General features: G+C 46.3%; 2 protein-coding genes across 28 annotated transcripts; one reads left to right on the top strand and one right to left on the bottom strand.

Annotated features, from left to right (window-relative positions):
- Window positions 1-392685: 392685 nt before the first annotated feature.
- Window positions 392686-1082886, bottom strand: IMMP2L (inner mitochondrial membrane peptidase subunit 2). 27 transcript variants are annotated; one of them, XM_036246413.1, is made up of 10 exons: window positions 1082844-1082873; window positions 1082350-1082422; window positions 1058220-1058354; window positions 1057937-1058023; window positions 1057251-1057319; window positions 1051749-1051885; window positions 1025213-1025316; window positions 605942-606007; window positions 545576-545678; window positions 392686-393259 (listed from the first exon to the last, which is right to left on the bottom strand). In XM_036246413.1, exons 5-10 carry the CDS (start codon window positions 1057297-1057299, stop codon window positions 393140-393142), a joined length of 579 nt encoding a protein of 192 aa, XP_036102306.1. In that variant the 5' UTR covers window positions 1057300-1057319; window positions 1057937-1058023; window positions 1058220-1058354; window positions 1082350-1082422; window positions 1082844-1082873; the 3' UTR covers window positions 392686-393139. The 27 variants fall into 27 exon arrangements, 24 of the variants coding, with proteins under 24 accessions (XP_036102306.1, XP_036102305.1, XP_036102303.1 ...); XM_036246412.1 differs by having other exon boundaries at window positions 1057922-1058023; window positions 1082844-1082872; XM_036246410.1 differs by lacking the exons at window positions 1057251-1057319; window positions 1057937-1058023; window positions 1058220-1058354 and adding exons at window positions 1063397-1063579; window positions 1063668-1063874.
- LRRN3 (leucine rich repeat neuronal 3) lies at window positions 757172-759528 on the top strand. The gene has a single exon (XM_036246409.1). It carries the CDS (start codon window positions 757321-757323, stop codon window positions 759448-759450), a length of 2130 nt encoding a protein of 709 aa, XP_036102302.1. The 5' UTR covers window positions 757172-757320; the 3' UTR covers window positions 759451-759528.
- Window positions 1082887-1153433: the final 70547 nt, after the last annotated feature.

Raw genomic sequence — 1153433 nt, 5'->3', positions numbered from 1 at the left:
TTAGAGTAGCTGCTTCTCAGGTACAATTCTAATTGTATTATTAGATCAGGCATAAATTGTGTTCGATATGAATGCAATCTAATCAGAATTCTACTCACCTGGTTACTTTTGCTGGGACCTCACAAGCATTTTTTTCTCAGGGTTGTTTATGATCCAGTGTTTTTACGTTCTTCCTTTAAAATACAAAGCTAACATCCTTCCGGTAAGATTTTGTCATCTTTGGGGCACACAGAGGAAGTTGACTGCCCTGGTAAAGTATCGGGACTTATATTAAAAGAATTCATTAGAGGAGCCTGTTTTGTATTTCCACAGCAAATTCCGTCACTTCACTCTCCAAAGCCACTCTGAAATCACGCTGCGTAAAATACTTCGCGACTGTGCTGAACACGCCCCAGGCCCTTGTCCAGCCCTGCTTACACCAGCTTAGTCTCCTCCGCAATAAAAACACCAGGCAGTAAACTCGGTCCGCTTCCAAGACTTACTGACCGGCATGTTTTAATTGATACGAATGAAACAGTGTGAGTACCAAGTACCTGTTCTCAGTGAAAACCACGCAGACAAAAAAAGACCCCAAGCCCAACCAGGCTGACAGTTTGACGTGCAGTAGAAGGGAGCAACACATATTCAAGCGCGTGACCACCATAATGGAAGTATTTTTCTTCTTGGGGACCCAGACGTGACTTGGCTGCCGAGGGAGCTCAGGGGCAGGGGGCAGGGCAGATCCCCGAGGCCCCTGTCCCCTCTCCCCACAGTAGGCAGGAAATCAGGCTGTACGATCCGGTGGAGATCTCCGTCTTCTGAAACAGCTTCGGCTCAGTGATTGATTATACAGCGGGTTTTGTGACAGAAATGCTTTCTTAAAATACATGCTGAAATCTGGGGAGCTTGTTTTCTCGTTTTGCTTACTACTCAGAGGCTGTGTTGGTTTTCCCCATTGGGAGGGTCATTCGTTTATTTAATAACAGCATTGAGTTGCTATTTTATTCTATCTTCTCAGTTCAATGCAACCAAGGGGAAAATTGTACTCAATGGTCCACAGACCACTGCGCCCCGATGCTACAGTCCTGTAGCATTCCGATCAGAGAAGTCGTCCGCTTGGCCTTGGGTGCTAGGCCTCCAGTCAGAGTCTTTCATGCCCCATTGTCTTGGGAGTAGTGCCCGAACACCTTTTTCTCCACTTTCTTTCATTTAATGCTTCTTTAAACAGTATGTTTGCAGGTAGAATTTTTAAACACAGTGGCTTAGGAAAGCAACAAGGCCCACTAAGTGATCATTCGACGCCCCTCGCATCCCCATGCACGGCGTGCTATTACCTCTGCCCTGCACCCGCAAACATGATCATTCGACGCCCCTCGCATCCCCATGCACGGCGTGCTATCGCCTCTGCCCTGCACCTGCGCTCCTCGAAGAGGCTGAACTGGAGACGCTGGTCTCTGCGGTGGACATCATGAGCTTCCACTCTAAGAATCAGCGGGAGGTGTCTCTCTTCAGAATGAACGAGGAGACCATCTTACCTTAGCAGTATAACCTCGTAGAAACTCAATTTCTTTAATCTGACCTTTTCTTCTTTCTTTCCTTGTTATTCAGACGGGCCTCATCCAGCGCCCTGACTCAGCCAGCAGATGCCGGGACATGCGGGCCACTGGTGATCTCGAAGGCTGTCGCGAGGAGAGGGGCAGGCGGGGTGGAAACACGCCTTTTAATTTATGATGTCGCAGGAGAATGGAGGCTGCATACAGACAGGGACTTCTCTTCTTCCCAGTGCTATCTCTGGACCGAGCAGACACTCAACAGTGTTGCATCTAGTAAGCTGAAAGCACACCTATATTCCCTGCCAAGTTGCTGAGGGGCTGGGGTCTAAACAGAACAAAACAGTATTTATACAATGTATCAGGCCGTACTGACTTCTAGGAGAAAACACTAGCAGGGAGCGAAGACAGGGAATACAGGAGGCAAGAGGGAGAGAATAGAATTGTCAATGGGCATGTCACTGAGGTCACTTTAAGACAGTGAGTGATGTTTGCACACAACACGAAGCGGCTGGGGAGGGGAGCCATAGCAAAACCTGTAGCAAGAGCATTCCAGGCAGAAGGAAAAGGAAATGCACATTTTTCTGACCCGAGGCTGAGCCTGGAATGCTTGAGAAACAGCAAGAAACAAATGACTGATTGATGTAATAACTATTACACATTTTTCAAACACCCTCTGAGGCAATTTCTAATTCCATCTTGCAAGTAATGAAATGGAGATTCGGAAAGTCACCTGGTCATTTGCAATTAGGTTTCCTCCCACAAGATCCTTTCGGAGGGCCAGGGTGTCCCAGTGGCGGCACTCTTGACATTTTGGGCTGGATAAATCGTTGCTTGTCACCCTGGACTGTCCTGTGCGTCCCTGGACTCGACCCACTGTGTGGCAGAACCACTACGCACCCCCAGCCTCGAATGACCATCAGAACTTCCTCCAGATGTCTCCTGTGGGTGGGGCGGGTGAACTGTCCCCAGCTGGGAACCACTCGCAGTGCAGAGGACCAGCAGGGCTTCATTCGACACGACTGCGAGTAGGCTTCAGCCCTGTGTTTAAGAAATAACCGAATTCGCTGCGGCACAAGGTTGGTATGTAAGCTCACGAGTGGTCATGTTGTGCATAACTGATTGACTCCGCTACGAGGCCCCCTGCGTCAGCTGGAAAGAGCCGCACGCTCGGCTGATGGGCGTGGCTCATGCATCCTGAGCGACGCCTCTGTGCAGCGAGGCTGCAGGCCCGCCACGGAACGCTGAGCGCTGTTACTTACCTCCAGCATGGGAGCGTGTATGCGCACGTTTCATTAGCCCGATTCATTTTATTAAAGAGCATAAAAGGCGTGTGATATTCCAAGTTTTAGGACAAAGCTATCATTAGATTTTTATTAATTTTCCAAATAAATCAGAGTCAGTGTAATGAGCTCATGATGCATATATGTGCACCTCACAGTATCTTGAACTCTCCAATGACGATTTAAATACCCCGTAACTAACAGAGTTAGTAGGTTTTCAAAGGCTGTCTATGCCAGTTTATTGAGGGTGTGGCCTGGTAATACATGAAGCTGACCCTATATTTTTCCTGAGTAAGGAAACACAGCATTGCAGACTTAGGAGGCAACTTCCATCCTTTGAGGAAACAGACAGAACTGCCTTCCTTCTGCAGGCAGGTGCCCCCTTCCCCGTGGGGCCAGCCTTGCCAAGATGGGAAGTGAATGTCAGTGCGAACGCTGTTGGAGCAGGGCGGCGGGTGGAGGCTTTCACTGGCCTTCCCCTTGCACAACGCCCTCTTCCCCGGCACCCTGCGCAGAGCCTGCCGTGGCCGGGCATGGGAGACCCTGCCACCCGGCTCCGTGTCCCGGCAGGCATCGGAGCCCTCTTACGGGGGTGAAGACACACATTCCTCAAGGGATGGGGCCCTGGAGCTGTGTACAACATGATGTGGGCTAATGAAAATTATGACACATACGGACTCGTGGAAACGGCACCGAGCCAAGCTGGACCCCGGTGCTGTTCAATCAAGCACCCAATCATGAGCTCGTTCCGAAAACAGGAGCCTCTGGTGGCGTTTACATTGACTGCTTGCCGTGATCCCAGCATATTCACGTGCGGAAAACATGCAGCATGTCATTGTGACCTTCAAGTGGCTTGGAGGAGCTCAGCGCAACGGAGACATCTCTCTTGGAACTCAACTGATTTACACTGCAAACATCAGAATTACACAGGACAATTACCTTTCCCCAAATATGGGCTCCCATCCTAATGATATGTATGCAAATAATGTTTCCTTTTCCCCTTACAGGATACTTATTATTTCAATTTGACGCTGTCTAGTAAGGCTACCCTTTGATTATTTCAAAAATAAATAAAATCCTAGTATTTGAATTTAACACAACATACTCTTCTTCCCTTTTTTTTGGTTAATCCTCACCCAAAGATATTTTTTCCATTGATTTTTTTTTTAAGAGACAGTGGAAAGGAGTGGAGCGGGGAGGGGAGAGACATTGCCCGGTTGCCTCGCACAGGGCTGGGGATCGAACCTGCAACCCTTCTGTCCGTGGGCTAACACTAACCACTGAGCCAAACCAGCCAGGGCTAACACAACATATTCTTTTCATTTCTACCAAGTAAAATGTTTAATCTTCACTGCTGTTCTTTCCCTTTCCCTTGCTTGTCTTAAGGTATGGTATTTATGGGGTATTTTTTTTGTTGTTGTTGTTTTTTTACTGCCATCTCCTAGAGAAGATGTAGTTGAATAGACCTCTCTGTTCTTAACTGGGGACTTTGCTTCTTGAAGGCTATTTTTTCAATATGCCCAAAGCTGATATTTTAAGTAAAACCATTTCTCTATTCTCATTATCGATTTATGAAATTAATAAAGCACTGGGAGAAATTGTGAGTTATGAAAACCAGGTAGGGTTCTGAGCAAGGGGAGCATTTGGTTGGCTAGTTTCATGAGGCGCTGTATGTCCCAGTGACTCCGCACGCCCGGGAACGCCCGCGTGGCGCGGCCAGTTCAGAGAAGATCCACCGGTGAGTCGGTTTCCAAGCGAGCGCAGCTGAGATTTCCATCGCAATAAACAGCGACCGCCAGCAGGGCCGGGCAGTCTGGCAGCCTTTCTATTAAACTCTCTTCCCGTTGCCTTACCTTTTAACATTCCTGTAAACAAGTGAGAGATTGCACTTCATTTTTTAATACTTCACCAGCTTTTGTTCACTCTAGAAGAAGCATTTTTACATCCGGGGTGCTTTTGGCAGTTAATGAATAACTTGATTCAAGAATAACTTTATTCTTGATAAACTTGCTTAGTAGAAGTAGTAAGCAGTTTCTTTTAAGATGCTTAATTGCAGATTATTTCTCATCACCAAAAGGATATGCTAAGTCCAACCTCTCGGTTCTGGGCGTTGACTTCTCTTTTGCAGCTGCATGGCAGGGTTAGTGTGAGCTTTCTGATCAAGACTGTCAACAGGGAAAAACAGCTTGCTTTCTATTACTGTTCAAGTGAACGTGAATGAAAGTGTGTGTGTGTGTAAAAGATTGTGAGAAAGAGACAGAGAGAGATAGAGGCAAGGGTTCTGAAATTTCTCGAAAGGTATTAGACTCTGATGAGGATGCTCGTTTAAATGAGACAGTACCAGCATCCCCAGCCAGCAGTTCACCCGTGCACCGAGGCGTCCGTGCCGTTTGTGAGAGGACAGGAAACAGGGGTCCCCCCCAGAGCCTGGCGTGCATGTCCGCCACCAAGTCAGCATCATCCAGAGGAAAGACCGCGTCCCAAAAGCTGCCGGAAGGAATGGGAATAAGCACCGAGGTGAGACGACATTGCATATCCTGAGATTCACTGGGCGGTCACCTCAACAATCAAAGGCCTGTTCTTTCGGGGGTATGGTGGCGACGGCACAGCAGCTGGTTGGCTCACCTCCCCTCTTTCTCCTGGAGGGAACAACGGGACCTAGGAAGGAGCTCTGCCCAACTTCACCTCGGCTCTCTCGACAACCTCGGCGACCCTGGTAGACGTGGCCAGGCCTCGGTGATGGCAGGCGTCCAGCGTGGAAACTGGCCAGGGGTAGTGTGTTTGCGGACTTCACTGACCACTGCCATTTTAACTTCTCTATGAATAGGACCAAAGCAACACCTTCTCCAGTTTTACATAGTCACTCACTCCTTCTGTAACATAGTCACCGTTACTTATGAAAAACAAACAAGGGAGCTACCTAAAATAGTTCCAACGTGATGCAAATGTTAAGTGGGAGTCGAATCAAGAGTTCCGTAATCAGGGCCGCCGTTGCCGCGAAATAAGCCCGACGGCGAGCCTGGGAGCACAGCTGCCTACTCCAGGGAATGACACGGTGTCGTCCACAGACATGGTCACAGCGAAACCTCAGACGGTCCTTAAAGGGACAGGACCACCTTGGTCCTTATTGCAAATATAACCTTGCCTGTGAATTCAATTGAATTTAAAAAGTATAATTTGCTTTTGTCCTGATATTAAGTACTCAGAAAGGTTGTCTCTTTCTTCTGATTGCAAATTAGAAGCGCATGCTCACAGCTGATTTCTTTCCAGATACTAGAAGGCTCTTCTCTTCCTTTTCAAAGGTGGGAAATCAGTGTAATTGCAGTTCAGCGACACTTCGGTAATGCGGAGAGATGTAGATAATACTTTAGTTAATACCTGAAAAAAATTAATTATGTATTCCGTTAAAAAGGTTTCTCAATAATTTCCAAAGATAGAAACCATTTTTCTGGACGCCTGGCCTTTTCATTTCTAGCTCTATTTTGTGGGATTCACCATGTGAATGGTAAAGCTGATTTTTATAAAAGAATACTCAAATATGTACTGAGTCTGTCATGTGTCGTGCACTGTACTAGACATTTTATTTTAAATAAAGGAGAAAGATGAGATAATTATGTGGACTATGTGAGACAGAAGCAGTTCTCATAAACTATGTACTTTCGATAAAGAGATTTCTAACATATGATCATTTTACTTTTATTTTCTCTAATTGGTGGATTTCTTTAGATGCAAGTTACTGTAAAAATGCATCCTGTATTGCCATAACATAGTCATAGTAATTCACTTAAAAAATGGAAACAATCTTTATTATGCGTTTCCCCTTCCTTTTATTGTATTCTAAATTACCCTATAACTTAGCAGCTTGAAAGAAACCATTATATTCATGGATCCTGAGGGTCAGGAACTCAGGTAGGCAGAGAGGGAGCATGTACATTACTTTGCTTCGTGGTAGCTGATCATTCACCCGGAAAGACCAGGACTGTGAATAACTGGATGCTGGGGCTGGAACCACGGAAGGTCACTCGCATGTCCGGCCAAGGCTGGGAGACTCGATGCTCCAGGAAGGCCGCAGGTAGCACCTGGATGTGGTTGTGTTTCCTCGCACACGGCGGCCCCAGAGTGGGGAGACTTCTCGAAGTGTGGCTCAGGGCTCCCTCTGCGACAGTGTGGGGATCAGTGTAGCTGATGCGACTGTGACCATATAAATAGACAAATAAGTAGCATAGCACCTCTAGCCATTGAAAAACATATCAAACTACCCCTTGCACACATTTAATTCCATGCATACCCATTATTTGCTCACTGTATCGATTTGCACAATTTTTATCTTGGTTTGATTTTTCCCCCCTGCGTGGAAGTCGCTTGTAATATTCTATAGTTCTCAAGTGAAACACATGTATCGTAAGCCAGTATTTTGACTATAATCTGTCACTAGTTATCGTCATTGACCTAAGTCAGACTTTCAGTCTGCTGTCCACTTCGGGTGAGCAAAGGGTTGCGGCCTAGGCCGTGAGCAGATACCAGCCACCTACTAGCGTTTGCCTACGGCGATGGGTTCTCTTACTTGTTCATCTCTATGTATCAGTACTCTGACTGCTGTTACAAATCAGAACCATGTTTTGGAGGGATATATAAGCAATCATTGGAAAATTATTTTTCCTTTATTGATTTGAGAGAGAGAGAGGAGGAAAGAGGGAGAGAGAGATAGAAACGTTGATGAGAGAGAACATTGACTGGCCACCTCCTGCATGCCCCCCCCTCGGGGGGATCGGGCCCACAACCGGGGCATGTGCCCTGACCAGGAATCAAACTGGTGACCTTTTGGTGCATGGGTCGAGGCTCAACCACTGAGCCACACTGGCTGGGCTGGAAAGATTTTTTTTTTTTACTTAGACACTTTCTCATATGTTTTACTCATAATCATATCTTTTTTTTAGTAACCCCTCAGGTACTGCTCATCACACACAAAATATAATCAGTCTGTGCTACACAGCCTAAAAAGCCATACGTGAGTTTTTTGTTTTGTTTTATTTGTTGATATTTGAATGTAGTTTTACCATTTGTCTCCCTCAATTGACTCTAGTCTTGAGGAAAACCGGGACTCTCCCGAGCTGTGTACCACCCTGCCCTGGTCCCATATCCGCACTTGTCTTTGCCAAGAGAATGCCACACAGGGTCGGGCTGGGGTGCTGACATCGCTCTTCAACGTAGGAGCTGGTCCATTTATTTAGCTGAACATTAACAGATGTTTTGAATGGAGTTGGCCAATAAAAAAAACAAACAAAACCTAGAGCCATCCACTAAAGATTTTCATAACCTAGATCTGATTCACAGATACTCTTCACGCATTGCTGTTTAACCTCTTGTATATCCAATAACAGTGCTATCGACCTTCTCAAGCGTTACTATCTTCGCCACACAGATTGTAAGGAAGATGCAAACAAAGCTCACTTTCATTTTTTGCAGGGATGATTCAGACTCTTCAAATGATCACTAAATTCTTTTCAAGATCCTTCAAACTGTGACAAAATCTGAGCTTAAAGAAACCCAAGATGATCTTTAAAAAATGTATTTATTGATACAGGCTACACATTTTTAATGCATTTTTTGCTTTCAGGTATAAAATGATAGATTCATTTTCTATTAAAAACATGCCTAAAACCACACATCTAAGGTGAACTCTCATTTCAAAGCGCTTGCTAAGCTATGATACTGAAGAATATACTTGATTTTCTCAATTAGGGTAAATAAGCAAAGTTTACATTTAAATAATCTCTAAATATTGACTCTTATCTAATACATGTCTCAAATTCAAAACAAACTTATGGCAAGAATTAAATTTCAAGAAAGAATACCTAATCATTAGTTATTTAAACTGCAAAATCGTATGATTTTGAATTGTTATTCAATTTTAGTAACATTAGAACTTAACGTTTTAAAATAGGAAATGTAATCTTACTTTCTTTAAGTTTTAATTAAGGATGGAAAATTCAGACGTGTCTAACACCTGCTTTATAATAAGTAGAGCATTATTTCAAATGCCAGATGGATCAATTAAAACATTTTCAGATGATGCAAAATCTTGTGATGTAGGTAATTTTTTTTTCAAATCCAAATTTAAATATGCACTATAAGAATGTAAAATTATCCAAGTACGTGTTAATGAAACACCTTCGTTTTTACGCTGGAGAGAGGGCAGAGGACTAAGTCCTGTCTCTCTTCCGCAGCGTGCCTCCTTCTCGTGCTCCAGGTCCACCCCTCTAACTTCCCCGCCCTTCCCTCCCTGACTACTGCTGCTCAAAGCAGCTCACATCGCATACAGAGGTGAGTCCCCCAGAACCAAGGGAGAATTACAGGCTTTTAACCTGCAAGTAAGTGAAAATTCACATTGGCAGGAGGTAGAAGCCACAGAGAAACAGACCTGAATTCGATGGAAAAGGCACAGACTGTGTACCCTCAGTTCATTCCTACCCCGGAACTGTGTTGACTCCGTTTTCATAGCCCGCACAGTAGGGCCCCGTTGTAGCTGCTGCCGAAGCATCATCCACCCAGCTCCTGTTTCCACCACGCTCAGGACCGTGTCGTGAAGTCCCCCGAAAGCTTTGTTCACTTCCCCTCACACCCTCAACTGTGAACAGTGGATTTCACACAAAGTGACCCAGGTGGGTCTTGGTCAAAGATTTACAATGGTGGGGGAAAAAAACAGAATGATTCAGATTGTAACCCTGGTGATAGAAACAGGCTTCTACCTTGGTTTTTGTTTTGTTTTGTTTTTTTTGAAAGAGAGAGAGGAAGGGAGAGGGAGAGAGAGAGGAATATCAATGTGAGAGCAGCACATCATTGGCTGCCTCCTGCACATCTCCCACCGGGGATAGAGCCCCCGACCTGGGCACGTGCCCTGACTGGGAATCAAACCAGCAAATCTCTGGTATACTGGATGACACCCAGCCAACTGAGCTCGCTGGCCAGGGTCACGCTTCTGTCATTAATAAAGAAATAATGTTTGTTTTGAGAGGTAAGAACGTCTGCATGATAAAATTGAGTTTTGGATCATAATAGATTATCCAAAGGGACATTATTATGAACAAAGTTGAACTTACAGAACTGGATATCAGAACACAGATATATATGGATAATGATGCCTGAATAGAAAGAGAGAGGAGTTACTAGCGGGAAATCACTCATGATGATCAATATTGCAGGTTCCACAGCGGGTGAAAGACAAAGCAGATTTGGGGCAACAAGAAAAGGGGGACACAATGTAGATCAATTGTGTTTTAACAACTTAACAATGAAGAGAAGAAATAATCAAAAATGTAAGTGAGAAGAGATATATATATATTTTTTTATCCTCACCCGAAGACATTTTTCCATTTTTGTTCAGGTAGAGTGGGAGGGAGAGAGAGGAACCGAGAGAGAGAGAGAGAGAGAAACATCGATGTGAAAGAAACACATCGAGTGGCTGCCACCCGCACAACCAACCAGGGCTGGGGACAAACTGCAACCGAGGTACATGCCCTTAGCGGGAACCGAACCCGGGTCTCTTAGGACCGTAGGCCGATGCTCTAACCGCTGAGCCAAACCGGCCAGGGCAAATGTGTCTTAAGTGTATATATTTTTTTTTATCCTCCTCCGAGGACATTTTTCCATTTTTTGTTCAGATAGAGTGGGAGGGAGAGAAAGAGAAACATCGATGTGAAAGGGACAACGAGTGGTTGCCGAGGACATTTTTCCATTTTTTGTTCAGATAGAGTGGGAGGGAGAGAAAGAGAAACATCGATGTGAAAGGGACATCGAGTGGTTGCCACCTGCACGACCCAACCAGGGCCGGGGACAAACTGCAACCAAGTACGTGCCCTTAGCGGGGAGAAGAGATATTTTTTAAGTGCACATTGTTATTCACGAGTGAAAACAAAAGACGTTCATTTTCATACATGCAAGTTCTTGTAATACATATAGAATACAGATACTCTGATGAATATATCATTTGGAATTTCAGAATGGATGAAGATGACCTGAAATCCAGAATTTAAGAATAATAATATGCCAGGAAAAATAACTTATCAGTATTGACACTCTTTAAACATATAAACACATCAAAATTGTACATGCGTATGTAAATCTACATATATGTATGTATATGTTGTATGAATACTCCCAGAGAGTCATTAGACATTACTGAAACCTTGGCCGGAATCTAGCATCAGAGGAGTCGAGGAAGAAGAAAAGCAATGTGGTATCAACCCGACAAAGATGCTCCTGAGATGGAGCTGTGACTCTGGACCTGCGAAGCCCATTGGACGAGGTAGTCCCGGACCTCCCCGAATGACCTGCCAACATTCCCTCTCCTGTGGAGAAACACGCAGCCGCGGGGCCCTTAGCGGAGGAGCACGTCCTTACATAGAGCATCACATTGTATCAAAGTAAAGGAATGAAAGTAAACACCAGCAATTTGAGAGTGTGGACGACAGTCTGCTCAATGTAGGTGTCCACTGTAGACCTAAAACAGAGTAGGATCTGAGGTCACAACTTTTATTACTTCATCATCATTATTATTACCATTATTATCTTGATCATCTTTACCGAAGGCTATTTTTTCCATTGATTTTTAGAAAGAGTGAAAAGGAGGGAAGTGGGGGAGGGGGAGGAGAGAGAAATATCAGTCTGAGAGAGACACATCGACTGGTTGCCTCCTGCACTCACCCCAACAGGGGCCAGGGATCAACCCTGCAACCCAGGTCTGTGCCCTTGACTGGGAACCGAACCTGTGACCCTTCCGTGTGCAGGCTGACGCTCTACCCACTGAGCCCACTGGCCAGCTCTCAGTGAATAACTTTTCCACAGAATGGAAGAACTGAGCCCTAAGCTAATCAAACTTTAGCTTTATAGGGGTTTTGCAGAAGTACTGTGAAATTAGAGTCCTTTCTTTTCTATAATTGATTAAAACTTTAAAAATTCTCTTTGTACATTTTTTTTTTTAGGTGATGTGGCTACACCAAAGGGAATATTTATTTGGGGAATTTAATGACATGAAATTAATTTCCATTGATAGGATTCTGATTTAAAATTCAAGGATATCTGAACAGTCGGTTTGCAAAAAGGTGTGAAAGGCCTCTGGCTGTTTCTTTCATCAACTCTTCCTCTCCTGCCGCATCTCGAGCAGGCAGGCCATACATGACCAGGGGTTTGAGAAGCCAGCGCCTGCAGCTGTCAGCACCGCGGCCTGAGTTCTCACCGCCCCCCACCCCGAAGACTTGGCTGCCCTGTGGTTGGGAGTCTCGGGCCATTTCGGGAGGAGGCCTGATGGTCTCCACGCAAATTAATTCCTGCAGCTGGGACTGGCACCCTTAGCCTGGGGCTGCTTCTTTGTGCCTTTCACATTTACTTAAGGCCTAGCATTTTGGAAATTGAAATGTGTTTCTGTTGAGTGTAACTCTTATTGGAGACAGCTTGGAATTAGTACTCGATCTGCTTTTTAAAAACAACTGGAAACAGGTCCCTCTGTAATAACGGCGGGGCTCCGCTCTCTCCACTCCGTGATCCACGTGCTTGACCTGCAGAGGTGTTTCCGGAACCACCTGTCTGTCTCCCTTGCCCTCCCTCACTTCCTTCCCTTGGCTGGTATTATTATTATTTTTTCATTAACCTAAGGAAACTTTTACTTAAGCTCATGATCCGGCCCAAATTTAAAATATATCTTTTGAATTGTTTGGAAATTCAGACTTTCCCAAAGTGATCATCCAAGGCCCTTCCTTTACCGGCACACCACACACACTACACAATTGAAACATTGTTTGCCTGACGGTTACTCGTGCATCTCAAAACTCTGTCAATGCTCGTGCCCTTTAAACACGGACTCAGCTTGTTTTCCATATAAAAACCGCCGCAGTCATTTTCTCCTGTTTATTTTCTTTACATAATCTTGAAGTCTTCCTAAGAACACGAAACCTAGTTTAATGATGAATTATCGGATTTCTATTTGGAAAGAATTTTGTCTTTTCATATAGTAAAATAAGAGACATCCTTCGGATGTCTCTCTTTAGAGCTGAGATTCATCAACACTGTGAACATGCCTCTTAGCCCAGTAGACAGCGTTTGACGGCAAACACAAGACTGGAACTTCCCTGCCGTGGGGGGACCTTTAACTCATATGGTGCACAGTGTTTAAGAAGACGTGTGTTCATCTTTCGCTGGTTTGTTTCATGCAAGAGGTAGAGAACGTGGGAATCTAGGAATCGGGAGAGCAAGGTTCAAGTCCTGAGACCTCCTCTTGGCTGTGTGACATGTAGGACAGTTCTCGAAAAACTGCCGGCTTCGTCCGCCTCACAGGCACGGGGGGAGGTGTAACAGTCCCTGCCTCAGAGTGGGGAAGGTGCCAGGGGAGATGCCTATCAAGTGCTGGGGTAGCACCTAGCAGGGCTGCAACCTCATAAGAACAGAGGCTATAAACAGCTGTGGGGCCCGGCCGTGTGGCTCCGTGGTGAGCGTCGATCCTGCACCAAGAGGTTGCGGTTGGATTCCCGGTCAGGGCACATGCCCAAGTTGTGGGCCTGATCCCCAGTGGGGGGCGTGCAGGAGGCGGCCAGTCGATGTTCTCTCTCATCGGTGTTTCCATCTCTCTCCCCCTCTCCCTTCCTCTCTCTCTAACATCGATAAGGGAAAAATAGTTTTTTTAAAAAAGAGTCATGTATGACGTCCTAAAGAAGATGTAGTCAACAGTGTATCTCTTTTCCCACTTAGATCCTAAATTTTCAGTTGGTAAAACAATAACAAAACCTCGTTATCCTTGTATTGTAGATCAAATTTTCTATATCTTCTTGCATGCAAAGTATTTTTTATTTTATATTTCACAGAGCTTTATTTTCAGATACCTAGTCAGTTGCTCTAGCACCGCACATGCCATACCCTTCTGTCTTGCTGAGTTGAAATGCGGTTCTTGCCATTGATTACATTTGTATATCATGGGCTCTGTTGACAAATTTCGTTTTCTGTACCTTTAATCCTAAACCAATACCATCTTGATTTTATTACAGTGGTTTCATAGGGTAGTGTGTGTATTATCTGTTAAATTATGCCTCTCTTACTATTGTTTATTTGCAAACTTTTCCTAGTTATTTTTGAAAATTTGCAATTTCATATAAATTGTAAATTATTTGCCTAGATTTCTCACACTATCTAACTTGAATTCCCATTGAAATGGAATAATATATTTATATTTATTTTTGAATTGGTTACTGAATTTCATTGAATTACTTTTCACCATTTATTGATACAATCGTGTAATTTTTATTCTATAATTTATTGATACGATGGATTACATGGGTTTCCTGATCTTGAAATACCCTTATGTTCCTGGGATAAACTGTACCTGGTCAGAGTTTATTTGATAAGTTACTAAAATGCATTGATTTATATTTCAGTTAAAGTTTAGCAGTTAAAGTGAAGCTGGTTTATATTTTTTCTTTTCTCCTATATCCTGTTTTATCATTAAATTATACTGGACTCATAAAGTTAACTGCTTTTCCACATTTCTCAGCCTCCTGGAATAATTACAATAATATTGGAATTATTTGATGTTAAACTTCAAAGGAAGTTCTGCGATGAACTCATTTTACCCTGGCCTCAGAGGTCTGTCCTTGATGATTGGTATGTTTCATTTTATTGTTTTACCTCTTGGGTCATCTAGCAAGGAAAACACCCATTCCTGAGTTTTTTAAATGTGTCGCCATGGAATCATTCCCGTATGCAGGTATAATCATCTCATCTTCTCTTACAGGTCGGTAGCTATTCTTTCCCTTCCTACTGCTGTCTACTTTTGTTCTATTCTTTTTCCTTCCTTATTTGGGTGTGAAAGAGGCTTATACGTTTAATTGCACTTTTCAAGGGAACAGCTTTCCACTGCTTTGTTGATTCAGTCTGCTTTCCCTTTTACCGTGGCCATGTCTCCCTTTATATGTTGTGTGTTTTACTGTTCTTCGAACGTTAACTTTGTTGCGTCTTCCTCGTTACTCTTTGATGATAAATGCTTCCTGGCTACAGTTTCTCCTGGGGTCGCTGCCCCAGGACCCCACGTGGTTTGAAGTGAAATTCTTTCATTGTTTCCAGAAAGTTATGATTTGTATTTTTATTTCCTTTTTTTAAAATTTTATTTTTTATCTTCCCCTGAGGACATTTTTGCATTTTTTGTTCAGAGTGGGAAGAAGAGAGAGAGAGAGAGAGAGAGAGAGAGAGAGAGAGAAACATCGACGAGAAAGGGACACAGGGACACATCGAGCAACCAGGGCCGGGGTCAAACTGCAACTAAGGTACATGCCCCTAGCGGGAACCGAACCCGGGTCTCTCCGGACCGCAGGCCGACACTCTTAACTGCTGGGCCAAACTGACCAGGGCTATTTCCTTTTTGATCCAAAGTTTATCTACATGTGTTTCTTTATTTCCAAGTAATCAAAAACTTAAGTCACCTTTTTGTTACATATATCTATTTTCTTTTTAGTATGATAAACCTATAAGCCTTAGAAAGCCTCTACTTTTAGAATATTATTAAGGTTGCCATATATTTAATCAATTTTTAACAGTTCCTTGGATATAACATGAAGAATACCTACTTTGTGTCAGTAATAGGAGGGTTGAAATGTATCTAGCAAGGCAACTTTATTTATCACGTGGTTCAATTCCTCTAGCTCTACACTTAACTTTTTGAAAAATCTGTGTTGGTCCTGTCCATATTTAAAAGAAATACATTGAAGCCTCTCATTATAATTGTACATTTTACAAGTTCTCCTTGCAATTCTAATAGGTTTCGTCCTGATATTTTCCTGTTAAATTGTTTGTGGCTTACAGGATTCAAACGGTTCTGCTTTTATATCTTGTTTCATAATCTAATGTTCCCTCTTATCCTGTTTAGCTCCATTAACCTTGAACACCACCTTGTCTGGTAGTAAAGCTTCTACTTCACCTTCTTTCTGTTCGACTGTGCACAGAAACGGTGTCAGCTCCTTTAGTTTCAACTCATAACACTCGGGTTTAAATATGTCTCATGTAAAGAGTTTATCGCTATTTTTTTTTCAATATAAGAATGTTACTAGAAGTGTTTCTGTCATTTTATTTCTTGTTCAGTCTCTTTTGAAGAGTATCCTCTGTGATACTTTCTTAAGGCACAAATACAATAAAAACATTTATTAAAATGTATAAAAATAATGTGTCTATTTAAACAACACTAAATTTCCATAGCTATATGGAAATATGAAAAGTATTTCATTCATAAGCCCTGTTTTAAAAATCAATTTTAAATATTGCCTCAAGCTTCAATATTTCATTAAAAAATTTTAAATCTATAGATTAAAACATGCATTTAAAAACAATTAAGGTGTTTACATCATTTGGAATAACAGTGATGTTTTTACTAAGAATTAAATTTGTTTCTAAAAACATTACCAGCAGTAAAATATCACATAATTTGCCTATATTAAATAAGCTACCATTTAATAGATTGTTGTTTTATTGCTCTAAATGGTGAATTGAAAAAATTATTGGAACTCCCTAAAGGAAGTAAATCACTCTCAACTGTATGTTATAAGTGAGGAATATAAGGTTTAATTCATATTAAAAGTGATTCATTACAATTCTCATCCTCCCCTCCAGGAGGACAGCACCTTGAACTGTAAACTTGAAATGTTGAAAGTACTTAACGCTTCCCCCAAAACATGTTTCATCTTCTTGTTCCGTGTGTAGTTTTGTTGTCATATTTGTTCACTTTATTTCAACTGAGACTGCTTGGTGTTCACATTTAGTGAGCGAGAATTTCCTCCACGTGTAGTTTCAGAGGTCGTGACCGAATAAGGCCCCGCACAGGTGCGCGTCAGTTTTCCTAGCGGATGTCGCCTCTAGACCAGCTCCCCGGTGTCCCCACAGACAGGCCGACGTGGGCACCTGCTCGGTGGCACCGTGCCGCGCGTGGCGACGTGCTCGTCATTCTGTGAAGCTGCCTAACAGAGGTGAGCAGGACCAAACGTTCAGAAGCGTCAGCCATCTGAGGATGATGTAATCTATGCAAAGAACAAAGCCATGTTCACGGCATACTTCACCTGCTCGCTAAATGTTTGCTGAGCGACCCCTGCGGGCAGGCGGCATTGCGCGTGCTCAGTAATTCCAACTGCAATCTCGCTGCTGCCCTCCGTGGGGCCCCCACCAGGCCCCGCGTCCAGCACAGCGTTCTCCCTCCCAGACTAACGGGTGGATGGCCGACGCACCCCGGTTTAAAAGTGACCTCCAAACTACCAGAGGCCAAAACTGTAAGAAGAGGAACGAATAATTCTGCAGGTGACTTTCTAGGGTCCGGTTCCCGGTTCCCAGACCTGTGCATTGTAGCGATGGGAGGGGCAGCACCACGGACCGGCTGCTGGTGACAGCCACACGGGCCACCCGCACAGAGAACAGCCTGGGCGTCTAGAGAATACATGCTGCAGAGGGAGACCGAGGGGCACGTTGTGGGTTACTCCGTTACATCGTGAAGCTTCAGTGTTACCATTTCTTCACCGTTGTCACTAATTTATAAGACAGTCTATACAGATGGAAACCGAAATCTTAGTTTTGAAAAATCCTATACACAAGCCCTCAGGCAAGTTATTTTAATATTTCTAATCTTCACTTTCTTTGTTGGTTCAAAGAGGAATCATTGTAATAGCTCAGGGACGAGCGATGAGGGTAGATTTCATACTGTGCATCACCACCAAAGCAAGCAGGTGGGAACTCTGTCCCACACCCCCAGGGCTGCCCTGGGCACCCAGGAGCCCGTGCTGGCTCGGGAGAGACATGGGGTGCATGAGCAAGGACGAGCGATGAGGGTAGATTTCATACTGTGCATCACCACCAAAGCAAGCAGGTGGGAACTCTGTCCCGCACCCCCAGGGCTGCCCTGGGCACCCAGGAGCCCGTGCTGGCTCGGGAGAGACATGGGGTGCATGAGCAAGGACGAGCGATGAGGGTAGATTTCATACTGTGCATCACCACCAAAGCAAGCAGGTGGGAACTCTGTCCCGCACCCCCAGGGCTGCCCTGGGCACCCAGGAGCCCGTGCTGGCTCGGGAGAGACATGGGGTGCATGAGCACCGGGCAGCTCGGCCCGGAGTGCAGCAACACCCGGAAACAGACAGACGGATGTCAGCCGTCTCTAGAAGGTCCTAGCCCGAGAAGAAGGAAAGCTTGTTGGACTCAAAGAGCAAAGGTTGGCATGTTGGCAGGTGTCTGGGCTTTCAAGCACTTTCTGGAGGTAATTCTTGTGGGCAATACCCCCTTTTCCACTTAGTTCCCAGATCTCCTTCCCAAAACATCAGTCTCTCCAAAGCTAACTGCTTCCCCTTTCCCTCTGCCCTGGGCAAAGGGGGCGCACAAGAGACCTGTTGTCCTGTGGAGCAAACACCCCATAGAATTATCACACAAATCCATGCAAGCAGAAAACCAGCCTCGGCTGACCATCGCTCCACTTTCTAATTTTCTAAAGGAGACATGTCTCCATGAGGTCAACTCGTAATGGAGACACCAAGGGAGGGCGTCTGAGGGCGAAACTCCTTTCATGCTCCGCACACTTGCAGGAGCAGGTGCCAGGAGCATCTGCGAGGCTGTGATGTCCCTGCTGGAGGACCGGGCTTTGTTCGGAAGGCGGAGCCTCTGAGCTCAGGGCAGTCTGCCGGCGCCTGGGAGGCAGGTCCGCGGGGAGACAGCTGCGCTCCATGAAGCTGCAGGAACTGTCAAGAAGACAGTAGGACCACCTTCCACCGACCTGCTGGCTTCCAACCAGCAGAGACCAGCTCAGTCCAACACGGTGACGGATTTCTCCTCACGGTGACCCCTAACCTCATTATGTGCTCCTTGTCATACATTAGCAGGCTATCGACACACCAGGCTTTGACTTGATCAGAAAGGGGACCTGCATAAAAAGACACAGAATGGCCGATGGAGCACTTCTGAGAAATTTCCATCCCTTTCCCTGGGAAGATCCTGAATATCACCTCCTTCATTCAATACCCTACCCCCCCCCCCCTTCGTAAATAAACCTCAATAAAGGAACAAATCCCACCACAGGGACCGCACTGTCTGTGGAGTAGCCCGCTCTGTCTCACTGCTCACTAAGAAACTCACTTTTCATTTTCAACTCGGTGCTGCCTTGCGTTTGAATTCTTTCCCGTGTGAAGCCGAGAACGCACAGAGGGTGGTGCTGACCCTCAGCCCCGACCCTCAGATGCCTGCTCACTTCCTCGAGTTCACTCAACCCTGCAGGGACAGACTTTTACTCAGATTCTGAAAGAGAGAGGAAGTGAGCCTCCAGGCGTATCCACTGTTTGGTTCACCAGCCCTCATGTTCTGTAGAGAAGAGCATGGGGAAAGGGGTGTCATCAGTACGGTCCATCTGGGATTTCATTTTCAGTCTCCTCTGCTGAATTCCTTGGTGGCTGCCCTTTTGATTCTCAAGAGCCTAATTAGATGTGTTTTAAACACACAAACAACAGTAGTTTCTTTTTCATTGCGTTCCTCCCAAGACAACACTGGAGGGACCAGACGTCATGGAAACAGGGCCAGTGTGCAAACAAATATGTCAGCGTCTTACCTTGCTGCTTCTAGCTCACACAATTCCTCCTGAGAATTCGGTGAGATAAAGTATATGGGGCATTTATCCTAATGCCTGCTAAGCACAAAGTGAGAGATTGATTTATTGAGCTTCATTTAGGGAGCTAGCTCTTAGTTAGAAACCACGTTTGTCAGGGGGTGCCTCTCATCCAAATTAAAGATGAATACAAGAGCATATTTCAGACGCATTTCAATACAGCACCTTGGCCAAGCCCGTTCCTTTCAATGCAACCGCTTTAAGATGACTTGTTGATTTAGGTGCATCTGCTAATTATCAAATAAAACCGGCTTTTTTTTATTCAGCTTCTAACACCATCTATTATTGCCATTGAAATATATGGAATATATGGGATGCAATATAGAAAGATTAATAAACCATTGAAAATTGGATTAGCAATCAATAAGTCTGATAAGCAAATAGAAATCTAATTTAGTAATAACACGTCTAATAACCATTGATTGGTTTTTAAGGATTAGAAATAAGATACCATTCATATCCTTAAAAAGATCCTAAATATGAGGTTTGTTTAGCCCCATTTCTTGGGAAAGAAAAACAAGGGCAGGACAAAATAATTAAATGACTCAAATGCTACGGAGCTACTCGGTGAGAGTGAAGATTCCCCTCTGGGTCGACCTCATTCTTTAATTTAACCTCTCCCTCGTAGACAAACTGCCTGAGTCACCCCCTTCTCATTTCCCCAGAACCAGCAGCGTGGAGCACATCTCCCTGGCTGTATGCACTGTGTACTCATTTTCCGAGACGTATTGTGAAAGGCCTTATCCTTATAGTTCTTCTAATGGAAAAAAATAACCCGGGATGGAAATGCCATGGGAATACTAAGGGACATTTATCTTAATTATTTCTCAGCTCCTCGGGCTATAAACAAGCAAGGTCTTTCTCATCTGAAATAAGTATTAAGAACCTGGTTAACGTCAACAAACAATAAAATGATGCCCGGACCTTAGGCAGAATTAATGAAGCTCCCTAATTATCTAACCTGTTTCTCAGTGGCTACAAGGTATGACCAAATTTGAGTCAAATTGAAGCTAATCTCCATTGATTACCAGAACAGCAATAATCTTGGTTATTTTTCTTTTAACACTATCAATCCAGATATGTTAGATGGGCTAGAATTTTCGCACTTAATGAATCTTACATTCAAAATCTTATTTTAGCTTTTACTTTAATAAGGAAGCCACAGCACACCTGTGAGGTTACTAATAATAAATGCTTAGCAAAGGGATCACTCTAATAGTTTCTCAGTGAATACAATGTAATACTGCCCCTTTTTGTACTGAATAGATAGAAATAAATACCAGAGAACACGGTCCATCTGCATCAGAATTTGGGAGGAAGAAACCTTTATTTCAGACAAAATGGTACCTATCACACAGGCATTAAACGATTTACATTGTCTCTGCTACATTTAAATTCCCATCCTGAGTTCTTCCGTCTGAGCTTCAAAGACAGTCTTCTGACGCAGTACAATAAATGACTAGACCTCACCTAATCAGGGGGCAAATACTAGCACTAAGGACCCTACCAAGGAAAACAGGACATAAATTATCTTCTCAATGTAAAATAGTAGGCTAAAAGAAAGGTATGCAGCCCTGGCCGGTTTGGCTCAGCGGTTAGAGCGTCGGCCTGCGGTCCAGAGAGACCCGGGTTCGGTTCCCGCTAAGGGCATGTACTTTGGTTGCAGTTTGTCCCCGGCCCTGGTTGGTCATGCGGGTGGCAGCCACTCGATGTGTCCCTTCACGTCGATGTTTCTCTCTCTCTCTCCCTCCTATTCTATCTGTACAAAAAATTGAAAAATATCCTCGGGTGAGGATTAAAAAAAAAAAAAAAAAAGAAAGGTATGCAAATTTCAAACCCGTGCTAAAGAGGCAAGTGCATCTTCTCTGTATTTCGCATGTTCGTTCCCTTCTGCCTGCATCTAGCAAACATTTACTTCGCACCCATGTGTCTGCAGCTATATTAAGCTTTGGTGATCGAGCCAGGAACAAAGCAGACAGATCGCTGCACTATCGGGGCGCGCAGCCCAGCGGAGTGGGGTGGAAGATAAACAGAGAATGTCAGAGGGTGAAACGAGTTACAGAGAGAATTAACGCAGGGGAGCAGGATCGGCAGTGGGTGATGGGAGGCAGGACGTGCTTCTTTGTGCACAGAGCCACATGGAGATGGGATTCTAGCAAAGGAAGGTACCCTGGGAGCCTTGGTTTCTTGAGATGACTGAGTAGATAACAGTAAACAACATCGTGGACATAACCCTGTTAGTCGTCGTGATCCCCTGGCGGGTGGTTCTGGCGAAGTCCCGAGAAGGGGCCGAGGGAGCAGGTCTGACGGCCACGCAGACCTGGGCAGGGGTCTCAGCTCCGCCTCATCCTGCCGAGCATGGGAAGGCGCAGAGGTACCATCACTTCCGGATGCATTGAAAACACTCCATCTAACACTCGGATAGATAGGAAGATGGTGAAAAATAAAAAATAAAAAATCTACTTCAAGTTGTAAATCAGTTCAATATTTGAGGAGAAAATGGAGACATTTAGAAATGTAGCTATTGAGAAACTGGCAGAACGATGAAGCGTCTTAAAACTTTCACTTAAAGTGCTGTGTGCTTTGGCTGTAAGTCAGAGCTGATGTGAGAAATTAATGGGTGTGCTTTAGAACGTTGGCAAGGTTAAACTCTTTCCGCAGGAAGGTAAGCTCTTTCTGCAGGAATGGATGCTCGCCGAGCGTCCACCCTTTCACTTAAAAATAGGCTGAGCTTGCCTGAGAGCTGGTTCCATTACCTGGTCAGGGCACATGCCCGGGCTGGGGGCTCGATTCCTGATGGGGGATGTGCAGGAGGCAGCCGATTGATGTGTCTCTCTCACGCCGATGTTTCTCTCTCTCCCTTCCTCTCTCTCGAAAATATCAATACATACATATTAGAATATAAATAAATAAATAATGAAAATAGACTGAACTTGAATATCTGTTAGGATTTTTACCAAGCGCTAAGAAGTCTCAACACGAAGACTAAAGGATATATATTTAAAAGAGTGAAAGAGAATTTCTGTCTCACATCTACACGCCTGTTGTATGTTCTCAGAGGGGGGAAAGTGCACGAAACAAGGCCCCTGCTTCTCCCAGAACTGCTGCTTATTAACATGACCTCAACTCCGACTCACTTCTTATACCCTGAAGAAAGAAACCATGGGACCCAGGTTTCATATTTCTGTCGACTTGCAGGTACCACTGGGAAAGGCTTTGAAAATTTTAGAAGGATCTGAGTGACAACATGCAATGTCCTGATGAAAGACAAGTAAAAAGATGTTCGACACTCCTACTTCCCTGTGACATTACTCACAAAAGGAAACATTTTAGAATAATTCAAGAAGTAAACCAACCAAATAAACCAAGGAATAGATTTGCTGAGAAGTCTTTCAGCCAATGAACAAGAGAACAACAAAACAAACAGGCAAACACACAGAAATGCACAGATGCACACACACTCACGCAGCAGCCAACACCACCCATCTCGTTCCCGGGCTTGTCTGATATCCTCTGCATCCAAGTTGTAAGTATGCATTGCTTCTTATTAACTTTTTATGTATTTATTTATTTATTTTCCCTTCATTGATTTGAGAGAGAGAGAGAGAAGCATGGATGAGAGAGAACATCGATTGGCTGCCTCCTGCCTACCCCCCGCTGGGGATTTGGCCCACAACCTGGGCATGTGTCCTGACTGGAAATCAAACCAGAGACCTCTTGGTGCAGGGGTCAACACTCAACCACTGAGTTACACCAACCAGGCATGAAATTTTTATTTTATGATACGATTTGGTGTAAGTGTAAAGAAATCTAAGTTTTAAAAGTAAAGAAGTATATTAATACATGTTTCAAATTTTCCAAAGTAAAATTGCCTTTTCATCTACCTCTCCAACCACACGTCACAAAGTTGTTTTTAAAATGAGCCCTGGCTGGTTTGGCTCAGCGGTTAAAGCGTCGGCTTGCGGTCCTGAGAGACCCGGGTTCGGTTCCCGCTAAGGGCACGTACCTCGGTTGCAGTTTGTCCCCGGCTCTGGTTGGTCGTGCGGGTGGCAGCCGCTTGATGTGTTCCTTCATGTCGATGTTTCTCTCTCTCTCTCTGTTCCTCTCTCTCCCTTCCACTCTACCTGAACAAAAAAAATGGAAAAATGTCCTCGGGTGAGGATTAAATAAATAAATAAATAATAAAATGATGATTTACAGCTCAGAGAAAATATTTTCAATTTTCACACAAAGATCATGCTATTAATGTGATTCAGACAAAAGATATTTAATCTGTTGTAGACAAAAAAGAAATGAGAGATTGCAAAGAAGGATGAACTTTTGATTAATAGAAATACACACATGGCCACAGAAAAAATATTTGTTGAGAAATCTGAATAAAACTAAATAGAAAACATTTAAAGAGAAAAGAAAAGTCCTTTTTTTTTTTTTTTTTTTTTTTTGGTAAGTGCCCCTAGTGGGAACCGAACCCGGGACTCTCTTCCAACCACTGAGCCAAACCAACCAGGGCAAAAAGCCAAGTTTTAAGAATTAGTCAGCACATGTTCACAATGTTAATTATAATCTATACTTTTTACAAATATTTTAAATCTGTAATAATTATGACTAAGAGTACTAGAACTAAAATATTAAAAATACCAGTTTATTTTCTCATAATTTCTTTCTCCTCTTTGAATTTTGTGTAAATTATTATCTTGCTTCTTTTTATAATTTTATTGTGTCTGTGCTCCTAAACCTCATATCATTTAGTTTTGCCTGATTTTAAAGGTGGAATCACACAGCATGTATTTTTCTGGGACTTGTATTTCAAGCAACATTATGGTTTTGAGATCCATCCATGTTTTTGTATACATTTGATTCATTTTCAGTGTTGTATAACATTCATTTCAGGAATATATTATAATTTATTTGTTAGTTCTGCCAATGGATGTTTTGAGTATTTGAAGTTGATTTCCCCTCTTACTTTTAATGCTGCTACAAACATGCGCGTACCTTCTGGTCCCATGCACAAGAGCTCCTCCAGGAATTAGGGGTTGCAGGATATGTGCATGTTTACCTTTATCAGGTAATAACAATGTGTTCTTAAAGCGTGATGAACAAACTACACATATTCTTACCTACAGGGTATACATCTTCCCCTTTCTTCATATCCTCACCAAGGCTTAATAATAAATAAAGTTTACATTTTGATAATCTGATGAGGTGAAATCATGTCTTTTCATTATTAATTGGCACCACTACTATTAATGAGCCTAAGGATCTATCCCTTTTTTACTAGACTTTAGTGTTTCCGTTGTGAATTTCCTATTTGTACCTGTTGCCTGTTTTCTATTGAGCCATTTTTATTTTTTTACAGATTTGTAGAAATACTTTATATATTTTGGTATAATACTTGGTCAATTATTAGCATTACAAGAATCTTCTCACAGACTGGACATTGTCGTATAACATTTTTATACTATATTTTGATAGCAGGTGTTCTTAATATTAAGATATTTTAAATTAAGATTTACCTGTTGAGATAGCCTTATATTAATATGAGTTATGACAAATAAATAAAACAAACATAATAAATGCAAAGAAATCCATATCAGCACACATAAATTATCACAGTTTTGAAAACGAAAGACAAAGAAAATGTCTTGAAATCTATGACAGAGAAAGGACACCTTATCTACAGGGTAAAAATTATTAAAATGATTTGAAAATTTTTCTTATCAGAAATCATGGAGGCCAGAAGGCAGTAGTATAAAATGTTTCAAGTGCAAAAAAAACAAAATTCTGTCAATCCAATGTTTTTTATCTAGTGAAGTATCCTTCTGTAAAGAAGTAATAATGGAGAAATGTTCAAATAAAGGAAAATAGAAAACAAAAAATAAAATGGCAGACTTAACCCCTAGTGTGCCAATAATTACACTAACTAAAAATGGTTTACGTTAAGTCTTAATATCTGATGAGCCTGGTGTGCTCATTTAGTTTTTTACTGCTGATTGAAGAATTGTTATCCCTTTATCTGCATGTACATTTTAAAATCTATTAATGAAGTTTTTTTTAAAAAACCCTCTTAGAGTTTTTTTTTTCAATTAAGCTAAATAAGTAATTAAATTTCAAGATAATTACATATCATGATCTTAAGCATCTTGTATTTTTTTTTGTTTTGTTTTTTTATCCTCACCCGAGGACACTTTTCCATTTTTTGTTCAGATAGAGCGGGAGGGAGAGAGAGGAAGAGAGAGAGAGAGAAACATCGACGTGAAGGGACACATCGAGTGGCTGCCACCGCACGACCAACCAGGGCCGGGGACAAACTGCAACCAAAGTACATGCCCTTAGCGGGAACCGAACCCGCGTCTCTCTGTACTGCAGGCCGACACTCCAACCGCTGAGCCAAACCGGCCAGGGTAGCATCTCGTATTTTAATAGTTTGTCCATAAATAGTATGCTGTGTAGATATAAGCCTATTTATTGTATTTTAATCCATTTATATTGTTTATATCTTCTAACTCTTACAATGAATTATTTCCTAGATAGCTTTTGATTATATTTATAGTAAGTGGCATTTTTAATTGCATCTTCTAATTATACATGCCTCAATGAAATGCAAATGACTTGGGTATGGATGTTATATCTAGATAGCCTGATGAACTCACTTATAAATTACAAATAGTTATAATTATATAGATAGATAGATATAGATATAGATTAGATATAGATATATATGACTGTCATAAAATTCTGACTAAACTTTTATAGGATGTCACTATGCTATTTTCCAGGTCTTTAAATTCTTCTCCCCTAATTAATATCTCTTAGTATCTCTATTTTGGATCACTTTTTTATAAATAGACATTAAAATTTAATGACATTATTTGCCTATGTTTAATCATTGTTTAATCTACCAATTAAACCTGAATTTAATTACACAATTTTACTTTCTAGGAGTACTGTTTAGTTCCTACTCAAATTTAATGGACATATTGGTATTCTCCGATTCTTATATTCTATTTTATTATTTTAATTGTATGAAACATAATATTTGATATTTAGCATCAAGATCCACAGTTTCTGTGAGGCTGATTCCTAAGGGTTTTTTATGTTCACTCCCAGTCACGGTGGCTTATTCCCTCCCCTATGTAGTGCTTTTTGATTTTTATTTCATTTTTCTGGACTTTTACCTGTGGGATAGTTTTTCTTTAGGACTAAGTTTAACATGTTAATTTGCCTCTGTTTGTTATGCAGAAAAAAATATCAATGCAGGGTCTCCTTAGCATTTTGCTCAAGATTTTCAGACAACACAGTCATGGGATTCTTTTTCAAAGGAGCATAAGTTGAGGTTAACAATTAAAAATTTCCAAGGGGTACTTTTCTTTTCGCTGCCTTCAATTAAATTCAATGTCAAATTAGGCAGACGTTCCATTAGCTATATCTGCAGGGTCTGTTCCTCATGTTGCTGGTTGTATGGGTGATGGGTACAGCTTCCTTTCACTTACTAGCAAAAGTTAACCAAGATCCAAACACACATACATTTAATGCCTACCTATATTGGTGTACACAGTTTGTTCAGCTAATTGTTACCTATATGAGAGTTAAACATTTTCAAGAATGTCCCTTAATCTTACAATGACTGTTTGACTTTATCTGTGTTCTACTTAACTTTGTATTTGACTTTTTTATTGATTGATTTTTAGAGAGAGAGACAAGCATCGGTTTATTGTTCTACTTATTGATGCAGTCATTCGTCGATTCATGTATGTGTCCTGACCTAGCATCAAACCCACAACCTTGGTGCATCAGGACGGCGTTCTAAACAACTAAGCTATCTGGCCAGGGCCGGTATTTGACTTTCTATTAGTGGTTTGTACTAATGTTAATGGGTAAATTTTAAAGTCACAAATGATTCTAAGATCATCTCTTTATATATATTCTAGATTACAAAAGTAAGTGACTTTTCCAAATGTCAGCCTCATACTTATTTTTTACTTTATCCTCTTCCCTCAGTCTGGAATACTGTCCCCAACCCATCCTCCACCTGGTCCATGCTGTAAAAATCTATGATAACCTCAGAGCTCAAGTGAAACATGGAATTCAAGGATTCACTGCCTGTTTCCACAGTCATGCCACATTGCCAAAGGTTACTGCTTTTATCCAGATATTTTGAACAGCAGCATAAATTGTTCATCCTCATTTCATTTTATTTTAATTTTTAAATGTTTTTATTGACTTTTTTAGAAAGAGAGGAAGGGAGAGATAGAAACACCAATATGACAGAGAAACATTAGTAGTCTGCCTCCTGCACGCCCCCTACTGGGGATCCAGCTTACAACCAGGGCATGTGCCCTGACTGGGAGTTGAACCAGGACCTCTCAGTCCATGGGATGATGCTCAGTGCAAGGAGCTGCACCAGCTGGGCTAGTCATCCTCATTATTTTTTTTAATCCTCACCTGAGGATACTTTTCCATTGATTTTTAGATAGAGTGGGAGGGAGGGAGGGAGGGAGGGAGAGAGAAACATTGATATCAGGGACACACATCAATTGGTTGCCTCCCACATGACCCTAACCAGGATTGGTGATCGAACTATAACCAAGGTATGTGCCCTTGACTAGAATGAAACCCACAACTCTTTGGTCCACAGGCCAGTGCTCTAACTGCTTAGCCAAACCAGCCAGGGCTATTCATCCTCATTTTAATGTTAAATCTGTAATTAAAGGTCCGATTAGAAAAACCTTGACCTTCCTTACTATATGTTAAAATAACATAGAAAAATCTGTGTTATTTTGTTTCTTATGCAGGAAAGTGTAGAATTTAAAATACTATGTATAGCCCTGGCCGGTTTGGTTCAGCGGTTAGAGTGTCGGCCTGCGGTCCTGAGAGACCCGGGTTCAGTTCCTGCTAGGGGCGCGTACCTCGGTTGCAGTTTGTCCCCGGCCCTGGTCGGTTGTGCGGGTGGCAGCCACTCGATGTGTCCCTTTCACGTCGATGTTTCTCTCTCTCTCTCTGTTCCTCTCTCTCCCTCCCACTCTACCTGAACAAAAAATGGAAAAATGTCCTCGGGTGAGGATTAAATAAATAAATAAATAAAATAAAATACTATGTATAAAGTAAACTGGATCTTTAGTTCAAAGAATGGAAAATAACTAATGGCACAAAAGGGAAATTGATGTAGAGTGACTTGAAGTAACGGAAATGCAACTAAAAATCTCAGGGCATGTGTTCGGGGAGCAGTTTTGTTTTTTAACATAATGCAGTTTTGAAATAACAAGGAAATGAGACTTGGGTGCAATTCTTTTCAACCACGGCTCTGAGATGTACATACGCTACTTTGAAAGTGGAAAGTACATGTTCGTAATAGATTAGAAAAACATGAATTAGAAGATCTGATAGAACCACCCTAGAGATGTTAACACAGAGAAGTAGAAGCCAATGCATCGCCCTTCAAAGGGGTACAAAGTGCAACCCTCCCACAGATGTGTCTGTGGAAAACGGACGGTGCGCCACGCAGGTGAACCTGGAGGAGAAGGGTAAGCTGAGTGCAGTTTAACTGAGCATCCAGGTCTCACCGCGACAACGCACCAGTGGCTTTTCCTTTACAACTTATCAAAGAACCAGGAAAGTCAGAGACAGTCCCTGGCTCTAATGCGCCTCCGTCACCCTCTTCCTCTGCTGCTGCCCTTACATTTTCAGCCGTGTCCACTTAGCATTCAGCCAAAGGAAACATCGCGGCTCTCTTGAACCGCCACCGATGATTTATTAAGCTCATTTTCTATTCATTTGTTTATAGATCAAACACAGAAAGAAAGGCTCAACAATATTGAACATATTTAATAAAAAGCACACACGCCGGGTATTTAAACTTGGCATTGTGCAAGGTTAGACATTTGGGGAGGAAGACGATAATTGCACACAGGCAGCCGTCCTCGAGGAGCCTCTGAGATCGATGCGGCTGCTTAGCGCGAGGCCGGCGCTGGTGCAGCGAGCAGCGCGCCGCCCCCCAGTGTGGCCCTTGGGGGGATGCGCCTCGCGCACACGGGGACACAGATAAACGGGCTTCTTATTGGCGGCCTCTGTCTCACTTGCCAGCCGTTATAAATGGGGTGTCGTTCATCTCCATTCGCCATCACAGCCGTCTCCGAATTGGGTGACTGTGCACCCCATTAATGGAAGTTTTTGTTTTGGGCTAGTCTACTTGATCGTTTCGAGATGGTGGGGTGAGGACGGCGTGTGTCATTTAGAACAGCCCCTTATTTTCAGCTCGGGGTCCAGAGTCAGGGTTTCGCGTTAACAGCGCTGCTTTTCCACGACCCAAGTAGATCAGTGATGCGGTACAAATTGCGCGTCTGTCCGGTGAGCGGATGACAGGCTGCTCCCCGGCCTCGGCGATTACTGAAACACTCCGTTTAACCAGGCAGAGGGGAGTATCCTAGCCGAAGAGAAATACTGATTTAAAAGTGCATTTCGCCCCTCACCAGAGAAAGCAGGCAGTATGCTCCATGACGACGTATAACTTGGTTCGCAGAAGTCCCGTGGGGACCGCGACGTTCCTTTCCTGCGCGTTTGGCGGCGTCCACGGAGGGAAACGGGGCGGCGCGTGGGCGCGAGTCCATGTGAGGGTGCGTTTCAGCCTCTGGGGCAGCGTGCACCTCGCGGACACGATCCCAGAACGCAAACGAGATCGCGGGGCCCCCTGTGTTTCTCGGGAAAGCCCTGGGATCCTAGCACTTGGAATGTGAAGGTGAGTGGATGCGTCGCTTTAATGCAACGTTGTTTGTGCACAGACGAGGAGTCCGGGCAGAGAGGTGACACGTCTGACTCAGTCGGGAGTGGGACAGAGCAAACCGACACCACGCCCTGGCAGTCACGCCGAAGTGCAAATTATTCTTTATTCTTTCTGTCGTCTCAACCAGAGCACATTGCCCAGACTATTCCTGATACTGTTTTAGAACTTCACAGTGAAGTTGATCTCTTTTAACAATAAACAGCTACTCTAAGTTCACTTTGGGAAGCAAGGTCAATGTTTGGAATAAAAAAGCGCTCTAACTATAAAAAATGACAATAATTTCTGTGTCATTATCCTTAATGTTTAGATCGACGGATTTTTAATTTAGAGCAGTCCCAAAATGTTTAGATCGACAGAATGACTATATGAAAATATATATATATATTCAAAACTATAAAAAATATAAATGTATGTAAATTAAAAATATAAACAAGTATATATAAGTATATATACAATACATATATACACCTTTGTACATATATACAAACATATACACATATATAGTCATAAATATTACATTGATTTGAATTATTATATTTGCATATTTGCAATAATTAGGTTTTCATTATTTTATAATCACTGCCTATGAAAAAACAAATGATGAATTTGTGACACATTGAAACACAAAAATATGATGAGGCAAATAATGTAATTTTTCACAAAGGAGACTTACACAAAGAGAAAAGGAGAAAAATTGTTAAAATAGTAGATTTTCCTTCTGATTAGCAAGAATCTCAAAACTTTTCAAATGAAGCAATTCCATGAGGTCTTCACTATACTACAAATTATACTTTAAAATGGTTAATGCTGTCATTGTGGGAACTCTCTTGCGAAAAATGAGGCAAAAATACGGCAACCTTGGCAGATTGAGAAAGCTCTTATTGCGCAACGATTTTGACGAAGGTGAATAAACAGTCCTGTAAGCTGCTTTCCCTATGCTTTTAGTTTGACATAATTTTATTCCAATGTCTGCCTTGTTCCCTTCCTCCCATTCCAGTGACATTCATGGCTTCCTTGTGGGAAAGTCACAGGTTTCGTTACTGTCCTGCCTGAGGACATTAAAGAAAAATACAGTTTCAACTGAAAACTATCACCAGACAGGACGATGAAAAGAAAATATTGCACACGTATATTATGTGTCACAGGGACTGTATACAAAAATAAATAATTAAACAAATAATGTGTAAAGACATCTGCATAGTTCAGAAAGAAAACAGCACTACCTTAACCTAAAGACAACATTTCCAGCAGATGAATGAAGAACATCCATTAAGCTTTACCTCTTTGGCCTTCTAAAGTTCAACACAGGGTGTAAAAGATTTAGGTAACGGCATCAGAAAACAAGCTGTCCTTCCACAAAGAGCGAACACAACAGGGAAACGCGGTGCAGGGGAGTCAGATCCCGCCGGTGACACCACCGTGGATGGTGTCCTCCATCCATTTTTCATGGCCTCTCAACATTTAATGTGCAGAACATTACATTTGCTGGCCCGGTGCTTTTCAATTACATCCCTTTGCCTGGCCTGCTACTCAGTGTGCCACAGGGTGACAGGCAGAGCAAAGTGGGAAAGACTCTCAGATCCCCCCTCTTTCCCTCACCTGCACGCCTCATGCCCATCCCCCACCCGGCACGATTTTCTGCTAGGAAGATTTTAAGGTGTATTGCCCTGGAATTTCCTCAAGAACTCCTCAGTCCCTAGAATGTTCTTTATTCAATCTAACAGAATCGTTGTTCTGTTGTCTACAATTTTCATAGAATATGATCAATGCTAGGAAAAGGGTGTATTGTCAGATGTGTCCAGCACTACATATAGCATCGTCATCAAAAGCAATGCCCTGAATTCAGATGATCCAGATTTTCAAGAACTGATCGAATGAGTGATAAGTGCCAGTCAGTCACACTGTTGATTGATTTTAATTTGTAAAACTTTAATTAGGGACCTTCACATTTGACCTTTTCATCAATGAACATATAACTCCTGGTCATGAATTATTTTCCCTTGGAAAAAGAAAAATAATGGTACATAAAAAATTATTACCATCAGGAATATTATAGGAATTGTCACTGAACCACCCATGTTATCAACTATTTGTGTATTTAGTTTTATGTGAGACATTAAATATTGCTCTTCACTATTAACTCGAAAAATCAGAGGATTTAACTGAGATTTATCTCACTTTCAGACCTGGCCCTGATATTAACACGCGGAAGAATTAAATGCTATGCTTTGCAAAGCTGGTCTCTTTTCTTAAAGGAGAGCAACACAGACCTGGTCTTTGACGTAGGGCTGGCACGTTACTTTCTCGCTTAGACATGATTCAGAATTCAATGTTAAAATATGATAGATAGATATATTTTTTTTTTTATTTCTCTGAGGGTCTGCAAAGATCCCATCTAATTAATTAAAACTCATTGTCTTAGAAATTAGAAGACAGTGCTTCCTTTGTAAACAAGTTCATAGAAACCCCAGACTACCTGTTCTGGGGAAACCTGCATAGGCAGACCCATGGCAAACTTGGGCGAGGACTTTTGGGTACAGAATATTCTTGCCTTCCTCAGCTCTCATTGTTATGGCCCCATGAGCAATCTGAAATCTTTCTGTTGTTGTTGTTGTTGTTGTTGTTTTTTAATCAAAAAGTGTTCTCTGACCTTCAGTGGGATTTGGGAGTCCTATAATCAACACATGATTTGGGAAGTCCTGACTGAGCCTTTGGGATAGAGGAGAACATTGGGAGTTAAAACACTCCAGGCATAATCGCCTGTGACTTCCTCACTTACTTTACATTGCAAACATACTGTAATGTGTCTTTCTTAGGATTCGCTTTTAGGCTCTATAAGCTCAACTTTAGATCAATTCCAAGAATGTAAACAATTGTCTTTGTTTTGTATAATAATATAATTTAAGATGATGTATAATTAAAATTTTGTTACTAGAATATTTTGTAGCAATTTTGTCTTAATTTTGAAAAACTGGGATAATTTGGAACGATATATGCAAAATAACTTAATTAAATACAAATGTACTTTGGAAATTCAAATTCTATGTCAATTAAAATAGGCAACGCCATTCCGCTTAACAAATTGATATAGATTAAATAAAAAGTTAATTCACAATGTTAAATCGACAGGCATTCTTACACATTGTGGGAAGAAAAGAAGCCAAAAATGCTACTCTAGTGACTATCTTAGAGGGGAAATTATGGGACTTTTTACCTTAGTCTTGATGCTTTCCAAGCTTTCAAAACATGAATTAATAAATTTATTAAATTTATTTTAAGTATAATAAAGCTATTGTCTAGGGTAATTCCTTCATTATACAGTGTTCTAGGAATGATAATCTTTAGGGCAAGAATAACCACGTTTCTGAAAACTGTCCCAAGTCAAGGTAGCTGTAGCCCATCCTCCCATATCCTCTCCCCTCTTTCTGGTCCCGATGCCCCCTCTGCTCCCGAACCCCCTTCCCTTGTAACGAGGATAAATTGGACATGCTGGTAACGGAGTGAGCATTTTTCACTATAAATTAGTTCCAATCCAGGTTCTATCTCATATAGGTATTAGGCCTTAAATCAATAAAGATTTTCACTTTCGATTCTTTCCTTTTTCATTGTGAAATAAAAATTAAAAACCAAAACAAAACATAGTTCTCCATCAGAGATTTGGTAATAAGCTCTGCTATAAAAACCATGCATATGACAGTGTTTCTATCTTAAGAAATTCATGCTTTACCTAGAAAATTAGACACAGTCGTCCAGCATCTACAAAACGGTGTGAAAAACACCAATACAGACTTCTGTTTAGAAGTTCTGAGCACAACAGGGCAAACTGTTGCACTTGAGTCTGTGTAAGGAGTGTCGTCGGGGACATGACAGTCTGAAGTGGGGTGCAAAGGGGATCCCAGGCAGAGGGAACGACCAGGCACAGGCAGAGAGCCAGGGGTGCAGTGATGAGACCTGTGGGGCAGGAAGCTGAAACCTACTTTGCGGTTAGCTTGTGACGCATTGCAAGAGCGTGCTAGGAGGCTGACTTCTGTGCTCTAGATAGAAAAGCAACAGTGCCTCTTGGAGGTAACTGTGGCATTAGGCCCCTTGACATCTCAATCTCCATTAGGGTACACCTCCAAGAAAACTCTTAGAGGACATAAGAATCGATAAAACACAATTGTTTTCATGGGGGAAGATGGACCATTGTTTAGGCCCATAGGTCGAAGTGATTAAGTAGATCTAGAGATGGCGAACTCTCCTTCGAGGCTGCTTAAGCACTGTGTCAGTTTGGGAAGGAGACCCAGGATTCTGAATGATCTCCCACGGCGGGAGGAACTGAAGCCACAGGGAGTTACCAGCAATCAGTCTTGTGGTGACTCAGAAGCACTAGGAGACTTGAAAACTTAAGGGAGGCTGAGAGTTCTCATGTCATGGGCAACTGGACTAGCATATGCCATATTCTTGGCAACCATTGCTCCAGAACACTATATAAGTATATATGAAATACATCAGTCCAGAATGATGTATTCCTGACTACTTCCTGATAGCTCTTCCCGGCTATGAAACTTACATAGACTCATCTTTCTATCATCACTCAGCACGCCAGTGTTTAGAATGTGCTGTTACTTAAGAAACTTCATCAATTTATGAAATGATGGACAAACATGTAAACCTCCCAAATCACGTTTTTGCTTTGCCAATTCGTTGAATTAGGGAGAGGTTGTCTGGCAAGTATTTTCTTACATTATAAAAAGTATCTTTTTTAATTGGAAGCTAAAAGCTCTCACTCACTCTTGGCCAATGTGGGATGCCATATAATTCACCGTTCGGTTACTGACCACTTTGAAACATTTATAATAATTGTGCCAAGGTCCTGACAGAATCATTTTGCTCAAAACTTTCAGCCTTTATTTGTGTTTAGTCTCATGCAAGATTTCTGCAGCAGATGGAGTTTTAAAAAATCATTATTATTGATTTCCCAATCTTCCTTCATATTTATGTGCTAACAAAAATTATTTCTGGCCAAAGAAACTAAAAGCTTAATACATAAGTTATACGACTAGACGAATCTTTCACTGTCCTATCTGAGCTCTCTCTCAGCTTCTGAACCTCACTCAGGCGTCGTCTTTCATAATTTAAAATATCCAGCTTCGAGATGTTGTTGACAGAACACAAAGCATTAAACAGTTTCAATTCATTTTTTTAAAAAGCACCGCAATGTTATTGGATTCCTTGTATGGTATGAATTTATAAAATGCCATTCAAGGCAACAAAAATGATTCTAGTTTGCAAGAAATGTATTTTCAAATAGTCCCCATTTGCTCATGAGAAATGAAGCACTGAGGTGTTCTCTCAGTTCTACACTCTGATTCCACGTTCATTGGCTCTCAATTTAGAAAAGGGGTTGACTGTTTCCCTTGACGTCCTCAATATGTACCTTGATGTCAGTAAAGCTGAGACCTTTCCATAGTAAAATTTTTTATTTATTGTATTCTTTCTTTCCACTTTTCTTGCTACACACACACACACATACCCCAGCACAGACACAAACTCAAAAACAGAAACAAGTCATTCCTGTTTGAATTAAGGTGAGACTTACATTCATTTTCTCCTCCTTCGGTCCCTCTCGTCTTTCCCAGCATGGACAAGGAGCTGGTAAAACGAAACAAAAAACATGGTCTGAGAAGTCTGATAGATTTGAGCGCAACTTTTGGTTGTATTTTTAATACTGTTGGATACGTTTGAAAACCAATTCGAATCTGTGTTCTTCTCCTGTGTAAAATGAGGCTGTCTGTAACTTCCTCTACTGATACTGGTGAAAAATTAATTTTCTGAGGGTCCCAGCTTTTCCGTTATGGTCCCCAAAGGCATTAGAGCAACGGAGGCCCAGACCTCTGAGTGGAGAGCTAAAACTGAATTCACAATTTATGTGAAGCTTTATATTTTACATCAATGTTGAAGGATCCCATGTTAATAGTTGAGGGCTCTCAGATTCTTTTTGTCTCCTTTGTGGTTAGTGCCGCTCCTGCTCTGTGAGGAATAGAGGATCAGAACCTACGAAGAGTATTTACCTGGCAAGCAATCAGAGCAGAGGAACACTGGTCACGTGCTCACCGGAGCTTCCCAGAGAAGAAGAAACATTTTGCAGGAAGCACGGTGAGCATAACTTTGGATGACTGGTAGAGCTGACAGGCAGGTAGCCTGCGGGGCATTCTGGCATGGCCAGGGCGGTTCTTTGAATTTGCAACTCCCTGGAGTGTTCGGATGTTTAAGAATAGGAAAGGGGCATAGGTATCAAGAGGAGTAGTGTATGAGACAGCTGGGGGTGGGGGGAGGATTGAGCAAGAGAGAGAGAGAGAGAGAGAACTCATGGACATGGACAACAGTGCGGTGGTCCTTGGGAAGGGGTGGGTGGAGGGAGAAGAAGGCACAGGGGATAAATGGTGACGGAAGAAAGAAAGTAACTTTTTTAAAAAGAGTGGTAAAGTATTAGTGTTGTAACGTTGCATTAGGAGTTGTGATGGTAGAAACATGCGAAGACAGGAGAAGTCAGCCACCTTCAAGCCAAAGAGAGAGGCTTAGAGGAAGTCAACCTTGCTGACACCTGGTCTCAGACGTCTGACCTCCGGCTTGTGATCCAGTAAGTTCCCGTCGTCTCCCCCACTGGTACCTCGGGTGGCGCCTTGGTATGACGGCCCTAGCAAGCACTAACACAGGGCCCGCAGTTATCCCCTGACCCACCCACTGACCTCCATACCAATTCATCAGCAAGAGAGAGAGATGACTGATTAGATCCATTAGTTCATGAGTAGTAGATGAGTAGATTAAATGATGCATTAGCAAATTAGTAGACGCCGGGGCTTTTAAAATCTGCCGCTTGTTTGAGAGACAAGATGTTTCAAGGCATATGGTTTTGAAATGTAAACAAGTGACGCTCCCAAACGTTAGGACGACCTCCATCGGCAGGTGCACGCACCCTGGGCGCCTTCGCCTTCCATACAGGGTGTTGGCGGCGGGCGGAGGGAGGCCGGCAAAGCTCCCAGGCAGCGGCAGAGTGACCTGATCTCTAGGCCCTGATATTTCAGGGCTCGCTACTTATCACTTCTGAGGCAGACAGTCCTGCTCCCTGTAAGATGAAACAGTAAACATTTGAATCACTTTTTGACAGCCCTCCTAACATCAAAATAGATTTTATTTTCCCGGGTTACTAGTCCTACTGAGGTTTATAAAATGTTTTGAAACATTTAAGAGCCTCCAATGGAACATAGAAGATGCTTATTTGTTGAGTGAACCCGGGAAGACTTGTGATACATCATTCCACAGTTTTTACAGGAATATGGTTTAATGAAATAGCCCTGAGTGTAAGATTATCACATACACACCCACACAGTATCTCAGAGTACCACCAGATACAGTTCTAAAATCAATTCATTAAAAATGTATTTCGTGAAAACATGTTTATCTGAGCTTTGAGCTTTGCATTTTACTTTTATCATTAAGTAGACCTGCAACCTTAGGAAATTTTTGTTATAATTTCACAGTGCTGTTTTCAAATAAAACTGTGTACAAAATACACAGTTGAACCCGATTTCTTCCCAGTGGTCTTTCAATAAAACTTTCCTGTGCTTTAGTTTTATGAAAATCAAACTAGTTTTCAAATACTGTTATAACTAGCATATGAAGTGTATCCCGTTAAAATCTTAAGATATTTTTATGTATTAGAACATATACTATATCCTAACATCATAATACTTTATTGGTTTACTAAACAATTTTATTTTCACTTTCATCAATCTCTTTATATTTCCAAAGTTAAACCGTAGGAAGTTGACTGCTATTCAGCATCCCTGTACCCTAAAAGTGTGTCTCCTACTATGTTCTAGTTTTTTCAAATTATTATTTCCTCAATTCTGTCTCCGGGGATTTTAAGGAGAAAACAAAATACAAACTTCTGTTTAGATTTTGCATTTAAGTTAATGACATTCTATACAGTTACAATGAATTTGAAGCTGAGAGGTCATAATTGGCATTCTAAAGTAGGGGTAGAAATTCTAACCTTCTTAACCTGAGGTTCATAGGAATGTACCCGAACCACAGATCAGCTCTTCAAATCCAGTGTGTAATCAGCAATTTCAGATGCAGTGTAGGAAATGACTGGTTTTAAAGTAAACTCTCCCATCCAGGCTACTATAGAATACAACTTTCTCTCACTTTCTATCTCTGTGACACTTGTAGATATTAATGACTAATTATTAGCTTTAAGAAATTAGAGACCGTGGTAGACATATATATTTGCTCTTTTGCGAACTTACTGAACCATTTTTATTAAATCACTGGACCTCTCTGGGCATTTTATCTTACTTCCATTAGAAAATCCCTTAGATTAAATAAATGTGGGTAATGTGTTTTAAGATTACAGAATAAAATGTACCAATTAATCCTATACGGTGTTTATAATTAGAATTCAATATACTTTCATCAAGGCTGTGTCAGCCCAAAGAAAATCCTTTGAGGAAAAAAAAAAATCTATTTGGGCTTTTACCTTCAGTTTTGCGACAAGTAAACAATTTTACATTAAAGATTTATTTAAGTGCCCTTTTCAATTCCTGTTGACTTCACAGAAGCCAAACAATGCCGCTGATTTCGAAAGTTGTATTAAATTTGTTATAAACAAGAATTATGAGGAATGCATACTAATACTGTGGACATTATTATCCTTGTTGAATAAATAATTAATATAAAACTGGCAGCTCAAGAACAAAGGGGAAGAGCCGGAAGTCACGTTGGAAGGGGCGACAGAGAAAACAGACACCGAATGCTGAAGTCAAACATAGTTGCCAGAGTGAAATACAAAGGAAGAAAAGGTGAATCCACACAAGTAATTTGGAGCTCTTTGAAGAGTAATTATACCAAAGATGTCAAGTAACGAAAATAAGAAAATCCAGCATACGTATTATGAGATAATCATCTTCTTGATAAATATTTACAGTTCCAATGAAAGAAAATGTCCCCAAAGTGAAAGAATGTCACGTGTGTCAGGAAAGTCGACGAGAGAAGCTGCTAAGCAGGTGGGGGGAATAACAGAAATGGCAGAGGTGGTACAGTGATGGGGAATGTTGAGGTGTGGGAAATCAAAGAGGGTTTCTTTGTTTTTTTTGTTTGTTTATCTTGGTGACAGGACATTGCAGAAAAGACAGAACGATGAGCTGGTTAAATCCCCTCGCAAGCACGTAATTAATATTATCTCAGAACACAGAGAACGGGCACGTCCGTATCCGTGGAACGCGTTTAGCAGAATGCACGTGGCATGTACTAGGAAGGGTCACGGAAAACAACCCTGAGATCTACAGATTTCTGGGAGATGTCTTCTCAGAATAATGTTACTTACGGGTTGTGATTAGCAGTGAATAAGATGGGGTGTTTTATGACCAAATTAGTTCCCTGTTATCGAGGTACAGCCTTCATGCCTGAGTGACCTCGGGCACTGAGCCCGGGCCTGGGTGGACCCTCACGCAGCATGAAGGGACCCAGAGAGCAGCACAGGCAGCCAGACGTGTCCGCCCTCCTTGTCCCAGCTCTTGTACCTTGAGCTGATAAAGCCAGTTTGGTACTGGCTGAAATTTCTAATCCGCAGGAATCTGATCCGACAGTCCCATCTTCGTATTAACTCCAGCTGTCACTATAAACAGAAGTCTCTCTCCGTCTCAGGGTTCATAATGGCTAAGCGTTTCTGACAAGTAAAAATAAAGGATTAAAAAAAGCAGCCTTCGGTGCCAGTCTGGCGGTTCAGCTATTATTTGTACAAAGTAGCAAAACCCTTTGTTTCAACTAGCAAGATCTTCAAGGAGCCGACAAGGGGGGGCAGTCTTCCCAGGGGGGGTTTGAGAAAACTGACCTAGAATCAGAAGCCCGGCTCCCTGAATATTCAGTGTACCAGGCAGAGGAGAGTCAGTGTCTGTTCTGTTACCTGTCTTTTGCTAGCAGCCCTGATAAAACCTAGACCCCAGAAGAAAGAAGCTAGTTCGTCCCGTGCTAAGTCTGTGTGCTGCAGTGGCTCGCTGGGTGGGTGATGTTCTCACTCACAAAGTAACTTAAGACTGCTGATGAATTCAAAAGCAAAAACAAAGAAAAAAAAATGTATACAGGTTGTGGGAGCCCCAACCCAATGCCCGTGGAATCCTGAGAGTATCAGGAACCACGTGAGGGTACCTCACGAAAGATATCCGCAGACATCGGGTTAATCATTAATGGCACACGTTTTTAGAATCAGTGATTGCAGAGACCATCACAAGTGTTAGAGACTGGTCAGTGGTGACACACTTCTTGTGACCAGAGCGTCTGATGGTGTGACAGCTAACGGGTGCAATCCGAGGCTGGCAGGCTCCCCCCGAGCGTGCCTTCCTGACGACATGCTGCTGGGGGGCACGAGCAGAAAGCACGGTGTGAGTCCCAGCTTTCGGTCAGTGTCACGTAAGCTCTGCAGGGACCAAAGGAAGACTGCTGGAGCCCCCGTCCATGCCATCGATGTCCAACATGCTTTATGTAGAGTCCCCATGCGTTAACCCCGACCAGAGCAGTTCCCATGCGCAAAACTGGGCTTGAGAAACCGGGTTAGGGTTCCAGAAACCTCCATGCTGTCTCTCTGTCTCAGGCCACTTGTATCTTTAAAATAGTAGCACATTTTGATGTTTTGTGAGTTCTCTTTTGTTGCGAGTCTGGTTTGACTCTCTGATCATCCATATGTGAAATGGGCCAGAGGTGAGGCCCGGTTCACACACCAGGTCTTCAACCACGACGTTGGCTAGAAGAATCATGCCCTGGAATGAGGACGACTGAGATCCATTCTCCAAAACAACGTACAAAATTCAGTTTAAAAGACATTTTTTTAGGTTAGAAGAATGTAAAAGAATCTTGCGGTTACAAAATCGGGTCTCCGTAGGCGGCTTTGCAAGGCGCATATTTTGCATCTTGTTAAGATGTTATGGCTAAGTGACATTTTTAAGAATGCAGTTCCCTTGTGTGTGTTTTATTTCTACGCATTTAATAAAATGGTATATTAAAATAATGGCAGCACTGTTACTTTACCTGAAGTTTCGCTGAAGATACTTTATAGGCGCTCGCTCCCTTCCGGACTGCTCGGCATAAAGCCGCGGTGTGTGAGCACTTGAGGCTCCGGCAACCCCTCCTTTCCAAGCACCGGGGGCACATTTAGCTTAATGCTCCCGAGGCACTTAGCTGAGAGCGCATGAATCTCCCCTCACCTCCGGGTGCAGGTCCCTGCCTGGCACTGCCATGCTTTCGCAGAGACATAATCCCTCCAGCCCCCGGCCCCCAACCTGGGCTCTACAAACAGGTGATGGACCTGGCAGCAGCTGCCCGCGGGGGATGTGGGCCCCGGGGGGTCGCCCCAGCCGCCGCACTTCTTCCCCCAGCGTCCCCACAGGCTCTGAGAACACGGGGGATGCAGCCGTTCAGGAACGAAGGGATGACAGCCATGCCGAAGGGACAAGTATGAGCTCCACCGGCGTGCTCATATCAACAAGCCCACTTGTCTAAAGAGCGGTCATTAAAAAGCGACAGCCGCCCTGGCCGGTTTGGCTCAGCGTTAGAGCATTAGCCTGAAGTCCAGAGAGACCCAGGTTCGGTTCCCGCCGAGGGCGCGTACCTCGGTTGCAGTTTGTCCCCGGCCCTGGTTGGTCGTGTGGGTGGCAGCCACTCGATGTGTCCCTTTCACGTCGATGTTTCTCTCTCTCTCCCTCCCACTCTATCTGAACAAAATATCAAAAAATGTCCTTGGGTGAAGATAAAAAAAACAAACAAACAAAAAATAAAGACAGCCCACACCTGTATTAGTATCTGTCCAGTGCCCATAACAAGTCCTTCTACGTGTTACGGAATATTCCTGGTGTTGAGTGGTTTGGTCTTGGTTGCGCCGTTGATAAAGGTCCTTTCGTCATAGGCTAAAACCAGAAGAAAAGGGAACAGCAACGGTGACACCAAGTGGGAGCGCTCCTGAGAACAGGGCTGACCCGCCTTGTCCTCTGCTGCCACACTGCTCCGGCCTTTGTCCCGGAGATCCACCCCTTTAGAACTCAGGCCGTAGTCACCGTGCCAGGCCCGTGCGTCTTGTGTCACAGACACAAGTTGACTCTTTCTCACTAGCAAACAATTCACTGGAAGCCGTGGTCTCTGAATGACAGTCGATGTTTTCTTGCTCATTAGCATCAGGTCCTCAGAACTCCGTGGCCGGGGATGTTTCAGCCTAGCTGGATTCGGCTTGAATTTCATGCCCATTTTACAGCCGAGACTCTAAATCCTCCTCCGATGGCCAGTGCTTCCCGTGTGAGTGGATGGGACGCCTTTGGAAGCATGTCGCCATGTCCTCTATTTTTAAATGCCTGTACCTGCCCCTCTGCTGGCAAGTCACGGTGGCTGACCATCTTCAATCTGAGTGGAGGTCTTTGTCGACGATTTGGGTGTGTGTGTCATTTGGATGTCGGTGTACTGATAATTGAACAAATATAGTTTCAGCACATTGCCCTAGAGCCAGACATTTGATGCTGTTATCAAGGGTGCATATTAGATGATTAGATCATATTGTCAAAGAGCTAGATAAGGACAGAAAGACTATTCCATATGTGTGTGTGTGTGTGTGTGTGTGTGTGTGTGTGTGTATGGCTATTTTTGAAAGACAAAAGCCTTTATAACAAAATAAATTTACTGTGATATAAGACACATGCCACAGAACTAAGCATTTGAACGTGTACAATTCAGCGTTTGTTAGTAAATTCACAAGATGAAATATCACCACCCTCTCATTCCTGAATGTTCTCATCACTCTAGAAGGACACCTCTCCCCATTTCTAGTAATTTCCTGCTCCCGCTCTGGGGACCGCTGGCAACCACTGATCTACCCCCTACAAAGCTGCTATCTGTACATTTCGTGGAAGCGGAATCATATGAGGTGTGGCTTTTAGGGCTGGCTTCTTTCACTCAGCGGAAGACTTAAAAGGTTCATCCATGTTGTGTCATGTCTCCGTGCTTCATCCCTTGTTCCAGCTGAACGACATTCCATTGCATGACTCTATCACATGTGTTTTTCTAGTAATCATCTGATGAACACTTGGATTGGATTGCTTGCACTTTGTGGTTACTATGAACAATGCCGCTAGGGACATCTGTGTGTGAGTTTGTGTTGAAGCACCTGTTTCCAGTTCCTTCGGGTATATAGCTCAGAGTGGAATTGTTGCGTCCTGTGAAAACTCTATTATAACCTAAAAAAAAATGTTTTTCTTTATTGATTTGAGAGAGAGAGGAAGTGAGAGGGAGAGAGAGATAGAAACATCGATGAACGAGAACATCGATGGGCCGTCTCCTGCACGCCCCCCACTGGGGATTTGGCCCACAACCTGGGCATGTGCCATGACCGGGAATTGAACCAGCGACCTCTTGGTGCATGGGTGACGCTCATCCACTGAGCCACACCAGCCAGGCTACGTATAACTTTTCAAGGAGCTTCCAGACTGTTTTCCACAGTGGGCCCGCTGATCTCCCATCAGCAATAACGAGGGTTCCAGTTTCCTCCCTTTCTCACTAACTCTTATTGTACGTGTGTATCATTATTATAGCTGCCTTGGTGAGTTTGAAGTGCTAGCTCATTGTTTTGATTTCCATTTGTCTAGTGACTGTTGATGTCGAGTGTCTTTTCTTATGCTTATTGGTCATTTGTATGTTTTTGGAGAAATATCTATTTAAACCTTTCGCCCATTATACATTTGGGTTATTTGTCTTTTTATTAACTTGTAGCTGGTCTGTATACAACCTGGGTATTAGATTTTTATAAGATATCTGATTTGCAGATATTTTCTCTCATTCTGTGGATTGTCTTTTCACTTTCTTTATGATGACCTTTCAAATGCAGAATTTTAAAATTTTGTTGCAGTCTAATTCACCTTTTTTGTCGTTGTTGTTTTGGTTGTTTATGTCTTTGGTGTCAAATCTAAGAAGGCTTTGGCTAATCCAGGGTCGTATATTCACAACTTTAGCTCTTACGGTTCGGTCTTCAATCCCTTTTGAAGAAGTGTTTGCACAGGTATAAAGTAGCACTTCAGAGTTATTCCTCTGCCCGTGGACAGCGCAGCGCCACTGCCTGGAAACACGGTTCTCTCCCGGCCGAAGGATATCAGCACCCTTGGCAAATGACCACAGGTGGGTTTATTCCTGGACTTCCAGGTATACGCCATTGACCTAAGTGTCTGTTCCATTACCACACCGTGTTGGTCCCCATAGCTTTGCAGTGGGTATTTAATTGGCAAGTGTGAGTCATGTAACTTTGTTCTTCACTTTCCAGGTGCCTTGGGTATCCTGTTTGGAATCAGACTTTCACATTTCTCTGCATGCCTCACAATCGTGTTGAAAACTGGAGATTTTAACTGATGTACTGTGGCAGGTCAGGAAGTCAGACCCTCCCCCAGCCAGCGGGGGGGGGGGGTGTTGCTACTTATTGCAGTTGTTGTTTGTTAAGTGACATTTCTGAACCACTCCTGAGAGACTGTGTTTGTCAGGTGTGGCCATTGATGTGCACACTCACCCTGCTGAGTGGTCAGTTAATAATGGGACAGAGATCCCCTTAAATATGCAGAACCAATGAGTCTCAGAGTCTTTGCCAAGGGGCTTGGGTGGGTGTCGGGATACTCTTCCCATATTCAACCAGGTAATTCCCAACGCTCTCATAGCCTCTGCTTGTGCTTGTGAACAACACCCAGGTCAGACAGAAGCATGTGTCGCTCATCTTCAGCTTTTCCTTTTCGCGTTGTTGGTTAGTCTATTGTTTTCCTCTCTGGCTCATAAGGTTTTAGCATCAAGACCTTCCACAAAGGCCCTACAGGAGAAGCTTTCAACACTGGGCGAATGTGAGTGAAGTCAAATGAAGGCAGCTCTCTCCTCTGAAAACTTGCAGGGAACCACAAGACAGGTCAGGTAATGACTCCTGTCTCAGCACCGGGCTTGGAGAAGCCTCCAGCTGTGCTGTGCCCTTCGGGGACTGGGCTATGGGCTGTGACTCTCACATAGGCTGCAGAGCTGAGCCCAAGGCATTGGACTAGAACAAGTTAAAACACCACAGCCCTCTGTTTTTAACAAAATTCAGCCAGTTCTCTTGATTCAATGCTCTCCAGGGAGCTGCAGGTCTTCAATTAATTTCCAGATTCTCTAAGAGTTCATTCTGACCATGTTTGCCAGGTTTCTATTGTTGTTGCATGAAGGAGCAATCTTTCTAGGTCTTTCTTTTGCTCTTGTCACTGATGCCACAACCTGTAACTTCTTATTCATTGAAATAATGTACAGAGTGAATCTTTGAAGTCAAATATTCATCTCAGAGACTAACCCGAAGTCTCTGTGTGTGTAGAGTATATACAGTTAACAATTAATGTTGTAGGCATTTTTATGCAGAATAAATTTAAAAACCTAAAGATTTCTTTTAGAATTGTCACCTGAAAAGATCAACTATATTCAGACTGAGTTTGGATGATATATTCAGAGACTCTTAGTGATATTCTACATGAGATGTTTATTTAGTAATAAATATTTCATCAAAGCCAGGCGTGGACTTTTTAAAAAGAGCTGCAGTAGAGTCGCATGATTTCCATAGGGGACTCAGAATCATTTAAGGGTAATTTTGTCTGACATTTTCTCTGTTAAGTTACTGTGTATGCCAGATGACTGAAGTATTTTACATCCATATGGCCCTTTGAGTTTTTTTCAAGTTCTGAGTTATTACATGCTAAGTAAATTATCTTCTATGTTCAAGCCAGTCACATAAAAAAAGTATAAAAATTGTATGCAGAACCAATAGGTTTTCATACTTAAAATGGACATACTACAAAATATATTGGGGACCTTGAAAGACATTCAGCCTCCTCCTCTAAATGGAGGGCCGTGTTCTGTGCCGAGTAAGTAAGATGAACCACACAGCTGGTACTTTCTGAGAGCTTTGGGATGGGAAGACAGAAAAATAATGTCATTTAAAAATAACATTTTTTTTTTTTTTATCCTCACCCAAGGACATTTTTCCATTTTTTGTTCAGATAGAGTGGGAGGGAGGGAGAGGAAGAGAGAGAGAGAGAGAAACATCGACGTGAAAGGGACACAGCGAGTGGCTGCCATCCGCACAACCAGTCAGGGCCGGGGACAAACTGCAACTGAGGTACGTGCCCTTAGCAGGAACCGAACCCGGGTCTCTCTGGACTGCAGGCTGACACTTAAACCACTGAGCCAAACTGGCCAGGGCTAAAAATAACGACTTTTTATAGGCATTCTCTAAACCCTAGCTGATCCGAGATGAGAGAGTAAGTAACTTGAAGTCAAGAAAGACAGCACAGGGAGAAGACATTTTGCAAAATGAATAGAAATGTGTCATCTGAAATTAAGCCAAATGTATTCCAGAAACACGGAACTGCACGCGTATATAAACTATCACTGCTTCCTTACACCGCATCCATTTACCTCCCATCCTGGTTGCAAAGCTGATTCGCACAGAGGTGCACCCACCCCCGCGCTGCCTCGCGGGCACCCGAGCTCACACGTGTCTCAGGAAGTGTGCGGTGTCAGTCTACGTTCAGTGACATGAACATGCCACCCACTTCTGACCAATGAGATGTGAAAGTTGAAAGAGGGGTCTCCCAGTTCCTCAGGGAAAGTCAAGGAAATGATGATCACTTGTTTCCTCTAAAAACGGTCCTATCTGAACCCAGGGTTGACGTCTGTGTACATTGCACGCACCGGAAACTAAAGCCAACACTGAAAACCGACCAAACTGAACATGAAAACTTACTAGGTCCTCGATGATACCATTGAGGTGCCAATCAATCAACCTTTAAGCAGCCCTGCCTCTGGACCTCGATAAATATATCTATAACTTGATATCCTCCTAACTATATATGCTCTTAATATATATACCTATCTATATATTTACATACATATAAATACACACACATACACCTAGGGATATAGATGCATATATTTATATATCAGTAAGTAGGTGCATGCATTCGTATGCCTGATGATGCAAAAATTCATTATAATTTTTCACCAAAATAATTTGCTTCCACATTAAGCAGAAGTTGAAATTAATTCCAATGTTACGAGAAACCCTCTCTCACTTTGAAGCAGTATCAGGAACCTCGGCTGGAGTGCAGCCATCCCCGGGGACCAGCCCCAGCATCACGAGTGCAGCCATCGCCGGGGACCAGCCCCAGCATCACGCCTTGACATACGAGAAAGCTCAACATTCCACCATCATGCAAGGGACCAAAAGCAGAAAATGCACTATCTAGGTTCTGCTTGAGTAATTTTTTGATGAGAATCCAAAGAGACATAACCCCTTTTGACTTGTACCTACAAATATCCCAAAAGTTCTATCTCACACATTTCAAATATCCAGATGTAGACTGTCCCAGAGAGCAAGTGGCATTCCCAAAGTGTCTGAGCACAGCAATTATTTTCTCAGAGGTAATGTGACCAAGTACATCCAGACAACTTCAAAAACTTCAATGTTACTCCTCAGTCTAATGTGCTCCTACCACACATGAGACATTTTTTTTTGAGGCGTTGGTAGTAAAGTTTTGAATAAGATAGTAAAATCTCTGTGCTTATGGATTTTTAGATTTGATCATTAAACAGATAATCATGCAATTATGCATTAATTATAATCACGAGAATAGCAGAAGGAAGGTAAAATGTAATTCCAGAGCACGCTGTGGTCATGGAACTAGAAGGGGGCATTTATTGAAGAGCAGCAGAGAGCAAAGACATCTTCTGCCCCCCCGTCCTTCAGAATGATGGCAGGAAGCACAGCACACACACAGTGACAATGTCCTGTCTCATGGGGAGGCTTCTCTCCACCTGTTTTTAATATCTTTCTAGCTCACAAGTTGCTTATGAAGGAATAGACGGAAATATTTTCCTGGACCCAGAAGGTATCACAAGGCTTATTAAAATTATCATTTCTAAACATGAACAATGATTTATTCTTGCAAATAAGTAGCAAAAATTACCATGTGGCATCCTTCCAGTTTGCCAATGAAGTAGTAAAGTTAAATAAAATGAGTCTCCGGTTAGTAATTTTAAATAAATCACCGCTCACTGCAGTCCAGCTATACGTGTACTGTTGATGAGACAGCTCAGTTTTTTAAAAAGTGATTAAAGTTTACAAAGGAAATGCATGATAAAACAAAAGGTTGTTTCATTTGTTCAGGTTTAGCAACAACTTATACTAAAGTATTTATTGGGTCTTTTTGAAACAGAACTAATGATCTGAATGAAACAAGATTCTGCACACATACATACACACAAATCCATAGTGTCAACTCGTATGTGTTCTGGAAGTTAATCTACATATTCCAGCGTTCAGTGTTATTGTAAAGGTTCCACCAAGTGCACAGCTCAGAGGTCAGTGAAGGCAAGCAGAGTCGACCGGTCTCCCAGCTAACTGCTTCTGTCTTCCGTCTCACACCTTCTGTAACATTTCTCTTTTGTTCTTTAGTGAACCTACCAAACTTCTGGGGACAAAATATTCTGCATCTTCAAGGTTTCTCATTGTCTACTCCAAGAGAACAGGGTAAATGTGCTTAGCCACACTGGGCATAGTGTGGGCCCATGCATGACATCTCTTTCCACACCTGCGTTTCCCTGTGGTGGCTCGGACACCTTGCCTACAGAGCTGTGTGAGTGTGCCCTCTGGTAATGACAGTCATCACTTCTCAAGGGAGTACCAGATCCCAGGCATTGTTCCAGGAACGTTCCTAAAATATCTTTAGTCTTCCAAATCACCCCAGAAAACAAATATGTATGTAGATGATGAATCCAAGTTTTCGAAGAAGCTGCATAACTTGCTCATGGTCCAGATCCGGGACTTCCGAAGCGAACTCTCAACAAGTAGAGACACAACAGATTTATAGGGACAACATTAAGGACAAATAGATACATATATATTGAAAAGCACATATGTATCTAACTCTTTAATCACATTGTTGATGGAATGAAACCTCTAAAATCTATCAGAAGTGACGCCCAAGAAAGAAAATAGACTATTATTTTTTGAAGTGTCTGAAGTGAATAAATAGTAGAGAATCTCATATTTGAGAGAAAATGGAGGCTAAGGGGTAGAGAAAAAGAATATTTTATTTATTTCATTTGATTTAAAATGAGAATGGTCATGGAGATGTAAAGTACAGCATAGGGAATAGAATCAATAATATTCTAACAGTTATGCATGGTGTTGGATGGGTGTGAGATTTATTGGGGTGATCACTTATTAAATTAAGTGCCTGGTCACTGTGGGGTTGGGGGGTTGGAAGATGGATGTTTTTTAACCTTGTGCGAAGCACTCTCAACCTTGTTTTAAGGTATTCTCAGAATCCTAGCCCGCGGTGGTGGGGGGCAACCTGGCCCACCCAGGTGTATTGAGTACTTCATTTGCATGTGAATAGGGTTTGTTATCTTTTGGCTTCAAGGTCTCTTCCTGTAAAAAGCAAGAGACAAAGTTAGGGTGTATGTTTGCAGTAATGCCATCTCAAGGAAATAATTTACTTAAATCCACTTGTGACCTGGGGGTACCAATCTGCAAATAAATGGGACTGTCCAGAGACCTGGAGCATTTGCGCCCCTGCAAAGCTCCCCCTCACTCCAAGCAGCGGGTGCTCATGGTTTCATTGCGTTACACCGATCTGCCAGGCCGAGAGACAGCAGTCACTGGGGTGTGCACCTGCAACTAACATAAGGGTGTATGTCAATTGTAACTGAAAAAGAAACAATGATTTTAAAAAATGAGGATAGTGGCCATTTTGAATGAGACTGGGGATGCTGGAGGAAACACTGAAGGTATTTGGATGAAATTGGGAATAGATATTAAGCAATGTGGAGACAATGGAAAGGCATCTTTTGAAACGTAGAAATATAAAACAGTGATCTCTTGGCGAGAGGGACAAGGGTAACTCTATGTATGTGGTCAGGGGGGAAATGGTGCAGAATGAGGGAACCCCACACAGAGTGAGGACGAGGGGTCACTAACACCTACAGAAGCAGGGACGGCCGAGTTGGTGAATCAGTGGAATGTAGTCCCAGACACTTCTGAAATCTGAGCAGGAGAACAGGGCAGAAGCCTGCAGGCAAAGAGAATGTTCAAATCTAAAGATGGATTACTGTCCAGGCAGAACGCGTAAATCCACTACTAATTTCCTCGGTCCCATGGAAACTAGTTATAAAGCGAGGATAAATGGCCGCTAAATGTTCCTCTTAAAATTCATAATGAACCTCTAGGCACCTTGACAAAGGGCCGTGATGGCAAACAACAATACCCAGCGCTGACGGATGCTTCCACCCAGGGAAACAGCAACGTGACCACTCTGGACGCTGACATCCATCCAGATTCAGACGGAGGCCTGCAAGGCGCACCCACCGTTTCAAAGGCGGCCTGACACTAAAAATCCTCACTTTGAAATGCTTGCCATTTAGCAGCAATTATCTAATGGATTTCACTTCCGTAGATTTATTCCAAATTTCTCATTTCTAAATGAGAAGTGCGTGGCATGATGTCTCCTTGGGAGACTGTGGGAGGGCGGGGGGCCCCTGCTGTGTGGCTTCTCCGAGCTCTGCTCAGAGAAAAGCATGTCACAGGGTGAGGCAGAGGGAGGGCTGGAAGTGTTCACCACCGTCGCTGGAGTTGTCACCTGAGCTGGATTTTCTGCATTAGCCGCGTTGAATGATGCATGAGGGCCATTCCATGCCCACCAAATCCTATGAGAGGCCCCACTCCGTACATGCGCTGGCTGCTGTTCGGGCTAAATGAACTACCTTTCCTCTTTGATTCTAGGCAGAAAGGCTACAAATGGAAATGGGCATTCATGTGATATATAAACCATACATTCTGTTCCAAAGAGACTTTTTCCCTATTAATAGTAGAAGCCTTCTGAGCTGACTACATGATCTGGTTTTCCGTTTTTAAGAGAAACAATAAATAGAAAAATCATAAACCCTTATTAGCCCGATCGCTTGGTAAGAAGACGATGCAGTTTTACGTGTAAGACTCGTCTTGGTTTGGGTTCCCAGAAAATCAGAGCGGGACAGGAGAAGGGACGGGCTGACTCTATCTGGGAGGGATAAGCCCAGGGCAGCAAGAACTTGAACAGGGGAACGTGCGCTCCAGACGTACGTCAACGCCATGCGCGGCTAGGAGCTGGCTGCCGAGGCTTCACGAGGAGCCGCGAGGAGGGGTACAGTAGGTCACCCGGCAGCACCCACTGAGCCTCACTGTCATCCTTGAGAGGAGAAAAGGAAAGCGTTGTACCTCCCAGATTCCCCGATGCTGTCGTTTCCTGTCATCAGGAAGTAACTTCCTTAGGCTTCCGTGGGGCATCCTTGGGTCCTTTCAAAGCTCAGATCTCATGCTCTGCAGCACATTGTTTCATCCAAATCCGGAAGAAGAGAGAGGTGACAGCATCCCAGGGCGTGTGGCTGGCCATTTGGCTGTCAGGAGAGCAGCTACAGAGAACAGGCAAACATCGCTATGGACCTGACGGCTCAGCCCCAGCTGGTGGAAACTTTGGCCCAAAGAAGTCGGTTAGGCAGCCGAAGCAGAAGCAGTAGCTGAGAAGGGGCCAGGCAATCCCAGAAATGACCTAAAGGTTGAGCCTGACACGAAGACTAGTAAAGGATAAACACACACAAAAAGTCATTGATAATAATGAAGACGGATTTGTATTTGGGAAATGAGAAAGAAGACAGCTCAGTCCTGCTGGGTTTTCAAGGTGTGATGAATAAATGATCAGAGCAAACAGGCACAGGGGAAACGCTTCTCGAATCAGCAGTAAAAACAGCGATTTGCTAACTCTTGTTTTGATTTGTAGGGGTGACGGGTTGGGGATATTATATTTGTTTTAGCACTCGGAGCACAGGGGTTTGATTGAAATGTTTAATGGGAGGAATCATGAGAGAGGATAGAGGGTAAGTGTCACCTCCTGGAAAATGATAGTTATCAGTAATTCAACTACAGCGCAACTGGGAACATAAGAAGGGGGTAGTCACCAGAGGAAACCTCTGTTATAAAAATTCTTTCATTTTCATCATTCAACAAAAATGTGTTGAAATATAAACCTGCCAGTTTAAATGCCTCGCAGAATTCTTTTTCGTTTTAGCGGTGTGGTGGGATTTCACTTCCACATATAAAGTTAGTTTTGTTTTCTCGAGTTGTATATTTTCCCAGGGTTAAAGTTAGAAAGAGAAAATTGTATAAAAAGCCTCACTCGACGGGCTTCTGCACCGAGCGAAAATAATAAGCACGTTCAGTGTGTATATTTGTAATTCTATTAGAGTACGTTGGGTGGAGGGAAAAGAACTCTCAGCCAGTGCATCATTAGGGGGTGTCATTGTTCACAGAGCCATATTTGTGAATTAGTCCACTTGTTATTAATTGATAACCCAAAAATAGATACTCAAGGCACTTTCATGGGCATTCTTGGACGTACCCAGGCTGATGGACAACTGAGCTGCCTGGCTGCCCGTCCCCAGCTGAGGCTGGACGAGGCAGTACTCTGCCTTCCTGTATCAGCTCTCATTCAGTGACAAGCATCCTTCTCACCGTCTCTCTGGTGGTACATTCTGTGAACTGTGTTAGGGATTTCACTGTTCCACTGTTGCTGACCCCCCTCATGCTACCATGGCCCAAAGGGCTGCGATACTCAATGAGATTATGTGTTGATCTGTTGACCAACATATTAGGATCAGAGGCTCACGGGGACCTCACTCTGATTATTTTATAGAAAAAAAAATCCCCATAAATGATGAACATTGACTGCATTTGGAAAAGGGAAACAATTGAAAATCATATTGAGATGATTCTAAACTCTAGCCCTGGCCAGTTTGGCTCATCGGTTAGAGCGTCGGCCCACAGACAGATAGGTCATGGGTTTGATTCCTGGTCAAGGGCATGTACCTGGGTTGCAGGTTTGACCCCTTGCCCCAGTCAGGATCCTTCAGGAGGCAACCAGTTGATGTGTCACACTGATGTTTCTCTCTCTCTCTCCCTCCATCTTCCTCCCTTCCGCTCTTCCACTCTATCTAAAAATCAATAGAAAACTATTCTTGGGTGAGGATTAACAACAAAAATATTATTCCAAACTCTGAATAGCAGGAGACTTGATGCAGGATGATATCTGACACAGAAAGACTGAAGAATAGTAACAGGGAGCTAACTCTGTCAACTTCATTCTTCCTTTGCTCCCTTCCTTACAAAGACTTTATAGGCTAATCAACAAAAATGCAAAGGATAGTGATGGGACAAAGAAGGTCCAAGAAAGGGCACGCTTCTTCTTAGGTTCAAAATGAATGGAGAAGTCAAAAAAAAGCATCAGACAGAATCCAGGATGTGAGCTTTATTACTGACCAAAGCTACATAAAAGGACCTCAATGAGATGAGCACCTCGTACTGAACTCAGAGTTAGAGGCACTTGTCCACCCAGACACAGGCAGTGCTGATAGCATGCAGAGACCCTTTAAACTGAGTCAGAGTCTCCTCTGCAAATTTTAGGCTGGAAGAGAAGAGACAAGGGGTGCTCCTCTAAAATAAAATGAGCAAAGAGTAAAATTCAGAGGAAGGCTGCACGAACTTTGCTTTCATCAAACAAATGATACACCCCTTCTTTCCTGGGGAAAAAATGCTGTGAGGTTGTAGGAGTGTTACTCTTCCTCCACATGGAATCAGGAAGGGAGAGGAAGGAAGGCCCTTCCCACATCCTCTACAGCCATTTCATTGCATTGTAAAAAAAATCGTCATTTAACAAAATTCCAATTGCAGGAGGGTACCATACAGGTCTACTGACCTGTATATGAAATGCTGGCAGTCACCACCAAAAGAGTGATCATTTAGAACCGTAAGTGTCTTGAAATGCCAAGTCCCACATTCATCTGGACAAATGACAGACTATTAAACATAAATAATGAAAGCTAGAAGACAATGGAACCACATGTTTCAGGCACTTAAATAACATCCAACATTTAATTCTATTTCCACACAAGAAAACTCAAGAGAATATATTACCAGAAAGCCTGATTGTATTAAATATTAAAGGATTTTTTAAAAATAAAGAAACTGAGCCTTTCAGGAAACACAGAACTGTAGTAAGAAATAAAGAGAAATAGAAAAAGAAAATGTGGGGGTAGAGGGTGTCAATGGGGGGCAACGGAGGGACATCTGTAAAAGAAAATTAATTTAAAAAAGAACAAGTAGATATGGGCTTAATTCAAAATGAATATATGCTGTTTAAAACAACAGCAATATAATGTCTAGTCTGGGTATACAAAATTATATTTAAAAATGTTACTCTTACTCCTAACACATAGTAGTTCCTCTTTAGGCAAAGCTCTGTAGTCTGAGCTAAAACCCGAAGGTAGTTAGGAAGACTTCCATGTTGTGAAGGGTCCCTGACACTCAACCTATACATTACTAACATTGTGAAAGTATTTATATATATGATCACATCTTTATCCAGGTACTAGCTGCTTTCTACTTGCTTTCTTACTGTGTCCCCTTACATATGCAGAAAATAACAAATATGCCAGGAAAAATTGTGATCAGTATTGTGAGCCCATTTCTGTGTTTTCCTCTTCTTTGAGATCCCAAACCCTAAAAATTCTAGTTGTCTTGACTGCCTATAAATCCGTGCTCTGCCTATTAATAATACCCCAGACCCTGAGGAACATGCGTTTGGATTGACCTTTAGTCCCTGCGTTAAGAATTATCATTTTTCTGAGGAAAAAAAGATGTGACTATAAGAATCGTTCAGAGTAGTTTCAGGTAATGAAGTTGAATAATAATAAGCTCCATGAGAAATCTAAGGAAGGTGAAAGTTAACTTTTATTACTATTGCTTTTATACTATCTGATTTCCCCAATATCTAAATTAAATTGATGCCTCTGAGTTGTGGGAGGGGCCTAGAAATAAAAGAGATCTAGTTTTTACCAATCTCACATCATATCAATTTTTAAAAACATCTCATATTGTACTGTTCCATTTGTTTGAAATATCTGGACTCGGTAGATTGGTGGTCGCCAGAGACTCGGGAGAGTGTAAACTGAGGACCAAGTGCTTCATGGATGTAGGGTTAGTTTAGGAGTGATAATATTTTCCACTAGATAGATGTGGTGGTTGCATAACATTGTGCATGTACTTAATGTCACTTTAAAATAGTTCATTTTATGTTATGTGAATTTCATCTCAAAAATTAATATATGGCCCTGGCCGGTCTGGCTCAGCAGTTAGAGCGCCGCCGACCCGTGAACCACAGAGTCCTGGGTTTGGTTCCCACTAAGGCCATGTACCTCGGTTGCAGTTTGTTCTTGGCCCTGGTTGGGGTCAGGTGGGTGGCAAGCAATTGATGTGTCTCTCTCACGTCAACGTTTCTCTCTCTCTTCCTCCCTCTCTCCCTCCCGCTTCTATCTGAAGATAAGTGCAAAAATGTTCTCAGATGAGGATAAAAAAAAAATTTAATATATGGACATATAATAAAGATGTTATTCAAAAAATAAACGTGCTTTTAGGAGTAATAACATTCCATATGTGATCAAAATCTGAAAAGCTGCAGAACCCTAGAACCATAAAGAAAATATACAGGGGGGCAATTTTTAATGAACTTTGTTTGAAGAAAAAAGGCCAAGACCGCAGGGCAAGGTACACAAAAAGAGTTCTCGTGAAGAAAGTAACAAGAGTAATATTAGCCTGGATTGGTACCATGAAAAACTACAGCGTCTAATATTATGCTGAGCCTCCTTATCACTACTTATAACTCATTATAAAAGGACATTTAAGCATTCCCTCGATCCCTCTTGTTAATATTTAAAAATTCCAGAGAGAAAAAATATGGCATATTTAGCTTTATCCAGATATAAAATGTCTTAATACAAAATGACAGTAGAAAAATAAGAAAAGAAGCCGTGATTGAACATATTCAATCAACTTCCGCAATATCCATTTTCCATTTTCTATCTCCAATTAAAACCCCAGAAACACACAACTTAGGCTTGCCAAATTACCGAGATTTCCTGAATACCAACATGTTTTTACATGGATGTACACGCCTGTTCGCACAGCCCCAGAATCAGAAAGCAGCAACGTTCATTCCTGTCGAAGCTCCTTCCACGCACTATACAAAGGGACTCCTTTGCTGCATTTGCCCAAGAAAAGTTATTGAGTCAAACTAGAAATTGGCACAGATGCAGATAGAGCAGTCAATCGGGAGACAATATATGAGAAGACCGAGAAGGCGTAGGTTCACTCTCTAGATCGTTTAAACAAGATGAATCACAGGGTTCGGCAGATGCTTTTACAATGAAAGGCTTGTTCGGATGAGGGATCCTTGTGGTCGGGACAGGATGCCAGGGAACACCAGCATGTCCTGAAATTGCAGACACTGCTTTGATCTCGAGGGTGGGAACCGCTGGCTTCGTGGAAGATCAGTGGCTTTATCAAAAACAATGTTTGAAAATTGTGGGGGGAAGAGAGGACGATATAACCTATGAATGCTCACTCTCTGACGAACCATATGCCAGCTACACTCCTCAACCCTATTCCAAGGGGTGTTGGGGGAAGAGCGAGGGAGACCACTGCGGCCCCTTTGACACAGGAAAACTCACAGAACCGCATCTTCAGCTGCCGCCACGGTCAGGATGTGGCGACAGTGCAGAGCAACTTGTCTGGTAATCTACCCTGCGGAGCATCTATTTAAAACTGTAACTATTCTTCATCACTACAACCAGGCCTTGTCATGAATTTGAAGTATGAAAGTTTTAAAATGAAAGGTTTAAAATGAAAGGAAAAGATCACCGGGAATCAAGTGATCTGCCTCAAGTCATCGCTTAGTTGAAATTCTCCCTGAAGTAATAAAACAGGCGAGGAAGTCGGTGTACCCATTCTAAGTGAAGCAGGAGGACCGTCCACTTTTCAAACACGTGAAGTATTGTACAGTTGACCCTCAAACAGCGTGGGGGTTAGGGCACCAACCCCATGCCGTTGAAAATCCCAATATAACTTTTGACTCCCCCAAAACTAAAAAACTAATAGCCTATTATTGACCAGAAGCCTTACTGATAACATAAACAGTGAATTAACACATATTTTGTATGTTATATATATTACATACTGTATTCTTACAACAAAGCAAGCTAGAGAAAAGAAAGTGCTATTAAAAAACCATGAGAAAAATACATTTACAGTACTGTATTTATTGATACCAGAAGTTTATGTTGTCTGTTTACAAGATGAATTGTCTGTATCTACATCCATATTGTCTTGTATGGTACAAAACACTGTCGATGTTACACATATTACTAACACTTAGACATCAAACATGAAAAGGCAATGTGAAAAAGAAATTCATATTTATTTACAGGTATAATGATTCTTGCACGGAGAATGAAAACACAGCAACATCATTGCTTTATGGCAGCAAGGAAGTCTCAAAAAATGTTTCGAATACGTTTATTGAAAAAAGTCTGCATGTGAGTGGACCGGTTCAAACCTGTTGTCCAAGGTCAACTGGATTGGTTTCCCAGTGCTGGGCCACGGCTCACCACCAATGGGGGTTTGAAAGAGCTCCCGTTTGCTGTGTTACAGCGGACTCTGTGGTCCGCGTGTGGCTTGATGGGACTCTCTGCCATCAGTCTTACAAGGCTAAGAAGGAGTCAGCCTGTCTTCATCTCCTTCTGAAGCCTCGTTTATTGTCTACGCTTATGCTTGTTGCCACCCTCCTATCCTGGATCCTGGAACTTCTCTCCAGGGAGTTTTTTAAAAAGTTCACACCACGTCTGCCCCCTTTGTCTAGGTCAGCAGGAGAGTGTCTCTCGGGTGCCCACCTTCTTTGGAGGGCTTGCCTGGGGAGCCAGTCTCGCCCCAGTTAATCTCATTTTGTTTAACTCCGAGTCGACTGGTTAGTAATGTTGTCATAAGAGTGACATCCCATCATATTCATGGTGTTGCCCACTTTACCGGGGAGACGATCTGAGAATTGGGGTGGGGATCCTGGAGGCCCTCTGAGAATCCTGCGGACCACAGGTGTTACTACGAAAGGGTGCAGGATAGGTAAGGCCACATTTAGGGAAGAATTAGTCTTTGAGTCATTGCACTTGAAATGAGTAGAAAGAAGAAGTGGCCGTGTAAGGGACCACGTGTAAGAATATTTCGAGGGTGGGCACTAAAAAGTGCACTGTTTGTGGGGCTCAAGTACACACAGAGAGAGAGAGGGTTCCTCAGCAAAGGTCATTGTTTGTCCAGGACCCTGGGGCTCCATAATGTGGGACAGGATGGATGAAGCTGGATTATTTTAACACATTCTTCTTCCTTTGTTTAAGAACTGTCCATAGCCACCTCTCCCAAGATAATTCAAAGAACCCCCAATTTTTTTTATTGATTTATTTTCTTTTAAAGGGAGAGAGAGATAGAAACATCAACATGAGAGAGAAAAACATCCATCGGCTGCCTCCTTCACCACCCCTACTGGGGATCGAGCCTGCAACCCGGGCACATGCCCTGACCTGGAATTGAACTGGGACCTCTCAGTCCATGGGAGGATGCCCAGTCCACTGAGCCACGTCAGCTGGCCCGATCTTTACATCTTGACTTGACCATCAATGTCCTTGCTTTAACCTGTGCGATAACTCTGGCAAAGGGACGGATGAAAGTGATGTTCCGGTTTGGGTCCATGTTGTCACTGGTATATTAAGCTAAGACTGAATGGATGAAGGCAGATGATGGCTTATTGGGGTTAACCCTAAAATACTCATATACATTTTTATGAATTTAAATTTAGTCAGGTTCATTGTCATACTAAGCCTAGTGTGTTCGCCTGGCCCTTGAATAAGCCAAGATCCAATTAGCTCTTTTAACTGTCTAAACAAATAAATAGACTTCAGATGCCAATATGTAAATGTATTTCTAGGGCTTCACTTGAGAGAGAACTAAAATTTATAAGTAAATCTTGTTTATTTTTAAATTTTTTATTTATTTCAATTAATTTATTTATTTTTGTTACAGATGTTTCTCCCTTTTCCCCTACTGATCCCCTTCCCCCTCCCTCCTCACCCTGCCCCCAGCTTTGTTGTCCATGACCTTTGTTCATGCATACGTGCATGTAAGTTCTGTGGTTTATCTCTCCCCTCCCACCCCCTAATCTGGGGATTGTCAGTCTGTACCCCACTTCCATCTTGTTTAAATTAAAACCCTTCAATCATCTCTTTGGAGAGTAAAAAAGAACAATTTTTTTCTATCATCTTATCAATCCCCTTTAGTAAACAACAGCAGTATTAGAATTACTAATCACCTCATTTTTGCCTAAAAATACTCTGTACAAAAAATTAAAGTGATACCTAGATAACAGAATAATCTATTTATTGTTTATGTCATCACATTACAGAAACAGAGTGACAGTTTAGAATTATTAAAAATAATCTACCTCAAATATCTAATTTACTATAAGAAAAATTTAATTTTTTTTTCTATCCTCACCTGAGGATATTTTTTGTATTTATCTTCAGACAGAGCGGGAGGGAGAGAGGGAGAAAGAGAAAGAGAGACATAGATGTGAGAGAAACAAATCAAGTGGCTGCCACCCGCACAACCCCAACTGGAGCCGGGGACAAACCACAACCGAGGTACGTGCCCTTAGTGAGAACCGAACCTGGGACTCTCTGGTCTGTGGACCGATGCTCTAACTGCTGAGCCAACCTAGCCAGGGCAGAAATTTAAGTTTTGAATAATTGTAAGTTCATCAAATGAAGACACCAAGACACAATCAAAGCACATATATAAAAATGATCCCTCTAGTCCAGCTGGTGTGGCTCAGTGGATTGAGCGTCATCCCGTGGGCTGAGAGGTCTGGGCTCAATTCCCAGTAGGGGGCGTGCAGGAGGCAGCTGATCCATGTTTCTCCCTCCCATCGATGTTTCACTCTCTCTCCCTTCCTCTCTCTCTAAAAAAAAAAATCAATTAAAAAAACTTAAAAGAAGATACAAGTTATTAAAAATCATTACAATGTCTTGAAAAACATTGATTCCATCATATTCTATGAGAATTATGATTTCCTAGCACCCTTTGGGTCTCGGGAAATCTGGCCCAGGGAATGTCAGATCAGTGAACACGAGTCTAGCTTTTCACAAGTTTTTCCCAGTTTGGTCTTAGAATTCAAAAGCTCTCATGAGCAGGAAGAAAATGAGAATAAGTGGAAGCATTCAAAATCGGCTCAATTCTCATCTCTGAACAGTGGCATAAGTGTGTATTTTCGGCCAATAAGCAAAATTTTTCCCAAATCCCCCAACCCTCTGGACTCTGGGTTAATCCTGTTAATGCCACAGGAAGTATAGAAGGAGGTGGTCCTCACACCCTCAGGGCCTGGCCAAAGGAGTTGGGCAGTGCCAGGGCCTCTCCTGAGACCGTCTCCCTTATAGTATTTGACTGTGCCCTGTGGTTCTGTAAGACAGAGACCGGGTCCCAGGCCACAGTTCCTTGAATCCGCACAGGTTATCTGAGGTCCTTCAGTCCTTCAGCGATGCTACGGAAAGATCATTGGCTGTAATCAAATTTGAAGGCTTCCTCATGACTTTATAGAGAGGATCTGTTCCCTTTCCCTTTCCTTCTTCAAATAAGAATCCATAGCACTTAGCCAGAGTCAGCTACTCGGAAGGATCCCCTCTGCGTGTGTGTGGCTCTTCATTACATTCATTTTCAAAAGGCTGTTGGGTTCCAAAGCCACAGTTCCTGTGTGGCTGTTTTCCCATGCAATGCTGTCGCAGCTGCCGTGTGCCGCACAGATAAATGTAAGAACGGTTGCACATCACAGGCAGAGCCTTATTTTTAACAGAAATAATTGCAAAGGCACCAGGGGCTCATGGAGAGCGCTGTGTGGGCCACAGCAAGGACACTGACTCTGGTCAATGAGGGCAACGCGGGAAGCCGGCTGCAGGCGATAGATTTTTCAGGAGAGCAAGTAGCTAGCCGGTAACGGTTGGCGAGGACTCTGTAATCTGCAGAAAAGGCTGGATGGAGTGCGCGTCCTTCCCAACCAAGCCCCGTTGTTGACCAGCGTCGCTGTGGGGCTCCATCCGTCTGTTCACGATCCCAGTTATCATGGACAAATGGTGACTACCCTGTTTATTGCAATTCCTCGTTTTATCTTAGAGCGACCACATCATCCCTCTTGACCGGTCTGCTCTCCACCCATACTGGCCTGTGGGCAGGGCCCTGCCACCACAGGGGAGTAGGGTTCCAACAGCCTTGCTTTTACTGTAACGTACATTTATTTCCGTGCGCTGTTCTTTCAGCTGCTCAAGCAGGGAGCAGGTCCAACGAGGAGGGGGAGTCGGCTCGAACGAGGATGCTGTGGTCTGTAGCAAACAAAGTCAGAGACGAGCTCGGGGCTGCACATTTCGTGATCACGGAAGAAAAGCGTGCACTTGAGACAACTGGGGGGTGAGCAACATCCAGGAGTCATGATTCAAAACTGCGCCTTGAATAGAAAGTATATTCATTGGCTCTGAGGCCTTAAAACCTATAGATCTTGCCCTGGCCAGTTTGGCTCAGCGGTTAGAGCGTCGGCCTGCGGTCCGGAGAGACCCGGGTTCGGTTCCCGCTAAGGGCACGTACCTCGGTTGCAGTTTGTCCCCGGCCCTGGTTGGTCGTGCGGGTGGCAGCCACTCGATGTGTCCCTTCACGTCGATGTTTCTGTCTGTCTCTCCCTTCCTCTCTCTCCCTCCCACTCTATCTGTACAAAAAATGGAAAAATATCCTCTGGTGAGGATAAAAAAAAAAAAAAAACACCTATAGGTCTTGATTTCTTCAACATCGCGCCTTGTGCCATTTGTCCGATTGCTCTGGCTGTTGTCCCTTTCCCTCCACCTTCCTTTCCTCCTTCTATCCCCTCTCCGTGCTGTCCGTCTCACTATAGATGCGTTACTGGGAGGGGAGATTATAAAACCAGACGCAGCGCTGGTGAGTGTGAGAATAGCTTCTTCTTTTCTTTCACTTCCTCAGGCTGAATTGTGACTTCAAAGTGGCTCAATAAAAAACTTGGGAGTACCTTGTCCTCATTTTCTAAGAAAATTGCTTTGGAACATTTTCTGAAACCAATTCATTAGTAGTGGAGCTTATTAAGAAAGGCATTGTGAGCCTGAGTCCATATTCTCTTAAAAATACAAATGAAATGGTTTTTCCAGTCTGGATTTTTCTAGATGAAACAGGTAAATTATAAAATTCCTCTTCTGGTTTCTGTTGTTGTACAAACAACCTCAGGAAAACGGTTCACCCAAGGACATCATGGTAGTAACATGGCCGCTGGGAATATAAAAATATAAAATAAAAATATAAAAATATAAAATATATAAAAATATAAAATATAAAATTCCCCAATTCTCATTACAATCACCTCTGAAAGTCTACTGTTTTATTTTGACCCTGTTGTAAATTGGACACAGGTACATGTTATTTCAATTAGCATCTTTAATTTATTTTGCTTCTTAATTGATACATTTTGATTGTTTATTTGGTCCCTCACAATGATCCCACGGATATTTTACCATTCCTGACTTGTTCGTGCATTTTTATATAGACACAAACATGGAATGGATGGCAGAACGTGTGCTGCAAAGCCTCCACGAGTGGCTTCTAGGACATGCAAATAGATAGCTGAATAATTTCTGACCATCACAGTGACGAATTGTGCTCTTATTCAAAGGCTGCAGGTCAAGTAAACAAAATTCTTTTTCTCCATTTCTTCTCTCAATCGGGCTTCTTTCCCTAAAGTTCTTCGTCACCTTATAAATTGTATTTTGTCATGAGTTTCCCAGGATGTTTATAGAGATCTAAAAGTAAGTATGTTTTTACACATCCCTTTCATCAGTTACATGTATCAACTTTTGGTTGGTAATTCTCTTCATAGCAACAACACTAGCCCTTCTTTTTCTCTTACCCCATGAAAGGTCTGCCTACACAATTTTTCTAAAAAGCTGTGCTTAACCTCAAATTCTTAATAATTTGTTATTAGTTAAAGCCACGCTATTAATAAAACAAACAACATAGGAATATGTCCTGTGGTACATAACAAATATCAATAAACATCACATTTGATCCTCATAACAACCCCACACTATGAGTCAGTAGACATTATTATATCATTTTATGGGTAAGAAAATGGAGGTTGTAGGAAGTGAGTGTTATATTTCGTAAGGCCACGTACCTGATAAATATCAGAAGCAGAACACACAGACAGGCGTCAGCCTAATGATTTCTGGATGCCTGGCCCCTGACGGGACCTGCGGACGTGAAGAGGAACGAGGTATGTTCTGCCCTCTGGGAGCTCACAGTCCACTGTCAGAAATACACTTAGTGTTCTGAGGGTGTGAACAATGGTGGGCACTTCGAATTCACCGCGCCCTAATTAGAAGGGTGCCTGAGCACTGTCGTCCTGGAATGAGTCTTGAGGACTGCCTAGGAGGTGGCCGGGACAGAAAGAGTCTATTCACATGGCTACTCACCATGTCCAGTGGCCCGGTACGTGGTGGTTATGCCTGCACGGGGACAGCAGCTGGAGGACCGGGTAGGAGAACACACGTGGGAATAAGACGAAGTGGTAGTCACAGATGTTTGCACTTGGGGACGAGAGACATGCAGGGTTCAAGGTTGACAGACTGAGCGGGAGAGAGCAAATTCCCGAATGAAGGAAGGAATGCAGGAAAAGCCAGTGTTAGGTGTTTCATCTGGGACATAATTAGAGTGTTACACGAGTTCTTGGGACGCAGACCTTCGGGATGGAAAGCGAGGGTTGGGAAGTCACCTGAGTATCTGAATTCAAAATGCGAGTAAATTATGTCTTTTAAGAATTGCATGTCACACGAGAAGAGGAATGAGCAGAAAAAAGAAATCCGAAGAAGCTAGGAGTGAAGGATCAGAGCAGAGGAAAAGGATCGAGTATTAGAGGGATACACGGCATGACGTCAGGAGTAGAGTTCGGAGGAGGGAGTTCAGCCTCAGGCAGAGACGGGTTCTGTAAGTGAAAGGGATGCTAGGATTTGGCAATGATTAGAACGTTGTAGTGTTAAAAATCATCTTCAGAGGCTCGTTCTTCTTGTAAATCCTCTGGGGAAATGCTTCTTCTCGCTAGTACTACAGAATCAGGATTGGTTTTCTGGCTTAGTTAATTCTGCAGTGAGGCGCAGAGAAAGACCACAGAAGGTGGAGGGTCCCCGGGCCTCCTCACTGCCCACCGGGCCTTGGCTCTGTTTGCATCTTGAGTGGAAGTGTGATGCTGAGCAACTTCTCAAGCCAAGCCAAGCCAGGAGGAGGTGCCACCTGCCATTCCTCTCTGCCTCACCCAGGCACAGTGCGCCCCAGTCACAGGGCTCCAAGTCCCCTCCTTGACTTCCTGCCGGTGCTGACCCCCCCCCCCGCGGGGCCTTGTCATCGCGTTACCGCTTGTTTCGGTCCCTGGTGGTGGCTTTGTAGTGAGTACACACTATTCTCTTTTGTTTTGTTTTTCTATTGCCTAGACCTAAACCCCTCTTGGAAACGGGACATTCCCTGGCTTTTGAATCTGGAGGGCAGAGCCCACGTCTCCTGGTGAAGGCGACAGTTCCAGCCTCTTGCTCTCCTGACGTTCAGATGACTCCCCTGTTTTCTCCCAGGTCCGTTTGCTCCCTTTCTCTGCTCAGCTCTGTTTCACAGGGAACTGGGACAGGCTGCTGGGGAGGCTGGGCCGATGGCAGGCAGGGACGGATGCTTGGAACATCGGAGGATGGGGAAGCCAGACAAGGTATTATTACCTCTCTGTCCAGGGAACGTCTCTGCTGCATCTCCTCCAGGATTCTGTCTCCCGGCTCGGTTTGTCCCTCGTGGTCCCGACATTCTCCAGGCAGGCCTCAGTTTAACCCCCTCTCTCCTGGGCTCTAGAGGCACCCCCCCCCAGCCCTGAGAGGATCGAGCTCCCCCTTTTCCTAGTCTCTGGATGGTCTCCCTGTCCTCTGCTGTCTGCTCTGCTCCTCCGTCACCTGCATCCGCCACCCGCTGCGTTTGTGAGGCCAGTTGCTTGGTCTTACAAACCAGACTAGACCTTGGTTGACGACGTCACTCGGCCTCCTGCCGCTGGAGCGGAGGTCTGGGCCCCAGGACCCGTCAACCACATGCACTCATTCCGGACTTCGGAAAGGTGGCGGCCACCATGACAAAGAGACAACAGGACCGGGGAGAACCCTGCCGGCGGTTCCGTGGGTGTGGTGTGGGTCGCGGTGCCGGTGGTGGTGTCCACGGCCCTGCTCGTTACTGCCGGGGGCGCGGGCTGCAACATCAAGTGCCCGCAGTTAGCCGCAGCCGTTTGGAAGTGGGGTTCGAGCACTGTGACCTCCTGAATGAGTTTCTCAGCCTTCTAGAAAGTTCTGCACACTGCTTTTAATACATTCTTTGCCCAAGACAAGCGAATTAGTTTCTTTTGATTGCCACTAAGAACACCGATGAATACATATTGAATCCTAGGAGTCCCAGTCTTGAGACCAATAAAGAACAATAAAAATATGAGAGAGAGATAGAGAGAGAGAGAGAGAGAGAGAGAGAAGAGAGAGAGAGAGAGAGAGAGAGAGAAGGAATGAGTCTGATACTGACCAGCTGAGACAGTTCCAAAGCAGTTCTGCATGAAAACCTCCCCGAGTCCCAGATTTAGGGGCAACAATGTGGGGTGTTCTAAGTCACAAGGTAGGGCAGAGATAGTACAGAGATGTCCAGAAATCTTTCGAGACACAACTTAGTTCTTCTCTTTAGTCTGCAAGGCTGTTGCCCAGATTTGTGTACCTCTCTCCTGGCTGTGTCCACGGAAATTCAGGAGATGGCCCGACACTGCTCATCAGCCAAAACGTCCCCAGGGTCCTCAGTCCTGTGAGTCATGCTGCGGTTGATTGTTTATTTGCCTGTCTCTCTGGTGGGACGCTGAGCTCCTGAACAACAACACTGTGTCACTTTGTTCCACATTCTAAGAACTAGCAGACAACAGGAAAGATGCTCAGCAAATATTTACCGAACAAATGAATGGATTCCGGAGAACCAGACTGAAAACCGAAATTTTGTTCTGTTTTGTTTCTGCAAAGATAATCACGGCGTTCAGAACATTGTGTTTGGAGCGAGTACACAATGTTATTTGATGCAGCTATTTCTATCCTCCTCCAGACTTCTTTCCTCCTGCCTGTTGATAATATACCTCCCGTGATTGTTGACTAAAAGGTCATCTCCAGGAAAACTGCCTTCGAGTGTCAGTCATTCTCTCTCCGCTGTGGTCCAATATGACTTTGCACTGAGGTTGATTCTAAGAATCATTGCTGGCCATTGTAGTCATATGTTTAATTGTTTGTATCTCCTATTCAAATATTTCAGCAACCAGGACCATGGTGCAGAGCCTGCCCCAAGTCTTTGCAAGATCTCAGACACATTTTAGAACTAAGGTTCTTCAAGGATTACTTGGAAGGATTCACTGGGATTAATTTTTTTTTTTTTTTACGTTTAATCTCTTCACCTTTATTATTTTTTTTATTAATTAATTAATTTTTGTTAGAGATGTTTCTCCTTTTCCCCCCACTGACACCCTCCTCCTGATCCCCACCCCTCAGCATTGTTGTGTATGTCCATTGGTTATGCATATATGCATATAAGTTCTTTGGTTTATCTCCCCCCCCACACACACCTACTCCTTGCTCACCTCCTCGGAGGTTTGTCTGTCTGAACCCTAGTTCTATGTCTATGGGTCTATTTCGTCCATCTGCTGATTTTGTTCATTATAGTCCACAAATAAGTGAAATCATGTGATATTTCTCTTTTTCTGATTGGCTTATTTCACTTAGAATAATATTCTCCAGGTCCCTCCATGTCATCTCAAAGGATAAGAGATCTTTCTTTCTTATAGCTGCATAATATTTCATTGTGTATATAGAGCTTGTTGATCTACCCATCTATTGGTGGACACTTGGGCTGCTATGAATATAGGGGTACATATATTCTTCCTGATTGGTGTTTCAGGTTTTTTAGGGTATATTGCTAGAAGTGGGGTCACTGGGTCAAATGGAAGTTTAATTTTTAATTTTTTGAGGAAACATCATATTGTTTTCAATAGCGGCTGCACCAGTCTGCATTCCCACCCAGCAGTGCACTAGAGTCCCCTTTTCTCCACACCCTCACCAACACTTGTTGTTTGATGATTTGTTGATGGCAGTCATTCTAGCAGGTGTGAGATGATATCTAATAGCCATTTTAATTTGCATTTCTCTGATGATTCCACTTGGTGGTGGTTCATTTCCAATTGGTTGATTTTCAAAGTTCCTATATCTTTACTCATGGTGTTGAGCTTCCTCATAATCATTACTTTGAACTCTGCCTCTGATATCTTGCTTAATTCCATTTCATTTACCTTATCTTCTATGGAATTATCTTGTTTTTCATTTAGGATTTGTTTTTTGTTTCACCATTTTGGCTTTCTCAGTGGGTTTTGGAGCCTGCCAAATTATCCCTGTGGGTGCTGGTGTTCCACTGATTGTGGCTCCCTCTACTGGATTTGGATGAGTGTGGGAGGACCCACATTAAACACCACTATCAAATCTTACTTTCCTGGGTTGATTTGCAGGACAAGCAATTATCAGTCATCCTCTAGCTTTTGCCTGTAGGCTAATATTCTCAGTTACTTGATGAGCCTCAGGTTGTAGCCCTCAGTTGAATGAAAAATCCCTCAGGTGTACAGAGTAAGAGGATTTCGTTAGTAGGGCAGTTGCTTGCTGGCAGTCTCTAGCTATTAATGAGCCTCAGTATGCATTTTTCTGCCCTGACCTGGTGGTGTTACATTCCTGAGGGCTGTTGCTTCTCCCTGGGGCTCTGAGAAGGGGCTGTTTGAGCAAAATGGCCACTGACCCATGAGAGAGCAATTCAGTACAACACTCCTGGTGTCCTCCCCTCCACCTCTCTCCCGAGCCAAGAGCCCTGGACTCTCTTCACACAGCTCCAGTCCAGTTTGCCCCCCCTCTGCCAGAGCCCAAGGTGAGTGGCTGTAGCTGATTTAGTGCTCTGGCCCTTCAGGGAACTGACTGCTCGGAGCTAAAACAGCCCTCAGCTGCTGTCTGTGGGCTCCCAGCCTGTCTTCTTGTGCCTCTGCAGTTCCTACCAGCCTCGATTTGTTGTCCTCTTTCCATCCCTGGTTATACGGGTTCTTTCTGCTGCTTTCCAGTTGGTTTTTCCTGATGATTTGTCTTTATTTTAGTTGTAATTCCATTTTGGTCCTGGGAGACAGTCTGTGTAGCTTCCATTCACTCTGCCACCATTTTTCTCTCTTCGCCGGGACTAATTTTTAATGCCTACTAAACTGCATGCCAACACACACACACTGTTTTGAGGGAAAGGTCCATGGGTGTTGGAACATGTTGAATTGAATTAGCTCAAACTACATGAGAAATACATTTTTGTTTTATTATTCTTTAACATTTTGTAGTACATTACAACAACATCCAATTTGATCCAGTGTTGTTTCCATGGTTACTCTTTCCATTATAAAGCAAAAAAAAAAGTTGGGATAAGGGGAGAAAAGGAATAACAAAGATAAAAAAAAAAAAAATCTGTTCTGTAGAGGATGTTCTACTCTGTCTCTTTCTTCTCCACTAGGCAAGATATTTCTCTGTACTTGGAGCTGCTATACTGAGACATTAAAGTCACTTCAATTAATACTCAATGGAAAAAATATATTGCTGATTTTTCTCACCAGATTTTGTTCAGTCCACAATCCTTTATTTATTTGAACTTCTTGGGGTCTGATGGGTTTTCAAACATTAGCATTTTCTAAATATGAAAAAGGTAATAAAATAAATTCACTGCCTATTAAACATCACCTTAGCATGATGTGGGGCAACACCCCAAAATCCAACACCATGTAGCACCGTAATGCTGTGAGAAGTTGTATGAATGGTCCACATGAGAGGGAGAAATAAAGACTCTACATAAATGTTATTCTAGTAAGATTTTGAAGTCAAGTAGTTCAATCAAGTCCAGTTGGCTGCACCCCACCCTCCCCCACCAACCTCCACACCCCTGCCAAACCATCAAGTTTCGGTTATTTCGATTTTGAAATTCCAGGCTTGTATTCAACTTTTGCTACCGGACTCTTTATTGTGGATTTTGCTATCGAATTATTTGTCTTCAACTATATCAACTTTAAACTGATAATGGAGCTCATGGAACCTATCACTGCCTGATGAATAGCAGGAGGAGAGCAACGCGTATAGGAAGTCCAGAGAAAGGAAACTCAGCAAATTAAAACATTACCTACAACAGTAATAATTTGGAGGTTTAGAATGTTTGTGTGTGTGTATGACCCACACATACACTGTAAGGCATGTGCACACACCCCGTTAGCAACAGCAAAGAGAACATTAGATGGCATACAAGCCTCATCAAGGAAGGTTATTTGGATGCATATACAGGGTGGCAAAAGGAGGTTTGCAGCGGTTCATATGGAAAGTGATGCAATCACTAATACATAGTAATACAAGAAGAAATTCTGTGTCTCATGTACTCACAGCTGTAAACCTACTTTTCCCCCCAATCTTGTATGTGTTCGTGGTTGAATGAGAAAGGGGGGTGGAGGGGCAGGATATGGAACAATGAGACTGAGACTGTCACCATCTCTACCCTCATGATGCTTCAATCTCCCCGAAGGGGATCAGAGATACAGTCATGGAACAGTTAAAAAAGTAAAGAACCCAATTTTCTGAATATAGTGGTCTTCAGAAAGCCTTTGCTTGGCGTGGACTTAAACTGACTTTGGCAGAGAGTTTAGGTGCAGGCTATGGTCAGTCATTCTAGGTCAAGACCTTCTTTTCCCTTGATTTTTCACCGGGGACTTGCTCTGAAAGATACCCTTTTCAGAAATTATCGGGACAAATACATCTCTTTGTTTTGTTTTGTTTTTTATCCTCACCCAAAGACACTTTTCCTTTTTTTTTGTACAGATAGAGTGGGAGGGAGAGGAAGAGAGAGAGAGAGAAACATCGATGTGAATGGGACACATCGAGTGGCTGCCACCCGCACGACCAACCAGGGCCGGGGACAAACTGCAACCGAGGTACATGCCCTTAGCGTGAACCGAACCCGGGTCTCTCTGTACCGCAGGCTGATGCTCTAACCGCTGAGCCAAACCGGCTAGGGTGACAAATACCTTTCTTTGAGAAAGTAAGATATATACAGTCCAAGCATCCTATTAAAAAGTACTTCTTGCCCAGCAGCTGCGGCTCAGTGGATGGAGCACTGTCCCATGGACTGAGAGGTCCCGGTTGGATTCCTAGTCAGAGCACATGCCTGCCTCCTGGGCTCCATCCCCAGCAGGGGGCGTGCAGGAGGCAGCCGATGGGTGTATCTCTCTCACATCTCTGTTTCCATCTCTCTCTCTCCTTCCCTCTCTAAAAAATCCAATAAAAACATATTTTTTTTAAAAAAAAGTACTTCTTGTCCCCAACTTGAGATGGATGAAAGCTTTTGGTACCCGCTGGGAGTTGGTTGAGGCGTGGGGGCAACCAAGCCAGGGCTTACCTGTCCACTGACTTGAGATGAGTTCAATAAAGTGCACACCTTTGAAAAAAAGCAATTTCAGACGACTAAAAAAATATATACTGAGATGAGATTGTGAGAAACAAAAGAGCATTCTTTCATGCCCATCATAAACATTTTATATCAAGTGCTTTTCTTTTATTAATAGTTCTTTCAACAGTGAGAACCTTCTCGAGAGCATGCTAATCAAAACATGGCAACCTAGGTCCCTTAGTAAACTTTTATTATTAAGACAATGGGTGTCATCTATCAAGTACTATCAGTTATAATTTATAACCTAAATACAACGTGCTCAGTCACATATTTAGAAATCAGATTTAATAAAGTCATTGTTGCTAATAATATTCTTAGATAAAAAGTATTTCAAAATCACTGCACACACACATACACACACACACACACACACACACACACACACTCCTTCGATGGCTTTATTTGCCTGAAATCAAACTAGCACCTAGTGCATGGGACATAACCAAATTTTACTTGCTTCTTACCGAGTGGTAAAATATACCACTGGGATGCTGGAGACCGTGTGTTCCACCGACAAATACAATTTTCTCCCACACAGGCCTCTTTCCCTTCAAATATCCCCCCATGTTCTTTCATCATGAGTTGTTCAGAGAAACCCCTGGGCAAACAGCAGCGCCTGTCGGGTCACCGGAGCAGAGTGGCCGAAGGCACAAGTGCTTCGCCGATTCCCAGAGGAACGAACTGTCACTCGTGATGGGGTAGCTTCTACCTTTCCCCCAGGGAAGATGTCTTTCTTCTTTTAGCTGCTCTTCCTGTGTGCTCCCGTCTCCTTAGAAGTGTCACTTTCTCAATTCCCTGACTTTCCATTGCTCCTTAATTTCATTCCTCTTATTCTTCTGTCTCCCTTAGAATCCAGTCTGGAGCCAGTATTTTACACAGGAAAATATAAACACAGTGGTGTTAGAAAATAAATAAATGGATAGAGCCTTTTTAACTGACAAGATTCGTGATTTAGAAACATTATAAAATAATACATGGCTTAATAATGACTGTATTATCTTGTTTCTATACATTAGTGCAGGCATAAAATGTGGGAAAGACTTCGCTTGAGCTAGTGTTCACCGCAAGCAAATCTTACTGAGGACGTTAATCCAATTACCTCCCCTGTTTTGATTAACTGTTAAGCTCAGTCATGTACTATTGATCCAGCTAATAATAATTTCTATTAAACAAAGAGCTTCATTAAATATGTTCAAATTTCAAATGAAAATTAATACAAAAGAGAGAACTAGCAAGAGACTGTGGGAAGAGAAAGAAGGGTGAGTGACATTTATAAAGAAAATAGTATCACGGAAATGGTTACTCTGTTGCATCTTTTTGAAATTGTGGAAAATGCCAGTGATGACTCCACCCCCCGAAACAAAGTATGATGGAGCTTCTTGCATTAAACTGGTGGCACACCGACCTCCTGAAGGCTCCTCGGTGGGGATGGTTATGGAACTGGAGGCTGATGGGCTTGCGCTCAGTGTTGCCCAGCCACTCTCAGCACGTGGGTACACACACCGTTTACCCTATTAGGGCATATTAAGAAGCCACTCTCTGTTAGTTAACAGAAACAACTAGATCATCCAACTAATCATTCTAATGACAAAAAAACTCATCTCTCATAGAGTTTCTACAGACTCCCTTGAAATGTTGATGCAAGAATTCAAACATTGAACAAAGAACTCACTGATGAAAATTTGGGGAGGGAAAAAAAAAAGGTAAAATTTATTTTGAGAAGCATAAGAAAATTCGAGTCCAAATTAACAGAGAAATTTCTATGTGCGGTGATCAGGTTCAACCATTTAAAAAACACTTTAAATTTATTTTAAAATTTCTATTATCAGAATTAGTTTCCTTATGTAAACTCATGAGTTTTCCTAAGAAAGAGTTCCATGATAGTGTACATACAATTCACAAACGTTTTTCCGATGGTTCAAAATATGCATGTAAAATATGCTTAGCATTATAATTCTTGAGGGAAGAGAATGGTGAAAATGGGAATACACCTACCAATATTCTACTTGATACAAATCTCTCTAGAATTCAGCATTATTTTACCAGATGATAGATGATACACATTTGAACTATTGACAAAGTTCATAGGCTACACTGCAGAAAGCTAAAAGATGGTCTAATCCTAGTTCTGTTGATAGTTCAGGTGTGACCATGCTATAGAGTCCAGACAAGCACGTAAAAGGAAGCAATGTGGAATATGTACAACATCATGAGAATGCTCATTAGGAAAAAATAAAGAAGACAAAGAAGAATATCATAGTCTCAACAAACATTGACCCAAAAGGAGGGTATTTAAGAGCATATATAAACCTCCAAGGCCAGGCTGGTATGGCTCTGCTGCTTGGGTGTCATCCCATGTACCAGGAGGTTACAGGTTTGATACCTAGTCAGGGTACATGCTTGGGTTTCAGGGTTGCTCCCCAGGAGGTGGTGTGCAGGAGGCAGTTGATGGATGTCTCTTTCATGGGTGTTTCTATCTCCCTCTCCCTCCCTCTCTCTTTCTTAAAAAAAAAATTCATGAAAACATATTATATATATAAAATAAGTATTTCAACAAGTTATAAGTGAAAGTTAATGGTTTGCTGTGTGAGTGTAAAGTAAGGATCACCACAGTACACAAATTTTATTCATTTAGCATGGATTTTGAAGTCATGGAAAATGGATATTAGGCTGGTTGAAATTATTACTGATAATGTGGGAGGTGAACTGAAGTTTTCCAGTTAGAATTTGTTGAAGCATATTTGATTGTGATAAACTAGTATCTTTTCTGTAAATTTCTCAGCTGAACTCAAAATTCTCCCACTGGTACTCAAAATCTCTGCCCCTTCCCCTGCCTTTCCACATGCGTTGAATATTGTCCTCCACGCTGTTGACACTATCTTTGAATGAGCGACCATGACCACCTGCCACTACACAGGTCTCCCTTTTAGCAAGCTCTGCCTTGTCTCCATCGGTGCCAAAGTTTGGGGTTCTGTGCAGGTTTCTATTCTAGAACTAGAGAAGGCTAAAGATTGGATGTTTGAAAAAGCTGCAGTGACTAAAAATAACACAGTTCATCATTGAAGCTGGCTCATTATTTCCTCCCTTCTCCAACAGCATCTGAATTTATCTTGGAGCTACTCCTACACAGCACGTCTCTTCACGCACAGGTGCTGCATCGTCGTTCCTACCTCCTAGTTCTCACCCGTGCACCTTTCTCCCCTTTTAGAACCAGCACATTCCGAGGCTTAGAAGTGGTTCCCATTGACATAAAGGGTAATCCCACGGTTGGATAACAGACTTCATGACTGCCCTGGCCAGTTTGCTAAGCGATTAGAGCATTGGCCCACAGACCAATGAGTCACAGGTTTGCTTCCAGTCAGGGGCACGTGCCTCAGGTGTGGTTCATCCCCGGCCCTAGTTGGCGTCTGTGGGAACCAACCAATTGGTCTCTCTCACATCAATTGTTTATCTCTCTTCCTCTCTCTCTCTTTCTCTCCCTCCTACTCTATCTGATGATAAATAGAAAAATATCCTTGAGTGAGAATTGAAAAAAAAAAAAAAAAAAAAAAAAAACCTCATCACTTTCAGCTTTACTTTTTTTGCTTTAGGAGCAGACATCTAAGGTCATTGTAGTGAAGACCGAATCCTCTTCCTAAACAAGAGCAGAACAACTGCTCTACTATATGTTACAGCCTAATCACTGCAGCTTCTGTTGTTCTCCTTGTCATCAGAAAGTCTACTTAGGAAGCCTAAGCTTAGCTCATTTATTTATTTATTTATTTTTGGTACGGTACATTATATCCTGATTTATTTATTTTATAATGGGAAGTTTGTGACTTTGATCCCAATCACCTATAGTGTGCCCGCCCCCCCCCCCACCGCCCCAGCCATGGCAACCACCAGTCTGTTCTTTGTATTTATGAGCTTGATTCATTTTGTTGTTGTTGTTGTTTTTACATACCACATGTAAGTAAGATCATGTGATATTTGCCTTTGTCCCTCTAACTTATTTTACTCAGCACAATGCTTTCAGGATCCATCCATGTTGTTGCAAGATCAAAGTTCACTCTTTTTTACAGCTGAATTGTATTCCACTGTGTGTGTGTGTGTGTGTCTATATATCTATATAAAATGTTTTCTTTATCCATTCATTCATTGGCAGACACTTAGATTGTTTTCATATCTTGGTAATTGTACATAATTCTGCAATAAAAATGGGGGTGAATAATCACTGGGACTTCTATTTCCTCATTCTCATTGGAAAGACCATTGAACAAACCTAAGGTTAGCTAATTTTTAAACGTATAAAGAGAAACAAATGTTACAAAGTTGGAAGCAACTACAACAACAAAGGGCATTGTTAACAAAATCTTCAAATGAGAAAAAAATGTAAAAATGTTTCATATTCTGAAATGTTTTATGTTCAAAATGCAGTATATTTTTATCATAATAATTAATATTATTATGATGGAAACTTTTAGACTTTAAAAAAATCAAATGTTCCAGTGAAGTTTAAGTATCATTGTTTTCATGTATAAATAGATTTAGTCACTCTCAATAGTCTCTTAATTTTTCCATTTGGCAGTCTCTTTTTGGGTTACAAAGTTAAAATTACTCTTTTACATAACACTGCTTAAAAGAGATTATTAAAATATGAGATAACTTGTGTTCTTCCTAAGTCTAAGAATTAAGCACAACGAAAAGCTGGATGAAGTTCCCTTATAACATGAAAGAATTGGAAATAATAAAGTGACTTTTAAGGGATTTTAAATCATAGTATAAAAGGGAGTCTTGAGTTAAGAAAAAGTTTAAATTAGTTATCATGTTAGAAATATAGTTGAGGATAAAATTGAAGGCAGGGCAAATACTTTATTCATAACATGCTAACTAACATGTAAAAAGCAGAAGTAATACTTTATACATATGCTTCAAAGATAAATACTAATGAATAAAAAAAATTTCTATACAGGTAAATGGGGAAAAAAATCTATAGTAGTGAAAAACTACTTTTTGTTTGTTTGTTTCCTTTTCTTTTGTCTGCTGTGGGACTTTAGCAAAACCAGAACTCTCTGAGCGATTTTCCTAGGCTCATACTTTATGATCATTTCTAAGCGAAGAGTCGCTGCCGTGCTCCGAGGCCACCTCTGGCCACCAATGGACCTGCGCACAGTCTTTCCTCTTCTCACACATGGGCAGAGTCTCACTCTTTATTGGACCAATATAACCATTTATCAACACCTCTCTAATATAATTTACATATCATTTTATTTTTACATGCCTATCAGATATCCTCTCCTTTTGTCTTCCATACCAACAAGAACAATTTAATTTAGTGATGCTCAATGTTCATTAGTATTTCTAATTGACTTTAAGTTCTGATTTACAAAATATCACCAGGTATCATCATTAATTGAATGTGTTTCTATGCAGAACTTTATGAGACATCATGCAAAATAAATTCACGATTATATCTCCTACTATACATTCCCAAAGGGAAGCAACCCCAGTGATAAGAACAGAGAGGTCAGAGAAGGGCCATTGCCCATGCTTGAGCAAAGAAAGTGAGGAAAATTGAGTGTTAGAACCTGCATTTACAACTCTATCTGGAAATTGTATCACTGTGAAGACAGCACTTCCTTTAAGATGCACTGCCTGGTACCAAAATATATTCGATTAAAAGTATTCATATTTCAGATGTAGGATGATGGATTCGAAAAGTATTTTATAAAGAATTTCTTCTTAATTTAGGAAAATAAGAAAACTTTTAGGTTTAAGATAAATGTTTATCATGTTGCTGCTTTTTATAGGGACCAAGTAATGCTATTTGGAGTAGGCCATGGAATGAATTACAATTTAAAATGTAATTGTCAATCAATATCTTATTTAACTTTATAATCCTTCTGGCCCAGTACATAGCACAGTTTGTTTGTTCCCCACAGTGGGTACTTCTAAATATTTTAAAATTAAAATCTGCTTAGGGAGGAAGAGAAGTTCATTTATTATGAATGGTCAGAGATGAGGAGGTTATAGATAGTCTGTGTATCTATGTGACTGGGAAGCAGAATCATCTGAAAAATTAAACCAAAAAAAAACTTTTCCTGGTGAACTGATTATTTACTGAAAGGCAACTCCTACACCCTCTGTTCTGAGACTCGGGTTGAGAATCTGCAAACTTTGCTTTTCAGACTCTCTAGAAAGAGAATCCACTAGGTCCGGCTGGTGTGGCTCTGTGATTGAGCGTTGACCCATGCACCAAAAGGTCTCCAGTTCGATTCCCAGTCAGGACACATGCCCAGGTTGTGGCCCCGATCTCCATTGGGGGGCGTGCAGGAGACGGCAGCCAGTTGATGGATGTTCTCTCTCATCAGTGTTTCTGTCTCTCTCTCCCTCTCGTTTCCTCTCTCTGTAAAATCAATAAAGGAAAAATAAATAAATAAAAGAGAAAGAGAGAGAGAGAGAGAAACCACTAGAAGGAATGTTGACTTCCTCCCCACAGAGATGGCTCTACAAAACTGTCCATATTTCATCCCACTTAAAGAAGAAAACTTCCTTTTAGAGACATTAACTAAATGTTTTACCTATTTTTGAACTTTATATGAATTAAAAATAAGTTAATGAAGGTGAAAGAAAAAGGAACATAGCACAGGTGGAAACATTTTTAAGTCAGGCCATGACAATTTAGATGTAAAAATATCAATTATCCTATATTAAAAGTAAAATTCTCTATATTCTAATTAAAATACAAACATGTTAGTAAGAATCTATTAACAATGAACAAAAAATAGTTTTCACAAGACATACAAAATACAGGGATTTAAATTTTGAGAAAAAAAAGAACAAAAAAAGAGAAACACGTGTAAACTGACTAAATGAAAGCTGGTATAGCTATAGTAATGTCAGTGAAAAAAGACTTCAAAGTTGTACTAATAGAGATTTTAAAAATAAATTTTATGACTTATTGATGTTGTTTCTCACAAAAAGTGATGATCCAATTTTTTTAGCAATTCATTACCTTGATTAGGTTCAAATGCAATCTCTGTCTCACCTGAAATAGCTAACAACCCAGTTCTCAAGATGAAAAACTAATTTTTAGCCTTTTAGCCAGATGCCTACATGTGCTTTTTATAGATCAGACAGAGACTTAGGTGGCGGGTATTCACACAACACATTCCTTCCTTCTGCATTCCCTCCTTGCTGGAAGACTCCTCTCATTCTCTCTGATGAAAGTTTAATTACACCTTCAGCTTCTGTCCCTGTGCTGTGAACATGGCCCACCCACAGGGCAAATCAAAACAACTGAAACTCACTTACCTTTCCTCAAGTTTCAATGTCACTCCAAAATCCGCCCTCTTTTTTTCCCTCTCTGTAGCCCTCGGGTAGCTGGATTTTTTTTTTTTTTTTTTTTTAATTTGTCCAGAGTTTGTTCATATCATGTTTGGGATGATCAGAAAATTAGAGCTTTACCTGTCGAATGGTACACATTCTTAGAGGTTTTGTTTCCCCATCTTGAATCCTCCCAAAATAGACAAGTTATCTTGTTATTACCCTTTGCTTGAAGGAGTTAAGTTCAAAGGACTCCCTAAATGGACAGTTCAAAGTCCCTCCTTTTGTTGCAGTCATTTAAGCAGGAACTATCAAAACATTGTTTTTAAAATTGATTTTATTGGGGTGACTGACATTGGTTAATAAAATTATATAGGTTTCAGGTGTACAATTCTATAACGTATCATGTGTACATTGCATTTTGTGTTCACCACCCAAGTCAAGTCTTCTTCCGTCACCACTTATCCCCCCTTTAACCCTCTTCTGCCTCCTCTACCCCACGTGGCCTCTGGTCATCACCTTGCTGTCGTCTGTGAGGTTTTGTTTGGTTTTCTTGTGTTTTGCTTAATCCCTTCACCTTTTTCACCCAGCCCTGCTACCCTCCCTGACAACTATCTGTCCGTTCTCTATCTATGAGTCTGTTTCTATTCTGTTTGTTAGTTTATTTTGTTCGTTTAACCTTGCCAACAGCAGATGCCCCACTGAGACAACTCTACTTACACAAAATATTTTTCATTCCTGCTGGCAGCTCTTCATAACCGCATCACTGATACGTCTCTTGATTTGTCTACCTGATCTCTTCCCTCCATCCATTCAGCATATTGGAGCTGAGCTAACTCTTCAAGAATATAGCTCTGATCATGTCACCACCATCCTGCTGAGGAACTTACTTTTATTGTTCCCAGAGTAGAAAAACTGACTGGCATTAGGGAATTCTATAATTTGAATTTGTTACAGAAAATATATGAAGTCTTATGTTAACTGACAAAATAACCTTCTTGATTAAATAACATGTAATGCACAATGCTTCTCCCCAAATCAGGGAACAGGATGTATGCCTTAAAACCAAGGCCTGGTCTGTCATGCCTGCCATAAATCACTAATAGCCTTTTGAGTATATTATAGGAACTAACTCTAAGGAAGGAGGCTGACTCCAGCAACCAGACATTCTGGCTCTGGGAGACTTGCTGACTCTCAACCACAAAAACCAAACCTCCACTTGACCAGTTTTGAGATAATCATCAGAGTGGAGACTGTGCTGATTTACATGTAGAGAATGTTCAACCCTCCTCCCCCCGATTTCTTTGCTCTGCTTTGCCTCTCCCTCCTTATAAAAATCTCTGTGTGCACTGAGATGTAGAGATGGGCTTTGGGACCAGAGTCCCCCATCTTCTCAGGTAGCCGGCACTTGAATAAACTGCTTTCCTTTCCACCAGCACCTGTCTCACGAGTTTGGCTTTTTGCTACGCAGGCAGCAGAATTTGCATTTGGTTACAAGCCCCATTTAACCTTACAGTTTGTACTGATTGCCTTCAGGCATTCTGGTTACCAATCAATCAATCTAGATTCACCATGTGATTATAATATCTTAGTCAAGACTGACTTTAAGGAACAGAAACGCACTCGAGCTAGTTAAAATAAAGTAGTCTTTTAAACGGGCAAAGGATCTTTAAATAGGACCAAAACACAGTTAAATCACATGAAACCTGAAAATGAGACTTGGGAAACTATTAAAGATTCAGAGAATCTCTTGTAATTTTCTTTACTTCTCAGTAGCAAATTTACCAAATATAGCTTCTAGTGTCCTGAATCTAATAGGATATTTCTGTAAACTCATCTTCACCATCCTATTTTACTACCTTTGTTTCTTATAAATTTTGAAAGACAGAGTCTTATTGGCAACTGGCCAACCAACAGTAGGACTCTAGGCAGGCACTATGTCCATAGAAGGACTCTTAAACTAGGCAGGCAATCAAAAATGCAAAGTCAAGAACATACACTGTTTTCTGTCTCCCAGCTATTATATATATATATATATATATATATATATATATATATATATATATATTATGCCTTCTGTTGTGGTCATATAAACTTCCCCCGGAAATCCCCCACCATTTTTCTAAATTCCCAGAATTACTAATCTTTCAAGACCCTACTCAAATGCTATGTCCTCTTTGAAGTTTTTCCTAACCTCTCAATGGAAACTAATCTCCCTCCTATGACCTCCCACAGCTCTTTCTATGACTCCCTGTGTTGTCCTCTTATCTCTCAAATCCAGCTGAAAGCAAACACTATGTATTCCCCTGTAATGCTTAGATCAGTACAAGGAACACAATAACCACTTGATAAATGTTTGCTGAATGGCAAATAGGATTCTAAAGGATAATTAAAGGCAGGAAATATTTCTAAACTTTAAACTAAATTCTTTTTCAGGAATTACGTCATGTATTATCACAAATATTCCTACAAGAGAGGAAAAATTTATGGGCCTTAGAACATATCTCAATCAATTCATTCTCAGTTTAAAAGGATGAGACTGCATTTAGGTCTGATATGCTAAATTTACTTTTAAGTAGAAGAAGAAAAAAACAAATAAACAAATAGAAAACATCCAATCATCTGATAAGAATTCACTGTAGACCTAGACAGCTATAATCCTGTGTCAAAGCCTTACTTGTAGCAATATTCTTTGTTTCTCATCGAGAATGGGAGAGTGGAGGGTGAGGGGGTGGGACTGGGCAAAGAGGGGATAAATGGGAATCAAAAGAGACTTGACTTTGGGTGGCGAGTGCACAATGCAATATGTAGATGATGTTTTATTGAGTCGTACACTTGAAATTTATATGGCTTTTTAACCAATGTCACCCCAATAAATTTAATTCAAAAAGAATGCTACCATTTATTACCTTCTCCTAAACAGGTTTGTTAATCAGTATATCACCTCCGGCAGAGAGGGGCAATGCAAATACAAGCTACAAGATATATATTGTAATTTCTTTGTTTCTGCTAGTCTTTTAAATGCTAACCTGTATACATTTACTATTCAGACCATCTAAAGGGAGAGATCTTGGTCTAGAGAGGGACTGCAGTCCATCATGAAGCAAGGGCTTTGAAGCTATTACAGCATCTCTGCACCAAAATGCTATGACTTATTAAAATGTTAAAGTGTCAGCTATTATTATACATGAGAGTGGGGGCAGAAAACTCCTGTCTGCCTCAGGACAGGTGTTCAGTTCCTCTCTAGTGCACAGTTGACATGTATGCAAGAGTTGGGTGGAGTATTCTGCTAGCTTTTAGGATTAAGTGTTCAACATGACTTGCTCTCTGCAAAGTTCATTCTACTCATTCTGGTACTTCTCAACATTTTACCTCCTTATCCAGGCCCATCTCTGGCTTATTAGAACTATTGATCTTTCTCATACGTTTTAAATAATTATTTTGAATTGTACACAGTGAAATGTATTTGTGGCCTCTGTATTGAAGGGTTTTGATTGTGAGATATTTTCTGTGATTCGTAGAAAAAGAAAGATAAGTAGCCATTCAGGGTATCATTTGTTTACATATAGTGCTCCTCTGCCCCTAGGAATCCCTAATGAGTTGATATTGTTGTCTCTTCTTGAGAAATGTTTCCTGCACACTTGTGTTTCCCTGTCTAGACTGGAATCTTCAGTGGACTTATTTTAAATGTTTGTTTTGCCTAGCCAACATTTCACCATGGGATGCTTTTGCATTGGTCCTGGACTTGTCAAGTGAAATTCCAATGTAATTCTTCTTTGATATATTTTTTTTTTCTTTAAGTAAATGTTTTGATAATAGTGACATCATCCAGGGAAGACCTTAACCCCATAAACCTCCATTGGCCTTTCTACATTTCTCTCCTCCAAAATAAGCATAGACTAGAAGTATAAATGACAGTTTTCTATTCAAATGCAGCTTCTAGAAACAACTCTTTCTGATGCTCCTTCTCTGACTAGATTTGTTCTTGTGCCTCCATACATAGGCATTGTTTTCTACCTCAGCTATCCAGGAATTCTTTCCTTTGAAGAATGTGACGAGACAGCATGTCCAAGTTCATGCCTACCTTTTAGCATGTCACCGTCAAGCCCATGTACCAGATACTCAATAGTTGTATGTTGAACAAAACTATTTCTGGAGAGGTTCCCGTCTCCCTTCGGGCTGAAGCATTTTGTGTATGAGATGGTCAGTGTGAATGCTGTCAATCGGACCACTGGATTGTACGACGAGATGTAATTATAATTTGATTCATTTACACGTAGATGTAATTGAACCTAAAAATGTTTAAACTTTTCCTTTAAAATAATACTAAAATCAGTTGTTTCTCCTAAGCACAATCTGCACAGGTCCTGGCCAGATGTATCATCTTTTCCAGTATTAATATGTAAAGGTCCCAGTGAATCTTCAAGAGATGTAAAAAATTATGTCATGCTTCAGAATTCGGCACGTTACATTGCTGCAAGTGACTTGGTGTTCCTAGTCCTTTAATTTTTCAGGTCATGTCATGCTATAAACCTACACGGATGCCAACTAGAATCTTGGAATCCTGAAAATTCACCTCAAAAATAAGAAGTCCATTGCCATTGGTTGACCCACTTGTTACACGTATAATAAATACCCTGTGATTTGGGGGAGGGGGCGTATTTTCCTGTAGGCAATGCCCTCTGCTTGCTTTTCCTTTGTGAGGAATCATTTAGCCATTCCATTTTTATACTTTGAGGGCATGTTTAAAGATCACCTGCTCCAAGGAACCTTCCTTAATTCTTCATTTTCATCTTTCCTTATCTTACCCTCACCAAGCTGTGATAGCACATACATATATTTTACTAAAGTTGTTTTAGATATTTATCTCATTAAGTCAGAAGCTTATTGGGATTAGTGATTTAGTCTTACTTTCTTTGTATTCCTAAATCCTCAACTAATACCTGGACAACAAAATAAACTGTCTATCTATCTATCTATCATCTATCCTCAACCTTTCAGAATAGTCACACATATCAAGTGATACATCATATAACATATCACTTGATATGTGTGACTATTTTGGAAGGTTGAGTGAATACTATGTCTGTATTTAAAGCATATGCATACATTGTAACAGTAATCTTTTCAAATGTCATTTTAGAAGTATCATGACAATAAGTGTCAATGGTGGATTGCTAGTTCAGGAATGATTTCTGATTTTAAAATATAAGACACATTTTTCTTGTCATTGCAAGGTCATTAATATACATTTCATTTGCATATTCTTGGCTTAATTTCTTTTCATTCTTTAATCTTGTAATCACTCCTAGTAATACTCTGAAAAGGTGACCTCAGGAAGTGATTAACATATATGTTTAGAATAAGAGAATAATTGCTTGTTGATTACTGTGGTGTTTGAACAAATAAAGAATAGATTAACCCAGGAAGAATGCTTCTCAACCTAGAAAATTGGTGGGCACTGCTAATCCATGTCATCTTTTTAAAGAATGAGTAATGAATTTATTAAAATAGTGAAGGAACCAAAACTTTTGGTATAAACTGACATTTCATTAGCCTTCAATATAGCATTGCATCATCATCTTGTGTTTCCTTATATTTTCCCTTGTTTTCCTCCTTGATTTCTGTAGCATGTCTTTCTGAAAATGCACATTTTCACTTTAGACTCCCCTTGTGCTCTGTCCATGTCGTTTGTTATAATCTCTGTTCCCACAGGTCCTGCAATGTCTCTTCCATCCTTTCCCTCTCTCCTTTCTTCTTGGTGTAATTCTCCTCAACTTCCTCCTGTTTTACTTCCTGTGATGCTTTTCCATTTCCTGACTTCCGCCACCTGGCCCATCACAGCTTCATCTTCTTAGCCTGTGTCACACCTTCATTACAACCTGCAGTTCTTTCCCCACATCCTGCACCGCTGTCTGATTCACCAGAGGCTACTGCTCCTCCCACTCAGAACTACTTCTGTGTGAGCACGACCCTAATTCAGTGTCCTCTTCACGAGTCCACATATAATTGTGCTGTAATTGCCATCAGAAGAGATTACTTTGTACAGGAATCTTTCTCGTATTCCACAGACTGGAGGTTTTCTCCATGTCGGATGGACAGTTAATGAATTTAAAAAGACTAATCTGGAATTTATGGTAGCTCGCCTATCTTCAGTAACTCTCCATCCTATCTCAATTATTTTCATCTTAATGCTCAGAATATAATCATCATCATTAAGAAGCTGATTTTTTTGGTTGATTTTTAAATTGAACAATAAAATAATACTAATTAACACTAAATAATTTAAAATATACTGAGCCTTTTTGATTCACAGCTTATCCACGTTTATGAAAATTAAAATATCAGGATGAGAAACACATGTAATCAGGTATACTCTTTAATGTCCAATCTAACACCACTTAATTCTTCTCTGGGCTATAAAATGGCAGTAGTTATTTAAAAAAAAAAAAATAGCTCACTTAATAGAACATTTGCTTTTTGCGAGGTACTATCCTGAAAGTTTAAAATGTATTAACTGAATAAGTCTTCACGACATTAGGAGGTATGTATTAATTTCATCCTCTTTCATACAGGTGAGAAAACTGAGACACAGAGTCCGAGTAGCTTTTATGGGGTCACTCAATCCAAGCAACACAGAGTCACCAACCAGGGTCATCTCAGACCCGGGCAATGAGCGTTCAGGGGCTGCGTATATGAGAAGCTCAAAAACATGTAGTCTATGGAGGTAGACAGGAATTCTTTAATCAGTGAATCCTCACTATATGAGTAGACGGAGCAAGTGACTAGTTAAGAATACAGGTGACCTTAAAGAGGCAGGATCGGTTGGCTTAGCTTTTCTTGTCACGGTTCAAGAAGGCAGTGATTGCCTGTTGCTGAGGTGGTCTCCGAGTGCGAGGGGGCCAATACGTGCATGCTCCGTGCGAATGGGTTGACACAAGTCGTGGGAGCATCATATAGAAACTAAATCATCCAGTAGAACTGATATGTATCTAATCTTGACTCTTACCGATTCCATGAAAGTATTATCAATACAAGTACAATCTTGCATTGATTATAATGGTAAATGTTTGATTACATGCACATATATTTACACGCAGAGGATTTTTCTGCGTTAACATTTGCTTGAGTAAAGTTCTTTAAAAAAACAAATCAATTGTAAATATTTCTAATTTTAATTATGTGTCTTTACTTATTTTGGACTTTATGTAATCCACTTCAAAATTAAATATATATCCAATTCAAAATTAAATATCTCATTCCTCATTGATGAAATTTAACTGAAGAGACCAAATTTAGTAGGCGGTGTTTACCACACTATAAAATATATAAAATTGGTATATTTAAGTGTTTACTTATACAATTATACAGGTTTTTAAATTGTTATATCTTGAACAATAATGTAATATAGCTATAGCTAATATTTATGGATTATTTACTATATACTAAACATGATGCTAGTTCTTTGCATTCATTCTATAATTTTATCCCCAAAAATGAACCTTTGAGATAGGTTCTATTATTATCATCACTAGGACTATTTCAATATTAAATAACAGGTACAGCATTAAGAACATATACCATTTAGAATGCAAGCCAGACACGACGAAGCTGGGTTCTGAAGCACTGCTGCTGAGTCCGTGCCAGGCGGGGCAGACCTGGGGAGGGCCCTCTGGAGGACTCGGGGGAAGGTGATGGGCGGGGTCACTCAGAGGACTCGGAGCATTAATTAGTGGCCAAGTGGTATTCCTCATCAAATGATTTCAGTGTGTTCATAAAAACCTGACCGTTAGTTGCAAAGCTTTTAAATAATAAAATACACATATATTTCCATTAATTTTAACGAGATAAAATTATGATGCATTTCATCCCAACTCAAGGCATTCAAACAATTTTCAAAGGTAGAAAAACGTGAACAATTTAAATCACATGCAGCAGCATAAAAGCTTATTGTACACATCAGAGGAGGGAAAGATGACTCAGTGACTCAACAGCAGGTGGAGGTGGGTGGAAACGGTACAAAGAGATCACACTGGGCAAGAGAATAAAAACGAAAGAGCCAAGCTGATTGGCTCAGACTGGGAAGCCTTTCAGGAAGGATACGGTGATTTTGCACTTAAATTGGACTTAAAAGTAGTTTCAACATGGGGAAAAAAAACAAAACAAAAAGCATAAAATATATGCAAAACCTGAGAGCACTTCTAAATAAATATAACTAGTGCAGACTCACAACAGATTGACGCGTTAAAGGTGCATCCACCTCTCTATACCTCCCGCTGGTTTTAAGTAAACAGCAAATGCTAATACCGTGATTGGAAGTTGTTTTATAAAATATTCCTTAACTAAAGCCAATGTTTTGAAAAATGAGTAAACTCGTCTTTGCCTGAAACTAAAGTATTAAGATGTTGTTTAATATAAAGTATTTATTTAGTAAGTTGTTGGATGGGAAAACTATCACAGTGAAATAAAGAAGTCATCTGAAAAGTTGTATAACTTTTTAAGAGTCATTGTGACTCTCCAATAATTGAAGAGTTAACCATCAGTACCACATGGGATACAGAGCTGAGGATTAGAGCTAACCACTCCCATTTTCTACCCAGGCAGGTGAGATTGTATGAGGTTGATTAACCAAATCCTGGTCTTACAGGTAGTAAGGTGTAGTCAGAACTTCACCCTAATTCTGTCTCCTACCAAAGCCTGTGTTCTAAATAATCGTGGGATGTATGAAGAACTTTCTTGCGTATGTCTAGTGCCAACATTGAAATGTTAAAAATAATTCTACAATTTTCTATTGAAAAGTGGGGTAAGAAAATAATCAGACTTGCAAGGGTCCATAGACCTGTCTGGTGAAGTCAGCAGACCTGGCCGGTGACCACATGGATACGAAGAAGACCTTTCCTAAAATATTTCCACAGCCGATCTTCTCCTGCTAATGCTGACATTCTGCCACTTGACAGTCTTCCATTTGGGTTTGGAAACTGTCCTCAGGGCAATGTGTGCTGGGATAAACACCAAAGGGAGCTTTGACATAAATGCCACAGGGGATTCAACTAGCTGCTGCCTTTCCAAACTGGTGCCATGGTAAAGGATGCTGATGTCTGAGTCACAGGACCTGGGTTTTAGTTCTGCCCTTGGCCACTGACTGGTTGGCATTGGTTATGTCACTTGACCTTTCTGAGCTGTTTCTTTACGTGTTGGGAGGTGACGGCCTTTCTAACTACATTGCCACACTGCAAATGCCATGTAACATAGCAAGTGCGTGTATTCTTCAAGCTACTTGCCCCAGCAACTTGCAAGCTCTTCTATCTTCCTTGGGTGGAAAGTGGATGTATCCACGCTCCACACGCAAAGCCTTCATTGCAATAAGGACAGACAGAGAAGGGTCTCCGGGCACCTGGTGTCAGGGTGGGAAGCACAGAAATTGAGAGAGAGGTATGGAAAAGCAGAAGAAAGGCAAAGTGAATGTTTTACGATTCTGTCTCCAGGCGGCCATGAGATTTAATGTACAAGAAAAGAGAAGTGAAACTACCTAACAAAATAAAAAAGTAAGGTGCAAATTCTTTTTCATACATTGTCTAGAACTAACTCTATTGTTCCACTTTCTCTGGAAATGCGGGTTCCTTTAAAATGGAAATGATTTTCACATACTGTTTACAAAAATGAATCAAATCTAAGCCGAAGGCTGTGTTGGTTCTAGGAAGAAAGAAAGAGAGAGTGGGGGAAGGAGGGAATAAAGAAAGAGGGAGGGAGGGAGGGAGGGAGGGAGAGAGGGAGGGAGGAAGAGACAGGGGAAAGGTAGGAGGAAAGAAGGAAGAGAGGGAAGGAAGGAGATTAAGTATAAATGCGATGAAATAGGCAATTTCTTATTTAGTGTCCCTGCTGTGGACTTTGGCCTTAAACTTCTGCCTTCACATCATTCCTCCTATGTTATGGGGTTTTTCTTGCCAACACATCCTGAATGCTGAGCCATTTAGAAATCATACATTCATAGCTTGGAAACCAAATAATGTCAGAACATTTTCAGAGGACAGATAAATGATGACTACCATCTCACTCACCAGAGTCATCTCAGCTGGGCTGCTGGATGCATTTAAATTAATCTCTGTCACTTTGAACCGATAAAAGATATGACTCTCAGGCTTTTCTTCAATAAAAATCAGTTGCAGAAAAATAACTCTGTTTCATTAGTGCACAGTCATAACTTAAGAACCATCTAGCCTCTAATTAATAAGCAATGACTCGTCCTAAAGGTACCCAGAGCACAAGGCATAAAATATTGCAACTTTTTTCTTCTAGTTTTATTTCAACACATAACTAAACTTCATGTTAATTTTAAGAAACTCATATAACTTATTAACATATCTATCACTGTGGTGTATTTGCTGTAGCGGTTACTTTTATTTTTAATATCAAAAATATCCCTAAACTTGAGAAATAACGACATTTTTAATACTCACGATTCTGGTGAGAAATAAGAGAATGTTTTATTCATTGCTGTACTTGCCATGTGTTATTATTACACAGCAATTTATTGATCAACCCTAAGTGCAAATGTCTGCAAATATTTATACCTGTGAACTCTCTCTCTGCCATTTCTCTCCTTACTTCACTGTGAAAGCTCACAGATCCAAACATAAAATAATCTTTCATCTTTCTTCCAGTTTTGGCCATATGAGTGGTACTTAGAGAAACTGAGAGCACTCCTGATACCTAATAAGAAATCAATAGGGAAAATTGATAACTCCCTAAGTAGCTTTTACTCCTTAGCAAGAAGAATATATGAGAGAAAAAGAGATATGTTTTGTTGTTCAAAGATTCCAGTTAGCTGTATTAGTAATTTATAATTGATTGAAAAGGCCAAGAGTCTGTCCCCCAAAAGTGCCTTCCCATGACCCCCAAAGCTAGAGAACGCTAATAGGCCTGGATCCCAGGATAGTCATTGTGTTCAGACTTGACCTTTCTTGTCTCACCAGCCAATAAACCTACCAAAGCCAGCAGCAATTGATAATGCATGTGATGTGTTCCTTGTCTATACTCAGACTTGACTTGCCCATTTGCATCATTGTATCTCCAGGAGGGAGAGACAAAAACTCGTTGATGGCACAGTAACAAATTCAGAACCTCTTTGGAAACAAATGGGGGTACATTCCATAATATGAAATTCTATTTCATCACACCAAACGTATTTCTGAAAGTATTGATTTCGAAGTACAAATTCGAGTCTACAAATATAAAACCCACGTTTATTGGTCTTTCCATCATATATGTCTGTGTGTTGTGTATGTGATGCACAACATGTTCAGTATACAGATGTTAAACTACATGGGTCATTTTAATGTCTTTTTTCCATCTAGAGTTCAAATTAACATAGCTGATTGCAAAACATGTACAAATACTGTCCCTAACTATAATCAAGTACTACATGATTTTAATATTTCCCAAAAGAAATTAAAATGAACAGTTGTGCAAATGTGTATATGGGGTGTCCAGCTTGTTTAATACGTTTTTCTAAATGTATTTAGAAAATTTGGGCAATAGTGGGTTATCATTTTCCTATATCATAAATGTCCTTATACTAAGGGGTACCTGGTATATATACTTCATTTTCTAGAGAGCACCATGCTTTAGTCAGTTAAAAATACACACAGGTTCTAGGGATGGTGTGCAGAGGAAATAAATGTCAGTCCTGGGAAGTTCAGCCCCTGGGACAGTATCAGCCTGGGGAAATGTTTCCGATACTTTTACTTGGGGGCCTTTTGGTGTTCTCAAATCACACCCAAGTGGTGTCTTCCCATTCTGTCTTCCCCTAGAATGCCCTGGACACATTCCTCAGAAGGGATCTCTCACTATGACAGTAAATTGGCCGTGAATATTTAATTGCAAGTAAGGAGTGGCAAAGAGGGTGTGGAGTATCTGTTAGTAAACCATGATACAAGTTTGACCCAGTGGCTAACGAAAGTAGGTTAGAATCAAGACTAAATTATTAATTAAATATTTCAGAGGATAATTTTAAAATGCCTGAATGAGATAAAAACAAAAGCAAAATGGCCTGCTTCAGCGACAGAACGTAAAAGGAAAATACAGAAACGCTGAGCAGAAGACCCTGTGCTCTACAGGCTGGGCGATGCTGTGCAGAAGGCAATGGGGACCCTCCAAAGAAGCCCTCGCAGAATTAACAGGAGGTGTCCTTTGTCAGCCGGGGACATCTATTTTTAAATAGGTCCATCAAGGTATAATTGACAAAAAATAAATTGCATATACTTAAAATGTATCATCTGATAAGTTTTAATATATGTATACATCACCACAATCAAGATGATGAACAATTCATACTCCCACCAAATGATACCTCTTGCCCCTTTCAAGTTCATCCCACCCACCGCACCCCTCCACCCGTCCCCAGGCAACCAGTAATATGCTTTCCTTCACTATAGACTGCATCCTCTCTCTCCACACACACACACTCACATCCTGCTGGAAACCTCGTGGTCTCTTTAAAGGTAAATTAAAACTAATTCTTAAAAAGTTTACAGTATCTGATCAAATAACTGATTTCACTGAAGAGCGGGGTTACAACTACGTTACATCTGCTCAGTGCTACCTTTCAAATCTCTCCCTGTCCATCATTCATTTGATCCTCAGACTTTTATTAAATTTATTTACATATAATACATATTAATGATTCTGCAACAAAGACCGATACAAATCCTTCAAACGTTGCACAGTACTTTCTAATTAACTCCACACAGACCTGTTTTTATTGCTTTGCCATAATCTATTTCATCCTCCTTTATGATATAGTGTGTTTTTGCCTTTTCAGACTGTTCTGGAGAGCTCATTGCATATTCACAAGGTTTATATATTTTTGCTCCTGGAAAGGGTCTGAAGCTTGAAAGCGTTCGTTCTTCATTCCTCACCCTTTCCTTTTCATAAAAATCAAAGAAACTTTTCCATGACTGTAATTTACATATCTCCTCCATGCGATCGAATGGTTGGCTGGAAGAGTCTTTCAAAGCCTTTTGAAGCAGCCCAGTCGGATACTAAACGCTGTGTTGTCATCTCTCTGTGTCCTCCATTTGGGCTGAGGCTCTCTTCTCATGCCCAGAACCTCTGCCACCCTCACCGCGGCTCGGAGCCTCAGGCAGCTCACATGCCACCTTGCCTTTGTTGTGACGCCTCTAGCGTCCTGCCTAGAACGACTGTTGTGGAGATTCAGTGAAACAGCACATATAAAACCACGATATGTCAGGGTACAAGCTCAGTGACATCAGAGGCATGGCGGCATGAGCGGTCCCCTTGGTCTCTCCCCTTGGAGTTGCAACAATGTGAATAGCTGTAATTCAACAAAGGATGCCCTGCTCAACGCACAAGCACGTCTGAGAGAGCCGCGCACGGAGACATCTCAAGGTGGGCCAGTAGGAGCCAAGTGGGAGGCGAGGAGAGGAGCCGAAAGGAGCCATGGATGCAGCCCTGCCGCTGGGAGCTCAGGGCAGGGCTCGGCCTGGAGAAGGGAGGCATCGGGTTGTGGCTGGCACTGCCTTCGGCAGGGAGGAGCAGAGACGAGGGAGCACTCCTGCAGGACTGGGCAGTATGAGTTAGCTGAGCCCAGTGACCTGGGCAGGGGTGAAGCACAGAGATGCACCTTGGTTGTCTGGCAGTCAGCATTCCAGACAGAGAACAAAGCCACAGAGCCCGGCCCCACCCCTTAACCTCCCAGAGCTTGCCTCTCTTCACCCTTAGTGTCAGGTGCAGAGCACATTTTCTGCAAACCCCAAAATGGGGGCCACAGAATCACTTTTTGCCTGAGTGACAGGTGCACTCTGACTAATCCCAGGTTTGGGTAGAGGCACAGGGCAGATACCAGGGAGGTCCACTGGTCACCACTGCCAGGAGGGCACAGCAACAAGAGGCAGCTGGGTTCCTCAAGCTCACCCCACCCCACACATGGTGGCTGCATGCCGGTGGCATCTGTCTGCAGAGGACAGCACTGGGATTTCCCGGACTTGGAGCCACCCCCACCCCCCACTGCATTCCTTGGGAGTGGGGTGATCATATCACAGGCAAGGCCCCCATCTTCCCAAGGAGCACAAGCCATTTTCCACCACCTCCCAGAGATCTGAAAAGCCCGAAAAGTGCAAGAGTTAAAAAACTTGTGATTCTGTGCCACCTCCTGGGAACCAACAGAAAGACTTCTTATCAATCTACTAGAGAAGTGTCATTCCTACACAGATGCCTGGACAGAGCAGGAATCATCAAACACCACGTATAACCAAGGCAACGAGGCAGCTCCCAATTTAGAGCCCAGAACTAAGACCACATGTATATGGGCAAATAAGTTTTGACAAAGAAGCCAAAATCACACAATGGAGAAAAGATAGCCTCTTCAATAAATGTTGCTGGGGAAATTGGAAAGCCACCTACAAAAAATGAAATTAGACTACAGTCTGTTCCCATGTACAAAAATTAATTCCAAATGGACCAAAGTCCTGAACACTACAACAAAAGCAATTCTATATCAACCAAGCCAATCTGTCTTTCTCTTGTGAGGTGATCTTCTAAACTAATTATATTCCATAATATAGACAAACATGTCTCTTAGGCTCATGTCACTATAACCGATTTTCAAGTCTCCACCCTATACACCTTTCTTAAGAAGACGGTCCCTCTTAGAGGGAAGAGGATGAAGTAGAAAGAAAACCTTGGTGAGGCTGTTCCGGCTTCTCTAAGAGAGCTCACAATGTCTAAAAGGGTGATTCTCTGTAACTTATCAGGAGGATATGGACCCTGCAGGAAGATGACTTGGTCCAACACTAGGAAGACCTGAGTATTATTTAAAAAATAGCATAATGGAATTAAGCAGTTTTAGTACTTGAAAGTATCAGCAAGATCTTCTAGTTATACACACACACACATTCTAGCTCCTCCTCTAAAGAAATCATGTGATTTTTCTCAAGGTGACTTACCTGAGGTTCCCACAGATCACCAGTACTTTTTATAGTGTACAACACAAAAATGTCATCTGCCTAAACATTAAGTCAAATTTGGTTGTCTGTTACACTTGGTAAATAACAAGTGACAAAATAGCACCATGTGTGTTTAAACATACAAAGGAATCCATCAAAATTAGGTCTGGCAAAAATGAGTACAATACATAAGGGAGGTAAATCTGTGCTCCAAGAAAACATATTTTGTAGAAGTATCGTGGGCATTTTTATAAGTGTAGAGGAAAAGAGATGGATGATACCATCTACTCCCTAATATTTGAAATGGAGGTACCTAAATGAGCCATCCAAAATTTGTGTCTGCTCACTTGAATTGCTAAAATGCAGTATCTTTGGGGATTTATAGTAGAATTAGATTAATGTTTATACCAATCAGAATATAATGCACATGGGGTAGCTACACTGAACCCTACAATATTTCTTCTTTGGCTTTACCAAATAAATTAAGCTCCCATTTTGAATAGTGGAAGTAAAAACATGTCAGACCACAATAAAATCTTAAAGAGAAAACATTTTCTCTCCAGCAAGACACATATATTAAAGTAAACTGGAATGCACAGAGAAGATTATCCCGATAGGTGGACACAGCAGATTCTTCGGAAACAGAATGATTGCTGCAGATATCTGTGTGTGTGATTGGCATCTAACACCAGCCATTATTCTGTCATATCTATTTCATCAGTGAGCAAGAAGTCTCATAACTGTTGATGAAACTGACCAGAAGTTTTCCCAATGTTTTCAATCAAAACTCTGATAGAATATACTTGTTAAATTATGCCACCTCTTCAATACCTCGGAATTGGTGTTCATCCTAGGAGATCCCAAATGCCAGGATTATGTTGCAAGTCAAAATTAAGTATGTGGTGGTAATTTGATCAATGGTGTTTTCATTCAAGTCTGTATCACCATAGGTCCAAGGACCTGCCCTGTGATTATACTCCCATTTTCTGGATACATGATTTAAAAAAAAACAAAAAAACCTACCCAGCAACTGGCAGAGAATCCCCACATTGACTGCCTATGCCATGCAATAAATGTGGTTATGAGAGAAAGGACCAGTCCTTTCTGGAAGTCCCCAGAACTTCCAGTCCCTACTAGAAGAGTAAATCATAGCTATCCCACATGTCTAAGGAAACTGGAGAGACAGAGTCACCATCAGAAAGCAGATAGATCTGAGCAAATAAATGTGCACTATCATAACCTTCATCAGGTGATTACACTAATTACAATTGCTATTCTGGAAATAGTACATTTTTATTGGAGCAAATGATCAAAGCCTCTGGTACCTGGATGCAGCTGGTATGGACCAATTTCTATGCATTCTCCTTCCAAAATCAGGAAGGTGGGGGCGTATGAAGCCAGTTAGGGCAGTTGAACAAGTGACAGGAAGGAGGAGTTGCTATTGTGTGTGACCTGGGACCTGGGGAATGTTTCCCAGCTTCCCTCGGGGGCCCTGGCTCCCAGCAGCTAGGCTTCCTGGGTCAGGTGCAGAGCAAGCCAGACCCCTTCTCATTCCTGCGTTCACGCGTGGGGACTGCGCCACAGTGCAGAGTACAGACGCCCCATGGCTCTCTGCTTCTCCTCTAAAACGAGGAGCAGTGTGCTGGCATGCAGCTGATTTCTGCTGGAAGGCGGACAGAGCTGAGCTCGGAGGGCAGGAGCGCGGGCAGCCAGGCTGCGGGCTTCAATCTGGCAGCGAGGAAGGGCCGGTGGGAGGCCCCAGTCCCCTGAGCACTGCCTGCTGCGGAACCCCGGCCTCTCACTCCCACGCGCGTCGACTTCGCCTGTAGAAATAGTCCATCGTCTATTTAAATGGCAGATGCACAGAGGTTACAGACCCTCGGCTCTGCCACTCCGCTAGCGTTTCCGAAAAAGCCTCCCGGTCTTCCTTGGCCAGCTCGCTGCAGATGGAGCGAAGCGCTGGTCTGTGTGTGGGGCTGGAGCGCACCCACGCGCAGGTGCCTCCGAGCGCAGGCGGAAGGAGCGGGCGGCCGCACGTGGTCTCGCGAGGCCCAGCGGGGCGGGCGGGGCTCCACCCACAGGAGGGGAGTGCGTGCGCAGGACAGGAAGTGGCAACTGCGCCTGCACCGCTCTGAGCGCAGACGCAGAGCAGAGCGGAGGGACTGACGTGGCGGCGACCGGTTCCCGCCCCGAGGCATGGTCTGGTCGGCAGGAGAGTTGGAGCTGGGCTTCGCTTTGACCTGCGTACTTGGTAGCCTCCATTGGTCGGACGGGGGCTTTTGCAGAAACACCTTGTGAAGAAACACGGGAAGTCAGGTTTTACCTACCAGGGTTGAAAGGTGCTTGGAACCAAATGAACCCGCGGGTTCTCCACCAGACTCCGGTCCGCCCAGCTTTGGGTCGTAGTGAAGCCCTGGGCAATACCACGTTTCTTCTCTACACCTTGGTATCGTGACAATGCACCTGATGAGGAGGAAACCGGAATTAACCTCGATGATTTCATAAGACACATGTGAGGCGGTGAAAAACCCGATGAAAATTCAGGCGCTAAGGACTTCATGATGTTTCTTGGTTCTGGTTGGTTAAGAGATGCCCTCCGAGTGCAGATGAGTGACTGCATTTCCACTTTTTTACTGTTCAAAAGGGCACAACGGTTGCAGGTCTCTGGATTCCTGAGACAGTGTATGCCACTTTGGAGTATGCTATCCTGACCAATGACAGAGTTGACCCATACGATGAAGTTTTGAGTGGGACCCAGAGCCAGAAAGGGGCCTGAAGTTGGCTCCGGTTTTAATGCAAGTCACTCTGCTTCTTGAGCCTGTTGACGTGGCAGATCTAACTATGCTTAACTCATAGTGTCTAAGAAAACAGCTCTGGCAGATTCCAGTAAGAAAACGCAGTGCATGCCACCCTAAACCTGCCTGATCTCAGCTTGTCTCAGGAATAAAACCATGGTTCTCTTACAAGAATATATATATATAAATTTCTCTGACAGCTCCTCCTTCTGCATTGTCTCTTCTCCGTCAAGCTACATTTATGGCCTTGTGGGAAGTTCCTATGACAAGCTCAGTGAGGAGGGATAAAAGACTTTTATAGATGCTTCTGCACTATATTCCTGGAACCAGCAGGAGTTTGCAGCATCGTTGTTCCATCCAGAAATGTCCTTGGAAAAACAGTGTGGAAGAGAAATTCTCCCAGGAGAAGAATTTTGAACCATGCATTTGATTTTCCAATGTGTCTGGACCAAGAGGTAGTCAGGGTGTGACTTTATTCTGATGCGTGGGACGTGACTGATGGTTTGATTAGATTGTCAGAAACATGGACACATCGCAATATTCCCGAGAGGAGATGTGTGGAGGAACTTTTAAAATATGCACAGAGTATGAAGATCCTGGTATCTCATGTTTATGCCCATTAAAGAGTATCCACTGTGGAGGCCAGTTTCAGATTTCAGATGGAAAGGATAAGATGTTCTATTCTTCCCAGCCTCTTTCCTTGGCCACCTACCTAGTACTTGCTCAGTAGATCTACATAAAAATGTGTCCATGGGAATGCTCTTCACCAGTCAAAAAATGAACTTCCTTTCATCTGGTCCTTTTATTGCTACTATTGCAAACTCAATATACCAACATCAGAGACCAAAACTGACCTTGAGGGGTGTCTGGAAGACTGGACAGATCCCTTTTGACAAGTTGGTTACTTTGAACTCTGCTATATGATGCTGAAGCTAAGATATCCACCAATAAGGGGAACTAGCAGGATATTGACAGGTAAGAGGATGGAAAAGGGACCTGCTCCATCCTGGTGGCTTCCTATTCATCAGTGTCATCCTAGCCATGATCTTTTGTTCTAGAAGCAGCAGTTAGTTCCCAGTCCCTGATTTCTTTGGCATTCTTAGGAACAGCCTGATCCCAGACCATCAGATGTACCAGCAGCGGCCAAAGTGTCCCCTTCTCACAGGTCTGAGCCCCAGCTTTGCAGGGCTCCTCCTTTGATGTCTTGCCCACCGCAGCCAGGTGACAAGCATTCCTTCCTTAGTCTGCATCCTGCTCTATAGGCCCCTCCTTCATGTTTCTAACTTAATGATACTCTCAGCTTCTTCCCATTGTTCCCAGTCCTGGAGAGGGTAGCATCTTTCTGCAGCTGTTATCTCTAGGGTCTGTCAGTGTTCCCCTCTGGTTTTACAGTCTCCTCAATACCTTTTTAACCAATTTCCTATTTTAAAATTCTTTCCATAGAAACAACTGGTATGATTTCTCTTTTCCTTACTAGAACCTGACAATACAATAAGAAAGTACATAATTATAACCTTATTTGTCATCATAAGATTGAAAATTTGAAGTATCTCCTTGACGGTAAACATGAAAAGGGCTTTGAAAATAACAGTCTTTATTTCACCTAAGGGAGTTCAGATAATGGGGAAACTGTAAGTATAATGAATATGGGAACTCTTTTACCTAAGGTCAGTCCTGACTGATTGTCAGGGAACATAAAAATACAGAGGGACGGACCCTGAAAATGTCATAAAAGCAGTAAAACTCTTCCATTTGGAACCCCAGCTCAGTAAAAATTAGCAAGTGCACACTAGGGAGAAACCCTATGATGTAATATGTATGGGGAACCTGCCAACTATCAGTCCTCAGTTTTTATCACAAATGTACAAATAATCATTGTGATGAAGCCTGTCACATATGTCACTTTAGAGAAGAGAACATGCACCCGGAAAGAAATGTGCTATAAATACTAATTGTGGGAACACTGTCAACAGAAAGCTCCATTGTTTCTCAGAACACTCATACCGAAAACATCTTTATACCTGTGAGGCCAGTACTCCTTTCTTTTCAAGCCATGTCTCTTCATGGGGCACCGAGTCCAGAGAACTAAACGAAGGATCCACCCAAAGCCCACGGCATCCCTTCCAGAACGTGCTCCTTGTCCCTCAGACGTCATAACCTCCTGTCCGAGTATCCGGTTCTGGGGCCTGCGTGGGCTTGTGTCTCAGGTCTCCGGTCTGGCCTCCAGTGATCAGAAAAAACACAGGTGTGCACACCCTCTGGTGACTGAGGGAAAGAGCTGGGTTGTGGAATGTCACACCCTCACAAATGCCCCTCGGGCAGTTGTGGGAAGAGAGAGGACAGTGAGCTGCAGGCCCAGAGGAGTGCATGGTCCCAGCGAGAAGGCAGTGAATGCTCTCCTGGACAACAGAGAATTAAATAGGAGTGAGACACTGAACATTGGAAAGTGTGACTCTGTTCAGCAGTAAATCAAAACACATATCAAGAAATTCACACTCAGGGGAAATGTTATTAAATACGATATTATGGGGAGACAGATCTTTGCTCTTAGATATAATCTTATGTTGTAAGTGATGTTCCAGATGGCATACCTACTATTTTATAGGGAAAAATTATAGATTTTTTGTTAATAAGTTCAGTCACTGTGGAGTGTGAAGCTACTCCAAAGCAATTGAATAATTTCAGTATCAGACAGTGTATGTTAGCATACATACAAACTTTCCCTGTGATGGAAAGGGTTTATCTAACTAAAACTAGAATGCTATTGGACCTCGTGTTAATCTGACATGACCACAACCACAAAATTAATATAGTAAATAATAACTAGCATGCATTTATCAAGATGTTGTATGTTAATATCACCAGTATGGTATGATGTACATGGGAAATAAAATAACACTTTAGAAGTGTAAGCTGTCACCCCTCACACTTTTCTCCTATCATTTCTTGGAAAATATAAATTTAGCTCTGACATTTATAACTCAATTGTCCTTTAAAAAAAACAACAACAACTATTATTTGGGGTCAATTGCCAAAAACAGGACTTTGTGTGAAAAATACTTCATAGAACATACCAGCAAATTGAAAAGGTTCAGGGCTAAAATTAGGTTCAGGCCATTGTCAGAAAGTGAATATTTTCATGTTAAAGTTTTTGAAACATTTTACTGAAACCTAGGTTATGGAGAAGACTTGGAAGTTAGAAGATACGTGCACAGTGACTCCAGGGTGGGATTAGAGGTTACTCCCTGGAGGTGTGTTACCTGCTGACGGGAGGGCTGTGGAGAGATTCCAGCCGCGGGCTGGGAACTGGAGAGGCTCCCCCTCCCACCCCCTTGCCTCCAGGTGGTCACTTATGTTCCAGCACAGCTTTTTATCTCGGCACACATAAACCGATTACTAAAATTCTCCAGCACTCCAAAACATAGAGTTTCGCCGATCTGACAAAAAAAAAAAAGGTGTAATTTTTATTCATTCACACTGGATGGCCATTATTGTATTGACTGTTGTCATTTTTTATTTGCCAGTTTAAGGGAATAGAGGTCAGTGCCCCTGACTAAATAGTCAGGTGTTGCTTGTTTTAAAAATTCTAGCAGCACAATGGTGGAAAATCGCTGTTCTAGAAGGTAAGAACCAGGGCTGCTTCCCCTCTTCCCAAGGAAATTCTGTTTACACCAGGGAGTAAAGGTTACTTTCCCTCTCCGGAGGAGAAGAGAAACAACTCTCTTCCTATCTAAACTCTCAGCTCCATATTTTCGGTGTTCCTCACCTGGAGGAATGCAGGAAGGGGACATCTGTCTGCTTTTCATCACATCACCCAAGTAGGGGGAAACTGAGGCAAAAGGAAGCATCACAGTCATTGATATATGTAATAATTAGCATTTCCCGCCCTGGCCGGTTTGGCTCAGCGGTTAGAGTGTCGGCCTGTGGTCCTGAGAGACCCGGGTTCGGTTCCCGCTAAGGGCATGTACCTCGGTTGCAGTTTGTCGCCGGCCCTGTTCGGTTGTGCGGGTGGCAACCACTCGATGTGTCCCTTCACATCAATGTTTCTCTCTCTCTCTCTCTGTTCCTCTCTCTCCCTCCCACTCTACCTGAACAAAAAATGGAAAAATGTCCTCGGGTGAGGATAAAAACAAAAAAAATTTTATAATTAGCATTTCCCTGACTCAGAAACCTTGTACCATTTTTGGAATAATACAAATAAATATAGGTATTGAAAACTTAATAGGTATGACCTTTCTACTTCTTGTTCCAAATAGGGTCACATTGCATGCTTTTCATTGACAGAGAAAGACCTTTGAAGGCAAAACAAAAAGAGAACAGTTGGGCAGACTGTGCCTAGGACAGAATTGTAGGTGAGGCTGCTGGCAGGTGGGAAGGAGAGAAACCTGAAAGACACGAAGCCTGTTACGATTATGAGTGAGTTATAGTGCCAAAAAATACATAAGTACATTTTGCCCTAAAATGCCTGTGATTGTTCACATTTAAAACCCTTGGCCCCACACTCTCCAAGGTGAGGAATTAGAAGGCCAGAGCCACGCAGCCACCATGCTGAGACCTGGAGAGGCTCCCCCTCCCCCGCCCACCCCCGGAAGAGGACAGTGCTAACACACACATCAAATGTGCCCAGAAATGGACAGAAAAAACTTGTGGTGAGTGGATTCTGGGAGCCTCAGGTTCAAAAGCAAGTCTAAGAGCCTAGCCACAGGACACCCCCACCTCTGCCCAGAGAATTACAGAATTGGCTTTAGACTGGGGATGTTTAGAGCCCAGAGGCGAAGCAGAGACCTTGTTGGTCACCAAACTTCTGCATGTTGCCAGACACTCCCAGCCCCCTTGGCTGGTAAAAGAAGTTACGTTCTGAGTTGTAGCCGACAGGTTATGAGCAGAGTGATGAGGGTCACTGTGGGCAGAAGTGTTAAGATCTAACTCTGTTTCTTGCCTTGCTCACCGAGGGCCGGATAGTGGTTCTGCCTGGTAGAAGCCCCCTGGACCTCACAACTTGAGAACCCCCGAGAACCGCTGGACTCGTGAGATCGTGAGTAAGAAGTCAGTGCGTGATGTTAACTGCAGAAATGTTAACAGACAGCGTTCTGTTGTCACGGCCTTGCTGTCCCAGCTTCGAGGGGGGTGAGTTTGTGCTGCTGGAGACATTCTCCCGGGTCTGGAGGCATTGCTGGTTGTCAGAATGGGGAGTGGGGGCTGCTAGCATCTAATGGGTGGAGGCCAGGGACCCCACCCTGCCCGGGACAACCCACCCCCACAGAGAGTTTTCTGGGCTGAAATGTCAGTAGGGCCTCAGTTGAGAAACCCTGGCCAAGCCTAACCTGACTCCATGCAACATTTAAATCGTCGATGACATTTTGTTCAGCGAAAAATTGCATTTATTCCTATCACCTTATATGGCATTTTGAGACCGTGTGACCGTGTGAATCCCCCTGCATCCACGCATGCCAGAGTCTGCTCTCATGGTGGCCAGAATGGTGTTTGAAAGATGGAGGGTGAATCACATCGCTTCCCTGCTCAAATCTTCAAGAGCTTCAGTCACACTCACAGTAAAAAGCTGAGTTCTGTACCGTGGCATGCGCAGTACCTGCCCTCCTACATACCCAGCATCGTTGCTGTCTCTAGTGGGGCCTCACAGGCCCTCGTGCCCCTGTCCCGCTAACTGGCCACACGCCTCCCTGCCTCGCCACTGGAGGACACTGGCCTCGTCCCCTTCCATTTAGCCTCCAGACTTACACGGCTGTCCCCTTAATGGAGGGCCCTGCTCCAACCTCCTCCCCAGAGAGGCCTCCCTGATTGCCCGCCGAGAACACATCCCAACAGCATCATTCCTGGCCCCTAGCCTGCGTCCTTCCCCACAGAACTCATGCTGACCTGAACTTTTTCACCGTTGTAAGTGCCCTCACCAAAATCAGCCCCACAGAGAGGTTGGCTATTTTCCCCGCAGCGTCTCTCGGTCTAGAATCATGACTGCAGTACTGTAAGTGCACAGTGGACACTTGCTGAATAAACGACAGTGGATGGTTGTCAGTATAGTGAGCAACACCTGGAACTGTGCCAAGATGTTGATATTGGTCACTCTTGGGTTGTAGGGATTCAAAGGATTTTCACTTTCTTCCCTACTGTTTTATATGTTGCTTTATTTCCTACCTCTGTTACCTTTAAAAGTCAATTTTTATTTTACTTTTCAAAGGAAAATTACAAACTTAAAGGTCACATGCAAGAAGGTTGAATTTTGGAGGTAATTTCTCTATCAGGTCTATGAACAGAGAAATTAGAAAATAAATCTAGTTTGGCCTGTAACGCTCTCTTAGAACCAAGTGGATCAGCCCAGATTCCTCTGGTTTTGTATTTTTGTATTTTTTTTAAATTAGTTTATTTTTGTTACAGATGTTTCTCCTTTTTCCCCCACTGACAGCCTCCTCCCATCCCCCAGCATTGCGTTCTGTGTCCATTAGTCATGCTTGTATGCATAAACTCTTTGGTTCATCTCTTCAGGATTTTTTGTTGTTGTTTTGGTTGGTAGTAAGTCTGTCTGCAGAAATACAGAAGTAAAAGGAATTTCTCCTAATACCTCAGAGGGTTTCAACACAAAGTACCAGGATCCAATTATAAGAAAGTCCCACAGATAACATGTGGTTATGAAACAGTGATTCCTACCCAGCCTCAACCTTCCGAACAGCTCTTAGAATCTAACCACAGCCCAGCATTCCTCACGCATGGTCTCTGCATGACTGCAGACAGTGAGGAAGGGAATGTGACTCCGTCCTAATGAGAAACGCTCGGTACAGCCCACATCTGAGACAGTTAAAAGATAATGGGCACTGGTGTTGAGGAAGGAGGCCGGTCTTCACTGATGAGTGAGACTGTGTTATGATGTTATAATTAAGATGTCTCTAGTTTTTTTCGAAACGGTAAGCATAAACAAAGTAAGCTTTAAGATGGGTTTATGAAAGTCTGAGTGTATCTCTGAAGAAAAACCTACAGTGGAGATAGCGAAGGAAAAGGAACACACTCTCTTCACATGAGAGATTTTCAGGGGGTGAAAACAAATACTGAAACAAAAGCATTTTATGTTATCAGGTTATAAAGAGTTTTAATAAACATAACATCTTAAGTAAAGACTATAGAAATGAAACCCTTTCCACTAGTGTTTTTCTCAATCCGGGAGTTCCTTTTAAACTATGTTTAATAGGAGAGGAAAGTGTAAGTGAACAACTAGGAAGTACTTCAAACTTTAAAACTAGATATTAATGACACAATTGATATAGAACTCTGAATAAATAATATTCACGATAGCACAACTATTTGGTTTGTGTCTTAACAAACATGGTTGACAAAACAAAACAAAACAAAACAAAAAACCGCACCTCCCTCAAAGAGATAAAATGCCTATTCATATAAATGATTGTTCAATCAAAATAGAACAAAAATATTGAGATTGTATATCTATGTATCTGGAGAGTGGGTAATGAGATCAAGAGCAATAACCTGGTAATGTGACAAAGCTATTCTTAATAGACTTTCTTTTACTTAAAAGCTTTACCCAATTAAAGGATGTGACTATGAACAGAATACAATAGATGTTTTATGTTAAGGTTTCGTTAATGATTTTGACATGATGTCCCCTGATATTTAACTTCCAAAATTAACACAGATTGGTTTGCATATGAATATAATCCTGTAGATGGGAAACTGATTTTTAGATTAAGCAAAAGTTAACTGCAAATTAATATTAATGGAGCCCATTGGACAAGTCTCCAATCAGCCCCCATAACTGTGAACTTATGCATTGGAAGGCATCGGGTTTAATGGTAAACAAAGTATTTAATCGAGCGCTTACTAATAGGTAGAAAATGAGCTGTAATTACATTTGCTGAGTATATTTATATATAATTTTTCTTATTTTCATTGTTGACACTGCTACAGATGTCCCTACAACTCCCCTTTGCCCACCTCCACCCAGCCACCGCCTCCCCTGGCTCTGGCCGGCACACGCTGCTGTCGGTGTCTGTGGGCTATGCGGATATGTTCCTCGGCTACTCTCTTACGTTTGCTGGGTGTACGTAAAAGGCAGTGTAGTGGGAACGAGAGGGAGTGTTCTGCTGGGCTCGGCAGGAATGAAGCTGCAGGTGTGGGCATCGAGAGACGTAGACGAGTGTTGCTTGGGGTTCCGTCCCTCTGAGTTGATATTTGGGTTTTGTGTCTCGGAAAGCAGTCGCTTTCTTTGCCTGGGCAAAGCAGCAACCTTAAAAGAGTTGGCAGGTTTGGAGATTCCTGGCTGTTTGTAGTTCTATATTTTATAAATTCACAAAATTTATCTTAAACTGGAAGTTGATTGACAGACTTTAGGTACTTGTGAATGGTCAAAATGAATGATCGTGGAAAATATGAAAATACTATTTGATAATTGATCCATTCTACACATGTTCCCTGTGATCCTAACATGTGCAAGCCTTGTTCTGAGAGTTTGCAGCATTTGTGAACTGCAGAGAGTAATCTTTGCCCTGTGAAATTTACATCATAGCAAAATCATTTCCTCCTGGATGTCTTCTCTTCCCTTGGTGACACTGTACAAAGTGTGATAGGAAAGTACAAAGGCGTCTTCCATGCCATCGTGCCGGACAGTGGGAGAAAGGAATTAGGATTAATGCAGCACTTACTGGTTTTCTGTGTTGCCTTTTGGGAGATGCAGAGATAAATAGCACCTACGGCTACCTGAGAAGTAGCAGGCCGCCTGCCTCCCAGTCCTCTCGCACCCTCTGCCTGCCCCTGAATCGTCTGTTCCCACCAGAGGCAACGCCCTGTCCCTTGCTCACATTCTCCGTACCATACGGAAGACTGGGGACAACAAAGCCATCCTATGCTCTTCAGAGTGACACGTTTCCTCCCCACTACAAGGCCAGCACCTGCCCCCCCCAACACCCCCCTTCCATCCCTCTCCCTGTCTCCTGCCCTCCCCCGACTCCCCCTTCCCATCCCTCTCCCTGTCTCCTGCCCTCCCCCGACTCCCCCTTCCCATCCCTCTCCCTGTCTCCTGCCCTCCCCCGACTCCCCCTTCCCATCCCACTCTCTGTCTCCTGCCCTCCCCCGACACCCCCCTTCCATTCCTCTCCCTGTCTCCTGCCCTCCCCCGACTCCCCCTTCCCATCCCTCTCCCTGTCTCCTGCCCTCCCCCGACTCCCCCTTCCCATCCCTCTCTCTGTCTCCTGCCCTCCCCCGACTCCCCCTTCCCATCCCTCTCCCTGTCTCCTGCCCTCCCCCGACTCCCCCTTCCCATCCCTCTCCCTGTCTCCTGCCCTCCCCCGACTCCCCCTTCCATCCCTCTCCCTGTCTCCTGCCCTCCCCCGACTCCCCCTTCCATCCCTCTCCCTGTCTCCTGCCCTCCCCCGACACCCCCCTTCCATTCCTCTCCCTGTCTCCTGCCCTCCCCCGACTCCTGACACCAGGTGCTCTCTATTGGAGTATAGACTCTGAATTTGCCAAGTACTTGCTAATATTTAATAGAAAATATTTATGTTTATCAATGAACTACTTGACGCTACCTGATATTGAACCATGGGGAAATGCCAGGCACTCAAGGAGCTGTGACTACACTGACGGTGAACGCACGCGGGGCTTGGACAGAGGCGGAGGAAAGCCTTGTCCTGGTCACTACCCTGCGGGCAGCAGACAGCCTGGGGCAGGGCAGCCCTCCGCCCAGTGACATCGTCCTTCAGGGCCAGGCCGCCAGGCTCAGCAGAGAGGAGGGGCACCGTCTCCCTGCTCCCTAGCTGCAGACACCCACGCTGCCCTGTCTGGAACATCCGCAGCACACCGCCAGGCAGGCTCAGCAGAGAGGAGGGCCCCGTCTCCCTGCTCCCAGCTGCAGACGCCCACGCTGCCCTGTCTGGAACATCCGCAGCACACCGCCAGGCAGGCTCAGCAGAGAGGAGGGCCCCGTCTCCCTGCTCCCAGCTGCAGACGCCCACGCTGCCCTGTCCGGAACATCCGCAGCACACCGCCAGGCAGGCTCGGCAGAGAGGAGGGGCCCCGTCTCCCTGCTCCCAGCTGCAGACGCCCACGCTGCCCTGTCCGGAACATCCGCAGCACACCGCCAGGCAGGCTCAGCAGAGAGGAGGGCCCCGTCTCCCTGCTCCCAGCTGCAGACGCCCACGCTGCCCTGTCTGGAACATCCGCAGCACACCGCCAGGCAGGCTCAGCAGAGAGGAGGGCCCCGTCTCCCTGCTCCCAGCTGCAGACGCCCACGCTGCCCTGTCCGGAACATCCGCAGCACACCGCCAGGCAGGCTCGGCAGAGAGGAGGGGCCCCGTCTCCCTGCTCCCAGCTGCAGACGCCCACGCTGCCCTGTCTGGAACATCCGCAGCACACCGCCAGGCAGGCTCGGCATCGGACTCGGGCCACACTCGCCTGTGCAGTGGACGTGACGTTGCTTCTTAAGCCAGAATAATGCGTCAGAGTTCCGGATGTTGCTTCTGAGCAGCATGTGAAGAGGCACCGAGGCACGAGAAAGCTCGACGTGTTCTGTGGACGTGAAGAATGCAGGGTGCAGGTGAGAAGCGGATGCATGTCCTGGGAAAGCCAGCAGCCTGGAGCGCAGGTACCAGAGGACATCTGCCGGCTTCCAGTCGTTCGGAGGGAAATTAGTTCTTCATCCATGTGACAAAAGACAAAATTCGCTTTTAATCTAGGAGTACATGAACTACTCCTAGAAGCAAATTCATAATAGATGAACAGCTTATTTATCAGTAAACTGAAAAGTTTAACTATTCCCTGACTTTGTGAGCTGCAGAATCACTAGCATTTAGGTCACTTTTATAGGGAGAGTTCTAATTTATATTTTTGCTACAGAAACAAGACAGTCTAGGAGTGCAATATGAAGATTATGTTTCACAGTTACCCTGACTGAAATATTCTGCTGCATGCTTTGTTATTGTGTCTTCAGGAGTGCTGAAAGCCACTTACATTTACCACATAATATAAAAACGTAAGGTATTATATATAATTATGCAACATTGAAATTATGTAGTGTGTATTACATAAAATGATTAAAATATATATAACATGTGTGTGTGTTACATTATATTTGCCACACACCCATTTTTGCCTAAAGAAAAGGAAGTGATATCTAAATGGGTTAGACTCACATGTCATTCTAGCACATTGTAGTCTTTATTTCTTATTTATAATTCTTTGAAACAAAGGAAATATTACCACTGAACTTCTTTTTTAATTATAGATAAGGAAAGGGAAAATATTATATGACTCAAAAATGAATGCCCCTCGTGATGTGAGTACCAGAATCCAGGCCGGGTGGTCTTGTTGGAGATGAAACCTTTACAGAAAATAGCCCCTTGAACAGGAAATTGAAGGTCGACTTTCTCTTTGTTGTGAGACCGTAGTGAGTGGAGTGTCCCCACTGTCCCTAAGCCAGGCCTGCGGGCTCTTCAGACCGTGTCCCGCCCACTCTCCGCCTCCCAAGGTCAGGGGTGCTGCTGAGCCTCTCGGCCACCTTTCAGATCCCAGCTGCTGCCGACAAGGACACTCACCCCAGGCCGAGCTGGATCATCATGGTCTCCAGCAGCGACAGCTGGCGTTTTGGCTGGTTCTCTCTGGACAGCTGGGGCGGTGGCTGCCACATCCCCGCAGGTCTGTCAAACACACCTGAAGCCGGAGGATCTCTGGAGCCCTGCATCATTATCGTTGGCCGGGAATGCGGAGGTGTCTCACGTAAAAGACAAAGTGTATTTTTCCCACTGATGTGAAAAAATATGTGTGGCGATCTCTTATGGCACAGACACACACGTTAGGCTCAGTTGCACAGGTCCACATTGCACTCCTGTGCGCGAGTTCATACATGTTCGTACATGTTCATACACCGGAAGCTACGGTTTTGAGGCGTTTCCAGTGTAACTAGCAGGTCAGCTAGCTTGGGGCAGAAAGTTGTCTAAAAAAAAAGAGAACAAAGCAGGATGCAGCCAGTCAAAGGCTTGGATGAGTGTCCTGTGTGAGGCTTCCTGTCGTTTGGGAAAACATCTAAATGACAAACTCCTGACTCCCCCCAAACTCCTTTCCAGTCTGAATAGCCGTTGTCGTTGTGTGTACAGAGCAAAGCTCCAAGTTCTGTGCTGCTCATCACTTCGTATTTATTCGGGCGCCTCCTTGTTGAGACATCAGTCAGATGGAGGGTGGAGAATTCATAAAAACAGTCACCACAGGCCTCTCGGCCCCCCCCTCCCCCCCCCCCCCGCGCCATGAGTGTCCCCTTAATGCCAGTGAGCGCTCTCCAGGCTGTGTGGGTTCCAGATCACTTAGCGAAAGGAAAACCTCAAACAAAACGGGAAGCAGTAAATATGCCATAAAATAAATGAATAAAAATAGGTGATGAAAACAGAAATGAACTTTACGATGAAAAGTGATATAACAGTGTACTGTTTGTTTGGTCATAAAAATGGTGATAACCAAGCAATACTGCGGGCCGCCTGCCTCCCCCGTCCTCTCGCACCCTCTGCCTGCCCCTGCCTTGTCTGTTCCCACCAGAAGCAACGCCCTGTCTCTTGCTCACACTCTGTACCATACGGAAGACTGGGGACAACAAAGCCATCAGATGCTCTTCAGAGTGACACGTTTCCTCCCCACGACAAGGCCAGCATCTGCCCTCCCCCGACTCCCCCCTTCTCATCCCTCTCCCTGTCTCCTGCCCTCCCCCAGACTCCCCCCTTCCTATCCCTCTCCCTGTCTCCTGTCCCCCCCCTGGACTCCCCCTTCCCATCCCTCTCCCTGTCTCCTGCCCTCCCCCAGACTCCCCCCTTCCCATCCCTCTCCCTATCTCCTGTCCCCCCCCTGGACTCCCCCTTCCCATCCCTCTCCCTGTCTCCTGCCCTCCCCCAGACTCCCCCCTTCCTATCCCTCTCCCTATCTCCTGTCCCCCCCCTGGACTCCCCCTTCCCATCCCTCTCCCTGTCTCCTGCCCTCCCCCAGACTCCCCCCTTCCTATCCCTCTCCCTATCTCCTGTCCCCCCCCTGGACTCCCCCTTCCCATCCCTCTCCCTGTCTCCTGCCCTCCCCCAGACTCCCCCCTTCCCGTCCCTCTCCCTGTCTCCTGCCCTCCCCCAGACTCCCCCCTTCCTATCCCTCTCCCTATCTCCTGTCCCCCCCCCTGGACTCCCCCTTCCCATCCCTCTCCCTGTCTCCTGCCCTCCCCCGACTCCCCCTTCCCATCCCTCTCCCTGTCTCCTGCCCTCCCCCAGACTCCCCCCTTCTCATCCCTCTCCCTGTCTCCTGCCCTCCCCTGACTCCCCCTTCCCATCCCTCTCCCTGTCTCCTGCCCTCCCCCCGACTCCCCCCTTCCCATCCCTCTCCCTGTCTCCTGTCCCTCCCCTGACTCCCCCCTTCCCATCCCTCTCCCTGTCTCCTGCGCTCCCCTGACTCCCCCTTCCCATCCCTCTCCCTGTCTCCTGCCCTCCCCCAGACTCCCCCCTTCTCATCCCTCTCCCTGTCTCCTGCCCTCCCCTGACTCCCCCTTCCCATCCCTCTCCCTGTCTCCTGCCCTCCCCCCGACTCCCCCCTTCCCATCCCTCTCCCTGTCTCCTGTCCCTCCCCTGACTCCCCCCTTCCCATCCCTCTCCCTGTCTCCTGCGCTCCCCTGACTCCCCCTTCCCATCCTTCTCCCTGTCTCCTGCCCTCCCCCCGACTCCCCCCTTCTCATCCCTCTCCCAGTCTCTAAGAGCCAAGTCATTTGCCCTCCAGCACCCTCTGAACCACATCCTTTCCCAGAACACCGCAGTGACTGGTGATTTCCACTCCCTTTGCCATCACATGAAGTCTTGATCCGTTGCTCTGCGGTCCCCTGAGTCCTTTGCTCTGGCCACCCATTGGGAAAAGCCTCGCAAAGCTGCACCCACGTGTCTCCTGACTCCTCGCCTGCACCGACTGTCACAGCCGAACGTGCCGCGAGGATCTCTGCAGTGACAGGAAGTACAGACAGACCCTTTGTGTTCACTGACCTGGACGGGTCCACGTTCCTAGTTATGTGGGCATCAAAGTGGCATTTGTGACAACTGTATGTGCCAATACCCAGGGGATCAAAGCATTTCAGAGCTGAAGAGGACCTTGGAGATGACTGGGCAGGCCCAGCCGCTTCGTTTTCTCAGATGAGGCTCATTAATCAATTATCTCAAGTCATTTTCCTAAGGCCACACGGGTAGGGACAGAGCTGGTTCCAGGATCACAGCTTCCTAACCAATCCTACAGCCTTCCTGCCCCAAGGTGCGCCTCCGAGGGCTGTGGCGACTGTCTCTGCACCCCCTCACGCTTCTCTGCGCCCAGTGCTCGGCTCCGCCCGCCCTCGCTCTGTGTCTGCTGTTCACGCCCAGAGCTGGGCTCACTCAGTTCCTGGTAGTATTTATTTCCTTAAATGCCTCTAGTCTTTTATTTATATTTCTCCTGTTGAATTTGCCACAATTTACCGCCCGTAGTAGTTGTTTGTACTCTTGTTGTATTTTGCTATTAGAAAGTAAGTTACGTGATGGAGAACTCACCATGTCTTACAGACCTTTGTAGCCCTTGTGGTTCTTAATAAATCAGTGTTCAATTGAACACAGTTCCACCTCGCACAAGATATTGCTGGATGAGAGGCACATTGGTTATCATTCAGCATTTAATCTAACTGATTTGCCATGGTTTAAGATGGGGTTTTTTTGAGTTCAGTATTTCTTATTCTTTTTATTATTTGCAGGCCCACAATAATAAACTAGGAATAGAGCAAATAGAAACTGAAATTCTTCAGTCACATCCAATTCAATCAAGTTGCAGGTCATGCGTTCCCAGAAATCAAGCATCTCTTATTTTCCTTACTTTATATCACCTGTAACAGACACACTCAGAAAAGGCTCTGTGTCTGTGTTGACGTTGATGCTAATGTGATATCTGGGACAGAAGGGGGAGACATTAGGGCCCAAGAGGCCCAGAATCAGCGTCAGTGCTCAGAATTCTAAATTATTATATACAAAGTTTTACTCTGTGCCTGTCCTGATGGGCAAAAAAAAAATAGAAATGACCCTGATTCTGTGATCTTCATTGTGTTGTTTTAGTATTATATAATTACCAGCCTGGCCGGTGTGGCTCAGTGGTAGAACATTGACCCTGCACCAAGAGGTCGCTGCTTTGATTCCCAGTCAGGGCATATGCCCAGGTTGTGGGCCTGATCCCCAGTGGGGGCACGCAGGAGGCGGCCAGTCGATGTTCTCTGTCATTGATGTCTCTATCTCTCTCCCTCTCCCTTCCTTTCTCTCTGCAATCAATAAATAATCATTATTTAAAATAATAATATTATATGGTTACCCAAGAGACATTCAAAGGGATCACAGTTTTAGAATATGCATAGCGGAAGTTAGTATAGAGTTAATCCTCAGTGAAAGCTAAATGAATGACTCATTGATTAATTTGCATTAGCCCATCCCCGAACGATCCTTCTGGCATCATCTTCGATAAGCACTTCCCCTGCGAGAAGGGAACATTTGAAACTCACATTGCCTTTGTCTTGCAGCAGGTAGCGGTAAGGGGAGCAATCTTTCCCAAGCACGGTAGCTTTTGTTTCAGAACATCATCCATCTGAAATACTCGCTGTCTTTCTTAACAACATGCCCGGACAATCGTCTCTGAGTTCGGTTTCCCACGGTGCTGAAGACTGTGAGCTCGGTGGTGCTGTAGGATGCAGGATACATGCCAACAGCTTCCTCCCATCAGCACCCCGTGCCCCAGCTGAGCACCAGTAACCCCTGGAAGAAGGAGAACATCTACAGTCCTCTTAAACCAGAGCACTGCTTATCTTCAGAGCCAGATTTTCTGAGATACTGTGTTGTCAAGAACTCACATATCTCAGATGATGAGTCCAAACTGGTTTTCGATGACCTGTTGGTGTATGACGTGCTTATTAGCACATGCAGATGTGTCCAGCATCCAGTCGCCACTCGACCGTGCCCTCATTCCTACCTGTGGGCCCCCTATGCCTGCTGCTGTTTTTGTGGCCAACTCTGCCCTTGGTGCACATGATCCTACTTTGTGCAAAGTAAATGTGGTTGTGATTTAGGCGATAAAAGCCCCATAAGCACTTGTTCATGAAACACAACTTAAATGCTGGGAATGGAGACTCACTCTGACCACCCTCTTGGCAAATGACATTTGATGAAACAGCAAAAGAAACCCAGTGCACCAGCCAATGGCAAATGTAAATGCAAGCCGTTCTATGTCATGGCATCTCCATTCCGTTCTGTTCTACTTTGATACATATTAGGTTTTCATTTCAGAGATTATTTATTGAGGGACATACTAAATGCAAGGTACTTTGCCCTATATTGAAATAGTGTAAAAGTGCCTGGACATTATATATTTCAATCACTGCAGTAAAACAAAGCCCTTCTTTGAGACAAACTCCTCTTCTAACAGAAATTCATTCAAATGTTATTAGGAGAGGTTATTAAACCAGGAGTGTTAGACCTTCACACTCATGAATCTGACATATATATGTAGTTATAAGGGCAGGTAATACCCCATATCAAATGGTCCATGAAAAATATTTATTCTTCCTTGGGTTTTGTAATGTCTTCCTCCAAAAGTCATTTCCACAACTCTGCTACTCTTCACACACACACAGCTGTAGAACTAATAAATAATTCCACCAAGTAGTCAATGGATTCCTGAAATTCAAGGCTTAGAAAAGGCTAAATGATCATTCATCCTAAACATCTTCCCTCAGGGTTAATTATGGGGCAATAATACCTGCATCCAAAGAGTCTGTGGAGATGCAAGGATGGGTTTGATTATGTCTGGAATAACTCTCTAATTGCTTAGTGAATAAAGCTATAATAATGTGCAACAGTATTGTTATCATCTATTGCCATGAGATTGTTAACTTGTGTTTGTATAATGTCTTTCTTAGATTAATTGGAAATGCTCCATTTGGAATCAGAGCAGTCTCTAGAGAATGCTGCTAAAATGTTCTGTCCATTAAAAATAATTCAAACCAGTTAACTGGCCAATGAACAATTTAATGCTTAAGGAAGGCCTTTCCGAACACTTGCTTTGGGCCGCCATGCATGTCGAGATCTGGCTTTTGAATTCAGCCTCCGTGGAGTGCGTTCCACGTTAGGCAACACCAGGAGGAAGGAATGGACTCTAACCCAGGGAGCGTTACAGTGATGGAGATGACCCATCTGTTCCTTTCGGTGTGTATGCAGAGAAACCACTCGCCGGAAATCGGCCTCAGAAGGAAGCAACCACCTTATACTTTCATTGTGTGTATTATCGCATTTAATAAGTGTTCAACGATGTGTATGTGATCCATGGACTCCTCAGAAATATTCTGTGAATCCTCATAAATCGTCGTAATGCTAATAGCTCCTGTTTATTCAGAAGCTGCAGTGTGTAATGCGTTTGCCAGCATGCGCACAGGTCCGCGTGTCAGACAACTGCACTGCACCACCCCGACCCCTCTCCGGCACGGCGTTCACCAGTGACCAGGGGTTCGCTTTTAAGCCACTTCCTAGAAATTTCCTTTAGCTAAATAGTTGTCACCTTCAAAATGGCGTACCCTTTATCCAGGGCAGCCTGCACCCAGTGACATGTTGATGAGAAGGTACAGAGGCCACAGTCACTGACTCAAGTCCCCTTCCTTCAAGGAACTCCTAGCTCAGACCCCCCCCCCTCCCCACCCCCCCACCCCCGTGAAACTTGCTCAGGCCCTTGTAACTGTGTCGAAGTTCAGCGTCTCTGGTGCCTCACTTCTTTGCAAACGCCTTTCCAGAGAGCACCTCTCCCTACTCAATAACCCCGTCGTCGCTGCGTCTGTCTCCTGCCTCACCTGCCCGCATCTCAGCGTGGTGGGCGAGGAAACGTGTGCTCGGAATGAGTGCGAGAAAGAAGCTTCCGGAACACAGGTTTTCACGGCTCCATGTGCCTGGCTAGGAGGACGGAGATCCACATCCTAGAAAGCCCCAGTTCCTAATGCAGGGCTCTTTCAGCTGCAGGGAGTGGGCAGATCTGTGTCTAGACCCGATAAGATAAATTTGTTAAGAATCTTGAAAAAGAAAGAAATCTTACCTTTAGCAACAGCCTGGATGGACCTGGAGAGTATTATGCTCAGTGAAATAAGCTAGTCAGAGAAAGACAAATGCCATATGACCTCATTTCTATGTGGAATCTAATGAACAAAATAAGCTAGAAAATGAAATAGAAACAGACTCATAGACACAAAGAACAGACTGACAGCTGTTAGAGGCGCGGGTGTTTGGGGGAGCTGGGTGAAAAAAAAATAAGGGGACAAATCAAAAAAGAAAATCTCATAGACATGGACATAGTATGGTGATGACCAGAGTTTGGAAAGGGGCGGGGGGTGAAGAGGATAAAGGGGCATAAATAGTGATGGAAGGAGACTTGACTTGGGGTGGTGAACACACAGTACAGTATACAGATGATGTGTTATAGAACTGTACACCTGAAATGTATATAATTCTACCAACCAATGTCACATAATAAATTCAATAAAAATTTTCAAAAAAGAATCTTAGAAAAAGGAAAGGCTAGGAAAGAGTTATCCACACCATCCTTTTAAAATAATAATTAACTCCGTACTCAATTTGCTTATGAAGGCAGCACATTTTAATTCATCCAAACACTATCCCATTAATTTTAAATTGTAGAAGGTCTGAAACAAAGAAGGAGAGAGAGAGCAGGGTGGTGAAGGCCTGGGGTGGGGGAGGAAGGGGAAACGGAGCATCTATAATACTCTCAGCAATAAAGATGATAATTACATTAAATTAAAAGATTAAAAAAAAAAAAGAAAATGTGCTATTTTGGAATGCATGAAGAAAAGAACATTCTATGAATGAACAAATTCCTTCTCAAAGATCTGTAGCTATTGGTTGATACTATTCTTAGTCTTATGACACTGAGCGGAAGTGACAAAACTTTGGTTAATCTGTTTTCCACTGTTACTTTCTGTCTTCATGTTTATTTAGAGAGAACACTTGTGATTCTGTTGATATACGTGTTTATTAGTAGAAAAAACAAAATATTCTTACATTTACATTCAAGAAGCAAGAAACTAACACACACCTCGCATCTCACTTTGCACAGAAGTCATGGTCCTCCCTAAAGTAGGGCTGAGAGTTGCACATAGGAAATAATATGTTAGCTTGAGGCACCAAAGCTATTTATTACCTGAATCTGGGCGAATGAGACACTTGCTATATACATTATTTTTTCACTTGTACATGGTCAAACCAAAGAGCTGCTTGGAAGAAATGGACTCATTTTCCCTCAATGGCATGTGTTCTGGGCATAGACTCATGCTCAGTGGTAAAAACCATTCCAGCTGACCAGTGTAGCTGCTAATGAATGGCCACTGGTCATCCGGGCATTAGAAGTCTTTCCTTGCAGAAGAAGCCAACACTTCGATAGAATAACCTGTGCGGGAAACTTGGCCGAGAAGTTTCACTCTAGGAAACTTGATGAATACGAGGGGACGCCTATCAGCCGTTATCATGGAAACACGCAAGTCCCATGGAACCATGATGACCGTACCTGGTCCTTTCCATAGAATCAGTAAAATCACAATTTCAGCAGCCACCAAATGAGCCTGTCAGCATTTGGAACGTTCCTGCATGTCTGAGCTCTGTTTCCAGTGATGCTCAGGAGGTAACATCTGGTTATATGAAAATAACAAGTGCAGTGATTTAAACCAGAAAACAGCATTCATTGCTGCAGACTAAAACGCTACTATATTTGGTCTCCTATTAGCACCGCCAAGAAGACAGAGTTTCTAATTAGAGTCTGGGCTGTAAGAACTGTTGCTGGTAGAAGGTAGCTTGTAGGTCACATGAATAGAATGCAAAGCGAAAGAACCTCTGAATTCTTGTAAGCAAAGCTAGGGGATTGCTAAGAGCAGGGAGACCAGAAATACCACCGCCTTTCTAGATACCGAAGAGCATTTTAGGTTCGTTTGCATAGAAGTAGCATTTATAAGAACACACTTAACCCAGCTTCACTCAGTTCAAGTGAACAAGGGTCCTTCCCATGTGTTTTGAGTCTCTGGTCTTTAAATATGACGTAGGTACTTATACAAATGACAGAGACGTGAGCACAGTACTGTGCTGTCCCTGATGGGACACATTTGCTCATCCCCTTTGTGAGTCCCTGCACCCAGAGAGCTCAGAGCTCTCCTTGTTCCCCAGGACTGAAGAATAAGGGCAGAAGTAACACTGCCCAGTAGCTTTGGCTTGTTTTTTTTTTTTTTTTAATCAGGCTACTTAAGGGAATATTCTTCCCAGTGGGCACATTTTCTGGGCAAGAAAATTACCTGCATTCATTTCAGAGAGAAAAAGAGAGAAAGAAACACAATTACAGAGCCAGGTGCCCGCTGTCCCCAGGAAATTCTTGTTGTCTGTCAAACTCCCAGCTGTGAGACCTGCCCCACTTCCAGCGTGGGGACAGCGTGGCTCCGGCAGCTCATAAATTATCGAGCTTCATACATACTTGATGCCATATATATATGTATATGTATATATTTTTTGTCTTTCCCTTCAAAAATCTCCCAGGTCTGTCTTGCTTGGTGGCGACAAGTGTCAGAAGAGGGCAGGAGGGAGAGGAAGGCAAGGGTAGTACCCCGCATCGGCCTGATCGCCCCCTCTCTCTCCCCCGCATCAGCCTGATCATCCCCTACCCCGCATCGGCCTGATTGTCCCCTCTCCCTCCCGGCATGATCATCCCCTACCCCGCATCGGCCTGATCGCCCCCTCTCTCTCCCCCGCATCGGCCTGATCGTCCCCTCTCCCTCCCCCACATCGGCATGATCATCCCCTACCCCGCATCGGCCTGATCGCCCCCTCTCCCTCCCCCGCAGACGTGGAGGAACCCGGGCACCATCGCCCTGGAAAACTAGGCACCACCTGGTTCTCGCCGTGTGCATGGTGCTTAGTACTTGGAAGAAAACAGAGGCCCCCCAGAATTCTCAGACAGGCAGTGGGTACAACAAGTACGATAGAGAGATGACAGGCAGGGGCAGACGGGTAGGTGCCATGAAGTCAGGTGAGGGCGATGTCGCGAGCATCGGAGGGCCGGGAGGAGCTGGGCCTGAGGAAGCTACGCAGAGGACCTGGCTTCGGCGAGAGCGGCCAGTAGCCAAGAGGGAAGTTGGCTCGGAGGGAGGCTGCGAGTAGAGAGGAGAGGAGAGAACATGCAGGAAGATTCTGAGGAAATACCCACAGTGGAAGACCCTCGGCGCGACTCGCGCAGGAAACAGGAAACCACGAAGGAAACTGTGAGCAGAGCCCGAGGGGCAGAAGGAGCAGCTTCACCCAGGGAGGGACTGGGAATCCCTGGGGAGCTTTATCCCAGGGCTGGAATGAGGATGTGAGCTGGAGAGAGAGCCACGTGGATCGCAGCAGGGAGAGAGGAGACCAGGAGGCCAGTGCAGGCGAGAGGTCGGCCGGCACGGGGAGCGGGGCGTGGACAGACGACGCCCAGCTCGCGCCCGGCTCCCTGAGAGCCCGCTGGCGGCCGGGAAGCGTGGGAAGGGTACCGCGCGTGCAGTGTGCGCTCACTGATACTGAGGAGCTTTCGGAACAAACTGTTGGAAAGGTCAAGCCTGCAAACTTGACATTTAAAAACGAGATCGGGATCAGTCTTATGGGAATCGCATGCTGGAAGTCACAGTAGAAGGTGTAGGCATGAAATTCCCACGAGGAGAGAGTAGGAGGTGTCCACATGGGAGGGCCAGTCTGGAACCCGGTCAGGCTACCCTCAGGACGGGGAGGGGCGGCCACAAACCAGACAGAGGGAAAAGGGAGATGACACAGGTGAAGAGACTCCATGTTCTCGTGTACATGGGACTCAACACTGAGGGCTTCCTGGTGCCATTCTCATCTTAAGGACATAAAAATAAATAATAGCAAACTAATAAAAAAATGCAAACAAACTAACCCAGACCAGAGTTACAAAACAGCACAGCCACACGTAGAAGAGTGGCATACATTTGGATTTGAGCACGCGTATTTTCAAGCATCAGGACAAAAATGTTACGGAACACCTGCTCCTCTGCATTTCTCCCTGGCATCCACAGCTGAGTGGCCGAAGGAGAGAAAAGGCAGGCCTTGGACTAACAGTGTGCTCATTTTATTTTTGTGTCTTCGGGAGAAGGTGGTGACGAACAATTAAAATGGGTTTAAACATTAGAAAATAACAAGACAGAAAAAGTAAGGTAGCTGGATGTACAATGGGACAAGTACCAGTTGGGGTGAATTTACGTTTTCGCTTCAGCCTGCACAGCTGCAGCCCCGGGGAGGCGCTCGGAGGGGACCTCGGAGCTTCATCCTGGCGGAGGTGTCCTGGGAGCCAGGTGAGGCTCCTGAGACACAGCAGCTTCTGGACCCCCACAGGCTCGTATTCAAAACTGCAAAACAAAAGGAAACTTGTTCGAAGAAGCAAACACTCCATGGGCCAATTACTTGTCCTTCCCCACAGTATTAGCCAGTGACTGAGATACGTTTTCTGACAGTGTTGCAAATATCAGCAGTCTTTTGACTTTGAGAGGGTAAAACTTGTAATTAGCATTAACAATCTTTCGGAAACACTCTCCTGTGATATTTTACCCTATCCTGGAGGACCCCGTTGCGGTGGCATTGTCTCTAAAGTATGATTGAAACCCACCTAAGGAGAGTTAGCGGGGCTTCAAGACCCGCGAATTATTTACTGCACGTGTGACGCCTGTACCGTGGCCCGTGGAGATTCGTGCAGACAACACAGAGCAGTGCATTAGGATGGAAACCTGTCATTTTAGAGTCACAAAAGAAGTAGTAAATAATCCATTTTACAGAAATGGACAGAAATACTTATAAAAGTATCCAAACTATGCACAATGAGTCTACCCATGAGAAACCAGCAGGAATAATAGTCTCATTTTAAAGTGAAGTTTGTAATTTGCTCAAAGCTTGGACACTCTGTCTGTGACGCCTGGCTGAGAGAGGAAGGTAAACTTGGACGGACACCTTTCTTTCCAAACTCAGATCGGCAGGAGAACACATCTGTACGAATTCGATCTTTGAATTGTGACTGATGGGTTTGTTTTTCGGGACTCATTGGTTATGGATCCTTTGTGTCCAGGGACAGCTGTCGCCTTTCTGTTGGTCTTGTTTTGTATCCTGAGAACTCAGCTTGGCAACCGTCCGGCAGGGGCCCCCCAAATACGCTCAGACAGAAATGTGGGCTATGCCCCACACAGGTGTGGTTAGGGCCAGGTGACATCCCAGAGCTGGACGGTGACAGTGCTTTGAGCTGCCCACCGCCGCTAATGCTGCTTTCCTCCGACTCACACGGCAAACACGGGACTGGAGCGGCTGGTGCTGGCCTGTGCCGCTCGGCCGTGCGGAGACCCCGTGTGGACCTTCAGGACGGATGGCTCCCAGGTGTATGCAGATGAGGACACTGCTCTGCCAGTGTTCCGCTGGTCAATATTGACAGCGAGCTTCCCCTCCCCCCCCAGCGCCCCCCCCTCCAAAATCCCTGATTCATTGCATTTTTTTCCTGTGACATAAATCCTCCCAGCTCTGCAGATGTCATGCTTCCAATGTGATGGAACTGCCTGCGGACCTGGACGGCGACATGCAGCTTCGGTGGGGATGCTGACTGCCCGGCTCACTGCTGGCTGAAGCCCTGTGCTCTGGATGGTGCGAGGCTGTCAGAAAAACGGACCTGGATTTTCACACAGGCCGTCCAGACCGGCCGTTTCAGCCTTTCTAAACCCATGGCACACACGCTAATTACGAAAATTCTGTGGCACACCAGAAAATATATCGTTTCTGCTGAGCCGACCCAAAACAATAAATAAATAACATCATCAGTGCCTCTTCTGAGAACCACGGCCCAGCACCGCGCGGAGGCCGCCTCTTCGGCCCTGGCTAAGTGTGTCTTAATTTTCTTCGTACTTGACAGCATTCTTATTTCTTCCTGGCATTTTTGACTTAATCTCGGGGAAGGAAAACTTTCGTCTTCAGCAAACAGATAAAAGAAAATAAAGGAAGGTGAGCAGCACATAATTTTTTTCCAGCTCATCTTCACACAACACCCCTGGGCCTTTCATACTTGCAGGCTCTTTGTCTCTGCTCCCAGAAACAGCAGGTAGAGCTGGCAGCTGGGTATACTTTCATCATCTCGGGGTGGAGAACGAAGACAGACCTGGCTCTGTCCACGCGTGCAGTTTACAATTGGCACACAAATAATTCAGCCAATGTCAGAAGGATTATTTAACGACTGGGCATCAGTTATAAACACTTAATAAATACTCGAGATCAAAGTACATACTTTGACTCAGAAGTATAAAAGGAAGAAAAGTCTATCATTTATAAAATATATTACCCATCAATCTTGACTTTCACCTTCTGTTACAACTATATCCAACCCGTCTGAACCACTGACTGAGCCGCAGCTATGCCCAGAGTTAACTTCCTCGGCGTGGCCACCGAACCCTGCGCTCGGACATCTCGGGTGGACACCTTGAGCATTCTCTATTCACCACATTATCTAATTAAACAGACATCACACCATTGCCAGTAGAAGTGCTGCGTACATGTGTCCGAAGTAAGCTGTGTCAGCCTGTACATTTTCTCATTCAGGTTCCAAATAATGACAGAGCCTTGTGCAACCATGAACATACCTCACAAGTCCTTGAAGCCAAGGACTACACTGTGGCTTTTCCCCAGACACATCTGCAATGACTAAGGACCTGGGGGTAGTTAACACTATTGGGTACCTTAGAGAATTCTGAGTCTTCCATGCAGTCTTTACTTGGGTGGGGGTGGGGAGAGGGGGCTAAAGTACTTATTCCTGAAATAAACATTTTATCTGAGATGACAAAAGCCTGTTCTGTTCATTCAGCATGTGTCCTACCTGGATCTGGGCACAGGAGTCACCCAGGGGAGACTCTGGTTAAATATTCTGCCTCCTGGTTCAGTATTCATAGAGATTGACCCTGGGGATCCCAGTTTCACAGTTCCCGAGTGATTACTATGACTGGGTGAGTTCAGGAAATGTTGCTGTGTCAGACGGGCTTCCTGCAACCATGCCAAGCAGAGAACCCAGAAGGAGAGACGAACCCCGAGCCGGAAGGCCGCTCAGCTACGACGGACCTTGTTGAATCTTGACAACCAAGCAGCAATCAACAGCCAGGGAAGGTCTGTTGGTCCACAAGGGGCCAGGATGTGATTATAGATCACCACTGCCCTAGGCCAGCTTGCTTAGTCCCGTACACGTCGTTACGCGCAAGGTTTATAGACGCTTTCTAATCCCACAAGGCCTCCTTTATGTTTGTATCATCTGTGGTGCTTCATAGTTTCCTTGTTATAGTGTAGATGCTCATTCACCATCAACGGTTGACCATTTGACCAGTGATCAAAATCTGCTGAACTGTCTATAAATCTCAGAATAGACACTGCCTCAGAGCCACGACAAGACTCTAGAAGAATAACGGAGTCCCTTCCATCACAGATCTCTGCCTCTGCTCACTGCTGCTCAGATCTGTTTGAAACTTCAGCGTTTTGTCTAGCTTCCGAAAGACATATCCATCCTATCCATCCAGACGGGCAGACCTGTCCTCTCCTCCTACATATTTTATTTAAGGGGGGTTGCTTCTCTAATTACAATTTAAAAGCAAGATATCCTCGTGACAATTCCACATTTTAGATACAGTTTATATACTGTTACAATTTTGCAATTGTTTTCAAAGTTGTCCGGAAAATATAAAAGCAGCACAGACTTGCTTGTAACTCTGCAAAGTGTTGCCCACCTGCACCCTTCCCCTGCTGGCTTTAGGTACGAACGTCTTTCAAGGATTCTGAAATAACAAGAGAACACCAGCTATTGCTCTAATAAATAAAGGCAACTGCTCAGTGAAACTGTCAATATCCACCACTGCCCCAGACTTCTGTCAGCGACAGAATGGTCTTTTAGCATCTGAAGAGGAACTTATCTGAGAAAGTGAAAACATGACAGCAATAACTACATCAGCCTGGTGCAGAATTCTGATACTCCAGGACAGGTGGTTTCCGAGCAGAAGGTCTGTCGTAAAGGAGGGAAGGCAACTTGACCGTGATCTCATTTTGCCTCGCTGATTTTTCTGTGAGTGGTTTTCTACCTTATTTTTCCTAATGCTAACAGGGTCACATTCCTCTCATTTGTCAGAATCACATGAAATGGAATGAGAAGACTTTTACCTATTTATTTGTTGATTGGATATATCAACTTCTCTCACTAATAGGCTATCTCCAACTACAGCTGGCTGCATTCGATAACACAATCAGCAGTATGTTCCTGCCTGGAAATTGAAGAACGGAGCAGGTGACGCTCCGCTCTCCGGTCTGGCCGGGGAGCGTTGACAAATGTTAGGCTGGCTTGTTTGAATTTCAGAACAAGGAAGGAAAATGGTGTTTTTTGCAAGAGTCACTTAGGAGGAGTATAAAATTATGCCATTCTGAGGTAAACTAGAGTGATTTAAACAGTGGTGATTGCATAAGGAAAATGAAAAAAAATATGGGGAAAGATTCACATTCTTTCTTCTATTTTACCTGGTGATAAACAGATAATTTACAAGCTAATATTTAGGCATAAGCCAACAACTAGCTTGAAAAATCATGGCTTTATTCTTGAATCACACCAAACAGTTCACAGCACCTTTAGAAATATTTACTTAAATCCACCGGGGGTGGGGGAGGGGGGGTGGAAAGCATTTTAATTGTCTGAAAGGAGCCACAGGAAAAATTAAAAACATGGCTGGCTCAATGGAACATTTTCAAAGAACTCTTGAAAGGTCATTAAATGTAGTTTATAGGGTAAGATCGCAAAGCTTTCCAAGGGGGAAATGATTTTAGCACATTACTATGAAGCTTCATGATCCCTAAGCAGAGAGAGAGGGCAAAGAGCTAAGCAGACAGCTCAGATGACTCGTTTAGGTCTTTCTGAGCGATGGAGCAGTTCCCACAGAGAGTTACGTTCTGACCAGCCGAGCCGTCTGGGAAGCAGTGAGGTCATTTCCATGCCAGACCCCTGCTCCCATACTGCAGGGGCCTCGCACTGAAGAGTGATCTCAGGGCTGGGTGTGTGAGGTGCTATTCCGGAGGCTGGGAACAAACGCAGCGATGTTTTAAGCAGGCCTTGTTCTTTCGTAAATTGGGGTCCCACCCCAAATTTAGCTGCACAGAGGAAGACAGAAAGGGTTAACTTTTACTTTCCATGAATCAAATTTCTATGAGTGTGTCCTTCAAATTTCTCTGTCTTTTGTTTCCCTGTGACTGAAAGAGAGGGCTTAGCAAAGTAATGAGAGGCATGTACAAATCATTTGTCAGGGGACCGAGGAAGGTTATTGGAGTTATTATCAAGAAGTCTTGACAAAAGAGTAATATTGCATCGATCCTGCACCTGAAACTGTGTTCCAGTGTACCCCAAGCATGAAAGACACTCAGAGCCGTATCCTTGCACTTCATTTGGAAATATTAGTATTTGTTTATTTTTAAAATAATGCATTTATTAGCATATACTTTTTACTGGCCAAAGCAACCCATGTATATAGTTTTAAAAGGAAAATAATGGTAAAAGGCTTTATAGAATCGTTGTTGTCTAATATCTTAATCCTAGGGACTCTTACAGAATTTCGAGTGTTTGACCTTTACTCTAGCTAAGCAGCATTTCATTTAGTAATGTGCTTGGAATTGGATGAAGTAGCCTGCAGAATATGAAGGTAATGTGTGACAAATGTATCCATGCCTAAATGCATTGCATTATTTTATGAAACTGATGTTGAAAAGAAATGCCAGGTCCAAGGAATTTTCTAATGTATAACCAGAGTGTCCAAGTGCAGAATGTACCTAAAGGGGAGTCCTAGAGGGTGAGAGGCATGTTTACGGAGCGTCCGATGTGACCCTCACTTTCTCAGGCATCCTTGTCAGGGAACAATCTTCCTAAGTGGATCTTGAAAGCCTAGAATCTACAGCTGATTAGGAATCAACATTCATAATCTTCTGAATTATTTAGAGAAGTGAAATAAATGCATAATTTATGAGAGTGTTTATAACTGATCTCATTCTCAATCAATTCTTATTAACCTTTGTCAAAATAGTGATTATGAAAACAGCAGCCCTTCACCTCCCCCCTTGTCCCCTTTCCTTTCTCCTGTTATTGTTAGCAGTACTTTTGTTGTTGTTATACCCGCATTTATTGTTTTCCTGTGACTATGCATATATGGTCCATTGTTGGTCCATATGATTCTATTTCCTCTATGTGCGAGTTTTGTACGTCTCGGAGAGAATAACTTCCCCTGTGTTTTCTATCTGCTATTTTTCTCCAAATCTCTTGCATAGTTCTGACATTAAACTTTAGACAGTCTATCAGTTTCATTTCTTTCCTTCTGTCTTCATGTTCCTATCTGGCTTAATTGTCTACCAAGTCTGTTTCTATAAATCTGTAACCTTTGGAATACTTCACTTTCCAATGTCAGATCTCTTGTTTCCTGGACCCCATATTTTACTCTATTTTTGTTTTCCTCCTCATTTTATGAAACATATCCTCCAGTGGCTTCCTAAGAAGGAGTACAGATAAATGTGATATTTTTGAGAATTTGATGTTAATAAAATGTCCTGATATTACTTACCTTCACACTTGATTGATACTTAGGCTGGGTATAAAAATTGGGGTTAAAATAATTTCACTTAAAATACAGAAGGTGTTATGCTATTGTATTCTAGTTTCCAGTACTACTTTCAAGAAATCAGATGCCATTATGATTCCTCGTTTTTCAATGTGATTAGTTTTGTTTGTTTGTTTGTTTTTCTCTCTGAAATTTATGAGATCTTTACATCCCTGGTGTTTATTTCTGGTGTTCTCACATCTCCCAGTAGATCTTTGTGCTGAACCTTTTAGAATGTATAACTACATTTTTAGTTCTTGAAAACTTTTTGGGTATTAGTTTTGTATAATGCTACATCCATTTTTTTGGTTTTCTCTTTATAGACCTACTATTAGATGGATTTTTGATCCTCCAAACATACACCATAAATATCACTTTATTTCTCTTCTGTTTTTAATCTCTTTTGTTTTCTATTAAAGTTATTGTTATTTCCAAATAGAAAAACTCAAAGGATAAACAAAAAATATATTTTAAATTGTTACTTATTGTCAGGATTGGAATAAGGATTATGGGAAGACAAAATATGTGTCATTGTATTGTCATGTATGTATCCTTCTAATGGTTTAACATAGGAATAACACAAAATTGTAGTAAAAAAGAACTAAAATGTATTTCAAACATAAAATATAATATACTTCCTGTTACATAACAAACACTATATAAATGTTATCTGTTCCTTTATCAGTCAGATACCTATCAGAGAAACAGAAACCTCACTAGATATTTCAAGTAGGAACATATTTAATTCAAGGACAGGGTTTCCTAAAATTAAAGACTATAAAACAGATTAGATAAAGCCAGTCCTAGCTTTCAAGAAAGAAGGGATATATGGGAATCTCAGAAAACCATGATTGCTGTCTGCAACACCAAATCAGTTTTCACAAGAGGATGCTCGGAAGCCTGTCCACCTGCTGCCTGTTAAAAGCACATGCTTTCCAACCCTCAAGAAGGCAGAACAGCTTTAGTTGTTCTTCTGCTTTCTGAATCTGAGTCATGGAAGTACCTCTCCTTGGCATCCAACCTACTGGCAAAGATTTTGAGAAATGAGGTTCCCTACTTCCAGCTCCTGTGTCACAGGAGAAAGCATGAAGGGGAAGTGTTGCCGGAAGGCAATCTGACTATTATGATTGTGACTGGTTTTTAGTGTTAACATTTTCCCTTTGAGAAGTTACTGTGCTCCCTCTATTGTCTCTGTTTTCTCTCTGTTTATACCTATTTTCTGTGTTGCTGCTGCTGTTTTATTATTCCCTCAGATGCCTGGTGAGTCTTGGTGAAACACTGCGCTCTGTGTATGGGGGGCTTGTTTCCAGGCGGATGGAGATTCTTTCCAGATGGTCTGTCAGTGTGTGCATTTGGGCAGTCAGGTGGATCTTATGCTGGCAACTACCAAATGCCAGTGTCTTCCTCCGAATTAGTTCAGTTTCTCTGTAGGTAGGTCCTCCAGGTTTCTCAAGGGCGTGCATGACAGTCAGGCTGTCATTAAGGATGATGGGACTGCTATGTCACCATTGGGTATGTAGATATTAATGTAACTTCATGTTCGGTACCATGCCTCGCTCTGCCCTTCTCGCCGCTTGGCTCGAGTTTGGAGGCTCCTCGCAGAGCCAGCTTCGTGGGCACTGAGGAGGCCCTGTGCTTCGTTTCACTCTCTGGCAGCCACCTTGAAATTCTTACATTTGAACGAGGGCCTGACGTTTTCGTTTTGCCCTGGGCTCCAGAAGTCATGGTGGTGTCCTTGGCTCTGTCTGCAGTCCGTCTCCTGACGCCACAGGGCTAGAAGATGGGCCGTTGCCCACCTTGTTCTGGAGATGGGAGAGAAGAAGGGAGAACGGGGAGCAGGATTGGAACCACGGCATGCACAGGCCCTCACAAACCAAACAATACACAGATCCCCCAGTGTCTGATGAGAGCCCCAAGTTCAAGTCTCTCTGAGACTTCATGGGTAACCCCCTGCATAGACCCCGAGTCTGATTTTCTGTTCACTGAGTCACTTGATGAATCCAATGGCTCTCATATCCTGTTTTCAGGTTTTATTGAAGATCAGCTTTGTATTTGTCTCTCTCTCTCTTTTTGCTTTCTTTATTATTTGGGGAGTCATTTTAGAAAGCAGATGGAAACAGAAATTTCTTAGTACTGCCACCTTGACACCAGACGCCCACATAATATTTGTACAGTGGCCTCTAGACACAGAAAACGTAAGCGACTTCCTCAAGCTGATCATAAGACTGAAACATATGGTTTGGAAACATGTAGCCAAAAGGCCAGGTCAATTATCTTTGTTAGTATTTCAGCGGAACATGTTACTTGCTCGGTGTGTTGGGAATACTCTTTGGTAGACATCATTATGTATCTAAGTTAGATACAAACACATTGTTGATGAAGGGAAACGAGTCTCCCCCCTGCTCCAAGTGGTTTCTGCCAGCCCGTGCCGTTCATATTTCCGTTTCCACACTGAGCGCTTTAGCCATCTGTGGCATGTATATTTTATTTTGTTATTTATAGTCTACTTCATTAAACATATAATTTAAAATATTTATGATATACAAAAGCCATAAAATAATTTAACAGAATGTAAAATCATGTTCATGAAAGGACTGTGGAAAATTAAAGAACTATGAAAGCCTAAAGCTCTCATCAAGATCTGCATTTCCTGAGCACCAGGGCACAGGAGGCAACGGTACGTCCATGTTCTAAGTAGCCTCTGTTGTTGGGGACTGTTCTTTGTGCAGCCAACGCCACTCTGGTGTTTTTCAGCAGATTTCACTCGAGCCCCGCGATGCGAGGGACTCTGTGGCCCCTCCTTTCCTCTCTAAGGTCATGGAAGGACGCGCTCCTCACTGCCTGTCTGGCGTTCCCGTCTCGGAGCCCGAGGCCAGCACCGGGCCGACGTGAGCTGCTGGGTTTCGGCATGCTTCCGTCTAAACTTCGAGTTTAGACTTTTTTCCTGTGCATGCCTGTATTGAACTAGTTTGGATTTCTAGTATACCGGTAATCTTTATAGGTTATTTACACACTATTAACCCATGCATTCCATCTTTTCAGTAATCTTTATAGGTTATTTACACACTATTAACCCATCTTTTCAGGTACTTAGTTATTTGTAATAGTGTCACAAGCACTCTGTCCAAATAGAGTCTAGAACTTGAAGAATAATTGTCATCTTATCATAGAGTTCATGGAGTGACCTCGTCTAACTCGTCCTCCTGCCTCCCCTGTAACTTTTACATTTAAGTGTGTAAACCATTTTCAGTTAATGTTGTATAAGATGTAAAGTTTAAAGCTGACCCCCTCCGACGTCTAATCGCTCCAGTTTTATTTTGTGGGAGGCTGTTTCTCCCATATGAAAATAGTTGTGCAGGGAGCTGCTGGCGTATCGTGTGGGTCTGTGTGCGGGTTCTACGGACCTGTGTCTTCACGTAGTTCACACCACCCTGCCTAGATTGCTGTGGCTCACTGTTAGCCTAACACTGGGTACAGCACTTCCTCCGACTCGGTTCTTCTTTACCAAGATTATATTAGTAGCATTCGTTTTAAATGAGGGACAAGACAAGGATGTTAGCAGTCTTTATACCTAATCAATATCATACCAGAGGTCCTAGCCAATACAATAAGATTAGAAAACAAAAATAAAGGTGTAGGAATTGTAAAAGAATGGAAACTTTTATTTCTCGATGATGGGAGTATTTATGTTCACAGTGTAAGTAAATCTGGGGGGAAACATATAATAATTGATAAGAAACTTCAGCTAGCTCAGTGAGTACAAAACCAACCACAAAAATGTAGAGTGTTCCTATACCCAAGTAATTAACTAACAGAAAACGCAGTAGAAAATGATACTGTTCGCCAAAGAACCAACAAGAACTCTAAAGTACCTAGGAATGAATCCAACAGACACACACAAGCCCTTTCACAGAAATGTCCTAAAGATTACTGAAGGGCAGGAGGAAGCTGGAAGAAATGGAGAAATCTATGTAAAGAATGATAATTCCCCCCAAAGTAACCTATGACGGCTAGTGCTCCAACAGTTGTTCATTCAGTTCACCGTGGATCCTTAGATTAGTGTAGAAGAACGAAGGACAGAGAGCAGTCAAATAGTCCTGCAGCTGAGGAGCGCTACGGGACACCCCTGACCAGACACCAAGGCTCTCTGGCTCTAAACTCTAAGAAGGTGGGTGCTGCCACAGACCGGCACCCCGCGCTGTTGGAACATAGGGAAAGATCCACATGTCTCTTCTGTGCATTAGAGTCCACACATGAGTGAAATCGTATGATATTTGTCTTTCTCTGAATGGCTCACTTCACTTTGCATAATACTCTCCAGGTCCGTCCATGACGCTGCAAGTTGTAGGAGCTTCTTGTGTAGGGGCCACCTAAGTATTCCGCCGTGTAAATGTACTGCAGCTTCTTATCCTCTCGGGTACTCGTGGGCGCTTGGGCCTCTAACGAACTCACAAACGAAATAGAAAGGGGCTCATAGACACTGAGGACAGGCTGACAGCTGTCCAAGTGCAGAGGTTTTGGGGAGCTGGGTGGAAAAGGTGAAGGAATTAAGCAAAACCAACAAACAAAGGAACTCATAGACACAGACTACAGTGTGCTGATGACCAGAGGGGAGGGGGTGGGGGGGTGAAGAGGGTAAAGGGGGTAAATGTTGATGGAAGGAGACTTGACTTGGGGTGATGAACACACAACACAATATACAGATGTTGTGTTAGAGAATTGTACACCTGAAACCTGTATAATTTTACTAACCAATGTCACCCCAATAAATCCTACAAAAATTTTATTTAAAGACAACTACATCGATAAAAATTCAGTGTGCAAACAAGTGGCAATATTGATATGGAGCATTATAAAGCATGTGGAAAAGATCAACCAGTTCTAATACAATGCAGAGGGACAGTTGCTTATCTGTATGAAAATAAACAGATCTCAATCTCACACTGTGGACAAAATTAAGTTGTAGTGAATTGAAAACTTCAATGTAAAAAGAAAACTTTAAAAACTTATAAAATAAAATGTAAGAGTCAGGCCGGTGTGGCTCAATGGTTGAGCGTTGACCCATGCATCAAGAGGTCGCTGGTTCGATTCCCGGTCAGGGCACATGCCCAGGGTGTAGGCTAGATTCCCAGTAGGGGCCATGCAGGAGGCAGCCAATCGATGTTCTCTCATCGATGTTTCCATCTCTCTCTCCTTCTCACTTCCTCTCTCTCTAAAATCAATAAAGGAGAAAAAAAAAAGGAAAATATAAGAGCATATTTTTTATGACTTTGGGATAGAAAAAAAATTCTTAAGATGTAAAAATTATAAATTCTACATAGGGAAAAAAGATCTGTAGATTTAACTGCCTTAAAACTTAAACTTTTATTTTAAAAAATACAGCATAAAAAATTAAAAGGCAAAGCTTTGATCTAGGAGAAGATATTTGCTAGTATAAAACTGTCAAAGGATTAGTATTCAGAATTTATAAAGGACTCCTAAAATCAATAAGAGAACAAAGAAAAACAATCCATTAGAAAAATTTAAAAGTCATAAAAACAGGCCATTTATACAAGAGAACTCAAAAAGACAAAAATATAAACCTCATGAGGAATCTGAGATACACAATTAAATATATGTGTGTATGCATACACCCACACACTTTTTCAGGCCACAGATTAGCAAAAATGAGTCAGACAGACAAAGTTTTGGAGCAGCCTTGAGAACTGGAAACCCTCTGTAGTGCTTCCGTGTTTGTAAACTGGCACACATATCCTCTGGTGTTCTGAGAGCAACAGATGCATGTGTATTAACATGTTACCCTTCATCAAGCAATTCCGGGTGTGGGATGCCCATAGCTCTTGTACATCTGTACGAGGAAGCCCATCACAAGGCTTTTCATTGCCATAGTATTTCCTAATAACAAAACAATGTTTTAAAATGTCCATTAATGGCCTGGCCAGTGGGGCTCAGTGGATGGCGTGTCTTCCCATGGACGGAGAGGTCCCGGTTCAATTCCTGGTCCGGGCACATGCCCGGGTTTGGGGCTCAATTCCCAGTAGGGTGTGTGCAGAAGGCAGTCAGTCGACTTATGTCTCTCACATGGATGTTTCTATCTCTCTCCCTTCCTCTCTCTCTAAAAAAATCAATGAAAACATATTTTTAAAAACTGTCCATTAACAGAAGAAAGGACAACTTATGATATAGTAATACTGAATATAGCCATTAAAATAAAATGACATAAATGAATATGGATAAACCTTGAAAGCATAATGCTCAATTTGAAAAGCATGCTGCCTAGCAATGGATTCAGTAAAACGAAGTCATGACTGTGAATAGATACATTTGAATTTAGTATTGACCTAAAACATGGATGACAGAGCCAGTCCAAGGAAGCAGCCACTGCTCGGGAGGAAGCAGTGGGGATCCAGGTGTGCATGTGGGGGCTTTAGCGTTATCTGTTATGCTTTAGGCACAACAGTTCTGAGGCAGCCCTGGCCAGTTTGGCTCAGCGGTTAGAGCGTCCGCCTGCGGACCAGAGAGTCCTGGGTTCGGTTCCCGCTAAGGGCATGTGCCTCAGTTCCGGTTTGTCCCCGGCCCTGGTGTGGGTGGCAGCCAGTCGACGTGTCTCTCTCACATTGATGTTTCTCTCTCTTCACCCCTCTTTCCCTCCTGCTCTGTCTGGAGATAAGAGCAAGATAAATAAATAAATAAATTCTGAAGCCAATACATCAAAATATTAATGCTTGGTAAAGCATCGAAAGACAAAGTGAAATGGGCGTACAAGCCATCAAAGCAGGAAGTCGGGGAGGAAGAGACGATCAAGGTATGTGGTGGGTGTGAAACCCAGAAAACGTGATGGAAAGGGCAAGTGAAGCCAGGAAAGATCCCCGAGGCCCGGAAAATACACACAGGCTCTTCGTGTCGGATATACGGGCCTCTGTCCAGTGAAGGGTCCCTCTGCCATCATCTCTTTAGAGACAAGGTGACAGAAGACCTTGAAATAAGCCATACAATTTTATTTCCTGTCATTTTCCCAACATTTTGGGAGTTTCAACATCAGGGCATATTATGGCCCCTGCAACTCCTGGGAAATGCTGCCGTCAGACATCTATGGTCGCTGCCTGGGTGCGGCCCCTTGCGGGTCTGAAAAGTGTGAAAACCCCTCCCGCGTGGCCACGAGGAGACTGGGAGGGACACTCCATCTCCAGGACTGGGAAGCAGGCGTGGCCACTGGCGGCACCCATCACTGAACTTGTCCAGTACTGCCTCAGGTTATTTGACTTTAGACAGAAAGACAAGACATTTAAGGAAACTTGCGCACAAGTCACCAAGCTCGTTCCCATAAACCTCTTCACAGATCTCAGACAGTGCGGGCGGCCGGGCGTCTGCGTGGACTGCTTGCCTCCTCGGGCACCAGCTTGGAGGCCTGAGTCTCCTGTGCAGTGTGGACAGGCCTAGGGAATATTAGATTCCTACTCTCCTTTGTTTATTCCTTTTCCAAACACTCTCTCCCTGCAATGCACTTGGTGAAAGCCCTCCCACAGAGATGAATGCGATTGGGAGATGAGTTAAGCCATTTATTTTTCCATTCCGTCAGGAAAGGGTTCAAGGTTACTGCTTTCAACGAGCAGCCGATTGATCATGGGACCGCTAAGCTTCCCTGAGCCTCTCTCAGCACATCTGCATTTATTCATGAGGGCAGAAAGCATCATGAAAAGCCTTGGATGAGGCTGCGTGAAATACACTAGACCTGGTGATACCTCCCGTAAAAGCCTCGCTGTGTCTACGCTGGAGGGATTCTGCAGGATAACCTGGAAGACACGGGGGATTGTGGCGTTCACGAAACGACAGCCGTTCTGCCCCCTCGAAGGGCTGACTTCCGGGCCGCAGTCACGCACTGAGCCCACAGAGACCGAGACGCTGTTAAGGGGAGGATGCTCAGACTCTCACAATGCCTCCCCAGGTGTAGCTCAGCACCTCTGATTCTGTCCTCGTAGGGTGTCATTTAAATTAGTTTTTCAGAAAATATTTCAGGGACTCCTGCAGGAACTTTGAGATTTTTCAGTCCATTTTCTACTCTCCTCGACATGTGACTCAGCCACAGAATGTTGCGTTTGCAAGGGTCAGATACTCTCGAAGCCTGAGCCTTCCTTCCAGGTGAAACGGTTACTTTGCGTTTTTTCTTCCTCGTGCAATCTCTATTTCATAACCAGGCTATGAAGTCCCAACTGCTTCCTTAATGCCTTTTCAACGGGTCCTGACAAAAAAATCCGCATTGCTGACACTGATTGCTTACTTGGCAAGCTCTTGTCTGAAGGTTTCATGGCAATGAGAAACACCACTTAAAAGATGGCCATTTTTCTCATGCAGAGCTAAAAAGTCACATTTAGAATGAGAAGATCCCGCCCATTTCCATGGGTGTGAATGCTCACCCATTATATATTCCCAGCAAACATTTTGGAGGATGAAATATTACTCTAAAGATACTCAACCTGACCAATCAGCAGGGATTTGATTTGCAAATCAAAACCACAAGTGAGATATCACTGCATACCTGTTAGAAAGGTTGTGATCAAAAAGACAAGAAATAACAAGTCTTGAAGAGGATGTGGAGAAGAGGGAACCTTGTGCATTGTTGGTGGGGATGTAATTTGGCACAGCCGCTTTGGAAAACACCGTGGAGTTTCCTCAGAAATATTAGAAACAGAATCACCATATGATACATCAATTCTACTTCTGGGTCTTTATCTGAAGAAAACAAAACCACTAATTCAAAAGGGTATCTGCATCTCCATGCTCTTTGCAGCCTTATTTACAAAAGCCAAGTTATAAAACAAGTTGTCTATTGATTAGATAAAGAAAATGTGATATATATACAAAAGGGAATAATATTCAGCCACATGAAAGAGGGAAATCTTGCCAATTGTGACAATATGGCTGGAACTTGAGGGCATTATGCTAAGTGAGATAAGTCAGACAAAAAGACACATCCCGTATGATCTCACTGGTATATGGAATCTAAAAACACAATAAAACAAAAAGCAAGCTCATAGACACAGAAAGCGGATTGGTGGTTGCCAGAGGTGGGGGATGGGGGGAACAAAATGGGTTAGAAGGGAATCCAAGGCTACACATTTCCAGCTGTAAAATAAGCAGGCAACGGGGATGTAAAGTACAGCATGGTAACTGTGGTTAATAATATTACATTGCATACTTGAAAGGTGCTAAGAGAATAAATCTTGAAAGTTCTCATCCCTGGAAAAAAAATTTTGAACCGTATATGGTGAGAAATATTGACCAGACTTAAGGTGGTCATTTTACAATATATAAAAGTATTGAATGATTGTTGTATACCTAAAACTAACATGTCAATTGTACCTCAGTTATAAAAAGATGAACACACTTGTTTCTGCCTGGATTTGGTCATTCTCTAATGATTTCAAGCAGTTTGTAAATGTGCGGTCCAGAGCCATAATTGTTATCTCCAGGAGGGTTCCATTTTTGAAAAGAGAACTGAGCTCCAAGTCTGCTTTTCCTTTAATTTAGTCTGCTTGCACTTTTCAGTTGTTTCTTGAACCTATGCTATGTCTTTTATAAGTGTTAGAAAATGTTCAGCTGTTATCTCTTCAAATATTGTTTTCATGTTATTCTATCCCCTTCCCCCCACCTTTTAAACTCTAATTGCACAGATCTTTGTCACATATGTATCCTTTACTTTTTTCTGGTTTTGAATCCTTTTTCTCTCTCTGCTTCAATCTGGAATTGTTTTTTTCTGACCTGTCCTCTGTTTCACTAATTCTCTCTTTAATATGTCTAAATGGCTGTCAAAATTATTTATTTGGTCTCAGTTTCTAATATCCATTATTATTTTTGTCAGTCTTGAAATATCCCTTTGATTCTCTTTATAGTTCCCAGTTTCCTGTCAAGTTCTTCATTTTAGCATATGTTTCTAAAACATATTAATAATCATTATTTTAAACTATTTACATAATCATTCCAATATTTGGATCTTTCATGTGTCTGTTTCTATTGCCTATTTTTTCCTCTTGGACTTTGGTCAATTCTTGCGGTTTTGTATACTTACCTGTTTTAAATTGTCTGAAAAAATACGTGTTTCAAAAAATTTTGAACAATAGGATCCTACTTAGAGATCATAATAGAGAGGATTTAATAATATTAACATCTACCAGAGAAGATTTATATTTTCGGTCCCCCCTCCGGGCTGTAGCCCTGTGGGTCTGACCCTGTAGTGTGTACGGGGCCTCTCCTCTTCTTGGAGCCCACAGAAGCCTTTTCTCAGCTCCCACGTCTCTGACTGTCACAGTCACAGGGGCAAAGTGCTTTAAGGAAAAGAGCAGGCCAGATGTCATAACCATCTCTGAGTTTCTCTCATGTTTGGAATCTTGGTCCTGCAAGTTTTTGGTAGTGCTCACCAAAGCAAAGTTCTTAGATTGCAGTACAGTTGGTGGGACGGCTGGCGCAGAGAAGCTGCCCTGCTGGGGCGCAGGCTGGGATCGTAGGTGGTTTCTACGTGGCCAGCGTGGTCGTGGAGCTGGCTGATGTGTGGGCTGCCAGGTCAGACCTCTTTCCAGAAGTCTGCAGTCCAGAACATTTTGGAATCTTGTCTTTATTCGTATTACTTGTTTATGTCTTGTTTAATATACATACTGATTATAAGAACAATATATATTTAGATGTAATATGATATTCAGAAATTTACTAGATGTTCACATACATTTTATATCTTGCCAGATAATCAAAGGAAACATACTTAGCAGATATTTATTGATTCAATTGCACATTCCTTTAGTTTTATGTGAAATCAGGTCAAATAGTTATTCATTTGACTTACAGGTGAATGTTTATTATGTGCCAGAAATGATTTGATAATGGTTAGTTAATACCAGTAGGGGAAATGTCAAGAGACATAAAGAGAGGCAGAAAACAAAATTTAATATTTTTTAATTTGTGTCACTAAATAATTCTTATTTGCTATTTCTCTTTTTTTAAATTTTATTTTCACCCGAGAACATTTTTGCATTCATCTTCAGATAGAGCATGAGAGACAGAGGAAGGAAGAGAGAGAGAAACACTGATGTGGGAGACACATCGACTGGCTGCCACCCACATGACCCCAACCAGGGCTATGGACAAACTGCAACCGAGGTACGTGCCCTTAGTGGGAACCGAACCCGGGACTTTCTGGTCCATGGGCCGACACTCTGACTGCTGAAACAAACCAGCCAGGGCTGCTATTTCTTCTTACCACAATTCCTAATAAATTTAGAGTAGATTTAGGGAAGTAGCATATCTTTAGTGGAGTAATGCAGTTGACGGGGTAATGTGGAGGACTGAGTAATTTAAACCATTCATTCATGGGTCATTATGGTTTTTTTATGCTGCGTATTCCAAATCATCAGTTCTTTTCTAGTAGGGAAGAAGGAATCAAGATCATAACAACTATGTATGATAACAGTTACTAGATTTATTATGGTGATAAGTTTTATAAGTTATATAAATGTTGAATCACTATGTTCTATACCTGAAACCAATATAACACTGTATGTCAATTATAACGAAAAATAAATTGATTTTTAAAAACCCCTGGGAAAAAAATAAATGAACTCAGGTCTATCAGACTCTAATAATAATAATAATAATTAGATAATAATGATTTTAAAAAGAGAGAGAATCAAGGATGCCACTTACTATAAGAAAATTCTTTTTATTATTATTATTATTTTTTGTTTTGTTTTGTTTTATGAATTTTTATTTATTTTTTTGTTACAGACATTTTACCTTTTTACCCCATTGGCACCCCCCACCCCACCCCCCCTCCACCCTGTCCCCGGCTTAGTTGTCCATGTCCATTGGTCATGCATACATGCATATAAGTTCTGTGGTTTATCTCTTCCCACCCCCCCCACCCCCCATCCCCTCTTCTGAGGGATGTCAGTCTGTGCCCTACTTCCATGTGTCTGGGTCTACTGTATTCCTCAGACTGTTATATTCATTATATTCCGTATATAAGTGAAATCATGTGGTATTTGTCTTTTTCTGCTTGGCTTCTTTCACTTAGGATAATACTTTCCAGGTCTCTCCATGGCGTCTCAAAGGATAAGAGATCTTTCTTTCTTGCAGCTGCATAGTACTCCATTGTGTATATGTACCACAGCTTTTTTATCCATTCGTCTACTGGTGGACACTTGGGCTGTTTCCAGATTTTGGCTATTGTAAATAGTGCTGCTATGAACATGGGGGTACATATATTCTTCCTGATTGGTGTTTCAGGCTTCTTAGGGTATATTCCCAGCAGTGGGATCACTGGGTCAAATGGAAGTTCAATTTTTAATTTTTTGAGGTAGCACCATATTGTTTTCCATAGCGGCTGCACCAGTCTGCATTCCCACCAGCAGTGTATTAGAGTCCCCTTTTCTCCACACCCTCGCCAACACTTGTTGTTTGATGATTTGTTGATGGCGGCCATTCTGACAGGTGTGAGGTGATACCTCATTGTTGTTTTAATTTGCATCTCTCTGATGATTAGTGATGTTGAGCATTTCTTCATATGTCTCTTAGCCATTTGTATGTCCTGTTTGGAGAGGTGTCTATTCAGCTCCTCTGCCCATTTTCTAATTGGGTTCTTAGTCTTCCTTTTGTGGAGTTGTATGAGCACTCTATATATATTGGAAATTAACCCCTTATCTGATACATCATTGGCAATGATGTTCTCCCATACAGTGGGTTGCCTTTCCATTTTGATGATTGTTTCTTTTGCTGTGCAGAAGCTTTTTAGTTTGATGTAGTCCCATGTGTTCATTTTCTCCTTTATTTCTGTTGCCTTAGGTGATGTATCAGTGAAAATTCTGCTCCGTATGATGTCTGAAATTTTGTTGCCTACATTTTCTTCTAGAATTTTTATGGATTCACGGGTCACATTTAAGTCTTTTATCCATTTTGAGTTTATTTTGGTGTATGGTGTAAGTTGATGGTCTAGTTTCATTTTTCTGCATGTAGCTGTCCAATTTTCCCAACACCATTTATTAAAGAGGCTGTCTTTACTCCACTGTATGCTCTTGCCACCTTTGTCAAATATTAATTGAGCGTATTGCCTTGGGTCCATTTCTGGGTTTTCAGTTCTGTTCCACTGGTCTATATGCCTGTTCTTGTGCCAGTACCAGGCTGTTTTGATTACAGTCGCTTTGTAGTATAACCTGATATCTGGTATTGTGATCCCACCTACTTTGTCCTTCTTTTTCAAGATTGCTGTGGCTATTCGGGGTCTTTTTTGGTTCCATATGAACTTTTGAAGTATTTGTTCTAGTTCTATGAAATATGTCATTGGTATTTTGATGGGGATTGCATTAAATCTATAGATTGCTTTGGGTAGTATGGACATTTTAATTATGTTAATTCTTCCAATCCATGAACAGGGTATGTGCTTCCACTTTTTTATATCTTCCTCTATTTCTTTTTCCAATGACCTGTAGTTTTCTGCAAATAGGTCCTTTACTTCTTTGGTTAAGTTTATTCCTAGGTATCGTAATTTTTTTGGAGCGATGGTAAATGGGATTGTTTTTTCAGTTTCTCTTTCTGTGAGTTCATCATTGGTGTACAAGAATGCCATCGATTTCTTGACGTTAATTTTGTATCCTGCTACTTTGCCAAATTCATTTATTAAGTCTAATAGATTTCTGATGGAGTCTTTAGGGTTTTCTATGTACAATATCATGTCATCTGCAAATAATGACAGTTTCACTTCCTCCTTTCCAATTTGGATCCCTTTTATTTTTTCTTCCTGTCTGATTACTGTGGCTAAGACTTCCAGTACAATGTTAAATAAGAGTGGTAAAAGTGGACATCCCTGTCTTGTTCCTGTTCTTAATGGAAATGTTTTTAGTTTCTGTCCATTGAGTATGATGTTGGCTGTAGGTCTTTCATATATGGCCTTTATTATGTCGAGATATGATCCCTCTATTCCTACATTGCTGAGCGTTTTTATCAGAAATGGATGCTGGATTTTGTCGAATGCTTTTTCAGCATCTATTGATATGATCATGTGGTCTTTATTCTTCATTTTGTTTATGTGGTGTATCACGTTTATTGATTTGCGAATATTGTACCAGCCTTGCATCCCTGGAATGAATCCCACTTGGTCATGGTGAATAATTTTTTTGATGTATTTCTGGATCCGATTTGCTAATATTTTGTTCAGGATTTTGGCGTCTATGTTCATCAGGGATATTGGCCTGTAGTTTTCTTTCTTCATAGTGTCTTTTTCTGGTTTTGGAATTAGAATTATGCTGGCCTCATAGAACGTGTTTGGAAGTCTTCCTTCTTCTTGAATTTTTTGAAATAGTTTGAGGAGAATGGGTGTTAGTTCTTTTTTGAATGTTCGGTAAAACTCCCCCGTGAAGCCATCTGGGCCTGGGCTTTTGTTTGCTGGGAGAGTCTTGAATACCTCTTCAATTTCCTTAGTTGTTATTGGTCTGTTCAAGTTTTCTATCTCTTCCTGATCTAGTTTTGGGAGACTGTGTGTTTCTAGAAATTTGTCCATTTCGCTTAGATTGTCGAATTTGTTGCCATATAGTTGTTCATAGTAGTTGTTGACGATCTTTTGTATTTCCGTGGTGTTGGTTGTTACTTCTCCTCTTTCCTTTCTGATTTTGTGTATTTGGGTTCTCTCTCTTTGTTTCTTGGTGAGTCTAGCTAAGGGTCCATCAATCTTGTTTATCTTTTTGAAAAACCAGCTCTTTGTTTCATTGATCCTTTGAATTGTTTTTTTGGTCTCTATGTCATTTATTTCTGCTCTGATCTTTACTATTTCCTTCCTTCTACTTGCTCTGGGGTTTTCTTTTTGTTTGCTTTCTAATTCTTTAAGTTGTGAGGTTAGACAGTCAATTAGAAATTTTTCCTGTTTTTTGAGGTAGGCCTGTAGTGCTATGAACTTCCCTCTCAGAACTGCTTTTGCTGCATCCCATAGATTTTGTGTTGTTGTGTGTTCATTTTCATTGGTTTCCAGGAAGTTTTTAATTTCTTCCTTGATCTCCTCGGTGACCCATTCATTGTTTAATAACATGCTATTTTGCCTCCATGTGTTGAAATGTCTTTGCATGTTCTTGTTGCAATTGATTTCTAGTTTCATGCCATTGTGATCTGAGAAGATGCTTGATATGATTTCAATCTTCTTGAACTTGTAGAGATTTAGTTTGTGTCCTATCATGTGGTCTATCTTTGAGAATGTCCCATGTGCACTTGAGAAGAATGTGTATTCTGTAGTTTGGGGGTGTAATTCTCTGTAGATATCTATTAAATCCATTTGGTCTAGTGCTTCATTTAGAGTCTCTGTTTCCTTGCTAATTTTTTGCCTAGAGGATCTATCCAGTGCTATCAATGGGGTTTTGAAGTCCCCTGCTATGATGGTATTGTTGTCGATTTCTCCTTGGAAGTCCTCCAGAAGATTTTTAATATATTTTGGTGCTCCTATATTGGGTGCATATATGTTTATCAAGGTTATATCTTCCTGTTGGATAGATCCTTTCAATATTATGTAGTGGCCGTCTTTGTCTCTAGTTATGGTCTTCATTTTGAAATCTATTTTATCAGATATGAGAATTGCTACCCCAGCTTTTTTTTGCTTTCCATTTGCTTGGAAAATTTTTTTCCATCCCTTCACTTTCAACCTATGTGAGTCTTTTGTTGAGAGGTGGGTCTCTGGTAAACAACATATAGATGAGTCATGCTTTCTTATCCAATCAGCTACTCTGTGTCTCTTTATGGGAGCATTCAATCCATTTACATTTAAGGTGATTATTGATATGTACTTATTTATTGCCATTTTTGTTTAGTGTGGTTCTATTTTTCTTCCCATTTCCACTGCTAATTACAGCAGTCCTTTTAACATTTCTTGCAGTGCTGGTTTGGTGCTAATGTATTCCCTTAGCCTTTTTTTGTCTGGGAAGCTTTTTATTTGATCTTCTATTTTGAATGATAGCCTTGCTGGGTAGAGTAGTCTTGGATTCAGATTCTTGTTTTTCATGACTTTGATTACTTCATGCCATTCTCTTCTGGCCTGTAGTGTTTCTTGGGAGAAGTCAGCTGAGAGCCTTATGGGTGTTCCCTTTGTAGGTAACCTGTTGCTTATCTCTTGCTGCTTTTAGGATTCTCTCTTTGTCTTTAATTTGTGGCATTTTAATTACTATGTGTCTTGGTGTGGGCCTGTTTGGGTTCTTCTTACTTGGGACTCTCTGTGCTTCTTGAACTTGAATGCCTTCTTCCTTCACCAAATTAGGGAAGTTTTCTCTCACTATTTTTTTGAATATATTCTCTATCCCTTGCTCATTTTCTTCTTCTTCGGGGACTTCTATGATGCGAATATTATTACGTTTCCAGTTATCCCATAGTTCTCTTAAGCTGTCTTCCTGTTTTTTAATAGTTTTTTCCTTTTGTTTTTCTGATTGGTTGATTTTTTCTACCCTGTCTTCTAATTCACTGATCCAGTCCTCAGCTTCCCCTACTCTGCTTTTTAAACCTTCCAATGTGTTTTTCATTTCGGATATGTCATTTTTTATCTCTTCTTGTTGGTTTTTAATTTCCATTTGGCTTATTTTCAGTGTCTCTATGTCCTTACTCATGCTGTTCAGCTTCCTCAAGATCATGGCTCTGAATTCTAGCTCTGTTAACATGCCTAATTGCTCCACATTGATCTCATCTTCGGTGGAGGTTTCTTGCTTTTTCATTTGGCTTCTGTTTCTGTGTTTCACCATTTTGGCTATCACTGAGGGCTTTGGAGCCTGTCAAGTTCTCCCTGTGGGTGTTGGTGTTCTGCTGTTTGTGGCTCCCTCTCCTGTGTTTAGATGAGCGAGGGAGGACCCACGTTGAACACCACTGTCAAGTCTTATGTACTTTCCTGGTTAAAGTTGCCAGCCCAGGAAACGTACTGTTATCCTCTAGCTTTTTGCCTGGAGGCTAGCAGTCTAGGTTAATTGATGAGTTTTGGGTTGTCAGTTGATTGAAAAACTCCCTCTGGTGCTCAGCCAAGGGGCTTTCACGAGGGTGGGGCAGATGCTGGTCTTTAGTGAGCCTCAATTAACACTTTAATGGCCCACAGGGTGGGGTCGGATCACCGAGGGAGGGGCTGCTGCCTCTCCCCAGAGCCCTGGGAAGGAGCAATGTGGCCACCGTCCTGAGTGGCTGCACTCAGCCAAAGCTCTGAGCGCCCTCCAAACCCCGAGTGTCCCGACACAGCTCCAGTCCAGTCCGCCCTCCCTCCGCTGGAGCCCAAGGTGAGTGGCTGTGGCTGTTTCAGCCTCTGTCCCGGCTGCGCTGCGGGGCCGCCTGGGGGTGTGACCCGAGGGCGCTGCTCCCAGCTAAGGCCGCTGCCGAGCTGCCGACCGTGGGCTCCCAGCCCCGTCTCGCGCCTTCGCAAGCCTACCGGGGTGGAGTCAGTGTCCCTCGTTGTATGGTCCTCCAAGCTGCTTTTCTGTTGCTTTTTCCCGTCGATTTGTCTGTGTTATAGTTGTAATTCCAGTTTGGTTCTGGGAGACGGTCTGTGTAGCTCCGTTCACTCCGCCGCCATTTTCCGGTTCCCCTACCATGATTTTTTTCTGGAACCTAAGAAACTTCTAAGATGTAGTTTTCCCAGTGTGGAGGGAAGAGAGAATGGGGAAGTAATGCTTTTATATCGGGTTCAATGGAAAAATATAAGTATTATATTAAGTAACAGTTTAGCATTTTGAATTCTACTTAACAGATATCAAATGGTATTTTTAAGTTTTTAAAAATAATAAAAAAATATTTGATTTCATACATTGAACTTCTTATAAATGTAAGTAAGCGAGTCTAGAATAAGTGGAGAAGAATTGCAGAACATCTTTTAACAAACACGAAGTGCATTCTCGAACACGTTGCTGGGTAGAAAAATAGTGCTGAGTACCAGTGTTCTTGGTACCTTCACTTCAGCATCTTCCCAGAAGTCCTTGCCAGTGTAATTTAACTCAATGCCTATAGGTTCTCAGGAACTTTTATCAAAAGGAGCTGATGTTCTCTCCCTGCTTGCATTACACAATGAGTGATTGTACTTGCATCATCTACCTTATCCACTCCCTTTGTCCATTCCTCATTATCATTCACACAGTCAGCGGCCAGTTCTTTTCAAAGACTGCCAAGTTATCAGCTTTATTCTCTCCATGTTAAGAAGGCTTCATGCCAATTGATAGCCTTCTCTTCATTTCAACTCTAAATTTCCGTAGGTTGAAGCCCAAAGAAGATAGGGGCTTCTGTTTTTTGTACAGTTTCAATAGCAATAAAGTACCTTTATTAAGTTTATGTCAGAACCTACCCCAATACTTGAATTATAGTCTTATATACATATCACCAGAGGAGTTCTTTATTTGTCTAGAAATATTATTTTAACTCAATTCACCGGATAAAGAGGTTTTAATATAGTTCCTCTATCATAAAAGTTAGAGAGCAATTTTTTTAGATAGACTCGCTAGGGACTCTTGCTTAATAAGCTCAACTTCAATGAAGGTATATTGCAAAAACACCTTACGGAAACCGGCAGAAGCATGGACTAATGAAGCGTGTAAACTTACTCTGGGTTATATCATGATAGAAGAAATTTGAGTCATTTATTCTTTATGGTTTGGACTATGCAAACTCCAGCTAATAAGCCACATTTGCTCACTTACCTTCCTACCCTGACTTCCACCTTACCAAACACGGATGCTTCAGAGATTTCTGTTTTGCTTTCCAAGCTTAAATCACTGACACATTGTGTCAGGAGCACATGTTCCTCCGAAGTCATCAGGACTTTGTCATCTGCAGTTTCTCTTCCAAACCTCTGGCCATCCAGTCTCTTTATATTTATGTTTTATTTATTTTTGACCATTTAGGTTCTCATTGAATGACAAACATTTCTAATATAGTTGGAATTTGTATTTCAGGGGATTACTTTGAATTATCCTCTGAATGTTCAATATTCTCATATTAATAATAAATGAAACAAATAGCAGATGAACTTTTCCTTTTGAGAATTTCTTCCTGGCTATTGTTTGATCACTAGTGGATATCATCTGTACATCAGTTGTTACTGAATAATCCTGTGGTTTTATTAATCCTGTATTTTGGCATTTAAAAATCTGAATCCTCCATGTGCTGCTATCATTTGATTAACGTACTTTTGATGAGATTCTAATTAAAGAAATGGATTTCCCTCAGCTCTCATTTAGTCTCTAAATTTACGTGCTCCCTCTTCCTAAGACCGAGCGATGTTTTACTACTTCTCCATGTCCTGTGGCAGCCACGTATACTTTAAATCAAGTTCGGAGACCTTCATAGCTAAACCTTATTTTTCTCATTAAGTTGGGTAGATATGAGCATCCATTAATTTTTATTGAATTTAATTTTTATATAATTTTTAAAGTAAGGTCATTAAATCTCCTAAATGGGATCAAATTGCCGAAATTATACGATGGTCTGACATATGTCCACTAGGTGAGAAAATTTAAATATTTGGGGCTTTTTATGTCTGAGTTTTTGGTTTCTCATTACTTCTAATTTTCCCTCGGAGAAAGTATTGAGGTTTGCTACAGTGCTGGTTCTCTCGGAAGGAATTCTCTCAGTCACGCATCCGCCTGATTTTCCCATGATGACATCCATGCACAGCACAGTGAAGACCGGCTGGGCCCCCAGCGCCCCTGCGGGCTCCATGACATCACGGTGCTGTGCAGCAGAACTTCTGTGGGGCCAGTTCAACGGTGGGGCGCGTGGCCGCCTGTGGAAGGCCTCCCGTGGGTCAGACACTGTAGGTGACTGACACCTGCTCTGTTATTGACCCTTCCCAGCAAGACCTCCGTAAAAGGCAGGTCGCTGTCCTTCTCATGCAGCTGGGAAGGCTGGGGCTCGGAGAAGTAGAGATGTGCCCGGGGTCATATAGCTGCGACCTGGTGGGACCAAGGTGGGAACCCAGTGTCCACCTGACCCTAGAACTCATTGTCTCTCCTCCGTTTCAGTGGTTTTCCAACTTGAATCATTGTCACAGTCTGTTGGGGATGATTTATTTAAATGTAAATACTTATGGATTGTACTTCAGTCATGGCTTCTAAGTCAAGGAGGGGGTTGCTTGAGGCAGGGGCAAGGAGCCCGCCCTCCCCGAGGCCTGAGGGGCCTGCTGTCTCGTCCTCGGGTTGGCCCTGGGCTACACGGAGATTTCCCAGAAGGCCTGGGGCATGTGGAGTTTCGGAGAGATCGTTTTCCATCCGAGATCTTCCAAAACTGATGTGCTTGCCTTATCCCCTCTCACAGAAGAAAGGCACACTTCACCAGTCTCCAGTCAGTATGGCACATTCCCCCACACGATAAAATCCTCAGGCCAAAGAATTTTTAAAAATAGAAAATGTTAGGTGTTGGAAAGTGAATGATTCTAATAAATAGGTGCACATCATTTTGCAATTCTTTCAACAACATTGAAGGAAGTCATTTCCATTTCTTTCCACAAAAGTGAGAGCTAACTGAGTTGTCAGTTATTTTTAAATGACTGGTCACAGTATCATTTTTTTCCCCTTATAACTTGGGTGTTCAAACAATTGAACTCTTTCCTCTAAAAAAAAATTTATTCCTATCTATTTATTTATGTGAGAAAAGTTTCAGAATCTTAACACTTGTAAATTGAAAACAGAAATTGAATTTGTGGTGAAAAATTGTCTTGTTCTGCCGATATTACTTGTACACAGACAGCTGAAAATAAAACCTTATACAGCTGATTAAACAATGCATTTCAAAAAATTTTTACTTTTGAAATTTAACAATTATGAAAATTGGTACAATACTGTTTGATTTGTGTACTAGTAGTAAATATTCTAATTACCCTGTTCAGAATATTTGTTAATATCCACAGCCTATGGTTACTAGAAATAAAGTAAATACATCATTTATCTATATGTCATTTTAATCTACATTTCCGGAAGTGTAGTGACAGTTCTAAAACAGGAAACATTTTGTGGAATCTAAGGTCTGGGTTCAGCTGCTTATACTTGTTTAGACAAAAAGGCATTTGATTTTCAAGTTAATTCAAGGACATTCCAGAGGTGCAGTGACAAAGGGTTTGTGTACAATTCAGTTACCATTTGGCACTGTTATTTATTTTTTAAATTTATGTATTTTTTCCATTACACTATCTCCTCTGCCCTCTTCTGTCTCCACCCACCCGCTTGGCCCCCGCAGTCACCACACGTTGTGCATGCCCATGACTTCTCCCCCTCTCTTTCTCTTCTTTACTCAACCCCTTCACTCCCCTGTAACCCCCCACCCCACCCCCCAGAGCTGTCTGCCTGCTCTCTAGCTATGATCTGTCTCTATTTTGCTTGCTAGTTCAGTGTGTTCATTAAATTCCACATATGAGTGAAATCATATGGTACTTGTCTTTCTCTGACTGGCTTATTTCATGTAGCATAATGTTCTCTAAGTCCGTCCATGCTGTCGCAATTTAGCTCCATAATTGCCATGATCACAGTCACTGGCACTGGGTCAACCACCATCATATATATATATATATATATTTATATTTGTTACCACAAAGTACAAAGCCACTTAACGATGTGCACAGCATGTACTCTTATCTGTCTGCAGTGTCATCAGGAAATGAAAATTCCTCAGCCTGAAATCTTCTAAATTACTCTGGTTGTTGGCAATGATACTAATATGAAAAAAATGTATATTGACATTTTCAAATTGTACCAAGTCATTTTCCAAAAAGTCTTTGTTCCTGTTATTATCATTTTAAAAGAACACCATAGACACAGTGCTAGTATGAAAACAAAAACCTCTACCAAAAGGACAGTCTTAATAATACTTTGTTAAAACTGAAAGTAAAAGCCCAACCAGTGTGGCTCAGTGGATTGAGCGTCTTCTCGTGGACTGAGAGGTCCGGGTTCCATTGCCTGTCAGGGCACCTGCCCGGGTTGCAGGCTCGATGCCCACTAGGGGGCGTGCAGGAGGCAGCCCGTCAATGCATCTCTCTCACATCGATGTTACTCTGTCTCTCTCCCTTACTCTCTCTCTAAAAAAATCAACAAAAACATATTTTTAAACAACTGAAAACAAAGGACTTGAGGATAAAGTTAGCTTTGCTGAAATTATCTACTTTGTACTGAAGACAGCCATTATTTAAAAGTATTCTCCTTTGAATTGTTAAAGATTATGTCTGAATCATTGAAGATATCCCCTTAGTAAGACTAAGAATCAAATTATTTCTTGAAGAATAAAATATAGAAAACCTAGGTATTTCATTCACGTTTCCAGAATGTATTTTTTTTTTTTTAAATAACACTGTTTCTTAAGTGGCTAAGTATAAGGGTGCTCATCTGTTTATTTAATGATATAATTGTGAGAGAAAAATTGTGACAGATGAAATTAAACACACAAGGAAGACTTTCTTCAAGACTATTGTGATAGGAGTAAGTGCTGTTGGAATGGGGGAGAGATCACACTCAACTCCCTTGAGACAGAAGTCAGATGGGAGAGTTTTCAAGCATTGGGTGAGCTGTGGAAAGTACCAGATGTTAGCAGGGAGGGTGACCTGTGTGGTTAGAGCACGTGTGTTTGACTGAGGGTTTTTATGGAAGTTAGGCTTCGACCGTCCTGCAGAGATGGGAAACAGGGCACTGTTTTTCCTGAGGACTGCATTCCAAAGGGGTGGCGCTAGGTCCCCAAGAAGGACATTCCTGGATTGTAAAACTGGCAAGAGTTCGGAAACAGACGGACATCAGAGGGACAGAAAGGAATCTGCGGTGGCAAGCTGTCTGAGTACATGTGCTGAGAGAAGGCAGGCCGGGACCTAGAGTCAGGAGGAAACCTACCTGTCTTGGTTCAGGCAAGTTGTGGGCCATGTTAGATTGTCTTGGCCGTCGTCACAAATGTGATTTGGGCTGTTGAATAAGTCCAACAAAAACAGGGCAGTTCGCCCTGGCCAGTTTGGCTCAGAGGTTAGAGCGTCGGCCCGCGGACCAGAGAGACCCGGGTTCGGTTTCCGCCAAGGGCATGTACCTCGGTTGCAGTTTGTCCCCGGCCCTGGTTGGGGTCGTGTGGGTGGCAGCCACTCGATGTGTCTCTCTCACATCGATGTTTCCCTCTCTCTCCTCCTCTGTCTTCCTCCCGCTCCATCGCGGCGGCACTGCGTGCGCGCACCCCGGGGTGGCGGTGCTCTGAAGCCTGCGCGGCTCTGGTCATGTCATGGGACTATCTAACTCCAGCACAGCGTTCCGGAACCACCGTCCGTGACTTGTCATGACACAGGGTGAGCCAGATAATGTGCCTGGTGGAGTCTGGGAGTTCCCCAGTTAAAACTGGTCACACCGCTGTCACCTGCCTGTGCAACTGGCTCACTGTGAGCGCTGCCACCATGAGCAACCACTGGGCTTCCCGGCCGGGGAGCTTCGTATGATGCAGGCAGACGACGGCTCCAGACCTACAGGTAAGCACATCGCGGCAACTCAGGGATGGGAGACAAGCCCGACCGTGAGACCCCCGGCCCCCTGGCGCGATGCATTTCCTCCCGCGACTCCTTCTGCGACTCGTCTTGGGGAGAGCTGTTCTGTGCCTGCAAACAGCCTGAGGGTCCTGCCAGCAACGGAACACGCGAGGTGATTGCCATGTAATTAGTACGTGTAATATGTGCATATACATCTTGATTCATATATAGAATCTGCCCCTTGTAAATTAAATGGAGATCATTTTAAGTACTAGAATTTATCTTTCAAAGACAGTGGGTCATGTTCATAGTTGATAGATGGTTTTTCAAATTTAGACCCTCTATATGGGGATACATTTCTGTACATGGGATTCTGAATATGAGTGTATCAAGCCCTAAAAGTTTGAGGCAAAATTTTATAAACTAGAGGCCTCCAGGTCAATGTTTAAAAATAAATAAATTATTATCATTTAAAGATTGAGAGGTTTTACATATAAATCTTGATTGCCTCCTTCATTTGAAAAATTGGAAGACCCAACCTGCTAAATATTGCCACCTGATAACAATCAACTGAACACTGCCTTCTTTCTTTGTACCGAGCATGGCATTCCCTCTGCCATCGTCCACACTGTACCTACCACACAGATTCATGCTACCCGCCTGGCATAGAACCATAGGCAACTTTAAAATAATGCCGTTCCAAAGAACTTATATGCATGTATGCATAACCAATGGACATAGGCAATAGTACTAGGGATTAGGGGGAAGGATGGGGAGGAAGGGGTCTGGGGGGGGGGGCGGACGGAGAAACATCTGTAACAAGAGTAAATTAATAAAAATTGAAAAATAAAATAATGCCATTCAAAGACTAATTGAAATATATGGAATATTTCAGACCAAAGAGAAGCCTCAGGAATGACATGATCATTTTTCTTCAAATATTTCCACGATTTTCACTTGAAAAAAATATAATAAAAATATTTTGCGTGACTCCAGTAATAATTCTGACACTGTGAGTCTCTATAGCACCTTATCCCATGAATTTCTCATAGCTACTATCTATAAAAGAGGACAAAACTCTGAAACCCATTTAATAGATGAGAAAATTTTTAACTATTACAGAGCTCAGCTATGGTCACAAAACTGGGAAAGGTGGGGCGCTGGGGGTTGAACTCAGTCCTTTGATCTCAAGGCCAGAGAGGGGCACAAACTCAGATGCTCAGGGACCAGATAAATAGCACAGGTGTGCGGGGAGCAGGGCGTGGCCACGGCAGTGCTGGAGCAGCATGCTGGAGAACACCTGCTCGATGAAAATTTAACTGAGAACAGGACCAGGATGGGCCAGAGCACATCCGCCTCTGGGCATGAACGGGCACCGAGAGCCTTGAACTTCTCCACCATACGCTGGAGAATAAATGATGGATGTAACTTCGTAGCAGAACAATCCACACATGAGGTTACTGACGAACCACGGAGGGATGCTGTAGTCAGGATACAAAGTCATGATAAGTTAGGTGAGTTAAAATCTTTCCTGACTCTATGAGTCAGTGTTTAAAGACATGCCTGAAGTCTTGGTAAGATGTAGGTGGCCAAGGTGAAATGTGTATTCCATGTAGGCCCTTCGGGGATTGTGTGTGTGCTGTTGAATAAAGGAAGTCCCACCGGCATCTCATGGTTCTCGGAGTGGAACGCCCTACTTATTCAGCCCTGGAGGTTGGTGCTTGGTAAATGTAACCATAAAGGTAACATCAGCTGCTACAGCAGATAGAAAGATACTAGTTTCTAAGCACAATAGAAGTGTATTTCTCCTTCAGATGACTTCCAGAGTGGGGGTTCCTGATGGTGGGGAGCCTCCCCATTGCAGTGATTCAGGAACTCAGCTTCCTTCCGTCACGTGGACTCCCTTTCCACGGCTAGTCCAAAGGTGGCACTGGAGATCCCCTCCTTTCCAACCAGCAGAAGGTGAACGCGCTGCCCATGGAGGTTTCCGCGCGCCACACCTGGAATGATGCCCACGTTCCTGCCCGCATCCCACTGCGACACCTCACGACACAGCAAGAAAGGGGGCAGCGTGGTCTTCCTGGGCGCCCAGGAGCAAAGGAAATGGATTTGGTGAACTTCTGCCGTGGCGCTTCTCAGGCTTATTTTAGGGGAAGCAGAGGCTCCTAAAGTTTTACAATCTGCACAATCAAAACAGCTCACCTTTGCTTAAGGTTATATACACTACAACACGGGTTCACATTCAGTACTGCAGGTGACCCTCTCATGCATCCTGCATGAGTGTGCTGCAAGGCAATGTAAGCACACGACCTCTGCAGAGCTGCGCGGATTCGAATCCCACTTCAGCCGCGTGCGAACAATGGAATCTTGGGTGAATTACGTTACATTACCTCTCTATGTCTGTCATCTCATCTATAAAATGATTACCGTAGAAATAATGGGTAATAGTGAATCATTGGTACGTGTCAGGTACTGGTATTAATGCTCTCATTAAATCCTAACAACTCCGTGGGGAGGTTCTGTCCTTGTCCCCGTTCAACAGGTGAGGAAACTGAGGTTCTGTCCTTGTCCCCGTTCCACAGGTGAGGAAACTGAGGTATGGAAAAGTTAAGTAACCTTGGGGGTCGCATAGCTAGAGAGTAGCAGAGGCAGGATTTTAATCTGGGCCTGCCAAGTTCTCAAATCCGAGGGCCAATGCTCTCAGCTACTTGACTGTTCTGTTTTTAGTATAATACACACTTTGCATGGTTACCCTGAGGATTAAGTTTAAAAATAAAGAAAAATATAAAAGAATGAATGAATCTTTATGCTTATAATGCGACCTTGTAAGACTAAGCAAATAAAGATATCTGAGTCCCGTCACCTCATCTGATTCTTTATCCTGCAAAAGGCAAAATGCCCTGGTAAACAGTGCAGACATGTTCACGTCTCCGGGCTTTTACAAGACTGTTCTCCTGCTAGGATAGGAGACCAGTCATATAAATCACGAAAGGGGTTTGCGCGGCACCCCTTTTGCTCCATTGTCTGCTCCTTCTCTAGGGTACATGGGGACATTTGGGGATCGTTCTTAAGAAATATCTCAAAAATACTGACATTAGCATATATATGTATATATATGTATGTGTATATATATATTTTTTTAATCACTTAACAACTTAAAAATGTGTTATGGAAACAGCCATGCAGAGCCGAGTGTGAACGAGGACGCAGGGGGCAGGGTGATTGGAAGCGGCTCATCTGCACAGTGCGAGTCTGCAGCCTTCGAATGGTGCCCCGGGTGCCTCTCGCGCACGGCCCCCGAGCCCACGCATGGATTTGTAATTACCAAGCACATGCTACGGGATATAATTTCTTGCTGAGGAGAAATAAAAAATCTTGTGTCTCTTAGCTCAAGCATGGCTCGTAGCACTTGAATGTGACGAAGGCACCATACACTCCACTTGCATGTCACCTCTGAGCGCCCGACGGTGCCCTGGACGGTCGGCAGAATCTGCGCGCACACCCCAGCCAGGAGGCAGAGCACTCGGGACCCATGTTCCCAGGTTCGTTCCCAGCCAGAAGGCAGTTCCATTTCCTTGGGGAGGGAACCGAACGCTTTGGTGGCAAGAAGCAGAGCTGAAAACAAAAGTGCTCCTGGAGACTAGATGGGGAAGAGGCAGCACTCAAGGACTTTGGATACAGTTAAAGACAAGGCCCTGTTTCAAAAGATAATGGCATGTCCTTATCCGGGATAGTCTGAGGGCCAGTGGAAAAGATAACCCCAAATCTTTAAAATCGGCCCGAGAACCCATTCCTGTGGGGATTCCCATCACCTCGTTCTGATACCCCTTGGATCTATGACTCTCATTTTTACTTCCTGTCCTGTAACAGGGCCCTGGAGGGAAGGAAAAGGGAAGCATCTCAAATACTTCCTTCTCCCTGGAGACGCAGAGGTGGAGGCTGACCCTCCCGAGTACAGAGAGGCAGATTTCCATCTTCAAATGGATCTTCTCCCCGAGCCCAGAGATCTCCCCCTCACCCGTTTCTGCATAGTCCCAGGCACCTGAGGTCGACTGCCTCCTCCCCTCCACCGAACCACATAGATCAAAGGCAGGACTACATAGCTCCCTTCAGCCAGCATCTCAGGCTTGTCATTTCATGGGGCGAAAGGGAAGGAGCAATGTTCACCTGGAAACATGAGATGGCCCCGTGGATATGGTGACTGTTGTTCACTCCATCAGTTCGTGCCAGATGCCTGGTTCGTGCTCACCGAGGGCCCTGAGTCCCGCCCGTGCTGGGCATGGGGTGCAGCTGGGAGCTCTGGGAGGGAGGCCGAAGCTGAGTCCTGCATGCTAAAGCTTTGCAGCAAAACAGTGCAGGGAGAAGCAGGAGGGGGATGCAACGGGGAGGGGCAGGTCTCTCTGAAAGGTGCGTTTTGATGTGAGTCCAAAGGGAAGAGTAGCTCGGAGCGAGGGGTGAACAAGGGTGGTGATCGTGAGGTGGAAGGAGCTCATGTTCAAGAAGCAGCAAGGTCAGGGCGACCGGCACAGCGGAGGAGCAGGGCGAGCGGTGGGCACGAGCAGGGGCAGGGACAAAGCCCACGTCCCTTCCCCCCTCTCCTCCTGAGCAGGGCTTCCTTTTCCTCTCGCTCCCTTTTGTCGAGATCTATGGCCTCTTTGTGACCATGGCCACCGTTATCTATCTGCTTTATACCCCAGGGTGGAAATCTCTCAGCCTGAAGGGAAGAGATAAAGCACTGGAGAAAGACACCCCGAAGCTATAAAGCAGAGCTATAGAACCATTACTGCAGAGTGGTCACCGGGAAGCCAGCATTGCAGGGCCGCTGGGGGTGTGGGTAATGAACCACCACTCCGCCTCTGAACCCGGCACGCACGCTTTTATGGTGGAAATGACTGTCACCTTTGAGACAGAAACAGCCTAGTGTCCTTCGAAAGGAATTATATTACCACAAATATGCATTCGCAAAGTGCGTTCCCCCCACATTCTCTATCTGATTAAGTGGAGTCCCGAAAAGGCGGCTCCGTGCAGAAGGAGCCTGATCAAAATGTGCCCAGTGATGCGAGACCTCGGCCGCCCTTTGCGCTCACCAGGGCGCTGAGCCAGGTGCTGAGCGGGGGAGTCTCCAAATGACAGCACCTCTCGGAGCGCCCCCTCTCCACGGGTCCCCGCTCCGCGTCCCCCTTCCAGGCCAGGCCTGGATTCAGTGCCCTGGAGGCCTTTTGATTCCCTCTGTGGGAACGTCCACAGCACTAGACGGGAAACGTGCCTCCTGGTCATCACTGCGTGGCCTACGGAAGCATCATCAGCAATGTTACTCTCTCCCCTTAATGAAAAAGTGCTCCATAAAGCTGATGTTTTTCTGTTGCCATTTACGGTTCTTTCCCCAATTCTTTAAGTTTAAAACTCCTAGGCTGTGAGGTTGCTGCGCAGTAGAAAAGGCATCCAACCGAGAGCCCAGGTCTTCGGCAAGACCCTGACGTAGTTAAAACCGACGGTTTTGCTCTGCCCTCCTCAAGCGTTGCTGTGAATGCGTGAATGCGTGAATGAATGCGTGAGTGAATTAATGGATGAATGCGTGAGTGAATGAATGAGTGAGTGAGTGAGTGAATGCGTGAATGAAATAATGAGTGCACGAGTGAATGAATGGATGCGTGAGTGAATGAGTGAGTGAGTGAGTGAGTGAGTGAGTGAGTGAGTGAATGAATGGTTCTCCTCTTCCACGTCCTCCCCCAGCAGCCTGGTGGCCTGGAAGTGCTTCATCCTCCCTGCTATCCTGTGTGCTCGAGCATCCCCTTTATGTGAAGTGGTTCATGGTCCTTTCTCAGGGCGCAGCCCCGAACATGCCTGTCCACAGCCAGTTCTTCTGGTCAGCCAGCCTGAGCTGCACCGTTTTTCTGTCTTTAATGCTGCACAGCAATGAGCATGGTGTTTGTCAAGAACGATGCATTATAAATATGTTGAGTCCAATACCTCAGTGATTCAGTAATTCAGCTTTACAGTGTGCTAATTAGAAGAACGAGGACATGTTGTTCTAGATCTATGTTCTAGATCCATCATCTTTCCTCTCCCTCACCTCTCCACCACTGGCACTTTCTGTGACGGTAGACATGTTCCGTATCCGTGCGGCCTGACACTGTGGTCGCCAGCTTCCCGTGGTCACGGAGCACCTGAAATGTGGCGGGCACAACTGAGGAACGGCATTTTTTAATTTCAATGAATCCTAAATTTAAGTAGCCATACAACCCGTGGTTTCTGCACTAGACGGTGCAGCTCTCTACTGAAGTCAAAAAATATTGGTAGGAACGTCTTCAGCCACTTGGACCCTTACAACAGACTAGACAGGGAACCTCCTGCTCTTATTAAGTTATGAAGTTGGCTTCAGGTTAAACTCGACCCCTAAGCCGTCGATTTCCTTTTTACATAGTCTGCACAGAGCCGACTGGCACACCTGCTTGTTGCTTTTGAGTATTTTCCCAGTGGGGTGCAGCAAAGAGCATTCCCGGGGGAGATTGTCTCCCCATATCGATAGCTTCCATGCTCAGGGGCGGCATTTTAATGATCACCGATTCTCAGCTATGACTTCAAAAGTACTTTGAGATGAATTCTTAGGCAACACCACCAGTGACGAGAAGTCGGACGATTGCCCAGCAGAGCCACAGGGCCGCTGCTCTCGTGGGAGCTGAGGAAGGAACCGTCGAGCCTGATAGTCCAACAGTATTTTCCAGAGAATTCCGTTTTCGCCTTTTTGGGGAGGGAGTCATACACGGAGCGCATGCAGACGTGTGTCTACGTGACCCCGTTCTTTCTTTCAAACACAGAGCCAGGTCCGCGAGCTGTGGTCTTCTTAGCTCGGGCCCTTTGGCATGCGGACTGAAAGCCATGTTGACAACCACAAACAGCGGCGGAGCAACCACTCTGAGCCCAGAAGAAACTCCAGAGATGATAAGACTCGGGTTTGACCAGGGCAACCGCAGCACATACAGGATCAGCTGCAGAAAGTGACCGTGCCCGGTGAGGGTTCTCCGGGCCTGGGCGTGTGGACAGAGAACGGGCACGCCTAGGGACTACGCCAGGAATCCAGGCGGACAGGGGACTGTTCTGAGCGAACACGGGTGTGTTCACCCTACCTCTGGGAGAACGCGTCCTAGGGCAGCAGTAATTGTTGGACAGCAGTGGCCTCCACAATCCCGCTGTGCACACGTCCTGGCTCCTTTCAAAAACTCTTATTTTCACAATTATCAGGAATGGGTTTCGAAAAGTCAGTAACAGTTTCCAAAGTCGCGGACGCAGCTGCCTGTGGAGGAACGTCCTTCATAACCCGGAAGCTGTGCCTAAGTTGGTGGCAGAAGCTTCTGGCGTTGCCCTGCCTGGGTCACGTCCTCTGGGGCGGGCAGGAGCTGGGTGAGGTTTGAGATCGGCGTTGGCAAACCTTCTCTGTAAAGGGCCAGATAATAAATATTTGACATTTGATGGCATATGGTCTTTTTTTTTTTTTTTTTTGCAGCTCCTCAACTCTGGTTGTATGTGTATATGAATGGCTGTGGCTGTGTTCCAATAAAACTTTATTTACAAAAGCAGGTGGTGAGCCCATTGATCCAGATAGACCCTAGCTTGAGAGACACAGACGTCAGACCACATTAAGGTTTCCTATATTGCTATCGGGCTCCTCCTCATGCGGATACAACCTGCTTCCTTCTTTCCTTCCTTTCTTCCTGCTGTCCTCCCTTCCTCCCTCCCTCCTTCCTTCCTGCTGTCCTCCCTTCCTCCCTCCCTCCTTCCTTCCTGCTGTCCTCCCTTCCTCCCTCCCTCCTTCCTTCCTGCTGTCCTCCCTTCCTCCATCCCTCCTTCCTTCCTGCTGTCCTCCCTTCCTCCCTCCCTCCTTCCTTCCTGCTGTCCTCCCTTCCTCCCTCCCTCCTTCCTTCCTGCTGTCCTCCCTTCCTCCCTCCCTCCTTCCTTCCTGCTGTCCTCCCTTCCTCCCTCCCTCCTTCCTTCCTGCTGTCCTCCCTTCCTCCCTCCCTCCTTCCTTCCTGCTGTCCTTCATTCCTCCCTCCCTCCTCCCTTCCTGCTGTCCTTCTTCATTTATTAAGCAGATATACATTAAGAACCAACTCTGCACCAGCAACTGGAATTTCAAAGATAAATTAGGTACGATTCTTTCTGATTTTCCTCTGGGTGAACTTCTGACATGCTGGACTGACATACCTGGCACGGTGTAGGGTTGTGGAAACCGGGTCCAGGGGCCCAGGGTCCCAGGGGAGAGGGCGTAGGGGCAGCAGAGACTCGGACTGGTTCAGCCCAGTTCCGCTACCTGGCACGTGTCCATTGATAGGCACAGTGGGTCAACAGCAACCCGTTATATTGTTTATTTTTAAATTACTTAATTATCTTTGTTATAGGTCCCCCCTTGACACCCTGCTCTCCATCCCCGTTCCCCCCTCACAGTGTTGTTGTCTGTGTCCATTGGTTGTGCATATGTGCATGTAAGTTCTTGGTTTATCTCCCCAACCCCCACCCCCTTCCCTCTGAGGTCTGTCAGTCTGTTCCCTACTTCCATGTCTCTGGGTCTGTTTGCTTCATCAGCTCATTTTGTTCATTCAATTCCACAAATAAGTGAGATCACGGGGAGGTTGTCTTTCTCCACGAACCCCCTTTATACCTTCCGCTCCATTCAGAGCAGCATGTCCTCAGTGTCCCAGAGAAGAATTTGGTTTTTAATGACCCCACCATAAAATCAGTAATAAATACGCTTTTCTATACGGTGCTATATTTTTATCAGAAACTACTGTAATACATAAAATGATATAATGGCAAAGTACTAAGCCATTCCAACATTTTTATACAATCCAGTTAAATATTCAGCTATGTGATAAATATACACACTAATTAGTGGGAACATTAATGCAAAAAAAAAATGCTTTGTCTTTCTGTCATTCTGTAATTTTTTTCCCCTAAATGATATTTATCTTAGAGTTGCATATTTTCCTGAGATCTGTTTCCTCAAAATAAAACCAACTATATTTGGATGTAAAGTCAGGACTGATCTTAATAGAAACAATTTAATTTCTACTTTGCCATTGTATCAACCATGCTCACATCACCAGGGCCACCCCTGTGGTTGACCCCCTGCACCCTGGGCAGCGTCAGCATGTCCAGGCAGAGAGAGAGAGCATCTCCAGCCCTCTTCATTTCACTAAACTGGGACACAAGTTCTTAAGGAGAACATCTAGGTCAATGTACCTCCTTCTGAGTCTCGAAGGTAGCCTCAAGGAATGTCACGTCATTGTCCTGGCATTTATGGGAATACTTGTTATGCAGGATAGAAAATATTTGTTCAACTCATGCTAAGTACAAAATTAATTAGGGTATTCTAGCGAATAAAATGCTCGACTTTACGCTAATGCCTTCCATAATTCTTATTTAATCCTCATTAAAACTATGTGATTGTGGAAAAATAAAACTTCCCTGGATCGCTCGGTGCTCTTGTGAAATGCCCTCACCTCCTGAGACTTCTTTCCCTTGAATTATTTTTCCTCATCGCTCACCGATGGTGTGTCCAGCTGCCCACGCGGGACAGTGGACCTCACTTCATCACGTTGCGGTAGGGGTGAGGACTTGGGAAAGAGGGGCCAAAGCAATTTGCCTTGAAGCTGTAAGAGATCTGTCTCTGACTCAGTGTATATTCAGGATAAAGTTGATAAATACGAATATGAAAAATCAAATAGCAAGAGACATTCTTCATACAGATAAGAAGATAGATGTTTACTAGCATATAAGGAAGTTTAAATCAGCAGGACAAGTACAGAAACTGAAATCCCTACTGTCTTAATCCATTTGGACTGTCATCACAGAACACCCAAGGCTGGGTATGAGACAACAGGGACCTGTCTCTCAGTCTGGAAGCTGGGAAGACCCGGTCAAGGGCGAGCAGGTTCGGCGTCTAGTAAGAACCTCCCTCCTTGTTGATGGCTGCCTCCTCGCTGCGGGGAGCCTTCTCTGGCAGCTTTCACAGGGCACGAATCCCTTCATGCGGGCTCCACCCGTATGACCCAATCACCTCTCCATGTCCCCACCTCCTGAAACCATCTCTGGGGGGTCAGGTTTCAACATACGTATTTGAGAGGACACTAACATGCAACCATAGCACCTCCGGACACAAACTGCACTGTCCTTGCTCCTGGCTGTTCAAGTTTTGGGACAATTCCTGAACTGGCATCCTCTTGGCCCCAGTCGCCTGCCTTTGACCCAGGGCTTAAGCCCCTGACCTCCGCCCCCCCCCCCGAATCTCCACCTTCTTCTCCAGCGCGTTGGGTCCTGTCAGCTGCTCTTCCAGCGTGCCCCTCATTCGCAGGGCTGTGCTGGGTGAGCCAGCCCGCCAAGGCCCCTCCTCTCTGCGTTGCTACCCTCCTCCCTTACCGAGATGAGGATCAGTCATCCGTCCATCCCTCCTTCCACACATTCCTTTGCTACTTCCGCTTCTGCTCGCTTGCCTCACTTTTTCTAAAGCCTTCTCTCGCCCACACGGTCCCCTCTCCATGCTGCAGGTCCTCAACATGTCCACTGTTCAAATCCAAAGTGTCCTCATGGCTGAGATTTCTTTGTTGGCTGGTTGGTTGGTTGGTTGGTTGATTGTTTTCTTACCTATTTTCCAGGAAAATTTTCCTGATCTGATCTCATTTGGGGGTAAAACCTGGCCTGAACTGATGAGATCCTATTTCGAGTGTATTTCTGGAGTAAATATCTGTACATGTCAGGGCAACCCCTTAAAATGTCACCTTCTAACGAGTTGCCCCTGGTCCCCTGGTGGTGGGAAGGGGATTCTGCAGTCTACGCCATGAGCTCCATATTACCATTCTAAAGTCATAAAGAAACATTTTGACTTGTAATTTTTCTATTAGTCACTTATTCTCAATCAATTTAAAGAAAGAAGTGTGAGTTAACATTTAACTCATACTAAATTTATTGTTAAAGGCAAGCAACTGCCTTGTTATAAAGTTAATTAGAATCCACACTTAATGGTCTTTTTTTCTTTTTTTTTTTTTAAACATAATAAAGAACATAATTGAAATGCATCTCCTTGGGAAAGCATATATATACATTAATTCTTTTGGACCACGAATTTCCCTAAAGCAGAATTCTAGCACAGTCAAATTTACTCTCGTGAACTCAGTAATCCCGAGAATTCCATTCAGCGAACGAACAAATATTGACCACCCACCATGGAAGATGATGAGAAGAAGGGACCGCTGGGACGTGGGAGCCGAGCAGGGGCTGGAGCTCCCGGTCAGCAGGAATCCGACTTGCTGCGGCGGCTTCCAGAGAGCACGGCGGGCTCGTCCCGCGGGCCCCAGAGCCTCCTTCTGCTCGGTGCAGGGGCTGGGCCTCGGGTCCTGCCAGGACCTGGTGGCGTCACATCCGAGAATCCCGGGCGTCCCAGAACCCTCGGGGGAGGAGCCTGTGTTCAGGGATTTGAAATACCCCTGTTGACGGTGCAGACAGATGTGTGAGACTTCACACGCATGGCATGTGGCATGATGCTCTCCTGCCGCCGTGCGGTGGCGCTGGACTCGGGGCACCGCCGCTGCTACCTTGATTCATACGACAGAAGGAGATGGATGCCCGGGCGGGAAGAGGAGACCGGAGACGTGGCGTGGCAGAAGATGCCTCTCACAGTCACGGTGCGTGTGACAAAGCACTGCGGACTGCAGGTATTTCTTTGACAGCAAATGAAAGCAAGACCCCGAGCAGAGGAGCGTGTAAAATTGCACCCCAGGACCGGCCCTGCACCCCAGGACCGACCCTGCACCCCAGGACCGACCCTGCACCCCAGGACCGGCCCGCACTGTTTAAGGGAAAGTCACCTGTATTGTGTGTGTGGAGGTCTTCCGTCTTAGTTTAGCAAATGTCGAAGACATTTTAAGATTCTCTCCCCTGACCTTGGTTATTTTAACATTATTTGTCCCGTTAAGGTTTTCAGTTCTTCAACCGAAAATGCTCTGGTAACGGGGTTTCGGGCGTGGGGTCTCACGGCCGCAGCAGGCGTTGGAGGAGGGCTGCTGGGCGCCGATGTAAGGACCGCAGGGGCCTTTGTCAGCGCAGGACTCCTGAGAGGCTGTTACCTGTGGTATAAGTGCCTCCGGTTATGGAAGATTTGCTGTCAGACAGCCCATTAATTTTCAGATAGGGGCATTTGTGGGAAAATGTTCCATATAGTGGTCTGAAAGTTTCTTCTGGGCCATTTCCTCTGCCCCAGGAAATAGCGAAAGAAAGTCTATGTCCTTTCCTAAGAGGTGACAACTTCTTTTTTATCCTCATCCAAGGACATTTTTGCATTTATCTTCAGATAGAGCAGGAGGGAAATACGGGGGAAGAGAGAGAGAGAAACATCGATGTGAGAAAGACACATTGAGTGGCTGCCACCCACACGACCCCAACCAGGGCCGGGACAAACCGTAACTGAGGTACATGCCCTTAGCAGGAACCGAACCCGGGTCTCTCTGGACCGCAGGCCGATGCTCTAACCACTGAACCAAACCGGCCAGGGCCAGAGGTGACAACTTTTATGTGTGTGGCCTAAGTTCCTCCCTTAGTAGCAAGTTCCCTCTGCATTCCCTTCACAACATGTTACTTACATGATACTTTTATCACTCGTAATCCCATTATAGCGGACCTACCTTTGCAGTTTCCTTTCATCTCATCTGATCTCTCTCTGGTCCTTCCTCCTCTCCTTCCCCTCACTCCAGTCTTTCCCATTTCTTCTCCAGCCCTTCTTTCCACTCAGCACCCTGCTTGCTCCCCCTCCCCCGCAAACACGCACAGAAGCCTGGCCTGGGCCCGGCAGCTTCCCGAGGCAGGTGGACAGCTCCTGGACACCGGTAGGAGTCGGGCGGAGGACTAGCCCCTTCTGCGCCAGGGAGAATAGTCAAAGCTGCTGCGACTCGTGGCCACCAGCCCAAGCAGGGACTTTCCCAGAGGCAGTGCCTCTAGAAGGTCCCTTGAGGGAGCTGCCCAGGGCAGGACGGTGCTGGGATGCCACGCGACAGCAGCCACATCCGAGCCGCAGCGCTGAGGCCCCTGGGACCCTGCCGCTGGAGGCAGAGGAGCCTGGGGAGGCCGGGGGCATGTTGGCAGTGCGCACACATTTCACATCTGAACTGCTTTCAGAGCATGGAATCTCTGATGTTTACGAAAACGAGTTCTGGCACTTAAAAATAAAATACAAATGGCAATACTTGTAGATCAGTCTCGTGGAAAATAACACCCGACTGCCAGCTAAAAGGGCTGTTCCCTCCTGCTGAATCACTCCACCCCGCTGGCCTCCCAGTCTGCTGAGTCACTCCACCCCATGGCCCCTGTCTGCTGAGTCACCCCACCCCACTGACCTCCCTATCTGCTGAGTCACTCCATCCCGCTGGCCTCCCAGTCTGCTGAGTCACTCCACCCCATGGCCCCTGTCTGCTGAGTCACCCCACCCCACTGACCTCCCTATCTGCTGAGTCACTCCATCCCGCTGGCCTCCCAGTCTGCTGAGTCACTCCACCCCATGGCCCCTGTCTGCTGAGTCACCCCACCCCACTGACCTCCCTATCTGCGAGTCACTTCACCCCGCTGGGCCTACCAGTCTGCTGCGTGTGCCCTCCACCCCCATGGCCCCTGTCTGCTGAGTCACTCCACCCCGCGGGCCTCCTGTCTGCTGAGACCCCCACCCGCGGCCGTCCCTGTCTGCTGAGTCACACCCACCCGCGTGCGGGGCCTCCCTGTCTCTGAGTCACCGCCACCCCACGGGCCTCGCTATCTGCGAGTCCACGCCCCCCTATGGCCTACTTCTGCGATCACCCACCCTACTGCCTCCTGTCCGCGAGTCACTCCACCCCGCTGGCCTACTGTCTCTGAATCACCCAACCCCGCTGGCCTCCTGTCTGCTGAGCAAACCCACCCGCCGCTGGCATCCTGTCTGCTGAGGCAATCCACCCGCTGGCCTCCCTGTCTGCTGAGTCCGCAACCATACTGGCCTCCCGTCTGGCTGATCCTCCACCCCACTGGCCGCTCCTGTCTCTGCTGAGTCACTCCACCCCGATGGCCTTCCTGTCTGCTGAGTCACTCCACCCCGCTGGACTCCCTGTCTGCTGAGTCACTCCACCCCGCTGGCCTCCCTGTCTGCTGAGTCACCCCACCCCGCTGGCCCCTGTCTGCTGAGTCACCCCACCCCACTGGCCTGTCTGCTGAGTCACCCCACCCCGCTGGCCCCTGTCTGCTGAGTCACTCCACTCCGCTGGCCTCCTGTCTGCTGAGTCACTCCACCCCGCTGGCCTCCCTGTCTGCTGAGTCACTCCACCCCGATGGCCTTCCTGTCTGCTGATCCCCCACCCCGCTGGCCTCCCTGTCCTGCTAGTCACCCCACCCCGCTGGCCCCCTCTCTGCTCAGTCCACTCCACCCCGCTGCTCCCTGTCTGCTGAGTCACTCCACCCCGCTGGCCTCCCTGTCTGCTGAGTCACCCCACCCTGCTGGCCCCTGTCTGCTGAGTCACTCCACCCCGCTGGCCTCCTGTCTGCTGAGTCACTCCACCCCACTGGCCTCCTGTGTGCTGAGTCACTCCACCCCGCTGGCCTACTGTCTGCTGAGTCACCCCACCCTACTGGCCTCCTGTCTGCTGAGTCACTCCACCCCGCTGGCCTACTGTCTGCTGAGTCACCCCACCCTACTGGCCTCCTGTCTGCTGAGTCACTCCACCCCGCTGGCCTACTGTCTGCTGAGTCACCCCACCCCGCTGGCCTCCTGTCTGCTGAGACACCCCACCCCGCTGGCCTCCTGTCTGCTGAGTCACTCCACCCCACTGGCCTCCCTGTCTGCTAAGTCACTCCACCCTACTGGCCTCCTGTCTGCTGAGTCACTCCACCCCACTGGCCTCCTGTCTGCTGAGTCACTCCACCCCACTGGCCTCCTATCTGCTGAGTCACTCCACCCCATGGCCTTCCTGTCTGCTGAGTCACTCCACCCCGCTGGCCTCCCTGTCTGCTGAGTCACCCCACCCCGCAGGCCCCTGTCTGCTGAGTCACTCCACCCCGATGGCCTCCTGTCTGCTGAGTCACCCCACCCCGCTGGCCCCTGTCTGCTGAGTCACTCCACCCCGATGGCCTCCTGTCTGCTGAGTCACTCCACCCCACTGGCCTCCTGTGTGCTGAGTCACCCCACCCCGCTGGCCCCTGTCTGCTGAGTCACTCCACCCCACTGGCCTCCTGTCTGCTGAGTCACTCCACCCCGCTGGCCTCCCTGTCTGCTGAGTCACTCCACCCCGATGGCCTTCCTGTCTGCTGAGTCACCCCACCCCGCTGGCCTCCCTGTCTGCTGAGTCACCCCACCCCGCTGGCCCCCTCTCTGCTCAGTCTCCCCACCCCGCTGGCCTCCCTGTCTGCAGGCCTCCCTCTTCCATCGGCTCTTCCTCACTTCCTGGATGCTAGGGCGACCGGACAGTACGTTCATGTGACTGATTTTGGCATCACCTAAGAAAAACGGCTAGTAGGTGTTGTTCATTCCCTGAACACTGAGTGGCTAACTGCTGGGGATTCAGCAATGCTTGAGGCAGAGGTCAGCACAGACCGTGGGCATGCTGCGGGGTCTCCGGGAGCCAGGCTGCCTGCCTCTGACCCCAGCCCTGCCGTTCCCAGCTTGTCTGGCTCACATGTCCTACCCCTGTGCCTTGCTTTCCTCTGCTACGAAATGGTGGTGATAATAGGAATTACTGCCCTGGCCGGTTTGGCTCAGCGGAAGAGCGTCGGCCCGCGGACCAGTGAGTCACGAGTTTGATTCCAGTCGAGGACACACACCTTGGTCGTGGTTCGTCCCCGGCCCTGGTCAGGTCATGTGGGAGGCAACCAGTCGATGTGTCTCTATCACATCGATGTTTCCCTCTCTCTCCCTCCCACTCTATCTGAAGATAAATAGAAAAATACCTTCGGGTGAGGATTTAAAGAATAATAATAATAACAGGAATGATTAGGGTTGTGAGGATCACATGTCTCATATGCACACATGCGCACCACTTAGCACAGCGCCGGGCAGCCGCTCAGTGCTTAGTAACTGGCATGTGGTAGGGTATTCGACGGGGCTCGTCCTCAAGTTCTTTCTAGTTTAGCAGAGAGAACAAACATGCCAATGGATAATGATAAACTGATTACGATCATTTCCTCCGCTAAGGACCTGCCAGTAGCTCCGCTCTTCAGCCAGTATTTTTCATTTCTCCGTCTAGTCCGTAAAGATACCTCAAGATTTGCCAATGACCTTCAGATGACTTTGCTGAATGCATTGTGACTACCAGTACTTGATGGAGAACAGAAAGCATCGCGGGACCTTTGAAAGGTGTGTCCCTGCTGTCAGAGCCTGGCTGCTGGTGGAGACAGTGTGCGGTGTGACATTAATGCGCAGTTGACGGATGAGTGATAGTTAACACTTCTGGCATCACCTTTCCACGTGACTTTTTATGAGGACATCAGAGAATTATCGCAGTGTTACAAGAGGAGGACCACGTACCCACCTTTGGAGAGCACAGTCCTGTTTAGCAACGGCAGCTGAGGGGCATTTTAGGGTTTCTTATTCAAACATTGTCAGATAGATTTGTCATTGTTCTTAAACATTGTCTTTCATTTGTGCATTAGTTTTCTAGTTTCCAGAAACGGAGTCTTTGCTTTGTGAGGCGTTAACCACAGCTTAAAACATGAAACCAGGCCTCCTGTGACTGTTAGGAGCCAAGCAAATATTCTCAAAAATATTTGGCCCAGCTCGGTGGCTTCAGCGTGGGGTCCAAAGGTCCTGCCGACGGTCACCATGGTCCCTTGGGAGCAGCTGGCTGGTGTCAGATGCCAGCTTGGGAAGAGGGTGTGAGTGGCCGGCAGCCGGTGGGCACACGGGATGTGATTGACTTGAGGTCCATGGATCATTCTGCTCTGCTCGGACAGCAAACTTCGAAAGGCGGGAATGCAATGCGCCCCTGCAAACTGTTAGGGGCACTGAATGACCCTGGGACACTTGTTTGGTCTTTGCTGAAATATTGACATGGAAATATTTGTCTGGAATAACATTTTGGCCTTTTTATATCCACCAAAAAAAACCCCAAACCTCGAGTGCATTCTAAAGCAAAATGGGGTGTGAGAGCCGAGCGGGCTCAGCCGTGGGCTCCCACACCGCACTCCCCGCTGGGGCTGTGTTGGTCCGCGGGTGTCCTGGGGTTCATGCCCCGCTGAGAGGCTTGTGTGAAGCTGGGGAGGTGGCCACAGCGCAGGCCTGGCTGGAGAGCTCCCGGACCGTTGTAATCCGTGCCTGCAGCAAAGCCGGATTCCACTGTGCGTATTCCTGTTTCTGCCCAGTTTGAATTCCATTTGTCTTTTTTCTCAAGCAAAGGCTTTTTATAAGTCACGGACCTTCAGGCTGCAATAATGGAAAACCTAACGAAACGTGTTTTAAATAACAAACGATTTATTATGTTACATAACCAGAGATCTGGAGGCATTTCCAGATGGGTTAATTCAGCCACGCGATGACGTCATCTAGGACTTGCTTGCTTTCCACTGTTCTGCTCCGACCACGAGCATGTTAAATGCAGTGATGCCCCCTCCAGGTATCTGTCTCTCTCAGTCCACCAGGGACAGGCCCGAGGCTGGCCTCCAAACCGCAGGCCTCCGGGGCCTAAGTGGAGTTGCAAGCTTTGTCTCGTTAGCAAAGATTGCTTTTGAGTAGGTAGTAATGGCAGTTGAATAGGCAACCAATTTTCAGCTCTAGCTTTGATTTGCATTTCAGTATTGTTCAAAATCAAGTAGCAAGTGGGAACAGACACAAGCACTTTGAGAAAGCAATTGAAAGGTTTGCAGAGGAATGTCTGAGCGCTGGGGTGGCCACAGCCCACCGCCCACCGCGGCTGTGAGGGAGGTGACAGATATACATGCTGGTAGTGACAGATATACGTGCTGGTAGCAGTTCCCAAGCCTAGAAGTTGGGAGTTGGAATAACTTCAGGAGAGCTGCCGGCTTCTCTCTCCTTCAGGACAAAACAAAACAAACCAAAAGATGGACACCTTCCCTTCTGATCGGGAACAGTATATGGACGGGGAACGCACGTTTGCTGATCCGAGAAGGTTCCATGCGCCTCGGTTCTAGGTCATTCCGCTCCCGCTTCAGGAAAGGACGGTCGCAGAAGTGAGGATAAGGAGATGCTTCCGTGTCCGCCCTCATCGTCAAGTGCCCACGCGAGGGAGAGACACGGGCAACCATACTGTCTGAGGTGGAAAAGCCTAACTTCCAGGGAAGCCCAAGGATTGGGAGGAGGATCCAGTGTCAAATGTTGGACAGATAAAGGCCTTAGAATCACCCCGTCAGTACTTTTAATACTGCCAGGAGACAGTGGGCCAGTGTCTCCCCTTTAAACTTAAAGAGAGACATTTATTATGTAGAGGGGGAAAAAAAAATCAATGGCCAATAAAATTGGCAAAAACGATTGGCATTCTAGGTTCCGATGAGAGGGCTGGGTGGAATTTAAGTGTTGACGTCAAGTACAGAACGTGCTGTTTTGCAGAGGGTAATGGCTGTTTTTTTTTTATTTTATTTTATTTTTTTATTTCACACTTTAGGTCACGTGGAACGTGAGTTTATATTAATGTAGAAGGGTTTGCAGAAAGTTACAAAGCCTTGAGCATTTGTGCGCTGACAAATCAGAACACGTTGCTAGCGGAGGCTGGATCCTATTTCTCTGCTGGCTTCCGTCAAAGAATAATATCTGTGTGTCTAAGTAGGATCAGATTGTATCTCCCGCCTCCCGCTCGTCCTTTAAAATAATTCTTAGCCCTTTTAAGACTTCTCGGGGGACATGTTAATGTTCGAGTTTCCCTCCACGAAGCATAGCACTGACACTTGAGTGGTGACTGCTGGCAAAACAGGAGCCAGAGGAGGTGGGCTGCCTGCACTCCAGCGCACTTGGGAAGGCATAGCTTTGCCATGACTCTTACTTATCTTTCTCATCCATCAGACTGTTCTGTCAACCAGCGGAAGTACGTGTGTGTGGGTGGGTGGGTGTGTGCACGTGCACTTCTGTCGTGTAGGAAAGATGACAGGTGCTGGTGAGGAGGGCCATCAGTGGGAACATCAGCGACGTCCGGTGTCTGATTTCACGCGAGGATGCTGACGGCCCCCGGAACGTCCCTTGGGGTCCAGGTAGCACGTGGTAGCTTTCGTTAGTAATGATGTTCTTTCAAAGGGAACGGGAGCTGACAAGAAGGGCACGTGTTCCTTGAATCGCATCCATGTCAGCATTGAGATTCGAAATGTTTTGAAGGGATGGAGGAAATGAACTTTCAGAGGGACATACTTCGAACCCTTCATCTGATATTCCATGAACAGAACCCAGAAAGCAGTGTCTTTACAGGAAGCCGTCACCCCGTCCTTACACTGGTTCAGACACGTTTCCTGTCTCTCTCAGTTGCGCGGACAAAAGGTGGCTCCATGAATGAAACTAATTAGCTGCCGGGGGAGAAGCACAGCCTTTCATCACCGTGGAAGCTTCTGGGGCTCATTCAAAGGGCTGGTGCATCGCAGGCCCGGCCGATGTTTCGAGACGAGTTGGGTAATTCCCACAGTTCATTTAGACACTAGAGTTGACTTTCTACTTTCAAATTGCGTATTAAATTTAAAAAGTGAGATTGGCATAGTAATGAAAAGCTAGACACATGAAAGAAGTAAACATAGGGCCGGTCAGCAGCATGCTGCTTAAACAGTGCGATCCAGCGAGTTCTGATGAAGGGAGGGCACAGAGGTGATGGCATCGTCGTTTCTGAAAACTGACGGCTTAAAGCCAAACCTCTAGTGATGTCATGCTTAGGTTACCAGCAGGGAGAGGTCCTCGTCCCACACTGCTGCTCCTGGGAGTGGAATCCTTGTGATATCTGGAGAAACGGACTTTTCTGAGACTCTCCCAGCAAAACGAGTGATGTTTATTTCTGTGGAATTACACCCCTAAGTTGCCCAGGTCCCATCCCTCTCGTTTCACCATAAAAGAAGAGTAGCCATGGCTTCAGGGGGGCTAGAGTCATAGCATCCTGAGTGTCCCTTCCAGGTTGGGACAGTCCAGTCCAGCCTCAGGCCAGTTTAGCTTGTGTTCCCCGCTGCAGACTAACAGTCCACAGTTGGGGGGTCCACATGGCTGTGGGCCATACGAGCGAATGCAAGGAAGGAGGAACTAGAGAGCCCCACAGGCTAAGAGCCAGGGGAGGCAACATCTTTGTTCAGGGGATCACGTATTGCCAAATTCTCGTGGGCTTGCAGTGGCCATTCCCATTCTGGCCAGTGATCTTGGTTCCCAGGTGTGATGGCAGGCACCTTCCCTAGTCACCCCAGCTTCACTGTGTATGCGTCTATCTCCCCTTTGTTGGACCCCTTCCCCCAGTGATCATCAGGGGATGGGCCAGTGGATCCCTGGGGAGTGTGAGGTTGCAGCTTCCTGGGGAAGCTGCCCACAGGACATGCTGTGATGTCTGGCCTCCCCCTCTGCTCCTTTCCTGTTATTAATAACTAGCTCCTCGCAAGGGTATCACTTAGAGTTTCTATAGCCTCTGAACTTCTTAGTAAGATGAAGCTCTAATTATACATTCTGCTATATCCTTGGTAATTAATTCAGAGGTGACACCGTTGATTCATGTACGCTGTGATGCTTTATTGTATATTATACCCTGAAAAAATAATTTTGCTTTGGACTGTGGAGCTGGTAGGGCAAAACTGGAAGTGAACTTGCTAAAATCCCTTCTCTGGCTTCTGGCTGGAGGTGGTTTATCATCTGGATCTCTTAGGTGACCCTTGAGCGCCCCCTCCTGCCCCCACCCCAAGATCTTCCCTCAAATGGTGCGTCCCTGCCCCGCCAGCCCTCAGTGGTTCTGTAACGCACTGGGCCTGGCCGGGCCTGGGCTTTTGCACGTGTCTCTCCCTTTGCGGGGAAAACTCTTGTGGGTGTCCTGCCAGCTTAGTGCCAGCCATGCTTGCGGTTTCCGCTTAAATATTACTCTTTCAAAGCAGCTTTCCCTTTCTCTCACCTGCGTGCTCTCCGGCCTTGACCTCCTGGGCATTTAGCCCAGGTCGTAAGTGCGTTTATTTTCCGAGAGCGGTGCTCTCCAGTGGGGTCGCCCTGCGAGGCCGCTGGGCGCTTGGAGTGCACCCGTCTGAGCCGGGACGGGCTGAAGGCAGAGTGCACCCCGGCAGCTCCGTGCACACAGAGGACACGCACCATCACACCGATAACGGTCAGCACTGTGACAGAGCGGCATTGTGTTGCTTTGGAGACAGCCTTGGGTTCGGTGAAATATATTATCAAAGGATCCCCCCGCCCCCTTTAATGTGGTTACTCAAGAATCTGAAATAAAAGGCTCTTTCTTGTCCTCTCCCCTTCAGGCTGGGCATCCTTCCTGGTCCTGAGGTTTCCTGTCTGGCTGCCCTGCCCCGCGCACACCCCGCTGCTTTTACGCAGTGTTTCTCCTGCATCTCCCGCCGTGTCGCTCTGTTTTCCTCCAGAGCGTCTCCGTGTGTGACGACTTGATTTATCTCTGGTGCGTCTGCCAGGCTGTCAGAAGCGAGTGAATAAATGAGCCTGGCGCTGGGAGGCGGCTGCAGCTGTGGGTGCGGATTCACAGTTGCAGAGCATCTTCCTGGCCGAGCCCACTTCCGCTGCCAGAGGCCCGCGCCCGGAGCGCCCCTCCGCCGGTCAGGGTCCAGCACGCGCTCCCCTTCCTGGGCCCCACCCGGAAACCTCCTCTTCCTTCCCAGCTTCACTTCCTAACGGCCGAGCTGACTTTTGCACACATTCTATGTTTTGAGCAAGGAAAGCAGGTGATTTGGCACATTGAGTGAAGGATGAAATCGAATATTTGGGCCTTTTAAAGATCCCAATGTTGAATGGTTCCATACTTTCCATTTCCACAGACTTTCACAAACTGCTGTGTCGATGGACTCAAGAAGTATTGCAGAATCCAGCCTCGTCCAAGAATCTGCATTAGGAATGCCGGAATTTCATCCAGCATTTTATCACGAATAACTCAGGTGATTCTTCTATTAACCATTCAGTGAAACTCCACAAGCTGACTCCTAGCCAGAGGCAGCAATATCCATTTCAAGATATGTGATATTTAATTCGTTAGCTTTATCTTTAAATACTAAAGAGCGGGTTTCGAAAACTAAATGTGTTTAACACTCAACAACCAGCCGGAAGAGGCGATGGCTGTTTGCTATGCATGGGGCATCCGTACTCAATGACAAAGCTCGGTTTAAACTTTAATGTGACACTTCATAAATAAATAGGGGATACTGCATAATCACCCCAAACGTGTCCTTGCCTGAGCAGTAGTTCAACAGAAGCAACCTGGCTGTGATCTGTACAAAAAAAGATCTTTAAAAATTTAATGTGGCCTCCCCATGAACGGAAAAGTAACCATTATAATGTTGTTAAGATTGTAGTTTTCTTAATACGTTCTATAATATCGAATCACTGGGGTGTACACCTGAAACTAATATAACATTGTATGTCAACTGTAATTGAAAATTTTTTTTAGATGATTAAAAAAAAAATGATTGTAGCTTTTCCCTGTTGGTTGAGAAACAATTCTAATTAGGCCAATGAGAATCTTGGGCACAAATTATCTATCAAAAGGGAAAATTGGAAATGCGATATTCTCTTTAGCTCACCTAAAAGCAGGGCCTCTTGAAGGTGGGCAGAACTTATGGATGACTAACCCCAATTCAGTGTTATCCCCCAAAAGAAAACATATATTACTGCATAAATGAGTGTTTACTATTACCATGAGCAATGGGAAGATGGTCATTTTTCCTTTTTTTTTTTTTTCATACTATCCAAATCATCTCTGCTCTATGGAATATCTCATGTTTATCTATCCAGACCTCTCGTCTTCTGACAACGGAAATGGATCCCTCGGCTACTGGGGAGGGCATTAACCCTGGGGAGGGTGCATACATCGGGGTTTTTCAGCTCTTGCCCATGTCACTGCAAACCATGGGCAGATGATCCGAGTTGAGGCAATCCAGGTCCTATGTGGGGACTTTTCAAGTTCAAGTTGCAAAAAGAGAGCTTTTTTTTTTTTTGCTCTCTAATCATAAACTCTAGGGATATGAGCCAGAAAAACCCACATGAAGGAGATGGTGTGAGGGAAGGAAGCCAATAGGAAGATTCGAGAGGCCCGAGGCCTTGGTCTCAGACCCAGAGTTCAGGTCCCTTCTGCCTTTTCAGCAGAGGGTTCTGTGAGCCAATAAATGCCCCCCCCCCCCCCCACACACACACGCACTGTCCACTTTAGCTGGTTCACTCTGGGTTTCAGTCATTGGAAACAGGAAGAGACGGATGCATCCCGTTAATGAGGCATCAATTCGACAGAAGAATGAAGAGGCTTCAGGCAGCCTTAAGTCCAAATGCATACAACGTGGCCTCCGCCCTGGACCCGCTGCTGTCTTCAAACACAGAAGCAAACACCCTTCACGGGGCTTTAATGAAGTGATCCAGAAATTGTTGCTATCTCTAATTACTAATATTTTAATTTTAAAAACTTTCTAACATTTTTAAAACAGTGCTTCACTCAACCTACTTTCTCAGTAGGTCCTCCCTGGTAGGCAGTCGGGTCTGTCAAAGATAAATATCACCCTGTTGATGTAAAGTGGAATTCACATCTGAATATTCTGCTGTGAGTTGCCCGCAGCATTTGTCGTGATGTTTTCAAATCCCATCACCCTCCAGCAGCAGCGTCATCTGTCTTTGCTTGTAGGGATTTCCATGCAGCAACATTAAGAACAAACGTAATTGACAGTCAGGAGGAGCCCAGGGGCAGCACGGGATCCGGTATCTAACTGTGCTGGTGGTTACCAAAGAGAATTCATGAATCTCATATAACGAGGTTGCATGTTATGTAAAGAGATTGTTGTTCATAGAGCTATCAACCTGAACCTGACTTATTTTTATTTCAAATATACATTAAATGAAAGTTCAATAAGCTCTCCCCCCATTTGAAATCTTGACAACTTTACCAGGGCAAACGAATCCTAAATAGAATTACTCACGTCAAGAGAGATGGTTCCCGCTGGGGCGGGGAGGAGGGCTCTGCAGGGCTGGGTGCAAAAGGTGAAGGGATTAAGCAAAAAAAAAAAACATATCTCATAGACACAGACAACAGTGTGGTGGTTACCAGAGGGAAAGGGGGTGGGGGAGGTAGGAGAGGGCATGGGGGGTAAAGGGTGATGGAAGGAGACTTGTTTTGGGGTGGTGAACAATACTATAGTCAGATGATGTAGTATAGAATTATTATAGAATTGTACAGCTGAAATCGATATCATTTTATTAACCAATGTTCGCCCCAATACATTTAAAAAAAAAAAGTTAAATGCAGTCACAAGGGTGGGGGTCCCAATCTGATGGGATTATTGCCCTTTTTTAAGAAGAGACATGGTTACACTGCCCTCACCCAGCTACCCCGGCCACACAGGGAGAAGGCAGCTGCCTACAAGCCAGGTCGAGAGCCCCGACCAGAAGCTACATTTTCTGACACTTTGATCATGGACCTTCTAGCCTCCGTCACTGTGAGAAAATTAATGTCTGCTGTTTGAGCCATGAAAAAAAAAAAAGAGAGTGATAGATTCCGTCTGTAAACTCTTTTGTGAGTATTACCCTTTTGACAGAAGCTTCTAGAAGGCCCATCCTTCAGCCATTCTTGCAGCTTCTGTGACTGCTGTCACAATGACATTTTAGGGAAGGGAAGGGCCTCTATCATGGAGATGAGAGTCTAACATCATTTTTTCTGGCTTCAGAAATTATTGGATATCAAGCCTTTGCTTTAAAGTTACTTATAATGGAGATTGGTTTATTAAAGTAAGTCATTTTGAAAAGAAAAAAAAAAAGACAAGACAGATAAGTAGTCTGAGAGCGTGCGTTCCTCGCGAAGTCGTCTGGAGAGTGAGCAGCTCGCTCTGGTCCAAAAGGCAGGCATGGGCTTTGGACTCAGGCGGACTCGGGTGTGAGTCTCTGCTCTGCGTTCACAAGCTGTGTTGCCCTAGGCAGGTGTCTTAACTCTTCTGTTTCTTCCTCTGTAGACCGAGCAGTGACAGTGCAAGCCTCATAGGATTGTTCTAAGAATTGAATGAGATACAGTTTTTTTTGTTCTTTTGTTTTGTTTCTGTTTTTTTTTAATCCTCACCGGAGGACATTTTTCCATTTATCATCAGATAGAGTGGGAGGGAGGGAGAGAGAGAAGCATCAACGTGAGAGAGACATATCAACTGGTTGCCTCCCGCACGAGCCAACAAGGGCCGTGGACGAAGCACAACCGAGGGAAGTGCCCTTGGCCGGAATCGAACCCAAGACTCTCTGGTCCGCGGGCCGACGCTCTAACTGCTGAGCCAGACTGGCCAGGGAGAATGAGACGGTGCTGAAGGGGGCTGAGCACCGAACTGAGCGGAGTAAACACAGTACTTTGTGTTTCTTTAAGAATGTGCCTATTCTCCATCACCCCCAAGAGCTTCTTTGTTCTGCTTTATACTTTCTGCCCCGACCCCCCGGCACCCCCCCATCTCCACGCAGCCACTGCTCTGATTTGTACTACATTCCCCAGAATTTTATGTAAATGGACTCACACAGTGTATGTTCTTGCTGGTCTGTCTTCATTCAGTATCATTATTTTGAAATGCATTCAAGTTGTAGTGGATATTGACAGTTTTGTTTTTTAATCGCCACATTGTATTCCATTGTATGGAAAGAGTACATTTGTCTATCCACCCACTTGTGGAAGGACATTTCAGGTTTCTTTTCCATTCTGGGAGTATTCCCAATGAGCCTGCTGTGGACATTCACGTACAAGTGTGTATATGAACATATGCTTTCCTTTGTCCTGGGTAAAAGCCTGGGGGTCACATGGCTGGATTATACGGTAGGAATATGTTTACATTTTAAGCTGTTTTCTAAAGTGGTTATAATATCGAATGTCCCCATTAGCAGTGTACGGCCCTGGCAGCTGCTCCACACTGTTGCCAATACTTCTTAGTCAATCTTTTCAATTTTGGCCGCTCTAGTCCATGTGTAGTTGTTTCTTATTATGGTTCTAATTTGCATCTCCCTAATGACTAATGATGCTGAGCATGTTTTCATGTGCATATCAGCCATCCACCTAGCTCCTTTTTTGAAATGTCATTGAAGTCTTTGGCTTATATTTAAATGAGGTTTGCAATCATGTTATTATTAGGTTATAAAAGTTCTTTATATATTCTATGTACAAGTCCTTTGATGGGCTTATGTTTTATAATCATTCTCTCCCAGTCTCTGGCTTGCATTTTCATTTTCTTAACAGTGATTTTTTTTTAAACACAAAAGTTTTTTATTTTGATTTATCATCCTCTTTATGGGTCACAATTTTCATGTTGTATCTGAGAAAGTTTTTCCAAAGGTACAATGCTTTCTCCTGAAAGTATTATATACTGCATTTTTGTCTATCATCTGTTTTTGAGTTAATAATTTATTATATGGTATGAGAAATGGATTAAAGGGGTGTGTGTGTGTGTGTGTGTGTGTGTGTGTGTGTGTTCTGGATTTCAACGCCATTTCTCAAAAAGATCATCCTTTCCCCATCAACTCGCCTTCACCGCACTGTCGGTTCAGTGGTCCTCAGGCCCCGAGCAGGAAATGCAGCTAACAATCTATGACTTGAGACTCTGGGCTGAAGGGTGTAGGGATCGAAAATGACTTTCCTATTTCATAAGAGCCTCTTTTGCCAAAGACCAAGGCCCTCCTGTCACATTTATTAGAGTCATCCACTTCGGGGAACAGTGTCCAAGACGCTGTAGAGAAACCGTGCTAATTAAACCCCCCTTTCCTCCAAGCTCACGCCAGCCCTCCTCTGCCAGTCAGATGGCCCCAGCAGGACTGGCCTCCGCCCAGAAGTCCTGTCATTACACACGGAGAGACTCACTGAGATCATCACTGTCCGCGAAGTCAAAGGAGAAGATACGCATGGGAGAAGGTAGGCCTTGGGCTGATCCGCAGCCATTCATTTAATTTTCTGTTGAAGTTAAAATTGCTGAGAGGACGGAGGTGCAGGGTGTGATTCATGAGGATTCGGCTGAAATCCTAATTTGAAAAAGAAAATTAAACCCAAGAAGAATAAAATTTAAAAATAGCTCATGATGGATTTCCTTATCGTTGTTAACGATTATTATTGTAACAAGGTTAATTACATTGTTGGTAATAGAGCGATCGTTAAGGCCCTGATACTAAGACCCAGCACATGGCAACTTGGGAACGGATCACTGACTGAGGCCTTGGTCATTGGTCATTTATTATTTCCCGCTTGGAATTAAGGAATGGTTCATTTTGGTTTAACCTACGTGATTCCAGAAACTTTGTTTCGGTGCTTCTACGGTGAACGTGAAGTGATGTGTTCTCCGTGTTTTATGACGCTGATGCTCCTATGTCTCTAAGAGGAGAAAGACATTCTCTTTTTAAAACCAGAACTACATCCTGCCTGAAGTGACCGGACAGCCTCCTGATTGTGAAGTCTGCAGGGACATCAAAGCGTCACAAGGATTTCGTACCCGATGTATCTTCTACTTTATCCCCTGGAGCCCCTCTGGCTGCCCTGCCTGCAAGGAGGGACAATGTGTGATCATGGCCAAGGGCAGATTCAAGACCTGATTGAAGGTACCTAAATAGTCTTCATTTGCAGAGTAGCTACATATCCCTACGGGCAGAAGCCTGGTCTAATGTGTCTTGATGTCTCCACCGTCTACTGACAGAGACCAGGTGCCTACTCAACATTTATTACAAATCGTGGGCAAATATCACAGACATCTTTAACCAGCCGACTGGGTTGATCAGTCTTCATAGAAGACGATGAGAAATGCCATTAGATTTAAATCATTTGTGTCTATTTGTGAGTTTCCACTTTAGAAGTGGCAACCGCAAGCATTTATTCGGTAGAGTCCTTCTTTCAACCGTATTGGCTAAGAGTAATCGATCAGCCAGAAGTCGTACTTCACGCAGTGGGTTTATTTAAGGCTGGAATAGGCATATCATTAACAAATAAGTCTGGATTCTGCTGAAGCAACTGTTCTGCCTTTGGACTCACATGATTCTGGTCCAGTAAGGAGAGGGCTTGACTAGAACCGGCCTCCAACGACGGGGCTGTTCATCCTTCCGTCGCTGGCCTCAGGGTTCTGGTCGGCTTCTCTGGGACCCTTGGTCTCCTCCCCATGGCTGCTCCTTTCGTCTGCCACGTCCTCCCAAAACCAGGATCAAACAGGAACTCGGGCTGGCGAGAGGGGAGCTTCTTCCTCGTTTGCCTCTTTTTTACCCAAGAAGGGAACATCTTCCTACATCTGCTTTTCACCCACAGACTCTTCAGCTTCCCTCTGTCTCAGGATCCAGAACCAGGCTTCTGGCTCCTGCCCTCCCTGTACGTCGGGGTGTGAGTCACCCACTTCCAGGTTCTCGCCCACTGTACGTCGGGGTGTGGGTCACCCACTTCCAGGTTCTCGCCCACTGTACGTCGGGGTGTGAGTGACCCACTTCCAGGTCCTCCCTCACCGTACGTCGGGGTGTGAGTGACCCACTTCCAGGTCCTCCCCCACTGTACGTCGGGGTGTGAGTCACTCATTTCCAGGTCCTCCCTCACCGTACGTCGGGGTGTGAGTCACCCACTTCCAGTCCTCCCTCACTGTACGTCGGGGTGTGGGTCACCCACTTCCAGGTCCTCCCTCACCGTATGTCGGGGTGTGAGTCACTCACTTCCAGGTCCTCCCTCACCGTATGTCGGGCTGTGAGTCACCCACTTCCAGGTCCTCCCCCACTGTACGTCGGGGTGTGAGTGACTCACTTCCAGGTCCTCCCTCACCGTACATCGGGCTGTGAGTCACCCACTTCCAGGGCCTCCCTCACCGTACGTCGGGGTGTGGGTCACCCACTTCCAGGTCCTCCCTCACCGTACGTCGGGGTGTGGGTCACCCACTTCCAGGTCCTCCCTCACCGTACGTCGGGGTGTGGGTCACCCACTTCCAGGACCTCTCTCACCGTACGTCGGGGTGTGAGTCACCCACTTCCAGGTCCTCCCTCACCGTACGTCGGGGTGTGGGTCACCCACTTCCAGGTCCTCCCTCACCGTACGTCGGGGTGTGGGTCACCCACTTCCAGGTCCTCCCTCACCGTACGTCGGGGTGTGAGTCACCCACTTCCAGGACCTCTCTCACCGTACGTCGGGGTGTGAGTCACCCACTTCCAGGACCTCCCTCACCGTACGTCGGGGTGTGAGTCAACCCACTTCCCAGGTCCTCCCTCACCGTACGTCGGGGTGTGGGTCACCCACTTCCAGGTCCTCCCTCACCGTATGTCGGGGTGTGGGTCACCCACTTCCAGGTCCTCCCTCACCGTACGTTGGGGTGTGGGTCACCCACTTCCAGGTCCTCCCTCACCGTACGTCGGGGTGTGGGTCACCCACTTCCAGGTCCTCCCTCACCGTACGTCGGGGTGTGGGTCACCCACTTCCAGGTCCTCCCTCACCGTACGTCGGGGTGTGAGTCACCCACTTCCAGGTCCTCCCTCACCGTACGTCGGGCTGTGAGTCACCCACTTCCAGGGCCTCCCTCACCGTACGTCGGGGTGTGAGTCACCCACCTCTAGGTCCTCCCCCACCGTACGTCGGGGTGTGAGTCACCCACTTCCAGGTCCTTCCTCATGCCAGACAACACTAGGAAAGGACACGAGAGAAAACAGAGACGCGACCGGGCTCTTGGAAATCAGCCGCGTCTCTGCCCAGGTGCATACCTCTGTAACCCAGAGGAGAACGTGCGGGAAAGAACCCCGGACTCATCTCTAAGCTCTAAGACTCTTTTAGGTACTTTGCCAAACTGCTGCAAGAGATTGCCAGGGTCATCCCATCCCCCATCACCATCCGAGGATCTAATCCTCCACTATGTCCTGACCCCCAGGAAATACACACACATCCGGTCTCTCTATCCTTTCGGCTTAAGTGTATCTTACTTCTGGTTAGATCACTCTGTTGTTTCTAGTATTAAGACCATACAGAATGTAAGAAGAAGCGTTTAGACCCCAGCCCCGTCGTCTGCTCTGAGCCATTTCCCTTCGCAGGGTGGCTCCCGCGTGCTGAGGCTGGATGGGTCTCCGTTCGTGAATCACCACCCAGTGAAGCCCTGGGGTCCTCCGACCACGTGGGTCGCCTTCCGCCCTCGTGCGGAGACCCTGTCCGCGGTCTCCCGTCACCGTTTCCCTGGGGTCACTCCCGGCATCCATGTCCAAGCATCTGTGTTCGAATCTCGTGTTCCTCTTCCCGCCGACTCCCTTGCTCCGGTGGGCAGCCTCCAGGCCACGCCGGAGAAAGGCCACGCGGATCGATCAGTAGACGGTTTTGAGCCTCTGAATGTTTGAAGGAAAACGTTTTCTACCCTCACAGTTCATTGATGGCTTTGATAGGTAAGGACGTTTTCTTCAGAATTTTTAAGAAATTGCTTTATTGGTGCTTGGTTTTTATTGTTGCTTCCGAAAAGCTCAGTGTCATTCTTATTCTTAATCTTTAGTGTGAATTTATATATATCATACCCTCCTCCCTAGAAACTTGTAGGACTTTTTCTTATTTTATCCTTACCCGAGGACATTTTTTCCATTTTTTGTTCGGATAGAGTGGGAAGAAGAGGGAGGGAGGGAGGGAGAGAGAGAGAAAAACATTGACGTGAAAGGGACACATTGAGTGGCTGCCACCTGCACAACCAACCAGGGCCGGGGACGAACTGCAACCAAGGTACGTGCCCCTAGCGGGAACCGAACCCGGGTCTCTCTGTACCGCAGGCCGACGCTCTAACCGCTGAGCCAAACCGGCCAGGGCAAAACTTGTAAGAACTTTTTTTATTTGTTTCCAGAATTTAGAAATTTCACATTGATGTGCACGGGGGAGGGCTATTTATTTATTTATATTTATTTTTAGTAGCAATTTTACTTAGATAATTATAGATTCATAGATAGTTGTAAGAACTAATACAGAGATGTTCTACATACACTTTATGTATACTCTTTACCCAGTTCCAAGTGTTAACATTTTGAAAAGCAATATACATGTTCACAAGTAGAATGTTGACACTGATACAATCCAGTGATATGGTTCAGATTCCCGTCTTACTTGTGTTTCAGGTGTGTGTTTGTGTGTGTGTATTTAGTTCTATAACATTTTTTCACATGTGTATATTGGTGTATTTGTCACCACAGTAAAGATATTAAATATATTATATATCTTTGGAGAAATGTCTCTTTAGATCTTTTACCCATTTTAATTGGGTGATTTGTCTTTTTAAAAGTGTTCATATATTCTAGACACAAGTCCCTTGCCAGATATATAATTTAAGGATTTTCAGTGGATTGAAACTTCTCCAGGCCTGTTCTGGGGAGTTGCTAGTTTCATGACATTGAAAGAAAATAGAGTCTGAGAAATGTCCTTGAGCCCAAGGACCTTCAGGTCTGGCCTCTTAAAGCTTCCCATTTTTGCTTTGTCTTTATAAAGCTGTTTTTCCTAACTGCCTCCTAATCCGAATTCCAATCAGTCTTCACCTGCCCAGTCCCTCCCTCAGACCGCTGCCGCGAGTGCTCGGGCCACCACTGTCCAGCCTCGTGTTCTGGACAGAACAGAAATCCAAGTGCTACTGGTCCTCTGCATCGTTGACTTGGGGCTCAGTTGTCGTGGCTCTGTGACCACAACTTTATCTGCTTTCAAGCATCCAAACTCTTGTTGCCATTGTTTCCTCCGTTGCCTGTGTCTGTGTGTTTATCTCTTTCAGAAACCTGTAGGCTGTCGCTGTCAGAGATCCAGGAAGGAGCGGGCCGGCAGGTGTGTGTCCAGCCTGCATGTCCATGTGGCACTGGAGGCTCCTTAGCAACGTCTGCTTTGAATAACACACTGAGAACTTCCAGCATGACTAAATCCTTCTACTACACGCTCTTTACTAGCTGCACCGTGTTCTATTGTGGAAATATATGATCATTTATTTAACAACTTTCTTCTGGGTGGTTTTCAGTTTTTTAGTTGTAGAAGCCATGCTGTGATGAGCATCCGTGCAGAAAAGTTAGTGCATGCCAGTAAGTCTTTTCCTAGCATAAATTCCTAGAACTGGTATTATTGAGTCCTAAGGTCTATACATATGTTAAGAACTTGATACATATTGTTAACCTGGCAGAAAAGTTTTATTGATTTCATTCTACCAGCTGCTTATACGAGTGTTTTTGCCCACACACTTACCAACCTTGGACATTATCATTAAAATAGTTCCCTACACTTTCATTTAAAAATATTCCTTTCAAATCAGAAGTGGACTTGAAACAATTGGTTTTGCTGTAATGTAATTATTAGCGAGAATGTTTTAAAATCTATTTTCCTAAAACTGGTGACATTTTCCAGAAGTCTCTAAATGTAAGTCCATCTATATTTTAAAAAACACAACGCTCCATATGACAGATCATTTAGTTTGGTTATTTAGAAGTATGTTTTCCTACTACTTCTTTCTAGCAATTTCAATAGGGAACTCTCTTGCCCAATTAGATACACTTTTTCCTATGGAATTGGTGGAAAGGGTATAAACCTTACTTAGATTATATTCCATACTACTTACTATAGAGTGTAATTTGGAAGGACTTGCTCAATCATTTGTTCAGTGCTGCGACATTTGTCTCTATATTCGTTCATTTGGGGGTGGAGTGGGATATTTTAGCCTTGCCTGAAGGGATTCTTTTGGCCATGTCAGTGAAGAAATCAGGAGACCATATATTCAGGGGAGAGTCTTAGCTCCTTCAAAGTGGCTTCCAGTAGCACTAGCTTGTCTGTTGTCTGTGGTCTTTAAAGAATATGAAACTCTTAATAGCATTAGCAAATGCCTGTGTACAAAGCTAATTCTCGCCCTGGCCAGTTTGGCTCAGCGGTTAGAGCGTCGGCCTGCGGTCCGGAGAGACCCGGGTTCGGTTCCCGCTAAGGGCACGTACTTCGGTTGCAGTTTGATCCCGGCCCTGGTTGGTCGTGCGGGTGGCAGCCACTCGATGTGTCCCTTCACATCGATGTTTCTCTCTCTCTCTTCCTCTCTCTCCCTCCCACTCTATCTGTACAAAAAATGGAAAAATATCCTCGGGTGAGGATAAAAAAAAAAAAAAAAAAAAAAAAAAGCTAATTCTCTCCTGTTCCCATTTATTACAAATCTTAGCGACAGCCAGTAATTATGAAAAATTGTTCGAATGACAGGCAATACATCCATCTCTCGCAAACGGTGACTTCCAAACGCCTTGTTAACCGCGGAACCTTTTCTTTACATGAAATGTCGAATCCTCTTCGCTCGACTCGTCCTTACTCCCAAGAAGGTGAGCAGCTCCAATCATGTGGACACGCCACGAACACCGTGCTGGCCGTCTGACCGAGTCACGTCACCAAGTGTCTCCCTTTTTAATTGCCAAGATGCTTGCGGCCAACTTTCCTGAAATATGTCAGTGTCCCAAGTCTCCCGGTGAAATCAGTTCATTTACTTTTTCTGCAGTGAAATATGAATTTATATTCATGTTTCCCCCTTTATTCAATATATCTTGTCAGCGCCCAGTTCATTGAAAAGAAGGCTGAGGAACAAAGGAAAGGGGAGTTTTTTAAATGGTGCGGGCGAGGAGAAGCCCTTGAAGATTCCTAAAAGAGTGAAGAATGGACTCTGCTCGTAGTCAAGATGTTCCAGGTGGTTCTGTCAAGAAAGATTAGAGGGACTTCGGACTCCCTTTAGGCAGAATGTCAGCCCAGAGATGCTATCAAGTGTCCCCAGGAGTTCTCAGCCAAGAGAGGGACCACAACCCTCAGGACGAGACAGGACACAGTCACACACAGAATCCCCGCCGGGTATTTCACACAGGGGGATTGAATGAGGGAGACCGTTCACGTGGGCGTTGGGAGAGCTGGGAAGCCAAATATGAAATTGTGAGGAACCCGAGTTTAGGGACAAGAGGCACCCCCAGCCCTAAAGAGAGGGAGGGAGGGAAGGACAGAGCCTCCCACTGGGCTCTTGGTCAGAGCTGCCCCTTGGGGAGGGCTGCTTGGACAGTGCTAAGTCAGGACAGTGCTGCCTGGCTAGTGTCAGCACAGAGGGGCTGCAGCGGCTGTGGGGCCACCACCGTACCCCAAGAGCGGCACCTGGCCTCTCCCCTCCGCTGCACTCCATCACTCAGTCTTCGTCTGCCTGAGCCTCCCTGGGCACCAGCTGACCAGAAAGGAAGGGAGATGGAATGGTCGTGCCAGGCAGGATGGAGTCTGGGTCTGAGCATCCAACAGGCAAAAGACTGGCTCTGCGCGTGAAGAGATGTACATGTGCCAGAAAATGCGGGTGACCGGTTTACAGGGGTGCCGGCGGGCGAGCTGGGTTTCTCCGGGGCTGGCTTGCAGCTGGTGAGCACCACCGAGAACAATGTGTTTGCACATGAATGAGGGCTGATGTGGGAACAAGGAGCGCAAATCCCACTATAAATATAGACGCTACTGAATTTTAAGGGGTTCCGCTGTCCTACCAGAATTTAAAGAGGCTGAGACACTAAATCCTTAGCTTTTCAGACGTTTTAAAGTCTGCACTCAATTTATGCATGTAGGAAAACATATGGAAGTTGATGTGGTTTTTCTAAATGGATGAAGATTTGTAAGTATTCAAAAGAAAAACAGCTTTTGGAAATGGCTTCTAAGCACGCCAATGAGAAGGGCCATGAGCTTGCTTTCCTGCCGGCCTCTCAGTGGGATTTCAAGGAAAGGTAAGTTCTGCCCGTGAACTGAGGCGTTGCCCAGGGTTCGCAGCCCACCGGTTGCTCGCAAAGCCATGGAGCAGTTCGGCTCCTTGGAAAGCCCAGCATCACCGCAGATAGCGCGATGAGCATTACCGCAGATAGCGCGATGAGCATTACCGCAGATAGCACGATGAGCTCCTTTGAAAGCCCAGCATCACCGCAGATAGCACGATGAGCATTACCGCAGATAGCACGATGAGCTCCTTTGAAAGCCCAGCATCACCGCAGATAGCGCGATGAGCTCACCGGCCATACCACGCTGCAGACTCTGCGTCATGAGCCCAGCTCTGGAACTAGCCTGCGGTCCAGCTACCTTAGCCCCGTGTCCCCAGACTCAAATAGCAAACTCCTTCCCCTGCAATCTGACAAGCGGCCGTTGGCTGCTAGTGCCTCTGGTTTCTTGGTTTAAGTGGCCTTGTTGTTGCTGCCGTTGTTGTTTTGTTGTTGTTAATCCTCACCTGAGGATTTTTTTCATTGGTTTTTAGAGAGAGCAGAAAGGAAGGAGGGAAAGTGAGAGAGAAACATCAATATGAGAGAGACACATCAGTTGGTTGCCTCTAGCAGGACCCCGACTGGGGCTGGGGATCAAACCTGCAACCCAGGTACGTGCCCTTGACTGGGAATCCAACTTGTGACCCTTCGGTCTGCAGGCTGATGCTCTACCCACTGAACCAAACTGGCCAGGGCTGTTTAGGTGGTTTTTTGTTTTGTTTTTTTTTTGGGGGGGGGGGTGGTTTTTAATTCTGAGATACAGCTATCTCATTTTCTAAATATAGATAACATGCACAAAATTATTCTTTTTTTGACCACTTATACCAAGAGAACCCATTATGTATATGACTCTATTGAAGACCTGAGTATAAATCTTTATGTATTTCTCTATCTATAAACAGGAAGCCGCCCTGACTTGGGGGGTCTCACTGTTGATAGTACCATCTTTTTCTCACATTGTACCCTTCATCATCCTACTCTGTGCAAGAACTCAACATCCGATGTTGCAGACCACATCTTGTAGAATGTTTAAGGATTCCATTTATTTCTGGGCTTTTTACATTAAATGTTTGAATGCTTACATGTAAGATTTCTTAGGCAGTTGGTCTGGCCAAGGTAACACCATCACCCTGATACTACGTAGATTCTGGACGTTTTGGATCTGGCTGACACGGGTGGTCCAGAAGGTTCAGGTGGGGCCTGTCCTACCCCCACCCAGGGTCGGGAGCTGTGGGATGCCACCAGGGCCTCAGTTAGGCTCCAGTGTGTTCAGAGCAGAGCCCGGGACCTTTGAGATCTGCAGCGGACCTTCTAACTGCTGGGGCGGTTCTGTCTTCTATGTGAAGGAAGAAAAACAACTTCTATTCCATTTCGTTATCGAGACGCCTTGAGCAACGTCACCCTGCTCCCCGAGGCTCCCGTCGCGATTTGTGTAGAGTGCCCTGGAACAGAGCCCGGCTCGGCGCGTTCCCACCCTAAGAAGGACGGTTCTTCTATCGAAAAGGCACATTTGAAAGGACATTGTGCCCTGGCCGGTTTGGCTCAGCGGTTAGAGCGTCGGCCTGCGGTACAGAGAGACCTGGGTTCGGTTCCCGCTAAGGGCATGTACCTCGGTTGCAGTTTGTCCCCGGCCCTGGTTGGTCGTGCGGGTGGCAGCCACTCGATGTGTCCCTTCACGTCGATGTCTCTCTCTCTCTCTCTCTCTCTCTCTCTCTCCCTCTCTCTCCCTCCCGCTCTATCTGAACAAAAAATGGAAAAGTGTCCTCTGAGGATAAAAAAAAAAAAAAAAAGAAAGGACATTGTAACGTACTGAGCACTAGTTAGCCAGAGGAAGAACTGTCCACAGGACAGGCACACGCCGAGACTCCGCGGGGCGGTTCCAGGCCGCAGTAAGCAGTCCCGATACCCCGAGTTGTAAGGCTTGCGGGTGGGGCTCTTGCCTTCAAGGTGTGCGAGGACCGCTGCTGCGAGAAAGCGAAACCCACTGTATTTGGATTCTCGGCATCAGCTGGTCTGAATTCTCAGCTCTCGAGTTAGGAATTTGATTGGAATGAATGAGGAGTGATGGGTGAGCAGGAGTCGAATCTCCTCTTGCTGCTCAGTCCCTAACCGTGCTCCTCATCTGAACACAGGCCCAGAGGGCAGAGCGAGCTGCTGCCCTTTGCCTGGAGCAACGATGCCCCAGAACCTGCTGCAGCCTCCTGAGTGCTCTGGGTGGCTCATCCTCTCCTTGCTCTCCTCGGTTTTCTCTCTCCATCTCTCTGCTCCCCGCCCCTTCCTCTCGAATGGAGAGCATCCAGGCTAATATTGACTTATAGCAGCAATTTTAAATTTCATAAAACTTGTACAAACATAAAACTGTGACATTGGTTCCTGGCCGGTGTGGCTGTGGTCTGAGCATCGTCCCGTGGACCGAGAGGTCCTGGTTCAACAGGCTCCATCTCCAGCAGGGGGCGTGCAGGAGGCAGCCGATGGATGTTTCCCTCTCTCATCGATGTTTCTGTCTCTCCCTTCCTGTCTCTCTAAAAAATCAATAGAAACATGTATTTTTTAAAGTATGACATTGGTGGCACCCCTCTTTGCTGGGTACCCGCAAGCCTCTCACAGGCCTGAGGGCGCCACACCGCTTTCTGGACAGAGTGGGGGGATCAGGCCAGAGGCACTGTGCCCTGACCGCTCTCCCCAGAGGAATCCTGATCTGGGGTCGGGTTCTAAGGGGCAGTGAGGACTCCTGTGATGAGAAACACCTGGATCCCCAGAGGCGTGGCCCCTCCTCCCAGACTAACCCCTGGAGTCTGGCTCACACCACCTCTCAGACAGAACGGCGCCCTCCTGGAGGACTTCCGCCCTCCCTGGCCCCGAGGGAGGCCCTCCCTGGCCCCGGCTGCATCTCGCCTCACTGGCTGGCTGTCCAGGAGCAGACGGTTCCGAGGCAGCGGCCTGAGCTTCTAGAGCTGATCCCTGGAGACCCGACACGACATCTCCTCTACCAAGGTCTGAAAGGCAAATGTTTTCTTTCTAGAACTCACTAGGCTTTGAGGTTTATTATGGTTGGCACGGTACCATGGTAATAGACACATCCTGCAGAACTTCCATTGGGCACAAGTTCTAAAAGGACTGAGGATATCCCTTCTTAAGAGCGTCATACTCTTGGCTCCTCCCACCACCCACACGGTTTGCACTGTCGTGTCTTCGCGATGTTCTCAAACACTGTGGGCTCGGGTCTGACAAAAGACTGGCGAATGCTTCAGGCTAGAATCAGTGACCACCCACGTGTCCTGTTTAGTTGTTTAGATACTTAAAAAAACTCTTTTTCTTTATTGATGTTAGAGAGAGAGAGAGGAAGGAAGAGGGAGAGATAGAAACATCGATGAGAGAGAACATGGACTGGCCGCCTCCTGCATGCCCCCCACTGGGGATCGAGCCCACAACCAGGGCATGTGCCCTGACCAGGAATTGAACCAGTGACCTCCGGGTGCATGGGTCGATGCTCCACCACTGAGCCACACCAGCTGGGCCCATTTAGATATGTGTAGGGATTGTCATCTGTCTGAGTGCCTCTCTTTAGCTGTCATCGGTTTATACTGTTTTATTTCACTGCTGAATTCTTGTTAGATTATCGAGCAGATTTCTCTTGCTTGTTTTAATGTTTTTGTATCACCTTTTTTTAAAAAAAAATGAAGGTAAAATACACATAGCATAAAATTATACTCTAAGCCATTTTCAGTGTGCAGTTCAGTGGTATTAAATACAGGTACATTGTTGTGCAACCATCACCCACACCCATCCCATAATTCCTTTCGTCTTGTAACCCTGCAACTCCACAGCTCGGGTACAAGAGCGCCCCACTCTGCCCCCGCCCCCGCCAGCCCCCGCCTCCGCCAGCCCGTCCTGTCTTTATGGTCCTGACTACTCCAAGTACCTCATGTCTGTAGAGCCAGACAGTGTTTGTCTCTGTGACCGGCTTATTTTATTTAACAGTGTCCACATTTCATCCATGTTGCAGCGTATTCTTCAATCCCCCTTGCTTCTTGGGGTGGGGGTGGGGGAGAGAGCTGGCTGTCCAAGGGCCAGAGTGGGGGTGGTAGAGGTGTTCCTCCCCCTTTGGTTTATGTTTTTGACATTTTTTCCCCTCGTATTCTAAACATCGATGACAGTCTCTGTCTTGGTCCTCACCCCGGCACCCCATCCCCGAGTTCCGACCGTCTACGTTCCTAGAGCTCCTATCTGCTGTCGCTTGCTCCCCGCTCCCCCCCCCCCCCCGCCGCCCATTCTCTCCTCCTCACCGCCCCTCCTCATCCCATCACCCCTGGCAGGTCTGGAGAGAGAGGTGTGGAGAGGTGGGCAGAGGGCAGAGGTGGAGGAAGCGCAGGCAGGGCGCCACCTCTTCTGTTAATAAAAAAAGGAATAGTCGTTGGGTGGCAGCCATCACTTTGTTACCGAGGCCTAAGGTGACACCTATAAACATAGTAAACAGGGCTGTAGCACGTGAAAGTTACCGTCAAAGTTCAAGTATCTCGGGATTCTCTGTGCCTGCAATAAGGGGGCCCCGGGAGCGGGAGTGCGGGCCCCTCTCGGTCAGAAGGCTTCTTGTAGGTCTGGAGCCGGACGTCCGCCGTGGGACTCTACCGTGGCAGCGGCTTTAGCAGTGGGCAGTGTGCACAGACAACCCCATCGAGTCGCCCGAGCCTCGCCCGGGGACGCTCGTGGGCACCGGCGTCTCCTTAGAAACAGCGAGTCTGCTTCCGAAAGCCCCCCGCGTGGACTGCGCCCGGAAGGATGCGCCGGTGGCCCAGCGACGGGGACAGCAGCGACAGGTTTCGGAGGAATGTCCCGGCGAATCTCTTGGCTGCCTTCTGTGACTGCGGAATATCTCAGTCTTGGACTCAGGACAAAGTTTTAAAACTTGAGCTCGATGAGCCGTAACCGGGCGAATCCTGAACCTCTTCGCCGAACCAGCCTTTGGTCATCACGGGCGGTGGCGATGCGTCGGGACCCTGGCAGAGAGATGCCCCCGCGCCGTCCCCTCAAACACTGGACCTATTCCAAGCGCCCCACGAACTGTCGCACTTCCAGGTGCTCCCCAGGCTCCGGACCAAAAAGGAAAATCAGGCCAAGACAAAGCTGCCGCCTTCCGCAGGATTTTTTTTTTGCCTCACCCTGTTAATGGGATCATTGTTCTTGAAACTGGAACCGAATTCCGTGCTTTCAGAGCTGGGGAGCGAAAATGCATTGCTTCTCCATGGTAAAACCGAGTAATTTGTTCAAAATATCCTAGTGCCCTACGTCTTCGAGGGGCTGTCACCGTTTTCAGGGTCCGCAGGACACATGAGTGAAAACACGGCGGAGTGTCCGCAGTCCGTGGTCCGGGTGACGGGAGGAGGGGCTCTCAGGGGGCGGGGCCAGCAGCGCCTACCACGTGCCCAGCGCCGTGCGCTCGATGCGCTGGAGGCTTCTCCACCCAGCTCCCCTCCCACTTGGCATTGGAACTTTTTTTTTTTTTTAGAAGATAGAAAAATGTTTCCACGATGAACATTTTCCTCTGAAAGCTGTTTAACTGGAGGCTAAACCAGCAGCTGCGTCCTGATCAAAGAGAACCAGACCTCACCCGAGAGAGAAACCGTGGGCCCTGCCCAGCCCGAGTTGACTTCCAGTCAAAGGAAACCACGTTCCAGGTGTCAGCGCCCGAAGACGGGCTCCTGAAAGCAAGGCGCTGCCTACCTCCGAGTGGTACTAAGTCTCCATTTCTTTCTTCCAGAACCCTGTGGGAAAGAAATAGGTTACTTTGTAGCCATTGAGAAGGAACATCCTCCCCCATTTTGCTCCTTGTCCATGGTTTCCCTCTCCGCACACCCCGCCTGCCCACAGCGCTGCTCGCTCCGGTTCTGCCCGCCGGGCATCGCTCTTCCCGTCCTGTCCCCCCTCTCTCCTTCCACCTCTACGCAGCTGTCTTCTGAAGAGTGGAAACAGGGCGTCACATTACCCAACGCTCGTTCACGGCATTGACGAGACCTTTCTCCAGTATTTACATAGGGCCAGTGAGAAGACCCCGTCCTTACTCCAAGTGTCTCGTTCCTCCTCTGGGTGTGTATCTCCAGAGAGTCCGTGAAGGTGGTCTCATAACCACACTCAGGCCCGCAGTGGACTGGCTCACTGTGGCCTCTGTTCCCTCCAACCCAACCCGCTTGCTGCCTTGGAGATTCTTCAGGCACAGTCTGGACTTCTTGGAAATAGTTCGTGGGTTCCCATCAACCACAATGGTGCCGGCCCTCTGGGTGCACTTGGTTCTTCACTAGATGACCCCTGCCCCTAGGTCCAGTCTCCTCTCCCTTCATCCGAACCTTTGCCTCCCTGACTGGATTCCTGTTTTTCTCTGCTGTCTCCTTCTTCCCTCTGCTTACCCAACTCCTAAGCAGTTTTAAAACTTCAATCCAAATCCTTCTAGTCGTGCGTTTCCCCGATGCGTCCCCCTAGGCAGACTGATCTACAGTGTTCCCTGCGCGCTCGCTTCGTGTGGTGAGAACCCGCCTGCGTTTTCACTACGTCTGGCCGCGTGGTTGGTGCAGGACAGGACCTGACCAGGCAGCGAGAAATAGTGGTCGTGGAGGAATTTAATGCACCTGTTGGTTGCAGGGAGGGAGCTGGTAGAAATGGAAGGTTTAAATGTACAGAAAAGAGGAATAGAATGGAAGGACCCAGTACATCTGGAAAGAGAAGGGGAAATGACACGGGGCATCGATGGAGAGTTTGGACCCGGGGTGGAAGGTGCTGGCCTCCCATCTGGAGGGATAAACGGGAGGCTGGCTGAGGTCTTACATTTAAGAAGGAAGAGGAGGAGACTGAGTAACTCTGTAACTCTTAACCTGATTTATTTTGTTAAAAGGAACAAACCCTTCGGATTCCCAAGGCTCTGTAGCTGCCTTCTCCTCTCGCTTGTTTGCCCTTCGGACCCTGGGATGGCGGCTGGGCACCCCCTTGCCTTGGCCCAACCTGCGGACCTGCGGGCGGCAGCCCCAGCGGCCCAGGGGCGTGTGCTCGGAAGCTCGGTCTGGGAAAGCGGCTGCGGAGGAGCCGGGCCGCCCAGGCACTCGTGGTGTCCGACGGTCTGGGCACAGTTCCGGCGCAGGACAGAACTGCTCTGTCCACGCGGGGTTTGCTGTGAGAAGCTGCGGATGCAGTCGCAGGAAGCAAGCCTTGCGCTGGTGGCTGCGCTTGCGGGGACCCTGCACAGAGGTGCACGTGCGGCGCTCGGCAGGGGTTAGGAGCGCTGGGAGGTCAGTGTGGTGGGAGTCACACGCTACACACGTCTGACCCGGACCCCAGAGCAGCCTGGGGACCCGCTCAGCCCAGGAAGTCAGCGTCTGTGTCCCGTGTCTCACATTTTTGGACACCTCAACGTTCTGGAGGCCGTGCTTCAGTTCATTAATATTTTAGGGAATGGACACATTTAATTCTGCACGAGTGTTTAGGGCACAGCTGTCAATATCCTCTCACAATTGTCACCATATTTAGTTCGCGGAGCCTCACCTTCATGAGTCCCTATGCCTTCGATTTTTAAGTATCGCCTACTTGAAACATTTGATAGGTTTGTGAAAAACATTTATGCCATCTAATTTCATAAATAGATTTGTAAACATGTATTAGAACCCTCAACATGAAGGGCCAGGGGATTAACTTTTTGGCAAAACAGTAACAGCGACACTGCAGAGTCTGCGCGGGGACAGGTTTTGCATACCCTGTCCTGTTTACTTGGACAGGCGCCATCTGATCTCACCCCTTGGTCGCCTTAGACTTCTCCGTGCTGACTCTTCCCTTCCTCTGTAAGGAGGGGATTGGCCGAGTTGTGTTTCTTTTTTTAATTCCTCACAATTTTTCACATGGTTGAGCCAAAAAGAGAAACTAAATAACGGCTATCCAAGAAAGGCAAGGGAGGAAATGAAACAGTGTTTCTCTTCATCACAGGCACTGGTTGAGGAAGTTACTGTGCCTGGTCTTAGAAGGAGCAGCCCGCCATTCCCAAAGCGTTCGCTGGAGGTAGGAAAGCAACGTGGTCAGGGCTCCACGCTGTCTGACTGAGTCTGCAGCCCGGAATCCCGTGGCTCGTGGCTCATGCACAGGAGGTCTGGCCTCCTGGAGTTTGACAGAGCAGTGTGTGCATGGTGCCGGGTTTCCTCTCTTAACCGAGCAGCGCTGGGGTCGCCGTGGGGTTGGGACAGGCCCCGGGCAGCAGGACGCTGGGGCCGGGTAGAAAGGACGCAGGGTCCCTGAGGTGTGTATCCTGCCAGCAGGGCTTACACGCGGGTGCGGGGAGGAAGGGACGACACACGGCACACGAGACATTTAACAAGTGCTAAGTGAGTACCAGCGAGCGCAGGGGCTGAAAACGCTGGAGTGCGCGTGCGATTCCCTGTTTAAAAGTTAGAATCGATTTGATATTTAACTTGTAAGGATTCAGTGAGGCACGAGGACAAGCAACCATGTGTCTTCCGTTCTTTCTGCTCTCCACCACCAAGGGCTGCTTTCCAGGGGGAAGTGTCTCCAGCCAAGGGGCCTGTTCGTGCTCGAATTTCTTTCCAAACTGAACCCGTTTTCCCTGATTGCTGGTATTTGCAGAGTGTTTCACAAGCCAAGCACTAAGCCAATTAGCAATTAGGCATCCGTGACTCAGCGTGGTAGCCTTTAGAGATCATCTGTTTTCAAATTTACAGGAACTTTCTCTTATCAAAATCTGGGCTGCAGGGGTAGTAATGAGAGTCCATGTGGAAAAGCTTTGGGGAAATATTTTTAGATAGACTGGGTTTTGAGGGCTCTATGGGAAGAACCGGGATGCTCTGAGATTTTCTTCTACTTGCCAACTAGCAAGTTAGCCATCACAGTTTCATGGACTCTGGCGGAAATCTTGAGACGCCCGGGCAGACAAAGTTCAAGGTCATGTGACAGGCCCGAGGGCAACAGACTCACAGCCGCAGGAGTAGCCAAGATGCATGGCTTCTCCTACCGCTCCGAAGGCCCCCCGGCCCCTGCACACCTGCTGGGTCATGTGACCGGGGAGGTACCCAGAGCTCGGGGAACCCAAGTCTTTTGTAACGTACTCAAGAACACCTGCTGGAACGTTGTCCAGCCGGAGACATTCCCTTTGTGATACTGGACAGGAAGCAAGCAGACCCTGCCTGTGCTCTGGAGGAGTCACTGTCTCTCTTCCAACCTGTCTGCTGTCTAAACACCCTGGAAACGTGGCCGGGAGGACAGTCAGTGCCTGGGCATCGCAGACACGCACAGCGCCCACGGGAAACCGCCTCCTGACTCTGTGTCCCGAGGGGCTTATCTGCAGCTGCCTCCTGTTACCCGCCAAGCAGCGCTGTAGGCGCTTTAGAGTCTACTCACACCTCCTCGTCCGCTGCCCCGAGCGACCCTGCGAAGACGTCCTACCATTGCCGGTCTGCACATCAGGAGCCGGAGACTTAGAAAGCTTCCTGTTTGGGTACAGAGAGTGAGTGCCCCTCCCTGCTGCACTTCACCCAGGCTTCCCTGACGCAGGTGCCCATGTGCTCAGCACTGCCCACGCCCACGCCCACGCCAGCCCACTTCGCTTCCCGGGTGGCTTCACGGACAGTCAGGGCGCCACAGGGGCGGAATCTGACTTAAAGGCCCGCATGCAGGAGGTGATCGTATAGCAATTACGGTACAGCAATAATTACTACGTAGTAATCTGTTAAACTAATTAATGACACAATTCATTGTGCAGATGCTTCATTCATATATATTTAAATATGTTTTTATTGATTTTTTTTTTTTTAGAGAGAGAGGAAGGGAGAGAAACAGCGATATGAGAGAGAAACATGGATCGGCTGCCTCCTGCACGCCCCCTACTGGGGATGGAGCCTGCAACCCAGGCATGTGCCCTGACCAGGAATTGAACTGGGACCTCTCAGTCTGTGGGACAATGCTCAATCCCCTGGGCCACACTGGCTGGGCTTATTCATATTTTTAATTCTCACCTGAGGATATGTTTTATTGATTTTATTGAGAGAGAGAGAGAGAGAAATCAATGTGAGAGAGAAACATTTAACATCGGTTTGTTGCCTCCTGTACATGCCTTGACTGGTTATTGAACATGCAGCCTCAGTACATGCCCAGACCAGGAATGGAACCTGCAGCCTGTCTGTTGTACAGGGCGATGCTCCAGCTAACTGAACCACCTGCCCAGGGCACTTCATTCATTTTTCAAAATGGAATTAATTAAAAAATTGCATACATACACATATACAAACCAGGCTCAATTAAGTAAGGAACACAATCCTCCAGTTAGCTTCATGTTCTACTAGTTTCGTTGTCAGATTAGTAGTTCTCTGGTAAATAGTGTCTTATTTTCACTTGGTTCACGACTTTGACTCTTTGGGACAGTTTATCACCACCAAGAAATTGATAGTATGGATAGTCTTGGCTCACTAGCTACTAAATATGGTCCATGTTCTTGACCCCTAAGGAGGGTTCAAAGTCCCTTAGAGACCTTCATGGTCTCTGCAGATCCCCCTGAAGTCCCATACTTGCATGAGCATGTTTTTAAGCACCATCCCCAGGCCCAGAGCCGCGTGCTCTCTTCTGACGCTAAGAGCTTGGCCACTCTTCGGGCCCGGTGCCCCCCTTCCCCAGTCTGTCCTGGTGTTCCGGTCCCGTCCTGTCCCATGAAGACAGGCCCAGCCTCTCCCCCAGAGCGTGCTCTCTTCCTCGGGTGAACCCTTAGACACAGTTCTCCTTTTCAAGGGTCATCTTGATGGTGCGTCTGTTCTATCCACAGCCGTGACGTGAACGCCCTTGGGCGGAGACAGGCGTCTTACCTATCTTCGTGTGCTGTTGGAGCGCATGAACTGTACCGGAGACCATGTAACCTCGAGGGGGACGAGAGCTCACGCCTCAGAGGAGCCGGCAAGGGAGACGAGGGGATCCCGGGTGAAGAGGGCGTCTCAGACAGTCCTGGCCGTGTCTGAGGTCCGGGCTGCTGCTGCAGGGAGGGGACACACTCTCCCCTCCTGGCTGGCCAGGTGCCCCCTTTTCTCTGTGTTTTATTTCCTGCCAAGGCCCTGAGGGGGCTCCTTCCTGTTTCTGGCTCATCCAAAACATTCCAGATCTTTCTTAGCATTACTTGTTCTAAAGTCTCACTAGATGATATACCAGGTGGAAAAAAAATCTATTCCCAGTGTTTGTCACCTTTTTTGTGAAAACAAAAAACAACCCCTTAATAATCAGCGGCACTAATTAGTGTCGTGAGCAGATGGGTTTCCATCTTCTTCCTACTTAAAGCGGGATGTGGTTACATTTCAGTCCCCAGATGCCACGGCCTCCGTGTGACATCAACCTGAAATGAGAAAATGTCAGGTGGAAGGAACGTGCGTGTTCACACAGATGTAAAGATAAAAATATCCCATGACCCTTTTCTTTTCTCTTCTCTCTTCTTTTCTCTTCTCTTCTCTTCCTTCTTTCCTTCCTTCCTTCTTTCTTTCCTTCCTTCTTCCCTCCCTCCCTCCCTCCCTCCTCCTCCCTCCCTCCCTCCTTCCTTTCTTTCTTTCTTCCTTTCTTTCTTTCTTTCTTTCTTTCTTTCTTTCTTTCTTTCTTTCTTTCTTTCTTTCTCTTTCCTGCTTGTTTCTATTATATGTATTCAGTATATTTATGCATATTATGAGTATAAAGCCATGTCTGTCTGTGCCATATATAGACACACACACAGTGTCTCAATTCCAACATCCGTGTTTTCACACATGCAGTGGTCTCGGGTGCCACCATGCTTCTCACCCAGATCTGTCAATTCAAGGAAGTGTTTCTTCCTCTGAAAAAGCTTTGCTAACTGGTGGCACGTTTCCCGATCGATAAGGTGTTTCGTTGTCGCTAAGGGGCTATTTGTGCCGGGGAGAGGCCAGCTGAAACACCACCAGTCCAGCTTGTGGTGGAATGCAAGCCTTCACCAGAGTCGAGCAGCACAACCGATGACTCTCCCATGGAGCTGAGAGGAAGGAGACGTGGGCTCCGGGCGTGGCTTCCGATGACGTCACAGGAGGTGGCCAGTCCTCCCCAGGGCCTGTCACGCCAGCGGCGGGTCTGCCGCCTCCCATCACAGTCCCCTTTGTGGGCCTTGAAGCTCCTTCATCTCCGGCAGAGCTCAGACCAGCAGCACTGGTGTCAACAGATGAGTGACTCCTGCAAATAGTACCTGAGGGGACAGGGCACTGTCCCCGAAGTTTCCAGGGAGGACCTCACACTGCAGAGGATGCAAATGGCAGGGCACAGGAATCTATTGTTTTCTGAATATTTTTCAAGCTCAGATGAGATCTTAGGGGATGAACAACTTAGTTTAAGCTCAGCTGTTCTGATTATTTCTTAAATAAAAAATAGGAAAGCAGTCCATCCGTTCCCTTTCCAGGTATAGAGGTTGTGGCAGCTGTAAACTTGGCTGGAAACCTTGGAATAAAGCCCGTGAAACTGCTTGGCAAACCCTACCGTGTCTCTCATCTGCTCCGATACAGTGTGTTCCACCCCCCTAGGAAGAGACACAGTGTTTTCTCCTGAAACAACATTCTCTTCTCTTCATAGAAAATGGTTGCTTGGCAAGAAAGCCCTTTTTGTTTCCCGGCCTCAGTTTCCCCATTTACAAATGAGGAAAATAATAGTTGCTACGGAAAGTGAATTACAGCACGTCAGTAAGGAAGGGGCCTGGTGCCTGAGCATAGCAGGATTTCAGGGAATAATGAGGGAAAGTAAACAGCAGTTGCACGGAGACAGTGTCTTGGTCACAGTGTTTTAGGTGCGTTCACAACTTCCCTTCTCCCCGGTCAGCAGGGCGTGCAGGCATGAGCCAGCCGAACTGGGGCTTTGGGGCTCCGTTTTCTGGTCCGTGCATCCCCGCTCTGGGCATCTGTCCCCAGCCTGTGTGTAAGAGGCTGATTTCGCAGTGGCCGGTGGTCACGGGGTGTCACGTCTGGCTGTGCGGAGGTCTGGTTTCAGGGTGTGTTCTCATGGCAACACTAGTCACTGTGGTCAGAGCCGGGCTCACAAAAACCCAGGTCAACTTCCACGTGGTCCTCGGCCCTCGGCTTTCGCGTGACCAGCAGCGCCTGCCCCCACCGCCGTCGCAAGGGGTCACGCTCATCCTGAACGCTGTGAGGCTCTCTTCTTGGATCGCCCACATCTAAGCAGATTACTCTTGCTCCCCCATGGGTGGAGAGGGGACGAATTGGAGTCTGGAGCCCGGCCACCCTGGACGCTGTCTCGTTTATTGACTTGTTGTTTGCTGAGCAGTGTCGTCCGCCAGCGCCCAGCCTTACTCTTCCTGTGTTGGTTTATTGGTGTCGCCTCCATCTGACATTAAACAAGCACCTGGAAAGAGGGACAGTGAGTAGACACTGATGATCAGAAGCGGAGCGTTGACGTCCCCAACGCAGATCCCTCTTCTTGTCTGTCTCTATTTCTCCGCATGGGAGCTGGCCCAGCTCCGCACCCACCCGCGGTCCACCTGGCCAGGGGTTCCAGCGGCCGCCTCCACCCAGCCCTCCAGGCGATGGCGACGGGCCTGTTCCCTCCACAGGGCGGCTTCTGCTCCTCCAACCACAGACGTCATCCGCGCCAACAGAAGAGGGCAGCGGGGTCCTAGCAAGGACTGGACTGTCATTCACGTTCCATGAACTTCTTTCGAGGTTTATGTTCTGGAAACAAGCAGTTCTGAGTGATGACCTCAGACCTCGGCGGCGGCTGTGGCACAAGGCACGGGACACACCGCCTGGAGTCGGACGCCTTCGGTCGTGCTGGGCAGCCAGCCCAGAGCTGCGGGTGGGTGGCCTTGTGTCCTCCACCTCTGTCCCTCTGCCTACAATGAACGGGTTGGGTTGGTCGGTTCTCCGCTGAAGATCACAAGTTTGACAAACTGGAGCGATGGCAGCCCCGGGTGAAGACCTGGATGTGCTGACCAGTAATGCTATCTTTCCGCTCTCAATGCCTAGAGGCTGATTAGCCAGTTGAGGTGTTGGGGGTTTTCTGATTATTCCCTTTCCTTCTGCTGCTCTCTCAGGGGCCATGCAGCCCTACGGGTATTCCCCAGGCTAGGGAAGTGATCGTTTAGGATCTGAAAGAAGCCATCTGACTCCTAGTTAGAACTCTGAGAGAAGGGCTTGGGGCGGAGGCTGAACCCTTTGGATTACAATGAGATTTGGGAATTTATTTCAGATTTTGATGAGGTTTGAGAATGTAAAGAAGAGCTGAGAGTTAGGAGATGTACGATTCTTACATACGTGTGCGTAACCTTGATTCCAAATTTATTTGGTAGAGAACTAAACACTGAGGACTACTGCCTAAGTGCTAGTACGGCTTATTTCTTTAAATATATTTTTATTGATTTTTTTTTAGAGAGAGAGAGAGAGAAACATTGATGTAAGAAACATCAATCCGCAGCCTCCAGCACGCCCCCTGCTGGGAATCGAGCCCGAAACAGGGGCGTGTGTCCTGACCAGGAATCGGACTGGGACCTCTCAGTCCATGGGAGGACTCTCAGTTCATTGAGCCACACCGGCTGGGCGGAATATTTCAATGATCTACCAGGAGGAGCCTTTTCTTGGAAGCTTAGACTAGTCAAGGCTCACCCCATAATTAAAGAGCTATCATCATTATTGTTATCCTAAGTAGCCACATTGTATACTTACAACAAAGTGCACACAAACACCCCATTGCGGGGTAAGGAAGATACCTCTTCTTGTTACTGTGTGTCTGGCACTTTGCCCAGCTCATTATATACTTTATTTCATTTAATTCTAAAAAAAAGGAGCAGTAACATCTCCGGTGCCCAAACCTATTGTATTCCTTCAGGGCCAATGGGAAGGCCCTTGTTCTCCACCATGCATATTTTTACCTTTCCTCTCTTCATTTCCCTTTATCTCTCTTTCCCTCTGTACCGGCCCCTTTCTTCATTCTCCTTTCCTGGACTCCTCGGCCCGGAGGCTGACGTTCCCTGCAGCCTGGGGGTGCGAGGCTCCCCTGGGTGCCGCAGACGCCGCTGGTCACCTTGCCGCTGGAACTGTGGCGACCGCCGGAAGTCCAACAACACTTGGCAAAATGTGTGGTGTGGATCTGGAAACTGGGTTAAGTCCAACAACATTTGGCAAAATGTGTGGTGTGGATCTGGAAACTGGGTTATACTCATTCCGGAGCAATTAGCTACATGATCGCTCTGGCATCGCGACAGCCTCGCTCTGTTCTTGGAGCAGAATCGACGGTTTTAGCCACGGTGCCACCTAATTCTTCCCGGAAGGACGAACAAATCTGGCCCGTTCTGGTCTCGGGTGCGTTAAATGTCTCTGACGCGTCTTCGTGTTCCCCTTCCCAGGAACTTTGCTGACTTTAATCTCTGCGTTGCTTCTGAAGTGGGAAGCCATGGTCTCTCATGAAATAAAAGCCAAATGCTTTTCGAATTAAGCCCGGTGTGCCCCGGAGGGCACGGCACTCCATCCCCTTTGTCCCGTCACTGCCTTTGGCCGGGCTCCTCCTCGTGTGCCAGGTGACTTCACAGGTCCCTGCAGGGCCTGAGTGCACACTTGTCAGCCTGACAGTGGAAGGCATTGGGCGGAGAGGAGGAGGATGTCCCTGGTCTGCTGGTGGTGGTGTGTATCCCTGGACCGGTGGCCCCGGCCAGTCTAGCCATCAGCCATGTGTCAGAGAGCTAGCTGCTCTGTGTGCTCAGCTTCCCGCTGTTCTGCAAACGGGACAAACGATGTGGCACCTCCCCTGACACCGGGAAAACAGCCAATCAGCGAGGCAGCAGGGATGGTGTTGGTTTTCATTGCTGATTGTCATTTGTGACCTGGCTTTGTGACCTTTTGCTAAGTCTCGGGTCTGTCCTATAAAATGAGGATGACACTGGCACGTATTTCTGGGCCCCTCAAAGATTCCTTGTGGTTCTCTTCATTCATTCAACGGGCTTCCGAGCCCTTGGTTCTAGGTCCTCTGCGGCGTGGGGACATGGAGGTAAACATATTGGATACAGCTTTGCCCTCTAGAAGCTTCCAGTCCAGCAGAGAAGGCAGGTACAATTATAGAGAACACTTGGCTCAGTTCCTGACCGCTAGCAAGTCTGCAGTGCTCATTGGTGCACATTAGCCGCTATTTTCAATCATAGTAACCCGAGGGGGAAATATAAACTAGAAGAAATACCCCCAATCTTTCTTCCGGCACGATTGCACCAGCCGGTGGTATTATGCAGATTTTCTCTTCTGTACTGAGTTATCAAACCTCCTTCAAAGCCCCCCACCGTAGTTATAAACTGGCTGTTGGCGCACAGTTAGTGCGTGAGGCAGGATTGCACCTCCTTCACAACAGGGTGTCCGCCTTTATGTTTGAGTGATCAGTGTCATTAGAGGTGTTCCTCCTCCTTGGGACTGAGATACCTACTGCTTTCTTGACATGCATTGTGAACAAAATATATCCAGTCCTCCAGGTCTTTGGTACTCAAGATGTACTGCCGAGCAAATGGCACCTGGGGGCAGACCTCCATCCAGGGTCTGCTTAGTTTCGTTGTCCTTCCTATGTGTATTTTGCCCCCTTCCCCCACAAATTTCTGAGGCCGACTCCCGGGTTCCCGAGAAGCGAGAATGTGAAGGTGATGCGGAGACTAGCAGGCGGGAAACTTCCTTGGGAGAGTGCTGGGGATGACACTGGGTGGAGGAGGGAAGACAGAAAGCAGGAGGGATGAGAGGGGCAGAAGGGACAGCTGGGCTGGGCATGGCCCGTGAAGTCCTCAGCCAGCCCATGGGGAGCTGTGACCGGGAGATCCCTTCAGAGGTGCTGCGGTTTGGGGCAGCGTCACCAGGCTTTTCTATCCCCACGGGAATGGGGACGCAGCATTGGAAGAGGCTGTCCCAGGAGTAGGGCGTGACCTTGGTGAGGAACAAGACGGCTGGCAGGAGAGCCCCTCATTCCTGGAGAGGGATCTGGGGGTGCATCACAGCCTTTGCTACACACAGAATCTCTCTACATGGTAAATTTAGGGTAGAATCCAAAGTGGCTCGTAATGTTCATGTTCTACCATGAGACAGCCAATGCCAGCGTACAATCATTATAGGATTAGTGTCCGGATACTCTCGGGTCCTCCAAAAGCGTCCGTTACGACAGACACTTGCCTCGATGGTGTGACTTGGACTTTCTGAGAGGTGTAGTTGCTGGGGTTAGAGAGGAACTGGGTGCCATCCAGGTCATCAGTCCCTCTTGATGACTACTCTCTCGCCTCACATTTGGTTATATGTGATGCGGCCAAAATGTTTGCTGTTTTATGAGTTCTTTCTTGGGTCCCGAGTCAGCATTCTCTCATAAAAATGTGATCGTTGAATTAGGTAGTTGCCTATTATTTACTGTCTTCCCTGTTGCACATATATTCTTCTTAGTCTGGTTTACATGAGCAATAAATAGTTTCTGGAGACCAGAACAATACTTTAATTTCCATCATGTGATCACCAGTTGGTCACATCTTGATACATGGCCGGGCTGAGCTCAGCACATGACTCCTCCAAGCGGTGTCATAAACTCACAAATGAGCGCTTACTCCGTTCTCTGTAATTGTGGGTTAAACCTCCCAGGAATGCGTAAAATATAGGGCCTTTCGGGTTTACGATTATTTTCTTGCTTTTAAATTAATTCAATTTGTTACTATATAACTGATATATTTTAATCCCGATACAGGGGTTTAAATCTTATATTGTTTAAGAATTTGTTCTTTAATGTGTTTATGCTTCTTAAAAGGAAAAGAACTATAAGGTAAATACATGGGGGGAAAGTAAATTACATATGAAAAAAATCCATTTTCATGCTAATGAAGTGGGCTGTATGGGACGCTTCATGCTTTAGGAGGGAAATAGACATGCTTCAGAAATGTATTTCCTTGGGTAAAAGGTGCTTGTTAAAGATATAAACCATAAGGTTTTTAGTTACATTTTTCTATTTATGTGTTAAGGGAAGTGTTTTGTTGGAAATTACCAAGGAAAAAATCCCCAAACAGAACAAAAAGATCAATGGCCAGTTATAGACATAGGACTCTCCACTTTATATTTTCCATAGTTAAACTTGAAACTGTAATTTTTATACTTTTTAAGTATTCAGAATATTTTTACTCAAATACTGTAAGTTGAAAAACAAAATGTTTCTTTTATTTGAATAAGCAAGGGTTCCTACCCACCCCCAACTAGTGTGTTATTTTGATCATTTCTTTTCTGTATTTAAAAATAAACTTACTGTGAAAAAATTTAAACACAAAAGTATAAAGGATATGATGATAAAACCTTTATGTATTGATCACTGAATTTCATTAACTATCAGCTCACGTCCAGTCTTACGTACTTTCTCTATCCCACTAGATTATTTTAATGTTATATAATTTCATCCGTAAATATGTTATATGTACCTTTATAAGAGCTCTTTACAGAACCACAGACCTATTATTATACTTAAAAATTAACAATAATTTTCTAATAGCATCAGATACCTAGTAAGTGTTCAGTTTCTCTAAGTATGTCAAATTATTTTATTTGATCTAAACTGATATTTAAATAAGACTCAAACTTTACAATTGGTTGTGTAACTCTGAAATCTCTTTCGCTATATAGGTTTCCTCTCCATCTCTTACTTTTCTTACTGTTTCTTTGTAAAGAAGCCAGGTCATTCACTCCATACAGTTTTCTGCAGTCTAGATTTTGCTAATTGCTTTGCAACCTGACAACCAATTAACATGTTCCACTTCCCCTGCTATTGTCTGTAAATTGGTAGTAAGATCTTGAGAAGTGATAAGATTTACCTTTACATTTTTGACAGAATACTTCAAATAATATGTTGTATCCCTATCCATTAGGCAGCAGATACTATCTGGTTAACTTTTGTTTTTCTTTATGCTAACAACAGCCATCAATGATTCTTGCCTAGACCCATTATCTGTGGTTTTAAAATGTTAAAATTCTATCACTCCCCCTCTATTTACTAACTGGGATACTTCTGTAAAACAAAACTACTTCTCTTATCAACTGTTTATCTATCCCGGGGTACAGTCTGTATACAGATTCAGTACACTGGATCCTTCCCCTTTATTTGTACTACTTTTCAAAATAACAGATTTGTTCCCAGCATTTTCTAGGTATAGTCAGTGAAATTTTTTGTTATTTCTACCATGTTTTTATATACTTTTGATATCCATCTATTGCAGATATTCAATGTACTGACGTCAGCCCGTGGGAACCCCTGTACGCGGGTTTGTTCTGACCCATTTGGAATTCTCCCAGCAGCTCCCTAGGCCCCTGGTGTGACGAGAAGTGTCTGGGTCACTTTGGACACTTGGTGTCACACACCTGGAAGCGGCCATTTCTCCAGAATTCCAGGAAATGGCATTGGAAGTAACAATGTGGGTGCAGGGGTCGCTGCTGATTGTGAAAAGCTATTGATTACTGTGGGGTTGGTCACTGTGGCTAGGTTTCTCGGTGACGGAGCTTGTCTGCGCCTTACAAGTGACGCCGTGAGTTCCGATGGACACAGCCCACTCACTTGGAAGACGATAGGATTTTATATAACTGCATCGATCCTATGTGTGTGTGCGTGCGTGTGTGTGCATGCATGTGTGTGTGTGTGTATGTATCATGCTGAAAATCTCAGTTCTCAAAGAAACCAACATAGTCATTTGTTTGTTTTACCGCATGACACACACACAATGGACTCAGAATAAAATACAAGCACTACCACTGGCAATATAACTAATGCAGTTTAAGACAGATACAGATGTATTTGAGGGGGCAGTCCTTTGTGCTCAGGTTATGTTGCACCTGGCATAGTAAACGTTGCTGAGTTTCAAAGTCACTTAAAATAGTCTTCCTAGTCTGCCACAAACTCACTACATAGTTGGGTTCATTTGCTTTTCTTTTTAAAATATTAAAAGTATGCATGATAATTTTTTTGTTCCAGTGTCAAATCTGAAAACAAGGTATGTTCAGGGAAGTCCTGCTCCCATCTCTGTCTTCCTGGCCTCATCCCTTGTCCCCCCTATGAGGTACCTGATGGATTTCATGGTGAATAATTGACTTCATTTGAGCGCTGGTAGCTTCCTTGCCAAATTATGTGAGTAACACATATAATTATTCTTCACCTTCATCATTCTTTTTAGGTCTCCTAATGACAAATGGACATGTTCACCTGTGAAGACATGCATGTTCACACATGAGGGCATGTGTTCATGTGTGAATGCGTATGTGTGTTTGCATGTAAGGGCACAGGTGTTCATGCATGAAGACATTGCTCATGTGTGAGGGCTCCTGCGTGTACACACCGTCACCATTCCCAGTACTGCTGAGCTGCATTCATCATAGCTCTACATGGTAATATTTAAGGGACCTCTAGGGTTAGAAAAGGGCTACAACTAGGCTTTGATGGCTGGCTTATTTATTTGTGAAATTACTGAGGCCTCTGTGGTGGTGGTTGTGGGGGAGGGGGTGTATCCGGGGGGGGGGGGTGCATCCTGGTTAGGAGATTATCATTTGACCTTACAGAAGTCTCAGACAGTATCAGAACGTCTTGGACACAGAGACACTTCGCTGAGGCCTTTGGTGCAGGCTTATTGAAGCAATGATAAGATGGTGATTAGGAACAAGCAGAGGAAAAAATACCAATTTTTAGAAAAGATCAACATGAACAACCAAGAAATGAAGACGGACAGGCAACTGATTGCTGCAGTCCCCTCCCACTAACCGTAAGGGCAATAACACTGCGTGGAGACAAAGAGGTGACAAATGCCCGGGCTTTGCCTCATAAACAGAACGACCCACTTACTTAATGGAAGCCAGGAAGACCGTTCTCTTTCTCGGCATCAGTGTCCTGACGCAGAGACCAGGCTGGGGTCCAGCCGGAACCTGGGCAGACCGCTGTCCGTGGTAGACAGGCCACTCTAAGCTAACAAACAGGTCGCTATCCTCAGCTTCACCTCTGTTTCTTAAATCCATTTGGAGATTAATTTCAGTCAGTGAACAGGGTGGGACGTAGGGACTGTGCTGTAGGTAGGTGTTCAAGTGAGAATCTCGAGTTTCTGTGCACTTCCTGATTTCGGTGTTAGAGATCCAGAAAACAGGCTCGGGGAAGCTTCTGCTAGGTGGCGTGGAAGATTCTGCTTTGTAGAACTATAAAGACGAAAGCTTGATAAACCCTGGGAAGGTAGAACGGTCTGGGCGCACGAACTCGCCTCTGACTTGAAAGGACACACAAGCTCCAAGGAGGGAATTGAGCTCAGTCCTGGTAAACTGTCCACCCTAGTTTTTTACTTTTCAAGTAAACTTGATATTCGATATTGTTATATTCGTTTCAGATGTACGACAAGGTGATTAGACATGCATGTAATTTACGAAGTGATCTCCTGATAAGTCTGGTGTCCCCCACTGCCGATGCCATACACAGTTATTATAAAAGTGTTGACTGTATTCCTTATGCTGTACTTTATATCCTGTTACTATTGTATAAATACCGATTTGTACTTCTTAATCCATTCACCTTTTTCACCCAGTTCCCCAAACTCCCTTCCATCTAGCGACCATCAGTTGGTTCTCTGTATCTATGAGGTCCTCACACATAAACACCTGCCCGTATGCATGAACAGGTGTATGTCCCACACATTAATAGGCTCATTTGTCATTAGGAGACCTAAGAAGAATGACAAAGGTGAAGGATAATTAGATATGTTCTTTGTTACTCTCATAATACTTTACCAAGGAAGCTACCAGTGCTCAAAAGAATTCAATTATTCATAATAAAATGTTTTAATATGCAGGTAAGTAAATAGGACACACAGCTAAATAACTAACGACCTGTGCCTGTAAAAACAGCAGAAACAAGAAAACTGCAGAGGACGAGAAAGGGGGAATCATTTCACCCGTGGAAGAGACCATGCCGCTGAGTGAGCTGTTTTCAGGATTCACACGGGAACTAGAAATAGGACATCAACATGTTCTGTTTCTTCAGGAGTGCCTTGGTAGAAGAGAAGAGATTTTGGTGAAAAGTTCAACCAAAAGGGAAAAATGGAGATGGTGAGATGGTCGCAAAGAAACAACAAAGACCGTGCACAGCAGAATCCAAACCTATGCTGGAGAAGGTACACAGAGGGTGGACATGGGAAATCAAACCTGTAATAAATGTAAAGTTCTCCAAGACCATCAAGAAAAAGTACAAGGAATTTTACATCATGATAGAGACAATAACGGAGAACTAAGATTCAATCTAGACATCAGCAAGTGTTCCTGAGTTAGACATTAGCATACAAACAATATTTAAGAATACAATTCAAAAGTACTTGACTGAGCTAAATAATATCTGAGAATATAAATTTAAAGGATTGTCTCTCTTGCCCTGGCCCATTTGGCTCAGCTGTTTGAGCATCAGCCTGAGGACGAGAGGGTCTAGGGTTTGATTCCCAGACAAGGGCATGTACCTGGGTTGCAGGTTCAATCCCTGGGCCTGGTCAGGGTCATACAGAGGCAACCAATCGATGTGTCTCTCTCACATTAATGTTTCTCTCTCTTTCTCTCTCCCTCCCTCTCTTCCCCTCTATCTAAAAAAAGAATCAATGGAAAAATATTTTGGGGTGAGGATTAACAACAATGACAAAAGAGACTGCCCATATTGATGTAAAAATCGAAGGAAAACTATTCATGTCTAAACTCCATCCATATGATAAATTCTATATGGTACAGAAGCACTGTCCTCACATGATCTTGGATGTTTAAATATTTCTCTCTTGGCTTCATATGTGGTAGTGCATTCAGCCCAGGGTCTCCCTTCCTGCACCCCGGGAGGGCTCGGTTCCTTTCTGGCAGCTCTGGGCTGCTCCCCGGGAGTCTGAAGCCAGCCTGAGGTCCTGCGTGTACCGCACCCCCCACCCCCCATGACCGGCTTTCTCTGCTTGCATACCCAAGTATTTATAGCTTTCACTTTTGTAACTTAACTTTCCCCAAGATTTCATGTGTAGGTCTTTTTAGGAATAATTTATGTGCAATTATTCCTAAGTGGCTATTGCTTTATCTTTAAATGGAAGATGCCTATTCTTTGAAAAATAGCAGTGGGCAGAGGGTAGGAGGAAGATTAGCTGGAGACTGCAGTCTTTTCTCGGGTTTATTGTCTCAGACCTTGTCACGAAATCTGCTGTTTCTTTTGACTTAGGGGTGCATTTCTTTTCAATTTCCCCTTGTGGGTCACAGCAGAGCCTTCGAGATCTCGGGGTCTATAAATAAATAGCATTTGGTGACTACGTAGAACCTGTTTTCTCTCGCTCTGTGGTTCACTTACCCTCCTGCCGTCCCCCTGCATTTGGAGGCAGGGTTGTGGGTGTAGGTTGTCCTTTCGGTCTGTTTTCTTTCCTTCATCGTCTCCCCTCTTGCTATTCAGATCTGTTCTCTGTGAGGACATCCCCACTTCCCAAAGACCAGTGTATACAACTTCCAGGACTGACGGCTCCTTCTGAGGCTCAAGGAGGTATGTGTTGGTAACCGGCATGTCCATTTTTGACTCCCCCAGGTTTTGTGGTCTCTGACCAGTGAGTTCCATACATGGCGATTGAGAATTATGGTAGTGTTCATGTTATATCTGAGAAAGGGTCCCTGTCTTTCTGTGTGTGTGTGTGTGTGTGTGTGTGTGCACGCGCGCGCATGTTTTTGGTGAGTATGAAGAGAGGGAAATGGATAATAAAATACATTCTGTCTTGGTTAACAAAACTCACAGTTGTGATTGTTAGCTTTAGTTATGTAATCATATGGTAAATGATCATCTGCTCTTCCACGTGCCAGGCAGGAGGACAGGACCTTGGTTTTTGTTATTGTTTATCTGACTCAGCAACCTCTGGCCTTCACACTAGAACAGTCATCTGTCCTGGCCTTTGAGATTCGGGTAGGTCCATCCCCGCGAGGGCTTCTTTGCCCCCTCGGCCTTCTGCAAGGTGCGTACTGGATCCAGGAGAACCGCGGACATCGTGCTGTGGGTGGTTAGGTCGGCACGCTCCAGTGCTGTGCCTCCCTGCAGAGTCCAGCCAGGGGGGCTTGGCCGGACGTATCCCTGTGTCAGTGGTTCTGACGCACCTTCGTCTGACTCAAGGTGAGTGGGCAGGAGTCTCACCTTGAAGCGGGGGGACGGGCTGACCGCACTGCACCAGCGCTGTTTACGGCACGTACCAGCAGACTTACACTTACATATAAAGCTCGCTCTCATTTTTATTTGTATTCTATAATCTCATAATACTTAATCTCTACTGTAGCTCTGTATTCTCTCTTTGACTATGTAAAAAATCCCATATTTTATAGTATAGAATATATTTAGATTTGTATATAATCTTATATATGTAGATATGTATTTAGATATAGATTAACTTATCTATAAGCTATAGTATGCATTAGTTATATATTTATATAATCTATATAGTGTGTTACATAGTATATGCTATATCTTTTTTATATTTTACTTAGTATATTGTATATTCAATATATATTATATAGTATGTATTACAAACTGAGCATATATGCTCATATATTTAATAGATTTATGTATAATATATGTTAGATATATCACATATAATATATGCTATATTATACATATGAATATCCATAGATTGTCATCTTTCTATATAGATATGTCATATTCTGTATAGATTATATCATCTCTATATAGATTATATCATCTTTGTTAATAATATATTATCTATCTACATTGTGATATTGGTGAACTGCTTGAGAGTCATTTATAGACGTCATGACAATTTATCCTAAAATACTTCACAGGTCTGCTGTCTATGCGGCCGGTCTCCTTCACAACCACAGAGCAATTGCACACTCGAGAGATGCAACGCAGATCTAATACTGCCGTGTAGTGCACAGCCCAAGTTCACATTGGGTAATACCCAGCAGAGTTCTCACTATGCTTTAAAGAAAACAGAATATAATAAAAACGTATCACTTACTGGATTTTGTCAGATCACTTTTGATCTTCTTTACTGGAGAACAACTTACCACTGTCCTTCCTACAGCCGCCCCCCCTGCCCCCTTTTAAAGACACATTGCATTTTAGAAGGCCGGTCGTATGGATTTGTAGGCCAGTGATCTACACGTGTCTTATTTTCTCATGTTAAGCTTCAAGTAAACCCCTTTGAACTGAGCACTTCATACATAACTGTGTGTGCTTTCTGTAACATCACACTAGGAAAAAACAATGTCCACTGGTCTCATTATCAAGGGTGCTCTATTATATTATTGATTAAGGGGTACCTACCAAATCTGTCTAGTGAGCAGTTATCTTTCTTTTTATAATTCCTAGGCAATCTGGTAGTGTATTCTTTAGCAGTATAAATATCCTGATCCCCAGTCAACTTTCACCTAAATGTTAGCACGTTCGAACCATTCTTGTCTCATCGATGAATGAAAGGTGGTTCATTCCTTTTCTGCCACCAGCGATCTAGCCTCTGGATTGCGGGCGCTTCAGCGCCTATTTCTGGGTTCAGCCTTTGGTGCATTGCCCTAAGTGTAGCATCCTGATAGAAATCATTACAAATATATTTTTTAGAAGAGACTGGCTCATTTTCATTATAAACATTCCAGGACCTAGCATAATTCCTTCAAAACAGCAATGTGTCCCCAAAACTGTGTCAGTATGACTCAATGTGAAAAAGATTTTTGTACATGTGAATATACATCTTTAGAATTCTGCACTGGTTCTATTTGATCAAAACCACTAGATTAATGTAACAGAAAAATTTGGCATTTTAAGAAGCTTACTTGATTGTGCTTAAAATATTGGATGATTGAGAGGCAGGTAGTCGACCAGTTAAATGCAGGGTTCATTAAGGTAAAATGACAATGCACAAATTGATTGCATAATGCCTGACACAGGGCCACACCTTTGAAACAGGAAACTAATATTATTTTCCTTCTGAATTATAGTAATATAAAGTGGTACTGGCCCGGCCGGTGTGGCTCAGTGGTGGAGCATCGACCCATGCACCAAGAGGTGGCCAGTTCGATTCCCAGTCAGGGCACCTGCCCAGGTTGTGGGCCTAATCCCCAGTGAGGGGCATGCAGGAGGTGGCCAGTTGATGGTCTCTCTCATCTGCTCTGTCAAACATATTGGTTATTGAAGCTTCTGGGTGTGTACAAATACTATATGCAATTACCAAGTCACATATAAACCAAAGGTCCAAATTTGACGTTATCTTTTGGCTCCTCTGTGACGTGGGTATTTGTCAATATTCTTGATGACCTCTGTTTATAGCAGATATTAAAACATTGCCTTACAATCACTTTGCAGTTTCCCAGAGACAGAGTATATCCTGTCTTAAGTCACGGCGTGCATTTTGTTTTGAAAGCCATCCTAGGGAGAAAAAAGTGGGCTGTCCCGGGCTTGTTTTCCCAAACACGGTCAAGCACAGTGTCTACCTAGTTCTGTTGGGCAACTGCACACCCCGCGAAGCTCTCTTCAGGGTCCTGACAGATCGCCCCGTCGGTCTGCTCCCTGAGCTCTGCCTATTTATGTCCTTCTTTCGGACGAAGACACTCAAATGCACGTTGTCTGTTTCTCCCAGGAACATGGTCACACAGTACTCTACAGCTCCCCGTCTTCCTCGAGCGACTGCCCCTTGCCACGCGGCGGGCACTGTCCTCTGCGGAGGGCACACAAAGCCCGCCCGGTGGCCCGTGACCACATGCCTCCGGCCCATCTTCATTTATCAGAAGCCGTCTTGCCAAGCGGCCCGGAGTCCGCGCGGTGCTGCCACACTGACACGGGCTTTTGCAGCCCATCCCAGCTGCCTGTCCCTGGTGGTTCTGCCTTCGTGTTGAACAGGGTCAGTGTCCCTTACAGGGTCAGTGTTCCTAAGAGGCCTAAGAGCAAATTCCACTGGGAAGCCCTGGAATTTTTTTTTTTTTTTTTTGAGTTTAGAGAGAGAGGAAGGGAGAGGGAGAGATAGAAACATCGATGAGCAAGAACATCGATGGGCCGCCTCCTGCGTGCACCCCACTGGGGATCGGGCCCACAACTTGGGCATGTGCCCTGACCGGGCACAGAAATCAGAGTGGTTTAAAAATATATTTAGATTTACAGAACTCTCCAGCTTAAAATATTCGATTGGCTCATGGTCCCTAGAGTGAAATACATGGTCTACAGGCCTTGATCGGATGTCTTCCTGCCTCGTTGGTGACAGCGTGTCATGCTGTCGTTGGTTCACAAACTGGCCCCCACATACAGAGGGCCAGGGGAGACCGAGGAAAGAGGCTGTCCGCCCCAGATTGGTAGGTAGCAGGGTTTATACACAAGGGAACTCACCAGCCTGTCTTGGGCAGCTGCAAGACCAGTAGAGGTCGCACCTACCCACCAAATCTTGACGTTTACATAGAGGCCTTAGCTGAGTTCTGTCATGCATACGGTCCACATGGTCTCAACGACCCCTTGCTCGCTCAAGGCTGAGTCCTTGACAGACCCCCCACTGTGAGGATGGGAGACACAGCATGTGTTCCAAGGACAGGGGAGTGGAGTGAGGAGCCTCCAAGTGCCTGGTCCAGCTCCCAGGTCAACCTGCGGTCCTGTCTTCTCAGTGACCTCCTCCAACAACAATGCCCTTAACTCACGACTGTCTAGGTGGACTGTCCTCCTTTCTGGTCTTTCCAGACACCAAACATTTTCATACTTCACCCTTTGCACTTGCCATCCCTTCTCTTCAGAAGGCTTGACTCCTGGCCCGGTACAGTTGTTTCTCTTCCATGCTTCAGATTTGTCTAGTTTATCTGAAATCTACTCCCTGCCCAGTTATTCTCCATTCTGTCACCAACGTCTCTGTAGCCTTCATCTGTGTCGCTCTTGGGAATTACCTACTTGCTGTTTATTTTCCATCCACTCATCCCCACGGACCCCCTTCCCCAGAAATATAAACTCCGGGGGCCCAGGGAGCTCGTCTGCCTTGCCCATGCAACATCGCTAGGGACGAGTCGTCTCTGGCACATATGAAGTGCTCAATACAATGTTGATGAATGAACGCATGGAAAATTATGTATAGTCACATCCGGCATCTAAGGGAGGGATACCAGTCCATTCCTCATTTGAGCAAAACGTTTCTACGTGTTTTCTTAGAAGGAGTGGGTGGTAAGAGTCTTAGCAAGCCGAAGAGGGAAAGGGTCCAGGGAGCTGGTCGTCATGCTGAAATAGATTGCGGTCCAAACATATCTGGAAACCCCTGTAAAAGGGATTTCTCCCTCGTCTTTGCAGCAGGCTTCAGTTTCCTGAGACCAGAAAATGAAAATTCATGGCTCAGTAGAACCTGAAACAAGACCAGTTTTTCATGTAGTACCTTCAGATAGATCGGGGTTCCGCCACAAGAACGTGGCGATCAGAGGCAATGAGGAGTCAACCGTGCTAGCCAATCTGTGCGTAAGCCAAATACACACCTAGTCCAGGTTGTCTGTAAATCCAAACTCCAAAACATGCTGGGACGTGGCACGTTGTATCCAAAGTTTGCGGCAAACTCTTTTTGCCACAAACCCTAATTGGAACTTACATCAGGCAGTTTCAAGTCTTTATTTATAAAACAAAAATTCATGTTTAACCACAGAACGTATATGCATGTATGCATGACCGTGGACATAGACAACAATGCTGGGGATGGAGCGGGGTTGGGGAGGATCGGGAGGAGAGTGTCGATGGGGAAAAAAGGAGAAACCTCTGTAACAAAAATAAATTAATATGAAAAGAAAATTTTTAAAAAAGTTCACGTTTCCCCGAACAGAGGAAAAGTCAGTGTTCTCAGGCAATATGACAAGATCTGTAGCTCATGTGCATGCCGAGTCAGATTCCTGGTGCTTTGAGGGACTTTCTAAATGATGGTCCACGCGTTTGGCCCTGGACACAGGGTCCTTCTTTTGTGGGGTCCCAGAACTACACCAGAGAATTGGATTCCATGTATGCCTCACTTCCTTCCGCCACTTATGATATAGGTAAGCACCTGTTAAGGTGCAGGAACACGCTGTTGTCCAGGAAATTAAAACATAAGCTTCTGACGACAACTGATGTAGAGCAGGGGAACAAGCCCCTTCTTGGTAAGTGGCATCCAATGCGGGAGAGGAGGCTGCGAGGGGGAGAGAGAGCTCACAGAATGAACAAGCAGAGGCAGTAATAAGGCAGACCTCACAGTCGTAATGGCTTTTCAAATGAATGACAAGTGGTGACAAGGTTTGGAGTCCAACCCCAGCTGCACTGGCCATCACTAATTACCAGGTATTTTGTTTGTGCTTGGCTCTCATACAAATTGGCTCGCAATATGCCAGAGTCAGTCAACTGCAAACTCCAACTCAACATTTCCCAGCCCTGACAAGTCTTCATTAACTCTGACCATCATTTCCCTGCAGCTGAATCCTCATCTATCTGGAGGGCACACATGAGGAACCAGCCTTGTTTCAAGTTCAACCGAGGGATATTTATGTCCTCAGGGGCTGTCACTGCAATTAGTCAATCCCACGTTTGGTCTTTCTTATTCCGAAGGGCGCAGGGCAACATGTCGACGGCTGGGAGATTATTTGCCATCCAGTATCATTGCAAGCAGTTTTAGTTCCGAGAAAAAATAATAATAATAATACCTGTCAGGGCATTTTCTTTTCTTTCCTGTACCTGGTGCTTGATTCTTTATCTGCTTCTTCAATCTGTCTCTAATGGACCTTGGTGAACTCAGAAACCAGCAGTTAAAAATAGAAGCTTTCAAGGACAGGGAAGAGAAATGACTCTAGGTGGGTAAATATTATCTGCCCTAAAGACGTGAGAACACAGGGCTTGACGCGGAACATGCAGACAGAATTGGTGAGTGCTGAGTAAAAAATAATTGTGTCTCGAATGAAATCCAAAGAAGATATATTTTTCTTCCTATTCTTATATATTTTGCCAGAACAAAGAAAATAATTTCTGCCATTAATTTTTAATGTAGTACTTCTGAGGGAAAAGCCACATGCATGGACATGCACATATCTTAAATGAAGACTTCAATGAGTTTGATAAATATCTATAGCCATTTAACCCACACCCCTATCAAGATATAGACTATTTTCATTAACCCTTAGCCAGTACACCTCTTTCTGATAAATCTTCCACTTTAAAGATTTATTTCTATTACTATGGATAAATTTTGTCTATTCTTGAACTTTATTTAAGTGGAATCTTCGATACAGTACAGTGAATTATATCTGACTTTCTTTGCTCAACACAGTGTTTCTGAGATTCATCCATGCCGTCTTGTCTATCTATATTTTGTTCTTTATTATTGCTGAGTAGTATTTTATTGTGTGGATATAATGGGTTTATTTCTAATAATCTATTCTGTTGATGGACATGTGGGTTATTTCTAGGTTTAGCTGCTTGAACAGTCATGTACAAGTCTATTCATGTGTCTATATTTTCATTTCGCTTAGATAAATACCTAGAGGTGTGATTACTGGGTCAGAGTGAGTGTATGCTAAGCTCTGTTAGAGACTGTGAAACAGCTTCCCAAGTGACGGTACCATTTTATGTTCCTGTACCAAGGGGTAGGGCTTTCTTCTGCTCCCCAGACTCCACGATACTATAATTAGCCATTCTTGTCAGTGTTTTTACATTCTGACAGTTGTAATTTGCATGTCTCCGATGACTAATGAGTCTGGAGCATTGCCTATGTTCCCACTCTGATGGGTGGAGAAGAAGGGGTGCTCATGGAGATGGCTCTCCCCTTTTCTCATCCTGTGTCATCTGATGAACTTAGTTCGGGGTACATTAGTGGAGTTACGGCAGTGGGTTTCAGGAGAAGAGCTTGGGAGACATGGGTTTAGAAATCGGCAACAGGTTATATGTGGAGCTATGCCGCTCCTAGTAAAAGAACCCAAATCCAAATCCAGTTTTATAATTCCATAAATCATCACAAGATAATTCTCCGTAGCCTTTCTCCTCTCCCTCCCCACCCCACTGGACGGAGAAACCTTCTGGTCAGGGAAAGAGAAGGTTTCGGTGGTGTTGAGCACAGGGGTCTTTTCCCGCCAAATGGAAGAGGTTTGGTGTTATTGATATTCCTTAAGGAGAATAAGGACGTATGTTTCCCAGAGAACACCACCTTCCTAAAATGAAGTCTGAGTGTTCATAGTTATTTCTCTCCAGACCTCAAATTCCCAGTGAAATAAGACCTACCAGAAAGCATGGGATTCTTTCTGATTTGGGCTCTTGGAAAGGTCAGAGCCCTGGTCCCTGCCCTCTGTACGCACCCCCCCCCCAAGGTTCTTCCTTTAGGAAGTGGGTGGGTGAGAGGTTCCCAGGCTCAGCTCGCAGCATCTCAACCATCCCACATGATGCTTGGGATTCTGAAGGGAACACCCACGGGCCTCCGGAGGTCCTGATTCACTAGCCGTGGGGTCAGTTCTGAGAACCTACATTTTGAATCAAGAGCCACCGGTACGTCTGATCCCGGAGAGATGCAGACACTGTAGGAAACACTGGAAATGTAAATAGTCCCTTTAGCTCTAGCTTCCTCTTATTCATTCTTCTTTTTTATACTCGGAGTGCGAAAGGGAGTCTCACAGCGTTTCCTGCTCTGCTAGCCTGTTTGTATATAATTCTTTTCATATTAAAACGTCACCTTCCCGCGAAATGTACAGTTAATAAACGAAGGCACATTCCAGCCCCCCGGTCACCGTGCCCTCTGGAGACATTCTACCTGAGCTCCGCGGAGCAGTCTTATTTCTCCAGGGCTCGACCACTCAAACGACCAGCCTGTTCCTCCCATATCCTCGTGGAATTCTTTGTTTAAAACAGAACGATGAAGACAAGACACCATGAAGCATCATGATACCGCATCCCTGGAAAGCCCAGCCACTGGTCTAGATACTTTCAAAGGTGCTGCATTTCACATGTCTCTGTGCCTCACACAAGGACGATCTCAAAGGGATAAAACACATGGGCACTTAATTTAGCTCCTACATCTGGTGGATGGGTGGCTGGGGTTGGCTGATCTAGACTGGTCTACCCCAACCACTCTGTGCCCCGTGTCTCTCGTCTTCCTCCCAGAACCAGGAGTTACCCCAGGCATGTTCTGCCCTGACAACGACAGAGTACAAGCAAACCCACCGCGCAGACCCCGCTGGCTCGATTCTGTGGGCCAGAGCAGGCCCTGTGGCCAGACCCAAGCAAACCACTGGGTGAAGAAGAAACTTACTCTTTTAGCGGAAGACATCGAAATGTCACATGGCAAAGAGCGTGAAGATAGGCTGAAGAATTAGGGCCGGGGATCTACTACAGGGATTCATTCTGGCAATGGTGTCCTGAGGTGGATACTCTTCTTACCTGTTAAAATTTGGGGTCGGTATAGCGGAGACCACCTGAAGCCAGGCTGGACTAAAGCTATTTATTGCGGGCTTCTGGATCCCTAGCCACATGACTTTTAGCACTTACTTAACTCTTTTGTGCCTCGGTTTCTTCACATTAAAATGGAGGAAACATTGTTACTTGCCCTGTAGGAAGTCATGAGGAATAAATGAATTTATGTGTAAGGTGTTTAAAATAGCGTTAGACATATAATAAGTGGTAAGTGAATTGTAGGTGTTACTGACAAGTTGACAGCTAACATTTCTGGAAAGTGTATCTGGTCATAGAAACATGTAACTCAATGTCAACAATAACAATGAATAGAACAACTGATTTCTTGACTAATACCTACTCTTATTCTTGATCTTAGAGTCTCCTCCACCTGCTATTCACAACTAGCTTCTTTTCACTAAACAATATTTTGAAGACATCTTATAGATATCATTACATTTTATAATAGAACAAAAAATACAGCTATGCTAGTAAAGGCAATATATTAAATTAATGATAATGATTACTGACAAATTTTTATTTATCACCAAAAACAGTTTTCAGGAAATATTGTTTAGTTTTCATGAAAAGCTGCATTTGCAGAAAACATGCTCATCATTCAAGTGCTAGATTTTTCTTTTTATTTCTCTAACTCAGGGGCACCCATTATTCATAAACATATAATTTGGGATTTTCCAAGTTGCATAAAACGTATGAAGATTTAAAACCTGGGTATTCTAAAATCTTACATGAAGTCTTTTGTGTTTGAGGAGAGACGATTCCCTCTTATGACAAAATTCAGAAGTGGGTATTTATTCAGTCACAACGAGTTATCCACCTTCTGCGCTCCGGCAAGCTTGTGCTAGGCCAGGGGCACAGATGATGAAAACATGGCTCGTGTCTTCAGAGAGTTTCCAGTCCAATGGAGAACGTCTTTAAAGAAGTAAATGATGACAGCACGCCATGATGGCTCCAACAACTGTCGACACAGTGTCCTGGGCGTCTTCCCCCAACAGCAGGGAACTGGGGAGCTGGGAGCGACCAAGCGGAAAAGGACGGTGCAGAGTGGCAATTGCAGGGAGTGGCGGGCGATCAGAGACAGCACCCCGCGCAGGTTTCGGGGCTCTGAAAATAAAATGGCTCAGAGTGGACGGAGCATCGTTATTAAAATGGGGGTAGTGAGCTCACGGAAGAAATTGGCATGCTTTGGATCTTCAAGGACCTTGGACGCCACTCTTAAGGACTGTGGGTTTTACTTCAAAGCATGGGGCAGCCAATAAGATTTTCAACACAATCTCGTTTACAGATGCTCTCGGTCCTTCTAATAGCTGTGTGGGAAATGGGCGGTGCAGAGGCAAGAGGAAGGAGGACAGGAGGACCGTCTTGTCCCCAGGCAAGAATTAATGGGGCCAGACACACAGTCAATAAGAATGGGGAGGGGGCAGGTTCCAGAGACACTAAGGACCTGAGCATACAGTCCCATTTACTGCCTGCGAGATGCTTCCTTCAGGGATTTGCTACATTAAACATGACGGTAGAGATGCTTTAGCTCCCCTCACCTTCCATGCTGGTAGAGTGAGTACATTCAAACACACACATGTCAGCTGCGGCTCATGTACCTTTCCGTTGTTTTCCCTGGCTCCACAGATAAGATCTGAGGCCCTTAGCAATAAGCACCTGCTGCCATGAACCTGGCCCTGAACAAACGTGCTTCCATTTAATGAAATCTGATTGTTTGCAACCTTGGAGCTTTAGCATTTGAAGGTAACCACGCAAACCCATTGCGCAGGCGAGAACACTGAGGTCAAGAGACATGAAGGAGCTGTCAGTGACAAAGGGCCACTTCAAAATCCACGCGGGCTAACTTAGTTTGTAACAATTTCTACCATCCCCTACTGCTGTTATTTTATTTGTGAATTATCCTTGCTCGAGTTAAACTGTTTATCTTGTAATTCTTGAATGGCTCATCAGTGATGGGTTTTGATTTAGTTTCAACACTCTATTCCTACTCATTTCTTTTTTTCATTTTGTGTGTTAGTGCCACTCGATGATATTCTTTTTTAATGGTAGAAAATTTCAGCTTTATTTTGTACTGCAAAAGCTATGGACAGAAATAAAACTTTTAAAAAGAATAATCTAGCCTCAAATGCATCCCACAGTAGTTTGGTATTAGAGTACTCTTACATAAATTATACTTAATTAGGCATGCAAACACACTAACTACTTGAAGTACCCAATTAGCTACCTTAACTAAAATAATTGTCCTGAATTGCACATTTTTAAAAGACATTTTTCAAGGTGCTACATAAATCTGTGTCTCTGGTGTGAAAAATGTAATTATATGGTAACAGTTGATTGTTCAGGAATACAAATGTAGCATGAACACTAGTTTCTCTAGACCCCCATGTCTTCATCTATTAAATAAAGTGCCTGGCCAAGAAATTTACAAAGGTTTACCACTTGTCTAAAGTCTTGCAATCATGCATCTAGGAGCTATAATCTATAACTCATTTTATCTCCAGGATTCAGTACATTCCCCAAAGACTGACTTTCTTTACACCAGCTCCTGTTCGCATGCCCCTGTTCCAGTTCTCTTGCATTTCATTTTCTATGTTCTATGAAATGGCTAATCTCTTAGAGATTCTATTTCATCAAAAAAATATCCCTCATTCTGACCTGGAGACATAGCCTTGAGGGGCTGGATGGCCTTTTGTTGTTGTTATTGTTTAATCTCTGTTTTTATTTAAATAAAAGCTTTCTGGATTATTTAGGTGGCCTTTCATCACTGGTACTGCAACAAGGTTTCAATGCCTATGTTATATGTTTAAAATTACCCAAAGGAAGGATGAGAAATACACTGTCCCTCTACCCTTGGGCTTACATTCTGCTTTCGTTCTTTTAGTATTTCGTTTAATGTTTAACATGCATTCTTGGCTTGATACAGTCTAACGTTATCCATTATCCCTGTCCTCCTCCCAATCAAGACAAACATTTAAATGCAATAATTGGTCTTTAACTTGTTCTTATATGTAGTTCCGTTTGTTTCAACAATCAACTTCTGGGCTATAATTTATACAAAAGAAAATGCATGCATGTTAATTATACAATTGGGTGAGTTAGGGCAAATATATGTATATCTATCCATTTGATTTTTAACATCCCCAGTGTTGGTCACTAGTGTTAGGCTGAATCATATGTACTCACTAATAGGTTCATCCTAATTTTTATTGTTCTTCTATTTAGATTGACTTACAATACTTTCAATTCCTTCACTTCTTTCATTCTACTTTTTGATTCTGTGTTGAATTTTCTCCCCCAGAAATGCAATCCCTAGTCTAGTGTCCATAGAATTCCAGTGTTGAGAGTTGTCTTTAGGACATTAAAGATATGTTTTCTGCTGTCCTCTTCCTTTGTTACTGTTAGGCGGGCTGTCATTCTAATTGTTCCTCCTTTTAAGTACTTTATTTTTCCTCTTTAACTGCTTTTAGATCTCCTGCAGTTTCCCTCTAATCATACTGTGAATTCACTTTTCTTTATTCTCCTTGGGATCTAGTGAGCTTCCTGAGTTGGAGAACATACATCGTCCATCAACTCAGAAATTCTTGCTCATTGTTGTTTCCAATCATATCCTCATTTTCTTCGTTTGTTTTTGTTGTTTTTTTTTCCTTTTGTGTCTTCTGTTTAGCTTGATATTAGGCTTTATTTTGTCCTTCGTGTCTTTTCATCTTTATTTCAAACGATAATCTTTATTCCTCTGTGCTGTGTTCTGGGCAGTATCCTTAATTATATATTGGTGTCTGTTACGTATTTGGCTGTGTTTGACATGTCTAACCTGCTCGTGGAGGTTTTCATTGATAATATCTGTTGGATTTACTGAAATTTGCATCTTAGTGTCCATGTAAAATGAAGTGTGTTCGCTTAAATCCCATTTCCCATTAGGCCAGGCTGACTTTCATTATAAATCAAGGCATCTGCCAATCTGTCAGCTATACTTCACTCTAAGGCTCTTGATCAAAGTTCACGGATCTCACAGAGCAATCCACGAAAGCTTGCAATTAGTGCGTAAAATTAATATCCAGACACTTGATAGCACATTTCCCCTCTATTTCTAGATTCATGTTGAAGAGATGGGATTGTAGAGATTTTTAGGATAAACCTCACCATAATTCTGCTCTTTGAACACAGAGGGATTTAAAGAAAGCATTCAGAGTGACAGGAAGCCTTCATTGGACAGCCTAGGAGAATCTATCAAATCATGAAAACGAATTATGTTCTACAATGAATGAGTTAGGGATCAAAGAGTATCTGGAAATCGGTTCCTTTTGACTATTACAAACTGTTTGTTAGTGTGTGTGTGTGTGTGTGTGTGTGTACACACCCCAGGGTTACAGTTGCTGTGATTGGCAAGCATTTTATGCATTTTCCTGTTGGAGGTGATAAGAAGGTTGCTGTCTATCTACCCTGTGAAGGAATGCATTGATCTAGATGACCTGATTGGTAGACTGTGCTCCCGAAGTTTTATTCTTGGTCAAAAAGGCAGGTTTTCCTCGCCAAAGAAGCCCTAGCCATTTTACTTTTTTGCAAGTTTTGCTATTTCTTACAAACCTACCAAGAAAACAGAACTAACATTGCTTAAGAGGAACTATTTTCCATTAAGCTGCTAAGCAATCAAAACCTTGGGAAAGAATGTATTCTTATATTGCAGTATAAAGTGAAAACATCACTGCCTTACTCACAGATAGCACAAGTATGAAATACATAGTTGTTCAGACTGCTGTCAATGCATCAGCAAGAATTTGATCCTGGGTCAGACTGCGGACCACTGCATCCTGTGGCTTCTGACTTATCTCTCCAGAGAGTACACACGATTTCTCTATTGCCAGCTTGCCATCTGCATTTGGTGAAATTAGTCCTTCAAAAAATATATCTATTGCCCTGGCTGGTGAGGCTCAGTTGGATGAGCATCACCCCATGCACTGAAATGTTGCAGCTTTGATTCCCAGTGAGGACACATGCCCAAGTTTTGGGCTCCATCTCCAGTCAGGGTGCATGAGGGAGGCGGTTGATCAATGTTTCTCCCTCTCTCTCCTCCCTCTCTCCTCTCTAAAAATCAATAGAAACATATTTTTAAAAGATTTAAATATTAAAATACTGGCAAATATTAGGCAAAGTTCCATGAAAAATTATGCATTTCTTCATTATGTTCAAACAGGTAAAGGTCTTTTTGGAAGTAGCAATTAAAAAACAAACTGATGTTTATGGATCTAAATACAATGAATTTCTATTTCTGCAGAATGATTGACAAAGAGGATGTCATTCCTATTTTTATAGAACTCTATGTTACATGTTCAGATATATCCGTCATGATTCTCAGTGAAACAGGTATTCTTGCCATTTGATAGTTTAAGAGACGGAGGCACAGGCACATCAGACAGCTGCTGGCCTGTTCTCAGAGCCCAACCCTGGCACTAAGAAATACCATGCTCCTATATTGACGCTTTGGAACAGCTTATCAAAGAAATGATATCAGTCACATCGTGGCGTACGTTTTAATCTCCTAAAACCTCCCAGGAGATCAATTTTTCTTTTCCATATAGAATGATGACTTTCCCTTCACAGAGACTGAAAGCTTAATTAAACTTTAGTTGCTGTTTAGCCAAACTACACCACGATTTCATTGATTAGAACGATGAGTCGCATTCATAAATTCAATAGCGTTAGGTAATGGAAATGTGTAATCAACACTTGGGGAAAAGTCACTGTTATGCAAGGAGAGCGATACCCCAAAGGAAGTTATAAACAGAGAAATTGGGTGACATTGGTTTGGCCATTTTGTTTATTTACTAAGAAGTCAATCGCCATCCTGAAAACCCATTTGCCAGTGGAGATTAGTAATAAGAGAGCTAAGCCCAGCGGCCCATCCATCCATGCACGTAGCTCTAGCCTGGGAAAAGGATAACATTTTGAGCGCTTGGTCTGAATTTACCATGGCACCGCTGCATAAAAACGCCACCTGTGGAGTGATCTGTGTTCTTGACAACCCGAGAACAGGCCACCTGCAGAGTTTGCTACAGGGTGGTGCTGGCCGTCCACACCCCCGTTTCAGAGCATCACGGCGCTAGGCAGAGGTGCCCAGTGTGGAAAAACGACGTCACGTTACGCAACGGACGGATGAAAGAGAGTGTGATGCACTTTGCATACCTGATTCAGAATTATCTATAGAGATTATAAATGATAAGCCACAGAAAGACACAATGAACTATATATAGTAGAATTCCATGGGGACTCAGGCTTATGAGAAGAACATGAGTAGTAAAAAAAAAAAAAAAATCAGTCTTTGTTTCATCCAAGTGAGAGCACCTGCAAAGACCAGCACTTTGAAGAGGGTTCCCTTTGGTTTCCGGTTTGCATGGGAAAGGGTCCCGCAGGAAGTGTCGGGAAGGGAGGTCAGGGTTATTTGGGGCTGTATGTAGAGAGACATCAGGCCCTGGCAGGAAAGTTGCCAGCCCTTTACTCCATGACTGGATGACTTTATCCATTGAGACAGGGTCTCCTGGGGGAGAAAATGCTGGAAAAAAAATAGTAGAAGTACAATGAATATTTTAAAGAGAGCAGAGAATTGCTTTATGGAAAAAAAAAGGGTGGGGGGACTAAAATAAAGTCAAGAACCAGCCACATTGTTCGTTTGCTTCAAAATCTAGAGCCCCTGGGGTCTCATTCAATGGGATAGAACTTTTCCCGGCTTATCAAGTGCACAATTCCAGGGGCTGGTGTAAGAACCGCGGGGGCACCCAGACAGTCAGGGTCAGTCTGTGACCCTCGAGGAGTTTACATTCTAGTTGAAGGATAAGAGAAGGGCAGAAACTAAACGACAGAAAGCAGAACCTGAGAAACGTCTCAGGAGTTGGATAGTATTGCACGGAGCTGGGGCAGAGAGAGGTTTTACTTAACCTGGAGGACCAGGAGGGTTTTCCAGAGGCAGGGTCTGAGATCGGCCCTCAAGAACAGGCGAGCTCTGAATGGGGGAGTATACTGGGGGGAGTCTGAACAGAGCGGATGGTGCAGGGCATGGGGAGGGTTGAGAATGCTCAGGGTAGAGTTTGATTGGATTGTGGTCTAGGCTCCTTGTGCTCCTTTAACTGCAGACATCTGTTCCTTCATACCCGTGCCTCCAATCAGTGCCACCTAGGACTGCAAGATCGACCTTTTCCATTCTGTAAGAATATTCTTTAAATCCCACTTTGTGAGTATTCAGCCTCGCGGGGTGGACTCGAACCTGCCAACACTTCCAGAGGTTGTCTCCTGACCCCTGGGATCCGAGCCCAGGATGCCGAGCTGCCTGCTGGGGGCCAGGCGGTCTGGGGATGGGGCAGGGGGTGGCAGGGCCCTCTGAGGTGATGCCCGCAGCAAGGACACAGGTCCAGCCGGAGCATCCACAGACACTGGCTTGGGGTCAGGGGTTTCATACAGGGAGAATCTAGCAAGAAAATGAGCCCAGGGTGAGGGACCACTTACCAAGGGACTCAGGGACAGGGAACGGGACAGGGATGTAGGTAGCAATTCTAGAACATAAATGAGGGTTTTGGAAGTCGGGTTGGGTTGAGAGGTCTGCAGGCCGAGGCCAGGAACACAGAGGCAGTGTGGCTCAGGCTGAGTGTTGGGTTTGTTCCCCGAGGTCTTGGCCATTGTGCTCCAACAAGAAAGCAGGACAAGTAGCGGGTGGGCTCAGTTTCCTGTTCATCTTCTCAGGCGGCAAATGGGCAGGGCCTTGGGTCCAGGCAGACACTATTCGTATCTTACAGGCAGCACTTCCTGTTCACGTGGGGGGTCATTCAACGTCTCTGCCCCTCAGTTTCCTCTACATGGGGGGGCTTCATCACAGCCCATGTTTCAGAGGTGTGCTGAGAAGACTGAACTATCAAATACGTGCAAAGTGCTTAGAATACATGGTCGGTGCCTTGTATTCATTTATTTAGATCATTTGCTGATGACATTTATTGGTGTTAACTATTGTCACCGAGATCAGCTGCTCGACTGAGATAACTAAGAATATCGGTGCATGTGACACGCTAGCGAAAGCCAATCAGGTGGATAAGGAAGGTGGGCCCCCTCCCCTGTGTCTCGGGCAGACTTCGCTGAGAGATGATGGCATTCTTCCTTAATGGGCCTAGATGTAGCTTGAGAAATAGTCTCCATATGGAGGTCTGGGCAGTCGCTACAAATCAATTCCGGCTAGAGATCTATTTGACATCTCGGCTCCAATGTATCCATTTCCCTCACACCCCTAACAGGTGCACACCCAGCTTTGCAATAAACCTTCCATGTCAGTGGGCTTATTGCCTCCAAAAGGCATCCATTTCATTGTCACAGAGCCCACACGGTTTTGGTGGGGAATCAATGTCTACTTATTTATTTGTTGAATGAAATTAAAAAAAAAAATTAAATCCACAGTTTATCTCAAAGTCTCAAAAAGAGATTTGTTTTTCCTACCATGTCAGATGCCCAAATATATATGAGTCTCTCAGACTCTAGTCATGTATTAGTGTATGAATCTCTCCGCCTTTATGTGCATACTGAGAGTCAGAGAAATTGTCAGCTATTTCTCCGGAGTACTGACTCCAGTTGGCAGCTGGTCTTCAATGGAAAGCTCAGTGCTCTTCCTGCAGATAGGACGGTGACATTTATTTTTAGTGAGATCAACCCTGTTTCAATGCTTTCTTTTTCTGAGGTGTCACACACACATAAAGGCAGCAGCAGCAGCAGTAGCAGCAGGCAAATGGCCTGCGCTGGTATAAAATACTTTTGAATCGGTGTACTCTCAGGATTGTAAAGATGAATTTCTTATTAAATTATGAGGTTTAGTTACTACCAAAACAAAAAACAAGTCACAAACAAAAAACAAACAAAAAAACAAACAAAACAAAACAAAACAAAAAAACCCTGGAAAGCAAAACTTCGAAGATGATCGGTCTGAACGTTTTGGTGGGAGCTAACGTTAGGGATAAGCCTCTTTATTCCGGGTGGTCAGTGTCACTCAGGTGAAATCATTAGTACTTACTTAAAATGGAAAACAAAACACAAGCAGACGTTTCTGCTGCTGCTGCGTTTTCCCCTCCGTCACAGACACCGAGGTCTGCTCTCCCGATATTTTAAAGAGAGAAGAGGGTGAAAGTCCTGTTTGCTTTGAAGACCTCTCCCTGCCCAGTGGAAGCTAGTGTCCGGCAGGCAGACCCCGTCTGGCTCTGCTCCCCCTCGGGCCATTCCCCTGACAGGTCGCCTGCCCGAGTGTAAAACAGCCCACCGACCGGCACCTTTTCAGTAGAAATGCGGCATGCTTTTCCTGACAGAAATAGAATTAATTTTGGGTACTGTATATCATATTAATCCAAACTACTGGGAGATAAAATGATCCAAGGTAATAAGCATCTATTAAACGTCTTCTATATGTCGGTGATTAAACACGTGTCTCTAATTACTGTAATCCCTCTAAAAGGTGATTAGGATCATCTTCACTTTGCAGAAGAGTAAACTGAGGCTCTGCGTTTAAGCGATTTGCCTAGTGCCTCACTGGTTGTGAATCCAGGGGGGGCCAGCCTTGCCCAAACCCTGTCCCCTCCCACGGACCCGCCTGGCTGCCACGGGGAGAGATGCTAAGCACGGGCCTGGGGGGGAAGGCATGCGGGCCCCGAAGTATTTCATGTGGGAGCCACACATGCTGAATGTCTCATTGCACATGTCACGTTCATGAGGAAAAGCAGTCTTAAAAGGATGAAAATACTCTAATATGGAAGAAATTTGTACAAAACCGTGGAAAGCCTGAGATTCATTATTTCCTGAGTCTGAGACCGGAACCAGCCGTGCGTAACCTTCAGTTCCCAGGCTCAGAGGACTGCTCTCCTCCTCCTGTTCACTCCACAGCGAGCTAGCTTTGATCTCATTACGACTCTCATTGGCTGGAGCCTGTAATTACGGTTAGGTGAACCCATTTGTGTGCAATAACAAGCATGAACTTTCTTCCGTTTTCCGAAGTGAGCATGTGTGCAAATTCCGATTGTCTTTCTTCCCCGCTGTATCGGTGCTTCACCCGAGTCTCCCAAGTCTGTGTAATCTGTGTCTTTCAGACTCGATGTTATTAGCGATTGAATGTGACAGGTAGAAAGAAGTCACAAGGTCATTTCATTATTTTTGAATCTGTTTCAGGCACATCACTTGCTTGGTTTAAAAAAAAAAAAAGATCTCGGTGATAACTTGGCAATTTAATCTCCTGTTTCAAATGTCTCTTTCCCGATGCAGCGCTTCAGCTACGCGAGTCGGGGTACATGACAGCTCGGACCCCGACTCCCAGGGACTGCTCTGCTTTTTCCTTCACACGGCGAGGGAGCCCTGGCTGGCGCGGCTCAGCGGTCAGAGCGCCGGTCCACAGACCAGAGGGTCTTGGGTTCGATTCTAGTCAAGGGCACAAACCTCGGGGGGCGGTTTGGACCCCTGGTCGGGGTCGTGCAGAAGGCAACCAAACGGTGTCTCTCTCTCTCGCTCTTGCTCTCTCCCCCCCACACACACACACTCTATCTGAAGATAAATGGAGAAACATCCTTGGTTGAGGATTTTTTTTTTTTTAAATGAAGATTAAAAAAATCAACCCCCTTGGTGATTCTGGGAGGTGGCATCGATGGCAGCCCAGTTTGGGCGTCTTCCTGACTCCCCGGGTGAAAACAGAGACTGGAAAGCAGAAGCCAAAAGCCACGTCAGCACTGACAGCAGAACCCGGCGTCCCCAGAGGGCCCTCAGGTGCGGGCGTGGACTGCAGCCAGCAGTGTGCGGGGCACTGGTGCGTGGGAAGTGAGGCGCAGGTGGCCAGCACAGGTGTGCCCTGCCCGCTGCAGGGCCGCCTAGGAGAGGGTGACGTTCACTCTCAGCGGCTGCGCGTCCCAGCGCACCTGTCTGCGGGGACCCGCTCGTGACCAGAGGCTGTGAGAAAGGTCGGGCCCTTCTGCCCGTGGGCAGAGTCTGTGATGCCGAAGGCAGAAACCAGGCCTGCAGGGCGGTGCGGGGTCATTCTTGCCCAGCCCTGCTCCTGCGTTCCTTTCACAGAGTCCCGTGTCCCCCCCCCAGGGTCCCGTGTCCGCTCCCAGGGTCCCGTGTCCGCCCCCAGGGTCCCGTGTCCCCCCCCAGGGTCCCGTGTCCGCCCTCAGAGTCCCGTGTCCTCTCTCAGGGTCCCGTGTCCACCCTCAGGGTCCCGTGTCCGCCCGTCGGCCCTCAGGGTCCCGTGTCCTCCCTCAGGGTCCCGTGTCCGCCCTCAGGGTCCCGTGTCTGCCCCCAGGGTCCCGTGTCCACCCTCAGAGTCCCATGTCCGCCCTCAGGGTCCCGTGTCTGCCCTCAGGGTCCCGTGTCCACCCCCAGGGTCCCGGTTCCGCCCTCAGAATCCCGTGTCGGCCCTCAGAGGGTCCCGTGTCCGAGCTCAGGGTCCCGTGTCTGCCCTCAGGGTCCCGTGTCTGTTCTGGGGACCTGCCCTCCCTGGTGGGGGGCCTGGCAGAGGACTGTGGTGCCTCAGGCTCGGGCCCAGGGGTGGACATGGCCCACGCGGACGTGCGTGGCGGCTGCGTGTCCTGTTCGCCTGCAGAGCCGCCGTGAGAAGTGGAGGCCATTCCCAGGGAAGGACAGGGCCGTCCAGGTCCCCTGGGCAGACCTCGAGGCCCTGCTTCTCCTGCAGTCGGGAAGCTGAAAGCTACCCCATCCCTCAGGAAAGACCGTGGGTCCCTCTCAGCGACATGGACCCTGGGCCCCCTACTTCACTGTGACCCCGGATCCATATGAGGGTTAAGCTCCAGCTTCCCCCGCTGAGGACATGCTGGGTATCGGGGAGAATGATACACCCCAGGAAGCTTCGGGAACTTGCCAGCATGTGTTAGAAGCTGTAGAGCACCCAAGCACTGGATTGTGGGGGGACTGGCCCAGGGGAGCCCAGGTCAGGTGGAATGAGGGAAATGGCATTGATGAGGGCACATGGCCGCTTGCCCACAGGACCCCTGGTCGGGGGCAGCAGGAGGCCCCGACGGGTTCTCTCACATCGATGCCCCCCCATCTAAAAATCAATTTAACAATATTTAGAAGAAGAAGAGAAAAGAGAGGCATCGTCTGTGGCCTCACACAGTGCCCGAGGCTGTGCCGGTGCCGCTTCGGTTCCGGGCTGTGCGGTACATGGGGAGATGGGTCCGAAGGGTGTCACGGAACCCAGCACCCCACACTGCCAGGGACTGGGGCCCCTGCGATGAGGGATTCTTTGGCCCCGAGCCTCCCTTTCTCTAGACCTTTTCGTCTTCTGAAGCCCAGAATGTCGGGTGTCCCGCCCTCTGACTGCAGTGGCACATTTTCTCTACCGTCCTGCTTAGACTTGGACCGACTTCCAGACGGAGACTTCCAAAGCGGGGTGTCAACAGAGCACGAGAAGGTGGGGACCAGAGCTGGGCCCACAGGGACTAGGACTCCTCCTGCTTTAACAAACCAGGCCCGGCCCCTTCTCTCCCAGGGCCCTCCCCCCAGCTGTGACTGAAGCACTGGGGTAGGCGTGCCCCTGGGGACTGGCTCTGGGGGGTGGTCACCGTCCGGGCTGGGGAACACCGAGTAGGGGGAGGCACTTCCTGAGAAAGCAGTGTCTCGGTGTCTTCTTTCTCTCCTAGAATCGATCCGTTTAAAGGCAGAAGCCAACCCGTCAGTGCACACAACCTTACCCATCCGCTTCTACTACTACTGAGGGCACTGACCTTAAACTGCTAAGACCTTAACCTTCTTCCTTCAAATCGACGGGCCCCCAGGTAATCCGCTTTTAAAGATGCGGCGCGAACCAAGTGTCGGCTCTTTGTGGGTGTTCTTCGAAGTACACAAGGTGTTATTCATAATTCCTCTTTTACGGTAGAAGATGCATGCTTGCTAACTCGGGCTTCAGCTGTTTTTGAAAGAAAATCTGTAGCTAGAGCAAAGGGGCAAGAGGGTGACATCTGGCATAGCAGACTTCCTAAGATGGTTTTGGCATAAAGCCTGCATTGAACAGCACAAGCAGGGGGGAGACACTATTGCAATAAAAAGGAAAAACGAGGACAATGACGTCTGACCTTTAGCAAACCTATGCAGAATCCGTGTGACCGGTTTGTTGTTGGTGTGACCTGAAATGGACAGTCACCTCCAGTACTGGCTGGGAGACAGGAGACTGTGACCACGCAATATTCCCTCGAGGGGAGGGGGCTGAATCTCTTCGGAAGTCCCCAGCCACTGAACACGTGTCTTCACCTTTTCACCTGAGTGAGGAACACCCAGAACTGTCCACATTACCACAGGGTCTCCTTCCCTTCACTTGTTTGGATACTTGAGATACACAGTGTATCAAGTGCTGCTTGAAGGAATAAAGAATGCATCTTCAAAACAGCGGTGACATGGAAATTGTCATCCCTGTAGCTTGAAAAGAAAATAATGTATGGCTTGATACAAACAAGGGGCAAATTAAGATACAGTTTCTAAATCATGTAATTACCCAAGACCCTTTGTAGAGAATTACCTTTGCAGAAAGCAGGTTTAGGAGTAGCAATTTCATGGGCTCCCATTTTTCTTAAACTATATTATTTCTCCTGGATCATCTCAGCTTGAAGCTGAGCGGGTGAGAGGGAGGCCGCTATTGATTCTGGGTGATCAATAGCCTGTGGTGTGGCAGCTCCCGGGCAGAGATGTTGCTGGGTTCTGAGTGGCAGGCCTCTGGTTGGTTGTGATCTGAGCAGTCTCGGTTTGTGCCCATGGCAGGGACATCTGTGAGGTGACCAAGCCATGGCAACCGTTCTGTTAAAAACCAGCCTTTGTGTTTGGCCTTGGACTCCATTTAATTACACTGGAGCTTGAACCTCACTGATGGAAATACTGATGCCTTCAGCCTGGTTTCCCACGTGAGATGAAAGTGAGCACATTGTCCACGGTGTGACCTTAATCTGCACAGGACCAGGGCACAGTGGGAGTTTGGCATGTGAATTGGGGCACAGTGAGAGTTGTTTATAAATAGATCCTGTGCTGCCTTACTGACTGTAAACCCATGGTCCCAGGGATCGAGCAGGATTTGTTGGTTGAGAGGGTCAACTATAATGACAAATGGCAGAATGTTACTTGTAAACATCAGCTCTGTGAACACCTTTCTAGGGGAGTGTCCCTTAGCCAGACATTAAATTACATGAGTTTTTGCCCCTAATTTCCCATTAATTGGAATACACAACATTTAGGCCCTGCTAGTTAGTTAAAATTTAAGTCAAGAAGAGTTACAAATAGAAGACTGGGGAGAGAGAAAGTGTTAAACAGGGATGCTGAGAGCTTCGTGTAGCAGGGGTTCCCCACCTTCCTGATGCCACGACCCTCTAACACAGTTCCTCATGTTGTGCTGACCCCCAACCATAACATTCTTTTCATTGCTACTTCATAACTGTAATTTCGCTACTGTTATGACTCACCATCGGAAATATGTGTTTTCCAATGGTCTTAGGCGACCCTGTGAAAGGGTTGTTTGACAAAGGGGTTGCAACCCACAGGTTGAGAACCGTTGACTTTGAGGCCTACATCCTGAGCACGGGTGGGAATGCAGCCCTCCTGAGTGTCAGGTGACCTGGAGCTAAAAGACTATGGGTTCAAGTGTTTCCTCTCCTGTTTACTTGTACGACCGTTTACTCCTTTTACAAATTATCTCGTGTACCAGGGCCTTCCCTCTCCTGTATCAGACTGGGTGTGGATATACAAAGTTCCAACATGGAAAAGAATACGAGTTAGGCATAAATAGATGTGGATATCAAAAATTAAGGATTTTGGTGGGGATTGTTTTGGGTAATAGGGGCATTTTAACTATGGTAATTCTTCCAATCCATGAACAAGGACTATCTTTCCATTTCGTTGTGTCTTTTTCAATCTCTTTTAATAATGCCATATAGACCATGTATCATAGAAATGTGCTCTCGAAACATATATGATCCTATTAGCCAATGTCAACCCAATACATTTAATAAAAAATAAAATACAGTAATTTGTTTTATTTTGTTATTTTATTATTATTATTGGTATGTGCCCGTAGTGGGAACTGAACCTGGGACTCTCTAGTCCGCAAGCCAACGCTCCAACCGCTGAGCCAAACTGGCCAGAGTATTTTGTTATTTTTTAAATATGTTTTTATTGATATTTTAGAGAGAGAGGAAGGGGGAGATAGAAACAACAATGTGAGAGAGAAACATCGATGGGCTGCCTCCTGCACGCCCCCTACTGGGGATCGAACCCACAACATGGGCATGTGCCTGACCAGGAATCGAACCAGGACCTCTCAGTCCAGGGGACAATGCTCAGTCCACTGAGCCACACCGGCCAGGCAGTGAAAATATTTTTGACTAAGAGAATTAGGGAGGAAATGGAGAAGAGTGGCTGAAGGCATCAGCTCTGAAATCAGATCGTGTGTCCAGTCCTAATTCTGCCCCTACTATCTCCGCGAGCGGTTGACCCAGTTCTTTGCAGCACGGAGAGAACAGGGACGGGGATGGGGGATCAGCCCTTCTAAGGCACCCCACCCGCTCCCTCGTCTGCCTGCTTCTGCAGGCTGGGGAACTAGCACTGCATTTCTGAGCTCGTTGACTTTTCCCCGTGGAGGATTAACCTTCTTAGGGATTGTTCTGGTATCATAGGCGGCTAGGAAGTTAGACGACATTTGTAAAAACAGGATTTGTCAATAACTGGACGACAGGTACGACTGGTCCCTAAAGAGGGACACGAGGGAACTGCCCGACTGTTTCCTGAGCGACCGCCAGGAGCCCGGCCCAGGTCGCAGCGTGGACAGGGGCAGCGAAGCAAGTCTGGGGGCCTTGCTCGTTTGAGAAGATAGAGGTTGGGGTCTAGGGCAGCCCTCTAATTTGCAAGAGCAAACGTTAGAAAGGAGGAAGCTCTAAGGAGAGAGAATGCCAGAGACCGGCAGAGGGGCTCCGTTCAGTCTTCGCTGATTCATGTTACGCGGCTTGGGCAGGGATGGGCGTTGCCGGACACGGGGAGTCAGAAGCCCAGATGTTACTCCGAGCACCTACTGCTAGGAACACTCACATTCTTCAGCAGAGTGGCTGCACTTCGCAAGACACGACCCACTGGACAGGGACCTCAGAAAGGTGCGGCTTTCATCGTGGAGACAGATTGTCACAGAGGGAAGACTGTTACGTATACACCAGGGAAAAAAAAATTTAAAAAAAGACCCAAAACCAAACCAAACCAAACCCGAACCAAAAAACCTTAAATCCTCAAAAGCATCAAACTGAACTGAAAGTCCCCCACTTTCCTGTAGGCCAGAACAGAGCTGAATATTTTTTTTAAAAATGTAATAAAATCCAGCCCTGTTATTTAAAATGCACAATGTCTGGCATCGAGGAAAAAATTACCTGGCATGCAAGGAGGTCTGAAAACATTACCCATGGCCAAGAGAAAAATCAATAGAAAAAGATATTTCAGTGAGAGAGATGATGGAATAGACAGCAAAGAGCCCCTGAGCAGCTGTGATGAACCTTATACATTTGTTCAAGGATATAAAAACGTTTGAGAGAAATGGGAAATTTGAAAAAGAGCCAAGTAGAATTTAAAGCAACGGACATCAAATATCTGAAATGAAAAATAAACTGGAGAGGATGACTCACAAACTAGACGGCGTAGATTAAATGATCAGTGAACTTGAAAACATAGCACGAGGGATTACTGAAAACGAAGCATGGGGATAGAAAACACCATCTGTAACCTGTGGGACGATATCAAGATGCCGAACATTTAATTTGAGTCCTCGAAGGAAAGGAAAAGGTGGGAGGGGAGGGCAGAAGACAGAAGTATTTGAAGTTAATGTTGGCCAAATTTTTTCCAAATTGATGAAAACATAAACCCGTGGGCCAAGGAAGCGGGAAGAACCCCAAGCCAAATACAAATATGGAAAGCCACACCAAGGCACGACAAAATCCAATTGTCATTAAAAAAAAACAATGCGATAATGAGAACAGCTTAAAAGCTGCCAAAGAAAAGACACAAGGTATTGTTTTAAAGTGATAAAATAAAGACACTTATAAACAGTTGGAAGCTAGGGGAACAGTTTGGCAGCCGACCTACGCTACAGTGAACGTGAAAGGAATTTCTTCAGGCAGAAGGGAATCGGTTCCAGATCAAACGTGTATGTGTAACAATAGATGGAGTTGCCAGAAATAGTGGGTATGTGGGTAAATATAAAATATGTTTTATCTCACCCTGGCCAGTTTGGCTCAGCGGTTGGAGCGTCAGCCTGTGGTCCAGAGAGACCCGCTAAGGGCATGTACCTTGGTTGCAGTTTGTCCCCGGCCCTGGTAGGGTTGTGTGAGTGGCAGCCACTCGATGTGTCCCTTTCACATCGATGTTTCTCTCTCTCTCTGTCTCTCTATCTCTCTCCCTCCCGCTCTATCTGAACAAAAAATAGAAAAATGTCCTTTGAGAATAATTTAAAAAAACATGTTTTATCTTGTTTAGAAGATCTCTTAAAAGATAAAAATATCATTCTTAAAAGCAAAAAATAACAATGTACTATGGTGTTTACAGCACATGGAAAAGTAAAATTCCTAAAAGCAGCAGCACAGCCCAGCTGGTGTGGCTCAGTGGATTGAGTGTTGTCCTGTGGACTGAGAGGTCCCGGTTCGATTCCTGGTCAGGGCACATGCCCGGGTTGCAGACTCGATCCCCAGTAGGGGGCACGTAGGAGGCAGCCGATCGATGTATCTCTCTCATCAATGTTTCTATTTCTCTCTCCCTTCCATTCACTCTAAAAAAAAAAAAAAAAATTATTCAAAATATATTATTAAAAATACTTTCAAAGAAGCAGCAGGAAGAATGAAAGAGAAGAAATACTAGTGTCACTGAACAATGATTCCTCCCCTAGAACTTCCACAAGGAAACATGGTCATGTGGGCGCCTCGATTTTAACACAAAGACACCTATGCAGACTGACATTCTGCAGAACTATGAGATAATGCATTTGTTGTTTTAAGCTACTTGTTACAGAAGTAATAAGAAACTGGTATACCAATATTCTAAAAGAAGAACATATTTGGAACACTGGCACAATTTGATTTCAAGTCTTACTGTGAAGCTGGAATAATCGGGCATAGGATTACTGTCTGGATAAGCAGTTCTCAATAGTTTTGGAATTGGGACCCATTTATACTCTTAAAAATTACTGAAGATCCTAAATTACTTTGTAGTTACATGAGTTATATGGTTATACCTGTTGCTATCTACTATATATTTAAATCATACTTTACATTAAAAAATTAAGAAATTTTAAAAATATGTTTTTGAACTATTTATTTTAAATACTTTAAAATGATTATAATAATCTCATTACTGAACAACATATATTTGATGAAAAATAATTATAAGCTCCCAAGACCCTCCATAATTAGAAGAAAGGCATTATTTTTCATTTTTGAAGATCTTTTTGATGTTTGATTTATTAAAAGTAAGATAGATTCTCATTTCTGTTTTTACATTTGATTTGTTGCAATATCACCTAATGATTTAGCCTCTAGAATACTCCACGGAAAATTTATAAAAATGAAAGTAAAAAGATAAATGGATTAGTATTATTCTGAAAATAATTTTGACTTCTGTGCTCCCTAAAAGGATCTCTGGGACTCAGACCGCACTTTGGAAACCACTGATATCGACCAATGGACCAGAATGAAGTCAAGAAATAGACCCATAAATATATTCAATTGATTTTGAGCAGAAGTACACACAACTTAATGGGAAAAAGGATAATCTTTTCATCAAATGGTGTGGAACAATTGGACAGGTATACTTAGAAAAACGAACCCCAGTCCTTCCCTAACACCACATACGAAAAACAACTCACAACGGAACATAGACTTGAACACGGGAGCTAAAACTAGAAGCCCTCTAGACACAATTCTGTGTGACCTTGGGTTAGGCTAAGATCGTTTAGATGGGACTCAGAAAACACAAGCAACATGATTTAAAAAATGAAGATAACATTTGAACAGATACTTCACACAAAAAGGAATGTGAATGCTGTGTGGAAGAGGTTCAGTATTTGTCATCAGGACAATGTCAATTAAACCACAAGGTAACACAGCACGTGCACTAGAATGAGCGGGAAAAGAGTTATAATATAAAATGGTGATGATGTAGCCTCAGACTAGAAACAACGTAAATGTCCATTTCCTGGCTAAACTGATCGTTATATCTGTGCAATGAAATATTTCTCAGCAGTCAAGAAAAAACCCACTACTGATTTATGCAACAACATGGAAACTCAAAAAAGTCTTATACTAAGTGAAAAAGCCAAACATACAAAACAACATAATGTATAATTTTATTTCTGTGAAATTCTTGAAAAGGCACAGCTATAGTGATAGAAAGTGACCCGTGGTCGCCTGGGCACTTGGGTGGCAGGTGATGACTGACTGGGGAGGGACAACAGTGAACATTTTGGAGGTGGTGACAATGTTCTGAATCTTGGTTGTGGTGGTAGTTACATAGCTTTAAAATTTCTCAACGATCTCCGAACTCTACGCTTCCAGTGGGAAACTGTTATGTAAAGGACATGCCACTACAGCCAGTGACAAAACTCCACCTCCTGGGCTCCCTTGGAGCCAGGGCTCTGGGTCTGGTGGAAATTAACCCGGAAGACACATTTCTTAAAATGTGAAAGGCTAACGTGAGACAGAGGATGGGCTTTGGCAAAGAGGAAGTGGAGGCATTGAGCTTGCTCTGCGGCAACATCACACTGACTTCACCACGTCCAGTCACTGGCTCTGTCGGTGCCAAGGGGCAGGCATGGGACACCCATTCTGCTGGGGCAGACTGTCGCTAGCAGGGGCTGCTTCCCCGGCCGGAAGCTGCAGCAGCTTCTGATTCAGGGCACTGCTCTGCTGGTGGCCACCACCTGGCTGTTGTGGCCTCCAAGCCAGGATTCATTTTGAGACCCATGGTGTCTGATCTTAGAAGAGGCAGGACCACCCGGCCGGTGTAGCTCAGCGGTTGAGCATCGACCCTGCACCAGTGCACCAAGAGGTCGCCGGTTCAGTTTCCGGCCAGGGCACATGCCCAGGTTGTGGGCCCGATCAATGTTCTCTCTCATTGATGTTTCTATCTTTCTCCCTTTCCCTTCCTCCCTCTCCCTTCCTCCCTCTCGAAAAATAAAGAAAGAAATTTTTTTAAAAAGAAGGGGCAGCACCGAATCTATGGTATGGCTTTTGTTCTCTGTAAACTGCACCTGAGTCTATCTTCCGCCTTCTCAGCGACTCTCTGAGTCATAGAATATGCTGTAAGAAAACATGCTTCATCTAATCGAGTTAGGATGGATTTTGTCCTTGAACTGAATGCTAATATGCCGCCTTGTAGGCATATTGTGAGACATAATGAATTTAGGTATGTAAAAATCTTAATAGTGCCTGGCACTCAGGAAAAAACTCAAGCAGTTATTACTATTGTTGTTATCTAAGGCTAGGTAAACCCCTGGTAAGAAAGTCAGCATGGGGGTAGAAAATCGGCAGTTGACTTTTTGCTCATTGTCTTAGTCAGTTTGGGCTGCTAAAAGAAATTACCATAGCCCCGGCTCAGTAGTTAGAGCACTGGCCTGCGGACCAAAGAGTCATGGGTTCGATTCCAGTCAAGGGCACATACCTAGGCTGCATTTGGATCCCCAGCCCTGGTTGGGGTCATGCGGGAGGCAACCAATCAGTGTGTCTCTCTCACATCGATGTTTCTCTCTCTCTCCCCCTTCTTCCCTCCCACTCTATCTAAAGATAAATAAGAAAAAAATATCCTCAGGTGAGGATTTAAAAAATAAAGAAGAAATTACCATAGACTGGGTGACTTAAAAAGTATTTCTCATGGTTCTGAAAACTGGAAGTCCAAGTGCAAATGCTGGTAGACACAGTGTCTGGGGAAGACCCCTTCCTGGCTTGCAGGTTGCTGTCTTCCCACGGTACCCCCATGTGGCAGAGGGCAGCAAGCTCTCGTGACTCCTATGGCTCTGCCCCCAGGACCTCATCTGCCCCAGGACCTCATCTGATTGTAGTTACCTCCCAAAGGCCTCACCTCCCAATACAATCACACTGGGTGGGTAGGCTTTCAACGTATGGACTTTGGAGTCACAAACATTTAGTTCTTGACACTCATCTGTTCAGGTAGAATTGAAATCATGTAGTGATATGATGACACCCTGGATGTGTCTGGTTTTTCAGCGGAAGCTAATGTGCCTCAGATACTCCAGCCCCTTCTACCTCCCTCACTCCATCATCTGCTCCCCAGCTTGCTTACTGGACTCCAGAAACACCGGCCTTCTGACACATGGTCTCATACGCTAAATGTGCATCTGCCCCTGAGAATGGATGAGGATACTAAGCTAGACTCCTGGGCATCTCACTTCTGCATCTTTATTAAGTTCAAGATGTAGATGACTGATACCCAAAGATCCTCAGAAAGCCTGAAGATAGGGTAGTTGGTGTTTAATAAATTACAAAGCATACGGGATGTTCCAGAAGATGGAAGGTGGTAAATGCTATACAGATTTTTAAAATACTTTTTTTATTGATTTAAGGGAGAGGGAGAGACAGAAACATCAGTGAGAGAGAAACATAAATAGGCTGCTTCCTGCACGCCCCCTACTGGGGATCGAGCCCATAACCTGGGTTTGTGCCCTGACCAGGAATAGAACCAGTGACCTCCGGGTGCATGGGGCTGTCCTCATCCAACTGAACTGAGTGCTATACTGACTGTGTGTGTGTGTGTGTGTGTGTGTGTGTAATTGGGAAAAATCAGATTTGAAAAACTGGAGTCCTAATGTAAATATCCAGAAAAACTAACGGATGCATTAAATGGGTTTGGGTGACTGGGAGGAAAGAATGTTATTAGCAAGAGGCAGCTATAGTGTAGGGAGAACAAGTCCAGTCAAGCTCAATGCACTGTGTCTTTTTATGGAGGGTGATGCCACAGTCAGATTCAGGGGATGCTGTGGACATACTTCAGCAAGGAATTGGGCCAGGTTAATATGGTCAGGAATAAGCTGGAGGAACGTGAGCTGGCTCAGCACAAGGCAGTGACCCGTCTGACTCGGTGCATCCAACGTGGGACCCATTAGCGAGTGCCCACTGGCAGGCTCCACCGCACCCCAGGCTCTGAAACCCTGCCTGACCCGGTCAAGGTCACTGTCAGCGAAAGCTTGTTTTCCCAGACACCCAGCTTCACATCTTGACATGGAATGGTGGGGTCATCCCTGACGTGCTTCTCTCCGCTTATGTTAATCATTTATTAAATACGCATCGAATGTTCCCAGTCGTCCCCACGGCCGCTGGTCGCAGTGTGCGTCTCCTCTTCCTTGGGCGACAGCGACAGCGCACTTCTGCCAGCTGCTCTCCAGCCGAGCCCCCGCATCGCGGCCACTTCTCTCTCTGGAAGTCGGAGCTGACCACGTCGCCCTCCTGATCCGTATCCCCAAGCTAAACAAAGTCACAGAGCCCTCATAATCCGGGTCTGCGTGTGGGTTCATGTCCTGCGGCGCTGGGCTTGGGCACAGTCCTCCGGGGAAAAGCCCACCAGCCCTCCATGTCGGGGCGGCTGGCTCCTCTGCCCTTCTCGCCGCGCCCCCGCGCTCCCCGCGCGCCCCCGCGCCCCCCTGTGCCCCCGCGTCCCCCCCACCCACGCCCCCGCGCCCCCGCGCACCCCCCTCCCCGCGCCCCCCCCGCCGCGCCATCGGCCCCCCCGCACGCCCACCCCCCGCGTCCCCGCGCCGCCCCCCTCCCCCGCGCCCCCGCGCCCCCCGCACGCCCCCCGCCCCCCCACGCCCCCCGTGCCGCCCCCGTCCCCCATCCCCCCCCGAGCCGCCCCCGCCCGCCATCGCCCCCCCCGCGCCGCCCCCGCAGCCCCCCCCCCCCGCGCCGCCCCCGCTCCCCCCGCGCCCCCTTGCTGTCGCTGAGCCTGGGCCTCTGACACTTAAGGAAACATCACACCTGGAATCTGGCCAAGTTTCAGATCCCGGGGCCTCCACTCACAGTTTGGGTGGGGGATTCAGAACACGGCTCGCGTGGGCAAGCTCGTCGAGACTTGGACGTGAATGACAGCCCCGCAGGTCTGATACTGGGGGGCCCTGGGCGCGCCCGGTGTATGCTGAGCACGGTCCACCGCCGGCAAACAGCGGCACAGGCAGCCCCTTCCTTTTCTGCACCCCCCTCCCCCCCGCAGGAGTCAGTGCCACAAGCGATGCGTGGGATTCCAGTGGTTTCGCTCTTCTAACGTGTATACTTAGACACGTGTGTGCACACGAAGTGTGCCTTCTTGTGTGACGCATCGCCATGTGTGTGGGACCCTTTTCCGGAGCGTTTCCATGTGCCTCGGCGATGCTGCTGGGCCACAGATCAGGCCGCGCCGCCTGCCTTTGGGAGCCCATTGCTCCCTCGGACCGCTCGCAGGGTCTGCGTTTTCCTCAAAGTGCGCCCGGCACCCCGTTACCATTTTGTGGGCGTTCTTCGCGCTGTATGTCAGCACAGACTCCAGGGAATAAGAGTTATATCCCCGCGTGTCTTTCTACTTCCTCCCTAAGGAAGCTCCCACATCCGCAGGTAGAGATTGGGTCTCGGGCTGTTTTAGTGGCTCAGAAACATTTTCTGTGAATGACCATTGTATTTGACTTCCCCTCCTAAGCCCAGTAGAGGATAGTTAGGGGGTAAAAGCGAGCCCCGTGCCCCGAGACGGCTCTTTGGATTGAAATAATTAATTTCCAGATCTCTGACTGTTCAAGGAGAGGTATCGATGACCTCATTTTCTGGGAATTTAGAAGGCTCTCTTTGGTAACATTTTTTTTTGGAGCCTTCTGGGATTTGTTCTGAAATATGAAATTTCACAGTGAAATGCAAAATTTGGGGAAAATGTCCTGTTCTGCAGTTGACAATGCCTCCAGGCCTAGACTCATTTTAAACCGGACCTCGGCGGAACCAGAACGATTTCCTACCTAACTCATCTTTTTCTCTTGCAGATATACATTAAAGTTTGTTTTGGTGTGTACATGAATCGTTTTATAGTTGTATATATGGTATAATTTTCACCACAGTTAAGTCTAGGTTGCATCTATCACCGTACAAAGCCACAAGTGTCTTTTTGTTTGTTAACTTTTAAGCTTGACTTTCTTAGCAACTTCAAATATGCACTACACTGTTATTATTACACCCCTTGGCATTTATTTTATAACTGGACGTGTCCTATTCACACCCATTTCATCCACCCTCCACCCCTGCCTCTGGCCACCACTGATCTGTTCTCTGTATCTATGAGCTCATTTTTTTTTTTTTTTAAGATTTCACATATGTGAGATCATATGGAATTTGTCTTTCTATGTCTAACCTATTTTTATTTAGTATAATGCCCTCAAGGTTCATCCATGTTGTCTCAAGTGGCAAAATTTCCTTCATTGTGTGGCTGAATAATATTCCTGTGCATGTGCATATTTGTGTGTGCATGCACGTGTGTGTGTGTGTGTGTGTGTGTGTGGCCACATCTTTTTCTTCCATCCATCCATCCATCCATTGATGGACACATACTTGTTTCCATAACATGGCTATTGTAAATAACGTGGTTGTGAATATGGGTGTCTTTATCCTTTGGAGTTGTTACTTTTCTTTACCCAGAAGTGAAATTGCTGGCTTGTGTGGTGGATCAGCACCCGATTTTATTCTTTGCATGTGGCTGTCTAGTTTTCCCAGCACATTGAAGAGATTATCTTTTCTCTGCTGTACATTCTCGGCTCCTTCGTTGTAAAGTCATTGACCATACATATGTAGGTTTATTTCTAGACTTTCTATTCTATGCCACTGACTGATGTGTCTGGTTTTTGTTTGTTTGTTTTGTTTTTTTATGCCAGTAGCATACTGTTTTTATTTTATAGCTTTGTAATGTAGTTTGAAATCAGGGCACATATGCCTTTAGCCTTCTTCTTCCTTTTCAAGACTTCTTTGGCTACACAGGGTCTTTTGTAGTTTCATGCAAATTTTGGAATTGTTTGTTCTATTTCTGTAAAAAATGCCATGGCATTGTGTTAGGGGTAGCATTGAATTGTAGATCGTGTTGGGTAATATGGACATTTTAGCAATAGATTCTTCCAATTCACGAGCACAAAATAGCTTTTCCTTTATTTGTAGACTTTGAATGGGTGGTGAATTTTATGCTGTGTTAATTGTATTTCAATAAAGCTGTAATTAAAAAAACAAATGTTCTTCCCAAAAAAAATTTGGAGAAAGAAAGGTGAAAGAGGAAATGGAGAGGAAAACAAAGACATGCACGTTATCTTCAGTAATAATTGCGGAAAACAACAACACAACAAGAGCGAATGCTCTAATTTCCTGCACAGGCAAAGACTACTTCCTATGCTGTTGTACTAACCTGTAAAGCCAAGAGGAGACCTATCATATCGGCATTAACCCACAGCTGTGTTTCACACAAGATTGCAATTCCTAGACTTTACAGTTTGTCTTTAAGTTTCAGTTTAGTTAGAAATGTTCACAGAGCCCCAACCTGAGATCCAATAGAGTCTATTGTATACATAAGGCTAGTCACTGCAGCCCTCTCTGCCAAAGCAGAAATCAGCCAGTATCCATCTACAGGGCTTGGTTGAATTCACTGTGCTGTATACATACAATATCTCTATGTATCCCCAGGATATACTTGTAAACAAAAAATTACCAGTGGAAAAAAAGAGTCTGTACAGTTTATCATCACTTATCTAAGCAAGAGGGAGGGATGGCTACCTTTATGAGGAGTAGACTGAAGTAGTAACTCGACTTTCTTGAATATGTCTTTTTTTGTAGATTTGACTTTTAAAATGTCAAAATATTTTTTTTTATAATTTTAAAACAAAATTAAATTTAGAAACCAATCTTAAACATTAAAGGTAAAATGAAATGACTGGACAAACCATTTCCTTGTATTTGAAATGTGTATCTTTTAAATTATCCAGGGAAAAACAAAAGCCATTCTACTTCAGATCATTCTGGTTAGGCATCTTTGATATACGGCTCTTTGTGGTTTGTTCAATGACCTAGAAAGGTTTATTTAATACTTTCATTATATTCTGTAACTTTTATAACACTTGTTGCATAGCTGCATAGTACTGAAACCTTTACTTTGTATCTTATTTAATCCCCATAATAGGTCTGCCCTGCTGTTACTGCGGTGAACTCTGAGACTGGGACATAAGTGACCTTCCTAAGATCAGTCTGACTCAAACAAGGTAGACAGCTCGACTCTATAATCTGATACTCTTACCATGATTATACTACTTGTATTAAATTGACATCTATATAAAGGATATATAAGCATCATAATAGGAATTGATTCTTAGAAAATACATGCTTCACTTTTTTTTTTTTTTTTTAAGGTACATTTTGCACATCAATGAAAGTAAGAGTTGATTCAACTAATCCTTCTACCATAAAACAGAGAAGTCTGATGTTTAAATATGTTTGTAATACTCAAGAGCATTTTCATTTATATCAGGATGCTACTTTTTTAAATAAAAAAAATATATTATTAAAACAAACAAATTATTAGTCCTAAGAATGGTGTAAATAAGGACTATATTAAATTATTTTTAATTGCCATTTACTACAAAGGACAAAGGGGTAATTTTTGCCATTTTATAGATACTTTTTAAAATATATATATATATATATATATATTTTTATTGATTTCAGAGAGAGAGGAAGGGAGAAGGAAAGATAGAGACATCAGTGAGAGAGAACATGGATTGGCCACCTCCTGCATGCCTCCCTTAGGGGACCAGGCCCACAAACTGGGCATGTGCCCTGACTGGGAATTGAACCGGGTCGATGCTCAACCACTGAGCCACACTGGCCGGGCATAGATACTTTTTTATTAAATTCTTGGAGGCAATGATATCTATTTTTTTTTATTGTTTTTCTTTTTAAAATTGAATTTATTGGGGTGATATTGGTTAATAAAATTATATAGGTTTCAGGTATAGACAATTCTATAATACTTCATCTGTATATTGTACTGTATATTTACCACCTCAAGTCAAGTCTCCTCCCACCACCATTTATCCCCCTTTTCCCCTCTTTTAACCCCCCAGCCCCTTCCCTCTGGCAGTCACCATAATGTTGTGTGTGTCCATGAGTCTTTCTTTTTCTTTCCTTAATCCCTTCACACTTCTCACCGAGCCCCCAACCCCTCCCCTCCGACAGCTGTCAGTCTGAATTTGAATGTGTATTCTCATAACACTTATCACAGAGCTTTATCTAGGCTAGATAATAAACGTTTATGCGATCAATGTGAGATAACTTGCCACAGATAAGAACAGGATCCAGATTCCCAAAGAAACAACAATCACCTTGTAAATGAGTGAGGTTATAACCAAACCCAGTGTCAGTTTTTCTCCGTTTTAATGTTCTATTTGCTTCATGTATTCCTTCCTTCCTTCCCCGGCCTCTGAGCATTGGCGGCGCCCTGTGGAGCGCTCCCCGACTCTTCCCCTGCTGAGCATCTGCCCCACCTGGAGTCCTTTAAGGACATGTCGAAGAGTGACCCCAGCCGAAAGGGGGACTTCCCTTTGCTGACTTTTTAGGCAGAAATCACCAACTCAGACGTGTACAAGGACATGTTAGAAAATCTCAAGTGAAATGGGCCAGGCAAGGAGAGAGTAGGGAGCGGGTGTCCGGGGAAACGGGACAGTGACAGCCAACTCCTCCTGTGACCCTTACAGAATGTGGGGCCGAGGTTCCCAGAATGCCCAAGAAAGATGGAAACGGGATTTGTGTTTGAAATATCATTATCTGGAAATGGTGACAGTCAGGGGGGAAAAAGAAAGCACATTACAAAGCAGAAAGCACAGTTTAGAAAGAACACGGGAGCCCCTGCCTGGTTCTGGCGGAGTCCAACCCATTCACTGACTGAATTGGCCTACAGACCAGCGTCACATGACCTCTGCCTCACAATGTGTTCTCTGCGTTTCTTTTCTTTGTCGAGCATTCCACGTGTTCCCCAGAGGAGTGGTAATGGGGATGTTTATACCATTCAGAAAAGACTCCAATAAGGCCAGTCTTGGCCTTATTCTGTGATCTCACAGAACCACAGTTTAAAATACAACATGATGCTAGCGTCTACACGGACCCTCTATGATCTCACCGGACCACAGCTTAGAATATAACATGATGCTAGCGTCTACACGGACCCTCTATGATCTCACCGGACCACAGCTTAGAATATAACATGATGCTAGCGTCTACACAGACCCTCTGTGATCTCACCGGACCACAGCTTAGAATATAACATGATGCTAGCGTCTACACAGACCCTCTGTGATCTCACCGGACCACAGCTTAGAATATAACATGATGCTAGCTTCTACACAGACCCTCTATGATGTCACCAGGACCACAGCTTAGAATATAACATGATGCTACCATCTACACAGACGCTCTATGATCTCACCGGACCACAGCTTAGAATATAACATGATGCTAGCGTCTACACAGACCCTCTATGATCTCACCAGGACCACAGCTTAGAATATAACATGATGCTAGCGTCTACACAGACCCTCTATGATCTCACAGGACCACAGCTTAGAATATAACATGATGCTAGGGTCTACACAGACCCTCTATGATCTCACAGGACCACAGCTTAGAATATAACATGATGCTAGCGTCTACACAGACCCTCTATGATCTCACCGGACCACAGCTTAGAATATAACATGATGCTAGCATCTACACAGACCCTCTATGATCTCACCGGACCACAGCTTAGAATATAACATGATGCTAACATCTACACAGACCCTCTATGATCTCACAGGACCACAGCTTAGAATATAACATGATGCTAGCGTCTACACAGACCCTCTATGATCTCACCAGGACCACAGCTTAGAATATAACATGATGCTAGCATCTACACAGACCCTCTATGATCTCACCGGACCACAGCTTAGAATATAACATGATGCTAGCGTCTACACAGACCCTCTATGATCTCACCGGACCACAGCTTAGAATATAACATGATGCTAACATCTACACAGACCCTCTATGATCTCACAGGACCACAGCTTAGAATATAACATGATGCTAGCGTCTACACAGACCCTCTATGATCTCACCAGGACCACAGCTTAGAATATAACATGATGCTACCATCTACACAGACCCTCTATGATCTCACCGGACCACAGCTTAGAATATAATATGATGCTAGCGTCTACACAGACCCTCTAAGATCTCACAGGACCACAGCTTAGAATATAACATGATGCTAGCGTCTACACAGACCCTCTATGATCTCACAGGACCACAGCTTAGAATATAACATGATGCTAGCATCTACACAGACCATCTATGATCTCACCGGACCACAGTATAGAATATAACATGATGCTAGCGTCTACACAGACCCTCTATGATCTCACAGGACCACAGCTTAGAATATAACATGATGCTAGCGTCTACACAGACCCTCTATGATCTCACCGGACCACAGCTTAGAATATAACATGATGCTAGCGTCTACACAGACCTCTATCATCTCACAGAACCACAGCTTAGAATATAACATGATGCTAGCGTCTACACAGACCCTCTATGATCTCACCGGACCACAGCTTAGAATATAACATGATGCTAGCGTCTACACAGACCCTCTATGATCTCACCGGACCACAGCTTAGAATATAACATGATGCTAGCGTCTACACAGACCCTCTGTGATCTCACAGGACCACAGCTTAGAATATAACATGATGCTAGCATCTACACAGACCCTCTGTGATCTCACCGGACCACAGCTTAGAATATAACATGATGCTAGCATCTACACAGACCCTCTATGATCTCACCAGGACCACAGCTTAGAATATAACATGATGCTAGCGTCTACACAGACCCTCTATGATCTCATAGGACCACAGCTTAGAATATAACATGATGCTAGCGTCTACACAGACCCTCTGTGATCTCACCGGACCACAGCTTAGAATATAACATTATGCTAGCATCTACACAGACCCTCTATGATCTCACAGGACCACAGGTTAGAATATAACATGATGCTAGCATCTACACAGACCTCTGTGATCTCACAGGACCACACCTTAGAATATAACATGATGCTAGCGTCTACACAGACCCTCTATGATCTCACAGGACCACAGCTTACAATATAACATGATGCTAGCGTCTACACAGAACTCTGTGATCTCACAGGACCACAGCTTAGAATAAAACATGATGCTAGCGTCTACACAGACCCTCTGTGATCTCACCGGACCACAGCTTAGAATATAACATGATGCTAGCGTCTACACAGACCCTCTATGATCTCACAGGACCACAGCTTAGAATATAACATGATGCTAGCGTCTACACAGACCCTCTGTGATCTCACAGGACCACAGCTTAGAATATAACATGATGCTAGCATCTACACAGACCCTCTATGATCTCACCGGACCACAGCTTAGAATATAACATGATGCTAGCATCTACACAGACCCTCTGTGATCTCACAGGACCACAGCTTAGAATATAACATGATGCTAGCGTCTACACAGACCCTCTATGATCTCACCGGACCACAGCTTAGAATATAACATGAAGCTAGCGTCTACACAGACCCTCTGTGATCTCACCGGACCACAGCTTAGAATATAACATGATGCTAGCGTCTACACAGACCCTCTATGATCTCACAGGACCACAGCTTAGAATACAACATGATGCTAGCATCTACACAGACCCTCTGTGATCTCACCGGACCACAGCTTAGAATATAACATGAAGCTAGCGTCTACACAGACCCTCTGTGATCTCACCGGACCACAGCTTAGAATATAACATGATGCTAGCGTCTACACAGACCCTCTATGATCTCAGAGGACCACAGCTTAGAATATAACATGATGCTAGCGTCTACACAGACCCTCTATGATCTCATAGGACCACAGCTTAAAATATAACATGATGCTAGCATCTACACAGACCGAGAAGCATAACCGACAGCCTCTTCACACACATGCATTATAGTTGTTTCTTTTACTTCCCTCAATATTTCAGGCTTTAGTTTCAGTCATTTGTACTATTTTGCCTTTGTGCTTGGCACCAAACGCATTCAAACTCAAATCGGAATGGTATGAGGAAGAAATAGTTTGGGAATGCATCAACACTTGTAGACCCGTGGCTTCATTTTTACTTCTTCCGTGTTTCTAGCAAGGGCAACATCATTGTCTCGTTGAACTGAGCCTTATGACTGTCAGGTTTTAGATATTGAAAATGTGGTTGGTTCCTTGTGCTCACAATTCAACTCTCAGGACCCGTTTACTATGACCTGGGGGCTGGAGTCAGAGGTAAATGATGGATTTCCTTCGTATGCCTCTTTCTTGCATAAAATGCTAACTGTTGAGCTAGAGTAAGACATTTGAACTTGAAGTTGCTCCTTCCCCATTTCAGCTTGGATGGCATGTAAGAGCTCAGGAAATAACCCATGAAGAATGGGGAGCGGTAACTAATCTCTGAAAACCACTGGACCAGGAATCAGCATCCCTGGTGGAGGCAAACATTGACCTACGACAAGAATAGAGGTGGACATTGTGTAGGTATCAGCCCATTCATTATCCCATATAACCTATGTCCAGTGCATTTCTGTACCTCAGAGTTTGGAAGCAAGCATTCCTCCAGGACTAGGAATCGGGATATACTGTGGAGTCTCCCAATGAGATGTACTTTCATGAGACTCAGATTTGGAGCGATGGAGAGACTGGGAGGAATTTAGCAGAGAAATGTGGTTCTAGAGTCAGGTGGTCGTCATGGTAACACCCTACTTCCACAGGCAGCTTCTAAGTGAGGCGGGGGCATAAGCTCTTTTTTTTTTTTTTTTTTAATCCTCACCTGAGGACATTTTTCCATTTTTTGTACAGATAGAGTGGGAGGGAGAGAGAGGAAAAGAGAGAGAGAGGGAAACATTAATGTGAAAGGAACACATCCATCGAGTGGCTGCCACCCGCACGACCAACCAGGGCCGGGGACAAACTGCAACCGAGGTACATGCCCTTAGCGCGAACTGAACCCGGGTCTCTCCGGACCGCAGGCCGACGCTCCAACCGCTGAGCCAAACCGGCCAGGGCGGGCATAAGCTCTTTTGATGGTCCTATTCTGCAAAGCAGTTTGGGAGTAACTTCTAGAAGGTCAAACTAGAGTCTCCAACACTCTCACTCATTCTGTAAATCATTCGAAATTCTGTAATAAGCCCCTTCCATACAGTTAGCCCAAGGAGTTAGTCACCTTGTTTATCTGCTAACTTGTCCTGCAGTCAGACCAAACATTGAGCCCCCAAAGAAATAGCATGACTCCATTTCTGGGGAAGGTACTATGTAAGAAGGGGAAGTTAGCCCTGGCCAGTTTTCTCAGTGGTTAGAGCATCAGTTCTTCAGTCATGGGTTCGCTTCCAGTCAAGGGCACGTACCTGGTTGTGATTCATCCCCGGCCCTGGTTGGGTCCTGCGGGAGGCAGCCAATTGACGTGTCTCTCTCATGTCAATGTTTCTCTCTCTTATCCCCTCCCATTCTATCTGAAGGTAAATGGAAAAATGTCCTCAGATGAGGAGTAAAAGGAAAAAAAAGGGGGGGGTAAGTGGGAGTTAATGTAAAAATGAAGAAAAAAAGCTTCAAGGGGAAGAACTCCTTGATCAAGCACCTAACTGCTGTCTAATCATCCAATCCTGTTGAAGGGACTCCTAACTCCCCCAATGCATATATAGTTCCCCAAGAGCTTTATAGGGGCCTGTAAATGGGGCTCAGGTGAGTTGTATGATTAAGATTCAGTAGTGACTGACTAGTCATGCACCCACAAAATCTCCAGGGGCTGTAAATTCAGGGGCTCCGGAGCCTTTCCAGTTCAGAACTCTGTGGGGATGCCCTGCAGATCTGAGCTGAGACTCACGCACACCCATCTGATGAGGCTCAGACATTGCCTGGAGACTCCGCTTGCATCACCCCTGAGAAAATGTGAATGTTCAAGGTACATCACCAGCCTTGACCTGGGGAACCCCTTTGTTTCAGCCCCTGGCATCGCATCAGCGAACCTCAGTCCACAGTGCGGCTCCCTTTGCTCATCTGTCGGGTTTCAGAATCTCATCTTCATGTCCTTGCTTTTCTTCTCCTCTGGGTTTACCTTTAACTGATTTCTTCCCTTACAATCTTTCATACCATCCCCACCTGGATTATTCAGTTTGTGGGGAAGACACTCCTACATCGCCACGCTGTCTTCAACCGACCTCTCGCTCTGCCTGAGGCCCAGAACTCCGTGAGGAGCTCGGCTTCTGAATGTCTCTCCACTGAAAGGTGATTTTCCTGAGGCTACATCCTCATCCTGTTCTAACTCCACAATCCTGGTTACGAGTCATTTTCCTTCAACACTCTTACGGAAATCATGTCTTCTTTGCAGTCAGTGCCATTTGGTTATGATGTAGTTTACCTTCTGTGTGTGTATATTTACTTGTGTAGGTTGGTCTGTCGGCCACCACTTCCCCAAATGTTTCAGACTTCACCTGGCGTGCAGCCTCTCTGTCCCCACGGACAATCCAGTCAAAGCTTCTTGAGCTCAACACAAGCAGCTGTCCTTGCCAGGCGGTTCCTGCTGCTTCCACTCTGGTCCTGGCGTCGGCCGCTGTCTCCACAGCTGAGACCTTAAACTTTCAGTCCAACTTTTCCCTGCGCATTGGTCCTGTCATTCGCGTACACTTGGTTCCTTCGCTGGTGTCCCCCGGGCCGGGACCGCGCACTGCCCCTCATACAGTCTGTCATCCCATTTAGAAGTGCATGTGCTTTCCCATCCATCCCAGTCCAACCTGTCCTCAGCCAAGACTGCATCTGCCTGCAGCCCACGGTCTCTGGAATAAACGATGTGCCGTAGGGATCTCTGAGTCCCGTGCAGCAGCCCAAGGACACTGCAAACTGAGCAGCTCTGCACTCTGCAGATGTGTGGTCTCTCACCTTGGATGGGCCTCGGCTTCACCTTGTTGCCCTGTACGTGGCCTAGAGGCTACCTCTCTTTACGTCACCAACATGTCAACCCTTCCCACTATTCTTTAATACTTTCCTGAGAAACTGGAGGCCACGGACCTCTTCCTTTTTGTCATAGCCACGGGCTTTACTGCATCTGCCCTCCTCTTTATCACCCTCTTCCCTTCTGCTTCCAGAAGACGACGACTCTTCCCTGTTGGTCAATGCCCACCCCTCCACCCGCCCTCCGGATCCCACCTCTCCCATCCACACAGGAGCCTGCCCCAAGGACCATGTTCTCTTTCTCTTGTAGTCCATCTCCCCCACGCTGTAGGCTCTTCCCCCTCAGCCTCTGAATATGCTTAGTTCTCGCACACATCACAAAGATTCAGCCCATCCTCAATCCACATTAACTATTGGCCAATAGCTTGTTTTTCTCTCACTGTTTAAAATCCGTGAAGGTGCTGTGTGGGGGTGTTCTGGCTAGGACTCTCAGCGCTGAAAGTTTTGAAAACCTCCACAACAGAGGCTAGAAACCCAGCTGTTTCAAAACCTCAAGCAGATTCTTTTCAAGGTGGAAAATGTTCCTTTGTTCCGGAAAAGATGTTTAATTAGACCCTTTTATTAGATAAATATAAAGCAAGTACTCACGTGGTATTCTTGTAGAGAATAGAACACGAAACACTATTCATCCAAAGCTGGTGTGTGTGTGTGTGTGTGTGTGTGTGTGTGTGTGTGTGTGTTAAGACAGGAGTTAAACATTCTCTTGGTAATTTGAATCATTACTTATTTCTGGAGCACATTAACGTCTTTGGGATGTTATTCGTGTTTGTTTATGTGGTGGGAGGAGATGAGGACTATTTTTTGGCCCTGAACAAATTTAGAATGCTCCGTATTGCAACATGTTGTTTGTTCTTGGGGCAGCTGTGGGCTTTCTTATTCAAGAGGTCCAGGAAGGAGATAAGTAAACGAGGCAGGTAGATGCCCGTGGAAAGGATATGGAATCACTATCGGCTACTTTCCCTTCCCCTAACACTGAAAAGAGGGTAAGAGAAGGAAACAGACTGGTTCTGATACCCAACGTTATGTAAGTCTGACTGATGCAGAAAGTACTGGTGTTGGATAAACTGTCCACAAGGAAAGGCTACATTCCTGTGAATGGAGAGAACATATTCCCTGATGTTGGAAAATAATCCCCCATCAGTTATTCAAGAACGAGGTCTACCATGGCATAGGATTTGGGGATTTAAGGCCCGAGCCGGCACACTCAGCAGTAGAGGTGACATCATCTGATTGCCTCATACCCGTTCGCTGAAGGAAACTGAGGTTTCTTGGCGAAAATCTGCTTTTAGGACTGGGACAGAGAAAGTACAAGATGAGCCAGAGAACTTGTTGGGAAGCAAGAATGTGCTAATAGGAAGATGGGTGGATACCTGTCAAAGGGCAGAGAAGCCAGCATGAGATGGCTCCCGATGGTCAAACAGGCATAATTTGAGCATCAGAAAAGAATAGTTATGATAGTCTAGACCATGACCCATTGGATAAAGCAATAATCCACGAGTTCATATTGATAAGTGACCAAATTGAATATTTGATCATGAATGGGATGTTCACATAGCCTCAAAATACCGCTCCATAAAATACTGACTGATTAAAGGAGATACAGAGTAACTTCACAGTTGCTACCCAAGCAGACACTACCTTAATCCAGAGATCAAAGTTAACCTCACAATGATGGGGAAATTAAAATTATGTACCAACTGACTGATGCAATGAGAACATACTATTGCTTCTGAGATATTTCTGCTCCAAACACATAACCTGAACCTAATCATGAGGAAACAGCAGATAAACTCAAATGGAGGAACGGTCTACAGAATAATTGGCCCACAATCTTCAGAAAACATCAAGTGCTCGAACACCAGGGAAGACAGATTGTTTCAGAGAGGAAGACGAAGAGAAATGTTATTACTAAATGTGTGTGATCCTGGACTGGATGTCTTGGATTACAGATGACATTATTGGGACATTTGTTACAGTTTGAATGAGGTTTGAGTCCTACATGGGAGTATTTTATCGACGCCAGTTTTCTGATTTTGATGGTGGTTTTGTGGTTACATAGGAGTCAACAAATAAAACAAAGAAGGTTAATGTCTTCTTATTTTATCTTCAGTGGTTAGTCTGGCCTGGGTATTTGTGTTAGAAAACAGTTAGCTGTACCTTTTGCTTCTGGTTTTCAACTCTCATCCCTTTAGCACACTATAATTTTTCCTTGTCTATTTTTCTACTGCCTTTTAACAGCTCACCCAGGACTCTAGTGAAATCTTGGTTGACCAAACTTGTGCCACTTAGTGTCTGTATGACCTTAGGAGCTTAACGTACCAGTGATTCAGGTCACTGTGGCAATTTATCACCTGAGAAAATAATCCAATCATATTCAAGATTTAAATACATAAAAAAATGCCTAGAATTGTTCTTGGCGCATATGCAGTGCTCATGAATGTTAGTTATTCATTATTATCACAATTATGTCCATCCAAGAGTTCTTGCCTGTGACCCAGACCTATATATTCATGTGCCTACTAGACATTTCCACAGACACCAGGACACAAGATGCCGAAACTGGGCCCCACAGTCCGGGACGTGCTCCTGTTCCTGAGCTCCTTGTCCTGAGGAAAGTCAGAGACCAGATGCCATTCTTGACCTTTCCTTCAGTTAGTTAGCTAGTTAGTTAGTTAGTTAGCTAGCTAGCTAGCTACTTATTTATTTTTACTTATCCTATTCAATTTATGGCCAAATAAAGTTAACTGATTCCCTTACTATCTTGTTAGTCAATCCCCTCCCCCTCCGTCCACACTGTCGCTCCCTTAGTTCATGATCTTATTGTCTCTCATGTTACTGACTGCAGTCCACCTAGTTTTTCTGATGATCTGTGACTTTCTCCAACCATTTTTCTTTTTTTTAAAACATATGTTTTCATATATTTTTTGTTTTTTAGAGAGAGAGGAAGGGAGAGAAATGAAAACATTGGTGTGAGAGAGAAACATCGATCGGCCGCCTCCTGCATGCCCCACACTGGGGATCGAGCCCACAACCTGGACATGTGCCCTGACCAGGAATTGAACCAGGACCTCGCAGTCCTTGGGAGAACGCTCAGTCCACTGAGCCACACCAGCCAGGCTCCAGTCACTTTTCTGTCCTACCTCCAAAGTGATCTTTCTAAAGTATAAATATGAACAAGTCTACCTGTCCCCTTTTCATGAGTGTACATTGTCTTTGAGATAAAACCAATCCTTAGTACACCTTCCTCTTCCTGTTGCTTAATCACATGTTTCCAAACCAAGGAGATACCCACAGGTGCCAACTTCTCTCTCTCTAGATCTTTGTGTAAGTCCTAGTGCGATTCTCGGGGATTCTATTGCCCATGTTCTCTGCTTAGCTAACTTTTCGGACTCAGCTCATCATGCATCGTTACCTCCAGGAAGCTTGCCTGAATGCTGCATATGTTCGATGCTTTTCCATCTCGTGTTTCTTCCGCAGCCCCCATCACATGGCTTCATGTGTATTTCTTACACTGAAAACAACCTGAAGACAAGAACTCGGGATGTGAGTGAATATACGAGTCTGCTTATATCTTACACTGTGTTCCTAGCACCTAGGACACTGTCAGAAACAAAGAGAGCATTTTTAAAAAGATTCTTAAGTAAATGAGTGACACTAGCTGTATTAGTGACTTTCCCCCTATCTCTACATCATTCGAGACTGACATTTATAGTAGGTTGACAAATGACCATGCAATTATAGTATATTGACAAGTTAGTTGATATGCAGGGTCCAGCTTCAATAAGTGCTCGATAAGCATTTTTTTCTGAATATGCAATTTATAATTAATAAGACATTGAATAAAATAGTAAATCTTCATGTTTTTTTATTTTCTTTAAAAAAATCTGTCAGGAACTTTTCTCTGCCTATAATATATGAACTTTCCAGAACCTCAATATCCTAACCATTTTTGAATACCGTCTGACTCATTGAAGGTGGAAATGATTACTTCATTGTAATTTTTCAGGGAGTCCATTTCTACCTTGTATGGTAGTGGCATTGGGACCATTTCCCCACTCCAGCTGAGACCATTGAGTTCTCTCTATTTCCTATAGATTTATAACCACCCAGACCTCATATGATACCAAAAAGTAACCAGGGAATTTTATACCACAAGAGTTAAGAGTTCATAAAACAGTAAACATACAAACAATCAATACATCCTAAAAATGAGTCTCTTGAAAGTCTTTCCCAAAGGCTCTGAGGGATCCGTCCAGGTACACGCAGGCATGGCTTTGAGAAGGTTCTAGATTTCCAGAATTTCGTTGGGTATGCATTAAGCCTCCGTGGGTGTAGTTCATGTGATTGAAGCCGATATGACAAAAGAGATTTTTTTCTTTTATATAGTTTCATGACCCTGGATTAATATTCTAAGTATCGCCCTGGCAGATTTGGCTCAGTGGTTATAGCGTCAGCCTGCGGTCCAGAGAGACCCGGGTTTGGTTCCCACTAAGGGCACGTACCTCAGTTGCAGTTTGTCCCTGGCCCTGGTTGGGTCATGTGGGTGGCAGCCACTCAATGTGTCCCCTTCACGTTGATGTTTCTCTTTCTCTCACTCTCTCCCTCTCTCTCCCTCCCACACTATCTGAACAGAAAATGGAAAAAATGTCCTGGGGTGAGGATAAAAAAAAAAAATGTTCTAAGTATCTAGCTTATAGGGTGGAGTAGAAGAATGTCCTTGGTGTGGAGTCACGAAGGACTTCAGCAGCGGATCAGTTTTTGGCTTTCTTTCCAGTGATACATCCATATTTGACTGACGAAAGCACCTCTATGTCCAGCACTCTTTTGGTGTAATTAAGAAGGGTTGACTTCATGGGTTAACTCTATGTGGCCACCATAACAAAACCAGCCAGTCTACATCCCCGGAAACACAAACCCAACTAAGAAAACGATCGGGCAATGGTAGGACAGGACTCACTGAGCTCCGGGCCACCACTCCAGTGTACTTGAAGATGATGCCTCCATCCTCTCACATCCTTGTTGAAGATTAATATTTAGCTAGGGACCTGAGTGTCTAGGGCACTATGTCACTTAAGACACCAATAGGCCATTATGAAAGCAACGCTTCTAGAGGGAAGAGGTAGATACTCTTATATTGAAGGATTTTCAGCACAGCAAGTTCCCCAGAGTTGGAAGGCTAACCCTGTTTCACAGGCAAAGGACATGGCCTAGCAGAGTTGAAGCCCATTGGCTCAGGAGGTCCACAGCCGAAGGTCACCACATTGGAGCCCGTTTACATGGTCACTAGCTGGAACATGGACCTGCAGTCCTAGATGCTACTTCCAGAGATATGGTGAAACTATCAGAACTATTAGAAGGTGAAAAGAGCCTGAGATTCTATCTCAGATTAAGAAAAATGTAACCTATAAATAGCAATCGAAGCACAAGTTGGACCATCTCCAAAGTTCCTTTCTAACTTAATGCACTAGGCCAGCCCAACTGCCCATAACACCTGCCTGGAATTTCCACATTTCCGCAGAGGCATCAGAAAGATGCGCTTCTGTGACCTCAAGCAAGTCATTTGCTCCCTTTGAGACTCAAAAACAAAGTGCAACTTAACAAAATAGGGCCCTTCATATGATCCCACAGGGTCTCATTATATAGTAAGTGCCTTCATTATTACTGTACACTTACGTATGTATTTCTTGAAATATTTTAGTTATTCTTTAAACCTCTTGAATAATTGGGAGTAATAAATAGATTGTTGAATAATCATTTCCACCAAATTTCTTGTCATCTTTGCCATTTATATGGCTATGCGCTGTTTGAACAAATAAACAACTAGTCCAAGTAACTACAGAAGGAACACCATATTCCACATCTACCCAGAGGAAACAGACAGGAAAATATATAAAAGATGCAACGTATAAATCCATTTACTCATTTTAAACTATTTACTGAAATCCATCTGTATGCAAAGTGCTGTTGTTCGTGTCTGTGGCACAGAGAAGGTGTCCCTCTGTGAGTCTGCTGTCTGGTAGAAAATTCAGACATTTCAAGGTAAGTGAACTAATATCAAACTTAAGAACACTTTTTAAAAAGTTTTTTAATGTCACACCCTTCTGCAATATGACTAAAGTCAACTATATAACAAGTTATAGTTTGTTTCCTACATTTTTCTCTCTGTGTGTGTGTGTGTGTGTGTGTGTGTATATATATATCTAACAGAAGTGATGAAGTTTTTAAAGAAGAATTATGGCAAATTTGGTAAAAAGTAACCACAGCACAGAGTCTGAATCATGTACTACAGTCAGGCAGAATGCATAATTTTTTGGTTGAAGAGCCTTCAACAAATAACTTATATTTATTAGCTTGCAGCTTTCTCCATTTTAAAATCTACAAGATAGCAAGAACACACGGGATTAAAGAGATATATAAGGTAAAGGCAGAGAGAGAACACCCTTGTACTGTCGATAATATTAACGTGAGGAGATGAAGATTTCAGAAGATTTAAGTGCCTTCTAAGAGGTTATACAAGGCAAGGGTTGAGTTATGCCAAGGTTCATAAACTGTTATTACCGCTTGCATCTTGGAGATAAACAAGAAAGGCAGTTTTTTGCATGTGTACTTGGCTCTCGTCATAGTTTGATATAGCACTACCATTTCATCCCTGGGTATAGTATGTGTGCAGTAGTTTTATCTTTACAGTGCATAAAAATAATCTGGTAAGCTCATTTAAAATGCGGGTTTGGGAGTACCCTTAACCTCTGGCCCTGGTTCACCGTATCTGGTGACAGACCCCAGAATCTGCATTTTTAACAACCACTGCCCAGGTATTTCAATGCAGATGGCCCATAGATCACAGTTCGAGAAACATCGGTCTTCAATCACATGGGGGATTTTCACAGAAAAGCAAGATATCATCCAGTTTCATTAGAACTGGACATATTGACAGGGTCTTGGTTCTATCCAGACACCTAGTTAAATATGTTGCATTAAAGCTGATGTGACCTAAAAGTTCAGTCTGATCCAATTTATACTTACTTAAATGGAGCTGCCAAAAAGAGTTAAAATACATGTAATTATATGCATGTACGTAAGGTAGATGTCCTCAGTGGTAGAAGAAAGCAGGAGGCTATGACTGATCACAGAGTATCATAATTCATAAATTTTCAACTAGCTTTGACATCCTTAAGAGAAATCTATGATACTAATGTAGTAGATCCAAAAGAAACAGTGTGGTATGCATTAGATTAAAAAAAGAGTCTGTAGATTCAATGCTATTGAAAAAATAAAGAATTTTAAGACCATGAGATAATCTTTCCACAAATCTTTGCATAAACCATTCATTAGAAATCATAGCGGAAGATGTTCTATTGATGCTTACATAAGTCTTCTATTGTCTCCTCATCAAATTGACTCAGCTTTACATTGGTCTGCTCAGCATGTCCAGCCACGGACTTTATACCTGGCGGCACCTGCCTCCCTCTGTCTAACCCAGAAGTAGCAACAAATCAATGGGCTGAAGTGATTCATGGCTTCCTTCAGGTGACCTACAACCCTCACAGTCCTTGTCGATATAAACATCAAAGGGCCGACGTTTTCTCTGTTTACTTGTTTTTAATCCTCATCCGAGGATATTTTTTTTTTTTTTTTCCATTTTTTGTACAGACAGAGTGGGAGGGAGAGAGAGGAAGAGAGAGAGAGGGAAACATCGATGTGAAAGGGCCACATCGAGTGGCTGCCACCCGCACGACCAACCAGGGCCGGGGTCAAACTGCAACCGAGGTACGTGCCCTTAGCGGGAACCGAACCCGGGTCTCTCCGGACCGCAGGCGGACGCTCTAACCGCTGAGCCAAACTGGCCAGGGCTGTTTACTTGTTTTTAATGCTACAGTGACAAAATATGTATGATATTCTTGTAACATGCAAGAAGAATATAAAGTTCAAAGGCAAAATGAGAGGCCAGACCAGCCGCCTTTCTCCTTGGGGCCAAGGTTTTGAATCTTTGTGATGTAGCCTCTGTAGGTCAGAAAAACAGACCTTTTTTTTTTTTTTCTTTTAAACCTCTTTGGCGTCATTTCTACTTGGTGGGGCTTTGCATGATTGATGCACAACGTGACCATTGGGGTGCCGCACAACAAAACGCATTTCAGGAACAGCTATAAAGTGTTTTTGGAGAAGAACACCACCCGTGTTTACTGAAGTGTGTGTAAAGTCTGTTGGACTCGGAGTGAGCACGGAGCTAGACCACCTGCTCTAGTCTTTGCTTAGTGACGGACCTCTGGTCTGCTTGGTGCTGTTACTAAACATTCCAACACTTTGGAGGCCTTGGCTTGTAGTTATCAAAACATGTGGCTGAACTTCGCATTTATTTTACTTTTTTTTTTTTTTTTAAATCCTCACCTGACGATATTTTTCCTTTATCTTCGGATAGAGAGGGAGGCAGGGAAGGAGGGAGAGAGACAGAGGGGGAGAGAGAAACATCGACGTGAGAGAACCACAACGACTGGCTGCCTCCCGGACGACCCCGACCAGGGCCCGGGACGCACTGCAACTGAGGTCCGTGCCCTTGACCGGAATCGAACCCGTGACTCTGGTCCACGGGGCCGACGCTCTAACCGCTGAGAAAACCGGCCAGGGCTGAACTTCGCATCTCCTTTAAGAGAATTTGTATGTATTTTGGGGAAAATCTGCAAAAGATGATTCATTTTCCCCATATCAATATGTCGAATAATTTCCACCTCATCTTTGACGCCCGGAGGGAGCCAGCTTTCTGTAGACGGGAAGCAGTTACTAAGAATCAGCGACACTGACGATAAGTGCGGGTCACCAACAGTGGAAGCGGAAATGCTTCCCAGCCGGTGAACATCGGTGGGCCAGCTCTGTGGTGTGTGCTCTCGCCGCGGTCCCCGCCACGGTGCCAAGGGAGCCGCGTGCCACCGGGTCTCCAAGCGCGGGCGCAGAGTTACGAAGCGTCCAGCCACGAGCCCCATTTCTCGTGACCCGTGAGTGACAGAGCAGGACTTGTTTGCTTGATCTGGGGGCCCATGAGCTTTCTGAGTGAGCCACTTGCTCCTTTTACTTACGCTCTTTCCAGAGGACTCAACTGAGCACAGTCAGGGCATTCACAGTTCACCCCTCGCCCCGCTCCCCACACCCGTCCCAGCATGATGGGGTGTCCCAGTTACGTCGCAGAGAGAGAATGGGCTTGGAAATGAGATCAGATGTCCTACTTTTTGTGTAACTTTGGAGAGTATACTTAGCTTTAGTAGTTCAGTGTCCCCACCTGTGAAGTGGGTATGACATGATCCACCTCAGTGGCAGGTGCCTGTGGCGCCCCCTCCTCCTGCCACCTAGGATGGAAGGGTAGGGGGCGCAGGTGCCTGTGCAGAAGGAGAAACCTCTTTCCCCACCACTGTATTACGTGACCACCCTGTCTTAAGCAGCTGCCTTGGAAGGGTCTGGTTGAACCCAAGCCATGAAAATCTGTTACAAAGACAGATTAATGATCGTAATGAAGACAAAAAAGATTCTGTAGTTCTAGTTATTCAGCTATTAACTTTATTTTTTTTAATCCTCACCTGAGGATTTTTTTTTTTTTTTTTCGTTTCTCTTCAGCTAGAGTGGGAGGAAGGGAGGGAGGGAAGGAGAGAAAGAGAAAGAAAAAGAGAGAAGGAGAAAGAAAGAAACATCAATGTGAGAGAGACACACTGATTGGTTGCCTCTTGCATGACCCCAACCAGGGCTGGGGACAAACTGCAACCGAGGTACGTGCCCTTAGCGGGAACCGAACCCGGGTCTCTCTGGTCCATGGGCCGACGCTCTAACTGCTGAGCCAAACTGGCCAGGGCATTTACTGCATTCTTAATCCCAAGAATTTAAACCTATTTTTAGTGTAATCAAAGCATTCATCACCATATTTATTCAGTCATTTTGAATAGCTTAAGTGCAGTAGGTTCTATCATTTCCACGTTGAACAACCTAATGGTGGATTAGCATACTATACGTATTTCTGACTTTGTTTTATTCTGTTACTTTTTATCCAGAGTGGTTCACCTTTGGAATTTTTCTTTTCAGATTACATATTCATTCCTTTGTCTATAGTTAATCATTAAATGGAGTTTTCCCTCCTTTTCCTTTAGGATAGAAGTAATCTTGTGCTATTAGTTGTCCACCCCGCCTTTTAAAGATCAACACATCTGTCACAATCACAGCCGAATGCCAGGCCAGCTGTGAATTCAGCGGAGACAAATGTTCTGTAGCCTAGACAACGTGACCATGCAACCGCCGTTCTTGGCAGTGATCCTGACTTGAGCATGGTGAGGGGTGATATTGGGAGAAGCTCTGGGCTTGAGGTGACCTAGATCCCAACTGTAGTCACGCCTCTGTGCCTGTCCCTTTACTTTGTAGGGGCACAATTTCCTTATGAAACTGAAGTTTGACTTGGATTGGCTCTTAGTTTCTTTCTCCCTGGAAATCACGGGATTCTGTAATTTGGGGAGTTCCCTGTAGTTCTTTCTTGTCAACAAATCCTCATGGACGCTACCTTTATCTCCTTATGCTGTATGTGTGGCCTCTGTCCACCACTCCTGCACCTAGATCTGGCATAATTCTTAAAAACTTGCCCGGCCAGTGTGGCTCAGTGGAGTGAATGTCACCCCATGGACTGAGAGGTCCCCATTTGACTCCCGGTCAGGGCACATGCCCAGCTTGCAGGCTCGATCCCCAGTGGGGGGCGTGCAGGAGGCAGCTGATTTGATGTTTCTCTCTCACATGGATGTTTCTATCTCTCTCCTTTCCTCTCTCTCTAAAAAAATAAAATAAAATCAATAAAAATGTATTTTTAAAAACTCTACCTTACTAGTACCTCATTGTATCTGGTTAAGGTTGGTACTGATTGATGGATGAGAGGCGAAGTCTTGCATGGATGGGTCAAAGTGATCTGTAGAAACCCTCACCAGTTTCTTTCAAGATGTAGTATCAGTCTCTTTCTATCCCTTGTTTATTCTTCTGTTTATGTATTGTTGACCCTATTACAGATGTCCTCTGTTTTCCCTTCCTTTACCCACCTCCACCCAGCCCCAGCCCCCCCCACCCCCACCATCACCACACTGTTTTCTGTGTCCGTGGGTCATGCATATATGTTCTTTGGCTAATCTCTTCCCCTTTCAGCCAGCCCCTCCCATTCTCCTACCCTCTAATCTCTGTTACTCTGTTCCATGTACCTATGCCTCTGGTTCTGTTTGGTTCATCACTGTATTTTGTTCATTAGAGTCCACACATAAGTGAGATCATGCGGTATTTGGACAAAGGAAGCAACAGCATACAATGGAATAAAGACAGTCTCTTCAATAAATGATGGTGGGGAAATTGGACAGCTATAAGCAAAAAAAGAAAAAGAAAAGAAACTAGACCACCAGCTCACACAATACATAAGAATAAACTCAAAATGGACAAAAGACACCTGCAAGTCGCAAAACCATAATGATCTTAGAAGAAAACATAGGCAGTACAATCTCGTAGCAATATTTTTGCTAATACATCTCGTAGGACGAGGTAAACAAAGGAAAAAATAAACCAATGGGACTACATCAAACTAAAAAGCTTCTGCACAGCAAAGGAAACCACCAAAATGAAAAGGGAACCCATTGTATGGGAGAACATATTTGCCAACGATACATCAGATGAGGGGTTAATTTCCAAAATACATAAAGAACTCATATAACTCAACACCAGGAAGACCCAACAATCCAATTAAAACATGGGCAAAGGACCTGAACAGACACTTCTTGTTTATCCGTCTACTTTCCTAAGAGATGTTATCACATACTTAGTGCCAGCTCAGAGCATTCCATCCATGGGCAGTTTTAGGGGGAAAATCAACGTGATTCTTTCTATTGTACATGCAGGGAACATTCCACGGGGAAGAACCTGTTAAAGGAATCTCTTACAGGGAGGGAGACCATTGTTTGCACGTGTCTACACATGTCGAACATTACTCCTGGGTTCCTGTCCCTGATTAGTGACGGTTGCTCTTACATTTCCACGCTGCACCATTCTCCACTGAAAGGGCACAAGCAGTTGCCAGAGTAACAGTCTCACCGTTATTTTCCCCAAACTTCCTAACTCTGCCTCAACCAGCTATAATAACCTGTCTCTACTGATGCTCACCCTTCTACGTCAGCATGAACAGTAACTTTTCTTAACGTGTTATTTACCCCCTTGTTTGTTTCCTTAATGAGCATCTCAAATTACTAACTCAAACCATCCTTGCCTGACCTGCTCACAACACATCCCCCAAAGAGGAGTCTTCATCTATCCTCGTATTTAGCCTTCAAGACATTTTTTAAAATCCTGTCCCCCAGGGCACGAATATAAAAATGAAACGTTGTAGCAAGCCACCAGAGTTTCGGGGTGTAGCAGCAGCACAATCTGATGGGTATTATAGAAACCACTCCGCAGCCCCGCAGGGGGAGAGCTACAGAGCAGGACCGAGGAGAGCGGTTCGGAGCCCCCAGCCCGAGGAGAACAGTTCAGAGTCCCTGGCACCGAGGAGAACGGTCCGGAGCCCCCGGGATCCAGGAGAACGGTCCGGAGCCCCCGGGATCCAGGAGAACGGTCCGGAGCCCCCGGGAGCCAGGAGAACGGTCCGGAGCCCCCGGGAGCCAGGAGAACGGTCCGGAGCCCCCGGGAGCCAGGAGAACGGTCCGGAGCCCCCGGGAGCCAGGAGAACGGTCCGGAGCCCCCGGGAGCCAGGACAACGGTCCGGAGCCCCCGGGAGCCAGGACAACGGTCCGGAGCCCCCGGGAGCCAGGACAACGGTCCGGAGCCCCCGGGAGCCAGGACAACGGTCCGGAGCCCCCGGGAGCCAGGACAACGGTCCGGAGCCCCCGGGAGCCAGGACAACGGTCCGGAGCCCCCGGGAGCCAGGACAACGGTCCGGAGCCCCCGGGAGCCAGGACAACGGTCCGGAGCCCCCGGGAGCCAGGACAACGGTCCGGAGCCCCCGGGAGCCAGGAGAACGGTCCGGAGCCCCCGGGAGCCAGGAGAACGGTCCGGAGCCTCTGGGAGCCAGGAGAACGGTCCGGAGCCTCTGGGAGCCAGGAGAACGGTCCGGAGCCCCTGGGAGCCAGGAGAACGGTCCGGAGCCCCTGGGAGCCAGGAGAACGGTCCGGAGCCCCTGGGATCCAGGAGAACGGTCCGGAGCCCCTGGGATCCAGGAGAACGGTCTGGAGCCCTTAGGATCCAGGAGAACGGTCTGGAGCCCCTGGGAGCCAGGAGAACGGTTCGGAGCCCCTGGGATCCAGGAGAACGGTTTGGAGTCCATGGCAGGCGTCTGGGTGAGAAATGCTTGTGTGTGGGGCGAACTGCACGCTGAGTTGTTCTGAGAAGTGGTTGGACTTGGGAAGTGTTTTGAAGTCAGAACCTGGAGTTCACTGGCCGGACTGGATGTGTGATGAGAGGGGAGGAGAGCCATGTGTGTACATATTTGTGTGCACAAGTCTGTGAGCTGTCAGACGCCCATCCCACTTCCTAAGAAAAAAACGCGGACTGCATGATTTTTATTTTTTCTAAAGGAATAAGATTTTATTTGGAAGAGAAAACAAAATGGTCACCTTTTTGTTTCTGTAAACTCCTTTTATAGTTGATTCATTGGACCACCTAGTTAAATAACTCAGAGAATATTCTTAATATTGTTGATGTAAGAAAAAAATTACCCAGCCCTGGCCGGTTTGGCTCAGTGGTTAGAGCATCGGCCTTCAGACTGAAGGGTCCTCGGTTCGATTTCCTGTCAAGGGCACATATCTGGGTTGCAGGTTCGATCCAGCCCTGGTCGGCGTCATTCAGGAGGCATCCAGTCAATGTGTCTCTCTCACATCAATGTTTCTCTCTCTCTCTCTCTCTCTCTCTCCCCACCCTCACTTCCACTCTTTATTCAAATCAATGAAAAAAAATATCCTCGATGCCCTGGCTGGTTTGGCTCAGTGTGTTGGCCGGTTGAAGAATCCTGGGTTCGGTTCCTGCTAAGGGCATGTACCTCGGTTGCATTTTGTCCCCGGCCCTGGTTGGGTCATGCGGGTGGCAGCCACTCAATGTGTCTCTCTCACATCGATGTTTCTCTCTCTCTTCCTCCCTCTCTCCCTCTTGCTCTATCTGAAAATGAATGCAAAAATGTCCTCAGGTGAGAATTTAAAAAAATAAATAAATTACCCATAAAGTTCAAACATATATAGTAATGATCTAAGAGAGAGAATGCTCTGTGGAAATACACACTTCCCTGGGACAATTTTATTTTGTGGTGCTGTATTAAATGTTTACGGCGGACCATATTTTATTTATTTTACTTCTTTTTACTTAATTTTTAGATAACTCTTTATGCTTTATTTAGTTTATTTTTTAAATTTATTTAGTTATTAATCCCCACCTGAGGATATGTATGAGGGAGAGAGAAACATCAATCAGTTGCCTCCTATATGTCTCTGACTGATCCAACCTGCAACCTGGGTGTGTGGGACTTGAACCCTTGAGTGCACAGGACGATGCTCCAACAAATCTGAGCCATACCGGCCAGGGAAGATCACTGTTCACGTTTTAGAGGAAATGTTCTGTTCAATATTTTCCATGGCCGTTTTCACCTTTCCACGTGGCTTCTTTCTACATCTTCCATTATTTAGATGTTAAAGCTGATTCAATAAATCTATGTCCTATTTAAATTAAACCTTTGTTCTCTTTGTGTAATCATTTCACAGTTGGCCTCTTTGTGGCAATACATTTGTTTTTAAATCGCAATTTTTTAAGTATAATTTACGTGTAGAAAAAGTGCCAGCAACCTTTAGATGCCACACTCCGAGCGGCCGTTTATTTAGGCCCGTGCAGGTGGGAAGCCACAGGCCCTCAGCAGCTGGCCAGCCTCCACACGTGGCAGGTGCAGAGTAGGCTGCAGAAGCCGTGGTGAGCTCCGTCCAAGCACCGGGTTTGTATCTCCTTAGGGACTGTGTTTCGTGATCCTGCTCTTGCTGTTGAGTGGAGACCTACACCATGGTGCCTGTAATTACTGCCCAAGACTGTGATCAGGGTAAATGAAAGTCTTAACTATTCAAAACAAATCAGTCATTCTGAGGCTCTTTCACTGTTACGGGTTTGTGTGCATTTCAGAAAATCCCTTCATATTTGATGCAAATTTCAGCTTCATCTTTCTTCTTTCCTGTGTCCCCTGTGGGTGGACCAGCAAGTCTTCCCAGTAGGGTCTCTTTCTGGTTTTAATGATAGCAAAGAGTTTTCTAATTCCCAGAAGTGGGCGACATTATCGACTGTAATTCTCATCCACAAGAGACTTTGAAAATCCACTGATGTGGCCCTTATTCATTCTCTGTGGGTAGGGTATAACCTTTGCAATCAATCACACAGTGTGGCTGACATTAATGGTGCCTGCCAACAACTCACCTGGGGCTCCTTTCTCCAGCTCTATTTTTTTTCCACGTCAGGACACTCTCTAAGGATGAGAGTATGGTAGTGGGTTGTGACTCCCAGGCTGTTGAAGCAAGCACTGTAAGTGTACTGTTCTTATTCCAGGGACAAAACAAAGTTGCGACCTGTTCCTATTGCCCTCAAAGAATTTCAACTGGAGCTAGATGTCTGAAAGCTGAGCCCATTGATCAGTGAAGGCAGATGCCAGGGATTTGGAGGCAAATACTAAATAAAGGGAAGAAAAACCCCAAGGAAGGGAGAATGCATGTGGGCAAAGGGGGCAGCTGCTCTTTCCTGTTTAAAGACACACTGTGCCTGCCTCCTGCATATTGCTGGGGGCTGCAGATCAACCATCATACACCCAACATCACGACCAGCTGGCTGACTTCAGCGGGGCTCCATACTGTACCTCTGAGAGAAGCATTCATCGATGTTGTGTTCCTGTATTCAACCTGATTTTTCCTCGTCATGGAGATAGCTTGCATTGTCTTAGTTGCATTCCATAGTGACCATACAATTGGAATCAGCACTCCAAGGTGAAAACTGATCAGTGTATCTCAGTGAAAACAGTTCTGACTAATCCATGGAGGCATCTAGCCCTGCCCCACATGGGGCTTCACTCATGCTCTGCTCTCGCAACTTACAACCATGACATCATATGCTTCTATGTCAAGACGACCGTGACATTAATCCTTATGTCGGTACTGTAAATGCTTATGAACTGCATAACAAATAGTTGTACATTTTTTCCCAGCAGCTTTATTCTATCAGTAATAAACTAAAAGTGGGAGAAATGGTCTTTTTAATGCCTCTCAACTTTTTTTTTAACTCTATGTGACATGTGTGAATGCATCTATCTAGCCATATGCACTTCTATAGATTCAGGAGGAGTGATGGTAACAGGTCCCAAAGTATCTATAATTATTGTTCTGATTATCGTTTTTATCCAGTGAGTAAGTTGAGGGGTCAGGGAACTGGGCTTTGGATCTTTAAATAGAGATGTAGGGTGATGAAATTGAAAGTCGACTATCTTCAGAGCATGTTTACCAGGAGTAGATAGCACCTCTAGAAACCACTTTCTTTGCTCATCCATGAGAAGTAAGTCCTCATCTATCAAAGATTTATCATGACATTGTAGCAATTCAGTCCCATCTCTGATTCCACTTTTAATTCTCATTCTCCTGCTATTTCCACATGTGTAGTCACTTCCTCCACTGATGTCTTGACCCCTCAAAATGATGCCTAAGGGTTAGAATCATCTTCTTCCAAACTCCTGCTGATGTTGATATTTGACCTCTTCCCATGAATCACACGTTTTTAATGGCATCTAGAATGGTGATTCTTTTCCAGCAGGTTTTTAATTTACATTGCCTAGATCCATCCACGGAATATTATGAGATGTACTTCTTAAGTGATAAGATTTGAAAGTCAAAATTACTCCTTGATCTTTGGGCTGCAGAAGGGACGTGTGTCAGCAGGCATGAAAACAGCCCTGATCTCATTGGACGTCTCCATCAGAGCTCTAGGGTGGTCAGGTGCATTGCCAATGAACAGTAATCTTTTGAGAGGAATCTTTTTACTTGAGCAGTTGGTCTCCGCAGTGGGCTTAAAATATTCAATAAACCATGTTGTAAACAGATGTGCTGTCATCCAGGCTTTATTTTTCTATTTATAGAGCACAGGCAGAGTGGATTTAGTGTATTCTTAAGGGCCCTGTGATTTTCAGGTGGTAAATGAGCACTGGTTTGGCTTAAAGTCACAGCTGCACCAGCCCCTCACAGGAGAGTCAGCCTGTCCTTTGAAGCTTTGAAGCCAGGCGCTGACTTCTCCTCTCTGGCTATGGAAGTCCTCGCTAGCATCTTCTTCCAAGAGATGCTGTTTTTCCCACACTGAAACCCTATTGTTGAGTGTGACCCACCTTTGTTAGTTACCTGGCTGGGTCTCTGGGTGATGTGCTGCAGCTTCTACATCAGCACCTGCTGCCTCACCTGCACTTGGATGTTAGGGAGACGGCTCCTTTCCTTACACCTCCTGAACCTGCCTCAGCCAGCTTCCGACTTTCCTTCTGCAGCCTCCTCATCATTCTTTGCATTCACAGAATTGAAGAGAGTCAGGGTGTTGCTCTGGGGTAGACTTTGCCTTAATGGAATGCTGTGGCTGGTTTGATCTTCTCCCCAGATTACTACATATTTCTTCATATCGGCAGTAAGGCCGCTTTGCTTTCTTATCGTTCGTGTGTTCACTGGAGTAGCAATTTTAATTTGCTTCAAACACTTTTCCTTTGCATTCACAACTAGGTTAACTGGTACAAGAAGCCTAGCTTTTGGCCTCTCTCAACTTTCAACATGCCTTCCTCCCTGAACTTAATCGTTTCCACCTTTTGACTCAAAGTGAGAGACCTGTGACCCTTCCTTTCACCTGACCACGTAGAAGCCATTGTGAAGTTACCACTTGCCCTAATTTCAGCATCGTTGTGTCTCGGGGAGTGGGGAAGCCTGAAGAAAGGGGGGAGACAAGGGAGCAACCAGTAGGTGGAGCGATCAGACATACATTTGCTATTAAATTCGCCGTCTTCTATAGGTGGCTTGTGGCACCCCAAATCAGTTATCATAGTAAAATCAAAGATGATTGATCGCAGATCATCATAACAAATATAATAATTAGAAGGTTTGAAATATTGCTAAAATGTGACCTGGAGACGTGGAGTGAGCAAATGCTGTTGGAAAAATAGTGTCGACAGACTTGACACAAGGTTGCCACAAACCTTCAATTTGTAAAAACAAACAAACAAACAAACAAACAGTGTGGAGAGACACAGCAGTCGAGACTGGGGTCAGCTGTGGAGCAGCTGGCTGGTCTCTCCTACGGCTGGATGTAGTAGGAATATAGAACTCTCCATGAGTCTTATAGACATGGCAGAAGGAAGCCGTGTTGGATTCATTTTTGCAGGTATGTCATTTAGGAGAGCTGACTTCTGGACTGGATGAGGGTATCCCCTGAGAAAGATGTGGTAAAGTATGTCACCAGAGGAGAGAGAAGTGGTCAAGCCGGAGAGTATCTCCCACGCCAGGGAGGGGGCAGTGGGAAGGACCTCCCACAAGAATGCATAGGTGTTCCTTACAGTATCTGAGAGACATTTTTTAGTGGGTGCCATCTCTTCCCATCTTTCCTTTCCCTCCATTTCTATCCCAACCCGTTGGGGAGCACAGAGGAAGAAAAGAAAACACAAAGATATGGTGAGGATGTGTATTATTAGCAGACTATTTCCAAGAAAATGTGAGGTGACATTTAAAACACAAGGAAGACATTTGCATCTGACCAATAGCAGGCTCATAAGGAAGGAGCTCGGCCAGTGTGGCTCAGTGGTTGAGCATTGACCCTTACACCAAGAGGTCGCCAGTTTGATTCCCGGTCAGGGCACATGTCCAGTCTGTGGGCCCGACCCCCAGTGGGGGGCATGCAGGAGGCAGCCAATAGATGTTCTCTCTCATCGATGTTTCTATCTCTCTCTACCTTTCTCTTTCTCTCTCTCTAAATTCAATAAAAAAATAAATAAAAAAGAAGAAAGAAAGAGGGAGGGAAAGTAATACCTACAAAATATTAAAGAAAAATGTTCTCTGCTGAAGAGCCCCAGGTAGCACTATTGAGGAATTTACCAGAGATATCCTGGTAAAAGTTCAGGTTTCAAGAATAAAAGTAAAATAGACTCCAGATGTAAAGAAGAGGTTACTTAAACAGAAAACCAGACTTGAATTTGACTTCTTATTTTTACATTAGAAGTTAGAAGACTATATATTAACACCGACTAGATTCCTTCCCAAGAAGTTCTGAAACACAAGAATCCTACTTGGTATTCTACTTGGTAGCCTTCACTTATTAAGTAAAAGGAAGATACTTATTAATACACAATACTAAAAAATTATATCAACTATATAACCCTATAAAAGAAAAATACTTGGGAAAATACTCTAACCAAGTGACAAACAAATCTCAGTGGGGACACCAAGAGAGGGGATAATAAAGAGATGAAGAAATAGTGAAGGGCAAAGAACCCATCTCTCCACTCTGGGAGAAATAAAAAAGAGATGGATAATATTAAGTAATAGTGCCACCTAGTAAATACCAGATTAGATTGATTAAGGAAGAATTAAAAAGCAAGAGAATAAAAAAGACACTTGTTAAGTAATGAGAAAACTCACAAATATTGATGATAATAGATGGTAAGACTGTGAAGATCGATGACAAGAAATTTAGAACGATGAAGGAAATGATCAAACATAACCAAAAAAGTTGACTAGATGAATGACCATGAAAGAGATGATGAGCCCTGGCCGGTTTGGCTCAGCAGTTAGAATATCGGCCTGCAGTCCAGAGAGACCCAGGTTCGGTTCCCACTAAGGGCACATACCTCGGTTGCAGTTTGTCCCCAGCCCTGGTTGGGTCGTGTGGGTGGCAACCACTCGACGTGTCCCTTTCATGTCAATGTTTCTCTCTCTCTCTCCCTCCCACTCTATCTGAACAAAAAATGGAAAAATTTCCTTTAAAAAAAAGAGATTAAAAAAAAGAGATTACGATGATTAACAATTACCATCGAAATGAAACAAAAGCACAAGTAGATTCATGCCTAATCTGTATCTAAATTTAAAGATATATTTGATGTTACTTAAACTATTTCAAACTATTGAAAATGATGAATAACTCAATTACTTTAGTATAAAATGTAGTATTAAAAATATATGTAATGGCCCCCAAAAATGGATAGACAGAACTATGTGATGAATATAGACAACATTTTTGCAAGGGTGGTTCAATCACAGAAAATCTGTCAGTATAACTGAAAATATCACCCCTATTGTTAGAGAGAAATAATGGGATCATACCAATACAAGGTGAGGCAAAAGTAGGTTTATAGTTGTGAGTACATGTAACAGAGTTTATTCCTGTATTATTATTTATTAATGTATTATTTTCTATATGAATAATTGTAAACCTACTTTTGCTCTACCTTGTAGATTTTGAAAAGTCCTTTGATAAAAGTCAACAGTAATGCCTAATAACTTTAATTAAAATAAAAATAGAATTAGACTAAAATATGATAAAGGTTTTTACTTATCCATATAATCACCATTACTGATTTTGCTACAGTCTAGCACATACCTTTTAGATTAAATAAGAATAAATACAAAAGATATTTACCTCTATCTTTCCCTGATGCTCTCATGGTTAGTATGATTGATTATTACTATGATGATTATTATTATTTTGGTGCAGATACAAATTTCTGATAAAACGGTTACTTCAACACTAAGTATTTCACTCTGCTCTTCTTGCCTTTTTCGTTTCTGATGAGAATTTCACTGTAATTCTTACCTTTGTTCTTCTGGAGATAAGAAAGTTTCCCCTTCATGCCCCAGGCTTTTTCAAAAATTTTTTTTTTGTCTTTGGTTTTCTACAGTTGGAATATAATATGCCTTGGTGTTTTTTTATTTTGTTTTTTAAATCCTCACCCGAGGATATTTTTCCATTTATTTTCAGACAGAATGGGAGGGAGAGAGAGAGAGAGAGAGAAATATCGATGTGAGAGAAACACATCACTTGGTTGCCTCCCACACAATCCTGACCAGGGCCAGGGACCCAACCGCAACTGACCGGAATCGAACCCAAGGCTCTTTGGTCAGCAGACCGACATTCTAACCACTGAACCAAACCAGCCCAGGCTGCCTACGTGTGTCTTATTTTTGTTTCCGTTTGGAATGTACCCTGCTTCGTGCTCTCTGAGCTTTTCTGAATCTGCAGTCTAGTGTGTGTCATTGATTCGGGCAAGTTCTCGGCTATTATTGCTTCAGACATTCTTCTGGTCTGTTATCGCCTGTCTTTCTGGTGTTCCAGTTCTGCGTGTGTTACTTCTTTGGACATGGTCCCACCGTTCGGGAGTGATCTCTTCCATTTCAGTCCGAGAAGTTTCTGTTGATCTTCCTTCATGCTCAAGACTTCTTTCCTCAGAACTGATGTCGAGTCGCGTGATGACCCCCCCGAAGGCATTCTTCCTTTCTGTTGTGCTGGCTTCGATTTCCAGCATTTCTTTGTTCTTAGTGTCTCCGTCTCTCTGTTTACATCACCCATCCGTTTGTGCATGTTTCCCCCTCATTCCAGTAGCGTTCTTAAAACATTAAGATTTTGGAAATGCCTATTTGCAACCTAGATGACAGCTAAAGCATGCTTTTCTATCCAACACAAGAAAGTCTTACTGATAGACTGGATAAAAATAAACCAACAGGACTGCAGTAAGTTCACAAAAATCAAATCGAATGGCAAATAAGCTCATGAAAAACGATTAAATGAACTAATGGTTAAGGTGATACAAAGAAAAGTAACAAAACTAAAAAATCAATATTAAAAAATGGGGTACTCGCATATATTCTGGTAGAAATATGAATTGTTACAACCTTTTGGGTAAACAACCTGACGTCAGTCATTAACATAAAAAGTCCACAAGCCCTCAGCTCTAGACAACGCAGTGTTGCAACCTATCCCACATAAGTAAAAGCAAACCAAGGTGTGCATGTGGATGATGATGGCCTATAACTGTTAAAGTCAATGCTCATCACTAAGAAAATGCTTACATAAATTATGAAATAGTCAAGCTATAGAATATTCTGCACACATTTACATGAACAGATGAATCTAGAGCTACGCCAGTTGACTTGGAGGGATTGCCACAAAGTATTTACAAAAAGCAGAATTTAGAAAAGTATGTAAATAATATTATTCAAATTTTGGAAAAACGTGAAAAGAACAAATACTTACATCTACTTTACTAGCTTGTCAAAATTGCAGATTCTTTTTATAGTACAATTTAATTATGGCAAACGAAGCAACTGAGCAAAGGAACTTTTAAAAAATTCCCTGTACGTGTGTGGAGATGCTTGTATACGTTTGAATAAGCAAGTTGAGATATATGGAAAGATACACTTACCATGGGCTGATGCAGAGGATGGGGTGGGGGAGGAGGCACGGGGCAGATGATACATTTTTTCTTTATATATCTTTTCATTTCTTCACTACTTTCAAGCTTATGGTAAAATTACAGTTTGAAAATATCAAATATGTTACCTGTAAAGACAAAGAAGGCTGTAGATGTACCGCTGAGTGCATCAGTCTGGATCTGGTGAAGATAACAGGTACAGGCAGTGCAGGAATAAGGGGTCTGGCACAGGAAGTAAATGTCTCCAGGCTGCGGAAGTAGCTGAAGGAGCACTACTCTGTGCAGCTGTATCTCGAAGATCACAGAAAGTTAGGAGCCATGACAGCAAAGCCATGGAGGCAGGTCCCCCATTCACTCCTGCCTCTCTGAACTCTAAGTCTTTCAGCCACAAACCTGTTTGACATAGTTTCAAGCTTCACCACGTTGACAGAGCACACTCCAGCAAAGTCCACGCTTTGGTCAACTTGGCATTCACACGATCTGTTTACACTGTCAAATCAAGATAGTAACCACATCACGCAGGCTTCTGAGTGGCATAATGCAACTACGTAAGCACAGTAACTAACATAATGCAAATACCCCCCCACACATATACACATGCAAGAGTGTCAGAGTCCTTAGTCCTTATTTCTGCCTGTGGTCACATGGCCATAAACTGGTATTATATCTTTGTCTACTTCCCATGACATATCCACTGTGTTCTCAGCAAGTATCTCACTTGTTTGTGGTTCTTGGATCAGTTGGTGACCAGAATTTTTATTCTGGAGGAGTTTCATGCCATCAGCAGTCCTGCTTAACTTGCAATTTTCTACTCAGTTTTGTCAGGAGAGTGTGGAGAGGCGCCCAGGGGATCTCCTGAATTCCGAGTGTATTGGCTCGCTAGCGCTGTGTAACAAATTACTACGCAACCTAGCAGTTTGGAGCAGCACATGTCTCTCATCCCATAGTTTCTGTAGGTTAGGAATCTGGGAATGGCTTAGCTGGATGTATTGCTTCAGGGTCTCTCCACACTGTAATAGAAGTGTTGACTGGAATGTAGCTCTCTCCAAGCTGTTGGACTGTGGGCCTCAATTCCTTATTAGCTCTTGGCTAGGGGCTTTGCAAGGTTTTGTGCCAAGCAAACATAGTGGTGGCTTGCTTCCACAGACTATGTGAGCTGGTAAGACAAAAAGTCTAACAGAACAAAAACCACAATATTTTATAGCCTAATCATGAAAAAGCATCACATCCCGTGAAAAACTGAATCCGTGGCTGTGCTCTAGTGATTACAAGCATGTCACTAAGTTCAGACTGTAGTCAAAAGGAGCAGGAGGAATAGGGTATTAATAGCAAAGAGTAGGGGTCATTGCAGGCGGTCGTAGAAGTCCCCCCACCACATCAGGCACAGTTCTCGTGTTAGCGCTCCATTGCACTGGACACCAGAGTCACCATTTATGTGTGTGAACTCCATGGCGTAAGAACCTCAAGGTCATCGGGTGGCAGTCTCATCTTTTAGTTTAATGGAACCATTGTTTTATCGCTTTGCGGAATCATTCTTTCCTCAGAAACTAAGATCTCTAACCGTCAGAAACCTAAGCATGGAAAGAAAGTCAGCCAGCTTAAATGTCTATTTCACGAAGAAGTGCTGCTCTTCCATGAAAGAGGGGGCTCAGCCTGCCGTCATCCAGCTGTCTGGTTACCCCGTGGAATACTGGTACACTTGGGGTTCATGGTTTGTCTCTGCTGTTGGCAGGTTGGGCACTCAACATCGATACCGCGTGATCGACCTTGTTGAGTGGATACCCATGTGTCTATTCCAACTCTTCATGGAGAACTGGGACCATGACCACATGATTGCTTGAGGGACCCACTGTCGAAGGTTAAACATCTACGCCAATCATCAACTCTCATAAGCCCCCTTTTTGGAAAGTGCATCAGTGTGCTATTTTGAATCCCCAATGATTTTTGTTAGCTCAGAACTAGTGTCCAATAAATCCCGAAGGTTTGGGGGTTACTTCTTTCCTTGATGCACGAGTACCCTAGAACATGGCTGCATGTTCCTTTGGAAAAGGCTAAATGGATAATTTACAATATACACTTTGGGCAGTATAGCGATAGCCTTCCTCAAGGGGGTCAAGTCTCCTCTTCATTTGAGGTAATGCTCTAAGTCTATAGACCACTCAAGTCAAAGGAGTAAACAAGGGACCACAATTTTATTGTAGCCACGCAGGTCACTAGTCCTAAAGGGTTTGCTTCTATAAATCAAAGAGCCTCGATTTCGTAGGCTGTCCCTCTGTGAGTCCTAGCGATAATATCCTGTGGCCACACACACAGACCTCCACCTGTCAGACTCCGTGACTACTGCTCCATCCCTGCTACCCATTATGGTAACCGTGCCCACCTGGACCCTGGTAGGTAAGTGCCAGTAGCAATTACATGCATCATGTGGTTCCTGTCACTTCACTATCCCACCGCCCCTGTGGTTTTCTGAGTCTGTTCCACTCACAGCCTCACCCACTGTCATGCCTGACATGCAAATAATGGACATTAAAGAGTCTTCTAAGGTCACTTATGTGTCTGCAGCGAGAGAACCAGAGAAACTCTCATTAATCATCTCATTCGGAAGCACTGGCGTGGGTGACAAGTCATGCCAGGTGTCCGTGACGCTAGCACCTGACACCTCAAAGCTGAAGAGCTCCCGGGGAGCCCAGAGGGAATGAGGGCCTCAGGTTGGCGTCCCACGGCCTCCGAGGAACAAAGGCTTCCCTGCGCCCCCACGCCAGCCGCGGGGGCCTCTCCTTGGCAAAGTCCCCCTTGGAACCACACAGGGAAGAGGATTCTGTGGAACATTCCCCACACTTCCCTGGGAACAGTGACACTCGTGTCCAACTGTCAACAATCCAGGGCCACCTGGCTCTTTCCTGTCCCTGACATGGCTTTCCAAATGCCCAAACGCTTAGCCGTCTAGTCATCCTTAGAAACATCTACAGCAGGGTACTGAGTGTTCGAGTGCGGTGTGTCAGACATTATAGTAAAATACAGAGATACGGAGACGAATGAGTGACCCCCTCCCCCCAACATCTGACAGGCTAGCAGGGAAGAAATAGACGGCAACAAAAAAAAGCAGTGTTTATTTGAAGGATACTTCAGTAATGGTCTAATTCAAGGTAAGAGTGAGGAATAATGGATTTTTGTCAAGTGAGCACAGCGAAGGTCATTCTGAGAAAAAAGGACAGGGTGTGAAAGGTGGGTGCTCAGAAGGCTGCAGCATTCGGAAGACACTCCAGAGGATCCGTGTGGCTGCAAATGAAGATTTCAGAGACAAAAGGAGAGATTAAGTTGGAAAAGCAGGTAGAGGTAACATCAGGAGGAACATATACAAGAGGTTGGACTGTTTTCTGTAGGGAATTGAAACCAATACAGAGACTTAAGCCCTGAGACTTGGTTTATAGAAAAATCACTCTTAGAGCCTGGCTGGTGAGGCTCAATGGACGGAGCGTAGTTTCATGGACTGAAGGGTCCCGGTTCGACTCCTGGTCAGGGCACACGCCAATGTAGCTTTCTCCAACGATGTTTCTGTCTCTGTCTCCCCCTTCCTCTCTCTCTAAAAAACATAAATAAAAACATATTTTTAAAAAGTCACTCAGAGCAAGATAGTGGAGGAATTGGCATGGGTCAAGGCCAGAGGCAGAAAGGTATGTTAGGAGGCAACTGCTATAGTCTAGGAGTAAATTACATAAATGCTGTGGTAATTGAAGACGAGTGGGTGGTTTCCAAAGGAGGTTCCACTTAGTTTAGTGATTGATTGATGGGCTCTGGAGATGTGTAGGGAGAAAGGTCTGCTATAACCTCCCCACTTCTGGCTTGGTCAACCAGATAAATAGGTAAAGGCCATTAGCTACAAATAGACGGTCGAGCTAGTGTGTTCTTTGTAAGAAGTAAACGGTGGAGAACTATCTTGACCCGTTTTATTACTTGGAAATGGAACTGTTTTTAAAAGTATAAAACGTACAGAATGTTCCTATACCTCCACAATACATAAAAAGAGCATACTTTAAACAATGTCCAAGTAAGACATGTAATCTATGTGCAAATTTAGATGCTCAGCATGACCTTTCATATCTGTCAATTAGAAATTCTTGTAAATAGTATGCCGTGAATATCAGCAAATGTAGGCAAAGGTGTAGGGAATTTATGGAATTTAATCTGAGCCATTTACTTTAGACAAATCAAAGCATATTATATTCCCCCCCTCTCTCTGCTTTTTCGTGTAATTTATAAATTTTGAGTTCACAGTCTAGATTTTCATCTTACAGTTGTCTTATCACAATAACTCAGATATTTCTGTATATAAGGAAATAAAATAAAAATCATTTAATTAACAAATCAATCCAATGAAAAGTGCACTATCTTAAAATTATTACCGTAAAATAATAATTACAACAATAGGTTAGGGTCAGGAGAGCCGGGTGCTGGATTCAGTTCTGTTGCTTCGACGGGTGCCCTAATTCTGTCGGCCTCAGGGGCATCGTCTGAAGGACTGATTACTTCCGCGGTGGCACTTCCATATTTTAATGTGTTTATACATAGGATAAGAGTAAGGCCCGGGTAAACAGTGTCTCCCAATCTTGTTTGTATTCCCGACACTCAATCCAGTACCAAGCATAGGTTAGATGCTGCATGAACAATAGTTAGAACATTAAATAACTGCGGATTTATCAGGAGTGCGAAGGAAGGTTAAGGTCTGGAAAACGGGGTCAAAACAATCTGGAGACCCCAACACTGAGGTTTGAAAGCGCGAGAGAGAACCCGTGGTAACAGCCAGGGGGAAGACTGGAACCCCAGCTCCAGGAGAGGGAGCCAGCTCTTGGGATCAAAAGGCAACACTAAACTTAATCCCGAGCAAGAGTGCCTTGCATGTGACCTGCCTTAGATTTCTAACCAATTGTGAGAAGGGGAGGTGTGGGAAGGTCTTGTGAGAAATCACCCCTTGGAGGTTCACGGCCCCGGGCTTCCATTTGTTTGGCTCTGACTGTGGAGGGGGTAGTCAGTTAGACAGTTAATGAATAGGATTAAACTGTTTTTCTTTTTTCTTCTAACTGATTTATTTATTTTTAAAAATTATTTATCCATCTTTTATTTATTTATTTATTCATTTATATCCTCACCCAAGGACATTTTTCCATTTATCTTCAGATAGAGTGGGAGGGAGAGAGGGGGGAGAGGGAGAGAAACATCGACGTGGGAGAGACACTTTGACTGAGTGCCACCCACACGACCTCAACCAGGGCCGGGACAAACTGCAACTGAGGTACATGCCCTTAGTGGGAACCGAATCTGGGACTCTCTGGTCTGCGGGCCGACGCTCTAACCACTGAGACAAACCGGCCAGGGCTATTTTATTATCTCTGGCTTATTTTTCTCAGCATAATACTCTCCATACATGTTGTCTTAAAGGGCAAGAGATCTTTTCCTTACAGCTGCATAGTACTCCATTGTGTACATGTACCACAGATTTTTTTATCCACTCATCTATTGATGGACACTTGGGCTGTTTCCAGATCTTAGCTATTGTTAATTGTGCTACAGGAGAGCATAATTGCCAACAATACATCAGATAAGGGGTTACTTTCCAAAATATATAGAGTGCTCATACAACTCAACAAAAGGAAGACAAAGAACCCAATTAAAAAATGGGAAGAGGACCTAACCAAACACCTCTCTAAACAGGACATACAAATGGCCAAGAAACATATGAAAAAATGCTCAATGTCACTAATCATCAGAGATGAAAATTAAAACAACAATGAGGTATCATCTCACACCTGTCAGAATGGCTGCCATCAACAAATCATCAAACAACAAGTGCTGGCGAGGGTGTGGAGAAAAGGGGACTATAGTGCACTGCTGGTGGGAATGCAGACTGGTGCAGCCACTATGGAAAACACTATGGTGTCACCTCAAAAGGGTAAAAATTGAACTGCCATTTGGCCCAGTGACCCCACTTCTAGGAATATACCCTAAGAAGCCAGAAACACCAATCAGAAAAAAAATACATGGGTTGTTTTTCTTTAAACTTTTATTTCAAATAGTACACTGTTCAAAGTCAGAACCAGTCTGTAATTAAAAATCCACCCAGGCTTCCCCCAATACTTGTTCAGGCCGTGTCCACATAGGGTGCCTGGCCGAGGCATGGGGCTCTCCTCCAGGCTGTGTGCTGGGTCCTGAGCCTGGGCAGGGGGTGGGGGTGGGGCGACAGGAAGAGCTCTGTCTTTCACTGTATCTGCTCAAAGGAACCTTTTCCTAATTTGCACACAGGCACATAGGCCCCAACAGTACCAAAAGCACATCCGAAGAGCAATCACAAATCACCAGCGTCAATTCTACTCCATGAAGTGTCCCAGGTTTCTCTAAATACTGTTTCCATCATTTACTATATGGCAAGCTCCACAGATGAATGCTGGAGGGGATAATGAAATCTTTGTCAACTGAAATTTAGAATATGGAGACTAATGATATCATCGCAGGCAAAGAGACCCATCCATTGAGTATTCTTAAAAGGATGCTCCTTTCGTTGGCCAGCCGGTGTGGCTCAGTGGTTGAGCTTCAACCCAGGCACCAAGAGGTCGCTGGTTCTATTCCTGGTCAGGACACATGCCCAGGTTGTGGACCTGATCCCCAGTGGGGGGCGTGCAGGAGGCGGCCAATCGATGTTCTTGCTTATCGATGTTTCTCTCTCTCTCTCTCCCTCTCCCTCCCTCTTGTTACAATGTGTCAGTGAGACAACCAGAGACGCACAGCCACACTGTAAAGGAGAACTTTATTCTCGCTGGCGGGCTGCGGGGGCGTCGTCTCCCCTCAGATCAGCAGCCAGGATTCTTCGTGCTCATCCAGTTTTAAAGACAGGAGCCCCATCCTTCTTTTCCCCTCCCCCCTCGAGGACCAGCACAGGTGGGCGTGACAGCGATTACAGAAGTCAAAGTGAGCATTATTCACCGGGCTCAGGAGTACTGCAAATTCCTGCAAATGCCTGCAAATACCCGTACTGGAAACCGCAAATGCCTCCCAACAAGTGGGGCAACTAGAATCTTAGGCAAAATTCCTTTACTTCTAGGGGTAATTAACCTATTATTGGAAAAATATTGAGGAAGGTCCATTGATAAAGAGGTCCATGGAGTCATTTAGTCGCTTTAGCCAAGAGGCCTCCATGAGAATGGAATCCAGTCGCCTCAGCCTCGGGCCCAGGTCACTCTCTCTCTAAACATCAATCAAGAAAAAAAATATTCAAAAAATTAATAAAAGGATGCTCCTTTTAGGGCTGCCGCTAAGGCATGCGGAGCCCCGGGCAAATGCTTTCTGGGGATTGGGGTGTTGGGACCCAGTGTATATAAACAATTTAATGAAATAATGGATTGCAAAATTAATGAATGCGTATGTGTATAGTGATGGGCTTTGTTTTTTAAACTTTTTTTCTTTATTGATTTTAGAGAGAGAGGAACGGAGAGAGAGAAAGAGAGATAGAAACATTGATGAGAGAACATAGACCGGCCGCCTCCTGCATGTCCTCCACTGGGGATCAGGCCCCCAACCTGGGCATGTGCCCTGCCTGGGAATCTAACGGGGACCTCTTGGTGCAGGGGTGGAGACTTAGCCACTGAGCCACACCGGCCGGGCAATGAATGCATATGTGTATAGTGATGTGTTGCTGACCATTTAGACTCTAAGTAAAGGACAGAGAAGTGGCCCTTAAGTATTTAAGGATCAGACTACATGATAATTCTTCGTGGCCTCCAGGCCACATCTCCTTCTGTTCGGGTCCAGGAATCATGCTCTTCCTGTTCTTTCTTTGCAAATGTTCCTTTTCCAGCAAACTTTATGTTTCCCACCCAATAGAAAGGTAGCGGTACTGGTGTCACAATGTTTTAGGTCATGAGACCTTATTTGTCTGGAAAGAACTTAGGTCTCTTCTAAAGTCCTTGCTTCAAATTATGCACACTTTATTCTGGTATCATAGCAATGGCATATTTTTTATCCCTTCGAAATAAGGTGTCTTTATTTATTCAAAAGCCAAGGCAGTTTCCAGCCAGTTTACAGTGGGTGATGGTTCGCATTTACATTTTAAATGTTGCTCTGGAAACAGGCAATTAGTTAAAAACCAGGCCTGCCATTGTCATTTATCGATGAAGAAACACTGATATAGTGAGTTCCTTCTTTTGTAAATTTGAGATAAGCTGTCCTTCCAAAGACATCAAGATAAGAGGAATCAATGTACACTGTCATTTTGGCAGGCCCTCCGCTCCTGTTCCTTGACTCATCAGCTCAAGGAGAGAAACCCAACATGCTGGTGAGGAGTCGGAGAGGGAGCCTTGGGGTGCCTCTGAGGACACCCTGGCAAGGCCTGGTGGAAAGGCAATCACCCTGATCCAGCGAGTGCCTTTGCCCTACAGGGGGCGCCATGGAGACCGCCCATCCTGTCTGCAGTTAAGTCCTGGCTAGTGGCCTGCCTGTAATTCTCAGACCCGTCGTCCAGGATCTGACATGATTTCTCCACCGGGTAAGGTACTGTGAACTACTGCCATTTGGAAGTGACTGTTCTGTGGGGGTAGGGACACAGGGACAACTCGGTTGCTCCCAGATGATTTGGAGAAAAGGCTGGTTCTCACTAGAAGCTGAAAGAAAGTGATGATTCTTAGCAAAAATCTTAGACATTTTAAGAAACAGCTTATGGGGACAGTAATACAATAAATGCCACTTAATTAACTCTAAAAATGTATCCGAAATGACCTCAGTCTTCACCACTCTGCCTCCCCGTCTATGAAGAAGTCAGCTGACGCGGAGATTGGTGGAGAAACAAGCATCGCTCTAGTCCCTGTTTTGTTAGCTCTCTCCTCCCTCTGTGACGGAAATACCCGAATATTTTCTATTCATCAGTACATTGTCTTTTCACAGACTTAGTCTTCAGAACCAGTGGGTGAGAACCATAGAACTGATGGTTTTTTTCTTACATCCGACTTGCTTATTCTCAAAGAAAAGTTCATTTTAACAATTAGCAATTAAAGACAATAAAAGAGCCCTGGCCAGTGTGGCTCAGTTGGTTGAGCATCATCCCCTGTGCCTAAGGGCGGCTGGTTCACTTCCAGGTCAGGGCACATGCCCAGGTTGTGGGCTCAATCCCAGTAGGGGGCGTGCAGGAGACGGCCAATGGATGTCCCTCCCCCTCCCTTCCTCTCTCTCTCTCAAAAAACAAAAACAAAAAACACTAAGAACATTAAAAAAATAGAAGTATTAAGCAAAAAATAATTATAAGAGAATCTATAAATCACAGACTATGTTCACGTATGTAAAATAAAGGTTTGAATAGAGAGGAATTATTAGAATAATTAAAGAATAAAAAATTACATTATTATTTGAACTTTATCTTATGAAAACAGAAATGTTGGTATTTTTAAATTGCAAAATATCCTCGATTTTCCACTTTGAAGCCTACATGAACTATGTGATGAGATGAAATAGGTGAAAATACCTTGCCCAGGGTCTGGAACTTAGTAAATACCAAATAAATGTAGATACAGAAATAATGGCCTCTGACTTCTACTCTTCCGGTGAAAGATGAAATCCTAAAAGTGTATGATGTGTGTACTTCCTGACTTTTCTTTGATTATTATTCATATAGTGCTATAGGACAGAAAGGACAAAGACATTGAAAATTGGGGATTAGTTTGATGGCTGTTACGGTTTTACAAATGACATGGGTTGCTGAGTCCTTGGTGGCCCCGTGGCCCCCACGCCAACTGTTGCCTCTGCAGATGGAGCACGGCCAGATCAGTTCTGCATCCCAGGCCTGCTGGGCTGAGTTAGGAGGACAGGCCCATGGAGTGTGAAGTCGTTCGGAATCTGACGGAAGGCTAGAGTAACCCACGCCAAAGACATTTGCAAGAGCACTGAAGTTATTTTTATCATTCCGCATTGTTTCCTTCTCACTTGCATTAACTCTGGTCGGGAGCAAAATATGCTATAAAAAGGTCACCAAGGATTAGTGTCCATCATCTTTTGAAAATTATGAAAAGGGATGAATTTACTATTTATTTATTTATTATTTTTACCAACAAATCCACTGAATGGGGTTCAAGAAGGATGTGCTTTGTACCAAAATGAAATCCTTTAAACTACACACTTGTTAAAAAGTTCAAAACCAGCTTGACAAAGGAACCCTCTGCTTTTTTGTTGTTGTTGTTCAGATTATTAATATACATTGATTATGGTTTCCTAGACCTGGATTTCATTTGGCTCTAAGTTTTGATAGCATAAAGAAAAAAAACAGCTCTTCCTAAATTATTTATCTTGTTGTTTAACGAGAATGAGCTCTGCTCAACGTGATGGCTCCCGAAAATCCATTAGTCTATTGTGAAATATATAATTATAGACTATTATGAAAATAAGAAATTTTTATTACACATATGCATTTGACAGCCTGCAATTAGTTTAGACTCTCTAATTAACATATGTTTTGCTTAATGGTGAGTGATTACAGATTATCATTTAATTATAGATAATTTCAAATTCTCATCTGTCTATTTTTTTCTTTTTGGTGAATCTTAGCATAAAAATAAGCATTTTTCAAGAGCAGGAAGAATGTGCTTTACTGTTTTGTTTTTGTCCAGTACCAAGAATTATTATGAAATAAGGAGTAATAAAATAGCTTTCCTTTGTGTAAATTGTTAAATATTTTTTACTATATATGTCCTGTAATCATATTTATGATTGCTGTTATTTTCATATGAGTTATTCATGAGTAATCTTTCACATAAAGAAATAATCCATAGTACAGAGAACTATAGAAGCTGCATTAATTGAATGCCATTTTTCTCCTAAGTAGTCATTCTCAACCCTTGAATTTCATCAATCTACTCTAATTAGAAGAATATATTTGTATAATTAGGTTACAGAACAAATTATACTTTTTAATGTACTAGTACCTGACCATCACTGAATTGTTCTTTTTCATATACATAACATCTGATGAACTCATAAAAGTTTTTCTACTTGGTGGGTTTGTTATGTCTGATAGGTAAATTTCTATGTTTAGAAAAATGCTGTATTTGTAGGTAAACCATGAAGCATAAGAATCTATTTCTCCCTCTATTTACAAATGAAACTGTCATCCAAGTACAAGCCTTTGAAATGAGCTCAATGGTTTGTTCTTTCTTTAAATCCAGTTGAGTGGGATTAATGAGTTAATCTTTCAAAAATCAGAATCTTTATCAAGGTGCATAAGGGAGGGAAAGATTTCTAGTTGTTCCTTGCAACAGCTTTCCTGGTATTCATGATTTAATTGACATTTTGACAGAATATGTTGCTTAAGAAGAAAAAAGAAAAAAACAAAGACAAGCCCACATATTACCAAATATAAGTGTGATTAAGTTTGGGCTGTGCAGGTGTTTACTGCAAGTAACGAACGCCCAGAGCAGATTTAAAAGGGGCCTGGAAGATCCATGGCGGCTGTATTTGACACAGCAGCGGCTTGGAGGAGCATGCCACTTCTCTGCAACTTCGATGACATCTTAGCCAGCTAGCTGAGCGGCATGTACTGAGGGACTTACTGTGGCAGGCAGGATAATGGCCCCAGAAATGCCAATGGCCTAACATTTTGAACCTGCAGATGTACTGCTATGTGGGCAGAAGGGACTTTGCAGATCGCGGAGCTTACGCTGCATTGTCGTGGTGGGGCCCCCGGAATCACAAGGGAATCTGTCAGTGGAAGAGAGAGTCAGAGCAGGATGTGCCCAGGGAAGAAGGTCAAGAGACACACACGGTTGGCTTGGTAGCCGCCGACAAGCACAAGAATGGGATTGGTTTCTAGATGCTGGAAAAGGCAGGAAAATAGCTTCACCCCCAAAACTCCAAAAAGTAACGTCGCCCTGCCAACATCTGGACTTCAGCGCAGTGGGGCCCATCTTAGACTCACCTGTCCACAGCTGTTTTTCCACCTGGGAAGAGGAGCCGTTAGGTAAGAAGTCGGTGCTGCTTTATACCACCGCCTTCACGGTCATGTGTGAGCAATAGAAAACGAAGACTCATCAACCACAACTACAACGTGACGACAGCTGCCAGTCAGAATAAAACAGCTGATGCTGATCGACCTCACCGTGTGCCTGCAGCATAAGAAGGTTGTGAAAATTAATTAAAATCTCAGCACAAATGCATGGAGTCGGTACTCCTGTTAGCTCCATTTGAGAGACGGGAACACTGAGGCTTCTGAGAAGATGCGAGGAAGCAGGTAGGGCGTGGGCACCCAGGGAGTCTGATTTCAGGAACACCCTCTAAACTCCGCTCTGTCTCCTTCGGGTCTGGTTCGGGACGGCTTCAACAGGGTCTCCTTTCGATTCAAGGCCAGTCATTGGACATCTTCGCAAAAGACGTTGTAAATGTAATATTCACTTAAACTTAACAAAATATAATAAACAGAATTCAATCCTTTCTTTTTATGAGTGTCTGAGAGTTCCTCCAGATTGTCATGAAACCCACTAGTTCTTTGTGGGTAGAAAGGTAAGCAGACCAATGGCAGGCCCTGGTTATTCTAAACTGACCAGGATGTAGTCGTGCCTTAAGCTGTACCTAAAGCTCCCTCCTCCTGTCCCAGTTGAATATAACAAAACGTGTCCCTCAACCAACTTTTATATTATTTAGATTTCCATCATCCAAGACTGAAGACTGAATGTTCCTTCTTGTCACCTTCAACCTGAGTTCATGCAGTCTGTTCTTACTCCCTTTATAATGTGAAAAATATAATCTGTAACATGTCATTTATCTGCGAACAATTAAGCCATCTTTATTTAAGACATATCCGGTATTCTGTGTTTCTGGTAACTTCCTCAGCACAGACATTTTTTTCTCCCCTTCCCTCCCCTGACATTTAAAAAATATATATATTTACCTTGTTAAACCTTCCGGTGTTTGCCATTTCCCCCTGCTTGTCATTTGTCTTCTGAATCTGATTAATCGAACCTACCCACTTTCCCTAAATAGATTTTTTCTTTCTGGGTTTATAGTAAATGTACAATTGTGGTCTGACATTAATTTTTCTTGGACTCATTTCTCATTGTCTCATATTTAACATTAATATCATTCGACTCCCGATTTTCACTTAGCTACTGTCTGATGGTGGGGGCTGGTACAGTGTAAACCGCACCCAAGGGGGTTTGAGAGGCATTTTGATGACTGCTCCTCGAGCTAAGGGCAGGGCCTGTGGCTTGTCCATCTCCCCTCAAAGCTTCCTGCTCAGAGCCTGGGTTCCCCTCCACGTGCTCCCAGCCAGGAGCCAGGCAGCCTGGAGGGCGCCTCCTTTGCTTTTCTGCGTTATGAGATCACCGTGTTCAAGTTAAAAGTGGTTCTTTCATATACTTTCTTACAGACTTCTGGTTGTTTACAGGGGTTGGGCAAAACCAAATTATTTACTTCAGTAAGGTAGGAGCTTGGAAGAGGACATGCAGTGACAAGCTGAGAGGCTCCTTTTAATGTCAGAAGTGACATCTGTTGGAAGGGCGCACCTTCAAAATATTTTGGCCACAAACAGAGGAGAGAAAAATGAAGTAATTTTATGTCTAGGTCTCTCCCAGTTCAGACTCTTTATTAGACGCGGAATTTTGGTGAGAATGCTTTTCAGAAATTTTTTTCTTTAATTTTTTTTTTTCCTTTATTGACTTCAGAGAGAGAGGAAGGGAGAGGGAGAGAGATAGAAACATTGATGTGAGAGAACATCGATTGGCCGCCTCCTGCATGCCCTGCACTAGGGATCGGGCCCACAACCTGGGCATGTGCCCTGACCGGGAATCGAACCAACGACCTCTTGGTACATGGGTCTAGGCTCTACCACTGAGCCACACCAGCTGGGTGGAAATTCTTTCTTGATTTGCATTTATAAGAGGAAGCAGTCTGAGCAGAAATAACGGTGTAGTGGTCACGCCGGTGTTTTTCAGATTCCTGGTTTGTATTAGAAAAATCAGCTCCTTCGTATTCTGGTTTAAGCCCTGATGAATGGCATGTGTTTTGTTTCAACATTTACATCACTTCTGCCAAGTTCATAATGTCTGCTCACATTTTGATGCTCTTTTAACCTCTCTTTATACTTTGAATCCCACAGAGTTATTATTTCTGGGGGTGGGGGGTAGGATCAATAAAAATCAGTGAGAAATGTAGAATATTGCTTTTCTGTGGAACATTCCTCCAGGGACAGTAGAATCAATCCCCCCCCCCCCCAAAAAAAATCCTCACCACCTTTATCTATAAACAGAATGTGCTGAATTGGAATAAATCTCGGATAATTTAACTCGAACATTCTGACCTCTGAACTTTTGGCTATGAGACCTGTCTTTCCCTTTTTTAATTACCATCTAGGGCCCAGCTAGGTTTCTGTCTTACCTGCTAGGTTTTTCCTGACCACTTCAGTGTGCAGTGATCTCTGAATTCTTTTTTTTTTTTTTTTTTTTTATCCTCACCTGAGGACATTTTTCCATTTTTTGTTCAGGTAGAGTGGGAGGGAGAGAGAGGAACAGAGAGAGACAGAGAAACATCGACATGAAGGGACACATCGAGTGGCTGCCACCCGCACAACCGACCAGGGCCGGGGACAAACTGCAACCGAGGTACGCGCCCTTAGCGGGAACCGAACCCGGGTCTCTCAGGACCGCAGGCGGACACTCTAACCGCTGAGCCAAACCGGCCAGGGCGATCTCTGAATTCTTAACTCTTTTTATGACTTGCATATAATTGATCACATGTTAGTTCATTACATATTTTACAAATAATTTAATTTATGCAGCGTTCTTGCTCCTATTTTCCTGTGTATGAAGGTAATCACAATCCACTTGTTTGCTCATTCAAGTATGTGTTGGATCTCTGACCGGGGCAGGCATGCGCTGGGACATGGTGTGCACAGGGGAAGTAAACAGGTTGGGTCCCCGGTCACACAGCGTGGAGTAGCAGGAGAACTATGCAGCAAGCAACATAAGTGCAAATGTATAAAAATAAGCTGTGATAAGTTCCTTGATAGCAAGGAACTGCTCCAGAAAAGAATATCAGATGAGGCCTAATTAACTCTGAGTGGTTAGGAAAGTCTCCCTACACAAAGGATCTGCAGAATGAGAAGTGGTTGGCTTGGCAGAGGGCATGTGGGCTTGGAAAGACAGGAGCGAGGGGAAGGCATTAGTACGGGGAGGGCTTGGCAAACAGGGCTGAGGTCAGGTCTGTGGGCCTTGTAGCCACACATTATGGAATTAATTGCATCCTCATATCTATAGAAGTTGCTTAAATGAGCCCAGGAGGCAGAATATTACTTAAAAGGGGGGGGGGGGGCACAGTAACCTCAGTTCTTAAGAATAAAAGGCAGCAAAGGAAAGGATGTTATGAAATAGTAGTTAGCAAACTTTCGTGTGAATCAGAATAATCTGGATGCCTTTTAAAAATGCATTATTTCTGACTCTCAACTTCAAGGATCGAGTCGCATTTCGGAGCTTTTATGACTACTCAAGTGACCCTTTTCGATGCGGGCAGCTGGGGCTCATGCTGCACTGCACAGGTCTGAGCAATGAATGTTCTCCTTTAAAAAAATGTGACACTTCTTTATGGTAGAAATAAAGCCGAATGACTATAAGAGGAATAAATAGAAATATAGTCAACTCAGTGGATTAAAGGATTTGTTCTGCAATGGGATACGGATTAAGCCCTGAAATATTAAAAGTTCAGCTATTCAACTCCAAGTTACGAAAATCCCAACTTGATTTCTCAGCATCAAGGAATAGGTGGTAATGGGGGTTCCTTTGAAGACGGTAACTACGCCTGAGAGAACGCCTCTTCCTGCCTAGTAACCATCACAGAGTTGAGAGTCATTGTATTGAATGCATGAATGAATCGTTTCCTGGTACCTCTTATCTTGCTCTACTTTTTCCCCAGCTCCCTTATCACCTTTACTTCACAACTTGGGGGAGTGCAAGGTCCTGATAGTTCTAATAACTGATATACCACCTCTCGGAACATTTTGAATAATGCATGGAAGAGACCAGTGATTAACCCAACACAAGGGATCTTCGATCTCTACCCTCCTAACACTTCATAAATGTTTCCATTATGTGCGCATATAAAATAACCACAATCTAGGATAACATGTTATTTCTTTCTAATTGCACCGAGAGCTTCTCAAGGGTGGGACTCTGCTTTATAGAGTCCCCCACCGTGTCCTCTTTAGTTGCTGCTAAAAGTATTTGTGTTGAAATGAGCTGAGTTAGAACGATGATATTGTAAACAGTTTGGCACCTGGATTGGGACAGTTTTTGAAGTCAAGAAGCCTTTCAACACTTCTCTATACTTATATTTACAGTCTTTTTCCTCCTCCCAAGTTACAGTGGGGTCCGAGGACACAGAAGTCGGCCACCCAGGCCCGTTGACAAGGAAGAGCGGTGCTCCCCAGCTCTAGGGTTAGATTTGAGTTAGTGACAGGGTCATAGGCCAGGTGCTGGGAGGCCACATTTCAGCCTCGAGATTCATTTAGCATCTCAGGGGAACTCAGACTGAAGACATGTTGATTTCTTGACAGCCTAGGGCCGAGAGCAATTGAACAAGGCAGTCCTCAATGGAGACACCTTAGTCTGTGGGTTGAAGGGTTGATGGAAATACAGGGGTTGATCTCAAAACTGTGATCTGGGTGGTTCAAGGCACAGTGTGAGGAATGAACTGGGAGTTGGACCCTCTGAACCCAGAACTCGAGTCTGGTGATGATGGCACTGAAGACGATGAGATTTAGACGGTGGTGTCCAGTGTATGACTCAGGCAGCTGTCGTCTGGCCAAGGGGATTGTTCCCCACTGTGAGCCATGGGTGACAGAATCTAGCTCCCGTGAAAATTGTTAGGTGGGAAGATGTAAGATGTGGCTGGAGAACTAGGAAACTAGGCAAACGGGGGTAGAAGTTATGCCGAATCAGTGTCCCGCAAAAGGCTCTTGCTTAATCTTGCTTCCCCGCTGTAATGATACGAGAGTCACTTTATGTATGTGGGCAGCTGCCAAATGTTCCCGAACAGTTCACTTAATCTGCACTCGACTTGATTATGGTGTAAGGCAGACCTCGCCCATTTGGAAGCAAGCAGTAGCTCGAAGCAGCATGAACTTGCTTGGTTAAGAAATGCATTCCCTTCCGGGCCACTTTGCTCTTCGTGACATGAGACAGACAGTTGCTGTGGGTGTCATCCAAGTGGTGGACAAGAAGGCAGCTGGAGCTGGAAAAGTCACCAGGTCTGCACAGAAAGCTCAGAGGCTAAATGAATATGCTCCCCGATTTCCCCCCGCCCCCGGTCCTAATCCGTGGGGGAAGAGGGGTCTCAGAACTGTTGGCATCACTTGACCGTTTACCTTGCGTCATAAAAGACCAGGGAGTGATTACTCTGCTCTGCCGAACCTGGAGGGTAGGAGAATGGTTTGTGGGCCATTTGGTTGTGTGTGTAGCAGCTTTTACATTGCTAGTTTATAAAATCAGTACTTTTTAATGGAAACAACTTGACCAAAAATCTGTCACAGAATTTCGAGACCCGTTAGCACAAAGTTTAATGAGAAAAAAGAAAATAAAAAGAACAGCTTTGCCTTGAGAGGCTTAGTATTATCTTCAAGAACCACCCCCCCACCTCCCCCCACCCCTAAACTCATGTCTGAAGAGCGTTTTTAGTTTCTCGTTAAGGGCATCTTCAATGGACCATTTTGTGTCAGCTGGTGCCTGGCTCTTAATCAGCGTCTTTCTAAATTTAATTTTCCTGTTTCCTTTACTTGCTCCACTGAGCCCTTCCTTAATTATCAGATTACAGTGTTCAGCATGATTCCTGGAATTGTTCATTTTGTCAACCAGAAAGAAAGCAGATCTCTGATATATGTAGGACTGTGTCTTCTCACTTAACGATTCCCCAATTAGTGTCCCGGTCCAGCTCGGGGACCACGTCTAAAACAGCCAGTGAGCACGCGTCCCCTCTCTTCTGTTCCCTGATTCCTCTTCCACCACCAGCTTTATCTGGACAGTGACAAGCAGGACTGGGGGGACATCGCCGGTCATACACTGTCATGCGAATACCAGATCACAGTGCTCATCGGCTCTGTTTCTGTCCTTGTACCCTGCTGTGTGCGGCTCTGTGTGTACATGTCCTGGTCTTTGCCCCTGGGTCTGGCCATTTAAAATGTCATGCATCAGCCCTGGCCAGTTTGGCTCAGCGGTTGGAGCGTTGGCCTGCGGTCCGGAGAGACCCGGGTTCGGTTCCCGCTAAGGGCGTGTACCTCGGTTGCAGTTTGTCCCTGGCCCTGGTTGGTCGTGTGGGTGGCAGCCACTCGATGTGTCCCTTTCACATCGATGTTTCTCTCTCTCTTTCTCTCTCCCTCCTGCTCTATCTGAACAAAGAATGAAAAAGTGTCCTCGGGTGAGGATAAAAAAAAAATAAAATAAAATGTCATGCATCAGATAAGCAGGTGTTCAGGCTGCCGGGTGCCCTGGAAAGGTCTTTGGCTGGCTTCAGGTGTACCCCCGGGGAGCCGCAGAGCGCCTGTGAACTGAGGGCCTGCCCTCACCTCCGTGCTCTGGGGGGTCATTTTGAAATTCTAAGAACTTTGTCTTTGAACTTGTATTTTGTAGGTGAAATCTGATGGGGAAATGGGGCGCGTGAGTGAGTGCAGGGATCCACACGAAGAGGTGCGCCCACCTGGCCACCTCACTGCATCGAGCGCTGGTGATGCCCACGAGCACAGAATTCTAGTGGGCGCACAAAGCACCCATGTTCAGCAAGACAAAACGTGCGGACGAGGGAGCCGGGTACACCTACAGCCGAGAAGGTGGGCGAGCTGACAGCCTGGAGTGGGTGCCTCCCATGGGAGCCAACGTGGCTTCCCGTCGGAAAAGGGCCACTGTGTTCTAAGAACTACACATAACGGTGAGCTCACAGGAAATATAGGCGTTGGTCTGTGCCCCCCGTTCCTGGAGAAGAGCTCCTAGAACCCTTGTAATTTCCTAGATGATCAGAACATTTAGGGGCACCTTCGGTTCTCCTATTTGCTCTCTGACCCCTGTTCTTGACACAGGGTTCAGAAGTCCCCTGCAGTTTCCTGAGTGGCAGAAGTGTCTTTTGTTCGAAGGGGTGTCTGTTGGGGGGCTCCTGGTTAGCTTCAGGGTAGCAGCTGGTCACCAGGAAGATCCATCCACGCTGAGAAACTCGGAATGTCCAGCCACACCCCCCTCATCCTCCAGGAAGGGGAGAGCAGCTAGAGATGGACTTGATCAGTGGTACCCCCGGATGAAGTTTCCCCGGACATGTCCGCTGTGAGTCCGCTGGAGTAAGCAATGACCAATCTGGTACTTTCTGCAGTTCTAAGAATTAGATAACTTAGATAATACAGTGAATCAACCATGTGGTGATTGAGAATTCTGAGTGACCTACAGGAGAGCAGAATCAGTCAGTTGACTGTCTGTGAATAAAAACAGCTTTAATCAGTACGAGATGAATCAGTAAGGTGTGAACATAAACCAAGACAGCAGAGAGACTTCAGATTAAGGACTGTTACCATTTAAAGTCTCATCCCATCATCCTTTCCGTGAATGCGTCCTCAGGCGTTTGGATTAATTGCCTGAGGTTTAAGAAGATTTAAGAATAAGGCGGTGCACTCAGCAGAGAGCAGACCTGACCATTGCTGTCTTACTTTAATTAATCTCTTTATTCATTTCACTCAACACCTGAACCAAAAAAAGTGAAGTCATGTTCTTTCTAGTTGAGGAAACAGTGGAGTCACCAAGTAATCTGAGGTAGAGCAATTAAAGCTGTAAAACTTAAAACCCCTAACAAGTGGACCTGAATAGAAAGTCCCCTTAGACCAGGTTTTAATGCTTCGGTGGCAGACTTTGCTTCCAGGTTCTCTGGATCTGGCCCTTAACCCCTAGGGGTTTGTGAATGTGCAGCTTCCTCTCTCTGCCTTACAGACTAGGCTAGCATTCCAAAAATGACCAGGTTCACAGACCTATTCCTGCTTCAACCCCGCAAGAATTTAGAAACCAAAATCCTCTCCAGACACCTGGAACGTGTCCTCTTTGTCCGTAACAATCCTTCTATTGTGTATTGGAAACTCGGTTAGATTCTAAGTAGTGTTGTGCCTGCATTTATTAACTTACCCCAAGAATATTTACTCACCCCTACTACGTGCCCATTCCACTGGGTGAACGAAACCTGTAACCTCTCTCCGCTTGGAGCTCATTCTCTGGGGGAGAAACAGACATTAATCAATCATACAATCAAAGAGACATACGAATGTGAACGATGCTGGGAGGAGGGGTTAGTGCTGGACACGCCTGTGACAGCCGCCGAGCACAGGGGCTCCCCGCAGGGAAGATGAGCGGACGTGAGCTGTGAGAAGGGCCCGGGGAGGAAGGGCCTTCAGGAAGGAACCCCTGCTGGCAAAGACTGTGAGCACCAAGCACGTGTGACCTGATCAGACTCCCATTTACAAAAGGTCACACTCGCGACAGGGAGCAAAATAGATGGGCCTCTAGATCCTGAAGCTCTGAGCTCCTCAGGGTTGGAGGTGAAATCCCTGCTGTAAATGAGCCCCAGAGATGACACAGACTAAAGCTGTTGTTAAAGCTGTCCAAAACCACACAATTTTATTGCAGGCCATTTTATTCAGAGCATGAACATAGAAATGCAAAAAAAAAAAAAGAAGAAGGAAGGAAATTTAAAAGACTGCCATGTTCGAGGCCCTGGGGACAAACCCCATTCACAGAGAAGTAACTTTGAAGTCTGGTGCAGAAAGACAAAACGTAGCAGCTTCTAACTTCCACGCACCAGCCGGTGAGTCAGCGCAGGGTGGTGGTGAGGGTTTGGGAGAGGCATTGTTCTAGGAACCACGGACATCGTGCCCAACAAGGATGGAGTCATTGCGTTCGGGGCTCTCCGAGCTGGTGGTGCAGACGTGCGATCTGGAGCCTACAGCACAGCGGGACATGTTCAAGACCAGAGAGCACACAGAGCACGGGCCGGAGCATTAACAGGACAGAGGACCCACCTGTTGGGCCATGCATAAGGTTTCACGGAGGGTGGGATGCTGACTCAGCGCCGCGGAGGGACTGGGCATTCTCGAGGCGGATGTGAGGAGGAAAGGCCACAGAGGCGAAGGAGAATCGTGGAGGCCTGAGGTCGTGCTAAGGAAACGGCTCAGCTCTACAGAGCAGGGTTGTCCATGGCTGGTTTGGCATCGTGTTTTCACGGGTCCCTAGCATGATGGGAAGAGTGAGGGTTACCAAGAGCACACAGGCATCTCTCAAAGACTTGCCGGTTTCCCCAGCACCAGGGATACAGCAACGCACAGTCTGCCTGGATGGAGCCCACGTTCTGGTGGGGAGACAACCTCTAAACACGTAAGTGAAAAGTGCTTTCGAATAGAGATCAGTGCTTTGAAGAAACGTAAGGCTGAACGGAAGAGGGCCTGGAGGTGATGTTTTAGACACTGTGGGAGGCATCCCTGCTGGGCGATGGGTGGATGGAGACCAGGACGAAGGGAGACAGCGAGTCATGCCACTGTGTGGGCAAACACTGTTCCTGGTGGAGGGAACAGCAAGGGCACAGGCTCAGAGGCAGGGACAGGCGTGGCATGTTTGAGGAGGAATAAAAACAGTGGGACCAGAGTGCAGAGAGGGAGGAGAAGGAGAAGACGGGAGTGTAAGGAGAGCTGAGACCAGACTACGCGGGTAACACCGCGGCCTTGGGTTTCCTTGGAGAGGCTCGACACAGGGAAGAGGGATTTCATTCCGCCCTAGGAGAGAACGCTTCTAGCTCTGTGCTTCCCTGAGTCTATCACGTGGAACATCTGAGATGAGAAATGTTCTTCTAAAAAACCACGTATTGCACAGCCCGTGTGGCTCAGTGGATGAGCACTGTCCCATGGACTGAGAGGTCCCAGTTCGATTCCTGGTCTGGGCACATGCCTGGGTTGCAGCCTTGATCCCCAGTGGGGTGTGGGCAGGAGGCAGCCAATCATTGTTTCTCTCTCACCTCGATGTTTCTATCTCTCTCTCTGAAAAATCAATAAAAACATATTTTTTTTTTCTTTTTTTTTTTATCCTCACCTGAGGATATTTTTCCATTTTTTGTACAGATAGAGTGGGAGGGAGAGAGAGGAAGGGAGAGAGAGAGAGAAACATCAATGTGAAGGGACACATCGAGTGGCTGCCACCCGCACGACCAACCAGGGCCGGGGACAAACTGCAACCGAAGTACGTGCCCTTAGCGGGAACCGAACCCAGGTCTCTCCGGACCGCAGGCCGACGCTCTAACCGCTGAGCCAAACCGGCCAGGGCAATAAAAACATATTTTTAAAAAATGTTTTATTATGAACTAGATCCTGAAATCCAGCATCCTGTGTCCCCTGTGGCAGATTCACTGTGTCCTTGCAGGGTCTCCAATGAAAACCCTGAACAGGATGCAGCTGCCAATTGCACCTTTCAGGAAGTGAGCCCAAGGAACAGGGCTGAAGGACTGGGGAAGGGGAGCAAAAATGTTAGCACAAGATACGCTATTGAGCTGAGAGTCAAAAGCCGGTGTTGGAGACTCTGCAAAACCCCATTGGGAGTCTGCACACGAGAGTGTGACCTCTTCGGCGCTGGATATCATTCTTCAGTTTTGCTGTAGAAGAACACTACTGCTTTCTGTAGTTCCTTCATATGTTTAGGCTTCGAATCAAATAAAACTCCCCAGCTGCCGGCCCATGGGGGGTGCCACGCGGTTCACTGACACGAGGCTGGGACCTCACGGGCTGGGCCGGGCAGCACCAGTGACTGAGTTTCCACAGTGAAGACACTCTTGCCATTGGAATGTTTTCTTCCTTAAATGCACAGCACTCGGAATGCCTCTAGGTTGTTTTCGTTGACGTGGTGTCTGCATGAGTCACTTTAATGTACATCTCAGGAGTCACTTTAATGTACATCTCATCTTCTGCACTTGGGCTGTGTTCCTTAATGTCACAAGTGAAGGATGTTTAACCTAACCGGGCTTTGTCTGCTTAGACTTGCAGGTTTCCATTTTGGTATTTTCAGTCTGCTGATACTGTATGGATTGTCGTCCCTCTTACCCTCATTACATGTGAACATCTCATCAAGTATTTCCTATTCAAGATATTGATAAACATGGGGGACACAAGTTCTTTCATATTTGGGTCCTGGGAGAAAATCTGGGTGACAGAGAACGTTACATTTCACAATTCTATGTGCTATGACTAATCACATGCGGAATTAAAACAAGCAGGAATCACGTCTGGTGGAGGAGACCAGTGTCCTAAATGCCAAGACAAAGCATAAAACCATTTTTCCAAATTCTCAACACAGGAGAGCAATTAGTGAGTTTTTATGAATAACCGTTTTTGTAACAGCAGCAGATATTACGATATTATGTAATAGTTTAAAATCTAAGAAAGACGTTTCATTCTATATGTTCTATCAGACAGTGTTTTGTTCTTTGTTTTTGTTTTGTTTTTTTCCTTTTGTTTGTTTGTTGGGTTTTCTTAGACAAAGTGTGGAAGAGTTTATTCATTCTCCAGAGCCTAATATCTGCCAAATAGCTCACGGTGCCTTGAAATTTGGGTAAACTCCTCGGGAAGTGGTAACACGCCCCTCTGGACCTCCCTTTCAATGGAAGGAAGGATTTCATTAACACCCTTTCTTAACTATTGCTGTAATCAAAAGGTACAAGTTAAAATCTCTGATTTACTATACCTGGATTCATAAAGAAGAAGAACTAAGCAATCATGAAATAAAAGCTTTATCTGCTTACATAGGGAGACGCTCCACAATGCCCACTTGGAGTGAATTTCTCAGAGGGGAGCATCCAGCCAGAATGCTAGTGCCAAGCAAATCCACAGGCAGCATGAGTTGTATTTTCTGTCATCAGGAGGCTTTGCTAAAGAGAGCTCAATAGAATGAGAAGTGTTTGAATGAAGGCTCGGTGAAAAGGAACGCAACTTCTATTTTATAGGGACTGTCTTCAAACATCCCAACACCCTTAAAGGCATTGCAGCGACTCAGGCTTTGTTTTGGACCGCTGTGTCTGCCGCACAAATAAGCACTGGGGGGCGGAGGGGGGAGCCTGGTTGTTCTTATTCATTTTATGTCGTCTTCTTAAGGTCGCTATGCAAGTAGATTTCTTTTCCACCCCCGAAATTCAGTGTGTGACGACTCTGATCAAATAAACTGAAAACTTTTTAAACTTTCCAAGTCTCACCTTCATTTTGTATTTTAGGATTATAGCAACATCTGCCAAAGAAAACCCAGAATCTAAAGAAGATAAAGACGTGGGCTGTGATTACACAGTGAAGACAGAATGTGTAGATTTTATTTTAAGGACAGTCCGACAGCATGCAGTTAAGAAGTCACCATATGTAATTCCCCTTCATCTATCTTCTGAGAACTGATAAGTTGGTAACAACTTCAAATTCCTCCTCTGTTAATTCTGCCATCCTCATCTGGGAATCTGCGAAGGAGCCTTCACTGAGCTCTCTCTGAGATGATAATCTCACGTGGAGTCTTTGGAAAAATTCACGTGAAAAACTCATTTGACTGAATCCACAAAGGTCATGGGCTTGTTGCCGGGGATGATTTCTACGTGATGGAAATGACCCCTCCTCTCGGGCTGTACGGATACGACCAGGAAGGGAGGAAAGGAGTAATGAAGGTAACCAGGACGCACTAAGCGGGCCAGCAGACACCCCTCGGAACTGGGACACATCGTGAGGAGGGGGTGAACCTGAGACATTGGGGTGTGTCTGAAAAGATGTGGGTGGGGAAGACTGGCTGGGGTCCAGGGAAGGGGGGGGCAGAGCGACTGCATATTGCTCACTAGCTCCAGGCCGAGGAGAAGAAGCTGGCTCGTCCGAGAGGCAGTGTTGACAGAGAAATGGGCTGGGTCACATGTCAGATGGGTTGGAATGAGGGATGATGATGTCACCATCCATGCGGATTTTCCATCAGAGCAAGGGCAGGAGCCAAGCCAGGTTATAGGAAGGTCCCCTGAAACCTGGAGGAGGTCGGGTTAATGAAGGAAGGACTGTAGGGGTGTGGAGGACAATCAGCAAATGAAGGAAGCCTCTCAGTGACCCCTGAGAATGTGAGTGATCAGATAGGAGTCTGCTGACATCATTGCCCAGGCCTGACCACCATCCCTATTCTAAAAAGAGACTCGTGAACCTCGAGAGATTATATATATATTTTTTATCCTAGAGAAGAAACATTTTTAAAGATTCAAAAAAATTTTAGATGTGTTTCTCACTTCTCTCTTTTAGATAATTTAAAAAGATCTCATCTTCTAATAGGCTATTTATATCAGAAATACACCAGTGTGTCTTTAAGCGTTCCATACATAAATGCCATAGCTCGTGATACAAATATAGAGCTCCTGCTGTTTATATGGGTTTCTCTATTTCTATGCAGGGAGGAGGAAGTACTCTTATGATCATATCTTTCTTTGCAAAAAAAAGTCTCATTTTTGGTTTCTCCTAGGGCTGATCATAGTCCTTGAGGTGTGTTTTACCCAGTACCACTGAGTGAAAAATCACTTGCCCCTGGGAATCCAAGAGGAGCAATTCAAGTGACGTGGATTGGTGGTCCAGGTTCCCGTGGAGAAACTATTTCACCCAACTCAGTTGCTCTGCTAACGCCAATTTAAACGCTGATACTTACATTGTTCACCATTTAAATATGAGTGAAACCTCCCAAGATTTCATTATATAACCCAACCGAAGGATTATAAAAGATGACTCATGCCATACGGTCTTCATTTAAATATGTGGATAGTCACCGAACTGGGTCTATTTCTGCTGTTACAATGTGGCAGAATCATCATTCCTCAGAAGTTTCAATTAAAGATCTGTGAGTGGACTGTCAAGTTTTGCCTCAAAGGCACAATAACCCTCATATCAAATTAATTTAACCATCGCCATACACTAATGGAAAATTAAATATGGTGTTTGATGTGTTGTAATCCCAGCCTTAATATATCTTATGACTATAGATTTTCTAAAATGGTTGATTTTATAAAGTAAAATGGCATACTAGGTATAAAAACCCCTGTTTTCTTTCATAATTTTATTATTTAAGGGTTGGAATGATCTCATTTCTCTTCTAATTGGTAAATGTGTGTTCTTTTTTAACTACGCCTAAAAGTAATTCTTTCTCAAATGAATAATGTGTTTTCATAGGTATACATAAAAATTAAAAGAATCTAGTAACCAGAAATTTAAGAAACAGAATCAGCTTGCAGTTTATCATTTGCATAACGTTTTATTTGTCAAAACACCTCTCCTGGACTGAATGGTGTCCTTCCCCAAGTTCATGTCCCCTAGATCCTAGGAAGGAGATGTTGTTTGGAAATAGGGTCTTTGCAGATGTGATCAAGTTAAGATTAGCTCATAGTGGGTTGAGTGAGCTCTAGTCCGATATGAGTGGTGTCTTTACAAGAAGAGGGGACCCAAGTGCAGAGACACAGAGGACAATGCCATGCCGGTGGACACAGAGGCTGGGGTGATGTGGGATTCCAAGGCCAAGGGGTATCAGCCACCACAGAAGTTGGGAAGAGGCCAGCAAAACTTCTCCCCTAGAATCTTCAGAGAGAGCGCTGACACACTGGCTGGGGGTCTCTGGGCTTCAGACGTGTGAGGGAATACATTTCTGTTCTCTTAAACCACTCAGGCTTCTGGTCATTTGTAAGAGCAGCCCGAGTAAGCCAACACATTGAGGGAGAAAGGGATTTTGCCCAAAGGCATTGACAGAGCATCTGTGGGTAAGAAGAGATTTTTTTACTGCCTAGTGTGTGTGAGGGTTTTACATAACTCATTTGACTTCATCTTTATGATAACCTGCAGGGCAGATACTGAAAACTAAGAGAGTGGAGGCTCAAGAAGTTAAGGACATGTATCGATTGACTGCCGCCTGTCGAATCTTTCCACTCGAGGCTGCGTTCTGGTCCTGCTCCCAGCTGCCGGGGAAATGGTCCGACCGTCCACCCCGGAGCTCCTGCCCTGCTTCTCTGTCGGGGCCGCGTGGGAAGGACTCCTGTGTACGATGACATGCTGAGTAAGATCGACTTCGAGGTCTTTTCCCATTTCTGCGGTCCCAGAAAGTCTCACAGGGCCACACGGAATTCCAGAGGACTACTGGAGGTCAGAGCCCCTGCGGAGACCTACGACTCCGGGCTGGGTCGCAGGCTGCCTCCGCGAGGAACAGACCGAGCGGAAGCGGCCCTCTCTGAGACCTGGCCAGTCATCCGGGTCACTGAGCCCCTGACCCGTGCTCCGTACAGGCGCAGCGAGGAATTCTGGGTTACATTTCCCTTTGACTTAAGGACCGGGAAACGCCATCGATCTAAACAGCATCCTCATTTATCTAAATTCCTCTCTACTATGTGGGTAACCAAAACCAAGATTAATACATCTGTGTAATGTAAAAAGTACAACTGTAGTATGGGTCGGGAGGCCTAGACTCTAATTTTAGACTTGCCATACATCAACGGGTGATGTAATGTCTTGACTTCGACGGCCCTGTCTATGAACTGCGAAAGATCACTCCTTACTCAGCAGACACTCACTGGGCTTCCATGTGTACCAGGTGCACTGGCTGGTGTGGCTCCGTGGTTGAGCAGTGACCCCTGCACCAAGAGGTCGCTGGTTTAGTTCCTGGTCAGGGCACATGCCCAGGTTGCGGGCCCCATCCCCAGTGGGGGCCATGCAGGAGGCGGCCAATCGATGTTCTCTCTCATCACTGTTTCTTATCTCTCCCTTCCTCTCCCTCCCTCTCTCTCCAAAATCAATAAAGAAAAAAAAAAAAAAAAGATGTACCAGGTGCTAAGAATAATAGTCCCCCTCATGGGAGCAGGCATAGACCAGGGCAGACAAAATATGTAGAGACGTGCAAAGTGCTGTCTGCATTGGTGTTGCATTTTTCTAAGTATCATTTCCGATTCTGACATTCTGTAATGTTTGGTTATACGTGAGGAAAACATCTCCCAAGCTAGGTTCTACTGTTGTATTACTTACCCAGAACCATTTCAAAAAGAACTTTCCCTCCATTTATTTTTTGTTGCCATAGGCATTTAGTTCAGAGAAGGCAGACCTTAACTCACCGGCAAACCAAGAGAACGGGTCAAGGTGGCAGTCAGCATTTTAACGTTAGCATTCAAGTTTACCCACCCATGTATGCACGGAGTGTACCCCAAGTGGGAGCAGAAGCTAGTGACGTGATTCCCAGATTAAACTAAAACCAAAGAGGAACTTTTAATCGCATCTGTAGACTTGGGTTAGTTTTACAAAAATGAAAGGAGAGCTTAGGTAAAATTTTGCATTAATACTTCAGAAGAAACTGGGAGTTTATTCCCAATTCAGGAGGCGGGAATCCGTGGAGATGACCCCTTCCTCACAGTGCCGAGATTCCGGTGTCTGAAGAGGTCGGACCCTTGGCGCCTCTGGAACTGCAGAAATTGTCGGAACCAGAACGAACCCCACGAAAACGTCTTCCAGTTTCATTCCTCAGCAAAATGTCTGAAGTCCAGAGTGGTGGAGACTTGTGCTCATGTGAAAGCCAAGAAGAATCATGAAGAACACTGCCTGTCCGTCTAGATTCAGGTAGAACATGATCGTCTCTTTCCTGTCCGTCAGTACTGTGAGAAGAACGTTTGATTTTTAAAACTACTTTTTGCATATGTCTGTATTTACCTATCGAGCGATATACATTTTGGTACAAAGTTCAGAGAACCCTTTGCCCTGGCTGGTTTGGCTCAGCGGTTAGAGCATCAGCTTGCAGACAAATGAGTTGCGGGTTTGATTCCAGTCAAGGGCATGTACCTCATTTGCAGTTTGTCCCTGGCCCTGGCCAGGGTCATGCAGGAGGCAGCCAATTGGTGTGTCTCTCTCATATCGATGTTTCTCTCTCTCTTTCTCCCTCCCTCCCTCCCTCCCACCCTTCTTCCCTCCCTCCCTCTCTGGCAGAAGATAAAAGGAAAAATATCCTCGGGTGAGGATAAATTAAAAAAAGAAAAATTCAGAGAACTCTTTTATAACTTTTCCCAGCTTAACAATACCATTCTTTAAATTCCCAGTCATTCTATTAGGTTGACTCAATTACATAGTTCATGCTTCTTGCATATCTGTGTCTGTGGCTATGCATCCAGAACATGACATCTGCGTGTCTCTAACATTTGTGAACATGTTACTATGGCCGGGACTATGCAGCGTTGGCAGTAAAACACGGGATCTCTCAGATGAGAGGTTAGTTCTTCTCATGTGTTCCTAGAGCAGCAGATGCCCAGTGGATGCTTGGGAAATGATGCCATGAACATTTGTGAAGCTACTTAAAACTTTATTTCTCCCAAAATAAGGACAGTTTATCAACAGTCAAATAACAATAACACTGGACCAATTATAAAAGCACGAACCCACTAAAAATTAACGTGGGAGGCTGTCGCCACCAGAATGCCATTTCCACGTGTCCGGCAGTTGTTAAACAGCAAGTAGAATCCTGGTTGTTTTTTTGTTTGTTTTTTTCCGCACCATTATATTAAAGCTCGTCAGAAAGTCTAGCAGGGAAAAGTCAAAGCACAGTGTGAAAAGCATCATCAACATGACACCACTGCCGTGTTAAAAAGGAATGCGTGTCTGTTGGTTTCCTAAGGGAAGTCACTGACAGTCAAACTGGGTGAACATCTTTTTGATTTGGTGGGCATACATAGAAAAGATGGATTTTCAACTAAAGGGGTGACCTCCTAAATGAAGCGTGTACATCTCTAAGAGTTCATGACATTTTTATGCTTATTCAGAGCCAGTGTGGGAGACGGTTGAGAAGTTGTAAGTTAATCAAATTATTCACCACATACGTTGCCCTTAATATGTGCCTGGCTAGGAGTTGGTTGCAGAGTATTCAAAAGCAAAAGACAACAAAGCAATGATCATGGAATTTATATCAAGAAAGGAAGCTCACAATCTTATTTCCTTAAAGAAAAAAGGAAAAATTCCTTAGATGCCAAGTGCCCAAATCTCTTCGATCAACAGTTTTATAAGTGGGACAGGTACTCTACTGTTTACATTCTGGGGTTGACACTAAACATATCATCTCAATAGCAGAGACAGATTAATTCAAGAGATGTTCTCTCTTCTCTCTGTCTCTCTTTTTGCATGGAAACAACTATTGTGCATATTCCATCACCGCCTGTTGACCCACTTCTTACCCCACATTCGTTTTTGGCAGTGCACCCTGCTTTAGATACAGTGCAACCACAAAAGAAAAACTACTGAGATTGTTTTCTTGCCTTTTAATGGAAAAAAAATATCAGAAATCATACAATAAAGTCTGCCTTTTCAAGTCAGTTTGCCCTACGTGACAGACACAGATGCAGGGGCCGAGAGCTGGCTCAGGAGTGAACAGCACATTTTCAAATCTAAGGCAACCTGGGTAAACTAGGCCGGCATCAGCTTGAACATACTTCATAACCCAAGAGCCATCGTTCCCATACAGATAAAACCTGACTAGGAAAACCAGTGCTCAGTGAGAGCTGTTACTGGGATATGCTCAAAAAGATTATTTTGACTTAAGGGGTGTGTGTGTGTGTGTGTCCTGGTAAGATGGCATATTGCCAACGAAACAAAACTATTTGGCTGTGTTTTCAATGTGTTTTTCTTTGCAGTTCCCCAAATGAACGAAATGAAAGATCATGATTGTCGCTCGTCATTTCATGACGGAAAGTTTCACTTATATTCACGTATCAAAGACAAACCTGAATCCAATCAAATCACCATGGATTCACAGCTGTCGACTAATTTCATGCTAGTAAATGAAGACTAGTAATACTTTGACAGGTCTTCAAAATAAGTATTAAATAATGCAATCATACTTAGATTGTCCAAACCAGGTGGGAAGTCATTATTAAGTTAGCCTTTAAATATATGTATATAAAATGAGAGTATATATGTGTGTGTATACACACACACACACACACACACACACACAATCAGCATTTTAATGGGTAAGGACATGAGTACCTTAAGCAAAGTGACTATAATAACCTGAAATCTAGGTTTGTCTAAGTGGGAATCAGCACAGGTCATCTCTGCAGATGTGTTTATTTATTTATTATTTTAAAAAATAATTTATTTTATTTTATTATTTTTGTTATAGATGTTTATTTGTTTCTCCCCATTGACACCCTCCTCCCAAATGCCATCAACAAATCATCAAACGACAAGTGTTGGCGAGGGTGTGGAGAAAAGGGGACTCTAGCACACTGCTGAGGGGAATGCAGACTGGTGCAGCCGCTATGGAAAACATTATAGTGTTTCCTCAGAAAATTAAAAATGGAACTGCCATTTGACCCAATGATCCCACTTCTAGGAATATACCCCAAGAAGCCTGAAACACCAACCAGAAAGAATATATGTACCCCCATGTTCATAGCAACACTATTTACAATTGCTAAGATCTAGAAACAGCCGAAGTTTCCATCAGTAGATGAATGGATAAAAAAGCAGTGGTACATATACACAATGGAGTACTATGCAGCGGTAAGAAAGATCCCTTATCCTTGGAAACAACTTGGAGGGACGGAGAGTATTATCCTAAGCAAAACAAGCCAAGCAGAGAAAGACAAATATCACAGGATCTCACTTATTTGTGGAATATAAAGAGCAAAACAAACTTAGAAGAGGGGAGGAGGGAAGGGATAAACTACAGAACTTATATGCATGTATGTGTAACCATGGACATCGACAATCATGCTTGGTGAGGGGGATAATACATTTTTAAAACGTAGTAGATTGTAGATTTTATATCAGTAAAAAAGATATCAATAATAAAAGATCTTTTCCATGTTAAATTATCCTAATCCAAAAGGAGAGTATACTATCGATCCTGGTAATGTTGCTTATGCATGTGTTAGGATATCAAATGTGTGGACTGCAGGAATCTGTCCAGATCTGATTCTAATTCACATTCCAGCTCTCTCACTCGCAGTGTCAAGCAAGTCTTTAAACCTTATCCTGCTTTATTTCCCTGTTCTGCAGAAAAGGTTTAATAATAATTTTTGCCCACTGATCCCAGGGTCATTTTCTGACGTGTGATACTCGTCACCAACGAGGTCCTTAGCATGTCCAAGAGACACTGGCGATCATGGGGACAAGGAAATAAGAGTCGAGCAGGGTGCGAATGATGTCTGTCTGTCTGAATACCGGCCTGAGTGGTTTTGAAGTGCTAAGTCAGATAATTGTGCTTCTTCCGATCCCCCGGCGCCCCTTTGAGTATTTTCTCTTAATTCTGTACCTGAAGCGGCGGCCGGAGACCCGGAAAGGGTCCCTCCGCCTGTACGCCCTCATGGCTCCAGGGAACACCTGCTCTCTCTCCGGTCTCACTTGGGACCATGTGCTCAAGCGTCGAGTTCTGTGATTTGTACCTGAGGTTAATTACTCATGTTTCTAAGCCTGCTCATTAAGCCCTGGACTGTTACCATCTCAGTGACACCCATAAACACCCGTGTTTACGTCACATGCTCAAACAGGTGAACAGCCGGGGTCAGGAACTGAACAGGGTCTGGGATGTTTACCCTGTTGGAAAAGCAACAAGACAGGCTGCTCGAGTTCCACTGATGTGGGCCCGAGTGGCACATGCCCCGGGTCAGAAACCATAATGTTATTGCTCGTGGCACAGCGGGCCTCATGAGCTTTGTGTTCGCATCGGCTCCCTTGTCCCCAGTCCTCGGGGCGTGTTGCAGGGGCACATAAATCCAGGTGGCCGCTGTGGTGGGCTCACATCTGAGGAGCCTCAAACTGTGGTAAGGGGATCGCACGCTCATCTGTTTAACGTTTGCCCCAGAGCGAGGCACTGTGCAGACAGAGCCCACTGGTGTCTCTGCTCACAGATGTGCGAGTCCCACTGAGAACGGCATCGTGAGGGGATGGCAGGCAGCATCCGCTTCGACCTAAAGACTTTGCGTGTATCTCCTGAGATGGGGGTCATTCTACATGGCCACATCGCCACGACCATTCCTAGGGAAATTAGCACTAGCGGGTCTCTTTTTCTTCCATTGTTGTTCGCTTTCCTGTTGTGCTAGAATATTAGTATCTTTGGTACATGCAAGTACGTATGGCCGTGACTCATTACCAATCCACTGATGTTCTAGTTAGGGTTCCCCAGCAAGAAGCGATCGTTGTGAATATCTTTAAGATCTCGGTTGTAGGCTATGGGATGAGAAAGAAATGAATAGGCGAGACTTCTTTTTACTAGAAGAGAAAAAAGAGACTGTGACATTGAAACACGGTTGTCAATACAGTAACAGCAACGCCAGTCATAATGCCATTGATAAAGCTCTTATTATGTACGAGGCACCATGGCGAGGTTTTACATCATTTACTGAGGTCGCTTTTACAGCGCTACCGTGACATTTTCCCCATGAAGAAATGAAAGTCACGTCCTTAAGGTCAGCGAGGACACGTGCAGCGGAAGCAGGACCTGCGCTGGTCTGCACAACCCCAGCTCCTGCTCTGGGCGGCCCCTCATGGTCCCGGGCTCGCCTCCGCGGGTGTGAGCTCGCGCGTTCTCATGGGGTGTGAGCTCGCGTGTGCCCGTGGGGCGTGAGCCCACGTATGCCTGCGGGTGTGAGCTCACGCGTGTCCGCGGGATGTGAACTCGCGTGTGCCCGTGGGGCTTGAGCTCGCGTGTGCCCGTGGGGTGTGAGCTCGCGTGTGCCGGTGGTGTGTGAGCTCGCGTGTGCCCGTGGTGTGTGAGCTCGCGTGTGCTGGTGGTGTGTGAGCTCGCGTGTGCCCACAGGTATGAGCTCGCACGTGCCCGTGGAGTGTGTGCTCGCGTGTGCCGGTGGTTTGTGAGCTCGCATGTGCCCACAGATGTGAGCTTGTGCGTGCTCGTGGGGTGTGAGCTCGCGCGTGCCCACAGGTGTGAGCTCGTGTGTGCTCGTGGGGTGTGAGCTCACATGTGTCCGCGGGGTGTGAGCTTGTGTGTACCCGTGGGGCTTGAGCTCGCGTGTACCCGTGGGGTGTGAGCTCGCGTGTGCCCACAGGTGTGGGCTCGTGTGTGCTCGTGGGGTGTGAGCTCACATGTGTCCGCGGGGTGTGAGCTTGTGTGTACCCGTGGGGCTTGAGCTCGCGTGTACCCGTGGGGTGTGAGCTCGCGTGTGCCCACAGGTGTGGGCTCGTGTGTGCTCGTGGGGTGTGAGCTCGCGTGTGTCCGCAGGGTGTGAGCTCGTGCGTGCCCGTGGGGCTTGAGCTCGCGTGTACCCGTGGGGTGTGAGCTCGCGTGTGCCCACAGGTGTGGGCTCGTGTGTGCTCGTGGGGTGTGAGCTCGCACGTGTCCATGGGGTGTGAGCTCGCGTGTGCTCACAGGTGTGAGCTCGTGTGTGCCCACAGGTGTGAGTTCGCGTGTGCCAGTGGTGTGTGAGCTCGCGTGTGCCCGTGGTGTGTGAGCTCGCGTGTGCCGGTGGTGTGTGAGCTCGCGTGTGCCCACAGGTGTGAGCTCGCGTGTGCCCGTGGGGTGTGAGCTCGCGTGTGCCCACAGGTGTGAGCTCGTGTGTGCCCGTGGGATGTGAGCTCGCGTGTGCCCGCGCCGGCACGGACCATTTCCACAGAGCTGAGCGCTCCTCCGAGGAGGGCCCACGCCTCTGGCTCTGGGCTCCCCGCACCATTTGGAAGCATCACCACAGGCCGGACTTCGACAGAGGCAACGACAGAGGCAGGGACGGTGGCGCAGCGTCAGAGGTCCAGCCCTCGAGGTGGCCGCACGGAGTGAGCCCCGGCGACCCCTCCAGTTGGGACTCGGCAGGTCAGCAATCTGCGCGCTTGCTCGTCTGTCGGTGTGGGTGGCACTCCTCGTGCTGGCCCAGGACAGGTCAGGGCAAGAGAAGTCCCCATGAGTCTCCACTTGCCCCCCCCTCGGGAGCGAGGACAGCCAGGCCTGCCCTGCCCGCACTCAGAGGGCACGTCGCCTGTGTCCAGTGCCCGGGAGCCCCCGGAGGGCACTGACCCAGGGTCTCCTTCGCGACTTTCTTCTCCCCCGTGTAGAACACCCTTCATCAACCCCCGCCCACCTGTGGTGTGGCCGCGGCCGCCGTGGACTCTGCCTCTGATCCCTCTTCACTCCGTTTGCCTGAGTCGCCCCCAGCGCCACGGCCTCAAGCCCTGACAATGTGACAGACCGCCGTGGGCGCGCGACTTCTGTATGCATCCCCGCAGACCCCAGCCCCGCTCTGGGCTTTCCTCGCCATCGTGTCGTGATGGACCCAGCCTGCCCGCTTACAGATGACTAACATTCAAGCTGTTACCTGCAGGGCTGCGTGTGTGGGGCTCAGGCTAGGGGCCCCCCACCTCCATGCTGTGAGCACCACTCAGGGTAGCTGCTCCCACAGCTGGTCGTTTGGGTCTCATCTCAACCTCCTCTGGCCACAGAGGATCGAATAGATGTTACCGTCGTCCGTAATTGGTAGGAAAAATCATCGTGATTAACCCCAAACTGGGGGTGACATCGCCTCCTCTGTTCCTCATGTCCTTTCAACCTTCCTGAAAATCAGATGAGGAAGTTGTTCCCAAAGGACCACATTCTAGACCTGCATGGGTTTCCCGTGTCGGATTATCGCACACTTTCCTTCCGCGAGACTCTGGACCACGTCCCACGCCTCAGAGGCACCACACCCACCCACGCTAACCTCCCACAACAGCTTCAGTCACACCACGTGTGGGGTGCAGCCCATTACTTGGTCCCAGCTGCGGACTTTTAGGACAGTGTAGAAAATGAAATACATTTGGAAGTGAACAATGGGGTCAGCTAAGCCAACAGCTCTGAATGTCTTTTAGCCGTGTATTTCTGTGTTCCAAGATGACCTGTGGACACTCACTAGGAAAAGGACCGTAGAGGAGGCACTCCAACTGAGGCAGGGGTCGCCGCGAAGTTGGTGACCGTCAGTGCCAGCCCTTGTCCCTACATCGAGCAAGCTCTAAAGGCGTTTCAGAGTTCCATGGGGCACGGTTTGGAAGTTCTTGATCTAGCCAGTTCTCTCAGTTCAGTTATAATCTCCCAGATACTAGCTGAGCGCCTCTTCCGTTGCTGACACGCTAGTGAGTGCTTAGAAGGCACGTGGGTAGGGTTCCAGCCTGCGGGGGCTCCCAGTCTGGAGAAGACCCATTTCAGAATTGCGTGCATTCGGGGTTCCAGCCTGCGGGGGCTCCCAGTCTGGAGAAGACCCATTTCAGAATTGCGTGCGTTCGGTATGTTGATTGACATTTGCTTGGGGCATGCGGGACGGCAGAGAGGTGCAGTCTGGAACCCGGACGGAAGACCTTCCTGTAGAAGTTGATCTGACAGTTGACTTGTTCAGCTAAAACCACACTGGAAATGTAACGAGGACCCAGAATCGAAATGGCTGCTGCCGAGTTAAGAACCTTGGCTTTGGGGTCAGGCTGACGGGGCTTTACCCCCGGCCCACTGTTCAGCAAGTGGGTCACCTTGGGCTAGAGAGACGTAACCTCGACGATCACACCTGACTCGGGGTGCCCCGGATATCAAAGTAGGTATTGTAGCTATTTGAAGACTCTTGTGTCCTGTCTTCCCCTCCTGCCTCAAGCCGGTGATGCTGGGTGAAGGAAAGCCTGGTTTGTGGGCTCAGCCTCACGGAAGAGGAGATTGTTCTTCGGAAAACCCTCCTTTAAGGTGCTGCTGTTTCACAATTTGCCACTTCATGCCCTTCGGGGAAAAACATAAATGCTTCAAAAAGCGCAGGCTTCTCAAATTGCTCTTGACAATTGTCAGCATTTAGAACGTTTCCCTTCCCTCTAAACTTGGTGGTTGCAGAAAAAGCCCGACACCACGCGGCAGGTCTGCAGCCTTCTCTCCAATCATTTGAAAGGCACCTAAGTTCGGGAGCAAAGGTGATCGGTGATGAACGGAAGGGGCGATACAGACACACACACACACACTGCTATCACTTACTGTGATCCGACTGAACGCATCCTCATCTTCCACCACAGGGCAATTGTAATCCGTTCTATATTTTAATCATGTCTGGAATCGATGCAACAGCTCAATTGCTATTAAATTTCTTATTTAAAGAAACTACTCAGAAACAGGTAACAGGTGGATCTAATGGCCTGTGTTTCAGGCTGGAAGTCTTGTCACCTTCTTCTCGGTTATTCTGAATTTATCACCATGACCAAAAAGAAAAGTCTGCCAAGGAGACTCCCCCTTACCTCCGCGTGTGGGGAAGATGAGTGAGATTTCCACGTTGCTACTTTCCATGTTTCTCCTGATTGGCGGGTGAGGATTTCAGTTGCTGTTACCCTTTTCCTCCGGTCCTCATCAGTTTGGAATGGATGTTGCAAGATGCCCCTAGGTATATCATAATTGTTTTCCGTCAACCTTTCTTGCCTTCCGGTTTCTGTGCATGTCCTTATTAAATAAATGTTTGTAAAAATAACCTTACCGTCCTGATTCTCCACTGCGGCTGCACAAATAGAGTCTTCATCATTGATTATCATCCACGAAGCATGCCTCGAGCCTTTCATTTGAATCCAATGATGCTTCCTGCTCAGGGGAAAAAATAAATGAACCTGCTCCGAACAGACGCTCGAAAGGGATTCAGCTTGCCTCGCTGCGTGGCTTCCTCTTTGTGCTCGTCAAGAGGCAGAAACAACCTCTTCTGGAGGGAATTACAGGCTAGATTTTAATTTTCGCCCGTGCCTGGGAATTCACACATCCTCACTCAAGTTTTCTTATCTGTGTTTAAAAGCTTGGCCCCCCAAAAACATAAAAAACAAAAAATCTCTCTGCTTGCATTTCTTTTTTTCTGCTTCTGTTGTCTGACCTAAATGACACAGGACAATATCTTAAGTGGCTGCATTCCCAGGTTCATTTCACAATGGGTTGCAGTTAGCATCCAGTCCAGTGACATTTCAGATCTTTCACATTGACCTTCAATTTGGGGTCCTGCAGAAACAGTACAACTGGGTTCATTCCAGCCCATTCCAGTAAGTGTGGTTCCTAAGCATTAAGGGGGCGACCAAGGACCTTCTTACAGCCAGTAGTGTATTTTGTGACTAGTTGATGAGCCCTGTCAAAGCAGAGAGACAGAATAACATTCTGGTAAAAAGACCAAACAAACAAACAAACAAAAAAGTGTTCATTCAAGAGAATTCCTCTCACGTCCCTAGAATTCCCACGGGGGATTGTTCTGAGAACGAGGTTACTACATTTCTCGCAGCGACATTGTGTGCAGGACGGAATTCCAGCCTTTCAGAGTGTGCAGGGCAATACTCTGCCCTCGAAACGAAGAAGCATTTGTTAGCTGTCTCGCGTGGGCTCCTCCATCGAGTCACGGCTGCTGGAGCGGCGCCTGTCGCACACGCAGGGGGAAGCCCATCGGACATCCGTTCTGACAGCCTCCCAGGCACCCACTGGTCTGGCAAGTCACCCTGCAAGGAGGCCCGTCGCGAACCTTGGAGGGGAGACGTTCCTACGAACTGGTGAGCATTCCTGATGGTCTCATGCGTTTGGGATTCGTCTTAATGTTTCCTCTCTTTTCCCATAATAGGAGCAAATGTGGGGTAATAGATCTGACTACCTCTGGGACTTGCTGCTGATATGCTATGAAGGGACACGGGGGACGAAGGGTACAGTGACACAATCCTAATCACTCCTTCTTGTAACAAGTTGGGCGAAGTGCGTCCTATGTTCTAGGCACTGGGCGGAATATGGGGAGGGTGTGTCTTCCTCGGGGATTTCTCAGCAGAAGAGAGGCTGAGTCGGCAGACAGGGGAACTCACTAGTCTGGGAGTGGGGTGTCAGGACAGGGCGGATGACGCTCATCACTGAAAGACAAACGGATGTCGCCCGGCTCATGGGGAAGACAAGCTCTGAGATCATGTAAACGGAATGTAGAGGGTGCGGTGAAAAGAACGGAAAACAACGGGAGGCAGAGGCGTGAGGGACCTTAGAGGTGTAAGGACGAGACGGAGGGCAAGAGGAGCCACTCTGGAAGGGCGTGAACATGATTGAAAGACTTTAGATCTTGTCCTGAGAGCTCTGGGGAGCTACTAGGGTTTGCCCCCCCCCTTCTCTCCCTCCCCTGCCTTCCACCTCCCTCTTTACCTGTTTACCTGTCATCTTTATTAGGTATATAAAAACCACACCTCTTTGAAATGTACCATTTGATCAGTTTCTCACGGATGTATTGCATGGTGAGTGGGGACACGCCCCCCCGGGGGGGGGTATAGTGTATGCCCTCTGCAGGGGGCCGTGCGGCCTTGGGAACTGGCCAGCAGTTCCCTCTAAGAAAGGCCAGAGAGAAGCTGCTTCAGACGTGAGCCCGGCTTGTGAACAGCTCATGTTTGATCTCAACAGGCCGCACGTGGGCATGCCCTCCTCCCGCTCGCTGCACACCCGGTTTTTCTCTGTTTTCTGTTCTCCATAAATCTGGTGTTGGGAGAGTCGAGGTGGCAGCAACACAATAGCACCAGCTGGCCGCCTGGGGCCGCCCGCCAGCAGGCCAGTAGGGACTTACGGGGACAGCTTGGGTGTGGCGGTAACTTCACTGGTCAGCCGCCACCGGCACAGACACAAGTCCGAGGAAACCCATGTCTTTCACAGCCAGTCCTCCGGATTATTCCTCTGGGACCCACAAACAATATGCTGAGGGTCCCTGGGGCCTCGGCACTTTGCCGAGTATGTATATACTCACGAAACCACCAACACAATGAAGATACCGAACATAACCATCACCCAAAAAGTCTCTGCCTGCCCCCTTCATAATCTGTGTCTTCACTATAGATTGATTCGCATGTTCTAGAAATTTATACTCTTTAAAAATGATAAAATTTGTATATTTTTTGGTTCTGGCTTTTCCCTCAGTGTACTTATTTTATATTCATCCATGTTGTCTATTTTACTGTATGAATATACCACAATCTGTTTTCCATTTATCTATTGATGAACATGTGGGTGATTGCTATTAAAAATAAAGCTGCTATCAATGTTTCTGCCCAAAATTTTGTGTACAAATATGGTTTCATCTCCCTTGAGTAAATATCTAGGAATGAGCCCAGCCACTGTGGCTCAGTGGTTGAGCATTGACCCAGGCATCAAGAGCTCACAGGTTCAATTCCCAGTCAGGGCACATGCCCAGGTTGTGGGTCTGATCCCTAGTGGGGAGCATGCAGGAGGTGGCCAATCGATGTTCTCTCTCATCCATGTTTCTCTTTCTCCCTCTTCCTTCTTCTCTCTCTCTCTCTAATATCAATAAAGAAAAAATATATCTAGGAATGAAATAGATGGATGTTATGATAGGTATTTAGTTCTTAAGAAACTGTCAATCTGTTGTCCAAAGTATTTTATTTTACATTTTCTCCAGCAGTGTGTGAGAGTTCCAGTTAGTTCACATCCCCACCAACACTTGGTGTAGTCAACTTTTAATTTTAACTATTTAATGAATGTGCAGAAGTATATCATTTTGATTTTTTTTTTTTGTTTATCCTCACCCGAGGACATTTTTCTATTCTTTTGTTCAGATAGAGTGGGAGGGAAAGAGAGAGAAAGAGAGAGAGAGAAACATCGATGTAAAAGGGACACATCAAGAGGCTGCCTCCTGCATGACCCAACCAGGGCTAAGGACAAACTGCAGCCGAGGTACGTGCCCTTAGCGGGAACCAAACCTGGGTCTCTCCAGACTGCGGGCCGACGCTCTAACCACTGAACCAAACCGGCCAAGGCTCATTTTGATTTTAATTTGCATTTTCCTAATGACTAGTGACGTGGAACGTATCTTCCTTTACTTACTTGCTATTGATATACGATCTTTGGCAAAGTTTTTATTGACCTTTTTTTTTTTATATATATATAATTGGCTTTTCTTTTTCTTAATATTGCTTTCAGAGAGTTTTTTATATAAATATTCCAGATATGAGTTCTTGTTTCAGAAATGTGATTGGCAAATCTTTTCTTTCAGTTTGTGACTTATCTTTTCATTTTATTGATGACATCTTTTAAAGAGCTAAATTTTTGAGGTCATTTTATCAACATTTTATATAATGGATTATGTTTTTGGTATTATACCTTAGAAATCTTTGCATAAATCAAGGTCACAAAAATGTACTGCTATTGTTCTGTAGGAAGTTTAAAATTATTTTTGGTTTAATATTTAGATGATAATTCTTTTTTTTTTCTTTATTGATTTTAGAGAGAGAGGAAAGGAGAGGGAGAGAGAAATAGAAATATGGATGAGAGAACATGATTGGCCGCCTCCTGCACTGGGGATCAAGCCTACAACCTGGGCATGTGCCCTGACTAGGAATCGAACTGGAGACCTCTTGGTGCAGGGTCGACGCTCAACCAGTGAGCCACACCAGCCGGGCGATGACTAATTTTTCCGTTGATTTTTATCTAAGGTGCCCTTTACAGGTTGAAAAAGTTCTCTTCTTTTTTAGTTGCCTGGGAGTTTTTTATGAGAAACAGACATAAAGTTTTGTCAAAATGTTTTATTCTGCATCTGTTTAGATAGCCATTTGTTTTCTTCTTTAGTTTCTTGAGATGGTAAAATACATTGATTTTTTCCAACCATTAAACCAACCTTATACCTCTAAGATGAACCACATTTCATGATGTTGTATTAAACATTTTAGATATTGTTGAATTTGATTTGCTGAAGTATTACATTTTTAGATCTTGGTTCACGAGATACTTTTATTTATAATTTTCTTGTAACATCTTGATCTAGTTTTGATGTCAGGGCCTGGTTGTCCTCTTAGAATAAATTTAAGAATATTCCTTTTTTTACAATTCTCTCTTTATATAGATTGGTATTTATTTCTTTAAATTAGGTGGACATCACAATTGGATCCATCTGTACCTGGATTATGTGGGAAGGGTTTAAACCGGAAGTGCAGTGCACAGCGCTGTTTACTTTAGTTGTTTAATGAAGTGTATCGGGATGGCATTGGTTAAGACGGTTGTCTAAGTGTCAAGTTTCTGTGATACATCATCTGTGTATTGCACTGCGTGCTTTGTTCTTCCTAAGTTCTGACACTCTGTGCTTTTCAAGGACTTTGGTCCTTTTCCTCCAGGTTACTGGTTTTTTAGTGTATTTTTGTTTATACTGTTTCCTTATTATCTTTTTTGGTATCGTGGAATGTGGAATGATGTCTCCTCTCTCTAATTTGTGATAATGTTACATTTACTCTCTATTCCCTCATTATTCTGGTTAAAGGTTTACAAATATTGATCTTCTCAAAGAACTAGTTTTCAGTTTTATTGATTGGTTTTTATTTATTGATTTCTGTTCTTATCTTTTTTTATTCCTTTCTACTCTTTACTATCTAGTCAATTTGATCTTCTTTTTCTAGTTTCTTAATATTGATGCAAAAGTTACCGATTCAAGATATTTTTCTAATGTAGGTATTTAATGCCATAACATTTTCTCTATATTGTTTTAGTTTTTATTTCACAAATTTTTTGTATTTTCATTTTACTTCAATTTTTTAAAACCTTAAATTAAAACAAACAAACAAACAAAAAACTTCTCCTTTATCCCTGAGTTATTTTGAATGTATTGTTTGGTTTTCAAATATTTGGAGATTTTTTTCCCATATATTTTTCTGCTATTGCTTTCTAATTTAATTACATTTTGTCTAAAAATATATTTTGTTTGCATCGAACAATGTTTCATTAAGGTTTGTTTCATACCCTGGATCGGCCCATCTTATATCAACGTCCTGTGTGTAAATGAAAAAAAAAGTGCATGTTGCCATCATTGTGTGGTGAAGAATCCTGTCATGTCAATGTGGCCCAGTGGGTGGATAGTGCTGTTCAAGTTTCATTTTACACGTGCCGACGGAAATCTACTGACACCGTCAGTTGAGAGAAGGATCCTCGATGTCTGGCTGTGATTACGGGTTTATCTCTTTCCCACTGCAGTTCTGAGGGTTACACTTCATGCATTCTGAAGCTCTTTCATTAGTGCTGCTTCTTTAGGTCTCGTAGGCTCTCTTGGTAAAGCGATTCCTCTTGAATCATCTAATGTTGATAAAGACAGGAGCGAAGCATGTTCTTTCCAACAGTTTTTCATGTACATTTTCAGATATACAGTGAAGTTAAAAGAATTTTACAGTGACCACCTGTAGTATGTGCACCCGTAGTGGGTTCCTACTGCTTTAGCATTGTTTCCTCCTATTCGCTTCACCCTGTATCGATCCCTCTACCAATGCACAGTCCATCTTATTTGTTGGTGTACTTCAAGGACATCGAAGATATCAGTTCAATTCCTATTAAATACTTCAGCCTCAATATCTTTTAACTAGAATTCCTAATGTTTAATGGTCTTAGTGACATAAGATCTACACACATGAATCCTCACTGATTCTTTGACACGTGCACACAGCTATGTAACCCAAACTCCTATCAAAATATACAGCACGGCCACGTCTCAGAAAGTTCTCGCACGTTCCTTTCCAATCCACCGCTCTGCCACAGTCCCAGAGGACACTGCCTGTGTCTCCACCACAGATGGTTTCAGCTGTCCTGGACCTAACCGGGAACGTAAGTATTCCTTTGTGGAAGGATGCTTTCCCTCAGCATGTTGTGAGATTTCTTTCTGTTACAGTATCAATATTTTGTCCTTTTTTATGAATGTTCCGGTCTGTTGTCCATTCTCCTTGGGAAGGACTTCTGGATGTTTCCCATGCCCGCCGGTTGTGATTAGCTGCTGTGGGCACATCGACTGTCATTTCTCTTAGGAAAACACCGAGGAGGGGGATCTGCTGGATCATAGCAGATATATGTATGTTTATTTTTATTAAAAAGTCTACTCCTCCACCCAGCCGGTGTGGCTCAGTGGTTGAACGTTGACCCATGAACCAAGAGGTGGCTGGTTCGATTCCCGGTCAGGGCACATGCCCAGGTTGTGGGCCTGATCCCCAGTGGGGGGCGTGCAGGAGGTGGCCAATCGATGTTCTCTCTCATCGCAGTTTCTGTTTCTCTCTCCCTCTCCCTTCCTCTCTCTCTAAAATCAATAAAGAAAAAAAAAAAAAAAAAGACTCCACACCTCCCTTTCCCACGCAGTTATAGCCCTTGACATTCCCACTAGAAACGCGAGAATTCCAGTCGGTCCACGTCTTCATCTGGTCACTGCAGAACTTTTCAGTTTAATGGCTGTGTAGCCAAACCTCGCCGGGGTGTTCAGTCACAATTCCATGACGATTTGTGATGTTGAGTCTCTTTTCAGGTGCCTCTTAGCTATATGTCTAATTTTGGGGGGAAATATCTGTTCAAATATTTTGGCCAATTTTTTATAGAGTCCTTTGTATTGCGTATTGAATCGTGGGAGTTCTAACCAGATCACAGAGATTTACAGGGAGAGACATGGATGCCTTATACTTCTGTTTTGTTTTTTTATCCTCACATGAGGACATTTTTGCATTTATCTTCAGATAGAGCGGGAGGGAGAGAGGGAGGAAGAGAGAGAGAGAAACATTGATATGAAAGAGACACATCGAGTGGCTGCCACCCACACAACCCCAACCAGGGCCGGGGACAAACTGCAACTGAGGTACATGCCCTTAGCGGGAACCGAACCTGGGACTCTCCAGTCCACAGGCCAACGCTCCGACTGCCGAGCCGGCCAGGGCTACTTATTGACACCAACACAGGCTCTTGCACCATAAGTGCTCAAAATATTTGCTACTTACTTTTAATTTGAAGTATATGCTCGTTAAATCATAGCTACAACTTGGAACCTTCAACCTGAAAAAATACTCCCTGTAAAGACCGGGTCCCCACTTTCACCCCCTCCTGTCCACAGCAGTGGAGAATTGAATCGGCTCCCTCTGTCCTGGTCCGGTACAGTCCGTTTGCGTCCACAGTTGCTGTCACTTTTGCTGAAGAGCGCACGTGGGAAAGAGAAGCAGGCTCTGCTGCCCCGGGGCGGACTGTGCCCGGGGTCGTCAGGGCAGCGTCGCCGCTCAAACCTCGGACGGGAGATGTGTGCCGGCGGCTCCGGCAGCCTGCAGAGCGGGGCTGAGTTGGCACAGGCACAGGGCAGCCCGGCAGTTCTTCCTGAAGAAGGCAGAGCAGGACGAAGAGGTTTTGTTTTCAGAGAAGCCACCTGATCTTCACGGACGTTTACTGACAGCCGTCCTCAGCAGCGCGCAGGGCAGGGCGGGCTCGGCAGGGGCTCGGCAGGGGCTCGGCCGCGCACACACGCGAGGGCCTGGCGCTCACCGGCCGTGCCCGTCGGAACCCGCTTTGCCAGTCTGCAGGCTCTCTTGCCTTTCAGAAGCCTGAAGGGCCACGTGTGACAGCGGGCTCGGCGACCCTGGGGACATCAAGACCGAGGCGGGATGGCACAGAGGGCTTGCACTTAGTGACTGTGTCGGGTCCCACCTCTGCCACGGACTTGCTCGTTGGTTTTGAGAAGTCACGGGATCTCTCTGAGCCCCGGCTTCTGGAAGCTGGGAGGCAGCCACGCTCGTATCAGAACCGTGTGCGAGAATTACTGACACGTTGCCTGTGAGGGGCTGGGGACAGAAGTCACCGCGATGAGCGGGAGCTGCTGCTGTTGTTTCCAGGGTAAGGCTAACATGCCGTCTTTAGGGCGAGGTGAACATGGTGACAGAACGTTGTCACCTGTCTCCCTGGTTGGCCCCGAGTTACATCAGAGAGGTGCTGGTGGGTCTGGAAGCCGGTCTTCCTTCTCCAGTGTCCACATCAGGGGCCGTGACCACCTTCCTTCCCCGGGGCAGTTTAAATTCCTCGACCTCCCTCCTCTGTCTTCCTTCCTTTGGCAAATAATCAGCTCTTGGAGGGTCAGCACCTCTGGCCACGGACTGCTTTGCCAGCACTGTCCACCCCTCGGGATCACCAACCCAGAGGGATAGAAAAAGCGCGCCTTCCAGAAAATCGCAGGGGCTGCCGCGTGCTATCCGTCAGGACTGCGGTAAGCCTGGCTCGAGGGTCGTGGGTGTTTCACAGGACCCAGGGACAGCCTCCCGAGACAGGACTGTGGGTTTCCTAGGCTCCTTTCAAAGCAGAGACGAGAGAACTCGGGACAAGCACTTTGAGTGACCAAGAGGCAGGGAGACGCTGCTGTTTCTGCCACCCCCGCCCCAGCGTGGGCTTGCAGAGCTGGGGTTCGGAGCTGCGGCATTGTCGAGCCCGCTTCTGATGAGCTGCATGGGAGGGCTCTTTTCTTAAATGCTAAGATTTATCCCCACACCTGCAGGTCTTGCTTGAGGTTTGGCTCTGCATGAGGGTCAGCAGCCTGCGCCTCCAGGGCAGAAGCCAGCAGGACAGTCCAGCCTGCCGCCCTCAGGTGCAGGGTGGGGAGTGGGAGAGGGAGGGGGCCGGGCTCTGTGCTCATTCCCTCTTCCCCACTCTGGGTCATTATGGGGCTGCACCCCCCAAAACCTTCTTTCTGATTCATCTCGACTCACAAAGGAACTCTTTCACCCAAAGCAAAACTCTTTCAATAATCCAACTGAAAATGATTGTGGCCATTAAAAGAAGAAGTTAATTCCACAGATTTCTTCCAAATACATAAAACTGCTAGCACTGGTGAAATTGTGTTTTCTCTCTTTATATCTTTTAAAAAGAATATGAGAATTTTTTTTTTCCCCAACATCTAATTATGTTCTCTAGGATTGGGAGCAAACATCTACTGTTTCATTAGTGACCCAGGATTTGCTATTATTGAATAAGTGCGGCTAAAAGAAAATAGCTATAATATCAAATGGAGAAGAAAAGAGTAAATTACATGTTAATTTGGCCCTGTGCTATTGTTTTTACGGCAAAGCTAATATGCCATCTTTAGGGCGGATGTGAACATGGCGAGAAAACATTTTCACCTGTCTCCCTACTTGGCACCTAGTTAAATCAGAGAGGTGCTGGTGGGTCTGGAAACCTCTCTTCCTTCTCCAGTGCCCAGATCAGGTGCCATGGCATGAGAGAGAGAGACAGAGACAGAGAGACAGAGAGAGACAGAGACAGAGAGAAACAGATTTGTTGTTCCACTTACTGATGCCTTCATTGGTTGGTTCTTCTATGTGCCCTGACGAGAATTAAACCTGTAACCTTGGCCTGTCAGGACGACACTCTAACCAACTGAGCTACCTGGCCGGGGCCAGCCCTGTGCTTTCAGTAGTTTTGCCTCAAGGATCTTTTGGCTCAAGACAAAGTAATGATTTAGTCATTGATCCGGTTCCCCTCCCCAGCCTGCTTCCCCTGCACGGCAGTGTCTGGCTCTATGAAAAGTGATCCGGTGGCTAAATTAAGCATTGAAATAGTTGATAAAGTGTAATCCATTTATAAGCACAATATCCAAAAGGTATGCTTCCAAAAATAATAATTAAGGAAATAATCTCCTTGAAATTAAGATGATCCAAATTGTGGTTGGCTTCCTGCATACTCTCTGATCTTCAATGGTAAGAATGTCAAGGAGGGTCCCTTTGGTCACAAAGACACCAACACACTTGGAGCTGGGCCAGAGCGACATCCATGAAAGCATCACACCAGCGAGCTTCTCCCTGAAGGGGGGCTGGAGGCGCCTGGCTGCCGGAGGAGGGTGCCCTCTGAGAGCAGCAGACATGGGACTGAAAGTGGGGGACAGTAGTTGGAGCCGCGTTGAGCCTCAGGTCCTCCTTCAGGTGGATTCTCGCAAAGCTGAAGGAAATCCGACGGGTCTCAAGAATGTCAACGGAAAGGTCGCGACCCCTTACATTTCTCTTCAACATCCAGGGCTCTGATCGGTCCTAAGGTCTTTTGTTTTATTTTGGGTTCAAAACATAGTCCTTTCTGAATGTACAGAGACAGCTGAGGTTCTCATTGCCCTTTCCCTTGGGAATTAAGTAGAAGCCCAACTGTGTACCTTACAAACCATTCTTGACGCGCTCACAACCTCTGCCCATCTGTTCATTCTTTAGAGTGCAGCTGTCCTCTAAGTTCTCAAGTTTATTCTACAGATTATGAAAGATTCCTGAAAGCATAAATAAAATAATCACCCATAGTATTACCAACAGGAAGTACTAGCTGTTCGTCTATGGGAATATATACTGCTAGTCTTTCAGGGTTACGCACATGTAGCCATTTATCGAGTAGCCCAAACTTACGGAGTACGACCAGGAAACCTTTTGTTTCCCTTCTGTTGTTAACGTAGCTCCTAGACTCTGTTGTTGAGCCCCCTCACAAAAGCTTGCGTAGATTCCAAACGTTCTGGTCCCTTCCAATTATTCAAGCAAACCAACAACAAGAAGCGGAACAAAAATAGACCACTGTCTTCTCTAGGTGAAGACCGCATCTCAGGCCGCATGGAAGGTCTTGGCCCCATCTCCGGGTTTCAGGCCGAGGGCGTGGGCAGAGCCCCTCTGCTCTTCCTGCCATTCTTTCCACACCCTCACCCCCCAGGGAGAGGTGTTCCTGGCTCAAGTCCCCTTCTTCCCCTTCTTGCCCCTGGGAACTTGTAGAGAGTCTTCTACTCGGGGCGGAGAGAGGAAGATGAATGGACTGACTTCTTTCAATGCCAGTAATTGTTTCTTTGTTCCTTCTTTTTTATTCTCCCACTTATACAGGTGGGGCGGGGGCGCCAGGAAGTGGTTGGAGTGATGGAATTTACCGCGTCGTCTCTTGGCAAACCCTGGGAGGTTCTGACACACTCGGGGGCGTCTCCCTCAGGGAAGGGAAGAGCCTCGAATCCCTTCCTCCCACTTCACCTGAGCAGGCGATTCTGTGGTTAGAGGAAAAGTCTAGCTCAACATCCTGTTACATGTATGTATGGAAGTGAATGTAACGTGCTGAGACACGATAATACACTTTTCTCTTTTGCTTTTTTCCATACGTGCTCTCCTCTGGTCCGCGGAAGGCACCCTTCTGCCCATCTTGGTGGCTGAGTGTGTTTGGGGACAGTGGGCAGAAGGGGGTGAGAAAGGTGGGCAGGGGGTAGTGGGGTGGTTGGAGCAAAGTATCACGGCAAAGATCCAGTGAGAACCTCTCCAGCTGCTGACGTCCAACAAAACACCAAGCGTGAAAGCCGTTGTGTAGAGCGTTGTGTAGAGAGAATAGTCTAAATTCTTTGTACGAAGAGTCAAGTTACAGGGACTCAGGTGACAGAGTCTTGCCCAGGGTGGCAATAATACCCTTCTGTCTGTTTTGGCCAGGGTATCCGAGAAAATGACATTAAGGGAGTAGAATAATTAAGAGAAAATCAAACCCAGCAGGACCCAGCTGCTACGACGTGGAGGAGGAGGAGAGAAGCGGAAGGGGCCAAGTCCAGGCTCCCGTCCCCTGCCCCCACAGGTTGACCCGGAGCGTCAGAGCGGTGTCAGACAAGGGGAGAGAAACACCAAGACCTTTTATCTCAATTCATATCTAAGGGGCAACTAGTCCCAAATGGGGTCTCCAGCAATAACCTGGGGTGGGGTGGGGTGCAGGGGTGACCACAGCAAAGTAGATTCAGTAATGCAGCCTAGTTAGACAGGAGCGAGGTCAGACTTGGTGTGAGACAGCCGCATGTTGCAGGTTAGATCTGGGGTCCCCTTTCCCACATCCAGCCAACAAGACTGAGAGCAGCCATCCTGGGAGAGTGGGGGGTCCTCAAAGCCGCCCTGAAGAGAGGCAGGTTGATCTGGCGTAGACCGTATGACACGTTCCGTCTCGGACAACGGAGACGCAGGGACATGTCGAGGGCAGGAGGCCTTTCCCCGGGCCAGGAGCAGTGATGCAGGGTGATCGTAGCCAGAGAGGAAACTGAACTCATTCCCACAAAGACAGACAAGACTTCGGATTCTCCCAGCAGGACATGCAGGAGAGACCTGACCAAGGTGGGTACCAGCACCAAGATCACTGCACGTCCCCAAAACTCCTCTCCACCATCCCCAGAGCCACCACAAGGACACAGTGATTCCACAGACATCAGAGAGCATCATGAGCAAGACAGGGGAGAGGGCAGGAGATTTGAAACCCCAGACATTTAGTTAAGCCTGAGCTAACTAAAGAGTCAGTAGAAATCAGGGGCACCAGACAAAAAAGCTGGTGTTTCTTCTTCAAGCAATCTGTGTGTGTGTGTGTGTGTGTGTGTGTGTGTGTAGGAAGTTGGAATTGTAGACTTTAAAATTCTGTATACTATTTCTTATAACAACGTCATAAAAAAGGCATCACATTTTATTATTCTAATTATTCACTGTTACAAATGTTGTGTTTAACAATGTTCTGAAATACATATGCACACACAAACAAGTGTGTTGATAAGTTCTATTTTTAGATCTAGACGTCCTCAGCCAAGGGTTACGTGCATTTTAAATTGTGGTTTATTTTGCCAAATTACTTTTCACGAAGATGCACCACTGTTTCCTGCTCCCAGTGCCCAACGGGAAGGGCTTCTTTCCCACGCGGGGTTTCTGGCCACATTCAGTGAATTCGGGAATGCTCGGGACAGTCTCCGCGCCTCGCCTCTTAGATCTCTAACAGAGCAACCGTGCCTCGTGTGTACCAGAAGACAGGCGCAGAGATAGTCCCTGCCGCTTTTGAAACGTGAAACGTTTTGTAATATGAAAAACCAGAAATAAACCAAGTAGCCACCAATCGTCATAAAGGTGATACATTGAAGCAATGGGATGCTGTATACAGGTTGAGCTGAGTCTACCAGGGCAACATGGATTAGATTTCAAAAGCATAGTAGAGACTAAAATAATACGTTTCAGAAACTAACACGCCAGCTGTGATTATAGACATGTATGTTGTTAAATGGTAAAATAAAAAATGATTGGTGATATTTGCACCCAGTGAATGATCAGCAGGGAGGTTGCCTTAAGGGCGGTAAGGGAAGGATTAATGGACCATGAGCAAGAACTCTACTCTACCTACTATGTTTCATTTCTTTATTATTACATATTATTAATCTTTCATAAAGTGACATTAACATTTGCCAATTCTGTGTAAGAGGTGCATAAATATTGATTTCTTATACATTTAAAAATTTTTTTATTGATTTTCGAGAGAGAAAGAGAGAAATGATAACATCGATGAGAGAGAACATCGACTGGCTGCCTCCTGCATGCCCCCCACTGGGGATCAGGCCCACAACCTGGGCATGTGTCCTGACCAGGAATCAAACCGATGACCTCTTGGTGCATGGGTCAACACTCAACCACTGAGCCACACCAGCCGGGTACATTTTTTTCCAGGTCCCTTGGGTCTTAGCCTCTTAGGAATGCCTTAATCAACTGCACCTGGTCCTTGCCTGTTTATTTTGCAAATGATTCACATACAGTAGTGGAGGATTTAAATTCGCAGAAGTCCTAAGGCTAATATTAACCATCTAGTTTTCCCAGATTGCTCTATTTTCTTGGACTAGTTTTCTTTGCCCAAGTGAAATTCAGAAAAGTACTTTAAGAGCAGTTGGTTATTTTCCATTATTAGTTAAATCATGTGTTATCTCCTTTGCATTCTTCAAGTAATCATAAAAAATGGCTTATTCACATAGTAGGTAGTCGACTTGTCTCTGGTTGATTCATGGGCCAAATTAAGTATCTGAGAGAAAAGTCTGTAGCCCACCAAACCAGTTCTGGAAGCCAAGTGATGGCGAGATCTTGCGAAGTGGGTATGGACACTGGCATGCATGTCGTGTGAGTGAAAATTCTCTTTGAGTTACACGATAAACTGCCAATTGTTTGTTCTATTACAGTTGACAAGACGACCTTGTTTATGTACATTGTTGGAGCTGGTGACTGAAATGTCTAGAAATAGATGCAACACAGAGACCCTGATTTAATTTAAGAATACTGAAGAGGGGGGCCCACAGGACCAGAATGACAGCTCATCTGGGGCTCTTACGTCGGCCTCCCTCCTGCATCCACAGTATTTACTGAGCCCTGGTGAGTGTGGGATTACGTTAGCTTCATGGGACGCACAGAAAGAAATACGTGCTGTTTGTTTGTTACAGGAAAGAGCATGAGTTCTGGAGACAGACAGGTGGTTATGACTACCCGTCCTCCCCAGTAACCCCAGCCCCCGTCCTCAGCTCTGGCTGGGCTGCTGTGCAAGAGCGTGGTCCAGTGGACAGTCCTCCCTGCAGAGCCGGGCAGTTCCTGTGGGCACAGCTTCCTTAACGTTGGGTAATTCAGATGTTTTTATTTTGGCAGTCACTGCTATTTCTTTATTGTTTTATTTGCATTTCCCTCGTTGCTAATGACACGGTGCATCTTATATGTTTATCGGTCACTTGGTTTTCTCCTCTGCGAATTGTGGCTTCATCTGCCTTCCTCATCGATTTGACCTTTTCGCATTGATTTATAGTTCATTGATATTCTGAGTGCAAATCTTTGGACTATTGTATATATTGCCAACTGTTCTTTAAAATGCCCTTTAACTCCGTTCATGGAGCCCAGTGGAATGTTTCAGTTTGGGTGTTGTCAGCTTTATCAACCTGTTTCCTGAACTGCTAATGCTGGGTCCTGTTGAAGGACTTATTTACTACGTCCGGGGCATAGGGAGCGTCTTCTGTCATTTCTTCTAGTGGTTTCACGAACTTTTTATTCTTTGGGGTTATATTTGGTTTATTTCCATTTTGGTCTTCCATATTTCTGGATCTCGTGTCAAAGAATGTTGTTCGATAAGGAATAGCACATAGATGCAGAGAATGTCGCCGGGAAGGCCCTGCGGAGGGCGGAGTCAATGGGGGGGGGGATGGAGGCCTCTGTAAAACTTTCAACAATAAAGATAAAATTGAACAACAAAATAAAAATGTTCTCAAACAGAGTCTTTGAGTCTAAGTCTTTAAATACACATGCATGTTGTCACAGCTCTGTTTTGGTCAGAGAGCCGATTGTGTTGGATCATTAATTTCCCATCAAGGGGAGATGAGCCTTTGACGGCAGCACTTGGTGTTACCAAAGCACTGTTCGGCTTGAACAGAGTTGATCTGTCATCCCTTCCTCTGCTCCGTCCCCATCTCCTTCTCCATCACAGAACTGGGGTTCCAGCTCCCTCTTCTCTACTTTTAGGCTCTGGCCCCAACCCTCAGGCCACTCCGGGTCCGCTAAACTAGGTCCTCTACCTCACTAAGCGCAGTGGTTCTCAAACCAAGTGCATCAGAAGTACCCAGAGCTCCAGTCAACACGGTAATTGCTGAGCTCCACGCCCAAAGTTTCGGATGGAGCCATCGAACCACAGCATCAAGTAAATAGGATTTCTGTTCCATCCTCAGATGATGGGGATGTCAATATTTCAGGCACCACACTTGGAGAACCGTTAGCTTAGAAAAACGGCCTTGAACTCCAGAGTCACCGAGAGAGCTGTTAAAAGATTTGGATGTCTCCGTCCTACACCGGATCGATTCAATTAGCTTCTCATCTGGATAAGCTGCCTTGGCTTCCCGCTGAAGACAAAGTCTTGTTATATGTGGGGATGGGAAGCGGGCTGATTGCCTTCGCTTTTGGGGAGATGGTTTTCTAAGTAGTTCTGCTGAACGTCACTGCAATTTGTACTCCAGCTCTTGATCATTTTTGCTTCTAAGTGCAGCCCCTTAGCAGCTTCCTCTGGAGGACTAGTGCATGTCTTTGTCAACCCTGCACCTGTTCTAGAGAGTATAGTGCTTGCTCGGTCTCAGCCATCAATCTGAGTCGGCCTGTTATTTTAAAAAAGTTTATTGTTTATAGTTGAGAGTTGGAGGAAAACGATAATTTACACAACCACCATTGGTACATGAGCAGGTGCCGCTATTATGCACTCTTTACAGAGACATAAACTGAGTCTCCGGGGAGCACGTACGACGTTCAGGACCTCACGTGCAGCATCATTGTGAGCGTCGGTTCCGTACCCGGGCAGTGTGGCTCCAGGTGGCACTGGACTTGTCTCAGTGGAGCAGGCTCACCGTAAGAGTGAGCAGAATGACTTATCTCTCAACTTGTGCGTGAAAGGACTTACTGGAAGGCAGACAGATAAGCTGGAAAACCACCCCCTTGATTCTAAGCAGAGGGGTCGTCCTTGGAGGGGCCAGAAAAGACATAAGTGGTCTCCACAAGAGCCAGATGGATTGAGGCACAGATAAGCCCCCCTTTATCTCCAGATCTGTGGCAGGATTTCTGCTCTGATGACATCCTCTCTAGGTTCTTAGCATAATCACACACTTACACTTCTTGTATTATTCTCATCACTTTGTGGTATGTTGGGAGAGAATGAAGTCAAACGCGCGCTGTGCTGAGCTCCTCTTGAAAGGAAACCCCTGACTTTCTAGCTTAGAAATAGCTTGATGACCTTGAGGTAAATAACTGTAACTCACTGAGCTTGATTATTTTTTTTCTTCTGAAAAATGAGTCACTTGAAATAGGTGATTTAAAAAATTATTTCTAATCCTAACATTATAAAATAGAATGATATAGTCCCAAGTATGACAAGTAAAATCTTGTAGCAACAATGCATTGTTCCCACATCATGATTCTCAGATTATTTATGTCTCATTATAGTGATTTATTGTGATCACGCAATAATTTCTCAGCTCCCCAAAGAACAGTCTGTATCCTGGTTTCTGTAAAAACGTTAGCAAGAACAGAAATCATTTCCAAACCAAAACAGGAGCCAGAGAGAGGGAAGCTCTGGTCCTGAGATGCTGTCAGTCAAACAAACGAGGAAAGAAATAGTTCCCACTCGCGGCATTTCAATTGCACTGGTATTTATTAATGCATATACAGAATGTTTTGTGGTGCATAGTTACAATGGCTATATCTGTGTCGTTTTTATCAGGGTTGCTGCTATTACCAGAACGCATTATTATAAAGCTCTCTTCTGTTTCCAGGGAGATGAACTAACAGTGATGGGCTTATGGCTCCAATGGCAGGTAACGTTTCTTTGTGTCTACAACACTTTACAAAAGATTCCCCAGTCCAGACTGCACGTCTAAGCATATTCACCTATGAATAGATATGCCTTGTGAATATGAACTTAAATATGTATATGTGTATATATATATTCTATATTTCTATTACACAATAGATAGATACATCATTTCCTTAATGGCTGAGCAGCTGAGGAACTTAGAGAACAATTTCAAATACAACTGTCTTATTCTTCTTCCAAGATCTATGCACGCTCAGATAATTATGTCAGGTACACTGACTTCTAATGACAGCTATTATTTAAAAAATTCTGCACATGTGTTTTCTGTAATTTGAAGAGCAGGGTACATTTTGTACAATGGCAAAGGATTTTTTTCTTGAAAGTTAGTTGCTCATTTTAAAAGCCTTTTCTTTTAAAGATGAATGACATAGTAAGCAATTTGGGGGATTAGATCAGAAAGAAAATGGAACATAATAGTAGTTGATAATTATTCCCTTTGATGAGTATTTGTTGCTATTGTTTTCATGGTTGAAACTTTGGTTTATCTGTGGCTTCAATATTCAATTTTATTAAACAATGGTTGGAAGAATAAGGTTGTGATGTCTTAGTTTGGGTCCCTGGAAATGACTCTGAGACAGAGATTTACATGCAGTAAGGTGATTGGGTGAGTTTTCTCAGGAGCCACACCGGTGAAGGAGTCAGAAAGCCAGGAGGGGCAGAGGAGAAGCTGACCTGGGATTCGGCCGCAGCAGGGACTTGGGCCAAGTCCACAGGTTGCCCGGGAGCTGGCATGCCCTTCAGGGTTGAAGACAAAACAAAGGGTTGTGTCTTTGTGTTCTGAGTGGACCAGTCATTGGATATGGGCTACCCCTGGGGAGGACGTACACTTAATGAGGCAGCTCACTTCTACAAAATGTGACTTCCAAGCGCAGAGCTGGGAATCTTTTGTTCAGAGGTAAACACGAATACTCTGAAACAGGCATGGCGTAGAAGAACCAGCATTTCGCCATGTTTTCAGCAGATTATGGCCGTCGGTGAGAGTGGTATAGAGAGCTGAGTATCTCAGCCAATGGTGAGTTTCCATGTAGTAAAAGCACTTAAGTATGAAAACGTATTCTAAAATGTTGTGTAGATAGAATACACTTTTCCTAAGGGACTCAGCAGTTAAGTCAAATTTTCTGATTCAAGGAGTTTCTTGTAACGGGATAACTAAGAAAAATATGCAGTCTGAGCAAAGATCACACAGGTGTGTGGGGAATGAATGAGAATGCATGTGTATCTTTTCATGACACGTGTTTGCAGAGGACAGCACATACTCTGTGCACCACATGTCATGTGTTTGCAGAGGACAGCACATACTCTGTGCACCACATATCATGTTTGCAGAGGACAGCATGTACTCTGTGCACCACATGTCATGTTTGCAGAGGACAGCATGTACTCTGTGCACCACATGTCATGTGTTTGCAGAGGACAGCATGTACTCTGTGCACCACATGTCATGTGTTTGCAGAGGACAGCATGTACTCTGTGCACCACATGTCATGTGTTTGCAGAGGACAGCATGTACTCTGTGCACCACATGACATGTGTTTGCAGAGGACAGCACATACTCTGTGCACCACATGACATGTTTGCAGAGGACAGCACATACTCTGTGCACCATATGACATGTGTTTGCAGAGGACAGCACATACTCTGTGCACCACATGTCATGTGTTTGCAGAGGACAGCACATACTCTGTGCACTGCATGTACATCACAGCGGGCTTCCTGGTAGTGGGTTTGATCTCATATTACTTACGTCAGACAAAAGCAGCAAATATGCACCTGTCCCGATTCCAAACCCCTCTCCATCTCCCATGTCCACGCCATCCACCCTCTGGGACAAAACCTGCCATCTCTCGGCTGGATTATTGCAGTAGCTTCTTATCTGGCCCCCGAACCCTGCTCCTCTATGGTCTGCTTTCAGCGCCAGCAGGTGTCGCACCATTAAAATGCAAGTAGGGTGAGGTAGCTGCTTGTTTAAAAGCCTCTCCTGGCTTCCCGCCTCACTCAGAGTAAAAAGACTCCTTAGCGTGGCCTCCAGGCCGCTTGTGCTCCTGTTGTGCCACCGCTTGCTGTGCGCTGTGCACACTGGCTGTTCTTTCTCCTTCGTCCTGAACGTGCCTCAGGGACTTGGCACCTGCTGTTCTGCCTGCCTGGAGTGGTCCTTCTCCGGACGACGGCGCGGCTCGCGTCTTCACTTCCTGGAGCTATCTCCTCAAAAGTTATTTTCCCAGGGATCCTTCCCGGGCAGCCTCCCTAAAACTCAGGTCTGTTCCTACCCCAGCCTGTCTGCTTCTTTTCTTTTTCTCAACACGTACCATTAGCAAGGCCCTTGTCTCACTAAGTTGTCCGCTCATCATCTCTCTCTCCTGCTGGAAGGACAATGCCGGGGGCGGGGGTGAGACGTCTTGGCCTGGTGTTTCTGCCTGCAGTGTGGGAGCTAGGGCTTGGCACGTGGTAGACACTCAACAAGTTCTCGCCGAGTGAAAGCAGATGTAGGTAACAGATGTGCGCGCTCTCCCACCACTGGGCCCTGGCGCCGAGTTGCTACAAGACATAAGGAACCCTGGGAGGAGGAAGGAAGGGACTTGCGCTCTCTCCAGACATCAAGGCTGACGGAACGGAAAGAGACCTTCTTTAATGAGTGTTCATCATGCCCCGGGCCATCCCACGCGAGGTGGCAGGCACTCTCAAGGAGAGACGGCTGTCTGCATTCAGATGTCTCATGTGTGCCCTCCCGAGAATCCCTGAGACAGCTCTGCTGTCCCTAGCGTGTCCAGAAGAAACTTAGGGCTAGTGAGGACCATAAAAATGTCATGCTGGCTATTAGGACACTAGATCTTATTTTGTTCTTTACAAACTAACCATTCCCTCGGTCTGGTTTGAAAGCAGGGCAAGAAACTCGAAGGTCAATTGAAAAGAGATTAGTTCTCAAAGTCGGCTTCGGGTGAACCGCTCTCCGGTTGGGCCTCCGACGCGTTTCGCGTTCCTGGCGGCGCGGATGTAGAAACGTTCTCGCGCCCGGTGGAAGGGAGCTGCTTGAGCGTGGCCGCGGGATGTTGACATTTGCTTTCCGGTTTGCAGGGAACGCTGCTTTTTTGTTCCACCGCGGGGTGTCCAGCCCAAAGCATCCTTGCCTGTGACGTCTGTCATTCTGTAAATCCCACGGGACCTGTGCTGCCAGATGTCAGCTCTTCTCCAGTGCTTCCAGGATGCACACGACATCCGAATGCTGCGTCTGGCTCCTGGTAGGCCACCTGGAGGCAGAGCGGGCGTGGAGAGCGCAGAGCACGGAGGCTGGTTCCGGAAGGCACCGGAAGGCACCGGCAGGCTCTCCTTGCCCCGCGTGTTATTCGTGACCCTCCGGGTCACATCCGCCGCAGGCCTGCAACCAAGCAGGAGACGAGACGGCCGCCAGGAGCGCCACAGGCACTAGCCCGCGCGGCCTCTGGCTGGCATCCCTCGGGCGCTGTTGCAAAGCTCTCCAATTCAGCACTGCGCGTTGGCGCTGACTGCAGAGCTCAAGAGCTGGCTCCTCGCTCCGCTTCCCCGACTGCACACTAAGGACCGCGAGCGCCTCTTCCGCTCAGCAGCCCTGAGGGCCAGCGGCACGCACGGGGCCACTAGGACGCAGGTGGGCCGGGTGCTGGGCACCTCATCACCGTGCCGAGTGCCCGGAGCCAGATCATGCTGCGTGCGTTTCCCGGCTTCGCTGACTGCAGGGCTTTGACGTGTGGGGCTGGGCAGGGTGGGTTTGGTAAGCGCAGCCGCCGGCTCAGTGTCCAGATGCCCCAACTATGTAGGCACGTGAGCAGGCCAATACACAAGCTGTTTTAGTTTAAAACCAAAAAGATGAATCATCAAAGGCTCTCTGGCCTTATTAAAAATGGGATTTTAGTGCCCGAGGGTGGCACTGAGGTGGGGTGTCCACTGTCTCTCTGGCATTGTCTGTGAGCATGTCCTGGTCTGTGGGCACTGCCTAGCAGCCCGTGGGGCAGAGGGCTGTCAGTGCCTGAAGGGGGATGGGCCACATGCCCAGGCATGGGCTCCTCGAGGCCACCGAAGCCTAAAAGCACTGCGGGCAGACCTGTGCCAGTCAGGAGCCAAAAGGGTGGGTGCTCCCTGTTTTTTACTCTGCTTGGCTGTCAGAGGGATTACTACCTCACCTGGGACACCAGCAAGTCCCAAAGAAAAGTAAACATTTCACTCGACCTTGTGGCCCTTTGTCAACCTCCCTCCAAACTCCTAGAGTCTGAGATGATTAGTTTGCTGCTTCGCTGAATAGACAAATGTGGCCCCGTGTGCCAATCCAAGGCCTCTGAACCTAAGGACAAACGTCAGGACATCCTCCGCCCCTTAGCTGATTGCGTGTCTTCTCGGGGAAGCCCAGACCGCTAGTGGGGGCGACCAAGCTCGTCCCCTCTTTCTCCCCTTAAGCCCGTGCACAGCAACACAGCAAGTCTGCAGCAGCCTCCTCTTCCTGGGCCACGGCACACAGGTGTGGGAGGAGGAGGTTCCGAGTGGCACAGGGCAGGGAGGCACAGAATGGCCCACGCGCTTTGGACCCAAGGGGAAGAATGGGGTTGACAGAACAGAGGTGCTGTGAGCATGGGGAAGGGTTAAACACAGCTTGGCCGGGAGGGTCTGCAAGCCATGAGACTGTCTGAAGTCATCCTGAGTCCCAGGGAAAAGCATCTGAGGACACAGACCCTGTTTCTCTCATCGCCTTGCGGACTGGACCGCCACGTCCCAGACTCCGTGGGAATGGTGGGCAAAGGTCTCTGTTGTTTGCAGGAAGAAATAAGGGTCGTTTTTCTCACGTGACGGGAATAGCTGAGTGCAGCTCACTGGGCCCCTCCTGTCACGCAGTAGCCTGACGTTTGTCACCGTGCCTCCACCAAAGAGCTCAGATACAGTCTGACTGAAGCTGACATGTCACTGAAGCTGCTGAGAAAATCCACTGTATAAGGCACAGCACAGTCTCATGAAAATAAAAAGAAATTGTTCTGCACACCATAGACCTGGTGAAAGGCAGAGGCAGGTTACATGTGTCCTGATGTGGGATCAAGAAGCCAGTAAAGGGCCAGAGAAACACTGTAACCGGATCCACAGAGAAACATTTTATCGGGATCCTCAGAGAAACATTGTATGCAGATCCACAGAGAAACTTTGTTTCGGGATCCCAGAGAAACATTGTATCCAGATCCGCAGAGAAACATCATATCTGGATCCCAGAGAAACATTGTATTGGGATCCTCAGAGAAACATTGTATCCGGATCCCAGAAAAACATTGTATCCAGATCCACAGAGAAACATCGTATCTGGATCCCAGAGAAACATTGTATCCGGATCTGGCAGTCTAGAGCTGTTCCTTGAGGGAGGGTAACAGCCTGCATTGGGGGGACTGAGGGCCTCTCCGGGACACCTGGAGGGGCTGCGAAGGGAGCCCTGTGCTGGGCAGACAAATAGCTACACTTCCAAGTGGGGTGGAGATGGGGGAGGGTGACACTTGGTGAACTGCAATGGCATGAGTTTTGCTATTTGTCCCGAATCAAATGGTCGAACAGAGTATCCGGCAGATGGTACAAACCAGTGATGTTCACCCAGGGTGCTGTGAGAATCTTTAAAACATGCGACACCAGACTGTTTGGTCAGGGGCATTGATCTCTTTTCCCTTAGTAAGGGGTTCTCAACCTTCCTAAGGCTGCGACCCTTGAATGCAGTTCCTCATGTTGTGGTGACCCCCAACCATAAAATTATTTTTGTTGCTACTTTATAACTATAATTTTGCTACTGTTATGTCTTAAGCAACCCCTGTAAAAGGGTCGTTCGACCCCCAAAGGGGTCATGATCCATAGGTTGAGAACCACTACAGGCTTAGACAGTCATATTAAAAATCGACAACAGTCAATACAATCATCCCGTGTGAATGAATCAAACTTATAACTATTTTCTTTGTCAGATTGGCAACAAATACATTTTTTGGTGTGCTGCAGAATTTTAGTAATTAGCTTATGTGTGCCATGAGATGAAAAAGGTTGAGAATTGCTATTCTAATCCACCGAAGCCAGTCCCCTCTCCTTCCTGAGCACATGCCACACGCATCCTCAGCTCCTGGCCTTCAGCAGTGCGATTTCCTGTCCTGAAATTCTTTCCCAGCCCATCCTCCCATGAAAATACCTTCCATACTTCACACGATGAGCCAAAGGTAGGTAGTTCCATGGTACTTTCTGTGTTTAACCCTGAATGAAATGTTTAAATAAAGCATTAACCTTAATCCCAATTACAACTCTATAAGGTCAACCGTATTATTTTCAATTTACAACAGTGAAATCGCCATAGAAATCCAGCGATGTGCCCAAGGCCACTGTTCGTGGATGGAGAAATCTGGACGTGATCTAGACTCATGGCCATTGCGCTACACTGTTTCCTGCAACGGACCGAACATCCTCGTGTGCTCCAGAAAGCCCCCACTCTCAGTCTTGTCCAGAGTCACATGCTGTCTTTTAAGTCCCAAAGCACACGTTGTTGGCAACATTCAGTCCAGTGCTTGATCCTACACTCTACTAGAAAATTGTCTAAGGTGGTCATTAAATATTTTTTTCCATGAGGTTGCACACTCTTTAAGAGCGCCGTATATTTTTAATCTGCCGCTGTATTTCCAGTACTGCAGAGGCCTGATAGCATGCATTCAATCATAGGCTGGTAGTTGAACTAAATAGGCCAGTTAATACAGATGCAATAAAAGGACAAGGGTGGAAAATAAATGCATTCCTCATTCTGAGATTCATTTTGCAAAGTATCGCTGCATCCAGGCTGTGGAAACCTCCTCGGTGTGAGCACCCTTCCCAGCGTCAAGCTGACGAGACTGCTGGAGGAACTCAGCTCCGCTGTGCAGGTGGGCAAGTGAGTACATTCCGGAACAACCGTCCAATAGTGAAGAGGTCAGAAGGCTGTCAAGTAAGACATGGAAGTGATGTGCTGAACACAAGCCAGGAGCAACGCAGAAATCAATAAAGATGTCCGAGGAGTTGCTGGGGTTGAGCAGACCTTCTGGGCTTGTCTGCCAAGCAGATGTGATCCAGCTGATCTCTGAGCCAATCAGCTACTGCAGAGACCAAACAGGAGCAATGTAGGTGGCACTGGGCTCCGAGGAGATACAGCAAGATGAACACTTCAGTATAATTATGCTTCTGAGGATGCTGGTCATCAGTAAGCCTGTGGGCTAACTCTGAGCCTCCTGGGGTGCACCCGTGGCCCCAAACAAGTAAGATGAAAGTGACTGTTACAGGGGTTGCTCACGGTCTAGTGATGAAGAAGATGGACGGGAATGAAGCCGTCTGCTTGACCATCACTTAGATGTGACCATTACTGCAGAGGGTACCCACCCCCGTGCCTGTCAGCACACAGGGAGAAAGCAGTGATGTCTTCCTAGCCATTGTAAATGAGGTGGTGCCTGGCTGGGACAGGTGTGTGCTCAGCCGTGAAGGTGAGGCCGTGAGGGAGAAGCAGGTATGTGGCTGGTGTGGGCAGTCACGGGAGGAAACCATTCATTTATTCAATCAGTATGTCCTGAGAGTCTGCTTTGGTTGGTGTCAGGTACAGAACACTAAACAAAACCAACCTAAGTCCTACTTGTTTATCTAGGGAAGGAGATAGACCATGCATTTTTTTGTTTTGTTTTGTTTGTTTGTTTTTGTTATTGTTAATCCTCACCTGAGAATATCTTCCGATTGATTTTTTTTTAATTGAGTGGAAGGAGGGAGGGACAGAGAGAAAGAGGAAAACATTGATGTGAGAGAGACACATCAGTGGGTTGCCTCCCTCCTGTGTGACCCTGACTAGGGCTGGGGATCAAACCTGCAACCCAGGCACATGCCCTTGACTGGGAATTGAACTTGAGATCCTTCCATCTTGGGCCAGGGCGACCATAAAAACATTTGGAAACATAACTATAGTTGCAAGTTATGAGGAAGGGCAATGCAGGGAGGTTAGTTGAGCGAGAACCACGAAGATGACCTATTTCAAATTGGATGTCGGGGACAACTTCGTGGAGGAAGGACCATCCACGTTGAAACTTTAACGGCAGTGCGGTGATGACCACGGAGTGCCGTGTAGAAGCCGCCCAGGCAGACGGAGTCCCCTGGCTTGATGTCCTGAGGAAGGAAGAAGCTAGACCTGGTCTAGTATCAGCAGAAAGAAGGCGAAAGAGATGGGAGGGCAGGGGTGAGGGACGCGGGACCCAGGGACAGCTTGGAGCGGGAGCAAGGCAGGTGCAGGTTTGCCCAGGTCTCTGCAGGCTGTAGTGAGGCATTTGGATTTGGTGATAAGGGCAGCCAGAGGGTTCTGACAGGATCACGTGTCTGCTTTATGGGACATGGAGCGAGAATAGCCTCAGGAAGACCAGTTAGGGAGCCATCCACTCATCCAAGCTGGAGCAGATGTATGGACATGGGGGGAGCCGGTAAGGAGACAGGTGGACAGACCTGAGAGGCATTTCAGAGGAGCATCCGTAGGGCACACACTTGATATAAAAAGGGATGGAGACTGGCGAGCCCGCTAAAATACATGTTAATTTTAAACAGTGTATATAAAGATAGCTCATTAAGTCACGTTGAGCTGCAACCCATCGTATTTAAAAGTTCAATCAGTTCTAAGATGTCATTGGAAACACCAGTCTCTCTGAAATCAGGATTATTTTATAATTGAGGACAGATGAGAGGAAATGTTATGTTTGTCATTGTTTCTTCCGATCAGCATGAGGCATTTCTAGGTTTTAGATGCATCATCACATTTTGTCCATGTGTTATTTTACGAAAGCTTCTTTCAAAGACATCTCCAGGTTCAAGGCTGACAGGACCCCGAGGCTGTGAAATTCAGAGCCCCTGACCTCCGGGCACAGACCAGGGCTCAGTGAGGACCGGGAGCAAGTGTTTCTGCTATAAATCAATTCCCGTCATCTGAGAACGCAGGACGGAGAAGCCTGTGACCACGGGGCTGTTACTTATTTCCTGTCACACAAGTATTCGGCAAGGAGTACATTTTCAAAGCGTTTATGGGAATTAGGCAGTTGAGTCCCCTTGGGCTGCTTTGAAATTTCACCCACAAGGGTTGGACCGCATTCACAATGACACAAATTATTTCCTGGCTGACTTCAGCCCACAGTTGAACTTGTAGCAATGCGGTGTTCTGTGTCGTAACAGTTGCCCATGGTCTACTTGTGAGACAGCGCCCTGGTCCTGCTGATGTAACTCTCGTTCCTTTGCTAGATCATCAGGGGGCATGGCCTCTCCCAGGTAGGGGAGGTTTCCTAGAACTGTGGCCTGGGGGTGTCCACCCATGCCTCTCCCCAGGGGCTCACCATTTCCCCCCAGCGCGGCACTGGGCGGCCACCGAGTTGCTGCAGCGCACAGACCCATCTGGCTTACAGCCAGCACGGATAGAGAGTTCGTTTTGAACAGGTGGACCGTGGGACCCAGGGGGCAATCCAGGGCCAAGCATACCCACAGACTCAGTGAGCTGCTGCCACTTACGAGGGGTTGACATGACCTCAGAGAACGTACCCGCTTGCTCGGGTCTCTGGCAGCTTTGCTCATGTGGCTTTTCCATGACAACATCCCTCTCGAGTTACGTCACTAGGGACTCCACGAAAATGAGTGCTTCTCAGGGACACTTGTATTTAGGGACCTAGGTCCTTTTTGTACCACACAACCACCCCCCCACACACACAAAAAAAATGCTTGTGATGCCCTGAGATTGCCCATGGCACTATCCTTAACTTTTTATCTAAAGTGACTGGGTCTAATTTATTTATTTTATTTTTATTAATTAATTTTTGTTACAGATGTTTCTCCTTTTTCCCCCACTGATTCCCGCCTCCCCCTCCCTCCCCGCCCTGTCCCCAGCTTTGTTGTCCATTGTTCATGCATACATGCATATAAGTTCTGTGGTTTCTCTCTCCCCCACCACCCCCTCTTCTGGGGATTGTCAGTCTGTCCCCCACTTCCACGTCTCTGGGACTACCCACATTGCTGAGTGTTTTAATCAGAAATAGATGCTGGATTTTGTCGAAGGCTTTTTCGGATTCTATTGATATGATCATGTGGTTTTTATTCTTCATTTTATTTATGTGGTGTATCACGTTTATTGATTTGCGAATATTGTACCAGCCTTGCATCCCTGGAATGAATCCCACTTGGTCATGGTGGATAATTTTTTTGGTGTATTGCTGGATCCGATTTGCTAGTATTTTGTTCATGATTTTGGCATCTATGTTTATCAGGGATATTGGCCTGTAGTTTTCTTTCTTTGTAGTGTCTTTTTCTGGTTTTGGAATTAGAATTATGCTGGCTTCATAAAACGAGTTTGAAAGTCTTCCTTCTTCTTGAAGTTTTTGAAATAGTTTGAGGAGAATGGGTGTTAATTCTTCTTTGAATGTTCGGTAAAACTCCCCCAAGAAGCCATCCGGGCCCGGGCTTTTGTTTGCTGGGAGAGTCTTGATTACATCTTCAACTTCTTCTGTTGTTATTGGTCTGTTCAAGTTTTCTATCTCTTCCTGGTCCAGTTTTGGGAGACTATGTGTTCCTAGAAATTTGTCCATTTTGCTTAGATTGTTGAATTTGTTGCCATATAATTGTTCATAGTAGTTGTTAATGATCTTTTGTATTTCTGTGGTGTCAGTTGTTACTTCTCTTTCATTTCTGATTTTGTGTATTTGGGTTCTCTCTCTTTGTTTCTTGGTGAGTCTAGCTAAGGGTCCATCAATCTTGTTTATGTTTTCGAAAAACCAGCTCTTTGTTTCATTATTATTTTTTTTCTTTATTGATTTTAGAGAGAAAGGAAGGGTCATGCAGGAGGCAACCAATCAATGTGTCTCTCTCTCATTAATGTTCCTCTCTCTCTCTCTCTCTCTTTTTCTCCATCCCTCCCTTCCACTCTATCTAGAAAATCAATAGAAAAAATATCCTTGGGTGAGGATTAATAATAATAATAACAATAATAATATACAGCAATGAGAACAGGCACACTCCGGCTATGTGCAACTACAACCGTGCTTCCACACACACAACAGGAGTGAAATAATGGGTTCCGCCATTCTGTTTGTATGAGCTTCCAAAACCTCCAGAGTGATCTGTGGTTAGAAACCAGGATCACTGTTGGGAGGGAGAGGGGTGTGTGTTGAGTTAGGGACACATTTTTGTTGGCTGACGGAACCTGGGGAGCAGATGAATGGCGGCTGCCATGGTGCCCGAGACTCAACTGGAGGAGCTTTGATGCGCGACCGTGCAGTGTAAACAGTCGCAACAGCAGACATGACTCTTTAGGGAAGATCACAGACATGTCTCGGCGTGGGCCTACGCTCCCAGCCCTTGGCTGGCCTGTTCAGTGGAAGCCGATTGTGTGATGTGTGTGCGTGGAGAGGGGGGAAGAGGGTTATTTGAAGGAATTAGCACACGCAACTGTGAGGGCTGCAGCGTTGGCTGGCGGGTGGGAGACACCGGAGAGTCAAGGGTGCACATGCAGTGTGCAGACGGCTGCTGAAGAACCCTTCTTGCCCTGGGAGGACAGTCTTTGTGTTCTAGTCAGGCGTTCCACAACTTGGATGCGGCCCACCCTCATGAAGAAGGGCAATCTGCTTTATTCAAAGTGCACCGATTATTATTATTATTGTTATTTAATCCTCACCCAAGGAGGATATTTTTCTATTCATCTTCAGATAGAGTGGGGACGAGAGAGAGAGGGAGAGGAAGGGAGAGAGAAACATCAAAGTGGAAGAAACACATCAACTGGTTGCCTCCCACATGGCCCCCACCAGGGCCGGGGACGAACCGCAACTGAGATACATGCCCTGGGCCGGAATTGAACCTGTGACTCATTGGTCCACAGGCCGATGCTCTACCGCTGAGCCGAACTGGCCTGGGCCAAAGTGCACCAATGTAAATGTCAGTCTCACCTAAAAACACCCTCCAAGTGGACGCAAACAATGAACCCTCTCAACCCTCCGCATTGGGTTACAAATAGCCTAATGATGCTTGGGGCGCTCGTTTCTAATTCCTGCTCACAAGAGGACTGGTTCTGTGTCGGGATACATCGGGCTGCACAGATGTGCTCGCCATGCCCCTAGATTTTCATTCTAATTTCGTTTCCTCTCTGACATCTTTTGTGAGCACTGAAATGTCGCTCCGTGCACTGTACGATTGCAAAGAATATGTATGCGCTGATGAGGTTCGCACCTTATTTATAGTCTCCATCTACCGTCTATTTTTACCTTCCCGGGCAATCCCTGCTCTTGTAGTTGTGGCTCGGGGCTGAGGCACGCTAGGGAAGGGAGGGCCCGGGCGCTCGGGGCAGATGCCCGTTCCTTCCGCCTCCTGTGCTCGCGCGAGGCCGGGGCTGCTTCAGCCTGCGCTGCCTCTGATGGAGGGGTCGCTTCTCCGAGGCGCCCTGTGACCCCACGGCCACCCCGCCGTTCTACTCCCTGACCCTCCCAGGCCCTGAGGAGCTCGTCCTCCTGTGGCCACGCAGTTGTGGTTCCAACACGAGCCGTCGTGCCAACCCGAACGCATGTCCTCCCCGGGGGGGTTCCCAGCTGGGCACATCAAGGGCCCGTGCCACGTACCACCGCCATGCTTCTCACGACAGCCTCGTGGCCGAGAGGGAAGCTGGGGCATGTGTGACGTGAGCCTAAGAAATGGCACCTGGTTGAAAAGTCAAGAGCAGTTTACGGAACTGATGTCATTCCATCGTGCACGCTGCCCGCGTGGCTTGTCCTGAGGCTCGGCCGTCGCCTGTTCTGAGGACGCTCTGCCCAGGAGCGGGGAGCCTGTCCCGGGTGCCGTCTCCTGCTTGGACGCTCAGAGGCCGGTGGGAGCTGGCACATTCGGAGGGTGCTATTTCCCAGCGTGGTGGGCACCGTGAGGAAGGCAGGGACACGTGGGTGCTGCGGAGGGGCTGAGAAGGGGCCTCCTCCGGGCGGGCAGGGGTGAGGAGACAGCAGTGAGGGCCAGGCACAGCTCGCCGACGTCGGTGGACCCTGTTCTGTGCTTCTGCACCTCTGATGGACACCTTCAATCATACCCCTCTTTGGGGGGAGGTGACAGGACATCGGTTATAGAAAAAACAAAAGACAACCCCACCCTCCACCTCCCCCCTCAAAACCAAGGCCCGTGCAAGCACAGAGGTTGGAAAAAGGTAACTGTCAGTGGTCAGATCTGCAACAGGACGCGGGCTGGGCTTTTACCTTCTGAATTTCTAAGTCACTCACATTTGCCTCTTCAGTGAGCATGTGTGACTTCTCTCGTGTCAGAAATGCTGATCTACTTTCCAGTTTTAAAAAGAAGTCATCTGCAACCACATATTGGATTGAAAAGGGAGCGATGCCCCCTCTCAGCACACATGCCATAAGCTGCTTGGCACCTCTTTGCCCACTTGTGCCAACACATCCCTGCGGGAGGGCGGGCTTGCCTGCAGACCACGGCTGTTGGTAGGTGGCGCTAGCCGGTCCCAGAACCCAGTGAACTGGGGTCCCACCGCTTTGTGTTTTGCAGTGACAGCCCCAGCTCTGACACCACTGCTGACATTCTGGAAGCGAAGGTTAGGACGTGTCACTGACCAGACACAAGCGCCTGCCCGTCTAAGTCAGGGTGCTGCTCTGCGCCCTCAGAGCACACCCGGTCCGCTTGGGGACCCCCAGTGCTGGGGGTGCCAGCCTCGCCGGGAACAGTGGTTGGTGGAGCAGATGCCCTGCTGCAAGAAATGTGTCCTGTCGAAGACTTTGTGATGTCTGGTTTCCTTACCTCTTTCTCTTCGAAGTACCGTATCTATCCACATATGGATGGTTCACTAGATCGGCACCAAGGGGAAGAAGGACGTGTCCGGTGGTGACCGTGGATGACAGTGCGGTGTGTCCTCTGAGGAGCCGGAGGTGCAAGGACGCAGCCGCCGCTGCCCTGGGCGCCCTTCTCCTCCGGACCCGCGCGCACCGGCGCCCGCTCCGTTTCCTCCCCCGCCTCCCGCCTCCCTCCGCACCTGAGACCCGCATGTCACACACTGGGGGGCTAGAGCCCTTCCAAAGCCCATTTCCCCTTGGGCACAGTCACGACTCTCTCTTGTCCAGTTCAGAAGTCCGGTTTCTCCAGCACCTCGGGACTAGGGTTCCCTGCACCACACGCCGCCTGTTCTGCGGGGATGGCGGGGACGGCCGTCAAGGGCTGGAGCACACTCCCAAGGCTGTGGCGGACAACAGGGTGACAGTCATACGTTTCCGTCAGTCGCAGGCTTAATACTGTTCTCCAAAGAGTCATGTCCAGCTCGTAACCCCACGGCCTGCAAGTGCGACCTGACTTGGCCTAGAGCCTTCTCGTTAAGGACCTCAAGGTGAGGTCTCCTGGGCCTAGGGCAGCCTCCTTCTGGTGACCGGTGTCTTTAGGAGGAGGGGGAGGACAGAGACACCCGGAGGAGACGTTTGGGTGACGATGGAGGGAGGGGTCATGCAGACACAAGCCAAGCAGCCACTCAGGACACCAGAAGCTACGAGAGGCGAAGGTGGATTTGCCCCTTAAGCCGTAGGAGAGAGTGTGGCCCTGTCAACACACTGATTTTCCGATTCTGGCTCCTGGAACTGAACGAGATTCCATTTCCGTTGCTTTGAGTCCCCAACTCCGTGACCCTTTGCGACAGCGGCCCGAGGAGACTCATAAGAGCGGGGACCAGCGAGCAGCCTGCTGCCCACACAGCTAGCAGGAGATGCGGAGGTTGCTTTTGAATCGGGTGCTGGGAGAGACGGGGGAGTTTTGATGTGCAGGAGGGAAAGCGCCCTCGTCGTATCGGAGAGATGGCTAGGAGAGGTATGGACATCCAGGGTGACGTTGGTGAGGGCCCAGAAGGCAGTGAGGAGTGACGCAGAGAAACCGTCTATTAAAGAGCACTGGGTCGTGAATAGAATGTTGCTAAAGATAGCTCGGTTAGAGGTCCTTCTGGTAACGCCGGGCGGCCGCGAGGGATGTGTTCCTGGAAGCCAGGGGAAGGTGACCCTCGTCCAGCGGCTGAGTTATATGCTGCTGTGGGGTGGAAGGCAGGTCTGTAAGTGATGAACTCGGATATTCAGTGGAGGACATCGCCAAGCAGCGTGCGGAAGGTGTGGCCTCACCCTCTCTGTTGCTCATAGAAAATGAAGAAGGACAGAGGAGAACCAGGGAGGGAGATGCTGAGCGCAAAGGAGCAGCACTCCGGGACTCAGGACTCCCGGTGCGCCCAGGCGGCGAAGGACGCTAGACGTGGGGCATCCGTTGCTGGAGAGAAGCCAAGGGTACGGCTGGGGAACCTTCTGCTGGAGGGATCCGTTTTGTGACTCAAGATCCAGCTAGTCACTTCAGAGACACCAGCAATAAGGATGGGCTCTCCGGGAAAGAGGTGGGGAGCCCTCTTGTCTAAGGGAGCCCTTGACACAGGTGGCAGGCTACCAGGTTTGTGAGGATGTTATACCAGCAGAAACATCACCGGCCTGGACGGAGGGGACAGAGACAGAGCTCCAGAGAAGAACGTCCTGTGAAGGCAGAGGCAGAGACTGCGGTTATTGTACCACCAGCCAAGGGCCACCAGGAGCCATATGAAGGTAGAAGAAGCCAGGGCAGAGTCTCCCCGAGAGTCAGCAGCAGGACCGTGACCTGCTGACACCTGGATGTCTGACTTCTGGTCTCCAACACCGAGAGAGAACTCATTTATATTGCTTTAGGCCACCAAGTCGGTGGTAGTTTGTTATGGCCGCCCTAGGACAGGAATATATCTGTGACAGAACCTCTTCCCTCAATGTTATTTATAGGTTCTGCAACTTTAAGCAAAACAACGTATCACAGAACCATTTCGACCAGAGGCTACTTGATACACAAGAATTAAGTCCCTAGGGCATCTTATGAACATGGCAATGACATGCCATGGAAAGAAATGACTATTTGAGGATCTGCTGTCTTCTCTTTCTGATTCTGCCGATGCAAATGATAGGCTCTCTCTCACCCAGTGCAGGCCCTGGGTCCCTCGAACCCAGACGCCCGAACACTCGTGCTAGCCTTGACTGTTCCAAGGGAATCAGCTCTACCCCTCTCACCTAGGAACTGTATCTGCAAACAACCTGTACGGCGTTATACATGGTGACAAAGCCACCAGGGCATCTAAATCTTACCATCTTGGCAACAATTCATTAGAAGCTCTTCTAAGTGTTCCAAAGACTTTTTAAAAATCACAGTCATGAAAGATAAAAGACTGAAAATTCTTGTTCATGCCCTACTGGACTGTAATGGTCAGACTTCCTTTGCAAGTGAGAATGGAATGCTCTCGTACACACACGCTTCTAATTTCAAAACCTCTTGCCCTTCAGAAGGGCAGGGAAAAAGAGCAGGAGAAAGTGGGCACGTTGGAGAAGGGCAGCGAATCTTGGCACTGAATTCTGTGGATGTTGCTACATGCCCTCTCTTTTAAAATGGTATATTCTAAGCCCTGGCCGGTTTGGCTCAGCTGTTAGAGCATCGGCCTGTGGTCTAGAGAGACCGGGGTTCGGTTCCCGCTAAGGGCACGTACCTCGGTTGCTGTTTGTCCCCGGCCCTGGTTGGTCGTGCGGGTGGCAGCCACTCGATGTGTCCCTTTCACATCCATGTTTCTCTCTCTCTCTCTCTCTTCCTCTCTCTCCCTCCCACTCTGTCTGAATGAAAAATGGAAAAATGTCCTCAGGTGAGGATAAAAATAAATAAATAAAACACTTTAAAAAAATAAAAATAAAAATAAATAAAATGGTATATTCTAAACTCACGCACAAATACCCTGTTAGCCATTAGAGCAAGTGTTACGGAAAAACAAAGAACTCAAAAATACTTCATCTTCTAGATTTCTTCATGTGTCTTGTGCACATAATAATTGCAGCAACAACAATGATTTCCACTCGTATTTAACATTACAATTTGCAAAGGCTTGTTAATAAATTATGCATTTGAGGTGTCTAAAAGGATGGATTTTTACAACAACTCCCTGTGGTGCACAGGGGAAGTAGCTATTATCACCTCTTACCAACAGGGAAACTGAGGCTCAGGGTCCCCAAGTTCATAGAGCACATACCAGAACATTGACCAGAACGCAGGCTTCCTCATTCTAGCTGGTGATCTCGTAGTTTCTTTCTGCTGACTGTTGGGGGGAAAATAAGAATAGATGTCTATATGTTTATCTATTCCTACAGAATGATTTGGAATTTTACACATAAGAAAAACAATGTGCAAACCTCTTTGTTTAATGGTTTGTTTCTCTGAACATCTGCTTTGATAGCTTTCGGCTTGATAATGAAATGAAACAAAGGGTGGAGAGGAGGGGTATTTAAATGTATTTGTTTCGCTGCAAAAATTTGACGTGCCACTACAAATGTAGGTGATTTAAGAAGAAAATGCTCCCGTTGTATTGAACATAGGGTGGTGATTTTTTTTTTTTTATGATAGGAGAGGATTAAGTAGATTTTATTTTTTATGTTATCTAGGACCTATGGGTGGAATGAGGTTGACCCCAAAGGGCAATTCATTATCGCTGGAAGACCAAGGAAACTTCTAGGAAATAATTTTAAAATATTTATACACCGAGTTCCCCTAAATCCTTGAGAAAGGAGGATGATTCATGGTTCACGGCAGTGAAAAGACCAAAGTGTTTCACGCTCGTCATTTGGCAGGTTTACAAAGGTAACCATTAAGGTGTTTTTTCTTTCTTTTGGTAGAATGAATATAGACACATTTCGAGGGAGGACTCAAAAAAGTCCCTTAAAATGAATTATGCAGTTTAAAAAAAAAAAAAAAACAAACATTAAGGAACTAATCATTTAGCTAAATTGAGACCTGGAAACTTATTTTGTTTATCTGAAAATGGAAATGTGCTTCAAATACAGAATACTTCCCAGAAAATTGCTTAAAATGTAATAAATTAAGCATGCCAGAGTCATCTCTCTTTTCTGCTTGCTGCTGTTGATGATGGTACAGTGAGATTTCCAGAGTATCAGCTATTCAGAATAGTGGCAACATTGCAAGCTACAAACTCTCGACTGTGGGAAATGTACACTCCTGAGCCCGAAGGGACTGGTTAGTCACACGACGTGATATATTTTTATCTACACATGTGAATGTACACAAAAACAATGAGACACCTACGGCATCGAATGTTTAAACTGCAAATGTAAATTTGGGAGGCAGGAAATGCAAATGTTAACGTTGTATCAAACTCGACCTCCGTGATGCCGCACAAGGAGCTTTTCTGAGACCACTTGCTGAACAGATACCCCGAGTGGGCAGTGTGACGATCTCAGAGGGGGCGGACTGGGCGGCGGTGCGTGTGCAGCGTGGGAGGTTCTCTAGGAATGCCTGGAGAGCTCAAGGATGTAAAATTATCATCTTCCTTTTCCTGGATCCTAATCTGGGCTTTCTGTCCTACCCACGACGCACGGCCATTGAACTCTTTCTGGCTGAATCAGTGTGCCTGTGAGGTGAGTCCGAGTCATCTCAGTCCATCCATGAAACCTCGACTGCGGGGGGAAGAGAGACAGACCATGCGTGTCCGTGTGTCTTCAAAGACCACACTCGGCCATCCGAGCGGTTTGGGAGTCCTGGTGTGGTTTGGCTTTGTCAAAGGACCCGCAGTTCCCAGATCAAAGCCACTTGTGACCCCTGCTTTACTGTCATCTCTATTTGAATGCAGTCATCTTCCCCCTTCTCGGTGGCTTCAGTCAACCACGGTCTGAAAATATCAAGTGAAAAAAAATCCAGAAAGAAATACTTGAAAAGTTGTGCATTGCGCAGTGTTCTGAGCAATGTGATGAAGTCTTCACTGTCCCACTCATGCCTCGTCCAGGCTGCCCACGCTGCGTACGTGCCCCACCCCTTCGTCACCCGCTGTCCTGACAGTGCAGAGCTTACTGTACTTAGTAAGGACATCAAGGCGCAGGAGCGGCGATGCTGGCATTTCCAATACGCCCAAGAGAGGCCGTGAAGCGCTTCCGTGAGGTGAAAGGGAACGTAGGCGTGAGAATCCCACTGCGTGTATGGGGTCTGGTGCTATCCGTGGTTTGGGGCATCCACTGGGCGTCTTGATACAGGGGGGTCTGCTGTACACCAGTAGGGGAGGTAAGAGCCCTGCTTAAACCGTCTGAGCCAGGGCATTCAGAAGACATGGAGACATTCCTCTCCCTCACTCAGCCGCTCTCTGGACCACAGGCAACCGAGACATGTGGCCATGGTGCCAATGTCCTGCCATTGTCTATTTTCTTACTTCTCACATGTGCCTGGTTCGTTTATCTTATTTTAGGTCCTCGGATATTGCTTAGCATCTGTTCTCTTCTTGCTGTGTCTTTTATAGATCCAGAAATTTCTCTCCAGGGCATTTCCTTCTCTCCTCTGTCCACGTTTGATGAGTTCACTTTCTGCACCTAACGCCCGGGGCAGCCTGGCGTGGTGGCTGGGAGTGCGACCCTGGTGGGAACGTGTGTGGTAGGGAAAATAACAGCCGCTCCTACAGATGCTGTTTCAGGATATTGGGCTGCTGTCCCGGGTGCTAGAGTTCTTGATGGGGAGGGAATACTAGCCGAGAGGCCCTGAGCTCTAGGACGACTGACCCTCCCCCAGCCCATCATGGGGAGTCTAACGGGGACATTCAACCCGTTCTCATGTGCTTCTGATGCTCCTGACCTCATCGTGCACTGATGCCCATGAAGAATGGCAGACACAGCTCCCTGCCCTCCTGCCAAGGTGGTCTCCTCTCCGCAGGACAGCACACACACTACCCCCTAGGAAACACCAGCAGCAACCCCGTCGGGCCTGGGTCTGGATCCCGAGACCCCGAGTCACCTCACGGCATGGATGCTCCTTCCCAGGCAGCGGGGACACTCTGTAATGAGCCCCGCCCCTCCTCCTCCAGCCCCACGTCTTCTCCGCTCCCCGGCACCGCCACGCAGAAAATGCCCTGTGGCTGCGTCCCCTCCACGTTCCCGCTCCAGGCAACACCTGGCTGTCCCGGGAGGGCGCGCAGTCTGCTCAAGCAGCGGTGGTTATTTTAACAAATATCTATCTATAGCTTATAGCAGTATAAATACGCCTCTTGAGACCGTCGCTGCCTTTTGTCACCTTGCCATTATCTTTAGAGATCCGCACCTACACGTTGCCTAACAGAACAGACACGTCCCCCCACGCGCGCTCGGGTAACCACCCTCCTCCACAGGTGCCCCCCCCCCGGTTCCCCTGTGTGCGCCTCGCCTACCCAAATGCACAGAGGGGTGACAATAGGACAACAGCGAGCTTGCCGAAGGAACGTGTCACGCGTCACGTGCAGTGGGTGCTCATTATCTAAGTGATGCGCGGCCCTGCCGGTTCCTCCGCCTTTTATTACCCGAGGAAAAGGGAATAAAGTCATGACGGGCTCTCGGCGCTCGGAGTGTCCCCATAGCCACTGGAGCCTCCATCGTCTGGGTGCGAGCTAGGGAAGGAGCAAAGAACAACTTGTCTTTTTTTTTTTTACTCATATTTCCACTTAAACGGAGAGAGATGAAAAGCACGAGAGAGCGCGCACTACTCAGGAGGAGGAAATGAAGGGGACGGTGCTGTTGGCAGTGTTCAAAGTACCAAGGTCACCCGCGCGCTCTGTACCGCTTTGCTTCTCCATGGACTCGGCATTGGGCGGGGGACTGCGTGGAGGCACCTTGCAGGTCCTGCAACGAGGGCCCGGGAGCAGAGAGGCAAGGGGTTGCACGTTCATTTCTTCAGTGGTCGCTGGGAAACCACAATCTCCTGTTTATTCACGAAACCTAGTTGTTAAGAAGACGGGCTAGGCTCGGCCTGAAAGTTGAGCACATTGCCATCTGCTGCCCCGCTGAGGGGCCTTTGGTTCCTTTTGCATAAAAATGGCTCAATGAGGTTCAAGGGCTGACTCCTCCCTCCACTCCCATCCCTTATCCATCACACAGCTGAGCAATGTCATGACTTCTTGGCTGGTGTGTGGCTCGTTGGCATGGGACAACCATGACCAAGTGTCTCGTTTCTTACCTGCACAGAAAACTGCATCTCCTGGGGGAATAAAAGCAGTCTGTTCAGTGTCTTTTGGTCATTTATTGGCAGATTAATAAATCAAATAGATATTTCACAAAGACTCAATTACTCTTATTTTGTTTATCTGAAAATGCAGTCATTCCCATAAAATTGCTTATCAATGTATCCAATTCCTAGGAAAGAATTAGACAATTTTCTGAAATGTTCTACAAGATCTGTTAACACACACTACCAAAATTAACTAACTGAGGCCAAATTGCACCTGTCAAAAAAAAAAATACATTTTGCAATGCAGTTTCTATATTTCATACTGTACCTATTCATTAAATTTCTAATTTATACATTTTGATAACCCACATGGGTAAAGGGTCTCTCGGGGTCTTACTTCTAATTGCCAAGGTACCTGTGGGGCTTATTAAACCCTAAGTAAAATTAAACAAAAGTTTGCTTTCCGTCTGACTGGTTAATAAAGGAGACTGTCATTAAATTCCCTTACTTCCGCCCTGGCCTCTTTGACTCAGTGGTTAGAGTGTCGGCCTGCGGACTGAAGGGTCACAAGTTCAATTCTTGGTCAAGGACATGTACCTGGGTGGCAGGTTCGATCCTGGTCCTGGTCTGGGTTCTGGGGGAGGCAACCAATCAATGTGTCTCCCCCACAGCAATGTTTCTCTCTCTCTCTCCACCTCCCACTCTCGCCCCTCCCTCTCTCCCTCCTTCCCTCCCTTCCTCTCTTCCAGTCTATCTAGAAATCAATGGCAAAATATCCTTGGGTAAGGACATAAATAAATAAATAATAAATTCCCTTACTTCTTTTTTTCGTTTTTAATTTGGCCTTGCGAAATAACTGCAATCTGATTAGGTGTGACTATACCCCACGAGGACAAGGCCCCTTTATCACTAATACAGTTAGGGGGCCATCTCCACAAGTGAAGCAGGCCTGGGCTCACCCCCACACAGAGGGAGGACCCCACAGCAGGATGTCCGGGGTTCCTGAAGACTCAGGCCCTGCTGAAGGTACGCTTCATGAGGGCCACCGCCGTTCCCAGTGCTTCATGACCGTATCTCATCGTCTTGTCCAGTGCTTTGTAAATAGATGCTCAATAAACGTGACCAAACAAGTGGTGTTTCTGACCTTGTTTTACTCTGGATAATCCCGATTATCCAGATTCCAGACTAAATGTAAATATCCGGCCTTTAGTGATGATGCAAATAACCACATCCCTGTTCTTTCCCATGCTGACCCAGAACAACTGACCTTCACCGCCAACAGGGAGCATCACTTCAAGTTTTGTTTTAGATTCTGTCATAATCCATCTATCTAAATCCCACATATGAGAGGCTGGGTTTTGTATATAAAGCAGGAATAAAAGAACACCCCAGATGGGTGTCATTTCTTTCTCTCTCTTCGGTTGGAAAACTACGGTATATCCTATCTCAGTGGGCCAACAGGAAAGGGAGTTGAGCTTGTATTGAGAGATGCTGCCTTTGTTCGCCTCTGTATGACCCTTGGATGCTTCCCTTGAGATCCAAGGGGATTTCCCCATGTTTGAAGGCTGTTATTCAGGACCTCAGGCCTCTGTGCCTGGTGTGTTCTCTAACAGATTGTCATCTGGCTTTTCTTTAGAGTGGCAACTTAAACCATAATTTATTGAATTTATTGGGGTGACATTGGTTGATAAAATTATATAGGTTTCAGGTGTACAATTCTATAACACATCATCTGTATATTGTATTGTGTGTTCACCACCCCAAGTCAAGTCTCCTTCTATCACCATTTACCCCCTTCACCCTCTTCACCCTCCCACCCCCCTTTCCCTCTGGTCATCACCATACTGTTGTCTGTGTCTAAGAGGGTTTTCAGTGGGTTTTTGTGGGGTTTTTTGCTTAATCCCTTCATCTTTTTCACCCAGACCCCACACCCTCCACTCTAATAGCTGTCGTCTTTTTCTGTATCTATGAGTCTGTTGCTATTTTGTTTGTTAGTTTATTACGTTCATTAGATTCTACATATAAGTGAAATCGTACGGCAGTTGCCTTTCTCTGACTGGCTTATTTCACTAGGTGTAAAAACCTCCAGTCCATCCATGCTGTTGCAAATGGTAATGTGTCCTTCTTTTTTATGACCCAGTATTACTCTGTTGTGTAAATATACCACAGGTTTTTTATCCACTCATCTACTGAGGGGCACTTGGGCTGCTTCCAAATCTTGGCTACTGTAAACACTGCTGCAATGCACATCGGGGTGCGTATTTCTTTCCATCTGCATTCACACCACCAGTGCACGAGGGTTCCCTTTCTCCACATCCTCACCAACACTTGTTGTTTGTTGATTTATTGATGGTAGCCACGATGACAGGTATGAGGTAATATTTCATTGTGGTCTTGATTTGCATTTCTCTGACGATTAGTGATGTTGAGCATCTTTCTATATATGTATTGGCTATAGTGTCTATCCAGGTCCTTTGCTTATTTTTAACTGGATTATTTATTTCTGGGTGTTGAGTTGTGTAAGTTCTTTAGAAACTTTGGATATTGAATCCTTTTCAGCTGTATTATTGGCTAATGTGTTCTCGCATTGGTTGTCTTTTCTTTTTGTTGATGGTTTCCTTTGCTGTGCAAAACATTTCAGTTTGATGTAGTCCCATGTGTTTACTTTTTTCTTTTGTTTCCCTTGTGTAAACAGACATATCAGAAAACATATTGCTATGAGAAATGTACAAGATTGTGCTGCCTATGTTTCTTTTTTAAAGAATGTTTATGGTTTAAAGTCTAACATTTAAATTTCTAATCCATTTTGAGTTTATTCTTATGTATGGTGTATGGAGATGGTCTAGTTTATTTTATTGCATGTATCTGTCCAATTTTCCTAACACTATTTATTGAATATACTGTCTTTACCCCATTGTATGTTCTTGCCTCCTTTGTAAAATAGTAATTGACCATAAAGACATTGATTTATTTCTGGGCCCTCTACTCTTTTCCATTGATCTATATGTCTGTCTTGATGACAGTCCCATGCTGTTTTGATCACTATGGCTTTGTAGTATAGTTTGATATCAGGTAGCATGATTCCTCTACCTTTGTTCTTCTTTCTCAAGATTGCTATGGCTATTTGGGGTCTTTTATGGTTCCATATACATTTTTGGAAGATTTGGTCTGGTTCTATGAAATATGCCCTTGGTATCTTGATACTGATTGCACTGAAACTACAGACTGTTTTTGGTACTATGGATATTTTAATGGTGCTAATTCTCCCTATTCATGAACACAGTATATGCTCAGGAGAGCAACTTTTGGGAATGCTACAGAGTCTAGCTTTTCATGCTATGTATGGAAGATAATTTGCTGAACCTTCTTGGATCAATGTTGCTGTCTCAGTTATTTTGTGAGAGATAATTGACATCCTCTGTGCTAGGACCACTGTATGTGATGCATTATTTCTAGTGGTTTCACACTGGTTAGCTTCATATCAATCACAGAACTGCATGAGCAACCGGATTCAAATTCTATGCAAAACACAAGAGAGTTCGAGGAATACAGCCATACTGAAAGAGCAAACATATTATCTCTTTGCAGAAATCTTCAATTTTCCAAAGTAATGAAACTTCAGTAGACTATTAGTAAAACCATTAGATATGGCCAACATATATTATAATTGAAAAGTTTCAGGATATGCTTATAGCTAAATATTGTGGTACTTTTATATCAAAACATTTGAACCTTAAAATAAATGTATTTGAAACAACATTTACAAATTAATCGAGGGTCTAACTTTTCCTATAAAAATTACAAATTATTTCAAAAGGGTGCATTAAGACACACTTTAGTTATGTTTAAAGAAATCCACAATGGGGATATATTCCGAAGACAATTTCCTCTTGTCATCCTGCAGATGAATGAGATGCAAACAGACACGGTGTTGCGTATTAAAACATTTAAAGGCAGAGAACAGATCCATAAAAGTTAATCCATTTTAAGGAACCTTAAAACTTTTATGGCTTGTGTTCGCTTTGGTGATCGTTTATCTCCGCACATGGTATACTGTCAGAGCTTATCTGCTTTCGGCATTCCAGGCTCAGATGTCACTTAAAGTCCCAGTGTCTATGTCCCTCAAAACGAAGTTATCCGTCCCCAATGCCCCCTCTAGGCTGCTCTGGCATTGCTGTGCTCACCTCCCAGGGACCTTTTGACTGGGAAGGGACAGAGCTGAATGACAGCCTTTGCATGTCAGTGATGGAAGAGGAAGCCCATGAGCCTGAACCGAGGTCAGCACAAGGTCCAATACCCAGCTGCAAGGGACAGCACGTCACCTCAGAGTGTCCAGACAGCATGGAGAATAGTTCACAAAATCTACGCTCATTGCTGAGAAGGGATCAATGGTCCTTCACTCTGGTAAAATTCTTACTGTGTTTCTGTGTCACTTCCAATTTGGCCACAAAACTTGAGAACCATCTTGCTATCTTTTTTTCTTTTCTACAAAACGATTTACATTCAGACTTCCTGGGTCTTAATTCCTCTGAATGTATCTTTGGCCTACAACCACATTGCCCTGGCTGGACCATGGCGCTGTGAAACGTTACCCTCGCTGTCATGTATGTTCTTGCAGAATTTTTCCGTGTAACTCCCCAGTTCCTTTTAAGGTTAAATATTTTTTATTCCTCTTTCCCTTCTCCCCTTTTCTCTCTCATTTCCCCTCCCTCTTTTCCTTCCTTCCTTTCTTTTTTCCTTCCTTCCTTCCTTCCCACTTTCCCCATCTTTTTCTCTTCCTCTGTCTCTCCTTTATTTTTCTTTACTGTTCTGCAATCAGTTCATCCATCCTAGGTCAGGCCTATTTGTAACAAGTGTTTTTCTCAAAACTGAATTCTCATTTGCACATTCTTAAAACTACACCCAAGGACTATCTTTCTGTGTTCAGTAAACTGGAGATAGCAGCATAATTCACTCAAAATCACAGGCTGTGTAATTTAGCCTGTGGTGGCTAAATGGTGCTAAACACTGATAGGGGTCATTTGCTGGAAATTCCTTCCCTGGGAAATGATGAATTTGCCTAATTTTATAAAATAGTCACTGAGGTGAATTGCCCCACGGCCAGAACCATGTCTACTTTAGTGGTCTCAGGTTTATTAACAGAGGAGCAATTGCTACATCGGTCTGTGTGTGTATGGACTTTATAAAGGTTATTTTTACAGTAGATTGTAATTAACCAGCAGAGACTTTGGTAAAAGTGTACACAGTTCAGGTCTAATTTGAATATGTTCTGCATATCTAATGTTCAACACGGTGACTATGGTTAATAAGTTACTAATACTGTATTGTAATGTTAAAATTTGCTAAGAGAGTAGATCTCAAGGGTTCTCAGCACACACAAATGTAAATGTGTCCGGTCATGACTGTGTTACTTAGTTTAACTGTAGTAGTCGTTTCAAAGTGTAGCAGTATATCAAGTCATCATGTTGTACCTATTAACTTATACAGTTTTTGTCAATTATACCTCAATAAAGCCTGGAAATTTTTTTACCAAACATCAAAAAAGCAGATCTTCTGGTTGTGTATAGAGATGTCTACTCAAAGAAGTGACTGCGTAAAAATACTCTGAAACTAAGAAAGGTAACTCCAAATTAAGAGACCATTGCTGCCCTGGCCGGTGTTGCTCAGTAGTTAGGGCATCTTTCTGTGCACGTAAGGGTTGCGGGTTTAATTCCTAATCAAGGGCAAGTATCTGGGTTGCAGGTTTGATCCCCAGCCCTGGCCAGGGCATGTGCAGGAGGCAACCAATGCATGTGTCTCTCTCACATCGATGTTTCTTTCTCCCCCTTGGCTCCCTTCAGCACTCTCTAAAAATCAATGGAAAAATATCCTCGGGTGAGGATTGACAAAAAACAAGAAAACAAAGCATGGAGGTCACTGTGGAGGGTGAATATTCTTTTTTTTTAAATATGTTTTTATTGATTTTTTTTTGAGAGAGAGAGAGAGGAAAGGAGAGATAGAAACATTGATATGAGAGAGAAACATCCATCAGCTGCCTCCTGCACACCCCCTACTGGGGATTGAACCCGCAACCCAGGCATGTGCCCTGACCAGGAATTGAACCAGGACCTCTCAGTCCAAGGAATGATGCTCAATCTACTGAATCACACTGGCTGGGTGAAGGTGAGTATTTTTTATTCAGCAGAAAGAGCTAGAGAGAGAGTTTGAGTAATTTGACCTAGGGCATTGAGAAAGAGACATTATAGAGTGTTGATAACTGTACGGAGACACACAGTGTGTATGCATCAGTGTGCATATGTTGGTGCACATGCATCGGTGTGTATGCGCCTGTGTGTATGCATTGGTGTGCGTGCATCAGTGCACATGTGTTGGTGCGCATGCATCCATGTGTATGCATCATTGTGCATGTGTCAGTGCACATGCGTCGGTGAGCATGCATCGATGTGTATGTGTCAGGAAAGCACAGAGGACAAAGGGCGAGTTGCCATTTACTAAGAATTTCAGCTTCAGTCTGGTCTAACCAATCAGACCAGCAGGGTTTCCCTACGGATAAGGCACTCACATAAGCAGAATTAGCTCAGGTGACTTAGCTGTGGTCACAAGGATGAGAACTCAGACGCCTCTTTAACTTGCTTGCCCCCAGATTCCTCACCTGGAAACCTAGGTCACTTTCTGTATCCTGAATGCAAACTGAATATGAGGTGACATCCCCAGGTGACTCTCGAGATGAGAGAACTCAGACTTCTTTACTCTATCTGGCCTACCCCAAGATACAGCACCTGGAAAACGGAGCCGATTTCTGGATGCTAAATACAAACTGAATATAGAGCTAAATCCGCACATTCAAAGGAGGGGAGACAGTGCTGGGGTTCCAGGGCTTCAGGCATGCTACATATTTCTCTAGCTACTGGGGCGATGCTGTGAGGGAAACTCCCCAACAGCTATGGTGGGCCTGGAAGAAGTATTAATGTTGGACATGATTTTGGTGGTTCATTAAAGAATAGAATGGGCGGATAACATAAAAACACTGGTGCACTATTTTGCTGAACAGTAGTTAGATTTCCTGCATTTGTACAATGACCTCAGTTTCCATTTCAGACTACCTTGAATTATCTCTTGATGCTATTCAAGGTCAGTTTACAAATAAAGATGAAAAATGGACAGGAGTTCACTTCCTTAGGTCCAGCATCTTTCCCTCACTCTATTTTTATTTGAGGATAACTACCACAAGAAACCATTCTAAGCTAGCATAAAATGAGAAAAATTTGCTGCTTTTTTTTTATTAGAACTATTGAACTGTTACATTACTGTAAGTAAAAAGATTTTATTCTCTTGAAATTTGCAAATCCTTTTATTTAGCACCAGCAAGAGTAGCCACATTTCTGTTACTTGGGTTGAAAGCCTAGAATAAATAGGAAGAGCCACTGGGAAATTTAAAAGCCCAGAAATATATATTAAATTCTAGAGACCCTGTATATGACAGTATGTTCTATAACCTCGTTCTCTCTTCTATTCATCCCTGAAATTAACTTAAAATATTTCAGTGCAGCCCGGCCGGTGTGGCTCAGTGGTTGAGCATCAACCCATGCACCAGGAGGTCACCGGTTCAATTCCCACTCAGGGCACATGCCCAGGTTGTGGGCCCGATCCCCAGTGGGGGGCATGCAGGAGGCAACTAATTGATGTTCTCTTTCATGGATGTTTCTCTCTCTCTCTAAAATCAATACAGAAAGCAAAGTGGGGTTTTTTGTTTGTTTGTTTTTTGTAGGTGCCCCTAGCGGGAACCGAACCCGGGATCCTCTGGTCCACAGGCCGATGCTCCAACCGCTGAGCCAAACCGGCCAGGGCCAAAGCGTTTTCAGTGTAAACCAGAGGAGGCACAGTGTGAGTTTCCGCTGGAGGCTCCGGGCTCATTCACTGCGTGAGTTGCCGCTGGATGCGCCCGGCCCTGCGGTCCTGCCTGTGCCCTGAAGCTCCCACAGTGACTTGGCGACTCCTGCTGCTGGTCACCGCTTCCGTTCTCTGCAGACAGCGTCCTCCCTTCGTTACCCCGTAATGCACACAGGCGTCTCTCCACGGCCACGGCTGCAAGGGTCCCTCGGACTGAAGTCCCTCCGGAGCGGCTGCCCCGGGTTGTGGAAGTGGGCTGAGCAGACGCCGGTTTCCACCACCGGCCCGTGACCGGCCTGTGTTCTAAACGGGACATTCAGTTACTGTTCCTCCTCCTGCTTCCGAACCCTGGTCCATGGAGAGCCTTCGAAGTGAGTGAAAAGTCCGGTGCTCCAAGGAGGACACGAGACGCTCACGATGTGTCCCGAGTACAGTGCAGTGGACGGTCCGGCTGTGGGCGCGGAGAAGAACGCCTGCGAGGATGCAGCTGCTGACACCTCATCTTTTCTCCACGGGAGCCGGTTTCCTGTCTCCACCCTTGGAGAAAGAACGGGAGGAGGAAAACAGACAAGTGTGAACTGCAGTTGTGAACTGCACCTTGGAATCTGTACTTTATTAGCCCAGGGCTGTAAGGCAGAGGGCCCGTGGCCTCCGGGGGAGGCTCCTTTCAGCGTGAGTGGGTGCCTGAGGCTGCAGCACCCAGAGGGAGCCTCCCCCTCCTTGTCTGGATCGGCACCTCGGTCCCTGCTCTGATCTCGGTCATAGAACACTGGGCGCACCCTGCAAAATAAACTTGGCAGCTCAGGTTGAGCCCGAACACCCTGGTTTACAGTCCTGTGTAACCCTGACCTTCATGAGTGTTGCCTTCCTGGGCTGGGGAGCAGGAGGGTGTGGGTCGTAATGAAATGCCCTGAGCAGTGCAAGTGAGCTTCGTGCCGTCTCCCAAACCTCAGTCTTCCTTCAGTGTGCTCCGTCTCAGAAACGGGAGAGCCAGTAGTGATCCGGAAACGTGGTAACTTCTGTGCCTCCCATGTTCCCTCCCATTCCAGCTCCAAATGGCAACAACCTACCGAACTCGTCCACATCCGCTCCATCCCACCCTCCACCTCATGCACCAACGGGTGTCGCCCGGATTCCCCAGACTTGCCGATGTACGCCCGCACGCGCCAGAATGCTCCTTCTGAACTCTTCAGTGTTGCTGTTGCCTTCAAAGCCCAGCCGCCTGCAGGTCGGTTTGCATGCCCAGCAGTGCCTGCTCCCCACCTGTACCCCCCTGACGCTCCCTCACCCCCACCCCGTCTCTGCGGTGAACCGGACGCCCAGGATTTCCCACCTCCGCCCCTACGTTTGGCCTCCGGCTCCCTTTCCTGTAAGTATTTCTGCCTCACTGACGCCTCTTTCCGGTCTCAGTCTTCCTTGGACTTGGTCAGGCTGCCCTGCTCCTTCCCTTATCGCCCTCATCACGTGGCTGGGGGACGAGGGGGCCAGATGCTGCCGACTTTCCTGGGAGGGGGTCTTGCGTCATCTTTAGAAAAATGAATTTTCTAAGAATCGCCCAGGGAACGGGTGGTTTTCGCTGGCGTGGAGTTGTACTTCTGGGGTGTCAGCCCCATGTCCCTCAGCTCGGTGCAGGAAGAGGGGCAGGTGCGGGTTCCGCGAGGCTGGGATCAGGCCAGAGGCCAGAGCTGTCTCCGTGCTGCAGCCCCGTCCCCATGCAGGCGTCAGGCGTCAGTCAGACTCTCCGTGGACACGGGAAGGAGTCCCACACGGCCACGAGCCACGCAGGGGAATGCTGGGCGGGAGTCTGCAGGCCAGGAGTCTGCCGTGGAGAAGGAGCACTTTCCTCCGTCCAGGGGGAGATGAATGCTCCGGGTTTGCGTGCTTGCCGTGGTCAGGCCTACTCTGGCCACTGCCTGGTCCTCAGGTGTGACAGACAGGTGGGCACCTCCCACATCACTTAGACCTTACTGGGCATTGTCCTCACCTGCCTTCGTTCAGTCCTTTGCCCCGCCCATCAGCAGGGAACGGACCTGGAGCATGGCATCAGCTAATCTTCCTTCTACTCCTTTCCTGTTAAATAATAACTGGGTTCTTGCAACAGTATCAACCGCATAAGGTTGTAGCCACGTTGGCGTCTGCACCGTAACGGTGGTCGTTTCATCGGCTCGAAGGGAAGGGCTGCGGCTCTGCTGACTGTCGCGTATCCGTGGCTCCGTAACGTCTGTTGAATGAAAGGATGGATTGCATGTTCTGCCCCCTGGGACCCAGGGCCACCCGTGAACGGCCAGCTAAGCGTGGCTTCCCTCCCCGCGCCTGCCTGGGAGGAGGGGTGGTTAGCAAACCGCCGTGCGAGATGCCTCCGTGGGTCCCTCAGAGAGCAGGAGTAGGAAGCCTGGGCTACTTGGGGAGCGTGGCCCCTTCCTGCCTTTGCTCGCGGAGCTTCATATGGGGGAGGGGGCGAACATGGGGCAGGAAACCTAGTTGCCACCGACGTAACCAAAGAGGACTCTGTAGAATCCATGGGCAGTTCAAAATTCAGACAAAAAGACCCAAGCTTGTCAGAAGTTTGACAGAATGCAGGGTTAACAGAACTAAAAATATGGAATCTTTTACAATTTCTCTCTCATACTCATTCTTTTTAAAATCCCTGGTCCTGTCCTCCCTCCCTCCCTCCCTCCTTCCCTTCCTCCCTCCTTCCCTTCCTCCCTCCTTCCCTCCCTCCCTCCCTCCAACCTCTCTCCTTCCCTCTGTCCTTCCATGAGCACAGTTACTGTCTGTCTACAACACACCAGGCACAGTTCTAGGTGTTGAAGATTCAATGCTGATGAAGTAAAAAAAATCATCAGCCTCGTGGAACTCATCTTTTACTGGAGACACTGACTAATAAACAGATAAATCTTTAATATAATGTCAAGTGCTCTAAAGAAAAAGAAAGCAGAGCAGGGCATAAAGAGTGGCTGGATTTAGGGTGTGTGTGCGTGTGTGTGTGTGTGTGTGCAGGGGGTGATGGGAACAGCTATCCTAGACCTGGGGGTCAGAGCAGACTGAAGAGATGTCAAAATCAAATTGCACTGGGCAGAATTCAACAGGCAAGGGGGACCTTGTTCAAGACCATCGCGGTAGGGTCAAGACTTCGGCAGACGAGGTTAGAGATTGAACTCAGCTCTGCTGACACAGAGGATGGAGAAATTTTGAACAGTGGGGAGAGCATGTGGAGAAGTACTGGTAGGTGCTGGGGTGGGTGGGCAGTGAGCTGGCCATCTGAGTTTGCTCCTTTTCCCTTCTGGAGTCTGACCCCCAGCCCCCCGCAGAGCCTGGGCTAGCGGGCGGTCTGGCTCGGCGGGCGCACATCGCGGCGGTGGCTTCCAGGCCCTTGGTAAAGACATTCCTGGGTTGGGAAACTGCACGAGGCTAGAAGAAGATTTACCTCTCGAATGGGACAGAGAAGGAATTTGCAGTGGCATCTTTCCTACAGCAAATGCTCTCAGAAAAGGGAGGTCAGGGACCCCTGGTCGGGAGGAAACCCATGTACACTTGAGTCAAGCTGCAGGGAATGTTTGGCCATCGTGGTCAACGGTGGCGCCGGGCAGAGCCTTAGAGGAAGTGAGCGAGGGAGCCTGCAGAGTCTGAGCCCAACGCTGCAGGCTGAGGCACAGCTGGGAGCTGGAGGAGCCACCAAGACTCCCCAGGACTGAGCGACGAGGGAGACGGGCTAGAGGGGAGGCCGGAGAGCTGGGCTGAGGCCCCACCATGGAGCAGTTCTCAGGGAAGGAGTCTGGAGGTGATGGTGAGGATCATGAAGCCACTGGAGGCTTTAGGGGAGCGAGTTTCATAATCCACCTGTTAGAGACCCTCTCAGACTGCTGCAGGGGAGGGGGAGCAGGGGAGGGGCAGGGAGCAGAGTGAGGAGGCAGGTGCAGTCGTGGAGCTTGGGTCTTGGGCCAGGTGGTAGTGGAGGAGGTGGGGGCTGGATGGACATGACTCACAGCAGGAGGTACGGTTTCAACTGAGGAATCCGGGGGATGGGGTGGGGGCACAGATAGTTCATCCATAATCACAAGTGTGCTGAATACATTTTAGAAATGAATCCGATCTCTCAGAAATGTGCATGAAATCCAAATAATTGATGAAAATAGAATTTTCGTTGGCATTTTTTACAATGTGCATATGCATGAGCTAGAAGGTGCGATGATCATTTTCGGTCTAAATTCTGCCTTGACCAGGCTCTGAACTGGGCACTGGCCTCTATTAGACACAAAGGCCAGCTCATCCTGTTCATTCTCTTAAATTTATTTTTTAATCTCTTCGCAGTAAATGAAGCAGAAGCAACTGCGTACATGAGTTACGAGAGCCCACATTAGCGGGCGGCGCTCCGAGCTCTTTGTTCACTTTGACCAGTGCGGGAAGGAACTCAAGGGATCGTTCAAATCCGCAAACCAGACGAGCCCCGTAAAGGGAGCCCTTCCAGCCCGGCCGGTGTGGCTCAGTGGTTGAGCATCGACCCTGCACCGAGAGGTCACTGGTTCGATTCCCGGTCAGGGCACCTGCCCAGGTTGTGGGCCCGACCCCCAGTGGGGGCATGTGGGAGGTGGCCAATCGATATTCTCTCTCATCGGTGTTTCTATCTCTCTCTCCCTCTCCCTTCCTCTCTCTAAAATCAACAAAGAAAAAAATTCTAATAAATAAATGTATGTTTGTTGTTGTTGTTTAAAAAAAGAGAGAATCCTTCCAGATGGTACTCTATTATTTTGCCCCCAGATATTTATTTTATTTTTTAAGTTTTTCTTTTTCTCCGCAGTTTCGGAGAGGTTGTCAGACACAGTCAGACAGGCCATTGCACGCCCACTGGGCCGGCCCGGTCCTAAGTGCGGGGTCCTCGCCGGGTACAGGATGGATACAGACATTTGCTCTCACGGAGCCGAGAGACAACACGCGGAGGAAGACCGGGCTCCGTGTGCTGAGTGGTAGCGAAGGTGACGCCGCACAGGACGCGGGGTCGGGGAAGCAGGCTGATCGCGAGCAGGGAGAGTCACAGGAAGGGTCTTTGAGCACAGGTGTGACGGAAGTTGGGGGGCCAGTCGTATGGACGACCCGAAGAAGCACTGCAGGTGGAGGAAAGGGACTGCGAGGCTGGAACAGGACGTGACGTGGGGACAGCAGGAGGAGAGTGATTCCCGAGAAAGCAGGGAGGGGGGAGCAGGAGGAAACGGGGTCCGAGAAGCAGTGGAGACCAGGCCAGGAGGCCCTCGGGCCAGCGTGGTGCTTGGGGCCTGGTTATGCCGTGGGAAACGGCTTCTTACCTTGGTGTGAGCAGGTTCTCTTATCAAGGGTGGCATCGTGGGCATCAGCACGCGTCACCCAAAGTCACCCAATGGGAGATTGAGGCTGCTGGAGTCTACACCTGGTTGCCAGGTGCCTCACCTGGGGGTCACTGGAAATGTTTTGGAGAGCGTAGATCTTTTGTTTAGGGTCAAGTTCCCATTTCTGATCTAGAGACTGGCCGCTGTGTTGTCCTGTGGTCTCTGTCACACCTAAAAGAAGACATTTCACAGAATCGCTGAGTGGTTTCTGTTCCCCACACTGTGCTGCACATACTTACCTCGCTGCATCCCTGGGTTTCTGTCTCAGGTGAGCTCACCTGGTCCTCTTCTTTGGGTGAATTTCGCACCGTGGGACCCATCACTGCAGCGAGCGTGCGTGATGGGGACCAACGCTGCGAATGAATTCGTTAAACGTGTGCGCACACTGAATGACGGAGGTACCGTAACTCACTGAACATGTTTTTCGATACAAATACTACCTTTACTTAAAAAATCTAAAACATGGTGGTGATTTAGCCCTAAGTTGCCGAAAAACCGCTGGAGGCTTTTAAGCAGAAGAGTGACATGGACTTACTCACCATCTACAAGGACTACTTGGGCTTCCCTGGGGGTTAGGGCAGGAGCAGAAGCCAGGAGAACCCTGGGAAGCCATCGCAGTAACACAGGTGAACTGGTGATCGACAGCGAGGTCGGCAGCGGGGGCGGGGAGGCTCCCAGAAATACTCTGAGGTGCAGCTGGTGGAACGTGCTGGCGCATGCTGGTGGAAGGATGGCGCGTGGACTGTGAGGAAGGCAGTCAAGGAGGACCTGGGAGTTTGGGGCTAGCAGGATGGTGTTACCAGTTACTGAGCTAATAAAGACGGTAGGAAGGACAAGTTTGAGGACAAAGATCCGGAATTTGCTTTAGGACGTTTTAAGTGTGATATGCCGACGAGAGGTCCGGGTGAGACCATGGAGAAGGCAGCTAGAGGCGTCAGTGTGGAGCTCAGGGTTGAGGTCCAGAGGTGATCGGTTTAGGGGTCATCTCCCTCTGCCTGGCATTTCAATGAATGAGTGTAAGTAGACAGGCTGTCCTAGGACAAGCCAGCGTGCTCCATCCCTGGGTACAGATGGGAAAGATGAGGAGGAACCAGAAAGGAAAACGAAAAGCTATGATACAAGGAAGAAACCCAGCCGAGTGGTGGTCTGGAACCAGTGAAGGGAGCGTTTTCAGGAGAGATCAACTGCATCCAACAATTGAGGTCCAGAGAGATGAGGACGGAGAGTCCATCATGGAGCAACCTGGGGGCCATCGGTGGCCTTGACCGGCCATTTCAAAGGGATGGCGGGGCCGAGGCCAAGGTCGAAGAGGGATTGGAGGAGAGGATGTGTCGGCATCAGTGACTATCAATAACTCCTTTCAAGAATTTTGTTATAAAGAGGAACGAATGGAAGAGGCCTTGACTGGACGAATGACGTCAGTAAGGTTTTGTAACTTTTTCGAGATGAGAAAAATATGTGTGAATACAAACTGATTATCAAGGAGAGATGGATGTATTGTTGTCACAGGAGCGGAGAGAGGGAGAATTTCTGGAATCACATACGTGAGCAGTGGATTAGCCTGGGTGTTAGGGCTCGAGGGGAGAAGGTGCCTTTAGCTAAGACATGAGACTGAGTCTCTCCTCCTCTCTCTCCTTTTCTTCCTCTTCCCTTGCTCATCTCTCTCTCTCCCTCCTGTGTCACACACACACACACACACACACACACCCCTTGCGGCAAAATATCATTTAGGTTGTCCTACTGGAAATTTTAAAATATGAGCATCTTAAAAATAAGATATTTAAAAAAAGAAGAAGAAGAAGAAGAAAAAAATCTACCAGGAGCTCGACTCTTTCCACAGTGAAATGAGAGGGATGAACTTAGTATCTCAGATCCTGGAAGTATTAAAATCCTCTCCGTTTTCAATGTATTAATTCAGTATCTTCATTTAACCTCCTATGAACTATCTGCTGATTTATTTATTTTTTTACATTTGACTCGAGTATCTCATGCTCAACTCTATTTGTGTGGGTGGAACATGCAGTTTGTTTTCTCCACGACCGGAGTGAATGTATCTGGTACTCCGTCATAGAACGGCTCATAAGTGGTTTTGAGAGCGTCTATCAAGAATAGCTTTACATGGGATTTAAAACCTTTTTCTTAACCCATTCATTCTCGCAAATAAGATGAACTAAACAGCAAGGTCATGGCTACATGACTGAACTATGCATAAGAGTCATTACCATGGGATTTGAAAATAATTTCTGACATGACTGTATTCCATTATCTTCTTCAACCCTCCAGGAGTATGAGGCTAATGTCCCTTACGTTGGAATCCAGGTTCCTTTGCAAACCAGAGATGAACGTACGAATTGTTCATTATATGCTGAAATCTAACATAGATGAATGTTTATCATCACTATCATCCTTTAACTGTTCTAAATGGTCCCACTGAGGATCTTGCTCTGTCTTCCTCTCTCTTTCTCTCTCTCTCTCTCTTTTTTTGTCCATAATGAGCTGTGAATCCTATTAGGTCTCTTGAAAACTATTTCACATTCTGTGAATTTTGTTACAAACTTAGGACTCCCTAATTTGCTGCCATCACCAGAAAAACATTCAATCCCCTCTTTTATTTGTAATAGTCCAGCATGGCCCCCCAGCTTCGCAGACACAGCTGGTGTGCGTGTCCCGGAGGGTTAGTGCTCTGCACAACGGCTGCACAGCCAGCAAACCTTTGCCTCGACAAGTACTCGCCGCAGCCAGGGCGGGGGGCTTATCGGCTCTTCAGAGCGGAAGGACTGGAGCACTTCAGTTTACTTTTGTCAACTCAGCATAGAGATGCCAACTAACGATAGTACAGTCATTCCCGGACTGGAGTGCACATGGGGATTGGTTCCTAAAATCCGTCCTGGGGCATTTAACTATGCTCAGCGATCTCCTATTCAAAACCAAATCAAGCCCTGGCTGGTTTGGCTCAGCAGTTAGAGCGTCGGCCTGCGGTCCTGAGAGACCCGGGTTCGGTTCCCACTAAGAGCACGTACCTCGGTTGCAGTTTGTCCCCGGCCCTGGTCGGTTGTGCGGGTGGCAGCCACTCGATGTGTTCCTTTCGCATCGATGTTTCTCTCTCTCTCTCTCTCTCTCCCTCCCACTCTACCTGAACAAAAAATGGAAAAATGTCCTCGGGTGAGGATAAAAAAAAAACACAAATCAAATCCAAAACAAACAAAAACTCTCTCAAAATGATGTCCTGGTTCCAGCTGTGCCTGCCTCTTCCCTGGCCAAGCCCCTCCCCCCCACTCTCTGCTGAGCCTGCTTCTCATCACGGTCTCTGAACTGCTGGCCAGTGAGGACCGTCCATCCTTTCCTCGCTTGTCCCCGGCTGTCCCAGACACGTGTAACCCAACGCTCCTCCCTGCGGCTCTCATGACATCGACGCTCTTGCTTTTATTCCGTGTTGACACCATCTCCATTTTCGGGGTCCGCCGATTCTGTCTTTCCTTAAAGAGCGATAACGCTCAGCATCCCTCCTGACTTGTCAGAGGAGCGACCTTCGAGAAAGACCCGAGAGCTGGAGGCTTCGTGGATGGGCCCGGGAATAGAGTTAGGGCTCTGGTTCTAACAGGACAGATATGAACTAATTGAGAAGAGAGTAACGCAATACACAGATCAGAGGAACCTCAGCGTGTGGTCCCAGTGCGAGGTTACCGGCCCCAACATCATATACGATCACTCATGTGCTTGGCAGCTGGTCGCTTGAATGATTGGATTTCACCCCCTAAATTTCGAATTTGCGATGTAACGTCTCTGGCCAGCGTTGAACCGTTGCTATATCATGAACTCCAAGTGTCACGGGGATTGGTTGATGCGTCTAATTCTTCACCAGATAGTAAGAGCCCTGCGGATGGACACTCGGCGTTGGCTTTTCGTTGTGAAATGCTAGCCCCGGGTAAATAACTGCTGCGTGGCAGGCACTCCACGCGCGCGAACCGAGTGACGCTGGCTGGCTGGCTGCCGGGGATCGGCGTCCGATGGCAATTTGGACTCTCCATGAAAATAGCTATTTCTAGACACATATGTGAAAATGCTCCCGAAAGGAGAAGCCTAATTACTCTGTAATCCAAACGGAGCCGCAATCATGTGCTTCCATGAGCAGCAGCACATCCCTGATTCTCTCTCCTGATCAAAGCCCATTGACGTATCTGGAAAGGGGGCTGGTCGCCAGGCTCTGTTTTGGGGTGAGGGGAGCACTTGACGACCAAGTGTTTGCAAAGGGCACAGCCTCACTGGAATGAGGAGGCGGCTTGGTTTCGTGACCAGCTTCCAGCCCTGTGTCCTGTTATGACCAGAGGAGACCGACTGTGGACTCCGGGGTCGGAGCCATTTCTTAAAATGGGAGGCTGAGAAGGTGGGCCTTTTCGAACCGCAGCACATGGACACGGGTCCTTTCACTGGTGGCCCTGTCCGTGGGATTTGGCGATGGCCGCAGGTCTATCCATCACAACGTTGTCACCGGGGAAGTGTGACGTTGTGATCCACACGAAAACGCGTGTCTGCTGGTAAACTGACCGCAACTGGTTTTGAAAATCTGAATGAATTAAGCTTGTTTGTGTTTTCTGAAGGGGTTCAGAACAGGCCTCCCCCAGATGTGCTCCTTCGGCTTGTGGATTATTTACAACCACAGGCAAAGCGAGACCCCGAGGGCCCGGGAGGAACTTCTGTCCTTCCGTTCACTACCTAAAAAATTAAATTCCGGGCCTCGCCTGTCATGAGTTATCACCAGAAATAACTGGTTACGACCTGTCTCTACGGCAGGGCAAACATCTCATTACTGAACATCTGCTCTTCTTACCGTCCTGTGAGTGACCTTCCCCCTCGGCGACCCAGGTGCCTCTCTCAGCCTCAGCTCAGAGTGTCACACGGGGCTCGTTTTAGCCTGCTGTCCCTAAACCTCGCGGGTGTGGGGGTCTCTGACTTTCATTGCAGGATTCTCAAACATACGTATGTAATTAAATTTGCTTATTTTCTGTTGTTCATGTGTCTGCTGTTGATTTGCTTAGGAGACCGGCAGGGAGAACATCGAAGGGTCGATGTTCCTTCCCCACAGTATTCCAAACATCTAACTGCACAGGTAAAGGTAACTGTAACCTTTTCTTTTTCTGATAAAGTAGAAGAACGTTTGCATGTGGCAGATTACAGATCACTGGTGAAAACAAACAAACACGAAACAGGTAAGATCGTGCTATCCCATCTATAGTCAGAAACTTTGGCGGAAACTTTTAAGCTAATCTAGTTTCTATGGCACAATGTAAATCTTATTTTCAGTTAAAAAAAAAACCCCACACATTTCATGTTCTATGTTTCTCTACTGGCTGTGCTTGGATTTATATCTCCGCTCGGCCAAACCCAGGACCACAGCCCCACTCACAGGCCCGTGTTACTCCTCCCATCCTGACAGGTGCGCGGTGCTCCAGACAGGCTCCGAGCTCCACCCATTCACTCCGCAAGGAGATGATCGCGTGGCCTGTTCTCCACCAGCATTCCTGCTCCTGGCTTTCCTCGAGTTTCTAGGTGGCCGCTAGAAAAGAGATCTGTGCAGGTGATGCTAACGAAAGGGTAGTCATGAGTGGTGAATCGAACGGGTGCTGTGAGGGAGACTCAGGGGGCGTGCCCTTCGTGAGCTCCGGTCACAGGGTCCTTGCTCACTGCGGGGCCTCTCCAGGCTGCTCCCCAGGTTCCCGCGATGTTGACGGTGTCCCTTCCGTGGCCCTCAGCAGTGCTGCGTATTCCTTGCCCCACACAGGGGGCAGGCTCTCCTGGGAAGGCCAGCACCTGGCCACCTGGCACCTGGCTTTCTAACACCTGAGTGTCCTGCAAGTTCCCTTCCCTGTCGGAGGACTCACTCTTACAGAAGGAATCCTGTAGTGTTTGCCTTGTTGTTTGGATGGCTTTCACTGTCTGGCCTTTCCTGAGGACACATGCGCATGTTCACCCACCCGACTGTTAAGGGACACAAAGAGTCTCCCCGGCAGTGCAGCTTAGCCACAGGAGCTCTGCACCCACACCGTGAACATGCCCCCTGCTTTGTGGACAAAAGGAGAGAGCCAGGCAGATGGGTTAGACTTAGGATGGTGTACAGAACCTCCTGACCGCTACTGTGCGTCCACTTAACTAGCACACCGAGCGTGGCTGTGTTCCGGGCCTGCCGCAGGAAAGTGGGTTCGGGTGCAGGCACAGGCTTGCTGTGTGACGCTGTGCAGACCACGTTTCTGACCACTGGGTTCATCCCGCTCGTCCCAAATGGAAACAGCCACTCTGACTAACTCCCAGTAGCCTGTGAGGTTTGATTGGAAGTGTGCCATGGAATTCTATGTTGATATTCCTTTTCCCTAAATTTAGAATAAAATCATATCATGAGGGTCAGCTATATGCCAGGACTGGCCCAAGGTAGGCAAAGTTGTCCTGTGTCATCGATGAGGAAACTAGCAGAGGGAGAGAGATTTACCCCAAATCACGTTGGTGTTAAGTTCTACTGGAGTGAATTCATTCGGTACGATGTCCTCTTCTCTTTCTCTTAGACCACGTAGAAGTATTTATTGTGACTGGGACTTCATTTTATTGGAAGATGGGTATTTGAATGTGAATCGTTGGCGTCCTCTGAAAAGTGGAGGGACCTGTTTTCACCTGATTTTCACAATCCTTTTAAAATTGTTTTTAGACCAAGAGTCCTTAGATTCACACAAATGAGTGAATGAACAAATGAATGAACACCCCTGGTTTCGGCTACTGTAAATTCACAGAATTATTTGAGAGCTAGCCAATGTTTTGCTCTCATAAGAAAGACTGAATAGACTCCTGTGATAATTTTCTGAAACATCTGAAAAACACCCAAACAGAAGCTTAGGATGGCTGGTTGGTGTATTCAGTGTTGTCTCCAAGGAAACTCTTTCTCTCTGACTCTTATTTTTATTTTTTAATCTGGGGTCTGAGAATTACTGTGTAGGAGTGATCCTGTGAAGGGATCTGTTAAATTATGTTAAATATTCATTTTCTCATTTTAACATCTGGATAAAGACTGTTTTACACTTTGGAAGATACATATCCAAAATAAATCTGAATTGACTTGGTGAACTATCTCCCAACAAGAAGGATAAATAAACTGGAACCATATATTTTCTCATATTGCAGAAACATAAAAAAATGCCATAAAGGGAAATCAGAGTAGTGATAGATCGGTAGAACTGCTGAGAGTGTTGCAATATTTTTTCAAACACTTTAGCATAGCCATATTGGTTTTCGATACAGATGTATGCAGAATGCACAGGTGTTTACAATCTTGGTATAGTTTGTAACGAATTTTAAAGGCGTTACTAACAACAGCAGCAACCCGTGAATGATTAGCATTTCAAATCCAAGGTGGATAGAAGGTATGATGACACAGAAAATTATACTTTTTAATAAGCGCATTGTTGTGCTGAGATGATTGTATTCACTGACAGCAATAGTGTGGTGATGAATCATTGTTGAAAAGCCTTTCCCTCTGATAATTTTGGTAAGCAGTTAACAACTGCTCAGCTAATCTTTATGTATGCATGTATCAGTCTTGGCTTTGGTAAAACTTCACACCAGGTTAACTGATAAACGTTTTGGGGAGTATGTGTACCTTTTCCACCTTTGATTGAAACTTTCCAAAACAACATGAGTGAGTTTCCCAGCCACGAAGAGGGGAGCTCTGTTCTCATTTCCTCCCGGTCTCTCACTCTCTCTCATTATGTGCATATCAAGCGCACACACACACACACACACACACACACCAGTGAAGAACACCAATGTGTGTGTGTGTGTGTGTGTGTGTGTGTTGCTTCGTTAGCTGTACTGTCTACACGCCTCGGTTATGGCAGGAGAAATGAAGTGGGAACCTGGGAAACTATGATAATAGGAAGTCTGTGAGGGGCGTGAGAAGCCCAGGTAACGGAAGTGGTAGGTGTCCTCGGGCCAATACCTGATCCCTCCCGGAGGGGGCAGAGCCTGGTCTGCCGTGAACTAGACAAGACGTGGGGAGGAGAGCCAATGGAGAGTGGGCCTCGGGCAGGTGCCCGCTCACCCGGTGACCGGTTCCCCTAGAGCAACTGAAAGAGCATCTTATCCATCATTTCAGCGGAGACCCGTCTGCCCTGAGGCAAAGCCTCCCATTCACCCACAGGGATGCAAAACTATCCCACCAGCAAGAAAACGTCATGAATGTGATATATGTCAGTGACAAATTCAAAATGAAGGTAGAAATATCCTTCGATGAATCGGTTTTCACAGACCGCAAATGGCCAACAAAAGGCCAGGAGGGTTTTTTGTTTCTGTGGAATGGAACTCATCGAACGGGTCAAACGGGGAGGTGGCATCACGGGGACGGCTTGTCACTGCTCTCGGAGGAAGAGAATCACGATGCCCCCGAAGCTGGCTGCCTCCTGGACCCAGTCTCCTCTCCGGCAGCGAGCTCCTCCTGAGCCCCACTTCCATTCGCTCCGTCTCTGCACCTGTAAGCCAGCATGTCCAAGCCACCGTCGTTTCGTGGATTTTTAATGCACCCCCCCCCAGTCACCCAGAGTGCCTGCCTAGCTCCCACGTTGTCCCCGGCGGCACCCGGATGTTTCTGGTCAGTGCCCCTGGTTAGCAAGTCACCCAGCATCTGAATGGCCTTCCCGGCCCTAATGTTTCCACCAACCTGCTGCCTCCGTGCGAGTTGAAGGCTGTGTGATGGTGGGGGATCCATATGTTGGGTGCCACAGACATTATGTGAAACATTCCCACGGTGTTGGGAGGGTCTGGAAGGTGGTTTGGGGGGGCAGGAGGCAGGGAAAGGGGAGCAGGGCTCCGCACACTCGGAAGGTGTTGGCCTCAGGCCCGATCCTGCCACTGCAGACGGGGATGCTGGAGGTCTGGGTGGGACCCGAGGTCTCGCCTTCCTGGCAACTCCAGGTGATGCTTGCTGCAGATCCCGGGGTGGTGACACTTTAAAGGCCTGAAGGGCAGGTAGCAATTTGAAGAAGCCCCCACCCCCACCCCGGGACCAGGCCAGTTGGAGGCATGTTTTTTGTTATTTTTTCCCCCAGGTTGTGATGTGTTTTCCTGACTCACAAAGAAACCAGAATCATGACTCAAAGCTTCAGCTTGAATCTCATCAAAAGGAAAAAGGAAAAGTTTGCCCAGTGTCAATGGTCCTTTTATTTTTCTCACACGTGCAGTTAGGAAGCGAGGGTTATCGGCTGGTAGTTAAAATATTAACACGCAGAAACAGGGCCGTTGATCTCGAGTTAGAAACAGCTGAGTCATAACCCCAATGTCTCCTGGGCTCACGAACGGGGTGAGATAACCAGGTTCAACCATTTTACCGACTAAACCAAGTGAGTCCCCGGCCTCCCTCGGTCCTGGACGCTCCACCTGCTCGGGCTTCACAGTGACCGGGACGCGTCTCCCGGGCCCTTCCGCTCCGCTGAGGTGGCACGGTCCTTCGGCGGGGGCCAGCATTTACACCCAAGTCGGTCCTAGAGAGCCTTAAATATACGTTCCTTCTGGGTCAAATGGCAGTTCAATTTTTAACTTTTTGAGGAAACACCATACTTGATCCCACTTCTAGGAATACACCCTAAGGAGCCTGAAACACCAATCAGAAAGAATATATGTACCCCCATGTTTGTAGCAGCACTATTTACAATAGCTAAGATCTGGAAACAACCCAGGTGCCCATCAGTAGACGAATGGATAAAAAAGCTGTGGTACATATACACAATGGAGTACTATGCAGCTGTAAGAAAGAAAGATCTCTTATCCTTTGAGACGACATGGAGGGACCTGGAGAGCACTATCCTAAGCGAAATAAGCCAAACAGAGAAAGACAAATATCACAAGATCTCACTTATTTGTGGAACATGGATGAACAAAATAAGCTAACGAACAAAATAGACCCAGAGACATAGAAGTAGGGTTTCAAACTGACAAAACTCAGAGGAGGGGGGCAGGGGGTAGAGAAGAGATAAAACAAAGGACTTATATGCACGTACGCATAATGGACATGGACAACAGTGCTGTGGGTGGGGGAGGGGTGATGGGGAGGAGGGTGTCAATGCGGGGAAAAGGAGAAACATCTGTAAAAAAATAAATTATTTCATAAAAAAACAAAATAAATTCCTCCTGTAAATTAAAAATTTTGAAACCATGTAGCATACCCATAGATGCTGAATGAGATTCGCTCGTGACAAAACACAAAACAATAATGATCAACCTTTGCCCTGGCCGGTTTGTCTCAGCGGTTAGAGCGTCGGCTTGCGGTCCTGAGAGACCCGGGTTCGGTTCCCACTAAGGGCACGTACCTCGGTTGCAGTTTGTCCCCGGCCCTGGTTGGTTGTGCGGGTGGCAGCCACTCGATGTGTCCCTTTCACATCGATGTTTCTCTCTCTCTCTCTGTTCCTCTCTCTCCCTCCCACTCTACCTGAACAAAAAATGGAAAAATGTCCTCGGGTGAGGATATAAAAAAACAAAAAATGACCAACCTTTTTTAGTTCTCACTGGCTGCGTTGCTTTATGCAGGTGGTCTGACCCAGTGCTCCTGAGACTTGGCGAGATGACAGCCTCGTGTGAAAGAGGAAGGAACCCAGCCTTGGAGAAGGAAACTCACTCAATGTCACATAGCTCTTGAGTGACATGCCAAGATTCAAGCCTAGATTTGCTGGAGTCCAGATTCTATGTGTCTAATCATGAAGCTCTCAATCCATTCAATGTAGGTAGAAATTATGTCTGACGTACAGGTTATGACAACAACGAGAGCGTGAAAAACTCTCTTTGGCACGTGGCCCCTCCTCTTTGGCAGTTACCTAAAGTCGTTTCGGGAAGTAAGTGGTGTGCAAATTTCACATAAATAACATTTTTAAATGCCTCTGCTCACCTCGAAGACGTCTTAAGTCCATTCTGTATTTTTAGAGGGATGAGTGCCATTGGCCCACGACTGAAGCCCTGCCTGTCCCTGCAGGTCTCCATCCTGTGGCAGGTGAAAAGCACCAGAGAAATAAGATCCCCAGGGATAAGATCCCCCGAGATACCTGCACTGTCATCTGTGAAACTCCTCATGGGTTACTGGTGATATAGGTGATGGGAGGCTTATATTGGTTTGTGCACAGTTGTGCCCAGCCTGTTAATCTGGCATGAGCCTCTCAAAGTCACAAAGGCCATCTTTGCAATATATGAAGAGCCCAGAGGGGGAGCAGGGGGGAGGCAGAAAGTCTCCGAGGTGCCTTTCTTTAGTTTAGAGCGAGAAGTAGCTTCAGGGAATGACTCTGCTTGTCACCAGGGGGCGCTGTTTGGGGAGGTACAGACCAGGCCCAAGTGGAGACATTTCATCCTGCATGAAACCAACTTCGTAAGGATTTCTGATGGAAAGTCTCAAGTGAGCGCCTCCCAGAATGCCTGTGGACACAAGCACAGGCATAACATGGCAAAGGGTTTTCTGACGGAGATGCCGGCAGAGACTGACCTTCACCGGGAGCCTCTGTTCGGGTTCTTGCTGTTTTCGTCAGGGCCCGGGTCACAGATGTCCAAGAGGGCCCCGATTCTGTCTTCCTGCAAGTCCTATTTCTCTAGTCCTCTGTTTTTCAGACTGCGAAAAAGTTCATGATGAGCCTGGGTTAAATGAAGCTAAGTTGAAGTGGTTTAAAAAGTCCTCATTGCAAAAATTTGAATAAACACTGTTGAGCGAATGAATGGCTTTAATATCTTGTGGTGGCTCTTTAAAAATATCTCCAAATCATTCTTAGGATTTTGCATTCCAAACAACGTTGTACCGAGCCATGATTTTTTGCTCAGACCTTCATTCCTTGTTACGCAGGTTCTTCAATCCCTGCATCTTCGTGAGGAATAATGGCTCTTCCTTCATTCCTAGACTCTGCTCTTGCACCTGTAGGTTATTTAAAATTCACCTGCTCATCTCTGGTACTGTGTGATATCCACTATGTAACACATAAGGACTCTGTTAAGCTCAGAAAAAAAAATCGAACTATAAGATTGGCTTTGAATAGAAATGATAATCGATGTTAAGTTTATTGCCTGAGGACTGTAATGGATTTTACTGGTTCGCTCAAAGAATGTGAAGTGTAGGAGCGATCCAGGAGCTTCCTGGGGTATGTAAATATTGTGGCACCTATACATCAGTTTGGATCCCGAATGTCAATATTTATGATGAAAAGGGAGTTCAGTGGGAACGGAATTTTTCCTAGACCATCTGAATCAAACACATGGATTAATCAAATTTACTGCATCATTGGGTGTGAAGCAGTTACATTACTTATGCATATTAACAAAAATGGAAAAGTTACATTTGTAATTGATATGTTAAAGTGAATAGCCTTCATGCTCGGGATTCTGAAAATTTTTGCCCAAACTCATTCAAAAGCAATGTATGATCAGTTTAGGACACTGAAGCGGTGTGGTCACAGTGATTCATCAAGTATCTCAGGTGTTCACCTATGTTCTCCAGCCTCCTTGGGGTTAGGTGAACCCATGTATATCTAGTTCAAGTCAATGGCCTGGGAATGGAAGTGATTTTGTTACTTCTGGGCTGAAGTAACTAAACGCCCCTTTATGTGCTGTATCTCCCATCCATCCCCAGCATGTAGATCTCAGCACGTCTTCTACCCATCTCCTCAAACTTGTTAAAATGCAGATTCCTGGGCCTGAGGTGGAGCCTGAGACTTCTCCTTTCTAACAAAGGCCCTGATGGTGTCAGTGATGCTGAGCTTCAGACCACGCCTTAAGCAGCAGGACCCTAATGCACTGCCGTCAGGATGACAGCACCTTCCCCAGGCAGGGTCCCTGAGTGACCAAGTGGAGCAGAGCCTTATATTGGATGTGTATAAAAGTCAGATTGGGCAAATGGGCTTGTCAAGGGTAGGTTCTGTCTTCAGAAACTGACTTCTATGAGTAATATAGAAGCTAATTACAGATATCTAAATGAAAAATAAATTTATTTTTTAAAAATAAAAATGAATCTTGTTCATGAGTTCATCAGTGAACACCAATGTACCACACTGATGCAAGATATTGATAATAGGAGGAACTGTGTGTGTGGCAGGGAAGGGGGTATGTGGGAAATATGGGTACTTCCCACTCACACTTTCTGTAAACCTAAACCTGCTCTAAAATAATCTATTTATGAAAAAAATTCCTAATTAAAACCCATCTTTATCCTTTCTCCAATTCAAAGAATAAATAAGTAAATAAATAAAAGACAAATGCTAATTTGATGATGAAAGCGAAGAGAAAGAGACATTCTAAAACTATGATTTTCTTAATAAGGCAATCAATTCAGACAATTTAAAGAGTGAAATTCAAGTTTTGCTGTAAATTAGATTTATGACATCTTAGCCCAATATCTACTTCATATTGAAAAAGGGAAGAGATTTGACCAACAATACTTTTATAGAATATTTTTCCTCAAAATGTTAGAAAATGTAAGCACAAATAAAAGAGAAATAAAATTTTAGTTCAAATGGAAAGGGAGATTAATTTGTTGTGTAAAAGTATATGTAGAAAACATAACTACAGGAGCAATTTAGGAATACTTTCAGGTTTATGAGAATAGATATTCCCTTAGTTAAATGCTTCATACTTGCTATAACATGTATGGATTTAATATATTATGAACTATGAGGAAAATTAATTTTTTGAAAATTATTATAAAAGTAATAGATGCAATCGGGGAAAAGGTATAAGAATGTAGGAAAACACACATTAAAAAGGAGAAGGCTCCGCTACACTCATTTGAATTCTTCTTCCCAATTTCACTCTCCAGTTTTTGAAGGTCACATTGCGAACAAAAATGCATTTGTATCTAAACTGATGGTCAGAATTAAGTCAAAGAATTTATTGCAGTTTCATTACCTCTTCTGCCCTTCCTCTTAATTTTGTCTTTTTTACTATTATATGACTCCTGGCTGAATATCAGGGATTCCACATGGTTCACCCTAACCAGGAGGGCTGAGGGCTCGGACGCGTGTATGAGCATCCAGCCGTCTTCTATTAAGCCAGACAAAGGAACAGGTTTGAAACCCGTAAGACTATTATTTTCCCTATTTCGGCACAGAGAGCTAGGGCGGGGAGGACCTGGGTGGAGCTGGGGAGAGAGACCCAGAGGCTCCGAAGAGGGAAACCTCTGCTTGCTGGGGTTTATTCCCTTTAGACTAGACGAGAAATTATATGTAGGATCCACGGTGAAGAAGACTCTGGACCACACGGTGACCCCGGAGCGGCCACCAGTGCCCGCAGTCGGCCACTCTCTGTGCCTCTGTGCTGGTGCACTGTGAGGACAGAGCAGTGAAAAGAGAAAGTGACCTGGGCAGCGTCCGGGGGGGCAGCGCTCAGGGGGAGCAGCGCTCAGGGGGGCAGCACTCAGGGGGGCAGCGTCCGGGGGGGCAGCGCTCAGGGGGGCAGCGCTCAGGGGGGCAGCACTCAGGGGGGCAGCGTCCGGGGGGGCAGCGCTCAGGGGGAGCAGCGCTCAGGGGGGGCGCACTAAGGGGGCAGCGGTCCCGGGGTCGGCAGTGTCCGGGGGGGCAGCGTCCTGGGGGGGGAGGGGCTGCATCCGGGAGGGCAGCCTGCGGGAGGGCAGCGTGCGGGGGGTGGGGGGCAGCACCCGGGAGGGCAGCGTGGTGCGGCCAGCCTCGAGTTCCAGAAGCGATAGCAGCAAAGCAGTGAAGTTCAGGGTTACCAGCAGGGACTAGACAAGAACGTTCTTGCCCCAGAACCCCTGAGGCCGGGCCCACAACCTGGGCATGTGCCCTGAACAGGAATCAAACCCGCGACCTCTTGGTGCAGGTTCGATGCTCAACCACGGAGTCACACCGTCTGGGAGAAATAGACGCTTTTTTAAAACAGTATTTAGCAAAGGGGTATTAAGCCTGAATTGTCTGTGAAACAACTACTCTTGGTCCTAGTTCTGTGTTTCTCAAAGTGCAATGTACCTGTGATGTTCTGGAATCGAAACACTGTGTACAATAGCGCATGATTTCTGAGCGTCAGTTTTATCCGGTTATGATTTAAGATGTACATATACACGAGAAGAGCCATAACTATATGACAAAGCCGGACACAAAGTGCACACATTTGTAAGGTGATACCGCGGTTCTGTGGGGTCCTAGCCACTTGCAGGATTTGGACAGTTTCTAACCCCTCGTACCGGGCCTCCAGCTCCGGTGGCCAGCCCTGTGCGTCACACAGTAACCTTGTGACTGTGCACGATCCTCCCTCTCGAAATGGAACTGTATCCACAGAAATTCTAATGATGTGGCAACTAGGAAGGGGATATAGTTTTTTTTTTTTTTTAAAAAAAGGAAAATAGCCAAAAGATCTAATAGCCTGTATGTTCAAAAATTGGTCATTGATTTAATGTGTCTATTTATACAGTTTCATATGTAATCTATGGTTGATCCTTCATCTTGGGAAAAACAATGTATATTCTTTTGTAATTGGCACCTAAGTAGAGATAAGAAGACTTATTTTGTAGCTATATTAGTGCAGTACAGATGGCCTGTAAAATAGTATATACTTCAACTATGTGTCATGTGTTTCATGAGGCCAAAGAAGCACTACGGTGGCGGTGACGTCCTTTCAAGGAGCCCTTCTTTCTTGTAGCATCAATGGTTGAGAGCAGTATGCATACAGTAACTGTTTCTTAGTCGGAATAAGTAATGAGTCAGAGCTGCACATGTTGGAGCGACGCACACCCAGGTGCTAGATGGCGTGTTCCTGACGTACGTGGTCGAGCACACGTAGTCAGAAGCAGCCGGCTGGGAGTAGACAGAATTTGTTCCTCACCCTGCTCTACCAGGCTAATTATGTGAGTTATTGCACATCCCTAAATCTCCACTCCAACGCTCCTAAAGTAAGATAATAACCACACCTACTGTGACACTTGGAATGTGCTTGATGTGTTTTATGGGGATAACAATGTTGTAATGTAACTATTTTTTTAAACCTACTAATTTCATCTTGAGTTCTAAAGTTAAACCACAGAATAGATCTAGTTGGATCAGAGATTTAGTTATAGCCATAGAATAGACTGGTGAAGTGATGCAGCTACACAATGTTAAAGTGTCGTCCTGGCTAAGAAATCACGAGGTGTAGGAAGGAGGGACAGCTGACGCATCTCAGGGACCCACCCCCCCAATTTGACACCCAGAGAACCGAGATACGACGCCAAAGTGTAAACTCTAAATTGGACCGTTTATAGCCCGTATTCAATTTAACGTTGAGAAACATAACATACATGAGTTTATATGTTCACACACAGGGCTAGGCAAACGTAGGTTTACCGTTGTTCATATGAAAAATAACTTAGTCATTAAATAATGAGACAAGAATAAATTCTGTGTTTCAGTACTCACGACTGTACACCTACCTTGTTGCCTCGCTGTCCATAGGACACAGCATTTTTCTCCCTCTCTTTTCTTCCTCCCTACCCTTCCCTTCCCCCTCATTCCTTCCCCACCCTCTTCCTGTCTTCCCTCTCCTCTCTTGTCCGTTCCTTTGTGATCAAGATTCATCCATTCGTTCTGGTTATTACGTCTTGGGCAGAGAGTGATTAGATAACTCTAACACCTACTGAAGTTATTTCCAATGACCATCTATTTAGCATGTATCAGAACGACGGTGGCTTCAGTACCAGACTTACTTACTCCTGGGAGCCAGCCTCAAAGATAAGGTTTGGGATCAGCAAAACTTCCACGGCTTAGCACCTTTCCTGCGGGGTTCTTTGCTTGTGTGTCAGCTATTTTTCTAAGGCTTTACAACCATACACCATGATGCTGAGAGGAAGAGAAAGAGTCGGTTCAATAAACTCCCATCCGAGTGAGAAACCATCCTTTACAGGAGAACCCAGGACACCTCTCCTTGGGTCTCAGTTCTGGAATGAGTCACACGTCCGTTTCTCAACCCAAGCCTGTGCACAGGGAAACTCCAAGCCTATGCTTCCTTCAGCGACAGATTTCCCAAGGCCCACAGGATTATCCAGACTGCCTTAGCTTAATCAGAGTTTACCTACCGCTCGGGAAGTCAATCCCCCGAGAGCAGATTTGCAGGTAGCAGGCCACGTGGAAACAGACGGAGGGAAGAAAACTACAGCAGCATCTGTACAACCGAAACCCCTTTTCTTGTGCACATTTTTGGAGAAAGGAAAGCCATTATACCATTTGAGCATCTACATTTTAGAAGATGACAAAAATATTTAAGCTTGTCCTTCAAGCTGACATGATAGTCGTTCTATTAAAATACTACATTTGCTTATGTCAAGCCACGAAAAGATACATTAGACAATGAAGGCGAAACATTCATCCATTCGAGGATTCTGTAGTAGCTCGTAGCTACGCTATTCACCTAGGTAGCACTTAATGATTGTGACAATTGAGATGTTATCTTTATGGTAATATATGTAATATAATTTTCTGCGGTAAGTGCAATTTTCTGGCTGAGATATCCATCTAGAGTCATTATTGGATGATGATTAAAAAAAAAAAAGATTCTTTGTAATAATAAGGCTCATTGCCAATTCATTGGTTTCTCTTTTCCTCGAGTCATAATAAATGTGCTTAGAGAAACATTTATTCATGGGGCCAAATTTCGCCTAGATTTTCGTTCTGGCACAAAGGTTGACAAAGGCTTATTCTCTTTCTCTTTCTTGCATGGGCTCGCCGCACTTAGTGATCCAGGTATTCCTTGCTTTGCGGAGTCAATGTCAAAAGCTCGGCTTCCCACTGGGTGAGGTAACAAATCATACAGAGGCGGGCTTGCGACAGCTAGCTGGGTGAGCAAACCTGTCTCCGCTTGCAGCACCTTCCGGAAGATTAACTACCTGCCTTATCTCCTCAGTCTGTCTGCTCTCCCCTGGATTTTGGCTAGTTTGAGTCTTTTAATATTCTGTATGTCATGGTGCCTGGCAACTAGTGACAAAAAGCCCAGCTTTCGAAAGTTCCTCGCGATACCCGTGCACGCACACACACACACACACACACACACACACACCCCATAAATTGTGAGCGAGTCTTCCAGCAGAAATCTCCGTGATCTCGGAGTCACTTCAAGGGGATCACGCAAAGGAAACGGGACTTTTCTCCCAGCGACTGTCAGCCTTCTTGGCGTGGCGACCTCAGCGCCCTGTGTGTGTTCCTCACGTCCTCTCCTGACTGTCTCATTTTCACTTTGTCGTTACCTCTTCCCTCTCTACTCTAAAAGGAAAGACCGCATGTCTGGTGAATGACGTTATTTACGAATTCCGGCGTCATCTTCTGTGTGCGTGATTCACTCTGTGGACACTTATTGAGCACTTCTGCATGCAAGGCTCTGGGAGAGTGTTTGGGAGATACGAAAACGAGACATGAGACTTCAGAAAACGTAGCGAGGGGTGGCTTGTTGCAGGGTTCAAGCGATGAGAAAGCGGCAGAAGCACGGGGTCCCCCAGAGGAGGAGACCACGGTAGTGAAATCGATTCTATGTGGCCTGGTGGCGGTGCACGGACAGCCTCTGGCCCCCAAATGCTTTTCTCCATTTACGGTTAGTTTGATGCCTCCTGCGTATTGTGCCAGACAATTATCCGTCTTTAACTACAGGTTTGATCCTTACTGGACTGCTCGTTAACACTGAGATCACCTCTGAGGGCAAATCACTGGGGCCGTGTTACCGAATCCGCTTTCTCCTTCCTCTCTCTGCTGCGTGGAAAGAATCCTCCGGGTTGCACGGCCCCAGCGCGGCCCTGCACTTTGCAGTGTCTTCACCAGGGTGGTGGCTTCTTCCTTCGTCCGTGCACAGCACCTACGTGCTTCTCTGTTACCGAGGGCCAGGTGTGTTCCTGGAGTTACCTATTCACACAGCATCGTCCTCGTGAGACGGCGAGTCCTCAGGGCAGGGACTGGAAGACAGCAGGTACTCAATGAACATTTGTGAAACGTAGCAATTAATGAGCCCAACGCACAGCTCAGTTACTGGGACCTGTGACCCAGAACGTCATTGATTCAGAGATAACAGGAGTAATACCTCTCAGCAGCTCCTTGCTGATTGGGGGAACTGTCTGGGAGGGGCTTGGATTAATGGACAGAGCCCCTCAGAGTTGGTCTTGATGAGGTAGCTGCCTGGTTGGTTCAGCCTTAACTTCCAGAACAGTTACTGCAGCCAGGTTATTTTTGTTTCGTCTCAATATTATTTTATTTTATTTTTTTTATTTTTTATCCTCACCCGAGGACATTTTTCCATTTTTTGTTCAGGTAGAGTGGGAGGGAGAGAGAGGAACAGAGAGAGAGAGAGAAACATCAATGTGAAAGGGACACATCGAGTGGCTGCCACCCGCACAACCCACCAGGGCCGGGGACAAACTGCAACCGAGGTACATGCCCTTAGCAGAAACCGAACCCGGGTCTCTCAGGACTGCAGGCCGACGCTCTAACCACTGAGCCAAACCGGCCAGGGCCGTCTCAATATTATTTACCACAGAGCCAGGAAGCGTGCCTGGTCTCAGGGTATTTCGCCCAGGAACAGGTAAGTAGGTGATGTTAGTTCTCCCTGCTGGTGTTTAATGCCAGCACCCCTGACTTGCTTCCCGAAGCGTCATTCCCGTCCCCGAACAACCTCTAGTGTGATTTCGCTCCCAGGGTCTCCCCGTCTTTTTCTCTTCACCTTAGTAAGCCCTTAGCCCAGCACTAACTTCAGGGCAGAAGGAACCTCATGACTGAGGAGACTAGGTCTCTTCTCCCCAAGGGAGACTTAGTCATCGTACAAATTGCCCAAACCACGCACTTGCCCTCTGACGGTGTTGGTGAACCTGCTGTCTTCTCCCCCTTTCTCCCGAGCTCTGCCACTCGGGGCTCTGTCCCCCGCCTGGATCGCTCTGCGCCGCCCCGCCCCCAGCCACCGCTGGCCGAGTGGCGGGTCAGGCCAGGCAGGAGGGTGAAGCATTCGAACAGAGCGACGGACACAGGGCACTCTTGGAAGCTTTTTATAAAAAGCGTTTTAAAAAAAGTGTCACAACAGATAGCTGCTTCCCTCTTTTCTATCTTGGCTTTTCTGGGAGGAGATATATGACAGTAATTAGGAAGACTTCTTGTTCTAAAAGGAGAAGAAGACACCAGATTATGAACTAGTTCCTGAAGCGGCGGAGCGGAGGTGGTGCTGGCGCAGCTCGCCGAGGCCTGGTCCCCGTGTCACCGACACATTTCCGGGCGGCTGGGCGGGAAGCGGGGAGCCCCGCTCTATCCGTATCGCTCTGCGGTCCGCCTCCCGCCCAGCTTTAACATTCTGAACACTTTCAAACCTGCAGAAAATGGGGGGGGGGGGAGGTTATAGAATGGTCATCATTTACATTCAACAATGTAAACATTTTTGTAGGAAACTTTTCCCAGAAAGACCTCAGCATAGATTTCCTAAAAATAATGACATCTTCTTCTGCCCGGCCGGTGTGGCTCAGTGGTCGAGCATCGACCCTGCACCAAGAGGTCACCAGATCAACTCCAGGTCAGGGCATATGCTCAGGTTGTGGGCCCGATCCCCAGTGGGGGGCGTGCAGGAGGCGGCCAATCGATGTTCTCTCTCATCGATGTTTCTGTCTCTCTCTCCCTCTCCCTTCCTCTCTCTAAAAAAAAAAAAAAAATTAATAAAAAAAAAACATAATTACATCTTCCTACATGGTCCCAATATGTCTATCACCATCACTGTTATTGTAATGAATAAGGGGGGGGATGGGGGGGTGGGTACAGAATTAGGCCCATTTCTCTATTCTGCACATAAGATACACTTCTAAAGAAGGGATTATTAGTATACATTTAATTAAAATTAAAAATGTAATGGGAATTTCAGGTTTCTTCACTCAAAGAATATTTTGAAGTAGCTTTTTATTTTCCTCTGAAAATAAGGTTTGAGAATATTTTCCAGGTGATTTTTAATACTCATATCGAGCTTTGCTAAGTGAAAGCTGTATTTTCATTTCCATTTACCCCCAGCATTATTGGGGCATAATTGACAAATAAAAATTGTATATATTTAAGGCATATCACATGATGGTTTTATATTTAATGCATTGGGAAATGGAGTATCACAATCAAGCTAAAGAGACGTGGGGCCACATCAAACTGAAAAGGTTTTGGCACAGCAAAGGAAACAGTCAACAAAATGATAAGGCAACCCCTGGATTGGGAGAAAGTATTTGCTAAGCATTCTTTCACTAGCTGCAATTCTCAGAGAGCTCCCAGACTCAGAGCATCCTGGACAGAATCATTTTCTCCCCAAGGCTTCAGGGATCATCAGCAGAATGACTGCAGGTAGAAAAGAGAAGCTGTTAAATGATCCTTAGAAGATGCTGATAGTGGGAATTTGAGAAGATGAGCAGGACCCTTCCCAGGCTACTAAGTTGTTAGTGAAGTGACAGGGACGCCAAGAAATACTCACTTCCCAGGTGGGAAGCCAAGGAAACTGATAAGGGAGGGGTGGAGAGAAGCATCGAATGTTGTTGAAAGGGCTGAGAATTGGTGACCTTCACACACAAAATAAGCTAGTTGAGTGGGAGGGGCCAAAGCTTGCGCGGGTTTGCTTTCAAAGGGAATATTAACAGACGGACTACGGGCAGAGCTTGTGGGCAATTCTTTGGGGATGTTTTATAAAGGAGAAGAGATCCCAGAGTACTAAGGGGCATGTGTCAAGAGAAAGAGTTCTTAGGTAGGAAAAGTTCCAGCACATTTATATGCTGATGGAAATGATGATGAAAAAGGGGAAATTGATGATAGAGGAGAAGAGGGTTCATTACTGAAGAAATTCTCTTGGACTAGGCACGAGGGCTTGAATCTTTTTTTTTTTTTTCTCATCCTCACCCGAGGACATTTTTTCATTCTTTGTTCAGGTAGAGTGGGAGGGAGAGAGAGGAACAGAGAGAGAGAAAAACATCGATGTGAAAGGGACACATCGAGTGGTCGCCACCCACACAACCAACCAGGGCCGGGGACAAACTGCAGTTGAGGTACGTGCCCTTAGTGGGAACCGAACCCGGGTCTCTCCGGACCGCAGGCCGATGCTCTAACTGCTGAGCCAAACCGGCCAGGGCAAGAGGGCTTGAATCTATACACATTGACCATAAGAGAATTCTGCATATACATTCTTTTCAAGTAATTTATATTGCAGCCTGGATATACATTCAAATTTCTCTTCTCAGTCATTAATTCAATTTTCTGAAATGAAAAGGTGCAATTTAACTATTTCACACACACGAGCAGGCAGGAAGCCCAGCACAGGGAGACGGGCACACATAGGTCGTGCATGATGGTGGAAGACCGGTGAAGCCCTCTTCTTACTCCTTACATAGTCCCATTAAACTGCAAGCAACGTCATCAGTTGAGGGTGAGACTTAGGCTAAGATATAACATGTTTGTGGGAAGAGAAAGTATGAACCAATCTTCTAAGAGGGTGAAGATATTAGATAACTGTGTGTGTGTGGGGACACAGGTGTGCTGTGCTTTTGAGTGGAGACTGCATTCTAACCTACGGCGTCGCTCCAGAGAGTCAAGTTCTGTACAAAGCATGCAGAAACTGCAACAATCTGAGAAATGTGGTGAGCTGAACTTTGTTCCCACAGAAGGGAGGAGTGGGGTTGGGATGATCTGAGGGGAAAAGATGAATATTTAGGGTGCCCATTCTCCTCTTCGACCTTGGAGAAATGATGTTTCACTAAAAATAGAGGATATACATTTTGTGAGAAGACTGAAAAAATGAAACAAGAGGCTTGTGTAGGAGAAAGTCAGTGGCCCCTGACTACTGTCAGCCTTTGAATGCTGTTTGGGGGTGAACTCTCTTGTTAGGGTCCTTAGATTCTATGTACTTCCAGCTCTCTAGGGGGTGAATTTCGATTTTGAGTTTTTTGGCTGCTGGGGATTGGATATCGCCCTCCTTGAAGGCTCTTAATAGGACTGAATAAAGACTTGCTAACCTCATGATTAAAGGCATATAAAGCAATGATAAAGTCACATAAAGCTGCGACATAAATGTCAATGAGATCAAATCAATGTGAAAACCCGCGTTGTATCTGTTACCATGTAAACTATTTGACACGGACTCTGTTCCTCCTGAGTTTCACATGTAGTTGTGAGCACACGAGACAGTTAATAATGCTGTTGTGATCATCACCACCTGTGTGTCTCTTTCCAGAGAGACAACTGTAGACCTACTTTTGTCCACCCTGTATTTTTCCAGGTGACTTTGATACCTTTCCCTGTTGACCTGCCAAGTGCAGGTTCCCATTCTATGGTCTTTCTGATGGTCTATATATCAAAACGTTCATAATGGTGTCTTGCATATTTGAAGTTCAAAAATTGAGTAATCAGCTGATTCTGAGACTGAAATGAGTATAAGGTTTGTTTTCAAGTTTGGCAAATAGACGTCTTAACCTCTTCAATAAAGAAGCACATGATAGTCCCGGACCAAAGCAGAGCTGACCCAGAGACATTCTACAAGCTGTGTTGGAATCCTTCTCTTCAGAAACCTCTACACGAATTAACCTACGTAATTAGGGTAGATTTGGTTGTGCTAACAAACGTCAACGTTTCAGTGACATTACACACATTTCAGTTTGTTTCTTGCTCACTGAATAGTCCTGGGAGAATGTTCAAATTGGGTTGGCTATTTTTCAGGTGGTCATCCAGGGACCCGTACATTTTCCATGGCGTGTTACCTTAGGGCCTTCTAATCATGAGCATCCCCTTGGAAGACATAAAAAGAACCTGGAGGCGCTCATGAGACGTTTTATGGGACAGGCACATAAATCACTTTCCATCATAATCCAAGTTGGCAAGAACTCAGAAACACAGTCTTAACTAACTGCAAAGGAACCTGGAGAATATAACTTAGAGGTAGGTCTAGGAAAAAGGGAAGAATGGTTTTGTTGAAGTGATCCCCATACTAATAAAAGAGTGACTATGGCTAGATAATGACCAGTGGGAGGATTTTGTTTTCAGGTGGTTGTGAAGACTGACTCTCAAGAGAGTTCTGACTCTTATTCTCATGTATTTAAGGGGGAACACTGCAAGTGTAGGAGGGAAGCTCTTGGTAAGAAGTTTGTAGTTTGACTCAGTTATGCTTCTTGGATTTAGCAGAAAAGAGAATTCACAGGGTATCAAGGAATCAAGAGCCAAATTGGAGACATGGTCTCTCCAAAATATTTTTATATGTAATTTAGGTATTAATAACATATTACATTAATTTAAGGTGTGAAACATAACAATTTGATATTTGTATATATTGTGAAATTATCACCACGATACTGTTCATCACCATACATAGTTACATTTTTCTTATGATGAGAACTTCTAAGAGCTATTCTCTGAAGCAATTTTCAAACATACAAGACAGTTTCATTAACTGTAGTCACCATGCTGCACATAACATCCCCACGACTTATTTACTCCCTTCACACATGCCTCTGGCGGCCACCAATCTGTTCTCTGCAACTTTGAGCTGTTTCTTGTTAGATTCCATATATTAATAAGATCACATAGTACTTGTCTTTCTCTCTCTGACTTATTTCATATTGCATAATTCCCTTAAGGTCCATCCATGTTGTTGAAAATGGCCAGATTTCCTTTTTTATGGTTGAGTAATATTCATATCTATATATCCATTTTCTTTACCCATCCTTCTATCAGTGGGCACTAGGTTACATCCTGTCTTGGCTACGGTAAATAATGCTGCAACAAAGACATGCAGGTGAATATATCTTTCTGAGTTAGTGTTTTCATTTCCTTCCGCTAAATCCCCAGAGGTGGAATTGCTGGATCGTATGGTGGTTCTACCCCTAATTTTGTGAGGAGCCTACCTCCTGTTTCCCTAGAGGATAAACCAAGTTACATTCCCACCAACAATGTACAAAGATTCCCTTTCTTCCATAGCCTCACCAACACTGGTCACTCCTTGTCTTTTTATAATAGTCACACTGGCAGATGTGAAGGTGCATCTCATTGTGGTCTTGATTTGCACAATTCTGGTAATTAGTTACGTTGAGCTTCTTTTTCATGTACCTTTTGGCTATCTGTATTGTTGGTTTTGGGGGAAAACTTATTCAGATTCTCTGCCTTTTTTTTTTTTTTTTTTTTTTTGCTATTGAGTTGTATGAGTTCTTGATATATTTTGGATATTAAAACCTTACCAAGATATATGGTGTACAGGTATTTTTTCCCATTCAGTACCTTGCCTTTCATTTCAATGATGGCTTCCTGTGCTGGGCAGAACCTTTTCAGTTTGATGTCATCCCACTTCTTTATTTTTGTTTTTGTTGCCTTTGCTTTAGGTATCAAATCCAAAAAGTCATGACCCAGACCAATGGCAAGCAGCTTACCACATAAGTTTTCTTCTAAGAGTTTTACAGTTTCTGGTCTTACATTCAAGTCTTTAATCCATCTGGAATTCATTTTTGGAGTATGGTGTCAGACAGTGGTCCAGTTCCATTCTTTTGCATGTGACCATCCAGTTTCCCCAGCAGTATTTATTGAAAAGACTGTCCTTTGCCTATCGCATGTTCTTAGTTCCCTTGTCGTAAAGTAACTGACCATGTATGTGTGGGTTTATTTCTGGGTTCTCTAGTCTGTTCCATTGGCCTACATGTCTTTTTTTTTTTATGCCAGTAGCACACTGTTTTAATTACTATATATTGATGATGTAGTTTAAAATCAGGGAACATGCTATCTCTAGTTTTGTTCTTCTTTCTGAAGATTGCTTTTGGCTAATTAGAATTCTTTGCACTATTACTGTGAAAAATGCCATTGGAATTTTTTTTTAATCCTTACCTGAGGATACTTTTTCATTTATCTTCAGATAGAGTAGGAGGGATGGAGGAAGGGAGGGAGAGAGAGAAAAAAAATATTGATGTGAGAGAGATACATCAATTGGTTACCTCCTGCACCACCCTGTCCAGGGCTGGGGGCCAAAACCCAACCGAGGTACGTACCTTTGACTGGAATCGAACTCGAGACTTTTTTAGTCACTGAGCCAACGTTCTAATTGCTGAGCCAAATCAGCCAGGGCACCATTGGAATTTTAATAGTAGATTTCTTTGGGTAGTATGGACATTTTTACAATATTAATATTTCCAATTCATGAGCATGGAATATCTTTCCATTTATTTGTGTTTTCTTCAATTTCTCTTATTAATGACTTCTAATTTTCAGTATATAGATAGGTCTTTCACCTCCTTGGTTAAATTTATTTCTAGGTATTTTATTCTTTTTGATGAAATTACAAATTGGATCACTTCTTAATTTCCCTTTTTGATAGTTCATTATTAGTGTGATAAAAACACGGCAGCTTTGAGTATATTGATTTTGTATCCTGCAACTTTATTGAGTATTGATCAGTTCCATTAGTTTTTGGTAGAGTCTTCAGGTTTTTCTACATATAATGCATGTCATCTGTAAATAATTAGTTTTACTTCTTTCTTTCCTATTTAGATGTCTTTTATTTATTTTTCTTGCCTAATTGCTTTGGCTAGGATTTCTAGTAATATGCAAAACAAAAGTGGTGGGAATGGGCATCCTTGCCTTATTCCTGATTTTAGAGGGAAAACTTTCAGCTTTTCATTGTTGAGTGTGATGTGATATGTAGGCTTGTCATATATGGCCTTTGTTCTGTTAAGGTATGTTCCCCCCATACCTATTTTGTTGGGAATTTTTATCATAAATGGATGTTGGGTCTTGTCAAATGCTTTTTCTGCCTCTATTGACATGATCATAAAATTTTTATCATTTATTTTGTTAACGTGGTATATCCTATTGATTGATTTGCAGATGTTAAACTATCCTTGCATCCCAGGAATAAATCCCACTTGATGATACAATCCTCTTCATATACTGTTGTATTCGATTTGCTAGCATTTTGCTGAGAATTTTTGTAGCTATAAGGGATACTGGCCTGTAACTTATTTTTTTCTTGCAGTGTTCCTGTCTGGTTTTGGTATCGTGGTAACCCTGGCCTGGTAAAATGAATTTGGAAATGTTCCCTCCTCTTGTATTTTTTGGAAGAGTTTGAGAAGAATTAATTATTCTTTAAATGTTTGGTAGAATTCAACAGTGAAATTGCTTGGTTCTAGAATTTTGTTTTGGTGGAGTTTTTGATTATTGATTAAATGTCCTTACTAGTAATTGGTTTGTTCAGATTTTCTATTTCTTTCATTATTCAGTCTTGGTAGGTTGTATATTTCTAGGAACTTATCCATTTCTTGTAGTTTGTATAAATGTTCACAGTAGTCTGTAATGGTCATTTGTATTTCTATGGTATCAGTTGTAACATCTCTTTCACTTCTGATTTTATTTTATTTACTATGTAATGCCCCTCTTTGCCTCTTATTACAGTTTTTGCTTTTAAGTCAGTTATTTTATATGAGTCTAAGATCCCTATCTCTCTTTTGGTTTCTATTTACATGGACTATCTTCATCAACTCCTTCATTTTCAGTCTGTTTGTGTCCTTACTTCTGAAATGAGTCTATTGTAAGCAGCTTATAGATAGGTCTTTGTTTTTAATCCATTGAACTTATTGGAAAATTTAGTCCATTTACATATAAAGTAATTATTGATAGGTATGTACTTACTACCATTTTTTTTGTTGTTGTTTTCTGGAGGTTTTGTATGTCTTCTATTCTTTTCTCTTTCTCCCTACCTTTGTGGTTTGATGATTTTCTGTAGTGGCATGCTTAATTTTTTTCTCTTTCTCATTTGTATATCTACTGTAGGTTTTGGGTTTGTGGTTACCATGAGGCTTACATATAGCCACTTATATTTATAATCATCTATTTTAAGCGGATAAGAAGTTTGATGCAATCCAAAGCTACAGTTTTTCTCTGTCCTTTCTCCCTATGTTTTTCGGTTTTGATGTCACATTTTACATCTTTTTATCTTGTGTATCCCTTAACTAATTAATATAGCTGTAGTTACTTTTGGTAGCATTGTCTTTTAACCTTCGTGTTGCACTTGTAAGTGATAAATAGATAATTCAGATTTATAATGTTAGATAATTCAGATTTTTTTATATTTGTCTTTACGGGTGAGTTATACCTTTATATGTTTTTCTATTACTAACTAGCACCCTTTATTTCATCTGTGAAAAGTCCCTTTAACATTTCTTGTAAAGCTAGTTTTGCAATGATCAACTCCTTTACCTGTTGCTTGTCTGAAAGACTCCATTTCTCCTTCAATTCTGAACGACAACTTTGCCAGGCAGAGTATTCTCTGTTGAAAGTTTTCATTCTTTCAGCACTTTGAATATAGCATGTCAAGCCCTACAAAGTTTCTGCTGAAAATCTGCTGATGGTCTTTTGGAGGTTCCGTTGTACATAACAAGTTATTTTTCTCTTGCTTCTTTTAAGATTTTCTCCTTGTCTTTCACTTTTGACATTTTAATGATAATGTGTCTTGGTACAGGACTCCTTGGTTTATCTCCTTTGGGACTCTTTGGGCTTGCTAGATCTAGAGGTCTGCTTTCTTCCCTGGGTTGGGGAAGTTTTCAGCCATATTTCTTCACATAAGTTTTCTGCCTCTTTCTCTTGCTTTTCCCCTATAGAACCCTATAATGAGAATGTTGGTTTCCTTTGTATTGTCCCATAACTCCCTTAAACAATCTTTCCTTGTTTTCATTCTTTTTTTTATCCTCACCTGAGGACATTTTTTGTTCAGATAGAGTGGGAGGGAGACAGAGAGAGAGAAACATCGACGTGAAAGGGACACATTGAGTGACTGCCACCCGCACGACCAACCAGGGCCGCGGACAAACTGCAACCGAGGTACGTGCCCTTAGCGGGAACCGAATCTGGGTCTCTCTGGAGCGCAGGCCGACGCTCTAACCGCTGAGCCAAACCAGCCAGGGCCTCGTTCTCATTCTTTGTTCCTTCTGATGCTCTGATTGTGTGAGTTCCACTGCTGTGTTGGGTTTGATGGATTCTTTCTTTGCTTCATCTGGGCTGCTGCTGCATCCCTCTAGTGTATTTTTCCATTCAGTTATTGTCTTCTTCAGCTCTGTGCCTTCCATGTGCTTCTTTCTTATATATTTTTATCTCTTTGTTGAAGTTCCAACTGCATTCCTCCGAGTTGGGTAAGCATCATTATGACCATTATTTTGAATTCTCTATCAAGCAAATCTTATTTCTGTTTCATTATGGACTTTTTCTGGGGCTTTATCTTTTTCTTTCATTTGAAACATATTCCTTTGTGTCTTCATTTTCTTTGACTCTGTGTTGGTTTCTATGCTTTAGCTAGAATTGCCACCTTTCCTAGTTTTAAAGGAATAGCCTCATTTAGGAGGTGAAACTTATCATTCTACCCTGCTCTAGCTCTTTGTTGTCTCTCAAAGCTCTGTGATTGTCCAAGCAGCCTATTTTATTTTTAGTAGTTCCCAGTAGTTAAGGATGTGTCCCTAAGGGGAGAGTCTTTGTCAGCACCTAGATTCAGGAAGCTTGGAAGCCAGACCGTGAGGCAGGAGCTTTTAAAGAATGCACATAGATACAGTCCGACTTGGCCACCAGGTGGCCTGAGTGTTCCCTGGGTGGCAGTCACAAAAATCAGGCACCAGACAAGTAGATAAGCTCCTTTCCAAGAGATGCTGGTGACCTGGAGCGAGGCACAGGTAAGTGCAAAGGTGGCACCCGTGGACCTCCATCACTGGTGTCCCTGCCTCGGTAGGCCCCCAGCTATGTGCCAGACCAGATACCCGCCCCTCAGCATAGCTTCAGGATCAGAAAGTTGGTCTCGCACAGAGAGGTGGGGGTTTGTTTCAGTCTGCGGTCTATGTAGTGCTCTACAGTAAACGCGAACCAAGAACTGTCTCTCCAATTGTCACAGTCCTGTGGGAATTCTGGCCACAAATGCTGGGTGATCAAGGGGTGTCTCCTTGGCTGGCAGCATAAAAACCAGGGTGCCAGACACTCATAAGCCTCGTCTTTGAGAGAGAGTGGTACTCTGTAGAGCAGGGGAGAGAGAGCACGGAGGTAGTGTCCACCCTCTGAGTCCCTGAAAAGGACTCCGGTCAGACCTTAGATGTGTGTTCAATTAGAGGTCTGCCCCTCGGGTCACAGCTGTGAATATCAGCTCATAGGCCTCTTTCACAGAAAGATGGGGGTCCTGGGTTTGCTGTTTCTTGCTCTGTCTTGGTGGTGGTAGCAGTTAAGGACCCTTTCTCCATTGGTGAATATTGAAAGGGATTGGTGCACTCATGAAGCATATGCCCGGTAGCACAGTGGTCAACTCGGCCTGGAAGTGCATTTTCAAGGAAGTAACTCATGAGCTGCATGCTTCAACCAGCATCAAGTATGAACTCTGCTGGTGCTGTGCTTGATGCAAAGGATAGAAATTAAGGAGAAGGAGCATGTATCTTCTCTCCGAAGTTTATAATCTTGTAACTCATAGTTGAGTAGGGTCACATGGGTAGTCAGTAAGCTGGCTGATCAACAGGATGCCTGCCTGGTGAAAGGTCAGATTCTTCCAAAACAGTGGTATACATCAGCTACTCCAAGTACCCCTCCCTTTGCTCCCCACCTCGTCCTCTGGCATCACTCAGGTGTGGTCCCCAGAATTTCCTATGTTCTAGCAAGTAAAGCACCAATACCCTTATGCACTCAAGATTTGACACAGCATGTCAGGGCCTGCACTTTGCCAAGAGGAAAAAAAAAATGACCAGCCTTGAAATAGCAATGAGTATTTGGCAAACTGCAGTTAAAGGCCTGAGCATGAAGTTCAAGTTGGGGAGGAAGTGAGTTTGAATTGAACAATTGATACAGATAATGAAGATCTATTGAAAGATTTTTAAGCGAGTCTTCTTTTAAAACATTAATTTTGGCCAACCTTGGTACATAGGAACTCACTGGAGCTTGGTGAACAACCTATTGCGATGATAGCACATCGTTACTAGTCACATATGCTGCTAATATGCACATGTTGTTGCCGTTGCTCCTCTGTTCCTGAGAGCTCATGAGTTTGCAAGATGGCTGGTCGTTGGTTGGGGTTATATCTGCTGATGAAACAGAAGAAAATGAGACTTGGCATGCAGAGGAGATTGGTTCAGAGACTTCGTTTCCATCAGCTCCAATCAATGCGAAGGAGAAGAACAGAAGCTTCATAAAGACAGACTTGCATGCGGGCAGTGTGCCTTCTTATCTGTTCAATTACAGAACCTACCGTGCTAACGTCACAACGCTCGGCAGTGGGTGATTCAGTACTGCAGACACGACACTGAAAAATCACTGGGGCAAAAGTCAGACTGGGTTGATCTAGAGGGATTTTGTTTTTTCCTTCCATTTCCCTTAGAAACATTTTACCACATTGTGACCAGATATTGATAAGTGGGTTTACTCATCCATGTCAACAGCCATGAGCTCACTCGGAAGTTTTCATTAAAAAGGGCCACTAAGCAAGGGTTGGTCGTATGGAAGTGTTGATAGGATCGGTCCTCCACAGGAGAGAAGATACTCCTCATGAGAGAACCTACAGGTTAGAGGACAAACACACCAAACAGTACCTGAGCAAGTTGGTGTTTTATTTGTACATCACAGTTGACTGTTCGTCCCGCCTGGCAGCCCCACCTTGTGGATGTCAGTTACAGTGTAATTCCCATCAGTCCGTGTATCATAGGCTCCTTCGTGTTCCATCTAAAGCGTCAGTGACGTTACTCAAGCAATTGCTTTAATCAAATGTTCATTTTCACATTGTTTTCAGCAGCAAACGGCAAAATCAAAACCCAACAATCAACAGCAAAATCTCCCACTCACCCCAGAAGGCATACAGGAATCGAATTTTTTTTTTTTTTTTTGGCATAAAACAATAGGTATTATACTCTATCACAAAATCAGGTGCCATTGAATACCATTTAACATTTTCAAACTCCATCTTCCATCATCTTAATGTGACAGAAGTGTTCCCTGCACGGGGCCGTCTTGCGGCGGGGGCGCTGCCCCGCCAGCTGCGCGGGGAGGTCCCCGCGGTCACTTGTCTTCCGTCTGGACCGGCAGGCGCTCCGGGGGCAGCACGGACTCCAGTCTCCGCCAGCGCTCCGGCGGCCACAGGATGTGTGTGGCATGTGCGTGCAGAAGTCCCAGGGAGACCTGAATCCACGGAGACAGAGAAAACCAAAAGAGAAGACATTATTTTGCGAGGGTCCTCGTTCGCAGCTTGAAAAGAGAATTTGCCACGGCTCTGGTCTCCAGAGCAGGTGATGCTGAGGAGCGAACGCAGACAACACGGGGCGCTTCTCTGGTGCTGCCTTCAGGCTCACAGCCGTCTGAAGTGGGTGCGGACAGCGCCTGCACTTGGCAGACGGGACAGCGGAGTCCAGGGACGTTCAAAAGCGTGTCCCCGGCTCACAGCTGCCCAGCGGGGGAAGCGGGCTTCCCTGGCCGCCGTGGGGCTCCCGCTGCGCACCCCGAACACCCCCTCCTTAGCCTCACACAGACCCCTGAAGCTCAGAGCCATTTGATGGCAGAAGTTTCTAGAATTCCTGGTATCTCAGAGAGTCATGGAAAAATATGTATTTTGCAAAGAACATTGTCCCACCTACTGGATGAGCCGCGAGAGTTAGACGTGAGAACAGGTGGGAGCTCATGGACACACACTGGGCACCAGGACAGTCGTGCTCCAGGGGAGCGGTGGGAACCCCGAGAAAAGCCAGCGAGGTGGGCTGGGAGTGGTGGGCAGGAATCGAGTGCAAAGAGCAGGCAGGTGGCAAAGAACCCCCACCAGCAGAGCTGCGCCCAATGGAGAGGAGGGGACTTTTCTGAGAAGGAAGGGGCCCCGAAGGGCTTGCTAGGGACGTCACCTCACCTGTAGTTTACAGAAGAGCATGGCCGACCCGATAATACATAGATGCAGGCCCTCTCCTCAGACCTGACCCTTCGACGGGTCTGTGGCAGGGTCTGCAGTGCTACTGCTGCTATCAGATATTCTGAGGCTGGTTAGAAGCTTATAAAACACACGTCTGTTTACGCACATATTTACTGAGGGCCGACTAGAAAGCAGATATGACGTGTCCATTTTATTTTCAAAGGTTTTTCCTGTAAACTGGACCTCCACGGAGATGGACGGACAATAATTCTTCCATTCACGTGATTCTTTTCACTAGCGTACGTGTTCGGAAAAAACACGTTGCCCAGAGACCCAGAGGAAAGAGCTGGGTGTCAAGGGAGAGACCCCAGGAAGAGAGCCAGAAATACATGTAGAACACAAAGGGAAAGTGTCACAACTGGAAATACAAACAAAACAGACCCGAACAGTACCAAGAAGGCCATGGGCCCAATAAAGAATTTCCTTCAACTTGTTACTCTGAAAATCAAACCTAAAGAAATCTTGAAGACGTGGCACAGGAAACAGTCATCACTGAAATTCACCAGGTATTGACATTTTGCTGCATTTGTGTGTCATTGTGTGTATTTGTACACACATTTTTTTTTTTCTGACCAATCGAAAGTTGTTGACATCATGCTGAATTTACTCCTAAAAAATCCTTCAACATGTACCTACAAAGTAAGACCACTTCCTACATGAAAAACAATGTATTATCTGCAAGATATTTAACATTGATATTTCTTAATGTAAGCCCCTATTCAAATTTTTTCCTCTTGTCCCAATGTCTTTTATAGCTATTTTATTAAAAAAAATTTTTTTTTCTTAAAAGGCACATTTTGAAAAGTTTAATATGAAAAGTGTATTTGCATTAGTAACTCCTTGTTTTCACCATCATAAGAGATACTGACATGTGCTTGTCCTTTATGTTCAAATCAAAGACATTTGGAATGGATCATTTCTTTACACTCGTCTTTATGAAAGAAAAAGGTAAGAATGAAACATTGTAGCAAGCGTAGAGAATTCGTCCACCTGCAGCTCCCTTGGGCTTTCCTGGAAAACGAGATGCCCCTGTGCTTCCTACGATCACAGTCACTGTGACTTTTCAGGCGTTGTGATAAGACGAATGTCTCCATCTTTACTATACTGATGACTACAGGAAGACCTGAGCCATTTTCCTGATTTAAAAGACAATTTATTTTCCTTTAATTGATTTTAGAGAGAGAGGGAAGGAGAAGGAGAGAGAGACAGAAACATCGATGAGACAGAACATCGACTGGCCGCCTCCTGCACGCCCCCACTAGGGATCGGGCCCACAACCTGGGCATGTGCCCTGACCGGGAATCGAACTGGCGACCTCTTGGTGCATGGGTCAATGCTCAACCCCTGAGCCACACCGGCCGGACTCCCTGAACTTTAACTGACAGGGAAATGATGCCCTCTAACCAAGGAATGCAGGAGGAGGAAGAGACCCCCACAAGTGAAGCCACACAGAATGGACAAATCCTCTCAGTGAAGAAAAGGGAAGTATGTTGAACTGACACATCAGTAATAGGACATAATAAAATGGGCCTCTAATAGGGATCGCAGCGGGTTTCCTGATGGCCATTTCAGTCTTCTAAAAAATATACATATTAGAGTGTAATAGCTGGACACCTTAATGACCCTAAGTGCTTTTTATGTAAAACAGCTATGAGTGCTGTTCAACAATTTTTACACTTCTTGTTGAAATATATATGCATACATGTCTATATCTCTATCTATAGTTATATCTAAAACACTCCTGGACCATTAACATAAATTAAATGTCTTAGGAGATAAGCATCTTTACACTTGCCATCTTCTATTTAAGGTGACATTTATAAATGTTTCTTCAACCTTTGTTTTCATAAAATGTAAACTATGTCACTTCATGTATACTTCAGTAATCTGAATGTTTGTTCAATCGTTCTGTGAAAAATGCCATTGGTATTCTGATAGGGATTGCATTGAATCTGTAAATTGCTTTGCGGTATATGGATGTTTTAATGATGTTAATTCTTCTTATCCATGAGCATGGTATAGCCTTCAATTTATTTATATTTTCTGCAATATCTTATAGTTTTGTGAGCACAGATTTACCACCTTGGTTAAATTTATTCCCAGGTATTTTATTCTTTTTGATGCAATTGTAAATGGGGTTGTTTTCCTGGTGTCTCTTCCTGATCATTCATTATTGGCATATAAAAATTCAACTGGTTTCTGAATATTAATTTTACATTATATGACATTATTGAATTCATTTATTAGTTCTCATAGTTTTTTGGTGGGTTCTTTAGAGTTCCCTCTATATATTATCATGTCATCTGCAAATATCGAGAGTTTTACTTCTTCCTTTCCAATTTGGACACCTTTTATTTATTCTCCTTGCATAAATTCTGTGCCTAGGATTTCCAGTGCTATGTTGAATAAAAGTGGTAAAAAAAAAAAAGAAAAAGAAAAATGGACATCCTTTTTCTATTCCTCATCTTAGACTAAAGGTTTTCAGATTTCCACAGTTGGGCATGATGTTAACTGCGGGTTTGTCATTCATAGCCTCCACTACGCTGAGGCATGTTCCCTCGGGCCACACTTAGCTGAGAGTTTTTACCATAAATGGGTGTTGGATTCTGTCAAATGCTTTTTCTGTATCTACCTGTGTGGTGTATCCCATTAATTGAGTTGTGGGTATTGAGCCGCACTTGTATCCGAGGAGTAAACCTGTGGGATGATATTTCGGAAACAATGTAAATACCCTGTGTGCCATCACCTCACCGCTGGCTGAAGGAAGCTGCTCTCTGCACCATATCATGGTGTTGACACGCGTGCACGACCCTGCCTTGACCAGTGATTACACCGAGGACCACAAAGTAGATTTTCCAGGTTCATCATTTCTTTTATATTTGTTATCTTTTATTCTTCTCTAGAAATAAGTGCTTTGCTTTCCAACCCCAAATGCTCTATTTTCATATCAAAGATTCTTTGTAAATTCAAGACCGGTCAGTCTTTTACGGTTGGCTTGCGTGACGCTCCAGTTCCCCACGTTGGGCAGTGGGGTTGTGTTTACTTGGGACGTGTCCCCACCAGCCCTTGAGCACTTCTCTCCTGTTGGCACCACCAGGCGGCGTGGGCTCGCCTTGTGCTCTGTACCCGATCCCCCCTGAAATCACGCATCTCTTTAAGGAGCCCTGGTTTTCTTTACCGAAGAATGCTGTTCGAAAACAAGGTCTCGGCCCAGACGTGAGCATCACTCCTGGGGGTGTTCATCTTCTGTGCCATTTCACGGGGTCACGTGAAAAATCCCAAACCACATGTTTCTCTCCTTTCTCCCTACACGTTCTTATCTCCCCACAACAACACGTTGACATGATCCTAAGACACACGCAAACTAGTTTGGAGGTCCGTATCCTACCAACAACCAACTTACTGAGTAAAAAAGTCAAGATTTCTTTGCAATTATTTTGGCCCATAAAATAGAACTCATTTCAAGGATGTGACGGCGGAGTCCCTGGTTCGAAATCTATTTGAATTCTTTTCTCCTTCCCTGTGCAGGCATTTGACAGACAGCGAGGTTCGTTTGTTCTTGCTATTTGTGTCCCACTTCTGGGTTTGCTTTGGTAATCCTTTTTGATTAAATTTCACTTTTGGATGGATCAGCATTTACATGGTTCAAAAGTCAAAATTATTCAAAATATTCTGTAAATGTGTGGTAGGCAGAATAATCCCCTCCCCCACATGCCCACACGCAAACTCCAAGGATGTCCTTATGCTAATCCCCAGATGTGACTATGTAATGTAACAGGGCGAGGGGGAATTCGGGTCACAGATCTTAAGATAATGAGACTGTATTATCTCATGGAGCAAATGTAATCAGAAGGGTCCTTAAATGTAGAGGAGCCAGACAGGCGGGTCCGCTTTCCAGAGAGAGTGGAAGACACTACGCTGCTGGCTGTGAGGTTGGAGGAAGGGCCATGAGCCAAGGCATGCAGGTGGCCTCAAGGAGGGGCAAGGGGCCGAACTGTCCCCCAGAGCTTTCGGGATCAACGTGCCCCTACTGACACCTTCACGGTAGCCCAGTGAGACCCATGCGGGGCTTCTGACTTCCCGAACTGTAAAATAAGTGTCTGTAGCTTTAAACTGCTTAATGTATGCAATTTATTACAGCAGCACAAGGAAACTAATATGACAACAACAACAACGTACACACAGAAGTTCCATTCCCATTTTCCGCCCTGTCTCTAACAGGTTACTGTTTTCGTTAGTTTTGGGTTTATACTCATTTCTTTTGGAACAAACAAACATCAACGAAAAAACTTACACACACACACACACACACACACACACACACACACACGTACATTCTTATTTCCCCCTCCTTGTCTCACACCAAAGGTACTTGACTATGTACTCCCTGAACCTTGCTTTCGTTTTCAGCAGTGTGTCCTGGAAATCATTTCACAGAAATAACCCTCCCCCCAGCCCCTGCAAACACCACTCTGAGAAAGTCTGATGAGCCCCACTGGGAATCTAGACCTGAACTTCCCACTTAGATGGCCCTTCTCTGGGTGCAAAGCTAACTAATTGTAAAGAACCCCTGAATATATTCTGGAATGACCAAATATGACAACATCATGAAACATGAATTACTAAACTTCAGTTTACCTACCTTTTGCTTCTTGGAGAGAAATGAAAGCTATCTGGGTCCGTTGGTTAACGTGCCACAGGTCACATTTTAAGAATTTTTCTAGGAAGTATAGTGTGTTCATAAAATCTGTCCATCTAAATATTGGTTCAACGGTTCAAAACTGCTTACTTCTTAGTTTTCACTAGAAATTAAGTTTTCTTAAGGTTAACAATTCTAACCTAGGTAATTAAAGCTACAGGAAAAATAGGATATGTTTTGGCCAAGAAAATAAAAGGTATGAGATAAGGTGATGCATTTTCGAGGGAAAGGAAATTAACTGTGGCCCAGAGTAAGGCTGGCTGCTTCAGCACGGGAATGAAAAGCACGCAGGTAAAAGGGAGGTTGTGGAAGGCTTGAGCGTCTCGAGAAAGGACGGTATATGTATGGTCAAGCTGAATGAGACTCAAATAAATGTAATCAAATAAGTGAATTTAAATATTAAGTAAGCTGATGTAAAATTAGAGTTGGGTTTTCTCCTTTCGCTAAAAAGGACTATGACCTGCTACTGATAAGGTGGAGAAGTCTTCTGCCTAGAAAGCAAAGATTCTGTGTTTCATCAAAATACTTTTCTGATTTATGTTGTCTTAAGGTCCTTGATTATTGAAGAAAACTGAATCTCCACAGTAAGAACTAAGTTTTGCTATTTAGTCAAATGTCCAAAACTTTTTTATATATTTTGACAAGCTTCCCAGAACGTAAATAACAGTAACAGGGTCTCGACCTGGGAATAACATTGAGGCATTCCAGAACTCCCTCCCCTCCCCCTCGCCCCAACACTCCAAAAGATTTGTTTTCTCTCGTTTTAAAAGAGAAATGTTAGACTACTTAGGCTTATGGTGGGGTGTGGAAATGACATGAAAAGCAATGTCAAAGAAGTAACACAGAAGCCTCTCGATGTTGTATTTGTAGGTTATAAGTGTTCTAGAAATTCTGCGAAATTCCTAGACATCCGAGATCAGATATATGTGTCCAAACTGAGGCCCACACTACAAAGATTGACTGTCAGATTGTGGCATATGTGAGTAGAGTCTATTCTGTCTTTGCAAAAACGACCTGTCGTCACAGACATTTGCCATCCTGATGCCCTTGTAACATGGCAACTGTCTGCTCCCGAGTGGGACAGATTAAAAAGGGTGAGCTTTCCTGACCACAGTCCCAACTGCGGGCGAAGAAGAAACTTCCTTCCTCCCCCGAGGCTCTTTCCACTGGTCTGACATTCAAATGGACATGAGACAGATTAGCAAGAGAAAATAACCACACCCTCGAAAGGACGGGGTGAGGACGAGTAAAAGCACAAGAGTCCATACGTACGGGAACCCCACCTGCAGGAGACGTTCAGAGACAGAGCGGGAACCTGGGTGTATGACACTGAGAACTAGGGGCGACGTAAAGTGTCCTGGGGGGCTTCAAAGAGTCGTGACAGAATGATAAAAGCATAGGTTTAGTAAATAGAAGTCTGTCCTGCCCTACAGACAGGTCAACAGAGATCATCTCTGATAGTCTCCCATTATGAGTAAGGCATCTAATTCAAGGTCTTGCAGGTACTCAAGGGAGGGCCAGAGGTTTCTCTCGAGCCTGCAGCTAAAGCTGATCTTAGCTCAAAACAACTGGCGTGCTATAAAGACACATTTTGGAACTTACCTTAAAATAAGGCCATTAGAGTGGGCTCTAACCCAACCTGACTGGCATCTTTGTAAGAGGAGAAGGTTAAAACATACAGAAAGACAGTGGGGTGCATGTGTGCAGAGAAATGGCGGGGGGGGGCACAGCAAGGAGGGGGCCACCTGCAAGACACTATGAGAGCTCTCAGGGGAAAAAACAAAACAAAAATTTGCTGACACACTAATCTTGGACTTCTAGATTTCAGAACTGTGAGGAAACGTCTGTTGATGAAGACAAGCCGTCTTGTGTTTTGCTATGGCAGCCTAGCAAATCAGTCTAGATGTGGACCCAAAGGAACACTGTGCTAGAAGCCAGCCCCATGAGATGTCCCAATACTCACTCAAAATTGGAGAACAAAGGAACATGTCGAGGGGAAAAACACATTTCTGTTATTCAAAGGAGAGAGAGAGAGAGAGAGATCTTAAGCACATATAATTTTCAATAGGTTATATATTTTGACCAACCAACCTGATATTTTTTGGGGATTTGACTCTCCTCTCTCTTTTCTCTGTTGTGTCCTATGCATACCTGTGTCTCCTTCAAAGGATTCTCGGTGTTTTTAGGCATAAGAAGTCCACTTCTATCAAACTGTTATTATTTGCAGATGACATGATATTGTACATAGAATATTCTAAAGACTCCACCTAAAACCTACTAGATTTAATAAATAAATTCGGCAAAGTAGCAGGAAAAAAATTATCATCCAGAAATCAATGGCATTTTTATACACCAATAATGATCAGAAAGAGAACTAAAATAAAAAAATCCTATTTACCATTGCAACAAAAAAATTAATATACCTAGAATAAACTTAACCAAGGAGGGGAAAGACCTGTTCTCAAAAAACTATAACACATTGAAAAAACAAATAGAGGAAGACAGAAATAAGTGGAAGCATACACCATGTTCATCAGTAAAATGTCCATACTACCCAAAGCAATCTATAGATTCAATGCAATCCCTATTAAAATACCAATGGCCGTCCGGCTGGTATGGTTCAGTGGTTGAGCATCTACCCATGCATCAAGAGGTCACTGGTTCAATTCCCGGTCAGGACACATGCCCAGGTTGTGGGCCAGATCCCCAGTGGGGAGCATGCAGGAGGTAGCCAATCGATGTTCTCGCTCATCAATGTTTTCTATCTCTCTCTCCCTCTTTCTTCTTCTCTCTCTAAAATCAATAAAGGAAAAAAAATTTTAAATACCAATGGCATACTTCATACATCTAGAACAAAAACTCCAAAAGTTTATATGGGACCAAAAATGACTCCAAATAGCCACAGCAATCTTGAAAGAAGAACAAAGTTGGAGGGCTTGCAATTTCAAATTTCAGATTATACTACTAAGCCATTGTAATCAAAACAGCCTGGTACTGGCACAAAAACAGGCATATAGATCAATGGAACAGAACTGAGAACCCAGAAATAGACCCAAGACAGTATGTATAATTAATATTTGACAAAGGAGGCAAGAGCATACAGTGAAGAAAAGACTGTCTCTTCAATAAATGGTGTTAGGAAATTGGACAGATATACGCAAAAAAATGAAACTAGACAACCAACTTACTCCATACCCAAGAATAAACTCAAAATGGATAAAAGACTTAAATATAATTCGTGAAACCATACAAATTCTAGAAGAAAATATTAGCAACAAATTCTCCTGCAAGAAAACAGTTCCTTCCATGTGTGCTAATGGGCCTCTGCCAACAGGTCAATCACCCCCAGATTGGGGATCAGTCATCTAGAATAAGAGTCACCACACTATGCTGTACCCTATCAGCAAAAATAGTTGATAATTTACCTCCATATTTATATCTTTTAAAATGACATGTGTAGTATTAACACTCCTTCCAACCACATGTAGACTAAAGCTCAAATTCTTATTCTTCAGATCCAAACTTCTACTCCCTTATTCACTGCACCAGAGGATCACTGTACACACACCCCTGCATACACCTCTGCCCTCTTTAGAAACCACTGCTCTGGGAAACACCAGAATTATGGGCTGGAGAGTAATCAGTGCTATCAATCAACTGGTTTGTGTTGTGTGTACAGTGCCAAGGAGCCACAGGGACTAATTACGCCAAACTGCCTGGCTTTGAACCGGCGCCACGGAGAACTTGCTCTGGCATCTGGTAGACAGCCTTCCTGAGCCCCGCTCTTCCTTTAAGTACCAGAGGCGCAGGTGTGGGTAACTCTGCCCCCTGCACCCCCTTTCCATAGGCATCAGTCCACAGAACACTCTTCCGATTCTTGGTCCAGGACATGCTCATTTGAAAGGATGAGCAAAGGCACAGAGTCCAGGGGTCGGGAGGGAAAGCACGGGGAGGGAGTTAAGGCAGAGAGCAGCCTGTTAGCAGGAGCACACTCCTATCCAATAAAACGCCCAGAACCAGGGCCAGGGCCAGAGGACGGATGTGAGAGAGGAGATGAACCACAAGCGTCCAAGTTCGTCGAATGACGGTATTTTCTGAAAAGGAACCACGCACACATTCCGTATGCCCTTTCAGCAAATCAGGTCTTTGACGAATCGGCTCAAAGCAACAGAAGAGTGGTTTCCACACAAACAAAGCAGCAGTCAGATGATATTTCCCCGACCATGTATTACATTATCTGCCATCATTGTTGAAAGTCTAATCCAATGGGAACAATATTCAAAGTTCGAGGAACAATTTTACAAGAAGTACTGGCTTCCCAAAGCTTAAGGTCGTCAGCCTGCCAATGTGACATCCGTGGCCCTGCACAGTCGCAACTTCCCAAACTCATCCTCATGACTCCCCGGTGGGGGAGGACTGACAGGGCCTGCCCATCAGGGACCCCCTAGCACCTGCCGGTCCACCTCCCTGCTTCTGACCTGTGCTGCCCGCTCCAGACTGTCCTTCTCTTCCGCAGACCCCGGGGTGCCCCTTGGGAAACATCAGTAAATGACATCAGAGCTTCCAGAACCATGGGGCATGGGCCACAGTGGAATGACAGAGCACCAGTCCTACCACAGAACTGACCCGGTTCTTTGATGTAGTCACAAAAGAGTTTATGAGAGGTATAAAGTAGAATTTAAAACATATATACATGTAATGCAGAGATTGAACTTTTTCATATTTTCTGCATCTTTTTACAAATTTCAAAAATATATTGCACATGCAAGACTAATTGTGGTGACGACAGTTTACCTCCAACACAAATGAACAATAATAATAATAAATAGAGAAACTTATTAAACGGATCCCCAGCCTCCCAGGATGAGTCCCAGTGGTTACATGGGGAATCGATCATCACTCTGGTTATCTGTCCTCCTTTTGCACTAAAATTTCCTAGAATGCAGTATCAGTTTGCTCACAGATTAGCACGGGAACATTCTCATGCTGCCTTGACAGAGCGTTCTAGCTCTCCCGGACTGGGTACCACAAAGGGGCATGTCCCAGTGACCCCAGCTGAGCCCAAGGGTGGGGCTGGTACACAGGGAGCAGGCCACTGAGGACGGCCATGGACAGCCTCTGCCTCGGTTTTGGTCCATGCCTTCACCTTGCTGCTGTGGCCGAGGGTCACGCACCAGCCATCACCCCCCAGGGAGTCAGGGACTGTGAACTGGTCACCAACCCCGGGCAGGGGACCGGAGAGAACTCCAACCACATGGAGGAGAGCAAAGACCACCACAGTGCCAGCCACCGGATTAGCATGAGAGTTACCAAGAGTGAATCACAAATGGGGGCAAGCCTTACTCACACGGGGACAGACTGGCTTCAACAGAGGGTGTCGGGGGGACCCCAGAGAAAGGTCCTGACCTTCCAGGCCCCACCTCTGTGGTCACCATCCTTTTCTAACGTCAACAATAGCAACAACGCCAAACACATATCTTCAAAAACAACCTAAAAAAGAGAGAGAGAGAGAGAGGAGAGCAAAGAATTCCGTTCACAAACAGCATCAAAGTAAGCGCTTCTGTAAATAGTCGCAGAAACAGACGCGTGGTCTAAGTAAATCAAACAGGATTAGAAATAACGGCTGGCAAAAACAAATATATGGAAAACTAAGCAAGTGCACTGTGGAAGATGGAGACTCGGTCGGCATGGAGGGCAGGGTGCTCCTGGGCAGATGCATGCAAGTCGGCTGCACAAGGAGCAGGGACTTCTCCTGTGAGGGCCGCTGCCAGGCTTTTCTCTAGAACATTCTCCCAGTCCTCCTGCCCCCCCCCCCGAATTCCCAAACAGAGACAATGGGGTAGCGTGATACAATTCCTAGTTTGCATCACAGAAGTAAAACCACAGGCTTTGCAAAAAGATTCAGAATGAGGCTCTCTGAAGGGCCTCAATCCAGGACAGGTGTGTCCCTTCACCACCAAGGACTTTCACTGCTTCGAAGCCGGCCTCGCTTTAATCAGAATGCATTTCCAGGTCACTCCGCGGCCTCGCTGTGCCTCTCTGCAGATAACTACAGAATCGGGCACCGTCACTCCAGCCCCCGCCCGCCCAAGACACCTTCAGGAAGCGGTTCAATATTTTATGCAAAAGCAGATACAAAACAGGCCTCTAGGGGCACCTGCAACTGCTTCTCATGAATGCGCTCCCAGGATTGATGTTTCTGCACCGGTCTTCGCGCCGCATAATCAAGTCCCCGGGGTTGGCGAGCTCTAAGCCCCTTACTTGGCCGTTGATGAAGTAGGTGATGAAGTACTTGAGTGTAATTTGGATAGTTAGCAGCTCCCAGTACCCACAGGAAGCCACGTGGATGGATGACATTCGTGACCCACGTCTCCTGTGTCCTGTGTTCTCCCGAGGCGCAGATTCCTACCTGCTCTTTCTACGGAGATGAAACAGCTCATCTAAATACGGAGGACAGAGCGGACGAGCCATGATTGTTGATGACACTGCTTCCAGCCCTATTTAGGCCAACCGGGCAGGTGGCCACGGAGACAGAGGGGCGGCCATCGGTGAGGGGGGGCTTGGGACAAGGTGACGCAGCCATTGCCAGCCCTGCGGCTGCTGGACACAGCCACTATTCTGCCCTGGTCATCTTTTTATTTACTTTTCAATGTTTGCATTGGTTTTAGGGAGGAAGGGAGAGGGAGAGAGAGCGGTAACTTGCTGGGTGAGAGAAACGTCCATCGGCTGCCTCCTGCACGCCCCCGCCTGGGAATGGAGCCTGCAGCCCAGGCATGTGCCCTGACCGGGAATCGCACCAGCGACTTTTTGAGGCACGGACAGTACTCACCCAACCTAGCCACCCTGGCCATCTCTGTTCATGTGGGTGGTTATATGCATTCAGTCTCTGTTGAGCCATGTCTGCCACGTCCCAAACCTCTCTCAAAATGAAAGCAAGGAGGCTTACAGACAATGCACCTAGAACAAAGTACGACAAATGCAAGTGACGGCTGCAGGGGCCAGGACAGGGCTGTGGACAGCGCCACACTGGGTCCTGGCGTGCTCTCTCCACTTTGGCTCTCAGACAGGTCACTTTCATGCCTCTCCCGGGGAGGCAGAACATCCTAGATTTCAAGGGAAGCTAAGTTCTTAACTGGTCAGGTTTCTACACGCTATTCTCCACGTGAGGTGTACCGCGGGGGCGTGGAAGCATCCACGCGGACCGTGTCCACGGCAGGAGGTCCCCCCCAAAAGGCAGAAGCACAACTGAACGTGCTCGCAATCACATCAACATTATTCCGCAGGAGACAAGGCAACCTCGTCCTGCATGTCACCCGGAGACCTGATTCAGGCCCAAGGCAAGTCCTCAGATTACATGAGGCACGGAGGGATCTAAACGATCTGTTATAGATCATTTCTTCCAACTGTGTGTCTGGTACCCAAGAGCTGCTCTGAGTTACATGTGGAAGGAGAGTTGTCCCGGCCCTGCACTCCTGCTGAGCATCTGGGGGGGGGGTTGCTAAGGGGTCTTGGTGACCCTTGTCCTCTCTCGGAACCCTCCCAGTGGTCCGGCTCTGAGGTCAGTTCTCCACTGTCTACCAGAAGCTAACCAAATTCCAGAGAGCTGTGTTGATAGGAAAACAGTAAGCTGTATGGGACAATGCGAGGCCACTAAAAGGGTGGTCTGAGCCCCAGCAAAGCTGGCTTCTCTGGGAGAACTTTCCACCAGGTGCTCGAAGAGTTGGAGGTGTACACAGTGAGCCGCACCGGGAAGCAGGGTCTCACTCGCCATCAAAATGCTTCGAGGCCTGGGCGGGGCATCTGCGGACCACCAGTCCTCTGGGTCTACGTATTCCCAAACGGTTGCTTTTCATACACTTACACCCCACTCAGAAGCGCGATGGCGTGGACACCACAAACAGACGTGTCCCCGGCGCGGGGACCAGCAGGCGAAGTCACCAGTCAGCAACGTGTCTGCTGAGAAACAATTTTAAAATCTCTGTGGTGGGTGTTCCGCTAACAGGGGAGACTGCAGGAAGAATACAATGAATAGATTTTAAAAGCAGAGATGAGAGATGATTGAAGATTAAAGATGAGAAAATATTTTAATGAAACGACTTTGGTTATGTTAATGCGAGTTACAATCGAACACCAACGTGAATCTGAAGAATATCAGTCAGTTCTTAAGAACGTGCACTTTGGAACTGAACAGACTTTGAGTCCTCTTGGCCTCACCTGGTAGACGTGGGTAAGTTATTTAATATCTCTGTGCCTCAGTTTCCAAGTCTCAATGTGAATCACAACAGTATCCGAAGGGCTTACTGTTGCAGACGGACAGAAAGGGACCGTCATAAATCTAAAGGAAGGGAACCTCACAGGTGATCTGATCCCAGATTCCTAGTGGGCAGGTCATGCCCCAGGCCTATGACCTCTTTTCTAAAAGCTTTATCTTTGCCTTAAGCAGCCCGTCCATTGTTTCTGTACATCGAGGTTAACACCCCTTTGAGTGATCTCCCCCACTATCCCGCATCCAGTCCTCACCGCGTGTCCTCCCATCCCCCGTCTGCTTCCTTCTGGTCCCTCCTTAACTCCACCCTGTGACGGTAACTGCAGACCGTCCTTCTGGGAAGCATTTCTCAGTCTGTCGAGATCTTGTTTCCAGGTGTATGCTCTGTGTGTCTACAATAAACTCACGTGTCTACAATAAACTCAAGTGTCTACAGGTTTGGACATTCTGATGTCGACACTGTAATAAATAAAGTATAAAAGACTGGTACATCGCAAATGCTTAGTAAGTGTGCTCTTTACATATGAAAGACGGAGTTTTTTTGTTTCTTTTACTGACCTGAAAAGTAACTGCTTTCTTCCTCCTCCTTTGTAATCAGCTATTTAAGAACCACGACGGGCAAAGGAGACCTCAGACTATGTATGAAGTAAGGAAGCGGAGTTCAAAGCTGCGTCGGAAGCACCAGAACCTCGGAGAGCTTCACACACAGGCACGCCACACAGCTCTGACCTCATCAAGTCCAAAAGGAGAGCAAAAACAGACCCAGCGGGAATCAGAACCGTTTCTCCTGCCTGCCCGGTGACCTCTGAATCCAGGGCTCTTCGTTGCAGTCTCCTCAGCCCATGAGCCGGACTGCAGATCACCCGGACTCTGGCTCCTCACAGGGGTGCTTGAGCGAACCCCCAGCCTCCGAGTGCCCTTCCCTGCCCCAGGGCTCCCGTCACCCCGCGGAGGCCTGAGATCTCAGCTCCAGGTGGCCCCCAAGACTGCCCACGCGTGAACTGAGCCCCTAAGAGCACATGGGGTACCTGTTACAACTTTCAGATGAACCCGCATGGAACCTTTTTCCTTAAGGGGAAAACCTCTGATAGTTCTGCCCATTCCACTGGGACAGGAAAACTTCTGCAGTGACCGGACCCCCCACAGTGCGGACCAGGGCAGTCCCTGGCCCAGAAGCGACCTCGGGAGGAGCCGAGGCTTCAGCTCCATGGAGCGTTGTCTGGGCCACAGCACCCCCGGCACTACCAGCCCCTGGGAGCACAGGCGCTCGGAACAGGTGCCCCTCCGGCCGCTGAGCGTGCAGGACAGGCAGCTACCCCTCAGCCTGCTCGCCCAGCACCAGCTCCAACCGCCTGGGCCTGGTGACGGCAGTGCCCGCCACAGCCCACTGCCTAAGCCGGGGGCTGCCACAGGCCTCTCGCTGCCCGAGGCTCGGCCAGGGGGCTGTGAACGTAAGGGGCGCAGAGACAGAAACACCGGAGATTCCTGGCAGAGATGTGCGGGCCGAGAGGTGTCCGGCGACACCACCGGCTGCACTCACCGTCCTGTTCCTGGGTGTGCCCTCGCGTGCCCCGCACTGTCAGCTGCCCAGTCCCAAGCCTGGCGTCCGCCCCAGCCCTTCAGCGAAACTTCCCAGTGTCCTTGCAACGAGGTCCTTTCTGCTTCAAACTAGTCAGGATGAAAAAGATCGAGTCAGGATGGGTCCGTGTCGCTTGCATCCCGGACAGCCGACTGGTGTGCCGAGACGCAGCGCAGGAGCGAGCGGCACACTCATGCGGACGGCGGGAGGCCGGCTCAGTCCAGGGCCAGGAGAGCGGCCGGAAATGCTGACCGCAGGCACCGGGCCGGGCGCACTGGCACTGGCCTCGCCTGGCTCCTAGATCTGGGCCTTTTCCCTCTACCTGTCTGCGGAACAGACGGAAAGTCCTGGACATGGTCACGTTTGCCAAGTGGCCAACCTGCTTCTACCCCAGGGGAAAGTGAGGCCTTTCGTTGTCGGCAGGAAAGGCAGACTCTGCACCTGAGGGTTGTACACAGCCAGGGCCCTGTCTCTGGAGCTGCCGCTGATTGGCTGCGGGAGGGTGTGTGGCAAACACTGAAGGACCACCGGGGGCGGAGACTAGACACTGGGGCTCAGCACGGGAGGTGGGCGTGTCCACATGCATGATGGTCCCCGTGCAACATGAAGAGAGCGGGGGAAACCGGAGGCTCTCTGACTCCGCGGGCAGGTAGGGAAGAGCCCGCTGTGTGCCGAGCGCAGGGCCAGGTGTTCTCCATCCACCACACGCGTGACCCCGCATCTGGCCTTCAGGGGCTCCCAACTCCGAAGCGTGACCCGTGGGATGTGCTTGGCAGAAGTGGGGGTGGCAGGAAATGAGTCACCTGGTGAGTAACACAGGCCACTGCAGGGAGAGGGCCGGAGAAGGTGCCACACACGCAGGAGATCCCACCCCGGCTGCAATCGGAAGAGAAGGGAGAAGGAAGGGAACCAGGGGGGTTTCTGCAATGGTGCAGCCGAAACACAGTGTGTTTAGGAGAAGAGGAAAGAGGGGGTGCTCAGAGAACCACACCCCAACCTCGCAGCACGGCATCCCGGCCCTGGAATGCGCATCTGCTTTGTTCTGCGGCAGCCTGAACCACTCTGCTGCCAGGCGCTCACCCAGAGAGGGGCGGCTCTCCGCCTGCTGCACCCCGATGGCACCCAGGCTCCTGCTGCCCTGCCAGTGCTCAGACATGGCCACGCACCTTCCGTCATCCCCCTGCCACGGTGAGGGGGGCGTCCACACCGCGCCTGGTGCAGAACCTGCCCTGCCTTCGGATGGGGTCTGTGGGCAAATTCCCACCATTTAGCCCACTGCACCCAGGGCCAACCGGCCTTTGAAACTACAGTGCCAACGAGCCTTAGGTTTCCTTTAAGGGTCCCACCCACCCCCAGAGTTGGCTTTTCTGTGTCCTCTTCAAACTGAAAAGACAACTGTTTCCTTACTTTTTTTAAAGGTATTTTTAACTCAAGAATGTGGAGGAAATATCTCAACCCGGACTAATGACAAAGAGTGTCCTCTGTCATCGCCCAAGGGCTTGACCCTGGACCCACGCCTCAAGGACAGGGGTCAAGGTTCTGTGCACTGCCCAGCACCCATGCCCCAAGGACAGGGTAACAGTGCCCGGCACCCATGCCCCAAGGTCAGGGGTACAGTGCCCAGCACCCATGCCCCAAGGACAGGGCTCAAGGTCCTGTACACTGCCCAGCACCCATGCCCCAAGGACAGGGTAACAGTGCCCGGCACCCATGCCCCAAGGACAGGGGTCGAGGTCCTGTGCACTGCCCAGCACCCATGCCCCAAGGACAGGGGTACAGTGCCCAGCACCCATGCCCCAAGGACAGGGGTCAGGTCCTGTGCACTGCCCGGCACCCATGCCCCAAGGACAGGGGTCAGGTCCTGTGCACTGCCCGGCACCCATGCCCCAAGGACAGGGGTACAGTGCCCAGCACCCATGCCCCAAGGACAGGGGTCAGGTCCTATGCACTGCCCGGCACCCATGCCCCAAGGACAGGGGTCAGGTCCTGTGCACTGCCCGGCACCCATGCCCCAAGGACAGAAGTCAAGGTCCCAGCCGAGCACCCAGAGCATCAGTTTCAGCCTCAGACAACCGCCGTGGGATCCGGACTCTGAGAATAAACAGCTGCATCATCCTTGGTAAGACTTCTCTGTCTTACTGTTCTCTCTGAGAAAATGGGAGCTGCAGCCCCCACCCCCCAAGCCGCCCCAAGAATGGAAGGGTGTCAAGTGTGCAAAGGTCTAGCGCGGAGCCCGCCGCTTGCTCACCGCTGTGACAGCCCCACAGGAAGCGGGTGCGGAGGGGCCTGAGCTACACGCCGTCATCACCAGAGGTAAGAAAAGGAGGTTGTGCAAATAGCGACATTCTGTTGTACCCCGCTGTGAACCCTTAGCCGTCCAGTTAGGAGTTCTGCCTTTGAGAAAAATTGTACTCAGTCAGCTTGTGAGCCTGGTTTTTAAGTACAAGAATAGTTGCAAGAAATCATGTTCCAATAAATTTCCTTCTTAGGAACTCTATGTACAACAGCAATAAAACATGGTTGCTGTTATGTTTCATTTTTTTCCTGCAGAGCTGAAATTTGAAGGAGCTTTCCCACGTACCAGATGAGCTCAATAAAAACACAATCCTCTGGATTAAGGTATCATCCCTAAGCAACCTCTGCCTCTGGTAAAGACACCTGCGGCAATGCACGAGGGTAGAGTCGGGGACTCTGCTGGTGCCTTAGATGACCCGTACGGCAGATCTCAAAGAAATTGCTTCTGGGTAAATGGGCAATGTTTTGTGATTTTTCTCCCAGCTCTTTGATCACAATTCAAAGGTCCATCGGAAGAATACATTTGCTTAGGGAAATAACTGCATGATGCATGGCACCGGTTTCTGAACAATGACACCCCTTCACCCCTCTGGCTTCTGTTTTGCTACTTAACAGAATCGTGTTTGTAAAGGTCGCCCGCAGTCCCGACGGCCTGTCTTCAGCCTTCAGCGTGCTCGTCCATAGTCAGCCTGCTGATCACTCCCTACGAGAAAGCCACCCCTCGTGAGGACCTGGCTTCTCCGCTCAGTGTTCTGAACACACTATAAGTTCTGCTGGCGTAAAATCATCCGCCTGTTTCCTGATTATAGGTATTCCCTGGGGTTATGTCTTCGCTAGTTTTCTCCTGTCCTGTCAGTTTCTCCTTTGTGAACTCACCCAGGGCCCTATCTTCAACTCGCACTACTCTGCCCACACCCCTCAAATCCATGTTTTCAGCCTCAGGGTTTCTTCTGGCCACCACACCTGATTCTTCGTGGGCTGCGGGACACCCCCAGCGGGGTTTCCCCCTCACCCTACAAACATGACATGCCAACTCATCATCAGTGCCCGCGAATGAGTGTCTTCTCCTGGCTTCTCGATTTAGGGGTCTTCCCTTAGCTTTAGTGCAGCCTCAGAGTCGTAGGCGTCTGCCTGCTCCACCATCTGCTCTCCAGCTGCCAGATTCCTGCCCCTCGGAGGCTCCTTCCCACGCTCACTGAGGTGCCCAGAGACGGTCCTGATGTCCTCAACACAACTCCCCAGTTTCCACCCTGCGCTCCAGCGGCTGCACGCACACACAGGGCTCAGGTGAGTCTTCTCCAGCGTGGATTCCACCAGGTCGTGCCCATGATCAATGCGCCACGATGGTTCTTCACTGCCCAACCACACAAATAAAACATGCGTGGCCCGGTGTTCCCAGGAGGAGCCCACCCACCTACGCTTCCATTCGTTTCTCAAACTCTTTTACCATGTACCCGGCACAAGCTCCATTCATGTTTTCCAAGGGGACGTCGTGCCCCCCAAAGCTAGAGAACTATTGACCTAAACTAGCGCCAGACTGGGACAGTCACAGCGGTTGCCTGGTTACTCTATACCCATGCCTTTGTTCCTGCCGTTTCTCTAGGTCAGTGGTTCTCTAGGTCAACCTTCCGAGTTCCACGACCCTTTGATACAGTTCCTCATGCCTGTGGGCGTGTCTGCAAGCGGGCAGACCCGCCTGGAGGCGGATAGAGGAGCGGTGTCTGGGTTCCTAAGACCTTCGAAATGTGTGTTTTCCCATGGTCTTAGGAGACTCCTGTGAACGAGTCGTTCGAATCCCGAAAGGGGTCGCGACCCACAGGTTGAGAAGCGCTGCTCTAGGTATTCTTCATCACCCCCTCCACATCCTGTTTCTGCCCTGGATTTTCAGCAACATGTTCCAGAAAGCCTTTCTCAAGTGACTCTGCCCCTCCCCGGCCAGTTCACCATCTCTCCTGTTACCTACGTCAGCGTACTATCTTCCCTACGTGACCACGAGGTCCTCTAAGGCAGAGCCATGTCTAATTCATTCTTTATGTAACATACTCAGTGTAACATTTTATCCACAGTAGGTATGCAACAAATCTTTTCTTCGTGAAGAAATAATAAAATGTCAAACGTAGCGGCATTCCCTTAGACCAGACCTGTTTAGGAAGGACTCACTGAGGGAGCGTGGCTCCCAGCGCAGACCGATTAGTCCTGGCATGAGCTGTATTTCCTAACATTGGTTACTTTAAAATTTAGATCATGTTATTGATGACAGGAATATATCTAATGAATTGTATGCTTTTAGTGACAGTTAAAGCATGCATATATAAACAATGTTACTAATTTCTTTATGTAACAAACTCTCTATGGCAGATCATATTTTACATGTGAAAGCATTATGAGCGACTACGATGTTGCTGCAGACTTTTATAGATACCTTTTGTCAGCACGAGGATGTTCTTTACATTCCCAGCTTCCTCAGAATGTTTATGAATGGGTGGTGAGTTCTGTCGAATGCTTTTTCTGTACAAAGTCATTTGTTTTCACCTCTTAATTATGTTAATATGAAATTTTACATTGATTGCCTTATGAAAGTTAAACGATATTGCATACCTGGGATAGTCCCCACTTGCTTATATTATCCTTTTTAAAAATATGTTGTTGGATTCAATTTACTAATATATATATCCTTACCCAAGGACATTTTTGCATTTATCTTCAGCTAGAGTGGGGGAAGGGGGGAGAGAGAAACATCGACTGGCTGCCACCCACAGGATCCCAACCAGGGCTGAGGACAAACTGCAGCTGAGGTACGTGCCCTTAGCAGAAACCAAACCCGGGACTCTCTGGTCCATGGGCCAATGCTCTAACCGCTGAGCCAAATAAGCCAGGGCTCAATCTGCTAATGTTTTCATAAGGTTTTTTGTGTCTCTCTATAGGAATGCTGACCTGTAGTTTTCTTTCCTTGTAATGTCTTTGTCTAGTTTTGATATCAAGTAGTTTTCACCTCCTCTATGAGTTAAGAAGTATTCCTCCACCTCTTCCTTTTAATGTAGTGTTGTATTTAAAAAGAAAAGTCCAGAATTCAGTAGAGTTTACTAGCATAATTCCTGCTCCACTTCCCCACACATCTGTCCCCCACAGATCATTCCTTTTACTTATGTGTTTCAAAACCTCAGCGTGTAGCTTATTCATATTTTAAAATAGATCAATATACAAAATGAGTCTGCCTTGCAGAAATAATTCAGTGGAAGCATGAGCTAGGAGAAGCAATGGGGAGCAAAAATAATTTTAAAACAAACAAACAAACAATACTGTGTCCAGAAAATAAAAACTTTGTTTTCAAATAAGTTTTTGTGAAAACTATTGCTCATATAATAGGTTTCAAAAAAGCATGTGAAATACAGTGAAAATCTTATTGAGTTCTAATTATACAGAAAAGGATAGTTTTCTAATTGCTCTTAAATCTAAGAGTGTTTTTTTCCCCCTTAGAAAGCTTTTAAGAGTAACTTCCACAAATTCTTAATATTCTCAATTGGTTTTATAATTTCTAAAGAAAAGGGTCAGAGTAACTATATTAGTTAAGTATGTGTAGTGGGAAAATCACCAATTTAATGTGCTAATAACAATCTTAAGATTGCTGAATAAGAAAAATCAAGCTTCAGTTACTTCAGGTGGAATAATTACCCCTAGGAATACCACTCCTTCCTAATATTTCCAAGCCTTTCTTACAGTATTATCATACCTATTAAACAATGCAATATTTCAATGCAATGTGTAACTGGGAACCAGTCTCAGTAATAATTATAGTTCTCTTGTTTTAACTGCTTAGAGACTCTACCTTGACCATTCTGACAGGTGGTGAATTCAGCACCAGGGAGAGTTACCACGGTGACAGTGATCCCCCAAACTGCCCCTACTATAACTCAAAGGACAACGCAGAACATCACATTCCATGGTAAGCTGTTCATTAGACTATTAACTTTGTCTGACCCAGTTTGTCCAGTCTTTGTGTTATAAATGTCAATGTCTATTCACTTAATTTCTTTTTACTTGGTTTTTCTAGACCAAGAACAAATGGCCTCTTTCAAGGAAAAGATAAGAAAGTAAGATTATCAGGAAAAGTCAACTCCAAAGTCTCTTGGGAAAAAAGTTGAGTCCTGGTGAGACTCATCTTGAAGTTAATTAACCAGTTTGGGAGGTTATTGAGATTCTCTCTTCCTCCTGTTCGTCTACCAGTGTTCCTCTGCCCTGCATTTTACACTCGGCTACTTACCACTGTTTACCTGATTCCACAGCAGAAGCCAAACCTGAGAAAACTGTCCAGTAAAGCATGTGCTTACATCAGATCAAATGTTTTCTTTTTGAAAACAAAGTTAACTTATTTTATAATCTCATGATAAGCAGTCAGTAGTCATTCATATATATATATGAATATATATATTCAGCTCATTATTATTCCCATCAGAAATAACCGTAGAGAACTACAAGGAGATTGACTCAGACACACACTCTCTACTCTTTATTAGCAGGTGTCATGAGGGATTTAGTGATGGAGGAATTTATAGCTGCTGGCCGAAAAGAGTTTAAAATGATCTGTAAATGTCTTCATCCATGCCGATCCCTTACCGAGGATAATCAAGAGCTGGCTAAAATACCTCCAACACCTCATCAAACATTATTTTCAATGGCTGGCTGGGTTGCAGGGATGAGGCTGTTAAATGACTTCTAGTAATGTTTCAGGTGAAGAGAAAGCAAATGGCTTATAATATCTTAGACTGAAAAAAATAATACTGACGGTGCTAGTTACTGAAATTGGAAAATCAGGATAAGAAGCCTTTAGAAATATGGAAGGGAAGGGCATGATGGATGTTTGGAATGAAGAAATATCGGAGAGTCCTAAGAACATGAGGAATACATGTTGAAGATTTGGGTAAGTTTGTCTAAGAGACCACTTGGGATGAAAAAGAATGCAGAGGATGGGATCCTACTGGCTGGCAATGTATAAAAACATTTGGAAGATGAGGAGGCAAGAAAGGCATTGTCTAAAATATAAAATATGCAAAGTGTAAGCTCTCAAAGGGCAGGCACCGTATGTACCCGCTGCACCTATTACACTGCCTGGGATGCAGCAGGTAAATATTTGTTAGGTAAATGAGCAAAACAAGCAAGAGAGTAATGCTCTGAAAGCAAACACACAGAGCGTTTCACGGGGGGAGCCCTTTACAGCAGTGTGAAGGTGTGACCCTTGGATTTGGCCATTCAAAGTCATTAAAACACCTTATCAAGATCCAGTCCTGTGGAGTCTGGGTGGGAAAACTCAATGGAATGCACCGAGGAGCAAGTGAAAAAGATACTGAAGATGAATTTCTCTTTCAACAAGACCAGCGGAGGAGAGCAGGAATTAACACATAAAAATAGAGGAGGAAACATCATCTTGTGAAAGAGAACTCCCAGGTTCCTGCTGGAAGGCAGTGTGATCTACACCTCTTACCTCTATGAATTGGTAAGAATAACAGCAAATACAGGAGTGCTTATGGGTGTGTAAACAGTGCGTTTGGGGACACTTCTCCTTCCAATGTCTCAGCCTGAGGAGCGTAAGTAGCTACTCAGCATAATCAGCAATGAAGCCACCCTTTTTAGAAGAGTTAGGGTAGAGCAGGAATGTTGATGCTGTCTGGGGCACGTTCTGGTGCCGGATTGGGGATTTCAGACCGTGGACAACGGCTGCTGTCCGATGAGGAGGAGATCGGTGCAGCCAACTAAACCACGGATCGACCTGCCTCAATGGCTTGGTTTCCCCGGAGGTATTTAGCAGTCCTGGTATAGAAACAAAAAGGTGAATGCCTACTTTACTCCCAGGCTACGAGATGGCAGAGGAGTGTGACAGAAAGGACAGGGACCAGGGGGTCCAGGGGCTGAAATGGATGGAAGTTAGACTCTGCAGAGGGAGGAGGGTGATAGTTGAGCTTTATAAGGAAGGGGTGGGGGAACAGGAGGGAGGAAGGGAGTGTGGGGGCCTCGAGGCTCAGAGATCACGGTCCTGAATCCCCTCTATCAGGGTGCGAGGAGAGGACCCGGAATAAAAGGCAGGCTGATCTGGGTGTGGTCCCGTATAGACACTGGTCAGCTCCGTACTCACAGGAAAAGCCAGAAGCAGCCAGATGACAGAAGGAGGCGCCCTAGGGCGGTCAGGTTTTCATAAGATCGCTCGGAATATTAAAAACGCTAATACTTGTTTGGCACACTGGAATAAAGGAACGAGGCTGCGGAAGCTGCGGGTGGCTGATCAAGGGCTGGCCTGCTGGTTGACATGCATCCCAGACACACCTGTCACCTACGCCAGCCTGTTCACTGCCTGTGTGCCAGGGCGCCCTGACGTGGGAAAACTCGCCTAAGCAACAGCGGAGGAGGAATTCGGGAAGCCAAATGACTAGCACACAGCTCAGAAAGTTAAGAACGAGAGCGCAAGACAGGCGATCGGCTCTGGGTCCAGGCGCACACTGGGCTGGGCTGGGAGGAAAGTACCCGGATGGCAGGAAAGAACGTCTGTGACTCGTTACAAATCGGCTTGCATCTGGCCGGGACCCAACGTCACCTGCCTGAGACAGCAAAGAAACACGCAGACCTGAAGGTGACATTCAGAGTCCATGACTTCGGCAACAGGTATTCTAAGGTGTTAAATGGTAAGGTTCTCTTCCTCTAATTGTAATGACTCATATAATACACAACCAAGTGTCACAGGCAACTAATCAGAAATTTAAAAAAAAAAAAGGTCACGTAGAGTTTTCACAAAGAAAGTAATCGTGCCCTGGAAAAACAATAATCCAACTTCTCCAAACGTAGCCTATCATTTCTCTGCTCTGCAATTGTACAAACTAACGGCAAGTTCTTTTAAGTCCGGGATGTTTATAAGGATGACCTTTCTGTGTGTCAGTAAAATATAAGATGCTTTCTTCTGCTTGAACACCTTTGAAGGAATGATCAAAGAAGCGGAATATCATTTGCAGTGTCAGAGGACGTTGGTCTGTGATCGTCACAGGACACAGGGAAGGGGCCGTCAGTTGGGCCGGATCGCAGTCACGGCGCCGTCACGTGCTCTGCCCCGCGGTTCCGAAGCTCAGACTCTGCCCCGCTGCGTTGTAAATCACTACCCGGCTTCGCGGCCTTTCTGCCCCCCGAGCCAAAACACCGAGTAAATCAAATTGGAGATGAGACATTTTTGGCTTAAGCCAATTCAGTGTGTGCTTCTGATGCTGGAAACGGTGATTTCACACCTCTGTGTGTGGAGTCTAAAAAAGCTCACAATTTTGGATGGCCAGATGGACGCCAACGAAAATTCTGGAGATCTCGTCATGTCAGGAAACTCACAGGAGAGTCCGAGGGAGGGGCCATGAACTAAGAAGCCAAGAACCAAGAGTGAACAACAAAACTGGAAGAGCTCCCCAGACTGGAATGCAGGTGGGCTCTGCGCAGAGCGGAGAAATGGAGCTATCTTCCGTTTTTATTCTAGAACGTCAGCGAAGGATAAAGAGCCAGAGCCCTAGCTGAGTCTGGTAATTACTCTAACACAACATTTATGTAGAGAGTAATCGCTCTTCTTCGAGGCGGTGCTAACAATTAGTGAAAGAAATAAAAGAAGACTGGAGATAGGAGCTAAAGCAAAAATATAAACAAATCCCGGGACGGTCGGCCGCCACAGGGGATACCGGCGTAATTGCTCGCGATTTCATAAGTAAAAATGGCTATGTCAGTATTATCTTAAAATGATGCCAAGGATGATCCATTCACAGGCACTAAAGCAACTTAAAGTGTGGAAAATGAGATGTGACCTGGGTTTTGCTCTCCCATGACCGGCTGAGAACATGATGCCGGAGCGTGGAGCGGGGCCTGTGGCCCGTCTGCTCTCCCGTGAGCCAGCCTGTGCTCATCACACAAAATCAGCTTCGGGAAGATTCCCCTGCTTCCCTCCAACGGGGTCCCCTCCCACCCCCACAGCCAGCGGCATCACTAGGCAGCAGCGTCCGCGCCGGTCCACACGTGGACGTGGGCATCAGACGGACCCGGGCACGCTGCAGCAAGCTGAAAGTCGGGCACCGTCTCTAGGAGTATAACCTTGGGAGACTTTGACCTCCCCAAGTCTCAGCCTGTGCAGGTGCTATAAGGACCACGTGAAGGACCATCCTGAGTTCCCCGGGAGCGTTAGTGCACCCTGAGGGTGGCCATCGTTAACATCACTGCTGCCGGTACTACTGTCCGTTGCCATTTTCCCTTGCAAATAGTTTATCCAGTGAAAAAATCCACAATAATAACCAAGAGTTATAGGAAATAAAGATCTCTCTCTCTCTCTTCCTACTCATTGTCAGGAGCACTAATATCAGGCAATGAGGTTTTCTGGTAGATACAAATTCTAGTTAAAAATGAGTTGTCATCTGTTATAGACCGAATTGTGTTCTTCCGAAGTTCGTATTTGGAGGTCCTGACCCAGGGCCTCAGAACGTGGCTGTGTTTGGTTACAGCGTCTTTCAAGAGGCAGTTGCATTAGTGAGGCGCTGGGGCAGGGCCTGACCCTAATGGACTAGAGACACCGGGACGCAGTTGTGCAGGGGCACCGTGTGGGACAGAGCAAGACAGAGGTCATCGGGAGCCAAGGGGAGAAGCTCGGAAAATCCACCTGCCAGCACCGGGTCTCAGACGCCCGGCCTCCAGGACCATGAGGACATACGTCCCGCAGTTTTAGCCAACCAGTCTGCGGGCTTCTGTTTTGGCGGCTCCAGCCAACGAATTTCCCATCTGTGGTGACCAACTAGCATGACTTAATTATTTAGAGGTGGCTTCCGTCGCCCATGTTTCCTCAGAGTCATCTGCTGGACCCCCAGGTTCCGTGTTGCGAGCAGGGGAGCGCCTTGGTGCTAGAAGGGACAACAGTGTCACCCAAAAGCACTGACTCACTTGAGACCGTGCGGGAGGGCTTGAGCCCACTGAGGACTGATGTGGGCAGAGGACAAAGAGAGTGAGAAGGTATTTCATGTATGCTCAGAGAGAGATCAACGACCATAACATAGGACGGAATTAAAGCGCCATGGTAACGGTGACAGCCTGGGTGGGAGAGGGAAAACGGATGTGGACACTTGAGAGCACAGGAGGGAACCCAGCCCAGAGAGCAGCCCAGGGAGGGGCCGGAGCAACGGCCAGCCTGCGGGTCCCGGGCAGCGGGGTGGGGACAGTGACCAGCCTGCGGGTCCCGGGCAGCGGGGTGGGGACAGTGACCAGCCTGCGGGTCCCGGGCAGCGGGGTGGGGACAGTGACCAGCCTGCGGGTTCCAGGCAGCGGGGCGGGGACAGTGACCAGCCTGCGGGTCCCGGGCAGCGGGGTGGGGACAGTGACCAGCCTGCGGGTTCTGGGCAGCGGGGCGGGGACAGTGACCAGCCTGCGGGTCCCGGGCAGCGGGGTGGGGACAGTGACCAGCCTGCGGGTCCCGGGCAGCGGGGTGGGGACAGTGACCAGCCTGCGGGTCCCAGGCAGCGGGGAAGGAGTGATGACCAGCCTGCGGGTCCCGGGCAGCGGGGTGTGGACAGTGACTAGCCTGCGGGTTCTGGACAGCGGGGTGGGGACAGTGACCATCCTGCGGGTCCCGGGCAGTGGGGCGGGGACAGTGACCAGCCTGCGGGTCCCGGGCAGCGGGGCGGGGACAGTGACCAGCCTGCGGGTCCCGGGCAGCGGGGCGGGGACAGTGACCAGCCTGCGGGTCCCGGGCAGTGGGGCCGGGACAGTGACCAGCCTGCGGGTCCCGGGCAGCGGGGCGGGGACAGTGACTAGCCTGCGGGTCCCAGGCAGCAGGGTGGGCTAACAAACACTACACAGAATGAGCAGTGGGCCAGCAGCAGGCATCACCGTGGTCCTCATGGGACGAGATGCCCAGCTCACGCCCTGTAGCGCTCGCTGTGCACCGGCACCCATGAAGGCCTCATGCTCATGACCTCCCTCAGTTCTCAGACCCCGCACTTTAGGAGGCGCACTGGCCTGGCCTCCCTCAATTCTCAGACCCCGCACTTTACGAGGCGCCCCGGCCTGGCTTTCAGCAGGGGAGCCAGGAGCAGGAGAGCTCCGAAACCCGCCGGGAGCCCTGCAGGTGAGAGGTGGTCCAGGCAGGACTCGCGCCGTCTCTCCAACGGCCCACCCGGGCACTGAGCTCACATGAATCTTTTCTCTTTGAAATGAAAACCAGGAAACCGTGCAGTCCACCTTCTCCACCTAGCTGGGTCCGTTTTCTCTTTTGCAAACAGAAGCTATCCATTGTGATCCACGTGAGAAAGTATCCTGACTTTTGTGTCCAGGGTAAATGTTCAGAGTTTAAAAGGCAAACTTAAATATACATCCTCCTTCCTGGGGAGGCGATCTAGGCCAGTCCTCCAATGACAAGGGGGCAGACCCCAACTCAGCCACCTTTTCCTGGAATTGCCCACTGGCACGGTCTGGGTTCTGTCCTAGGAGGGCGGCCACGGGCGACGCGGAGAAACACGTGGGCACGTTTCCGAGAACAAAGCTCTTCTGCACCAGCCTGCTTCTCAGGCCCCGGAGAGCTGCAGCCTGGCACAACCTGGGCAGGAAAAAGGCTTGCCGGGGAGCCTGCGACTGTGGCAAACTGGTCAGGGCCCTGCTCTTCCAAGTCATCCTTAAAAGGAAGATTTCCTTGCACCGAAGATACTGCAGGACACTTGCTAAAACACACCTGCCAACTCTCAGCTGCTAAATAGGCTTCCTGATCCGTAATGAAGAAGAATGAAATGGCAGTGCATGTAGCCTGGGACTTCAGGCACTGGACCGCAGGTGGCGATGCCCAAGTGTCCTTTGGTGAGGATTCCCAGGTGTCCACCAATAGGGACAAGCTATGCACGTGTGCAAACAGTCCCCTCCAAGCCAGGAAGACAACGGAAGTCGCTGCCACCCGGCTAATGGAATATACTCCCAGCGGGGTGATGCTAACCGCGGCCAAGTCCTTGACCCTCCAGCCGAGACGCACTTGCCACGGGACATGCCTGCCACAGGACACGCCTGCCACAGGACACGCCTGCCACAGGACACGCCTGCCACAGGACACGCCTACTCACATGGAAACCGAAATCCACGCATGAGGGTGTCTTGTTTAAGCACCGAGATCAATATTTTCACCGACCAAAGGGAATAAAAGGTGACTGGTAATGACTCATTCTTTGGGGTTAATTTTTTTTTATCCTCTTAATGAATGTTTTGCTGATTAGCCATCGGAGCTGTTCTCAAAAGTGACTAATGAAGAAAAAGACACAGTCCATATGTCTGGCAATATGTTCCAATAAAACTCCTTTTTCGTAAAAAAACAAAACCAAAAGCAAAACAAAACAAAAATTAAAGTGCCCAATTAGTATATTAAGAGATACTAATTGGAACCTTCCTTTTCTAGCCTCTGGCTATGGCCATGGCGAAGAATGAACAAAACAGGGTGATTATGGAGAGATGCCATGTAACTCTGAGCTATAATCTCAAATGATTTTCATACCCAAGAACAGCTCTTACAGAACAGTAAAAACAAGGGCTTTGAGAGAGAAACACTACTTATGAAATATTCAGCAGAAACATTTGCAAATGCTTAGTAGAAAGAGCTTATACATACTTTATATGAATTATAGATACTTATTAAAGATTTATGTTAAAGAGTGAGCTCTTTCTTTGACTGTCTTTCCCAGCTACTTTCTATTCTTTATGTATTTCTTCTTATCAGAAATCCCTCAAAATACTGTAGAACACTTGTGATCTCTGAACTGATTTGTGACTGTCAAAATACCATTTTATATTTTAGGTTTAAATAATATTTTGAGAGTTATGACTCTGAAGCAGACTTTAAATGGTAACCGTTTATTTGGTTTGCATGTTTAGTTAGTGTCATTTTCCATCTGAAATAGAATTATGCTTCCACAGAGTTAAGGGGAGCTACTAGCCAGATCCGATCCCATATCCAGTCTCCCCAACAGCTTAAATTGCGAACAACTAGCCTCAGAGTTAACATCTTCACTTCCAGACTGGATCAAGTCAACTTTGTGGAGCATATCTAGGAAGAAACGTTACTCTGTTGCACCCAGGAACATTCTGGTGTTGTTTGCTACAGTGCAGGGGTACACTGCTTAACCTCTTTAAAAGCAAGGCTGCAGGTTCCTGAGGCATGTTGGGGTGGACTCTTCAAGGTAGCTGAGGATGATGGGAAATGTCCTCAGCCCTGTGCGTGTGTGTGTGTGTGTGTGTGTGTGTGTGTGTGTGTGAGAGAGAGAGAGAGAGAGAGAACAGAGACATTTTAAAAATTAGATCCAGAAAAGAAAAAAGGCATTCCAATCATTCCAGTAGTTTTGTGTAGGTGTTTTTATAAATAGCCCACGGGTTTATTTTAATGACTATCAACATTCACAAGAACTAAGCTAAACCTCCTCTCATTAATAATCGCATGACCTCTACTCTTCACCCAAGAACCACTGACATTAAAGGCGTCATCTGCCTGGGAAAGACTTGCCCAGACCCACTGGGAGATGTTCAAACCTTCATGGCCTCGATTCAAGTACAAGTGTGTCCAAGTACAATTCATTTAATTCCACCATTCTGCTGGATGGCAGGTCTGAGATCGAGGGAACGTGAGAACAGGGAAGCTCCTAGCCCCTGAGTGTAGACGGATACAATGAGGCAGAACCAGTCTAAACTGCACATTTGCTGTAACTAGTCATGGTGTTGCTGGAGTCTGTGCTCTGGGAACAACACTGATTATACCTGATTTCACCTTATCGCTCCTGTGTGCAGAGCATCTCAGACGCTGATCAGACATCTCCATCTCCATTTCACACAGAGGAAACCAGAGATGACAACATCGGGACAAGTGACTCCAGGCTCACATTTTTTTCATTACTATGTACTCAGCTACTAAAGACATTCTTGTTCTAAATATTTTGCTTTTCTACTTTTAAGTCAGCATTCTAGTCAATGATGATTTTGTCACTATCTGTACAAAACAGAGTAGGTGTTCTTGGTCTAAATCAATTGCAAATATATAGCAGACTTTATTAATTATAAAAACAGTCTTTTGATTTACATGGTTATTTAACTTCTACATACAAATTATTAAAATAATATTATATAATATTCTTTGGTTATTATAAATTTGTTTTTAGATCTTCAGAGTTAGTCACCCACTAAACAATGACGGGAACAAATTAACATTTGCTGACCATGTCTACTGTATGTAAGTACAGTGATACCTCGGTTCTCGAACATAATTCGTTCCAGAAGGACGGTCGAGAACCAAATTGTTCGAGAACCGAAGCAATGAAACCCAATAGGAAATAATGGAAACTGGATTAATTCGTTCCAAGCCCCAGAAAATGCCTATTTACTGGCCTAATTTGTATATAATATGTAGAAAAACATAAGTCTCAACAAGAAATAAAAGTGTACAGTATGTCTAAGGGTTAAATTCAGTGTGAAGCGTGACTCTCTCCACAAAGCGTGACTCTCTCTCTGCACTCACACTGATGACGCGAGCAAGGCGCGCTGGGCCGAATGAACGCCATTCGGCTCAACTCGGCTCATCTCGGAAGTTCGAGTTCCAAATATTTGTTCGGATTCCAAGACAAAAGTTTCTCGAATCTCCTGGTCGAATACCGATTTGGTCGAAATCTGAGGCGTTCGAGAACCGAGGTATCACTGTACATGCTTAGCAAGAAAGACAATGGCCTTGAAATGTTCAGTGGCCAGTGGAGAAGGTGATGCACTAACTCACCTTGGTGCACCTGTAGCAAGGGTGGTGATCAAGAAAAGAAATTGCCGTGAGACCACAGATGAACAGACCAATATATTGCCACCAGGATCCCTCCCATCCGACAGACAGTAGAAGTTCAGACTCAGAATAAACAAAAGTAAAAATCACAGCTACTGTCTATAGTGTGCTGGCCATCAGCACACACGGGACCCAGCTCTGCACATTATCGCACTCATTCTTCCCACATGCCAGGAGGTAGCTATTCCTATGATCCCTATTTTCTTTTTTTAAAATGTTTTTATTGATCTTTCAAAGAGAGGGGAAGAGAGAGAGATAGAAACATTGATGTGAGAGAGAAACATCCATCAGCTGCCTCCTGCACGCCCCCTACTGGGGATTGCGCCTGCAAACCAGGCATGAGCCCTGACTGGGAATTGAACCAGGACCTCTCAGTCCATGGGGCTACGTTCAATCCATGGAGCCACACCGGCCGGGCATCCCATTTTCTTGATGAGAAACTAGGACTTAGAAAAATGAAGGACCCTGTCCATGATCACACAACCAGTGTGTAACAGAACCGGGAAATATGGTTCATGCGAACATTTTTGCCAACTTATGATAATCAAAACTTATTTTGTTAATGAAAACTTGTTTCATTGGGGGGGGGGGGGGTCAGTTGTTTAACAGGCTATACGTCAGAGGGGTTTGACTAAAGACTACTAGAAACTCAAATGAAAGCAGGGCCACTTTTAGCAAGAAGCAATGTTCCCTCCGCCGTGTCTTGTGTGTTTTTAGAATGTATCGAACATCACGAAGTAAATGAAACACACTGCCCTTCAACTTCAAGTGGCAGATTTTCATGTCGGAGCACATACCAAACCAAACAGTCATAAAACACATTGCCACCGAGGGGGTCACCATTTCATGGGTGTGAACAGAAAAAGACAGCAATTTAAATGAATTTAAAATATAATATCCAATCAGGTGAACCCTCCTGAACAGTCTTTTTTTTTTTTTTTCTTTTTCTTTTTACTTCTCTGAGCCTCAGGTCCCTGATAGCTAACATGGGGATTTGCTGCTAGAATGAAAGGAAATTGTATGTGTATAGGGCTGTGAAAGTCAGTACTTATGTGTATTAAAAAAGATCTTAGCCTGGCCTGTGTGGCTCACTGGTTGAGCATCGGCCCAGGCACCAAAAGGTCGCTGGTTCGATTCCCAGTCAGGGCACGTGCCCAGGTTGTGGGCCAAATCCCCAGTGGGGGGCGTGCTGGAGGCGGCCAGCCTATGTTCTCTCTCATCGATGCTTCTATCTCTCTCTCCCTCTCCCTTCCTCTCTCTCTAAAAAAAATCAATAAAGGATCTTACTATATTCTAATACATAAAAATATAATAAAAGTTTAAATATAAATACAGAGTGGGGCAAAAGCAGGTTTACAGTTGTTCATATAGAAAACAATACAATAATTAATAGATAATAATGCAATAAAAAACTGTTTTGCATACTCACGACTGTAAGCCTACTTTTGCCCCACCCTGTATCTAGCTGCCCAAAGGTGAACAGTGCTTGACATTGAGAAGATGCTCAAGAATGTGCTCCGAGATCCTCACTAACAGCAACAATGTATCTAGCGCTCAGGAATGAGATGGGCGGGGACACATAAGTTTGTCATTACAGTAATAGCCTCTGTAGTTTCAGGGGAACCTGGGGAGGAGACTCCGAAAAGACAGTGGTGCTGAATCTGGAACTCCAACTCATGTTGTTATTTTCATAGCTTCCCCCCGAGAGTGCATAGGCAAATACAGAAACATAACCATGCACAGTGACATTAACAATACTATCTTGCAATAATTAGGTGATGAACTCTCGAGCTGCTCGAACAGGGTTGATGTCGTGAGTACGAGACTGAGAAATCCACCGTCTCCTGTGGCATCAGAATGGGGGAGATGAAAGACCCCACCGATCTTAGGCCATGTAGTCCCCATCCTGTTACACTGAGTAGCTACTATGTTGCAGGTACTGAATTGAAAAGTGGCCCTATTGAGGAGTTGTTAGACTAGTTAGGGACACATGCAATTAACCAGCACTAAGGAGGGAGTATGGCATCTGCCAGGGATGGGGAGGTTATATGTAGGAGCTACAGGAACATACAAGAGGGATTTTTCAGAAGAGTTCGCTGTGCATGGTGACGTCAAACCTGATCCTTAAAAGAGCGGGGCACTGTCCTGGAGGGACGTGTGTGATGGTGATGTTCAGGGGGCTGGAAGCAGGTAGAAGAGGGCAGAGAGGTAACCAGGGACAGATCATAAAAGGTCTTAGGAGCTAAGACTTATTGGGAAAAAACTTTATGAGTAATAATACTGAATAAAAATATTTCCCTATATGTCAAGCATATTCATTGCTTTCCCACTATTAATTATTATTAGGAATAGCTAATTAAAAAAAAAAAAACACACTTTTATTGATTTTTTTTTTTAAGAGAGAAAGAGGAAGGGAGGGGTAAAAGAGAAACACTGATGTGATTGGCTGCCTCCTGCACGCCCCCTACCAGGGATCAAGCCTGCAACCCAGGCATGTGCCCTGCCTGGAAATCCAACCAGCAACCTTTTGGTGAACAGACGATGCTCAACCAACTTGAGCCACACCAACCAGGGCAGGAATAGCTGGTTGTTTTTAAAGAAGCTCCAAAATGTAATCAAAAAAGAAAGAGTGCAAAGACCTAAAACAAGCTGCTCTAAATCTTTTTCTAATTAGCAATACCGAGATCTTTAGAGCTGCTGTCCCCACTTCCACAGTGCGCGTGATGACTTGAGAGCTTGGAATCTGGTCCTAGATCCACCTGCTCTGAGAAGCGCTGGACCAAAGGAGACTTCTCCTTTGGCCTTTTACCAGTGCGCTTTCATGAGGGTCTTGCACGTGTCCCTGAATGCCAGGAACCCATGGGGAAATGAATGTTCTCTCAGCTCAATAGCAGACCCTTAGCAGCATGCCGCAGCCTGGATGTACTGAGAGGGGTGATGTCCTGAATGCAGAGAGCGAGGGGCTCCACCGGTGTTGCCGAGTGGAAAGGGCGCATGCTCAAGAACAACAGACTCAACTTCTTTGATACCTTGTCAGCTAAGGTGGGATTTGGCAGCAAGAAACAGCGCCCCCCCCCCCCCAACAGTGGTTTACACAGACACACGTTGTCGTTCCGCTGGCCAGTGTGCACCCCTGCACAGGGTTACTGGGGCTGGGCCCCTTCCAGCTGCCTGCTCCCTCACAGTCTCCTCTTGGTCCAAACCAGCTGCTGCAGCACCAGGCATCACGCCTGGAGTTTAATGTAAGGCGGAGGAAGAAGGCGAGGAGTGAATGGCATGCCTTCTTCCTTTCAAGACGCCCTCTGGCAACTGTCACCTAAATCTTAATGGCTAAGTTTTAGTCACAAGATTCCATCTAACCACAAACAGAGGTCAGGTTGGGTCAACAGCAAGGTGCCCAGATGAACAAGAATGTTTTTCTAAGTAAGGAGGAGGGGAGGGTGGAGGGAGAGGAGGAAGGAGGGAGGCAGAAAGCATGGATGTTGGAAGGCAATTCTCAATCTGCTGTAACACTCGTGAGTTTAAAAATGTGAGTGTGTACTCCTCGCAGGTTTGTTTGTTGATAAAGTGTACACATATTCTGTTATATTATTTTATGGACATTATAAAATGTGGACAAAGAACTTTGTTAAATAATGAAAGTATAAATTTTCGATGGTGTCTTTCAAGCCCCAGGGGAGTAATGTGGAAACCAGTCTATAAGCATCGCTGCCCCAGGAGCTGTCAGCAAAAATGCTTGGACGCAAGTTCCTTGGGAGCTGGTCACAGGCCCCGGGAGTCTCTCTGGATGTGAGCTACTCGCGTCTGTTGAGGACAGTCTACCTCCACCGAGAACGTGACCCTCGGCAGCGGGCCTGATGCTGAGGACTGGCCACACTAGAGGCTTGGATACAACCGTGAGAATCCAACGTTCGCTTGTGAAACACCAGGGTTATAGAAACCGAACACTGGGACATAGAAACAATATAAATGAGTAGGTGTTAGTGCATGAAGACTTTGAGGTTATTTTGTTTTTCATCCTCAACCGAGGACATTTTTTTTCATCTTCAGATAGAGCAGGAGGGAAAGAGGGTGGAAGAGAGAGAGAGAGAAACATCGATGTGAGAGAGACACATCGGGTGGTTGCCACCCACGTGACCCCAACCAGAGCCGGGGACAAACTGCAACTGAGGCACGTGCCCTTAGCAGGAACCGAACCTGGGTCTCTCTGGACCATGGGCCAGCACTCTAGCTGCTGAGCCAAACTGGCCAGGGCTGAGGTTATTTTTATATATTCTCTAAAATGGGAACTTTTTTTCCAAAAATGTAATTATCCCAATGCTTCCAAATAGTACAATGGAAATGTATCTAAATGTTTTACAAATGTTTATATTTGATGAATAAACTTCTAAGAATTAACCCTAGGGAAAGAATCTGAATGTGATGATATATTTATAAATACATTTAGCAATAAAGGTGTTCATTATAAAAATGGTTTATAATAACACAATATAATAATTATAAATGGCTTAGATGTCCAAAAATAGGACAATGGTTAAGTGAATTATGATACTCCATTCAATGGAATATCATGCAACACTAAAAGTAACATTTTCAAAACCTATTTTGTGACATGAAAACAATGTCTATGATATAATATTAAGGGGGTAGAGCAACTTAGGAATTCACAGTCATACACACACATACACATACACACACACCTTTCTCTGTGTTCTGCACACACACACACACGCACATTCCTACCTGGGTTACACAGGTAAGAGCCTCAAAGAAAGCGCACCCTGATTTTCGCACTGTCGAGGGAGTTATGTTAGTGATGACTTCTACTGTTCTTTGTAGTTTTCTGTATTTTCCAACTTCCCTAGCACAAATACATGTTACATTTATATGATCAAAACTCAGTGTTCTTGAAAATCAATCTTACAGAATATCATCTTAACAGAAAAATAGAGATAGATAGATTCTCAAAATTAATAAATACTTAGAAAGGATCTTTCGGTATATAGTGTTAGGCAAAGGGGAGACACCTGGTCCCTGGGTCAGAAACTGGACAGTCTGAAGAACATTCAGATAGTCAATTTTACATCAGCAACAGAAAACATCTAAATGATAACGAAGTTGGTAATTATCCATATTCTAGGACAGGGCATTGCTACACGATGCAGGTGAGTCCAACACGCGGCCGTCACACCTCCCTCGCCCAGAGACAACTCCCAGGGCCAAGGAGAGTGGAGCCACTTTGGGTTTGCTGTGCACCGGTGACATTAAACACCTGCCGTCATGTTCCACCAGACCTGAGACCATGTGCAGCCGACTCGGCTCCCAGAAAGTAATGGTTTTGCTTAGAAAAGCTGCCAAGACCAAGCTGTAACCGCATAAATATGTCCCCAGGACCAACCTCCCCACAGAGAAACACCACAAGGATGCACTGGCTTCAGTTTCCAAGTGCAAATTCAATCTGAAATGATATTGCTAAACATCTTGGTGGTCTAAAGAGTGTTTTTATAAACATCTACAAAGAGTCTAGAGTTACCGCTTCTCCTCCCCGATCGGGGCCTTCAGAAACACATCAATGTGTGCAGTGCGTACGAAGTGTGGGGAGACTTTTTCATCAATACAAAGCGAGGTCGCTGCATTAGAGGAGACTCGGTCCTGCTTATTTTGCTCCCATAAAGGGATTGTTCAAGGGCAAATTCTAAAGGAACGATTCTCTGTAGCTCTGAAGTCTTGGGGGCGGGGGGAAGACCAGACAACTCTGGGAAAAGTCTGAATTTTGGATTATGTTGCAAATAGAAGTGAAGCCTATATTTTAAATTATATATATACTTGCACTTACCTTTATACATTTTTTTCACTAAATGTCCTTCCTTCCTATTTCACAACAAGAGAAAGGAATGTGAATGCTAAGAAAATAATAAATTGATGGCAATTAAGGAGACTCACTCTGGGAAATTTGAGATAACAAATAACAAAAACTTTCAGCAGTTGAACGCTGGCCAAATTTTCAGTCTAACTGCTGAGGGTCTGCTCCATGCTAGACACCACGCTGTCTCTAAATACCGTCTGTTTTCTCTGCACAGATCCAGCCAGTAGAGAATAGATCTGGGCTGAGCCCACCTAGACCTTCAGCTCAGGCACCAAATTTAAGGGGGCACACACACAAAATCCCCTTGTTCATCAAGGTAACCAATATTTTAAAGAACTATTTCAAAAATAAAGCTAATGCAAAAACACAGAAAAATATTGTCCATTTTCATATAGGTAAGAGCTGTCACAAAACATGTAACGATGACTCCTTGGTTTGAGAGGGAATGATCAGCAATGATTTCATGTTAAAAGTGTTTTTAGGTACAAACTTCCAGTTCTAAAATAAATCAGCCACAGGGATGTCATCCACAGCATGGCCACTATAGTTGATAATACCGTATTGCACCTTTGAGAGCTGATCAGAAAATAGACCTTAAAAGCTCACACCATGAGGGCAAAAATGCGGTACCTATGCGTGGTGATGGACACCAACTGCACATTGGGTGATCACTGCGCAATGTGTACACATATCGAATCACTATGCCATACACCTGAAACCAATATAATGTGATATGGCAATGACATCTCCATTTAAAAAAAGATGTCTTGTGTTCTATACATGTATATATATGGAGTCCAAGGGATATACGCGTGGAGTGAAAGCTTAAATGCACTCCTGGCTATCACGTTGACGATAGGACATGGCTAAGCCGGCAGAGGGAAAGTACAGGGAGAAACGTCTGGCTTTAGGTGTGTTCACAGTGACTCCTTTAGGCGGAGAACAAATATTCTGAGACAGAGATGGCCCAGTGTGAGCCATCTCTTAAAATTCAGAAAGCGGGTAAGTGGTTGCCCACACTATTATTTTCTGTAAGCGTGAAATATTTAATAATGACTTAAGTTGTATTTATTTAAGTGAAAAAAGGTATTTTGACACGGCAGCAAGACTGTCTTTGCCAGGAAAGAACTAGGTAAGCCTCGTTGTGGAACGTCGTCATGGTTCACTGCCCGCGGCCTACGCAGAGTTCTCACCTGCGGACATCGGACGGAGCACCTTCCAGAAGAGCTTCACTCTGCCCCTCGCTGAGCGACTCAAAGGAAATGGTGGGTCCTCAGGGGAAAAAAGCCATTGTGGGAAAGCAACACACTGGTCTTTACAGAGCAAATCTCGTTGTATGTGATGGGTGGCTGAAATTGGGAAAACTTGTTTTAAGTCATTATGATTCTCCTTTGGAAATGTGTGCTTAGTATTTGGCTAACGTCCTTTCTCTTCATCGTCTAGACCTTTCCGCGTACTTCCCAAGCCTTTTGCAAACCATCTTTCCAAGGCCGGCGTTCAGCCACCGAAGAGGCCTTGAGGAAGTGGATGAACACGCGCAGGAAGAAAGCAGGGCCGGTGGGGACCACAGGAGCCGCCCTGGTCCCAGCCAGGGCTCCAGCAGATGCCACCGAACCCTGACAGGCGGCTGCAACCTGAGTGACCGTAACACGGGGAGGAAGGGACCCTCGTAGCTGCGACACAGCAAATGAGTAACCAGGAGATCCTGATACTGAATGAATTGAAGTCTACTTTGTTTGAACCTGTGCTACATTCCAGTTACTTCTGAATTAATAATTCAGTGAGTACATGTAACATGCAAATATTTTATACTCATTTATATGAAATATAAGATTTTAAATAGTGCATTAATACTATTTTAAATAACCAAATAGATGGATATGACTTTAGAAGATTATATGTATCCAATTTTTTTTTTTTTGTATTCACTTCTGAGGGGCTCCATTCCGCTGTATTCTCATCTGATCAATTCTCATCCCCCTGGTGCGACAAGATTGTTGAAATTACTGATTCCTAAATCCCACATTACATTTTCTCAATCTCCAGGGCTTCAGGGTTAGAACCCCAGAAACTGCATTTTAAGAAGGACCCAGCACTGCTTGTATGTCCAAGTTTGAGGATCACAGCCAAGTACAGAGTTTTAATTTGGATTTTAAAAAGTTTTTTTTTTCTTTTATTGATTTTAGAGAGAAGAAGTGAGAGGGAGAGAGAGATAGAAACATCGAGGAGAAATAACATTGATTGGCCGCCTCCTGCATGCCCCCCACTGGGATCAGGCCCACACCTGGGCATGTACCCTGACCAGGAATCGAACCAGCGGCCTATTGGTGCAGGGGTCGACACTCAACCACTGAGCTACACCTGCTGCACTTAATTTGGATTTTTAAAAATAGGTTTGATGGGACCTGGCCAGCTTGCCTAGTGGTTGGAGCGTCAGCCCATGGTCCAGAGAGACCTGGGTTTGGTTCCCGCTAAGGGCACGTACCTCGATTGCAGTTTGTCCCCCGCCCCGGTTGGTGTCATGTGGGTGGCAGCCAGTCGATGTGTGTCTCTCACATCAATGTTTCTCTCTCTCTCTCTTCCTCCCTCTCTCCCTTCTGCTCTATCTGAAGATGAATGCAAAAATGTCCTCGGGGGAGGACAAAAATAAACAAATAAATAAAAACACAAATTGGCTTGATGAAAATAGCTCAGGGGAGAGATGCTGAGGTTCAGTGCTACGGAAGTGGTCAACTACAAAGCATGCACCGGATATGAGATCTCTGACTCCGCTGAACTGAGGTCGATGAGGGTAATCGCAGTAGTTGCTGAGGCCTCGTGATTGGCCGCCTGCAGGAAAAGAACCTCCACGGTGTGTTATGACCATAACCCCACTAGCCGAGTCTTAGAATGTCTGAGTAAGGACGACAGTGTCTTAGGGCATTTAGAAAGTGTCATAGTCCCCCATTAGGGAAGCTTATTATTACTAACTTCTTCCCTATTTACATACACATACTTATATATCTTATGATTTTACTCACACTTTTAATCTTGGTTTCAATTCTGTTAAACAATAGAAAGTAACTGGGACACCTCATTATTGCTAATGTAGCTATTTTTAAAATATTTTATTGCTTAAATGTTTTATATTAAATTAAAATTGACATACAATATTATATTAGTTTTAGATGTACAACCCCATGACTAGGCATTTATATAACTTAAAAAGTGGTCACCATGATCAGACTAGTCCCCACCTGGCACCAAACATAGTCATTACAATACCATTGACCACATTCCCTATGCTCTCCTTTACAATCGCCTCGAACCCAGGATTTCCAGGGACTGGGTTCTCACCCTCTGCTGCCATGCACCAGGAAGACCACTTGACACACATTCCTTGGCCAGTTCAGGGGGCATGTTGGTGGCAGGAGGCCCACCTTCAGCCAATCGAGGAGGGAACCTCCACACTGTGGAGGGATGTGGGTAAGAGAAGAAGAAGCAGTTTGTCTACAGAAGAACCTGGGGTGAGAACACGTTTCGATCCACCAGCGGGAAAGAGAGGAACAGAATCTGCAGCAAATCAAACACCGTGGATTGTAGGATGTTAAAGCTAGAGCAGACTGGAGAGCACGGAGATGGGCAGAAGCAGGGAGAGATTACACAAACCCGCAGGTCCTTGAACATAAAAGCTCTCATGGACCTCCACAGTAACACTGTTCATTATGGTTCTCATGAGGTCTCCTTAGCCCGTGATGGATTTCACAAGTTTTCCCCCATTGTAGTTATACTCTACGGGAGATGCTCGACGAAACTTGAAGGTAAAGGGGATGGAAGGAAAGATGGCAAAGACCCCCTAAATCCATTACTTTCCATAAATCGACAGCTACTTTTTGAATCTCCTCAAATCTTTCTACCTCAAATAATCTAGTTAAGGAGTCCGGTTAGCTTTCAAACTACCTACTCAAATAAAAGACTCCACATAAAAAGATCTTCGATATTAGAAAAGGAAATAAGGGAGGTATAAATGACCCATGGAGGCTCCCTTGATGAGGATGCTCCTTTTCCTTTATTATTCATGACCAAGAAACTGAGATCCAGTGTATTCTCATCACTGACCCCTGCCAACAGGCCCAGGCCTTCTGATGTCGGACTCTTATGGCAAAATCCCACACAATGCCACTGTGGAATTATATGCATATAAAGAAGCCCACGTTTCTGTGGAATGTTGAGACCTACACTGTCAAAACAAGATCAAGACACCACAATTTTCTAACGACCACACACAGAGTCACAACTGGTTCATGACCATTGGCCTTTAAATGGACATTCATACTGGTATTTACCAAGGACATGTGCTAGAACATGGTGTCTATTTATCCAAGGGAAACAGCCAAAGGTAAATGGCCATAGAGGTAAAAGCTCTCATTTGAAAGTGTGTGTGTGTGTGTGTGTGTGTGTGTGTGTGTGTAGGACGTGGAAGAAGAAGAGAGATAAACAGGAAGAGAATGCTGGCAAAGAAAAGAAAAAGTGTCTAAACATCACTAGAATGCATGGCCCCCCCAGGTAGAGCTGTCGATCAGAGGTCCCTTCACAATGGATGTGGATGAAAAAATGGAGACTCAACTATCTTGGCTTCCTGTTGCAAAGGTTTTGGGGTGCCATCCAAGCTTCCCGGGAGACTAGTCCTGAGTTTCTTTTTACAAAATCTGGTGCAGAGAATAAAACTGCTGTCGCATGTTTCTCCGTGTCGGAAATTCCTCTAGCTAGCATTCTTCCAATCTTCTCTCCAGCTGACACGTCGCCACGTCGCCATCCAATAATGTGTCTCTGAAAGCCTGTCGTTTAAAATGGGGTCAAAGGGTAAACGATATCAACCTTCAATTCACAGCACCCAAGCAGAAAAGTAATGCAATGGTTTTCCAGTCCTTCTATTTTTACTTTTTAAAGAATCATATTCCAGTGAATGTCGATGCTACCCTAAGATAAATAATACCTTATTTTGGAGATGACCAGGCTTAGCTCAATTGTCTTTGTTCTGAAGGTTCAGATTTAATAACCTGTAGATTTAGAGTTCAGATTTTCTATCTATGAATTGCATTTTTTTTTTAAATCTGTCAGCTTTACTCAGCAGCTATCTCTACCCAAAGGCATCTTTTCTGGATTAAATGTCAGTTCTCTCTTCTCTCCTTTCTGCTCTTGTATGGGCACAGAAATAGTTTATAGAAAAGTGAAAAGTTATTTTGCGGGTCTAGTGACAATAACTTGGATTTTGAATTTTAGAAATTCTGCTTAGGATTTTTTAAATTGTAAACATCTGCTTACCGCTTAGTATTAAGCTAATAATATTCAAGCTCATAAAATAATATGTTATAAAAACTAATATGCAAACGGAAATTTTCATGGTACCATAACATATTCACAGTAAGAGCCTTTGGCTGGTAATTGGAAGATTCGGCTTCACTTCACTGTTTAATCACCCACAAAACTGTTTATTGGCCTATATATTCCTCCAACAAGAACATTATCTTTTTAGTGTGTCCCTCAGAAAACCAGGGAAAACCATGGTTACATGCTATTCTCTTCAACAATAGAGCCAAATTTTAATCTAATCGTCAGGCTCAGACAATGCGTTTTAAAGTTGGTGTAGATTTAACTCTAAAGGGATTATTACTTGATGCATAATTACAGAGATACAGGGTGAATACAAAAATAATACTCACAACATAAATTATGTACCTAAAATACAAAATTTAAATAAATATGGCCAATACTCAGTGTAGACTATACAACTATAAATTTTTTTAGAAACTTTTAAAATGGCCCTGGCCGGTTTGGCTCAGCAGTTAGAGCGTCGGCCTGCGGTCTGGAGAGACCCGGGTTCGGTTCCCGCTAAGGGCACGTACTTCGGTTGCAGTTTGTCCCCGGCCCTGGTTGGTCGTGCGGGTGGCAGCCACTCGATGTGTCCCTTTCACATCGATGTTTCCCTCTCTCTCTCTTCCTCTCTCTCCCTCCCACTCTATCTGTACAAAAAATGGAAAAATGTCCTCGGGTGAGGATAAAAAAAAAAAAAAAAAAAGAAACTTTTAAAATGTTTGTTCATAAGTGTGATTAAGTATTGTGTACTTGTGCATGTTCATTTAGAGAAATAATTTGGTGTTCTTTCTAAAGCTTTTCAATAAATTTAACAATTAAAACGATTAATTTTTATTTAAAAAGCAATCTTTTCACAATCATTAGGAAAAATAAAACTAGTTTCCTTTAGTATCTTCTGGACAAAAATAGATTTGTTCAGATTATTGATTAAAAGACTTTAGAATTTAAGTATTTCAATCTATGATTGTGTAATTCTAAATTTATAAATAGATATAAATATTGTGTGACAGTCAAAATTTAAATGTAGCATTTGCTCATCCAATTTATTGTAATCCTGGTATGTACTGGTCACTGAGCTAGGCGTGGGGATACAAAGATAAAAAGATGTCTCTTCTCCAGAGGAATTTAGAATCCAGTGGAGAGTAGGCTCCCTAAACAGATCGCTACAATGTGCTCAGTGAGGCTGTTACAATGCCATGCCAGACTGTACCACAGTTGTTGCAGATGCGACGGGAACGGAGGGGAGGGAGGTGGGTTTAGGGGAGAAGAAGTTTGTTAGGATTATGAGACTGGGGAAAGCCCTCTCTTAGTTGCTAAGGCTGGGAGAGGCACTAGCGAACATGGAAAAGACGTAGTTGGCTGAGTACACGTCACTTAGTAAAGCAGCATGACTTAGGAAGACACAGAGGAGATAGGACCTGGAGGACTTCACCTGCCATCAGCGGAGCTGAGGTTGTATGCTGCAGGTGAGGAGCGTCCCCTGAGCTGACTCCACACAGGCACATGGTCGGATCTGCACGTGAGAACACCACACTGGCAGCATCGTGAATGACGGATTCAACACCACCACTAAAGGCAAGAAGCCTACCTAAGGACCTCTGTCAGAATGAATTAGGGTAACAGGTGTGCAGATGAGAAGGAAAACTCAGACAGAGCGCTGTTTAGGAGGTAAAAGCAAGGGGCCAAAGGGCCCATTAGATGGTGGATGAGGAAGAGGGAGAAGTCACCAGGCCTCTGAGGGTTCTGCTGTGGATCATGAGAGATGAAGGTGCCACCCCGGGGACAGAACAGGGAGAACAGACTGGTGGCTGGGAGAAGAGAGACGTCAGTACAGCCCTGCCGAGTGGGGCCCACATCCCTGTGAGATTTCCAAGTTATGATCCATGGTTATAAGTTGGATTGTAGCATAGATTCTGAAACCCAGGTAGAAAATGAAGGCTAGAGATAGTGTTAGTGTCTCATCGATTCAAAGCGTTGGGTTGGTCCCAGGGCTCCGGGCGAGGCCCCTGCTGACCGTGCAGTGAGAAGTCGGCCACGCACGCGTGTGGGACACGTCACCTGGGGCGGCAGAGCTCAGCTCCTATGAGGGGAACGGTCCTCCGGGAACTTAAAATTATATTCACGTGCACATTTCCATTCTAAATGCCAACCGGTTCATTTAAGTTAGAGGTCTTGTTTTGATGACTGTGTCGCTATAAGAAATTATTCAGACAGCCGATCTTAGAAGCTGAGAATTAAAAGAGCTACCCTTTCCAATGGGAGGTAGAAGCCTACAGTTAGCTTTGAGTTACAGCTGATGAGGGGGTGAGGCCGTGGGAAGGGAACGAGCTGAATCCATGGCTTTGATGACCTCTGCCTGCATCTTTTATCCGCCCCCTTTCCAGGAGAACACCTTATTCATTTACGTTGTATCTATTTACACCTATGTACTGCATTTACCACGTGCCAGGGAGTGTTGGAGGCATTATGTGCAACAAAAGATATGTAACAAAAGATAATGGCATCTCTGCCCCGGGAGTTGAAATTGAAGTGGGGCAGAGAGATAGTAAAATAAATAAGTTCAGTGGCCTAGCATGTGAGACGGAGTGAGGCGTGACGGAGGGAAGCACAGTGGGGAAGAAGAACAGGGATCCGTGGTGGGGCCACGGCAGGAGTCCAGGCTGGCTGTGTGGGCGTGCAGCCTGCACGGTCCCGGGAAGGCCAACCGCATGGACTCTGTTGGTGACCTTTGCCCTCTGCCTTCAGATTCGCCTCAAATACTAGGGAGCCTGAGCAGGAGTTCAGAGGTCGCTGCTTCTCTCGAGGGGATCTGCCTGCCCACTTCTCGTGATCTGGGTTCCACAACACCCCTGTTCTTTGTCCTTCGACAGAGATGGACGTGCACGTACCCCTCCCGATCTCCCCCGCCCCCCGGCCTTTCTCACGTATCCTCACCCGAGCGTGCCCCGTGTCCTCCCAGTCCTCCGCCCAAAGGAACCTCACTCACGAGGTGACACTGAGTAGCCCCCTGAAGGAGACCACGCGGCTCTCCGGAGGGAGAGAACCAACTCCAGCCCGTGGAAGCAGCCAGGCTTCTGAGGGCGGTGTTGCCTCGTGGTCCTGTGCGCTGCCCACGAGCAGGTGTGCCTGGAACGCAGCGCGTCCGCTCACGCACGGGCCCTCTGCGGGTATTTCCAGGCACTAACGCCAGCCTTCAGCAGCTGTGACAGAGCGCGTGCCCACAAAGCCTAAGTTCCGGACTGTCTTCCCCTTGACAGAAGACATTTCTAACCCCTGGACGAGGAGGCCGGAGAGCCTAGAGCTTCAGGGCGCAGGGGGCGGTAATGGACAAGCCGGTCACTGGGGTGATGGATCGTGTTGAGGAGAGAACCTCAGCTTGGCCAGGATCACTGTGGCTGCTGTCCTAAGGACACACTTCTGCAGGGGTAGGAGCAGAGAGGTCGGTTAGGAGGCTCTCGTGATAAGCCAGGGGAGAAGTGAGGAGACCAGGGAGCAACTCAGAGCCGGAGAGAAGTGGGGAGGCTCCGGCGGGTAGCGATGGGGCCTAAGTGACTCACTGACGGCCTGAGTGTGCGTGGGAGGAGGAGAGACCAGAGCGACCGGGAGTGAGGAACGGCCATGCCCTGGGTTTGGGGAAGTCGGTGGGAGGAAATGGGAACCTTGGGGAGGGAGATGTAGCTTCCGAGGTCAGTCTCGGGTACTGTGAGCTTTAGGTGTTGATCAAAGATCTCAGCAGCCATGAGATAGACGGACAGTGTTGTCACGGGGTCAGGGAAGAAAGTATTTCGAGGAAGGGAGAAAGGCAGGATCTATGGTGTCGCAGTAGCTGAAGGTCAGTGAGGATGACTGCGAAATGGGCCTGACGTCAGCACCTGGGAGCTCACGGATGCCCTCCCCCCGCGGCTCCTGCCACGCGGTGTGGGTGGGAGCCTGCTGGAGGGGGCTTCACTGGGGAGAGGGGCAACGTGGATGCGGGTACAGATGCCTCTTTGAACGGGTTTCCTAATGAAGGAGTGAGAGCAATAGGAGGCTGCTGGAGGTAGAGTCTGAGCGCAGAGATGTTTTTTAAAGGATGCTAGGTGTTCGGAAAGATCTCGTAGACAGGAAAATATCGATGAGGCAGGAGCGAGGGTGAGAATTGCTAGAGGACGTCCTTGTAGGTCAGAGGGGAGGGATCTAGTCTGTAAGGACCGGCCTCGGCTACCTGCAGGATAGTTCTCAGGGCTCGTGACACTGAGCTAGACAGTAAGTAACCAATCAGTCAATCAATCAATCAATCAATCAATCAATGTTGACGCTTTTAGTCTTCCTACAGGAAAGCCCCCTCGCACTTTGTGCACAGCTAGGGCATCAGTGATCATCGAGATCTGGAAGTTCAGTTCCTGTTTTGTCACCGATGAGTCCCGACCCCCAAACAAGACAGCAACCCTTCTGTGACTTGGTTTGTCTTTGATGATGAGACATAGTATCTACTGGTGATTTTAAGCCTGGCAAACTGTAAGCTATGTAAGCAGGTCCTCGCGGGCACCGCATCTCTGCTCGCCGTCGCAGAGTCCAAGGAGGGAGCAGGAGGAAAGGTGTCCGCAGACGCCGAGTCTACCTAGCAGTGGCCGCGGGGGTCTCATGGTGCACCGGTCCTATCTTGTAGCGCCTCTTAATTTTCCTCCAGATGAAAGCTATCTAGGCGTTGTGCCTTAACACTCTGTAATTAAGCCTCACTTCTGAGAAAGCGTGTCCGTTATATAAACAGCGTGCATTTCCTCTTCTACTGCCGTTATCTCCACCAGAATCTTGCATGTTAAGCTTGACTACAGATTCTTAGTGCACCCTGACCCTCCTTGGAGACGTTCCCAGGAGGCGTTCCTGGGCCCCCCAGGGGAGACAGTCTCGTGTCCCCGCCACACTCTGTTCCTACCTGCATCTGGCATCCGCTGGCCAGCATTTCTGCCCCCTCTCCCAGACTCGGGGCTCCTCATCTCAACCCCGACACCCTCAGTGACTGGCACCGGTAGGTATGAGATACATTTTCGTCGAATGAATGAATTCATATGTATACATTTCAGAAAGGAGGCTCATCAGATACACTGTCATGATAGACACGGAAAGACCTGGAATAAACGAGCGCCCTGGCGGAAGGCTTCTGTGGGCGCCCCTGGGAGACGGAGGCTCCAGGGCGTGTGCTTAGCTGTCCGTCTTTCACGGGGAGAGCCTGGTTTGCAAGGACTGCTCTGGTAAACGGAGTCAGGAGACATTTACTGACTAGGCTTTCGAATACCAGACACACATGTCTGAGCTGTCCCCGTCTTGGTAGCATGTGTTTATACAGACTTCGGGGCTTTCTTGTTTCCTTAAGAGAGTGCACACGTGCCCTTGTCCAGCTGATATTTCAGGGGCACGCTGACAGCGATGAACTCCTGCAGCCCAGCGCTAGGCGGCTCCGGCCGGGGTGCCCTTGTCCAGCTGATATTTCAGGGGCACGCTGACAGCGATGAACTCCTACAGCCCAGCGCTAGGCGGCTCCGGCCGGGAAGCGCATAAAGACTGCGTTTGCATTAGGTGGGTTTTCAGCCTTGGACTTCCCAGCACCAGGCCGCACATCGCTGTTCGAGTCGCTTTCCCAGCCGAGCTCCTCTCTCCCCCCCACTGCGAGGTCTCTGGTTCTGAGTTCTCTATTAAGCTTTTTAAACAGACAATCTGCTTCAGCACTTTGAGAAGAAGGGGAAAAGCTTCTGTTCCCCCCACCCCCATGGCAGTTAAGCCTCACATTTAATATGAAATCAAGTGAAGACATCTGTGTTTTGTCATCAAAAAAGAAAACGGTTTTATTTGCCTAATTATTATCTATGTAGCAGCCCTGGGTTAAGTAGTCACTTGCCTTTGGACCACCTTGAAGACTCAGGCTCGCTCCCCACACCAGGCCTAAGACAGCAGCACCTCCTCCGGGTTCGTGTTGCTTTGTATCTCACCGACACCGGACCACCCTCCACATTCAGTTTAAATTGGAGACACGTTCGTTTTCTAATAAAGATACTCTGTATCCCATTTGTCTTCAGGAAACTAGAATAAGTCAGCAACAGAGGAAACTGTTTCAGGGCTGTGAAGGTCTTTGAAGCTGATGTTTTCCCCTTTGCAGCTGCTTCTGCAGGTAAATGCATTCAAGGTCAGAAATGAGATGCTCACGCCACCCCTGAGAAGTCGGCTCTCATCTATTACTCTCTGCCTTCAGCTTCTCAGACAGAGACGGTGTGGTCCCCCAGCCGGCCGAGGCCAGCGACCGGGGACGGCGTGCCTGGACGACACCAGCGCACAGAGAACAGGGGAGAAGAACGTGCGGGGTTTGTTTTCCTCCCAACACAGAACAAAATTGGATTTGTGTATGCTTTCCTGTTGCCTGGGTCTGTGTACCTGGAAATCCCTCGTGGCACTTCAGGACCTGGGAAATCTCAGGGGCGCGTCAACAGATGCCAGGGCTCTGAGTGGTCACTCCCTCCTCCCAAGTGTGGTCCACCCCAGGTGGCCATCACCACCGGCACTCAGAACCCCAGAGCAAGCCAGCGCCCAACAAGCCATGGGGACCAGAGCCCAGTCCAAGCAGACTTCTAAGTTGTATCCGTGGGACTCCTGGGGAGGAGGAAGACGGGGAGCCAACCCCACAGGGCCACCACAGTGAGCACCCACTGCCAGACAGGCGCCTACTGGTGGGTTGGGGACAAGGTGCTAGTTTCTCAGAGTGGCTCTCTCCCTGGACAGCTGAGTCGGAGGCAGGCTAGTGTTCAGCCAACCAAACTGTAACCTTCTGGCCTCAGTGAATACCTCCGACAGGATGGTGCCCCAGAGGGACCTGCTGGTGGTTTCTCTGTCGGGGATACTGGTTCCACCTGAGAACAATGGGCTGGTCACCAGAGATCATGCCATCTGAGCATGAGGTGGTAACAACACGCAGAATCAGGCTAGCCATTCCTCTTGATCTGCCTCATGTCAGCCCAGCTCATTAAATAGAGAAAAAAGCTTTCAAATGGTGACTGACATCATTTCCATGTCAGCAAACTCCTGACCTCTCAACCTAGACTGAGAGCTACTATTCGGGTAGAATTAGACCCATCTATACTGGTTACGTGAAATCAGGAACAACATACTCAAGTCCGTCCTAATGATCCTCAAAATTCAACATGTTCTACGGGAAGAGCCATAATGCCGTGACCCCGAAACTGACACACACCCAGCAAGATTTTAAATCTGTACAGAAACAACCGTTCCTGTTCATCTGATGCTTACTCCAGGCTGGGAACTCACAACGTGTAAATGGCAAATCTAATGTCATCACTGCAACTACCTCACGTGATGATGAGAAACCTGAACTTTACAGAGTTGCGCTGAACACCTCGCTGTTCATTGGCAGCCTCGGCTCTTAACCTGCAGGCCGTGCAGACTGTAAGTCAACCTGCTCATTCCCCTGACTTCACACCTGGCGACACAAAGACAATTGTCAGCCCTGTGGGGCCCATCTCCAGTGTTCTGTGTGTGCCAGAGCTAAGCACAGCCCTCCTGGCCAATGCTGGGCCTGCACCCCAGCCCCCAGCACCTGGCACCCCAGAGCTTCCATCCAGAGAACCCTTTCAATTCTTCCTTCTTTACCTCCACAGAGTCACGGATCTACTGAGGCACCTAAAAATATTCCACTGTGACTTACTTTGTTTGCCTTCTAATGCGTTTCTAAATTTCATTTCTCCTAAAGGTTGTCAAAAATAACTATGGAATTTTTATCAGAAAGAGAGACTTTTTGTCAACACACCGCTTCTTTCATCATGAATGAGCTTCGAAGGGCTATAAAATGTACACTGTGTCTGCGGGGGGAAAAGGAGAATCATCTGTAACAGAAACAAATTCATACAGATATATAAATAAATTACACTCTGCTCGAGCGGCAGCCCCAGTGGATTCTAAGTCGGTGGATCCACAAAGACTACCAACCCCGCTCGGGCCGGCCGTGGAGGGACAGGTGCCACTGCACAGACCTCCGCGTGCACAGCCCGTCACTTTGCCTCGACGTCAACGCCCCTGCGGACCCACCCTGGTGCCAAGGTCACCTTCATCCTCCGAGTCCCCTCTGCTTCCAGGTCTTTTATGTGTCCCTCACTCTCTCGCATCCTCTTGACCTGCACACAAGCACCAAATCCCATCAGTTTTGCTCTAAGTAGCTTTGTCTGGGAGGGCGCAGGTCAGACCACGGCGGTGGAGATGGACTGGCGAAGCCTTCTGCAAGTCTCTCAAGAAATCTTATCTGCTGAATTGAGTTAATGTCCACTTGTATTTTGGACATATGCCCAGAAGCTAGTGGACAGCAGGGTCTTTTAGAAGCAATACAATTCCCCCAAACAGAAAGCAACAATAAAATAGAGTAAAATAAAATAAATTAGAGGCGATGTTTGCAGAGCAAGGGCGACCATAAAAGTGTATTGTACTCCACCCTATACTTAACTTTGAAAACATTTTTCCCATTTCTATTATTAATTGGGATTTTTTTTAAGGCTAGGTTTAATCGGGCTCCCTTCCTGCTCGGCTGGCTGAGCTGGGGCACGGCGCCATGGTAACAGATCCGCAAGCCTCGGCCGAGGACGGAGCCTTCCACGTGTGATCACAGTTCGGAAAAGGAGGAGAGGAGCTGATGAAATTTCACACTGGATGTCTTTCCTTCCTGGGGGGAAGGTCCTGAGAGAGAAATCCAAGATCTCAAGAGGTGACTGGGAGGGAAAAAGGGGGAATGCAGGCAAGTGACAGACCAAGCTTAAAATGTTGAGAAGCTGGTTCTGGGATTTCAGGTTCTGAAATGAATGCTTTATTTGAGCTCCCTGAAGAGATGAAAAACGCATCTCTTATTCAATGGTGCGGAAAAGAACTCTCTACCTCTCCGCCACGTTTCCCAGCACATACTGAAATAGATTCATTCATTCGCTCGCTCGAAATTCACTGGGTGCCCGTGATTTGTAAATAAAGCTCTGTGGTAGGCAGTGTGCTAGGCTGTGGGATTTATATAACAAATCCTCGCGGAAATTACTGTACAGTGTATCCAGACGGCGGGATATCATTCAATGCTAAAAAAGAAATGAGCTATCAAGTCATGAAAAGACATTGAGGAACCCTAAATGTCTATTACTAAGTGCAAGAAGGGCAATCTGAGACGAGCACATACTATATGGTTACCACTATATAACCTTCTGGAAAAAGCAAAATTATAGAGACAAAAAGACGAGTGGACACTGGGACAGGGGGAGGAAACAAATAGGCAAAGCACAGAGGATTTGGGGGGACAGTGAAAATACACGGTATGATATTATAATGATAGATACATGACATTATACATTTGTCCAAATCCATAAAATGTATAGTATCAAGACTGAACCCTAATTTAAAATATGGAATTTTTCTGATTATGGTGCATCAATGTGGGTTCATCCTTGGTTTAAAAAATACACACACACAGATTAGTGATGTTGATAATGGAGGAGACTATTCATGTGTGGCGACAGGGAGTCTATGGGAAATCTCTGTGCTGCCCTCTCAACTTTGTTGTAAACCTAAAATCGCCTTAAAAACTGGTGTTTAAAAATTTAAAAAAAAAAAAATACACACTTATAATAACTTATCAGAAAGAAGAAAATCCCACTTACAATTGCAACAAAATAAAATAAGGTACCTAGGAATAAATTTAATCAAGGAGGTAAAAGACCTGCACTCAGGAAATTATAGGGTACTGACGAAAGAAACTGAGAAAGATACAAATAAGTGGAAAACACATATCATTTTCATTGATAGGAAGAATTAACATTATTAAAATGTCCATGCTACCCAAAGCAACCTACAGATTCAATGCAATTCCTGCCAAGATAGCAATGGGATGATTCACAGAACTAGAACTAATATTCCAAAAATGTATATGGAACCACAAAGACCTCAAATAGCCTCAGCAATCTTGAGAAAGAAAAAAGTTAGAGGAATCATGCTATTTGATATCAAATTATACTACCAGGACATAGTAATCAAAACAGCATGGTACTGGCATAAAAACAGACACATAGATCAATGGAAGACAATAGAGAGCCCAGAAATAACTCTAATGCCTTTATGGTCAATTAATATTTTACAAAGGAGGCAAAACAGGCAATGGGGTAAAGATAGTCTACTCAGTAAATGATGTTGGGAAAATTGTACAGATATGTGCAAAAAAATAAACTAGACTACCTTCTTACACTGTACATGAGAATAAACTCAAAATGGATAAAAGACTGAAATTTAAGACTCAAACCCATAAAAATCCTAGAAGAAAACATAGGCAGTAAAATCACAAACATCTCTTGTAGCAATATTTTTTCTGCTATATCTCCTTGGACAAGGGAAACAAAAGAGAAAAAAAATAAACAAATAAGACTATATCAAACTAAAAGGTGTTTGTAAAGCAAAGAAAACCATCAACAAAATGAAAAGACAACCCACTAAATGGAAGAACGTATTCACCAATGATACATTTGATAAAGGGTCAATACCCAAAATTTATAAAGAACTTATAAAACTCAACACCAAAAAAAAAAAACACCCAAAAACAACAACAACAACAAAAAACAAAGAATTAAAAACTGGGCAAAAGACCTGAATAGACGGTTCTTCAAAGAGGACATACAGATGACCAATAAACATGAAAAGATGCTCAGTGTTACCAATCATCAGAGAAATGTAAATTAAAGCCACAATGAGATATCACTTCACACCTGTCAGAATGGCCATCATCAATAAATCAACAAACAGCAAGTGTTGGTGAGGGTGTGGAGAAAAGGGAACCCTCATGCATAATTGGTGGGAATGCAGATTGATGCAGCCACTGTGGAAAACAGTATGGAGTTTCGTCAAAAGATTAAGAATAGAAATTCCATATGACCTAGTGATTCCAATTTTCTTGGAATATGCCCAAAGAAACCCAAAACACTGATTTGAAAGAATATACGCACCCCTATATTCATAGCAGCCTTATTTACAATAGCCAAGATTTGGAAGCAGCCCAAGTGTCCATGAGCAGATGAGTGGATAAAAACGCTGCGGTACATTTACACTATGGAATACTACTTGGCCATAAAAAAGAAGGAAATCATACCCTTTGCAGTAGCATGGATGGACATGGAGAGTATCATGCTCCGTGAAATAAGCCAGTCAAGGAGAGACAAGTATCATAGGATCTCAGTTATATGTGGAAGCTAATGAACAAAACAAACAAAATAGGAACAGACTCAGCTGTCAGAGGGGAGGGGTTTGGGGAGCCGGGTGTAATAGGCAAAGGAATTAAGAAAAAAACAACTCATAGACACAGACAACTGTGTGGTGATGACCAGAGGGGTGGGGGTGGGGGAGGGTGAAGAGGATAAAGGGGGTAAATGGTGATGGAAGGAGACTTGACTTGGGGTGGTGAACACACAATACAATATACAGATGATGCATTATAGAACTGTACACCTGAAACCTAGATAATTTTATTAACTAATGTAAATCCAATAAATACAATGATAAATATATGTTTACAACTTGTAAACAGTAAAAAAAAAAGTGTGTATAACTCTAGCAAGCATTATAATTTTGTTCATATTATCTATCTGCCAAAAGAAGAAAATAATAAAAATAAAACAAAAAAAAATAAAAACTTTTAAAAAGTAAGTATTGTACACAGAATGAATTCAACGCCCCCATCTCAAATAGCCGGCCGTTCTAGAAGCTAGACCCCAAGCTCCACCTGAGAGCTACTAACTGGAAGGGTCTTCCCTACTTTGTAGTCATCTCTGGGTAACACCAGAAGCAACCTAGTCTCTGCCAAAACTTCCCAATGTGCCTGTCAAGCTGTGTCAAACCTCAGTGATGTGGAGTAATAGGGCTTACAGCAGGGTCATAATGAATTAGGGAAGTATTTCAAATAAGGGCCATGTTAGACTCTCATCGCTGTTGGCTGAACAGAGATGGTCCTTCAAAGAACTCGGAGGATGTTTTGAATTTCGAATGTCCATAGTCTTTAGGTCTGTGGGTGCTTCTCAGGTGCTGGAGGGGCTGAATCCCATTCTTCCTCCCCATTTTGTTTGCACTCTTGGTTTGGCTAATGGGTTTGCAAGCTGGTCCTTACAGATAGCATGAAAAGTAAACTTCAGCCCTTTTCTAAATTATTCCATCTTCTGAACACATGGGTGCAGACTGATGAGCTTTTACTGAGCTTGGAATTCACGGGAGCCTTCAATGAAGCGACACGGCCTTGTGTCCACTTAGTAGAAATAACAATCAGGACATGCAAATCCGACCTGAGCGCAGGTGAGGAACTGGATAACTACCTGCTAACCCTGGAATCACCTTCAAAGTGTATCTCCTGAAAAAAGGAGAGGGTTTGGACCACCCAATGACAACGCCAACCACACAACCATCTCAGGAGGAACAGAGGCTGACACCCTCTTCTTAGCAGCAGCATGGCTCACAAGAGCATGTCAGTGCATACAACCACACTGCTTACAACCACACTGCTTACAACCACACTGTGTACAACCACACTGCTTACAACCACACTGCTTACAACCACACTGTGTACAACAACACTGCTTACAACGACACTGTGCACAACCACACTGCTTACAACCACACTGCTTACAACCACACTGTGTACAACGACATTGCTTACAACCACACTGCTTACAACCGCACTGCTCACAACTGCACTGCGTACAACTGCGCTGCTTACAACCACACTGCTTATCATCGCACTGTGTACAACCACACTGCTTACAACTGCATTGCTTACAACCGCACTGCATACAACCACACTACCTACAACCGCACTGCTTACTAACAACAGAGGCTTTCTGATTTTCAGGTTGTTATTTCATTTAAAACATAAAGCAGCCTAAGGGCCTCTCCTGCCATATTTATTTCACCAAAAATAAAATGAGTAGATGAGACAAGAGGGTTACACATAACAATTTCCACAACATCAACATATCTCATTGTTATCGGGGCTTCTTTGTATAAAGCACAATTAATTTCACTGCAACAAAACTTGTGTAAAAGAAATTGTGAACTTACCAAATCAACATCTATTTTTAAATTATTGCTCATAAAGTAGCCCTTAATTACAATAATATAAAAATTCAAATGTAGGAGAAGTGAAAGAGTTATGACCCCAAAGAGGGGGGAAATTTTTGTTACTAAATTACTTGAGGAGAAAATGTATTTACATGTAGCATCACTACCCTTGAATGCAATACTCATAAATCCATCAGACTCAAATGCTACAATGATTTTACTTCTGAAGTTATTGTACATTAAAAACTCCTTATTGTCATTGTCATTTCTTACAATGATTCAAGGTGACAAAGGGAAGAGCTACAGAAAACTGCATCACTCCAGGTAACAGACTCAACTCCAAACCCCAAAACTCAATTTTTTCATCTGTACAAGAAAGATATACTGCTGATCTAGACAGTGTGCTGCTACAGTCTAAGTCAGCAACCTGCAAGGAGAAGTTTGATGTCTGTAATAGAGTGAAAAATCAAGGTATGAGATGTGTATATTTGAAGGGTGCAAAACTGCTATGCAAAACCGGATGGAATAAGAACAGTTTTCTTTTCCCTTCATAAAATATTATAGGCCAATAATAAATCAAATTGCCAAAGTTAATAGTGAATAGAAGTTTCTAACCATAAACATTATCATAGGAAATTAAATGGTCATCAAGGAAAATGATAGCTCTGTTTACACCACAGAAGAGAAGACAAGATTACTAATGAAATCTCAAATTTGCAAAAGTTGTGGGTCAGCTGAAGCAGTTATCAGAACACTCAACATATACCCACTTAAAATAATCTGGGGGAGAGCAATACAGAGGGAAGAAAATGCCAACTATTTTTGAAATGACTTTCCCTCATATGACATTATCCTATGTATTTAAGATCATAAATTCAGTGGTCAGTATTTTGCCTGTAATTAGGGTATGCTGCCACTAGATGGCAGAAATGATTAGGTAACAATCACTGGAGATAAAAATCATTCAAGAAATCTTTAAAGTACATACTAAACACATTATTTACATTTTATAAAGCTAACTTTCATGACAACAAGGGTTTATTAAGAAAACAAACTTCATTGTCCTAGGCAACAATTTTTTAAAAACAAAATCCAAATATTGAGGTTCACTTTCATTATTACTGATGTAATCCCATCCCTAATCATTCTTACACATTCATCAGAATATCTTTAAGAAGTATTTTGGCCCTGACCCGTTTGGCTCAGCCGTTAGAGTGTTGGCCCTCGGACCAATGAGTTTCAGGTTTAATTCTGGTCAAGGGCTCCTGGTCGGGTCGTGTGGGAGGCAACCAGTCGATGTGGCTCTATCACATCGATGTTTCTCTCTGTCTCTCCCTCCTCCCTCCCACTCTATCTGATGATGAATAGAAAAGTGTCCTTGGGGGAGGAATAAAAAAAAAAAAGAACTATTTTGAAACCTTTTTTTAGATTTTGGCTCTTTCTATGGTTGATTTTCAAATCTGGAAAGAGTTTCCATGATTTTATTGAATTCTAAAATTTGTTATGACTGTGTTAGTGTTTTCTAGAAATAGAATAAATTAAACATTTCCAAATTACATAGAGAGGATTTAAGTGAATTAATTAGTGAAACACAAGATAGGCTATTTCCAACTATTTTTTGGTTCTTAATAAACTTCACTCCAACTCTGACGGGCATGAACTTGTCCAGTATTAGTGAAACAGTATAAATGTATATAATCTAAAAAAATAAAAAAAATACGTTGATCCTTTCTTATTTGGGGATAGGACTGCATGGTGGGGGTGGGAATGGAATTACATTTTTATTTTTTTCCCCTTCTGAACTCTCTTTTCCCTTATGAAAACTGAGAATTTACATTGGTTTTACCTCTCTTTCTTTAAGAGAACACACTAACAGCTGGCTTCCTGGTCTCCTATACAGATGACAGAATCATCACTAATTAGAAATTCTGATGAAAGAGGAGAGGTGGTCACCAGAAATTTCAGCAATAAGTCCTCAGGGGGTAGGACCCAGCCTTTGAGTTCCTGGTGCTCCTGTAGAAACTTCTGGTACTTTTTACGCTTAATTGGGCCACGGAGCCTGTCTGCGGAGGGAGGAAAAGAAGGCCTTGCTTGTTTGGCATTTAAAATGACTTGATTAATGATTACCTGGACCCATTCATTTTAGAGTCATTACAATGCTACCAGCATTTCCTGTGCTAACATTTATTTTGCAAGATGCAAAATAGGCCTGTTGGTCTGTCACATAATTGATTGATCCTATTAGACCATGTTGTTGTTGATGAGTTGGGGAGACTTGTCTGAATGTAACCCGACCTACTATAGAAGCAGTTCACCTGGTCTCGCCAAGTCAAAAAGGTTGATCAGACAGACAAGCAGACAAAACCAGAAAGAGACTCCATGCAGGAGAGAAATTATATTCTCAAACCTAAATTAAAAAAAAAAAAATTACTTTCAATGTGGGTTTATACTATTGTTGTTTTTCCTTTTAATTTGATGTTGAATGTGTGTGTGTGTCAGGATTTCAGCTCAAACGGTCACCTGGCCTCATCGCTTCACCCACTCCGTGGTTTCCCTTTCCACCTCTTTGTGGATGACGCTCGGACCCAGATCTCCTGGGCACACCTCTCTCCACTCCTTTGTCACAATACAGAACAAAAGAAACACCGGGATGTCTTCTTGACTCCTCCTCTTCCCTCCTCGGCTTCTCTGTTTCATCATCCGGATGGTGTTCTGTCTGCCTCGCTGTTCCCAGTGCCAAGCCCTTGGTTCAAGCCCGTGTTTGGGTGGGGAAGGGTCGCAACCATCTCAACAGCCTCCTAAGGAGCCTGTGTTCCACCAAGACCCACGTGCATGAGCTGGGCTGCAGCCGCACGGTGCCTACCGCCCGCACTTCTGATAACCTCTCTCTGCTTAACACCCCTGCTGCCGGGGAGAGCCCTGAGCAGGGCAGCTAGGTATTGCGCGTCTCTGCTCATCCTCCTAGAAGTGTGCAAAGAGCATTTCCCTGAACACCTTCTCTGTGGCAAGCAGTGTTCCGATACTGAGAACACAGCGGTGATGAGTGTACAGAGCCCTGCCCGCCAGGTCCTCCTGTTAGTGGATGGAGGGGACAGGAACAGTGTCAGGACACACAGGTGCTGAGAATAAGGTGAAATGAAAAGACGCAGCGGAGCGTTCGGAATGCCGCTTTACCGTGGAGGGACCAGAAGTCCTCCGGAAGGGTGGCCCGTGAATGGAGTCCTGGATGATCAGCAGAAATGTGAGAGCCAGGGGGAGGCCTGAATTTAAAGACTCTGGGACCGAAATTATGTTGGTATATTAAAGGGACAGAAGTTAAAAAAAAAAAGGCCAGAACAAAGAACATGAAGCCAGAGTATTACGAAGGGACAAAATGCACAATGATTTTCAAGGTATAAAGTTTTGACTCTCATCTGTTTGCAATGGGAAGCCATGGGAGGGTTTTTTCTTCTTTATTGGTTTTAGAAAGAGAGGAAGGGAGAGGGAGAGAGAGACGGAAACACTGATGAGAGACATCAATTGGCTGCCTCCACATGCCCCCCCCCCCCACTGGGGACCTGGCCCACAACTTGGGCATGTGGTCCAACCAGGAACCAAACCGGTGACCTCTTGGTGCATGGGTTGATGCCCAACCACTGAGCCACACCACCAGGCCACTGGAGGGTTTTAAGAAGAGAAAGGAGTGACCTGATTTATAACATTAAAACCCTCCCCTATCCAGAAACTCTAAGACATTGATGAAATAAATTGAAGATACAAATAAACAGAAAGAAGATACCCTGTGTTTGTGGATCAGGAGAGTTAATACTATTAAAATGTCCATACTACTCAAAGTCATCTATGGATTCAATACAATCCCTATCAAAATTCCAATGGCATTTTCACAGAAATAGAACAAACAATCTTAAAATTCACATGGAACCACAAAAGAGAATGAATGGCCAAAGCAACCCTGAGAAAGAAGAACACGGCTAGAGGGATCACACTTCCTGAGTTCAAACTATGTTACAAAACTACAGCAATCAAAACAGTATGGTACCGGCATAAATACAGACATGTAGCCCAATGGAACAGAATCAAAAGACCAGAAATAAACCCATGCATACATGTTCAATTACTATTTGACAAGGCAGCTAAGAACATTTAATGGAAAAAAATATATAGTCTCTTCAATAAATGGTGCTGGAAATATTGGATATTCCCATGCAGAAGAATAAAACCATTCATAAAAATGAACTCAAAATGAATTAAAGACTTAAATGTAAGACCTGAAACCATTAAGTGCCTAAAGAAAAACATAGGGGGAAAGCTCCTTGGCAGTAGCATTGGCGATGACATCTAAAGCACACGCTATACAAGCAAAAATAAACAAGTGCAACTACATTGAACTAAAAAGCTTCTGCACAGCAAAAAAAAAAAAAAAAAAGAAGAAGAAGAAGAAGAAAAGGCAGCCTATGGAAAAGGAAAAAACTATTTGTCAATCATGTAGCTGATGAGGGATTAATATATAAAACATATAAGACACTTCTACAATTCAAAAGCAAAAAATCAAATTACCTGATTAGAAAATGGGCAAAGGACCTGAACAGACATTTTCCCAAAGACAAGCAAATGACTACCAGGTATATGAAAAGGTGCCAACATCACAATCATAAGGGAAATGTGAATCGAAACCACAATGAGATCGCCTCAGACCTGTTAGAATGGTCATTATGAAAGAAAATAAATACATAAGTGTTGGTGAGGGTGTAGAGAAAAGGGAACCTTGTACATCCTTGGTGAAAATGTAAACTGGCACTTGTCACTATGAAAAACAGTATGGAGATTCCTTGAAAAATTAAAAATAGAACTACCCGGCGATCCAATTGTCCCACTCTGGGTATATAGATGGAGATGAAATCATTATATCAAAGAGATGTTTGCCCTCCTGTGTACATTGTGAAATAATATATTTATAATAGCCAAGACATGGATAAAACTTACGTATCCCCTGACCAATTAATGGATAAAGAAGATGAGATCTATCTATCATCTATCTATCTATCTATCTATCTATCTATCTATCTATCTATCTCTCCAAAGGAATATTATTTGGCCATAAATAAAAAGAGAAAAAAATCCTGCCATTTGTGACAGGGTGGCATTATGCTGAGTAAAATGAATCAGGAAGAGAGAGATAAATACTATATGTGGAATCTAAAAACATGAACTCATAGATACAGAGTATGATGGTGTTGCCCAGGGCTGGGGGTGCAGGAAATGGCGAGATGCTGGTCAAAGGGCACGCACTTTCAGTATACAGTACATACACTCCAGGGATCTAATCCACGGCATGGTGATGAGGGCTAACAATGCTACGCTGTATACCAGAGAGTTGCTAAGAGACTAAAGCTTTAATGTTCTCAACATAACAATAACGACAACATGGTAACTATGGGAGGTGATGGATGTGTTCACTAACTTTATTGTGGCAAACATTCTGCAATGTGCACATGTACCAAATGATCACATTGTATACTTTAAACTTACACAATGTTCTATGTCAATCACATCTCAGTAAAGCTGAGGGGGGCGGATCTAACACCATAAATCCCCTTCAGTCTTCTCCCTCCTCTCTCATGCTGTGGCCATACTGGTGTACTTTTGGCTTCACAGAGTTCCATACGCTCTCTCCAGGCCTCTGCACCTATTCCTTCTGCTGGGAGTGTCCTCATCAACCCTCCACCCCCACCCCCAGCTTCCACTTTCCCCTTGGACCTCTCACTCAGACATCACTGCCTGGAAAAAGCCTTTTCTCCCTCCCAGGCCCAGGGAGGCAGCCTCCTTTCTGCTTTCAGACTTGAGCATCACAGCGCCTCCTGCCCATGCTGTGGTGGCTGAGCGTCTGCCTCCCTCACTGGCTCCTTGGCATCTAGAAAACACATGGCCTGGTTGATTTCTGTTCATCCAGCACTCGCACATGCCTGATGCAGAGCAGGCGTCCGTACTCTGAGTGCACGAAGCTGACTACTGAGTGCTCACTGGGCAGGGAGGGAGTCGTGAAGCAAGCCCGGCAGCAGGTATGCTCACAATTTGTCAAAGCACATAAACGACACGCTCCTACGATCCTTGTAAACGGCTGGGTACCGCTCTGGGTGACGGCGCAGTTTTGTAAGTACCGGGCTCCCCGTGGTCCAATCTTTGGACTGTGTTTTCACTTTCTCAACACATATTTCTACAGTGCAGCTGTATTCTCCCGCTCTTTTCTGCTATTTTCCTGAATTATTTTCTTGATTGCTGCTCCTTTTTTTTTTTTTTTTTTTCCAATCTACCTAGACTGGCATTTGCTCTTTCCTGGTTGCACCTTGCGTTTCAAGCCCCAGCTTCTTACGCTCATAAACTCCCCCCATTCAATTCCGTGCCATGTTGTTCTCACTGGGCACCCCAGGGAAGGCTCCCGGCAGCACATCGCTCCCGCGGCGCCGAGCCACTCCCCGTGGGCACAGAGGCTTGCAATGTACTATTCAGCTAATTCCTAATGATTCTGGGATTGACTGTCCAATTGATAGATTACCTAGGGCTCCTCCTTCATCTGCCCCCTGTCTGTCTTTTGGCCACAGTGGGGTTTGTTTTTTGTTTTTGTTATTTTGGTGTTTTTGCTAGATAATACGCAGAGGTGAAGACAGGACATGAAGTGCAAGCTAATCAATTTTGATCATTTCGGGAAGCTTCCATAAAAAAAAAAAAAAAAAAAAATATGGTACAAGACAAGGTTGAAATTACCAGCTCAATTGAGATTTATAAACTGTCCATGGACGGCATTATCTGTGCTATTTCTGGTCACCATTTAACATGGATAATTGGAAAGAAAATGAGCAGAAGGTGGAAACAAACTGGATAAATTTAATTTAAAAAAACTGGTGATAAATGAAAAGTAAGGAGAGAGAGAGCTGGAAGTGAGAGAGAAGTTATGCCTCGGATTGCTCAACCGAAGACGCAGCAGAGGCGCCCTGCCTTTGAGGGGCTGCTCTGTCTCCCGAGAAACAGCAAATTCACAGGCAGACGAACACCCACCAGACTTACCACTCAGCCACCACAGACTGAAACACCAACACGCTGTCTGTCTGGACTGAACTCTTTTAAAATGTTCTTCTCTGTTCCAGCAGGTATGAGCCACTGAAGACGCCCGGTGTCCAACTCGCTCACACTCACTGACCCACACCACTGCACACACTCAGGTGGCATGTATTTGGTGCCTTCTGAGTCCCCCCAAAAACCTGGAGAGTCAAAGTCTTTCTTCAGAAAATCTACAAGAGAAACCTAATAATGCTGTGAAATCCCAGGCACGCCAGTTGGGCAACAGCTAACTGTTCCGGGAAGAACTCAGGAGGCAGAGGGTGTCACCCTGAGCTGCGTTGTAGCCACTGTGTCTGAGCCGCTGCAAGGCCGTCGGGGGGGGGGGGAGGGGGGTCCTGATCTGACTGCACTCCGGGGGGGGGGTGCCCTGCTCTGACCGCACGCCGGGGGGGGTCCTGATCTGACCGCACTCCGGGGGGGGTGTCCTGCTCTGACCGCACTCCCGGGGGGGTGTCCTGCTCTGACCGTACTCTGGGGGGCGGGGGTGTCCTGCTCTGACCGCACTCCGGGGGGGGGGGTGTCCTGCTCTGACCGCACTCGGGGGGCGGGGATGTCCTGCTCTGACCGCACTCAGGGGGCGGGGGTGTCCTGCTCTGACCGCACTCCCGGGGGTTGTCCTGCTCTGACCGCACTCCCGGGGGGGGCGTCCTGCTCTGACCGCACTCCCGGGGGGGTGTCTTGCTCTGACCGCACTCCCGGTGGGGGTCCTGCTCTGACCACACTCCCGGGGGGCGGGGATGTCCTGCTCTGACCGCACTCCCGGGGGGGGGTCCTGCTCTGACCACACTCCCGGGGGGCGGGGATGTCCTGCTCTGACCGCACTCCCGGGGGGGGGGGTCCTGCTCTGACCGCACTCCCGGGGGGGGTCCTGCTCTGACCGCACTCCCGGGGGGGGTCCTGCTCTGACCACACTCCCGGGGGGCGGGGATGTCCTGCTCTGACCGCACTCCCGGGGGGGGCGTCCTGCTCTGACCGCACTCCCGGGGGGGGTCCTGCTCTGACCACACTCCCGGGGGGGGGGTCCTGCTCTGACCACACTCCCGGGGGGGGTCCTGCTCTGACCGCACTCCCGGGGGGGGGTCCTGCTCTGACCGCACTCCCGGGGGGGGGTCCTGCTCTGACCGCACTCCCGGGGGGGGCGTCCTGCTCTGACCGCACTCCCGGGGGGGGCGTCCTGCTCTGACCGCACTCCCGGGGGGGCGTCCTGCTCTGACCGCACTCCCGGTGGGGGTCCTGCTCTGACCACACTCCCGGGGGGCGGGGATGTCCTGCTCTGACCGCACTCCCGGGGGGGGTCCTGCTCTGACCACACTCCCGGGGGGCGGGGATGTCCTGCTCTGACCGCACTCCCGGGGGGGGCGTCCTGCTCTGACCGCACTCCCGGGGGGGGTCCTGCTCTGACCGCACTCCCGGGGGGGGGGTGTCCTGCTCTGACCACACTCCCGGGGGGCGGGGATGTCCTGCTCTGACCGCACTCCGGGGGGGGGGTCCTGCTCTGACCGCACTCCCGGGGGGGGGGTCCTGCTCTGACCGCACTCCCGGGGGGGGGGCGTCCTGCTCTGACCGCACTCCCGGGGGGGGGTCCTGCTCTGACCGCACTCCCGGGGGGGGCGTCCTGCTCTGACCGCACTCCCGGGGGGGTGTCCTGCTCTGACCGCACTCCCGGGGGGGGTCCTGCTCTGACCGCACTCCCGGGGGGGTCCTGCTCTGACCACACTCCCAGGGGGCGGGGATGTCCTGCTCTGACCGCACTCCAGGGGGGGTCCTGCTCTGACCACACTCCAGGGGGGGTCCTGCTCTGACCGCACCCCCGGGCACCAGGCCCCCTCCACGTGACGGCGCTCCTTAGCCAGTGCACAAACATTGCTGGGGAGGTATTAAAGGGTTTAGGAGAAACCAGCACTTGTTTAGAAAACACCAGTGGGAAGGATCTCACTCCCGGGCCTTCCGGAATACATGAAGTGCCGTCCCGCCCAGCTCCCCGTCAGACGTCTTCATACAAGTTCGAATCCACGCGCTGTCTTGTCCCTGCAGGACGATTCGGTGTGCTTGGTGGCCGCGGACGCTCCCCGAGTTATTTTTCTCTCTATAATGTGGCAAATGTTCCCTTTGGGCCGCTCTGCGTCTCCCAGGAAGGCACTGAAGGTCGCACTCGGCTTCTCCTTTGCGTGAGGATCACATCAGGGACGCGCAGGAAACGGGCACTGGGCGTGGAGGGCACACCTGAAGCTCTGTGCTGTGGGCGGGGGCATCCTGGTACCTGGCCCTACCAAAGGCATTCCAGGGGCTGGGGCTTCCGTGGATCATGCCTCACTGTAGGACTCGTTACCTCCTAATTATTCTGGGACTGATTGTCCGTTGATAGATTACCTAGGTCTCCTTCGGGAAAACCCCTCTGGCAAAAGCACCGTGTAATTGACAGGGCTCCCAGCCGATTTGTCCCTCGTGGGATTTTGCAGCAGGTGGGGCCTGAACCCTACTCCTCAGACCCTGCCCGGTGCTCCTGAGCTGTTCTGCCTGGAGACCTGGTTGAGTCTCCCAGGTAAGAAAGTGATTCTTTTGCCTGGCGGGAGCCTGGCACTGCACACAGGGCAGGAGGCCTCGGTGGGAGGGCCAAGCACAGTGCAGCCTTCTGTGTGCTCACCCTGAGGGCTCTGCACATGGCCTCCGAGGCTCAGCTCCTGCTGCTGGACCCCTGGGGCAGCTTCCCCAAGACACGGGGGCTCCACAGCTCGCTCGTCCACGGACTCATCCCACGCGGCCACGGCAACTGTGCTGAGCGCCCCTTCCGTGGTGTGATGCAAGGGGTCAGCAGGCTCTCTGTTGAAGGCGAAAACGCTGCTAACACGCGTGGGTTCAGCATTCCTGGTTGTGGGCAAAGCTCACCAAGGTCAGTTTCTATTCAGCTGTCAGGACCTCTGGACTGCGCTGAGCCAGGTCCGAGTCAGGGGTCCCGACTTGGCTGCGAGTCGTCTGTGAGCACCACCCCTCCCTGGCGGGGGAGCCGGGGAGGGGACCTCAGGCCTGCCTCACACTGCTGCTGGCAGGACCCTGAAGCTGGGCGTTCTGGGCGCTGGCTGCAGTCCGTTCCTGGACCCTGGGCTGTGGAGACAGAACCCTGCTTGGAGCCAGGAGCTCTACCTGCTGTTCCCTTCTTTCTTTGTCCTTGCCAGGCTGTGCTACTCTTACCAAACGTGGAACTTCAGACGGTCAATCAACGTATGTGCATAAACACCCACCCCTATGTACACATGCTTATACACACACATATACCGATGTACATTTGTCTAGATGCATGTGGACATCTATTCCCAAGGCAATATACAAGTTCCAAATAATAAGCCTTAAAAACTGTTCCTCGTCCTCTTGGAGCAAGGTTTCATAAGAGATGATCAGGCAGGAAAACGTGGTATCATTAGTTAGGTCAGTATATGCTAGAAAAGCACGAACCTTCAGCTGTATAAACAAATGAAATGTGGAACCGGTCACTGTTGCAAGGTCTCTGTACAGATAAAATGCTCATAACCTGCCTGGGGTTATAAGGTGGCAAGTGCTCTAAGCAAAGAGCACTAACTCTACCTCCTAACTGGCTGAGACACAGAAAATTCAGGTGTTTCGGAAAACAGTAAAAATGATTCATTAGATCACTCTTCTCTGGGACATTCGGAACGAGCTTCTCAACCTACTATTACGGAATATTTCACATGGAGGGTCCTATGGATGAGGTCAACAATCCATCATTAATTATCAGGTACAGACACAAGTGACAGCAGTTCCCCCTCATCCATGGAGGACATGTTCTAAGACCCCACAGAGGATACCAGAAACCACAGACAGTATCCAACCCCATGTACACAATTTTTCCTAGACCTGCACACCTGTGATCAAGTTTAGTTTATAAATTAGGCACAGTAAGGGATTAATAACAATAACTAATACCAAAATAGAACCATTTCAATGGTGTGCTATACAAAAGCTACGTGAATGAAAGCGGCCTCTCTCAACATTTCTTATTGTACCATGTGGTCAAACTGAACAAAGTGACGACTGAAGTCTCGGGTTGGACGGAGCAGGACGGCGTGAGATCTCATCACGGTACTCAGGATGGCCTGCAACGGGAAATTTATGACTCGTTGACTTCTGGAATTTTCTCTTTAATAGTTTCAGACCTCAGCTGACTGGAGGTAACCGGAATGGCAGCAAGGAAACCATGGATAAGGAAGAACCCTGACCACGTGCTATCCTGCGACAGAGAACTGCAAAAACCATTTTCCTGAGACTACATTTCCAAAGAGATACACACACAAAGCCCGGCCACAATAAAAGCAGCTATGATGACATTATTACAGCGTCCGGCCTGGCTGTTCCCATCCAGGTCTAGCCACTTGTCTACAGAAAACAGGAGATCTCAGTGAGGAGGAGAAACGGTGGGACCATCACTCCCCCTGGGAGTAGGACCATCCTGGAGGGCGTGTGGGCAAGTGCTCAGTGGCAACTGAACAGCTTGAGCTTTAAAAAATGTTCTTCTTGTCTGGCCAGTGTGGCTCAGAGGTTGAGCATCCATCGACCCCTGCACCAAGAAGTCACCCGTTCGATTCCCGGTCAGGGCACATTCCCAGGTTGTGGGCCCGATCCTCAGTGGGGGGTGTGCAGGAGGCGGCCAGTCAATGTTCTCTTTCATCGATGTTTCTCTCTCTCTCTCCCTCTCCCTTCCTCTCTGTCTAAAATCATTAAAGAAAAAAAAATATATTAAAATCAAATGTTCTTCTTTAAGTCCCTGCACTAGTAAGTATTCTCTGGACTATTTTCCAAGAGAGTTTCAACTCATAACATTAGGGATAAGAATCTAAAAATGTATATGACTAGCCATTCCCAAAAGGTGGGCATTGGAAGTGGACTTTTACTTCACATGTCTTTACAAATGACTTGCTCTTCGCCTTGGAGGACTGCTGTTGCTGAGATTGTTTACATCTGACGACGTGTTTGGAGAGGCAGAGAACAGACCCAGTGCGTGCCCGCGTGCTAAAAAAATTATTGCAGGATTCAGACTAAGACTTGCTTTCATTTTAATATGGGGGAAAGACCTGTGTCTCCCACTTACCCTCAGTTTCTGGAAGTTACCGATATTGAGGAAAAAGCCTGACAGCTGTGTACGTAGCTCTTCTCAGCCAAGCTCCCCCCCGTCCCCCAAGTAGCAGGGACCGGTGCTTCCTTCGTACTCCGCCCTGAATCCGGTCCTGGACTTACTCTTGCGTACTGCGCAGCATTGCTTTCTTTCTTTTTTATCCTCACCCGAGGACATTTTTCCATTTTTTGTTCAGACAGAGTGGGAGGGAGAGAGAGGAAGAGAGAGAGGAAAACATCGATGTGAAAGGGACACATCAAGTGGCTGCCACCCGCACGACCAACCAGGGCCGGGGACAAACTGCAACCGAGGTACATGCCCTTAGCGGGAACCGAACCCGGGTCTCTCAGGACCACAGGCCGATGCTCTAACCGCTGAGCCATACCGGCCAGGGCTGCATTCTTTCTTTTAACGTATGTCTTCTCTACTTACTGTGTGTTTCCGTGCACTCAAAGTATAGCGTGGGGACATGTTAGCTTTATCCCTGTCACTCCCTGGGATGGCGCTTGTTAATATTTGTAGCTATAAATTTGACAACAGCTCTACATTAAACTTGGCCTTAAAAATAAAAAAAGAGAGTGAGGGCTTCGCATCATTGGAAATTTTTGTTACTGTCTCCAATTCTTTTCATCAGCACACGTGGGCTGCGGGCTTCCTGGACAGAAGTCTGCACCCCTATGCAGTGGTCACGGGGGCCCATCTCAGCACGTGTGCCTGCCTGGCCCTGGGCAGACCACACCTGGAAGAGATGGGCAGTAAGTAAACAGAGGATGCAACTCTTCTGAGCTACGACAGCCCCGCAGGCTACTCTGTCCTGGGAGCAGAAAAATGGGTTTGGAGCAACATGAGTAAGCAAGATGCAATTATTAGGGACAATGTGGGAGCAAACTTGCCGCGTATACCCTTTTCCCACCCTACTTTCTCTACTGAAAAAGAATCATTTTAAACTCCCTGCTTCGACGCAATCCCATACATTGAATAGTTTCTTTAGCCCATTAATTTAATACGAACATTCTGCACCCCAAATCATACTGAGGGATGCTGCGGATGAACACTGCTCCTAGCACGCGATGTCTCGTGTTAGACAAGCTCCTTCCATCAACACCTTTGGCAGGAATGTCTGTCTGCAGTATCTTTGCTACAATCTGTCTTTTTCTGAGGATCGGTTTCCGCGGTGGCTTGCAGACCGGCTACATTAAAACATCTAAACTGACTGTTATGAGACAAAAGACCATCTTGATAGTAAATACACTCAGAAAAGATGGAGCTTGGTGGTTACAGATGCAGTCTCTTGTTTTAAAGCAATTCGTTTAATTTTAAGAGGCTGAAGATCAGTCGTTGCTGTTCTAGGGCCGAGCTGCCGTTTGCTGGTCTGCTGGTCTGGACAGGAAGCCAGCATGTCCTACCTGACGGACAGCAGTGACCTGCTCCCCCGAGGTCCCGCCCTGACAAGGTCCGGGCAGCCCTCAGGGCCCTGCCGGCGTGGGGAGGAATGTTCACCATGATGGACATCTGGTTTCATAGCCACCAAATGAAGGCGAAAATGTGGGATGTGAAACCTATTTTGTCATATAAAAGTTTTCCAGTAGAGAAATCTAATAGACAGACTCGGGAAGCTTTCATGGGTGAGAAAGAAAAAAATCGATTTGATACAGGGTGGGTGTTTTCACATGGGTGGTAAATATGGACCTTACGGAAAACACCGTTTAAAAATATAAATGGCAAACAGAAGACACTGCACAACTCCGTCCTTGGTGCTCTGTGCTGGAAGAAGCACTGGGGATTGAAGATGAAGATAAAACCGTAAAATACATACATGAATCACCATTTACTTCTGTTGTAAGTTAGTGGATGAATTTATTCTAATTGCTCCAGCATTACTGCTATCAGAGTTAACCTCTTTCAAAGTAAAAATCACCTAAAGTAGAGCAAAACAAAATTATATTTTTTCCTCCATAATTTAGAACGCTCTAGAACAGTGGCTCACAAATGTTAGTGCACCAAAGATCCTTATGGAGAGGGTCAGAGGTGGACCAAAGACAGTCAAGTTTTACATCGGCCCAGGAGAGGACGGAGACGCAGGTGTATAGGAACCGCCCTTTGAGATGCAGCCCTGAGAACTATAACAGCACCTAGACTTTGTTTCCCTAAAAAGCTCAGCGGTATGAAGCAGTGTGCTGGTGCCTGACCGGTTGGCTCAGGGGTTGAACGTCAACCCTGCACCAAGAGGTCGCCGGTTCGATTTCCGGTCGGGGCACATGCCCAGGTTGTGGGCCCCATCCCCAGTGGGGGGCATACAGGAGGCGGCCAGTCGGTGTTCTCTCTCATCGATGTTTCTGTTTCTCCCTTTCTCTCTCTTTAAAAATCAATCAATCAAAAAAAATTTTTTTAAAGAAAAGAAGTGGTGTGCTAGAAAATGTTCAACAACAAGCTCTCGGTGGGTGGGTTGAGGCTGATTCACTGGGAATCTGCTGGGAAGAGATGCAGTAGCACACCCTTGAGTCCACCATATAGAAACAGTAAACTTCAGCCAAATAATTAAGAGGTGAGGTTTTGAGGATTTGTGACCTCCATTTTCCACTATTATTAATTTTTAAGTTTATGTACTTTAATTTTAATGATGGCTGTGTTATAACAACCACTCGTCAAAATTCCTGAATGTCTTAATAATCGGTTCCCACAAGCCAGTCCAAGCCAGGTCTAGGATGCATCGGCCCAAAGAGTCCTTTTCTTTTGCATCAGCAAGTGATACAAGTGATAAGTGCAGTGAGAGGTTCTACCTGTCAGCCTTGTAGTTGTTGCTACATGCAAAAAAAAAGGGAACTAAAATAATTCTCATATGCAAAGGCTGTAATGCGTTGTCTTTCTACTCAAACTTCTGAAAGATGCTGTAAGTTACCACAGATACATCATGGTGAAGGCAAAGCATATCTGGTTCCCCAGGGCCGGCCCCTACCAAGTCTGGACACTAACACTTTGGCTACCGAGAAGGGCATGACTTGGAATGAGGTGTGGCCCGGGGAGTATGGTACTTGGACTCTTGGGCATATATGGTTGTGTGCTTCTGTACATAGCTGATTACTGAACTCCAGACACTCTGTCACAAACGATCTATAATGCACACACACCAGCTTTCCTAGGGATAGCCTGGTGACTTCCCAACTGCTATGCTTGAGAGCGAGGAAAACTGTTTCAGAGATACGTTGTTACTTCTCAGGGCCCCAGGACACCACAGAACAGTCTACCAGAGATTAAGGAAATAAATGTTACTCAACTGATCTGCAAGAGTGGATGTTTCTTTCTTTTCCCGGCAGGATCCTATTCATTAGTGGTCCATGAGAACAGCAATAATCACTAATTGCTCTCTCCACGGGAAGGGAAACAGAGGAGTCAGGTTCCTTAGGGAACCTTCTGCTGAGGAAGCTCGTGGCAGATCTGGGTTTTGGGGTTGATACATTTTTTTAAACCACAGGTTGGATATAAAGAAAATACACGGAATTACCGTTTTCTCCAAGCGTTCAGTACGAGTGCTATCAAGAACGTGCCCTGTGATGCTAATTAAAATCAGTAGGTCATGTTCTTCTATGTTCTGTGCTGCCTCAAAGTCGGCTCTCACACCGAGGTACTTATCTGGTTTGCCGCGGCAAGGATCCCCTGAGGAAGCCGAACCCGCCGTGTTCCTTTCCTGTTTCCTGATCCTGTGAGTGCCTTCCCTAGAACAGGGTGGGCCCCATCCGCGTCCAGAAACGGAAGCGTGTGGTCAAGTCCTGTGACCGACTTAGCAGCCAGCTCTCTGGATCGTTTCTCTATGCAGTAGGCGGCAAAGGAGAATCATTAAAAAATAAATAAACCCAATGTTATGATTCACCCTGGTGCTGAAAAGAGAACGAAGAATCCACCGTTGGCGGGAGAAAAGTATCGCCTACGGAACACATTCGCCCCATGCCTCTATCTCTGCAAATGCTCGGGGACCTGCAGGCATCAATGTCACCCCAATGAATGCAACTGAAGAATACGATAACTAAAATTAAAACCAAAAGGTATATTCGGAGGTAAACGCTCAGACGCCTACGGATGCTACTGCCTTGGCTCCCTCTCACCTCTCATTTCACAACTGTTCAAGCTCATGACCTGCCTAAACCCTCCATCCTTCCCCCTCGCCTCTGCCCCTCCCCGGCCTGAGAGTTCTGTGTTCCATTCGCACAGTGGTTTGTCATTAATGAGTCAACTAATTCCTGGGAAAGCGTTGGCTGATTAAAATAATCTCAAGTCTTACCTTAAATTTCACCTGCGTTGAAATGACACCTCTCTGTACCTAAACTCGGGTGTCAAATCTCATATAGAGAGAAAGGAGCCTTCACCCCTCCCCTCTGGTTCCTCGTTGCCCGGGGGTCACCGCGCCAGCCTCCCCTCTTTGAGTCCCTGCGTCTCTCCACATCTGCATTCTCTGTGTCCCGAGTTTGGAGCTGCAGGTCACAGGGATCCACCAGCGGGGGCTTATTATCCGTTAGCGCAGGCTTTTCATTAAGAGACTAAGATGCTCCAAGTCAGGAGTTTATATATCTATGTACCCCTTGTTAACCTTGCAAAATGCGAGGATAACTCCTGATCACGATTTAAACGGGCGCATGGATCAGTGAAGAGGCTTTTAGGTACATGCACCATGTTCGACAGCAACACAGGACCAACCACAATGTGCACATTCTCCTCAGCGATGCACCTGACCTTGTGCTGTAAGAATCATCCACTTATCAAATTAGCCGCTGAAGAAAATGCGCTCTCTGTTCCCCGGTAATGTGGAGCATCTATATTCACGAGGCTGGGTAAACATCTGCGGCATCGTCTAACGTGTCTTGTTCTCCATATGGAAACTGAAGCTCTGCACATTGTTAGGTTTTTCAAGTCATTTTAAAATGAATTAATTGCATTGTTTTCCCTGCATCCCAAATTCAAAATTGCACAGAGTAAATTACTGAATTTCAGTTTGCCGTCATGATATTAGTAGTTTTTAATAATATCAAATACTGATTCAATATATTGTTTCGAAGATAAATATATTTTATAATTCATGCTAAAAAGCTATGCACAGAATACATTCCTAAAATGAACTAAACTATTCATTTTTCCACGTTCAAATATAATTTAGGCAAGATATAAATGGGACTTATCTGACAACATGTTACGAATTGTCAAAAATCTTCATCCAAAATAAAACAGACCCACATAAAATATTAACAATAGCCGGTGCCTGAAATAAAACTTTAAAGAGATAATTATAAGGGAAGTCAGCCTACCTAATTATCCTTATTTTAATAACAAAAAACTCATATAAAGTTTCATTATAATTATATACCTAAGGTGATATGCTATGTAGACCTTGAACTCCTTTGAAAAATTAATAAGCAATAGAAATCAAATTCTCTTTTCTAATAAAAGAGAATCATCTCTTTATTCAATTAATTTGCAGCCTTATCCTTTGAATAAGAAGTGGGAAGTGACTGGCTTGGTTTCCCGGTTTCATTCTAACCTAGCTGTGGGTGGGAGAGCTAGGCCTTGGCCATGGTCAGTCCGAGAGCTCCTGGAACCGGGCACGAGCCCGTCCGGAGCAGGAAGGTCTCAGCTCCCCTGAGCCTTGCTTCCACAGGACCCCCAGTCACCCCCAGCCTTGAAACCCCTCCATCCATGAAACGGGGATCCTGTGACATTCATTAGACTTACAGTTTATGATTGAAGATGTATCTTAAGCCTAAAATAGACAGAATACATTTCCAATCCTCAAGAAGCTCCTAATTCCAAAGACGGGCCATACACATGACCAATTTAAATTAGAATTAACAGTAGGGGGGGAATCAGACAGGATAGGAGTGTAACTTGCGATTCTGACAGTTCCAGAAGGCTTTTCGTTAGCATTTTCAAGGGACAGCTTCCTTTCCTGACAATAGGCGTTTGCTTACCTGTGTTAATGCAACCCAGTGGGGGGTGGGGCAGCAGATGGAAGAGCACCTGTGTGAACTGTGTGTGCCCTTTGGAACTATTTGTTTATACTGTTTAAAAGCCTTTAAGGCAATCTGACACAGTGTTCCCTTTAAGACATTTATTTGCACATATTCAGTCCCTTCAAAAATAAAAAATAAATTATATATATATACATATGTACACACACACATATATGTATATATGTATATACATGAAAGTTTTGTTTACAACTATATACACCTAAAACTTGAGCTAACAATAGGCACACAAGTGGTATCTCCATAGGAACTTGTTTTAGAACATTGACTGGATCCTTTAGAAACTCTTGGTTCAGAGTTGCGCTAAATCTTCACTTATGTACAAAATTATCACCTGCCTTGGATAGAATAAATGGCCAGGTGGTATTTACAGGAGGGTGGGAGTTACTGCCTCCTTGGACTATGAGAATAAAGAGGTTCAAAGGGCAGGGATATAGAAATAACAGAAAAGACTAAAAATACAGCCTCAGAGAAGACCACACCCAGGATGTAATTCAATAACTACGTTTCCACGTGTAAGTCATGGAAGAGGGATTAGAAAAGGATGATGGTGTTTTTCGCAGGAGGACGTGCTGAAGAAGGGCCCCCCGAGTACACTGGGTGGGAGTCAGAACATGGACATCGGAGGAGCAGAGGGTGACAAGCTTTCTTGCTCTCCGTCTTGGGTCTAAGACGTCTCTCAGCTACCAGTGCACCCAGAGAACAGGGTAGTATGCTATACCTCTGGAACAAGAAATATTTCCTTCACAAGGACCCTAAAGAGCCATGAGTCCAACAATAGAAGGATTACTCTCCAGTTGGCGTGGCCCTTGGATAACTCACAATTCTTAAAATCCTTCAGTGTTACAGTTAATGCATTAAATACTCGACAGCAAAGTCTGCAGGCTTCTTCAGCAATGGAGGGGTCTGCTTTACAGTTTAGAACTTAATACTTATTGAGAACCTGGATGCACAGGTTCTAAACTCTGAAATGCTAAAGCACGTTCGGAGAACTCACGCAAACCATGCATCTCCCCGAAGCACCCTCCATCACACTTCTCTCTCCCCTCCGGCCCCAGCCCCCGATCAATCTCTAATCAAGACTTTTCATCTTCTAAATAACTCCTCATTCCATCTCCATCTACAGCGGAGCCCTGACCTCCGCGCTAGGCCACCTGAAGGGTCATCCGGACGTATACCTGCTTCATTTCCCTCTACTCTGTTCTCTGTGACTTCACCACAGTGATCATTGGAAATGTAAACCCGATCGTGCCATACCCTTGTTTAAAACTCTTTAATTGTTTATTATTGTTCTAGGGAGAGAGGGAGGGAGGGAGAAGCACTGATCTGTTGCCTCCCACAGGCGCCCTGACCAGGGATTGAACCACATCCTCTCCATTCTTTCGGCGTATGAGACGATACTCCAGCCAACCGAGCCTCACAGTCCAGGGCTCCTTTCCATTTTGAATGTGGCTAATGGAGCCTTGACTGATCTGCGTGGCTCATGTTCTATTTCTACCAGAGCCTCATCCAGCACCCGCTGTCCCGCACCCTCTGCTTCTGCCCCTGGCTTGCTCCTCGTTTCTGATCTTCATTTTGCTTCTCCCCGCCTCAAGGTCTTGGGAGGCTCTCTGCCTGGTCTGTATTCTCTTTCTTCTTTTTTCTAGTTAACTCCAACTTATTCTTCATAGACACGTGCCCCTCAAGTGGGCATCTCTCTCTCTCCTTCTCTCTCTTACCTACACACATACACATAGTTCTGAGACTATCCAATGTCATTTCTTCTATTAGTAGGCACTCCGGAGACAGATGTTAATACTGCTTTTGTAGGATGACTTGGACTTAAATACCTGCTGAATCAATGACCTAATATAAGAAACAAACTGGTCATATTAGAAACAGTAAATCTAAAACACACTTGCCCACGTACCAGCGTCCATTGCTAATGTGCAAAATAAACTTTACATACCTTTCTGGTCTGAGATATATATATTCTCTACATCCTCCCACCGTGAGATCCCGGGAGTGTGCAAGCTAGTTACATATATTTGTGTGTGTGTGTAAATATATAGATTTGTATATATACACAAATACATATATACACTTGTATGTATGCTTGTGCTAATGCTATTTTTCATATTTTAATATACTGCTAAAATCTAATAATAGGAGTAAAAACTTGCTTTTAGCATGGCAATAGGAACTCCATTATTTATAAAGTTACTTTAAAAAAAAACAAACACCGTCCTCTGTGTGGCTGGAAGGAAACATCTCAGAGAACACTGCTCGGTCTGTTAGAATGTCTGTAAACATTCCTAAATGGGAAGCACATAATTCTCCAGCATTTAAACAAATTATTCCTTTCTGTTCGCTTGGGTAAAATCGTAGAGTAACCTCCCTCTACGGTTCTTTTTAATGATGGTCATTAATAATTAACATCAATGTTTTAACAATTACAACATAAGTACAAACAAAATAAATACAGTGTGGCCTTGCCCTGAAATGAGACATACTACATCATGGAAAAGGTACTGCGCGTACCGCTGCTGATGGTTAATCCAAGTAACCTGATATAGTATAGCTGTTGGAGAGAGGGTAGTTCAAGAGAGTCTACGTTTACTCTAGTTTGAAGAGATCACGAAGAGAGTCAGTGCAAAGAGACTTTAGAAAAAGCTAATAGGACCTTCCTTACCCCCACGCCCCGCCCCGCCCCGCCCCGCCCCGCCCCATTCAGCAAACCAAGCCGAGGAATCTCAGTCCCCTCGTCCCTCATCTCCGCAAGGTGGGAGGCCAGCGAGGTGTAAGACTTCCTGATTTCTTCCTGACTTGTCCATCTGCCGAGATCCCGTGTTCCTGTTTTAAGACTACATCACATGAGGCCCACAAAGGCCATCAAGGCAAAGACTCAAACCAAAGGACACCATCGCTGACCTGGTGGAACAACACTTGGTCCCGCATCATTTCAAATAATGGAATTCAAATTTTCTTTTGGAACAACAGAAAATTGACCTTTCACTACCCTCCACGAAATGGGATTCTGCTGAAAATGACCACGGACACCAGAGGTCAGTAAACTCTTTTGGTACAGGGCTAGGCAGTAAACACTGGGGGCCCCTGGTCTCGGCTGCAGTGCGCACCCCTGTCACTGGGCAGGAAATCCCCACGGACCGTACACACGGAGGGTGGCTGGTGCCAGGGTAACTGGGCCACGAAACAGGTGGCAGGTCGGCTGACTCCTGATTTAGGTGAAGGAAAGTAAATGCTACAGTGTTACCATGGGCTCCTCAAAGGGGAACTAGGCAAACAATTCCCCAGTGGAAATTTTATCTCGATACTTTAGTTCATAGAGGCGACCGTTTTCTCTTATGACTAAAGCTTGTTTTGCTGCGTGCATGGTTGCATGTATGTAACCTGATAACCTCTTCCAAAACCCCTGCAAGGCAGGTCTGCGGTCTGCTGTGTGACGTCATTCCCTTAAGGCCGGACAGGGAGCAAGAGCCCAGCTGGAAGAGAAACGCTTCTCACCTCAAGCCTGGTGTGTGCCCACACGTCTGTCCGTCTCCCCTCTGCAAGTCTCTGATGTGAGTTTTAAAACTGAAATCACCTTTCCAACTGACATAAAGTCATAATACTTTTTTTGAATTTTGTTTTCTTTATTGATGTTAGAGAGAGGAAGGGAGAGAAAGAGAGAAACATCGATGACAGAGAAATTCCATTGGCCGCCTCCTGTACGCCCCCTACTGGAGATCAGGCGCACAACCTTGACCTGTGTCCTGACTAGGAATCGAACCAGCGACTTGGTGCATGGGCTGATGCTCAACCACCGAGCCCCACCAGCTGGGCCTACTTTTTAAAATAGGATACTAGAAACATATTTGTAATACATTTTTTAAAACATGGAATTAGAAGCTATATTTAATCAGGAATAAAGTAAACTATAATTTGTCATTAATTTCATGATGTATTTATTTTACGGGATTCAATTCAGATATGATAAGTAAATGTTGGTGTTAAAACCATGACAACGAGTGGAGGAAGTCAGAATATTAAACCATGTCTGAAGTTCTTTTTACCAAAAGCTATTACTACAAATAGATAAAAATGAAAGCATGTGTTTTAAGCCATAAAATATCCTTGAAACACAGCTTAGTCTTTTAAAATTTTGCACCAAAAAAAAAAAAAAAAGAAGTAAAAACATAAGAATAAAATAAAATTTTTGCACCAGTATAATCTTCTTATTGTTCTTTTTCACTGGGACATCTTCCTAGTCAATATTTCTAACCCTGCTGGCATGACTGAGGATGGGCTTAGAAATGGTCCCGGTCAACTTGAACATCAGATGGTCTCACTGTCTCCGCTGGAAAGGAACCCCAGGCATCTTTTCGGTATTAGGACTACACAATCAGTTAGAAGAACAAAACCCAGGCCACGAGGCTTTAATTGTTCTATGCAGCATCCCCCCTACGGGTAGACACATAATTACAGGAACAGCGGAAGCAAAGCTAGAATGCACGTCTGCCGTTACCCACGCCAGTAGCCCGTTCAAGGTGGCAGCGTGGGTCGCCAGCCACAGGAACGCGTATTGATCAACGCGAAGTGCTAACTGTGAGCCGGGGAGGCTTTGTTTTGTCATAAACACGTTTTATCTGATCCACAGGCTCCGTCCCTCTGTACTTAGTGAAAGTAATAAGCCTTTAAAAATAGAAAATACTGCAATAAAGCTCCTCACTCTCATCTATGATGACACTTGTGTTTGTGCCACACGCTTTCCACCTGCACACCGACATTCCTCTTTTCTACATGCTCGTGTCTAATTTTCCCAAGATGCTTCAGGTTCCCTCAAAGAGGTGGGAAGAGGTAGGCTACGGGGTGTCCCACATTCTCCACGAAGCGGCCCGGCCAGGCCTCGACGTATCCGTCCTTCTGTAGGTAAAAAGGATGAATTCATAAAAAGAATACTTACTAGAGGTATTATCATATTTTTGTGTATTACCTACAAAGGTCTTTTTTGAACATACGTGTTTATATTTGCTCAAAAATTCCATGATAAAAACAGAAAATTTAAAAAAAATACTTCTTTTAATCTAGCATACCTAGAGTTACTTTTCTAATAAACCATATAAAAGATGACACATGGTTCCTTGGACCTAAATATGTCTCTTTGGATGAAAAGCATCCGATAGATTCTCCAGTTGCCCTTTGGCATTGGAAGAAATTTCACAAAGCGCCATTTGCAGAGAGAGTCTCATGTCTCTGGAAGCAGAGTTCAAACGGGACCTGTTCTGTCTCCTCACAATGAAGATGCTGAAAATAGAGTGAGCTTAGGCTGGGCTCCAGTTCGGTGACGTGGCTGTCACTTCCCTGGAAAAGGGAAGGAAGGACACAGCCTGCTTTGGGGGCCCTGTCACAGAAGGTGGATGGGCCCCCACACACCAGCCCTCAATGCTTGTCTCCCAAAGGCCTTTTATGGCTCCGAGCTGGACTTAACACCACGTAACCCACACAGAAGATGCCTCAGAGCACGGTGCTACAGTGTGCAAACATCAAGAGGGTCCCACAGACCGGGGAACAGTGGCTGACATCCACTGCAGGGCGCTTTCATCTCGGAACCCTGTTTTCCTGACAACTGAGATACGGTGTATTTAATTCTCAATGATGCCACCTGCTCCCGCCTCGCAGTGGAATGAGGCGGCTGCCAAAGGGCATGTTGGGAATTAACATTCGGGCTTCCCTTTAATCGGGCATTGCTCCCCCAACACCGAAAGCCGACACCATAACGCAGTGCAAGAGAACACAGCTCTGTAAGTCGAGAGTTGAATTTGGAGAGCTCCTCAAAGAAAAGAAACTTAGAATGTGTAGCCTAATATTCCATCTCGATAACATCCTTCCCTTACAGTAAAATGGGTGTCGCACTGTAAAGCAGGAAGAAAAAAAAGAAAAGACAGTATTGTTTGACATGAGAAACCCGTAAGAAGTGGCTTGGAAGAGAGCAAAGTGGAGTGGGTGTCTTTATTTGTCATAGATAGCATGGTGACGTCACTGTGAACTTGCATGGTCTTTATCTGAGGGTTGAAAAGGGCTTCCCTGACATTAATTCATGGTTTCATAAGCCCCCAGTGAGGCAGCAATGTGTTATCATGCGCATTTTCCTAACAGGTGAGATGAGTTGGAGTATCCGAAGGTGCTTCTGTAAGAATCTTGCATTAATTCCTTATAGTTTTTCTCTCTTGGTTTTAGTCCTCTCTTGAGTAACTGAACTGCTCAGCGAGAACACTGGAGGGTGAGGGAACATACACACTTCCTCATACAGATTCCTTATCTGGGGAGTCTATCAAATGCAGACCCGTTCCCAGAAGTCATCAAGCTGCTAAGGATGGACTTTAGCACTAGGCAGTATAAGACCCAGCAAATTATGCTCCTTTAAGTCCCACTTACATCCCCAGAAGTCTCAGAACGTTGCCCCAGTTAAAAGGTGATGCACAGACCACGTGTGAGTTGCTCACATTTGTAAACACAGTTTGAAAGGCTCTGAGCCTAAACAAAGAGGTTCATCTAAGAATAGGCACTCTTCCAGCCAGTCATTCGCTCGAAACGTTTCTCCAAAAACCCTCCGCATCCAGGTTCCAGGCGCTACAAAGGGGTCGATGAACAAGTTGGGCAAAATCCTTGCCCTGGTGGAGCTCATGTCCCGATGGGGAGAGAGGAAATGCATCCATAGCAAATGGTTTAGATACTCAGAAGTCCGAGGACCAGTGGACAAATCCTCTGATTCTCAGAAAGCCCTGGACACAGTACCTGAGCTTGAATGAAATGCTCGCAGAGATGGACGGTGACAGTAATGGAGACCCGTGTGTGCACCGTCTTGGAGAAGAAACCTGCCAGCCCCAGGCACCGACGGCCTCCTCGGGTACCCTCAAGACGCACGGACTTGGCAGGGAAGCCGCCTGAGCCTCCCAGACGCCGACTCCCGCCCACGGGGCACTGCTCTCGGGAGCGCTGACAGACCCTGGGAAGAAAGATCGCCCTGAAACCCGACGTGAACCCACTCACGCAAAGAATTCAGTGCTTCCTAGTCTTTCTCCCAACATGCACGTCAAAGAAAACAAATGTGTAGGGCAGCTGCCGACCAGGGCTAAACAGAACTGTCCAACATTAAACATCGCAAGCAGCACAGCTCTGTGGGGAGCAGCCATTAAAACGGGCGACACCAACTTGGGGCTACCCGAGCGGAAAAAGCAAGCTTCGCCCACAGCTCTCTCTTCCGAAGGTAATAACTCAACACATTTGCCCATTCAGTGTCCTTAAAATATCCGACAGCCATGTGTCTTCCTCCCTCTTCCGGAAGTAGAAATGAAAACTCTCACTGTACTATCTCTAGTGATAATGATTCTGATATGCATGTCAGAATATACATATAGATAACTATCCTACTTATCAATAGAGCCCCATCCTCTGGACTTTGTCCTGCCTGTTTCTGAGGTTTTCAGTGGCTGAGAATTAAAAACGATTTTTATCTCCTGGTTTGGAACCAACTGCGAGATGGACAAAGAAGATCAAACTGTCAGTTTTACTCCTGAAAAGGCCGATCAAAGAATGCGGCTTCTCTGAGTAAGCACAGCGCGTCCTGTGATACCTCCTAATGCCGCTCAGCTGGACACCGGCCAACCGCTTCTCACGGGAGAGCCCAGCCTGGGAGCCGAGCTGAGGAGCTTCCAACAGGAGTGATCTGGGCACAATCATTTCCTTCGGGTGATTTTTTTTTTCTAACATAAATAAGCTTTGGAGAAAAGGGGGAGGAATGGGCGGGGAACACCAGCACCCCCCAACACCAGTTGCCTCCCTTCGATGCTGCTGGCAGGACCTGGACAGTCAATTCAAGGGTGAAGTCTTGGCAGACAACTGCTCTGAATGTAGACCCCGGTGTGTGTTCCCTGGAAGCTTCCCACGTTTGCCTAAAGCTCGGAATTCAGAAACGTAGGTCTAGATCGGATGATGTCGGACCCAGTTTGCAAGAGGGGTGCTGCTTTACTTGCTGCAGTTGGTAAGCAGAATGCCAGTGATGTCGAGTGAAGAGATGCCAAGGTGAACTTGGCCCGTTCGATGGCCAACCAACCAGCTGCCCCTAAACGGGCTCACTAGTCATAAGGGACCTTAACTGGGGCAGTGGGTCAAGTACTTAAAACAAAAACATGCAAACAAACAAAAAGTTCTAATTAGATAAAATCAAAGTGCATGGCTTATCGCCTGTAATTTAGTGGGTTCATTTTTATACACGGATGGCAGTACGGTACCTGTCCTTACCTGTAGGTCACCAACTCTGCCGCACAGAGCTGAAACTGTCACCTGCCCCAGACTTCCACCAGTTTTCTAGGTCTGGCTAGAACAGCAAAGCCACGCGTATCCTCTGACATGGTGCCCACACGTGTTACCCGCTGTCTACACAGCTGACACACGTGCCCTTGAGCTGTTAAATCTACTGTTTTGCTCAGATTGAGCCTCGCATTCTATTGTTGGCATGAACTTTATTCAAACTGCCCCAGTTAGAACGTAAGCTCCCTAGATCTCGATCTCACAACCTGATTTTCCAACTATGTGCTCGATTTAAACTTTGCTGCTGCTGTTCTAATGATGACCAAGTGGGTTGAGTGAAATTCTGAGTAAGGATTGCCCCCCCCACCCCAAAGCAAACAGCTGATGGCCTTCCATAGGATCCTACTGGATGGGTAAGAAAAGAACTGGCATTCTTGTTTATTCTGGCTACTTAAAATTCTAGCTAGAATTAGAACTGGAATAGGACCGGAGAATGTGAAAACAACTTCACTCTGCCATCATCTCCATTGCGAGTCTTCTGAAATGACAAAGGAGGTGGGCCCTGGCTACTCACATCTAACAAGAGTCCCATTCTGGATAGGAATGGAAGGTACCCAGGCCCTGTGCCCAGGTGCTGGTCAGGAACAACTTCCCAGGGCTGCACAGAGGAACCCTGGGTGGCATTCACGGGCTGGGCGACAGGCTTGCTGACCAGCAGGACCATTGCTTGCCCACTGGTGCTCACAGACCGGGCGGGATGACGGGCAGCAAGCCCATCATTTGAGGATCTTCGTGCGAGGCAGAGATGTTTCCCTCTCTGTGGCAGCCAAGGTCAGCAAATCTCCTTTGTTTCCATTGAGTCCATGGAGCCCTGGGCACATGCCCGGTGCCTTACCACACAGATCCTGTGCTGTGAGGCAGAGTACGAGCAAATCCGAACTGATCCAGCCAAGGCACTGATCATACCCGCCTAAGAGTCCAGGTCAGACCCCTGGGTGTAGCCCAGCACAGATGGCAATTACGATGATTTAGAATTAAAACGACAAAAAGCTCACATCACTGAAAATTATCTTCTGAATTTTTCACGAAAATTCAGGAAGACTTGAGGTTAACTTTGGTGGAATGATGAAAGCAGAAATTCCTCTTAAATGTAGAGACAGCCTGTGTGTGTGGCTTGGTAGGTCTAACACCACATTTTTCAATTATATTTTCCCTACACTGTGCTCTAGTTCACTTCAAATTAATGTCTTGTCACATTATTTTGTGACATTATTTATAAATGCACTATAAAATATTTAGATTACGAAAAGCATATTGTCTTTGGATACTCTAAGCATCCAAATATTGAAAAATGTACAACAAAACTGCAAGATATGGTCTCCGATTCAGAATATATATTATTAGCATGTTCTTGGTTATGGGCCATAAAAACGACAAACTATGCAAGGGTTCTTTCTTCGGTCGGTATTTCTGGAACATCTGCTTTCTTCAAAGCACAGCACTAAGAACCACGAGAAGAAAACCAAAACGCAAGGGCTGTTTCCGGAGGGACTTGCAAAGAGAACAAAGTGCAAGGTACCCAAGGAAGCAGGGGACGAATGACCGCGCACCAGGGCACATGCGTAGTCCCCGCAGCAGTGCGGTGCGTAGTGTGGGCCAGTGATCTGCTCAAGGACAACTAAAGGGATGGTCCTGGCCCTTCGGGAGTTCACAGTCTAGAAGGATGGACCCAAACGAATATTGAAATGTTCATGTGCCGATACCACACGATGTTGCAGGAACATGCACAAGTATAGATCGTTCCCACAGTTACTGGGACGATGTCAAGGTCAGCCCCACCGTGGGATTTCAGGGATGGTTTCCTAAAATAGGCACGTTTGTGTCCTGAAGGACCCATGGATCAGCACGGGTGGCAGGACAGCATTGCAGAGGCCTTTTGGATGGTGGGGACAAAAGGAACACACTTCTGGTTAAATCTGAAATATAGAGATAGGATCCCATTCAAATGCTTTAAATTTTTACCTTCTTCCAACTTCCTGGCACGTTCGGAGAACGGTGATGTGAATTGTGAGAAATGTTTAATCTTGCCAGAAAGCACCAGGGAATCTTAGAAAGTAAAAAGAATTTGGAAAAACGAACGATGTTCTTAGGATGAACTTGCTCCCACAGCCGGGCCATCGGTCTTGATCTCTGCATCCCTTCTTGGTCACTGTTGATAAGGCTTGTTCCTCTCTCTGCTTTAAAATGTTGCCCGTGCATATGTTAAAGCCAAAAACACGCCCCAATGTCACACCTACGCTCCTTGCAGACTCTCGCCCTGGTTCGCTTTCCGAGCTGACCTCTGGTCTTCGTGGAGTCCTGCCCAAGTTCTCGGCTGGAGAGTCTCTCTGTTCGTCCGATACACCACCCTCCTGCCTGTTCTCAGCCCGGGATGCCGGGAAGGTGTACCCGAGTCTTCCGACGTGTACCAGAAACACCGTATTACCCAGCTCCACCTTGAATGCAACAAAAAGGGACCAAACGTGCCCACCTCGTCCTAATGACGCCCCTCCATTGATGGAAACTCTCTCCCTGGGGTCATCCAGGCTCAAGGTCGAATTTCTGTCAAATAAGTATTTGACCACTTTAAATAGATTCCTTAGGATTGACACGAAAACACTGGTATTCCCGAAACAGGAATTTGGGGAAATCACTTATACACATGTACCTATGTCCATGTACATATATAAATCTATATATCCATATGTTTTTAAATGATTAAAACTCTGTGTATAGAAATCTTTAAATGCGTTCTTTTAAGGCCGCTGCATGAATTTCATAGTTCTGCCAGATGTCATCCCACCCAGGAGAAAGCCCGTGTTCAATTCCATGTGCGAGTCCCGCAGTCTGCCTCCGACCACTGGCGCCGGCCACACACCCCTCCCCTGGACTGGCCTTCACACCGGGTACAGGGCAGGGGCGTCGGTGGGACGCGAGCCCAGTGGAGAACCCCACCCGCTTAGCATCCTCGCGCTATCATTCCAGTGGTTTCTAGAGCCACACGTGGCCGAGAGGCTTTCGATTAAGAGAAAGTACAAGTAAGTTTGCTCAAATATTTTCAAAGGGTTTTAATTTTACCTTAAAAAATAAAGGGATAGCCATGGTGAGGACAGTGAGTTGCAAAATACTGGCTTTTCACTGTAACAACGACATCTCACTACATGTTCCTCACTCGACGTCGGCGTAAACTCTCTCTCTGGAAAGAGACAAAGCTCTCTGAAGACACGGCCAGGCTGTGAAACGCTACTGAGATGCATGCCGTGGGGGACAGTTCCACTGTTTTGTGCCAACGTCTCAGCGCACAGAGAGGATTCCGGCGTGCTGTCCGCAGGTGCCCTAAACCAGGGCATCCGCCTGGGCTCCTGATCTCAGACGCTACCCGCCAGCGTGGCAGAGGGTCAGCCTGCTGTCCACAGGGCAGAGGACCCGAGTGTCTTTACTTGCTGCAGCCCTTTCTGCAGTCAGCAGAAGGCTAATTGCATTTTCCGAGTCGCGGGCGCAGGGTGGCTCCAGGGAGCCTATGGTGCAGGACCCAAGCAACGAGCCGGGTGCGCACAGGGCATTCGCTCCCGTTTACAGAGAACCGAAGCTGGTCCCTTGCAGCTGGAGGGCAGATGGTTTCCGGACACCATCCCACTGAATACCAAACAGGAGCTGCCAAAGCTGGGAATCTAACAGGCAGACAGGTGCGTGTTCGCTGAAATGCTCTGCGTTGATCAGAGACAAGCACTCAGAAGCGCGGGCTGTTTACGAGACAGTTGAGAAGATAAACAGACGTGAGAGCGGAGTGAAATGATCTTGAAACGGCACCTAAATGCGGTTCTGTGCGGTTTTCTTCAAAGTAACAATGTACCAATTACATCTCCCTGAAACTTCGATTATGGGTGTCATCATTCATGATCCTCGACATTATCAAACGTTCAGGTTTCCCCGAAAGTAGGCAGAGATGGGGGAAGCTGAACTCACCTTCCCTAAAGGAGGCACTGGAACATCACAGAGACACCTGGTAACCCTCCTTCCTCCCCCTTGGTGCGGCCACCAAACACAGTCCTCCTTTTAAATAAAAACGCACGGTGAAGTTCAGTTACCATGTTAACTTCCCAGCATTTCTTCTACCCCGAGGTCATAGTTAAATGAAAAGAACTGGTTAGTGGGTAGGAAAAGAGCAAACCCCACCAATGCATGGAGTTAGCCTGTTCATGTCCTAGCAGGTAACAACAGCATTCAGTCCCCCGGAAACACTCATAACATCGAGAACAATCAGGCTCCGTGTACGTGTGTCGCACACTTCTGGGCACAGAAGTGGCAGCAGTAAAAAAATACTATCTCACATACACACACACACACGTACACACACACACACACACACACACACACACATGCACACACACACGCCCACACACCATGGCATATGCCTTTAAAAAGAATGCCAAAACCCCACTTTGTTTCTGACTGCGGTCAGAATCTAGGATCTAGAACAGCATTACGGCTCGTCCGTGGGGGTGATTTTCCTTCACTAACTTGTTTTGGGTCAGATCATCTCTGGATTTTCTAAAACAAACAAATACCATTTTTGTAATAAAAAAGGTATTTAAAAGACTATGTCCTATCCTTTACTGATAACAAGCAGGTCCCAACCGCTAAGTGACATCACTTTATATGAAGTAAGTGATGTGTCAGGTAAATTGAATCCTGTCTTCCTGTCTCCTCAAGCCTCCTAGAAAGTCAAGGGTACAAGTCTTCGAGCGTGGAAGGTGACCCGTTCTCTCGAACGTCACAGAGTCCTTGGTGCTACATCGGTCGGACAGTTCTCGAGTGTAAACAGCAGAACAGCTCAGCTAAAATAGGTCCTGAAGCCCTGAAATGGAAGAAACTCCCTCCCTCCACTCCGTGGCTCAGACGTAGTGAGGTTTCCGGGACGTAGGTTCCAGAGGTTTCCATGCCCTTTGGAGAACAGCGAGGCTTTGCAATATCCACAGAGCAAGGAGCAGCCGTGCCCAGGCGGCTCCGAGTGCGTGGTGGCTGGTGTGGTGTCCCTCTCACACACCTGCCACCTGGACCGGGTCCTCCTGGCCCTGCCTAGCACCCAGCTCATCCTGGCTCTGAGCAGAAATGCTCGCTTATCCCTGTTCCACCCTCTCCATTGCTCTCTGGTCACCTGCCTGCATTCACTCCACGGGGTGAAATGACGCCGGCCGCGTTTCATTCATTCACCAGGCTGGAGAGAAGGCGCACAGGCTGGGGGTGTCGTTCCAGCCCAACGGGGAGCAAGACTCTTCACCTTGACTCCAGGTGAGTGCGGCTGAACAACCGGAGGGAGTCACCGGTTCAGATGTGTGTGTTTCCAAAGGAGCCACATCTCTCCCCTCCAAGCATCTGACTCCCTGGGAGGACGGTGACCCCTTCCCGTACGTCAGTCACTGAACAGCTAAAGAGGCGGTGACCGGCTGGCATGGGGGAGGGGCTGCCTCGCACTCAGGGCTTGTCGGGCTGCCATCCTGAGGGGGGCTTCGAGGGGCTTCGAGGGGCTTCGGGCGCCCAGCGCGGAGCTGAAGCTGGAGGGGAGCCCACAGCCTGTCTCAGCTCCACGGGGCTCGTCTCCACAGGGACAGGGGGACTCGTGACATAGCATCGGGGTCATATTTGGGTCTCAAACAGATGGTTTTCTTCAAAGTAATGATACAGAAATCTCTCAGGAACCTCACTCCCGGGGACCACGGCCCCCTAGTAAGTGCCCCACGTTTCCCTGCGAACGTGTCGCAGTGGTAAAGCCACTTCCACTGACAGGCCTGCGACCCGAAGCCGTGGACCTTCCGGGGCAGGAGAGGCGGGGGCGGAGGGGGCGCCCCCCCCAGCTCCGATGGCGCCAGGGTTCTGACTTGCTTGGCAGGTGATGGGACCAAGAGGTATGTTAGTTCTCGAGTGGACTGCTCGTCCTATAAGGAACATTTGTACTTTTTAGCCATTTCGTCTACTCCTACCACATTGCAGAATATTTAGTTCTTGCACGGCCTCCAAAAACATCATAAGGTTTTTATTTATTTATTATTTATTAATTTTTTTTTTGTTACAGATGGTTCTCATTTTTCCCCCACTGACACCCCCCTTTTCCCCCCCGCTCCATCCCCAGCTATGTTGTCTATGTTTATTGGTCATGCATATATGCATGTAAGTTCTGTGGTTTATCTCTTCTCCCTTAAAGCCCCCTCATCGGAGGCTTCTCAGTCTGTACCCCACCTCTATGTCTCTGGGTTAATTTTGTTCAGCAGTGTGTTTAGTTCATTATATTCCACAAATAAGTGAGATCATGTGATATTTGTCTTTCTCTGCTTGGCTTGTTTCATTTAGCATCATACTCTCCAGGTCCATATGAAGAAATGCTCAACAGCACTAATCATCAGAGAGATGCAAATTAAAACAACGAGGTTATCACCTCACACCTGTCAGAATGGCCGCCATCAACAAATCATCAAACAGCAAGTGCTGGCGAGGGTGTGGAGAACAGGGGACTCTAGTGTACTGCTGGTGGGAATGCAGACTGGTGCAGCCACTGTAGAAAACATTATGGTGTTTCCTCAAAAATTTTAAAAATTGAACTGCCATTTGACCCAGTGATCCCACTTCTAGGAATATACCCTAAGAAACCTGAAACACCAATCAGAAAGAATATATGTACCCCTATGTTCATAGCAGCACTATTTACAATAGCTAAGATCTGGAAACAACCCAAGTGCCCATCAGTAGATGAGTGGATTAATAAGCTGTGGTACATGTACACAGTGGAGTACTATGCAGCTGTAAGAAAGAAGGATCTCTTATCATTTGAGACGACATGGAGGGACCTGGAGAATATTATGCTAAGCGAAACAAGCATCATAAGGTTTAATGAACAAAAATTTTCACTTTGTCAATTCTAGAACAAACTAAACAACCAACAGAGCTGACGTCATTGAAAATCCAAAAACTCACGTGTCCAAGGCCTTGGTGCCAAGCATTGGTCTGGTGAGAAATGGGATAAAGGCTGCTACAGTCAGAAGCAAAGAAAGGGCAGCCGTGTGTTTCAAATAGTACACTGGGTTATTCACCCACGTGTCTGTATGGGTAAAGGGTGGACGTACAAACAACTTCCCTTTTTTTTCCTGTTTGTTTTTATGTTTATGATTTCTGGTACACGCATTAGTTCACCTTCTACAACAATTTAATTGAAGTTGGAAACCTGTGCATTCTGTGTTTTATTTTTTAATATTTACCATATGCAGCTTTTCGATTAACAAAGTCGTCTGCGAATGTTGTAAACAAATCCAGAAAGCCAGAACGTGTGACCATGGACAGCGGCTGCATTTACTGCACACCCTCCGGGACCCCCACCGAAGACGGCAGCCAGCTTTTCCCTTGGGAGACGCCCTGCCCAGCTGCTCACACGAGTGGTCTGAGTGCAGCCAATGTCACCTCCCGGCCTGAGGGTGAGCCCACCTACTACAAGTATTCTGAGCCTCTGGCCACAAAGCTCGCCTCAGAAATAAGCCAATAGCCTAAGCCACTGACCTCGATTCAGGTTTGGAAATTTGCTTCTATTTCTGCCTCTATTTCCATGCTCCAGGGAGGATCAATGAAGCCAGTCGGCTACGCTTCCTCCCAGACTTATTTCTCTGTCATATACATCTGTCGATAAAATCAGCCTCTCCATACATATACGCACATATGCATATGTGCACATGCATGGACTGATCTATATGTAAGTGCCCATGTCAAGTTTCTGCACAGAGGGGTACAGTGTGTGAACCTCAGTTACCTCTTTCACTCACACTTAGATCACTCACATCTTTCCATTTCAGGGCTACAGAGGGACCTTAATTCACTTAACCCTGGCACCACTGTCGACGACAGAGAGAGGACAATGTTGAGGACACTCCATGGGGTACTGTGTCCCACAGTGCATTACGACAGGAGAACCTCACTGGCTGCAGGCAGGAGCCTCACTTCTGGAATGCCCCCCATGTCACCACGTGGCACCTGTGGGGGGCATGACTTAGAAGGAGTCCCCCTGAGGTTCCTGTGGAAGAAGGTGGACCCGAGACAAATAAGGAAGAAAGCAATCTCCCTCTGACTGTTACCTGGGGCAGCGGGGTAGGGTCTATTAGCAGGAGGACAAAGGCCATACGCTGGTTAGCCTCGGACCCGACCCACATCAGTGTCAGGATTGGGAGTCTGGGGCCGGGATCGCAGCTCACTCATGGGAGGTGGGGCTTCGAGTGAACAAAGGTGGTTTCCAAGGAGACTGCGAGTAAGAGAAGATTGACACCTCGGGGCCCCTGGCTGCTCATGGCTCGAATGTAAAATGTAGACATGAGCTGCTGGCCTTCAAAGCCCTAAAGAGCGTATGTCCTTCTCATTGTTCAGTGCAGAGAACATTTCCACGTGGGAACCACAGTGCCCAGCATGTCCTCATGTGTCAGTTCCTGCCACCAGGAACCCTATTTATTCAGTATCCCTCAGACAGAAAGTATACTTCTATGTACACACCCTGTGCTGTTTGCAGGGTCATTGCTGAAAAGCTGTATCCTTCACCCTTTATTTCTTTGCACTTATTGAACATTTAATTAACTGTAATGATTTGCTAAAAGTGTTTTGTATGCTGGAGTCTAAGCTCCTTAGGACAGGGAGCCCGTCTGTTTTGTCGGGAGTATGTGCTGGGTACAAACGCCACGCGCTGGGCTTAGCCAGCGACTTCGTGTCCAGTGCACCTGTGAGTGATGAGTTGGGGCGAGGAGAAGACGTGGGGGAAAGAATTACAGGAAGGAAAGGATGGAGGACAAACAGCCTTAAAAAACAAAAAGGAATTACTCATTTCAAAATCATGTACATTAATCTGTACTAGTGTTCTATACAGATGAGATCTTCCCTGTGAAGGAACTAAGAATAATGCACAGCCCTGGCCGGTTTGGCTCAGCGTTGGAGCATCGGCCTGTGATCAGAGAGTCCCAGGTTCGGTTCCTGCTAGGGGCATATACCAAAAAGAAAAGAATGACACACAGTTTGAAAAGAAGCAGAGAGTCACAACTCCATTCCGTTTCCCCCTCATTCCTACCCCCCCCCACCCCCGGTTTTATATGTAGATGATGTCTCCTTGCAAATTTCTCTTTTCTTAAAAAGGCAAGTCGGGCACATGCCAAGCTTATTTTTATTATATCAAAGTGTACGCACCCTAACGTCATGGGCGTTTTCCAGTGGCCTGCCTCCTTCCTGCCCGGGCTGCTTGGCCTAACGGACCCCAGCAGCGTGACCCTGAGCAAGAGTGGCGGCCGCCCCTCTGTAGCCGTGGTGTCCCTTGGTTTTATCCCCACCCTCTTTCCAGAACGAAGTGCAGCCAAATCAAAGGATGTGGAGTAAAAAGAGACGCCCGGAGAGTTTGTCAACTTTCTCGCCCGTCTGATTTTTGCACCGATTCAATAACTGATTCTCGTTTTAAGTGGAAGCTCCCTTTCTGGTTTGAGCAAAAGGGAAGTCAAACTGTTTTCCTTTTCTGATTGGGTCATGTTAGCAGGAAAGACATTTTCCATAATTACTCTGGTTCTATACTGCGTCCACTAATTCTTAAGTGTCAGTAGATTTAAGGTGCATTACAACATTTTAAACCAAAGTCCAGGGGCAGTGGGGGAAGAATGTATTACTGCCGTTCACTGCAGATAAAGAAGGGAAAGAATTTCATTCTGTGTGGAAAGATAAAAAATTTCGAGTAAATACTGAAGTATTTCTTCATTTCCACATAAACACTGCCCTGGGCTAATATAATATCAAGTCTCTACTAAAGTACAGTTTGAGTACTTTTTTAAAATCTGAGTTTAAGATAAAGAGGACGTTCTAAAATTATACCCAAAGGAAAAGTCATTTGAGTGTGCTGCTTCCTCAGATAAAATAACTTCATCTGAACTAACTTCCTAGACAGAAAAATATTTTCTGTACTTGATTCAGAACATAAACTATTTTTATGCTTTTGAGTGTAGATGAACTAAAAACACCCATCCCCAATGAAACAGAGAGCACTCTCGATTTGATTGGCAGGATTGGGCTCCCTCTGCTTGAAAGTAACCAGGAAATTGCTACATTTCAATCTCACTTGATCCTCTTTAGGACCAGCTCCAGACGAATAGTCAGGCAACACTCTGAATTCCAACCCCGTTTCTCCTCGTTGGAGAATTACTCTTAGGTCACAGAGATGGTGCGTGATGTTTTTATATGGGGGGCAGGGGAGGGGGGGAGAGATGAGGCCAAGATGGGACTGAGAGCAGTTCCAGCGGAAGCAGATGGTTTGAGATACCCACACTCCGTGAACCCGTGATGCTCATGGTTGGGCCGACATGCAGACAGGTGACCATGTAGGGACAGGTGAAGCATGCTCAGGAGAGCTGGTGAAGACATGACAGAGGTAAGGAAAGGGACTCAGAAATGTGTTGATGAAAGGTTGCTTGCATCCACCTTTTTTTGACTTTTTCATGAACTTGCTGAAACCCAAGGCACCAAGATCACCAAGTAGCAAAAGCAACCACAACAGTGGCGTGAGGTTGTTAGATATTCACTATGAACTTCTTAAATGACCTCGTGTGAGGTTTTTTATTATATTTTTTTAGTAAGCTAGGCCCCATGACTTTACTAAATAAAATGCCCACCGCACTAACAGAGTCCAGGAATACCCATTTCCCCACACTCTACGCACCACTGCTTTGAAAATGTGTGAATATTGTTTTAGGTGATGAAATGTTCTTTCATTATTTTTATTTGCATGTAATTAGTAAGGCTTAAGATTAAACAAGTTTTCAGGTTTTTTTTTAAAGTCCCACTGCAAGAAAATAAAAATAAAATATATTTTAAAGCTAAGGGAACTCAAATGGGCAAGAATGACCAATAACAGAAACTAAAAGAAAAAAGAGAATACAACTACCAATTAAATAATCATAGTCGATATCTGCCAAGCAGAACTACAACTACTCATTTTCATGATGTGCTTAAATTAAGACTGTATAAACGTGTTATTGGATGGTTTCCATTTTTTTCTTAATTTCTCTATACCATTTAACTAATATTTAACTTACTTATTTTGTTTTGTTTTGGTTAATTTGCCATTCTTTATGTTAGATTTTTTCCCCCATATTTCGGGTCTCACAATCCAGCTACTGTTTGTTTCTCACAAATGTGTTACTTGGCAACACTTCTTATGGGCGGATGATAAAAATCGGTGCTCATGTTTATTACTTCTATCTAACTCCTCAGGTAGACTGCACAAATCTAATAAGAATCCAAATCCACTTATCTTCAGGGCATCATACGAAATCCATCTATTTATTCAAGTCTTTGATTAACAGCATCTATATTTATGAAGTGCTCTGGGCTCTGCAGGTGAACGTATTTTATATGAAACTCAAGTGTTATTAAATACGGTTCTGCGACCCTAACACTGCTGTGTGCAAATGTGCACGTGTTCAATAACTTCAGCCTGAGGTCTAATATTCTAAGTCTGTCAACTTACAGCACAAGAAAATCTCTTCTTAAAGTAGGAGTTCAACTTACCTAACAAATCAGAAAATATTATAAAATTGAAGCGACATCAGGGAATTGCTTATGGTGTTTTGTCTCCCAATGGATATGGGGCAGCAGTCTGCAAATCACTAGCGAGTAACTAGGAGACGCAACCGGAACATGTCTGTATGATCATCGGAATAGGTACTATTCCTCTATAATCTAACACGCATGCCTATGCCATCAATGTGGTTTCCTCCAGCACCCCCCTGCTGCGCTGAACCCGACCACTTGATGACCGTGATTATGCTGTTTCTGCCTCTGGTGCTCACAGTAGAGACATCCATCGCCACCAAGGCCCTAACTCCGCGCCAGCCGCTGTCCTCTGTACTTTATACACGCCTGTTTAATCTTCACGGCGACCTGCGTGGGAAACACGCTGATGATCCGCGTTTCAGGGAAGAGGTTAGCAAACTCGCCCGAAGTCCGAGGGATAAACGGCTGATGCTCCAAGGCGGGCAGCTGGGAGCTCGCAGCCCTGTTGGGTGGCTTCACGGTGCACGGCGGGCTTTGCATCGGAGCTGCAGACACAGTCCTCGGCAGTGAGGTCCCCATCCTTCCGTGTCTGCAGACAAGGATCTGACTCGTCTCTCACCGCCGTCTCCGGTGTTCCTGCTTGTACACGCGACAATTCAAAGGGGCTTCAGGGGGGTGTGGGGGGGTGGAAAAGTGCAGGGAGTAGCCCAAACCGGCAGTCACAGAGGAAGAGCCGTCGCGGAGAGGCAGGACAGCACGGGGCTACCGTCCCCACGGCCGCGAGAACCACGGACGGGGCCAGGTGGGTGCTGCAGCGGCGGGAGGACCACTCTGTGAGGTACGTGACTGTCTAACCACTTTGTTGCACGTCTGAAACTAAACCAGAATAGTGTTGAATGTCAACTGTCATTGAAAAATAAATTTTTTAAAAATTTGTGGTCCTCAGAACAACCCGGTGAAGGCTACGGAGTAGTTGTTTTTCTTTTATGAGAAAGTCCGAGCCCAGGCGCGGACATGCATGAGACTGTCTACTTACAAAGTTAAGCAGCTCTCAGTACCTCACAGGCCAAGCGGAGGAGAAACACACAGTCCCCAAGCCAGCGTTCACCACCGGCCCCGAACCTGAGAGGCCCAGCTGCTTCTCTGTCTACGTGGTTGGCACACTCAACTCTTTTCTCCAGTAGAGGTCGCTCTCCTGTCGAGGGTCTTGACAAACCAGATTTAAGAGAATAAGATAAAAGTTTATCATTTTCCCCCAAACCCACTTTTTCTCCCAAATTCCTTCTTCTAAGTAAAGATACCCACCATTACTAATGCAGATTAGAAATCTAGAAGTCTTCTCCTTTCTCTCCATCAACCCCACCATCGACTCTCAATTCTATAAATTCTTGCTTCAAAATACTGCTCCAATCTATCGCATCCCCATTGCTGGTGCTGAACATCTTGACTCATTTGCAGGGTTGCAGAGGGTCCTCTGAGAAGGAGGACCATCAACTCGCGGTCTCCATGTCAGCCCTCCTACCCAAGGTGCCAGCCTCCCCCAGGGACTGCGGGTCCTCATACTTCAGCCCACGACCCGTGACTCTGAGCACGGAAGTCCCTCTGCCTGGAATTCCTCTCTCTGTGACGAATACTTCCTTATTCTACGTGCTCCCTCTCCTAGGAATTTTTTTTCTTTACCTTTCCCCCTCTCCGAATGAACCAGTCTTTCTTGTCCCTGCCCATATTACATAGTGCCTTTCATACAGTACTGTAAGGGCAATAAACATATTATTCTACTTGATGGAATTCAGTTCTAGGCTTTGTGCTTTGAATGTTTTCTTTAATCCATGAAGAAGCCACGGGATGAAAATATTATTCCCATGTTACAGATGAAATTCCTGGGGCACAGAACTGTTAGACAGCCCCCACAATTCAGAAGTGAGGAAACCCAGGTATCAAACGTGTTGATTTCTAAAACCCACACTCCACCCACATGACCATGGTGCTTTCTCAGTTTACATTTATGTTTGATCCATTGTCCACTGAATTATTATTTTTTAAATATGTTGTTATTGATTTTAGAGAGAGAGGAAGAGAGACACATCCATCAGCTGCCTCCTGCAGGTCCCCTAATGGGGATCGAGCCCACAACCCAGGCACGTTCCTGGCAGGGATCTGAACTGAACTGGCCATCTGTTGGTGCATGATGCTCAGCCAACTGAGCCGCACGAGCCAAGGTGTCCACCGAACTTTTGAGATGCAAGAAATACACCTTATTCAACACTGAGGCCTCAGTACCTATGAGTCTGACAACTCAAACGATGTTTGGTGAGTAAATGAACAAGCCCATGTATTGTTTGACTCACTAAGTAAAATCCTATTGTTATTAACAACCATTTAAATAGAAATGTCAATTTCATGAGCATGACTGATGGGGAAAGAAGATTTGAACAATGTTTATGAGTTTTTAATGTTATATTATTGGGTTTTTGTATTCTAATTCATTAATGGAAGACATAAAGAATAATGCTGTTATGCTTTATCTCCCAACATTATTCAAGCTGGCTTTTTTCTTTCAATAAGATGGTTGGGATAAGTTATTACTTTCTGTTCTTCCAGAAAGATCCATTTTTGCACACAGTGACCTAAGTCCTGATTTATAAACATATATTTGCATATACAATTTGTGTATAAACGTGTTGCAATCATATCTTGACTTTTGAAAAAGCAGTCCTAGCAACCACTAAGTGACTTTTAAAGAATACAATAAAATCTGGAGCCCTGGCCTGCATGGCTCAGCAGTTAGAGCGTCGGCCCGCGGACCAGAGAGTCCCAGGTTCGGTTCCTGCTAAGGGCACCTACCAAGGTTGCAGTTTGTCCCCGGCCCCGGGTTGGGGGCGTGTGGGTGGCAACCAGTCAATGTGTCTCTCTCAGGTCGATGTTTCTCTCTCTCCTCCCCCTCTCTCCCTTCCGCTCAGTCTGAAGATAAATGCAAAATGTCCTCGAGTGAAGATAAAAATAATAATAATAGTAATAAAATAAATAAAATCTGGAATGTTCTTTATTTTAAGAAGAAAAATTGTGACATTTGTTTCTTGTCCTAAACTAGTGATTTTCTACCTCTTTCACCTCATGGATTACATAAACTACTAAAATTCTGCAGTATACCAAAAACTATGTATTTTTTGCTGGTCTGATTAAAAAAATGGGTATAATTTATATTGACTTACAAAAAATAATAATAGTAATAATTACCTACCCTTTTAGCTCCAAAGTGACTTTTTTTTTTTTTTTATCCTCACCCGAGGACATTTTTCCATTTTTTGTTCAGATAGAGCGGGAGGGAGAGAGAGGAAGAGAGAGAGAGAAACATCGACGTGAAAGGGACACATCGAGTGGCGACCACCCTCACGACCAACCAGGGCTGGGGACAAACTGCAACCGAGGTACGTGCCCTTAGCGGGAACCGAACCCGGGTCTCTCTGAACTGCAGGCCGACGCTCCAACCACTGAGCCAAACCAGCCAGGGCCAAAGTGACTTTTTGAAAAATCAGTTGCCTAGACTTCTATGGAAGGATTTCTGGCACCAAGAAGTAACCAATCAGACACAACCTTATTATGTGACGTAACCGGTGAGATGTGACTTTGTAATATGACCTATCTGGTTCAAGACACTGGATGGCTATTGTGGTGTTGGCCATTGTCATTTTTTATTTGACAATCGAAGGGAAAAGAGGCCAGTGCCCCAGACTAAAAGTCAGGTGTCGCATGTTTTAAAAACTCTTGTGGGGCACCAGGTGGAAACCGCTGGCCTAAACTTATCCTAAAGATAAGCTCATCCTCAGAACGACAGTATCCTACTAAGTGAACTTCCGTTTTGGAACTGGCAATTGTGCAAAAAGTGTACTAAATTCTTGTCTCAAGATGATAAAAGACAGAGTACTTCCTGCCATGGGATTGCACCAAACTGAATAAATACTGGTTTATTTGTCCCAGTAGCCTCTTCAAACTGAGAACAAACTTGAAGGAAAAATGAATGCTAGGAGCACTAGAGGATGGGGAAAGACATTGTGTTGCTTTTGAAGGTGACCCAGAGCGCACCTCTCAGTGGAAGGTACTCGGCTACCCTTTCGTGAATATCTGGATTGAAGAATATCAGAACTCAACCCTAGAGGTCAGTTAGATCTACTCGGAAGCGTAATTCCTGCCTGTGGTATTTCTGTCAACCTATCATTCAGTAATTTCTTGGAGAATGTCCCAGTGATGGCGCCACACACGCGACATGTCCAACCAGTACTTACTTGAGCATTTATTATAGGCTGGGAGACTGAACACGATCTCAACCAGTTTTCATTACGATTATAAGTATTATCATCTCAAGTAATTTTTTAAACCAGAGAGTGGGTGGACTAAAGAATAATAACGTAGCCAGGTACAAAACGTGAAAAATGAATGCCTCCCACCATCCTTCCTCTACCTTGACTTATTTTTTTTCTCCAACATAATTCTGGTCCCCAGTTTTTAGGCATTTGTTTCTATAAACAGAGATCCACTCATTATTCACACAATAGAATCTTACTAAAATTCATTTTCTGCATCTTTAAAAAAAATACTATCTTGGACATAGTTTCGTAGTTTCACATAAATGTCCAACTACAGATGGCCCTTGAACAATGCAGGGGTCAGGGGTGCCAACCACCCAGCCTCAAAAATCCATGTATAACTTAAGTCAGCCCTCCAAATATATAGATTTCAACTGGGAAAAAAAACAATCCACATACAAGTGAACCCGCACAGTTCAACTGTTTTCAACGTCTGCAAAATGAATACCACTTCCCTGTATGGATGGTCTCACTTAACCATCTCTATTATGTTAGAGTTTTAGAGCCCATTTCTTCTGGTCCAAAAATAATACATGGAAAAATTCCAGGAACAAATGACTCATTAAGTCACTTGCCGTTCTGAGTAGCGTTGATTAAATCTCATGCTCTCCAGCCCAGCACGTAAATCATCCCTTGGTCCATCGTCCACACGGAGTACTCTCCCTGCAACTAGTGACTTAGGGCCATCTGAGTGATCAGACTGCTGCAGTCACGGAGCTTGTGTTCAGGTAACCTTGTTTCACTTAAAGCAGCCCCGGGGCACAAGAGCAGCGAGGCTGGCGAACGTGGGGAGAGAAGCTTCCAGGCGCTTCCTCCAAGTGAGAAGGTGAGCACAGGGCGAGATACAGAGGCACAGACCCCACGCAAACACCTTCACTCCAGTTTGTGGTCACCGCTGTTCTCTTTTATTATTAGTTAGTGCTGTTTGATCTTTTGCCGTGCCTGATGTATAAATTAAACTTTATCCTAGGTGTGTATGGATAGGGGGGAAAGTCGAATAGACACGGTTCAGTACTATCCGCAGTTTCAGACATTCATTCCATCCAATGTAATGACTCTCTTACATCAAGGTCTATTAGTGTAAAGAACAAACAAACAAACAAACAAAAAAGTCTATTAACGTTGGAGTCCACCCTTCTTGTACTTTGAATGGATCTATGCAGGATTTTGTAACATCATGCCCCGGTCATTTGGAATATACCAATTCACTAAGTTATGCAGCTATTCCAAAGATTGTCTCATTTCATTATAGAGTATTTTAAAATCTCATCACCAATCTTTTCAGAAGTCTACTCAGGTGCTCTCAAGCTCATGCGAGAAGAAACAAGTTTTCAAAAATTCAAAACAGTGCTTAAAAGCTTAATTCTATCAGTGGCAACCAATACTACCAGTTGTTTTGCCTGAAGTGATAGGTTCACTTCATTAACTTTTGAGATCATATCTGCCAAATACCAAAGCCTGAAAAACTACAGTTTGTCAGTGATTCTTTCACTAAAAATTGTGTTATTGGTAAAATAGTGGCTAGTTCAGCTGGAAACTCAACAACAAGGATTTCACCTCCAGGTAGCAACTGTACTTTGCAATGTAACAGAACTGATCATTACATCACACAAAGTAGAGATGACATTGTACCCAAAGGCTGAAATTAATAAACCTAGTAACTTTACTCCATCATCAAGGGCATTCTTTTTTTAAAAAAAAAATTTTTTTTCTTTATTGATTTTACAGAGAGAGGAAGGGAGAAGGAGAGAGAGAGAGAAACATCGATGAGAGAGAACATCGACTGGCCGCCTCCTGCACGCCCCCCTCTGGGGATCGGGCCCACAACCTGGGCCTGTGTCCTGACCGGGAATCGAACTGGCGACCTCTTGGTGCAGGGTCGACGCTCAACCACTGAGCCACACCAGCCGGGCATCAAGGGCATTCCTAAAGGGAAATGGCACGTTTGTTTTTTATTTTCTGCCTGTGAACCATGGGAAGAAATCCATCACTACTCGGTGGACTTGGTGCCCTGAGGTGCGTGCTAAGGCACGAGGCATCTTCCCACCTTGGCACTGTCACCGAACCTCCATGAAGCCCCATGAGAAAGGTCAGCGATGTCTTCACATTCTTATAAAAACAGCTTCGGCCTCACAGACCTCTCTAAGGGGCCGTGGGGATTCCCCGAGGGTCTGAGGACTACAGTAAGAAACCTGTTGCCTACATCCTGTCCATTTCAAAGAGGAGGAAACCCACGCTCAGAGGTTAAGTAGCCCACCCAAAGACTGACAGCGAAGAGCACAGCCGAGACGGAAACCCAGGCCTTCCGACCCCCGGGCTGCGTCTCTGACGACTGTACCGCTCTGCTTAGGACATCACTCTACTGGGTGTCAGACTGTTACAAAGTTCCTTTGCCCGAGATTCCACACTGGTCCTTGCTTTGCCCTCTGAGATGATAGCACACATCCATTCATCAGGCACTTAGATTGCTTCTGCTATGGGCCAGGAGCCGTGCCCATGATGGAGGTGCCACAGCGAGTAAAGTATTGTCCTCACTTCCAAGGATTTCACAGCTGGCTGGGAGGCTAACGGGTAAACAGCTCCCTGTGATGCGGCAGGATACGTGCTGGAGTAGCGCGCTGCACAAAGTGTTCCGGAAGCACAGAAGAGTGATTGATTCTACCCAAAGAAGGGGGGGAGGGGAGGAAAGGGGCTTCCCAGCAAAAGCGCTTTAGTTCCTTAGCCTGGAAGGACAGGTGCCCCCAATCCCTTCGTTCACAGGCTAGCCTTCCCCTACCTGTCCAGATCTCCACGGCTCGGAACTAATGTCTCCACTGCCTTCGATGACATATGAAGATGCATATTGAAAATGAAGCCCCACATTATGGGAAATGCCTTCTGAACACAGGTATTGCTCCTTCTTTCATAAGTAGGAAAATCACAATGTTCATATCAACTTGTACTTACTTGTGAGAGAGCCAGAAAATTTTGCAAACAGCCAAACAATTTACTCTAAATTATAATTAGGAACAAATGTGCAAATGAAAGAGACTGTCACCAAGTGCCTTGACCAGACTTTTTTAAAAAGTGTTTTAGAGAAAGAGGAATGGATAGAAACATTGATGTGAGTGAAAAATCCATCGGCTGCCTCCTGCACGCCCCCTACCGGGGATTGAGCCCACAACCCAGGCATGTGCCCTATCAGGAATCGAACCCGGACTTCTTGGTCCATGGAACGACGGTCAAGCCACTGAGCCAAACAGACTTGCCACCTAACAGACTTTTTAGTCATCTTTCCACTAAGCCAGAGGTCAGCTTTTTTTTTTCCTGTAAAGGACCAGAGAGTAAATATTTTATTCTTTTTTTTTTTTTTTTTTTTTTTCCTCACCCGAGGACATTTTTCCATTTTGTTGTTCAGGTAGAGTGGGGGGGAGAGAGAGGAAGAGAGAGAGAGAGAGAGAGAAACATCGACGTGAAGGGACACATCGAACGGCTGCCACCCACACAACTGACGAGGGCCGGGGACAAACTGCAACCAAGGTACGTGCCCTTAGCGGGAACCAAACCCGGGTCTCTCCAGACCGCAGGCCGACGCTCTAACCGCTGAGCCAAACTGGCCAGGGCAAATATTTTATTCTTTACAGGCGAGATGTTCTCTGACCGAACTGCTCAGCTCTGCCCTTGTGGTGTGAAAACAGCCACCGACAATAGGCGCTGTGGTGTTCCAATAAAACTTTACTTATAAAACAGGCAGTGGGCCACATATGCCCAAGGCCATGGCTGGCTGACTCTTTCCCTAAGCTGACGATCTCCTTGTGTCCCCTGGTTTACTGTGCAGTGGCAAGGACACTGGACTTGGGACGAGGAGAGCTGGGTTTTGATTCAGCCTCGCGACTAACCAGCTGTGTGATCTTAGGCACATGGCTTCACCGCTCAGCATCTGTTCCTTTTATCAAATCAAGTATCCGTGTTTTATAGTCAACAATGGCCCTTCCTACAATCCAAAGAATCACTGCAAAGTACCCCTCCCCCACCGTTATTCCTAATTCACTCCATCATGGAATATAGAGAGAGACTGAGGTGCCCTTGGGTGATGCTAATAGAAACGAATAGCTCAAATGAAGAGGGGGCAGGTCTACCAAGGTCAAGTTCAATTCAGGGACAACATTAACACGACTGTCCAGAGAAAAGCAACCCGGTTCCTTAAACGTTCTGGAAATCTCAGCAAATCGGACATGCCGCTGTGAAGGAGGCAGAGCGAAAAGCAGACATTTAGTGGGCATAACGTTACTTTTTAAACGCTTGGCATCAAAGATTAGAAGCTCAATAAAATATTTCAGGTTGAAATGACATTTCTGAGTCTTGGCTTTTGACCAAGTATAACCCCTCTGCCTTCTGGGTCTTCGGAGTGTCTTCTGTCTGTAAAATTGCTCCTAATGACAATGTTGAAAAAACGGCATTACTCTTCGCTTATATTTGTAGAGCTATTTGGAGAGTATTTCTTTGTGTATTATACTGTTTGAGCTTCCTGGGGCCCTACGCGATTGGCAAAGATAAACATTATATTACAGCCTGTTTACAAATAAGGAAGCAGAAATTCCAAAGTATTACTGTCTACCTGGAAGATTCTCGAGTTCAGAGCGTAAAAGGGGGAGGGGCTAAAGCTAAGCTAAAACGTTAGCTTGGACCAGGTAGTCCGAACACTAAACACGGACACCACCAGACATTCTGTGGAACGTCCCTCCTGCATGTCCCAGGAGGGACAAGCTGCGGCCGCGGCACCTGCGGCTCAGCAGCTTCCAAGCACTTCGCACCGGGAAAGAGTTGCCTACATTTCGCTGCAGCCGCTCGTGCTGCATTCACCTGGTTTCTCTGTGAAGTGCTTCAGCCAAAGGGAAAGGCTTTCTGGATACAGTTCATAGAAGGTACCAGGGGAGAGGGGGTGGCTGTATTAAAATAACCTCGACTGAGAAAAATTCTAAAAGCAAGGGTATTCCTTTCAATTCGACCGGCCTCGTAGATAAAAGCAGTCTTCTTATTTAAAAAAAAAAAAAATACAAGCAGCTGTGAATAATTCAAATCACTAAGCAGCATGAATGGATTAACAGTTTAATGTTACACTGCCTTTTATCCAGATGCAACTTTGAACATAACAAATCTGGTTCTAGAACTGCAATCCTCAAAATTCCGAGGATTGTTTTTATGTGTATAATCGAATCCGTCTTTGAAAACGCCTGAAGGTCGTCCAGGGCACAGCAACATGTTTTCATTCAGAGGAGTGGGTGAGGGGGGTCCTCCACAGGAAAGTCCGGAGATTTGGGGGAGCAGAACCGGAGCAGGGCGATCACCCAGAGAGAACAGATGTGAGGGGTGAGGACACCGGCTCTGTCGGCCCCTCTTTCCTGCCTCGAGGGACCACGGGGGGCAGGCTGGGCGCATCCCGTGTGCCGGGTGCTCTTCCCTGACCTCCAGTGTCCCACCGAGTGACTCAGACGATCTGTCACTAACATCCCAGGTCACCTGTGCGAGACAGGTGAAAAGGGAACAATGACCGGTGTCCTTGGAAAGGAGGAAGTTGGGGTTCTCATGGGCTGACCGTGCAGATGAGTCTGCCCACGTTTCCGGCCACGGGGCGTGGACCACCTCTCTCTAGAGGCCCCAGTTCGCGAAGGCCGTGGCCCTGGACGCGGCACGCAGGACGAGGGTGGTGTGCCGTACGTGGGCATTTGTTTCCAAAATCAGCCTCTAAAGCAGGAGTGACCGGAAGAGCCCTTATGTGCTCCCAAAGGCCAGCGCAGGGTTTCGCGCACACAACACTACAATCGCGCAGGAGTACAGCGCACTGGGTAGTGTGCAGTTCATCATGAAGAAGGCTATCTTCTGGCCCCAAACAGCCCTCAGATCTTTAAGAACAGGAGTCACACTCCGTCTGGGAGCATCTCATCCCACGTGACACGTAGGAAGGTCCCCAGGAACGCAGGCCACCCCGCTTCACCCCCTCACCCACCTCTCTTCTGGCTAGTTCGTCACATTCGAGTCACCCTGGTCACTGAGGTCCTGCAGGGTGATCGGAACCTCACCCGTAGCAGTTTTCATCGCAGCCGGAACAAGTTACACACGTGCTGAAACTTAGATCGAGCACAAGACTTAGGCCCGTGAACGACACCCATCTGTTCTCCTACGGTTCTGTAGGTCACGGGTGGGCCTGGCTGCTCCGGGTCCCCTTCCCTGGGCTTCCCCAGGCCCCAGCCCCGGGGCAGTGGCCTGCCTCTGGGGGACAGTCCACCTGTGGGCTCACCCAGGTTGCTGGCTGAGTCAGGTCCACGCAGCAGGAGGACTCGGGTCCTGTTCCCTTGCGGGCTGCGGGCCAGGGGTCCTGCTCACCCACTTCCTGCGGCTCCTCAGCCCTTTCTCCACCTCTGAGAGTGAGAGCCAGCGCCAGGGGTCGAGCCCCCTTCACTACATCTCTGAATCTCAGGCCAAAATCCGGGCTCCTTGCCCTGTGTTAAGGTCAGCAGAGTACCGACCTTCATTCCATCTGCAAAGCCATGTCCCAGGAGTGCCAGGGTGTCTGCCTGGGTGACATGGGGATGGGACTCTCGCGAGACACTTAGTTTTCAGGCCACCTCAATGCAAGAACGAGTTCTTCGTCGCTCAGACACACTTCCTGGTACCGCTAAAGTATACTGCACATCGGGCCATGTCACAGGCAGCCGAGCCGAGTTAATAAATGGATTTTGCAAAATGAAAAGCCAAATGAAACATACCAAAGGGGACCACTGCGTGACGTCGCAAAGGCCAGAATAAAACGACCAGGAGCAATGGCAGCGAGTACAGACACGTGCTGAGGGGAGGAGCCTGGCCCGATGAAGACCCTCCGGAGAAACTGCTGGGCCCCACCTGTCCCCCAGGGAAAGCCACTGGACCCCACCTGCCCCCAGGGAGAGCGACTGAGCCCCACCTGCCCCCCAGGGAGAGCCTGGGCCCCACCTGCCCCCCAGGGAAAGCCACTGGGCCCCACCTGTCCCCCAGGGAGAGCGACTGAGCCCCACCTGCCCCCCAGGGAAAGCCTGGGCCCCACCTGCCCCCCAGGGAGAGCCTGGGCCCCACCTGTCCCCCAGGGAAAGCCACTGGGCCCCACCTGTCCCCCAGGGAGAGCGACTGGGCCCCACCTGCCCCCCAGGGAGAGCCTGGGCCCCACCTGCCCCCCAGGGAAAGCCACTGGGCCCCACCTGTCCCCCAGGGAGAGCGACTGAGCCCCACCTGCCCCGCAGGGAAAGCCTGGGCCCCACCTGCCCCCCAGGGAAAGCCTGGGCCCCACCTGTCCCCCAGGGAAAGCCACTGGGCCCCACCTGTCCCCCAGGGAGAGCGACTGGGCCCCACCTGTCCCCCAGGGAGAGCCGCAGGGCCCCACCTGTCCCCCAGGGAAAGCCGCTGGGCCCCACCTGCCCCCCAGGGAGAGCCACTGGGCCCCACCTGTCCCCCAGGGAGAGCTGCTGGGTCCCACCTGGTCTCCAGACACATGGGGTCACTGAGAGATTGAGAGGTGCCCAGGTGTCATTTCTTGCCAGACAGGTCCCCAGCACTTTGGGCTTTGAACCAACAGCTCCAAGGCTTGGTGGAGGCGACGGGGAAGTCCCTGACTGAATTCAAAGGTCCCGGCTGGGTCTGGAGACACGGGCTTCCTGACACTGGCTTCACGACCCATGTGACGTTCTGGTGCTGAACGTAGCCCGGATCATCATTCACTTTCTCCTGCACAGTCACGGGTTTTGCTGAATAACCTCCAAGCATCGCCAGCCATCCTGGGACTCAGGGCGTCCCCGCTGCTGACAGGTGCCGTGCGGCGTCACCAGTGGTCAGAGGTGTCCCTCCAGCACCCAAGCCCGCCTCCCTGCCCGTTTCACAGGGTGCCTGTGGCAGGTTTTACCGCTTCTCTGTGGCTTTACTTGCTCTGGTGGCCATTGGTCAGCTCAGGACACGGTGATACCCAAGCTCAGTGCTCTGACCCCCTCACGTCCCCCCAGAACTGAATTTACACCACAGTACACCTTTGAAGTGTCCTGACACCTAGGGGTATTCTTAGACCATCTGGGGGGCATGTCTGATTTCTAGAAACTTTGTACATAGTAAATGCACGAAGGCAAAACAATAATATGAAATCTTCAGATTTTCCGGAACTTAGGTATTGGAAAGACTTGTTACAGCAACAGCCATTTCTGTGCTTTTAAAAAATAAAATCACTTACGCATCATCTATCATAGTGTATGTGACAGCATGCCACAGAGAGAGACCCCCGTGACGAATGTCTCCTTGGCTGCGGTTGGAGCTTGGGAGTCGCATGGAGGCTGCCGCCGTCCCCGGCTCTGCTGTCACTTGGCCAGCAGGTTCCACTTCAGTTTGGTTTTCTTCGGAGGAGACAAACAGAAGTCGTACCGTTATCTCTGGTTCCCAGGCAGCCTCTTCACTCATCCACTCACCTGCTTCTTGGGCCCGAGGGGCCCCGGGACGCGTGTGACACCTCCCTCGGTTACACAGGGAGAACCGGGGAACCCGCCCCGTGTTCTCGGTCCCGCTTCAGAATGAAGCCCACGCCTGACTTCCTTCTGACTTCCTTCTCTTCTGACTTCCTTCTCTTCGTCGTGTCGTTGTTCTGAGCTTGTTCGCACTTTCTAGTTCTTTACTGCAACGGATCTTCAAGCTTTATCAAATCATCCTTATAAATAATCCTCTGAACTGCACTCTTCAGGGAGGGCCCGCGGAGAGGTACCGGGCGGTTACTCGGGCTGGTTTAGTCCTGTCCTGTCTCCGTCCAGCACAGCGCTCGCCTCGGACCTGGCACTAGAGGTGACCTGCCCCGCACCCCGACACAGAGACGGGCGGGGCTCGGCCTGCTCCACGGGGAGGCCCCAGGACACGCATCAGAATAGGCCCCTTGGCATACGGATGATTTTGAGCTGAAGGCACTTAAAAGACAACAGATGGAAGGACTTTCTGACTCCCCTTTCTACCTAAAAGCAGGTCACAAAATCCCCCAGGAGAGAGGTGACTCCTGGTACCAAAAAGAGAAGAACATTCTTAGCGGTGGGGACTGGGAACCAACAGCGAAATGCATCTAACCAACCCACCTACTTAAATAACCCCGATTAGCCACTACTTTCCCCATAAATGTTAGTCACTGTCCCACAATCTTCTGTCCCCAACCCTAATCCCTTGGTCTTGTCACTTCCCCACAAAGGCATTGTTCTTCGTTTCAAATATATCAGCCCTCGGTCCCCGCTGCTTCCTTGGGTCTTCATGTTCCGTGTGAGGCTCGTCTGTGCCCATAAACTATTGCGTAACATGTGATGCTTCTCTCTTGTTAGTCTGTCTCATGTTTAATTCTCAAGTCCATTCACGGAACCTAGATGAGCAGAGGGCAGATTTTCTTCTACAGTAATAACCGATTAGTCCAAATTAGCCCAAACCAGTCCTGCTAGGAAGTATCGAATCGTTGTTCTGGCGACTGGTCAGAGGGAGACATGACGATGAGAAACACCGACCACGGGGAGGAAGAAGCTCCATCTCCCTTCCTTCCAAGGATCTCACCATGCTCCATCTTTTTTCCTTTTTCATCTTCACCCGAGGATATGTTTTCCATTTATTTTCAGACAGAATGGGAAGGGGAGAGAGAGACACATCAACCGGCTGCCCCCCACACAACCCGACCAGGGCCGGGGGCGAACCGCACCCGAGGTACGTGCCCTTGACCGGAATCAAACCCGCGCCTCTCTGGTCCGCAGGCCCGATGCTCTGCTGCTGAGCCACACCGGCCGGGGCTCCTCATTGCATCCTGAAGCAGAGAACCACCTCGTGTGTCTGCCGTCGGTACTGATGATGGGCCCACCCCTGCGCCCACCGAGTGCCAGTGGCTTGAAGGGCGAAGGCTGCGGCTCCGCAAGCACAGGGTGTCAGTTGACGAGGGCGGGGTCGCCTCCCGCTACACAGAGAAATCGCGGAAATCAGCACACACCTAGCAGAAAGCCCCAACCGGTCATTGCTGCGACCTCTGCAGAGCGCCGAGCTTCGGGGAGCAAAGCAGAAGCTGGCGACCTGCGGGAAGGCCACACAGTCGCCCCGTAACCCGGCAGCCTCAGAAGAAAGATTACACACTGGGCCATCTGCAGGGGAGCGTTCGGGGGGGTGGGAAGTGCTCACCTGGACATTTCTCCCAGAATACGGACCTGCCACCTGCGCCATCTGGGCCCCCAATGTCGCCGCGAGAGCGCCTCTCGAAGGAGCACACCTGTAAACAGGCATCTCCATCACTGCCCCTGCTCCGCGGGCAACGTGCTCACTTCACCAAAGAAACAAAGGGTCGCAGAGGTATGGCCCAGGGACCCATTCAGGAGACGGTGGGAGAGAATGAGCCCGGATAGGAGGTTGTGTGACATCATCCATCAGTGCAGGCCGAGGGGTAAAGGCGCTGATCCCCGAGACCAAAGACCCGATATGGGCTACGGCAGAGCTTGTCACAGACTCTGAGACGGGCATCCTCAGAAATCTCAGATTCTCAAAGACCCTTGCAAAGCTGCCGAGATGCAAGGATCCCCGGCTCCTGCACCTGCTCTACCCCAATATCCAGAGAGCCCCGGGACCCACGGCCCAGAAACTGGAGAATGTACCCCGAGGTGGCAGACCCAGAACAATTACGCTGTCTCATTATAAATTTCAAACGATTTCTCCTGACATCCTTGCCTTTACTCCTGAAACATAGTTTTATGCTAAACTTAATAACTGTACTTTTTCCTAAATCTATTTTTTTTTCTCTTTTTTGGTGACATTAAGTGGGTAGAAAGATGTATCCTTTTTGCATATATAAAACTGGATTCAATCAATGCTAAATAATAGAAGGTTAGAAATCTTTTAATAACCCTGTTTATTATTCTCATTGTCTGTTTTCTCTTGTTCTTCTCATTTAACAAATCTTTCTTCAAATGCATCACCTGAGGGGGGCTGCTCTCTGCCCCGATGGGTCATTGACTTTGTAGATCACGGCACACGCTGAATCGAACGTTGTAATTACGTTCAGACCCAGGGCAGCAGCAGTTGTTCCCTCGCATTTAGAGCCGGGAGCACCTACGGGTGACAGATATTAATGAATTACGGATCCGGGGGTGAGTTAATAGGATAACGAATCTCAGTCAGGACTGAATAGGCTGGGGCGGGAAGAAGCTTTTTGTAAACATGTGACCTGTCGGGATGGAATTCCTGCTTCTAGCAGCCAACCAACGATAAGGTTGAGTTAATATTGGTCCCTGCGTCCTCAGCGTTCTGTCAGCCTGCTCAATTCTAGGTTCCAGCCGGCTGTTTCCCAGGGTCTCTCGGAGGCGAAGACCTGAATTCACAAGTAGTGTTGTCATTTGGGGAGAAGAGGTACACACATAAGCAGTCATACACCATCGATTATTGAAGACTTAACAGACGCATGGATACAGAAAACAGACTGACAGCTCTTAGAAGGGAGGGTAAAACCAACAACTCATGGACATGGACACAGGCAACAGTGTGGTGATGACCAGAGGGAAAGGGGGTGGAGGAGGTAGGAGAGGGTGTAGAGGGTTAATGATGATGGAAGGAGACTTGACTTGGGGTGAACACACAATACAATATACAGATGATATACTATAGAATTGCACAATTGAAACCTACATAATTTTATGAACTAATGAATTCAATAAAAATTAAAATGACAACAAAGAATCCCCTTAAAAACCTCTGTGACCCCAGGCCTTCTGTGTATGGCCCTTGCACTTCTGGTGGCTGATGGGATAGAATGAATTCCTATTTCATTTTATTTATACCCATCAAACTGGAAAAAAATGGAAGAGACAGATAAGATCCAATACTCATAAGGATGCTCAGAGATGCAGGGAAACTCGCATGCACTGCTAATGGCCTTGTTTATTGCCAGCACTTTTCTGGAAAGTAATATGCCAATACACATTACGACTCAGAGGTAAATAGCTTTTGAACCAGTGAGCTCAAATTGGGGGATTTTTTTTCATGCATATTTAAAGGTACAGACATAAAGAGGTATGTAAAAAGTAGCTTAGTGCAACACAAAACTGGAAATAGTCTGAATGCTCATCAGCACAGGACTGGTGAAATAACATATGACATATCCACATTACAGAATAGTATACAGTCATCAAAAAGAATGAATTAGATCTGAAGGTACTGACATCAGGGGAATGTGCGTGATACATAGTATACAATGAAGCAATATAAAATCATTCCAGTCTAGGAAATGGATGGAAAATGCAGAGAGGGGGGGAGGAGGCGGGGGAGGCCCAGGGAGAGGGGGAACGAGAGCAGGAAAAGGTAAGTGTTGGCGACATGCACACATCTGTTTGTGTGTGTCCATCTTTACATGCAGGCAGAGAAGCCAAGCCTTGCTAGGCTGCGGATAACTCTCCAACACTGGTCATTCGGAGGAATGAGACGGCGGAGGAAAAGCCAAGTTACTAATGTTTCTCTGCGTAGCTCTGCAGGATTTTGTTAGGTACAGAGAACATAAATATCTTCCGTTGTTCACAGTTGTTTACAAACACTAGTAACAATGTGAAGATAGTGTGCTGTAGACCACGTAGGCACCTCCAACCACTTGGTGAGAAGAAACCACTTTTTTATTCGATGAAGCTTTGAGGTGACTGTGGCGGAGATGAGGGCGAAGGCTATAGGAAGCTCTTCTTCCCGGCAGGAATTCTAGCACACTTTGCACATAAGATTAGCTGCAAGTCTGGCATCTGAGTCTTCAGATTCCACCTGTAAATGCCAATGAACGGGTTGGGGAAGACTCATGTGGACAGACCAGTAGACCATATAAGAACATACTGCTTCTGAGACTACCCTAGGGGAACCTAATTCGTTTTTGCTTAATAAATCCATGGAATAATTAGATGCTACTATTCTTCCAGGAGAAGACTCAGCTTAAGACATATACTTATTGCATTAAGTAGAAATAGCAGCTGGATTTTTTAACAGACTAGTTTATAGCCCCCTAAATAATCAAGTTTAGCCACTAGTTATCTGTGCCTTTAACTATATATTCCTTAAAAAAAATCTTTGAGCATGCACTCCACATAGATATGTTTATTTACAGCCAATATATGCTCTACTGTCAATCCGAATTTTGAGTTAATATTCTGTGAACATTAATAGTGGGTATTTTCTTTTTTCTTCTTCACGCACCCCCAGTGGACGGTTGTGTGTGCATCTTTCGACACGAGCTCTCCTCGTTGGCTCTGCAGTTCTGCGGGTCTGTTCGTTTACTGAATCCACTTGTATGTTCCATGAGAAACATTGAACAGTTCGTTGATTTGAGTCAGAAAAACAGGTCACAAGGATAAATCTGTGACTGCCATTCAACTGTGGATCTTAATGTTGCTGTCAGTGTTTCCAGAGCGAATGATTTTATTTCCATGGACACTCAACACGCGATCTACTAGACGTCCTCACGCACGGACCATCACCACGGCTCTGTTCTTCAGGACCAGGTCGACTTCACGTCAACGACCTGCTTCAGTGCTGCTGTCTGACCCACAGACCCCTTCATTGAAACCATCTGAACATACGAAAATCCAGGCTTAAAAAAGGTAAATCAGGGAAGAATGAATCACATAATAAAAAGGTGTTTTTGTTCAGTGAAGGACAAAATCTTGGGATATCTTTAAGTAACTCCCTCTGTTGGTCATTTGCAGACTTATGCTATTTACATACATTAGCTATAGGTAGGCAACAGTAAAGACATCAAATAAACAAAGTGATACTGATCAGGATCTGTAAACAATGCTTAGCTAATAAAAAAAAAATGTTTATTAGACTAATCCAGGCTGAAAAGCTCATTCGTTTTCAATTTAGGTTAATGCAGATGTCATTCTTTGTTGGCCTGGGTCTAGGTTTACCAGAAAGCATATTTATGACGAAAAAGATCAAGTATATTGGGTATGTCTCCCTGAACTCCATACATATATGTGTGTGTGTTCACATTAATGGTTTGAGAGAGTGCAATGAAATTTATTTAAGCACTTATGCCCTTATATCATCAACCAGAACTACACAAATATATTTTAATAAGTTGAAACATGTAAAGACTTCATCATTGTCCTACCCATTAACCGAACATCTCCTGCTACGGCTCGGCCAAGGAGCTTCACCATCCTCTGTGCCCTGTCCGTGCGCACGCCTTTGTAGACAGTCGCCATTAAACACCGCACAATTACACCAACGAAATGTGAGATCTATTTCCTTCTGGATCCTGACGCCTACAGACAGACGCAAAGAATCTGCTAAGGGCTCCATTACACACAAAAATCTGTTAGAATAGATTCGCTCCCCAACGGTTCACCGTCTGGTGTAGGAGATAAATGGTTATCTGATACCATCGGTTAAGGTCCATTTAGATATAACTGAGCAGGTGATAGTACTGTCACATTAATGTGGATGGGGAGGAGGAAAAAAATGCCACAGGATGACTTGTTACCGGTGTGGTGGCTTGAAATAATTTAAATTTACATATAACACAATGCAATTGTATTTAGAAACATTTTAACAAGACTTAAAATGTCTATCTCCCTCTAACTTTTGTAGATGCAATGTGACATTTGAAAGGGCAATTAAAAATGATGTGCTCCATGTCGTCCTGTGGACTGAGAGGTGCCGGTTCGATTCCCAGTCAGGGCACATGCCCAGATTTCGGGTACTGTCTCTGGCAGGAGGTGTGCAGGAGATAGCCATTCAATGTCTCTCTCACATGGATGCTTCTATCTCTCTCCACCTTCCTCTCTCTCTCTAAAAATTCAATAAAAAGATATTTTTAAATTATGGGCTCCAAATTGTTATTTCATATACACACTTGTTTTATAAAAAATGTGTTTATTTTCTATATAATATTTGTTTTTTAAACTTCTGCATACTAGCTCACATGCTAAAAATTTGTTTCATAGAATATTAAAAGTATCCAGTATTGACGGATTTACACATTTTGGCAATTTGGTGGGGATAAGCTCCATTTGGGCAACAATTTCATTAATAAATTATAACTTACTAATTATGATGCATTTGGTACATTCTTGTAGTAAGAAGGCATTGAACTTCCAAGCAGGAGGGCCACTATTAACAGTGTTTATTCAATGCAAGGGTCCACTAGATAAACCGGAAAAGTAGCACTTTCATGCTCACAGTCAGCGTTAGATTTTAAAGCGTATGTCAGATGGATTATCAAGTACACAATACACACTTCTCAACACAACACTTACTTCAAAACAATGCGAAATCCCCCCCGGAAAATGAACGCTAGATTACAAAGTCAGATCATTTCTCTGTAGGGTTCGATCCCTCGTAAAGCCAACCTGGAGTCATTCGGCCTGATTAGAATTTAGACGACCACCCCCAGAGTCCTGCTTGCTGCGCCGCTGCCTGGCTTTCTTCTGTCCTAGTAGATGTGTCCACCGCACTGCATTTCAAATTAAATCTCACACGACCTCAATAGCTGTATGACGGAATTGACAAATATTGAAATACTGCTCAAAGTCTTCCTTTAGGGATTGGCTTTCAGGGGAAAATTAGCTTTTAGGTAAGAGTTGTGGAGTACCCGTTGGACTCTGGCCCGGCAAACAAAAGGCTCTTAAGCATTTGCAGAAATAACTGCAAAAAAAGGACAATGAGTACATTATCAAATTGTCTCAGAACAGATGCAAGATGTAAACATGTGCTTCTGTCCCAATGGCCCGGTTTTCAAATGGGTGCAGACATAATATGTCTTAGTTAGAATAAAGGCCGGGTCATCTCATCTTCATAAAGCACACTCAGAGTCTCAAGGGGTGCAGTGCAGACATACATGAACACACGTGGCATGAAGACCGTCCACTGTGACGCGGGGCAGAAACACAGTAGACATTCTTACCAAGCTCAGCTCCAAAAGGGTTCCACCTGAGAATACATGCAGGCTCGGTTATGCAGAATAGACTTCCCCAGGACTTTTCCGGCTGGACGGGGACGTTGTTTTTCTCTTCCTTATACTTTTGAATCCAATGAACAGGAAGAGCAGGACGGAAATGTTCCAATAACTTACTTTTTGTTTATTTGGCTAGAGTCGCCGGTCATGAAACACTGAACATACTTAGCTTCTCTGCGCTGTGATCCCCAATCTCCCCAGGTGCTGGGCCAGCTGAGCAGATGGTGCATCTTATCCCGGCACCTCGGGGATGGAGGCTTGAGTTCAGGGCCACAGACAAGACAGCCAGATGGCCGGCGGAAGTGACCAGTTCAACGAGGAAGGCCTGGGACTGCCATCCTCTTCTGTCAAAGGGCAAACCGATGCCAGCCTCCTCATGTCCCCAGCTCTGTCTTAGTATGTGGCTATGTATTTTGTCTTTAGCCTTTGGCAGAAGGCAATATTGAGAGGTCAGAGACACAAAACAGGGGGAGGAAGGAGAATCAGTTTCCAAAATACCCATAACCCGGTATGTTGAGAAAAGGACATGTGGGCATTTGTAAAAAGATGAGCTATTCCTCTAGATTACCCTGGCTATGAGGGGTTTTCTTAGAAATCTGCCTTGGCTCTCAATTGATGAGACGGTCAGTTATGAGTCTGCCTTATGACTACGCCTGACGGACCTTAATGGAAAAGAAGCTTAATTGCAGAAAAACAATGGGAGAAATTTATCAGAGAAGTCTTGAAACCTGAAAATTATGGGCAGAGCAGGCTACCCGAATGGAAATTAAGCAATTTAAGATGTCTTAATTAGATTTAAAACCAGAGCTTAGAGAAACTAAATTAGCTCTATCAAATCAGATGAAGAGAAAAAAATCTGAGATAAAGTGCATGGTTATTATTGGATTACCCGAGACAGCCTGCATCGCACTGTGCTGGTGAGTCTCGCGAGCCTCTGTAGGGCGAGATGGCAACGGAAGGCAGAGGAGATGGTGGGCAGGACTTTAACAGCCTGACATCTAATCCCACCCTTACAGTGAAGAGTTAAGAAAACGATTTCATAACTGCCCCCGACAACAAAGTATCTTGAAGAAATCCAAAACATATAAGCAAAGAAAGACTTAGTTTTAACTTGGTTGGGCAAATATATCATTTTACATATATATATATATACATTTTATATGAAACAAACCAAATTTTACAATTTATTATTCGTTTACGAGCTAGAAATTTACCTAAAACTATTGTCATTCTTTTTTTATTATTGTTATTAATTTGTTCTGGTTACAGATGTGTCTCCTTTTTCCCCCATTGACACCCTCCTCCCCATCTCCTTGCCCCATCCCCAGCTTTGTTGTCTGTGTCCACTGGCTATGTGGACATGCATGTAAGTTCTGTGGTTTACTAAGGTGACAATAGTCTGGGTTGGAGGGCCAGCCCGACAGGCAATAGAAAATTATATTTAAAGGATAAGTATAGGGCAGTAGGGTTACTTTAAAGAAGAGCAAAAAAAAGAGAAAAACACCCAAAGTTGGCACAACCCTAAAGCCTGTCTCACATTCATTCATACATACTATGTGTTGGGCAAATAAGCCCCAGGCACCATGTAGGGTACAAATTAGGACACACTCTTCAGGGTCGCTGCCATAACGGAGAATAAAGGCTAGTGACCAGGACAGACATTACACAAAAATAACACAGGACGGTGTAAACGACACCTTGAAATACGCACCGCAGATGTACAAACCCACCAGTGTGATGCAAGGACCTGGGAGCCGGATGAGGATCCTGACGAAGCAGTGACATGAGAACTGATGTTGGAGGAAAGAACTCACGGCCGGTGCCAAGGGAAGGGTGTCCTGGAGGGACGGAGCCCCTTTCCTGGACACCCCTGCATTCAGGCAGAAGTGGTGGCCACCAAGTGTGATAGAACTGAGAGCTAATGAGGTACAAGTGACCAAAAAATCCCCGGACACTGCCTCTGGGATTGTGTAGCAACGAACACTTTCTGGAAAGCGACCGGACAACATAAGAATACATACGAAGAGGGTTAAAAAGAGCCCTGCTTTTGACTCACTACTTCTTCCTCGAGAAATCTGCTCCATGGAAATGATCAAAGATGTGGAAAAGATTCATTGATAAGGATGATCATTATAGCATTATCTATAAATGTTAAAATAATACAAACGGAGAGTGCAACATTCGATTATGTTACACAGGTAGAAATTTGGTAACTTAACGTCATAGTTTTAGTGGTCTCAGAAAAATGTTCATAATATAATACTTAGAAAAATGTTTTATTTGGAGAAAAATTCAACTTACACACATGAATATATAGAAAATAATTGTGTTTAAAGATGATATAATTATCTACCTAAAAAGTCAAAGAGGATCAACAGGAACCAGATAGTACAATAGCTAATCAGCAAGTACATTCATAAAAAAAGATACATACCAGCTACGACAAATTAGAAAATACAATATAAGATTGGATGCTCAAAAGTGGGAAACTATAAATAAAAAAACTGATAGATTTTCATCCTGTATCATAAAAGAGATGCAAACAAAATTAAAAGATAAATGAAAAGATATTTGCACACTTAGAAAAATACTTCTTATTTATAATCTCCATAGCAACCTAAAACATGAATAAGAGAATGAAAATATTCTCCATAAGAAAAACAGAGCAAGACAGGAAAATCAAATGACTAAAGAAAAAGCTGGAGGTGATCAATAGGCATGTGAAAAGATGTCCATCCTCACACACACAAAATAAAGTAGAAACTAGGAAAACAAAAACCTTTGTTTTCCAATCAAAGATGATTGTTTTCTCTTGCTTACTACATTGGCAGTAATTAGGACATTGATTACATCTAGAGTATGAGTGAAGTTTTCTTTATGAGTCTCGGTAAAGTATAAATGTGTACACACTTTATAGAGAAAAATTATTTGTCCATAGACAATAAAATTTTAAATATATATATTCAACGATCTTGAGATTTCAATTCTATAACTAATTTTAAGTGTATAATTTGGCAAGGACACATAAGTTTATGTAGATAGATGATCTTTATACCAAAATTCAAGACACACACACACACACACACACACACACACACACTTCAGATTGATTAAAGTCTATGTAGAAATGTTACCATCCAAGCTGGTGCTGGACTCATGGAGGAATAAAAGCCCCGTGAGGAAAATGACCAATGGAAGATGGGAGTCAGCAGATGAATCACTCTCCCTTCCTTCCTTTCTTGTCCTGGGACGAGGTTCGTGTCACCTCTTGGAATGGGCCCTGCAAGACTGAGTGGTCAGTTGTGCTGGGCACCGAGCTGTGGTCGGCTCAGCGAGCACCCTCGCTTTGGTGCTCGTGCTAACCGGTCTCCCTCGCTTGTCCCTCTCACTTACCCCCTAGGCTTAGGCTCGCCCAGAAAGTCATGGCACGAAAGCCTTTGTCACGGGCCTTGCTATGGGAGGGACTCGACGATAAAAGAACAGTGGGAATTCTAAAGGCCCAGTAGAAACTCACACGGTGCAGACGCTAGAGAGCATGAGACACCTTTCTTTGTATCGAAATATGTGGCCGTTGAGTTTTCCAGAAATGGTCTGGCAGAATTTCTGCTCTCGTATTGCCTTCCAGAATCTCGACATTCCCTTAGTAAGACCTGGAGTCTTCGTGACTGGCTGACCAATGAAGCCCAGCAGGGCTGGCAGGGCCCGAGGGACAGGGGCACAGCGCTGGCCCGCGGCGGCCTCTCCCTCCAACACTCGCCTTCTGAACACAGCCCTCATTCTGCGGGGAAACTGTTGTCGGAAACTGAGAGCGCTGAGGTTTTACCTTAGGGGCAAGGGAATGACTCAGATTGACACTGTGCGTGTACATACACACAGATACACACAGAGAGATAATATCATGCATATTATCTGATACATACACACATATCTACATATGTAGACACACACACAGCACAGGGAGAGAGGCAGAAACATGAGGCCTCTGGGTCAGAGGCAAAGACAGTTCATCACTCACAGCACAGGTGGCAGCCAGAGCAGCTGCTCAGCTGAGCTGCCGGAGGTCTGCACAGCGACGGCCAGAGGCACCTGCACATCAGCAGGTGCATTACGGGGTGGGGCGAGCCCCCTGAATTAGGACTCTGACCTTACGTGGGGCTGTAGTGATGTGCCCACCCTCCACTCGGAAGAGAGCAAGACGGAGAGCCCTCGTCTGTGCCTGGAACGTAAGCAAACCTCCGGGGAGGACACGGGCAGGTTTGGGCCTTACTCCCCTGGACCGTCTCCAGGGAGGGAGGCATCTTGAAGTTTTACTATCCTGGGGTGTCTCCTGATGACAAGGTTCTCAAACGGGACAGCATTGCCCATGTTCAGAAGACCTGGACCACTTAGAAACACGGACTCTTCATGGAGCAGGGTCTCCACACACACACCCAGGCCACGCGGAGAGCCCCCTGGAGGTGTCCCAATGGACAGGCCCAGCCAGGGCCCAGCGTCACTTGCCAGGCATATGAGTGGAAAAGTCTCCGCATGACCCCAGCCCCAGACTTCGAGCCCCCCAGCCAGCGCCACGTGCAGCCGATGGGCTGTCCTGGGCGAGCCCCCCCGAGACTGAAGACGCTGCTGGGTGTTACGGCGGACGGCTTGCGGGGTGTGCAGGCAGCATGTGACCCTACAATAACGCAGAGAATGCCCGTGGCCAATTCAGCCACATAAGCGGGTGCAGACGACACGTGTAGCCACTTCGGTGACACGTGTGATCCGAGCACACACATTCCCGCAGACACAGGACCAGACACACAGAAACACGGAACATGACGAGTTCGGCCGGGACTTGACATTTCTACTTCGCACATGCCAGTATTCGCGATATGCTTTGAGAAACGAGACGTGTTAGTTTATTAGAAAACAATGAGTCTTGCTCGTACACAGTACTGCCACTACGCCTTGGTGGCCGGAGCACGTGCTCAGGAGTTCCCCTTCTCTTGGTTGCCTTCCCCCGGGTCTCTGTCAGCACGGGCTCGGAGCTCGAGGGGAGCGAGGGCACCTGGACCCAGAGGGCCGCTTTCCCATGTGAGAGCCGGCTCTTCCCACTAGAAATGCCAGGCGTTTTTCTGCAGCCTGCGTTGCCAGGCGAGACCCCGCTGGGGCCTTGGAAGGCTCCAGAGAAAAACGGATACCCCTGGCCAGTTTGGCTCAGCGGTTAGAGCGTCGGCCTGCGGTCCAGAGGGACCCGGGTTTGGTTCCCGCTAAGGACAAGTACCTCAATTGCAGTTTGTCCCCAGCCCTGGATGGGTTGTGCAGGTGGCAGCCACTCGATGTGTCCCTTTCATGTCGATGTTTCTCTCTCTCTCTCTCTCTCTCTCTCCCTCCCTCCCACTCCATCTGAACAAAAAATGGAAAAATGTCCTCGGGTGAGGATAAAAAAAACGGGTGCTCCCACGCGTGAAGACAGGCGGGGTTCGTTCTGCTTTGCTCTGCCAGGGAACCCTGACTGTCACGTTCCGTTGTTCTCTTTAGCAACACATGTTGAAGACAGATTTCAGAAAATTACAAAAGAAAAATATCCTAAAAATACATCATTTGAAATTACAATGGTTAAAGATAAGAGGGTAAGTATAACAATTTTACCAACTCTTTAAATGAAATAAAAATTCAATTAAAGGAAGTTTCTAAGCAAACTGGTCAATAATGACTATTTACAATGGCTACTTCTGTAGGTTACCTGACAAACCTGTAGTTCATTGGACTATGTACTTTAATATGAGTTATCCAAAGAAACTCTAACTTCTATGTAGTAAACAAGAGCCACAAAAATCTATGGAGTACAATTCATACAATGAACACTGCCTCTTGTTTAAAAGTGTGGAATCAGTATTTACTAAGATATTAAATCAAAATGGAAGCAAAAAGGCCTATTTCTTACAATCATCCATCAAATAAGAAGTCCAAAGTACTTACCACTAATTGCTATTACTCAGGTAGGTACATATGTATTATAAATATCTGCATTCTAATATTCTACAAGTAGATAATACAACCATAAATTTGGAAAGAAATAACGCTGCCTACTTTCCACCTAGCACAGTTATATTTTCCTTTTTTTTTTTTAATTGACAATTGTAATGTATCAGTGGGAAACATAAAGAATAAATCTAACATTAAATATTAAGCACAAAAGCTGCCATGCTTTACGAAACCCCTCTGGATCGCACCCCGTGTAATAACCCAGTGAACACACATTTCGAGTAATTCTCCAAAACCCACAGGAGGGAACGGTGTAATTTATTCCATTATTGATATGAAATGTTGGTCTTTATAAATGTTCTACACTGAGGTTCATGCTGCCAAAATAATACAAATGTGCTTTTTCTTCCTGTAACTTCGAGTGTAGACTGGCGAGATTCCCACAGAGAGGACCATGGCACCTGACCTCCAGTCCCGTGACGGCCAGAGAGGAACGGATATGTGCACACGCTGAGATTCTGAGATTACCGTCACTTTCGAACACACAGACTTTGAAGAAAAAATACATAAAAGTCGGCAAAAAGTGGTCTTTGTCACATGATCAGACCTCAAATTGCACATCCTATTCTTTCTTTCTTTCTTTTTTTTTTTAATCTATCTTCAGATAGAGCGGGAGGAGAGAGGGAGGGAGGGAGAGAGAGAATCATTGATGTGAGAGAGACTCATTGACTGGCTGCCACCCACAGGACCCCAACTGGGGCGGGGACAAACTGCAACCAAGGTACGTGCCCTTAGCGGGAACCGAACCCGGGCCTCTCCGGTCTGCAGGCCGACGCTCTAACGGCTGAGCCAAACTGGCCAGGGCACACACCCCATTCTTAGAATAAAATGGTTCACCTGCTTACCATGTCTGTCCCTGGCTGGACGCTCATGGCTGGAAGTCAGCGACTGTCTGGTGCTTAGACTATGCCTGATGGAGCAAGTGGGAAGCAAATATCTGGTCTTGACTCTAGAGAAAAGGGAGTTTTATAGGGTTGTGGGTTTTTGTTTTTTTAAGAAGATCCTTGTGTTATTCCCAAGCCCATGTTAACAAGGAATCCCACAAAGGGACAGCCCGTTGTTTCTCACGACCAGCTCCATGCAGGGTAGGAAGACACACCAGGGTGAGAACGGTCAGAAACATTCAGTCCGTTTAAGAATGCTCAGTAAGAAACTAACCGGCAAAATACACCTGCTGCGCAGAGAATCGAGGTCAACCGTCATTTGGAAAGAACTCTCGTCTTAAATGATTGCTAAAGTTCCTGCCCGAGAACCAACGTGTAATAGAAATAAATAAATAATGGGTACTGGAAGTTACATAGCCTAGAACCCTGCACACTGGACAGCTCGACCCCTGGTGTTGTCCGAAATGTCTAGGACGAGGGAGGTCGAGCCCCTGTGGGGGACGGCAGCGCCGTGGGGCACACTGTCTACTGGAACCGGCGAGTCCAGCTCCAGCTCCACCGCTGCCCGTTTGGCCCAGGGGAACCACCACCTGTCAGGGCTGCGTCTCACCACCTGCAGTGCGCCAGATGAATGAGACCGCCCCCCAAAGTCGATGCTGATTCTGATTCTTTGCGAAGAACCACTCTGAGCAGGAGCAGACGGCCAATGAAGGGAGTCTGTTCGGCATGATCTGAAACACAGCCCGGAGGTCCCTTGTTCCCTCAGCCGTCTGTCGGTTTACTCAACTTGAATGACACCTTTGTAGTCCCGGTCCAAATGTCCCTTCTCCTGCTTCCAGGACCCAAAGCTCATCTTCTCCAGGACGCTTTGCCAAGCAGCTTGCCTTTGCCTGATCACTGCGCTCAGTCCCACAACAGTGCAGTTAGATGTGCCCCTCCCCACGGTTAACACACCTGTCGATCTATATATTACTTTACATGTGGGCACCGAGCTGAGCAAACGTGTTCCCAACTATACTTAATACAGGAGCAGTCACTAGTCAATCAACGCACCGCTCGAAGAACAATGTGATAGACCCAACAATGAAAAACGGGGTGCTTGTAGCAAAATACGTTTTAGAAAAAGTTTTGAAAACAGACATAGTCTCCATGTGCCCTTTCCACACACCTCTCGTACGGTGTGAGCTGCGTAACCTCCAAGCATTCTTCTGAACTAATGTACTTTCTTCCAAAACTACCAGATTTATAAACGGTTCAGTAAAAACAGTGAGAAATGCATCAATATTACCACTTAAAACATTGTGAAGTAAAGGCAGTTCAAGGGATTCGAGCTGTCATTTTTTAAGGCAAGGGGTGCTTTTTATTTTTTATTTTTATTTATTTATTTATTTTATCCTCACCTGAGGACATTTTTCCTTTTTTTTTTTTTTTGTTCAGATAGAGCGGGAGGGAGAGAGAGGAAGAGAGAGAGAGAGAGAGAAACATCGATGTGAAAGGGACACATCGAGTGGCCGCCACCGCACGACCAACCAGGGCCGGGGACAAACTGCAACCGAGGTACATGCCCTTAGCGGGAACCGAACCCGGGTCTCTCTGGACCGCAGGCGGACGCTCTAACCACTGAGCCGAACTGGCCAGGGCCAAGGGGTGCTTTTTAAAAGTTCTCGGCTAAAAATCATGGATAGCCCTGGCCCCTGTGGCTCAGTTGGTTGGGCATAATCCGTGCACCACAAGGTCACTGGTTTGATTGCCTGTCGGGGCACATGCAGGGTTGCAGTCTGGATCTCTGCTAGGGGCATGAAGGAGGCAGCCGATAGATATCTTTCTCACACATCAGTGTTTTCCTCTCTCTCTCCTTCTCCCTTCCTCTCTCTAAAAATCAATAAAAATCTTTAAAGAAAAACAAACAAACAAAAAACTATGTGCACCAGATTGGAAAGGCTGTAAGTATACTTACTGTAAGTAGGCTGTAAGTAGGACTGAGTCACGCCTTTGCAGGGCTAGGTGGGAAGAGTTTGTTAGTTTCTAGCAGGGAAACCAATCACCTAGAACATGCCACCTAGAAATTAAGGCAAGACCGGAGCAGCCCTCCATAAGCCTGGTGATGGACAGGGGAAGTGACATTATTTTATCTGATACAAATTCATGAAAAGAGGAAAATCGGGCTATTTTCTTTAAAAAAAAAAAAAATCAAAAATTATATAAGTGTCTTGAGCAGCCAGCAAGACCTGACATGTCGAATCAATCTTCCCTTAAGAGACCTCGATCCGGAAGAGAGAGAGCATGCCTGCTTTATCTCCCTTCCCCGTACAGAAAATGATGGTCGTGTTGAATGAAGACGCACAGCAAGAAAAGCTTTGGAATGTTACCAGTTAGCCCACAGAGGCTGGGGAAAGGGGCCTTTAATTAATGAGAAATAAAAACTCAGTATTTTCGGCCTCCTAAGAGCCAGTGAAATGGCTTGCTGTTCATTAAACAGGAGTGGGCTTCAGAGCCACGTGTTCTGGGGTCCACCAGCTGTTTGGGAGGAGTCATCGTTAACCTTGATCAAACAGAGCCGCAGCCTCGAGCAGGCGTTCCCCGCGTTCCCTGGCCGATGAGAAACAGCAGCACGTAGCAGGTCAGTGTGCACAGTTGTCTGGGGCACCTGTCCCAGGTCCCTCCTCTTGCAAACGTGTCTGGAGACTTGCACAGGGCCATCCGTCAGGCTTTTTGGATCGCTCTGTGTGATACGGGGGACGCTTTCTCCAAAGATTTCCAAACAAAAACTTGACATTTGGATTCATCGGTGAGCCAAGAGCTGCAGCAAACTCACACTGTTCCTGGAGGAAAATGCAGCCTTGACCGGGAGAAGCCTATGGGTGGCTCACCTTCTGTCTAGCCTCGGGTACTGGTCTGTCTCTGTAATGTGCATAACAGAATGGAAGTCCAACCATCTGTGTGATTCCTTGTAGATCTGCCCTAAATCAGCACTATTGAACACCTGCCATCTGGACTGTCTTCAGACAGTACAACATGGAAACATTTGTTATTTAATTCCTATAAAAAATTTGACTGCCGTAAAAGAGCGAAAAAGAGAGCCAGAAACAGCGGTTCTCAAATGCTCAAGTAGTTGCATTAGAATATCAGGAAATTTTTTCAAATTACAGATGCTTGTGTCTCAGCTCAGACGGACTAAATGCGACGTTCTAGGACTAGAACCCAGGTATATCTGTATTTTAACAAGGACTTCATTTGACCCTCATAAACACTCACCTTGAAAACCACCGGTCTACGTAAGGGATTCAGAACCCAGTCTGTCCTTGGGGTTGCTGCAGCTCTTTGTTTTCTGGATTGCATTAAGCTTCTGCAGAGATGATTTGTGACTGTTTCCATGTGAAAACATCATCGTTTATTTTGGTTGCTGTCATAGCTATGTCATTTCGGCTCCTGCTTTGCCACAACATTGTTGGGCAGGGCTCTGGTGTCCATCCCTGAAAGTTAACCCTCTTTCTGAACAATAGCAGCTCCCCTTCCTAGTTACAAAACCTCTGTTATTCATAGTATTGCCCTTTTCTCCTGGGATGCCAGGAAGCTCAGCCCCAAGCTGATGTCATTAGACGTCACACTAAGCATAATCGTTCCCTCCTGTCTCTTCTCCCTTTCAATGACGTTTGTATTAAACTTTTTTTTTTTTTTTTTTGTAAGGAACAACAACAAAACTCCCAAATTTCTCTTGGAATGAGTCAGGGTGTGAAAAAAAATCTAAAATAACAACTATAGTAGTTTTATCAATTTTATCCTCTTTGATTTTTATGCTCATTGCCACCCATTTGGGGATGGCTTCTTCTGGTTGTCTCCACACACTTTCCTGGACATAACATAGTAGGTCTAGATCATTCGTGAGGCATCCTTAGTCTCTAAGAACTCAAGAGAGAGAGAGAGATGATGACAATTTCCAGAATAAAGTTTTGGGAACATTCTAAAATGAATAAAATTCCTTGAAAGGGCAGAATTAAAACTAACCACGAATCAGTCTGAAATCCACTGTCAATCCAAATTCATGACTCAGCACCCGGTCCTGTGTATGACACATCCCTGGAGCCTACAGGATGGGCTGAGATAGATCTGCTGGAGGCCTGTCTAACCTCGGAGACCTTTCAAATCACTTCCTTCTGCTTTCCGACCAAACCTTTCCAGTATCATCAGATCTACCCTTTGGGCCTAGCGAGCCCACAACAGATAAACAACTGGTTGACGTTCTCTTTCTTCATTGTTTCTTTGTCCTATCACTGTAAATGACTAGTTGACTAGCTCCTTTGATTCGTGCAAGAGGTGGGTTTTCTAATTCTATAGGTTGACATGACAATTCTGTGATAAAACAACATGCCCATCAAAACTCTGAGGATTTTAAAGTCTCTTTGAAGTCTTTTGATGGAAAGAACTGGATTAGTAGAGAGTTTAGAGCTTTCGGAAGTCTTTTCTTAGTCTGTAACTGTGGCCGTCTGAGATCTTTGCCACACACAAAAACCTAAATGCGCACATCTTAGAAATTCAAAGAAAGCTCTTGGAAAATATTTCAAGGTAAAATATGAGATTCAAATGCTTTAGCCACATGCTGATTTTTGCCAAAGGGTGAAGCCAGACCGTGACTTTCTACTATCTTCAAAACTTAACTAAACATGGATTGTAGACCTAGATGCAAAACACAAAACTATAAAACTCCTGAAGAATAACACAGGGAAAAAGTCTCCATGGCCTTGGGTATAGCGAAGACTTGTACATATAACGCTCAAGCCATGATCCATGGGAGAAATCAGTGACATGCTGGACTTCATTACAATGAAAACTTGAGGTGTGTTGAAGACACTTGCCGAAGGTTAAAAAGATAAGCCACAGATTGGTAGAAGATATTTGCAAAACACTTATCTTGTAAAGGAGTGTTATCCAAAATAGAGAAAGAACCCTTAAAACTCAACAGTAAGGAAACAAACAACCAGGTTTATAAATGGGCAAAAGATCTCAACAGACACTTTCCAATGAGGATGGCAAATAAGCACAGGAAAACTTGCTCCCTATCATATCTCACCGGGGGATTAGAAATCAAAGCGACCACAGATACACTCCTATTAAAATGGCCCAACCCAGAGCCCGGCCCACACTGCATGCTGGCGAGAACGTGGACCACAAGACCGCTCGCGCATGGCTGGTGGGGATGAAACAGCGCAGCCCCTGTGGAAGGCAGTGGGTGGCTTCTTACAAAACCAAACAGACCCTCACCATACAATCCAACAGTCACACTCCTTGGTATTTACTCAGATGAGCTGAACACGTTGTCCCACACAAAAACCTGCACATGGCTGTTGACAGCAGCTTTGTTTACAACTGTCCTAACTCGGAAGAAACCAAGACGTTCTTCAGTCGGTGACCGCATCAACTGTTGTACATCTAGACAAGGGACTAGCACTCAGTGCTGAAAAGAAATGCCCTGTGGAACCACGAAAAGGCATGGATATGACTACGGGAAGCAGCCAACCCTCAGAGGCTGCATGTTGTGAGATCTCCACCTCATGACCTTACAATCGAGGCACAACTTGGAGACAGTGAAAGCGTCTGTGGTGGCCAGGGGTTCGGGGAGGGTGCGAGATGAGTAGAGAGAGCACAAAAGATTTATAGGACAGTGAAATCTTCTGTATGATAACGACGAACACATGTTGCTATGCATTTGTCAAAATTCACAGAGTTAATGTACAACTCCAAGAGTGAAGCCTACTGTACACTGTGGACTGCGGGTGATTGTGATATTAGTGTAACAAATGCTCCGCTGTGGTGTGGGAGGCTGACAGTCAGGGAGACTGGGAAGGTATGTGGGGGCAGGGGCTGTAGAGAAACTATCTGTACCTTCTGGTCAATTTTGCTATAAACCTAAAACTACTCTAAAAATAAAGTCTATTAAATGTCATACCAATAAAATCTTAAAATCTTAAAATCTTCTCCTCTGTCAGTGGTGTAGTTTTGCCGTTCTATACTTGGAATAAGCAAAGTATCCAAGTTATTGGAGACCATCCCTCATAATCACACTTATATAGAATTCTGAATAAGAAATGTATTACTTGATCCTGTCTACTTTGAACTTAAATGGCTGTGCTAGGTTTAGCCTACAATATAAATATTAGGAATTCATGAACTAACATGCAACATCATGCATCATTGTGTATTTTTGCCATTATCATAATCACCATTTAGTGTATTATGCATTGAGTAAGCAGAGATCAATGTCAATGTTTAGGATGGTCAGAATAATCCAACCACCTGCTGGGCGGCATGAGGTTCCATTTTGTAGAAGGGGCAAAGTGGTCAAACTGGGCTGGGGCAAAAGCAAAGATAACAGGATTCAACCACCTAACATACATACTGCTCTTCCCACGTTCCTTCATATTCCTGAAACAGGCCAGTCCTTTGAATGTGCTATGACTGGACTGTTAAGTGGGCAGTGAATACGGTTTCCTATTTGCATATACAGTGTGTTCCTGGATTCCCTAAAAGTAATGCCAAGTGGAAGGTATATTTTTTTATTGGCCAACTCAGTGTTGACAGACACGCTTAAGAATTAAACAATGCCCTTCCTGGAAGCCAAAGAAAACATCTCCTATACCTTGAAGGCATGTCTGTCACTCCGTGTAGTTAGGACAATAAAGTTTTGTCAGAAGCGTGGCTTTGAGATCCATGTAACTGGGTTAGGCTAGCATGGTTCTCTACACAAATGGAGAGATATCGAGTATCCCTTCTCTGGTGCGAAGATTGTACTGACATTTCACTAACTCGCAGGTCAGGCTGAGCAGTTCCCAACCCCTGGTGCGCCACACAGACTTTGTCAGTGACTCCCCTACGGCCTCTGCAGTTCTCAAAGCCGTTTTGGAGAAGAGAAAACCTACCAGAATTAAAACAGACGTTAACAAAATCTCCTTGTTTGTTAAAAAAAAAAAAAATCAAAATTGCGCTTTCAATTAGGAAAATTCAAATAGTCACACTTACATGGAATTAGTCAAATAATATTGAGGGACCCTTTATATACACTTTTATCCCTTAATATTATTTGACTAATTCCACGTAAGTGTGGCAATTTGAGTTTTGGCTCAGCAGTTAGAGCATTGGCCCAAGGACCAAAGAGTCCCAGGTTCGATTCCAGTCAAGGGCACATACCTCAGTTGCAGCTTGATTCCCGGCCCTGGTTGAGGTTGTGCAGGAGGCAACCAGTCGATGTGTCCCTCTCACATCAATGATTCTCTCTCCCTCCCTCCCTGCCTCTCATTCTATCTAAAAAAAATCGGTGGAAAATATCCTTGGGTAGGATTAAAAAAACAAACAAACAAAAAAACTGTGTATAATGGCCCCAAGCAATTATGTAAAATATATATTTTCTGATTATAATGAGTTAATAAATTAGTTGAAGAAATTTTTCTTTCTCTATCTCAAAGCCATGCAGAAAAAGAATGACGAGTCTCATTGATGGATTCACTGTGGGTGGGAACAGGATCTACTATAAGAGGAAAAACAGATAAATGAGTCAAATCATTTTGGCTCATTTAGTTTCCATCAAGAGGAGAAAAGCAAACATATTCCCACCATTAAATTGCTTGTTGGTGGTTCTCATTAAGGAGAAATATAATTTTTTTTTAAATTAGGGAAGTCTTTATATACCAAAAATTTGGCAAACTTTTAGAAAGGCAATTTCTCACTCTAATTATTAATAGATTGAATTTTACAATCTGGAGATATAATTCAAAATTTTCCAAAGCCTGTGTTTGACCATAGGCCAGAAAGAAAAAAAAAATCAGAAATACACAGTTTTTAAATTTTCTCAAGTAATTCTAAAGAGCTTGACCAATTATAAGCATATTTCTAATTTTAAAAAAATAGTAAAATGGCCAGAGCAAAGCTAAATATTTCTTGTAATATCCAAATGCCTATAGCAGATTCAGATGATGAGGAAAACACAGTTATTAATTCAAATTAACATTGTTATACTTACAGATTATGTCCACATGACCAGCATAATTTACTTCTAAAATATTTATCACATAAAATGTATATGTACTTTATGTGAGAAATATGTACATTAACATATATTTTATAAATGTGTGTATTTCTCCAATACACCAGTGTTTTCCTAGAGAAAGTGTGAGGGTGTGTAAGCAATACGTGTTACATGTTCAGACACACATATACATTGCGTTCCACACGCCCACACTCCCCAGGAGGTAATGGAAATTTCTTTAGAGAAGTACACTTTTAAAGTGAAATTCAGTAGAAAAGAGAAAACTTTACACTGGGTTCTTAAGATAACTAAACCTTACCCACAATTCCAGTGCCTGCCCATAAAGACCTCTGTTTTCTGAGCACATTAATCTACTTTAGATAGTCTCTTTTTCAGCAAAGAGCAACAATTCCACTTCATAAATGCACTGAATAATAATGCACAATAAGGCAGCTGCCTACTTCCTGTCCCGAGAAGGTGACAATCTGGAACATACTCGCCCTACACTGACTCAGGTCCTAGTCCTCCTGCCTCACCGTTCCTTTGCATTAAGCAAGGACTACGCATGCAAGCGAAAGACAGCTCTCAAGCTGGAAAGAAAACGGGATAGAAAAGAAAAAAATGAGATTTGACCTCAGCCTTTGGAGCGGTGAAGGGGAAGAAAACAGTCCGTAGGCCCTTCCTTGAAAGGACCAGGAGAAAGTCTCCTTCCCCACGCCCTTCCTGTACCACAGTCTGTCTGTTCGTGTCATGTATCCGTGTCATCCTGTCTGCCTTCCTGTGGAGCGGCTGCTCCTTGAGGGCTGGGAGGGCCCTCAGCACTCAGCACACGCGTGTTGACTCAGGAGAACACGTCTCTCTCCCTTCCGATTTCCAGGTTCAAGTTATTTTCACACCTTAAAGGTGCTGGAGAAAAAGTCCCCGCTCTTCATTGCCCAGAAAGTGTGCTGATATCCACTCAAATGGATGATTTTCTGGAATACATATTTCTTAGGGGAAAAAATTATTTATCAATAACATATTTTCTGGATCCAATCCTCTTTGTCCATGGACGATCATTTTTAAAAATTAAATCTGGTCACATTCCCTATAAAGACTGGTTCATTTCCACCTTCCATAAGTCCTCGTGGCACGATGCGGGTGAATTTGATAGCGTTTATTATAGTGATCATTTACATTCATCCGTATGATTACTTACGACTGTCTCTCGCCCTCTGGAAGCTCCGTGAAGGCAGACGCCGCTTCCATTCTGTTCACCCCCCAGCTCAGCGTGTGTCTTCATTAAATCCCCCCAAAGCAGCCCAGGCCAAGAATTAACTTGTGTGAATTAGGCCCTTCATGATCCACACGAACTCTCTAAAGAATACACACACCACTCAGATGAAGGTTGATCTTGTCCTCTAAGCAGACTGTGAGACGCCCCCGGGTCACGCCTAATAGCCACACCTTAGCTTCTCTCCTGCTGCCTCCATCAGCACCAACACTCTCCCAAGTGGGTTCCAAACGATTAGCAACCTTCAAAACCCCAAAGTACATGACAGATAGGGAAAGGTCGGTGCTAGAAACTACGGGTGCACGTGCAACCGCTTGAACAGGCGATGACAAAGAGGAAAACGTGTGCATTAGAAGCACACATGAAAAGTCATACCAGTCTAACCTGTATCCCATTTTGGGACAGAGTTATTGGATGGCTGGGTTGAGCGGCCTGGCCAAAATGCCCGGGTGGCTCCCTACAGGCAAAATGAAAATGTCACACTTGGATGACAGTCCAGGTGGGTAGCTACATAGGTAGTTAAACTCTCATAGCCAAGAAGCACTGATTGATGAATGGATAGATATCAGCCACGATAGGCATTTCTCCTTGGCTCAGTCTTCGCTGACGTTGCCATCGTGCAGCCTCGGGAGCGCACTTATCCAACTGAAAGTCACGGCTACTGGGTGGGCAGGAGCGGCCTTGAGGGACACATGCCTTGGAGTCCAAAACACCTGAGGCACTTTGGGCAAACTATGTAAGCTCTTTGGAGTTTAGTTTTTTTAATATAGAAAACAGAAATAATAACTCCTCTGGTCCTAGAAGTTACACAGGAGTTACCAGTCCTGTGCAGTGCAAGTGTATAATAAGCACTCAATAAATTGGTATTTTTATGATCATTCAAACAAATTAGGGCATGTGAAACAGTGAAAGGTAGACCTCCAGCACAGCGCATAACACCTGATACATTTGGTGGCTTTCGGCAGGTTATACTCAGCTAAGAACTGTTGGGAGACCATTCCCCATAGGTCCCTTGCGTGACTGTGCATCTCGTGAGCAGAGGCACAGACTCTTTGTTCCAGAATCCCTCTCAAGGATGTCTGCATAGTAAACAGCCTTGGGAGATGAAGATGACTTCTCCAACTTTAGCAAAGTAGCTTTAGAAGACAGAGGTGTCTCCCTTAGAAGACTTGGGCTGGTATCCTCGCCACCCCTTGTAAAAGATTCAGATTCTGTAAGCTCAGGGCTCTGTGGTCATCCCTTGGTGCTCTTAATGTCATCCTGTGGAACATGCAACTGAGGGGACCCACACGCTTTCGGATACTTCAGCTTCTGGTGTTGCTGTGAGCAATAAACAGTCCTTTGTGTCTGGGCCAAGAGTCTCGAATCCTCTGCCGGCGACCGTGATCCTACCCAGGCTAACTGATTAACTTGCAAGTCGCTGACGTTTCAGACCCTTCACAGTTCTTGACAACAACGTCCAAGTCTCAGGAGCTTGTTGCAACACAGGTTTATTTCTCACTTTCCTTACATTTTGCTCGCTTTCCAGGTCAGCCATGGGTCCCTGTGGGTCAGCCTAGCTCGGCCCCATGTAGCATCTTCCAAAGCTAAAAGAACAGCCCCCAGGCAGGACATGTCTGTTCTCATAGCACAGGGCGAAGGGTGAAGAGTGATGGAGAAGCCACATGGTGGCCTTTAAAATGTTGGTCTGGGCGTGCACACATCACTGTCACATACGCTCTATTGGTTGAAGCAAGTCACATGGACAAAGCTGATATCAGCGGGGTGGGAAAATACACTGGGAGTATTCTCATCCCTCGGGAAAAGGCAGGGGGTACAGCCCTCTTAAAGTGGGGGGGGGAGATAACAGAAACAATAACACGTCCTTCCACACATAACGCATGCTCAGTAAATGATACTTATTTAGGACATGACAGCCCATAACTAGTTAGGTGAGGACACACTAAACATGTAAAAGATCTGCATGTTTTAAAATTGTTTCTAAGTGTTCTGTATTACACTCATGATAGTAAAGACTATACCAAGTTCAATAATTATTTTTTAAAACCTTGGCGTTAGCAATGGGTTGAATACGCTGGTCTACCGCTTGGAGAGAATGGAGTAGGGTTGGTCCGCACAGGGACACAGCGACTTGAAAACCATCTTTAAGAGGAGTGGGGAGGGGAAAGGTTTGCGCCTATGCAGAGAAGAGATATAAACAGAATGCAAAGTTTGACCGAGCCATCGCTTAGTGATCATAACAAAAGCTCCCAGAACAATTCTTTCACAAGTGTGCTCAGCATCTCTGCTCCTTTTTGAATTTTTCTGTTGTTTTTCTCAAAATCACCTACAAGAAAGAGAGGGTGTATGAAGGGTAATTTATAACTTTTACCCTGGGTTCTTTCAGACATAATTTTCCTGTAGTCATCTTTCCATCGAATAATCTCTTTGAATTCATTACCTGTGCATCACTGCGTATTAGATTCTAACTTGGCATGAAATAAACACACTTTACTTGGAGGCCAATAAACCAGTTAAAAACTATCTGCTTACTCTATATGCTGAACTTCAAATCTGAAGCCTTCATTTTGGAATTTGAAGAATGATGTCAATCAATTCCATTCCACCAAGTCTTTTTACCCTTAACTATTTCCTTTGCAATTTAACAACCCCACTGATAACCTTGATTCACTGATAACCTCCATCCTTCTGATGTGGCTGTGTTCCATTCAAGGGACATGTTCTAGACGATCTCAATGTTTAAATATCTAAACATCTATTATCTAAATGTATGTATCTATCAGCATGTTATTTATCTAACATTATCAGGCTATTCAATGATTTAACTATTCTTATCCACAGTTAACATAGTGCTTATATTCCAGTATTTGAAATGTATCGATTTGAAAATAAACTGGGCTATTTCCTGCATTCCTTATGACTTGAAATGTCAAGAAGGGCATGGACACAAAGACTCATCGTTGGGCCCATACCTGTTCACTGTGAGTGGAAGACAAACACGATGTCTTCCCTGTCCTCTTAAAGTAAAAATGAAGACTGGGATTTTTTCAGAAATTTTATGTTTCAAAAAGAAAAGAGACTGTCCGTCCTTTGGCATTGCGACATCTCGCGCCACAGTGTTCTCCCCAGGGTCCTCTTGTTGACCACACTCAACCAGCGCTCACTCCCGGCGCTAGCCCTTCAGTGCAGACAACTGAGGCTCCAGCTCGGGCTGGTGCATTTCCGCCTTACCAACGCTCTCCTCTTGAACTTCCTGGGGGAGGAATGTTCGTAACAGATGGTGGAGCTTCTTGAGATGGAAAATGAGACTTTGCATATCAATGTGAACCTGACAAGTGACTTAATCACAAAAGACACTCTCCCTCAAAAAACAATCAGCGAGGCAGCACTGATGAACCCAAAGCAAAAGTCATCTTCCATACAGACTTGTCTGAATTTTTCACTTTTTGTTAATTAAGCAAGTTCACGGTGAAGGCGGTTTTCCATTTATAGCATGTAGCCTGACTTCAGTTCCCTTCCAATGGGGCAAATAAAGTAAGAATCCTGCATTTATTCCTTCAATTATTTTTTCTCAAGGAGTATGTGGGCATCAATGCACTTAAGTATCAGTTAATTATTAATACAAAGGAGAATTGCTTCAAAATTCATCGAGGTGTGTCAAGGCGCATCTTAAGTATCGGGAACTCAGGCGTAAAGGGATAGAGAGACAGCCAAGAATCTGAGAAAATCAATGAAAGGGCTCTGTGTAGCACAGACTTCTATGACCTTTGGAAAATATTTTAAGGACATAACTGGCGTGTTTTAAAAAAATATGTTTGTTTGTTTTTTAATAGCAAGGCCTCATCTCAAATCCTTATGAATGAATATCCACTGTACTTGTGGTTCCGATCCCAGGCTTTTTGCTTTCACTGGACTCGGAGTAGTCTCTCGCTGGGGCAAAGAGAAGGAGAACCAGTTTCAGCACGGAGCCTACGTGACAAAGAATGGACAGGAGCACAGACAGGGTCACATACAGGTCCGTGATCAGTGGCAGAGATGACAGCGAGGTCACAAGAAGGTAGTGGTCTGAGGATGGTCGGATTACAGGGCAGAGGCAGGGAGAAGGAAGGCTGTCCGAGCCACAGGATGAACAGGACAGGGTGCCTCCTCCTCCTGGCTTATTCCAGGCACTCGGGCCACCGGGCTCCCCGAGGCCATCTGGGCATGTCGTCGAGAGCATTGGCGGCTAGTTAGGTTTGAACAAAAGAGAAGGGAGAACACCGGCTGAACCCGATTAAATGGGGGAACTATAGTTCCACAGACACTCCAGGGAGCAGGTCCTGTACTGAGGCCTGCACAGCAGAAGCCGAAATGGCGAACCCAGAGACGAGGAGACTAGCCTGGGAACGTCTTGGAAAAAAACTCTGATGGGATAAGGACACGAGCTGGGGAAGCCAGGGAAGAGCTTGGATGGTTTGGAAGAAAGCCTGCGCTCTCCCAAGCCCAAGGAAATACAGGGAAGCGTAACGAAGGCCCCCGTCTCCCTTTTCACCCCCCAGGCCAGAGCGCCCAGCCTGCCGCGGACATGCAGGAGGGACTGAGGCCCAGGGACATGCAGGAGGGACTGAGGCCCAGGGACATGCAGGAGGGACTGAGGCCCGGGGACATGCAGGAGGGACTGAGGCCCGGGGACTCGGCACCGGGGTGATGCCCTCTGGCCCTGCTGACCCTCCTGCTGCAGCTGAAGAAACCCGATAGAGTGAAGCCGCACAAGTCCAGGGATGACTGTACTGTGTCAGCATATTAGTCTGCTCAGGATGCCACAGCAAAGCACCATGGACTGGGTGACTTCAACAACAGACTTTTATTTTTACGTGGCTTTGGAGACTGGGAGTCAGAGCTTAGGGGGCCAGCGTGGTTGGCTTCTGGTGAAAGTTCCTCCTGGCTTGCAGAGGGCTGTCTCCTTGCTGTGTGCTCACATGGCAGAGAGAGAAAGAGAGAGAGAGAGAGAGAGAGAGAGCGAGCCCTGCTGTCTCTTTCTCTCATAATCCATTCAAGGGGGCTCCACTCTTCTGACTTCATTCAACCCAAATTACCTACGAAAGGTTCCCTCTGCACATATAATCACGCTGGGGGCTAGGGCTTCAACACTGGGATTTCAGGAAGACACAGTGCAGTCCGTGGCAATGTGAGAACCCTGCTAAAACGTCTCTGCAGTAAGATGCACAAACAATAAAATCATGTCTATGCAGGTGGGTGCACGAGAGGTGAGCAATAAGAACACAATTATTACCTCCCCCCCAAAATCCCATCATTGATTTTCATCGTAATAAAGTTTCTGAATGTCTTTCCTTTACCCTCATCTCTGGATTTCACTTTGGATCAAGCTGAACGGCAAGGCCCTTCCCCTGCACGTGAAAACAACCACCAACAACCCAGGCCCCTCCTGCTTTTGTCTGAAAGCTCTTCATGTTCACAGGTTAGCCCCCAGCTCTTGTTTGACTCCACTCGAGTGCCGTTCTCTGAAGCTGTTGGTTTCCGAAATGCGTGAGCTCATTTCCCTCACGTTGAGCTCTCTGATGCTGACATTTCCCAGCCGCTCATAGTCAAGGGCTGTCCCCCTAGGAGCTCCCCTGAGTCTCTAGGGTTCCGGGTGAAAATAATCAACATACCGAGCAGCAAGGCAGAGCGATTAATGGAAGCCTGGCCTTCCAAGAGGCACAAACTCGAACGGAAAAGTTTCTATCTGCAGTCCTTTTTATTTTGAATACGTGGTTCTGTGTGTTCAAAAGAATGTGTGCAACCAACTTGCAAATTCAGTGATAAAGACAAGCATGAGGTGTTGGATGAGGAAGACTAAATCAAGCAGAGAAAAAGAACACCTGGCGCATATTATTTTGGCTAAGGACTTCTTCGTTTCTCTTATTCCCCCAGCCCATTTATTTTGTTTGAAATAAAAGAAGCATGACATTTGTGGATTCAGTAATTATAGCAGTGGCGCTATGTTGGATCAAGACAACCCTTTGAGCTAGTTCAGCAGCAATAACCAAAGTCAATCACCCCAAGTCTAACAGTAGTCCAGTACATTATATAGTTATAAGTTTAATAATCAAATCTGGGCCCAGGAGCTAGGGAGTTCAAATCACAGTGCAATTATTGCATGTTGCGTTCCAAACCATCCTACACAAGACATTCATGCCCTGGCCAGTTTGGCTCAGCAGTTGAGCGTCGGCCTATGGACCAGAGAGTCCCGGGTTCGGTTCCTGCTAGGGGCACATACCACAAAAAATAAAAAATAAATAAACAAGACATTCATTAAATCTTTGACTGTTGGGCTTTGAGCTAGGCAGAGGATAGACAAAGATTACGAAGACATAGGCTACCTTCAGGAAGCCTCTGACAGTAGAACACATGAACCAGCATAGGGCAGGCATTGCTGTTTATACAGTCAGACCCCCACTGTCTCTACATACATCATCGTCATGTGCAGAATACCCCACCATGCTGCAATTAGCACTTCGTACATGTGCAATTCTCCTCCAATCAGCCACCTTCTCTCTATTCCTCCTTCTGCAATTGAATCAATTTCCTGTCCCAGAAAGTAGCCAAGTCTGAACTGTTCTGGAACTGAATGCAAAGACAAACTTCTGAAACAGAACCAACATTTCCAGAAAAAAAAGTAAAAGAGACTTCATGTATTTTAATATTCTCTTGGAAAAGGAGGCTCTGCGTTTTTCTAAGACCTGACCACTTCTCGCATCACTTTTACCATGTTACAGTGTAAATAGTTTCTTCCGCTTCTACTTGCTCACACTTGAACTGCTTGAGTAAATAACACCCACCGGAACTCCTGCTTCTGGAGTTCAGGGAAAACTGTTTACAGGGCCATCAAAACGCCTCGTAAGAGAAAGTACGTATTTAAATAGCATGCTCTCTCATTTCTCCCGTCTACTTTCCTCCTTCAAAGTCTGATTCTGTACAATCAAATAATTTGTCCATTATCTGAAACTTATTGCATTTTCCGAAACTCCACCGAAGACAGAAAAGGCAGAGTCTGCCCTCGCGTGATCAAAGCGAGAAGGCGTACCCTCGGAGTGGGACGTGTCCGGATTTCCACTATTCCCACGGAACGAACCACGGGGAACGGAAGCTCCAGCATCCCCGGCACTGCGGAACCTGCCTCGGCGCTGCCAGAGCGACCACGCTACAGCGGGCGGGGACGGCGCCGGCCTGACCTTGAGTTAGACGGCATCAGTTTGATGTGGCTGAGATGTCACTTCCCCAAAGACCCAGGAGTCCTGCTAATCAGGGTCCCCAGAATTATTTTAAAACATAACGCACTGTCTGATGCACTTATTAAATCAATCTACATTTGGATCTTAGACTTGAACGGCAGGGGATAGCCAGGTCATCCCTCCTAATTCAAGAGACATATGGAGATTTTTAAAAAGACTTTTATTAATTGTTGAACGAGAATAGCCAAGCCAAGCCTCCCAGCACACGGCCCCTGTATTGTTACTGTGAGGTGTGCTCACCGACCCTCTCTCTCTCCTCAGCAACACTACCAAAAAGCTGAGGATGGGTCCCAACCTCCCCCGTGTGAAGTAGCCCGAATCCCCCTTTGTCGTTGAAACTGCCCTGCACATGAACTTGCACGGCTGCTAGCAGAGAGCAGACTCTCCCAGCCCCATCCACAATAACGCTTCGTCTCAAACAGAATACGTTCCCCTTTTCCGGCACTGCCCCCCGGGAGACCACAGAACTCAATGCTATTCTTCGGGTGAGTCGAACTGTAAAATCTTCAGTTGAGTTATCCGCAGAGAGGAGACGGTACCACGTGACACAGAGCCAACGTGAACCGTGGAGGGACCTGAGTTTCCGTCCCCAGCCTGGGCTAGGCCCTGGCTTCTGGTGCATTTCACCAAGACCAGGGCCGACTTCCAGAGCCTGGGGAACTCAGGGAGTTGCAGGGGAGCAAGACTCTCACACGCAAATAAACCTTAAAAGGGATTCTCCACTTTACTTCCCAAGATCCCCATTTCCCAGCACATGGTCCTGTTACCATCACCACCGCACCAAGGATGCTGTCCATAAAACAACAAAAATGCAAAGCCCAAAGCCCCATTTCACACTTACTTATCCATCAACATCTCTGAAGGGCAGACCCAAACATCTGCATTAAAAAAAAAAATTCTTTTTCTCTTTATTGATTTTAGAGAGAGAGAGAGAGAAACATCAATGAGAGAGAACATCGATTGGCTGCCTCCTGCAGGTCCCCCACTGGGGATTTGGCCCACAACTTGGGCATGTGCCCTGACCGGGAATCGAATGGGGACCTCTTGGTGCAGCGTCGATGCTCAACCACTGAGCCAGCCCGGCCGGGCTGCATCTGCATTTTTAATAAGTTCCCAGGTGGTCCCTGGGCACACTCTGTCCTGGTCTGTGTACTGTAGACTACCCTGGGACTTCTGGAGGTGTAGGTTTTTCCCCCTTTTGTTTCTTCATTCTTCAAATCATTTTCACAACACTGCCAAATAACAGCTCCTAAATTGCTGTGCCAGTCACTTCTCCACCACGCTCAAAATCCTAGGTGCTTCCCGGACTGAAGGATAATGTCCAGACTTGTCTGTGTGATGGTCCTTCATCTTCACTTAAGACTTGGCCCTTCCCATCACTGGATTTTTATCAAAAAAAAAAAAAAAAAAATTGTTCAAATACCCAATACCCCAAACACTTCCACCTCCATGCTTTGGCCAGTTTGCTCTCTATTTCTAGAAAGTCACTTGCCCCCAAGCCCACCAGCCCCAGTTCTGTCTTTTCCAAGTGGAGCTCATGGGAGCCTTCCCTGTCCTTCCGCGCTGGGAGCGTTTCTGTGAACTCAGGTTCATCTGTCTCTGTTACGGAATGTACGCCGTCCACCCACTATGCACGGAAGTGCGGTCTGTTCGCCCGTCTGCCCAGGGCTCCGTTCTCTCCATTAGCATCAGCAGAATAAGGTTTCCATGGACCCGCCATCGAGTTTATGGATCCACGTCACCCAGCCACGCTGGCTGGTCAGGGCGGACACCTGATCCCAGTGACGGCTGCCGCGGTGCCCCACCAGTGACAAGGATGAATTGCTCCAGGATGGGCACCTGACTCCAGCCAGGCCCCTCGCAGTCCTTTCTTCCCTAGGTCTCGCCCCCTGGCTCCGGACTGGCATGGAGAGCCAGCGTCAGAGTGTCCGCTCCTCTTCCAGCTGTGGTATGTAGCACGGAGGGGCTCCATGGGGTGAGCCTCCCCACAGCTTCAGAAGGCTTTGGGGTTGGGGGAGGGAGGGACAGGCGTCTGGTCGGACTGAGGCTGGAAGACGCTCCTCATGAGGTAGCTCTCATGGTTCAAAACACTCTCAAAGCACTGTTCCCCATTGCCTTGAGGGGCGCGTGAGGGGCTCGGTGATGCTTTGGGGAAGCCAGCACCCAGGTACCTCCTCTGCCTCCTAGCTGATCTCTACTATTATTTTGTCTTTCTATGGCGACGCTGAGGAGGGGAGACAGATTCGTGCGACATTTATAAAAAGTTGAAAGTAACATTTGCAAGAGATGGTATTCATAACTCTCTCTCCCTCTCTCTCCCTCTCTCTCTCTCTCTCTCTCTCTCTCTCTCTCCCCCCTTCCCGCCCTCCCTGTCTGAAAGGTTATTATACTTCCTCCTTTGCAGAAGAGGAAAAGAATTTGAGAGGAGAGACCTGGACTCCTGAGGTAGAAGGAAGGGCTACAAGTGTGGGTGAAAGAAATCAGGGGCTGAGAACACAGAATGTACGATGAGCTGGGAAGACACTGTAATTTATTCTAGGCCCAGTTTACTCTGAACTGAGCAGGAAGAATATAGAGAGTATATTTTGCATCTGTTAATGAATCTGCTTTGCATGATTCATGATGTTTTCGGTTGGTTTATTTTTAAACTGGACTGGAGTTATAGAAAAGCACATTTGAACAGATATTCTAATTAAAGGATCGTGGTAAGAGTCCCTATTGGGGTTGTGAGAGTCTTTCAGGAATTAAAAACAGAGCATATAAAAAAATAACATCCTAAAAAGAGCAATCTTCCTGAATGTAAGGGATCATGAGACAGCAATTAGGGTAATGTCCATATTATATTCGGGCACACCCTATTTAAACCCTTTGCACAAGAGGACACCTTATTCATATTTTGGGGGGAAAAATACTAAATTTCTCTGGGTGAGAAAAAGAAAAGGTATTATGGATAATGAATTCCAAAAGAATTAGGATGTCCGGCTGGTGTGGCTCAGTGGTTGAGCATGGACCCATGCACCAAGAGGTCGCCGGTTCGATTCCCAGTCAGGGCACATGCCCAGGCTGAGGGCCCGATCCCCAGTGGGGGGCGTGCAGAAGGTGACCAGTTGATGTTCTCTCTCATCGATGCTTCTATCTCTCTCCCTTTCCCTTCCTCTCTCTAATATCAATAAAGAAAAAAATGTTTTAAATAAAATACAATTGCTATATGAAACCTACAAAGGTTGTAGAGACTTCTCTGCAATCAAACAGTAGTTTCATCTGAGGGGAAAATTCTTCAGCTAAAGCATGATAGTTTTCTTTTTCCCCCAAATTAAAAAGAGAAGGACCATGTGACTACAATAAAATCAAACAGGAACTAAGGAAAACTTATATGAGATCCTATAAAGTATACTTTTGTGACTCAACAGTATAATACTATTTGAAAAAGATACAGCAATTTAACCAGCGATGTCCATCTGAGCAAAAAGGTTATTTAAATGCCACGCGCTTGGACGCATGACCTTTGGAACGGCTTTGCCCGGTTTGTACAGGCAGCTGCCAGTCAGCTCAGGGTCAAGCACTCAGTCTGGAAACAAACGCAGGGAAGCCACGTCTCCGGATTGAGAGCATGCGCTCACCTGAGGGCATCCCCTTCCCCTGCGCAGGGCTGCAAATCTCTTCGTTCCAAAGACGGAGCAAATACCTATGCCTTTTGTTTTTCCACTTTGTTTTGTTTTTAATGTCGGAAGAAACACACGATTAAGTTTGTTTTAAAAGCCTCTGGACCAAATATTTTAAGATTAGAATGTGTCCTTGACCAGAGTCAACATAGAAACGACATCATTTGTAATCTTATTATTATTGTTTTGGAGTAAGACAATGTATATGAAGAACCTAAATAGAATGATGTCTCATCAGAGAGGAACATTGCGTTGCCCGCCTCTCCCAGCCAAGAGGAGCGGATGGGGTTTAAAGCCTTCGTAAGAAATGGGCAAACAGGGGTCCCAACCAGGGCGGGTTCAGTTTGGTTGCAGCTTGTCGACTGTAAGGAAAGTCAGTGGGGTTCTAACTAAAACTGTAGCCGTATGTGGTTTGCAGTCTAAGGTAGATTCTAGTTCATAACTGTTATCTTTATTTAAATCAGCTTTCCTGGTCAAAAAACTGAGCCCAATATTTCCCACCTTGATGAAGCTTTATAATTTCCCCTTTCCTTCCAGTGATCACATCCTAATTTCAATCCACAATACCAATATAATTATTTGAATACAGCCATTGTATTGAAAGGGGCAATTAATCAATGTTCATTGACATCGGTGTGAACATTCTACAGCATTCCACCAATAAAACGAATACTATTGCCTCTTATAAATATTTTAATTTAAAAATAGATCATGTAGATGTACATTTTTAACAATCTTTTTAAATAACAACAATAATGAAAAAGAAAAAATGTTCAACCTGCTTCCGATCAGCCGGTTTATTAATGTTGACTTTTCCATGTACATTTCCTTCTCATTAGGCTCTGTATTCCAGACTCACCTTTACCTTCCGAGACTTGTCAGAATTTAAGACAAAGAGCACAGAGGGCCTGTGAATGGGTGGAAAGAGCAACGGCTACGTAAGGGAACAGAATTTTAATGGATTAATACCGGCCTATAAGTTCTAATGAGCCATGAACAAGACTCTGTCATCCCTCCCAAGGTCAGGACAGCAAGTCTCATCATTAGGAGGAAGCACACTTCTCATCAGGTGCTCACTCAGAATCAGTCCACGCAGCCTGCAAGCTAAAGAGGCTCGGAGATGTCATTTTGTCACCTCTGTCTTTGGCCTTCAACGTAGAAACGGCCACCCAACTATCATTATGATTTAAGCTCCTTGTGCTTAATTTTGAAGTTCGCTCATGGGGAGGTGCACGTGAAGGCAGTTCAGTGTTTCAGCTGGTGAACTTCTGAGAGCCGTGGTGAGTTCATTCCAGGCGGCCGAATCTAACACGCATGCAGTCCGTTGCTGGGTCCTAAGCACCCTCCCATCAATCCACTGCTTCATATTTTTGTTATGGTCACCTCGGTCTAATCATCTCCCACTTGAACCAATGCCATCATCATGTAATTGCATTCTCTACCTGTAGCCTATTGACAGCCTAATCTTTCATAATTTTCCCAAATCAGTCCTGCTGACATGCCCCTTCTTATTACCCTCTTGTCGGAATATGTAAATGCCCTTAGTGCCGCTAACTTGTATGCATGCGGTTCAGGACACAGAATTAATAACGCACAGACCGACGCTTTACACGAATAACTACGTGGAAACTGAACTCCCAACCTGTAAAAAGACGTATTTTTATAAAAAGATGTAATACATTCTTTAAATACTTAATAATTCAGTTTTATTTAAATAATTTTGATGTAACTTTTATGTTCATTAGTAGTCATCTTACTTCGGATTTTAAAAGGCATTTTTGATATTTTAGAAAAACTTGAAAATATTTACCTTGTCATTTTTTTACATTTGCTTTTTAAATATATATTCTTATATTTTGTATTCAAAAGGCAATTAAATATTATTTTAATCCTTTATGCAAGTATTGTAAATTGAATGCACATTATATGAAAATATTATAGCCACATAGTAATTTTGTAGAAATGGAGGCCAGAAAAATTTTATGAATAAACAAATAATAACATAAATTATATGTGCTTTGATTAGATTACTCTTCCAAACAGCAGAATATTTCAGTAGAACATTCACACTTGGTAGTGATAATTAAATTCAGTCATTTTTATATATTTGCTAGTTTTAGCCATATAACGGAATATTTATCATGTTAAGCAAAAGGAACATATTTCCTGTGACAGTCTGTTAACATGATATAGCTATTAAATATCTAGGTATGTGTTATGTAGACCCCCATGCCCTAGGCCCCATGGATATAGGGGAACACCCGCTGTGAGTAACAGGTAGCTGCTAATGCCAACTTTTAATATTCTTGCTTAGATAGTTGCGGAAACTATTCTCTCATATTCCAGACACGCAAGGTGTAGAGCGTAAGATCACGAACACCTGCATTCTCATCCCCCTGCTGATAGGAGAGCGCACCAGGAAGTCGGGGCCCCCGGTCACCCCTGGGAAACCAGGACAGTGAGGACGCATTCCCTCTCCTTCCCCGGGCCTCATGTCCTGAGCTCCAGGGCCCTTGGGAATGGCAGGTTCTGTAAAGGTGACTGTCTGCCGGAGGGGGTCTAGACGTACTTGATTGTTGCTTGTGATAGCTCCTGAGCTGTCAGGACCCCGGAAGAGCCGCTTTGGTGTTTCTGCAGGTTCTCCTTGGGTTTTCCAAGGAGGTAGTAACAGACTTGAGGGAGAAGGAAGCAGTTTGGAGTCCTTCTTTCTCATCGCCCCATCTTCGATTCCCCTTTCTCGCCCGACCCTGGCCCTTCCAGCACGGCGATGAGCACAAGTGGTGAGAACCGGCCCTTGTGTTCTGCTTCTGATTTGAAAGGGCCGCTTCCACCGTCGCTTCCCGAAGGGGGACAGGCTAATGAGATTGTTCTGAGACGTGATCGAAGTTCTGTTCAGAAAAACCTGAGTGATGGGAGGGGCTGAAGTGGGGTTATCCGGGGTCACAGGGCAGGGATCACTGTGACTTCCGCTGAAGCTGTGAGGTCTGCAGTGCCCCGTCCAGACAGCCGTGGTTCCGGCTCTCTCCACGGAAACCAAGAACTGCATTTGCGCCCTGGCCGGTTTGGCTCAGCGGTTAGAGCGTCGGCCTGCAGACCAGAGAGACCCGGGTGCGGTTCCCACTAAGGGCACGTACCTCGGTTGCAGTTTGTCCCCGGCCCTGGTTGGGTCGTGGGGGTGGCAGCCACTCGAGGTGTGCCTTTCACATCGATGTTTCTCTCTCTCTCCCTCCCACTTTATCTGAACAAAAAATGGAAAAATGTCCTTGGGTGAGGATAAAAAAAAAAGAACTGTATTCACGTTCACTCGATTCACCTGGACACATGTCAGTATGCCACACCCCCCGGGGCTGACTTCAAAATCACATCCAGAACAGTGGTGCTCGCGGTCCACTGCGGCCCATGCGTGACACCAGGACACAGAAGACAGTCACCGAGGCCCTTGACAATCAGACTGACCCTACCAGTCTGCTGCCAGTCATGTCAGCAGATAGAACCGACAGGGTGTGGACACAGAGCAACGCCGTTTTAAAAATCACTCGATAAACTTTACGAAAATTAAACATTTCCAAAGAAAGTTATCTCCCCCAAGCTTAGCCAAAAGACAAAGTCCTTCACATAGCCGGTGTCTGCCTATTAAGAAAAGCGGAGAACAGTTACCAGCAGACATGTCATCAGTAGGTCTCCGTTTAAATGAGGCAATTCTGTCTCAAAGCGCGAATCCCGGCACATTCAGCAGCAGGCTGCCTCCACGGGAGTCATCCAGGCTCCTCGACTCGTGTGAACCCCTCATATGGTCCACTGTATTTTTCTACCTAGTTACCAACTGTGTCTTACAAATAATAAGGGGTTTTCTATCTGTCTCTTAAAAAAAAAAAAAAAACTAAGATCTTACAAAATTGCTACATTAATAACACTGCATATGTTTACTAAATCTGGGCTCCTGACCCCTGTCAGTAAATACACATTTCAGAAAAATGAACACGCTTAATTCTGTGACTCAATGGCCCAAAGGAATAGTATCTGTCACCGCAGTGACGTCTACCGACAATTCTGCTGACTCGTCTGCTCTCTGAGAAGGAAGTCATGTGGAAAATGACTTCCGCACCAGCGGAATGATGAAGACACGGGGCACGCTTCGATTTGGTGCAAATGGAGGCTGAGATGGTGTCTGTTCTCAGGGCTGGGGTGGGGTGGGGGACAACTGTTGACGTCCTCACTGTGGAGGAACAAATCCAACCGGAAGCAGCCACGATCGTCAGTGGCTGTGGGTTCCTTCCGGCAGCACGGGCACATCTGTGCTTCGGACGCTGCTCCAGGGAATGGACGTCTTTCTGAGAAACACCTGTCTTGCTCACACAGATCTCTTCATTACAACGGCTTCCTTTTCACTGACTTTGGCCATTTACCGGAGCACATACCTCTGTCTATACCAGCCAGGCGAAGGTCACACCCGAATGAAACACATGAGGCTCTAGCATTGCTCGCTGGAACTGAGAAACACTGAGGTGTGTGGACTTCAGATCCACGGGCGGCTGTTCCCAGGCGTTGTATGTGAAATATAGATTATTTTAAGTCCTAGCAGAAGGTTTTAATGGACAAAACCAGGTCCTAGAGGTTTGCGAAGACAGCGTGGACAGAACACTTTATTTGGGTCCTGTCGACACAGACTAATGACCTTTTTCTTTATTTGAAAATGGCTGATTTCAAATAAAAGTTACTCCAGCTGCTCGAGAGACTTTATACAAGGAAAATGCTACACTTCAAAAATAAATAAAAGGAAACGTCAGTTCCTTCTCCCGCGTCCACCAGGTCCCCGGGCTGTACCGGCACAGCGTGTCCAGAGCAGCTGAGACCATGCAGCACCCCTGGCCCCACGCACAGAACACGCAGCATCTACTGTTTCGTGCAACACGAGTCTCCACCAAACAGCTCTCCTCCCACCCATTTCTGAATACCGTTGTGTCCACTGCTTCTAGTCCTCACGGTTGCTTCTTGCATGTGTTAGTGCACAATGTCTGCTCCTCCGAGAGGCTCAGTGGTCCCTCATGCAGGATGGACACTGGATTGTGACCGTCTGATGTCCTCCTCGCAGGCAGGGGTGAGCCCTCCGTCTTTGACCCACTGACCCGCTCACTTGCCCTGATGAGGGACAAGGGCGTCTCTCGAGAGTGACCAAAGGACAGGGAAGACTCGCGGGTTCGGGGTACTCCTTCCTGTCCACGACGCGAATCTCTGCCCTTAGACCCTCTGACTCTTTTCAACATCCCCCCAAACGCCACCCAATCCCGCCCTTTGTCATGTGGTCTCAAAAATGTCAAAACTTCCCCTTCCTTTCTCTTTCTTTCAACTACCTGCCTCTCTGAGAACACCGTGTCGCTGCCCTGGCTCATCACTTACTGTATTTCTTTTCTTTACCAAAAATGCATCAAGTCGGGGAAAATGAAAAGCCGGAGTGGCTAGGTGGCGGACCGCCTCCAACGCTCCTTTTCCACGCGTGTCGCCTAATCCCGCACCCTCTCCCTGGCCAGTGTGGGCCTTTCTCCTGCCCCCCTCGGGACCCAGGCCTCGAGCAATGTGGAAAACAGTACCTTCTAAAAGACGTCTTCAAGGCGTACACGAAAGGCTTGCATTGTGTGAAAAGAAAAAAAATCCACTTTTCCTCTCCTTTACTTTGGCATTCTTTTTTTCTTTTTTCCCTCCAAGTAAAAACTTTCTGAATTTCATCAAGTTCTCATGGAATACTATGGAATTTTCATCTTCATTTAGATGTTTTCTTGCAGATGATCACTTTCAGACCATCAGCTCATTTTATTGTAGATGATATTTCTAAGACCCGTGTGTTCTAAAATTGTCATCAGGTAGGCAGACTTGCTTTAGGAAAAGTCTGTGGGGTACTATTTTACTTACTTAGGTATCGATAAAACAAATGACTAGATCCTTTCCAAGGGACTCGGAGCTCAAAAGAATTCCTATCGTCAGACAGAGGCAGGATATCAGGCTCCAGAACACACTGTTCACAAGGAGACACTGCTCACAGGCCTAAGGATCCAAATACTTTTACACACCTGGGAAAGGTTATCGTCACTTTGGAATATCTGAGGCAAAAGTTTTTTGTTGGTTTGTTTTTTATTTTTCTAATGTCCTTTGGCTGCTGAAGTTAAAATAAATTATTTATTTTAGGTACTAAATGACTAGAATATCTATGATAACATATTTTTCTTACAACAAATCAGTGTACCCCAAACAATGCACGTGTCTTAGTGGTTCATGACTTAAAACTAGATAAAAATGACAGAAAAACGTCAAAGACAGAAAATACACGAGCTAAATGGAGGCCGTTGGAAGAGTCCCGCATTTGTTTTTACCAAAAGGAATGAATATCTATGGAAACATTTCAAATGTAAGCGCTGAGATGCATATTTATAGCACACGGGAGAAAGAACTATGGCTTCTTAACTGAAGCAGCGTCTGCTCATTTGGAATAATTAAAAATCACTATTTGAAAATTCAGAGCTATGCATATACACACACAAATACAAAGTGCTTTCGATTGAAAGCAAGTAGAAAATTCATCGATGTTTATTATAATCACTGACTTCTGTGTGCTGACAAAAACAACAGAGCTGTAACGGAACACGCTGTGGTGTCCTTTACACGGAGGGAGGGAGGAAGGGAAAGACCCTACTTTGTTTCACAGAGCAAAATAATTACCAAGAGAAGTACTTCTCCAACATTCTAAGCAATCATAAACCTGAATATCATATTCATTAGATATATTTAATATATAATCCAGTAAATAGAGTGCATGGTACTACTTGCATTTACTGGATTAAGTACAATGGTAATTTTAAAGACAATTTTCCAAAAAATATTTTCCCAACTAAGAATCTAAACTAAAGGCATAGATGAGTGAATTTCTATTAGGAGAAGACAGGATCCTTTGTATCATGTGCAATGAAGATATATATTCAAGAGGTTGAGAACCAAGATATTCCATGAAGATATAGTCATAATTGAAACATTCCTATCCAATCACACACACACACACACACACACACACACACTAATTAAAATTTTTTTTCTTTATTTATTTTAGAGAGAGAGTAAAGGAGAGGGAGAGAGTTAGAAACATGGATGAGAGAGAACATCGATTGGCCGCCTCCTGCATGCCTCCCACTGGGGATGGGGCCCACAACCTGGGCATGTGCCCTGACTGGGAATTGAACTGGTGACCTCTTGGTTCATGGGTCAAATCTCAACCACTGAGCCACACCAGCCAGGCCACACATGCTCATTTTATCAATTGTTTATTTAAGATGGGTTCAGAGAAAAGGAAACTTCCTTTTAGACATGAAGAAAAGTAAACCCTTGCAAATTGAGTGATTGATGAGGTCCATGATCAAGATTATCTGACTTTCTATTTTATTATTACATAGCATCTATGGTCATAAGAGAGTCTATTAGTTTCTTTCCATAATGGCATCCCAACACTATAAAAGAGCAGGTGTTAGAACTTGCTCTGTTTTGATGTAGTCTATTACTACAGCTTAATTTTGTACTTTAAATTGATATTGCATTATTCATCCTTTACTCATAAAACTAGGTAATCCCATCTAGGGCCTACGTATAGTGGCAATAAGCCAAATCAGAAACGCAAATTCAAATATTATGAAATAAATAGACGCCCTGGCCGGTTTGGCTCAGCGGTTAGAGCGTCGGCCTGCGGTCCCGAGAGACCCGGGTTCGGTTCCCGCTAAGGGCATGTACCTCGGTTGCAGTTTGTCCCCGGCCCTGGTCGTTGTGCGGGTGGCAGCCACTCGATGTGTTCCTTTCACATCGATGTTTCTCTCTCTCTCTCTGTTCCTCTCTCTCCCTCCCACTCTACCTGAAAAACTGTCCTCGGGTGAGGATAAAAAAAAAGAAAGAAAGAAAGAAATAGGAAATAGTAAGCTAGAAAGAAAAGAAAACAGAATGAGACATTCTTTTTCTTATTCTTCTCTAGACAGTAAGTCTGCTTAAACCTGGAAAAAGTCAGCTCCGTTATGATTACTAGAAGGCAACAGTTTCAATAAACTGCGTAGATTCTATGATAAAATGTAATTACTATTCAAAGAGTCAGAGCATGTTAAACGTGTTTGGATACACCGCCGAAGTTATTCAGGAGGAAAATGAAGGGTAAAGGCTTCAATCAATATCTACCAAGTCAAGATAAGCATCCCAGAGCCAACCCTGGCCGCCTTCAGACAGGTCGCTTGCATCCAGGAAAAGCACTTTCTCTTCTCTCAAGGGGGAAAAGAACCCACCATGTAGAAGCCTGGAGGTTACTGACTGTCCACATACAATCTCCAAATGTGTTACTGATAAGCCAAAAAATATTGCAACTGAAAATTACTGGGAAAATATAATAATTCTCAAGTCTATATGCATTTTAAAATTCAAGATTATTTTTGAATTTTAGATTAATAAAGCTGTATTTTTATTTTGTAGAGTTATAAGAATTGCAAAATAATTAGCAAATTATTCAGATAACCATTCATTAATCAAAAATGCAGTAAGAATTCTCTGTACTCAAACATCATAGATTAGTATTCAATGAGGATTGTGGGACTTGACTTCACTCCCCCGCCTTACCTCTGTCCTTTTAAAACTTGTTGGGGAATATCAATATTAATATTGAATATCAATATTTTTTTTTCCTAGGCATAAATACTGTTGAAACACAGAACAAGAGGACTCATGATTAAAGTAAAATTATGTACTGATAACTCATCAAACATGAACAGGTTAATACATGTATAACAAATGTTTTCCTTAATCCTAAAAAAAGTTTCCTCATCTAATTTTGACCACCCCCCTCCAAATAGTAGTTAAGTGAATGAAAATTGATAGCATAGTCTGACCCATGGATATATATATCCACTTAAAAAGGAAGAAAAGAATCACTAAATTTCAAAGTAGTTTTGTGCCTCAGATTCATATCACAGGTTCAAGTTACAAATTTTTTTTATCCTCACCTGAGGACATTTTTGCATTTATCTTCACATAGAGTAGGAGGGAGAGAGAGAGAGAGAAACATCGTTGTGAGAGAGACACATCGACTGGTTGCCACCCACACAACCCCAACCAGGGCCTGGGACAAACTGCAACTGAGGTACATGCCCTTAGCAGGAACCAAACCCTGGACTCTCTGGTCCGCAGGCTGATGCTCTAACTGCTGAGCCAAACTGGCCAAGGCACTGGTTCAAGTTATAATTAAAAAGTAGATTTCCTTTAAAAGCATTACATAATCCAAATGGAAATAAAGTGGTACAATACTATATTTGTCAATGTTTAGCACACTGTAGTTTTTATTGTAATTAACACAATAAAATTGCCCTTCACACATGGTTCTTGCCCTCTCTCTCTCTTTTTTTTGCAAGTAACAGGATTATTTTCACACCTGGTGCAATCTGCTAGGTAAACTCATAGTTCAATGATTAAAAAAAACAAAAACACAAAAACCTAGGAAGAGGGGCCCCATGGATTGGATACGCCAAAGGTCATGAGCAACTGAGCTCCATCCCTCTCTCTCCCAGCAAGAAAGATGTGGACCACAACTCAGTAATATAAACAATGTTGCACTGACTAATTTATTAATAAAGAAAAAGCAAACCAATCTCAAACTTTTGCCATACACCCCACAACTGATAACAACACAATCATTTCCAACACTCCGTTTCAGAGTTACTAAAAATGAAAACCAATCGACACCCAAACTAAAGCTAACTAACATCTTCATGTAGACTTGGTTCAACACACGACATATGAAATAGATTTAATCTTATTGAGGAGAGAGAAGTAACAGGCTTTTAGGTGATTTATTTTCCCTGTCGAGTTGTCACTGAACTTGTCCTAATGGTACCCTACAACCTTTCCAACCTGTCCATCCCAGCTTTGGGACACCCCACAAAGATTAAATTGCAATTTTGTAACAATTCCTATTCCAAAGCAAGAAAAACTTTAGACCTTTTCATCATCATTGCAACTAGAAAAAAAAAGTAGGAGCAGTCTCCTAAAGATTTTCCACTTACCTATAATTCCAATCCAACTGCATCTCTATAATTATACTTTTAGCCGAAGTTGTCAATAATGTGATCCCTCACAATAAGCGAAGAGATGGTCATATAAACACCACCAGCATTCAGTTTTAGACAAGACTATGGGAGCACATATTTTTGCAAACCTATTCGAAGGTGTTCAATGTTGACTTACACATACATATTAAGTATAGATATGAATCGCTTTAGGAAAATCTAATGGGCAAAGATCCACCTTTTTAAACAAACACAGGTAACCAGAAATCAGGTGCAAATCCCATTAACTAACAGTCTCTTCACTTTATATAATGAGTAATTGTAGGGTCTCATAAGTAGAGAATCTCTGTACGGATTCAAAATGAAAAAAAATCTACATGTGTAAGATCTGTTTAGTCACATACTATATGTACTCTAAACATGGCAGAAGGAACATCCGTCTTTCTGCTATAAATTTAATGGTGACAAACTGCTGCTTACCAATGGGATGTCCACAATACTCACATTTTTACTAAACGATATAGAAAACTGAGCGCTGTAGGTCTTTCACACATTCTGTTAAACACTCACTGAAAACATAAGGCTCAAAGCATTTCTGGGGGGGGGGGGCTTTCCCATTGGGATCAGCCAATCAGTCGAAAGCATCTTTTCATACTTCACGAAGGGCTTGTGTTCTCTATGAAACACACACACGCCCTTGATGGCTGAGATGACGGGTCTATGACACTCAAACGAAAATCTTCAGACATAAACGGTGCCACCGTGAGGTTCACGAGCAGCCTTGGCTGGATTTCTTGAGCGAGCGGTCTGACACACTTCTGTTCCTACCTGTGACATCCAGTGACAGCAGCAACGAGGTGACTTACCGGCCCAAAAGAATTACTGTCGAAACTGTGTCCATGATGATCACCTTCAACCCAGATATGACCACGAGGTACCTTGACGTAGCGGTTTTTGTGTCCCATGGTTCTAGGAAGAAGCAGCATAACCCGTGAGTTTAGAAAAAAAAAAAGGGAGCCAACACCTAGGCATACAAAATTAGGAAGGCAAAACTGCTGTTGTAAAGATCCAACAGATCATCATAGCTAACGCCTGAGTCTATATCAAAACTTCTATTTCAGTAGCATGTGGTTAGGATTCTGAAACCATCTACACTACCTTTTTTTCCCTCCACATTTCTATAGGTAGGAATTTTGCACTTAAGTCTATATCAAAACTTCCATTTCAGTAGCATGTGGTTAGGATTCTGAAACCTTCTACACTACCTTTTTTTTCCCTCCACATTTCTATAGGTAGGAATTTTGCACTTAAATAAAATCACTGCCCTGCCTGGTGTTGCTCAGTTGGGTGAACATCACCCCATGTACGGAGGAGTCACTGGTTTGTTTCTAGGTTGGGGCACATACCCAGGTTGCGGGTTCGGTCCCCAGTTAGGGTAGGTAGCCAATCGATGTTTCTCTCTCTCTCACTCTCCCTTTCTCTCTCTCTCTTAAAAAAAAAAAAAATCAGTAAAACATATTGTTTTAAATGCACTAGCACCAAATGTCATGTTTTGCTACATAATTTAATTCACAATATCCTAGATATGTTTTTATGAAATTAAATAAGCCCTAAAAAAATACTAATCTAGTTTTCTCCCTTAACATTTGCTTTTAAGTCAATATTCAACTCTTGGCCAGTGGTAATCTTCATTTTTCTTAGTCAAAGACACTTCTTGAACCACCTGACAGCACTCTCATGACCTCCTAATTCTCTAAAACTCAGGATGCATAAGCAAGGAAAAACCTCAGTGGTCTCATGTTAGATGCAAACTACTGATGTCAGTGTACAAGTTTTCACCAGCGCTATTTGGGTTTGGACAGGACCCTTGGAAACGAGAAGAGGTCTAACCATTCTGAAGACTATTGGAAGATCAGAGGCCAGGGACTCACATCTAGAGCAGCACGTGGTGTCCTCAGGAGGACAATGACTAAGGACAGGCCAGGGCCCAGCATTGGTGGCAGTGGAGAAGGTGGCCACCATTTTTCCTATGTTGCCTGACTTTTTCAAATTTATTAATTAGGCTAAAATGTTCACCCCTTTGACCTAGTTGTTCTACTGGTAGAGGTTCAAATAAATAATCAGAAGTATGAACAAACATTTATTATGAGGGATAATAAACCAACACAGACCTTTTATAGCAATGTGTGTGTGTGTGTGTATAAATACATATATACATATGTACATACATACATATATATCCATTCTAAATATCCAAGAGCACAAGATTGGTTAAATCAATTATGATACAACCAGTTAAATTAAAGGGACAGAATTAGAATAAAATATTACCCCAATTCTATAATAAATTCTTAGGGGGGCAGAGACTGTTCATTTTTCTTCTTTTGATTCCTCAAAGCCTTTGGAAAAATGTCTTGTCAAAAAAGCTTTCAATGAATGTTGGTTGGATAATTGAATGAATGAATGTCACCCCCAAGTCTACAGAGTCGAGCCCAGAAACGGAGCTTTGCACACAGTTCTTTGAGGGAGACTCCCTCTCAGACCATTTTTGTTAGTGAGTCGTATATGTGCAGGAGGATACATAAAGAAGCAAAACTAAACATAAATTGGTGCTATAGAAATTGAAATATTCATTATCTAGAATGGTTTTAAATTTTCAAGATAATTTCAGTGTTGAATTGCTTTGCTGAAGATCAGTAAATCATTCATGCACGAAAGCAGTGCTGTGGCCATTAGAAACCAACGGTAAGTTAATGAGTGCTGTTTATTTTTAATTACTACTGGGAAGAAGAGTTTCAGCTTTTTCAAGGAAAGCACAAACAAGTTGAACACATCTTACCATCATACACTCTGTAATATAAGTGTTCAATTAAAATCAGCCAATTAGTTTTTGACATTCCTCCTGCTTTTATCGTCAGATTGACTCTAAGAACTTATAACCTGCATCAAGTATAAATGACGAAGAGAAGAGCAATTCTTTCCCTTAATTTTTGGCAACCCACGGTCTCCTAGTAAGTCCAAACATTTGTTCACCTTATTAAGCTAACTAATTTGGAGGAATACTTATAAAGAAAACAATCACCCATTTTTTCTCTTCAAATAATCACTCAGCCAGAATTATGAAATAAAACCAGCAGAAAACCTTTCCTGCACTGACATGGTAGGTTTTAAGTCAAACATATACCGGAAAAATCATATAAAACTCGGATTCAGTTTCAAGGCCAGGTCATATAAGCCGAGAAGTCAAGGTACTTGCAATAGAAAGTGCCAGCACCATCAAATGACCACTGGCAGTTAGATATTTTTCCTTACACGAACCATCTTACCTAAAAAACTTAAATACGCGCATCTTCCCATCATTTCCTGGTCTCTTGCAAGGCGTTTTTCATCATTGCCTCTACTAACACTTCACTTATTGGTTTACTCGCTTATCACCTGTCTCTCCCCACCAGAATGCAAACTTTGGAATTTGGGCTTTCTTGTTCACTGTTGTGTTCCCAGAGCCCAGAAGAAAGCACAGTAGAAGATGCTCAACAAACACTTGTAAAGTAAATGAAGAAATGAATGAATACGTGAAAAATACTGTCAAGGAGGCAGAATACTAGAGTGGAAATGTCACCGAGTCTAGAAACTGATTCGCCAGCTTTAATCTTGATACTGTTACTCGCGAGTAATGTTGTGCATGTTACTTCATTTTGACTTTAATTTTCCCCTCTTTCCAGTGGGATGGATATGACAGGGGGAGATAAAATAGTAGCAGTTAGTTGAGAATCTAATGGAGAGGTTGCTATAGAGCACGGTCTCTGCAATCTGCCTGGCATGTCTGGGCTTTCATACACTCGGGACTTTCAAGATTATGTGATCTTGGGCAAGTGGATGCAATGCGGTGTCAGATCCCTCATTTGAAGAACCGAGCAAATATCAGAACTGAACTTCAAAAGGTGTCCTCTGGGTAAAGTGCCATGGTTTAAACACCTGATAAATGAATCCTCAGAGAATCGGGACAGTGTTTAAGTCCTCGTTATAGTTCTCATGTATAGTAAGAACCCTAAGTGGTAGTTATCACTGCTATCCTTTGTCCACTAATTTCTTTGATTTCAGAATTCAGAATGTGTTCAAGCCTTCACTATCTATCAGCCTCGGTTTCGTAAAATTCCCTGAGCTATGCTTCAGTAATGGCCTTTCCCCACAGTTGGGCTGGACTATAGACTATTTTTAATGGTCCAATGAATCTTTTTTCTTCTTTTTTCCTTCTGCCCTCTGGGACACTCCAAAACTTACATGTGAAAGCAAGATCTGTTTGTGCCTATTTAAATATGCAGAGTAGTAGGTAAAAGCACACTCTACCTAACTGTGTCTCCACCCACTAACCACTTACACAATTGCGTGTTAGGACCCAGCACTGTGGTTTACCTAGATACCAGGAGGGCATGAAAGAACTATTTGAGCTGTGTGTCCCTGGTGAAATTCACACGCCATATACACAGTGCAGCTTCTATCTCCCAGGTTTCAATCTAACTTTTCAAAAAATAACCCAAAGTAGCTTTAAAAATATAGAATGATAAAATATTGAGCTAGTTCCATCTGGGACTGCCAAAGAAATATAATACTCCTAATAAACTCCTCTAGAGGAGGAATTTTAAATAGCTTTGTGCTCCTGAATTCACATTAAAAAAAAAAAAAAAAAGACAAGATAATCTTTTAGGTGATTTAACAGTTAAGTTAGGTGTCAGCCTACAAGGCTGTGTATATCTATGGCCTGCAAATAATTTTGGTTTTGACAGTCAAAAATGAGTTCTGAATGATATTCTAACTCCCTGTCTACAAAAAGGCATTTTTAGTCCAAGTTTTGCCAAGACAAGCTACCTAGGTCTAATAAACGGAATGAAGAATGACGGCCTCCAATTTGATCTGACCTTGAAAACAATGGTTATTTTTAAAGTCTTTGAATCTTTTGAGTGTCACCAGTTGAATACAAAATTATCAATGGAATCCTTGACACAACAAAAAGGAAGAAATTCATATCCAAAGAATTTCCCAAATACGTGCACACACACACATTCTTAACTTAGGTAATTAGTATTAATAAATCACGATTGACTGGAATATTTTATTTCTTCATTATTCAAATCATTTCATTGATTTTTCTCATCGTCCAAAGTAGTTGCTGCCCTGAGGCTATTTACTGATCCCTGATACTAGACCTCTGAGGTTTGATGGTCACGAAGAAACCAACAGTCTAGGGTTCAGGACTCAGGAAGAGCAGAAATTAAAACGTGATTTCTTTGCTCATCACTGATAGACTGGACAACACAAAGGGGATTCGCTATCAGGAAAGAACAATGAGAAGATCTCTTGTCTATCTAGGGTTGGCCTTGAAAACAGAAAAAAATCTCCCTTGAAAATCTGCATCCTGCTCCCAGGTGAGATGGGCCCTCAGGCCCCCACTACCTGTGTGATCAGCAACAGTTACGAGTTCATGTGAGCTGGCCTCAGGGGTCTGGGAGAAGGATCTATAACTCTTCAGGAATAACGCATCAGTTCAGAGTGTTCAGGTTTTCTGTTGGTAAATCCCAGCTGATAGGAACTCAGAAATCAAAGCAACAGAACTCACAAGACAATAGCCAGTATCAATGAGTCAGAACAAACGACCAAGGGCAGATTAGACCCCAGGACTTCAAATAGTAAAGTTGTCAAACACAGAATGTAAATCAGACATATCTAAATATTCTTATAGTTAAAGAAGGGAATTAAAACAATGTGCAAGGAACATGACCCTATTTTATTTTTAAAGGACAGACATTTGAAGAAGAACCAAATAGAACTTCTAAAATGTAACGTGTATGATTAAATAGGGAGACAAAAAGCAGATTAGTGTAAGCTAAAAGAAGAAGTAACAAACTGGAATATATCTCTAAAAATTTACTTAGAATTTAGCACAGAGAGGTAAAGAACTGGAAACCATATACCAGCTGGTAAAGACACATGGAAAACACTGCTAGAAAATGGTAACAAGTGTAACCAGGGCCCCAGAGGAAGGGAATACAAAGAAACAAGAAAGAGGCAATATTTGAAACAAGGATGGTAGGGTAGAGAATTGATGAGAACACGAATTCACTGATTCTGCAATCAAAGCGAATCACAAGTAAATAAATAGAAATCACAGCTTGATACACTGCTATGAAATTGCAGAACACTGAAGACTCCCTCCCCTCCCAAATATATTTTTGAAAAGCTGCCAAAGGGGGAGAGAAAAAAAAAAAGAAGATTATCATCAAAGGAAATAATTAAATTCAAAGTAGAGTTCCTTTGTTCAGGTGTAATTTACATGAAACATAATTCAGCCATTTAAAGTAGACAATTCAATGAGTTTTAAAAATCTATAAAATCATGTAATCACTAGATGAAGCTATAAAACACCTGAATGATGAAAAGAGTGTCCCTGTGACTCTCGGCTGGTAAACCCACCCTCACCTCCACCCTTGGCCCCAGGTAACCATGGCTGAGTGGCTCTGTCGCTATAGCTTTGCTGTTCATATACATGGACTCATTCAATAGGTGTTCTTTTATTTCTGGTTTCTTTAATTTAGTCTAATGCCTGAGATCAATCCATGTTGTTGCATGTATCAGCAATGTATTGCCATTTATTCTTCATAGTTTACTAGTATACTGATATATTACAATTAGTTTTTCAATGAATAATTCATGGACACTTGGGTTGTTTCCAGTTTGGGGCTATTGTCAACAAAGTAGCTATGAATATTTGGGTACAAGTATTTGTGTAGACACCTTTTCATTTCTCTTGGGTGAAGGTCTGCAGTGACATGGCTGGGCTTTAGGAGGACTGAGTGTTTCGCCTTGCAGTAAACTGTCAAACCACTTTCCAAAGCAATGATCCCCACAGCGGAGGAATTCTCGTGTTCCATGTCTCAGTGACTGACACTTGCTAATTAACCCTCTTCTCAGTGTTAGCCATTTTAGGGGCATACGCTGTTTTTAATGTACATTTCTCTAATGACTACTGTTTTCATGTAATTTTTGTGATTTGCTTTCTTCTCTGGTGAACCATCTGTGAAAGTTCTAAAAACTAAATTTGGTGGATTGTCTCCTTATTGGGTTGTATGATATTTTTATGTGTAGTCTGGAAAGACCCCTTATGAGATACGGGTTTTTGCAAACATTTTCTTCTAACAAACATTTTCTTCTAACGAACATTTTAATGTTGATGAAATCTAGTCAATTCTTTTCTGGGACCTGATCTTTATACCAAAAGAAATCTTTGCCTAATGAAGAGTCACAAAGGTTCTTGTGCTAGCTTTTCTTCTACTTTCATCGTTTTAGAATTTTTGTTACTATGGTAAGAAAGTTCATGATATAGATATCCAGTTTTCCAGCGCTGTTTTTTGAAAAAACAATTCTTTATTAATTGAATTACCTTGTGCTCTGATCTGAGTTATGTCTCCTCCCTCAAAATGTATATGTTGAAGCCTGTCCCCCAGGCGATGGTATTTGGAGATGAGGCCTTTGGGAGATAATTAGGAAGAGATGAGGTCCTGGGAGTGGGGCCCTCGTGACTGGATTGCAAGGAGGGGCCACAGAAGGTGCCCGGTTGTGTTCTCTACCCCCCCAACATGCAAGGACAAGGGGAAGTGATTGAAAATATTTTTCCGATGGTTTTTTAAATTTTCTACTAAAGAGTAGAGATATTTAATACCTTTAGGCTTTGTTCAGTGTGCACTTAAAACATTTTAAGACACATATAAATGTAATCTATAACTTCCTAATCGGCAGGAAAAAATAGAATTTAAAAATCTCAGTTAATATAAAAGAATTTACGAAAATATACAAAAGAAAGGGAAAAAAGTAGGATCAATAGAGAGTATCAGATAAGATGGCATTGAAATATATCAGTAATCATAATAAAAGTAAATTCTAACTACATGCTGCTTATAAGAAAGATGCATGAACCACAGGACACAGAGAATTTGATATTAACAATAACACGATGAATCAGGAAAGGAATAGTTATATTAATACCAGACAGAGGAGAGCGGGTCTCTGAAATGAGACTGAAGTTTCTATGGGACTGATCATGAAAACACCACTGAAGTCCATTTTATCCTACAGAAGGATTTTAAGGATGTTTCTTAACATCCATGGTCAGAGTCAGTATTGTAAAAAGTCCGAAGATCTCTTTGCTATCACAACACGGCAAGATTTCTTTGCTGCTCAATATACTCATCCTCTCTCCCAAATCTCAACACTGCCAACTGTATGTGTGCTTAGTGACTAAATGCTGAAGTGTGGAGTCCGGTACTCCCGTCGTAGCTTAAATGTATGCCGTTCATAGAGGTGGATTTCATCAAACTGGGTCACACCATCTCCAGGAAGTCGGGTCGCCCGTAGCTACCTGTAAGTGATCACGTTTCTCAGGATCACAGCGGAAAAGGCTCTGGCAGTGACCTAACACGACTCCTCTTTATACAACAACAGAGGCCAAAGCATTCAGGCGAAGTCGCCCCCTGAGCTGAAGGAAGGGCAAAGACCACAGAAACCAGATTCCGTAACTTCTTTCCACGGCACCGCGGATCAGAACCACGTGAGATGCCAAAGAATAGGTCTTAACATCTTTTCACTCGACAAAAAATGAAATGTCATTTTTTAAAATAGACTGTAGGCTGTTGCTAGGTGATCAGAGCAAAGCTATTTAGCTCATTTAAATTAAATGTTAGATTTATACATATTCACAATAAAGTTCAGAATTAATTTGATAAATTTAATATGAATGCTCTTAGTACAGTTTTTTTTTTTTTTTTTTTTTTTTTTTGGTGAGGCATATTCCTGATGTATTATTTTTTCTAAATTAGACTTCCGGGAGCTTCAGTGTGACAATTCCCTTAATATATAGACTGTTTTATCCTGTGAAACATATATCTTAAAAATATCTCCGGCTGCCCATGAAAATCACCGCAATTTAGTGAGCATCTGAGAAAGAGGACATTTACCAAACACTCGATTCCACCAGGTCGATCAGGCCGTGTGCGCAACACAGTCGTGGGCTCTGCCGTTCCCAGGAGGGTGGGGTGTCCTCAGGTTGTCTTGTGTGTGTGGTCAGTTTAGGAGGACAAGTTTACCAACTCTGACGGTGGAAACTCTGCCTTTTCCTTCTCGGTACAAATAAACAATCACTGCGTGACTACGACCTGAAGCAGCACAAATGGAGTGGGTGAGGACAGAGAAGAGTACGATGCTGTCCCTCCCACCGCGATGATGGTGTGTACCACGATTCAACACAAAAGCAAGAAAGTGGTCTGTAAAATAGAGAGGGCCGTCTAAATTACCACAGACAAAATTTAACAAGTTGGAAGTGTCTGCAAGGAAATAATGGATGAATGGAGGAATAAACGATGAAAAAATGTCGAGTTTTGCTAACTGAATAGGTGTCCAAAGGATGGTACTCTTTGAAGCTGGAATAATCAGGAAAGGCATTATGAATAGTTGAGTCAAGTTATGAAGAACAGATAAAAGGTACCAGATAATGAAGGGAGCATGGAATTCAAATCCCATTTCCTACACACACACACACACACACACACACACACACACACACATTTCTTTTCGTTAGTGCATTATTTCCTGGAGGCATGCAATTACAAATTAAGGTAAATATTTTATAAGTCACTTTGTAAAGAAAACATCCAGTCATGATAACTGTATAAAAAATTTAAATATATTTAAATGATTTCATTCTAAAGACATTATTATTGATTTTTCCCCCTCTTCTTATTTTCTTTTGGTTTTGGGTATTGCTTAAAAAGGCTTTCCTCAGTCCTGATTTATACATGTAGCTTCCAGATTCTTATGTTATTATTTAAAATACTAACTTTTTTTTTTAATGATTTGCCAAATTGTGTCCCTTTTCCTTGGCTTAAATTTGGTGGTTCAGGGAACTGGACTAATCAAAGAACGTGTCAAATGTCAGTTCCAGTAGGGTGCCTATTAACAATCATTTCTGCTGAAGTTACGCTACTGAAATGTCTTCATATATAGATCTCCAAAAAGTCTGGTATTCATTCCCCAGACTGGGAAGGCATGGAGGAAGCGAACTTTACCTCCACCCTTGAAAGGGTTACAGCTGGGCCTGAGAAATAAATGGACACCAAATAGATTAACCAGAGAAAGCAACTCCTTGAATAATGTTGAACTCACGCTGTTCTGTTATAACGTGAATGAGATGCCTTAAACACTTAACTCTGGTTTATATCAATTAGCATGGTAAAATTGACTTTGTCATACATTACCTTGCTTGAAGTTTTAGAATCAACCCACAATGATACATGAGGAGTTAATGTATACATATTTATAGAAATCGTATGGGTCATGGGAGCTCCCATAAGAAAGAGAAGACCGCCCCCCAAAACAGGAATGAAGACCCAAAGACAAGGCAGAATCTACATGTTTTTATAGTAGATCGAACAAACAGAAGCAATTATGAAAAAGTAACTGAATTATGTGGGGAGGCTAAATAAACATAAAAACTATTTTAGAAGGTCTGTTTGTATAGAATATTCTCAGTCTCAACTTCTTGTCCTTAGTGACAAGACTATTACTTTCTTCCCAGTACAGAGAGGATGTCTTTCACGTGAGAATTTCAACTCCTGCTTTTAAGAAAAAGAAGGAGAAAGCATGGGCTGTCTCTCCAGACCCTTTATGTCAAAATAATCCTGATGCCAAGGTGGAATGTTTTGGGGTGGCATATTCGCCATCCTTCAAAGGCAAACGCAAACACAGAAAACACACACAAAAACAACAAGAAAAACATAGTAAGGAGAGCAACAACAACAAACAATTCTGAACTTGGCAAGGAAGGGATGGCTCCCCACCTGTGATTGTAAGAGAAGAACTGGGGTACCCGCTGGTGGGCCGAGGCTGCTCCGGTCCCTCCTGGCATAATTCATGAAGAGTCTGAAGGCACCCCCTCCCCCACCGCAATATCAGTGTTTTCCTGGGTTCCTTGTAATAGAGGAACTTGGGCACCATCCTACATGGTCATCAGAATGAAACTTGTCATCCTCTTTTGGGTGGAATGTTCTGGATCCCCGTCTTTGTCCTCCTATTTCAGACTTGATCCTTTCATGAGTCTGGGCCTTCTGCTCTTCCAGGTGTAGCATGATGCAATATCTTTGAACATAACTTTCCACTTTAGTTTTTTAATTGCCATTTTTTTTTCAAGTTTTAATGAACCTACCAATAACATTCCACATAAAATGACACCACAAACACAAATTAGAATGTGCTAAATTTGCATCGAAATCCTTCATTGTACAAGATCAATAGTGCAAAAGGGTAGAATTATCTAATTAAAGTCAGCAGGAATTAGTTTAATCATCAATCATTTTTCCAAACGAGTCTTCTTTATTATGTATGTCTTTTTTTAAAAAATTTCCCTTTATTGATTTTAGAGAGAGAGACAGTGAGAGGGAGAGAGAGAGAACCATTGACGAGAGACAACATTGACTGGCCGCCTCCTGCACGCCCCCCGCTGGGGATCAGGCCCACAACCTGGGCATGTGCCCTGACCGGGAATCGAACCCACGAGCTTGAACTATTGGTGCCTGGGTGGATGCTCAACCACTGAGCCGCACCGGCTGGGCCATCATGTATGTCTTTAACCATTTCATGCAAATAGCATTATAGAGAGAGAATATAATGACATCTTAATAGTTACCATACTAGATTACACATTTGAAAACCACAGATGATTTCTTCATAAAACACAAATGAATAAAATTGATTTTATATAGTAACAAATAAGGGATTGTGCTAATCCAAGCCCAAGCGCTTCAGCCTTCAGGAACCTGACTCGTAAACCCACATCATAATGTCTAGAATAACAGCATCCGCGTGTGAACAGGCGACTGAACGGCTTCAAAGGCAGGAAGCTTTGTCCCTTCCCCCTCCATGGGACGATGGCATGCGGGCAGAGTCCTTGCCAATGACTTCTCCGGGCTACAAAGCGTGAGTGAGGTTAGGGATCAGACAGCCCAGACGCTGATCCAGAGCGTTTACTAAAAACTTCCGGAATATTTTGTTTCGTGATTGTCCTTGAATATTTGCTCTCAGTGACCCGGGCCTCAGGTAAGGAGAGAGCAGTTCTCTCTGATTCCAAGGAAGCGGCCCTTGAGGGTTAGCCTGGCGTTTCCGTAACGGAAGAGAAAGTTCAGGTAATGTTCGAGTCAGAAAGGAAGAACAGAAAATCACTTTGAATGTGACCTTTTACTAAACTTTGATACGACCAAGAATAATATAAAAAGGCAGAAAACTGACTTCGATACCCACCGATGTCGGTCAATGTCTGACCTGTGAGACACTGGACTGAAGTAGATAAAGTGACTCTTTTTTAAAAAAATCTAATTTCTCATATTGTTGTGAAGACAAATTAAAGAGTCAGTTCTTCATAGGTACATCTTCTTGCTATTCTGCCATGCAGGCCCCTTGCTGTCCCTCTAAAGCAGAATTTTAAGTGATATCAATCACCTGTGAAACTTTGAAACCAGATAGAAAAATCATAGGTAAAAGGGGAAACAAATCAGGCTTCAGCTGCATTTCTCCCCGGAGTCCAACACCTACTCCTTCCTCTGCGGGCTGCACCCTGGTCCAGGCCAGCAGCATCTCCTCCCGGGACCCCTGCGTCTGCCCTCCTCTCTCTTTCGTCATGTTCCACACAAGTCCAGTCCTGCCATACTCCTTGCTGCTGAGAAATCCCCCATGGCTCCCATCGCACAGGAAAAGGTCCGGCGTCCTCACTGGGACCCAGGTGCTCTCACACGGGGGCTCTGAGCTCTGCACTGTGGACATTCCGAACACATCGAGCTCAGACTGGGCTCTGCCACCTGGGACGGTCAGCAGCATCCCTGGCTCCCACCCCCCACATGCCAGAAGCTTCCTCTTCAGTTGTGACAACCAAACGCATGGCAGGCATTGACTCCGGGGGGCAGGATTACCGCCCTGGGAGCCTCGTCTCCTCTCGCGACTCCCCCACACCAGCCCCTCGGACGCCATGCCTGTAGACCCGGGCCCTTCTCTGCACTGGCTGTTATCTGCATGGAATGTCTTCATCTGGGCTCGTTTTCTAACCGAATCTGTGTCCCACGTTCCTGCGTAAATGTCCTCTCTCGATCTGAATTAATTCCCCCTGTCGCCTTCTCCCCTCAGCACACCTTTCTTCATAGCCCTGATCGGCTCCCGGCCTCACACCTGTCCCACTGTTTACCTGACCATAAGTCTCTCCTCAAGCAGAGGCTTGAATGACTTTGGTCAACACTGTCCTCCTAGTTCCTCGGAGAGGGCCCGCCTGCATCTCCGACAGGGCTCAGCAAACCTGGACTGGCGGATGGGTGGAGGAGGTGGGTTCCAGGAGCAGTCCTCTCCGGGCACCATACACACGGGAGGTGGCTGCTTCCCTCGTGTTGACGGCGGCACCCTGCACGTCTTACGTTGGCGAGGATTTTAGAAATCGTCAGGCAACAGTCATTTTACAAAGAAGAAATCCGAAGGCTGCAGAGGGTAGTTTGTCAACACTGATAGGCTTACTTTGTATTGCTTGACTTTTAAAAACCAAAATGATGAAAACCAAATTTCAGGCATTTTGGAACCTTCAATTAAAAATCACATTTTTAGCCCTGGCCGGTTTGGCTCAGCGGTTGGAGCGTCCACCTGCGGTCCAGAGAGACCCGGGTTCGGTTCCCGCTAAGGGCATGTACCTTGGTTGCAGTTTGTCCCCGGCCCCGGTTGGTCGTGCGGGTGGCAGCCACTCGATGTGTCCCTTTCACATCGATGTTTCCCTCTCTCTCTCTTCCTCTCTCTCCCTCCCACTCTGTCTATGCAAAAAAAAAAAAAAATCACATTTCTAGAAAACTCTGAATTGAATGTGGGAATAGGTAGGGAGTGTCAGATACTTGTTTAAGAGCTAGTAGGTGCCATCTTAAGTCAAGATCATTTTGTCTTTGATTTTTTGATAGAAAATTCACTTGGTAACACAGCTCATAAAATGAATCATTCCAAGAAAATTGATGGCTTATCATTTATGAAAATAATAATAATTTTTTATTATGAACTAGTGGTTGAGTGTTGACCAATGCACCAAGAGGTTGCCAGTTCAATTCCCGGTCAGGGCACATGCCCAGGTTGTGGGCTCAATCTCCAGTAGGGGGCGTGCAGGAGGTGGCCAATCGATCCATCCATGTTTCTCTCTCTCTCTCTCTCTCTCTCTCTCTCTCTCCTTTCCTCTCTCTTTCGAAAAATCAATAAAGAAAAAAAATTTAAAAAACAAATGCAGAACTTTAAAAAAAAGAGTAACTCAAAATATAAAAAGTGTAGACTTAGATACCGGACACCAGCACTATCTGCATGGATTCATTTTTCGGACTTTATAGACTGACTTGCATCATAGTTACAAGATTACATGGAGAATAACTATTATTGAAACATTCAGTATTTGGATATACTGCAGCTGATGGTAATTTGTAACATGATTTGTAAAGTACATTTCTATCACCCTGGCTGGTGTGGCTCAGTTGGTTGGAGCATTATCCCATACACTGAAAGGTCACGGGTTCGATCCCTGGTCGGCGCACATACTTAGGTTGCAGGTTTGACACCTGAATGGGAGGTAACCACTCAATGTTTCTCTCTCACATCGATGTATTTTTCTCTCTCTCTTCCTTCCTCTCTCTAAAATTAATAAAAAATATTTAGTTAAAAAAGTCTACTTCTATCAATTTAACTCAATTTGTATTTATTAAAATGAGCATCTAAAATGTACAATTTGGAAGGTTCAGGAGGATTAAAACATTAAGCATGTCAAAGCCTCTGACCTCAGAAACTTTATAATGGTATGTGAGATGTAACACATACACAAAATTATAACACAACATAGAATGTGAGAAAGCCTAGACTTGACATATAACGATGATAGTAGTCTACTATCTACTGACTACTTATTATGGGCCATGTCCTGTACAAATGACTGTAATGTAGGCTTCGTAAAACAAGGAAAATAGTCGAGGAGTTTAATCCAGATACACAAAAGCCTGCACACTAACTTGCTACTCTATACTCCTTTTTTTTTTTTTTTTTTTTTATCCTCACCCAAGGACATTTTTCCATTTTTTGCTCAGGTAGAGTGGGAGGGAGAGAGAGGAACAGAGAGAGAGAGAGAAACATCGATGTGAAAGGGACACATCGAGTGGCTGCCACCCGCACAACCGACCAGGGCCGGGGACAAACTGCAACCAAGGTACGCGCCCTTAGCGGGAACCGAACCCGGGTCTCTCAGGACCGCAGGCCGACGCTCTAACCGCTGAGCCAAACCGGCCAGGGCACTACTCTATACTCCTTTAAGACAACGATTAACTTTGGCCTGATCCTGACCTGGGAAATTAGAAAAATCTAAATATTGTCCTGAGTGGTACAAACTGTGACAAGAAGTATGTGGATGACAAATGGCATCAAGGATTTATGCTGGAAAAGCTGTGGGTTCTTTGGTTTGGCGGGACGTGGTGTCATGCAGGCAGCAAAGGTAGGTGGTAGGCTGGGGATGGACTGAGGATGGACAAAATGAAATATCAATGCAGGAAGCATCTACTGTATGTTGCAGGCAATGGGGAACATTAGACTGATGTTGCTTTAAAAAAAACAAAAAGTGACGTAATTATCCTCAAAGGACTAGCAGCCTGGGGCAAAATGGACTGAGCAGATGGGTGGTCAGCGTCCCATGGAAACCAACTGGTCCTCCAGATCCGTCAATGCACCAAATCGCCTCTAGAGGGAGCCCTTGCTTTCTACAGGTACCACACTTCCACAGATTGTGGGGACAATATTTCGGTGTACGTGGTGTGGTGTGTGGCCACTTCACTATGGGATGATTCTTTCTGAGACCTAATTCTATTCAGCTCACCCTACTGTGTATTTTTGGGTTTTTTTGGGGGGTGTGGGGGGGGTCTTGCAATAGAAGCATCCCCAGGGAAGCAATGCATTTCAGTAGTTCAGCTTCTTAGCTCCAACACTCCATAGGTTACACGGCTACTCGCCAGTGAACTGTGTCCCAGACAACAAAGTGCTCTCTCTGAAGCACCAGACACATGATTAACATAACCTCTGTTTCTTCTGATTGGATAGCTATCTCATTCTAATGAAAGCAATCCTGTTTCACCCTTATCAAAAACCATCCCACTTAGAAAATAAATGCTTATAATTATATTCTCTTCAGGATTACAAAACCCTGCTTTGATTGGATGAAATAGGCTTAGCATGGAAACCTCTACGTCCGCCTAAACCTGCTTTGCTTTTACTGCCTCAGTGGATTTATACTCAGTGACCTGCCTTGCAGTTGCGCATTTATCACTGACCACTTTCCCCCTATAAATGATTAGCTTGGCTGAATATCTAAAACAAACAAACAAACAAAAACATTGTTGGAGCTGATCACCCCCAAATTAAAATTCTGCACGATTCCCTGGTCATATGGGTCCTCCCCTCGGTACCATAACAGTGTTTGGGTCACGGTCAAGTTTATGATGGCTCCTAGATTTATTTTGCATAGACTCCTAGGAATAGAAAAGTTTATTATTGACCTATAAGGTCTTCCTCATGAAAGTAAATAAAACGTGAAAAGGATGACTACATTCATCATCTCCTCTAAGTTTTTAATTCCAATTTTTTTTTTTCTGCATAGTTGTTGTTCACAGACATTGAGAGGAGCAGATGGACAGTCGGGGGGTCGGGAAACCCTGCAGAGCAGGGAATGTCCAACAGTAAAAGGCGACTCGAAGTAGTAAAACGAAGATCAGGAAAAGGCATTTCAGGCAGAAGGAAAGCACGTCCAAAGGCAGGGAGCGGGAGGCCATCAGGTGCCGCGCAGGCTGACATTAGACGGGCCCGGGGGTCCTGTGGTTTGCTAGTTGGGGTGATGAGCTCTATGTACCACATCTCAAAGGGACCAGAAATCCTCCCATCCAACGCAATCCAGATTGATCATTGTCGTTAATTTTTTTTAAGTTGGCAAGGCATGGAATTACACCAAAAAGATCGCCATTCATTTCTAAATCCTATCAGTGTATGATAGAACACAATGCACAATTAATTCACCATCTTTTTGAGATTGGAAGTGTTCTCTTTGGGTAGAAATCCACCAGTTGAAGTTCCGAGGGCCTTGTCTACACCCTAGTCATGCCACACTGTTTAGAATTCCCAGTTTTAGTCTCTGCACATGGGAGTGGAAACGTAGATATTCACGACAAAGTCCGAGTACAGAATCCCTCCAGACGTTTACAACTCTGCCCTAGGCTCGCACAGTTGTTCACCACCTCTGACAGCCACTTCAGAGAAGGAACTCGTTACACGTTCGTTCTTCAAAACATCTGACTGCTTCTCTCACTCGTGTGTCACTGAGCTGCACAATACTTAGTTAACTGAGATGTGTACAGGAACAGGTACAACAGCGTACACTTGTTCGGGAATAACCGCAGCTGACCTCTGCAGGCGTGCATTTCAGCTGCGGGAACGGAGAGCCCAGGACCCGTGGGGCACCCACCCTGCGGCCACTGAGCCTTCTGGGTCACAGGCCGCAGACGGGGCTTCTGCAGAAGGAAGCGCGAGTGGGCAGAGCCAGTCCAGGAGAAGGGGTCACCTGTGTCATTCGGTGTGACAGGAGGGCCATGCCAGTGGAACCCCAGGTTGGGCAGGGGAGCCGGGGAGCGCGGAGCGGGGCCCACGTCAGGGGGCTCACCCGGGGAGGCAGTCTGCATCTGCGCCGGCCTCCGCCCAGGAGACTGGAGCCAGTGTGCTTGGGTTCGAACGCTGCTGCCTCACTTACTAGACTTGACCTTGGGCAGTTTACTCAACCTTAGTGATTCCGTTCCCAGGGTATTGGAAAAAATTCCTAATTCCTGGGGGTTTGAGGAGGCGTTAACATGGTAAAATATGAGCTTAGAACAGTGGCTGGTCAGACAAACACTGAATTAATGTAACTTTATTGTCACACCACTATCATGACTCAATCCACGTGAAGGTCTTTGAACAGGGCCCAGCATGTGATAAGACTTTTGTATTGATTTGTTGTCTTCATTGCTGTTATGAGCCATTTAGAGGTTTCAAATGAGAGTGAGCAGATCTGTATTCCAGAAGGAAACAGAACCACCACCAGAGGGAGGGAAAATGGGGTAGACATGGGGGAGGGGGTTGGAGTGGGGTCATAGTGGGGTGGGAGTGGGGTCATAGTGGGGTGGGAGTGGGGTCATAGTGGGGTGGCAGTGGGGTCATAGTGGGGTGGCAGTGGGGTCGTAGCGGGGTCGTAGTGGGGTGGGAGTATGAGTGGGAGAGGGTGGGGCCAAACCTGAGAGTGGAGAATGCTGAGCAGGTGCTGAGCTGAGCCTCCCCGGCACAGACAGGTGGAGCCCGGGTAGGCTCAAGACCTCCTGCTGCGGCAGAGCCGGGCAGTGCCCCACTGGGTGGGGCCTCACTGGGTGGGGCTCACGGTAGCAGAGGATGGAAGACCTTTACTGTGCAAGCTTTATTCTTTCTTTATTTTTCCTCAGCCTACAAAAGTCTTATTTATTTATTTTTGTTTGTTTATATCCTTTATTTAGTTTGTTTTGGTATTTTCTTTATTTTTATTTTTTTAATCTTTATTGTTGAAGGTATTACAGATGCCCCTCACTTTTCCCCATTGACCCTCCCCCCGTCCCTGTTCCCACCACTTTCTGCTTTCCCCCAACCACTGTCTGTGTCCACTGGGTATGTGTATGTGCATATAAATCATTTGGTTTATCTCTGAAATTCATTTTTTTAAATTAAATTATGGGGGTGACATTGGTCAATTATATAGGTTGATATATAGGTTTCAGGTGTACCACTCTATATAGATCGTCTATATATAGTGTTGTGTGTTCGCCACCTCAAGTCAAGTCTCCTTCCGCCTGGATTCTTTGTTCTACACAGCTGCACTGAACGATTACATGCCTTTTCGATTATTGGTAAACTCAGGAAAGTAGTAAGAAAGTCAAAGCAGATATTTCTAGGAAATTCACAAAACCAACTACAAGCAGAGAAAAAGCCTTATCTTGATCAACAATATCTCAGCATCCAGCAACCTCAGTGTCCAGAATAATCTGACCCCTTTCTTATTAAGCCATCAGAGTCCTCTCTCCCCTTCCATATCATAATGGTTTTGGATCACTAAACCATGCCGGTGTCCTTGGTAGGTCCAGGCATGAGAAGTCTTGTGGAATAACTCTTGGAACATCTTTCTTTTAATATAAACTTGCTGGATAACTGACTTTGTGTCCATGCTACTGGGGAAATTCTGCTCAATGAAGGTGAGTGGGCCATTCATTATGCTCCTTCTATTGAAACATAAATGGCTCAGAGAAGGTTTTAGATACTTCTACATATAATCTTCCCTGGAACTGGGCAAATGCTGATACTTAAGATGTATGTAAGGTTCCCAACAACCACACCGAATGAGAAAGATCCCTATCCTTACAGAACTGTCAGCAGGCCCTCTTCAAAAGACAAAAACTAGTATTTGGCTAAATAAACAGATAACTATGTAACTGCAGAGCCCTGCTTTCAACTATTTACCGTGGGAGCCTCTACGTGTGCATTTGGAGTCTTGTGTTTGAGAGGGTTCGGATAACAGGGGTACAGTTGGCAAAACAAAGCGGTGTCCATGCAGTAGTAAAACAACAGGATTCACAAGTGAAGTTCTCAGTTCACTTACTTTAATCAACATTCATTGAGTACCCTGTAGGTGCTGTGCCCTAGGACACAAAGATGAGATACAACAGATGCAATCTACCTTTTCAATGAACTTCAAATCTAGTGGGACAGATGAACACTAACCAAGTAATCAACCAAAAATGTAGCACAGTGATGCTCAGACTAGGAAAGACAGAGACAATGTAGCACAGCAAGGCTCAGGACTAGGAAAGACAGAGACAATGTAACAGCGAGGCTCAGGACTAGGAAAGACAGAGACAATGTAACACAGCGAGGCTCAGGACTAGGAAAGACAGAGACAATGTAACACAGCGAGGCTCAGGACCAGGAAAGACAGAGACAATGTAACAGCGAGGCTCAGGACTAGGAAAGACAGAGACAATGTAACACAGCGAGGCTCAGGACTAGGAAAGACAGAGACAATGTAGCACAGCGAGGCTCGGGACTAGGAAAGACAGAGACAATGTAACACAGCGAGGCTCAGGACTAGGAAAGACAGAGACAATGTAACACAGGGAGGCTCAGGACCAGGAAAGACAGAGACAATGTAACACAGCGAGGCTCGGGACTAGAAAAGACAGGTATCTGGAAGCCACACACGAGGATGTCAGACCTAGTCTGAGAGGGTGAAGGGGTCCATGCCGAGAAGAAACGGCTTGTCTCAGGCAGACCGAGAGCATGTGCAAGAGTCCTGTGTCCAGAGGAAACCCGGGGCATTGGAGAAACTGAAAGAAATTCCGAGGGGCAGAGCGGAAGGTTGGTGTGGCCTGAGGAAGATGTGGCAAACAGGGACTGAACCGTGCTCACTTTGCGGAGAATGAAGACCATGAGTCCATGGTTTTGTTTATTCAGTTGGTTAAGTGCCAAATAAAGTATAGTCAAGGTAGATGAAATAATTATATCCTTAGTCGCAAGAAAATTGAGCTCGCTTTACCTAGACATCGGGTTCCCCATGGCCCTACATGAAGAACCCGTGGGACAGGCGATGCTACCGAACAGAGAGCAGTGAGGTTGCATGACTTCCCCTAAAGGGGCTTCAGCAAAGCCCCAGTGTGCCGACAGCCGCGGGCAGTCCGTGGGACCACTGGACTCCCGCAGCCCAGGGCGCCAGGCGAGGCGATGGCCAAGCCGTGTTCTGAAGATGGGAGCATGCATCTGCGGGGCCTTTTCTGATGAACTATCTTTTCCTAAGAGGTTACTCCAGGCCATCGAGGGCAACCCTCCACCCCAGCCTCCCATCCACCCACCCAGCCATGCCCCACCCCACACACACACACCCAGGGCTTATCAATTCCACCTACCATCCCCACTAGTCAATGAACTAGATAGATCTATATTCTTGGCAGAAAGAAAAGGGTGAATTCTTACTCTTATGAGTTGGCAAAAGCCTTACATTAAAGAAAAAGTAGTGTTAAATAAAAAAATAGTGATACCCTTAAATCAATGGGAATGCCAAGGATGGAGACACCTCTGCGGGTCAAAGTTGACTAAGGGAGCTTTAAGTACGAGGACTTCAGGTAGCACCTAGGCTCAGAGGAGACCGGGCAGGTTAGGTCGTTCTAGATGAGCGGCCCAGGCAGGCAGACACAGAATAGCGGAGTGATGCAGGCCGGATTTGGGATGGAGCAGAAAGTATTAGGCTAAATTTAAACACCAGCACGGCGGTGGGAGAGCGTTCAGAGACAGCAACGATACAGATAAAACAAAGTGCGACAGTGAGGATGGTCTGGTCTCCCCATCGGCCTGGGAGTCCAATGGGAGTCTGCCCGAGCGAAGGAACTTGATGACAGTTGTATTTTCATAAATGAATACAATGCATCTTGTGTGTATCCACTCATACAACAGTTACTCAAAGCCCAGAATGCCCTCAAGCATGGTGCTAGGTGGCCGGAGGGTAGATAATAGACCAGGAGGGGGACAGTCATTCATATAAATGTTGCAAAGTTGGATGTAGGGTGACACTATTGTGAAAGGAAAGAAGGTTTCCAAGGGACTTGGACGGTTTTATCCTAGATTAACCGGGGCTGAAAGAGGGGCACCAAAGCTGACTCCGCACTTTGAAGTCTGTGGGAAGAGGAGACTGTTGTGATGCGTAGAGAACTGGGTCAGGCTTGGGGGAGGGTGACGAGTTTCACCTGTGAGATCTGAGGTTCGGGTGATGCGTGGTTTCGTCACGTGGCAAGGTGCCATGGATACATGGAGTTCGGGTGTAGTACTGATAACTCGCTCTTCTTGACCATTGGTCTTGGTTGACCAAACGTAATTCTGGTAGTTGAGACACATGATATTATACCTAGTCATTGGGGAAGATATTTTTGATTTGGGAAAAGTTTTTAATATTCTGTTGCTGATATTTATTATAGTAGAAGGTATCTAATGTGAGGATTGCAGGATGCATGAAAATAAAAGCTGTTTTAGGAGAGAACATTATAATCTACTCTTAAATATATAGGAAGCATGTTTGTGTGTTTATGAATATGCATGACCACCTATATGGTTATACATAAATAAATGTGTATGCATATATGTATATATGCATTTATATATAAGTGCATATATATTATGTACATACATGCATATATCTTTATATAACTGTGTGTGTATGTCTCTCTCTCTATAAGCACACACACACACACAACATATGTAATCATATGTACATTTCTTGCCACAGAGATGTTGATGTTGGAACTTTTCAGAACCCGCAGAAGAAACCAAATATTTATTCGGGACATGCTTCAGATGTAACTCCATATCTTTAATTCCACATATACATTTAAAAGGTATTCTGGAGTACTTTTTGCTATTTAAGACCCCTCATAAATATGAGTGATTAAAAATCAAAATTAGAATATACACACTACCACAGAAAGAAAATTGCTAAACCTGGAATTTCATGCTTTCTCGCTACTATTTACCTAAGCTATCTTGTATGGTAAGCAGTCTAAATCTAAATGACAGAAGTTATAAAAATGCATAAATTCAAATTCAGCTTTAAAAGTAAAATTTAAAACACAGTTACAAAATGTGAATCAAAAGGCATTAATTTATGCTAACCTCGCCTTCCCCCCAAGGGGTTTCTTAAGCAAACTCCACTTTAGCGGTCATGCTCTGATCTCAATTATGTAGAAATGATTCTGTCTTCAAGGACATGAAAACAGAAGAATAAAGAGAGAGTGATTTGGCCCGACCAATGTGGCTCAGTGGATCGAGCATCATCCCATGGACTGAGAGGTCCTGTTCAATTCCCAGTCAGGGCACATGCCGGGGTTGCAGGCTCCATCCCCAGTGGGGGGCGTGCAGGAGGCAGCAGCGATGGATGCTTCTCTCTCATCAATGTTTCTATCTCTCTCTCCCTTCCTCTCTCTCTCTAAAAAAAAATCAATAAAAACATATTTTGAAAAAAGAATGAATGACTTGTCCCTGTTCAAACAGTACATCAGGAACTACACAATTAAAGGAATTCACACATGTAAATGCTGCCTAAGAAACCACGCTGGCTAAGAGAGACTGAAGAGGGAGTTCGGAAGCTCTGGGGTTGGGCATTCACTGTGTGCACGACCCAGGACTCGCGTGCTTTCCCCCCTCTTCCCGACATCAGCATCCTATTCTCTGCTCTGGCAACACAAACAAAGCATTTTCTCTGGCGTCACCTACACTTATCAGGGAAGAAAGAGACAGCTCTTACTGCTATCTCCTTAAACCTGTCAAATCCTTCCATGTCTAGACAAGATTTTCTGGAAAATTCGTGTATTTATTTCAGGCAGGTGATGGAACGGCAAATATGTATCAAAATAATTTCCTCTACTGAAATCGCAGCAGATGCATCGAGAAATGTCTCCTCCTGGAAGGTGAGAGAAGAAGGGTTTGGTAGCTCAGGCGACAGTAAAACTACGACCAGCATCCAGGCCCCAACGCGTAGGCACAGCCTCGACGGGTACACTCCTTTCCGGTATCCGATTAAAATGCAAAAGAAGAAACAAAAACACACACACAAAAATCAAACCAAAGACAAATATTCTCAAACATCTAGAAAGAGGGCTGAGGAGTTCACCCTTCCCCTCCTGTCCTTTAAACAGGCAATTTGGCGGCACCTGTTAGATTGTAAGAGGTGCGAATGTTTGGGCCCAGAAGAATGAATGGTCATCCAGCAGACGCAATTGAAACCGCACAAGGACAGAGCATGATCACAGCGACATTATGTGTAACAGCAAAAAAAAAAAATGATAAGCAATGCTAGTGTTCCACAATAAAGAAACGGTTAAAAAATGACACTGCATTTAAACTGCAGGACACTGGGCGTAGACTACAGATAACGAGCTAGTTGTCTGGTGCTCTGCTGTTCATGATGGATCTGGATTTTAGAAAAACAATAATAAAATGCATACAGGTGCATGCATATACACTTCTGTGAGGACTGGACGTTACAGAAGGAGGCACATTCAAACGTCGAGGTTATTCACCCCATGGGGACAGGATAATGGGACATGTTTTCACCAAGTGAAACTCTCAGCTTTATTTTATACACGTCAGCATTGGGGATCTTTAAACGTCACGTGGAAACGAGGAAACAAACACTCAGGTGGAGTAAAAAGCCGGAGACTTGCTGGGAGGAGGCTGCCGTCAGTTCCTGGACTGGTGACCAAGGTCTGCGGCCGTCCGAGGTTCCGGTGGGCACCTCTCCTGCTGCCCTCGTGCCCGAGGTCAGTGGGGCCCTCACGGCCGCGCGAACCCGTGCCTGCCTGCGGTGACGGCGTGTCCTGGTGCGCAGCACCGACGGGGCCACGCGAGGGAACGCACGGGGGCAGGTGATGGGGAAGGTTGAGAGCACTTCACAGCAAAGACAAACAAACGAGGACGAGTCGAGAAGTACCTCGGGAGCCGTCAAGTCAGAAAGCTGTAGTTTTCCGCGGTCTGTTGTCAAAGAAACCGGCGTCTGACCGCAGCTTGTGGCGCTACGTCTAGTCTTCCTCGTAATCGGACAGGAAGGAAGGAAGAGGGGGGTTCTCGCTTCTGCCCAGCAAGGCCCTGCCAGATCAATAACCACTGGGTACTGGACAACCGGCGGGAGCTCTGCCCACGCCCTGCCCTTTAGCTTAGGATACGCCCATGACAGCCAGTGACCACGAAGGGCCCAGAACAGCCGTGACGCTCACAGACCTCAGAACTCCACAGCACAGCCCTGCCTCCGTGGAAACCCGGTTATGTGTGAGAGGGGAGCATATCTCTGCAAAGGATTTAGAAAATGGGAACATGTTTAGTAATACTTCGGGGGCTTTGACTAGTGAACGTCCCATCACCTCCTAAAGGAGTCCTAACAGACTGGCTCGGTAGGGAATTAAAAATACTAGTAAGGCATTGCTTAGTGTGATGTTCACTGTTGAACGCAGTCGATACTTTTGAAGTTCTTCCAATTAAAAGAATGTGTGTTACAAGGCCAACATCACAAACACTGTCTCTAGCACCTGACTACCTTCGCGGATATGTTGGCACAAGTCAATCGACTGGGAAAAAACCTTAAAATCAGGATCAGCAATCAGTCACGAGGTGTGGGCACACAAATGAGAGGACACTGCCGTCACCCCGACGACACGGGGGATGAAGGGGGGCCCTGGTGCAGAAGGTACCTCTGCCTGAAGCTTGTAAGGCACCCGAGACTTTCCTGTCTTAGAAATGGCAATTCTTTGAAGCGGCCATAGGGATTTCAAACAAAAAATTTAACACTTGCTCTACTATTTTTGCTCAAAAGACAGAGAGAAAATACAGCTGCTGCCACTCCATTGTCCGTCGTTTTTTTGTGCTATCACAGAATGAATAAGCGGTTCCCCCGTTCCACTCCGGAGCCGGGTCTCCGCTGGGACAGGAAATGAACAACAGAGCGTCAAAGTGAACCCTTGACGGCCTGTCAAGTCTGTGTTCTCAAGTGGGATTAAACCCATCAATGCATTCTATTTTTTTTTTAAACCTTGGCTCTATTTCTTTCCTTCTCCCCACACAAATGCATGCAGCATCAAAGGGAGCAGAAAAACCAAACACCTGGACTGCAAAAATTATGTCTTTTTTCTTACTTGTGCTTTTTTTTTTTTTTTTTTTTACCACCAGTTTGATCATTTTCTATTGTTTCCATACTGGTGATATTACAGTTTGCAATACATTAATAGTCCTTGAGAACACATTTTGTATGTATGAATACATTAATTGTTACAGAATAAATTACAAAAATACATTAGTAGTGGGTTAACTGGGATCACCATCCCCCCCAAAAAAATAGGTTCACATCCTAATCCCCAGTACCCCTGAATGGGGCCTTATTTGGGAAAAGGGTCTTTTCAGATATAATTCAGGATCTCAAGATGAGGTCATCCATCATTACCTGGGCAGGCCCTAAATCCAGTGACAAGTCCTTACAAGAGACACACGGAGTCCGGCCGGTGTGGCTCAGTGGCTGAGCGTCGACCCTGCACCGAGAGGTCTCCGGTTCGATTCCCAGTCAGGACACATGCCCAGGTTGTGGGCCCAATCCCCAGTCGGGGGCATGCAGGGGGCGGCCAATCGATGTTCTCTCTCATCGATGTTTCTATCTCTCTCTCCCTCTCACTTTCTTTCTCTCTAAAATCAATAAAGAAAAAAAAAATTAAAAAAAAAAGACACACACAGAGGAACATGGAGAGAAGGGAGATGAGGGTGAGCCGGCCACCGCCCAGGGATGGCTGCGGACACCAGCCTCGGCTGGACGAGGAGGAAGTGTCTCTTGCAGCCTCTGGAGAGAGCACAGCCCTGGGACACCTTCATCTGAGACTTCCGGCCTCCAGAGATTTGCTTTTAGAGCCGCCCAGTCCGTGGTGCTTTGTCCGGCCATCCTAGGAAACTAACACAACCTCTTTCTTTCCTGTTCACGCCCCTCGTTCCTTTGATTCAAAGGTTTCCCATTCCTCACACTCACCGACTACCATCTGCATGTGAGAAACAGTGATACGATTTGTATAGTCTTTTCCTCCTTCAACCATTCGAATGACGGCGTGAAGATACGGCATCAGTGACTCTCAGCGTAGAGGGAGAAGAGAACTGGAATTCAGACCTAAGTCCGTCTGATTCCGGTCCACCCGCCTCCGCGGGAGAGCACGAGAGAAAAGGAGGCAGTGTCGAGTAAACGAACCCTCCTCGGCTTGCGACCTCACTTACGAACGTCTCTGGAAGGGGAAGGAAGAGAAGGACGGAGGGCAAGGAGGGGGGGCATCACTCGTTCTGGGACCCTGAACACTCCTGAGCCATGCCCGTGCGGTACCTCGTTAACAATAAACAGCAGAAGCAGGCACCTGCCTAGGGAAGGAAACATTTCACTCGCAGGTGAATAACAAGAAATGCGTGAACATGCAAATTTATGAGCAAAAGGAACAGTTTGGGGAATATGAATAAAATACTATCTGACTCAGAAAACAAGAAAACATGCCAAGGAAGTACTGGGTGACAGCAGGGCGGTGCTCACCTTTCGGGGTCATTTAAGGAACAGTCCACTCTGCTCCCTCTCCCCCCGTGCCCTGCTCTTGCCCCTCTGCTCTCTCGGAAGCGTCCGGCTGACCCCCCACGGCAGGCCGAGGGGATGTGCCTGCGCAGCGTACACGTCTCTCCCTCGGGCATTTGTCCCCTTTGCTATTATTAGTCGTAGTTCCGGGAAGTTTGATAATGTGGACTAACAGAGTGTAGGAAGTCGGTGTCTCCAAACACTGATTATGAAGTTATGGCCAAGGGAGTTATAAACCCAAATTCTCCGGATAATATTTAAGAAAGTGGAGGCTTTCCATCCTGAGTACTTTGCACTTAGACTTAGAATTGGGAGAAGGAAATACTCATGACTTCCGATAGCTATTCTTGGGCGTGAAGTTCCAACATGGTTGTGTCTCTCCCCAGAGTCCTCCTGCCTAAGGCGTGTGGGAGGGGTTCTTACTGTGACATATCTTCTTCCTTAATAAGCTGCTCTCTTTTCATTAAAGAAGAATCTCTCTAGCACGTTTCAAAAAAGAACACAATGAAATACATTCTTATCAACGCAGTCACTCAATTTGTCATTAGCATCAATTCGCATTTTATCAAATCTTTACAACTACCCAATATGCCCGTGGACGGCGATGCTTCATCATTCCCAGAGACGCAGGCGAACCCCAAAAGATCACTGAGCAGATTAGCGCGAACACCAATAAAATCCAAGTCGCACTTAATACCCTTCAAACATGGGCGGCCGCGGTGCCTACGACACGCCCCAACCGTGAACGAGATGTGTGGATGGGGCTAAAGCGAGTCGGGAGCCTCCCCAGAACGGCCGCGTCCATCTGCCGGCTTCTGCATGACCTTCTCTTTGCAGTGTATTTACTTTCAAATGTAACTTTTATTTCCCGACTTTCAGTAGAGTGTTTAAAATCACAGATGGATTACTGGTAATTAATTTTTATTGATTTGCCCTAGTATGACTCACCAAAATGAGCCATGAGAGACAGAAACTGGCGGGGGTAGAACATTGTGATGGATGTATATTGAACTCACCTGCACCATCAAGGTACCGGATTTCAAGCTTAGAAATCACAGGTGGGACTTAGAAGGAGTGGAACTGGAGACTATACAGAGCCTGGGCCCCCAAAGGCTGTTCCCACCGAGACGTGTTTTCAGGACCACACACATTTAAGTGTGTGGAGCAGAGAGGACCCATTTTCTGAAACCCTCCATGCGGCAAGGGCTTGGGGGACGAGTCTAACGCATGGCTCGCTCCTCACTTCAACTCTGGGGAAGACAACAAACCCAAACTGCTCTTACAAAAGAGGTTTCGCATACACACATTCCGCCCCCCCCACAATAAAATTCAATGATTCCTTGGGGGGGGGGAATCTATGAATACCTATTGTAAACTAAGGCATTAGAGAAGATCACAAAAATGCAGCCTCCTGCCTTGAGGGGCAGCACCACAGTCAGGGGTACGGTGGCTGTGCTAGGCCTGTAACAGCGGGCGGGGTGCTGAGCCCCAGGGGCAGAGCAGAGAGGGGAGCAGACTATTCTGGACAGCTCAGGAGCATCTCACAGCTGTCTTCGAGATAGGAGGGCCGTTGAAGGGCGATTCCTTTAAAGGTTTTGGAAGTAATTCGGCTTTTTGATACTTTTAGACAGTCTCCCATGTTTTATTCTACGTTACTAAGGTGATTTGCCAGGGATTCTGGTAAATTTGAAAGCATGAGTGCTGGGAACTGATCATGTGTTCTTACCTTTTCAAAGAAGTATTTTAATATTTAATACGCTTTCCTAAGTGTCTAGCTCTCATTATACTTTTGGTTTAAAAAACAGAAATGATCATTGTGGGGTAGGTCACACTAATTATAGTTCCTACTCATACCACCCTTTCCCCCAGGAACTGGTCTGAGTTTTCGTTTAAAAAAAAAAAAAAAAGCATTTTGAGAAAATTACAGACTTGCAGAGAATTATAATAATAGTAGAGAGCGTTCCCATATACCTTTCACCCGGATTTCCCTAATGTTGGCATTTTACATAACTACAGTAAATTATCAAAATTAAGAAATTAACACTGGTTTGATTCTATTAGTAACTAAACTACAAACTTTATTCAAATGTCAACATTTCTTTCACAGATACCTTTTTTATCCTCTGACGTCTTGACTTTTAAAAAATAATAATTTAGGCCCTGACTGGGCAGCTCAGTTGGATAGAGCGTCATCCTGACAGTCAAGGTTGTGGGTTCGATCTCCGGCCAGGACGCATCCCAGAAGCAACCAGCGACTGCGAAAGCAAGTGGAACAGCGAAGCCGTGTTTCCCTCTCTCCCTCTAAAAAATCAATAAATCATCATTTTAAAAATAGTAAGTTAGTGAACAACCAGTTATTTGAGAGAGAAAGGGGAATAGGAATTAGAATGGCCCTCTTCTTACATGAGACATTCGTGATTAAGGATATTTTTTTGTTTCATGCTTAGAACATAAGCTTTGTTCAATGTGATTTTTCTGTGTGAACTTAGCTGAACTCTGACACATCACAGATACACACATACACGTCTCCCCCCATTCTACTCCTTACCCTCCCCTGTCATTTAAAACCGGGAGTGGCTCCTTGCTGGGGAGGGAAGGCTCAGCCCATCGGGAGGTTTCACTGGGCGAGGCGTCCGGAGGCCCTGCTCTGGAGGGCGGGCGGAGCTCAGACGCCCAGGTGAGATCCCCACCCTCCGACCCAGGACTCCTCCGCTGTCTGCATCAAAGAGGAGGCAATGCGTCTCCAGCCCTCTGTACAGCCCTGGAGTCTCCTGGCCTCTGTTTCTCACCCAATCACCTATCAGAGCCAAGGTGCTTTCTCTCCAACCGCTCTCCCTTTCAGGGTGTCACCGCGAAGCGCGCACAAGAACTCCAGGAGCCAGGCCTGGACGAGAGGTGCCCGCGGTGCCATCCCCTGCCGGCTCCTCCTTCGTCCCCCTTCCCGGGCTGCAGCGCTGGCCGGGGTCGCATTCTATTTCCACGAAAGCGTGGACCTCGGAATAGCACATGTGCTTAGCTAGCCACAGCGCACCCCCGAGGACAGTGTTGGGACACATATGTGAAGCTGGATGTATAAATTGTTCCGGTACCAGGAACACGCTTCCTCTCTCCTAGGAGGGAGCTGGGGACTGCTTCAACGCAGCTGGCCGGACACCATTTGGAAGCGCCCTCCAAGGTCACCAGCTCGTGGGAACCCTGTAAGTAAGAAATCCAGCCCAGCCCATTTTCCGCCGCTCCTCCACACAGCTGCCACGTGCCAGGAGCACAGTTCCACTCTGCTCTGGAAACAGAGGCGTCTATAAAATTGCAAAACAATTGCTACTTATTAGAGAGGTGGCTGGGAGGCTAGTGCTCAGGAGAGAATGCGTGTGCTGATGTTTTTACCCTGCGAAGGAATGCAAATCTGTAGGCTTCAATGAAATTCTACTTCTTCATGTCTTCCACAGATTCTTGCATATAAATATCCTAAAATGTTTGCCAGTTACCTACCATATATGGTCCAAAGGACCTTGGGAGTGTAAAGAGATGCCCAAGTCAACAGAAACATATATACAAGATATAAAACCCCCAATCAAGTTGGAGCTTGCTGTAATTGGATACATTTTAGAAGGTTTTTAAAAATTGATTATTTACTTACACCATCTGAATCCATTTAACATATGCATAGCCCTAGAAGAATACTTTAAAAATGAAATGACTCAAAACCCATAATAAAGGTTTGAAGCTTGAAAATGTTCATTTTTCTCCTCTTCGATTCCTTTGTTGGTTAGGATCGGCGGAGGGGACCGCAGACATTAGGAAGACCTGGTCTAACACTGTCTTGTTTCATATATTTGAAGCAGGGCTCAGAATTATGAGAAATTCTTTCACCACCCACCGCGAGAATAGGGGGCGGCCACCTGCTCAGGTGTGTAACCCAAACAGTACGGCTTCTAGCTGAATTCTGGAGGGCACGCTTTTCCCATTAGATTGACTGTCCAGACCTTCGCTTGATGTGTAACAAAATAAAGGTTGAAAAGTGGTGGGATGTGATCGACTTTCTGATCTGCCGGACTGCATAGCACAGTCAGTAATTACAGTCCCACCAGCCAAATCTGCTCCTGGCAGAAGCCAGCCTGGGGCAGTTGCTATGGTGACCATGCCCCTGGCAAGGCCCCCAGGCACACACACTGCCCCACCAACAATCATCTCTTTTGGATATTAGTTCTTTGACTGTAATATGGAAAAAGAACACATACAAGGTGAGTCATTTATGAATGGGTCACCAACTTTCAGTAATAAACAATGACAATGACAATTCTCGATCTTTTTGAAGAATAAGTAATTCTTGTACTATTAGGGACAACTTCTCTCTTGACCAGTAATACAGGAAAAAACATAATTTCCTGTTGAAAAGCACTGTTTTGAGAATTAATTAATATCAAGCATTTGATAGGGTCATTTCCCCTGCAAATTACCTTTCTAGATTAAAATAAAGTACCTGCATTTGGTGTTATCCATACCACCAAAAGAAAAACACAAATGTGAACTCTTAAAAGAAAAATAACTGGAAAGTGGCCTCATAAAAAGTGAACTCTTTTCCATTTTGAGTTTATTTTTGTGTATGGTATAAGTTGACAGTCTAGTTTCATTTTTTTTTTTTTTTTTTTTTCATGCAGCCGTCCAATTTTCCCAACACCATTTATTAAAGAGGCTGTCTTTACTCCATTGTATGCTTCTAGAAGAAAATGTAGGCAACAAAATTTCAGACATCATACGCAGCAGAATTTTCACTGATACAACACCTAAGGCAACAGAAACAAAGAAGAAAATGAACACATGGAACTATATCAAACTCAAAAGCTTCTGCACAGCAAAAGAAACAACCATCAAAATGGAAAGGCAACCCACTGTATGGGAGAATATCATTGCCAATGATACATCACATAAGGTTAATTTCCAAAATATATAGAGTACTCATGCAACTCTACAAAAGGAAGACAAAGAACCCAATTAAAAAATGGGCAGAGGAGCTGAATAGATACCTCTCCAAACAGGACATACAAATGGCCAAGAGACATATGAAGAAATGCTCAACATCACTAATCATCAGAGAGATGCAAATTTAAAACAACAATGAGGTATCACCTCACACCTGTCAGAATGGCCGCCATCAACAAATCATCAAACAACAAGTGTTGGCGAGGGTGTGGAGAAAAGGGGACTCTAGTACACTGCTGGTGGGAATGCAGACTGGTGCAGCCACTATGGAAAACACTATGGTGTCACCTCAAAAAATTAAAAATTGAACTGCCTTTTGACCTAGTGATCCCACTAGAAACATACCCTAAGAAGCCTGAAACACCAATCAGAAAGAATATATGTACCCCCATGTTCATAGCAGCACTATTTACAATAGCTAAGATCTGGAAACAGCCCAAGTGTCCATCAGTAGACGAATGGATAAAAGAACTGTGGTACATATACACAATGGAGTACTATGCAGCTGTAAGAAAGAAAGACCTTTTATCCGTTGAGACGACATGGAGGGACCTGGAAAGTATTACGCTAAGTGAAACAAGCCAAGCAGAAAAAGACAAATACCACATTATCTCACTTATTTGTGGAATATAATGAACATAACAGTCTAAGGAATAGGGTAGACCCAGAAACACGGAAGTAGGGTACAGACTGACAACCCTCAGAAGAGGGGGTGGTGGAGGGAGGGAAGAGATAAACCACAGAACTTATATGCATGTATGCATAACCAATGGACATGGATAACAAAGCTGGGGACGGGGTGGGGGGGATGGGGAGGAGGGTGTCAATGGGTTAAAAAAAGAGAAACATCTGTAACAAAAATAAAATTAAATAAAAAAACAAACATTAAATTTAAAAAAAAAGTGAACTCTTAGATATGGATTTTACTGGAAAGGAATCTTTATTGTCATTTTACTTGTAAGGGAGATTCTACCCTTTTATTAGTAGGACTTTTAAAAACACTTCACTAAGCCTATTCTATTTAAGCCTTACTTTTTTATAAAAAGTCTATCGAAATTTTTCACATAAATATTTGGTCACAGTTCATTATTGGTTAATAACTGAAACGTGTCGTCAACACAATGTTAATTTGATCTAAATTGTGACTCCAAGAACTCATTTTTAAGTTAGAACATGACTGCCTGGCACCATGACTTGGCGATATTCATTTCGGCGTTCCTCTGAGATCCACTGGAAGTGAGCTCCCGGAACCGTGCTTGATGACCGTGCGCTCTCCCAGTGCACTTGAGATTAGTCCACATCGCAGCCTTGTTTCTACTGACAGACAACAGAGGCTCACACCTGCCCAGGAAGAGTAGCCCGTGAACACACAGGGGAACTCGAGCCTACCTTCCTCACTGGCTCTAAGGTACATTCATGTCGCCTGGGCCCTCAGTGCCACCTTTACCTAACGGAGTCTGGTGAGTGACCGCGGAACGGTTCACAGGGCTGCTTAAAATCCCACCTCTCTCTACAACGTGGTAAGACTGTTTGAACGGCCAGCCTTGATCAGCCTGGAGCAGGTTTGGGTCAAGGACCTGGAGTGGTTCTGGGTCTCCCCAGTCTTCCTTCAGTCCACTTTATGAAGAAGCAGACTTGAGAAGAGGTTTCTGGCGAGAACGGCTGGCGTTCTCCAGGCAGACAACACGATGTGAACAGGGAGAGGATTTCTTCATGGGACGTCTCCCCGGATATCTTACACTCCGTAGCATCCTCAGGGACACGACCTGCAGGGGGCTGGGCGGCCTCTGGCCCTTCCTAGTCCACAGCACCTGCGCCAGACGAGGCCTGTGGATGACACCCAGGGACTCCTCAAGGCCCCCCGGCTGCAGGCATCACACTGAGCATGTTTCTGTCGCTGTGGGAAACCGGACTGGCTGGTTTTGTTTTAAATACTGGGAAACCTCATAATGTGAACCAAGAGTGGACAATAAGATCCTCACTTCAAGAACAGGACCCTCAGGTTAGAGAAAAAAAATTCACAGATAGTTGCTGAATGTTTCCCTTTTATCACGTCTGTCTTATCCTTACTATCCCAAAGCAGAGCGGATGATACAGCTGATGAGCTCCTCAGGAGAAATGCTCGCTGATGCCCCTGCCCTGACCCTGCTCTTGCCAACACGTCGTTCAAGAAAAGGCTAAGGGTATTTTCTGTAAGAGGACAGCTGTGAGGACATCTAACCATGCGTGGCCACGCGTGATGATGAAGGAAAGAAGACGCGAAGTGGCCGGGGAGAGGTGGTCTTTGGAAACTGGTATTACTGGGCGAATCGTGGCACAAGGTGTGGGAAAAAAGATGATAAGAAACATACTAGAGGTCAAAAGGGAAGGCCACGGAAGACCAGTTTTTATTTTCCCGACAGGTGCTCGGACATGTACACCGTGTTATTTATAGCAGGTTAAGTGCCCTGAAAGTACACAGTTGTGAGTGCTTCTGGGAGTTTAGGTCTCGGTGAGCTAACCCTGACTTCAAGGGCTTGGCCGCTCATGAGGACATCGTCTTTCTAGGCACAGAGTATATGGGGATCTGTCTCTGAAAATGAAAATGAACCCCTCAAACGGTCCCTCCCCCCGAATACTCTCCTAGCTCCACTCAGCCATATGCTTTTCAGTAGATGCTGCATTTAATTTCCATGTGGATCGTCTGACATTAGGTCTGAGGTAAGAACTTTCCGGCATTCAGAAGCTCTTTGTAATTGCCTGTTTTATTAGGGCAGCAGCAGGAAAAACAACACAACCAGAATCGAGGATGGAGACTTAAATGAAAGAACGCTGGGACGCGGGTGAACCCGACTTTGTATTAATTGTCTTTCACGCATTCATTCGCAGACTGTCCTGTAACCCTAACTGCAGAGAGAGAGCAGAGAGCTCGTGTGCCGGTGGACTGCTAAGTGCACACGTGATTCGCTGAGCCTGTGCTCAGCCCACGAGAGAAACAATATTAATGAAGGCAATACAAAGAGGGCGAAGACAGGGTGATGGAATCAACAATCAACATGAGCATACACCACCCTCCTAGTGAAACACCATTCAAGAACGGGTCATAGGAGAACAAGGTTTGACCTTCCTCATTTTATTTACACTTTGTTTTTTTTTAATCCTCACCCCAGGACATTTTTCCATTTTTTTTTTTTTTCAGACAGAGCAGGAGGGAGAGAGAGGAACAGAGAGAGAGAAAAGCATCAACATGAAAGGGACACATCAAGTGGCTGCCACCCGCATGACCAACCAGGGCCGGGGACAAACTGCAACCGAGGTACATGCCCTTAGCGGGAACCGAACCCGGGTCTCTCTGGACCACAGGCCGATGCTCTAACCACTGAACCAAACCGGCCAGGGCTGTTTTGTTTTTAAGTAACATAAGATTTAAACATCTGCAAAGAAATATTAATGAAGAAAACCAATTCATATTATTATTTTATGTGCAAGGATGAAGAGTAGCAAATGGACACTTTCTAAAAGGCTCCCAGGCTGAAACTTGAAAGCAACCAGTTTTATGTTGCTACGTGTTCATCCTCTATCTATACAATATGCCCTGTATTTATTTCTGTCGGAAATTGGTCACTACATGAGGAGAAGCACTTATTTCTTTCATCTATGTACTAAAGACCAAACTAGTTTAAAAACCTAAAGACCTGCCAAAAACTAGCAAAAGATTAGTTTTCCTCCTGGTTCTTGTCAAGGAGTAGATCCTGACCTCTTTGATGCCGAAATCTTTTTGAAACATTTTATCATAAAATATAACATTCATGGAGGATCGGCTGAAGGAAGCACATAATCCATTAATTTTTCCACAGTCTTAAATTTTTTGCCTGGATTCTCTTTAATCCATAAGAGGCTTGTATATTTGGAATAAAGCCTTTAGCAGTTTGTAGAATTGTGTTTTGTTTTGTTTCCCCCCTGAAATATTCTTTGCTGCTAGCACTTAGAAACGCTATAATAAACACCTCCATGAATTTTATTCTTGTGCTGCACATGCTGGAGAGGTCATCATCTTTTGTGTCACACACACTGTCCTTTCGTGAGACCCATCCACAAGACTTGACTCACTCGCTATGCTGTAAACACCTGCGGTAGTTTTAAAACACATCCAAGTTCTTTCACATTCCCCCCGTTCCTTGAAGACGCCTTGCTTGAGCGACTCAGTTCTAGTGACTAGAAAGTTCTGGATGTCACACTGCATGACTGGGGAGACGAACGTAAAAGAAAACACAGCTTCCACCCATATCTATCTGTCAGCCTGTCTGTTTACCTACCTACCCACCCACCCCGCCCACCATGCCCCGGTCACCTCAGCCAACATACGTAAGAAGTTCTCCCCGAGCCACTGTGCTGGACAGACCACGTTGAAAGACCATATTACGTGGTCTCACGGAATGGCAATGGGTCCAGCCCCAGCTCTGAGTGTTCCCAGCATCAACGGACACATATTTGAGTGGGAAAACCTAAAGATGATTCCAGTCTCAGCCTTCCATCCAAGCTGGCTGATGCCAGGTGGTATAGACATGAGCTGTCCCCACCAAGCTCTACCCAAATTGCAGATCCATGAGCAGAATAAATGTTGTTACTCTTGTGTGACAGGCGGGATGAAAGTCCCCTAAAGATGTTCCTATCCCAGCGCCCAGAGTCTGAGTGTGAGGTTGCAGATGGAATTAAGTTAGCTGATTAGCTGGCCTCAGGGAGACCAGCCTGGATTATCCAGGTAGGCCAATGTATTCATCAGGGTCCTTAAAAGGGGGGCAGGGAGGCAGACGAAGAGAGTCAGAGGGAGATATGAGTAGAGACGAATCGTCAGAGGCAACACCACTGGCTTTGAAGATGAAGGGAGGGGACCAGAAGCCAAGGGCTGTGTCATAAGGAACGACCAAAGAATGACCATGAGCTTCAAGAAGCTAGAGAAAGCAAGGGAAGAGATTCTAGCCTAGAACCTCCAGACAGGAATTCGGTCCTACTTGATTTAGTCTGATAAGATCTGTAAGGGGCTTCTGACCTCCGGAACCTGAAGATAACACTTTTGGGGTGTTTAAGTCACTAAGGGTGTCCTACTTTATTATAGCAGCCATAGGAAACCATATACTCTTGTTTCAAGCCTCTAAATTTAGGGGGGCTTTCTCATCACTGTTCTAACTGTGATCTTCATTTTTGCCTATAGGAAGCTCAAACGGCATCAATGAGCCACATTTGACAACTTTGCAGGGTCTCATATCTCCACCCAAGTTTTCCCTTTTCTTGATGTGTCTCCTCTCTTGTGTTAAGCTTATTTTTTATACAAATCCTTTTAGAATAGGGCCAGAAATAAACAAGTAAAATGGACTTAAATAATATATTTATTATGAGGTACCAGAAGTAATGAAGTAGACAGAATGAAAAGTATCTTTTCCTGGTCTCTATCAAAACCAAATTTCTAGCCCTGGCCAGTTTGGCTCAGTGGTTGGAGCGTCGGCCTGCAGTCCAGAGAGACCTGGGTTCGGTTCCTGCTAAGGGTGCATACCTCCGCCCTTGCAGTTTGTCCCCGGCCCTGGTTGGTCGCGCGGGTGGCAGCTACTCAATATGTCCTTTTCACGTCAATGTTTCTCTCTCTCTCTCTTCCTCTCTCTCCCTCCCACTCTATCTGAACAAAAAAATGGAGAAAACTGTCCTCGAGTGAGGATTAAAAAAAAAAAAAACAAGAAAAGGAGCAAACATTTAGTTTAGTATTTTCTAAAAACAGTGTTTAACACCCATGTTTTTCAATTTAAGAAGAAATAAAAACTTCATATCCAAAATACAATAGAAATGTATGTACAGATGTGCCCATACACATACATACATGATACTTCAGCTTTGTACTGTGTCTGCTTAAGGAAGAGAGTATAAAGGAAGAAACAAATGAAAACCCAGAGTTGACAGAGGAAGACCCAGAAACAGAAGGGAAGAGGAGATGATGAAAATTCCTTGGGAATTCTTACTTATTGCCTCTTATACTTATGTGGATCTCTGCAGTGGCTGTCGTCAATGTCCCGGGATTTTAAAGGCTACCAAAATTGTCTTCAGCATCAAAATCAATGAACCATGGAAAGATCTGAAGCAGTCAGTGTATGGGAAAACACAGCTATTCACTGCCATTTGTGAGAATAAAGTCCCCTTTGATCATGGACATCAATAGGGGCTCCTCCTTATCCTCGGATAGGTCCGCCCATGGTCACATAAATATTACATATGGGTTCCATTTTCTGACAACAGACTGCTTCCCAGTGTATAAAGCACTTGCACATTAATCATACAGCGTGAAGTCTCTTTCTGTTGAGGCTGTTTCTCTACAAGTGCAGCGTATTATTTGCAGATATTATGCTTCACTGAGCCTGCACTGAATTGTGCAAGCAACACCTGTAAATCAGGATTGACTTTTTGAACCTAACTTTGCATAATTCAACCAGCCACTCAACGTCCTCTGCCTAAGCAGGCTCGTGACTTATAAGAATCTGCAGAGCTGAATAACTACCCATGACTGTCTCAAAATGATTGAATAACGAAGAGGTTTTGCATTAACACGTCAGGAACGAGTCACTCACTTTCTGGCTCCTCACCCACCGAGAAGTGACAGAGAAGGTGCCATTCACAAAGAGAAATGTCATACGATGATCGAATGGCACATTTCTTCTAGTTCCCAATCGTAACACGATGGCCAGAGGAGGAGGTGGTGGTTGGGGAAGGCAACGGCTGTTACGTACTAGCGCGTCCGTGTCTTGGTGGCAGACTTAGTCCTGGCTCAGGAAAAGTGATCGGTTCTCCAGGTCATGAGGACACTGCCGCACTTGTCTCATCATCTGTAGGTCTCAGGAGTGGAAACTGAAAAACCCGCCAAGTCAACTCCCGTCACACACACGCACCAGGGCTGCAGCCTCGCTCCGTCACCACGCTGACCTCTTGACCTCCTTTTCCTCTCTGGTGTAATTATTTGGAAAGATGGTGACCGGCTCCTCCGCCAACCAGTTTCCTTCACCGTCTCCTGATTCTTTTTTTTTTTTTTAAGTGATTTCTTATTTACTTATTTATTTTTTAATCCTCTCCAGAGGACCTTTTTCCATTTTTTGTTCAGGTAGAGTGGGAGGGAGAGAGAGAGAGAGAGAAACATCAACGTGAAAGGGACACATTGAGTGACTGCCACCTGCACGACCCACCAGGGCCAGGGACAAACTGCAACCGAGGTACGTGCCTTTAGCAGGAACTGAACCCGGGTCTCTCTGGACCACAGGCCGACGCTCTAACCGCTGAGCCAAACCGACCAGGGCGACTCTCCTGATTCTTTTCCCTTCTCGGTCAGGACCTCCCTCCTTCCCTGAGACCGGGTCGTGGGCAGCAGCAGACCGCCGGTTACCATCTGCCTCCCCGCCCCCCGCAGATGCTCCAGGAATCGATCTGTACCCGGAAACTCTCACTGTGTACGACACTCCAGTCGGCAACGACAGTGATGATGGGATGGGATGGAGCAGGAGGAGGAGGAAGGAGAGGAAGGGGAGGAGCAGAGCAAACACTGAATGAATTCTTACCATGTGCCAGACAGTATTTCTCATATATTTGTCACAAAAACCATATAAGTAGGCTATGTTATTACTGTTATTCCCATTTTACAGAGGCGGCTGGTGAGGTCTGGAAGACAAGAAATTGTCCAGGGCCACCATGAGTGGCACAGTGAGGGCTTCAGCTGTGACATAAAACCCAGTGACTTGATCACCACACTAATCACTTGAATTCCTGGTCAGGTTTGAATTCATAACACAAATTCAGAATGGCCCTCACATCCCCAGAGCCATACTGAAGGAAGGAGGTAATCACACCACGCCGGACGGTCAGCTCAGCCCTATGGTCCCCACCATGCTTCTGTATCTAGTATTACTATTTCTTCCACAGGGATGCGTTTTCTCTCTTCAATTGTGTTCTCGTTTTCTGCCTTCAGTTATATCCTAAGTTCAGGAAGTGCGACGGCCATGCTTTTAGTAGTTAAAATGTCTTCTTCGGTACCGAGCGCAATGGGATTCATGAAGATGGTCACGACAGAGTGGCTGACCCGATGATGAAGTGCGCGAGCTCCAAACGCCCTCAGGGCCTCCCCCGGCACTTACATTCTAAAACCCGAGGCATGTGAAACGCGTTGTTCTGGGGAGGAAGAGACGGGAGTGAGAGTTGTCCTGGGCCAGGGAAGGCCTGGGTGGGGGGCTGAGGGGGGCTGTACTCCAGGAGGCTCAGATCGGCAGGCGGTTGATGGAAAGTAGAGCGTCGGGTGTAGGATGGGGCCCGGGGTCACAGACGCATGTGACATACGCCTTACTTCACCTGTGCTTCACGGGAATGATCCCACTGTTTCCATGGCGACAAGCAGCATCGGGGGTTTCCCTGGCCTGAACCACGAAAACACGGAAGGATGTCACTAGCCCCTAAAAAGAAAATGTCACTGGCAGAGCGAAGGTAATCCTCCCTGAGTAGTGTCCAAGTAATGTACACCTCAATCCCTCGGGCCTTGTTCCCCCTCACCTGCTTGTCCCCCACCTTGTAAATACTTCTCAATAAATACGTCTACCCGGGATGCGGTTGTTCACACGAGAACCCAGGAGCCCCCTTCGAGGCCTCTCTGGCCCTCAGCCTTCATACTAATTCTCCACCAGTCTTCAGACTCGACCTTCGAGACCAGCAGACTCCGGCTCCGACCGGTTCTTCCCATCCTTATCCTGTCACGCTGGTGGACGTCACCATCCACCCTCGTCTGGACTGTGATGTCCCCACGGCCCAGCGTCCTGCTGTGCTCCTTGTCCCCTCCTGTTCGAGGGGGACACGCACCAGACTCGTGTTCATTTAAGCATGTTAAGTCGATCACGTCACGCCCTTACTGTAAACACTGTGCTGTCCTACCTTACTCAGAACACCACCTGAGCTGGCCCCGGCTTACAGCCTGTGGGATCCAGCCTCCTCCTCTGGCCTCCCCTCCGCGACTCCCCACCTCAGGTTCTACGGGGGACCTTCCCCTCCTCAGACTTGCAAAGCTCTCTAGCTCCTAAGGCCTTTCCCTCCCTCCACCTTGACTTCACAGACCCTGTGTGGTCACAGGTCTCCTCCTTTCTACAAATCCGGTCTGGGCCACCTTCCCTGACCGCCCGATGCCTCAGACACTCCTCCCGAGCCCGGTCGGTAATGTCACCACACCCCCTTCTGCTTCCTTCTCGGCCCCTACTGGCGTCACCTGTTTCCTCGTGTGCTGTCTGTACCGCCGTCCCCTTTCTGCCCTCACCTCCTGACACCGCGGCTGCATACGGACTCACGGAGCAGGACTCCCCCCGGGTACCCGCACTGCCCGGAACAACGCCGGTTACACGGTAAAGCACGGTGACTCTTTCTAGAATGAATGAATGGCTGAACGCATCACATGCAAAGCGTGTGCTTAAACCAAGCCCTTGCGGAAAACGCAGCCTAAGAACTGGCTTTCCGAGTGTGCCGAGGAGGTCCGCAGCCTCAGATGACATCTGGAAACACAGCCGATGATTTTGCCTTAGCGGAAAGGGGAGGTTACGCCACCCACATTTCCCATCTACCCCACTTTAATACTGTGGTCCTCCCCAGGGGACTCACGCGAGGAGGGACAATAACGGAAGGAAGAGTGTAAAAATCTCACGTTGCCTTTCTGGGGAATGCGATAGGAATCTCCAGCATGATCTATTACTGTCCACGCCCTCGGTAATAACCTGCGAACTGTTATTTCGGAATATTGCGTCGGGAAGAGCTCTCTCTCCAGTGTTGCCACGGGGGTCGGAGATGGCTGTCACCATGCTTGCTTGGAACATACTCACGGATGAGAGGTGTGGAGGCGGCAGTTGTACTGGCTTCATCGTGTACAGCTGAGGATGCAGCGCTCCCGGAGGAGCGGCTCCTCCCTGCTCACCTGTGCTACGCAAAGACGTGCACTCGGAGGAAGGGCCGGGTGGGGATGCAGCGGCTCCGAACCTGGGTGGGGCTGAACAGCACGGTCAGATGCCCAGGGACTGGAGGGGGGCAATGAGCTTCTGATCAAACAGAGGGTCCTCTGGCTCAACCAGCTGGAACAGAGATGAATGTCTGCAGGTGTCCCACGCAGATAACCCAAGGGAAGGTGTGCATACCGCTGGCCGAGAGGCGTCTTACTGATTCCCACGCCCTTTAAAGACAGGCTCCACCCATCCCTCCCTCTGCTCCCAGGCACGTTTAATGAATGCAGCAAATGCACAGGAAAGAATGCATTGAGTTTGGCCTTCCTGGGAAGAGAGAAATCACTTGATGGTTTTGTAACGAGTATGGGTTCTTTCAGCACAGGGCCCAGGCGATTTTGTGCAAGTTTCCAGTCTCTCCATCCACTTCACCGCGGACGCTAAAATTCCAGGCTGTGTGCTGTTGGCTCGAGATGCCTCCAGCTTTTCCACAGACAAGACCCTTGGGACTGACTATTGATATGGCGCATCCTTTTCAATAAGGACAACGTACAGGTCCTCCCTGCTCCAATTTCTGTTACTAATGAAAATGGGAAGGAACACAGAGGACACAGACAGTAAGGAAAAGCCTGGGTGATGAAGGACCCCTCGCGGGCTGTGAAGGTGAGCGGCAGAGTGAGCCCCTGGGCTCTTGCTCACCCCCTCTGCAGTGTGGGGTGAACGCATTCACAGAGAGAGGGTTCCAGGGGAAACAACCCAGATGTCACGCAATGGGTCACATCTGACCATTTTTGACTTCCAAAGTGGTGACAACATGTGGCTCAGCCTCATACAACAGGGCGTAAGGATGGAGATGGGACGCTCCCTTTTGGACTTGTATGCTTTGCAAAGCCACTTCAGCTTGGCTCGTGCCATGAATTCCTCATTGGTACGAGCACAAAACCCATTGTGCGCGTCATCCCACGTCCTGGCAGATGAGCTACTTCACGCATTCACAATGGCCTCTGGATCCTCCTTCAGGGAATCTCGTCTAAGTTTCGACTGTGCCGACAGGATGCAGAGTGTGGGTTCTACAGTGTGGACGAAAGAGGGGCGCTGTCACACATCTAACCAAGAGTAACCACACAGTGTGATCTGATGGTCAAGCCCTAACCGGGCAGGTCACGGTGGGCAGTCATGTCCCAGGCATGTAACTTCTTCAGTAAAAGGTTTACCTGTGCCTTAAGCAAGCCCAGTCCATTGCTTCCATGCATCTCGGTGAACACCCCTTTGAAATGCCTCTTTCCCAGGCCCCTTGGAAGCGTAACCACCCTCACGAGACCACGCGATCTCGTTAACTGCCCCGTCACCCCATCCCCGCCTTGCCTGCTCCCACCTTCTCGCAACCATCCTTAGTTCCCTCCTCAATGCCAACAGCCTACCAGAAGCTGCAACGCTGTCACGACACCTGACACCTTGCTTCCTGGCAATGTTCCCAGTTTGTCTCATATAAATTCTAATTTAAAAATTCTCTACAGGTTTGCAGGTTTCTTACATCAACATGAGAAATTCACCTGCACCAAACCTCTGAATTTAAAAAGCCTCATTGAACAAGGGGGCGCCCCACGGAGTCGCCTCCTGTCACCTGACCAGCCCTCATTATCTTCTCAGGGCCCGGACCCCTCCCCTCTCCCGGGTGCGCTCGCACCCTGTCTGCCTCCTCCCCTTGTGGGATTCGGCTCGGCCCTTCCGAACCTCCGACTTCCGTGCCGTCGTCTATGAGACAGAGGCAAAACCGTCTAACGGGATTTGCTCTCCTTCAACTGCGGTCCAGTCCTCCCCACCCAATCCAACACACAGTGTGGCACACCGCTCTGCCGGCCCGTGGTCAGCACTGTGCCAGGCGCTCGCGGGAAGGAAGGGTACGGAGCCATGGCCCCCAAATGCTTCCTGGCTAGGGAATTCGGTGCAGCTGGGCAGGAGACACTTCATACTAAAGGCAACACAGTTAAAGGGCCGTGGATACGTGTCTGTGACACATTTTCTGAGACTGACTGCCTTGGAAATAACCACACGTATCTTTTCTAAAAAACAGCCTTCCAATAAACCCCTTCCTTTAAATGAAACCACACGAAATCCGAACAGTCCCTCCACAACGAATTCACGTATGTAGGCCAACCATGGCTGGCACATTTCAATAAAGGAAGCATCAATAGAGTTTTGATGAAAAAGAAAATGTATTTTTTTCTCATGATCACCTAAGAAGAAAAATACTCTCAGATATAATCTGCAGCTCTCCCGGGAGACTGGGTCGCACAGCGTACGACGGAATGAATGGAGATGGGCACCTCAGATGATTTTGTATGCAAACCCGCTTCCTGGAATCTATCAGAAAGTCTCACTGTGCCACTAAATTCAAGCTTCCCGTCGAGCAGATTCTGCATCCGACACAGCGACTACCAGTCACAGACGCACAAGGGCAGGCGACGATTCTGTTATTTGCTTCTGAAGAGCGAAGCTTACACTGCCAGACCCTTGAAGCGAAAGTGCTGAATCTTGGAGCAGTGGTTTCCACCGGGGCTACAAATGCAAATCACCGGGGGGCTTTGTGATGCTGGCTGGGGAGCGGGCATCACCTCTATCAGTGAGTATGTCATCGGTCTGGCCTGGGACACAGCCACTTTCTTGTTTGTTTATTTGTTTTGTGTGTTTTTTTTTAAGTGTCCCAGGTAAGCTTTTAAAAATTATACATTCCTGGGTGTTTCCAATTCGGTTAATTTTAGGTGACTTGCAGGAATGTGTTTTTAAAGTGTCCTAAGAGCTTCCATGTTTGGTCAGCTTTTCTTTTCTTTTTTTAATTTTTTTTCCTTTATTGCTTTTAGAGAGAGAGGAAGTGAGAGGGAGAGAGAGAGATAGAAACATCGATGAGAAAGAACATCGACTGGCTGCCTCCTGCATGCCCCGCACTGGGGATTTGTCCCACAACCTGGGCATGTGTCCTCACCAGGAATCGAACCAATGACTTCTTGGTGCATGGGTCGACGCTTAACCACTGAGCCACACGGGCCGTACTTGGCCAGCTTTTCAAGACCACCAATCTAATGCAAAACTGAAGAAGAATCCGTTGGTCCCCAAATCATAAAGCTAGTGCATGAGGGTCAAAACATAATGTACCACGAATCCTCATGCTATGGGACAGAGGCTGTCCAAGGACCAAGGACCCCATAGTTTCCTGGGTTACCTGGAATGTAATGTTGACAACATGATGAAGTGGTAAGCAAACCTCCCCTTCTTGAACCCTCAGCCTGACAAAGCGATGGGACTTCTATGCTGTCCCCATTTAAGGGGAGACAACTATACCCTCCTCTAGAAAAGGATGTCCACAGTACACTGCCATATAAGCAGGCATTAGGGTACAACACAGTGGTTAAGTTCCAATAAAATGTGACCATCTTACTCTACTCATTACAGCAACAAGAGAAAGATCCAGTAGACTGTCAGAAGAGCTGCCATGTGACACCCCAACACACAAGGGCAGCATCAGAGATCTTACAGAGAAGACTGTGGACAGTTTCCACCCAGACATGCAGCAGAGGAGAACTCCCCACTGAACTCTGTGGAAAGATGGGAGACCCTGAGACCTTGTAGGCTCATGCGTTCACAGCAGGACTACAAACTCTAAGTCCATCATTGGCTCCAAGTCTCTCTTTAAGGGAGCTCTTATTTCAGAAATATCAACATGGGAGAACATTTATGACATTAAAAAAATAACAGATATTTATGTAATATCGTAGACAAATAGAAATGAAATTTCATACATGCTTAATTGGTGGTTACTTCTTAGAAATCACAAAGTTAGAGACTCTCAGAAATAAAAAAAAGGTCTTTAGAGATCTCGTTCAACCATCCATCCACCCAATGAAACAAAGGACAACAGGAAAGTTCATAGATTTCCAATGAGTAGCCTCTGGCCCAGCTTCACCAAGTGTTAAGAGAGCCGAGTTTTTGTTCATTAACAAGCTATGTAAACCAGGGCAAGTCGTATAACTACTCGGGTCTCAATTTATTCACATGTGACATCCGTGAACTGAATGTGATCTCTGAAGATACACAAATGCGTAGCCTCCTGGACCAACACACCTGACTTCCAGGAAATGCCTTAGGTGTCAGGATAAAGAAACATCACAACGTTATATTTAAAGAATGAGAAAGGACTTAGAAAGTCTTTATGACAAATATGCATGTAGGTGGTGTCCTAATCACTGTTACCTCACGTGCTGACAGCGTGCGGCATGAAGGAAGCCAGCCTGTAAAACACTCAGGGGACCAGACATCACTGTTGCCATCCATCCAGCAGGACAGGAAACTGCTGCTGGAGAGACCGATGTTCTGCGTGATCAGGAATACTGCGGTCTTTAAAATGGAAATCCAAGCCCTGGCCGGTTTGGCTCAGCGGTTAGAGCGTCCACCTGCGGTCCGGAGAGACCCGGGTTCGGTTCCCGCTAAGGGCACGTACCTGGGTTGCAGTTTGTCCCCAGCCCTGGTTGGTCGTGCGGGTGGCAGCCACTCGATGTGTCCCTTTCACATCGATGTTTCTCTCTCTCTCTCTCTCTTCCTCTCTCTCCCTCCCACATTGTCTGCACAAAAAATGGAAAAATGTCCTCGGATGAGGATTAAAAAAAATAAATAAATAAAAAATAAAAAAAATAAAATGGAAATCCAAGCCTGAGGTAAAGGCACCCTTTTAGGGGGAAGGCTTTGTGCATTTCTCATCTCCAGCAGAAGTAAAACATTTGATTGTATCCAGTGTTCTACAGGGAGGAACAGCCCACGTTCAGGATGTTCTTTCGGTGACAGTACTTTGGTACACAATGTGTCAACTGAAGCATCGGTGTTGAGACAACATGTTTCTACAGTCTTCGCTGTTTAGCATAATCTGCTTCTAAATCCTCATGTATTTGCAGCTCTTGTGACTTGTCTCGAGAAACGACTGAGGGTCTCACACATCTTCTTGTTCTTTGGTGGACTTTTGAGTGAAGAGCACGCGTGACCCTTTCGCTTACGATAAGCAGAAGTGATCGTTGCAGTTATGATTGAGTAATAGTGTGAACTTTTGATGACGACACTAATGCATTGAGGCACGTAGTCAATGCCGAATGTATGGTTCATAGCTCTCTTTGGAGGATAGAGCAGGACACTTATTCTTGAGTGAGAAACAAGAGGTTTAAACTTGTGAATCATTTAAAGAAGTCACAATTTGACTCCATTTACTGCATTCATTCTCAGCAGGCTTCATTTAAACATCTTTCTGCTTTTAAAGTTCTCCCTGCAGGTCTCCCCTATTGAGAAGGTAAAATCCAAATCTTTAAAGTGTTCCTTCGCAGAGCCCACGCGCAATAGAACACAAAGGGAAATCCCGGGTGCAGTCAATAACTGAACGCGTCTGCAAGTTCCTTGGGGTCCCATAGTGCAGCAACATACTCTAATTTATTAGGTTTTTCTCCCCTCCTCCTTTATGGCATTATGGGTACATAATGGTGAGGGCATTTTTGTTAAAATAGCATAGGTACCCATCAGTGACTTAAAAAAAAAAATCACAACTTGGTTAAAAGACTTAAGAATAAGCTCAAAAACACCACAGCTGAATATAAAATCCATTCATCAGTCTTGCTTGGTGTACCGAATCTTTTGGTAATCAAATATTTTATTTAAAAAACAGTGGGTTGCCCTTGACTATGTTTGTGCCTTCTATAACAAATTCTCTTTCCAAAGTATAAATTCACAATTTGTCTTCATCTCTGAATTACAGTTCATTCAAGAGTTAAGTTTCTTGCGATAAATATTAACATAATGTGGAAAGATTTTATAATTTTCCAACTGACTAGGAATCCTTTCTATCCAAGTTCAGATCTCAGCTTGCAGAATAACTCATTAAAAAATGTGTAAGAGCAGTGTCAAGATTTACAACAAATACAGTAGAAGTGTTTAAAAAAATTAATATTAAGTTGCTATGCTTGGCTTAATTAGCTTTCTTCTTCATTTGCAAAGCATATATCTGTCTGGCTTTATGAGCTTGGTCTCTGGTCCCCGTTCCTACAAACCCGTTTAATTAAAGTTCAACAGCTGTGTATGCTTTAGAAACACCAGGATGATTTTTCTCTCTTGAAATACTTAATCCTTTCTTAAAATATGATCCTTCTGAATAAGAGTCTACCAGCAGAGCAACACTGACAGCTTAGGGCATCAGGGCTGACAAGAAAGCAATCCCCAAGCCGGGAAATCCGAGACCCACATGGGGCTGCAGCAGACTTTTGTTCTCCGGAAAGGAAATGACAGCTACATAAAAGAACGAGTAATAAACAGAAAATCAAGAAAACAGGCAGCAGGTTAAAAAAAATACGACAGAAGTACAATACTTAGTGGGTCTTGTAAGACTTCTGGATTCTACTCCACACATCCAACACCCACGCCGTATGAGCAGTTGGATGGCACCAGCTATTTTTGATCATTGTTATCACTATCATCACACACGGAAATACGTATTTATTAATTATATATGTATATTATATGATAAGACAGACAGATAGAATAGAATATCTGCAACGATGACAGGAATTAAAAGGCGAAATAGATGTGATGAATCCTCCAACGGTACACTTTTACATGTTTATGATTTAAAAAGAATTTTAAAATAGTAATAAAAATGCAGAGCTCACTCCGATGTCGGCCGACGCCTTTAAAGTCATGCCATCGCAACTCCAGCTCTCTCTCCAGCAAACCCACCTGACCGCCGCGCAGGGACAGATCCCGTGTATGTTTGGGTCCTTCTACCAGTCGGTTCCCGGACAGAGAGCCGCCAGCGCAGCCACCCCCACCGTGTGCTGTGTGTGGCACACGCTCAGTGAACGTGTGCTGAAAGCACACACTGAGGCAGGCGCCCAGACCCATTCGCTCCCAGAGAACGCTAACAGAGACTTGGGTGGAGTGCATTTGGGTTGAAAATACGTGCTTCCCGTCCCCAGGCAGGCTTGTGCGTACCCACCCTGGTGCTCTCCGTCTTGGCCACAGGCCTTGTCTTGGCCAACGGCACGTGAGTGGAGAGATACGCGCTTCTTCCAAAGCGGAGCCTCGGACGCCCTGTTCCACCTGCTCGCCCTCTCCCCATGGGGGCTCATGCCGCCGGCCTGCTCCCCGGGGGGAAGACACGGAGCGGAGGCGCGTGCAGCCCTACAAACATACGCCACGGCGAGGAGCACAATGAGCCTTTGGGATCTGGGGGTCGTTTGTCGTCACTGCAGGGTTATCCCATGCCGACTGAGACGGGGCCGCTGTCGCCTTCCTGACAATGAACAGGCACGTCCTTGCCCCTTCCCTGTGCAGGGACAGCCCGGCAGCCTTTTTCCGCCGAGAGAGCAAAGGGAGCAGATGGCTGAGGCTCTGTTTCCTTACCCTTCGGCGACACGAGACACTCGGTTCAGCCAATTAGAGCGTTTGCATTTTTAACGATAGGAAGTCGGGGTTGATACTAATTGGTCTAAGCTGAACTATTTCCAGAATAAACAGAAGCGTTTCACGGAGAGGTGCCCGGGAAGGAAGTCTTGTAAACCTGGCACGGAGCTTCCTGCAGTCATCACCTCGGGCAGACATGCCTGGAGCACGCGCTCGGGACGCTGGATCGCGCCAGGGCTGGACCGCCGGCCCGAGGGGGCGGCTGCCGGCTTCGGGGAGCTAGACGCCGTGCCACCAGCTCTGTCCAGCTACGTGACCGGTACCGTCGTCATTAGCTAATTATTAATGAAAGGGAAGGAAGGGGCCAGGGGAAGACCAGATGTTACAGGCACGTCGTTTAGATAGGAAGCTCCAGCTTTGCACTCCCCAGGACTCCAACAGAGAAGCCGCCCAGTCAAGTCGGCCACTAGGGAAGGGGCCTGCTGTCAGTCACACCTGGGAACAGAATGGGCATGGCCACTGCGTGCATGGACATTCGGATAGTTAATTCCCTGAACAAAGAGACTCGCTCCCTTGTGCTGTGGGGTGCTCTTGGGCCTCTCGGCACGCCTGGCTCATGCCCGCCCTTGGCTTCCCGGCATCTCCGTGCGGCCGTGGTGATGTGCACCCCGCACAGTGGACTCGTGGGCTGCACTGGTCTGAGGGGTGCCGGGCCCGGCTGTGACGTGGGACGGAAACCCTGGACTCTGGCTTGGCTTCTAGCTCCACTGAAACCCCAGCTACGCTGCTTCTGTGACTGGGCGAAGGGAAATGGGACGTTGGAAACCCAGGGATGGGATTGCATACACGTGAAAATCACTCGTTCTCCTGTGCCAGTCTCGGGAAATTATTTTCCTCGGATATCACAAGAAGCCCACCCCCAGCAGCGCCCGGGGGGAAGAGGACCCCCACCTTGTCCGATATCCACCTGACACCGGAAGGATCGATGAAGCGCCGGGGACACCGAGAGGAGGGCACCTGATTTCTGCCAGGCCAAGGGCACGGACGGCGTTCAACGGGCGGGGATGACGGCGGGCCTGCCACGCTCAGGTGGAGAAGAACGTGGCCGTGTGTTTATTCTGTGACTCTCCGGCCCACAGTGAGTGTCAGCAGGGAAGGTGAACACGGCCTCCTGCCAGAGGTCAGTGTTAGGACAGACTAAGCTCAGCACAAAGGACCCGCCGGGATCCGACCCCGACCACAGGAGGTTCGAAAAGAGACACCCAAACTGAATCTTTGGTTTGCACACACATATCTGTGTGCATATAAATTATATATGTTTACATATAATACAGGTGTGCGTACATTGTATGTGTGTATGAAAGAGAAAGAGGAGGAGGAGGAGGAGAGAAAGAGGACGAGGCGAAGGAGAAGAGATGGGGAAGGGAGGAGAGATTTCTTTCCTGAAGGTAAAATCCTACAATGTTAAAGGGCATAGAGTGGAAAAGCTCCCTCACACCCCTGACCCTCAGCCCCCTTAGTCCCTCTCTCGGGGCACGAGTTACACATTTATCAGCACCTCCTCAGGGATCAGATGGCAAAGAGCATGGGAGGGGAGTCCGAGAAAATGACTGGGGTGGACTAGGTGGTGTGTGCCAGGATCTGAGAGCTGATGGTGCACTCCTGTACAAGCGTGTGTGTGCGCGTGTGTGCATGTGTGTGCGTGTGTGCGCGCACATGGACATACATCTGCCCTTTCCTCATCATTAGCCCGGAGTGTCATAGTTCATGAATGCTCCGTATGTCCTTAACCAGACGGATGGACATTCAGAAGGTCTCAGTCTTCTGCTTCGTAAACAAGGCTGCGAGCAGCCCGTCTCCCTCCTTCACCCTCGTGTGCAAGTCCCTCCACCAGTGGGCAGGGGCCAGCCAGGCAAGGACAGCAGCCGCCAGCAAAGGAAGGCGCTTCCTGCAAAGGCAGCCGCACGGGAACAGGCGCCCCTGCAGGAGACGCCGGCTCTCAGCTGGCGGGACAGGCACTGGGGTGCCCTGGGGGTGACAGGCACCGTGAGACTAGCGTTCGGTGAAAGTCATCCCCGGGGGAGTGTGCGGGATGGTTCACCAGGAGTGAGAAAGGGGGCGCCTTAGCCTTCAGACACAGGGAGGCAGGGAGGAAATCATGAAGGGCTGACCAGCCGTCTTCCTGGGCACTGTGGCAAGAAGTCCTCCCTGCTTGTCTGGTAAAGAGCAACTGCAGGGAGTGAACCAGTGGGAGGACCCACCCCTCCACCCTGGAGTGGAGAAGCAGCCTTCTGGGAGCTAAACCCTCTCCAAAAAGTTATGTACCGACTGCTTCCCTCTTTCCTACATAATACATGACTACCACGGAACTTAAGAGCCGGGCGACATTGGAAATCTTTCGGTCCAAGGGTCCTCAGATTGATGACCACCTGCTTTCCACTTCCCTAAGGGCGTGAGCCTGGACACAGGGCTGGACAACAAAGAGAGAGAACCCCTAACACAGGATGGGGCAGCAGAGGTGGCCAGGATCTGACGCTGTCACTAACGAACCCACAGGAACAGGGGGTATGTTTTCCCACCAAAGTCCCCAAAGCCAGCGCCAACGCTGGGCTTAAGCTTAGGCAGTGGCAGCCGACATGACGAAGACACTGAGATTCGTGACTTAAAATGTTGCACCTCGCCCGTGGGAAGGCAGCATCGTGTTAGACCAGGTTAGACCACAGCCTACACCACACACCGCTCATTTCAAGGTCAAAGCTCCGTGGTGAGAGACCTACACTAGAGCATTTTCTCCTATTGTGGCATGCGTCAGAACCACCCGGAGGGCCTACTGAAACACAGACCGGGCTCAGCCCCGGGTTTCTGGGTCAGTGGGTCAGGAATGAGAACAAGAATCCGCATTTCCAAAAAGTTCCAGGTCACAGATGTGAAGACCAAGAGATCGCACTTTGAGAAACATCGTCCTAGCACAACGCTAGCCCCCGCACAGTGCTATGGAATGTACACAGACATTCGCATGGTCTTCTCCACTAAACTATCTACATTTTTATAACTTCAAAATACTGAGAAAAGCATGCTACATGTTTTGCAGTGAACTATTGTTTCTGCATATTTGTAAAATGAATAAATTTGCATTAACAACTAGCAACATTAACTCACAATAGATAAATGTATAAAAATTATGTTGCCCTGGCTGGTGTGTCTCAGTTGTTTGAGCGTCATCCCATGGACTGAGAGGTCCGGGTTCGATTCCCAGTCAGAGCACATGCCTGGGTTGTGGGCTCCATCCCCAGTAGGGGCCATGAAGCAGGCAGCCAATCAATGTTTAACTCTCTCTCTCTCCCTCTCCCTTACTCTAAATCTAAAAAAAATCAATAAAGTGACATTTTAAAAAATTATGTAAAATAATTCAATTTCTAAAGTTCTCTTTCATGAACCCTTAGCCATCAAAATTAGATTGATTAAAAAAAAAAACTTAATTTTTTAAATACTCTATGAGAATAAAACTAAAAGGCAGGTCATAAGCTAGAAATATCTTTGGTCTAAATCTAACAAAGAGTTGACATACATAATATATTCAAACCAAGAAGAAAATATTGGATACCGTTTTAAAATGGACAATTCTGGAAGAGACAGCCCTTAGAAAGGGAAAGAAAAGGTTAATAAATGTATAAAACATTATTCAGATTAGCAGGAAAATAATATAAGTGAAAACGATCGGAAATACGCTTTTCACCTTTCCCAGTAGCAAAGGCTGAAATGATGTGAATCCTCATTACAGTGACATTCCCCTATATTTGCAGCAAATGTGGAAAGTGAAAATGTCCTACAAGTTTCCTTATCACAGCTTCCTTGATTTCCTCCACTTTCTTGCTAACGATGTTGCAAGTTTTAAGTTCTAAAAAAGCATTATTTTTTTGAAAGTCGTGCGAGATGACTAGTGCCCGGGAACATTATAAAGGTAGGAGTCCTTTCGAGCCATCATGCAGGAAGCATTTTCTTGATTTTAATGATAGTTGTATCAGATTTACAATCAGGTTGGATTTACATACTCGCCCAGAGACCGCCTCAGAAATCCACTAAAGGTCCCCTTGCTCCCCTAGACACACGCTGCATTCTAACCCCTTCCTCTGCTATTACCCTTTCCCAGGCTTTTGTAAAACTTGCCGCTTACTACACTTTCATCTCCAACAGAAACTCTTTCAGCTGGGCTTTCTCTCCTACTAAACTCCATTCCAGTTTGTATTACCTGCTTCTCTTCGTGTTGTAGTGAAAGATTAAACAGCCATTTGCTTGCTGATGTATGTAGCATTAAATTCCAGAAATGTCCCTGGGAAACATGGACAGCCAGAGGGGCCACGGCGAGGGGCACGGGTCCGCCCCCTGCTCCGGGCTGCAAGCTACAGGCGGTGTCTCGTCGTGGTCCGGGAGCAGAATTTATCTGTATAATAAACCAGCGAGAACATCCCCCTGCTGCCCAGGTGTCCAGCCCGACATTAATGACCTGCGATGCATCACACCCCAAATACACAACTCCCATCACACAGCTGACTCTTTTTCTGAGAGAAAATATCAACAACTGTCAGCCCCTACTAATGAAAAATATTAATTATTTTCACTCAAATTCTCATTTGAGTCACAACTGCAAGGCTGACTAATTTCAAGATGTCATTAGTGCTGCTAGCAGGACCTCCGCAGGATCACTTTACAGGAATAAACAAGAAAACAAAAAACCTTGGATGGCACCTTTGTTTTCTTTCTTCTTTTAATGAACAATCTACAATTAATGTTGCCAACAAACATTGTGCAGTTTTGCAAAACTGCAAACACAGACGTTAGTGTCAAAATCGACATTTTAAATATGGAAATAATGAGTTGCTTGTGCCTAAGATGATATTGTGTACATAGGTATCCGTCATCCTAAGTTAGATTACATTTGAATATTTTCCAGAACGAAATGAGTGAATCGAGGAACTAAATTACTTAAAAAAATAAAATAAAATAGATCCCCTATAGGATATTGGCTTCTTCTGCTCTGTACCATCAGTTTGGTCCAGTACAGCCAGACTGAGCTAAAAAGTTACAGCCAAGGGGTACGTGGCGTTCTGATGTCTGCTTTATAATAGGAGCTATAGATAGCATGGGCGGTATTCTGCGTTTCCCCAAGTGCAGGGTTATGCCTTTGTATTAAGGAGAAACTATTTGCGCACCGAGGTTTATTCTACCCTTTCCGGGCCTCGCGGGGGCCCCCTTGGGCACGGCCTGCGGCGTATAGCGGCTCTCCCCGTCCAGCTCAAGCCAAGGATCTTCCCTGTCCAGACGCACCCATGTGGCTTCCAGCGACTCAGCCGAGATCTCACTCAGGGAAGAGCTCAGTATTGCCTCTCCCACTGCACTCTGTTCCAACCAATTTATAACCAAGAAGCCACGCATTTAGGGTAGTTCTCCTCCTCCATCTACACTGCTGGCCAGGATGAGAAATGCGTTTTGTATTTTCTACTGATTGCCAAGTTAAGGGAATAAAAGTAGATCCAACCAATTTATAACCAAGAAGCCACGGCATTTAGGGTAGTTCTCCTCCTCCATCTATACTGCTGGCCAGGATGAGAAATGCGTTTTGTATTTTCTACTGATTGCCAAGTTAAGGGAAAAAAAGTAGATAAAACAGGACAAGGGTTGGCAAACTCTGGACTATGGGCCAAATCCAGTCCAAACACCGACCTGTGTTTTTAAAATAAAGTTTTATGGGAACACTCACCGAACAGTTGCTTCCATGCTCTAGTATGTCAGACCTGAATACTTTTCGCAGAGAGTAGGATCTGCACCGTCAAAGCTGTTTAGTATCAGCCTGTCACAGATAAACTCGCTGACCCCTGCCGCAGACCGAATGAGGAACGAACGTCGGAAAGAATCGAGCTGGGAAATCTCCCAACAGGTAACAGCGTGGGACGCAGCAGGTCAGGACCCGAAACGCAGGAGCCTGGCAGAACTCTTGCGTGAAAAATTTTAAAGTGTTTTTCTTCCCACTTCAGGGTTCATAAAATACGGACCTATGTCTTAACCTAGCAGTATAACCGAACTATTTCAACATGAACAACAACAACAACAAAAAAATGGAGAACCTGAAGTGGGCAAGTCATTCTGCTAAGCTTTTGCTTAGCTCTGTGGTAAGCAAGTTATAGCTATTAATTTCCATAGAAAATTAGTACTGCATTAAACTTGGATGGTGGGCTCAATTTTGCAAAGGATCGGTACATATATTGCAGGTTGGTTTTTTTTTTTCTCCTAATTTTGTCTACAAAATAATCCTGCAAAGAGAGAAATTTTAAAAAGAGGACACTCAGAGCGCTCAATGACTTTCCCAAGGTCACAAGCATGTGAAGACCAGCACTGAGGCCAACCCTTATCATCGTAGTGACACTACGATGTGACACTCCAGTGACACTCCATGACACCACCTTCCTTAGACATCCAAAAACATCTTCCTATGAAACAAATTATAACAACGCAAGAGCGCCCACAACTAATTAAGTCAATACTTTACACACTTCGGCTCCCTGCCTGAAATGCTTCCTGCAAACATTGTAAAGGAGAAACAGGGTCAATTTTAACTTTAAACAAGGTCAACTGAAATTGCACAAAAATAGAAGAGCTATCTGTTCCTTACTTATTAAGTCATTATTCAGACAGAAATAGTCTTAAATCTTTAGAGCATGCTTCTTAAGCTTAGTTAAAACGGTATGTTAAGGCAACATCTTCGGCTTCCGACTGCAATAATTATACTTGGATGTCTTTTCAAAATGTTTGACAGACTTACATTACTGTGAGCAGAGGAAAAAAAAAATGAAAATCAATATTTAGTTCAAAGCAGCGTCAAAAGTTTGCATTTCTCTATATTTGTACTTGGAGTTCACGGCTTCAGACAGTTATGCTACTAAGAAATGTAATTAAGGTCGCAGCACAATAGGCTGACGCGCCAGCCGGCTCCGGCTCCCCGGGTGGCGCGTTCCTGCTGGGAGCAGGTTCCAGAGAGCTTTGCGTGTAATGGGCCTGCACTGTGGCTCAGGCAGAACTAGAGGACAGCCCCAAAGCCAGCCCAGAAGACAGAGGAGGGGCTCGGCCACAGGCGTCCACGTTGCAGACGGAAGTCCGCCTGGCAGAGAGGAGCGGGGAGACCTGGACGCAGCAGCTGGGTCTCAGCACCCTGCTCGGCTCCCCAGTGAGGAGCGTTTTTCCTAATTAAGCTAAGCCAATGGGCTTCCCAGCTGCGACACCCCCGTTATTTCAGTCCATGGACTGCCTAGAGATGACATGACAGTTCTAATACTTCATTTCAGATGCAGTGAGTTTCATATACAAATACTCAATCCCGAGGACACTGCTCTGCTCTTCACAGTCATGTTCTGGCCTTCATGTCCTTGGAATGGCTTTGTCTAGGTATCACGGCTGCCCCTGTGATGTCCACGGTATCTCAGTGTATGCTCCTCCTAAGACTATCACTCGTTACTTAGGTGCTAAACACGCAATTCTGGAATTGCCATATTTTCCAACACCTACCAAGTATACGAGTTAGTAATAATACCTGCATAAAACACACATTGGGAAACATAAATCCTTATCGATATATCTCAAGTATATACATACTTTTTCTTTATGGGATCTTCAAAGAAAAAAAACTGCCACTAGATAAATTTTTTCTAATCCTTTCAATCTCCCACTATGACACATAAATTAGGATACTCACCAGATGAATCTCTGGGGATCTTCCCTTTTTACTTCCTATGCTCCGGGGTTGCTAGAATTTTCCACACTAAGCCATACTTTTCTGGTTGAGGGAGAGGCAACAGACTGCTTGCTCGTATCTAACTTGCACCCAGAAGTTGTCTCCTACACAGCCCGCTTCCTCAGGTTGACCAGATGCCCCTCTTCCTGAGCTCCAGGGATCACTGGTGCACCCCCAGGTGGAAGTCTTTCTTTGTCATTATATTTCTTTGTCACATTGCTGTTTCTCCACCAGACTGTGAGCTTCAGAAGACAAGAACAATCTATGGCTTTAATGTTTAGAACCCCAGGACCCAGCACACTGGTCCGGCGCATAGTAAATATTCAAATACATAATGATTGACTCATGCTGACGACGAAGGATGATATTTGCTGAAAACATACGTATATTCTAGGCACTATGCTAACCAAATTACACCTATGATTCCATGTGATTTCAAGAAAACTCTATGGAGTGTGTGCTGTTATGATTTCCATTTGACAAGTGAGGAAAATTAAGTTTAGACAATTCGGTCATCTGGTAAAGTTAACACGTGACATGGCCAGGCTGGGGTCTGAGTCAAGGCAGTCTGAAGTCATGGCTGGGGCTCCTGACCTCCGCACCTTACCCAATGAGTAAATGAAGGAGTGTGCGTGGGCGAGTAAATATGTAAGGTCTACGCATCTGGAGAAGAATCCTATTCGTTAGACAGGTAGGCTGAGGTAGGAAATGAAACCAGAGAGACCCTGGTGGGGGAAGGGAGAGCACCCCCCCCCTCCCCCGGCAGCACCATGATGGGAAAGGCAGTTCCGTCGGAACGGCCTCGGGACATCCAGTGGATGTCAGACACCTGAAGTACACGCGCCACATGGGAAGCTCCTTACATTGCTCAACTTATTACAGAAATAATTTGGACTTTAGAAAATCAAGTTTAAGACGTCTACAGAAAGATTTAGGGTGACTGTGTCTCTGATGTTTAATAAGAAACACCTACTGCTAAGGCGGTTTCTCTTAGCAATTCGCTGCTACAGCAAGAGTGCGACAAGTAATCGCCTACAACTACATGAAAGAAAGAAGTATTTCCAAAAACATGGGTTCCCTACCAATCTCTAGTTATTTAGTAAAAAAAAAATAATTATTCTTCGGTAGGAAGAAGGAGAAACTGTCCCGACAACAGTAATAATCTCTCTGGTTGACATCGAAGGGAAACGAATTTCACAAACGCTTCTTAGTGAGCGGTAACTGAACTGTCGACAGACCCTGAGACACTTAATTTCACCTCTCCAGCCCTTATTGACTAAATGACAGCCCTAGCCGGACCTTAAGTACCGAACAGGAATGTGCCGATTTGCTTTGGAAAAATGCAGAGTTCAAATTAAACCGGGCTCGAGATTTCTGAAAACCTCCTTCCAAGCTTCTACCAGCTACCCGCTCCCATCAGCTTCATGGCCCAAAGCTTTCTATGCACCAACCATGTCCGGGGCCCTGGACACACGTCAGGCTTCTACATTCAAAGCGACTGCGCCAACCCTAGACGTGAACTTATTAAACAAGCGCCGTTTTCAGTTACACTGGGAAAAACTCCTTTTGCTTCTGGTTTTCTTCCTAGAGAGCTTCATCATTTGCTGGGACAGAATGCGATGCAAACATCTGTGACAGGCTAATACTGATTTCTGAATCTCCAAGAGCACATTTAAAATCAACAAGCTTTGAAATGTTTAATTTCTAGTGATTCAATGGGTTGTTTTTCGGTTTTGTTTTATTTTTGCTAATACCAGAAAGTTATTTTGAATGAATTAGGGTGTTTTGACATTGTACAATGGAGTCTCTAGACCTGACGAACCGTCATTCCAATAGTTGGCAGTGAGCGAAGCCTCATGATGCTCCGCCGCACCTGCTGGGCAACACCAGTCCTCCTCAGAGGAAGTCCCTCCCGACGGCCGTGCTGCGCGCGGGATGGGCTTCTCCACAGTGCTGCCCCCGCCTGACCTATTCCTCCCGGGCCAGGAAGTGACTCTGGTCTCTGTGACCACTTCTCGGAATCCTCCTGAGCCAGGGGGTCACAGTCTAAACAAAATCAAATTATGTGAAGTGACGTATAAAGTAGATTACATTTCCCCGGTAGGGTGACCATTTGTAACTGTTTGACTTGGCAGTCCAGTTACTGTTGATTATTAACATCATCCTTTTTTACTCTCAAAATATGTCCTTGTTTAGGTGATACACAGTTACCCTGTTCACTGGGCACTAAAACAATGATGTATTCTCTCTTTTTTCTTTTAATGTTTTAATTGGTATTGTTTTAGAGAAAGAGAGGAAGGGAGAGAGAGAGAGAAACATCGATGTGAGAGAGATATTGATCGGCTGCCTCCTGCAGGCCCCTACTGGGGATGGAGCCTGCAACCCGGGCGTGTGCCCTGACCGGGAATCAACCGGGACCTCTCAGTCATGGGAGGACGCTCCACCCACTGAGCCACACCAGCGGGCATGATGCACTCTCTTCATTAAGGCTACTAACTACACGGAAGCCCAGATTCCAAATGTCCATAAGATGTATTTCACCCCGTGAGGGGCGGCAGGACGCTGGGCTTCATTTCTGACTGGCTGACACAATCCGTGCAGCAGAAATACAGGAACCCAGTGAAAATGACTGATGCCTTAGAAATTTCAGTTGTGGGTCATTCACATGGACCGGCTGCACTTTGGGACTCTGCAGTCTTTTATCCTTTTCTAACACAGTGTTTCTACATGTAGCAGGCACAAAAAATTAATGAGAAAAAGCAAACAACTATGATGTTCAATAGCACTAGCCTTCAGCGACGTGCAGGTCGAAACCACAGTGAGTCCTACTCCTCACCCACTGGCGTGGCTCTGATGAGGAATATTCATAGTGCCGAGCACGGGCAAGGATGGGAGACATGGGGAGCCTGGCACACAGCTGGGGGACGTAGGGATGCAGCTGCTTTGGAAAACAGCTCAATAGTTCCTTAAAAAAATTAAACAGCCCTGGCCGGTTTGGCTCAGCGGTTAGAGCGTCGGCCTGCGGTCCCAAGAGACCTGGGTTCAGTTCCCGCTAAGGGCACGTACTTCGGTTGCAGTTTGTCCCCGGCCCTGGTTGGTCGTGCGGGTGGCAGCCACTTGATGTGTCCCTTCACGTCGATGTTTCTCTCTCTCTCTCCCTTCCTCTCTCTCCCTCCCACTCTATCTGTACAAAAAAAACACACACAAAACAAACAAACAAACAAACAAACAAATTAAACATATACTTAACCATCACACCCAGCATCCCTAGGTATCTTCCCAATAGAAACGAAAACATTTTTCTACCAAGGACACAAGAGTCCCATAGCATGTCCACAGATGTCCACATTTCCCCCATTTCCTCCTATCTCTAGTGTAATAAAAGCCCTCCCTGAGTTTCTGTATTTGCTTCTAAGATAATAAAATGTTCTTAAATGTTTCTAAAATAAACCTTTACATCATAATCTAAAACAATCACGATGATTTTAGTGTCTGAAAAACAATGATTAAATGGTCATTTTAGAAGACGTGGTTAATTTCAGTTCAATTGCTGTTTATTTCTCCTGTGCCTCCCAGTTCAAGGATAATCATATGGCCAGTTGGTCTGCGTAGGTCTTACACCCTGAAATGATCGAAGGTGCCACCTCACTTGGAACGTCGCCAAAGCTCTGGTCCTCTTTGAAATGTACGTCCCTTATCGTGTGACTTCACACTCAACAACAATGCAGATGTTTACGATTTTAACTCCAAAGCAACAGTGTTAAGTACTTACTTTATAATATCTCCTTCAAGGGCAATCACTCTCTTGATGATCTTCTGTCCTGGGTTTTTCGGGGACCTAGAATAAAATAAGGTTAGATAATCAGTTACGTCGCTGTTGTTTTAAGAAAACAACAAGCAATGCTACAATAAAACTGGCGATATTAAAGGTGTTACAGTATCGTGACTCATGAATCCACGACATGGATCGTACTTAGGCCCCCAGTGAGCTGGAATTACCATCCCAGGAATTCCCTGGAGGGGAAGATCTCATACTGAAACTTCACACACTTTTTAAAAGAGAGGGATAAAGCATTTTATTATTAAAGCCAAGTCCTTGAAGGAAAGAGGATTCATGCATAAAAAATAATCAGGCATTTCCAGACTTAAATTTCTTCACTGCATTTCACATTAACAGAGGGATTTGAGAGAAAACCTCAAGAAAACACTGCGAATGGGAGGTATTTTTTGAGAAACATAAATGATTAGGAAATTCTTTTCAAGTCTATTTAGGCTGAGTCATTTCAAGATGACGTCCGTGCGGGTGCTGAAACAGGGCTACTGACAGACAGTTCAGTGCACGGGGAGGCTGACGTCCTTCCCACAGGCATCGGTTATCTCAAGCTGCGGCCAGTAGCTTAGGGTAAATAACCACTAGAAGTAACAGCCTTTACTCTACATGACTCCCCGCCCCCCTCTCCCTGCCTCCTTCCTCCCCGACCCTTCACTGTATTTCTGGGACCTCTCACTCTGGGCGTAGCAGAGGGGAACAGAGGTCGGCCGACCAGCCCCTGAGGACACTGGGAAGTACATCCCTCAGCCCCATTCAGATCCTCGGGGTGCAGCTCTGGCCAACAGGTTCCTCACAACCTCACGGGAGTCCCCGAGCCAGACCCCCATGTCTGCTGCGTCGGCTTTCTGATCCTAAGAGAAGTTGTGAGATAACAAGCGTTTGTTTGAAGCTATGAGAAGTGGGTGGGGCCATGTATTACCCAGCAACGGGCAACTCAACCTAATAGGTCCCATTTCCTGTCAATAACATTTAGTCCCTGGATCGAACAGACCTGTTTCATGTAAATGAGCATTTAACATATATTTGAAAAGCAGGGATCGACAAGAATATTTTCAGTTCGAGTGTCATTGGAACTGAATTACTTTTTTTTAAAGAAAAGGTAATGCACAGACATGGAAGAGATGAAATACATGGTAATACTTCATCAAAGGAAGCAGGAAGTGTCAACAAGATGAATATTTTACGTTCTATCTTGCAGAGAGAAATGAAGTCGTCTAAACCACTGGCATCTTCTTGTGACAATTAGTCTCACAATTTTTCACTACATTATTTTTTGATTTTAAAAGGAAGTTTAATCAGAGTGTCTGACTTCACTCAACATTGTATTTCTATGAATTTAATGTCATTCTGCACAGCAAGAGCGAGGGCACGTCCAAGATGGTGGGGCTCGTGCCCGGTGTAAGCTACTTTTAGAAAAGTCCCCTCCCCGGTCTCTGTTTGCATGACCGGAAGGTGACATTCGACCTCGGTGATCAGCAAGGAATCTGTATTAGAACAATGGAGCACTGCTTTCCCATCGTGTCGGCAAAAAAAATCATGATGCAGTTGGTTGTTGAGGTTTGAGGGACATGGCCAATCTGAATATAAAGTGTGTGGTCATGTGACAGGCCTTTCTATGACTATGTCAAGATGTTTTATTCTTTTTAACTTAACAATTACACTTTTGGGAATTTATCCAAATGAAGAGATTATGAGCCTCTACAAAACATCACCTACCTAGATATTGTCTATGTTGTTGTTTTTTTAAAGGGAGAGTATTTTTATTTTTTATCCTCACCAGAGGACATTTTTGCACATATCTTCAGATAGAGTGGGAGGGAGAGAGGGGGGAAGAGAGAGAGAGGAACATCGATGTGAGAGAGACACATCGAGTGGTTGCCACCCACTTGACCCCAACCGGGGCCGGGGACAAACTGCAACCGAGGTACGTGCCCTTAGCGCGAACCGAACCCCAGACTCTCTGGTCCGCGGGCCGACGCTCTAACCGCTGAGCCAAACCGGCTAGGCTCTGTGTTTTAAAAAGAACAAGAACGGATTGGTTAGATAAGGTATGGTCCATCCGCGTGATTTTTCCAAGTCATTAACGATGTGATAAAAAGATGTCAAGGATGTGGAAAAATCGACAGAATGCGTAGATGGAAAATGCAAGTCGGAGCCTGTCAGGTGCACCTGACCTCTGCACTGGGAGTCCGTGCAGGCGCCCTGGGGAAATCAGGGCGGATGTTAAACACACGGGAGGGGGGAGGCGGGCGGGTTCTGGGGGTGATAGAACACAGGCCTGCATTTTGGGTGTGATTGTTGGGAGGCCTCTCAGCAGATGACACCTGTGTCCTGGGACATTACCTGAGAAGAAATGGTCCCAGGGAGGGGTGAGACCTGAACTAAGTACCCTGTTCCTCCATCTCATAGGGATGCAATATCAATGTCAATGGAGTAATAGGAAAAGCAAACCTTAGCGTACAACAACATTCTATGGCAACAACCTTCCAGCTTTTGAAAACTAGTTTAGATTTGAAAACAATGTGTCTTTTAAGATCGCAGAGCAAACTAGAATATGCAAAGTGAGCTATCTATATAATTAAAGTCTTATGAATGACGACTTAAATATATCTATAAATTTTAATGTAATATTAAACTCGGATCTAATCAAATGACTCAAAATGAAAAGAAGCTATTACTAATATTAATCCCATTACGGCTCAAAAAAAATCTATAGTTTCATCATTAGGCTGCTGGATGCGCTACTTTGAAATACGTGGAAACGATGTGGGAACTGTTACAGATTTACGGTGTAAAAGTCACTGAGCTTCCCTGTGTGTACATTTCCGTGTCCACGTGCAGAGCCGGCCTGTGGGTAGTGGTGAGCGGAGGAGGGGGCTCCCTTCAGGGGTCCAGCTGCCCCATGACACTGACATTTGCATTTAAATTTGTCAGTGGAGTGTTTTCCTAATAAGCTTTGTTTTCCAATATCTATTTCTGGAGGCTGGATTTCAATCCTCCCGTTTCCCCCCGAGGATATCATGAGGCAGAGTCCTGCGGCGGCCCGGCCAAGAGGCTCTGCGCTGCGCGGCCTGTGGGACTGGGAAGGATTTGTCTCCGATCGTCGAGGCTGTGGGCGGGAAAAGAGTCAGCAGCTTGGCCGTTGGAGTTATGACCCCTAATATTCTTCTTCTTGAATGTCACTTCCTACCTTGATGGACATGTTGCCCTGGGCACCCTGTGACACGCCAGAGTCGTGCCTTCAGCCTCACCATCTTTCTAGCTGATTTCACCTTCTTGTGTGTTCCCCAAGGTGGTAACTTTGCTCCTGCCTGGAGATCTGGGAAGGTGCTCTGGAGTCCCCAGAGAGGCCCTCTTGTGTTTGGAAGGGATGATGACATTAGCAAGGGTCCCTCCCACCAGCTCTGTTCCTGACCAGACACCCATCCCAACGTCACACGTGTACCTTCACCCGGTGTCTCCGTCCCTGGCTCACCTCGCCTTCACAGTAAAACCGTCAACACTCCCTCTCGATTGAGTAGGTCTTTATATTCACATGGTTCAGGATGGGCTCAAATGGCCATAGAATTAATCTCAGGATTAGAGGTCACTTTAGCCACAGCCTAATTAATATAAACATTGATCCCTCCAAAGTTCCACAATCTATAGGACACTAATTGCACCGCATACATTATCGCAAGGTCTCAACTTTACCTCTGTATGAAGGAGGTAAAAGGAAGAACTAACATTCTAGGGGCACCTTATAGTAGGTGGGCTCTTTTAGTGTCCTTCAGGGTGGTCAGTAAACCACATAACGTTGCATCATTGCATTTGTAAAAAATGCAAGTGTTGCTGTTTTAATCATCAAAATAAGATCTAGAATAAGAAGTCCACACAACACAGTTATACAAACTCGTGTTCAAAAAAAAGCATCAAATGACAGCTTCCTTTGTTGTTGCTTTTGTAATTTTGGGCAATGTTTCGGGGTTTGGCCTGGTTTTCGTAGGTTGGCGCTGGCAAAGGCCTGTGAGAGCACCTAGCCTTCTCTAACCCTGCTACTTGTAATCTGCCCCTTCTCCAGGGCTGAAGCGCTTCTGCCTAGTCCCCTTGTGCCCTGCAAATCACATGAGCGTGGGCACAGCAGAAATGGCTGTCACTGTGCCATTGAGGCCACAGGTGAGCAGCTGACTGCAGGCAAGCTAGGGAACCAGCCTGGGTCCCCCTTTCCAGCAGTGGAGGCTAGACAGGAGCACCCACAGTGGAAGCCGGACAGTGAAATCCAGCCTGTAGGAATGTTTTGTTTGGTTTGCACATTATTTATTGGTTTATTTCTTTAATCTCGAGCTGGCCAAGCAAACTGGAGACATCACATCAAAATTCTCATTTCTTGTTCCTCTTGGGAAAAGAAACAAAGAAGACGATTGGGTGGTCCCAGGTCCCCCTCGTGCATGAACGGCGTGCACTGGAGCTGAGACGCGGAAACTGAGGCTCTACCCCAAACCCAACATCTGGTTTCAGGAAGTCTGAGCCCGAGGGCAGGTGAGGCTGCTTCTTGCACCCACAGCGCCCTCTAACGGCAAAGCAGACATGAGGAAAGTTCGTGAGGGTCTCGTGCGCGGACAGCACTTGGTCAAGTGTAGAGCCCTCCCTTCCTAACAGAAACCTATAAAGGGGGTCATGTCACTGGGCCCAAGCAAACTATTACAATCCTTTTTTTTTTAGGTGTACAAAGATAGAATATTAATTTTAAAAATCCTCTCATGAAAGGATTTTCAGAGTCGCCTCATGGGGCAAGAAAGGCACCTGAGAGGTTGTATCAAGGTTTATTACACAATTAACCGAAGAAATATTAAAACCAAATATAATGGCACTCATACTGGAAAGGCACAGGTTAATTTTAAATTACATGGGTACTACCTGTAGAAGCGAGATGCAAATGAGTAATTTTCAGTGTTGGATTCTGCATACTAGCTCAGAGCCCATTGTCAACGATTCATTTTCTAACCTGAAGGCAGTGTTATTAATTAGTCCTTTCAAACTTCTCGACTTCGGTTAGTATTTCAGCCACACTTTGGCTCCTTGCAGACATCTCGTTCTCTCACGTGAATCTCTTAAACTTCAGCAAAAGAAGTGATGGAGACTGTTGTTTCTCCTCAGGCTTGCCCAGAAAGTGACACAGTAAGACCCCTGGGCGCAGCTCGGCCCTGCTGTCTCAGCACACGCTCCCGTGCCAGGGCTGCGGGACTGGCCACGTGCCTTCCAGAAGCAGAGGCCAAAGCGCCATGAGTGCTTTGGGGGTGTCTCCTACAACGGTGTCTTCTTAGGAGGGCGCAGGTCCCCGCGGGAGGGAGAGCCTGGGGCAGGGCTCACCGTGATGCAGGGACAGAGGGCGGGATGTGCGTGGAGAACCCGGGTGAGAAGGGAGGAGATGCGCAGAGCACCAGGGCCAGAGCTCCTGGGCAGGCTCGTTGTGTGGTGCAGGGATGGGCTGGGGAAGGAATGGTTGCTCTGTCTTAGCTTTTCCCTCAAAGGACACCCTTCCTGAATCAGGTCACTGAAGAGCGGAACAGAGTGTTTCAGAGACCCGGAGAGAAGCCATCAGGGTTCGGGTGATGTCAGAACGTAGCAGCAAGAATAAGCCTGGGTTTCGGACTTAGGATCTAGGATTCCTTAGACATGACACAGACAACAGTCTGGGGATGACCAGAGGGAAAGGGGGTGGGGAGGTAGAAGAGAGTAAAGGGGGGTCAATGCTGACAGGAGACTTGACTTTGGGTGGTGAACCCACAATACAATATACAGTTGAGGTATTATAGAATTGTACACCTGAAACCTATATGATTTTATAAACCAATATAATTAACCAATGTCACCCCAATAAATTCAATTAAAATTTTTTTAAAAAATTAAAGTGTTTTATGGATAAAATATTTCTTGGTGAAATTTCACAGGGTTTCACTGTCACTGACGATGATTAAAAGAGATTTAATAAGCAAATAGTGACAACTGGTCTTGTTAATAAATCAGCCTTGATTATGTAAAATCAATTTAATGTGTGTTACGACTAACTTCTGTAATTGAAGAGAGATGAAATAGTTTTGTACTTGAGTGTTTTGATCCTGGAAAATAAATGTCTTCACTTAACTATGAAAAAAATCTAAGGAATTTAGTATAATCATAACGATGAGTTAATTTCCACTAATGTTTATTAATTCAAGCATGCCGAAACACAGAATGTTGCAATCTTCTGGTAGTGAACATAGTTGTGATTCTATTTCACTGTCTAGAACAGGTTGTGCATAAGTGAATATAAATACCACACCTACACAATACACAGCCCACATGTAATACATATATACCTGGATCTATCATGCAGTATGGAATCACACTATTTCATGTAATACCTCTGCCCTATCAAGAAACTTCTGGGCTGAAAAACACAATCCCTGACTTATTTTTTCTATAAATACGGGTTTTCACACATCGAATAGGCTGAAAGCGAGCATATCTGCGAAACTGGAGGAGATGGAGACGTAGACATATAAATACTGACGATTCCTTTAATCAGATGGCCCAAGTGCTGACCCCCCTACAGAGATGCCACTCTGTTCCCAAAGCAGGGTGCGCACCGGGGCTGTGCCTCGTGTTCCTGAAGTCAAGACAGGCTCTGCCCTCAACCCACGCTCTCTCTCTGAGGACACCTTTGAGACAGAGTTCCAGTTAAGGCCACGGATTAAACCAAAATGAACTGGTCTTCAAGGGAATTAAAACCATCAATCTAGCTTCAAAACCGTAACAGTGGGATGAAGCTAACCGGCCCGATACTTGCGGCTCCAGCCAGGACGGCGCGTGGTGTCACGGATCTGCGGTGGGCTTGAGGAACGCACACACCGCGCAGCCTGAGACCACGGGGTTGGTATTTCCCGGAGCTGGAGGAAATTGATGTGGCACAGAAGGGGCAGGCCGGCAGAAATGCCAAATGAACCCTCCTCTACGCCAGCTGAAGTGGGGATGTGGGCCCCGATGCCCATGGGGTCACCTGGAGAGCGCACAGGAAGGAAGGCACAGGGCCGCCTGTCTCTATGCTCACTCCTACTTTCCAGGGTGCTGGTCACGTGGGTGTGGGCCCAGCCAAGAGGCTGGGTGTCTTGGTCAGAGTGAGGAGCGTGAGAACGAGGTAATCTTGATCCCTTCACAGGAGACGGCGTTTAACCCGCCCCCACTTTTTCCCCAGCAATTCATTTCCCACCTGGCAAATATCAGGGGGGTGGGGCGGGGAGAATGAGACCAAACTTTCACCCTTATAAATGCAAAAACTAATATTGTGTCCATGGTGAATTAGGCTTTTGAAATCTGCCTCACTGCCCAAGGAGCGACCCTGAGAGATGCTACTCTGAACATCGTGGCCGACTATCTTCAAAGTGATGCTCTGTGGTCAGGTGACAGCGTGAGGTACAACCTGATGTGAACTCACGACTACAGTGACCAGGTGACACTCTCCAGGGTCAGACAGTGGCTTAGAACAAGTGAGAAGTGAAGGGGTGTTTCAGCGGTTGCTAGCTTGGGCAGACAGGCCGATGGCTCAGTGCATCCTGACATGAGAGATGTCGCTGGGGTGCAGGTGTCCACTCCGATGCCGCCGCACTATCCCCAGGGCTCAGACGCACCTTGGGCGCGATGGACGCCCATCAGTGTTCATTTGCCTTGAATTGTCCCAGAACGCTAAGTTTACCCCAATTTGAAAAGAATAAGCTTTTCTAGCAATAAGAAACTACAATTCAGTAATGGCAAAGTTATATATTTTTGTGTAGCTGGTTTTTATGGTCTAAGAATTTGTACCCATTCCATTTCTTTATTCCATCGTGTGTGTGTGTGTGTGTGTGTCTGTGTGTGTATCCATGGATTAATAGGCAGTGGCATGCATTAATAATGTTGCAATTTCGTGGCTGGATTCAAAATTTCCTAGTAAAATCAGGTCTGTGTGTGGGGAGAGGTGACACTCCACGCCGAAACGTCCCCAATTTCTCCAAAACGCTCAGTCTCCTGGAGAATGCAGGCACTGCAGAGGTTGGACATAAGTACAATGTGGCTCGTTTCTGTTCTAACCCCGTTGAACTGATTAATTTTTAAAGCACAGTACTGGTGTTCTATGGGTGAGTTCTCAGGTTCCAATAACGACACACAATTTGCTCCCTTGAAAATGTCAACTTGGTGCCCCCAATAATAACAGTCTTCTCAAATTGTCTTCTGAAAAAAAAAATAACGTGTGGCTGGGGATTTTGCAATGCGGCTGCTGCTCACTCCGGGAACAAGAGTATTTACCTGCACGGCTTGAAAGCCACAGGCTGCTCTAGTTGCTAAGCTATCAGAAACTTTTTCGATGTACTGTCTGTAGTTTATACTGAAGTAAGTTGCTATTATGATTGTTTATTCATCAACACTTTATTTTTTATTTTTAAATGTGTTTTTATTAATTTTTTTTAGTGAGAGAGGAAGGGAGAGAGAGATAGAAACACTGATGTGAAACATAGAGGCTGCCTCCTGCACGCCCCCTACTGGGGATGGAGCCCGCAACCCCGGGCATCGGAAATGGAACCGGGACCTCCCAGTCCATGGGACGACACTCCATCCGCTGAGCCACACCAGCTGGGCTGTTCATCGACACTTCAAACATATACAAATATCAGATGAAACAGCTAACTTTTGCTCTTCACGGCATGAGTCTGTCTCCAGGGGCTGTAGCACGGCCTGCCACCCCGGCAGCTGAACACGAGGCCTTCCAAGGTGGGGAGAAACCACGGCTAATACGCCAGAAGTAGTTTTGAGTCGTCAAAAATAAATGCCTTTCAGGGAAAAGAGGCAAGTTGAGAATTGCAAAAATTATTATTATTATTTTTTTAAAAAAAGGTGAGGCGTCAGAATTGTGAGAGATCGGAAGGGGACTTGTTCGGAAAATGGAGAGAATGTTCCCAGGGAGCAGCAGAAGTTACCTTACTAGGGTAACGCCAGTCACAGAGGCACAGAGCAGAGACTAGTGGGCCACATGGCCGGTGCCTTGGAAGAGCGCACAGTGGCCGTGGACTCTAGAATGTTCCCCGGGAGCAGCGGAAGTTACCTTACTAGGGTAACGCCAGTCACAGAGGCACAGAGCAGAGACTAGTGGGCCACACGGCCGGTGCCTTGGAAGAGCGCACAGTGGCCGTGGACTCTCCGGGAAGCACAGAACTGACAGGTCCACATGGACACAGAAGGCCCTGCAGCTGACAACCTGGGCCCTGACAGTCAACGGAGCTCCGTGCCACAGAAAGTTGGCTGTTCTGTTTTAACTCACGGCCCTGGATCGTCCTTTCCCTTCCTAGGTTGTCCGGGGAAAGTTCTTTGTGAGCAGATTCCGAGGCCAACCCTTCTCAGCCACACCGGTCCTGGGTGGAGAACACCAAAGCAACCCCTGCCCCACCCCCCAACCGTGTCTCCACCTGCGACCCACCCTTTCGGAGGCTACAGATGGCACTGTCAGCAACCGACGGCAAAGTGCGACAGCTTTGCCGTTGTCACAAAAACACCCTGTTGGGGATGCAGTTTGCCAGGCGGTCCCCCCTGTCTATCATCGTTCTGCAGCCTATTCGGACGGTAGATACTGTTTTTCTCATCCTTAACATTTTATTGCAAATGATCGGGAACCCGCGGGAGTGAAGCTCACGCTGTCTGCGGGGTTGTCCCTGACGGGATGTCACTTTGATTCCCGGCCGACAGACAGACGCTGGTAAGGGGGAGGCTGGCCCGGTCTCGGAGCCTCGCCCGTCCGCGCACAGACAGACGCTCTCTCTCCAGCTGTCATGTCCACGGTCGCTCTGCGTGCACGTTTCACCGGCTCCGAACCGCTCGGAGGCTGAACGTGATGGACGGCTTTCCCTGAAACCGCAGCGGCACTGAGAGTTACGGAGTCAAATCGAGAGCAAACCCTCACCCTCGTGTGCACCGAGAACTCACAGGGGCCCGGCTTCCATACGGCCGCCGAAGCTCACTGCGTACCTCCCGACACGGGTGTCGCCTCCCAGAGCCTGCGCGCTCCGGCCCGGGGCAGCGCCCAGCGGCCACGCACCCAGCGGCCTCACTGCGCAGCGGCCACGCGCCCAGCGGCCACATTCCCAGCGGCCTCACTGCGCAGCGGCCACGCGCCCAGCGGCCACACACCCAGCGGCCTCACTGCGCAGCGGCCACGCGCCCAGCGGCCACACTCCCAGCGGCCTCACTGCGCAGCGGCCACGCGCCCAGCGGCCACACTCCCAGCGGCCTCACTGCGCAGCGGCCACGCGCCCAGCGGCCTCACTGCGCAGCGGCCACGCGCCCAGCGGCCACACTCCCAGCGGCCTCACTGCGCAGCGGCCACGCGCCCAGCGGCCTCACTGCGCAGCGGCCACGCGCCCAGCGGCCACACTCCCAGCGGCCTCACTGCGCAGCGGCCACGCGCCCAGCGGCCACACTCCCAGCGGCCTCACTATGCAGCGGCCACGCGCCCAGCGGCCTCACTGCGCAGCGGCCACGCGCCCAGCGCCCACACGCCCAGCGGCCTCACTGCGCAGTGGCCACGCGCCCAGGGGCGGCTTTAATGGACACGGAAGCAGATGCTGAGGATCAAGTGCTCAGCCCCCGTTGCTCATCATCTGTGGGAGCAACTCCGTCCCCTCCCACTGCAGCGTGGGAGCCTCGCCAGGGGACAGGGCGCAGGTGTCAGTGAGCGAGACAGAGCTCCGGCCTAACCCGTGTTTTCAGGGGTGCGGTTGACCTCAGAGTGGGGTTATGGGCGATGCGAAATGTTCGACTTGACCAGGCACAGAGATGTTTTGAGTTATATAACATTACTGTCATTTTCTTAATACATTTGTTTTTTCTTTCTTTTAAAGAGAGAGAAAGAGAAAACATCACTGTGAGAGAAACATGGATCAGCTGCCTCCTGCACGCCCCCCACTGGGGATCGGGCCCACAACCCGGGCCTGTGCCCTGACGGGGAATCGAACCGGGACCTCTCAGTCCATTGGCCGACGCTCAATCCACTGAGCCGCACCAGCCAGGCAAGTTATATAACATTATTGAACTGTTTGGGCCTTTTAAATAACCTAAGCCCAACTCCCTAAAACAGAACGCCTTTCTCTGACCGGATGCGGCAAAGTTGCCGAAATCCATGTCACGCAATCCCGGTCCGTCCTTTACAAGCTGCGCCCGGAGCCTGCCGGTGCGGACGGGTCTCGCCCATCTTTCTTGTCTGCACGCTGGCCCCGCCCAGACCACGCCCGTCCCTCGGGTCGTTTCCACTCTTCACAGCACAGTCCACGCGTGCGCTGGGTCTTCCCCAGTGCTTCTGTCCAAGGACTGTCTTCAACAACCCCCTACGTATTTCGCACATTCATCCTTCTCAGACATCATCTTTCTTCATTTTTTCCTTATTGATTTTAGAGAGAGAGGAAGTGAGAGGGGGAGAAAGAAACATCGATGAGAGAGAACATCGATTGGCCGATTGGCCGCCTCCTGCACGCCCCCCCACTGGGGACCAGGCCCACAACCTGAACAAGAATCGAACCGGCGACCTCTTGGTGCAGGGTCAACGCTCAACCCCTGGGCCACGCTGGCTGGCTGGGCAGATACCATCTTTCAAAGAGAATATAAGCAAGTTTGCTTTGGGCTGTCTGTTTTCAACACAAGTATTTCCCATTGTACGGTGTGTGTTACACAAAAGAGGACACTTTTCTGAACAGCTCACCTTTTACAGTTACAATCCCCTAAATGCGTATAATGCCAGGCTTTAGAGAGTTAAACACAGCACTTGGAGGAGCCTGTGGGGAACAAGTAGCTAATTCGAATGTTTCTGGAAAAGTCGTGGCTCCTTTTTATTAACTTTGAACCCTGCAAAGTCTATATACTCATAACCGCATGAATCTAATCAGATAATCAATACCCTACTGTAGAATTATTACAAATGATTGAACAGGATTAAAAGAAAAAGCAAGGACCTGGGGCTCAAAGGTCATAACGCCACGGAACGAAAAGTAAAGTAAATGACCGCTTTTGAATCTCTCACGGTATCTTTCAAACTATATCACTACCTTTCTAAATTAAAAGCACATTTTAATTAGTTCCCAACAATCCATTCTAATCACTTCCAAGTCAAAGACTCGGCTGCTTAGAATGCAGACTCTGTCACTGCTGTGGCCCTGTGTACTTGACTCCCTGCCTGTTAACAAAGAGACTCAATTAATGCTCTGCCGCTGTTTCATTTCACCTCTCCCTTCCTTGAAGTGCTAAAAGGCTCAGTGGCTTGGTCACCTTAACCCCAGCTTTGGAGAACGCGCGCAGAATTTCTTGCGTGCCAACTGAATAACCATCTTGGTCCAGAAAGCGAATTTTCAGGACCACAGCCCCCACGAGTCTCATGCTGGAGTCAGCTGCAGTTACATAGTGACCTGGTGTCATGTCATGTTCCAGGAAGGCCACTTTGTTTCAGGTGGCAGCTCAGTGCTGAGTGAGCCCGTGAGGGTGCAGACACGCGTGAGCACCGGCGTCACCGTGCAACGCTGGCTTCATCAGGAATCTTAGCCAATGCAACAAAGTAAGGCTTTCGGTGTAAATTGAGGGTGTGTCCATTAACGGTGCATTGGTTTCTCCTGCGGAGTTTTAGTGTTTCTTTTAGTCATTCAGTTCAATCGTATGATATCATAGGTAAGCCCTAAAATACCAAACCAGAACGAGAAAGTAACCTTGAGGTAACTGTGGAAATAAAAAGGTTTTGAATGGAGAGGTGCAGCCGAGCAGCGAAACTCTGGTTGTGAAAAGCTCGCCACACGCCCAAAGAGGGAGTCGGAATGAAGGCGCCGTGACCCTCCTTCTTGCTCCTGAATTCTTACAGCTCTAAGACACGTACCATTTCTGAGGTGCCCATTTGCCTCGTGTCTGTTTATTTATAGACTGTCCCTGGCTCCATAAGGAGCCTGTAACACGTGAAAGCAGTATCTTTACCTTATTGTATCCAGTCCTACCTCAGTCACTGGCATTTAAAGAAAAACAAGTAATAAGTATTTAACGAGCATTAGAGCGTGAGAAACACACCCACACATTGCTGCTAGGTATCTCAAAGAAGGGGAATCACAGAATCCTCGCCCTTCCGTGGCTGCCTCTTTCACCCAGCAAGCACGACGTCCTCAAGGTTAGCCTGTGTTGCTGCACAGACCTGAATTCCATTCCTTAATGATCATTTTCATGACTCATATTAGTCATTGTTTCACGAATATCCAAAATGATTTATCGACCTAGTAGCCATTACTTGACATATTTCTTAGAATCTAATTTAAAAACATCAACTGAAACTTTGAAAAAACTCGTAAGTCCGCAATTCTTTCCAAGAGAATATATACTGACATGAAAATAAATAGTTGCGACTCTGCAGATCTTAGCCTGTAGATGAGTGGTTCTAAAACGTGAAAGCCTAGGGCTGAGCCCTGGGAATCTGGAATCCACATTTTAAAAAGCATTTAGGTGCTTCTGATGTACATGGTCCTACCTCACCTTTGATAGACACAACTGGGAACCTTCACAGGGAAATCCACGTATTGGCTCCCCACACATTCAAGAAAGACATAAGCCATCTAAAAGCCATACTACATTTCCAAAATTAACGTGACAAATAATACTGATTTTAAAACATGAACAGAATCTTAAACGAGTGGGAAGAGAAATTTTCCTACTAGAAAAAAGCTCAATGTTCTAAAAATTCCATATTTAACATCAACTAGGGATTGGATCTGCAACTGGTATGAGAGAGCAGACTTGTAAGCAAGTAAAAACATCCTCTTCCAGGGCTGCTTAGAATATAAACCCTCACTCAGAACAGGCACAATGAGGAACTATGATGTCACAAAGGCTGTGGTACAGAATAATTTATTTCCTACATTCATTCAACAAATATTTGCGGAATGACAACCAGTTTCCAGATAATCTGTGTGGCACTAGTTTGCAAAACTGACCTCATTGCAATTATGGCACGTGAGGTATTTTTAGGATTCAGGCCCAAACGCTAGTCATTTACTTCTCTTGGCATCTATCTTTTCACGAGTAACAAGAGGTGATGACAGGTGGGACTGATGGTCCCCAGATGTTGCCGCAGGGATCAAGTGAACTACTAAACACAAGCTTCTGAGCATCTACTTGTTATAGACTGAGTCTCAGAATGAGATAATTAATTACATCAGTGAGACCCCAGGGTCCAATTCCTGTGTTAAGTAGGAAAGAAGCTATAATCTCTGAAACTAAAACCACAAGATGAACTTCTCACTACAAAGATCACTGTGACATTCTGTGATCCCTGGCTTGTGGTCCATCACACCCAGACTGGATCACCATTCCACCACCAAGTAGAAAGCTTGATTGACTTCGTTTCTCTCCCTGCCCCTCGTCCCCCTTTCTCCTCTTCCTCCTTCCCTTTCTCTTTCTGCCTTCTTCCTTCTTAGAACCTTCTTGAGAAGTCTTCTTTTTTAAATCAATTAAAGATGGTATAGATAGACTAAGCCCCTTTTAGGCCCAGTAATTTCTTGATTTTTTTTCCCCATTAGTTCATGAGCTGTTAAGCTTATAGCCAAATGTAGTCTGACTAGGCAGTTTAATTGCTCCAGTGAAATGCAAAAGTTCAATCAACCAGTTTTGTGTAAAACATGAAGAATTGAATTATTCTATCTGTTGTTTGTTTTAATTAATTGTTCATCACTTAACAACTCGGTAACAAAACAAAAAGAATGATGTTGTATTAACAATGCTCAGGAAATACAGCAAATACTCAGAGAACATCCTTGAAAACAAGCAGAAGCAGACAACCCCAAGCCGTAGAGATGCTCAGAACAAGCCCCTGGAGAGCGGAGAAGTAAAGACATTTCTTCCCTTTTAGTCTCCAATTCCCTGTTGCGGGGTCTTCTCTTTAACAGAATGGCTAGGCCATGTATGAGGAGAGTCTCTACGCTTTTATTCAGAGTATTTTAAAGTGCTCTATCTTAATTAGGGTATTTAACATTTTTTAAAGAGTGAAATATTGGGTATCTATATTTTAGAATAAGAAACATATGCCACAGACAAATGGATGTTTTCTCAAAAGCACAAATCAGACTTAGAACCGAGACCAGCGCTGTGGGGATGAGATTTCAGTTTTAAAAACCAACATAAAAAATGCATAAGTAAGACCAAAGAGAAATTAATGGTGGCAGCCTAGAGTTATTTTTATTCTTTCTAAAAAGCTGTATATTCATAATACATTTTGATATGAGATAGGTCACACTACTGTCAACAGAAACACATGCTACTTAAAATAAGATTGTCATCTACATTAAAAATACCATAATTTCATGTGAGAAAGAAAAGAATAGTTAATCTCAGTTTGAATAGATTAGTGATGGATATAAGTTCCATGTAGAACACTCCTGACCCCTTGATGTTAAAATTCTTGGATAGATCTTTCTCAGATATATATCCAAAATACAAAGCCCACTGCTAAAAAAAAAAAAAAAAATCCACCATTTTGCTAAATCCAAGCATTTTGTTTTAACATTTGTGTGACTTTTAAAAAATAATTAGAAATATATAAATCTAATTTTTACATAATTCTTAATAGCAATTTAAGTTAATTAATGGGAAGATCTACAGAGAAATTTACAGAAGTCGACTGTTGTTAATAATTTTTCTAAATTAAATTTACTGGGGCGATGTTGGTTAATTACATTTTATAGGCTTCCAGTGTACAAGTCTGTGATACATCATCTGTATATTGCATTGTGTGTTCACCACCCACAGTCAAACCTCCTTCCGCTACTACCAATATCTTAAAAAAATCAATACTTGGTAACACATTCAGAGATGATCATAAGTTGGATCAACCATTTGGTCCAGTACATTGTTCTTCTCTTCATGAGATTTGCATACACTTTTCCTGAGTATGTGTACAACATGTTCTTCGTGTGCACACACATCACACGTGCTGTGCACATGTGCTGTACACATCCGGTGGTGCAGTGTACGTGCCGTGTAGCCGGCCATCGCCACACATTTCTCCAAAGACCCCCAGTACTTCCGGCTTCTTCCTGTTTGTGTCTTTACTATTTTTGAAATCTCCCTTGTTCCCATCATCCAGAAATAACTGCCAGTAACATTTTGGTATTTACCTTTTTTCACTTTTAAAACACACTATACATACTTTTTTTTTTGTTTAATGAAATAACATACAGTGTTTTCTAATCGGCTTTTGTCCAAATTTAATAGTTTGTTAAAACCAATTTTTCTCCAGTTCTTAGCTCTCCGAAGAATGAGAAGTTTCAGGTAAACGAACGCAAATTAAAAGTGAAAGATTTGTGATTATCTCATTAATTCTATCGATACTGGTGGTCAATGAGATACTAACTCAAATTAGGGCTTTGAGGGGAGTGAATGATTGGGTTTGGCAGCAGTCACACGGTTGAAATTATGGGGGTAATTAACAGTGCTTGCCTACAGTTCGTTCTGTTTTGGGCCAATCAAGCCAATTGGTCATGCTTTGTACACCATTGAGGACAACCTTGCTGAACTTACGGCTAAGACAGGGCCTGATGAAATAAACAATTATAACTCCTCTCCTGGGGCCTGACAAGGTGTTGACGGTAAAATTGGAGGGCTGTCACTACCTTCCAGCCTCTCGCCCGTGCTCTGCCCTCCGGCTGCCGCCCTCGCCGGCATGTGCCACCGCGAAGCAACACGGCCACTCTGCCAGTGCGGAGGGGGGCCGCTGCCGCACTCGGGGTCTGGAACAAAGTACCTGCTCTTAACCTGTGGTCTTGTTTTTTGGAAAACAGAAATGGGGAACTAAATATAAAGGAATTAATGAAAAAAAACAGTGGGGCGTTTAAGGTCAAACATGGGAGCAGGATCTTTTTCAAAGACATTGTTTAGCCCTGGCCGGTTTGGCTCAGTGGTTGGAGCGTCGGCCTGCAGTCCAGAGAGACCCGGGTTCGGTTCCCGCTAAGGGCACATACCTTGGTTGCAGTTTGTCCCCGGCCCTGGTTGGTCGTGCGGGTGGCAGCCACTCGATGTGTCCCTTCACGTCGATGTTTCTCTCTCTCTCTCCCTCCCACTCTATCTGAACAAAAAATGGAAAAATGTCCTCGGGTGACGTTAAAAAAAAAAAGACATTATTTAATGTCCCAGTGAGGACAGGTCATGTAGCCACTGTGCACATTTACTAACACCTGCATCTGATTCCAGGTCCTACCAGAAAACCTGAAACCACACGGTGATTTTCCCTGTGTAATTGCCATGTTTTCGAAAATGTTACAGATCCATTTTTTTTTTTTTTTTTTTATCCTCACCCGAGGACATTTTTCCATTTTTTGTTCAGGTAGAGTGGGAGGGAGAGAGAGGAACAGAGAGAGAGAGAGAAACATCGATGTGAAAGGAACACATCGAGTGGCTGCCACCCGCACAACCGACCAGGGCTGGGGACAAACTGCAACCGAGGTACGCGCCCTTAGCGGGAACCGAACCCGGGTCTCTCAGGACCGCAGGCCGACGCTCCAACCGCTGAACCAAACCAGCCAGGGCGTTATAGATCCATTTGAGCTACCATCCTCCAGAAGCTAGACCCTGCTGCGTCATTGAGACCAAGGTATCAGACTGAACAAGGTCCCATAGCAGGTGCACATCCCCATGAAGAAGCCATTGATTTGGGACTCCCTGTTCAGGGCGACATTTTAGCCGTCACTGGATTACGAGTTACTCAAAATCAAGTCGTTCTAGTTGAGTTCCGCTGCATAAGTGTTCATATTGGGGGGAAGGGGAGATACAGAACATCAAAATTTGCACCTCTGCGGGCCGCCTCAGTAGAGAACCCTGGGCTGAATAGGCATGCAGACCTGGCAGCTCTCTGATCCCCGGAGGTGGTCCTGCTGGGTCACAACGAGGCAGATTGTGGGCACCGTGAAGGCGCTGTCACACAGGGGTCCGTGAACTACCTAAAGAGACTACTGTGACTATGCAAGTCCGTTTTGTGAAAACTCACATGTATTTGTATAGACATGAACAGTAATAGACCAAGCACATTAATTTTTTATAAGTGAAGGTTTTCTTTACTGTCATAAATTAAATAATCCAGTTTCAACTCATTGAGTGGATAAAGGCTTTTTTGTTTGTTTTTATGGAGGATTTTTTGCAATGTAAGTCTTTTGTGGACATAGTAGTTTGTGAATTTCCATAAGTCACATACTTTTTCTCATAATTTGAAGAGTCATATAATAGAACCATTAACTATGACCCCATAATCCCCCAAAACAAACAGCCACAGATTTAAGGCCATTAACTATAACCTGTTAACACCCTCCCCCCTCCGTTTAGAACTGTATCTTTAAAATTATTCTATATCATCATTAAACATCACACATATATAATTTTGATCCTGTTTGTACTCATGCAATTATCAGTCAATAAATCCTCCTCGAAGTGAAAACATCGATAAATAAGTTTGTCCCACATGAATAAGCGTGTTCCATTTTGAAATGTAAATAAATTGGCCAATTCTGGCATTAAGTAGAAATGTCTGACACTTACTCCACATGAAACAAAAAAGAACTGAACGTGGCAGGAACTAGAGGAAGCAAATTGCTTGACCCTGGACTTCAAGGAAGCCTGACAGCTTAGTTGTCAAGGTGAACACCACTGATGGGGTCTTGTCTTCCTTTCTGAAAAGAGTGGTTGGTGCAGACTTTTTTAAAACTGAATTTATCGGAGTGGCATTGGTTATACTAAGTGAAATAAGCCAGTCAGTGAAAGACAAGTACCATATGATTTCACTCATAATGTGGAATCTAATTGACAAAATAAACTAAAAAATAAAATAAAATAAAACAGAAACAGATATATAGAGAGCAGGCTGACAGGTGTCAGAGGGGAGGGGTGCTGAGGGGTTAGGTGAAAAGAGGTGAAGGGATGAAGAATAAAAACTCATGGACACAGACAATAGTATGGTTGATATAGTCTTAAGGCTGTTATTTTGGCAGATTAATAATAAACATGGCTTTTTCTTACAGTAAATTTTTCAAAACAATGAGTAGATTAAAAAATGCTGTGGTACATTTACCCGATGGAATATTATACAGCTATAGAAAAGAAGGATCTCTTATCCTTTGAGACAGCATGGATAGACCAGGAGATTATTATGCTAAGTGAAATAAGCCAGTCACAGAAAGACAAATATCACATGATCTCATTTACATGTGGAATCTAATGAACAAAATAAACTGATGAACAAAACAGGTCCAGAGGCATGGATGCATGGAGCAGACTAACAGAGCTCAAAGGGAAGGGGGATGGTGAGGGGGGGGGAGATTAGCCAAAGAATTTATATGCATATGTGCATAATCCGTGGGACAGACAATAATCGGGGGGAAGCCTGGGGTGGAACAGGGGTTGGGTAGAAGGGGACAAAGGGGGAGAAAATTGGGGAAAGCTTATAATATTATCAACAATAAAAAGTAGAGAAAAAATAAAATAAATACCATCAATATAGAAAAAAAAATCTTCTCATAGTTAATTTCAGTAATCGCTGCCTCTACAGATTGTTTTTTCCCATCGTCCTTTAGAGATTTAATTACCAGACTCCAGAGGGGCAATGTTCTCATCCAGAGTCACATACGAATTGCATGCAGTGTGTACCACTGCAGTCTCTCTTGGTCCTACAGGTGTAATGAGCATGGATTGGATTCTACCTGTCTCACTCAGATTATACAAAGGACTAGAGGTAAAATGCAAAGTATGCAACAAGTGTTACGTTACAGCGGTGACCACGAGAAGACAGGGAGGCTGTCAGCCTGTCCAGGCCACTGGGGCAGACTGGCCGAGGACCAGCCCTCTGAGGGCCCTCTGGCGACGGCTCGTCAGTCTCAAGGGAAGAGAATGGGAAAGAGAAGACTCCTCCTTTGTGGTGTATTTAGTTACTACACATTTAGTATTTCAACCTTGTAGGTTTCCATCTTCCCAGTTCACGATCACTCACCCACCCCAAAGAGTACAACACGAGTGGACCCCGACGCCACACTCACAGGCTAACACTCGACCCCTGCAGTCACTGGGAGACCAGACTGAGAGATCCCCTGACACAAACTAGACCAATACCGCCCCCCACAGGGGCCCCGGGGTAAGGCACTCTCTTAGCCTGTGTGACAGCAGAGGCCACATAAATACCGCTCCACGGGGTGTCGTGGACGGTAATAGCATCCATGCACCCCGGAACCTACTTTGTCGGCAGATAGAGAAATGGGTACACGAGGTATCAATTAATTTTACGTATTCACGTTTTGCTTAAGCTGGTTGAGCAGTTTAGCCTTCTTAATTCTTATACCCAAAATGGCCTGGATTCCTACAGACACAGGAACATCAGTAGAAGACTCCCCTCTGCCATTAGATCAACTTCAAGAAAAGAGGGCAATGAAACGGAAGCGATGAGTGTTTGAAGCGCAGGGGCTTAGATCCATCTCAGAACCCTGGAACTATGAATCCGCCACCGCAGAGCTCAGCCTCCGCATGGGGGGTGCAGCCGCCGTGGTGACGGCAACTTGAATAAATCTGTAGTCATTTTACACAAGTGTTCATGATTCTTTAAATCTTCTCTGAGTGATATTTTATCTCTTCTAAAGTTAGTGGTTAGTTGCAATTACTGTTTATGTGTGACTACCTGAATAAAAATAATTTTGGGGGGAAACAAAGATGACGGCTAGTTAGCGCAGGCTCCGCAGGTCTCTGCAAATCCTGCCATAGAAGTCAGGAGCTCCTGCCCACCGTGTGAAACCAGCCCCAGCCCACAGAATCTCTGAAAGACCAATGGGAAGCCACATCCTATAAAGAGGAAAGAACACAAACATCGGTGTCAGAAAACAGAGTTTTGATTTCATGTCAAATCTCATAGGCTCTCTGGGCCTCAGGGGCTTATTTGGAAAACAGCCCCCTCCCCCCAACACCCTGGCCCAGTGCTGGGACTATGGTGGGCTGAAGTACCTCCCACAGTTAGGGAAAAAAAAAAAAAGAAAATCAAACAGTAACATTATCCCCTTTAAGAAAAATCCTAGAATTTTCTAGAATGCTCCATGTACTTTAATTTTTAAACATCTTTCCTCTTGGATTGCCTATTTTGCTACAGGGAAATAAAGTGGTGTGTAAGTGCTATGGTTAGGACCAGCAGTTAAATCCTCTGAAACAGCAAACGAAAATCGTAACCAAAATGACAATGGCAGAGTAAGAAAAATACACATCATACTAGTGGAAACGGAGGATGAAATCGTCAAACATGTCCCCTTCCAAGATTATCCACCGCTTTCCCGTCCACCTGTAGCACACAAGCAGGTCAACAAGCTAAAATGCAAGAGAGAGAGGTCGCACACCATAATCAGCTGACTTAAGTAATCTATAATATTTATAAAGATGTCAAGGAAGAAAATTCTAGTTGAGTTCACACAGAAATAACGTGTGCTTGTTATTTTTAAACTCTTGACAGAGAAAAGGGTAATTGGAGTTGACAGGTATTGACAGTGAACTGTATTCTACTCAGTGACCCTGTGTTCGAAAACACAACAGCATCGCCACTTGAACTGTCAACAGTTCTCTTTTTAAAACTACATGTAAAAGTGTAATGGTCCTTTACATCTGCTTTTGTGTCGATCGCTTTCAAGGTTTCTCTGACTCCACTGTTCTGGAATAGTATTTCCCAAACTGGGAATCCAGGAACACTAACGTCAGGGAATATTGATTTTTTTTTATTACTTTTTTATTCCATTTATTTTTGCTACAGATGTTTCTCCTTTTTCCCCCACTGACACACTCATCCCATCCCCCCACCCCTGTTGTCTATGTCTATTGGTTATGCTTATATGCATAAGTTCTTTCGTTTACCTCTTCCCTCTGCCCCCCACCCTCTCTTCTGAAGTTTGTCAGTCTGAACCCTATTTCTATGTCTCTGGGTCTATTTTGTTCATCACCTTATTTTGTTCATGGCCACAGCAATCCTGAAAAAAAAGAACAAAGTAGGAAAGATCACAGTACCAGATTTCAGGTTATACTACAAAACCACCGTAATCAAAACAGCCTGGTCCCGGCATAAGAACAGGCACGCAGATCAATGGAACCGAACAGAGAACCCAGAAATGGACCCAAGGCTTTATGCTTAATTACTATTTGACAAAGGTGGCAAGAGCATACAATGGAGTAAAGTCAGCTTCTTTAATAAATGGTGTTGGGGAAATTAGACAGCTACATGCAAAAAAAAAAAAAAAAAATTAAGCTAGACCACCAACTTACACCATACACAAGAATAAACTCAAAATGGATAAAAATGTGACTTGTAAATTCATAAAAATCCTAGAAGAAAATGTAGGCAACAACATTTCAGACATCACATGCAGCAGAATTTTCACTGACACAATGCTTAAGGCAAGAATCAGGAAAAATTAATACTAATAAAACTAAAGAGCTTCTGCACAGCAAAAGAAACAAGCATCAAAATGGAAAGGGAACCCACTATATGGTAGAGCATAATTGCCAACAATACATCAGATAAGGGGTTACTTTAAAAAATATATAAAGTACTCATGCAACTCAACAAAACAAAGACAAAGAACCCAATTAAAAAATGGGCAGAGGAGCTGAATAGACACCTCTCCAAACAGGACATACAAATGGCCAAGACACTTATAAAAAAAAAATGCTCAATCACTAATAGTCAGAGAGATGCAAGTTAAAACAATTATGAGTATCACCTCACACCTGCTAGAATGGCTGCCATCAACAAATCATCAAACAAGTGCTGGCGAGGGTGTGGAGAAAAGGGGACTCTAGGACACTGCTGGTGGGAATGCAGACTGGTGCAGCCACTATGGAAAACAATATGGTGTTTCCTCAAAAAATTAAAAATGGATCTGCCATCTGACCCAATGATCCCACTTCTAGGAATATTCCCTAAGAAGCCTGAAACACCAATCAGAAAGAATATATGTACCCCCATGTTCATAGCAGCACTATTTACAATTCCGAAGATCTGGAAACAGCCCAAGTGTCCATCAGTAGATGAGGGGATAAAAAAGCTGTGGTACATGTACATAATGGAACACAGCTGTAAGAAAGAAAGATCTCTTATCCTTGGAGGGACCTGGAGAGCATTATGCTGAGCAAAATAAACCAATCAGAGAAAGACAAATTTCACACGATCTCACTTATTTGTGGAATGCACGGGATCCAGGGGACTTAACTTTGGAAACACTAGGTTAGAGAGAAAAGATGAATTTCTTTACTGCAAGGTTTCTTAGAGTCTCCTTAAAAACAGAATCTGTTTTTTGCCAAAAATGTGTTAACACCTCACAGATGGTATGAATGAGACAGCTTTATAATTTGGTTTAAAAGAGTTACATTCAGTTAAAGACATTAATTAAAAATTGTAGCTGTCCCTATCAGGTAAGGAGGTCAGTCCCTTTACAATTCTTTGTACCATCAAAACAAACAAACAACAAAAACTATGCTTGAAAAGATTAAAATTAATCCAAACATCAAAAATGAGGGACCAGTGAAATGTTATAGTGTTCCTAAAATACAGCAGTATGTACCCAATAAAAAGACGTTGTAGATATTTGAAAATTTGGAAGGATTGTCACAATATATTAAGATGTATAAATGTTCAATCTGATCTAATTTTTCTAAAGATATATATGGTCATGAGCATATTGGAAAGACGTCTGTCTGGAAGGACAGACATTAAGATACTCGCTCTCAGTCCTTATATTTGGGTGTTGGGATTGCAGAAGGTTGATTTTTAAATCTTCACCTGCCATTTCTCATTTTTGAAAATAAATATATAATATATTTAAAATAAATATTTCTAAACAAAAATACTTATATGCCACTAAATATATACTAATGACAAAATTCTGAAGCTGTTTTATAGTCAAAGTAAAACCAAAATAAACATATTTTCTCTCTTTCCCCACAAACATCTGATGACATCAGAAGAGAAAAATTGTAGATGTGGTTGTTGGTAGTGAGAAAGTTCATAACTTCAACTTTTACTGGAATCTTCTTTTATATTTTATCATTTCAACACACAGTCACATATTTCTGACCACTCAGTGTGACCGACGTAGGCAAAGGCCAATGCTATTTTGTGCTGCCAATTGTCTGTGTTGACTAATACACCAGCAGTTACTTTTATCCACAACCTTGCTCAGTACAAACCCTTACATTATTTTCTGATTATTGACCCTAAGAAGAAGCACTCAGGAACAAGTAGCAAATAAGGGTTTATAAAGCAACCATTCAAATATATATACCAGATTACACAGCCATGTGAATAAGGGATTTTAGGAATCTATACTGTGACAATACCCTCAATGCTCGATGACTATAAATTAATTTGTAATCATCCTCCATAATCATGAAAACATTAAGTAACAGGTAATTAACTATCTTTGTGAACGTGTTTAATGATAACTGAAAATCCAAGGCCGTGGCCTCCAAAATAATCCTAGCCGAAAGTTCAAATGAAAATATTCTGATTTAGTAGATTCATAGGAAATCTGAATGGACCGCATTTAAGACCATAAAAGAATATATTTGTGTATCCACACTTATCACCCACGCTATACTCAGCTAGCACCGTTTCTCTAAATATTTCATCTCAGTTATTTTAGCTTTATTCTAACTAGAAGGTAAGTACCCAGGGGACAGGACTCCTAGTTATTTTCCCTGAGCAGCCTGGACGAGTAGGAAGATCAGAGGCACTGGGGTCAGACTGGCTGGTGTGGGTGTTGGCCTTGGGAAGTCTTTCTCCGTTCTTCCCAAACACAAGCCTTTCTTACATGGAAGCTGGATTATTGCATAAACCCAACCACCTTCTCGAAAACCAGCACCTGTCTGCTCTTAGCTACACTTCTCCCAAGACTGGTTTTTAAGAACATAAGCCTGGGACATTGTTTCCACTTAGAAATCTCTGCCGGTTCTCCAGTGACGTGCTCTGTAGAAAGTGACTCAGCGGAGACCAGACCCCACGGCCTGGGTCCCACGTTCCCAACAATGGAAGATTCTGGACGAGAATTCACTCTCTCAGAAGCGTTACCCTTTCATGAACAGCACGTTTTTATGCTCTTTCTTGGAAAGGGAAACTTCGTACTTCTCAGGCACAACGATGGCAATGGGTATTTTATAATTAAAAGTAAATTTCATGGATTAGTACAAATCCTGTGACCTGTTCACATCATGCTGGCAGTTCCAACCACCTCCGTGAGGATGCTCGAGGCGAAGTCTACAGCAGATGAGTGAGTGGCAGCGCCGGCACACGCCCTGGTGGGAATGTCCTGCCCTCACGAAGCCTCCCGAGGTCCAGCCACGCCCACGTGGGAGCCTCTCAGCATCTTCGACATCAGAGACGGGCCAGACCTGACGACACACAGTGTTCTACATGTTTATGGGTAACAGATGAACACATTCAAGATCTAAAAATGCAGCACAACAGAACCGTGGTCCGGTAACAAAAGCTGAAAGTCTTCTGAGGACCTTTTTTTTTCCCATCCTGTCTGCGTGTCTTTGTTACGATATGAGAACATTAAAACCTTAAAACCTCTCATTCCGGGCCTTTTTGCGTGGATACCCAGGTCCGCAGGGTCGTCCTGATCCTCCCGTGATGGTTCTGGTTCTTTCCCCCAGACGCAGACCAAATGGCTCATCTTTTTTCATTTTTGAAAGGCTCACAACCAGGAGCATCTGCTGCCTGCACAGGCGGCACACGACTCGAACAAGAACCGTCACAGGGCGCCTGCCCCTCCCGCCCTCCCTTGCCCGCTGCACCTGGCGACCCAGTCAGCTCCCCTTTGGGCACGCTGACCCCCCTCGCTCTCTGCCCGGAGAACACGTCCCTCCCGCCGCTGCCCCACAACCCACCCACTGCACAAGCCTTTCCGGAAACAGCCTCTCGTTGACGAAGCTGTCACTGTTCCTGACCTTTCTGCTTTTTGTTAAAACCTTGACCATAATTCATATATTTTTTATTACCTAAATTATAATGTATGATACAACTGTATGTGAATTTATTTTATTTCCCCAAGACTAAGCATACTGAGGGCAAGGAGAATCTTGTCTCCACCTCTATATTACCTGGGTCCCCTGGCACCACATGGTACGCATGGTAAACGTTAGAGAAATACATATTAATTCGAAATTACAACAGCCACAGGTTTTGGGCAACACGCCTACTGAAGTGAATATTTCCGGTGGTTTCAGTAACTTAAATATCCAACTACGTATATAACAGCTGAGTTATTAAATGACATACATAACAAGTATCCACTTGCTACCCACAGCAAGCATACCGCGCATAAAGCCTGCAGTTCATACATATTCAACAAAGAAGTATAATGGTGATACATCAATAATGCGATCGGCCCTCGAAAGAAGATTCATCATAATCACAATCTAGTTTAATTTTCCAAACCGAATTAAAACCGTATTTGAAATTCAAATAAAGATGTATCAGTTGTTTTCTTTTTTTTTTTTTTTTAACTTAACTGAGTTCCTAAATGTCTTGGCAAGAACGTCGTAACACACAGCAGAGTCATTAGGAAGCTTCATCAGACCACTCAAGCATTTGTTCCTTTGGAAAGTGCATCCAAATGGATCAAAACTCTTAGCCAATATCTATATCACTATGAACAAGAAGACGTTCATAAATAATGACACAATAAATGCTTATTCAAATTGCCATTTTCTTGGCAAATAAATTCGTGTTGTTCTTGTGGGCCACTCGTCCAGTCCCCGCAGTCAAAAAACTTGGCTGGACTCCAACGACCCATCACTGAGGAGGGAGAAAGATCACCTCCTCGGTGAGAATTCACCGCCTCGAAGGGGATACGTAACACAGACCATAATAACCTACTTCTACTTACTGAGCGCTCAACCTAATCTTGTGTAGAAACGCAAGTGAATATTTATTGTATAACCACAGCGAGAGTCATGCAACTACTTAAGAAAGAAGGAGCATTAGAGCATCGTGTTCAAAAACTTGGAAAGGCCAGGTTCCCGAAGGCATTCCTGCCTTCTGACCTTCCGTCCTGGGCCCGTCCCGTGCACCCCACAACAATGACAGGTCTGTGCCACCTGGATGGCTGAGGTGACCAGAGAAAGGGGACGTCAGCACACCACTGCCTCTCCTTCCTCTCTGTGCATCACTCGACAAACACGGTCTTGTAAAAGGTAACCGAGTTCCCTGTGAGGAAGTCCGCAGGGCCTGCTTCCTCACCTCTGTTTTCTCTATTAATTCTACCCTGATGGATGCTCCTCTTCCATGGAGCATGAAATCTTATCGCCATTAATGAAGAGTCACGCTTTTTTTTTCAGTTCCTTTTCTAGCTCTTCTTGCTCTCCCCCAGTGAACAGTCCCCAAAGTTGTCTCTCTTGGCCTTGGCGTTCTTGAACCTTCCAGTATTAGACCCATAAAAGTGACATGATCATCTGAAATCTCCTTCCCTTCGAGTTCTAAAGGTTATTAGGACTATTAACAAAATATCAACAGCCTGGCCGGTGTGGCTCAGTGGCAGAGCATCAACCCCTGCTCCAAGAGGTGGCTGGTTCGATTCCCGGTCAGGGCACGTGCCCAGGTTGTGGCCCCGATCCCCAGTGGGGGGCGTGCAGGAGGCTGCTCATCCATGTTCTCTCTCATTGATGTTTCTCTCTCTTTCTCCCTCTCACTTCCTCTCTCTTTAAAATCAATAAAAAAAAAATTTTTTTTAATAAAATAAAATAAAGGTTATGAGGACTCACAAGACAGCATCATTCTTCACAGCCCTGTTGAAGCCTCCTCACAGGAGAACCTGGACCAGGAGACCTGGCCAGACAGGAAATGCCGGACACCGGGGATCAACCCCTACAGGGAACTAAAACTTTTAATTACGAAGTTTTCCTTTCCAAGAAAGAGCATAAAACCATGCTATTCATGAAAGGGTAACGCTTTTGAGTGAGTGAATTCTCGTCCAGAATCTTCCATTGTTGGGAACGTGTGACCCAGGCCCATCACTGGAGGACTGACAGAGATTTCTAAGTGGAAACAATGTCCCAGGCTTATGTTCTTAGAAGCCAGTCTTGGGAGTTGCGTAGCTAAGAGCAAACAGGTGAAGGTCCAGCTTCCAGGTAAGAAAGGCTTGTGTTTGGGAAGAATGGAGAAAGGCTTCCCAAGGCCAACACCCACACCAGCCAGTCTGACCCGTGCCTCTGATCTTCCTTACTTCTCGCCCAGCCACCTGGACATTGTGTGTACCTCTCAGACTCAAAGGGTCAAAAGACAAGTGCACATCTCTCTTCTCCCCCACTGCCCTGAGCCACAAAATGAGACAAACCCAAACAAAACACCCACAAAGGAAACCACCACTAAGCCATAAGGCTCCTGTCTTTCCTGTTCCTTACTGGAGACATTCTCCTAGGCTAAAGGCACGAGCTGGCCACCACAGATTCAGAGTTGGCTTCTTGCTGTCCCTCTCTGTCCACTGCAGGGCCATCTGCCTCTGCAGGGTCTCCCCTGCCTGTCCTGGTCACTATGAAGCCAGCTCTCCCTGGCCCCGTCCTGGAATAACAAGGAAAAGTCTCTCTTTGTCCCTGGGCACTCCATCTCCAACGCCTGCCACCCACGAACACGCCGGGAAGTGGCCCTGAGCAGTCACACATTCCTTACTTAGTCACGATCATTCCTTCGCCAAGTCACCATTGTCATAAAGAAATCAGCCCCCTGGCTTTCTCCCGAGCAACCTCGGTCCACCTTGGCTCAGGTCTGAGTCCGTTTCCTGTGCACTTTCTTCCCCTGTACACGCCATGGGACTCAGCCTGCCCTTAACTCTGTCCTCGGGGTCCTTCCCCCACCAGGAGCCTCAAAACGCAATGAGATAAGTTGCCCCTAAAGGCTGACGCCCACGTTCTTCTTTCAGCAGCACAAGCAATGGCGTGCGCCCCCAGCTAGACACCCGCCCGCCCTCCCTCACAGTGAGAGCGACCACATGGCCAGACTTTGGACATGGGGGAGAGCAGAAAGCACACGGACTGCTCCCAGATGCTGCCTCTATTTTTTTTTAACTTTATTTTTATTGTTGACTCTATCACAAATGTCCTCATTTTTCACCCCTTTGTCCCTCTCCATCCAACCCCCGACCCCCCTCCCCTCTGGCCCACACCACACTGTTGTCTTGTCCATGGGCTATGCATGTTCTTTGGCTGACCCCTTCGCCTTCTTTCATCCAGTCCCCGCTCCCTCCCCCCGCTCTGATAGCTGTCAGCCTATCCCACGTATGCATGCCGAGCGTACTATTTTGACCATCAGTTTATTTTGTCCATTAGATTCCACATATAAGTGAGATCAGGTGGTATTTCTCAGACTGGCTTATTTCACTTAACATTATAATCTCCAGGTCCACCCATGCTGTCACGAAAGGCAAGAGTTCCCTCTTTTTTTTACGCCCATCTTTATTTATTTTTCTCTTTATTGATTGTAGAGAGACAGGAAGGGAGAGAGAGATAGAGAGATAGAAACATCGATGAGAGAGAACATCGATTGGCCGCCTCCTGCACGCCCCCCACTGGGGATCGGGCCCACAACCTGGGCAGGTGCCCTGACTGGGAATCGAACCAGGACCTCTTGGTGCAGGGTCGACGCTCAGCCACTGAGCCGCACCAGCCGGGCTTCCATCCATCTTTAAAAGAAAGAAGTGCGCCCTCTTCCTCTCCCCCACTTTCCACCTCTGACCTCGCAGATGCCAGAACCCCCAGGGGCTGGGGAGCAGCAGGGAGTCTGGGTCCTGAACAACATTTGGAGCAGAGTCCTGCCTCTGCTCGCTTGTCCAGACCACCTACAGCTGCCATGTCTGTGTCTGAGAAATACACTTCTACCTTGTTTAAGCCTTTGGAGTTTGTTTCTGTCAAAGCAGCCAACGCAACAGGCTAGCTCATCAACAGACACAATCTCGTCCTCACCCGTCCTGCTGTGAGCAGCGTGGCCCCCGGACCCTGCAGAGCCGGGGTTCAGGACCACACTCCCGGGCTCCCCGCCAGGAGCGTGCTGTACTTGGTATTACACAGAGGAAACACGGTGCAAAGACGGAGAGACATTTTTTCCATTTGGCTTTCCTGAGAATAAATCTTCCCAGGGCATGGCCAGCAGCTACAGCCCCCTCAAGGAGGACGGAAATGACAGCGACAACGATCACACCATTGCTGCAAGAAGGCGGGTATTTGGAAAAGCACAACAGAGGAAGCAAAACAACACGAACGTCCATCACCGGCCCACTCAGCGACTTAGGACTTGGAGATGAGGATCAGGAAAACCAGAAGCTACAATGCCAACGCGGACAAGCGTGGGGTTCCCGCATCACGGGGCGGGGGGGGGCGTCTACTGAAGGGAACATGTGGAGCTGGAAGAACACAGGTGAGGAACTTGGCATGGCTCAAACAGATGCTAGAACAGGTGATCATTTCGATAATAAGGACAGATCGTGAGTTAATACCTACCCGAGCCCCCCGGAAACATATTCACAGTTATCTAATCACTGATCATGTTTGTGTTCATGTTCGAGAACTGTTGTGAGAAAACTGTTTTTCCCAGACGCTGATCAGCAAGAGGCCAAGAAAGTGATCAGGGACACAGTGAAATTACTTGGGTTCCTCCCTGAGACAAAGAGGTGCATTGTTCTTACTGAGTTCGGTTCAGTGACAGAGGGAGTCCAACATCCATAAACAGCCTTTGCCGTGGACATGTTTGGTGCATAGATCTTGCATTTTAATTCTTTCTGGCTCAAGTGTCTACGAATTGGGCAGTTTCCCAGATCTGGCAAGATTCTAAATATTTTTGCAGCATCACAAGCAGCGGTGACCCCATGAGGGACCCTGGATAAGGAAAGCCAGGCTAAAATATGCTAACCCTCCCCCCTGGTTCTGCTGGTCTCTGTATCCTTGGCCAATTGAATCACAGGCCGTGCGTGTGTTTCCTACCTAACTGTAACCCACCAGAAATACTGCAACAGCAACAAAATATCATTCTATAGGTCCGGTCATCCCCCATAAATCATTTTGCAGCATTTATAAAATCCTGAAGTATGACTTCCCTCCAGATGGAAAACATAGAAGATGCCATAGTGGTGAAAGTGTGGGGTCCTGTGTCAGACAGACTGGGGTTCAAACCCCCCCCGGCAGGTGTGGAACGTTGGGCAATCTACAAGACATCTCTAAATGTCGGAATGTTGTCCTGCATATTTGAGATCAGATAATGACACAGACACGGATGCAGCTGCCTCTGTGATACATGCTTGGATAAGTCAAAATACTGTAGGAGGGTGTAACGGGCACCTGACCGAGTCTGGAAAATCAGGGAAGGCTTCTCTGAAGAGGTGATATTACAGGTACGACCTGAAGGATGAAAAGGGCTAACCAGAGATCGGCAAAGAGAGTTTTAGGCCGAAAGAACACCCAGGGGAATGGTCTGCGGTGGGAGGAGGCACAGCATATTTCACGAGCTAAAAGAAAGCGACAGCGGCCGGAGCACGGAGGTAGGGAGGCTCCGTGGGTAATGCCGCTGGAGGTGTGCGCAGGTATCGGCCAGCACAGGGCACCCCGAGCATCATCTAGTCCAGGGTTTGAGGTAGCAGGCGACATGCACACAGTGAGTACTCGGCCAACGTCAGCTTTATCATCACCGCTGGAAAAGAACACGCCCCGTGATCACTGACTCTGGGGCTAGCGGACAGAGAACCAGCACCTGTCCTTCCGCACACAGTGGCATCGTGAGCAGCCTCTGTCTGTCTGACTGGGCTACAAAAACACGCGGGTCTTTTCCTTATTTTCCTCAATTTTGCACTTTTAGATAACTGTAGATTCAGATGCAGTTATAAATAATAATAATAATAATAATAATAATAATAATAATACAGAGAGATGCTGCCCACCCTTCATGCGTCTTCCTAACAGCATCCTCTTGCATCACTATGGTACAGCCGCACGGCCCCCGATGGAATGCATCAACCTCATTCAGGTTTCACCAGTGTGCGTGTGCGTGTGTGTGCACGTGTGTGCGTGTGCGTGTGTGCCTGTGTGTGCACGTGCGTGTGTGTGTGCATGTGTGTGTGTGCACGTGTGTGCGTGTGTGCCTATGTGTGCGCGTGCACGTGTGTGTGCACGTGTGTGCGTGTTGCGTTCTATGTAATTTGACTGTATATGTAGAATCATGTGACTGTCACCATAGTCAAGATAGGACTAGTTCTGTCACAAGGAGTCCTCAGGCTGCCCTTTGAAAGCCACACCCTCCCCCTCGCTCCCCCTCCCCCCACGTCTCTGAGAACCCTGGCAACCACTAATCCCTGCTCCCTCTCTGTAATTTAGTAATTCCAGAAATGTGCTATAAATGGAATCGTAATCAAATGCGCCTTTTAATTATTTGTTTCACGCAGCACAGTCCCTTCGGACGCATCCCCTCGGTGGCATGCACACCGGTTCATTCTTTCTATGGCTCAGCAGCAAATGTTCCAGATACAGAACCGGTGTCCGAGGTGGGCTTGCCGATATCCCTCCATATCCCTCCAGGTCCCTGGCTCGTCCCAGCAGTGGTCGCCAATGATCACCAGGAGGCGGGAGCAGGGAGTTGGAAAGTGATACAGGTGTGGAACACTCAGAACTTGGAAAACCCTTTACCTACAAGACCCTGGAGGTAAACCTAGACTTTCTGACGTGCTCAAGAAAGGGGGGAGCCTTGCTCTGTGGCAAACGTTTGAGGTTCCCTTGCTCGGCAATACATGCCCTGCTCTTTCACATTTCACGTTCACAGCGTCGCTCACATCCCCCTGGGGGGCGGGAGGCCGGCTCAGGGGGGGCCCTCAGCTGGCATGCGAAGGGGGGCCTCTCCCAGGGGCGGCGGGTAGCTGGGCTCCTCTAACCATGGCCCAGGGCTCCCGCAAAGAGTTCTCCAAATGACAGGGCGTGGAAGCTGATTTCTTCGGGCAACGGCACGGTGTGACCTCACCGTACCCAACCGGTCAGGCAGGCGGAAAGCCCACTCAGATGCAAGGCGGGGGGGTCAGGATGGCGCCTCTCTATGGGGAGAACAGCCACGTGCTTACAGCCGTCTGTAATCCACCCAGGGCTTGCTGGTGGATTAAGAGAGAAACATTCTGAGTTCTTAAACATCTGCAAGTGTCTTCAGCCTCCCATTACAGGAGAGAAGGCAAACACCACTTCAAGCTGAGAGAGAGATGCTCCCTTTCAAATGCTGAAAGCAGTGCTGTGTCCGCTGGTGTCCCGGGCCGGGCCCAGAAGTCAGGTGGCTCTGTCCCATGTTCTTCTTCAGGCATTTTTTCTTCTCTCGAAGCTTTGAGGATCGCATGCTTACCTGTGGCGCTCCAGAAATGCAATATCTTGATGTGGATTATTATACAGAAGCTCTGAACTAACAAACGTCCTTCTTCAGGTCTGGATTATTGTCTTCTATGATTTTCTCATTAATCCTTATTTTAAAAAAATTTTCCATATCTTCTTTGAGATTCCTGTACTGTCATAGCATCTATGCCCATGGCATCTATGGCTTCCGGGTTTACTTTGGACACTTTCTCTCGATCTGTGCTTTTTCTCTACTTTCTGCATGATTTTCTCCGTGATTTCTACCTTGATCGGTTTAATTTTGACGCTCACATGTTTGTTCTCTAATGCCACCTCTGCCACAGCACCCCGAAGTCTTACTTTGCGGATACAATATGCTCTCAGATCTTCCTGAAGAGTCAGATGAATAAGAAATAAGACACTCGTGTTCCCTGAATTTTCATCGGGGACCAGCCTTCTTCTTCTTCGTTTGATCTGCTACCTTCCTGTTGCTGGGTGGGAAGGAGACACTGTCGGTGCAGGTGGCGTCTGCGGGTGTGTCGGAGGGCTTCTCCTCGCGTGGCAGCCCTGACCGGGATGTGGGTACGGCAGCGGGCATTGTCGGGGGGAGGGACCCAAAGGCCAAGGGCTAAACTTGGGAACTTGCAGGTCAAGACAGAAGAGCAGGGAGCCAGCCTCCTGGCAGATTTACTCAACGCTCCCAACTGACTCAGGATCTCGACTGCTCCTCTCTGAAACACCTATGCCCACGCAGGAGCCACAGCCTCCCACCCTCCCTCCCAGTGTGTTCACGGCAAACCATCTGCTTGGCTCCTGTGCCATCGTTCTCACCGATCACTTGCCATACGACTCTGCTCTGGGAACAGGAACTGGGGAGAAGGATGGAAGTACTCTCAGCGAGTCCCCTTGATCGCTGCTTCTCACCCACGCCCCCGCTACAAACCTTGCTGACTGCCGGCCCCCAATTCCTCTCCTCGGCTAAAGGTGTACGCCTTGTACGTATTTCATGAGGATGGAAAGCAAGCACAAGGGGCCGGGTTTACTGCCTCTAACTAGTTGCTATATTTAGTCTCACCTTAGCCATGATGACACGCTCGCCTTGACAGGTACACAGTTTAAGGGATCACCGGGAGATGACGAAACGCAAAGGCAATGCGCTGGTTACACATTCGGATGAAGGGGGCTTCCTTTCATCAATACCTTTTATTATATACCATTTACAATCTAGCTGTTATTCAACACTCGTTAAACATCAGATGGGGATTCCCCTGCGGCAGGCAGAACACGTCGAGCTTCTCGCCAACATTTCGATGTCCTCCTGCGGGTTTGGCAAAGGTACAAATGAGATAATAAGAGAACTACGGAGGCCAGAGGTAGAGGCAGGGGCCCAGAGCAAGGACTTCTCATGGACGTTCTGCGCAGACAGTGCTAGTCACTGGCGGGTGTCCCGACGTGGCACAGTTGGTGGTGATTCGTGGATGTAGCAGGATCAGTAGATCACAAGTAAGCCTCTGCCTGGGGAAGTCAGTGTGTAAGGGTTCCCGTGACACCCAGGATGCTCAAACACACCCTTTTCCAGTCCCTAACACAGGCTGCCAAACACCTGCCGGTTGTCCCTGTGTGGAACAGGATTTTGTTCCTGTCAAATGAAACAATGTAATGTTTGATTATTTCAAACATCTGTTTAAGCCCATCTTTGATGAGGGGCCCAATATAATTAAAATCCACTGAGGCATAACTTCCACTTACATATTTTCAGACTGTATACGATTGTATCCAATCAAGTATGAAAGAGTGATAAAAATACAAAACTCTTTAATAAATACAGTATGCCCTTAAATAATGCTTTGACAGGTTAGTTTCAAAGATATTAAAGAAAACGTGACTGAGCAGGTTAAAATCAGCTGATTTTATATATATATATACACATATGTATGTGTGTGTGTATATATATACACATATATATGTGTGTGTGTATATATATAAAACAGATCTCATTTCATTATAACTAAGTATATGAATAATTACTAGTATGAAATTTGGAAGGTAGTTAATTATATCTCACATGACTCAAAGAAAAATTGATTAGAATCTCGCAACTAATAATCTGTCAAAATCCTTCATTACTGGAACAAGATAGATATGAGAATTAAGTGTCAGTCCAAAGTCAAATACGAACAGTTACGGTGAGCATTAGTAGCAGACTAAGGTAAAACTGTAATTCCCAATCTATAATGTGCTCGGACTTTTTACTCACAAAGTCACCTAGACAAATAGGCGTGTGATTATTTTGTGTTGTGGGACAGAAGTACACACTCAGGGTAGAGAACTATGGAGAACAGCTATAAAATCAGCCACACACAATGCCCCCCATATGCCCCCCAGTGCAGACAGGTCCTCGAGGAATTACAACAGAGCAGAGCAAACCCAAACTGAACGTCAGTGCCCACTGCTACACGAAACCTCAACAGTATCAGTGATGGTTGCAGCTTCTTCTCCTGTATTGGGCAAAACTAACGGAACCTCCTGCTACTAAAAGAGTCATGTACAGGGAGAACAAAGGAGGAGACCCTGTGAGGTACCAGCAGTCTGAAAGTAAGTATATTATTATTATCATTATTATTATTATTTATTTTTGAATCCTCACCTGAGGATATTTTCCCATTTATCTTCAGATAGAGTGGGAGAGAAGGAGAGAAACATCAATGTGAGAGGGACACATCGACTGGTTGCCTCCTGCATGACCCTGACCAGGGCCGGGGACAAACTATAACCGAGGTACGTGCCCTTGACGGGCGTCAGACCCGAGACTCATTTGTCTGCAGGCCGACGCTCTAACTGCTAAGCCAAACCAGCCAGGGCCTGAAAGTAAGTTGAATCAACTCAGCAGAGTAGAACAAGTAAGGTATAGGCCCAAGTTACCCTACAGTGACCAAGTTCTCTGGCGCCACCCAATCGCGGCTGAGCACCCCAGGAGAGGGCTGTGCTGACGCACGGGGCTGGTCAGAAATGAAGACGCAGGAAAAAGGTCAGGGAGCCGCCAAACTGACCACAGTTCTAGCAGGCTCAGTGGTCTGGGAAAGACAGGGTGGCTTTGTGGGAACGGGACCACCGGCCCCTCTTCACTGAAGACGGTGTTTGAAGGGAGAGATCGTTCTTCAGAATCCCCTGGGCTCCGAGCAGAGCTCTGGAATCGAGACCTGGAGTCCCTGTGGCCCTTCAGAGGCTGCCGGGGGGGGGGGGGGGGTGCCGGGTACGAAGTGACTAGACCGGGTCTGCTTTCATCTGTCCTGCACTTGACCAAAGGATCCACATCTAAAAAAAAAAAGGAAAGCATCTGGCCGGTGTGGCTCAGTGGTTGAGCACTGACCCCTGCACCAAGAGGTCACTGGTTCGATTCCCAGCCAGGGCACCTGCCCAGGCTATGGGCCCGATCCCCAGTGGGGGGCAGGCAGGAGGCGGCCGTCGATGTTCTCTCTCATCGATGTTTCTGTCTCTTTCTCCCCCCACCCTCTCACATCAATGAAGAAAAACAAAATTGAAATAAATAAATAAAGGGAAAATGGAAAAGCTTCGACTAGTTGAATTGCTTCGGCTGTTCTGATGCCAGGTTCGCCCACGGTGTTCCTGACACTCCAGCTTCCTCACATCCGGACTCGGGACATCACCCTGGACAGCAGGCATAAGCAATTCAGGCCCCTGGAAAGAAGATTCCTCTTGGAAATAGCACACGCAGTTTGATCCGCTTTCACTGTCTCCTGCGCGTGTGGGGAGGGTGAGCCAGTGCACAGGAGACTGACTTTCTTGGGGAACGTGGTCCAGGCTTCCCAAGCTGCACTTCCCCGCCATGGTGACGGCGCCATGCGCCAAGGTGCCCATATATGCTCTCGGTGACACAGACCTTGCCATCGGAACCTGCCGATCAGAAGGCCCCCTGGAGGACTTTTCCCATGGTCATGGGTTACTGTGACGACTGCCATCATTCTCAGATGAGGTCACTATTTTATCGCACACTGAATCGGAACCCCTGAGCTGAGCCTGTCTCCGACACTTTAATTTCTGATCGTTTGTTCGCCCTAACTTTTCTTAGCTGTAAGGGAAAGAGTGTATAAGCTGTGAAATGTATACTTATTCATTACTTACATGCTCTCTCATTCACTTACTTGATCAGACCACCATCAAAATATTGCTCAGATAAAGCCAGAGGCCCTACCAGAATCATTTGCTTTTATAAACTACAAAGTACTGTGCAAATAAAAATTAAATTAAAATGTCAGCGTTCTTAATTTTGTAGGTCTGATTTACAGCTGAGTGCAAAATAAACACTAAATCTGGTAAAATAAAAAAAAGATGCTGGCGTGATTCAATGTCATTCTTAGCCAATCAAGTCCCCCCACTAAAGACCACACTCCAAAGACCACACCTCTCATTTTCTAACTGGAAATTCCACTTAAAACAGATTTTCAGAAAAACGTGTATTTAAGAATTTGTACTTTCTCAACGATCACATAGTGATAAAGTTTAGAAAGAAAGTGATGAATCGTTGCCAAAAGTCAGGGGTTCTGAGCGAAAGGGGAAGACACAGGGACAACAGCGCACCCCAAGACAGCCAATGGAGACTGAGCGCTGGGCAGACTGCCCAGGTCTCCATGCTTGGCTTTACCACGTTCTGTCTTAGTGATTACGCAAGTTGTCTAAGCTTCTGCAAAAAAGGATCAATGCTCCAACTTCGCAGGGTTGCCACGGGGCCACCGTAATTCTCACACAGCACTTGGCTGAGGGTCGTCCCTGACACCAGATCATTGCCAGCCAACAAGATTCTTATCACGGTCTCTAGTTTCTACTCCTCCCTCCTTGTAAAAGCGGTGTTCTAAGATTCGAGGAACGAACCATTATCCCCAGAACGAAAGCAATACTTGGCCCATACGATCTGATCGGAGCTGAATGAAACGCGGAGCATGCTGGGCCACCCGCGTCTTTCCAGGGACGAAATCGGTGCTGGTTCGACAGGACGCGTGTGCTCTGGTGATGTGCCCCCTGACGCCTACATCTGGGCATGCTTCTTATTCCAGTGTGTGCTCTATGGGCCGTTCATCTCCCCGCCTTCTGGCAATAAACCCACTGATAAAACCACCGGGCGTTTGGGAATACAAATAAAAGTGGGACTTTGAACATCTCAGGGTACAGGTGCAAAGGAAAACAAAAATATTCTCGCTTATCACATCAAAGCTATTAAATTAAGGTAGCCAAATGGTTTCACACTGTTCCAGGGGGCAGTAAGATCCAACATATGGTACAGCCACAAAGTCATGAATGACTCGGGAGCCCACTCAGGCAGTTACTTTCGTCATCAGAAGGGCTGGAAGGTGAGAACTTAGTATTTCCAGATTCAAAGAGCGTGGGCCAACAGTCCTAGTCATGTGACTGTCCTCCCAGTGTTTCACTTCATTGCTTTCCATGTGGGTGGTCCCACTTAGAACCCCACCTGTCTCAGTGGAGGCCAAGCTGGAACGGAAGTCGGCCACACATCCAGTGAAAATCACTTCATCGTTATACTCTCTCACCTGTAGGCTGAAAGAGAAAGCCTGGTGCGATATTTCTCATCAGCAATAATACGTCTCCGACCGTTTCATAAAGTGGCTCTTGGAAAATCACTGAGTTGTTTGCTTTCACTCAAATGGAAAGCTAAGTAAGACCCAAATCGCACCGAGAGAACAGACACAGACACACAGAAGTGTAGCGCCCTGAGATCTAGTTTGGGGAGCTACTGAAACCCCGCGTACACATCACCAATCTACGGAATAACTACCCGGCATCTGCTGATCACACGAGATCGGAGACCTGACTTCGCAGGTACCTCAATTAAGCAGATAATCAGTCTACATAGTTCATCACTCACTGATGTCCCTGTGAAGAGAGTCACAGTTGTGAATGGCTAGTTGACTCTCTGTTTGGGGAAAGTTCAGTCTCCTGTAATTAAACAGTTACTAAAGGACTAACTCCTTTATTTGGGTTTGATTTTGAAGACCACCATTCAGGACAGCAAACGGAATGCCAGTTAAAGGTCTTCCTTCCTAGTCACTAAATGCTAAAGACTGCCCACCACGACCATTGTTTCAGGACCATGGAGAAGGACCTACTGGTTGGAACACTGCTTGGTGAACAATGTAATAATAGGAGGCAGATAATAGAAACAGAATTTCACCTAGGCCAGTGGGGTTTTCTTTCTTTTTTCTTTTTTTTAATCCTCATCTGAGGACATTTTTCCATTTTTTGTACAGACAGAGTGGGAGGGAGAGAGAGGAAGAGAGAGAGAGGGAAACATCGATGTGAAAGGGACACATGGAGTGGCTGCCACCCGCACGACCAACCAGGGCCGGGGACAAACTGCAACCGAGGTACGTGCCCTTAGCGGGAACCGAACCCGGGTCTCTCCGGACCGCAGGCGGACGCTCTAACCGCTGAGCCAAACCGGCCAGGGCAGCCAGTGGGGTTTTCCCTTCCGTGGTTTAGAAGTCATAGACCCCTTCTTTGGTCAAGTGTAACCGATGAAAACTGAGTTGCTTTAGTCCCTTCACCCCCACCCTGTCCCCTTCCAACTGTCAAGGGGACCACCCAGGTCTGGGGCTTGGGCCTGGGAGCCATGCTCGTGTTTTAGGGTGAACATGTGGTTTAGGAAAGACTTAATTGTTGCTCCCATCTTACAAACATATATGAATGATGATATATAGATCTGATCTCCCATGCCAAAACCTATCAGAAAGTAGTGGTAACTGCCCTGGCCAGTTTGCCTCAGTGGTTAGCGTGTCAGCCCATGGACCAAAGGGTGGCAAGTTTGATTCTCGGTCAAGGGCATGTATCTGGGTTGCAGGTTTAATCCCTAGTCTTGCTGGAGGCAACCAACTGATGTGCCTCTCTTCTATCGATGTTTCTTTCTCTCCCTCTCTCTCCCTCTCTCTCTCCTTCTCTCCCTTCCACTCTATCTGAAAAAAAACCAATGGAAAAATATCCTCTGGTGAGAATTAACAGAAACAAAAAAGTAGTGATAACGGACTTGAAAAAGAATCTAAGGATAATTCTTGACTCAGTGTGAAAAAATAAAATAAAAGAGAGAGAGAACGACAATAGATGTGCAGTGAGCGACCGGATCCAGGAGCGACAGCATTTGCAGCACCTGATTGGGCCTCTGCGTTGTATATCGGCCTTTTTTCATAATAGGCTCATAGATGCTCAACACTAAAAGTGATTTTAAAAAGCAACCAGCTTAATCCCCTCCAGCAAAAGCACGTTTTCCCACAGCGGCTATTTATTTTAATATCCGTCCATTCATGAGACAGTTGTTAAGCATATCTCTCTGACAGACGCTACGCTGGGAAAAGCACACTTCTCGGCTTTTCTATGTCTTTCAAGAGCAACAGTTGTTTGTTTGTTTGTTTGTTTGTTTTTGTTTGTTTGTGGGGTTTTTCCCAGCCCAATTTTCTTTTTTTTTTTTTTCCTCACCCAAGGACATTTTTGCATTTATCTTCAGATAGAACAGGAGGGAGAGAGGGAGGAAGAGAGAGAGAGAGAAACATCGAGTGAGAGAGATACATTGAGCATTTGCCACCCCCATGACCCCAATCAGGGCCGGGGACAAACTGCAACCGAGGTACGTGCCCTTAGCGGGAACAGAACCCGGGTCTCTCTGGTCCACAGGCCAACGCTCTAACCGCTGAGCCAAACCGGCCAGGGCTCCCTCTGCATGTCTGAAAGCCTGCTGTCACCAGGTGAGCACCTTGAGCTCGGCCTCCTTGACACAGGCAGGAAAATCACTGCAGGAATTCTGCCCACCTGCTTCCATCAATCCCTTGCCGTCTGCTGGATTCTTCTTATCAATCCACACATATGCCTCTTGACCCCACCTCCCCACCTGAGTTCAGAGTTCCGCACTTCCTCCCCGTGTCCTTAGGTCACCTGGACTTTGGTCCCTACCGTTCCATCACAACAGCTCTTGCTGGGGTCAGCACCATCTGACAGCCGATGGCTCTCTCTCCTTGAAATGCACACTTCACTGGGCTTCAGAAACACAGTCCTTCCTAAGTGCTTCTGCCTCCTCAGCTGCACCTTAGTTGCCCATGCAGATCGCTGCTCCCCGGCCTATGACTGTTAGAGCTCCCCGGGGCTCAGGGCCCCTGCTCGCTCCCCAGTTCATCTCAACCAGTCTCATTCTTTAAGTACAACTCCTATGCATGTGTCTATGTACACATATACACACATGTATGCGCGTGCCTACGTACATACATGTAAGCAAACGCATGCATATATATACATGCATGCCTATCTGTTCATTCCCAAATTCTCTGAATTTCAAGTTCATGTACCCAGCTGCCCATGAGCCGTCTCCACTGGGAGGTACCATGTGAATTTCAAACTTAACACGTGCCTCCCGGAAGTGTGATCCCCCCCTCCACCCCGTTTCTTGCACAATCTTCCAATCTTCCAAATCATGCTTCAACCGTAACTCCAACCCCGCAGCCTAAAAACCTTACGGCATAGTTACTCTTTTCTTCACCTCTCACCTATCTCCGATTTATCAGCAAATCTCTTGCTCTCCTGCCAACATCTGTGCAGGATCCAGCAACTCCTCACCACTTTTGCTACCTTCGGTCCCAGCCACAGTGCACTCTCCTCCGAAGCACAGCAACAGCCTCCTCCCCCTCCCGTTGACTCTCTTGTCCCTCCTAGTCTGCTCTCCGCCCAGCGCGGCGTGAGCCTGCGCCAGGCCTGGCCGGCGGGCCCCTCTGCTCACGTCCACCAACGGCCTCTGAGGCCCAGCGCGGCGTGAGCCTGCCCCAGGCCTGGCCGGCGGGCCCCTCTGCTCACGTCCACCAACGGCCTCTGAGGCCCAGCGCGGTGTGAGCCTGCACCAGGCCTGGCCGGCGGGCTCCTCTGCTCACGTCCACCAACGGCCTCTGAGGCCCAGCACGGCGTGAGCCTGCACCAGGCCTGGCCGGCGGGCTCCTCTGCTCACATCCACCAACAGCCTCTGAGGCCCAGCGCGGCGTGAGCCTGCGCCAGGCCTGGCCGGCGGGCTCCTCTGCTCACGTCCACCAACGGCCTCGGAGGCCCAGCGCGGTGTGAGCCTGCACCAGGCCTGGCCGGCGGGCCCCTCTGCTCACGTCCACCAACGGCCTCTGAGGCCCAGCGCGGCGTGACTCCGCCGCACTCCCGGGAACTCGCCTTCCGTCCTTGCTCACCTGCTCCATAGCTGCTGACACGGGCTGCCTAGCTGTCCCTTGAGTGCCACTGTCTCGGGGACTTGGCATCGACCGTCCCTCTGCCTGGTTCACTCTTCCCCAGGTCCCTGCATGGCTCCCTCTCCCATTTTCTTCCAGTCTCTGGTCTAATGTCATTGTATTAGGAATAATCTTCCTGCCCTGGCCAGTTTGGCCCAGCGGTTGGAGCATCAGCCCGCAGACCAGAGAGGCCCGGGTTCCGATCCTGCTAAGGGCATGCACCTTGCTCGCAGTTTGTCTCCAGCCCCGCTTGGGGTCGTGTGGGTGGCAGCCACTCGATGTGTCTCTCTCACATCGATGTTTCTCTCCCTCTCTCCCTCCTGCTCTGTCTGAAGATAAATGCAAAAATGTCCTCGGGTGAGGATAAAAAAAGAAAAAAGAAAAACTCTTCCCTGAAAATCACATAACAGGCACCCCTTCCAGGCCCCTGGGTACCTCCTATCTCTCGTAAACCATATTTTTCTCCATAGCACTTGGATATATGGCTCTACACACACATGCACACACATGCCCACTCGCACACACGAATGCACACATGCACACTCACACACACATGCGCACACACGATGCTGCTGTTATTGCTTACTGTTGTGTCTCCTCCCCACCTCTACCTACACAGGAAACAGAGTAGCTTGCAGGTTGACAGGGACTTTGGTCAGGGGGCCTGCTGCTGTACCCTCGCTGCTTGAGTGACAGCCTGGCACAATCAGAACTCAAAACTACTTGTTACATCAGCAGCGAGGAGGATGTAATCATATGGGCAGGGCCGGCAAAGTTGTCCTGGAAAGATACAACACCGGCCAATCTTGAGCGATAAAGAATGAGTTAGCAGCTTCTAGAGATGAAGTAGAATATTCTAAACAGATGCGGGAATCAGCACTGATCTCGAGGTGCTTGGGGTCATCTCGGGGTCCGTTATTCACAAAGACCCTCCTACTAACCAGCCTCAGCTTCCAGCGACTGTCTTCATATCCACATTGTCCCAGCACGTGTGATCCAGACACATGGCTCAGCACCAGCTTTAATATCGTTCTATGATTTTTTCCTGGCTCTTCTTTGAGTGTCATCAGTGAGTGTGTCTTGTTTATCTATGTGCCTGACACAACACTCTGCAGTGCGTCTTGTCCCTATGGAGAAGGAAAAGCTTTGCTTATCCAGCCTGAGCAGATTGTTGTACATTAGAAGATTCGGTCCACGAGTCACGTTCCTGTTGCAAACCACTGAGTGTCCTGATTATTGGGTAAAACGCTATGATTGCAATGATTTCATTAACACTGTACGAGCAAGTCAACTACAGATTTCACACAGAACGTATCCTTTTCTCCGCCTGTGTTTTCACTTCAGTTTTGATCGGAACCATTTCCAGAAGACGGTAGATTTCAGCAGGGCAGAGCCCCTGCGCAGGGCACCTGCCCGAGTGCCTCCCACGGGCCCTGGAAAGTGCCCGTGATGAACCGTGGTGCAGACCACAGGCACGAGGAGTATCTTTCAGATGGAACATCTCCAGTGTGAACTGAAATGATGTGACAACGAAAATGTTCACACAGCTCTCGCCGCATTTGTTTTTGTTTTTCTGTTCAGCCTGTCTCGAAGGTGAGTAGGAAGAGAAAGTCGAGCTTTGGCAACACCATCAGTAAAGGCTCACAGCTGTTTGTGTCCATGTTCCACTCAGGAGGGAAGACTTAGGATGCTTGGAGCAGCCCGAGTCGGAGCCTAGGAGCACATGACGCGGTTTGCAGAGGACTGCAGAGGAGCAACTGAACAGAGGCTTGGGACCTTATTTGTGTTCGGTGACACTGCTTCAAGGCAACACTTATTCTGAACGTACGCTCTCACTTACCCAGGAAAGTACGAAATGATCTCCCATATCATGTCCCCACCGCTGAACCACCGAGCCCTCGGCTGATCTATAACCAGTCCTCACTGAACAGCTGTGGCTGGAACTCATTCAGCACATCTGCAGTTTCCGCAGATAAACATCCCAAGCATTTCCCGTGAAGAGAAGGGGTGTCTCTCTGCAGACAGGATGCCGAGGAACACTTAGCAGAGCCCTCTGCTCATTTTTCTTACTTCTGTCTCATTTCTGACACATATTTTCAAAGACCCGCTATTTAAAATATAAATGCTTCTATTAACACCAGATAAAAGGTTTTAGAGAAATCACATGGTCTTATGTCTTCAGTAACGTAACAGGTATTTTAGTTGCACCGTTATTTATGTGGGGACAGATCCGCATGTCCTTCCTGTCACCCTGGTTCTTTTCGTTCTAGAGCCACTAATCACGTGAGTCATTGCAGTGGGTTCCTCCACCCACGTGGCGGTACATTCACTTAGATGCCAGCCTAGCAAACAACATGCTCAAGGAGCTGTCCTCACAGGGATAAGGGAGCGAACGGGGATACTTAGTATCAGAGCCTTAGAGAATGTATAGTTTGACTCATTAGCACGGGTACCTCAGAAGACTCTTTCTTGCCACTGATCACTGCACATGGAGTTTCAGAGCCGGAAGGGTGGGTCTGGATCCTGGCCAGATGACTAGTCGTACAGACAGAATTGGGGTTTGTGGATATCTAGTGGATTTCTAAGGTCCAGAGCCAGCTGGGTCTCCAGCCCAGGTGCCCTGGGAGAAATCAGACAACAGAAGCTCATGCAAGTGTCCGGGGCAGACTCGGGCAGCACAGGGGAAGGACAAAGTCACACTCACAGGCCACATTTCAGCCAGAGAAAGGGCGCCCGGGCTGAAGACTACAGTGCAGCCCATGGGAACCGAAGGTAAGGTTGAAGAATGCTTCCGCACGGACCACTTAATGCACCTAAGAGGTAGAGAAACCAGGAAAAGGTAAGACCAAGCCCAGGCGTTGAACACGCCTCGGGATGAGATGTGCCCAGTGTCCCGTCCCCGTGGAGTAGCCAGAGCTGCAGAGACCAGTAAGGGAGGGCGGCAGGGAGGAAAGGGCAGGGGGACCCAAAGGCACTGACAAGGGGTGGAGCTCTGTGGACAGACAGGACCACGGAGGAAGCGCAGAGTGTCCATCAAAGAGGGTTTTCAAATCTGCGCGTCCAGTCACCCCTGGAGAGAGCCACACTCCCCCTGGCTGAGCCACATTGTGTTACTGAGACTAAACGTTGAATGGACTTCCATTTGCCGAGAGGAGTATTCATGAACATCTGATTCAGGGGCACCGGTGACCAGCGTCGGCCAGACTGTTCGCCTGGAGACACCCTGCCCTCTCCTAACGCCGTGCGCCCCCGAGACGGACAGGTAGGTATGTGAGTCATCACTAAAGAATAAAGCAGACACGAAAACACACGCTGAAGGGACATCTCTCAGGGACGCAGGCATCTGAAAAGCAGGCTGCTGAGAAACAGGCGTCTTGCCGCCTCACCCCTCTGCAATGAGGACCTGGGGGGAGGCGAGAATGGAGACTTAGATACAAAAGGCTTCTTCTGTGGACCACGACTGTTTCCTGCACCCGGGCAGAGACGCTTCTAGACAAGACATCCCTGTTCCCAAGACCAGGCAAGGGATGCATCCAGCACTGTGTTGTACCGAGGCACACACGGCCGACGGGGGTGTCGCTGACTCCTTCCTCCACGAGGGACTGAGGGATGCACAGGTCAGCGAAAGGAGAGGCCGTCGCCTGCTGGTGTGATTCAGGTGGGTTTCAGAGCATGTGTCACCAGGAGGGAGTCTGGGGAAGGGTCTGCGCAGCCTGGGAACGGCTGTGTGTCCGGTAGTGACGGCGGAGCAGATCTCAGCCTCGGTTCCCTCCGTTCCATCGCCCCTCTGGGACGTGACAGCCTGAAGTCCCCCTGCAGCTGGCTTCCCAGACTCACCCCCACCTCCGGTACGGGACGGCCAAGCGACGGCAGCTCTTAGCCCGGCCCGCAGGGGGCAACGCAGGTGTCCGGTGAGTCAGAGAGGGACGCGATTACTCGGACAGAGGGTTCTATGAGGAGAAGAGCCGAAACGTCATGTCGATCCGAGGGAATGTTCTCTGGCTGACTCAGGGAATATTGTTTGATCTAGCGAATTCTAATGTGCACTTCTGATGAGGTGCACTAGGGGTGTTCAGAGTGAACCAGGCAGTGACAGCCGGGACTGCCTGCAGTGGACGTTGGGTCCTTCCTCTAAGGCGCCCCGGCACCTCCAGCCGCACAGCAGTGCCCCTCCGACACGCCTCGCACCTGCAACAGCTCGGTGGGCCGGTGGGACAAACACAAACGTGTATTTCAGAGGCCGAGGGGCCCGGACCGCCACTTCCTGCACCTTACAGGCTCAGTTCACAGTGAAGGCGTTCGAGAAGTGATGTTTATATGGGATACCATCCCGGTCCCAAATCAAACTCAAGTTGAAAAGACACAGGACATTAAAACACTTCAACAAATCTTGATAGACATTAAGCTTCAGAGGCAAATAAATACAGATTTAGAACTAACATATTTATATATACAACAAAGTATTTTATATCATATATACAAATATGTATAAATACAGATTTAGAACTAACATATTTATATATATAACAGAAAGTATTTGATATATGTACAAATATGTATAAATAAATACAGATTTAGAACTGAAATATTTATATACAAAAGAAAAGTATTATATTTTATATATAAATATAGATTTACAATGAAATGTTTACATATATAAAACAGAAAGTGTTTTAGATAATATGTATAATTTTATTTATATGTAAGTGTGAAGTATTTTATACTATTTTACATATATACATGTGTGTGTGCATATATGTGTAGGTGTGTATATGTGTATATATCTGTAAGATGAGCATCTCTGGAGTCAGGTCAGAGCGGCTGTATCCCATAGGATCACAGGACTGAATTTCCAAGATGACCTGCCCGACCCGCTCAGGTCACAGATGTATCTGCAGGGGCTTCACCAAGTCCTCACCTTCCTGCTGAAGGGATGGGAGCCGAGAGGAGTCACTGTATCTATTTCCTAGAACTTACCCAAGCCTCCTCGGCGGAGAGAAAAATAGCAAGTGCGCTAAGTTGCTGTAGGGGCACCTGCGGGTAGGACCGGGACAGGTTCCATACAGGCACATCCCCTGCGGCTTCAGCCCACGCAGCACGTACTTCGAGGTGCAGCCGCTGGGCCGTGCATTTCACTGGGGGGCACCAGGGTTAGACGGGTCGGCGAGGTTGACGCGATTCCTGACCTCGTGGCCCTCACAGTCACTGAGGGACGGAGGCACACACACAGAGAGGCAGGTAGAAGACTCCGAGATAAAGGTGTGAGAGGGTAAGGAGGTGATGACAGGTGAGGTCCTGGGGGTAAGCTGAGCCAGACGGCAGGCCTGGTGAGCAGGCATAGGAGTCCCGTGTTAGTGCCAAGGGCAACCGAGAATCCTAAGCGAGACACAGACAAGCGCACATTGTATTTTGGAAAGAGGCCCATGAGGGCAGAAGCCAGTTGGGCCGGCAGACCCCTGGGAAGCCCGCCGTGCCGTCCAAGGGCAGAACTCAACATCCACACCAGGACAGCAGCAGCCAGGACGAAGGGAAGAGGCCTTGGATTCGGACGTAAAATCAGAAGAATGTGACGGACTAAAGGTCAGGTGTGAGGGAGATGAGACCGAGGAGTGGTGTCCACGTTCTGGTTTAATAAGTGCGTGAACAGGAAGCCATCCACGCGTACAAGGGAAACACGGAGAAGGAGGAACACGCTCCGGGCGTAGGACATGCATCCGTGCAGACGCCCCGCCCATGTCCAAACTCACACACCGTCCGCCGCCAGGGGGGAGTCATTGCAGCAAAGCAGCACATCTCTCCAACGTGAGCATTCTTACAGAGGCACATCTTCACTTAGCATGTTTTTCATTCAAGTTTAGGATATATCTCAATAGATGAAACATAAAACAAATCAGGTTTTTAAATAAAACAAATCAGATTTTTTTCCTTTCTTCTTCTTCCTATCCTCTCCTCCTTTTCCTCCTCCTTCCTCTTCCCCTTCTTCTCCTCTTCCTACTTCTCTCCCACTTCCTCCTTTTCTTCCTCTCCCTTCTTCAAATAAATAAATAACACTTAAAATAAATAAAAAACAAACAAACAAACAAAACAGGTGATGTTTACTTCCTTCTGCAGTCAGCAAGGAAGGGGGGAGGGTCCAGCCAGGAAAACCAGACCGACTTTCTGCTTTTCTTGAGTCGGATAAGTCAGAGTAAGGCTTCATTATTTTTCTGGCAATTACCTTTCAGAACTGTAGCCACACTCATAATCAGATATAAATATAAATTGCATTCTAAATGTGAATATAAATGACTCCTGGAGCAATCTTTGTTTGAGTTATTGACCTCGGTGAGTTCTTGTGATCCAACGTGGGCTCTGCACATGAATTTGTAAAAGACTTGGACGGCAACACCGGGAGCACAGGCAACAGGGGCGAAAACAGACACATGGGGCCCTGTCAAACTCAGAAACTGTGCGTCAAGGGACACAATCAACAGAGGGGGAAAAGGCAACCGATGGAAGTAGAGAAAATACTGGAAAGTCATATATTTCATAAGTGGTGAATACCTGGAATTTTTAAAGCATTTCTACAACTCACCCTGGCCGGTGTGGTTCAGTAGTTATAGCGTCAGCCCCTAGACTGAAGGGTCACAGGTTCAATTCCCAGTCAAGGGCCCCAATCGGGGTCATGTAGGAGGGAACCAATCGATGTGTCTCTCTCACATTGATGTTTCTCTCTCTTTCTCCCTCCTGCCTTTCCCCTCTCTCTAAAAATCAATGGAAAAAATATCCTTGGGTGAGGAATAACAAAACAAATAAAAACTAAAAAGAATTTTTACAACTCAACAACAACAACAAAATCAAATCATCAAATTTTAAAATGGGCAAAGGACCTAAATAGACATTTCACCAATGATTATATACAAATGGCCAGCAAGTATGGAAAAAGATGCTCAATATCACTGAGCACCAGAGAAATGCAAATCAAAGCCACAATGAGATAGATACTTAGCCTCACACCTGTTTAGTCAGCTACAAAAAAACAAAAACAAAAAAACAGAAAATAACAAGTGTCCTTAAGAATGTGGAAAAATTGGAACCCTTGGGCACTATGGGCGGGACTGTGAGATGGTACAATTGCTATGAAAAAGAGTATAAGTTTCCTCAAAACTTAAAAATAGAACTGCTATGCAATCGAGCAATCCCACATCTGGGTCTATATCCAAAATCATTGACAGCAGGGTCTTGAATAGATCTTCACACCCCATGTTATAGCAGCACTACTCACAGAAGCAAGAGGTGGAAACAGCCCGCATGCCCATTGGCTGGTGAGTGGACGGACAGAAGGTGGTAGGTACATACAGTGAAATAAGCCAGCCACAGAAAGACGAACTGTGTATGATCCCACCTATCAGAGACATTCATAGCAACAGAAAGTAGAGTAGCGGTTACTAGAGGCGTGGGGGAGGGGCAAAGGGGAGTTGCTATTTACAGACATGGAGTTCCATTTCACACAATGTAAATATACTTAACACTACTCAACTGTACACTTGAAATGGTTAAGGTTATTTTAAAGAGTCAGTTTTCTGTTTTGTGCTTTTAACCACACACAAAAGACCACATACGATATGGTTCTATTCTGTGGAATGTCCAGAAAAGGCAAATCCACAGAGACAGAAAGTGGACTATAGCTGCTCAGGGCTGGGGGATTGGAGGTAAGTGAAAACGACAGCTAATGGGGGTTTCTTCGGGGCCGGGGTGATGAAATGTTCTGGAGTAAAGTATCGGTGATGGTTGTACAACTCTATGGATACATTTTTAAATGTTGCACTGTACTGTTTTTTTAAAAAGGCATTTTGATATCTACTGATCTACACATTTGTGCTCTCTCTTATATGGCCTCTCTTCCCTGCCAAACATTGGTAAACAATTCCAGAGTGTTCGGCACCCCCTTCCAACACCGAGAACTCTTATAAAGCAGTTCTTCCAGGTATCTTAATAAGGATTTTCTTTGAGCCACTGAATTCAACTCCCTAGGAATTCTAAGGCAATAAACCAGATTGAAGCATTAATAACTAAGAACAATGGATAATACCAGAGAATTTCACGGATAAGAATATGAAATTCCCCTGCCTGAGATACAGTATACATTGCAAAAACAATGATATGGCTCAGTCAGCTTGAATAAGACGTCTTGACATCTTATCTCAACATCTAAAATTAAAACCATGTTTTCAATTTGCACTAAAAGCCCAGCATTTCATCCAGGTAAGAATTGAGTATGAAGAAGATTCATTACAAGAATGCTTATCTGTCTTCTTTTACCCCCTCGAATTTGAAAATTAAGCTCAGTAATTTATAAGCATCTTGCAATAATGTATCTGATTTGAAGAAACACTATGTTTACACTTTATTAACGTTTTGAGCAGAAAGAATAAAGTCGAAATTTCACTGAGATGACAGCAATCACTTTATCTAAATAGCCATTCCATTATGTTTATAATCAATAGGACTTCAAATTGTATTTTCTAAATATAGTTGCTTCTTTTTAACTCTATTGCTATTACTTATTTTCCAGTAATCTCAAAAGTCCAGATAATATAATACCTCTTGCTCTTAACAGAAATTATTATGTGGGTCAGCAGAGGGAGGGCTGTGTGCATCCCACTCTTATGTCTATAAACCCAACGAACACAGATCAGTGAGCAAAAATGAGGGAGGCTTCAACACCCCCGTTCTGATTTCAGAAATTGTTAGACCTGCTTCCTTTCATTGGCCTTTCTCTATACTCCCTACCCAGCTTACTTTAAACTTGCCTTCGTGTTTGGTATAATCCCTTCTTTACCAGTCACAGGGACAGGTGAAGGTCTCCCTGGCTTTGACCATATTCTCCCCACAGGAGACCCAACTCAGCCCCGCCATGAATGCTCCACTCAGGGCTCAGGCAGGATTAGGCCAGCCCCCTAGACAGTGGACAGGCAGGGCAGGGGCCACCAGAACAGACCCTACAGAAGCAATGTCAGCGAAGACACCCCCTGGGCAGAGAGAAAGGCGCCCGACTTTACGAAAAGATGTCATTCTGACGTATATGCAGGCTTGTTTTTCCAAAGCAACCGACCTATTCAATAATATCTTACGGACAACCTGTTAGTCATGTTGGAAAATGAAAGACTTGGGTCTCTTCAGAGCATGTAGATACTAGTGTTGGAGTATCAGTCACACAAAGTTACAGCTGTTCTTTGACTGCCTTTGTTTGCTTTCCGGCTCTTCAATTCTAAGGCAGAATCTCCAGTTTACTATTATTTAACACCAGTTACTTCTCAGGAGTAGGAACATCTAATCATTTCCCACAAGTATACTATTCTGAAAGGTGGCAGGACAATGTTCATTGCTGCAGAGGTCAGCCTGGCTGTTCTCCACAAGCCCCAGCAGGTGCGACGGGTCCCGTGTTGGCAGCTCCGAGGAACCAGCCTTGACCTCAGCTGCAGATTCTACGTGACGATGCAGAGAAGCAACCTCTAGATCCTTCCCTGACGTGGCATGAAATGGGGTGTACAGGTAGGGCCCCGGAACACAGGGCAGCTTCTAAAGAAAAGAGACATCTTCTCTTGTTCGGATGAGGAATTTCACTCCAGGCTGTTCTATGGTTAAGACCTCAAACTGTGGAAACACTCCTAATAGTGACTAACACTTACACAGCGCTTCATACACACCAGCCACTATTCTGAGTACTTTACACATGCTGTTTTAACTCTCAAACAACAACGCAGCAATCCCAAAAGATAGGCAACACTGTTGCTCCCATTAGAAACTGAGGCTCAGAGAGGTGAAATGACATGTCCGATACCACACAGCCAGTAAATGGAGGTACGGAAATTTGAATGGCATGGTTTGGCTTCAGAGTCCACGATTTCTTAACTATTAAAAAATAGCATGTACAGTGTTAACAATAAAAAAAAATAGCATGCATGTTTTTTTGTTAAGTATCAGTGTTCTTTATGAATAGCCATCTCACAGTGGCACTGATTTAAAAAAATAAAAAACTACACAGGCGACACCTACATACACACGGCGCAGTCTTTCCAGTAAACACACTTGGTTCATTCAGACAGAAAGTCGCCTGAGTCAGTGACCAAGCTCAGGCTAGCTGGGGGTGTAAACAACGTCTGAGTGGCAGGGTCCACTCACGGCTAGTTGCTCGGCGTCTAGGTACCGCACAGATAATTCTGCTGTCTACAGTCCTTGTATTCTGAACATCCCCAGCCAAGTGTAAACACTCATGAAAGGCGTTGAATGTGGCTGGAAGGTAAATAAATCCACGTTGCATAGAGATTTCTGTTGGCGCAGAGAGGAAGTACCTGGAAGAGGATCGGGGGTGAGAGCGCCCCTTTGCTGTCTCTGCTGCAGGCTTCCCTCCCTGCCCGGCCCCAGGGCCAGCTCACACCCTCACTGAGCCTGAAGGGAGCTCAGGGAGCAGCGCAAGGGCCTGGAAGAGGATCGGGGGGTGAGAGCGCCCCTTTGCTGTCTCTGCTGCAGGCTTCCCTCCCGGCCCGGCCCCAGGGCCAGCTCACACCCTCACTGAGCCTGAAGGGAGCTCAGGGAGCAGCGCAAGGGCCTGGAGAAGAGCGAAGTTAGAAACCAGAGAGGGCCCCGGGCTGGGAAGCCACATGGCTGAGTCCCACGCCCGCCCACCCGTCCAGGCCTGCTGGCCCGAGGGAGGCATACGGGAAGGGGGCAGGCAGCAAGGGGCGCCTACCTTCTTCAAAAAAAAAAAAAAAGTCCGTTGGAAAGAGAAAAGGATCTCACACCTCCTCTTACTCAGGGTCTTCTGTCTCCTTTGGAGAATGACTTTAGAAAAGGAAAGGCAGTTTCCTGGGGCCCTCGAGTCTGAATATATGTACCCCCATGTTTGTAGCAGCACTATTTACAATCGCTAAGATCTGGAAACAGCCCAAGTGCCCATCAGTAGACGAATGGATAAAAAGCTGTGGTACATATACACAATGGAGTACTACGCAGCGGTAAGAAAGAAAGATCTCTTATCCTTTGAGACGACATGGAGGGACCTGGAAAGTATCATCCTAAGTGAAACAAGCCAAACAGAGAAAGACAAATTTCATATGATCTCACTGATTTGTGGAATATAATGAACATAACAGTTTGAGGAATGGGGTAGTCCCAGAGACGCGGAAGCGGGGTACAGACTGACAATCCCCTAAGGAGTGGGGAGGTGGGGGTGAGATAAACCACAGAACTTATACGCATGTATGCATGAACAGTGGACATGGACAACAATCTGGGGAAGGGGCAGGGAGGGGAGGGTGAGGGGGGAATCAGTGCCTTGGGAGGGGACCTGCTGCCACGGGCCTGGGGAGCCTGGCCTGCTGACGTGGTTCATTGTTCCCCGAAAATAATGATTGGAAGTGGGGGTATAAACTGAAAGGAAACACAGTGACCTTCCTCCCCCCTTTCCCGATTCGTGCCTTCACCCTCTTGGGGAGCACGGCCACGCATCGCCAGGTGGGAGCCCCAAGGCCGCCTTGCCACAGAGTTTTCCTGATCATGGGCTGATACTGGCCACGGACTCCACACGTTCGTGTCATGTCTGCCAGTGTCCTGGGTACCAGTCTAGACCCCTGAGGTTCAGTGATGAACGAAACAGATGCAGATTCCAGCATCCAGGGAGCGTCCATTCTACTGGAGTCGACTGCACACTAAATTAGGCCTTTTACACTGTGCATTACAGATTGTTATAACCTCTCATTGGGTGATAAACTTGCAATAGCCATCCTTCCTGTCGCTTAGCTTTTTGAATTCTCATCTTGCCTAGCACAGTATCTTGCATAGAACAGGCAATGATTTAAAAAAAAAAAAGTCAGTTCAACCTTTTGAAATCAATAGGAAATCCATGTTTCTACATCATATTGGAACATGCTACCTTTGACAGACTTTCAAGAGAATGTTTTACCTTTGTGTTTGGCGTACATTCTCACAGTGTGCCAAATATCCTAGACATGAAAAATGTAAACACGTATACTTGGCCAGAGAAAAGGGAACATTCCAGTTCTATTTCCAGTGCATCTAACAGTGATATAACAATAATTTCAACAATATTTTGAAGCGTCTATTTCCCAAAGGAGTGTTTACTAAATAAAGTGAAGAGGGAGAAAGGAAGCAATTTTTAAAATCAGTGACAGACATCATTCAAATTATTTTCAAAGGAATCTAAAAAGATGGGCCATGCAGTATTTCTTAAACTCCTGCTCATTTTGGGAAAGTATGACGATCTGTAGTAACCGAAATAGATCGAGTTCTTTCTCATCGGACTTCAATCTCCAAAACAGGCGAATGCCCTGACGGAAATCACAGCGTAATTAATAAATCTAATAAACTGAAGTCACCAAGAAATCACTTCATAGTGACCGCGCTGTTGAGATATTGTTCATGACAGATCTTGAGTCTACCGCACTCTATTATTTACACCAGAAAGCCACAGAAATGCGTAAGGCGGAGGTTAGCCACTTCCTAGGGGTGAGGAAGTCCTTTCCAGGATCCCGCCCATCTTCCTTCTGTCTCCTCTTGTCATTTCCTTTTTCTCTTTTATTCTGCAAATGTTTGGTTTTTTTCATAAGCCTCGGAAAATTCTATCTGAGAGCACGCAGGGTATGAATTAGCAACATTCTTCACAATTTGATTGTTCGGTCACCCTAATCAATCGACAGCGCTTCTTTTTTTTTTTTATCCTCACCCGAGGACATTTTCCCATTTTTTGTTCAGGTAGAGTGGGAGGGAGAGAGAGGAACAGAGAGAGAGAGAGAAACATCGATGTGAAAGGGACACATCGAGTGGCTGCCACCCGCACAACCGACCAGGGCCGGGGACAAACTGCAACCGAGGTACGTGCCCCTAGCGGGAACCGAACCCGGGTCTCTCAGGACCGCAGGCCGACGCTCCAACCGCTGAGCCAAACCAGCCAGGGCTCGACAGCGCTTCTTAAGGAGCACGCCCTGTGAGGAGCGCTACTCTCTCCCACATGAACTAGAACTGGCCGGTCCAGCCAACAAGCCCTGGTCTGAAGATAGAGCCACTTTCTGAATCTCCTATTTTCTACCTAAGTAGAGATGGGCTTAGGGTTAAAAATCCCTAAGCAGACTAGGGTGAGAGGGACAGAGGCGGGTTGGGGGTGGCAGCCATGTACCCTCTCAAGCAGCATAATTTCAGGATCAAACAGCATCCTTCGAATGCAGGCTGCCCACCAACCCAACAATACAAACAGCACCGCACTTAAAGCTCGGTTAGCATTGCCATCATTTCCCAACAGATTCCATGTCATGAGTCAGGCTATGACGTGTTCTTCAGCCTGGGGCGTGGAGAGGAACAGGTTCTCCAGAGGTGCTGAGGGGGCAGACTTTGAAAATCTGCCCGGAAGTTCGGAGACAACTTGCTCCCTTGAGCATTGCTGGGCTTGGCTGCTGCGGATGGGAATGTGTAATGTCCCTCTTGCGTGTTGGGGTGGGGGGGACACAGAAACATTGATATGAACTCATGAAACACCTTGGCTGTTCTTAAGGATGTCCATACATCTCACCACTCAGGACTGAGCACTGAAGCAGACAGGTCACCCCTTCACGTCACCACATCTAATTGCTGGGTCATCGAATTGGCTGATTCTTTCCCCAGCCCCCTGTGTAACAGTCCTGAGATGGCCTTAAAAAAAAACCAGCCTGGAACTCTGATCAAAAATACATTTCATTCATTTTTAATGTTTTTTTAGAATGGGAAAATGTTGCATACTTGAGCGAGAGAGACAGCAAATACCCAAAGCAGACACAACTCATTTCCGAGCTAGGAACCAGACGCCAGATGCGTCCACCCTCGCAGCCCTGGGCCATCGGATGGCTCGTGCGTGATGGAGCAGAGACGATGGACAGGGCCCAGGGTCACACCCCGTGAAGGGGCTGCGTCGGCCAGGAGGGCGCGGAGTGGGCCCTGGAATCTCGCCTCTCTTTTTTTTTTTTTTTTTTTTTATCCTCACCCAAGGATATTTTTCCATTTTTTGGACAGATAGAGCGGGAGGGAGAGAGAGGAAGAGAGAGAGAGAGAGAGAGAAACATCGACGTGAAGGGACACATCGAGTGGCTGCCACCTGCACGACCAACCAGGGCCGGGGACAAACTGCAACCGAGGTACATGCCCTTAGCGGGAACCGAACCCGGGTCTCTCTGGACCGCAGGCCAGTGCTCTAACCGCTGAGCCAAACTGGCCAGGGCTCGCCTCTCTTTTGAGCAGCACCCCGAGGGCGAGTTCTGTGGCTGGCTTGGCAAGAGGGTGACGTGAGGGCGGACGGAAAGGACGCTTCTGACACCACACGTTTTCTGTGTCGGCTAAACACCCATGCAAACCAAATGACAGTGTTCCCTTGTGACACGGATTCTTAATTCGTCAGGTGCTCGTGGCCTTGGAGAAAACAAAATGCATAAAACCAATCATCTAGATGGTGATGGCTCGAAATGGCCCTTTTCAAACAAATACGAATTTGTCACTTAAATCGCAGGTTCTTTACCTTCGTGAGCATCAGGGATGGGTAGTCAATGTCTGGGCTTTAGAGGGTTATGAAACCATCTAGAATCAAACGTGCACTTCTCAGGGCCGAGAGTCCATGAGACGAGAGTCCTGGGAGTGAGCTGGGACAAGGTCAGCTCGCCTGGCTTGTTTCCCGTGTCCTAGGAGCACTTCCCAGAGTTGCCTGCTGCCCGGTGTCTTGTTTCATGATTTTGTGAGGCCCTGTCCCCGCTCATTTGTCAGCTGAAAGGGTCGTCCACTACTCCGCCCTGCTCTAACCCAGCTGTCCCTGCTCCATAACTACCAGGGCACTGGCACACACAGGCCAGAAGCACTTTGGTACTATTTCCCTTTAAAGAAAGAAAAAATGGGCGACAGAGAGAAGATACCCCTGAGGTTAACTTGCCTATTTTTAATCATCTCTCCAATTTTCCTCAAGTTATCAGACATGATCAGGGCAAATGGTTGGTTCTTAGAAAACAGAAAATGACTGATGAAGAGGTTTCATTAGGTGGGTATTGAAATCGGCCTATCTAGGGGAGGGGGGGAAATACTGACGTTTTGTTTCTCTATAAATAGTTCTGAGCAATGTATCCATTTCTCCCAATGAGCATGAACACAGTTCTGGAAGTCAGCACTGTGACTTACAGATTCATCTCTCAGGACCCTTCAGCTCCTTCCCTCTCTGTTCCCATCCTCCCACATTATCCACCCCAAACCACTCTGACATGTGTCACTTGTACCCTTTTGAATCGTGTGACTTTGCACAAACCCCTTGTCAGCCTCGGCTGCCTGCAGGCACCGGGCAGGCGATGTAAGTGTGTCAAGTGAGTCACCACCCAGTCTCTCCGAGGACCAGCTCCAGCACCTGTAAGACGTGGTGAGTGATGCCATCTACCTCTTAGCATTGTTGTGAAGGTCAGAGGAGCAAAAATATTTCCTTTGGTAACGCTTAAAGTTGTATGCCAATAGTAGTTATATTTATGAGTGAGAATTATGAGAATCAAATCCGGTATTCCCTAGAAAAGGCGTGTTGTACATACCATTAGGTATCGACAAAAGTCAAGGTGTGTTACCACAAATGCCGAAAACTAGGTTCATTGATTAATAATGAATGGGCAGTACTGCCATTGTGACTTCATTTCCTGAACTGGAAAAAGTAGTTAAAGTAGTGTTTCATCTATTAAAAAAACAGGGTCAAGAATATAATCAAAGATCTGTATACAGCAACAATAAATTCAGCAAGGAAGATGAATTTTATTCCCAGGAGAAGCCATCCTATTTTATAAAGGGACTGTTGTTTTAGAAATAATTGTAGCCCTGGCTGGTTTGGCTCAGCGGTTAGAGCGTCAGCCTGTGGACCAAAGAGTTGCAGGTTCAATTCCGGTCAAGGGCACGTGCCTTGGTGGTGGATTGGTCCCAGCCCCTGGTGGAGGCCATGCATGAGGCAACCAATCGACGTGTCTCTCTGACATCAATGTTTCTCTCTCTCTCTCTTCCTCCTTCCCTCTCTTTCACACTATCTGAATATAAATGGAAAAATATCCTCAGGTAAGGATTTAAAATAATAAAATAAGATAAAAATAATCGTAATGATTTTAGTAATGCTGGTGAGCCTGCATCCGCACCCACGGAAGAGCAGAGAGGCGGAAAGGGTGAGGGAGGAAGGTTCTGCTGCAGAAGCAGACACAACCAGCAAAATGACGACCTCCGACCACCTCGTAGTCAGACAAGAAATTCAAATCACAATCAAGTATAATAACTCAGTCACTGAGATGATTCAGGGATGGATGGAACTGCAGGTCAGCATGACACCCCAAATCATGGTCCCGGAAACATAAAGATTATACCCGATACTATCTATTTAGGGCTCAGAGAGCAGAAAGCTGTCCACCCAAAATAAGTTGTGCTTAAAGGGTTACACTCATCAATCTAGACAAGGAAAATATTCAGAGCCATGCAGTTCTTGAAAGTGGGAGAGAGCTAAATTTTTAATGTAGCTTTTATTCAACTACATACTCCGGCTTGCAGATGTAATTATAAGACAGAACTCTCCCCGAGGGCAATGTGAGTTCCTGCTCGCTATCATACTTCCAGCTCCAGCCCCGGGCTGCAGCCCAGCTGGGTGTTTACCGAAGGGTGGATGGACAGATAAACATGGATGGATGGCTAGATGACGGCATGCATGATCAATCTCCTTGTAACTAGTGTAATATTAATTTTGCTTTTATCATTGCTTACTCCAGTATAGAATTTGAGATTCCGGTGTCCTTCACTCAGACCCCTTAGAATTTAACTATTCCAGGATTTGTAATAGTCATGTAAGTTCCCATAGCATTTAACACAGGTAAATGTTCTTGCCAGCCAGATAAGTCTTTGGGCTAATTTCCCCCACCCCGACTCCCCAAGACAAAACACAAGTTAAGAAAAATGCAAAAACAAATTCTTTTGGTGCCATTATTACCAAAGCCTCAAATACCACATTAAAAAAAAAAAAATGAAATTCAATTAAACAAAGTCTATCACAGCCAGAATAATGGTACAATTCCACTTTTATTGTACCTGAAGCAAGGGATTGAAATTCTTATTCCACGTAGTTGGGACTTCATCTCTCCGTGCCCCCTGTGAAACCTGGTGGCTGTCTCAGAGGGCGTGTGGCAGGAATGCTTCACCCTCTACTGCTGAAAACAGTTTCCCTGTTGGTCCCCCCAGGTCTAGGCGAGGGATGTGAAGAGGATCAGCCTGTCCGCCCTCAAATGCCACCCAGGATGCATAGCAGAGAGGAAAACACACAACTGAGGTTACCTAGGGCTCCTCTCGCTCTCTCTCTCTGGGCCAATTACAGGAGCTTTTCATTTACATATAAATAGCTCTAAATCCCAACACAAAAGTACTTGAAGACACGGAATTAAGTAGGTCGAACAAACTTGGATTAGGTGCATTTCAATTTAATTTTAAGGTGTTTACAACATGCATGTATTCAAGTAAATAAAGGAAATAGAATCAATTTTTCTTACAGACAGCAACAGCTTTGGAAACTACTGAAATCGCTCCCGCACTGCGCTTCCACCCTTCAGTCTAGGCTCCCTTTGGCTCTAGTCTCTGCTGAAAGAAAGAGAAAGGACTAAGTAGTGATGTGGCCTAGTGTCGTGAGCCTCCTGGCACCTCAAGATGTCATGAAACAAGATGCATCTTTCTAACGTGCTTTTATCTTTCTGTATAACCTGGTTGAAATTGTCCATCCCTGACATGCTCTCTTCCCTCAAGACCCTGTGTAGTGAGTGTGACGTCACTCGTGGTCTCCGCCCACTGACCCTCCGCAGGTCAGCGCTCCGGGCGTCTGTCCGCGGTACAATTTTCACCCGGTGCGCCACGAGAATGGTAAAGACCCGCTATACCTGACGGCTGAGGCAGGGCACTGACCTCTTTCCTCTTAGACCGTCACATTTAAAAATGACAACAGAGCCCTGGCCGGTTTGGCTCAGTGGTTAGATCCTCGGCCTGCGGTCCGGAGAGACCCGGGTTCAGTTCCCACTAAGGGCACGTACCTCGGTTGCAGTTTGTCCCCGGCCCTGGTTGGGTCATGTGGGTGGCAGCCACTCGATGTGTCCCTTTCACATCGAAGTTTCTCTCTCTCTCTCTTCCTTCCACTCTATCTCAACAAAATATTTAAAAATGTCCTCGGGTGAGGATTAAAAAAAAAAAAAAAATGACAGACAACACAACAATAGTCATCGGGTGTGAATGAATCAAAATAATACCTTTTTTTGGTCAGATAGGCAAAAATAGATTTTTTGGTGTGCCGCAGAATTGTAGCGATCAGTTTATGTGTGCCCTGAGATGAAAAAGGTTGAAAATCGCTGGCCTAGTGAACAAAGATCCACTTGGGCCCTGGCCGGTTTGGCTCAGCGGTTAGAGCTTCGGCCCGCGGACCAGAGAGTTACATGTTCGATTCTGGTTCATCCCCGGCAGTGGTCAGGGTCGTGTGGGAGGCAGCCAATCAATGCCTCTCTCTCTCCCTCCCTTCCTCCCACTCTATCTGAAGATAAATGGAAAAATATCCTCCAGTGAGGATTTAAAAAAAAAAAAGATCCCCTTGGACTTCCCTGCAGTTTCACAACCAGGTTTGATAGACAGTAGACAAGGCTGGTGGCAGGAAAGACGACCGTGTAGGTCCCCAGTGTGTGCTCAGTTCTGATTCATCTGAGCTCACGGTGGGTCTAGACGGAGACACAGAGAAAAGGAGGATACTTTTGCTAGCTACTCACACAGTGGTGTTTTACACTTTACAAAGTATGTCAGAATTATTTGTTCTGTTCTGTGTAAATGTCTAAAAATATTTAGTTCACTGACTTTCACAGATGAAATGCCACAAGCTGAAATTGCTCAAATAAGATGTCCTCCAAGTAAGAGAATCAGATTGGATAAGAGCACAGAACCCTGGAAGGTCCAGGAAAGGGATTGGTGGGGGGAGGGCCCAGCACAAGCCTGGGAAAACCCAGGAGGGAGGTTGGATAGTTTGAAGGACAGCCTGCTTGTTCCCAAGGGCTGCTACTTCCCTTTACCCCAATAAATCTCGCCACTATGCTTAAACTTCTCCCGTGGGTGTGCCTTTGAAATTCCTTTTTCGTGACACCACAAGAACCCATTTTCACTGGCAACACAGACACAGCTGAAGTGTTTACTACAATGACAACTTTGGTAAGTTTCATCTTCAATTGATAAACCACATATGGTTTTGAGTATCTCCCACGTGTGAGGAAACCGAATCCTCTCTCTCTGTGACTACACAGTTCTCAGACACGCACTTTGATATATGCATAGGAAGGACCAAAAAAATAGATCCTAACTCTTTATTTCATGGGGCAGAAATTCAGAATAGAAAAAAAAATCTAAATTCGCAGACTAAAGTAATATTATCGTTTTTAATCACACACACACAAAAAAGCCTGACAACTTAGAAAGACAGACTGGGGGACATTATTTTTAAATAATAAAGGGCAAAAGCCAAGTGAAACAGATATTTGTCTAATAGGTTTGAATACACAAGGCAAAAAAGAAATCTTGTGTATTGCAGAGAATGTCTTTAAGTTTCTAATTTAAAGTTCCATGTGCTCAACCTTTTCTTAAATCGCCAAAACAGCCCTGGCCGGTTTGGCTCAGCGGTTAGAGCGTCCGCCTGCAGTCCGGAGAGACCCGGGTTCGGTTCCCGCTAAGGGCACGTACCTCGGTTGCAGTTTGTCCCCGGCCCTGGTTGGTCGTGCGGGTGGCAGCCACTCGATGTGTCCCTTTCACATCGATGTTTCCCTCTCTCTCTCTTCCTCTCTCTCCCTCCCACTCTGTCTGTACAAAAAATGGAAAAATGTCCTCAGATGAGGATTAAAAAAAAAAAAAAAAAATGACAGACCAAATGAAAAAAGAACCTCCGCGCAGCTGTTAACCGACCTCTGATATTTTGTTCCTGAACCCCGTGTGGGTAAAACTGCTGTTTACTAATGTTTGCAAAGAGGGCACCGGATTCGGCATGGAAAATGAGACGATTCTGTCACCTTAGCCAAAGCTCGGTAGCACGGATTTCATCATCAAGTCCAGCAGCCATAACCTGGTCGTTTGGCCACCGGCTTCTACTCAGACACACTCGTGCTGAATGAGCGGTCAGTGAAAAACTGCAAATACTCAGCCCATCATGTGCCTTCTTCCTTATTCTCTACCGAGTCTCTCTCCTCCCTGCGCTCTCTACAAATCATATAAATGAGGTGTTTGCAATCAGCACAGGGGTATCTCTGCCTGCCATTATTGCTGAATATACTTAATATTCATCTTCTTTCTAAACAAAGATAATGGCGAAAGTCTGCGATAAAATTTTCATGCAATGGAAAAGCTCTGTAATTTATTTGTAATGAATATGGTACAACTGTCTGTGAAACCGCTGACTAAACATATCAAAAAGAGGCTCGTTGGAAAAAAAACAAATAAACAAACGATGTTTATTTCAATATGGGCCTCATTATTTGAGAACTTGTTTCTATAATAGGTACTGGATGCTGCTACCATTCTAAGCTGCGGTTAGTATTCCGGGGTTTCCTCTCTCGCTCTCTTCTCTCAACAGCACAATGTTTGCTAAGGAAAGATTTGGGTATTAAAAAAGAATCATCGACATATATTTGCAATCTAAAATAATTGGGTATGAAACAGGGAACAAAATGTTCTGAGCGGTACTGTGAAAACTAAGTTGTAAAATAAAATCTTCAAATGTCACTGGAATCTGAGACTTCCTCCTAAGAAAATCTGAGACATACCTGATGGGTTAGGGCACATGGTGCATCAATTAAAATTATCTAATCTTACAGAAAGGAACTACTATTCTTTAGTATTCAAGGGCAATGTGAAATAAATTTTTAAGTGTTTCATACAGTAAATTGCAATAAACAGCTAGTCTTAAACAGTCTTCTGAAAAATCACTGTTTAAAAGCTATCCAAGGAACCATTCAGATAGAGTCATTTGAAAGAAGCAAATAGGATTCTTCTCAGTAGTTACAGTCGATCAGATGCCATCATTGCATGAGCTTGCAACAGAGTTAAAGCTCACGGACACTGATCCAGTTTCCACGAACCGGTGGCAGAACCCAGCTCCCTAACAGAGTTGAACAGCTTCCGGGGCACGGAGTTCAAGGAAGGCCAAGCAGGGAAAGGTGTGTACCCCTAACTCACAGCTTCCTGGGGTCGCTGAGCTGAGATGACCTGAGGAGGCAGGTGCAGCCCCTCAGGCAGTGCAAAGACCCGCCTTGGCTTGTGTAAATCCCTTACATCCCACAACCGCCTAACTACAGAGGAACTAGAAGGCCCCCAAATGCCCGGGGCTCATCGTGTATAAAAGGTGGGCTCGGGGCTCAGCCTTTGGAGGGGACTCTGCTGGGACAGCACCGTTGCGCGGTAAACAGTCCTTTTCCAACCCTCCGAGTGCGTGCAGTCTTTCTCTTCCCACCCGCCGGATTTCTGCCACGACAGATCTTGTCTCCCCACTTTCCAATGCTCCCCTGAGCAGTGGGGCCCCCCTGGGGAGGAGCTCTCTTCATTTTAGAGGTGAAAAAGGTTGAAACACAAATCACCCCTCTCAGTACCCGAAGTCCACTGGCCAAGGTCAAACGCCTTAGAACGCGTGTGCCGCGGATCTTAAAACATACACATTGAAGCCTAAACGTGTTGGAAGAAGACAAAACCACTGTTCTGTTTAGAACATAAGGGATCTGGGACTCTGAATGTGTTGCTCCTCACTTTCCACGCCAGTATGGTTTTAGCCACTTCAATCCAGAACATCATCTCTGGAGCAACTGAGTGGCCCTGATGTTTCTGATCTTTAAGAAAATCATGGGTGAGTTGAAGAGAAGAAGAGTTTTAAAAGATATGGACAGTGTAAGAGTGAGGCACGGTTCCCGCTCATGTCGCACAGGTCCCCCCAGGGCTCAGCGCCGGGCCCGCAGTGACAGAGGTCGGAGCCAGCCCGCCAGGGCTGCGCCCCTTCCCAAGTCCCAGTCTTCCCGGAGCCAGCACCCCCCCTTCCCTCCAGAGGCGCCTGGATCCGGCCAGGGGCTCCTTCACCTCCGGAGCCAAATGGCACAGACAGCGAGGGGCACAGATTCGAGACTATTGTATCTGATCGTGGAAAGGAAATTCAGGAGTTAAGGCAATTACGTTAAAAAAAAAAAAAAAAAACCCACCTCCCTTCCACAATTTCCCCATCGTCTAACGGGAAGAAAATAGGGGGACGGAAACTATACATGTGCTGGAAATCGGGGCCCTCAAAGGCTTTCAGTCCATCAGACAGTTACCGAGAAGACGTCGGGCGGTGTCGGGTGAGCAATGTCGATAGATAGATGATGATGCACTTTGCTGTCATGAAACAGTTTCCTTCCCCCTTTCCAAGGCTGTGCGGCTGGAAGGATCTGCGGCACGGGCGTGGGAAGTCGGGGGAGGTGCCTTGGCTTGACTTGAACTCAGGGCTGCAGCGCTGGAGGAAGCTCGCTGCGCCCCAGGGCCAGGCCCCCTCCAGCAGGGTGGCCTGCTCCAGGGATCGCCTTCCAGCCACTGCCAAGAACCGCGCTGGACGACTCCCACTGCAAACAAGGGTGAACCACACAGCCACCCGCTGAGCGCCACGCTGCCAAGCTCCACGGCAGCGAGAGAACAGGAGACGAGAGCAGAGGAGGCTTCCGGGAGGCGGCCTTGATTTCACAAACCAACCCTCTTGCTGAAATACTGACTTGACAAATGGCAACACAGAAACGCGGATAGTATTAGTGACAACTCAGTGACGGCCTTATATTTTCATAGTACTTCCCAACCGAAAAAGCATCTTCTTGGACATTGAACTCATTTCTCCGTAACTTGATTCTCTTCATTTGTCTGTTTTGGTGGCTGATCCTCAGGTAAGGCTGGTCAGTGAGGTGCAAAAACACTAAGAATCAGGAGAGGGGCATGCGTCCAAATGAAGATAAAAGCAAAACGGAACATGTGTGCACACGCACGTATACACATGTGGGAACGGAACGAGGAAGCAGATGCAGGACACGTGGGAGGGGGGGTGAGAGGCGGACACGGCTGGGGCTGGGTGTGATGAGGACACTGCACATGGTAGAAGACAGACCAGGGGACGGCAGTATGGATTCACGTTTAGCTTAATATAGACACAGATGGCTGCATATCGCAATGTTTCTGGTTGTGTGTGCACACAGAAGTTGGTAGTACATAGATGTATTTCTTGGCTCTGTCAGGTGAGAGAACCCAGAGTCAACCAGCCCCCAGTGGCAATAAACATACCTACTGCCCAGGCCTTGACTTCTGCCATTTCTCTGGAGAACCCTGACTAATATGAGCACAAACACACAACATACTGAGGTCTCCATCTGACAAAATATAGTCAGGGTCTATATAAGGAAAACGGCAAAACCCAGATGAAACAAGTCAAGTAAGAGTTAAAAGAATGGAGAGATACTCCATGCACATGGGTAGGAAGACTTAATATTGTTTAGAGGTTTTTCCCAACTTGATCTATAGATCCAATGCAACCCCAGTCAAAATCACTGCAAGTTATTTTCTGGGTATCAACAAACGAATTCTAAGGTTTATGTGGAGAAGCAAAAGACCCTAAATAGCCAACTCAACATTGAAAGGAAGAACAAAGCCACGGAAGTAACCACTACTCGACTTCAAAAATGACTACAAAGCTATAGCAATCATTTCAGCACGATGCTGCAAAAGAACAGGCAAACAGATCAATGGCACAGAACAGAGAGCCCAGAAATAGACCCACACATGCAGTCAACTGATCTTTGACAAAGAAGCAAAGGCGATTCAGCGGAGAAAGGATTCTTTTCAGCAAAGGGTGCCGAACAACTGGACATCCACTTGCAAGAAAATGAATATAGATGGAGACTTTACACCTTTCACAAACATTAACTCAAAACAGATCACAGATCTTTATGTAAAACACAAAAACAGTGACACTGCCAGAGATTGGAGAAAAGCTTCGTGACCTCGGGTTTGCGAGGACTTTTTAGAGACAACACGAAAAGTAGGTCCATAAAAGAAATCGGTAAGTGGGACTTTATTCAAAGTAGAAACCTCTGATCTATGAAAATCACTGTTAAGAAAGTAAAAACATAATCCACAGATGAGGAGAAAGCATTTGCAAAACACAGATCTGACAAATGATTTGCATCCAAAATATACAAAAATCTCTTAAACCTCAGTAAGAATAAGACAATTGGTTGAAAAGTAGGCAACAGATCTGAACAGACATCTCACCGAAGAAGATACATGTCTGGAAAGTCAGCATATGCAAAGGTGTTCAGCCCTGGCCGGTTCGGCTCAGGGGTTAGAGCGTCGGCCTGTGGACCAAGGAGTCACGGATTCTATTTCGATCAAGTGCATGTACCTCGGTTACGATTCGTCCCCGGCCTCGGTTAGGGTCGTGCGGGAGGCAGCCACTCAATGTGTCCCATGCACGTCGATGTTTCTCTCTCTCGCTGTTCCTCTCTCTCCCTCCCACACTGTCTGAACAAAAGTGGAAAAATGTGAGGATAAAAAAAAGGATGTTCAACATGCATGTCACTTGGGTATTGCAAGTTAAGACAATGATACCACTACTCACGCAACAGAATGACTTAAATGCAAAACACTGACCACACCAGTGTTCCAAAATATATAAAGAACTTATACAACTCAACAAAAGAAGACAAACAATCCAATTAAAATACGAACAAAGGACCTGAATAGATACTTCTCCAAAGAGGACATCCAGAAGGCCAATAGACATATGAAAAAATGTTCAACGTCACTAGTTGTCAGAGAGATGCAAATTAAAACTATAATGAAGTCAATGTATCTTTTTTTACAAAGGAGCTAAGCTAATTAAATAGGAAAAGAAGAAGAATCTTTTTAATAAATAGTACTGGAACAATCAATACATATGTCAAAAAATAGAACCATGACCCTTATCTCAACCATATGTAAAATTTAACTCAAAATAGATATAGACCTAACTGAAAAACCTAAAACTATAACACTTATAGAAGAAAACACAAGAGGAAATCTTTGTCACATTATGTTAGGTAGTATTAGACAGAAAAACACATGGATAAACCATAGATAAACAATTGGTTTATTGTACTTCATTAGGGTAAAATTTTCACTCTTTGAAAGACTCTGTTAAGGAACTAAAAATTAAAGGCTTGCAGAAAAATAATTGAGAGACATAGATTTGATAAAGATAGACCCAGAAAATAAGAGCTCATACAATTTAGTAACAAGAAAACAAAAAACTGAATTTTAACAACAGGTAAAAGATGTGAACAGCTATGCCAGCAAACAAGCTCTGCAAATTACAAATAAATGCCTCAAAACCATCAGTCATCACAGAGATGCAAACACGACCACAGTACGTACTACCAGGCACATGTCAGAATGCCTGAAATGGTCAAGACTGACCAATGTCGCGTGTTGACAAGGTCGTAGAGCAAGCTGTGTTCTCACACACTGCCGGCGGGAATGCAAAACGGTACGGCCACTTGGCAGAACTTGGGAGAATTCCTTATAAATTTCAACACACTTACCATAAGATTCCATATGACATTTCTAGAAATTCACCCATGAGAAATGCAAACAAATGCCAATATAAAAATGTGTATGTTAATATTTACAGCAGTGTTATTTACAACAGCCAAAAGCTGGAAATAACTAATTGCCCATCTACAGTTTAATGAAGAAACAAATGTGGTATATCCATATAGTGAAATACTACGCAGAAATGAAACAGATTCCTGACACTGGCAACAGTATGGAAAGGTCTCAAAAGCAATCTGGTAAGTCAAGGAAGCCAGACATGCAAGTGCATATGCTGGAAAAGACAGAACTACCGTGAGAAAAAGTACATTAGTAGTTGCTGGGGGCCAGGGGCCAGGGGGCCGGGAGACAGGTAACTACAAAGGGTCACAGGGGGTTTTTTGCAGGTGATTAGAATGTTCTTTATCTTGATTTTGTTACGACCTATAGAACTGTACATTTGAAACTGGTGAATTTTATTGGACTTAAATTATATATTGATAAAGATGATTAAAAATGCAGGGGCTACAAATCAGGCGGAAATAAATGGTGGATTCGGCAGTGACATGTTCAGCTCTTGCTCGGTACAAGGCAGTTTGTGAGAGCAGAAGTTCAAAGGTGTGTCAGGGTACAATTCTTGCTCTGCAAGAAATTCATAGTCTAAGGAAGAAGAAAGACACGTATACGACTAAGAATAACATAACTCTGGTAAGTCTAATACGAGAGGTCTAAACAAAATTTTGCAGACACAGAAGAGGCTGGTTAATTCTACAAGCTTCAGAAAAACCTGGACCAAAAAAATGACAACTACGCTGGGCTTTCAGAGGTGATTAAGATTTAATAGGTGGTATTTCCTAACTAATCAGAAGATACATTACACAGATATTTCCTATAGGTTTATATATTCATTCATCCGTCCATTCATCCATCCATCCACCCATCCATCCACCCACCGATTCCCTCATCTTTCCATGATCTATCACTGTACTTAGATAAACATTAATATGTTAATATGTACCCTGCAGCTAAATAGGTTTGTGCATGATATTTGTTAATTAACTACTTCATCCATGAAATTGAGAAAATTAAATCTTCAGGTTTAGATATAATTAGGGTGAACAGTAATCCTGGTAGCTTGGGACTTCGGTGTTTACTGTGGGACTTCCGGTGCTAAAGCCTGGAATGAAGCAGGGAAGAACTGGTCACCCCAGATGTATCAGAAAAGCAGTACAGAACAGTACCCAGGATGTCATGAGTACATCCACCTCTAACCGGCTATTCAATTTCCATTTGTTTTGATATTAGTGTATCGATCATAATTCTAAACTTTAAATATACTTTGATCGTAGCAGATTTTTAGGGCTTCCTCACTCTGTTCTCTAGATATTACCAAACGGCCAGAATAGTCAGTTTTTTCAGTAGCTAGAACTATGAAAGGTGTTTAATTCATACAGACCTACTTTGAAATCTTTTCTAATGATTTTATAACAAAAAAGGAAGAAAAGGAAGGGAAGGGGAAGGGCTGCGGTAGGTTTGGACAACATTCTGTATTATAAAACAGCAATGCTCCGGTTTGTACCATATGCACTCACTCATCTTGTGTTGTAGGTCTGATCACCTCTGCAGAACAGATAGAGCAGATTCAGGCTACAAAACATTTCATATTTGCTGTATCCAAGCTGCAGAAACTTACATCTGGTCCTATGCAAAGGTGACCTGTGTCAGTGTGTGACCTCCAGGAATAACAGGCCAAGGACCACAGTGGCACACGCAGCCCCGGCCCCTATACCAGTGCCTCGTGCGACACAGGAGCTGAGCAAATACCGCTGAATGGAAACAAAACAGATTGCTGATTCAAGTTCATCGAACTACGCAGAGGAAAACGCGTGGATAACTAAACTGGACTTCCATTACGGATCCTGTGAAGTGATAGAATTTTTTCCCACCATTTTGTTAGTCAAGTCAATCATAGGACATTAAAGGAAACGGGAGAATATTAGGACTCTGATGCTCCTTTGGGAGGATAAAATTAAGTCCTGCATCAAAACACCAGTGGACACAGACAATAGTGTGGTGCAGGTGGGGGTGGGGGCAGGGAGGGGGCGTCAATGGGGGAAAAGTCAGGAAGGGCTTCTGTAATACTTTTTCAAAAATAATGATAAATTTTTTTAAAAGGGCATCATCTTCTCCCAGCCTACAAAGGCAGGTGGTTTAACTAGAACTACAGTCAGGACCCCCTTCTCCATCGTCTGCACCACCTGGACCAATTGTACTGCCCAACATGGAAAGACCAGGAGAGGAATAAAATGGTATCATAATTTTTTAAAAATATATTTTTGTTGATTTTTTTTTTTTTTTAGAGAGAGAGGAAGGAAGAGATAGAAATGTCGATCGGCTGCCTCCTGCACACCCCCTAATGGGGATCGAGCCTGCGACCTGGGCATGTGCCCTGACCGAGAATCCAACTGGGACCCTCAGCCCAAGGACGAGGCTCCGTCCCCTGAGCCACACCGGCTGGGCAAATGGCAACATCATGTCCACACCTTCCCACATAAACAACATTCTCGATAAACTGAAGTAGGAGAGCGAAATAAAATTTTCTAAAGCAAGCAAGAAACAGAAGATGACACATAACTCCAAGCAAAAATATGGAGCCACACACATTAGAAGTTGGCTACTAGGGACGGTGTTGCTCAGTTAGAACGAGACCTTGACCCAGAGTGTGGGGGTGACCAGGGACTGCCCCCACGGGTGTGGCAGACCACGCATCTGCTGTCTCCGCCTGACGCACACACACACACGCTGACATACACACATTCTAGCGATGAAACCTCATCATTAGGACACAAGCTATGGCTGGACACTCAGATGATTGACATGACTGATTCTTTCTCCTACCAGTGAGGGGCACGCTGCAGAGATATTGGACACCATCATGTAAGACAAGGAATTACCAGGTGTCCTTTATTCTCTCATTGGAGAAGCCCTTCTCAGCTGTCCCTATTCCTCAACACAGTGGTCCTCTCCTAAAGGGCGTCCCCTGCCATTGGCGGGGCTGGTCTTCCTCTCATCACATTCCAGCTTTGACACTGGACAAGGTGCCTCTCTGGATCTCAGTTTCTCACCTGTTAAATGGGAATAATAGCAGTACTTACTTCATAAGGTTCTTGTGAGGATTGAGGGAGCTTCGGAAAGGGCTTAAAGCAGAGCCTCACACATAGGAAGTCCTTAACTTCTAGGCATTATTGTTACTACTACTTTTCACTATTATTTGCTCATATCATTTCCCCTTTTGCATCAATCTAAGTCGAGAAACATGGAATTTTAGAACTAGAAAAACCTAAAGCTTACATAAGAAGCTAAAATCGCTAGGTCTAGTTCACTGCTGTTTATAATGCTACTTCCTATAAGCTCCAGAAACTTCTCCCTGCTCAAACCAGACCCCTAATGACAGTGAGAAAACACTGTGAATGACATTCTGGTCCCAGCTGCATGAGCCACAGCCGGGGAGCCCAGGTAAGTCACCTTCCCTTTGGTGGCTCCGGCTCGTTTCTAGAACAGTGTTTGCTCTTGAGGATTACCCAGGCCCTTCTAATTTTCATATTTTGATTCAATAAGTCCCTTAGTGTTCTTGAATGTATATCTATGACATTATAAATGTGGCTTGCTGACACTTTAGAATTTATCGCCCAACACTTAATGGTTCTGAGCACCAGGGCCCCCTGGGGCAGGTTATTTATTCTCCTTTTCCTCTCCCTCCACAGCACTCTGCCCCTTTGGAAATTAAACCATCCGCTGAAATCTGCCCAGTGGGGGAAACACAGAGGACTCATAAACTCATCACTTCCAGTAGCAACCTGGAAGTTTACTGGTTACACTTATCTTTTATTAATACGACTACTTGATTATAAAGCTCTTCGAGTCTATCACGCAAAAGGGTATTTTTAGGGGTCCTGTACCCATGTAGAAAGGGTACCATTCAAAGTATTTTACAAAGCAGATGACTTTGGAGTTCCTGCAGTTTCAGAGAGGTGAATAAGGGGCTTATCACCTTCAAAATTGGTACAACATTGTCCTCATCACAATGCATCCATTAAGAGTATATACTTCTCGGTAATGTGGTAAAACGTTACCAAGTTTCAAATAAAAAGAAACGCTTTTGTTTGTAAATGTTTTCGAGTGATACAATGTTGCGCAACAGAATAAATCTACATGGGAACTAAATGTCAAGGACCAGTAATAAGCAGTCAGGGCTGCTGAGCAAACCTCTCACTCCTCGCTGGTAATACCGCCCTAGAAGCTCACGCAGACTGAAAATGAAATATTTTACCAGGAAATTGTTAATTAGCATGTGTCGCCATTACGCTGCTCTGTTGGGAGCCGATTTCCTACATCAAGCTGTTAGGTGCTTCCACGTTTCAAAGGCTAAGACGACCTTAAACCACTGTATCGAGAATGGAACAGGGGCCTGAAGGGTAGTGAGCTCAGATGTGCAGACTGGTTTGGAAGGCAGCTGCAGACACCCCTTTCTGCAGAGGAGGTTTCTCAAAGATCTGGAATGCAATCAACAGCTACATTGTACAGTCGGAGGAGAAACAGGAGAAGTAAGCCCAGTACCTACAGGAGAATCGCAAGACATTGAGCCAGAAGCAGAGCGGTCCATGTCACGAGGAGGGCGGCTGGTTTCAAAGCCTTTTCAGTGGCTGTGTCCCACCGCTAAGGCCTGGGAAAGGGGTCGTTTTAGTTCCACGGTCTGTATTGCTCAGCCAGGCAACTGCGGAAACTATGAAACATTTACGACATAAACTCCATTGTCTTCAAACAGGCAGTTACCATTCAAGTATTTATTTTCTGGGATATTTCATGTATTGTGATTTACGCAATGAAATTTTGATCTTTTCAGTATCAGGCAAAAAGTAAACTTTTTTGAAACAACTTTAAGTAATTAATTCTGCGTAACTTGAAATAATCTAATATAGAGGGGTGATGAAAATAGTCAAATCATTGGCAGAAACTACAGAACATGAGAGGTATTTAAATTTCCATATGTATTTCTGATGACAGTTGACAATGCACTGTATTTTATTAAGAAGTAAAACAACTTATCTTGATGTGGCCACCCCACCTAATGTCTGTGCCTAAAAAAAAATCTACCCATCACAGAAAAACTCTCCCATAGGACAGTATGAGATTGCTAAAATACTGATAAAACATGAACCATACCATAGCTAGCAATGTTGCGGTGAAGAACCCTAATTTGAAATTAAAATATTTTTCTCATCATCAGGGGTAGGTATAATACCGTACCCTAACTTAAGAGAAGAGCTTGTATCCATCCAAATAAAACTTCAGGAATTCAAAAGGCAAAGAAAGAGAGTAAGGATCCAAAGATTCTTACTTTTACAAAACCCAAGTATAATTGCTCAGAATTCCTGGGTAGCGAAAATGAAAAGCTAAGCAATAGCTCAGTGGATGGTACTTTGGAAGAACAATAGCAATCAGTTAACGCACAGCACCGCCTGGTTTAGTTATTGTCGAGAGTGTCTCCTCCTCGGGAACTAGGGATAAAAGGGAGGGAGGGAGGGAACGTCATTTTCTTTTTCCAGCCTGCTAAAACCATCTGCTGGTTGGAGACAACAAGGTGGGTTTAATGATCCCCAAACCTAGGTTAGCAAGCTCATACATTCAACAAGGAATCTGCAAGGTGTGCTTTGAGTAATCACAGTAACCTTGGCACCAGCGTCTCACCAGAACGGAAAGAGAAGGGGGTCCTGTTGTTCGGTAGTATCAGCCCTTGGTGTACGGCCCTGCTTTGAGCACGCAGCGGAAACAGAGGGGGCAGGCAAAGGGTATTCTTGTTCTAAGTTGAGTACGTGTGGAGGAGGGCACCATTTTCAATACTTTTCTGGAACAAATTTTTTAAATGTGAAATATGTTACAATGAGGCACAATTTAAAATCAAAGGAGGTCATCTGCATAGATCATGCTATGAACAAAGATCAAATGAAGAAACCTGGAAAACAGGAGGTTGGCAACCTCAAAGCAGAAGTAACAGCCGAGGTCAAACGTGGGGACCGCAACTCATTAACCAAAGCCAAGGTTTCTCCGTGTGACCTCACATAAATAAGAAGGTCACAGAAATACATTTCGAAGCTTTGGAATTCCAACTTTGTGTTAATCTTTCATCCCTGACTTAAAATATTTGAGAAACAGGTGTCATTTCCTTTTAAATATAATTCCTATCCCAAACTCTGTTAAAACACAGAGAGTCTGCTTTAGTACCGTGCAGACAACCTTGATCTCCCAGCTTTGATGATTGTTTTTTATAGATGAGGTCATGGCATCTGGTCTGATCATTAATTCAGAACATGCATTTCATTTTAATTTCAGAAAACATAAAAATCTCAGTTATTCAAATGACTACTGGGGTGAAAAAAATATATAGTACAGTGTCCTACAAAGGGAAGACAAACATTTCCAAAACAGCTAGTTTATTTGGAATAAAAACAGAATATACTTCTCTGGACATAACATGAGAAAATCTATTAACCCTTACGCCTAGCATACCTATCAAACCCACGGCACTTTTAAAAGGTATGTTCGGAGGCTCGGAGGCTGCGTTTGGTAATGCTCATTGGTTGGTGGGGGCTACCTGGAACGTGAAACATTATATTTAGCATAAAGTACAGATAGCTGAATTGAAAGAAATTCACATAAATTCGGGTCAATGAGCCTTCTTTGTTGTATTTATTGGCCTGCATAACGAAGCATTATTATGGCAACAATTAAAAACTGGCAAGGAAAACTATCCACTTTTACTACGTTTGCAAACATAGGGAAGTTAGGAAGTAACCCCAGCGTCTCTCTTCCTCCCTAAATCCCGGACGCGTACAGAATCGCTGAGGAATGCTGTCCCCTCCCCAGGCAGGTTACTGGCAGCCACCGCACTAGATGGTCGCTTCCAGTAAGGAGAACCAAAACCACATTTCCTGACGTGATTTATTTGAAAAGAACTTGATATTCCATTAAATAACTAGATCCCTTCCATAGTTATGGGAGTCACCAAAGTGAGCAACAATGTTCACAAGTTGGGAAATGGCAGGATACGGGGAGGGATCATCATTGTGACACTGAAAACTCCATTCGAACAGTTTGAGTTTCCATTCTTACTGAAGCCAACAACCAGGTCCGGGGATTTTTCTCCCCCGAGTTCAATGGAATGTGTTACCCCAAACAATTACAGCAAAGACAGTATTTATCCAAACGTATCTAACACTGGACTCTATATCCAGAGACACCTTTCCATGTGAACGCTCTCTCCTTGTTTGAAGCATCTATGAGTGCTCCTGCGTTTTAGGACATATTCTTTAAGAGTGACATGTAAGTGCCCTGCTGGTTTAGCTCAGTGGTTAGAGTGTCAGCCCAAGGACCAAAGAGGGCACGTACCTCGGTTCTGGTTCCGTCCCTGGCCCTGGTTGGGGTCGTGCAGGAGGCAACCAGTCGGTCTCTCTCCCCCTCCCCAAGATGAAGATGGATGAAAAAATATCCCTGGGTAAGAATTTAAAAAAAATAAAGAATGACACATAAAAAAGATTTAGAAGACTTTAATTATGGCAATAAGTACTATACGCTAAATCAAGTTTTAGTTACATCAAAAATATCACAAATTAATACTGATGCCATTACTCGATTCAAATATTGCACTGAAGGGAAATACTGAAATCACTCACTTTAGCAGGTAATTCGATGAGAAATGCACAGTGTCATCGCATAATCTGGGCTGCTCTGAATTGTGATTCACAGCTCGCAGTCGGGCTTGATAAATCTTCCAGAAGATACTGCTGCAGGGTTCGTGGCTGGTTCTGACGGCCACGTACCACCCAAGGAAGTTTGAATGATTGTTTTCCTGGGGCTCATCAACATTTGATACCCCTTTATTAATGAAATATAGAAGTGCCTCCAAGGTAAAAATATACTAAACCAATCTGGGTGGTGGTCAGAACAAGTTTATAGAAAAAAACAGAAGCCTTCAGATCTACTGAATTTGTTTCTAAAGCGAGTAATAAGTACGTTGAAGTAAAAGGTCTAAGCACGTATTTGTGTTCCTTTAAAATGTGTCTTTGTGGCCACTTAGTCTATCTTGTTTGTTTGTTGTTATCCTCACCGGAGGATATTTATTCTTTCCATTGATTTTTTTTTCTTTATTGATTTTGAGAGAGAGAGACAGAAACATCGATGAGAGTGAGCATCGATTGGCCGCCTCCTGCATGCCCCCCACTGGGGATCCGGCCAAAACCTGGGCGTGTGCCCTGACCAGGAATGGACCGGCGACCTCCTGGTTCATGGGACGACGTTTAACCAGGGAGCCACACCGGCCGGGCTGCATTGACTTTTTTTAGAGAGAAACTTCGATGTGAGAGAGACACATGATTGGTTGCTTCCGGCATGCCCTCCCCCTGATCGAACCGAGTAGGTGCCCTTGACCAAGAATCGAACCTGAGACCCTTCGGCATGTAGGCCGATGCTCAAACCGCCGAGCCACAGCAGCCTGGGCTCGTGTGTCTTCTCCATAGACGTCCAACTCTGGCAAAAGGGAGGACGGCAGCCGAGCTGCCACCCACGGGGGTCTTTTCCCAGCAGCACCCTTGCCCCCCAGGCTCAGGGGCAAGTCACACCCTGGCTGAAGCCTGTCTTCGCGTGGCTTCTCGGACCCCTCTTCCGGGCCCTCCTCACTGTCACTCTGCATTTCCGGGGACGTTGGCCCCTGGTCGCTGCGTTGCCAGACCCCAGGCCTCCGCCTGAGCACATGCTTCCCTCGTCCCGTGTGCCTCCGAGAAGGGGGTTGTATGGGCTCCAGGGCTTCAACCACCACCTGTGAATTCCGTCCGCGCCCGCCCAGCTTCTCCGGAGTCTGATCCATACGCCCCCTGGGCACAGGCACCTGAGGTCTCCCGGAGTCTGATCCATACGCCCCCTGGGCATAGGCACCTGAGGTCTCACGCCGGCTCCGGAGACACCGGGCACTAGCGTAGCTGACGTCGTCAACGTCAGAGCAGAGATGCTGGGGTCAGGATGCCTGGCTTTGAATCCCGCGTCCACTAGTTGAGCTAGTCATTTGACCCTCTGTGCCTCAGTTTCCTTACTTGTCACACAGATAATGCGAATAATAATCTACCTTATAGGGCTGCTATGAGGGTGAAATGAGCTGAGAATAGGGCCTGGCACATAGTAAGTGCTAAATAAAGTCTTTGTTAAATAAGAAATACTCTAGCCCGGCCGGTGTGGCTCAGTGGTTGAGCATCGACCCATGTACCAGGAAGCCGCTGGTCCGATTCCCAGTCAGGGCACATGCCCAGGTTGTGGGCCCGATCGATCCCTAATGGGGTGCATGCAGGAGGCAGCCAACTGATGCTCTCTCTCATCAATGTTTCTATCTCTCTCTCCCTTTCCCTTCCTCTCTCTCTAAAAGCCCATAAAGAAAAAAAATTTAAAAAACAAAAGAAATATTCTAGTTTATGATTCTTAAAACATGCCTTGTAATTTCTCTATGTCACTTGCATTTGTAAACCCACATGTTGGATTACTATCGGCCATCACACACGACATTTAAACAGTGTATCTCCTGTAAGGGCTAAGCCCTGGCAACATCTAAGTTCAAGGCCTTTGGGGAAACACGCTCAAGCAGGAAGCTAGAAGCTAGAAGAACAAGGAGGTGAGGCAGGCCAGGCAACAGCGTGATCTGTCCAATTCTCTGCCTAGGACCTTAGTGAGGACACCAGCACCCAGACAGATGGTCCCAGATGCCTGACATCTAAACTGGGATTTCAGGATTTTAAAGAAGCGTACAAATCTCAGCTTTCCCCCAGTGCCTACAATCCGCGGGAAGGTGTGGCTCCCCATCCTGCGGCATCCAGGGATGGGACACAACATGAAGTGCAGATGGCATGCACCCCGCGGGTGAGACCATGTCTTCGTCACCACGCTCAGCACCAGCAGAGGGCCTGGCGTACAGCCCAAGTGCGGGCCATCTCTCTCAAATAAAAAGTGCATTTCAAACGTGAACAGAGCAAGAGAAGTCAAATTCCTGTTCTATGTCTGCTTCCAATGACAACACCTGCCTCAGAAACAACCACGTACCAAGCTCTGCCCCAGCTCCCCATCCACACACATGCCCGCAATTCTTCACAGGGGCGTGAACACCGACCTGGGGAAGTGCCAGGGGCCCTCCTGGATCTCCGCCTTTGACTTTCAACATGTGAAATAAAACACAAATACGCCTGTAAGATCTTTTCTTAAAGGTCTCTCAACAGGTTGATTTTTTTCAAAAGCAACAAGAAATTGACAGAACCATTACTACAATACAGTAATGTGGAATTATAATTAACTCGCCGTGGTTACTTAAAGGTGTCCATTCTTGCTCCTCCTCCGCCTCCCAACATTAACATCTTAACAGTTTATTTATAAAGTATCCAAAAGTGCCTGTAGGGAAACACATCAACTTTCAAGGAGATGCAAATTTGACATCTGCCATTTCAGCCTTGCAGAATTTTATATTCTCTATCTCAGCTAAATTTGTGATTTTTCTTTAGGTAGGAACTCATTCCCTTGTAAGTACTATGGGTTAAAATTAGATATTTAAAAGGGGGTGGAAGGGGGACAAAGAGAACAGTAAAAAATTGTTTCAATGCTGGAAAATGCCGGCATTGTTATGTGACCTAGATAGAATAGTCTTTTTCATCCCAAACAGAAATAATTACATCTGTGGCCTTCATGCCATCTCCGCAGAGGTGCAATGAAGACGCGTTAGTTCAGAGGCACCAGACACAAAAGTAGCATAGGATACAATGTTTTTAATGAGAAGACATGAGACAAAAGAACAGTGGTGGACGGGAATATTAAACAGAGATCATCTCTCCACATTCAACCAGAAGAGAACAACTGATTATTTGTCAGCTGTTTTGCCAGCAAGGGGATTTGAGAGAGATGTGTCAGGGAGTTCATAATCCAAGAAGAACTGAACCTATAACAAAAATAATAAAACACGGAGGCATTCACCAAGTTAGTGCTTGCATTTCAGTATCAATCAAAAGATGTTATGTCAAGCAATTGTGTTCTCTGAACCCTTTTCAGTAGAGTGAACTCACTGTTCCCTGGATGCTTTTTTATCGGTGTGGAAATTTCCGCACCAGGATCATTAAAGGAAACATTACCATCTCATCTTCTCATATCATGGGATGCGGAGAATGGAGAAAATTAAACCAACGCTGCCTTGACCTCTAGAGACGTGGAATCTAATATTGTACACACTCTGTAATGTGGGGTATCTTTATAAACAAACCACATCAACTGTTCATCAATGTCAGTGTCTTCATTTCTAACTTTAAAATTGCTCGGAGCGTGACAGAGAAGAAAAACAACAAATTCAGATCGATGACGCAGGTGCAAAAACAGAATGCCTGACGACCAAAGGCCTAATGAGCAATTGTTCTACTTTTAAAAATTACTTTTTATTGATTTTAGAGAGAGAGGAAGGAGAGGGAGAGAGATAGGAAACATCGAGTGCTGCCTCCTGCACGCCCCCTACTGGGGATCGAGCCTGCAACCTGGGCAGGTTCCCTGACTGGGTATCGAACCAGCAACCTTTCAGTGTATGAGACGATGCTCAGCCAAGTGAGCCACACAGGCCAGGACTCAAATTTGATACTTTTTTACACCACCAACAATGAATGTATATGTATGAGTTAAGTGAAGTAATGAATGACAATCATTTTAAAGTTCACGTATGTAGGCTACGGATAATCAACAACTCAGGATGCCCTCTGATTCTAATCTACTTATGTTTATTTAAAATTTCTTTATACTCTACCTTGATTTAAGTCGTTCTATGGAGATGCAAATACTATAATGGGAAACACATTTTAAGTGAGAAAGATAAAGCAAAGAATAGAAACATAGGAAAGTAATAAGGAGATAATAGTGAGATGAATATACCCTGGCTGGTGTGGTTCAGTGGTTGGAGTATCAACCCACCAACTGAAGGGTCTCGGCTTCGATTCCCAGCCCCGGTCAGGCACATGCAGGAGGCAACCAATCTCTCACATCGATATTTCTAACAAAATAAACAACTAAATAAATAATGAGATTAATATAAAAATTATAGTAATGAAATCCTGCTAGAAAAAATTACTAAGAACAACTCAAAATTTTCATTCTTGGCTTCCAGACACAAAGTCCCAACAGCTGTAAGCTAAGCAAATGAAAACTGGATTTACTGGGATCAAGAGAAACTTATCCACAATAAAGAACAGATTTCCTTCCTGAGATGTAAGCCGACGACGACATTCGTGTATGGAATTCAGTGACATGGGCTCTCCAGGAGAAGAGGGTGTCCGTGCACGCACCCCTGGCCTTCAGCCGTCTGGGGTCTGACTCACGCCATGAGGACGTCTTCGGAGTATCTGTAGAGAGGGCTGAACTACATGTCATCCATAACTACTTTTCTGAGACAAGATTTCAAAAGGAACAGTAATGAGGTTGAAAATTAGCTTGCTTATAAGAAATGAAAAGTAGCTATGCGAGGTAGCCAGGTAATAGCACAGAGGGTGTGCCTCAGTGGTTGAGCATTGACCTATGCATCAGGAGGTCCCTGGTTCGATTCCTGGGCAGGACACGTGCCCGGGTTTTGGGCTACATCCCCAGTGGGGAGCATGCAGGAGGTGGCCAATGGATGTTCTCTCTCATTGATGTTTCTCTCTCTCTCTGAAATCAATAGAACCATATTAAATAATAATAGTAATAATAATTAGTCTACCCTAGCAAAAATTCAGAAAACAACCTAGCTTCACTCTTATTCCTAGTTGAACAGAGCAACTCACGAATACATATCTTATAAGACAACTTTGGAGAGATTTCCTGCCAAGATGACACTGACCTCATGCTTTGAGGTCACATTTTTCTGTGAAAAACTCAAAGCAGCAAAAAAATACTTATGTGAAAAGAATTTTTTTTTAAATTACTGTGTGGGGAAAAAAAAATCAATATCTCAGCATAACCCTCCTAACCCTTCCACCTCCACAAACATCTCCACTGCCAAAAATAATTAGCTGCAGGGCTTAACTGCAAGTGGTACCTTCTGGGCGGTGCCAAGCAGCGGCCGCTCCGGAAGCCCAGCAGTCAGCAGCGAGGCCGGCCTGCAGCCTCGGGGCGGAGCAGGTAACGGCAGCTGAGTGTTCGCAGCAGAACCCAGAAGACCGGCTGGAGGCCGATGGAATGACTAGATGGCTGGCAAGCACGGCGGGAGGGAGACGTTAGGCAGAATATGGCCCCCACAGATATCCATGTCCTAATCCCTTAGAACACATTTTGAAGGGGAATTAGGTTGCACATGGAAATCAAGTTGCCAATACACGAACCTTAAAATAGAGAGATTAGCCAGCGGGCCCGGTGTAATTACTGGGCTCACTGAGTGGAGAGGTGAGAGGTGGAAGGCGACTCCGTCCGGGATGCGATATAACTGGGACTCGGGCTCGCTGCTGACTGGGAAGGCGGAAGGAGCCAGGAGCCCAGGAGGCCGGAAGGGTGGGGACACAACCCTTCCCTGGAGCCTCCCGGAGCCCTGCAGCCCTGCGGTCACCTGGAGGTCAGCCCAGCAGCACAGGTGCCAGGCTTCTGACACACAGGACTGTCAGGCGACAAGTCGGAGTTGCGTTAAGCCACCGAGCCTGTGGTGATTTGTTACGGCTGAGACAGGAAACTAATCCAGACCGGAATTAAAACTTTCCCCACGAGGTAAGAACATGAACCATCAAAACTGCCAAAATGCATTTTAAATGAATAATGATAAGAAGGAAATCAGATCTTTAAAAACTGGGAGAAGTATGTAACAGAAAAAAAAAATTAATGTAATCTACAATGGTTCAAAAATATAGTTTAAAAACTCAAAGACACAAGAGAATGAATGAACCGTGAAGCAGAAAACATTTAACACAGTCAGAAATTAAACAGCAGCAAGTACATATGAAAAAGAACCCATCAGAAATTTGATAATAAGACTATGCAGTTATTAAATAAAAAAAGAGACTGAATAACCTGTAAACTAGCCATTGCTAAAAAGACAATGAGTACATTTCACACGGTATTGAGAGGAGACCCGCAATGCACCCTGGTAAAACAATGCAATAAAAAATGTGAGAAGGAGAAACCACCAAGCTCCAACAGGACTCGGACTGAACACAAAGAGAGAAGGGTAGCTCAACAACATTAGGATAAGAAGTTTCTGGAACTACAGAAAAGTTCTCTGGAAAACTATCCTCTGAGGACCAAGCAAGAAAACAGAAAAATAAATCTACCAGTGGAACGTGAAATTGTAATACTTCAAGATAAGAGAAAAGCGTAATGGCTGCCCAAGGAAAAGATGTGTCCGGAAGACAATCAGACTGGCGCAGATTTCTCATTAGCCAAGATTACAGAAGACGGTGACAGAGGATCTTCAACATGCTGAAGGAAACAGGGCTCTGTGCCAGCTCAGCCATTAATCAAGAATGAGCCGCATACGGGATCACTACCAATCAGTGGTGTGTTCAGCATAAACTAGTGAAAAGTCAGCTCGGGGCCCCTCGTTTCTGTCATGTGGGGAGCTCCTGGGAGTTGCAGGTTCCAGAGAGAGAGGGACACGTTTCCACGAGGTGTCTCTGGAAAACTGCCCACAGAGATCTCCGAAGGAAAGGACTTGAATCTCCAAGGCTTCGGTAGTTACCGAATCTCCTTTTCCTATTCTAAAATAATAGGCAAACCTAGTCCTCATTTTGCATTTTATTAAAAGGTCTCCAAAGTGTACTAGCTGTGGGCTCCCCAAAACTGGATCTGCCCTGGGCTTCAGCAGCATGACTCCGGGGAAAGGAATGGATTAGAAGTAGACATAGTCCTGGCCGGTTTGGCTCAGTGGTTAGAGCATCAGCCTGTGGTCCAGAAGGACCCGCGTTCAGTTCCCGCTAAGGGCACGTACCTCGGTTGCAATTTGTCCCGGCCCTGGTTGGGTCGTGCGGGTGGCAGCCACTCAATGAGTCTCTTTCACATCGATGTTTCTCTCTCTCTCTCTCTCTCTTCCTCTCTCTCCCTCCCACTGTATCTGAACAAAAAATGGAAAAAATGTCCTTGGGTGAGGATTAAAAAAAAAAAAAGAAGTAGTAATAAATGTAGACACTAGAAAATGTTTTCAGATGCTTAACTGGTAACAGGATATAAAAAAGTAAGTAAATTTTGTATTCAAAAGATGGAAGAATTGTCTTCTTATTCCCGAAGGAACACCCCACCTTAATTTCTCAATAAATGAAAAATAACATAAAAAAAAAAAGATGGATCAAAAACTTCGAGCTGATATTAACCTGGGTCCTTGGACACGGAAATAAATGCTTCGTAAGGAAGAAGACTGTGCGTGTGCAGAATCCCTGCAGCTCCCAGAGCACGGCCTCGTTACACGGCTCACACAGGCACCTTTTTGTTAGATGGGGCAGCTAGGGTTTGAATCTTTTCATAATCTTGGAGTAATGAAGACTTGCTCCCTTAACAAGTGAGACTCTTGCCTCTCCACGTCAGCATGGTGGGTCACACACTTAGGGCTGGCCACGGAGCAAGGCTCGGCACCCGTCACGAGAGATGCTCAGGCCACCAGAGGGCACGATGTCTTCGCCGGGTGCTTGTTCCGTGAAGATGAGACGCGTGGAGGGAGCACCACCAGGGCCCCCGCCGCGTGGCCCAGAGCCTTTCACACGCCATGCGAAGGAAGCCCTCCACAGAGCCAACCCTACGTGAACAACTTTCCACGCGTATTCCCTTCGATGGAAAGGGCACCGCGCGGTACATGGGGAGCCCTGGTTCCCCTGCACCTGCCACCATCTCTCTGTGTAGATGCCCGCCAGTCCTAGCGAGAGGGTGAAATGAAGTCACCTACCTCAGAGGATCCACTGTAAACAGATTCACTGAGAACCGCCAATGAAAGCGAGCCCGGCTCTTCAGAGAACAGACTTCGCGCGGTGCCCGGACAAGGTGAGAACCCGCCCGTCAGCGGACAACCCCGTGCTACCTGTGTTGAGATGACGTTCAAGTGTCCCGCCTCGATGGACAGCGGATGTTTGAGGAGGGAAAGGACGGAGCAGGGTTCCTCCTATCTGCCCGAGGACACTCAAGAATCCCACTGATTCCGATTTCAAAGCAGAAGGAGTCGGACCACAGCCCCCAGTGCCTGGTGGGCCAGATTAAAAGGGAAAGAAAGATCTTTGGCATCTTGCATGGACCACGGTATTAGCATTCACCGTAATGAACTGGAACAGCCTGTGAGTTCCTTGAGGCCAGGGGACATAACTTATTCATAAAGTATGTCCCCAGTACCTGCCACAGTACATGGTTGACAACACTGCTGACAGTATGTGTAGAGCTAATGGACAAGGAACGGAGCCTCTCCAGAGAATCCTTGGTGAGCAAGGCTGGTTGCTGACTACAATATATGGAGTTACAGATGATTCTTGAGCTCATTTAAGGGAGAAAATCTATAAATAACCACAAGTCATGGTACTTGGAGAGATGACAGGAAATTCAGTAAGAGAGACTGTTAGAAGGACTCCAGAGCAAACCCAGATCTAACCACTGGTTATCAGTTGCCTTATTAGTGAGCCAGCCCAAACAGTGTACATAGAAATGGGATGGAAATCATGTTCACCATGGACTGCATGTTTAGTTAGAATGCTTAGCAAATTAAGTCACCGACCCAACTCTATAGAAACTCCTCGGTAATTGACTGCAGGACTAGTAAATAATCAAGTTAAGGGTGTTACTGACAGCCTCCGTTTTTAAGAAGAATATCAACTTTTGAAATTGTCCGAAGCCATGCTTAGCGATCCCGGCTGTACACCAACCTAAGCCCTCATTCCAAATCCTCCAACGGGACTGGCGTGAGCTGAGGTTTCAGCAGGAGTGTTTTTTCGAAGCTCCTCAGTTGCTTCTAACACAAAGGTGACCAGAATCGTATGCACGTTAAAATTACATGAGGACCCTTTTGTAAAAATTACAGAGACCCCACGCCCGATAACGGAGCCATCCTCTGGAAGTAGGGCCCAGCCATGAGCATTTCCTGAAGCTCTCCAGAGGACTGCACTGCGCACGCATGTGGGAACACAGACCCCAGGGAAACTCTCCCATCGCCTGATCTCTGGAGTGGTAGCTCACCAAAGACCCACCACCCGCAGACAGTCAGACTCAAAACAAGGGCGCAGAGCACCCGAGGGAGATAGGACGGTGCTACCTCTCCCGAGTCACGGAGAAATATTTTCATGAGGTTGCAGTCAAAGGGATGGAAAACGGGCTTCATATACAGAGTCCCTCTCAACGTTCCCGAGAGTCCCTCTCAACGTTCCCGAGAGTCACCAGTGTGCACAGCACAGTCCGGCGCATCACCCCACTGCACTGGACTGTGGCTAGGCAGCCTTCCCTCATTCCAGTCCGAAGTCAGCATGTGCATCTGGCTCGTGTCTCGCCCGTTCCTGGCTGGTACTATTCCCTGAGCTATTTACAAGGGGCATTTCAATGCCAATGTCCGTCGGCGGACAAGCAGACGACCAGGAAGGAGATAGCCAGTATCGCAGAGGTTAACAAAAGGGCATCACAGAGAAAGGCCCCGGCCGGGTGGCTCGGTGAGCTGGAGCATCGTCCCATACACCAAAAGACTGCGGGTTCAATTCCCAGTCAGGGAACAAACCTAGGTTGTGGGTTTGATCCTTGATTGGGGCATGTATGGGAGGCAACTCATCAACATTACTCCCTCCCTCCCACCCCCTCGTCCTTCCTCTCTCTCTAAAATTAATAAAAACACATCTTCAGGCGAGGATTAACAAACAAACTTCATCATGCTTCTTTAAAGAAAAGGAACAGAGAAATGAAATTGAGGTATATTTTACTTTGCAAGTTATCTAGACAACAATAAATTAGTATCAACAGTGATCACAGGGTGACTAGTCCCTTATTATAAGATCAACAATTCCTTTTCATTTCCTGAGAGTGAATTTGCAGATCAGCTCATGATTCCCAAACCATAAACTCTGCAATTTAGGAGGCTTGTTCTGGATTTAAACTGACAGTCGGCTTCCCCCCAGCAAAGAACCCCAATGCTACATCCTCCTAGTCGCGCTCAGATGTAAAACTTCCACTGTCTCTATCCCATGAGTGAAAAAAGAACATGGATGTTTTAAGTGACTATGATAATATTGAGAAATGGAATAATTTGAGGAGAGCTATATATTACAGTCTGTCTTTTTTTATGAAAAATACATTCCTCTAGACTCACCGAGTCAACCAGTTATCAGCAGTGTGGGGGTGGGGGGGCTGCAGCACATCAGAACTGACATAATAACCGACCTCAAAGCCCATGCTTCTTCAGTGAGGCTATGTGAGCGGTGCCGCAATGAGACAGGCTGGTAAGTGCCGGGAAGGGCATCAGAACATGCCGTGCCCAGATATGCCCCTTCAGCAGACGGCTTACTCTGAGCAGGAGGAACTGGACAACAGAGGCAGACAGGGTTCCCTTACCTCCTCCTTTCCTCCTAAAACAGATCACACACTTCCCAAGATACGTGTACTAGGAAGACACGGACATTTTTACCACTGGGGACTAGCATTTGACACCCACAACCTGGGCATGTGCCCTGCCTGGGAATGGAACCGGTGACCTCTTGTGCATGGGTCAATGCTCAACCACTGAGCCACACCGGCTGGGCGCCCCCATATATTTTGTAATCACTTTTCTACAAATTTCCTAAAAGTTTACACCCCTTTTCCTTTTCACTTACCACTTCGCCACTGATTTCTTGCTCTTTGTTAAAATGGTATATGAGCTCTCAGGCGGTTCTGCTTCTCTGGGCCCTCGTTTATTTTCTGTGAAGGCTCCGGGCCATGTAAAAATACTGTGTCTAATACAGTCAGTGTGCTTTTCTCCTGTTAGCCTATCTTTTGTCAGCTCCATCCACGGTTCCAGGCATGGAGCCCACGCGTGGAGAGGAAAGTTCTTTCTTCTCCTGCACAACCGCAGAGTGTATCCTCACGGCTGATACATTTAACATTCCTCACAAGCCTTTTTTAATTCTGCAAAACAAAACGGTTCCTCCCCCCCAAGATCTCACTGTTACTCTTCTTGTTGATTCAGGATCAAGACTCCATGTGAGTTCAGAAACTAAAGGCATAATGTGATGTTTTTAGCCAAAGAGGAAATTGGGTGTTTCATTTCCCAGAGTCACTGAACAACTCTAGTCTGGGCTGTCTCTCAACATCCTACTGCATATAGTTTCTTGTCCAATGTCCCAAACTTGGATTAGGGATAGAATAATCTTACAGGTTCCTGTCAATTTTATCTTAGAGATATAATTAAATCTATATAGACTAGAGAAAGCAAACAAAGGATGAAATGGCAACAAGAATAGTAATTTATATTTCAGGATGTTTACCACTTGCTAGGCCTGGCGTTGGAAAAGTTATTCCTTACCTCATTTGTTGAGCACTGAGTACCAGACACTGGGTCCAGTGTTTTGCATGCATCATGAGCTAATTATCCAAGGACTTTTGAGATAAACATCATGTTAAAGATAAGGAAACTAAAGCGCAAAGAGGCTAAAGAAGATGGTCAAGTTCATCTCTCTTGTCAGATACTAAGTGGTAGAGAATCGTTTGTCTACACATAACTGTTTGCTAGTTCTGTGCTAGAAACTTGGGGTTACCTCTGCTAGGAATGTCCATTCTTATCCTTCTAAAACTGATTTGAATAGTGCCCGCTCTGTGGAGTCATTTCTGACCACCGCCATCTGTCGGCCTGGCCACCTCCTTTCTCTGTTTTCCCATTGATGTACAATCGCACCTTATTTATGGTACTTAACATACTAGCTTTTACTACTGACAGGTGCTTTTGCAAGACCTGCAAGACCACCACTGTCATTAAATGTTTGTTGAAAAAAATCAACAAGCAAAATAACATTTTATTTATTTTTTATCCTCACCCGACGACATTTTTCCATTTTTTGTTCAGGTAGAGCGGGAGGGAGAGAGAGGAAGAGAGAGAGAGAGAAACATCGATGTGAAGGGACACATCGAGTGGCTGCCACCCGCACGACCAACCAGGGCCGGGGACAAACTGCAACCGAGGTACATACCCTTAGCGGGAACCGAACCCGGGTCTCTCTGGACCGCAGGCCGACGCTCCAACCGCTGAGCCAAACCAGCCAGGGCGCAAAATAACATTTTAAAACATATACAGCAATGCCACCCACTTGGTCGAGATGTTGCGATGATTAAAGCAAGATCTCTGAGGAAGAATATACTTGTGTTTCATAATGACTATGCAAAGCCACCTTGTATCCAACAGCAGGATATTAGGAAACTGTGACCAGACATAAATTTACTGAAACAGTCGCTCTTTCCTGAGCATCTTATCTTCTGCAAAGCATCATTCTGAAGTACTATAAGGGATGCAAAGTCGGTCCCTCTCCTCACAGGAGATTCAGAAATATCCAAATACGACATACATCAGTTTGAAATCTAAGAAAAATTGCCTACTAAGTGGATCCAGGGTTGTTACATTGGCATGTTCACCGGCAACTTAAATATGTATCATTATATCTGACAGTCAGATACCTCCAGGGCATCTTTTAAAATCACAATACTAAAGATATTGCTCTATTTAAAACTTAGCGCATGATTTTTATGATACATCTAAGGTGTTATGGAATATTATGACTTCCGTCCATAGTAAAGCGACGTTTCGGTTCCTTTAAAACTCTTGATAACCTATCACTTTTAGTAAGAAGCCGATCATTACCTTGGACTATCCGTCCCTTTGATCCACCTAAAGTCTATATAACGTAGGTTCTTTCTTTGTAAAATAGTGGCTAACAGCAGGATATTAAATTGGATCTCTTTATCCCAGTTTCTCTGAGGCCCCAAAAAGTTGAGAACAAGAGTTCTCAGAATGTTTCCCAAATATAGTACTTCCAAAACAAATTGCGGAGCAGCAGAACATGCCAGCCCTCTCAGGACTGCGAAGGAAGCAGTCAAAACACAGTTGTGCAGTTCAACACCCACTTCGAGGATGTAAAGAGATAAAAGCAGAAATTAGAAAGACTAGATCCTTATGGAAAATCGATCGATACCCTGTGATACCCATCCCTTTCCATAGGAGAAAGATGGGAACTGAAGGAGTCATGGACTATCTCACTGGGGAGCACAAAGGACCCAGTGGTATGATGATACCCCACCTACAAATCTAAGAGACACAGCTTCTCTCTCCCTGGTCAAAGTTTGAGTTGTGAGTTTCCTCTGGACCAGATGTGAGGAAGATTGACAGTGTTGGGAGAAAATAATTTTACTCTACCCTTCTAGGTTCTTTTGGCTGGTCTAATAATTAAATCAACATGAGACAGACTAACAAGAGAAAATAACAAAATATAATTACATGTGTCCATATGGGAACCCCACATATACGAGAGAGTCAGAGACCCCACATACATGGGAGGCTCAGAGACAGAAAGGTAGGAGGAGGCACGTGTGACATCCTGAGCCAAGGAACGAGAGACGAGCCATGAGGTTTCAAAGGGAAGGAGGGTAATTTGCACGACGGTAAGAAAAACAGATGTTCAGGAATTAGATGTGTGCCCTGCCACACTGATAGGTCATAAAAAGTTATTTCTGGGGATAACTATTATGGGCAAGACCCGCAGTTTAAATTCTTTCAGGAAGAGGTAAACGTTTCTCTCGAGCCCACAGGGTCTCAACTGCCTTCAGCTCTAAGTCATCCCCATGCCAACGTGACACATCTTAGGGAGGCCTGTTCTGAACCCCTTCAAGAGGAAGGGGGAGGGGTACATTCTCAAATTCTGAGATGTATTTTATTCTAATCATGCTATTAAATCATGCTCCAACGGTTCCACTTCTAGAAACGATGCATGTAATAAGCACTCTATAAGCCCTTGTTGGCTACTACTGGACTGCCCATTCACAAAACCTCTCCTCGCTCCCCAGATGCTTTTACCACGCAGACGTGGATGCTGCTGAGGCAGTGAAGAACCGACATATCTGGAAGCCACATTCACTATATTTCAAATTGTTCCTCTGTCATTTCCACTGTCTAAAACTTTGGGAGAAAGAGAATTATCCTCCTGAGCTCCTTTCTCTCCTCTGTAAAACGGGGATGATAAAACCTAAGCAAAGGGTTGAGACTAATAAAGAAAACCAGCAACGTGAAATGTCCACCTAATTCCAAACAGTACTGAGAACATGAGCCCGCCCTCTCTCCCCTCCTCCAATTGATGCATTTTTTTTTTTTTTTTTAAGGAATGTTCATGTTGTACAGCCTGGTTTGAAGTGAAAACCTCTTTTTCTACTTTTTGCCTGGCATATCGCCAGTCCTCTGGAAGCAATTTTGCCACATAGGTGAATTTTCTACTGTACGTTTCAGTAGTTTAATCTCAGTGTTATAGACGATGCAGTGTTGAACCTGATCACTGCCTAACTACTGATAGGAGCCCAGAAAAGATGCGTTTTGGGGTCAACGACATTTGTGCCAAATATGAACCACATCCTTTTAAAAGCGTGTTAGTAGAGTTTGTATCCCTGAAAACACCGGTCTGCAGCCACGGGCTCTCTCTAACAGATGCCAGGGCCGGGTTCATGGAAAAGCACAGGATGCTTCCGGGTAGCTTGAGGTCAGGCTCCTGGCCTGGGAAACGCCCCTGAAACCAGGTGAGCTGATGCCAGGAAAAGAAATTAAGGGATGAGACGGCTGACTTAAGAGCTATTGGAAAACATGGGGGAAGAACAACCCTCCGCATTCTGCAAAGGGAGGGCAGGAGATGGTTTCTATTTGTTTTTTAATGGTTTAAGCCTTTTTACGCATCTTCTCCATGGGACTATTTATTTCTATTTTGTCAGCATTTTCACTGAAATCACGCTTTGTTTTCCTAAGTCACTAAGTTGTTTTGTTCTGAGACCAGGGAAGGTTTCCCCTGGGGAGGCTGAGAAAGGCCCAGGGACCTTCCCTGAGCGAAGACGCCTGCAAACGGAACCCAGACAAGGAAATCTCCCTCCGTCTAGGTCCCGCGCATTCGGAAAAGTCGCACCTATTCTTATTTTCAGCAGAAAACATTGCCACAGTGTTTTTAATCCCTTAAGTAACATTTTCTTTATAAATATAAGGCTGCTTATGTCAGTATAAAAATACTCAGAGATTCGCTAGGACTCATAATTCCACACTTAAACATCTCCTGGGAAAAAGACATTTGAGGAGTGTCTACCTTTTGAGATGTAAATTGGCTACAACCAAAAAAAGGGGGTTTGCTCTAATTGTGACTAATCACAGAACACACAATAAGAAAAATCTTCAAAGCAGTAATATATGGAATCATCATTTAAAACAAAAAAAACCCCTTCATTGTACCATTTTAAAAGCAACGCTGATTGAGTGTACCGAGAGACCTCTGCTTCAGAACAGCCGTCCGGATGGCCGTCCAGGTGGCCAGCAGAGGGAGGGGAAGCCCGGCCGCCAGCCCCTCACAGTGTGTGCTTCTCAGCTCTAGGCCGGCACCAGCTTCGAGGGTGCTCACTGCCCCCACCTCGGTCCTCCCCATGGGTTTCCGTTTCCTCCACCAAAATTCAGCACCACATAAGCTCAGCTGTGTATCAGAGCACAGACAATAAATCACGGTGAGAGAGAACCCCGAAAACCTCCCCATGTAGAGGGGACTCTGTCCAGTGCCATAGGTGTCCCATGATCTTCTGACGAAGATGTGTCCCTGTTGAACCAATTCCCCAGCACTCAGCAAGGGGACGAGATCAGACGGCCGAGAGTAGCACTCTCGTGGCCAAATAGAAGTAATCATTTTGTGTTTAGTATTTTCACTAGGGAAGGAAGGTGACCCAGGAAAAGATAAGCCATTTTCAAAGAGAAGTCAGATTGATAGGAATCATTACTAAGAAGAGAATTAATGGAGAGGTAATATGCAAAAAAAAAAAAAAAAAAAGGAGAAGAAAAAATCAGTCACTGGAGAAAGAAGCAAATTGGTGCCTCAAGTTTGTAAAACCACCATCCTCTTTGTGAAAATATATTTTTAAGAGTGTATGTAAGAAGAATCCTATTTGATAATTTTTAATATGTAGGCACTTAAAGATTCATCTATATATAGATCTCAGGTTTGGGTTGTTGTTTTTTTTAAATCTGTCTTAGAACAGAAGATTTTGAAATCGTTCTGTTGTTTTGACTTTTTAAATGTCCTTTTCTCTCTTTCAGCATTTTTTTTTAAACCATGACAAGAGCTTCCCTGTCTTGGAGATATTTTTAAATACTTCATTTTGAAGAAATTATCAGAAGGGCATCGCTGGCACGGATGCTTGGCATCGGGCACACCAAATGGCTCCATTAAAGCATGTGCAGTCTTTGTGATGCACCGTGTAAGAGTGCCCCACACAGTCACAGGCTCACCGTGCAGAGTCCGCGTTAGCCGTGAGCTCTGCTTCGGAATCGCGCTCCTCCGTCCCCACTGAGGCTCACCACTGCACAAGGGGGCGACCTCGCCTTGGAGAAGCGCCTTCTTCGGGAGGGGTGATGTGGCCGGAGGGAAAAGGAGCTGCCGGCACCTCCCTCTGGTGGAAGGGGTATTCCCCCCACCCGGCTCTAAACTCCCCTCCATGGGACAATTCTCCAACAGTTCCGAAAACGTCTTCTCGATGCGATACATTTGAAGGAGAAAACAGTAAAGGACGCAATAGAATTGTTAGTAAAATTACAGGCTCAATGTATAGCTTCTCCACTTGAAAAATGAAAAACAGCAATAAAAGAATAGGAATGAAAGATGGGCTGGCTCAGCGGTGGCCCCGGGGGGGCATGGACCCCACCTCCCTCCCTTCTCCGCACTGAGCTGGTCTGTCTCAGGATGCGGTGGGGCCCGGAAGGGTCCCCCTCAGGAGGCAAGGGCTCTACCGCCTACTGGTTGGCCGCTGCTCTCTGTTGCTACGATCCCTGCGGGCATCCCCACCTGCCTGCTCTACCTGCCCTCATCTGGGCCTCTGCACCACGGCCTTTCTGCTGGGTGCTGGGTGCTGGTGCTGGGTGCTGGGTCCTGGGTGCTGGTCCTGGGTGCTGGGTCCTGGGTGCTGGGTGCTGGGTGCTGGGTCCTGGGTCCTGGGTCCAGTCCTGCTCTGCCCCGCCTGCCTTGGCGAGCCGCTCAGCTGCGATCTTGCATTGGACCCCCTGGAACACAGCCCTTCCCTCCTCTGCACAGCTGAGCTGCTCATGGTTAGAGAGCATAATCATGTCTGACTGGAAAGGATCCATTAGGCTTCGGAGGACAGAGCGGGCAGAGGAATGAGGGCGTTCAGGGCAGACACAGCATGACCAGTAAGCCATGAACCCCCGTCTAACCAGCTGGGTACGTACTGAACACGCCTTCTGGGAGTCTGGGGATGTGACATGCAGCTTCTTGTGGCGAGCGCATGCGAACCAGAACTTTGTTAGATTGGTGTATGTCTGCCAATAACATACGTGGGCTACTGCTTTGGGAATTGGCCTATTTAATAAAAACTCAAGGCGCTTAACAGTTCTGAAATATTCTGTATGGTTTTTATTTTATTAATTAGAGCCTAACTTATCAATAAACCATGTTATTTTAAATTCAATCTTATATTTAAAGATGCATTTCAGAGTAAGCTGTGCATTTATTTAAGGAGACGGTGTGTCTCTTGGCATATTCCTACCTATTTAGCATGGCATGGCATTGAACAGGATTAACGTTATTAATGGAAGTCTTCTGGTAAAAGTACAGGGAAGAGCACTAATGCAACCTTTATCATCTCCAGCATATTCGATTACATAAAGCACTACACTAACAGCGTTCTGTCAACCATGCACGTCTTGGTGGTGGCATCAGTCACTTTGCTCAGTGCTGTCTTCTCGCTGCCTCTGGGCCCGGAGCCAAGGTGAAGTCTGAGATGTCACAGTGGGAGAAAAGGAAGCTCTTCTATTTACTGCATTTACTTGGGAGCCACTCACAGGGTTGCGTGCCTCTAAATAATCTGATACAGCCACACTGTTCTGAATAGCTATCCCTTTTGGATAGTCAAGAGGTTCGATGTGAGCATCTTTCATAACTACTCTTCTAGAACCCCCTGTCTAGTTACCAGAGTTGATCATCTTCGACCGGATTTCACGCCTTGCTGGAACCACCTTGAACTCTTTCTTGCTCACAGATGTAATGTTTCCGGATTATTAACACTTTTCTCAGTCCCTAGAGGACGTGGCATTGTGCCTGCAGCGATGGCACCTGGCTGGAGCACCTTCTCCCCGAATCACACCCCCTCCTCTGCACTCCGCGGGCTGCTGCATGGACAGGTGGCGCCCCCACGGCGTAGGCATCGGCCACCTGCCCCTCCTCCGTCTCCAGAAGACTGGGGGGACGGCCGCTGCGTTGAGTCACTCATCCTCAGAGAAACAAAGGATGGTTCCAAGCTGGTTTTAAAATAATAATCTGCTTAATTGTAATTCTCGTTCATGACAGCCTAACCTGGAAGCAAGCCTCACCGAAGAGAATTCTTAAAACAACAGGACAAAGGTGATCCCTCGGTTAACACCCTGTGGGTGTTCATTTTAAAGAGGGTGTGACAACATTTACCACTCCCAGAACTCCACGTAAGCGGAACGGAATAGATGGCGAGTCAGGAGCCAAGCCTGCGGTGGGGTAACACCATCAGGGCGCTAGCACCCTCGAAGGGAATAAATGTGACTCGGGGGGGTGTGGACATCGGGGTTAACCCTTCAGTCATAATTCTCATCGGCTGGAGGCTCATTAAGTTTTTATTTGGATCTTTGAAGCCGCAGAAAATGCTGCCTTTCATTCTTCAGAAATGGAAAGAAAATAAGCAAATAATCACTGCAAAAACGTCCTTCCTTAATGTAAAACCTGTGGTCACATCGTATCCATGAGAAATGTCTTCAATTATACATATATAATATATACATGCACACTCATGCACATATGTGCACGACTGTGTGTGCACCACGCTGATCTGAAGGTGAGATTACTCAACGTGGCTCTTCAGCAGCTCACGCACGTGCAGGCCAAAGGTCACGGACATTTCCCTCTGCCAAAGGCAGAATCTGGTCAACTGCAAACGACAACGCCCCGAATGTCCACAGCCCACGGCCGCCTCTGTTCCTCTACCGAAACCACGGGAATGGGACACGGGAAGCCCGGGCCACAGCCTCTGTAACTAACGTCGCCACCGAAGGTAATGTCCGGTTATGAGTTTAAATCACAGGAAATTAATAAAAATGTGTCTTAAACACGGACACCGTGGCTGTGCAAAATCGTGCTGTGCATTTTACACTTCTTTCCGGGATACACTGGCCAGCCCGTCGGAAATACTGAAACTTCAGATACACGTCAGCAAACAGTTCGTGTGAAAAACAGGCTTAAACTAAGTGTTCTTGGTGTGTGGAGGACACAGTCTGTTCCCATTAAATATGAACTCGGGATGGAATCACAAATAATATCACAAGTACAGAGAACATGACGCTTTCTGATAAACACACGCCACACACATATTTTCATTAAATTCCCAGTAAATTCCCAGTATCTCTGAAAAGGAGACCACCAAGAGCAGAAGAATAAATCCAAATAGTTCACTTTGCCACACTACCTTCTAACCAATCTTTAAGATGAAGTTTTACGATGAAGCTCTAAGAACCCTCAAAATGTATCAGCATATAGAAACCCAAGAAGAGTTATCCAAATTATTGTCATCTCCTCGCCCTTCGCAGAAATCCAGAAAAGTCGGAAACACTCAACTTCAAAAAATGACCCAGCATGAACTGACTTAAGCCCTACCGTCAAATTTTTGCTTTAAAAAAAAAAAAAGAAGAAGAAACCCTTGAACATTGAACCAAATAACTGAAATCATGGTCTTGGTTTTTCTTTAAAGAATTCATTATATTTTCCACCCTGCCTTCCATCCCCTTTCTCACGGCTAATCAGTAGCCGTCAAAAAGGCAGCACCTCGGCCACATAAAAGGAATCATAACCGCAGTGAAATTAAGCATGTTATACAAAGTATTTGGATTTCTACATTCAAATAGAAGGTGATGAAAAACGTAAGCCTTCTCTCTTTGCTCCGGGGTCCTCAAGCATTGGCCTCTCTCCTGCCCACAGTCATGGTCCTGAGCTTTTAGCCCCTGGAGCACTTGGTTATGTCCAGACCTAGGTCCCTGCTACACGAGAGGAAGATGAGCTTATCGTCGCCTCTGCTCTCCTGGGGTCTAAAATAGTTGGAAGAAACAGGGCACCTGGTGGAAGCTCAGGGGGTTGATCTGACATTTGACACAGATATTTGTCATTTGTGTGGTCTCTGACGGAGCAGGACCGGCTCCGGTTTCCGCTGGAGACCAGCGGCCGGCCCTCCCCATCCCCAAAGGTCCCACTCGCCTTCCCACGCTGGGGACTCCGTCCTGCAGGTCCCACCACTACCTGCCATCAGAGAGCAGAGCCGCTCCCTTCAGGGTGGGTCCGTGTAAATACACGGCTCGCTCTCCAGCATATGGCAATAATTTTAAGATTAAATGCCTAATTGTGAAAAAAGAGCTGTCCCTGCCAGAAGCCAGTCCCGCGAAAGTCGCCAACTCCGTCTCATTAGTCAGCGAGCGGACGGGAACATCGCCAGCCCTCCTCTCGCCGGCTGGAAAACAGACTTTCCAAGGTGCCAAGTCTTCACGGATTTATTTTTGTAAACAGCATTGTAATCAACCCAAGGATGCCAAAAAAGCACATTTAAAAAAAATAAATATTCATTTGCTACCGAGATGAATATGACCTTTATACCCAAGCCTGTTACTGACGATCCCGAAAGAGCACCTGCACTTTTCATTCATTGAAACCGTACCTGCAGGTGACCACCGCGACTCGCGGTCAAAAATGCCCTCGATTTGGCCTGCCTCTGGCTTTCCTGTAAGAAATTGCATTGTTTCCCTCACGAGCCTTATTATTTTCTGACCTTCCAGGAAAATCGAATAGCATAAATCTGTAAAATAAGATAATGCTCATGAATTTCATGTGTCCCCCTCACATGCCTGCATTCTCTGTATGCTTGGGGACCCCGCGAACAGGCACCCCAGTGGGGCCCAGCTGGGCACGCCCTAGGGGCGGCTCTTTGAGTCCTGTCTCAAGCACTTACTGGCTGTAAGACTTTGGGACGAGGGATGTCACTTTCCTAAGTCTCATCTTAAAGCCACACAGTGAAAATCCTTTAGTACCCATCTTATTGTTCTCTTCAAATGACAAAAGGAACTCTTTCACGGGAAGCACGAGGGCAATGTCTGTGACACAGTAGGGACGCAATGAAATCCATTCTAACTGTGCATCAACATGGGCCACTGACTTACAAGGAAGCTGTTTGGAAAAATAGATTCTTGTATATAGTTTCAGAGTTTGCTCCTTCTCTCTCTAGATTCAAATACTGTCTTAGAACTCGAGGTATTTCAGCCGAATTTCATTCTCACAAACTACGAGAAAACGGTTGGAACCCCCTGGATCATTCTACAGATGAGAACACAGGCTCAGAATGGTGACCACAACTTGCTCAAGTCACTCGGCGAGGGGATCTGAACCCAGGTGTGTCTGGTGGCAGAGCACGCGCCTTCTCCATCACTACTGGTAGGAGAAACGTTGACAATGGAGATAAAGAAGGAACGGCAGGCCCTGGCCAGTTTGGCTCAGCGGTTAGAGCGTCGGCCTGCGGTCCTGAGAGACCCGGGTTCGGTTCCCGCTAAGGGCACGTACCTCGGTTGCAGTTTGTCCCCGGCCCTGGCCGGTTGTGCGGGTGGCAACCACTCGATGTGTCCCTTCACATCAATGTTTCTCTCTCTCTGTTCTTCTCTCTCTCTCCCCCTCTACCTGAACAAAAAATGGAAAAATGTCCTTGGGTGAGGATAAAAAAAAAAAGAAGGAACGCAGGAGAAATTGGCAGACAGCCAGGACATGCGTGGTCACGGCCTCAAACGGAAGGATTTCAGCAGGAGACGGGGATGTGGTGGGGAGAGGTGTGAACGATGTAACATCCGTCCCAGAAGAGCGCCCGAGGGCTTCGCAGCTCCTAATTAAACCAGTGTGACGCCGCAGCATTTGAAGTGCGAAGCAAGAAATAAATACATACATAAAATCAGGTACACATCACCCGGGTCAGTCCGTGGTGGTGAAGAATACACTGCATCAGTATAAGTACACATACTGCCCTGCATCCCTGTACACACACGTGGGTGAAGAGGTCAGAGAGAACACAGAATAAGAGAAGAAAAGTGAGCAAGGGCACAGATAGCTCAATTTATTTCATGTATCGCTAAAAATTTTGCAAATACATTTGTGACTGATGGGCAGCGTTTTCCACTGTGGAAATGGAACACTTCACAATTAACTTTGGCAGAGAAAAATGTATTCCGTACGCAATAATTTCTCACACCTCCAAGCGGATATAAATTAATATGCCAAGAACACTAAGAAAAAGAAAGACTGATCTTCATATTTTCATGAAATCGAAATGAGCTTAAAGTTTTCATTTTATAAATATTGGGTAAAACAGTACTGCATTCGAGTTTGGGGCGGGGGCGTACAATGACGAGAGGCACAAGGTCGAGGCTCTAAAACTCAGCAAAGCTACGGTAGTTAAACAGAAGATGTTTTTGCGGAAAACATCAATAAATTATTATCTTTCAAAGTTATTGTCGGTTTTATGTTTATAAGAGCATATATATCAACATGAGGCTAGAGAAAGAAAAACCTCTAAGTGCAGTCAGAAGCAATTGTAAAATTCCCTTTCATCTCCGAGCAAAATTTAATCTAGAGAATAGCAATGTTGAAAGAGGCCCTGTCTATTCTCCGAAGTTTGAACTTCCCAGAACAAACCATGAGGTCATTCTGATTCTAGACAAGACATCTCAGAAGTCTCACTAAAGTCCTTTGGTCCCCTTGTTCACTGAATTAATGGACTGATCGGGGGGTGAGCCAGCACTCTCTGCCCGTCACGAGAAGAGAGGAATTCCTTGAGAGAGGTGCTTCTCTCTGCGCTCCGCGTGGGCTCTGCGTGGGCTCCGCGTGGGCTCCGCGTGGGCTCCGCGGCGGGAAAGGCTGGGTGTGAGGACAGCTCAGGCGGAGCAGGGGTCTGCACAGCGAGTCACGCCTTCTGCGTTCTGTGCAAATGACGTCACCGGTATCTGTCTCTGATCTCCTTCCTTGGATTGAGGACACTGAGCTAGATTTGTAAGGCAAGTAGATTCCTTTCCTTGTACCATCTCCTTTTCACGGCGATGACTCTTGGGCATGCAAGAGGGTGGCTTGGTGGAAGGCGCACTTTGACCACTTGACAATGTCTGAACGGGCAGGTGTGGTGGCCGGGATGCTTATTTGTTAGATGACTGTTACCTGTCCTTTGAACTCAACCGTTTGGTATCATAAGGAATTAATCTATAACAATAGACCATAAAGAACACTGGACCTGAGATTTTTCATCTGCAAAATTAGAAAGTTATTACGGACAATATCTAGGGTCTCTAAAAACTAGAACAGTCCATGTTTCTAGGAAGAAAAAATGTAAATGTGTCTGAATTGGCACCTGGAAATGAATAACTATAATGGACACTGATGCTTACATCGACCAGTGTTACGTAGCATTTGGATTCTAGACACATAGATAAACAGAGCAGTGATCCCCTGAGGACACGATGCTATACTTCTCACTACGCCCCACCTCAGTACCATGGAAGGTATGGATGCCCACGGGAGATGGGGCCATCTGGAACTTGTCTCTTTCCTGGAGAGACAGTAAGGTGGCAAGACAGCTGCACCAATTTCAGAGACTCGGCCCCCAGGCTCTGTCTATTCAGAATGTGCTACTGAACCAGCTTCCGAGGCAAACGGTTCTTCCATTATTTGTAGATGTGTCGTGGAGCAAGTCAGATTTCGGTCTGTGGGCTGGCCTCGCCCAACTCACATAGAGGGCGTCTGCCACCCTGCCCTTCTCCAGAGAGCGTTCGTGCGTAACAGAGAGGAGTTGGTAAATACAGGGAGGGGCAAAAGTAGGTTTGCAGCTGCTCATGGGGAAAATAATGCAATCATTAATATATGGTAACACAAGAATACACTCTGTGCTTCACACACTCGCGACTGTAAACCTCCCTTTGCCCCACCCTGTATTATCCCAAATCTCACAACACAGATTCAGAGGCTGGAAAGACAAGAGTTTTCAGCAAAAGTAGTCCACATTTTTGTCAAAACTATCGGACTACATGCCCTGGCCGGTTTGGCTCAGCGGTTAGAGCGTTGGCCTGCGGTCCAGAGGGACCCGGGTTCAGTTCCCGCTAAGGGCACGTACCTTGGTTGCAGTTTGTCCCCAGCCCTGGCTGGGTCGTGTGGGTGGCAACCACTCGATGTGTTGCTCTCACGTCGATGTTTCTCTCTCTCTCTCTCTCTCCTTCTCATTCTATCTGAACAAAATATCGAAAAATGTCCTCGGGTGAGGATAAAAAAACAAAAACAAAAAAAAAAACTATCGGACTACATGTAAAACCATAGTACGAAAAATACCTGCTAATGTGTAAAGGCCGTTGATGAAGACGAGGGGAGTCATTATATATGGAGATATGGGCTAGAGAGACATTTTGTTGTTGTTAAATAATAATGGTATCTGTCTAGAAAGTAACCGGTGATTGGAGCCTTTTTGATTAAGAAAATAAGGAAGATTGGTAAAAACTGAGCCAGGTGAAGTTGGTTTTGCAAATTCGACTTTACAGGTCTGCCACATTGAGTCAGCAGGAAAATACTAATTGAGTGTAAAATGATTTCCCTGTTTAGTTTGGACAACTGACTCACTGGGCGGTCCCCAAAGGCTGTGTCCCACCAGGACAACCACGCTGTACCTTGGACAGCAGAGATAGCATATGAAATTTTCACTGAACCCAATACACTTAAAGATAGAAAAAACCTACACTTCTTGAAAGCACACACACACACACACACACACACACACCTTCAAATCTCAGTTAAGTCACTAAAAAGGAGTTCTTAGTAAACATTTTCCTTGACTCTATTGTTAATTCAAGTCCCTTGACTTAAATTTCAAATCAGAAACAAAATTCATGACTTTAAAAATATATGTATTTTTAGTTTTAAATAACATGTTATGGATTACTAAAAGTGATAACAGAGAAATAACTCATACAACCCAACAATAAAAAAAAAAATAACTCACTTCAAAAAATGGGCAAAGGACTTGAATATGTATATTTTTCTCCAAAGAAGATATACGAATTGTCAACAAGCATTTGGAAAGATGTTTAACATAGTTACACATTAAAGAAATGCAAATGAAAACTATAAGATGCCAATTCATACCCACTAGGATGGCGAGAATTAAAAAAAAAAAAAAGAAAAATAATCGTGTTGGCAAGGCTGCAGAATTGTAGCCCTCATACTCAGTTGGTGGGAGTGGAGCTGGTACGACCGCTGCAGAAAACAGTCTGGTAGCTCCTCAGAGGGATAAACAGAGAATTACCATCTAACCGAGCAATTCCGCTCCTAGGCGTCTAACTCCCAACAATGGAAATAGGTTTTCCAACAAATACTTGTCCACGGATGTTCATAGCAGCATTATTCACAATAGCCAAAAGGTGAAAACAATTCAAAATGCCCGTAAGTGGATACATGGATAAGCAAAATGAAACATCACCCGGTCATGGAAAGAATATGCACTGATACAGACTACGAGGTGGATGAATCTAGGAAACATTTTGCAAAGTGGAAGGACCCGGACACAGCAGGTCGCATACTGTGTGATTCCGTTTCTATGAAATACCCTGAATAGGTGAACCCGCAGAGACGAAGACAGGCTGCTGGTTGCTAGGAGCTCAGGGAAGGGGGCACAAGGAGCTCGGTGGTCCTCGGGTCTCCTTGGGGTGGTGGAAACGTCCGATGCGGGCAGCTGCATACCACGGAGGACGTACCAGATGGCACTGAACTGTGCGCTTCCAAATGATTCATGGGATGTTATGTGAATTTCAAGTCATTTTTAAAGCTTACAGCAGACTTCTCAAGACCGTGTTGATAAGTGCCCATACCAAAAAAAAGTAATAATGATGGGGTCATAACAAGTGAGAGAAAGAATATTCTAAAGGAAAAGTGCCCACTGCCAAATCTCAGACGATGTAAGAACCACAATGAATAATGATGGTAATGGCTTGTAATTCATGGTGGAGAAAAGGAATCCATTTGTCCTTACCGCTACTAAACAAAAAGAGGAAGAAATATGTATTCCTTACCGTAGGATGCCAACTAATTACTACAAAAGAAATGAGAGAGTTACAAATAACCATTTTGCAACATCATAATAGTACTTGATTCCAGCAAGAATCACCACTGGATGCTAAAACTATTGTGAAAAAATTGATAAAAGTAGAATATTTACACAAAATATGTTTCGTAATTGATGATTAGTGAACGCTACGTGAAGAAACCTGGTGGATGCCACTGTAGCGAAGGGGGCAAGGCTGGTCCCACTCACACTGGGGCAACCTGGCAGCCCATGCTCCTGACACGGCGGGAACACCCTGCATCGTTTGGCAAAAATCCAAAACCTCAAACCAATCATAAGGAAACGTTACAAAAACTCAAAATAAGGGACACTGTACAAAATTCAAGAAATGTCAATGTCACGAAAAACAAAGACAGTCAGAAGAGGCGAGACAAGCAAAGGCGATGCGTGATCCTGGGTTGAATTATTAGTTCGGACAAAGCAATGGCTATAAAACTATTCTTGCAAATTTAAACATGGACTATACATTGGAGAACAGCCTAGTGCTGATGTTGACAATCCTGACTGTGAGAACTGGGTTGTGATTATGTACGAGGAAACCAACTTAAAAAGGATTGAGGGCTAACAGGTCTTCATATCTGCAACTTACTTTCAAGTAGGTCCACAATAATGATGCAAATAAAAATGATAATATGTGTACATACGTACATATACTGTCACCTACATAGTACATACACATATGTGAGGAGGAGCAGAGGTAAGCAACCCAAAACATGCATCTTTGGGATAGTGGTTATCTTAAGCTGGTTATTTTTAAGAAATGAAAGACTCGGGAAAGAGTCTGACCGTCCCCCTAACTGCCTAAATGCACTTAGATAGAGCGTCTGCTCCGGAAGAGAGCTGTCGTTACACGTAGAGCTGAGCGTGAACTAGGTGTGCTGGGGAGGAACCCAGCCAAGCCCCTTGAGCGAGGTCCTCTCTGTCCCCCCAGCACGCAAGCATCTACAGAACATTTGCTCTTCTCTACAGGTGAACTGCTGCCCGGTCCTCGTCCTCAACCCTTCCCCTGTCCTGAGCAAACACGGCAGAGGAGCCTTCGCTGCGGGATACGCCCTCGGGTCTCCAGGCTTCGTACTCCCGTGGACTCCTGTGTACATAGGTCGTAAATTCAGTCACATTCTGCTCTTACTCTCTCATGTTAATGTGATCATTAGTCTGGCCAGAAAACTTAGAAGGGTAGAAGGAAAATGAGAGCGAGCAAGTGAGCACCGAAATGTTATCGATCAGTGAGAATATTTAGGAATTCATTGTACTGTTTGCAACTTTTCTACAAGTTTGGATTTATTTTTAAAGAGTGTGCTTCTGAGATCAGTTTATGTAAAAAAAAATGTCATTGATTTGAGAGAGAGAGAGAGAGGAAGGAAAAGGGACAGAGAGAGGGAGAGAGAGAAACATCGATATGAGAGCACAACATCTATCTGCTGCCTCCTAAGCCCCCAACCCCCCACCCCGGGATCAAGCCTGCAACCCGGGCACGTGCCCTGGCCGGGAATCGAACTGGCAACCTTTTGGTGCATGGGACAATGCCCGACCAACTGAGCCTCACCGGCCAAGGTGAGATCCATTTATTTGTGTGCAAGCCTGTACTCTGTACAGACCTGAAACTGTTCTCAGCTGTATTCTCTCTGAATTGCCACTTTCCTGTTGAAAGTGTGGCAGGCAGCACTGAGGGACCCCACCGGCTTGTGGAGTCTGGTTGCTGGTGCAAGAACATCTCCTATGGCGCCACCTTCCCTGCTATTGTGGGTCCACTGTCAGGAGTCTCAGTGTGTGGGACTCCACTTCCTTCGAGAGGTGCCTTCTGCTAACTGCTTCTGCTCAAACAGAGGTCTCCCTTACGCACGTCCTCAGTTGTGTTACCAACGTTGCAGCAGAACTTGTCACTCAGAAAGAAAAGTACTTATGTGTAATGGTCTCTACACCAACTTACTTCAGTTATTAGCCTTTGGCTTCTTTGTAGGAAAATTTGAGAAATGTTATACTGGGATAACTTGCTACGTGTAAGGACATCCATGTTTACTGGCCTGGCAAGTAATTTCTTCCTCTCTCTCTCTCTCTCTCTTTCTCTCGCTCTCGCTCTGACCATTTGTGCGCAGAAAACATTTCCTGGATTCTACCTAATAATTTTGACTATTCTTGGCTGGAACTATAAAATATCTGAGCTAGAAGGGACCTCAGAGACAACCAGGTGTCATTCTCTCCTTCACACCTAAAGAAGCAAGGTCCAGACACGTTTGCCCAAACTAATACATCACATGGAAGTCAGAGCTAGAGAAGAAACCTGGTCTCCCCACCCCACTATGACTCATCAAGTGGTTTGGGGTCTTCTTTTTTTAATCCTCACCCGAGGACATTTTTGCATTTATCTTCAGATAGAACGGGAGGGAAAAAGGGAGGGAGAAAGAGAGAGAAACATCAATGTGAAAGAGAGACAGCGAGTGGTTGCCACGCACACGACCCCAACCAGGGCCGGAGACAAACTGCAACAGAGTTACATGCCCTTAGCGGGAACCGAACTTAGGTCTCTCTGGTCCATGGGCTGACGCTCTAACCACTGAGCCAAACTGGCCAGGGCTTTTGTTTTTTTGTTGTTTTTTTTTAATATTTTTTCTTTATTGATTTTAGAGAGAGAAGAAGGGAGAGGGAGAGAGAGATAGAAACATCGATGAGACAGAACATCAATTGGCCACCTCCTGCACGCCCCCCACTGGGGACCTGGCCCACAACCTGGGCATGTGCCCTGACTGGGAATCAAACCGGTGACCTCTTGGTGCATGGGTGGACGCTCAACCACTGAGCCACCCCGGCCGGGCTGGGGTCTTTCTTTACCTGTCTGCGAGAATTTACAGAATACTAATGTGCTTTTCATAACCACTACACTTACAGTAATCTTTCAAAGGAAGGTCCAATTCTATCAAAGCTGAGACAGGTTTCGTTCAGAAGGTTTCAAGCAAGACCCAGTGAATCTTGGTCCCCTGTGAAATGCAGGGGCACCTGGCGCATGTCTTTGTTCCTCTCATCTCTGGACATAGTTCTGCCCAAGTGCTTCTTCTCCTGCAACTCACCAGAGGAGGCGAGTGGGCCCCCGGAGATTTCACCCAGACAGACACTGCCAGGAACCAGCATGCCAACGTTCTGGCTAATGGGGCTGCACTGCAACAGAAGCGGGTGACAGGGTCCCAATTTTTCTTAAAATACAATGTTCTTTACCTCCCCAAATACCTGAATGCCTGTTTTTTCCTTCCACTTCTGGTTCTGGCCAAGATCTTAATCATATATCAAATCTCAGCAATAATGATAGCTTTGTAGTAGTTTGTGCTATAAATAAAGTTTCTAAAAAAAATGGAAATGCTGCAAATCTTGAGAGAAAACCTATCTGTATAGAATCTGAAAAGAAAAGAAAAGCAATCCTGGGAAAACTGGCGCCACATAGGTAACAGGTAAGAAGCGTTCTGTGGAGGGATGGAGACCAAGGGCCGACCCTGGGAACCCAGGAAGCAGGGGCAATGGTTGGAGGGCAACATGCTCAGAAGTTTCATTGTAAAGGGAGCAGGAGAATCTAGTTACATTTTTTTAAAACCGTGTCTTCAAACTCTTAAAGGTGTGATTAATCTATGTCGTAAATCTGCACTAGTAGTTGCCCAGGCTGACGGCTGGTGCTCCGTGTTCGTGGTGCTTGAACCTCAGGGGCTGAAAGGCTTCCTGGCCTGTCCGGGCTTTGCTACCCCAGCTCCGGTGCCGGCGGCTGCTCCTCGCCACTTGCCGTTTACATTCAGTGACGGTGCTCCTGGGTCCGCTCCAGACCTCGGAGTGCCCTGCCCCCTCTCTGCCCAGGGCTTCCGTCTGCGGACGTGCTGATGGCTTCCAAGTGCGTATTTCAACTCCCGTCTCTCCTCTGGGCTCCATGCTCTTACATCCGAAGTGTTATGTGGCTGTTATTTGACTAAAAGGCAAACCAAGCTCACTTTACTCTTCTGGAATGCACAGAGAGAAACAATGTAACATTTTCCTTGTATTTACAGGCAGTGCTATTGTTCTCCCCAGCCAAAGGAATGAAATGTCCTATCTAGTTTAAACTTGGTCTTGTCTGAGAATTCAAGAGATCCCTCAGACACCATTTAATTTCTCTCTAGGAAACAAATATTTGGTTCTGCCATGAGCCCCTGCCCCATGACATTGGAGGGAGGGGCCCACTGATGTGCATGATGATTCTGGGCATATACTACATTGGGTCTATTGACAAATTTAGCTCTTCTAAACAGAACTTACTTGTCCAAAGAAGAGGATGCTTGGTGTTAATTGAAATGGATGACTGTTCCGATGGCCCGCAGATAAGACGCTACAGGCAGAAACAGAATTATAATGATGATTCATGGTACCTGGAGACATTTTGAGAGTTCCCCCATTAAGAGAATGGAATGCAACTATAACCACACAGACCTGAAACAAAGCAAAGGCTGCTTCACAGACAGATTTGACTCAACCCTTTCACTGTGATTTTATCACTCGTATAGACATACAAAGACTATTTCAAAAAGAGCTATGGGTAATTGAAGGAATGTGGCAAATGTGTTAGCTAAATGTTAAATCAAGTTAAACATTTGATGTTTCCATCCTTCAACACTCAATTAAGCCAGGCGAAGGGTCATTTATAAATGCCGAGTTTGCCATCTCTTTCTCGTCTCAAGCAATCCCGTTCGGTGTCCTCTCTGAATGCTGTCTGTCTGCCAAGCATCGAGCTGAGTACCAAGAACGGGCAGGTTCATGCATCCTGATCTTGGCCAGACCTTGACAGGCCAGCGGGAGCTGATGCATGCTTGTGGTGAGAACGGGGACCCCGTAAGAAGTCTCCGTGTCAGAATTCTCTGGTCAGCAGCCTCGGTGGCGAAAGTGCTAGCACACACTCGAAGTAAACACTCCGTGGGCACAGCCTTCAGAGGCTGCGGTGGCGTCAGGCCACTCAGCTCCGAAGGAAGTGAAGTCTCTCCGAACTAGGAAGGGTGCTGTCCCTAGGGAAAGTCTCAGGGGCGTTCCAACCCTTCTTCCAAACCCAGGCCCCCTGAAATGGCGTTGGGACGCAATTAACTTCTAGAAAACACCTTAGATCATCAGCATTTCTCAAACTTGGTCAGGCAGAAAATCTGAAAAAGACAGCCCCTTGAAATACATGTTTATGAAAAATGCATAATGGCCAATACATGCAGGATAGCTTGAGGAAAAAGGAAAACACAACAACAAACAAAAAAACGACAAGTCTTTCTGACAATGCTGTGGGCTTTGCATGTCCACATTTAATTCGATACTACTGAGCTTGAGGAGTCCGTGAAGGAAATACACTTGTACTTGCTTATCATGCTTGTTTCTGGGTTTCAGAGGTGTTGTTAGCAGGTCTTTGGAATACAGGTGCTCCCTGGAGAGACGTGCGCCCCCTGTGCACACAGGAACTATCAGAGCTAAAGTGGGGGCCAGGGATCCCAGGGTAATGCTCAACCACTTACTCCCCTGCACACAGGCCACCCTACTGCTCTGTGTCAGCTGAACAGTAAAGCAGCACGAACCCACGCATGTGCGTGAACTCCTGCTTTGTCAATTAATTGCTGCATTGATACATGAAGGGCTACTGTAGTTCAAGGTGGAGGCAATCATGCCTTCGCCCCCACGTGGCACCTCCTGATTGGGGTGTCTTCATAGTACCGCTCCGCGTACACTCAGGAAAATGTCAACTGCCCATATCAGAGACGGGGAGGGCGATGATAAAGGTTATACAGTAAACAAAGTCCCGTAAACATCTAATTTCCAGGGAGAGGAAGAGAGAAAGATCAGCTGACTTTTCAGCAGGAGCGACTTTCTTTGCTGTAAGTGGGCAGGGGTGACAGAGGGGAGCGGGAACGTTCTAGAAGCGGTAGTTTCTCCCTCGGAACCCGAATCGGAGGCTCATTCAAGAGCTCGGAGCACCGGTTTGCAGTCTGGCCGTTCCGAACGCAACAGTGACCGTTCGGAGCCTGCCGATCCTGCGGTCTGACTCTGAGCCTGCGCTCCCTCGTTGGCAAGGACACGGCACTGACACCATTTAGTCACAAAGCACAAGGAAGAAAACCCGGAGTGATGTGCGAGTCCCTGTCTCTTTCCTCCCGTGCTCCGTGTCACACGTTTGACGGGGACCCTGGCAAACGCCGGGACTGAGAACAGGTCAGAAGAACATCTGCTTTGCTGATTTTCATTACATGGGCAGGCAAAGAAATTTGCTTTTAAAACACCAGAATAACTTAGAATGCGGCAAAAATAAATGCACCTTCTGTCTCAGGGAATGTCATCACCGTGAGATGCTCTGTGAAGGCTAGGTGGCATTTCCGAGCGGTGTTTTGTCCCCCTCATTCCTTTCTCGGCTCCATAATGCAATCCTCGTGGTCTGAGCACCAGACTTCCAATGAGACATCTATTCAGTGAGCATTCAGACAAAATGAGCTGTTTCCTTAGTAATGGCAACTATGTGGAAGCCTTCGGCTCAGCCCCTCCAGCCAGCCGGGCGCTCCCCACCCTGCAGCTCACACGGGCTCTCAGTGAGCAGCGCCCAGCTAGCTGGAGAGAACCCCCAAAGTCCAAATATCCATCGCGTTACTGCACTGAAACCACTGCAAACCATCGAGGATGTAAGCAGTGCTCTTACGAGTGAGGGTTAATGTACCCATTCTCTGCCTCCTGTCTATGGAATAGAAAGAAAGATAGGGGACTTCACAAAAGAAACACGTTACGCCTCGGTGGGAATGCACTTTAAAGTAGTTCCACGGCCTGCGGACCAGAGTCCCCGGTTCGGTTCCCTCTACGGGCACGTAGCAAAAAATAAAAATTAAAAAAAAATTGAAGCAGTGCCTTACCTTAAACACCTCAGCTTGTCTTATTCCTATTCCTTTTCTGTCTCTGCCTGAAGACCACTAGTTCTGACTTCCCTGTTTTCTGTATAGCACTCATCGTTGATACAGCTTTGAAACTCTGGTGTTAGAAACGTCTGTGCATTTTGGCCCTGGCCGGTTTGGTTCAGCGGTTAGAGCGTCGGCCTGCGGTCCTGAGAGACCCGGGTTCGGTTCCCGCTAGGGGCATGTACCTCGGTTGCAGTTTGTCCCCGGCCCTGGTCGGTTGTGCAGGTGGCAGCCACTCGATGTGTTCCTTTCACATCGATGTTTCTCTCTCTCTCTCTGTTCCTCTCTCTCCCTCCCACTCTACCTGAACAAAAAAAAATGGAAAAATGTCCTCGGGTGAGGATTAAAAAAAAAAAAAAAAAGCTGTGGTACATTTACACAATGGAATACTACTCAGCTGTAAAAAAGAAAGAAACGTCTGTGTATTTTGGCTTTTGATAGTCTCATATATACAAAAAATAAAATGGAAAAGTAGTTTTATGTATAAAATGGTGAAGTTTTACATATATTATCTAGTTAGCCATTTGCTTCGGGGAACACGACACCACAGATTTGACTCCTCTAATACAGCGATACACTTGTTATTCATCTTAAATATTGACTCTAGAAAGCAGTCAAATACAGTCAACTATCCTAGATTTAAAACCAATGTGAAAATTAAAAAAAAAAAAGTCATCCAAGTTGCTCTAATGCTTGCCTTTGAGGATAACAGCGGATCGCTATCTTCACGCCGTGTTGCAATCACCCAGTTAGGAAGGCGGGGATACAGGCAAAGATCTGAAGTGAGAAAAGTGAGATACGGCGAAATTCCTAACGTGCTCCTGTGGATGTGTCGTGGGAACCTGGTCGCGAATCGGCAAACACAGGGAGCAAAAGCGGGGCCATGGGGTATGCGAGGAGGAGAATGAGGGGCTCGGATGATACACGAAGGGGAAAATGCAGTTTAGAGAGTTTTGACTGTGGGGTCCGACCTGCAATCCCACCCTAGCTCCCCACTACCGCTGTGATTGCAAAGTGACCCCACCTCTCTGCACCTCAGTTTCCTCGTCTGGGAAGAGGGGGAACGGCCTGCCTGCCCCACAACGCTGCAGAAATTAACCTGGATGCCCAGTGCTCACCGCATTTCAGTGCCCTGCATGGGCGTAGCACTCAACAAGTGCTATTTGCTATCATCTGGGGTATGTTTTAAATTTCAGCGTGCCTTTGCAGAGTGATACATATTGCAAACTCGATCCATTCCACTGTTTTGTGGATAGCTCAAGGAAAATCATTTGTATTTTCCCGAACAACAGCCACGATAAATTTAACAACAAAAATAACCATTTTGAGCTTGCTAACAAGCAGAATGCTGCCCCCCATCAGTGACATGTCACTGTGTGCTCTTTTTTCCCAGGAACAGGTATGGGCTCCTCCTGAGGGCTCCTCCGGGCACATCGGTTCTCTGCGTGAACGAGCAGTACCTCTGGCCAGTCGACCACGGAGTAAGGCTCCCGTTTCACACAACAGCCAAAGCCTAACCTTGACCTCACTGACACAAGTCCACACGTCCACAGCTGCAGATGTGAGGACTCGATATGCTGGTCTTCAACGTGCGGTGATTTTATCCATCAAACCTCTAGTCCAAGGTCACGCATCAAATTATTCAGTCATCCCTTCCGATCGATTATTCTGTATCATGGGCTCGGAGGCAAAGCACCAACCGCAGCCTCTGTCTCAGCAGGGACCAGATTTCTTACGAGAGAACAGGTCAATAAGAGTCACTGACAGACAGCCTGTGAGTTCTACCCAGCACAGTCCGCGCGCTTATCTCCACGCGTTTGGCCTGATGTTAGCATTCTTTGCACTACTCAGAACTTCTATACCCTTTTCAGCTCCTTGAATTAGAGACCGGCTGATGAAGAGACTGAATCCCAGGAGAGTCAGACCTGAACAAAGTATACGGAGTGATAATAAAAGGAGCAGCAACCCTCAAAAATAAATCTGTATTGAGTACCTGGTCTGTGCCCAGAATTACCTCGGCTTAATCACCTCATCATCTCATTTCCAAAGGTAGTCCAAAGACCGGAGATCTGAGCACCTGCCAAAACCTGGCCTGGCCTGGCCCGTGTATCCCAGTGGTTAGAGCACCGGCCCACGCACCAGAAAGCCACAGGTTCGATTCTGGTCAAGAACGGGTACCTGGGTTGCAGGTTCAAAGCCTGGCCCTGGCCGGGGTGCATTCAGGAGGCAACCATTTGAAGTGTCTCTCTCACATGGATGTTTCTCTCTCTCTCTCCCTCTCCCCTTTCCCTTCTACTGTCTCTAAAAATCAATGCAAAAAAATATCCTCTGGTGAGGATTAACAAAAAAAAAAAAATTTTTTTTTTAAATAGTCCTACCAGAATACAGTTGGATGATGAGATGGAGTGAAGACAATTTTAAGATTTAAAGCTGGAAAATTCAGCAGAGGCCTCATTGTGGGTCATACCGCGAGAACTGCCCACCCTTGCTAGTTGCAGTAAGTGGTTGAAAACACCGTCCCCACCCAAAAGGAGAGGCTCCACGAATGGTCACTGGAAGCTCAGGGGTCTCTGGCTCTGGGCCTCCCCTGCTCTCCAGCAGGAAGGATGACAATCAGACCAGAATGAGAACAATCCCCTTTGTTCTCCTATCTAGCAGAAGTCAAGCAAAAGTGACATAAAATATTCATGAAAATTCAAATGACCCTTTAGCTTCTAGAGGGTGCAGTAGAAATAGGATCCTCGATCTTCCCCCGGCACGGAGTTTGCTTCTCTTGCTCAGAGACCACTGCCTTGATCTTTTGCTCAGGTATAAACCGATACCTTTCATTCGCCACCTTTACAAAAGAACCCACAGAAAAGCAAAACCACAAAAGCCAATGCCAACAGAGTTTGCTAAGAATGCTGCACGAGGGGGAATTCATCTCCTGCCGTCTCGGTCCTCGGTGTTTGCCTAGGACTTACCTGAGTTCACATGACATCCTGGTTCTTGGTGTTTATTTTTGGCTGGAACTCAGGTGAATTTTAGTAGCTCGATGAAGCCAACAGCATTTACTATGCACTAATCAAAGAGGATGAGAAGAGGAAGTGGTCAGCAGAGAAAATGGCCCCATCAAAAAACACGCTCTTCTGCCGTGAAGAATGGCTTTCTTACGAAAACCGTAGGTGTGGCTGAGGGCACTGGTCCCACCAAACCCACCCCGTCAGTGGCAGGCTTTTCGCTACCGGAAGCAGCCTGATTCTACTTCGGTGTCTGGAACAAGACCAGCTCACAGCTCCTCCAGTCACTCAACGAGATGTAATTACTCAAATACTGACCTATTCATATGCAAACTGTACTATCCAATGTACAAAGTTAAGAGGACTTGTTTCTGCCTTCACCTTGCTTACCCTCTAGGCACAGATAAACCATGACAATAACACATGTTGGAACAAGTGAATATGCTAGTACAACGTATATTCACTTATTGATTGATTTTAGAGACAGAGGAAGGGAGAGGGAGAAAGAGATGAAGCATCGATGAGAGAGAACACTGATGGGCCGCCTCCTGCACACCCCCCACTGGGGATGGGGCCCACACCCTGGGCATGCGCCCTGACTGGGAATCCAACCGGCGACATCTTGGTGCAGGGGTCGATGCCCAACCAGTGAGCCACACCGGCCAGGCTAGTACAAAGTATATTTAAAATGTGATAAAATAAGGAAAATACTTATTTTTGTTAAGATGGGGGAGCTTCTTAAAGGGTGGATTTGTGAGCAGAAGTCTCCTGGAAAGGGTGTGCTTGCAGAAGAAATAAACAGGTAAGAGCTGAGCATGCCGGATGTGTCCGGAAATGCGAGGGCACTGGGTGTGGTGGGGGGGAGGGCACTGGAGTGGGGGATGGAGAGAACCCAGACAGCCACATGGGAAAAGCCCAGGCACTGGGTGTGGTGGTGGAGGGCACTGGAATTGAGGAAGGAGAGAACCCCAGACAGCCACATGGGAAATGCCCAGGCACTGGGTGTGGTGGGGGGGAGGGCATTGGAGTTGAGGAAGGAGAGAACCCAGACAGCCACATGGGAAAAGCCCAGGCACTGGGTGTGGTGGGGAGGAGGGCACTGGAGTTGAGGAAGGAGAGAACCCAGACAGCCACATGGGAAATGCCCAGGCACTGGGTGGGGGGGGGGGGGCACTGGAGTGGGGGATGGAGAGAACCCAGACAGCCACATGGGAAAAGCCCAGGCACTGGGTGTGGTGGGGGGGAGGGCACTGGAGTGGGGGATGGAGAGAACCCAGACAGCCACATGGGAAAAGCCCAGGCACTGGGTGTGGGGGTGGGGGGAGGGCACTGGAGTTGAGGAAGGAGAGATCCCCAGGCAGCCAGAAAGATTGAGAAGAATAAAAAAAAAAAGAAAAAAGAAAACCTCCCTCTCTCTCATAAAAGATAACTACCACCAATGGTTTGGTTTACACCTCTTTTGGATTTTTTTTTTTTAATTAATTCTGTGCAACTGACAAACTACTTATTTTTTCTAGCTACTTACCTATTGACCAACTGTGTGTGTGTGTATTTTTTTTCTTTATGCCCAGCTGGTGTGGCTCAGTGGTTGAGTGTCAACCCATGCACCAAGAGGTCGCCAGTTTGATTCCCGGTCAGGGCACATGCCCAGGTTGTGGGCCTGATCCCCAGTGCGGGGCATGCAGGAGGCAGCCAATCGATGTTCTCTCATATCGATGTTTCTCTCTCTCTTTCCCTCTCCATTCCTCTCTCTCTAAAATCAATAAAGAAAAAAAAAATTTTTAATGTCTTTACTGTTTCTCTATTTCCATGGCTTGAGAAGTAAAAGTCAACCCTCTGACAGATGCACCAAGAGAAACCATGAGAGTTGGATCTACAGAGAAAGACAAGGGGTGAAGGGGGGGAGGAGAAAGGAGTTTGAGAAAGAGACAGACAGACAGAAAGGGAGACATGGGTTTACTCCTTGATTCCTGACATCTTTCTCACTTTTGTTTGTGGATTTTCCTGAGCGGTGAAATCACTTATGCTCCACAATCGGACTCATACCCCCTATTCGAAATAGAACCTACAGTTAAATGAGAATTTCATTTTATTTTCTCCAATTCTACTTTGCAAAACTCCTTTGAAAAAGCAAATGAGACTCTGATCCAACTTCCTTTAGGTCATCCATCCCAGACAGCCACACACCTTACATCTTGTTTCTTCATTAAGAGCTAATCCGCTGTCAGAACTAGACGCCCAAGGACAGCGGTCACTGCAGCCAGTCCTAGCACAAGTCCGGCCCCGACACCAGTGGCCATGCATGGTTATCTAGCTTTCCTGAGGATACCAACTCATCTTCCCCAAGGGGCGCTGCATTTCTTCAGGGCCCCATTTCTCAAATCATGCCAGCAATACGAACTCTGCCATCAACACGGAATAAGCAGAATCGTGTAAAGGGACCCGCTGTCCAGTGCATGAAATTCATTCCTGTACAACAGTATCTTATTTTTAGCATCCCTGTGGCTGACTACATGGAATTGGTCGGCGCACTCATCAATCAAGCGTTCATTGACGTACAAATGAATACGGAGTGCCTGGTGCAGTACAGAGCCTTGGCTCTGTAGGCAGACAGAACTGAGTTCAAGTTTTAGCCCCATTATTTTAATAGTTTTGGGGCATTGGGCAAATAACCTAACTTCTCCGAGCCAGTGTCTCTATGCAGTCAAAGGAGGATGATAAAGATCTGTCTTATAAAGATGCTGTGAAGAGCAGATAGCTTTAAAAACATACACAGTCAGTACTCAATAAATGTTGCTTTCTCCTTGTTTTTCTGTGCTATGGAGCTTGGAGATGAATATGAAATAGACACCCTCCAGGGGGATCTTATAAGCTAAACAGAGAAATGATTCAAATTACAGAAATAATTATAATACATTTAAAAAGCATTAGTCATAGATGAGATAAAGAATGCTATTTGGGGTCAAATGAGAGCTCATATCTTGGTAGAGGGTCAGGGACAAGGCCATGTGGGAAGCAGCTGATGAACTAAACCGATTTTTTCAGGACCAGGTAGACAGGTGAGAGGGGGCCCTGGTGCAGAGGGGGGCAGGGCGTTCCAAAGGCAGATGAACACCAGAACAAGTGATGGCGATGAGAGGTGCCGGCGACCCCGATGCAATGGCGATGACAGCCACAGCAGGGACGTCAAACGTGCATTCAGTCCTGCTGCGTTCCGGGGACTTTCTGAGCGCGTCCACATACTCACTACTGCCATCCTCAAAACCATCCCGGGAGGACACTGAGACACAGAGATGCTAAGTCCTTGTTCAGGTCCCAACGCTAGGAAGTGGCAAGGTAGACAGTCTGTCTCGGAACCTGCACTCTGACCCGCTGCCCAGGCCCCTTCTCAACAACGACGACAGAACACATTGCCCAGGGCTCCACCAAATAACAAAGACCCTCACCAATTAATAACCCCGCCCTTAAATCCATGAAGAAACATTCACTGCCCCTGTGTATTTTCTTATCTGATAAAGGAGGCAACCCACATTTAATATCATCTCAGGACTGTAATTATTCACTTGTGTTTTAAAATTAGTTGAATACACTTTCATGAGAACTGAATTCTCCTTCAGGGAACCCTGCAGATATTGACCTCAAGGTGGCTGGCACGTCCATCCAGGTATTACAGTGTATGTGCAAGGATAACCCTCTCTAAAGTGCAGTAGAATCTAGAGGAGGAGGAGGGGGAGGAGAAGAAAACTTGAGAAAGTAAGAAAAAAAGGGAGGGAAGAAAAGGAGAGGAAGCAGAGATCCATAATTATCTATAATTGTCAGTCGATGAGCGGGTGGTAAGGTGGAGGCAGGCTTGGAAGACCTGGGGTCCCGTTCTTGTTCCCTCCGTCGGCTGTGTGCATTTGGTCTCTTGACCTTGTAGGACTCAGGGCACTAGGTTTTTAAGATTTGGTGGTTTTACTTTGATTACTATTTATTTTTGTACAAATGCAAAAGCTCTGAAATCCATATTCAGTCACAATACTATGTCTTCATATGGCACTTTATTAAGATGTGATAACTTAGTAAGTTTTTAATGTATCTTTTAGGAGAGTCACTTTTCATGTTTCTAGTAAATGACAGACCCGACTGATAGGTGAAAAAAACCTGAAACTGATTTCCATTAAGCCACTGAAGCTCTTGTAGCAAAAGGAGGAAGCTACAGTCAACAAACATTGTCACCCTTTTTGCCCTAAACCAGTTATTTTTTCTCTCACACTGAAATTTCACTCCTAATGGTCCATGACATTAAATTTATAAAAATGAATATGAAATATTTTGAATTTGTCATATGTGTGTGTGTGTGTGTATATATACACCAAAAAGACAATGGCAAGAAAAGTAATCTCATCCCCTACATGCCAAAAAGGTAACCATTTAGTTAAAACAACTTCCTACAATATGGTATAAGGTAGCATTTAAAATATTCAACTCTCATTAAGTTAAAACTTAGATATTCTCTTTGATTTCTGAAAGAGACCAAAATTTTAAATATTAGGTATGATTGTTGGTGTTATGTATAAGCCAAAAAAGGAGTTGAATCATCTCTCGGTTTGATTATCACCACTCACCTTCATTACGAGAGTGCATTATAATTGGCTTGATTACTGGATTGGACAATTATACCATCAGTACCAATCGACCAAAATGAAGCGCTTAAGTTACCAATGGCAGAGAACTAAAACTTCTTTTTCAAATAATTGGCGCAATTTTAGTATAATTATTTCACATGTGGAAATAAAACCCTGCAATTGTGGAAGTGACCGGAAATACGCAAGCAGCTGCAGCTGGAAAGAGTAAAATTGAAGAGTAATAGGGAGGAGTATTTCTGTCATTACAAGGACGGTGAATGGTGCGTGAGCACCCCATCACCACAAATCCTTCGCATTTCAGAACAGACGCTGGAGTGTCCAGTAAAATATAGAACCTTACAACAACAGTCTGCAATAAGTATTATTAGATTAGTCAATAAACGACCTTTGTCTTGAATTTATTTTTATTCCAAAGTTTAGGAACTATTTGAATACATTTTTATAGAAGGAAAATATAAAGCATTTGGGAACGTTTTAGAGAAAAGTATAGAGTAAAAATATTTAGTTGTTAGAAACAAAACTATTGTGTGTTGTTGTTGTTTTTAATTTCCTGGTGTTATGATAATCATAACTGCAAACTACTGGTCTATGTCATTTCAATAAATACGGAGTAATTGGATGCAAAACTTTCCTTCCCCCAAGTAAATCTAACAATATGAACATGTCATTTCTTTTTACTCCACTAGAGGGTAGCCTCTCAAAACTAGGCTGGATTATGAATTTAACCTATTTTTGACCTGTTGATAAATTAATCCTATGTTCCATTCTTCTCAATAACATGTTTCTCTACTATACTAATTAAGGTTGTAAAACATGCATTTTTAAAAAATTGCTATCTATTTACTCACAGGTGTTCTTTTATTAATATACACTACTATGTTTTTCTGTTTCTTTTCCGAATTTCTGATAATTCAATAAATGTTTTACCCCATGCAGTGTACATTGCACATTTTCCTGGCAAATACAAATTCAGAGTTAATTGGTTTAAGAATAAGGAAAAATTGTCTTCTTGAGTATTTAATATATTACAGTTCAAATTGTCTCTCGGAATAGTAAAACATACACCCTAACACACACACCCAACACCAGCACATGTACCCACGCATATGTAGCTGGCAGATAAATTGCATCACATAAGGAGAAGTGAGTGAATGTAATTGGAAATACATATTTTTCAAAACACCCCCTTCCTATGCCAATGTTGTGAATTCTAGAGAGAAGCGAATATACGGTTTATTTTAAAATCTGGTCAATCCAGATAAGAAATGTCATTGCTTTAAGAAAAAAAATGTTATTGAACAGCACGCACATATGCTGAATTAAGTGGGACCTACAGAGCCGCAAATGCCACTCAGTTCCAGGCAGCTCTGCCTAAATGATGGGGCCCCCCGGGGCTCCAGAGAGAGGGCGTGGGGGGAGCTGCGTCCCTCCCAGGTGTTCTGAACATTTGGGAAATTCGTATAAGTAGTGTGCCCCGCTATTTCCAGGCAGAAAACAGTTCCTCCGAAAGACTGATAACCTAAAAAAAAAAAAAAAAGGAAAACCTCGTCCAAAAATTCCTCCCCCTCTAAAAAAAGAAAGGCAGAGGAGAAGGAAGGATGGGGAGAAGGGAGGGAGGGGTGCAGGGAGGGAGGGAAGGAGGGGCGAGGATCCTCGGGAAAATGTGCAAACCTGTTTCATTTATTTGTATCCTAAGCAGCAGTGGCACAGAACAGACAGGTCGCTTCAGCCAACCAGACGGGAGCAGCTGTGAGCGCTACATCTCGGCAGTCGGGAGCCATTGGCTCCTCTCTGGGAGCGGAGGGTGCTCAGTTATTAATGACCGCTGAGCAGGCAGCCCCGTGTCAGCGTGAGAGCTGATGGGGTGAGCGATGCACCACTAACCGCCATGGAAACAAGGAGAGCCAGCCCTGGGGATCTGTCCTCCCTGGATGGGGAGCCTGAGCCTGCCGACTGAGAGGGAGAGAGAGGAGAGAGTTCCCGGAACCGGGAGGGATCGAGCTGCAGCTCCCGCCTCCCTCTCCATTTGAGAACACGGAGATAGATGTATGCCGGCGTGTGTGCCCACCTATAGCACATGCCTGTGTATACTCTATTACACACACGCACCTATTCACGCCCGGGCAAGAACACCACCATGTGATTCTCACAACTGAGACACGGAGCGATCCCCGCGCAGGGACAGAGGTGCTGTCATCACAGAAACTGCTTTGCAAGGTAAGTTTAAAACGCGCCTTTCTCTGGGGCTGGGCTCTGCTCCTTGTTCCCGGCTTTCGCTCGGGTGTGTGCACCTCGCTCTGCTTTGACGTTGTCCTCGGTCTGAATGCTAAGAGCCTTTTCCTTTCCCTTTGACTTTGGAGAAGAAATGGAAAGACAGGAGCCTCCAGCTCGGAGCACCCCAGCCCTGCCTGCCAGCTTCTCCTACAAGCATTTGCTGGCCGAACGGCCATCAGAGGATGTGAGTTGAGAGAGGAAGGCAGTGCGGGGGGGAGCAGAGAGAGCGAGCCAGAGCGGACAGGGGAGACGAGAGGAGGGGGGCTGGTCAGGTCTCCCCCTTCTCTTCACTGTGTTTGTAATGAAAAGCAGAACGCCCATCACTCCGTGTTTGGAATCCCATCCCCCCCAACGGGGCATTTTTCCGCCTTCCACCCAGTGGTCGCGATGAAGGCAAATGCCGCTGTGAGTCAAGAGCTCAGAGCAGGGCAGCCAGGAAAGAGCCAGCGTACCGGGAAGGGTTACTGAATTTCGGCCAGGCTGCATCTTACGGGGCGGGGGAAATGACTTCCCTTTCATAACGTCCCTGGCTGGGTGGAAGGGACAGAGACACGTCTGACTGCTAAGGCAGCTGGAAGGGACAGGCGCTGGTAAAACAATCCCAGGAACCCGGAGGGAGGACTCCTCTCTTCTCTGGTCCTGAGCAGCCTCCCCGCAGGGTGGCTGGCGCGCCTGGTCTCCAGCTGAGAGGGTTGTTTATTCAAGCCCACCGCCTACTCCGGTGTTGAGCTAGATGGCTTAGTTTGCCTCTGATGTATTCGTTTTTAACAATGTGTCCTGTTTCCGCGCCTCCGATTTCAGGGAAGGCAGGCTTGGGAACACAGTCGAACCTCCTTCGTTTGGTGAAAAAGGGATAACATGCAAAATACGAAGGGAAGAAGTAAGGCTTCGAAGTAGCCACCTAGAAAACAGCGCGCTCTGGCCCTGTGACTGACATGTCTCCCTGTTAGTTTCAGGAGCAATTCCTTTGAGACGGAATTACGCTCAGCAAACTCTGGGCATCCACACGTAGTGATGCTTTATGAAACACGGTGGGGTTCATTGATGCTTCCAGTCTCGTAAAAGGAGGCAGATACTTAGGATATGCTTTCAGACAGGCGAGGCCGGCTGAGGCCGTGCAGAACCCCTCTCGCGGGCCCTGCAAGGACGCGGAGCTCGGGTCTCCCTTCCTGTGGTCCCAGGAACCCACAGTTAATGGAGTCGGCCTCTTTCAACCCACATGAGATTTTTCTCTATAACTGTGATTTCAGAGTTACCACACTGCTTCTCTGCTTTCTGAGAGGAGCCAAAAAAAAAAAAAGTATAACCAGCCACTTAGATCCTGCCCCCTTTCCCGTAAATGTGTCAAAAAAAAAAAAAAGAGCCGATTCACAATATGTAAGAAGCCAATTAATTCCCGTGACCTTTGTCAGTGATGACAATGGAGCCCGACAATGTGTCAGTGGCTTTGATCGTCCCTGTGTGGGGTGGACACGCTGAACGGAGGCTCCAGCTCTGATGACCTGAGGGGTGGCCAGCCTCTAGCTGGCGGCCCTGGCAGCTCTCTCAGGCTGCCGCACACGCACACGCACACGCACACGCCACGCACACGCAGCCTGTGGAAGGCACAGAAGGGCCGACTGCAGAGAGGGAACGGCGTCTTGGGTGCTCTGCTGCTGCTCATTACCAGGGCTGCTTTGACCACAGAGCAGACCTGATGTTTGGAGGTGCCTCCCAGTTCCTCACCACGAGGGAATGCCTGGGGGCGGCCGGCAGCCTCCGGATTTCAAACTTCTGGGGGATGCGGCATTGCAGTACTGGGTGTTTCTTAGACCTTTTCCGGGGAAACTTTTCACACCAAACATACACAGTCTGAGATACCCAGCCTGTTATCAAACTGCACAGGAACAGTGGCTTCAGGCCTTATCCCTGGTACCGCTCACACACCTATTGTGGATTATAGAGATCAGTAACGGGTCCACTTCAGCCTGAGAAATGCAATCAGTCCAGGCCTCAGGAGCTGACACCTGGCGTGTGGCGGCGGGTCTGGCGATCTGGTCCACACCTACCAATACCCGATGATGGACACATGAGCGTGCCTGGGAGCCTGAGCCCCAGTCCACTCCCCCCACCCTGCCACGTGGTCACCCCAGCAGTGATGGCTTTAAGGCTTCGAAGGGCCATCTTTTCTGGGCGTCCCTTGTCACACGCAACATGCTGAGTTAGAATACTGATGAGTAGACGGAATTTTTTCTTTGGTTGTGGTTGCGGCTGCTAATGGCCGAATAATCCGTGTTATCAGCTTTCCGGGCCAGCAATTGAGGGGTCTGTGAAAAACGGTGATCACTTGTGATTCACTCACCGTATCTTATTCCTTCTTTCTTCTTGTTCACACCTCTGTCCCCCGCCCCAAACGGCCACAAAATGAGTTTGAGGTTTTACTTCCCCCTCCCTCATTCTGAATTTTTTTCTGGTGTAAAATCTCTTATGTAACGTGGCACTGTGACATTTATTGCCAACTAATTAAGTTGATCAGAAAGGGCTGGGACCTGAGTTGGGAAAATGACACTTCTGTAAGCTAAATGTTGCTTAATTAGCAGCCCCTGAAGACAGTTCGAGATGAGCTCTGTGTTGGGGGTTGGGGAGGAGAGCACTCAAAGGGAGCTACCAGCCTGCTAAAGGGGGTCCCTCCCTCCAGCCTCAGGAAGCATGCCCCTAAAGAATCACTGATGCCCACAGAGCCCCGGCCAGTCTGGAGAAACGCCCGGACACGCCTGCAGCCACTCAAACGTTGCCTGGAGACCTCGTTCTGAGGGTTTAACCACTTCTGCCTCACTCCGTGGTGCCCCGAAACTAAAGAGAGCAGATAAACATGAGGCAGCGCGTCCGAAGAGCTTGCGGGAGCTGGCAGGGACTGAGGTCTCACACGGGCAGCGTGGCCGCGAGGCAGCTGGACAGATGTCCCGCACGGAGCTGGCAGTCCCTGCCTGCCTCTCTTATGACAAAGGGATGTCTGGGGAGACACCTCGGAAGTAGACCGTGACAACAGTCACCGCTTTGGCTGCAGTGGGCAAGGAAATCAAATTCGAATACAAAGAAAGGAGGTGGTGCCCGAGGGCAGCAGAAGTCACAGGGAGAAAGCAAACTGTGCTCGGGAATGTGGTGGGAGGGGCGGAAGATCTCAATAGACCTGTCCACAGGCCTTAAATGCAGGGCTGGCAACTCAAGTCCCAGTGAAGAAACGTGGTACCCGCCGAGCTGGCTACGCTGTGTGCACGACGAGTTTGCGTACAACTGCCTGCTATAATGTTCGCTTATCTTTAGGCCGTGACGAAGGGGGGCTGTATTTTTAAAGGTGCGATTAGCAAAAGTACATTACAAAGCTTCAGCGAAGGAGAGTGAAGAAGGGGAACATGTTTTCATTTCATAGTCGAATGTTAGAATCGAAAAGGACCTTTGGCAGAGAGTCTGATTTGTTCACTTCACAGGTGAAGAAACAGGCCCAAAGCCTTTACCATCTTTGCCCCAAACCCCACCGCCTTATTTCGGAGTCCTGGGGGAGACCGCCTTAGACTTCTCCCTACAGCACCCCACTAAAATGCTGCCTAGTCAGTTTTCCAAAGATAGTATTTTTTTTTTAAGGGGGGCGGGTAGCTGATAGATATGTGCCAAAATAAAGTAAAATATGCAGGAAACGTCCTTCCAGAGAATCAGGTATCTAAAAGCAGAAGCAGACATTCAGCAACAAAGGCAGGAATGATCTGTGGATACACGACACCCAAACACCACAAACCCACGATTCAGCTTTGGGATATAATCCGCTCCATCCTGTAACTAACGAGGCGTACGAGCTGGAGCCGTGTCCTGTCCCTAGAGCACCGTAGCGGTCCACGGCTCTGGTCCACCGGCAGAGTCAGCTGCTGATCTGTCTGCTGTAAGTCTGTCCAGGAATTCTGAGGACCCGCCACCTCCCTTTCGACAGGGGTTTCGCTGTAATACTGGAAGGCGCTTACTGAGCCCTTTTCACATGCCCTGTGCGTGCTCGGGACCTCCCGGAGAACAATGAGGCTGTCCTCAGGATCCCCTCCGGCCCGCTCTCTGGCGCCCCCTCCCTGCTCACCTTTCCATTTCCAGACCCAGAGTGACCGCCTTCACTTCACAGCCTGATTTTTTTTTCTTTTTCGGGAAGGGTCACTCCATTTCTAAAATTGCTCCCCAAATTTTGCTTGAGATAATAGTGATTACTTGACTCAACACTCTGGGGAAGTCAAGCAGGATACAAAACAAAAACAGCAGCAGAACTGGGAATACTTGCCTGGAGGGACCTGTCCACAGAGCCCTTTCCCCACAAGGACACTGGCCCCTCACGAGGACCCGGTGAGGTAGGCAGGGGGACCATCCTCGCTTGAAGCCCTCAGAAGCTCCATGACACTGGAGAGTTGCCACAGACAGGGGGGCGCTCTGGAATCTTCTGACTCCCAAGACGGGCACAGCCACGATCGTTGTCCCACCTGATGCTTGGTGAGCCTGCGAGTCAAGATCTCTAGACTCAACGCTTCCTTCGCGCCACGCACACTCTGGTGGGTAGATTTTCACAAAGACAACTCTGAATTTCTTCATTTAAACCCCAGCCAGTGCTATGCCCACGTGAAACAAGGCAGACACACCAACAGCTATTCCCGGAGACAGAGGCTGCATGTTGCTCTCCGTTCTCATCCATATGTTTGTCTGACGGCACCAGCACCGTGACAAACAGGTTCTTGGCAAAGGTCTCAAAAAAAAACCACAGATAAAATGGGATGAGTCAATTATTCAGGCACGTTCCAGGTGGCTGGGGAATTGTGAACAAAGTCCTCAAAGTCACTTGAAGGACCACCAATAAATAAAGTGTCAACCTAAAAGCAATTTCTTTGGCATCTCCTCCCTGGTTTGGGGAGAAAATGACATACAAAGACTTCAAAGTGCCAGGAAATGTATTCGAATTACTCTGGGAGCCCTTTCTAGGGGAGATTTTGGTCTTTCAAAAGTGAGATTGTCCTTGGAGTAAATGAAAATGTCGGACATGTGTCCTGCCGGCTGTCACGTCAGGCTTGACTTCCAGAAGGCGAGGCCTCCACAGACGATCAGCCACTGCGCCCAGGAAGTTCACACCCTGCCACTGGCTCCGCCGCTGCACTGAAAAGGCCCAGACTCCCCCGAGACCCAGCGAATCGATTACAGGCTTAGGACCAACGGGGAGCATTTCTACTCGGAGGCCTGGAACCCTGGTGCTTCATTCCCCGAGGAACGAGGGGGAGGCAGGGATTCCTGACCTGTGCAGAGCACGAGTGGGAGAATGTGTCCCCTGGGTCAGGGCCTGCTCCTGGGCAGTGGCTGGGCCGTGGCCTTCAGGAAGACACAGGGCTCAGGACACAGCCCTGGCATCGGTAACAGGGGTGCTTGGACTGCAGAAGATGCTTCAAGGGGCCTCGTTTTCATTGCGGTAGAGGGTTGTCTGTGCTTCTTAGAAACGTTCTCTGAAGTTACAACATGAATGCCATGACTATAAAGAAACAAAAGGCAAACACTGTAGCAGATTCATTCCTCTGGCGAGAAATCGGCCCCATCATATGGCAGTCTCATCGTCCAGAGGGGCCAGGCATTTCAGTGACATGTCAACTCATTACAGTTCACTTTGATTAAGAATAAAAATAAAGCCCTGGGCAGTTTGGCTCAGCGGTTAGAGCGTCGGCCTGCGGTCCAGAGGGACCCGGGTTCGGTTCCCGCTAAGGGCACGCGCCTCGGTTGCAGTTTGTCCCCGGCCCCGGTTGGGTTGTGTGGGTGGCAGCCGCTCAATGTATCCGTTTCACATTGATGTTTCTCTCTCTCTCTCTTCCTCTGTCTCCCTGCCGCTCCACCTGAACAAAAAAATGGAAAAATGCCTCGGGTGAGGATTAAAAAAAAAAGAATAAAAATTTTAAAAAAACTCACAGAATGCTAAAAACAGGCATGTATTATCAGAGATACCATTCATGTTGGCCTTCATGTCGTTAGAATAGTTTGCCGGTTGCTTTGCTCAGACTCCCCAGACAGCCTCTCTTCCTGTTCTCTGCTGACAGTGCCCCTGGGTTCCCCATTCATTCTACTGTCATCAAAAGCCTGTCACTCAGAAACACCAAATGCTGAACGTATTCTATCTGAAGAGTATGTGGGACCACAGTGGTCTTTGTAGAAATGTTAATAATTGTAGGGGGTAATTTCAATACACCGCTACACAGATCACATTTTGATTTCTCCCAACCCAAGGGATTAATGGCCTCACGCTGTAATGTCTAAGGAGAACAAGACAACAGAGAGGCGAACATTCAGGACCGAATCTAGGTTACAGTTCTGTGTCATTCAAGAGAAAGTACAGTCCGATGGGAAGAGAAAACCAATGCTATTGCCATATGAAAAAGAAATATATTTTGGGCACTTATAAAATCTGGAAGCTCTATTCTGAGGAAGTCTTGAGTGAAAACCATAGAGTATGTCATTCTAAGACACGAGCTCAGACTGTCTTCATCCGACACGCCATCTCTGTGTGTGAACAGCTGAGCTGGCTCACGAGTGAAACACATACTTTGCTCCCCTAACCGTAGTTTATCACCCAGGCACTTTCTCCACAAACACCACAGCTGCTCAGTGTCACAGGGCGTGCTCAGTAACTTTGTCAGATCAGCGAGACATTGGCCAAAAGACCATTTCCTGTGACAAGCAAGCCAATCCCATGTAAATATCAGCCTCGTTTTTCCTTTGCGTTATAAAATGGGCCACGGTCAGAGGCATTGAGACCCAGTGGGCAAAGGGATGGAGAAGAAAATGTTTAAAGACATAAAACACTGTGAGCAGAGACCGTAAGAGTTCGAATCCCATGATCTCCTGGCGACAACCGTTTCCTGGCTACGGGAATGATCATAACATGAGCAGGTCCCGTGGTACACACGAGCGCTTCCTGTGCCAAACGTCCAGCTAAGGCACTGGACGTGCATTTTCTCATCGAACCCTCGCACAAGCAGATGCGTAAGGAATGTCCTTAGCCCCGTTTTCCCAGGCTTAGAGAAAGGCAACTTGCCTCAACCAATTCAAGGAGAAGAGGGGGGACCCAGGGCCACTGGCTCTAAAGAACCACCCAGTGCAGAGGCGACACGGTCTCCTGTGGGTGCTGCCTCGCTGGCCAGTCCACACAGCCTCTGGGCACTCAGGTTCCCGTGGGAACAGGATCACTCCACTCATCACGCGTGCCTTGCGCTCTGTTCATACTAGGACGTCATCTCTGTAGGATGCACTCAGTTCTTCTTTTGTTGTTGTTGCTGGGATAAGAGAGACGATTTACTTATGTTTAGCACCAGCATCCATTTGGTTAATTAAATGAATCTTGCCGCTGGGACCGCGGCCCTGTGACCTGGCCCCTTCCAGTCTCCTGCTTCTCTGCCTGAGGTCAGGAAGCACTGCGGGTGCGGCTCCTAGGTCTCAGCTCCTTGTTTAGCACAGTCCCCGTGCGGGTCTAGCTCCATCGGTGCGTCCTTTGTTTCCTGGTGCATTCTCTTGGAAACAAGGGAGTCACAGAGTCTGGGTGTTTCGCTGCTAGTAGGCTCATTAATTTTCCACAAAATCCATCAACCCCGCTCAGTATTAACAAGCTTCTGGCTCTGCAGTGGTAACTGATGGAAGCTGTAATCCCTTTTCCAAACTGATCGTGCCAAGCCAAAGCTCAAACTTCAGCAGAAGTGTTCCACACTGGCTGTTTGCAAAACTTCAGCCTCTCTCACTGGGTGATCCCCTCAAACAGCTACCAGGGGAGCCCTTCAAGTTGACTGTCCTACATACAAAAAGCTGAGTGTAAAATTAAGGCCAAAATGTTCCTGAGGATTCTTCCAATAGTTAGGAATAGTGTTTAGAGAACTCATGTCCGTATACTTTTTTTTTCCCCCCAGAATGAAGGCTCTTTAAAAAAAATTTGTAAGTCATTAGGCGACTGAAAAAATTCAAGTTGACGGTGACAAAAGGTTAAAATGTCTGTGCGTCATGAACATCCTCACTCAGCCCATGTAAGGAATAAAGGAGACATATAATTTTAAATGAAACTTTTGGGCTTTTATTTCCTGCTGCTTCTTACTGCATATGCAACAATGAGGAAGCAGAGGAGAAGGAGGTGGGGGAGGGGGAATAGGGAGAGAAGGAGGAAGAGGAAGAGGAGGAAGGGTTACTAGCCAACAGTCACTCCTCCAGTACCAGATCCTGGACCTTGGCCAAGCTCTTTACACACCTCATGTCACCTAACATCACAGCTCCACGAGGGAGCAGACAGAACCAACAGCATCCGTCGAACTTCCCGTCAGGGCAACACAGTAACCCTAACCCCAAACAGCGGACTCCAAAGCCATCCTTTTAAACCACGCCATGTGCTTCCCACATCACACATTCCCATAATCAGCACGCCACATTTCTCCTTTTAAGCATTTACCTTCTTTTGTGGAGACATTGAACAACAGAGCCTTTCTATAGTTTTAAGCTCCTCAGCGAGGACGAGAAAGCTTATGTAATAATTAATCAAACGTTACAGTGTTACCACATGGTGCAACCTGATTAGTATTTCATGAATAATGTAATGAACTCTTAATATAATTCAATTAATCTAAAATAAAATTATGACTTGCGGACTTTCTACTTAAACATTCTCATTAATCTGTGAAAATTCAGAGGTACAATGTGTAGAAAAAATGATCATGGTTGAATTCCAGGAGGACTTAGGAACATCTCAGATCTTTATTGTGTCCGAGGGAATAGAAATCAGGAATGAAATAAGAGGATTTTTCTCTACCAGCAGTATCTTGCAAATTAAACATGTACAACAATGTCTCAACCCCTACCCTTCACCCCTGAATGTTGCTGACCATATTTGGAAAATATTTGAAACTTCTTTAAATTTTTCTATATTTTATACACCCAAGGAAAAGGATGAACACCTGTAAGTTCAAATCTGCCCCATAATTTTCCTCTCTAAACTAGTAACTCCTCCCTGACTGCTACCTCCTCACCCACACGGCGCTCAGGCATGACTGCTACCTCCTCCCCCACACGGCGCTCAGGCATGGGCTTCTCTTCGACATAATGCTTCATTATAAATCAGTGTCCTGCTCCATTCCTTACTTGATAGAGACTTCTATGAATCTTAGAAAGGAAAGCTAATCTCAAATAATATACCACATCATTTAGGCACACTACATCATGGTCATTTAATCGATAACCATGGATACTTCCATAGTCAATGAACAGAAACTTGAAATACTGATAGGGACAATGTACACATAACACAGCAATTAGAACTAAATCTCTATCTATCTTTACTTTTTCATCTTAATAGGTGTCACCCTATCAAGATTTTTGAAGGTACCATATTCCAAAAGTTTTGCTAAACATGTGTATTGTCTAGATTTTTTTAAATGTACATAACAGACGAGATCGGGCGCATTCAGGGTGGTATGGCCGTAGACTAAAATGTATATCACACACACACACACACATACACACATACACACACAGAGCTTCATTTGCACACTAAAGCAAAGTTTATTTAGCGGTATCTGTGATGACCTACATCAAGTTCACTTGGATGCTCATGTTTAACACAGAGTCTCAGAATCTCTGAAAGCGACCCCTAAGAACCCCTAGCCATTTTTTTGCACAAATTTTCAGACCTAGTGGTTAAAAATTCAAATCCTTCTTTCTTGTCCACTGTCTGCCATTTTTGTTTTGGCTTCAGACAAAGTTATTTATTTGTGATAAACAATGGCTTGAATATGCATACAGCAGGCATACTGAATTGTATTCTTCCCTAGAGAAGACTGGAAATAGCCCTTGCCAGTTTGGTTCAGCGGTTAGAGCATCGGCCTGCGGTCCGGAGAGACCCAGGTTCGGTTCCCGCTAAGGGCACGTACTTCGGTTGCAGTTTGTCCCCGGCCCTGGTTGGTCGTGCAGGTGGCAGCCACTCGATGTGTCCCTTCACGTCGATGTTTCTCTCTCTCTCTCTCTCTCTCCCTCCCACTCTATCTGTACAAAAAAATGGAAAAATATCCTCGGGTGAGGATAAAAAAAAAAAAAAGAAGACTGGAAATAGGCCGGGGCTAAATGAGCTGGGGATCTGGCTGAGACAGCAAGTGGATGTGCGCAGTTGATGTGTTTGTGGAGTATGGAAGGGAGCCCCCGGCACTGGACCCCTGTCTGAAGGCCCAGCATTCACGGTTGCTTCTTGGCTCTCAGATGATGCCCACAGGGCAGCAGATTATGGAACCATAGGTGGAGTCTATCAGACAGGAGCGAAACCCTTTCCCCCACATGTTCACAAACTCCTATTTCCAAATAGTTTCCCACATTCCCTGTGGGACTCAACGGAGGTCCCCGGGAAACTCCCGCCGGCATCATGAATGAGTGAACTCCACGCCGACTGTTGATCAGCCACAGTGCCATGGGGTGACTTACGGGGTCAGAGTGGGCAGCGCAGAATCATGAAAGGGAGAGATTTTACAGATATCAAGTCACTTGTGCAAAGTGACCTCCCTACATCAACATGTAATTGGAACCAGAGACCAGATGATTCAATACCTGCCCGGTGGTTATTTCACAGAACATTGACTGCGACAGGGGAGAGTCAGAAAGAGTGGACCATATGCTCCCAGTAAATCATTCCTTCCTTAGGCCCCATTCTGACCAAAGGTTCCCAGACAGCCTCACAGAGCAGCTTGGTGGTGGCTTCTCTGCGAAGGGTCCATTCTGCACCCCTTCGCTGCGAAGGTCTGGGGGGGCCCGGGTCGCAGCACCTGTCACTGCTCAGATGCCCCCTCGGCTGGCACTGTGGTCACAGCAATGTGATGTATCTGCGACACACCAAGCGTGCGAATTTCTGAAACGGGTTTGGAATGTGTGCCCTAAAGTAACTTTAGCTGAAGAGTTGTTTCGTTTTATTTTTAAATCAGGCAGAGAGAGAGAGGGGGGAGTTGCATATTTATCCAAAACAGAAACAGAATGGTCCGGTTCTCCGGAAACATCTCCACCTTTTAGACACTCTGCCCCCATTTAAAAGGCCCCAAGACCATTCTGCCTAATCCTCTTTGCTGGGGGCCTAAAGAAGCTTTCTAACAAACACAAAATAAGTCCAATTTTTGAAATTATAAATCCCACTGCATGCTTATTCTGTAACTTTTATAGAAACCTTGTTGTAAGTGTCTCCCCAAAGAATGCAGAGGATCGGGTAATAAGCTCTCAAGGCCCTGAGATGCTAAAATAAAAATCTCAAAGTGCTGACTCCAACACGATCTCCTTTAAGACCAGAGACAGTCCATTTATCATAATGACTTACAGAGAGTGTATTCATTTTTCTCTCATTTGAAAAATCCTTCATGGGAGTACTTATGAATAATGTTTCGATTACATTTTACCGATCTCTGGAAGCCTTTGTCCCCCCCCCCCCAAATGTAACCATATTTTAGAAATGACAGCTGTCCTAGTCCGTCACCGTGAGAGTTGCACTGGCACGTGTGTAGATGTGTAGCTCACACGTGGATTTATAGGCTCTGCCTCACCCGAAGCAGCTTCCCGCAGTGCGCATGCCTGGCTGCAGCCGCTCCCTGTGCAAACCCAGGGCTGGGTCTGAAAAACACTTTCCAGTTGTTAACAGTTCTTAACAGTTTATAAATATTGCAGTTAAGTCTGGCCACACTTAACTTGTACCTGGTTTCCAATCATTTGTCTTCTTCTGAGAAATGCCGTATACTGAGGAGACAAACAGCGTGGTGCAGTTGAAGCGTTATGGTCATAGAAATAACCCGAAAGAGAAAATCCACTGGTCAAGGGACATTCTCCAACTGGCTGTGGGACCCAGAGTCAAACACCACAAGCAGCTGTTCCCGCCGATTCCCCTCCTCCCCTCTGCCCCTCCCAACCAAGTTTAAGGGACCACCAAGACCTGTAAGTTGTAATCAGACTAGGACTGTGATTAATTTGATAGTGATGAACAATTAGAGATTACTTTCTACAACTCCAGTGACGTGTTAAGAACTTTGCTTTTGTGTATTAAGAGCTTTAAGTGCATTATTTTCTTTGAGGTTCAAGGCGGCGCCCTGAGGCACATTGTCACCCACCTGGAGAAGGCAAGGGGTCAATGACAGAGAGCAGGGGGTCCATGGCGACCCTGCTCTGGAGGCTGCCTCTCCTGAACTCCATCCCCAGTGTGTCCCAGGGCAAGGGCGTGAGAGGGCACAGGACATGTCTCCTGAATGGTCCTGGGTCCAGGTGGGGCCGGGGGACCCGTGCGAGTGACATCCTGCAACACAGGTCTGGGGACAGGCTGCCTTGTCATTTCCGTGCCCAAGCATAACGCCTGGGTTTGGGCTACATTCAGGCACCTCTAGGGGACACTGAACCACGGCTTGCAGAACTGGACGTTTATGAGACAGCAGGGCATGGGGGAGGGGACAAGGAGAATTGTGTGACTTAGTCTCTTCTCCACCTGGATTTTGATCTTTTCCAGTTATGCAAAACGGGCTCCCACTGTGAGAATGGGCTGTGGCTGCAGGGGAGGGAGGGAGGGACAGATTTGCTAGAAAATGTCTCCAACTGTTGAAAAGTTCCTCCCTCCCTCCCTCCCTCCCTCCCTTCCTTCTTCCCTCCCTCCCTCCCACCTTCCTTCCCTCCCTTCCTCTCTTCCTTCCTCCCTCCCTCCCTCCCACCTTCCTCCCTCCCTCCCTCCCAACTTACTTCCTCCCTCCCTCCTTTCCTTCCTTCTTTCCTCCCTCCCACTTTCCCTCCCTCCCTCCCTCCTTTCCTCCCACCTTCCTCCCTCCCTCCCTCCCCTGCAGCCACAGCCCATTCTCACAGTGGGAGCCCATTTTGCATAACTGGAAAAGATCAACATCCAGGTGGAGAAGAGACTAAGTCACACAATTCTCCTTGTCCCCTCCCCCATGTCCTGCTGTCCCATAGACGTCCAGTTCTGCAAGCCATGGTTCAGTGTCCCCTAGAGAGTGAAACACGTCCTTCCTTCGGTCATCTGCTTCAGCTTTACCAAATGCCACCCTTTGTTCTGGAAATGTCCTTGTCTTGGTTGCTAGAGCTCCGGGTTGGTGAACTGTGAGCGTTGGCACCCCGTCGGTTTAGTAACGAACCCCATCTCTTTCACTGATGGGTGCTGACACCCCTTAGAAAGGGAGGCGAGGGGGCACTGCATGTGAAACATGACGGCCACCAGCAGTAATCAAAGAGCGCTAAATAACGGAAAAGTCTCATCGTGAATCCCCCTACCTTGTCTTTTTGGGTTTGGGACTTTTGAAACAAATAGTAACGGATGGAATGTGTTTCATGTAGGGGGAAGGAGGGTTGTTAGTAGGGATGGAAAATGTGGAGGACTTGTCACAGGGCCAGGGAGAGTGGTGACTGTATTCTGATAAACGTGAGTTGTACTACCTGTTGACTTAAAAGCAGGCACACACACGCCAGGTTCGCGTCGCACTGGAAATGGGCAGGTCCCGTCAGAGCGAGAGGGGCATGACTTTGGGGGCGCAGGGAGGAGAGGAAAAGCAGGCAGAGGGGCAGGATGGTCTTGGTGTCAGGAGGAAAACGCAGGAAGGACAGAGGACTTGGCGGGTGCAAAGGCTGTTAGAGGTGACCTGGGTGTGAACTTTGGAGCCACTGGCTGCAGGCAGGGAGCAGAAGCATCACCTCGGTCTTCCCATCACTCCCAGGACAGAGCACCTTCAATTTCCACAGCGAAATCACGGAGACAAAACTGTACACCTGTCTACATATGGGAAAGATGTATTTTCAAAAAAAAAAAATAGTAACTGCAAAAACTTTTGAAATCGCCCTTTAAAAATTAATTTGGTTCCTCTCCATGAATCCATGTGTCCACAGGCTGGAAAATGACTCCACAGCTGTCAAATACCCTTTAGTTTGCAACAACCTTCTAGGAACCTGACAGCTAGTTATTCCAGTTAACATCGTGTACGAGACTCAACTTGCGCCGCCAGAGACGGAAATACCAATTCCGGACAGCACGTGGACGGCGCTGAGAACAATATACCTCCAAAGGGTATAAATTGGCCGACGGCACGTGTCACCATCGCCTGTGACAACGGACATTAATTGACTGACAGTTTACATCTGGTTTGCACCCTGATTCTGCAAATCACAGAAATGGGTTGCTGTGGCAACTGTCACGTGCCCCGGAGCTTGCTGGGAGAAGCCAGGAAAAAGCCCTCCAAGTGTCTCCAAGACACAAGCGCAGCCTGTATTTTTACTGTCCCTCCCACCCCGAGAGAACAAATCTCCTGGCAGTAGGTATTTTTTCATCGCTTTAAAAAATGGGCTTGCTGTCTGTCATTTGCGTTTTTATTATGTATACTACCGATTGATGCAAATGGAAAGAAAAATCCACGGAAGTATGAAAGAGATGGACGGCCTGAGCCACGCGAACGGGGACGGGCTATTGTTTTACAGCACCCCCACTTTTCCTAACGACGGCTCCTTCGGCCCATCCACTGCGCGGATGTGCGTATCAGGCACGGGCGACACTCCCCGGAGGACGCCGAGAGCCGGCCTCTCAAAGCAGAGGCCAGGGCACACTCACCTTCCTGGGCTGAAACAGGGGCAGGGTACAAACAGGAGCTTGTCCCTTTCTTGGAAGCCTGTTCTCAATCTCTCAGTAACACCTAACAGCATCCGTTCACAAGGATGCCACGTGGGGCGCTGGAACACATCTTGTCACCAACATCTGGGCACAACAGAGCCAGCAAATGAACACCTCCACGCCGAACACACGGGGGGAACATGCCTCTCTTACCTGCTTGCTTCCCGATGGGGACCTAAAGGAACGGAGGCCAATATGGAGAATGTTTAAGGCCCTGGAAACAGGACAACGCAAGCTGTGCATTGTTCTCCTTATGCGATGGCCAGTTCGATAACTCTTGTCAACTCTCCAGACCTTGGTCTGACGTGGGGAGGCGGCCTCTTTTTGAAGGAGCTCAGTTACCAGCCCCTCGCGCAATAGAAGTCTCTGCTCTCTGGACGCTCACTGCTTTGTAAAGAGCTCTATTAGAAAAATGCCCCACTCGGAAAACAGACAAACGCATGTCCCCCAACACGTGCAGATCCTTCCCAGAGCTCTCACCAGCCCAGGCTGAGTTAGGAGCTCTCCACTTTGAGGCAGGGACGTCACCAGGGTAAGGACTGGTGCTGTAGGTAGGGCTGCTAAAGGAGGCTAGGCATTCGCAATACAAACAACAGTAAGATAACGGGAACTCAACCTCAGTGCGCGAAAACACTAGGCGTCCAGGAGGCGAATCAAAGCGTCCCTGAGAGATGTCGGAGGGAAGAGTATCTGACCTTACGCGGTGTTAGTCTCCTGCTGCTCCGTTTAATCACACTAAAGAAACAGAGTGAATACGCGGATGGATTTTTTGCACCCTTCCTTGGGCAGCTACAGAGAACAATCAATTTAAAAATAATTGGAGAAATTTGTGTTTCGCTCAGAAGGAAAAAGGCAAACATCCATTCAACAATCCCACTTAGAATCATTTGCTTAATAGCAGTTCTAATATGTCATGCATTTATTAAATCTACTTCTTACTATGTTAAAATGCAGAAGCAATTACTCTGGATGTAAATCCTAGAAAACAATCAAAGTTTCTATTAAACCAGAGAAGACACAGTCAAGTTGCAATGTGACTCGCAGGTGCTCATGAATAGACAATACTTAGAGTTTCTCTCACGAGAAAGTGAAAAAGAAAGATGATGGCAATTCAGAGATTCTTCCCCTCCCTCCCCTCCCTTTTCTCCCTCCCTCCTACGCCTCCACCCTCACTATATCTTCCTTCTCTTTTTCTTGGACACAGAATAAAGAGAGTGTCTTTTTAAGAATTCTAATCACGTAGGCATATGAAATTGTCCTGTTACAACATCCCGTTATAAATAGTTTACATTCAACTGGTCAGTCACAGGAGGACACAGCAGTCTCAACATTCGACGTTCTTGGCCACACGCATAAAAAAAAAAAAGAAAATGTTTCATTGTTGGGGTTTTTTCCTACACTGGTATTAAAACCATTTCTGTTCATTAAAAACTCAAAATAAGCATGTTCAAGAAAAGACAACTGAACATGAGGCAAAGAACAGAAAGACTCAGAGCAGGCATGACAAGCGTTTGTATGTTTGCAGTTGCCTTTGAGATTTTTAAAACCCTCCCACTTTAACTGGGGCACAATGATGTCATCACCTCGAATACGAGACGCGGTCGATGTGTTTCATGCTCTGAGTAACGTCAAGCCCGGAGCTCCGTTGACTCAGAGACAGTGAGCGATAGTTCTGTTGGATAATAACGAACTCCCAAAGGTTTATTTATCTGAGTTGTACTAAATGCTTCTAATTCTGCCGATACTATTGCAGAATCCAGTCTGAAGTATATATAACATAGAATCTATTATATGGAGCTTACATTTTTCAAGAAATTTTACTCAATTCATAGGCTCTGCATGGGTTCCGGGGGCTTCTGCCGAAACTTGGTACCGACAATACTTGCCCGGTCTTGACTAACAGCGGGTGTTGTTTTGGTTTGCATCAGTTTTTTTTTTCCTTAACAGAGTGTAGATGAATTTCTGCTTAACGAGGGTGTTTCTATGCCTTAAATTAACTCGGGGACACACTGCCTCCTAAGCACTGTCATCTGAGCACAGCTTCGTAAAGACACAAAGCACAGACCGCCGAAGGCTCCGCACGCGCGCCGGCAGGCGCAGGTTAAGATCGGGCACGCAGCCACATCCAAGCACTTTCTCCACGACTTCCCTCAACACGTCTATCCAATTATCGTATGTTTATCATTACTATTTCTGTTGTCATTACAGCATTCCGCATTATTTTTAAAGTTATTGACAATTTCAGATACTAAGAACATATTATGAGCACATTTACATGGTTTTCTATGTTCTCCAAGTAGAAATACCACATTTTAAGAACATAATCTGTGCACCTAACATCCTCACTGCACTAGACTACTACTGAGGACATAATCTATAAAATGCAACTCGAAAAAAACCCCATCGTAAGCGAAAAAGGTATCTATAAAAGACTATCTTCGTTACGTCCCTCACAACAGATTTGTTCAAAGTATTCTGATGAGGGTAGACATTAGAGGTAATTTTATCATTTGATTTAAGCAATCTGTACTTGGTTAACCCTTTATAAACACGCTGGTACTTACTACTGGCTTTTGGGAGTTTTATAGTCTCCCAAATTAAACATACACGCACGCACACGTACATGCACGCACACGCACACACACACACATTTGTTTCTCAGTTTGCCAATTTTATATTATCATTCAACATTCCACTCATACAAACAGTTGCCAGGAACTCAGTGTTCATCGGCACAACCCAGGTCACAAATGAGGGTCTTTTACAGTAAATATCTTTGTAACGCTATTTTGGGAAGGGGGGAGCAATACACAAAAAGGAAATGAATCATGTCTGGCTGTCCGAATGCCATCTAAGGAAAACACAACAGGGGCGGGACTCGAGTGGGACTTTGGGTGGAGTGATCTCTAAATAAGGTCACCGAGTGGGGAAGCTAAAAGCCCACGTAAAGAACAAATGCCTGAAATAATTCCAGTACAGTTTCACGTGCCCACTGCCATCGATGTCGTTAACTTCAATGTCCTAATTGTTAAGTTTAAAAAAAAAAAAAAGGTTATTATTTCATTTCAAGGTGCAAAAAGCCTATTCAGCACTGTAGGTGCTTGTGAAGGGAGTAAGGTATCCACTTGGGCCTGCAGGTCCCTAATGAACAGCGGGTGGAGGGGCAGTGGGTACAGAGGAGGCTGCACAGCGTCCTGCCACACAGCCTACCAGAGAGAGCGCTGATGGCAGAGCGCGAGGCCTGGGCCCAGCCCAGGAGCAGTCTCTCACCAGCCCTGTCACTGGCCAGACCACCCACACAGCGGGGTACCAGCACGTGCCCACGGGACGGCCACGGGAAACAAAGGAGGATTTTAACTTTGGTCCCTTTTGTTCACCACCTCAAGGCGACACATATTTCTTTTTCTGTTCCACTGTTTTGGGGCATCTCGCACTCCCCACATTGTTCGTTATCCAGATGTAGCCTAACCCTTACATGGTATAGAGGTCAGATATCGCCGGAAACTTACTAGAGCAGAATTCATTGCAAAGCCCATCCTGAGCAAGTATGACATGAACAACCTGTGTCTCTGGGTTGATCATCCAGTGAAATGATTGTAAGGGTCTTTAGACAACCAGCTGTCACAGGGTTGTCTCCACAGTGAGGGGGGATGGGAGGGTCCCATGAAGTTCAGCAGTTACTCATTCAGGTGGCAGCCAGAAGGGGGCACAAAGCCTTCATGTGCAGAGAGACCTTTTATTTCCACACGGGAAATGACAATCTGCAGTGACCTTGGGGTGAGAAGAGCTAACGTGCCTGCCCCTCAGACGTCCTCAAAGCACCAGCCCTCTGGACAGGTTCCCGCTGGTCAGCACGGTGTTCGGCGAGAGCCGGGACCTGCCCCGCAACGGGTTCCCTCTTCCAGACACACACGGGCGCACCGGCGTGGACGCCGCCCCGTGCCTGGTCTCCATGATCCCTGCTGACACCCACAACCCTAACTCAGGGCGGGTTTCCAGCTTTCCATGGAGTTTTTGTTTTTCTGCTATGAAAAGTCTTTCTAATAGTCCCTGGAATGTTGTGTCAGGAAGACTGTCAAGAGTGTAAGGGGAAGTCACAGAGTATGAGGAGAACCTACACTTTTCCAATAAAAATGGGCAAGCAGTTGCACGCTCACCGTAAGGAACTAAGAATCCAGACCACAGCTGGACCACGGCGCCCTCCGTAACTGCAACAGAAAAGCGTGGCCCGTTGCGGGCCGGGGGTGGGCACGCGCTGACCCAGGGCACAGCCGAGATGTGTTGGCACGCCTCATTCATTCATCCTTTGACCCTAGGAGCGCATTTTATTTGGATCCCTTTCCAAATGTGTTTTCTTTGCACAGTTCTCAGTGAAAGTATAAAACACTGATAAATAGCATGAGAATCAATATTTTATTATATGCAGAACAGAAACGGAGCTACCCAGAGACCAGCGACGCTGGTTCTCGTCAGAGGACTATTCTCTGAAGTGTGAAAATGAGTTTCCTGCAGTAATACTGTAGCAAAAACAGTCGTCATCTTCTGTCTACAGTCCACCAGTGGACTCCTGGCCACGCTTCCTTCTCATCCCGATAAACCGATGCTTTCTGTTCCGCCGAACTGCACTATCCGGAGTACGGGTGCGTGGGGTGTTGTGCTCCATGCACCCGCTGCAGACCTCTGCTGCACAAACCAGCCTCCTGAGGGTGGTGCAAACGCACTTACTTGTGGCACCCACACAGAACGCAGAGGTTTGGCCTTTCCGGTCTATATGCCTATCACGCCCTCCCGTGTGTAAGACCCTGGGGGGATCAGGGCGTGCGAGGGCAGACAGCACAACTCCCCCTGGACTCCCTGTTCATTTCTTTTCCTTTAACTACACTGGGGAGACGGACAGTCTTCCGGCGACTCAGAGAACGGAGGCTTCAAAGGCTTAGGTTAGGGTACTTGGCTGTCTTCCAAGGAAGAAGAACAGGATTTAAAAGTTGCCTGAGTTATCGGGGTAATTACCCCAAGTGCTTTCATCTGAAATGTAAGGTCATTGAAAGGGGTCCGTGAGGGACATGCATGTCCAACCCACTGTGCTGCAACGCGCCGGACACGCATTCCTCCCGCTGTTCAGCCGGGGCTTTGGCAGGGAACTCCCCAGGGAGCTGGACATGCTTCTGAAGGTAAAAGGAGAGCCGGGCTCGCCGGTCAGCCCCCCGCACGGGCTCCCAAATAAGCCGGGACTGGGCAATGAGAGCGAGATTTTAGAAATCAAAAGGAAAGGAAAGATATTTAGGAAGACTCGCCTTCTTCACCCACGTGATTTTAAAAAAAAAAATGCCAAGTGATGCATCACTAAATCGATGACCCCAAATGTCTACAAATAAAACCAAAAATTGGAAACTAGGAAACCTGAGTACTTAAGGTCAGTCAGTCACCTGGAGACTTTCCTGAGCAGAATTAAAGGCTCTGAGTATACTCACTACACGTTGCCAAGAGAATAATTATTTGTCCTATAAAACACACGTAAAGTGTCCTCGACATACAAGTAAAAAGGGTCTCTCCAAATGCTCTGTACATTTGTACAGGTCCCAAGAGTCCTTCTATAGACGTGTTCTGAACCTAGTAAAATGAGCACCCTGTCTACATGCCATAGTCGGTCACACATGGAAAACATGTGAATACACATGATTAACCCTGGAAATGCCATGAAATCGCTGTGTAAATTCCGTCAGGGATATGACACTACATTTGCACAGGGAGTGGAGCGAAGCGGTTCTGAGCTTACTTATTGAAGGTTATTTTAAAAATTAGGTAATTATCAAGCCTAAAGGGACCTCTCATTTTAGAAGTGAAGTCACCAAAGGTCACAGGATCTCCACCTAACTCTTGGGTCTGTTTTTTTTTGTTTTGTTTTTTTGGCAATAATGCCCTGCTACTGAAGTGAAGTTAACCACCCGAAGACAGATCTCTACTTCATTATAACATGAAGCAAATTTCCCATTATTCTCTCCCCCAGTTTTGAAAATAAGATGATTACACTGCAGTCTAAGACGAGCGAATGTTCAATGAGTGCTGCCCCCCACGGAGGCCTATACTCGGCTCCGCATAAAAGCTAAATAACAAGGACATGAGAAAAAGGAAGTTAACACAGCTCATCAGGCAATCAGAACCCATTGGCTCCCACACAACATTAATGAACGACTCTCACGCTGTCTGATGAAGGAGAGTCCCCGGTACATGGCGTGGTTCTCCGAGAATAAATACGAGCACAGAGAGACAGCCTCTGGCTTAGACATGCCATTTGTTTTGCTGATCATGTACAAACATCATCTTCACATAGAATGCTATTAATGAAGTGTTCCGTTGAGCAACAACGATAATTAAAAATAAATACAAATCAGAATTCTGTTCGTAATGAGGAATGACGGTCTCACAGGCAGCTGGTGATTTACGAGCACACAGAAGACACACCACCAGCAGGAGGCGCCCCGAGACGCAGACCATCTCCCACTCTGAAAGGAAATGACAGAGAGGACTCTCTGCTCCGCAAACGACCCTTCCCGCGTGGGCCTCTGCTATCACCACCTGCCGCAGCCCTGATGTTTCGGGGTGCCGCCCCTGAAATGGTTGTTTTAAGAATCCTCGCCCTATTTTCTTTGGGTCGTATGGTTCTACCTACATAGCACCAGACTCAAATCTGAAAACAGCAGAAGAATAACAATAGAAAGTCCAAGACTTCCTCAAAATCTGCCCAAAACATATTTTCAGAGTCCAGAGAAAAATAAAAAAATTATGCTGTTTAAGCTACTCCCGGTTTCTCGAAAAGAAATTCATTGCAAGGACTACATTGTAATCTGAGGAAGTCAGCCGAGCTCAGTTTCATGAGGATGGAAATAGACCATATGCCTATTTTAAGATCTTCAGTAACATCTCCTGTGTTCAAATATAAGGCCTTGAACATGACAAAGACACAAAATAATATCAAGTTTTCCCTCTTTTCTTCTTTTTAACCTATAGTATTCCCATCATAAGGCTAAGAGAGACTCTTAGCCAGTTTGAGGATCTCAAAATATCTGAGTTGAGAATCTGAAAATAGTACAATCCAAGGAAATCATTCTCAAACATAGTGTCCCTTCAATACACAGGTGCACATTGCATGCATTTTTGTGCACACATACTGCACGGTGACAAAAATATCGCTGCTCTAATAAATAGACTTCTCTATAACGGTGATGCTATATGAAATCTCTACGGGAGTTTCTAGAACATTAGCAATCAATCCTGAAACAACGGTGACGATGTCGTGGGAGCCCCAGATGTGGTGGGGATCTAAGACTGACAGCAATCGGGTTTGTCTGAATCACACAGCCAAAGTAGGTCCAGAAAACAGGCTTTCCTCGTCCCCCTCTGCGCCACTCAGCTGCCTTCTGACCGTCATCGGAGTGAAACCCTTCTATCAGAGGGGACCCCAATAATGGAGGCTGTTGTACCCATACGGTTGGAGAAAACACCTTTCTGGAAAGACACGAGGTGAGGGATGCTATGTTAACAAGCACTTGAGCGGACGCAGAGCTTAGTGGTAGTCGATCAACAGAGAGAGATGACATGTTTACGTGTTTGCTGGAGCAGAAACTGGCTCAAATCACAGGGGATGTGGTTCGAGGCTCGGCTGGGAGGGGCTGGGGGCTTTCGGGGAGAAGGTGCGGAAGCCGAGCAGAGGGGCTATTGACAGGCTGTACTCAAAGCCCATTAGCCGCTGGGCCTAGCTGTGCTTCAGTTTCCGTTTCTGCCTGGAGTCCTCCACGGGCTGAGGTTTTGGTCTGCCGATGACGGAGGAGCCCCTCGGCGTCACGGTCTCCTTGTCTGAGTAACATAATTCAGCGATGCTTATGTCTGGGCTGCAGAGGCCCAAGGAAGGGGCGTGAAGCCACATCTGAGAACAGTGACCTGGCAAGTCAACCCCTTGGGCTTCATCTGTAGCGACAGTGCCTGCAAAAAGAGCCGACGAGAGATGATCGTGAGGATGCGTGGGGGCGTGAGACCAGGGCACGCAGACCATGTTACGAACTGCTTCTGCCACACCCACTCTCCCCCTGAGCATCTCCTCTTCTGCCCCGTCCCCTGTGCGACGAGAACTTGACGGTCCTTCCACACCACGAAGGGACAGAGGCCAGTTTGAATTGAGTCAAGGCCAATAAAACAGACCTCACCTTGGTGGGCCTGTGGACTGAGATGATGGTAGGGAAATGTACATCAGAAAGAACGCCTGAGGTTCCCCAGCTTCTCAACACTCCTCCCAACGAACCACTTGGCACGAGCCGTTTGACCTCTGAGGCCTCTGGTACCTCATTTCTGAGACTCACTATGGGCAGAAAGACCAAGCTGGGCACCATCTAAATCTTTCCAGATGCCTGCCTCTCCACACTCCTCTCCACCCTCTCACCTCCTGCGCTAACCAGAGAAGATCTTTCCTGTTTGACTTGTTGTGACTCTAGGTAAGATGTCATACAGACCAACGGTTTTGCGGTTGAAAGGAGGGTGAGAACCAATGGCTCTGTGTGCTCATTCCAGCCAAACATTTCTATGGCACAGAAATATGCTGATGTTCTATTGTACTGAATTTATGCATGAGGTTCAAGCTTGAATATTATCAAAAGTCCATATTTTTCAATTTAGCAAAAAAAAATCATAATGGATGTATTGTTCCTATATCACTATTAATAGTTACTGACAACTCATTTTTGCTTCATTTATTCCATCAAGGGACCTAATCTAGGCAATTTACACCCCCAGTGGTTAGTTTGCCTTAATCTGATGACCAGAGTAACTCTCTTCATTTACTACTGTGTAAATACAAACATAACATGAAATAGAAAAAAACATAGTTAATTAATCTGATCGTATTCAAAAGCCCCATAATGCCTAAAATTTACTGATCCCAGTGTGTTAATGACATAGGACCAGATACTGCACATAAACTTGTGATCAATTCAATGCAAAGGTTGAAATCCCTTTCATGTTTGCAAAGTAGTGTCATCTAAGTAAAGAAACCTTAATCAGCCCTGGCCGGTTTGGCTCAGCGGTTAGAGCATTAGCCTGCGGTCCACAGAGACCCGGGTTCGGTTCCCGCTAAGGGCATGTGCCTTGGCTGCAGTTTGTCCCTGGCCCTGGTTGGGTCGTGTGGGTGGCGGCCACTCAATGTGTCCCTTTCACATCGATGTTTCTCTCTCTTCCTCTCTCTCCTTCCCACTCTATCTGAGTAAAAAATGGAAAAATGTCCTCGGGTGAGGAAAAAAAAAAAAAAAAAAAAAAAAGAAACCTTAATCATCACATAACCACATTTTAAAGTTTAATGTGTGATAATCTGATGTACAGGCATGCGAGGTGTCCTGTCCACAATGACAGAAACATCTGGTAAACCTGACCCGCATTTCATAATGAAAAGCAAATTTTCTTCCCTTTTATCAAATTTTTATTGACAGATGAATATAGTGTTCATTAAACTATTCTGTACAGCTACCATTATCCACTTGCTGAACACTGACATACAGACTCAAACAATTAATTCGTTTTTTAAAAGCTGGAAAGTAAATAGTTCCCAGGGGGAAAAACAGCTTTTTATAGGAACGCGCTTAGTATAACTCAATACCTTTGGGATGTGAAACCTTCCATTAGAATTGAAGAAAGACCGAGTCTTACAATACAGGAATAGGAAATCAGACAATGGGAGGATAGAATTTAGTTCTTTATCCAAACAAACTTAGCTACAATTTGCTATAGAAGAAGAAACACAAACTGGGTTCTAATGTAGCCATGGCAACTTCCTATCTTCCTCAACTTCTGCACGTAAGTCAAGGATCCAGTGTTTCTCTTCCTCAGACTCTGAGGTCTTTGCAATATGCACAGTGAGGTGCAGGGAAGAGGCTGCACTGTGTGCTTAAGCTGGAGCGGTGTCAAAGTTCATCTGGGATCCGTGGAAATTCTCTCTCTCACCCACGTATTTTCCCAGGACACTGCAGCTGGTTTTCATAAGCATCATAGAAGAACACAGAAGGTTCAGGTGCCCTCTGATGGATGGACAGAACTGAGTACTCCCGTCTTTGAACATCCACAGAGTGGGGACATTTGATTCTTTGACTGCAGGGCAGCCACAGTGCCTCAAACCCCACTATCGGCTCCTCTGATGGCCGAGACCGCAGTGAGGAGACAGTCCGTCGTATTTACTGCTGTTCTGGGCTCCACGCCAGTGCCCGGCCAAGAGTAGGTGTTCAGTCAATGTTTTGAGAAGCACGTGGAGCTAAAGAACGAAGATCTTTTTATCACATGAAAAGCCTTTGTCCTACGTTTCCACATTTCCAGATGCAATTGCTATATCTGGATGAAAAAAATCTCAGGTTACAACAAGTGTTCACAGGGATATCATAAGAGATGAGAATTCTTAAAATCACTTTTTTTTTTTTAATGGCCTCAGTGGCAAGCTTCAGGTTGTGGCCAGAGTAGAATTCTATATATATGATACGTATAATTTAAAAGAGAAAACGTTGCAGGTCCTGATGCCCCCTCAGGCTAAATCTACATGAGGGAACCAATAAGGAAAATCAGGGGTAGTGTGAAAAAAGTTCAGAAAGCACAAAAGAATATATGCATTAAGGTAATTCCACATCTTAACATGCTTTTCACATTATTTTATAGATGTCCTCCCCCACTTTTTTAATACCTGTAATACTTTCAACAACAAAAACAACAAAAAAATAGACATAAACTACATTTTCCAGTTACCTTAAATATATTCTGCTAAATAGATTCCACAGTTGGTAAATAAAAATTTTAAATTAAAAAAACATGATAATTGTTTAGTTTAAAATACACTTTTTTTGGCCTTTTCTTTTCTGTACTCCTGAAAGGTTTTAATAAACAGTATCCGTGTTGTATTAAAATAAATAAAGTCTTCTGAATCAACCCACTTTATAAAAGCCCCATGTGAACTTCCAATGAAGAATAATTTTTAATCTTTCCATTTTAAAAAAGCTTGGGAAAGAAAGAGATTGGGAATGAACCACAGCGGCCGATCCTGAGAGCCCTCAGCAAATATTCATTGAAAGGTTGAGTGGAAGAATAAATGAAAGACAAATGATAACCCTAACAAGGGCTGACTCTGAACTTGTGTGAGTCACTCATTCAAACCATTTAAAAGAGCCTTTATATAACACATTTCATTGAGATGTCAGTTTTCATTCCTGGTGACTTGTCATTAACATCATCTTCTGAACTTGAATAATATTGAACTATAGTTTATTTTGCTTTAATATGTGAAAGGTTCTGTCGCCTTTAAAATGAACAGAAGGTACAAAATGCCTTCTAAAATAGTTTTGCATCAAACAGAAACAACTAAAAACAAGAGTAGTTAGTTATGAGTTGGCTCCTAGCTCCCAAGAGTATCACCACGTTTATGAATATTCATCCCCAAAACAGGGAATCATTTCATGAAGATGTATATGCTGTTACTTACATTTACTTGTATATGCTTTATTTACCATAGAAGGAAGAAAAGCAGTATATTTTATCCACAGGTTACCTATTCCCCATCCATCCATATATAATACTGATCGGCATTTGACCATGTTCCAGGCTCTATGCTGGGCTCCAGACAACCTTCCCAAGCAAGAACCCTGAAACCTTGCAAAGGCAAGTTGAAATGTTGACTTTCGTGAAGCACAAATTTTCTACTCTTATTTTAGAAGGGAAAAAAAAAAATCACCCCAGCAAATTGATGGAGAATGGGAAATTATATAAACATATCCATAATTATGTAATTCAAGTTTCCTGAGCTGGTAAACATTTTTCAACATGTGCATTATTTTTTCTCAGTGGAGTCAAGAGGGAAGTGTGGGAGAGATGCTGTTGGAAGAGAGACAGTAAAAGTGACAGGGTTTCAGGCATTAAAATTCTCCACAAGTACAAATGGGATTAAGCTGGTCATTATGTTTTTTTAATGATATAAATATTTTTATATTTAAATGATTTATACTGGGGTACATAAAACACAAAACTAAATGTGTCCTTCTGAAATAGATGCCACCATTATCATTGTTATTCTATCCAGACCCCTAAACGACCAACTGCAGAAACCACCCCTCCGTGGTCGGTGGCCGCAAAGTGAACCATTGTGATGTTTCTACCTTTTAACCATCAGGCCATAAGAAAAACATTCAGTAAAACTCTGGAGGCATACCTTTTTCTCTCTTTTCTTCTGTGTCGATTACGTAAGAAGAAAAAGAAAACGTCATCTTAACCACTGTTCCATTTACGGCATCCAGCACAGATAGAAAGACATGTTCTCGAGTTACCGGTCAATACGCTTTTGTTTAATGACCTGTACCCTGGACGTACTTGTCAACCAAGCAAATGTACTAATATAATCAAGTCAAAAGTGAGTTGGACACAGTCCAACAACAACAACAAAAAACTCATCAACTACTAAGGGACTAATAACCTAATAACTGCATGTCTATTGAAGTCATAATCTAATAATCTTACATCTAATCATTTGATGTCCAGTAAGGGCGAAATGCAACTTAAACACCTGATTGCGACACAGAAGAGGGCTGACCAAGAATAAACTCGGGAGCAGGTTCCCAGCACAGGGGCTTGGGGCCTGAGGTCACACCAAGGGCCATGAGGCTCACGAGGTCCAGTTCCTGTGACAAGATAGTATTTACTTAGCAGAACTCAGGCTCTTATTTCTGATGACTGTGATGACTGAGAACTCCAGTCTGACATCCCTGCCTTCGAGTCTGTATTCAAGAGCAGAGAGCAAATTTATAATTTGTATTTGTATTTCCAAGTACATGTTTTTTAAATGGAGCAAAAGCACTGACCAGCAGGTGCAGGGACTTGCATTCTCTTGATGGTCATATTTCTCTCTGCAATGTACTGGCGTGTTGTTTTGGTCCCTTGTGAGTTTGGTGAGTATGAATCCCGTGTTAGTCACTATTATGATAAAAGTAATTTTATGAACTTGAAAAACAGGAAAATCAAGGAATTCCCAGCCCTGCTGAGAAGTGAAATCACAACACTACTTTTTCTGTGTTAAAATTATTTCATCGCTTCTCCACATGTGCAATGTGACTCGCTAGACAGAGTTGAGTCCTGAAGACAAAACCTGGGTTCTAATTCCAGCTCTTATTTATTAGCGCTGTGACCTCATGCTTAAAAAATGGGAATTCAAGTACCTCCCCACTCCCTCTCACAAGGTCATGATTAATATAAAATAAACAATGAATAAGAAAGGGCTTGGAAATCCATCAGGCACTAAGATGTAAGATATCAGCACTGCCTTACTCCTGCAAACTGTCCATGCCAAACGGTCCATTAGTGAAAGCTCGTGATCAGCGCCAAACACAAGAGAAAAGAATCAATATCACAGTGGAGAAAGGCGTGGTGTCCGGACCCTTTCGTGTGCTTCCCTTGTGTGCTGACCATCGCTTCCTCCTGATCTGGGGAAACGAAATCTGAATTTGCTCGCCGCTATAAACACTCACTTCCCAAAGATTCCAGGATAAATCTCATTCAAACGTGCTTGTTTCTGGCATCTGGCTACGTAAATGATGAACTGCCGTCGGGAAAGAGTTTCTAATTAGATGTGGATATACACTTCAGAAAACACCCACAAGAATAATTTCAAAATGAAAATGGCATTGCTAACACCCCCCCCCAACACACACACGTTTCGTTGTTCACATCTCCAGGGCTCTAGTTGACACGGCAGAGGATGCTGGACAGAGGATCGGACCCACTCATTGGCGGAAGTCAGGATTTCTCGGTGCTCACCTGTGTCCTTCAGGGGAACATGCAGAGATGGGTTTTGTTCTTTGTATCTGGGCTTTTTGTCCATGTTGGGGATACAGAGGCTTAAGATGCCCCTCCTCTGTTCTCCCACATCAGCTCTGACACAATTGTCACCATGCTATGACCTGTGAGTCCCCCTCCCCAGACTGAGCACGCCTGCAGGGGAGAGAGCATGTCTAAGTCAGCCTTCTGTCTCCCAACCATTAACCCAATGACTGGGACCCAGAAGGTGCTCAGTAAGTGTTGACGGAATGAAGTAAGGAATAAACCACAGCTATCATACTAGATTGACTTTTCTTTGAGGCCTAGCGTCCCTTCATATGACACTCAAATTTCACCTTTGGGTTTTAGTAATCCAGGTAACCCCATCCTAGGCAAGTCGTAGATTGATCAAGTAAACGCAGCTAAATTTCGAAATCAGGAAATGAACGCAGATTGACTTGCCAAAATTAAGTGAGAGAGATGAATATATACACTCATTCATTAGCGTAGTTCACTTATGGGTCCGCGCGAGACACTTCCTGAGCATGTGTGTGCCATTACCACGCCGAGGGGCTGGGAAGCTCCGCGGGAGGTGAGTGTCCCACGAGGGAGAAAACACGTAACACTGTGGCGGAGGTGAGGCAGGGGCCAGGAGACCACCGTGGAGGGTAACAAACCATGACTCGGGGGGGAGGACAGGCCAGGGCTTCCCGGAGAGGTGACACCTGAACTCAGGTGAGCGTCCAGTAAAGATACAGGTGCTCAAGGAAGAGAAGAGGGCGAGGTGCTCCCAGATCCACCTCCAGAGAGAGGCTACGGGCAGGGGAAGGAGGCGTGGAGGGGAGAGAGGGAAAGAGGGAGCCCGGATGGTGGGGGGCCCTGTGGGCTGAGGGTTTCTCAGGCACCTGCAGTGAGGAAGGGGCTGTGTTAGAGTCTCTCCTCAAGGACTCTATATCTACTTTAAACAGTTATTAGGAGCCCTGGACAGTTGCTCAGTGGTTAGAGCAAAGAGGACCAAAGAGTTGGGGGTTTGATTCCGGTCAAGGGCACGTACCTCGGTTGCAGTTCGGTCCATGATCCTGGCCAGGGTCGTGTGGGAGGCAAGCAATAGATGTGTCCCTCTCACATTGATGCCCCCCCCCTCCGCCATTCTATCTGAAGATAAATGGAAAAATATCCCAGGATGAAGATCTAAAAAAAAAAAAAAGTTATTACGAGCTCAGCCCAGCGTAGCTCAGCTGGTTAGAGCGTCATCTCAAACAACAAAGGGTCTTGAGTTTGACTCTTGGTCAGGGTCCGAACCCAGGTTGCAGGTTCAATCCCCAGTGAGGGTGTGCAGGAGGCAATCAACAGGTGTCTCTCCCTCCCACCTCTCTTTTCCTCTCTCTCTGGAATCAACAAAAATCCTATCTTTGGGTGAGGATTTTAAAAAATTATTAAGAAGTCCTAATTGGTAGTTACAGAATAGTCACAAGGATATGAAGTACAGCATAAGGAATACAGTCAAGAATAGAGTGAGAATTATGTATGGTATCAGGTGGGTGCTGGAAAGATAGTGCACAACTGTCTAACCACTATGCGGTGCACCCCGAACTAATACAAAACAGTGTCAGATGTCAACTGCAACTGAAAAGTGAAATTAACAGTAACGGATTAGGAGTAATAGTTGAAAAGTTCCATTAAGAAAATGCAGCTAAGCCAACAGACGCAAGAAAAGGCAAAGCAAAGACACTTTTAACTCAAGATAACTTAGTACTAATCCGGACTTCAGGGTGAAATCACATCTCTTAAAATGAAGGATAAGGGGAAAATTAGGTGTGACTTTGGATTGTAAATGTTTTATAACTTTGAAAAACTCGAGCTTTTTTTCTTACTAAAAAAGAGAAGTCTCTCCACAGAGACCACATCTCCAAATATATTTATCTCTGTCACGGACTTAGAGTCAGTCCGCAAAGCATCAGGAATGCGACTGTTGGGCAGAGAGGACGGAAAGGACAGTGTTCACAGCCCGATCACTCGGCAGCCCGAGTGCTGGGAGCTAGCGCTCCGGAGCGAATGGTCCAGCCGCCCAGCCGGCCGGCCCCGCAGGCCGAGCTGGGCGCCCCCTGACGGGGTGTCCCTGGAAAGGAAGCATCAAAACTGCAACGGGGTTTCGCATTGCTGGTTTTTATGTGACAAAGACCTCGGTATCCATTTAAAAGAAGGAATATCTAAGTGCCTGTTTTCCTGCTATAATAAAGTTACTTTGTTGCCTGTTCGTGATTAGTGGAATCTAAGTTATTTTCAGGGAAAAATAAAATAGTCCAACATGAATCTGAATTTCGCTGCAGAATGACAATCTACAGGCACGTCTACGTCCAGGTAGACTTCACCTCTTCCGAACACTGCGAAGCTCCAGTCCCTTCCTAAAGGGGGTGCTGTGGACAGAAGCGTGAATGAAAACAGGGGTCCAGCCAGGACTCCTGCTCACCGCACAGCCGTCTCCCGGGAACCTGCGGGACCGCGGGCTGATGCACTTGCTGGGACCTAAACAGGGTCTTCCTTACAACCTGTCCATTCTGTCCAAGAGTGGAAAAACACCCTTTACCACGGAAACTTCTTTCCCCCTCATTAACTAATTGTCCAAGGGAATGACAAATATAATGAGCAAAATGACAAGGTATACACAAGTAAAATCGGAAAATAACACAAGTATGATGGAGGCATGTTCGTTATGTTTAATGCACTTTCAGCCAAGATTGTGTTTGTCGCCTGCCCGATGTCTGGGCCAATAACTAAGTCACCAAAACATATTGAATTCCCTGTCAACTCATGACTGTCACACATGAGATCACCGTATTTAGTTAATGGATGTTAATTATGGTATCCTTTTTCCCTTTGGACTAATTCTGTTTCTTCTTGCTTTTGTATTTCACTTTATTCTAGTTGGCATCACCCTGCTAGGACTGAGCGGGCAGGGATCCTCAGAAATCAATGAATTGCTCGATTTCCTGTGGCCACCTACTCACACTCCGTCTTCAAAACCGGTATCAGTGTCTTATCCAGGAGGCCATCGCGACTTTCCCCCCAACATGTATGACGTTTCTGGACGGGGCATCTGCGGCACCAGCACTTAGATCCATGAGGACAAGCCCTGCACGTCTGCGGCATTCATCCCTCGATCAGGACGACTGTTTTCCTTATCGATCGGCTCCCACCGAACGTGCGCGCAGGGACCGTGGAATCCTCGTGGGCCCGTCACCTGTCTGAAGAGGGACGCTATGATGAGGGACATGCCACTCCGAGTGCACGTGCTACTGGGCCTTGCTATCACGACGCTGGTGCACGCTGTAGACAAGAAGGCGGATTGCCCACAGTCATGTACGTGTGAAATCAGGCCGTGGTTCACACCCCGATCTGTTTACATGGACGCGTCCACCGTGGACTGTAACGACCTGGGCCTTTTACATTTCCCCGCCAGGTTGCCTGCCGACACGCAGATCCTGCTCCTGCAGACGAACAACATTGCGAAAATTGAACACTTCATAGACTTTCCGGTGAACCTGACTGGCCTGGACCTATCGCAAAACAATTTATCTTCGGTCAACACTATTAATGGAAAAAAGATGCCTCAGCTTCTTTCTGTGTACCTAGAGGAGAACAAACTCACCGAGCTGCCGGAAAAATGTCTGTCCGGACTAAGCAACTTACAAGAACTCTATATTAACCATAACTCGCTGTCTGTGATTTCGCCGGGAGCCTTTGTAGGCCTCCGTAATCTCCTTCGACTTCATCTCAATTCAAATAGATTGCAGATGATCGACAGTCAGTGGTTTGACGCCCTTCCCAACCTGGAGATCTTGATGATTGGGGAGAATCCAATCATCAGAATCAAAGACATGAACTTTAAGCCACTGATCAATCTTCGCAGCCTGGTTATAGCTGGTATAAACCTCACGGAAATACCGGATAATGCCTTGGTTGGACTTGACAACTTAGAAAGCATCTCTTTTTATGACAACCGGCTTCCAAAAGTGCCCCATGCTGCGCTCCAAAAAGTTGCAAACCTCAAGTTTTTGGATCTCAATAAAAATCCCATCCACAGGATACGGAGGGGTGACTTCAGCAATATGCTACACTTGAAGGAGCTGGGGATAAACAACATGCCGGAGCTGATTTCCATCGACAGTCTTGCCGTGAATAACTTGCCAGACTTAAGAAAAATAGAAGCGACCAACAACCCCAGGCTGTCCTACATTCACCCCAATGCATTCTTCAGGCTACCCAAGCTCGAATCACTCATGCTCAACAGCAACGCCCTCAGTGCCCTGTACCACGGCACCATCGCGTCCCTGCCAAACCTCAAGGAGATCAGCATACACAGCAATCCCATCAGGTGCGACTGCGTCATCCGCTGGATTAACATGAACAAAACCAACATTCGCTTCATGGAGCCAGAGTCACTGTTCTGTGTGGACCCCCCCGAATTCCAAGGCCAAAACGTCCGGCAGGTGCATTTCCGGGAAATGATGGAAATCTGTCTCCCTCTCATAGCGCCAGAGAGCTTCCCTTCTGACCTGGATTTGGAAGCTGGGAGGCATGTCTCCCTACACTGCCGCGCCACTGCAGAGCCACCGCCGGAAATCTACTGGGTGACCCCTTCGGGGCAAAAACTCTTGCCTAACAGTCTGACCGACAGGTTCTATGTCCATTCTGAAGGCACACTAGATATAAGTGGCATAACCCCAACAGACGGGGGGTTATATACTTGCATAGCAACTAACCTGGTGGGTGCTGACTTAAAGTCTGTTATGATCAAAGTGGATGGTTCTTTCCCCCAGGATAACAACGGATCCTTGAATATTAAAGTGAAAGATGTTCAGGCCAATTCCGTTCTGGTGTCTTGGAAAGCAAGTTCTAAGATTCTCAAATCCAGTGTCAAGTGGACAGCTTTTGTCAAGACAGAAACCTCGCACGCCGCCCAAAGTGCTCGGATACCCTCTGACGTCAAGGTATATAATCTTACTCATCTGAACCCATCAACTGAGTACCACATCTGTATCGATATCCCCACCATCTATCAGAAACACAGAAAACAGTGTGTCGATGTCACCACGAAAGGGTTGGACCCCAGTCAGAAAGAGTATGGCAAGGGTAACACCAGCACATTTATGGCCTGCCTTGGAGGCTTTCTGGGGATTATCGCTGTGCTATGTCTTTTCAGTTGCCTCTCTCATAAAATGAATGGTGATGTTGGACATGGCTATGTGAGCAATTACGTACAGAAACCGGCCTTCACGTTTGGTGAGCTTTACCCTCCTCTGATCAATCTCTGGGAAGCAGGCAAAGAAAACAGCACAGCGTTGGAAATGAAAGCAACCGTTATAGGTGTGCCAACAAATATATCCTAAAAACAAAACAGAAAGCAACCAACCAGACCTACTTCAAAGAGAAGCTCAAGACTGTATTTGTGCTTGGGGTGGGGGGAAGCAGAGAAACATTACTTTCTAGAAGGAAGTTTAAGCTTCATCAATGCTGCTCGTGACCAATGGAAATATGTACAAGTTCAGCATTTTAATTCACTGGCTTCAAAGGGTACCGTGGCAACCAAATAAAACAATTCCATTTTCTAGAACATTCATGTAACTTTTATGTCTGGACTACAGTGACAGTGGAAAAAAAAACATTTCTGTACTTTTTTTTAAGTATATAAGAGTAGTTGAACTGAGCAATACCTCCTACTGTGTTGTATCACACATATTAGCCACGAGTTTTTGCCGTGACCAGATACACTTGAATTGACACGTGGTGTAATAAAACGGACAAATTCTGTAGAGTAGACACAGTGAGTATGTGGACCTCTTTTATAAGGAAAATACATTTTGGATTAAAATCAATTGCTTTTGTCTTGTTTTTGTTTCTAAATAAAGAGTAATTTCTGGGAATAATTCATCGGACCAGATATCATTTAAATGGCCACAGTTTAGAAAAGTCTTTTTCTATAATGGAATTTGAAATGCTCAGAGTAAGACACTTTTACTAGGCTCTGGAACTACTTTTTTATAGTGCACAAAAATGGATGTGAGACGGCACTTTATTAATATTGAAAGGCAATCATAACATTGTACTTAATCCTTTAACTAGTGATGAAAAGAAATCCCCTAGGAAATTATGTATTCACTTAAAGATTTCCTTTGCTTAACAAGAATCTTTTATAGTAGGTTTAATTATTAAGTTCACATAATGTAAATCAATATCTGAGGAACTGAAGGTCTTATTTTAATAATTAGTAGTAACTCAACTTTAAAGTGCTTGCTTTGCAGAAAATGTTGCCAAATTTCAGAAGGACTTATAATGTAGGTGTAACCTTCAAATCTTTCTGTGAGTCCAAATACTTAATGTGCTTTACCACAATAACAAGCAAAGAATCTAATAATTTGTTGTGTTGCAAAGTTAGCAATGAAACAAGTTCTACATAATCCCAAAAGAAGGACATTTACGTACTTGTATAGCAACTAACCTTATAGGTGCTGGCTTGAAGTCCATTATGATCAAAATAGATGGTCTTTTTCTCCAGAATAAAATAAAACTTAGAATTGTAGAAGACTAGGACTTTCCAAGACTAAAATTATAGAATTTTCCTTTCAAATCTATTGCATTAGTAGAAGTTTATAGGTTCAATTTTATGAAAGTCTCCCTTTTATTTAGTTCACCCCAATATAAAATGGCATGAGTCATATAATCCCAAAGTTCAATAGAAATTGAAGAGGACAGTTTTTTTTTTCAATAAAAGGACAACCTTCTCAAACAAATTTAGAGGTAAAAATAAAATTAAGTACAGTTCTCTATGACTATATTTAAGGCACCTGAAAAACACAACTTAAAAAATTGAGAATCATTGAATTGAAGTGCTAATAACATTACTAATTATTTAAGAGTCTTATGTAGTAAATGTATGGATTTTACTTGGGAAAAAAACCAGGTAAGACCTTTTAGGGTTTTAGTCATATTTACAAACAAAGAACCATAGTCCTGTAAAATAAATGTATTTGTGTACAAAAAAATGTCCTGAAACATAAAAAAAAAACAAACTGAGATGATAAACTATTTTTTGATAGGCAAATCGCTCATTTCTACTAAGCTACAAGGTTTCCATGTTAATTGCTGCTGCACGTGTTCATAATCAAGTCTCCGATTTCTCTTACAGTAGCTTCCTGCACAGCATCAGCATGTCACTGTCCTGAAAATATTTCCAGTACTACAGTCATGTCAATTTATTTGTTAATATTAGACATTTGCATTGACAGTTTCTAATTAAACCCTAGCGGTTTTTCACAATGTGGAAGGCAACTGTTATGAACTCTTTAAAACGAAAGGACAAACTGTGTTAATTTAACACAACCACAATATGAGCCTCGCTAATTCGATGTGTTTTCCAAACACAAATTTTACAAGCTGATGTATCGCTATCGCACATTGGCTGACATTAGAATTTATCAGCAAGACATGCTCATTCATCATGAGATGTTTCAGCACCACGGACAGAGCTTTTTAGAGCCTGGCTATTTGTCAAAATATAGGAGCTGAAATAGGACCTATTAGGATGCCGGTATTGTATAGGTCAGCAAGAGCTTTCTCAGGTAGCTTGTATGTTTCTCATAAACCTATCTGCATAAAGAACTATCACAACCATATCATAAAGCTAAGAATCCATTTGAAGCTACATTTTCTTAGAAAAGTTGTAGCAAATAAGCACACTGAATAGGCACATAATAGTGAGCACTAAAATGAAGTATTTTTGTTACAGCCAAATAAATATAGATACTTAAAGCAAAACGTGATAATATTTACTTGATTAAATTTTAATCTAAACTGCCTGTAAGAGAGAAAACAATTTTTCTTCTATCACAAGCATGGCATTTCATACTTCTTATGTTACCCTCTAAGTATCACATAAAATCAACTAAGGACTGGTCAAAGCAATCAAGGCATATAACATACAATTCAGTGATAGTGAATGGAAGAAATGCCAAACTTTACCTAAAACAAACCTCTGAAGTTTATACCGCCATGAATGCCCAGTGATCCCCTCATCTTATATGGAAGAAAACATTTTTTCACAAAAATAACTTTAAAAAAAAATTAAACTTTTTCTAATTTGTACTACAAAATAAAATTCAAATTTTCTGAAAATAAGTACATCCAGTGGAATACAAAAGTGCATGAAAATAATGTGGCAAGAAATGTTATTGTCAGCAAAGCCAAGCAATAATATGCTGCCAATCACGTGTAGATCACTGTGTACAGAAAAAAGAAAAAGAAATGTGTTTATGGTACATACATCAGTCTTTTGATACGGATTTAAGTTCTTAAATTTCATTTTATTTAAATGAAAAGTGTTAAGTGAAACTACATTATCAGCAAGCATAAGCTTAAAATTTTAATTCCTTAGTCTGTTCATTGAACTATCTTTTATTTACATTCAACAAATAGTTACTATATGGCTATCAGTCACTGGAAAAACAGAAGAGAACAGAACCAGTTCTTCACCATTAAGGGGCTTATATTCTCCTGGATTACATTCTGGCTGTGTATCACTTTTTTCACAAATATGTCTTAAGTATGTTATTTAGTAGAGTGCCATCTTCAATCCATACTTTCAAAGGATGATAACACTCAGAAAATCATAGGTATTTTTCTTGGTCTAAAATGTTTTACTTATCATAACATGCTAATATAGGAACCTAATTCAAATTTATTAATGAATTTGATTATTTATTATACTCTACATGTGGAAACTAGCCTAATACCATCCTTAGACTGCTTAAATCAAGAAGCATGTCTACTTACCACAAACTATTTCTAGGCAGAGAACCTATGTTAACTATATGTTTGATAACTATTGATAACTATATGTTTCTCCTCCTTTAAACACAGGGAGATCGATCACCCAAAAAAATATAAAAAATTAAATTCCAGAAGGTAATCTAGCATTGACAAAATGTTTATATATTTTACAAAGAGAACCAACTTACTATATCAATTCTTATAATATCTTCCAACAACTATGAAGAAAAGCCTTAAAATTCCATAGATTAACCCTTTACATGAAAAATCAGAAATATGTCAGTAATCAATAAATCAAACAAAATACAACAACTAAAAGTTTAAAAGCATAAATTTGCTAAAGAAAGGGAAAATTCTGATAAAATGTCCCCAGAGCTATCACAAATACCAGGAAAAGAAATGATCGTTGCTTATGTCCCCCATTAAGTGGCAAGTTGGGCTTCATCCTGAGGTTGACATTCTAAGAGATGGAGGATAATGAATAATGATTCCATTGTGACATTTTGATCCAATCTCTCTCATTCCTTCTTTGTAACTTCCCCAAACAAATGAGAAGAAATAAGTAAAAGGTGATTTTTTTTTTTTTAAAGACAATGGTTGTCATAACTATGTTTACTATATTGAACATCCCAAATGGTCTTTTGGGGATAACTCCAAACAGAAAGACAACGATGATCTTCATGCTTTGTTCCAGAGCCCCCCACTTTTATTATATCTTTTCACCTTGACTCGAGTATTGCTAACTAGGTCGTTGCTTGGGAGCATCGCAGTATCGTACTGGAGAGAAAGGCCATGCCTGGAATCAAAATGCTACAATCAGTATCAAGGAGTTCTGGACAAAGAAAAAAACAGACTCACACCAACACAATTGTGGCTGCTTTTGTGTGTTTCTTAGAAAAGTGAGGACTTCATGTAGAGTTAAGGCTGACCACCAATTTGATTTGTTTTATACCTCTGAAGCAAGGGAAAAATAAAAACACTATTTGTAGACAGGAATGACATGACAAAGCATTGTTAATTCTAGTAGCCATAATCCATATAACCAAACCTTAGACTAAGATATTGAAAGGTAAATGCTAAGAAAGACTATTCTAAGAAAATACAGATTATTTTTTAAAGTCTGGCCTAAGCATTTCATTAATGATATAATAAAGGTGCTCTTGAATTGACTAGCAAGAATTCAGTACCCTCTGGTGAGGAGATATCATGTGAAATACAACACAATTCCTCTTTTATTCCCACTGAAAATAGACAAGCCCACAGAAATGTGAACTGACCTATTCTCTTAAAATCAAACTGTGGCATTCACATAAGTAATAAAGTGACAGCAAACATCACATACAATTTCAAAATTATTGTCGAGTGCCCGGAGTAACAAAGCATAGCAAAAAGAATCAAGGTTGACCTTGGCAAGCCTTTCAGAAGAACGAACTAGAATGGCCTTTGAAGACCTCACAGCAATTTGTTCATATTTATATTTTTGAACTTTAATATATTTTCAAAAAGTGAATAGTGTATGTGACCATTTTAAGAAAACTCCAGTTTCTCATTAAAACACACGGTTTGACGTCTGAACTTACTGATTCGATATCCAATTGCGATATCCATTTATGATGTTTGTCGGTCTCTGGACAAACAATGGAGTGAGGCTGGAACATAAATGCACCCTCCCAATCCTAGTATGGAGAGAACCACAGTGTGATAAACTAATCCCCTTGTCATTTGTGGGACCAGACTCAAGGCTGACAAAGACAGAAATCATTCTTAAGTCATCGGAGGTGCCATTGTTAAAGCAATATGGTCAAATGCACAAAGAGTTCTTCAAAAGAATAGTATAGAAAACTAATTCATTATCAGAATTGGGATTAAAGTAAGGCACCTTTGGTAAATGTCACTTCAATACTGGTTTCAGAAAGGAGTCACATATTCAATAAAGAATAAGAAACCATGTCTCCAAGATAACATAAAGGTTTCTGGAATATCCATCTCTGTTTCCTGGTCAGTTCATCAATAAACCAACATTATAATATATATTTTCACATTAAATAATTTATTTGATCAGATTTAAAAAAAACACATTTACATACAAAATGGGTAAACCTATAATTATGTGACTCTTACTATCCAATTCAAACAGTTAAATGTAAAAATAAAAATCCTTTAGACCATGGATGTGATATAGAAAAATGTATAAAACCAGAAGAAACCATTAATTACTTCCTACTAAAAAATCTTTATCTAGACAAATTCATAGACTGCATTTAAGGAAGGAACTACATCAAGAAGAACCGCACGAGTGTGTTTCAATCCAAACTTGGTCCTCAAATGACAACATGATGCTGGCTATCTTTTCCTGACACACAAAATGCATATAATTAATAAATAGATTATAACATAATATTCCGGCTGAGCAAATCCATATCCATGTCGACTTGAGTAGCAGCAGGTAGGAAGGAAGAGAGAAAGTGTGTGCTGGATGCTGCGTATGTGCCAAGCTGGCCATTTGGCATGGTCTTCAGAACCCCCTCCAGACATGCAGGAGGGTGGGAAATGAACATGTACCATCTTGCTGCGTGTCTGGCCTACTGACGGGTATCGTCTCTCTCCCTCTCTTTCCCCTTCTCTCTCTCTCTCTGATGGAGTTTAGCTTTGTTGGATGACTATTCCAAACCTTGAGTTCTGAGCAGTTCTATTTTATAAATTGGAATTTAAGAATTGGCCCTGAGGAATGCTATAAATGAATATGTTCTAGGAGAACCAAGCTATTTAATATAGGTCAGATGACATGGATGGTTTGTTGATTAATGGGGCAGCAAAAAATATTAAATTAAAAAAAAACAAAAAACTTGACACTATCAAACATATCCATATGATTAAAACCTACAGATGCCTACAGAGGAAGTGGGGGCCATCTATACTTCCCAGAAGAACAAGGTGGCCCCTCAGAACCAACACTTTCATAGCTTAAAGAGCTTCTCTGAGGTTAAACTGGCATATAAAAATAATTTTCCGTGCAAAGAAGTTCCTCAGTATTCAATGAATACTAATTTTCCTTACAGATATTTGGAAGTCATTATGCTGAACCATGCTCCTACCCAAATGACATGCCCCCCACCTGATTTTGTGTAAATGAACTGTCTTTATGGTAGAACTCCATCCAAGCAATGACATTTGGAAATAATTGTAGCAAAGTTCATTCATCGTAGCAACGTTTTCATTAATACATGGCTTTTATTCATGCGCTCCTCATTTATTGAGGGTCTGCTATGTGAGATTCGTACTAGAGATTCAATATTGACTGTGATAGACAAAATCTCCGACATTGTAAGACTTAGCGAATATAACAGATACCACCAACAGATGACTCTGGCGTGTGCAATGTAGGTTAATGAGGAGATGATAAGGAGGGGTGGCATACATGTCCTCACTCGGGGGCTATAGTTTACTATAAAGCATCCTAACGACTAAGACCACCTTTCCGCATTGCCCAGTTGGAGAGCAGAGAGACACTGGAAGCGAGTTAGGGCCAGTGTGCAGACAGCAGGAGAATCTGAACGGCATCGGAGGGCTGAGCACCTGGGAGAAAGTTCCGGAGGCAGGAAAAGCCAGAGCTGGCTTCAGAAAGGAAGACGGACAGATGGGTAACAAAAGCAAACTTTGTCGTTGATCTTAGTGGAAACGAATGTCCCAGGGAAAACGACTAGGCCAAATTCAAAACACCAGGACTAATGGATAAGGCTACAAATGCCAGGTTTCCATATGTCAGTCCTGCCTCCCTCTGTAGCCCAGCTCGTCTCCCATCTAATCCCTCTTTCTCCAAAGCTGGGAAGATGAGAAGTCAGAAATAAAAAAAGGACACAGACGTAGGTACACTCTATATTCTACCCCCTCGGGCTTGCCCTAATCTGAAACCACACACACACACCCTCACACCCACACACTCAAGACACTCACAAGCATAGACTTGGACACACACCCTTCGTGTTCAAGGTTAACAGAATTCAGTATTTGCCAGATAGCCGAATTTCAGATGTTTCCCCCAGTTTTAAACTGCGTTTTATTGTTTTTCAATTACAGTTTACATTCAATATGACTCTGTATTACCTTCAGGTGCACAGCATAGCAGTTAGACGATCTTATACTTTACACAATGATCCCCCCGCCATGGCCAGTACCCCCGCCTGGCACCGGACACAGTTCCTACAATATTATTGACTGCGTTCCCCACGCTGTACTCCACATCCCCGGGATGTTTCCTAACCACAGTTGGCAGATAGTTTAAAACTCCATCTCCCGTGAAATTAACAGAGGGTCAAAGCGTGACGCCAGCTCCCTTCAAAGGGTGACAGATGGAAGAGGCCCAAGGCATTCTGGGCCGTTTGGTACATAAACACCCAACGCAATGTAAAACCGGGATCTGTGTCTTTGAATCTCAGACGGGTCTAGTTCTATCCGTACGGTCCGTTGCCCTTCTTCTCTTACACCAAGTATAATAAGTAGGTAAGCATAAAGAGACGTAGGCCCCGGACAGTTTGGCTCAGCAGTTAGAGCACTGGCCTGCGGACCAGACAGTTGCGGGTTCGATTCCAGTCAAGAGCACATACCTCGGTTGCAGTTCAGTCCCCGGCTCTGGTCGGGGTTGTGCAGGAGGCAACCAATCGATGTGTCTCTCTCACGGTGATGTTTCTCTACCTCTCCCCCTCCCACTCTATCTGAAGATAAACAGAAAAATATCCTTGGGTGAGGATTTAAGAGAGGGGGGGGAGGGGGAAGCCAGGAAAACACTGTGTCTCATTTCTCTGGGCTCTTCCACACCAAATACAGTTCTCACTGGATCTCACAGGTAGCACTCTGCTCAGATAACAGAGGGGAAAACACACCCTCTAGGATGTTTTTTCAATAGAGACCTTGAACTCAAAATAATTTCAAGTAGGAAAGAGTATTTGTAGAAGTAACGGCAGGCGAATCAGACGCTCTTCTGGAAAGTGCATAGTTTCTCACCACTATGCTCGAGCAGAACAAGCTGTACTGAGATGGGCCAGCGTGAGTCGAACGTCGGGTCAGAGTTCAGAAGTACCCTGTGCCCCATCATTTCAAGCCTGACTTTGAAGATGCACTTGAACAGTGACAGAGGAAATAGGCATTCATACACAGAATCAACACAACAGACACAATATCAAACATGAGGGGAGAGAGACATTCGCATAAACATGTGGAGATACTTTTGCTACCAAATTTTCTCAAAACTGTTGTGGAAAAATGTGTTTCTCCTGGACTGTTCAATTAGTTACTTTTCAATTCCTCCATATCATTTTTTTTTTAAAACTTTGTTGGAGATTTTCACCTGAAACCAAGGGGAAAATTCCAAACAGAAAATAAGCTGGGTGCGACCACATCGCCTTCCCGTGATATCTGAAATGCTGGTGCCCCTGTGTGCCCGCAACACCCTCGCACCCGATTCCAACTCCCAGTCTGTGGCTAGTGCTCCAACCCGCACAGAGGATGTGTCTGGCTCATCCCCTCCAGGACAGACAACACAGAGCACCCGGGAGCCTATAGATAAAGGGGTGACTCAGTGCAGTGAATTTTATTTTATTGATAAGCGCAACTCCATCAGCCCAAGGCTGGGGAGCTCCGACCAGCTGGTTTTTGGGTGAGTCCTCAGAACTCCAGGTAAGGAAGCGTATGCGGCTCAGCCAAACTGACTTGACAAATCATCAAACAGCAAGTGCTGGCGAGGGTGTGGAGAGAAGGGGACTCTAGTACACTGCTGGTGGGAATGCAGACTGGTGCAGCCACTATGGAAAACACTATGGTGTTACCTCAAAAAGTTAAAAATTGATCTGCCATTTGACCCAATGACCCCACTTCTAGGAATATACCCTAAGAAGCCTGAAACACCAATCAGAAAGAATATATGTACCCCTATGTTCATAGCAGCACTATTTAAAATAGCTAAGATCTGGAAACAGCCCAAGTGTCCATCAATAGACGAATGGATAAAAAAGCTGTGGTATATATACACAATGGAGTACTATGCAGCTGTAAGAAAGAAAGATCTCTTATCCTTTGAGACAACATGGAAGGACCTGGAGAGTATTATGCTAAACAAAACAAGCCAAGCAGAGAAAGACAAATATCACATGATCTCACTTTTTTGTGGAATATAATGAACTAAACAAACTGATGAACAAAATTGACCCAAAGACATAGAAGTAGGGTACAGACTGACAAACCTCAGAAGAGGGGGTGTTGTGGGAGAGGAGATAAACCACAGAACTTACATGCATGTACGCATGATCAATGGACATAGACAACAAAGGTGTTAATGGGGAGAAAAGGAGAAACATCTGTAACAAAAACAAACTAAAAAATAAAAAAGAAAGAAAGAACAAGTCGAGGTTTAGCGTCACTGAGGCCAGAGTATCTGAAATACTCGAAGAACCATGAGATCGGGAGCCCTGGATTTTGGAACCAAAGTTAAAAATCTTAAACTTATGAGGATGTTATAAAATCCTACTGATACATATCTGTAAGGTACTTTTTAAGATACAAGACATTTTCAGATACATTGTGGCAGGCATTTGAGTGTAGTATCCATGTATCTATTCTGTGATGCCAGGGAAATTACGCTGCCCTACCCTGCTGAATTGTTGGCTATGTGGAAGGAGACGGCAAACAAAATGATCATTAGACACATTTTCAAACCCACTGAATCTTCGGACTACAAAGCGGGCACTGTCGTCTGTGGGCCCCTTTGTGGTGGCACTGGACTTATCCATAAAGATTTTTGCTGCGTTGGGAAAAGCCAACTTGTGAACTTGAAATACTCTGCCTGCAGAGGGGAATTTCTCTATTAAACCTCTCCTAAGATTTTCCTTGATTTGAAATCCTAAGCTTATCATCATGTCACATTTCTCTGTTCAAGTATATTATTATACAATATGACATAATTATATATTTTATCTGAATATATTTTTATTATAAAAGTAACACATGATTACCAGGCAGAATATGAGAAAACACAGCCTCACCTTCTCCATGTTCCCCATTTGTACTCACAGAAACCTGTTCTTTGCTTTCTGCACAGTTTATATTATTTCTGACTCTACTACCTTCCATCTTCAAGCAGACGAGAGCTTCCCAGACTTTCAGAGCGACATCCGAGACTCCGAACTCAGAGGTGAAGAAGGCTTCATCTTCGCACCGGGCCCCAGAGTCTCCCAACGACGTGACTGACAGGTGTTCTATCCTCTATGAGGTCAGTCATTATAGGTCAGCCTACCCCCCTTTTTTTTTTAAGTTTTAGGATTAAAAAAACATGTCCCCCGCATGTTAAACTGAGAACATGCTTCTTTCTACCCCACACTAGCTTGATGTCGGGGGACAGAGGACCAGGCAGCCCTCCAAGTCCATTGCGCTGTCATGCCCTTATGTTCCCTCGCTCCACACTGCAGAAATCCAGGTCCGTCAGGCACGTCGGGTCTTCTCTGGAAATGATCCAAGTCACTGAACCTTCTCTGACAATACAGTACAGGACACAGAAGGCAGCTCTCCAGGTGTGCTGGGTTCGAACCTCTTGTTCGGGGAGCAACGCTGACTAAATCCCTACACTGTTTTCAAGAGGAAGCGGGGCCGGCTGTAGGCAGACAAGGCTCGGGACGCTGGTGCCGAACCCTCTGGTTGGCCGCATCGCCAGCCTCCTCGTCACCAGCAAGCAGCCCATGCAAATCCCTAGCATACACATAAACTCACTGAACCCCTGTGGGGAAGCCACACTTAACATTACAGGTGAGAACACTTAGATTTAGAAAGAGTAAGGAGCAAACCAGGGCTTCCCTAGCAAGTTTCCATGGGCGGTGGGGACAGGGATATGGTCTCCGTGTAAAAGCAATAGGACAGCTTGCTAAACCTTAAAGTGTCTCCTAAGATCTAATATGAACTTGTAGGCAGGTACATGTCGTTCCGCAGGTAACAGGGCGGGTCTTAGAATAACAACCCCGGCAAGTAGCAGAAGAGCAGAGAACTAGAAATCGCTGCAGCAGGAAATCAGCTTCACTGACTGCAGACTTTCGGAATTAAGCCTGCGCGAACCAACACCTGAGAAAGAGAAGCAACGCCACCTCACCACGTAGACGCCACGGCCATCGGAGGAATCAGCAAGCTACGGGGCATCTGTCACAACCAGAAAGACAATCCAGCTGCCGAAGAAGACGACTAATGAAAGAGACTTCCCCCTTTACCCTTTTCTACCTCCCTCCACCCCATGGCGACAGGGGGAGACTTGACGGGGGGCGGTGAACACACAGTGCAATGCACAGATGATGGGTATACAACTGTGCACTTGAAACCTATACAATTTTATTAACCAATGTCACCGCAATAAATGTAATTAATTTTTTTTAAAAAAGTAATTTGAGCTCTGGCCGGTTTGGCTCAGCGGTTAGAGCGTCGGCCTGCGGTCCCGAGAGACCCGGGTTCGGTTCCCGCTAAGGGCACGTACCTCGGTTGCAGTTTGTCCCCGGCCCTGGTTGGTCGTGCGGGTGGCAGCCACTCGATGTGTCCCTTTCACATCGATGTTTCTCTCTCTCTTCCTCTCTCCCCCTCCCACTCTACCTGAACAAAAAATACAAAAATGTCCTCAGGTGAGGATAAAAAAAAAAAAAAAAAGTAATTTGAAAAGAGAGATTTTTGCACAAACTGGTTGTATTATTGCTTAACTTAGTAACAGTCATCAAACCCCATCTTGAGTTGACAGGTTACCAGGGAGGAGAATATCGATCGGAATAACTAAAGCTTGTTTTTGTTTGCTACTTGGCTTCTAAACTTTTTAATTATGTTTCACATTAAAATAAAAATAATACATTGCAATGCATACATGCAAAATAAATAAATAAATTTCACACAAAAAATCATTCTTACTCTGTGCAATGCAAACTGATATTTTCCATTCTGTTCTAGTTCTGTTTTTGAAAATGCTGGATGATCTATTAACTGGTTTCATTAACTACTAATGATCATGACCTGCAATTGGAAGACCACTGAGCACCAGCTGGCACACCCGTCATCAGAAATGAACCACAAGCCACCGGTGGCCATGGCTTTTCCACTTCGCTTTCTTTTTGTAGTTATTGCCAAGACGACTGCTGCTTCTGCTCAGTCCAGAGTGTTGTGGGGAGCAGGAGGAGAGACGGGAGAGGCGGTCCCTGAAGAGAGCTCCGTGAAGGGGAGGAGAAAGGGAGCATGCTCCCTGTGAACAGACTCGGAAGAGCTGAGTAACCTGCCCCAGCGGAAGGATTGGGATTAACTCCAAGATCTGTATGACTCCAAGCTTCTTAATGTTTCCAGAGATCGGAGAATGGCCTACAGGAATATGATGAATATCTCTAAAAATGCATCTGTCTAAAGATACTATAATGAAAAACCTCTTCAAATGACAGAATGAGGAGATTTCCCGATAATCTCATTATCGATGTCTAAGCAAGAACATCCATTGGTTGAGTGTATGACTTTCAGCTGGGAATGTTACCTGGAGTTTCATTTAAAGGAAGAAACAGTGTGTTAGTTTTCTAGGGCCACCAGAAGAAAGGACCACACGGCCTTCCTCCAGGTCACTGTGTCTCTACACCAAATATCCCTCTTTTCTCTAATTAAAGGTGCCACTCATTGGACAGATTCCAATGTGGCCTCATCTGAATTTGATTCCATCTGTAAAGACCCTATTTCAAAACGAGGTCACCTTCACGGGACTGGGGCGAGAACTTGACTATGTCTTTCTGAGGACACAACTCAACCTACTACCAGCAGACAAACACGAGTAATCCTAGGATGTCAGCTCCTGTCAAGTTGGCACACGCAAAGTTATGGGGCTCTGGTCAGCTTCTCGGGGCAACAGACTGTGGGAGGAAGGGTTTTCAGCTTCCTCCCTCTCGGTTCTTTGACAGAATTTGCAATGGTATAATAAAAATACAAACAAAACAATTAAAATCAATCTCCAAGAAGGATTCCTCTACACTCAATGTACACGAATCCTCACGTTGGCAGAGCCCTTCGGATGCCTTGGAAAGATGTTTTCTGAGTGAAGTCAAGAATTCTTTAAATCCATTTATTCAGTTGCTGGTGACTCACCTCACCATCTCCTAATCATGGCAACAACAAAAAAATGATGTGAAGCCAGAATTACAATTTTCCATCATGCAAAACAAACACTACACAAAACACTGGCATAATCGCTTTATATACTTAGGAAGATCGATTTTTCTATTTCACACTTTCAGACCACATTTCTCAAAGTAAGAAAAGGCAAATGTAATCAAGCTTGAGGATCCAAGAAGCTGAGCAAATGATAGGAAGAGAAAATAATTTGATTTGAGGGGTAGAGATATTAAATTACCACCTCAGTGCTTTGGATGATAAAAGCAGTCGAAAGCAGTTCGGTTTCTTAAAACCAAGTGGTATTCCAACAGCTTCGCCAAGGAAGAACGGGAATGAGTGTTGAATTTCTGTTGAGAACTTTCATATGAATGAGTTAAGAAATTATACTTTAAAAATCTCACTACAAAAGGCAGCCGAATACAGATGGATTTGCTGCACCTTTGTAGAAACATACTTTAAACTGCAAAAGAGGTATCCCATTTATTATTTTCAATACATTTGCTGAATGTAGATACTGTCAAATTGCCTGGAGTAACCGGATGCCTTTGTTTTACGGAGGAAACAAAATCCCTCCAGCTAAAGGTCTGCCTCTGCTTTTGTCTGTTCAGCACCAGCGTAACTGGGTAACAGAGTGAGAGAAAATACCCAAGGGCACTCCCTCTGCCCAGTGAGCTGGCATCCCTTCAGCTCTGGCACAGCCCTACGTGAACTCCTGGGACCAAGTCAGAAGGAAATGGTGTGCCCTCCCGTTTAGCTGCAGCAGCTGCTTTTTTAAAAAATATTTTTTCCTGCCCTGGCCCGTTTGGCTCAGCGGTTAGAGCGTCGGCCTGCGGTCCGGAGAGACCTGGGTTCGGTTCCCGCCAAGGGCATGTACCTCGGTTGCAGTTTGTCCCCGGCCCTGGTTGGTCGTGTGGGTGGCAGCCACTCGATGTGTTCCTTTCACATCGATGTTTCTCTCTCTCTCTCTTCCTCTCTCTCCCTCCCACTCTACCTGAACAAAAAATAGAAAAATGTCCTCGGGTGAGGATAAAAAAAAATATATATATATATTTTTTCCTTTATTGACTTTATCGAGAGAGGAAGGGAGAAGAAGAGCGAGAGAGAAACATCAATGAGAGAGAACAGCGATTGGCTGCCTTCTGCATGCCCCTCCACTGGGGATCTGGCCCACAACCCAGGCATGTGTCCCAACCGGGAATCGAACCAGCGACCTCCTGGTGCAGGGGTGTATGCTCAACCACTGAGCCACACTGGCCGGACACAGACGCTTTTTATTATGTGGGCAATACACGGGTCAGTGGATGTCGGTCTCCAGTCGTGAGTACACAAAACTCAGAACTTATCCCTGCAGTATCACTTATTACGATACTGTTGATTTGTGTTATGTAAACCTTCTGCCCACCCCGTCGGAGTCAGTACTTCCTCTATAACTGCTCAGCCCACCTTCCATTTTAATGACATCGCAAACAAATGACACCGCAAACAAATGACACCGCCCGTTAAAAGTCAGGTGCAACGCAGCTACAACCCGGCAATGCTACGGACAGTAAATCAGCGCAGTCGGCTCAGAAAAGTGGGGCATGGCTTAACAAAAAATGACCAGAGATGAGGTTCCACAGACATACACTCCCGCTGGTTTTTAATTCCTCTGAAGTCACAGTCAGTTCTTACCAACCTAAAAGTATCATCGGTTGCTTTGCCAGTGGAGAATGCCAGGCACGATGTGGTCAGCGGCCCGAGACCGTGGCATCTGTGCTCCTTCAGATGATGTAACTTACTGGTCAAACCCTCTAGGGCAAAAGAGAACCACCTGCCTGCAGGAAGGGAAACTGTTGCAAGAGTAAATGTTTAAAATGAGGATGCCTTCAAGACCACAAATACAGCCGAAGAGACCAGATTGCTAAATGTTTGTTTTCGTGAACATGATGTTTTGAAATTATCTGGGTTGATCCTTTATCTGAAGTTCCGTCTGGCTCTTGTGAGACTGAGCGGGCAGGAAAGCATCCACGCGCTGTGCACTGGATGGCTGGCATCCACCAACAGAAGGGAGAAGAGACCGCGCGTTTCCATCTCTGCCCTATTTACGCTGCACAATGAAGAACATTTTTTGGAACCGAGCTAATGAAAAACTAAATTAGGACACAATTTTACTGCTCTGGGAATCTCTGTGGCACCATTACCCAGAGGCCAAAATCCTAAAAGTTTCCAATAAACTAGAACAATGGCCCGAGACCGACTGGGCTGCTCTCTCTTCGTCCAGGAGTATTTGTCAGGAGGTGAAGATGTGACGGGTTCCCGGGTGCTCGGAGACGGGCCAGCGGCGGCCCCCGGAGCCTGGAGAGTAGACAGACCCTGTGGAGGACAGAGCGACAGGGACACTGGTGCTTCCAGGCGTTTTTCTGAAAACTCCAGAGAACAGTAATTAACCGGATCCTCATACGCAAGCTAATCGTCTCTCCCATCGAGAAAGTCGCTGTTTTGTAACCGAAGACATAAAATAGGGCCCGCTCTCTTTATAAGAACAGCAATATGTCCCCATTTTCTAGAACGGAAGGACGAAAGCAAAACATCGTTCCCTCGGATGGAAAAGCAAACACTTACTAAGGGGTGCTGCACCTGCTGGACATTGGGGTCACCTCACGATCCCCAGCAAAGGGAAGACCTAGAACAATCCTCCCCATGACAAGATGGCCCGACACTGTCGGCATCACAACTTCTTCGAAAAGCGGAAACTCTGGTTTCATTTCTACCACTACTCCCAGGCTTCCTACTGTCTCAGCCACGGGACCCCAGTGACCGTGATGGTCCAGTTTCCCACTTATGCCATTTTCTTAGCACAATGAACAGGAATGGAGAAGAAATAGGAGCAGAAAGGAAAGAGGAGACACACAGATAGAGCAAGTTGGGCGAGGCGAGAACAAAGAAACAGACAACAAGCCGGGCTGGGACCCGCAAAGGGGGGAGAGACAGACAGACCGAGACTGGGGACGTGAAGGGACGGAGCCTTCTGTCCACCTGAAGTGCTCGATTCTTGCCCTCATTGCATGTTGGCTTGTGCCTAGTATCACCTGCTCTCTCTCCTGCCCTTTCAGAAATGGGTCGGCCCAGGCAGCTATGCCGTGAAGTGGCAATGACCTGGCTAGCAGGGACCCTCCGGACGGGACTGTGTACTCCTGAGCCCAGGTAAGTCGGGACAGTTACGACCCGCCCGCACATTTACTCTGCAGGGTTCTGATCTAAATGAAATCCAAAGCAGTAGCCTTTCAAAGACACTGTTCTTCGCCGGACATTACCTAGTTACTGGTCAACGACCCTCATAAACATTCGGAACACAAATGGTGAGAAGCGCAGAAATATTGCAGGGGTTCATGAAGTCAGCAGGCCAAGGCACTTTGACCACATGGCTCTGGGCAATTTTGGAAATATCTGAATTCTCACAAACGTCATGGGGTGTGAGAATCGAAAACGTTTCCATCTGCCCAAAGGAACGACTGCTCCTCACTCATACTAATGGCGATCTCATGCTGTTCTCCAAGTTGCTGAGGCTGTTTGGCTTCTCGAGGAAAAAATCACCTAATCTTCCCCTGCAAGGGTAATTTTCAAGCCTCTTGGGTCAATGGCTGAGTGACAAAGCAAAGCAAAAATTAATAGTGTTGAGAGAGCTGCTAGAAATAGTCTCTTCTTGTCTACTATGCTTACAATAGAGGACAAATACTTGGATGGGCAAATGGTATAAGAATCGTGGAATATTATGCCTTTAAATGAAAAATACATGGCTAGCCCGCTGGTGGGGCTCAGTGGTTGAGCATCGACCCAGGTACCAAGAGGTCGCCGGTTCGATTCCCAGTCAGGGCCCATGCCCAGGTTGTGGGCCTGATCCCCAGTGGGGGGCATGCAGAAGGCGGCCAATCGATGTTCTCTCTCATCAATGTTTCGATCTCTCTCTCTCTCTCTCTCTCCCTCTCCCTTCCTCTCTCTGTAAAATCAATAAAGAAAAAATTTTTTTAAGAAAAATACATGGTTAGCCGATGGCAGCATAAGCCTAGCACTGAGACCTTCTGACTGTTCATCTGATCACCTCTGCACTCGGCAGGCATAAGTTCTGGCCTGGGCAGTGTGGGAGAAAGCAAAGGAGAGACAGCTAACACCAACTCAGCTATTTTTGTTGTCGTTAACACCGCATTCCATACCCACGCTCCCAGTACGTATGCTGCAGTCTGAGATACGACTGACTTACAAGAAAGAATTCGATGAAGAATGAGAATTTAGTTCCCTTACAACCCTCCACATCTTTCCTCCCAAATGCTCCTCAAATACAATTTTGCCACCACTTTCTGTTCAATCAACATTCGTGTAGACGTTATTATGATTAGAGCTGAACCACATAGTATAACTATGACTGTGATTACATTTTGTTTCTGGTACAATTTTGCATTCCCTACAGATAATCACTGTCTTATTCTGTTCTTCACTTTCTTAATTTTTCTGTGTTCCTAAAACAACTCATGCCCAGATTCTTTGCACAACTACAACTGTGCTAACATCTCTGGGTTAATCCAGTGTGCCTCCCATTTTCTTTATCACTGTGGGTTGATGTTTTCTTTTTATTCCTTATTGGTATTTTAGTGACATTTCAAGGAGAGAAGATAAACGCATTTGTTCAATCAACCATATTGAACAAGGAGCTAGAGATTGATTTTTAATACCTGTGTGCAATCTTGAAACATTGCCAGATGTTAACAAATGCCAAAAGTCATAAAACACTGAGTGTCATCACAATGAGGAGATGTGGAAGAATGTATCCCTTACAAATGGGTTCTGATTGTTGAGAATAATAGCCTCTAAAATAAGCCAGAATTGCCATCTTCTTTTTTTTTTTTTTTAAGTAAAGGGCTTGGATTTTAATTTAATATAAGTCTCCCTCACCATCTCCAAATTTTAGATTAAAGTCTCTCAAACGTTAATGTGCATATGATTTATCTGGGGAGCTTGTTAAACTACAGATTATGATGAAGCCTCCATTTCTAACAAGCCCCCAGATGATACCAATGATTCTGGTTCTAAGAACTACACTTCAGCCCAGCTGATGTGGCTCAGTGATTGAATACAGTATTGACCCAGGCACCAAGAGGTCGCTGGTTCGATTGCCGGTCAGGGCACATGCCCAGGTTGTGGGCTCCAATCCCCAGTGGGGGCGTGCAGGAGGTGGCCAATCAATGTTCTTGCTCATGGATGTTTCCATCTCTCTCTCCCTCTCCCTTCCTCTCACTCTAAAAACCAATAAAAAATATTTAAAAAAAAAGAACTACACTGCAAGTAGTAAGGCTTTAGAAAACTTCCTTTAACCTTGTTATAAGCAGCAAAGAAACTAGAGGAGACCTACTCAAATGTGGAAAATATTCTTGGCATATATCTTAAGTTTACCAACCATGATTTTGTGTTTTCCCTCAATAGAGAAAGCAAAATACCCCCCAAAGGAGAAGAAACAGGAATTCCAAGTCAGTGCTGTACATACAGCACAGTCAACTGGAGAACTCTTGCAATTAACCAGGTCTCTGTACCAAGTCAGCTGTCCATGATAAGGTCACAGGCGTGGAGGGATGGGGAGAAATAAAAAAGAGAAAGAACTCAGGGACATGGACAACAGTGTGATGATTGTGGGGGTGAGGGGGTGGGTGGGGGTAAAAGAGGGTATAGTGGGGATAAATGGTAATGGGAAAAAATAAAGAAAACAAAATTTTAAAATTTTAATAAATAAAGAAATTATCACTGTTTGAAACTATAAATAAATAAATAAATAAATAAATAAATAAATAAATAAAGCAAGCAAACCCTGGCTGGTTTGCGCAGTGGTTAGAGCGTTGGCCCGTGGATTAAAGAGGCGCAGGTGTGATTCTGGTCAAGGGCACGGACCTCAGTTTTGGTTTGGTCCCAGCCCTGGTCAGGGTCGTGTGGGAGGCAACCAGTCTATGTGTCTCTCTCACGTCAATGTCTCTCTCTCTCTCTCTCTCCCTCCCACACTGTCTGAAGATAAACGAAAAAATCCCCAGGTGAGGATTAAAATAGGTGAGTAAGTAAATAAGCAGAAAGGTCACAGGGAGCGGCAGGGCCACGCTGCATGCATGTTCCGAAGCCTCCCTCCTGACGCCGGCCCCAAGCAGCACCGTGCGGTGTTTCAGCCCTGACACTGACCACTCGCCCTTACACAGACCCCGCCGTCGCCCCAAGACGTTCCTCACTTCAGAAGCCTGGCAGAAGGGGAGTCACCAACCAAATCCCCTATAGATCTCACCATACAGCTACAAATATCGGGGCTTTTTTAAAAAATATGTTTTTAGTGAGTTTTTTGGAGAGAAAGGAAGGTAGAGACAGAAACATGGCAGTGAGGGAGAAACATCCCTCGGCCGCCTCCTGCACGCCCCCTGCTGGGGATCGAGCCCACAACCCGGGCATGTGCCCCGACCAGGAATGGAAAGGGGACCTCTCAGTCTATGGGACAACGCTCAATTCACTGAGCCCCATGGGCCGGGCTGGGCCGGCCCTGCATCTTACTGGATCTCAATGTCCTCTCTGATACCAGAAAGAGATTGAATTGGATGATCTCCCTAGCACTTTCTGACTTTAATATTCTATAATTCTATGAGTTGATAAAATCTTCTTATTCATTTGCTTAATCAAAGAGTGATTTGTCAGTGGCCAAAATTATCTCCTCCTAGACTGGTCAAAATGAAAGCTACCACAAATATGTGTGTGGTATTTATGGTGAAATGATGATCTAATAGTCACATCAAATGATAAAACAAGTATTGGTGAGGCCATGAGACCACTGTGTCCTGAGATAGCATGTGTCATTCAACTCCATTCCCGAAAACAAAAAATGAACAAAATCTGCTAATTAATTATGCAGAGTTAGCAACACATTTATTATCATGTTCTAGGGTTTTACTGCAGACATTATAGATTTGGAGTTAAATCCAAATTTCATACCCATCTGTGTCCATGAAGGCAAAACAATACGAGAATATTTAATCTACCATAAATTAAGAACATAAAATAGGACAGAGCCCTCTAAGCTTAACTATCAGCTCTCTTTCATCTGTCTTTCTCATTCCAGCTCCACTAATTGTTATTTGAACAGCCAGTAGCTTATTATTTGGAAGAAGAAACTCCTGTATTATCGCTAACATCAGGAGCACGACAACGCCGCTTGCAGAATTCCCGTAAACGCAACCATCTTCTGCACACGCTGCAGACATCGGGAAAAGTACAGCGAGCAGGGTTCATCCGGATATTTTTCTATCTCCACGGGGCAGGCCGATCACTATAATGAGTATCTATTGTGAACTTGCAGGGATTCAGTCAGAAAACAAGCCATATAAAACAGAGGTTTTCAATGTCATTAACAGATACTGAGAAACTGGGCCAGGCAGTGAGCACATCAACCAGAGAGGTCATTGCGTGTTAATGAGAAAAAAGCATTTATTAGCCTGCGAATTAAACTATAACGTCCTTTTCCCTCAATGGCTTACCACGGAACAATATCCTGCACCTGAGGACGGGAGAAGGTGGTGGCCTCAATTAGGTGAACAACTGTCTCAGGCCCGAAACTTTTGTGGACACTGAAAGGTGGAGTTCTGGTTTTATTTTTAGACTGTGGCATCTTTGTTGCTATGGATAGAAAGCAGAGCGTATCTCATGCCACACTACCGTCTACCCTGGAGAGTTGTGTACCTTTTTTTTTTTTTTTTTTTTAATTTAAGAGCCTGGCTGGTGTGGCTCAGTGGTGGAGCGCTGACCCCTGCATGAAGAGGTCACCGGTTCGATTCCTGGTCAGGACACATGCCCAGGATGTGGGCCCTACCTCCAGTGGGGGGCATGCAGGAGGCAGCCAATTGACGTTCTCTCTCATCGTTGTTTCTATCTCTCTCTTCCTCTCCTGTCCTCTCTCTAAAATCAGTAAAGAAAAAAAAGATTACAGAAAAAAAGTTGAAGAGAAGTCTATCTTTTCTAAGTACAATGACTCAGTAGCCGAAATGCCGAATCTCTTCCTGAATTTTGTGTGAACTCCAAACGATGTTTTCTTTTGTATGTTTGTTTTGAGGTCAAAGACGACAAAAAAAATGTTTGCAAACATAATGAAAAAGATCAGGATGTCATAAAAAATTCATCATTAGAAACGGCTGTTTTATTATACAACTGAAGAATAAGCAAAAGCGTTGATTTAAAGAGACAGCACATTATAAAATGATAATACTCCATTACTTTCCTGCCATGTGTTTGAGGAACCCCTCCGAGGGGTAAATCCATGATGCCCTGGGTTACCCTAAAGCACTTAGAAAAAATCCTCTGTGAAAGGCCCACAAGTCTTGGATTATAGGTTTTAAAAGGAAAACAGAAATGCTTTATCCCATTTCCATTTCAAAAATTCTCCCTGGATCATTTCACAAACACTTATTTCTTAGAAACTGCCTTTCCTTTGCTCCCAAATTTCCTGTTCCTACTGATGTTTAAATGAAAGGATTCTTCGCAGACACGTCTTACTGACACCAAGAGGAGGAATGCCACCTTTAATGAAAACGGCTTTCGCAGCCGAAGGGCACAGAAGTAACTGAAACCACACCCACGCAGATTCCTTCTGCAGAGCCGGGGAGACCCGGGATATCTACCCTACTATCTACGGCAAAATATTGCATTCGCAGTTTAAATGGTAACAGTGCTAATCACTTGGTGCCCGAGAGAGAAACCAACCCAGAGACTATATAATCAGAGTTGTTATGAACAAACCAGTGATCTAATCACTTAACCATAACGCTTGACAATCCATTTATTTCCGTTGTTTTTTACCCTCTTTTGGAAAACATTTGAAAAATTGGCATTTTTGTCCGGCCGGTGTGGCTCAGTGGTTGAGCGTCGACTCATGCACCAAGAGGCTGCCAGTTCGCTTCCCTGTCAGGGTTCATGCCCAGGCTGTGGGCCCGATCCCCAGTGGGGGGCGTGCAGGAGGTGGCCCATCGATGTTCTCTCTCACTGATGTTTCTCTCTCTCCTTCTCCCTTCCTCTCTCTCTAAAATCAATAAAGAAAAAAAGGAAAAGAAAACTTGGCATTTTTGTGTTAGTGCCCTGGCTTAACACTGCCACCTTGTCAAATGGCAAGACTCAGTCACTGGACTAACACTTTTACTTGCGAGGCGAGCCCACCGTGTCATGATGAAACCCCCACATTTCCTGGACAGAAGCAGAGCCCAAGCTAGGAACCTAACTGCCACCTCTTTATATAGCCCGCCCTTTGCCTTCAGGGCCGCGTGCCTGAGTCTGCCCGGAACTCCGATTCCTCTGCCCGCCACACGCCCAAGTCGGGATGCCACGCAGCCACGCTCAAGTGCCGTCTCCAGCCAGCGCACTTATCCAGAGCGCGCCCGCCAGGCACCGCAGTAAGGAGGCGAAGCGGTGGCAAGAGGGATCGCGGCCTGTCCCCGTGGATCCTGGAGTCGGAACACCTAGCAGCCGGGAGCAGGGCGTGCTGGGGAGCCGCTACGGGAGAGTCACAGCTCCGTAGAGCAGGGGGCCCTGGCGCTGGCTGGTCACCAGCTCACACACAGCCTGCGCACCTCTGGAATCGTCCCTTCCCGGGTGCTTCCCTGGTTTCCCGTCTCTTCCTCCCTTCTCCCAACGAAAATACGCACCGCTGCTGGTTAAAAGATCCGAGACCACAGAGGGCAGACGCCGTGTAAAGAATAAACGGCGGCGTGGGTGACTTCGCGGGAGGGGGGGGGTGCTTCCCAGACGCACGCGTGGCTGTTCGGCCCCGAGCCCAGACCCAGCAGCAGGCTGCGCAGAGCTCACGCCCCAACGCGCGTGTCGCCTCCCAAAGGAGAAAGAAGGGAGCCAAGCAGGCACTGGATATAAGACCCAAACTCAGATAAATACTGCGAAGGCTGAATGTGAGATCCTGTTTCCCAGGGACTTGATCTGGACGGGGGTCCGCTGAGCACACCCTTGGGAAAGTGCTGTTGAACTTGGAAGCAAAGCAGAGTAGGGAGGATCCTGCTGGAGGAAGAGAAGGAAGAGGGACCTTCCGGGTAGGAGTCCCAGCCTGTGTGGGGAGACTGGAAAAAGCCAGCGGGGTGCCCGGCGTGGAAAGGGGTCAGGAAGTCACATGTGGGAGGAGGGGAGGGGATAAAAGCAGCACCTAGAAACGCAGCTGGAGAAATACCCTCGGCAGGTGAACCAGGTCAGGCCTGGAAGTCCTGTCCTCCGAGAGGGCGATTTCCAACCTGTGTGCCGCAGGAATTGTCCAAACAAGCAGCGCCTGATGATTTATCAGGGGCCCTGACCTCTATCCCTCAGACTGTCGGGTAAAAAAATGACAACAGCCAACACAACCATAGCCAGTTGTGGTGAATACATCAAAATTATACCTTCTTGATTTTGTCAGATCGGCAAACGATACGTGTTTGGTGTGCGCAGAGTGGTCGCAGGTAACTCATCGGTGTGCCCCGAGACGAGAAAGGTGGGATCCTGCTGCACCGGGAAGCTGTCTCGCTAATATACGCACAGACTGCGCGCCCGGAAGGCCCGCTGTGCCCGAGGGACGGCCCAGAGGTCCTGGAACCCGGGAGGAGGAGGAAGCCGTGCCTCCCCCTGACGACCTTTGTGCCTTTTGAATTTGGTCTCTGTACTTTTATCCGCTAGTTCAAAGGAAACATGCTAAACACATGGGCATCACTGGCACTGTGAGAAAGACGGTTGGAAGCAGGGTGACCGCTAAGAGACCGCGGGAGGCCACTGCGGTGGCCTGGGTGGGCCTCGGGGGCATTGCGGAGTAAGAGCGTCGGCAGGATGACAGTGTCCGAAGGGAAAACCCACAGTGCTTTCCCACGGACCACATGCCAACGGCCAGAAAGAGAATCTGCCGAAAAGGACTCCCGGAGCACTGACGTGTACCCGTAGGGGGCGGTATCCTTCTTACCGGGAAACACTTCAACATGATTACATTTGGGCTGAAAACCAGCTCTTCACACGCTGCCCTTTGAAGTACCTTTAGTGCAGCCAAGTGAGGGTCAAGGACAGAAAGAGGGGCTCAGAGGGAGGAGCGGGGCTCAAGTCAAACCTCTGAGAGCCATTAACACGTAAGTGGTGATTAAGCCCGGGGTGGAAGCGGTATCATTTAGGGCGCTCCCCTGCTGCAATGTGGTTTTATTGTAGTAGCATTACATTGAGAATATCTACTTCTTCTTTCAAATAATTAACTTACAATAATAAATGCGGTAACGTCTCATCAGGAGCAGAGGGAAGAAGGAGCGAAGCTGGGACAGCTCCCGGGGAACACCAACCGGCACCCTGAGTTGAGTCAGTGTGGGGTTGACTTTGGATGGCCGACTCTCATTATAATCAAGGCACAGATGGCAAATATCCATGGTCAGTGTTAAAATAAAGGAACCTCCCAGGATGCCTGGATGAATCCGCTGGACCCTCGAAACTGGTGGTTGCCAAATAAGATGTCACAGGGATGGTGTGTCACCCGGACGCATCACTAGGTAAGCTCCCCCTCGCTGTCAGGGTGTCGGCTGAGTGTCGGGGTGAATGCTGAGCCGGTGATCACTGCCAGGCAGACAGTAGCCAGGGATCGTCAGGACCCTGCACTACTTCTGATTCAAAGAGCACAGTTTGAAGCAAAATCTGGGGGAATAGGGGGAACAATATATGAAACTCACGGGTGATTCAAAATACAGTAATAAACGAACACACTCTCCCACATGGCGGGTGCCCGGGCAGCTGCTGTCTCCTGACTGGAAGGCAGCTCAGACGGCTGGTGCGAGGTGGGGAAGCCACAACGACCTGCCACAACTTGCCGGGAGAGATGAAAGGAATGCCAACCCCACGTAATTTTTTTCTAAAGAATTTTACGAAAAGAAAAATCAGAGGAATAGTAAAAGGAAATGAAGAGAGGTTACAATATGATATAGACCCACAGAGGAATGCAATAGCTAAAAACATCTTTCTGATGACTAAACACGTTAACTCAAAACAAAAAGAACTTGTTCAAAACGAGTGGCTCTGAACCATCCCGGTTACTGGTGACCGCCACGTACCACTTGGCGCGCACTGGAAACACCGCGTCAACACGCGTGGCGGAGTCAGAAAGCACGCTGCCCATGCCAGGGGCCGTCCGCACGCAGGGGGACCTGTGTCGTGGGCCACTCGGTCACAGCGCCCGGTCCCCTGTTTCTCTGCTGTCACGGAGGTGGAGAGACCCCGCAGCCTCGTCCCACCTCCCTCTCAGGGACCTGACACCCTCTCCAGCCAACTGCTTCAATGTCAGTAAACGGGGCCGCCAAGGTCGCAGGTGCAGTGCGTGAGGGAGCGGAAATGGGAACCTGGGCTGATGGGCTCCGGAAACCGCTCTTGACCTCCGGCCGTGCTGCCTCGCAGTGAAACCTCCGCTGAGCATGTCGAAAGCAGTGCAGTCAGTAGCTGTGCTGCAGCATCTCCACTGTATTCCGTGGGGAGAACGAAAAGTGAAACAGAGCCCAAACAATTCCCTGACGTTCCGTAAACAGTGCTTCGAGCTTGGGACGTAATTCCCACTTAGAGCGCCACACAGGAATGGGGCTTAGCCAGCAGAGACATGTTCTGAAACACGGAATGACTCAGAAAACACCAGGCTTGAAGATGCATGTTAAAAAATGCAAACTTTCCTCATGAACTCTATCAGCAGAAATAAGATCTCTATATTTAAATGGATAAATTACAGGTGATGTTAAATAACTTGTAACACAATGAATAAAGTAAAATGTTAAGTGGATATTTGGGTCACCTACACTCCCGTCTATAAAAAAACAGGGCTCACACTATGTTGAAGAGACAAACAGGTAACCAACGTGTCTGTTCCACCCATCCAGACGACACCTCCCAGCTCTTCCCCCACGAGGACCCGATACACCGCCAGTTCCCCAGTAAATCCGGGTCCTGTCACAAAGCCAAACCTTAGCAGAATTTTAGTTCCCTTTTTATTACTTCAGCTTCTTCTCTACTTGCTGTTAACTTCACCACACCTGCTCTTCCTGTGTGGCCACTGCCCAGAAAACTCGAAATCTCATCCATGACACGAAAACCGAACAGGCTGCAACGATCTCTTTCCGGGGTGAAATGTCACACGGACTCCATGGACAGGAGCTACTTCGGACTTTCCAATAAGGCCTTTCGTCGCCTCTTCCCACAGACCCTTAATTTCTCAGTCGCCTCCGGGACACCGGGTGCTGTCATGCCCAGGTAGTGGCAGTCCAGGGCCCTCCTCAGACTCCATAGCAAAGTCCCTCCACACCTGTACCCTTGGCACCGCAGGCCAATGAACCCCTGGCATTAACGGGCACCTCATCTGCTATTACCGTGAAGATCATGTACCAAACCACACACCTTGAAGGCACACACTTAGGCCATCCCTCCGGCTGTGTCCTTGGCCCTGGCGGTGACAGACCTCTGCTTACTCGGCTCAGCTACGGTGCTGGCATTTCAATGTGAAACGCAGCCAACGGGGGCGGAGCAAGGTCTGAACATCTTCCGAGCTTCGATTTTCCACCAAGCACTCAAAACGTGCATTACTAGACAGTGTTGCAGTAGAAGAAGCAAGTCCTATATAAATGTGTGTCTACAGATATACTTCGGTTTAGACGCATCTTAGGGCAGGAAGGCAAGCCCCATCCCCTTCCTTCCTCGGAGAAATAATCTCATGTGTTTCAATGACTCTACTAATCTCGCTCGGGCTCCATTTTCTCCATGGTCTCCTGGCCTACTGCTCGAGGTTGCCTGCTCCTCTGCACGGCTTCCGTCCGACCAACTGTGCATTTCATTAGCCACAGCCCATTCCCCGGGCCTGGGGAGATTATAAGCACTTGATGGCATTTACTCCTCAGGAAAACCTGGTCCCCACCTGAGGGCTGCTCCGTCTGCCTGTGCGAGGGTCAAGATGTGACAGAAAGGAGTCTTACCAAGCTGGCTGCCGTTGGCCTGTATAACAGGGACTTACATGCCCTTGTCGACAGAACTTGGCTTTTACTGACCTGTAGGGTGTCGGGGCCACCTGTCAGCGTACCTCAGCCGAGGGAGACTCAGCCAGCATTTGTTGGATTTAACAGTAGTGGAGAGACAGAGAGGGTCTCCTTTCTGCTGGTATCCATCTGCGATCATCCAGTTGATATTTTAACTCTTTTTTTCCCCCAGATCTCTATAATGTCTAGAAAGATCTAACTATCCACTTGCATGAAAGAGAGACACAGAAACCGGTTCAGTGACCTTACAGAGATTTCACCAGCAACATCCAGCATGGGAAAAGCTTTCTACAGGACAACTAACTTGGTTTCTTCAACTAATAAACTGTAATGAATGAGAGAGAGAGAGGGAGAGAGAGAGAGAGACTGGCCAACCTATGGCAGCAGGTGTTCTTTCTCCTGCACCCACAACCTGGCTCCTCCTAACAGACAGAAAGGTCATTGGTTCATCTTCTCTGTGTTTTACTACAAAAATCATCTATACCTACTTTTACTTGCCTCTAATCCCACCTCTTCAATTTCTCTTTTTAAATTGCTATCTGTCCCCACTGTGGTGTGAGCTGCCCAGCTAGGAACCAATTGTGTTCCCAGCATCCCGGCTGAGCCCCTGACATGTAACGTGGGGAATGACAACCACCACCACAAGCAAACACAAAACATTTCGTTTTATTTGCATGGTGAATATCAAGCTCTAAATTAATATTTTGTGTATGCATTTCTGAGTTAAATATCAATGTAAAAACCTGAGATTTGCCTGGCCAGTGTGGCTCAGTGGATGAGCATCGTCCCATGGACTGAGAGGTCCCGGTCCGATTCCCGGTCAGGGCACATGCCCAGGTTTGGGGCTCGATCCCCAGTAGGGGGTGTGCAGGAGGCAGCTGATCGATGTTTCTCTGTCGCATCGATGTTTCTCTCTTGCTCCCTTCCTCTCTCTCTAAAAAAATTAATGAAAAAACATTTTTTTAAAAAAAACCTGCAGTTTCACTAGAAGGAGTTCTAAAGGACTTTACATATGCCAAAAGAGAGAAAGAACCATGTCTCTTTCACAGAGGGTTTTATATGTTCGGAGCACTGGCTTGCGGCCAATAGCTTTGAAAAGAAGGCTCTTATCAAAGCAGTATCTAAAGTCATCATGACTTCGGGGATTTGAAAGCAGATGAATTTAGACAGTCAGACTCGGTCGTTAAAATGCCGAGGCCGGGCAGCATGCCTACGGAGGATGGCCCTTGTTCCGCAGAGTGCGACACGCTCTGACGATCTGCGCCCTGCTGCCACGCGGAATTCGGGCCACGGTCTGATTCCCAGCCTGCTCCACGAACAGTCTAACTTTCTGCAGCGTAATCTTGACCATGTAACTTCTTTTCTGTGCCCTCACCCGAACCATGTTTTTATACATTTTTAGAGAGAGAGGAAAGGGGGAGGGAGAGAGAGAGAGACATCTAGCAGTTGCTTCTCACACAAGCCCCTACCAGGAATGGAACCCACCTGCAACCTAGGCACGTGCTCTGACTGGGAATCAAACTGGCAACCTTTCAGCACACAGGATGATGCTCCAAGCGATGGGCCACCCAGCCAGGGGACTTCACAAGTTTTGGAACAGCTAAAGGATGTCTTGATTTGCAGTGCATAGGACATCATGCCTGGCCTCTCTTGCTAAGGATGGAAATTAGCCAGTTTGTGTGTAGACCCAGCGTGACTAAGAGAGATCCATGAACCCTGGGGTCGTTATTTCTCTTCACTTCACTCTTCTTAAAAACATAGTAAGAGAATTTAAAATTGCCAATTAAAAATACTTAAACTTTTACAGTGGCCAGCTTGGCTCAGTCGGTTGGGCGTCATCCCATGCACCAAAAAGGTGCTGGTTCTATTCCTGGTCAGGGCACATGCCTGGGTTACTGGGCTTGATCCCCAGTAGGGGGCGTGCAGGAGGCGGCTGACTGATGTTCTGCTCTCACACCTATGTTTCTCTTTCTCTCTCCCTCCCCCTTCCTCTCTCTCTAAAAATCAATAAAAACAGTGTTTAAAACACTTAAACTTTTAACAAACATATATCAAGTACAGAAAAAAAAAATTGTGCTCACCCTTTAAGGAGAACTATACATTTTTCTTTACGGTACTTGCACAATAAGCACATTAATTTCCAAAAGTTACCAAGCCTAGGACACTATAAAAATCAATTTTTCATTGAATGCCTGCTTGTATCCATTCAGCATGAATTATCGCCTTTTGAATACCTTTTCTCCCTAACTGCACACCCCACTGGATCAAATCTAGTTAGATGAAGCAGAAACAAATTCATATTTCCTAACACTTATTCACATTCTTTGAACTAGAAACTGCATTGCAGAGAGTCTTCCCGCGTCATCAAATTACTCTCCCGGCCAGAGGCCTGCTAACAAGGGCCTCACGTATCACTGCTCCTTGCCTTTCAGACAAGGAAGGTCCCCTCTCCTTGCACAGTGCAGTGACTCACTCATTACTTCATCTCGCTCCTTAGTCTATTAGAATTAAAGCTGGGGACGCCCTGGTGTGCCGCCCGATTATATTCAATAGTTGGCTTAAAAAAGTATTAAAGATGAAATGAAAGCTCCTCTAAAATGCCTCTCCTGGGTGCTTCTGAAACCCGAGCGCCTTAGGTTGTCTGCTGTGTCCTGTGCTAACTGGCTAGCTGCTTCCACCTCACTTCTGTTTCTCAAGTTCTTTAGAAACGCAAATCGCGCTAGAGAGGTGTTGGCATTATTATCCACCATGTATATATTACCTAGGGGCTGCCCAGTAAGAATTAGAAGCATCGCATCAACAAACAACTTCATTTTTAAAGTACGATAAAAATAATAATAATAAAAACACCAAGAAAGCCCACACATCAACACAGGGGAAAAAAGGAAAAGAAAAGTCTTTTATCACTCAAGTTGGTAGACCTGACTTCCAAAGGAATTTCAGCAAGGAGAAAGGGGGTGACGGCGGAGTGACCCAGGTAGCACTGCCGACAAAGAGGGGTCTTCACTGGCTTCTGCAGCCCCGGGCTCGGAGCCGTCATGGCTGTGAACTCGGGGTTGTCAGTAAACTCCTCGTAGCAATTCCAGCTCACACTTCACAAGGGAGACTCCTGTGATAGAAAAACCACTGTCCATTGGTTATGATTAAAACTCTGCCGGGGGAGGGGATGGACTCAGAGAGCCATGGGCAAGAGCTCTGCCTTCCCCTCCAGGAGAGCATGGCCTTCTGTCTGAGTCTGATCCAAGGGTTTGTCTGTGTGCGGTTTCCTCATGCAGAAGCACAGGTGTCAGTCTGTGGCCCTTCTTGGGGGATGTGGCCCCAGCCCAGGGAGTAGCAGGGACTCTGAAAAGCTGGACCCTAACTCTGGGCTCTGGCTGGCTCTGGTGGGGAGCACGTCGCTGGGGCTGCTCGTCCACGAGGGAACCAAGGGGTCAAGGACTCTCCGTTCTCACAGAAACGGTGTTGAGACCTGTTCTTGCAGGCATCGTGCTCTTGTGAAGTCCTGGAACGTCGCTGAATAAGTTCCTATTTCATAGCGAGTGAACTGTGGTCTCTCCTGGCCAATCCCTCGTCCAACTGAAACACCCAGTGGTCGGTAGGAATCGTTTCACTAGAAGGCCTTGCTCTGGGAGTCCGTCTCTGTCTGTCTCTATGTCCGTAACTGGATACAGTTTTCCTGTCTAGATTATCTGCGTGTCACTATTTTCTTTTGCATCACCTACAAAGACAACAACGAGGCGTGGTAACAATGTTCCGGGGTGTAGCGATCATGCATTTATCTGAAAACAATCACACAGGGGCTGGCTGCTCACTGTTACTTTTTTGTTTGTTTTTATTTTAAAGAAGACACTGATCTTTGCATCCTCTGAGGACATGACACACAGCAGGGAAGTAACTCCTGGAGAGAGCCGGGCGTGAGTGAGCTCTATGAACAATAAGGAAGGAGCAGAGACTTGCCATTGAAGACCTGACCCTTTAAGAAATGCCCAGAGATCGGAGCTGGAATCTTACTGTCGCCGTCAAGGGCTAAGGCCCCCAAGCTGCGGGTGACTGAGAGGAAGATGCAGAAGCAGCACATCCCACTGGCTCCGGCGTCTGAAATCCTACGTATAGTGATGTCCTCCGACTACATCAGCAGCTCAGACTCATTCTCAACTAAGTGTGGGAAACACTTATGCCAAACAAGAAAAGTATTAAGCCTTCCCCTGTTGCCTAAAGAGAACATGTCCAATGCTAAGATCAAATCATTAAGATCTATTGGGTGCAGTTTTTCTCATAAAATTCACACCATACAGGATATATTTATGGTTATCATTTTATTTTACTTAGCATTATATTGTACCTACAATTTTTTTCATGAATCACATTTTTTTCTGTAAGTTATGTTGTTTCCAACTCCTTGCCCTTTAGAAATGAATGCAATATACACATTTATAGTAATCTTTGTCTATATCTTTCATAATTTCTATAAAATAACTGCATAGAAGTCAATATTAACCTTAATGATATCACTAAACACCTGTCTAGAAAGTGCACTGATATGGACTCTCCAGCTGGGGAACATTTCATGTTAAGAAGAGAAACAGATTCGCAATCAAAGTTTAGAAGACAAAATCACGATATCAAATATTTTGGATATATAGAATATTCTAATTAAAAGACACACACACACACAAATATATATATATATTTGAAAGGGTTTGCTCTCATGGGTCCCAGATAGGTTGGGGAACAAAATATCAAACTCACTGCCTCACTGCACTATATTAACTCAGTACCATAGCACTAAAAGTATAGAAAGGCTCACACATACACATGATTTAATATTTTATAATTACATATAAAACGACATATCATAGAAGGACATAAAACCACTTGTTTTTCATTATACATAATAAAGAGATATTCCCTTCCCTCAACCGTACGTGTACGATAAGCTTTTATCCCGACAGATTTGCCCGCCCACAGGCAAAGCGATCCTGCCGTGTGCCGTAACGTCTGAGGTTTGCAAAGCCAACACCCCTGAGGAGAGGTGTCAAACTGCCCTCCCTGGAACCAATCAGGACTGGTCAGAACGCAGTCCCTCTGCGCGGACTCGGCTCCGGCTGGACGGGTGGCTTGGGCTGTGATTCTGAACCATCACGCAGAAGCACCTGTGCCTGTGAATTCTGCCCAGTAAATCTATAATTTTCTAGAATTATCTCCAGGAGAAAATGGCTTCCAGTTTCTCTCGATTGTGAATAATCATAAGCACCCATTAATGAACACTGATCCTTCCGAGGAGACGGAGCACACGCCTCAGGGGGGGAAGGTCAAGTTTATAAAGTGACACTTTGAAAACAGCACTATGGTATAACATTGAAGGTTGGGTAAAAGAAGACAAGCCTAATTGGACAGTAAGCATGTCTCCTGGGGAAACCTAGCTTCAAGGGTGACCACACGACACGGCCTTCTCGGCGTGGCTGGTCAGGCCCCGTATTCTGATAACAGAAGAAACATTTTTTTTTATTAATTAATTTCTGTTACAGGTGTTTCTCTCCGCTCCCCCCCAGACACCTTCCTCCCAATGCCCCCCAAACCCAGCACTGCTGCCTGTGCCCACTGGTTACGCGTACACGCGTGTGAGTTCTGTGGTTCATCTCCCCCCTCCCCCGCCCTCCTGCTCTGAGGTCTGTCAGTCTGAGCCACACTCCTTTCTAGGTCTCTGGGTCTGTTTTGTTCATCAGCTTATTTTGTTCATTATATTCCGCAAATAAGTGAGATCATCTAGAATTTTTCTTTCTAACAGAATAAACATTGTATTCGAGCTTTTTACCTTTCAAGAAGCCAATGTGTGTTTTGGCACAGAACTAGAAAATTATAAAATAAGATCACTGCATTATTTTTTTTCACATCAGTGAAAACTTTTTCCAGTTTCAACTCTTCAAAGCAGTCTGACAATGGATGGATGGACGGATAGACAGACAGAGATACACACACACCTAGACACTGTCCGCACGATTGACACCAGTGACAAATGGTCAACACTCAATGCACGAGGGAGTTTTAATTGTGCAACATGACCCATTTAGTCCATTATGACTAAACACTATTCACTTCACACGGGGAGTAGGAGCAATTAAGCTTGGAGGTAATTATGTGCTTTTACAATTGCTAAGTGTAATTTTAGAATGAAACACTGTTATGAAATGCAAATTTAACTTCTATCCAAAATGCTAATTTTTAAAAATCCATTGCTCTCAGTTATTTTGGGGCCCTGCCCAGGGATCCATGGAGGCCACACGACATGCAGTGAAACTGTTTCCAAACAGGTAAGAAAATGGATACACACTTTCCCTAGCATGCACGCACACACATTCTGTGGGGCCATGGGAAGCTCATAGGATTGTTGACTCCGGTGCTCTAGAATTTTCAAAGTGCAGAACAAAGAATCGTTCCTTTAGAGGAGAATGTAAACTTACATTTCACCCTCGTCAGCCCATGGACAACACAACATCTCATTTGAAATCGGAGGCTGGCTCAGCCTTTCTCCACCACACGGTTTATAGGTCCACCTCGGTGTGTTATCAAAAACATGAGCATGATCGCAATTAAACTGGCAGTCTGATCTTCTCTAATAAGCATATGCTTAATATACAGAGTCTGACTCTCATAAGGTACCTTCAGAAAGTCTAAACCTGGTCACTTGTAATGATACCTGTTTTAAATTTAAAATATTCTGGAAGCATTCTACCAAGAAAGAGTATTTTCTGTTCTGATTGTTACTCATGATGCTTATAACTGAAAACTTTGATCGGGTTCATGTGTTTTATTTGAGGAAACAATAGCCTTCCCGGTGATGTTTTATAACGTCTCCAAATCGAGAGAGTACTCAGCCCCCAGGGTCAGTCACTGAACAGTAGGGACGAGAAGAGAACACGTCCCTTTCAGAACAGGCCCAGTGCCTTTGGCAGGGGCTCAGGAGGCCTGTGTGTTTGTCTCTGGGTCTCTCACCCATTTGCCATAAGGGCTGACATGGAGAAGCAAACTCTCACGCTCACACTGTCCAACAGAAATATACGGTGAACCACGTGGGCTAGTGGAGGTTTGCTAACAGCCACATTGAAGAGTGAAGAGAAACAGCTACAATTAATTTTGATAATATATTCTATTTAATCCACTCTAACCAAAATATGTAACCAATATAAAATGTATTTTCCAATATCCCGCGGGTCGTGCCACCTTGTTACGTAGCACTAGCAGCACCGGAGGCCAGCCCACGGGAAACTTTCATATAAAAATACAATCAATCTCAGCAAGGAATAAAAATACAAATCGTGTATATCTACAACTATTAAAGAACTGGAATTACTCACTTAAAAAGGTCCACAGTAAGTATATCAGAATCAGAGATTTTCAGATGATAGTTTTATCAGACTTTCAATAAACAAGGCATTTCAATCATACACTTTTCCAGAGAAGGGGAAACACACACACACACACACACACACACACACACACACACAGGGTAGGAAAGGGTGGTTTATTTCCCAACTCTAAGAAGCCAGTATAATCTTGACAACAAAACCGAGAAACAGCAAGGAGACAAAAACGAACACGCCCACCTCACTTGTGTGCACAGGCAGAGAGACCCCGAACAAAACATTAAAAAGCCGAAGCCAGGGACACAGAAGAAATTCAACACTTCGGAATGAAAAGATCCATGAGTGTCATCCATCGCATGCACAGGTTAAGGGAGGAAATCAGTACCATCTCAACAGACGCTGAAAGACACGTGATGAAACCCCACACCCAGCGCGGCCAGCACTCTTAGCACAATGGAAACAGGAGAGACGCCCACCCCAGCTCTTCAGGAACAAGTACGAACAACGCACCGTCAGAAACCCCATCGTAGCATCTTCACGTTCTGCAGGTGCCTCAGGACGTCAGTCCTCAAGAACTGAAGAAGCTGAGTGATTAGGATTCTGAACAAGTGGATAATATGGATGAACGTTAAGAGTAACACCGATTTGCTTAACGTGGTGGTAGACGGACTTCAGATATTAGCTACAAAGTTCTGGGTGTTTTAAAAATTCTATCGATTAAACTGTTTGTCCTTTGGTAGCAAGGAAGGAACTCATGCATTTGAGTCGTACATACTTCCATTGACATCTCTATATGTGAGACAATGTGACAAATAAATGTTTCTACTTTAAGTAAATGACTGAACAGATTTTTAAGTTTCGTATCAGAAAAACCTTTTAAATAAATGTCCTGAGGCTGTATCTCCACAATAGATAAGCATGTGCTGAACAACTGTTAGATATTTCACTTTAGTCCAAAGAATGGTCCAGGGGTCCTCCTCAGCACACTAAAATTGTTTATATCAAAATCACAAAATCAACAATCACAAGCCAAAAGTAAGTTCACACCAGTATTTTCACACTTATGAGTAAAGAAAGTCTTGAGCGTAACACTTCGGTACCATGTCTTCCACATCTCCCTAATTGCAAGGAGCTGTATAAATGTCCCAGACCCGAAGAAATAAAACTGGAAGAAATTTGACACACTTTGGTTTCATTCCATTTGGATTGGCATTCGTCCCTAAAACCTCAAGAAGCAGGGACCTCAAGTGACCATGTGCTCTTTGTAGTCATGTGGAATAAAATAGTGGACATGAATAAAATGTGGCATTTTACAGGGTTAGTGGGTACAACACAAATATACCAAACTTCACCCATGTACATGTTAGAATCACGAAACGTCGTGCTCAGCTAAGAGACACAATTCCCGTGGGGATTCATCTATGATCTGCATTTAAATTGATCTGTTCTTTATGGCAGTCATGTTTGTGAAGCATAGAAGATTCTGGAACTTGAGTTAGCAGTTCTCTTTCTCACTCAGGGGTGCTCGCCAAGCCCCAGTAGTAGACATGCTCTTGACGAAGACCCTGCCCTTGACCAAACTCTAGTCAGGCCTCTCTAAACCCTCTTCTCATCTAGGCCTCAACCTTGGCCAATGAGAATGGCAGACTCGCAGCACAAAGCACCCCAACGCCCTGTGCTTCACCCCCACCACACACACACACACACACACACACTGAGCGACTTGCACAAACACCAGCATTGACTATAACAGTTCAAGGTCACAGGCCTAGGATGATCCAGCACCCCCTTAAAGTGCCCGTCTGGGGAAACTCAACATTGCCAGGGGAGTTTACTGCTTGTGATTTAAAAATATTACTGCTTCTCTGTAAATTCATTTAGATATACTTAAGGAATACTGGATGCTTAAACCTTTCTAGTGAAATCTTTCTGCTAAAAACCTGATTTTCTATTGGCTAAGTTTTCTCCAAAAACAGATTTGAGTGTTAAAATTATTTATGAATATAGATTCACCACACACACAAAAATTGAAAAACATATGATCTAATTATTCGTGATTGGTTGGTTTTTACTCACGGGCTTTTCTTTTCTTTTTGAACATCCAAACCTTCGCTTTTATTTGAGCATTCAAACTCATTTAGCTGGAAAACCAAATTCCCCGAGGTCCCATTAAGTACGTTGCTAAGCAAACCACCGGGCAGCATCTATAAACAGGAGGCTTGGAGGGCGCAGACTCCCAGGTGGACGGCACAGCGTGGAGGAGGGAAGGGGCCTCGCTGCTCCCCAGTCCCCATTCTTTCTGGCCACACACACACTCACTGACCTCAGCTGGACTGACTCTGCTTTGGAACCCCTGCCTTTGAAGCATCGTCTACTGAGATAGAGATTTGACTTCACGAGGACCTCCTCGATTTGAAAAGCTGATCCCAAGAAAATCTTAACGATCTACTTGGAGGCCCTTCCAGTGAGGGTGTAAACAGTCCCACCTTTCTACAGGAAATCGTTTATCCCGAGGACATCGCCTGACGCGACCCCTACCTACCGCGGAACTCCAAGGGGCTCCGGCGCTTTGAGTGGACACTGGACTGTGCACCACTGAACTGAAGCTGGGAGTCGGCCAGCTCACTACAGAGCGAGTGGCAGCAACAGAAGCTGTTTGCCTCCGGGTCTGGGAGGGCAGAGGCCAGAGGCAGGGTGTCCTCAGGGCCGCTTCCCTCACAGGGCTCTGAGCGTTCCCGGTCCGACAGTCAGCGGGGACGGTCCGACAGTCAGCGGGGACAGTCCGACAGCCAGCCGGGGACAGTCCGACAGCCAGCCGGGGACGGCCCGACAGCCAGCCGGGGACGGCCCGACAGCCAGCGGGGACGGCCCGACAGTCAGCGGGGACGGCCCGACAGCCAGCCGGGGACGGCCCGACAGTCAGCGGGGACGGTCCGACAGTCAGCGGGGACGGTCCGACAGCCAGCGGGGACGGCCCGACAGTCAGCGGGGACGGCCCGACAGCCAGCGGGGACGGCCCGACAGTCTGCAGGGATGGCCCGACAGTCTGCCGGGATGGCCGGCCGGCTTTGGCTTTGCTCAGCTCATGGCAGCAGCCTCCAGTCCTCACGGGCATTCTGCCTGTGCCCCCAACTCTGGGTCCTGATTCCCCCTTCTCAGAAGGACTCGGTCACACTGGGCCGACACCCATCCTCGCGACCTCATCTAACTTGAGTGTTTACAAACACCTTTCATTTTCCAAATAAGGTCACATTCACAGGTGACAGAGGGTTAGGACTTCAATTGTGTTTTGGCGACACACCTATAACAAAATGAACTCACGAGGGAGGGTCACAGACTCACCACCTGGCACCCTGGCACCCCCGTGTTTCTCTCTCCGTCACCTTTGTCATTATTTTCACTTCCTCGTATTCGATTTAAAAAGCATCGAAGTTAATTTAGCTGCAGGAAAGCAGACGTCTGTGGAGTCTGCACCCCCGATGACATGCTCGTAGGCCACGCTGTCCTTTCTTAGGAAGGCCCTCAGGACTGGGCACAGAGGCAGCCCAGGGGTTCCCGGGGGCACTGCTCACACGGAGCCGTTGTGGTTTGGAATATATCATGGATCGGCCTTTGGAAGTAAAAAACAATAAAAATAAACACAAAAACTCATTTTACAAACCATTTTCTAAAACCCAAATAAATAAATAAGGCCCCTTTCTTTGTTAACCTGTTAGTGTCCTCTCCCAGCTGACACCGCCGCTCGGCGGAGAAATCAAGGCTCCCTCCAGAGCAGGCGAGGAGCGAGCAGCCTCCTGGAGAACGGCGGCCCCAGCCCAGAGCGCCAGGCAGGGCCGGGAAGGCGGGAAGCACCCGCTGGAAAGGAGCCCGGAGCCCGGGCGGAGCCTCGTGAGAAGGAGGGCCTGCAGCAGTCATTCTTGGGAGGAACTGGTAGCTCCGGAGGGGACACGGGCAGAGCAAGCAGGCGCCAGCTCCGCCGTGACACCCGGCACGCCTGCCCTGCTACCGGCAACTCTGCATGGCAGGGTCTGAGGCCCCGTCTCAGCAGGTGTCCTGCACCAGCACTGGCTCCTGTACTTGGAAAGGTCCTTGCACAGAAGTATGAAGCTGGAGAGATGCGATCGGAGTATATACGCGAGCGGCGGTGTTTATCCTGCCGCGATGGTTGTGGTTGTTAAGAAAGCAAGAGAGGTTTTAACTGTGTGTTCGACTGTGTATTTCATTGGGACATTTTTGCCTCTGGAATCAGTCTGAAAATCCAAAATTTTTCTAACAGTAAAGCAATGAATACAATCAACTTTTTCTCATGAATACTTGGACAATCCTTTTCCAAAAATAAAAGTATGCCCTTAAAACACACACATACAGAGAGAGAGAGAGAGAGAGAGAGAGAGAGCGCCATAGGGCATATGTTTATATTTTAAATTAATGTGTATTAAATTTTCCCATGAGGCATTTTCAATATTGTAGCACCTTGAATTACTAGAAAGTTACGGGGGTGACATAAAACCAAGGCTGGGAATCACTGGTCTCCAGGGAAGTGGTATTTGAGTCTCCTAATTTTATACGTAGCAGAACAAGCATTTAAATATTTGTCTTTAAAACGCAGACAGGCAGAAAGCACCACCGAGCCACAACCCGAAGTGCGCAGAAGTCAGCGAGGGCTTTAGTCCCCACGTCCAAGGTCAAGGCCACCCTGCCCCAGAAGAGAACACGGTCAACCTAGCACTTATGAGAAACAGACTGCACTGACATTAGATGTTCAAAGACTCTACTGATAATGTTTATAACTTAAAATCCTGGGGGTGTGAGGGGAGGCCAAAATCCTGAAGGAAACTCATCAACATCCTGATCAGGCCACGGTTGGCTGAGGCTAGGTCTTGAGATGCTCCTTAGGTAGTGACGTGAACAATTTTTCTTTCCAAGTACTGTCTTGCTTCCAAAAAAAAAGATTAGGCATCTTACAATAAAAGCAGATAGCAATGTAACTAAAAAATAGTAAATCAAGCCCTGGCCGGTTTGGCTCAGCGGTTAGAGCGTCGGCCTGCGGTTCGGAGAGACCCGGGTTCGGTTCCCGCTAAGGGCATGTACCTCGGTTGCAGTTTGTCCCCGGCCCTGGTTGGTCGTGCGGGTGGCAGCCACTCGATGTGTCCCTTTCACATCGATGTTTCTGTCTCTCTCTCCCTCCCACTCTATCTGTACAAAAAAATGGAAAAATATCCTCGGGTGAGGATAAAAAATAAAATAAAATAAAAAATAGTAAATCGAGAATTAAAAACATAAGGGCTAAGTAACGAAGAAAGGTTAGGGGTGGGGCACGGAACAGAAAGTCAGGAGTTTGAAGAGAAGAATGAGGGGGATCTAGTGGGCTTCACGAACAAGGGCTCAGGTGTTTGGTAATTTCTTCTCTGGTTTACATGAAACCAGTATTAATGCCAGTCAAAAGTAATATGTGCCCAGAAGAATTTCTTCAGCACTGTGAGCACAGGTGTTGTTGAGACCGTATTTTAAAGATACATACATCGGATGTATCCTTTGCTAAGTGGTATAAAATGCGAGGGAATTTCGTAACACAGGAGGCAACATGTGCTGGATCCCAGCAGAATCCGCCCCACTCCAAGTCCTCCCCCGAGGGAGAGCGGAGTCCCAGCCGCTTCGTTTATCACCGATGTTGGGTCCCACACCGAATGCAAGCTACGAGCGGGAGCATCGGGACGCCGTTTCTTATCTCTGTCGATGTTTCTTCAACATGGACTTACCAATGGTAGAGTCGGCAAGTACTTTCCAAAGGCACCGTGCCGTCCTGCTCATTAACGTCGACTTGAAAGCGATGGAACGCGGAGCGCGCGCTGAAATGCTGGGGAAGCGGCGGCGCCCATCGGATGTGTGAACAGTCTACCTGCTGCCGAGGGCTCTTCGCCATGTGCTGTAGACAGATGAACCACACAGGCCAAGAAGAACTGAGAGCCGGGGTCATAGAAGGCGCAGGAGATGAAATCACCTGGTGCTAGACTCTCTGCAGCGTCACCCGGGACCCGCGGGCGGAGAAAGACTCCTGAAGCCTGAACTGTCTTCTTCACAATGTCACCTCCTTAGGTGATGGGGTCTCAACACAGTCTCTCTTTAGAAAACATCCAAGCTTATTTGTCAAACATTGCATTTTTCCCGACAAATTAATTGTGAACCAAGTGATTTTTGAAAGACTTTTCCAAATCAATTTTCTACATGAATAGACGGAATGCATTTTCAAGTGTTAAGACCATATAAAGTTAATGATTGAGGCAGAAAGGAAAATCGAGGGGGGAAAAGATCTGCTATCAATTGAGAAGCATCCAGGTTACATAATAAGATGATTTTTATATTCTATTTTTGTGTTTTATGTTCACTTAATTCTGACGTTCTATTCCATCATGTTTTAGTTAACTCATCGTAAGTATTGTACATCACAAAATATAATAAGAGCAAAACAGCCCCTCCATTTACTAGACCGAGAGCCTTGTACCCACATAAATTAACTGGCCAAAGGCCACAGTGCTCACCACTGGACTTGAAGCTGCTCAGTGACATTGACATTGTGTCCCTTTGCATTATGGGTCTTACGTTGAAAATAGTGCCTGCCTGGCATCTAGTAGGATCAATGCGCAATTTGTCCAAAACATCTTCCTCTTGTCTGGCGGGTGTGGCTCAGTGGGTGAGCGTCAACCCATGCACCAGGAGGTCGCCCGTTCGATTCCCAGTCAGGACACATGCCCAGGTTGTGGGCCCCATCCCTAGTGGGGGGCATGCAGGAGGCGGCCAATCGATGCTCTCTCTCATCGATGTTTCTATCTCTCTCTCTCTCAAATCAATAAAGAAAAAAAATTTTTTTTTAAATGTCTTTCTCTTCGAACTTTTTAATCATAGAAAGAATGGTAGGGTTACCATTTGCACCCGCCAACAAGCAACATTCCAAACACAATTTAAACTGGAAAATGGCAAAGGGGGCACGATCTTCCTCGTCTGCAGGATCGGCAGGGCAGACGCTCAGGGGCACGTCCCGGCACGCTGCCCATGTCGCTTCCCCCCTGGCGACATGGAAGACGGCGCGCAGCTTTTCCACGAGCAGGGTCCTCTCACTTCCCCAGCAGCCGGTGACGCTAGGGACAGGCAGCACTGCGCACGTGACGAGCCCGGACGCTCCGGTGACAGGTCGTGTCACCGCTCTTGGCCTCAGCTGCCTCACCTACAGATGACAGCAAGCACATCCCGTGGCTACTAGGACAGTAACCGGGCTCACGTCTGAACAGTGCCCAGGACACGCCCGCCACGTGGCTCGACGGACACCCTCGGAATCAAGGGCTGCAACACACAGGTGCTCAGGGCGGCCTGGCTCGGCCTGCCGGCGGCTTCTGGGACGAGTCTGAACATCTCCGACCACCAGTGCGCCCGAGGGGAGAACGTCGTCGCCGTTGCGAGAAGCACACTGAGGTGACCTAGCCACTGAACTGCTCGGCCACACCCTGGCCTCGCTCACCTGCTGGCACACAGCCGATGAGCTCCGCAGCCTGCTGTCCACAGAGGCTGAGCACGTCCAGTCTGTGTCTGCACCACCAGGCGCGGCAGAGGACGGGTGGACCTCCCTGCCCTGCTCAGAACCACGGGCGGGGGTCTCTGCACTTTCTTCTCTCACGGCTGGTAAATGGTGACCTGCAGTCTCTGTGTCCCCCATCAGACAGCAAACGAATGCGTCTCCGCGAACCCCTAGCCGGACCGCAGGTACAACGTGCCTCCTGTAATGCGGAGCATCTATCTCACCAGAACAACAGCCAGGAGCAAAATGTAATCCAGACACTAAATGGGAATAAGAGAAGCCAAAGGTGTATTCGCCATGGAGCATATCAGTCCAGAAGTTTTAGATCAAATGTGGAGAGAGGAGCTTGGAAGATTGTGACAACATTCAAGAGAACAAGGAATACTCAGCCTTCCTGTTAGGTCATTTCATGACCTGCTTGTCTACAGAGGGAATCAACATAAAGCTTCCAACAATTCTAACAATACCCACCTTATGGTGATGTTAAAATAGGAACGTAACAATCTTAAGCATCTCTTACAATGAATTCTAAATGCCAAAACTGCTCATGAATACGAACCATCCAGGTGCCCATGTGTATGGAATACCACCCTTCAATTTTCCCTACTGTCTCATATCCTAAAACCTCGGGATCCCGGTCTCAGTCTCCTTAAAGGGATACGACAGTCAACAGTGAGCTGGCTGGAAACACACACACTTATAAGAATCGTGTCTCATAACTGCACAACCTGACGACTTCCGGTCCTTTCGCACGGTCTCATTCATACTTACAGATGAGCCAGGCACGGTAGGCAGCACAGATGGGGAAACTGAGGCAGACAGGGGTTGAATGACTTCCTCCAGGTGGCGAGTGGCCAAACCTTTCCTTCCGACTCCCATTCACTGCATGTCACCATGCGTCTCCACAGCTTTAATTACACAGGTGGCTACAACCATCATCCTTTGTTTTTTTTAATTCTTACCTAAGGATATTTTTCTATTGATTTTTTTCAGATAGAGTGGGAGGGAGAGGAAGAGAGAGAGAAATATCAATGTGAGAGACACATCGATTGGCTGCCTCTCGCGTGACCCTGACCAGGGCCGGGAAGAACAGCAACCGAGGTACATGCCCTCGACAGGGGATCGAACCCACAACTCTTTGGTCTGCGGGCTGATGCTCTGACCGCTGGGCCAAACTGGCCAGGGCTCATCCACACTTCCATCGCGTGTTTTCCTTCGAAGCTCCCGCATCACCCAGTGGAGAGACATGCCGCCGGTCTCAGCTCGGGGTGCTCACAAGAAACACACGGCCTCAATCTGTTGGCTCTTGTTTGCTTATTTTTAAATTTCACTATTACATTCTCCCAGCTTCAGAAAATTCTATCACTGTATGAAAACCTATTAACCAGCCTCCTATTGACTCTAGTAAAACAATTATTGGGAAAAACACACACACACACAGCCCCGTAGAGTGTGTGCATAGCAACAAATGTGATTCATTCTTGGCAAAGATGCCCACGTTCAAATTGCTGAGCGAGAGTCCGAAAGATATTCTGAAATCAATCCACGTGCGGTAAATGATCACAGAGAAATATAAAGGCAGGGAAGGGGCACATATATAATGCTTAGCATTGACTAATTCCTCTAAGTGGGCCAGACTTTCCAATAAAAAATAAAAAGCCCACAAATCAAAGATAGAGAACAGTCCCGGTGAAATACTAGGCCTACAGTAGTCAGCAGCTTCTTATTGACGTTAAAGAGCCTTTACTTTTGTGAGAGCAAATACCGAGCTCTGTTAGGCTGAAAAGGGTTATTTAAAAAAAAAACTAAAAAAAAAAACAGATCAGAAATAAGTGAAAAGCAAAACAAACCACTGCCTGCATGTCTGCACAGCCCCCTGGAAATGTCTTGCTTCCACGTCTGATCCATTCGGTGTGAGAACCAGCAAGAGAATATCGAGGAAAATTTAACTGGAAAAGCCAACGCTTGCCCCACCCTGACTGAGCCCATCCTAACAAAGACCCTTCTCCTCGCCCACCTGCAGGAGGCGGCAGAGAGCCAGGTGGTCACCGTATATTGTAACTCATGGGAGCTGAGTTACCACTGGTATGTCTGGCTTCTGGCACAAAATAATAACAATGATGATGATGATGATGATGATGATGATGATGCCCTGATAGGTTTGACTCAGCAGTTAGAGCATTAGCCCATCGACCAAAGAGTCGAGGGTTTGATTCCAGTCAAGGGCACGTACATACCTCAGTTGCTGTTGGTCCCCGGCCCTAATTGGAGTCATGTGGGATGCAACCAGTCAATGTGTCTCTCTCACATGTCTGTCTGTCTGTCTGTCTCTCTCTTCCTCCCCCCCCACACACACACCCCACTCTAACTGAAAATATATAGAAAACCTCCAGTGAGGATTTAAAAAAAGATGAGAAATAAATAAACAGACAAACAAACATAAAACCTGTGCTCGAAGCCACCACTCATATTTATGAGATTAAAAATATTATCTTAACAAGCAATAGGATAAAAACTTTCCTACTTCTGCATTTTACAAGTTAAACTTAAAATCCCATTTCCATTCAGAAGAGATAAAGAATAAACAAAGCTCAGCCCGAATGAAAAGCACCTGCCTTTCCCCCTGGAGCCCAGGGCTGGCCCTTGGCCCTCAGGAGATTCCAGGCTGCGATCCCCTCCTCTCCAACATGAAGAATGAGGTCATCTCCCCTAAAGGAGTGGAGGTGAAGGTTGCGACACTGATATAACAACAAAGGTGTAGCTGATCTTTGTCCCCAGCTCCTTGTCAGAGCGCCTAAAATCTCTGTAATTTCCCACATGATGAAGTGCCAGGAGTATCTTTTGTCCTAACACGGGGTCTTCAATCCCAGTTCCTGATACAGAACTTCCAAACCCTTGGGGTTTCCTGTGGGAGAGGAGTCTTTGTCCTTGGTGGGCTCTGGGACCCTTCAGGATGGAGGCTGCTCACCAGAAAAACTGGGCCAAGGTTAGCAGTTGGGAACGTTCGGCCCATGGCCCATCCCACCACTTCCTATAAGGGCACTTCTGGGGGCTCCACCTTCATGACCTCATCCAACCCTAATCACCTCCCAGTGCCCCGTCTCTCACTTCCATCGCATGGAGAGCTCAGTCTTGAACAGTTGCGCGTTGGCGGAATAGGCCCATCCAGGCCGTAACGTGGAGGAGCGGGAAGGCTCGTGCACTGCTGGTGCAAACCCAGCCCGCACGGCTGCTTGCGAGAGCTGTCCTCTGGCAGGTCAGCGGGGAGCTTCCAGGACGACCCCGCAATTCCACTCCTGGACAGGAGCGCTGGAAACACACTTCTCCCCACACACCTGTGCACCGATGCTCAAAGCAGCGCTCTTCATAATCTTCAAAAGGAGGAGACGGCCCAAATGAACATCAACGGATGAATGGAAAAACGAAGTGGGGAAGGACCGTAGCAGGGAACCCTCCTCATCTTCATCATGAAGGAAGGAAATTCGGGCACACCCTACAACATGCGTGGTCTTGAGGACACTCCGCTACGCGAGAGGGGCCAGTCACAAAGGACCAGAGATTGCATGGCTCCATTCACATAAAATGTCCCCAGCGGGGGAATCCTGACACACAAAAGATTGGTGGTCATCCAGGGCTGGAGGGGGAGGGGGAGAAAGAGGGGGAGGGGATGAAAGCTAACAGGTTCGGGTTTCTCTCTGGGGCAAAGAATACGCTCCAGTATGGACAGCAGTGATGGATGACCAATCCCATGAATACGCTCACACCACTGAGCTGCACACATCCCACGAGTGAATTTTATGATAGGTGAATGAGAGCTCAATCGAGCTAGGTTAAAAATCATTAACAAGTTAGTATGGGAAAGTTTCCCTTAAAAACGTAACCATGCAAAGCTTTCTTGAAGGCAGGGGGAGAAAAAGTAAAACCATAGATCGAAGCCCAATTTATGTAAGAAAGAAGGAAAAGAAAAAAAGGTTTATGGACACCAAGGGGGTAGACAAATGGCGAAATACAGTATTTTCTCGTACCCTTTCCCGCGCATCACGGTGTATCGCGGCAGTGTTCCCAGGATGTACGCATTGGAGTCCCATGTTTGCGTCGCCCGGACTGTGTTCCCTAATATGTCAGATCCCTCCACAGGGGTTTCCTCTCCTGATGCACAGACTGTACGTACACTGAAGTTTAACTACATTATCTATTCTTTCATTTTAATTCTTAAATGATAAGACTGTACAATTTTAGTACAATGTAACCTCGGGGTTGGGCTGGGAGAGAAACACAGACCATCCTTAGTTTGCGGTCAAGGGGAACCTGCCGCAGTCTCTGCAGGAGTTCTGAAGCCATCCGAAATCACGTGGCCCGGTGTCAGAAACTGCCCCAGGGAAGGCAAAGCCAGTCTCTGACATGGAGCTCCCAGCACAAAAGCACAGGGAATCATTTGAGTGAAGGAATTCTTTAAGCTTAAGAAATATATGTGCACGTTTTTTCTTATGAAAAGCAGAATGTTTGACTTGATCTTGGTAAGTATATTTCTAAACAAGTCAAAAGGAGAAATGGATTTGCTCATTATCATCTAAAAGGAGCTTTTCCTAGATCTGCTCACAGAGGTGTATCGATAGAAAGGCATCCGGCTGTCACCTTTGGCTGTAACACATGAAAATTTACATGTGCCCTTAAAAATAACATCAAGTCATTTAAACTCATTTCTACCATAAGGGATGCCTGGTCCCTGAATTCTCCCATTGCCAACGATTTTTCAATGACTCCCTTCCAGGACGAAGCGCCGTTTGACTCGTCTAGTTTCTCTTCTAGACGCGGTAGAAATGAAAAGGCCAAGGAGAATCCAAGTCCCTTCAAGCCTCCCCTTCCTCATCCAATTCTTTTCTTCCCGAATACGCACACTTTTGATGACGAGCAATACTCAAGTTCACTGGTGAGTGTGGATGAAAACGTAGGAAGAGGACTTCCAGTCAAGGTGACGGTATCGTGTCCTCCCACAACCACATCAAAGTTACAACTAAACTACAGAACAACCATCATTCAAAACCGCCTGAAATCAAGCTGAATGGAAGTCGTACGACTACGGAACTAAGAAAGAAAAAAGCAGCTACATCCAGACCGGTAGGACAAGGGGCGGCACGAGGGTGGCGCGGCGGTGGCGAGACGGGCTGGTCCCACACCCACGTGTGGCGGATAAAAATCAGGAGGACACCTTGGCTGGGAAGGTCCTTCCCACACCAGGTGTCCCGCTCAGGGTTCCAGTGCCAGGAAGAGAATCCCCATCACTTCTGGCTGGAAAACCAGCGGGAACTGAGGCTCAGGGAAGCTGAAGCGGCTGGAACCCTAGGCAGCTCCTTAAAGGGCCCGCGCACGGACTTATCGGACTCTCTCCCTCTGAGCTTGGAGGGGAGGCAGCTCGAGGGGCACCAGAGACATACAGGGAAGAACTGAGCTGTTTGGCACTGGAGCGAGGGCTGGAGAGGGGGCTTTCTCTGGGACAAACGTGCTGTCAGAGGCCTTTGTTCCTTTGGTGAGCCCTTCCCTGGGGCGGAAGACAGCCCCCATATCTGGGACTCCAGCAACCTGGCTCCCACTGGTAACCCCGCCCTACTGACTCCCTGAGACCCCGTCCCACCCAACTTTCAGGCCCACCCAAGCTGTTGCCAGTTGCTTAACCATAGGACTGGCCGGTCTTGGATCCTGCTTCAGGTTTTTCCTAAATTCTTTCAAACGAGCAGCATCAGGTCTCAGCGAGCCCCATACGTCTCATTAAGTAATACACAGAAACAAACACAGGGAGGCAGCCAAAATGAGGAGACAAAGAAACAGGTCCCAAATGAAAGAACAGAACAAAACCCCAATAAAAGAACTAAGCGAAAGGGAGATAAGCAACCTAACAGATACTGAGTTCAAAATACTGCTTATAAGGATGCTCAATGAACTTAGTGAGAACCTCAGTGAACTTAGGGAGGGCCTCAAGAGCATAAAAAAGGACCAGTTAGAAATCATGGATGCACAGTCAGAATTGAAGGAGGCATTAACTGAAATAAAGAATAATTTACACAGCTTCAATAATAGAGTATGTAAATCCAAGGAGCAAACCATCGATTTGGAATATAAGGAAGCAAAAAATCCCCAATCAGAACAGCAAAAAGAAAAAAGAATCCAAAAAAATGAGGATACAGTAAGGAGTCTCTGGGACAACTTCAAGCGTGCCAACATTCGCATCTTGGGGGTGCCCGAAGGAGAAGAGAGAGAACAAGAAATCGAAAACCTGTTTGAAACAATAATAGCAGAAAACTTTCCTAACTTGGTGAAGGAAACAGACATACAAGTCCAGGAAGCACAGAGAGTCCCAAACAAGATGAACCCCAAGAGGCCCACACCAAGACACATCATCATCAAAATGCAAAAGGTTCAAGACAAAGAGAGAATATTAAAAGCAGCAATAGAAAGGCAGCTAGTTACCTACAAGGGAGTTCCCATCAGGCTGTCAGCTGATTTCTCAAAAGAAACTTTGCAGGCCAGAAGGGAGTGGCAGGAAATATTCAGAGTGATGAAAACCAAGAACCTACAACCAAAATTACTCTATCCTGCAAAGCTGTCATTTAGAATTGATGGACATATAAAAACTTTCCCAGACAAGAAAAAGTTAAAGGAGTTCATCACTACCAAACCGTTATTATATGAAATGATGAAGGGTCTTTTTGAAGAAAAAGATAAAATGTATGAACAAACAAAATGAACAGGAAGAACAGAAACATTCTCATAGATACAGAGAACATTTTGTTGGTTGCCAGTTGGGAAGGGGGTTGGGGGAATGGGTGAAAAAGGTGAAGGGATTAAGAAGCACAAATTCATTGCTAGACTGACAAACCTCAAAGGGAAAGGGGTTGGGGGGGTGGGAAGAAATAAACCAAAGAACTTATATGCATAACCAATGGACACAGACAATAGTGTGGGAAAAGGTGGGAGGGGGGCGGGAGTGGGGAGGAGGGGATCAATGGGGGAAAAATGTGGAACATCTGTAATACATTTTACATCCAAAAATAAAGATTTGAAGATAAAAAGAAAACATAGGAAGAAAAATGCTGAATCCTGAGGGCACAGCGTGAAAAATTCATGAGAAAATGGTCAGGGAAAGTTTGTCATCACAACAAACACTTGACTTAATTACCGAGTTTCAAACGGCCTCACTTTTTGAAAAAAGGTCCTTTTCCATCGCCCTTTGCTGTTAATTATTATTTTCTGTTTTTACACATCTCCAAATATAGAAGATGTAGGTGTCAAATAGTGATAGAATGTGCAAGTAAAGATCAGTGTTGCTGTGTCCTCATGATAGCTCCTTCAGGCGCTGTATTCACTTAATAAAAAAAGCACTATCATGACCTTTGGAGATGACCCACAAATGTAATTTACTTAGATTTGCCTTTGTCCCAAGATGTTCCGAAAAATTAGGTACCTGCGAGGTTTCTTTTTCTTTTTAATGTTTTATTGATGTTTTAGGCAGAGAGAGAGAGAAACACTGATGTGATGGAGAAACATCCATCGGCCGCCTCCTGCACGCCCCCTCCTGGGGATCGAGCCCACAATCCGGGCACGGGCCCTGACCAGGAATCGAACCGGGACCTCTCAGTCCATGGAATGGCACTCAGTCCGCTGAGCCACACCGCTGGGCCCTGCGAGATGTCTTCATCCACGTGTAGGTCCATCAGATGCCCCAGGAAGATGGGTCCGGGGCCCCGTGCTGCCATGTGTGGGGAAGGCCTGCAAGGTGCTCCGGGCGGGAGGGCACCCCTGTGTGCCTTTGCCTGGGCCTTCACTTCCTTTTCCTGTAAAATGGGGTCCCTGGCAAGCAGAGGAGGTAAGAAAGCACCTGACACCGTGAGCAGGACGTTAGCTGGAGTGTGCTAATTCCTCTCCGCATCACCACCTCCAACCAGCTGGGGGAGTCTCCCTTCGCAAGGGGCTGGTCCCCTGCAGCACAGACCCGCCTCACAGAACCCGCTGCAGTGAAACGCACGAATGACCTCCCATTCAACTACGCGCACCGACTGACAGTGCGCCGGTGTTTCCCTTCACTTCGGACCTGCCCTGTGTGGACATGTGCTTTACTTATAAATTAAGAAAAGATTTCAACATGCCGCGTATTTGTTTGGTATATTTCCAGGGTAGAAAAATGTTATTTTTTTAAAGTTACATCCAGCATATTAACATAGTTAACATAGCATATATTCTGGTGCCTGGCTGATGCCAGTGCAACAAGAAAAGAATATTTAGCTTTTACGACCACCGAATAGGATACTGTTATTTCCACACTATCTATTATACCATTGTGACTGTATTATCTTAGCGTTATTATCACTATATGTAGACCTATTTAAATATAATTAGGAGTATACATTACCCAATGTCCTTATTACCACAATATGTTTATTGCTAGTAGACAATCTGCACATATGTTTAAGATCCAAATAATAAGACTGTCTTAAGATCACGGAGCCCAGTTCCTCCGGCTGTGCTTGGCTAGAGAATAAATAAAGCGGTAGTATCTCTACGGAGGGATGGATAATATTTCCCCTAAACACGTACTATGAAACATGTTTCTAATGAATACTTCTATACCACGGTCCCCCTTTTCACTACTCCGATATCTTCTTATTTATTGATGCTACAAAAATGTAAGCTCCGTGAACCCGGACCTTGTCTGTCTGTCCATCGTCATATATGCCATGTTCTAACACTGCCTGAGACATCAGGAGCGCTCAGAGGCCGGATGTGATCAATGAGTGACCCCTGTACTTACGCACCCTGCCACGCTGACACAGGGACGGTCTGAGAGGGAGACAGGGAGGAGCCAATGCAGACATTCCATGGCGCCCCCCACTTGAGCCTCAGCCACGGCCCCACGTACGAAGTTATCATCGGGTACCACGGCAGTGAGCCCAAACCCAGAGGAAGGATCGGCTGTCCTAACACTGGCTCTTGAACTTCACAGAGCCGAATGTGGAGACCGGGATCAAAGGTTTTCTATACTCCAGGGACTGGCTGTGTCTAATCTAGCTGTATATCACAAACAACGGCAGGGCAGTGCTCCTAACTCTCCTGATGGCCTGAGACAAGCTCACACAAGCATCGGGAACACTGTAGATTTTTATTTCGCCTCCCACGTTTCTGAGCGCTTCTCAGAGCTAAAGCCGACAGCGGCCACTCTTAGCTAGCCCGTCAGTCCCTTTAGAGACACCCAAACCTTGCTGACACACAGAACAGGCACTGAATACAAATCCTTGGATTCAAAAGCTTTCAGAATAAACATCTCCACACACACTCCATACTTCAATAGAAGAAATAAGCATACACATACATCAGGGAGATTTTTAAGCTTCTCTCCCATAAGTGGCGGGAAAGGAAATGAGTGTACAATTGATAAATAAAATGCAGGGTCTTATTTTCTCCCCTTCCAAGTCCCGTCCTCAGGACAGCTGATTCTGTTTACGCACCCATCACTTTTAAGTTCTAGGGACTCAACTGCTGAGCACGCTCAGGGGAACCCCAGGAAGAAATGAATCCCCTCTACCGGGCTATCACAGCACCCGTGGAACCAAGCCCAGGCAGTGAGCACTCTTTGGTCCTGTGAGATCCCAGGGCGAAGGCTGTTCCGAGGTCTCAGCAGGAATGTTCCAGGAGCCCAGCCCCCCAACCTCGCCGACGCCTTCCATCCAAAGGAATCTTGGCTTCAGCACAGAGTTCGTTGGCTTATTTACCAACTGAAAAAGAAAAAAGAAAGGTAAGAAGTGTGAAAAATGAGAACTAGAAAACAAAGCATAAAGTTCCTCCTGGGATAAAAAAAAAATGGGGTTGAGGAAATTAAAAAAAAAAAAAAAAAGTCACGTTCATTAGAGAAAATCACTTGGAGGTGGATGAGGGTGGATCTAGGGACGTCAGGATTTTATGAACGGACCCGTTGCAAATAGGAAAGAAAAGACCTGATCCCACAGACACATCCAGTGGACTCACACGCAGGGACTGCGGAGGAGAATAAGAGAGCGGCGGTGTGTTCTCAACAGTTTGATCCCCTCAAGTGGGACAGAAACTGAACCGTGGAAGCTGGGAACTCACGAATCAAATCAACCCTCGATCTGTACCAGGACGTGACTGCAGATCTTCCTGACACAGATCGACAGTCCTTTCCGAAATGGGTGCCTTGCGCGAGTACGTCAACTTCACACTAACAAGTACTGTTAGACCCCAAACTTACAGCGCCATTCACATTAAATGCTGAGGCACACGAAGTATTTAAAAGCGCATCTTACGTGTTTATTTCATGGCAGTATCTCAACCACAAAATGAAGAAAAGCCGTTATGTTCTTACTTAACCCCACGCTGCCTACAGACGGATGATGTGCTGTTTAAACAAGCGATAATGTATAAACGCTGAGTTTTTATAAAATGCTGGTCAAGATTACGCCAATAAAACATCTCCAGGCCGGAAGGGACGCACGCCACCCTGATGCTAATGCGAGCCTTTATACGGGATGCTGGTTTAACATTCAGATTTGGTTCTGACTACACAACAAAAATAGGCTGGAAATTCCATAAAGATCAAACCCATTAAAGTACTTAATTGCCTCTGACTAATGATGGAAATTGGCAAGCTGGGTCAGGAAACAAGTTTTTTCTTAAAGGAGTTTATCTACGAGGCCTCGGATTCCTGGGCTCCACTTTCCCGGGAGCCACCCCCCTCATTTCGGATCGGATATTGCAGACTGTCCGGACACTTGTGGAGGGAAAAGACGGCCCGTGCGTCCCAGGCTGGACCGGGGCAGAGCAGGGCTGTGTCCTCAGGCTCAGGGCGGAAGCTGTGCCGCGGTCCTAGGCGGCTACGCTGCGTATCTGTATCCCACTAGCACGACCTCCGGTTTACGAGAACCAGAACCGGGCTGTCGCTGCCAGAAGAGCCCACCCTTCCAGCGGCCGCGTTCGGAGCACAGGGGCCCGTCCACCTCCACAGGGCAGAAGGCCTGGCCCAAGAAAGACTAAATGCCTGTGACACATTTCCAATGAAACGAGACAGTTTCACATGTAAAGGAAAGAACGGGGCTCTGGAGGTCGGTGCATGATGGTTTTTTAAAACCAGTTCCGCCGCTTAGTAGGGGGGGGGTGTCTGTGAGAAACTGAGGAAGCGACTTCCTTTCTCTCCGCGCGTCCTCTGAGTGTGTGAGATGGAAACAGTAGCACCTCCTCGCGTCCTCTGAGTGTATGAGATGGACACAGTAGCACCTCCTCGCGTCCTCTGAGTGTGTGAGATGGAAACAATAGCACCTCCTCGCGTCCTCTGAGTGTGTGAGATGGACACAGTAGCACCTCCTCGCGTCCTCTGAGTGTGTGAGATGGAAACAGTAGCACCTCCTCGCGTCCTCTGAGTGTATGAGATGGACACAGTAGCACCTCCTCGCGTCCTCTGAGTGTGTGAGATGGAAACAGTAGCACCTCCTCGCGTCCTCTGAGTGTGTGAGAAGGAAACAGTAGCACCTCCTCGCGTCCTCTGAGTGTGTGAGATGGACACAGTAGCACCTCCTCGCGTCCTCTGAGTGTATGAGATGGACACAGTAGCACCTCCTCGCGTCCTCTGAGTGTGTGAGAAGAAAACAGTAGCACCTCCTCGCGTCCTCTGAGTGTGTGAGATGGACACAGTAGCACCTCCTCGCGTCCTCTGAGTGTGTGAGATGGACACAGTAGCACCTCCTCGCGTCCTCTGAGTGTGTGAGATGGACACAGTAGCACCTCCTCGCGTCCTCTGAGTGTGTGAGAAGAAAACAGTAGCACCTCCTCGCGTCCTCTGAGTGTGTGAGATGGACACAGTAGCACCTCCTCGCGTCCTCTGAGTGTGTGAGATGGACACAGTAACACCTCCTCGCGTCCTCTGAGTGTGTGAGAAGGAAACAGTAGCACCTCCTCGCGTCCTCTGAGTGTATGAGATGGAAACAGTAGCACCTCCTCGCGTCCTCTGAGTGTGTGAGAAGGAAACAGTAGCACCTCCTCGCGTCCTCTGAGTGTGTGAGATGGACACAGTAGCACCTCCTCGCGTCCTCTGAGTGTATGAGATGGAAACAGTAGCACCTCCTCGCGTCCTCTGAGTGTGTGAGATGGAAACAGTAGCACCTACTCGCGTCCTCTGAGTGTGTGAGAAGGAAACAGTAGCACCTCCTCGCGTCCTCTGAGTGTGTGAGATGGAAACAGTAGCACCTCCTCGCGTCCTCTGAGTGTGTGAGATGGAAACAGTAGCACCTCCTCGCGTCCTCTGAGTGTGTGAGATGGACACAGTAGCACCTCCTCGCGTCCTCTGAGTGTGTGAGATGGAAACAGTAGCACCTCCTCGCGTCCTCTGAGTGTGTGAGATGGACACAGTAGCACCTCCTCGCGTCCTCTGAGTGTATGAGATGGAAACAGTAGCACCTCCTCGCGTCCTCTGAGTGTGTGAGATGGAAACAGTAGCACCTCCTCGCGTCCTCTGAGTGTGTGAGATGGAAACAGTAGCACCTCCTCGCGTCCTCTGAGTGTGTGAGATGGAAACAGTAGCACCTCCTCGCGTCCTCTGAGTGTGTGAGATGGACACAGTAGCACCTCCTCGCGTCCTCTGAGTGTATGAGATGGAAACAGTAGCACCTCCTCGCGTCCTCTGAGTGTGTGAGATGGAAACAGTAGCACCTCCTCGCGTCCTCTGAGTGTGTGAGATGGAAACAGTAGCACCTCCTCGCGTCCTCTGAGTGTGTGAGATGGACACAGTAGCACCTCCTCGCGTCCTCTGAGTGTGTGAGAAGGAAACAGTAGCACCTCCTCGCGTCCTCTGAGTGTGTGAGATGGACACAGTAGCACCTCCTCGCGTCCTCTGAGTGTATGAGATGGAAACAGTAGCACCTCCTCGCGTCCTCTGAGTGTGTGAGAAGGAAACAGTAGCACCTCCTCGCGTCCTCTGAGTGTGTGAGATGGACACAGTAGCACCTCCTCGCGTCCTCTGAGTGTGTGAGATGGAAACAGTAGCACCTCCTCGCGTCCTCTGAGTGTGTGAGATGGACACAGTAGCACCTCCTCGCGTCCTCTGAGTGTATGAGATGGAAACAGTAGCACCTCCTCGCGTCCTCTGAGTGTGTGAGATGGAAACAGTAGCACCTCCTCGCGTCCTCTGAGTGTGTGAGATGGAAACAGTAGCACCTCCTCGTGTCCTCTGAGTGTGTGAGATGGACACAGTAGCACCTCCTCGCGTCCTCTGAGTGTGTGAGAAGGAAACAGTAGCACCTCCTCGCGTCCTCTGAGTGTGTGAGATGGAAACAATAGCACCTCGTTTGCACTGTTGTGACGATAACAGGGAAAAACAGAAGGTGTGTGCCTCCTTGATGAAAACAGAAAGCGCCCATAAAAGGTAGCGATGGTCTTTTATATTCGATGCGTTGCCTTCTTCTCGTGTCCTGGGTCACTGCTTATTACAGGTGTAGGGGAATCGAACGGGCCTCTGGAGTCTTCTTGAGGGAAATTAGGATTCCGCCTTAGGAATCAAAAAGTAATAGAGGGGAAATAGTGCAAATTGAGTCAATAAGAAACGTTCTTCTATGTTCTTTAATCTTTACTTAAAATTATTTGCAGTGCCAATTTCCATAGAAAATAGCCCCAACGGTCTATTACTTATAAGAAGTATATTACATAGAATAAATTATATTTAGTATTCCCAAAACATATATGTATTGATAATCTGAAGTCCCTGAGATAATAAAAAAATATTCAACGTCTCCGCGTCCTGTTAAATGAGGACATGCTCCGTTCATCCTCTCGAGCTTGGAAAGGCTCCGCAGGAGGGCTCGCTGGGAGGTTCTCCAGGGGAGCTCAGCTCCGTGTCTGTCCTTGACCGAAGCAGGTCCGCTCCTCAACGGGGGAAGGTCGTCCTCCTCCACCAGAGGCGCAGCTTTGGGAGGGACACGTGGAGCGGTGAGGGAGGCAGGGGACACCTGCCACCGCCAGACCAGCCGCATCAACGCGGGGACAGATGTCCCCACCCTTGTCTTCTCCTCTACAGCTTCTGGCCTCACTGCTGCTCCAGAGACCACCAGAAGCACTTGGAGCAGAAAGTACCCGAAAGGCAGCTCTTTCCACCCGGTTGCAAGGTTGGCATAAGAACACCATGTGGTTGCCCGGCCGGGGTGGCTCAGTGGATGGAGTGCCGACCATGTACTAGAGGTCCTGGTTTGATTGCTGGTCAGGGCACATGCCCGGTTTGTGGGCTCGATCCCCAGGAGGGGGCGTGCAGGAGGCAGCTGATGGATGATTCTCCCTCACATCAACGTTTCTATCTCTCTCTCCCTTCCTCTCTTTCTAGAAAATAAATAAATCAATAAAAATATATTTACAAACAGAACGCCATGGGGAAGGCTGCTGATGGACAGAGCTGGACCAGCAGTGTGACTCCAGGGCTCCGGCACCACACGCTGCCGCTCACTGGCCACCACCATCCGCACCATCCACAGGCACAAGGGTGTGTGTGAGACACGAAACAGGAACTTAGGAGTATTCAGGAAATGTACAGAAAACCACTCTGTCTATCCCTACCCCCAAAGTGACCCCAGAATACTATTGGTACAAAATCTATATAAGAAGTCAATTCACGTAGAAAAGTTTTGAATCCAATGCAGACACTGTTCGTACAGATACTGTCTTGCAGGCCCTCTCGACAAGTAGGCGTTAAAACCAGAAGTCTCTTTCTGAACAGCTGCTGTTCTGTTTTGAACTAGTTTTACTGCCAAGTTGTACGTGCACACACCCTGGAACGAACAAGTCCAAGGACTCCTGTCGCTGGACAGGGGGAGAAGCTTCGACAGGTCCCTAAAGCTATGGTGGGGGCCCAGCCCTGCGACACAGCAGCATCCCACCTGCCCCGAGACGTTGTGCTGATGTCTTGTCCGTCTCCAAAATGAGATCTTCTGAGACATACAAAACCAGTCGGCTTTGCGGTGGATTTCTGAGCTCTGAGTGCCGGCTGCAGAAACCCCCCACGCCGTGCGTGTCAGGGGCCCGTCTGGAGGCACCGTGAGTACATGAGAGCAATCACCCATCATCACAACCTGTTCTCCCTGCTCTTCCGACTGTTCACTGCAGTTAGCAGCTGGAAATAAACTATACCGGAGACGTAAGTAAGGTGCCAGGAGGCACGAGGGCCGAAGGTCTAAAAACAACAAGCAACAAAGAAAATGTATAGGTTCTGGACATACTACCTGGAATACAAATGTGTGTGTGTGTGTGTGTGTGCGCAGGACATAAAATCTGAATGCAGGAGTATCCAGTGAGCGCACAGAAAACCACAATCACTTTACCCCCGCCCCAGTTACCTTGCAATGATATCCGGGTGAAATGTGCCTAACTGTGGAGACAGGTGCCCAGCAGACAAACGGGGGACTCGGGCCAGTGGGCTCTCAGCAGCGCACGCTGAAGGGGGAGACTTAGAAAACAAGAGAAAGTGCACCTTTGATGGTGGCCACTCCATTCGGGCTCCATTCCTTGAAATCAGAGGATTCACTCAACATAACAAAAGCGATGAGGGGGTACAAGGAGCCCAGAAGCTGTCTCCGAAGCAGACACTTGGCCTCTGGGCTGCTGAGCAGCATCAGCGTTCCCATGGAACCCGCGTTTTCAGGGGAAACGTGGAACAGTACTGGCGCCTGCCAGGCGGGAAATGTGCTCCGCACGAGGACCACTGCGTCCACGCGTCCGTGGCTCTCCCTTCGTGCCGGCCACTCCGCTCCCAGGTTCCCCTTCAACTTTCCCCTCGCTGCTGAGCAAGCGCAGGAAGCAGGCAAACCAGAGGATGCACTGAACCATTCTCCCAGACCCCCCCGGGGCACCGGACACTCGGTGCATCCGCAGCCACACACAAGGGGGCGCTGGGGGGCACAAGCAGGGGGCCTTTTTCACGCAGTGACTTTTCAGCGGGGGGAGTCTTCACAGCTTGTCAGCGCTCAGACGGCCTTGGCTGTAGGTGCTTTGGTGATTTCTTTTTTTTTTTATCCTCACCCAAGGATATACTTTTTAATTTTTTTTTTATTGATTGATTTTAGAAAGAGAAGAAGGGAGAGGGAGAGAGAGATAGAAACATCGATGAGAGAGAATACTGATTGGCCGCCTCCTGCACGCCCCCTACTGGGGATCCGGCCCACAACCTGGGCATGTGCCCTGACTGGGAATCGAACTGGCGGCCTCTTGGTGCAGGGTCGATGTTCAACCACTGAGCCACACCAGCAGGGCAAGAATATACTTTTTTTAAATTGATTTTGAGAGACAGAGAAAGGTGAGAGAGAGAGAGAGAGAGAGAGAGAGAGAGAGAGAGAGAGAGAGAGAGAGAGAAGAGACAGAAAACACCAACGTGACAGAGAAACATGGATTGGTTGCCTTCTCTAAACATCCCAACCGAGGATCAAACCTGCAACTTTTTAGCGTACAGGACAACGCTCCAATCAATTGAGCCACCCAGCCAAGGCTGAAGGTGATTTCTTTACCTCCATCAACCCACCCCAGGGACGGGGGCGGGGGAGGCCTGGAGTTAGAGGGAGGCTCACTAGGCTTTTAAGAGAAAAGGTGCCTTTCTGCGTCTACTTGTTTGCAGACATAGGCTGAGCGTGAACGTATCGGCGCAGGTACAAAAGGGTTTGTTTACCGGACAAACCTTGGAGGGGAACTGATGTATATGTTCATAAGGTAATCTTAGTTGCGTTCCCAGCGCAGATTTCAGCGACCGGTTGTCAGTGTATCAAAATAATGACGACACACAAGCGTCTGTGGCTATACATTGCAAAGCCTTGTCTTACACCGCTTTTCCCACTAAATTAAATGTCTGGCCGATAGCTAAAACCCCTGATCATGGAGCTGGCAGGGGTACGCTTTATCACTCCCTTTTATTTCCAGGGCAGCATGGCGGTTATTACTTTTTATTCCTCTAAGCTTTCTAACTACTTGCTCTATTTTTCACGTTCAAGGTAAACAATGACATCTAAGAAAGAAAGAAACAAGGTTTCCTCTGATTCTGCCAGTCCTCGGGCTTTCGTTTAAAATGAAATCGAGCATTACGAGACCGTCAAGCTTGGGTTATGGCGCTCCCTCGTTCAGTGTGAAGTGTATGTTTAGATTCACCAAGAGTGAAAATTATTTTTTGTTTTCCACAAAATATGTGAAACATAAAGCGAAAACACAGGCCTGCAGGAAATATTTCACTCTCGGGGGCCCCCGCAGACCTCACAGAAAAGTGAGGGAAGACGTGGAGGAGGAGGGAAAGGGTCCTGAAGCCATCTCAGGTCCCAGTCCTTGGAGCGCACTTGTCACCGATGATATGTGACCTTGGGCGGGGGACACTCCTGCAGCCTTGGTTTCCTCAAACAGTTTGGCTCCAAAAGCCATGGGGCTCTTCATGCCCACAGCAGCGGTTTGCACCCGGTGCGCACAAGAGTTTTCAAAACACGCAACACCACACGGTTTAGTCGGGGACACTGACCCCTTTTCCCTTCGACTGCCACATAAAGAAATGACAACGGCCAACACAGCAGTAACCCTCTGGTGTGGACGCCCTGTCTTGAACCATAAGCATACAGGTCACATGATGGAGTTGCCACTTACTGAGCATATCACATAATATGGTTGCATCTGATTGGTTCATTCTTGGTAGCAGAAATCCTTATATACAAGGATAGGCAACTGATTTTTTTAATGTCACTTTGGAATATAAAGGGTAAGTAATTACTATTATCATTATTATTTTATAAATCAATCAAAATTATACCTATTATTTTTGTCAATGCGGCAAATATCTGTTTGTTGGTGTGCCGCAGACTTGCAGTGATCAGTTGACGTGTGCAGGGGACGAGAAGGGCCGGAAGTCGCCGCCCTAGAGGTAAACTGCTCTGAACAGGAGACGGGACGCCGCACCTGGTCGGCAGGTGTGCAGGCGTCTGTATGTATCACAGTAGGGTGTGGGTAAGTCACAGGACAGGGCTGACCGGGCAGTCTGACCACAGGAATCCGGAGCTGGGGGAGGGGAGCTGCAGTCTGGCAGTCACCCAGGTAACTGAACGAGGCCACTCCTGAAACACCCAACGCACCTGACGCAGAGCGTGCCCATCGTGCCACCTCCCTCCCAGCAGGCTCTGAAGGACAGAAGTGACCGCCCCCCGCGAGCCCGAAGCGCCAGCTGCAGCCCGGCCGCGCTGGTGAGGAGGACAAGCCCGGGGCACGATGCCCTGCTCGCCCCGCTCAGGCTGGCGCGGCTCGCCCCGTTTCAGCGCAGCCCGGTTCAGGGACTCGCTAAAAAAAAAAAAATGAAAGTTGTAAAACTTTTCATTTTGAAAAGTTTCTTTTTCAATATTCTTGGCCACAGTCTTACCCTAAACGGCACGTGAGAAAACCACGGCAGAAATAGGTGGACGGCTTCCCCTCGCCTGCAGGCCCACAGGAACCGGCACTGCGTGGAGAACGCACTGGTTCCGTCGCGGGCATGTCTGCTAACAGAACACTTCCAGAAATGCACTTAAAACCTGCGACCGGGCAAAATGCTGCTGCTCCCACGCACACGCGTGCACAGACACACCACACGCGTGTTTTAGTGGGAAACACACTGCCTGGACGGGAACCGACTCCGGGAGCATTCTTACACGCAAATGCTCCAAAGGCAAGCAGCTGCGTGCTCCCTCCCCGGCTGGGAGCATTTCAGGCAGCAGCACAGCCCGCCTCTAAGAGATGCTCCCATAAGCACAGTAAGCCGACGGGAGCATCTCTCGCCCAGCAGCGTCTCAGGACCGGCGAGGCCTTGGGAAGAAGGAGTCAGGCCGGAGTTGATCCAGGAGCTAAGCACGAAAACTGGTTTTAAGGGGCATCTCACTTTCTCCCTGTAGGCATCTTCCACCCTGCGTCCCACACTAACTCTGTTTCCCGCCCACTGCTGTTGCAGAAGAAACGCACTTCTTCCGCGAGACAAGGTACCTGGTTCTGCCTACGCAGGAGCTTTGCGGCAGCAGACAGGTGCTGCTGGCAGAGCCCGGGACCCAGGCGGCCGCAGGAAGGCTGTGTTTATTGAGGCAGGGCAGAGAGTAACTGGGACACCGACACAGACCCACCTCACTCCCCGTATCACGAGGTTGGCCGATCGACTATACACCCGAGTGGAAGGAGTTACTTTCTTTCAGACGGATCCATGAACAAACCAACTCAGAATGCAACAATGACTTTTTAGAACCCTCATTAACCACAGGCAGATTACCTTGTGCCCTGAAAATATTATGGGGTCCCACACTCCCATATATTTAAAGTTGAAGGCAAATATTTTATTTTATCTTTTTTAAAATTTTTTATTAATTTACTTTTGTTACAGATATTTCTCCTTTTTCTCCCCATTGACACCCTCCTTCCCAACCCCCCCACTCCATCTCCGGCTTTGTTGTCCATGTCCATTGGTTATGCATACATGCATATAAGTTCTGTGGTTTATCTCTTCCCTCCCCCCACCACCCCCTCTTCTGAGGGCTGTCAGTCTATAACCTACTTCCACGTCTCTGAGTCTACCCAATTCCTCAGACTGTTATATTCATTACATTCCACAAATAAGTGAGATCATGTGATACTTGTCTTTCTCTGCTTGGCTTGTTTTGCTGAGGATAATACTTTCCAGGTCCCTCCATGTCATCTCAAAGGATAAGAGATCTTTCTTTCTTACAGCTGCATAGTACTCCATTGTGTATATGTACCACAGCTTTTTTTATCCATTCATCTACTGATGGACACTTGGGCTGTTTCCAGATCTTAGCTACTGTAATCAGTGCTGCTATGAACATGGGGGTACATATATTCTTTCTGATTGGTGTTTCAGGCTTCTTAGGGTATATTCCTAGAAGTGGGGTCATTGGGTCAAATGGCATTTCAATTTTTAATTTTTTGAGGTAACACCGTAGTGTTTTCCATAGTGACTGCACCAGTCTACATTCCCACCAGCAGTGTCCTAGAGTCCCCTTTTCTCCACACCCTCGCCAACACTTGTTTGATGATTTGTTGATGGCGGCCATTCTGACAGGTGTGAGGTGATACCTCATTGATGTTTTAATTTGCATCTCTCTGATGATTCGTGATGTTGAGCATTTCTTCATATGTCTCTTGGCCATTTGTATGTCCTGTTTGGAGAGGTGTCTAGTTAGCTCCTCCGCCCATTTTTTAATTGGGTTATTTGTCTTCCTTTCGTTGAGTTGTATGAGTACTCTATATATTTTGGAAATTAACCCCTTATCTGATATATCATTGGCAATGATGTTCTCCCATACAGTGGGTTGCCTTTCTATTTTGATGGTTGTATCTTTTGCTGTGCAGAAGCTTTTGAGTTTGATGTAGTCCCATGTGTTCATTTTTCCCTTTGTTTCTGTTGCCTTAGGTGATGTATCAGTGAAAATTCTGCTGCATATGATGACTGAAATTTTGTTGCCTACATTTTCTTCTAGGATTTTTATGAATTAATGGGTCACATTTAAGTTTTTTATCCATTTTGAGTTTATTTTTGTGTATGGTGTAATTTGATGGTCGAGTTTCGTTTTTTTGCATGTAGCTGTCCAATTTCCCCAACACCATTTATTAAAGAGGCTGTCTTTACTCCACTGTGTGCTCTTGCCACCTTTGTCAAATATTAATTTAGCATAATGTCTTGGGTCCATTTCTGGGTTCTCTGTTATCTTTCACTGGTCTACATGGAAGGCAAATATTTTAAGATAAAAATCGTTACACTATGATACAAGTATAAGAAACTACAACACAATTCTTTGTTTCCGATGACGACTTTCTAAGAGATCCTATGTCCAGATGCAGTTGGGAAGGCCTGGTCTGGGCCCAGAGCTCAAGTGGACTCCGGACAGCAGGTCTGGACTGGGGGTCCCTGTGGCAGTTTAATCAGGCAGGTAAATGACGGATGGCCCAAGAGAGTGCAAGGTGTAAAAAGAGGAGATTCAACACAGAACTCAAATGAACAGCCACTTCTGAAAGCAGAGTAAGGGCAGAAGAAAGGAGACGCGGCAAAGACGTAAGAAAAGGGAGCGCAGCTGATGCGGCCGGGGAGCCATTCACAGAGGGGACAGCTGGCACGGAGACTGGGCGCCGCCCAGCACCTCAGTGGCCTGAGTCTGGCAATCTGAGGTCCACGGCAACCCCCGTGAGCTCAGTGCAGTGGGGTGCATGGTGTGGGCAGAAAGCAGACTTCCGTGGGTGGAGTCTTAATAGAAAAGGCTCTATAAATAGTTATGGAGTAAAAAACAACTGTTTCAAGATGAAAAAGAGAAAAAGGGAAAGTTGGGGAAAAACATTTCGTCTTTAAAAAAAAAAAATTCAGCCTGTCTCAGGGCTAAGGGGAGAAGGACCACACCGAAGCGAGTGGGCAGGTGGCGGAGAGGACATCCGAAGGCTTTCTTCTCCACGAGTTCAAATCCCCTTCTCCCGCTCCAGGACCGGGTGAGGGAGGACTGCATGCGTGCGGGGACGAATCCAAAGATGCAGTAAGAATGAGATCGAGGGGACTGACACTCAGTGGTGAAAACCCGGGGGAAGATCTGCAAGGGGAACCTACAAATGCTCTTTAAAAACAAAACAACAAAACAGAAGAAAACATTGAGCAGCTGTTTCCAACCTTATAGAAGCAAAAACAGTTCTTATTTCACCCAGGTCTTGCAAGTGAAGGAGAACAGGGGTGACATGCGGTCCTGAGCACAGGCCGTCCTCTGTCCCCGAGATCCTGACCAGAGAGGGCGGGGCCAGGCTGGAGGAACACCCTCCTTGGGGCGGGCAATGACACAGAGGTGGACGGGAAACCTCCCAGCACAGTACTGACCCATCAAACTCCTTAACAGCCTCTGGGTGGGTGAGTCGATAGTGTTTGTAAACAGCATAATTTGATCCCTTTTAGTACCATTTAATTGTACCTGTTTCTTCACAGCATTCACTTCAGCCACACTACGGATCGGCTTCCTGTTATTTAAACTGTGTCGTACCCATTAGCTGACTTGAAGACCTCATGACTCTGTCACGTACGTGTTGTCTTTTACTTTTAATTGCATTTACTGGGGTGACATTGGTTCACAAAACCATACAGGTTTCAAGTATACAACTAGACCACCACCACCAACTTACACCTCAACACAGGAATAAACTCAGCATGGATTAAAGGCTTAAATGTAAGTCACGAAACCCTAAAAACCCCAGGGGGAAAAAGACACAGGCAATAAAATTTCAGACATTTCTTGAAGCAATACTTTAGTCACTAAATCTTCTCGGGCAAGGGAAAAAATAAACAAATGTCGCTACAGCAAACTAAAAACCTGCTGCACAGCAAAAGAAATCCGCACAATGAAAAGAGAACCCACTATATGGGAGAACATATTCGCCAATGATACATGTGATAAAGGGTCAAGATCCAAAATTTACAACTAATTTATCCAACTCAACGCATAAGAGTTTAAAAATATTACTGATTGTGCCCTGGCGGGTTTGGCTCAGCAGTTAGAGCTTCGGCCCACGGACTGGAGAGTCCCGGGTTCGGTTCCCGCTAAGGGCACGTACCTCGGTTGCAGTTTGTCCCGGCCCCGGTTGGGGTCATGCGGGTGGCAACCACTCAATGTGTCTCTCTCACATCGATGTTTCTCTCTCTTACTTCCTCCTTCTCTCCCTCCCACTCTATCTGAACATGAATGCAAAAATGTCCTCAGGTGAGGGTAACAAAATATACATATATATATTTTACATCACAACTATTTGCTTTTAACGCCCCCTCCCTGTTAATAACTGTGAGCTCCATGGTCTATGCAAGAACTGTACCTTATTTTTCACTATACCCACGGCCCAACACAAGGCCTGGTACACAGCGGATACTCAGTAAATGTTTGCAAGCGAACAGATTTCTCTCTTCACATCCAATAACACACATGTAACCGAAAAAAATGTTAATCAGTATTTGTTTCCAAACAAAAAAGTAACACCTACAAAACAAACATTTTCTTTACGGAATTTCTTTTATGAATTACCCTCACCTTATGTTACAAAGCATGGGATCCCTGCACAGAATGTATCTGCCCAGAACCAGCCAGTATGAACTTCTGTGACTGCGCTTCATAGGCAGACGCTGAACTTCCAACTCGCATGGCTATTCACTTCAATTATCAAAAAGTTGCAGTAAACCAATTTTTAACTTATTATTTTCAGAGGTGATATTCCATACACAGAAATATACTGTTTATATTTTTGTAGGTAGCACAAATTTTGAGTAAGACATTTTAGTGAACTGTTGAAAAAGAAGAAATTATTTTAAAATCACATGAAACTGCCAATGTTTGGTATGTTATTCAATATGTTAGTTTTTCGGGGGTTTTTTATTCCTCACCCGAGGGATTTTTTCCCTTTTTCTATTTATCATCAGATAGAGTGGGAGGGACGAAGGGAGAGAGAGAAACATCAGTGTGATAGAGACACATGGACTGGCTGCCTCCCGCACAACCCCAATCAGGGCCGGGACGAACTGCAACCAAGGTACATGCACTTGACCGGAATTGAACTTGCGACTCATTAGTCCACAGGCTGACTCTCTAACCACTGAGCAAAACCGTGCAGGGCTAATATGTTAGTTTTTAAAGATGGAATGGGTGCTACATAAAATTTACATTATCACCCTGGCCAGTTTGGCTCAGCAGTTAGAGTGTCAGCCCGTAGACCAGAGAGGCCTAAGTTCAGTTCCCACTAAGGGCACGCGCCTCGGTTGCAGTTTGTCCCCAGCCCCGGTTGGGGTTGTGTGAGTGGCAGCCACTCGATGTGTCTCTCTCACATGGATGTTTCTCTGTCTCTCTTCCTCCATCTCTCCCTCTTGCTCTATCTGAAGATAAATGCAAATAATAATAATTTAAAAAAAACCTTACATTGTCAAGTATAAAAAGATGCACCACATAATAGACTTCTGCCTTCCATTTATGCTCACATAGAATTACAAAGCTTTTATTAAACCTGTTGGATTAATACCATTTACTTTAATTTAAAGTAATAAATGAGTAGTAACTTACAACCCATTGATATCTTTGGAAGGTGGCATAAGATGCTAGAAACAAAGTTGCAATAACTTAGTTCTGTTTTGAGTGATGCCTGTTTCTATGACCTCACTGCAATCTGAGTTGACATTATCAGCGCTTCTGAAGACAAATCTCATACACACGTCAGGCTGCGAGGGTAGCAAGGGCCCAGGCTGGAAGGTGCGGAAGGTGCCAGGGAGAGAAGTCAATGGATATCCAAGCAAGAGCCAAAATTCAGTGTAAATTTTAATTGCATCGTTTTATCAAGTGCCACACTGCGTTCATATTGTATGTTTATGATTAATGGGTTTTTATGTTTAAAAATAGACACAAATGTTTCTACTGGAAATCTAATCTGCGGCCACGTCCTTCTTCGCGATGCTGTATACATTTAATCTCACTGATCTCCATTTGAACTGCCTAGGAGAACGTTTTCACAAGTACACAGAATCGCAACACCGGATCTTTGTTTAGAAGATCATTATGGGTTCTATGTTTAGAAGTTATCAGAAAAAAATACATAAAATAAATTAAAACCAGCACACTCAAAAAAGCTTACCTGAGGTATCTCCAAATCTATAAATTTACTTTGGCAATATGAACAGAATGCTGCAATATCCAATCAAATATACTTTTTTTAAGCCAAGTTTAATTCTGGCCTAACAGGAACTAAATAATCACGATAACCATTATTTTAGAATGAACTGAACGATGACGTTGCTTCATTCAAGAGAATGAGTGCTTCTCAGTAGTGACTCCTCCACGGCACCAGGCAAACAGAGTCATGGCTCTGCTCTTCGTTTTCAGAATCACAAAATCCAACTAGAAGTTTTCAACTAAAACAACCTTTTTCTCAAGGTTTCTTACAAGTTTTGCAAATGAGAAGCGTATGAATGTTCCCTCGGAAAGGTTAGGGAGGATACGGACAGCTCAGTATCCTTCGTTTTCTCAGTAAGTGGGTACTTTTATGAAGAGCTTTTCAGTTCTCCGAGTGATACACGCATATTGTAAAAAGAGAGAAAGAAAGGGGGGGAATATAGTGGGGGAAAATCAAAGCACTACAGAGAAATAGAAAATGAACATGAAAAGACAAATCTTACTCGTTTTTCCTAGGTTCTTTCCCCAAAAGTGACCATTGCTAATGGTTCCTTGGGAATCTTTCGGAATTTTTCTCTGTATCGAAGTTTGTTATTTATGGATCTGTACTGCTTTTCCTTTACATAAATGCACTCGGGCCACCTGTGTTCTGCATTTTACTCTCTTTCACTGAAGACCTTACCTAGCAGCACAGATACAGTTCTCATGGGCGTTCACAGCTCTGTGGGGTTCCCTGAATGGGTACTGCGCATCCGTTTTACCCTGTTAAGGGTGGCCTGACCTACCTTCCAGTTTTTCACCATTACAAACGAGGTTGCCCTAAACTTCCACGAATTCTCTAGAATTCACGAAGCCTTCTTTCAATAGTGAGAAACTCTTTCCCACGACCCGAGGGTACGGGGCATGTGCGGGGAATACAGCCGTTGTCCTGAAGATCCCAGAGGCCAATCAACTGTCAAGGAGCCGAGCATTTACAGGAAAATAGCTCTCAGAGCGATGTTATTAATTATCTGATGAAGAACTGCTCATGCATTTGTGAAAAGATAAACAAAGAAAAATATCAAGTTGGGCTTTATCAAACCAAAGTGGAATGTGTGATCAGTTAAAAATGGAGACGGCACTTCTTACATATGACCACCAATCCCAAGAAAGTTTAAAGGAGTTCCTGGGTAGAAAAGCTGGAAAATGAATCATATTTTTTATTTGTATGTGGGGTGTGCTTCAAGAAAGAAACAGGAATAAACACACTTTTACTTTGCCACCATTTACCAGAAATGCTGACTTACTTTTGGAATCAATCAATCAATACAACCTACGGGTACAAACTCAAGTACTTCAATGTTCTCATTCAAACAGGCAAGTATCTCTGTTTAAAGCGATTTCATTCCAAGACTCAGATAAACTAGACAACCCAACTTCACTTTATCATCTTTCCTAATGCATTTTAAAAACACTGTTGCAAATATAACCATAATCCATTCAAATAACATGAAAATATGTGCATGGGATACATAAAATGGAATCAAATTTGGGATATGCAAAGGTTACAATTGCTTAAAAGCAGCAAAGACGAAAAGAGGATGATTTTAAGACACTGAAAATACCACTGTACCTGAAAGAAAGAAAAGGTTGATGGTAATCACTCGGAAGTTACCATCCTGTAACAATGTGACTCTATCTAGCTGGGCTTGAGTAAGAATTTTTCAGAATGATAGGATAATGTAACACACCAATTAGCAGAAACATAAGCTTTATCTTTCACTATTGTCCTGCTTCTTGAAGGAACTTAGAATAGTAATAAATGATCATCATTAACCCGATCCGGCTGTGTTATTATCAGAAGACACAGACTCTGCTGAAATAAAAATTCTAATCTTCTATCATGAATAGATGTTCAATAGGGACCATGTTCAAACCACCAACCTTATTTCTGTAGATATCTTATCTCACATAAAATGTGTTGCTAGACATAAAGTGTCACTGGTTTACCTCTAAATGATCCGGCCCCTTCAGGAAGCTGGGTGTAGTTTTAATAAAATGGAACTCATAAGTTTTTATTACATTTATAATGAATGCTTTTCAGTTTTATAGGCTCTCTGAAGGAGCAATTTAGTTTCTCTATTAAAACATGACTTTATATCCTTCACAACTCTCAGGTTTCAATTTTATGTTGCTACCACTCTAAATATAAATGAAGATATTGAAGTTTTAATAAAGGGATACAGTTATTTTTCACTGACATGTATGGGATGCAAATAGAGAAAGTTGCAGGGAAAAGTACAGAAGATTAAAATCCCCTTCTGGTCTGATTCCTTCTGTATCCTTTCCATCATACAAAACCTCTGGAAACCAATCAGTGGTTCTATCAAGGTACAGAACATATTTAGGTGTTAATAAAAAAGGATCCTCAATATTGCCTTTTCAGAATCAAGTATAATAAACTCCTTTTAAACTGACTTATTGGTGCAGCTGAGAGTGTAAGACTAATTTATCTCGGTGGATATTTAATCAGTCTCTATTATATCTAGCACAGGCACATAAAACCTGCAGACACACTGGCTTTATTCACGCCATCAGAGTTTATTGCAAGCCCAACAGGGATGGTTACAAACGATACAGGAAATGTTGTTTATGCTCCCAACAACAAACCTACTATATACCAAGTCCTGACTAAGAGTTGATATTAAAATAGTGACTGAGGTGTTATCGCTGCCCATGAAAAACTCACTAGTTGCAGGAGAAAAGAGACAGACACATAAACAATGACAATGCACGGTGCTGTGGCTACACAATGGGTATAATAGGGATCTATACCTATAATAGGTCATTCAGAGCAGTAATGGGGCAACCAACTCTGCCTGGAGGCGATGTTTTCTCTGGAAATGAGAAGATAACAAGGTGGTCACCAAACAGACAAAAGAAATGAAGGCATTGCTAACAGGCAGAACCCACGAAGAGCAACTCTGAACACGGTTACTGCATCTGCACTAATTAACATGTGAGTTCTTCTTCGCTGTGTTCAGTGACAATCTCAACACAAATATAGTCTAGCAAACAAGAACTTTTCCCTGTATGTTTTTTTGATGGAGTCTTACGCACCTTAACCGGTAAAGATGTCTGGGAACAATTCTTCTCTATTCTGCTAAGAAATTCACCTGAGAATTCTAGCGTCACACACCTATGCTTGGAGGGTCTGAAGACATCTTTTAAATGCAAACAGTTCGTTAAAGGGATGTGTGCAGGGCATGCCTATGGCCTACAGCTACATAATGAAAACCCACATGGCGTCTCCAACCAGCGTTTATCATGTCAAATCCACAGGCAATTAAGTCAATGGCAGGAGCTCAATCTTTATGCAATTTTTTGAGACTCACGCTCTACCCGATCCATAAGAAAACCAGATACTGATCTCAAAGCACATCTTTCAAGCGATGGCTTCTTTACTAAAACGTTTCCAACGCTGTAATAAATACATCACTCTGAGGATTAAAAAAATAAATGGTCATGGAGGAACAATCAGAAGCCAAAAGATATCGGCTTGCGTCGATACCAAGTTATTAACTCCCAGGATGCCCACCGCCGGCAGAAAAAGTCAAAGCAATTCAAATCTATTAATGAAACTGAAATTTTTGTAGAAAGGGGAACTAACTAGTCACTGAAATGCTGGCCCCGAAGTCCCCCTGGTGGATAAGCCTCTGATGACAAGCTTCAAGAATCACAAATCACTGTCCCTGTCGCGCGCTGAGCTTCCCGCCGCGCAGAACTCGTCGTTAGAGAAGCGGCTCCCTTCCTCCCTGAGGCCCATCACTTAGGCGGATCCGCTCCCAGCATACTCAGCGGGGCACAGATGAATGTCGTCGCCGGAGCACCCTCGTGAACCCAGCCGGCAGTTCGGCTGCCTCTGCTTTGTTCTAGGTGACTGCGCTGGAGTGACTGGCGGCCCAGGGGACAGGTAGAATCGACTCTTCACAGGGACGGGTTTGAGCACTGCCAAAAAAATAGCATCAAAGGACAACAGTACCCGAGCAAGAAGGGAGTGTGGGGAAATGAATTACTCTCTCAGAGTGGGACAGAGAGAGAATCAGCGATTTCAGCCTATGAACTACTTGACCCAATACTGATTGATTAGTAGAAACAGGGGTGAGGGTGTGCGGGACCTTGTGGATTCGTAGACAGGTGGCCTCCTGAGGCCCACGTTGGAAAAGAGATGACAGAAACAACCAAGCAAGTAAGCAAACAGATAAAAGAACCTATGGGTGCACCCCCATGGGGAGACCAAGCAGAGTGTAGACAAACTGAGAGTCCATCCGATGGCAAACTTGGATGGTCACGGAAATCGGAAGTAAAAATGAAAACCTCTCAAACTAGGAGTGCTCAGAGAGACACCTGGAAAAGGAAAGGTTAGTGTTTACGGGATATTCCACCGAGGTGAACTGGTTCTTGAAACGAACGCTTTCACGAAAAGAACTACTCTGTCTTCTTCTTAAGCAAGGCACTGGCTAGTCTGGTCTGGTCGGTATGGTCTGATCTGGTCTGGTCTGGTCTGGTCTGGACTGGCCTGGCCTGGCCTGGTCTGGTTCGGTTCCACTGGTTGGTTGTTTGCTTGCTTTTGATCACGTTCAGGCAATAACTGCACTGCAGGCCCCTAGGTGGCGGGCACTGTTCTTAACCCTGAGTATAGCAGTGATCAAAGCAGAGCCTCTTGCAGAGCTTCTATTCTAATAAAGAAGACAGCTGATAAGTAAGCAAGAAAAAATATATAGTCCGTCCAATGACAATGCTGTAATGAAGACAGAGAAAGCAGGCCAGAGGACTGGGGAGCATCGAAGACAGTGACTGTGAGCAGGGGTCAGGGAACGCGACGCATACGCTTCAGAGGAGAAAAGAAGTAACAATGTTTGGGAACGAGCTAGGATCACATTGTGCTATTAAAAATCAGGAGGTTTTAAAAAATTAAAACTGGGGGACCCAAGTGACCCAAGGACGGAGATGCCAAGTGCCACTCCCTCTGCCTCCGACGGCCAGCACGAGGGAGCTAAGCCGTCTCCGGCTTCCTGCGGTCCATTTGCCAGGAGGAGGGACACGGTTTGATGCAAAGCAGCAGCCAGATGGGGCGGCCCCCGGAAGAGCACACAGCACAGTGGCAGCAGAGGGCTGGGATCCCAGAAGCGAGCTCCCGGTCATCCAACAGGCACAGCAGGCTGAACTCTCCTGGAAATGGTCCCCACACCTCTGCGGCCGTGCCAGCTGGGTGACCTGGGAGAACTCCAAGGAACACGCTGACAGGGCCTGCTTTCGTGTCGCCGGCGGTCTGCACACGGTGGAACCCCGGAGCGGAGCGGCCCACTCACCGCCGTGCTCCGGAAGTCGGACCGTCCCTGTCCACACGCACAGAAGAAACCGCCTCACTTTAGAACAGTCGTCGGTCACCTTTCGCAGGATCTGCACTTCAAAATATTATTCCAGCCCCGGCCAGTTTGGCTCAGTGGTTAGGGCGTCAGCCCGCAGACCAGAGAGTCCCGGGTTCTGTTCCCGCTAAGGGCATGTACCTTGGTTGTGGTTTGTCCCCGGCCCTGGTCGGGGTCATGTGGGTGGCAACTACTCGATGTGTCTCTCTCACATCGATGTTTCTCTCTCTCTCTTCCTCCCTCTCTATCTGAAGATAAATGCAAAACTGTCCTCAGCGAGACATCGTTCAGTTAAAATGACATCGTTCTCTAGTGGATGAGAAGGTATGATGCCCTGTCCAAGAACGTCTCAATGACTCAGACAAATCCCGCCGTGAGCAGCTTTGAAAATGTGTCCACAGTCCAGTGTTCACTGTGCAGGCGTCCAGTGAGCGGTACCTGCCTGACCAAACCACTCACAGTCCCCTTCCATTCAGACAGAGTACAGTCTGAACTTCACCGCGTACAGTCTGAACTTCACCGCGTACAGTCTGAACTTCACCGCGTACAGTCTGAACTTCACCGCGTACAGTCTGAACTTCACCGCATACAGTATGAACTTCACTGCGTACAGTCTGAACTTCACCGCGTACAGTCTGAACTTCACTGCGTACAGTATGAACTTCACTGCGTACAGTCTGATCTCAGTCTCCAGTCAACCCCAGAGCACAGTCACCTTCGCATCACAACACACATGAAATAAAGGTCTCTGATGAAAGCATAACATGCTGTACGAGTTTCCGTGCACACTGAGTGTTCACTAATGTTGACTGATGCATACGATGTGCTCTAGCACGTAAGCATCCAGTAGCTATAGCTGGTAACCAGCAGCTCTCTCTTCCCGTGAAAATTTTCTATTTAGATAATAAATAACACACACACACACACACACCTTCTCGCCCACCACCTACATGCAGGTATCACACAGAATACTTTCTTTATAATATGAGATTATAGTCCTTACCAAAGGCCTGCAGCTAATGGAATCTGGAAAAAGAATACAGCTTATTCAATAAACTGTTTCATAGACTATAAATGATATAGTCCTGAGATATCTATAAATAGACCTAAAAATAATAATCTGTATGTTACATATTTTACCACAATAAAAAAAATGTTAATTTAAAAATATTTCAAAAGTTTCAAAAAATCTAGATTCAATTCTACATAGGTATCCATTCAGAGACCCCCCCCCCGCACCCCATAGCTACTACTGCCTTCAAAAAATGCATTTGACTTCTTTTTATAAAAACAAAAAAAAGGGTAAAAAAGTATACACACACACACACACACACACACAGACAAACACTCCCCAAAGGGTATTTGCGGGGAGACCCTGAGGGTCCGCTGTTCACCACACAGAAGTGTTCTGAGCACCTCTCGGGCCGGCACCACGCAAGGCAAGAAGAGCAGAAAACGGGAAAGCAAGGCTCTCGTCTTGGAAGCGGCCCCATCTGGCAGGGAAAAGGGCAAGAACGACACACAGTCCTGATATCAAATGTGAAGCTCTGTGAGTCTGTAAGGGCAGACGCCTGAGGGGAGATTCCGGGTGAACGAGACGGTGGCCTTAACATCAGCGAAGTGTGCTGCACCCCGGTATTTTCTCTCAGTACACGTCCCGGGCAGAGAGCGCACCCGGCGTCTGGGCGGCCACCCTGCAGTGATTGGCATGTGCTGCCAACCAAGGGCTTCACGTAGGAACCGACCCTCGGTGACACCAAATTTTCCTTCCTTTCATCTCTCGCATTTTATAATTTCTTCACAAAGTCAAAAAAAAAAACAAAACCCAACCTTTAAAGCTTTGACTTGAATAATGGCAAATATCAAAGGTACAGAATTGCTATAATCAAGTCTTTCTGTCCTGGCTAAAAATCCACTTGCTGGTGTAGCCATTATTGCTGGAAAGTCCACTTATTTTGTTACTTGGAGGGTGGGCTGTGGAGATTGAATTCTTCCCATTAACTAGATCACAGACAATGCACACACCTAATGCATCGAGATCACACACATCAAAGGACAGCAGCCCTCAGACTACTTTTACTGAACAGGCTACACATGTACCTTCAAGGGCACTGTCATTGCCGCACTCTGGGAGGAATGTCACCGAGCCGATTTGCCAGCTCCTTGGGGAAATTGGTCCCACTGAATGTCACAGGACATTCGAGGTCCAAGAGGTCACTTCTGCTAGCCAGACACACCATTTTCTCCCTCCCTCCATCTCTACCCCTTTGATTTGATGCCATAAATGAAACCTAAAAACGAACCACATTTCAGTAGAAAAACAATCAGCAACAAAAAAGAAAACCACCACCACCAAACACAAACGGAGCTTTAGATGAGACCAAGGGCTGTGGGCGGACGTGCCCTGCTCTGGGCTCTGGGACCTCACGCTGCCAGTCCCACCGGGGACCCCACGGGGACACGCGGAGGCTGCTGCCGTGGGGGCTTCTTGGAGCCCCGTCAGGAATCAGACTAGCCGGGGTGAGCTCCTGTGAGGTCCGCTTGCAGCTGATGCCATCACAGAATAGGACACCCAGCCAGGCCGGAGGTCGTCCTGCATCACCTGGACAGGAAGTTCCAAGCCCCGGTGTATATAGCGATTAAAACGCGCGACAGACAGCACGCAGTGTCGACTCTGCAGACAGCTCGATGACACCCCATCTGTTTCCCCACTGAGACACCACGTTGCTGCAATCCACCTAATACACCCTCTGATTCTCATGCAAGTGTGACTGAAAGACTCCATGAACCCCATCAGATCTCACTACCAGCCAAGTCCAGAGGCGTCTCACTGGACCGGACTCAGAACACCGGACCCTGCCTGCTTCCACGTGAGCCTGTCTTCTCTCCATCCATCCAGAGGACACAAACAACAACACGTTTCTTTTCCTATCACTCCACGCAAGTCAGTCCCCACCCACGCTCCAGCTGGACGCTCCCAACGTCCAGGCTTGCTGGGCCATTCCCAGTCTTTCTATCCGTCCCTGCGGGCCAGCACCTCCAGCAGCGCAGGTAGCCTGGGCCATTCCCAGTCTTTCTATCCGTCCCTGCGGGCCAGCACCTCCAGCAGCGCAGGTAGCCTGGGCCATTCCCAGTCCCTCTATCCGTCCCTGCGGGTCAGCACCTCCAGCAGCACAGGTAGCCTGGGCCATTCCCAGTCCTTCTATCCGTCCCTGCGGGTCAGCACCTCCAGCAGCGCAGGTAGCCTGGGCCATTCCCAGTCCTTCTATCCGTCCCTGCGGGCCAGCACCTCCAGCAGCGCGGGTAGCCTGGGCCATTCCCAGTCCTTCTATCTGTCCCTGCGGGTCAGCACCTCCAGCAGCGCAGGTAGCCTGGGCCATTCCCAGTCCTTCTATCCGTCCCTGCGGGTCAGCACCTCCAGCAGCGCGGGTAGCCTGGGCCATTCCCAGTCCTTCTATCCGTCCCTGCGGGTCAGCACCTCCAGCAGCGCAGGTAGCCTGGGCCATTCCCAGTCCTTCTATTCGTCCCTGCAGGTCAGCACCTCCAGCAGCGCAGGTAGCCTGGGCCATTCCCAGTCTTTCTATCCATCCCTGCGGGTCAGCACCTCCAGCAGCGCAGGTAGCCTGGGCCATTCCCAGTCTTTCTATCCGTCCCTGCGGGCCAGCACCTCCAGCAGCGCAGGTGTGCCCATGTTCTTGTTGGCGTGACTCTGGTGTTCAGGCTTTACAATGAGCCCCCAGCCTAGCAGCTGATTGTCATCTTTCAAGCAGGAGAACAGTGACAGTGACACAGAGCAGGACACACAAGAAGCCTCATCAGGTCAGACTTCTTTCCTGGGCTGTGACGCTCGGGATTGAGATGGATTCAGAAGGAAATATTTCAAGGAAGTATACACAAGCAGACCAACAACTGCCATTTACCACTCCTCAACTGTTTGTGAATAAAAATACTTTTCACAAAAATAACATATTAAGATTTTCAGGGAAATCTCTTCTATGCGTTCACCTTGGGGGTGTCTCTCTCTGCTCTGGGATGTACGAACTGAAGCCTTCGGCAGAGTCCCCATCCCTCCATTTAGTAATTGTCACTTGAAAGCCATCATGAAGACACAGCCCTGGGTTGAAATAGACTTAAAGCATTACTATCAATGAAATGTACCTTGGATGGGACACAGAGCAGTAGCCACTGTGGCCTTGGAATTGGGTTGCCAGGTTCAACACCTCGGCTCAGGCACTAATAACGTGATCTTTATGCCTCGGTTTCTTCATGGGAGACTGACCTGTTTCCCAGGATCCTAAGAAGGACTGAGTTGAGTTCATAGACATAAAACACCCATTTTAGCTCCTTGAGTAAAGATCTCAATTGATGTTAGTCATTACGATGCTGAGGTCAAAGCCGCTGCTTACCCTTATCATTCCTGACTTCAAATATATCTTTAAAAATATCCAAAACCAACCAATTAATTCCTAGCGAAAGATGGAGCCTTCTTTTTGAAAAGATTAATTTTATTGCAACAGCCTTTGGGTTGGTTCTCAAAACTAGCTTGTCATTCTTCATTAGTCCGAGAGTGACTGCTGGTTAGGCCAGCCTTATCTTACCTGGTGGCAAGGTACGGGTCACCGGACACGCTGCTCTCCCCCACTGGCCCAGCGCTAAGGCCCTCCCGCTAAGCAAACTACTACTGGCCTCCACGATGCAGTCCTCACTCTCCCTCCGGTCTTCAACCAGGAATAACAGCCTCACACAGAGCCCATCACAACATTGTATGTGTCGTTTGTGTCCCTCAGCTTCCGTGCTAAAGGCTCACGGCACAACATTCATGTTGACCATATCCTGTGTGTCGCTGTGTCATCGGAATTCTTCCAGGTGATTAATCATTCAAGAAAAGCAAGATTTTCGTTGACACGGTTTCATTCGATATTTTTTAACAGTCCAGGTAATGAGAAGGACGGCAAGGCAGACTTCTCTCTGTAACGCACCCCGTTCGTGATTAGAATTCCAGAGCCAAAGCGGGTCCTTAATTAATAACCCTTTCAATGATTTCACTTTGTGACTGAGCTGCCACACTGATAACTTATTCATTTAGTCAGGCCCTGACCCAGAGAACTGACGTTTTTACTGGCAGGTAATGAGATGTTGGTTAAAGCTCTGAGGTCCAATGACCAAAGCCTTCTTTCAGGGGCTCATGAAGGGTGGAGAAGAGCGAAAAGAAAGTACCTACCTGGTGCCAAAAGGGGAGTTTAAACACCAGTGTAAGTGCAGAGCAAAATCAGGTGAGTGCCACGCAGAGCAGGTGTGTGTGCAGGTGTGAGTGCAGGTGTGCAGGTGTGCAGGTGTGCAGGTGCGGGCGCCTGGGCCTGGGAGGCAGAGCGGAAATGGAAACGCTGGCCTGGTGCTGTCCTGGGTCTTGGTAGAAACATGTCAGCACAGTTACTTTGTTGTGGTGTTTTCAACAGGATTGGCTGCAACTGAAGTTTCATGGTTGCTAATATGTTATCATTACTCAAATAATTAGACTTGGGAGCAATAGATTTTTTTTAATTAGCTATCTCAAACCAAGTACCATTATAATCATCTAATTATCCTCTGAGGCCATTTACGCAGAAACGCTTTAAACATTCGCTACCTTCACGCCATGGGGGCTGGTTCCACATTTATAGGTTAGAACTAAGAGTGTGTATGAAAATAGAGCGATGAGACCCTAAAAAGCACAATTTATTTATTTCTTCAGAAACTCTAATTTTCAGAAAGGAAGCAGTTGCTGATTACATTTAAACTAAAAAATTAATACATCGTTTCACTTAATAAAAGTGGTAAAAATAATGTTCATTTCCCATTTATTCACCTACCAATAAAGCCTAAAGGTATTTCTTAGCATAAATACCAAGCATTTAGCTGTATTCAATTAACAAGACGGCCTAGAATGATCACCTCTATCAGGATGTGACGCCCTCCTATAATGACAGGACGCCTGGTTCAATCAGCCTTTAAGAGCAAATAATGCTTCAGAAGACATCATTATATGAAATCAGCCTCTAAAGATCGTATCTACCTGATTACTCTAGCAACAATACAGAACAGTATTTGAACAGCAAAATAATGCTCCTTTAATTCTCTTTAGTGTGTGCACAGATGTAACATCAAGAACCTACTGAGAAATAGGTGGATAGGACATCGACAGGTGGACCTGAGGGTTTGGTTCGGGTAGAGAAAAACCACCCAGCTGAGCTTTGCTTCTCGGAGCCTCGTACCTGCCTCAAGGTGCCATGCGACCTCCTATCGGGCCTGTTACCTGCCAAGGGGGCTCAAGGTCTCCGTCCTTCAGATTCCGAGCGAGGTGTTCCTTACCAAGAGTGAACTACCCCCCTTCCTTCCCCTCTTCCAACAAACCCCTCTTGGTGGCGACTTTGTTTTACATGCTCCTGACTCCTGCTTGCACCTGAATTAAACTGACCTCAGCCTCGGCACTGCCCTAGGCAGAGACCCCTGACGTGAAGGTCACCGCTGAGGTTTGTCTTCAAAATTAGCAAGTTCTTTCAAGACGGAGCAAACTTCCACCTAATGGTGTGGCAACCCTGACTTGATTCGTCAGTCTGAAGATTGCGAGCTGGGTTTATTTCACATGTCAACTGAAAGCTGCGATGCTTCTGGCTTCCTTAGAACATTTCGCAAGAAACACTGGAGACAAAGTGTACGGTAATAACGCAGTAACAGGAAAGAAACAAAATCAATCATCCATTCCTTTATAGTTCTTCTCATCTTCAATAGCATGCATTCTATTAGGAACTTTATTTTCAACCCAACAAAGCTTTTTTTTTTTTAAATATATGTAATGGTTTAAACCTCAATAAAATGTCAGAGATGTCCTGGCATGTCGTTCAACATCCGAAGAGAGTCTAGTACAGTGTTATGTGATGTAGCAGGATCTCAGTGAACGTCTAAGAAAACGAGATAGCCGGTCAAGGCCCACACAGGCCGGATCTGGCTCAGAGATCCACACTGTTCGGCCCGCACCATCGTGGCAAAATTGTTGTTTTATGAACTGTTTTTATGGACAGTTCCATAAAATGGGAGACCGTCACAGAAAATATCCAAATTTCACTCTTTTCCTGAAAAACACAAACTGAAAGTCCTGACAACTGGGCTGCATTCCCAAGTCAACAGTCCCGTTGAGCTGAGGCATAAATACCCTTAGCCCTGGCCAGGTGGCTCAGTGGCTCAGTTGGACAGAGCATCGTCCTGTGCAGCAAAAGGTCTCGGGTTTGACTGCCAGTCAGGGCACGCGCCTGGGTTGTGGGTTTGATCCCTGTCAGGGCTAGTACGGGAGGCAGCCTATAGATGTTTCTCTCCCTCTCTCTCCCCCCATCTTCCCTCCCTTCTACTCTCGCTAAGAATCGATGGAGAAAATGTCCTCGGGTGGGGATTAACAACAATAACAACAAAAATTAGAATTAATGAAAAACATATTCTCAGGTGAGGATGAAAAACACACACTTCAATCCGGGATTCAGACGTTAGTCTGGCTTCGCCTCGCATTGTGACCACGGGCTAGGAGTGTCCACGCTGCGTCGGCGCAGGGCCCTCACGGGGCATCAGAACAAGACCCCAGTACGCTGACCTCAGCGCGTGGGCACTTCCAGACCACCCGCAGGCGCCATGCCCCGGCTGCAGTGCCCCCGGGCACACTCCTGGCCAGACCTGCTCAGGGTCAGAAAACTGGGAAACAAGAGACCTAGACCCGAATCTGACTCCTCAGACCCTGAGTCCGTGTTTTCCGCTTTGGCACAATCGGTACGACTACAACCACCACTTCTCCCGAAGAGAACCGGGACGACGTTCCAGGGTATGTGGACACGGCCGTTCTCACATCACAACATCACGTGTGCTACGGGCAACAGAGGGAAGGTATCCGTTTGGTCTCACTCCAGACACTAACTATATCCTCTAGATTCTCACTGCATTTCCTCCAACAATAAAAGAAAGTTGGACCGGGAAGCACGACCCGTTAGCAGGCACCTGGGGAAAAAAAGCGCCCAGCTTCCGACGCCTCGGAAAGAAACTTTGGCCAAACGTTGCTTTTCTCCTTCCTTCAGCAGCTTCTCTGCCCCCAGTCTCCTTGGACTCTTTCTGATACGAGTTTCACGCTGGCTCTTACGCACGCGTGTGCACGTCGGCCTTTGTTCCTCTCCGTGTGCCTGTGCACGGCGCGCATCACGCTGCAACCGGACTTTCTTCCGACGCGTTTGTCCCCTCGGCTGACGTTTCTCCCATCCCGTAATCACTTCCCATCGCGATGACTGTCGTTTCTTTTTATTGTCCTCTTGAAATGCATCCTCCTTAGAGTCATGTGCAGTCAGGTATGTGGCTAAAATAACTTTTTCCCCCGATGCCGTTCTTCTTCTCTAATGCACCTACCCTCTCTGGAAGCTCCCAGTTCACCTCTGAGTCACTGCAGACACCGTTCTGTCGCTAGAGGACGGAGTCACACCTGACCGGCTCTGCCATCGCGGATTCCTCCCATGAAGCCCGCAGCTGATAGGATGTGAGCTGTTCTCATTTCAAGAGAATTGTTTTAAAACGTTGAACAAGCAGGAAAACGTGGAAGGACTCACTACACCTGTGTTTTCTTCCTTCCCTGAGAGAAGGGTGCTGCAAAGGGCACCCCGCATTTTAGCTTGGCTTTGAAGCTTAATTGGGGGGAATATCATTTCTAACCGGCTGGAATTTGCAACTAAATCGTTTCTTAGATTCTTTTGGGCAGAAGATGAGAAGTCAAACTCTACCATCCGAGGTGCTAAAAAATGCAAATATTCGAAAACCAACTGTATCATCAAAAGAACATAATTTTAGGCACTAAGTCTTTCAACTTCAGTAGGCTTGGTGTTCTGACTTTATAGCCAGTCAGCTACATGAGCATTTTGAACTTTTCAATGAGGAAATCAAGCATTTTGAGGGGAAGGGAACAGGAGAAAGGACGGTTTATCAAAGGCAGGCAGATGATCTGGTTCCCACAGATATCTGAATGAAAACCCCAAATGGTACATTTTAATGTTCCCTTTGTAAATTAAAAAAATATATATATGCAAAGATACATTCATATCCAGGAGGCTCCCTGCCAAAGACTCCTTCCCACTGCCCCCCAGTGAGGTTATAATGTTCCTGGTGGGGAAAATTTTTCTCCACTGAGATCCTTAGTAAGTTTTTACCTTAAAGCTACTTTTCCTTCAGTGTTAGGGAGCAGCCAGTGACGAGCCAGAGAGAGAGAACCAGTCCTGGAGGCTCTCGAGGGTGGAGTAACCAACCAAGACCTTTCCGAAAAGGCACAGGAGGGCAAACCCGGGATCCATCGGATGAAGTGGCCACTGGCCGTCTTGACATGAAACTGTTGCAGGTAAGAAGGGTGGTGTGCCCCGAGGCAGATCAAACCCCGCCTGGGGCTAGAGTTGGGCTCACCTTCTCCAGATGCAGTCGGCTGCCAGGGACGCAGACCAGCACATGGAGAAAGGAGAGGTGCGGTTCGAGCAGGAGCGAAAGGCAGTGGATAGAGGGTGCGCCACGAACCGATGTCCACGCGCCAGAATGACGGCTGTAACTGAATCATCTGGCTTCCTTCGGCTTCCAAACAACAAGACTAGCTACATGCTGGTGAGAAGCAAATCCTAGGACTTGTAGGAACCCCTTACCTTCCAAGCATGACATAGAAGAAGGATCACCATGAATGAAATCCTAATACAAGGCGGAAGAACTATTAGAGACAAAATAACTATCAACCTTCCTGGCATAGTCTAGAAATCATATTTGTAACAGGAAATTAAATCCAGCACTTTGGGAATGTTCAGGTCTCGACTATGAATTGAAGGTCCGCAATGGTTCCCTTGGGGTGGGGGAAGGAGGCTTAGAATGTTCAGAAGCAACAGTATTTTTCACTGTCTTTCCTCGTTTTGTCCAAAATAATGAGCTATGGAACACGTGAATGCCTTTTTCTACTTCAGTAAGCAATAAAATTCAAAAGACGATGGTGGACAGAAAACTTGAATCGTAAACACAACAATAAGGATTTATCTCTTCCTTCTTTGGCTACGGGAAACCGTCTTAGCCTAGCATGTACGGACTTATAAATGCCAAAAATATACACAAAGGTTCCAAACTGGCAACTAAGTCTCCGCTCCTGATCTCAAGTGTCCGTGGGCGGAAACGACCCAGCCGGGCTAACCAACGTTTCGACGTCCGCCGATCTCTGCGCGCACGCGTGTGCTGTTCGATCCGTGTAAGTGTCACATTTCTTATGAAAACAAACATCCTCCTCCTGAAAGATGTGTACATCAAGACGCATGTGCAAGCGCTTTTATGTGCTTCATTCGCTGCATTTAATAAAACAAAGGGGTGCGCTTCCAGCCTATTTCCAGACATTTTATCGGTTGTTTCCATTACGATGTTAAAGAGAACTGCTTCAATACATCCCAGGCGGCCCACATAAAATGCTCCCCACGGTTTTGGAAGAAATCGCAGCAATGTCCGAGGTCTGTACATTCAGCTAAGCCCAAACCATTTCCACTCACCCAACAGGGGCTGTGAAAGTCTCCACTACTGTTGGAACGTACCCAGGAGACCTGGTTTACATTTACAAAGCTGTAAGGTTTGCATTCAATCAGTTGCTAAAGGAGTTACTGTTTCTCATTAATTGTTTCAGGCTGGCCAGTGGCGGGCCGGAGCGATGTATGTCAAAGTCACTCCCTCGGCAATGTCACCAGCGGAAATGACTTTCCTACGAGCAGTTCTGAAATCTGGGCCGCTGGCTACAGCCAGTTATTGCAAAAGAGGAATGAATCCTGGAAGCCAGTGGCCTGTGTCTCCTGACACAAGATAATGCACAGTAAATAAACAAGCCGCCTCGGGCTGTGCATCAAAGTGGAAATAACAAATACTGCCAAGCTCGGGACGTCTCCCCAAGTTAAAACACCCTCCATGGTGAGCCCCTGAAACCGACCGAGGGGTCAAGGGAACTACGGAACTACTTTAGGAAATACAGGTATTAGGCCAGAGCGGGAAAGATGAGACCACTGTGTCACTCATCACGCCCCAGTGTGTGCAGGGACCCCGTTCCCACATGTGCTGTGCGCTACCCCACACCGTGTGTCTACAGAAATGTCGACGTTACTCCACCTTAATACCAGATGACTAGCGTTTTGAAAGCCTCTTCAGAAAGCCTGGAATATGGGCCCAATCACAATAAAATCACAGCTGCTTTTTGTTTCCGGCCGTTTCTGGAGAACCTAGGACCCCTGGCCACATCTAATACATCGATACCAGGTCCTTCCAGGGCCTTGGGCACCAGCACCGTGGGCACTGAGGCCCGGGACCCGAAGCTGCAACAAAAAGTTCCAAGTCATTCTTCACTTGTTTGAGCTCCTGTTTTTCCAACTACACACACACACACACACACACACACACACACACACACAAATAGAGCTAGCACGACACAAAATTAGCCCTAGTGCTGAGATGAAGTTATTCAAATTAAGTATCTGTTCTTGCTTATTTTTACTAAGCTCTCAGAGGATGTTTATTTTCATGAAACAGCGAAATCACACCTAATTTCACATGCATTTCTTTTTGCTTAACTCACGAAGATACTTTTGAAAAAATTCTGCGAGGTAGCAAGATTTCCCGGGCCAGCACGAAGACCAGCACTATGAGAACAGTAGGGCTTGGGCAGAAACGGATGCACAGACCACAGGACAGAGAGCGGAGCACAGATCCCTGCCGGCTCGGACCCTGGCCCGCGGCAGAGGCGACGGGTCCATCGGGGAGGAACATGGGAGGAATCATAAATTTCTAGCTGACCCCCGATGCCTCTACTGGCTGACTGGGCCTAGATGTGCAAAGCAACACATAGGATAATGTACCCTTAGAACAGGAAGGCAGGAAGGATCACTCTTAACCAAGAAAAAAAACTTTTGTCCGACAAGACAGAAACACATGGAAACAGCACCACCACTCTGAGGGGAACATCTCTGTGCAAGAAGACACATCGGCACAATGAAGAGAAGGCGAAGACCAGATCTCAACACTCCTGAGACCGGCGGCCGCTCTGCAGGGTACAGGTGGGCTCCCGCAGGCCCATGGTAACTGCAGGAAAGCGGCAGACAGACAGACAGACAGTAGCAGCACACAAAGCAACAGTCCACGGAGGGGAGCTGTCGACAGGCCCGCGTGGGCGCCAGGCTGCGCTCTCCACCACCAGGAACAGCACATCTGGACCGATTCAAACCAACAACCCGACCATACCGAGTGTTGGGGAGATGCTCTGACATGGAAACAGGCGTATCCTATGCAAGGGAGTGTAAAAGAGCAAACTCACGTTTGAAAACAATTTTGCAGTAATTAGGACAATTGAAGACGCATAAACCCCAGGCCTGGCCATTTCCTTTGTAGGGACAGACTCTAAAGAAACGTGAATGTCCATGTGCCCAAGGAAGTATAAATACGAATATTCAGCCGGGCAGGTGTGGCTCAGTATGTTGAGCATTGTCCCATGCACCAAGAGGTCACTGGTTCGATTCCCAGCCAGGGACATGTCCAGGTTGCTCACTGATCCCCAGCAGGGGGCGGGCAGGAGGCAGCTGATACATGGGTGCTTCTTTCTCATTGATATTTCTATCTCCCGTCTACTTCCCTTCCTCTCTCTCTCTCAAAAAAAAAAAAAAAAAAATCAATAAAAGAACATATTAAATAAAAGAATATTCATTGTGACAGTTTCTTAGAGCAAGACCTGGATATAATCTAAATACCCATACATGGTAGACTATACACACGGATCATGGCAAACTCATGAACCACCACACACGCTGACCCAGACCAGAGTGAGGCGTTACGTGGACAATCTCAACAGTGAGGCTGAGGGAATATAAAAAACCTGTTGCAAAATGGTACAGAATTATACCAATTTTTATAAAGTGATAAGGTACTATATATTTATCAAGCCAAATATATGTATCAAAATATAAAAACAAGCAATATGAAACTGAACAGTAAGTGAAGAAGAAGAATTAATTCTGAGGAGTGACCAGCATACCCTCGGGGAGAGGTCGCCGACAACTTCAACTGTCGCTTTAATACTCCACTTCTTTAAGGAAAAGCAGCAAACAAAAAGCCAAATATTAAACGAGGGTAAAAACTGGATGGAGGCCGCATGGAGATTTATTATTATCCTCTACCATTTGCAGTGTTTCAAAATATTTTCTAACAAAAATGTTTAAAGAATTTTTCAAAACCTAATTAAACAAAGCGAACTCTAGGGAGTTCAGTTCAACCTTTGTGGTCAAAAGGAATAGCACGAAACATATAATAAAGTAATGTGTAATTAATTTTTACAACGTGCAAACACGCTTTGCTATTGTAAACTCCACGAAACCCTTTTTCATTAATTCACACCATGAACTTCAGCTTTTGTATTATTAATCCCAGCGTATGATTATAGATTACTCCGTCAACTTTATTTGGTAACATGCTTAATTGCCCAGCAAATCTACATTCCCCGCACTGTTTTGCCTCCTATTGGCTGTAGACTTTATTTAAATGATTTCCTGCTGGTGTCCCTGCAGCTGAAAATTTCATACCTGGGTTGGCTGGCATTTATTAAGGTTAAAAAGGTACTAATCTGCATGGTTGCGACAGCATCCTGTGCAGCATCGGGCCCTCACTGAGACCCTGCCGCTACGGGCAGCTGCCCCTTCTCCGTGGCGCGGTATTGTTATCTCGGGCCACAGCCGGTGCCGGCATCGTGTGATAGGAAATGAGAACACGCACGCGCTGCATAGACTGGGGAGAAATGGGTGAAATGCCTTTGAAATTGTTACAAGAAAAGAATCAGCGCTCTGCAGCGGAGGCGAGTGGAGACAGAAAACAGAGCGTCTTCAGTTTGCTGGTCACTCACCCCTTGTGGCCTTGGTGGCCGCATCCCCTCTGTCACCCTGGGATGACTCATGTGAGGACAGGGGCCCTGTCCTGCCGACCTCACAGGACGAGCGTCGGGCCTGGAAGCCAGGACGCGGGTGGGATGCCTTGTGAGCTGCAGGCACCCCGAAACCACAAACGGGGGGGCCACCATTCCGATCCTCGCGGAACTGAACACACACTTGTGAGATGAACGCCGTGAAGTTCTCAGAAGCAGGTCATCGAGAAGAACGCAGTGGCCTCGGCGGCGTGGACGCGAGTGTGTCTGTCACAGGAAAAGTCCCTCCGGGAAGAAGCGACGCCAACGGTGTCCCCGGGAGACACTCGCTCCAGGAAGTAAGCGAGGCAGCAGAAGAGAAGACGGGTCTGGAGGGCCCCGTCCACAGTTCCACAAGGACTAAGTGACATGATGACCCCGATGCGTGAGCAGTTTCCAGCAGATACTCCCCAAAGGGAACCGTGAGGGGCAGGAGGCCAGGATCCGGCTTTCCTTACAGCAGGGGTCCCCAAAGCATGCTCAATGGACTCCTGGGGTCCCCGGGATCCTCCCAGGAACACACGAAGGCAAGATTCATACTTCCATGTTCTCTGTCCTTGGTGCCGGGTAGATATTCGCACAGATGGTGCCCAAGCGCTGATGCGCAGGTTGCTGGTGCCCCAGCACAAATCCAGGCCACACACCGGACCGTATTGGGGGCCCTTGGACAGTTCACGGCAAACCACCTGCATTTACACACACGAAGCCTGTTTCTTTCAAGAATGTCCTTGACCGCCCTGGCCGGTTTGGCTCAGCGGTTGGAGCGTCGGCCTGTGGTACAGAGAGACCCGGGTTCGGTTTCCGCTAAGGGCACGTACCTCGGATGCAGTTTGTCCCCGGCCCTGGTTGGTCGTGCGGGTGGCAGCCACTCGATGTGTCCCTTCACGTCGATGTTTCTCTCTCTCTCTCTATCTCTCTCTCCCTCCCGCTCTATCTGAACAAAAAATGGAAAAATGTCCTCGGGTGAGGATTAAAAAAAAAAAAAGAATGTCCTTGACCAAGGCGCAAAAAAAAAAAAATCTTAATCCTGTGACATTTCAACACTGAGCTGCGTGTACTGGTTCTGTGCTGCACGCTGGCCGCCGGGTGCTTCCCAGGGGTGGCCCCTGGGCGGGGTCTCGCTGCGAGCCGGGACATCATCTCTACCTGAAGGAATAAGTAACAAACAAGGGACAGTGACTCACACCTGGGTTTCCGGCAGATGTCTCCTCTAAAAATGGATGAAGCGAGTCTGACATTTCAAGGAAAACAGAGAGTGCTGGTTGCCAGTGGCAACAGGGAAGCTTTCGGGCAGAAATCGGAAGCTTGAGAGAGTCAGAGCGGACTCAGGGAGCGCCGGCGGCCGGTACCATGGTTTCACGGGATCAGTGGCGACACTCAAAGGGGACTTGTTTATGCAGTACAACGACCGACATGTGTCAACACGTGGAAGGCCGTACAAAGCCCTGGAAGTCGATCTTTTCCAACGACCAACGCACGACGCGGCAGTGTTATACCCGGACAAACTAGCTGTTCAAAGTGCAAGGCGGGTTTTCAAACAACAAAATACCGAAAACTTCATTAGTATGGTTTCAAATTCCACACTGTAACTGATTTTTTTTATTGATTTGCGAGAAACATCAATGTGAGATAGAAACATCCATCAGTTGTCTCCCATACGCACCCCAAATGGGGATTGAACCCGCAGCCCAGCTATGTGCCCTGACTTCCAATGGAACCCGCGTGCTTCTGGTGCACAGGACAATGTTCCAACCTACTGAGCCACCCTGGTCAAGGCATGTCAGATTTTTAAGAAAGTACCTCTTGTTGAATTTGGGTATGATCCAAAAAAGAAAGTGTACAACTATCCCATTAGCTATTAAAATTCTCCTCCCATTTCTAATCAGTGAAGTGGGCTACACCCCCCACCCTACCACCACCAAAAAAATGGAGTGGAGTGGTGGACAGGAAATTCTCCAGTTCGATCACATGATTCTTCAGTAAGGCGTGTGCATGTTACAATATACACTGTGTCTTCCATGCATCAGCGTGATTTGGCTTCTGAGAAACAGCTTCTGTAAGGGTTCTGTTCTCAGGCTACCACGCCCACTTTGTCCAGCTGTGGTGACAATGTCCCTCCCTCCCCTCTCATCCTGGGATCCTCAGTCAATGTCAGGCTACCACGCCCACTTTGTCCAGCTGTGGTGACAATGTCCCTCCCTCCCCTCTCATCCTGGGGTCCTCAGTCAATGTCAGGCTACCACGCCCACTTTGTCCAGCTGTGGTGACAATGTCCCTCCCTCCCCTCTCATCCTGGGTCCTCAGTCAATGTCAGGCTACCACGCCCACTTTGTCCAGTTGTGGTGACAATGTCCCTCCCTCCCCTCTCATCCTGGGGTCCTCAGTCAATGTCAGGCTACCACGCTCACTTTGTCCAGCTGTGGTGACAATGTCCCTCCCTCCCCTCTCATCCTGGGTCCTCAGTCAGTGGTTGACAGGTGTGAAAGATGGAGGTCCAGCTCACCCAGCATGGGCTGTAACAGAGGCGTAATTCACACTACAAGCTTCCATGAAGGTTTAGACTGAAGCTGCCCTTGGACAGACATTGCTGGACACCACGTCTGTCTCCCCACTCTGGTTCTGCCCTCTCCCATCCCCTCACTCCCTACCTGGTTTCTCGCTTTCTCAATATGTATGTGCACATAAGTTCTCATCTTAGCATCTGCTTCTGGAAGATCCGCCACGAGACAGCCAGGAAAGTGTCAATCAACTGTGTGTCCAATGTTGCTTCAAGGAATTCCAGTGAATGGTGATCAATTTGACTATCACAGTAACGAGAAGGCTAGCATACAGTCCATTTCATATCCACATCAGTATAGCTACACGTGAAGGGAAGCAAGAGAAATCTTAACTCTGCCAACAAAGAAACAAAGTTTGGTTACGATCTTTGGCTTCTTTTTCAGAAAAGGTATTAATGTTTTTGAGTCCACAACTTTCTTCTGGAACACCGGCTCAAGAAAATGAAAATGATATCGCAACACTGGGATGGGCTAGAAGGGGCAGAGCTATAGAAAAACCCACGAGCACGTTCACGGGTCAGGGTGATCATCAGTGGACAGGGAACAACTGGAAATGCCGTTAGAACATGGCAGAGGACTAGTTGCTGAGTGATACCCCTGATGGCATGGGAGGGAACAGGACAGAGAAAGAGGTAATTGCTGGAGAGGGAAAACGAACACACGGAAAACGTGGAGTTGGGGGGCCAGGAGGAGGGGTGAGGTATGCAAACAGCATTCCACGGTCCCAGACGCCTGTCTTAGGCGAGATCACAGCAGCGCTCACCACACTCCATCCGGGCTCACCTGGCAAACGGCCGGAGCGTCATTCCCTCCACCGGGATCAACAGGTGTTCCCCACATTCTTCTGCATCATCCATGACCCCCTTCTCCCTGTATGCCAGTGGCTCCCCAAATCGTTACATGAAGGAACCATACATTCTGCCTCCAGTTCCCAAATTCAATTAGCAAATTCAATTAGTGACAGGTAGACGCACTAGAATTCCTACCTGTTCTCTGCTAGGATTGGACTGTAACAGCCAGTTTTTCCATGGCCCCCAAGGGGAAATACTGGTCACAGAAACCCACCCGGTGCCAAACCGTTACCTGCCGAAAACTGCCTCTGCCCGCCTCAGAGGACAGTGGGGAAAGGAACACCAAGGCAAAGCTGTGTCTACAAGTCTGTGCTGTACACACAAGAAAAACAGAAAGATTCAATCAAGTCACACTCATAATTCCACACAAGCCAGGGATAAACCACTTGTATTTTTGTAAAGGATCGTTTATTAATTTTTATAGAGAGAGGAGTGGAGAAAAGAGAAACACTGATGTGAGAGCACAACACTGATCGGCTGCCTCCTGCACGCCCCCTACCGGGGATCGAGCCCATAACCCGGGCATGTGCCCTGACAGGGAATCAAACCAGCAACCTTTCGGTGTACAGGATAAAGTCCCATCAACTGAGCCACACCAGCCAAGGCAACTAATAAACCTCTCTCAACACTGTAAGCATGCCACGGAAATCTGATACTCAGTATATATGTCTGTCAATAGATACATTTTAGACATATTTTTACATTTAAAATGTTACCAATAAAGCTCTCTTATAAACATTCTGGCATCTACAAGGAGAAGTATATGACATGGTGGCCCATTTTAACGTCGATCCAGATTCATATACATCCTCGTTCATGTGAATCAATACTTTGCAATGATATTTGAACATTTCTTTCTGCTATTGATGTGTTTTCTCATTAGTTGTATTGGTTAGCCTGACGCAGCAAGTTTGGACTTAAACAGCCGGTGACATTCCTAAACTACTTGTATGGAAACTAGCCCCCGCTCACAGAAATCTATTAGACATAATGCCAGGACTGGTTTCAGAGACGCTAAGCGGGAAGCCTCTTATTAAGAGATTGTCTGTTATTGAAATAGTCTTTCTTTTCATTAGAAAAAAAAATTCTGGAAACACAAAGTATTTACCTTCTCCTAACTTTAAGAGACAGTATTAGCTGCATGACGCTAGCATATAAATCAAAGCGTAGACCGGCAAGGCATCCAGGTGGGCACAGGAGCACCTGGGAGGAGAGCCAGGATCCCGGTGTGCGGCATCGGAGGACTTCACTGAGACAGCCAGGTCTATTTAGATCACTTTGCTTCAGGAGACAAAGAGTATCATTTTTTTACATCAGACTCTAAAAGAAAATCTTTTCTTATGTAAAGAAAAGATAAAAGCAAAAATTACAAAGGTCTCATGTCTGGAACTGTCTCCCCAAAGTCAAGAAGCGCTGGGCTCTGAGTGCAAGAACCGGGAAGCTTCCCAGTGACAGTGAGGACTAGCTGGTGAGGGCCAGCACAGGTGTCCAGGCCGGCTCCCCGCCCCCCCAGGGTGTCTGGAAACATGGGAGGGCCGGGGGACAAGGTGAAGGTCGCGGCTGCATCCGTCCCAGAAATGGTCATCGACAGAGTTCAGTGAATCTGTATCAGATTTCCTAACGGGGGCAAGGACATCTGCCCCTACAACTCTGTCCCAAGTGCATAAATATCCCATAGTTATTTGCAGAAGGTAGACTGTGATTATAGCCTCTGTTCTTACAGATGCCGATTTTTACAAAGAGATTTCACAAAGGGCCTCAGCCATTTCAGGTAAATGGCATTTTATGATGTCGTAAAAATATTAATAGGTATATGTGAAAACAAAAGGTAAAATGAATTATTCCTTTCAAAAACAACCAATACATAACAGTAAACGTTAGGGCACCACGGGGAAAAAAAGGGGGGAGGAAATCAACAAACACCAGTAACCTAGTTATTTTTTTAACCACCTACTTACTATTCATGTCAGTCTAACCGTGACTTGTCATATTTATATATACATATATATTAGTCTACAAACCTCCAGTTGCTCTACTCAGTCACCTTTATTACCAAGTATCTCCTCTCCACCTTGATGACAGATGACTGTACTCCAATGGAAACAGTAAATGATTTCTAACAATGACATTTGCAATTATTTATAAAACTATTTCTTTAAAAACATCCTTCATTTCTGTTTGAAAGGAAATACTGAGATTATTCAAAGCATCTAAACCATGGGTTAGGATAGTGCTAGGTATGTGCCAGTTACGATTTTATCAGATTCGGGTATGAAAACCAGTCAGGTGGTCAAGGTCACTGACTTTTCTCAGGGTTGAACCATCCCTGCCTGGTGTCTGATGGGGGGGGCTGCAGAATGTGCCACAGCTGCTCCCCATTTGCCCACCTCCCACCCCACCCTGCTCCCCTGCCCCCTTCTTCCATCTCTTCGGTCAGTGAGTCCTTTAAGTGCCTAACTGATCGTCAGGAGTGACTTCATCGACCGAGAAACTGGATTTAGTGGCGATTTCCAGGGTGTTTGACTGAAAGAGGATAAGAATGACGCTGTATTCGGAAACACTCCAAATCACAAGTGCACCCTGGGCCTCCCACTCTTCTTACTTTTATGACAGTTGTGATGATGGAGTTAATATATTCACAAAAGTGTTTATCGTTTCGGAACAACTTTAAGTGATTACACTTCACAGCTCCTCTTAAAAGAAATAAATATAGGACAACGATTCAGCTCTGTTTTGTAGCAGACTTTAGGCTGAGGAAGTTTTGTCCTTTACTCATTCATTCACTCATTCATTTTCTTCCACCAATTATATATTGACCGCCACTCAGGTGCCACGTTCTGCACCAAGCCCATAAGATATTATAATGCTATGATACCCCTCACTCGGTGAGAGAGAGAGAGAAAAAAATAAAACACACTACTAAGTGCGCAATTACAAAATGAGATACAATCTAAAAATTGGATTCGGCTTGGGGTTCCTGAGAGGGGGTTAATAGAAAGCCTTCTTTGAAAAAGCAATATTAGCACCGAGACCTAAAGATCGAGTGGGAGTTAACAGGTCGGGGGAGACCTGACTAAGGCAACAAAATACACAGAAGTCCTATGATGGGTGGGGGCTGGGATCGATAGAAACAAGAGATTATCACAATACAACAATGAAAAGTCTAAGAAGCTGGACGAGGTGGGCAGATGAATCTAGAAGCCGCCTCAGACACAGCACACTCCTGGGGAGAGAAACCTTCAGTGGTCATAGAAGCAGACCCAGTGTTAACACAGTTTTAGTTGCACTGTTGGTCAGAAAAAATATCTCCGTATATAAGAAACTGTCAATGTCTCACTCTCTCTGTTTCTCTCTCTGTCTCTATCTCTGTCTCTCTCTGATAATAATATTGTAAGCTGGAACCCATTCATGGTGGCTTGGTTTTTTATTGGTCTATACAATTTACCGTACTTTGCATTTATTACTTTATTTTAAATGTACCTGGGCAGGAAGCGTGAGGCTGAAGAGGTAGACAGGGAAACAGTTTGCAGGGAGGTTCAAGGCACAGGAATGACTCTGGTCTTCATCTTAAGGCCAGTGAAGACTTTTCACATGGCAGTGAATTTGAATTTGTAAAATATCACTTTGGATGCAGGAGGGCAAAAGGTTTCGCGGAGCCCAGCGGACAGAGCCCCATCAGTGGATGCTGCATTGGTCCCGGCCACAGGCGCTGTTAGTGCAGACGGGAGGGGGGTGTGGGGGAAGAGGGGGGGATGGAAATGAGCGCCCCGGGACTTGGTGGGAAAAGGAACGAGAGGGAGAAGGGGCAGCAGGAGGCTTCCAGACAAACGTGTGGCCCGGTGCTTGGACAGCTGGGCGTGCTGTGGTGTGTTCCCTGAGTGAGCAAAGGCTGGAAGAGAACCTGGGTCAGGTTTGAGAGTGTTGAATTCCAGGGGCCTCTGAGACTGAGAAGGGAGCTTGCCAGGCAGATCATTGGCTGGAACTCAAAGGAGAAATCTGCATTACAGTCGGCCACACAGCAGCATGGTCCAGATACCACTTTTTGAAGGTGATGTATCTACCTTAACACTACTTACGAAATATAAATTAAGAAAAAGTTATGAGCCCAGCCGGTGTAGCTCAGAGGTTGAGTGCCGACCCCTGCACCAAGAGGTCCCCAGTTTCAATTCCCGGTCAGGGCACATGCCCAGGTTGTGGGCCCTATACCCAGTGGGGGGCGTGCAGGAGGCAGCCAATCAATGTTCCCTCTCATCAGTGTTTCTATCTCTCCCTCCCTCTCCCTTCCTTTCTCTCTAAAATCAATAAAGGAAAAAGAAAAAGTTGTAAAATATTGCAGGGATAGGGAACCTTTCTTCTGCCAAGGACCATTTAGATATGTATAACATCATTCATGGGCCATACAGAATTACCAGCTTAAACATTAGCCAGCTGTATTGGGTCAGGCTGATTTGGTGAGGCGTGTGATGTGAGCTGGTATTGATTTCACCAGCTTTATGGGCCCATGGGCCGATATTCCTCACCCTTGCATCCCTTACATTCAACTCCCAATAACATTTTACTGGACTTATTTCTTTGGGTTATAACAATGAAAGAATTGAAGTGCAGGTCATTGGCATTAACCAGAAAACACATCCTCTTTAACCAGTTTATCAGATTAGTCAACTAGTCACCCATCGGAATTTGGAAGGAATAGAAAAGAACAAAGTGGATCTTAAAATTGGGCACTAAGAATCTCAGGTGTGTGAGACGATGAAGAACCCCGCTGGCCGGAGACAAATGCCAGGCACCAGGGAGTCCCCGCAGCTGACGGACGCGGTGGGAAGACGGAGTACCCGCTGTGCGTGGCACGTGGGCGAGCCCGGCGCCAGCGCCCTGGGCGGGCAGCCTGTGGCCTGACTTAGACGGGGTCCACACGGCTGACCAGGTATGCTGTCAGTCAATCTGCCTTTCTTCATCAGAGTCAGCACTGCCTAGGAAATAAGCCAGAGACGCAGTAAAAAGAATCATGTGCCCGAGCAACAAGGGATTTCAAGTCGCCCGAAGGGACAGAAGCATTCTCAAAACAACACGCGGGACCACGAGGCGGAGTGGAAGAGGAGTTAGCTTAACAAACGAGTGCGGCTGAACCTGCTATAATAATAATAACTCTGGCCATAAAGGAGGTAATAGTTTCACACAATGAAATGCCACGGGAATTACACGAGACACGAGTGAAAAGCATGCAGGCCTCCAGCAGCTCATTTAGCACAAGGACCCCTGTTCCCACAGCCGTGCGCACACAGACGAGCCCGCAGGACATGTGGCTTGTTTCACCTCCGCGGTTTCCAAGAGCGAAGCTGCAAACGGGCTCCGGGTTTGCATTCCGCAGGGAGGTGACTCCGCCCGCTTCTTAGAGGATAACGTGGTAAGTAAATAAAATTGTATAAGGATGTTCTCAAAACACATTGATAAGATTTCTTTAAAATCAGAGAAAGACAAATACCATACAATCTCACTTACTTGTGGACTATAATGAACAAAACAAACTGATGAACAAAATAGAGCCAGAGACACAGAAGTAGGGTACAGACTGAGAAACCTCAGAAGAGGGGGCGGGGGGGGGGGGAGAAACCACAGAACTTACACGCATGTACACGTAACCATGGACACAGACAACCATGCTAGGTGCGTGGGGGGCGGGGATCGGGACGAGAGTGTCCGTGGGGGAAAAAGGAGAAACATCTGTAACAAAAATACATTAATAAAATAAAAAAACTTTTAGCCCTGGCCGGGTTGGCTCAGCAGTTGGAGCGTCGGCCTGCGGTACAGAGAGACCCGGGTTCGGTTCCCGCTAAGGGCACGTACCTCGGTTGCAGTTTGTCCCCGGCCCTGGTTGGTCGTGCGGGTGGCAGCCACTCGATGTGTCCCTTTCACATCGATGTTTCTCTCTCTCTCTCTTCCTCTCTCTCCCTCCCGCTCTATCTGAACAAAAAATGAAAAAATGTCCTCGGGTGAGGATAAAAAAAAAAAAAAAAAAAACTTTTAAAAAAGAGCAACAGTTAACTATGTGAATACTGTGTGCACATACATAGTGGTCGGGAAAGAACAGTCACAATACTGAAACGAAGAGGTGCGCAGCCCTAGGCTGTCAGCCTTCGGTCGGCCTGCCTTCGCAGGTGCACACGAGCTGACCACACCCCGATCTGCCTCCGTTTCTCCAAGGAAGCCGCCCACCGCGACGCTGACTGCGCTGGCCATCCCTGCCCGCGTGGTCCGAGCCGGGGTGCTAGAGACCCTCACCTCGCGCCTGGAAATGAAGGCGCCCGGCGGCAGCCGTCAGCCTTACCGGCCACGCAGGTCGGCCCTGCCCCTCCCGAGAGGTCCAGCCCTCTCCCTCCAGGGCACGCCCGCGGCTTCCTTCCACGTCCTCGCCCTCTACGTGACGCCTAAGCCCCCCGATCAGAGATCGCTGCTGAATGTGACCCCCCCCTCATTCCTGCCGCACTGCTGCATCTCACACCCCCTCCACTGAGTGTGTTTAGTAGTTTAATGTCTCCCCCGACAAAGTGTAAGCCCCACGGGGGAAAGGCTCATGTGTATTGTATCTACCAAGAGCAACGCATAGGTTAGGGCCTCAGTAAACACCTACTGAGTGAATATGAGCGAATACATGGATGGCGGGCACCTGGGAACGGCTGAACGACCCCCTAGACCTGCTTCAGGAACAGCACATTTGACAGTGGTCAAGCATGACCATTTCCTCTACAAGGACTAGTGCCCACTGCTCTCTAGGGAGCCCACTGGACCTTCACACAACTCAGAACAGGAAACGGGGAGAAAACGCTCCTCAAAAGTCTAAACCGTTACTAAACAGTCGCTTTCGCACACACAAGGAGTCAGTGTCACACATGACCTTACTCAAGTGGGGAACAGGCAGCGGAAAAGACCAGGATGTCCCCCCAACACACACACACACACCCTCCCCCGCGGAAGCAGAGGAATCAGGCTGGTGGTTATGACGCCCCAAGTCACAGCTGCCTCGCGGGTGTGTCGGCCTCAGAACATTTCCACAGATGCAAACCTGGGCTTGTTCAGGGTCCCTGTCCGTTGGAAAGTGAATGAGGGACTCAGAGCCGCATCACAGTCAACATTCTCCCCCAGCTAATTTGCTAGCTGAGCCCCGGCTGTGAGTACCACCGACTGTTGCTGGAAACACCACCCTCACACCTGCGTACACGAAGGAACCCTCTTACCTGCAGCCGCCGCTGGGAGCGGACCTCAAAGGCGGCGCTCAGTCTCCGAGGCACGCAGTACACAGGCCGGATTGTGCTAACTAAACATTGTGCCGTTTCCCACCAGACTTAATGACGAGACAAAGGCAAACTGTGCACGAATTATTCCAAACACCTATTTACCAAAGTCTGGAAAGCAAAAATCACCGTCTCTAGGGCAGTGGTTCTCAGCCCTCCTAATGCTGACCCTTTGATACACTTCCTCGTGCTGTCTGTGGGCGTATCTGCATGTGGGCGACCCGCCTGCAGACGGTGTCTCCGTTCCTTAGGCCGTCGCAAATATGTGTTTTCCCATGGTCTTAGGCGATCCCTGCGAAAGGGTCGTTTGACCCCCAAAGAGGTCGTGACCCACAGGTTGAGAACCACTGCTAAGGGTTCTTAAATTCAGTCTGGTTGATTAGGATTGAAAACAGACAAATGATGCAGCATCATTTGAGAAGACCAACTTTCTGAACTCTCTGTTGCTGATGATCTCTGAAATCCAGAAAACTTAATCTCATTTCAACTGCTTATTTTTTCCTGCCAATTCTCATCAGTTTGGCAAGTAGCTGAGAGCAGTAATCACTCGAGAGACTATAGGACAAAAACAAAAAAAAAGAAGCCAAATCAACTGATTTTGTTTCAGTTGTCCATTTAATCTGCACAACGAGAAAGCCTGCATGTTCCCACCAGATGTAATTAAGTGATATTTTGCTTTTTGCTTAAAAGAAAAAGAGGTCTTGTCTATCAGAAAACAACTTGTGTCCCCAAGAAAGAGTGGTAAAAATAGTTGCTAATGTACTAGTTTGGGACAAGCCTCCTATTTTCGCAATAATGAATGTTTTGACTTGGACAATGAATAGATTTCCTCATTAGCGCAATCAAAATTCAATTTGAACAGAGTTTTGGTAGTGGCTCTTGAAAACACAAAGCACGTCAATACTATAGAATGTTTCCTTAAGGAGACAGTCACTGCCGCGTTTCCATTTATTCCAGTCAAAATCAATGTCACAGTAGGTCATAATGAATGTCTGCCTACCAGCTGTACTTGAACGGCCTGCAACTCATCATTCTCTTAAAAATCTATTCTTCTAGCAAGAGTAATTCAATAACTTGACTCATTTACGTTTGCAATTTCATTCAAACACACAATCTAACTGTGGTTTAGAAAGCCTTTCACACTCAGGGGGAAAGCAGTCTCTGTTAGTGTTACACAGTCACAGACTTTTAAAGCGAGGGCAGAACGTACCGTCATTTGGGAGGGACAGACCCAAACCCGTTTGCCACGTTTCAAGCCCCTGGGCGTGAGATTTGGTCAAGGCAAACGAAAAGGGAGAAGGTGACTGAAAATGAAAATAAATACATTTTAATGGGGAAAACAACAACGATGTTGGAAAGGCTGTGAAAAGAGGCATCTGCAGAAATTGCTGAAGTAGTCGAAGCCTCTCCCAAAAACATGTCGCTAAATTTTAAAACGTCCTAACGTTATACGTGAAAATATATGATTCAGCTGACCCAACCGTGGCAAATGCCCTGAACCAATCCATGAAATAGGTTTTCTTTCCAGATCACGAAGAATGATTCACTGAGCGCGTTGCCCATCACGGAGCTGACTTCCTTAAACGGAGGCCGAAATGAACAGAATAATTTGGAAAACAGCGTACGGGCCTCCTTTGCCACAGCCTCTGGCTGACACCACGTTAGGGCAACAGCAATGAGGAGCAGGCCGAGAGCAGGAGGCCGCTCGGGTCTGCAGGGAACCCGTCTGCGATGCTGCTCCCCACTGCAGCCGAGGGATATCCGCTCGGACAGAACCCAGTGCCTCCGAGAAGATTGATGACCAAGTGCTTCCCAACAGAGTCCAACTTGTTGGTGGAATTGCAGTCATTCTGATTCAACTAAAACCACCACAGGGTCTGGGGTTCAAGTCTCCCAGTCTGGAGCAGAAAGCAAAGGGCAGGGTCTCCCAGCAACTGTTCGTTCACGATGGGGCTGGTTAAGCAGCAGCAGTCGGGAGTGCGGGCAGGTGTCCAGGCACAGAGCACACCTGTGAGCCCAGCCGCCCACGCACTGTGCACACGGGCCGGGCCGCCTGCCGCGCCGTTCCTCCTGCCCCAGGAGCTGCCTAGGCTTCCTCCCACCCCCTCCTCCTGGAGGCTTCCGCATCCCCCACCCAGACACGCTGGAGGACCATCTAAACGTTCTTCCATCTGGACCAGAGGAAGCCTCGGACTGTACCCTCTGCTGAGGCAGGAGAGCACGCTGGGGAGCCTGAGGCAGGAATGTGTTAGCATGCCTCCCAGAAGAAAGACGTGTCTAAACATCGCTCAGCTAGTTAGGACTGGACTCCTCTGTGAGGACTCGGTTGTTTTGAAGCCACCTGCTACCTGGCCTCTTATAACTGATCCTCGAGTTGTTTTACTGGCTACGTAGTATTTTACTAGGGAAGAAAAAGGAGACCTAAGATAATTTTTTCCATCACATAACAAATCTCCTTTTGTGCACTTTTCTTGGGACTTGAATGTCTAAGGGTGAAAAATATTGCTCCTAAAAGAGCTGCCTTCCTCTTTCTACCCTCAGGAAACAGACTGCCTTCCAAAGAAGCCACAGCCCGCTAGGTCTCGGCATCATCCTCTTTGTCAGCGGCCGTTCAGTCGTCCCAGGGGTATTTATTACTCTGAACACAAAACACTTATTACTGTGTCAAATTGTGAAATAATTATGCTTCGAGTCTTTGCTATCACTGGTCATTCTGCACGTAAATCTCTGGTAGAGTTAAAAGCTGCGACCGAACGGGAGCTCACGGACAGGGAGGCACAGGGCGCGGGTGGCCCCCATGGGGTCCACGTGGGCATCCTTCAGGAGTTAGCCATTCGCAGGACGACGGAGCTGAAAGTCCTCCACGCGTTGGGCTGCAGTCCTGTATGACAGGGAAGATCTGTGCTTCCGAAAAGTCCCATTTCCAACTTTACAGAAGTAAAAAGACACTCCAGACGGCCTGTTTCTTGATGCTAGACATTTCCAGTCTGCTTCCTAGCAGACAACACTCTCCATTTCGGAGGCAGTGGCGCCTGTACTGACCTTCCGCTTTGCTTCTAGATATGTGACGCCACTCTGTCCTCCTCCATGAGCTCCATTCCCGGGACGAGAACTCGTCCGAAGGCCTCCGGAGTGGGTGCATGCTCTCCTCCCAAACACCTCATATCCGTGAGAACGGGGACGTGAACAGAAAGGAGAAACCGAATTTGCTTTCACCAAGGAAGAAGGCGGCATTTCTCAGAATCCAGCCAATCGTGACTTCTTACAGTGGGTCACCCAAGAGCATGGTGAGGAACGGTGCTCCCTGCTCTAGCCCACGTGCACAAGGGCCTCCCCTAGCAAGGGACCGGCAGCGCGTATGAGCGAGCTAGGCAGCGTCAGACAACAAGGAGGGGAAAACCAGTGTGTGTGTGTGTGTGTGTGTGTGTGTGAGCACACGCGTGGATGGTCATCGATGCGGTGCGTATGAGCGAGCTAGGCAGCGTCAGACAACAAGGAGGGGAAAACCAGTGTGTGTGTGTGTGTGTGTGTGTGTGAGCACGCACACGCGTGGATGTTAATCGATGCGGTGTGTATGAGCGAGGTAGGCAGCGTCAGACAACGAGGGGAAAACCAGTGTGTGTGTGTGTGTGTGAGCACACGTGCGGATGGTCATCGATGCGGTGCGTATGAGCGAGGTAGGCAGCGTCAGACAACAAGGAGGGGAAAACCAGTGTGTGTGTGTGTGTGTGTGCGTGTGTGTGTGTGAGCACGCACACGTGCAGATGTTCATCGATGTTTGCATACCGGGCTAGCTATGGGCAATATGTCAGTGGAACAAAACTCTGAATTGGGCAGTATGAACTCAGGCCAGGCGAACAGATTCCAGAGACACAAACTAGTAGGACACACGAACAAGCACCCTAAATACTGTCATAAGAATAGTTTCAGTAGTTGTCACAGGAGTTGAGAAGATCAAGGTGAGTGGGTACTGCCATGGGAGAGGGGCGAGGGGCAGGGCACGGTCTGGGGCCCACGGCAGGGGAGGACAGAGTCCCGGCCCCTGGTGAACAGCATGCGGCTCGCCCGTTGCATTAGGTTCTAAGCAACACTAAACTGGGTTTTGTGGGCATTTAAATTAAAATCCTATTTTTGAGGACCCATGAAGAGTCTATTTGAGATTAGTAACACTGGCATAATAGGCAGATAATTATTCACAGATATCTTTTGATATTGTTTCAGATGCATGAAGTCTTTTTGCTTCGTCTTGAACATTAGAACATGGGGTTTCCTATTGAGTATTAGTCTGAAACCTTAAAGTCTTGCCGGAAGCTACATTTAAAAAGTTGCTAGGTTCCCAGATTGACAACGACATTATTTAAAAGAACAAAGATTTAGCACGTGTCTATGTAAAATGCTGTCTTTAAAAGGAAAAATGACATGATGAAAGTTACAAAACTTTCCCAGATTTCCCTAATATTGCCTGGGTTTCTTCTAATTCCTACAAATTTATCACAAGTAGAAAACATGGTAAGAAAGAGGCTACGGAAGATAAAAGACTCACGGTGATCCACCCAAACTCTAGGTGGTAAAGATCTCACCTAGCGTGTGTATGGGGGTGGGGGGGGCGAGGCCTATTATTCCTCCACTGAAACCAAACATTGCCAATGCTATGAGAGAACTGCCACACCAGACTAAAACGGGGAGGGTACAGGGAAAGGTGGAGCCTGCCAGGTCTTGGGGGCCACAGCCGGTGGGGGGGCACGTGCCAGGGCAGTGAGCCTGAGGGAGGGCCGTTGGGGGGAGGGAGACAGACAAGGTGAGCCACAGGAGCAAGGGCGAGAGAGCACGTCCGCCACGGAGTGCAAGGCTCAGAGGTGAGAGGGAGCCAGGTGGGATCCTGTTGGCCGTGGGGTCTGCCCGGAAATAATGCTCTTGAGAGAGAGGCGACAAGGTCGGCAAAGATCTGAATCACAAAATATGTATTAAAGTGTGGGAAGGCTCCCCAAATCCTACTGCAAACAACTCGATCTAAAGTCAGAGGAGAATGTAGGCCAAGGTTGGCAAAGACAGGCAAATCTTGTGAGTGAGTGAACCAGCCCTTCCAGTAGGGCCCTTAGTGAACTAAGGAGAACAGTGACCATGCAACCCCAGAAAGCCACTGCCTGTCAGAGGTGTGTCTGCAGCAGCCCCCCCCCCCCCACACACACACACACACATACACAGGAAGAAAACCAGAACTCAAGATCCCTGCGGGAAATGTATTGATTTTCAAATAACACCAACTGCACCGATGTTTTGCAAAACAATGAAGAACCAGACAAAATATTTGTGGAAATCATTTGACTCTGCAGAGTGCAAAGGCATTCAGAGCAAATTCACTAAACACAGAATCAAGTTACCTCTGATTTGGGCAAAGCCCCCTCCCTCCCCCCAAAGTCCCTCACTGGCAGAGGTCTCTGGGGGAGAAAAGCTGTAACTCTTTGCTCCGGGGGGCTATCAGTGGTTGAGAAAAACCAGCTGACTGGTTCTCGTTGAACTTTTGGTTTTGCTCATCTCAGAGTAACGCGGTTGGTCCTAAACATTCTGAAATAATCCTAAAACCCATTTAATGGTGCAAATCTCACAAATACGGACCATCGCAAATATGGAAACATTTTGTTTTTACCTGATTTGGTGAACATAAATGAACACAAGAATGCTACTTCATTGGATGAAAAACTCCTCAGAAAGAAGACCTTTCATGATCTAATATGGAACTCGAGGTGCTATGCTAATGCTCAGAGTGGTCTGTCAGCATATAGATTATTAAAAATCAAGCTCCAGCCCTGGCCGGTTTGGCTCAGCGGTTAAGGCGTCGGCCTGCGGTCCGGAGAGACCCGGGTTCGGTTCCCGCTAAGGGCATGTACCTCGGTTGCAGTTTGTCCCCGGCCCTGGTCGGTCGTGTGGGTGGCAGCCACTCAATGTGTTCCTTTCATATCGATGTTTCTCTCTCTCTCTGTTCCTCTCTCTCCCTCCCACTCTACCTGAACAAAAAAAAATAGAAAAATGTCCTCAGGTGAGGATAAAAAAAAAAAAAAAAATCAAGCTCCATACAAATGCTTATCTAGTCTGTAAATTTTGTTTCTAGAAAAAAAATTTCAGCTTTTTGTCAGTGCTAATTTTTACGTAGCAAACATACATGCAACTTTCAAATTTAATTACCATGATCCCGTAGTCAGATATATACCACTTAACATTTGTGATCTACATTCCGAACTAACTCAGCAAATAGTTCTGGACCGATGACTGCCAATTCCCCCGTTACCCCAGGAACCCCTACTGTTCGAACCACCACCACCATTGTGGTTTTTCCCCCATTTCCACGGATTTTTATTGACGTAAAAACAAAATACAATAATAATTGGATAGACTTTCTTTGTAATATAGGCCTACTAATGAGAACACTGGGACTCTATTGGGGAATAATTTTTTGCTTAATTGAAATGCAGTTTGCTCTTCCTAGCATCATAATTGATTGCAAATATTCACAATCGAGTGCCTCAGTATTTACCCAAAAGAGCTGAACTCTATGTCCACACAACCCCCTGCACGTGGATGTTTATAGCAGCTTTATTCATAATCACTAAAACTTGGAAGTAACCAAGATGTCTTTTAGCAGGTGAATAAATAAACAAGCTTTGCTACATCCCAACAATGGAATATTATTCTGTGCTACAGAGAAACGAGCTATCAAGCAATGAAAAGACGTGAAGGAATTGTAAATGCATATTACTAGTGTGCTTTGGCCCGGGCTGGTTTGGCTCAGCAGTTAGAGAGTCGGCCTGCGGACCGGGGAGTCCCAGGTTCGGTTCCTCCTAGGGGCACGTGCCTTGGTTGCAGTTTGTCCCTGGCCCCATTTGGGGTTGTGTGGGTGGCAACCAGTCAATGTGCCTCTCTCACATAGATGTTTCTCTCTCTCTCTTCCTCTCTCTCTCTCTTTCTCCCTCTCTCCCTCCCGCTCTATCTGAAGATAAATGCAAAAATGTCCTCGGGTAAGGATAAAATAAATAAATAAAAGTATTTCTTCCCGCCCGGCTGGTGTGGCTCAATGGTTGAGCATCGACCCATGCACCAAGAGGTTACCAGTTTGATTCTCAGTCAGGGCACATGCCCAGGTTGTGGACCTGATCCCCAGTGGGGGGCATGCAGGAGGCGGCCAGTCGATGTTCTCTCTCATTGATGTTGCTATCTCTCTCTCCCTCTCTAAAATAAATGAAGGAAAAAAATTTTTTTTAACAAATAAAAGCATTTCTTCCCAAGAATGATCAAAATGGGTGCCCATATTGGGAGACTAATTTTAATTTCTCTTCCAAAGAGTACTGCAACTATCATAATTAAAGGAAACAGCTAAATCTCAACCACAAATTGAATACCTTCTTTTCCATGAGGCGAGAACGCGTTCTCATACATATCACAAGGACAACATTGACAGACACAATTCTAAACCGTCTCAGCGTCCAGAGTCAGGAGGGTAAAGGGGGGGCGGGGCCTCAGAAAGGACGGACGGAGAGCGCCGACCATTAAGTTACACAGAACTTCTCCCCTTAAAACTACTGGTTAGAGGATTTCTTTGCACAGAACTGTCTAAAAATAACAATCTACAAAAATATTATTATAGCGTACAATTAACACTAACATTCGCATATCTGTCATTATTCCCTAATAAAACCCCATGAGCTATGGGCCATGATCACAGCGTAGAAGGGAAGAGAGGGAGGCAGAGGACAGGCGAGCCGTATGTCCAGGGTCGAAGAATAAAGTCACGGCCATGAGCCGAGGTTTGAACTGACCGTCTCTCGTTCCGAATCGCATGCTCTGTGACACCAGCATTTCGAGAACACTCGGAGCACAGAGACGGTGCCGTAGTCACTGCTGCCCAAGCTTTGACTAAACATTACGATTTTTCTGGAGAAAAGATTATCTATATGCTCTTTCTACCGGAAGAGCCCTCCCACGTACTGGCTGCTGTTCTATCACTCAAAGCTGCAATTACTAAGCAATGGTTCCAAAAACACTAAAGGCGGCAACATTCTTGTCATTTAAAAGAATAAACCATGAAAAATCCTCTCTACAAAATGAAACTAAAGCACTGAAATGTATACAATACATAGCCTGTTGTTTGTTTGAAAAAATGGAATTGTTTTTATTCAAAACAAAAGATTTAGTCACTTGATTTAGGAAATATCCTAGGAAGCTCATAAACAAAGTCTTTCGCTCCTTTTCCTTTGATTACAGTACTGTGCATAGTTTGTTTTTTTAATACAGAAACATTTCTTTACCAAAGTTACAGAGTTACAAAGTAGCATATGAAATATAAAACTTTGCTTTGCATTAAACCAAGAAGACTGAAGTTACAACATCTGAAACCAACATGCATGAGAACTATAGTACTCCTTTTTAAATTGGGAAAATGATGGTTGAATCCAATATTCAGTATTTTCTAAAAACACCACTTTCATAACTGCAGAATTCAGACGTGAAAAAAAAATCAGTCACATTCCTACCCCTGAAGTGGTCACAAGTGTGACCCTCGGGACACAGTTTGGCTCATTGCATGAGATGGTACACACTCGTTTCTTCTAATTCCGTTTGGAGACTGAGTCCCGGTGAATCAGATGCATCAAGGCAACGGCCACCGGAGGGGGCTGGGACAGTTTGCTGCGCACCATGTTCACAGAGAAGCCGTGTCCTTCTTACACGAGAGTCGCAGCTTCTCGTCCCGCCCCCGATGTTCTGCGCGTGTCCGCTGTTCCTAGGGAACCACGCCACCAAGAGTGAACGTTTTCTTACATTGAGTGAAAATGTAAAGTGTGCTTCCATATCACAGGATAATCCTAAGACCCGGGACCCCTAAAGACACGCAAGTTGGCTCTTCGGTAATTCAACTCTTTGCCCTGAATTGCTACATTACATTACCACACTCTGTGAATTCACACCTTCCACAGAAAACAAGGGAGAGAAGCAGTCTCGGGTACTTAACTAAAAAAGATCCGGGTAAATCGTCCACTCCAGAGATCTTTCTAAATAGGAGATGCATCCGTCGTTTTTATTTAATCCTGTCAAATGACCTACAATTTATGAAGTAGACGAGATTGACAAAATTATATTCCAGACAGCCACCAAAATAATGTTGGGTTTTTTTTCCCCTTCGAGGTCTTCATTAGATTATGCTTTTCATGCAACCCAACCAGAAAGAAACACAAAACGTCCTCAGATTCTCTAAAGAAAAACAAGCCCGCGGAGACTTGGCGGGGTTTCGCGTGGAGCCGTCATTTCTCCCACTAAAAAGGAATAATACGAAAAAGGCCACCTTATGTGTTAACAGAGGAGGTTATTCTGTTATTTTGTTTCCATTGCAAATGCATTCAAAAAGTCTGTGGCTCCGGAGGACAGACTGATCCAGGTCACCCGTTACTAAGTTAAACGTGCTTCTGCCGTCGCTGCATCTCATTAACAAGCCTCTGCAAGTCTAAAGGAGTCAGCGCTTCCGTCTGCAGTCACCCGTGTTGTCCGTGTTGACAGCCGCCTCGTTGGGCCCGTAAGAATTCAGGTGGCGTTGGTTTGATATTACACGAATGCATTAAGTTTCCATATAATGGCATTCTTTCCTCCAGTAAAAGCTGGGTCAGTGTGGATTTTTGGACAAGGAGAGTTCTTCTAAGACTTTGCACCTGTCTTTGCCCGGCTGACTCATTTCTCTATAAATTAAAGCCTCATTATGAGCTTATTTAAACCAGCGTATTTGTTTGAACAACACGGTGAATGATCGCGCTGGTACAAGACATACGGCGTCTACGTCGTGAAAACACCTCTTTCCCAAAGAGCACCGGACGCAGTGATTAAACAGGGCGTGTAGCGTCCAGCACAATGACGTGCAATGACTACGCCCCACAACTCTGCATGGAGGCTAATGAAGAAACTCTTGGAATGTCAGTAAAACAATGATAACTAAGAGTTGTTCCTATCTGCTTCCTCCTATCACAAATTTGAATGAAGCAGATATCTGGAGAAATAAATCCAAAGTCGATTAACGTCATCCCTCAGATGTGGGCTGGTCACAAAGAAGTATAATGCACATACGTGTGAAGAAAAAATGTGAATGGATTGAAAACAAGAAGGTCAACGGGAAAATATAAACTATGCCCACAAAACGGCAGGAAGAGCGCCGATTCCTCACTCAGGACTGATTCATTCACTCGTGTTTGTGTGTCTCCTACATAAAGGCTCAGTTCTAAGAGTCCCCTTTAAAACGCTGCCCCGATGAAGAGCGTATGTTCAAATTCCATTTTTCAATACTTATATTCATGGTCACTAGCAGATAACCGAGGAAACAACATAATTAATTAGCTAAATTGTCAGCTGAATTTTACAATCCTGCGATCAAGCAGTTCTGGCCCGTTGGCCAGTTCTCTACAGAACAGACTGTAGTATAAGGTAGGTCATCTTGGGACTTGATCTAAAAAAACCGTGTTAACGAAAGAAGCAAAGAAGTCTTGATGCTTGGGGGTAGCACCTAAGAAGCTATGTGATGGTCTCTATCTGTAGGGATCTTTGCATGACAAGATGCCTCCAGACCTTGTGAGTGTATTTTCAAAAACATTTTAATCATAATAGGTTGTATCGCTTTTAAAAATGTATAAGAATTAGTTGTTTCTATGTGAATTATAAGAGGAAAGCATTGTTTTCCCTAAAGGACTGTGCAATTGAAATGGATATTACAACCTGCAGGAATGTAAATTATATTTAAAAGCACATGACAATATGGCAAACCTATCAGGGTCCCCATGGGTATCAGTTTAATAAGAACAAACCAGGCTAAAGGAATGAATCAGTAGATAAATGATCATTTCAAAATCGTTATTTTTATTAGTCTTGATGTCAGTGTAAACACCTATGGGAATAAAAAAAAAAACTGTAGTGTTGGAAACTATAAATTTAGATATTTGGAAACAAGAATAAAATTCTAGAAGCCAAGAGCTATGAATCTCAGTGGAAAATACACCCCTTCTCTAGTTAACACTTGAGTCACAGTATAATATAACAAGATCATGGGTCAAAAAATTCCCATTAACTTCTTAAAGTTGACCTATTTAATAACATGACAAGGATTTAATTATGATAAATTCCTCCTGAGCCTCTGAGTATGGGATAAAGATGAGTAAGTCTCCTCCTCAAAGTTCCCTCCTCAAACTCAGCACTTGGAAGGAAACACACTGTGTAACATTCTCTGGGCATTCACCGCCTCCAGCACCCGCACCTCGTCCCGCCCAGACGTGGTCCAGCAGGTCACCTACAGAGCTGCAGCTCTGTGCAGACCGCTGTGAAAACCCACTAACAACATATTCTCCTGGCTCTTGAGGGACCAGTCAGAACTATGTTTTCAAAGCTAGGGCATGGCCTCTATTTGTTTAGCTTAGGGGTTCCTTCCTTCAACATGTTTTAAGGGCCATCACATGAACAAAGGCCCTGGGCTCATCACTCGTCCAAGTCATGTAAGATCAAGAGGCCTGTCCCTTTAAGAGAAGAGACCGGGATGCAGGTCCAGAAGCTTGTTCAACAGTCCACTCCTTCCGGGAGGAAAGACGCTCCCTGTCATGTCTGTTGGGAACAGCAGATGACACTATGATTGTTGTGTTTTGTTTCACATGTCCCCTCTTGGCACGTATACTTTTAAAAAAAACTTGCCCAGGAGAAACTAATCCCCTGAGCAGGATGTTTTTAATGTTTCTGCCTAACAGAAATCCTATCTACGGGGGGGACATAGGCACTGGGTACCAGCACTAGCCATGGACGGATTACAAACCAGAAACTGCAACAGACCTGAAATTCACTACGTAGGTACGTGCGGGGGAGATGAGAGGGTAAGGTTGGCATTCAGGGAAAATGTTGGCATATGGCCAACGGGGAGGCTGCCCCTCCACCCTGACGCCATGGACACGGGGTGTGGGAGCTCCCCCCCCGCCCCAGACAGCAGCCCCAGGTCATGGTGCCCGAGGATCAAGGTGAAAAACAGCTAAATCTCCCAGAGGCGAATCTTCGCACCCACCGGGGTGCATCATGGTTCCTAGAACAAGACCCCACGGGCACTGATGTCCTAAGCTTGGCCCCTCTGTTTGCAATCCTTCATCACCTGAGTCTTTCAGACCATCAGCAAAAGGCTTAACGGCTTCAAGCAAGTTTATTTACAGATCACTGGAAACAATGATCGACTTGATGAGCTTTGGGGAGCTGTGGGATAACTTAGTACCAACCTGAAGAGATAGACAGCGTTTCTGAAATGTTGCCTATTGGGGCAGAAAACAGTCTAAGGCAGATTCGCCTCCACGTGGCTCAGCTGACAGCCCGCTTCCCGCAGAAATTCACGTGAGTACGGTCTCTCCAACTGTCCCTGAACACAGATGAGGCTCTATTACCGAGAGCTTCTTCCTGCTTGAAACCGAGTTTATTAAATACCTTTCTCCTACGCTCGGCTGCATTTTCATGAGCCGTAGATTGAACCCAGGTTGAAGGCTTGATTCCCAGAGAAAGCTGATAAGTATCATTCAGTTTGATTCAACAGACCCTGTGGAGGTGGCACAGTGTGCCAAGAGCTGGGCTGATGACAAGGTGACTCAGTGACCCTGTCTTCCCGTCAGGGAGACAACTGGAATGGGGGGCAGAGAGGGGAGAAGGGGCAGGGAAACGTACGGAAGGGACGTCATTTGAGGCGAACTGTGAAGGGTGGCCAGAGATGTCACCGTTAGGCGAGCAGTCCTGAAAGAAACCACGAGCCGAGGTGGAGAAGAGGACCCGCCGGTCGGCCGCCCAGGCAGCGGGGAGCTGCAGGAAGAGAGCGTCACCCCGCACAGGACTTGCTTCCCGGTGGGGAGGCTGTGGTCAATGAGGGGTCGCTGAAGACTTCCGAGGGGGGAAGTCTTCCGAGGATTCTGGCCTGATCTCTTGAAAATTAGGGTGGAGGTAGGATAACAGAGTGGGGGCGGGGGGAGAGAGAAACGGAATAGAGAGGATCTGTGGTCCAGAAGAGACGCCGAGGAGGAATACAGGCTCTGGGGACATGGCAGGGGTGGCCCCTACCTGCCCAGGGAAAGACCCAGCGCCAGCCTGGGAGGCCTTCCTCCACCACCCGACGCACAATGGCAGCAGCCCACTCCCACACACAATCCCGCCCGTCGCACATGCTTTAAACAAACTAAACACACTTGGGACATGACCTTACTGATTTAGTTTACTGTCTGTCTTCCTCGACGATAAGGGTCACCAGGGCAAGGTCTTGGAGCTATTTTTTGTTCACACTGTATCTCTATCACTGCAGGTATATACTAAGTATGAGTTGAACGAATGAATGAACGAATGAATGAACAAACGAATGAATGAACGAACGAACGAATGCATGAATGAATGAATGAATGAATGAATGAATAAGTGAATGGAGGCAAAGATGCCTGAAGTTTGGACTAAGTCCCAATGTCATGAGCCGAGGACAGGAGTCTCACTGCTGGATCAGTCTGTACCACACCACCGACATGTGGTCAAGTCACGTACCCTTATGCTGCTGCAGACATACTTCCTTGTGAAGGGATGTTCACAAGCATCCACTCTCCCAGCTCTCGAATCAAGCTCAGCGTGAGCGAGGCCACGGCCCCCCCAGAAGGAGAAAGCAGAGGCCGGGCCTGGGTCCCTGACCCGTCTCTGCCGACTCCCCACCTTCCAGAGACCTTGCTCCTCCCCAGGCCACCCCGGCTGCGGCAGCGCGTGCTCTCCGGTGGCTGTGATGGTGAGTGCGGTCTGGGAGTCCCGGTGACAGTGAATGTCCTCCCAATCCCCCGGGCTTCCTCTGGTGATAACTGCCACGTCTCTGTAGATCCGTATGGGCCCTCACACCGCTGTGGGGCTGATGACTTTTCTTCCTTCCCAATACAAATTCGCCATCACAATAGGCGTGGTCCTACCAGGTAGCTCTTTTCTTAGGTGTTAAGAAGAAGCCTGGTGGTTCTGCATTAGAGAAATGTTAAGTCGTTTGATCGTGTTCTAAAAATAACTGTAAAGTCCTTTGGAAATGGCAAGTTATTGAGATATAGTCCACGTCACGATTTCCACGTGGCCTCACTTGTTATTTAACTTCCGTAAGCCACTTGGTCAGCATGGGGCTCAGGGGCCGTGCGGTGATGGGGGTAGCATGCCAGCTGCCTCGGTGCTGGGGACCCCCGTCTCCTGAGGTCACCGGCTGTGATTACAGGGTAGCCTCAACCACAACAGTGACTCGGGGCCCAAAAGGCCAGAAGCTCAGATGCTGTTCTTGCAAGTCATGGGGCAACTTCTCAGCAAGAGGCCATTGACTTTGAACTCTCTCTTCAAGCCAATTTTTAACAGGCTTGATAAGGGAAACACAGTTTTTCCCTTCTCAAACTCTCAGATTAGATTACATTTTTGTTTTTTGGATTTTTCCCCCCTATATACTATTTTCCCGAGATAATAGTACTTATCACGCACAAAGGTATTGACTGGGTTAATTGAACTATGATTCCAAGATAGACTGCAAATGGAAATGATAAACCAAGATCATTGTCTCATGTCTATGAGTTCATGAGCCACTGTGTAAAAACAGTCTCCTTCATTCTTCATATCGTTACAGAGTATCCGTATACTATCACATTTAAGCAATTATCTGAGGGATTTTAACTGGCACTAATGATGAATAATAACCCCAGCTTTACAAAAAGAGCAGAGGAAACAGTCGCTTATGCGTTTGCTTTAGAATTAGGTCTCTGCCCCCAATTTTCTCACTCACCAACCCCCCCACAATGGTGTTTTCAATTCTGCCATCAGAGATTTACTCCTGTGTGTTATATATTATCATCCGCCCCCCAGACACTGTCTTACAAAGCGACACCCCTGGAAGACACAGGATATCAGCATGCAACCCGGCTCAGCAACGCACAGCCCCAGGCGGGAGAAACCCGGGACCGCGGTGTCTGCGGCCAGCGGCCCTGGGAGGGAGGCAGCGGACGGCTAAGACAAATTCACCTATTTCCCCGTTGCCCAGAGCCGGCTTCGGTCATAGGTTCTAGCTTTGTGGTGGGCAGTGGAGAAGCACACTGGCAAGAGGGTGAACCTGCTGGTTTTGGAAACTCGGCCTGGACAAGGAAACAGAATGGAAACTGCGGCCCGAGGGCAGAGGGCTGAACGAGACTTCACGAGTCACAAAGCCTCTGGTCTGGTCCCGGAAACTCGGAGGCACCTGCAGACCTTGTCCTTTCCCTGCCGCTTCTAGAGTGGGTGGGGCACCCCAGGCTGGAACACCGGGGTGGGGCACCCCAGGCTGGAACACCGGGGAGGGAGGACCCCAGGCTGGAACACCGGGGAGGGAGGACCCCAGGCTGGAACACCGGGAGGGAGGACCCCAGGCTGGAACACCGGGGAGGGAGGACCCCAGGCTGGAACACCGGGGAGGGAGGACCCCAGGCTGGAACACCGGGGAGGGAGGACCCCAGGCTGGAACACCGGGGAGGGAGGACCCCAGGCTGGAACACCGGGGAGGGAGGACCCCAGGCTGGAACACCGGGAGGGAGGACCCCAGGCTGGAACACCCGGGAGGGAGGACCCCAGGCTGGAACACCGGGGAGGGAGGACCCCAGGCTGGAACACCGGGGAGGGAGGACCCCAGGCTGGAACACCGGGGAGGGAGGACCCCAGGCTGGAACACCGGGGAGGGAGGACCCCAGGCTGGAACACCGGGGAGGGAGGACCCCAGGCTGGAACACCGGGGAGGGAGGACCCCAGGCTGGAACACCGGGGAGGGAGGACCCCAGGCTGGAACACCGGGGGGGAGGACCCCAGGCTGGAACACCGGGGAGGGAGGACCCCAGGCTGGAACACCGGGAGGGAGGACCCCAGGCTGGAACACCGGGGAGGGAGGACCTCAGGTTGGAACACCGGGGAGGGAGGACCCCAGGCTGGAACACCGGGGAGGGAGGACCCTAGGCTGGAACACCGGGGAGGGAGGACCCCAGGCTGGAACACCGGGAGGGAGGACCCCAGGCTGGAACACCAGGAGGGAGGACCCCAGGCTGGAACACCGGCTGCGGGACACGGCTGTCTGCCTGCAGCACCCCGTGCGGAGACCACAGCCCCAGAAGTGATCTGGTTACGCAGCAGGGCAGGGCTCGGGGGTGAAGAGGCTCCCACGCAAAGTTCATGTCCAAAGGAGCAGCTGCCTTTATTGGTTTCAACTCTTTGTCACAACGAAGATCGACCTTTCTCAAGTTTTTGGATTCTTATATTGTCTCATCACACTCAGAATGTACATAAATATGCATTAAGAAATGCAATGTGTGCAGAAAAAAAATTATTCCTAGAGGAAGACTGAATGAACGACAAGACCTTTAAGCTAAAACATGTACATTTCATCTTTAAAAAACACGCCAGTGTGCAAATAATTGTAAAAGCCAAGTAACAAACACACGCGACTGCGATGTGGTGTGGACTGTGGCCTCTCTCTGCAGAGTCGCTCACTCACCTATCGTTTAAGGGTAAAAAGACAGATTTACTTACAACGGTGGTTGCAAATCATAAGTATTATACAATAAATATAGTATTTCCTTTCTATGCGTATGATGGTAAACACAAATTTCGACTTCTGGGTATATATGTATTGCAGTTTAATAAACAACAACCGCCCGGACCGGTTTGGCTCAGCGGTTAGAGCGTCGGCCTGTGGTCCAGAGAGACCCGGGTTCGGTTCCCGCTAAGGGCACGTATCTCGGTTTCAGTTTGTCCCCGGCCCTGGTTGGGTCGTGTGGGTGGCGACCACTCGATGTGTCCCTTTCACATCGATGTTTCTCTCTCTCTCTACCTCTCCCTCCCTCCCACTCTATCTGAACAAAATATCGAAAAAGGTCCTCGGGTGAGGATAAAAATAAATAAATAAATAAATAAATAAATAAATAAATAAATAAATAAATAAATAATAAACAAACAACAACCAATGTTCACATCATGAAAGAAGAGGTAAGACATTATGGAATTATATGATCGAAATATGGAAGTGTGAGTTTAATCCAGCTAAACCCCCTGCTTCATCTGGGAGAATACAAATGCACCACATAGAAATGCCCCCCCTTACCCCTTCCCCTTTATAACACCATGTGTAATCCCTTGGAAATCTACCTGGAGCCCCAGCATCCTTGGCTATTTGCACCGTCTCTCAGGGCCGGCACCCCCCCCTTCCTGCTGCCCACCCAGCGCTGGGTGCTGCCTCCATCCATTCTGCTTCCCTCGGGGACCCCTGTCTTCTGCACCCTCCCCCTCTCTGCCTCTCTCCTCTCTGTATCTCCCCCATTGATCTCGAAACGACCTAATTGCTTTTCCCTAGTCCTACCATGTAGCTGCCCATTAAGTGGGGCAACAGGAAGCCAGCTTGCCTTTTCTTGAAAAAACAAAAACAACTACTTCATTCAAAAAAAAATGTGTCAAGAGAATGCACTGTGGCATAGATTCCATTACCTGAAAGTTATCATTACCTGTCTGTCGTTATGATAAATAAACATCAGGGCTGCTTCAAAGACACCTCTTCTGCTCATCTCCTTTTCATTTGTTCATAATGCTCAGTATTACTCTCGATCACAGTGACAGAATGCAATCCCAGAACCAAAGAGCCTAAACGCATTCCATTTGTCATGAGAATTGTATTCAGCACGCTGAATTCTTTTTATGCAGATGTCGGCCATCAATTATCTCCTATATTCATCAGAGTTCATTATAAAGAAAAAAATTCTTTTAAAAAATATGAATCTCAAGGGAAGAAACCTTATGCTATTATGCGAGCAAATTAGCTGTCAAAGGCAACTTTAAAAGGCTTACCAAATCGCATCCTACCCTTTGGAAAGTAGTTTCCAAGGTAAAGAGTTTAATCGAAGTAACTTCTGTGTGAAACTGGTATTTCAATAATTCACAGACTCTACGTCTGACCTGAAAAGACCTCCATCTAATGAAAACACAAGTGTTTCTTTGCTTATTATCTTACTCATAGAATTTTGCTCTGTCCTCTGAAAAGATATAACAATTGGATTCCACTTATGTTATGTGCACAAAAAAAGGCATCTCTAACAGGAGCACTTAACCCTCACCTTACGTGAACGATTTTAAAATTCTGAATGTACAGTTTCAGGACCGCATAACTCCTTTTCTGACATCTCCTTCTCCCCTGACCCGCCCAGCTGATGGAATAGCCAACCAGAGAACAGTCAAGTTCATCTCAAAGCCAGACTGCTTTTGAATATGCTTATTACACTTAGTCCCTAACCCTTCTTCTTTTCCTCTATCTTCCCCGCCTTATCCAGTGGTTCTCAAGGCCCCTTACACACCAGGATCATGTGGCAGGCTGACTCACACAGGGTTGGGGCCCCACACTCGGAGTTTCTCATGTAGTAGGTCCGGGTTGGGGCCTGAGGACTTGTATGTGTACGTTCCCAGGTGTTACTGACGTGGCTGGTCTGGGGACCACACTCTGAAAACCACTGCCCCGAGTAATAGCATCCACACAGACGCCTCCCATTACTCCAAGTCTCCGTGTCAGACGCTCTATCGATTGTCCGTGTGCATGCCCTGGAGGTCCTGAGTATGAACCACCCCACAGTGCTTCGCTACCCAAAACCTGTCTCAGAAAACAAATGGCACCCCCATCCAGCAAGCTGCTCGGGCACAGACGCGGAAGTCATTTTTCACCATGCTCTCTCTGCTTACATCTAATCAATTGGCCCCAAGTCTCCACTCCATTCCCACCATCTTTCCAATGTGTCCACTTCATCCCCACCACCACCCTGAGCGGGACCAGCAGCATCTCCTGCTGGGAACACAGCAGTACCCTCCGGACCGGACCTCCCAGTCCTACCTCCGCCCCCTTTCCATCAATTTTCACAGTGCAGACAGAGAGAGCACTTTAAAACATAAACGCGGTGAGGATAAAACGATTCAACGTCTTCTATAAAACCATTAGAACAATGCCTAAAATGTGTCACGTGGTTCCCCGTAAGCTCTGATTGGCTGACACACGTGCAGTCGCAAACATTTTGATACGTTGATAGGGATGAGCAAAGTAGAAAGGGGCGGGCCAAGCTCGCGGTAACGTCTGTCCACCGGGGCTTCCTCCAGCAGCGTGACCCCGACCTTTTCACCGGGGCTCCGGGAGCCCTCCTCATTGGACCCACACGCCCAGAACCCAGGAGCAACCCTCGCCACGGACAGAAAGAGATGAAGACCCGTGTCTGTTTCTCACTTGCTCATCAATCCTCTGGCGCCAGCTAGGCGTGCCAGCCAGCCGTGCCGCAGCCGAGGTTCTACACGGATGACCTGTGCCGATTCCCGTCTCCAGCTCTGCACGAAGCTGCACACCTGCATTCCAGCATGGTCCCCAGGAAGTGCCTCCCTGCCTCTAACCCCGGCACGCCTCGAATCCCAAGCACACCGCGAGTAATCCAGGCTGTCCTCCTAACATCATCACCAACAACAGCCCCGTCTGAATCTCCCTACTGAGAATGTACCTACACAACGAATACCTGTGCAGAACTGATGTAAGCCTTCCTCGAGGGCCCACTGCTAGCCCTGGCCCCCACAGGTTCATCCCTCAAGTTGAAAGCCATCAACAGAATCTTGGCCATAAAACTCACATCTAGATTTTGCTCCCAGATTCACCCTCCTGGCCTCCCTAGAGCCTGCGAGATAGCCTTAATCTCTGCGCGTTCATCATTCAGACCCTTACGAGGTACCTCCAGGGCGCCCACAGCCTAGAGATTGAGGATACAGAAGCGAGAAAGGCCCTTTGCCTGTGAACGGATCACTGACATTATCACACACAAGTGTGCGCTGCGATGCTCTGCGTCCAGAGGTCCTCACTGGCGCAGAAGACTTCCTGGAGGAGGCGATGACCGAGTCCTGATGGATGATCGGACATCCACCATGCTTTGAAGAAGAACACTGCAAGTGGAGGAACTCCTTGAGCCAAGTCCATAACCATAACCTATCAGGCGCCTCGTACGGAAATAAAAATAGCCCAGCACTGCTGGAGCACAAGGTACGAAGCCCCAGGTAGTGGGAACCTGGACTGCAAGATAAGGTTGGGGGTCAGATCACGGGCAGCCTTCTTCGACACGACATACTGAGGAGCCTGGACACGGTCCTTGTGGCAACGGGCACCACTGTAAACTCTCGCGGAGACGACGGGCGTGGCCCAGTCTGCACTTTGGTAGACATCTCTGGAGAGCAGTGTGGATAAGAGATTTGAGGGCACAAAACTGGGTACGGGCACAAGGAGGGTCACACACCATGTAGGAGGGACAGCGAGGACCTCACTGTAGTGGCAACAGGAACAAAGAACACACATGAGAAGACAGAACCTGCGGCCCAGCAGGGAAGAGCTGGAAAATTAGACGCAATGCCCAGTGAATCGTTGTGAATGAAGGAAGTGCGACTCGGCCGAAGGACATCACTGTCCCACGGGCGCGGATCACGGGGACCAGGGCTCTGAGCTCCCACTCCGCGGCCCCAGGGAGCTGCAGGACATTCATTTACTCAGCTAGGGAAGCTCGAGCTGAAGAAGCCTTAAGAATTGGACACACGAGGTTGGGGTTAGAAATGTTCAAGGCAGAGTGAAAATCACACCCCAAACCTTGGAAGACGCACAGGCACAGACTGTTCTGAGAACAGAAGATCGCTGGCTGGCGCGCAGGGCGCACAGGGAAGGAGAGAAGAGGGTAGAAATGGAGGCGGGTTTAACCCTAACGCTGAGAGGTGCACGCACCCCTGCCGTCAGCTTCGTCTGAAACAAACTCCATTTGGCTTTCAGGTCACGACGTGTGTTTTTTGAAACTTCTGAAAATTAGTAACTTGACTAGCATTTCCTTAGCCACGCACGACATCATTTTGAAAACCTTTTCCTGGGAAGAGAATACACTTCTCTGATCTTTCCTTTATTTATTCTGCCAATACCACCCTCAAGTATTACTTGCACCTGACTTTTACCTACATCTGTTTTCCCCAGGGGAAAAAAAATAGCATCAGTTGAAAGGAAATGGAGTAAGTAGCTCTAAAATGTAAAATTAGTGAGAATAACCAAGCAATTTCTACAGGAAATATTTACAAGTCTCTGATCTGGTAGGACAGCCTTTTAAAAAGCAAAAAGTCACCATCACATAATATAACACATTAAACCTTCCATTAAAAGAAAGGTTAAAATGAGTCTTAAATAAGATGCACACATACAATTTTTTTTTCTTTTTCTTTTTTTTACAGTAACTGCAGAGTCGTGATCTGGGCTGATGAATGAAGTCAGTAAAGAAGAGCCTTGCTTTTAACGTGCCCCCCTCAAAGCTTGTCCCTCTTGTGGTTTTCCGATAAGCGATTGTTAGATTCATTTACAGTAAAATAATCACCAGCTCCCTCCGCAAGGCACAGGCAGGTTATCTATTGTCCCTTGGAGGACTGTGGGGCTGCTCTTAATGAGCATTCTAAATGACAATAGCGGCGTTATTGCCGTTAACGAACAGACAGGAACCACAGATCCATGTATATCTCAAACGAGAGAAGGGTGCTCTGATGTTTTCTGAACTGTTTTGCAACCCTACATTCAAAGACTGGTCTTTAAGCAAGCAGGCATGTGCCCCAGGAACAGGGCATCGCTTTTCTTGCTACTTCCAACAGAAGGAGCCACGTGATCATGACGTAGAGAATGAAGAGAGTGCAGAGGAGAAAAGATACCAGCCTCCCCATCTCTGAGTACCGCACTGGGGCACCAGCGTTATAGCTCTGTCTGCCGGACAGCTCTGGTCTCCTGGCCCCAAGGGGTAGCCCCAGGCTCAGCTCGGCCTCTGCATTCACACAGACCTCCTAATCCTGAGATGTGCAAAAATTAAGCTGGGCAGCTTTCCGGGCTGTTTGAACCCTTCCGTGCTTGGGAAATGCACGTGCACCGAGCATGTGCCCAGGATCCCACGGAGTCTGAGAGGATGTGCTCGGAGAGACAGGGACCACGGCCAATGCCTGTCAGCCAAGAAGCCCGCACTGCCCACTAGACGGAGCTCTCACCGAAACGTGGGCGTGGCGCCCACAACCGTCTTTGCAAACAACGGTAAAGCACGCTTGTGTACACAGTTCTGAAAGCAAAGTCAGTGATTTCCACGGACAATCAGCTTGTTGAAAAGCAAGTGTATGTTCTGGGTTGAATTCCTAAAGGCTGTGGGCCAGGCTTACTCACAGAAATGAAGAGGAAAATGGACAACTCAACAGTAACAGTCAGAGACTTCAGGAGTCCACTCTCAGTAATGGGTAGAATTAGATAGGAGACCCACAGGGAAACAGAAGACACTGAACAGCGGCATAAACCAGCCAACATGACAGACACCCACAGAGAACGCCACCGGCAACTGAACATGCATGATGTTCAAGCCCCCATGGAACACGCTCCAGGACAGACCACAGACCACATGGTCGGCCATAAAATAGACCTCAATACATTTAAAAGGTAAGAAATAATACAACAGACATTCTGAAACCACAGTTCTATGAAATTAAAAATCAATAACCGAGAAACTTTGGGAAACTCACAAATATGTGGAAATTAGACAACACACTCCTTGTTTTGGACTGAATGTTTGACACCCATCCCCCAAGATGTAAACGCTGAAATCCCGATCGCCAAGAAGGGGGCCTCAGGGCGTAACTAGGTCATGGGGGAGCCCTCCCGAACGGTATTAGTGCCCTTGGAAGAGAGCGTGTCCCTCTCTCTGCTCTCTGCCGTGTGAAACACAACCAGAAAGGGGTCATCACCAGGACCTGGCCAGGGTGACCCTCTGATCTTGGACTTCCAGAGTCCAGAACCACGAGAAAGAAGAGTCTGTTTGTAAACCACAGTTTGTGGCTTTTGTCCTGGCCCCTCAAACTAAGACACACCTAAATACCAATGGGTCAAAGAAGAAAGCCAGGGGGAGCTCAGGAAACACCACGGGGTAGATGGGAGACGGAAGGCAGCAAGGAGCCACGAGAGCGGATGCTAATTCTGTCTGGGAAAATGCAAGGAAGCTCCCCAGATCAGGGAAAAAACCTTACAGGGGGCCCCAGAGGATGCATCTGAATGCATGTGGCAAAGACAGGAGAATGAAAACATCCGGCGCAGCCCCCCAAAGCAGGAAGGCACTGGAGTGAATGACGTTTTCTGGAACCCGGGGGGGGGGGGGGGGGGGGGCGGGAATCCGAGAGGCTGGATGGAGGGCACCATTCCTAGCTGCCCGTAAACTGATTTACTTTCCAGTATAATGGAACAGATCATAACCGAATTGTGTTTCCTTCCCCTTTAACGCTACAAGGAAAGAGGTCTCAGTAGCCTCTTCGCGTCCTGTGCAGCGCTTCTTAAAGCAGCTCTGCTTTGACAGGGAGCGAGGTCAGGAAGGCAGCAGCCGCTGCTGCTGTGTCTGCACCCACGAGAAGGCGCGAGCCCTCTGCGTCCAAAGACCACAGTGAGGCCTGTGACACCGCGATGCGCGAGCGGATTCAGTTTCTTGCAGCTGCTCCAGGAGAAAACTGTCGTGAGATGAAAGCGCACTGATGGAGACGCCTACCCGCAAACAGAATCTGAAGGCCTTCGCACCAGCTCCTCTGCAAGGCTGGCCCCCACCTGTCCTGAGACACGACCGAGCCGTGGGCTTGGGGACCACAGGAGGAGCATCGCAGGACGGGGACGCAGCCCCAGTCTGCTCTGCCCCAATCGCCTCGGTTTCCTCCTTTTCTCGAGAAAGCGTGAGAGCCTGCAGACAGACGCGGACAAGGCCGGAGGCAGAGGCCGGCGGGGTTCAGGCAGGGTCCAGGGAAAGTCAGACAGGAAGGCTTTTCCAAGATGCTGGTAAAGGCATCCGGCCACCCGCTGTGGTGGGCGGGCCAACAAAGTGCAGACCTGGGCGGAGAGAATGGGGGGGGGGGGCAGAGGGCGGAGCTCACGGGCAGGGAACCCAAAGGCAAGTCAGGTTCAGGGAGGTGAGGCGCAGGGGGCCAGCTGCGGTCCTGACTTGACTCCCCGCGGGCAGCGAGCGCGGAGAGGAAACGAGGGTCAGCAGAGCCGAGAAGGGCGGTGAGCCCGAGGTGCTAACGATGCCGCGGACAGGACAGGGAGCAGGCGCCAGAGGTAGGACACCTGGATGAGGAGCTACCTTTCAGGAAAGGGGAACTGAGCCCAGAGAGCAGACGGCAGGGCCGAGCCTGTGACAACCAACGCAGAAGGAAACAAGTCAAGCAGCAGCATCCTCAGGGACACTGTCCAGTAACTTTGCAGAACGCTGTGTGCGGACCAGCACGGGAGGGAGGAGCACGAGGTGCGCCTCTGTCTTCACGAGAACAGGCTGTAGAAGAATCGCCCGCCGGAGACTCCGAGAGAGGTGTCAAAGGCAAAGGTCAGAAGAGACACGGCTATGAAAGAGCGAGCGGGTCTTCCTTTGTTGACGTGTTTAGAGAGAGCCTGGCCATATTTAGTCGACTGGCCATGTTCTAGCTAAAGCTACTGAAAGGTATTTGGGGGGAAAAGAATAATACCGCATTATTTTAAAACGAGAATTCCAGCTGAGCTGGCTTCAGGAATATAGCGTAACCTGGAGCCGTGCTTTTCGGGTTCCGATGTTTAGAGAAATCACCGGGGGATCTTGTTCAAAGGAAAATTCCGACTCACCCGACCAGGAATTGGACCTGAGATTCTGGTCCCAGATCGCCCGGGGCGGGGCCATGTGCACCAACAGCAGAGGAGCATGATGTCGGCACCTTCAAAATCTGCGTGATGCGTGCGTGCCTCGGAGGGGTGCTTCCCAAACACCAGTGTGCATAAAAGTCTCTTCAGAATCGAGTTAAAAATGCAGATTGGAGGTCAGTAGGTCCGAAGTGGGACCGCAGGCGGCACGTCTGGGGTCCCCCCGTGTACAACTGCTTCGAGCACACTGTGAGCAGCAGTGAATACAGAGTCTACAACAAAACCAGTCTGCCTGACACAGCGCATGCTGGCGGATGTACTTCCCATCATCCCAAACACCTGGGATAAAGCACTCCACACTCAGAGTTCCTCCTGACGTGTTTTTCAAAAGACCAGCATGTTGGCAAGAAAATAATAATCACAAAAAGTGAAGTGATTCGCCTAACTAAATGCGGCACGAAGAAAACAAAATGATCTCTCATCGCGGGCTCGCAGCCATTGTCCGCCTCTGCAAAGCCACCAGGAGATCACTGGGAGTCTGCCTCTCAGTGAGACCGGAAGCCAAGGGCCCACCTGTGGAGACCAAATGCAGCAATTACTTGAAGAATCCGCAAGCAGCCCCTGCTTTCTAGCTCACCACGGAGTCCCGCAGCTGCACAAGGATTCAGTGTCTGTAGTACGCAGCAGTGGAAGGCAAAGACAGAACTGAAGAGTGAATACATTTGCACCCAGGTTTATTGTGACCAAATATACAATCAAAATACGAAAATAATTAGAAGCCCATGCTTCCTATTAGTAAACGTAATTTGTGACTACGCATACCTAAGCACACGTGGCACGTGTGAGGTGTGGCGGGAAGGCCTATGATTTCTCTAAAGAAACACGACGTCTAACTCACCCGCTTGAATTGCTCAAGGGGTTGTCCACAGACAGAAAAAGATCTGATCAAGTGCCGCACAAAAAAAGACTTTAAAAGTCAAGTTTTCTGAATAAAACACACACACACACACACACACACACCAAGAATTCATTTCACACCATTTGCCTAGTTTCGTGTTGATGACAAATAACTAGTGTAGGGAGAGGAAGGAAGTGGTAATGCAGGGGCTTCTCTCACAGGGACGTTGAACCCCGCTCCTGGGCCCTTTCCAGCAGGGCGCTGGTTTCCAGCAGCTCGGGGGGCAACGCGGGCCCAGGAGGAGTGTTCGCTGCCAGGTCGTGGGAGAGCAGAAGGCCCGCAGGAGAAACAGACCCACTCCACCGGGCTGGAGACATCGGATGAAATGCAGCCTGAGCCTCCGGGGGTCAAGTCTAACGGAGGGGGGGGATGGGAACACACCTGAAGTCAACAGGTGAGGACGGAGGAGCCGCGTGCCTGGGCCAGGAGCTGCGGGGATGGGGCGACTGGGGTGTGGGGTGAGGAGGGGAATTTGCACGGAAAACAGGTGCAGCAGGAAGAGCTGAGGGCTGACCCTACAACACGACACAGTGCGGTTACGAGAAGGACGCGGAGGGACACACGTGGAGAGCCGGGATGGATGTGACAGCCTAAGGATAACCTCAGAGTTACCGACCTTCTGAATGAGATGGACTGTGTACGGGGGGAGGGGCAAAAACACAAACATGAAGTCATCAGAAATCATCACTTAACAAAACTGTAGCTTAAACTATGTTTCCTTGGGTAAGAGCTCCTTGAACTTGAGAAGGTCCAGAGAAAAGCTTTTAAAATGACCCGGAAATGAAGGGAAAGGTTAATATATCAAGACAAACTGCAAAGGTTAAGGTGCGAGAGTCTGAACTAGAGAAGACCGAGGTCTATGAAATCATGACCTCGATAAGGAGTGTTCTATAAATTCCGGAACACCAGCTTAACGGAGAAACCTTGACACCTAAGGGAGAGAGAACATGAGTCTGGGTCATACAAAAATTACATAAATGTTCACACAGCCTGACTCTCAATGCTGAGAACATTTCCACCCCCCACCCCCACCCCCCAGGGCAGTCTTCCCCCGTGAAACCCTGCGCCTCCTCCCGGACCAGCCTGGTACCATCTCTAGACCCTCACCAACCGGAATTCATTTTTCCTCCCCCAGACTTCCAGAGCAAGTCTTCCTTCTGCTTCTTCACAAGGAAATAAACGTCCGACGGCTCGGGAACCACACTTTACTCCCATCTCTAGAGCCAGCAGTTTCTTGATTCAGTAGGTGCATGCTTATTTCTGCAAACGTATTCATGGAGAGCCCACGGGATGGGGAACATTGTGCTTGATACTTCTGCACGGGAAAGAAGCGAGAGAGAATCTCTGCTCTGAAAGTCCTCACGTCCGGTAGGGAAGTTTGGTCAGGAAACTAGCCACTGCAGACAAAGTCGAGGAAGAAGGGACCATCACAGGACACATTTGTGAGGCTTCCTGCAAATCCGCTTCACGGGGAGCTTCTGCCTCATTTTCCCGATCACACTCATCACTATCAAACACGCTGTGTGCGGTATTTTTTATCCGCTTCTCCCGGGCAGAGATTTTGTGTATAACCCCAATGCCTAGAATAATGACTGCATCCAGCAGGGTTCCAGTAACTATTTGAAGGAGGGAGGCAGGGAGGGAAGGAGGGAGGGAGGGAGGCAGGGAGGGAGGGAGGGAGGGAGGGAGGGAGGGAGGGAGGGAGGCAGGGAGGAAGGAAGGAAGGAAGGAAGGAAGGAAGGAAGGAAGGAAGGAAGGAAGGAAATCTAAATAAAGATCTTGTATATCTGAAACTAATATAGAATAACATTGCATGTAAACTGTAAGTGAAATAAAACTATATAACCTGGTATATTTTGCACACATAGATACAAATATCAATACAGATATTGATATGCAGAGTTATCATACAAGCACTCTTGATCCTGGAATACTTGTCCTTTCCTGTCTGACCTTGTCAATTACTCAATTGATAAATACGTTTTTTCCTGAAGGAAAAAAAAAATAGCTTGGCGATCTGAGTGCCGTGTTAAACCATGCATTTCAGACCTATAATTGCCTTATTATTAAATGTTATAGAATTTTTTTAAAAAGATCATGTAAGAGCTATTCATCTGCACCTCACGCCTCTGTTACTTTATTTAAAAACCCTGTCCCTTGCTCAAGCCTACACGAGACGAGCCCAGAGGCAACGTCTGGGGTTTTCTGGAGAAAAGCAGCAATGGAGAGGCACAGATAACATTTTGCAATCTGGGGAGAGTCAGTTAGAAGACAGCTCCTGAGGGGGAAACAGGCAGAGGGAGACCAGTGGTCAGGGACGCTCCGGTCACCCCAAAGCCCTCTCTCCCAAAGCACAGGGCCTTTCTGCGCCTCAGCCACAAGCCCCGGGGGGGGGGGGGGGCTACATGGTTTTACCGAACTGAACCAGGCTTCAGCCGGCAGCGTGAAGATGTCCATCCTCCGACCTCGTGTGTGACCTGTTTCTTCAGCGTAGAGAGAAGGGATCTTAAAAATGCCTGTTTACCTTTAAGCCAAGAAAAAGGGGCAATGCAACGTATGTCTTCCTTCCAGTCTCAAACCCACTCCCTGAATCCTTGGCAGCCTACACCCAAAATGAAAACCTTTTGTTGTTGTTTGAAAAAAGAAAGAAAAGTCTGCACTGAGGCCTCTCCACCAGCTTCCCAGGCTGGCTTCGGAATTCTCCCCGCATCCCTGCCCGGGTGCGAGCTCTTGCTGCTTGTCCCTGCAGGGAAGAGGGCAGAGGGCCTCCCCTCATTCTCATGATAGCCTCTCACACGCGGAGAAAACCGAGAACACAATCCATTCGAGATCGCCTGTCGGAAGGTGGTTCTCCTGGGACTCCCTCGCGGCCTCTGTGTCTTCGATTTCACTGAACTTGAAGATTGTAATTAAGTCCCTATTCAGACTTCGCTCCTTGAGGCTAAATAAACCCAGTTCTTTAGATTTTCATCACAGAGCACATTGCTCAACCCTTTTAATAAATTCTGTTAGATTCCTCTGGATGCTGTCCAAAGTTTACATAATAAAGTCATGACCAGGCTGCAAGGGAGGGGAACTGCCCGGCAGCTGGCTCGTCCTGGGCTGTCGCCTGCGCTTCCCCGAGGGGTGAACCGCCCCCTGCACGTCCCTGCGCCAGCTGTTTGCGTTCAGGTCTCCCAGGGGGCAGTGGTGGCTTTGAAGCATCATCCTTGAGGTGGTTGCTGTTTTTCAGGGTCCTGGAGCCCTGGCGTGGCTGGGGGACCCCGGCACGTCACAGGCCACTCGTGGACATGAAAAGCGCCAGACTGGGGTCTGGAGGGTACTCTTCCAAATCCACTCCCGCAACCCCCCGAGGCAGGCACGCCTGGGCGGAACGTTCATCTCTGCCTTCCACCAGTTTGAGGACCGTCCGGACCGGAGGTGCCCGAGGACAACCACACACCCCACGGGGCTAGCTGAGGACCGAGCTGGGTTGATGACGGAGAGCCCGCCGGGCGCCCACCCCGCGGGAGGCTGACGCGCCTTTCCTTCCACTGTGGTCACGGGAGTCCTTCCGGGCACAGTGCAGAGGCGGGGAAGGCCCGTCCCTGTTCGCATGAACCCCGATGGGAAGGATGAAAGACCGGCCCACAGGGCAAGAGTGAACCAAGGGGCTGGACTCGCCACACGGGCCCACGAACAGTCCAGTAGAAAATGAAACCTTCTGAAAACCACGTCTGGAAACCACGCGCCTACAAACAGAACCTCAGAGCTTTCCGGGCCGCCTGCGGTCCAGTTTCACTTGGTGCACGAAGAAGCGCAGAGTGTTCGAGTGACTTCCCTTACCCACGGCCACACGACTCGCCGGTGGAGGGTCAGACGAGAGCCCCGGGCGGTGGAAAGGAGATTAGCTTCGGAGATACAGTGAAAGGGGCGCTGTCGCCCTCAGAGCAGGACCGCGTGGTCCAGGGCAAAGCCCACGAACAGCACACGGCGCTCGCGTCGGAACTTGTCCATCAGTCTACGTGAGCTCCACGGAAGTCTTTTCTCTTCAACAGGGCGCGCGCGTGGAACTCACACACGAAGCGATAAGCCCTGGCTGGTGGCTCGGTTGGTGGAGCATCGTCCTGTTGTGGGTTTTATTCCTGATCAGGGCACATACCTAGGTTGTGGATTCAACCCCAGGTGGGGGCACATGCAGGAGGCAACCGATCAAGGTTTCCCTATGTCTATTTCACATCAGTGTTTCTCTCTCAGTCTCTCTCTCCCTTCCTCCCTCTCCAGACTCAATGAAAACATATCCTCAGATGAGGACTAAAAAAAAGATATATATATATATGCATGTGCAAGTAATAGCCCTTATATCTATGCTGTTATTTTTTCCCTTTCTTGTTGATAGTTACCTAATTTAAACACGAAGCTACCAGAGAAAGAGGGGGAAACACGCACGCTCCATGCAAGCACGGTGCAGAGACCCTCAGGACCTGTCACGGGTCCCCAAGGTTTCTCAGTCGGTTCCGGCTCCGACACCGGAACTGGCGCGGACAGAGTCTAAGTGGCTGACACGTAAAATGTTGTGCACAGATGCACACGCCGTGGATGCAAATGACGGTGTCCATGAATATCATTCCTAACTGGCATTAACAGTCAAAGAACTTAGCAAAGAAAAACTTTTTTAAAAGGACATTTTATTTTCACGTGTGATTTTTCCCAGTCGGTATATCAGAGGGAAGATGACTACGGGTATTTCTTACCCCAGGTAAGTGTTATTTAGCAGCAAATGGACTTTTCCACCAGCGAAAGGATACCTAATATTTTAGCTTACGAGCTCATTATGGAAATGTAACTGGTTTACACTGCCACCCTTATGACTGGGAACATCTGTTCAATACACATTTTTCTTATAACACATGAGGTTTCAAACTGCACAGTGCAGTGTTTTGCAGCATATTTATAACATGATGGTTTTGTCCTTTACTAGATTAAGAGATTTTGAAGGTGTGACCTGTACTGGGTACTGAAGGTAGTGTTCCTACCACCATCTGCTGCTATATGTTTTCACCTGAAATTATATAGCATTCATAACTCTATTAGAACATTATCTTCACCCAATTTGGCGCTTAATTTTATGTATTAACAGCTCACTTACCTGAGCTCGCCAATTCAACACCGTGAAAAATAAGAACACACATGAGACCCTCACGTCGATAAATGTAAAGGGCCTAATGCTGAGCTAAAAAAAAAAGAGCCAATCTCAAGAGGTTATAATATACTGTCTGATTCTATCTCTATAACATTCTTGAACTGACACAGTTTGAGACACGGAGAATGGACGAGATGTTTGCAGGGTTTCAAGGGGAGCAGGAAGACGTGGGAGAGAGTTAGGGGGTGCGTGTGGCTGAGGGGCTGGTGGGAGAATCCTGTGAAGACGGGCAGTGCTGCCCCCTGGTGGCGGCGGTGTTCCCATGACTGCTCCTGGGACAGAACTCCGCAGAACAACGGCACCCAGAAAGTAGTGTGTGTGACCCACTGACATCTGAATGACGCTGTGGATTGCACCATGTCGACTTCCTGGTGCAGATAATGCACTAGTTATACATGTTACCGGGGGGGGGGGGGGGGCAGAACTGGGTGGACATTACAAAGGAGGGAATTCCCTGTGATATGTTTGCAATGAAGACTCCGTAATTACTTCAAAATAAAAAGCTAAAAAAAAGATTAGCAATACCAAGACTTATCACCCATGTGGAAGAACCCAGATTCTTATTTATTACTGGTGAGAGCGTGACATGACACAACCTATTATAAAACATTTTACCAGTTTTTTAAATAATATTAAATATGTACTTATCACAAAACCCAGGGAGTCCATTTCTAGGTGTTTACCCAAGAGAAATAAAAACACGTCCATACAAAGACTTGTGCATAAATATTCATATCACCTTTATTCACCCCGGCCAAAAACTGGAAGCAACCCAAATGTCTGTCAACAGACGGATGGATAAACAAATTATGGTACCTGTGGTCAATGAAAAACTGCATCATAATCAAAAGAGGCGACCGATGAAATACGGTAGTTCAATGCGTGATGGAGGGACAGCAGCGCAGACAGGAGAAATAAGTAATACATGGGGGGAGGGGGCTGCACACTGACCAGTGAGCGTCTGTCTGCCCTGAGCAAACACACCTCGTGCACTCCGCATCGTAAAGGGGGAAAAGTACAGTCAGAAAGCAAAGCTCTGTGGACCATACACGATTCCAGAAATAACCCAGAGACTTGACTCCTGTCCTAAATTACCAGAAGCAAAAATGACAGCTATAAAAAGATGACACAGACGTAAGAAAGAGGAAGAGAGACAAAGGCAAAGACGGAGGCAACAGGCTAGTGTACTGTTAAAAGTACACACACACACACACACACACACAGGTTCCAAATAAATTTTAAAAGTTTCCATCCTGTCAAATAAATGGGATATTATGATAACAAGTCTTGATTAGTTATATCTGTCTCTGGACACAAAAACCAAAAGCTCCCTGAACTGTCCTCAGTGCTGGCACAGAACAGAGATCCCGAAACAGTGGTTCATCTCATCCAGAAGCCGCCGCATGCCCCTCGGTGCTTGCCACCGGCCCCGCTGAACTCAGCATCAAAGAAATAATCTCCAAAACGCAACACAGAATTAAGTGGGCATTCAAAAATCAAACAAAGGTTTGGCATTTTCAGGAGCAGGTATAAACCTATTATCATTGGAGGTTTGCCAGAATATTCTTTAAAAGTACAGCTGAAGCCCTGATCTGTAGGACTCAGTGGTTAAAACATCGGCCCGTGGACCAAAGAGTCACAGGTTCGATCCTGGCCCGGGTCGGGGTCGTGCAGGAGGCAACCAATCGATGTGTCTCTCACACTGATGTTTCTCCCTCCCCCTCCCTCCCTTCTTTCTCCCTCTAACTCTATCTTTAAAAAAAAAATCAATGAAAAAAATATCCTCGGGTGAAGATTAAAAATAAATAAATACGTAAGTAGAAGTGTAGCTGAAGAAGAGGAACGGAAATGTGGGCTTCTGTACTTTAAAAAGGCAGAGAAAGCAGGGCCCATGGAAAGCAGAGAATTAAACGTATTCACCAGGTAGCAGTCTGCCTTGGCTGCTGATCACAAGCAGCATGCACTCCAAGAGGCATCTCCTATGTGACCTAAATGTCGGGGTTCTTCTAGCGGACTCCTGCAGCCACCCCCAAAAAAGACTTGCACGCGTTCTGTTCACGTGGACTGTATTGCCCAGCCTGGGCCCACGCTCAGGAGAAGGGGACCGAAGATCAAGAGCAGGACAAAGCAGGGCAACGTCCCTGCGGACAAAATCACAGTCACCACAAGTGACAAGAGGCATTAGTCGACGGGAGCCTGAAATGAACGCTGAATGGACCCTGGGAAAATACCAAGGTATTTATAGGCACAGCGATACCTCGACACTGTCGGTTGAGAACATGACACCGGTCCTCCGGGACTGGGTCACCGACTTGCAAAAGCGAATGTGCGACAAGTCTCAGAACCTAAAGGCACGAGTCGCTCCCTGCGCTGCGGCCCCGGCGGACTCATCTGCAGGGACGCCCAGCTCCCCCGCCCTGTCTGCACACCACACGGGTCCCACTCCTGGCCGGTTAAATCTGAATAACTAGGGCTGGAGGCTATACATTCCCCACTGATCTTCCAAAGTAATGCTTGTTAATTAAACTTTTCATTTCGAGATCATTGTTGATTCCTACGCAACTATAAGAGAGACTGCAGACAGTGGCCACGCACACTGACCCAGTTTTCCCCAGCGGTAACATCTTGAGAGACTACAGTACAAAAGGACAACGGGGACCTTGACATGGACGCAGTGAAGACAAGGAACACGTCCGTCACCACAAGGACCCCTCCTGTCCTCCCACAGATACAGCCACGGCCTCTCCCCCGACTCTGAAGCCCCAGCCCATCCTGACCCGGCAACCACGCTGTTCTCGCATCACAGTTCTGTCATTTCAAGAATGCTACATAGCCCTGGCTGGTGTGGCTCAGCGGTCAGAGCGTCGGCCTGCGGTCCAGAGAAAGAATGCTACATAAATGCGACCGTTCCGCACGTGACCTTTGGGGGTGGGTTCCTTTCATTCGGAATAATTCTATGGAGATTCCACCAAGTGCTTTCCCGGATCGCTCGCTCCTTTTCACGCCTGAGTAGGGTTCCATGGTACAGATGTGTCTCCGGTTGACAGCCCACCTCTCAAGAACACCCGGGTGTCCCCAGTTCCGTCTGATCACCAGTGAACCTGCTGTGAACATTCATGAACAGGCACTGATGTGAGTGTAAGGGGTTTCCCTGGGATAAATGCCGAGAACCCCCGTGGCATTGCGGGGTCGCGTGGGAGCGGCATGTCCCGCGCTCCGAGAAACCACGCGGGTTTTGCAGAGGAGCTGCACCACGTGGCATTCCCACCAGCAGTGTGGGAGTGACCCGGTCTTCACATCCTCCTCAGCGGGGTTGCGTTTGTAGTTTGGCCACTCTGACAGGTGTGTAGCAATCACCCCCGTGGTTTTGATACACTTTCCTCTGATGGCTAATGATGTTCATGTGCTCATCTGCCATCTGTACGTCCTCTCTGGTGAAATGTTTCTTCCTATCTTTTGCCCATTTTCTAATTAGATTGTTTGCTTTTTGTAGTTCAATTCTGTGTTATTTACATATTTTAGATACTTTCCGTGATATATATGGTTTGCAGTATGTCTCCCAGTCTGTAGCTCATCTATTCATTTGCTTAGCAAAGGTCTTCAACAGAACATACGCGGTCCAATTCTCCATCTATTCCTACAGATGGTGCTTTTGGTGCCAAGTCTAAGAACTCCTTGACTGGCTTTAGGTCCTGGAGAGCTTAGCCTGTGGTTATCATTTTATGTGTTTTGGGTTTTTTGGGTTTTTTTTGGTACTAAAAGTTTTTTGCTTTTATGTTTCACATTTAAGTCGATGATTCCTTTTGAACCAATGTGTGTATAAGGTGTGGGGTTTGGGTCAAGGTTCATCATCTTCCCTGCGAACATCCCTCCTTCAGCACTATCTGTTGAAATCCCCGTCCTTCCTCCATTACATTGCTTTTGTCTCTTTGGCAAATTTCCTTTGGGCATGTCTGTATGGGTCTGCTTCTGGGTTCCACATTCCAAGCCTCTGATCTGTCTCTATCCCTCCACCAACACCACGGCGTCTTGAGAACTATATTCCTTAATCAAAAGAGCTTTTAAAACGTGGACTGGGTTGTGCCACTCTTCTGTTGAAAACCTCCCGCGATCTGTCTGCGCGCCAGGCTTACGTGCTATCCTCACCCCGACCCAGGCTCACTGAGCCCTACAAAGCCAATGCCACCAGCACCTCAGGTCTACCTTGTGTCCACCAGTCACTGCCGACTGCACACGCCTTACAGACCCTTCCCACCCATGCCCTCGCCCGGCTCTTCACAAGACTGGTCCTCGGCCATCATCTCTGAGCTGCGACGTCCCCCCCCTGGAAAGCCTTCCCGCGCCACCCACTCTGTCCCACCCCCTCTTACTGTCACGGAGCAGTCAGCACTGCCTGGTATTTTCATCACTCTTCACATATTGAGTTTCCTCCCTCGATTTCCCAAACCCAATCACGAGTTCCACGAGAAGCGAGTCCTTGCCTGTCTTGTCCACGGTAACAAGCCCGGCACTTAGAACAGTGCTTGGCACACAGCAGAGACTTCATCAGTATTTGCTAAATGAATGTATGAAGTCAGTTATGAAGCCTAGCATGAATAGTCATAACCACAGTGATAACAAAAACCGCCAATATCTGGAGGTAGCACTCTTTTAAGAAATCTCTCTGCACACACATGCTCATGTGGTCCTGACGGTAATCATAAGAGGTGTGAGTACTGTCCTCACTTTACAAATGAGGAAACTGAGGCACGGGAAGGTTACGTACCCACAAGGTCATGCATCTTACTACCGGCAGAGCGGGTGCTCGGGCCCCGGCGTTCCGATGCTTCGTCACACGCTCAGAGAGCAGCGAAGTAAGGAACAGCCCCCTTTGTCTCTCTGGCCTCCCTGACAGAGACAGTGATAGCCGCCGGGACCCATCACTCAGCATTCGATTACTTCTAGCTTCAGCCCCAAAGGAAAATATCAGGAAAGGTATGACTTTAAGGACAGACACAGGATTAACTTTAAGGAGCGTTTTTAACAGAATGACAGTTTCCTCATTTTAAAAAAAAAATTATTTTTTCTTTATTGATGTTAGAGAGAGGGGACGGGAGAGGGAGAGAGAGATAGAAACATCAATGAGAGAGAACATCAACTGGCCGCCTCCTGCATGCCCCCACTGGGGATCGGGCCCACAACCTGGGTGTGTGCCCTGACCGGGAATCGAACCGGCGACCACTTGGTGCATGGGACAATGCTCAACCACTGAGCCACACCGGCCGGGCAGAGTTTCCTCATTTATAGGGCAGTGGTGGGGGCTACAGCAGTCCTAGCTTTACACTTGACTCCAGTGACCTGAACACCAAATACAGCACTCAGGAAACTTTCAGCTCAAACGTCATTATACTCTATCAGCCTGCAGCTAGTGCCTAATCCTGCCTCCTATGCCCTCTTCCTTGAAGTTTTAGAAAGCAAAGATGGCCTTCTAGAATCATCACTGGGGAATGTGAACTGCATGGAGATCTAGGACAACATTCAAAACCCAATTGCATTTCTAAGTACAGACTTTCCACCTCCGATTGCCTTGCCCTGTCCCTCTCGGCGTCCTCCGAGGGCTCCTCTTTTATTTTACTTTTTTCCTCTAAGGGGACTATACAAATCAGACGAATTAAAATATTTCCTCTTTACAAGTCATCTCATCAATATGTCAACTAGTAAATATTAGCAACTCTTGAAGTATGACTGTGTTCTCAGTCCCTCCTTCAAGAGAAAAGCACTTAAACTTCAAAGCAATGATGCTTCGGCTGAGTAAGTTAAAGGGCTCCGCCTTATAAAGCACATTGTGTGTACTTACATATACTCCCCGTTTAGAAGCAGCCAATCGCAACTGTTTATCTCTGCAAAGCTTCTCCTTATCTTTAGGAGTGCCACGGAATTTCAGTTCTGTGATCATGAGTGAGCAAGGTTAGGGTACCCTGTACTGTATCCCGTGAAACTACCTTCATCTGGGGAAGAGGTCATTGATGGTTGCTTCTCTTGTTTTTCAGAACTACCTCTGATCCCTTTGTCAGAAATAAGAATGGCAAACCTGGCAATTTTTCAGAACTGAGTAGATAGTTTTGAATATTCAGCTTCCCAAAGATACGGACTTCTCAATATCTATGAACATTTTTTAAAAGGGCAACACGAAAATCAATCTCAGCCCCTTTTACTGGGGTTGTTCCGGGATTTCATCAGTGCTTTGGGGAGAGGCCTCCTCATTTCCTGGGCAATAAAAGGAAAAGGTGTCATGGCAGGAACAGAGTTGAGGGAACAGCTATTAAAACCACCGCCCCCTCCCCAAAAGAGCTTTAGTCTGAGAAGAGCAAAATACTCTGCTGGATGCTCTGACAGTCAGCTCTGTGGGAAACGGAAATGCATCGAAGTTAATAAAACACATTACTGGAAAGTTTACTGCATCAGAAAGAAAATGAATTCCCATATACTATTAACTTCATGCACTAAAATGAATTGAAGAAACTAATTACTCAAAAACAAAGAATGGCCTTTGGGAAACGCCCCTGCCTACAGGATTAAATGGTCAAAGCTTGTCGGGGTTATTATCGTGAATGAAACTGAGGAGAGGAGGGAGACATCGTGAACAGAGGAGGAGCCGTCCCGAAACGCTAACGTTGCCATTTCAGCCCGATGAGGAGAAGTCAGTGTCCAGCGTCCGGCGCGAGATCCTCCGGACAGAATCCACGAGCCACGGAGGCAGCGCGTCCAGGGCAGACGCCCTCGCGCGGAGAGAGCGTGGAGGAGGAGACGGGCAGCGGACATCAGGCCCGCGTGGAAACGCAGTTCACGCCCACGGAGCAAAACATCTAGGTTTGCAAACATCTGCTTAGGTTGCTGAGAGCTCTATCATAAACGTTACTATTTTGTAAAATTCTTATTTTAAAAGAATGTACCATTACTTTCAAGTCACTGAGTCTGGCTTTTGAGTTCCTTTTATTCTAATTTCACTTTGGTGTTTCAGTCACGATGTTCATGGCAAACATGTCCATATCTGTGATATTCTCGATCCGTCTCAGAGCAGGTCAAATATAGAAGGTCCCAGAGTGACACTCACGCACCAAACGTACATAATATATGTAATCTACAAAGTTTACCTTTGCATGAAAACTTAACATACTCTAATTATATATGCAAATTAATTCAAGAACATGATTTTCAAGTCTCTCAATTTCCCCTGTGCTTAATCATACTCATGATTTACACAGCTTATCTCTGTTCTTCAACAGGATTCTTGTTCTCATGTATCATCTTTTCCTTTATGTTCTCATTGTGTTTCTAACTTCCTTAGAAAACCCAGAGTACTACCACTCTTATTGGTATTCTGGCTCCTGGCATAGTGCTTCTCGTTGTTGGACTTAAGTCCAGGAAGAAAATAAAAATGTAATCATTCCACCAAATAAAAACCAGTACAGTTGAGCCCGGCCAGAGTGGCTCAGTGGTTGAGCATCCACCCCTGCACCAACAGGTTGCTGGTTCGATTCCCCATCAGGGCACCTGCCCAGGTTGTGGGCTGATCCCCAGTGGGGGCATGCAGGAGGTGGCCAGTCAATGTTCTCTCTCATCAATGTTTCTTTCTTTCTCTCTCCCTCTCTCTCCCTCTCTCTCTCTCCTTTCTTCTCTCTAAAATCAATAAAGAAAAAAATATTAAAAAACAATACAATCAACGAAAATCAGGCCTGACATTCCGAGAATCCAGAGTAAATACCTAGACTGTAATCGAATGTGTTAAGCAACACTACACTTCAGGGAGCGGAGGTGCGGACTGGGTTGTTTCACGATGATGTCAATGTGCGTCCACTCAGTCTTTTCGTGTATCTGCTTCTGCTCCTGCGTCCCTTACCCTCCCTCCAGCGGGTGTGCTCAGTCTGCAAGCCACCTGCTCGTGTCAGTATCCACAGAGGAGCGCACCCCACACCGAAATGCACATGCACCATCTAGACACGGCGCTGGGTCCCACTTTACAGAGGCATTGTGACAAAACAATAGCATCTGAAAATGTGACAGTATGTTTCACGAAAATTTGGAAGTTGATGTATATCAGGGCAAGTAAACTAATGAAATCCTAAGAGAAAGATGTGTTTCGTGCAAGTACACAAGGAAATGACAGGATCTTATTGGTATGTCGGGGGTGGGGGTGGAGGAGACAGGCCATCAAGATGATGTAGTTGTGGAAAATCACTGAAACTTTTCATCACAATGTGATGTGAGGGCGTTTTTATGTTGTTGTTGTTATGCTTTACTTTGTTTTGTTAATCCTCACCCAGGAATATTTTTCCATTGATTTTTAGAGGGAATAGAAGAGAGGGAGGAAAAAAGGGGAAGGGAGAGAGAGGACAAAGGGAGGGAGGGAAAGGAAATAGAGAGAGACATCGATGTGACAGACATTGACTGGTTGTCTCCCACATGCACCCCAACAGGGGCTGGGAATCAAACTTACAATCCAGGTGCATGCCCTTGACTGGGAATCGAACCTGAGACCCTTCAGTGTGTGGGTGGACGCTCTAACTACTGAGCCACTCCGGCCAGGGTGCAATGTAACGTTTTGAGTGAGCACCTCCATCCGTATATATAGAGCACAATCTTTTCCAGGCAAAATAATATCATAAAATTGCTAACACAAAGCCCAGCCAGTGTAGCTCAGTGGTTAAGCATCAAGCCATGCACCAGGAGGTCTCTGGTTTGATTCCTGGTTAGGGCACATGCTCAGGTTGCCGCCGGTCCCTGGTGGGGGTGTGCAGAAGGCAGCCAATCGATGTTCTCTCTCATCGGTGTTTCTACCTCTCCCTGTGCCTTCCTCTCTCTCTAAAATCAATATAGAAGATTACTTTTAAAAAAATTGCTGACATAAAGAGTAAACTCCTGCCGTCTCAAAACAGCTGACTCTTCTTAGCCAATGCTACCAATGGTATCATTCTATAAAAGAATGAAAGTTACAGGGAAAAAATGAAAAAAGATACCTCTGTGATAAACTTTGAAATATGGCATAATAAAGAAAAAAGTCTCAGGAGAAATTTTGGTGAGCAAAAGAGGGATTCTTCAATAACAATTTTACTTGGCCTGTATTCATAAGAATATCCTTTAGTTCTGCAAATTGCCTCCAATTTGATGAGAACCACTCATTTTTGCCAGCTTAAAATAAGCAAAGATCACACAAGCACCATGTGCCATCTTAAATAAGGCAAGAGACGGGGAAAAAACAAGTACAATATGGTATTTAAACAGCTGTGTGGAGATACTGGTTAAAACAAGAATCATTTTTTCAGCTGAGCTTGTAATGCTTCATTTTGCAAAATATAAACGCATACCTCCTTAAATTAGCCACTGATTTGGAGACAAAAGCACACAGCCCCACCTGCAAATAATCCAATAAACACAATAATGTTTCAAATGCTAGTGAAATTGTCATAATGTGGGGTTGAAGTTGGGAACAAGAATGAAAGACTGCAGGAATTATTTCATAGGTAGAGTGGGCGGGCAAAATGCAACCGCTTTCATGATCTGCCGTTGTATTTGAGTGTGCCCACGGAAATATGCAGTAAGAATGTTACATCGGGCAATTAGTGGAAGTTACTGCACATGCGCGGTCTTTCAGAAATAAGCAAAAATTTTAAATGTTAGGCAGCCCATCTAGTTGAGCATTACAAATAAGTGAGCTCGAATCAGTTGACACAGTCAAAGAGAACAGAGTGTATGTTCAAAGTAATTTTACACCCGAAGGTCCACGAGGTGCCATTTAGTATATTAGAAGTTAATTTACTGTGAGGTATCTCACTGACCAAAGAATGAATACTTATTCACATAGACTGCCTCAGTCTCCTTTTTCCATTTTGTTAGATTTTATGTCCCTATGAACTAAATAAATATTGTAGTAAAATATGTGTTTAAGCAAATATGCTTAAAAGTCAATAAATATTCATTTTGTGGGCCACTGTGTTATGCAAACCTACTTAGAGCAGCAGTTCTTTAAGTGGGGTTTGTGTACCCCTCATCTAACAAAGAAAGCAACAGCGATTTCAGTGGGAGATGCTCCATATATTTCAATGGAATAGAGATCACATGCTTATTCCCACTACCATCTAACTAAATGTTTACATTTCCCTTAATTAAGAGGGAGACGGGGACTGGGTGGAGGTAGGCAAAGAGGGGGGACATGAGGGACATTTGTAATAGTGTCACCAATTAAAAAACAAAAAAACAATGTTAACATCAAAGAACAAAAGAAAAATAAAGCCCTGGCTTGTTTGGCTCAGAAGTCTATGGTGGCCCTCGGACCAAAGGGTTGCAGGAGGCAACCAATTGATGTGTCTCTCTCACATTGATGTATCTCTCTCTAGCTCACTCTCTCCCTCTCTTCCATCTTATCTTAAAAAAAAATCAATGGCAAAATATCCTCGAGTGAGGATTTAAAAGAGAAAAAAAGAGAATGAAGACAACAAATGACAGTAGTGTTAACAGCACCTGCGACCAGTGGAAAACAAGCAGACTTGGAAATATTGTTCTACTCATCACTAACTCCAAAATTATTGCACGTATTCGTAACAATGAGCATGTGACTATACTGACAATTTTAAAATATTTGTGTTACTATAATTCAATTTAAGTTACTTCCCTATAATTCTATGCAATCAATTTTGTGCACTTGAAAGCATTCTATAACTGGATCCACAGACTTCCCCAGATTACAAAGGATTCCGTGGCACCAGAAACTCTCAGGCACCTCTGATTTTTAACCAAGCAGGTAAGGTAAGGGCAAAGATCAGGAGACAAATTCTAGAGCTTAACATTATATTTTGATTAACATTTTGCTTTTGTTTAGCTTTGCTTTATTTTTTTTTTAATTTTGGGAGAACAATCATCCTAGCTGAAGCCAATCAAATAAATATTGCTTTAAGCATGAACACGCACCTTCTTCATTCACCCATTACTGGTTCTAAGAGATGTTCTCTGATTTTAAAAAAGTGTATAAAGTTGTTTATCCTTACTTACTGTTTCAAAAATAACTTCAGAATGTACTAGACTATGACAGACAGTTATTGTCACACAGCCCTGACAGTCAAGTGTTCTGCTGTCTTCACCAGAGAGACGTCAGCATATTCTAGTGGCCCTGGCTCACGGATGGGGGAGGATCGGCCAAGCCCACGGCTGCCTACCTGGGTTCTGGTGAGAAGACCCCATCTGGAACAGCAGTCACAATGGGAATCGCGGCCCGATTAAATTTACCACAAAACATCATAGTTCCCAAGGCCCAGTCTCCTTTTGCACAAGTCAAAAATTTAAGTAAAATGAGAACGTGATTAAAAAAAAAAAAAAAAAAAATCCTCACTTTGGAATCTCAGGTGTTTCACGGTGGCACTAACCCCTGCACTTCCTGAGACGCCGCTCTCATGCTCCTCACGCTCCTCACCCTCCCGGACGGACGGAAAGGCCTTCCTGGGCCAGCTGCTTGGCCTCCACTAGGGCGCCCCTCATGAAGTGACTCGCCAAGCCAATGTGGCAGTTATTCTGCCAGGTGAGCCTTCAAGAACTGGGAGGGTTGTCACCAGGTGGAGCCACAGACAGCGAGATGAGCCTAAATTCGGGAGGGAGAGAAGGAGGCAGGGAGGGGAATTCCTCATCGGGTGACCAAGAAGTCTCCTTTTGACCAAGAACAAGGGCAGTGTTCTGCATCTCCCAAATGATCACTACCAACGAAGAGCCACGTCGAGGAATACCTGGAAGAGCTCAGAACTCCCTCTGCACGAGGCACAACCGCGCCAGCAAATGACAGACCCCGCTGGGAGAACCTGAGCGTGGCCCCGCGTGTGTTTTCAGGGGCAGCGATGTCTGCTCCTCAAGGGGAGCCAGCGCTCCCTCTTTAGTTCAGGGCTCTGGGCTCGTGAACAGGCTCAGCCTAGGAACCTGGTGACGGGCCAGGGTGCTCCCCGTGGTGAACCAAGTCAGGTTTCTGCTCACACAGCCTGTGGAGATGCCACAGTCTGAATGAAGGCTATGCCTTAACGATCACTTCCCCACCACTGAGGACACCCTGGGGCTCACACAATTCTGACCGCCGCTTTGGTTGTTCTGCCCACCGGGCCCCTGGCGGTTACACCTAGACCCTGAGCCTCTCTGTCCCTTCCAGGCCTCCGCGAAACCACTGCAATGAGACAGCCCACTTCAACCTTGATATCTGACACCACAGCCCAAGGCAATGAGAACACAGCCATCCAGAATGTTCCAGAATACCAATGCCCCTTTCACCTATGCATGTCCTGACAGCTCAGCGAGGGAGGGGTGTGTACCGCAGGCTACATCCACCCAACTCTCCTGTCTCCCGAGATTCTCCCCCAGCAGCTGGAGGCCCTTCCAGGTCTCCAGGCTGGCAGGGAAATTGACCTCCTCAGAGCCAGGGGTGGGGCTGGTTCCATGGCAAAGCTAGGGACTTGCAAATGAGGCACAGAGCAAAAAGGGAGGTCCGCCGTTCTCAGACTCATCAGAATTCACACAAGTGTATACTCATTTCAATTCTCAGGGCCCCGCGTCTATCCCATCAGTCCCTATCTTTCATATAAGAAAGCTTCCGCGGCTGTGAATTCAATTTAAACTGTGATTCTACCTCGCTCAGGGTCAAGTTTGGGGTCTTGTTTTCAGCTCCATCAGCGCTGCAACAATAAAGACAGGACAACCTCGGGCCCATCACGGGGCTCTGTGTTCTCCGACCATACTTGAACTGAGACTTCAAAGCCCTGGACTCATAATTTCCTCTCTAAAATGTTCTATGCAGTCAAAAGCATCCAACCCACCTGAGAGCCCTAATAGTCATTATTCTCCACATAATAGTCGATTACACCTTCCACTTGATTTCCCAGAGCTTGACTTCAGCAAACACCACCTTTTCAGCGAGACAGCTGGAAGCGACCAAAACCGAGCCGCCCCCACCCGCCGGGCCATCCACAGGCAGTGCGATCCCGCTGTGTCCGATCCCAGCCAGTTCAGGTAACCGACCCCTAACTCAGCTTTGAAATCTATTTTCCGAAGGGGGTCGGAGAAGGTGGAAGAGAATATGGGGGACAAATGGCGATGGAAGGAGACTCGACGTGGGGTGGTGAGCACATAAGACGATACGCAGTTGATGTGATCTATACTCGTGCCCCTGAAACCTGTATGATTTTATTAACCAATGCGGCCCCAATAGATTCAATTTAAAAAATGAAATGAAAGTGGAAGAAATAAAAGACATCTGTTTTCTGAGCGCATTCCTGGTCACTGTCCACCCAGGAAAGCAGAAACTGCTCCGGCTATTTCCAGCCCAGGGAAGTTCACACAGGAAACCGATTATACGGATGTTGAAGGGGTGAGAAGAACAAAAGGAAGACGCGAGACAGAACAAAAACAGGGCTGCCAGTCAAAGCCCAGGGCTCTACCCCGCGGGCTGCTGTGGCCCACGTGAGTGGCTGGAAACGGCCTGCGCAGCTGCGGGGCTGCTCAGCTGCTGCTCCACGGGCCCTGCGCCCGGTCCCCTGCGCCCGGGCCCCTGCTCCCGATCCCCTGCGCCCAATCCCCTGCGCCCGGGCCCCTGCTCCCGATCCCCTGCGCCCGATCCCCTGCGCCCGGGCCCCTGCGCCCGATCCCCTGCGCCGCGGGCCCTGCGCCCGATCCCCTGCATCCGGGCCCCTGCGCCCGATCCCCTGCTCCACAGGCCCTGCGCCGCGGGCCCTGCGCTCGGAAGCCACAGGTGGGAAGCTCAGGCAGCACCCGCGCTGCGGGGACGCACACCTGCAGTCAGCTCCCATGGCCTGCGTGCCCCCACACCCCAGTGCGCAGGGATACATGGCTTCCCCTTTCGCCCGCCTCCAGGCATCCCCACTGCCCTCCTCTGCCCCCACCTAACAGCAGCCAGCCAGCGAGGGCCTCTAAGCAGCCTGCGGGTCGCAGCCTGACATCTGCCCGGAGCGCACAAGGGCAGGAAGGGGCCCAGAGCGAACAGCACCAACGGGCACGGAATTAACGCTCAGGGTATGACCCTTTTATCCTTTCCTGACCATTTATAAGAGAAAATGATAATTAATCAAAGAACGTATGTGCATAGCTCATGGACACAGACAATAGACAGGTAAAGATCTCAGGTGGGGTGGGAGATGGATGGAGGGGGGCAGAGGAGGGAAAATGGGGGACGACTGTCCTACAGATATACATTTAATTTTTTAAAAGCAAATGACATGATAGGAACTATAAAGAAAACCAAATATCACAGAAGCACTCAAAATGCCATTTTCAATCTAACCGTAGCTTTCTTAACATTCAGTAAGAATAGACTGTGTCTGTTGTACCTCGTATTGCATCAGATGCTCAAGTTGTATCTGTAAAATGAACTGCAGGAGGTTTGATTCTGGTGGGGAAATACACTGTCTGTTCTTCACCAGATTTGCCATTAGCCCGATTTCTCCGACAAGATTCGCCCGCTATTTTGCCAGAGGTTGGCCACCTACATCAACTCTGTCTTTGTTACCATCACCTTAAATTTAGTTGTGAGAATAACAAATGGAGGGAAGAAAACCCTCCCAGACCACCCCAGCAATCAGAAAACCGCCGCGAGTCTTCACGAAGCCCACGTTCGAGCCCGGCCATCGGAGGAGAACCCGGGTGCCGGAGGGCGAGGCTCGGGCCACTTCCGCTCCCGGGACTCCCCAGGAGTCATCTGTAACCCTGTCACACACAGCGAAGTGCTGAGAGCATTCTTTCTCCGCCCTCACAGCATCCAGAGCTGTGCAGCAATATCCGGCCATGACCCTGGTGATTTAAGCTTCAAGACCACAGCTGAAGTCCAACGGGCTCAGCTCTGTGCGGCCGACGCCTCTGCCCCAGCCTACCGCGAAGTACAGGCTCCTCTAGGCGGCCCCAACCTTCCCCCAGAGCAGGACACTCAGAGCGGCAGGTCCACGCGGGAGCGTTGGCCTGGTGAAGGGTCAGAACGGCTGGGGCAGGAGAGCCTGAAGAGAAGGCGAGCGGAGACCCAGCAGGATTCTCAGAATGCATCAGTTCTGTATACTTGATCGTCCCAAAGCCCATCCCTCAAGAACAATCCCACAATCTGTTTCGACAGGGAAAACAGATTCCGCAGGGACATGGCGTACTTCAGGACAGAGGGAGCCCCGGTGACAGTGATGACCATTTAAAACCTCAGGTTTTCTAGAATGTCAAGTAGTCCACAGGGTGCCTGGCCGTGTGGCTCCGTGGACTGAGTGTCCCATGGGCTGAGAGGTCAGCAGTTCGATTTCCCCGTCAGGGCACGTGCCCAGGTTGTGGGTTCGATCCCCAGTGGGGGGCCTGCAGGAGGCGGCCAATTGATGTTTCTCTCTCATCAACGTTTACATCTCTCCCCCTCTCCCTTCCTCTCTCTCTAAAAAATAAAAAATCAGTCAAAATATAATTTAATAAATAAATAAAAGAGCCCATAGTGTAAAAAAGGAAACAGATTATAGGGAGGCCGGGACTTTGGCTGAAAATACACTGTCAGTTAAGTATCCAAGGCCTCTCAGGGAGTAAGTGAAGGTCACAGTTTTGGGTGCAACCTTCTATAGGAGATGACAACAGCGACTTTGTAAAAACATTGCTTCTATTTCTCTCTTTGATCTGTATTTTTACGTTTATTACTATTCAACAGAATTCTGTCCTCCCTTGTTGACTATTCATTTCTGTGCATAAAGGCCTGGTTGAAGAGAGACCCTCGTCACCTCATTGTCCTCCATCCCGGGAAGGCATCGACTCAGCAAGGGAAGTCGCGTCACTGACCCCCAGCCGCAGGCCATGCGAGGCTTCTGCACAGCAGGTCACCGCCGGCCTGCACCCTGCTGCTAAGGAGAGAACACCTGGCCAGGCTGGTGCTCCGGGACAGGAGCGAATGCTCTGCCGCAGGTCTGCTCAGTGCAAAGCCACAGTGCCTTCTCGTGCGGCTCCTCCCACCTCAGTCGGTGGCTTTGCGCAGAAGCTTGGGGGTCACCCTGCCCCTCCCCTTTCACTCTGGCCAATCAGACCCAGTTCCTGTGGGATCCTGAGTCTGTTCACTCCCCTCCAACACTGCCTCGGCGTGAACCTCCGCACTTCTAACCCCGGTTATGGCATCAGGTTCCCAGCCGGTGTCTCTGCCTCGGGATGGTGACCCACAAATCCACGCTCCACTGCGCAACCAGAGTACTCTTCCTCAGACCTTGAAGTGGCTCCCCACGCACCCAGATCAAGCCCAGACTCCTTCACACAGCTCACCCGGTCCTCTGTGCTCTGCCCTGTTCACTCCTCAACCTGACCTGTGACTCCTGCTCCTTTTCACACCCAACAGGGCCAGATGGCCAGAGCAACTCCATCGGCCATGCTGGGCCAGCGCTGGGCCACTGCTGCTCCTTCGCGGAGCTAAATCAGTTGTAAGCCTCCAGGCAACATGCCTAGACCTCCCCGGTTCGGCGCGCGCGGCCCACTGGCCTGCGCCAAGACCACCCTGTGTTCCCACCGTCACACTGTACTGTCCTGTTTCCTCTTCTCTTCCTCCCTCCATCCCGGACGGCGAAATCCTTAAACGTGGAAGTGACCTAATTCATCTGTCTCTCGTGGTGCGAGCACACGTATGTGGAACGCATGCGACCTGCGAGAAGTGTTTGCTGGGTAATGCAGTAAAAGTGGGCGTGGGGCTCCCCAAATCTGTTCTCCCTTCAGTAAAAAGGGGCCACCAAGATGTATATGCACTTTGGTAGGCTACTCTCCAGGTCTGTCCCTACAAAAATAACAGGTACGCGTCTGCCGGAGTGTCCAGCACACTCCTAGTGAGCCAGGAAAGCACTGGTGGAGAACGCGGGGTCACTGGTGGAGAACGCGGGGTCACTGGTGGAGAACGCGGGGTCACTGGTGGAGAACGGGGGGTCACTGGTGGAGAACGCGGGGTCACTGGTGGAGAACGCGGGGTCACTGGGGGAGAACGCGGGGTCACTGGGGGAGAACGGGGGGTCACTGGTGGAGAACGCGGGGTCACTGGGGGAGAACGCGGGGTCACTGGGGGAGAACGGGGGGTCACTGGGGGAGAACGGGGGGTCACTGGTGGAGAACGGGGGGTCACTGGTGGAGAACGGGGGGTCACTGGTGGAGAACGCGGGGTCACTGGGGGAGAACGGGGGGTCACTGGGGGAGAACGCGGGGTCACTGGGGGAGAACGCGGGGTCACTGGGGGAGAACGCGGGGTCACTGGGGGAGAACGGGGGGTCACTGGGGGAGAACGCGGGGTCACTGGGGGAGAACGGGGGGTCACTGGGGGAGAACGGGGGTCACTGGGGGAGAACGGGGGGTCACTGGTGGAGAACGGGGGGTCACTGGGGGAGAACGCGGGGTCACTGGGGGAGAACGCGGGGTCACTGGGGGAGAACGGGGGGTCACTGGTGGAGAACGGGGGGTCACTGGTGGAGAACGCGGGGTCACTGGGGGAGAACGGGGGGTCACTGGGGGAGAACGCGGGGTCACTGGGGGAGAACGCGGGGTCACTGGGGGAGAACGCGGGGTCACTGGGGGAGAACGGGGGGTCACTGGGGGAGAACGCGGGGTCACTGGGGGAGAACGCGGGGTCACTGGGGGAGAACGGGGGGTCACTGGGGGAGAACGGGGGGTCACTGGGGGAGAACGCGGGGTCACTGGGGGAGAACGCGGGGTCACTGGGGGAGAACGCGGGGTCACTGGTGGAGAACGGGGGGTCACTGGTGGAGAACGCGGGGTCACTGGGGGAGAACGCGGGGTCACTGGGGGAGAACGGGGGGTCACTGGTGGAGAACGGGGGGTCACTGGTGGAGAACGCGGGGTCACTGGGGGAGAACGCGGGTCACTGGGGGAGAACGGGGGGTCACTGGGGGAGAACGGGGAGTCACTGGGGGAGAACGCGGGGTCACTGGGGGAGAACGCGGGGTCACGGGGGGAGAACGCGGGGTCACGGGGGGAGAACGCGGGGTCACGGGGGGAGAACGCGGGGTCACTGGGGGAGAACGGGGGGTCACTGGGGGAGAACGGGGGGTCACTGGTGGAGAACGGGGGGTCACTGGGGGAGAACGCGGGGTCACTGGGGGAGAACGGGGGGTCACTGGGGGAGAACGCGGGGTCACTGGGGGAGAACGCGGGGTCACTGGGGGAGAACGGGGGGTCACTGGGGGAGAACGGGGGGTCACTGGGGGAGAACGCGGGGTCACTGGGGAGAACGCGGGGTCACGGGTGGAGAACGCGGGGTCAGGGGGGAGAACGCGGGGTCACTGGGGGAGAACGCGGGGTCACTGGTGGAGAACGGGGGGTCACTGGTGGAGAACGGGGGGTCACTGGTGGAGAACGGGGGGTCACTGGGGGAGAACGCGGGGTCACTGGGGGAGAACGCGGGGTCACTGGGGGAGAACGGGGGGTCACTGGGGGAGAACGCGGGGTCACTGGGGGAGAACGCGGGGTCACTGGGGGAGAACGCGGGGTCACGGGTGGAGAACGCGGGGTCAGGGGGGAGAACGCGGGGTCACTGGGGGAGAACGCGGGGTCACTGGTGGAGAACGGGGGGTCACTGGTGGAGAACGGGGGGTCACTGGTGGAGAACGCGGGGTCACTGGTGGAGAACGCGGGGTCACTGGTGGAGAACGGGAGGTCACTGGTGGAGAACGCGGGGTCACTGGTGGAGAACGGGGGGTCACTGGGGGAGAACGGGGGGTCACTGGGGGAGAACGGGGGGTCACTGGGGGAGAACGGGGGGTCACTGGGGGAGAACGCGGGGTCACTGGTGGAGAACGGGGGGTCACTGGGGGAGAACGCGGGGTCACTGGGGGAGAACGGGGGATCACTGGTGGAGAACGGGGGATCACTGGTGGAGAACGCGGGGTCACTGGTGGAGAACGCGGGGTCACTGGTGGAGAACCCGGGGTCACTGGTGGAGAACGGGGGATCACTGGTGGAGAACGCGGGGTCACTGGTGGAGAACGCGGGTCACTGGGGGAGAACGCGGGGTCACTGGGGGAGAACGCGGGGTCACTGGTGGAGAACGCGGGGTCACTGGTGGAGAACGGGGGATCACTGGTGGAGAACGCGGGGTCACTGGTGGAGAACGCGGGGTCACTGGTGGAGAACGCGGGGTCACTGGGGGAGAACGCGGGGTCACTGGGGGAGAACGGGGGTCACTGGGGGAGAACGGGGGATCACTGGTGGAGAACGCGGGGTCACTGGTGGAGAACGGGGGATCACTGGTGGAGAACGGGGGATCACTGGTGGAGAACGCGGGGTCACTGGTGGAGAACGGGGGATCACTGGTGGAGATCGCGGGGATCACTGGTGGAGATCGCGGGGTCACTGGTGGAGAACGCGGGGTCACTGGTGGAGAACGCGGGGTCACTGGGGGAGAACGCGGGGTCACTGGGGGAGAACGCGGGGTCACTGGTGGAGAACGCGGGGTCACTGGGGGAGAACGCGGGGTCACTGGTGGAGAACGGGGGGTCACTGGTGGAGAACGGGGGGTCACTGGTGGAGAACGGGGGGTCACTGGTGGAGAACGGGGGGTCACTGGTGGAGAACGCGGGGTCATGCTGCCCGAGACCCCATGGCCCTCCTTCGCCTCCCGTCACATCCACAACCCTCGTCCACACTGCAAGACTGTCAGCACCCAGTTGGCTCAGCGCCACATTACAAACTCGGCTGAAAGGAAAGGATTTTCATCAAAATCCTGCTTCCTTCCATGATTTAATCATTTCATGCTGATTAAATAAATGACAGTAATTACAAAGAATGTTTCCCATCTATTCCAAGTGCTCCTCAGAAGCTCACAACCGCTCAGATCTCTGCTTCGAGAAAATGTACTCACCGGCCTTAATTAAATACAAATATTCTCAACTGGGAAAACAAACTACGAAAACCTTTTTTTCCCCCCCTTACATTATTTATCCTAGAGGCTGAGCTCCTCGGGTGTTTACCACACATCCTGCGAGTGATGAGAGAGACCTGCTAAAAATCATTTCTAATCAGAACCGTAGTCCTGTTCCAAAGCTTGGAGTTACTGTGCACACATGCCCCAAATCTCTGAGCTCAGAAATCCCTGGTGGCTTCCATTTAAGTGTCCTCCTAACAGACTCATGCTTCGCAGTCCAAGAAAGAGGGGACACAAGAGCAACAGTGGTTTATTTACTTAGAAGAGCGTCAGACCAGGTGGTGATTAGCACAGAAAACAGCAGCGTACCTTTTCAAAGGTTCTGAAAATACCTCTACAGTGTTACTTCCGCCTTAGCCTTGGTGAGGACCTCCACACCTTAACGTAACTGAGGTTGTGATGATTCAAATTCTGAAACCTAAAATGACCAGGTTGAAACCCAAAGTTTCATCAAACCCACAGCAGGGTACGCATGTACCTCATTCACAGCACTTCCAGTACTTTCTTTCGACTTTGGTGAACCTTTGTGTTTTCTGCGAGGGAAACAATGCCAAGAGACATCCCTGCAGGGGTGTAAGGTGACGACTTCCCCTGTGCTGTTCTGCCTGTGCCATTGGTCCTGGAGGGGGACAATGACTTTAGGACTTACATCTACTGAGAAATTACTCAAGTGTAAAAAGCTGTCCCAGAAATTCCTTTATGCCTGATCCACTGGAATAATTCATGACCTATAATGGATTCTCAATAAACATTGACTGAGGTCACACTGACGCCTGGCCGGTTAGACTCGGCACGGTAACAGCATCATGGAGAGACGCTGAGACCAAAGACAAACGCACGGCTTCCACGGAGTCTTCTCACGGATCACACAGTCATCACTCACTTTCCGCTCCCAACCAACGAAATGCAGAGGCAGAAAGTAGTGACAGAAGAATATGGGATGATGTAGCCAAATTTGAAACTAACGGACATAAATCTCCAGGTGCCAAGATACTCAAAGTCTGGAAGGGGGCAGAAACAACATTGGAAATGTGCTAATCCTAATATCAGTAAATTAATGCAATCCTATATTATAGAATATGGATGCTAATATACAAATACACTAATAGCCTTCTCTGATCACAATAAAACCAGCAAGGACAGTCTAATAATAATAATGTAGAAGGAGAAAAGACCTTTTCACCTGAAAATTGAAAAGCAAGCTATTAACTAACATTTATAGATAACCACAAAAGCTTCTCAGAAGAGAATCCATAGCATTATTTACATATACAGTTCTTTTTTAAAAAAAATAAGTGATTTAAATGTTCAATTCAAAAAGCTAAAAAGATCAAGAAAGTAAAACAAAAGCAGAAGGAAGAAGTTAATAAGAATAAAAACAAAAAGTACATAGACTAAGTCATGTGTTGTTTGAAAGCAACAAATGAACAAACAAGACAGACAAACACAAACTCGTGGACAGAGACGACAGTGTGGTTACCAGAGGGAAGAGGGGTGGAGGTAGTCAAGGGTAAAGGGGTCAAACATAAAATGACGGAAGGAGATTTGACTCTGGGTGGTGAACACACAATGTAACATAAAGATGATGTATCACAGAATTGTACACTTGAAACCTATAGAGTTGTATCAACCAATGTTACCCTAATATATTTAATTGGAAATAAATAAATCAAAAAGCTGGATCTTGGAAATAGTAAAATAAGAAAAAAAAAGACAACCTAATTTTTTAAAAAGGGTGTGGGGAGGAGGGTGAATAGGAAGTCCCAAAACATAAGAAGAAGAAAGGACAAGTGAGAAATCATCATCAAATGAGATGACGCAAAATGAGAGACAGATGACAGGAAGGATAAGTCAAAAGAAACGTCTATTGTGCATGCAAACAAATTTGAAAACAGGCGTGAAATACAATTCCATTGGGCAAAATTGACTGCAACAGAGAGAATGCTACTGAGGAACTACCTAGAGGTCAAACCAAATCGTCGCCTGCAGACCATCATTCATAAGAGGTTCCTTAAAGTGAGTCCAGGCACGTCCACTTAAAAGAAAGCCATTGGATATTTTTAACAACAGTAGCAGGATCCCAATACCAAGATCCACTTAAGGTCACGTGTAATTAATTTTCAATATAAATGTAATTTTTCTAAATGAGAAATTTCAATTCAAAAGAGAAAGATAATTTTCAATAGTTAAAAATAAATATTCAATATCAACAACTATCTTCCTATTCATTAACTTTTTTTTTTAAAAAAAAAAGCAATAAGCCCTGGCCAGTTTGGTTCAGCGGTTAGAGCGTCAGCTTGCGGTCCGGAGAGACCCGGGTTCGGTTCCCGCTAAGGGCATGTACCTCGGTTGCAGTTTGTCCCCGGCCCTGGTTGGTCGTGCGGGTGGCAGCCACTCGATGTGTCCCTTTCACATCGAGATGTTTCTCTCTCTCTCTCTGTTCCTCTCTCTCCCTCCCACTCTATCTGAACAAAAAATGGAAAAATGTCCTCAGGTGAGGATAAAAAAAAAAAAAAAAAAGTAAAAAAAAGCAATAAAAGGCAAATAAACCGAAACTCAATGTGCCAAGCAATGACATGTCAAGGGTGTTTTGGGGGACACTGGGGATCCACAGGAACAACCGCTCAATGTTTGGCTACTTCACAATCTGTGTTTTTTTCCTTATCAAATGTGACTCAGATAAGTTTGTCACATCCATAAAAACATGAACTGAAATTAATATGCAAATCACGGTGCCTGTGTGGGATGCCATTTCATTAATTTCAATTCACTGACATAATTGTGTTCTCTAAATTTATGAGTTTTGCAAATGCCATCCCACAGAGAATGCACTATTTAGTGAATATTATTTTATAGGCATGACATCCAACGACAGTTGAGTCCACAGAAAAAAGATAATCTGATATTTTAGTCACAAAATAATGTATATACATTTGTATAGATATATATATTCTGTGGGCTAATTCTGACAGTTGTAAACAAATCTCTAAATGTTTACTTCCAGCCTTGGCCCGGTCGCTCAGTTGGTTGGAACGCTGTCCCAGGAGGCTGCTGGAAAGTTAGAAGCTACAAAGCTTGATATCTTGATAATTTATTTTTTAAATATGTTCTTAGTGATTTTTTAGGGAGAGAGAAAAAGATAAAAACATTGATGTGAGAGAGAAATATTGATCGCTGCCTCCTGCACGCCCCCTACTGGGGATCAAGCCGGCAACCTGGGTACTGCCCCGACCGGGACTCGAACCGGGACCTCTCAGTGCATGGGACACGCTCCGTCCACGGAGCCTCCTCGCCAAGGTGATCTTGATCGTGTAAATGCGATCATCAGATAAATGCAGAGGCAGAGGAGAGCCACACACTGCCTGAGGTCGGAGATGGAAGCAGAAAGGCGCTGGCCACGCCGCCACGGGGAACGAAGACCTGTCCTGATACCAAGCACAGAAAAAATCCCGACTCCGGTGTGGAAGCGGGGTTCTAACTACACATGTGATCTCCTGTTTGTGGGGGGGAAGTACCTGCAGTCGCTACGTGACACGGGAATAAACAGAGAATAGCGCCCCGTGGAGCAAGGAGCCGTACCTGTGCTCCGTCCTTTCGGCGCTGAGCTGGGGAGGTGACCGGTCCTGCGCAGGCCACTCGGGACCTGGCCGCATCGCAGAACCGATGCTCGCTGGGCACCGGCGGACTCGGAGGACCTGCGGGATCCTCTCGAGGAGCACCACGGGATGCTTCCCTCCAAGCATTCCCCCACGAGCTCTTAAAAGTGACCTCGAAAACTGTCCGTGCAGCTGGGATTCTTTTTAACTCAGCTGCAGGGACAAAGGAATATCACAAACGCTTCAAACATGGATATAATTCAGGAAAAATAAACACATGACTGCAATTATGACGCTACCACGACCCCTGCGGCAGCTAGGAGTGAGCAGGAGCCCACGGAATGGGGATGAGGAACGCATCTGTGGGTCTAGCCAGTGTTCCCCGTGAAGAACGCACAAGTCCCTTCTTGCTCGTATTTGCTAGAGAAATTATTTCAGAAGCCACGGGCTCTAAAAGCATTACAAAGTCTGGAGGTGACGAAAAGTTGGGCCATGACAGAAGGGTGGCTTTGGATCGGACCAAGCCCAGTGGGCTTGGGTGTTGCTCTGTAAGGCGGAGGTGTGGACACAGGAGCAGAACACACAGGCGGGCCGCGGGTGGTGCGCTCACACGCTGAAGGGCAAGAGAAGATGTATAGCTTGGGAAGTGATGTGGATAATTGCTTGTCATTAAACAGCAGAGTAATTGCTTCAGCAAATTCCCATGTAACTATTCCACATGAAACTTTCACGTGCCCTTGGACTTAATACACACACATAGTTGCATCAGGAAAGCTGAGCAAATCGACGGCGGTCAATGACGCAGCCACTTAAAGAGGAGATCCCTCTGTATCACCAAACACGCTAGGGCTTTAAACATTAATAACAGAGAGACAAAAACCATTGATTTGTACGTTAGTAAGACCTTAGTAAGACCTCAGAATCCACTGTTCTTCCAACCTGCTCCGACTGTGTGTCTGGTAAAGCCTACGGTGTATACATTTAATCATTTAAAACATCTTTTCATCTTCTGGAAAGCTTTCGCGTAGCTTTAAGACTTGAATTTCACAAGGAGCAAAAATCAGGCAACACTCAAGTTGCTGCAGGATGTGGGGTGACACTGGTGGGTACAGAAGGTTCTGGACAAGCAAGGCAGTGGCAGAGGTATAGCCTCAGCGTCCCAGCACATCCTGGGAAAAGGAAAGGAACAGACAAATAAAACGACTCCAAGTCATGACCTCAACGCAACTAAAGGACAGAAACATCTCCGCTTCAAATGACGAGTAAGTGCACAAACAAACATCGAGTCCTAGCAGGTCTGCGTGCCTGGCGTTCCCCCGGGCTTCATGGAGACCAGGAGCCGCGCAGGAGCAACTGCACCAGCAGGAAGGAGGGAGAGGGGAGCGAACAGCAGACGGAAATGGGGTTCGAAACCTCTGCCAGAAGAAGCAGGTCAGTCCTGTGGGCGGTCACACTGAAAAGACAGCATGAGTCCTGAGAACAAGGGAGGGACTTTTTTTTTATCATTGTTGAAAGTATGACAAACATCCTCCCTTTTTTCCCCATTGACCCCCTCCTTCCCGCGCCCATCCCCTCCCGCCTCCCCCAGCCTAGTGTCCTTGTGGATTGGTTGTGCACATATGCATATAAGTTCTTTCGTTTATTCTTCCCTCCCCTCCTCCCCCATCCCTCTGAGGTTGGTGGATCTGCTCCCTGCTTCCATGATTCTGGATATCTTTTGGTCGACAGTTTATTTTGTTGATTATGTTCCACAAATAAGTGAGATCATGTGGTACTTGTCTTTCTCTGGCTTATTTTGCTTAGTATAATACTCTCCAGGTCCCTCCATGGTGTCTCAAAAAATAATAGTTCTCTTTCTCACAGCTGCATAGTACTCCATTGTGTACATGTACCACAGCTTTTTTGTCCACTCATCTACTGATGGACCCTTGGGCTGTTTCCAGATCTTGGTGATTGTAAATAGCGCTGCTATGAACATAGGGGTCCAGGGAGGGACTTGAAAAGGTACACGGGACAGGACGAGGCAACCTCAGAAAGGTCGCACTGGAGGGAGAAGAGAATTAGAACCAAAGAAAAGGTATCTTTGGAAACTCTACACAGCGAGGTAAAGACAGAAGGGGGATCATTTGGGATCCCATATGACAAAAGAAAATGTAAAACTCCAAGGACACGTGGCTATCCAGAAGCCACCCCATCTAGTAAAGAAAAAAAGCAATACTTTGCCTGCAAGGACAGAAGAGGGTGATCTTGAACTAGGAATGTCATCACCATCCCAACTCAATGAAACCACCTCCAAAATCAAACAAAGTAACTACTACAAAAAGCAATTGGAAAATGTGCCCGGCCGGTGTGATTCAGTGGATTGAGCATCATCCCATGCACCAAGAGGTCACCAGTTTGATTCCTGGTCAGGACACAGGCCGGGGTTGCAGGCTTGATCCCCAGTAGGGGGCATGCAGGAGGCAGCCGATAGAAGTTTCTCTCTCACATTGATGTTTCTATCTCTCTCTCCCTTCCTCTCTCTCTCAAAAGTCAATGAAAACATATTTTTTAAAAGAAATTGGAAGATGAGAACCTAAACAATTTAGCTGATGAAAAGTCCATTTCTTCTCCACAAAATTGGCAAAACAGAAGAAAATGGTAACATAACACTCAGAGCTGAATTAACTATCCACAAACCATCATTTCGTAGATGAAACAGAAATTAAAAACTAAAGCCCTAAACATAAACCCAGAACATAGAATAATATCAACTTATTTTACTGCATATTAAACTCTACACCCAGAAAACAGAAAATCAGCCTTCCTCTCAAATGCACATGGAGCACCTCAAAATCGATCAGATAACAGGCTGCAAGCAAAACAGCACTAAATTCCATCATCTGGAAATATTAGAAGCAACTCTGATCACAATGACGTAACACTAGTAATTATTCGAGCAATTTCGTAAATGACTCTCTTACCTGAAAATTTCAAAAATCTTTTTCAAAAAGCTCTTGGGTAAATAGAAACTAAAACTAAAAATGTATTTCAAAAATAATAATGCAAACACTACATATCACCTATGTTTAAAGCACTGATCCGAGAAAAATTCATAGCCTTAAAGATTCCTACCAATGAAACGGGAAGAATAAAAATGTACGAATTGAAAGGCCGGCTCAAGAGGTGCACGGTAACGATCGGCTTGCGCAGCACAGCGCCCCGGGCGGGCAGCCTGCGGGGCGCCCAGGGCCCTGGCAGTTCTCACTGTTCTCCTCTCCGGTGCGCACGGCACCGCAGTCCCTGGGAAAGACCTCCGGGAGGACTGTGCCAACCCCCGCCCCAGTGTGTGAGACCCCGGACTACTAAACGTTTCCTGTTCTTTCCCTCGCTTTTATTTATTCCATCTCCCTCCCTTTTGCTATCGTGTCTGGTACACAAAACACAGAAAGAGAAACCGGGGTCAGTTTCAGGTAAGCTCGACCAAGTAATGACGGAAACCAAACACCTATTGCCTCCTGGGCCACATCACTCATAGACTGTCCCATGACCAGCCACTTTCTGGCCTCTGACCCCGGGGCAGGAGCGGGCTACAGGCCAAATCCCGAGAGCTGGGAAGGTTCACGCTCCCTAACCGACACCCACTGGACCCTCCCTGTAACACAGGGGTGGGAGCAGGGCACAGAACCACCCCCTCACCGCACACACCACAGCTGCCGGCCTCCGTGCCTTCTCGTCGGAAGGGGCGTCCTCGGTATTTACACCGGTGCTTGATGAAGCGCTGCGTATCTTGCTGTAAGAACGTGGACGAGGATGAGTACCAAGGACCTATGTGATGATCAGCCCGCAGAGTTCTCAAAGCTCAGCTGGGCAGAATGTCAACAGAGTGACGATTTAAGCAAGTGACATGGCCAATGGACAGGGAGAAAACTGACAGAACAGGTGACCGATGGAAGGTTAGCGTTTTTTTATTGTAAAGAACAACTCAAAAGTAGGTAAAAGTTATCAACATTCGGTTAACAGAAGAAACAGAAAAAAAAAAAAAAAACGTAAGAACATGAAAAGGTGTCCATATCACTAATAAATTAAGAAATACAAAACACGTCAATATTTTCTTTTCATAAAAGCACGAGATTTAATAGCGTCAGAATACCCAGTGTCCGTGAGTTTGGGGAAACGGTCCTTCCCGTACAACCTTCATGGGACTAGAACACGGCGCAAATGTCCTGGGGTAGCATTGCCAGCGCCAACCGAAATTAGGATGTGCGCACCATGTGACTTCCTCGTCTACTCTTCTACTCCTGGGTGACTACTAAGAGACACAAGTTTGATTTTTAAGATGTGTAGTAATATGAACCATTTGATTTCTTATAAAATAATAAAGGGTATATTTCACATGCGTGCACATGTTTTCATGGAGGTACACAGGAATGAACGTCTGGAATGGCGCACACTGGATGGATAACGGTTATCCAGGGGGTAAGAACCGTGGCGGCCTAGAAAGAGTGAAGAGTTCCTCCTGCCTTTTAACTCAGTATGTACTGACTGCCGTTTTAATGTTCTAGTCACATGTTTTCATGGACCCTTGTGTAACTTCATTTTAAGATGCTACTGTGTGTGTGTGTGTGTGTGTGTGTGTGTGTGGTACGTGCCCCTAGTGGGAACTGAACCCGGGACTCTCTGGTCCGCAGGCTGATGCTCAACCGCTGAGCCAAACTGACCAGGGCTTAACGTGCTATTTTTAAAGTGAACAGGGAGGGAGAGAAATGAAGAGTGTGTGTCTGAAGTGTTTTTCGGTACTTTTAGTCACGACGGCTCTTCTCAACTTATCTTTCCTTCTCAACGATATTTTTATACTTTTCTATTTTTTCATCGATCTTTGATTTTGGGGATTGGTTCCCCAATAATGTCTTCCGGTTCAAGCATCCGAACAGTGAATTTTCTACAGTTTGTCTTCCGCTGGGGGTGTTTTACTTTCCCTGATGGCGTTCAGGTCCACAATTTCTAACTCGATCTTTCGGATGCCCATGCGTTCATGTTCAGTCTGTGTCCTGACGCAAGTTCCTGCTGTGGTTCAGTACTTACTGCTCCCCTCATCTCCGTGAAAACCAAGCATACTATTTTAGCATTGTTATCAGACCCTTCTATTAAACTAATTTTTAAAATTGAGGTGTGACGAACATAAAACATTTTCGTTTCGGGGGTACATCACAATTCATTCTTGTGTCTGTTGTGCAATGATCACAGTAAGTCGAGTCAACGTCCAACATCATGAACAGTCACAGAATTTTTTTTCTCTTGTGATGACAACTTTTACGATCTACATCAAACTCACTTCATATTATTCATGTTTGCATGATGGACTGGTTGACTGTCTTTCTCAAAAGTAGATCTCTTCATGTTTGGATGTCATGTGTGGTGGATCACAGAAACTGGCTCTGATGAGCTGGACCAAATACAAGGGGAAGGTGCCCAAACCGATCAGTAAGCATCAGGCATGTCTAACCTTGGTTGTTCCCATCCTGTTTAAACTCCATCTTTACATTTTAGCCAAGTTACTTAAAAGTAAGCCTACATTGTTCTTCCTTAAGTTTCAATACTCAGCCTTCGGACACCCTGCAGCGCTTTCTTGGTTCAGCGGGATTTTTTATATCAGCACTGAAATGGTAACAAATGCAGAAGGACCGGCATTTGTGAATTAATTGAAAATGTCACAGTGGTGTGCTTTTTTTAAGCAAGGAATCATAAAAATGAACACACTGTATTAAATAGTTCATTTAACTTAGTAACATAAACATTGATTTACCAGTCTTTTGAAATTATTTGAAGATAGAAAACAATTATTTAGGAAGAGCCAATAACATGTTTAGTGCCATCATCCCCTAGCGATTGATTTCTTCTTCCATTTCCAGCGATGTCTAGCACATGCTTGGCACTAACTAGATGGAGGCATTAAATAAACGAGGTGGATGGAAGGAGGGGTGGACGAATTCACGGACGGACGGATGGGAGTAAATCAACCATTCAGCAGGGAGAGCCAAGTCTGACCTCAAAGGTGTCCACCCGGGAGTGTCTGTTACCCAAGGTGACCTGAGAAATGGCCAAACCAAGCACCCTGCATACAGGGGCCGACTGGCATTCTCTTGAACACATCAGCAGGGGTAGAAGCAGCCAAAACAACAAACGCCACTAAAACTCAGCCGAGCGAAGGGCTCTGCAAGGTTCACCAGGGACGCGAAGGAGTAAGACAGACCCCTCGGTGCCGCCTGCGGTCGGAGAGCTAAGACGCTCAGAACAGACGCTGCCATGCCAGGCAGCTGTGCCAGGCCGCAGGCAGCTGAGACAGAGCCAGGCCAGATGGAGGGCGCAGCCCGCGCAGGCAGGGGCTGAGCTGCCGTAAGGAGCAGGGTTCCCAGCCCCAAGCACACAGGAAGGCCGGTGGCCGGCGGGCGGCCGTGAGGAGTGTGGGAGCGGTGCCCCGTCCAGGAGGAGAGCGAACTGTGGCGGGAAGCAAACGCCCTCCCTTTGTCTTTAGCGCATTCTTGTTTTGCTGGGGATGTAAACAGTCAGATGAAAACGTAAGACTAAGCTTCAACTGTCCACCCCCATGCTCACCCCTCCAGCTGCATCGAACTGTGGTCAGGCACAGAAGGGCCAGGAGGTATTCTGAGTAGCCAATCACGTTGGGGAAAGGAGTTACTGCATCTCCCGTGAATCTCAGGATGAAGAACACGCGCACGCTCACCAGTCAAAGTGGACGGAACATAACTTCTATTGTCTTCGATACCTCAGAACTCCCGGAACCCCACAGCACCCGTGAACGGGAGAAACACTGCTGGTATTTACTGAGCACCACTGTGTACCAGGTACTGCGGTGTGTGCTCTGGCCATCATTGCTCTGGATACTTCCGACACACTCTCATGCAGTAGTGTTACTCTTGCTTTCTGCATTAAGAAACGCAGTTATATTCCACACTTAATAATGAGAGAATGAGCAATCGGTCTGGTTCCACATCCCTGTCCCTTTGCCACAACATTCTGTGTGTGTGTGTGTGTGTGTGTGTGAGAGAGAGAGAGAGAGAGAGAGAGAGAGAGAATGATTGGTAGCTGGCAGCAGCTTTCCCCCAAATAAATTCAGTCAATGTGATATTTACCCTGAGTCTCCAGAATATTGTTCCAGAAGTCAATGACGACCCTTTTCTCCCCCCTTGATCACGGCACACGACAGGTGAGTTCCTCTGGATTTTATTTGTACAAACGATTCTTTCTTCAAACTAAATTACTGTGAAAACACTTACCACAAAGGAAATTGCTAACAAAATCATTATCTACCTCAGAACAAACTAATGTTATTACCTCCAGGAAACAGAGGCAACTGAATTACATAATAGAAATATTAGTTTAAAAGGTCACTGGATGTCAGAATGGATCATTTTATAGAAGTCTCCTGAGACACCATTCATCAGCAATTATAATGCTTAGAACATCAGGTTCAAGCCATGATTCAGCAGAACTCTCTATTCCCTGGTTCATTTAGCACCTGTAGGAGACTGCAAAGGGGAGGCTAGTTTTCTCTCCAAAACATGTCTTTCTACTTGCAGGGAAGAAGAAAAAAAAAAACCAGAGAGGCCCGCCTAAGCAATATTTTATTAGTATACATCTAATACCCCACATTAATGTTCTCATATAGAGAACATACGCCCAGAAATTAGGTCTAGAAGGGACCAGCTTAGTTCCACACATTCATTTACCAGATAAGGACACAAAGACCAGTGGGCTAAAGGGTTTACCCAAAGTCACAGCAATAGTGACAGAAAGACACCAAGTGGGGTAAACTGTGCCACTGCTCTAGGCTGCATTAAAACTGTCCCAGACTGTCCGCCGGTGTTGCTCAATGGCTGACCCCTGCACCAAGAGGTGGCTGGTTCAATTCCTGGTCAGGGCACATGCCCAGGTTGTGGGCCCAATCCTCAGTGGGGGGCATGCAGGAGGCACCTGATCAATGTTCTCTCTCATTGATGTTTCTCTCTTACTCTCTCCCTCTAAAAATCAATAAAGAAAAAAACATTTTTTTAAAAAGCCATCCCATACAATAGAAAGGAAACGAAGATGTGAAAACTGGTGATGTGTCCATGCTCTATCTCATGCACAAACTTCACCTCCACGTCGTCTTTTAGAGTTACAGGTGCACAGGAAAGGAATTCGGTAAAAACTCGGAAATCAGCCTCCTGCAAGCCACCCAAATACTTCTCAAACACACACTTAAGGCAGCTGAGGTTGAAATCGCATGTAAAACTCCATATAAAATAAGGGTGCCTCTGTTTTCGAACACGTGGTGGGACCTGCATAGTCTCCCCAAAGTGCTAATTTGGCATTACAGAGCCATTGTAATTGCCAAAGAGGTACCAGCCAATGTCGAGCACCGGTACTAGCACTTGTGAATACAGACAGCTGTAGACACAGCTCACTGTCTGGAACATGTTAAACATAACCAAGGACTCTAGTACATGGAAAGGAAAGAAAGAAAAAGTTGTCCATGAAATGAACAACAATCTGAAAAATTGTCTTTTTCCAATGTCAAATCCAAGAGTATTTTTGGAGAATGGATAGGGTAAGAATAATTATTACTACTGATATAGTAATTTAAATATATTCCCTGAGCAGTCAACATTTTTAACTTTCAATTGTTTTCATTCATTTAACAAAAATATTCGTCATGAGCCTACTATGCATAGAGCACTGCATGAGGCACCTGCCACTTATTCGACTAGGGAAGAGAAACAGAAACTATCCAGCAAACATAATGAATGAATGAATGAATGAATGAGTGAATGAGTAAATGAGTGAGTGAATGAATGAATGAATATATCATAATGTACAATACAATCAGTGGTTAGAAAAAAGTATGTGCACACACACACACACACACACACACACAAATGACACTCTCCATCCAGTCTGAGCACATCTGAACACATATAAACACGAAGGAGTAACTAGCTTTAAGTAACTATTTTCTCATGCCCCGAAGTAAACCCTTGCCCCAGGGCAATGCGCTGGCACGAATCTTCACAGTCTTGATAACATAAAGTATTAAAACATACACCTGAAGCCACAGAGTCAAAAGGCAGAGTTTTCAAAAACAGAAAAATAGTTCAGTATTTAGAAAAGAACTGTGAATAATCAAAACACTTAAAAAGACGACATTAAAATAGAAACTTGATACTGGTCTGTAGAGGAGAAAGACCTGTATTTGGAGGGAGGTTAGATTCGAGGTACAGGACCCCTCCAGGATTGCATTTTAAGAAGAGAAATTATCAATTAGAAGTTTTGAAAATATATTAAAATATTTTATATTTTAAATATTTATTTTATATATATATGTGTGTGCATATATATACCATTAAAAAGAACAAAAGAAACATGCAATCTTATATTCATAATAAACAGACATTTGACTTTCTCTGTATTATCTTACAGGTCTTAGAAATGCTATTCTAATCACACATAGTATAATCATAACAGAGATAAAATTTTATGTTCCTTTGCTACTGAGGATTATGTCTATAAGCATTATAAATATGTTAATTTCACTGTCGTTATTGCTGTTAGTGAGACTTTTTGTATGAGTAAATACATACTTTTTAAATAGAAAAAGATATACAAATCTCTAAAAACTTACATATTTGTTTTAAATTTATTTTAGCATCTTTCTGGTATAAGAGATATTAAAAAAATTGAGCAAACTAAAAAAAAAAATTACGTTTCTACTAAAATCAAATTGCCTAAAATTTCAAATAACAGCATAAAATGGCAATGAACTCGCGGAGGCCCTGGTTACGGCCACTGCCCGGTGGTTTCAAATGGACTTTCATCAGTTAAACCCAACCAAGCAGAAAACCCTGGCAATTGCCTATTATACATTCCAGACATTCCTGCATTATCAACAAATATGTATTTATTGAGTGGTCATGCCCCTTGCCAATCCATTCTGCACACTGCAGTCGCAGTGGTCTTCCTCAAATGACAATTTCATCAAGCCAGGCCCCTTCTGAAAATCATAAATGGCTCCTCGCAACCCCGGGATCACATCCGAGCTCCTCAAAATGACTTTGGAGTCAGCAGCCCTGATTACTCATGCAACCTTCTTCTCCCCGCTCCATCCAACTTCATTTCCAAGCACACGGATCCAACTCAGGGCCTCTGAGCTTTTCGGCTCCCTGGGTCTCCACATGGCCGTCCAGAACACGAGCTCCGATCTCTCTTCTTCCCTTCAGCTCAGCCTTCAGCATTCGCCCGAGACGAGGCATGATGTTCACGAGAAGGACATCCTGGCCCCCTGAGAGCCCGGCGCCGCCCCCCCGGCCAGCTCACCCTGCGCCACGCGGCTCCATGGCCCACCTGGCCAGCCATCAGCAGGGAGGGCATTTCCCTGTGTCCCCACTCTGCACCCAGTGACACCTGGAGAACTCAGAAGCTATTGGCTGAACGATATAAATGTCAGATATTCCAGTGACAGAAGGGCAGGGTCCTTAGGACACAACACAGAATAAGAACCTGTTTCTCACGCAAATAATTTCATTGTAGGAATCTGCCTACACCCGAAAAGGCAGAGTAGAGAAGGAGGTGAGCTTGGGAGAACTAGTTAACCTCTTCCAGCTTTATCTTCCTCTTCTGTGTGTAGGGGACCCTCATCTGCTCGTTGTCGGTGTGACCATCCACTCGTCGATCAAATCAGAAAGCCAGTCATCTGCCCGGTTTCTTCTCTCTCCCCTTTACCACCACATCCAATCCAACCCTGAAGTCCCTGTATCTACCTCCAAAGAGGTATTTCGATCCATCTACGTCTCTCCATTGTTTCTATCCTCAGAATAACCCAGGTCCTCTCCTAGATGTCTAAGTATTTTATTTCTACTCTTGCCCCATCCAATGTATGTATCAGACAGCAGTCATAGAACCTTTATTAAACCACAGATTGAACTGTCACTCTATTGAACGCCTCCCTCAACGACTTCCTCCCGCCCCATGAATGGTGCGGCCCCTCCCGACCTCTCCAAACTCATCCCATCCAACTCTGCCCTAGCAAAGCTGCCGCCAGGCTCACTGGCCTCCTTCCACATCTTGCCATGTGCCTCAGTGCCTTTGCACGTGCCCTTCACTCTGCCCAGCACACTCCCCCTTCGCTGTTTGTAGGGCCACGCTCGTGCACAGCGGACGGACTACCCTGTTTCAGGGAGGAAAAATACAGGGACGTGGGCCACGAGCAAGCTATGCGGATGTGAACGTGGGCTCCGGGCTTTCTCTAAACTTCAGCTTCAACAGTCTGACAGCCGTCAGTACAGAGAAAACTCCTCTGTGCCGAAGACGACTTACTGTTAATGCCAAGTTACCTGTGATGAGAGGGTTGATCTCACCGAGTTCCCACAAGCAGGCAGCCGTCACCTTAGTAAGGATGAACAGGATCGTGGAGACAGAGAAGATGAAGTACTAGAGAGTTTTGATGAGACAGCGAGTCCACTAAGCTCTGAAGATAAAGTGCCACCCGACAAGGTCTGGAGCAAAGGAAGCAAAATCGCATTTGCATCCCGGAAACCAAGTCCGCAGACAGGAGTAAGACTGAACGGCACGGAGGTAGTGGCCAAGATAAGTCCTGATTATTTCACATTTCGCCTATGGCTTGCCCTAGAATTTTCCCTGCATGAAAATATTCAGCATGAACATTGGGAATTTCACAGAGGACCACACAGAGTGCTGCCCGGATTTTACGAGCCGGTGGATTCCTTTGTAACTCTTGGCAATCCAGTGTCGCTAAGTGTGTCGCACTGCTCATGTGCCCCGCAGCTGCTGGGGCCGAGCTTCCTGGTGGTCAGCGTGCCGGCTCCAGGTCACAGCGGCCACCGGAGGCCCAACCCGCGAGCCGCCACTCGGCGGTGAACAGCTGTCTGCAGTAAGCCCACGCTGCAGACGTCGCGAGGCTGTCTCCCGGCGTTTCCAGGACGTTGGTTCCTAAAGGCCACAGTGAACGCGTTGGGGGAACAGAAAAGACAGCAAGTAAATGCAGACAGAGAAATCATGCAGAGTATTTGATTACTGGAGGGCTGTGACTTATTACGGGGGCCTGGTTACTGCAAAAGCTATGATCTGTAAATGGCCCAGGTGGAATATTCTGGAAAATAACATACTGTGCAAAAATGGAGTTGACTCATAGAACATCAGAGATGACGGCACCATGGAGATGAACTGGGGGAGGATCTGAGTGCTGGTGCCCAGGTCCGACTCCCTGCTCAGAGCGCTGATGTCCCATTGGACAACCCTGGTCTCCACGGGAATGCCTGCTCCATCCAGCCGGTCATTTAAGGCAGCTCTGTCATGGAATTCTTTCGAGTGAGCAAAAATCAACTTCAACTCTAATTTATGCCGATTGGGTTATGCCCCCTAGAACCAACAGAATAAACATTTCATCTTCTGCATCCCCGCAAATATTTGGAAGCAGCTATGACGTATCCTCAGGCCTCAGCTTCAAATTAAACCAGTGTGGCTTATGCAGTGGTGAAGTTTACTGTGGGACACGGGGCTGGGTCATTTCAATGACCTAGCTCCTCTCTTCAAAACCTGTCACGATGGCTGCATTTCAATAATCGAAGCCAAATGCACTAACCTAACAATAAGAACCAACATACGTACTGAGCACTTTGCTTGTCTTATTCCACCAAATCCTAATAAGGAAGGAATTATGATCCTCATCTTACAAGGAGGATACTGAGGGTCACAGGAATAGAAGTACTTACAGAGGTTATACGGTTCGTGACAAGGTCGGGACTGAACTCCTGTCCTGGATCACTCTGGGGACACCTGCCCAGAGCTGAGGCAGGAGGGGCTGAGAGGAACTTCTGAACATCCTGATTCTGTGATTCCGTTTCATGCGGAATCTGACCCCTTTAATTCAAGCCACCGATGCGATCAAGCCCGACTACGTTTTCCTTCCAGTCATTGACAAGCCAAAGGCGGCACCACGCACGGCTGGGGACGGTGCTTCCAATGCTGCAGCACAGACGGCGACGGGACTGACCTGGGGCTGCAAGACCGCCGAGGATTTTCAGGGATGCATGAAACGCGCATGGTTCTGTGAACCAATGTCACCCCAATAAATTCAATTTAAAAATTTTAGAAGAACAACAAAACACGAAAAAGGATTATTCTGGCAGGAGACACGGACGGATGAAAAGCCAGCCCCAAGGGGGCGAGCCATCAGCAGGCCCTCACTGCGGTCCGCGCGAAGCCTGGGCCGAGTCTGAACAGGGTCCGCTCTGCGGGGATGGCCCGGGACCTGCGTACAGGTTCCAGGGCGATGGCGGACCCTGCGCTGTCGCCCCGACCAGAGCTGGCAGCGGGCCATGGCGGACCCTGCGCTGTCGTCCCGACCAGAGCTGGCAGCCGGCCATGGCGGACCCTGCGCTGTCGCCCCGACCAGAGCTGGCAGCGGGCCATGGCGGACCCTGCGCTGTCGCCCCGACCAGAGCTGGCAGCGGGCCATGGCTGACCCTGGGCTGTCGCGCACGAGGGGCTTCCCGCAGGGCTCTGGGCTGACCCGGGATCTGAACCCCGGCCCCAGCACCTGAACACATGCCACTGCAACTAGACTTCAGGGGCTGCAACTGAGAAACAGGCACGTGGGTACCTGAGCAGGGAGATGCTGGGACAGTCGTGCGATAACGGGGGGACAGAGCACAGAGAAGTCCCTGTCACCTCACAAATGCTCCCAAAAGGCCAGTGGTGACGATGACGAAGAGGAGCAAGAAGAGAGGGAGAGGAGGCAGCCCAGGCGACTCCAGGTGACTGCAGGTGACTCCAGGCCTGCGTAGGTGACCCTGACGGCAGAGGGCGCTCAGGTAGGCAGGTGGAGGGGGAGATGGCGAGCCCACGGGAACAGGGTGAGCCCGAGGAGGCTGCCGCCGGCCGGCCAGCAGAGGATGGACGAGTGTTCAGGCGCACCCCGGGCTGTAGTCAATCTAGCCTCCGACAGGAGCGTGGCCACGAAGCAGAGCGCGCCAGACCCCTTGCAGGAACATGGCTTGTTTCCGAGGATAACGCAAGCATTTCGAGTGTCGAAGAGAAATGCCAGAAACAGGGAGGGATTGGGGTATAGACGATTAAAGGTCAAGTGGAGGAAACCAGTTTGGGGGCTGTCAAAGGAAACGGGCCCAGGGCACAGTGCAGGCCTGGAACCGGACAGAGCTCCGGTCCCCCAGGAGGAGCAGGAAGAGGAGGGGTGCGCAGGAGCGAGACCTTCGCAGGAAACTGCGGGAGCGTCTCCGACGTTATTTCCCAATAACCCGAGCTCAGCTCTGGGGGTGGGGGCTGGGAGCTAGGGAGTGGGACTTGAATCCGATGGCAAAGATTTAGAGTAAAGCATTCCCACCGTGAGCTTCCTGTTACCTCCCGGGGCGCACGTCAGCCAGAATCTCCCCTCATGCCCAGTGGTTAAAGAGCTCACTGCGGTAAACTGTTTCCGTGTTTCCTCTCCCCTAGGTTGTGTTTAGTTCAATTCGGATTCCCGGGCACTCTTCAAAGTGGGTGCCCCGTGTCCCCTGGATGAGACATGCCGTCACCAAGGCCTCGGACAGCGCTCTCATCCCGTCCAACCCTGCACCGTAGCGGGTCAGACCCCCAACAGGGCCATTTTTAATAAGTGAGAAAATAAGTGAGAAAAATCTGCACTTTTTTTTTTTTTCCTAATAGCAAACAGTTCGTAAGAATCTACCCCACGAGTAAGGTCACTGTGCCCACAGTTGTTCCCAGTGTCCCCGGATGGCATGATCCGTATCCTGACGGGAAGGAGACCTGTGGTCCTTTAGAAACGGCTGTGATCTCATCCACCCTGTGTCATGGGCCCTCGACGTTCTGTCTGTAGGCACCGAACCTCCGTCCTCTGCCAGCAGCGGGCTCTGCCATGCCGGTGGGCTCTGCCATGCCGGTGGGCTGACGCTGGAAGCCGGGCACATCTCCTCCGTGTCCTCACGTGCGTACCATCGACTCCGAGCGCCTTCCTAGGATACGCTTAAACCAGCAAAGACATCTTTTCTTCACCAAAAATGCTTTCACGCATTTCTTTTCTTCCAAGGAGACGCATTTCTGTGCGCCCTCCTGACCACTTCACGACCTGGGCGTGCGTGCGGAGCCCATCGGAAGCCCTCTTGCTTCCAGATCGAGTTTTCCTGCGATTTTAGTCGTGTGCCCTGAGGAAAAGCAGGGTTCTGGACCTGCACCCACATTCTCAAAACAGAGAAGCCTCCTGGAGCCCTAACTACCAGAATCAGAACATGAAATAGTTAGTTCCATTCTATTTTTTTTCTCTAAAATTTTGGAAAGAAACCACGAACGAGGAATTGCTAACAGGAGGAAGAATGAATGACTGTAGAAAAATCTGGACAAGCAGCCACGCTGGGCAGCTGCTGTTGGGTTCTGGGTGGTTAACGGGACTGCAGGGAACGTCCTCCACCCTCTGGGAACTGCACAGGCATGAGGCCGACGTACGGATGGGCAAAGGGATGGGGACCTTGTTCCTGCCAAGGGCCATTTGGATATTTAGAACATCATTGGCGGGCCACACAAAATCATCAACTTAAAAATTAGCCTGCTCTGTGTGGTCAGGCTAATTTGGTGAGGTGTGTGATGTGAGCAGGTATTGGTTTCGAGGGCTTTCTATGGCCCGTGGGTCGAATGTGCCCCACCCCTGGCTGCTCCCAAGAGTCTGAGCAAGATTTCAACAAATGCAGCCAGTTCATTTATAGCAGGTGTCTTTGTTTTTACATTTCAAATGTTAACAATCAAGCTCTTCCCTCTAAGCTGTAGTAGAGCACATGCATTTACCTCGGCTTTCAGAGAGCCCTAAGGGCCTAAAGTATGCAGATGCCAGGCTTCGACTGAGGATGTCTGCAGAAGACGGGAGGCCCTGTATTTGAGTGAGGGGAGCAGATGGAGTCCCCGACTGAGGCAGAAAGAAGAGCCAGGAAGGCCCCCGAGGGCACGGAAGGAGGCGAGGCTGGACACGAACAGCCTCTCCCAGGCAGGGTCTCTCTTCACCCCGCTCAGTCTGGCCCGCGGCCTCTCCCCTCCCCAGCGCCCTCAGCAGCCCCCTCCCAGTCCGAATCAACAAGAACGCCCCTTCTTCTCTGATGCAAAGGGATCTCGCACCCCCCTCCCAATACCATAGCTTCCTCTACTCCACATGACTTATTCAAAGATAATAAGAGCAATCCTGATGCCAGTGGTTAAGATAATAAAAGGGATTCCACATCATTACATCTGCAGGTCTAGTTCTGTTGCTGGACTTACCCCTCTGCGGTACTCACCGATGCCTTCTACCATCACGCATTATTAGGGGCTGATCCCGGGGGGCAGGGTCATCGTAGTGGCCCCGAGCCTGGAGCAGTCCGGAGGTGCCCACACCCACAGTGGGACCACGCTCCTCCCAACAACACAGGGATCTGGATGCGCACTCAGTGTCCGCACCGCCCACGGCTATGCTCTCCGGGTCACCGCACTCACAGAGGCGGCCTGAGGTGGCCGACCAGGAGGAGACCGAAGCTTCACCGACGCCACAGAACCTGTTCCTTTCCTTTGCTCGGGAGTGTTTTATAGAATACGCGGAATTTAACATTTCCCCCCAAATAACTCCAAACACATCCGTCTTTATTCACAGCCTCCGAGAGGATCGTCCCCTGACACCTGTGGCCTATCTGGAATTGTACTGGAGCCCAAGCCGCGCTCAGTTCCCCCGGTTTCCACCACTTGGACTGATGAGCGCCGATCGCTGGGGCGACGGGTCGGGTGGGAAACGGTCCATCGCTGCGCTGAGTGTCATCAGGTTCGACGGCCAACTGCTTTCTTGTGCGAGATGAACGTACAACACGAAGTGAGGAGATCATAATCTTAAAACTTTCAACAACCATCTGGTATGGATTTTGATGTGAAACTAAAACGCTTCCTGACACCATCCGTGGCCGACTCAGGCTGCATGAGCTTGGGGTGGGGGAGAGGCTCGCGTTCTCTGTGGCGACCAAGCCGGCGGCTCAGACCGAATGGGGACGGCATCTGTTCCCGTACACCCTGCAGGTAACTCCCAGTTCAGAGAGCCAGCGCCGGGAGCAGTTCATCACCAACGTCACTCTGCTCCCAATTCTGCTTCCATTGATGCGGGAAAATATAATAAACCAGAAACGCCACTCTTTTCTGACAGGTGTGATTTCCAGGCGGTGGTGGCCGGGGCCGCAGAAGGAACGCACCCCCTCCTGTCCTTGACCGTCATCGGTTCTTTCACTGTGATCTCAACCTTTAGGCCGTGTCTCTGAACTGAGCGAATGCAGACACGTGGTCCACCTCAGTGCCATCCACGTCGCACCCTGTACCCACCCAGTGACCATCACTTTTGACCTGTGTGCCTCTGGGCAGCGGCCACACTGGACGGCGAGGTATCTCCTTTCATCCATTAACAGGAAACTGAATCTGATCAGGCTGGAATTCCCCCAAGGAAGGATGCTCACCTACTTCCCTGTGCCACTCGACTGACTAGTTCCTTGTTCTGCATCGCCTTTTCGTCGCATTTTATATCATTTCTGTTCCTCATTCAGGCGACATGTGTAGACACCAAGACTGGGCCGAGACGCGGTCCGTCAGCGGGAGGCAGCATCGCAGGTCCAAACACCTAAGACGGTGGTTCTCAAACTCCCTACTGCCTCGTGTTGTGGCGACCCCCAACCGTAACACTATTTTCGTGGCTACTTTGTAACTGTAATTTTGCTTCTGGTATGTCTTAGGCGACCCCTGTGAAAGGGTCGTTCGACCCCCAGGTTGAGAACCGCGGACAAGACAAGGTGAAGCCTACGTGAGTGACAAGGCTCAGCCGGACACGGGAGACGCTGAGGCGCACAGTATGCAGGTAACAAACACCCGGACATGCAAGTCAGCAGAGGGAATGCAGAATAAAGAGCTAAGAGCATGTGACACAGGGAAATACGTGATACTTGGTGAATGGCTCAGAAATACAAAGACAGACTCAAGTATCTGTCTATAAATCTCTATCTTTAAATGTGTTCATTTTATCTTAGGAAAAGGAAACGCATAATCTTCTCAACCTTTTCCTAACTCTTGAATGGATTTCAAAAGACAGGGAAAGTAGAAAATAAAACTACAGGCTATTTCCACACAGATGTCCTGGTGATATCTGGAACATTAATAATCTGTCTGTGTACAAGTGTCCAGCACTTAGTATTGGCAGCACCAGAGTGGGTAATGTACACAAACTATCTCTTCGTGAGTCCTTGCAAATTAAACAATGTTGCCCCAGTTTTACAAATGAGGAAAGGGAGACTCAGAAAATCTGAGAAACAGATTGTATTAGTCAGGAACCGGCCAGGTTCCAATCTCTCTGTTTTACTCTCCAATCTCCAGTTCAGGTGCTGGCACTAATTAGCCCAACCTTCTTGGGTGTAGGAACCCTTGGAATAAAAAAAAAAAAAAAAAAAAATCCACTGATGATCCCAAAGATCTTTTATTTATGTGGCTTGTATCTTTCAACATATGCCATATAAAAAACTAAAACTGACCATTTAAAACATATGTCAATTCATTTAAAAATAACAACCCCATTATACGTTATCATAAAAAAACATATTTTTGCTTAAAATAACTATTTTTCCCCAAATAGTTAAGAGTGGCACTGTTTTACATTTTTGCAAATCTCTTTAATGTCTGGCTTAATAGAGACATCTGGATTCTCACATCTGCTTTTGAAGTGATCAGTTGTGATGTTATGTGTCCTATAGTCTCTCCAAAATTGCACTGTACACTCATGAAAGAATTAGAATGAAAAAGGCAGGTAAGTTCTTAATATTATCACCCAAACAGTTTTGCCCTCAGATTCCCTAAAAGGGTGCCACGGATTTAGTAGCATTGTCTCAATCACACTTTGAGAACCTTGGATCCCAAAGTTTATTTTTGATATTGCATCTGTATTATTTCAGAAAACACAAATTCAGACGTGCAAGTATAAATTTTTGTTTTCTGTGATGTAACTTATCACCTCACCTCTCAAGCTGCTAGTCTGCCTGGTGTCTGAAAACATAACCCAGTCATTTCGGGATAAACTTAGTCACGTCTGGGTTTCCTAGGTAATTTCTGCATAAGCTCAGCTGCAGACTTCATAATCCTCCCCCTCCTTCTCCCCGAAGAGGGGCTGCATGGTGAGGGGCAGGTCACACCGGAGCCATGGCATCAGTGGGGGGCAGCCGGGTGGCAAAGCCCTGCTCTGGCATCCACCAAGTCTCCCGTCAACTGCACTTGTACAATCTGGTTTTCGGTGAAATATCTGTTGGCTTTCAATTATGTCCTCCAAGCCGCCACGCTTAGCTATGTCCCCTCGTCATAACTAAGTGTGACTTTGAAGCTGTGGTCTCTCTACCCACTTCCCTGCCCTGGGAGGCAAGAAGGTCTCACTGCCTCCTTGGGTCCACAGGAAACAAAGGATTATTACATCCGCTTGCTTGCCAGACTCCCCCCATAGCCATCTCCACCCTCCCGACCCCGGGTCACCTAGTGTGGGACACGTCCATGAGATCGTTGTCTCGCAAAGCTCCAGAGGGGGCAGGGCGGTCATCGCTGCTGTGACCACACCACAGCCCCCATCCATGTGCTTTTGTCGAAGTCCGGCCGTCTCGCTGGCTGGCACCTGCACGGCGAACCCCCAGTCTCCCCTGCTCGACCCTTCACCTGGCGGCAGTCCCTGGCCTCAGCCCTCCCCGCTCAGCCCGAGGAAAGTCAAGGGCAGCACAGCCGCGGCTCCTGAATCTTGCTTCTGACAGTTCCCCTTCGAGCCACGGCAACACCAACCTAATCCAGTGTGAGGATGTCTCACCCTTTAAGCTAATTTTATTCCAATACATTGTTTAAACTTCAAACATAAATACATTTTCTAACATCCTCACCGGAGGATGTTTTTATTGATTTTTAAAGAGACAAGAAGAGGAAGTTGGGGGAGGGAGAGAGAGAAAGAGAGAAAAACTGATGAGAGAGAGAAATATCAATTGGCTGCCTCCTGTATGTAGCTGACCAGGGATTGAATCCGAAACCTAGGTATGTGCCACCTTTTGGTGTATGGGATGATGTTCCAAGCAGCTGAGCCACCCAGCCAGGGCTTAAGAAATAAGTAAGTGTTATGCTCTGGTATCTACAGTACTTTGCTTTTAAAAATTCAAGGCCCTTTTCTACCTCATACAGCCTTCCCGACTCAAACACCACGGACTTCCAGACCATGGCGTAGCTGAGGGTTCAGCACCCTACTGAGAACTCAGAAAGTAAGAATGTGACTCTTCTTTAAAGGGTTAACGCTAGTCTCAGACATAAGACTCAGATGGTAATAAGCTTCAAACTGATTTAATGGGAAAGGAACTGTATTAAAAGCATGTACATACACACAAAAACATATGTATATGTGAATAAAAAAGAATTTAGTAAGGAGAAATTACATGATGAGTTAATATGTCAAAAGACCATCTTTTCCCCTCTGGCAACCATTAAAATGTTCTGTGTGTCTGGGGGGTCTGGGTGTAAAAGGGGCAGGGATTGAGAAGTACAAATCAGGTGTCACAGAACAGCACGGGGGTGTGATCTACAGCGCAGGGAGTCTAGTCAACGATACTGTGATAGCTGTGCATGGTGCCAGCTGGGGGTTGGCTCCACCGGGGTGAGCACTTCGTAAGTCACATAATGTCCCATCAGGATTGCACACCTGAAACTAACACAATATTATACATTGACTGTATTTAATAAGTAAAGTATCTAAAAGGACATTTGTATAGTAGTAGAGTCTACATACGCAAATGTAGTCAGCTACCCGTGTTACATTAATTTTGAAAAGAAGACATGGTTTTATCTATAAATTCTAATAAATATCCCTCCCCCTCCCCCTCCCTCCTCTTCTGAAAACATCTGAAATCGCATATACAGCCTGCAGGACCCAGGTGGTAAGATGGTATGACTGTGTCACTGGAGTGTGAGAAGAGGTACTATTAGGGAAGATGTGAAATTCATTAAGGATAGAGCTTTATATTTATGAGTAACAGAGATATGAGGCTAGATTATCTCTGATACAAAAATAAATAAATGTAGCAGATAAAACTATAAATTCTCATGTATAAATATGAATGCAAAAACTCCAAATAAAATCTTGACAAATCCAATTGCATAGTGAAAAAATGACCAAATAGGACTTATGGCAGGAATGCACGACAGGGAAATTTAAAGATACCTATTGATGTAATATATTCACCCCATTAGCAGATAAATACAAAACATAACCATTGCTATCTTGATCGAAACCTGGTATCAAAGGCTGAAATACTTAAAACCTAATAACCTCCACTTTCAGACAAACGTTTAATAACCAAAAAAAGAAAGAAACCCAAAAAGCCAAGTGAGAATTGAAGAAAAAACACTTAATTCCATACGAGTAGCCTAAGAAAACTGTTCCATTCACTGATCAAGAGTGGACGGTTCCCATGAACTTCAAGAGGAAGGGCATGGAGGTTCAATTCAAAGAAAGAAAGCAAAAATGAGCCGTGTAAAGCTTTTCTCATGCCAACCTACAAAGACAGACATAATCATCCAAAAAGGTAGAAGAATGAATAAGAACATTCGGGGATGTGGCCAGAACCAAGATCAACATTAACCGCTTCCCTGTACACAGAAATAATCTACGGCAAATTTCATTGGGAAAAGAAATCTTTTGAGAGAGAGCAATAAAAAAATCTATGGAACAAATAGGAATACATCTAACGAGAAATACGCAAATTTTATATGAAGAAAACTATAAAACTGCCCATTGCCTTATTTGGTACGAAGTCCGGCATGTTTTCCTTTTATTGTAGAATTGAAATTTTACAGGAGAAGGCGCATCTAAGCAATACTATTTATGATTAAATTAGTTAACTTTCTAGATTGGCTGGGTTAAAAATCCCGGTTTGAAAAGGGAGGGGGGAGATTTGACATGTTTACACATACTTTATTTGTAAGACTTTTAAAGTCTCGACTGGCCCAGTACTGCAAGGCTGCAAACTCGTCCGCCTTGTGATTAACCGCTTGGCCCTTCAAGGGGATATGGGCAGAGACGAGCCCAATGTCGCATTTAAAGTTTTTTGCTAAACACACACATCTATGTTTTTCTGCTCAAAATTGGCAAGTTATAAAACCCATTTAAAATCTTTTTTAAACACCATGCGGCAACAATCCCTAGAGGCAGGGACTTTAGATGGTGCTTAAACAATGAATTTTTTTCCCCAACAATAACAATTTCCTCTCAATTCATTTGCAAAACCTCACCACACAGCATGAGGCATAATTTCCTGGTAAGCAACTATAAAGTAGAATTAACTATCCTCAGATGACCATGAAATGAAGTCAGCCATAGCGGATTAAGATGACCATAAACGCAGTTAAAAAGGCGCTGGTTCCCATAGCCCCCTAACCATGTTTAATTGCCACATTAAAAATCCTAACTGCATTCCCCTCACATGCTGGCCTGTGCTTTTACAACTCAGAATAGTGTCAACTAAATTAACTTGTTTTATCTGAACGCTGCACTTGGTGTTTTCATGTACATTACTGGAGACATTCGCCAGCTCCAGCCATTATGTCTGCATATTTCTATTAGACAAATTAATGTAATTAACTCCGTCAAACTGATTTTTACGAGGTGAGCCATGTGGTAGAAAAGAAACTCTTAGCCTTCAGCAACATGAGTCATCATAAAGAATCTATAGAAAAATGGCCCTGGCCAGTTTGGCTCAGCGGTTAGAGCGTCCGCCTGCGGTCCGGAGAGGCCCGGGTTCGGTTCCCGCTAAGGGCATGTACCTTGGTTGCAGTTTGTCCCCGGCCCTGGTGGGTCGTGCGGGTGGCAGCCACTCGGTGTGTCCCTTTCACATCGATGTTTCCCTCTCTCTCTCTTCCTCTCTCTCCCTCCCACTCTGTCTGTACAAAAAATGGAAAAATGTCCTCGGATGAGGATTAAAAAAAAAAAAAGAATCTATAGAAAAATGAAGTGTGTTGTCCATTTCTGACCGGGACCTTCAACCATCTGGAACAGACTCGTCTTCCCAGGAGCTGGGGAACGGAAGGAAAAGGGAAGCAGTAGCTGCGTTGGAATTACTGCTCGATGACCCCTACGTCACCCCACCCCAGCCGCCCCACTCACTGACCTCTGCGCCACAGACCGTAGCCTTTCCCCCTCGCGCTGTCCTGGTCTTCTGGACACACGGCCTCACTCCCGCCACCCACTCTCCACTGGACTGTCACCCACGCACCTTGCAGATTCAAGTGCAAAAGCCTTTGGCTTGTTTTCGCTTCACCCTCTGGGGGCCTCGCTCTCTGGAATGATGCTTCCACTGCAGACCCCAGTATGTCCAGATCTGGCTTCCTTCCTGGTCTACCCTTGACCTTCCCTCACCCGCACCACAGCTTCGGATGTGTGTCCTGTGGTCAAAGACTAGACACCACCCAAAGCTAAAGATGAATTCTCTGGTCCGCCAGCTACTCAGGAAACTGGCCAGCATTAATGACAGCATCTCTCTGTATTATAAACTATGTATAGTTTATAATCTTCCACGGGTAACAGGGCATGAGAAAAGTGAGTGATTCCGACTGGCCCAGGAAGAAATCACAAAGCATAAAGCCTTCTTGATTTCCTCCCTAAAACAACACCCTTCGGTTACCCTCACACCCAAGCTCGGACAAGAGTCAGAAACCAAAAGGCATCTATTCAAGGCAGCAAAGTAGCAGTGGTGTAGGCTGACATGTTCCAACATTCACACACACATACATACAGACAGTCACCCAGAAAGGCTCAGTCAGCCAGCTCACTGGAGGTACCCATCCCCACGAGGATTAAGGAAGGCTGAAAGTTCCAGTTTTCACCCCAGAAGCCAGGTCTTCCTGTGGCTGCCGGAAATGACCACTTCGTTCCCGGTGCTGGCCTCACGCTCTGCTGGAAACCACGGGACGGCCCGGGAACTGGGAGGAAGGCAAAGGCTCTCTGAAAATGATGACGCTTCAGATGGGCGATGACAAAATTCAAGACACTAGCAGCGGTTCTCCACCTGTGGGTCGTTCACAGGGGTCGCCTACGACATAACGGTAGCAAAATTACAGTTATGAAGTAGCAACGACAGTGATTCCATGGTTGGGGTCAGCACCACCGAGGAGCTGTATTAGAGGGTCGCGGCGTCAGGAAGGTGGGGAACCCCTGTGCGAAAGGAGAAGGTGCTGTGGTTTAATTACCCAGCGATCATCGCTGTCAATTCTTAATCCCTTTCATTTCCATCTCTTTTCCATCCATACCGATTGGGTCCCTCGACTTCCTGTCAGTGACATTCCTCGGGGTGGGCTTAGCTGAGAAGCTCGAGAGCTAAGCTGGACAGTTCAAGGTCACTTCCCACAAGCCCGACAGCGAGTCGTGGGACGAGATCTCGCCGCGCAGATGGAGTCCGAGTCAGCAGGGTGAGGCAGAGGGCAGGCGGACTGGCGTTCCTCTGCTGCTTTTACTTGCAAAGTCAGTCAAGAGGAATCTGCCCTTTCTGCAGCACAGATCCTGACATCGAATCCCCACTCTCATGAACGCCAAAAGCTCGGACCAGTCATCCGCTGTCCCGGTGCAAATCGTGGACAGAGATGATGTGGTCCTGGAATCAACCTCCGGGAGGGGGCCGCCTGACTCTCCAGGTGCCTAAACAGGAGGAGCCGGTCCCTTCCTAAATGCCAGCTTTGCAATGAGCCGCCCCTCCCCCAGGCAGAAACACGCTCATTGGATGCAGCCGGAACCGCAGTTTTATTGTATCTGAACTACTGTACTTTTCATCTCTGTTCTCAAGCTAGTGCTTAATCTAACTGACGAACCGCCACGCAAATATTTACTAAATGAATGACCAAGAACATAAAAATCAAAGAGACAGAGGGGGTGGAAGCTGGAAAGGACAGAAGATGATGAAAATCTAGATTATTCTAAAAGACTTATGGGACAAATAATTTCCTGAAGTTCAGAATTCTTTGATACCATTACAGCCACTTGAAGCAAATACTAATATATTTGAATTTCTTTTCTGTTGAATTTCAAAATGAGAAAAACACTTCTTCACAATTTGTATCCTATTGAAACTTACATTCTGATATACCCCGTAATTTTATTGAAATGTTTTCAGGTTAGGATTATAATTTTGTCATAAACTTAATTATACATCTAAAAGTTAAGGGAAAAGTCTTCCATAATACATGAGGCTAAAATCAAATGCAGACATCAAAATAACGCACATGCAAAAACCACACTGCCATTTCACCGCGTGCTTCGAAATCTCGAAGGTGTAACAGAACACAAGTCCCCACAGACTAGTCCAAGGACCTCTGATGGTCAAGACGTGTCAGAGGTTCCACAAGGTCTCCCTTTTCCAAGCCCATTGTCTGTGTGAGGGAAGACTTTCTGCATGTACTCCAACCACAGCAACATTTCACAGCAGACTGACTGCAAAAGCAGATGTGGAAATCCAGCTGTTTCTGTTAGCCAGACATTAAAGAGACTTACAGAAGCATATGACAGCACCACTTTTCTTACTAGATACTTTTGTTTTGGAAATATAGCTATTTTTTTCCCACACACAAAAAAATTATATTAATATATAATTGGTTTATTCTTATTTTAAATTACTTAATAAACATATTTTTTAAATTTTTCCAATTTTAATTTCTAATATGCTAAATGTTGATAAAACGAACCCACGTAAACAAAAGCTCTTTGGGGGTCTTCAATTTTTAAGACTTTTTTTTTTTTTTTTTTTATCCTCACCCGAGGACATTTTTCCATTTTTTGTTCAGGTAGAGTGGGAGGGAGAGAGAGGAACAGAAACATCGATGTGAAAGGAACACATCGAGTGGCTGCCACCCGCACAGCCGACCAGGGCCGGGGACAAACTGCAACCGAGGTACATGCCCTTAGCGGGAACCGAACCCAGGTCTCTCAGGACCGCAGGCCGACGCTCTAACCGCTGAGCCAAACCGGCCAGGGCCAATTTTTAAGACTTTTAATAAACAAAAAACACATTAGCAAAATCCTAGAATACTGCCAGAATTCCTTTTCGTAAACAATAAAGTAAATTAAAATTTAACTAGCTTTCCATGTGTATAAAATGCTAGGCAACCTTTCGAATTGCTGTAGGCGAGAGAACGTGGTATTGAACACACGGGTTTAACTACCAGGCTCACAACTTATCAGCTGTGTGGGTTGCTGTTCTTTTCACACCAACATGACAAGCTCAACAGTTGGCCTAGCAAAACTAAAGTCATTGCATGTTGCCAGCATTCTTGAACATTTGATTACCCAAAACGATACAGAGTGATTTGTATATAATTACCTACATTAACGAACTCAATTATCTGGGAGTGTATTTCAAAGCCAGCTCACTATTCAGAGTCATATATTCTATAGTAACTGTGTATCGCTGAAGCTGTCACAAAATGTGTCCTAAAATAGCTGTCTTGTTTTAGGGAGTCTCAACAAAATGCGTACTTCTTCAAACGCCAACACTGATCCAAGATTTCTCAGGAAGTCCTGGGGTTGCCTCGGGTCCCACGCCTACCCTTCCGGGAAGAAGGGCCTCCTCTGAGAGACGTCGGGGACACAGCTCTGAGGGCAGAAAATCAATGCGATCAAACCTGTCGGGCACCCAAAGCCGAGACATCGACTCTCCATTACCAACAATACAGTAAGCTCTCAACGAGCAGGTTCTCAATTCTTTTTGTCATCAAATTTTATAAGAAGTCTTGTCGAAGAAAGTTAGGGTCTGAGAAAGGTACTCCAAAGCAATAGCCTTCGATTCCCTGCCCCCCCATAATCCCCAAAGAATGTTCTAAAATTCTGCAATTACACTTTTTTGGTTGACATCTAAAATTTTTCATCACAAGTTTAAACGGTTACAAAGGATGTCATTTTCCATATGTTGTTAACACTCTCGTTTGAAAACAAAACTGTTATATCCCTCTTTACCAAAGAAAAGAATCTAAATTCACAGCAATTGGATAGACACCATCATCCATTTTTAAAATACATTATTTAAGAGTAAGAAATTTTACATGGTTCACCTTTTCTTGTGAACTCATTTATAATCACGTCCACACAGAATTTTACCTTAATATAACACTTTTTTTTTTATTTCTGAAAGTTTTTGCTGACCACCCCATCATACTTCTCTACAATAAAAATATTTTTCTTCAAATCTTACAACTTATCTTTCAAAGGGTTTTATTTCCTAAGACTGCAAAATTCAAACTAAAAATATATATTAGAAATGTATTTCTTAATGAAATAGATGAAACTTCTTCCTAAAATTTTACATAGGCCTCTGAATATGACTTATGGCTAGTATCAGGCAAGGTTTCACATCAATTTTTCTAGCCTTCATGTTTCTCTTGTTATGAACAGACTGAAAACTTGGTCTACCTCAGTGGACGAGAAGGGAAAGACTTTGTTACGGCAATGCTACTGAAGTCTTCAAAAGTGCATAATCATACACCAAATATTTTTAATAATCCACCAGCTGATAACTCAGTTTCATTTTCCTGCACATTTCCTGAAAACGAAGAAGTGGAAACCATCTGCGTTCCAAAAGGAGTTGTTACCTAGCATTTAGGTCATTCACGTTTTCAAAACCAATCCCGGTATTTCTAATATCCTTTGCTGAATGCAATGGATGGTTCCCAGCCTGGGGAAAGGCACCCTGGGACTTAGGAACGAGTGAGGGGTCCGTCTGCATTTCCTCTTGCGACACCGGAGAAGAGCAATCGTGAAAGTGGAGCTGGAAAAGAAAACCCTGCTTGAGGGACACTTTCTGGTGTGGACCAAGTTGAGGGAAGAGTATGGAGACTGAGAACTTAGAAGCTGATTCCTTCAAAATCAATCATGGGTCTTTGCATTGAAGGCCTCAGGTTGACGGGACACTCTAGCCTTCCACAGCTCTTAGTATCTTCAACTCTGTATTTACCTCCCTCGACTCCTCTCCTCTCCACACACACGCGCGCACACACACACACACACACACACACAGCAACCAGAGCCCATTCCCAGAAAGCAGTCATAGGAAGACCCCTCTGTATTTATTATAAAACTGCTGACCTGCGGCACAATCTTCACAACATCCTCAGTCCTTGCTGCACAGTGCACCCCTCAGAACAGCAGACACTCCACCTGTGACCTTGTTGAAATGGGAAGGCCGGCGCCCCTGCCAAGCCTGCTGAGTCAGAACGTGAGTGGACAGAATCCCCAGGAGACGTACATGCAGACACGCACTGACCCACAAAGGAGAGAAATACTTCTGAGAAGTTCCTGTGATGGAAACGTTGGTCTCTTGAAGAATCACGTTTCCTCCTTCCTGACCGTGGAAGTGGGGCGGCCCGGCGGTTCCACGTCTGTGCGTCTCGCTGGCACAGGCCAGCTTCTTTCCTAAGACCACACGGCTCCAACTACCAAATATACTGGAAACACATTTCCTCCTCCCTGCCCTGGGCTTCTGGAGCGTCCTTCCTCCTCAATCTGTCCTCTCCACAGCCGCAAGAGCAGAGTTCACGTAACAAATCTGACCGCAGCGCACCCCTACTGAAAAACCCTTCAAAGTGTCTCCAACTTCAAAATAAAATACAGTGAACCTTGGTTCTCGAACATAATTCGTTCCAGGAGGACGGTCGAGAACCAAATTGTTCGAGAACCGAAGCAATGAAACCCAATAGGAAATAATGGAAACTGGATTAATTCGTTCCAAGCCCCAGAAAATGCCTATTTACTGGCCTAATTTGTATATAATATGTAGAAAAACATAAGTCTCAACAAGAAATAAAAGTGTACAGTATGTCTAAGGGTTAAATTCAGTGTAAAGCGTGACTCTCTCCACAAAGCGTGACTCTCTCTCTGCACTCACACTGATGACGCGAGCAAGGCGCGCTGGGCCGAATGAACGCCATTCGGCTCAACTCGGCTCATCTCGGAAGTTCGAGTTCCAAATATTTGTTCGGATTCCGAGACAAAAGTTTCTCGAATCTCCTGGTCGAATACCGATTTGGTCGAAATTCGAGGCGTTCGAGAACCGAGGTATCACTGTACAAGGATGTGAGGACCTGACTACCTGGCCCCCGTTTACCTCTCATCTCGGAGCCACCTTCCCTTCCCTGCTATGATCATTCTTTCAGCTCCTCCCACACCACGTGCGACTGCCCATCAGCTGCGCCTTCCTCATCTGCCTCCTCACCCTCTGCTCGTCCTGCCTCCTCCTGCAAGGCCACTCAGGCGTCGTCCCCTCCGAGAAGCGTCCGGCACACACACAATGGCAAGGTTTATTTTCTCTGGGTTCCCACCGAACTTATCATTTCGTATTCAAATCATCTCTGTCTTCCTAAACAGACAACAAAACGAACGGCATAAAGCCGGTGATGAGTACGGAGTCAAACGGAATAAAATAAACTTTGATTCTTAAGCATAAGAACCATAACAGCTCGAACAATTAGTACATTTGCTTCTCTGCTCTGTACGTGTGGTGTTTTATGTCATCAGGCAGTTTCCATGTTTTGCTTTTATTGTTTTTAATAATCGACCTCAATACCTCTTTTGCCACCAGGCAGAGTGTAGGTACCCATACAGAACATGGCTATGCAACTTTGGTGACATTGTATGATCTGAGTCACAGCTTCTTTTATTTATTTTTTTCCCTTTATTGATTTGAGAGAGAGAGAGAGAACATCGACTGGCTGCCTCCTGCATGTCCCCCACGGGGGATCTGGCCCACAACCTGGGCATGTGTCCTGGAATTGAACCGGCGACCTCTTGGTGCATGGGTCGCGCTCAACCACTGAGCCACGCCAGCCGGACAACAGCTTCTTTATATTAATGAAATCATAATTACAAGATCATGTTAGACAAGTAGTATCGAATTATGTGAAATATTCTGTATAAACTATAAACATTTTATACATAGTAATGATTCGTTTTTACTGAAATCATACCCAATATACCAAAAATTCCAGTGGCTGGAACTTTGAACCAACAGAAAGTGTCTTAAGAAATAAGATAAACTTGAAATGAGAAGGTCCTAACCTTCCTGCCACTGAACTTTAATATTTAATTCAGTGTAACGTTCATATCCTTGAGTGGCCTCCACCTAATTCTCCATTTCCTTAGTTTCCTGTACTTTGAGAAGGGTGTAGAAAAGTAAGTGACTATCTGAAATTGTTCAGCTTCTGAAACACAGTCTGGGGTCCGGAATATTTTATTTTTTGGAAGTATTTCGTGCTTACCCTTTTCAAGGACCCTGCTCCATCTCACCTGCCTGTGACAGGTATCATTACTAATCCCACCCCCGGCACCTTGCAGTCCACCCGAGGGCCACTGTGGGATGTCCTGCCATGCGGCAGCCAACTGCTCCCGCACACCCAGAAAGGACTATAAATAAGGCGAAGAGAATTAAAACGTCGTCAGCTGTGAAGGATGCCTCTTAACGGAAGCCAGAGAAACTCAATAAATAACCAGTTTGCTGGAGGATGAAGAGAGGAAACAATCAGCCGCTGGTCTAAGCCCACAATATATCAACGTGCAGAGCCAGCACACCCACACCCACGCGTGGGGGTGCACGCCCTCCTCGCCAGAGAGAATCATGGCGCCATGGACACGTGGCCGCCCAGCCCGGGCGCGGACGGGGCGTGATGAGCCGGGGGATCTTGTTATCGGAGAAAAGGCGGGTCACGAGGACTCAGACGGTCAATGACGGGGAACCGACGAGGATAAAGACAGAAAGCAGCGAGGGGAGGTTCACAGAGCACAAAGCGCAGGGCTAACTGGTCGAGTCAAGTCGCTGCGGACACTAGAGCACCGTCTTTTGTAACCAGTGTAATAAAACCTGGCTCAGGCAAGAATTATCCACCGCTGCTACATCAAGAGCAGAAATGCCAACCAGGAGCAGAGTCTGCGCCTGGTCTCCGCTGTCTCCCACGGACTGCCCACCTGTCACACTGGAGAAATGGGACACCGCCTGGACCAGGTGGGCACCGGGCAAGCCAGAGAGAGAAAAGCCTCTGCCACCGCCTCAAGCTCCAGCACCCGACGACCCCACTTTAAAACCCTGGATACCCTACTCGGCAAAAGGCTGAGGCACTGATACAGAAAGTCTCCCAGGGTAACGTGCTCACTGACGGATGGACGGACTGAACATAGGTCCTTCTGTGGCCGCCCAGCACCCCGCCGGGCTCTGCATCACCTCAGCTCCCTTTCGGGGGACTGTCCCCCACTGTGCAGCCCTGTGTCACACAGACCCAAAGGCAGGCTCTCCGGCCGTGGGAACCCTGGGAGGCTGCTTCCAGGGACCTTCCCTTGCTCCCTGGTCCGGCTGGTGAGCACACTGCCAGGCTCAGACAAGCAGGCTCCATCTCGCAGGTTCCACACAAGGGCCGAGGACGCGGTTAGGGCCCACTCGGGTCAGCAACGGAGCCGGGGGGTTTTGTTTAGTGTTCCTGCTACCTGCATCCCTGCCCGGTTCTCCTCGCTTTGAGCACAGCTCGGCAGTCTCCCTCCTACCCCGGAGCGCCTCCCTTCCCGCTCATCTCGGGTAGGTCCCGGCACTGTGGGTATAGGTCCCGGCACTGTGGGTGGGTCCCGGCACTGTGGGTATAGGTCCCGGCACTGCGGGTGGGTCCCAGCACTGTGGGTGGGTCCCGGCACTGTGGGTATAGGTCCCGGCACTGTGGGTGGGTCCCGGCACTGTGGGTATAGGTCCCGGCACTGCGGGTGGGTCCCAGCACTGTGGGTGGGTCCCGGCACTGTGGGTATAGGTCCCGGCACTGCGGGTGGGTCCCGGCACTGTGGGTGGGTCCCGGCACTGCGGGTAGGTCCCGGGCCCTGCGGGTTGGTCCCACTCACTGCGGGTAGGTCCCTCTTCCTGTGGGTGGGTCCCGGCACTGCGGGTAGGTCCCGGGCCCTGCGGGTCGGTCCGCTCACTGCGGGTAGGTGCCGGCACTGCGGGTCGGTCCGCTCACTGCGGGTAGGTGCCGGCACTGCGGGTTGGTCCCTCTTCCTGAGGGTAGGTCCCAGCACTGCGGGTAGGGTAGGTCCTGGCACTGTGGGTAGATCCCAGCCCTGCGGGTAGGTCCCGGCCCTGCGGGTAGGTCCCGGCCCTGCGGGTGGGTCCCGGCCCTGCGGGTAGGGTAGGTCCCGGCCCTGCGGGTAGGTCCCTCTTCCTGCGGGTGGGTCCCGGCACTGCGGGTCGGTCCCACTCCCTGCGGGTAGGTCCCTAGCAACATCAACAACAAAGGCGGTGCATGTATGGAATGAAATACAGACATAGGGCATAAAATTGCATCATTTTATGTAGCATTTCTTTGGGTGACTAATTCTTTGCCATTGCTTGGGCAGATTGGAACCCGTGCTAGCCAAAGAACCCGGAGCTCTGAAACCTAGTCCAGGCTTTCCATCGGAAGTGAGAATTCACTCGCTTTTTTTATGTTTCCTCGTCTCTAGCGGAGGTGGTTTAAACTGCAAGATTTCTTGTACTCTTAAGATACTATGTTGTATACAAAGGAGATTCTTAATGATAATACCAATAACATATACCTTCTATCAAGAAATAAACAAATGGCCCTGGCCGGTTTGGCTCAGCGGTTGGAGCGTTGGCCTGCGGAGGAGAGTCTCAGTTCCGCTAGGGGCACACACCAAAAAATAAATAAATAAATAAATAAATAAATAAATAAATACAAACAAATGGATGATTACTGAATTTAGTATTTCCCATTCTTTTTTAGTTTGTTTTTTTTTTCCTTTTTTCTTTATTGATTTTTAGAGAGAGAGGAAGAGAGAGATAGAAACATCAATGAGAGAAAACACTGACTGGCCGCCCCCTGTATGCCCCCACTGGGGATTTGGCCCACAACCTGGGCATGTACCCTGACCAGGAATCAAACCGGCAACCTCTTGGTTCATGGGTCAATGCTCAACCACTGAGCCACACCAGCTGGGCTTAAAGTTGTTTTCTTTTCATACAAATCAGATGGTATGGTAGTTTCTAACATGACAAATAAACAGACATCAAATACTTTCAGACTGTTTCCCTAAGATAAAGTCATCACTGCTGAGAATATCTATCCCTAAGAAATAAAAAGGTTTGAAATATTACAACTCAGTAAATAGCATTATGGTTGTAAGATCAGCAGGCAAAGCAAAGCATCTTCTATCGATTTTTAATTTTCTGATATCACATTCTCCTGAAATATGCTTTTCTTCATGTTTTCAGATGTGGTATAATAAATATCAGCCTTACAGAGAAGTTTCAAGTTCGAGAGAACAAATCATTCCTTTTAAAATCCATTGATGAGTTTGATAGACATGTTTTGCTAAATATGCATGAAGTGGATTTGTGCACTCACTAAGGAATATATCCGTAATGGTACGAGGGGTTCGACTTTCCTACGAGATCTAAAAGCACTAGTGTCGAATCGGCCAAAATTCTTTAAACTGGCATTAACCATAAATTGGCAAGAATCTAAATAACCTACGGGAGGTCATATCATGAGGTCGGAAGGCGTTTCAACATTGAAACCAAGACAGCCACAGAAGAGGACGACTGTGAGTTCTTTAACAATTAAAAAGAAAAGCCACCCTCCAAAAGCCATTCAAACGACAAGGACTCACAATCTTTAAAGCGTGTCTCCAAGAATGATTTGATAGTCACACTGAGCAAGCATTGGCTGTATTTAAAATGCTGTGAAAAATAAATGAGATGCTCTGAGATTTGTGTCCCTCCTGAAAGTTTTATCTCCCCAGACCTATGCGCGTACATACTATTTGTTACTAACTCTCAACACGGGCCGTGTCATCTATCACGAAAGTCACTGTGCTAAATTCTGGGGCAGCAAAGAGGAGTAAGAATGGGTTCCTGGCCGCAGGGCGCACGGAGCCACGAAACCAACTCGAGATAACGTGGTACGTGCTGGAAGAGAGATGGTATCTAGTGCTGTCGACCAAGGAAGCTGTGGATTCGGTTTGGGGGCAGAGAAAAGGTGACATGTTAAACCTTTACGGAAACATAGGAAATAGCAACACAAACTCGCCGCTAGAACGTCCCAGTCAGACATGCCTGAGTGTACACCCCAGGCCCTGCGACCAGGCAAGCTGTCTGGAACCTAGACCCTTGCCTGGTCCTGTCACTCACTGTTGGGATCTGAGGCCTCAATTTTCTAGTCTCTAAGGACTCGGAGTCATGCTTTTGACTCTGTGATTTCCCCACTGGTTCTAGCGTGAATCTATGTTTTATATCAAATGATAAAAATTCCTGTCTCTGTGGGATGTCTTCGTGTAGCAAGTATTTCTAGATGACTTGCTCTGTGCCAGGCACAGTTCTGCCACACAGCATTTAGTAGTGAATAAAATAGGCCCACATCTCACGGAAGTTAGATCGGAAGTGTCTACCGGAAAACATTTAGAATGCGGTGTTGCTCCCTGTTGCACACATTCCCCTGTAGGCCTTACTATGTACTTGAATAGTTAACACTTCCTCGGAAGAGGGGGACGGACGGGAGAGGGTCGCGGGGTGGTGGTGGGGGGAGATAAACCACAGAACTTACATGCACGTATGCATACCCAGGGACACAGACAACAATGCTGGGGGCGGGGGTGGGTTGGGGGGAGGGTGTCGATGGGGGGAAAAGGAGAAACATCTGTAACAGAAATTTAAAAAAACAAAAACAAATAGTTAACACTGATAAATTTGAAATAACTGTGAACATTGACACACACAGAGAAATTTGGACGAAGTGGTGGGTCACACCGCCACCAAGAGGACACTTCTCTCTACATCCACGGTGGATCATGCACAGAGCACCTTTCGGAAGGGACCCAGCCAGCAGGCGCTCCGGGCCACCTGACACAGCGACGCCGGTGCCATCGGGCTCTCTAAACCAGCCCGGGACTTCGGGTCATCTCTCCTTCCTCATTGAGACCATCCCGGTTACTTGAGAGCTGGAATATAACCCAGCACGTGTTACTTAAGGATAAATGAACCTCCCCCCGGTGAGAAAATACAAACACGGGAACGACAGCCCCACTCCCTTGTCAGGCGGTCCTCGTCCGCGCCCCGTGTTTCCCGGGCTTGGTTTGGACTGTTTTACAACACGAGGCCTTTATGGACAGTCGCATATCACCACCTTGTGAAAACTGATTGTTATCCAATCAGCACGTGAGACATCGGCGATGTGGGGCGCCCTGGGACAGCGGGTGTGTTGGCAGGAGGCGGTTGAGAAGGTGGGGGGGGGCACAGTCCCTGGAGGAAGTGCAGGGGCTTGGTCTCCCCGCTTGTGCTCCTCTTCCTGGCCGGCTTCTCTCCCTTACTAACCCAGCACCTTCCCTGGAAGCCCTTCCCACGACCTCCTGGGACGTCTTCTCCACCCTGCCACAGCTCCTCCCCCGGAGAGTCTGCACACTTGTCATTCCGCCAGCTGGAGAGCAGACCTTATGGGGGCCGTGGTCACTCCCCAGCTCGGGCGCCTGTAGGACAGTTCTCATGTCCAGCCCCTTCCATGACTGTGTCTTTGTCCATCTTCCTATAATCTTGGCCAGGATGATGGGAGTCCCATGATTTCAATATGAAAACAAAAACCTTGGTGCCGGATGCAAACAGCACCTTTCAAAAGAGGACCTTGGCACAGCAGGTACTGCCCGCAGCCCTTGGGCACCGGTCGGTGCACGGAGATGCTGTCGCCCGTCCAGACCGTGTGTGCCAAGACTGGCCTCACAGGGCACACCCACCTGCTAGGCCCCTTCTTTAAACACAGGGAGGCACCTATCCATGACATATACGAGAAATTTGAAAGTCGAAAAAGTGTAAAGAGATGGGCATACGTTTTAGCATCAATAAGCCCAGCTTGGGGAAAGACTCCATAAAGCAAAGCAAAACAAACACGTATGCAAACAAAACACACTGTAAAACCACTTTTTCAAGGTGAGCCCATCAGCATCAAGCATGCACTGCAAGGCGCTGTCTTAAATTTCTGCGAGTCAGCACCAGTGAGCGTGTCCCAGCTGTGTCCCTGGGAATGCATGTGCGTCGGCCAAGAGCAGCCACCGGGTGATTTCCGGAGCCTCGGCCTCCCAATCTGACTGGGAGGGGCAGCCGGCCCCGCACAGTGGCCAGCCCGAGGGTCTGTCCCGGCCTCGTGTGCACACGGCCAGCTGCAAAACCCAACGCCACACAGGACACTGGGGAAGGCAGGAGGCTTCACGGTGCACATTCCCACGACCTGTGGGGCCGCCGGTGGGCAGGAGGCACGGCTGAGCCCTGAAAGAAGCTGTCGCGGCAAAGCAGACGCCACGGAAAGCAGACAGGGTCACAGAAGCGGGACTTTGGGGACACAGCTGAGGCAACGATGAAGCCTCAGAGATGGCCTGCCCCAGCCTGCTGTTTTCTCAGCTCGGGGAGACCCCCTCACAGGACCAGTCCCCCCGGCGTTGCAGGGCCACAGCCAGGAGGGAAAACTGAGGAGTCCTGCCTGCTGCAGCCCCCAGGGTCCGACGGTGCTGACCATCCTGCGGACATCAGGATGGACTTACTCGTCCGTCCCGGAGTCCCCTCTCCATCCACTCTCAGAAGAGGACCCCCAGGTCCTCTCCAGTTTCCACACAGCTCCGGGGCAGTGCGGGAACCCGAAGGCGCCAGGGCCCCCCGCCCAGCCCCCACCCACCTCTCCTCCCCGCCCTTTCTTCCTGGGACTGCTGTGAAGCCCGGACGCTGCAGGTTCTCTGCACGCCTGTCTTCCACGCCAATGCGCGCTCGTGGGGGAGGACACCTGTGTCTCTTGTTAACTGCAGTAACCCAGCACATCCAAGCACTCAACAGAAATTTGTTCAGAGAAGGAATATCCGAAAGAGCTATTTAAAAACAAAACAAACAAAGAAACCCCTGGCCGGCTTGGCTCAGCGGTTAGAGCGTCGGCCCGCGGACCAGAGAGACCCGGGTTCGGTTCCCGCTAAGGGCACGTACCTCGGTTGCAGTTTATGTGTCTCTCTCACGTCAATGTTTCTCTTTCTCTTCCTCCCTCTCTTCCTCCTGCTCTATCTGAAGATAAATGCAAAAATGTCCTCTGGTGAGGATAATAAAATAAATAAAATAAAAGAGGCAGGGGCAAGTGAAAGGCTGTTTTTTCCAGACTTGACAGGTTTTAGTCTTTCGGGAGTAAGAAAGGGCTTGGACTCTAACACATGAAATTAATACACTGAACACATACAAAACTAATAAAAACTATGTCTATCAACCCTGGAATGTCTCTAAAACAGCTATTTTGGCATCTTTTAATTTCTATAATAACTTTTCATACAAAATATATATTTATTTTCAAGTCAATAATGATTTTCAAAAAGTAATTGCTTTCCAAATTATCACCGAAATGGTCTGCATTATTCACAACATAGTTTTCAGAATCAAACACATGTAATCATTTTAATGAGCATGTTGTTTTTTTATCTTTTATAGTTTATTTTAAAGCCCTAAAAAAATTCATAGTCATTCTTTTTGAAGTGCTGAAAAGGTGTAAACATTCTTTGTATTTTCTTAAATGAACTGAAAATATATGTCCCTGAGAAAACTTACAACTGTGTATAGCAATGTTATTCAGAGTTGCCCAAACTTGGAAGCAACCAAGAGGCCCTTCGGTAGGGGAGGAGATAAGGAGACTGGGCCATCCGACAAGGGACCGTTACTGGGCGCTGGGAACAAAGGCGCTAGGAATCCATGGAAACACAGAGGGACCTCCAGTGCCTGTCGCTGTGAACGCGCCAGTCTGACAGGCTCGTCCGGTGATCCCGACCACAGGGCGTCTGGGACAGGCGAGGCCGTGGAGACGCACAAGCTGAGAGGCTGCCGGTCCCAAGAGGTGGAGGACGAACAGGTGGAGCACAGGGGGCCTCTGGGCCGCGAGGTAGGTGCTGTGATGGTGAACACACGGCATTCCACACTCGTCCGAGCCCACGGCACCGCTCCACAGCCTGAGCCCCCAGGCAGACTACGGCTCTGGTTGGTACGAGTGCATGAATCCGCCCACCAGTTATAACAAATGCTCCACACTGATGCAGATTGTTAACAGGAGAAACCCGAGGTGGGGGTGGGGGTGGAGGGTGGGGGTGGGGGTGGAAGTGGGGGTGGGGGTGTGGGGGGGGTGATATATCGAAATTCTCTATACTTCTCAATTTTTCTGTAAACCTAAAATTTCTCTAAAAAACAAAGTCTAGCCCTGGCAGGTTTGGCTCAGCAGTTAGCGTTGGCCCCGAGGACCAACGAGTGGCAGGTTCAATTCCAGTCAAGAGCACGTGCCTCGGTTGCGGTTCGATCCCTGGCCCAGGTCAGGGTCGTGCAGGAGGCAGCCTCTCACATCGATGTTTCTCTCTCTCTCCCTCCCTCCCTCTCACTCATCTATCTGAAGATAAAAAGGGAAAAAAATTATCGGGTGAGGATTAAAAAAAATAATAAGGCCTATTAATTTAAAAATAAATAAAGGTGTAAACAGACAGCTCATGAGCTGTCAAATGAGCACTGATCTTCGGATGAGTTTTTGTTGTTGTTTTTGTTTGTTTTTTTATTATAAGTAAATTCTTTTTCATAAGGAAGAAGATGGTTGAGGGTGGGGGCAGAGTAGCAGACGGAGCTATAGAAGCGATTTCCTCCCCCAAGTCCCCCAGGAGGCGGTGAATACCTCGGAATCGGCAAGGATGGCCAGAAGGCTGGTTGTACCTACTGTAACAAAACACAGAGAATTCCATGAGCAGTCAGAATTCCTCGCCCTGTTTCAAGCACGTGACATCACAAATACACGTACGTCTACACATTTAAGTTGAACAACAAAGCCAAGTGACAAACCAGCGTTGATTTCACCTGGGTTTTAGTTATTGGGGGGAAGGGCCTGCAATGTTATCCAAGGCTCATTCCAGAGGGTTAAGTGCCTTACTCCAGAAGACTTAAAAGGGGCATAATTGATGCAATAATAATAATAATAATAAACTGCAGAAGAAGTTAAAGATCTCATGCCTCCCACAGAGTGGTTGTTAGGTGAACATTTCTTAAATTTCACTGAAAATGTAAATCAGGGAAGGGGAAACAACAAATTTTCTATGAAAAGGAAAAACATCGGAGCTAGTCGATGGGTCCCGATCACGGAGGGTGGGGTGTGGCGTCAGGAAGAACAGGCCGGTGCCACCCACCCAGCAGGGCTGTCTTGAGAACTGGATGAGCTGATGTTTGTAAATTACACTTGGCAAATGTCAAGTAACAAAAATATCAACATTGAGAAAAACACTACAGAGAGCAACTGCCTTTCAAGCTTCAGAGTGAGGGGAAGCAGAAGAGGCGATGTGGAGAGGATCCCCTTCGAACTGCTCCGGGGTAGGGATTTTAGGTCCCTTCCTGACCATTGTCATTATAAGCTTTGCTAATGCTCACAGTGCCCACAGGAGACAAATTGGTTACTGAAGATTGTAAACTAAAGGAAAATGCCTTCAAGGGTGGGGAGTAAGGGTAGAATGAATTCTAACACCAAAAGAAAAAAAAAAAAAAGCTAAGATTTGATTTTGCATGTTTTGTGGCAAATTAATTTCTCGACTGAGCAAGGTAGCTCATAAATCACCTGCCTCTTAAGCATGAACAAAAAACCTGAGGAAATGTATCAGTGATGGAAATGAACCCATTTTTAAGTTAAGCAACTCACGTAAGACAAGAACGGCTTATGCTTTACAAAACACTGATTTGAATCAAATCAAGGTTTAAAAATGGTTTTTTTCCTTCCCTGCTTTTTGTTTTTTCCCCCTAATATGTTTTTATTGATTTTTTTAGAGAGGAGGAGGGAGCAATGGAAACATCGATGGGCTGGCTCCTGCGTGCCCCCTACTGGGGATCGAGCCCGAAACCAGGGCATGTTCGAGCCTGACCGGGAATTAAACTGGGACCTCTCAGTCCATGGGACGACGCTCAGCCCACTGAGCCACACTTGCCGGGCTGAACTATTTTTTCCATCACCATTTATCGCCTCTGTGCCGGCTCCCACCTCCACCATCCCCCACCCCTGCAATCACCACACTGTTGACCATGTCCACGAGTCCTCTTTTATCTTCTTCTTGGCTCAGTCCCTCCACCCACTCCCAGCACCCCACCCCCACACACACCAGAGCTGTCTGCCTGCCCTCTATCTATGAGTCTGTCTCTATTTTGCCCCGCAGTTCAGTGCTCATTAGATTCCCCATATGAGTGACATCGCACCGTGCTCCCTGCTTTCTTTAATCACGAAGGAAAATGTGCAGACACCTCTTCCTGAGGCTGGCCTTGCTCTGACCCTTCCTGCTCGTCCGCAGTGAGGACCCATTCCGGACAGAGCGGACCCTCAGCGCGGCGTCTCCGGATCACTCGACGAGAGCGCCGTGTGCCGGCCACGGGAACCGGGCCCTCGGGAGCTGCTCGCACGCACAGTGAGCGGGGCCACGGGCATCGAACCGGGAACTGCTGAAACGCACTCGCATAAATCGAGTGTGTACTCGGGCAACAAATTCACATCTGACCTTCCTGACCTTTCCGTATTGATCATCCTGAAGCTGGTAAGTTCAGGAGGAGGCTGATGCCAGGAGGAAAACGGAAAGGAAGAAACGGCACCTAGGAGAATGAGTAACAAAAAGCAATAGAGCCCGGCCGGTGTGGCCCAGTGGGTGGAGCATCATCCCAGGGACTGAGAGGTCCCGGTTCGATTCCCGTCAGGGCACACGCCCGGGTTGCCGGCTCCACCCCCAGTAGGGGACGTGCAGGAGGCAGCCCGTCACTGTATCTCTCTCATATCGATGTTTCTATCTCTCTCCCTTCCTCTCTCTCTAAAAAAAAAAATCAATAAAAACATATTTTAAAAAAAAGCTACAGAACTGGATGATAGGAGCTGGTTCTCAGGGAGAAAAATAAACCCAACATTAGAAAACAAAATGCCAGGACTAAACCGCACAGGAGGAGCGCTCCCAAGTCCGGGCTGCACGCTCTCCCCACCATCATCGTCCGCACATCAAACGCTCCCACTCGCCCGATGCACCTGCCACCAGCTCCTCGTCCCTCACTGTCCCGCGCGAGGCAGGAAAGCCAGCCACGCGGTCCTCCCCATGTGAAGACCAGAGCACAGCCCTGTCCTGGGAGTCGAACAGGTAAAGACGTGAGTAAAATGGCTTCGGTCATAAACCAGAGGCGAACAGGGCTGGCACACGAGCCTGGCCCTGCAACCGCCCTCTCTCCCAGCCTGACGACCCACGCGAGAAGGGGCGAGGGGTCATCGCCCGCCAACGCTACAGGCGGCATCGCAGATTCGCCGAAGCTTTTGGTTCAGTAAACTTCTTACATGAAATCAGGCAAAACTGCTGTCACTGTGACTAGACTTCTGTTTTCAGAGAAAAGAAGAGATGAAACTTTCACATCGGTAGCGAAAGATGATCCCGTGATCTCTCAAGAGGACGTGGCTCATTTGGGTCCGGGCTGAACATCCCCCCGGGGTTCTGCATCTTTCCTGGCACAGTCGTGCTCGGCAGAGGCGGTGCCAACCCCACCTCTTCAGGGGGGCTCAGCAGGGACACTTAGCTGACTAACCCAGCAGAGCTCCCAGGACGGACACGACACACGGAAGTCTGTCTGTCTGCCCGCTGGGCACCTTGGCTTGCTGAGTGCTGCTGCAGAGCGCAGACAGGCCGGATGGCAGAAGCCACAGCAGAAAAGCAGCAGACAAAACAACCGTCTTGAGGGAAAGTGAGGTGCCTGCCACCCAAGAAGGGGTTCTCGTTCCACTGGCTTAAAATAGCGTTTCCTCTGCCTGGTACTCAACTGGCTCCTTCGGGAAATCAAGGGCGAGGCCTGGAGATGTGCATTTTAACTAACAGCCAGTTGATCTTGATGCGGATGGAAAACACACGATCGGGCTGAAGAACCTTTCAAACCTGTGGGCCGGTTTCCTACATTTGGTGAAAGTGACATGTGATGAACTGTGGGGTCCCTTTGAAATTTAATTTCCATGAGATTATGGAGGCGGGAAAAACCAAACAGTAACAACCCCAACAGCTGCAGCAATAGTACTACAATAAACGTGAGAACATATATGAAGTGAATGCGCTATACTGTCATGCTTAAGAAATCAGGCTCTGGGTTCAAATACACCTCTGACAAGCTCTGTGACCTTGAGGAAAGTCCCATTTTGTATGGGTGCAATACTCAGCTTACAGAGAAATGAGGAGCAAGTAACTTTGTGTTAAACTCTTACCTAAAATTACAAACAATGGAGATACGTAATGGTAGAAAAAAATGCACAAATCTGATTATGTTTTTAGTTAAAAACACAAATTGTGAACATAAAAAATCATAATATTATTACCGTAAAATATAGATATACAGCCAATAAGCACATAATAAATACTCAACATCCTTAGCCATCAGATAAATGCATATCAAAACCACAAGGAGATCCCACATCATCCCATTAGCATGACTCTGATGAAAAAGTGGAGAAACGGAAACCTCCCCACTCACTGGGGAGAACGTAAACTGGCGCAGCCACTTTTGAAAAACAGTTTGGCATTTCCTCAAATGCTTGACTGTAAGAGTTAGCACAGGATCCAGCAGTCTCACGCCGAGCTCTATCCCCAAGAGAACTAAGAACAGCTATTCGAACAAAAGCTAGTGCATGGATGGTCACGCAGCATGATTCATGACAGCCAGCAGGTGGAGACAATCCCAATGTCCATCACCTGATAAGTGGATAAATGTGACAGATACAAGCAATGGAATATTATTCAGCAATAAAAAGGAATAAAATACTGACGCATGCTACAACATGATAAACCTTAAAAATTTTTGTGCTAAGAGAAAAAAGCCATTTATGCAGGACCATGTATTATACAAAAGCATTTATATGAACTATTCAGAATAGTGGTTGCTGGGGGAAGGCATTGTGGGTGATAACAAAGAGCTTCTTTTGAGGGTAATAAACATGGTTTTAAATGGACTGTGCTCATAAATGCACGATTCTGTGAGTAAGCCATTGAATGATACACTTCAAATGGGTGAATATGGACTAAAAATCAATGAAGCCATTTATACATCTATGTGTATATGAAGAAGGAAACATGCCTCTATGGCCGAACTCTGCGATGGTCTTTGTGCCTGGCACCCTTTGCTTTGGTGAACTGCCACAGCCCCCAATCGGTGGCATTCCAGTGGCGCTGTCCCAAGCCCCACCGGCCACAGAAACAGCCACTTTCTGTCTCTGTCTCCTGAGGCCTACTTATATTCAACTGTGTATTCTGTGTATACCCACACTTTATCCAACAAAGCCTTGCTTTCTAGCTTAGATGATCTCTCAGGTTAGGTTCTTTGCAATCACAAAGCTCTGTTTGATATCCACACAAAACTGCTCTGGCCCTTTCTCCAGAAGTAACTTGATAATTTGCTATAAATTCAAACACATTTTTCTATGCATATACGGTTACATATCCACATATACAAATATGTCTTAATAGCATAACACGATATATGGCACAGACTATACCATAATTAACTTTATTGTTCTTCCATGAAGAGTTGTTTCATTTATCTGTTTTTCTTTTAAAATCAAGGGGAGTAGGGAGCATCCATCAAAAAATATGTCAGGTTAACATTCAACAAACATTTCATAATTTAAAAAATAAAATTTTTTATCTTCATCTGAGGACATTTTTGCATTTTATCTTGAGATATAGAGTGGGAGGGAGAGAAGGAGGAAGAGAGAGAGACGGGGACAAACTGCAACCGAGGTACGTGCCCTTAGCAGGAACCAAACTCAGGTCTCTCTGGTCCGCAGGCCGACGCTCTAACCGCTGAGCCAAACCGGCCAGGGCTGAAAAAATATTTTTTTTTACATACCTTATATAGGAAGCAGAAAAATAATTTCTAATTAATTTTTTCTTTTTTTTCTAATTAATTTTTGTTTACAATTAAGTTTGGCAGATAATATAAAACAATTATGTCAGGAAATAAGCAAAATCTCATGATAGTCATCTCATACCTTGAAGCTATGTATGCAAATTCAGTTTGATTTTATTAAATGTCAACTATGTGATGTTTTTCAATGTGCTGATTATATTGGCCTTCAACGTGTCTGAAAAAAGTTTACAGCTTGGCATACTTATCCTCTTTGTCAACATTTTGAAATTGTCACAAATGCAAAAATGGATAAATAAAATTTTCAGACAATTAAATATATTTAGGACAAAAACAGTTTATGACGTTTGTTATAATAATAAAGTCTACACTTTTTGTGCTTACTCAGTCTTGTTATCTGTTTTTCTCAGAACACTCCTTTGAGGCAGATATTGTTATTATAATAGCCCAAGGGCACTGTGGCACAGCAACTCTAAGCGAAATGACGAATAAGCCAATTTCAACACACGCTGATAGATGTAAACAAGAGTTAAGTTCCTGCGGCATATTTCTGGTCACAAAAGCATCACCAAACTTCTACCGAAAGGCCCCAAACACTGCTGACAGTAGACACTGAAGCCTATGTGAGCTATACGTTTGAGAAAAATGAATAAAAACTCGTACGATAATTATTTTCCAACTCTGCATTCGGTTCAGGGTCTGGGGTGGTCAGAGCCCACCCTCGCTGCTCAGTATGCTGGGCGGGACCCCAGCAAAGGCAGGACAGGTCCCACCACAGGGCCACATGCTGCCGCAGACTGGAACAATGGACGCACCAACGTCTCCCGGGGGGTGGGAGGGCACCAATCCTGAGAAGACCACGAAGATGCGGGGAGAACATGCAGACTCCACCCCGACAGTGGCCCAGGCTGGGAGCCCTTTCTTTCTTCTCAGCAGCATTACGGGAACCCCACTGAACAGAAGACGTCGCCCCAGGACCTTCTCTCGTTTTCACCGGCAGATCTGCGCTGTGAAGTCAGGTCTTTCGATTCCTGAAGTTCCTTCCTTAACCGACAGCCTCTGTGGTGTCGTGACAGTGATTGTAGCGCCTAGCTGAAGAGTTGAGGAGTTTTTATAAGACGCAGTTGCATTAAAACAACATGTAACCAGAGGCCTGGGTCCATGGAACAGACTGACCGCTGCCATGGTTGGGGGGGGGGCGTTCTGGATGAAAGAAGGTGAAGGGATTAGGCGAAGAACATATATGTGTAACTGTGTAACCCATGGACACAGACCCCAGTGTGGTGAGGGCCAGAGGAGGAGGGGGTGGGCAAAGGGGAGGAAAATTGGGGACATCTGTAATAGCATCAACAATGAAAAAATAAGGGAAAAAATCTATAGTTACACAAATCCTGCAAGCAACAAATCAGTTTTCTGAATCAGCACAAAGAGTTATTAATCCTGAGCTCTTTACTTCTTGGCAATGAGAGCTATAGTATCAGTTCCATCAGCACTCTGATAGAGGTGGAATCAAATTAATTCAAGACACCTGCTTGATAGACTTGGGCTTTTTATGAACAACAACAACAAAAGAACAGGTTGGTATAGACCCCTAATGGTGTATTTGTCCTGCATCATAAGTAGATACACAATGCCCTAAGAATGAAAAAATAATGTAAAAGAGAGTATAATTACTATAGACATTGTTACACAGGTCTTTCCATATGTATGCATATTTAATTAAAATGATATTTATCTAAAGGCTAATGAGACTATTTTGAATCGTATTTACTGAAAAGCTAATGAGACAGTAGCATACGAGCTGTTTATTAACTGGAAAACAAGACATGTGAACTCTGTACACAGTGAGAGAGGACCAGAATTCAAATTAAAATATCACTGAAAGCTATTCGGAAACCTTACAGGGAAAAAAAAAAAAAAATCCTATTAGAGAAAAGAAAGACCATGTACAGTGTCAGCTTCCCACTTAAACTGATAGGTACAAGAAAATTTATATTCCAACCCAAGAATCTACCTAATGAGAGAATATGAAAGATACCTTCATTTTCAGGATTACAGTTGTTCTAGGTATTTACATACAAATCATCTTTCAATTGCAAGACGGGCCTGATGCCTTTTGGGCGGAAATGAAATTTCACGACACTGCGCTTTGAAAGAAGCACCTCAGAAAACACTGGATATTTCACTGAGCCGGTCACAGTTCACTGATCACCTGAGTGAGTGGAAAGGAACCGTGTTTAAAGGCAGAGGGAAATGCCAGTCACTTTCTCAAATAATAGTTACAACATGATTAATAAAAACAACAAAGTTTGAAGGCTCTCACCTTGAAAACCCAAACATTCCAGAAATGTCAAAATGGCACCTATTGTCAAACTCGAAGTAACAAAATTGCTTAACACAGAACCACGAACTACTGCCCATCAAATAAACAGGAACTCATGTTAAGATTAAGGAAGAAAAGTAGCAAGTGAGTTCAAGTCTGGACTCTTGAAGAAAGAACATTCACGAACAACTTTCTGAATGACAACCTTGGTTAGATTGTTTCTAACATAAATAACAGGACTCATACATCCGTGTAACTTTAGGTAAAAAATAAAATCCATGTATACATTGCAACTGTTCTCTGCAGGTAATTCAGTATTATGAATTATCTAAACAAACATCAAAAATGAATTACCAGAAGGTAGTAAACATTGCTCTATTGAAAACTTTTCTGTGTATACTCTACATAAATGAACATGAAAGAATTAAATCGTTGCTAATTTATTTGTCAAGGAAAAAATGGTCCGTTAGTATTGCACCTGGGTCTTTTGAAAGCACTTCCCAGGAATATGTCTTCCTGTTAACACTTATCCAATGGTATATTTATTAGCTGTCATATTAAGGCCTTGCCAAGAGACTTTTGAAACATTTATAAAGTGACACCTTCTACATTCAAAATGAGATTGTACTTAATCTATTCAAAGAATCTGAAATAGCATATTAGATATGTATCGACTGCTGAACATGCTCCAGCAAGATAAAGATCTCTGTGAAAATAAGAGCCACCTACCACAGCCGATGTGGCTCAGTGGTTGAGCGTTGACCCATGCACCGAGAGGTCACCAGTTCGATTCCCAGTCAGGGCACATGCCCAGATTGAGGGCCTGATCCCGGGGGCGGGGGACATGCAGGAGGCAACCCATCAATGTTCTCTCTCATCGGTGTTTCTATGTATCTCTCCCTCTCACTTCCTCTCTCTCCATAATCAACAAAGAAAAAAAATTAAAGTTGCGCTCAGAATATAATAATAACAAAACTAGTCACCTGAGCGGAAGGGAGAGGACTTTTATTTGTATGTAAAACTCAATTTCTTATCACTTAACTGCTTGAGTTAATACATAGCTATCAAAGAGCAGCAGACACATAATCAATACCTTCCCATGCAGCTGCTCCCGGGCTCTCTGTAATACATGCACCAGAGCTCTGCAACACGGAAAATACCGTTAGGTCTTCCCAGGCCAGTGTAGCTTGTCCAGCTATTGAATATTTTGGCAATAAATATGTTCATACTCTTGAGTGTGTGAGAGAAAAATTAGCCCTTTAATTAGCAGTAAAACTCGTCTAGATATGAGCCATCTGGCTTTTATCTCTGATACACTCCGAGATCGCCTCATGTTATCGGAGCAGTTTTTAAGGTGCCAGGCAGAAGTTGCTAAGCTCAGAGGACAAACTTTAACTCCGCTCCCTTCGCAGGAAGTAACAGAACCAGCTGCTCCGACGTATTTGAGTCGGCTCTAAGTCAAAACCATGAAGTTGTCCTCACGGCTACCCACTTCCCGGCTGCCAGAACAGAGCGCTCTGAGGTCCCCGTGCAGACGACACACACAAGCCACTGCAGCCGGCTCCCCTGGACGGTGAGGGCACTGCCCCCGAACCCGCGCGGACAGCTCTGCTGGGCCTGAGCCGGTCAGCAGACACCCTGAGCGCACGTGGCACGGGCACTGGGCTCGTCGCTGACACAGAAAGGTTCCTTCTTTCTAAGTGAGAAGACGTAAGCAGGAAAAACAATGTAGCACAACCTGGTCAATGTCACAGCAGGCTCTGGGAAGACTGCTGCGGGTGCCCACCTGAGTTCTCTGCCCTGGGGATTCTGACTTATCTGTGAGCCACGGAGTCGTTTTCATCAGCTGCAGTCGCTTGATTTTACGTCATAGGACAGGAAGCACTGAAATGTACCTCATGAAATAAAACGCCCTTTGAACTTTGTTTCAGGTTTACACAGGAGGAGCTTTAGACGTCCGGTACAACGTCAGACATACTTCTTGACGAGGTATGGTCGGCGGCCTCAGCAAGCCGCACCTGGACGGGGTGGGGAGACTGAGTCGAGGCGGCGTCCAGAGGAAGCGGCCTTCAGGCTGGCGCTGGGCAGGACAGGAGGCCTCCGGCAGACAGAACAGAGTGTGTGCGGGACGGGGGCCGAAAGGAGATGAGGCCGGCGGGGAAATAACACTGGGGCTGTCCTGCATCACCTAAGACAGTTAAAACCAGGACCACCTCCTTTGAGTTTCAGTGGGGCTGCCAGCACATACAAAGACATCCATGTCGTCGGCACACAGTCCCATGGGCGGTGGGGTGCAGGTGATGAGATGAAGGAGGCGGGCACACCCGCAGTGACGAGGCCCAAATCAGGCCGCAGTCTCCTCCCCACTCGCCCTTCGACTTCCGCGGCTTCACTCTGTCGCGGTTTTTTCAAATATATTCATTAAAAAGTTGATCAAGACAGTGAAAGTGATACAACGTGCGCGCGGTTGTCTGAGTCCGTTATGCACCCTGCAGTACCATTACAATTAAAATGACTGTACGGACGGGCTGTGGGCCTGTGTACTCGAGCACCCGGGACCCTTCCGCGCCAGGTGCAACCGCTGGGGCCTGGGCCGGATTCACGGTGATGAACAGGGACGACTGCCCCGGAACAGCCAGGATGGCAGCCTGACCCAGAACAGTAAGAACGCGGAGAACAGGGGAGAAGAGTTCAAGGGGAGACAGGAAGAGGAGGAGCCGGGGCGCGGGGACTGGGCGTAAGGATGGGCGCACGCCAGGTTCATTGGTTCACCGCCCGGCGTTCCCTGCAGGCCTGGGGTACCCGGCACCGCGGCTGGTGGGGCGAGCTGAGCGGAGGTCGGAAACACCAGCAACCCGCTGGGCTGGAACCAAAGTGGAGGCTGGTGCCACCCGCTGGAACGGCGAGTGAAGGGGAGAGACGGTCCGGTCCTCATGAACGGGTCAAGCGTGGGAGGCGCCTGGAGGTCGGGGTGCAAGAGAAAGGTCTCCGTTGGAGCTGGAGTCTGGAGCTGCTGGTGTGTGACTGGCAGCTGGTCTTTAGGAGGACCAGTGATTCGGGGAACCTGAGCAGTGAAAAGGGCCAGGGGTCCAAGAAAGAATAACAACATTTGACTTAAAAAAAACCCACAAAATCAGAGGCCTGGGCATCCTCATCTCCTCTCTGCTCCGATTTCTCACCTTCCACGGGGAAGGTGGGTGAGACTGAGCCCCGTTGGAGTAAGAAACACAATTAAACCCCCCACCCAGGCCTCATGGTCAACACCCCTAGACTGGACCATGTACCCACACATCTGAGGAGCAGCACTGTACCCCCCGCTGACGTCCATGCTGCAGTCCAGACCCCAGAAGGCAAGAAGGGTAAGTGGGGAAAACCTCGCCCTGAAATCCCCTTCCCCAAAGGCCTTCAGCAGTAGACAAGTGAATATTGGCACTAAGTTTTTCCACCTCTTTATTTTTCATTTTTCTTTTCCTCGGTCTCACCCTCCCGAATCCCCTCTGCTTCTTCGTTCAGATGTTCAAGTCCGTGAGCATCTATGCATACGTCGCCCGGTCAAGGATAGATTTAAATATCTGCCCAGACAGATTTAAATACCGCTGCCTCTCCCGCCGGCTTTATTTATATTTCCACTGCGCTTCTGGTATAGTTCATCGTACCCCCTGGCAAACTGGACAGAGGTTGCGAACTTCGGCGTCCTGCCCCGACGCGAGCACGCTGCCACGGCGGGTTCCAGCTCCGCCAGGCCAGCACTGCCCTCTTTTCTTTCTGAAGAAAGGAGACCCAGAGGCTTCCGTGTTGTGAACGAGCAACCTGAGCGCGTCGGACGCCCAGCGCAGAAGGACCCAGGAGCAATCTTTGATTCGTGCGCCCGCTGCTGGCCCGCTCGGCCTGGAGATCGGGGACCTCGAAGGAAGATCCACAGACAGCGAAACCGAGTCACGGGCAGTGACTGGGACCAAGGCCCAAAGGACAGCCAACAGCTGGGACTCTTCCCCGCATTTCATGAAGAGCCGTGTATACACACACTTTACACTGGCCTCAAGGACAAGGTGGCATTCGACCCGAATGGGGAAGAGGAGAACCAAGGGGTTGGTGTCCCGATCTGAACTGTAGCCTAAATCTTAGATTCCATTACGGATGCTCTTTCAGGCACCAAAAACAGTAGTTCGAACGTTCCTGGCCGGGGCCCAGAGCACTGTCCCATGCCCAGGTGGGTCCCCAGCCAAATATGGAGATACCCCAACAAGATGCCAAGTGGTAATTTACATGCACAGGGCCAGCAGGACCATTCCAACAGTAAAATGTTAAAGCCATAACTAGAGAATGCTTGATATTTCTACTGTTGTGTTTAAAATGTCCTGGGTGCCCCGCCACTGTGGCTCAGTGGTGGAGCATCGACTCACGCACCAAGAGGTCACTGGTTCAATTCCTGATCAGGACGCTTGCCCAGGTTGTGGACCTGATCCCCACTGGGGGGCATGCAGGAGGCGGCCAATCCATTTTCTCTCTCCCTCTCCCTTCCTCTCTCTCTCTCCAATATCAATAAAGAAAAAAAAAATTTTTTTTTTTTAATAAAAATAAAATGTTGTGGGTGGTCAGTCATGGTATCCACCCTACAAAGGTCATTTCACTGTCCTCTGAGCTGCTCGGCTGTCACAGGACAGGAAGTGAGCCACAATAAGAAAAGCTCATCAAGAGGAGAAGATACAAATACCTAGTCCCAGACTTCGGGCCTCTGTCTGGGACACGTCAGCCTTTTGCAGGGAAGCGTCTGCAGAGTTCAGGTCACTAACCCTACCACTCAGAAGGAACACGGTGCAGGAAGGGGGCAAAGAGGCAGATCCAAAGATTCAAGCGATCGCTCGATAACCCGACGTGACCAAGCCCTCTGCAGACGAAGCCCTTGCTGCCTCCATGACGCCATGAGCCTCTGCCCTGCCCACTGCCCAGTCTGCCCCATCCTAACATCGCCTCTCCCTCCGGACGCATACACTCATTCGCTTAGGAAAATGTGAGCTGAATCCCTACGATAAGCCAAGTACTTTCAATGGGTAACTTTTTAAAAATGGGAGGGGATGTATGTACACTTACATATACACACAAACACTCACCAATTATATACCTGGGCCTCAATGCGACCTCCATTTGGGACTATGTCCAAGCATGTCAGCGATTTAAACTCGAGTGTGAATGTACATGCACGTGTGTGAGTGAGCCTGCATCTGAGAGAGTGGCAGAGAGGAGGAGGGCGGGATAAGAAACTGAAGGTGCATTAAGACGTGGCAGGAGAAACCGTAAAAGGCTCCGGAGGCAATGAAAACACCTTTAAAGACAAACAGTGAAGTGGGCCCCTTCCCCCCTGGGATCTCACTCGCCCCGATTCCTCTGCTCGCTTGTCCGTGGGCTCCTGTGTCCCGCACGGGACACGCATCAGAGACCTGCCTTTACAGCTGTTTGCAGAAACACCTATGCCATAGACTTTCAGCTGACAGCTAAGGACGTTTTATTCTCAAAAAAAAAAAAAAATTAGACACCAAAAAGACCCACAAAAGAGAGAGAGAGAGAGAGAGGGAGGGAGGGAGGGAGGGAGAGAGAGGACAATCCCCAACTCACAAAAGAGGCAAGAGAAAGATCTGGCCAAGACAACACCTTAACATGACTGTCTCACCATCCATTCATTTTTAGTTTGATTTTTATTTCTTCTATCACAAAGCACTGATTCTAAACTAGCAAAACCGTCCCTCTGTCCACGTGCTGTCCTGCAAAAAGAAAAAATACTCTTATTTGTGTGTCTGGTTCACAGGCTTGAGAATGAAGGGCTGTGGTCCGAGGTGAAGAGGCTCCTGCTGGTGGGTCTGCCGCAGGACGGGGGCGTTCTGGTGCCGAAGGGCAGAGCGCTCTGGGGACCTGGGGGCGGCGGCAGAGCAGAGGCTCAGAGAGGCCTCTACCTGTCACTTCCTCCGGCCACCGTGCCTCCGTCCTGGGTCGCAGCCTCTCAGGGCTGCTGCTCCTCCAAAACAAGCTTCTGAGCTCCTTTTCCATGGTGTCGGCACAAAATAAGACGACTTGGTGCTTGAGAATAAAAACACAAGACCATGGGCGTGGACACCGGTTCTCGCGATTGCAGACTGATAAACAAGGCTCAGTCCAAATGGGTTCTGCTAATAGCTGTGGCTTGGGGAGCTGCCAAGAAACAGACCCAGAAGAAGCCGAGCAAGATTGCCCCCAGATACACACGGTTCTGGACCCAGGAGCCAGGTTTCATGTCGGATGGCGAGGACACACCCAGGCCTTACCGCCCTGCTGCTGGGATCTGACCCTGAGCACTAACATCCCAACATTCACACCGAGAAGATTACAAGAAATACACAAACATGCCCTGGCTGGTTTGGCTCAGCGGTTAGAGCGTCGGCCTGCGGTCCAGAGAGACCCGGGTTCGGTTCCTGCTAAGGGCACGTACCTCGGTTGCAGTTTGTCCCTGGCCCTGGTTGGTCGTGCGGGAGGCAGCCACTCGATGTGTCCCTTCACGTCGATGTTTCTCCCTCTCTGTTCCTCTCTCTCCCTCCCACTCTACCTGAACAAAAAATGGAAAAATGTCCTCGGGTGAGGATAAAAAAATAATAATAATAATAAAAATAACATGTGAAAGTAAGGGGATAGGGGAGAGAGAAGAAAATAAGGCACTTGTAATAAAATGTTAATAATGGTGATAATTTAAACTGGAAATCATTGTAAAATACAAGGTTTTAAAAAAAAAAATGTTTGCTCATGAATGTGCATGGACTGTTAAGAAAAACCTTAACTTTCTGTGAAGGGCCATAATCTGCTATAATTTTTTTTTTAATCCTCACCTGAGGATATTTTTCCATTTATCTCCAGAGTGTGAGGGAGAGAGAAAGAAACATCAACGTGAGAGAGACAGAGTGACTGGCTGCCTCCCACACGACCCCGACCACAACCGAGGTACGTGCCCTTTACCGGAATCAAACCTACAACTCTTTGGTCCACAGGCCAACGCTCTAACCACTAAGCCAAACTGGCCAGGGTTGAATTTTATTTTTAAAGATCTGCTTGCTGTAGCTAGAGACAATATATAGCCTACATAATTCTGAGAGTACTCAAACAAATAAAATGAGACATTAACAGGGCTCTTACCGTTAATATGTCTAATACATGTGAACTGCTCATTCCTATGAAATACGTGGCTGATTACAAGTGATACATCCTGGGAATTCTAATTATGATAAGGATAAAGTTCCAGAAAGTCTCCGATCTTCATGAAATCAGAAGAACTGGGCAGAGATGTGTCACCCACACCCTGCTTCAGGGACAGGCTTGCTCATCGCCCGCATGCAGAGGGTGGTCAGTAGCCTCCAGCTCGGCCGACCGCAACAGGTGCCTCAGCTGCAGAGAGTGGCCAGCCCGCTTTGGGCGTCCACCTGGGGACAGAGCCGGGCGCCAGGAGACCATGCTGCCGGCCACACTGCTGCAGAGCCCCGCGGGGTCGGCCTGGGCTGTGTCCATGTGGGAACCCAACCTACAGCCAGGCCCTCCTTGGGAAGCCGTTGCTTTATATGCACATTTATAATCTTGTCTTGTGAGCTGGTGAGGTTTATTTCTGACTCAGGAGACAACTGTAAACTTTCTCAAGGAGAATTCTGCTCTGACTCCCATCCACGTACCTTGTCATGATGTGTGACAGGAGAGGTGTACCTTCCCCTTTTCCTGTTAGCCAGACATAAAGGTCATCATTGTTTAAACAACAAATGTCCCTCTAATGGCCCAGCAGCTCCTGTTGCGGGTCCCTGTGGTGAAACTGATATATAACAGAACGATTTCCACAGCGATAGATAATAATCTAGCAAATGAGAATTTCTGATTTAGCAGCAGAACAAGATAAGAGGGTACAGTGGAACTGTTTTTCACTTTGTGCATGTGTGTTTTGAGTATCACATTTTAAAACAAGAAAAGAGACAAAAGATACAGAACTATGAAGAGAGAAAATGTAATGACAGGATGAGTCTGAAGAAACAGATCTAGTCACCCATGTATGTCACTCCTCACCATTACCACCAAAATACCTTCAACTATCGCAGAAAAACATTGACTTCGAAACTTGAGGTTTCTTACACTTTTTTTTAAGTTTATTATCTACTGTCCCATCAGTTTCCATTACAAATGTATCCCATGGTGTTCATTTTTACTACTAATAAAATAGGGCTTATGGTTAACCTGTGAATGACAGATCCTTGAAGGACTACAGAAGGCCACGGGGCAGAGGGCCTGGGGGGGCTGCTGAGCCCTGCAAACGTGTGGCAGAGTGAGTGCCCGTCTGATTCCCGGGGGGCCCGTCTGATTCCCGGGGGGCCCATCTGATTCCCGGGGGGCCCGTCTGAATCCCGGGGGGCCCGTCTGATTCCCAGGGGGCCCGTCTGAATCCCAGGGGGGCCCGTCTGATTCCCAGGGGGCCCGTCTGAATCCCAGGGGGGCCCGTCTGATTCCCAGGGGGCCCGTCTGAATCCCAGGGGGGCCCGTCTGATTCCCAGGGGGCCCGTCTGATTCCCAGGGGGCCCGTCTGAATCCCAGGGGGCCCGTCTGATTCCCAGGGGGGCCCGTCTGAATCCCAGGGGGGCCCGTCTGATTCCCAGGGAGCCCATCTGAATCCCAGGGGGGCCCGTCTGATTCCCAGGGGGCCCGTCTGAATCCCAGGGGGGCCGTCTGATTCCCAGGGGGCCCATCTGAATCCCAGGGGGGCCCGTCTGATTCCCAGGGGGCCCGTCTGAATCCCAGGGGGGCCCGTCTGATTCCCAGGGGGGCCCATCTGATTCCCAGGGGGCCCGTCTGATTCCCAGGGGGCCCGTCTGAATCCCAGGGGGGCCCATCTGATTCCCAGGGGGCCCGTCTGTCTGATTCCCAGGGGGCCCGTCTGAATCCCAGGGGGCCCGTCTGATTCCCAGGGGGCCCGTCTGATTCCCAGGGGGCCCGTCTGAATCCCAGGGGGCCCGTCTGATTCCCGGCCCCTGCGTTCCACTGGCTGGTGCCCCAGACGCCCCAGGCACGGGAGGCCCGCTCTACCCTGCCCATGGCTTCCACCAATCCTGCCACTCACCAGAGGTGGTTTTTTGTTCCCACTCATTAGTAGTTGTTCTTGTTATAATTGTGTCACTTTACTGTTCACAAGCTGACAAAATATAAATACAAAAAATGCAAGAATTGCAGTATCTAAAAAAATAAGTACCACCCATTACAAAGCTTTGATAATGATGAGCCACTAAAAATATGAACAAATGGGTATAAACAAGAATACACTGTAGACAGCTAGGTGAAGCATGATTCACGTCTAGGAGGATTCCACACTCACATTGCCTTGTATCTTAAACGGGTCCTCTTTTTGCTACAGCGAACTAATACACTGCAGATGAGGCATCGAGTCTGTGCTGTATACAAGAGTGATTGGACAGTGAAAAGCTTCAGCCTTACAACCAAAAAGTGGCAAATGCAGGAACAGTCAGTGGCATGAGAGCTTGGGTTCGGGGAAGCCGAAGAGACTGCCACACGCGGCCGCCACCGGGCCCCTTGCACTTGCCCCGCTCCTGGGCTGCATCCTGCCCTCTGTGGGGCAGCACTGAGCAACGCCCCCCATCTCCGACTACCCCCCTAGTCAGCAGTGGAGGCTCAGACAGTGTTCCCCGCGGCTCACCACCGTCGCCTCCCTGCTCTGCGAATCTGGCATCTTGAGGACCATCTTGAGTGGTCCTACCACGTTGGCCACGGGACTTTCCCTGGGGCCCTCTGCTCCCCAAGGTGGGCCTCAGGCAAGAGCTTGTTCTTGGCCCAACAATCACAGGGCAGTTACTTAACTCGACCCATTCCTAATCCTGCAGCGTCCTCACCAAGGGTTATGCTGGCTAACCCAGGTAACAAGGTCGGCTGGACCGGTCTGGCCTCTTTTTCCTTCATTCCATCTTCTTTTGGTTGTATTTATTTATTATTCCTCACCAGGGGACATGCTTAGAGAGAGAAAGGAAGGGAGAGGGGAGAGAGGGAGGGAAGGGGGGAGGGGGAGGGAGAGAGAAACAGTGATCGGCTGCCATCTGTACATGCTCTGACCAAGGCTCAAACCTACAACCCAGGTATGTGCCCTGACCAGGAATTGAACCCAAAACCTTTTGATGCACAGGATGACACTCAACCAACCGAGCCACACCGACCAGGCTGGTTCTAAAGGAGGTTTTCCTCATCCGAATATTAGCGTATTCATCTGTACTTTCTTCTCAGTGTTTTGCGGTTTCCATTTTTTGATCTTTATTTGTAATCCATCTGAAATGTCTTTACATGTAAGATCAGTAGAGAGTTAATCATGTTTTACTTGGCAAAAGTATTCTAACGCACCCGGTTTAAACCGTAAATGCTTTTTTTGAAAAACCATAAACACTTGAGGGCAAATGCATTGTCAGTGGTCCTTTCACACCTTGCAAAGCTTGAGTTGTTCTTCTCTTCGGTTTTACATCTAGGGCGTACTGGGTACGAGCACACCCCGTGCTGCGCCTTCCCCCCAGGTACGGAGCCGAGACTCCCCTTCCTCCCTGCTCTCGGCACGCAGCACCCCACATTATAAGAGAAGCAGCGTCCTACATTACACAGGGAAGACAGGACTCGGGTGTCTGGCTCAGTGTGAACACCCCAAGTGCACCTAGGATGCCCTCCTTTCAAAACTGGACTCGACTCCGTCAGCTGCTGAACAAGCTTCAGAACCGAAAGCAGAGGCGCCGTTCCGGCCGGTCCGCTTTGGGCCGCGCTCGGTGTCCACAGGGCAGCAGCACCCCCCGCGGGGCGGGCTTCCACCTAACGTCGCGGGGTCCCCGGCAGTCGGCGCCCACGCCGCGGCGCACGATGAGCAAGGAGGGGTGCGCCTTGTTCTCCTGTGTTGTGTTCCCTGATTTTCTTGCTCTAGTCTAAAATTTTCTAATGTTTCCATAAATTTTCAGAATAACTTCACTTTGGACTGACAGGATTTGCTTTTATTTTGTAAGGATTTGGTGATGTGGTGAGATTATGATCTTCAGATGCCTTGGAAACCGAGCCTGTTGTTCTGCCTGTGATCCGCCAAGTACAACCTTGAGTTTATTTTTATTTTATTTATTGATTTATGTATTTATTTATTTATTTATTTATTTATTTATTTATTTTGCCTCGCTGAAGCAAGGCCACCAAAAAATTTTTGGTTGCCTCCCACACGAAAAAAATGGGAGAGAGAGAAACATCAACCTTGAGTTTACAAGTAGCTTGAGCCCGGGCCGGTTTGGCTCAGCGGTTAGAGCGTCACCCCGCGGACCAGGGAGGCCCAGGTTCGGTGCCCGCTAAGGGCACGTACCTCAGTTGCAGTTCGGCCCCGGCCCCGGTTGGGGTCATGTGGGTGGCAGCCACTCGATGTGTCTTTCTCACATCGATGTTTGTTTCTCTCTCTCTCTCTTCCTCCCTCTCTCCCGCCCACTCTATCTGAAGATAAATGCAAAAGTGTCCTCAGGTGAGGATAAAAAATATATATATATTAAAATAAAAAATAAAGGTAGCATGAGCCCCGCCGGTGTGGCTCAGTGATGCAGCGTCGCCCCACGGACTGAGAGGTCCGGTTCGATTCCCGGTCAGGGCACAGGCCTGGGTTGCGGGCTGGATCCCCAGTAGGGGGCGTGCAGGAGGCAGCCGATCGATGTATGGCTCTCACATGGATGTTTTTATTCTCTCCCTTCCTCTCTCTCTAAAAATTCCATAAAAACATTTTTTTTTAAGTAGCTTAAATTCAGAACATGAAATTACCACCACAGTTAAGTGAAAAGTCATAATTAGGCAACATTAGCTGTGCTATTTTGAAGTCTTTTGAAGAGTTTTTGTTTATATTTTTAACTGACATATTATTGTAATGGCCAGGCCTGGGCAACCCCAACACATACACTAATGAACTAGTATCAAAAGCCAGTGTAACACGCAAGGCGTTTCACCGCGCAGGTACGACCCTTCATAGGAAACACGCCCCCGCTCACGGCTCTGGACCTACTTGGCTAGAAAATAAACAGCCACATCAACTCATAGTCGTCAATCTATTTTCTAAAACAGTACAGAGAACAAAAGACTCCGATTCATCTGAGAACACCCTAGTTTACCAAGGAATCGGGTCAGCGAGACGGAATTAGATGCAGTCGCCAGGGAAAGCTACAACGCAGGGAATGTTAGGAGTCACTGAGAGCCTTTTAGCGAAGCAGGGTTTGCCCGACTACTATTGTAATGACAACGGAAATCTGTATTTCTAGATGATCTCATCTGGAACACATTCTATCTGACAGAACAGAAATGCATTCCAACAGAACAGGCACATAAGGAATGCCAATTATGACCAGGCTCTCCCAAAGATGGAAAATGAAAACTTCTGAGCAGAACTCTGGAGTGTTTTTAATGCTTTTTGGAGGTTTTTTTTTTTTTGGGGGGGGGTTGTCCATTTAGGAATAACCAACTACACATAACAACAGTTCATGGAAAACTCAAGCATTTCATGGGGGAAAAAATGTAGAAAGTCTATAAACTCCACTTCTGAGCCATTTGAAAAAAGAATTAAATTTGAAGAGGACATTACTTCATTTTAAAGTCCCTGCATGTAAATAAAACTCATTCTAAACTTTCGTATTTAACAAAGACAATACCGTCACACAGCAGCCCACAATTCCCTAAAGGAATGATGTCAATTGGTATTTCTTAAATTAATTCAGTGACCTACAGTAATGTGAGTTCTTTATACATAATGTCTTTCAGTAGGCAAAACAGAAATTCCAGAATCACTCTGGTGTCTGAACTCCAAGCAGCAACTGGAAAAACGTATCTACAGTGATCCCTGAATTCCTATTTCCCCTTGCACCTGTGGCTTATAACAGTCTCAGAAAAACAAAAACGTATACAAGGCATAGCTTGCTAGAAGTGCGATCCTACAAATTAAATCCAAGTTTAACCGAGATTTCTGGTACCATCTAATCAGCCATCTTTCTAAGCTACGACACCGAATGTCTGTGAAGTTCCCTTCACCTGTGGCTTAGCGCGCAGCCCTGCTTACAAAGCTAATCTTTCAGCTATTCAGTAGCAAGTGTGCAAGAAGTCAGCTTTCAGAAGTCTCAGGACGTGGAAATGCTCTAACAGGATTCACCTGTCATCTCCAAACCCGCTCCGTCTCCTCTCGCTGTTCCTGAGTGCAGGTGCCCCAACACAGACCCGCCGCACACTCAGGACCCAGAGCTCCAGCCACAGCCTGTCCACAACCCATGATGCACCTCACACTCCAATGTCTAAAGAGTTCTCAGCATTTCACATGGGACGGTGCCAAGAAATTCTAGAGAATGGTTAATAGAGCATAACATCAGAGAAATCGTATGTCTGAGACCAAAGAAAGCTACGATATTCCATGTTTAGGTTTTTGCTTGCATTTCTCCAATTACAAATCTAAGTTAAATGAGGATAAACATAAACTGTAACCTAAACATGCTCTCTGAGTTTCAGGCCTAAGATCTCTTCTCTTTCTCTCTTTCTCTCCTCACTTTCTAGCTCAGAGGTCAGCACACTGCTTCCCGTGGGCTGCCTCCAGCCTACCGCCTATTTCTATAAAGAAAGATTTCTGGGAACGCAACCACACCCAAGCATTTATTGTCACAATACTGCACAACACAAGGGCAGAGGTGAGCGGGTGCTACAGACAAAGATCACCAGGTGTCCGTGGAACCCTTATGCCACCCTCCTTCTAGGGGCCTCGTTCCACAGCCTGAGTCTACACCCTGCCTGTCTCCCAACCTCTTCAGCCTGACCTCAGGCTTGCATTCCAATTCCGGCCCGCCTACGCCTGGACGGCCATCCTGCGAAACCCTCTTCCCGCCAGCCTGGACGGCCAGCGGCTGCGGATGTAAGCTACTCTGCGCCAGCGGCTGCGATTAACCTCGGCCCGCTACGCCTGGACGGCCAGCGGGCCTGCGGATGTAACTTCTCAGGCCCCGCCTACGCCTGGACGGCCAGCAGGCGTGTGGATGTAACTTCTCAGGCCCCGCCTACGCCTGGACGGCCAGCGGGCCTGCGGATGTAACTTCTCAGGCCCCGCCTACGCCTGGACGGCCAGCAGGCGTGTGGATGTAACTTCTCAGGCCCCGCCTACGCCTGGACGGCCAGCGGGCCTGCGGATGTAACTTCTCAGGCCCCGCCTACGCCTGGACGGCCAGCGGGCCTGCGGATGTAACTTCTCAGGCCCCGCCTACGCCTGGACGGCCAGCAGGCCTGCGGATGTAACTTCTCAGGCCCCGCCTACGCCTGGACGGCCAGCGGGCCTGCGGATGTAACTTCTCAGGCCCCGCCTACTCCTGGACGGCCAGCGGGCCTGCGGATGTAACTTCTCAGGCCCCGCCTACTCCTGGACGGCCAGCGGGCCTGCGGATGTAACTTCTCAGGCCCCGCCTACTCCTGGACGGCCAGCGGGCCTGCGGATGTAACTTCTCAGGCCCCGCCTACTCCTGGACGGCCAGCGGGCCTGCGGATGTAACTTCTCAGGCCCCGCCTACTCCTGGACGGCCAGCGGGCCTGCGGATGTAACTTCTCAGGCCCCGCCTACTCCTGGACGGCCAGCGGGCCTGCGGATGTAACTTCTCAGGCCCCGCCTACGCCTGGACGGCCAGCGGGCCTGCGGATGTAACTTCTCAGGCCCCGCCTACGCCTGGACGGCCAGCGGGCCTGCGGATGTAACTTCTCAGGCCCCGCCTACGCCTGGACGGCCAGCAGGCGTGCGGATGTCACGCGTCTGACACTGAAGTTCTGATCACCACCACCCCTCCCCCACAGCTACACATTTCATGTCTGAAAATGGACATCTCCATTCATCCAATTGTTTAGTCCAAAACTTGAGAGTCGTCTCGGTTCCTCTCTTTCTCTCCCAGTCCAAATCCCAACCGTCAAAAATCACATCCTCAAAATCCATCCAGAACCTGGCCTTCGCACACACTCAGCACCCCACTCAAGCCACCGTTTCTCCCGTGGACTGATGCCGGAGCCTCCTTCCTGCTCCCCACTTCCGCTCGCGGCCCCTTCCATTCTGCTCCCCCAGGGCGCCCAGCGGGATCACGGAACCCCACTGCTGAAATGCTCGCTAGACCACACAGGGCACCTCCACTCTCTCCCTCCCTGACTGCTCCACGTGAGCCGCCTTCCTGTCAGGCATGGTCTCGCCCAGGACCTTTGCACTTGCTGCTCCGCCTGAAAAATTCTTCCCTCTGGATACCTGGCTGGCTTCCTTCCTCCTTCTGTTCAGGTCTCTGTCAAAAATGGACTGATTCTAACTGGAGGTCTTCTTCACGCACTGTCTCTAAATTAGCAACACCTGTCGACATGCTAGCCCTGCTGTACTTGGAGTCCTGAGAAACAGAGGCCGAGGTTGTGAGATGTGCACGCGTTTGGGGGCGTGCTCTCGGGACGACATCTGGAAAGAGGTACAGGAAGCAGGACGGGCAGAGGCAAGCTGCAGCCCAGGCCACAGGCACCTCTAGGGCGAGGGCACTTCAGAACGGTGCCAGCTGAGGCCGGGGGCTGGTCTTCGAGCCCACTCATGGATGCGTTATGAGATGCAGGGTGCACTGGACAGGGAGCGTAGCCTTGAGTAAGACACGCGGAACTGTGCCCTAGGGGAGTTAGGGAGAGGCCAGCAAGAACCACAGATGCTCCTGCCGCACACTGGGAGAGCTACAGTCAGAAAGTCGGAGTGTAACACACACTGGCAGAGGTGCAGAACCGAACCCTTGCACACTGCACACAGGATCATAAAATGGTACACACAGCTGCTTCGAAACAGCTGGGTCGTTTCTCAAAAGGCTCACATAAATTTACCCCACAACCCAGCAATTCCACGTCTAGGAAGCTACTCAAGAGAAACAAAAATACACGTCTACAGAAAGACTTGTGACTAAAACTTGCAAACCCCCCAAAGGTCCACCACATGGAGAATGGACGTGCAAACTAGAGCACACACTGTACATACGAGGAATACTCTGCAGCCATGAGAAGTGAAATACTCACACCGACCCCCTCCCACATGATGGGCCTCAGAAACGTGTCCAGTGAAAGAAGCCACTGCGCTTATTTGTGATTCTATGAATGAAGGTCCAGGAAGGTCCAGTCCGTAGCGTCAGAAAACAGATGGGGGGCGGGGGCAGGACAGAACGGGGCTGCACCAGACACACGGACACTTTCTCCCTGACGGGAAGTTCTAAAGCGGGGCTGGCTCTCCGACTCTGAGCTGACTTCCACACTTAGCACAGGCGACTAGTACGGGGTGCAAATGATACATTCCTAGCGATATAAACAGAGAAAGAACCAAACAGATAATTGGGTAAGTGACTCTTGAATTATCTAACATAACAATGATGATAGCTAACATTCACTGACTTGGCTAGGGGTCAAGAATTGTTCTAAGCGTCTGGTGTGTATTCATTCATTTCATTCCATCCATAATCCCACAAGACAGAACCTATTTCATTGTAACTCGAAGGATAAGATAATCAGGACACAAAGAAATTAGGGAACATGCTCAAAATCACAGAAGTAAATATACTAAAAATAAATCACTCATAAAAAATAAATCATTCTACCTTGAAATGCTAAATAACAGCAATTACCTATATACCAAAAACAAGGAGTATCATATGTGTATAGATATGTCAAGTTGACCATAAACATATCAAAGATGGTCAAGGAGAGACCCATTTGCAACACTTGTTATTATATCTCTACTAGCCACTGAAATCAGTCACAAATATCTGTTCTGTACAACCAACGGGTACATAGTCACTGTGAGACATGATAACCGTAAACAAATACAAAGCACACCCATGATCTAGCCTACTGAGTCCACGTGTTCATAGAGCCACAGGAAGAACCCCGTGGACTATGCACACGAACCGCCTTCTACACGTGTCACGTACAAGCACACACAGGTGCCACCAGACGCACTCAGTGACAAAGCGTTCTCCGGTGCCAGCGCCACCAACCTGACGGCACATCCTTGCTCCTGTCACTGAAAAGCACGATGGGACGAGATGAGGTGACACTGTGTTCAATCTTTCCGTATTCAAGTTTACGTGCCACGTGGCAGTAAACCAACGTCCAGGGGAAACTCCGGAACCTAACTTCTGTGCCTTCCCGGAAAACCCCCTCAAATGTAGAGACAGCTCTGGGTGACAGCGCGGACAGACGCACACAGTTCGCGTCCAAAACAGAGTCACATGAACGATCGGCAGGACTCGAACGTCTGACGGCAACGTGTTTCAAACAGTCGAGTGACGCACAGCAGCCACACCGCGGGGAAACGGGACGTGGGACGAAGACCACACGCACCGGCCGCACCTTTGCGGCTGAGACGGGAAAATCCACATCAGCACTTTCTGTCTAATGACAGGTCGGGGCAGAGTTGGACTAAAAATGCTGCCAGAACATGGGCCATTTAGAACTCAGAGTGAATGTTTCTAAGCGCTGGGAAGCTTCTCTCAGTTACACTGCTTTGATGCAGACATATTTTTGCCTGAATGTTTCTACTGGTATTTCTATTAGGAAATTTTGTAATTAATTTATGTTCCCAACTAAGAGTTAAACAACTTTTCCCTGTGTTGGTTGTCCAAGTTAGTGATGTGTCTATTGAGGGCATTTATTTAAAGTTGAAGGAAACGTTCCATAACAGAAAGTTAATTCCCAGCCTTAATTCTCTTAGAATAGAATGTCTGCCTAGAAAGCAATGCACCAATAATAAATTTATGATTCAATATGGATATCAGCCCATAGCTAAAAAATTGCAGATCTATATAACCAAGCACAATAAACAGTCCTCCTGGGTAACATATCACCATGAACAATGCTCATAATTCAAAACACACTATGGTAAGAACCTTTACAACAGCGTGGGTTCATTTGGAGTCCCAATCCATTTTTAAAACAACCTGTAGATGCTGTCAGTGTAATGAATGAAATCGCCCACTTGCACAAGAAAAGAAAGAAAAAAGAAAAGAAAAGAAAAAGATATGACCTGAGGGATCTTTTAACCTCTGTGAAAAATCTGTCAGGTTTTTGGGTTTTTTGTTTTTTAAGATACTAGTATGGTTCAACATTGATTAAGTAATCTTTTGGTCTCTATAAAAGCTTTCTTTTGAATCTCGGAAAATAAAAACCCACAGGAACATAGAGCGTACGGCTAAGAGTAACCGGATTCATCACCATGTGTAGAGCAATGACATTCACTAGCTGAATTGCCACGGGTTATCCTCCCAGAACTGTATGGGACTAGAAATGAGGGAGAAATCGATAAAAATTAACCAAGAGACATCACAGGCAAGGCCTTGAAAAAAGAGGCTCAATAAATTTTAAAGTATTAAGCTCACTCAGAATACTTTCTTTAATTACAATGGAATTAAACTAGAAATTAATTATTTTTAATGAAAAGGACCCTGACCCGTGTGGCTCGGTTGGTTGGGTGTCGTCATGTGCACTGAAAGGCAGCCAGTAGGACCCCTGCTCAGGGCCCATGCCTGGGCTGTGGGCTCAGTCCCCAGGAGGGGCGTGCATGGGGCAGCTAATCACTGTTTCACCCTCACATCAATGTCTCTCTCTCTCACTTCCCCCCCACCTTCCTCTTTCTTAAAAAAAAAAGCAAGCCCTGGCCCGTTTGGCTCAGCAGTTAGAGCATCGGCCTGCGGTCCGGAGACACCAGGGTTCGGTTCCCGCTAAGGGCATGTACCTCGGTTGCAGTTTGTCCCTGGCCCTGGCTGGTCGTGCAGGTGGCGACCACTCGATGTGTCCCTTTCACATCGATGTTTCTCTCTCTCTCTTCCTCTCTCTCCCTCCCACTCTATCTGAACAAAAAATGGAAAAGATGTCCTCGGGTGAGGACCCTGGCAGGTTTGGTTCAGCAGTGAGAGCCTCTGCCTATGGACTGAAGGGTCACGAGTTTGATTCCCAGTCAAGGGCACGTGCCTGGGTTGCAGGGTCAATCCCCAGCCCCAGTCAGGGTTGTACAAGAAGCAACCAATGGATGTGTCTCTTTCACACTGATGTTTCTCTCTCTCTCTCCATAAATAAATAAGAAAACCATCGATTAAAAAAGAAAAAGAAAGGAAGAGATGCCCTGAAATATCTGAAAACCAAGCAATCTATTCTAAATAAGCAATGGAGAAAAGACAGAAATCACAAAGGAGATTTTAAAATATCCTTTCTCTTTCTCACTTTGAAAAGTTCAGTTCAATTCATTATACTGTCAAGGGAACCTACGACCAATGCACCTGTCACTCTGCTGAGAGAAGGCCAACATCTAAGACGGAGTTTCTCCTCCAACAAAGCCAACGTCTCAGGATCTTTAAGACAAGATGCTAACACTGCACAGGCAAAGAAATACACCTCGCGCCCTATTCCAGACTCACGCCCCACCTCCTGTTATACAGCTTGCTGCAAATGGGAATTTGATTGGGATAATGCATTGTCCTCCATTTCGCATGAAATTACTCACAAAGTTTGACAAGAGTTTTCTTTATATTATCTTCTTTAAACGTGTAGAAAAATCAGGCCCCGTATCAATCACAACCATCCAACTGGGAGATGACCTTTAAGCGAGATGCAGCCAACGACTCCTCTGTCAGAGCCCATCTCCGGTTCATGTAATGGTTTGACAACGGGCTGCCTAATATATTTTTTTTTAATCCTCACCCGAGGATATTTTTCTATTTATCTTCAGGTAGAGTAGGAGGGAGGGAGAGAGAGGATGAGAGAGAGGGAGAGAGAGACACATCGACTGGTTGCCTCCCGCACGACCCCGACCAGGGCTGGGGACAAACCTCAACTGAGGTACGTGCCCTTGACTGGAATCGAACCCACAACTCTTTGGTCTGCGGGCCAGTGCTCTAACCACTGAGCAAAACTGGCCAGGGCTGGCTGCCCAACTTTAGGACGATGGGAAATCATAACAAAAGCTAAAAAGTGGTCCAGTATGTGACACTCTTCTGAAAAATAGAAGAAAGTCTTGAATGAAAATTGAAACAATGTATCAAAATCTGTGGGGGAAAGCTAACAGTGCTTAGAGCAGCACCCCACAAAGTATCCTACGTATTAGAGTCGCCTAGGAAGTTGTTTTAAATCACACTGCCCCCTCCCACCCTCCTCACACCCCCATCAATTGAAACAATTAAATCACAGTATGTAGAGTTGGGAAACAGACATTAGTATTTTTTTTTAACTCTTAATTTAAATTTGCAACCAAATTTGGGAGCCACTGGCTCAGAATAATTTTTATCTTTAAAATCTTATATCTTTATCTTTAAATTTTATCTACCATAAGAAAGTAGAAAAAGCAAAGCAATTTAAAATCAAAGTACATAGAAAATGGCAGATGATAAAAAATAAGAGTAAATAATTAAAGAAACAGAAAACAGACAAATGAAAAGCTGCCTTTTTGATATATTTTAAATGATAAACCTCCATTTAAAATGATGAAGAAAATAAAATAGAGAAGATACAAATTATAAATGCCAGAAATAAAAGAGTATATGCTACAGATGTTTCAGTGTTAAAACAATAGTGAGGGAATACTATGAACAATGCTATACCATATCCTTGATAACGCAGAGTAAATGGACAAACTGCTGAAAAGACACAAATTACAAAACTGACGCAAAGAAAAACAAAAAACAAAACCCATCATCAATCTCCAAAATTGAATTTCTAACCAAAGTCTTCTCAGGAAGAAAATTCTAAAATCAGATGGCCTCCCTGGTACATTCAATCCAATATTTCAGGAAGAAATGAGACGAATCCTACACGAGCTTTTTCAGAAAAGAAAAGAAGGAACACTTCCCGACTTATTTTATGAAGCCACCAAAACCAGGAAAAGAAATGATACAATACACCTCATGAACCTAGACATAAACATCTGAACAAAATATTACCAAATCAAACCTAGCGATAGATTTTTTTTTTTAAAGGATAATTCGTCAGGACCAAGGTATGGTTTATCCAGGAATGCAAGACTGTTGTAACATTTTAAACTCCAACCTGTGTCATTCACCATATTAACAGATTGGAAAACAGAGCCATGTGACCATCTTGATAGTTACGGAAAAGCAAGTGACAATATTCAATACTCGTTCCTGATTTTTAAAAAAAAAAGCTCTTAGCAAAGCAGACACAGCAAGTGTACAGGTTATCAACTTCTTCCCCTCAGCTCCAAATCGAGCCCTCCTTGCCCCTGGTGCCCCGGAAGCCGGACCCTCCACCTCGGCCTCTTCCCAGCTGCCATGACCTGGAGTCTCGCCCGCAGAGGGTGCCAGAGGAAAGGGTTCCCTCTGGTCAGCTTGCTTGCTCCTCTTCCTGCCTGTGGCAGCCAGCAGCATGGGGGTGCCCAGCGGCACACACACTAGTTTCAGCAGCACCCCCATGAGCGTCTTCCCAGTAACTTCTGCCAGCTCCCAAGGGAGGCTCATCGCCACCACCCACGGGACAATGTAGCACAAGGGACCAGAAAGACAAGCCGCTTCCTCCCACCCACGCAGGAGGCTTCGAAGTTTCCGTGTCCGGCCAGTCTCCACAGGACCCAGAGGGCAGCTTCACTCACAAACGTGGTAACTCTGCGCAAGGCAGTGTCACTGGCGCTGGAGAGAAATGAGCGACCCCGCCCCGAGGGGCATGGAGGAACCTGAACGCATATTATTAAGTGACAGAAGCCAGTCCGAAAGGCTCCAGGCTTACGGTCCCAACGCCATGCACCGTGGAAAGGCACGTCTCGGAGGCCAAAGGCAGTGGTTGCCGGAGGCTGGGCGGAGGGAGGGACAAACAGAGCAGCAGGGGCATTTGAGGGAGGTGAGACCACTCTGCTCGACACCTAACGGCAGATGCAGGATCCAGGCATTTGTCAAAACCCATAAAATGGAACAATACAAGGAGTGAACAATACAACGTACACTATGGACTTGAGTTCATCATATTGCATCAACCGTGGTTCATCAGTCCTAGCTCGTGCCAGGAAGAAGGCTGAGGGACACTGCGTGGCCAGGAGGGGCTGCGTGGGAGCTCACCGTACTTTCTGTTTGAATGTTTGCTAAACTGAAAACTGCTCCAAAACCACAGTCCACTAATTTTTAGCACACGCGCACGCGTGCACACACAATACACACGCACGCACACACTTTCCAAGCTTCCTATAACCCCTGGTGGTCGGCAGACTCTGGAGGGGAACACAGCGCCCGGCCGCCCCCCTGGGTGCGGGCAGACTGGCGGTGGAGTGGCCACTGTTGTGTGTGGGAAGGGGGTCTGCAGAGATCGCCCAGGGCCGAAAGCAGCTGACCCAGCTCACCAGAGGGAGGTTGTTCTGGGCTCGGCAGGAAAGTCCTTCAAAGGGACTGGACGCTTCCTGAAGAAATAGCCTCAAGGCCCGGAGGAGACTCTCCTGTTGTCCATGCGAGGGGCCATCACAGCGGGACTCTGGGCCTCGGGAGAACGACAGCAGTGCCCGGACCATGACTGGCGAAAACATGAGGATGGCGGTCATGCGGCCCCACGGAAGTGGGCGTGGCCAACAACCATGAGCATACATGAGAACTGCAGGCGGGTCACAGCCCCGCCCAGATCATTTTCACCCTTGAGAGACTGAGCACAGAGCCCAGCGATGCGGAGCCCATTCGCATAAGGTTTGCCCCATGCAAATGGGGAGATAATTACTTTGTGTAGTTTGAAGCCATCAAGTTAGTGTCCAGGACCTTCAAGCTGATGGGCCACCAGAGTCAACAAATTATGCTGAGAGAAGTCATTTGGGGTTCTGTTTATTCTGAAAACTAAAGTGAATTTCATAGTCATAAAAAATGTAAATCACGTTACTTTGCATTAACTGATGTTTGACATTTTGAAAAGCCAAATGACAAATAGCATAGATGGCGCAACCCTGGCCTGTTTTTAAAAATGCACAAACAAGAATAAAATGCAAGAACAAATCTAGCAGAAGGAACTTCTCAAAATGCCACTTAGGATTTTTCAAATGGTTACCAAATGACCATTTGAAAACAAGCCAACAAACACACAGGTGCTGATCCCCCCAAAAAGCACAAAGAGAAAACAAAATTTTTTAAATCTGCAAATAAAATGTGTCCGAAATCCTGGATTTCTGAATAGAGAGTTTATGTAATTCTCAAAAACAGAGTCTGTGTTTATGCTTTTCTATATGAAAATCTCTAGAATATAAAAAAGTGAGGGCCAACCAAGTGGAACAGATTAAAAACAAAAAGCTTATTTACCATGATGGACACATAGTTTAAGATTCTGGTGAGGCTAACCACTTCTAAAAAGATGTATATTCACTGATATGGAAGAGAATATTGAAAACCCAAGATCTGAAGATGCTGCGGACTTTTGTTTTTATGATAGGTGAATGAATTGGGTATTTGATTTTTCTGTTGATCTTTTCTTATCAAACAATAGTTTAGAAAATAAAGCACTCTCATAGATACCAAATGTTCTTTCAGTCCTATCATTCTGTGGTTCATCAGACTAAATTTAGGGCATGTGCAGTGGACTTTATCATTAACATTAAAATACTTTAAAGTGTATATATGATGTTTAGCACAAAAATATATACATAATTAATGAACAGAAATGGGAGTGAGGGGGAACAATGAAATACTGGAAATATTTCAGTAAGCTAAACCTGAGGAGTATTGAATAACTACATACAAAAATGTTTATGATCAATCAAGGCTTAGAACCGATTTAAAAAATTACTGAACAACATAGTTTCAATTGTTTTCAAACGTTATTCTAATAGATGAATGGATAAACAAAATGGAGCACATCCACACAATGGAATACTATTCTGCCATAAAAAGGAATGAAGCACTAACACAGCTACAGTGTGGATGAACCTCAAGAACATTATGCTAAGTGCAAGCAGCCAGAAACAAAGGCTGCATGTTGTATTCTTTCATTTAGACAAAATATTCAGAACAACAAATCCATTGTGGGTTTGGGGGCCTCCTTTGGGGACGATGAAAATGTTTTGGAACTTAGCGGAAGTTACGCAACTTTGTGAATGCCCGTGTGTATACACTGTAAAGTGGGGGGTGTTACCTTATGCGAATTTCACCTCAGTTTTTAGAAACTGAATCTAGTCCGCCTCAATATTAATGACAATATGACACGTAGATGTACGGAGAACATCTATTCCCAATTCCTGTCGATGCTTAGCTCTGGCAATAAAAATCACTAGCAGATGGAGAGAACTGTTCACTAACCATGAAAGGACATGTTGAAACTCTGTACATGGTACTTGAATGTCACCTGCTCACTGCATGGCTACTAAACACTTTCTATGTTGTGCTGTGATGAATATAATCTGCCAATTTTTTCAGAAAATTTTATGTAGTTATGTGCCTCGTGGCAACTCCCTCTAATAAACGACATGCATGCTACTCTTGCTCCTGCCAATGGGACAGTCTTGAGCTAGTGTCCAATGCCGTCACAGCAAGACTCGTGTCATTCGAATTTTGGAATCTGGTTTAGGCCACTCAGATTGGCAAACTATGTATTAGTCAAGAAAAATATCAAGCCTGTCAACCAAATAATCCGCTTTCCTTTCGTCTTTGGAAAGACTGAAATCTCCAGAAGAAAAAATACAAAAGTTTTTAACCCTCACTTTGAAAACACACGTTTTTATCCCATAATTTAAGATCTTAACAAAACTTGGTTTAAGATTATTTTCTACCAAGACTCAAAATATTCTAACCAGAACATTTTAAGGACCTTTTTCAGTTTACTATAGACAGATCTGCACATAACTTGTGTCCATACTTGGAGAACTGCCTACTTTGCTGAGTGAGCAATAAATGTATATCATGCCTAATGTAAACGTAGGTCACGAGTGAGGGATCAATAACTCAGTGACAACTTAAGTTAAGCATGATAAGATATGATACACAGTATCTTGAATAGAATTAAATGAGCACTACTGTTACATTAAATATCAATAAAGTAGATGTTAGACCTGTGTCATCAGTACAGCAGCCCTGAGCCACACACATCTCTTCAAATTAAAAGCAATTAAACTTCATAAAAGTAAAGGTGGTCAGTTTCTCAGAGGCACTACCCACATGTCAGGCCTCCTGCTGCCTGGCAGCCACCGCCCTGCACCCTGCAGGTGGGTATCGCTGCAGCAAGAACACCTGCTGGCCCAGGTGGGTGTACCATAAACCCACCTCACGGGCTGCCACCTCGGGGCACCTGACTTGAAAAGCCCCTTCAGGGAGCTGGGAGGGGCCTAGCACTGAGTTCTCACGATTATGTTATCTTCATAAAATGGGCAAAAGTTCGATGTTTTAACCATAAAGACCTTCCACGCTGCCGTCCCCTCCCCCACCCTTCCTCTCACGTCGGATGCTGGGGTCACAGGGGGCAGCGTGGGGGTCCAGCGAGGCCGAAGGTGAATCAGGGGCTTCTAGGATTACACCTTTTCCCCGTTGCGCCAACTCACCTGGAGACAGGAAACGAAGGTGCAGAGTCGCAGGGCCATGGGGACACGGATGCGCCCCGTGGCAACCAGAACTAGAGGGATGTGGTCGGTGGCGGGGAAAGAAGTCTGAATGCCCACAGCCAGAAGCTAGTCTGTGGGAAACTCTTCCCATCAGGAGACATGAAATGGTTCCAGCAGATAATTCGGTTTTGAGTCGATGCCTAGTCAAATCAAGTTTCCTCCTGCTAGGAATCTAGTTCGCGATGTACTTAGAATTGCAAGAGCATCGTACATTTCTTCTCCCCTTTGTGATGGGCTTCGCATGAAACAGCAGCTCTCAGAAGCCCTGTTTGCGGAGCATGGCCCTCCAGCAGCTCTGCAAACAGCCCGTCTGGGAGGGGAGACACGTGTTTTATTCACGCCAACTGTCAATCATCGAAACGAAATTTCATTAGCCTGGCTCCGGGAAAGACGGGCGAGTTCATCTTTCTCATATCGCTGCTGGAAACCATATTATAAAAGCTTTGTCGTGGAGAGACGTGATCAAAGACTACACATTATAGACGACGAAGAAAAGTCATTTAAGAGTACGATCAGCAGCTTTAACATGATAATTTTCTAAGTATTTTCGTTATTATGTCATTGGCCATCTTTTTGGAAATCTGTAATCTGTTGTGGTTTCTTTTTTTACTCCAAATAAATATTTGACTACATGAATTTGTATTTGTATTTTTTCTTAAAGGGGACTTCCCCCCACAAGGTCTAGGTTTCGGGTCCCCAACAAAACCTTGATCTTCCACTGATGCTAGGAAAGTATTTTTACCAATAAGTATTTGGTATAAAATACCAAAAAGTATTTTAACCAATTTACCCATTAACCATCTCTACATTTTTGTTTCTTCATCCCACGTGTGTTACAACATCCAATAACCCAGTCACGACACGGTTACAGAACCCAGGATTTAAAAGGGTTAACTTACATGCATATATGTACAACCCATGGACACAGACAGTCGTTTGGGGAGAGCAGGGGAGAAAGTGGGGAAGAGGGGGTTATTGGGGGGGGTAACTCTAATACTTTCAACAATAAAGATTAAAACAAATTAAAAAATAAAAGGGTTAATTGAAAGCCATCCCTTCAGCTCCCTGTGGACTTCACCTGAGTCTGTTCGGCCTTCAGCATGGAAAAGCTCACGGCTCACTAGTCCTGATGCAAAGGTCGTTCCCGGTCAGTAGCCGGCACTGAGTGCCCTTTAGCTGTGAACAACTAACGCCTATGAGGTTCTGACTGCAACTCAGTTATGGTTATTCCAACAACCATGACCGTTCTCTGAGTGCAAAATATATTGAACCAAATGGTGGCCTGACAATACCAACCCATTTAAGGAAATAAAAAACAAACAAGAAGTTGTCATCTAATTCCATTTAGGAAATGTTCTAAGTCTTACCAACATTCTAAAACCACCTTTGTGTCTTATGAAAATGCACTCACAATACAGACATAAAATGCCCAGAGCTGAATGTTGTTTATGAGTGCATGCCTGAAGGCACATTTCATTTATAGTTTATTTCATCCCCTTTACATCTCATTAAGGCACACTTCAAATAAACTAATTTGTCGTTATTGTATTGCAAAGATATTCTCAGCCTGAAATTACATCAAAGAAACTGTAAATCAAATTTCTGAAGACCATGGCCATAGGTGGAAATCAATTGAAACTTAATTTCACATAAATGACTAACTTAAAGCTTTAAACAGTTGCATTTCTATAATTGCCTGGGCACATTTACTCTGTTGTCGCTGCCATGGCTGTGGACTGATGTCATTCTAATATATAAACAATGCACTAACAGTTGAGACAAAAAGATTTCAGCTGAATAAAAAATTAGAAGTCATGTTAAAAAAAAAAATTCAAGAACTGAATTTAGACTTGGAATGTACATAGTACAGTGATTAGCCCTGATTGATACACTTACTAAAGTTAGAAAAACGAAAATGTCTTAACTAAGAAGACTGGAAGTAAAGAGAGAACTCACCACCCTTACCCTCCCCAAGCCCTACCTCCACCAAAGAAAAACGGTTCTATTCACAGAGAACATGAACAGAACATACTGACAGGGGGAGGGAGGAGGGAGGAGTCACTAAGTTACCAGTGGATGGGAACAGACTTTCGGTTTGGGAAGAAAAGGGTTCTGGGGAGGGCTGTGGATGGGTGCACATCAGTGAGAATGTACTCAATGCCACTGAACTGGACCCTTAAAGATGGTTGAAACGATACATTTCCTGTCATGCACATTTTACCACAATACAACTTTTAGAAGATGGATTGACTGACACTTATTTAACTCTCACTACATGCCAGGCCTTTCGTGGGCATTCCCAAACCTACACCTCTGGACAATTCTCTTAGGGAGGGACCCACCATGTTCCCCATTTTAACAGTGCAGGAAGATTAAGGAACTTCCTGGAGGTCACACACCTAGTTACTGGCTGGACCCCAGGCAGGGGAACCCCAGATTCATTTACAAATATTGCTAATTTATGTACCAGTCTCGATTCAAGATCATTTGTTCTACTTGTTATTCAATACAATACTCTATGTGCACATAAGAGTCATAAACTCAGTGTAGATTAATGCAGACTTAACAAATCTGGATTCAGACTTGTTCCAGAATCTACATCCGCCTCTGATAACACAAAGGTAAGTAAGTCTGAACACCCCCCCTCAACAGAGACCCCTGGAGGCTCCTCAGGGACAGTGCACACAACCACCTGTGGACAAAGTACGTCGGGAGAGCAGAGAGAAAAGAAGTCTGAATTAACAGTCTCTAGAGAACCATTGTACAGGGCGTGAACTACCGTATTCCCAACACAGATATTATGTAACTTCTCAAGTCCAGAACCCGGCACAACCCAGTTATGTGCTGAATAAATGAACGGCTTTCTGTGTTTCCTATCCGTACACACTGAAAGTTATTTCAGACCATAGTCTGTGCTGTCCTGGTGTTTGGAGTGCAGTGTAGTATAATGGTTCTACAGTAATTACACTTACATTCTTCGTCTCCACCACAGCAAGGCAGTATGGACATCAATCAGTTTCTAAGACTCTGTCATCAAACATGCCAAGTCCTGGTCCCTGAAACCCACTCACCAATTCTGGGGTGCGTGGGCTTTTGCAAAGCAGTTCTGACTCGTTAGAAGTTAGTATTTACAGATCCAAGTAGCATCTGTAGGACCTGATTCACAGGGAGGTCATTTCTGGTCATCCCAAGATTTTAGCACCAACACTGTTCTGTCAAGGGTAGACAGAAAGTATCTGTTTAACGAGCCGTGTTTGAGGAACAGGAGAATGAAGGAGGAGAGGGGAAAGAGGGCAGGTGGGCGGGGGGTTCTGCCGATTCTAGCCACCCGCCCGCCAGCACTCGGTGTTGGGCAGAGCTGTCCCGAGAAAGGGAGCTAAGCTGAGAACAAGACTGGTTGAAAACTGGGAGGGCCCACGCCCAGACTGTGTTCTGCTGTTCTGTAGATTTTTTCGGATGACTTCTTTCTCTAGTGCCCAAAGTTCAGAATTTAAATATATTAGTTATATATACAAAGTCCCTGCATAAAACCTGGGATTCCTTAGATCTATATAACCAGGCGTGATGTATAACAACACTACCGTAAAAAACTAAATTTTAAATCCCAAGACTATTAATACCAAGTAATTTGATACATCCCAGAGTTTTTGTCTGCATCGCACAATCATGAAAGCTGTGTGTTTTCATCAACGTTTTAAGATAGAGCATTTCAAAAGCCAAATAGTGAGCAATTCTATCACAAAGGCAAAACATCTGAAACAACTTCCCAACTTCCATTTGAGAACCTTCGGAAAAGACGGGCTTTCTGGGGTCACAGAATTGTGTCGCGCTCGCTGACCACCAGGCACAAAGCTCTGTGAAGTGACTCGGGGTGGCACGGTCTGATGCCATCACGAGCAGTCACCAGGCTTGACGGAATGCCGCTGTGAGGATGCCTGGCGCCCACCCGTGGCCCTGGCATCTCAGGGCGTCATCTGAGCTGTCCTTCATCACTTGCCGCTCAGGTTTCCCAGCGGTCATTCTAAAATCACATCACACAGACTTCCCTTCGCTTTTCCAGGCTTTCCACTTAAACATTTACAGACGCGAATTCCTTAAGGATGGTGTGTTTTCACGAAACAAATCTGTCGTGAAGGGGAAAAGAATCAGAAAAGCGGTTGCCTGTGGGGTGTGAGGGCAGAGAGAGGTTCGCCGGTATTGGACCGTGAGGGGACTTTCTGGGGTGATGGTACCTCTGCATCTTTGTAGAGGTTTGGATTAAACAGGTGCATGCATCTATCAGAACCCGGCAAAGGCTCCCTTAAGATACATGCACGTCTGTTGTGTTTCAATGTCACCTCGAGAGAGAAGGTAACTCAATGATGTGCATGCTGACCTGCTTAGGGGAAATGCCTACAATTTACCTTGAGATGCCTCATAAAAACATACGACAGATTGATGGATGAGTAGAGGAACGAATAGATGGATGGATGCATAATAGAAAACGTTTGCTAAAATTTCAGTGGGGGGGATACTGGTTCTCACTGCAAAATTCTTTCAACTTCTCTGTTTAAAAATTTCCATAAAAAATGTTTTAAATTTTAGAAAGTTACTTCTTCATAATGCTTTTCACTTTAAAATTCATCTAGTTAAAAAAAAAAAAGAGGACTCGGCCAGTACTCCCAAAGATTTGGAACCATGATCTTAATGACCCTCTTGCCCGATCATTTAGGTATGTATAACAATCACCCAAACAGCTGAAACGAAAGGAGAATCTTGTGAAATTAATTAAATGGATAACGTGTTCGTGCCACAGAGGCCTTCCGAGCGCCAGATGTCTCCAGGTGCTATGAAGACAGACACCTTCGTGGCGTGCAGGGGGACAGATGTTAAGTGTGACAGGAATAGGATGGAAGGGAATGTTCTGGACCATGAAGAATGAGTTAAATTTTTCCAGATGGAGTAAAGGGAGGAAAAGGTTCATTCCAGACTGTGAAAAATTGCATAAGTGAGCATATAATGCAGAAACATTACAGCTAAAAGTTATGGTCTTTTTTTAGATATGTTTTTATTGATTTTTCAGAGAGAGAGGAAGGGAGAGAGGAGAGAGAAAGAGAGAAACATCGATCGGCTGCCTCCTGCATGCCCCCTACTGGTGATCAAGCCTGCAACCCAGGCACGTGCCCTGACTGGGAACCGGACCAGGATCGAACCTCTCGGTTCATGAGATGACAGTCCACTGAGCCACACCAGCTGGGCATACATTATAATCTTATGGTGTTTGCTTCGTGAACATACCAACCTAAAACCTATGCACACACTCTGGCTCCCTCCGTCTACTGTCTTACACATGCTGCAGACTCTCCGGTCACCAGCATAATGTAGGCATCGCTTATGTATCACTGAGCCCAAGAGAGGTGCGTTCCATCATAAATAATTAACGGTGTGTCCACATTTGATGTTATTACTTCATAGGAATTTTTTTTTCCCCTGACAATTTTTACCTGGAATTCACTTTGTAAAACACTGCTCTAAAGTCTTGAAATCCCAAGAGTGACTACTCTGGGATTAGAAAGGTTTCCTAGGCCAGGCAGCAAATACAAATACAAGCCTCTCCCGTAGGAACTCGGCTCAGTATAAGATGCACAAAGCGCGAATACCAGAGGACTAAGTTGTAAAATATTTAAAATGTCTAAGACCGTGTACATCTTCACCCTGGCCGGTTTGGCTCAGCAGTTAGAGCGTCAGCCTGCGGTCCAGAGAGACCCAGGTTCGGTTCCCGCTAAGGGCACGTACCTCGGTTGCAGTTTGTCCCCGGCCCGGGTTGGGGTTGTGTGGGTGGCAGCCAGTCGATGTGTCTCTCTCACACTGATGTTTCTCTGTCTCTCTTCCTCCCTCTCTCCCTCTAGCTCTATTTGAAAATGAATGCAAAAAGTGTGCTCAGGTGAGGATAAAAATATAAGTAAATAAATAAATATTTTACGTCTTCTTTGTTAAGGCATATGGATGGTTCCATTTCCTTTAATGAGTATTTTCCCCTCTCAAGAAACTTAAGCAAAATTCTAGTACATGTGGGCCTAATTCAATACATATTATCTGCAAAATGTCAATATCACTATTCACTCTCATGCTTAATGTAAGGGTTAAATGAGATACTGTAAAAATGAAAACCTAGTGTTCAACAAACAGCAGTGATTAATAATAATATTTACCCACATATGTGGTCATGCATTTGCATGGGCATGCTGTTTAATAATACTTACCCACACATGTGGTCATGCATTTGCATGGGCATGCTTTTTAATAATACTTACCCACACATGTGGTCATGCATTTGCATGGGCATGCTGTTTAATAATACTTACCCACACATGTGGTCATGCATTTGCATGGGCATGCTGTTTAATCCGGGCCAGGAGCTAAGGTGGGCCAGAATTAACAGGGTCCTGTTTGAGTTACCAAGTCCTCACACCTAGTCTCGCTGCATTCCTGACCACCTCCTTGCACGATCGTTTTTCCTTTGCTCCCTTTCAGACCCACACTCCTGACTTCACTACTCGCCCAAGACTAGCACTCTTCACAGAGTTCGGCGGCAGGGACCTTGGCATTCTTTTATCATTTATCTGTGAGTGGCTGAGAATAGAAATATCACTGGACCTTATCCTCAAATAAGCCTCTAAAAAAATTCCCAATGACTGAGTTGGGCCAGAGGTTCAGACTCAAGATGCTTTGTAATTTATTTCAAGCTATTTTCTATAGATACCTTTAAACGCTCCCCGGGCTGAATGAGGGGCTTTGTTCTGAGGGGCTTTGAAAAAGTCAGGCAGAAAAGGTGCTTTCAGGGAGGTTCTTAAGACGGAACACGCTGCATACAATAGAAGGCAAGGGTGACTCAGATTCCAGGCAAAGCTGGTGTCTAAGACAAAACAAAAATTAAACATCAAATCTGATTTCATTTATTAGTACAAACAGTGATGTCTGTTATTATGCACTACAACACTACATTATCACTTGGAGATCAAAAGAAGTGAGAGTTTGAAGCTATAACTCGGAGATGCAACTAAGGGATCCAGTCGCGAGATCTTCAACAGAAAGGGATATTTCTGTGCGGACTGCCAGACCAGCCTGTAAATTTCGGAGTAAGCGTGCAAAGGCATCTTTCCTCCTGATCGGCTTATGAGTCTCCATGTTGGGTTTCCACTAAGCAAAAAATAAAGGATTCTTCATATTTACTGTTAAATTATAAGTCTTGCCAACATATCATAAAGATTTAAAAACAGTTAAATCTTCCTTAATGCCAGAGGGCAGACAGAGGGCCTCAGGCTCAGTTCTGCTAGGCAAGTCCATCACGCTGACATTTCCTTCCCATGAAACATGTTGAATTTAAGATGCAGGCTATGAATCTCATTTTGCTAGAGTGCTTATTGCTCCCACTGTAAAACCTGAAGGGCAGCCCTGGCCGGTCTGGCTCAGCGACTGGCGCTATCAGCCCTCGGACTAAAGGGTCTTGGGTCAATTTCTGGTCAAGGGCACTTATCTGGGTTGCAGGTTTGATGCCCAGGTCCCGTCAGAGGGATACAGGAGGCACCCAATCAGTGTGTTTCTCTCACATCGATGTCTCTCTCTCTCCTTCTCTCCCTCCCTCCCTTTCTCCCTCCCTTGCACTCTATCTAAAATCAGTGGGAAAACATCCTCTGGTGAGGACAACAACAAAACCCGAAGGGCAGTAGCACTTATTTTCATGTCAGTCACGGTCTGCTCTGGACACAGGTGGCCTGGGCACCCGCCCCCCAGCACACCCCTTGTTGGTAAAGTCCTGCCCCAGACTGCACACATCTGAATCTCCCTCTGGCTTTTTCTGTTTGCAATATTCTAAGAGAGTGATTTCATTTATTGTTCCCTGATCTGGTATTTCAATCTTGAAGAAAATGCGGGGGCAATTAGGGCCTTATTCAGCAAATAAGTGAGTCGGCCTTCCTTGTCCACATAAATAATGGGTGCTTGGTTTCTTACCTAAATGAGAAAGACATCGAGCAATAGAAGACGAAACACTGAAAATGCCCAAAGAAATAGATGTTTCAATAGTATTTTTAAGTAATAAGGACGAGGAAAAACAATTAGAGATTTGAAAAAATTGAATGTGCCAAAAAAAAAAAAAAAAATGGAACGTATAAAATACGTAAGTGAATCCCTATAGTCCTAAAAAAACTTTTACAAAATGATTCATAAGGGAAAATAGACAAATCTATCATTGTAAAGAGAAAAGAGATACATTTTGGTAAAAGGAATAAAAATCTACACTAAAAACTTTTTCAAAAATACTTTGATAGAGTATCTTTCTCCAAAAATGGCCTGATGCCTGTTTTATTTTTACCCGAGAAAATCCTATTCTTTCTGTTGACAATGGGCTTTATTTTAAAACTCGAGCAGTACAAAGGGTGCAAAGGAAGACTTTCCAAAGTACCAAAAAAAGTCGAGGGCAAACCAAGCCACAGCTAAAACGATGACACCACCGTCCCAAATCTGTGGATGCTTAAAAGTACGTTACCCCACCACAGACACGTACGTATTCCTGGTTGAGTGGCTTCCTAGTTGCCATGATGCATTCTTTCATTTCCCACAAAAACTTACAGGCAGCGTAGTTCCCGATGTTACGAGAAAGAAATGAAAAGGGGAAGGAAAACGACGTGTTTTGAAAATAGGGGTCTAATAAAAGGGCGACCTTCCTCCTCGCCTCCCCCCCCCCCAGCCGCGGAAGCTGGGGCTCAGGGCTGGCAGCAGGCCCGAACTGCAGGGCGGTATCGGAGGGCAGGGTGCTGGGCCCTGCGTGGATGTGCGTGCGGCAGCGTGGAGGTGAGTGCGTGGACAGCCAGCCAGCCACTTATTCCTGAAGCAGGGCCTCCGAGCCTCTAAGTGTGTCCGTTCGCGTAAACGCGCGGGCGCGGCTGTCTTCTCTGCCCCGAGCCCGGAGGCCAGGCTGCGGGTGTCAGGAAACAGAAGGACGACGCAGACGCAGGGTCCTCCCTGTCCTCTCGGCCCTGAAGAGACTGGGAACTACACTCTTCACCTAAGAGTCGTTTGTTTGTTTTTAAAATGTGAAATTAAAGCCAAAATGGGCCCTGAGAGTTGTCCAGACTTTTCGTAAGACTGAAGTTAGGATGTCCTCGGTCGTCAGCGTTCGGTACTGAGCAGGGAAGGGCCCTCGGAGCACGGCGGGGCTCCCCGATGCCTGAAGATGCTCGCAGATGCCTCCTCCTCTCTATCAGACCCACACACACACACACGCGTGCACGCGCACACACACAGGGCCACGCCCCCTTCTCATCTCCAGAAACAATCAGCCTGCTCCTTTTCAACAGTCCACCTGGTCGGAGAGTCCACCTGCCATCCCGACAAGACCTGAGTGCAAAGCTGGGTCGGCAGCGTGAACAAGCCAACTTCCCATCCACTCTGTCCTCGCAGATGGCGCTCGGCACGGTGCCTACTCTGCGAACAGTGGGAGGGTATCTACCCAGGGCCTTCCAAAGCCCCGAAAGCCAGCTAAAAACAACAAGAAAAATCAACACAGCATCCCTGCTTTCGTATTCATCAAACACCATCCTTTCGCAGTAGCCCAGAAGAATCAAGCAAAGGATTTCAAGATGCACATCCAATTGAGCTCCAACCCAGATGAAACAGTCTGTTTCTCAGACAGTGAAACTCCAGCAGCTGACTTTTGCCTTTCAAAGGCAACAGAATGTTAGAGAAATGATATTTCCCCGGGCATTCCTCTGAGTTGTTCACAACACTTATCATGGAGGCAAATAATTTCATAAGTTTCGCCACTGGACATATCAGCTCTTGCTTGGAGAAATAACAGAATCCAAGAATCAAAATCACAGCAGGGAAAAGCAGCACAAGACTGTGGAGAGTATGCGGGCCCAGCATCCAATCTGAAGGCAGAAAGTCTTGGCTCTAAACTACTTGGAAGGACGTGAGTCCCTGGGCAAGAATGATCGCAATGTAGTGCCTTCCAGAAGCTACCGCCATGCTTACCAAGCCAACAAACGGGGCCATAGTCTATTGTTGAACCGTGCAGCTTCCTGTCTGTCTGGCTTTCTCTCATAAATAGCAAAGCATGTATGAGACCCTGATTAGAACATTGTAATTGAAAAAGTAAGTGAAATTGGAAAATGCATAAAGGAAGGGTATTAGATATTCATAACAAAGTGGAGAAAATGCATTGGATATTTTCACAACTTCTGTAATATGGCTTCTGAATGAGCTGAATAACATATGTCCAAAATATATTGCTGTTTTATTCAAATAGAACACACACTACATTGTTAGTCTTCTTTTCTTTCCTGGTAGAAAAAAAAAAGATTTAAAAAGCACTTGAACTTATGAAACTTGAAGGAAAGCTAAAGGTATCATTAAGTATGCCTTTTAGCCTAGACCAGGATTTTTTTTAAAATCTGGGTTTAGGCCCTGGCTGGATAGCTCAGTTAGTTAGAGCATCGTCCCGCTACTCAAAGGTTTCAGGTTTGATCCCTGGTCAGGGCACATATAAGACTCAGCCAATGAATGTATAAATAAGTGGAACAACAAATCACTGTTTCTCTCTTCCTTCCTCTCTCTTTCAAAAGTCAATAAAAAAAAATTAAAAAAAAATGACCTGGCCAGTTTGGCTCAGCGATTAGAATGTTGGCCTGCGGTCCGGAGAGACCCAGGTTCGGTTCCCACTAAGGGCACGTACCTCAGTTGCGGTTTGTCTCCGGTCCTGGTTGGGTCATGTACGTGGCAACCACTCGATGTGTCCCCTTCACATCGATGTTTCTCTTTCTCTCTCTCTCTCTCTCTCTCTCTCTCTCGCTCTCTCTCTCTCTCTCCCCACCCCTTCCTCTCTCTACCTTCCACTCTATCTGAACAAAAAATGGAAAAATGTCCTCGGGTGAGGATAAAAAAAAAAATCTGGGTTTGTAACATCTATAATTCTGAGAGTATCTGTTGCTGCTAGCCTATGGAAGATTGAATCACAGATAAAATTCTTATACTTTGTACCAAAACTTCCTTAACTTACCGGGCACTCCAAACTCCGGCCAAAATCCTTACTCAAACAAACCAAGTGACATTTATTAGAAAAGCGGTAGGAAAAGTATTTTAAACTATTTACTTAAAAAATAATGAGGTTTCTTTTCAGAGGTGTAAGTAGGGTAACAAAGTATCTTTCCGGATGCTGGCTGCGTGAGCTACAAGCTTTAGCCCCTTGTGAGTACTTTTACCGCTTCCTCTTTTACACTGGCAAGTAAACAGACAGTAGACACCATTAAATTTAAATACACTGTGCCCTGTTTCACCTGGAGGACAAAAGAGCTCCATCTCCTTAACAGTCTCCATCTCCTTCCCTGTGGCCTGGATTTGCAGCCCTTTCATTAGATAACACATTCCAGCTGCATCAGCGAGGACACGCAGCCCTGGGTATGATCATGTACATCACTCAACTGATGCACTTCGGACTTTCTCAAGATCTCCCTGGTCCGTGGGAAAGGAAATGACGTACTCACAAGTCCTCTTGCTGGCTGGGTCTGGGTATAAACATGATAAAGTATTTGACTGATTCATTTTGTCCATCTGTAAACTCTTTGTAGGCAAAGACCACGATACGGTAATGTCCACCCAATCAGGCGGCCAAAACCACGGCGTGCAGAACGCAAGATCAAAAAGGTTCTTTGTAGTCTGTTTAATCTTCAGTCCTATAATTTTTTAAGTCTGATCTTCGAGTGGATATGTCAATTAAATAGTGAAACAAATAAGAGGGTGAGAGAGCCACACAAATGTGGGGGTTTCACAAAGGGAAGACGGGAGGAGAAAGAAGCAATCGATTGGCCACAGTTGCAGATGAGCTGAAGAACTCTCTACCTTTGTGTTGGGAGACACAGGTGGCAGACGGTTGCAAAGAAAAACAAGATATGAGAAGATAGATCAGTTGAGACAGAATTATTTTTTGATAAATATGTCATTCTAATATTTGATTACCCTTTTTATTAGAGAGTTGCCCATCAGACTTGACCAAAACTCTATAAAAACTCTAGTTCTAACCTTTACAGAAAATCATACATATACAGTGTCTCTTTCATTTTTTGAAATATTTTTTATTTATTTTTGACAGAGAGAGAGATAGAAACATCGATGTGAGAGAGAAACATGGATTGGCTGCCTCCTGCATGCCCCCTTCTGGGGATCGAGCCTGCGACGCAGGCACGTGCCCTGACTGGGAATCGAACAGAACCTCTCAGTCCACGGGACGATGTTCCGTCCACTGAGCCACACTGGCCAGGCATCAGAAGTAAAATTATTTTCCAGATAAAACCTTCACAAAACATTGAATGATAATTTGAAATAATCAAAATCAAAATGTTTCTAATTTTTATTTTAAAATGTTTATGCTCTTTGGCAAACAAAAAAATTAGTACTTAGAAGTTCACAATTAGACAATCTATATATATTAAGACTCCACAATCCAGAGAAAAAGCTGTAAGCTACATGTCTATCACAAATTTATTTATAAAGCAAAATTCCAGAAATAACTAAAAATTATTAAAATTGGAACAATTACATAAATTGTGGCATACCCATTTGATCTTCTATTTTGAAGCAAGTTAAAATGATAGACATAAAACCCAAGCAGCCACATGGAAATGTTTGTTAAAAAATAAAATAGACAAGCTGGGAGAAATCTACCCCCTAAAAAAGAAGCGTTTTAATTAACCAAACAATATAAGAACACAAAAGCAAAATCAGTCATCATGCTATTTCATACAAAAACTAGAAAAGTTAAACTAAATAAAGATGCATTGTTAACGAAGACGCATCTGAGTTGTCTTCCTAATTTTTTTCTTCTTACATTTAGATATACATGTCACTAAATGCTGAGAAAAGAATTCTTCTAATAGTGTAAAAATCCAAACAAAGTCACTCCAATTCCTTAAAACCCTAACTGTTCTATTACACTTGGGCTCTTGTGACTGAGTTAAACTCAAAGACTTTAACATTGCATAAAACTACACTTACTCTTTTTATGAAAATCAGCCAAAATAGATCTTTGAAGACACCCAGAGTGAGAACAGAGAACTGGGTCAGACTCCGTTTCCTTAGCAATAAAAGTATAAAAAAATAAGGGTCTTGAAAAATGCGTATAAAAATTTTTAATTGGGCCACTTATCAAAGATTTTATTTTTAAATTAGCATTTCCTTTCATGTTATTATTTCTTCCTACCAACTAATCTGAACCAGCCATCAGGCCATTATCACATCACGGTTTTTAAATTATTTGTGTAGCATTTATTTTCCTTCCTTCCTTCCTTCCTTCCTTCCTTCCTTCCTTCCTTCCTTCCTTCCTTCCTTCCTTCCTCCCTTCCTCCTTTCCTTCTCTCTCCCTTCCTTCCTTCTTCCCTCCCTTCTTTCCTTCCTTCCTTCCTGTCTCTGGCCCTGGCCCACTAGAAAGTGGACTCCTCAAACCTCAATGGGAAGGGGGTTGAGGGGTGGGAAGAAATAAACCAAGAACTTATATGCATAACCAATGGACACAGACAACAGTGTGGGAAAGGGCAGGAGGGGGGCAGGAGTGGAGAGGAGGGGGGTCAATGGGGGAAAAATGAGGAACATCTGTAATACATTCAACAATAAAGATTAGAAAAAGAGAGAGAGAGAGAAAGAAAGAAAGAGAAAGGAAGAAAGGAAGAAAGGAAGAAAGGAAGAAAGGAAGAAAGGAAGAAAGGAAGAAAGGAAGAAAGGAAGAAAGGAAGAAAGGAAGAAAGGAAGAAAGGAAGAAAGAAAGAAAGAAAGAAAGAAAGAAAGAAAGAAAGAAAGAAAGGAAGGAAGGAGACTCCTAGGGCAAAGGAGTGTTTTCTGTGTGGATGCCCGCCAGAGTGTCCACACACAGACAAGCCGGTCATGCATCTGCGAAGAGTCCAGCACTGCCATTAAGCAATGCACAGCCTGTACCACCGCGCGTGGGGCCCACCGAGGACTCGTTAGCACACGTGCTGAAAACGCCAGCAATCTGAACCAGACCCTCTCTCTGGTGGTGCTGCAACCCCACTCGGCATGTGCGCCCGAAAAAGCTGCTCCTCGAAGCTTCCACTCCCCACGTTTTCTTGAACGTCATTTCATGGGAGCAAATATAAACGCGCTCCCTGTTATTCCGCGACATTTATAAAAGCAAAATATTCCTGAGCAGACACCAGTCCAACAGAATTACCCATTAAAGGCCAATCCGAATAAGTTATGACCACATTAGGTTCTTAGAAGTATTTTTCAACCAAAAAATATCATATTGTTTAGTACTGAGTATATCACTTTCTAAAGATAACGTTTCAACCGTTTTAAAGAATACTGTTATTATATATATATAATACACACACACACACACACACACACACACACCTGCTCCATTAGAATTTTGAGCATGGAAGGAGATGTAATTTTTTTTAAATTACAGAACCACTTTTTTAAATAGATGGCCATGTCTGGTTCATAAGAATAAAGGGCTCTGAGTTTAAAGTATTATTATATTCAGGAATCCCATCCACACTGTTTCCAAACATAGTTCTTTTTATAATAATACCGACAATCCGCTATGGGAGAAAAAAATCCAGTTTTAATCAAAGTTAAAGGCTAGAACTATTTCCTGGGAAATCTAATTCAGAGCATTCTCTCCGTTCCTTGAGATCGCCCTGTTCACACAAACCTGAGGCTAGAAGACATGAGAACGGAGTACGAAACCTTTCTCTGTGGGTTACTGTGCATAACCTGCATGAAACGGCCGACACAAAGCACACAAAGGCCAGTGTGACCGGGACCCATGGGATCAGTCCTTCTTCCTAAAAGAGATGCTGACCAGTAAGACTATCAGCTACCAAACAACAACTTTCTTATACCACCCCCCACACACACACACACACACACATGAAATAGAAAGTATAACTCCTATTCCCCACTGGCAAATACTAAATTCAACAAATGTGTGTCTACTTTGTGCTGGGCGCCTGCAGGTGACACACGCCGAAGAAGCAGTCCTTGCCCCAGACGGGCTTCCTGCAACCTCCTCTGAGGACACCGTTTGGCCAGGAAGGGACATGGATGTGATGCCAAGTCCAGGTGGGGTCCGGAAGTGAGAATGGGCACCTCTGGGCCTCGACCCAGGCAGAGGAGTCTCAAACCACGCTGTCCTGCACCCCAGGTCCACGGTCCCCTGCAACTGCGACCCCTTGGAACTTCTCTCCTTGCCGAGCTGGTCCACCTACAGTCCCCACAGCTACTCCCCTTGCCGAGCTGGTCCACCTACAGTCCCCACAGCTACTCCCCTCACCTCTGCTCTTTCCGAACGGCTCTTCCCAATGGCCCTTGAGGTCCCCATTTCGGCCACTGTCCCCACCTCAAGTACCGCTCCTTCCAGCTGCACCCCCAGTCCCGATGACCTGGACAGGGAAACCGGGCGCGCCCACTGTCACGGAGCGAGAAAGCGGGGCAGTCGGAGAACACGCCAGCGCTCTGCAGGTGGTGCGGTCTGAGCTCTTCATCACGGGAACGCCAAACTCGGAGGACGATTCCTCCCGGGGAGCCCCCACCATGTGCCCCAAATCGGTCCCAGCACGGTCTTCCAGCACTTTTCTATAACAGGAAGTTACAGTTAAAAGCCATTTCACGGTTTTGTCTTTTCGAAATGGTTTCAATCACGGGAAGTAGCTTGAGAGCGAGATTCGAGAACTTCATCATTTGCAGTTGACTGATTTCCTAGACCTTCCAAATGCTGGATTCTACCACAGTAATGACCCGCTGCTCCCAATATAAACGTTCATCAGCGCCAGGACATTGCACAGAGTCGCACTGAACGCAGCAGTCAGCTTACGGATGGCTGCCAGGCACACCCCTCGCCTTCAGGGGTGGCCCGTGCTCGCGAGAGGTGCAGGTGTGCGTCGCCCTGCATATGTGTGGCTGGCGCAGCCGATGGCCAACTCCCAACGAGATGAGGCGCGTGCACATAGACGAGGCCTGGGCGCAGCTGCTGGTCACACAGCAGCACCTGCCGAACACAAACACCCAGTCTCCACAACCTATGCCCAGCAGTCTCTGTCCCTGACAGCAGGGGTATAGCGTTCAGTTTCCCCATCGAGTTAACTGCTGCTGCCCGGGCAAGTCCTGCGAATTGCGAAGCCAAACCGAGCTGGCTTGGACCTGGTTATAGTGACCATTTAAATACCACAGCAGAGCCCTGGCCGGCTCGACTCAGCAGTGAGAGCATGGCCCATGGACCAAAGAGTCTTGGGTTCGATTCCCGGTCAAGGGCACAAACCTCGGTTGCAGGTTTGGGGTCATGTGGGAGACAATCAATCAATATGTCTCTGTCATATCGATGTTTCTCTCCTTCCCTTGCTCCCTCCCACTCTATCTAAAAATCAGTGCAAACATATCCTCAAGTGAGGATTTAAAGATATGAATGAGTAGATAAAGAAATGCAGAGCAGAGGCCGGGTGGGGCCAGGAGGGGCCTGAGACGGCGGGAAGAACACTGAGTACACGACCGTCCACCACGATGCTGCACAACAGTGCCCAGTGGAGAACAGTACTGTCAACTGCACGCGAAAATAAAACATTATTCAGTATTACATGAAAATACATAAACCGAAGAGGGGCTTCAGAACCCGTGTTTTCAAATTTCCTTAACCCTATAAAGGTTGAAATCATTAAAATCTCAAAAACTAGCCCTGGCCAGTTTGGCTCAGCGGTTAGAGCGTCGACCTGCGGTCCGGAGAGACCCGGGTTCGGGTCCCGCTAAGGGCATGTACTTCGGTTGCAGTTTGCCCCCGGCCCTGGTTGGTTGTGCGGGTGGCAGCCACTCGATGTGTCCCTTTCACGTCGATGTTTCTCTCTCTCTCTCCCTTCCTCTCTCTCCCTCCCACTCTATCTGTACAAAAAATGGAAAAATATCCTCGGGTGAGGATGAAAAAAAAAAAATCTCAAAAACTATTATATTAATTCTATTATATGAATTAAATATCCCATTTAACTCCCGTATAATTAATATATTTACGTATTATGTATTCCACTGCTCCCCATGTCCCCTCTATTTTTAAATGTGGGGATCGCCGTAAATATTCTAAAACTTAGTGTATTTGCCCGTCTTCCCATTCAACCCCAGTGGAAGCGGTGGGGAGACAGGGAGGAGTTGGGTTTTTGCCCGCACAGAGGGAGGGAAATGGCAAATGGCACCATAAATGTGAAAGCAGAGCCGTAAAGAATATAGTGTGCGCACTGGACCGCATCCGGTTTCAGAAGGTAAAACACGTTCAAGTAAGACTTTGGATGACATCTCTGTAAACATCACACACAGCGGTACGTGGGCGGGGTGAGCAAACGGGGTTACAGTTGCGAGTGCACAAAGCACATCTGTTCTTGTATTAGTGTTGACTCATGATTGTATCCTTTTCCAACTCACAACTGGGAACCTACTTGCCCCACCCTGTCATACAGGGGTCATTTCTACGAAAGTAATTTTTTAAGTGTAGCGTTTTTACTTTTAAAAAATCAGTTTTCGCCCTGGCCAGTTTGGCTCAGCGGTTAGAGCGTCGGCCTGCAGTCCGGAGAGACCCGAGTTCGGTTCCCGCTAAGGGCACGTACCTCGGTTGCAGTTTGTCCCCGGCCCTGGTTGGTCGTGCGGGTGGCAGCCACTCGATGTGTCCCTTTCACGTCGATGTTTCTCTCTCTCTCTTTCTTCCTCTCTCTCCCTTCCACTCTACCTGAACAAAGAATGGAAAAATGTCCTCGGGAGAGGATAAAAAAAAAAAAAAAATCAGTTCCCTTGTCACTTGGGAGAACTGCGTCACTATTTCTATTCCCTTCTCGTCAACATCTTGAATTTGTTTTTCTCCGTTCATTACACTGTCCTTCTCCTATGTTTTAAAACAATCTACATGCTCACGCCTCTGTTGTTGCACGTATGTGGATTGTGGCTCAGCTGAAGCACTAGCTAGTGTGCACAGACACTCCTGCATGTGTCCCTGGACAGGACGCACTGAGCACAGACACATCCTCTGTCTGCTGCAGGAAAGATGACAGGGTGGCTGAGGCGGTGAGCAAGGCCAGGTTGGCTCAACCTGCTGAAACTCCGGAGCCGCCACTCACGCTCAGACAGGTGACCTCGCCCCTGCGTGACACAGCTCCCTTCACACAACGGGAATCATGCGTCCCTGCATCTTAGGGTCTATATACGACTGAATAATTTAATGTCTGTACAATGATCAGAATAGCGTCTGGCACCATGAAATAGCTGTAAATAATGTGAGATTTTTTTTTTTAATTATGTTTAACTTGCCCTTTCTTCCTTCTCCTTCTCCTCTTCCTCTTCTCTCTCCTTGTCTTCATCGTCACTGTCTCCATCGCAACATTACCAAGTGCTCAACTATCACACCTGGCATTCTCGGTGACACGTGTGCGCCTAGGAAACAAGCGTGGACCTCATGGCAGCGCACGCCCCCCGCAGAGACGGGAGGGTCCCAATAAGCACCAGGGACAGAAACCCAGAGCGTAAGTCCGTGCTCTTCCGACCACGGCACAGGCACCCCTGGAGCTCCACGGAGATGTTCCTTGGGGCACAGTGTTTGCGGGGAACAGTGTCCAGGTCCTCAGCTTCCACGCCGACTTTCCTAAAACTGATGTGTCAGAAAGTGCCTCCCAAGTGGAGCTCGTGTGCCCAAGTCCCCTCCCACAACCACCCTCTTTCCAGGACAGGAAGACGTTCAGCGCACAGGTCCCTGGCGCCCTGTAGCTTGTTGTTCCGGGACAGGAAGACGCTCTGCGCACAGGTCCCTGGCGCCCTGTAGCCTGTTGTTCCAGGACAGGAAGACGTTCTGCGCACAGGTCCCTGGCGCCCTGTAGCTTGTTGTTCCGGGACAGGAAGACGCTCTGCGCACAGGTCCCTGGCGCCCTGTAGCTTGTTGTTCCGGGACAGGAAGACGCTCTGCGCACAGGTCCCTGGCGCCCTGTAGCTTGTTGTTCCGGGACAGGAAGACGCTCTGCGCACAGGTCCCTGGCGCCCTGTAGCTTGTTGTTCCGGGACAGGAAGACGTTCTGCGCACAGGTCCCTGGCGCCCTGTAGCTTGTTGTTCCGGGACAGGAAGACGCTCTGCGCACAGGTCCCTGGCGCCCTGTAGCTTGTTGTTCCGGGACAGGAAGACGTTCTGCGCACAGGTCCCTGGCGCCCTGTAGCTTGTTGTTCCGGGACAGGAAGACGTTCTGCCCACAGGTCCCTGGCGCCCTGTAGCTTGTTGTTCCGGGACAGGAAGACGCTCTGCGCACAGGTCCCTGGCGCCCTGTAGCTTGTTGTTCCGGGACAGGAAGACGCTCTGCGCACAGGTCCCTGGCGCCCTGTAGCTTGTTGTTCCGGGACAGGAAGACGTTCTGCCCACAGGTCCCTGGCGCCCTGTAGCTTGTTGTTCCGGGACAGGAAGACGCTCTGCGCACAGGTCCCTGGCGCCCTGTAGCTTGTTGTTCCGGGACAGGAAGACGTTCTGCCCACAGGTCCCTGGCGCCCTGTAGCTTGTTGTTCCGGGACAGGAAGACGTTCTGCGCACAGGTCCCTGGCGCCCTGTAGCTTGTTGTTCCGGGACAGGAAGACGCTGGGCACCAAGAACACCACAACTCCTCATACACTTTGCCCCACAGGCGCCCTCAGCTCCAGCGAGGCCTCTCCCCCGAAGTGAGAACATGTCCCACCTTCTCTCCTCCCTCCTACCAGTGTACCCCCCTTTCCTGGAAGAAGCATGAAATAAATGAGACACGTACACGCATAAACACTTACACACACGCCTGAGTTTAAGCCGCTTAGCCTTCAAAGGAGCAGAACCACACGAGGTCGTGGTGGATAATACAGAAGCAGTACCGCGAAGACTAAGCAGGATACAAACTTGGAAGCGCAGACGGGACGGCATTCCCGCGTGCGCGGACGCTGCGGGCCTTTCAGGGACCGTGCGCAGCTCAAGTCGGATGCTCCTGCGCGTGCAGTGCCGAGCAGCTGGGGCGGGGGGACAGGCCGGGCAGCTGGGGCGGGGACAGGGTCAACGGAAGAAGAGCCAAGACTGGGCGAACCAGGTGGGAAGGAAGTGACAGAGAGGCCAGGCAAACGGATTCAGCATTACAGCAAGAAAACCCATCGCACAGACCAGTGCATGACGGCCACCGATGAACAAAGCATCACCAGGGACACGCTAGATCCAGAGGGGACGCCTGTATGCTGCGTAGTCCACTCAGAAGCCCGGCACGTTCGCCAGACGTGTGACTAGTAGCATAAGAAAGAAATCAATAAATACGTTTTTAAAACGTAAGCTTCCACAGAAAACAGGAGAAAATATACAAGTGCCAGAAAATATAAAGCTGATAGTATCTTTCCACGCAGACTCCAAGCAGTTCCGCCGCTAACGAGCAGTGGGCGAGGGAGGGAGGTGCCGCTCAGAAATATCACACTACTTAGTGATACACCGAACGGTTGAGGCTTATCTTTTTTTAGTAACATTTATCTATTAATCAAGATGCGGGTTTGTGGTCTGATTCTGGGCCTTGCTGTAAGGTTCTTATCAGCAACAATTTTGTACAACCTACCAGGACTGTATATGCAGACATGAGCTACAGTAAGGCGATGTAGGACGCAGTGTGCATCTTTGAAGCTGAAAGCCAGAACCTAACTAGTATTTTAACGAGCTGTTGAGATATGCACATTTTCGCCAAAGTAACATTCTTTGTGCCGGTATTTTTGAAAAGAAGATAAAACTTAGAATTCCCCCAAACAAACCAGAGGTACACAAAATTGTCATAAGATTCCTCTGCAGCTGCGACCCAAATCCTTCATCAGCAAGATTTATTTCCTCACAATTATCCCAGGTTTGGAACGCAGATCCTTTTCTGCCTAGTTCCCCACAATATATTTTATTATTTTCTATCAATGAAGAGAGAAGAAAGAATAAAATCGCATCGCCGGCATTTTATTAGTAGTATTTATTATTAAATTTTATTATAATCTGGAAAAATCCTCCACGGTTGACATCCTGTTTCTCAGTTCTCTGGAGTCTTAAAGGCAGAGAAAACCTACACAGTAGGTCGCTGGAACTCTCCACTCAAAGCCCGTATCACTGTCCAATACAGCAAGCTGACGCCATCTCCCCTCCAGTCCCTCTCGTAGCACCAGCTTCCAACACACTGTGTGAGTCCCACCTTACTGCCTCCTGGATCTGTCTCTTCCTATTAGCAGGCAAGCTTCGCCAGGGCAGACACCGCACCGTTGTGTTCACCGACCCAGCCCAAGTAAGGGAGAGTGCCCGGCTCCTAGGAAGTGCTCACCAACCTACTGAACGAATGAGCTCTTACTCTGCCTGGCAATTGAGTTTAAGAAGCTATCAATTTGAAGACGCATCTGAATTTCAAATATGTGGCGGCATGAGCATCTGTGAACCATAAAATACCACAGTTATAGATGCAAGAAATATATAACATGATTGTAAGTGGTGAATAGCTTACAGTCAGAAACCCTGTCACGAGATGCTCATCATTTGCTTAAATCCTGGAGTTGGTTTAATCCACTGGGACTGATAGAAATGTACAGACCTTCAAACCAAGAGCCAAAAGCTCAGTGACGCCAAATAATCCTTTCGAGATCAAAATAAAAGGCGGGGTCCCTGATTGAACCAAAGTTGCTCAGTCTCTTGCCGACTGAAAGAGCATCAGTGGCGGTTTGGCCTCTAGTAGAAAAGCAAGACAGATGTTACAGCAGAGAGGCTGGCTTCAGGTAACGCAATCAGTGAAAAAGAGCACGCACCGCCCCCTCCTTACTTAGGAAATACTCTTCCTCCCCCTTCCTGACAGACTGCTGAAACTCTTTTTCCACTTTCAAATTAGTATTAATTAACAGCTGGTAAAACTGTTGTTATTGTAACAACAATCTCAGTCAATAGGTCATAAGGCTTTTTGCTTAAAGGATCTTTTCTCTGAGACATTATCTCCTTGAGGATAAAGGAATCGAAGTTCCCTCCTGAAGACTCGGGCACCTTTTTCCAAATTAAAATCCTAATCCTACTTTAAACACTTACCCGTGATACCAATCAGATTTCCTGCTAAATTGTACTTCCCAATGTTGGGCCTTCCATAATATGGTCAATAAGTTTTCATGGTCTTTTTATTGCTGGGGTTTGCAGGACTGCCTAGAATTGTAGTCACTAAATGTGGGTGAACTTGACCTCGAACTTTCTCCCAACAGCCTTGATTCTCACAATTAACCTAGGAGGTAAGTACAACAATCGTTATTCCTGTTCCATACATGATGCGATTTAAGCTTGGCGAGCTGGGGACTTTGCCCAAAGTCCCACGGTTAATAAGTGGCATTGTCAAAATTGAATCCCCAGCCCTGTGGCTCTGGGGCCAGCACATTTCTTGCAATCCCAGATTTAATGTCCAATGTCTAGGAGCTTTCCTTCCCTTTCTCTTCCCTCACATAACAAATGGTACTTGTCCCAAAAGCTGGCTTGCTCAGTGCTGAAACCTCAGCCACAGTAAGTTCATCAGTATGATCGCGGTAATGCCCTACCCAGTTACACGTGCATCTTAGCTCTAACATTGTGAGATCAGGCTCAGCACAGACGACTGTAAATGCACAGTGCTGACAGCCAGGTAGCCAGCTTCGGGGGGGGGGGGGGGCAGAAATTTCATTTTCCTGTGCCTCAAATTCTGCATTTGCAAAAGTGAGTTGAAATGTAGGTGAACTAAGGTCTGTTCCTATTTAAAAACCTCATATTCGAAACCCTTATTGATACTGTCAGTCAGATCTCTTGCTAAATTCTACTTCTGAGTATTTAGTCGTTCATGTGAGTGTTGAAAGAGAAAGAGGAAATTATAAACCCGAGCTGTCACAGACTGCGGTGGATCAAGAACGTGAAAGCATAAACAGAAGTTGAACTCGATCCGACCGCTCAGCCTGATGAAGAAGCCCACCTGCCCCGTTACAACTGCTGGAGGTTTGAGGCTAAACGAGCCCCACGTGGACGGAATTGCCACAGCGGCCCTTCTGGGATACAGGAGCTGTTTCCGTTCAGCTTATAACACACTTTTTTTTAGTAGACAGCAAAACTACACTTTTCTCATTTTAAATGCCCCGGCTCTTCCCCCAAGGTGATTGTAAAGTCTCCAAAGGTCACTAATTTGTCCCTTAAAGCAACCCTGTAAAATTCTCTGTGACGTATGACAAAGGTTCACACCTTCCCAGTCCCTTCAAGAAACAGCGTATAAATCACAGAGTCTCTAAATAGAGCCATGCTACCCAGTATTGTTGTCGAAAAGATTTAAAACTTAAATTTCCCTTATTTTTTTTTCTCCTTTGCAGCTTTCAAGGCCACGTAATCTGCTTCAATCTCCAAGATACGTTATTTTTTCAATAAGTGAATAAATAAAATGGATTTCTTTTTTCACTACGTGTTTTGGCAAAAAGCTTTCTTTGTTGGAGCAAATTTTCCTTGTATATTATCTTTATATGAGTAAATCTCTATGAAGATGTAAATTATTTCTACATCATCTATCAGTTGAGCCTTTCACTAAAAGTAGTTTCGAATAGTCAAAAAACCTTTGATCTGTTTTTATAGAAAGTTATTATAATTACCATCAATAATATCCATGAAATACTTTCTATTTTAACAAATGAGTAACCTACCAGGGCACCATCCTAAGTCACAAAAACAGAAAACCTATCTTAAGTTACCAATAAAATTATTTCTCCGATCTCTTCCCCTTTGCCTCTCTGCTGTACTTCCTCCCAAAAAAATTCTTTCCCGCAAGAATCAGCATGGTGGTTGCCAGAGGGAGGGTCCAATACCCGGGGATGGGAGATGATCTGACTCTGGGGGGTGGGCACACAATGCAATATAGAGATCATGGCTCAGAGCTGTACACTCGAAACCTACATAATCTTATTAACCTATGTCACTCGAATAAATGTAATTATTTTTAATTTTGTTTAAATTCTTTCCTCAAAAATTTCCCCCCCAAAAAGCAAATTTCCCTGTCCCTCCCATCCCTCTCCTCTTTCTTGTCACTTTCTTTGAGACGGGAGTCAGGGCTTCAGACATACCACCTAAGTCCAACTAAATAGAGCCATGCTACCCAGTATTGTTCAGATATCTGAATTTCAATAATTAAACCAAGCAAAACATGCATAGAAAGATCTGGGCCCAGAAGGTGACTTGCCAGAGAAATGTTAACTGTTATTATCCCAATCTCATTAGCTCAGGAATATTTCTTCTACGAATACAGGGAGCACAACTGGCATTTAACAGTGCCCGTGTGAATGCCAGGGCCCGAAAGACATCCGACGAAGCCCGTCACGAATTCGCATTTCAGAAAGTCAGGAGGAAGAGCGGGTGTTTCATTACTGTTTGGTTTGTGTTTCCTTAGTAAAGGTGTTTGTGGGGAGACATTTTTTTTTTTTTAATGTTTGACTTCTTTTTTTTTCTTTCAAATGGTAAAAGAAACAGTTAACTAGGAAAAGGAGGGAATGAAAATAGTCATTGGCTAAATGAACAAACAAAACAGAAACAGACTCACAGACACAGAGAACAGACTGATAGTGGCCAGAGGGGAAGGGGGATGGGAGGACAGGGTACAAAAGGTGAATAGAATGAGAAGTATACACTGTTAGCTACAAAATAGTTCCGGGGATATGAAGTACAGTGCAGGAATTACAGTCAATAACACGAATAATTAGAGATGGTGTCAGAAGGGCACCAGATTTATAGCACGGTGATCACCTTATAGGTTATAGAAATGTCTGATCACTGGGTTGTAGGCCTGGAACTAATGCAGTATTGAATGTCAACTGTTAATTGACAACTTAAAAAAATTAAAGAAAAGAGTCATTTGCACACTGTGCAACCCAGAAGATTGCTATCAATATCCTTCTTTGATCTGATTGGTTCTTATAATGCGTTCCCACATGACCATAAATGATTGGTCAGGCAGCGTGGTCTCCGAAGCCGACTACGGTGCTCCATGGTCCATTGCAATTCAAGTTCACTGAATGTTTCCCATCCCCAAACTAATTAATGGTCAATACAGACGATATGGACTGTATCGAACAGCAGACAAAAGGAAAAAAATAGTACAACCTTGTGATCCAGAGTCATTATTTCATATCCGGGCATATATTCTTCTGATATTTTTCCAAGCCAAACTTTTGCTTGTGCATTTGATTCTCCGAACCTTAAGTTATTTTTGTTTTTATTATTTAACCTAACAACATAAGCTTTTGCTCATGTTACCATCAACTCTTCATAGGCTGTACTTTAACAGAGCATTCGATCAGTGAACATCTCATGACTTATACTTTGCCTGAATGATGGGTAATTGCATTCACTTATTTTTTAGCACCATAAGTAATTCTATAAGGAACATATCAGGCACAAAAATGTTTCCAGTATTTCAAAGTCTTTACTTAGAATATATTCCTCAAGCCCTGGCCAGGTTGCTCAGCGGTTAGAGCGTCAGCCCACAGACCAATGAGTCATGGGTTCGAATGCGGTCAAGGGCATGTACTTCAGTTGCGGCTTGGTCCCGGCCCTGATCGGGTCATGGGGGAGGCAGCCAGTCAATGTGTTGCTCTCCCCCCCCACACTCTATCTGAAGATAATAGAAAAAATATATATATTTTGGGTGAGGATTTAAAAAAGAAGGAATATATTCCTCAAAGTTAAACTACTATATATCAACAACCATAATCACAATTAAAAGGCAATAAGATGCCTGGAATCTGTGACAAAGTAATACAGGGCAGGGTGTTGGACGGGAGCTACAGACGAGAAGAGATCGCATTTGTTTCTGTGTCCAAACAAAAATATCAAGCAGGCTGCACGCTAGAAGGAAATGTGAACACACATTCACTCGAGCCGAGACGGAGTCTTCGGGCTCCTGCAGCCCGCTGCCAAATCGCTTCCCTGAAGAGCGCGATCCTTTTTACTCCCACCGTCCTGCGTTCGGTTGACCGGGAAGCCTCTATCTCCAGTCCTCTCTTCTTTGAAGTCTTTGCTTACACACTGACTTGGGCGCATCTCTGACCTGCGGCAATTTTTCTCCGTTGCGATATGTTTCTGGGCTTTCGCTTTATGCCGGACACTTGTTCCTGCGTCTGTGATGCTCTGCCGTTCCCCTGGCGAGCGCGGCTCCGCTCAGAGCGCAGGCTGGGTGACGCGGTGATCTGCCTCCGGGGACGCAGGTCGCACTGATGGTGCACACGCTCTTTCACACTGTGTCCACTGGTGTGAGAACGAGTGGGGTTGCCAGTACGCTGCTGGGCTTATAAAGTGGCTCCAGAATCCCACTGTGCATATATCAGACACACACACACGCACAAAACACAGAAAAATCCTGGGGGTACATGTCCTAATAAAAATAGTAGCTTCTTGGGGTTTTGAGACTAGAAGCGATTTTTACAAATATCTTTATCCTTACTAATATGCTTTAATTTTAACAATGAATGTTGTAAATGTACCGTTTTTAAAAATTATCAACTAAAGTAACTCAAAATCATCAATATTTGAACAACTGATTTTGCACGCATGTCAATTTCCAGCTCAATTATATCAACAGTCTCTCAACTTGATACACTGGATTTATAATCACTACACAATGTGATAGCTAACAGGATCATCCTTAAATAACACAATTTTGCTTCTAAATTTCCAAAATAGAGTTTTAGACCTAACGATTTTCCAAAGCTACTCATACGAACAAGAACATTAACAAATGCACTAATAAGGTATAATTAACAACTAGAAATTAATGATTAGAATATTTAAACCAGTAAATTTCTAGTAATAAGGCTTTCCTTGACTAAAAATTTAACATCTCTATAAGATGGACACCCTCGTGTGTCCATGTCTAGCAATTCTAACACCTGCTACCCACAGGGCCCTCGATCTAGCACCCGTCCGAGTTGTGTGACCTGGGAGCGAAGCACCCATCTCCGAAGTCAGTGTTCTAAGGTCGTCATGGATCTATGATTCAGTATCAGCTCAAAGAGAAACTGAAAGCGAAGTTGGTCATTAAGAAGCTTCGTCATGGGATTCGGGGAGAGGAACACAGAACACAACACACAGCTGATGTATATAAAATTGTGTACTTGAAACCTATATAATTTTATTTACTAAGGGGACCCAAATAAATTCAATAAGAGTTAAAAAACGAGAAAGAAGCTTCCTCATGATAGAAAACGTATTCATCGCCCAGAGCAAGAACTGGGCGGCCTGGAACAACGGAAGCTTTAATCTCGCAGTCCCGCCGGGCAGCAGAAGGGTGAATCGAGGCGTCGTAGGGGCATGGACCCCCGAAGGGGCTCGGGCGGGGTCTGTCCAACACTTCCTGCCTGTCTCCCGTAGCCACAGGTGCTCCTTGGCTTGCTGACGGTCGCCTTCCCTCTGCATATGTCTATGTCCAAATTTTCCATTTTTAATAAGGACACTAGTCATACTGGATTAGGGCCTACCCTGGTGACGTCATTTTAACTTGATTACCTCTGTCAAGACCCCATTTCCAAGTAAGATCACCTTCTGAGGTGCTGAGGTGTAGGACTTTCTTGATGGGGACACAACGCAGCCCGTAACTGTGGTGTGCTGGCTCATCTCTGGGGGCCTGCTGGTCTCTTCTGCCCTCTGCCCCCAGGCTGACTTCTGTGAATGACACCACCCAGACTTCCTTGATTTCTAGCTGCCAGTCAGGTTCAGCACATGGGAGGCATTTACTGGAGGTCACGAGCTAATAGGAAGAAGGCAGGGCATCTGCCACCACCCGTCCCCACCAGGCTGTTGTTTCGGTAGTGGCTACATTCAGCCACAGCTGACCTAGTTCCGGTCCACTAGCCCCTCCCCCATACTTCTAGCTCTCAGCAGCCATACAGGTGGTCCCATCCCCTCTCCTGGCCCCTCCTTGTATGAGGCGATCGTCACCTCCCACTGTTGCCAGTCACTGGGCATGTCACTATGTCTTCTTGGTTGAATCCCACACTACTGGCCCACCCTTCTGCAAACAGTCCCTGCATTAAACACTCTTCATCACCCCAGTAATACGCCATCTCTTTCTCACCAAGACCCTGTCTGGTGCATCAGGCTAGACCAATGCGTTACTTCAGATGATCCGAATGATTTGCTCACCAAACACCTGAACAGCACTTCAACGTCCGGCACGGACACCTCAAAGACACACCTGGAATAACTAGTAGTGAGGCACACTCCGGGTCATACATAACTGGTTCCCTTTGGCTGTGCTCTCTCCCTCACCCGTGTCTGGGGAGGCAGCGTGGGAGAGGTTAGAGCATGGACTTCGGAGGCAGACGCTTCCCACTGCCTCCTGCCTCCTCCACGGACTGCACTGTGAACTAAGCCCTCTCTGCACACTAATAACAGTGTACGGGTCACAGGGCTGCTATGCGCAGATACATCGGATCGCTGACATTCATTTTATAAGTGTGTTAGTTCATGTGTGCACGTGCATGTGCGTGTGTGTGTATGTGTGCACACGCTTAGAACAACACCTGGCATAGGAAGGGTTCTGTGAGCATCGGCTGCTATTATTTTTTCATTTTCCTCTGATGATTTTCCCCCTCAATCTACGCGTCACATCAGTCTGGCCTCAATCATTTCGTGTGGCCCCTACCTGTCCAATCAAATGAATGCTAGGAATACATAAAAGCAGCCAGCTGTTTAACTTCCACTATCCAAACTACCGATGGTTGAAAAGGTCAGTGGGCGCCACCACGCCTGCGATGCCTGGTTCTCTGACCCCCATTTGGCAGAACATGTTCAATCCGCAGGAGTTTTATTTCCTTACAACTCATTTTTGATGGCTTTGCTGTCAGGTACGATTTGGTTTTCATCAATCCCCCTCTCGCAGGCCGATCCTGGCTCCCCCAAACTCTGTCCAGGCTTTCAAACGGCACTAAGCTAACCCCTCCTTCAGCTGGAGAAATCTTCCTTACTAGTGCTCTTTATTCCAACACGCGCATGTCTGGTTTCGTTTCATTGTAGGGGATAAGAGGTGGTGTTGGAGCCCAGACACTGCTTATAAAGGACATGAAAAATCATCAAATTTAGTACCTTTTTAGGAAAAGGTAAGGAATTGGAGAGAAAACCTGGGGGGAAAACCCTCCTTGATCTTTGCAAATGACAAGTCTTCTTTTTAAGTTAAAAACAAACAACTTTATGAAAAAGTTGCTTACTTGGCTTACCAGGACATACGTCAGCTACAATAACTGCAATGAACAGAAAGGGATTATTGTGCCTGTATACAATGGCTCTGAGGTGCATTTAAATGTACTCTACTTGTATATCTCTATGTGCACTTTTTATCAACACATCAGAAATACCGTCTCTGGATCTTGGGGGAGCAAGGCTCAACTTAGAGACGCGCGTTCTCGCTGTGAGGCAGGAGCGGTAGGAGCAGAGGTCGTTACCACAGACGCAGACTGGAGGCCTGGCGGGCTCATCGGCAGAGAAGACAAGCGGCCAGGAGCACGCTCTGAGGTGAGAAGTCCGAATCCTCCCTCCTGCGTGTACTGGGTGACCTCCGGCCACTGGCCTAACCTCTGTGAGCCTCCGCGTCCTCATAATAAAATAACGGCTCTTGCCTCGCACAGCTACTGGGACATTTCAATAATACATATAGAACATTTGGGACAATTCCCAGCACACAGTTAAGCTCTTAAAACCTTTTAGTTCTAACATCTCCCATTGTATATGTAGCCCAGAACTACAGACAGTTCTATACAAGATGATAGTCGTTTTAAAGAGAATACTTTGTTGCAATTAAATATTTTTACTTTCTTCTCTCCTGCTTCTAGGAGTCACACTGCTCATACACACTTATGTACAACCCGGTTGATTTGAAAGAATGAATTTTCAGTGGTGACTGAGGTTCACACCGAAAACAATAAACCGGATCCTGAGTTCATGTCTGGACTTGCTCGGAATTACAGAGAAGGTTAATTACCACTTTAAATGTGATGAGTGGCTATTACCTTGTTTTCTTTTTGAGAAAAGGGCAAAACATTCTTACTCTATGCAAACATGTTCCTGTTGACATTGTCATCATTGCTGTTTATGACCTCCGGTTTTCTTGCAAATCAAGCAATTAGATTTAAACAAACATTTGTGAAATGGAAGCAAAAATCACTTCCTCGGCATATTTGGTATTTCTTAAAGGTCTCCCAGAAGTAACACCCTCCAATTAATACTTATCCTTCCACACCGCATGGAGGTCTGTGCCGCTTACGGGCAGCCCGCTGCCAACCTGCGAGGGTAATAGTGGGATTTGGCTGCGTGAAAAAAAAATACGCTGAATTATGAAGAACAAATAATATCTCATCCAACTGAAACATGCTAGAAGACTAAAGAGGCCAGGAGACAATTAGAGCCACTTTTCCTCACCTCAACCGGATCTACTAACTGTCAGAGTTACTCTCTACTCAAGGGCTCTACTGTTTTCCTATAAGAGTCAGCCTCGCTGCACAAGATACTGCTCCATATCGGTGTCCAAGTACGGAAGGCACCCCCATAAGTAAAGCATGCATCATTCGGTTTGCTCTTAACTCTTGCTGCTGGGGAACTGAAATGCCTACCCAGGGATTCTCTCCCGGAGCAACCAAGCTGCTAACCTCGCTAGGGTAGCGCGTAGCATCCCACACACCTGCTCATTGAATACGAGGACAGGAACGCTGTCAGGCCTCCTGTCACGTTCGATGCTTAGTTTTTCCCACTAACCATTAAGAAGCCTAGACTTTCACCATTCAAATAATTTTAGGTCTTCAAGGCCTTCAGAGGAGAGAGAAAGACAGACGCGAATGTCTTGCATTGGGGACAGAAGAGCAGTCTAGGACTAAGTCCTCCTGACACCCGCACGTGGATCTTTAACACCTGTGCATCTGAAAGGACCTCAGGCCTTCCTGCAGCTCTTCTGTAGCCTCTGCCGGCGCCAGTACCCACCGGAATCCCCCCCCCCAGCCGTTCACCCTTCCGCTTGCCTCCCCGCCTCCCACCGCCCTCGGACTTCGTGGCCCTCGGACTTCGTGGCCCTCGGACTTCGTGGCCCTCGGACTTCGTGGCCCTGTGCTTTCCGTGGCGTCCGGGAAGCGCCTCCAGGGGATGTGGGAGGTGAGGGGGCGGCTCGGGTGCTCCTGGCCCCTCTTTCTAGCCGTCCCTGTCTTGTTTCTGGGGACTCGGGTTCGATGTTGGTCTGCTGGGTTTGGAGGAGTGGTTTTGCTTCCCCTTGAAGGGGAAAAGGCTTTTCTCAGGGGTACATCTCAAGTTCCCCAACTACAAAGAGGCACCGAATCTGGACAAGTGCTGCGGCAACACGGAGGCTCACAGAGCCCGGACCTGCGGACTGAGATGTAACTTCGGCCTCTGCCGGGTCTGCCTGCCGTTCGAAGGAACGCTGGGTGCTGCAAAGGGGAGCTGGAGGGGTCAACTATACCCGTTCAGCCTGGGCAGGAGGTGGTGGAATCAGGAGAAGTTTCGAACGTGGCTGATTTTAAGCTACCAACACGAAGTTGCTAAATGCAAGGTTGGGGAGAAAGGCGCACACAGGCTCCTGGGAGCCAGTTCAAGCCCCGGCCGTGCTGGGTCGTTTACCAACATACCGAGTAGCAAGTGTCCCTTCTAATGGGCCCACCTGCCCCATTTTTGTATGAGTTTCAGAAATGTCTATTTTCGATTTTGTCTTGTTCAAGATGCACCCAGTAGTGTATATAGCAAGTCACGAGCAAAGGTGCTTTGCCTGCCTGTTTTCTTGGCTGTTGTGTCACAGTGGCTAGTTCTGTGCCCAAAGTCAGCTTTAGAAAATATTTACCAAATGCATAAATTGCCAACATTTTTAAATATAACAAAATATTATAGAAGTACCCAGTAGAAGTACAGTACATGTAACCAACACATGTGGAAAATAAAATAATCACACAAAAAAAAGAAATTGTCAAGTTATAGGGTAGCTTATAAATGATCAGATGTGCCCGGCCGGTGTAGCTCAGTGGATTGAGCGTCCTCCTGTGGACTGAGAGGTCCCAGTTCGATTCCCCGTCAGGGCACATGCCTGGGTTGCGGGCTCCATCCCTAGTAGGAGGCGTGCAGGAGGCAGCTGATCGATGTATCCCTCTCATATCGATGTTTCTCTCTCTCCCTTCCTACCTCTCTAAAAAAATCATTAAAAACTATTTAAAAAATAGAAAGAAATTATCAGATGCAACCCCTTCATCTTATTTAAAAAATAAAAAATAAATAAATAAAAGACCCACAGAAGTTCATTCATAAGTTAATTGGCACACAGTTCCTTAGTGCCCGAGTGAGCCTAGAACCCAGTTTCTTGGTATCTGGGCCACATCTTGGCCAAGCAGATGACCAGACCGCCCCTCCGGTTCCTGCCTACTTGAGCTGATAACCTGCAGGGAATCTGCTGACATCGGGAGCAGACCTTTCCATTGGTTTTCCACATAAATATGTAACTCAGAACGACATTCAATACGGTATCTCATCAAAGAAAAGTCAAGCTCATTCAGAGAGTATCGGAGACGAGAGGAAACCTGTGATTAGAAGGGATGCCTCGGATGAATGTTTTCTCAGCACAGCATCATAGGAGCTGAGCTCAACCCAAACTCTCTGTTCATGCCGTCTTTAAATTTGGAATAATCGCTTAACTTAATTTTCTGTCACTCTCCCCTCTATCTAAGCATTAGGACGGAGGTCATATAAAACTGGACCTTCTGTTGATTCCAGAAATGATGATCAAGCTCCTTCCACAATTCAGGCACATACGATATAAAGCTGTAAATATGGCCGAAACCTGTCAACCTCTTTATAAGATTGCAAGAATGGCATAAAGTCTTCGTTAATTAGAGAGAAGAAACGTCTTTCTGGAGACAACATCTGAGACACGCTTACAGAAGCCATACCATTCTGCACTCGATGTCTATGAATAATCCAATCAAGGTGACAGCCTCTATGGGTGATTCTATTGTGAAACAGATGAGTCACGTAGAATCCAAATTTAAAGAACGAATCCACAATAAAAATTACAGCTATGATTGCTGTGTTTTAACGAATTACTGATGATAGCTCTCCTTCTCCTGAGAAATTCTTTTTCTCCATTTCATTATGGGGTATCATTTTAAAATCCGCATCCGATAAATGCACTAAAGGATCATACCTAGATACATCACTTGAAAATAACTGGAAACATCACTCCTTCAATTTCCAGAGCAAAAGCTGAGGACCCCAGGGTAACTGCAGTAGGTTCAGTTCATTGAGCCCATATTCCCCTCACACCTAAGGCAGTTTTCTCTTTTTTTCTTCAGTACGATCTTATTACTGCCTAATTATCCATATTGTTTTTCTTCCTCTTTGTTAAACTGAAATTCACTGGAACAGTTTAACCTTTCATTTAGAATCATTAAATATACCCCCTCCTTCACTGATAATTGGTTTCTCTCTTTATTAACTAATTTCCTCCCTCGATTTGCCCAATTTGGATCCATTCTGTTAATGTATTCTCTACCTTCTTTCAACTCAATTAACACACTGTCACTGTTACCAAAGCTTCCCTGTTACTTCTTCAAGTTCTCGTTGCTCTGCAAAGATCCTCTGGTAGAATAATGGATTTTTAATAAACCTGGGATATTTTAATGAATCTTCTGTGAGTCTACAGTGAAAGGTATATGAGACCTGCTGCTCACTCCGAGGTGTCTCCCACCGCATCGTCATGATATCTACAGTCACTCTCCAGCCATCTGAACTCAAGTCTGCAGGGTCACCGGGACCTCTCACAACAGAGTAAGCCCTGTTCTGATGGTCGTTTCCACAGCCGAGTCAAACCACGCCAGCTTCAGCGCCAGCACTGACAAAGTGAGACCCACAGACACGGGCCTTCGGTAAACACAAAAGTGACCTCTGAAGGCAAGTCGACCTGCCACTAGATTAGGCGAGGAGTGACCTTTCATGAGATGGGTCACCACGGCTTCTCGTTAATGGAGAGGAACAATTATCTGGGGGGAAACAAGCATTCCTCTCCCTCCTTGCACAGAAATGGTTCCCTGCGCTCCAGAGCACGGGGCACGCTGGGTGGCTGTCGCTTCAACCCCATTCCCTTCCGTCCCAGCCACAGACACATTTCCCAGTAACCGACACCTGCCACCCGCACTCACCACACAGTTCTGTGCGTGTGTGTGCACACGTGTGTGCGAGAGAAATGGGAAGGTAACTACTGACCTTGGATGCAGAAACGTTACGCTGAAGCTCCTCCCCATTTCCAGGACCTAAACCGTGAAACCTACGGAATCTCACACCGGTTTTCATAGAAACGAGTGGGCAGAGTGGCAGCTGGTGGGACAGGAATCTGATGTGGACGAAAGAGAAGGCATAACCAGGATGTGCTTACCCACCGGCGTCTCACAAGCTCAGCTCCGAAAATACATCAGAATAAATTACAAGGAGTGAGGAAATGTAGGGTTTCTATCGCTTACTTCTTTTGAATAATGTTAGACAAATGGGGAAAATCTTTGTTCTCACTCTCCTGTGAAACCCTCACCTGCCAACTTTTAATTTCTCAGTTTTCACTAATTTCAACAAGAGACCATCTTAACAAGCGTATGTTCATTCGATGCCTTTGACCAAAATCAGCCCTACGGTTCGAAGTCTCCTCATCTGGTCTAAAATTTCTGTTTAATGTGCCATCTTGGCTACCAATCTTTAACAAGTTTTCAAATCAGTCTGACTGTAGCGTTAAGAGTATGCAACACGTTTTCCTGACATTCTGAGCAACTGGTTCTTATGTCCGGCTCCTAAATATTCCATCTTTATCCCTAAAACTGTTTTTATGCATTTTTTTTTTTAATAAAAGAGACCTCAGAGATCAACTAATCTGTACCTCTTATTTTGCAGTCGCTGAAACTGACCCAAAGAGTAATTAAGATAACCTGTGCAGGGTCAGGCCGCCGGTCCGTAAGTGATGCAGCTGAAAGAAACAAGATCCCCCAAAGGCTACCCTGCACCCAGGCCAAGGACTGGGCCAGCCGGGGGTCACAGGCTTGTTTTGTGTAAAAGAAAATAATAATGTTTAACTAATTAGTCAAGAAGTTAAATATAGTCAGTGTTTCAAATGTTTGACAGGAATCTTTGTAAAAATTCACTTCCTTATACTATTTTCAGACACTATTAGAACTTTTTACACTTTTTTTTATGACTTAAAACAATTTTCTTTTTTTTTTTTATTAAATAATTTTTGTTACAGATGTTTCTCCTTTTTCTCCCACAGATTCCCCCCTTCCCCTCCCTCCCTGCCCTTTCCCCAGTTAAAACAATTTTCTACTGCACTCTAACAAATTAAAACAAGCGTAAGGGTTTAAAATAATACCATTTATTATCTCACCGTTCTTCACGGTTGCCTAGAACAGATGTCAGGCAGGCTCCGCTGGGTTCTCTGCTTAGGGGCTCAGAAGGCCAAAATCAAGGGGTCAGCTGGTCTGAGCCCTCCTCTGGAACACACTGCGTACAAAGCGACAAACAGCCCCGGGGTAAAAAGGCTGGAGATGGGCTCACCGCAACACGGTGCTCTTCACGCTGGGGTTTTGCCCCTTAATAGTGCCTCAGTGACATTAGGTTTTCTGTTTTTGTTTTTTTAATCCTCACCCGGGGACATTTTTCCATTTTTTGTTCAGATAGAGTGGGAGGGAGGGAGAGAGAGAAACATCGACGTGAAAGGGACACATCAAGTGGCTGCCTCCCGCACGACCCAACCGGGGCTGGGGACAAACTGCAACCGAGGTACTTGCCCTTAGCAGGAACCGAACCCAGGACTCTCGGGACCGCAGGCTGACTCTCTAACCGCTGAGCCAAACTGGCCAGGGTGGTACTTTTTTTTTTTAATGCAACATTCTCATTTTCCTCAGTGTGGGCCTCAGTTTCAAATCAACTTGTCTATCATAACTGAACCTGGGAATCCGACACTGGCTGATCTTAGTGGCCTATCTTTAAGTACACATCTACATCTTATTGGTTCCAAAAGTATTTAAGGTAGGTTGACACACCGATGTGATAGGCTATATTACTGTGTTGTATTTCCTGCTTGAAACCTAAGCAGTAGGCTTCTCTAAAATTTAATTACTTTTCTCTTAGAATTATTATTTAAACATATTCAAAATACTTTTCCTTGGCAGCTTGATCTGACTCCTTACATATAATATATAATGTGCATTTGGGCTCCTTCTTTGTATAGACTGTCTTGCACTTAAAAAAAAAAAAATTTGGCCCTGGCCAGTTTGGCTCAGCAGTTAAGAGCATCGACCTGCAGTCCAGAGAGACCCGGGTTCAGTTCCCGCTAAGGGCACGTACCTCGGTTGTAGTTTGTCCCCGGCCCTGGTTGGGTTGTGTGGGTGGCGACCACTCAATGTGTCCCTTTCACGTCGATGTTTCTCTCCCTCTCTCTCCCTCCCACTCTATCTGAACAAAATATCGAAAAATGTCCTCGGGTGAGAATAAAAAAAAATAAAAATAAAAATAAATAAATAAATAAAAATTTGGAACAGGCCCGGCTGGTGTGGCTCAGTGGTTAAGTGTTGATCCATGCACCAAAAAAAAAAAAAAAGTAACTGAGGCTGAATTTTTTTGCATGAGAATAAACAGTTACAAACGTAAGTACACCCTATTTCATAGAATGTAGCCTATATAACTTTGTTCTCTGACAACTTCCAGTCGTCCCTCAAAGATTATGAGATTCGTGAAAAGGGTTGAGGAGAAGCTGTGGAGATCTCCTGCGGCTACGTTACCATAAACTCCCCAGAATTCAACACTGCAGTGTATGGTCACTGAACTGCATTTCCAAAAGGCAGCCCGTCTCTGAACTAAGAAAATGTTTTGTCGCATAATTAAATGTACAGAAATTGTACAGGACGGTTTATTCTACTAAAGAACACCAATTGTTATTAAAGACAACCTTAAGGGCACCAACATTTTGTAAGCCTACGAAAAGCATTTACAAAATCAGTTAAATCTCTGTCAAATAATAGCAATAACGCGTATACCCTCTCGTTTTCTTTTACAGTCTCATTTGTAAATATACTTAGCAATGAATGTAACTTGCCATGCATAACAGAAGGTGCCAACAACTAAATCTCTCCTCAAAATGAACTGCAAACACAGAGAGCACTCTTCAACATTTTTACAAATAATTTTTTTAATACCCCAAAGCGAAATCCCAAGTATCGCATCCTACCTTTAAAACTCTTTTTTGAAAGTCATCGTCTTTTAAAACTTGTGTTCCTGAAATATACAATAGTAACTGCAAACTCAGAAAACTATTGGGCTGTAAACAAAATTAGGAATCAGTGCAGTTAGACAGATAAGATACACAATTATATTCTCCCAGCTTGACAGATAACTGGCTCTTAATATAATTATGGGTCATTATTGCTCTGGGCATGTGTTTGAAAACATGAATTTTGTTTTTTAGCAGACTCCAATGAATTTCCCTTGGTGGACAAAGGACCTTTAAGGATTTACAATCACTCAAGACACAAAGAAACTCGCACTTTTCATTTGTTTTCAAAGGCTCTGTCCCACCTCCTGCACTTCCCTGGCTCTTCGGAACTCTGCTCACACTTACTTCTCGAGACGCAGCGGCACAGGACCATGTGTCAGAGTGTGGCGATCAGCTTAGCGAGTCACAGACCAGCTGTCAAAATGGCTCGCACCCTACGTGTTTATGACAAAGTATTATCGCTACTAACGAAGAGCACGTTTCAGGAACACGGTCTCAGGAATGTCACTGCAGACGTGGGGTTAATACCAGGGGCGTGGAGAGGCTCGGACCTGGATGACTTCCTGGTAGAGAATGAGTGAGTAACCTCAACCGAAGCATCACCACCATGGACAGCGGCACCGCCGCCGGCAGGAGGACCCCTGGACGGTGTGTGGGCCCCTCAGGCTCTGCGCTGCCCGCTCCCAGCAGTATGGCCTTGACGTTGCCTCTCCTCTCTACACCTCCGCGCTCCGTCTCTCACAGGGGAATTACCATAGTACCTGCTTTACCGGGTTCTTTAACTAATAAATCAAAATGAATATTGAAGTCTTAGCCCTATGACCAGAAAATAATAAGGGGTCAATAATATTAAAAAACTGTTGTGAAAACCTCTTCTACTCTTTGTATACTGCATGTGTTTTTCCCCTTATCTTTGGACAGGATCACCCCAACACTCTCATTAGCACAGTGTTTACCTGTTTCTGGGGGTCGGTTCTGCACCCAGCAACTGCTTTAGAAGAGGCACATAGGAACTCTCCACACTATGTTTATACCTTCTCTTTAAGTCTGACATTTCAAAATGAAAAGCTAATGCTTTTAAATGGGATTATTTCCAACTTTATTATGAAGGAACCTCTGTCCCCATAGACGGCTAATTGATACATCCTTGCGAAGCAGAGCTACTTAGTCAAGCTACTGCAGTAAGACTATAACACAGGATAATGAAAAGTCAATTCCAAGGTACAGAAAATCCACTTTAATCACCACTATTAGTTTGCAAATTCACTAAGCAAGTGTGATGTCATCTATATGCTTAGTAACACTGACCACAGGGTGCCAGCAGCCATGCTCCACATGACCAGCTCTGTTATTAAGTGACTATTTCTTTTGCTTTAGCAATCCTGGATAATATGCTTAAGCAACAGCTCCACAGAGACCAACTTTCCGCAGAAAGAAAGTGTCAGGAAAAGACAACAGAGAGATGCAAAAAAGCCTATTCCAGCCTGCACCCCTCCCCCACCCAGACATCCCTGCCTTAGGGCACAGCCTTGGTCCATAGCTCTGAGCAGAACCACCCCTGCGAGAGGAGAGGGACAGGCTGTCCCGCTGCAGCGTACGTTTCTGCAACATGAGCTAAAGGCACAGGCAACTGGCAAATGCAGAAAGGCTTTCTGTAGAAAGCAGAAGCTGCATGGGTTCACAAATGCCATTCCTTTTCCCACATCAACATTTTGTTTCATTAACAGCAGCAACTGAAGTCGAAGTTCACTTAATACAGTAAGCCAGGAAGGAGTCCGCATTTTACAGTTAACCCCCCCCCCCTTAGAAGTGAGTATTACAAGGTTAACATTAGTCTTTGTTACATATATGTGTGTGAGTGTGTGTGTGTTTATATAAACACATACACATGTCTATACAAAGTAACAGAGTCCATGAGGAGAGCACACACCCCTGGTATTGGTACATTCCATAAAAGCTATCTTTTCTCTCCTTGCAACTTCTGATGGTAAGGTCCCTACCTCCCTGTATACAGAGAGAGCCTCGACCCTTCCTTATATCACCTTCCATTAAGCTACCGTCATCTTTTTTGTTTTAAGTAAAATCCTACATTTACTGTAGTGTTTGCTTATTAGAAATCTCATACGTCTTTTAAAGTGCTAGCAATTTTTATGAAATTCTTCTTCTTTTCGTTAGTATTCTGGTTACAAAGTTACATAAGCACTACTAATTTAAGTGTGAATTTGCAAACTGAAAAGTTTTCGAGAAATGCATGTATAATATTATAGTAGAAATGCATCTCTGCATACACTGAATACATAAAACGCTGTCCCAGGATCATTTAAAATATAAATTGTCATAATAACCCGGCCGGTGTGGCTCAGTGGATTGAATGTCATCCTGTGGACCAAGAAGTCCTGGTTCAATTCCCAGTCAGGGCACATGCCCAGGTTGCTGCAGGCTCCACCCCCAGCAGGGGGCGTGCAGGAGGCAACCAATTGATGTTTCTCACATCAATGTTTCTATCTCTCCCTTTCTCTCTCTCTAAAAAAAATCAATTAAAAAAATAAAAGGATTGTCATAATAACTTGTTTCTAAAGATTACTTATATATCAATGAAATGTATTCCTAATATCAATTTGTATTTTATACATTTTACATTTAGCCATAAATTCAAAATTTAGTCATGCATTTCTGGATCCGTCACATAATTCTTAGATAGGCTACTCTGAGGTCAACGACAACCATTATCTCCGTTGAAACCAGATGCATGCATTTTGTAAGAAAAGCAAATATTCTGTATTTTTTTACATGAATTCAATTATGAACACTAATCAAACCAATGCCAACCTTTTCAAATGAAGCGGTTTATATAACATATAAAAATATAAAGACATGTCTAGAAGTCATGTTCCCTCATAAAACTACATCATGCTAAAGAAGAAAGTAGTGTAAGACTTTTTATTTCTCAAAGGAAGTAACACTTACTACTTAATTATTTGTTGTTAAATAATATAATGCCAATCACTAAGCATTCTCTTCCGTAAGTAGTTCCTGCTAGCAACAAGCATTATGAAAAAAAACATGTTATTTGTTGTGCAAGACAGATACAGCACACGGCTGACTCACCCAAAGCAGTTATAATTTATTATATCAACATCAATTTGAATATACTGATTTTAAAATTCATTTACGTAATAAACATCAATCACTTTAATATCTACATAAAAGAACACTGTTCTCTCTTGTCTTTTTTCTAAGTGGTATAAGATATGCTGGGGTAATTGTATGAACCACGCAACCCTGAATTTCAAGGAGCCTTTTTTCCCCCAATTACCTGTTCAAATTCACTTGCTTAGAGACAGTATGTTTCTAATGGAAAAAAAGAGAGAGACAATTGTCTGCTTATAGTGTGACCTCTTTCACTTGGGCGGTGTCCTCTCCATCACCGACTAAGTGAGGACGTAACCTTGTCAAACCAAAGGCAAAAGCATGATGAGCGCGTGACAGGCTAGCCCAGCGTGGAAGGAGGTTGCTGAAGTGCTGGTCTGAATGACAAACTAGAAGGATACTCCACAGAGTAGGTTAATATTACAGAAAAGCACTCAAGAACATGAGAAGCATTTAATCCCCGTCCTTGGATGTCTGCCATACAAAACTCCACTCAAATGTACTTATTTCATTACTCACTAACCAGATTCAGTGAATATATTTTCAAATGACTCTTGGTCAAACAGGCTTGACAGAGACACACTTATAAAATACCTGTTTCCACGGGGCACGAGTGCAAGGTAAGTCTGAACAAGCCAATAATGGTTTTGCTTTCATGAAACAATTATAAATACCATCTGCTGAGAATGGTCATTCCGATTTGAGAGTCAGAAACGTGATAGGAAGTCTTTCTTCCCCAAACGGCGGGATTCTGCTGTGGTTAAAATTAATGACAAGAGCTGCCCCCACTCATGGCTGTCCCGGCACCAACTGGCACATGAGGGAATCACATTGCAACATTGTTACCAGTGGTTGAAACCAGGAGAAATAAACAAGTTCTGTTGCATTCTCAGTGATAATTCCCTTTAAAACAAAGGAACAGAAAACTCAGATCCAAACCATTCAAGCACGAGCTGGGACTATGTCCAACATCACTGTCAATCATGCCCACTTGGACGTTCCCTTCTGCATCAAGGCTGGGAAGAAATATATGCTTCCGACCAGCCGTCCCACGTTCACAGAGAAACAGCGCCACCTTTTGGTCCCAAACAAAAGCCTCCAGGGCGCTGGCCTTCCAAACCTTTCCTTGGGCTAGATTCCTCCGAGATATGTCACTGAATTCCACGTCAGCTATCATGATCTAGAACGACTTTGCACTTACACAAACTAATGAAACGTGAGAATAGAAGATCGCTTCCAAGACGCAAAATTTTAAATAATCCAAACTAACACCAAACACGTGTGCCCTAAATCACCAGTCCCGTAACTTCCGATCGACACTTCATTAAACACCTGTTACCAAACCCAAGTAGATCAATCAATAGATACATTTTAAATATAGAAGAAAAACCCTTTTTTATAGCCTCATTACATTTCAAAATTGATTTTTAAATGCATTGCATTTCAAATGTACCAGTCAATTTAATCACTGACAACATGGGATTAGCGGCAGATTACCAGTTCTATCAGATCATTATAACCGATGTACAAATATAGCATACTTCAGGTCTACTTACACCAACGACACAATGTCACCACGGTGGACTTTGAAATTCCTGACTTCCCAGTGGTTCAGAAGCACCACATCCGACGACCGGCTCCCGTCTGGGTTCAGCGAGGGCTAGACAGGGAGAGAGACACGTCCATCATTTGTGTTTCTCAGTCTGCTTGTCCCCTGCCCACCTTAGCTCCGTGCGGTGCCAGAAAACATCTCCGGCATCATCGCTTTCAATAACCCGCTGTTCTGACGGGACTGCACGCGGGGGCTTTTCCGGATTCTGCACAGGTGAACCAGGAAAAAAATGCATTCCCAACACTGACTGCACAGAACAAGGCGCTGGGTGTGCAAATGCTCCTAAGCTCCAGGAGAGGCATGGAAACCCTGCGAAGGGTTAGGAGACAAGAAGCAGAAGTACCTCAAACCTCCCCAAAGAAGATTCCAACAGGAGCTCGTTCCACCAGGGCACACGGCATTGCTCCCCGGGAAAGGACTCTCCCAAATGGACCGGACACGCCCACAGGAAGAAGTGAAGGGAGCAGAAGGAACCTGTGATGGGCCAACTAGGGAGTATGTGGAAATTTCCCACTTTGTCCTCTTGGCCGAGAGCACACAGGAAGGCTCCGGGCCCCAGGGGAAGCCGAGTACGTGGCCTGAGCCCTCGGGTGCAGACAAGCCTTGACGTGCCTGAGGGCTGATGGGACAAGGACTCATCTGAAGGTCAGGAATCAGGAGTGCTGAGTGAGGAACCACACAGCCAAGACACCTGACAGTGGACACAGGTGCAGAGCGAGTCAATGGACAACAGGACGGAACCTAGGACCCGGAGGTGGGGGCAATGGGACAGAGGAAACAGACCAACGAGGTTCTCACCACGGACTCCATGGGGTCTCTTACAACATCATTAGGGGAACATCCTCTCCTGTGGCGAGGGGAAGGTGCCCAACCACAGGGGCCGCAGGAGGGTACAACCTCAGCACCAGGACGGGCACCAGGAAGACAGTGGATGCCAGACCCTGGTGTCCCTGGAGCAGAAGTGACCATCTCTTCCTTTCAAGATTCCTGGAATTATGTGCTGATTTTCTACAAAGAAGATGTGGGCAACACTGTAGAAAGTGGGGTGAGGGGTGTTATCATTATCTTATTTTTGTTTCCCCAGGTTTTCTGTGTCTCCTACCAGTTATCCTTGGAGATCTCGAACACGCCCACAACTCCCTATGGACGACAACCCAACATCACCATCTTCAGCTTTAATTCCCTGCTCATCACTTCACTATCTGATACAAAATTCAATATGATGAAATAAAATTTTCCATCATTTCCTACCTTATTTCCTCACATCCTAATGACCATTTTTCCAGTCAACCAGCTTAAAATCTTAGTTATATTTCTACTTCATAGCCAACCAGTCACAAAGCTGAAAGTTTTTTTTATTCATAACTTCTTTCATAAAATAATTACCTTTACTACATACACCCTCATATTTTTTACTCTCCCCAGTCTGTGTTTTTAAAATTCTGTCTATAAGCAACTGTATTAATTTCACATCCACTGTATTGATTTTATAACCTAATTAAGTTATAACACGCAGTGCTAAAAGCAGTGTTAGATGATTCTTCTTCGACCATTACCCTAGGAAGGCTGCTTTTCCCTCCAGAATGCTTTTAGTTCATTCATCTCTGTCGTGAAATTCTTTCCCTAGAAAATCTCATCAATATTCTCAGTTGCAAATACCACCCACACCCCAGTGAGTCCTAAATGCATTGTCCCACATCCTTCCTCCTCTGAAGCCAATGCATAGTACTCCGTAGGAAAACACTCAGCATACTGAAAATAAATTTTGTTTACTAGTCTCCACAACTAAGTACTTTTTAGCCATTGTTATACTGCAAGTTAAATTGATACTCCAACCCAACTGCTTTTCTGAGATTCTAGCTCATCATTCTTTTTTTGAAACTTTGTTTTATTAATTTATTTTTGTTACAGATGTTTCTCCTTTTCCACCCTAGACACCCTCCTCCGATCCCACCCTCACCCCGCCCCCACCCTGCCCAGCATTGTTGTCTATGTCCATTGGTTATGAGTACACGCATGTAGGTTCTCTGGTTATCATTGTAACGGGCTGCTGGACAGCTCATTGGATCCAGCCACCCCCCTACACAAATCCGCCACTAGTTTCCCAACACCACGAACATGACTGTCTTCAAGATAAAAATCAAGATCCGCGGGACCCTATGCATCCCCCTTACACAGGTCCTACAAGCTGAACACCACCACAAGCAGTGCCCTACATACAGCTTATTCACTCACCGCCCACGGCATCCGAGAATCACGCCCTGCTCTCTGCCTTCCTACCCTCTGGGGAACACCCACTTCAAAGCCTGACTCCATGAGGCCTTCTCACAGGAACTGTCTCCTACCTCCCCAGGTCCCCAGCATCACCTGCGGTGATTCCCACCACGGCGTATCTAAATGCGCCTTGTAATTATCGCCTGGTCTCTTTCTAGGAGCCTGTAAGTATTTTGAGAATAGATTGTTTATGTCTGGGTTCTGGGCACCTAAGCACACACGACGATTAATAATTTTTACTGGGAAGAAAAATAATTAATGAAATGCCCAGACTCCCCTCATTAACATGCCAAAAACAGAGCTCATTTTCCACCCCAGCCCCCAGATATACTTCTGCACCCCCTCCCCTTGGTGAACAGTGCCACCACCTAGCCTACCGGCCCTTCTAGAAGACTCCGTGTCACCCTGAATTTATAACTTTCTATGAGTCTCTCATCATCAGACTTTCCCTCTGCTCTGAGTGCCTTTGATGGTGACTTCTCTGTGAATCCTTAAAAAAAAAAAGAAATACTTCGGTTTCCTTGCAAAATTAGGAAATTACATCCTGGTGCTCCAAGGCTGGGGCAGAAGAAATCCCCACAGACTCAAATCCTGACACTTGGATTCATCTGTCCTTTACAGAATCACTCCTCTACCAATTTCTAACACTAATTGTTAGAGCCAAAAGGCAATGCATTGTGAACAAAAGATCAACGCAGGGAAAAAACAAAACAAAAAACAGAAGGAAGCATGCGGAATTTCAAATCGCAGTGTACCAGAATCATCAGTCAACACCTGGGAGGCCGTGTCTGCGTTCACGCAGGAAACGACAAAGTCGTCTTGTGCCCTCCCCTCCTCCACGGAGGCCAGGGAGTCCTCACTGTGCTCCTCTAGCAGGTCACCGACCGGGCTCACGGTCCACCTGGCTGGAGGTCTCCGCCCAGCCAGGGCTCCTCCACTGCACAAAGCATGTCCCAGAAGTGGCTGGAAAATAGTCCTTCCATACTCTACAGCTTCAAGGACGAAAGGCCTTTGAAAAGCGTATTTAAATAAGATGGGCCATCAGCGATGTCCATGGTCCACATATACATCTCTTTCCATGAAAACATATTCAGGATATGTATGGTAAGAAATATTTTGTTCCCCATCAGGTTAGGCAATGTGAGCGTGGGGAATGAAGTTGAGCGGTGCTTCATTATCATCCATAATGAAATAAAGCTAATCACATCTGAATCCATTTTTTCTTTACTATTCATTTATGCATATGAACAAATGAATACGACTAACAGCGTGAAGAAAACCTTTCTTGAATTGGAAAACGAGTCGTCTACAACACTATAAATATAAAGAGTTCTGTGTACTTGAATTAAACAATTCAAAAAGGAAAAACACTTCAATTCCTGAGTTTTCTAAAACAACGCTTGACAAGAAAAAGAATGCACTAACTTCGAAATGAAAAATTCATAGGAAAAATTAAGAAACTGTAATTTGGAGGGTGCTATTTTAGAAAAACGAGTAATCGTGTTATTACTCAGAAACTGTACATCGTGCTTCCCCCTGTGGGAATAGCCGTGTATGCTTCCATCTTTCCAGACTGACGCAGTTACAAACGGGGGTCCAAACGCAAACCCTAACCTTTGCGGACCTGAGGTCACCACAGGCTCCTTACTTCCTCGTGGGTTGTCAATACGCTAAATCCGCCGTCCCTCGGGACTACGTCACCACTACCACCAGCTTAGATAATAACGTTTGGGCAAGTCATAAAGCTCAGGAACTATTTAATCTAGGCGTTTCCACCTGTATTTCAAAATGTGCGACTGGGCTGAACGTCCTGCTGGCGGTCAAGGTGACCCCCAGTAGCAAGAGGAAAACACTGGAAACCACAGGAATCGCCAACAAAGAGCCAAACCAGGCCGATGTTCTGCCCGTCTGTCCCTCCTGACTTCCTCCTCCAGTCTACTCTCAGCTCTACCGTGGAGCACACAGGTAAGAAATCAAACGCGGAGGGGTCCTTCGGTCACCCCTTGCTCTAACGACAGAAACTCTGCAAATCTTGGCTCCGTTTCCTGACTGGCCAGACGACTTTCGATTATTTGACCTTCCTAAGCCTCACTGGCGCATCTGTGCAGTGGGGTAGCAGGACCATGCCCCCCGGGGTGCAGGAGGATCTCCAGGTGGGACCCAGCAAGGCTCCTTCACAGTGCGTGCGGTCAAGGGTCGGAACAAGACGGTAAGGAGAGGCACCCAGCGAAACTGGGTCAGTCCAGCATCCTGTCTGAGGGAGTGAGCCTCTCCCTCCTGCCCTGCTATTCTTCATTTTAAATACTCCATTGAAGCCCAGCCGCGTGGCTCACTGGCTGAGTGTCAACCCATGTGCCAAGAGGTCGCCGGATCGATTCCTGGTCAGGGCACGTGCCCAGGTTGTGGGCCTGATCCCCAGTGGGGGGCGTGCAGGAGGTGGCCTATCGATGTTCTCTCTCATCAATATTTCTCTCTCTCTCTCTTTCTCCTTTCCTCTCTCTCGAAAATCAAATTTTTTAAAAAATGAACAAATATCCTTTAAAGAAATAAAAACTCCACTGGAAGTCTTCAGGCTGGAAACTCGACCCCTCATTTCTACACTCTTGAGAGTGTCTTCATTTCTGTTGGGCAGGTGGAAGGAAGCTTTATTTGGGATCTCAATTGTTCTGCCTCTAGGATTTTAACCCCCCAAAAACTTCCCTGTGCGCAAGTATTTAGTTATAAATATCTTCTATGAAAACATTATGCCCGGTATGTTTTCAATTTTCTTTTTTAGAATATACACATATACATATAAAACGATAGAAAAATCTAACTTGTTAGTTCCGGTGGATGAGAGAACGCTTTGCCTTTGCATCCTTTTCTTTGGAAAATTTTAAGTTACATAAAAAAGGAGGTTCCTGTATGCTTTGCTCTGATCTAGTATATATCACTCACTCTAAGAAACACAATATAAGCCAGAAGATTTCAACAGATATTAGTAAGCCAGGCGAAAGCTGGAAATAGGTATCAGCCTGCTCCTGAAACAGCAGGAGACCGAAGCTGGGCTTTCGTGCTGTCTCCAAAGACTCTGCTGCGGGCTCCTCTTTCTTCCTCCGGAGGAACATGACCGCCAAGGCACCCACCCTAAGTTCTCAGCTCATGTCTGAGTTAAAGCCATACGCCAGTTTGGGGAGAATTTACGTCTTGGTTTAGAAAAATTAAACTCCCCTAGAGAATTAAACAGAGACATAATAGATCTTTTACTTTGTAAGATTTAGCCCAGCCATCAATCAGTAAATGATATTACTCTACTAGGTGTTTTTCCAAGGTAGGGGGAGGGGGGGTTGTCTATAAATGTCTTTTCAATTTTTTTCTCTTATTAATATTTTAATTTAAAAAAGAGTTTACAGCCTACAGTTTGCTACTTATAGTCTTCCAGCAAAGACTGGTTTAACCTCGCGCCTTTGGGAGCGACGCGTGCACCACCACCCCTGCCAGGACACGATCTAAAATGTTTAAATATGAAATTGTGTGATTTTCACTGAGATGGTTCCCAGCTGCTGCCATGAGGAACCAAGAGTAGCCTCAGACTTCTCCTGAAAAGCCACCATTTGAGAGGAAGGACTGGGGGCGGCGGGAAGGGGTGACTATCAGTTACAAAGTAAGCGAAGACGCTGACACAGTGCCGCTGGCCAGGAAGTGTGGAGTACGGTGAAAACAGACGCGGATTTGGAGTACAGAATCATTGTTCCCATCAGACGCCACGCTTTTGAAAGACTGTGGATGAATGGTCTAACGTACTACCCCCCTTCCCCTGCTATTCGGGTCGGCACTGTGTGTGGTCCCCAGGATTCTCGGATTTGTGTCACCAGGTGCGCATCCAATGGACTGTGGCTGGACCCCGCGGGCACTCGGCTCTCAGCCAGAACGGCAGCATTTCTTCCAGGGAAGGGGCACTTACTACCCTGACCCCTTCGCACTTGACCCCTCACAATGACCATCCATCTAATTCAAAAATTATTCCAACTTTCGGCTGGAGGGCCCCTAAGCTGGCAAGGTGATTAAAACCTAGAGTCACACGCACATTACACTTGAGTGCTAAAAGGAGGGAATTCAAGTCATGAAGCATCTCAGGAAATGTATACTTATTAAGCCCTAGTTACATCTGGTACTTCATTAGTAATTATAGAATAATGGGCTCCTCACACCTGCTCCAGCTTCCACAGTCTCCCCAGGAGCACCTGCTATATCGTCAGTTCCCAGAGTCACTTTCCAGGTGTGTCCCAGCCGGTCACCCTCCTCCCCCTGCCCAGGCCGTCGTGCAGCTGTGCTCACGCGTACAGTTCGGGGCTGGAACAGAGATATAGTCTTCACACGGCCCACCTGCGGGGCAGCGGAGAACAAGGGGCCTTTGCCCAGCATGCGAAGCTGTAGCTGCGCACCCACACTTCCGCGCACCCACACTTCCAGCGCCCACACCTCCACGCACCTACACCCCACGTGCCCACGCCCCCACGCCCCCACACCCCCAGCACCCACGCCCCCACACGTCCACACCTCCACGCATCCATCCCTTCATCGTCGAAAAACTACCAAATCCCAACTCCGCCAGGCACTGTGTTCCCAGAGGGACTCTTCACCTCTAAAAATCCAAATGTGGATCGAATCCCATTTTATTCAGAGGTTTAAGAGCTTTTTAAAAAAATAAACTTCTTTCTAATCGCATCCCCTTAGTTACAGTCTTATGGTTCTCCAGCATTGCCCAGGTCACTGATTTCTTCCTCCTTTTCATGGTTCTATATGAAATTGTATTCACATAAAAATAACTTGGGCTGCCCTGGACGGTTTGCTCAGTGGTGAGAGCATCGGCCTGTGGACTGGAGGGTCTCGGGTTCAATTGCCGGTTAAGGGCATGTACCTGGGTTATAGTTTCAATCCCTGGCTCTGGTCGGGGTTGTGAGGGGCAACCAATCAGTGTGTCTCTCTCACATTGATGTTTCTCTCTCTCTCTCTCCCTCCCTCCTTCCACTCATTCTAAAAGTCAATGGAATAATATTTTCAGGTGAGGATAAACAAAAAATAAATTAATTTTTAAAAAATACTTGTATTTTTGTAGAGACTAAATTTCTTAATTTTCCTTTGAAAAACAAGCCTTTAAAGCTATGTTAATAAAAATTTTAAATGGACATCTGCCTTATTCTCTTAACTTGAAAGTATGGTGAGCTGCTAATGTGCCATCCTCCGAATCTTTCACTGTATTTCCTGTGTTCTCTGGATTTTCACACACTCTCATATATTGCTGGACAAACAGAAATCTTGATAAACTATCTGAAAGGTAACTTGCCAAAATGTAGCCAAAATCTTTAATATCCTTGGAGCTGGAACTGCCGTATTTAGAAAGTTATCCTAAGGAAACAATCAAAATTATGTACACAAATGTTCATCATATATTATTTATAATAGCTAAACCTAAATATCAATCATAGGAAACTGATTACATTAAAAATAACATTGTAGAAAAATATATGAGGGTATTTGGATATGGTTTGCAAAACAAATTAGGTTAAAATGTAATCAATAAAAAAAATTGCTGTGATTCAATTTAGAGGAGGGAGGGGGGAAAATGATACACAAAAGGATGAGAATTGATCATGGTTTCAAAGTGCAGACTTTGAGGTCAAAAGCTGGGCTAAAACCTGTATGGTCGTCAACAAATTAACCTCCATCTGCGCAGTACTCTTCATCACAGGTTGTGCGACTACTAAATAAATATTACGTCTAAAATGAACATTACATACTACACTATCTGGAACGCAGTCATCATTCAATATTTTTTACTGGTGTTGTATAATCATATCTTTAAAATAACTAATTCTGGAAAGTAGTCAAGATTATTTTTAGTTTGTGTGTTTTTCTATATTTTCCAAGTTTTATCCAATCAATCTACAAGGCTTTAGAGTAAAAATAATTAAATTTTTAAAAGGGTAAAAGTCTTAATTTTATATTCTTCTATTACAAATATGGTTAAAGGCTGCTTTCTTCTTTAGCAAGGTCTTTCGTGTGTAAGCATCCCTTTTATTGAGATCGCTAGACTGGAAGGTGGAAATCTCCAAACTTTCTGGCTCAATGCGAGGGGGCAATAACTGCACGGCGCTACCATTAAATATGTGTCTGGTTTTTTCTTGCTAATAAAACAGATCTTGAGATCGCTGTTCAAGTTAACAGCCCAAATTAATCATGACAAGAAACAGATCATGTATAATTAATGAGATATAAAAGTTATATAAATAAACATTTCTATGTAATAACCAGACAGATTGCTGTATGCAATATAATCCGCATGGATACATCTGTATACTGACAAAGCTTTAATTTGCTCATAAAACCAAATAAGGGTTCTGATCCACTGAGAGGTCCTTCTCCTCCGCCCAGAAGAAACCACGTTTCTCTCTGATGTGGTCTCCTTACTTAAAAAAAAAAAAAAAGTTCCTCGTAAGGTATGTAGCATCAGAAAGGAGGTGGTGGTTCATCGGATTTTTTCTAATGGTTTTAGGAGGCTGTTGGATGATGTCCCCCGATGTGCATAACTCCAAAGAGACCGCATTGCCCAACAGGTACCCACGCAATCGATCAGCTTCACTTGAGCGGAGTCTGCGAACAGCGCTGTGAAAATGAGGCCGAGATTTTGTCGAATTGGCTGCGGCACCCTGCGCGGGAAATGAGAAGCAGCAGCCCCATTCTGCGGTACGAACAGGTATGAACAGAATCCGGTCCACGGGACCCCGAAGGACACGAATCAAAGCTGCTCGAATTAAAGGGTTCGCCTGCGCAGGAAACCAGTAACATCTAAAGAAATGGAAAAGTATCGTGGCCAATGGAAGGGACAGAACCATATGTCCTGGTATTACTGACCCACTGCCACAAAACAAACACAAAGCCAAACTGAACTCCAAAACTCAGAACCGAAGCCCTGTAGCGCCCTGGCCTCTGCCATTCGGGCGGTGCTGCACCCGGAGGTCAGTGAAAAGTCCGCCTCCGCCCCTTCGACACAGCGCAGGTTCAGCAGCTCCCCTCCCGGCCTCCCGCCAGCAAGGAATAAAGCGGCATTTGTCAAATTACAGGGGCTGAGGCCAGAATGGAAAGTACCGGAGGGCGCTGCAGGTCAGGGTGCTAATTGGGGTGGAAGGGTTGTGCCGTGAAACTTTGTTTCAGTTCAGTGTGTCTGCAGCGAAACCTGTACTGCTGACTATGAGCCATGACTGGGCAGGGAGGTCTGGAAATCTCTGCCATTGAGACTGATGGGGTCTTCACGGAGCGGAGAGGTTTTCGGCGAAGAGCGCAGAGACACCCTCAAAGTCAAGGGGAAAAATTTTAATGATCATAATTTCATTGTACCACATTTCTGCAGGGTTTAATTATTCAGGCACTTGGATGCTTCAGAGAATGAATCTGATATGATGTATTCAGCACCTCTGTGAGGGGCCCTTTCTTGTAGAAGCTCACAGAGTGGAGCGAGCATTAGCCCTTGAAATGACTAGAGGACAATACAAAAGATGTATCATCAGGACTTAAAACTACAGTGCTGCAGGATGTCCAAGAAGTAAATGGGAGAACTGGGAAAAGTGTGAAGAACATCGGACCAGAGTTTAGCTTTCAAGGGAGTGGCGGAGACGGAAAAGCAGAGGGAAGGTACGGCAGCGTCTTGTCACAAAGCCAAACCAGACTGGCCGCCTGTGCCAGGACGCCAGCAGCTCGGCCTAGCCCAGCAGCGAGGGACTCACCACGCCCAAGCGCTCGGAGACCCAGCTGCCTTCTGCAATGCAGAGTCACCGCCTCTGGTCCCAGCGTCCCCAGATGGACCCTCTGCCAGCAGCCGGCAGACAGCAGAAAGACAGTGTAGGTCACAGCGCAGGTTTCTGTGAGCCTGGGGGTGTCACCTTCCTTTTCATCCTTGTAGCCCTGGCCAGAACTCAGTCACATGTGACGACTGGAGAAGGCACAAAATAGAGCCGGGACCACAACAGAGTACCTCCACCCTCTCACTCACTATAAAAACACTGGACATCACACCAGGAACAAACACAGGAAGACCCTGAAGGGTGGAGCGGGAACAGCCTGGAGGCAGGGACCTTGAGGGAGGACATGGTGGCGACTGCCCTGGCCCACCAGAGGAGACACCTTCTTACAATACTCGTCCTGATCCAGCCGACACCACGCTGTGAGGGGCAGAGCGGCGAGGTAGACGCCCATCGCCCCTGGCAGCAGGGGGACAGGCCATGTCCCCTTCGGTCCCGCCACCCAACAGCAGACGGACAGCAGAAGAGCGCTAGTCTCCCAGTATTCGTTGGGTAATTTCTACAAATTTAAACATAAATGGATCGTACAACTTGGCAATTCCACTCCTAGGAACCTGCCCAAGAGAAATGAAACCATGTCTACACAGACTGGGGCCCTCATGTCCACCAGAGGAACACGGTGTGGTACATCCGGACAAGGGGACCCCACCGCGGCCACACCTCGTGGGCGGTAAAGAAGCGGAGCAAACGACCACGGGTGGTGGGGTTCCACGGACAGCAAACCACCGGAAGGCACAGCGACGGGGCAGGTCAGCAGTTGCCTAAGGCAAAGGTGAGGGGGAGAACGAACTGCAGGCAGGCAGGGGGATCTTTTTGAGGTGAGAGAAAGAGTCTCAACTCCATACATTTAATAAAAATCTCTAAGTCACCCGCAGTGGGTGCATCTGAGAGTGTATGAATTACACCCAGTCGGCCTGTGCGTTAGGAAGCGGATGAAGCACCTCGCCACCCGTGATGCAGACTCGCTGATGGTGAACTCGCGGGCCACCTGGCTTCATCCAAACCCAGGCCAGTGCGACATGGAGTCTCAGCTATTCCGTATTTCATTGTAGGTGTTACAAAATCCATACTACAATACCTTTACGTTACATACATATCTCGTACATGCATACCATTATGTACAGAACATAAGGAGTTTTCAACCTAACCACGATACTATTTTTATACCTTAAAAAGTATTTTAAAGTACAAGCGATAGCCCTGGTTGGTTTGGCTCAGCAGTTAGAGCGTCGGCCTGTGGTCCAGAGAGACCTGGGTTCGGTTCCCACTAAGGGCACGTGCCTCGGTTGCAGTTTGTCCCCGGCCCTGGTTGGGTCGTGTGGGTGGCAGCCACTCGATGTGTTCCTTTCATGTCGATGTTTCTCTTTCTCTCTCTCTCTCTCCCACTCTATCTGAACAAAATATCGAAAAATGTCCTCGGGTGAGAATAAAAAAAAAAAGTACAAGCGCTAACAAACGGTACTTTGCTTGACCATCTTAAATCATCTTCTATTGCTTTCTCCTATTTGCACTTCCCTCTTTAATTTATTTTAACTAACTACAATTTTCTCATTGATTTTAGACAGAGAAGAAGGGAGCGAGAGAAACACTGATTTGTTGTTCCACTTACTGATGCATTCATTGGTTGATTCTTGTGTGTGCCCTGACTGGGGATCAAACCCGCAACCTTGGCGTATCAGGACGACAATCTAACCAGCTGAGCCACCCAGCCAGAGCTGAGAGTTCTAATATCTAAAGTCTTTAAGGTACGATTCCGGTAGGGGGCATGGTGCGTGCGACCCACCCTCGGACGGTCCAGTGTCCGCATTTGTGTGTGTGTGCGTCCCTACGCGTGTGTGCACGTAGAAACACAGATGCGCATGGTGCAGACAGATTTCCAGAGAGGCAGAGAAGGAGAGGGAGAAAAACACAAAGAGAAAAAGGATACTATAAACGGGGCAAAATATTGAAAACTGGTGTATTGGAGCCCAGAACCCATGGGAATTCTCTGTCAGACCCTTACAGCTTTTCCGAAGTCTAAAACTACTTCAATGTAAAAAATTTTTAAAGAGAACATGACGAAGTCAGTGTCCAAATAACAGCTAGAACCCTGGTGGCACAGGACAGAAGCGTGCCCCTCTCCCATCGTGGGAGGTGGGGGGAATCCAGAAGGGGCACCAGAAAGTGAACACCCACCAAGGGCCAGCATCCCATTTGTCGGCTGCTGTCAATACAAATGATCTATTTGAATTCTCTGCTAATGACAGGCTGCAGAACGACATCAGAACAGGCAGCATCCTCACGGGTAAAAACCTCAAGTGAGCTTTTTAAGCCAAAGGTAATTTGGGAGGAAAGTGCACGGGGAGCCAAGAAACATCTCAGCATTAGCTCCTGGCTGCGTTCAAAGGCGGCCGGGCCCACGGAGGGGGTCAGGAGCCGGAGCAGCGGGCCTCCGAGGCGAAGCGTGCACCTGGCGCCGCCTGGCATCTCGGGGGCTCGGACTCAGCGGGTAACGCCGACTCCGCGTTAAATTCTGGCGCATGAAACACACTATCACTCTCTTCTGGGGAGTCTATTTGCATCTAGCTTCCCAGAATTCAAAATAATAGTTACGATCTATCATAACTGTTGAATATTAAGCCCACGGTAGGTTTCCATTTTTTAATAGAATAAAACGAATAAATGTGACAGAGAAGGAGAGCGCGGGAGCCTCTTTTGTTTGCTTTTCTGACAGCACTTTTAATTTTAAACTCAGCAGGAAATAAGATAATGACGCCACGGAGCCAGGTGGGAGTCTAAGAGGTTTCTGGCAAAGCCGAGTCTGCGGCGTCGTCTGCAGGGCGCGGAGCGGCAGGACAGCTCTGCGCCAGCGAGTGCCTGCTCCTGATGAACACAGACCCCGGCGCTGACCGGACTGTTTCCCTCCCATTCTCTAGTTTTCCGATGTACTCTGCATACATCTCTCTGTGAAGTCGGAGCTGGAGAGAGTGTCACGTAGCAGTGTTTTCGAGCAATTCCCCCTCTGGCTACGCAAGATGGAAAGAGGGAAACCGGGCGTCGGGTAAAATCACGCAGCGACGGCAGCCAGCACAGAGCGATGCGCTCACCGTTACTTCTCTCCCTGACTCTGTCAAGTCGTGATCGTCCTTGGAAGGCATCTTTGACAAGAGCCGGGGACCAGGCTGCAGGCATTTCATTCAAATCAAATCCCAAACTCGGGTGTGAGGTCATTAAACTATTCCTAGGGCACCTTTTCCCTCTAAAAGCCTCTGTAAGCGACTGAGCTTCTAATTTGAATAACTACATTCCCCCGACATAAATTCTCTCTGTAGTTTCAACTGTGTGCAATATCAGCCTTCATTTCCTGAGTTAAATGAAGGTTGAGTAATGGGGCACTTCTTAAAAAAAAAAAAAAAAAAAAATTAACCCCTCAGCAACCCGTAGGAGTGAGTCACGGGCACCGGAGGGGAACGGGCCGTAGGGATAGTCATTAACCAGCGATTTCTGCCGGTAGCCCTGTGTGGGGAAAGACACATCTCATCCAGTCCAATGGATATGCCCACACAACTTTCCTTTTTAAAAACCAGATGTTTTATGAACTCCTATTTTCCATCGGATTATGTTAGTAAAGACTTTGTTCTCATTCCTGACTCACCTCCAGCCAGCTGGGACTCTCCACGGTTCATCACCTCTGTCCCTCTAGCCAGATACCTAACGACCGGTAAATTCATGTTGGGAACGTAAGCTACAAAAAGAACCACCAAGCAGTACGTAAAGAGTAAGTAATTGTAAGAAGGAATCCTAAGAAAGAGCTTCTATGAAATCCTAAGACCACAACATTTTTAAAAGACACAGAAACAGCTCTTACGGAGAATCTGTTATTCAGCGTGAATCTCCAGGGCATCTCTAATAGCATTCGTTCAATAAACTCCACGGAACTGGGATTATATGTCCCTTTCGTGAGATTCAATCTTTCAGTCTTTGGGTTTTCATACAGAACATGTCTATAAGTTGCAGAGAGTTTAAGAAAAGCCACTCTGGCCCGGCCGGTGTGGCTCAGTGGTGGAGCATCGACCTTGCATCAAGAGGTCACTGGTTCGATTCCCGGTCAGGGCACACGCACAGGTTGTGGGCCTGATCCCCAGTGGGGGGCGTGCGAGAGGCGGCCAATCGATGTTCTCTCTCATCGATGTTTCTCTCTCTCTCTCTCCCTCTCCCTTTCTCTCTCTCTAAAGTCAATAAAGAAAAGAAAGAAAGAAAGAAATAGAAAAGCCACTCTAGAAAGACGATCCAGTTGGTCCAGGGCTATTTCTAACCTAAAGACATCGAACGTGGTCTTCAGTGACTCGGATTTCAGTCTATTCCAATTCTGTGACTCAGATTTCAGTGACTCGGATTTCAGTCTATTCCAATTTTGTCGGTCTTGGATGACAAAGACCAGCATTGCTCTAGGGAGGCTCAAAGGTAAAAAAACAAGTTTTTAGATTACCTCTGAAATCAACCAGTGTCCTTGGAGTCGTGTCTGTGGCAGAGGTACTTACCCAGTCACAATTGTTCCCGCCCTCCCGCCGTTGCCGTGTCTTCCCTGTGAGTGAGCTCGATACTTCTGATCTCCTGGGCTGTGGGTTTTGCTGTGTGACTTGCTTTGACCAATGGGATGTGGACAGAAGAGGGGACGCCCCCGGTCTCCCACTATCACCTGTAAACAGGGCACATCCCAGACGGCCACGGCTCCTTCTGTGTGGGCCCCGCCGTGAGAGACACACGAAGCCAAGGTAAGCAACTCTAGGGTCTAGAGTCAATCCACAGACTCGTGAGTAAGACATAAAGATCTGTCTGCGGCTGCTTGTTGGCACAGTAAAAGTTACACAGGTTCACGGTGGCCAACAGTGAAAGGGCTCAGGCATTATTTTCTGGTACCACTCTGTTCCAAATTAAAATGGTCAGGTCCGTTCTCCAAAATAGAATGCGGGAACCAAACGAGTTTTCACTTCTGGACGTACCTGCCAGGCACTGGCCAAATATCTGGCAGCTTGGTACCATCCCTGTCCACCTCATCTGACGATGGATCTGACAGCTTGGTACCATCTCTGTCCACCTCATCTGACGATGGATCTGGCAGCTTGGTACCATCCCTGTCCACCTCATCTCACGATGGATCTGGTAGCTTGGTACTATCTCTGTCCACCTCATCTGACGACGGCTCTGGCAGCTTGGTACCATCCCTGTCCCCTCATCTGACGATGGATCTGACAGCTTGGTACCATCCCTGTCCACCTCATCTGACGATGGATCTGACAGCTTGGTACCATCTCTGTCCACCTCATCTGACGATGGATCTGGCAGCTTGGTACCATCCCTGTCCACCTCATCTCACGATGGATCTGGTAGCTTGGTACTATCTCTGTCCACCTCATCTGACGACGGATCTGGCAGCTTGGTACCATCCCTGTCCACCTCATCTGACGATGGATCTGACAGCTTGGTACCATCCCTGTCCACCTCATCTGACGATGGCTCTGGTAGCTTGGTACCATCTCTGTCCACCTCATCTGACGATGGATCTGACAGCTTGGTACCATCCCTGTCCACCTCATCTGACGATGGATCTGGTAGCTTGGTACCATCTCTGTCCACCTCATCTGAGGATGGATCTGACAGCTTGGTACCATCCCTGTCCACCTCATCTGACGATGGCTCTGGTAGCTTGGTACCATCCCTGTCCACCTCATCTGACGATGGATCTGGCAGCTTGGTACCATCCCTGTCCACCTCATCTGACGATGGCTCTGGTAGCTTGGTACCATCCCTGTCCACCTCATCTGACGATGGCTCTGGTAGCTTGGTACCATCCCTGTCCACCTCATCTGACGATGGCTCTGGCAGCTTGGTACCATCCCTGTCCCCTCATCTGAGGATGGATCTGACAGCTTGGTACCATCCCTGTCCCCTCATCTGACGATGGATCTGACAGCTTGGTACCATCCCTGTCCACCTCATCTGACGATGGATCTGACAGCTTGGTACCATCCCTGTCCCCTCATCTGAGGATGGATCTGACAGCTTGGTACCATCCCTGTCCACCTCATCTGAGGATGGATCTGACAGCTTGGTACCATCCCTGTCCACCTCATCTGACGATGGATCTGGTAGCTTGGTACCATCTCTGTCCACCTCATCTGACAATGGATCTGACAGCTTGGTACCATCCCTGTCCACCTCATCTGACAATGGATCTGGTAGCTTGGTACCATCTCTGTCCACCTCATCTGAGGATGGATCTGATAGCTTGGTACCATCCCTGTCCCCTCATCTGAGGATGGATCTGACAGCTTGGTACCATCCCTGTCCCCTCATCTGACGATGGATCTGACAGCTTGGTACCATCCCTGTCCACCTCATCTGACGATGAATCTGACAGCTTGGTACCATCCCTGTCCCCTCATCTGACGATGGATCTGACAGCTTGGTACCATCCCTGTCCACCTCATCTGACGATGGATCTGACAGCTTGGTACCATCCCTGTCCACCTCATCTGACGATGGATCTGACAGCTTGGTACCATCCCTGTCCACCTCACCTGACGATGGATCTGACAGCTTGGTACCATCCCTGTCCACCTCATCTGACGATGGATCTGACAGCTTGGTACCATCCCTGTCCACCTCATCTGACGATGGATCTGACAGCTTGGTACCATCCCTGTCCACCTCATCTGACGATGGATCTGGTAGCTTGGTACCATCCCTGTCCACCTCATCTGACGATGGATCTGGCAGCTTGGTACCATCTCTGTCCACCTCATCTGACGATGGCTCTGGTAGCTTGGTACCATCCCTGTCCCCTCATCTGAGGATGGATCTGGCAGCTTGGTACCATCCCTGTCCACCTCATCTGACGATGGATCTGACAGCTTGGTACCATCCCTGTCCACCTCATCTGACGATGGATCTGGTAGCTTGGTACCATCCCTGTCCACCTCATCTGACGATGGATCTGGTAGCTTGGTACCATCCCTGTCCACCTCATCTGACGATGGATCTGACAGCTTGGTACCATCCCTGTCCACCTCATCTGACGATGGATCTGACAGCTTGGTACCATCCCTGTCCACCTCATCTGACGATGGATCTGACAGCTTGGTACCATCCCTGTCCACCTCATCTGACGATGGATCTGGTAGCTTGGTACCATCCCTGTCCACCTCATCTGACGATGGATCTGGTAGCTTGGTACCATCTCTGTCCACCTCATCTGACGATGGCTCTGGTAGCTTGGTACCATCCCTGTCCCCTCATCTGAGGATGGATCTGGCAGCTTGGTACCATCCCTGTCCACCTCATCTGACGATGGATCTGACAGCTTGGTACCATCTCTGTCCACCTCATCTGACGATGGATCTGGCAGCTTGGTACCATCCCTGTCCACCTCATCTCACGATGGATCTGGTAGCTTGGTACTATCTCTGTCCACCTCATCTGACGACGGCTCTGGCAGCTTGGTACCATCCCTGTCCACCTCATCTGACGATGGATCTGACAGCTTGGTACCATCCCTGTCCACCTCATCTGACGATGGCTCTGGTAGCTTGGTACCATCTCTGTCCACCTCATCTGACGATGGATCTGACAGCTTGGTACCATCCCTGTCCACCTCATCTGACGATGGATCTGGTAGCTTGGTACCATCTCTGTCCACCTCATCTGAGGATGGATCTGACAGCTTGGTACCATCCCTGTCCACCTCATCTGACGATGGCTCTGGTAGCTTGGTACCATCCCTGTCCACCTCATCTGACGATGGATCTGGCAGCTTGGTACCATCCCTGTCCACCTCATCTGACGATGGCTCTGGTAGCTTGGTACCATCCCTGTCCACCTCATCTGACGATGGCTCTGGTAGCTTGGTACCATCCCTGTCCACCTCATCTGACGATGGCTCTGGCAGCTTGGTACCATCCCTGTCCCCTCATCTGAGGATGGATCTGACAGCTTGGTACCATCCCTGTCCCCTCATCTGACGATGGATCTGACAGCTTGGTACCATCCCTGTCCACCTCATCTGACGATGGATCTGACAGCTTGGTACCATCCCTGTCCCCTCATCTGAGGATGGATCTGACAGCTTGGTACCATCCCTGTCCACCTCATCTGACGATGGATCTGACAGCTTGGTACCATCCCTGTCCACCTCATCTGACGATGGATCTGGTAGCTTGGTACCATCTCTGTCCACCTCATCTGACGATGGATCTGACAGCTTGGTACCATCCCTGTCCACCTCATCTGACAATGGATCTGGTAGCTTGGTACCATCTCTGTCCACCTCATCTGAGGATGGATCTGATAGCTTGGTACCATCCCTGTCCCCTCATCTGAGGATGGATCTGACAGCTTGGTACCATCCCTGTCCCCTCATCTGACGATGGATCTGACAGCTTGGTACCATCCCTGTCCACCTCATCTGACGATGGATCTGACAGCTTGGTACCATCCCTGTCCCCTCATCTGACGATGGATCTGACAGCTTGGTACCATCCCTGTCCACCTCATCTGACGATGGATCTGGTAGCTTGGTACCATCCCTGTCCACCTCATCTGACGATGGATCTGGTAGCTTGGTACCATCCCTGTCCACCTCATCTGACGATGGATCTGACAGCTTGGTACCATCCCTGTCCACCTCATCTGACGATGGATCTGACAGCTTGGTACCATCCCTGTCCACCTCATCTGACGATGGATCTGACAGCTTGGTACCATCCCTGTCCACCTCATCTGACGATGGATCTGGTAGCTTGGTACCATCTCTGTCCACCTCATCTGACGAAGGATCTGACAGCTTGGTACCATCCCTGTCCACCTCATCTGACGATGGATCTGACAGCTTGGTACCATCCCTGTCCACCTCATCTGACGATGGATCTGGTAGCTTGGTACCATCCCTGTCCACCTCATCTGACGATGGATCTGGCAGCTTGGTACCATCTCTGTCCACCTCATCTGACGATGGCTCTGGTAGCTTGGTACCATCCCTGTGCCCTCATCTGAGGATGGATCTGACAGCTTGGTACCATCCCTGTCCACCTCATCTGATGATGGATCTGACAGCCTGGTACCATCCCTGTCCCCTCATCTGACGATGGATCTGACAGCTTGGTACCATCCCTGTCCACCTCATCTGACGATGGATCTGGCAGCTTGGTACCATCCCTGTCCACCTCATCTGACGATGGATCTGGCAGCTTGGTACCATCCCTGTCCACCTCATCTGACAATGGATCTGACAGCTTGGTACCATCCCTGTCCCCTCATCTGACGATGGATCTGATAGCTTGGTACCATCCCTGTCCACCTCATCTGACGATGGATCTGAAAGCTTGGTACCATCCCTGTCCACCTCATCTGATGATGGATCTGGCAGCTTGGTACCATCCCTGTCCACCTCATCTGAGGATGGATCTGACAGCTTGGTACCATCCCTGTCCACCTCATCTGACGATGGATCTGGCAGCTTGGTACCATCCCTGTCCACCTCATCTGACAATGGATCTGACAGCTTGGTACCATCCCTGTCCCCTCATCTGACGATGGATCTGATAGCTTGGTACCATCCCTGTCCACCTCATCTGACGATGGATCTGACAGCTTGGTACCATCCCTGTCCCCTCATCTGAGGATGGATCTGGCAGCTTGGTACCATCCCTGTCCACCTCATCTGAGGATGGATCTGACAGCTTGGTACCATCCCTGTCCCCTCATCTGACGATGGATCTGACAGCTTGGTACCATCCCTGTCCCCTCATCTGACGATGGATCTGACAGCTTGGTATCATCCCTGTCCCCTCATCTGACGATGGATCTGACAGCTTGGTACCATCCCTGTCCACCTCATCTGACGATGGATCTGGTAGCTTGGTACCATCCCTGTCCACCTCATCTGACGATGGATCTGGTAGCTTGGTACCATCCCTGTCCACCTCATCTGACGATGGATCTGACAGCTTGGTACCATCCCTGTCCACCTCATCTGACGATGGATCTGACAGCTTGGTACCATCCCTGTCCACCTCATCTGACGATGGATCTGACAGCTTGGTACCATCCCTGTCCACCTCATCTGACGATGGATCTGGTAGCTTGGTACCATCTCTGTCCACCTCATCTGACGAAGGATCTGACAGCTTGGTACCATCCCTGTCCACCTCATCTGACGATGGATCTGACAGCTTGGTACCATCCCTGTCCACCTCATCTGACGATGGATCTGGTAGCTTGGTACCATCCCTGTCCACCTCATCTGACGATGGATCTGGCAGCTTGGTACCATCTCTGTCCACCTCATCTGACGATGGCTCTGGTAGCTTGGTACCATCCCTGTCCCCTCATCTGAGGATGGATCTGACAGCTTGGTACCATCCCTGTCCACCTCATCTGATGATGGATCTGACAGCCTGGTACCATCCCTGTCCCCTCATCTGACGATGGATCTGACAGCTTGGTACCATCCCTGTCCACCTCATCTGAGGATGGATCTGGCAGCTTGGTACCATCCCTGTCCACCTCATCTGACGATGGATCTGGCAGCTTGGTACCATCCCTGTCCACCTCATCTGACAATGGATCTGACAGCTTGGTACCATCCCTGTCCCCTCATCTGACGATGGATCTGATAGCTTGGTACCATCCCTGTCCACCTCATCTGACGATGGATCTGAAAGCTTGGTACCATCCCTGTCCACCTCATCTGATGATGGATCTGGCAGCTTGGTACCATCCCTGTCCACCTCATCTGAGGATGGATCTGACAGCTTGGTACCATCCCTGTCCACCTCATCTGACGATGGATCTGGCAGCTTGGTACCATCCCTGTCCACCTCATCTGACAATGGATCTGACAGCTTGGTACCATCCCTGTCCCCTCATCTGACGATGGATCTGATAGCTTGGTACCATCCCTGTCCACCTCATCTGACGATGGATCTGACAGCTTGGTACCATCCCTGTCCCCTCATCTGAGGATGGATCTGGCAGCTTGGTACCATCCCTGTCCACCTCATCTGAGGATGGATCTGACAGCTTGGTACCATCCCTGTCCCCTCATCTGACGATGGATCTGACAGCTTGGTACCATCCCTGTCCACCTCATCTGACGATGGATCTGGCAGCTTGGTACCATCCCTGTCCACCTCATCTGACAATGGATCTGACAGCTTGGTACCATCCCTGTCCCCTCATCTGACGATGGATCTGATAGCTTGGTACCATCCCTGTCCACCTCATCTGACGATGGATCTGAAAGCTTGGTACCATCCCTGTCCCCTCATCTGAAGATGGATCTGACAGCTTGGTACCATCCCTGTCTACCTCATCTGACGATGTATCACCATCCAGGCCCAGTCATTCCTGAACCTCCTCCACTAACACCAAAGGGCCGTGAAGACAGAATCTGGATCTGACTCACCCTACGGCACCTAAAATACTGTTTTGTGCGTATTAGCCACTTGATAACAACTTCCTGTTCCAACTCACAGTTACCAGTGCTTTTCATGACTGTCCGCACCCCAACATGACCTGAGTCACAGAATTCCTCATACCATTGAAGTGACCAGGGATGATCCTTCCACCTGGATACACAGGTGAGCTAAAGTACTTTGCAATGAAGGATGCTCCGGACGGATGACCTACACCAACAGGAAGTCCTTCCAATGGCACACAGGTTCCTTCAGCAAAGACCCAGAGGCAGAGCGTGTATGACGTATGCACGGGGCTCCGCAGGGACACGCGGCGGACATGTGCCACCCGCCAAGGGACCGCAGGGGCCTCTCCACCGGAGCCCCATCCTGTGCGGAGCCTCCTCCCAGGGGCCACTCTCCTGCCCACTGCCCCGGCAGAGTAGCTTCCACCCCCACCCTCCATCACCCAACTAAGTTCTTTCCTTTTCAGCTCCACGTTGCTGCTGCTGCTGTTATTACTGCTTTTGCCTCTTGCTTTTCTGCCTTTCAGATTTTGACCCTTGGTAGAGAAGACATCACTACACCTGCAGAGTACTCCTTCCCTGCATGGCTGAGCCACCAAGGGTCTCACCCCAGAGACACACGTCAGGCCTCTGATGCCACAGAAGCAGGGATGTTCCCTGCAGGACGCTCGGGGCTTCCAGAGACCTCCACACCCTGCCCGCGACTCCAGCACTGGCATCATTCGGTAAATTTGAAGACAGAAATTTTTTCCAACTTTTTGTCCCAAATTCTAAGGAACCCCGTAGTCTAAAACATGTTCTGTTCACCCAGGCTGTGCGGTAGAAAAGGTGCCCTCAAATATGCTGAATTCAGGAATAACCATATCTTATTCTTGCAATTTCTGCTCCTCGTTTTAAGTCACATTTAGTGAGATCTACAGAAATTGTAAATAAATTATCTATGATACTTACAAATAGTCTAAAATCCCCAAAATGTAGTCACCACAGTAATAAACATACAATTTTTTCCCTTTCTTCCCAGCTTATCCTTTCCCCTTTGATTCTGAAAACAGCACCCACCCCCTGCTTCTGAGAAATGTCACCCTGACACCCCAAGGGACAATGTGATTCAAATAGATGCTGTCACTTTCTTACTCCCCGAGCCACGGGCTAGGAGTGTGCACCTGTCCCCGCCGGGCCACGCGCGGCGCCCGGACCTGCTGGCCGGACTTGACCTGTCTTGCATAGGCCAGGCGTAGGCCCCCGAGCTGAGCCAATCACAGTCCTTCCCCACATTTCAAAGTGCAATGAAGACAAAAGGAGAGTTCCCCCTCGGGCGGCGGGACACTGGGCACTGGGAGGCCTGGTGCTGCCAGCGGCCATGCTCTGCGTGGTGACGAAAGCTGGTCTCCAAGAACACAGCCAAATGCGGGCAGAAACAGCCGGAGGGAACGGAGAGGACCGGGCACCCTGGCAGAGCTCGAGTCCCTGGTTCTGCCTGTCCCTGCTGATGGCCACCCTGTGCCTTCCTCCTGAGCACAGCAAACGCCTCCTGATAAATCCCCCTGTGCATCTACGTCAATACAAGCTGTTTCTCTGTAACCAGCAGCCAAGAAAATTCTACATTATGTATCAAACAAACTATAAGGTAACAAATTTGAACTCTTGGGAGTGAGGTCCAGGAACGCCGTAAGAAAGTCTAATGCATCTGAAGCGAACTTCATAGGAATCAACAGAATGACATTTAAGAATGATACTACTGCCCTGGCTGGTTTGGCTCAGCGGTTGGAGCATTGGCCTGCGGACCAGAGAGTCCTGGGTTCAGTTCCCGCTAGGGCACGTACCACAAAAAAAAAAAAGAATAACACTACTTAGTAGTTTCTTTGTAAGATGATCCATTTCTAACCTTTTTTTAGTGAATTTAGGAACTTTCCTCAAGTTCCTACAGAGGCCACGACTGTAAGTGTCCAGTGGGTAAACACTGGGCTAACCACGTGCAGACTGGAGATCTCTGGGGGCCGCCTGGCCCTCTGGAACATCAGCCCCGAGCCCAGGAGGCTTCCTGTTCGGGGAAAGTCCCTGCCAGGAGAGTGATGGTTGCGCAGCCAGGCACCACCAATGAAAGTGGAGAGAATCATCATCAATGGGAGTATCTGTTACCAAAATAACATCCCTATTGATGGATTCGCAGGGACCCCAGGGACCAAACACGGGCGTGGGTGGTGGTGGACAAGGCAGTTTTAACCTCATCTGAAGGGTCTGATTCAAAAGTTCGACCAAGAAGGTCTAGCATCCCTAAGCCGGGGTCTAAGATGAGGCTGCTGGGACTCAGAGCTGGAGAGGCGGGAATGTAAAACCTGTCCGTGTGAACGCACCAAACAGCACTCAGGGATGAAGCGGGGCACCTGGAGGCCCCGCCCCTTCTGTGCTGTGCTCCTGCAGTGAACTAGCTTTGCTTTCTTTGTTTTCTTTTTCTTTATTGATTTTAGAGAGAGAGGAAGGGAGAGGGAGAGAGAGAGAGAAACATCGATGATAGAGAACATGGATTGGCTGCCTCTTGCATGCCCTCCACTGGGAATCCGGCCCACAACCTGAGCTTGTGCCTTGACCGAGAATGGAACCGGAGACCTCCTGGTGCAGGGTCGATGCTCAACCACTGAGCCACACCGGCCAGGCAAAATATTTTTGCTTTCAAAGCAAGTGATGGGCTTGCTCGGGGCTGGTGACCTCCTATGGAGGGAACCTGAGAGACCAAGGGTTGGGCTCAGAATTCCCTGCCCAGGAGAAGGTCCTACGCACCCTCAAATGTTGACTGCAGAGTCACTGTTCAGACAGCCCTACTTTAGATCTTCACCTTCACCCCGAGAGCACACCTTCGGTGGACCACACTGACTGCCCCGACTCAAGGAAACAGCTGAGCTCAGCAATACATACAATAAAAAGGTAAATTCTTAGACATGAACTTGTGACTTAAGTGACCTCAGACACACCTTCGACCTTGGCTGGGCACCAGTGTGCTCTTAGGCGAATACTGGACGGCATGTTCTTTTTGCACCTTTGGGCTTTAACAATCAGTGGTTTTAAGTTGACTTCATCATTTCTGGACTTTTATTCTACCTCTATGAGATGGAGTAACATCCAAAGGGTTTGCCTATTAGCCTGGAGCACAAGTCCTCACAGCCAGAGGAAGAAGAGGGTCACCCTTTGGGTAATGTTTTTGGTAACTTTCAGCCAAAAATGTAAAGCAGACTAATCACAGACTCACTGTGGAGAGAGAAAAATCTGCCTTCCTCCTATGAACTTGAACTGAGATCATGAGAGCATTTTCAGAAAGCCCGTCTCTCCAAAATCATCAAAGCACATCCATCTGCTTAGGAAAACAAGGTCTTTTGTTTTGGTTTGTCTTCACTTCCAAAATCAGCTACCTATATCTAATGGTGTAAGGACAAACACAAATTAAAATTAATAGGCTTTTTAAAAAAAGTAAATTCCTTCCTACTGGATTTCTATGCCTTTAACCAGTTTTAACTTACATTAAAAAACACACACACAGCCCTGGCCGGTATGCTCAGTGGTTAGAGCGTCGGCACGCAGACCAATGAGTCTCAGGTTCGATTCCAGTCAAGGGCACGTACCTCAGTTGCGATTGTCCCCGGCCCTGGTCGGGGTCGTGCAGGAGGCAACCAGTCGATGTGTCCCTCTCATGTCGATGTTTCTCTCTCCCTTGCTCTCCCTCCCTTCCACTCTATCTGATGATAAATAGAAAAAATATCCTTGGGTGAGGATTAAACACACACACACAAGCTGGTTATTCTCCGTATAAATTTAAGCTCTTATCACTTAGTGTTGCACAGCTATTTAGCATAATGCATGAATTTAAAACAGTGAGGGAGGTAAACAAATCATATCACAGAACGCAAACTCTTCCTATCTGCATAAACACACACATAGCTCGGTCTAGACATCAACTTTAGAACAGTAACGTTTTCCCTCAGTTATTCCAGAAGAGTCTTTGCATGTAACTGTCGGAAATCTCCTCTCCAAATTCTTCATTTAAACTTGTCAGTCAACAACAAGCATAAAGAACACACTAGATTACTTGGGACCGGGGCTCTGGACTTAGACCTTTCTGCCTACTAGAGACGATAGATAGATGATAGATAGATAGATAGATAGATAGATAGATAGATAGATAGATGATGGATAGATAGATAGATGATAGGTAGATAGATAGATCAATAGATGATAGATAAACAGATAGATAGACAAATAGATCGATTGATCACTAGACTAACTGAATTTGACCCAACCCCATCCTCTATCTGCACTAATAACTTGGTCTTAAAAACACATTTAAGTATGGATTCAAACATGAATAATTAAAATATCTTAAAATACCAACCCACAGCCACAGAATATGATGTCATTTAGTAAAATTTCTTTAGAATCTCCATTTTTGCGCTGGGCCGGGTGGCTCAGTTGGTTGGAACATCAACCCATGCACCAAAAAGGTTGCGAGTTCAATTCCCGGTCAGGGCCCATACCTAGATTATGGGTTCACATTGATATTTCTCTCTCTCTTTCACACGCTCCCTTCCTCTCTCTCTAAAATCAATAAACATGTCCTTTGGTGAGGATACAAAATAAAAATTAAAAAAAAAAACTTAATCAAAAACATTTAGAATCTCCATTTGCAATTCCAAAAAAACTAGAGAGATACAGCTAACACGCTGGTGGCTCTTTTCCTTCACCCCCCTCTGGTTCTGACGGCAGCTGAAGACCCTATCGAGTTAACACAGCTAAGTTTCGGGTCAAGGTCCAAACCTTTCAGTCCCCAGCACAGATCTGACCAGAGAAAGCCCCGCCCCCCCCACCCCAGGGCTTGAGAAACGAGGAACCGCTTGCTGTCAAGAAGGAAGCCGCATTGTCACCTGCATGGATGCTCCTTCCACTCTGGCCACGCAGGCGACCTGATCGAGGAAGGTCACTGCCACCGGCACGGCCACGAAGAAGCCTTTACAAAAGGCCTTGAAGTACCTCTTCACCCAGCCTTGAGACTGTGCCATACCTGCCAACACAGAGAAAACAAGTGTGACATTAAGTGTGAAATAAATATCAAAACTGGTGGAAAAGGAAGATGCCAAAGGCAGCACAAGACAAAATAAGGGTCCCGGAGAAGCAACCTCATCTCCATATATTTCACACTCCTCCCTGAAACCATTGGAATAAATCCCAAAGGCAAATGCATTCACTCTGGTTTACTCTTTTCGGTAGCTCAAGTCCACTTGATAACTTCAGTGGAAAATTTTTCCTCACAAAGCAATGAGATAGAAAAAAAAAAGCATTCCAAAAGTAAATGCTTTCCTGTGGCTGAAAACTCTGATGGAGATGCTCCTCACACCTCGTGCCGGTCCTCTTCCACAGTAATAGAACTTTAAGGAGACGCTTCCGTGTCTGCCCAGCCTCCCTTGCAGCTAAGTGTGACCCTGGGACCCGGTCTCATGAATGGTGTATGAGCAGGAGTGAAGCCTCCCTTTTCCGTTGTTCATGTTATGGAACCTGCGATCACGAGGTGGTGCTAGGAGCAGGCATGGCCATCTCAACAGAAGGGGCCCAGGTCCCCAGCACCAGGGAGGCCCTGTAACCGCCCTGAATTGTTATATGAGAGATAAATCACTCTCCATAATTTAAAAACTCTTACTAGCCCTGCTGGTGTGGTTTAGCGGATGGAGCGTCATCCGTGCACTAAGAGGTCCTAGTTTGATTTCCGGTCAGGGCACATGCCCGGGTTGCAGGCTTGATCCCCAGTGGGGGGCGTGCAGGAGGCAGCCGATCAATGTTTCTCACATTGGTGTTTATATATCTCTCTCTCCCTTCCTCTTTCTAAAAAATCATTTAAAAAAAACATATTAAAAACATTTTTTTAATATTTAAAAACTTTACTAAGCCCTGACCAGCTTGGCTCAACAGTTAGAGCATCAGCCTGCAGACCCAAGGGTGATGGGTTTGTTTCCCAGTCAAGGACATGCACCTGGGTTGCCGATTTGATCCCTGACCCCCGGACTATGCAGGAGGCAACCAGTCGATGTGGACACATCAATGTCTGTCTGTCTCCCCCCCCACCCCTCCCTTCCATTCTATCTAGAAAATATCCTTGGGTGAGGATTAACAAAAACAAAAAACAAAACAAAAAAAACTCTTACTAAACACTACTTTATATTTCCTTTACAAACTTATATATACATATAAAAGTATTAATATTATATAAAAAGCATTTATTATTTTAAAAGAATACTATTTGTATTACTGTTTTAAGTGTTTAATAACTACCCCTATGTCACTTGCAGAATTATTAAAGTACAGAGAGAGACTGAGAAAAGCAAGCTAATCAAAAGGCTCAGAGTGGTTAATTCCAGATGTTGGGTACATAGAGGATGACCTTCTTCTTCGAACTCCTGTTGGTTTCTATCATTTAAAGAAGAAAGACGTCACGTGAGTATACAGCTCCCATGGGGTGATGCTGGCCCTGATCCCTTTCTCATCACAAGGAACAAGCCGCATCCTCGGGGCAGTCTCTGCTGCTCTAAGTGGAACAGAACCACCCAGCAGATTTTCCCCGGCCACGCCGCAATCAGTACTCACCCGAGCGCACCTGTTCCACGTGGCCAGTGCAGGCTAGGACGGAACACTGCGGCTTTGGACAACTCCTTGAGAGTTTGAACTTAGAAATTCTTACTTTTCTCCTTACCCACAGTAAGCACTTTAGTTCCAACAGGGGGAAAAAATGCTGACAATTCATATTACAACCAACCTGACTACTCGTCTATTTTAGGTAGTGAACAAAATGCCTTTAAACACACCAGCCTAGCCCTGGCCGGTTTGGCTCAGCAGTTAGAGCGTAGGCCTGCAGTCCAGAGAGACCCGAGTTCAGTTCCCGCTAAGGGCACACACGTACCTCGGTTGCAGTTTGTCCCCGGCCCTGGTTGAGTCGTGCGGGTGGCAGCCACTCGATGTGTCCCTTTCACGTCAATGTCTCTCTCCCTCCCACTCTATTCCCTCCCACTCTATCGGAACCAAAAAAAAATGAAAAGATGTCCTCGGGTGAGGCGAGAAACACACACACACACACACATACACACCAGCCTAGGCATGCTTAAATATTAAGCCAAAATGTATTCTAATGATCAGGTCAAATGTAAACTGGGAAGCACGCTCCTGTACATCTGTGGCTTACAGAGTAACAGCAGCAAACCTGTGACGGGATGAAAACATCCTAAGTGTTCCCTTTGCTGTTCCCCGTGCCCGGGTGCATGGCCCTTCAGTGGAGAACCAGGGGTGCCTGCGGGGTCCACGGGAGGCTAACGCCACCACTCTCTGTAACGAGGTAGCATGCATGACCGCGACACAAATTAAGGAAAAGAGAGACGTCGCCCTAAGTCGCAGAATTGCAGATTCCCACACTTTTCAGCCTCCCCTTTGCCATGTACACTCCTCCACACGGCTCCTCCATCCAGTCACTGCGACGCCCGGGACAGAGCGCGGTGAGGCAGTCGGGCCCCCAGGCGGCCGATACCCAGCTGCACGTCTGATCGGCCCACTTCTGGGCCTCAGTTTCCTCATCCGTAAAAAGAAATACGTTACATTCAATTTCCCAGGTTCCCCCGTGCGCACATCCTGCGTTCCTCTGCAGTCTCTAGTTTCTCCAGCACCAGTGCAGATGCTGCCACAGAGGAACACACTCTGCCTGCGAAGAGCCTCTTCGTGTCAAAAAGAGAAAAGTCGCTTCTCGAAGGGAGACAAAGGGGCTGCCCCAGCAGACCACGCACAGAACGTCTACAGGCCTGGAAGCTTCGCCCTGCACTTGCGTCTCCAGGACCCCACGCGGCCAGGAGCCACTGCCCCACCACAGTGGACGGGACAGGCGTTTTTCTGCTGAGATTTCTTCCAAGAGCAGGCGGGAGGTGAGCTGGTCCGAAGGTGTGCAGGTTCTGCCCAAACCAAGGGCAAAAATAACAGCTGCCGTGCAAACGGGTGGTCGCTGCTGTCAGAGGCTAACAAGTCTCAGTCCACTCCGGTCCTACCTGCATCGCTAAGGCCACCTACACCTCATCATAATAAAACACTTTTAAAGCTTCTAACTATTACTTAAAAGCCACCAAAGAGCCTGGCCAGTGAGGCTCAGTGGTTGAGCACCAACCCATGCTCCAAGAGGTCGCCGGTTCGACTCCCGGTCAGGACACATGCCCAGGATGTAGGCCCGATCCCCAGTGGGGGGCATGCAGGAGGCGGCCAATAGATGTTCTCTCCCATCGATGTTTCTCTCTCTCCTTCCCTCTCCGTTCCTCTCTCTAAAAATCAATCAAAAAAAATTTAAAGCTAGATTAAAAAAAAAAAAACACCACTAAGGAAATCAGACATAAATGAAGACATGAACATTACATTTCCACGTCAAGTCATACAAATAAAAGGTTTAGAGTTCTATGGCATTCCTATTTTGCTAAAGTTAATGCATTTCCTTTTCTGTATAAATTGCCCAGAAATTATTGGGATGATATGGTCTTTTCTTCACACCGCCAATGTTTAAAACTACCATGCTAATAAGCACCTGGTATCAGCCTCCTCTGAGAAAATTTCCTTTAAGCAATTACCCTGTGGTACTAAAATCATCCCTAGCCAAAGGGAATAATTTTTATCAGTAACCTCATTCTTCTTGTAACCACTTTCAGTTCAAAACATTGCTCCTAAGAAAATCACTGCTTAAGTAGGAGGTACACCTGGTTCGTTGCTGAAGTTCTGAAACGGAGGGTATTTTTAAATTAGTTTTCAGACTTTGCTGAAATTATATCTGGCCCTTGGCGAACAGCTGGGAGTGAAGGTTTCTGGGCCACGCTGACCTCTGCCACATAATGACCAGCCCTGCAAATGTCTCCCTCGCCTCCCGTGAGTGGTTAGGGTTTGATCGTGCAGGAATTCATCTCAAATTAGTCTGCAACTTGCTTATATTTTATCCTGTACAAAGTCACCAATCACTCATGCATAGCAACCAGGTCCATAAATACCCCTGAAGTCATCCTAATTATCCAAACTATTTAAAAATCGTGTGGGAAGTTGGAAGGTAAGAGGAAAATAATAAATCACAAAGCATTAGCTTTTGTAAAATGGAAACTTTACATCCTATAAACTTGCACAATGGGGTAGCCAAGTCAAGATTGTATGCATAAACTCACACTATGACTATCAGAGAATTTCAGAGCAGGGATCCAAGCAACTCAGACACGCAATTTCTGACTCACCCAATACGCTTCCTTGATCGCCTGCTGTGTATCTGGGAACTGTGTGAGGGAGGAGGATACAATGTAGGACGAGGCAGGTGTGGTCCTTGGACTGGTGGTGTTTTCATTTTCATGGTGTCTACATGGAGTGCCTGCTTTGTGCTGGACACTTTGCTACGGCAGACCGAGTCATGGCTCCTTCCCAGGGGAACTTGGACCAGATCACAAGAAGGAGTAGACGGCCCCAGCCGGTTTGGCTCAGTGGTTAGAGCGTCGGCCTGCGGTACAGAGAGACCCGGGTTCGGTTCCCGCTAAGGGCATGTACCTCGGTTGCAGTTTGTCCCCGGCCCTGGTTGGTCGTGCGGGTGGCAGCCACTCGATGTGTCCCTTCACATCGATGTTTCTCTCTCTCTCTTCCTCTCTCTCCCTCCCGCTCTATCTGAACAAAAAAAAAAAAAAGAAGGAGTAGACGGCCACCCATGATCAGGCTACCCTGCCCTGCGGAGTCTGCAAACAGCCTCAGCAGGTGCAAACCAGGAGGCATCTGGATGCGTTTGGACTAATGCGAGGGGGACATAGCCAACGAACTAGGGCAATCCGATTCCGCTGGAAGCTGGAACAATAAATGGAAACCCATCCGGAAGCTCTTTTCAGGGCCAGCTTGCGCCTTTCGCGTTATAAATAAACACTATCTTGTAAAAAATAGACAACTGGTCATCTTTACAACGTGCACTCCAACGTCAAATGCTTTCTCCTTGAACATGTCTGGCTTAGCAGTTCTCACTCGAAAATCCTCAGAAAGGACAAAATGCAAGAAAAGAAAAGAATGAAGAAAAACCAGCCAAAAAAAACAATAACGGGGAGAAATGTAACGGGGTTAGACAAAGAGAATCATGCCTGGCGAAGGCACCAAATAAAAAAGTCAGCACTGGCAGTCTGATGGGGATAAAGGTCCTCTATCTTCACCTAAGGACCGCTTCTTTGACAGAGAGAACTGTCACGTTTTATTGGTAAACTGACGAGCCTCTGCATACTGAGAAGAGAGGTTAAAACTGACATTCTGACGTCAGGGATACTGACAAGCAAATGAACCCCAAGGACATGTTCTACTACCACGGGAACGGAGGAAACACCAGGAAAGATCAGGATGCACAAACTCACCACGGCGTCCCGGGTTTCGGCAAGGGCTCCTTCGGCTTGTCAGTGGCATGCACCTGCCCCCGGCCGCGCCTAGTGGAAGAGGGGACCCCCCACCCCGTGGGAGGTCAGAGCCCTGCAGAGAAGCCCCGGCAAAGCGGGCAGGGCAGTGGCAGGTCGTGCGCTTTGACTCTAAAGGACCTCAGTTCCAGTCACGATCCAATCATGTCACTTGGAACAAATCACTTCATCTTGCTGAGCCATATTCCTTTTTTTTTGAGAATTTCTATAAGAGTTTATTTGTGCCGGACTGACATGCCAGGGAGCAAGACCTCAAATGCTCCAGAGCCAGAATTTTTCATCTGAGAAACCTTGCAAGGGTGTTTTGGAGGTTCCAAAAGCCCATATGTATTTTTTTAAGCATTTGTATGAAGAAAAAATAATAATAAACCACCCATAATACTAGCATCTGAACACATTACGTGTACCGTGTTGGACAACAATGAGTAGATCCGCCAGAAAAGGAATCTCTTCCAATGAAAGCCATTGCCTGAAGGGGGCTTAGCACAGCAAACCCCCAAAGGCTAACGGACCGAAGGGCGTCCCTTACACGCAACAGGGCCGGGGAAGTCTGTCTCCTGGGTGATGGCCACCCAGTCCTCGGGGCGATGGGTTCACTCTGCCTGCAACCTAACCTTGTAGGATCTCACCGGACCGGGACTCTCCTGTTTCAGGATCGGCCAAAGAACGGCGGAGGGCCAACGTCGGCACTGACTTAGGTGTTCTGAGAGTTTTTTCTAAAGCAGAATAAAAGAAAAATATGGCTTAGTACAGAATTGGACCAGAGGAATAAGTTATATAACAGTCACTGAGGAGAAACGAAAAGAAAGGTAAGAGCCGGAATGACGAGAACTTCGTAGAAAAGCTGGGGTGGGGGGGGTGAATTAGAATGGAGGGTGGTAGGTTTAAAAATGTTTACTGTGAAGTTCTTACAGTTTTTCGATGATGTTTCCATTTTCCCATTACAATGTCGGCCATAAAAGGATAAACTGCAGCTGGTAACCTCCTCAGACAAGAGGACGCTGTGACTGGGGGTTGAAGGGACACACCACGGACACCGTGAGAAGGCTGGGCCAGGCCAGGGAGCAGGATGCATGTTAAGAGAAGTGAGAAATAAGACTGAACTTAATGCTGATTTTTTGTTTTGCTTCGTTTTGTTCCTTGGAGATATGGAAATCTTCACGGCTCCAGTATTTCTGTAAACCGTGCTGAAGAAAAGTCACAGCGCTACCAAAGCTTTCTAACAGCTGGTCCAGGCCACCTGAATCCTGTCAATTGTCCTTACCCTTTACCTCCAGATAGACACCATCTGACTGCCTTTACAACCAAGGTCCCATCTCAAAGTTCAGCCATTAAAATGCCATAAATTCTGCAAAAGTAGTTTACCATAAAAATTAACAGGACAGTGAATAGCTTTTTATAGAATGAGAAAAATCCTATTAAATGAGAACCATTAGCAAGGAGAAACTGGGTAGGCTTTAAACTGTAATAACCACAAAATTTGGATTTCAACATTATATATTTTTCCAATTTAATAGAAAAGTATAAGTGGCATCATTAAGTGCAATTTAAAGGCACGGTGGGTTTTAAGCTAATAATGCAGCAACTTAAATACATGTGCAAATAAAACAACCAGGTATTTGTCTACAACCCTGACAAAGCCATTTGAGGACTCTGGATCATTTCATTGTAAACCTATTTATTCCTGAAGCAATAATATTCTCAACTGGCAAAAGAACATATTTCCAGCATCAGAATACTTACTGCATAGCTAAAAACAAATAAACACACACACACACACACTCTTTAGTATTTAGGCTGTGCGTGACATTGGCTTTAAAAAAAAAAAATCACCCTTCTCAAAAAAAAAATCTCAAAACCCTTCCAAAGTCAGAACTAAGAAATAAGGGTGAGACAGGAAGAGAAAAAGATGGAAACATTGGGAACCTCAGAGAAGGAGGATGTAAAATGCGCAGCAGGAATGTTAGAAAGTGAGCACCAGGCCAAGAGAGGTGGGGAAGCAGCCCTGAAAAGGCCACTGTGACCCTCCTGGGCACCGTCCTCCCAGGCACCTGCCCCAGGCCTCATCGGGCCGCCGTCTGAGGGCCGCACACGCGCTTCTCCATTACTTTCCACAGCAACCCTGCTTTGGGCCCGTCTGTACAAGGGTCTCCTTAGGCCTCCGCAGTACGTGGAACAGGCTTTCCTTTCTGAGGAGGAAGCTGACTGCTTTATGATGAAACGTTCTCCTTTCCCTGCAAGGCTGCTGCTTCGCCTGGAATAGCAGCAGCACACCCAGGGCCCGGCTACGCCGAGGCAGCGGTGTCCACCAGCCGACCCTGGACGGCCGCGCGAACTCCGCCGCCGCTTAGCTCCAATGGGAGCAGGGCTAAATATGGGGACCCAGACCCAGAGGTGGATGTGGGCGAGTTCGTGTTATGTAAGCCTAAGGCAACAGTGTTATCCTTGAATTACAGAACTCGTGGAACTACATTTTACCACAGAGAATTTCAGGGATTCTGAAGGTGAGAGCTGTAGCCCAGCTCCACGGCCTGAATAGCATATTTTTTAAATTTATTTGTAGTGCTGTCAGTATCAGATGTCCCCCATTTTCCCCACTTTGCCCCCCTTCACCCAGCCCCATCCCCCACGCCGACGGGCCTTCGTCACACTGTTGTCTGTGTCCGTGCACTATGCATACAGGTAGACGTTCTGCAGTTCATTTCTTCCATCCCCACCCCTCCCGTCCGAGATCTGTCAGTCTTCCATGCAGACACACCTTTGCACCTGTGCCACATTTTTTTTTAATTTTTTTTTTTCATCCTCACCTGAGGACATTTTTCCATTTTTTGTTCAGATAGAGTGGGAGGGAGAGAGAGAGAAACATCGACGTGAAAGGGACACATCGAGTGGCTGCCACCCACACAACCCAACCAGGGCCGGGGACAAACTGCAGCCTAAGTACATGCCCTTAGCGGGAACCGAACCCGGGTCTCTCTGGACCACAGGCTGAGGCTCTAACCGCTGAGCCAAACTGGCCAGGGCCCTATAGCACAGTTTTAAAAGAACATGACTAAAGGGGCTTGGGAAAATTCTACCCTGACCCCGACTCATCATGCCTCGAAATACAGCCTCCTTTACCAGACACAAGCACCTCTCGGTGACTGTAAGGCATCAACTCGAATTGACAAAAAGAGATCAAGAGCAAAGACATGGTTTCCTTTGATCACAGGCATGAACTGTGGTGGATGGAGCAGGGACTCGTCCAATTAACCGTGTGTGTGTGTGTGTGTGTGTGTGTGTGTGTGTGTGTGTGACAAATGGAAAAGACATGTATTCTTTCTTTCGAATGGAAGAGTTCCAGAAGTGGGAAGGTCATACTAACGCTGCATTGCCGACCATGGCCATTCACCTGCCATCTTCCTTTTAAAACAAAAAAACAGCCCAGCCGGTGTGGCTCAGTGGTTGAGTGTCGACCCTGCACCAAGAGGTCACCGGTTCCGTTCCTGGTCAGGACACATGCCCAGGTTGTGGGCCCGATCCTCAGTGGGGGCGTGCAGGAGGCGGCCAGTTGATGTTCTTTCTCATCGATGTTTCTCTCTCTCTCTCCCTCTCCCTTTCTCTCTCTCTAAAAAATCAATAAAGAAAAAAATATTTTAAAACAAACAAGAACAACACTTTATTGCTGTATTATTAACATACAAAAAGCCGTACATATTTAATGTATATAACATGAAGAGTCTGGAGATAAGTCCACACCATGAAACCATCATCCCAGTGGGTTCCATACACATACTACCACCTCCCAATGTGTCCTTCCCCCTCCTCTAATCCCATCAACTTCTGAGCGCATACCCTTGGCTGGGGTGGAGCAGGGGAGAAGTCAGGAGGGAAGCAGTCTTATTTTAGATACATTGTAGGACTGAGGGACTGGGCCCAGGTGTTAGCTGGGGGCCAGGGGGCCCTCTGTGGAAAAGGGACATAAATACACAGGGGGGAGTGAAGGAAGAACCCTCTGTAGATAAAGGTGCAGACACCCCAGGGTGACGACTCTAGTCCCGGGCTCTTGGGCAAAGGTTCATTCCAGGGCTGGGGCCCAGAGGTCCAAGAGGAACCTGGGACATCTTGTTATACCACCAAGGGAAGAAGTCCTCAGAAAACAAGGGACATCGAAAGGGAAACAGGGCCTGCTTGAAGGTGCTCCTACTGGCTAAATGCGGGGAAATTTGATCACCTAAATAATTAACGTCAGTAATGATTATCAACCATTGAAGAATACCTTTGGTTTTGCTTATTTTCTGAAATTAGACAATAGTATTAAAGGACAGGGTATTTGGCTTCCAAAGGCAAATTAGAGGCAGTGCTGATTTTAATTCAGGGTTAATCCAATTAAAGTAGTTTATAAACTGATGCTTGGTAAAATGAGAAATGTTATTTTGAAATGAGTTTCCTTGAGGATTCTTCGCAGAGAGATGCTGGAAACGAAGTTCCCGTGCAGAAAGCTGGTTGTCAGTGAATGAAGCATCCTTCTACATAACGCCACAGTGTAACTGCCGAGCTGATAAATAAAGATGTCCACCGCTCTTTGATTATTCTGTTTGGCACAGCCCATTGTTAAGTGAATTTGGGGTCCAGTCGCAAAGCTTGCGCATTGGAACTATTGAAAAGGCACACTCTTTTGTTAATTGCCATTAATCCTAGCATCCCATGGCTGGACGCCCTGTGGGTTTGTTAGAAAACATCTCATGCTGAAATTAGCTAAGCCTAAAGGATGTTGGAAGAGGCAGAGACACGATAACCCACAAAAAGAGATCCGAATCGGCGTCTCTGCCGCCGGGGCTCACCCCTGGTAGGTCAGTGAACACTTACTGAGCACCTGCTGTCGTAGGTCAGTGAACACTTACTGAGCACCTGCTGTCTGCCTCATGTCAGTTTGCACCCTGACAGAATGAAGACACATCGGTCACCTGTACAGATATTGAACATTAAGCACTGTTCCTTTGTATAACTCTAGCCTTGTGATACGGTGAAGAGGGCTGTAAAATAACATAAAGAAAGATAGATTTTCTGGAGAGAGGCCGCGGGAATGTTGTAGGGACAGCAAACTGCCCAGGGTCCCTCCCTCCCCAGCCCTTCTGCTCTCCGGGAGTGACCACCATCCAGACAGCTGCCCACGGTCCAGCTGGCCATCGGCCCAAGTGGCCGCTCCTGAGAACACACAAACGGTGATTCCTGGGGCTCGCAGTCCTTCGGAGCGCCCCTTCCTCTCCGGGCTGTCCAGCGCCCCACACTTGGCACACGCAGCTGACTGCGATGAGGTCCCCCATTCCCTCTCGGGCCCTGCACCCCGCCACGTGCCACTCCTAGAATGGTCCTGCCCTCTGGTGTCCAGGCCCTCGGGCACGTGCCCCTCCCGTCTTCACCACCCTTCCCCTTTCTCCGGCTTGGCCAGCTGCGACCATCCTTCAGCCTGTTGAGCGTCACTCCGGAGGAAGGCCGGTGGGTCACCGAGTCTGAACGAGAGGCCCTCCCAGTGGCCCACGCCCCGGCCCCTCCCTCCCCGCTGCCCACACCCGACTTGCCCGCCCGCCTCCAGCCAGCTGTGCTCTGCAAGGGCGGAGAGCCGCTCACACCAGGCCTCAGTCCCTGCCCCGAAGGGGTCCATGTTCCCCACAGTTTACTCAAGGAATGAATAAGTCAGGTCCAATGACTTAATAACTAAAAATAATTTTTTTCAATTCTCACCCAAGGATATTTTTCCATTTATCTTCAGACAGAGTGGGAGGGAGAGAGAGAGAAACGTCGATGTGAGAGAGACACGTCGAGTGGCTGCCACCCACGTGACCCCAACCAGGGCGGAGGGCGAACTGCAACCGAGGTACGTGCCCTTAGCGGGAACCGAACCCGCAACCCTCTGGTCCACAGGCCGGTGCTCCAACTGCTGAGCCAAAGCGGTCAGGGCTTAAAATAATTTTTAATGAAGTATTCTGGTAAGCTAACCTCAAAATGCCCCGTCCATGCTAACTATCTATGTTATGCATAGAACGTCGTGGGTGCTGTGGCGGCATGGACTGAGCAAAAGACGTGGCCCGGCCACATCAACAACCTACGCTGTGCGTGTGAGCAGGTGCGTGTCTGTCCCATGTCCCCGTCTCTCATCTTCTCATCTGATCCTTGTCCTTGGCAGCTGAAGGTATTGGTAGAGAGTGGTTTTGTAAACAGATGCGTGTACACTGAACAGCGAGAGGTCGATTGTGGGGGGTCCTCCATAGATCAGAGCACAGCAGTCTTGTCTAAAGGCAGCAGATGACAAGGATCAGGTCATTTTTCATAACCCCTCAAGTACAAGGCATTGAGACTTCTTTTCAACTAACAGCTTACTTTGGGGAAGTGTTTAGCTTGTTTTCCCTCAAAGGCTGTGTTTTTCGGTCCGTGCCCTGGGGTCTGGGGTTCGCCAGCCACCGAGAGTAGAGCTCCGAGCCCGGGCTCCGCCTCGGTCAGAGGGCCTCTGCTTCCATCTGCTCATTCTGTTTCTAATCCTCGCATGTCAGAGAAGATTCTCCTTGGAGGAGGGTTCACTACATTCAACTAGGAAGAAAGAAAGAATCGAGGCGGAGGTTGAGAAACACCGCCTTCCAGAACCCGTGGCGGAGGGAGGCTCACGCTCGAATTCAAGCCTCACATCTTTCCTCATTCCTGTTTAGATTAAACTCATGTCCATCGAGTTTACAGGCCCTTATCTGTGCTACAATGACAAATACCATTTGAATGCAGAAATACCCAGGTAGAGAGAAACCAACATGGGTTTTGAGAAGCACAGTTATTTCTGCTGCAGCCGTTTCTGAATGTATTTATCTTACAAGGTGTCATGCGTTGGCTCTGGACCCATCCTCCAGGGCACAGTTCGTACGTGGACCACCAGAATAGCCTAACCGAACCACAGGCAAGCCCCTGAGCCAGCACCAGCTGCTGTTTTAGGGGCTGTAAACAGATGTCTCATCTCCCTTGAACCATTTCTTAGTAAAAATCACCCTAAATAGAAAAATCCACCAAACTCACATTTAGCTAGGAATTTTAGCTATTCGCCAATCAAAAAACCAAAAAGCAAGGAGGTGACTGAAACTAGAGGGAGATCCATCACCCCACATCCAGAACACCAGCTGGGGAGCCACCCCGGAGTGATGAGCAGCAGCCGGCCCACGTTCACAGCCCTCAGCGGCGGACTGGTACCCACTGCAAAGCACGGAGACGCCTGCAGACAACCCCAGCTCTAGACATCACTAAGTTAGCTGACCCTGGAGATGGACATATGTACTTATTCCTACACTCTATGGAGGTGAGACTCGGCCAATCGAATCATCTCCTCCAGGGTTTTCTATGTGACCCCTCTCAGCCACAGTGCCCACTGGCAGCGCCAGGCTCCCTGGCACGGCCTAGCCACGCCCTCCTTTGGAACCCAGTGTTGTCGGTTATCTCTCCCCCAAACCAGACTGTAGCCTCAAAAGGGAAGGACCATGTCTCTCTTCTCTCCATGGACCCTAATGGTCTGAGAATGTTGCTAAGCATTTGTGGGTGCTAAACAAATGAATGTTGACTGGTTGTTTAAGTTTGCCTATGGCTTGCATCGACCCACTTCCGATGTTGACAGAGAGGCTGGTACGGCTGTGTCGGACACTCCATTCCATTCCATGCCCGTCAAGAGTCTAAGGGGCAGACTGGTGGCCAGCGCAGGCCTTTTGAGAGCCGGCATGTGTCACTCCCAAAGGGCTTTTCTCCTCTCCCCGAGCTCAGTATGAAATCAGAACACTTGGATCCAAGTCCTCGCCACGCCAGTGGCCAGGCAGTTAATTTCTGTTTGAGTCGACTCCCACGAAGGTTCTTTGCTCCAACTGCAACTATCCATGGTTGTATGAGCTGAACTTCAGGCCTTTCCCTTCTATATCAGAAGTCCAAGGAATGGTCCCGCAGTCCCATCCAAACAGCCACTTGGCATGTGTTTGCTAAATACACACAGGTATGAAGTGAAGATCAGACAAGAAGGTGAAGTGTCTTCAGCAGAACTAAACCCAGTCTCCAGAGTAGGTTAGCCTTACAGCAGAAATCAAAGATGGTCTGGAGCACAGGTGCACCAAGTCAGCAATGCCTTGGAGCACAGGTGTAGTGAGTCAGCAACGCCTTGGAGCACAGGTGCAGTGAGTCAGAAACATCTTGGAGCACAGGTGCACTGATGATGGTAAGGATGGGACAGGTAATTTTAGTCCTTAGTGCAGGATAACACACACACTTTGGAAACCTTCCACTATACCCTGCTTTCAGAATCAAAGATAAGCAGCCCATTTGCAAACAAGCACCAGTAATAATAAATAAAACTAAATTATTTTCATACTGGTCAGCAAAGAGGCTTTTTTTCAACTTAATCAACAGCTCAGTGGCCCTGAGAATAAGTTCCTGATCTTTTAAATTCTTTTCAAAATAAAAAAACTTTTTTTTTTTTATTGTCTCCTCAAATGATATCAGGAAACATCACAGTGGTACTTACAGTAAATGGCTTAGAAAGAAAATCCAGTAACATTTTTGATAGATTTTAGGGAATATATGAGCCAGATAAAAATATATGAGCCATACAGAATTTCAAAGCAACTTAAATTAATAGCTATGAGTTCTGAATAATGAAGAAGTTTTCAGAACCTAATATTGCTTTGTTCTGCAAAGAGACTAAGGATATCACCCAAAGACCTTTCCCTGGCCAAATTATTTGTTATCCGACTGATTATAGAGAAAGGAAGAAACGTCACTTCTTCCTACACATCTAGCACAAAGAACCATCATGAAATCACAAATAAAAAGTCGGTGCTAGAAGTGAGATGTACAAAACAGAATCCTACAGGGGATATTTACAATGTTATTTCTCACTGACCAAATTACACCTAGATTTTGCTACATTTGGTGTGATCACTTAAGCACAAATATTTAACAGTCACATAAATTTTTTTTAAATACATTTTTATTGATTTTAGAGAGAGAGAAAGGGAGAGGGAGAGAAAGAGCAAAACATCAATGAGAGAGAACCATCGATTGGCCGCCTCCTGCATGCCCCACACGGGGATCGAGCCCACAACCCAGGCACGTGCCCTGACAGGGAATCGGACCAGAGACCTGCTGGGGCCCGGGAAGGCGCTCCCCACCCGAGCCACGGGAACCAGGGCGTAACAGTTTTTGACTAACAGTACGGTAAAGCTTTGTTGCATTTTTAAAATAAAGACAGAATAATGGGCCACTCTCAAAATCAGTCAAATAAAGTACTCTTCTACAAATCATGAAATTTATAAACTCTGAAAGAAGCATCAATTGGGAGGGAAAAAAAAAAAAACAAACATAAAAAAACAAGTTTATTGTGAAACCAACGAAATAAAAATTTCCGTCCAGTAAAGAATATTCATTATTTTGTGTTGTCTAAAATATTCTATCACTATATTGATACTGTAATACAATTTTTGTTATGCTAATTACCTCAGGCAATCCCTACATTATCCCTACCTTTATCCCATTTTAAAAAGTATAAACGGAATCTCAGAGTAGTTGAGTCATCTCCCCAAGGTCACACAGACAGACAGTAGCGGGACTAAATCCAGGTGATCTGACCCCGTGACCCCTGGCCTTGAGCACTCCGGTCTGCACCGCCTGCCAGCCGCTCTCCACCGAGAAGCATGCTCAGCACTGCCCACGACACAGTGACACAGCGGGTGCGTCGCTGACCTCACACCTGCGCCCCTCTCCACCGAGAAGCATGCTCAGCACTGCCTACGACACAGCGACACAGCGGGTGCTCGCTGGCCTCACACCTGCGCCCCTCTCCACCGAGAAGCATGTCGGCACTGCCTACGACACAGCGGGTGCTCGCTGGCCTCACACCTGCGCCGTCGCAGCATCCGGACCAGCTTGCAGCCGCGTCCTGAATGCACAGTCCATTCAACCCGCTGCATGAAAGGCACACGCTCAGGTCTCACTCGTGCCCGGCAGCTCTCCAAAGGGGCAAGGGGGACAACAGGGAGAAAAGCGCACACCTATACACAACCTCGATGAACAGAGGAGTGTCGCTGAGTTGTCTTTGTTCTGAACGAGCGCGGCCGCCCCGGGCCCTGTTGTCCTTGGGCCGCCTGCACTGCCTCCCAGAACGGGACGCCCCACTGCAGAAACAGAAGCGGGGCGAGCCCTGCACCCCGAACACCCCGCCCGCCAGCCAAGGCCCTTCCTCGTTGCTCACCCGGACCTCGGACCGTCAGAGGGGAGCTAAACCGACTCCACCGCGTGCAACATGTACCCCTGGGCTGCCGCAGAGTCAGTGCCCTTGAAGGGGGACATTCCCCACACCGCTTAGTTAATACCAGAAAAGCACCTCACCGTGCTTCACGCATAATCTTCATATGTGGTATTTTCAGCAAATATAAAAGCAAACACAAAGTCCTTGCAAATCAACCACTTTAAAACCAAAAAACGCAATTAATGTTGAACTACCAGTTTTCCTGCAGTTGTTACATTAGCTAGTCCATATTCATAACCACACCAGCATACTCCGCTTTTCAAACACAAAGCTGATGTGACCAGCGTCACCCTGCACGTCACCTCCTGCCACTAGGAGGACGAATTCTCACCCAATGTACCCGTTTCACATTTTACCCCAATGCACACAGTTCTTCATTTGCTGGAGAACAAAAATATGTGCTGGGCAAAGGGTCAGGATGAGGCCACCAGATGACCCTTGATCAACCCCAAGGCTGTGGTCTCAACAGCATGTTTTCTCATCAGCCAGACTCCTCAGTGAGAGGCACTGTAAGCAAAGATAATAATTAAGTAGTTGACGGCACCATAAGATTAAATGTTGTGTAAGAGCCAATGCAGACTTCCATCTTCTGCTGCGATCATAGATTTGTGAAAAGCAGAGGATATGCAAATCCATGCTAATAAGGTGGCAAACTTTCCCCGAGAGAAAATCACACTTCAGATAAATGCCTCGCCATTTTGATATTCCATAATCAAGTGGCAGTCCTTGGGAATCTATCTTTCCCTATCGACTTCTTGGACTCGGTGTTTTCAACAGAAGCAGATTAGAAAACACTTCCAATCAGCCTTTTTCTTTTTCCAGCGCCTCTCCCAGGAGGAGAGAAACTTAAGACAAATGACTTCAAAACCCTCCCTCCCCGCACACTCCCCGCACAGCCCCCTTTCCTAGCGGTGTGCACAGGTAGCCTACGGCCTTTCACACCCGAGACCTAGGAAGAAAGAGAGAGAGGAAACCCACAGGGCAGTCCCATACCTGGCTAAGGAACTGGTTCCCCTCAACTCTGCGGGTCCCGCCCACACTCCTTCCAAGCGGAGAGGAGCTCACAACACGCAGAGACACAACAGGGAGACAGTGACAACACTACCGGATGGGACGCCTCGCCCGGCCCAGAGAAAATCAATGAGGCCCAAGGAATCTCTTTTGTACCCTGATTTATTTAGGGGAGAACTCTGGAAGGCAGTGTCTTTAGGCTTCTGTGTGCTGCACATATTCTGCTCCCCCGACTGGAGGGAATCTGTAAGAAGACGGTGTCTGTGGCAGAAGGCGAACAGAACCCGAGCCTATTTCAGGGGAGAGGCAGGGCCCGGGGAGAAAGGGTGGGGACGGAGGGGCACACCCACGTAACGCGTGTTGGCTCCTTCCAGGGAAAGGGGCGTAAGTGCAACCCTGAGAGCAAAGTAGGCAGAACCAGCTGGGTAAGAAGTAAACAGCAAGAGGAAGGACCAAAGGAGCCCTGCGTGGTTTACCCCCCAAACAACACAAGCAGGGAGACAGAGTAAGATGCAACACCAGGGTCAAAGATGCCTGCACCCGGGGTTCAGGGAATGTGCGCACACACACTCACACACACACACCAAAAGGACATTATTTTATAATATTAAGACAAAACCAAGAAGAAAACTACTATGTCTGGTCCATTAGCTCGGCCCACAGACGCTCCCAAAAAACTCCATGAGACCTTTTTGACCACATCTTAATGGGCAAAAACTGGCACATCCAGACAGAGCCCGGGCCATCTTGTTGGACGGTTCGTGGCCATGATGGTACAACAGGCGCAGCCTGGGAAGTAGCTACAGTTAAGGAGCCTGCAGACTCTCTCGACAGGCTCCTCAGTGACCTCCTTCCCTACCACACTGCTCTCCACCCTTCCTGAAAACACCTGTCGACAGTGCAGTCCACCATACTGCTCTGTTCAAAAACTCTCACGGCCTGTCAGGGACCAAGTCCGGATTCTGCGGCCCAGCGTTCCAAGGCATCGGAACCCGGCCTATTCTCCCCCAGCATCGCCTTGCTCTGTCCTATGATCCTACGCCCCACCTTCACGCGTGCGACCAGCCCCCCGTCCATGAGCCTGGAAACTACCCCTACCCCCCTCCACTCCATAAATACTGCATTCTGACACCCACCAGCTCAGAGTATCACCTATTCTGTGACGTCACGAGCAATTTCCCTTTTCCACATCCCACCCTGTGCCCCGCCAAGCTCTGTGTACCTCACTGGGAATCTTAGATTATCCTCTGAATCAGCCATGTATTCGTGTATTTATATCCCCTATGTCTACCACAGGGTTCTTTGTTGGCGGGAGGAGGAGGACGCCGACGATGGGGAGGAGGGATTATATACTTTTTAATTGTGGTAAAACACACGGGATACAGAATTTACCCTCTTAACCATTTCTAAGTACATAGTTCAGCAATGATAACTATATTCACATTGTTGTGCAACCAGAGCCCAGAACTCTCCATCTCAGAAAAGTAAAACTTCATACCCACAGAACAACAGCTCTCCCCATTCCCCCCCACACCCAGCCTCTGGCCCCCATCATTTTATGTCTCTATGAGTTTGAATAGTTGAGGTACCTCATATAAATGGAATCATAGAGTGTGTGTCTTCTTGTGACTGATGTAGTTTATCATGTCCTAAAGGTTCATACATATTTTAGCAGGTTCCCATCCTTTTTAGGACTGAGTAATTATCCACTACATGTCCGGACTACATTTTGTTTCTCCATTCATCCATCCATGGACAGTTGGGTTGCTCCCATCTCTTGGCTACAGTGAATAATACTGCTACGAACATGGGTCTTAGAACCCTGCTTTCAACTCTTGGGTGTATACTCGGAAGTGGAATTGCTAGATCACATGGTAATTCTCCTCCAAATTTTGGGGGGAACTGCTGAACTGTTTCCCATAGAGGCTGTACCATTTCACATGCTCACTAAGTGTGCCTAAGGGTTCCAATTTCTCTATATCCTCGCCAACGCTTGTTATTTTCTATTTTGTTTCATAATAGCCATGCCAATGAGTGGGAGGTACTGGTGTCTCATTGTGGTTTTGATCTGCATTTCCCTAAAGATCAGTGACCTTGAGCAGCTTTTCAAGTTCTCATTGGCCATCTGTGTATGTTCTTTGGAGAAATGTCCATTCAAGCCCTTCGCCCATGTTTTATTGGATTGTTCTTGTGGTATGTGGTAGGAGTTTTCACATACTCCAGATGCTAACCCCTTATCAGACATATAAAGCATCGAGTCCTTTTTAAATCTATTTCTCTAATTACTGATTTTTCAGAGTTGGCTATATATATAACAGAAAAATACATTTTGAGTTGAATATGTTTCTTCTTTTTAAAATATCTTGTATAATACAAAATTCAAACTATCTAAGAAGGGGTACAGAAGGGAAAATAAGACTCCCTCCCAACCCTGTTCCCCAGCCACCAAGTCCAGTCCCCAGAGGCACGCTCCTTTTTTTTCTATAATTCCCTCCAAAGACATTCTGTGCCTATACAAGAAAATACACATCTTAACTTACTCACTTCCAAAATAGTAATCTACCTTTGACTTACCTTTTGACTTAATAACTATTTTTGGTCTATATAAATTCTCTCTTTTAAATCACTGCTAAATACTCTACTACATGTACTGTAATTTATTTACCCAGTTCCCTAAGGATGAACATTTAAGTTGTTTCCAACCGCTGCCTAGAATATCCCTAAATATACATTATTCACACAAGTATAAGATCAGTAGGACACAGTAATCAAGTGACATGTGTATTTTAAGTTTTCGTAACTATTTTCAAATTGGTTTCAAAAAGAATTCATACTCCCATTAGCAAAGATGATACTGCCTATTTCCCGTACCCTCGGAAACACACTGTGTCTTCAAAATGTGTTTCTTTGCCCATCCGATTGCCCAAGAAAATGGCATCTCACTGAGGTTTTATTCTGCAGCTCTCTCATTATGAACTGTCTGTCCACATTCTTCGTATCTGTCCATCTTTCTATTTCATTGCTTGTCTTTTTTTCCATTATGTTTCTGGTGTCCTTTATATGTGTATGAAAGTAGCCCCTTTCCTATAATATAAATTGCAAATCTTTTTCCTAGTTTGTCTCTGCTTTTTGATAGTTTTTGAATGTTACTCTGTTTCTGGCAATGCAGAATTTTCAGTCGCATTTTATCGCTCTTTTCTGTAATGGTTTCTGAACAGCTCTTACTTCCTATCCCTCCAATTATCATAGTAAAAATCCGCACTACCTTGCAAATAAAGTACAGCTTCCTAATTGGTCTGCTTCTCATCATTCCCCCTACCTTCCAACTTATTCTACACACTTATCAGATTAATCTTCTTAAAACCGGGTTTGCCCCTTTGAGTCCCCAGTCAAAAATCCTTCAAAAATCATTCAATTATCCCCTCCCTACTATTTATAGACTCCTAAGTCTAATATTTAGGTCACTCACAAGCTAACCTCAATTTATGTATCCCACAGCCGCTTACTGTAGCCAAGTTGTTTCTCTTTGGTCCTAAAGTTAAGAATAAAGGTACGTCCACTATGTCTTCCTTCAAACCGTATCTGGTATTTTGAATGTCCTTCCCTTCCTTGGGGGAGGGGGGGGCGGGTTCAAGTTGGCCTCTCCGCTCTCTCCCAGCCACTCGAGATCCCAGATTCCACGGCTGGCTAGTAAGAGTCTAGTACCGTGTGCAAAAGCAGACAAACAAGCATATCCGATGAATTTTGTGCTGTGGGAGGTCCCAGCAGGGAAACAACCTAGAATGGACAGTGGCCACTAAATCTTTAAGCTGTACCAGGAAATGAGAAGACGTAACCCAGATTTTTTTTTAAAATGTAACAAAGGTCAAGGTAAACAAGAACCCACGGCCTTAAGTTAGTCTGATTGGAGCACAGCACGCTAAGGCCTGGGTGAAAAAACAAAAATGCTGGAGGGGTCAACACAGCCAGGTGAAATGGGGTCTTTTAGGCCAATTCACGCAAGTTTCTACCTTAACCTGAGGGCAGCTGTAAGCCACAACCCCGTAAGCCAGGGCGTGAGCTAGTCAAACAGAAATGTTACCAAGATCACTGACTCCAGCTATACTTTAACCAGCTTTTAAGTGTCCAGACGTGAAACGGATCCGAATACAAATATACTTTTACTCGTCCAATAAACCAGTTCAAACCGTGGTGGGGCAGAGGCTACAGAAAGACAAGGTAAAGGGCTGTTCTACTTCTCTGCCTGAGGGCTTAAAGCAATCCCGGCGGCAGTTAGCCTGGAGCACTCACACAACCCGTGCGGCACGAGAAGAGACTGCGGCTGAGTCAGAACCAGCTGCGCTCTGTCTGCGCGGACAGACTCAGACAGATCAGCCTGGCCTGCACCGGGGCGCAGCTGGATTTGCGCCGTTCCCTGGGCAGCTCACTGAAACGGTCGTACCTCTTTGTATCCCACTGGTAAGACGCGGGGTGAAACGTCCAGGAAGGTTCCACGCGAGGCAAGCACCGCTGAGTTCCCCACGTTCAGCCTGGGTAGGTAGTGGGAGCCCCCGTGGCAAGGAGGGGTGTGGCCTACGTGGTCACCCAGTGCAGCTCTCCACTGACGTGCTATTTGGTTGCTAAGAAGACACGTCGCAAATGAACATTCAAAAAGTTCTACCACACATTCCTCAGAAATGCTTGTGAAATGTCCTTCCCTCCCTTCTCAGTATCCTAAGTCAGATAACACCTAAGGGGATCGTGTGTAATGTTTCTTGTTCAGCAGAGACGACTTCCTTCTGACTGCCCATGTCTACTTTGGGGCCAGTGGTAGGACAGGCATTCTTACGTCTTGTGCCCGGGACCTTCCACCTTTCTGTCGTTGGCACTACGATGTCCTGTGACGGTAACAGAAGAAAGTAGCTACGAGAAGCTGAGATTGCAATATAATAAAGATGTCAACTGAACTGATGAGAGGTCTCAAACTCAGAAATGTAAAGTTCTCTATCATTTTAATTCATTAGCAAGTCACTGCCCATTCCTCTGGTATTTTAAACTAGAGGGACATTTTGATTGAAGATAGAATTACATTTAATGTATTACTTGCCTCAGGATTTCAACAAGACTTTTTTTTTTCCCCTCTTTCCCCAGAATCTTTCTACCTGGCTCTACCTTGCCTTGGTGACTTAGCCCCCAGACTTCTCATAGGAGCTTTAGAATCTGGCCTTTCCTTACCATACACACGAAATAATGTGTCTCTGACTCTATACAGAATTGGGCAATATCATCTGTGCTTTTGGAAGGAGGACCAGGATCTCCAGCCGACAACTAGGTGACAAACATGATCTGGAACTGAACGCACAAGAAAGGGTCCCAAAATGTACACCTTTCCCAAGAAGACACGAGCAGGCTAAATCCGTGAGACATATTCAGATTTTAAAAAATGGTCATTCTCTTCTCAGACGGCTAAATTATCTTTTCAGCAGGACATGTCCCTGAATACCATTTTGTTCAATGTCATTCTGTTATAGCATCAGTGAGATGCCATAGGAATTTAACTCTTGTTTAGATCAATCACCCTTTCATAAATTGGTTTCATTTTACATCATTTCAGTACAGTTCCAAAAACGTATTAATGCTGGTGAGGACTTCCTGTGTTGCCTTTTTAACCCCATGTCATTATTTCCCTTTATTTCTTGTCTACAAAACTAAAAAAAAAAATATTCAAGAGTTGAAGACAGTCACCAAGTATGACTTGTTCAACAAAAAATTCCTTACGGTTCTTGATAATGGGTTGAATTTACATAGAATTCTTACAAATAGCTCATACCATCCTCAGAATAACCTGTGAAGTACACATCTCCATGTCTGCAGAGAGGAAATAAAGTTCAGAGACACGACATTCGTCTCACACGGCCAATGGGAGGGCGAACACCGGGAGAAACCTCTTCACAACTCCATCCATAACCTTTCACCCCCCTGACCACTTTAATGTCCAGATGTATCTTTAATGTCTATTTTTAAAATGTTTTTAAATAAAGGTTTAATGAAATGTTTGGAGTATTAACATCACAGAGTCATACACAACAGGCCACGCCTCAAACTATTAATCTTCTAACTGCTGTTATCACCCACGTGTGCAGACTATAGTACTTCTCTTACACATGAGAAATGGTGAGACTCATAACTATCCAGGCTAGTTAGTTCACCAAGTGCTCCGAACTACCCTTACATAATAACAACACTAAAATTTTTTTTTTCTTTATTGATTTTAGAGACAGAGGGAGAGAAAGAGAGAAACATCAATGAGAGAGAACATCGAATGGCCGTCTCCTGCATGCCCCCCACTGGGGATCAGGCCCACAACCTGGGCATGTGCCCTGACCAGGAATTGAACCAGCAACTTCTTGGTGCACGCGAGTCGATGCTCAACCACTGAGCTACACCGGCTGGGCTGTACCCTCTGTTGTTTGTTAACAAGATGAAATTACCCTAAAATCCAAAACATGCTATTACAAGCATTTCTCTCCTTTTAAAAATGCCTTTGCTGCACATGACTCCAAAACCAGAACTGGGTAATGTGTTTACAACGTATCCTCCAGCCATAAGCAAGACGATTTTTCAAAAGCTGACCTTAAATGCTACGAACATTTTTCAACAGAAAGATATAAAAAAAAGAGTGCATGTCAAAGCGCCATTATAAAGACCTAGCTCTCAGAATAAACTTTTGGATAAAATTGCAAAGATTAAATTTTTGTGATTTATCACATACAAGAAAAATGGGTCCTTCTACCTTCTGGGCATGCTTAGTCCAGAATATGCCACGAGTTACGAAACCGGCAGGAGTTCAATGAGATTCTGAAACAGTCACTCGGGAATGGCAGTGGGGGTGAGCCTGTGCTTGCTCCGGTCATCACTGAGAACCAGCGAGGCCCCTGGCTGCCGTTAGAACACCTGGGGCACTCTGAAAACCATCCGGTCCTGGGTGTCATCCCCGGAGATTCTGATCCGTGTTAGTCATCGACACATGACAAACCAGCGGTGCTCAATTCACAGAACGACTGCACCCAAAAGGGAGAACCTGCTGGTGTCTCTGTGTGCGCGCTGAAGCATCCTCATCCCTACGGGCTCCCGCTACGACAGACACCTGCAGGACACCACGCAGAACAAGCTGGAAGGGGAGTGCACAACTCAAACCCTTTCTGCTGCCATCGTGAGGCCACCAACGATCCCGGCTCCTGAACCGCAGCACCCCAGACCTTCACCCCGCGGCACGCTCCTACTCAGTATCACTTCCTCTGGGAAGCCTTCAGGATCCCACGAACCACGAGGTCCCTTCTCGGCACCCAGCTAAAGCTGAACTCGCCTCAACGACAGCACAGGACACGAGGCGCTTCCGGACACAGCCAGTCTGTCAGCGGCCCAGGGCTCGGCAGGGCAGGACCCATCCTTCCCTGTCACAGTCAGTCTCGGGGACTCCCGACGTCACAGGGACAGACCAGGAGAGGTCTGCCAGCCTTGGAGGCCGCACATCAGTCTTGCCAGGCTGAGTATCGTCCACGTTCCGTAGGGTAACTTCTCCCTGAGCCTCCCAGTGGACACTCTGAAAAGCTGCAACCTCCAGTAAAAGAAAGGGACCCCCCACCTACCCCCACAACTGGACGAGGTTCTAGAACAATGTGAGCAGAAAGGCAGGTGGAGGGACAGCAAAATACACTGAACTGTGGGCCAGAATCCAACAGGTAAGTAGGCTATTCAAGGGTGGGGCAGGTATGCACTTTAGTTAAAAAAAGGGAGGATTAAGCCAACAAAGGGACAACCTGATTTTCATTCCCAAGAAACTGTGACAATCATAGACAGTGATGACAGGCAACTATACCTTCAACATCTTCCTTTCTTTGGGGCTCCTTCCCCTCGGCATATAGACAGTCGTCCCTCCCCTCAAACAAAGAAGTCTGCAGCAGGGTTCTCACTCTGGGTACATGCTAGGATCCCTTGGAGAGCTTTGCAAATTCTGGACTGGAGACCGGCGAAACCCGAATCCCCAGGAGGGCCCACCCCTGCCTCCTCTACCCGCACCTCCCGCCGGTTCACTCCGTCACCCCAGGGGTGTGCTTTCTGCCCCCGCCATTCCAAGGAGCCCAGTGTTTCTGAGGGGATCGCTGCCGTCCTGGTCATTCCCAGCACTGCCTTTACCTGGGCTGCTGCCTGACACTCTGCCGTGGGCCTGAAAAGTGTAGCTGACTCCTCTCCCAGGCTCTCGGGACTCCCCTTCCCTCTCCTGGTCTGTCCCTGTGACGTCGGGAGTCCCCGAGACTGACTGTGGGCCCCTACTCCCCTTCCTATCAGCCCTCCCAGCACAGTCCCGGTCCCGTGCCTCAGCCATGCTCAGATGCACGCGCCCCCAGATCTCCAGCGCCTGCCTCCCGGGCTCTTGGATGCACCGGGCTCCTACACCAACTGCGTCTGGACACCTCCGACCCGCCCTCGGTAAGCCCCCTGCACCTGGGTCACAGCACGTCCAAACCTGAGCACACCGGTCCCTCTCCCTCACCAGGGCCTCGCTCCCATTCCGCTCACATGCTGTCACCAAGACCAGCCAGTTTTCCCTCCTCCTAAGTACTCCCCTGAGCTTCCTCCCTCCCATCCCCATCCCCGTGGTCCAGACTGAGGCACCCCGCTGGCCTCCCATCCCCCACCCCGCCCACAGCCCACTCCGCCTCAATCCAGCCTGCAGGCTGCCTCAGGATCCTGCGTGTCACCGAACTCAGTGGGTCACTGTACACATGGGGCACAGAGTGGCCCTGGGTTAGCCGCTGCTCCCGTCACTCCTGACTCTGCCCTGCGCGGCCCGGTTTTGCTGACCTACAGAGAGTTCCCGGAAGTCACTCTGCTCCCGGAGGGCCATGCAAGGACTCTGCCAGCTGGTCCACCTGGAAGGCTCTCTGCTCCTCAACCTGCCCCTCCACTCAGCTTGCAGGGCTCAGCTCACAGGGCCGGAACCTCCCCGGCACTTCCACCAGGGGTCAGCGCGCTCCGCTCCTGGTTCTTGCCCTGCACCTGCCGGGGTTATGGAGAATCGCACACCACACTCCAAGTGTGTCTAAAGATGTCTATTGTTCGCTGGACTATAACCTCCTTGAGCAGGGACAGTGACTTTTTAATCCTCACCTGAGGATATTTTTCCATTGACTTTTAGAGAGAGTGGAAGGGAGGGAGGGAGGGAGGGAGGGGAGAGAGAAACATCGATGTGAGACACATGGATTGGTTGCCTCCTACCCCACCCCAACCAGGGCCGGGGATCAAACCTGCAACCCAGGTACGTGCCCTTGGCCAGGAATTGAACCCGAGACCCTTCAATCATGGGCAGATGCTCTAACCGCTGAGCCAACCCGGCCAGGGCAAGGACAATGCTTTTTCATCTTTCTAGTAAATTCAATACACATAGCATATAGTTTTTAAAAACTTTTAAGAATGAATGAATGAACCACAGGCCAATGAAAGGTCGAGAAGATACCCACTGGACTGTGAGTGTAGAGAAAGTCCAGAGCCTAAGGAAGTACAGACTCTATTCCAAAGTCCCATCCATAAAAATAATAATAAAAAAAAAAAGACAGAAATACAAGATTATCCAGTAGGATCAAAGTGACAAAGGAAAAAAAACTGATCACTGGACTCAGCAGGCAAAGAGGAGGTCAGAGTCTTCAGCAGAGCAGCTGACAAAGGCCAGCCGGGAGCCAGATATGAAGGGGGTTCTTTCTGAGTCATGGAATTCATCGACCTACGTCCGTGGACTAAGCAGAAAACCAGCCCCTTCCCCCCTCACCTCACCGCTCCTCCCCTCTGTCACTGCCCTCCACAGCCCTTCCCGGTCCCCACAGCCAAATCCCAGGTTCCAGGGGGATTCCCCCAGGTTGGTGCCACCAGGCCTGGCCGGGGGCGACTCTGGGAAGTGAGAGAGGCGGGGAGCCCTGTTCTTGGGGCAAGGACCTAGAGGAAAGGAAGTGAAACGACACTTTGCTGAGGACTCGTGTGGTACCTGATGTGGGTCTACTTCACAAACACACCATCTGACAGTGATCATGAGTCATTACCCCATTTTACAGATGAGGCATCCGTGTCAAGATCACAGAGCCTGCCCCAGAACCCAGGAACGACAGCCTCCGGAGTGTTCCCACCGCCCTGACCTCTCTAAATGAAGGGGACGTGGGCGAGCCGCTCCAGGTTGGAACTCTGAATGCATGATTCTCCAAAACACTATTCTAAGTGTTGGTGGGAGTCTACCGGACCACTCACATCACAGGCGTACAATGAGGTAAAAAGGCTTTGGGGTCCTATCCTAGAAATCTAAGCTCTATTATCCTGATCAGCATTACAAACAAAATGAACTTGAAAATAAGATACAAAGTGTTCTTAAATGGGACTTTTCTTTAAGAATGTTTTTCTTCCACCAAAAAATCACCCAGCTGGTGTGGCTCAGTGGTGGAGCATTGACCCATGCACCAAGAGGTTGCTGCTTCGATTCCCCGTCAGGGCACATGCCCAGGCTGTGGCCTAAATCCCCAGTGTGGGGCATGCAGGAGGCGGCCAGTCGATGTTCTCTGTCATCGACGTTTCTATCTCTCTCCCTCTCCTTTCCCCCCTCTCTCTAAAATCTATAAAGAAAAAAAATTAAAATAAATACATAAAAATTTTAAAGTCACTAAGGATAGCCCTGGCCAGTTTGACTCAGAGGTTGGAGCATCGGCCTTCAGACCAATGAGTCGCGGGTTCGATTCTGGTCAAGGCCATGTACTTCGGCTGCAGTTCGTCCCTGGTCCTGGTCGGGTCGTGTGGGAGGCAACCAGTGGATGTTCCTGTCTCTCTCTCCTCCCTCCCACTCTATCTGATGATAAATAGAAAAGTATCCTCGATGAGGAATAAAAATAAATAAGTAAAAATCACAAGGATGGAAACTATTCCGCCTTGTTAACTTGTGTGAAGAACAACACGGGAGGCACCTGGGGGATATGCGCCTCTCTGGCCAGGGGCTCATGTACAGTGGGCTGTCATTTAGATAAAACATCCTACTAAACCCTGCAGATAAGAACTAATGATGGAAATGCCACAAACTACAGGAATACAGCGGAAAGGCCTATGTCTACCAACAAAACGTACTTAGCAAAGTGCAGCCGGGTGTCCGGCGTGTAATCAGGTGTCTGTGCACTTGTCTTTCCTGGCTTCTCCTGCAGCATTAGGTTCACTAAATACACAGCGGGGCTGCATTATTAAACCCACAACTTGGCAAAATCATGACAGTACGGACATGAAACAGCATTTTTATTGTCTTACAGCCACAGACATTTCTGAAATAGGAATCCTAACTTGGGGCACTCGGCTAGAAATAGTAGTGTTTTTCTCACTGGGGGAGCAGTGTCGGAACCTCTTCAACACATTACAGACACACACACACACACACCCATCCCCAGCTGGCACTGCGTGCAGGCAGGGCTCTGGAGGGGCTGTGGGGCGGGGCGGAGCATGTCAAGTGTCAGTCCTGGTCCCAGAATTTCTAGGATCAGATATAACAGGTGATTGCTGCGAAAATGCAAGCACCCAGCAGGCTTAGCGCCTTCAGGAAAGTTAAATACTAGTTTGCTTTTTCACAATCACAGGAAAGGTCATAAAGTGATGGGTGATCATAGAGAGAAACAGGGAGAGAAATGAACAGGGTCAGTCACTGGCTTTTCTACACACTCATCTAACATTTAACATTCTCATCGTTCTGTTCTGACAGATGAGAAGTTAGGGAGCAGAGAAGTTTTCAGCGGTCTGAGGGGCACAGCTGACAAGACCAGAGGCAGGAATCAAGCTCACGTCCAAGAGACGGCATGAGAAGGCACGCTGCTTCTGCCGAGGGCTCGGGGCGGAACGGGAATGGTGGTCAGTAGCCAAAAATACTGAGATAAAAGGCAGAACTTTAGAATTTTGCCGACTAGTAATATATAATTATGAAATTAAAAGTCAAAGAAAGAAACACGAATTGTTGACAGCGGTCATGTGAGAGTGAATTCAGAGGAGACTCACTTTCTACCTTTTGTATCCTTGCAAGATCCCATTTTAAATAACCTTCTGAAACCTTTGCAACCAGAAAAAGACACTCTTTCCCTTCGATAAAAAATGAGGTTAATGTACAGAAACCCATGTGAGTGGACCTTAGCATTTATATTCCTAAGTGTATCATCCCTATATTCTCCATCCTTCTTCATCTAGGGTCATCTGTATAAGAATTCCAAAAACTATCCTCATCTAATTATGATACTGTATAATACACTCACTACCCTGGGAAATGACCACACTATTCATTATAGGACTCACATCACCATGGTCAGTCAGCCCTGAAAGTTTACTAGTGAAAGCACCAGACCCGTACACCAGAAGGTCAGTAGCATAGGGAAGGTCTTTTTTTTTTTTTAATCCTCACTGGAGGACATTTTTCCATTTTTTTGTTCAGAGTGGGAGGGAGGGAGAGAGAGAAACATCGATGTGAAAGGGACACATCGAGTGGCTGCCACCGCACAACCCAACCAGGGCCGGGGACAAACTGCAACCGAAGCACATGCCCTTAGCGGGAACCAAACCCGGGTCTCTCTGGACCACAGGCTGACGCTCTAACCGCTGAGCCAAACCGGCCAGGGCACAGGGAAGGTCTTGTACGTGAACACTTAATAACACAAAATCCACGGAAAACTGGTAAAGAAGGCCTGACCCAAAACAGACATTTCCATCACAATTTTATCATTCCATCAACCTACTTATTAACAGATAAATATCTGTTGAATCAGTGAATGAACCCATCATCAATAAACAACTATTTTCTGGGTTTTCAGAAAGTAAATGATATGGTCACTTGCTACTTGAGTCAAACAAATAAAAAGGCAAGTTCAGGCCACAAGCGGCCCATGTCTCAGATCCCTGTGTGATAACCCAGAGTATGGTTCTCCCCCATTCTTGCTCGTAGCTAACCTGAAATTCAACGAATTCAAAAAGTCTGTTTCTATGTGACACATCGGATGCAGGTATTCCCAAACTTCTGAGAGGAGCTGGGTTTCATTCCACCAATATGAGGAGGGGGAAGTGAGGTGCTGGTGAGTGGCGGAAAATTCCCAGAAAAGGACCAAGGAAAAAGACCACAGTGACCATCACTTCCAACCTCCAAGGACTTCGATGTGCTGTTTGGCAACTTTTCAGAAAGAAGAGAATGCTGGTAAGGGGGTAGCAAAAGTGAAAAGAGGCTTAGCCTGCTCATTTCTCCCTGCCCAAGACACCTTCCTCTATAAGCCAGAGAGAAGACCCCAGAAGAAATTCAACACCTGTGATACTGCTAATTAACTTGACACTTCCGGGGTCCTCAAGAATGTTTACAGGAGTCCCCTTTACAAATGCAAACATCCTTGGAAGGTTCCTGTTGGTTATCTAAAAGGACCAGGAGTCTTTAATTGTACTGCCCCAGGGATGAGTCAGACCTCAGAGGTACCGGCCAGCATTCCACAGCCAAGGGTAAGGGCAAAGGGCCAGCCAACTCCACGCTGTAAGCCCGAAAAAACTCTTGGCCTTGGAGAATGTGACCCTTGAAGGCGGGCCTCGGATTCCTTATGAAAACGTGGAACGGGGCCGCAAGATCCCCGGGGGCAGCTCTGGCTCTAGCCCTAGTGTCCCCTGCTCTGTCTCTGGGCCTGTCCTGGCTCCCTCCATCCCTGATACCTTACTTACCCTTTCTCCCGCTCTTCCTCGGTGAGAAGGGGTAAGTGGATATTTTGTGCCCTCGCCCAATTTGGCCAAAATCCTAAAAGTAAAAAATGACAGAGACAGACACATGTTTTAAAATCCTGAAGTTCATGCCCTAGGAACTCCCACCACCTGCCCAACACTTCCAGGCGGGGGCAGCGCGTGCCCACAGCGCGCCCTCCCGGCCTGGACCTGGGGCCGGTCCTTGCCTTGGGGCGCGGTGGAGGAGCGGTCGGCTGGGGCTGGGGTGGCGGGCGCCGGAGGAGCCGGCAGCAGAGGCGGCCTCAAATCAGCACGCGAGCAGACACACATGGCCCCAGCCCCGGCCGGCAGCCCTCCGACCCCTGCAAGGGCCGCCCCGCCTGCGGCCACCCCCGAGGAGGGTCCCGGGCCCTGCGGCCCACCTGGCGGCGGCGCACCGGCCCACCCGCACCAGTTTCAAGGCCCCCCACCCGCCGCCGGGCGCCCGCCCTCCGCACCCGCTGCGCAGCTCGGCCCAGGGGAAGGCCCGCGCGGCCCCGCCCTCCGCCGGCGTCAAGCCCCACCCCCGCCCCCCGGCGCGCTGCGCCAGCGCCAAGCCCCGCCCCCGCCGCGCGGTAAGCAAAACCTGGTCGGGATTTACGACGGATCACGACGGATCGTCCAGCAAGCCCTTGCTCAGCCCTTTCTTCTAAACGCAGCGCCGCCCTCCTGACCCGGAGGGCCACGTGGAGCTGGAGTCTCGGAAACCGTCCCCACCCCTTCCCGTGTGTAAGGGTCGGAAGCCGGACCCTGGCAGTGGCGTTGACTGCGCAGCTGTGGTGGCCAGAGGTCGCCGCTCCTAACCGCGTGTTTTCCCCGCGGTGCGCAAAGCCCGCCCGCGGGAATAACCAGCGCGGGTGCGGACTTGGGAGAAACTCCACTGCAAGCCTCACCCTTTGCTTGCACATGTGCAAACTGGGCATTGGGTCATTACAAATGTGCAAACTGGGCATTGGGTCATTACAAATGTGCAAACTGGGCATTGGGTCATCGCAACCCGCGAAGCAAGCGCGACCTAGAATTCGCAAACACAGAGAACACTTTTCCTCTGTTTTCTTACCCCTCCCCCAGCGGTGTCCCCCCTTAGGGCTTCATTGCCTTCCGGACACTGCTGGCCCGCTGCTCTGTGCCTTTGCAAAGCCCTGAAGGCCAATCGGAGCCATGCATCTGGTCGAAGTTGTGATAAATCTAAAGGTGTGGGAACTCAGATACAACTCCTGGAGTCTCCTGAGGGTATACGCTGCTTTCATAGTTTTTCTTATCTGTCCCTGAAGTAGTGAAAGTGGGGGAAGCTCTTTCTTGCCATTCCTTAAGGATTTAACTCCAAGAGCACATAGGGGAGGGGACCTATTTGTAAAGTGGACTGGACTCGGGGTGCTGTGGCCCCCAATTAAAGAGATGGACCCTGGTAGCTGACTGTCTAGAAGGGGCAGAATAAGCAACAAAGACATGTATGTGTGGGTTTTATTACACATATAAAAAAGAGTTGCTAAAGTAGGACCTGGCTTTTTCACGGAAATCCATCAAACGTACTTAAAAAGAAGCTGAGGTCATCTGAAGAGGTTAGATTCCAACTACATGGAATCAACACAAGGGACACAGGAAGGTCTCTGGGTGCCGAGGGTTAGGGAGGAGGGATGAATAGACTGGATGGTACTGATCTGTCAATGAGGTTCATTAGTTGTAACAGCAAATGGACTACTTGGTGCTGGGATGTTGATCGTTGGGGAGGTTGTGCACGTGTGGGGTCAGGAGATATCTGGGAACTCTACTTTCTGCTCAATTTTGCTGTAAACTTAAAACTGCCCTAAAAATTAGTCCATTTCAAAAAAAAAAAGCAGTAGCTGTGATAAAGCTGCAGAACATCTCATTTTCTTCAAATCCATCGTTTCTAAACTATTTGTCTGTATGTGTGTGGTTGAAATATGAGTTAGTTGTCTCCTTACATTAGAACAGCCCTCCATGTGGCATCAATTTCATCAGGGAGAAAATGAACCACATCTTCCTAAGGTACGAAATTAAATTATGGTTAGACATGATGTCTTACAAATCCTATGAATATATTTACATTCAAATCTGCTCCTATCCATACATGCTTACAGTCACTTACAATCAGTCAGCAAATAGTGCAAGATATCTCAGAGGTCTGCAGACTTTTTGGTCTCAAGCTGTCTTTACGGTCTTAACATGACTGAGGACTTTCAAGAGATTGTGTTTGGCCCTGGCCAGTTTGGCTCAGCACTTAGAGCGTTGGCCTGTGGTCCAGAGAGACCCGGGTTCAGTTCCCGCTAAGGGCACGTACCTTAGTTGCAGTTTGTCCCTGGCCCTGGTTGGGTGGTGCGGGTGGCAACCACTCAATGTGCCCCTTTCACGGTAATCTCTCTCTCTCTCTCTCTCTCTCTCAATTCCTCTCTCTCCCTCCCACTCTATCTGAACAAAAAAATGGAAAAAAATGTCCTCGAGTGAGGATAAAAAAATTAATTAATTAAATAAATAAATAAAGTGATTGTGTCTGTGTGGGATATATATGTCCATACTTACTGTATTAAAAATTAAAACAAAAACATCTTAAATTTGTGTTTAATTCATTTTAAAAATTAAAAATCAGTACATGTTTCTATAAACAACATATTTTGAATCATGGCTACTTAACAAAAAAAAGACAGAGAAAAGTGGGCAACAGGAAACACACTGCCATATCAGTCCTCAAGACCCAAGGTGACTCGATAGTCCACCTTCCACTTTTCAACCTTCAGAGTCTCCATGTGTTTGTTGAGTTACGCCCAGCGTTTTTAGTTATAAGAAGGACCAAATACTTGAATAGAAGAAATGCAAAGAAGAAATGAGTTGTGCAGCGTTCCAACGTGAAATCGGAAACTAATCTAAAAGTCAACTATCAAAAGCAATATCAATTTCCAAACTCAAGGCAAGTACACAAAATAAAATTAAATAAAGGCACTTATATGAAGCTGTGAGCCCCAGAGTTGCTCAATTTTAAGATGCTCTTAATTCAACAAATATCAACGCAAAATGAAATAAATATTTCTACATCTAGAATATTTGTTGTAACACAAAGATCAAGACTGTCACCCAGCCAGTGTGGCTCAGTGGTTGAGCGTTGACCCATGCACCAAAAGATGACTGGTTCGATTCCCAATCAGGGCACATGCCCAGGTTGTGGGCCTGATCCCCAGTGGGGGGCATGCAGGAGGCGGCCAATCGATGTTCTCTCTCATTGATGTTTCTATCTCTCTCTCCCTCTCTCTTCCCCTCTAAAATCAATAAAGAAAAAATATTTTTTAAAAAGACTATCAGCAAAGGCAATTCATGTTTTGTGTATTTTCATTTTTTTTAAACACTGATAACTTAAATATTTTTAATGCCTTTCCATTTTTTAAATCAGTTTTATTTGGTGTTCAGTGTAAATTTTCTCTTTCTTTAATTTTTTCTGTTATTGGGTAGAGATCATTTAAACGTTTTTGAAATATATGCTCTTGTAACATGTACAAATTGTCTTTATTTTTATAGAAAACCTCTGAAACTTTTAGTATAACTCTATCATTGAAAAATGATACTTATTATGGTCACCCATCATTATGTAAAATCACATAACTATAAAAATATGAAATAACTTATGATGTGAGAATTCCTGGTAATTCCTTTTTTTTCCCTCTAAATCCTGAAAATATCTGTTGGGAATTTGGAAACACCATAAAAATGTGAATGTGCTCTCTGATTGCCTTATTAACGACGAATGTTTTCTTCTTCAATGATGAAGACGATCAAAATTTTTTTTCTCTCTAACTCATATGTCCAAACTTACTTGCTCCTTCTAGGCACTGTGATGCAGGGAAATTGTGACATGCTTAAATGACCTAAGACCATTCAGCCTCGACAGGAAAAGGCTTCAGTGAGAACTGGACAGCTGTCTTCATGAACTTCAAGGGCTGTAGAGACTGCATTTATTCTGTGTGACCCAAGAGGTCAGAATTGGGATAAACGTGGGGGAGTTACAGGGAAGAAAATTTCGACTTCATCTATGTATCTATTTTCTAGCAACTAGAGAACTTTGAAAAGAGAACAGTTTGCCTCAAGAAACAGTGATTTCCTGTCAAGGAAAAAGGCTGGACAGCTACTTATTGGGGACATATCCAAGGGACTCTTAAGAGCTTGTGATTGTTTCTGTCTCTATTGCCTCATTTTCTTCTCTTAGGAAGATACATAGGACAAGAATTCAAACTACGGTTTACAGATGAGAGTAATGAAATAGAGAATGGGTTGTTCGGTATTCTTGGAAATTTATAAAAGCAACTTGAGCTAGCCTAAGCAAAAAAGAAAGACCATGCAAGACTAGTGGTATTGCACAGAACCTAGGGCCAGTGGACTGCTGCTGGGCTCCCAGAGGGGCTGGAGCCTTCAGAACTTCTCAGTGACTTGACTCTGCTTCTCGCTACACAACTGCTTTATTTTCTTTCTTTCTCTCTCTCTCTCTCTCTCTCTGTGTGTGTGTGTGTGTGTGTGTGTGTGTGTGTGTGTGTGTGGTTTAAAACAACACACATTTGGTATATCATACTTCTGGAGATCCGAAGTCTGGAAGGAACTGGCTGGGTTCTCTGCTAGTGTCCCATGAAACTGAAATCCAGGTGTCAGTTGGCTGCATTTTCATCTCCTCCTCAGGTCCCTCTTTCAAGCTCACGACAGTTCTTGGCAGAACGCATTTGCTGTTGTAGGACGGGGGTCCCTGTTTCCTGTGCTGCCTGTCCCCAGAGGCCTTCTCCATCGTCAGACCGGTCGCGGCACTTCGATCTTCTCATGCTTGATTCCGACGTTGTCTTCGCCTCTGCTTTGTTTTCTAGCAGAGGCATGTTCTGTGCCTTTTAGCCACACGACAGGCGGGAGGTGCGTCCTCCGCAGCTCCCTGGTCCGCATCCCTGTCATGCGGAGACCAGCCCCCAGTGATCGGCTGCCTTAGCTATTGCGTACTTCATGGTGCCAAGTAACATATCATTCTCCCTTCTGATTCCTAAGTCAGTTGATAAATAACCACAGTGAAACCGGGTTGGAGAATGTGACCTGGACACGGGGCCAAAATGAAGTTTTCCAGAACTTTCCCTGGAACTCACTCGGTCACAGCACACCGCCAAGCGGCCGCACTTCTTGCATCTCAGGCGCAGGGCTGACAGGTGAGCCGTGGAGAGGCTCCGGGAGGTCCACACACCCCACTTCCACACAAACGAGGGCCAAAGAGCCCACTCAGGACGTGTGCAACGCCCTAGCCCCAGCTCACCCATTGAGTCACCCCCCCAACTTCCCCCGGGGCGAGAGGCTGAAGGCTAGAGGGGGGCAGGACTTTCCTCCGGAGTATTTCCAAGACGTGAAACCCTGTGTGAAGGACTAGGGCAGGACTCTGAAGGTGGGAGAACAGCCTTCCCACAGTGAACAAGTCCTATTTCCGAGACAGGGAAAGAAAGTGGCCCCTTTGACACAGGTGTCCACCAAGGGAAAATATGGCTGCCAGTGGGTCACCCTATGGATGGACGGGCAGTTCCTGGACAGAGTTGGCTCAGCAGCTGTCCCCAACAGTACCTTCAGAACGTACACTTCCATCCCGACATTACGAAGATATTCTTAATATAAGGTCCAACTATGCCACATCCAACCGCAAATACACACACACACCCATTCACATGTGCTCTCAAGTGGAGGATGAACCCAAAGAAGTGGACGGACAATTTGTTGCACCCAACAGTGGTGTCTTGGAGCCACTGACCCTCTTGTACACGATTTCCAGGGTACACGATTGGTCCATTTCCTCCTCCGATTAAGTTTTCATTTAGTTCCCACCTTCTTGCAATTTACAGATCAAATGACCAATTCAGCCACCCCCGGCCCATCTAGTAGACAGCACTGGAGAGAACACCCACGTCGCGGCCAAAGGGGCTCACTCTGTCCGGGAAGATGGAACCCTCGTGGGGCTGGGCAGCGAGAACCACACACGTGGCTGAGGCCGCTGGGCGCCCCCTTAGGAAAGGTGAAAAGGGTAAGTTTTGCCACAATAAAAAAAAAAAAATTATTGGTTGAAAGTCAAGTAGGTTTCGAAGTGCTTTTCAAGCTCGAAACGCTCCAAATGGCCTCCCTCTCGTTGTCTCATGAAGTGAGTTAATTAAGCAATTATTGAGGCCTTTGTGTGCAGCAGTGTGCTAGGCACGCAGAGATTCCAAGCAAGGCACCGTCTCTCCCTGACACGCATCGCTCAGTTCTCCCTACGTTAAGGTGAGAGGAAAACCGTTTAATTTTTTACATGTTTTGTTGTTGTTGTTGTTGTTGTTATTCGAAAAGGGTTGTTAATAGGTGTGCTGGGGTAAAAAAAAAAATTCTTCTTTACAAATAAATCAAAGTTGAAGGGATTGTTTTGAACTGTGGGACTTCTTTAATATGCTAATATGCATTTTGAATCTCCAAGACAGGATTTAGTAAACTGACATTCCTAAACATATTTGATCAGTAATTCTTTGTTCCCTTGAAGCCCAATTAATTAATGTCTTTGTGTGTACGGTGCCTGTAAGATGTACCAGCCAGGTGGGGCACCCTCCTATGCAGGGCTACACAGATTGTGCAATCTATAATTACGGCGTGAATGCCTACTTTATTTTAACCCTAGGTGTCCCAGAATGTGTACTTTATTATTTTAACCTTTTTTTAAAATTAAAAATGTAGGTGAAATAGAGACTATTAAATAATATTCTAAAGTAATTTCTTACCTCAATTTACAGTTCTCCAGCACTTTTAGGTGGCATTGAATCTTGAAAACAAGTTATTTTCATGTGGGGGAGAAGGCTAATGGAGAGTTTGCGGGAAATTGTGATGCCGACTTCGTAGTATGCAACATAAAATTTTTTTCCCCAATGACAGTCAGCATTCAAAGTTACTTTATATTAGTGTCAGGTGTACAGTGTAGAGGTTAGGCTGTCACGTGGTGTTCAGCGTGATCCCCTCATAGTTCAGGTGCCCACCTGGCACCCACGGCCATTGCAGTCCTAAGGACTTATTCCCTGTGCTGAACTCTACGTCTCTGGGGCTATTTTGTAACCTAGACATTTTCAGTTGAGAAGCACAGAGCACCAATCCTCATTCTTTTCTTGGTAAGAGAATTCCTCCTACATCGGATTCTAATCCACAGCCTTAGGGCCCCACACTTTTCTCTCTGCCTTCGGATAATACAATGGGTTTTGCAGCTGTTCTTAATCCATAAGTTTTGTTTATTTATTTTTGTTTGTTTGTTCAGATAGAGTGGGAGGGAGGGAGAGGAAGAGAGGGAGAGAGAGAGAAACATCAATGTGAAAGGGACACATCGAGTGGCTGCCACCCGCACGACCAACCAGGGCCGGGGACAAACTGCAACCGAGGTATGTGCCCTGAGCGGGAACCAAACCCAGGTCTCTCTGGACCGCAGGCTGATGCTCTAACCGCTGAGCCAAACTGGCCAGGGCCATAAGTTTTACTGAAGTCTCCATTACTCAGTACCAGGCCAGACTCCAGGTCAGAACCTTCAACAGTATACTCCCATACTTTCGACACACTCTCTAGTTTTATACCATTTCTTCCCAGTTACACCCGGGGACCAGTTTAAGTGCAAGGAAGGTCTGATTGAAGCTACATGTCATGATGTTAATGTTGGCCCCGATCACGTTTTCATCAGCAGTCTCACTGTCGCGTTTGTGAAACGCGTGAGGACATTTCAATCACGCCACGAGTATCACGAGGAGAGGGAGATGATGAAGCCGCCAACATCTGACATTCAGCCGTGAGGGGAGCCGAGCTGGCCCCCCCGAAATGCCGCTGTGGGAAATGGAGTATTTTAAACTGGTTATTTTTAAGAGATGAAAGACTCAGGGGAAAAACCCTTGATCTTCCCCCCTAACTGCCCGGAAGAATTTAGATGGAGAACCTGCTCCAGAAGGGAGCCATCATCACGGAGAACCATGTGCAATAGGCACCAGCTGGGACGGAGGCAATAAGGCCATGTGTTCAAGTCTGCTCTGTGTCCTGTGGCTAAAGACAGCCCGGCAAACATTTCGTCTTCTTATGAATCGCCTTCCTACCCTTTGAAGTCCTAAACCGCAGCTAGCCCCCACCCCCACGTTTGTCCTTAGCTCAAGGTGATGTAGAAGCCCCAGCTGCCCAGTTTGCCCTCAGGCCCCATGTTCTTATGGAAACACACACACACACATGCACACACACACACACACACTCATAATTGTTCTCTCCTGTCCATCTGTCTTACGTCATTTTAATTATCCGACCAGCCAGAAGAACCAGGAGGAGAAAAGGCCAATTTCCCTTCTCCCTCGCACCTGTTAGGCAGAATCGCCTTGTGATGGTGTGAAGTCCATCAGTGATGGCTGAAAACCTATGTCGAGCATAGGAAAGGGGGTTCAGATGTGTAGACGTACCCAGGATAGAGGTGCGAATCATTGGAAGTCAACCATTCCAAAGCCTAGGGCTGCCTGAACCGGCGGGACAAAGACATGCTCTGTGCGCTCAAGGACTAGTTCCTGCTGGGTTCGTGGGTGTCAGGAGGATTCCCACAAGTTACTCCAGACTGAGGCCAGAGGTTCAGATGTGAAGGTACACAGTGTGTCCAGGGGAGCCGTTTGGTACTGAAAAGTATAGACGACGCCCGGGGGGAGGAAGTAAATGAGACTAGAAAACAAAAGATAGAGGCCAGATCACTGGTGCTGACGAGTCGAGACATTTTTCTCTAAGTAACTGGGAGCCGGGGGAAGTTTTCGGTCTGTGTTTCTGAACAATTACTCCCGTGAGCCCATGGGGAAGAGGTGATTCTTGGAGTGAAGCATGGAGGCTGGGAGGCTCATTAGGATATTTTAATTGTCTAGTGAGAAATAATAAAGTCTTGATTGAATGGGAGGGAAGAAATAAATAGGAGAGACATTTCAAAAAGAAAATTGAGCTCAGGGAGTAAATCAATTAGAAATGCATTTGGATGCAGGAAGCAGAATTTCTGCTAAACGGGGCTTAACAATAGGGGCTCATTTTACTCAAGTCCATTCAGATAGGGGGCTGCTGGTGCTGGTGCAGAAGGAACCCTTCTCAGTTCTCAGGTTTTTGCCACATGATGTTGAACAACCTGACGTCAGGGGTCATTGCCTGGGTCACGTGGAAGCCTGTAGTTGCCTTGGAGACGGGGAAGTGGGGAACAGGAGTACCCTGATGGCCTGAGATTGATTATGGCCCCAAACTAAGGGCTGATCACATTGCTCTTTTGAAAAAAAAAAATATATATATATGTATATATTAGCATGGAATAAGCATGGGATATTAGGTAGACAAATAATAGTCTGTCATGGTGACTAATTGGATATAGGGGGTATCCAATGTCCCCTAAAATTTCTGCCCACCCAGAAGCTGAGAATATGACTTGATTCAGAAATGGGCTCTTTGCAGACATGAATACGATGAGGATTGCGGTCAGATCACAGCGGATGAGGATGGGCCTGCTCCTGTAAGTGTCAGGAAACACTCACGTAGTAAGGAGTGGTTTGCACCAGCTATCGGCTATTGCAGTAGGGCAGAGGGTCCCCAGGGAACTGAATTCCACTTTAATTTGTGCAGAGGTGGCTGGGTATGTTAAAGAAAGAAGGAAGGAGTGGGGAGGGAGAAGGGTGAGGGTTCGAGCAGTCAGAGAAGTGGAGATGTACAGAAGGAGGGAAGGGGGAGGGCTGGGGTATGTGAAAGCCACGTGGGTTTGCTGACTGGTCCTTATCAAAGTCAGACAGTCTCCTCGCCCTCCTCAGAGACGGGCGACAAGTCCTGGCCTCCGTGCTGGTAGGAACACGGCAATCCTTTGGGCAGCCGTGTGCTGTCCCAGGGAGAGGCTAACGAAGCCAGGACCTGCCATCTGGGGATTCAGCCTTGACCTCTTAGATGCTAAGCTGGTGTTCGTTCAAGTCTTTTAATGTGTGTAGGTGGGAATTGAGGGGGGAGGTGGACAGAATCTTTTGTGCTGAGTCTTAGTTCTCCCAGACCAAGGTCAAGTCAAGGAGACGGCCTGTTGTGGCACGACCAGAGCCAAATTAAAGCCAAATTAAGAGCAAAGCCAGCCAGTGACTGATCCCGCGTTCTCAGAGACCAGCCCTGGGGCCTCCAAATATTGTGGTGCGACAGAGTCAAAGAAAGACCACTGGAGAATTGAAGTCCGAATAAGGGCCGTCTATTAGCCGGCCGGCGTCTGATTCCGAACACCCCTGTGACAGAGTCTTTGGAATCAGCCCCTATATGCTTTATGACATGCTTTTTATACCTTCCAGCAAAAGTTTAACGATATAAGAAAATGGGTTCTTGATATAATGCCCAGGGCTACAACAATGCTGTATAGAACTAGTTTGCCTCGCGGATAACGGGAACACCCACGAACACCCAGTCTGTTCTCTCAGGTATTTCAAGGTACATTGGGTCATATGTAGCCCCGAGCTGCACAAACACAATGCAAACCTAATTACTTGAGATTGTGGGGGAGGTCGAGTCTCTGACTCAAGACCTCCAGGCTCCGTGGACTCTGTCAGACAGTAGCCGGCTCCCAGCAATTTCTTGGTTCAGAGAGTATTCCAATTTACTGAGGTTATTTTGACTAAACACATTCAGCTAGAGGGCACACAGTGACTTTCCCAATCATCGATTATGGAGCTCCAAACAAGCCAGCACAGTAATTGACCAATCATCAATTATGGGTTATGAACACGTCAGCACAGGCAGAGGAGCGACTCGTCGGTGGGGGGGATCTTTGTCACGGGAGACGGACGCGCAGTGAGGAAGGCCTTGTGCAGACAGCCGAGACCGCGTTCTGCGGCTCCCACCCAAGAGCTGCAGAAGCCATCGGCCGCCGGAGGAGGCGAGGTGACATCCACCCCGGAACCTCGGGAAGGACCATGGCTCCTTGACACTTTCACTTAGAACATCCGGCTTCCTGACCGCGAGGAAATGACTCCCTGCTGTTCGGAGTCACCCCGTTTGTGGCCGTGGGTCTCGGCCACCCTGGGACAGTAGTACACAGAGTGAAGGGACAGGAAGCGTCCAAGCATAGGAGCCGGGGGAGGCAGCAACCCCTTGGGAGGCACGCACTAGGAGACCTGGGAACTAGCCCTGGGGGACGTTGGGGATGGGGTGGCTGTTGAAGCAAGACAAGCACACTTCACGCAACAATCGGCTGTCACTTGAAAGTGCATCGTCACGCGCGTGAACACAAGCACCCCTGCAGTACCCTAGTGTGTTTCCGCGGGGCAAGGACAGGACAGAGCCAGTGCCACCAAGGTCAATGAAGGCGGCTGATGAGGGCCATCGGATTTCTTCGGACTAAGTTCGGGTCGTTAGTAGCGCTTTGATTTCCCATTTGCTTAAGTAGCAGATTCAGCAGCGCTTTCTGAACTTCACTGAGGATTTCTCTCTATTCGTTTTTGTTGTTGTTGTTTTTAAGAAAACAGTAAGCATTAGGCCTAGAGCTGCCATACCCTCAGTGCTCGGAGCGTGATTTGTTCCCATTTCTGGTATTACATTTATCCCACTGCATTTTGTTTTTTAAATCCTCGCCTGAGGATAATTTTCCATTGATTTTTTTATTTTTCAGTGGATGGAAGGGAGAGAAGGGGAGAGAGAGAGAAACACTGATGTGAGAGAGGCACATCGATTGGTTGCCTCCCACGTGACCCTGACTGGGCTGGGAATCGAACTCCCAACCCCTCAGTCGGGGGGGAGGGGGGGAGAGCGATGCTCTAACCATTGAGTACACCGGCCAGGGCTATCCCACTGCGTTTTAATTATCATTCTGTCTCCCCCCTAGGCTATGAGTGTCTTGATGGCAATGCACCATGTATTCGTGTTTGTATCTGTTACCTGGCACAACATTCAGCCCTCGAAGTAGCTGATGTAATTGTTGTTGGATGAATGGCAAGAACAGCAGCAGTAAGAGCACAGGTTCCGGAGCTAGCCCGCTTGAGATAGCTCCTGGCTCTACTGCATACGTGCCTTGTGACGTTGGGCAGCTCACTGAGCCTCGGAGCCGAGCCCTGAGCACCGAGACCTGCGGTGGAGAAGTCCGAGGGGCTGTGTTTGCAGAGCGCTGAGCACGGAGCACAGGAAAGGTGTCGCTCAGAAGCCTGCCCTCGGCGATGGCCGGTTCCAGAGATTTCACGGAGCAAACTCGCGAGCGATGACGAGCAAGGGGTCGGAGACGTGGGCCGGGGTGGGCTCGGTCCTCAGGCAAGCTTCGGCAATCTGACCGACTCAGCTCCTGGCAGCTCCTGCTGGGCCGATGTGACTGTACCCAGGGGGCCTCCAGCAGAGAGGTCTACCAGCCCCCTGGGATGACGACTCCGAGGATTTGAAGAGCAGAAAGGGAAGAACGGAGCTGTGCACTTCGTGCGTAGCAGGCTGCATTCTTCTGTACAGTCCACCCTCTGAAACTGCCTCACAGCCCCAGGACGTGGCAGCCTCCCGGTGCAGCCAGGACCCTGCCGGAGGCTCACTCACTGGCTGGGACTGAGAGCTGACGTCTAGAGGATCGAGTCTGTTCTGAGTTGCTGTCAGTTTCAACAGCGGCCGTCCGGGCAGGTCTGGGAAGGAGGGACTTCCTGCTGTTTCTAGGATCGGCTGCCTGAGAACAGAATGCATTAGCATCAGGATGTTCCCATGCTCCTCTTTGTCCCGTCGCTGCTCAGGGTAGTTCTGACATTGGAATAGCTACCAATAATATCATCTTCTTAGGAAAGAACCGGTCTGCTCGGTGGTAATGGGGTTCAGGACGGGCTGCCCCAATATACGGCACCTTGGCGTAGTAAATATTGCAAACCGAAGGCACTGAGGAAGGACGTGTAGGAAGGACGCCCTGACCTCCTCTGCAACAGGTCACAAAACCCTCCTGTGAGAGGTCCCCTCCCTGCACCTGAAGGCAAGGAGTGGCCTTATCTCCAAAGATAAAATCCAGGACAGAGAGAGAGGAATTCAGTGAACAGTTCTTGCTAAGCCTTCCCTCTCCCCCCCCACACACACCACACACACACTTCACCACCCTTAGCTCACACTCTTTGTTACATCTGTCCACTCTTCATCACACCTAGCCTAAAAACACTCACACTTAGACATTTTTTTGTCTTCATTTCCTTATGAAGTCTCCTGTATTGCATACGACTTACATTCACTACTAGATCTCTATGCTTTTCTCTTGTTCATCTGTCCTTTATTACAGGGGTCCCAACGGGAAACTTAGAAGGGTGAGGGAAAAAGATATTATTCCTCCCCTACACCGGCATAGAGTTAAATGTTATTTCATGTCAATGGTCTCTTGTTAATATGGCCATTAGAGCCCAGCCAGTGTGGCTCAGAGGTTGAGCGTAGACCCTGTACCAAGAGGTTCCCAGTTCGATTCCCCATCAGGGCACAGGCCCAGGTTGTGGGCCTGATCCCCAGTGGGGGGCGTGCAGGAGGCGGCCAGTCAGTGTTCTCTCTCATTGATGTTTCTCTCTCTCTCCCTCTCCCTACCTCTCTCTCTAAAATCAATAAAGGGGAAAAAATAAATAAATACAAACTTGCTATCTAAATATATATATACACACACATGACCCATAGAGAGGTAGAGTCAATGATGAAGAATCAGCTGTTTATAAAATCAATCCCTCTACTGGGAAACTAAAAGGATTTGTGAAATCAAAACGAATAGAATTTTATAGCATTAAAAGTTTCCACACCAAAATGCAAAACAGCCTTTTTTTTTTTTTTTAACACAGAGCCTTTCTTTCAGGTGGCTTCCTTCGGCCACACTCCTGTCCATGTTCCCAGAAAGGACAGCAACAGCGACAAATAGGTAAAGGCTTTCATCATCTCTCGCTTGCCATCTGCGACCGTCCACAGTGCTGAAACCCTAAAGGATGGGATCATTCTTCCATTTCTGTAAGGTCACCAAGGACAGACAGGCTCGGGACATACCGTGTGTGTCAGAGGCAAGAGAGATGACCCCCGAGGCAGCAGTGACAAAGCTGTCCTGGGCTTCGCTCGTTTCCCTGAAGAATGTGTGTCCCCTCTGACATTTATCAAAAGAAATTCAATTGCACAAAAAGAAGAATGTCAAAGGACAGTGCAGAGCTACCACGGTCCCGCCCCCGCCAGGAGGCCCGGTGGGGGCGGGGGGAAAGGGCGACAGAGGAGGAAGTCGTGCTGACGGGAAGCAGGAGCCCCAGCAGAGCGGGAGGTCAGGCCACGTGTACTTACAGGCTTCTCTGCATGTCCAGTCCAGTCACCTGGTCCTCAGGTCCATGTCAGGGACTGGTTCAGACTGGAATACTGACTCCCATTTTCTCCAGATAGAAGGAATGACACAAAGGCGGGGGAGAGGGGTTCTTGGCTTGTTTCTCATAATTTGTTTTTTGGTGCTGGTGGCTTTTCTGCTGTGTCAGGGGAGAAAGCTAATGAAACCCAGTAAATCCCCGCAGCACCAGGTACGATGAAAGTCACCCTGTGGGCAGCAATCAGTGTGTGTCACGGAGATGAGAATGATTTCTTTCTCTCTGGCAGAAAAGGATATTCGGGGTCGAACCGTGAAACCAGAAGTTGTGACAGGAAGTCAGAGAAAGCGCCAAGGGATTCTATTAGGAGACTTACGGTACAGCTGCTCCAGCAAGTTAATAGCGCTGTAGCAGGCTGCATAGCAATACTGGATGGAGGCAGAGATGAAATCTCTTTCTCAGTGAGGGGTTTCTGCAGGACATAACCAATTAGGCTGCTGTCTAGAGAAGGCAAGAAACTTGATTAACAAATCCAAAAAGACAGGGCAGGGAAGATGGGTTTAACACCAGGAGGCAACACCTACTGTTATGCAAATGGACTTTTCCCAAAATGTTGGATAATTTCAATCCAGGACTGAAATACATGTGGGTGTATGGGTGTGTGTGTGTGTGTGTGTGTGTGTGTGTTAAACATCATTGTTCTCTGGCCTAGAATTAGTCAAAGAAGGTTCTTACTAAGTAAATGCTACCCATGTACATCTCGATCTTGGTCCATCTCTTGAAATGTGCTGAAGACACTAGAGAGGATTTAACCATGAAAGAGCTTTGCTTTGCGTATGAATCCTCAAATGTTCCGTGTGTCCTGGCTCAGGGCGGCCGAGCAGGCAGCTTGTTTGACCTGGTGAAGGGTGCCGGAGACACTAGTTGTGACTTCTGCTTGTGACCCCTTCCTGTCCTGTTCTCTCTGCAAGTGCCATCTGATGCCATCCAAAACCATCTTATTTGGAATAGGGGCTCTAAGAAGTGGCTAAACTTAGTCTATGACCCAATACAGCTCTGTGCTAAGCCAAGAGATGTTAAGCCAGGAATTCAGGAAGAATCACGACTCAATCCCCAAACTTGTGCTTAACTGACTTGGAGATTTTCAAATTCAAGGTCCTAAAAGTTAGGCAGAATATTTAAAACGTTGTCTGTTATCAAGTATCCTACCTTGAGAAAAAAATAAATCAAGCTCAATAGCACATTAAGTCAGCTATTTCTGCTCCTTTTTGGAAGGTTTTGAGAAGCATGAATGTCATCTAGATGAACTTCTACAGGGTGTTAATATAGTCATCTTCCTACGTCTTATGGCCAGTTTTCAAGCTTGGAACACTGGCACTGGGCTGGACACAGATATTTGCATAAATCGTTTTGCATACAGGAATACATAATACATGATCAGATAAGCAAAATAAGTTATACAAATTTTCACCCTTCATCTCAGGGGTCGGCAGACTTTTTATCTGGAGGGCCAGATGGTGAATGTGTTTGCCTTTGCCTCATGCACAGCCCACACGGAGACCAGTGGGCGGGGCTGCACTCCCAGCGCGTGTCATTGACAGGCAGCTGATTTGGGCCTGCAAGGTTTTCTTTGCTCACCCCTGCCTCATTTCATCACTCCCTTCATTGCTTTGCATTCCTCCTGTACCACAAAGTCCCAGCTTTGTGCTCAAAATGCTGCAAAGCTCTGGCCACAGACCAAACATTGGTAGGTACTGAGACTCAGTTCAAGAGCTGTGCTGAATCATTCATGAAAAATTAGAGTTCGTCCATTCCCCACCCTCCTGCCTGGGGGATCTTTCTAAAATGCAAATTTAATTGAGGAACTCCCCAGCCGAAAATATTTCACCGGCATCAGGCAGCCCTGGCTCTTGAACTTGACACAGCGGTCTCGGCATGGCTGCCCCATTTCCTCCCATCTCACCTCTTGCAGTCCCGTCCCTCTCGTAGGCTATGCCCCAGCTCCACGATAGAAACCCTAATGTTCAGGATGCTGACTGTTCTCTTGCCTTCCAACCTGTGCGCTTGCTGCTCATTCTGTAAACCTCTCTGCCCTTGCTAACTCCTCGAAGACTGAGTGCGTGTGTCTGGGGGACTTGGGCTCCCAGACTGCGCTCTCAGCAAGTCCTTGGCACGCAGTATGCCTGCTTCACGACACCCTCGCCAGTCTCTGCAGATGACCGTTTCCTTGTCTGTTACTCCAGACACAGGTACAGTTGTTAACAGCGGACACTGCCTTTTCTTAAACTCTGGTGCCTGGCACATAGAGAACAACCCAGAAGTGATTTTTTTGTTGTTGTTGTTGTTGTTGTTCAGATAGAGTGGAAGGGAAAGAGAGGAAGAGAGAGAGAAACATCGATGTGAAAGGGACACATCGAGTGGCTGCCACCCGCACGACCAACCAGGGTCGGGGACAAACTGTAACCGAGGTATGTGCCCTTAGCGGGAACTGAACCCGGGTCTCTCTGGACCGCAGGCTGACGCTCTAACTGCTGAGCCAAACCGCCAGGGCCATAAGTGATTTTTGAATCAATCAATCAGTCAATCAATCAATCAACTAAATGAGCTTTGTGCCCCTCCCTTTCCACCTGTAACTTCAGTTTTTCCCAAGTATGAGCAACTTATTTTCTTTTGCATTATTATTTAGAACTGGTGCACCAACAACTCACAGAGAAATGAAAAAAAAAGAGCAAATCCGTTGACCGGGTAACTTAATGTCATTCACATACAGGAGAAAAAGCATTTTAAAAACCACCTTGAATTTACCACAGAAGTAGGAATGTTTTCTCCACTGCTAGTCACATGAGAGCCAGGCTTTATTTGAAGAGCAATGAAACGTTGATGGGGTCTACAGGAGACTTGAGCAGATGTGTATAAAGACATCTAAAAGAACAGACTGGAAAAATAAGCTTGCGTTTCGATGGAAAACGATGTCTCATCAACATACAGCAGATCCTAGTCTCCCATAATCCTTGATCTATTTTAAGACTCTGTGTAAGCTGATAGACATGCACTTTCTGTCTGGAAGACTTTCTTCCATAATCTTTGAACTATTTTAAGATAGACGAGTTTCCCTTGACTTCCCATCTGCCTGCGGAAAAACCCAGTTCTGCCTACATTTCTAATTCCCTTTCCCCACAGAAATGTGTGCCTTCCGACTTTTCCTTCAAGGCAATTATGACAGCTACCTGGTTTCCTCATTGAATGAATCAAATAAAATCTTTCACACATGCCCATTTTTATATCCGGATGAGATTCATGATTTTCCCCTTCCCAGAAAATTATCTTTAGACAGTGTTCATGGTTCCACAGAGATACCCGATGGCTTCACCCACCAGAGCCAGGAAAACTCGCAAGCAGACAGGAGAGCTCTTTGTGGGCAGTGTCTGCCCAAGCTGGTCTTTTCGGGGCTCCCAAAGGCGAACCCCAAATGGCGGGAGGACTTGGCTCACTCTCTGCTTTTGTCATTTTAAGTTTCCTCTCGACCAATTTTATGTTTTCTACTTTGGTTTTGGATTGTTTATGGCCATTCGTTACTTCCCAGTAATTGTTGGGAACTTGGTTTTATGGTCCGATTATTTGATGATCTCTGGACATGGATAAATAGTTTACAGAGCTCTCTTCTGGGTGAGGGAGAGCAGAGAATCTGGCGCCTTAGTCTCTTCTGTTTGTCTATCTGGAGAGCAAATCAATTAAGAATTTCATGCCCACTGGGACAGTGCTATCTGGACGAGTGAGTTTTATATTTCTGTGTTTACTCTTGACCCAAGGCTAAAATTTTCGCGTGGGAGCTATAAGCTTTCTCCTCCTCTCTCTCTCTGTCTGTGTGTACGTGACTATAATTCAGAAAGGCCTTTGCTTCTCTTCCTGCGATTGTATAATTATTGTCCTACAGATAGTATTAATAAATGAAATTACAAAATCTCTAACCTCAGAACAGCAAATAACACGAGGCTTTCGACAATCCCTCCTGAGAGTCCCTATAAAAACCTCCATGAGTGCAAACTGCAGAAGGCCTGTGGTCAGTGGCCTTCTCGCTGCACCTGTGTGAATAGCCAGGCCACACCCCCTGCCTCAGTCTTATTTTAGAATCAAAATAATCTTTCGAAGTTACGTTTTATCAAAAGGGGAGAGAGACTATAGAAAAAACTTGTGTTTCAGTGGAAAACCATGTATCCTCGCACATTGTCCTGTCCTGTCCTGCGTGAGTCGAGTCTCATCTGAGAGAGGCTTGGAGCTATTTTACAACTCCTTGGAAACTGATAGACACATTGGATCTTGTCTCGTAGTGTCAGTGCCTTTCTTCCTCCCTCGGGGGAAAAATCATTTTTGCCTCCACTTACAGGTCCACCCGTTACTCCTCATAGATCTGTGTCCTGAGTTTCCGTCTGAGCAGGTGTAACATCTGCCTGGTTCCCCCATCACGTGAGTCCAGTAAAATATTGAGCGCACGTTCGTTTTTATATTTGCATGAACGAGGCATGCTTTTACCTGTTTGTTTGTGTTTTTTTTTGATAATTACTTTTTAACAATACCTTACAAAATGGGAGAGATGAAACTAGGTGAGAGAGAAATAGACAAACAAAATGCACAGGTTTTGGATGAGTCTCCTTTGGACAATGTGTCGACAGCGCCGCAGAGACGGAATTGCCAGGGGAACAGAACCGGCCCCTGGGGGTGAGATAAAGTGGAGGGTCAACAGTCACCAACAGAAAAAGCCATTGAAGTGACTAAACACAGGGGAGTAAATGCTCAATCCCATAATGATCTCAAATCCCCAAATAAAATAAAACAAGCACTTTTTTTTTTACTTATTCAAGAGCACAGCAGAGACAGGCAAGTGTGACTCTGTCCTGTGCAGGCAAAGGGGGTGTCAGAAATAGGAGCACCCCTGCTGGGCGGGACAGTGTGTAACTGTAAACTCTTTAGGGGTCTACTTAGTGATATTTATTCAGATCCGATGCGTGTCCCCTTTAACCCAGATCTCTACGTTTAGTTATTCAATCAGTTAAAGACTTGCACAGGTGTGTGATGACATATGGCAAAGGTGTTTATTTCTGGTATTTTTATCATTGAAAGTTTGGAAGCACCATAACTTTCCATCAATAAGGGGTTGCTTCAGAACAAAGTGCACAGCTTAAAATTTTGCTTAAAAAATTATATATATATATAATGGTTATCTTAGAGGGATGGGACTAGGGAAGTCCTCCATACACATTTTGGTTTTATATGTTTGTATTACTTTCCCAACATGCAAAAATAATACAGTGAAGACTTAACTACAAGAGTCCAATCCTGTCACCTCGATGCAGTCTCTTTTCTACTGTCCCATGATGCACTGTCCCATACAAATTAACTCATCTTTTTGATGCACCAATAAAAGCTTATCAGCGGGCATGGGGGCAGTTATAAACAGCATTCTGGATTTGCCCTACGTGGGCGGGTAGAAGTCGTTGCTTCTCTGGGAAGATTTTCTGTAGCTGTGCACAGTGTCCAGATAAGGGTTTAATAAAGACCCATGCACCCTGCCCAAACCAATCAGACCCTTCACCTAACCAACGAATGGAGGTCTTTGGGCAAATGATCACAAGAATTTTACCCAAGTGATTCTGAGCAACGTATGGACTATGGAATGTATATGATGTGTGTGTGTGTGTACATATGTGATATATACAAACATATATATTGTGTGTGTATATTTTCCATCACCATTTATCCCCCCACCCTCTTCCAACTCCACTCATCCACTGTTGTCCATGTCCGTGAGTTCTTCCTTTTTCTGTTTTTGTTTTATCACTCAATGCCCCCCACAAATAAATATATTTTTAAACCCAGAAATAACTGAATGTCTTTTGACTATGGTGCCCATTTAAGAACTCAGTTGCTGGCTAATGAAATAATGCTAAATGATCTGAATGGACATCATGTTAATAATCACTTATGAATGGAAATAATTCAAATGGAATGAATATACTTTAATTCATATATTTGTGGAGTTAATTGACTCCAAATGGCTACACTTCTCATTCCAAAGCAGCTCGTGTGAAGAGGAGCCTGTAGTGGGTACACCGCGTATTATCATTCCGAGACTCTAGGTCATAAGCTCCACTAAAACGCTATAGGAAACAGATTTTATCAGGCAACCAAACCAATGTCACGGCTCACTATCCATAAATACCATGGAAAATAGTAATAAATGACATTTACCACAGGCTTAGTGCGCTGAAACTCCTTCTGCAGGGGCACCTTCGAGCACCTCCGTGAGGGGGTTATCATTCTCCCGGGTTAGGAGGGGTAAGGAGGGGCTCAGGGCCGGAACGCGGTCGACCCCAGCCCCCAGGGGTGTCGGAGCCAGCGTGCAGGCCAGGAGCCTAGAGTCTTCATCGGGACAGCACAACCCAGGACATTTTTAGATTTTACAAAGCCACCCTGCGGAGTCTTTTACTTATTAAGAAGGATTTGGGAGAAATAAATCCCACCCGTCCCCATACAAGTCCCTAACAAGGCTGGTGTGTGACGAGACACTGATAGCGGGCAGCAGCCCCTCCCGGAGGGACCCGTGCTCCATGCCGGGCTTCCAGCGATTACTACGCACAGGGAAGCTGGGACGAGGAGATGGGCTCGGGTGGCGGAGGGCACCCCGGAGGCTGTGCGCGCCTCTTGGCGTGGTGTCCGGCCTGTCACTGTGCTCCGAGCGCCCTCACCTTGCTCAGGACCACGCTCTGAGCAGAGTACACCTACCGACCCCAAGGTGGGACGAGGCCACAGGGGATACTGCCCCCGACAAATACAGGGTGTGGCCGAAGTAGGTTTACAGTCGTTCATGGGGATAATAACAAATACTTAGTGAATAATAATACAAGAAGAAAGTGTTTCGCGCACTCACAACTGTACACCTACTTTTGCCCCGCCCTGTGTGTATGGGTCTAGACTGAACTACTGTTGTGGAGGCCACTGAGGCGGGACCCCGAATAGACAGCACTTTCAAGAATGTCATTCTGGCCCTGGCCGGTTTGGCTCAGCGGTTGGAGCGTCGGCCTGCGGTACAGAGAGACCCGGGTTCGGTTCCTGCTAAGGGCACGTACCTCGGTTGCAGTTTGTCCCCGGCCCTGGTTGGTCATGCGGGTGGCAGCCACTCGATGTGTCCCTTCACATCAATGTTTCTCTCTCTCTCTCTCTCTCTCTCTCTCTTCCTCCCGCTCTATCTGAACAAAAAATGGAAAAATGTCCTCGGGTGAGGATAAAAAAAAAAAAAAAAAAAGAATGTCATTCTGGCCCTGGCTGGGTTTGCTCAGTGGTTAGAGCGTCGGCCCGCAGACCAAAGACTCTCAAGTTCGATTCTGGTGAAGGGCATGCACCCCATTGCAGTTCGGTCCCTGGCCCTGGTCGGGAGGCAACCACTCGGTGTGTCTCTCTCACATCAATGTTTCTCTCTCTCCTCCCTCCCCCCACTCTATCTGAACATAAAAGGAAAAATATCCTCAAGTGAGGATTTAAAAAAAAAAAAAAGTCTGTCATTCTGGAGAAAACACATCCCCCCCTTCATGGCTGGTTATCTGAATAGTTAGAGAGCCTCGTGGTACGACCTGCCCCCTCCCCTTTAGCAGGGTTTCTGAGTAATTTCTCTGGTACGTGCATTTTAAAGGTGTGTAATTAACTGGTAACAGGTTGTTAGGTAGCCGATGAGGTGTGAACCAGCCACTAATTTGTTTTCTTTATTTACAACTTTTCCTGCACTTGAAGATGGCAGCGGGTGCTTTCCTTCCCTGCCCACTCCACAGAGTAAAAAGTGATTTGCGAAGCCATTTTTAATTCCTCAAATTCCATTAAAAAGGAATATCCAGGGGAGTCTTAATCAAGACATAATGGGCACTGGAATGTGATCATACAACAACCCTATTTCCGCTACAAGGGGAAGGGACTGCCTTCAGCTCAGGGCACCCCCCCCCACACACACACACACACACTGGCCTACAATGTCTGGAATAACCCCCGCCCGACCCCGGCCGCATCCAATTGCAGCTGCCCTACTTGACGGCCTTAGAATGTCTCATGTAACCCGCAGGGATAATTCGTAACGGAATCATCATTACTGTATTATCACTAAAATAGTCTGCTCTCCCCTCCAAATTGCCTTGCCGCCTATTGAATAATACGTGCTTAAAAAAATCAGTTGGAGACGAAATTACAACAGAAACATAGTGAAATGAGAATCGTGCAAACACAAGACTGGGATCCTGAGAACGCAGCTCCATGGAGGGTCGGCACGGAACCAAAAGTGGTCATTTGGAACCAGGGAAAATATGAGTTATTGCATGAGTCTGAAAAGACAAATAAGAGTAAAAACTTGGTCCCTGTATGTCTCAAAAATATAACCCGAAGTTAAGCCAGGGGACATGGGAAAACGTATGTCCATGACCTTCCATAGGCCCGGGTAGAGAGCTGACCGATAGGGTCAGCACAGACGCCAGGCACATGCCCAGCTCTCCTCCCTGCCTGGCCAGGCCCACCCGGGCGCTCCCATCGAGAACGGGGCCCCCGGGTTGCATATTTAAATGCAGACATGCCTAGAAGCACAAACCCCGAAGCAGCTATGGTGACCACTTTTGTATTCTATCACTAGCCAAGGCTCAGTGAGCAGCACTGTGGTTTACTTTTTGGTTTCTCTGGGACATGTAGCAACATGTTTTATTTGATCAAATATATCCATAACATAGTCAGCTTCATATTGATTAGTATAAGAATCATTGATGAGATATGTTGCATTTATTTATTTTTCGTACTAAATCTTTGCAATCCACTCTGCACATTCCACTTGCAGCAGGAGTGTGTCTGTCACATCCCAGCTCGGGCCAGCCACATTTCAGGTGCTCAGCGGCCACATGGGGCTGGGGGCCGCTCCTCAGGGACCACCCCCTTCCAGCTGCCCAAAGCGGCCCGGCCACTCTCCTCTACCACGGCCCTGTGTGCGTCTTCCTTCCAGCCCTCGCCGGTGCCTCAGGTCATCTTGTTCATGTGCAAGGCAAGGACTCACTTGGAATGGTGCCTGGCTGGAGCAGGTGTTCAGTAAAGACTGCCCGTGTCTGAATCCAGGTCCCCAGGGGATGGCATGCCCCTGGACCTCCTTTCTCCCAGCCTCGAGCTGCCCCCAGCCCACCTGGTCCCCCCTTCCCTGGGTCCATCCCCGGGGTTAGCTCGAGATCCTGGGCCTGACGGAGCACACTCCCCACTCTGCAGTCCTGTGTTCAGCCGCACAGGGTCCCGGCCACACACCATGGGGGACACCACAGTGTGCTCCGTCCTCACTGAGGGTGTGTGCCAAGGACCTGCGGGCCACGGGAGCCAGTGGCTGGTGTCTGGGGGCCTGATTCCCAGCATTGAACATCAATTCTATTTTAAAAGGTCATCCTGTTTTAAATAAAATGGATTTCCTTTGGACACACTTTTGTATAAATTTGTGGATCCATTCACAAGTCCCAGCTACTTTCTTGAGGCCACAGGACTTCATTTCCACCTCCACACAATCCCTGCACACAAGGCCGACACCCGAACTCCTGTTTCCCTCCCCAGGAGTGCGGCCAAGTCCCCCAGCGTTCCCACGGTGACCGAGCATGGGTGTGCGCAGGTGTGTGCGTGTGTGAGGTGTGTGACTTAAACTCTGCCGCCTCCTGCAGTTCGATATGCTTTGCTAGAGAATGAACCCCCACTCTTGAGACTTTCTAATCTATGGAAGAAAACTAGAGAGGGGGACATATGGAATTAGGGGTGACGCTGGGGTGGGTAAGAATAGAGAGAAAAGGCTTCAAGACGGAGTGTTTCTCAGAGACGGTAAGCCTGGATAGGACATCAGAACTGGGGGCTCCAGTGGCACCTGGATGAGGGGGTCGCTGGAGGGGTGCAGGCAGGAAGAAGCCTGCGCACTGGCTAAACAGACGTGGCCCTCCGCACGCTTCCAAGCGACTAGTGACACCCACTCTCAGGAGCTCTTGGCCTGGGGGAGCCAGTCCGGGAACTCAGGAGGGAGAGGGGTCTGTAATTCCTGCATTTGAACATTTTACTGAAAAGGGGGCCCACGGTCTCCCCCAGACTGCCAAAGAGATCAGGGGCTCAAAGAGCAGTTTCAGAATTCTCGTCTCAGCCATTTTCTCGTTATTTTGTTCTTCCGACGCCATTATTTTTCTTATCAACTCTCTCTCTCAAACTTTTCCAATTTACTCTCTTGACAAAACTTTATGTCCTGATCTGATACTGTCCCTAGAAGCACTTCTTATAAAGATCTGCCCTGCTTTGCGAGGACTTGGAAAGAATGGAGAAAAACAGCCGCAGACCAAGGGACCGCTGAGCCCCGTTGACAACACACGTTGTCAACGTGTGTTGAGAGCATCTATGGTGCGTTCATTTAAAATCTGCAAAATAGGTCACGGACACACCCACTGGCTTTTGCCCGAAGGCCACAGAAGAAAGGAAAAGACCAGACAAAGGGGTGACAAACGGTGGCGGGGGGCCCCTTGGCCATTCGTCTCCTCCCGGGAAGGGGTGTTTGTAAATTGCACCAGGAATGTCTCTGGACTGTCAGGCAGGCGGGTCGCCCGGCTCTTGGGAAGCTACTGGAGAAGCTCTCATTTGTAATGTCCTGTTGGTTTCTGGTTATTTAATGTGTCAGCCAAGGGAGAAGATGCTCAGATATGTTCGCAGCAGTCCCTGATCACACCCCTCCCTGTGTGCAGGGCTTTGCGAGGAGGTGATTACCCGAAGGGCTTGGTTCTGAGAAAGAGGTGGGCTCTGTCCTCGGCACCTCATGCAGCTGTGTTTCCGGCTGATTTTCTGCGGCAGATCGTTCTAAGCGTGGTCCGCCCTGTGGTTCCAGCTGTGTGATTTCGGATGCAGCGGAAACAGCTGGGTTTCAAACGTACTCAAAACACTTCAATGACTAGAGAGCAACTTTAAATTCTGTTTACCTGTGCATTTTAGACATGCCAGGAAAAACTGTTACTTATCCTCTGCAAGACTGTTTCATACTCTGCCAAGAATGTCCAAGAAGAACAAATCCAGTTCCTTTCCGTGTGTTTCCAAGCAGTCAGGCAATGACTGTGTGCGTATCTTGTTGTCTAATGTAAAACTACACAAGCTCAGCCGAAGAAGGCCCATGCAAAATGCTTTTGAGCTCTATCTGCCATTTTTCAGATGTTCCTAAACCTTTTTATGGTTAATTAGAAATACGTATCCTAAGACATAAATCTTACTCTGAGGATGTAACGAGTCTCCATTTTTCATGTCTGTTGCTATCTTTATTTATTGGCAGGTTGCTGACATTGGAAGAATACTTAACAATCTGGGACCCCTGCAGATGAGCGGTGATTGCATTTGTCCTCTCTAGTGTGGGACCCACACTTTCAGACTGAGTGCTATTTTCTGGGTTGTCTCTTCTGAGACTTCCTGGTACCCTAGAACCGAGCTCAGTGGCGTTTCAGGGAGTAAATAGGAACACAGAAGAGCCTGGTTCGAAGCCTAAAATCAAGTTTTAAAAAATCACCCACTTAGGACTTGGCAAGTTCAAAAGACTTTCGAGCATGGCCTGAGTTGGCCAATCAGAAACCAGCTGTCTTTGGGGAAGGGTATGATTTTTTTTTTCTTTCTCTAGAACAATTGGATACAGTGTATTAAATTACTTTAAGAAGTGGAACTCCTAAACTTCCTTTGAGTAATACCCTAAAAGGGAAGGATTTATTTGTATCAGCAGGATTCTTAGTCATTAGCATGCTATCAATATTCTATTCCACAGGGTTCAGGTTATAGGGGTTAGTGAAGGTGAGCCCAGGACATGAGGGTAGTTGTCCATTTACACTAACCAGGCTGAACTTGGTGATTCAATTGGAGAATTCTGTTTCCTCTGTTTTCTGGGGCCAGGCATTGACATTTTAGGAAGAAGAAGAGAAGAAGACAGGAGACTATCAGTGGACACACACACCAATGAGAGTCATGACGTTAGCTGAGCCCCCCCGTCCTCGAAAACATTAAACATCCCCTCCTCGCACCCACATGAAAACTATTTCTCACCTGGGACCCCTCCTCGCACCCACATGAAAACTACTTCTCACCTGGGACCCTTCCACCCCCTCGAGGAGAATCTCCTAACTGAAGAAGATAACGTGTTCTCTTTGAATCCTTTCCAGACAAGGACACTTTATTGGGCTATATATTCTGTAGTTTACATTTCAAAAATGATGTTTCTTTTCCTTTGTTTTTAAAAATTAAAATGATAATGTTGAATAGAAAATGTTTTGTTTTTTTTTCCCCCAAAAATCCTTACCATCATATAAAATGGGACAAAAGACAAGCATTTCTCTACCAACTGACTTGGGAGCCTGAAATTTCCCCGTGGGTTTGATGTTTGGATGAAGACCACGAGGGGTCCCGGTACGAGGTGATTTGGCTACTGGTACTTTCATGAGGACAGTTTAGCAGCCGGGGCCAGACCTCTAGTAGGAGGGACACTCGGAGAGGAAACCAAGACACGCCCCAGGGAGGCTGCGGCACAAGGGCCGGGGTCCCGGGCAGCCAGGCAGAGAAGGCTGGGGAGCCCTGAGAAAGGTTGTGCCCCTTCTTCCTTCACAGCTGTGACACTTGGGCAACGTCTGGAAGGACCAGCTGGGCTATATGTGGCGGACTGTTCTGCCTGTGCCTCGGGCTCCAAAATATGTCATCGGAGATGGACTAGGAGGAACCGGCTGAGGGCTACAGTCCGCCGGCTCGCCTGTGCTCTTGGCTGCTTTTGTGAAGTCTGCTTCCTGTGGGTGGGTGGCATGGGGGGGGGGGGGCTGGCCACGATATTTACTGTCTGCTTTCCTTTTTCTAAATATGTTTCCACTGATTTTTTACAGAAAGAGGGAAACTTGATCAGCACGCCCCTTGTTGGGGATCAAGCCCACAACCCGGGCATGTGCCCTGACAGGGAATCGAACTGGGACCTCTCAGTCCACGGGACAGGCTCAATCCACTGAGCCCCACCCGCCGGGCTACCGTCTGCCTTTTGACCACAGGATGGACACACGTCCTCCAGGCCAGAGAAAGGGCCCCCAGTATAAATCACAATGCAGAGAATCAGCCGCTGCCCGCCTCCTACCCCCGTGTACCCTGCTGTGCGCAGTAACACATTTTGAGGAGTTTGAAGACCACAGTTTAGAAAATCGAATCATCTTCTGCCACTGGCTTAGTTCTTAAGCTGTATATTCCTCCACAATATGAATCCTGACTTCAAAACACCATGGAAATTCACATATTTGACGAAGAAAGAACACCTCAGAATGAAATAATAGCGTCAAACAGTTAAGTATGATTCTAAATATCATCACTGTACCAAATAAAAGAGTAGCTATTTGTCAGTGAATAGGAGAGGACCCTGGGCACTGTGTAAAGATTCTCCGAGAATCATTTTTCTCGGTGTACAATTTCTTGTCTCCGTTGATTTCAATGCTCGGTTTTCTTCCAGGATCCTTTTCAAGTATCAACGACAAACAACAGCAGCAAAACCCCACAACCAAAGCAAGCATCAGAGGGCCCCTCAACCTGCCTTAGCATTTGCCTTCTGCACTGCACGGTGCTCAGACATGTACACGCATGATGTCATCACAGCTCGCCATTATTACGTCACCACCGCCGCTCTGTCAGTGAACATGTATTGTTGGGGGCCGTGCTAAGTGTGAGCATGTATGGAGGAAAGATATAGGCAATGGGCTCACTCTCTACGGAAATACAGATACAAAAAAAAAATCAATTGTTAAAACCAAAGACCAGTGTTCCTTGGGAAGTCAAGGCTGTTGCAGAGAAGAGATGTCCAGGCAGCACCGAGGGTGGGTTCAGGATCCAAGTGTAGGTCGTGCTGCTGGAGGGGAAAGTGCAAGGGAAGAGCCATCGGAGCCAGAGACGAGACTAGATAGAGAGGAAACGAGATAGGGATGTGGGGCCAGATCATAAGAGGTCTTATTTGTCAGGCTAAGGAGCTCAGTACTGATACTGTAGGCAGCAGGCAGCAGCCAAGAATTTTAAGTGGGAATATACAGGTTTAAAAAAAAATCCTCGGGAAACAGGGTGGAGTTGAAATAATCTACTTCACAGGTAGTGAGACGGTGATGAGCAACCGAGGTTGTGGTGGTAGAAGCCTGGAGATGACAGGACCCTCCCTAACAGAACCTACAAGTCTCAGCCACTGATCAGCTGGGAAGGGGCGGGGGGCAAACCGAGGACTTCATGATGTTGATGAGATGCTTCGCGTGGGCAAATGGGCGTCTAGTAGTATCCTTCTTTGAAATAGAAATTAATGAAAGGAGAACAGATCTGTCTCTTTCAGATGATCTTAACCCTCTCAGAGCTAAAAAAAATTGTAACATCCTGACTACCCTGAAAATGTATGGGCAGTATAACCTGCTTATACACATGATTAAAAAAAAATTTTTTTTTTAACCAACGGCCCAATAGTAACATAAAGTATAAATAAAAGGAAAGTGAGGACAAAACCATCTCCATCAACATGCACCTGTTCAGGCGTGACAAGGGACAAGCAGAAGGGAGCAGTCAGATGCTCGCACCTTCGCACGATAAGTCTCTGCCACCCCACAGGTGGACCGGCCCACCACTGCGCGGCCCTGTCGGGAATCTCGGAAGAGGGCTCCTCTTGGTTTAGGGTTAGAGGAGGCTTCGCAATGCTGGTGATGCTTCATCTCGGCTTGGACAGGAGGGACAGAGTTTTGAAAGGTAGAACTAGACGAAGAGGAAAAGGGCCTTCTCAACACCAAGAACAAGGCTGGAGGACAGAAAAGAGAGAGATCCCGGGCTTTGGTTATGGCAGAAGCTACTCGGAGCTGAACCAGTACCTTCTGGCTAGTTCGGTGAGGTTCTCGAAAGTCTCCCAAGAACTCAGACTTCATTCCATAATCTCAGTTGAACTTTTGATTGCTTTGGTAAGCTATTTGCATTAATCAGCAGCATGAATAATTTTATTTTCCCATAAATATTGAACAGATCATCTTTAGGCTAGCCCTACCCAAATGATCTCAAATTCCAAAGTGATGAAGTACAAATTAATGAGGTTTTATTGTCCAAATTGATAAAGCAGCCTTAAAGAGAGCTGGAAGGTCATGAGTGGATATAAAAATAGATTTCTTGTCTTTTCATATAATGTCAGGCTTGAAAGGATCCAATGAAGTATTTTGTGCTTTTTCTTCTGGATAATGGTCTGAGAAGGGGACATCTGTGATCTCTGCTGGCAGCCAAGTCTGGGGAAGAGTAAAAAGCTCACAGGACCTGGGGCCAACCTGTGAGGGGAGGATGCATTCTGTCACACAGCTTCCTAAGGGAGCGCCCATGTTGACTTTCTATCATTTGAATCACACCAGTTTCCTTGTGAAAACATAAAGACGTGTTACATAGTAATATTTCACATTCCTAAGAGGCTTGTTAATGATCCTTGCTGAAAGACGAGGCAAACGACGTTTCATTTAAGTAAGAGATGAACTATTCTCTTTTTATTCCTTTTTTTTTTTTTTTTCCCTAAATGTCCCATTAGGTTTTCAACCCTTTTCGGTTGCCTGTTTGGATAAGGAGTCAGCCTACTGGGAGGAAGAATAAGACAGTTTAAACTACTGCCCTGCATTTTCAACCCCATGAATAACGGAGATAGGACTGATGGTTGCTAGGCTGCTGTTGCATTCCGTTTCATCCTGCCTCATTATAATGCAATTTATGTTGGTTTGTTTGTTTGGTTGGTTGGTTGGGTTTTTTGTTTTTCTTTTTGCTTCTTTTTAATCCCACAGGGAAAAGCTTTCGGTGCCTGAACTGCTGTGTTTAACAGCACTTACTCTAAGGCAACGACTTTGAGATATTTCATGTCCTATCTTTTGATATGTTTGAAAGAAAGAATTACAGAATTTTCATGCTAGCCCCGCCACCGACGACGTTAGAGAGAATGAACAGGAGTAGGGCCTGAGACCTGTTTTCCTTGGTCCCAAAGTCACTTTTAACTTCAAGACACCCAGAACGGAAGGCCCCAAGCCACATTAATCTGTTCCTCAGGTGGAAATCAACAGGTGAACAGAGTCAACACTCCATCTTCACAGCGTCTGGTGTCAGCCCAGGAACACCAGGTAGGTTCCGTCTTCCGATGGCAGCTCTGATTGGTGCTGGGCACTGAGGGCAAGGACCTGCACCTACAGCGGGCAAGCTACAGCCCAGCCCACAGGAGCGCTCCCGCCAGCCACCTGTCCTGTGACCGTGTTCGTGGCGTATGGCCATGCTCACTCATTCCGCACGGTCCTCGCTCCGCACCCTTCAACGGCTCAGCTGAGTGGTTGCAACAAAGATTGCACAGTGGACAAAGCTTCAACCAGTTATCGTCTGGTCTTTTTTTTTTTTTTTTTTTTGATATTTTGTTCAGATAGAGTGGGAGGGAGAGAGAGAGAGAGAAACATCGACATGAAAGGGACACATCGAGTGGCTGCCACCCACACGACCCAACCAGGGCCGGGGACAAACTGCAACCGAGGTACGTGCCCTTAGTGGGAACTGAACCCGGGTCTCTCCGGACCGCAGGCCGACGCTCTAACCGCTGAGCCAAACTGGCCAGGGCCCATCTGGTCTTTTACAAACAGTGTCTGCTGATTCCTTAGCGGATCATGTTGGGAAGACGGCTGGGGCCTCAGCTAGTTTCAGAAGGAAAGAAGGCCATGGCTGACCTTTCTCCAGGTCTGCTCTGTCCACGGCGGAGGCGTGCTGTACATTCATCAGCCTAGCCCACCCCTTCCCCAGGAGTCAGAACAGCACGGTGGGAAGTATGAGACGGAAAAGCTTAGGTTTGGTGCCAAACCCACAGCCTAACTATCTCCACCAGGAATGGTAGGACGTTGACTAGCGTGTTGGAAGAGTTGGTAGGAAGGATATAGGAAGTGATGTCAGAGAAGACAGATGATAGAACATTGAGGAAACCAAGTCTATCGTTCAAAACGTTAAGGGTGTTCAGTTTAGTTTTCTAGCGTGTGGATTGACTGACTTGTTGACAAGGTAGAAAACTTGGGGGAAAATTCTCTGAGTTGTTTAAGGGAAGGAAACAAGACCTGGGGGTAGGCCAGAACCCACCTTTCCTCGAAAAGACGTGGTTCTTTCTTTCCTCTGCACCGTCCCTCACACGTTGCTCAGCCCTGCCCTCCACCCACGCCAGCCGACTGCCTGTCCTGAAGGACCAATGGCCCTTCTTTGCACTGACGTTTTGCAGTCAGAACCGAGTGTGAAGACAGCCGTCGTCCAGTGGCCAGTTGTCATTTGTCTGCAGTGAGCTCAAATACCGCACCTGTGAACGGACAGAGGGAATCTTTCACCGCACCCTGGCCACGAGGGCTTATGCCCACACCTCAGAGTCAGCATGGGGTCGAAGGAAACACCCTCCAAAAGTTCCTGAAGGCTTCCAGAATGCGGTGGTAGGGATCGCTGTCAGAGGAAATGCAAAACCCTGGGTGAGAGGCAAGACACAAGCGATCCACTGACCAGCAAATGAACAACACAAGACACGTCGGGTAGTCACCGATCGAAGTAAGGAGTCAGCCAAGTAAGCTTCATTTCTTTCTTTGACACACCAACAGAGGAGAAGGGACAGACAGAATAGATTCAGACTTCAGGAAGGCTTTGGACACCATCACACGACATTTCTTCCCTATAAGCGGGTGATTCGTAGCTTGGATCACAGTGCTGTCCGGTGGCCACAGAGTCGCCCTCAGAGTAGCCGTCAACTCCTGGTCATCCTGAGGTCCTTTATCACGTGGTGTCCATCCATAAGGGCTGGCTGCAGGCCAGAGTTATCCACGGGGTGATGGAGGTGAGTCTAAATTGAATAAACTCGCGGACAACACCAGCCTAGAGCGGCACCTTACACTTGGGCAAGATAGGACTAGCTTTCAACGACCTTGATTTAGTTGGGTGGGGGGAGTGTGACAATCTCAAAGTCCGGATGCCAGGCCAAGACACAGTGGACAGACTTTTTATGCAGGAGGGCTCAGGGCAGGTGGCAGGAGCATTCGGCAGTGTTTCATTTCCGAGATTTTTGGAGGCGCTGCAATTAATTAACGACTCTCCATGATGCCAAGTGCTTCTGTGATCACACGTTTCCTGATCTGCAAAAGCGAAGACTCCAAGACATGCCTCCCGATAGCCTTTGAACATGTAAGGACCCCTGGAAAGCGTCTGTCAGGGATGGGGTGTTTCACGTGCTCCTCCTCGTCCCTCCCTGTTCTCACTCTTGCTGTCGGGGGGCCAGCCCTGAGAGGGGGCGTCCGAGCTCAAGGCAGACATTCAAGGCCGAAAGGGTCTTTAAGAAACAAAATATGTGCGTTGCCTCTTAAAGCCCCCTCTGGCTTATCGAAATCGTATCCCTGAGGAATATGTTAACCACCAAGTAGAATACGTTCGCAAGGATGTTTCAGAATCATCTTCGTGGTTATAAGAATTTTAAGAAATTGACCTTCAGCAATGATGGGGGTCGTGGAATTGATGCTTCTCTAACTTCGTGGATGTTACCGAAGGTGCGCTCCATGCCCGTGGTGGGTACTCAGAAGATGCTTGTCTTATTCGCCTTGGAAGTTGTCGGGAGGAATGATCTTTGGAAAAAAAACAGTGCTGCTCAGCTGGGGTGGCTCAGTGGTTGAGCGTCAACCCTGCACCAGGAAGTCGCCGGTTCGATTCCCCATCAGGGCACATGCCCAGGTTGTGGGCCAAATCCCAGTGAGGGGCATGCAGGAGGCGGCCAATCGGTGTTCTCTCTTATGGATGTTTCTATCTCTCTCTCTCACCCTCTCTCTCTCTCTCTCTCTCAAGTCAATAAAGAAAAATTATTTACAAAGAAAAGAAAAGAAAAAAACAGTGCTTACTAATAACCCTAAAGCAGGCGTCGCTAGCCCGCTGGGCACTGGATAGTCCTCCGAGAGCAAGGAAGGGGTACGAAGCAGGTTTCACATCTAGAACGCAGTGTGCTGGCAAGATCTTATCTCGGCCCCATAGGAAAAGTGAAGTCTCACATTGCTCTCCTATTAGTAATTACTCATTGCCGTCGTCGTACTGCGGCTGGACAGACCCTGGGGCCTGAAGCAGAGGGGCGACCGGTGCGGCAGGGAGAAAGCTGGGGGTGTTCTGGTCACTCGCCTCCAAAATAAACTCACAGGTGTCCTCGTTATCAACATCTCTGCCTGGAGGACCAGACAGAAAGGTGCCTGCTCCAACTCCTCACAGCTGACAGAGGGAGCTAGAGAGCCCGCCAGAGGAGCGGGTGGGTGATGATATTCAACAGGCCTTCCCGGTCCGCTGGGGCTTGTCCCGTCTCTTGCTGATGGAAAGAGAGCTGCCCCACCTGGCCCACCTGGTCCACCAACCTGTGCACCTGCTCCTTCTCCATCTCACCCACCTCCCCGGGTCCTGGTCCCCCTCACCCCAGCCACATCCGTCCCTCCTGCCCCCGTGTCACTCCTGTCAGGGTAATGCATGTCGTTAAGTCTCTAACCTAAAACAACTGAAAACTGAAAAAAACATTTTAAAAACCTTCCCCATGTCCCTCTCTAGCTAACATGGCCAGAAATGCACTCTTTTCTCCCTTTTACCTCAAAACTCTGAAAGCAGTTGCTAATCTACATATTTTTTAAAATCCGTACCCCAGGATATGTTTCTTACTGATTTGTAGAGAGGAAGGGAGGAAGGAAGAGAGATGCGAGAGAGAAACATCGATCCGTTGCCTCCCGTACACACCCCGACGGGGGTCAAACCTGCGACCTAGGTTTGTGCTCTGACCAGGAATCAATTCTGCCACCTTCTCGTGCATGGGACCATGCTCCAACCTTCTGAGCCACCTGGCCAGGGCTTGCTAATATGTTTGTTATGCTTCCATGCCTCGAAGTCATTTTGTTGTTTTTTCATCCTCACCTGAGGACATTTTTCCATTTTTTGTTCAGATAGAGTGGGAGGGAGAGAGAGAGAAACATCGACGCGGAAGGAACACATTGAGTGGTTGCAACTTGCATGACCCACCCAAGGTCGTGAACAAACAGCAACCGAGGTACGCGCCCCTGGTGGGAACCGAACCCAGGTCTCTCTGGACCACAGGCTGACACGCTAACCGCTGGGTCAAACCGGCTCAGTCACTTTGACTAGACTCTAATGGGGCTTTTGTTCACTCTACTTACTCAAACACCTACGGTCAGGAGTCTAACCCTCCACGTGGATACGTGAGTGGTTCATCCCGACCTTGACCACTGCATCTTATCTGAAATCCCTCGGCTTGTCCGCCAAGACCCCACCTCCTCTGAGCTTTCTTCTCCCGCACCGGCCACTCCTCCTCGGTCTCCTCGGCTCGATGTAACCCCCCTTCTGACCTGCAAACGTCGGAGTGTCCCCAGACTTGATCACAGATGTCTCTTCAGTCTCTCCACTTACCCCTGGGGGCTTTGATCCAGCCTCATGACCTACATACACCACCGGGGCACTGACGGTTCCCAAACGTATGCCCGAGCCACGGTGGGGCACGCCGGCCCCGGGCCTCCGGGTGCAAGGGGAGGGAGCAGGTGCTGGGACCTGAGACACCTGTCACGCTGGGCGAGGAGACACCCACCCAAGCTGTGACCTCGGGTAGAGGAAAGCAGACGCTGTGCCATAGACAGATCCCCCCGCTGCACCCCACCCCAGCCTGCTCCTGCACCTCTCTCACCAAACCACCTCCGGGCACCAGGACGGGCACCCGCAGGCGGACGGGTGAGCCTCCTGGAAGAGCAGCAACTCAGCGGACACAAACCTGTTCCTCTCCCTCGTGCAGCGTGAACTTCCCGACACGTCAACCAAACACCCGGGTTGTCACCTTGGGAGGAGGGCCACCGCCTTGTCGCCAGAGCAGCGAGCTCTCATCAGCCTGCGCCTGATTCGGGACGTGCGCCTCTGGACAGTAGCAGCTACTGAGCACAGACTTGTTGCCGGAGAAGCTCTCCGTGATCTGCATTTTGGTGACGCAGAGTCACTGGGGGCTGTATGACAATGGTGTGGACTGAATGTCAGTGTCCCCCCAGATGTGTATGTTGAAGTCCTAAGCCCCAGTGTGATGGGAGGCATGAGGGCAGAAGGGTCACAGATGGGGTTACTGTCCTTACAAGATGTGGACAGCCTGCTCCCTCTCTCTCTGCTCCCTGCCACGCGAGGACACGAGAAACAGCCAGTCCAGCAGCCGGAGGAGGGCCCCCTGGAGCCTGGCCAGCTGGCACCTCTACCTCAGACTGCCAGCCTCCAGAGCGTGAGAAGTGGGTGCTGTTTTTCACCGTGTTGTAGCTGCCCGGATGGACTAAGGCACACACCACAAGCCACCAACTTGTCCACAGGCCTGCGCCAGGCAGAACAATAGCCCCCAAAGATGCCACATTCTAACTCCCAGGACCTGTGACTGTACCTTATGTGGCAGGGGAGACTCTGCAGATATGATTACAGTTGAGGACCTTGACATGGGGGACATCAGTCTGGCTTATCCTGGAGGACCCCCCGGAGCCGGGACGCACTCAGCTGCAGGAGACTGGACCTCAGAGGACGGGAACTGGCGCCCGCTTGTGGGTTGAAGATGCAGCCAGGACGCCACGAGCCAAGGACGGGCCGCCTCTGGGTGCTGGACAAGGTAAGGAGCAGATGTTACCTTGAAGCCCCCAGAAAGGGACGCGGCCCCGCCCACACCTTGATTTAGCCTGGGGACCACGCGAATTCTGACCTGCCCAAGTGCAGGTTGGTACGGTGGTCCTGTTCGAAGCTGCTGACGTTTGTTAGGCGGACACAGGAAACCGTTTCCGTTTCGTTTTGTCTCAGGGTTGGTTGGTTTTCTTCTCGAAATAAGCCCCAATTTGGCCATCTCAGGGTGCACGTGGCCTGGCATTGGGGTGCAGAACAGGCCGGGGCAGCCTAGGCGCTGGGTCCGCTGCTGCCTGGGCACATTCAAGAGCAGCTATCGAGGGAGCGGATGCTTCGCGCTGTGTTTCTGCAGAACCTCTGCCCTGTCACTACAGAAAGTTTCATTAAGGACAGTGGCCTTTGGAAAGCGGTCCCAGGACGATGACCTCACTCCTGGCCATGTGTGAGCGGAGGAACCACCCTTTTTTTTTAAACCCTCCAAGTCAGCCTGGGGCTGTCAGGGCCCAGTGGACTGTTTCAGCACCGAGGGCCTCGCTGTGGTGGTACACACAGGGCCCGTGGGCTCCTGGTCCACCTGTGTCCACCACGGAGCTAGTCCAACGCCGTGTGCCACCCTGGCCAGGGCCCCAGCGGGTTGGAGTGCCGTCCTGTACACCAGAAGGTTCCCCGTCAGGGCACATACCTATGTTCTGGTTCAATCCCCGGTCCAGGCGCATGCAGGAGGCAGCCTATCGATTTTTCTCTCTCACTTCAATGTTTCTCTCTCTCTCTTTCTCTTTCTGTCCCCCTTCCTCCCTCTCTAAAAGATAAAATAAAATAAAATTCTCAAAAAACAAACAAAAAGCCCCAGCCGGTTTGGTTGAGCAGTGGTTAGAGCGTCAGCCCGCAGACCAGTGAGTCTCAGGTTCGAATCCAGTCAAGGGCATGGACCTCGCTTGCAGTTAGTCCTGGGCCCTGGTCGGGGTTGTGTAGGAGGCGACCAGTCAGTGTGTCTCTCACGTTGATATTTCTCTCTCTTTCCCTCTCTCTCCCTCCCTCCCACTCTATCTGAGGATAAATAGAAAAATATCCTCCCTCAGGTGAGGGTTAGAACAAACACTCCTGCATCTCCAATACCAGGCGGCCCTGATGGCTTATGGAGACACACCTGGCGTGTAAACCGAGCTGTTTCAACACCAGCCACCTGTGCGGAGGGGAGACTCTAGTAGGGGTGAGAGGGGTCTAGGGAGGCCCACGCTGTCCGCTCTGCACCTCAGTTCTCCTCGTCTTACACGTGTGGGTGCAGGCCGCAGGCCCGCGGGCACTGAAGGTGGCCGGTCGCAGCAGGGGGGCCTTGGCCACCGCAGAACCGTCTCAGCACAGTCTGCTCCCGGAACCTGCTCCTTTCCAGATCTTTCTCTTTCCCTCTGTTCTGCACCCGAGGAGGATGTGATCAGCCATCCTATGATGCTTCCTCTGTGAGTTTTCTTCAGACATGATTTCCGAGTCTGAAGTGCCAGGATTTGCGATGAAAAGGAGGTTCGGGTTGGCTCAGGGGGCCTCACGGTGTGAGAGGGCCCACGTGCTGAGTGGCTGGTGAGACAAAGGCCACAGAAGAAAACAGAGTCAGCTGTGTCGGGATGGGGGATTCGCGGTTCACTGTGGATCAATATCTATTCTTTCTCTCTTTTTTTTTAATCCTCACCGGAGGACATTTTTGCGTTTATCTTCAGATAGAGCTTTGGGGGGGAGGGGGAACATCAATGTGAGAGAGACACATCGACTGGTTGCCACCCACAGGACCCCGACCAGGGCCGGGGACAAACTGCAACCCAGGTACATGCCCTTAGCAGGAACCGAACCCGGGACTCTCCGGTCCTGGGCCGACGCTCTAACCGCTGAGCCAAACTGGTCAGGGCGCTTTCTTTCTTTCTTTTTATCCTCACCTGAGGACATTTTTCCATTTTTTTGTTCAGATAGAGCAGGAAGGAGAGAGAGAGAGAGAACCATCTATGTGAAAGGGACACATCGAGTGGCCGCCACCCGCATGACCAACCAGGGCCGGGGACAAACTGCAACCGAGGTACATGCCCTTAGCGGGAACTGAACCCAGGTCTCTCTGGACCGCAGGCCGACTCTCTAACCGCTGAGCCAAACCGGCCAGGGCTTTTTTATTATTATTATTTTTATTTTTTTACCAGTAATCCGCTTCCCAGGGTTTGTGCGAGAGCAGACGCGTGTTCCCAGCCCAGCACCGGAGCCCAGTGCGCAGGCGCGTCCCAGGGAGGGCCGGACCGCTGCTCGCGAACCACAAGGAACCGTGAGTTCGTTTCTTCCTCCTCTCAACGCCTCGTGGTCATCATACTCCTGCCCACGCGGCCGGCGAACTGCAGACCAGCTCCCGTGAGCCAGTGTCTACGCCACAGACTTCGTCCCTCCCCGAGTGCCCTCTGCCCACGGCGCCCCAAGCAGCACAGCGGCGGCTCCCCGGCTGCAGGTGGCCCGCAGCCCCCGCAGCCCCCGCAGCCCCGCAGCCCCCGCAGCCCCGCAGCCCCCGCAGCCCCCGCAGCCCCCGCAGCCCCGCAGCCCCCGCAGCCCCCGCAGCCCCCGCAGCCCCGCAGTCCCGCAGCCGCAGCCCGTGTGCTTCCGCACGTTGCCGCAGGCGGCGTGGAAATCCAGATGTCCCGGCCCTGGTGCATGTCTGGACGAGCAGAGGCCTTTCAGCTGCCTCCTTTGGAATGACTACCGACGACGTGCGCTCAGCTGTAAAGACGGTGCACAGAGGATCGACTGGCCCTCCCCGTGCTGACATCGTACGCAGCTGTGTCTAATACCACGGCCAGGACAGGGACCCTGCTGGAGTACTGTTGGCAGACTATCGGCCTTACTCCGCTTCATTCTGTGAAATAAAAAATAAGAAAGATACACGTTGTTCCCTGTCCCCAGGTCCTGACCCAGAGCTTTTAAAAACCCTAAAAACTCCTGAGCGAAAGAAGGGTCGGGAGCATCTTTTGTTCTCATATTTGGTCTCTGACCCTCCATCCTGGCACAGGGCTCAAATCCTTGGTGTATCCTGGGTGATAAAAGCCTGCTTTCTTCCTCTGTTTTTAGATCCCATGTATAAATGAAATCACGTGTTGTTTGTCTTTCTCTGTCTGATTCATCTCACTTAGTATAATGCCCTCCAGGTTCATCCCTGTTGTCACAAACGGCAGGATTTCATTAGTCTTTGTGGCCGGATACTAGTCCATTGTATCTATGTACCACTTCTTCGTCCATTCATCTATTAGTGGACATGTAGGTGCTGCATGGTTATTACTAGTCGTGCTGCAATGAGCATAGGGGTGCATATATCTTTTCGAATTACTCTTTTTGTTTCCTTCTGATAGATTCCAGAAACTGCCGCCTCGTATTTTTAATTTCCCGAGGAAGACTGTTTTCCACAGTGGCTGCACCAATCTACAATCCCAAAAGTGCACGAAGGTTCCTTTTTCGACACATCCCTGCCAGCATTTATTGGTTGATTTATTAATGTTGATAGCCATTCTGACAGGTGTGAGGTGATAGCTCATCATGGGTTTAACTTGCATCCCTCTGATGATTAGTGATGCCAAGAATCTTCTCATGTACCTGTCAGCCATTGGCATGTCCTCTTGAGAGAAATGTCTATTCAGGTCCTTTGCTCTTTTTTTTTTTAATCCTCACCTGAGGATATTTTCCATCTATCTTCAGATGGAGTGGGAGAGAGAGAGAGAGAGAGAGAGAGAGAGGGAGAAAGGAAAACATAGATGTGAGAGAGACACATGAATTGGTTGCCTTGTGCATGACCCTGACCAGGGCTGGGGACCAAACCACAACTGATGTACATGACCTTGACCAGAATCAAACCTGCAACTCTTGGTCCATGGGCCAATGCTGTAACCACTGAGCCAAACTGGCCAGGGCCTTTGCTCATTTTTAATTGGCTTGTTTCTCCTGTTCCTTGGTTGTCTTTTCATTTTGTTGACGGGTTCCTTTGCTGTGCAGAGCTTTTTAGTTTAATTAGTCCCACTTGGTTATTAAGCTTTTATTGCCTTTTATTTTTATGTCAAATCCAAAGAAAACTATTGTCAAGGTCAATGTCAAGGAGCTTACTCTGTTTTTTTTTTTTTTTTTCTAGGAGTGTTATGGTTTCAGGTCTTAAGTTCAAGTCTTTAGTCCATTTTGAGTATGATATAAAATAAGGGTTCAGTTTTATTTTTTTGCATGTGGATCTGTAGTCTTCCCAACATCATCTATGTAAAGAGACTATCCTTTTTCCATTGTACATTTTGGCTCCTTAATTATGAATTAATTAACCACATATACATGAATTTATTTCTGGGCTTTCTATTTTGTTCCATTGGTCTATGTGTCTGTTTTTATGCTAATATCATACTGTTTTGAAAACAATAGCTTTGTAATATACTTTGAAATCAGTTGATGCCTCCACTTTGTTCTCTCAGGATTGCTTTGGCTATTCAGAGTCTTCTGTGGTTTTATATATTTTAGTTTTTGTTTGTTGTTATGAAAATGCCATTGGAATTTTGATAGGGATCACATTGAATCTGTAAATGACTTTGAGTGGTATGGACATTTTTATAATATTCTTTTAGTCCATCCACACAGAATAGCTTTCCATTTGGTTGTATCTTCTTCAGTTTCATCAGTATCAGTAGTTTTCAGTGCACAGACCTTTTACCTCCTTGGTTAAATGTATCCCTAGGTATTTTATTGTTTTTGATGCCATTGTAAATGGGATTGTTTCCTTAATTTCTCATTTGCTTAGCTTGTTGTTGGTGTATGGAAACACAAATGATTTTTAAACATAATTTTGCACTCTGAAAATTTACTGAATTTGTTTGTTCTAACAATGTTTTTGATGTTATCTTTAGGGCTTTCTATAAATAATAAAATACCATCTTCAAATAGAGACAATTTTCTTCTTCCCTTCTGATTTGGGTGCTTATTATTATTGCTGTTGTTATTTTTGCCTACTTGCTTTCACAAAGACTTCTAGTACTATATTAAGTAAAAGTGATGGGAGTGGACACCCTTGTCTTGCTCCTGATCTTAGAGGGAAGCTTTGGGCTTTTCCCCATAGAGTGTGATGTCAGCTGTGGGTGTGCCACATGTGGCCTTTACTCTGTGTCATACGTTTCTTCTATACCCCGTTTGTTGAGTTGTGATCATTAATGGAGGTTGAATTTTGTCAAATGCTTTTTCTGCATCTGTTGAGAGAATCATATGACTTTTAGTCTTCATTTTGTAATGTGGTGTATCTCAGTTATTGATGTAAAGATGATGATCCATCCTAGCATCCCTGGAGTTAATCCCACTTGATCATGGTATATGGTTCTTTCAGTGTATTGTTGAATTTGTTTTTCCAGTATTTTGTTGAGGAATTTTGCATCTGTATCCATCATGAAACTGTACAGCTGTTGACCTTTAGGAGACCTATTTCGAGACTTTTAAAAACTAGTTTCACTATGAGTACTAAAAGAAGTGAAAATTATTACAGACACTCATCCAAATGGCTAAATATGACACCATTAAGGGCTTCCACTTGAAAAGAAAGTCAGAGATAGGTGTGCATACCAAATCAGAGGAGTATTTAAATTTGAAGTATTAATGACTTAATTTTTAAAGTTTAGGCATAATGTTGTCCACGTTTGCCCCAAATCAAGTTGGCAATGAGATCTGTTTAAAAAACAAGCCCATCTCTACAAAAGGTAGTGGTGGAATCATTTTTAGCTAAAGCAATATATCCCCTTCATGATTTTGTACATAGGCACACTATCTGTGTTATCTCTTTAAATCAACTCACTTTTAAAAAAAAAATACACATAATTTATGAAGAAGCTCTAAACTGCTACCTGAGTTGGAAAACATTATTGCTTGTCATGAGTAAAAGATAACACACAAATACAAACGAAAACTGTTCTTACATCGTTCCCTACATTCCTTGTGAGAAAGAAAGACTGTCAAATACTGGACAAATCGTTGTCTCCTTGTATTTCAGCACAAGTAACACCGTTCCTGTGGCCCCACCTGAAGCCATCAGGGGTGTCGGACTTGGCTGTGAAGTGCAACTTCCTCTCTTCCCACACACTTCATGTTGCCCGTGTCCCTCCACCAAGACCCAAGGAGAAAGTCTGTCTCATCAAAAGATTTACCTAGGGCACAAGAGTGACAAATGTCCCACTTTACTGAATGCTAACCTGGGTAACACCTTTGGGATTATCCAAGCTGACCTGTTTTGCCATATTTCTGCAAACTAGAGTGTGTATTGCCTGACCCACTGGCCTATTTATTTGCACAACACCTTGCTTCTGCTCTTCAAAGCTGAGTTCACTCCCTTCTGCGGTACTCCCTGGGCCTCCCCAGGGCGCGAAGCTCCGGGCCTGGAACGGGCTCATGGGAGTGGCCAGCAGAACCCGCTCTGGGCACCAGGCAATGTTCCAAGGACACAGCTCCAGCAGGGGCACCCACGGACTGGCAGGCGAGAGCGGATTCAGCCCAGGTGGTTCTTCTCTCTCTCTGGCCAATATTCCATCCAGCGACCAGGTTCTTGCCTACAACACGAGAAACGGAAACCGAGCGACAAGTGCGGAGCCCTCACGAGGCTTTCGGGGAGCACGTTCCTTAGGCGTGGACGTCACACAGCCACTGTCACAGGAGAGGAGAGGCTGCCTCACCCGACTCCAGGAGGCTGTGCAGCAGCCCCCGCGGCTGCTGACCAAAGCTGCCCACAGCAACCACCGGGCCTTCAGCGTGCCTACAGCCGGCCTCAGCCCGAGACTGCGCTTCAGTCGGCGTGGAGAGACTGCAGAAGTGCGTTTAAATAGCTCTCCTAGTGGCTCTAAGGCACAGTGGATGTGGAGAGCCGAGGACGCGTCGTCTCCAGCAGACGGGGTCCCCATGGTGGCCTCGACAGCAGCCAGGGAGCCGAGGTGACACACGGACATTCAGGAGGTGGGTGAGATCCAGGTGCATCGGCACACGGACCCTTCTCCACTACGTTCTGTAGGATAACATCTCCTTTTCTAATGCTCAGCTACCTAGACTTTAAAGCTGCCCTGCTGAAGCAATACTGATGACTAGAACAGGAAAGAACATGGAATTGAGGCCGATTGCAAAACGTTAATAAAAAATCAGAAGAATAGATACAAATGTCTATCTGAGCATGCTGGGCACGCGTGCAGCGACCTGATGGAAGTCAGCATCCTCCTCCCTTGGAGGAGCCAAGGCATGGCGGCGCATTCCTGACTCTGGCGGAATCAGCACATCCTCTCCTCCCACAGGTTCGAGCTCCATGTGCTGATTCTGAGTGACAGGGACAAGTGGCCTTTCAGCCACCGTCTGGGCATTAGGAAGACACCTGGGTGTGATGCCGGTCTTGTCCCTTGCTAGGGTATTGCGAAACTTACTTAATGTTTGCGAAAACACTTGAAGGACCTTATATAGACATGACTCTGTAACTGCAAAAGACTACTGTGAGGAGCATGCTAGTGCAATTTACCAGGAGAGGAGGAGGATTTAATTGGTAAATCTTATGCTTTACTTTGAAAATTATATCAGACAGAAGTAAATTGACTTTTTAAGTACCCAAGACTAAAGGGCAGTTATCTTTAAGATAGTGGTCCATAAATCTAAGGTAGTATTAAGTTTCATGGCCCAATTTAATTTTGTTTAAATTCATAATAATAGTACACATCTTACCACCTACATTAAAACCATTTGTTACAGAGATTAAAATCTGTTTATATGACATCTATCTCCTCAAGAAGCCCTAGTCTAGAAGGATCCTTAGTTTTCCATGAAACGCAACCAGGAAATGGCACCCCAGCCAGCAAGATGATAATTGCTTTTACTTTGAGGTCTTTCTATCACCACGTAGCTCGCAGAAGCCCCTGGGAGCCGCACGGTGTGCTTGTTCGATTACTTCTTGCAGAACTTGAGCAACATCAGCCATGTCTTGCATTTTATTAGTTTTTGTCTTTTTCCAGAGCAGGGCACCTGTGCCGAAGTTGTTTATCTGATAACACAATTTCATTAACATAGAACTTGTAGTGGTTTCTTCCCCCCGAGCCCATCTTCTGGTCCGAAGTTAATCTTATCCATCAATTCGCATTTCGGGGCTAATGGATGAAGTAGAATCATTATTCCATCTAATTTGCAGGAGCCAAGGTTTGCAAACCCCAATTACTGCATGGCTCGGGGCTGGAAGGTTAGAAGTAGAGCTTGTTCATGGGGCCGGAGCCGCCCACCTACACACCCCACCTGCAGGGGCTGGAGTCTAGCTCTCCATGCCAGCCTTGCTGCCTCCGGGACAGCGCCCCCGCAGGGAGAACAGTGGTTGTGCAGCAATGAGGGCTTGCCAGTACCTTCCCTTCCCCAGGAAGCGCCGTTTATCCGAGACCTTCCCAGGATGGCTTGGGGGGCTGTGCCAGGGGTGTGATCAAAGGAGTCAGCTGGAGGGGTCCCACGAAAACAGGCCAAAATATGGTGTCGATCTTGTTAGGAGTTACGGTCTTGAGCATGTGCAAGCCTCAGGGAAGAGGAAGGGGCTAGAAACCCCTGGTCATCAAATTAAGACATGATGCTTGGGCTTGGAGCAGAGAACCCAGGACGGTGTTCGAGACAAAAGTTAGAAACACGGCGCAAGGGGCGTGCCAGTGGCCAGTACCTGTGAGGGGGGCACGTGGTGGTGGCTGGTGTGCAGAGGTACTTGGGTATCCTGGTCTCCACCTTGCAGATGTGAGATCGTCACCGGATTTACAGAGCTGGAGATCCGAATGGGCCCTGCGTCGGCCACGCTGTGCCCAGCGCTCTCCACGAACGTGCTGGCGTTTGTTCAGTCATCACTTCATGGCTCAGTGTCATGACGGCTTTGCCCCGAGGGTGCCACCTGCTACATCCCTCGTGATCAAATCAAATCAGCCGTGCCCATGACTCATTGTCAGTGAGGCATCACTGTGACCATCGCAGCCAGAGGTGGCAGATAGGTTGCATCTCGGTGTCTCCGCCACACCACAGGAGGACGCAGCTGGACACGGGGCTGGCAGGACAGGCTGGCCGGTTAGCAATGTCTCCCCTGGCGCCGGCACGGGGCGGGGCAGTGTCATGCCCACGTCACCTTGCCTGGGAGCACCGTGAGCCCGGTCATGTCCCAGCCAGCATCCCCGTGCTCCGTTCTCTCATTGCGTCTGCCGCGGAGCAGTGGTCTTTGGGGTTTCACATTACTCCTTTGGCAACTCGAGTTTGAAAATTAAATCCACTTTTGAGAAGGTGCCGGGACACCTGACTTCTCTTTACCTATCCTAGTGAGTGTTACGGACCGGCCTACGGCGACATCGAATCAACAAATGCAGGGCCTTCACCGCAAACAGCCACTGAGACCGTGGCCTCCACGAGAGGTTAGAATCTGTCAGAAAAGTTTCACAACGTACCCAGTAAGGTTTTGCCCGTTTCCGTGCTTGCGATTCCTGCACCCCGGGCTGGGAGCCCGTGACTGGACACGGCCGAGAGGGGAGGACAACCCCCATCTCCGCTTCACAGGTAACGCCCCTCCCAGGATGAAGGCCAGCTGCAGGGACGGAACCACTTCAGTCGTTTGTCTTAAGAACTTCACTGTTGGGTTTGTTGGCTGGAATTCAACAAAAGTGACTTTTTAAAATGCATGCATGATTTTCGAAGCACCGAAATCATCCTTTTTCTTTTGTCTTAAACTTAAGGAGGCCCCAGATACCAGTTTGCAAATAGGCTTCTAGCCAGTATCTGAGAAGGGCCATACTTTCTAATGTCCATGCACAGGAAATAAAAGCCTGTCTCCTGAAATTGTTTTTTGCTGTAAGTATAGAATATGTTTGGCAGGAAGGACGTGAAAACACATATAAGTCACACACTGGCCGGTGTGACTCAGTGGTTGACATCGACCCCTGCACCAAGAGGTCACCAGTTCGATTCCCAGTCAGGGCACATGCCCAGGTTGTGGGTCAAATCCCCAGTGGGGGGCATGCAGGAGACAGCCAATCGATGTTCTCTCTCATCGATGTTTCTACCTCTCTCTCTCTCTCTCTCCCCCTTCCTCTCTCTCTAAAATCAATGAAGAAAAACAGTTTAGAAACATAAAATTGTTAACATGCGATCTAGAGTGAGGAAAGCAAAATGATTCTTTCCTACAAAAACTGTCTTACACATCATTGAAGACGATAAAGCTCTCAGAACTATGTCACCTTTGTGAGCCATTCACAATTTGGATATTTTATATTTAGTATTTGCATGTGGTTCTTCATTTTTAAAAAATGTCGGTCTGGAAACAAAAATGATCTGCTCCGAATTATAGTATTTTCTTGGAGAGTTCTGCTTTTCTCAAGTACCCCCACCAAAGGCAAACGAAATAAGAGAGACAGCCTCAAGAGAAAATTCATTTTAATTGCATTGATCTTATTTCATAAGGTTAAATACGATTGTTCCCCAAGTTATATGTCATTTTTATGGAGGTTAATGTGGAGTCAAGATCTAATTTCAGCAGCTTCTTAAAGTTACTTGACCCGTTTCCCCCAGCTACGTGATGATACTTGTTGTTCATTTGAAATTCCAATTCACAGTGTCTTATCCCACTCATAAATAGCTAGATGTGCTTTAAATAAATTGCGGTTCATGATAGGAGTGTGTGCTGTTCAAGAAACCTCAGAAGACTTCCATTTCTGAACGATGGCAAACTTGATAACAACAACAAAATGTGACTGTTCTGACAGCTTTTAAAACATGGCCTTCCATGCTCTGACACGCCTCCCATCAAGAGGTGAAGTCTGTCCCCTCCCATTGAATTTGGGTGGGTTTTAAAAGCTTCATCAATAGCGTTCCGCAGAAGTGACACTGGAGATCTATGACACTGGGATGCGAAGGGCCATGATGCTTGTTTGCTGAAGAACTTGACTTTGGTCCCCTAAGCCACATAGAAGTTCAGCTACCTGGAGGAGCCCTGTGTAAGTTTCCGAGCCGAGAGCTGTAGTTGAGTTCAGTCTTCCTGCCATTCTCACGAAGGTGGCAGACATGAGTGAAGAAGACTCCAGTCCTTCCCAGCTCTGGTGTGGCTCAGCAGCTGAGGCACCAAGAGGTAGCTGGTTCGATTCCCGGTCAGGGCACATGCCCAGGTTGTGGACCCAGTCCCCAGTGGGGGGCATGCAGGAGGCGACCCATCAGTGTTCTCTCTCATCAAAGTTTCTATCTCTCTCTCCTTCTCCCTTCCTCTCTCTCTCAAATCTATTTTAAAAAGAAAAAGAAGACTCCAGTCCTTTGAGTCACCTCCAGCTTTCCAGGTCTTCTTGACTGAGACCCTAGACATCAGAACAGAGGCAACCCACCCTCTCTGGGCGCAGTCGGAATCCACTAACAGAATCCACAAGCACAATAAAACCGTGGTGGTTTTATGCCTCTACAATGGGGGGCTATTCGGCAATAGATAACTGGGACATGACTTGGTACCTGAAACAGGGGTGCTGTCCTCATAAAACCTACAACACGTGGCACTGGTTTTGGGGCCGGGCAGCAGAAGGAAGCCTGCTGGGCGCTGCGGACCATGAGGTGACTTATGACGGGAACTGCGAGTCTGTGGGAAGTTGGAGGAAAGAGGATCCTGGTTAGTACTGGTGACCTGCTGGGTGACACCGTCACTGGGACAACATGGAACTCGCTGAGCCAGCTAAAGGCATTTCTGTGCAGAATACCCATGGTCTCTCCTGGCTTTACCTATCTGCCTGTAATAACATATGACAGAGGATCAATGCAGTACAAAGTCAAGTTTAGGAAAAAAAAACTATGGGTGAGTTTTGCCAGCTCGGGAAGGGATCTCAAAGTAAGAAAGACCTTCAGGGAAAGGATCCTATTCTACCTGCTGTCAGGAAAATGTGGGCTCAGGGAAGAGCTTCCGCGCAGGGTGTGACTTCGAATCCTGTGTTTAGAGCTCAGGAAACTGTAAGGAGTGGCCTAGGAGACCCTTTTCAAACAAACGAGTTCTCCTGAAGCTCTTAGGTGTGTGCCTGGCAGACACGCTCCGAGAAGCATAACCTTGCTGAGATAGATGAACAGACTTCAGGTCAACAGGCAGATCTAAGAATCCCAAGGGGCATGGAGAACGATGTCTTCCTGGGAGAGATTTCTAGGTATGTCTGCTGCAATCTATGATAAATGGATAAACAAGAAACATGATTTTTTTAAAGAAATGATATCAGCTTAGGGTGAGACCAAAATAGTATAAAATGAAAGTTGGTCTTTGGACCCTGAACTTCTACGGGCAGGTAGCAAACTGAGAACACTGATCAGATGCAAACATGAGCTATTGGTTTTAGGCAAGGGAGGATGACTTGAAGGGGAACCCAGGAGCCCGGAGTGTAGAGCCGAGAGTCACGGGAAACCATTTCCGGGACGGCCCTCACGGAGGACGTAGCAATGTGAGCCTGAGTGATCCCAGGGGTGTTACAGACTGTGGCTGCTGTGTGCCTCTGTCCCCTCTTTTTGATCTTGAGTATCAACTGCATTCATTCTGTACTTGCCCTGCCCCTGGAAGTTGCATATATAAGGAGAGAGAACTTCTCCGTTTAGTGCACAGGTCTTCAAGCCAAGAGAAACCAGATCTGAGACATTGTATCCTAGGAGTCTCGTCCACATCCGGACCTGATTTCAGTAACAAGATCCTGGACTTCAGATCTGAGCTTGATCTTGTGGAGGGATGAGACTTCCGTGAGTTCTTTGTACATGGGAGGAGTGTAAATGCTTGCGACCAATAGGCCAACTGTGGCAGTGTTAAAACTCGGCCACACATTATTTGATACTTCTCAGGAGAGGAGGTGCTAAGACTTCTTATCCATAAACACAGATATCTTTTATTATGTCTTCTTTAGTTTTCAGTACACAGATTTTTTTTTTTTACTTTACTGGTCAAATTGATTCCTATGTATTTGACTGGTTTTGATGCTGTTGTAAATGAGATTGTTTTCTTAATTTCTTTTTTGGATGATTTGGTGTTAATGTATAGAAACACAACTGATTTTCATATATTGATTTTGTTTCCTGCAACTTTACTGAATTTGTTTATCTGTTCTCACATTTTTTTTTTTTTTGGTTGAGTCTTAAGAATTTTCTATCTATAAGCATGTCATATGCAAATAGAGATCACTTTCTTTTCTGATTTGGATGCCTTTTATTTCTTTTTCTTGCTTAATTGCTTTAGCTAGGATATTGACTACTCTCTTGAATAGGAGTGGTAGGAATGTGCAGGCACCCTGGTCTTGTTCCAGATCTTAGAGGAAAAGCTTTCATCATTGAGTATGATGTTAGCTATGGGCTTGTCATATACGGCCTTTGTTATATTGAGATGCGTTCTTTATATACCCATTTCATTGAACATGAATGTTGAATTTTATCAGATAGTCTTTCTGCATCTATTAAGATAATTATGTGATTTTTATCTTTTCATTTTATTAATGTGATGTATCACATGTTTTGATTTGTGTATGTTGAACCATCCTTGCATCCCAGAGATGAATCTCACTTGATCATGGTGTATGGTCCTTTTAATGTGCTGTTGAATTTGGTTTGCTAGTGTTCTGCTGCGAACTGCTGCGAACTTTTGAATCTATATTCATCAGATACATTGGCCTGTTGTGTTTTCTTATGACTTTTTTTTTTCTTTTTAAATGTATCTTTATTGTTGAATGTATTACAGATGTCTCTCCTTTTTCCCTTCTTGACCCCCTCCTCCCCACTCCTGTTCACTCTTATAATATTTTTATGTGGCTTCAGTATCAGGTAATGCTAGCTTGGTAAAATTATTTGGGGAGTGTTTGAGAAGGATTGAGTTTGATTCTTCTATACCTGTTTGGATGAATTCACCAGTGAAACAATCAGGTCTTGGGTGTTCTGTGACTCGCTTATTTCCTGTAACATAATGTCCTCAAGGATTATCCACACTGAAGCATAAAACAGGACTTCCTTTTTTTTTTTTTTTTTTTTTTTTTTTGTGGTGAACAGTGGTGTGCTACTGTATGTAAATACCACATGATTGCACTTACATGAGGTGTCTAAAATAGCCAAATTCAGGACTTCCGGTCAAGATGGCAGTAGGTAAACGCAGTATCGCCTCCTCCCAAAACCACATCAAAGTTACAATGAAACTACAACACAACCATCATTCAGAACCGCCTGAAATGTAACTGAATGGAAGTCCTACAACTATGAAATTAAAGAAGCAGCCACACTGAGACTGGTAGGAGGGGTGGAGGCACGGACGGGCTGGCCCCTCACCTATGTGTGGCGGATACAAATCAGGAGGGACACCTCAGCTGGGAAGGTCCTACCTGAGGAGTGAGGGGTCCCTGACCCACAACAGGTGCCCAGTTCAGGGTTCCAGTGCCAGTAAGAGAAGTCTCCATAACGTCTGACTGGGAAAACCAGTGGGAACTGAGGCTGAGGGAGGCTGCGGCTGTGGAAGCCCCAGGAAGTTCCGCTTAAAGAGCCTGTGCATGGACTTTCTTGGACTTTCTTCTGCTAAGCTGAGAGGGGAGGCAGCTTGAGGGGCTCTAGGGACACATGGGGAAGAACTGAGCTGTTTGGCCTTGGGACAAGGGCTGGAGAGGCAGCTTTCTCCTGGACAGAAGTGCTGGCGAAGGCTGATGTTTCTTTGGTGAGCCCTTTCCTGGGGCGGCAGACAGCCACCATATCTGGGACTCCAGCACCCTGACTCACACTGTTTGCCCCGCCCCGGTGATTCCCTGAGGCCCTGTCCCACCCAACTTTCGGGCCCACCCAAGCAGTTTCTGAAGTTTTACCATAGGATTGGCCTGTCTTGAGTCCTGCTTCAGAGTTTCCTAAAATCTCTCAAACAAGCAGCATCTGGTCTCAGTGAGCCCCATACCTCTCGTAAAGTGGCCCCAGGCCTGGCACTAGAAGCAGTCAGCCTGGGTTCACAACTTGGCTTTTCCTGGGCACCTCCAAGTCCCACACAAGAATCAGCCATCAGCAGATCACTTTGTAGCTTATGCTGGTTGCTCCAGGTAGAACACAGGCAGTGGCTGACCTTGCCCCAGAGCCTGCACACCCAGTGCACAGCTTCAGACCACATCGATACACCACCACTCAATCACCTCCATGAGTGACATACTCAATGAGCGGACTCAGTGGGTACCAGAGCCCTGACGAAGGAAGTTTTCTCTGTGTGGTGGGCCCGTACACAGCTGATCCTCCAAGGTAGTCAGAGGCCAGTGGTCAGTGGGTACAGCCAATCCTTATAGCTGATCAGCCTGAGTAAATTCCTCCCATTGACATGCCAAAAACAATCAAGACTAATTACAACAGAAGGGTGTACAGTCCACACTAGGGTGCACCTTGAGGGACCAGCTGGGCTGATCAGGGAAGCTGTGCCACTGAATCCTAAAATGAGGAAACAAAAAAACATGTCCCAAATGAAAGAAAAGAACAAAACTCCAGGAAAAGTATTAAACAAAATGGAGATAAGCAATCAATCAGATGCAGTGTTCAAAACACTGGTTATAAGGTTGCTCAAGGAACTTGGTGAGACCTTCAAGGAACTTGAGACTTCCAAGGAATTTAGTGAGAATATCAACAACATTAAAAAAAAAAAAAAAAACCAGTCAGAAATGAAGGATGCACTAACTGAAATAAAGAATAATTTACAATAGTAGAGTAGGTAAAACCAAGAAGCAAACCATCGATTTGGAGTATAAGGAAGTAAATAACCCCCAATCAGAACAGCAAAAAGAAAAAAGAATCCAAAAAAATGAGGATAGTGTAAGGAGCCTCTGGGACAACTTCAAGCTTGCCAACATTTGCATCATAGGGGTGCCAGAAGGAGAAGAGAGAGAACAAGAAATTGAAAACCTATTCGAAACAATAATGACAGAAAAGTTTCCTAACTTGGTGAAGGAAACAGACATACAAGTCCAGGAACCACAGAGAGTCCCAAACAAGATGAACCCAAAGAGGTCCACAGCAAGACACATCATTATCAAAATACCAAAGGTTACCTACAAAGGAGCTCCCATAAGACTGTCAGCCTATTTCTCAAAAGAAACTTTGCAGGCCAGAAAGGAGTGGCAAGAGATATTTGAGGTGATAAAAAGCAACGACCTACAACCAAGATTACTCTATCCTGCAAAACTATCATTTAGAATTGACAGACATATCAAGAGTTTCCCAGACAAGAGGATTCCAAAATGACGGCAGAGTGAATGGAAGCTACACAGACCATCTCCCAGGACCAAATTGGAATTATAACAAAAATAAAGACAAATCGTCAGGAAAAAGCAACAGAAAAGCAGCTTGGAGGACTATATCACCAGGGACACTGACTCGATCCTGGTAGGATTATGGAGGCACAAGAGGGGGGCTGGGAGCCCACACACAGCAGCGGCCTTAGCTGTGAGCAGCGCCCTCGGGTTATACTTCAAGGCGGCTCCATAGCCCAGAGCCGGGACAGAGGCAAAAATAGCCACAGCCACTCACCTTGGGCTCCAGCAGAGGGACGGCAGACTGGAACTGTGTGGGGACACTCGGGATTCGGAGGGCGCTCAGAGCTTTTGCTGAGTTGCGGCCACGCAGGACAGTGGTCATCTTACTCCTTCCCAGGGCTATGGGGAGAGGCAGCGGCCCCTCCCTCGGAGATTCAACCTCACCCGGTGGCCATTGAAATGCAAACTGAGGCTCATTAACAACCAGCATCTGCCCCACCCTTGGGAAATCCTCTTATGCTGAACACCTGAGGGAGTTTTTCATTCAACTGAGAACCCAAGGCTCTTCAAGTAACCATTACTGCTAACCTCCAGGCAAAAAGCTGGAGGATAACTGTACCATTCCTGGGTGAGCAACTCTAACCAGGAAAGTAAGACTTGACAGTGGTGTTTAACTTGGGTCCTCCCTGGTTCATCCAAACCCAGGAGAGGGAACCACAAACAGTAGAACACCAGCACCCACAGGGAAAATTTGACAGGCTCCAAAGCCCACTATGATAGCCAAAATGGTGAAACAGAAACAAAAGCCAAATAAAAAGAGACCTCTACCGAAGATGAGATAAATGAGGTACAGTTAAGCAAGTTCACAGAACTAGAATTCAGAGCCAGGGTCTTGAGGAAGCTCAACAGCATGTGTAAGGACATGAGCACCATGAGTAAGGACATAGAAATGTTGAAAATCAACCAGTTGGAAATTAAAAACCACCAAGAAGAAATGAAGAATGGCATATCAGAAATAAAGAACACATTGGAAGGTCAAACAGCAGAGTAGAGGAACAGAGGACTGGATCAGTGAATTAGAAGACAGGGAAGAAAAAAACAACCAATCAGAAAACCAAAAGGAAAAAACGATTAAAAAACAGGAAGACAGCTTAAGAGAACTGTGGGACAACTGGAAACACAATAATATTTGCATCATAGGAGTCCCCGAAGAAGAATATGAGCTGCTAGGGTTAGAGAATATATTTCAAGAAATAGTGACAGAAAACTTCCCTAATTTGGTGAAGGAAGAAGGCATTCAGATTCAAGAAGCACAGAGGGCCCAAAGTAAGAAGAACTCAAATAGGCCCACACCAGGACACATAGTAATCAAAATGCCAAAAATTAAAGACAAAGAGAGAATCTTAAAAGTAGCAAGAGATAAGCAACAGGTTACCTACAAAGGAATCCCCATAAGACTCTCAGCTGACTTCTCAACAGAAACACTACAGGCCAGAAGGGAATGGCATGAAGTAATCAAGGTCATGAAAAACAAGGATCTGAATCCAAGACAACTCTACCCAGCAAGGCTTTCATTCAAAATAGAAGGTCAAATAAAGAGCTTCTCAGACAAAAAAGGCTAAGGGAATACATTAGCACCAAACCAGTACTGCAAGAAATGTCAAAAGGACTGCTGTAATTAGCAGGAGAAAAATGAAAAAAAAATATAACCACACTAAACAAAAATGGCAATAAATAAGTACATATCAATAATCACCTTAAATATAAATGGATTGACTGCTCAGATAAAAAGACAGAGTAGCTGATTAGATAAGAAAGCATGACTCATCTATATGTTGTTTACAAGAGACCCACCTCACAACAAAAGACTCACACAGGTTGAAAGTGAAGGGATGGAAAAAAACCTTCCAAGCAAACGGAAAGGAAAAAAAAGCTGGGGTAACAATACTCATATCTGATAAAATAGGTTTCAAAATAAAGGCCATAACTAGAGACAAAGAAGGCCCTTACATAATACTGAAATGATCTATCCAACAGGAAGATATAACCTTGATAAACATATATGCACCCAGTATAGGAGCACCAAAATATATTAAAAATCTTCTGGAAGACTTCAAAGGAGAAATGGATAGCAATACAATCATAGCAGGGACTTCAACACCCTGCTGACATCACTGGATAGATCCTCTAGACAAAAAATTAGCAAGGAAACAGAGACTCTAAATGAAGCACTAGACCAAATGGATTTAATAGATATCTACAGAGAATTACACTCCAAAACTACAGAATTCACATTCTTCTCAAGTGCACATGGGACATTTTCAAAGATAGACCACATGTTAGGACACAAACTGAGTCTCTACATCATATCAAGCATCTTCTCAGATCACAATGACATGAAACTAGAAATCAACTGCAACAAGAACATGCAAACATTTGAACACATAGAGGCTAAATAGCATGTTATTAAACAATAAATGGGTTACCGAGGAGATCAAGGAAGAAATTAAAAATTTCCTGGAAACCAATGAAAATGAACACACAACAACACAAAATCTATGGGATGCAGCAAAAGCAGTTCTGAGAGGGAAGTCCATAGCACTACAGGCCTACCTCAAGAAACAAGAAAAATTTCTAATAGAGTATCTAACCTCACAACTTAAAGAACTAGAAACAAACAAAAAGAAAACCCCAGAGCAAGTAGAAGGAAGGAAATAGTAAAGATCAGAGCAGAAATAAACAGCATAGAGTCCAAAAAAAAAAAAAAAACAATTCAAAGAATCAATGAAACAAAGAGCTGGTTTTCCAAAAAGATAAGCAAGATTGATGGACCCTTAGCTAGACTCACCAAGAAACAAAGAGAGAGAACCCAGATATACAAAATCAGAAATGGAAGAGGAGAAGTAACAACTGACACCACAGAAATACAAAAGATCGTTAACAGCTACTATGAACAACTATATGGCAATAAATTCAACAATCTACGTGAAGTGGACAAATTTCTAGAAACACATAGTCTCCCAAAACTGGACCCGGGAGAGATAGAAAACTTGAACAGACCAATAACAACTAAGGAAATTGAAGAGGTAATCAAGACTCCCCCAGCAAACAAAAGCCCAGGCCGGGATGGCTTCCTGGGGAATTTTACCGAACATTCAAAAGAGAACTAACACCCATTCTCTTAAAACTATTTCAAAAAATTCAAAAAGAAGGAAGACTTCCAAACTTGTTTTATGAGGCCAACATAATTCTAATTCCAAAACCAGAAAAAGACATTAGAAAGAAAGAAAACTACAGACCAATATCCCTGATGAACATAGACGCCAAAATCCTGAACAAAATACTGGCAAATCAGATCCAGCACTACATCAAAAAAATTATTCACCAAGACCAAGTGGGATTCATCCCAGGGATGCAAGGCTGGTACAATATTCGCAAATCAATAAATGTGATACACCACATACATAAAATGAAGAATAAAAACCACATGATCATATCAAGAGATGCCGAAAAAGCCTTTGACAAAATCCAGCATCCATTTCTGATAAAAATGCTCAGCAATGTGGGAATAGAGGGATCATATCTTGACATAATAAAGGCCATATATGAAAGACCTACAGCCAATATCATACTCAGTGGGCAAAAACTAAAAGCATTTCCCTTAAGAACAGGAACAAGAGAAAGATGCCCACTTTCACCAGTTTTATTTAACATAGTACTGGAAGTCTTAGCCACAGCAATCAGACAGGAAGAAACCTGAAACACCAATCAGAAAGAATACCCCCATGTTTATAGCAGCACTATTTACAATAGCTAAGATTTGGAAACAGCTCAAATGTCCATCAGTAGATGAATGGATAAGAAAGCAGTGGTACATATACACAATGGAGTACTATGCAGCTGTAAGAAAGAAAGATCTCTTATCCTTTGAGATGACATGGAGGGACTTGGAAAGTATTATCTTAAGTGAAACAAGCCAAACAGAGAAAGACAAGTATCATATGATCTCACTTATTTGTGGAATATAATGAACATAAAAGTTTGAGGAATAGGGTAGTCCCAGAGACGTGGAAGTGGGGTACAGACTTACAATCCCCAGAAGAGGGGGTGGTGGGGGAGAGATAAACCTCAGAATTTATATGCATGTATGCATGAACAATGGACATGGACAACAAAGCTTGGGACAGGGCGGGGAGGGAGAGGGAGGGGGGAATTAGTGGGGGGGAAAGGAGAAACATCTGTAACAAAAATAAATAAATAAACTAAATAAAAAAAAAAAAAGAGATTCCCAGACAAGAAAAAGCTAAAGGAGTTCGTCACCATCAAACCAGTATTATATGAAATGCTGGAAGGGTCTTCTTGAAGGAGAAGAACAAAAATATAAATAATAAAATGGCAATGAATACATATCTATCAACAATTGAACCTACAAACAAAATGAACAAGTAGAACAGAAACAGACTCCTAGATTCAGAGAAATTTTTGTTGCTTGCCAGTTGGGTGGGGCTGGGGGAATGGGTGAAAAAGATGAAGGAATTAAGAAGTACAAATTGGTTGTTAGATGGATGAACCTCAAAGGGAAGCGGGGAGGGAGGGCAGGAAGAGATAAACCAAAGAACTTCTATGAGTATGTGCACAACCAATGGACACCGACAATAGTGTGGGAAGGCAGGAGGGGGCGGGATTGGGGAGGAGGGGTCAATGGGAATAAAAGGGGGCACCTATAATACATTCAACAATAACGATGAGTTAAAAAAGTAATAAAATAATTTAAAATAGTCAAATTTGGAGAAGCAGAAAGAAAATGCTGGTTGCCAGGAGCTTGGTGGAAGAGGAAGCAAAAGCTGTGCTTATAGTTAACAGTACTGTACTATGTTCTTAAAAATTAGGTAAGAAAATAGAGCTCATGTATTTTTCACCACAATAAAAATAAACACATAACTAAGTAAAATCAATATTTTTTTAAAAAGAACAGTTAAGGCACTTAGATGTGCACATGTACCTGGAGTTCAGATCACTGTACATAATAATCTCTTCTGAAATGTGCTCACTGTGACACTCCACAGCCGCTCAGAGCACCCTGGAACCTCACTGTCTGATGCTGCTGTGGACGAGAATGAATGCCTAAGCTTGTCTGAGGGTCGTAAGGGACTGGAATGCATGGCAGGCAGAATGTCTGAGGAATGTCACATCCGGCCAGGGTGGACAAAGCTGCATTCAAACACATGAAGATCTGTCCTTGAGCAGAAGAGAGCAGACCTTCAAGGCTATTGTTGCACCAAGGACAGGCTGTATCAATGTGCCCAGAGTGCTTTCGGCAAGAGCATACAATGTATCATGAGGGTGAGGTGAGTCAGTGGCAGCTGGGTGGCCACCTGCTAGGGAAGTCATAGGAAACTCCCTTCCGGCTCTGAAACTCATTGACTCGGTGACAACACTTATCAATTCAATTAACAAATTATTCCGTATTAAGCGTTGAAGTTTCCACAAGGACTCATTCTCATGCTCTGTGATGAATATTAGCTGTGAACCAGAACTTGGAAAAAACATTTACACCTTCCTTAGAGACCTCTGTGTGGGCGATGACGTGGTACCCTGACTTGGCTTTCCGGCCACCGCAGGTGGGGTCACATAACCTCCTGCTTGGACAACCAGGCTCTTGTGTCTGCGAGTTATAGAAATCCACTTCAAACCAGCATAGGAAAATGTGGAATTATCTTAAGTTATAACAGCTACTTCAGGAAATTCAAGGCAGAACTCTGGTCTCATGTGATGCATGTAGGCTGGGAAGGACACCACACAGCCCGTGTCTTGCCACGCCTTTGTCTGTGTCTGTACCTCAATCTCTGTGGCCACGTGGTCTTATACTGTGTTCATCAGCACATCAGCTCACTGCTCTCTGTGTGGAAGAGCTGTCTTGGCTGTTGGCATGCGGGGCCGCCTCCCAGGTCTAGATGTAAGTTCAGAGCCATGTCCAAATGTCTAAGTTCCAGGTAGAGGGACCTGATTGGCTGAGCTTGGCTCAGGTGTCACACCTGCTCTCGATGGTCAGTGGCAGGTGGTGGACACGTTTCTCAGAGCTTGTCTCTATAAATAGAAGGCAGGTCCCAGACAAAGAGACCAATTAATGAACAGAGCAAGCACCTAAGTGATGGCAAGTGTTACTACAGTACTTGGTACAGAGGAATTGCTCAGTAAAATGTTAGAGTTAGACTTATTACGATTACAGAGCACAAAATTGTTGGCCAGGGATAGGGACTCTGCATGGAGGTGAATTGGAGGCTCCGATAGCAGGTAGGTGATTTGAAGCTCACAGAATTCGAGTTTGTGACTTAGCGAAGTTCCAATTTACAGTATTACAAGCTTCTAAGATCACTATTAATAAGTCAAGATTATGATTTTTAAACTCGATAATAGTGTCAGAGATCTATTGTAATTACAATATTTCTCTCCAAAACATTCCACTTGTAAGAAATTAAAAAGAAAAGGACAAGAGTTCAGTACACAGTTTTCTAAGCTAAAGCATGGATTTGTGGTAAAATAAGGTAGGCTGAGCCACTGACTTGGACATTTCAAATTTGTTCCCAGAAAATGACCAAAAAAATAATAATTTAAAAGCAACAGGAACGATTGTTGAAGATATGAGGTCTTTGAAGTCATTTTTAGAAAGCATTAAACTTTCATATTTTACTTATGATCAATCATCTATCACTTCTCAGAGAAACTTTCATTGGGAATATCAAAACTATCCCAGTGGGGGTAAAACAGATTCAGAGGCTGAGAAATTTGCTTTACTAGAAAATATAATCTATGGAGCTCTTGGGTCTGGGTTGATGTGATTTTTTATATGACAAAGCCAATTACAGGCATAGCCACTCTCGCTGACTGGGAGCTCATTTAGGCTAAATCATTTGAGAGGCTATTCCCTGAGAACTAAATCCTTTGCTCCTTAGGTAAGTAAAACCCGTTCTGACTTCAAAGGGCGTTTTGCCTACCTTAGCAACCAGACGAGGTTTCTAGGCATATTACCCTTCTGTGATCTTCCTTCGGCCTCCTTTTTCGTTCCTTGATGTCCGGGAATTCTGATGGGATATACATATATGGAGAGGCGCACCTCCCTCCTGAGTTTGCATTAACGTCTCTCTCCTTGGCCTCAACGGCTTACGTGGGTTTTAAGAAAAGTGATGTGGGCATACTCCTGAGAAATCACACATGGTAATAGCTATCATAACTTAAAACCATAGCACTGTGCAGTAAAAATACTAGGGTGCTTGATATATAAGAAAATATGCAGCCCCGGCCAGTGTGGCTCAGATGGTTGAGCCGTGGTCCCATGCACTGAGGTCATCGGTTCGATTCCCAGTCAGGGCATAGGCCCAGGTTTCGGGCTCGATCCCCAGTGGCGGGCATGTGGGAGGTAGCCAGTCGATGTGTCTCTTTCCCTCTCCCTCTCCCTCCTCTCTCTCTCTCAAAACAAAGACTAAAATGCTAAAAGTAAAAGGCAACATACAGTGCAGAGCGTTGGCGGCTGAACAGATTCGCAGGTCTCGATACCACTGGCACCAGTAAAGCTCCGTGAGGTGTGTGCACGGGTCACGCAAGAGGGTAGAGGGGCGACACCAGAGCGTTCGGTTGCGTCTGGAGGGCTCTCCCACGTCCTTCCAAAGGAGAGACGCATGGCCAGTCTTCCTTCCCTCTGCAGACAGCGAGGATCGAGCCTGCCCTCTCGGCAAGTCGAGGCTGAATTGCACGCAACAGGTTTCTGCGAGTTGATAGTTTAGATGACGACGTCTCAGGAAAGGTCAGGAGAAGCCCCCAGTGGAATCTGGCTTCAGAGGGCAGATGGGAAGTCCAGACTCATTGTTTTCATCAACACTTTGCTGCGCCCGCAATACACGTGTCGTGATCAGATTTGGATGCACGGAGCCCCGGCCTGTGGCTCCCCGACTTGTAACAGGGCCCGGCTATGGAGTGGGGAGCGGGTCCCACGACACACCTGCTCTCTTCCCGTCCTGCCACCAGCAGCGTTTCATTCCCGTTTGGGAAAGGACACAAGGCTCTGTTATTGGTGGTGTTTTCTTAATGAATAATTACGATCAGTGATCACCATTAAGTTTCTGGCCACAGAAGCTCAAATAGACTTATCCCTGAAGATCCATTAAGACCAGGCGGGGTTTTTGACAGCTGATTTCTACCTGACGATCCATGTACAGCCTTTGATGAGGTCAGTGCAGCTAGCCAGCTGCCCCCACATCGGATGCCTTGTCATGGGCGGAACACACCATCCGCTGCACGTGACATCGGAAGCCCTGCTCGGTCAGCCGGCTGGGAACTCAGCCTTTGTGGTCAGCAGCCCGCGGCTGAGTACCTCTCACCCTGTTTATAGCCCCATGACCAGGAGACAGTTTTCAAAATCCAGTTGATGGGGATCTAAACAATTCATTCCTGCCGCACCCCGAGGGGAGAAAGCAAGGCCCCTTCTCTGTGGTCCCGTCAATAATTAGCTTCGTATCAAAGTACCCCAAGGCTTCAAGGGCTCACTGGGCTCTGATGGCGGGCGGCAGCTGCAGTGACAGGGTATGTCACAAGGCAGTGGCCCGGCAACACAGGCAGAGCAACACCGCAGGCCCTGGCTGCTGGGAGGACAGCGTGTCCTCCTGTCCCTCCTGCAGGAAGTGCTCTTCTCCTCAGGGAGCTGCCCCTTTCCCAGTTCCCTGAGCTCTGCTCCCGACTCCCTGTGGGACCCGCTGGGGCTCTTTGGCCAGAGCATCCCAGGTCATCTTCTCCCTCCGCCCAGCCTTGTCCCCGAGTTCCCCATCCAAACCCTGGACCCAGGTCTCCTGGCCAGACTACTTCCTGGACACCCGAGCTAGTGTCCAGCTTTGTCACAGAGCTTGGAGACAAACACCGGACTTGTCCAGGTGGATACTTTGGTGCCGTAAGACTTAGATGTCACATTTCTTTATGTCTTGCCCAGGGGTCAGAGAGAGACTGGGCTGGTAGGTGCTTCATTATGGCTGCGATTACGGTGAGGCTACCCCACCCCCACCCCGCAACCTTCACGCTCTCTAGGCCTAGGTTCACGTCGGATGCAGTCAACTCTCCTGCGTTCCCTCAAGGCTCTCAAGAGCACACACGGACCTTGTCCATCTCTGTGCCATGTCCCTGTTTTCCTCCTTCCCTGGGTCCCCTCTAACTCTTAGAACGCCCCCTCAGGTACCGTTTCACTCCCAGCATAGTTTGTATACTTTGTGCGCTTGAAGCATTTGGTTTCGGACAAGCTCAACGTGAGAGGCTTATAAGAGGTTCAACCAGAGGTGGAGGAGGCTCTCAGACAGAACACATTGAATGTGGGGAAGGAATGTGGGTGTTGGCATGAATCTGCTCTAGAAAACCCTGGGAATGGATGGGGTTGTTTGGGAGAGAGGAACGAGAGAGAAGTGGGCTTGGAAATATTTTGAAGATTTTTTTTCTCATTCTGTGGGTTGTCTTTTCACTTTCTGAGCAGTAGGTACCCTTTAAAGTCCCAAGGAAGTTATTAATTTTGTGCCTGGTGTGTTTAGTGTCATGGTCAACTGGTCAACCCTGCTCTGCATTCCAGGGGAGATCGGATCAAGTGAAGACAGAGAGGTAACCATAGATTTGGCAACAAGGATGTCACTTGTGACCTTGGGAGAAGGTTTATAAAATGCTGGAGTAAATGGTGAAGGACTAAGAACACTGAACTCTTCATCCTGAGGTGTGTGTGGGGCAGAGACAGAAAACAGCCTCTATTTGCCAAGGCAGCGGCTTGCAAGGGACGTGTCCTCCGAGGTAAGATGTCACCTTTTGCTTGAGACAAGGGAGTGAAGGGAATGTCCGGGAAAGAGGTTCAAGTCCCAGGACAGTTTGTGGACCAACGTTTGGAAATTAGAGAAGGGCACAGGACAGGGTGTGGTGGGTAGATGGGGTCACTTTAGGGGAATCCTTGAATGAATTTTAGCTGCTCCTTTGTCTTTGCATCGGCAGGAAAATGCTCCAAACCCCGAGGTGATGGAACCAGCCAGAGACCTCTGACCGCCAGGGAGCAAGAGCAAGGGGGTCTGGGGCTCTCACTCACACAGGGGGCATCCCACTGTCCCCACCAACACCGCCCGCCATGGCGGCTCCCCCGTGGGGAATGGAGATCGGATTCTGGGTTATCATCCCTCCCCAACCACAGAAATCCACTGCATAGAGCATTTGTTAGCTTTGTGTCTGCTTTAAAGGAATGTTTCCGTTGAAGTCCTCTGGGCTAGGTGACAGATGCGATGCCACATCAAGCTCACATATAAATATCTGATACACTGTCACTTTCAGCTCTGTGTTTGGTCTGATGGTTGGAGGTATGAATTAGCTCAGCCTTGATTTTGGTGCGGGGGTGGAGGGGAGTGTAATTTTCAAAAATAGCTTTAAGGCATCATGTATTTTTAGAGTTAAAGTGTTTTCTTTTTCTTTTGGTGCGTGACCCTAGACTCTAGGGCCCAGCGGGAACTGAACCCGGGACTCTCTGGTCTGCAGGCCGACGCTCCAACCACTGAGCCAAACCGGCCAGGGCCGAGTTAAAGTGTGTTCAACATGCACACACACACACCAAGAAGACTCATTGGAAATAGTCTTTCCTGTATAGGTAAAAGGAATGCTAACAGCTGCCTGTATTACAGCAATCGCATGTTTGTTTTGATTTCTAACTTTCACAGCCCCTGCGGCATCTGGATGCTGACCCCCTAGAATTACTCAGAAGTCATCACCAGCACCCCACTCCTGGCCTGCCGCTTCCTCTTCTTCTGGCTCTCCTCCCTTCCACACCCCCTCATTGGCTTTACCCAAACTTCCAGCCACATTCCTCCAGGTGCCTCAGAATGGCATCTTAAAAATCGAATTGTTTGGTGTTTTGGTGTTAAGTTGTATGAGCTCTTTATATAGTTTGGATGTTAACTCCTTATGGGGTGTACTGTTGGTGAATACATCCCTCTCCATAGGTTGTCTGTGTGTTTTGTTAATGGTTTGCTTTGCTGTGTACAAAATTTTAAGTTTGATGCAGTCCCATTTGTTTATTTTTCTCTTTTGTTTCTCTTGCCTGAGGAAACATATCCAAAAAGATATTAAGACCTGTGCCCAGCCAGTGTGGCTCAGTGGACTGAGCACTGTCACATGGACTGGGAGGTCCCGGTTCGATTCCCGGTCAGGGCACATGCCCAGGTTGCGCGCTCAATTCCCAGTAGGGGGCGTGCAGGAGGCAGCTGATTGATGTTTCTCTCTCACGTGGGTGTTTCTATTTCTCTCTTAAAAAAATCAATAAAAACATATTTTTTTGAAAAAGAGATATGTCAAAAGTTTACTGCAATTTTATAACCTTTTCTTCTAGGAGATTTATGGTTTTAGATATTACACTTAAGTCTTTAACCCAGTTTGAGTTGATTTTGTGCAAGAAAGTGGTCTAGTTTCATTTTTTATTTTTATATGGATTTTTCCAGTTTCCCCAAGACCATTTATTGAAGTGTGTCTTTATCTCATTGTATGTTCTTGCCGCCTTTGTCATAGATTAATTGACCATATAGGTGTGGGTTTACTTCTGGGCTCTCTGTTCTGTTTCATTTATCAATGTGTCTGTTTTTATGCCAGTACCATGTGTTTTGATTACTATGGTCTTGTAGTATAGTTTGATATCAGGGAGCATGATACCTCAAGCTTCATTCTTCTTTCTCAAGACTGCCGAGGGTATTCTGAGTCTCTTCTGAGTCAATATACATTTTAGGATAATTTGTTCTAGTTCTGTGAGAAATGCCATTGGTGTTTTGATAAAGATTGCATTTGATCTGCAGATTGCTTTGGGTAATACAACATTTTAACAATGTTAATTCTCCCAGTTTATGAGCACAGTATAGCCTTCCATTTATTTGTATCTTCAGTTTCTTTCTTCAAGTCTTGTAGTTTTCTGAGTACAGGCCTTTTTAAATTTATTCCTATGTTTTCTTTTTCATAACAATTGTAAAGAATTATTTTCTTTTTCGTCTTTCTGATAATTTATGATTGGTGTATAAAAATGCAACCAATTTCTGAATATTAATTTTATATCCTGCTACTTTATTGAATTCATTTATTAGTTAGTTCTAATAGAGTTTTGGTGTGGTCTTTAGATTTTCTATATAGAGTATCATGTCATCTGCCAACAATGACAGTGTCACTTCTTCCTTTCCAATCTAGATGCCTTCTATATATATATATTTTTTTGTATGATTGCTCTGGTTAGGACTTTCACTACTAGGTTGAATAAAAGTAGTTAAAGTGGACATTCTTGTCTTATTCCTGATCTTAAAGAAACCGTTTTTAGCTTTTCATGGTTGAGGATGATGTTAGCTATGGGTGTGTCATATATGGCCTTTGTAATGTTGAAGTATGTTCCCTTTATCCCCACTTTGCTGAGAGTTTTTGTCATAAATAGATATTGTTGAATGCTTTATCTGCATCTATTGATATGATTATATGGTTTTTATGCTTCATTTTATTCATGCAGTGTATCACATTAATTGATTTGCTAATACTGAATCAACCTTACATCCCAGGAATAAATACCACTTGATCACGGTATCTGATATTTATAATGTATTGCTGAATTTATTTGCTAATTTTTGTTGAGCATTTTGCATCTATATTCATCAGGAATTTTGGCCTTCCATCCCCAGAGAGAGTTGTCCTGCCCCTGCCCCTCCAGCCTCACCCTGAAGTCAGTCACTTTAGTTCCTTCCCATGTGTGTGCTGCTGGTGTTCTTTTTAAATATATTTTTATTTATTTTTTAGAGAGAGGGGAAGGGAGAGAGAGATAGGAACATCGATATGAGAGAGAACATTGATTGGCTGCCTCCTGCACGCTCCCTACTGGGGATCGAGCCCGCAACCTGGACATATGCCCTGACCAGGAATAGAACCCAGACCTCTTAGTCCCTGGGACGATGCTCAGTCCACTGAGCCACTCTGGCCGGGCTGTTGCTGGTGCTTTTTGAGCTGCTGTCCCTGCAGCGGAGCTCAGAGCAAGGGAGTCTGGGCGCTGTCCTTTTATAGTCGGTTCACTTCATAAGCAACAAGCGTTCCTTCATCGTTGTCTTTACTTATTTTTCTTTGATTAGTAGTGTGGCTGTTTTACCACATGTTTATTTATGGTTCGTCTCTTGTAAATTAGCTATTTATTTGCCTAGTAACATATTTCCTCCCTTCCTTTCCAAAACTTACTCCTCTTAATAGTGTCTGATTACTTTATACAGCAAATCAGACGGATTCTTTTTTTTTTTTTTCATCCTCACCCGAGGACATTTTTCCATATTTTGTTCGGATAGAGTGGGAGGGAGAGAGAGAGAAACGTCGACGTAAAAGGGGCCCATCGAGTGGTTGCCACCCGCATGACCCAACCAGGGCCGGGGACCGTAACCCAGGTACGTCCCCTTAGAGGGAACCGAACCCAGGTCTCTCTGGACCGCAGGCCGACGCTCTAACCGCTGAGCAAACCAGCCAGGGACAGACGGATTCTTTCTAAAGATATCAACACTGTCACCTTTGATGCAAATGCTTTCTCAGCCCGTTGTTTGATCTTTCATCTTGACTGATTTTTCTTTGACTTACCTAAGTTTTAAAATTTAATACAGCAAATTCTGCCCACTTTCTAATGAGCGGTTAAGCGTAGGAAGTTGCCGCACCAAAAGGAATAAAAAGGGGAGAAAGACGGAAAAGGGGAGTCGTCTGAAGTGGGCAGATACTCAGTTATATTTGTTCTTGTTTTCAAGCCCAGCCATCCTGTCCTGTCTTCTCAGTTGGCTGAGTCAGGTCAAAGGTCGCGGTCAGATGCCCCTCCCCCACACCGGTGAGGCAGGTTCAGGGAGGGAGGGGGTGGACCAGTCCATGGGTGGGAAGCTTGATCCGCAGGAGGGGAGCTCCTCTCCCCCTGGGCTGGGACCACGGATGTGGGTGGTGTGCACAGGGAGGGGGACGTGGAGGTCGGTGGGGGAAGGGAGGATGGCCGAGCCAAGGCCGAATTTCTGAACGGCCGGACCGAAGCCTGCTCAGGCTCACCACGCAGTCACCAGGCTTTCTCCTCCAGGAGGGCACTAACCCGGGGCTGCTGTCTGTCCGCAAGGAAGTCACACCAAGACCTGTGCGTGCTTTTTGCCCAAGAGAAAATCCACAGACGGACGCGAAAGGAACTTGCGAACCGGGATGCTTTAGAGTCCCTCCTAGAACCCGGGCTGCTCAGCGCTGCGCTGTACGAGGGGTTTGCCCGAACCCCGCTGCAGACCACCTACCCGGAGCCGCTGCCTGGCCCCTGCCCACTTCTCCAGGGGGCTCCACCTGGGCCCACACCCCATACCCCCTCCGCTGGGCCGCGCTCGGCCTGGGAGCAGCTGCCGGCTGCACACGGGGCGCCCAGGGCTCCCACCGGGCTCGTCCTGCAGAGGGGGCAAGTGAGCAAGAGGCGTGAGCCGGAGGACTGGACACGGCCGACCTCGTTTCCTAACCTCAGCATGGAGCACAGCCATCCAGCATACCTTCTCCAAGACCACGGGAAAATGGGAACTTCCTGCCTCTTCCCTGTCCCCAAAGCACGTTCACTTCCAGAGGCAATGGGTCTCCATTTGAAACGTTATCACTGGCCCAGTCGGTGTGGCTCAGTGGTTGAGCATCACCCAGGCACCAAGAGGTCACCGGTTTGATTCCTGGTTAGGGCACCTGCCCAGGTTGCGGCTTGATCCCCAGTGGGGGGATGCAGGAGGCGCCGATGAATGTATCTCTCTCATCGATGTTTCTCTCTCTCTCCCTTCTCCTCTCTAAAAAAATCAACACAAACATATTAAAAACAAAAAACATTATTACTTGATATTTACCCTTATCTTCCTAAATAAAAAAGTATCTTAGCCCTGGCCGGTTTGGCTCAGCGGTTAGAGCATCAGCCTGCGGTCCACAGAGACCCGGGTTTGGTTCCCGCTAAGGGCACGTACCTTGGCTGCAGTTTGTCCCCGGCCCTGGTTGGGTCGTGTGGGTGGCGGCCACTCGATGTGTCCCTTTCACATCGATGTTTCTCTCTCTTCCTCTCTCTCCTTTCCGCTTTATCTGAGTAAAAAATGGAAAAATGTCCTCGAGTGAGGATAAAAAAAAAAAAAAAGTATCTTAAATTGCTACTTTTTGATTGCCTTGAAATTTTAGGCCTTACCTATTGACCGTGCTGTGTGGGAGATGAAAATTCATTCTCACACACTTGTTCCTTACCCTCATCCTTCCAGTATAATTATTACTGGGGTTACCTCAATGTGCTATTCATTTCCATGTCTATGTCAACATTATATGTAGCTGACCCCATAGTATACTATAATTACATTTTTTTTTTGGAAAATTTTGTTATAGATGTTTCTCTTTTTTTGCCCATTGACACCCCCTCCCCACTCCCGCCCCCACCCCCACCTTCACAGAGTTGTAGTCTGTGTCCGCGGGTTAGGCATATGTGCTTACATGCTCTTCAGTGTCTCTCTTCCTGCTCTCCCACCCTCTCCACTCTTACTTTCTTATATGACCTTTATCTGTCGTTCTTTTATTTTCTCCGCTTGTCTAGCTTTCTAGGTACCGATCTCATCCATCCCTCAGCTCTCTTACAGAAGCATCACTTCCTTTCAGGAAGTTCAGGCTCAGCAGGTATTTCGTTGGCTTCATCCTCTTTGGGACAGTTCCCTCTGGATTTGCTGTGCCTGTTCCGGTCATTGCCCCACTTCTGGGCTCTCGGCTCCTCCGCTGTGTGTGAGTGGCGGGCAGACGCAGCAGGGGAGGGCCCTGCGCTCCGAATGTGGGGGTTCCTAGTATTCTACACAGAGGGTCTAAAATGCCTCCCTGGCCCCCTAGTTCTCTGGGACGAACTACGTTCACGCTGTTTACTGAGCGCTAACGCCTTCGCTCCGCTGTCTTCTCGTCCCCCCTCTTCATTTCCTTTATAAGATGTTGGTTTCCTCAGCACAGGATTTTACAAAATACTCAATTGGCTATTAAGGTTTTCTCAGTTTTGGGGTAAGGCAGCAATATTTCCTTCGCACGGAGCGGAAAACACCGCATTCTACCGAGATCCGGATTTGGGGGAGTGTTGCTGGAGGCCGTAGAGTGGGCGTAGCACTTTTGGGAAATAATTTGTCAACATGCAAGAGAACAGACAAAAACCACCACTCCTGCGCCTTTGCGATTTTAGTCTGGGAATCCGTTTTAAGGGAGTGAACCAAGACATGGGAAAAGCTGTATGAGAATAGCCACAGTGGTAGCATCTGTATTAATGAAAAACAGAAAACATAATGTCCATTAGTTGGGGAATGGCTGAAATGTGGGATATAGAGTTTTCGTTTTACATACATACAATAATGTGAAAGTAAATACTGTAACAGTAAGCAAAAAATAAGGGTAGACCATCCAGGGGCATCATGATTACAACTATGTAAAATGTACATGTTGAGAACTAAAACCATCTGCTCCAGGCAGGTCATGTCTACACGCACAAGATGTCACCATTCTAGTGTTTGTCAACGTAGCTTTACTCCTCTATGTGTCTCTTGGCCATGCAAATATTTTATTGTCCATAACAGGAACTTCTCAACAGACCCATCAAGTCGCTGATAGAAAGCATTGATGAACAGTATATTTCCTAATACTTTGAACCCATGAACTCAAAGCCTCTGCCTTGCTGTTTCTACCCACCCTAAATAATGACGTCATGATCTTGACCCAATCTCAAGGCCTACTTGTGGAAAAACCCACCTCAAACAAAACCCCTCAAATTTCAATGAAATTTGGTCTTGCCCTCCCCCCCTGGGAGATGCTGCCAAGGCTGTGCTTAGGGGGTACTCTCCCCGTCGCGGCGAACTCAGCCGTTATCAACAGTGTGTTGTGATACTTGGGGAACCAGCACTCAAGACAGAGAAACTATGCAATACATAGATGCAGAAATAAACTAACGGGGTATGGAAACATGACAGTTATGCTAGGGAGATGGCATTCTGTCGAGTTTTCAAACCCTTTTTAATGGTATTCATATGTAATGAGGGCAAAACTCATCTCGATCAATAACAAAGAATGCTTTCTGGTACAAACCACTTCTGAATGTGTGAGGCTCAAGTGAAGGCCAAACTGTGCAACTTGTTATTCTCTGTTTTTGTTTTTTGCAGATCAATAACAATCCAGAGAGAACACTACCTAGAGAGCAAGCAGAGCTATTCATAGTGCAAGTATGCTTGTAGAACGGGGACACTGATGAGCTCAGTCGTAATGAAGATGATGACCCGAAAATGCTCTGAAATCACTTAGTGAATGTTGGGAAACCACTGGGAAGACATTGACAAAGGCCTTTACAGGGGTTTTGGTATTTAATGGGACAGACGCTTTAGACAATGGCTTGCTTAGCACTAGTTACATAAATGCCATAAACCTAACAGCGTCTCACAAAATTAAAAGCCAGGATTTATGAACAGACGTTTTGTAGTCAATGTGTATTATTGCATTGTTTCCGGAATGTATTTCCTGCATTTGGCAGTTAATATGTTTTGTGTCAAGTTTCCTAATGCAAACACACTTTAATAGTTTGTCTTGTTAAATTGGTCCTGGTTAGACCAATGAACGGTCAGCCACCCTGGTAAATGTTCCCTTCTCTACTGATATTAACCTACACTGTCACCTTTTCAACCTTTGTTCCTTTGGCATAAATAAACTTTGTAGGTGGAGACCATGTATCAACCAAGGCAAAACAACAACAAAACAGGATCTAGCAACAAAGAAAGCTGAAAACTTCACTATATCACCACGAGATTTAGACAGCTTCTCCTCCAGGTAAAGATTATACCGATAAGAAGACAGACAGAACTATCAAGATTAATCAGGTAATTTTATTTAATATTTACCATTCAGCAGCAACCAATAGGAACATCTGAGCTAACAGACTCTCTTGAAGTGTTCTGCTAGATAGCTGCTTCAGAAATACACACACATGATCAACTGTTCATTGCAAAAAAATGTTTTAAAAAATGGCTTCAAGAGCAAATAACACTGACTTATACTGTGCCCAAGCACTAGTCAACAAATCTATTAAATTACAGAGGAAAAGGAAATCAAAGAAGCTTTGTTATCTTATGCACATCACCTTATTTAAATGGAAGGTTTTACTTCTTTAAAGCAACAGAAATATGGAGATTCCTACATATTTCTCTATTTTTTTAAGGGTGTGATTACAAACACAAAGTGTTATATCAAAAGCAAAAGCTAGTTCAAGAAATTTCTGACTGCGAAACTTGCAAGATACAAAGCTAAAATGTATATGTTCCTTTTCTCAATTATGAATACCTTCACTAAACATAAATATTTTAACATATATTAATTTTTCTGACATTCAAAGTTGTAAAGTCAATATGGCAGAATTATTGTTAAAAGCACATTATGTACAAATATTCTTTTCCATACATAAAGTATTTGGCATAATTATAACACTCATACTGCATCCACAGCTGTCTGCTTTAATTTTTACTGTTTTTTTTTTTTTTTTTTTTACACATAATGGTCTCTCTTATTAAAATTAACCAGTTATGTACAAAAATACTTGAACATTTATTATAGAAAACCTCTATAACCAGCCTCAACAGCGTATCCCTGCTGAATGGTTTCATTAAAGGAGTATAAAAAAGTGGTCACTGCCTTCCAGGTGAGCTATCAACAACAGCAAACACAGTTAAACTAAAATGAGCTTCCCAACAAAAGAGGG

The sequence above is a fragment of the Molossus molossus genome, unplaced genomic scaffold (assembly GCF_014108415.1).
Source record: "Molossus molossus isolate mMolMol1 unplaced genomic scaffold, mMolMol1.p scaffold_m16_p_7, whole genome shotgun sequence".
Classification (NCBI taxonomy): Eukaryota; Metazoa; Chordata; class Mammalia; order Chiroptera; family Molossidae; genus Molossus; species Molossus molossus.
Note: the sequence above shows the minus strand (reverse complement) of the source record. Positions and strands in the feature narration are given on the sequence as shown.

Coding starts and splice junctions, on each gene's coding strand:
- IMMP2L (XM_036246410.1), bottom strand. CDS start 1,063,556: ATGGAGGACCCCCCACAATCGACCTCTCGCTGTTCAGTGTACACGCAT. Junction 545,679..605,941: donor CTTGAAGGAGATATTATAAA/GTAAGTACTTAA, acceptor GCTTCTTCCTAG/AACCATGGGACACAAAAACC. Junction 393,260..545,575: donor ACAGTAATTCTTTTGGGCCG/GTAAGTCACCTC, acceptor CCGTGGATTCAG/GTCTCCCTGGGACTTCTGCA.
- LRRN3 (XM_036246409.1), top strand. CDS start 757,321: ATGATGAGGGACATGCCACTCCGAGTGCACGTGCTACTGGGCCTTGCT.